At 49.3% G+C, this 997,736-nt stretch overlaps 335 protein-coding genes and 9 non-coding genes across 344 annotated transcripts in view; 157 read left to right on the top strand and 187 right to left on the bottom strand.

Moving 5' to 3' along the window:
• The window catches only part of C8Q69DRAFT_164047 (tryptophan synthase beta subunit-like PLP-dependent enzyme), a 1,962-nt gene extending 312 nt beyond the window's left edge, over positions 1-1,650 (bottom strand). Inside the window, exons 1-3 of the mRNA XM_028625706.1 lie at positions 1,363-1,650; positions 1,195-1,248; positions 1-1,039 (exon numbers count right to left, since the gene is read on the bottom strand). The exon at positions 1-1,039 is cut by the window's left edge and continues 312 nt beyond it. Coding sequence (XP_028487893.1) covers positions 1-1,039; positions 1,195-1,248; positions 1,363-1,451 — 1,182 coding nt within the window. The 5' untranslated portion in view covers positions 1,452-1,650. The remainder of the gene's footprint in view (positions 1,040-1,194; positions 1,249-1,362) is intronic.
• Positions 1,651-2,038: 388 nt separating this feature from the next.
• C8Q69DRAFT_398807 (methionine-tRNA synthetase) lies at positions 2,039-4,165 on the bottom strand (the record flags this gene model as incomplete). The annotated part of the gene is made up of 8 exons (XM_028627820.1): positions 2,039-2,311; positions 2,371-2,848; positions 2,908-3,275; positions 3,323-3,454; positions 3,505-3,591; positions 3,660-3,731; positions 3,786-3,904; positions 3,961-4,165. The coding sequence occupies 8 exons, from the start codon at positions 4,163-4,165 to the stop codon at positions 2,039-2,041; spliced, it is 1,734 nt and encodes a 577-aa protein (XP_028487892.1).
• Positions 4,166-4,297: 132 nt separating this feature from the next.
• On the top strand, positions 4,298-5,146 carry C8Q69DRAFT_164038 (hypothetical protein). Its single transcript, XM_028625705.1, has 2 exons — positions 4,298-4,511; positions 4,569-5,146. The coding sequence occupies exons 1-2, from the start codon at positions 4,466-4,468 to the stop codon at positions 5,012-5,014; spliced, it is 492 nt and encodes a 163-aa protein (XP_028487891.1). The 5' UTR covers positions 4,298-4,465; the 3' UTR covers positions 5,015-5,146.
• Positions 5,147-5,258: 112 nt separating this feature from the next.
• C8Q69DRAFT_504887 (hypothetical protein) lies at positions 5,259-5,793 on the bottom strand (the record flags this gene model as incomplete). Its single annotated transcript, XM_028632649.1, has 5 exons — positions 5,259-5,342; positions 5,430-5,476; positions 5,535-5,618; positions 5,674-5,686; positions 5,758-5,793. 5 exons carry the CDS (start codon positions 5,791-5,793, stop codon positions 5,259-5,261), a joined length of 264 nt encoding a protein of 87 aa, XP_028487890.1.
• A 722-nt stretch (positions 5,794-6,515) lies between these two features.
• C8Q69DRAFT_504886 (60S ribosomal protein L38) lies at positions 6,516-7,082 on the top strand (the record flags this gene model as incomplete). The annotated part of the gene is made up of 3 exons (XM_028632648.1): positions 6,516-6,579; positions 6,721-6,849; positions 7,036-7,082. 3 exons carry the CDS (start codon positions 6,516-6,518, stop codon positions 7,080-7,082), a joined length of 240 nt encoding a protein of 79 aa, XP_028487889.1.
• Positions 7,083-7,285: 203 nt separating this feature from the next.
• C8Q69DRAFT_163960 (N-acetyltransferase) lies at positions 7,286-8,769 on the bottom strand. Its single transcript, XM_028625704.1, has 3 exons — positions 8,612-8,769; positions 8,463-8,542; positions 7,286-8,337 (listed from the first exon to the last, which is right to left on the bottom strand). The coding sequence occupies exons 1-3, from the start codon at positions 8,631-8,633 to the stop codon at positions 7,696-7,698; spliced, it is 744 nt and encodes a 247-aa protein (XP_028487888.1). The 5' UTR covers positions 8,634-8,769; the 3' UTR covers positions 7,286-7,695.
• A 305-nt stretch (positions 8,770-9,074) lies between these two features.
• Positions 9,075-10,236, top strand: C8Q69DRAFT_442408 (putative calcium/calmodulin dependent protein kinase; the record flags this gene model as incomplete). Its single annotated transcript, XM_028628833.1, has 4 exons — positions 9,075-9,202; positions 9,256-9,560; positions 9,605-9,822; positions 9,874-10,236. The coding sequence occupies 4 exons, from the start codon at positions 9,075-9,077 to the stop codon at positions 10,234-10,236; spliced, it is 1,014 nt and encodes a 337-aa protein (XP_028487887.1).
• Positions 10,237-10,645: 409 nt separating this feature from the next.
• Positions 10,646-12,659, bottom strand: C8Q69DRAFT_504883 (DNA polymerase alpha/epsilon subunit B-domain-containing protein; the record flags this gene model as incomplete). Its single annotated transcript, XM_028632647.1, has 5 exons — positions 10,646-10,944; positions 11,001-12,015; positions 12,087-12,218; positions 12,356-12,539; positions 12,619-12,659. 5 exons carry the CDS (start codon positions 12,657-12,659, stop codon positions 10,646-10,648), a joined length of 1,671 nt encoding a protein of 556 aa, XP_028487886.1.
• Positions 12,660-13,977: 1,318 nt separating this feature from the next.
• C8Q69DRAFT_504882 (hypothetical protein) lies at positions 13,978-14,523 on the top strand (the record flags this gene model as incomplete). Its single annotated transcript, XM_028632646.1, has 2 exons — positions 13,978-14,282; positions 14,400-14,523. 2 exons carry the CDS (start codon positions 13,978-13,980, stop codon positions 14,521-14,523), a joined length of 429 nt encoding a protein of 142 aa, XP_028487885.1.
• Positions 14,524-15,316: 793 nt separating this feature from the next.
• C8Q69DRAFT_163861 (2-nitropropane dioxygenase) lies at positions 15,317-16,742 on the top strand. The gene has a single exon (XM_028625703.1). The coding sequence runs from the start codon at positions 15,456-15,458 to the stop codon at positions 16,500-16,502; it is 1,047 nt and encodes a 348-aa protein (XP_028487884.1). The 5' UTR covers positions 15,317-15,455; the 3' UTR covers positions 16,503-16,742.
• On the bottom strand, positions 16,743-19,147 carry C8Q69DRAFT_163860 (putative alpha-taxilin). Its single transcript, XM_028625702.1, has 5 exons — positions 18,459-19,147; positions 18,070-18,344; positions 17,865-18,013; positions 17,563-17,806; positions 16,743-17,480 (listed from the first exon to the last, which is right to left on the bottom strand). The coding sequence occupies exons 1-5, from the start codon at positions 18,736-18,738 to the stop codon at positions 16,983-16,985; spliced, it is 1,446 nt and encodes a 481-aa protein (XP_028487883.1). The 5' UTR covers positions 18,739-19,147; the 3' UTR covers positions 16,743-16,982.
• Positions 19,148-19,187: 40 nt separating this feature from the next.
• On the top strand, positions 19,188-22,861 carry C8Q69DRAFT_163818 (metalloendoprotease HMP1). The gene is made up of 2 exons (XM_028625701.1): positions 19,188-19,855; positions 19,908-22,861. Exons 1-2 carry the CDS (start codon positions 19,476-19,478, stop codon positions 22,714-22,716), a joined length of 3,189 nt encoding a protein of 1,062 aa, XP_028487882.1. The 5' UTR covers positions 19,188-19,475; the 3' UTR covers positions 22,717-22,861.
• Positions 22,862-25,398: 2,537 nt separating this feature from the next.
• Positions 25,399-27,588, top strand: C8Q69DRAFT_414161 (major facilitator superfamily-domain-containing protein). Its single transcript, XM_028628332.1, has 2 exons — positions 25,399-26,898; positions 26,959-27,588. The coding sequence occupies exons 1-2, from the start codon at positions 25,711-25,713 to the stop codon at positions 27,298-27,300; spliced, it is 1,530 nt and encodes a 509-aa protein (XP_028487881.1). The 5' UTR covers positions 25,399-25,710; the 3' UTR covers positions 27,301-27,588.
• Positions 27,589-28,811: 1,223 nt separating this feature from the next.
• C8Q69DRAFT_458182 (hypothetical protein) lies at positions 28,812-30,766 on the top strand. Its single transcript, XM_028629969.1, has 3 exons — positions 28,812-29,675; positions 29,731-29,989; positions 30,088-30,766. The coding sequence occupies exons 1-3, from the start codon at positions 29,188-29,190 to the stop codon at positions 30,289-30,291; spliced, it is 951 nt and encodes a 316-aa protein (XP_028487880.1). The 5' UTR covers positions 28,812-29,187; the 3' UTR covers positions 30,292-30,766.
• Positions 30,767-31,593: 827 nt separating this feature from the next.
• On the bottom strand, positions 31,594-33,019 carry C8Q69DRAFT_163765 (hypothetical protein). Its single transcript, XM_028625700.1, has one exon. It carries the CDS (start codon positions 32,972-32,974, stop codon positions 31,820-31,822), a length of 1,155 nt encoding a protein of 384 aa, XP_028487879.1. The 5' UTR covers positions 32,975-33,019; the 3' UTR covers positions 31,594-31,819.
• Positions 33,020-33,410: 391 nt separating this feature from the next.
• On the bottom strand, positions 33,411-34,390 carry C8Q69DRAFT_458175 (hypothetical protein). The gene is made up of 2 exons (XM_028629968.1): positions 34,147-34,390; positions 33,411-34,025 (listed from the first exon to the last, which is right to left on the bottom strand). Exons 1-2 carry the CDS (start codon positions 34,315-34,317, stop codon positions 33,516-33,518), a joined length of 681 nt encoding a protein of 226 aa, XP_028487878.1. The 5' UTR covers positions 34,318-34,390; the 3' UTR covers positions 33,411-33,515.
• A 1,371-nt stretch (positions 34,391-35,761) lies between these two features.
• On the bottom strand, positions 35,762-37,177 carry C8Q69DRAFT_442398 (hypothetical protein; the record flags this gene model as incomplete). Its single annotated transcript, XM_028628832.1, has 2 exons — positions 35,762-36,055; positions 36,119-37,177. 2 exons carry the CDS (start codon positions 37,175-37,177, stop codon positions 35,762-35,764), a joined length of 1,353 nt encoding a protein of 450 aa, XP_028487877.1.
• Positions 37,178-37,719: 542 nt separating this feature from the next.
• C8Q69DRAFT_163588 (putative methyltransferase-domain-containing protein) lies at positions 37,720-39,121 on the top strand. Its single transcript, XM_028625698.1, has 2 exons — positions 37,720-38,297; positions 38,352-39,121. The coding sequence occupies exons 1-2, from the start codon at positions 37,816-37,818 to the stop codon at positions 38,947-38,949; spliced, it is 1,080 nt and encodes a 359-aa protein (XP_028487876.1). The 5' UTR covers positions 37,720-37,815; the 3' UTR covers positions 38,950-39,121.
• Positions 39,122-40,888: 1,767 nt separating this feature from the next.
• C8Q69DRAFT_163591 (ornithine decarboxylase) lies at positions 40,889-42,932 on the top strand. Its single transcript, XM_028625699.1, has 2 exons — positions 40,889-41,556; positions 41,626-42,932. Exons 1-2 carry the CDS (start codon positions 41,256-41,258, stop codon positions 42,693-42,695), a joined length of 1,371 nt encoding a protein of 456 aa, XP_028487875.1. The 5' UTR covers positions 40,889-41,255; the 3' UTR covers positions 42,696-42,932.
• Positions 42,933-43,007: 75 nt separating this feature from the next.
• On the bottom strand, positions 43,008-44,551 carry C8Q69DRAFT_458157 (CobW domain protein). The gene has a single exon (XM_028629967.1). The coding sequence runs from the start codon at positions 44,295-44,297 to the stop codon at positions 43,170-43,172; it is 1,128 nt and encodes a 375-aa protein (XP_028487874.1). The 5' UTR covers positions 44,298-44,551; the 3' UTR covers positions 43,008-43,169.
• Positions 44,552-45,389: 838 nt separating this feature from the next.
• On the top strand, positions 45,390-48,478 carry C8Q69DRAFT_163422 (hypothetical protein). Its single transcript, XM_028625697.1, has 2 exons — positions 45,390-46,652; positions 46,709-48,478. Exons 1-2 carry the CDS (start codon positions 45,644-45,646, stop codon positions 48,469-48,471), a joined length of 2,772 nt encoding a protein of 923 aa, XP_028487873.1. The 5' UTR covers positions 45,390-45,643; the 3' UTR covers positions 48,472-48,478.
• A 1,052-nt stretch (positions 48,479-49,530) lies between these two features.
• On the top strand, positions 49,531-49,936 carry C8Q69DRAFT_442393 (hypothetical protein; the record flags this gene model as incomplete). The annotated part of the gene is made up of 2 exons (XM_028628831.1): positions 49,531-49,711; positions 49,782-49,936. 2 exons carry the CDS (start codon positions 49,531-49,533, stop codon positions 49,934-49,936), a joined length of 336 nt encoding a protein of 111 aa, XP_028487872.1.
• Positions 49,937-50,478: 542 nt separating this feature from the next.
• On the top strand, positions 50,479-52,656 carry C8Q69DRAFT_458142 (hypothetical protein). Its single transcript, XM_028629966.1, has 3 exons — positions 50,479-50,618; positions 50,684-51,172; positions 51,228-52,656. Exons 1-3 carry the CDS (start codon positions 50,499-50,501, stop codon positions 52,437-52,439), a joined length of 1,821 nt encoding a protein of 606 aa, XP_028487871.1. The 5' UTR covers positions 50,479-50,498; the 3' UTR covers positions 52,440-52,656.
• Positions 52,657-52,835: 179 nt separating this feature from the next.
• Positions 52,836-53,882, bottom strand: C8Q69DRAFT_504867 (hypothetical protein; the record flags this gene model as incomplete). The annotated part of the gene is made up of 1 exon (XM_028632645.1): positions 52,836-53,882. One exon carries the CDS (start codon positions 53,880-53,882, stop codon positions 52,836-52,838), a length of 1,047 nt encoding a protein of 348 aa, XP_028487870.1.
• A 755-nt stretch (positions 53,883-54,637) lies between these two features.
• On the top strand, positions 54,638-56,859 carry C8Q69DRAFT_458137 (hypothetical protein). Its single transcript, XM_028629965.1, has 4 exons — positions 54,638-54,770; positions 54,939-55,153; positions 55,208-55,825; positions 55,920-56,859. Exons 2-4 carry the CDS (start codon positions 54,991-54,993, stop codon positions 56,555-56,557), a joined length of 1,419 nt encoding a protein of 472 aa, XP_028487869.1. The 5' UTR covers positions 54,638-54,770; positions 54,939-54,990; the 3' UTR covers positions 56,558-56,859.
• On the bottom strand, positions 56,860-59,036 carry C8Q69DRAFT_458136 (hypothetical protein). Its single transcript, XM_028629964.1, has one exon. It carries the CDS (start codon positions 58,933-58,935, stop codon positions 57,139-57,141), a length of 1,797 nt encoding a protein of 598 aa, XP_028487868.1. The 5' UTR covers positions 58,936-59,036; the 3' UTR covers positions 56,860-57,138.
• An 862-nt stretch (positions 59,037-59,898) lies between these two features.
• On the top strand, positions 59,899-61,847 carry C8Q69DRAFT_163302 (phosphatidate cytidylyltransferase). The gene is made up of 4 exons (XM_028625696.1): positions 59,899-60,213; positions 60,278-60,650; positions 60,723-61,516; positions 61,580-61,847. The coding sequence occupies exons 1-4, from the start codon at positions 60,061-60,063 to the stop codon at positions 61,616-61,618; spliced, it is 1,359 nt and encodes a 452-aa protein (XP_028487867.1). The 5' UTR covers positions 59,899-60,060; the 3' UTR covers positions 61,619-61,847.
• A 920-nt stretch (positions 61,848-62,767) lies between these two features.
• On the bottom strand, positions 62,768-64,650 carry C8Q69DRAFT_458131 (cyclin-like protein). The gene is made up of 5 exons (XM_028629963.1): positions 64,423-64,650; positions 64,266-64,347; positions 64,086-64,214; positions 63,700-64,027; positions 62,768-63,637 (listed from the first exon to the last, which is right to left on the bottom strand). Exons 1-5 carry the CDS (start codon positions 64,641-64,643, stop codon positions 63,261-63,263), a joined length of 1,137 nt encoding a protein of 378 aa, XP_028487866.1. The 5' UTR covers positions 64,644-64,650; the 3' UTR covers positions 62,768-63,260.
• A 1,320-nt stretch (positions 64,651-65,970) lies between these two features.
• On the top strand, positions 65,971-66,804 carry C8Q69DRAFT_504862 (hypothetical protein; the record flags this gene model as incomplete). Its single annotated transcript, XM_028632644.1, has 1 exon — positions 65,971-66,804. The coding sequence occupies one exon, from the start codon at positions 65,971-65,973 to the stop codon at positions 66,802-66,804; it is 834 nt and encodes a 277-aa protein (XP_028487865.1).
• Positions 66,805-67,118: 314 nt separating this feature from the next.
• On the bottom strand, positions 67,119-68,279 carry C8Q69DRAFT_504861 (putative kinase; the record flags this gene model as incomplete). Its single annotated transcript, XM_028632643.1, has 2 exons — positions 67,119-67,224; positions 67,351-68,279. The coding sequence occupies 2 exons, from the start codon at positions 68,277-68,279 to the stop codon at positions 67,119-67,121; spliced, it is 1,035 nt and encodes a 344-aa protein (XP_028487864.1).
• Positions 68,280-68,619: 340 nt separating this feature from the next.
• Positions 68,620-72,213, bottom strand: C8Q69DRAFT_163253 (armadillo repeat protein). Its single transcript, XM_028625695.1, has 3 exons — positions 71,771-72,213; positions 70,003-71,690; positions 68,620-69,947 (listed from the first exon to the last, which is right to left on the bottom strand). The coding sequence occupies exons 1-3, from the start codon at positions 72,075-72,077 to the stop codon at positions 68,961-68,963; spliced, it is 2,982 nt and encodes a 993-aa protein (XP_028487863.1). The 5' UTR covers positions 72,078-72,213; the 3' UTR covers positions 68,620-68,960.
• A 374-nt stretch (positions 72,214-72,587) lies between these two features.
• C8Q69DRAFT_163243 (PHO80-like cyclin) lies at positions 72,588-74,349 on the top strand. Its single transcript, XM_028625694.1, has 2 exons — positions 72,588-72,752; positions 72,891-74,349. Exon 2 carries the CDS (start codon positions 73,047-73,049, stop codon positions 74,157-74,159), a length of 1,113 nt encoding a protein of 370 aa, XP_028487862.1. The 5' UTR covers positions 72,588-72,752; positions 72,891-73,046; the 3' UTR covers positions 74,160-74,349.
• A 1,020-nt stretch (positions 74,350-75,369) lies between these two features.
• C8Q69DRAFT_458119 (putative tRNA-specific adenosine-34 deaminase subunit Tad3) lies at positions 75,370-77,394 on the top strand. Its single transcript, XM_028629962.1, has 3 exons — positions 75,370-75,670; positions 75,766-75,817; positions 75,904-77,394. The coding sequence occupies exons 1-3, from the start codon at positions 75,556-75,558 to the stop codon at positions 77,252-77,254; spliced, it is 1,518 nt and encodes a 505-aa protein (XP_028487861.1). The 5' UTR covers positions 75,370-75,555; the 3' UTR covers positions 77,255-77,394.
• Positions 77,395-77,467: 73 nt separating this feature from the next.
• C8Q69DRAFT_458118 (HAD-like domain-containing protein) lies at positions 77,468-78,591 on the bottom strand. The gene has a single exon (XM_028629961.1). The coding sequence runs from the start codon at positions 78,461-78,463 to the stop codon at positions 77,747-77,749; it is 717 nt and encodes a 238-aa protein (XP_028487860.1). The 5' UTR covers positions 78,464-78,591; the 3' UTR covers positions 77,468-77,746.
• An 872-nt stretch (positions 78,592-79,463) lies between these two features.
• On the bottom strand, positions 79,464-84,481 carry C8Q69DRAFT_163207 (hypothetical protein). Its single transcript, XM_028625693.1, has 3 exons — positions 80,068-84,481; positions 79,806-79,994; positions 79,464-79,750 (listed from the first exon to the last, which is right to left on the bottom strand). The coding sequence occupies exons 1-3, from the start codon at positions 84,253-84,255 to the stop codon at positions 79,589-79,591; spliced, it is 4,539 nt and encodes a 1,512-aa protein (XP_028487859.1). The 5' UTR covers positions 84,256-84,481; the 3' UTR covers positions 79,464-79,588.
• A 121-nt stretch (positions 84,482-84,602) lies between these two features.
• C8Q69DRAFT_458115 (bladder cancer-related protein BC10-domain-containing protein) lies at positions 84,603-85,746 on the top strand. Its single transcript, XM_028629960.1, has 2 exons — positions 84,603-84,870; positions 84,939-85,746. Exons 1-2 carry the CDS (start codon positions 84,854-84,856, stop codon positions 85,414-85,416), a joined length of 495 nt encoding a protein of 164 aa, XP_028487858.1. The 5' UTR covers positions 84,603-84,853; the 3' UTR covers positions 85,417-85,746.
• Positions 85,747-86,004: 258 nt separating this feature from the next.
• Positions 86,005-86,748, bottom strand: C8Q69DRAFT_163195 (hypothetical protein). Its single transcript, XM_028625692.1, has 3 exons — positions 86,544-86,748; positions 86,287-86,450; positions 86,005-86,217 (listed from the first exon to the last, which is right to left on the bottom strand). Exons 1-3 carry the CDS (start codon positions 86,638-86,640, stop codon positions 86,146-86,148), a joined length of 333 nt encoding a protein of 110 aa, XP_028487857.1. The 5' UTR covers positions 86,641-86,748; the 3' UTR covers positions 86,005-86,145.
• Positions 86,749-88,401: 1,653 nt separating this feature from the next.
• C8Q69DRAFT_163123 (putative export control protein CHS7-like protein) lies at positions 88,402-90,315 on the bottom strand. The gene is made up of 8 exons (XM_028625691.1): positions 90,107-90,315; positions 89,923-90,049; positions 89,807-89,842; positions 89,614-89,710; positions 89,468-89,555; positions 89,311-89,404; positions 88,921-89,254; positions 88,402-88,762 (listed from the first exon to the last, which is right to left on the bottom strand). The coding sequence occupies exons 2-8, from the start codon at positions 89,950-89,952 to the stop codon at positions 88,545-88,547; spliced, it is 897 nt and encodes a 298-aa protein (XP_028487856.1). The 5' UTR covers positions 89,953-90,049; positions 90,107-90,315; the 3' UTR covers positions 88,402-88,544.
• A 2,107-nt stretch (positions 90,316-92,422) lies between these two features.
• Positions 92,423-93,931, bottom strand: C8Q69DRAFT_485342 (dienelactone hydrolase family protein; the record flags this gene model as incomplete). Its single annotated transcript, XM_028631823.1, has 6 exons — positions 92,423-92,577; positions 92,640-92,751; positions 92,832-93,083; positions 93,187-93,338; positions 93,396-93,479; positions 93,871-93,931. 6 exons carry the CDS (start codon positions 93,929-93,931, stop codon positions 92,423-92,425), a joined length of 816 nt encoding a protein of 271 aa, XP_028487855.1.
• Positions 93,932-94,297: 366 nt separating this feature from the next.
• C8Q69DRAFT_458087 (hypothetical protein) lies at positions 94,298-97,608 on the bottom strand. Its single transcript, XM_028629959.1, has 9 exons — positions 97,177-97,608; positions 97,033-97,087; positions 96,940-96,980; positions 96,705-96,882; positions 96,170-96,653; positions 96,060-96,121; positions 95,593-96,012; positions 95,017-95,543; positions 94,298-94,950 (listed from the first exon to the last, which is right to left on the bottom strand). The coding sequence occupies exons 1-9, from the start codon at positions 97,295-97,297 to the stop codon at positions 94,604-94,606; spliced, it is 2,235 nt and encodes a 744-aa protein (XP_028487854.1). The 5' UTR covers positions 97,298-97,608; the 3' UTR covers positions 94,298-94,603.
• A 4,723-nt stretch (positions 97,609-102,331) lies between these two features.
• C8Q69DRAFT_458084 (delta(24(24(1)))-sterol reductase) lies at positions 102,332-104,817 on the bottom strand. The gene is made up of 5 exons (XM_028629958.1): positions 104,688-104,817; positions 103,476-104,558; positions 103,090-103,418; positions 102,810-103,027; positions 102,332-102,757 (listed from the first exon to the last, which is right to left on the bottom strand). The coding sequence occupies exons 1-5, from the start codon at positions 104,741-104,743 to the stop codon at positions 102,746-102,748; spliced, it is 1,698 nt and encodes a 565-aa protein (XP_028487853.1). The 5' UTR covers positions 104,744-104,817; the 3' UTR covers positions 102,332-102,745.
• Positions 104,818-104,822: 5 nt separating this feature from the next.
• Positions 104,823-105,275, top strand: C8Q69DRAFT_162998 (hypothetical protein). Its single transcript, XM_028625690.1, has one exon. The coding sequence runs from the start codon at positions 104,935-104,937 to the stop codon at positions 105,160-105,162; it is 228 nt and encodes a 75-aa protein (XP_028487852.1). The 5' UTR covers positions 104,823-104,934; the 3' UTR covers positions 105,163-105,275.
• A 628-nt stretch (positions 105,276-105,903) lies between these two features.
• Positions 105,904-108,262, bottom strand: C8Q69DRAFT_442373 (RING finger domain protein; the record flags this gene model as incomplete). Its single annotated transcript, XM_028628830.1, has 2 exons — positions 105,904-107,880; positions 108,005-108,262. The coding sequence occupies 2 exons, from the start codon at positions 108,260-108,262 to the stop codon at positions 105,904-105,906; spliced, it is 2,235 nt and encodes a 744-aa protein (XP_028487851.1).
• Positions 108,263-108,628: 366 nt separating this feature from the next.
• On the top strand, positions 108,629-111,801 carry C8Q69DRAFT_162992 (ubiquitin-specific protease). The gene is made up of 3 exons (XM_028625689.1): positions 108,629-108,715; positions 108,785-109,497; positions 109,557-111,801. The coding sequence occupies exons 2-3, from the start codon at positions 108,973-108,975 to the stop codon at positions 111,684-111,686; spliced, it is 2,655 nt and encodes an 884-aa protein (XP_028487850.1). The 5' UTR covers positions 108,629-108,715; positions 108,785-108,972; the 3' UTR covers positions 111,687-111,801.
• A 1,248-nt stretch (positions 111,802-113,049) lies between these two features.
• On the bottom strand, positions 113,050-115,421 carry C8Q69DRAFT_162885 (Sodium/hydrogen exchanger family-domain-containing protein). Its single transcript, XM_028625688.1, has 5 exons — positions 114,975-115,421; positions 114,235-114,908; positions 114,098-114,180; positions 113,632-114,043; positions 113,050-113,555 (listed from the first exon to the last, which is right to left on the bottom strand). Exons 1-5 carry the CDS (start codon positions 115,090-115,092, stop codon positions 113,202-113,204), a joined length of 1,641 nt encoding a protein of 546 aa, XP_028487849.1. The 5' UTR covers positions 115,093-115,421; the 3' UTR covers positions 113,050-113,201.
• Positions 115,422-116,140: 719 nt separating this feature from the next.
• Positions 116,141-117,556, bottom strand: C8Q69DRAFT_504846 (putative ribonuclease H; the record flags this gene model as incomplete). The annotated part of the gene is made up of 3 exons (XM_028632642.1): positions 116,141-116,585; positions 116,742-117,234; positions 117,352-117,556. The coding sequence occupies 3 exons, from the start codon at positions 117,554-117,556 to the stop codon at positions 116,141-116,143; spliced, it is 1,143 nt and encodes a 380-aa protein (XP_028487848.1).
• A 724-nt stretch (positions 117,557-118,280) lies between these two features.
• Positions 118,281-120,703, bottom strand: C8Q69DRAFT_525806 (pantothenate transporter; the record flags this gene model as incomplete). The annotated part of the gene is made up of 13 exons (XM_028633618.1): positions 118,281-118,570; positions 118,658-118,885; positions 118,950-119,065; positions 119,117-119,172; positions 119,229-119,332; positions 119,386-119,430; positions 119,493-119,617; positions 119,684-119,789; positions 119,848-120,034; positions 120,084-120,162; positions 120,221-120,359; positions 120,411-120,468; positions 120,523-120,703. 13 exons carry the CDS (start codon positions 120,701-120,703, stop codon positions 118,480-118,482), a joined length of 1,515 nt encoding a protein of 504 aa, XP_028487847.1. The 3' UTR covers positions 118,281-118,479.
• Positions 120,704-122,380: 1,677 nt separating this feature from the next.
• C8Q69DRAFT_162681 (mitochondrial cytochrome b2) lies at positions 122,381-124,710 on the bottom strand. The gene is made up of 5 exons (XM_028625687.1): positions 124,590-124,710; positions 124,461-124,519; positions 123,107-124,352; positions 122,977-123,050; positions 122,381-122,917 (listed from the first exon to the last, which is right to left on the bottom strand). Exons 1-5 carry the CDS (start codon positions 124,615-124,617, stop codon positions 122,831-122,833), a joined length of 1,494 nt encoding a protein of 497 aa, XP_028487846.1. The 5' UTR covers positions 124,618-124,710; the 3' UTR covers positions 122,381-122,830.
• An 835-nt stretch (positions 124,711-125,545) lies between these two features.
• C8Q69DRAFT_504843 (hypothetical protein) lies at positions 125,546-126,023 on the top strand (the record flags this gene model as incomplete). The annotated part of the gene is made up of 2 exons (XM_028632641.1): positions 125,546-125,554; positions 125,625-126,023. The coding sequence occupies 2 exons, from the start codon at positions 125,546-125,548 to the stop codon at positions 126,021-126,023; spliced, it is 408 nt and encodes a 135-aa protein (XP_028487845.1).
• A 1,425-nt stretch (positions 126,024-127,448) lies between these two features.
• Positions 127,449-129,642, top strand: C8Q69DRAFT_496460 (6-phosphofructo-2-kinase 1; the record flags this gene model as incomplete). The annotated part of the gene is made up of 2 exons (XM_028632261.1): positions 127,449-127,696; positions 127,842-129,642. 2 exons carry the CDS (start codon positions 127,449-127,451, stop codon positions 129,640-129,642), a joined length of 2,049 nt encoding a protein of 682 aa, XP_028487844.1.
• Positions 129,643-130,200: 558 nt separating this feature from the next.
• On the bottom strand, positions 130,201-131,215 carry C8Q69DRAFT_458057 (thioredoxin). The gene is made up of 2 exons (XM_028629957.1): positions 130,980-131,215; positions 130,201-130,909 (listed from the first exon to the last, which is right to left on the bottom strand). Exons 1-2 carry the CDS (start codon positions 131,022-131,024, stop codon positions 130,289-130,291), a joined length of 666 nt encoding a protein of 221 aa, XP_028487843.1. The 5' UTR covers positions 131,025-131,215; the 3' UTR covers positions 130,201-130,288.
• Positions 131,216-132,090: 875 nt separating this feature from the next.
• On the top strand, positions 132,091-133,386 carry C8Q69DRAFT_504840 (Frag1/DRAM/Sfk1 family-domain-containing protein; the record flags this gene model as incomplete). The annotated part of the gene is made up of 4 exons (XM_028632640.1): positions 132,091-132,281; positions 132,412-132,903; positions 132,971-133,132; positions 133,239-133,386. 4 exons carry the CDS (start codon positions 132,091-132,093, stop codon positions 133,384-133,386), a joined length of 993 nt encoding a protein of 330 aa, XP_028487842.1.
• Positions 133,387-133,485: 99 nt separating this feature from the next.
• Positions 133,486-136,432, bottom strand: C8Q69DRAFT_458049 (VTC domain-containing protein). Its single transcript, XM_028629956.1, has 2 exons — positions 133,881-136,432; positions 133,486-133,815 (listed from the first exon to the last, which is right to left on the bottom strand). The coding sequence occupies exons 1-2, from the start codon at positions 136,101-136,103 to the stop codon at positions 133,687-133,689; spliced, it is 2,352 nt and encodes a 783-aa protein (XP_028487841.1). The 5' UTR covers positions 136,104-136,432; the 3' UTR covers positions 133,486-133,686.
• A 71-nt stretch (positions 136,433-136,503) lies between these two features.
• Positions 136,504-138,155, top strand: C8Q69DRAFT_458047 (NUDIX hydrolase domain-like protein). The gene is made up of 2 exons (XM_028629955.1): positions 136,504-137,132; positions 137,183-138,155. The coding sequence occupies exons 1-2, from the start codon at positions 136,642-136,644 to the stop codon at positions 138,036-138,038; spliced, it is 1,347 nt and encodes a 448-aa protein (XP_028487840.1). The 5' UTR covers positions 136,504-136,641; the 3' UTR covers positions 138,039-138,155.
• A 169-nt stretch (positions 138,156-138,324) lies between these two features.
• C8Q69DRAFT_162653 (hypothetical protein) lies at positions 138,325-139,147 on the top strand. Its single transcript, XM_028625686.1, has 4 exons — positions 138,325-138,539; positions 138,622-138,653; positions 138,739-138,820; positions 138,885-139,147. Exons 1-4 carry the CDS (start codon positions 138,444-138,446, stop codon positions 138,909-138,911), a joined length of 237 nt encoding a protein of 78 aa, XP_028487839.1. The 5' UTR covers positions 138,325-138,443; the 3' UTR covers positions 138,912-139,147.
• A 767-nt stretch (positions 139,148-139,914) lies between these two features.
• C8Q69DRAFT_162636 (hypothetical protein) lies at positions 139,915-141,986 on the top strand. The gene is made up of 4 exons (XM_028625685.1): positions 139,915-140,346; positions 140,425-140,452; positions 140,517-141,030; positions 141,089-141,986. Exons 1-4 carry the CDS (start codon positions 140,144-140,146, stop codon positions 141,757-141,759), a joined length of 1,416 nt encoding a protein of 471 aa, XP_028487838.1. The 5' UTR covers positions 139,915-140,143; the 3' UTR covers positions 141,760-141,986.
• Positions 141,987-142,711: 725 nt separating this feature from the next.
• On the top strand, positions 142,712-144,817 carry C8Q69DRAFT_414116 (major facilitator superfamily domain-containing protein). The gene is made up of 2 exons (XM_028628331.1): positions 142,712-143,001; positions 143,059-144,817. Exons 1-2 carry the CDS (start codon positions 142,924-142,926, stop codon positions 144,337-144,339), a joined length of 1,359 nt encoding a protein of 452 aa, XP_028487837.1. The 5' UTR covers positions 142,712-142,923; the 3' UTR covers positions 144,340-144,817.
• A 111-nt stretch (positions 144,818-144,928) lies between these two features.
• C8Q69DRAFT_496453 (beta-lactamase/transpeptidase-like protein) lies at positions 144,929-147,074 on the top strand. Its single transcript, XM_028632260.1, has 3 exons — positions 144,929-145,235; positions 145,323-146,296; positions 146,384-147,074. The coding sequence occupies exons 1-3, from the start codon at positions 145,032-145,034 to the stop codon at positions 146,823-146,825; spliced, it is 1,620 nt and encodes a 539-aa protein (XP_028487836.1). The 5' UTR covers positions 144,929-145,031; the 3' UTR covers positions 146,826-147,074.
• A 188-nt stretch (positions 147,075-147,262) lies between these two features.
• On the top strand, positions 147,263-148,816 carry C8Q69DRAFT_525796 (hypothetical protein; the record flags this gene model as incomplete). The annotated part of the gene is made up of 1 exon (XM_028633617.1): positions 147,263-148,816. The coding sequence occupies exon 1, from the start codon at positions 147,467-147,469 to the stop codon at positions 148,814-148,816; it is 1,350 nt and encodes a 449-aa protein (XP_028487835.1). The 5' UTR covers positions 147,263-147,466.
• Positions 148,817-149,330: 514 nt separating this feature from the next.
• C8Q69DRAFT_504833 (hypothetical protein) lies at positions 149,331-150,397 on the bottom strand (the record flags this gene model as incomplete). The annotated part of the gene is made up of 2 exons (XM_028632639.1): positions 149,331-150,016; positions 150,100-150,397. 2 exons carry the CDS (start codon positions 150,395-150,397, stop codon positions 149,331-149,333), a joined length of 984 nt encoding a protein of 327 aa, XP_028487834.1.
• Positions 150,398-151,886: 1,489 nt separating this feature from the next.
• C8Q69DRAFT_525794 (putative chromosome segregation protein) lies at positions 151,887-155,394 on the bottom strand. The gene is made up of 8 exons (XM_028633616.1): positions 155,165-155,394; positions 154,911-155,068; positions 154,678-154,829; positions 153,664-154,610; positions 153,479-153,613; positions 153,297-153,428; positions 152,952-153,247; positions 151,887-152,899 (listed from the first exon to the last, which is right to left on the bottom strand). Exons 1-8 carry the CDS (start codon positions 155,202-155,204, stop codon positions 152,240-152,242), a joined length of 2,520 nt encoding a protein of 839 aa, XP_028487833.1. The 5' UTR covers positions 155,205-155,394; the 3' UTR covers positions 151,887-152,239.
• Positions 155,395-162,054: 6,660 nt separating this feature from the next.
• On the bottom strand, positions 162,055-163,925 carry C8Q69DRAFT_162501 (phosphoribosyltransferase-like protein). The gene is made up of 4 exons (XM_028625684.1): positions 163,545-163,925; positions 163,463-163,472; positions 163,291-163,411; positions 162,055-163,231 (listed from the first exon to the last, which is right to left on the bottom strand). Exons 1-4 carry the CDS (start codon positions 163,801-163,803, stop codon positions 162,164-162,166), a joined length of 1,458 nt encoding a protein of 485 aa, XP_028487832.1. The 5' UTR covers positions 163,804-163,925; the 3' UTR covers positions 162,055-162,163.
• A 2-nt stretch (positions 163,926-163,927) lies between these two features.
• Positions 163,928-165,381, top strand: C8Q69DRAFT_162454 (putative siroheme synthase Met8). The gene is made up of 4 exons (XM_028625682.1): positions 163,928-164,178; positions 164,248-164,729; positions 164,799-165,059; positions 165,117-165,381. Exons 1-3 carry the CDS (start codon positions 164,083-164,085, stop codon positions 164,929-164,931), a joined length of 711 nt encoding a protein of 236 aa, XP_028487831.1. The 5' UTR covers positions 163,928-164,082; the 3' UTR covers positions 164,932-165,059; positions 165,117-165,381.
• On the bottom strand, positions 165,100-171,807 carry C8Q69DRAFT_162460 (putative guanyl-nucleotide exchange factor). The gene is made up of 6 exons (XM_028625683.1): positions 169,907-171,807; positions 169,669-169,853; positions 167,315-169,614; positions 166,887-167,256; positions 165,778-166,833; positions 165,100-165,718 (listed from the first exon to the last, which is right to left on the bottom strand). Exons 1-6 carry the CDS (start codon positions 171,680-171,682, stop codon positions 165,424-165,426), a joined length of 5,982 nt encoding a protein of 1,993 aa, XP_028487830.1. The 5' UTR covers positions 171,683-171,807; the 3' UTR covers positions 165,100-165,423.
• Positions 171,808-172,386: 579 nt separating this feature from the next.
• C8Q69DRAFT_162201 (2-oxoacid dehydrogenases acyltransferase-domain-containing protein) lies at positions 172,387-173,963 on the top strand. Its single transcript, XM_028625679.1, has 2 exons — positions 172,387-172,685; positions 172,743-173,963. The coding sequence occupies exons 1-2, from the start codon at positions 172,488-172,490 to the stop codon at positions 173,844-173,846; spliced, it is 1,302 nt and encodes a 433-aa protein (XP_028487829.1). The 5' UTR covers positions 172,387-172,487; the 3' UTR covers positions 173,847-173,963.
• Positions 173,964-174,746: 783 nt separating this feature from the next.
• C8Q69DRAFT_442351 (hypothetical protein) lies at positions 174,747-175,369 on the top strand (the record flags this gene model as incomplete). Its single annotated transcript, XM_028628829.1, has 3 exons — positions 174,747-174,797; positions 174,866-174,867; positions 174,943-175,369. 3 exons carry the CDS (start codon positions 174,747-174,749, stop codon positions 175,367-175,369), a joined length of 480 nt encoding a protein of 159 aa, XP_028487828.1.
• A 740-nt stretch (positions 175,370-176,109) lies between these two features.
• Positions 176,110-177,411, top strand: C8Q69DRAFT_162122 (synaptobrevin). The gene is made up of 4 exons (XM_028625678.1): positions 176,110-176,308; positions 176,377-176,476; positions 176,563-176,744; positions 176,829-177,411. The coding sequence occupies exons 1-4, from the start codon at positions 176,306-176,308 to the stop codon at positions 177,276-177,278; spliced, it is 735 nt and encodes a 244-aa protein (XP_028487827.1). The 5' UTR covers positions 176,110-176,305; the 3' UTR covers positions 177,279-177,411.
• Positions 177,412-177,796: 385 nt separating this feature from the next.
• On the top strand, positions 177,797-179,926 carry C8Q69DRAFT_458009 (malate dehydrogenase, NAD-dependent). Its single transcript, XM_028629954.1, has 6 exons — positions 177,797-178,141; positions 178,234-178,351; positions 178,442-178,591; positions 178,666-178,760; positions 178,848-179,412; positions 179,475-179,926. Exons 1-6 carry the CDS (start codon positions 178,076-178,078, stop codon positions 179,501-179,503), a joined length of 1,023 nt encoding a protein of 340 aa, XP_028487826.1. The 5' UTR covers positions 177,797-178,075; the 3' UTR covers positions 179,504-179,926.
• Positions 179,927-180,409: 483 nt separating this feature from the next.
• On the bottom strand, positions 180,410-183,744 carry C8Q69DRAFT_517147 (putative AAA family ATPase; the record flags this gene model as incomplete). Its single annotated transcript, XM_028633408.1, has 3 exons — positions 182,611-183,744; positions 180,630-182,524; positions 180,410-180,568 (listed from the first exon to the last, which is right to left on the bottom strand). The coding sequence occupies exons 1-3, from the start codon at positions 183,644-183,646 to the stop codon at positions 180,410-180,412; spliced, it is 3,090 nt and encodes a 1,029-aa protein (XP_028487825.1). The 5' UTR covers positions 183,647-183,744.
• A 1,799-nt stretch (positions 183,745-185,543) lies between these two features.
• On the top strand, positions 185,544-186,294 carry C8Q69DRAFT_504824 (hypothetical protein; the record flags this gene model as incomplete). Its single annotated transcript, XM_028632638.1, has 3 exons — positions 185,544-185,615; positions 185,686-186,006; positions 186,100-186,294. The coding sequence occupies 3 exons, from the start codon at positions 185,544-185,546 to the stop codon at positions 186,292-186,294; spliced, it is 588 nt and encodes a 195-aa protein (XP_028487824.1).
• A 1,379-nt stretch (positions 186,295-187,673) lies between these two features.
• On the bottom strand, positions 187,674-190,633 carry C8Q69DRAFT_162305 (HbrB-like-domain-containing protein). The gene has a single exon (XM_028625681.1). It carries the CDS (start codon positions 190,259-190,261, stop codon positions 187,682-187,684), a length of 2,580 nt encoding a protein of 859 aa, XP_028487823.1. The 5' UTR covers positions 190,262-190,633; the 3' UTR covers positions 187,674-187,681.
• On the top strand, positions 190,456-191,207 carry C8Q69DRAFT_162288 (EKC/KEOPS complex, subunit Gon7). The gene is made up of 2 exons (XM_028625680.1): positions 190,456-191,011; positions 191,072-191,207. The coding sequence occupies exon 1, from the start codon at positions 190,649-190,651 to the stop codon at positions 190,973-190,975; it is 327 nt and encodes a 108-aa protein (XP_028487822.1). The 5' UTR covers positions 190,456-190,648; the 3' UTR covers positions 190,976-191,011; positions 191,072-191,207.
• Positions 191,208-191,379: 172 nt separating this feature from the next.
• On the bottom strand, positions 191,380-196,783 carry C8Q69DRAFT_485320 (AvaB protein; the record flags this gene model as incomplete). Its single annotated transcript, XM_028631822.1, has 8 exons — positions 191,380-191,872; positions 191,927-192,035; positions 192,089-192,976; positions 193,031-194,671; positions 194,830-194,845; positions 195,420-196,040; positions 196,093-196,679; positions 196,738-196,783. The coding sequence occupies 8 exons, from the start codon at positions 196,781-196,783 to the stop codon at positions 191,380-191,382; spliced, it is 4,401 nt and encodes a 1,466-aa protein (XP_028487821.1).
• A 3,283-nt stretch (positions 196,784-200,066) lies between these two features.
• Positions 200,067-201,565, bottom strand: C8Q69DRAFT_162008 (hypothetical protein). Its single transcript, XM_028625676.1, has 4 exons — positions 201,263-201,565; positions 200,925-201,195; positions 200,493-200,873; positions 200,067-200,432 (listed from the first exon to the last, which is right to left on the bottom strand). Exons 1-4 carry the CDS (start codon positions 201,312-201,314, stop codon positions 200,165-200,167), a joined length of 972 nt encoding a protein of 323 aa, XP_028487820.1. The 5' UTR covers positions 201,315-201,565; the 3' UTR covers positions 200,067-200,164.
• Position 201,566: 1 nt separating this feature from the next.
• On the top strand, positions 201,567-203,094 carry C8Q69DRAFT_162036 (phosphoglycerate mutase family protein). The gene is made up of 4 exons (XM_028625677.1): positions 201,567-201,781; positions 201,838-202,676; positions 202,785-202,929; positions 202,992-203,094. Exons 1-2 carry the CDS (start codon positions 201,726-201,728, stop codon positions 202,625-202,627), a joined length of 846 nt encoding a protein of 281 aa, XP_028487819.1. The 5' UTR covers positions 201,567-201,725; the 3' UTR covers positions 202,628-202,676; positions 202,785-202,929; positions 202,992-203,094.
• Positions 203,095-203,566: 472 nt separating this feature from the next.
• Positions 203,567-205,057, bottom strand: C8Q69DRAFT_457989 (hypothetical protein). The gene is made up of 3 exons (XM_028629953.1): positions 204,441-205,057; positions 203,944-204,351; positions 203,567-203,883 (listed from the first exon to the last, which is right to left on the bottom strand). The coding sequence occupies exons 1-3, from the start codon at positions 205,031-205,033 to the stop codon at positions 203,823-203,825; spliced, it is 1,062 nt and encodes a 353-aa protein (XP_028487818.1). The 5' UTR covers positions 205,034-205,057; the 3' UTR covers positions 203,567-203,822.
• Positions 205,058-206,585: 1,528 nt separating this feature from the next.
• Positions 206,586-208,212, bottom strand: C8Q69DRAFT_457987 (RING finger domain protein). Its single transcript, XM_028629952.1, has 2 exons — positions 207,190-208,212; positions 206,586-207,142 (listed from the first exon to the last, which is right to left on the bottom strand). Exons 1-2 carry the CDS (start codon positions 208,033-208,035, stop codon positions 206,996-206,998), a joined length of 993 nt encoding a protein of 330 aa, XP_028487817.1. The 5' UTR covers positions 208,036-208,212; the 3' UTR covers positions 206,586-206,995.
• A 115-nt stretch (positions 208,213-208,327) lies between these two features.
• On the top strand, positions 208,328-209,835 carry C8Q69DRAFT_457983 (putative proteasome component Pre8). Its single transcript, XM_028629951.1, has 5 exons — positions 208,328-208,515; positions 208,573-208,592; positions 208,652-208,702; positions 208,772-209,374; positions 209,426-209,835. The coding sequence occupies exons 1-5, from the start codon at positions 208,472-208,474 to the stop codon at positions 209,542-209,544; spliced, it is 837 nt and encodes a 278-aa protein (XP_028487816.1). The 5' UTR covers positions 208,328-208,471; the 3' UTR covers positions 209,545-209,835.
• Positions 209,836-210,370: 535 nt separating this feature from the next.
• C8Q69DRAFT_504814 (hypothetical protein) lies at positions 210,371-214,785 on the top strand (the record flags this gene model as incomplete). Its single annotated transcript, XM_028632637.1, has 6 exons — positions 210,371-210,399; positions 210,465-210,513; positions 210,572-210,824; positions 210,875-211,004; positions 211,076-212,155; positions 212,214-214,785. 6 exons carry the CDS (start codon positions 210,371-210,373, stop codon positions 214,783-214,785), a joined length of 4,113 nt encoding a protein of 1,370 aa, XP_028487815.1.
• Positions 214,786-215,646: 861 nt separating this feature from the next.
• Positions 215,647-217,201, top strand: C8Q69DRAFT_161830 (integral membrane protein). Its single transcript, XM_028625675.1, has one exon. It carries the CDS (start codon positions 216,023-216,025, stop codon positions 217,034-217,036), a length of 1,014 nt encoding a protein of 337 aa, XP_028487814.1. The 5' UTR covers positions 215,647-216,022; the 3' UTR covers positions 217,037-217,201.
• Positions 217,202-218,012: 811 nt separating this feature from the next.
• C8Q69DRAFT_442335 (hypothetical protein) lies at positions 218,013-218,940 on the top strand (the record flags this gene model as incomplete). The annotated part of the gene is made up of 2 exons (XM_028628828.1): positions 218,013-218,073; positions 218,138-218,940. The coding sequence occupies 2 exons, from the start codon at positions 218,013-218,015 to the stop codon at positions 218,938-218,940; spliced, it is 864 nt and encodes a 287-aa protein (XP_028487813.1).
• Positions 218,941-219,577: 637 nt separating this feature from the next.
• C8Q69DRAFT_161782 (small nuclear ribonucleo protein) lies at positions 219,578-220,833 on the top strand. Its single transcript, XM_028625674.1, has 4 exons — positions 219,578-219,963; positions 220,137-220,205; positions 220,269-220,384; positions 220,453-220,833. The coding sequence occupies exons 1-4, from the start codon at positions 219,783-219,785 to the stop codon at positions 220,624-220,626; spliced, it is 540 nt and encodes a 179-aa protein (XP_028487812.1). The 5' UTR covers positions 219,578-219,782; the 3' UTR covers positions 220,627-220,833.
• Positions 220,834-221,315: 482 nt separating this feature from the next.
• On the top strand, positions 221,316-225,810 carry C8Q69DRAFT_457967 (putative pre-rRNA processing protein Rrp12). The gene is made up of 3 exons (XM_028629950.1): positions 221,316-221,514; positions 221,568-223,475; positions 223,530-225,810. The coding sequence occupies exons 1-3, from the start codon at positions 221,452-221,454 to the stop codon at positions 225,351-225,353; spliced, it is 3,795 nt and encodes a 1,264-aa protein (XP_028487811.1). The 5' UTR covers positions 221,316-221,451; the 3' UTR covers positions 225,354-225,810.
• A 777-nt stretch (positions 225,811-226,587) lies between these two features.
• On the bottom strand, positions 226,588-227,695 carry C8Q69DRAFT_504810 (hypothetical protein; the record flags this gene model as incomplete). The annotated part of the gene is made up of 2 exons (XM_028632636.1): positions 226,588-227,088; positions 227,168-227,695. 2 exons carry the CDS (start codon positions 227,693-227,695, stop codon positions 226,588-226,590), a joined length of 1,029 nt encoding a protein of 342 aa, XP_028487810.1.
• A 798-nt stretch (positions 227,696-228,493) lies between these two features.
• C8Q69DRAFT_457964 (hypothetical protein) lies at positions 228,494-229,681 on the top strand. The gene has a single exon (XM_028629949.1). The coding sequence runs from the start codon at positions 229,105-229,107 to the stop codon at positions 229,330-229,332; it is 228 nt and encodes a 75-aa protein (XP_028487809.1). The 5' UTR covers positions 228,494-229,104; the 3' UTR covers positions 229,333-229,681.
• Positions 229,682-236,014: 6,333 nt separating this feature from the next.
• On the top strand, positions 236,015-239,157 carry C8Q69DRAFT_161548 (hypothetical protein). The gene is made up of 7 exons (XM_028625671.1): positions 236,015-236,319; positions 236,390-236,676; positions 236,736-236,915; positions 236,970-237,062; positions 237,119-237,275; positions 237,334-237,578; positions 237,638-239,157. The coding sequence occupies exons 1-7, from the start codon at positions 236,145-236,147 to the stop codon at positions 239,096-239,098; spliced, it is 2,598 nt and encodes an 865-aa protein (XP_028487808.1). The 5' UTR covers positions 236,015-236,144; the 3' UTR covers positions 239,099-239,157.
• Positions 239,158-240,516: 1,359 nt separating this feature from the next.
• C8Q69DRAFT_161551 (ribosomal protein L3-domain-containing protein) lies at positions 240,517-242,486 on the top strand. The gene is made up of 6 exons (XM_028625672.1): positions 240,517-240,624; positions 240,697-240,728; positions 240,817-240,874; positions 240,934-241,090; positions 241,178-241,851; positions 241,912-242,486. Coding segments are annotated over exons 1-6 (1,179 nt in total). The 5' UTR covers positions 240,517-240,622; the 3' UTR covers positions 242,168-242,486.
• Position 242,487: 1 nt separating this feature from the next.
• On the top strand, positions 242,488-243,657 carry C8Q69DRAFT_161552 (hypothetical protein). Its single transcript, XM_028625673.1, has 2 exons — positions 242,488-243,126; positions 243,288-243,657. Exons 1-2 carry the CDS (start codon positions 242,613-242,615, stop codon positions 243,575-243,577), a joined length of 804 nt encoding a protein of 267 aa, XP_028487806.1. The 5' UTR covers positions 242,488-242,612; the 3' UTR covers positions 243,578-243,657.
• Positions 243,658-251,121: 7,464 nt separating this feature from the next.
• C8Q69DRAFT_398073 (putative beta-1,6 glucan synthetase) lies at positions 251,122-253,315 on the top strand (the record flags this gene model as incomplete). Its single annotated transcript, XM_028627799.1, has 6 exons — positions 251,122-251,675; positions 251,747-251,909; positions 251,972-252,073; positions 252,137-252,656; positions 252,721-253,201; positions 253,264-253,315. 6 exons carry the CDS (start codon positions 251,122-251,124, stop codon positions 253,313-253,315), a joined length of 1,872 nt encoding a protein of 623 aa, XP_028487805.1.
• A 1,273-nt stretch (positions 253,316-254,588) lies between these two features.
• C8Q69DRAFT_161403 (hypothetical protein) lies at positions 254,589-256,014 on the top strand. Its single transcript, XM_028625670.1, has 3 exons — positions 254,589-255,066; positions 255,210-255,397; positions 255,540-256,014. Exons 1-3 carry the CDS (start codon positions 254,865-254,867, stop codon positions 255,879-255,881), a joined length of 732 nt encoding a protein of 243 aa, XP_028487804.1. The 5' UTR covers positions 254,589-254,864; the 3' UTR covers positions 255,882-256,014.
• A 693-nt stretch (positions 256,015-256,707) lies between these two features.
• On the bottom strand, positions 256,708-258,709 carry C8Q69DRAFT_161396 (hypothetical protein). The gene is made up of 4 exons (XM_028625669.1): positions 258,319-258,709; positions 258,076-258,224; positions 257,021-258,018; positions 256,708-256,957 (listed from the first exon to the last, which is right to left on the bottom strand). Exons 1-4 carry the CDS (start codon positions 258,428-258,430, stop codon positions 256,894-256,896), a joined length of 1,323 nt encoding a protein of 440 aa, XP_028487803.1. The 5' UTR covers positions 258,431-258,709; the 3' UTR covers positions 256,708-256,893.
• A 2,181-nt stretch (positions 258,710-260,890) lies between these two features.
• C8Q69DRAFT_504803 (hypothetical protein) lies at positions 260,891-262,470 on the top strand (the record flags this gene model as incomplete). Its single annotated transcript, XM_028632635.1, has 5 exons — positions 260,891-261,207; positions 261,279-261,454; positions 261,561-261,866; positions 261,929-262,362; positions 262,444-262,470. 5 exons carry the CDS (start codon positions 260,891-260,893, stop codon positions 262,468-262,470), a joined length of 1,260 nt encoding a protein of 419 aa, XP_028487802.1.
• A 2,967-nt stretch (positions 262,471-265,437) lies between these two features.
• On the bottom strand, positions 265,438-266,391 carry C8Q69DRAFT_504802 (hypothetical protein; the record flags this gene model as incomplete). Its single annotated transcript, XM_028632634.1, has 6 exons — positions 265,438-265,734; positions 265,777-266,033; positions 266,086-266,150; positions 266,207-266,221; positions 266,293-266,298; positions 266,357-266,391. 6 exons carry the CDS (start codon positions 266,389-266,391, stop codon positions 265,438-265,440), a joined length of 675 nt encoding a protein of 224 aa, XP_028487801.1.
• A 1,238-nt stretch (positions 266,392-267,629) lies between these two features.
• C8Q69DRAFT_517107 (hypothetical protein) lies at positions 267,630-268,716 on the top strand (the record flags this gene model as incomplete). The annotated part of the gene is made up of 1 exon (XM_028633407.1): positions 267,630-268,716. Exon 1 carries the CDS (start codon positions 267,802-267,804, stop codon positions 268,714-268,716), a length of 915 nt encoding a protein of 304 aa, XP_028487800.1. The 5' UTR covers positions 267,630-267,801.
• A 1,800-nt stretch (positions 268,717-270,516) lies between these two features.
• On the bottom strand, positions 270,517-272,446 carry C8Q69DRAFT_397460 (putative adenylosuccinate lyase Ade13; the record flags this gene model as incomplete). Its single annotated transcript, XM_028627778.1, has 9 exons — positions 270,517-270,767; positions 270,822-270,879; positions 270,937-270,943; positions 270,998-271,076; positions 271,127-271,199; positions 271,253-271,369; positions 271,423-272,150; positions 272,227-272,313; positions 272,395-272,446. The coding sequence occupies 9 exons, from the start codon at positions 272,444-272,446 to the stop codon at positions 270,517-270,519; spliced, it is 1,452 nt and encodes a 483-aa protein (XP_028487799.1).
• Positions 272,447-273,000: 554 nt separating this feature from the next.
• C8Q69DRAFT_496420 (putative exocyst complex component Exo70) lies at positions 273,001-275,239 on the bottom strand (the record flags this gene model as incomplete). The annotated part of the gene is made up of 3 exons (XM_028632259.1): positions 274,727-275,239; positions 274,457-274,674; positions 273,001-274,403 (listed from the first exon to the last, which is right to left on the bottom strand). The coding sequence occupies exons 1-3, from the start codon at positions 275,008-275,010 to the stop codon at positions 273,001-273,003; spliced, it is 1,905 nt and encodes a 634-aa protein (XP_028487798.1). The 5' UTR covers positions 275,011-275,239.
• Positions 275,240-275,414: 175 nt separating this feature from the next.
• On the top strand, positions 275,415-278,477 carry C8Q69DRAFT_457923 (putative phospholipase A2). The gene has a single exon (XM_028629948.1). It carries the CDS (start codon positions 275,488-275,490, stop codon positions 278,104-278,106), a length of 2,619 nt encoding a protein of 872 aa, XP_028487797.1. The 5' UTR covers positions 275,415-275,487; the 3' UTR covers positions 278,107-278,477.
• Positions 278,456-280,773, bottom strand: C8Q69DRAFT_161225 (putative phosphoinositide phosphatase Pten/Tep1). Its single transcript, XM_028625668.1, has 3 exons — positions 280,692-280,773; positions 280,521-280,605; positions 278,456-280,431 (listed from the first exon to the last, which is right to left on the bottom strand). The coding sequence occupies exons 1-3, from the start codon at positions 280,692-280,694 to the stop codon at positions 278,672-278,674; spliced, it is 1,848 nt and encodes a 615-aa protein (XP_028487796.1). The 5' UTR covers positions 280,695-280,773; the 3' UTR covers positions 278,456-278,671.
• Positions 280,774-281,524: 751 nt separating this feature from the next.
• C8Q69DRAFT_161222 (hypothetical protein) lies at positions 281,525-282,363 on the bottom strand. Its single transcript, XM_028625667.1, has one exon. The coding sequence runs from the start codon at positions 282,010-282,012 to the stop codon at positions 281,614-281,616; it is 399 nt and encodes a 132-aa protein (XP_028487795.1). The 5' UTR covers positions 282,013-282,363; the 3' UTR covers positions 281,525-281,613.
• A 1,562-nt stretch (positions 282,364-283,925) lies between these two features.
• Positions 283,926-286,259, bottom strand: C8Q69DRAFT_457919 (hypothetical protein). Its single transcript, XM_028629947.1, has 2 exons — positions 285,593-286,259; positions 283,926-285,524 (listed from the first exon to the last, which is right to left on the bottom strand). The coding sequence occupies exons 1-2, from the start codon at positions 286,238-286,240 to the stop codon at positions 284,151-284,153; spliced, it is 2,022 nt and encodes a 673-aa protein (XP_028487794.1). The 5' UTR covers positions 286,241-286,259; the 3' UTR covers positions 283,926-284,150.
• Positions 286,260-286,398: 139 nt separating this feature from the next.
• Positions 286,399-287,374, bottom strand: C8Q69DRAFT_457915 (hypothetical protein). Its single transcript, XM_028629946.1, has 3 exons — positions 287,097-287,374; positions 286,817-287,008; positions 286,399-286,757 (listed from the first exon to the last, which is right to left on the bottom strand). The coding sequence occupies exons 1-3, from the start codon at positions 287,097-287,099 to the stop codon at positions 286,587-286,589; spliced, it is 366 nt and encodes a 121-aa protein (XP_028487793.1). The 5' UTR covers positions 287,100-287,374; the 3' UTR covers positions 286,399-286,586.
• Positions 287,375-287,627: 253 nt separating this feature from the next.
• C8Q69DRAFT_504794 (hypothetical protein) lies at positions 287,628-289,520 on the top strand (the record flags this gene model as incomplete). Its single annotated transcript, XM_028632633.1, has 3 exons — positions 287,628-287,772; positions 287,832-287,902; positions 287,958-289,520. The coding sequence occupies 3 exons, from the start codon at positions 287,628-287,630 to the stop codon at positions 289,518-289,520; spliced, it is 1,779 nt and encodes a 592-aa protein (XP_028487792.1).
• Positions 289,521-290,129: 609 nt separating this feature from the next.
• C8Q69DRAFT_525759 (histone acetyltransferase type B catalytic subunit) lies at positions 290,130-292,220 on the bottom strand. The gene is made up of 4 exons (XM_028633615.1): positions 292,112-292,220; positions 291,761-292,036; positions 291,420-291,684; positions 290,130-291,358 (listed from the first exon to the last, which is right to left on the bottom strand). Exons 1-4 carry the CDS (start codon positions 292,125-292,127, stop codon positions 290,401-290,403), a joined length of 1,515 nt encoding a protein of 504 aa, XP_028487791.1. The 5' UTR covers positions 292,128-292,220; the 3' UTR covers positions 290,130-290,400.
• A 351-nt stretch (positions 292,221-292,571) lies between these two features.
• C8Q69DRAFT_161035 (zinc-regulated zinc transporter protein) lies at positions 292,572-294,338 on the top strand. Its single transcript, XM_028625665.1, has 3 exons — positions 292,572-293,023; positions 293,094-294,092; positions 294,150-294,338. The coding sequence occupies exons 1-3, from the start codon at positions 292,974-292,976 to the stop codon at positions 294,331-294,333; spliced, it is 1,233 nt and encodes a 410-aa protein (XP_028487790.1). The 5' UTR covers positions 292,572-292,973; the 3' UTR covers positions 294,334-294,338.
• Positions 294,339-294,827: 489 nt separating this feature from the next.
• On the top strand, positions 294,828-295,481 carry C8Q69DRAFT_504791 (hypothetical protein; the record flags this gene model as incomplete). The annotated part of the gene is made up of 1 exon (XM_028632632.1): positions 294,828-295,481. One exon carries the CDS (start codon positions 294,828-294,830, stop codon positions 295,479-295,481), a length of 654 nt encoding a protein of 217 aa, XP_028487789.1.
• A 191-nt stretch (positions 295,482-295,672) lies between these two features.
• C8Q69DRAFT_485311 (F-box and WD repeat-containing protein) lies at positions 295,673-297,912 on the top strand (the record flags this gene model as incomplete). Its single annotated transcript, XM_028631821.1, has 4 exons — positions 295,673-296,143; positions 296,211-296,851; positions 296,925-297,636; positions 297,706-297,912. The coding sequence occupies 4 exons, from the start codon at positions 295,673-295,675 to the stop codon at positions 297,910-297,912; spliced, it is 2,031 nt and encodes a 676-aa protein (XP_028487788.1).
• Positions 297,913-298,472: 560 nt separating this feature from the next.
• Positions 298,473-300,660, top strand: C8Q69DRAFT_161059 (Zn(II)2Cys6 transcription factor). The gene is made up of 4 exons (XM_028625666.1): positions 298,473-298,562; positions 298,617-298,809; positions 298,933-299,610; positions 299,673-300,660. Exons 2-4 carry the CDS (start codon positions 298,750-298,752, stop codon positions 300,459-300,461), a joined length of 1,527 nt encoding a protein of 508 aa, XP_028487787.1. The 5' UTR covers positions 298,473-298,562; positions 298,617-298,749; the 3' UTR covers positions 300,462-300,660.
• Positions 300,661-301,732: 1,072 nt separating this feature from the next.
• C8Q69DRAFT_485310 (putative mitochondrial phosphate transporter Pic2) lies at positions 301,733-302,942 on the top strand (the record flags this gene model as incomplete). Its single annotated transcript, XM_028631820.1, has 4 exons — positions 301,733-301,826; positions 301,984-302,634; positions 302,713-302,836; positions 302,891-302,942. 4 exons carry the CDS (start codon positions 301,733-301,735, stop codon positions 302,940-302,942), a joined length of 921 nt encoding a protein of 306 aa, XP_028487786.1.
• A 366-nt stretch (positions 302,943-303,308) lies between these two features.
• On the top strand, positions 303,309-304,893 carry C8Q69DRAFT_457893 (hypothetical protein). The gene is made up of 2 exons (XM_028629945.1): positions 303,309-304,092; positions 304,206-304,893. Exons 1-2 carry the CDS (start codon positions 303,697-303,699, stop codon positions 304,587-304,589), a joined length of 780 nt encoding a protein of 259 aa, XP_028487785.1. The 5' UTR covers positions 303,309-303,696; the 3' UTR covers positions 304,590-304,893.
• A 772-nt stretch (positions 304,894-305,665) lies between these two features.
• C8Q69DRAFT_160983 (YagE family protein) lies at positions 305,666-307,445 on the bottom strand. The gene is made up of 2 exons (XM_028625664.1): positions 305,848-307,445; positions 305,666-305,782 (listed from the first exon to the last, which is right to left on the bottom strand). The coding sequence occupies exons 1-2, from the start codon at positions 307,322-307,324 to the stop codon at positions 305,706-305,708; spliced, it is 1,554 nt and encodes a 517-aa protein (XP_028487784.1). The 5' UTR covers positions 307,325-307,445; the 3' UTR covers positions 305,666-305,705.
• Positions 307,446-307,582: 137 nt separating this feature from the next.
• C8Q69DRAFT_496408 (putative immediate-early protein) lies at positions 307,583-309,333 on the bottom strand. Its single transcript, XM_028632258.1, has 2 exons — positions 308,641-309,333; positions 307,583-308,577 (listed from the first exon to the last, which is right to left on the bottom strand). The coding sequence occupies exons 1-2, from the start codon at positions 309,213-309,215 to the stop codon at positions 308,058-308,060; spliced, it is 1,095 nt and encodes a 364-aa protein (XP_028487783.1). The 5' UTR covers positions 309,216-309,333; the 3' UTR covers positions 307,583-308,057.
• Positions 309,334-309,479: 146 nt separating this feature from the next.
• Positions 309,480-310,699, bottom strand: C8Q69DRAFT_414054 (CTD kinase subunit gamma CTK3-domain-containing protein). The gene is made up of 2 exons (XM_028628330.1): positions 310,491-310,699; positions 309,480-310,440 (listed from the first exon to the last, which is right to left on the bottom strand). The coding sequence occupies exons 1-2, from the start codon at positions 310,644-310,646 to the stop codon at positions 309,877-309,879; spliced, it is 720 nt and encodes a 239-aa protein (XP_028487782.1). The 5' UTR covers positions 310,647-310,699; the 3' UTR covers positions 309,480-309,876.
• A 93-nt stretch (positions 310,700-310,792) lies between these two features.
• C8Q69DRAFT_414052 (pyrroline-5-carboxylate reductase) lies at positions 310,793-312,155 on the top strand. The gene is made up of 2 exons (XM_028628329.1): positions 310,793-311,026; positions 311,086-312,155. Exons 1-2 carry the CDS (start codon positions 310,960-310,962, stop codon positions 311,985-311,987), a joined length of 969 nt encoding a protein of 322 aa, XP_028487781.1. The 5' UTR covers positions 310,793-310,959; the 3' UTR covers positions 311,988-312,155.
• Positions 312,156-312,160: 5 nt separating this feature from the next.
• On the bottom strand, positions 312,161-315,378 carry C8Q69DRAFT_457885 (putative voltage-gated chloride channel). The gene is made up of 7 exons (XM_028629944.1): positions 315,138-315,378; positions 314,551-315,086; positions 314,385-314,488; positions 314,180-314,332; positions 314,006-314,120; positions 313,857-313,948; positions 312,161-313,794 (listed from the first exon to the last, which is right to left on the bottom strand). The coding sequence occupies exons 1-7, from the start codon at positions 315,308-315,310 to the stop codon at positions 312,316-312,318; spliced, it is 2,652 nt and encodes an 883-aa protein (XP_028487780.1). The 5' UTR covers positions 315,311-315,378; the 3' UTR covers positions 312,161-312,315.
• A 1,602-nt stretch (positions 315,379-316,980) lies between these two features.
• On the top strand, positions 316,981-317,431 carry C8Q69DRAFT_457882 (hypothetical protein). Its single transcript, XM_028629943.1, has one exon. The coding sequence runs from the start codon at positions 317,132-317,134 to the stop codon at positions 317,420-317,422; it is 291 nt and encodes a 96-aa protein (XP_028487779.1). The 5' UTR covers positions 316,981-317,131; the 3' UTR covers positions 317,423-317,431.
• Positions 317,432-330,557: 13,126 nt separating this feature from the next.
• On the bottom strand, positions 330,558-332,124 carry C8Q69DRAFT_457878 (mitotic checkpoint regulator, MAD2B-interacting-domain-containing protein). The gene has a single exon (XM_028629942.1). The coding sequence runs from the start codon at positions 332,048-332,050 to the stop codon at positions 330,782-330,784; it is 1,269 nt and encodes a 422-aa protein (XP_028487778.1). The 5' UTR covers positions 332,051-332,124; the 3' UTR covers positions 330,558-330,781.
• Positions 332,125-332,661: 537 nt separating this feature from the next.
• Positions 332,662-334,084, top strand: C8Q69DRAFT_160879 (hypothetical protein). The gene has a single exon (XM_028625663.1). It carries the CDS (start codon positions 332,903-332,905, stop codon positions 334,076-334,078), a length of 1,176 nt encoding a protein of 391 aa, XP_028487777.1. The 5' UTR covers positions 332,662-332,902; the 3' UTR covers positions 334,079-334,084.
• Positions 334,085-334,631: 547 nt separating this feature from the next.
• C8Q69DRAFT_160877 (putative lectin family integral membrane protein) lies at positions 334,632-336,467 on the bottom strand. Its single transcript, XM_028625662.1, has 6 exons — positions 336,240-336,467; positions 336,134-336,157; positions 335,982-336,052; positions 335,837-335,918; positions 335,489-335,749; positions 334,632-335,428 (listed from the first exon to the last, which is right to left on the bottom strand). The coding sequence occupies exons 1-6, from the start codon at positions 336,336-336,338 to the stop codon at positions 334,988-334,990; spliced, it is 978 nt and encodes a 325-aa protein (XP_028487776.1). The 5' UTR covers positions 336,339-336,467; the 3' UTR covers positions 334,632-334,987.
• Positions 336,468-336,897: 430 nt separating this feature from the next.
• Positions 336,898-337,373, top strand: C8Q69DRAFT_398363 (Tim10/DDP family zinc finger-domain-containing protein; the record flags this gene model as incomplete). The annotated part of the gene is made up of 2 exons (XM_028627805.1): positions 336,898-337,032; positions 337,149-337,373. 2 exons carry the CDS (start codon positions 336,898-336,900, stop codon positions 337,371-337,373), a joined length of 360 nt encoding a protein of 119 aa, XP_028487775.1.
• Positions 337,374-338,038: 665 nt separating this feature from the next.
• C8Q69DRAFT_160821 (camp-dependent protein kinase type 2) lies at positions 338,039-339,872 on the bottom strand. Its single transcript, XM_028625661.1, has 4 exons — positions 339,122-339,872; positions 338,798-339,051; positions 338,371-338,745; positions 338,039-338,313 (listed from the first exon to the last, which is right to left on the bottom strand). The coding sequence occupies exons 1-4, from the start codon at positions 339,743-339,745 to the stop codon at positions 338,286-338,288; spliced, it is 1,281 nt and encodes a 426-aa protein (XP_028487774.1). The 5' UTR covers positions 339,746-339,872; the 3' UTR covers positions 338,039-338,285.
• Positions 339,873-342,292: 2,420 nt separating this feature from the next.
• C8Q69DRAFT_457866 (stress activated MAP kinase interacting protein) lies at positions 342,293-345,828 on the bottom strand. Its single transcript, XM_028629941.1, has 3 exons — positions 345,471-345,828; positions 344,898-345,383; positions 342,293-344,819 (listed from the first exon to the last, which is right to left on the bottom strand). Exons 1-3 carry the CDS (start codon positions 345,491-345,493, stop codon positions 342,746-342,748), a joined length of 2,583 nt encoding a protein of 860 aa, XP_028487773.1. The 5' UTR covers positions 345,494-345,828; the 3' UTR covers positions 342,293-342,745.
• A 97-nt stretch (positions 345,829-345,925) lies between these two features.
• C8Q69DRAFT_457862 (replication factor RFC1 C terminal domain-containing protein) lies at positions 345,926-349,815 on the bottom strand. The gene is made up of 5 exons (XM_028629940.1): positions 349,604-349,815; positions 349,421-349,445; positions 349,281-349,368; positions 346,842-349,219; positions 345,926-346,788 (listed from the first exon to the last, which is right to left on the bottom strand). The coding sequence occupies exons 1-5, from the start codon at positions 349,682-349,684 to the stop codon at positions 346,154-346,156; spliced, it is 3,207 nt and encodes a 1,068-aa protein (XP_028487772.1). The 5' UTR covers positions 349,685-349,815; the 3' UTR covers positions 345,926-346,153.
• On the top strand, positions 349,816-351,095 carry C8Q69DRAFT_457859 (putative mitochondrial large ribosomal subunit protein L16). The gene is made up of 3 exons (XM_028629939.1): positions 349,816-350,075; positions 350,143-350,592; positions 350,648-351,095. The coding sequence occupies exons 1-3, from the start codon at positions 350,018-350,020 to the stop codon at positions 350,818-350,820; spliced, it is 681 nt and encodes a 226-aa protein (XP_028487771.1). The 5' UTR covers positions 349,816-350,017; the 3' UTR covers positions 350,821-351,095.
• On the bottom strand, positions 350,879-351,600 carry C8Q69DRAFT_525740 (hypothetical protein; the record flags this gene model as incomplete). The annotated part of the gene is made up of 4 exons (XM_028633614.1): positions 351,398-351,600; positions 351,271-351,329; positions 351,073-351,210; positions 350,879-350,970 (listed from the first exon to the last, which is right to left on the bottom strand). The coding sequence occupies exons 1-4, from the start codon at positions 351,448-351,450 to the stop codon at positions 350,879-350,881; spliced, it is 342 nt and encodes a 113-aa protein (XP_028487770.1). The 5' UTR covers positions 351,451-351,600.
• Positions 351,601-351,955: 355 nt separating this feature from the next.
• Positions 351,956-353,453, bottom strand: C8Q69DRAFT_160655 (putative DNA replication factor C subunit Rfc5). Its single transcript, XM_028625660.1, has 5 exons — positions 353,270-353,453; positions 352,573-353,195; positions 352,345-352,513; positions 352,196-352,294; positions 351,956-352,137 (listed from the first exon to the last, which is right to left on the bottom strand). Exons 1-5 carry the CDS (start codon positions 353,354-353,356, stop codon positions 352,078-352,080), a joined length of 1,038 nt encoding a protein of 345 aa, XP_028487769.1. The 5' UTR covers positions 353,357-353,453; the 3' UTR covers positions 351,956-352,077.
• Positions 353,454-353,870: 417 nt separating this feature from the next.
• Positions 353,871-355,061, bottom strand: C8Q69DRAFT_160624 (cytochrome c oxidase assembly protein COX11 mitochondrial precursor). Its single transcript, XM_028625659.1, has 4 exons — positions 354,752-355,061; positions 354,626-354,695; positions 354,118-354,559; positions 353,871-354,059 (listed from the first exon to the last, which is right to left on the bottom strand). Exons 1-4 carry the CDS (start codon positions 354,946-354,948, stop codon positions 354,010-354,012), a joined length of 759 nt encoding a protein of 252 aa, XP_028487768.1. The 5' UTR covers positions 354,949-355,061; the 3' UTR covers positions 353,871-354,009.
• A 594-nt stretch (positions 355,062-355,655) lies between these two features.
• C8Q69DRAFT_160509 (hypothetical protein) lies at positions 355,656-357,884 on the bottom strand. The gene is made up of 5 exons (XM_028625658.1): positions 357,783-357,884; positions 357,586-357,706; positions 357,363-357,480; positions 355,987-357,153; positions 355,656-355,871 (listed from the first exon to the last, which is right to left on the bottom strand). Exons 2-5 carry the CDS (start codon positions 357,642-357,644, stop codon positions 355,749-355,751), a joined length of 1,467 nt encoding a protein of 488 aa, XP_028487767.1. The 5' UTR covers positions 357,645-357,706; positions 357,783-357,884; the 3' UTR covers positions 355,656-355,748.
• A 622-nt stretch (positions 357,885-358,506) lies between these two features.
• C8Q69DRAFT_457840 (hypothetical protein) lies at positions 358,507-360,873 on the top strand. The gene is made up of 2 exons (XM_028629938.1): positions 358,507-359,066; positions 359,126-360,873. The coding sequence occupies exons 1-2, from the start codon at positions 359,000-359,002 to the stop codon at positions 360,406-360,408; spliced, it is 1,350 nt and encodes a 449-aa protein (XP_028487766.1). The 5' UTR covers positions 358,507-358,999; the 3' UTR covers positions 360,409-360,873.
• Positions 360,874-361,528: 655 nt separating this feature from the next.
• On the top strand, positions 361,529-362,533 carry C8Q69DRAFT_504767 (CENP-Q, a CENPA-CAD centromere complex subunit-domain-containing protein; the record flags this gene model as incomplete). Its single annotated transcript, XM_028632630.1, has 5 exons — positions 361,529-361,791; positions 361,861-361,945; positions 362,003-362,167; positions 362,221-362,328; positions 362,381-362,533. The coding sequence occupies 5 exons, from the start codon at positions 361,529-361,531 to the stop codon at positions 362,531-362,533; spliced, it is 774 nt and encodes a 257-aa protein (XP_028487765.1).
• An 859-nt stretch (positions 362,534-363,392) lies between these two features.
• On the top strand, positions 363,393-366,021 carry C8Q69DRAFT_160462 (Zn(II)2Cys6 transcription factor acuM). The gene is made up of 7 exons (XM_028625657.1): positions 363,393-363,733; positions 363,805-363,827; positions 363,967-363,984; positions 364,082-364,367; positions 364,448-365,196; positions 365,262-365,458; positions 365,516-366,021. The coding sequence occupies exons 1-7, from the start codon at positions 363,514-363,516 to the stop codon at positions 365,565-365,567; spliced, it is 1,545 nt and encodes a 514-aa protein (XP_028487764.1). The 5' UTR covers positions 363,393-363,513; the 3' UTR covers positions 365,568-366,021.
• Positions 365,996-370,363, top strand: C8Q69DRAFT_160348 (meiosis protein SPO22/ZIP4 like-domain-containing protein). Its single transcript, XM_028625656.1, has 19 exons — positions 365,996-366,114; positions 366,173-366,336; positions 366,417-366,665; positions 366,730-366,900; positions 366,978-367,120; positions 367,175-367,436; positions 367,489-367,562; positions 367,610-367,697; positions 367,752-367,803; positions 367,857-367,892; positions 367,943-368,168; positions 368,221-368,348; positions 368,411-368,556; positions 368,608-368,785; positions 368,834-368,922; positions 368,972-369,132; positions 369,195-369,323; positions 369,378-369,662; positions 369,749-370,363. Exons 2-19 carry the CDS (start codon positions 366,285-366,287, stop codon positions 370,196-370,198), a joined length of 2,919 nt encoding a protein of 972 aa, XP_028487763.1. The 5' UTR covers positions 365,996-366,114; positions 366,173-366,284; the 3' UTR covers positions 370,199-370,363.
• A 542-nt stretch (positions 370,364-370,905) lies between these two features.
• C8Q69DRAFT_457815 (hypothetical protein) lies at positions 370,906-371,924 on the top strand. The gene is made up of 3 exons (XM_028629937.1): positions 370,906-371,220; positions 371,282-371,550; positions 371,628-371,924. The coding sequence occupies exons 1-3, from the start codon at positions 371,100-371,102 to the stop codon at positions 371,811-371,813; spliced, it is 576 nt and encodes a 191-aa protein (XP_028487762.1). The 5' UTR covers positions 370,906-371,099; the 3' UTR covers positions 371,814-371,924.
• Positions 371,925-372,049: 125 nt separating this feature from the next.
• C8Q69DRAFT_160305 (hypothetical protein) lies at positions 372,050-372,639 on the bottom strand. The gene has a single exon (XM_028625655.1). The coding sequence runs from the start codon at positions 372,503-372,505 to the stop codon at positions 372,191-372,193; it is 315 nt and encodes a 104-aa protein (XP_028487761.1). The 5' UTR covers positions 372,506-372,639; the 3' UTR covers positions 372,050-372,190.
• Positions 372,640-376,174, bottom strand: C8Q69DRAFT_160292 (WD repeat protein). Its single transcript, XM_028625654.1, has 4 exons — positions 375,567-376,174; positions 375,246-375,517; positions 374,356-375,192; positions 372,640-374,298 (listed from the first exon to the last, which is right to left on the bottom strand). Exons 1-4 carry the CDS (start codon positions 376,092-376,094, stop codon positions 372,774-372,776), a joined length of 3,162 nt encoding a protein of 1,053 aa, XP_028487760.1. The 5' UTR covers positions 376,095-376,174; the 3' UTR covers positions 372,640-372,773.
• A 1,661-nt stretch (positions 376,175-377,835) lies between these two features.
• On the top strand, positions 377,836-378,913 carry C8Q69DRAFT_457808 (required for respiratory growth protein 9, mitochondrial). The gene has a single exon (XM_028629936.1). The coding sequence runs from the start codon at positions 377,910-377,912 to the stop codon at positions 378,810-378,812; it is 903 nt and encodes a 300-aa protein (XP_028487759.1). The 5' UTR covers positions 377,836-377,909; the 3' UTR covers positions 378,813-378,913.
• Positions 378,914-378,988: 75 nt separating this feature from the next.
• C8Q69DRAFT_457805 (putative intracellular protein transport protein) lies at positions 378,989-382,458 on the top strand. The gene is made up of 3 exons (XM_028629935.1): positions 378,989-379,902; positions 379,958-381,022; positions 381,080-382,458. Exons 1-3 carry the CDS (start codon positions 379,341-379,343, stop codon positions 381,973-381,975), a joined length of 2,523 nt encoding a protein of 840 aa, XP_028487758.1. The 5' UTR covers positions 378,989-379,340; the 3' UTR covers positions 381,976-382,458.
• A 364-nt stretch (positions 382,459-382,822) lies between these two features.
• Positions 382,823-384,311, top strand: C8Q69DRAFT_496386 (Mob1/phocein; the record flags this gene model as incomplete). The annotated part of the gene is made up of 4 exons (XM_028632257.1): positions 382,823-383,216; positions 383,261-383,354; positions 383,419-383,552; positions 383,610-384,311. 4 exons carry the CDS (start codon positions 382,823-382,825, stop codon positions 383,849-383,851), a joined length of 864 nt encoding a protein of 287 aa, XP_028487757.1. The 3' UTR covers positions 383,852-384,311.
• Positions 384,312-384,480: 169 nt separating this feature from the next.
• On the bottom strand, positions 384,481-385,953 carry C8Q69DRAFT_457794 (hypothetical protein). The gene is made up of 3 exons (XM_028629934.1): positions 385,187-385,953; positions 385,053-385,130; positions 384,481-385,003 (listed from the first exon to the last, which is right to left on the bottom strand). The coding sequence occupies exons 1-3, from the start codon at positions 385,768-385,770 to the stop codon at positions 384,865-384,867; spliced, it is 801 nt and encodes a 266-aa protein (XP_028487756.1). The 5' UTR covers positions 385,771-385,953; the 3' UTR covers positions 384,481-384,864.
• A 2,286-nt stretch (positions 385,954-388,239) lies between these two features.
• On the bottom strand, positions 388,240-389,928 carry C8Q69DRAFT_159862 (hypothetical protein). The gene is made up of 4 exons (XM_028625651.1): positions 389,268-389,928; positions 389,033-389,196; positions 388,683-388,966; positions 388,240-388,610 (listed from the first exon to the last, which is right to left on the bottom strand). The coding sequence occupies exons 1-4, from the start codon at positions 389,594-389,596 to the stop codon at positions 388,431-388,433; spliced, it is 957 nt and encodes a 318-aa protein (XP_028487755.1). The 5' UTR covers positions 389,597-389,928; the 3' UTR covers positions 388,240-388,430.
• An 878-nt stretch (positions 389,929-390,806) lies between these two features.
• Positions 390,807-392,985, bottom strand: C8Q69DRAFT_504757 (kinase-like domain-containing protein; the record flags this gene model as incomplete). The annotated part of the gene is made up of 2 exons (XM_028632629.1): positions 390,807-392,835; positions 392,927-392,985. 2 exons carry the CDS (start codon positions 392,983-392,985, stop codon positions 390,807-390,809), a joined length of 2,088 nt encoding a protein of 695 aa, XP_028487754.1.
• A 275-nt stretch (positions 392,986-393,260) lies between these two features.
• Positions 393,261-396,093, bottom strand: C8Q69DRAFT_159830 (nucleolar GTP-binding protein). Its single transcript, XM_028625650.1, has 4 exons — positions 395,806-396,093; positions 395,014-395,749; positions 394,070-394,614; positions 393,261-394,017 (listed from the first exon to the last, which is right to left on the bottom strand). Exons 1-4 carry the CDS (start codon positions 395,901-395,903, stop codon positions 393,708-393,710), a joined length of 1,689 nt encoding a protein of 562 aa, XP_028487753.1. The 5' UTR covers positions 395,904-396,093; the 3' UTR covers positions 393,261-393,707.
• A 203-nt stretch (positions 396,094-396,296) lies between these two features.
• On the top strand, positions 396,297-397,160 carry C8Q69DRAFT_442279 (hypothetical protein; the record flags this gene model as incomplete). Its single annotated transcript, XM_028628827.1, has 1 exon — positions 396,297-397,160. One exon carries the CDS (start codon positions 396,297-396,299, stop codon positions 397,158-397,160), a length of 864 nt encoding a protein of 287 aa, XP_028487752.1.
• Positions 397,161-399,386: 2,226 nt separating this feature from the next.
• Positions 399,387-400,938, top strand: C8Q69DRAFT_159914 (GPI anchored cell wall protein). Its single transcript, XM_028625652.1, has 2 exons — positions 399,387-399,700; positions 399,758-400,938. Exons 1-2 carry the CDS (start codon positions 399,469-399,471, stop codon positions 400,810-400,812), a joined length of 1,287 nt encoding a protein of 428 aa, XP_028487751.1. The 5' UTR covers positions 399,387-399,468; the 3' UTR covers positions 400,813-400,938.
• Positions 400,939-401,929: 991 nt separating this feature from the next.
• On the bottom strand, positions 401,930-403,900 carry C8Q69DRAFT_504753 (hypothetical protein; the record flags this gene model as incomplete). The annotated part of the gene is made up of 4 exons (XM_028632628.1): positions 401,930-402,166; positions 402,253-402,886; positions 402,992-403,031; positions 403,087-403,900. The coding sequence occupies 4 exons, from the start codon at positions 403,898-403,900 to the stop codon at positions 401,930-401,932; spliced, it is 1,725 nt and encodes a 574-aa protein (XP_028487750.1).
• Positions 403,901-405,460: 1,560 nt separating this feature from the next.
• C8Q69DRAFT_442276 (fungal-specific transcription factor domain-containing protein) lies at positions 405,461-408,490 on the bottom strand (the record flags this gene model as incomplete). The annotated part of the gene is made up of 1 exon (XM_028628826.1): positions 405,461-408,490. The coding sequence occupies one exon, from the start codon at positions 408,488-408,490 to the stop codon at positions 405,461-405,463; it is 3,030 nt and encodes a 1,009-aa protein (XP_028487749.1).
• Positions 408,491-411,282: 2,792 nt separating this feature from the next.
• C8Q69DRAFT_504751 (hypothetical protein) lies at positions 411,283-412,168 on the bottom strand (the record flags this gene model as incomplete). The annotated part of the gene is made up of 3 exons (XM_028632627.1): positions 411,283-411,394; positions 411,464-411,545; positions 411,613-412,168. The coding sequence occupies 3 exons, from the start codon at positions 412,166-412,168 to the stop codon at positions 411,283-411,285; spliced, it is 750 nt and encodes a 249-aa protein (XP_028487748.1).
• A 570-nt stretch (positions 412,169-412,738) lies between these two features.
• Positions 412,739-413,989, top strand: C8Q69DRAFT_159772 (hypothetical protein). Its single transcript, XM_028625649.1, has 2 exons — positions 412,739-412,953; positions 413,010-413,989. Exons 1-2 carry the CDS (start codon positions 412,930-412,932, stop codon positions 413,955-413,957), a joined length of 972 nt encoding a protein of 323 aa, XP_028487747.1. The 5' UTR covers positions 412,739-412,929; the 3' UTR covers positions 413,958-413,989.
• Positions 413,990-415,604, bottom strand: C8Q69DRAFT_159764 (putative arsenite efflux transporter ArsB). The gene is made up of 4 exons (XM_028625648.1): positions 415,130-415,604; positions 414,883-415,025; positions 414,731-414,817; positions 413,990-414,669 (listed from the first exon to the last, which is right to left on the bottom strand). Exons 1-4 carry the CDS (start codon positions 415,434-415,436, stop codon positions 414,022-414,024), a joined length of 1,185 nt encoding a protein of 394 aa, XP_028487746.1. The 5' UTR covers positions 415,437-415,604; the 3' UTR covers positions 413,990-414,021.
• A 3,654-nt stretch (positions 415,605-419,258) lies between these two features.
• C8Q69DRAFT_159657 (beta-1,4-glucosidase) lies at positions 419,259-422,725 on the top strand. Its single transcript, XM_028625646.1, has 5 exons — positions 419,259-419,542; positions 419,718-419,857; positions 419,931-420,028; positions 420,094-422,147; positions 422,207-422,725. Exons 1-5 carry the CDS (start codon positions 419,483-419,485, stop codon positions 422,438-422,440), a joined length of 2,586 nt encoding a protein of 861 aa, XP_028487745.1. The 5' UTR covers positions 419,259-419,482; the 3' UTR covers positions 422,441-422,725.
• Positions 422,726-422,964: 239 nt separating this feature from the next.
• C8Q69DRAFT_504747 (putative inositol phospholipid biosynthesis protein Scs3) lies at positions 422,965-423,997 on the top strand (the record flags this gene model as incomplete). The annotated part of the gene is made up of 2 exons (XM_028632626.1): positions 422,965-423,825; positions 423,896-423,997. The coding sequence occupies 2 exons, from the start codon at positions 422,965-422,967 to the stop codon at positions 423,995-423,997; spliced, it is 963 nt and encodes a 320-aa protein (XP_028487744.1).
• A 150-nt stretch (positions 423,998-424,147) lies between these two features.
• On the bottom strand, positions 424,148-425,530 carry C8Q69DRAFT_398992 (hypothetical protein; the record flags this gene model as incomplete). The annotated part of the gene is made up of 2 exons (XM_028627828.1): positions 424,148-424,554; positions 424,687-425,530. 2 exons carry the CDS (start codon positions 425,528-425,530, stop codon positions 424,148-424,150), a joined length of 1,251 nt encoding a protein of 416 aa, XP_028487743.1.
• Positions 425,531-425,796: 266 nt separating this feature from the next.
• Positions 425,797-427,573, top strand: C8Q69DRAFT_457750 (putative erythromycin esterase). The gene is made up of 2 exons (XM_028629933.1): positions 425,797-427,315; positions 427,387-427,573. The coding sequence occupies exon 1, from the start codon at positions 425,932-425,934 to the stop codon at positions 427,300-427,302; it is 1,371 nt and encodes a 456-aa protein (XP_028487742.1). The 5' UTR covers positions 425,797-425,931; the 3' UTR covers positions 427,303-427,315; positions 427,387-427,573.
• Positions 427,574-427,603: 30 nt separating this feature from the next.
• C8Q69DRAFT_159663 (hypothetical protein) lies at positions 427,604-430,203 on the top strand. Its single transcript, XM_028625647.1, has 2 exons — positions 427,604-427,916; positions 428,038-430,203. The coding sequence occupies exons 1-2, from the start codon at positions 427,872-427,874 to the stop codon at positions 430,006-430,008; spliced, it is 2,016 nt and encodes a 671-aa protein (XP_028487741.1). The 5' UTR covers positions 427,604-427,871; the 3' UTR covers positions 430,009-430,203.
• A 757-nt stretch (positions 430,204-430,960) lies between these two features.
• C8Q69DRAFT_428831 (putative TBP associated factor) lies at positions 430,961-437,611 on the bottom strand. The gene is made up of 4 exons (XM_028628464.1): positions 437,202-437,611; positions 437,114-437,131; positions 431,672-437,050; positions 430,961-431,611 (listed from the first exon to the last, which is right to left on the bottom strand). The coding sequence occupies exons 1-4, from the start codon at positions 437,210-437,212 to the stop codon at positions 431,314-431,316; spliced, it is 5,706 nt and encodes a 1,901-aa protein (XP_028487740.1). The 5' UTR covers positions 437,213-437,611; the 3' UTR covers positions 430,961-431,313.
• A 1,115-nt stretch (positions 437,612-438,726) lies between these two features.
• On the bottom strand, positions 438,727-439,285 carry C8Q69DRAFT_504742 (hypothetical protein; the record flags this gene model as incomplete). Its single annotated transcript, XM_028632625.1, has 2 exons — positions 438,727-439,133; positions 439,258-439,285. 2 exons carry the CDS (start codon positions 439,283-439,285, stop codon positions 438,727-438,729), a joined length of 435 nt encoding a protein of 144 aa, XP_028487739.1.
• Positions 439,286-439,403: 118 nt separating this feature from the next.
• C8Q69DRAFT_457740 (Sec39 domain-containing protein) lies at positions 439,404-442,692 on the top strand. Its single transcript, XM_028629932.1, has 3 exons — positions 439,404-441,039; positions 441,091-441,247; positions 441,301-442,692. The coding sequence occupies exons 1-3, from the start codon at positions 439,509-439,511 to the stop codon at positions 442,445-442,447; spliced, it is 2,835 nt and encodes a 944-aa protein (XP_028487738.1). The 5' UTR covers positions 439,404-439,508; the 3' UTR covers positions 442,448-442,692.
• A 682-nt stretch (positions 442,693-443,374) lies between these two features.
• C8Q69DRAFT_159626 (mitogen-activated protein kinase) lies at positions 443,375-445,279 on the bottom strand. The gene is made up of 4 exons (XM_028625645.1): positions 444,476-445,279; positions 444,122-444,413; positions 443,704-444,073; positions 443,375-443,647 (listed from the first exon to the last, which is right to left on the bottom strand). The coding sequence occupies exons 1-4, from the start codon at positions 445,139-445,141 to the stop codon at positions 443,518-443,520; spliced, it is 1,458 nt and encodes a 485-aa protein (XP_028487737.1). The 5' UTR covers positions 445,142-445,279; the 3' UTR covers positions 443,375-443,517.
• A 1,983-nt stretch (positions 445,280-447,262) lies between these two features.
• Positions 447,263-449,310, bottom strand: C8Q69DRAFT_457735 (hypothetical protein). The gene has a single exon (XM_028629931.1). It carries the CDS (start codon positions 448,995-448,997, stop codon positions 447,702-447,704), a length of 1,296 nt encoding a protein of 431 aa, XP_028487736.1. The 5' UTR covers positions 448,998-449,310; the 3' UTR covers positions 447,263-447,701.
• A 2,243-nt stretch (positions 449,311-451,553) lies between these two features.
• C8Q69DRAFT_159545 (phosphatidylinositol-4-phosphate 5-kinase) lies at positions 451,554-459,698 on the top strand. The gene is made up of 2 exons (XM_028625644.1): positions 451,554-459,126; positions 459,181-459,698. The coding sequence occupies exons 1-2, from the start codon at positions 451,634-451,636 to the stop codon at positions 459,302-459,304; spliced, it is 7,617 nt and encodes a 2,538-aa protein (XP_028487735.1). The 5' UTR covers positions 451,554-451,633; the 3' UTR covers positions 459,305-459,698.
• Positions 459,699-459,940: 242 nt separating this feature from the next.
• Positions 459,941-461,099, top strand: C8Q69DRAFT_504737 (putative mitochondrial dicarboxylate carrier; the record flags this gene model as incomplete). Its single annotated transcript, XM_028632624.1, has 4 exons — positions 459,941-460,064; positions 460,132-460,172; positions 460,217-460,315; positions 460,398-461,099. 4 exons carry the CDS (start codon positions 459,941-459,943, stop codon positions 461,097-461,099), a joined length of 966 nt encoding a protein of 321 aa, XP_028487734.1.
• A 3,568-nt stretch (positions 461,100-464,667) lies between these two features.
• Positions 464,668-466,510, bottom strand: C8Q69DRAFT_504736 (putative FAD dependent oxidoreductase; the record flags this gene model as incomplete). Its single annotated transcript, XM_028632623.1, has 7 exons — positions 464,668-464,985; positions 465,064-465,259; positions 465,317-465,345; positions 465,385-465,654; positions 465,704-465,789; positions 465,842-465,955; positions 466,018-466,510. The coding sequence occupies 7 exons, from the start codon at positions 466,508-466,510 to the stop codon at positions 464,668-464,670; spliced, it is 1,506 nt and encodes a 501-aa protein (XP_028487733.1).
• A 1,132-nt stretch (positions 466,511-467,642) lies between these two features.
• C8Q69DRAFT_504735 (cytochrome c oxidase polypeptide vib) lies at positions 467,643-468,382 on the bottom strand (the record flags this gene model as incomplete). The annotated part of the gene is made up of 5 exons (XM_028632622.1): positions 467,643-467,677; positions 467,781-467,844; positions 467,978-468,059; positions 468,120-468,150; positions 468,316-468,382. The coding sequence occupies 5 exons, from the start codon at positions 468,380-468,382 to the stop codon at positions 467,643-467,645; spliced, it is 279 nt and encodes a 92-aa protein (XP_028487732.1).
• Positions 468,383-468,690: 308 nt separating this feature from the next.
• Positions 468,691-469,301, top strand: C8Q69DRAFT_504734 (hypothetical protein; the record flags this gene model as incomplete). The annotated part of the gene is made up of 5 exons (XM_028632621.1): positions 468,691-468,750; positions 468,826-468,841; positions 468,932-468,994; positions 469,063-469,075; positions 469,202-469,301. The coding sequence occupies 5 exons, from the start codon at positions 468,691-468,693 to the stop codon at positions 469,299-469,301; spliced, it is 252 nt and encodes an 83-aa protein (XP_028487731.1).
• Positions 469,302-469,553: 252 nt separating this feature from the next.
• C8Q69DRAFT_442259 (putative peptidyl prolyl cis-trans isomerase cyclophilin) lies at positions 469,554-470,079 on the bottom strand (the record flags this gene model as incomplete). Its single annotated transcript, XM_028628825.1, has 2 exons — positions 469,554-469,694; positions 469,759-470,079. The coding sequence occupies 2 exons, from the start codon at positions 470,077-470,079 to the stop codon at positions 469,554-469,556; spliced, it is 462 nt and encodes a 153-aa protein (XP_028487730.1).
• A 476-nt stretch (positions 470,080-470,555) lies between these two features.
• Positions 470,556-474,712, top strand: C8Q69DRAFT_399079 (hypothetical protein; the record flags this gene model as incomplete). The annotated part of the gene is made up of 8 exons (XM_028627833.1): positions 470,556-470,764; positions 470,831-470,947; positions 470,998-471,103; positions 471,169-471,402; positions 471,450-471,536; positions 471,585-474,255; positions 474,310-474,608; positions 474,668-474,712. 8 exons carry the CDS (start codon positions 470,556-470,558, stop codon positions 474,710-474,712), a joined length of 3,768 nt encoding a protein of 1,255 aa, XP_028487729.1.
• A 541-nt stretch (positions 474,713-475,253) lies between these two features.
• On the bottom strand, positions 475,254-477,492 carry C8Q69DRAFT_159135 (putative peroxisomal membrane anchor protein). The gene has a single exon (XM_028625641.1). It carries the CDS (start codon positions 477,015-477,017, stop codon positions 475,746-475,748), a length of 1,272 nt encoding a protein of 423 aa, XP_028487728.1. The 5' UTR covers positions 477,018-477,492; the 3' UTR covers positions 475,254-475,745.
• A 613-nt stretch (positions 477,493-478,105) lies between these two features.
• Positions 478,106-479,811, top strand: C8Q69DRAFT_159179 (PAPA-1-like conserved region-domain-containing protein). The gene is made up of 4 exons (XM_028625642.1): positions 478,106-479,091; positions 479,145-479,251; positions 479,354-479,700; positions 479,751-479,811. The coding sequence occupies exons 1-3, from the start codon at positions 478,302-478,304 to the stop codon at positions 479,615-479,617; spliced, it is 1,161 nt and encodes a 386-aa protein (XP_028487727.1). The 5' UTR covers positions 478,106-478,301; the 3' UTR covers positions 479,618-479,700; positions 479,751-479,811.
• Positions 479,812-480,301: 490 nt separating this feature from the next.
• On the bottom strand, positions 480,302-481,296 carry C8Q69DRAFT_159102 (hypothetical protein). The gene is made up of 3 exons (XM_028625640.1): positions 481,037-481,296; positions 480,896-480,950; positions 480,302-480,789 (listed from the first exon to the last, which is right to left on the bottom strand). The coding sequence occupies exons 1-3, from the start codon at positions 481,095-481,097 to the stop codon at positions 480,525-480,527; spliced, it is 381 nt and encodes a 126-aa protein (XP_028487726.1). The 5' UTR covers positions 481,098-481,296; the 3' UTR covers positions 480,302-480,524.
• Positions 481,297-484,012: 2,716 nt separating this feature from the next.
• C8Q69DRAFT_457702 (Mus7/MMS22 family-domain-containing protein) lies at positions 484,013-488,638 on the top strand. The gene has a single exon (XM_028629930.1). It carries the CDS (start codon positions 484,266-484,268, stop codon positions 488,337-488,339), a length of 4,074 nt encoding a protein of 1,357 aa, XP_028487725.1. The 5' UTR covers positions 484,013-484,265; the 3' UTR covers positions 488,340-488,638.
• Positions 488,639-488,834: 196 nt separating this feature from the next.
• On the bottom strand, positions 488,835-490,835 carry C8Q69DRAFT_159091 (hypothetical protein). The gene has a single exon (XM_028625639.1). It carries the CDS (start codon positions 490,692-490,694, stop codon positions 489,330-489,332), a length of 1,365 nt encoding a protein of 454 aa, XP_028487724.1. The 5' UTR covers positions 490,695-490,835; the 3' UTR covers positions 488,835-489,329.
• A 1-nt stretch (position 490,836) lies between these two features.
• Positions 490,837-494,155, bottom strand: C8Q69DRAFT_457699 (spastin). Its single transcript, XM_028629929.1, has one exon. The coding sequence runs from the start codon at positions 494,009-494,011 to the stop codon at positions 491,120-491,122; it is 2,892 nt and encodes a 963-aa protein (XP_028487723.1). The 5' UTR covers positions 494,012-494,155; the 3' UTR covers positions 490,837-491,119.
• A 3,454-nt stretch (positions 494,156-497,609) lies between these two features.
• C8Q69DRAFT_159021 (hypothetical protein) lies at positions 497,610-498,773 on the bottom strand. Its single transcript, XM_028625638.1, has one exon. It carries the CDS (start codon positions 498,584-498,586, stop codon positions 497,795-497,797), a length of 792 nt encoding a protein of 263 aa, XP_028487722.1. The 5' UTR covers positions 498,587-498,773; the 3' UTR covers positions 497,610-497,794.
• An 878-nt stretch (positions 498,774-499,651) lies between these two features.
• C8Q69DRAFT_457694 (CobW/P47K family protein) lies at positions 499,652-501,307 on the top strand. The gene is made up of 3 exons (XM_028629928.1): positions 499,652-500,152; positions 500,314-500,412; positions 500,524-501,307. Exons 1-3 carry the CDS (start codon positions 499,971-499,973, stop codon positions 501,062-501,064), a joined length of 822 nt encoding a protein of 273 aa, XP_028487721.1. The 5' UTR covers positions 499,652-499,970; the 3' UTR covers positions 501,065-501,307.
• On the bottom strand, positions 501,308-503,465 carry C8Q69DRAFT_457691 (putative small nucleolar ribonucleo protein complex subunit). The gene is made up of 2 exons (XM_028629927.1): positions 502,565-503,465; positions 501,308-502,500 (listed from the first exon to the last, which is right to left on the bottom strand). Exons 1-2 carry the CDS (start codon positions 503,216-503,218, stop codon positions 501,526-501,528), a joined length of 1,629 nt encoding a protein of 542 aa, XP_028487720.1. The 5' UTR covers positions 503,219-503,465; the 3' UTR covers positions 501,308-501,525.
• C8Q69DRAFT_457690 (putative pre-rRNA processing protein Tsr1) lies at positions 503,450-506,491 on the top strand. Its single transcript, XM_028629926.1, has 2 exons — positions 503,450-503,780; positions 503,849-506,491. Exons 1-2 carry the CDS (start codon positions 503,669-503,671, stop codon positions 506,143-506,145), a joined length of 2,409 nt encoding a protein of 802 aa, XP_028487719.1. The 5' UTR covers positions 503,450-503,668; the 3' UTR covers positions 506,146-506,491.
• A 9-nt stretch (positions 506,492-506,500) lies between these two features.
• C8Q69DRAFT_457687 (protein required for fusion of vesicles in vesicular transport, alpha-SNAP) lies at positions 506,501-508,210 on the bottom strand. Its single transcript, XM_028629925.1, has 5 exons — positions 508,029-508,210; positions 507,846-507,969; positions 507,473-507,779; positions 507,234-507,408; positions 506,501-507,179 (listed from the first exon to the last, which is right to left on the bottom strand). Exons 1-5 carry the CDS (start codon positions 508,059-508,061, stop codon positions 506,940-506,942), a joined length of 879 nt encoding a protein of 292 aa, XP_028487718.1. The 5' UTR covers positions 508,062-508,210; the 3' UTR covers positions 506,501-506,939.
• Positions 508,211-508,404: 194 nt separating this feature from the next.
• On the top strand, positions 508,405-508,986 carry C8Q69DRAFT_504720 (hypothetical protein; the record flags this gene model as incomplete). The annotated part of the gene is made up of 1 exon (XM_028632620.1): positions 508,405-508,986. One exon carries the CDS (start codon positions 508,405-508,407, stop codon positions 508,984-508,986), a length of 582 nt encoding a protein of 193 aa, XP_028487717.1.
• A 129-nt stretch (positions 508,987-509,115) lies between these two features.
• C8Q69DRAFT_158938 (hypothetical protein) lies at positions 509,116-511,625 on the top strand. Its single transcript, XM_028625637.1, has one exon. It carries the CDS (start codon positions 509,245-509,247, stop codon positions 511,423-511,425), a length of 2,181 nt encoding a protein of 726 aa, XP_028487716.1. The 5' UTR covers positions 509,116-509,244; the 3' UTR covers positions 511,426-511,625.
• C8Q69DRAFT_158937 (hypothetical protein) lies at positions 511,626-514,197 on the bottom strand. The gene is made up of 3 exons (XM_028625636.1): positions 513,933-514,197; positions 513,678-513,869; positions 511,626-513,623 (listed from the first exon to the last, which is right to left on the bottom strand). Exons 1-3 carry the CDS (start codon positions 514,104-514,106, stop codon positions 511,827-511,829), a joined length of 2,163 nt encoding a protein of 720 aa, XP_028487715.1. The 5' UTR covers positions 514,107-514,197; the 3' UTR covers positions 511,626-511,826.
• A 378-nt stretch (positions 514,198-514,575) lies between these two features.
• On the top strand, positions 514,576-516,603 carry C8Q69DRAFT_428797 (putative NADPH-adrenodoxin reductase Arh1). The gene is made up of 3 exons (XM_028628462.1): positions 514,576-515,017; positions 515,109-515,543; positions 515,597-516,603. The coding sequence occupies exons 1-3, from the start codon at positions 514,712-514,714 to the stop codon at positions 516,482-516,484; spliced, it is 1,629 nt and encodes a 542-aa protein (XP_028487714.1). The 5' UTR covers positions 514,576-514,711; the 3' UTR covers positions 516,485-516,603.
• A 114-nt stretch (positions 516,604-516,717) lies between these two features.
• Positions 516,718-519,157, bottom strand: C8Q69DRAFT_158838 (lectin C-type domain protein). Its single transcript, XM_028625634.1, has 2 exons — positions 518,909-519,157; positions 516,718-518,838 (listed from the first exon to the last, which is right to left on the bottom strand). The coding sequence occupies exons 1-2, from the start codon at positions 518,972-518,974 to the stop codon at positions 516,952-516,954; spliced, it is 1,953 nt and encodes a 650-aa protein (XP_028487713.1). The 5' UTR covers positions 518,975-519,157; the 3' UTR covers positions 516,718-516,951.
• Positions 519,158-519,232: 75 nt separating this feature from the next.
• On the top strand, positions 519,233-520,873 carry C8Q69DRAFT_158928 (translocation protein Sec62-domain-containing protein). The gene is made up of 3 exons (XM_028625635.1): positions 519,233-519,726; positions 519,783-520,336; positions 520,403-520,873. Exons 1-3 carry the CDS (start codon positions 519,315-519,317, stop codon positions 520,619-520,621), a joined length of 1,185 nt encoding a protein of 394 aa, XP_028487712.1. The 5' UTR covers positions 519,233-519,314; the 3' UTR covers positions 520,622-520,873.
• A 471-nt stretch (positions 520,874-521,344) lies between these two features.
• Positions 521,345-524,612, bottom strand: C8Q69DRAFT_158805 (hypothetical protein). The gene has a single exon (XM_028625633.1). The coding sequence runs from the start codon at positions 524,233-524,235 to the stop codon at positions 521,623-521,625; it is 2,613 nt and encodes an 870-aa protein (XP_028487711.1). The 5' UTR covers positions 524,236-524,612; the 3' UTR covers positions 521,345-521,622.
• A 2,810-nt stretch (positions 524,613-527,422) lies between these two features.
• Positions 527,423-529,212, top strand: C8Q69DRAFT_457673 (hypothetical protein). Its single transcript, XM_028629924.1, has 3 exons — positions 527,423-528,110; positions 528,193-528,616; positions 528,668-529,212. Exons 1-3 carry the CDS (start codon positions 527,739-527,741, stop codon positions 528,805-528,807), a joined length of 936 nt encoding a protein of 311 aa, XP_028487710.1. The 5' UTR covers positions 527,423-527,738; the 3' UTR covers positions 528,808-529,212.
• A 343-nt stretch (positions 529,213-529,555) lies between these two features.
• On the bottom strand, positions 529,556-531,638 carry C8Q69DRAFT_496346 (NAD dependent epimerase/dehydratase family protein). The gene is made up of 3 exons (XM_028632256.1): positions 531,168-531,638; positions 530,554-531,075; positions 529,556-530,453 (listed from the first exon to the last, which is right to left on the bottom strand). The coding sequence occupies exons 1-3, from the start codon at positions 531,196-531,198 to the stop codon at positions 529,786-529,788; spliced, it is 1,221 nt and encodes a 406-aa protein (XP_028487709.1). The 5' UTR covers positions 531,199-531,638; the 3' UTR covers positions 529,556-529,785.
• A 5-nt stretch (positions 531,639-531,643) lies between these two features.
• Positions 531,644-534,482, bottom strand: C8Q69DRAFT_158602 (carnitine acetyl transferase). Its single transcript, XM_028625631.1, has 4 exons — positions 534,110-534,482; positions 533,992-534,040; positions 532,247-533,909; positions 531,644-532,168 (listed from the first exon to the last, which is right to left on the bottom strand). The coding sequence occupies exons 1-4, from the start codon at positions 534,197-534,199 to the stop codon at positions 532,036-532,038; spliced, it is 1,935 nt and encodes a 644-aa protein (XP_028487708.1). The 5' UTR covers positions 534,200-534,482; the 3' UTR covers positions 531,644-532,035.
• An 829-nt stretch (positions 534,483-535,311) lies between these two features.
• Positions 535,312-538,601, bottom strand: C8Q69DRAFT_158703 (histone deacetylation protein Rxt3-domain-containing protein). The gene is made up of 3 exons (XM_028625632.1): positions 538,338-538,601; positions 536,470-538,147; positions 535,312-536,407 (listed from the first exon to the last, which is right to left on the bottom strand). Exons 1-3 carry the CDS (start codon positions 538,462-538,464, stop codon positions 535,405-535,407), a joined length of 2,808 nt encoding a protein of 935 aa, XP_028487707.1. The 5' UTR covers positions 538,465-538,601; the 3' UTR covers positions 535,312-535,404.
• Positions 538,602-541,919: 3,318 nt separating this feature from the next.
• C8Q69DRAFT_457642 (ser/Thr protein phosphatase family protein) lies at positions 541,920-543,410 on the bottom strand. Its single transcript, XM_028629923.1, has 3 exons — positions 542,189-543,410; positions 541,999-542,116; positions 541,920-541,942 (listed from the first exon to the last, which is right to left on the bottom strand). The coding sequence occupies exon 1, from the start codon at positions 543,215-543,217 to the stop codon at positions 542,219-542,221; it is 999 nt and encodes a 332-aa protein (XP_028487706.1). The 5' UTR covers positions 543,218-543,410; the 3' UTR covers positions 541,920-541,942; positions 541,999-542,116; positions 542,189-542,218.
• Positions 543,411-543,529: 119 nt separating this feature from the next.
• C8Q69DRAFT_457638 (hypothetical protein) lies at positions 543,530-545,591 on the bottom strand. Its single transcript, XM_028629922.1, has 3 exons — positions 545,224-545,591; positions 544,966-545,169; positions 543,530-544,903 (listed from the first exon to the last, which is right to left on the bottom strand). Exons 2-3 carry the CDS (start codon positions 545,160-545,162, stop codon positions 543,736-543,738), a joined length of 1,365 nt encoding a protein of 454 aa, XP_028487705.1. The 5' UTR covers positions 545,163-545,169; positions 545,224-545,591; the 3' UTR covers positions 543,530-543,735.
• A 2,475-nt stretch (positions 545,592-548,066) lies between these two features.
• C8Q69DRAFT_516980 (hypothetical protein) lies at positions 548,067-549,656 on the top strand (the record flags this gene model as incomplete). The annotated part of the gene is made up of 5 exons (XM_028633406.1): positions 548,067-548,147; positions 548,206-548,241; positions 548,546-548,656; positions 548,710-548,769; positions 548,871-549,656. The coding sequence occupies 5 exons, from the start codon at positions 548,067-548,069 to the stop codon at positions 549,522-549,524; spliced, it is 942 nt and encodes a 313-aa protein (XP_028487704.1). The 3' UTR covers positions 549,525-549,656.
• A 1,595-nt stretch (positions 549,657-551,251) lies between these two features.
• Positions 551,252-556,136, top strand: C8Q69DRAFT_398364 (lipase; the record flags this gene model as incomplete). Its single annotated transcript, XM_028627806.1, has 6 exons — positions 551,252-551,363; positions 551,465-552,209; positions 552,265-552,665; positions 553,663-553,747; positions 553,805-555,912; positions 556,003-556,136. 6 exons carry the CDS (start codon positions 551,252-551,254, stop codon positions 556,134-556,136), a joined length of 3,585 nt encoding a protein of 1,194 aa, XP_028487703.1.
• Positions 556,137-556,326: 190 nt separating this feature from the next.
• On the bottom strand, positions 556,327-558,482 carry C8Q69DRAFT_413960 (pyridoxal phosphate-dependent transferase). Its single transcript, XM_028628328.1, has 3 exons — positions 558,132-558,482; positions 557,844-558,074; positions 556,327-557,776 (listed from the first exon to the last, which is right to left on the bottom strand). Exons 1-3 carry the CDS (start codon positions 558,252-558,254, stop codon positions 556,712-556,714), a joined length of 1,419 nt encoding a protein of 472 aa, XP_028487702.1. The 5' UTR covers positions 558,255-558,482; the 3' UTR covers positions 556,327-556,711.
• Positions 558,483-558,486: 4 nt separating this feature from the next.
• Positions 558,487-559,380, top strand: C8Q69DRAFT_457627 (DUF1674 domain protein). Its single transcript, XM_028629921.1, has one exon. The coding sequence runs from the start codon at positions 558,580-558,582 to the stop codon at positions 559,045-559,047; it is 468 nt and encodes a 155-aa protein (XP_028487701.1). The 5' UTR covers positions 558,487-558,579; the 3' UTR covers positions 559,048-559,380.
• On the bottom strand, positions 559,377-560,891 carry C8Q69DRAFT_457625 (hydroxymethylglutaryl-CoA lyase). Its single transcript, XM_028629920.1, has 2 exons — positions 560,471-560,891; positions 559,377-560,370 (listed from the first exon to the last, which is right to left on the bottom strand). The coding sequence occupies exons 1-2, from the start codon at positions 560,723-560,725 to the stop codon at positions 559,546-559,548; spliced, it is 1,080 nt and encodes a 359-aa protein (XP_028487700.1). The 5' UTR covers positions 560,726-560,891; the 3' UTR covers positions 559,377-559,545.
• Positions 560,892-560,950: 59 nt separating this feature from the next.
• On the top strand, positions 560,951-562,622 carry C8Q69DRAFT_158371 (putative diphthamide biosynthesis protein). The gene is made up of 2 exons (XM_028625629.1): positions 560,951-561,216; positions 561,277-562,622. Exons 1-2 carry the CDS (start codon positions 561,033-561,035, stop codon positions 562,434-562,436), a joined length of 1,344 nt encoding a protein of 447 aa, XP_028487699.1. The 5' UTR covers positions 560,951-561,032; the 3' UTR covers positions 562,437-562,622.
• A 186-nt stretch (positions 562,623-562,808) lies between these two features.
• C8Q69DRAFT_504700 (Bromodomain-containing protein) lies at positions 562,809-565,454 on the bottom strand (the record flags this gene model as incomplete). The annotated part of the gene is made up of 1 exon (XM_028632619.1): positions 562,809-565,454. One exon carries the CDS (start codon positions 565,452-565,454, stop codon positions 562,809-562,811), a length of 2,646 nt encoding a protein of 881 aa, XP_028487698.1.
• A 1,487-nt stretch (positions 565,455-566,941) lies between these two features.
• C8Q69DRAFT_158253 (hypothetical protein) lies at positions 566,942-568,079 on the top strand. Its single transcript, XM_028625628.1, has 3 exons — positions 566,942-567,187; positions 567,275-567,364; positions 567,504-568,079. Exons 1-3 carry the CDS (start codon positions 567,141-567,143, stop codon positions 567,832-567,834), a joined length of 468 nt encoding a protein of 155 aa, XP_028487697.1. The 5' UTR covers positions 566,942-567,140; the 3' UTR covers positions 567,835-568,079.
• Positions 568,080-568,322: 243 nt separating this feature from the next.
• On the top strand, positions 568,323-572,631 carry C8Q69DRAFT_158241 (Six-hairpin glycosidase-like protein). Its single transcript, XM_028625627.1, has 9 exons — positions 568,323-568,934; positions 569,053-569,068; positions 569,154-569,176; positions 569,240-569,357; positions 569,413-569,512; positions 569,573-571,019; positions 571,071-571,167; positions 571,220-572,005; positions 572,066-572,631. Exons 1-9 carry the CDS (start codon positions 568,811-568,813, stop codon positions 572,433-572,435), a joined length of 3,081 nt encoding a protein of 1,026 aa, XP_028487696.1. The 5' UTR covers positions 568,323-568,810; the 3' UTR covers positions 572,436-572,631.
• Positions 572,632-573,414: 783 nt separating this feature from the next.
• Positions 573,415-574,973, bottom strand: C8Q69DRAFT_457609 (ATP synthase delta subunit-domain-containing protein). Its single transcript, XM_028629919.1, has 4 exons — positions 574,695-574,973; positions 574,220-574,534; positions 574,015-574,104; positions 573,415-573,918 (listed from the first exon to the last, which is right to left on the bottom strand). The coding sequence occupies exons 1-4, from the start codon at positions 574,860-574,862 to the stop codon at positions 573,805-573,807; spliced, it is 687 nt and encodes a 228-aa protein (XP_028487695.1). The 5' UTR covers positions 574,863-574,973; the 3' UTR covers positions 573,415-573,804.
• A 652-nt stretch (positions 574,974-575,625) lies between these two features.
• Positions 575,626-588,658, bottom strand: C8Q69DRAFT_516960 (hypothetical protein; the record flags this gene model as incomplete). The annotated part of the gene is made up of 3 exons (XM_028633405.1): positions 575,626-587,369; positions 587,430-588,327; positions 588,656-588,658. 3 exons carry the CDS (start codon positions 588,656-588,658, stop codon positions 575,980-575,982), a joined length of 12,291 nt encoding a protein of 4,096 aa, XP_028487694.1. The 3' UTR covers positions 575,626-575,979.
• A 3,548-nt stretch (positions 588,659-592,206) lies between these two features.
• Positions 592,207-592,999, bottom strand: C8Q69DRAFT_457588 (hypothetical protein). Its single transcript, XM_028629918.1, has one exon. The coding sequence runs from the start codon at positions 592,880-592,882 to the stop codon at positions 592,487-592,489; it is 396 nt and encodes a 131-aa protein (XP_028487693.1). The 5' UTR covers positions 592,883-592,999; the 3' UTR covers positions 592,207-592,486.
• Positions 593,000-593,380: 381 nt separating this feature from the next.
• On the top strand, positions 593,381-597,399 carry C8Q69DRAFT_516957 (F-box domain protein; the record flags this gene model as incomplete). Its single annotated transcript, XM_028633404.1, has 2 exons — positions 593,381-594,717; positions 594,770-597,399. Exons 1-2 carry the CDS (start codon positions 593,739-593,741, stop codon positions 597,397-597,399), a joined length of 3,609 nt encoding a protein of 1,202 aa, XP_028487692.1. The 5' UTR covers positions 593,381-593,738.
• Positions 597,400-598,166: 767 nt separating this feature from the next.
• Positions 598,167-598,930, top strand: C8Q69DRAFT_158078 (hypothetical protein). Its single transcript, XM_028625624.1, has 4 exons — positions 598,167-598,445; positions 598,503-598,514; positions 598,600-598,701; positions 598,776-598,930. The coding sequence occupies exons 1-4, from the start codon at positions 598,365-598,367 to the stop codon at positions 598,869-598,871; spliced, it is 291 nt and encodes a 96-aa protein (XP_028487691.1). The 5' UTR covers positions 598,167-598,364; the 3' UTR covers positions 598,872-598,930.
• Positions 598,931-598,989: 59 nt separating this feature from the next.
• C8Q69DRAFT_442221 (hypothetical protein) lies at positions 598,990-599,792 on the bottom strand (the record flags this gene model as incomplete). The annotated part of the gene is made up of 2 exons (XM_028628824.1): positions 598,990-599,528; positions 599,585-599,792. 2 exons carry the CDS (start codon positions 599,790-599,792, stop codon positions 598,990-598,992), a joined length of 747 nt encoding a protein of 248 aa, XP_028487690.1.
• Positions 599,793-599,972: 180 nt separating this feature from the next.
• C8Q69DRAFT_158086 (hypothetical protein) lies at positions 599,973-601,423 on the bottom strand. The gene is made up of 3 exons (XM_028625626.1): positions 601,162-601,423; positions 600,986-601,086; positions 599,973-600,914 (listed from the first exon to the last, which is right to left on the bottom strand). The coding sequence occupies exons 1-3, from the start codon at positions 601,202-601,204 to the stop codon at positions 600,072-600,074; spliced, it is 987 nt and encodes a 328-aa protein (XP_028487689.1). The 5' UTR covers positions 601,205-601,423; the 3' UTR covers positions 599,973-600,071.
• Positions 601,424-602,216: 793 nt separating this feature from the next.
• C8Q69DRAFT_158084 (Prefoldin subunit-domain-containing protein) lies at positions 602,217-604,255 on the bottom strand. The gene has a single exon (XM_028625625.1). The coding sequence runs from the start codon at positions 604,128-604,130 to the stop codon at positions 602,247-602,249; it is 1,884 nt and encodes a 627-aa protein (XP_028487688.1). The 5' UTR covers positions 604,131-604,255; the 3' UTR covers positions 602,217-602,246.
• Positions 604,256-604,278: 23 nt separating this feature from the next.
• C8Q69DRAFT_457575 (CDK-activating kinase assembly factor MAT1) lies at positions 604,279-606,059 on the top strand. Its single transcript, XM_028629917.1, has 3 exons — positions 604,279-604,491; positions 604,563-604,803; positions 604,922-606,059. The coding sequence occupies exons 1-3, from the start codon at positions 604,446-604,448 to the stop codon at positions 605,775-605,777; spliced, it is 1,143 nt and encodes a 380-aa protein (XP_028487687.1). The 5' UTR covers positions 604,279-604,445; the 3' UTR covers positions 605,778-606,059.
• A 660-nt stretch (positions 606,060-606,719) lies between these two features.
• On the bottom strand, positions 606,720-610,120 carry C8Q69DRAFT_158064 (hypothetical protein). Its single transcript, XM_028625623.1, has 2 exons — positions 608,731-610,120; positions 606,720-608,680 (listed from the first exon to the last, which is right to left on the bottom strand). The coding sequence occupies exons 1-2, from the start codon at positions 610,019-610,021 to the stop codon at positions 606,879-606,881; spliced, it is 3,093 nt and encodes a 1,030-aa protein (XP_028487686.1). The 5' UTR covers positions 610,022-610,120; the 3' UTR covers positions 606,720-606,878.
• Positions 610,121-611,251: 1,131 nt separating this feature from the next.
• On the bottom strand, positions 611,252-612,600 carry C8Q69DRAFT_442216 (hypothetical protein; the record flags this gene model as incomplete). Its single annotated transcript, XM_028628823.1, has 2 exons — positions 611,252-612,430; positions 612,520-612,600. 2 exons carry the CDS (start codon positions 612,598-612,600, stop codon positions 611,252-611,254), a joined length of 1,260 nt encoding a protein of 419 aa, XP_028487685.1.
• Positions 612,601-614,074: 1,474 nt separating this feature from the next.
• Positions 614,075-618,034, bottom strand: C8Q69DRAFT_504688 (P-loop containing nucleoside triphosphate hydrolase protein; the record flags this gene model as incomplete). Its single annotated transcript, XM_028632618.1, has 5 exons — positions 614,075-614,961; positions 615,020-615,142; positions 615,198-616,854; positions 616,906-617,560; positions 617,610-618,034. The coding sequence occupies 5 exons, from the start codon at positions 618,032-618,034 to the stop codon at positions 614,075-614,077; spliced, it is 3,747 nt and encodes a 1,248-aa protein (XP_028487684.1).
• A 313-nt stretch (positions 618,035-618,347) lies between these two features.
• On the bottom strand, positions 618,348-619,789 carry C8Q69DRAFT_457566 (putative polysaccharide biosynthesis protein). Its single transcript, XM_028629916.1, has 5 exons — positions 619,511-619,789; positions 619,411-619,435; positions 619,067-619,351; positions 618,956-618,992; positions 618,348-618,902 (listed from the first exon to the last, which is right to left on the bottom strand). Exons 1-5 carry the CDS (start codon positions 619,553-619,555, stop codon positions 618,839-618,841), a joined length of 456 nt encoding a protein of 151 aa, XP_028487683.1. The 5' UTR covers positions 619,556-619,789; the 3' UTR covers positions 618,348-618,838.
• Positions 619,790-622,095, bottom strand: C8Q69DRAFT_457560 (guanine nucleotide exchange factor). The gene is made up of 8 exons (XM_028629915.1): positions 621,929-622,095; positions 621,770-621,862; positions 621,637-621,711; positions 621,492-621,568; positions 621,282-621,440; positions 621,105-621,224; positions 620,225-621,051; positions 619,790-620,168 (listed from the first exon to the last, which is right to left on the bottom strand). Exons 2-8 carry the CDS (start codon positions 621,795-621,797, stop codon positions 620,069-620,071), a joined length of 1,386 nt encoding a protein of 461 aa, XP_028487682.1. The 5' UTR covers positions 621,798-621,862; positions 621,929-622,095; the 3' UTR covers positions 619,790-620,068.
• A 345-nt stretch (positions 622,096-622,440) lies between these two features.
• On the top strand, positions 622,441-628,329 carry C8Q69DRAFT_457553 (Rap1-interacting factor 1 N terminal-domain-containing protein). Its single transcript, XM_028629914.1, has 3 exons — positions 622,441-625,595; positions 625,650-625,919; positions 625,974-628,329. The coding sequence occupies exons 1-3, from the start codon at positions 622,614-622,616 to the stop codon at positions 628,053-628,055; spliced, it is 5,334 nt and encodes a 1,777-aa protein (XP_028487681.1). The 5' UTR covers positions 622,441-622,613; the 3' UTR covers positions 628,056-628,329.
• A 626-nt stretch (positions 628,330-628,955) lies between these two features.
• On the top strand, positions 628,956-630,603 carry C8Q69DRAFT_157803 (putative aldo-keto reductase family protein). The gene is made up of 2 exons (XM_028625622.1): positions 628,956-630,202; positions 630,253-630,603. The coding sequence occupies exon 1, from the start codon at positions 629,055-629,057 to the stop codon at positions 630,159-630,161; it is 1,107 nt and encodes a 368-aa protein (XP_028487680.1). The 5' UTR covers positions 628,956-629,054; the 3' UTR covers positions 630,162-630,202; positions 630,253-630,603.
• Positions 630,604-630,995: 392 nt separating this feature from the next.
• C8Q69DRAFT_442210 (galactose mutarotase-like domain-containing protein) lies at positions 630,996-632,128 on the top strand (the record flags this gene model as incomplete). The annotated part of the gene is made up of 3 exons (XM_028628822.1): positions 630,996-631,241; positions 631,343-631,672; positions 631,745-632,128. The coding sequence occupies 3 exons, from the start codon at positions 630,996-630,998 to the stop codon at positions 632,126-632,128; spliced, it is 960 nt and encodes a 319-aa protein (XP_028487679.1).
• Positions 632,129-632,704: 576 nt separating this feature from the next.
• Positions 632,705-632,794, top strand: C8Q69DRAFT_t47. Its single transcript has one exon. It is a non-coding gene; the product is annotated as a tRNA-Gly (tRNA).
• A 608-nt stretch (positions 632,795-633,402) lies between these two features.
• C8Q69DRAFT_516927 (hypothetical protein) lies at positions 633,403-634,362 on the bottom strand (the record flags this gene model as incomplete). Its single annotated transcript, XM_028633403.1, has 2 exons — positions 634,161-634,362; positions 633,403-634,107 (listed from the first exon to the last, which is right to left on the bottom strand). Exons 1-2 carry the CDS (start codon positions 634,323-634,325, stop codon positions 633,403-633,405), a joined length of 870 nt encoding a protein of 289 aa, XP_028487678.1. The 5' UTR covers positions 634,326-634,362.
• A 788-nt stretch (positions 634,363-635,150) lies between these two features.
• Positions 635,151-637,550, top strand: C8Q69DRAFT_496319 (major facilitator superfamily domain-containing protein). Its single transcript, XM_028632255.1, has 3 exons — positions 635,151-636,134; positions 636,228-636,474; positions 636,529-637,550. Exons 1-3 carry the CDS (start codon positions 635,419-635,421, stop codon positions 637,423-637,425), a joined length of 1,860 nt encoding a protein of 619 aa, XP_028487677.1. The 5' UTR covers positions 635,151-635,418; the 3' UTR covers positions 637,426-637,550.
• C8Q69DRAFT_457541 (hypothetical protein) lies at positions 637,551-638,476 on the bottom strand. The gene is made up of 2 exons (XM_028629913.1): positions 638,041-638,476; positions 637,551-637,914 (listed from the first exon to the last, which is right to left on the bottom strand). The coding sequence occupies exons 1-2, from the start codon at positions 638,368-638,370 to the stop codon at positions 637,801-637,803; spliced, it is 444 nt and encodes a 147-aa protein (XP_028487676.1). The 5' UTR covers positions 638,371-638,476; the 3' UTR covers positions 637,551-637,800.
• A 90-nt stretch (positions 638,477-638,566) lies between these two features.
• On the top strand, positions 638,567-640,862 carry C8Q69DRAFT_457538 (phospho-2-dehydro-3-deoxyheptonate aldolase, class II). Its single transcript, XM_028629912.1, has 6 exons — positions 638,567-638,991; positions 639,055-639,164; positions 639,230-639,293; positions 639,380-639,472; positions 639,541-639,592; positions 639,648-640,862. Exons 1-6 carry the CDS (start codon positions 638,970-638,972, stop codon positions 640,747-640,749), a joined length of 1,443 nt encoding a protein of 480 aa, XP_028487675.1. The 5' UTR covers positions 638,567-638,969; the 3' UTR covers positions 640,750-640,862.
• Positions 640,863-646,192, bottom strand: C8Q69DRAFT_457534 (hypothetical protein). The gene is made up of 2 exons (XM_028629911.1): positions 641,809-646,192; positions 640,863-641,727 (listed from the first exon to the last, which is right to left on the bottom strand). Exons 1-2 carry the CDS (start codon positions 645,903-645,905, stop codon positions 641,148-641,150), a joined length of 4,677 nt encoding a protein of 1,558 aa, XP_028487674.1. The 5' UTR covers positions 645,906-646,192; the 3' UTR covers positions 640,863-641,147.
• A 192-nt stretch (positions 646,193-646,384) lies between these two features.
• Positions 646,385-648,920, bottom strand: C8Q69DRAFT_157718 (lysophospholipase Plb1). Its single transcript, XM_028625621.1, has 3 exons — positions 648,701-648,920; positions 647,934-648,609; positions 646,385-647,880 (listed from the first exon to the last, which is right to left on the bottom strand). Exons 1-3 carry the CDS (start codon positions 648,753-648,755, stop codon positions 646,668-646,670), a joined length of 1,944 nt encoding a protein of 647 aa, XP_028487673.1. The 5' UTR covers positions 648,756-648,920; the 3' UTR covers positions 646,385-646,667.
• Positions 648,921-650,060: 1,140 nt separating this feature from the next.
• On the bottom strand, positions 650,061-652,133 carry C8Q69DRAFT_457529 (hypothetical protein). The gene is made up of 2 exons (XM_028629910.1): positions 650,980-652,133; positions 650,061-650,912 (listed from the first exon to the last, which is right to left on the bottom strand). Exons 1-2 carry the CDS (start codon positions 652,080-652,082, stop codon positions 650,309-650,311), a joined length of 1,707 nt encoding a protein of 568 aa, XP_028487672.1. The 5' UTR covers positions 652,083-652,133; the 3' UTR covers positions 650,061-650,308.
• Positions 652,134-653,374: 1,241 nt separating this feature from the next.
• Positions 653,375-655,590, bottom strand: C8Q69DRAFT_457527 (hypothetical protein). The gene is made up of 6 exons (XM_028629909.1): positions 655,258-655,590; positions 654,777-655,209; positions 654,670-654,731; positions 654,194-654,621; positions 653,916-654,136; positions 653,375-653,848 (listed from the first exon to the last, which is right to left on the bottom strand). Exons 1-6 carry the CDS (start codon positions 655,333-655,335, stop codon positions 653,574-653,576), a joined length of 1,497 nt encoding a protein of 498 aa, XP_028487671.1. The 5' UTR covers positions 655,336-655,590; the 3' UTR covers positions 653,375-653,573.
• A 1,488-nt stretch (positions 655,591-657,078) lies between these two features.
• On the bottom strand, positions 657,079-657,838 carry C8Q69DRAFT_442201 (hypothetical protein; the record flags this gene model as incomplete). The annotated part of the gene is made up of 2 exons (XM_028628821.1): positions 657,079-657,317; positions 657,373-657,838. The coding sequence occupies 2 exons, from the start codon at positions 657,836-657,838 to the stop codon at positions 657,079-657,081; spliced, it is 705 nt and encodes a 234-aa protein (XP_028487670.1).
• Positions 657,839-661,170: 3,332 nt separating this feature from the next.
• On the top strand, positions 661,171-662,420 carry C8Q69DRAFT_157503 (putative short chain dehydrogenase). Its single transcript, XM_028625620.1, has 3 exons — positions 661,171-661,541; positions 661,603-661,941; positions 662,096-662,420. Exons 1-3 carry the CDS (start codon positions 661,314-661,316, stop codon positions 662,405-662,407), a joined length of 879 nt encoding a protein of 292 aa, XP_028487669.1. The 5' UTR covers positions 661,171-661,313; the 3' UTR covers positions 662,408-662,420.
• Positions 662,421-664,079: 1,659 nt separating this feature from the next.
• C8Q69DRAFT_442199 (hypothetical protein) lies at positions 664,080-664,791 on the bottom strand (the record flags this gene model as incomplete). Its single annotated transcript, XM_028628820.1, has 2 exons — positions 664,080-664,465; positions 664,602-664,791. The coding sequence occupies 2 exons, from the start codon at positions 664,789-664,791 to the stop codon at positions 664,080-664,082; spliced, it is 576 nt and encodes a 191-aa protein (XP_028487668.1).
• Positions 664,792-664,953: 162 nt separating this feature from the next.
• On the bottom strand, positions 664,954-666,305 carry C8Q69DRAFT_457512 (putative oligosaccharyltransferase subunit ribophorin II). The gene is made up of 4 exons (XM_028629908.1): positions 666,074-666,305; positions 665,807-666,005; positions 665,464-665,748; positions 664,954-665,407 (listed from the first exon to the last, which is right to left on the bottom strand). Exons 1-4 carry the CDS (start codon positions 666,217-666,219, stop codon positions 665,168-665,170), a joined length of 870 nt encoding a protein of 289 aa, XP_028487667.1. The 5' UTR covers positions 666,220-666,305; the 3' UTR covers positions 664,954-665,167.
• Positions 666,306-666,554: 249 nt separating this feature from the next.
• Positions 666,555-669,911, top strand: C8Q69DRAFT_457509 (hypothetical protein). The gene is made up of 4 exons (XM_028629907.1): positions 666,555-666,636; positions 666,736-666,990; positions 667,123-667,184; positions 667,250-669,911. Coding segments are annotated over exons 2-4 (2,439 nt in total). The 5' UTR covers positions 666,555-666,636; positions 666,736-666,989; the 3' UTR covers positions 669,626-669,911.
• A 270-nt stretch (positions 669,912-670,181) lies between these two features.
• C8Q69DRAFT_457507 (hypothetical protein) lies at positions 670,182-671,361 on the top strand. Its single transcript, XM_028629906.1, has 3 exons — positions 670,182-670,643; positions 670,766-670,830; positions 670,972-671,361. Exons 1-3 carry the CDS (start codon positions 670,237-670,239, stop codon positions 671,055-671,057), a joined length of 558 nt encoding a protein of 185 aa, XP_028487665.1. The 5' UTR covers positions 670,182-670,236; the 3' UTR covers positions 671,058-671,361.
• C8Q69DRAFT_525645 (histidine phosphatase superfamily) lies at positions 671,362-673,400 on the bottom strand. The gene is made up of 2 exons (XM_028633613.1): positions 672,980-673,400; positions 671,362-672,883 (listed from the first exon to the last, which is right to left on the bottom strand). The coding sequence occupies exons 1-2, from the start codon at positions 673,228-673,230 to the stop codon at positions 671,536-671,538; spliced, it is 1,599 nt and encodes a 532-aa protein (XP_028487664.1). The 5' UTR covers positions 673,231-673,400; the 3' UTR covers positions 671,362-671,535.
• A 956-nt stretch (positions 673,401-674,356) lies between these two features.
• On the bottom strand, positions 674,357-676,378 carry C8Q69DRAFT_157342 (hypothetical protein). Its single transcript, XM_028625619.1, has one exon. It carries the CDS (start codon positions 676,127-676,129, stop codon positions 674,531-674,533), a length of 1,599 nt encoding a protein of 532 aa, XP_028487663.1. The 5' UTR covers positions 676,130-676,378; the 3' UTR covers positions 674,357-674,530.
• C8Q69DRAFT_457503 (hypothetical protein) lies at positions 676,228-676,937 on the bottom strand. Its single transcript, XM_028629905.1, has 2 exons — positions 676,916-676,937; positions 676,228-676,844 (listed from the first exon to the last, which is right to left on the bottom strand). The coding sequence occupies exon 2, from the start codon at positions 676,841-676,843 to the stop codon at positions 676,628-676,630; it is 216 nt and encodes a 71-aa protein (XP_028487662.1). The 5' UTR covers position 676,844; positions 676,916-676,937; the 3' UTR covers positions 676,228-676,627.
• Positions 676,938-683,411: 6,474 nt separating this feature from the next.
• Positions 683,412-683,505, top strand: C8Q69DRAFT_t48. Its single transcript has one exon. It is a non-coding gene; the product is annotated as a tRNA-Arg (tRNA).
• Positions 683,506-683,997: 492 nt separating this feature from the next.
• Positions 683,998-684,090, bottom strand: C8Q69DRAFT_t32. The gene has a single exon. It is a non-coding gene; the product is annotated as a tRNA-Arg (tRNA).
• Positions 684,091-684,153: 63 nt separating this feature from the next.
• C8Q69DRAFT_157210 (putative aldehyde dehydrogenase Ald3) lies at positions 684,154-686,328 on the bottom strand. Its single transcript, XM_028625617.1, has 3 exons — positions 685,911-686,328; positions 685,649-685,848; positions 684,154-685,588 (listed from the first exon to the last, which is right to left on the bottom strand). The coding sequence occupies exons 1-3, from the start codon at positions 686,153-686,155 to the stop codon at positions 684,408-684,410; spliced, it is 1,626 nt and encodes a 541-aa protein (XP_028487661.1). The 5' UTR covers positions 686,156-686,328; the 3' UTR covers positions 684,154-684,407.
• C8Q69DRAFT_157270 (DUF858 domain-containing protein) lies at positions 686,136-687,435 on the top strand. Its single transcript, XM_028625618.1, has one exon. The coding sequence runs from the start codon at positions 686,502-686,504 to the stop codon at positions 687,204-687,206; it is 705 nt and encodes a 234-aa protein (XP_028487660.1). The 5' UTR covers positions 686,136-686,501; the 3' UTR covers positions 687,207-687,435.
• On the bottom strand, positions 687,311-688,816 carry C8Q69DRAFT_157208 (AT DNA binding protein). Its single transcript, XM_028625616.1, has 6 exons — positions 688,365-688,816; positions 688,217-688,272; positions 687,972-688,161; positions 687,898-687,915; positions 687,733-687,849; positions 687,311-687,677 (listed from the first exon to the last, which is right to left on the bottom strand). The coding sequence occupies exons 1-6, from the start codon at positions 688,492-688,494 to the stop codon at positions 687,415-687,417; spliced, it is 774 nt and encodes a 257-aa protein (XP_028487659.1). The 5' UTR covers positions 688,495-688,816; the 3' UTR covers positions 687,311-687,414.
• A 323-nt stretch (positions 688,817-689,139) lies between these two features.
• On the bottom strand, positions 689,140-693,625 carry C8Q69DRAFT_504663 (putative multiple ankyrin repeats single kh domain protein; the record flags this gene model as incomplete). The annotated part of the gene is made up of 3 exons (XM_028632617.1): positions 689,140-691,642; positions 691,706-692,534; positions 692,635-693,625. The coding sequence occupies 3 exons, from the start codon at positions 693,623-693,625 to the stop codon at positions 689,140-689,142; spliced, it is 4,323 nt and encodes a 1,440-aa protein (XP_028487658.1).
• Positions 693,626-694,315: 690 nt separating this feature from the next.
• On the bottom strand, positions 694,316-696,568 carry C8Q69DRAFT_457478 (hypothetical protein). Its single transcript, XM_028629904.1, has one exon. The coding sequence runs from the start codon at positions 696,124-696,126 to the stop codon at positions 694,636-694,638; it is 1,491 nt and encodes a 496-aa protein (XP_028487657.1). The 5' UTR covers positions 696,127-696,568; the 3' UTR covers positions 694,316-694,635.
• Positions 696,569-697,994: 1,426 nt separating this feature from the next.
• Positions 697,995-698,604, bottom strand: C8Q69DRAFT_157193 (hypothetical protein). The gene has a single exon (XM_028625615.1). The coding sequence runs from the start codon at positions 698,479-698,481 to the stop codon at positions 698,146-698,148; it is 336 nt and encodes a 111-aa protein (XP_028487656.1). The 5' UTR covers positions 698,482-698,604; the 3' UTR covers positions 697,995-698,145.
• Positions 698,605-699,529: 925 nt separating this feature from the next.
• C8Q69DRAFT_157179 (putative C6 transcription factor) lies at positions 699,530-702,873 on the top strand. Its single transcript, XM_028625614.1, has 5 exons — positions 699,530-699,935; positions 699,999-700,053; positions 700,114-701,068; positions 701,118-701,486; positions 701,540-702,873. The coding sequence occupies exons 1-5, from the start codon at positions 699,747-699,749 to the stop codon at positions 702,690-702,692; spliced, it is 2,721 nt and encodes a 906-aa protein (XP_028487655.1). The 5' UTR covers positions 699,530-699,746; the 3' UTR covers positions 702,693-702,873.
• A 117-nt stretch (positions 702,874-702,990) lies between these two features.
• C8Q69DRAFT_157173 (putative serine/threonine protein phosphatase) lies at positions 702,991-704,983 on the bottom strand. The gene is made up of 3 exons (XM_028625613.1): positions 704,738-704,983; positions 703,399-704,680; positions 702,991-703,292 (listed from the first exon to the last, which is right to left on the bottom strand). Exons 1-3 carry the CDS (start codon positions 704,752-704,754, stop codon positions 703,290-703,292), a joined length of 1,302 nt encoding a protein of 433 aa, XP_028487654.1. The 5' UTR covers positions 704,755-704,983; the 3' UTR covers positions 702,991-703,289.
• A 140-nt stretch (positions 704,984-705,123) lies between these two features.
• C8Q69DRAFT_157170 (hypothetical protein) lies at positions 705,124-705,993 on the top strand. Its single transcript, XM_028625612.1, has 2 exons — positions 705,124-705,239; positions 705,301-705,993. Exon 2 carries the CDS (start codon positions 705,379-705,381, stop codon positions 705,766-705,768), a length of 390 nt encoding a protein of 129 aa, XP_028487653.1. The 5' UTR covers positions 705,124-705,239; positions 705,301-705,378; the 3' UTR covers positions 705,769-705,993.
• A 518-nt stretch (positions 705,994-706,511) lies between these two features.
• Positions 706,512-708,569, top strand: C8Q69DRAFT_457469 (Dol-P-Man:Man(5)GlcNAc(2)-PP-Dol alpha-1,3-mannosyltransferase). The gene is made up of 3 exons (XM_028629903.1): positions 706,512-706,908; positions 706,987-707,510; positions 707,579-708,569. The coding sequence occupies exons 1-3, from the start codon at positions 706,788-706,790 to the stop codon at positions 708,179-708,181; spliced, it is 1,248 nt and encodes a 415-aa protein (XP_028487652.1). The 5' UTR covers positions 706,512-706,787; the 3' UTR covers positions 708,182-708,569.
• On the bottom strand, positions 708,271-708,996 carry C8Q69DRAFT_157120 (hypothetical protein). Its single transcript, XM_028625610.1, has 2 exons — positions 708,535-708,996; positions 708,271-708,462 (listed from the first exon to the last, which is right to left on the bottom strand). The coding sequence occupies exons 1-2, from the start codon at positions 708,843-708,845 to the stop codon at positions 708,360-708,362; spliced, it is 414 nt and encodes a 137-aa protein (XP_028487651.1). The 5' UTR covers positions 708,846-708,996; the 3' UTR covers positions 708,271-708,359.
• Positions 708,997-709,169: 173 nt separating this feature from the next.
• C8Q69DRAFT_157128 (putative MFS efflux transporter) lies at positions 709,170-711,322 on the top strand. Its single transcript, XM_028625611.1, has one exon. The coding sequence runs from the start codon at positions 709,494-709,496 to the stop codon at positions 710,988-710,990; it is 1,497 nt and encodes a 498-aa protein (XP_028487650.1). The 5' UTR covers positions 709,170-709,493; the 3' UTR covers positions 710,991-711,322.
• Positions 711,323-713,706: 2,384 nt separating this feature from the next.
• On the top strand, positions 713,707-717,390 carry C8Q69DRAFT_485253 (protein kinase c; the record flags this gene model as incomplete). The annotated part of the gene is made up of 8 exons (XM_028631819.1): positions 713,707-714,136; positions 714,213-714,482; positions 714,544-715,125; positions 715,179-715,574; positions 715,627-716,551; positions 716,604-716,805; positions 716,868-717,273; positions 717,329-717,390. 8 exons carry the CDS (start codon positions 713,707-713,709, stop codon positions 717,388-717,390), a joined length of 3,273 nt encoding a protein of 1,090 aa, XP_028487649.1.
• A 1,049-nt stretch (positions 717,391-718,439) lies between these two features.
• On the top strand, positions 718,440-720,826 carry C8Q69DRAFT_496295 (hypothetical protein). Its single transcript, XM_028632254.1, has 2 exons — positions 718,440-719,982; positions 720,048-720,826. The coding sequence occupies exons 1-2, from the start codon at positions 718,677-718,679 to the stop codon at positions 720,632-720,634; spliced, it is 1,893 nt and encodes a 630-aa protein (XP_028487648.1). The 5' UTR covers positions 718,440-718,676; the 3' UTR covers positions 720,635-720,826.
• A 353-nt stretch (positions 720,827-721,179) lies between these two features.
• Positions 721,180-725,350, top strand: C8Q69DRAFT_157027 (putative tubulin-specific chaperone D). The gene is made up of 6 exons (XM_028625609.1): positions 721,180-721,368; positions 721,449-723,969; positions 724,027-724,309; positions 724,370-724,714; positions 724,790-724,955; positions 725,021-725,350. Exons 1-6 carry the CDS (start codon positions 721,192-721,194, stop codon positions 725,150-725,152), a joined length of 3,624 nt encoding a protein of 1,207 aa, XP_028487647.1. The 5' UTR covers positions 721,180-721,191; the 3' UTR covers positions 725,153-725,350.
• A 364-nt stretch (positions 725,351-725,714) lies between these two features.
• Positions 725,715-728,482, bottom strand: C8Q69DRAFT_398781 (pre-mRNA-splicing factor syf1; the record flags this gene model as incomplete). The annotated part of the gene is made up of 5 exons (XM_028627818.1): positions 725,715-725,985; positions 726,042-728,053; positions 728,112-728,165; positions 728,220-728,336; positions 728,393-728,482. 5 exons carry the CDS (start codon positions 728,480-728,482, stop codon positions 725,715-725,717), a joined length of 2,544 nt encoding a protein of 847 aa, XP_028487646.1.
• On the top strand, positions 728,390-729,970 carry C8Q69DRAFT_157005 (putative vacuolar ATP synthase subunit D). The gene is made up of 8 exons (XM_028625608.1): positions 728,390-728,768; positions 728,834-728,946; positions 729,003-729,013; positions 729,072-729,397; positions 729,457-729,505; positions 729,563-729,572; positions 729,634-729,674; positions 729,726-729,970. Exons 1-8 carry the CDS (start codon positions 728,754-728,756, stop codon positions 729,956-729,958), a joined length of 798 nt encoding a protein of 265 aa, XP_028487645.1. The 5' UTR covers positions 728,390-728,753; the 3' UTR covers positions 729,959-729,970.
• Positions 729,971-730,246: 276 nt separating this feature from the next.
• On the bottom strand, positions 730,247-731,371 carry C8Q69DRAFT_525630 (U1 small nuclear ribonucleo protein usp102; the record flags this gene model as incomplete). Its single annotated transcript, XM_028633612.1, has 4 exons — positions 730,247-730,647; positions 730,810-731,116; positions 731,251-731,257; positions 731,328-731,371. 4 exons carry the CDS (start codon positions 731,369-731,371, stop codon positions 730,247-730,249), a joined length of 759 nt encoding a protein of 252 aa, XP_028487644.1.
• A 174-nt stretch (positions 731,372-731,545) lies between these two features.
• Positions 731,546-731,616, top strand: C8Q69DRAFT_t49. Its single transcript has one exon. It is a non-coding gene; the product is annotated as a tRNA-Gly (tRNA).
• Positions 731,617-731,711: 95 nt separating this feature from the next.
• Positions 731,712-737,209, bottom strand: C8Q69DRAFT_428735 (hypothetical protein). Its single transcript, XM_028628461.1, has 6 exons — positions 733,847-737,209; positions 733,450-733,795; positions 733,015-733,400; positions 732,859-732,965; positions 732,415-732,797; positions 731,712-732,354 (listed from the first exon to the last, which is right to left on the bottom strand). Exons 1-6 carry the CDS (start codon positions 737,050-737,052, stop codon positions 732,034-732,036), a joined length of 4,749 nt encoding a protein of 1,582 aa, XP_028487643.1. The 5' UTR covers positions 737,053-737,209; the 3' UTR covers positions 731,712-732,033.
• Positions 737,210-738,536: 1,327 nt separating this feature from the next.
• On the top strand, positions 738,537-743,776 carry C8Q69DRAFT_156962 (putative Rho guanyl nucleotide exchange factor). Its single transcript, XM_028625607.1, has 3 exons — positions 738,537-741,018; positions 741,079-742,937; positions 742,993-743,776. Exons 1-3 carry the CDS (start codon positions 738,828-738,830, stop codon positions 743,527-743,529), a joined length of 4,587 nt encoding a protein of 1,528 aa, XP_028487642.1. The 5' UTR covers positions 738,537-738,827; the 3' UTR covers positions 743,530-743,776.
• Positions 743,777-743,978: 202 nt separating this feature from the next.
• C8Q69DRAFT_457450 (PP-loop family protein) lies at positions 743,979-746,374 on the bottom strand. Its single transcript, XM_028629902.1, has 3 exons — positions 746,008-746,374; positions 745,713-745,886; positions 743,979-745,637 (listed from the first exon to the last, which is right to left on the bottom strand). The coding sequence occupies exons 1-3, from the start codon at positions 746,144-746,146 to the stop codon at positions 744,010-744,012; spliced, it is 1,941 nt and encodes a 646-aa protein (XP_028487641.1). The 5' UTR covers positions 746,147-746,374; the 3' UTR covers positions 743,979-744,009.
• Positions 746,375-746,430: 56 nt separating this feature from the next.
• On the bottom strand, positions 746,431-748,518 carry C8Q69DRAFT_457448 (hypothetical protein). Its single transcript, XM_028629901.1, has 2 exons — positions 746,967-748,518; positions 746,431-746,879 (listed from the first exon to the last, which is right to left on the bottom strand). Exons 1-2 carry the CDS (start codon positions 748,241-748,243, stop codon positions 746,711-746,713), a joined length of 1,446 nt encoding a protein of 481 aa, XP_028487640.1. The 5' UTR covers positions 748,244-748,518; the 3' UTR covers positions 746,431-746,710.
• Positions 748,519-748,880: 362 nt separating this feature from the next.
• C8Q69DRAFT_504645 (hypothetical protein) lies at positions 748,881-752,529 on the bottom strand (the record flags this gene model as incomplete). The annotated part of the gene is made up of 8 exons (XM_028632616.1): positions 748,881-749,165; positions 749,235-749,394; positions 749,475-749,563; positions 749,630-750,573; positions 750,632-750,842; positions 750,893-752,192; positions 752,315-752,393; positions 752,493-752,529. The coding sequence occupies 8 exons, from the start codon at positions 752,527-752,529 to the stop codon at positions 748,881-748,883; spliced, it is 3,105 nt and encodes a 1,034-aa protein (XP_028487639.1).
• Positions 752,530-753,410: 881 nt separating this feature from the next.
• Positions 753,411-753,523, bottom strand: C8Q69DRAFT_t31. The gene has a single exon. It is a non-coding gene; the product is annotated as a tRNA-Gln (tRNA).
• A 195-nt stretch (positions 753,524-753,718) lies between these two features.
• Positions 753,719-754,694, top strand: C8Q69DRAFT_442171 (hypothetical protein; the record flags this gene model as incomplete). The annotated part of the gene is made up of 3 exons (XM_028628819.1): positions 753,719-753,928; positions 754,004-754,232; positions 754,324-754,694. The coding sequence occupies 3 exons, from the start codon at positions 753,719-753,721 to the stop codon at positions 754,692-754,694; spliced, it is 810 nt and encodes a 269-aa protein (XP_028487638.1).
• A 15-nt stretch (positions 754,695-754,709) lies between these two features.
• On the bottom strand, positions 754,710-755,776 carry C8Q69DRAFT_156858 (hypothetical protein). The gene is made up of 3 exons (XM_028625606.1): positions 755,420-755,776; positions 755,245-755,363; positions 754,710-755,180 (listed from the first exon to the last, which is right to left on the bottom strand). The coding sequence occupies exons 1-3, from the start codon at positions 755,677-755,679 to the stop codon at positions 754,882-754,884; spliced, it is 678 nt and encodes a 225-aa protein (XP_028487637.1). The 5' UTR covers positions 755,680-755,776; the 3' UTR covers positions 754,710-754,881.
• A 1,263-nt stretch (positions 755,777-757,039) lies between these two features.
• On the top strand, positions 757,040-758,132 carry C8Q69DRAFT_457438 (DUF985 domain protein). The gene is made up of 2 exons (XM_028629900.1): positions 757,040-757,786; positions 757,874-758,132. The coding sequence occupies exons 1-2, from the start codon at positions 757,181-757,183 to the stop codon at positions 757,991-757,993; spliced, it is 726 nt and encodes a 241-aa protein (XP_028487636.1). The 5' UTR covers positions 757,040-757,180; the 3' UTR covers positions 757,994-758,132.
• On the bottom strand, positions 758,123-759,427 carry C8Q69DRAFT_496284 (mitochondrial carrier domain-containing protein; the record flags this gene model as incomplete). The annotated part of the gene is made up of 2 exons (XM_028632253.1): positions 759,162-759,427; positions 758,123-759,067 (listed from the first exon to the last, which is right to left on the bottom strand). The coding sequence occupies exons 1-2, from the start codon at positions 759,219-759,221 to the stop codon at positions 758,123-758,125; spliced, it is 1,005 nt and encodes a 334-aa protein (XP_028487635.1). The 5' UTR covers positions 759,222-759,427.
• A 785-nt stretch (positions 759,428-760,212) lies between these two features.
• C8Q69DRAFT_156702 (protein kinase) lies at positions 760,213-763,223 on the bottom strand. The gene is made up of 3 exons (XM_028625605.1): positions 762,963-763,223; positions 762,575-762,885; positions 760,213-762,503 (listed from the first exon to the last, which is right to left on the bottom strand). Exons 1-3 carry the CDS (start codon positions 763,012-763,014, stop codon positions 760,377-760,379), a joined length of 2,490 nt encoding a protein of 829 aa, XP_028487634.1. The 5' UTR covers positions 763,015-763,223; the 3' UTR covers positions 760,213-760,376.
• A 1,645-nt stretch (positions 763,224-764,868) lies between these two features.
• C8Q69DRAFT_156699 (mitochondrial ribosomal protein L11) lies at positions 764,869-766,031 on the bottom strand. The gene is made up of 2 exons (XM_028625604.1): positions 765,451-766,031; positions 764,869-765,359 (listed from the first exon to the last, which is right to left on the bottom strand). Exons 1-2 carry the CDS (start codon positions 765,577-765,579, stop codon positions 765,027-765,029), a joined length of 462 nt encoding a protein of 153 aa, XP_028487633.1. The 5' UTR covers positions 765,580-766,031; the 3' UTR covers positions 764,869-765,026.
• On the top strand, positions 765,852-767,837 carry C8Q69DRAFT_156693 (oxidative stress survival, Svf1-like protein). The gene is made up of 5 exons (XM_028625603.1): positions 765,852-766,188; positions 766,251-766,466; positions 766,565-766,989; positions 767,046-767,422; positions 767,479-767,837. Exons 1-5 carry the CDS (start codon positions 766,169-766,171, stop codon positions 767,575-767,577), a joined length of 1,137 nt encoding a protein of 378 aa, XP_028487632.1. The 5' UTR covers positions 765,852-766,168; the 3' UTR covers positions 767,578-767,837.
• Positions 767,838-768,290: 453 nt separating this feature from the next.
• C8Q69DRAFT_t30 lies at positions 768,291-768,405 on the bottom strand. The gene has a single exon. It is a non-coding gene; the product is annotated as a tRNA-Leu (tRNA).
• A 1,216-nt stretch (positions 768,406-769,621) lies between these two features.
• C8Q69DRAFT_t29 lies at positions 769,622-769,734 on the bottom strand. Its single transcript has one exon. It is a non-coding gene; the product is annotated as a tRNA-Leu (tRNA).
• A 145-nt stretch (positions 769,735-769,879) lies between these two features.
• C8Q69DRAFT_457410 (hypothetical protein) lies at positions 769,880-771,926 on the bottom strand. The gene is made up of 2 exons (XM_028629899.1): positions 771,362-771,926; positions 769,880-771,167 (listed from the first exon to the last, which is right to left on the bottom strand). Exons 1-2 carry the CDS (start codon positions 771,507-771,509, stop codon positions 770,188-770,190), a joined length of 1,128 nt encoding a protein of 375 aa, XP_028487631.1. The 5' UTR covers positions 771,510-771,926; the 3' UTR covers positions 769,880-770,187.
• A 390-nt stretch (positions 771,927-772,316) lies between these two features.
• Positions 772,317-785,471, bottom strand: C8Q69DRAFT_398793 (dynein heavy chain; the record flags this gene model as incomplete). The annotated part of the gene is made up of 3 exons (XM_028627819.1): positions 772,317-772,763; positions 772,818-785,128; positions 785,189-785,471. The coding sequence occupies 3 exons, from the start codon at positions 785,469-785,471 to the stop codon at positions 772,317-772,319; spliced, it is 13,041 nt and encodes a 4,346-aa protein (XP_028487630.1).
• Positions 785,472-786,103: 632 nt separating this feature from the next.
• On the bottom strand, positions 786,104-791,612 carry C8Q69DRAFT_496278 (ATP-dependent helicase dcl1; the record flags this gene model as incomplete). Its single annotated transcript, XM_028632252.1, has 16 exons — positions 786,104-786,542; positions 786,598-786,750; positions 786,809-786,994; positions 787,052-787,565; positions 787,615-788,015; positions 788,066-789,139; positions 789,192-789,374; positions 789,434-789,502; positions 789,555-789,624; positions 789,677-789,735; positions 789,791-790,472; positions 790,520-790,627; positions 790,677-790,942; positions 790,992-791,095; positions 791,148-791,344; positions 791,404-791,612. The coding sequence occupies 16 exons, from the start codon at positions 791,610-791,612 to the stop codon at positions 786,234-786,236; spliced, it is 4,584 nt and encodes a 1,527-aa protein (XP_028487629.1). The 3' UTR covers positions 786,104-786,233.
• A 588-nt stretch (positions 791,613-792,200) lies between these two features.
• On the top strand, positions 792,201-793,385 carry C8Q69DRAFT_399127 (putative TOR signaling pathway regulator; the record flags this gene model as incomplete). Its single annotated transcript, XM_028627835.1, has 3 exons — positions 792,201-792,415; positions 792,469-792,745; positions 792,807-793,385. The coding sequence occupies 3 exons, from the start codon at positions 792,201-792,203 to the stop codon at positions 793,383-793,385; spliced, it is 1,071 nt and encodes a 356-aa protein (XP_028487628.1).
• A 1,230-nt stretch (positions 793,386-794,615) lies between these two features.
• C8Q69DRAFT_485241 (putative hydroxymethylbilane synthase) lies at positions 794,616-795,714 on the bottom strand (the record flags this gene model as incomplete). Its single annotated transcript, XM_028631818.1, has 2 exons — positions 794,616-795,352; positions 795,423-795,714. 2 exons carry the CDS (start codon positions 795,712-795,714, stop codon positions 794,616-794,618), a joined length of 1,029 nt encoding a protein of 342 aa, XP_028487627.1.
• Positions 795,715-796,279: 565 nt separating this feature from the next.
• On the top strand, positions 796,280-799,611 carry C8Q69DRAFT_457390 (putative LON domain serine protease). Its single transcript, XM_028629897.1, has 3 exons — positions 796,280-796,898; positions 796,960-799,192; positions 799,254-799,611. Exons 1-3 carry the CDS (start codon positions 796,427-796,429, stop codon positions 799,339-799,341), a joined length of 2,793 nt encoding a protein of 930 aa, XP_028487626.1. The 5' UTR covers positions 796,280-796,426; the 3' UTR covers positions 799,342-799,611.
• C8Q69DRAFT_457388 (putative mitochondrial ribosomal protein L23) lies at positions 799,612-800,780 on the bottom strand. The gene is made up of 3 exons (XM_028629896.1): positions 800,608-800,780; positions 800,157-800,447; positions 799,612-800,054 (listed from the first exon to the last, which is right to left on the bottom strand). The coding sequence occupies exons 1-3, from the start codon at positions 800,694-800,696 to the stop codon at positions 799,823-799,825; spliced, it is 612 nt and encodes a 203-aa protein (XP_028487625.1). The 5' UTR covers positions 800,697-800,780; the 3' UTR covers positions 799,612-799,822.
• Positions 800,781-800,928: 148 nt separating this feature from the next.
• Positions 800,929-802,782, bottom strand: C8Q69DRAFT_457384 (Rio2, N-terminal-domain-containing protein). Its single transcript, XM_028629895.1, has 3 exons — positions 802,525-802,782; positions 802,306-802,450; positions 800,929-802,231 (listed from the first exon to the last, which is right to left on the bottom strand). The coding sequence occupies exons 1-3, from the start codon at positions 802,585-802,587 to the stop codon at positions 801,195-801,197; spliced, it is 1,245 nt and encodes a 414-aa protein (XP_028487624.1). The 5' UTR covers positions 802,588-802,782; the 3' UTR covers positions 800,929-801,194.
• A 57-nt stretch (positions 802,783-802,839) lies between these two features.
• On the bottom strand, positions 802,840-806,420 carry C8Q69DRAFT_457381 (26S proteasome regulatory subunit Rpn-1). Its single transcript, XM_028629894.1, has 5 exons — positions 805,956-806,420; positions 805,793-805,857; positions 805,569-805,733; positions 803,203-805,512; positions 802,840-803,149 (listed from the first exon to the last, which is right to left on the bottom strand). The coding sequence occupies exons 1-5, from the start codon at positions 806,098-806,100 to the stop codon at positions 803,123-803,125; spliced, it is 2,712 nt and encodes a 903-aa protein (XP_028487623.1). The 5' UTR covers positions 806,101-806,420; the 3' UTR covers positions 802,840-803,122.
• A 9-nt stretch (positions 806,421-806,429) lies between these two features.
• Positions 806,430-809,089, bottom strand: C8Q69DRAFT_457380 (hypothetical protein). Its single transcript, XM_028629893.1, has 3 exons — positions 808,343-809,089; positions 808,021-808,272; positions 806,430-807,956 (listed from the first exon to the last, which is right to left on the bottom strand). Exons 1-3 carry the CDS (start codon positions 808,956-808,958, stop codon positions 806,803-806,805), a joined length of 2,022 nt encoding a protein of 673 aa, XP_028487622.1. The 5' UTR covers positions 808,959-809,089; the 3' UTR covers positions 806,430-806,802.
• Positions 809,090-809,169: 80 nt separating this feature from the next.
• C8Q69DRAFT_156324 (DNA mismatch repair protein Mlh1) lies at positions 809,170-812,080 on the top strand. Its single transcript, XM_028625601.1, has 4 exons — positions 809,170-809,489; positions 809,550-809,729; positions 809,796-810,062; positions 810,119-812,080. Exons 1-4 carry the CDS (start codon positions 809,394-809,396, stop codon positions 811,829-811,831), a joined length of 2,256 nt encoding a protein of 751 aa, XP_028487621.1. The 5' UTR covers positions 809,170-809,393; the 3' UTR covers positions 811,832-812,080.
• An 894-nt stretch (positions 812,081-812,974) lies between these two features.
• C8Q69DRAFT_156243 (hypothetical protein) lies at positions 812,975-815,372 on the bottom strand. Its single transcript, XM_028625600.1, has 3 exons — positions 814,360-815,372; positions 814,219-814,305; positions 812,975-814,165 (listed from the first exon to the last, which is right to left on the bottom strand). Exons 1-3 carry the CDS (start codon positions 815,108-815,110, stop codon positions 813,213-813,215), a joined length of 1,791 nt encoding a protein of 596 aa, XP_028487620.1. The 5' UTR covers positions 815,111-815,372; the 3' UTR covers positions 812,975-813,212.
• Positions 815,373-817,183: 1,811 nt separating this feature from the next.
• Positions 817,184-820,963, bottom strand: C8Q69DRAFT_156372 (leucine carboxyl methyltransferase). The gene is made up of 6 exons (XM_028625602.1): positions 820,764-820,963; positions 820,476-820,693; positions 820,051-820,415; positions 818,305-819,995; positions 817,962-818,252; positions 817,184-817,882 (listed from the first exon to the last, which is right to left on the bottom strand). Exons 1-6 carry the CDS (start codon positions 820,836-820,838, stop codon positions 817,421-817,423), a joined length of 3,102 nt encoding a protein of 1,033 aa, XP_028487619.1. The 5' UTR covers positions 820,839-820,963; the 3' UTR covers positions 817,184-817,420.
• A 353-nt stretch (positions 820,964-821,316) lies between these two features.
• Positions 821,317-822,953, top strand: C8Q69DRAFT_516858 (WD40-repeat-containing domain protein; the record flags this gene model as incomplete). Its single annotated transcript, XM_028633401.1, has 4 exons — positions 821,317-821,368; positions 821,419-821,573; positions 821,680-821,839; positions 821,904-822,953. 4 exons carry the CDS (start codon positions 821,317-821,319, stop codon positions 822,782-822,784), a joined length of 1,248 nt encoding a protein of 415 aa, XP_028487618.1. The 3' UTR covers positions 822,785-822,953.
• Positions 822,954-823,651: 698 nt separating this feature from the next.
• On the top strand, positions 823,652-825,622 carry C8Q69DRAFT_457330 (carbon-nitrogen hydrolase). The gene has a single exon (XM_028629892.1). It carries the CDS (start codon positions 823,715-823,717, stop codon positions 825,536-825,538), a length of 1,824 nt encoding a protein of 607 aa, XP_028487617.1. The 5' UTR covers positions 823,652-823,714; the 3' UTR covers positions 825,539-825,622.
• C8Q69DRAFT_457328 (dienelactone hydrolase family protein) lies at positions 825,623-827,019 on the bottom strand. Its single transcript, XM_028629891.1, has 3 exons — positions 826,543-827,019; positions 826,353-826,434; positions 825,623-826,297 (listed from the first exon to the last, which is right to left on the bottom strand). The coding sequence occupies exons 1-3, from the start codon at positions 826,778-826,780 to the stop codon at positions 825,775-825,777; spliced, it is 843 nt and encodes a 280-aa protein (XP_028487616.1). The 5' UTR covers positions 826,781-827,019; the 3' UTR covers positions 825,623-825,774.
• A 313-nt stretch (positions 827,020-827,332) lies between these two features.
• Positions 827,333-828,658, top strand: C8Q69DRAFT_442147 (S-adenosyl-L-methionine-dependent methyltransferase; the record flags this gene model as incomplete). Its single annotated transcript, XM_028628818.1, has 1 exon — positions 827,333-828,658. One exon carries the CDS (start codon positions 827,333-827,335, stop codon positions 828,656-828,658), a length of 1,326 nt encoding a protein of 441 aa, XP_028487615.1.
• A 139-nt stretch (positions 828,659-828,797) lies between these two features.
• On the bottom strand, positions 828,798-829,516 carry C8Q69DRAFT_516856 (secretory pathway protein; the record flags this gene model as incomplete). The annotated part of the gene is made up of 2 exons (XM_028633400.1): positions 828,798-829,325; positions 829,390-829,516. The coding sequence occupies 2 exons, from the start codon at positions 829,514-829,516 to the stop codon at positions 828,841-828,843; spliced, it is 612 nt and encodes a 203-aa protein (XP_028487614.1). The 3' UTR covers positions 828,798-828,840.
• Positions 829,517-829,867: 351 nt separating this feature from the next.
• C8Q69DRAFT_504619 (hypothetical protein) lies at positions 829,868-832,009 on the top strand (the record flags this gene model as incomplete). The annotated part of the gene is made up of 1 exon (XM_028632615.1): positions 829,868-832,009. One exon carries the CDS (start codon positions 829,868-829,870, stop codon positions 832,007-832,009), a length of 2,142 nt encoding a protein of 713 aa, XP_028487613.1.
• Positions 832,010-833,777: 1,768 nt separating this feature from the next.
• Positions 833,778-836,650, bottom strand: C8Q69DRAFT_457323 (pre-mRNA-splicing factor ATP-dependent RNA helicase prp16). The gene is made up of 3 exons (XM_028629890.1): positions 836,280-836,650; positions 834,356-836,215; positions 833,778-834,294 (listed from the first exon to the last, which is right to left on the bottom strand). The coding sequence occupies exons 1-3, from the start codon at positions 836,451-836,453 to the stop codon at positions 834,166-834,168; spliced, it is 2,163 nt and encodes a 720-aa protein (XP_028487612.1). The 5' UTR covers positions 836,454-836,650; the 3' UTR covers positions 833,778-834,165.
• Positions 836,651-836,784: 134 nt separating this feature from the next.
• Positions 836,785-840,302, top strand: C8Q69DRAFT_490467 (protein methyltransferase RmtC). Its single transcript, XM_028632128.1, has 4 exons — positions 836,785-837,248; positions 837,302-837,929; positions 838,017-839,611; positions 839,712-840,302. Exons 1-4 carry the CDS (start codon positions 837,132-837,134, stop codon positions 840,006-840,008), a joined length of 2,637 nt encoding a protein of 878 aa, XP_028487611.1. The 5' UTR covers positions 836,785-837,131; the 3' UTR covers positions 840,009-840,302.
• C8Q69DRAFT_155902 (Glycerophosphoryl diester phosphodiesterase family-domain-containing protein) lies at positions 840,282-844,893 on the bottom strand. The gene is made up of 8 exons (XM_028625598.1): positions 844,592-844,893; positions 842,207-844,531; positions 842,092-842,150; positions 841,994-842,039; positions 841,768-841,868; positions 841,427-841,718; positions 840,968-841,368; positions 840,282-840,900 (listed from the first exon to the last, which is right to left on the bottom strand). Exons 1-8 carry the CDS (start codon positions 844,725-844,727, stop codon positions 840,664-840,666), a joined length of 3,597 nt encoding a protein of 1,198 aa, XP_028487610.1. The 5' UTR covers positions 844,728-844,893; the 3' UTR covers positions 840,282-840,663.
• Positions 844,894-848,409: 3,516 nt separating this feature from the next.
• Positions 848,410-851,008, bottom strand: C8Q69DRAFT_485231 (putative actin cytoskeleton organization protein; the record flags this gene model as incomplete). Its single annotated transcript, XM_028631817.1, has 2 exons — positions 848,410-850,839; positions 850,928-851,008. 2 exons carry the CDS (start codon positions 851,006-851,008, stop codon positions 848,410-848,412), a joined length of 2,511 nt encoding a protein of 836 aa, XP_028487609.1.
• Positions 851,009-852,466: 1,458 nt separating this feature from the next.
• On the top strand, positions 852,467-853,979 carry C8Q69DRAFT_155946 (TFIIH subunit Tfb4/p34). The gene is made up of 2 exons (XM_028625599.1): positions 852,467-852,677; positions 852,790-853,979. Exons 1-2 carry the CDS (start codon positions 852,632-852,634, stop codon positions 853,893-853,895), a joined length of 1,152 nt encoding a protein of 383 aa, XP_028487608.1. The 5' UTR covers positions 852,467-852,631; the 3' UTR covers positions 853,896-853,979.
• A 419-nt stretch (positions 853,980-854,398) lies between these two features.
• On the bottom strand, positions 854,399-856,380 carry C8Q69DRAFT_504613 (nucleophile aminohydrolase; the record flags this gene model as incomplete). Its single annotated transcript, XM_028632614.1, has 6 exons — positions 854,399-854,435; positions 854,517-854,623; positions 854,673-854,782; positions 854,844-855,908; positions 855,970-856,169; positions 856,271-856,380. The coding sequence occupies 6 exons, from the start codon at positions 856,378-856,380 to the stop codon at positions 854,399-854,401; spliced, it is 1,629 nt and encodes a 542-aa protein (XP_028487607.1).
• Positions 856,381-857,494: 1,114 nt separating this feature from the next.
• C8Q69DRAFT_442137 (actin-related protein Arp2/3 complex, subunit Arp3) lies at positions 857,495-859,004 on the top strand (the record flags this gene model as incomplete). The annotated part of the gene is made up of 4 exons (XM_028628817.1): positions 857,495-857,529; positions 857,593-857,615; positions 857,678-858,036; positions 858,105-859,004. 4 exons carry the CDS (start codon positions 857,495-857,497, stop codon positions 859,002-859,004), a joined length of 1,317 nt encoding a protein of 438 aa, XP_028487606.1.
• A 220-nt stretch (positions 859,005-859,224) lies between these two features.
• On the bottom strand, positions 859,225-859,638 carry C8Q69DRAFT_504611 (AAA domain-containing protein; the record flags this gene model as incomplete). The annotated part of the gene is made up of 1 exon (XM_028632613.1): positions 859,225-859,638. The coding sequence occupies one exon, from the start codon at positions 859,636-859,638 to the stop codon at positions 859,225-859,227; it is 414 nt and encodes a 137-aa protein (XP_028487605.1).
• A 335-nt stretch (positions 859,639-859,973) lies between these two features.
• C8Q69DRAFT_155817 (hypothetical protein) lies at positions 859,974-861,100 on the bottom strand. The gene is made up of 2 exons (XM_028625597.1): positions 861,014-861,100; positions 859,974-860,962 (listed from the first exon to the last, which is right to left on the bottom strand). The coding sequence occupies exon 2, from the start codon at positions 860,795-860,797 to the stop codon at positions 860,162-860,164; it is 636 nt and encodes a 211-aa protein (XP_028487604.1). The 5' UTR covers positions 860,798-860,962; positions 861,014-861,100; the 3' UTR covers positions 859,974-860,161.
• A 1,543-nt stretch (positions 861,101-862,643) lies between these two features.
• C8Q69DRAFT_398699 (S-adenosyl-L-methionine-dependent methyltransferase) lies at positions 862,644-864,299 on the bottom strand (the record flags this gene model as incomplete). Its single annotated transcript, XM_028627813.1, has 1 exon — positions 862,644-864,299. The coding sequence occupies one exon, from the start codon at positions 864,297-864,299 to the stop codon at positions 862,644-862,646; it is 1,656 nt and encodes a 551-aa protein (XP_028487603.1).
• A 285-nt stretch (positions 864,300-864,584) lies between these two features.
• Positions 864,585-866,404, top strand: C8Q69DRAFT_457303 (37S ribosomal protein S5). The gene is made up of 2 exons (XM_028629889.1): positions 864,585-865,750; positions 865,816-866,404. The coding sequence occupies exons 1-2, from the start codon at positions 864,733-864,735 to the stop codon at positions 866,031-866,033; spliced, it is 1,236 nt and encodes a 411-aa protein (XP_028487602.1). The 5' UTR covers positions 864,585-864,732; the 3' UTR covers positions 866,034-866,404.
• A 2,198-nt stretch (positions 866,405-868,602) lies between these two features.
• C8Q69DRAFT_504608 (putative serine/threonine protein kinase (Nrc-2)) lies at positions 868,603-870,708 on the bottom strand (the record flags this gene model as incomplete). The annotated part of the gene is made up of 4 exons (XM_028632612.1): positions 868,603-868,948; positions 869,004-869,511; positions 869,569-869,742; positions 869,805-870,708. 4 exons carry the CDS (start codon positions 870,706-870,708, stop codon positions 868,603-868,605), a joined length of 1,932 nt encoding a protein of 643 aa, XP_028487601.1.
• A 1,428-nt stretch (positions 870,709-872,136) lies between these two features.
• Positions 872,137-875,089, bottom strand: C8Q69DRAFT_442131 (hypothetical protein; the record flags this gene model as incomplete). Its single annotated transcript, XM_028628816.1, has 4 exons — positions 872,137-872,692; positions 872,753-872,812; positions 872,868-874,944; positions 875,005-875,089. The coding sequence occupies 4 exons, from the start codon at positions 875,087-875,089 to the stop codon at positions 872,137-872,139; spliced, it is 2,778 nt and encodes a 925-aa protein (XP_028487600.1).
• Positions 875,090-875,298: 209 nt separating this feature from the next.
• On the bottom strand, positions 875,299-877,441 carry C8Q69DRAFT_155548 (putative histidine acid phosphatase). Its single transcript, XM_028625595.1, has 2 exons — positions 877,337-877,441; positions 875,299-877,279 (listed from the first exon to the last, which is right to left on the bottom strand). The coding sequence occupies exon 2, from the start codon at positions 877,240-877,242 to the stop codon at positions 875,509-875,511; it is 1,734 nt and encodes a 577-aa protein (XP_028487599.1). The 5' UTR covers positions 877,243-877,279; positions 877,337-877,441; the 3' UTR covers positions 875,299-875,508.
• A 1,576-nt stretch (positions 877,442-879,017) lies between these two features.
• C8Q69DRAFT_516832 (putative MYB DNA binding protein) lies at positions 879,018-882,058 on the top strand (the record flags this gene model as incomplete). Its single annotated transcript, XM_028633399.1, has 4 exons — positions 879,018-879,105; positions 879,246-879,712; positions 879,772-880,425; positions 880,482-882,058. 4 exons carry the CDS (start codon positions 879,018-879,020, stop codon positions 881,751-881,753), a joined length of 2,481 nt encoding a protein of 826 aa, XP_028487598.1. The 3' UTR covers positions 881,754-882,058.
• Positions 882,059-883,636, top strand: C8Q69DRAFT_155433 (putative TFIID and and SAGA complex TAF10 subunit). Its single transcript, XM_028625594.1, has 2 exons — positions 882,059-882,747; positions 883,008-883,636. Exons 1-2 carry the CDS (start codon positions 882,364-882,366, stop codon positions 883,458-883,460), a joined length of 837 nt encoding a protein of 278 aa, XP_028487597.1. The 5' UTR covers positions 882,059-882,363; the 3' UTR covers positions 883,461-883,636.
• A 474-nt stretch (positions 883,637-884,110) lies between these two features.
• C8Q69DRAFT_504603 (putative ribosomal protein S19) lies at positions 884,111-884,825 on the bottom strand (the record flags this gene model as incomplete). Its single annotated transcript, XM_028632611.1, has 4 exons — positions 884,111-884,153; positions 884,366-884,548; positions 884,670-884,685; positions 884,783-884,825. 4 exons carry the CDS (start codon positions 884,823-884,825, stop codon positions 884,111-884,113), a joined length of 285 nt encoding a protein of 94 aa, XP_028487596.1.
• Positions 884,826-885,179: 354 nt separating this feature from the next.
• C8Q69DRAFT_504602 (arginine metabolism regulation protein iii) lies at positions 885,180-886,651 on the bottom strand (the record flags this gene model as incomplete). The annotated part of the gene is made up of 2 exons (XM_028632610.1): positions 885,180-886,410; positions 886,563-886,651. The coding sequence occupies 2 exons, from the start codon at positions 886,649-886,651 to the stop codon at positions 885,180-885,182; spliced, it is 1,320 nt and encodes a 439-aa protein (XP_028487595.1).
• A 1,238-nt stretch (positions 886,652-887,889) lies between these two features.
• C8Q69DRAFT_155374 (Argonaute complex, subunit Arb1) lies at positions 887,890-890,008 on the top strand. The gene is made up of 5 exons (XM_028625593.1): positions 887,890-888,293; positions 888,349-888,434; positions 888,485-888,502; positions 888,552-888,800; positions 888,850-890,008. Exons 1-5 carry the CDS (start codon positions 888,039-888,041, stop codon positions 889,727-889,729), a joined length of 1,488 nt encoding a protein of 495 aa, XP_028487594.1. The 5' UTR covers positions 887,890-888,038; the 3' UTR covers positions 889,730-890,008.
• Positions 890,009-890,281: 273 nt separating this feature from the next.
• Positions 890,282-891,623, top strand: C8Q69DRAFT_504600 (hypothetical protein; the record flags this gene model as incomplete). Its single annotated transcript, XM_028632609.1, has 2 exons — positions 890,282-890,329; positions 890,415-891,623. 2 exons carry the CDS (start codon positions 890,282-890,284, stop codon positions 891,621-891,623), a joined length of 1,257 nt encoding a protein of 418 aa, XP_028487593.1.
• Positions 891,624-892,105: 482 nt separating this feature from the next.
• C8Q69DRAFT_398817 (putative quinone oxidoreductase) lies at positions 892,106-893,414 on the bottom strand (the record flags this gene model as incomplete). The annotated part of the gene is made up of 3 exons (XM_028627821.1): positions 892,106-892,153; positions 892,265-892,439; positions 892,501-893,414. The coding sequence occupies 3 exons, from the start codon at positions 893,412-893,414 to the stop codon at positions 892,106-892,108; spliced, it is 1,137 nt and encodes a 378-aa protein (XP_028487592.1).
• Positions 893,415-895,525: 2,111 nt separating this feature from the next.
• C8Q69DRAFT_155299 (hypothetical protein) lies at positions 895,526-898,626 on the top strand. Its single transcript, XM_028625592.1, has 2 exons — positions 895,526-895,784; positions 895,847-898,626. The coding sequence occupies exon 2, from the start codon at positions 895,923-895,925 to the stop codon at positions 898,479-898,481; it is 2,559 nt and encodes an 852-aa protein (XP_028487591.1). The 5' UTR covers positions 895,526-895,784; positions 895,847-895,922; the 3' UTR covers positions 898,482-898,626.
• Positions 898,627-899,200: 574 nt separating this feature from the next.
• On the bottom strand, positions 899,201-901,670 carry C8Q69DRAFT_457268 (protein clp1). Its single transcript, XM_028629888.1, has 3 exons — positions 901,325-901,670; positions 900,320-901,079; positions 899,201-900,262 (listed from the first exon to the last, which is right to left on the bottom strand). The coding sequence occupies exons 1-3, from the start codon at positions 901,460-901,462 to the stop codon at positions 899,499-899,501; spliced, it is 1,662 nt and encodes a 553-aa protein (XP_028487590.1). The 5' UTR covers positions 901,463-901,670; the 3' UTR covers positions 899,201-899,498.
• Positions 901,671-902,447: 777 nt separating this feature from the next.
• C8Q69DRAFT_154924 (apses transcription factor) lies at positions 902,448-904,654 on the bottom strand. The gene is made up of 5 exons (XM_028625589.1): positions 904,268-904,654; positions 903,934-904,142; positions 903,686-903,848; positions 902,767-903,613; positions 902,448-902,708 (listed from the first exon to the last, which is right to left on the bottom strand). Exons 1-5 carry the CDS (start codon positions 904,326-904,328, stop codon positions 902,684-902,686), a joined length of 1,305 nt encoding a protein of 434 aa, XP_028487589.1. The 5' UTR covers positions 904,329-904,654; the 3' UTR covers positions 902,448-902,683.
• Positions 904,655-906,701: 2,047 nt separating this feature from the next.
• C8Q69DRAFT_398135 (immunoglobulin E-set) lies at positions 906,702-907,655 on the top strand (the record flags this gene model as incomplete). Its single annotated transcript, XM_028627800.1, has 4 exons — positions 906,702-906,795; positions 907,044-907,366; positions 907,421-907,469; positions 907,525-907,655. 4 exons carry the CDS (start codon positions 906,702-906,704, stop codon positions 907,653-907,655), a joined length of 597 nt encoding a protein of 198 aa, XP_028487588.1.
• A 282-nt stretch (positions 907,656-907,937) lies between these two features.
• C8Q69DRAFT_442119 (Metallo-dependent phosphatase-like protein) lies at positions 907,938-909,004 on the bottom strand (the record flags this gene model as incomplete). The annotated part of the gene is made up of 3 exons (XM_028628815.1): positions 907,938-908,650; positions 908,706-908,939; positions 908,989-909,004. 3 exons carry the CDS (start codon positions 909,002-909,004, stop codon positions 907,938-907,940), a joined length of 963 nt encoding a protein of 320 aa, XP_028487587.1.
• A 402-nt stretch (positions 909,005-909,406) lies between these two features.
• Positions 909,407-911,923, top strand: C8Q69DRAFT_496241 (hypothetical protein; the record flags this gene model as incomplete). The annotated part of the gene is made up of 5 exons (XM_028632251.1): positions 909,407-910,153; positions 910,216-910,787; positions 910,835-911,384; positions 911,435-911,860; positions 911,905-911,923. Exons 1-5 carry the CDS (start codon positions 909,891-909,893, stop codon positions 911,921-911,923), a joined length of 1,830 nt encoding a protein of 609 aa, XP_028487586.1. The 5' UTR covers positions 909,407-909,890.
• Positions 911,924-913,018: 1,095 nt separating this feature from the next.
• On the bottom strand, positions 913,019-915,648 carry C8Q69DRAFT_397619 (adaptin N terminal region-domain-containing protein; the record flags this gene model as incomplete). The annotated part of the gene is made up of 3 exons (XM_028627784.1): positions 913,019-915,304; positions 915,368-915,525; positions 915,609-915,648. The coding sequence occupies 3 exons, from the start codon at positions 915,646-915,648 to the stop codon at positions 913,019-913,021; spliced, it is 2,484 nt and encodes an 827-aa protein (XP_028487585.1).
• Positions 915,649-915,716: 68 nt separating this feature from the next.
• Positions 915,717-916,808, top strand: C8Q69DRAFT_155271 (hypothetical protein). The gene has a single exon (XM_028625591.1). It carries the CDS (start codon positions 915,970-915,972, stop codon positions 916,672-916,674), a length of 705 nt encoding a protein of 234 aa, XP_028487584.1. The 5' UTR covers positions 915,717-915,969; the 3' UTR covers positions 916,675-916,808.
• Positions 916,328-918,560, bottom strand: C8Q69DRAFT_155003 (kinetochore protein Nuf2). Its single transcript, XM_028625590.1, has 4 exons — positions 918,274-918,560; positions 917,960-918,220; positions 916,985-917,899; positions 916,328-916,931 (listed from the first exon to the last, which is right to left on the bottom strand). The coding sequence occupies exons 1-4, from the start codon at positions 918,367-918,369 to the stop codon at positions 916,818-916,820; spliced, it is 1,386 nt and encodes a 461-aa protein (XP_028487583.1). The 5' UTR covers positions 918,370-918,560; the 3' UTR covers positions 916,328-916,817.
• Positions 918,561-918,610: 50 nt separating this feature from the next.
• C8Q69DRAFT_154836 (putative translation initiation factor eIF-2B alpha subunit) lies at positions 918,611-920,156 on the top strand. Its single transcript, XM_028625588.1, has 2 exons — positions 918,611-918,726; positions 918,787-920,156. The coding sequence occupies exons 1-2, from the start codon at positions 918,680-918,682 to the stop codon at positions 919,856-919,858; spliced, it is 1,119 nt and encodes a 372-aa protein (XP_028487582.1). The 5' UTR covers positions 918,611-918,679; the 3' UTR covers positions 919,859-920,156.
• Positions 920,157-925,752: 5,596 nt separating this feature from the next.
• C8Q69DRAFT_442114 (hypothetical protein) lies at positions 925,753-926,658 on the bottom strand (the record flags this gene model as incomplete). Its single annotated transcript, XM_028628814.1, has 1 exon — positions 925,753-926,658. The coding sequence occupies one exon, from the start codon at positions 926,656-926,658 to the stop codon at positions 925,753-925,755; it is 906 nt and encodes a 301-aa protein (XP_028487581.1).
• Positions 926,659-928,650: 1,992 nt separating this feature from the next.
• C8Q69DRAFT_t28 lies at positions 928,651-928,724 on the bottom strand. The gene has a single exon. It is a non-coding gene; the product is annotated as a tRNA-Ile (tRNA).
• A 3,048-nt stretch (positions 928,725-931,772) lies between these two features.
• C8Q69DRAFT_442113 (hypothetical protein) lies at positions 931,773-934,325 on the top strand (the record flags this gene model as incomplete). Its single annotated transcript, XM_028628813.1, has 1 exon — positions 931,773-934,325. The coding sequence occupies one exon, from the start codon at positions 931,773-931,775 to the stop codon at positions 934,323-934,325; it is 2,553 nt and encodes an 850-aa protein (XP_028487580.1).
• Positions 934,326-936,720: 2,395 nt separating this feature from the next.
• On the top strand, positions 936,721-937,152 carry C8Q69DRAFT_504587 (thioredoxin-like protein; the record flags this gene model as incomplete). The annotated part of the gene is made up of 2 exons (XM_028632608.1): positions 936,721-936,743; positions 936,861-937,152. The coding sequence occupies 2 exons, from the start codon at positions 936,721-936,723 to the stop codon at positions 937,150-937,152; spliced, it is 315 nt and encodes a 104-aa protein (XP_028487579.1).
• Positions 937,153-938,187: 1,035 nt separating this feature from the next.
• Positions 938,188-940,236, bottom strand: C8Q69DRAFT_154548 (hypothetical protein). The gene is made up of 3 exons (XM_028625587.1): positions 939,824-940,236; positions 939,289-939,707; positions 938,188-939,211 (listed from the first exon to the last, which is right to left on the bottom strand). Exons 1-3 carry the CDS (start codon positions 940,038-940,040, stop codon positions 938,390-938,392), a joined length of 1,458 nt encoding a protein of 485 aa, XP_028487578.1. The 5' UTR covers positions 940,041-940,236; the 3' UTR covers positions 938,188-938,389.
• A 987-nt stretch (positions 940,237-941,223) lies between these two features.
• Positions 941,224-942,931, top strand: C8Q69DRAFT_457211 (D-amino-acid oxidase). The gene is made up of 6 exons (XM_028629887.1): positions 941,224-941,460; positions 941,530-941,667; positions 941,738-941,841; positions 941,897-942,000; positions 942,060-942,435; positions 942,488-942,931. Exons 1-6 carry the CDS (start codon positions 941,432-941,434, stop codon positions 942,829-942,831), a joined length of 1,095 nt encoding a protein of 364 aa, XP_028487577.1. The 5' UTR covers positions 941,224-941,431; the 3' UTR covers positions 942,832-942,931.
• C8Q69DRAFT_457208 (hypothetical protein) lies at positions 942,932-943,982 on the bottom strand. Its single transcript, XM_028629886.1, has 2 exons — positions 943,583-943,982; positions 942,932-943,531 (listed from the first exon to the last, which is right to left on the bottom strand). Exons 1-2 carry the CDS (start codon positions 943,881-943,883, stop codon positions 943,149-943,151), a joined length of 684 nt encoding a protein of 227 aa, XP_028487576.1. The 5' UTR covers positions 943,884-943,982; the 3' UTR covers positions 942,932-943,148.
• Positions 943,983-945,071, bottom strand: C8Q69DRAFT_457207 (hypothetical protein). The gene is made up of 2 exons (XM_028629885.1): positions 944,924-945,071; positions 943,983-944,866 (listed from the first exon to the last, which is right to left on the bottom strand). Exons 1-2 carry the CDS (start codon positions 945,038-945,040, stop codon positions 944,231-944,233), a joined length of 753 nt encoding a protein of 250 aa, XP_028487575.1. The 5' UTR covers positions 945,041-945,071; the 3' UTR covers positions 943,983-944,230.
• Positions 945,072-945,165: 94 nt separating this feature from the next.
• C8Q69DRAFT_457206 (calcineurin-like phosphoesterase) lies at positions 945,166-946,332 on the top strand. Its single transcript, XM_028629884.1, has one exon. The coding sequence runs from the start codon at positions 945,201-945,203 to the stop codon at positions 946,038-946,040; it is 840 nt and encodes a 279-aa protein (XP_028487574.1). The 5' UTR covers positions 945,166-945,200; the 3' UTR covers positions 946,041-946,332.
• Positions 946,333-948,152, top strand: C8Q69DRAFT_457205 (hypothetical protein). The gene is made up of 2 exons (XM_028629883.1): positions 946,333-947,289; positions 947,349-948,152. The coding sequence occupies exons 1-2, from the start codon at positions 946,626-946,628 to the stop codon at positions 947,663-947,665; spliced, it is 981 nt and encodes a 326-aa protein (XP_028487573.1). The 5' UTR covers positions 946,333-946,625; the 3' UTR covers positions 947,666-948,152.
• Positions 948,153-948,917: 765 nt separating this feature from the next.
• C8Q69DRAFT_154389 (putative polyglutamate biosynthesis protein) lies at positions 948,918-950,573 on the bottom strand. Its single transcript, XM_028625585.1, has one exon. The coding sequence runs from the start codon at positions 950,252-950,254 to the stop codon at positions 948,929-948,931; it is 1,326 nt and encodes a 441-aa protein (XP_028487572.1). The 5' UTR covers positions 950,255-950,573; the 3' UTR covers positions 948,918-948,928.
• Positions 950,574-950,969: 396 nt separating this feature from the next.
• C8Q69DRAFT_154383 (siderophore transcription factor SreA) lies at positions 950,970-953,039 on the bottom strand. Its single transcript, XM_028625584.1, has 3 exons — positions 952,533-953,039; positions 951,905-952,455; positions 950,970-951,816 (listed from the first exon to the last, which is right to left on the bottom strand). The coding sequence occupies exons 1-3, from the start codon at positions 952,871-952,873 to the stop codon at positions 951,002-951,004; spliced, it is 1,707 nt and encodes a 568-aa protein (XP_028487571.1). The 5' UTR covers positions 952,874-953,039; the 3' UTR covers positions 950,970-951,001.
• Positions 953,040-955,264: 2,225 nt separating this feature from the next.
• Positions 955,265-956,296, bottom strand: C8Q69DRAFT_516816 (putative COPI-coated vesicle protein; the record flags this gene model as incomplete). The annotated part of the gene is made up of 4 exons (XM_028633398.1): positions 955,265-955,801; positions 955,860-955,949; positions 956,024-956,139; positions 956,220-956,296. The coding sequence occupies 4 exons, from the start codon at positions 956,294-956,296 to the stop codon at positions 955,629-955,631; spliced, it is 456 nt and encodes a 151-aa protein (XP_028487570.1). The 3' UTR covers positions 955,265-955,628.
• An 800-nt stretch (positions 956,297-957,096) lies between these two features.
• On the bottom strand, positions 957,097-958,921 carry C8Q69DRAFT_154302 (putative MFS transporter). The gene is made up of 3 exons (XM_028625583.1): positions 958,504-958,921; positions 957,992-958,451; positions 957,097-957,939 (listed from the first exon to the last, which is right to left on the bottom strand). Exons 1-3 carry the CDS (start codon positions 958,803-958,805, stop codon positions 957,184-957,186), a joined length of 1,518 nt encoding a protein of 505 aa, XP_028487569.1. The 5' UTR covers positions 958,806-958,921; the 3' UTR covers positions 957,097-957,183.
• A 962-nt stretch (positions 958,922-959,883) lies between these two features.
• C8Q69DRAFT_457187 (putative GNAT family N-acetyltransferase) lies at positions 959,884-961,024 on the top strand. Its single transcript, XM_028629882.1, has one exon. The coding sequence runs from the start codon at positions 960,281-960,283 to the stop codon at positions 960,773-960,775; it is 495 nt and encodes a 164-aa protein (XP_028487568.1). The 5' UTR covers positions 959,884-960,280; the 3' UTR covers positions 960,776-961,024.
• Positions 961,025-961,320: 296 nt separating this feature from the next.
• C8Q69DRAFT_154262 (hypothetical protein) lies at positions 961,321-962,889 on the bottom strand. The gene is made up of 6 exons (XM_028625582.1): positions 962,576-962,889; positions 962,485-962,521; positions 962,357-962,424; positions 961,928-962,301; positions 961,796-961,863; positions 961,321-961,726 (listed from the first exon to the last, which is right to left on the bottom strand). The coding sequence occupies exons 1-6, from the start codon at positions 962,762-962,764 to the stop codon at positions 961,359-961,361; spliced, it is 1,104 nt and encodes a 367-aa protein (XP_028487567.1). The 5' UTR covers positions 962,765-962,889; the 3' UTR covers positions 961,321-961,358.
• Positions 962,890-965,932: 3,043 nt separating this feature from the next.
• Positions 965,933-967,930, bottom strand: C8Q69DRAFT_457179 (kinase-like domain-containing protein). Its single transcript, XM_028629881.1, has 5 exons — positions 967,404-967,930; positions 967,025-967,353; positions 966,658-966,956; positions 966,429-966,594; positions 965,933-966,334 (listed from the first exon to the last, which is right to left on the bottom strand). Exons 1-5 carry the CDS (start codon positions 967,706-967,708, stop codon positions 966,162-966,164), a joined length of 1,272 nt encoding a protein of 423 aa, XP_028487566.1. The 5' UTR covers positions 967,709-967,930; the 3' UTR covers positions 965,933-966,161.
• Positions 967,931-968,748: 818 nt separating this feature from the next.
• On the bottom strand, positions 968,749-971,247 carry C8Q69DRAFT_504576 (hypothetical protein; the record flags this gene model as incomplete). Its single annotated transcript, XM_028632607.1, has 1 exon — positions 968,749-971,247. The coding sequence occupies one exon, from the start codon at positions 971,245-971,247 to the stop codon at positions 968,749-968,751; it is 2,499 nt and encodes an 832-aa protein (XP_028487565.1).
• Positions 971,248-972,763: 1,516 nt separating this feature from the next.
• Positions 972,764-974,326, top strand: C8Q69DRAFT_457169 (oxidoreductase). Its single transcript, XM_028629880.1, has 5 exons — positions 972,764-973,385; positions 973,439-973,748; positions 973,816-973,871; positions 973,928-974,036; positions 974,135-974,326. The coding sequence occupies exons 1-5, from the start codon at positions 972,934-972,936 to the stop codon at positions 974,165-974,167; spliced, it is 960 nt and encodes a 319-aa protein (XP_028487564.1). The 5' UTR covers positions 972,764-972,933; the 3' UTR covers positions 974,168-974,326.
• Positions 974,327-978,404: 4,078 nt separating this feature from the next.
• On the top strand, positions 978,405-979,793 carry C8Q69DRAFT_154004 (ras small monomeric GTPase rasa). The gene is made up of 4 exons (XM_028625579.1): positions 978,405-978,717; positions 978,819-978,933; positions 978,996-979,271; positions 979,346-979,793. Exons 1-4 carry the CDS (start codon positions 978,706-978,708, stop codon positions 979,582-979,584), a joined length of 642 nt encoding a protein of 213 aa, XP_028487563.1. The 5' UTR covers positions 978,405-978,705; the 3' UTR covers positions 979,585-979,793.
• A 1,363-nt stretch (positions 979,794-981,156) lies between these two features.
• On the bottom strand, positions 981,157-982,436 carry C8Q69DRAFT_442095 (3'-phosphoadenosine 5'-phosphosulfate sulfotransferase; the record flags this gene model as incomplete). Its single annotated transcript, XM_028628812.1, has 3 exons — positions 981,157-981,784; positions 981,915-982,081; positions 982,239-982,436. 3 exons carry the CDS (start codon positions 982,434-982,436, stop codon positions 981,157-981,159), a joined length of 993 nt encoding a protein of 330 aa, XP_028487562.1.
• Positions 982,437-982,709: 273 nt separating this feature from the next.
• Positions 982,710-983,404, top strand: C8Q69DRAFT_504572 (GMF family protein; the record flags this gene model as incomplete). Its single annotated transcript, XM_028632606.1, has 4 exons — positions 982,710-982,721; positions 982,775-982,874; positions 983,024-983,154; positions 983,213-983,404. The coding sequence occupies 4 exons, from the start codon at positions 982,710-982,712 to the stop codon at positions 983,402-983,404; spliced, it is 435 nt and encodes a 144-aa protein (XP_028487561.1).
• A 799-nt stretch (positions 983,405-984,203) lies between these two features.
• Positions 984,204-984,275, bottom strand: C8Q69DRAFT_t27. Its single transcript has one exon. It is a non-coding gene; the product is annotated as a tRNA-Thr (tRNA).
• A 1,302-nt stretch (positions 984,276-985,577) lies between these two features.
• Positions 985,578-986,961, top strand: C8Q69DRAFT_457151 (hypothetical protein). Its single transcript, XM_028629879.1, has 2 exons — positions 985,578-986,019; positions 986,079-986,961. The coding sequence occupies exons 1-2, from the start codon at positions 985,654-985,656 to the stop codon at positions 986,784-986,786; spliced, it is 1,074 nt and encodes a 357-aa protein (XP_028487560.1). The 5' UTR covers positions 985,578-985,653; the 3' UTR covers positions 986,787-986,961.
• Positions 986,962-986,970: 9 nt separating this feature from the next.
• On the bottom strand, positions 986,971-987,597 carry C8Q69DRAFT_516811 (hypothetical protein; the record flags this gene model as incomplete). The annotated part of the gene is made up of 1 exon (XM_028633397.1): positions 986,971-987,597. The coding sequence occupies one exon, from the start codon at positions 987,595-987,597 to the stop codon at positions 986,971-986,973; it is 627 nt and encodes a 208-aa protein (XP_028487559.1).
• Positions 987,598-997,736: the final 10,139 nt, after the last annotated feature.

Genomic DNA, 997,736 nt, shown 5'->3' with positions numbered 1-997,736 from the left:
GGGACTGAGACCTGGAACAACTTGTCTGAGCTTGGAAACTCTCTGAGACGCAGAATCTGCTTCCGAGTCTGTATCTTCGACATCTGACGCACATGAGACAGTACTAGACCCGGGGTTTGATTCATCACTGCTGGTTGGATCACTACCGTAGCCTTCATCGGTCCCGCCGTGCCCCCTGCGCTCCTTTCGGTTCTGCCTCTGTGCGTCTCCTATGGCTGCTTCGACGCATACACCACATGCCAGTTCGACAAGGAGCCGTTCATCATCGACAAGACGGAGGACACCGCGCGCAGCATCAGCGTCGGAAATAACGACGCTGTGTATGGAGATACCTGGCGGCGGGGAGAGGCTGTATTCGAGTGTGCGGGAAGAAACGCGTACAACGCCGAGAGAGCTTGCCTGAGAAGTGATGCTTGGAAGGGAGACGAGAGATTTCTTGGACATGGCAAGGGCCAATGAGGCAGTCCCTTCTGTCTCCACAGCAAGGATATTGATATCTTTTTTTGCTGTATTCGTGTGTGAATCCGTGTCTTGGCCGAGTAGTTTCTTCTGCCTTTCAATCCCCATCACTAGGCCATTCAATAAACCGCCACCACCAACACTGCAGATGATAGCATCGGCGGGGACAGCTCGCTGATTGTTATCGGCATCAGGCGGAAGCTGGTCCACCAACTCATCGACAATTGTACTATTTCCATCCCAGATGGCTTCATGGTCGAATGGATGCAAGGCGATCTTGACCACGTCATCACTTTCACCTTCTCGTCGTTCTTTCATTACTACTTCATGCATATACTCGTCTGCCTTAGCAATTGTCTCGCCATGTGCAATCACATCGGTGGCGCCCGCATCTCGAAGCTTCCGTATAATGATTGCCCTTGTTGAGCGTGGGACGACGACTGTGCAGGGGTAGGAAAGAGAACGGGCAGCGCAGACAGCAGCTAGACCGGCGTTTCCACCAGAGGAAATGTAAAAGTGGATATCGCGATTGGAGTTGGCTGGATTAGAGAGATGTGAGAGTATAAGGGATCCCATTGCCCTGGATAAGGTCTGTTAGTACGTTTATTTGAGTAGAGGATAATCAACGGGTCACCGAATAGGAGGGAGAATGACAATGGAAACTCTCTGACGAGACAACGAAGAGAACAGGAGTTGAAAAGTAACAAAGCCGATAGTAAGGGGTGTAGCACTTACCGAGACTTGAATGATCCGCTGGGCTGGAGGTTCTCCAGCTTGAGGAATACCCTACTGCATCGATTGTAAGTATTATGTTGACTTATCAAAGAGAGGATGATAGTGTGTTGACAATCAACAGATGTAGTAGCTGACAAGGATGAATATTAAGGGGAGATCTATATTTACCATCCGACTGCTCGTGAGAGTGTAGACGACTCTACAAGTGGAGTCTCTATCCATGGCTTCTTGGACTGTGAAGTTCTGTGATTTGCCATCACGGTATAAGAGGCTGAAATCGATTTCCCTGGTCCTAACTATGGGTATAAAATACTAGATAGACAGATGAGGGTCTGAACAGAGAAGTATAATAATGACAAGCGAGAAGGGAGTGAGTTAATGGACAATGTTATACATGGTTCACACGACTCGGTCGAAGTCGGACGGAGATGGAGAGATGCAAAAAGAGAGCGGGGAAGTACGACAAACGCGATAATGATCTGATGGCGTCGACTTCAGCATGTAACATGTTTAAGATATACAAAGTATGCTTCCCGATGACGCCAGGCGGTGTTTCCCGCGGGGAGCGACAACTTTCCCGCCCCGAAGCCAACCGCCGGGAAATGCTCGATGCCGCCTGCCTTCTCCGCTGATAACCAGACGGCATCCTGCATTGTCATTGATAATGGTGAAAAGTCGGTCTCCGCAGTGGTTCTGAAGAGATGAAACAAGATACCTCTGGAGAATGTTCTCGACCATGGGGCTTCTGCAACCTTGGGAGTGAGTTGCTGTCTGTTACTGCAACCGCCACAACTGCGACGCCCAATAGATGCCTAGGCGTTCATTCTCCAGCTGCGATGATCTTTTATTCTTCAATAACCAATGGAGGGAAAAGGACCTTCCGTTTTACCTTGTCTCCGTAGTCCAGATCTGACCCGAACTTTGAGGCCGAAAAGGACCGTTTCGACACGTCTGACGTGTCTACACGCAGAATATCTAACAGCTCCTGGGATTTACTGGGCATAAAGGGTTGCAATAAAATCCCAGAGATTCGCAGAGACTCGCTGACATTGTAGATGATTCGTTGGGACTCTGCCGGAGCGCTCCACGGCTCTGCCGCGTGGAAATATTTGTTGGTCTGTTGCGAAAGGCGTTAGTGCTAAACAACCAAGACAGTGCATGATTTGGCGTACAGACCTTTTCTATGATTGTCATTATCTCACGAAGAGCAGCTCTGGGGTTCAAGTTTTCCATGTGTTCCGCAACCTTAGTGGGGGATTGCTCGAGCATTGACTGGTGCTCCTCATCGAGAGCAGTAGCTGGTGGAAGCTCATCAATCGCAGCTGCAGCGACGAATGGACGCAAGTTCCACTTCGCACATCCCATCGTGCGGTGCATCAAGTTGCCTATTCCCCACTGCAGCATCTTCTTATAATCGCGGATGATATACTCGTTGTCGTAGTCCGCATCACCCGCCAGCGCTCCTTGATACGCAAGAAAGAAACGCATAGTATCAACGCCAAACCGGTCAATAGCGAAGAAAGGATTCACTACGTTTCCCGTGGATTTGGACATCTTTTCCCGGTTCATGGTCCAATGACCGTGAGTGAGCACATTTCTCGGTAGGGGGAGATCAAGCGCCATAAGGAAAGCCGGCCAGTAGACGCAGTGGAATCTAGATATCATTAGCAAATCGTAAATAAGAAGATCAACGTCAGGCATGAAATAGCGCACCTAACAATGTCCTTCCCCACCACGTGAACATCTGCTGGCCATCCGTGTTTATTTTCATGCCCAGGAGGGAATGGGTAACCGGCCTTCGTTAGGTAATTGATGAGGGCATCCAGCCATACGTAGATTGTTTGCGTGTCGTCTCCAGGCACTCGAATACCCCACGTTAACCGCTCGACGGGCCTGGAGATAGAGAGGTCCTGCAAACCACTAGACACGGACTTCACGACATCAGCCATATACGGGTTCGGTTTTATCCATGATCCGTTCTCTTCGTAGAATTTGAGCAGCCGATCTTTGAAAGCGGAGAGACGGAAGTGGTAGTTCGTCTCAGAGGACCACTCTACTTCTTTGCCTGTCTCGACCGAGACCTGACAGCTGTTAGTAGCGGTTGAACCGGTAGCTGCGGAGGACTTACCATTCTCTTCCTTCCCGTGCTCGGGTCCAATGCCATTTGCACCTGGGATTGTGGGTAGAACGTCTCATCACTGACAGAGTACCATCCTTCGTGTTTGTCAGTGTATATGTAGCCTCTGTGACTAAGCATCTCCTGTTGCAAGGTAAGCGTCGTAAGTCCAAAGCGGCGAGACTATAACTTACCCAGAAATATTGTACTGCCTCTTTGTGTGCTGCATCTGTCGTTCGTATGAAATGATCGTGACTAAGATTGGCTGCCTTAGCCAGTTCCTAGAAATGACCACACAGAGTCAGCATATCCTGTGGGTGTTTTATATCACCTCCAGGGAAAAGCGAACCTGAAATGTCCTGCAGTTCATATCGCAGAAAGCTTGCGTATCCATTCCCGCGGCAAGTGCAGCTTGCTGGATCTGTCCAGACTGTCAATGAAAATTATGCTACACTAGGATATCCACAGAGCGCACCTTCATTCCATGTTCATCGGTTCCTGTTAACAATTGGGCGTCTGTGTGTCCAAGAAGCACCTGCCACCTCTTCAAGATATCCCCAATGACCATCGTGTAGAAATGTCCAACGTGCGGTGCTAGAAAGATACATTTGTGAGTAGATGGACGTTCAATTCGTAGAGGTAGCCCTTACCTGCATTGACATAAAATATGGGCGTTGTCACATAATAAGGCTTCTTGAAGCTCTCTGCGGATGAGGCCGTCGCATAGCAGCGAGGCCGCACAACGAAAAATTGGCCGCCATTTCTCCTAGAGAGGCACGTCGCAAGAGGTCTTCTTGGGACCAAGAGCCGTGAGGCCCAAGAAACCGTTCGCAGACCTCCTCTCACTGTTGCCATTGAGGTAGTTGCGCTGGAAAGACTCGAAGAACATGCAGGCTCACCATTGTCCGGCCAGCGGCGGAGGACGCTGCTCACCTCCGAGGTGGTCCAAGCTCCCGAATCTTTTCAATTCGGGTACGCTTGACGTGACCAACATCATTCCTTTGAACTCGGCCATGGTTGCCTAGACTTATATCGCTTTTATTTTGGGGGAATATAATATCATATTTTGGAGAAGACCATTATTATTATCTGTCTTGAATAAATTTTTTTTTTCTTGGGCAATCCCTTGCGCATTGCGAAACGAACCCCGCGATTATGGCCGCGCCAACTGAGGACGCGCTCACTAAAATTTCTACAGATGGTGAGCACTGATTCTGATAAATTATTGGCAGTGTCGTCTTCTAACTCTATTTTTCAGCTGCTACGAGTTTCATACAGTCCTTCTATACCGCGCTGAAATCCGATCGCACTTCAATAGCGACCTTCTACAGTTCTGTCACGTCCACGATTCTCTTCAACGGAAATGTGGTGTCCGATGGGTCTGCAGTACAAGATATCTTCGTCAACCAGATGCCCCCTACGCACTATGAGATGCAGTCGGTCGATTGTCAGATCATCAACAAAAGCTTCCCCACGGCGACAGCGACAGGAGTGAAGCCGGCAAGCCAGAGGGCTGTGAAGGATATGTCCTTACTCGTCATCGTTAGTGGTTATGTACGATTTGGAGAGTCTCAAGATCTTCCACAGCGTGGATTCAGCGAAACGTTTATCTTGGCCCCCAACCCGGCCGCGGACCAAGGGCCTAAGGGCAAGGGAAAGAGAGAGTGGGCAATACAGAGCCAGAACTTTCGACTAGTCGTATGAGGCGAAATCAGATACCTTGAAGGAAATTTACGAAGCCCTAATATCACGACGGTTATTCCTTCACGGAACGTTTGGCGATTCTACGATGTCGAGAAGGAACAAGACGAAAGGACGCAAGTCTATGTCGCCTGGCGCATCAACCGCACCCGACAATATGTGGTTATCAAAAGGAACTCATTAGACGAAACCTATTTCCAAGACCAATACCGCTGCACTCCAGTCATGTCCATTCTCAGTGGGAAGTTTACGACCTTCCTGGACGCATGTTCGCCTTTACGCGCTCTAGCAATTCTTCGCGACTGGCGCTCTCACTTGGCATGAGGCCTCTCTGTCATTGCTTGTCAGATCCGCACTTTTTCGGGCCGCGCTCACATCAATGTGTCCTAAAGGTTGAAAGGAGGCAAAGAAAACATACACGTCTGAGCCATCTCCTCATATCTTCAGCGGTCCACTCTTCGGGGTCTAGTTTTGATATCAGCATGTCTATTCGATATAAGCTCGTCTTTTCTTGGTCACATACTTCCAGTTGGATCTGGTTCCGCAGGAAACATATCGCCACCCCATATCCCCCAAGCAGCAACAGCTGTTACGAGTCCCGCAAACCCTGGATGCCATGTTAATTCAGTTAATATATCATGTATTATTATATCGCAATGTACCGATAAAAAGATTCTAAACAATGTCAGCTTGTCTTTCCATCAAGGGAATTCCAGCTTCTGAATGAAGTCATGCACAAGTCCAACCTTGGAATGTAACGCTCTATCCAGCGGAGTGGGCATTTTACTCGACGCGGGTTCTGGCACCCAGGATCTAATGATAGAATTACTTGAGGATAATAATATACAATGGTCTTCGATAGAAGGAATGTGGCATCTAGTAATCTGTGACGAACTACGCATCGTACGCGGTAGCCTAGTCGGACACCGCCACATGCGCCGCCGTATGAATCACTCTAGCCGCGTAACCAATCAAAGCGCTCTACTGAGAACCGTCCAGGCCTGGATTCAGTTATCAGGTTAAGTAAAGGGAAAAGTTAGCTACATACATACCACTCTCCTCTCTGTAAATCAATTTTGATATACCAATAAATACTGCTTGTTCTCCATTGCATCGATCGATTGATCTGTTTAAGGCTTAACGAATCTTGTCTTAGAGAAGATCAGATCATCTTGCTAAAAGAGCACCCGGAATAATATCAGAAATCAAGCCTCTCTACATAAGCAAGGAACATTTCTGCCTTTGCCAAATGTATACCCTATCAAACAGCAGCAGTAAGTTACCTTAATTGATGTTCTAGATGCTACCTAGACGCCTCGAAGATTGGGCTCCCCGCATGATAGCCGCGCGCAGGCGCTAAGGGTTTCCGCGCTCGCTAAACCCTAATCCGGATCCGATCCCACACATCCCGAAAAGCCTCAGAGAGACCGAGAGAGACTTCTTCCCACGACCTCCTTCACGAAAGCAAGTCAACCCGTTTGTCTTCGTGCAAAATCCGCCCACCATGCCTTCTGAAGTTTCCGACATCAAGCAGTTCATCGAGATCTGCAGACGGAAGGATGCCTCTTGTACGTCATTGGTCCCCTGAGATTGTTTGATTTGTATACGGGCGGTGAATGGGCCGGCCGTGAACTATGAGAGAGCAAATAAAGGAGGATCGAAAATATACTTGGATATATGTACTAACTATCAATTTCTTTGACTTTCAGCCGCCCGGATCAAGCGTAACCGCAAGACCGGTCAGGTCAAGTTCAAGGTCCGCTGCCAGCGCTTCCTGTACACCCTGTCCCTGAAGGATTCCGACAAGGCCGACAAGCTCAAGCAGAGCCTGCCTCCTGGTGCGTTACACCCGAAAATATCTTGAAATCCAGTGTCTGTCCCAATTCCTCTACGACTGTGATTTGTTCGGAAGCCTTCAGCGGACGATGATCAAAACCCAGACAATTGGAAATTGGGACAAGGACGACAGGATTATATTTGGGTATCGGAATGGTCATTCGCTAATATAAGTTGAAATACAATAGCCCTCAAGATTGTCGACGTCTCCAAGGGTACCAAGAAGTCTGTCTAAGCATTTCGCGGTGATTGATGGCAGCGGTTTAGGCTGGGTTGGGGTTGAAGGATGGCGTCAAGAAAAAGTGTTTGATACCTCGATACGATTAAATGGGAAGAACGCACTATGACGCATATCTCTATTTGTGGGCCGACGCGAGGAGGACCCGAGCAAGTGTAGTTTGACCTTGCAAGGGGATGTCCTTGTGCCCTGTTGGACGATGTGGGGTTTTCAGGGAAATTTTCCACTCCTTCAACAGCGGATGACCTGCAAGCTTATTCTGCTAAATGAATAATGCCCTAGAATTGCTTTGTCGGGGCGTTCAGGGATTCCCATATATCAATGAAAAACAGCTGAAACACTCATACTGGGTTCGACTTCTTCAGTACTACTGGAACATCTGCCTCTCAATTTCCCATCTCGATAGGGATTAACTATTGCCTATGCTGTGGGCATGGTAATGTTGAACTTCCTGTAGAGCTCCACTGAGTCGAGATTCGAGTAGCAAACGCATACCACGCCTAGCCGCTGTGTCAACAGTCCGGGAGCTGATCACGAATGAATCTGCAAGTCTACCTCTCACAACAAATAGTTCACGCCTCATGCACGTTGCATTCGATAAGCTGCTCTATTATTGTGATCTATATCGTACTTCAGTAAACCCGCTGATTCCGTATTTCGCAAGCGAGCCATCGATACTACCCTGATCCAATGCCGTTCGTCTCAGTTCAAACTCCCCAAAGTAGTTTGGTTCCGCTGTCACTTTCTGGAAGAGAAGACTCTCAAATAGAGCCAGACTTCGAGCATTTGTCTGCCCGATCTTCACACTGAGACAGACGAACTTCCATGGCTTCTTGATCTTCGCCAGCGAGTCCGGCTCACTGGCGAGAAACTCCTCCAGAATCTCCGCTTCATGGTCAACAATATATTTCATGAAAGTTAATAGACTGGCACGACCGAATCCTTTCCTCTGGTTTTCCTTCTCAGCAATCATCAATTCGATTTCACCAATGATCTGAGGTTCCGACTCCCCTTCCTCGCCATCATCAACTCGTAAGAATAAGTTGATATCTCCAACCATTTTTCCCGGAGCATCATCTTGCTCAGTAAGATGTGATGCCCCGCGCGCTTGCTCATGCTCATTTCTACTTGATTCCGATAGAGGCGAGCATACGATGAAAGTAAGCTTATCTGCATCGTTACGCCAACTTTGCTGCATGGAGTATTCTTCCTCTAGAGTCAGTGGCTCGGAAGCAGTGGCTTCTTGGATTTCCTGGAAAGCCACAAATTGCTAGTTAAGACTCTATTCGGCTTTTATTTCATTGTTTTAGGTACATCGTACCAAAGGAAGGGAATTTCGCAGGGGAGAAATCAATGTAACGTGGGGCTAATACATACTGGGTCCTTCATCCATTCATGATACTTGGGCACATGGCATTCCGAGTATGGTACCAGTAGTACCGAAGAAGTAGAAATTGCTGTCAACAAAGCATTCGCTTCAATATAGCTGTTCTCCGCAGAAAACTGGGTTTTCTTCTGTAGCTTACCGGTGTCGGCGTTGATGAGCATCCTGGGCTTTTCTTCCACCCCACACAAAAGGAACAGTTCAGTCGCCTCTTGACCCCTCGAAAGCCGGACTTGTTATTTGGGCTGATATGAATCTATTGAGGAAGAAGGTAATGTCTGACAGTTCCCGGCAGTTCTCTAAAAACTACTAAGGTTTCTTGCGAGTACCGGTCCCTCGTCTTGGCGAGATCTACCAATCAGAACATCGCGTCCATGCCTATGTACTCTATTGGAAGAGAGCGCTTTGTCCATCTCAGGTACAAGGAACAGCTTCAACAGAGATCGTTTCGACTTTCGTGGTCCGTTTATTTAAAGAGCAGTAGCTCCTAAGATAATAATTGGCCTACTCATACTCATAGACAGTTGAATGTATGTGCTTTATCGCACATTCTCTTTCAGACGACCTTCTGTTTGACAGTTACAGTACACCCTGACACAGCCGCGATGTCGCGAAGAGCCATGAGCCAGATTACATCCCTCCCCGGAGATTTTATCGGAGCTACTGGGAGCCGTTATACTTTCAAGGAATTGCTTCAACAAAGACCACATCTTGGCCGTGTCTGGTCAGCAACGTACGCTTCACCAACGTTTAGGTATCTCAAAAACCATCTAACTATCAGATCAGATCAGGGCGGGATCAATTCGTTCTGAAAGATATACCTGAAGCTATCTTCTCCAACTTCAATAAGGAGATAAACCATCGATTGCCGCAAAGTCCCTACATCAGATTACCATGCGACCATATCCCAGGTCAACGAATACTCGTGTATCAGTATCTGATGGATGATTTTCTAAAACTTGTCCAGAAGAAAATACCAGCCAGATCCAGAAAAAAGATTATTAAAGATAGTCTACGAGGGATTGCTGAACTGCATGATCGAGACATCGTCCATCTTGGTAGTTCCCCCTCCCTCCCCCAAAGCCATTTATGTATGGATTGTACTGTACTAAGTTCAGAGGCCGATTATCCTTAGATATTAAGCCAGATAATATAATGGCTGACCTGCGATACGATGACAAGCATACTATCGTTGAAAAAGTTCAGATTACGGACCTGGAGAATGCCGCCTATCTTCCTCCAGGGAGGTGCATTCGAGGCATGCTAGCCGGCAATGACAACTGGCGTAGCCCCGAGGCGCACTTCAAGGAGAAACTCAACAAACCGACTGATATATTCTCATTTGGGATCACAGTATGTCCCTTGCCTCCTTCCATACTCTCTCTGGCTGATGATTTTTGTTAGTGTATCTATGCTATGCTCGGTCGCGTCATCTTCGGCCCCGACGAAGATTTCCAGAAGCACCAGGCCCAGGGAGTACTTCCTACTTTGATTCGCCTCCAGCGACAAGTTTCATATTTCGGAGATCAGGAAGGTATCGATGGACTCCTAGAACACATCGGTGATGATGAGACTAGCTGCGAAGTACTGCAGATGCTGTGGGAAGAGAGGCTCGACGAAAATATTCCATACAAACCATTTTCTGAATGGCCAGAAGTTAACGATGCGGAGTTCAAGGATTTCATTAAGGGTCTGACAAGTCTGGCTCCGGGCAGAAGAGTTACAGCGCAGCAGGCTCTGCATCATCCTTGGTTAGCTGGCTTATGAGATCTGATGCGTGATTATATCAGATGTAACTGCTGTCCATGCGCTTGCTTTGAATAGTCTAATGAATCATGCTCTAGTTTATTTGCCGTCGCGATAATATTAGTGTCAGGATTGACATCTTGGTCGTATTGACTGCCACAAGCAAGCCCTTATAGCTTCACCAGAGGGAAATGCTAATCCTGAACGATACCGAGTCTTTTGGGCTGTGATGGGGGTTGACATGCATCCATGGAGCCGTATGGAAGCGATAGGATGGCGGCGGTAAGATAAGCGGTCAGATAGTATATTTCAGTCAGTTAGATTATATAGATTCATAATCCTGGTATAAGTACACATGATAGGAAGTGGGTAGCTCCGTAGAAAGGGTTTCAAGATCATTCCATAAGTCATCCTGAGTCCAAGTTGGTTCTTATTCCCTTTCTGCTTGACCAGCAAATGCCCCGAACCTTACTACTTCCACTTCTAACGTCTCCGTATCCAACACTATTAGTTCGCCCGTCTCGCTGAACTTGGGAATCGTCATAACACGGATCTTCGGACCGACATCATCTTCCATGGTATCGGTCATTTCTGCGTCTGCTCCGTTCAAGCGGAACGAAGAATCGCCCTCGACGACCATAGTCTTGAATCTTGGCTGGTTACCGGCAAAGAAGATGTGTGGGCATGACTGAAGGACAAAGGGGTCGTTTGTCTGGAAAGGATAACTCCCTGGGGATATCGAGTTAGCCACGCTCCAGCAAAATTGCCATGAAAAGAAAACATACAGATAGTATCCGGCGCGGTAGGCACAGCGCACCGCCACCTTAGCATCGCCTCCATAACCTTCAGTCTTGCGTTTGCGTCATCTTCAGCCGCATCTCCACGCTCATCTTCATCGGAGAAATCGAGATAGCGGAGGACATCGTCGACGTTCTGACCGCTCGAGCCCCAGACTCGCCATCCCTCGATATCTCCCTCCCATGGGTTCGTAACACTATCAAACCAACCTGGTTCAGCATTTTCGTCTCCGGGATGAGCATCTGATGAGTATGCCTTTGCCCTCTGGAACATTGCTCTGTGAATTCCTTGCTGCGGAAGAGAATAATTGGCGGGGTCATTCTCTCCAGGCATGAGCGTGACGGGGATGCTGGGAAGTATCTCGGAAAGGAAGGTGTCAAGCTGCGTAATAGGCGACGCATTATAGGCCGACGCGTCATATCCATACTTCTTAACCTGCTTCTTTTTCTTTGTGACAACACTGTCATTTCCAGCATCAGCAGCAGCAGTTTCGGCAGCCACTGCATCGCCGAGAGAATTTCCGGCTATTATCAGCCTGCTAATTCTAGAAGATGATGCCTGTGACCCAGCAGTTTCCCCGTCGGAAGGACCAGCATATCCAAGAAGATAATCTGTCAAAAGTTCCAGAGAAAGAGTATCACTAGACGTTCCAGTCATCCTCAGGCCACTGACGAAAGCAATCTTCTTTCCCCTATTTGAACCGGAGTGTTCACTTTCCTGACCTCGCTTGCGCTTACTATCCGGAGAAGCATTGTCGTCTCTTTCCCATCTCTTCGGCTGACGGGGAAGATCAGGAACTTTGATGTCGATAACTTCGAAATCGCCGTTAGAATTCTCCGTACCTAGGGCGGCAATGACAACGCCTGTGACTAGATGTGTTGATCGAAGCAGCGGGCCAGCTAAGCGAAGACGTCCCGATTCATCTTCTAGCATAACCTGAGTCAAGGATGGGTTTGTAGGGTCGATGTATGTCTGGCGAGGAGGTGGCGCGGATGTGTAATTCTGTTCAATAATCGTCAGATCTTGCGGACGCCGGTCTGCGCAAATTTGGTTGGCATAATGAGCGGACATACGTCTTTTGCAATATCATCCAGAATGTTAGGCTTCAGCGGCAAATCCATGTAGACTGTTCCTGCAACCCAGCATAGCTCTCCTTGCCGTACATCGAGTACCCGTTCCACTCGACGTGCATTCTCCCCAGCAATCTAAACCATTGTAGAAGATCAATTAGTATGCATTTCCGTCACTGTTCTTTTTCCAATGCCATAAGAGAGTACAGCGCCAATTCTCCAACACAACTTTCCCGTATATTCGAAACATCAGACTAATGAGAAGGTCTTACCGTAAAGCCCTCCCAGGCCTCTGTTGCGACCTGCTCGACGGCCGGCTTCAGCCTTGCAAGGCGCAAAAAGTACATGTCACCATATTGTTGTTGATAGTGTCGATCCGAGCCTCTGGGCAGTCTGAAGGTGTGAAGAGGATTATAGTAGGATACGTCACGGTGAAGAGGCGGGTATTCTTGGTCACTAAGTCATGAGATTGTGTTAGCATATCTACCATTTCAGAGATCACTCGATGCGATTCGGGATTGAGCGCAGAGCATACTTTGGCGGGCATAGAAACTGCCCTATTTTCTCACTGGCCATCCTGTCATAAGAGCCCTTCTTTCACAGATTGCTGAGTGATGAAAAGACCTGGTAGAGCTCCGAACGGCCAGAATGGTCCTCGAAAGCTGTGTAGTTGTCGACCAAAGCTATCGGCAGACGTGATGTGACGCGCATCACGCGTTTTTTGGCGTCGAGATTAATGAGCGGGGAACTCCCGATACTTAACTAGCCTAACCGCTTCAGCTTCCCACGGGTCTACCTAGTTAGCCTTTGTCTCTCGACAACCCCCTTCTACAACGTCTCATTCTATCAAATAATGCTGTCTGAACTATCCAGTGGCCATGGCTGCATACTCAAAGAAATCCCTGGGTTAGACCAGAGAAGTGGCTCTTGGATGACGACTTTCCCTACTGCCACAATAGCCTGCAATTGAAGAGTCAAAGTACTAACCAGGACTATCTCACAATGGAGCCGTGGATGGAAGAAGTTAAGAGAGACAATACTTCTCAGCCAATATTCAAGGGAATTGCTTCAATACAAAATACGCATCCTTGTGACTGCCAGCACGGAACCCTATCTAGCAACAATTGAAGCACAACAGTTGATTAGAAAATGGAGATCACTCCATGTTTCAGTCGACATGCTTGTGTGGTTGCAATCGCCAATGTGCTTACTCCCTTCGACATTTCGACAAGAAGCTGTCTAATGTTTAAAAATACCGACTAACAACCCTGAATATGGCATCCTCTCTTGAATTGTCAGTATTCTGGAAGTATTATAGCATCATTTAATGAAGCAAGATGTGACATGTGCAGAAACTGCTATGAAATATAGATGGGGCCGAGGGCGTAGAGAGCGTTATGAGACATCTCACGACTGTGGAATGCCACTAACCACCACAATAGCATGTCAGACCGGAACAAAGGTAACGAGTTAATAATAATCGCCAGTGGGTCCATGCCAACATTGGGATTCACATACCAAAAGCCACTTTGCTGACCATAACATCAACATACGGAGACTTTATTGGTTCTTTGTTCAACTCTTCCCATTATTTACACGCGTGAGAAGGCACACTCGGATAAGCATGTACCCACGAGAGACAACAATAGATTATGGAATGGAAGAAAGCGCAAAATCAAGGTCTGGATGACTGATCAGATCATTCTCCTGGTGTTTTCGCGTTTCTCTCACGGCGGACGATCACACTGCGTTGCGCTCCCTTCAGTCATATTTACTTTCGCCCTTTCCTCCCTCCATCTGCTACCCCTTCTTCAACTCCTTCAACTCCTTTCACATTTACAGGACTAGGGACACGGTTAATAGTGTGCATCCTTACAGAAAAGTACAGGCGAAGATGCAGATCTTCTACCCCCTTCGCCGCTTGATGGGCGATGTTTACCTGTTTCTCCTCTTGTCATCCGCCCTCACTCTTGCCTTTCGTTTCGAGTCTCTTCCTCAAAACGCGGCATCCATATTTCGACGCAGTCTGCCTGGGTCTCTTGGCTGGGCTCCTGCAGGAGCTGTAGGCTATTACTATCCTCCAGGCCGGGTCGCCAAACCACCGGTACCAACAGAAACTAAAGCTAGCTCGACCAGTGCTGCTGAGATCACTCATGAATTGAGACGACAATTTGTAACGGAAACTGGAACTGTCCCGCGGTAAGCTCCTATAACGGCGCACCTGTTCATAACTTTGTTTGCGATGTGATTCGACTGCTACTGTCGCTCGCCAGTCACCCTCAAAACTAACGAGACGCTCTCTTCTTCAATTATTAGGCAACTTGCAGCTTCAGCAACCAGTGCCTCGCATTCTACTGAGTCTAACCTGGCGAATAAAGACGCTGTGTTTGGGATGGCTGGTATCCTCGCGCCGGCGCTCGTGGCTATATTCCAGGCGTAAATGGTTGATACACAGGGACAACAGCCTCAGATCGGTAGAGAAGCTCCTCATAAGCTTAACCAGAGAAGGTTCTGATGGGATACTGCAATCCTTTATGTACATAAATAATGATATTTTCAGAATATAAGCAGACGCACCTATTTGGTCCGGTCCGCTTCGTTATGGAACCGAAATTAAGAGTACGTGCGACAAATTGAATCAACCCAACCCGGCCAATTTCTTCAACATGGACCTGCATTAATATATCTGCTCAAACTATTCTAAGAAGGACACATGTATACTTCGTCAAGACACCAAAACTGGACATATAGCAACCCGCTACTCATTGCAAAGCAAGCTGCGGCTTGCTTCCTGCAGCTTTACCTCTACATGAAACTCAAGAACAAAACCATTGTCTCTTTTAGTAACAATAATAACAAGACCACAAGGCGCATTTGCACAGAATATCGGACTCTAGACTGCTCGACCAAAAATGCCCCCTGTTGGTTGCGGTGGATCTGACATAAACCCTTTTGTAACTACTCGCTAGTTAATTACTGTACCTAGTGGACGATCATATGTATACCTCGGTCCGGTTCGATGTAGGCCAAACCTCCAGCTTTCCCCGCCTTCACTATTAGATCTTACTCCAGATTTTGGATGGGGTCCATACTAAGTATCTAATCAGGAGACTACTAGTGTCTTTAGTCTAGCATATAAGTAGGATACGCTCATCTCGTTTTCTGAACTTATCAGTTCCCGTGAGAAAATAAGTGGCTTGACTTCATCCTCGACCCAACCTCCAAGCACATACATAATTCTAAACTCAATCGCAGGGGTCTATTCTCTTTAGAGTTCCTATCGAACTCGATAATAATCTATATGCTGCTTGTGTCTGGTCTCTTCTAAGTCTCTGTTTCTGTGACTCTCTTCTTAAAACAATCACCGCCATCATGTCCCTGCAAACTCCCCTCTCCAAGCTTCTAGGGATCAAACACCCCATTCTCCTAGCTGGCATGGCCCGCGCATCAGGCGCTCCCTTGGCCGCAGCAGTCTCCAATGCAGGAGGCCTAGGCACCGTGGGAGGTCTGGGTTATACGCCCGCTCAACTAGACGAGATCCTAACAGAACTGAAGTCCCTTCTTCACGACAAATCTCTCCCATTCGGCGTGGACCTCGCTCTTCCAAAGGTGGGAGATGGCGCACGCGCCACAAACCATGATTACACCCATGGACATCTCAACGAACTCATTGAGGTAACGATCAAACACGGTGCAAAACTATTTGTTTCCGCAGTTGGCGTCCCGCCCGCGCATACAATCAAGCGTCTTCATGAGGCGGGTATACTCATCATGAATATGGTAGGGGCACCGAAACATGCGGAGAAGGCGCTCAAGGCCGGCGTTGACATTGTCTGTGCGCAAGGTGGCGAAGGAGGCGGTCATACGGGCGATGTTCCCTTCTCGATCCTTGTCCCAGCGGTGGTTGATGTTGCGAGGAAATATGAGAGTCCCTTAACTGGTCAGCCGCCTATGGTTGTCGCTGCGGGAGGTGTCAATGATGGACGCAGTTTAGCTGCGGCGTTGATGCTGGGAGCGTCTGCTGTCTGGGTGGGAACTCGTTTCGTAGCCTCCGAGGAGAGCGGTGCGAGTAAGCTACACAAGGAGGCGGTTGTAACTGCGAGATTTGGAGATACGCTGCGTACGCTGGTCGTTACGGGGCGGCCTTTGCGCATAAGGCCAAATGAGTATATCCAGGAATGGGAGAAGAGGCCGGAGGAGATTCAGCGGTTGACAAAGCGAGGCATTATTCCAATGGAGCATGATATAGAGGAAGGGAAGGATGTGGATTTCCCTTACCTGATGGGAGATGTGGCCGCCGTCGTGAACGATATCAAACCAGCTGCTGCGATTGTTCAGGATATGGTCCAGGAGGCGGTGGCCGCGCTTAAACATGGAGTATCTTATATTAATGAGGGGGGAGCAGCGAGCAAGTTGTAACGAAGCGGAGGGAGTGACTACACTAGAGGATTGGATTGCATGAATCTTTTGTTGGGTGAAGAATTGCAGGATGACCATTTCCAACGACGCATGCTACCCTTGAAGAATAGCTTACTACGGTATGGCAGGAACAATAGTTACAAAGGCACACTGTAGACAATTCAAACCCGCATAATATAACATAACACGTTTCAACTAGAGCGACTCGACAACAGGATCGTGCCGCAGAGTAGCGACTTCTGAGAACAGGTATCCACCAGGTACTCTGTCCGAAAGACTGCAGAGACGAGTGTTCCAATTTCTTGGTTCAATCATACTTTCATCAAAGACAGAGTACCTAGTACTGAAAAACACGGTTATAGTACAATTCTCGTGTTGACAGGTTAGGTGGACATGGCTTGTTGCAGAAAGACATAGCATGATGGCATCGACATCTCTGTCAATGCCCAGCACCTCGTTTTACTCGTTGCCTCCAAATAGTCAATGGCTAATTCCATTAACCACGGGCTTGGTACCGTTTGCACGCGCCTCCGCGAGGTTAGGAGGAGGTGGCGGTCCAAAGACGGGCTTCTCATGCTGATGTTCCATAACCTCACGGTCTCCATTGTCGAGCTCGTACTCTTCTTCATCGCTGATTACCTCGTCATCTTCCTCATCTTCGTAATCTTCGTCGTACTCGCTTTCAGTGCCTTCGTCGTCGCCATCCAGCTCGCCAGTCAAAGCCTGACCTCGACCTTGCTCCTGCATGCGACGGCAAAGCGCCTCGAGGTGGTTGCTCTTTTTTCTCCATTTTTCCAGTTCCTCATGATTTCTAGTCCGCTCCTCGGCCATCTCAAGAATATTTCGATTCGTCTGGTCGTGCTTGCGGGTCAGAGTCAGATTCTCCTTCTCTAGGCGTTTTGTTTTCTTCGACATTTCCTCCATCTCTTTGCGAAACGTCAGGAACAGTTCGTTGCTATTGTTTAAGGTGTCCTCAACCTGTATCAGTTGTTAGCAATAGATCGATGATAGCCCCGCGAAAGAACGAAGTGTCAGTGTCGTAGCAGAAGTATGGCCATACCTGCTTGAACTTCTCCACGTAAATATTCAGCTGACTGCGAAGTTCAGCTTCGGTATGCGAGAAAGTCGATACTTGCGAACTTAAAGCGCGGCATCGAGCAGCTTCATTTTCCGCCGTCCGACGTTGTTCTTCGTACTTCGCAGTCAAGCTTTGAATTTCCGCATCCTTGCTACGCAGAAGTGCTTTATAATGGAGCTCGCGCATCTCGAATTTTTCGCCGATAGTTTTAATCTTGGCACGCAGTCTGAGGTGTTGAAGTTAGAACCGAACTTAACGGATCGCGGAAGCATACGGCGACTCACGCTTCGTCCAAATCGATATCCACCTTCTCGTTGCGAGGATTGCCTTTGGAAGCCATGACATCCTGGATGTCGTACAACAACGAATCCAGCCGCTCATTGACAATAGTCCGTGCCTTTTTCTCAGTTTCTTCGAGTTTTTTATTTTCATCCTGCATCATCCCAGTCAGCATGGCCTTCTGTCTGCCACTAGAAGCCATGAACCCACTTTGACTTTCTTGTTCTCTTTTGTAAGTTCGCGACACAGCTTCTCCAACTTGTCCTTCATAGTAGCCGTCTTATTTAACTCCGATTTTCCCTTATCTTGGTCTTTCTGTAGTTGATCGGCTCTTTTCTTGCTCTTTGCATAATCACGGTCTAGCTTCTTCATATCCGCCAATAGCTCCGTATACTTCTTGTGGACGGTTTCGAGGCGTGTCATTGGCGACTCGATATTGTTGAGCAGCTGGTTAAGATCTCTGGTCGCCTTCTTTACTTCCCGTTCTGCAGTTCATGGAATCACCGTTAGCAAGCCCACATCCACGTGGCCAATATGCCTCTAGTGGTTTAGTACTAGGATCTGCCCGAGGAAGACGCCTCCTAATTGCATCTACGTACCGATCTCAGCCTCCTGGTCCTTTTCCCCGGCCGCATCTTGTTCCAACTGCGAGATCTTGGCTGCCAACAGCTTCGAGGTCTCGTTGGGGTCTGCGACCTTCTTTCCCTTCGATTTTTTTGCCATTGCTGTTGATGACATGACCGGCTTGGGACTGCCTGCGGCCGTCGAGGGAACGGGATGCTGTGCCTGTCCGTTCACTAGTGTCGCGTGGGTGTTGGCGACAGATGGAAGACGAGAATGGTTCGAAATCGACGGTGCGCGTGGAGCAACGACTGCCATCACTATGCCGCAAATAACCCTGCGGCGAGCCTTGACAACCCTAAACCTCCGTATATCCCACGGACAGGGCCGCTTGGGACCTGCCCGGCGAGAAGAGTTGCTTGGTGAGCGTCGGGCTCACGACCAACAAAGTACCTTGGTGAATTTTTCAAGCTCCCTTGGCCAAACGTTATCGACGACGAAAAGCGTGCATGTAGGATTCGAGAGGTCCAGCCAGGCGGTGCAAGCCACGGTGGACAACGGCAGATCCCAGTGAGCGCAATCTGTGGCTTCTGGGAGATTCGACGAAGAAGCGCAGGTGTTTCGAGGATCTTGCCGGGGAGGATCGAGTCCGGTGGTAAGAGGGGATGCGCACTTGACCAACGCTAAGCAGCCTAGCCCGAAATCTTCACGGCGGCTCTTGGCGCCCGCGGCCAAAACTACTGAGGATCTGAGGATCTGATTAATGACCTTCTTCTAGTGACAGCTTCTAGCCCCGACACGCTAAAGGAAACATCACTGCTGCAGACGACTGACTGAGGGAGACTCGGTCACTGCGGTTGCCGGTGCTTTGTGTTTGAGCGGATTCCAGCACGGCAGACAGCTCTGCGCGCCGATTGTGATACCCGGAAGCGCCGAACCAGCACCGTCTGACTACAGAAGACGTGGCATGCCACTGCGGTGAGAGCAGTCTAGTGCCGTCTTCCTGAGGATAGCAACTGCGTTCTCCCTTACTGCTGTGATATCCAAACTCCATCATGTGGCGGTCGTCTTTGGCAACGGGCAGAAATGCCCTGCCTGTGTTACGGCCATCTGCCCGCGGTCTGCTACGAAGGCCTGCTCCTAGAGCTCCATGGCCCTCCTTGATAAGGAGAGATGCTTCTACGGTGACGGATATCAACAGTTTTCCTGCCGTGGGTGAGAAGCTCCATGGTTTTACCGTCAAGGACAAGAAGCATGTGTCCGAGCTGCATCTTACAGCCGTCCTCTTGAAACATGACAGAACCGACGCCGATTATCTGCACGTGGCAAGGGACGACAAGAACAATGTTTTTGGGATCGGATTCAAGACAAACCCCCCAGATGCGACCGGGGTACCTCATATTCTGGAACATACCACGTTATGTGGCAGCGAGAAGTAAGTGCCTCCGGATTTGCACCATCTGCATATAATAGCTAACTAGAAAAAGGTATCCTGTTCGCGATCCTTTCTTTAAGATGCTCCCTCGATCACTTTCGAATTTTATGAATGCATTCACTTCTTCAGACCATACTACTTATCCATTTGCCACCACGAATAAACAAGATTTCCAGAATCTCTTGTCTGTCTACCTTGATGCGACCTTACATCCTCTGCTGAAGGAGGAGGATTTCAGACAGGAAGGATGGCGTCTTGGACCGGAGGACCCGAGAGCTTTCGAAAAGCAGGATGATAAGACATCAGAGAGCAAGCGACTGGAAGACATCGTCTTCAAGGGTGTGGTTTACAATGAAATGAAGGGCCAGATGTCGGACGCCAACTACCTATACTACATCAGATTCAAGGAGAGCATCTTCCCTGCGATAAACAACTCCGGAGGCGATCCTCAGTTCATCACTGATCTTACACACAAGCAGTTGGTTGATTTTTCAAAACGAAACTACCACCCGTCAAACGCGAAGATTGTCACTTATGGAGATATGTCTCTGAGTGATCATCTGAAGCAGATAGGTAGCGTGCTTGATGGCTTTGACAGAGGCCAGCCAGATAAAGAGATCAAATTGCCTATTGATCTTAGCCGCGGCCCTCTGAACGTGACAGTTCCAGGACCTATTGACTCCTTCACCAGTGAAGACAAGCAACACAAGACTTCCACTTCGTGGCTCATGGGAGATTCGACAGATGTTGTTCAGACGTTTTCTCTCGGGATTTTGTCGTCATTGCTCCTCGATGGATATGGCTCGCCGCTGTATAGAGCGCTGATTGAGAGCGAACTGGGCTCCCAATTCACGCCTAACACCGGTCTCGATGCCTCCGGAAAGATTCCGATCTTCTCCGTTGGCGTTAGCGGGGTAGAGGAGAAAAACGTTCCTCTGGTAAAAGAGACCATACAGAACGTGTTCCAGGAATGCCTGGCCACTGGGTTTAGCGATGAAAAGGTTCAAGGATTCCTGCACCAGCTAGAGCTTGCTTTGAGGCACAAGACTGCCAACTTCGGGCTTGGTATTATGGAGAAGACTATTTCTTCATGGTTCAATGGCACTGACCCGATGAAGGAACTCGCCTGGAATGACGTTATTGAGGAGTTCAAGAGGAGATACGCGGAGGGCGGCTACCTTGAGTCCTTGGTACAGAAGTATCTAATTACCGACAAATCCCTCACATTTACTATGGTTGGCTCGCCAACCTTCAACCAGGAACTCGATGAGAACGAATCGACTCGGAGGAGTGCGAAGCTGTCTGAGTTGACGGAGAAGTTAGGCTCTGTCGAAAAGACTATCGCCAAGCTGGAGGAGGAGGAACTGGAACTTCTCAAGGTCCAAGAAAATGCTCAGCACGCGGATCTCAGTTGCCTTCCGTCTCTCACCGTCAAGGATATCTCCCGGGAGAAAGAACGCAAACCTGTCAGGGAGTCGAAGGTCGATGAGGTGGATGTGGTTTGGCGCGAAGCTCCCACCAATGGACTGACTTACTTCCAAGCTCTCAATGCATTTGAGGGCCTTCCTGATGATCTCCGTCTATTGCTGCCGCTGTTCAATGACTGCATCATGCGTTTGGGCACTCCTAACAGGACTATGGAACAGTGGGAAGATCTGATCAAGCTCAAAACTGGCGGTGTCAGCACCTCATCCTTCCTAGTGTCATCTCCTACCGAAGTAGGGAAATTCAGTGAGGGTCTGCAATTCTCCGGGTTTGCATTGGATAAGAATGTTCCCACGATGTTGGACATCCTATCTACTCTCATCACCGAAACGGACTTTGGTAGCCCGGAAGCTCCCAGGATGATCCAAGAGCTTCTGCGATCAACGACAAATGGGGCGCTTGACGCAGTTGCAGGAACCGGCCACCGATATGCTGTCAATGCTGCTGCTGCGGCACTCTCCCGGGCGTTCTGGGTTCAGGAGCAGTACTCTGGCCTCGCTCAATTGCAGGCTACCGCCAACTTGCTTCGAGATGCGGAGACATCATCTGATCATCTCAATGAGCTAATTGGAAAATTGCGTCAGATACAGTCGTTCGCGATCTCAAGATCGCCGAGATTCCGTGTGCGTATGGTTTGTGAGCCAGGTAGCGCTGCAGAGAACGAGTCCACTCTGCAAAAGTGGCTCTCTGGCCTGCCAAGCACGCTTAATCCTTCTGCTCCTCTAAGCGGACCTGAATCTCCTTCTCATTCGCCTATGGTTCTTTATGACATGCCTTACAAGGTCTACTACTCGGGCGTGGCCCTGCAGACCGTTCCTTTTGTGGATCCGACGAGCGCGTCACTCAGCGTCCTTGGTCAGCTTCTTACGCACAACTATCTTCACCCTGAGATTCGTGAGAAGGGAGGCGCCTATGGAGCTGGTGCCAGCAACGGTCCAATCAAGGGTATATTTACGCTTTCCAGTTACCGAGACCCAAATCCTCTGAATTCGCTGAATGTCTTCAAGAACACCGGCATTTTCGCCCGGGATCGGACTTGGACCCAACGGGAGCTTGACGAGGCTAAACTGGGAATTTTCCAAGGACTCGATGCACCGATGAGTGTTGACGAAGAAGGTATGCGCTATTTCATGAGTGGTGTCACCCATGAGATGGACCAACGATGGAGGGAGCAAGTCCTCGACGTCACTGCTGAAGACGTCAATCGGGCGGCCCAGAGGTTTCTTGTAGATGGTCCTCGGCGATCTGTCTGCGTCCTTGGAGAGAAGAAGGACTGGGCCAATGCAGAGAACTGGGATGTGCGAAAACTTTCAATGAACGCTCAGCCGGAGGGGGATTTCGAACAGCCTCCAGAAGGAGCAGCTTTGTCGGCATAACGTACCCATGAACATTGGGTAATGAGTCTATCTTAACTCCGAATGTATTATTACTCATTTCTAGAGGCTAGAGGTGGTTTGATGAGTCCAGCGAATTGGTTCCCTGAGCTCTATACTGGCGATCTTGGGATATTGGTGGATATACCCACAGGTTCTTTGCATGTGGTCCGACTACGCAGCGTGTGTCCTTGTTTTATTACTAACGATGGTCCGGGCCGGTTGACGATGTATATACAAAATAATTGTACAATATCTCACCTCTTGTCACACACGCTTCTTTGTTTTCTCGATGATATCTGTTTTTTGGGTCCAATGCACATGTCTGTCGCTATTCAGAATGTGCTACCAAACAGGTCAGACGCGCTGCTTCCGAACAGAGCAAACTACGTCTCCCAGCCTCCACTTCCATGGTCGGGAGATCACAAGTTCCCAAGTCCGCGGACTTGAGGTAAAGCGCAAGATCAACAGAAATTGTACGCCTCGGTGGTCAATTCTGATCGAATTGCTCTTTTCATTTGCTCCATGGCTAGATCTTGAGCATGCCTCTTCGCCTGAGCATGTAGTCTACCGCAAACCAGCCCCCGGGTTTATTGTGTTTATGGCGGCTATAGTGCCGGGTTTGGAGGGTCAGGCTATATTCAAAGTCTAGTCGTGAAGAAAACGGAGAGAGATGGTCGGAAACTGTCACCTGGTTCCAATTTCTATCTCCACTACATTTCAGACCCGTCCTGAATGCTCCCTTGGACGAGGGGGCTCCTTGAAGCCTACGCAGGACGGACTAGGGGTGTGAGAACAGTCTACTGAAGTTTGAAGAGTATTATCAGACTTCTTTTCATAATCGAGGGATTCCAGACTAGGATATTCCCGTGGTATTGTAATCTTTAATATAGATTCGGGTTTTCGTACATAGAGTGCAATAATGCTGCATATTCTACCGGTGTTAAATTCATTCACGTGCCCTGGGAGGTAGGGAAAGCACGTCGTCCCAGCCTCGAGAACCTCCCAGTTCCTAATGAAATACTCCGTATCTCTGTCAATATTCCTATCTCGCTACCGCAAGGCGCGTTAAAACCAGTTTATCATTTGGTCTAAAACAAGCACCCTGTCTGCAACCGCTTGTGCAGAGCTGGCGATGATCGACAGCCCAATACTCCATCTTCAGCCACATGAGACAACAGGGCCCGAGGAGCGTCTATCACGCAGTCTAGAAAGCCAATCTAGATCTGGCGGGGAAATAACCTTATCTTACTCTTCTGTTAGCTGAGATATATATAGCTTTCTCGTTGAAAGTCTAGAAGGTCTCTGTTAATAATTTAACTCCCCTTTTAGGACCCTCTAGCCGGGACCCCGATATGACGAGGAAGCACGCTTGATCTACGCATGTTAGCAGGCCATGTGGGCCTGGCAATAGGCTGGTTTCCATCTGTCCGGGAGTCGATGGTAGACTCCAGAAATCAGGCTGAGCTAATTGATACGTAGCAGGGATTTTGTTCTCTCGGTATCTGCAATACATCAACGCAACCAGGTTCCATATAGGTCGTTCTGTTGAGACCAAGGCGCTAGCTGCAGAAAGTATGATACGGTCACTGAAGCCCATGAGTCAGATATGCAGCCCTCTGCTTGATATGCAATCTCCTAACTGGGTCCTGTTGTTGTCTGAGGCCAGAGTCTGGGTTGATGCGGAAAAGAACGGATCAGATTATCTTATCTCTGGGCGGTTTGCTCGGTCCATCTTTAGTTAGGGTCCTTCTCCATTAAGTATTACTACGGGAGAAAGGGAGACGGGTCAACTCGCAGCAAAATTGGACCAGTCAACAACCGATGCATTGGACTTGTCTTTTTTGAGGAAGATGTGCGTTTGTCCAGTTGATGATCGCTGCTTGAAATGATTTGCAAAGTGCACGGAGTAGTCTGTGCTCCTTGAGTGGATCATCAGAAAAACCAATTCGGTTATTTTCTTGAGCTTTGGCGAGCCTGGAATACGTAACTGTTGGTAGATACGTTGAAACGCGTGTCTTCAAGGGACCCACGGACTTGGTGAGTTCGAGTCTTCGAGAAATGCGGACGCGACATACTCCAGGGTAGATACGTACTTTCGAGACTCGATGAAGGAGCTGCTGCTGGTAATCATTGAATGATATATTACGCCGTGTGGTCAGTAACTAAGTATTTCATTATTATAACGGCCGGCAAATCAAGACGGATCGGGATCTCGCCGAAAGTCTTGCTGCCCACGGTGTCCATGAATTGATTAATTAAACGATTAGCCTGCATCTAGTTAGTTGCGGCTGTGGCTTATTTGTTTTTCTCGATCAAAGTTTTCCTACGCCCTTGCTGGTCTTGCAAAGAATAGCCAAGAATAGAAGGAGATTTCTCGGCATTGAGTATGGTTGGACATCCCGACGGCGATTTTCCTTCGGCTCGTTGAACTGATTCTAATTTATTAGTATCACCATCCACATCCCACGTGCGCAATTAGTCGGACTCCCTTTGGATCATGCTTGGGCAGTCGGTCTCATAAGAAGCTGCTAGTTATTAATTATTATATTCCATGCCGCCAGTCGTCATCCGGTGAGATGCATGCAGCGGGAAATGAACTTTTCTCCTTATCTGATCGTATGGTAGAGTACCATATGGTCATCCGGAACCGGGTTACCGATCCACCATCGTCATTTAGCTTAGAGCTATATCGTAGTTTGCCGTCCGATGGGCCAGCAGTGGAACCCATGGCTCTTTGCAGAATTTAGAAGCTCCGACTGACGTTTAGTCCGATCAATCCATGATACTTTGTTCTAGTTCTGGCTTAAATGCTTCGTCGAAGCTCACTAGGCGTGCTTCGCTTATCTTCTTTGCGTTTCCCATGAAACGCTCCGTCTCTCGAAACGGTTGCCCTACGTTATCATCACTTCAAAATCTCAGCTTAGGCTTTGTCGACGTCGTCACTATCTCACCTCGTCTTCGCCGTGCCTGAGCTTGGCAACGCTCCTCTCCATCATGGTCTGGCGCTGGCGGAATAAAGGAGGTGATCCCGAGAAACCGCACAAGGATCCATCATCGATCCCGACTCTTCAGAAGGGCGCTACGATCGCGATCTTATGTCTGTCGCAACTATTCACCCAGGCCGGTCTTGGACAGTCAATTGCGCCGTTGCATATCATCGGACCCGATATTGGTGCGCGCAGCCCGGGTGAATTAAGCTGGCAACCGGCGGCCTACAGTTTGACCGTCGGCACCTTCATTTTGATTGCAGGTCGGTTTGGCGATGTCTACGGTCATAAACGACTGGTGGTCATCGGGTGGCTCTGGTTTTCGCTATGGTCCCTTATCTGTGGCTTCAGTGCCTATTCTGGCCAGATCCTGTACGACATCTGTCGAGCCTTTCAGGGAATAGGGCCTGCGATACTACTCCCTAATGCCATCGCCATTCTGAGCAACATGTTCCCTCCCGGTCCCAAAAAAAACCTCACGTTCAGCGTATTCGGTGCTACCGCTCCCAACGGTTTCGTCGTCGGTGCCGTCTTTTCCAGTATTTTTGCAGAGTTCGTCTGGTGGCCATGGGGATATTGGGTGATGGCGATGGTGTGCTTCGCACTGGCTATCTTGTCATATCTTATTGTCCCGCTGCAGGATTCTGATGTCACCAGGCGAAAGGAGAAAGGTCAATTGGACCCTTGGGGTTCAATCACCGGCGTTGTCGGCCTGGTTCTTGTCAATTTTGCTTGGAACCAAGGCCCGGTAGTCGGTTGGCAGGTTCCCTATAACTACATCCTTCTCATTGTCGGAATCGCCTTCCTCTGTCTATTCTTCTTCATCGAATCTCGCGTGTTGCACCCTGTTGTGCCTATCAGAGCCCTCAAGATGGACACCGCATTCGTCCTGGCATGTATCGCAGCAGGCTGGTCATCTTTTGGTATCTGGGTGTACTACACATGGCAGCTATCGGAAGTTCTACGAGGCTTCCATCCATTGAGCGTGACAGCTCAGTTCGTTCCATGTGGGATTTCCGGACTCCTCGCCGCTTTTAGTAGCTCGATTCTCCTCGGCACTATTGATGCTCATTATATCATGATGATCGCCATGACTGCCTTCTTGGTGGGCACAATATTGATGGCAACGGTCCCCGTTGGACAAATCTACTGGGCACAGACGTTTGTGTCGACGATTGTCACTCCTTGGGGAATGGTACGTATTATCTCTCACTATTGGATTTGCACAGCATCCTCTCTGACAACTTGTTTCCAGGATCTTTCCTACCCAGCCGGCACCATCATCTTGAGCAACGCTACGCCACGAGAACACCAGGGGATCGCTGCATCCCTAATGAACACCGTGGTTAATTACTCTATCTCCATCGGACTTGGAATCGCAGGCACCGTTGAGTCCCAAATTAACAAGAGCGGAAATGAAGTCCTGCGCGGCTACCGCAGCGCGTGGTACGTCGGTATCGGCCTTTCTGGAATGGGAGTCTTCATTGCATCCCTGTTCGCCCTCATCGCTGAAACTAGAACGCGCCATAAACAAACGGATAACGATGTCAGCGACAGCGAAAGGACTGAAGTTGACACCGCTGAAACGTCAGCTTGAGATTATTCCAAGCCTATTTGGATTGCGCTTTTTATAATAATACCCTATTTGCGATTTTTGAGTCTCTTATCGGCATATCTTACTGGGCGCCATTTCTTTTTTTTTACATCTTCATTAGAACTCCATGGAATGTTGGTGATGACGTCTTCTTCGTTCTACGAAAAGTCAAAGATTACGGGCGATAACGATATAGAATAATAGATAGTGATAGTGATAGTGATATAGATATAGATATAGATATCGACATATTAGACGATATTTTACCCAATGTGAAGATAAATAATGCTCGTTTTTTCGTTGTGGGGGGGGGGGGGGGGGGGGGGGGGGGGGCTGAAGAGGCAATACCTACTTAATAATCCTCTCTAGTCACTGTTTAAACATCAAGTAATAAAGGTGGACCTGCGGGTAGGCACCGCAGTTATGGGGCTTCGCACATTAATACAGACTTTCGAAGAAGAAGCTATAATAATAAGCAGTAAGGATATCAATATCGCAAGCGGATTTGAAATTATATTGGCATAAATAATATTAGACAGGAACGCGAACGTGAGGTGGCTACTACTAGCATTTTAGGAAACCCTTTAACTAATTGATCGCTTTCACTAACTACCGCTCAACGATAATCTACTTATTCTGTGGGCCTGGATTAGTCTTACTTGTTTGGGGTATCGCGCTCCTGCGCAAGCGATAGTTAGTCTTACTACTTAGGGCATCACCTACCCCAGCGATTGCCACTCTACACAGCAAGTGTGTGTCTTCTTCTCCAGTTGCCCAGGAGCCAGATAGGGGATGGTCCCGGGGAAATAATAATACTAATCATCATCATCATATAGGATGACCGACTCGTCCGAAGCGCACCCAAAATCAGTAAGGATTACCTTGAGTGGATCATAGCTCTCCACCAATATATTATCCGGTTTAATATCACGATGCGAGATACCTTTGCTATGAAGAACTGACCACCAACAGACGCTGAAGAGCGATATGGATACTCAGACAGACATAAATTAGATACTAATTGAGGTCTCGGTGTTCTCTCCACTTGGAAGCATCGTAGTTTGGTCCATGACTCCGCATATGTAGACGTCCTGAACTGTGGGGTACGATTTAGCTAGCGGCTAAGTAATTACATCCATATTGTAAGTAAGTAACTGCTGTAGAAGAACCTCGGCATGCTCAAGTTAGAGGTTCTAAAAGGCGTGTTCAATGCAACTCCGCAAAGAAGTCGTACTTTTTGATCTTCGATTTCTTCCAGGTCATGGATGGCATGTTTCTCTCAACTTAATGTACGGACACGTAGGTCCCTCTCCGTTTCCAAGTTGGGCCTTTTCTTGGTTTCTGGTAAAAATAGTAACCATCTTGATTATGGCCAGGTTCATGGATGCAAATAAACCAAAAAAACAAAGCAGTAATCCTTTCCATTGGTGTAAACGATACAACACTATGCCGAAGCTGGGGGGCCTTTGTCCTATCCATGCACCCGTGGAACAAAGAAAAACGCGACTGTTGCCTGGTAAGGCAAAGGCGTCAAGTGTTTTGCATTTTCGTTGACTGGGCCACAGTTCCAGGCAGAAATAGAACTTCGTCAATTTCCTTGCGATCTTAGTGAGATGGACTCTGCTTCTGAAGTACCATACGTCAGTGCATCGTGGAGAACATCAGCTGCCGGGTCCTCCATTTCATTTTCTTTCCTGCAAGAAGAGGTATACCTGGATTATTGATAGCAACTCAACTTTACTCGAAAGATCTACAGTGTGGCTCTATTCCTGCCGACTGAGTGTCCATCCAACTTTTTCTATTTAGCAAGTCAGCAAACCCTTTTCACTCCGTGACTTTGTTCCGCCCTCGTTCCACAACCACACGCGAACCCCCATTACTGAAGGAGCCATGTCTGCCCGAGTCAAGGGCTTCTTTGGCACCCTGCGCGGACATGAAATTAAAAATCATCGAGATGACCGTGAAAAGACCTGCGATAGTCTCTTCCAAATGCTCCAATCTGTCTATGATCTGGGTGAAAGCACCGTCTACATCACCCATGAGCAAGCCAAATCCCTCAGGATTAGGGTTGAGGACATGGCACTGGTTGATAATGATGATGGATATACTCTACGTCCTAGCGAAGAGTTCTTCAGACCTCTTTCAATTGAGGCACTAAACGCGTGTCCACTCGACGAGAACGACAAAGGAGCAAAACGGCTCTCTGAACTGGTTCGTGGTTGGTCAGGAATGGTATCATTCCTAGAAGAGAATTACAGCACACTTTATGGGGAGTTAGGGTCCAAACTGCTCCAACTGGCTAATGCCCGCCGTCGAGTTGGCACGGGAGAAAATGCAACAAGTACGACGCTCTTGAGAATGAACAAGTGGAGGAAAAAGTAAGTGATTGCTATCTACTGCTTTTACTATCTTTCCAAGTCCAATCTTTTTTAGCCTAGGCATCATTCCTGATATAATAAATCCTTATTACCAAGACATGCTCAAAGACAACATCTCCGCTACCCAACGCTTCTTTATCGAAGCCAGTTGCTATTCCGCGTACAGACGTGAAGATGAACCACATGTTTCAATTATTCTTAGCTGTTTCTATCAAGGCAAAGAGGATATATCACATGCAGAAGTCTCGACAATTCTTGCGGCAATGGTCACACAGTTAGAGCATGATAAACTTGAGAGCCACTCTATCACTCCGGTAAGCAAAACCGAACATATACCTTTTGAAGCTACATCGTCAATATACTATATTCTCTTATACTAATTGCTAATGAAATATATCATGTAATTATATAGGTCCTGCTAATCTCATTTATGAATTTTCAAGGAAGGATCCTGCAGGCTTATGCCACGAACGATGGGCTTGTTATTCAGAAATCTAAGCTCTGTAGCTTCAGGACACAGGAGGAATTTGAAAAGTCAATGTCCCTCTTCCTACGGTGGATAGCAAGTGAGAGGGTTGGTGATACCTACAAGCAAGTACGACTTGATCCTTTTTAGGAAGAGTCGGCAGATATAGAGCCCACTCGAAAGGCCCTGAGAAATATGTTCATTACAACACCCACGGATAATTGAACAGGAGAAGTGCCAACGAGGTCTGGAGGGCCGCAACCAGCTGAAAGCGGTCCAACTCGCACGTTTGAGCCTGGTATTACCGAGTGAAGAACTTGCTCGGCACAAGTTAAGGGGCAATACAACTCGAAGCTGGCGGCTGGGAGCAAATGATGCGGAAGGGCTCGTTAGCTACATAGTAATGGGACGGCAGCACGGGAGGAAAAGGTTTTGTATGTCAATAGGTTAGTGTACATTTTCAGGTTCTGGAATCCTCCTCCTACGATAGAAGAATTAACCATTGTTTCAGTCTCCAGCTCCTCAGGCCTCCGAGATATATCTGTGATATTTCCGTAGGACTCGTGCGAAGCTACTCTGCAACTACTAAAAGATTCAAATACCACCGGGAGGTGGGGGGGGGGGGAAGGGGACTGTAAGCATCGTATTGCAGGGATAGATCTGTTCCCCGACTACCAGTATGAAACTACTTCACTAGCAGTGGTATACCATAATGAGGCTCACCCAACGGTCTACCCATCTCACATTGTAAAAGGAAAGGTTCTATTGGACCACTCCATCTTAAAAACCTCCTTCTTTACATATCTTAAGCCTTGAAGTACTGGGGTGCCTAATATTACCCTCTTTATTTCGTATTCATGAGAATTCCAAAGTCTCCCTCTCCTCTCTGGGGAGTGTCGCGTAGAGTTGTGCTGCATTTGCCTTTGGGGAGTCATAGATCAAGCATTGTCGTATTAACTATCTATCAATCAAATACCAGTCGTTAGAAGGATTATACAATCAACTCACTACATTTACTTATTTATTTTTATTTTATTTTATTTTTGATATTATTGGGAGGGATACATACCTAACGTGGCCAACCGTCTCCTCAATAATGGCCACGAGCCATGATCATAAAAGTCATAAATTATTAGACTCGACGCATTTCTAAGTCTAGGCTGGTCTTTTCGGATCGGGAGTAAGTAGATAGGCCACAATGAACAGTTGCGTCCTGTAAACCACATAGTAAGTCTAGCTCGCCTGAAAGACTAAACACTGTAATAGCCGGCAGGCTACTACGCATTAAACGCATGGCCGACTAATTACGAATAAAATACGGCCTTCTGCTGTCCCATTTTCAGGAAATCTTTCAGTAACAGTGGCTTAATATGAAGGCCTGGCTCATCAACAAAATCATGTTGGTCAACATGTGATGGAATAGAAAATGGAAGGAGAAACTTGACATTGATGTTATACACATTAAATCAGAACCTAGTTCCTGCGTGAAATTCCTGTGATATTGTATAAAGGCCTACAACGGGCCGAAAGAGGTGTGAACCGCGTGCTTATAGAGCGGCGTTATATCAAGTCGTACCAAAAAAAAATTGTTATAGTCGGATATATTCGTGCATAGCTTTCCAAGAACCGATCCAAAAGGAGAACCAAGTGGCATAACATATACTCTTTTGAGCATTCTTCACGAATGCGTCGCTGCCCAGTCATCGGGTAGCTTATAGTTCGGCGGCAAATTGTACTGTCCGCGGCAACTACTTGCAGTGCAACGCTCGAGATTACAGCGTCCATACAGCCGGCAATAGCACTCACTGGCACTTGGACAAGCTCGTCTATTAAGCCGCTCGAGATCAATACCCCCAACGGTGTCCAAAGATGACGAATCTGGTGATTCCTCATGTTTCAAGAATAGAATATGCCACACATACGACAGGATTCTTCCCGCGATGCGGTCATCGCGAGGTGCAGCATTGGGGTTCTCATTTTTCTCATCGCTCCCATCAAGCAACCACTGCCGCAAGGCAATGTACTCATCGCGCGAATGCTGCCAGATGTTATTCCGTGCAACGACGAACTGCGCACAGCATTGCGAGCGAACTGCGTCCCCACGACCAAGGCGCAGTCTCATGCCCTCTCTAGTCATTGTGTACTTCGCATCTCCGCCGAATAGCGCTGCCAGAGCGCGCGGCAGCGCCACGTCAGACGCTGTGCGGGCACTCCACGGCTCCACAACTGCCTGGAGAGAGTTCTCGAGACTTCCCTGAGGCGATACCGAAGGGGGACATGTGCTCGCACTCCAGTCACAGCGGAGGTTATGATAACCCCACGGCGCGAGCGCTGCAGGGACATCGAGTGCGGCTAGCAAGGCTGCATTATCATAATCCGGGGCATCATTATGCCATGCCCAGCGAGATCCATGGACAAACACCGCGCCTGCAGCAGGAATCGACGCGTAATTGTCGATAATGAACGTCAGATATGCCATTGCCTCATGGCCGCGATTCGCAGGGACCTGGAGATCCTTCGACTTTGGATCCAATGGCGCATCAGCCGCATAGACGCATAAATGATACTTGTTGGCTAATCGATCAAGCCAGCTAGGATCCCCATCGGAACTAACGCGTGACACCACCAGTGCTGGTTTGTTGCCATCTGTCGCTGTTGCCAGGCCTGGACAGACGCCGCGCGACTCCGGTAGCCTGGCGGAAGTCGTCTTATATCGGATACGGTTCCATGCGTAGGTCTCGTGGGATTGGGGTTGGGTAAGGTATATAATGAGGAGAAGAATACTGATGAAGAAGAGTACCTGCACCAGAGCTTTGCGCGTCCGGCGTCTCATTGGGACGCTGTTTAGGGCATTTCTGCTCCGCGTGTATTATTGTAGACATTGGGAATCTGGTAGATTGTATGGCTCGGTCCGGATTATGCTCGGGCTCAAGATATTCCGGACCGCTAACTATTCAACTCTGCTCGGAGATGCCTCGGAGATAAGCAAATACCTAACTTGTCTTCGTAGATCTTATACAGAATGAGGGCCGACTACAGTATACTCGCTTATTTTCTCAAGTTATATCCTTTCAGAGAACGAGGGGTTTAGTGGGAAAGTACGTTGTACTCAACGAGGCTTTCCGCTGCACACACTGTGGAGTAGTAAATACATTTTGAATGGGACGTTCCAAGGCTCAGAACGCATCCCGTACTATGCATTCTAGAATTGAATGGTATAATTTGATATGATCATATCTTCAAGGCAAGAATATTGGAGAAGTGAAATTCTTTCCTCATTGCTATGCACATAGATATATGTATACCGTTTCTATCCAACGTTAGGTCCGCATCCCCTCTCAATACCTGATATCTATCCCAACGTGTCTAACCATCTACAAGCGTCTCACTGCAAATCGTAATCTAATCGTTCCTTCATCATGAACAAGCCTCATCCCGTGATTGAAAGGTTCCGCATACGCCTCCACTTTCCACTTCGAACCCGTCTCGCTCCCCACCTGGTCCCATAACTTCTGCCAGCTCTCCGGGTTATGTTTATATCTCAACCCGGCTCCCGAACGACGCGGATCTTCCTTCGCTTCTACATGTCCGACTTGTCTTCCAACGATCAGAGAACCCGGCCTGTGTCGCAGAATGCTCACGGCCTGCTTTGCAATTGCCACCTGCTGGTCCCAGTCGAAGAGATGGAAGAATGAACCCGTGTGGATGATGTCGACCTTTCCAGAGAGTTCTTTGAGCAGGGCGGAGGCCGGGTCAAAGATGTCGGAGGCGATGAAGCGTGACTTTAGCTTGTCTTTGTCGAGGAAGAGGTCGTACCCGAGTTCCATGAAGTCCAGGCGGAGGTCAGAGCCGTAGAGGTTTTCAGAAGGAGCACCATCGAAGGCCTGTGGTGGTTTGTTAGCCGGGATGTTGATCTCATATGTTTTATAATTTCATATGTTTTATAATTCAGGAGATGCTCTCGATTCATTATACGGCCGAGTCTCTGGTGGGATGGATACATACCAACTGACGAAGCTCCTGTCCAAAGCAGCAGCCTAGATCCAAGAATATCTCTCCTGCCCTCAGCCTCTCAATCACCTCATTATAGTACGGTGAGCTGGGAATGCTTAGATCAAGAAATCTGAACATGCCAATGCATGGATAAGGGAACTGGCTGGTTGTTAGTATGTACATATATTCAAGGCCCTCCCCGCTTCTAGATACGCTCCCCGCCACCCAAAAAGATAAGATAAAGCATGCAAAAAAAGGCAAGGAACTCACAATCGCAAACGCGCGATCTCTCTACTCCTCAATAAGAAAATGAGAGATTATCGTCAGTCTTTGGCGGACATATTATTCGCCATGTCTGCAACTCACGACTTTCTTAACATGCTCCGTGATCTTATCCGCGGGTATCCCGCTATACTTCTCCAGTAGTGTCCGTGCTGGCTCGGTGACAGTCTCCAGTTCCGGCTCATACCAGGATATTTCCTTGAAATTACCCGTGCTGAGCGCCTTCTCGATCTCTTGTTGTTCTGGTCCAGCCATGTTTCGGGGGCTCACGAGTAAGTTCTGTTGGAGTGTGGTTGGGGTAAGAAGGCGATAGTAATGACGCTTGCTTTCTGCCAGGTGTAAGAGGGGCTTAAATATGGAAAGATTCGCTGTCAGTGACGTTTGAAAGTAAGCGTCCGGTAATCAAACTTTAATAATAGTCAAATCGCAGCGGCAGGATGTGTTAGATCAAGGGCCTACATGTATATATATACGATGGTGTCATGCGCGTGATAATAATAGCATGTTGGCGGGGTGTTCTAGATGGGATCCACGCGTTTGCCGTCGGCTAAATCGGCATTCTGCTTAATTCGAGATTTGATACACGGAGTGATCCAGGTGGTTTTTGAGACTGGAAGTTTGGTTTTTATTCTTCTTTTCCAGGCGGTCTTAGATGCACACTACATATAGTTATACCTTGCAGTACACTGTACCTTGCACTTTCAGAGTCACCTGGAATTTTGACTTGGACCGTGACTGCAGTTTGAGGTACAATTCGGGCTACCAGTGAAGTCCGGATAGCAAGATCAATATATTATGCCGTATTAGAAATATGAAGTATAATGTGGTATCCTTACCTCAGCCCAGACTGTTCATCATAGGTCATGTTATAACATATTATACGTCGTCATCGCTCGTATCGTACAAATGAACATCAGCAAGAGATAAGTAGAACCCGCTGCTCTACGATTTCGGATCAGACGAGATCAGACGATAATCGAATCGCCTCATTGTAGGAGAATGTCCACGAAGGGACAACGTGATAGCCATCCCCGTCCGGGAAAATGCCCCCGGGAAAGAGAAAAAGACAATAATTTCCCCGGCCCGCGGGGGATGCCCTGAGAACAGATTGAGACACGAAGGCCCGGCCCGGTGATTCTGTACTTATACCTCAAACCCCTTATAACGTAGTGACATAACTCTAGTTGTTCGGCAGTATGGCGCAGCCACTTGCGTTGTCATCAAGCCCCTGGAAAGAGAGCGGGAACAGTGGGAGATGAAAAGCTCTTCGACGGGAAAGGTTTGTGGAAGAGACACATCAGTCTTCCTCATTATTGGCCGTATGATATTCGAAGATGTGAATAACTCAACTCTCATCCATATCAGAGTTTGACCGCGGTTTCTGCTCCACCGGTTTTGGCTCGTCTACTTCTGTTGCGGACGGCGCCATCTCTTGCATATATGCAGCGCCTGGCGATGATGGTGATAGAGGAGGGAATGGCTCCGTGTGTAGCTCATTAGCTGCTGTCTGCTCCCCAGGGGAATTATGTATAGATGCAACCGCTGTGCCGCCTTGAGTGGTAGCTTCGTCAACAGTCAGCGATGCACGTCCAATATTCGACGTAGTCGAAGATCGAGAAGGCGGCATTGAAGGCGTAGACTAATCAACTCCTGCGTTAGCTTGAATCTGAAAACATAAAGATTCTTGTTTTCATGCGCATACATCGTCTTCAGTGTGCTCTAGCCCTCGGCTTATAGCCAGCTTATGAGCAGCAAGGCGCTTCCGCGCAATTTCCGCCTCCTCTTCCAACCTGGCTTGTTCCTCTTCCTTCTTCAAATCCACCATAGCAGGGACGTCTCCGTCATAGACCACTTCATAATCTGACTTGAGTGAAGATCTCCCTCTGCTGTCGCTCTTGCTCTTTCTCCTGGAATCCTTTGAAGTATGTGTACCAGTAGACCTTCTAGAGAAACTAGGCTTCCCGAAGGGCTCTTCCAAGCTGAGACCAGTTCCGCGGCGCCCTAGGGCTAAAGCAAATTCGTCATCCAACGGGACGGCATCTTCCTCCTCGTCGCTCGGTATCAGATCGCCTCGCGAACTGAGTGAATTTGTAGTCTCCCGAGAAGAGTGTGTTCCGCTTCGCTGTCTGGTCTGCTTACCACGATCAAGTCCGTCTTCGTTCTCTTCAGCAGCCTCCATCAACGGCTCATCTTCGTGTATGTGGCGCCTTAATCCGCCCGGGTTCTCTTGCAGGTCCGCGGCGGATGGTCTGTATTTAATACCTCTCGCACCAATCTTCCATGGAAAGCGTTCGAGGAAACCTAAGAATGAAGATTTCGGAATAACCGTTGGGTCTGATCTCTCGTCCGGAAGTACCGTGCTTCGCCGTCTTGTCCGACGAGCTCCATAGCTCATTGTTCGTTGTCGGCGCGGCTGCTCTGCGCTGCCGCGACCGCTCCCACTCCCCGCGAGGAGACGATCCAACTCGTCATTCCCCCAACCCAGCAGGGCATCTCCTGCATCGTCGTTATCCCAGTCATCGTAGAAATCAAAGTTGAGTTCCGCGCGACCTCTTCGTCGACGACGCAGCTGGTCCTCCCGGCTCGGGAAGCACGGTGCCGTGCACGTGTGAAGACAATTGCCGATCGCAGAGAAGCAGGGCGATAGATAATTCTGCGTGAAGGTGTAGACGCTTTCTTGTGCCGTTTCATTAGCCGACTCGATGTTCTGCGAGATCTGGTTGATCGTCTGGCGAATTCGAGGATCGTTTGCGCGCATCATCCTGGATGGCAATGCGGTCGCGGCCGCAATGCTGATAATGATGTTGTTGGTATTGATGAAACAGTAGTCTGAGGGGCAGAGAGGCGCAACGATCCACTGCACGAGTGAGATCTCTCAGACGCAAGACGCATTGGAAATGAGCGTATTACTGAATGGATGGAGTTCGCTGCAGCGGTGAGATGTGCAAAGTCGATGTCGGGCGGTGGAGGGCTCGAGACATGGTCCGTACCAGGGGAGATGATGTTATTCTGGCGGGCAAAGGAACCGCAGCGGAGGGTGACCTTAATTACGGACTATCTAACATTCTAACTAAACCCATGGGGACTTTCCCTGCCTGTCTACGAACCTAGCAAGTTTCTTCTTCTCTACCAGCTGCTCTCCGACTAATAATTAACCCAACTCTCTGGAATCGAAGAAAAACCAGAACCGGGCCAGTGGCGCCTCAGGCCTCCAGCGAGAAACCATCATGAATCAGCACACACGTGAGATACGATCCTCTACCAATCATCGCCACAGCCTGGGGGGAAAACCGTGGACCTCCGCAGTCTCTGCGAAACCTTCGTAGCTCGGTAATATTGAATATTTAATAATGTTTAATTGATAAACCACCAGAGGCTCCCGTCTGGTGAGCTGCCAAGATGGTATACTACGTTCGTTTCTTGAAGCCCCCCAAGACGGAGAAGTCCAGTCGCTCCTCGTTATCAGTTTCCGCCCTGATATGCGTCACGACAGACCTGGGGGATTCCTTCCTGCCAGACGATGTAGAGTTAAGAGTGACATTGACCAACCATAACTCCAATGTTCCCTTATTAGGGAAATCGATCTCATGGCAGGCTGGCAGTCGACAGCTTTGGGTATCTCTGGGGCCCTTTGACCGAAATATCTGCAATAATCAACCTGTGGTCCTAGGCATCGGCGCCGTTGATTCAGGACAGTGTCAACGGGACCAGATGTCGCACGAGTCCACGGTGCCATTGGTCATATCAGGATGGAGTACTCCGTTCGGAGGACCCAAAGATCTTCAAACAGAGAGACTGGTCGAGAGACGCTTCCATCTGCAGGGGAAACATAATTTAAGTATCTGGGAAGAGACGGGCAATAGCATCGCGAGACATATTTGGTAAGATAGACCGTCTCCAGCTGCAGTCTAAAATCTAAATGCCCTCACCCACAGGGATGCCGCTCTGGCGTCGATTATCTACCTCCAGCGGGCCATTGAAGGCCAAGCTGGACGGATGCCTTCTCTTGAACAACGCCTCCGCAAAACGCGCAGTCCGCTGCGGGTGGTCGAGCTGGGATCCGGCTGTGGAATTGTCGGGATCGCACTGGCAGAGCTATTGCCTGAATGTTCAGTGATGCTCACCGACTTGGCTGAGGTGAACGACATTGTAACGCGCAATATGGCAGTTGCGCAGCTCGCCCCTAAATCAGCACTTGCTTTCCAGACCTTGGACTGGGACGAGCAGCCTCCTGATGAGCTGAGGAACGCGGGGATTGACTTCATCCTGGTTTCAGACTGCACGTATAACGCAGATAGCTTACCTTCATTGGTTCACGTGCTGGATGCTCTGGTTCAGACATCTCCTGAAGCCCTTGTGCTTGTGGCTTTGAAGAGACGACACGACAGTGAAGCCATTTTCTTTGATCTAATGCAAGGTGCCGGATTTGCGACCTTGGACCATGACAAGATCGCGTTGCCATCATTCGGTTTCGGGGAAGATGGGCACGTCGACAACATTGAACTCCACTGCTACGGGCGGAACCACGAATAAACTCCGCATTGGAGACCAACTATTGCGGAAATTCCGCGTGCTCGAAATAATAACGACACGGGTCCTTTTTCTATCCCGCGGCTCTTGAGGGCAAGATCCGCGGGGTTGACTCGCCCGTTCCGGGTAGATGTGGAAACAAGAAGAGGTGTGTCATCGGGGGAAAACGCGAGCCGTTTTAATGGTCTTTCTGTTCCGGGCCGCTTCTGTCTGTTAGTGGCTCGTATATAATGTACTGGCCCATATAGTTACCCACACCGCATAGTGGGGAGTATCGGGATCTCGAGCAACACCATATCAAAACCCTCATACACTCATCCAAGGCCCTGACAGTAAGGAGCCAAGATCAAAATGAAAATGGATGATGGTACAATGTAATTAAAAACAGATTCCCCATGGACAGTCCCATAACGTAAAAGCTTTCCATATTATACCACAGAACGGCCTTGAACAGTTTCAGACACAAATGAATAGAAATGAAGACCAGGATGTTGACGTATAAAGTAGTTGAAGGAGTCTCTAACGACCACATAAATAATCATAGTTTCTGTCCTGTATTCTAATCGTAGAAAGTGCCCATCCTAGGACCTACACGGTGACGGCCTCATTCTTGGGTCGGTTCCAGATATCTTATTTAACGAAAGCAGGATTCCTTGTCTTTATACACAACTATCAGTTATGTCCGCAGGTCTCAGTTTTTGAGAGACCAATCACTGATTCGCGAGACTGCCTTATCTGGATGAAAGAATGCAAATTCATTGCTGCAGGAAGAGGCTGCCGGCACAAGGTATCGAGTGAATACAAAGAAGATGGCAGTCATGGGACACTCCGGAGGCGGAGGACTCGCACTACGGAAAGGGTCACATGTTTGATTTGATTCTGAACGAGGAGGATGGTGAGTTTGATGAAGAATACTGGGCTTTCTTCTAGCTAGCGTAGGGGGCTAGCCTGGTGAAAGATGTATGCGTTATATATATAGAGAGGTTGGGGCAAGAGGCGCTGAAAGGAATTAATATCTCCTTTTCGTATCAAGACCAGAATAGTGATAGCTGAATTACAATGAAAAAGGTAGTCTAATTGAACTAAGAGCAATATTATTAAGGAATCTTATGCAACAGCGGTATTTCCGCGCGCGTGGCGAAGCACGGCTGAAATAGGCTGGGAAAAGCGTCAAGTGAAAAGACAATAGATAGATTGACTGAGGGAAAAATTGACCCATTATCGTATCGAGCGTCTCTTTTGTAAAGAAGCCTCGCAGTCCATATCTAGGATACGTCGGTTGGTCCGAGAAAAAGGCGCATGAGAAATCACCATCTGGTGTAAGGCGGATCTTTCTAGATTACTGAAGTCAAAACTTTTTTGCCGGGTGGCTGAGTAGAGGGGTTGGCAGACTATAGGGAATACATAATAATAATAATATCCCGGCGACAGGAAGAAAAGAGACCAGGCTAGATGCCGGGGAGTAGAGTAGAGTAAAGTAGAGAAGAGTAGAGTCAAGTCGAATCCCGCGTTGCCCAAATTTCGCTCATGTTCCCCCACAGACCGCTTCGGTGACAAAATTGGAACCCCCGCCATCACCGCCCTCGTCCGTAGAGTACTTCAACTCGCTCTTCTCTCTTCCCACCTTTTCACCTCACCATTTGCTCCAGCAATTGACGCATCAACTTTCGTGATCTTGGTGAGTGCGCGATTTTCCCATTTCTGCAGTCGGCCTGGCTGGTTTCCACCAGCCTCGGTACTTAGATCCCCGTCTCAAACGCCGTGCCCTTTGCCCTAAATTCACGGAGCTCTCAAATCCTGAAATCTCTGCACCCACCTCCAACATCCCCGTGTCCTCCCCAGCTGAGCCAGACTAACTGACGTGGCTGCGCTTCAGTGACGGCGAAAGCTATATCTTCGCCTTTTCCTGCCCTCTGTCAGCCTTTGGAATCCCCAAAGGCGCCATCCCAACACGGCTCTCGTAGCCTCATCTCTGCTCTCTCGTCAAGTTGTCTCCCCCAGGCGTTTGCGACACACGCTTAACAACATTCCACCTCCTCTTGCTGACCGTCCACGAGTCTCCGTTCGGTGCGCCTCTGAACTTCCAACCGCCGGCGTCCCCGTCGTCCCAAACCACCCAGCTGCCGCATAGGACTACTCTTAAGGTTCTTCCTCTTTCGGAGGAAGGGTCGAGGAGGCTAGGTCCAGTCAACTTCGGTTGCGAAACGTTCCGTCCTCCCTAACGCGCTTTTGCGTAAAGAAAAGGACTATTCGCTTTCGTCTCTCTCTTTTTTCTAGCCGAAAAGAGCTCCGTGCCTGAATTCAGCCGCATGGTTATGGCACCTTCAGTCCTCGCGCCCCCTGAAGTATACGTGACTAAACAGTATCACGACAATAATAATATACATGAGAGCAATCTCAACCATAATCATGGCGCACATGAATTGAATCAGGCCAAGTTGGCTGCTAGGGACCTAGTCTTTGAGATCTTGAAGAAACGTGTCCAGAGCATCGATGTCGACGAGTGTCGCGCGGGAGAGGAAGATGCGTTCTACGTCGCGGACATGGGCGAGATCTACCGCCAGCATCTCCGCTGGAAGATGAACTTGGGTCGCGTGAAGCCCTTTTACGGTAGGTCTCGCCTTGAGTCTTGAGTCTGTTAAATTGTGACGCGGATAACTGACTTGAAACAATACACAGCGGTCAAGTGCAACCCCGATCCGGAGATTCTTCGCCTCATGGCCCAGCTGGGAAATGGTTTCGACTGCGCATCCAAGGCTGAGATCGATCTCGCGCTGAACACTGGTATCGACCCCAGCCGCATCATCTATGCCCAGCCCTGCAAGACCAAGTCCTACCTCCGCTACGCGGCCCAGATGGGGGTCAAGCAGATGACTTTTGACAATGCCGATGAACTGTACAAGATTAAGGCCAATTTCCCCGAAGCAGAACTGTACCTGCGTATCTTGACGGACGATTCGACTAGTCTTTGTCGTCTCAGCATGAAATTTGGCGCCTCTTTGGACATTGCCCGCCCTCTTCTGGAGCTTGCCCGCGAGCTGGAGCTAAAGGTTGTTGGTGTGAGCTTCCACGTTGGCTCTGGAGCCGAAGACCCGAACGCATTCCTCAAGGCCGTCCGGGATGCTCGTGCCGTGTTCGACCAAGCTGCGGAATTGGGCCACGAGCTCCACACGCTCGACGTCGGTGGTGGCTTCTGTGAGGACACCTTTGAACAATTTGCAGGTGTTCTTGGTGAAGCACTGGACAACCTTTTTCCACCGAACATCCGTATCATCGCGGAACCCGGTCGTTACTATGTCGCGAGCGCATTTACCCTGGCCGCGAATGTCATTGCTCGTCGCGACGTGCCCGATCCGCTGGACCCGTCCCGGGATGCGTACATGCTGTACCTCAATGATGGTGTCTATGGCAACTTCTCCAACATCATCTTTGACCACCAGCACCCTGTCGCCCAGATCCTGACATGCATGGACTCTTCCGTTCCATCCACTCCGGGCTCGTCCGAATCTAGCGTTCCTGAGCAAAAGGGCATCGATTACTCCATCTGGGGCCCGACTTGCGATGGCATTGACATCATCTCGGAGCGCATCACTCTGCCCGGTCTCCTGGACGTTGGAGACTGGCTTTACTTTGAGAACATGGGTGCCTACACTAGATGTAGTGCCACCCGCTTCAACGGGTTTCCCGATAACCACGAAGTTATCTACATCTCCAGTGAGAACGGCGCCTCTGCCCTGCTCAATTACTAAGAGTGATGTGGTTGTCAAACAAGAAAAGAGTGTTCGGAGAGCCCGCTCATCCGATCTTCCGTTCGCTCTTTCTCTTGGCCCACTATTCATTTGGAGTGAAGATAATACGTGATTTTTGTTCGAGTGTTGTTTTGTGCTTCTTGCCTTGTCCGTTTTCAGAAGACCCGATAGAGCTTGCCGCAGCGACCCTCACGGCAGCGATAGAGAAAGAAAAAAAAAGGCTAGAATTGGGTTATTGATGGAAGGACATCTTTGCCTAATGGTTTTGGTGCTTTATATTCCGGTAATTTCAAGCATATGGAAGATAATACAGTCCAACTCTTAATTCTCTCCTTAATTTGTTTTCCTTCCCATTGCTCATCCCGAGTAAAGTAGGACAATTAGAGTGTAAGGGTATCTATCCAAATGTACAATGTATGTCGACAATCAACTCGTTCAGTCATTCGTATTTCTATTTGTGCAGAAGATGGGCTCTTAGATTATCCTTTCGACTGTTAACTGTCCAATGGCAGCATCGCCGTCGACTTCGACCAGTCCGCCATCTTCGAGCTTCTTCTTCCACTTGGCGGACTCATACCGCGCGAGGATCACCGTGATGCGAGCAACAGTCGAGGGGTCTACATTATCTGCGAGCCCTGAAGATGGAGTGAATGTCCATCGCCCGAAGGCCCAGTTCAAGAGGTAGTATTGAGTTCCGCTAGACTCGGGGGAGGTAGCAGTCGGTTCCTTCTTCTCACCCGATGAGTCTGCTGGCGGATTTGTGGTGGAGCATCGGATGACACCCTTGATTCGATACACTTCATCTTTAGGGGCAGCAAGGAGGAACGTCTCGAGAGAGGTGAGGTTGACGGTCGGTCGGTCGGACGATGAGGTCGTCGACTTGAGGCTGACGGTGAGCACTTCGACTTCGGACTGGTGTCCATTCTTGCCGTGGTCATGGTCATGATCATGTCCATCCACCAGATGTTCTGGGTCAATGTTCGGATCTTTCGCAAGCAAAGCTCCATCAATGCCCAGTAGAAGATCCTTATCCACTTTCCCTTTATCGGACTTCACCCATGGTGTCTGCAGTTCCAAATCTCCCAGTCGATCCAGACAGATATCGAACCGCTGCTCCGGCACGTTCTCCCACTTATTGAAGATGATCAAATCCGTATACTTGGCCTGCAGCTTCGCCGTATACGATGTATCATCATATCCCTGCCAGTTCTCTACATCGATCACACTGATAACCCCATCGAGCACGAAAGTTCCCCCTTGCTCCCTCGAGAGTCGGTTCACTTCCATTGCCAACGTGGCGGGGAATGCGCTACCGCTCGTCTCGATCACGATCCGATCCGGCTGCACTTCATCCCGGAGCTGGTTGAGCGCATCGCTCAGTTGTCCAACAAGATTGCAGCAGATGCAGCCGTTTAGGAGTTCGCGTACGCCGGAGATGGATTGTGTTGAGGCAAGTTGGGAGTCGATGGCGACGTCACCGAATTCGTTTTTTAGGAGGGCAAGCTTGTAGCTTGGCGGGAGTTGGGGTATCAGGTTCAGGAGGATGGTGGTCTTTCCGGATCCGAGGAAGCCGGTGATAATCGTGACGGGGATTCCGGGCATATCTGGTGTCTTTGGTGTCGTGAGATAGTTCAATGCTGCGTTATTGTCTCATAGATCGAAATGATCTCTCAGTCTGCAAAATCTCTCTCTAGCAGAATATATAGATAAAGAAATAGGGAATGGGGACAAAAAGACAAGGGAGAAACGAAGTAAATATATGTATACACACTGCAAGGTAAATGTCAGGAAATCTATACTGAACAGTAGAGTCTAGCGGGATGAGGCCAGAGAATGAATGTCAATCTACAGCGTGGAGGGGCAGGCGGGGTGAGAGCCTGGTGTCCCGATCCACCGCCCTAGACCGTACTTAATTACTTGACAACAACATTATTATTACAGCAACAGTCGAAGCCATCAAACGCAAGCTCTGTTCACTTTCCTGCCAAGAGCATATACTCATTTATTATATCTTATTTTGTGCCTCAGGCGGTTTTGTTCATTCTCCTGTGTTGTTCTTCCATTCTTTCCATGCGATTGACATTGACCTCTCTGTTCCAACCAGACATACCTAACCAGCTCCTCCTCTGCACTACGACCCTTGTGACAGTACAGACTTTGTCACTTATGATGGTATGGTATTTGCAGTTTCTCCGGGCTGCTTCAAAGCGCTGTCGCGGCCACCTAGTTTCAAACTTTGCAGTGAAGGGGCAAGGCACTCGTCAGCAGCTCATCAGAAGGGCTTCTTGGATCTTTTGCTATAATTATCAAGAAGCCGGCTGGATTCGCCCGAAACACATCAAGGCTAAAAACCTATGTGGTTTATCAGCGATAGATTGGGTCCCAAGCGGCCAAGCTGCCTATCTATTGATTCAGAGCCCTTGCTATTCTCTGTTGTAAGACAAGGCTGTAGCAGCAGTCTGCCTTTATAATTGGCTGTCAGTAAGTATTGGCACTGCAATGACAACTCGATATGTGTGTCTACACGCCACTCCATCATTTCTCTGTTATCATGTGTCGCATTCTTAGGATGGTGATAGGACTACTACCATACTCATCCGACAAACTAAACCCTAGACAGCTGTTGCTACTTCTCCGCACGCTGAAGGAAGCGTAGCAAAACCTCCAATACGCTGCAACGCTTGGTGACCCCTGAAAGCTAAATCTTCTCTTGTGCATGCACAGGTTCTGGCCTATTGGACGGCTTTGGTCCAAATTGCAAGCGCCAGGGCCTTCTGAAATGGTATATAAGTGGAAGACGGGCCTGTCAATCCTGGCCTAATTTCTTCTGTTTTTTTTTTCTTTTCTCTCACTCAATACTGCTAGGAATACTTACAACCACAGGTCAATCCTGATTTAGTTTCTTCAATCCCCTTACCGCTGCCAAGAATACTTACGACCCAGACACCATGGGCAGCTCAGAAGGTTCTGAGGAAGATTCTTCTGGGAAGGGAGACCTGCGCCCAGAGTCTCCCCTACCCAGTCCAAGAACGCATGATGAAATGGACTCCTATAAATACCAATTATATGAGAGTATCCTTCGTGGATCGTTTGAACGAGTGAAGTCCCTTATCGACGCAGGAGTGGATATAAATCAGCCATTCGCGGGAAGAGAACCTCTGGCAGAGATGGTAGCAGGACCCCCAATCTATCATGCCGCAGTTAAGGGAGCGAAACTGACCCGGCTACTTATTGACGCTGGTGCAGAAGTTGACCAACAATATGGGTTGTCTGGTACTGCCCTTCAAAGGGCAGCAGATACTGGTGATTACGAAACAATGGAACTGCTTCTTGATGCTGGTGCCAATGCCAATGCAGCTCCAGGTGCTGGTAAAACTGCCCTTAGCCGTGCAATTTTATCGAGCATTGATCCTCTCAAAAAAGTTCAGCTACTGCTGCGCCACGGAGGAGATGTGAATGGGAAAGACAGCCATGGAACAACCCCTCTCGATGATGTTTTTGAATCACGCCGTCTTGAATTCGCTCCGATCCTCATAGCTAGAGGAGCAAATGTCATGACTGCTGCTAGGACTTGGCAGCGCTGCAGAGCAGAGCCATTGCCAAGTTTCTGGCTACATCTTAACCGTCACCAACCTTACAGGACCCTGGATGAAGCTTTTACCAGCATTGTGGGTGCAAGTTTGGCATTGGATGTTGTGCGAGTAATACAGATGGACTGGGAAATCCCTAAATTACTGAAAGCCTACCACAGTGTTTCCTCGAGAGAAGATAGCGATTCTGGAGAAGATATTCTTTCTCAACACTGGAAGGAGCAGTTTGTGCTAGTGGCAAACGCACTTGAAATATCTGGGACAAGTTGCTCCGAATTTGTGTCCAGACGATGGGGCAAAGATGGATATGACATTCTACAGTGTCTTGTAGACAACATTCATCTGGCATGTCGAGCTCCAGGTGAGGGTGAGTTTTACCTCAACACAATGTCAAAACTAAACCTGAACTAATGGGTCCATTAGTTGTCGAGATAGTTCTTGCTGCTCATCTCGATACACGTTCTTGTTACTATATTCATAGCCTTAGCGTCGACCACAGTTGTTTCAAACTTTGGCTAGATCCTGGGATCACAAAGAAGTCTCTAGGAATAATTTCAGGAGTAGTCTCTTTCGTCGGGAAAGCTATCAGGACCTCGAGAACCCCAGAAAAGTTCGCTCTCACGTCTATGGAGCCCCGACTTGAGGTAGATCTTGAGGATCTCACAAATATTGATCGTTCCCTCGTTCTCAAGCTATGCTTAAAAGAGGAACCCTTTCAAAATAAAACATCAGACTGTTGGCAACATCTGTTTATTCGAGGAGTGATTGCGAAAGATGAAATCATTGCAACAGAAGCACGATCTAAAGGGAAGGGTTTACGAGTCTCTTACGATCATATGGTCATGATCTCGTCGGTTAGATACTCCGTGAGAATCCATGATACCATAATTCTTCTGGGATATCGTACGGCTCTCATTGCGACAGAGATACACGAGGATTATGTCCAGTATCATGCAGAAGTCAGTGAACGTGGTCAGATAAACCCATATTGTCTCGACCTCAAGGTTGCTGCATCAGTGAAGAGCATCTCCGAGCTTGAGCGGCGGCATTGCTATATTGGGTGGTGTACCGAGGCCAGTATCCGAGCTGGGACCGAAGGCCTAGTGACAGGCCCACTACCGTATCTTTCTCGAACACGTCCTAAGAAGAAGTCGCTTCATGTGGATAGCATCGCTGCTGGTATTCAGGCAACTACAGCGTCCCCTTTCCAAGCCGGACTGAACCTCGGAATTACTGGTAAATTCGTCGTCAATAGGGTCCAGTTTGACACTAGTCGAATTTATTCCGAACTACTGAGAGATACGAGCCGCAATCTCGTTTTATTATACGACTCTGGATCAAGGATAGGATGGCTATTACCGAAATTAAGCTTGCTTGTCCACATGTCTCATATTTACCTAAAGAAACTTACTGGGTCAAGCAATGTCCCTTTTTTGCCGGACCATATAGATACAGAGGACATCATCAGAAGATTGGAAAATCAGGGTAATCTGGTTCTATTCGGGAGAGAGGAATCCCAAACTCTATTCCAAGATCTGATGCTAAGGTTGAATACCAACATGCTCAGTTCCGCCGAGAGAACCGATGAGTCAACGTCCAGGACATTTTATGGTCATGAGTTTCTGGACATTGTGCTACCCCCAGAAAGAGGAGCATGGATGAAACAGGTCCGTGTTAAACGCAACGCCCGTGATCTGCTTCGTATCGCGGGCATTGTGGATGCTGTTGTGATTGGCGATAACCTTGGGAAAATTATCCAACCGAGAACCTTTCAAGATTCCTGCGCATGCTGCACTGTCCCATCTGGCTACGATTATGTCGTTGCGCCGGTGACATGTTTAGAAAGGTTGGCATCAGATCATGGCGAAACGAATGTCCTCTTCAGGAAACTGGGAAACAGCACATACTGGGCTATCTCTAGCAGACCCTTTCAGGCCCGTCGCCACCTCCCAGGTGGGAGCGCTGGCTATTGGTACCAAATCGAAAATTTCCAACGTGTGACCAGCAATATACCAGAAAGTGCCGGCATGAGCAACGGAACAGCAGTCCCAACAAATCCCCCAATGGGAGGTGCCGTCGTTTTCGGAAAGCCCATTGACCCAAATTCAAAGCCGTCAGTTTTCAAATTGCCAAACTATGATGTCTTTGGCCAATATAAGCGCTTTGTCCAACTATTCAAGCAGTGAATTTCCAGAACCGTTCAATTACAAAAGTGACATAACATGAAAGTGATGCTAAACAATGCATTAGTTATACCATCTGGCCTGCTGCCGACGGTTCCTCCGGGTTGAAAAGTCAGCTTCTTAATTATACTGTGGTCAGGAGGTATAATAGTGAGGCTGAGATAATGTAAGCGCATGATGGGGCTCCGCAGCACAGCACATTGGTGGAAAGAGAGAATCAATTGAGTTGAGAAGTGTATCATTGCAGATAGCCTATCCTTGGCAGGCTGCATGTGTGTAGTCGATATCACTTCGTCCACCCCTTCTTCTCCTGAAATCCGCAATATAGGTTATGAGCCAAGGCTGCTACGTGTTGCCTAAACAGCTAGGCTAGCACCACGGGGACGATGTAAGAACTAACACTATTTCCTAATTCAGCTGAACTGAAGCTATAGTTTGTATGTAGGTACAACGTCCCGACCTATCCCTGAATGGCCAACGGAACCCCCGTCCGCGGGTGGACGTCTTTGAAACCGAATAGAATAAATGCCACTAAGTAGTCTGAGGAGGAAAATATCGAGCCAAGAGAATTGTGGAGGAATGCAAATCTGTTGACCAGGTCACATGATCTAGGCCAACGTACTTGCGTTCGGCCGACCCCTAGTTAGTTGGTAATAATAACTCAACTACATCAACAGACGGCGGTACTCTTTCACTGCTACGGGATACATCTAGAGCTAGGGATATATATCTTCGTGAGGAGCTGCAATGTCAAGCCCAGCAGCCAGAGATGAGCTCAATGTACGTTTCCGTCTGGAGCTTGATGGAGCCGGTCACATTCGCCGACGTCATATGCTCCAATCCGAATGGCCTTCGTTGACTTAATCGACTCGAGATGGATTTAGCCGCATTTGGTCCTTTGTATTTATAGTCCTCGCTTGTCCGGCTACCTTGGATGCTGTTTCAACCTTTTTTCCATTGCCCTTGTGTGTGTGGTATATCGTCGAGTGCCCACCAATCAAGTTTTCCATACTATAAACCTTACAGCTCTTCACCCTTTTATCCTGCTTACAACCTTAGAAGATGGACGCCCTTAAGAACTTTGCCGGCGGCCTTGGTGGTGGCCAGAATCAGAACCAGAACGAGAGCAGCAGTGACAGCAACCAGGGCGGTGGTGGCTTCCTCAGCAACATTGGCAACAAGATCAATTCCGCGGCCGGCGGCGGCCCAGAGAGTGAGAAGAACGAGGACTATCTCGACAAGGGTTCGTCGACTCTCGATCAGCTTTAGCGTGTTTGCTGGCAAACCAGAGAAACTAACGGTGGATTATTCAGGCGTCGACTTCGTCCAGGAGAAGGTCCTTCACCAGGGCCCTCAGGATAACGAGAGCGCCATTGAGCAGGCCAAGGATGAGCAGATCTCTGACTTCATCCGTGCACAGTACAAGAGTACCGCTGGAAAGGACTTCCCTGTCCCCGATAAGAACTAGATACCCTATCTGTCGAATGGATGAGATACCACGGATGGTTTGGATGTTGATGGACCAATGGAGTTGCGATGACTCTTTTGTTTAGATCGCATATGATTCCCTTGACGGGTGACTCGTATAATATGTGGAAACAGCCCCATTAGGTCTTATGAAGATCGATATGATACCTAATTGAATTCATGTCTCCCGATCCTTTCGAGAACAGATACTTTACTGCAGACTATCCGTCGCCCTCTAATATCGCACAACACATCAAACCGATTCCACTAATTGAATCCAATAGACGCTTCTGTGGTAGAGCTTACCCGTGCTGGTTCGCCGTGTGCACATATCTACCTTCCGTATGGGGCAATCCTTGTGTGCCAGACATGGAAGCAGCAACGGGAGACTGCCTGTCAAACTTCTCGAGGTCTCGTAAACAACGAGACGCTTTCAACCCTTCATGTCTGTTGGCTTCAAGTTGTATTTCTGGAATAATATAACTTGCAAATTTACAACCGCATTCGTTCCATCCTATATGAAAGCCAGGATATAAACAGAAAACAACTTTTCTTTTGCAATCATGACACTCTCAGACAGATCAAACAGTCGTACCGACAAGGATAGAAAAAGCAATCGCACTTCAGGATCATCCTCCACAAGATGTCCCCCTTCTTCTGTTCACAGTGCCCCCATCGTACCGGTAAGGATGACTCTTGAGACCATAGTAAATCATGAGAAGTTACTGAGGCAATGTGGGACTAATAGTATCGGCCCCTCGGGTCTCCCAATACTTGTGAGTTGTCAAGTCTTCTTGACGACGGTAGTGACCAGTCGGACACTCAATCACTTCATGGGTCTTTCACTCAGCGGCGCCGACATGCCGTGTATTTCCATCGGCCTCCTGTCTATGTTCCTTTACAGCGACCTGATGCCAATACATTCCCCACGAAGGGAAACGTAGGATCTCACTTGATCCAAAACCTGAAGGATAGAGACTGCTGTGGATGTTGCCAGTCCCGGTCCATAAAGGAGCCGTTCTGTGGCAAATGTCCCGAGAACAGAGACTTATCCGCGAATGTCGACACTTACCACCTTCCACGTAGTATCTCAGAGATTGGTATTGGGGGCTATGAGGAACAATTGAAGTGTCTCGATACCAACTGGGTTGAAGAGCCGTTCATTGTGGCTATGGCCAATGTCGAAGATAATCAAGATGGGGATCATCCTCAGGGAACTCTCGAGGAGACGCTACCGGTTAGTTGTACATTCGTCATGGGAGTCATCCAGCTATACTCTAACAAATCTAAAGGAGATTCGCACGGAACAAGACTGGCCCAACTTCATGGCAAAACAGAACAGTGGGGGAGAGAGTAGTGCGACGACAATGAAGGCTGCTGGCCCAGGCAGCCAAGACCAACCGAAGTCACAGAATCAACCGACCATGACTACCCAAGGGGACGAGAACGGTGCAGAAATAGCGCGCACATTTTCTCAAATAATGTCGAACGATTGCGCTCGTTTACAATCGTACAGGGATATCCGACTGGGACCGGATGAGAACTGGGTTATACGGGAAGGATCCTTGGTCATTTGTTTGGACCACAAGTATACAGATGATTCCAATTTCCAAGCCAAGCGACCGGACCAATTCGACTTTGTACACGGGGATGTATTCGTTGTGTGTCGCATGTACGGGGACCTGTGGGCTCTTTGCGCCAAAGTAAATCTCAATTCCCCGGTCGAGTCGTCAGGGAAGATGAAAAATGGCAACGCTCCGAAAAGCTTCCAAAGCCTCGGGTTCCTGCCTCTTTGCGCTGTCACTTTGGCAGCCAACTTTAGCTGCTTTATGAGAAGGTGTGCGGAGTATGACAGGAGCTCTCAGGAAGAACCACAAACGCCTGGCAACGGCCTCCCTGTGACTCCCCCACATCGTTCCCACAGCCTGACAGTCAGCAGTGAAATCTTCGAGAAGTCGCTCCCAAAGCAACTACAGCTACCTAGCATTGTGTTTGAGCTTTGTGGAGGTAGCAGCTCTTTTGATGAAGATGGCAAGGAATTTGAGCCCCTAACCCAGCAACCCCAGGACACTTTCAGGATGGGTTCCGTCTGGAAGGCTCGATCAGGGCAGCTTGAAAGACGAATGACATTGAAAAAAGTGTGGCACCGACTGACGAATTTGGATTCGTCAGGGCCCGTAGAGTCTCCTGGCGAGAGTCAACAGCAAACAGCACCTCCTGCTCTTCCACCTCCCGCTCTTCGGCGGGTGGCCACGCAGAGACAGTCGGAGACGGCGGATCAAACCAAACATACAGAGACGGTAGAGAGATCTAAAACGAGTGAGGGAATAAAGACACCGACTGTGACGATCCAGACAGAAGGACTTCACAAGCGTCGAAAGAGTGTCCGTGATCTGCTGTTCAATGTGGAAGAGAGGTGGAAGCGCAGTTCGGATCGAGGATCTGATCAGTCGGACAAAGCGACGACCAAAGCCGGAGCTGGGCAGCGCGAGAACTCGCAATAATTTGTCAATCCTTCATTGTCTCTGAACCTAGGATCCGAGGACCTTACTCACTGGTAATTGTTTTGTGCATTATTCTTATCTCGCTATTTGGCGCTGGGTCAAAGGACCCATTATTCGGGAAAGATAGTTTTACTTTTGGCATTGTGTATATAGCTAAGGGTCATTGATTAGCTTTGTCCTGTAAATTACTGTGGGTTGTCAACGAAGAATTGTCGCTCTTTCATATTGGAACATTCACCATCCATAATACGATGCCACATGAGGCCTCCAGAAGTTGTAGAGAAATATAAACTACCCCTTAGAAGCCAAGAATAACCTGGCTCTTGCCCAATATTTACTCTGTGGTAACGAACCGTGGTAACCTTTCCAAGGTGACCAGTACAAACATTTAGAAACCTAGATTGCGATACAACCGCATCTCCTCTTCTGCCTCGGATGGTGTTCGTCCGCCTCTGATGCATTCGAATCTTCTGTCTCCAGGTCCTGAAAGTCCCGCTTCCGTGGAGCTGGCTGAAGTTGCTGGTCTGCACCTGTCATAATCGGCAGAAATCTCATAGTCCCTTCGTATTGGTATGCGTTTTCATCAGAATCTCTGTCTTGCATGTCTTCATCCGTGGTTGTAGGTCCAGCAAAAGTGAATTGTATCCTCGACGTTCTGTCTTTGAGATCCTGTTTCCCACGACTGGCCCCGTGGTAAGTGATGCGAATATTTTGAAGGCAATGAAGTCCTTGGAGGACGATATCTCTGAACTGACGCAGTTTGGAAACGACGAACTCGACCCAATTCTCCACAGAGACGAACCACGGCAGTTCCTCAATAGATCTCCGTGTCTCTTCCCAACAGAGCTGCAGCTCACTCTCCTCCGTCTCTTGTCCCAACTGGTCTAAATAGAACCGCAGCTCGAGATATATCTGTACTTCATGCTGCTCCCACTCTTGCACATGCATCTCCAACTCAGCATGTAACTGTATCTCATCCTCGCTCAGCTCCATCTGCTGCTTCTCTTCTTCCATCAGTTCCTCTTGGGCATATTTTTCCTCCCATCCACTTTTCGCAATCCACTCCTCCAATTCCTTTTGTCTCTTCTGTTGTAATTCCTTCTGCTGCTCCTTCTCTTCAAAATTCTGCAACTGTTTCTGTAGAAACTTCTTCGCGTTCTTCCGCTGATTCACTTTTCTCTCTAGCTTCTCTCGCGCCTCGACTTCAGATTTCCCTCGTAGTTCGCGCGGGAGCCAGCCCGCGTGGAGGAGCTCTGGTTCCGGAGGCTTCGCGAGGCGCCTGAGGTGGCGGACTTTCCGCCTCTGAGCTCCCTGTGGTAGAAATGCGCGCGGGTCATTTGGATGCTTGAGTATGGGAGAACTTGGTGGTGGAGGGGGTGATGGTTCTGGAGTGCGTCTGGCTTCTTCGAGGCCTGCCCCGGGGGCAGATACTGCGGTATCCATGATGGGATTTATGAAGGAGAAATCGAGAAGAAAGAGAAAAAGGCAAAAGTCCTGCTTCTGCTTCTGCTTCTGCTTCTCATTCGTCTTCTTCGTACAGAGTCCTTTCTTTGGTGTTGAGAAATACTAGAGAGGGATATTCCGGATGAGATCTTGGTCTTATATTAGTAGTGGTGGACACCAATGGGTTATTTAGATTGGATTCTTAATAGTATTTATTCATGGTCTGTGAATGTCTGCGGGCACAATGGGGGCGCATTATCTATTGTTAACTGAATAGGGATAAAGAAAGTGTTATTAGATTAGATAATGAGTAGGTATAGCCATCCAGTCCAGGTTATTCATTCAGACAAAGAATTTAGTAGGCCCTTCCCTGAAAGTTCCGGATATAGTTGAGTATTGAGATAAGAGCTGTTTAGTCATTTCCAGATATCATTCATGAGAATATGTATGTTAAGTAGTCGCGTTTGGGCCAGCCTCGTATAACTTTGATTGGGATCTTGGAAGAACGAAACCTTCCCGAAGATGAAGTTGAGGTCACTAATCCTGCCGGATCCCATCATCCCTGAGGATTTAGACTACAACCATATTTGGCAATGTATTGTCTCTGCCAGAGTATGCACTCTAGAGGTGCAAATGGGGACAGGATGCTACGAAAACCCAGTGGCTAGTTACGGTACGTGAGATTTACCGCCTTCCTCTTCTGGTAGATAACACAACAAACTCCCCCTGATCTCCTATACAATAATTTCGCGTTCAGCGCCTTTCCTACAGCTTTGCCCGCGCCGCCGTAGGGTATATCGTTGCGTTAGCAGTCGATCGCCGAACCAGGATTCGAAACTTGAACCCAGCACATATTTGCTATCTACCTTGTAGTCTTAAGGTTTCTAGGCAAGTTGCTACACCATTTGAGGAGCCGATTCGTCCATGGTTCCTTACGAGAAGCTTTGAAGGCAGCAGTGAGGGCAACCACATAAAGACGCCCCAATCTCCAAATCATTACGCGCACTCCACCTCATGACTGCGAAGTCTGACGCTTATACTTGCTACTGCTTATAGATGAAAAATTCTTTCTGCATTTCTGAGCAAATCGTGAATACAGACAGACACCATGTCCAGCGTAATATACACCTCGAACGACAGCGATACCGAGAGAGCTTGTTGCACCCCTAGTTCAGACAGCTCTAGCCTCTCACAGCGTGATCAAAATAGCGACCATATGGCCAACACGGCACCAGGATCGACAGGCCACACTACTACTCTGGGAGGACCCGGTACGTATGCGGAGTCTTCAGCATATGTAGTACAAGCTGACATTCTATCCTCAGGAGCAGACATGTCACGCAATGAGGACATCGAAATGACCACCGAACCATCCATGGACCTCGAGTCTATCATGACTGAGGCCGCCTTGGGAAAATATAGAAAGGCCAGTTTCCCCGAGGGCGATCTGATGCTGGTCGTAGGTAGCAACAAGATCAGAACGTTCAAAACAATTTCTAGTCTGCTGGCGTCCACAAGCCCCGTCTGGAAAGATCGAGTCGCTTTAGCCAAGAATCAAGGCTCGAGGTCCTTGCGCCTCCCGAATGACGACCCGAAGACTATGCTTCTATTTCTCAAAATCATTCATCTTCTCTTCTCAGAATTGCCGAAAAAAATCCCTTTCGATCAATTGTATTCCCTGACTCGTTTCTGCGATAGATATCAAGTCAGACACCTGTTCTTACCTTTCGTACCCAGATGGTTTGCCCCCTTCATTCGGGATAACCTGAATCCAGAACGGACAGAGTGGATTTTCATTGCAGCAGTCTGGGATATCGACTATATGCTCAACTCATGGTTGAGCCACGTTTCTTGGAACGCAAGAAAAGAAATCAATGGTGATCTCAGTTACGGTGGTCGCAAGGTGGCTGATCTATTGCCGGATTACTGCCGGGATGATATCTGTATGTTCATCGAACGTCTGCTCGCGGCATAATCGAGCCAGGGCTCTATAGTCCCCAACACGTATTTGACAAACATTCTAACATGTTGAAATAGTGCATGAAGTTGCTTGGAAACGAGTGGTTGCCCTGCAGGAGTTGACACGGGCCTGCGAGGATGTTCTCAGAGGCAACTGTTGCCTTGAAGAGTCCCACGAAGAACAGTGCCATATGCTTACAACTGGTTACTTACTTACAGGACTTGAACGTCTTGGAGGATGGCCAGTGGACCCAAATACAACCTGTCTTTGCCCCGAAGATGTCAGATCGACGATCCTTAATTTGCTCTATGAGCCCCTTCCAATCGTCGTTGAGAATGAGGGGGAGGAAGATCACTCATTCTGCGGCGTGTATAAGCTCAAATGCGAAGTCTCCGCAGTCAATAGACATATGTGCTATATACTTCCGAAAGATTCGACTATCGGTTCCGCCTTCGCGCCATATTTGCCCTTCTGGCGCCGCTCTGGTTTCTGCGAGAGAGACTTCGAAAGCACTGATATAGACGGCAAGGATGACCCCAGGTACAGACAGCCGCATCGTGAGAATACGGAGCCTCGTGAAGAGTACGAGTCGGATATGGATACTGAAGACGAAAACTCGGACGAATCTTCCGATTCTGGCCTCGACTCAGAATCTAGTTCCGGTTCTGGTTCTAGCTTTCTCTCAGATTCTAGCGTTGAGGATTCTGACTGGTAGTGACGCACAGGTTTCGCCAAAATGGCTGGGAGTCCTTTCTTTTGTTGAATCAACGACGGCAAAAATCCGTTATGTGACAGAGACGCTGTATTTTCGCTGGAGGTGGTTGCAAGTGTAATGCTTTAATGGGTTTGCTTACGGTGCTTGCTGCTTCTATTTTGTATGTTCAGTTATACCGTTCTTCGAATCTAGAAGTGTATTATTTACTTCTGATTTAGAACCAAAAAGAAAGAGAGAAAAAAAAGAACTTATGGCTACACTCGGGCAGAATCTACCATCTTTCTCAGCCAATCGAGAGGTGTAAAAATTGATAATTCACTTGTTGTTTTATTCCTCAAAAGATAAATGCATATTTAGCACGCGTAATGTGCCCCATAACTGGCAAAATAGCCTCCTAAAAACCTTGTTACGGCGCCGCATGAAGTTCGATTCCATATGCCACAAATCCAGAGCGCCAGTCATGTGCGTGTCCATTCATAGACAGCGTAACATCGTTGAAATATATTAGAATAGTAATCGTGAAGATAGAGAAAGAAAATCTGAGTGGAAGGGGAAATCTCCCGTGTCCTGAAAATCGCGGATCATGAATCCTCTCTTCGGGATGCGCTTGGAAAAGCTTCGACCAAAGCTTCTGCTTCCTGCGGGTTTACTGCCTCCTCTAGCATCTCGTGGGCCATTTCTACTGTCTCGTCTGTGATTCCAGCTTCGAGGAACGGGTTCTCGCTGAAAGCTAGCCTGGTGAGAACGATAAGATATTTTTGCTTCCCACCCGCTACGAGATGGAGCTTTGACTGGAGGTCGATCTCTTTGTGCTTGCGGGTCACACCGTAGATGAGACCCATTAAGCCGTTTACTAGGGAGTTGTGCAGGTCATGCTCCGGTCTATAATCGTAGAGGGCATCAACTTCGTCGTGCATGGAGCGGATGAGTCGGGCCAGAGCCGTCGGATGCGTAGCAATAACGGAACAGCCGTGGTTATGGGCTGTGCCTGGCGCAGAGAAGGCAACTGCATTGAGGAATGATAGGGCCTCGAGGCGCATACGGCAGATCTGATGCCCAGTGTAGGGCGTCCGACCTTCATCGACTTGGGGTTTCTCGTAGAAGAGATTCGCGACACGGTCGACGATGTAATTCTCGTTGGAGAGCTGGTCCTGTTCTGTTTCCAGAAGTGGACCGAATGAATCACGGCGGAGGCTACATGTGAGGAGGTTCAAGGTAAGAGCAATGTCGCTGATCGGTTGCGACGTATGGAGCATCATCAAAATGAAGTCGTAACGAATGCATCTCCAAAAAGCCTCTTTTGCCTTCTCGTCACTGAGACATCCAGTGGCTGTGAGATAGAGAATGCTCAGAGCTTCCGTGGAGTCGACGTCCTCGTTGAGCTGTGACTGAGGTGTCTGCCTCACCTGGCCCCAGTTCTTTCTTGATGCGGGTGAATGGTGGAACCTGGGAACCCCATTGATCGCAACAGACTCCTGGATTACTGGAAGAAGCTCTTCGATGAAGTCGGGCGCCACATAAGGAGTGTCTAAGAGGAGTATAAACTTTGTAATCCCCATGAGCATGTAGATAGGCTCGTAGAATTTCTCCTTCAGAGCCTGCGACCACAACGAGATAATGCACCGAGCGAATTGTACAGCATAATTTCCAGAGTGGAAAGAGGCCGTGGCTTCGATCACAATGGTGGAAAACGTGCGGTCTGGTTTGGAGGGGAAGGCAATCCTAGCCATGACCTCTAGGTCTCGCTCCGTGTTGGGCGGAGTGCGATGATTCAGTATTAACTTCATGTACCGTAAATTCTGGTCATCCTTATGGGGAACTGGCTGGTCCCTGTTTTGATCATCTGTGTCTGGTTCCATTTCTCGTTCTGGTTCCGGAGGAGGGAAATGTCGTGACGGGCTTAGCTCCAGAGGGCCTATTGGTATAGGACCGTCCTGACTTGCCTTTCTTTTCCTTTTTCCGGGTACTGCTGGGCTTCCCAATTTTGTTCTGCCACCGGATGACTTGGTTGGCGAGAGGACAGCGATCTCATCGTCGTCGAAGCCATCTCGGAATGGCAATATCCTGGTTTTCCTTGGTGTCACCGGCTGTGTTTTTTCGTCTATTCTGCTCTTTGCTTTGAAATTATTGGCCCTAAGGGCCTCTTCCGCCAGATCCTGTTTGAGAAACGCATTTTCGGTAGCGAGTGTCTTACTCTGTGCTCGGGCGGCTTCTAGTTCAGCTTTGTGTTTTGCAGCCTCGTCTGCCAGCGATTTGCGCAACGACGACAGCTGCTGATCATAGCGTTCAGCGAGCTTTGCCTGGTTCGCACGTATAATGGAGATCTCTCCAGATTTTGTCAAAGCATTGGATTTGGCCATTTCCAACTCTTGCATCATCTCTTTGTTTTGGCGCGTAAGCTGTTCGGGGTTTCAGCATGCGATTCTAGTTATCGGATACAGGTGTCTGTGTCTCACCTCCTCTATACGAGCCGTTAATTCCTCCATTTGCGCAGACATCCCATGCTGCTCGTAATAAAACGTGTCGTTGACCTCCGTATCGTCCTGTACATATTCTTCAACTTCCATCCCGTCGGTAGCACTCTGCATGACAGGTCCATGAAGGTGCTGTAACCCTGCCGTATGGATATCTTGGCCATGTTGAAGCTCCTGCATATAGACATGCTCCTGTTGGAGTTCTGCTATATGACCCTGGGCATTGTCGAACACCTCTGCCTCCAATTCCTCCCCCGCATTAATATCCCCATATTCGTTCGACAGGCCGGTGGGCAATGACGGCGGTCTCAAGGAAGGGCCACCCTGGCTGGGCAGCCTCGAGGTGGACACGCGCGACTGAACGGCATTTGTAGACTGATTCCGCAAGGATTTCACGGGCTCATCTGGGGCCTGTCGAGCTTTCTGCGCCTGTGAGGCTTGGTAGGCGCTCTGTTCGAGCTGCAGTAGTGTGCTGGTCGGGATCGATTCGAAGCCATCATCAGAGAAGAAATCATCGTCGCTGTCGTCCATGCCCCAATTGCTGCCATGGAGGCGCTCTGGACGCCCGTATATTGGATTGTCCTCTGTGATATATTTTTTTTCTTCTTCAACTCTGGACCGGAGAAGATGTTCCCCGCAATGGGATACGGCGGGCGATTGTTTGGCCGGGCGAAGCCACAGCTGACGTCGAAGTCGATGGGCTGAGCTCTCCCTGATCAGACTGGCACTTCTGGGAAGAACAGACAGGCGATCAGCTTGGCATGGTCTGCATGATATATAAGAAGACAAGAATAACCTGATTGTCCTCCTTCAGTTGCTCAGCAGCTTGACGCGTGTTTGTTCCCTCAGGCAGCGTAACTTACTGTCTGTCTCCGCCCAGCCGCTTGCGGTCGCTACTTCACATGAAAATCCACGGCTTCCTCAACATTTCTTCTCCTCACTCAACCTGCCACGCTGCCCTCTCTTCTTCATCCTTGAAGCACCACTCATCGCGCTCCAGTGCATGAGTCTGTCTTCTTCAGATCGAAAATGGCCAAGTCACGGAGAAATGTCCGGTTCCAGCATCGCAGCAATGGTGCTGAGCGGCGCCCCAGCATTTCAGACGTCAGCGAAGCTGCCTCCGAGCCGGGGAGCCCGGGCAAGAATGGAAGTGTAGCCAAATCAGAGCCCAGTCAAGAAGAGGTAAGACTGCCCTCTTGGTATCCCTGGTTTTGTTGCGCGTGCTAATTTTCACACGTGGCCCTAGAAACCCCAGGAGAAGCAGGTGTCGGACTACGAGAAGAAGAAGCAGACCTTTATCACGCGGACAATATGGACCTTTGTTATGATCGCCGGTTTCTTTATTGCCATGTTCTCGGGCCACATCTATATCATTATCATTGTGACAGCAGTCCAAATTGTCTCCTTCAAAGAAGTTATCGCGATTGCCAATATCCCCAGCAAAGAGAAGAATCTCCGGTTTACCAAGTCTCTCAACTGGTACTTCTTAGCGACGACTATGTATTTCCTCTATGGAGAAAGCGTCATTTACTACTTCAAACACGTCCTTCTGGTGGATAGGGTCTTGCTTCCATTTGCGACCCATCACCGCTTCATCAGCTTTACGCTCTACATCATGGGTGAGTATCTCCAGAAAAAAAAGATCACACTGTGGACTCTGCACACCGAATATCATTGCTGATCTTCTCCAGGATTTGTGTTCTTCGTGGCATCCTTGCAGAAAGGACACTATAAGTTCCAGTTTACACAGTTTGCCTGGACCCACATGGCTCTCTATTTGATCGTCGTACAGGCCCATTTCATCATGAACAATGTGTTCGAAGGCATGATCTGGTTCTTCTTGCCAGCCTCGCTCGTCATCACCAATGACATCTTCGCCTACGTCTGTGGTATCACCTTTGGCCGAACGCAGCTCATCAAGCTCTCCCCGAAGAAGACGGTGGAGGGATTCATCGGTGCCTGGATCTGTACGATTGGCTTCGGTTACTTCATGACGAATATCCTCATGCGCTACAAGTACTTCATCTGCCCCGTCAACGACCTTGGTGCCAACGTTCTCACTGGCCTGGAATGCACCCCGAACCCCGTGTTTACTCCTCAGCCGTATACTCTCCCGCACTGGACTGGAATTGATAAGACCTTCCATGTCGCACCGATGCAGTTCCATATCCTTGTGTTTGCGACCTTCGCCTCCCTGATCGCTCCGTTCGGTGGTTTCTTCGCCTCGGGATTGAAGCGTACGTTCAAGATTAAGGACTTTGGAGAGTCGATTCCTGGCCATGGAGGCATCACAGACCGCATGGACTGCCAGTTCATTATGGGTTTCTTTGCGTACATGTATTACCACAGCTTCATCGCCGTGTACAAGGCTAGCGTTGGAGACATCATCGAGAGCGCGATTAATGGCCTGACTGTTGATGAACAATTGGAAGTCGTCAAAGGCTTGGGCAAGTACTTGTACAACCAGGGGGCTGTCTCAGAGAAGGTAAGGCCATTCTCAGCATTGGGTGGTTTTAGAAGGGTCTCATTTACTAATTCCCACTCATAGATTGTCGAATGTCTGAATACCGAACTGAGACGCCGGTAAGATCCTTGCCGCCAAGGACGTCATTTCGAACATGACATCGACTCGTTTCCCCAAGCAACGGACTGCTGGAGCAAAACTATTTCCTAGGTCATTTTCCAACTGACCGAGGGACCTCTCTCAATTCACGATCTCCATGTCCTTTATGCACCTTTTGCGAGTAAGGTTGCAGTACCGCCTTGAAGGACACCAGTACACCTAAGCTATGACCCCGATTTTGCTATATCAACGATCAGGTATGGTGGTATTTGATAGCACGGTCTTTCTTTTTGGACGCTTTCTACCCTTCCGCTCTGCCCTGCTCACTTCTGCTTCCACGATTGGCGTATTCGGTCTATTGTCGAGCGGAACCCATGGTGTAAAATTTATATATCATAACAATTAAAAATGGACTGTATTTCCTATTTTTATGCACTTTTACCCTTACCCGGTTTCTTTGCCTGTTTGACTCCTTGGCACTCCCAAGTGTTGTGGATGCCAATTGTACCTTTCTTTTCTTCTTTGATTCCGCAATCTGCTTGTGGGGTTTCTTGAGTCTCATATGATATAAGCTACACGGATAGAAGTGGCTATATCATGATAGTGAAAGTTTTAATTAATGTATAGTTGGTTATGGAAACTGACCTTGGGAGGCAGGAAAAGAGGCATGCTGTTCGACCTCTATGCTGCAATTTATTCTTGGAAAATAAGGATACTTAAGTGTGTGCTGGTGAGAGAGAATGTCCTTTGTTAATCGGCCGTGCTCAATATATATTGAGATTTGTAGTTTTTGTTCTTTTGCTATTCCAGTTGCACGTAGAATGTAAGCATCTCTGAAATCAAGGCTGATAACTGCTACTGAACCTTTTTATGGGGATGTTTCTACTTGGTGCCCCTGCGGCGAGTTACTGTGTAAATATTCCAATGTGCGATCTTATCTAGTTTACCATAGAAGTTTTTGTAGAACTGCAAGATTTCCACCCCAAAGTTTCTTTGCATGTCGTATCTCAGATTCCATAGACAGGCGGCGAAAGTTATGAGACGGTGTATTAGGGGAGCTATATTAAGACTAATGCCAATAAGGAGGCTGACAAGTCTTAAGGTTGCTTTGCCTTTTGAGAATACATATGCACTATACTAATTGCGGGTATGCATTGAATTATTGTATTTTTACGCATTACTCTTGAGCACAAGTTGACGATTACCTTTTCATAGATACCAGATTTCTCCAGTAGGAGTGATAGTCACCGATCTGCTGATTTAATTTTTTTGGGTCTTGATTTGATAGTCCATTAATACACATTATAAGAAAAAAAGATTTGTTGTTTGGTGTTGTTGTTACAAGATGCCTCGTCACGCGCGTGGTCAGCGCTTCTTTTCTCCTTTGAAGCAAGAGCGCAGAGCCATTTGCCCATGCTTGGATACATGCGATAGTGCCTGATGAGGCCATCGCCTGGCTTCCGTTGGTACAGATGCCCAGTCCTTGCTTGGTTGCGGTGAGATCGGAAAGACTTTTGTTAGGTGTTTTTTCTAATTTCGTGTAGTATGGACGGAGCCATTTGGCCCTTTTCTTTCGTGCAAAAGTCATAAGGTCGTAAATCCCAGGCTCCTAAGGCCTGACAATGCGTGATATCGGGTGTAATCAGAATTCGTGATCGAATGCAGTTCACTCCTCGATTTCGTATTCCTCCATCTCGTTCTTGAAATATTCAGAAACAATGGCCTTTTCATCTTGCGCACGTTCAGGGTCGAGCATGAAGCGCACAGTTCCGTCGCGACCACCTGGCTTGGGCCTCTCTCCGGTTGCGGATATGGGGGTGAGAGGGTTCTGAGTAGGTACGTTTTTCGCGGCAGGGTCCTTTCCATCTCTTGAGCCGTTGGTTTCCCCATTCCTCCAGTTGGTGTAGCGAGGAAGCTTCTTGGCATCCACTTCCTGATTGAGGGGGATACGGATAGTTAGAAACTTGTCGACAGGGAAGCTAGGTCCCACAGAGGTAGAGCCACGGTGGTGAGTGTAGAGCTCAAGTAGGTCGAGAAGAGTTTCTGGTAGCTTTGTTAGTGACCTATAGATGTGATATGGGAGGGAGTAGAAATCAGATACTTACCCATGACTTCTTCACGGCTGGTCTTCCACTTTTCATAATCCCTTCCAGACTCAACATCCTCAAGACGGTCGTCGAGAAGGCGGCCTGCCAGTTCAAGAGAGGCAAAGGCCATGGTTGTCGTAGTCTGCTTGATTGGCGCAAAGGTCCTGTAAAGATCGATAGAGATGCGGTAAGATATGCTGGCTACCTCTGAGTCCTTCTGAACACCGTAGCTCTTGGCAAGCTTGACGAGCCTGTTCTGCGGGTGACGGCTTCTGAAGTCGAAACCATTCGCCTCAAGCATCAACCGCTCCAGCCCAATGATACCCCTGGCATGAACCTCGAAGAGCTGGTAAAATGTTAGTGGCACAAATACAGCTGCAGGTATTTGAACAAAGTCTACTGACCGGGTCATCCGGAGAAAGGTGCTCTGCCGGAGGGAGCTTGAGATTGAAGGCAGTGCATACAATCTCGCGAGACTTCTTCAGCGTGTCTTCAATCTTGCAAGCAGTAAACAATGCCGCAGCAGCAGCGTCCTAGCACCTCGTTAAACGCATTCCTTTATAGAAGAACACAGTTAAGCTTACCATGTAATTGTACTCATTGTCCGCATGGACAAGTCTGAACTTATGATAGTACACGACCGCTGTGTTGAAAGTACGAACAGGCCTTTGAAATTGTTAGTCTGAATTCAAAATGAAAAATTGAAGCTCTAGAACTGTCACAGAATGGATCCAAACATACAGATGGAGGGCTCTGCGTACACTGTCGATCCACGCGACGCCCTGGAGACGGAGGCCCTCCTCGCGCAGTGGGTCAACACCAAGAGCGGTGATGCAGTCTTGGATAGTCTGCTCGAAGACATACGGCTTGGCAACCTGGATGAATGAAGGATGCGGCATGGGAGTCTCTGGAGGTGCCGCCTCCGCGTCCGGACGCACCGAATCCTTCTTTTCGGGGGCCATCCTGTTGGTCCCCAAAGGTATCGAGTTGACGCTGCTAAAGAAGTGAGCCATGTTGGGTGAGCTTCTCGGGGTAACGTTGTTCCGATACTGTTTCAGGAAATTATGGTCCGTGCATAGAAGTAGGAGGTAGAAAGCGTCAACTACAAAGTGAATGCAACCGCGGGCACATTCACAAACACAGTACAAACGGCATGTACCGTCTTGTCCCTTTTTGATGGAGTGAATTATAACCTGGATCTTTACCCAAGGACATAAATAGCTTGGGTTTGCTGAAGAACCTAAGCACCAGGCTGCTTCAACCAGCCCAAGATACCTAATATATCGTGAAATATAACTGAAGATCTCAGCTACTAGTATCTTGACCTATCTTCCTATATTGACTGATGCTATGCTATACCTGGGAAATATTTATTATTCCGAGCTTCCTCTCAAGATAGGGTCCAATTAGTTACAGCAAGAAAAAGATCCACAATTGTGAACACCATGAAGCTATCGAGACTGGTCCAAAGTGTAACTAACATACATAATCTCATGAATGGGATTCAAATCGACGAAGTATTGACCCAATACTCAAGCACCTAGAAGCTCTCATAAAGAATGACTGCTGACCTATTTCACCTGTGGAAAGAAAGATCATGCATTAGGGCCCCCTGAACGGTAGTGAAAGCCCTTTTGCAAGCCCTACAATAGGCATGTTTTTCTTTCTCTTGGTGGGCCAGACACGAGTGATCATCAGAAAAACCAAGCAGACATAACGGACACTCGATCTTTGGGACATTGGTACGGGATGTACAAGTATTCACATTGACGACACGGGGCGTCGAAGGACGAAAATGTCCACGTGTGAACTTGTGGTTCTTGAGAGCTCTTGTTGTAGAGAAGGATTTGTTGCAAGAGGGACAAGTATGAGTGTGTCTCTGTCTGCTTGGAACGTTGACGACAATATCCGCATTAAGAGCTTGAGAGGCTTTCTTGGTACTGTCTAGATCGGAAACACGGGTCGGTCCAGGCCACGGGGGGTGCCAAGCTCAAAAGGAACGAATTCAGGTCAGTTCTCATTCTCTTCATGTAGTCTATCTCCTTTTCAAGCTTCAAGTTTGGTTTCGTTCCCATGCTGGTTTTCTCAAGCGACGGCCAGGTTGGCTCCTCGGTAATGGGAGTAGGGATCGTGATCGGCTGAGACTTTGCTAGGTCGTATTGGTTTATACTGCTCTACAGTTGCTTCTCAATGCTCTCAGCCCCGTCATGCGCATCCACGACGCGAAGAGGGTTTGTCTCGGCATCACTGTGAGGTGATAAACCTGAAAACTTGATTCTATTTCACAATATGCTTCAGACAAGCGCCGCTGGAAGGGGTTCGACCTTGTCATTAGGTCCCTCGCCTGAAACCATCGTTCAGGCATATTCTATACCAGCTACCTATCGATACAGATACAATGGCTTTGAATCTCTGAGGGATATCTTCGCCCGCATATGGGCTGATCTTCCTAATAATCGACTGCGCTACATTGCGATCATAGGATTCAACTCCGAAAACTTGCTGGAGCTGGAAAGAAGAGGCCTCAGGGATAGCTTGCCGAAGTTCACGGCCCTTGTGGATGACAACAGTGAGACAATGATTGTAAAGTTCATGCCAGGAGTGCTTCACGACAGAATATCCCGGACTCTTTTTTACAACATCCTTTCCCGTATTGAGAGACTTGGCATGAGGCGCCAGATAGTGATGTCTGGAAGTGGCAGAATGAGCTTTCCGAACGGTCTACACAAGGAGCCCGATGAGCAAATAAAACCGGCCTCCAGAAACAATCTGCATGACTATCCAACTTTTGTCATTGAAGTTGGGGTATCGGAAACCATTCGCCAACTTCGTCAAGACGCTCGTTTGTGGCTTGTCAATACAAACGGTCGTACCAAGATTGTTCTTCTAATCTCAGTCGATGTCCATCGAAAAATTCTCCGATTCGAAAGATGGCAAGATTCACCAGCCAATGTCCAACAGCTGGAGTACCATCATAACGGGACCCACTTGACTGGTGCACCTCTCGTTAACCCTGCCGATTTACTCTTTGATTCGGTACCTCCTAATCTGCCCGCTGGAGAGATCTCTATCGACCACCAGAGTTTGTTGGAGTTTGGTGCTGCTGTGTTTTTTGACAGCTGAGGAGTGCTGCTACGTTTTATCGGCTTTCTGCCACTCGACCAAAAAGGAGAACTCCTAGTTGGCGAGACTCTACCTGGACCTCTAACATGGTTTTTGATGACCGAGGATGGCCTCTTGCACCAACGCTGTACCGTTGGCCAGTTACTAGATAGCTAGTATTAAACGAAATGTAAACAGATTAACTTGCTGTTCCATAATAGGAATACTGCCAAATACAGAAGTCAAGATGCAGAAAACTATCGCTAATTGGCATATCGCTAAGGAAAATACGATAAAAGGTAGTATACAAATAGGTATCTATCAATGGGACAAAATCACACCTTGCTACTTCCGTACTTTCTGATCAACTTCGACATTATAGACACTGCGCCTGAGCGATATCCGCCCCCAAAGATAGCGTGGTGGTTAAGATGATGGTACCTGGAGACGTGGTCTTGTCAGCAGACAAAGAAATGAACGAAAGTTCAAACCAGCAGAGAGGACGGTCCCAGGAAGCGAAAGAGAGAGAAAAAGAAAAATTCACAAGAGAGGATGGTAGACACTTACAATTCGTACAGCCTCACCCGGTCCTCATACTCCTCGACCGGCTCCGTCTTGGGGACAATGCGATGATACTCATTAAAGAAGGCAGATCCGAAGCCACCAAACATCTTCATAATTCCCAGTTCGTATTCATTATGAGCATAGCAAGCGGATGGGTCATAGAGCACATCACCCGTCTCCTCATCTTCCTTTCGTCCACTTCCAACAATTCGCCCACGGCCTGCATTGCCACTCCACAGGTCTCCGTGGATAACGACAGGAACGATACCCTTGCCTTGACCATTCTTGTCGTATCCCAAATGACCATCTGCAAGTAGTGCGGGAACGACTTTTGTGGCTGTCTTCTCTACCAATTCCCGGAGCTCTGAGTCCTTCCCGTTTCGCTTCTCTGATTCATCCAGGATAGTCATGAGCCTCTCATTGGCATAGAAGTCCGCCCACGACTCGCGGAACCGGTTCGGTTGCCTTGTATCACCGCAGAACGTCGGGACCGGGAACCCAAACATGCGCTTGCCAGTCTCTGGATCTGGAGGAGCTGGTGTACTATGTAGCTTTCCCAATCTCTTCGCCAGTGAAGAGCCTGAGCGCCCACCACCAAGTTCTAGGAACTCCGTCGCCAGGAAATAGCTCTTCCCTCCGCCTTCCTGAACCGGGCCCCATGCGAGAGCTCGAGGGCATAAGCCCGGAACGGCAGAAGCGATTGCATTGAGTGACTCGTATTCTCCACGGAACATCTCCTCAGCGGCTTTGCCATCGCCGGAAGTCTTTAGGAAGAATAATCGTTGCTCTTCACCGTTGCCATCAGGGGCAGGCACTGATGCGCTGATCTTGCCGGTCGTAGTGAAGCCAGAACCGAACCCAGCGGAGGAAACAGTAGCCTTATCTGGAGTAAGGGAGAGAGCACGAGCAATGGATTCCGGAAGAGGAGGCATTTTGAGGTTCGAGGAGAGAGAAAGTCAACAACATCCGAAATCCGCTTAAAGCGGTCAGCATGTAGCAGAGATCAAGCCTGATGATACAATTGGTGAATAATGTCTTAGATCTTGATAGGCCCAAGGGATTATAGCAGAAAGGAAAACAGGAGCGATAGCTGAGAATAAAAAAGGAGATTCAAAACATCCGGTCAGGTCGCGCATTTCAGATGACGTCGGTTGGTCGACCCCGCCGGCTTATCGATAAGATAAGACAAAGAATATCCATTTCCACACTTCGAGGGGGCATTATTATTAGTTCGAAGCATAGACACATTATGGGAATCCCAAACTCATACAGTGAATATAGCATGTAAATGCATATATCTGTTTAACTCTATAAGATATATGACCGGCGAAGGAGCGATGCGGGGAGTGACTGGAAGTCTAAAGAAAGGTAAATGATCATTGAATAGCATTGACCGATCGAAGTACAAGTAGAGGGCGGAGACGATGTGCAAATTTCGTGTATAACTCAGACGTAACAAGATCATTAAATGCTCGCTAAATGCAAGATCAACGCCACTATGTACCCGGAGCGCCCCATCCGAAACCGATTTTGTATCTACACATCCGGGCATGCATTGCCAATACACATTATCGACATGTCCAGAGAGAGGACTATGTCATACAGAAATGAGATCATACAGAAACGAGAGAATCCATCAGATGTAAAGCTGTCTTCGTGCGTTCTCTCACGTCCAGATCGGGATCGTCCTCCAGACTTGCTAACCGGTCCGTCACGCCGAGATACTTCAGCTTGACGGCACGCTCGCGGCAAGTCTGGCGGTCGCTCTCATTGTCGAGGTAGGTCAGGTTGATCACGATCCACACGCAGTTAACGCGGACCTTAGGGTTCGAGTGATTGAAAAATCCCATGAGGAATCGCAGTATGTCAGGATGCAAGGCGAGAAGCTGTCGATGCCGCGGAAGACCAGCAGCGAGATGGATGATCACGTACGTTACTGCGATAATGATCTCGGTTGGAACAGGCACGCTCTTGTTGGTCGTCGAGTCCCGACGGCCAGAAACTTGAACGGTGCGAGGCCGCAATTTGTCCGCAATGGCGTCGAACAAGTCATTTTGGCCGATCTCCTTGAAAAGATAATCAATCATTTCCGAAGCGCCTGATCCGCAGATGATGTTCCGCAGGAGGTCGAAAGTCTGTTCTTGAACAGCAATGTCATCCTGGCGGGCCTGCGTCCTCTGATCAAGATCACCACTCAATGCGAGCTTCCTCCGCCTCGCAGGGTCTGGTAGGAACATTTCGAGGCTCATCTTAGACGTCGGGATGCTGTCCGTCATCTTCAGGTCTTCATCCTCCTCGTTGTCGATGGGATTCAGCAGGTCCACACGCTCACCGGCAGAATTAGATGTACCCATTCCCAGAGGGGATCCATTGCCTATCTCCTCGTCGATGTTTTGCTTGTTGAGTAAATGAGTCGGGTCCTGAGAGATAATCTGTTTGATCCAACCAGGCCCCAATGACTCTATGATTTTTATCTTCAGATCGTTGGCTGAGTTATACGCCACGTGCTTGAGAGCCCACAAGGATTCCATCCGCAGCTTCACGTTGGATGAGTGCGCATGGTCGATGAGGATTGGGAGGATATCTGCAGAGATGATAGCCTGGTAAAGTCAGTGATTGTGAAGCCGAAAGGTTGTGAAAATATGGAGGACTGACCTCCTTCATTGGGCTGAAGTCAAGTGCTAGATTGCAGATGACGGACGTGGCTGCGATCTGCACGTCAATATCACGGTGCTTTATCAGCTCGAAGAGGGGGGTCGCAACACCCGCGTCAATGAGGCTAGTCCTCAACACACTGACGGATCGCGTGAGCATACGGGCAGCACCACAAGCAGCAAGCAGTGTCGGGGTCGGGTTTCCATCAGCCGCCGTGTTTCTCGCAGCGGAAGCTGTGTCGGGAGCCTCCGTAAGACGCGGCTTTAGCGAATCGATGATGTACGGCACCACACCATTGTCGCAGACAGCCTTGCGATATTCGTCTTTGGAGGGAGCAAGAGAAGCCAAGGCTTTAAGGATCCCTTCCCGATAGCGCATGATATGACAAACCATCGGAGAGTAACCAGGAGGCCCCAGCTGAAGTTCCGGACTGACATCATGACGAGGCTCCGGAGATCCATTTTCAGCACTCCACATAGCCTTCGTATTATCCTGGACTGGATTGTACGTTTCCTTCAGCATCTGGGAGAGTCTTTTTATTGCACCACCTTCCACAGCCGCCCTTTGCAGTTCATCTTCATCCATCACGAGCATGGCTAGAATGGACGGAGCCTCTTCCTTCAATCGTAGCGTGGTAGGGATGAGACCATCCTGCTCAGAATCATATCCGTGCGGCAGCTCGTAATCCTTGTCTAGCATGCGAATGAGGATGGGAATCAAGAGGTAGCCGAACATGGAGATGCGATGTCTCTTGGCGAGTCCCAGTCGGAACAGAACGGTCACCAGACGTGCTGCCATCAGCCGTACAATACCGCTCTCCTGGCGGACTAGATATAACAGCCAGGGCACGATTGCATTCTCATCATCATCAGACGTGGCTGACTCCAAGAATGAGAATGTGGAGTTGTAGAAGTGGCTGTGTTTGCCATAAGAGCCCTGGGGGCCCAGGGGCGGAAAGTTGCTCGAACTCTTTGCATGACCAACCGGTACAGATGGAAGGATGCTATCGATTGGATGTAGCGAGATATGACGCGGCACAGCAAATCCGGACAGGTACGTAGAGCCCCACGGAGCTTTCTTGATGTCGTTCGGGGCGAACTCAGGCAATTGCTTGGGGAACACGGTCACAATACCTGGCGAGGATAGGAAATGCTCCGCTCGCCACTTAGAGTGCTCTATGATGGCGGACACTGCTCGCAGGATCGAGCCAAGTTTGGCGCCGGGCGGCGCAGGAGCTGGCAGCGCCCCCAGGGCTCCTGGGTCGCGGACATGCTCTTCAGCACCTGGAAGTACGAAGCCCTGAGCCACCACAACGGATGCCACCCTGACTGCTAGGGCATCTAGCACCCCAGCATCAGCCAGTGCCGTCTTATGGCGCTCTTCCGTACAGAGTTTCGCGATCAAACTGGCAGCCAACGCAATGCACGACTGCGTGGTCGAGGAGCTAGAGTTCTGTCCTATGATCCGAGGAAGACAGCCAATATATTCCTTCGAAAATGCCAGGTCCGCCAACCGCGTGTCCTTGGGCCATTGCTGCTGGCTCTGCAACGGCAGTCTATCGGCTATCGCATTCAGGGTCTTGAGAATGGCGAGGGCTAATGACTGCGGACAGTCAGGTGCTGCGATGATGGCCAGCAGGTGTGAGGGAACCTCGCTGGAGAGGATTGGAGAGATGAAAGCAGGTCCACCTAGCGTTTGTCAGCCTCTCTGTCTTCGATACTGTGTTTCTTATCCTTCCTTTTTTTTCTTTTCTTTTCTTTTTACTCACCTTGTGCCAAACTTCCGAGGATAATGACCGCCTGTATACATGCCTCTTCTTCCTCGGTTCTGCCAGCCTTATCGCTGTGCTCGCCTGCTCCGTTGAGCTCCCCAGCCGTGGCACGCTTCCCGCTTCCTCTCTTTATCGACAGAACCCTCGACAGGACGGGAATGATACCCCAGCCGATCCAAGCTTCCTTCCGCTGGTCATGGCCGATCAGCTCGTTCTTCAGCCGTCGCAATGCGGCCGTCTGCGCACCCAGGGACTCGGGATTCTGAAGCTCGACCAGCGTCGGGGGTGCCGCCGCTCGCGTCATCGTGAGAAGAGGAGGTTGCGCCTCTCAACGCGCTGTCTGGCAGCAACCCCTATCCGTCAGTCCAGGAATGCAGGATGTTCTGCAGTACAGTTGCGCGTCGTCACCAAGCCGTGCTCCTCTCCAGGGATAGATATGGAATGGAATTGCGGAGAGGTTGGACGCTCCCGTCGGAGGCGACGAGGGACAGCTGCTGCTGCTGTACAGAGGAAGGGACAATGTAGACAAACGCTCCTCTAATAGGATGCAGAGGAGACCAGACTGGCAACGGGTGCTATGCTATCCTCAGCGTTGGTAGCAGATGCTGTCAGTCAGTCAGTCAGTCAGTCAGTCAGTCTGGGGTCACTGACGCTCTCGGCCCTCGAGCTTGTCTCCATTGCGAATCCCAGTCGGGCCTTAGCGCCATCTGCTGTCATGGTCACGGGGATGCACGTGACCGCACGAACAGCGTTGAAGCTGGTTAGTATACAATATCGGATAATAATTATTCGTTGGAGTTATGTAGATAGTTGAAGTTACATAACCAGCTACATTATTCCAAGTAGTCCAGCCTTGTCAATAATAATAATAATTACAATTACAATCATAGTTAATGCAGCCAGGCTGAGGCCGGAATGTTGTGCCGACAGAAACTGGCAAAGCTAATGGAGGAAGAATAAGACTCAGTGACGCTGCCCGGTTTGGTGCCCAGTTAACGTTAACTAGTTTTGCGCTCTATTTGGCGTGGTGCAGGCTCTTTGCCGTCCCTTGCCTCCTGACTGTTTTTTGTTTCTTCTCTTCTCTTGCATATCTGACATTCCTGTCTCTGGTGGGAAGAACCTGGGACTTTTGAGATCCCAAGATGCGTCTGTGCACGCAGTCGTCCTCCTTGGAGAGTTTTGCCCAGTCTCGCATCTTTCGTCGACGTTCACTCGTCCACCCACGTGGTTTGTCTAGGGCGGGTCGATCCAGCGCCCTCTTCACTTTGCGGCCATGATAGTCTCCTCGCCCACCTCCGCAGCTCTCCAGTCGGGAACCCATTGCTCTCCTTCACCACGCCCTTCATGTCCTGTCCGCCCTCATCATGAGACCTCCTTTTCTCAGGTCTCTCACGGTATCAGTCGTCTCTCGTCCAGTGCTCCTGCAGTTCCGCCCCGCGCTGCTGCTTCTGCAGCAGGCCATCGTGTGTCCGCTCGCTTGCGACTGTCGCAGGGCATAGAGGAGATCCGATCGGCTCTCAAGCGCCATACAGTTGACGCTCCCTCGCACAATTCCCCGCCAGGGCCCTCAGGGGATCGACCTCGCGGTCCGATGTCCGCTGGGGTGAACACCCTTGGGGGCGGAACTCATCCTCCGGACGCATCGCATCCCCGAGAAATTCTCACCGCCGACGTTCCCTCATCTGCCCCAGGCTCATCACAGATGCCATCCGCCAGTGCAGGCGCCAAACGCAGTACCCCGGACGATGCCACTGTCGCCTCCAGCGCGTCTCGGGCTCAGCAGCCGGCTGCTGAGCTCGAAGGATCTAATCCCAAACGGCCGCGGCCAGACAAACCCGCTGTGAAACGCTTGCCACGGCGCTACGAGCTGGCCGATCCTCGTGATATTGTCGTGCTGATCTCGAGCATGCTGATGGAGCTCATCCGTTTCAACGACAAGATTCCACTGAACGAGGGTCGACTGACCCGATTCCATTCCCGGTCTCCTCCCCGCATCTCTGTCCATGACTACCTGCAGCGACTGACGACTCATGCCACTCTCTCTCCCCCTATCCTGTTGAGTATGGTCTACTATATCGATAGACTCTGCGCGCTCTATCCCGCGTTTACCGTCTCTAGCCTGACCATCCATCGGTTTTTGATTGCTAGCGCGACTGTCGCCAGCAAGGGCTTGAGCGATAGTTTCTGGACGAACAAGACGTATGCACGTGTGGGTGGTATCAGTATTGCGGAACTGGCGCTCTTAGAGTTGGAGTTCCTATGGCGCGTGGAATGGAGGATCGTCCCACAACCGGAGGTGCTGGTCGATTATTACCGAAGTCTTGTTGAGAGATGCGATGGGTATGAAATCGAATCGGAAGAAGAAGATGAACTACGGGACGTATAACGACCAGAAACCCCTGGCCCGCGGGTAGCTCTGGTTTCTTGGTTCTCTGAATCGTCGTGGGTCTTTTAACTGCCCAAACAGTGTGGGTTTCTGTACCTTCGGGGCGAGCGTCATGGGATACGCCAACTATATGTCTTTTCCTATTCTCATTTCTTCGCTATATTATCTGGTGGCTAGTCAGCCATCTATGCAGGGATCATGAGCTTTCGTCCGCGTCCTCCCATTTTCATCTTCTTGTTCTGCAATATTTCTTTGGTCTCTATCTAACATACGAAGCATTCAGAGGACCTGGGGACGGAGACGGTGTTTGGATTTCCCTTCGTGGCTCTGCGAGGGTCATGTGGGTTTCTGTTTATGTGTACATACGAGGCGTTTTCTGGTCAATCTTCCATGGAGTATTTATACGTTTTCGATTTACAATTCTGCACTCTTATGCATAATTTCTGATCAATAAAGTTGTTTCTGTAACTATATCCAGAGCAGCAGTACTGTCGGAAACAATCGACCCCATAAGCCGCGCATTACATCATTTCAAAGAGTCGAAAAGCCACACCGCATACAAAGTGTAAGAATCTGTGGGGGTTTCATGCTGGAAAATATCTGCTATTGAGACTATTTTACGCCCTATCATCGCCACCAGTCAACCCTAGTCCAAGCCTGTGCGCCCAATCGTACCAACTGTAGTGCGTAAAATGCCACAACAAACCAACAACTATGAATTATTGCTTTTCTAAGATATCTTTTGTTTCCAATTCCCTGATGAACTAAGATTGTACTAGCCCTTAGACTTGTTGTCTATTATGTTCGAGAATCTTTGAAGCTATCGTGCTTTGTTGTACACTTGGCTGAAGCATGATAATGTAGGCGATTCAGTTTTACTTTGACTCAGTCTTAATCGTCTGTTTTGACCGATTTAGCATAAATAGAAGAAATAGGTGGATCGTATAGTTAACTGTAGCTCAATTAACTATTTAAATTGTATAAAGCGGTCACAATCAGATTGTCGAGTACTAATACTACCCAGCACTCACCCTTGAACTATAGGCATTACTGTCGCAGTGATTCTGTTAAAGCTCAACTCAATCGGTGCTCGAATGGCATTGGCTCACTTTTCCTCAAGGTTAGCCGAAATAGGAAAGTTAGGGTCTACGTCTTAGGGCTAGCAGCAAAATCGGAGGGACGTCACCGTTCAGAAAGTTATACTCCGACCACTTGACCATGCTATCTGCCGTTTGGAGACGCTAAGCTTTTTATTTTCTTTTGTTGTGACATTGGGATCCATTATTTTGAGGAAAGAATCGAAACCATGTCTTGACGTTGCGTGTACCCGTGTCGGACTTGTCTTCTTCCTCTCCTTCCCCCGCCAAGTTAGTTATCTGTACCCCTCTCGATATCGATGGCCAGCGCAATGGATACGGACGTCTTGAAAGTGCTGGAGGGTATCCAACCTCTGAAGGGCCAGGTGGTACATATCAAGACTGTTCAGGAAACACGGCCCAACGAGGAATATGGTAAGTGTTCGTTCTCACGTTTTCAGTCTACCAAACAGAGCGCAATGTACATTCGGGAAACATTAGATCGCTGATTCGATCTCGTGTCATTTTAGGAGACGCGTATGTCGCAGAAGTCAACGTGAAGAGTGCTTCTGCTGTTACCAAGTTCGTGTTGATCCTGATCATCTTTCCTTTTCTGGGAGCTTCCGCAATCCATCAGGCTGACTTGATAAATCCGCGCACATCTACAGAGTCCTTGACGCTGCTTTCCCTAAAGATCCTTCGCTGCCACTGCAACATCTGCGTCGATTCGTAAAGCGGGCTAATCTGCCTGAGCATCTCAAAGCGTCTGTTATTGCCAGCGAAGGGGATGCTGTGCAGCAAACTCCGCCGCAGACGATCTATGTGATCATCCCAGGCCCATTGCCTGAGATTGAAACCGTCCAAGCTTTACTAGCGCCTTATGCACCTTTGTCTCTTTCGTCTGATGTTAAATCTACTCCTCCTACAGTTCCGATCAGATCAACATGCATCCCACTTCAGCCGCCTCTCAATCAGCGCCAGGCAGAACAATGGTCGCGAACCCTTTGGCCAGTGACATTCAACCCTGCGGCACAAAGAGCGTTGGTCGCGCCGCCACCACCGATACTTAACAAGACGCGTGCATCTATACAATCTAAAACAGGCCACTACCTTGCGCTGGCGAGAATGGTAGCTGCTGAGGCAGAAAAGTCTGGACGAGGTCGTGGAGTGGGAGCTGTCGTGGTCGACCCGGAGATTGAAATTGATGAGAATGATGAACTTGGGTGGACAAAGGCCATTGTTGCCGTCGCTGGAGATGCACGATATTCAAGGCCAGAAGGAGGACAACCATCTCTCCAGGAGTCCCAATGCAGTCAAGGTGGGCCGAATCCAGCCAGCAAGACTTACAATCCTGATCTTGAGGGCGGACCTGAACTTCACGCTCTGATGCGTGTCGCAGAGATGATTGCGAAGAGACGACGCGAGGAACAAGAGTCTCCTAGGGACTCATCAGCTATTCCGGCGTCAGGGAAGGCCGGGAAGAGACCACGCGAGGAGGACGAGCCTCCATCTAAAAACGCAGCAGCTACACCAGCGTCGGACAAAGTCGCGTTGACGCCGCTCGAGAAAGCTATCCTGTACTCTCCGTCGCCATTCTCAGCAGACCCCACCACGGGCGAACCAGCCAAATCCCGCATTCGCCCTCGTTCTCTTGGAGGCTACCTTTGCACGGGACTTGATCTCTACATTACACATGAACCATGTCTTTCTTGCTGCATGGGAATGCTCCTTTCACGATTCAGACTTACTGTCTTTCCCCGGAGTGGAAGAATGGCAGTCGGCGGTTTAGCATCCGAACCTGTTGTCAGTCCAGTCTTGGACAGCCCTGGCGCCGAGCAATCACCAGGTCACGGAGAAAATAAGAATAAAGAAGCCAAACAAGAGAGGAATTACTATGGGCTTCACTGGCGCAAAGAACTAAACTGGCGCGCGTTGGGCTTTGAGTTCATAGAAAATGATACCCACGAGGACTCCGAAGAAACTGTTAGCCCGGAGAAGCAGGTTGACTTTCATGCTTGATTAGATACCACTGGCATAAATCGGCGTTGGTGAAAGTGATTGTTCGATATGGGAAAAAGTATTGATGTACTGTACATTAATCATTCATCTGTTAGAGTGTTTGGCCGCCAGATAGCGGCGCATAAGGAATCTACATCGAGAAAGTTCTTCCATACACCTGTAGCTCGAAAACTGTATCAACCATGCGTCCGTCTACTGCCAATGAAGTCGATTGTGGATTCAAGTACGTGTAAAAATAAAAGGTAATTGGAATTGGAACTGGATGGCAAGATCCAATTGTTCTCGAAATGCGGAGTTTTGCGTTGCCATATTTACTGGCTCAGGGTAGTTAGACGTAGCCTGGATATAATAGTAGCGGAGAAGCTCATCTTGCTATCTGACACTTACAACCACCTGAACAGGAAAGTGGATCTCAACTACTTAATACTATCTACTCACAACAACACGAGAAGAAGAAGAAGCACTCAAACCACAACAACAATCTCATCTATTTCATTTATTCTCCTTCTCCACAGCATCCGCCATATCCCCCAACGTATCAAACTTCCAATCATAAATCTCCTCCCCTACATTCCCCATAATCGCCCCCGGCCGCACGATCCACACCGACTTCACCCCCACCTTCTTCGCAGGCTGATGATCATGAAACTGGCTCTGCGCCGTCTGAAGTACTTGCTCTCTCTCAACCCCAAACTCCCTCTTGACAGCATCAAGCATGTATTCGAAATTGCGCAAATCAGGCTTATAACCCCCCACATCCTGCGCGGTGATGACCATATCGAACGGGAAATTCTGTAAACTCCCCGCATTGGTCCTGGCGAATGAATCGCGGTCGACGTTGGAAAGGACGACGAGTTTATATTGTTTCGAGAGTCGTTTCAGGGCGTCTACGGTATCTGGGAAGACGGGCCAGTGGGCTATTGAATTGCTGAATTGGCGACAGTCGGCTTCGGTTGCGGGGGGTAGGTTGAGGTTCTGCGCAAGGAGGGGATAGATCGTAGCTAGGAGTTGGGAGTATGGCATTTCGGGCGTGATTGTTTGCTGTTCGCTTTCTAGGGCTTGGTACATGGTGAGGATTTGTTCGGGGGTGTAGTTCGCGTTGGCTTGCGAGAGGGCTGGTTGGAGCGCGGATAGGATTCCGGCTTCCCAGTCGACGAGGGTGCCGTAGACGTCGAAGGAGAGGAGACGGTAGTCGGAGAGGCGTGGCATTTTTGGTTTTGTGTAGAATGTATTGAGAAATAGGAAGCAGATGGGAAAAGTCCTAGATTGGGAGGAGGATTTAATTTTGATAATAACTGGAAGAAGCGATGGAAGTATGGTAGAGATATAACTAGTTACCTAGGTAGGTTACAATTGTTTGCCGCATCGGGGTCCCTGATAGGTATGGCTCGCCCAGGTAAGCTTACGCATGACAGGATACCATATCCAGTCATCCCTACAGTAGTGTGTCATAGAAGAATGTACTGTTTATAAAGCCTATTAAATGCTGACAGATAGAGGCTGTGCCATGCGCTCAGACATTGCTTCCAACCCATACCATCAATCATGTGCTTTACGCTTCCAAAGGGAAATCGCCACAGCATACGCAAACTGACGTGGGATAGCGCTTCAAATATACCTGGATCTCGATGATTACTACTGCGCATTGAAGGCAGAACTGTTAACGTACATCAAAATGAAGAAGCGAAGTGCACTCTGGGAAACGCAAAATGCTTTGAGGGAAAATCCATAGAATACACTTGGTTACATGCACGGCAGAAACATCAAATTCTACACGAACTTCTTCAAGTCAAGACCCAGTCCTAGATCAACGGTTACAGTATCGTCATTGACAGAGGACGAACATTATTATTGCTGAAACATATGTGAATTCAAGTAGTAACTAATAAAAAGGCGTCTGGATCGTGCCCGAGAAACTGAGGCGTCACACTGTGTCGCAAGCAGTTCAGGACTAAACGGTGTCTTGCTGATACCCTTTTCATCCAACTCTCCTGTTTCAAGGCAAGTTGGAAAAGAGGCAAAAGCAGTGACCGGAACGAATCCATCGCTGACAGAAATACAGCCCGAAAGATCGTGACTGACATAGTACAAGACGTTTATCAGGACCTAGAAAGTCCCATAACTAGAAGGCACGAAAGCAAATAAGGGTACATATCATCTCCACCGAATATGACACCGGAAGATCATACCGGGTCAGTTTATCAGACGTAGCTTTCCGAATCTCGTCTTCGCATCCGTATCGTGACACATCAAATACAGGCCAAAGATGTTTTAACCAGCCCCTGAAATAGGGATCTGGAACTATTCAACCGCTTCTCAGGTCGGCCTAGGGCTTCAGTGGGCACCACGAAGCTCCCGAGCACGACGAGAGAGCGGTGGAATCTTGCGTAGAATAGGATTGTGCGGGTCGTTCTCCGCAATCGCCATGTACAAGCTCTCAAGACGTTGGATAAGGATATCCATGATCTTCGGAGCGACTTCACGAATATCCGGGTCCTACAGAAGAATCAGTAACCGAATAATGAGATGAAATAAAGATGATAAGCCATACATGAAGATTGACAGTCTGCAAGACAACTTCGAGCCAAGAGAGGCGTTCCGGCAGATTCGTCTCCAGCGAAGATGTAACCGCGACGCCAACCGACAATGATACGATCGGAGAAAGTCCCGTCAGGTAAGCAGGGTTCAAGCGAACGAAGAGGTTATCGAACAGGTCCGCTTGCTGCGAAGATTGCAGCCACTGCATCAAACACACTCTGTCAGCAACTGACCCAAAATCCATTATTAAAGCCACAAAAATACTGGGAACTCACCTTCACTGATCCCTCTTCGTATCTTCCCTCGTTCATGAGCTGCGCAATTTCAGCCAGCTCGATCTCCTCCGGAGTCCTGGCGGAGGGAATGTCGTTTGAAGCAGCGGAGTAGGCAGACGAGACATGGCGGGAGCGGTGCTTATTCTCCTCGGTGTCACGAGAAGCAATGTGACGATTAAGCCTGAGAATCTCGTTCTGGAAACTGTTCTGAGCGGCAGCCATCGATGCGACAGTGTCAGACAAGCCCCGGACAAGCGCGGTTAGTTGCTCAATCTTGGCAGAGTCGCTCTGACGCTGGATCTCATAATGCTTCATCTGGGCTTGCATCTGGCGTTCCATATCACTTCCCATCTTTTTGATGCTGCCCTGGACAGCTCGAGAGAACTCTCCTTCAACCTGGGAAGAGAGCTTCTTTGAAACGACGTCGGAAACGACTTTCGTGATGTCGAATTTCTGGACAGCACGGGCGACTGAGTCTGGGAGGACTTGACGGACTTCACGAGGGATGGCATGGCCAAGCGTCTCGTTAACTTGCTTGCCCAGAGTGGCAGACGTGACGTTAACGATGGCAGGGATGACCTCAGACTGAATGCTGTTCGAGATGATGCGTCCAAGATTCTTTTCGATCTTGTCAGAAAGTGTGCTCGAGACAATCTGCAACAGCTGGTCCTGCTTGGCAGTAGCAGTCGCATCCCACGCACGTTTGTCGTCATCGAAACGCTTGTAAAGATCCTCGAGTTCGTGCCTAAGGCTCTTTGAGAACTCGGTTGACACAGTCTTCTCAAGCTTCTTCATTTCCTTGTTGAGGAAATCACTAGAGATGCCGACAGTGATCGATCCGCCCGAAGTTGCAGAGTCAGCGCTTGCAGATGGAATAGTAGCCATCGTGGCCGGAGACATAACAGGTTCAGCACCGTTCAAGGGACTCTGGACAATGCCCGAGTCCTTCGTTGCTTTCTGTGGAGAAATAGCGCGGCGCTCCAGGCCAGGCTCGCTTAGGATCTGGGATGGCGCAACCTTTGTGTTGGTCTCCTTCACTTTACCAGCTGCTTCACTAGCAGCAGCCTTCTTTCTTTTCTTCTTTTCAGCCTTCTCGACACCATTTGCTGTCGTCTCAGATTCTTCAATAGACTTCTTCTTGGACGCAGCCTTAGCAGGGGACTCGTTGCGAGACGGCGCTGTAGGCTCGCCAAGGAGGCCTTCAGCCGTCTTCTTAGGGACATCCCTGGCGGAGATCTTAGGGGTGGCAGTGGCATCTCCGTTAACTGAAGGCTCATCCGCGACGTAGCTGGGGAAAGTCTGGAGGTCTGATATCTCAATGAGGCCTTCCTCCAAAGCATCCACTGGACGAACGATTTTGTTGTCATTAGTCCAGCCAAGGTCTTCCTTCTTGATATTGATGCAGGTCACACCCCGCGAATGCATCACGTACAACTCGAACAGCCCGTTATCTTCAGGGCCGCGAGGGGTTCCAGGGGTCTTGTTGATTGAGAGAAGATCTAAGCTTCTGAGCTGACCCTTAGACGCGAACGAGATCTCGCGGATGCCGCTCAAGCAAGCAGTTGATTCAGGCTTGGGCAACTGGCCGTCCTTTTCGTTGGAACGCTTCACAAACGAAGCCTGAGACATAGGCTGCAAATTGTAGCGGGGAGCCGACAAGTGAACGAAATAGATCGAATTCCTGGTTGGATGTCCAACAACAATGATGCCAGAGGGAGGGTGGTAAGCCACACTGCAAATAGCATCTGATTCGTTCTCGTGAGGGAAGTTGATCTCCTGTACAGCCTTCCCAAGGCCAATATCCCAGAGCTGCAACGTATGGTTCTGCTTCAATCCAACAAGGACGTAGCGGAGAGCAGTGGACTTGACGTAGGGACGCAGCTTATCAATAAAAAGCACAGATGTCGGCCAAGACTTCTCAGCCGGAGATCCAGTGACGAACGTGTTGAGAGGAACGCGAACTTCGGCAGGAGCAGCAGCGTGAGGTTCTCTGTCGAGCATGTCACGGATATCCCAGAATCTGAGTCTTCCGGTCTTGTCGAGAGACGCTATGACGGTATCGTCCTCGCTGAATACGAAATCCTTTCCTGCCTTACCAGTAGAGATCTTCAGAGCGCGTTCCTTGAAGAACTTTTCAGTGTCCACAACACGCTGGTTTCCTGACACTCCATATTCGGCTATCATTGCCGCCCGAGGCTTAATGACATAGATGTTTTTACCACGACCGATTCCAAAGAGCGCCGGGTGACGAGAGCTCCGTTTGGCACGCGTTTTCAGCTGGCCGCCAGAGGTATTCTCGTCAGACGCCGGATACGGCGGGAAAATAAGACTCTCACTTTCCAGAGCATCCAACTCAAAAAGGTCCTTGTCCTCTGTCGAGATTGTAGACCAATAGACAGTGCCACTCACCCCAATTGCGAGAACGGCCTGCTCCTTTGAGGGAGCCGCATTCGCCGCAGTGGTACAAAGAGCAACGTTGAAGACGCGGTCCCGGGTGGAGCGGAAAATTTGCTTGTCGCTTCCATCATCCTGACGAATTATTCTCAATCCTCCATTCTTAGCTAGCGCATAGACGATATACTCCGATGTTGCCGAAGTAAGAGAGCGGTCGAGTTGGTCGAAATCTTTCTTCAGGCGAGCAACGTCCATGATACCATCGTCACGGAGACGTGCCAGCTTCTTATCACGAGGTTTGACAGCGATAGAGATGAACGGCTTGAGAGGGAAGTTGTAGACCTCAACAACACGCTCTTCCTCCTTCTCTGGACTCTCCTCGACGCTCTCCCAGCTGTCAGCGAGCGCGCCATCAGCTACCTCATTGATCGTCTGTTGCACGGTTTCCGCAACAGGTTCCGGCAGGCTATCTTTGAGAGCATCCGTGCCAACCTCTTCCTTGACATCCTTGGCTGCATCCTGCAGTTCACTGGCAAGCGTAGAGAGAGCGGCTTTCGGTTCATCTTCGATATCCTTCTTTGCTTGAGGCTCTCCGTTGGAAGCTCTGGCAAGAGCATCCTCAACCTCCCGTTCCACCTGCTCTGCAACTTCGCCAAGTGCCTCCGAGACCGTAGGTTGGTTCTGAGCGGGAATTGTCACGTTCTCGTCAGTACCAGTAGCCGACTGGTCGGTAACATTCTCAGTAGTAGCTGGACTAGCCTTGGTACGTGAGGTATCTCTCTTGGACCTCATGGAGTCAACGGCAGGGCTTCCACTGCGAGAACGAGACTTCGGCTGTGGGGTGGTCTTCTTGGGAGAGGCAGCAGCGAGTTGGTCGAAGGGATTGACGTAGGTGAAAATAGTATCTTTGCTTGGGACAGATGGCTTTGGCACGTCAAAAGGAATATTTTCAGAGCTTTCACCTGAACCAAAGACGTGCATACGCGCGTCCTTATTATCCGGAGTTGGTTCTTCAGACGGCTTGCTGGGCTGAGCTGTCTCCTCAGCAGGAGGGGTCTCAATGCGCGGTGATCTGAGAGGGGTGGAAGCAGCCGGTGACTGCTGGGTCTCTTTCACTGACCCCCCCTCAGAACCCTGTGAAGGCTTGGGCCGGTTGAGCAATCGGAGTAATATGTCCTGCGTGGTTTCAGCGGGCGCAGCCGGAGTCTCAGGCTTCTCCTCAGTGACTGCAGGCCCAGTGAAGCTGGGACCAGCCTCTGGGGGAGGGGCAGGAGTTTCGGGAGCAGGTCCCGGCTTTGCCATGAACGACGCCACCAAGTCAGAAGCAGAGATAGCTCTCGTATGGCCTCTCTTGGGCGGCTCTGCAGGCCCAGTTTCCTGGGGCTGCTGAGGACCAGATAGAAAAGAACCCATCGCAGGAGCTTGTTGCTGCGCGCCTTGGGGAGCGTTCTGTCCGAACTTGAGCAAATTCAAAAGACTAGCTGTACGGTCTGCGTTCTGTTGCTGCTGTTGACTTCTTGGTGTAGCTGCAACAGGACTGATTATATCCGAGCCATTGTGGGGAGGAGTATGATTGCCAGGCACGGGACTGTAGAGAGGTGAAGACACCGAAGGGTGGTGATATCCATGCTGCTGAGTGCGCGGATGCGGCAAGCTCTGTCCATCGTAAGGTTGCGGACGCAAGCCCTGCGGTTGCTGGAATTGCGATGGGTGTGCACCCTGAACCGCAGGAGAAGGCGATGGACGCGGCTTGATGCTCGCAAACAGAGCTTGGAGATCACTTGGGGTGGACATTTCTGTCACTCGCCTTGTAGGGGCGCCCGTGAAATGATATCCAAGCTCAGACTCAATCTGTAGCTCTCTTTCGAGAGCAATCTCTAGAGAAAATGCGACAGTAAGGAAGCAGGACAGAGCCCAATCAGCTCATACAAAGCAAATGCAATAAGAAAAGGAAAGGAAGAAGCAGCCTACGGCTGGTCAGATGTGGCAATCAGACTGATGTTGATAGTTGGCAAAGACGAGACAGAGGAAATCTCGCGGTGGGTTGCAGTGACGGCAGAGAGAAAGTGGCTGGGCTACGGCGGGCGCTTGCGCCTGTGAGTGTGGCTGCGGGTGCGCCGTTCCGCCTTCACTGCGTTCATCTGAAAGCCGATCGTCGTCATTACTAAAACGAGAACAGAACGGATTCTGCATCTCATGATTAATCATCTACTAGTTAATTCTACACTAAGGAGATCATTCTTCTTCTCTTGAAGAAACATCTGGCCCCAACCCAACGGGTAATCTCTCTTCTCGGAAGAAGCCATACTTGGTCTTGCCTGTTTGCGCAAGTTTCCGCCGACTGCTTCGCCAGACACCTACATAATCTCCTATCCACATAATCCAGACCAGCATGTTCTGTCTCAGGAGGTATGTCCCGATGACAAACGCAGCAGGTTAACTATCTTTGAAAGAAATCTAACAACAACCGATTCCAGCTGGCTACCCCTCCTCTTCATCCCGACCAACGCCTCTCCGCTCTTCATCATCTCCTTTGTCACGGTCACATATATCCTCCACCGACCTTGCATCTACTGCTCCGCTCTCCTGCTGATACTGTTCCTCTCATCATGTCATTGGTCTGACCATTGCTTCTTCGATTTCCGGGGCGACTGGTTCTCTCCGCGCTTCGCTTCTTCTCCGGTTACGTACACGGTACCGAGCAATGCGTCGATAGCAGCGGACAAGGTGGAGTTTGGAAACGAGAGCTTTGCGCGCTATGTCATAGAGGCAGTAAACACTACAACAAAGGCGCTTGCTGGTGCGGCCTTGGAGGAAGCGAGAAAAGGATTCACCAACGGTACCGTGGAGACCAGGCAGGAAGAATGGACAGGCATGGGGCTGGAGTGGTTGCGGAGTTTACTGGGACGGCGCGAGTGGACCTTGCCCTGTGTGGACGTTAAAGTGCGACTATAAGGGGCAAAGTATTGGGGCTTTTTCGATCGTTGATTTAGCGCTGTAGGTTCAGGATAGCCACTTTGCGTTGTCATCAGTGCATTGATATTTTAAATTGGCATTAGTATGTTTGCGAGCTTCTCCTTCGGCACTCGTGGCTGTGGCACTTCAACGGTACTCTATCACCATTGCGACGCATATAAGACAGTGGTATTTGCCCTGGGAACTGGACTCGTTTTCATGTATATAATTCACTACAGCAGCTGCAAGGCTGGGAAAGCATCTGGATATCATATCATAGTTTCGCTTTACGAAGGTAATTCTCATGAAATACACCAACAAAGACAGCCGAAGTATCAGCCTAATCGCTTTCACAATAGGCCTCTTAAGAAGTATGTCTTACCATATAACATCTTGGAACGTGTTCTCCACCTTATGCTTGATAATGAGATTCCTCTAGATCTTTGAGACTTTACGCAGGAGTCGGACTTTGCTGGCAACTACGTGATTTAGTTACGTGCTAGGGACATTGAAGGTATGGCAGGACACCACAAAGATAAATCGATTATTGCGGAAGTACAAAGCTCCATTCTGGTTTCGTGTTTGATGGCTGACGGGCTCATGAATAAATGACTGCAAGTACTATAATAAAACTTCCTGCCATACTTGAGACCTTGGTTTCCTCCATCCCTTCTACCGGCGCGTACTATCTCCGTTCGAAGAGAAGGTATACGCAGTCCTTAACTCGGCTTATCCAGGGCACATGTTGTGGCTAGTGAGGAAATTCGCCAGAAAGTCGATACAGTCCATGCACGAACACATCTATGGTTCATCAATGTTTAGCTTATCTGGTTCTCTGAGTCCCACTCCAAAAGACAGCAAAGGACATACTGCCTGGGCTCCTCCAACCACACATCCCACAGCACCTGCTGCGTCCTCATTTGCTATATCGAGTCCAATGCAAGCGGCCCCAGCAATGACAGATGCGCAGTTGATCACGTTACATTGACTCTGCTGAGTAGCGTGGATAATCGCCTTTGCGACGACATCCGCTCCTAGAATCAAAGTACGAGAGGTTAGTACAGTGTGCATGATCGGTTTTTAGAGTTTTAGGTGTTATTGCTTTTGGAAAAGGCATCATCTCTTACCTTGGGGTGGAGCACGAGCAGAGATTGAACTCGGTGCAGCAGTGACGGAGGTCCCAGCTAGCGCCACGAGGGCGAGCTTGGAGAGGTTCAGATACATCTCCCCCGGTGGTAGATTCAATTGTTAAACGAGGTGTATTTGACTGTTCTAGTGACTTGTGTTCTCAGTGAAGTCGATGGGAAAGAGAGATGGAAGAGGACAAGAGGAGGTCGTTGGGCAGGTCTATATAGACACGGCCGTTGTATATCGGGAAGGTGCCTCTCCTGAAGACATCTGCTCTGGTTGGAAAGTGTAACCACATGGCAAATTCTACAGTTACTTGTCCTCCCAGAGGTGGACCAGCGTGAAACCATCTGATAAATACCAAGGAAGTGGCGAGGTTGGATTCTGAAGCCTGCGATGCACAAGGACGTCGAGGAAACCAAGATATGGGAACCATCCATAAACCCAATTGGATGTCTGCATCCCTATCGTCTGGGCAGTGTACATCTGAGGCCTCTTCTGCGCGACATTTTCACGTGAAATATACTAGAAGACTAATGATCACTCAGCCATCCCCGTAAGAAGCCGAGCAGCATCTATTATGATAGCAGTTGGTTTGTTGAAGAAAGATTGGTCAAGAAACACGTACCCTTGAGGGTATCGGGATGACAGTGAAACATCCCATAATGGTTGTATAACTAAGACGCTGCTATTCCAAAAAAGACTTAATCAAGAGATCTCAGGTGCCGATTTATCCATGAGAGGAAGATATTTCAACAAGATCCAGGGGAACCGGAAGACTCGATGGGACTATTTGCCTTCATCAACGCATAGAACCCCGGCTCCTCAGGGGTCTGCAATGCAGACAGCAAGACATCGTTGAATGGTGAACATTATCTGCCTTGCACAACCACTTTCCACGTACTCCCTCGGAGTACTGTGGCAAATAATGAGATTACAAAATAAAGTATGCCAAGCTCATGTCCAATATGTGTGGCGGCGGATAAGAGCATGAGCCATCCAGGTGACATTGCCCAGGTGCATCCATCTTTACAGCTGAAACTGGGTGACACTTCAATTGATCACAATTCTGGGTCTCATTGGTAGATTTTCCAGCAAGCGCAGGTATCAATTGTGGCAGATATTTAACCTCTGCAAGATTTTTAAGCCGAGGCCCAGACATTGTAGGACATACCCGCTGCTCTGTAGCAGTGCCTTGATCCGGTTGATGGTACGACGTTGTTTAGCCATTGGACACTCACACTTCGTATCCCGGATCAGGCTAGCTCAATCTTGAGACTTGTCATTCATTGTTACAATTCAACTAGGGAGTCCATCCGGGCGTTGACTGTTGATGGTCTAGACAGTCTAGACAATCTAGCCTGTGCTTTTATACTACCAATTATCACAGGACCTGATCTGCACATAGATCATACCTCACCTGGATCATCAGCTTCTTATATTACATGAATGAGGAATTGGTTTGCCCGCATAGGATAATAACAAGGATGGAAAAGATGCTGAATCGTAATGGATTCCAATTTCTGTTGATTAATTCTCTCTCCTCGAGAGTCTCTGGATATTGATGATAAGTATGTGACAGAAAACTGTTATGACAGTGATGACATGTAGGGTATAACATGACGTTGGAGAGGCATGAATGGTAAAGTGGTGAAGATAGCTCTCGTGAGTGAGGCGTAATAACGTGACAACGTGAGTAGGTAGTTGGTATCATATCGCAGCATAATCGCAGTTACAGGAGGTCCTCTTTGAAGGTCTCCTGCGTAGACGTAAGATGACTATAAGTCAGAAAATCATGCATCTGACATCTAAGGCCAGAAAACGAGAGCGTCGAGCATCAAATGGAAGGCATTTCCGCAGAAAGCCGGCAGAATCGAAACTTGCTGAATAAAAGCCAAAAATCAAAAACAACGCAAACCCGGGCAGAATATGGTATCGATTTTCTCCCCCAATCAAAATATTAACCTGATCGCTTCCTCCCTCTACGTGGGTTGGCTCGATCAGGTGTATCCGCCCCCAGCGGTGATAGGCATCGGCCAGTCGTCTTCCGTGATACTGCTCCAGAAGATCCAGACAGTCACGACGCCAAGTAACGTGAAGAAAGTCTCGAACAATGCACCATTAATTTTCCCGTGAGATGCCTGACAGAGATGAGTGCTGATCACGTATTCGAAGATTTGGCCGATGGCAAATAGGAGACCAGCGAGAGATAGGTATACTATGAAGCATTGAACGTTAGCAAGCTTCTTATTAAGTCCAGCGCATCGATAGGAACAATGGGTCAGACAGGTTCACGCGAGCAGAGCGACTGTGCGCGAAAAAGCATGCGCATCAAATCATGTCCAAGATCAGAATTGGTCGGGATGGTGCACATACTCATAGGCTTAGTCTCCCCAAGGACTCGGAGAACAAGTACAGACTCGAGAACATAGAAGAACACGAGGCAAACCAGCGGGAATAACTGATAGAGCACGTAAAGCGCGATATTGCGGTTATGTCCATGGTAACTCGAATCAAAATGACCTGTCCAGCTGAAGGCAGTATCAAGCGTAATGTAACCGGTGCCGATGAAGAGAACGCCGGCTGAAGCTAGGAATAAACCGATAGAAGCCGGTGTACCATCATCAAGGAATTGGAAGCCGACCAAGGCGTTAAGCAGAAGAATCCAGCACGTTGCTGTGATCGCTGCCACGTGAACCGCGGTGAAGCCCTGGAGAATGTCAATAAACAAAGAAAGACTCATCGAAAGTTGGCGAGATCACTGACCTTTCGGACAGCAGAATCAAGTGGAAAAGCTCCCACCGTGAAGATCTCACAAATCTCAATTACTATGTAGCCGATTAAAAATATTTGCATTTCCCTGTAAGGGTGTAACCGTCAGTGTGCGCGCCATGGTCGATCGGTGTGGCGTCGATATTTGTACCTTCTGCCCACCGCTGCCTTTTTCCGCTCTGATCGCCATAATAGAAAGATGGAGGCTAGTATCGAGATGAATGCCAGAATAATTGACCCTGCGCGATATCAGTTTCCCGTTGTCCATTTCGAAAGCCGCGAGACCTTGCACCATACCCAGATTACCCAGATAGCGACCTCCGCTGAGATCGATTCCCGTCAGAGCACAGCCACCATATGCACGGTTAGGCGGTTGATTATTCGCAACAAATATCTATTTCCCACATATCAATATCGGATACCTCCAATTTCCTTTGTACATGCGAGAATTCGCATTGTTTCGTATGTTCATGAGAAGAGGTCAACGTACATTGCATATTGGTAACGTAGAATCCCGACAAAAGTCCTGTCAACAAAAGGGAACTGCGGTCAGCCCTATCACTTGAATAATCGGACTAGTTCTGCGGTCCTCGAGTCGCGACTCACATGGAAATTGCCGAATTGGGTCGAACCCATGATTATTATTGTAAAGAAAGACTATTAACTCCGGCGATGATATATTGTGGTCGCGATGTCCGTAGATGATGGGCGGTCGCCGCTCTCCTTTGATCCGCTGGGACGACGATCAACCCCCCGTCGCGGGTATACCGAGTAGCAGGACTTCCCACACCTCCAGTGCTACTAGTTCAGGACCTCTTATCGCACGAGAGGTTCTAGGAAACGAATGACGCGAAAGAGCGACTTTGCGCAGCGCTGAGGGAATTGGACGTTTGGGATGAAGGCCTGAGGGGGTCCAGAGACGACGGCCGACGCTGGTCGACGTTGAAAGAAACGAACGGCGACCACGACAGTCCGAACAAGCCAATTCCAACTTTAGCAGCACGGCCCTGTTAAACAAACAGGAAACGAGAGAACAGCAGCAGAACGCCCTGGCGAAGGCTGGCAAATCAGGCGGGGAGGTGGCCCTGGCTTAGCGGTGCTATCTTAGGCTCGGCTTAAGACTGTTGCTAGAGAGGGCTCGGTCCATGGACCAGACGTCGCAAGAATGCCGCGGGATCGCCAGGGGGCTGGGCTAAGGCCAAGTTAATCAGTCTGTGCAGTTCAATTCTGGTCTATCACTTCTATATGACCATGAGGAAGTCCCTTGAACGGCCCAGATAAGACCTGAATTGAATCGTCCGGCTCATGAGTAGAGTGAGGGCAAGGCTGGGTCTGCGATCAAAACGAAAGTGGTGCTGCTTGCAACTGAGACAAATACAATACAATTGCCGGATGAGGCGCAGCGGACAAGAGGCTCTCGTCCTGGAGAGAGTGGACCAAGGAGTTTTAGTGGACAGTACGGGCTTGAATTAAATTATTTTCTACTGTCTATGTGCCAGCTGGGGATTGTGGATATACTGTCTCGTCGGTTCCATGGTCTGCCATGTCCGATCAAGCTCTCTCCACTCTAAAAAAAGGTCACGATCATAATAATAACAACAAAAATAATAATAATAATAACAGCCTATGCGGGCGCCAGGCACAGAATCCGTAAAGGCCCTCGAATCACTCATTATTATTCAACTCTGCCGCCAGCGGAATCCCAGTAATCTGACTAGACTAGCCGCCAAAGCATCAGTTGTATGTACTTATGTACTACATGTACAAGGGGAAATTGAAGTCTGGCCGGGATCCCCTCAGGTCAACCAACCAATTCTCTGCGTCACTCGCTGGTCGCTCACATATCACGGCCCTAAAACGGCCCGGGGTAGCAGCCCGTTCTGGCGTCGAGAAATCGGATGGGATTTGCTGGTTAGCCCAGGAGAATAATAATAATAATGAGAATCTCTCTTTTCATCTCCCGCCAAGGGGCCAGCCACAGCATGGCACTCGACCAGACTCTCTCCGCCAGAATCTGGAGAATTCCTCCTTCGCGGCCCGCTGCAATAACCAGCAGGATGGCCGGTGATGGGGTCCTCGTTTGAAAACAACATCATTATTCACACTAACTGCCCCAATATTTTCTATCAATTCCTCTGGCCGTGCTCTCTGTCACCCACAGCTTGCCACCTTGCAGGGCAGACCCACATCGCTCCTCTGGCCAGCGGTGAGTTGAGTTGAATTGTTCGTCTTTGCCTCCATACTAATTACTAGATCGAGTACTCTTCCCAGTGGACGTTTGACAGCCACAACTGTCTTCTTTGCCGGATATCAAAGGGGGACGCTATGATGCCAGAATCTGTAGATCACTCGGCCCAAAACCGGCTCTTGCTCTACGCTCCCCAACAACCCTGAAAGCCGCAGAACGTCTTGTTTGTGAGCAGTGAGCACAGAAATCGCGGGAAACCGACAAAACAATCGTGGGTCGCAAGACTCTCAGGATTTTCTGACAGATTGATAGGGACCTAAGATGATGATGTTGTTGTTGCAACCAGCGAGATGGCCGACATAGCGCGGGAGCGGTGAAATTGGCGACGGAGGCTGGGTCTCCACCGGCCCGTGTACTCGATCGAATATGGAGACCCAAAGATGGTTAATCCAGGAGTCTACGAAGTTACGAAGTAGATAATCTCCATTGGTCTATGGTATAGTGTAGTGCATCCCTGCGCTCAGATCCTGCATGGCATACATACAGCAGACTGCAGTAGACTGGCTATTACCTATGGCTACGTGATGGATACGATAAACACTCTGTCGGTTTAGTCTACCATACAGTATGTACATACTTTCTCAGTCCCCAGCCACAGTATTGTTCGATGCTGGCTTCGAGAACAGTGACCCATGTAAGGGATGATGCTGCCGGCGTTTGTGCTTCTGATGAAGGATCATACTCTATTCACCGCCCATCTACGGAACGGGTCCCGATATTTTGCCTCCTGGTGTGAGGAATCGTTTCGTTTCAGGTCACTTTATCCCTTCCGCCCACTTGAAACGTCGTCTTATGGCATACCGACTACGCCCGTGAACCATGGGTCCAACAACTGTTGGCCTGAAAATAATGGACGAACTAGCAGACATCTTCAATCTTGAGCTCCTTCCCGTCATGATCACCAAGATCCAGCTTCAAGGTACGGCCAAAGAGCTCCAGCAGCATCTCGAAGCACACCTTGCTGATGGCTGGGTCGTAGCGGCCCTTGCTGAGTTCGTCCCGAATAAACGCATCTATTCAAGTCAGTTGTTCTGCATCACGCAACTAGTATGTGGCTGGGTATAGTATAACTTACGCTGTGCCCATGCCACTTCATAGAAGCTGAACAGCACACCCTTCTCATGCAGCACCTTTCGGATGAGGTCACGCCCCTCGGGAGGAACGTGGTTGTCGTTCTTTCCGAAGATCTGCATAGTACGGTTAGATCGATCATCCGCCACGATCTTGATTTGATGCCATTGTGAGTGTCAACAGCAAGAATACTCACCATGACCAGTTCTCCCTTTATATCTCCCGCCCTTTCCAAACTATCATCATTCTTCCCCTGGCCAAGAGTCTTGCTATGGATGTCTGTCGCAAAGTAGCAGACGGCAGCTTTGACTCGCTGGTCAAGGGCGCACCGGTAAGCTAGATGGCCTCCCAGGCACATTCCAGTTGCGCCTACACGGCCATTGCATGTCGGAAGCGACAAGAGATAGTCCACAGTGAGAGAAGCGTCCTCATCGTAAGCCGTGATTTTCTACTTCCACATCAGTAAAGGAAAGTATGATCTATATACCCAGCTCTTAACGCCGTTTACTGCTCAGAGAAGAATTGAATGGCACCATGATTCCGCCACGTACCTTGGAAATCTTCCACTGATTTCCCTTATCGGTGTCTTCAGCGTCATACTTCAAGGGTTCCGGTCCTGTGAACTCGTGGTAGCTCGACGGCGCCGCACAAATGTAGCCTTGGCCAGCAATTTGGCGCGCAAAGCGAGAGACAGGACCCGTCACTGTGCATGAATCAGCTGCTGTCATGGTATTAGCTCCAACATAAGAATCGAACTTACCCTGATAGATTTCGCTGAATACCACCACACCAGGAAATCGGGCCTTGGGGTATCCGGGGATGGTGGGATGGAAAACATAGATCCCTGCAAGCAAGTAAAGACACAGTCAATAAACTGATGATTACCCCTGCAACAGTTCTGGCCATGATCCAATATAGCAAGCAAACATTTTGCGCAATTGGACAAGCTGCCACCATGCATTGATTGGTTCGATTGTCCAAAATTGGAAATACAGAAATCGCTTCGAAAAGCAGAGAATTATGATCTGATGAAAACAGCCCTTTGTGGTAGTTTCAGTCGTGGGATTTCAGATAATGAACCCTTCCTTCCCTACCATTTCATCCAAAATGACGTCGAACTTCAATTAAGAATAAAATAAAAACACCCACAGCGACATTAAACATCACGCATGTATAATATCGCCGCAGTACCCAAACAAGAGGTCTTGGTATCAATAGAATCGGTGGTTACTCACGCATAGTCCCCTCCCCATCAGCTTTCGTGGGAACATCATGGTAGGATTCCTGAATCAACATCTTGGCTCTTATCTCCTTTTATCCTTGGAGTGAGACTGAGGCTAGTAAATATCGTCGAGAAATCGCGCCGGTGATGCTGACAAGAATCATTAAGAGTTTGAGTTCTGAAGTTCTTGGGATAATTGGAGGGGAAGCAGTACATAAGCTCCGCGGATTAGTTACTTACATGTGGGTCTCCCGGCTCGGGGTAATAATGATCGCCTGCGTTCGAGAATAATAATACCCAGAACAGTGTCTCTATCGGTCACGGAAAGAAAAGAGAGAAAAAAAATGATAATTTCAATGGCCGGGGGATAGAGGTAACAGCTTCGATTTTATAGTTCGGAGGCCAGTAAGACGCACTTCTGCAGCGCTTGTATTTAAGTTCGCAGTATTTATATAACAAACCCAATAGAATTATCACCGAGATCTGAATCACTTGACATGGAGATACATTCCTTTTTTTTCGATCTATACATGTAACTAACATAAAAAAAATGATATCACAAAATCGTTACTAGAAATAATCCAATAATGTGAATAAAGATCTCACTGTGTTCTGGCTGTTCTCTAACAACCGGAGTCCAAATCAGATCTGATCCTTACAGTCGCATGTGACCCATTTATATATCTAAAATGGGTAAATATTGCATGATATTTATCACGCTTGCTTTGTATGTTGTACTTGCGATACTACCTTTGCTGTCGACTAATTCGAAGCCGTGGAATAACCGCTAGCGGACTGACCAGTTCATTTGAGTGATCAGACGAGTCTCGGGAGTGAGGTCGGCTCTCCGATTGATGTTCAGAGATATCCGAGAGGGGTGAGCTTAGATCACTCGTCTGGCGCTGAATGCCGCTTCTCACTGTCGGTGAGTTCCCTTCAGAAGAGTGAAATGACTCCGTAGGACTTTTATTGTCGTGTTGACCTGACATGACGACGCTGTCGAGAGATGAACTATAGTGACGACCAGACGTAAAATAACTCTCTATAGGACTGTTGTGCGGAGTCTCGAGCTCAAATCGTCCTTGGGGAGCAGCTGTGGAGGACCACCGTAAGTATAGGGTCCTGAGTTAGAGTATATAGGAATAATACCGACACTTACCGTCTAACTCATGTATAGGCAGACCACTCGCCTCTGTTGCGACTGGGGACACTGCATAATGAGCAGGGGTTCCAGCAGAAAATCCATAGGATGTATGTTTCTCGTTCGCTTCGACTTCAGAAACAGCAGGTACGGAGGATTTCGAATGCCGCATATGCATTCCGTGCTTCATCCAGTTGAGGACGTGGGAATGGGTACTTCCGTGACTGGCGTCTCCGGACTCAAGAGCCCTCTTATACTGTCGCCATCGATAGACGAGTAAGCAGACGACAAGGACAGCTATGACAATGAATCCGAGAACGACCCCAAGGACAGGGCCGACCCAGACAGGCAATGGATTGTGGGAATTTGAAGGAGATGGCACCTTTGTGGGAGTGACTGAAGTAGCAGTCGGTGTTGATGTGTTTGAGACCAAAGCATAAGGATAATAGGTGGGCATAGTCTTTGTGTACTTGGACGAGAATAGCGTGGCAAGGCTGTCGTCAGCCCAAGCCGCCGGGGCCGTCTTTGTAGCCGCTCCATTGGCACTTGCGAAGTCAGTTGCAATCCAGATAGATACAATGTGAAAGTACTTACTTTCCTCCGATCTTATCAGTGATAATAGACGGCACTTGATACTCATTCCACTGCTCGGGGCTGTATGAGTCTTGGAACCGGAGCGTATTCAGATTGAAGACCTGGATAAAACCACCATCTAGACAAATAGTGGAGTCCCCTTCAAATATACCACCAAGGACAAACATTTGGTCTGGATATGTTTTTATGCACTTGTGTCCACTTCGAGCATGTTTTTGCTGGCCGGAATACACCTTAATCCAAGTAAAAGATGGCACTGACAAGACGTATACGTCATCGTAAGGGGGATCCTCTGCATATACACCATTGTACCCTCCGTATATGTAAATATTGTAAGAACTGTTGTCTGGCGCTGCGGCAACCACGGAACAAAAGGATGCTGTCTGAGGTGGAATATCGCCTGTTGTATTTTGCAAATACCTAGGCCTGGTTAGTAACTGTTCCTTTCGTATACAAGAAGCTCTTACCATTTCTTGTTCGCAATATCATAAACTGGAAGGCTAGTCATAAAGGTTCGACTGGAACTGTTCTACTCGCTGGTGAGAATATAGTCTGGAGTCCAAGGGATTCAACATACGGCAGCTATCATTTGTTCCTCCGTAAGGCTGCGAGAGGGATTGAGGACCTCCGGGTCAGTAACGCCTCCCATGGCGATTAAGGCCCCAGATTCAGAAACTGGAATCCATACAAGCTCCGCGTTGGCTCTGGCTGGGATATTATCTGGCAAGGTATCATTCTCCCACTTCTCATCTCTCATCGTGGTCATATTAACTGAAATTAGAGTATTCGCGGTGACATTTGCGGTAATATTTGGGAAGCCTCCTTCTGCAATAAGCCCCCAGTCCTCGCTTCTCATGCCGCTGAAATAGAAGCCGAGGTTCTCACTGGGAACTGAAACTCCAGCGCCGTTAGTCACGAACCGAGTGGCACCATTTGGCAGTGTTTTCTGTAGAAAGCCTGGACTCCAGGACTCCCTGTATGGGCCCCATTGATCTGCTTCGTATCCTAGTATCTGATTTGGCAACTGTGCGTTCTCGAAACCTTCAAAAAGAGCGAGTCCCCTTTCGTTTGTCAGCAATAACCTTTGTGTATAGACCCGTTGTCTGAATTACCCATAAAGAATGAACTCATCATCGTTTGCAAACATGACACCGTCCTTGTAATTGGGAGCAATGTTGTTGCTCGCTGAACTGCCTGCTTTTTCCATGCTCTGTAAAAGACCGGTTTGGTTCGTTGTGTTGTCAAATGGTAGCCCGAGATTGAGAGTGTAGAGCAGTCCGTGTACATTTCCTAATGTCAGATCAATATCTGTCCCAAAGAAAGATTTGATGAGATGAAGATGGCTACCGTCGTTGACCAGTTGTCCCCATTGTCCGTCAGATTCTCCGCTTCGGTATGTTAGCGTTGTTTCGAACAAGCTGTGAACTCTTCCCAACGTACTAGCGATACCACGTAGACCCTCCATCCAGGTATATCGTATCTCGAATTATGTTCGCTGAGATACAAAGCTTGTCAGCGGCACCCCAGATTCTAGTGAAAAATTGGAAGTTGTGAGTTTTTATGAAAGCCAAAGAGTGTACCCACCTCTAAGTTGCTGCCAGTTACATATGGAGATATTGACATTGTTTTCCCAGCCCACGGCAACGCCCTTGTCGCATAGCATAAGAGCTATACTTGCAAGTAAAAACAGCATCTTTTCTACCATGTGATCGGATCAACCACTATGGTGAAAGTGTTTCACAAGGCACTTCAGACAATTGGTGAGCCCCAGAAGAAGATGGGGTCTAACAATACCTTTGATTCACGACTTTGGAATGTCTTTCTGCATACACTCGATGCCACCAACCTGCAGTATGCGATATCCAGGCAGAATCAGCGGAAAAGGAAGAATAATTCTGATAGACCAAGTCAGACCATCAGTTAAGAATGTCGTCGAGGCTGAACGGGCTACGTTGCCGATCTCTCAGCGAGACTGTCTGCCACAACGGATTGTCCTGGAGATACAGTGGCACAACTACATACCTTACTTCCTTTTCAAGGAGACAGACCATTGCTGATCCAATGCACTTGCCCAGGAGATGCTGGAGAGTCATAGGCAAAATCAGAGATACTGACCGAGCCACTGTGGACCTGTCATCTGTGGCGAGAACTCTGCGGTACATTCACTCGAGTGCATGTCTCGGAAAGGTACTGCTAGGCACGGGAAATACAAGGACTCGTGCAGGAGAATACAACGTATACATCCCAGGTTCCGTGGTAGTACAAAGATATTGCTAGCTTTGGCCATACGCAATATTCGATGCGGCCATCCATCCAGCCTGGCCGGGACGGCCTGTGTGGATCTCCATTGTAATGATGGACCCTTGCTGAGTTCCTTTGGTCAAAGGGAACTCCCCTGAATTTGCGATCGAGGCGCTGGTAGTGTGGATCTAGAGCCAGATGTCTTTGTCTACAGAGGTAACTTCACCTTATGGCTTTTTTTTCTCTCTCTCGCTCCTGGCATGGTGATCACTCTATCTTCGAGTCTTCAATTTTCAGTGCGCTTCGCTAATCGTAAAGGTCTCGACTGACCGCTTGACGCTATAATAGTGTTATTCGAGTGGTGTATCCGAAAATGGTATCTCGTCGTGCTACGGAAGTACTGTACCATCGAGTTGCGCTGCCATAATGGTTAGTGGCTCGAATGTTTCTTTCAGCACAGGGATCAGCGTTGAAGCCGTCGATAGGTCACTGCCTCACGGGAACACGTCAAGGCAAAAGGGAAATTAGACTCGACAGGGATTATATTAGTTCCAGAAGTCTGAAAGGAACACAACTTGTTTGATCTTCCCGTCTCAATTCACCATACTTACTCCATATAGAGCTAAGTACATATACAGAGTTCAAGGAAATCTAGCCATGCTTCGAATCGCACGGAAAATTCCTGCAGATAATCCTCGCGGTAGATCGTCTAAATAACTAGCTAGCAAGCCACAAGTTACTGAAATAGTAGCACTATGGAATGCCGGATGATTCAGGTAGAGGTAAACGGTCGTCTTCAGTTGTGTGTTGGAAAAAATAATCAAATACAAATTTTGATATGAACGGGCCACCTGCGTGCTCACAACTCCACCAGGAGATACTTGGGCAGATCATCAGCATGGATGGCCTTGCTAAGATTCTCAAGTTGATTATGTTTGCTTCAGAGTAATTGCACTTTTCGCATTCGGTTTCTTTTTATAGTTCCAATACTGGAATAAAAACATGCCAACCTGATCAGCCTGAGTAGATTTTGTGTCTCCCTAATCTATCAAGATTCTCCTTTCGGTTTCTTAGACATTGATCTTTCATCTTGAGTCCTACATTCGTTTGCTCACCGCTCAGTGCCACTCGTTTAAAAGTATTCGAATTGAGTTGAGCGGTATTCTTTGATCATCCATCACAAGGATGCGGCACATTTTGTTTCTGGGCCTTTTCCTTGTGCCAGTTGTGTGCGCACAATACACAGTTTCGCAGTTAGATGATTTATTGTTTGAAAATATTTTGTATGAGACGGGAGAAGAATCTGTGACAACAATTTGGGAGACGGACACATTTACAGCGCCTTGTAGTTGTACTGAATCTGCTAGTACAAGCACACACTCCTATACCAGCAGTTGGTCGGTAAGTGATGCCCTTGTCAATTCCCGATTCCAGAAGGGCCTCATTCTAGAGGTACTGTAGCTAATAATTAGGTATATATTAGACTGCAACAACTTTGCCAATCTCTTCTGAACTATCGACGGTAGGAAGCGATCCATCTCACGTAGCCTGGCTGGATTAGTTGGCTCTGACTATAGAATTTATCAGGAAACGACTTCTACTTCTTACTGGCATACGGAGTCTGTGAGCAGTATACCTCATACTTCTCCAGCATCGAGTTCTTCACATTCTGTCATCTCTCCATCTGAGAAGACATCGATGTCCGTCATACCCTCTCTATCGACATCCCGTTATCCTACCGTCCATCCAAGTCCAACTAGAGCCACTTCTCCGAGTGCCATTACTTCACTCGTTCCTACATCTGCAATTGAAACCATACCGGCCACCTTTCAGACTTCCCTTTTAACTACAACTGTTAAATTTAGTACCACTTTATCCGGTGAAGCAACTACAGTGACCGCCAGGACGACCAAAACGGCAACGGTCCTGCGATATTCGACTTCGTCGGTAGAAGGCACAACTACGATTACGTTGCCTTATAGCACTCTCAGTCATATAGAGAGCACTACCACTGTTGTTGCATCTGAAGCACCTAAACCGGTAATATCACCAAGCTCCGTCAGCATTGTGCCCTCAAGCAGAATAATTCAATCCGAAAGGACAACACCTGTCTCGGCCAGCGCCGCTTTAGCTGTACCTACATCGTCTGCCGGCCGTCTAACAGCCACTGCTAAAACTACTGTGCGTGTGGTTACTCCCACACCATCGACTATTTTTGGTAAGTGAAGACTGTCAGTTCCCAATTAAAAGCATACCCTCGATTAACCACGGTTGCAGTTCCATCGTCAAATACTTTGTCTATCTGTCCAAGCCGCATCACCAACCCAACATACACGGCACCAACCCCTCTTCCAACAGACTACACGTGGGGTTGTCCACCAGGATACCTTTGCCATCCCAAGAAATCAGCCGCCGACGGCAACTGCAACTTCGAAGCTGGTCCTCCGGCAGATACCTACTATTGCAGTCCGGAGGAATGCATACCTGTCCCTCCCCTCCATGCGCCTCAGTACCCTGTTTCCAACAAGACAGAAAAATACATTGTGTCACCAGGATACTTCAACCTGAACCCTACCGAGTTTGGTCTTGACTATGGCGTTTTCGCCTTCCCAAATGGATACAGTCTCGAGAACGGACAGGAGGAACGAAGGCGCGGACAAAAGAAGAGGCAATATAGCACCTCCATAATCCCGGGATTATGTTTCGACCAGTGCAATAACTGTATGGTTGAAGCACAACAGACGGGGAAAACGCCTATGTTATGCCAAAACGGGTCTGAGTTTAAGATACAGCTGGATATGTGTGACTCTTGTGTCGAGTCTCACTGGGATGCTATTATTACCATTGGTGGTATCCTGCCGCAGTTCCAGCAATTCCTTGATTTCTGTGGAAATGTGCCATCTCAACCCACACCTCAGTCTGGGAATTCTCCACCAGCTGCGACGGAGTCAGAGGCTGCTACTTCGTTGTCGAAAGATACCACACTTAGCACGGAGACAGGCAAGACTGAAAGTACGCTCACCCCTAGCATGACAACTTCTCCAACGCCAGCAACCACAGAAACTAGCGTTGAACCAACTACCGCGCAAGATACGTATAGTACCACAAATACTAGAGTATCTACAGTTTCTATCGAATCTAGTATAAGAGTTACTACAACATCATCTTCAGAACCATCACCATCTGTCTCTTCATCCACAATTTCAATATCATCGACAGAGTCCACATCTACATCACACTCGGCAGAAACAGATGGAATTTCAACTCAGACTTCAATAACAACTTCCACCTCTCTATCTTCTCCTCCGTCCTCTTCATCTCCCGATTCCTCATCATCCATCTTAGCCTCTCAATCCGATACCATATCGTCTCAATCTACTACACAGACGAGCAGTGTTACATCGACAAGCCAAACTTCCATTTCAACCTCTACTTCTCAAACTGGCCCTGGAGTTGGAGTTGGAACCGGATCTCGAGCCACCGAAGCATGGTCTACCGCACATCCAACGACCGAGAAAGGGGCCAGCTCAACATCAACATCTACAGAGCACCCAGCAACGCCAGGAGCAGGTACAGGAGAAACCCCTGAACCTAGAACAGGCACAACATCCACGACTGGACCCAGTTCAGAAACCTCACTCAATGGAGGATTGACAGGAAGCGACGCAATTCCTACCTCCGCAACTAGCTCTGCTATACCAAGCAATGGAGAAATCCCTGGAAAGCAGCCGACGACATCCCCTATCGAAACTGGCCTTACGGGCTCAAATGAGCAACAAGCTGCATCTCCAACGAGCACTAGTTCTTCAATCACACCAAATGGAGAATCTCCAGAAATAAACCCAACGACAGCCATCACGGGAACTCTCATACCATCACGTCCGACAAATAGAACGACTCCCATACAGACATCTACCAAACTCATACCATCAAATATTCCAGCAATACCAAATACCCACACCACAAGAACAGCCATCACAACCGCCGCGACTGGCTCTGGCTCCGGAATCGGGACTGGAACAGGTTATCCTATGATAAATTCAAACTCCTCCTCATCTTCCATAGCGACACCTCCAAACCCAACTCCAACACCGTCTCTATTTGAAGGAAGAGCAAGTCTTACCGTTCAATCTGGGAGAGCTACGTGGTTACTTGTTGTAGTTTGTGTGTTTTTTTTCTATTGGTGATTGGATTTTGTAATCAATTATTATCTCTCTTTAGTTACTTAGTTCGTAGTCTCGATTTATTTTTGGGGACTTATTCGTGAGGAGATAAACTGTCTTTGCTGTTGAAATTTTGACTGTGGAAGCGTGAGGATCTAGTTAGTATAACTACGTTCCATTTATAGCCAGATATATACTCTCGCGGTTTTCTTCGGAAAGCATCCAGATAATATCTGCTCTTTGATTCGTATTGGTATCGTTGCCGATGGATGAGGTTACATATTTCCATGTCCCTTGTCTAGTCGCGTAGCATACATATTCCAGGCTTCGAATTATCATACTTCATATTTTCATTTTCATTTGTTCTCGTTTTAGATACTGGAAATAGTATACTATCCATAATGGTGACAGAAAGAGAAAAAAAGGGGGTCACCAGATCCCAAAATGGCCGAGAAAATTATCTCGATAAACAAACGATGAACGGTGGGGCAACCCACATGCATAATGATTAATTGAGGATATATTGAAGACGACACCAACAAAAGCAGGAAAGCAGGAAGTTGTGCGATTTCAGCATTCTTATAATGTACATAGAATGACAATGGAAGAACCGAAGATGCAAGGTGTGGGAGCAATTGAATATTATCGGATGTATACGTTTTGAGTCGGCCAGTGCGGTATTTTACGCTTGGCTATAATATGGCAGGGCACGGCCCAGTGCTTGAATGTAGAGGCGGCTGTCGTTTCCTCTAGAAAACATACTAGAGTGGGTTAGGGAACAAATCTTACGAAAAAAAAAGGAATGAGACTTACAGGAATGAAGAGATATGGCACGCGTCTTTCGTACTCGAGCCACGCATCGCCGTACTTGGCACGGCATTTCTGGATATCACGCAGAGCGCGGTGGCTAATCATGCATGCGAAGAAGACCGGGTAGAACCATGGGAAGGGGCTCTGGAAACCGGTGATAAGACCCCAGTTCAAGGCAAAGTAGAGATCACAAGTGTAGTGGATCTTGCGGGCCAGGCCATCTTTTTCGTTGATCATGTCAGCATCTTGGATATGGAAAGAGATCGTTATTGAATGCACTTACACCACCCATCGACCAAGATCGTACCCTGAGGGCACTTGATAGTCTTGGGGTTCTGCACCGTCTGCCACGGCAGCTGTGGGAAAGTCTTGCGGAAAACCAGGGTACCGCGCTCCTGCTGGCGGAAGCGGTTCTTCTGGCTGTTGGCTGTATCCCAGATCCAGTAGACGAACAGGTACGCAATGTACAGGAATGCCAGCGCGAATCTGTTCCAGCGGTAGGTGGCAGGATCGTGGTTGGCCAAGTAGATTGTGCAGTGGCAGTAGCTCAGGGGCACACCGGCCAGATTCCAGAAGATGAGCATGAAGCCCCATTTCTCATAGTACATATCCCTGAGGACCGGTCAGTAACTTTGTTAAACAACCCGATAGAGAAGAAACCAGTCTTACCATGTCGAGATGATGCATTCCTCGCCTTTTGAGCAAGCATTGGCGTACAGGTAGTGCGCCAGGAGAAGGAAGCCAACTTCGCCAGAAACGTAGCCGTAAGTCTCATACTGACGCGCCGCGGCACCGAGAGTAACCAAGAGCAGGATATACCAGGGCAACCGGACTTCGAAGAACATCTTGAAGTCGAGGAGGCCGAACATGCGAGGGTTCAACTCCGCCCCCATGAAGAAGTCATAGATCGGATATCCAGTCATACGGTGCTGTCGGCCACGCGCGAGGGCGGAGAAATATGCAATGAAGGAGACCAGGAAACCGGAGATGATAGCCACGCTCATCAGCGGTCCAAACTCGTCGATGATGGTGTACAACTTGAAAAGACCGGTGAAATGCAGCGCGAGCGCAGCGACGATAGTGGTGTAAAACGACCACACAGCTGAGCAGTAGTACGGCAGCTGCTTTCCGCCCTCGTGCGGGAGCGGACGGCCCATGAGGGTGATTCCGGGCAGCTGTAAGTAGCAGATCATTTCGAAGATGAAGAATCCCCAGTAGATCGCCCAAGCTTTCAGTGAAGGGAACGCGCCCTCGTAGACCAGGTGAGCGAGATGCGCAAAGAAGTCAGGCAGGCTCTGGCCCTCAGCCCGGATAGGGAATTTCCCATCATAGTACGTCGCACCGATCCACATGTAGTACATGAGCAGAGGGAAACCTATCATCATGGCGAGCACACCCCAGGAGCCTCCAAATTCGAAGTGTCCGCTATAGTCGATCTTGGGATCCGTGCCCTCTACCCATCCGTCAATGATTTTGGCCTCCTTTTTAACGTGTCCGTTCGCATGCCCATTGGCTTTGCCATTGGTCTCCACGGCGACCTTGTCTTCAACCAGTGACTCCTCCTCCTCTTCTTCTTCCTCCTTCTTCACCTGCGCAGTTGTGCGGCGGCGCGACGAGGATTTGGCTACTGAACGGGTCTCCGCCGTCGAGTCGGACGCGTCGTCTGCACTGGGATCGGGGGTCATTGAAGCCCGACTGCGCGTCACACGTCGAGCGCCTGGCGTTTCTACGAAGCCAGGACGTTCAGCCTTCCTATATCAGACGCAAGTCGCGAGTTAGTCAAGATAAATTCCCCAGACAATAATGGACAGGGGGCTGCAACCGCGGCGGGACACTTTTTTCTTCTCTTTCGAACGGTGTAAGAAGGACAAATACACTTACTTCGGGGTCTTCCCCGTCTGAGAACGGGTGACTCTCATCCTGTCAGCCTGGCCCATGTGTGTCGCCTTGTCAAATCGTGGTGAAGAAGGAGGGACGGAGAAAAAGGAAAAGGATGATGCTACATGTACAGTACAGATTTAGCTTAACTACTTAGCGGGCGCGTTCCTGGCCTTGGAGACTAGTTAAAAGCACTCCGCACCCGCGCCACACCAGATCTGCCTTAACGCATTTAGATAAATAAATAACTATGCCAATGCAGATCATTATTTGTCATGCGTTGGGTGGATTTATATTCTGTTCTTCTTGGCCTCCTCGAGAATCAAACTCGATTACGGATATCGCGTCGACAGCCAGACTGAATGTGCTTGTTGTGAATTTTCCTTTTCGAGTGTTTGCTTTGAAGTTGAATAAGTACCGGGGAAATTTAAGCCACGGGTTCCTCGGTCGCCGGGAGAGTCTAATCAAGAGTAATTGATGTCTGCACCAGAATAATCTCGGTGCTTTCGGGGCGGAAATTCGTGGCTTTACCTTTCCATGTACTTGGCGTACAATAGGGATTGTGCCGATCCAAGGGATTGAATACAAGTGGTATGATAATTTCTTTTTCAAATTTCTTTATATAGTGGTTAACCATGTAGACTGCTCTCAAGAGAGCGGCGTGCACAAGATAAAAAAGTCATAATAATCCTCTCACTCCAACTGCAATGAAGTATCAGCTTGTACTCGTCTAAGAACCCGTGGACTGACGGAGCGATAACGCAGATCACGGATATAATTCACTTTAGAGAACTTGCCAACCCCGTGTGAGAGGCTTCTTTATATAGGTACCCCTTCCTATCTCTCCAAGCACCACATCTAAATTATTAACCGAGTTGTAAATTGTCCATAAGCTATTGTTAGTCTTACTTCAGGGCTTATTCATCAGGCCTTCATCTCATATAATCCTGGGCTTTTGCCGTGTCGTGCCGTGTCTAGTATCTCGACTAGAGTGTATAGCATTTTCTATTGCTGAAGCATGGAAAGTTAACCTCAAGAACCGTGGAGACTAAGTTCTACTCCAAGGTGACAAGGCGAGAGGGGATTCCCTGGGCGAGAGAAAGAAAAAAAAAATAAAAGAAGATATGATCCCGGCAGGATTTCATCGATGTCCTGAGAAACACTTTAAACCGCTAAAGAAATCCCAAGGGGAAGAGAAAACGGAGATCGACCCGCTAGTTCAAGCACCTCGCTGGATATTGGTCGACATCAACGTAATCTTCTTGTTCTTCTTCTTCCTGTTACCGGAAGAGGCAGAGGCGCTGCCTCCGCCGGCAGCGGCTTGCGCCCACAACTCTTGCTGCTCCTCCAACAAGTGGTCTTCCCATCCTTGCAACCAGCCATCGTGGGCAGGACCTCGAGGAGCAGCGTCGGGTGGAGATGTGGATGACACGGCTGCAGTTCCCCAGACCGTCCGAGGGCCAGACGGACTGGTCGAAGGCGACGCTAAAGCGCTGAAGCGTGACTCCATGTTGGACGTATAAGGGGGCGATGCTGACAAAGGACCCAAGTCACCCAAAGACGGATCGCCTACCGCACTCGATAATGGCAGAAAGTCGCGATCGGAGATGGGCTGATCACTCGGGCCTACACCGGCAGAGGATCCTTTTCGACGAGCGATGGCCCAGTTCTTCTCCTCTTCCTTCTCGGCACGAATCCGCTCTTTCTCCTCACGGACTTCCTTTTCTCGATTTCGCTTCCGCCTCTTCTCGGTCTCTCCGCGGAACCGGTCAAGTATTTCGGGACTAACTAGGTCCCTCCAGTCACACTCTAGGAAATTTACCTCGCAACCGTATGGAAGATGGCCCAGATACTTGGCACGCTTGCGCAGCTCGTCGTCCACCACATGACCTGTCGAGATATGCTCTACGCGAGGAAGGATGGTGGCCGGGAAAAGCGAAAAATCACCAAATGCAGCCTTTAAGATGCGAATATCGAGAGGGGAGAGGTAGTAATGCGGTAAGGCTTGGTAGAAATAGAATGGCTGGTCCGGAGGGTGGGGACGATTGGTATCTTTGGCGTGTTGCGACGCGCTAGGAGTGACAGCAGAGTGAGAAGCATTTCCTTGAGACCTGGCTTCAGATGCTGGGTCAACTTTCAGATTCGACATTGCAGATGAAAGTCTATCTGTCTCGACGGATGTAGGGGAAGTGCTTGCCGTATCCGCAACAACGACAGATTCGGCTGACGATGCCTGGCCCGACTTGGTGGCGTGCTCATAGGTGTACATATCCGGAACGCCGTCCGGAGGGGGTTCGAAGTTGATGGGCTCCTTTTGAGGTCGTTTCTCCACTGGCACTCGAGACATGTCTGGCGGATTGCCAATGCCTTTTATCTTCTCTTTAGCTTCGTAGATGTTGCCAATAGCTTTCCGAGTCCAGGTCGTATCGTCACCAAAGAGGAGATTATCTTCCTGCCCTTGAATTCTGAGTTGCTCGATTTCGGTATCATACTGCGCCATCATATAGTCTTCGCCTCCTTTCATAATCCTAGCATAGTCTGCAACTTCTGCGACATGATACCAAGGTATATCGTCAACAGAAGCTAGACTCTCGCCCCCGTCGCGCGGAAGAGCCAGCGTACTGCCGGGCTCACGCTTGATTAACCTCATAACCACATCGCCGTTTTCGACAGGAAGATCGCCCTCCTGACCGGAGAACCATCTCACCGGCCTCGTCTCCGATATGTATATGGTGTCGTAACATATCGGGCATTTCTTCCACCGCTGTTTCTTGGCTGATTGCGAGCTTTCGTCATCACTCGAATGCATGTATCGGATCAGACAGGGAAGACAGAATATATGGCCACACTTTGCCATCCGTGGCGCCACTGGTATTTCTAGACATATCGGACAACTGGCGGCCTGGGTCTGAGAGGATACCAAGACTTGGAGAACCGAGTCCCAATCCAAGTGAACATCAGCATTGGAGGCCTGGGCATGGTAATCGCGCGTGGGATTGACGATAAATCTGTAATTGGCATGGACATATCGGGCTTTATCCACGGCATGGTACCCAGATCCAAGACCCCAGGCTGGATATCGACGGTGGTTGCGATGGGGTTGCGGCTGATACTGGGGACGTGGAGGGAGAGCAAAGTTCATCAGATGGGTTATGGACGTCTGTCCTTTGCGACTCGTAGTGGACCTCATTATGGTCTACTCGAATGAAAACGTAAGAGTTAGCATTGTGTTACGACGATATGAAGAGGCAGTTCAAAAGCGTCCAATGTTGGATTGCAAACTGCAGAAGGCCCGTACGAATGAATCAGGGGCAACTTACAGACTCCGCGTATGCATCCTCATCCACCAAACGTGGACGCCTCTGACGTTTGTGTTGAGTCTTTCGGGATTGATTGTTCCTTGGAGACGGCGTATTCCTCGACGTTGACCCTGCGCCGAAGCTTCCTGAGCCTCCCGGACGCCGCTGAGATCCGCTATCAACCTGAGGATGGCTGGAATGGAAAGTCGCTGAGGCGGATGGACTGGGGATATTGATTGCTTTCGAAGGACCCAGGTTTTGCCCTAGATTGGACGACATCTCTCAGACCTGTCTGGTTGCCTTGCTATCTTGCTCTCGCTCTCCGTTTTGTCAGCGCAAATGGCGGGGGATGACGGACTCTAGAGAGCGACAAACCGAGGGACTGATCCCTCCAAGGACGGTAAAGGACCTGATGGAAAGGAACGATAGAGAGTCATAAAAGGAGCAGGACAAGAGACAGTATAGATAGATAGATCGTATAGAATACCCCGAGGGGCGAGGGGTTGAGGGGGAAAGCGAGAGATCTCGAGGGGCGAACCGCAAGTATGTATGTCATCTCTTGGCGCCCAGAGCCTCAGGCACGTGCCGCGACCTCCCCAAAAACATCATGCAAACTCGCTGGCGAATCTCCATCGTCGCCCGCAAGCCTCCGCCGTCGCCGTGGTCAGCATCGTTGGATCTCCCCTGTTCTGGCGGAGATATATCTTTGGCTGGGATCTCCTGTCTGTCCTGGTTAGTTGACTTCCTCCCTTCCTGGCTCTCCTGGCGGTCAAACAGCCCAACTAACGATCCCTTTTTCAGCTCGTTGCGACTCAACCTTCTCCAACGTCTTCCCTCATCTGCTCCTCCCCGTCTGACCTTGCGCTCAGAATGGCTGAATAGGCCAGTGCAAGGTCTGCTGTCCTGCCTCTGATCCACCGTATCTGTATGGCTCCCATTGAGGCGACGCGTGGCTGAACAGTCAGGACAACCGCACCAAGTGCCTGGACATGATGAACCATCATCTGCCCGCCATGCCCCATGGGCAGCCGCCCATGCCTCCTCCAAGACGGCAGCATGAGATTCCCTACTCAACTGGGCCTCCTAATATACGTTCTCCGCCAGCATACATGGGCTATCATCCGCCTCATCTCAACGGTCATCTTCCTCCTGCGTATGCGCCGCAACAGTACCCGCACTGGTATTCTTACCCGCAGATGCAGCCTCCTCCACGTCCATACCAGCCTCCGTATGCACCGTTGATCGTCTCCTCGTATCCTCATACGCAGCCTGTGATGGCACCGGCCCATATTCCACCTCCTTCGCTTCCTCTGCAACCGAGGACGGCTGCCTCGACTCCTTTTCAACCAACCATGTCCCCGTCGCCGCCCGTGCCCGCTCCCAGCCAGATGGTTGCTCACGAAAACCCGCTTATCGGCCATACGGTCAATCCAGTTCCAACGCCAACCACGCCTTCGCAGTCCTCAGATGCTCTTAAGCTAGTCCCCGCTGTTCGAGAGCCCTTTCGTGCACCCGTGAGTATCTCCTATCTACTCTAAGTAGTATAAGAACGATCTGTTGACAGGTCATCTAGGTTCCCTGGCTTTCTGTTCCCAGTGCGCCTTTCCCTGCTAGAGTCCCTCGCAGACGCCGAAAGGGTCGAACCCTGCAGTCTGTGTCCGTGGAACTTCCCGTGAAGAACACCCCAAGCTCGCAGGAAACGGCCAACGAACAACCAGTCAAGGCACCAGAGTCTTCAGCTCCCCTGCTTTCTGAGCCCCAGACACCTACTACCTCACATGCCCCATCCGAGACTGCCTCAACTCAGCCCACAACTCCCTCGTCTGCAGTCCCTCAATCAACCAGCCGCCCTCAGAACCAGGCACAACCACAAGTACCTGTAAAAAGCTCCGGTGCTTCCAGACCTGCGGTGCCCGTCATCCCTGTGGTCCCTATTGTCGCACAATCACCCACGAACCGACAGCAGAGCAAGGATGGTTCTGGTCGTCCCTCTACGACGGCCAACGAGAATGGTGCTGACTCATCTCGTGACGCCTCTGCGGAAGCGACTACGACGGGATCAACTAATGTCGTCGAAGAGCCAGCAAAGCCTGCTTCTCAGCCTCCAGCTCCTAAATCTTGGGCTGACCTTGTGAAGTCAAAATCCGCTTCGCGGAATGCAGGAGTTCCTACGCCTTCATCTACTGAAGGCAGTGGTCTGGCTGTGTCCAGAAGCCAGACTCTTGCAGAGGTCCTCAAGGACCTAGGAGCCGATGTCGATCAGTACAGCGATAAGATTGCATTCCTCGAGCCCAGGGGACTTGTAAATACTGGAAACATGTGTTACATGAATTCGGTCCTACAGATTCTTGTTTTTTGCATTCCGTTCTATCAGTTCCTGGAACATGTCGGTCGACGAGCTGCTCATAGTTTCAAAAGCGACGTTCCTCTCATCGATGCTATGATTATGTTTATGCGGGAGTTCCGAGTCATCGACGCAGCACGATCGACTGAGCAGTTGAAATTGCGACTCAAACAAAACGAATTGGAGCAGTACGGCGATGCATTCTCCCCTGAATATGTCTATGAGGTGATTAGGCAGCTGCCTCGCTTCCGTGATATGCGCCGTGGTCATCAGCAAGATGCCCAGGAGTTCTTGGGATTCCTCCTGGAGGAACTCCATGAGGAATGTACTGAGGCTGCCAAGGCTGCCGGTGCAGTTGGATCTGATGTGTCTGCGTCCGCGGACGTCGAATCCACTGCTACTTTCGAAGAGCCGTCAGCAGACGGGTGGTTGGAAGTTGGCCACAAGCAAAAGGCTGCTGTTACTCGATCCTCAGGGCATATTGCCCTGGAATCGCCTATTACGAAGATCTTTGGGGGAAAGATCAGGTCAGAATTCAGAGTCCCCGGGAACAAGAATTCCGTGACCTTGGAACCATATCAACCTCTGCAACTTGACATCGGATCTCCTGAAGTCAACAACATCGTCGATGCTTTGAAAGGCTTGACGAAGCCAGAAACTATCCATGGCGACTTTAGCTCTGCACGTGGACCTAATGCAACCGCAACGAAGCAGATATTCATTGAAACCCTGCCACCCGTCCTCATTTTGCACCTCAAACGTTTCCAATATGACAGCGTTACCAGGGGCACTCAGAAGATCTGGAAGAAAATCGGCTATCCACTCGATCTTGAAATTCCCCGTGAGGTCTTCCCTCCGCATCGGCGCAATGCTATAACGGCGCAAGGAGGATTGCCGAAATACCGACTTATCGGTGTAATCTATCATCACGGCAAAAATGCGAGCGGTGGTCATTACACTGTCGATGTCCGCCGCCAGGACGGCCGTGAATGGATTCGTTTAGACGATACTGTTATTCGCCGCATCCGAAGCGAAGACGTCGCTGAGGCTGGTGGTGAGGAGGATCCCAAGGTTGTTGCTGCTGCGCTTGAGCAGCACAAGCGCGACAAGATCCCGAACGCAAATATATACGACCAGTTCGACCAAGACGACGAGAGCGTCGACAACGAGAAGGGTTGGAACCAAGTCAACGGCAGTGGGTCCGGTCATTCGAGCAAGAAATCAACCGCTGCCGCTGTAGTCGCGAACGGAACTGCGTCGCCAGCATCTTCAGGTGTCCGAACGCCCATCGGGAGGTATGGCAGCCGTGACAACAAAGTCGCTTATCTCCTGTTCTATCAACGAATCAGCAACCCTTAAGAGGGTCCTTGCGAGCGCCGACCCTATCTTTCATACCGTGTCTGCGTGTATCGCGGATACTATCGCTGCCAACGGTGCTGACATCCTCAGCTGCTACTCGAATCCTCCATTCTTATGGACGCGATTGTAGCATGAGATCCTGTCACCGTAGTCGCAGGTCCTTCGAGCGTGACCACTGTACATAGGACAAGCATCCCCTGGACTAGTCCGCATTGCCTATAACCTTTATTTACGTTGGTGTGGGAGACGAGAGAGAAATGTCGGCCACGGCATGACTTAAGCGGCCCACATCATGTCTCGCTTCTCCCATAGGATGTGTCATTTCCGTCATGAGGACTCGTTGGTCCTCTGCATCCGTTCTCCTGCCCTTCTTCCCGCCAAATCCGCTAACCATGGGTTCTTATGACGCCCTTATTGCGGCGACAATCACACATCCTGCATCTTCCTCTTTTCCTTCTCACATGTTATTTTGAATGACATCTTTCTCTTTCATTCTTTCGAGCCCCCGGTCCCCAGTCCCAGAGTGTCGAGGTGGTCCTGGTATATACCCTTTTCCTTTGTCCGCCCTCGCATACTCCCTTTTTGTTTGATTCCACATTGATGCAGCTGGTGTTGAGGGGTGGCGTGGATCCAATGTTAATGATTGCATGAGCTCATTTCATAGACATATGTTGGTTGGGGATGAAGCTATGAACGTGAGATCTCGATGATGAATAGGCGGTTTGCTGGTAGAGGTCATGAGGTTGGACCGGCGGTGGAACCATGTTTGGGTTGAATTGTCATTATGAGCGTGGCATGGAACCTAAAAGTACGGAGTTTTATGACAGAAAAGTTTTCGGAAAATAAAAACCATTCAATATGTATCGGACTGGATTCGTATGGAGTATCCTGGGTAAAAACAGAAGTTGTAGTTAGATCGCATCCATGCTTTCCATAGTGCTTGGCGCGTTGGTGCATAAAGGGAAGAAAATACTTTACTTCAAGAACAATTCAACAACGTCCTTGACTATACGCTTGAACGCTTAACTGGCAGTCTGTACTCCGATTCCTCTCTGAGATCTCTAATTGCATTAGTTCATGATCTACTTTTACTATGGCTGTTCTTCAAATTGCCTCCGCCACTGTAAGGTCCAACTGATTTCTAGTAGTAATTACTCTTTTGACTTTTACATAATGCAGACAAGATCAAATTGTTTGGTATTTTCAGAGTAATACTCAGTTGAAATTGGCATGGTTTCTCTAAAGTAAAGCCTTGAAAACGCAATGGTAATATGAACGGATGGTTTCAAAACTTCCGCGTGGTAAGTTGTATGTACATACGTCTGATATGGTAGCTCCAGCTCCGCGGATACTCACCAGTTCATAAGTAGCGCGACGTCTAAACCCGAAGGGCCTGTCTTGATATTTGCTGCTGGCGGAAAGCCGGGATAAATATCGCCAGCAGATCTCTCCACTGCAAGGAGACATCAGGATCCTCGAGACAATGGGAGCCAACAGCTTTGCAAAGGGTTTAGACTAGTCACTGGCAGATTGTGTTCCTGGTTTGAGTCGGCCATCATCAGAGACCAAACTAACTGGTCTTTCAGGTTCACCGGTCTGGCCAACACCCGGCTGGATCTGACTTGCTGGAGATCTCGGTCTGATAACTGACCCGCCAATCCTGAAGGGAGGTGGTGGGATCCGTTCTCGACGGTTGCGACCAAGAGCGGTGGGATCTTGGCCTCGTGTAGCAGTGCTGTGGGTGTTCTGGACGCCAGGAATAGTGATAGGCTCCGGATCGTAGGTTGTGCTTGTACTCAGGGCGCTAGAGATGGTACGCGGGATATGATATCCAGCTTTGGCAAGCGGAACGGAGATACCGTGCACGATCTGGATAGTAGTCAGAGCTTGGATACCTTTTGACGTTGGTGAAAAAAAGAGAGAATAACTGGTGCGGGGAACGTACGATACTACAGATAACCAGGAACCAGACCACGATATTAACTGCTTCAGCAACTTTGACCGCATCCTCGCGGGGTTTGCCATCAACGAGCACATTCTCGGTCAAGAACTCTCGGCAAACGCAGAGATAGAAAATAGCTCCGACTCCCATAGGCCCGAAGAATCCAACGAAGGCTGCCTGAGAGAACTGGTCGATCTGGTGGATTCCCTTATGCATTGCGAGAATGACAGGCAATCGACGAAGAAGCAGAACCAGGATCCCCAGGAATATGAGCCTATATATCGGGATGACATCGTTATGGACGAAAGAGGACCATGGGCACACAGCTCCAAACCACATGAAAATGGCCAAGTTGAGAAGCATATCTACTGTGGGCTGGAGGGAGTCGTCCAGTGTCTCTAGACGGAACCAGTCGCTTTGAAGGTCAGCAATCCAAGGCAGCTGAGGTTCAGGGAGAGAGTAGACTCACTCGTGAGTGAAGACATTTCCGGCAATGAAGCAGGCCAGCAGGTCATCTGTCCCGATCAATCCGCAGGTTCCAACAATGAAGAGCTAGATGTAGTGTTTAGTACGCCGACGACTTGTCTTCACAGGATCAGGACTTACTGCAAGAGCAATAGCGAATACCAGGAAGCTCTCCCGGTCGATATACTTCTTCTCCTCTGCCCAATGTAGTAGGTCTCGAGCCAGCCAGCCAACAGCGATGCCATAGGCAACGCTCAGCAATATCTCGTAACACCAAGTCTCGTAGACCCACTTTGCAATAGCTGTGCCACCATTCCCGGTGGTACCTGCACCGCCCATACCTACGTATTTGAGGAGGTAGAGCCCCAAGAAAAGGAATGGATATCCCAAGCCATCGTTGGCACCAGACTCTGCGATTATGATCCTCTGCAGTGGCCGTGGAACGTTCTTATCCGCGAATTTACCCTTCACGATGGAGTTCGACAAGACTGGATCAGTAGGCGTCACACAGGCACCGATGATCATGGCATGAAGGAATTCCGTATGTGGAACCATTGCCCAGACAAGGAGACTGGTACATATCCACATGGCCGCCATACCGGGGCCTAGCAAGAGGGAGAGGCTCTTCCATTCTATCTGCAGATAGCGACTCGGAAGCTGAACTCCGGCAAGAACCAACTGGACACCCAAGACAAGTCTGGTGAAGTCCCGCGTGATAAGTTCCAGATTTTCAGCAGAGCCAAGAGAATAGTCTGACGGTCTGATGAAATTAGCCGCATGTGGAGAAAATATAATCCCAGCTAGAAGCGATATCACTGTTTGATGGGATGTCAGCACAGGAAAAAGGGCTCCATGGAAGTAGAATGCACGGCTGCACTAACATGCTTCCGAAAGATAGAATCTCTCCTTGCAAAGGTAGGAGACCAAGCCAAAGAGAGAGATGAAGCCTCCGAGGGTGGCACAGACAATGTTGAAATTGCCCAAGTCAAGGGTAGGCATCTTGGCTGCTTTCGTCTTCTTGTCGTCCTTGGCTTGAATGATCCACCGACTGGGCAGGCGCTTCGTATGGATGGAATTCAACGAGCCACGGATATTGAAAAGCAATTATCCAACGAGGCTCGATTCCTGAACACGGTCCCTTCCCCTTCGTGCTAAATTATGCTTACGGTTTTGACGAACCGTCTGCTGGAGAGTCTGTATGGACCCTCTTGGAATGGAGAGATTGATACAGGCCTAAGTGTCCCAACGAGGGTGTCACTGAACAGTAGTGCTTAAAGACCAGTAGTGGAAACCAGAAAGTGTTATTCAATCATAGTGTGAACGCTCATTACAACCTGCTGCTCTCTGCTCATCCGATGAAAGTTGCTGAGGCCTAGTTTCGCGACGGTGGCCAGATTGAACCCGTAACCTTATGCGGTCGCTGGAGACGATAGATTGAAGTTCCCGTTGCCTTGTAGACAAAGACGTGATCAATAAACCAGCCGGTTTACCTGTAAGAGTCCCACGAGCAAAGGCACAGTCGAAAAGCCTGAGATACACAGCAGGTGTGAGTCAGTTTTCGGCGAGCGAACAGAAAATGTCCGCTAGATAATTTGTCCGCCAAGAAGTCGGGCTCTAGTGGGCCAAAAGATCCGAGATAAGATGGCGTGACAGGAACATGCTGAAGGGACCTTCGAGGATACAACCGACTAACTACTGCATTATTTTACCAGTGTACGAGAGAAGAATACCTAGCAAAGTGCCGGCTCATCCGTGTTTCGTTCATGCTGCCGGAAACATTCCACGGCCAAGTACTGTACTTATCTCCTCATGACGTGAGCCGTGATCAAATATACACTTATAAATCGCCAAGAGAGACGTGAAGATCAGGATAGCATGTTGGTGAGCTTTGCTGGCCCACGCAGTGAATAACTAATCCTATCCTACTCCGTCTTTCGCCAGCCAGAGTCCCGCCCTGCCAAACTCCCGCAGCGCAGCCCATATCGACCTCGATCCATAACCACGCCATATATAGCTGAGATACAGGAACACCGAATGAACGTGAACTTCAATTCAAATCGTCCTGGAACTCTTCTTCAAGCCCTTCATCAGCGATATTCTGGGCTACTGCCAGTGCTTCCGCCTTTTCTGTAACACCTCTTCGAGCACCATTGACCGCAAGTCGATCAGCCTCTTCGTTTCCATGGTCACGATTGTGTCCCTTCACCCATTGAAATAGAGTCTTAACTTTCAATTCATTCCGCTCCTCGATCTTGACCAGGATTGATTCGACCAGGTCCTTGTTCTCAACAGGCTTGTGGTCTGCCGTCATCCATTTGTTACGCCGCCACTTGATGTACCATACAGTGACGCAGTCAATAGCGTACCTACTATCAGTAAAGATGGTGACATCTCGATGGCGAGGTGCAATATCAAGAGCTCGCAGAATAGCAAACAGCTCTGCTCGCTGGTTGGTTTGGCGGTTGCCCTTCAACGGCTCCGAGACGTTTCTGCTGAGAAAGGAGGTGTGTCAGTAAGACTGGACCAAAAGAAAACTCAGGAAGAGCGTTGCATGCCTCTTATCCCCGGGTCCGAAGTAGACACCGACTCCAGCCGATGCTATCTTTGAACCATTCCGCAGAGAACTTCCGTCCGTATAGATGTTTAACATGGGCGGTGATCCCGTCGGCCTCGTCTTGGTTGCAGTCTTCTGTTCTTTCGTTTTGTATACAATCCTGCCCGTAGTCGGGTCAAAGAGCACATTGGGATCAAAACCGTCCTCCGCACCAGGCGGAAGAGGGCCAGTTCCCGGCTCCAAATCGAAGCCAAGGTCATCCTTAGGATTATCAGACGTCAAGCCAGCCGATCCTGGCAATTCCTTTACTTGTGAAATGCTAACCGATGTCGAAGGTTGTTCCTGTCCGCTTTGGACAAACTCCTCGGCTTCTACCCGCGTAGAAAACTTCTTGTATTTCGGCCGCACAAATCCCCGTATCTGCTCCTGGGCTTTGGCCCAATCCGTATAGACACCGGGTTTATGGCCTCGTTGCACGCCATAAAACCGTGTGTTGTCGGCCCCTGAAGATGCTGTGTTCTGAGAACCAGGCAGCCTGGTACCTGTAAGGAAAGCATTGGCTTCTTCGAGAGTAGGGAATGATTGGACTGTAGGAAGAGAAAAACGATTAGCATTTATCATTCCGGATAAAAGACCCCGCAATTGAAAGGGAAAAAAAAGCGGCTTATCAAAATAATAGTGATATCAATTTGCGACAGACTCACAGACAGCTCCCTTGTATCCCGTCACCTGCGCCAAGCAATCATTCCAGTTATAGTACACCCCGGGCTGAAAGCCAAGTTTAACGGCATAGAATTTACTGCCAGAGCTTCGCTTCCGCTTTGCACCTGCAGCAACACTGTGGGGGGTCCCTTGGGCCGGAGAGGAATGTGTTGGCGGCGGACTGGGAGAAGGCGTAGTATGGTTCATGATGTTTTCGGCCGCAGGTAAGATTGCATGGAAAGTCTGCAGTTGTCTGGCGCTTATCCAACTGCAGAGAAATCTGTCAAGGCTCACAGGAAAGGATCGTGATGCGGATACCGTCAAACAAGGCACAGAAACTTTGAATGATACGGCTTTGTGTGGGTGAGCGTAGCTCAGTAAAGGGGACAAAGGTCCCAGCTTCCGAGCTGGAAGCCGAACACGAGTTCCAATCGTCGTGGTGAGACGCGGTAGGCGTAGAGAATATCTAAACGGTCGCGTCGAATTTGAGTGCAGGTAGAAAGAAAGCAGGCGACGAGGAGTAAGGGCCCAGGGAAGGGGTGGCGGAGGTCATCGGAGTCGAGATGTTGGTCGGTCGATCGTGCAGGGTAGACAAGCGGGGGTGACAGAAGTAGCGGGACAAGTAATTAAACGACGTATGGCGAGTCGTAGAGAATTCGGGTTGATAGCATAGAATTTAGAATATTGTTTCACATGGAGTGTCTCAATCAAGCTTGATCGAGTTCGACTACACGCAGACAGTAAATGGTGAATTCCGCTTTTGCGGAGTCGCGAACAAGGCTGAAGTTGATGCGGAATACGCGATAATACAGATAATCGATGCCGCCGTCGTCCATTTACGGTAATACTACCGTAATACAATAACACATTAGTTGATCAATCACTGAATATCCATTTATATTTTTGTAGGATGACCAATAGGAGATATATCCTTTGAGTAGAGTGGTCTGTAGCTCCAATAGATTTCAATAGTATATATGGCAAAAGAATCTTTGAATCCTTTCAAAGAGCGGACTCGAATCTGTACATCAATATGCTCTTGTATGCTCTTGACATATTCAGCTGCTGGACGATATAATATCACAACCAAGTGAACACGTTAAGTTCGTTGACAACCTGTGGTCTTCGGTTCACGCTCTCGAATCCTTCGTGGGAACTGGTATAGAATGAGGAGGGCTGGAGGGATCTTCCTCCTGTGTCTCTTCTCCTATATGTCCTCTCCTGCAGCAAAGCGATATATAAGTAATTAGCATATTTTCGTGATGCGAATAAAGTGAACCGCGGGAGGCGCTGATCGACTACACTCACTTGTCGGCAATTTCCCTCTTATGTAAATGCCGTATTGCGAACACTGAAACAATAAGAAGCGCAGAGAGTATTGTAACGGTGATATAACCCTTCCGATATTGCGGAGCGTCGACTTGCTGCCACACAATCAATGGCAGCCATGCCTGAAACACATACGCTAACTCGTTCATGGATCCGACCGTGATGGCGCGCTCTTCGTTGTCGTCGGCACATATCTCGTGGCTCCAACTAGGTCAATTGCTGATTAGCTACCGTATAATACTTGCATTATTTGGGGAGTGATGGGACATACGCCATGAGTAGACCGCTAAGTCCATAACCACATCCGGCCAATATGAAGCATGTCCATTTCCATCCTGTAGGGATATCCCACACAGCAAGGGATACGTAGCAGAGGATATTCACCAGCTACGCACAAAGGTCAACGAGGAACTCTGATAAGCATAAGTCGGGACTTACAGCACCAAAAACGATGGGAGGCCAGCGAGCGCCTCTGAATATCGTATCGGATGTCCCTAATTAATTTGTCAAGATGGATTTTCCGGGGTTATCGCAGGATTGCTCAACCTACAAGCATATACCAGGGTACTAAACACCTGTACAGCTGAAGTGGTGGTCGGGTATGCATTGATCTGTCCAACGGAATACTTCGGGTCTTTGGACGCTTTCAAATACCTGTTCTCTACTCAGGGCCTTGCACGCATATATAGGGCAGGATAACTACTCACTGTTGGAAAACAGGTTGCGACCCTGCAGCGCCGTTATTGAAACATCTGGGTAGAGTTAGATATGTATATCTCCCTCGAGCTGAAGCCGTCCCATGCATGGAACCCACATATATGCGATCGTCAGAAGGTACACATGCCAGGACGAGAATATTTTCCTCAGCTTGGCCATTGTGTAGGGTTGCCTCGGTTTTCTACCCTCCAACTCCATCCTCTTCTGTGTAAGTGCAACTTCCTACGAGTGTTATGTCAGAGTGTGGATAATACTAGAAATTACTAAAATTTAGACGGACTTCCATACCTTCTTGGTCAGATACCAAGGATTGGAGATCTCTGGTACATCCGGAAGGACAAAGAACCCGCTCAGGGCGACTGGAAGCGATATGATGCCGTCGACAATAAACAACCTTCGCGGTAATAGTAAGCCACTGGCACTGTTTGGGACTGTTGACGGATAAATTTTACCATTGCCAGCCTTTGAAGCCACCTTTTCCACCAAGATGATATACGCCAGCCATTAGATAGCCGGAAAACATACTTCCAATTGCGCTGCTTGTGTGGAAGATGCAAGATCTTTTAGCCAGTTCATCTTTTCGATACCATGATCCGATTATATACTGCATTCCGGGGTAGAAAGTGCTTTCTGCGAGACCTTCTGGAGGTTAATTATCGTCAGCACATAGTGGCTGCAGAATCCTTACCGATGAAGAACCGAATTATGTAGAATTGGTGGGCCGAATTGCATCTCGATTGTGAAAAGGTAAGGATAGACCATATAACCTGAACATATGAGCTAAAGATCCAACCGGCATAGTATTAGTTTCGGGCGACATCCTACCTCCATTGCAGGGATCCAGTATCTCGGTTTAACTCGTGTGAGGAATATGTTACTAGGGATCTCCCCGATGACATATCCGATAGTCCATGTTGTTTGCATATAGTTTAGCTGGTTACCGTATAGCCCTAGATCTTCCTTCCTGTTCGACCGTTAATAAAGTGTCCATAACTGGGAATCTATAGTGACGTACATTCCCGAAACGAAAGCATTATTGATGTTAATCTGATCTAGGTACTTGATGAAATAACCTAGCGAGATCCAGTCAGTTCTAATACGAAGAATCTAATCAGTTCGAAACTCACCTAATGATGCGAACGTCAAAATGGCAGTATCCAATTTGAAAAGCAATTTGCGCTCCTCCGGAGACTTGTCGAACGTGTCCCAGATGTAGCTCACCCACTTGCGTTTCGGATCCTTTTTGATGATAACATCGTCGTATTGCTCTGATGCTCTCTCTTCCGTCACAATATCCGGGGGCGCCATGTTTTTTCGAGTTGGTTTGCCCGATATGAAGATATACACCAGTAGCCGGGAATGCGGCCTTGAAACGAAGCAGCTAGGTGATACAAACTGGAAACCCTGCTCTCCGTCTGATATAAATCGATATTAGACAGATTTAAATCTCACACGGCAGCGTTTCCTAGCCCTCAAAGTTTAAGCTACAGCACATTATCCTGATAGAACAAGAAAAAGGCTACCTCTTCTTTCTTACCTACCCCGGTCTCCCGGGGAGATTCCGACGCATATGCCCCATAGGTCTATCCATTATGTAGCTTAGACCACCATCAAGGCTACAAAAGGTGGATCCTAGTACCTAGACAAGAAGCTCGTCGACATCCTCATACGCGGGGTTAGTTGTGTCGTTTCGGATGTCGACATCAGAGGCGGCTTTCGCGTGCTGCCGATGCAAAACACCAACCACGCGCCCAGCGGGCATGGCGTCCATTATAGGGACCAAGACAGGGATCAATATGTCGTAGCATATAAGCATTGGCTGAAGCAGGTGTACCCGTTCATATCTAGAGCTAAGACGTCACAGAGCCCGCAGATATCGCCATGTATAAACGCAGATAAGTTTCCGCGATGGGTTTCCATTAGCCATGGATGGTTGATGATTGAGATTATGTGTGGTACAATGGAGATAGCGTAGATGATTTGGATTGCTTCTTAGGTCCTGAAAGGATTCGTTGAACAAAGCTTTAGATAGATAGAATTTAGGTGATAACCACCAGCTTCCTCCTATATCGCGGGCCTGTCTATATATCAATATCCAATCACCATCGTTGCAATAAACATCGAATGGAGCATAAATGTGTTCACAGAGTTAGCCTCAAGCTAGACCACTTCAATAATTCGACCATACTTAACGGTCTGTGCATCAGCCGGACTCTCAATCTTCAGTAGTTTATCTCGATTCGTCCACTCGGTTACTACTGATAGAAATAAGCTAGAAACCGTAAGTCACCCAGGCGCATTTAATCAGGAATATAAGACCGACAATAACATTACGCCATTCATGCCCCGCATTATGATATCCTGGCTCGCATTTAGCTGACAGTGGCCCCTGAATCGAATCGATTACCTGACCAAAACAAATTATATTATTTCATACTGATAACCAGCACCTGATCTGTGCGAGAGATCGAGTTTCAGATTCCATGCGCGGAGGAAGGACGAAGATATAATGATGCTTGTAGATAATGTGATCAAACACGCCCTTCATATACTTTACAAGAACAGGGATCGAGTTCATTATGGTTGCCGTGACTCTTGCTTTTATCACTGTATCTTGATGACATCTACAACGTGCGGAACTGTGATCAATTGTACGCCAATCAGGAGAAGAAAGCGCTCTTATCAGCAGCGAAGGAGGTGGTTCATCTAACGAAACATATCAGGACGGAGGTCGTGAGTCTGCAATTCAACGATCTGACGGATCACAGAAAGATCAGTTGGGTCTACTAATCGAGGAGAGAAGTGTGGTCTTCTTTCCTACTCAAGATCTCTCGCCGCAGCAGCAGAAAGCATTGGGAGAGTGGTTTGATAAGACCGAGAGAGATTTTATATTGGGGTATCTGTATGATGTGTATGAGAAGAACGTGGATATCCAGGTCTGGTCCAAGTGGACCCCCAGGACTAGTGCATTGTGGAATTCACAATGCTAGTTGAGATTAGGAGGGGTATGAGCCCAGGCATGGATCTAGAGTCACTTGTCTTGTGGAAACTGTTCTTTGATCCGCATATACTGACAAGGAGACAGAAATCGGCTCTCTTTGGACCAGATGAGCTATGAAAAGATGGGTGGCAAGGCGTAGCTATGCCGAAAATAGACTCAAATTTGTAGATATTGTTTGTTGAAAGAGCAATATCAGAGACAGTATAAATTCGGTCTATAGTGGCATCCGCAAGAGTCCTCAAGACACTACATATGAGGTGAAGCCTGTCTAATGAACAGAGTATACAGTACAGCTTGGTTACGCAAGGTGGAGAGAAGAAAACGGGAACAATATCCGTCAGCAGTTGTGTAATATTCGCTCAGGGAATATGGATGAATGTGAAAGCTCTTTCCGGGTTTGAAATATCCACACTTTTACCAAATCATGGATACAATTATAGCTTTGATTTCAGCACCGATGGTGTTGTATCGAGACCAGAGGGACCGTCGAATATTTGTTGCTCGACAATACGGGTGTTGATCTGTTCATTTGAGTCAGTACGGACAGGACCAAAGAAGGAGAATATAACTTAATACGTACATACTGGGGCCCCAAGTCTTCGACTCTCTGGACCCCGAGGAGGCGCATACAGCTCGCCGTTTCATCCGACAAGACTGCGAGTACAGTCAGTTTCACGCGCCTAGGCATTTAACTTCAACTGGAGACTTACTTTGCAGAGTCCTCTTCACACCCTCGACACCTCCAGCTCCAAGACCCCAGAGAGGGGGACGGCCGATTCCTACCCCTCGGGCGCCCAGACACAGTGCTTTCACAACATCGGTACCACGTCTGATACCGCCATCAACCCACACTTCGATCTTGTCGAAGACCCGTGGGCAGTATTTCCTGATTTCCAACAGAGTGTGGACTGCTGGCGGGGCGGTATCCAGAGCTCGACCGCCGTGGTTGGACAGGATAATACCCTTAACCTGAGGGGCGTAGTGAGAAGCGATGTATGCATCCTCATGTGTCTGGAGACCCTTCAGGATGATGGGCTTCTTAGTCTGTTTAGCCAGCCATGGAAGGGTTTCATTCCAAGTCAACGACGGATCAGTACCGGCGAAGAGCGTCTTTCCAACACCACCGACGGCCTGGGAAACGTCCGGAGTCCCGTCAGCAGAACGGGCACCCTCCTTAACAGCGCTAGGAACTGGCAACGATTCTCCAATAGTGCTACTCCTTTCGTCATCTTCTCTCTTACCCGGCACTGGCGCATCCAGAGTTAACACGATGAACTTAATAGCATCGAGCTTGTTGATCCGTGCCAGCATAGCCTCACTCTTCTTCCGGTCAATCTGGACGTAGAGTTGCCACCCAAACACCTGATCTGGAGCAGCATCCTGGACGATTTGCTCTGGGGCCATGGACGCGTTGTTCGAGATGACCTGCGCGGCACCGAAGCTGCGACATGCCTCTGCAATACCAGCTTCACCCGCGGGGTGGGCCAGGCGTGCCATCGCTGCAGGGGACACATAGATCGGTAGTCCGACTTTGTGACCCAAGAGTGAGGTTGACAGATCACAATTTGTGCAATCAATGAACACCCGCGGTCGAAGCAAGATCTGCCGATAGACCTGGGTATTGAACGACTTCGACACCTTATCATCGGATGCGGAGTAGTAGTAGGCCCACGCCTTCCTGCTGACCTTCTTCGTTGCCAGTTCCTCGATCTCATCCATGTTGAGCATAGCCTGTACAGGCGGGAGTGATTCCTTTTGCTCCTGCGGTTCGGTCTTCTCTGCACTGGGTTTGGGTAGCGTCTCAAGGTCGATGGTCCCGAGACAGGCCTCTGGCTTGAGGTTCTCTTCCAGTGTCCCTGGAGGATGAATGGGATCGTATTCTTCTGTGGTATCCTTTCCAGCGAGCTTCAGGATGATTTTGGAGCCACCAGGATGCTCGGAAAGGAAATCGGTTACCTACAAGTCGCCGCTCGATTTAGTAAAGCTACATCTTCCAGTTGCGCAGGTGATATACGAAAATATTGCAACGGTAACAGCTCCGTGAAAGCGAATTGGATGCCTTACATCGTAGACTTTCCCGTACAGCACCACCCAGCAGCTGTCCGGAGTGTTGTGCTTCGCGACTGTATTTCCATATTAGTACCTGGATGTGACGAATGCGGAGAAGCAGAGCTAAGAAGTAATCTGTCCTACCTTCGGCCGCGTCGAATACTTTCCCCATTGTGAAAATAAACCAGTGTCACTCGTCACAGCAAATGAAATGAAAATCAATCAGAAAAAGAGAAACGCAGCGGGAAAAGAAAGGAAGAAACAGCGTGCAGGCGTGGGCTTATTTGTCGGGTTATCATTAATTCCAAGCTGTCGGGTATACCCCGATGTAGCCCTTCCTCTCCGGCTTTGCCTCCGATCTACTTAGTGGCGGCGTTTGAGCGTGGTTCTATAATAACCGGCGCGGACAGTTGGTCGACGGAATTTATTTCTCCGCCATCGAGAGGGCCGGCTTCTCGTTCCTTTACCCTGAGCTGGACGGTCCGGCGTATCGGGCGGAGAGGACTGGCGGAGAGAAGTGTGAGTCGATAATGCCAATAATAATAAAATAATGTGTTCTCCTTCCCCGGACAATGCGGACTTCTAAGAGTGGGAGAAGCTACTTACGTGGTGGTGGTGGTTGTGGTTGTGGTTTGGGGTGGTACTGCAGAGGCAGACTTCAAAAGTGGACTATGCATCTATGATTATTAGTCTCTCTTGCTATTACACGAGCGCCTTTTTTTGCTTCCTGTGAGATCTATGAACGTTTCTTCCAGCATCCCTAGCTGTCTTGAATCGGTACAGTAGTTATCTAGCGATGCGGGGAAACGAACGGCAACAAATCACGCGATGGGCATTATTACTTAGTCTAGCAACCACCGTCAATTGCCGATATGGAGTAACTTAGCATCTGGCTAGCTGCATCTTCTAGATTACTCCGTACTTCCCAGCTGCACCACTCCTGTGTCCCATCCAGAGCCAGCTTCAATTCAATGCTACAGCTGGTTCTCTCTCTGGCATCCATCCAGGCCGAAAATTGGAGTCCTTGGCTTCGGGACCCTGAGTCTCGACGCATTGGCAGCTACTTATTCTTCTCGAAGTGATTGCGGCACGCAACAATAATGTTCGAGGTCCGTCTCTGTTTCATCCGCCCATCCTTCTTGGCCATCAGGGATGGTACTGACTAAGGTTCTTTTCTAGCGTCGCGCTGCGGACAGGTATCGTCTACGCATGCACCGCGCCCGCTCCGCGATCTTGACCCCGGACGAGATCGTCGAAGTGCGCGCTGCTCAACGGACCTTCGAGGGAGCATATATCCGCACCGCACTGTCCCAGTTCTCGTTCGCCCTGATCATTCTCAAGATTTTCACCGCGGAATTCTACAGCATCGGAGCGCTCTTCGCCGTCTACGGGACTGGAGTGCTCTGCATCGGTCTCTTCCGTCGCCAGCAGGGCAACCGCCAGTTCTTTTCCGAGGTGGGAGAGGATGGCCTGCATCGCAACAAGTTCCGCACCAGTGGGAATGCGGTAGTGGTACTCACAGCACTGAGCATCGCGGCGTACATATCTCTCATCGTGCTTACGGCGACATTGGCATAATGAAAAACTCGAGTTGGTTGCAAAGAGGCGCCCAAGGTCATACGGCCACAGTTTGTCTACCATACTCCAAGTATCGTGGCATGACCGATTCCCATCCCCCTGGATAGGGGCGGAATGGCGGAGCGAGAAACGTGCTGGGATAACAGGCGGGAAATGCGCCGTGCTTGAGCGCCAAGGGGACCTCGAACAGAGCAACAAGTGAGGAGGTCACACGAACACATTGGCATACCATAAAATCGCCGTTCGGTCGCGGTGAGCAATGGATGAGACCCCCCTTGAGAAGCAAAATCTTGGAGTTTCTCAACCACATCCAACAGAGGTGAAGCGTCCGTGATGCAACCGGTCCGATGTACTCCGACATAGTCGTATACCATATAAACGGATTGATGGGCCGGCTCTCAGATCACTCCGTTTACTGTAGTCCACGCATTTCTAGCGTTGCTGCTTGAATTTATCCAGATGGGACAAGCCATGAGTGCTCTATGATCTACTATTTATTCTATTTGGGCCTGGTAGCAATCAGATCATCCATCGACAGCAAGCCCTTGCCCAGCATCGAAGGGGAAAGGGCGTCGAGGCCGTTACAACACTGCAAATAGTATCCGCTCAGCACCACATCCTACGTCCGGGAGAATCGGCACTCTTTTCAGCCTCATTTTCGTGGTCAGAGTCAAGGCCCAAGTTGAGGGTGATCTGTGACGTTACTTGCTCTCACTGGAGTTCTGCTCGCTTCGGCGCTGGAAGCAGACGATCCATCGCGGTCCACCCGCTGGGACAAGCTGCCAGTGGCGGGGTCGGAGACAGAGAGTGACTGTGACTTCATCGCACAGCGCCGCAAATAATAATAATAATTAACGGACAAGTTCATCAGTTGTCAGTCAACTATTTTTAATGATTTTTGTTCCATCTGTCATTATTGTTAGGGCATCACGGGCATCGCAAAGATCGCAAAGATAGCAACGCAACGCGCATCCTCTTCGCCCCGGTCGCAAAGCTCAGAGCTCGTTCTGCCAATTGAACGGTCAACGTGAGAGTCTTCTGATCGCCAGGAACACGTTGAACAAGTGATTGGGTCTTGCCAGCTGGAAATATCCAGACAGCCTCACTGCCAGGGGTTAAGATCGCAAAAGAAACTATTTACCACAGGCAGCAGACGCGGCAGTGACGGAAACGTCCAGCCCGTCTGGCGGACATTCCCAGCAAAGCAACTGTGGAAAAGCCGCCCACCTTTTTGACTCATCAGTTCACCGTCCACCGCAAACAGATTTCTTTTTAACCATCAACCAAACTGCTCGAAATCCATCCAGAGAGCATTGTATTGATACCATCCCAAGCTGGTGCTATCTTCAGCAATTCTTTCTCGTTAGCTTAAAATAATCTTCACCATTTGTCACGCAGCATCCCTGCTGCTAGGCTGCTGCGGGGATGGCCCAACATTCCAGTATCGCGCGGTCGGCCATCATCAGTAACGCCGCCTCGCCAGACTCCCACAACCAGAATCCATCTCCTAACGGCACCTCAAATGGCAGCCATGAGAAAGATGCAAACTCTCTCCCTCCAAAGTCAGTGGTGGGAAGAGCGCTGCATCCAGACGCCCATAGGGCTTCTAAGGATGGAGTCGGAAAGGCCCTAACGGACACTCCGACTCCTACCGCACCCCCATCTCCACAGATGTATGTGCGCCCCTTGTCCGTTCTGAAACTTCTGATTGACCCCATTTCCCCCGCGTTCCGCCGGTTTGCGGGGGATAAGGCATTGATCAATCGTCTAGAGTGATGGCTAAAATGTGTTCGAGCATGACTGACTGGTTTGATGCAGACAACCGGGTCTTTCGGCCGCCGGCTTTGAAACACCTAAGACCCGTGCCACCACTCTCGATATTCCAGGTTTGACCAAATCCAAAGTCTCGCCGGATGGGAGGATATCGCAGCGCGATGTCGGTTCCAAGCTTGTCATCGTCATGGTCGGCCTGCCCGCTCGGGGCAAGAGCTACATCACGAAGAAACTGGCGCGGTATCTGAATTGGCTGCAACATGATACAGAGATCTTCAACGTGGGCGAACGTCGTCGCGTTGCAGCGGCAGGCTCGCCTTCGCCCAACAAGCTCGCTCAGGGCGTCGACAAGAGAAAGAGCACCATCCACAATGACTTGGTGGACTCGGTCCGGAGAATGAGCATCAGTGCAGGCAACCCGGTCCCCGAACATGACAGCGAGAAGCTCCCTGCTCCTGTCATCCCCCCGGCTAAGATACTCGTGAACGGCGAGGAGACTTCAGACAGCAGCTCGGAATCGTCACCCTCTCCTCATCAGTCGAATGAGGATGGCGAAAACATTGCACCGTCCTCGCCCGAGGCGGTGGAGGCAATAGACCAGTCTTCCAATTTCTTTGACCCTACGAATCAACGCGCAGTGCAGCTTCGGGAACAGGTTGCTCTGCAGACACTCGACGAACTGCTCGAATACATGCTCGAGCGGGGTGGTAGCGTTGGTATTCTAGATGCCACCAACAGCACGCTGGAACGACGTAGGTTGATTGTGGATCACATCAGGAAACGGGCAGGTCCCGAACTGAATGTCCTCTTCCTGGAGAGTCGCTGTGTCGACCCCGATCTGCTTGAGGCAAACATGCGCCTGAAGCTTTCTGGACCCGACTACAAGGGTCACGACCCTGTCAAGTCGCTGGAAGACTTCAAGAGACGCGTTGCCTTGTATGAGAAATCGTATGTTCCTCTTGGGGACTACGAAGAGAGGCATAACATGGCGTACATCCAAATGATTGACGTCGGAAGGAAGATGGTTACGCACCAGACAAATGGCTTCTTGTCCTCTCAAGTCGTGTACTATCTCCTCAACTTTAACCTCTCGCCACGGCAGATCTGGATCACGAGACATGGGGAGAGCATTGACGACCAGTTGGGTCGCATCGGTGGAGACTCTGACTTGAGCGAGAACGGACACCGATATGCCAAAGCTCTGGCTAAGTTCATTGATCACCAGCGTCGGCAGTGGGAAATCCATCAAAGACAGAAAGCGCTCGCGAAACATTTCCCTCCTCGCCCGGGTGACAGCACTCCGCCGAATCCTTCCTGGGCACCTCAGACCCGCCCACGCAACTTCTGCGTCTGGGCATCTATGATGAAACGCTCTGTCCAAACCATACAGTACTTCAATGATGAGGAGTACGATATCAAGCAGATGAAGATGCTTGATGAGCTCCACGCTGGACGCATGGAAGGTATGACATACGATGAAATTCGTGAACAATTCCCTGAAGAATACGACCATCGCAAGAAGGGCAAGTTGCATTACCGTTACCCTGGCCCGGGTGGCGAGGGTTATCTCGACATTATCAACCGGCTGCGTGCCGTCATCATCGAAGTTGAGCGGATGACCGACCATGTGTTGCTTGTGAGCCATCGATCTGTGGCCAGGGTGCTCTTGGCTTACTTCCGGGGTCTCAAGCGGGATGAGGTTGCTGATCTTGATGTTCCCCTGGGTGTGCTCTACATGCTGGAGCCGAAGCCATACGGTGTTGAATTCAAAGCTTACCAGTACAACCCGGATACCGACTGGTTTGACTATTTGCCCGACTTCCAGCTGCGGCAGGCGACGTTCTAATGCCAGCAAGAAATTTCCTGAGATTTCCTGCCACGAGCCATCTTTGAAGCTGTACTCCGTGACTGTCTCGTATGGTCGGGTAGCTCAGCGATAAATCGCCTCGTATCACAAGGTTCTTTTCTTTCTCCTTTTGAGGTATCATCAGTGCTCTTGATCAGTTTGGGTCGCCTCTTCAATCCACCTCAGTCTGACTCTGCCATCTCTCCGGCGAGAGATGTTAATACTTTCTTGACACCGGTCCTCGATTGTATTACCACTTATTTCCCGCTGCGTGATGCCTGTCCAGGGGTCACGCAGTCGATGTTGTGAGATGATGTTATTGCTCGAATGGTCTAGCATTTGCCGGTGTTCTAGTGTCTCGCTTTTCCGGATGAGTTGCTGGCGTTTCGAACGTTTTCTTAACAGTGCACAGAAAACCATGGATGACAGTACAATGGTACCAGGGCGGCCTTTCTCACCAGCAGGACGCACTCGGGTGCCCCAAGATTCTATTTGTAATTCGCTACGATAGATTAGAATGCCTCTCAAACAAATAGAAGTCATCTTGATAGAACGATACCAGACGTGCTATTGCATATAGTTATGCTCCTCACTAGACAGCAAATGTAGGAAGCGCATGGTCCAACGTGGGAGGGAGACTTCACGTCTACTTCTCGTCGCGCTTCACTGCATCGAACACCTCCAAGAATGCATCTGGACTCTCGGCTCCACCGACAGCATATTTCTCCTGGATAGTAAAGTGCGGCACGCCACTGATGAACCTCCTTCTGGCTCTCTCAGCATCCGCATCGACCTCCGCTCCGCACTCATCCGAATCCAATACCTTCTCGACCTCCGCCTCAGGCAAGCCAGCCTTCACTCCCGCTTCCAACAGCACCGCCCGATCCGTGATATTCTTCTCCTCTTCAAAATACGCCTTAAACAGCGCCTCCACAACGCGCGTCTGCAGGCCGTCGTTGTTCCCGTCCGACTTCTTCCCGGCGTATGCGATCAGACGATGCGAATTCCTCGTCCGCCCCGTCCTTCCGCCAAACTTGAAAGCTATACCCTCCTCGGCTCCAACGGCCGTGAGACGCGCGAACATAGCATCTGCGGTCTGAGCGCCGAATTTGGAGACGTAGTGTTGTCTCTTGTCGACACCTGGGTAGAATGGGGATCCGGGGTTAAGGTAGAATGCGTGCCAGGTGATGGAGAAGGTGTCATTAGGGTGGGATTGTTTGTGGGTTGCTATGGCGCGGGATAGACGACGGTGGCCGACGTAGCACCACTGGATTGGGATTGTTTGTTAGATATGAGAGAGCTATTAGTAGTGGTATGGGAATGGAATGGATGCTTACAGGACAGACTGTGTCGGAGACGATTTGGATCTTGAAATTGGTCATGATTGCGCGGGAGGCCACGGTGACGGTATGAGTATATGTATATGGTTGGATCCGGTAATGTATCAGAGAAATAATAATAATAACTGATTTCAATAGAAGTTGATATTTCAAATCAAACTCAGCCGTATAGGTATGTACTACTTTATGGTCTTTTTCTTTTTTTTTTTTTTTTTATTAATCTCCCAGCAAATCAACGCAGAGATCGGATCGTCGAGTGATTATATAGAGCAACGAACCCAGCTAACTAGTTAGTTAACTCGATGTGGGCTGTATTACCAATCATTCATATTCCCGATTTGCTTTGATTCGTTCTATCCCAGGTGGGGACCGCGGTTCCGTTGGTTTCTACTGCTTGACTGATTAATCAAGTGAGATTCAACATTATTATTAGTTAGATCGATCTGATCAATATCTTCATGAAGTGGTTTCTGACAATGTTCATTTTTTTTAGCGAGTGGGCCTTTCAGGTCTGAGTAAATCAGCGTTACTTACTAGGGGTACATAGCTAGTTGTGATAAAAACCCATACTCTAGCTAACTATCTCGTAAGTTAGTATCCATGACATCATCAACCTAGCGCTGATCTTTTCTCCGACTCGACAAGTAGTATTATTATGATCCATGAAGAGGCAAAATTAACTCGGTTAATACCGCATAGCCTACCAAAAAAGAAAAGGGGAAAGGCATGATTAGCGGGGAAGAACAGAGATCAGCACTGCTCGTCACGCGAGCTGATGCTCTTCTATATACATACTTAAAACACAGCAGCAATACGTCGATGCTTTCATCATTTTGCTCTCCGTCTGATTCTTTATGTTGATTGTCGTCGCCAAGGGGGTGATTATCTGGATTTTTATATGTTGTCTACCTTTTTTACATTGCCATTTCTTGTTATTTACATATCTAATCTTTAATTATCCCCCTAATGCATAGTTAATTTGATAGGCGTGATACCTAAGAACATCCAGTCCACATGCGCTGATTAAAGAAAGAAATCCGGTGATATCACAGCAAGGAAGCAATTATCGAATTCCTACACCATCGTCTCTCGCAAAAAGAAGACCGGCATGGACGAGACAGTGCCTATACCCGTATGGTCCACTGTGCGCATAATTATCCTCCAGATCCCGCCGTATCGACTCTTCCTCTTCCCTTTCATGGCCGGGGCGGTCTGGTTCCTGACTCTGTCTGCTCTGCTTATCACCTGGCTTGCAAGGGGGGCACCGCGATATCCGGGTCAGAGTAATCCTTATATTGCGTAAGTAGATATTCACCCACGCTGAGCAGAGAGAACTTGAAGCAAGAATCATATTTCCTATTTTTTTATTTGTTTATTTATTCGTACGATTTGCGCTCCATACCAATGATTCGAATACAAAAAACAACAGATTCATATCCGACATCGCATCCTTCGAACTAAAACCTCTCTTCCTCGTCGGCACATCCATCACCGCAGTCTGTTTCATCGTCTCCGTTGCTGCCGTCCATGTCGTGCGATACGAATACTTCCCTCCTCCCATCTATCCGCCCAACAACAACACCAACAATCCACCAACAACCAATAACCGAACCCATGAAGAAGACGACGAGGACGAAGAAGCCGACCTTTCAGGGACTAACCTGACCAAATCACGCGCTGCCATCTCCCTCGTCTCGCTCGTAGCAGCCATTATCGCTGCAATGGGTCTCATCCTTCTCGGTGTGATGGACACTTTCCGATATCACCAGGCGCATAGCGTTCTTCTAAAGATATGTTTCGCCGCCTTGGCCCTCACAGCTGCGGGGACGGTGGTCGTGTATGCAGAGGAAGTGGTTTCGTTTCTAGCGAGATGGGAAGGTGATGAGGAGGATAAGCGGACGAGGAGGTGGTTACGATTTTGGTATGTCTTCCGAAACTACCTATCTGACTTAACTGAACTATGAACTAACATAACCTCCAAAACGTAGCACACTCGCATCCGCATTTCTTGTCATCCTCGAATTCGGTCTCGGTATGGCATTTATCATACTCTCCGCACAAACATGTTGGTATATCGCAGGGATCATCGAATGGGTCATGGCATTTCTAGGAACAGGATACATGGGTTTATTCGCGGGATTCTTTGTTGGGTATGTTTATATTTATATTTCTAATTCTAGCATTTCTCCTGTGGTATGTCCTTTCTCGAAGTTGGATTTATTTGCTGACTCAAAGTCTTTCTTCATTTGCGACTAGTATCCAAGAAGAGACGAGAAAACACACAGTACGACAACCTGGGCGAGGACGAGAAAGTATGGATCATAATGTCGAGGATATGGATGAGCGGGAACGCATGCCGTTGTTATCGGAGGGGAGGTTGGAGTGGACCGGGTTGTCGCATTGAATTAATAGGGTTACTTTCCATATTGCCCACGAGCTTTTTTCAAAGGTATTTTGTTTTCAAATCTTATGAATACGAGATTAAGATAATTTAGGATATGAGATACGATTCCTAGTGTTGATTCCCGAGCGACTTTATCTCTTCGTTTGTCACGTTCCATCTCATCACGGTAATATACTTCGTACAAATAGGGAGACAATCAATCATACAACTTTCGTTTCGATAGGATGGTAAAAAAGGAAAACGAGGAAAAGAGATGGAGGAAAGAGGAGTTGGACACAAAAGACAGCCTATCGGAGTTAATTATGCAGCCAGGAGACGAGAACTATCCTGCTTGACAAGTCCCACGGGAGCGGAGATTGAGGCGTTGATAGACCCGGAAATAGTCGAAGCAACAGTATCTGCTCTGATCTCGCGCATCGCAGCAGTATACTGACGGGATATGTTAGCGATTGACTGTGTTTGGAGTTGTAAACATCAAGTCGTCTTGGACATACCTTGAACGCAAAATTCAACACAAGAGCGGCAGCGAGGCCAATGCACACGACGATCGGACCGAAAACGTTGTCGAAATCACGCCCGCTTCGCTGGCGGATAAGCCTCGCGCGCTTTTCATACATGTACCATCCCCAGACGCCGGCGAAAATGGCGAAGCAGGTGTAGACAATACCAATAGTACGAGCGAGGTGGTTGTCCTCACCCGCAGCATTATACAGACCCAAGGACAGAGACGCCAGAAGGACGCTCACATGCTGCCACTTGATGAAGGTACGCTGGTTGGCAAGCCAGACCTTCGATTCGACCTTAACAGGACCCGCATCCTTCAGCCAGGTTCCTGGGTGTCGTACTCCCGGAGGCAGCTGAACCCGTTCGCGACGGGCACGAGCATAGCGCGACATGGAGAACGAAGGGAAATAATTCATGAGTCGGGATGACGGTGTAGGTGTGCGTGCCGGTTGTTCACTCACAGCAGGGGATCCATCGCGATGACGACTAGGCATCTCCAGAGGCTGCTTCGGACGTGATGCGGGTTCTGCGCGCGACGGGGAACCAGCTCCACCAAACCTAGACACTGGAGATCCAACCATGTGCCTGAAGCTAGGGCTCGCTCTGTTTCCGCTTCCCAGGAAGCTCCCTACTGCCATATCCTCTTCGGCACGCTTAGCAAGTCTTTCTTGTTCTTCTTGGAAAGCAACCTCCGGGTCACGGCGGATATCGTTCTCCAACTCTCCCAGCCAGAACGGGAAACTGTTGACATAGTCTTCGAACAGCTGAGCGACTCCGTGGACGAACTTGGAGAATCTTGGTGCTTCCTTGACAAGATGGGAGGCCATGAGATCATTCACCCACTCGCGACCACGTCCATCTCCCTTGACTTTGATCTCTAACAAGGCATGAGGGAAACGAACAATCTCCCCTGTGCGGATCGAGCTGAAGGGATATTCCATGTTAGAATCATCAATGTCTCTCCGATGCCAGTCATTCGGGTCTCGACAAGGCCGTTCAGGGTCTAGCGCATCCTCACGGATCAGTGCTAAATTAGTATCCAAGGAGATCCTGACCCTATTGTCTCCGGGAATCTGGAAAGCCGTTCGCGTATAATTGGCCCGGAGCATAGGTTGCAGGTCATGTTCTCTGATAAAGGATTGCAATTCCTCAATGTCCTTCTTGAAAGATTCTGCCTGTTCGTGCTCATTGGCTTGATCTTCCATTCTGTGGAGCTTCTTGTCGAACTTGTATTCGCCTCTCAGGAATTCTTGGACGTGCTTTTCCTTCAACTGTACTCTGACTTCTCGACTGCCATCATCCTCCGTGACGATCTTCTTCTCGAGGAAAATAGCGGGGTTGTCATTGAGCGGACCCATCCAACGCAATCTCAAAGAGCCGGCCTCAGGAGCACGGGCGACCTTCTGATTATACAGCTCAAACTGGGGATTATCGAAGTACAAGGAAGTGATTGTCGGGTCGTCTGGAACGTTAAGTTCCTTGGAAGTCTTGGGGTTATATACCAAGACGGGCAGTCGTCGGAGAATGTATGTCTTGACCTCTGTTATGTTGTCCGCATGAACCCAGAACTTGTACGACGTATAAACATCACGGGCTTCCACACTCAGAGGATCGTTGGTCTTCGGAGCAGCACCCTGGAGCACCTCACGCACAAACGAGTACATCACGGAGAGCTTGCGTAGCAAAGGAGAGTAGTCCTCGGTGTTGAATGGCAATTGAGAGAGTCGTACTTGAAGCAGCGGCTTGACACGATACCGGGCCCCTCTCTTTCGATCATGCTTCTTCGCAGCCTTCAAAAAGCCGGTGAAGTTGATGCGACTATACTTTTCCAGCTCGCTAACTTCCTTGGCGATTCCATCCAGCTCGGAGAGGACTTCTGCAGCGACTTCTCTCCGCTTCTGTTCATCCAGCTGGGCCTCCTGCTCTCCATCCTTCGGTATGAGGGCCTCCAATTTCGATTCACATGCTGAGGTGCGCTCTCGCAGCGTCTTCGATGTCTCAACCTGGAATGCATTCACTTTGTCCAACTGGACATTGATCAGCTCCTGCACGAAAGCTTCTTCATCCTGTTCCGTCCATGTGTTCTCTGCATCACTCGTATCATCGTCGGTCGCCTCATGTTCTCTCAAGAGAGATTTCAGCTTCTGGTAGTCGATGTAGTTGCCTTTCCACGGCGGATAAACCGACTTCTGGAGAGTCTTGCCGAAACGCATCTTGGAGGGGCAAGCAAGGAGATATACAGGCAAGGCGAAAGAATAGCAGTAGCAATTACTAGTTATATCAGGACCAGTCCGTGTGGAAACTAATAGGGCATGGTCCGCGAGCCAATTGACAATGGTTTACACAAAATCCATGCCCTCATATGCAGATTTCGAAGGGACGGACGAGAGATAACCAGAAGGCACCGATCAGGCACGTGTACACGGGCTGGTGACTGGGCCAATCAGAGGCAAGTACGGTGACCTCACTGAGGCTCACTCGGTCTGGAACCCATGGGGTCAACGCTAGTCCAGATACGGCAAGAAGCTACACACGGGACCGGAAGAATCAATCTCCGAAAACCGGGGTTCTCCAAGTTGGGAATTCCCAACGCTGGCCCCGTGAACAGAACTTCAAGATTATTGATTTGACATTAAGTATTCTTCCCTTGTGTATCACCGATAGAGGACTCCATAGATCAGAATCCCGAGATTCCTTGCTTTCAAAATTTACTTTCCCTGGCGAATTTCCTTTCATATAGCAGCCTCTCCAATGGCTCCAGTCACGTCCGAAGAACAATCTTCGAGTTCCTTATCGGGAGCTCTCCATAAGGTCTTGGTCGATCTTCATCAAAATCCATATCCTTACGTCTCAAACCCGCCCAGTTGCGAGAAGCGTGCATCTGTAGCGCTGATACTCAGAGTGAGGCCCAATTATCATCATTGGCCTGAGTCTTCTCTATCTGGTGCAGAGGATCGATCTCTTTCAGTCATAGAGCAACTTGATGACTTCTTCTCCCAATCTTGGGTCCAACATGGTGATCCGGAAGTCTTATTTATCAAACGTGCCTCAAGAGCAGGTGACCGCTGGACCGGCCATGTTGCTCTCCCTGGAGGCAAGAGAGACCCCGAAGATGCAGATGACCAGGCAGCGGCAGTGAGGGAAGCTTCAGAGGAGATAGGCCTTGACTTGACCACCAGTAATTACATTTTCGTGGGAAACCTTCCCGAAAGAGTGGTTACCACATCATGGGGCAGTGTGCCGTGCGTTCCGTATTCCGCTGAATCAGTAGCTATGCTAACTAGTTCCATAGGTTAATGGTCCTATGTCCCTTTATCTTTCTTCAGACATCGACTGATTCACCTATGCTCCGGCTGCAGCCGACTGAAGTAGCATCTTCTCACTGGGTCTCGCTGAGAGCGCTATTGTCGCCTTCTCTGCGCACCATGGAGCGCGTCGACTTGTCTGAACGCTGGCTCACCAGAGGCGGTTTCATCACGCGGTTTGTCTGCCGTTCTATGATGGGTCTTATGGAGTTCTCTGCTATAAGACTCGTTCCTACAGAGAGTATACATTGTAGCTCAATCCCTGGCTTCATTCCGGAAGACAAGAGCAGTCAAGGAAGCCTGTCACTGATTGACGGCTGGAAATCCTGGTATTTGAGTAATCAAGCCGATTCTGCTGACAGAGGCCGGCCGCTCTTATTGTGGGGTCTCACCCTCGGTATTTTAGCAGACTTTTTGGACATGCTACCTCCACATAATGCGGTCCAGCTCTGGAAATATCCCACATTTACCACTCCAGATTTGCGCTTAATTGTGAGCATATTGACGTATAGCCTACGCAAACGCAATGCTCTTGAGGCACAATCCGGTAGCTTGGGAAACCTGACAGCAGTAGATAGCCAGACTGCTGCACTACCTATTGCCCAAGACGAGGGTTCTGATCCCAAGCACGATCCTAACGAAGTCGGAATTGGCGGGATGGGCGTCGGCAGGTATTATGGTGAATCTGCAAAGGCATCCGGGGATGGCTCTTCCCATGCGGTGGGGATCTTGTTGAAAGGTTATTACGGCCGCCTTCGAACTGCAGTATGGGTATTTCTGGCTTGGAGAGCAGCAACAGGTTCCCTCGCAGCATTATGTCTGTGGAAGTGGTTCCGGCGATAGACTACGATCTGGTATTGTATTGTTTAATTTTATTGAAACTGCCTGTAGATCAATGAAGATAAAAAACTGTTTCTTTTTGCGATGTCAATCGTTGGAATAATTCGTGGCAATCGACGCATTGAACTCGATTAAGTCGACCAGTAGTAACATACATGGGAGTATTCATGGACAATTAATTCGGCATGAATATAGAGTACAGAGGTACCTAAGTGCATGGCGTATCTGCCCACGCTAAATGCTCCCGAGACCCACCCCAGCCGCGGAACAAACGAATGTAAACAGAGAACTCGACTTGCGGGAGAGCTTCCCAACAACTCATCAACCACTTTTATTACCTGAAGACGAGATCGCTGCAATATCCTTCAAGGTGGCCTTCGAGTCTATAATCACCTCTTGAAGACGAAAATGGTTGCGACGCAAAAGCTCTATCCCCGCGCCACGGTTAAGCGCATCGTCAAAGCGCATTCGAATCGGAGCCTCAGCAAGAACGCGGATATCTTGGTAAGCACTATCCATGGCTCTTTTACAGCTATTGTCTTTGGTGTTTTCCCCTCCAAGTTGCTAATAAATCTCATTTCTTCAGATCTTCCTTGACTACATGCTCTTCATGCAAGAGTGAGTGCGATCGCTGCTCATCAGGCAGATTAGCCTGATGCGCTCTACCTCTCCTTGGATCGAGATTGACAAGTTTATTCGTCAGACTCATGCGCGAAGCATCTATACGTTCACGTCGAGCCGGGGAGAAAGGTATCTCTGCAAAGAGTGTGCGGAAGGTCACTGAGGTATGGTTGCGCCTCGTCCCCACGCCTTTTGCCTTACGGTGAGACTGACTGATGGGGTTTGCAGATGACCCTACGCAAGTTCAAAGGTTGATCGATTTTTCGACACGTGTTTTATATCTTGTTTGTTATGGCGCTATGGCCGGACTACATTGTTTCTCTTTCTGGGGTACCTGGGATAAAGGAGTTTCGGGATTTTGCACAACGCCTCGAGTCTATGATATGATACCCCCAACGTTGACTAGTTGAAGCAACGTGAAATATAAACGCGATACCAATGGGAACTCTTCAGCTCCAGCTCCAGCCCAGCTACATAGGTGGTGCTCGCCAATGTCTCATTCCCATCGGTATTAATTCTATTCCGTCGGGTCCATTCCCACCAGTCGAGGAGTCAGATTACAGGTGAAAAATCATCAATCTGCCAACGAAGTAGGTTACCCGTCCATAGGCATCCATGTCTGGGAATCATGAAATCAATACTTGGCCTGCTACCCTCCTATCCATATTGTCAGACAGGATCTGTGCACTCGTCATCCAGTCATGACCTTCATCTCTAGCAGCAGACCTAGCAACGACAATATGTAAAAAAAAAAACGGCAGAAGGTATCGCGGTAGATAGCCATGCTTGACTAGTATGGGCGAATACTGAAACGATTGCATGGGAAGATTGATCTCTACTTGCTACTAGATGTCTGTAAGCCCAAGGCCATCTAAGGCCGGCCCAACCAGTGCAAAGCCCAGGTTTTGGGAAGACAGCACATTTTATTTCAGGGGGTGTACGTTCTCTTGTATGTCGAGACCTATATCCATGGGGAAATATCTTCGATAAGGGCAGCATTAGGAGGTAGGCCATCTCCAACAAACATATGCAAGCTCGGCCAAGAAGTTGGTCGTATTTGTGTGATTGTCCCATGAAAATCATGAATGACTAGTATATTAGTAGTACGATTTTTAAAGGGCTGCTGCCACTCGATATTAATACTGGGCGAGTCGTTGGGGGAAACCCAGTGTACACAAATGCTCTACAAAGAAAACCACGCGACCAAGGCGGAGCTCTATTTAAGTGGCAGCTCTTTTTCTCCGCCCGGTTCGCTCGACTTCGCCCAAACCTCACTCGTCACCATCTCCCGCTTCTCTTTCCACATCTCCAATTCTCCATAATAATAGCTCAGACACCAGCAGCCCTACAGCTGTGCTTACATACACGCGTCTACCTATCACTAACTAGTTAATATCGTCGTTTTTCCTATCTACCTCCCCCAGAACTGGTGTTCTCTTTTCGCTCCATTATCCCCCAACAACATCAACCGACTCACCTCCATCACAATGTCTGCAGTCACCATTACCAACAACCCCCCAGCGCCTGCAGAGCCTAAGGGTGCTAAGAAGAAGCGCGCAAAGAGCTCCGGTTCCAACAATGTTTCCAATGCAGCCCCAGCTTCGATTCCTGACACTCCTTCGACTCCAACGGAGTCGGTCAATGGAGCTACTGACTCGTTTGAGAGCGCCGTTATGAGAGACCTCCAGAAGTAAGTGTCCTTTGTATACCCTCCTTTAAGGGTATTCCTTACTGTGTCGGACAGTATGCTGACTTATTTTCTCCGTAGGAGCTTGCGCAACGCTGTGAAGAAGCTGGTACGTCACCGACACCGTACGCGGCCATTGTGCTTCCCACTAACGTGACTTGTCTTCCTCATAGAACTCCACCTCTAAAGTCGACAGTATTATTGCAGAGAATCCCGGAAAGTCGCTCGATGAGCTCGTCGCGGAGAAGAAGATCAACCAGGACCAGAAGGCACAGGCACTGAAGAAACCAGCCCTGCAAGCCAACGTTGCACAGCTCGAGGAACAGATCGCTCAGTACAAGCAGTTTGCCTCTCACTATGAGGAACGTCTTGCCAATCAGAAGAGTTCTCTGGAGAAGGTACATAAGGAAGAATTGGATGCAGTGCGAGAGAAGGTTCTCGCTGAGGCAGCAGAGTCCAACAAAAAGAGCTTCAGAGACCAACTTCTGATCTTGAGCAAGTTCTTGCGTGCTGCTGCCGCCATGAGACGTGCTGGTGATGAGACCTCTGCTGAGAGCCGTGCCTTCGAGGGTGTCCTGTTCCAGGTCTACGGTGGCACTGACGAAGCGGTCGACTCAATGCTAAAGCTGATTGAAGGTGTGGAAGAGAATATCATTAGCGTCGAAGGGGAAGCGCTAGAAGTATCTTGTAAGTGTCTCCGACCCACGAGATTGTCTACACTTGTATCCTGACAGCGGCTACCTAGACGGCAAAGTGAAGCAGGCTTCTGAGGAGTATGCTCCGGCTCCCGTGGAGGGTGCCTGGACTGAAGAGGCCCCAGCTGCCGAGACTACCGCGGCCTCCGATCCTACTCTCGCCAATGCTGGCGCAACTGAACTCCAGGACAGCTCTGTGGCCGTCCAGAGTGCTACCTCCAATGGCTTTGCGGACTCTGCGGCTTCGCAGCCAGAGCCAACGTCCGCAGCTCCTCCTCAGACTATCGCTGAAGATGGAGCCAATGCTCAGGCACATTCCTGGGACCCGCAAGCTTCTGATTCTTTGGCAGCTTCAACCAACGCTGATGGCTGGGTCGAAGTGCCGCGCGATCCCACTGAGACCGATACCGGTATTCAGAACACTCCTGCGGCCGTCCACGGTTCTAACAACTGGGCTGAGGACGTCCCTAAGCCTACCGCAGCCCCTGCCAAGGGAGAGGGCGATGGCTTCGAACCGGTTGTTCACCACCAGAGACAGCCCAGCCAACGTGGTCGAGGACGTGGACGTGGACGCGGTGATGGATTCCGTGGCCGCGGTGGCCGAGGTGAATTCAGGGGCAGAGGCCGTGGCCGCGGCGAGTTCCGCGGTGGACGCGGACGAGGTGGCTTCGGTGGTCAACAGAATTCTAACGGATCTGCCGCCCCTATTGCTGCGCAGTAGACGCTTTACATCACCATCCTCCGGGTCTAAAACTTGACTCCCATCGTCGCAGTGAATACCGATCGCGCCTACAGTCCTCGTGCCCCGCGTCTGGCCACCTGTGTTGCTCCTCCTCTGACTTGTCTCTTCTTGTCCATCCTCTGTCGGCGTTGTCGGTTATGAAGCATGTTCTTTCGGGCCCAAAAAAGGTAAAACATGAGTTGCATATGAGGTCTCTGGGCGAACTTCGGGAGGATATAATCCTTCTGGTTTCGACTCCCTATGATTTTCAGACTCAAAAAGTTACTACTTGATGTGTATGACCATCTGCGATTACTGAGCGTGCATAGTGTCTTTTCCCGCTTCTTCTCTTTTCTCCGTTTGTGTTTCTCTAGAAAGATTCCCCTTTACCTCTTTTTAGTGAGCGGCCAAGGCCCCATGTTCTCTTCATGTTACTCGCATTTGCAGTTTTATTATGGACTCATGTATTTTATTTTCATTTTGCCTCCGTGCTTTCCAGCCTGCTCTGCTGGTTTCGGTATGGTTGAGAGCGGAGGTTGATGTCAGCAGGGAGGCAGTTATCGGTTGGCCGCGCGGATGGGATTGCGTGAGCGGTTCATTCATGAGGAACGAAATATCACGATCGGATTCGGATGCTACGAAGCTATTTTCCATTAATGTACCAAGACTTGTAAGCTTTGGTAGCTGCCATACTTATGACACACCATTGCTATATGTGACGGCGCCTTTCGTAGCAGCTGTAAGAATCCTAGCAATCCCAACAATCATTGAGGCATGGTTGGATGTGGAGAAATCGCCATGGACAAGTTGGTTGGGAGCTTTGGACATGATCGATTAATTATGCTATACGACAAGATCATATGTAGTCTAGTTAATTCGTCGAAACGCGGCTAAAACAATAGCGTGTTCTGGTGTGACGAAACACCGTCCGTGCCTGAAACAGCTTGAAGATCAACTATCAAATGCTTGCTAATGAGGATCCGAACATTGTCCTCTCGCGAAACTTCTCTCATTATCGGTGTCTGTCCTGTATTAACATTTGACCTATTGTTTCCTTTTCTCTCCCCGTGGCGTGCTGGATACATGTCCTTGGGTTGATTCTTCTTCTCTATTTTCTTTTCTTCCAGCATACTTCTTGAGCCACCGAGTCACCAGCTTGCGACGATGCCGTCAACAACAGTTTCTCCTGCCCAGCGCAGGAGCATTCTAAAGGTTTTATTCATATCGCTACTTCTGGACCTGGTGAGCTTCTGGATTCCCTTTTTTTCATCTTGTATAGCGCTAACTTGTCTTTCGCAGATATCGTTTACTTTCATTTTGCCTCTGTTCCCCTCCCTACTCGCATTCTACCGCAGTCGAGACCCCTCTCCGACATCTCTCCTTAATAGGATCTTCCACTACCTTAATGAGTACAAAAATGCCTTCGCTAGACCGATTGATTCTCGCTATGACATTGTCCTGCTTGGTGGTGCGCTGGGGTCCTTGTTCTCCCTTCTCCAGGCCATTGCTGCGCCATTCATAGGCCGCTTATCCGATCGACGCGGCAGACGGACGGCGCTGTTGTGGTCGATGGCTGGTAATATTCTGAGCGTTGCTCTCTGGGTTGCTGCTACGGACTTCCGAACTTTCCTTGCCAGTCGCATTGTCGGTGGGTTGAGTGAGGGGAATGTGCAGATTGCTCACGCGGTCGCAACGGATATCAGTGATGAGAGTCAGCGCGGCGCAACAATGGCCATTGTTGGCGCCTGCTTCAGCATCGCATTTACATTTGGACCGGCTCTGGGAGCTGCGCTATCGAATATCACCACCGTGGCGGCCAATCCGTTTGCGACTGCTGCCGGGTTCTCCTTGTTCCTGATCGTTCTCGAGACCCTCTACCTATATCTACGCCTCCCTGAGACGCATCCGCGACTGTTGAACAAGGGAAATAATGTGCAATCTGCTTCCAATGGAACGTCCAACGGGAATGAGAAAGCTACGAAAACCGCCCCTAGTCCTCGTCAATATACCAATCATCCTACACTGCTGAACATCACTCATCTACTATTTCTCCTTCCTTTCTCTGGTCTGGAGTTCTCACTTCCTTTTCTCACGGCGACTCTGTACACTGGACATAAATCCAGTCCCTCCGCCCTCAATGGTCGTCTCCTCTCACTTATGGGCCTCATCGCTTCTCTTCTCCAGGGCACGGTTGTTCGTCGCCTGCCGCCTCTCGTCACTATCCGTGCCGGTGTTCTGGCTTGTACGGTTTCCTTCTTTCTGCTTGCCCGAGTCTCCACGATTTCGGGTCTCTACGCAGCTGGCAGCCTTCTAGCTATCACCAGCGCAACCGTCGTGACGGGCTTGAATAGTTTGGGCAGCTTGGAGGCCGGAGAGGGCGAACGCGGAATCGTGTTGGGAAGACTCCGAAGCTGGGGTCAGTTCGGCAGAGCAGCTGGTCCGATATTGTTTTGCTCGCTGTTTTGGTGGGGCGGAAAAGAAGTCGCATACACGACTGGTGGCATTGCCATGTTGGCGGTCTGTACCCTCGTCTTTGGGGTTTTGAAATCTCCCCCTACGAAGGCTGCACCGAAGGCATGAAAATCAGTGGATAGCTGCCCTTCTCACAGTGTGGTTGGAAATTTTCGACGTGGTTCTCTGCTTCTAATATGGCAAAAATAGGTAACACAGGTGTCTCTTATCGGATCAACTTTGCTGAGAGAGTTGATGTATTATAGTCATGTCTGAAGAACGTAGCTTTTCGCTACTGCCTATGTCTAATGTTCGAATATGTTTGGATATGCCGTTTCAACGGACAGCTGACTGGCTGGTCCAGTGTAGCTGTGCATGTTTCTGCCACGTTGGAGGAGGACTACAAATGAGTCGACTTCTCTCGCCGTCCCGCGTCCCAATAAGTAGCGTGAAAAAAGAAATATGAGATACTTGAAGTTTCTTTGCTTTAGCCTTCGTTAATTGCTTGTGAGCATGCTCTGATATTGCGGACAGAAAACATATTATGTTAGACAAGCGCCCATCTGTAGCAGGTATGAGGAGAAGCAATGATCATCAGGAGTTTTCTTCCATCTTCGGTTCTAAATAGTAGTGAAGATTTATCGGATATATGATATCGCCGAATCTTCCATATAGATCCTTGTCCCGGACCAGCGCTAAATGCGGTTGCCTGAAAAGACCGACTGCTGGAGATAAAGAGATCCAAGTTGAGAATAGATTATAATCACATCAAAAAAATCTTGTTAATTTTCCAGCATAATCACCTTGACATTCAATCCAATATGTACTTGTTTTCGCTATTAATATCTCTTGAGATCCTCACACTTAGCCTAGCGTCCCTTCAGCAACCTCTTATAGCAGAAAAGGATCAATCGCAAACACCATTGAATGATGCCTTCGACGACAAGGTTGAATGGGCACTCGAGCATTTCCAGATCCCTGGCGTAGGAATTGCAGTAGTTCGAGATAATGAGATCTTTACTAAAGTAAGTTTCTATCGTATCTCGCACCATTGCGCCAAATGAAATCCTACATGTCGCATACACGTAAAATTGGTGCTAATTCAGCCCAAGGGCTATGGTCTGTCAGACATTGAAGCCTCACAGCGAGTGACTGGACACACTCTCTTCTTCGCTGGGAGCACCTCAAAAGCTCACACGGCAGCTGCCATCTCACTACTCATTGACGACAATGTAAACTATCCAGAGATCCAATGGGACACTACCATCCATTCTCTCCTTCCTGCAGACTTTGGTTTGAGTGATACCTGGTCCACGGCCCACACGACCATTGTCGATATGCTATCACACCGTTCAGGTCTTCCTCGCCATGACTGGGTCTTGAAGGCAAACCTCACTCTCCAGGAAGTCGTCCAGTCGATGAAATATCTCCCTCTCACGGCTTCCCCGCGCACACAATGGCAATACTGTAACCTTATGTACAGCACAGCGGCGCACCTCATAGAGACTAAGACAAACCAGTCACTATATTCTTTTCTGGCTCGGAATCTGTGGGGACCATTAAACATGTCGGAGACGTACCTCTCACTCTCTCATGCACAGGCTGCGCATAGGGATATATCTCAGGGGTACTCTGTAGATTTTGATGGCAATATCATTCCCACCAACAGAGTCTATTCGGAGACAGTCCGCGGAGCAGGAAACATCCTTACGTCTGCGGCAGACTATGCAAAATGGATCTCCGCTATCTTGCATCGCAGATCACCTGTTTCAGAAGAAAACTACGCCATGCTTCTAGGTGCCCATTCAATTGTGCGCCCCAATGTGGCTGAACCATTTCAGTCACCCGAGCTGTATGGCCTAGGATGGTTGTTGCAGACCTACGGTGGCCAGATGCTGGTTTCCCATGACGGAGCACAATATGGTTATGGGGCATCCGTGGTTCTCGTGCCGTCACGCAAGTTTGGGCTTGCTATATTGGGAAATTACATGGTTGGGACCATTGCGGCGGCAGATATCCTTGCTTATCATCTTATTGATGAGGAATTGGGTATACCTGTTCAAGAGCGGTTCGATTGGCGTTCAAGGTATACCTCGATCTTTCACCCGTTGCAATTGATCTACAAGGGATGTTGCTAGTTTTCACCAGCGGTATATGCTGATATAACACATAGAGCCGATGCGATGATCAACCAAACTCACCTACCGGACAACATTATTTCACTACTCTACCCAACAGTTCCCGACCCTCCACTGCCGAATCCCCTTAAACTCTCCGCCTACGAGGGTATCTATTCTCACCCAGCCTACCCAGACCTTAATATTTCTACCAACTGTCCCAAACGTAGTGCTCCAATTCCTTCAACTTTGAACAAGACCTCCCCGGATCTCTGCGGCTCGGTCGTCAACAGCAACGAATATACTAAGGATACAGTCTTCGGCTTGTATCATATCACAGGTACGTTTTGGGTCCAGATTGCCGACTTCTGGGAACTTAATACCGCGACCCGCGTTGAGTTCCAGTTGAGTTCTGACGGTTCGGTGAACTTGATGGGAATCGAAGCCGAAGATGCCATGACAGCCAAAGGAGAGAAGATCTGGTGGAAGCATACCTAGTTTTTGATCTTCAATGTAAACTGGTACCTATTTCAGGGTAGCTGGGCATATGATGTGGCCACTGATACACCTATTACTGCTGATCTGATAATACGAATATTATGAACGCCATCATCTATATGCTCTTTGTCTGCCTGGAGTCAGACATGTCCCTAGGGTTAATCTGAAGTCTTGCTTCTAGAGTACTATATCAAAGCTAGATAGATTCTAAAGTCTTTTTCCAGGACTCCGTATTAAGGGAACTCGTTACTCTTCTCTCACTCACTTCGTTGGCTTCGAGCACGTGAATACTGTCTTAATCAGTATATTTACTTCCTTCGAGCTTTGCCATTAATGACGGTTGATTTCCCCTGGTTTTTCACTTAAAGCAAATGCTACGTGGCCGTAATAACTTGCACTGCTGCAGTTGAAGGGCTTCTCGTGACTACACGACGTACCTACTGTTTTCGTTGATGTGTTATGCTAGCACCACTGCTGCTTTTTACTGACACTGCTTTCTTTGACAACCTAACCACGCGTCTCTATTCTATGTTTTTCACTCACAACGCGTCCTAATTCATCGAAATTTCTCCTCTCATCTCGTCTCATCACTTCTAGCAATCTCATCATTCGACTCGAGCTCGTCCATATCCACATACAAGATGCCAAATGAAAGAGAACCCCCGATTCCGATATCGATGACCATGAAATCTAATCTAAATGACCTCCCCATCGAAGTCATCGATATGATCTGCGAGTCCCTGAGCCCACTATACCTGAAACAATTCCGGCTCACGAACAGAAAATACGCACAATTAACAACCAGACATCTCTTCCGGAAGTTGTACATCACCTTCTGCACCGATTCCTACAACAACGTCATCAGGATCTCGAAGGACGAGAAACTCCGCACATTCGTTCACGAGATCATCTGGGACCTTCGAGAAATCCAGGGTTCGTTGACCAACGAGTTCGAGTTCATGCTACATTTCGGCCTGGCTCTGTATCCGCTGGATCATGTCCAATGCAGGACCTTTAAGGATGTGCATGCGCAGTTGTATGCGGCGCAATCTGCGTTGAAGGCGCAGCTGTCGAAGGATATGGACTCGCATGTCAAGCGGCTTCGGGAAGCCCTGCAGAGGTTCACTATCGAGAAGTGTTCCACGATTCAGAGTGAATGGGACATGGCAACTATACCGCTTTCGCTGAGATTGAAATCGGGAATGCTGTATAAGTACGGGACGTGGGCGCTACCTTTCTATCTGCTCAGCAAGAGAGCGCCCTCGCAATATGCGGTTGGGGGATGGCCGATCAAAGTCGCGTTGCAATGCTTGATGCCGTGCAAGGAGCTGTCGATACTGGCGTATTCAGGGAACTGCAACGCGATCAACATGCTTCTAGCGAGGGGATCTCATCTGCGCAGCTCTTTACCGCATGTCCAGCGTCTTGATATCACACTGTTCAGTCCCCATCCTCCTCCCTATAACTGGCATGATAGGGGCGAACCTCGAATGGACATGAAAGCTTGGGATTTGAACAGATACTGCACGAAGTTGGAGTCGCTCAATCTGAGATTCAAAGATTGTTCTGAATCAGGTTCCCCTTTCGGGGGCAAGGCTACTGGTTTCGGAATCAGAATCACAATGGTCCCTATCAACAGAGAGGCGTATTTCCCCAATTTGCGAGTTCTGACCGTGCAGGGCTTTGGGGTGTCCGTTCCCGACTTCACGGTGTTTCTGCGAAGACACTCTTCCACGCTTCGAACGGTGTCTGTGAAGAAAACGCTCTTCATGCTTGGGTATGTGGGCGAGATATTGGATGCGATGCGGGAGACACAGATGCAGATTGAGAGCGGCTGCTTCGATGACGTGATGGATAATTCCTGGTTGCACGTTACTTTTAGTAGTAGCGTTACTTTTGGTAGTAGGCTGACGGTCCGGGAAGATCAGTTGATAAACTACGTTGTGGGAAATGGTCCGAATCCCTGTCCAATTCCACCACCAAGACCTTGATGGTGAGATCTACATTTTGTAGAGAGACGCTCAAAGAATCTACTTGATCGATAAGTGTCAACCTCGGATCATTTTAAAGCATAGAATACATTGCAGTAAGATAAGATATGGAATAGTGGGTATATTCAGAGTAGAGATCAGATTGCGATACATGGGAGTCGGAGCATATTCATAACATAGATAGTGAACCACGAAAAGAACGCCTACGCCTATTCTTACAATGCAGATATCATGATATGCAGGAACCCGCCAATACAAATGCTCCAGAGCACCGAGATCAGACATCCACAGGATATCATACAGGAGAGATAAAGTAATATGGTCGTCTGGCACAGCGGAAACACGCCACGAATGAGGGATACGGATTAGTATGCGTTGAAAAGAGCGCGTCCGTCCACATCGTGGAAATGATAGAACTGGCGGCTTCCTCCGGAAGATGGAGTGACTTCTAAGCCTTAGTTGAATGGCAAGGCCATCTACCGCCGCGTTGACCACGTTCAGTTGTGCGTAGTATTCAAGCGTGCGTCCGTCCTGAACGAAGAGAGTCCAGACTATTGCAACCATGTATAGCCAACCCAGGGCCTGCGGACGGATCCATAGAACCTCGTGCTTTCCCAAGCAGCCAGTCTGTCAACGTGACGAATTTCGCGGTGCGATCCCATCCATCAGCATCATCCGCATGTTCGATGGTATGGCTGGAGATTCGACCTTCCTCATCAAAAGAGAAGATGAAGAGTCCGGTGAATTGCTCTTCCTTGGACAATTTGAATATGGGCGCTTCGCCTCCAAGGAGGACGCTGAGACCCTTGTTTGTCCCGTCTGTAGAGGCTGCCTGACGACTACTCTGATGCGCAGAGTTGACTGGCTCATTATGTTCATTTCTCGCCTCCGTTCTCCAGCGTACAACAAGCCGCTCATCGCCACAGTCGTTTTCGCCGCTTGGCCGAGAATCGATCACTGTTCCTGCGCGAACCATCCGCTCGCTTAGAATCTGCAGCTTGACGTTTCCGACCAGCGGTACGCTACTCCAGGCAACCGGTACCGTCCACAAGGCTGCACGATATAGTACTCGACCCCTGACTGTTGGCAGATGTGGGTGTGTCGACGGGAAAAGATGGAGGGTGACATGCGGGGAGAGGATCTCTGGTGGAAGAGGGTTTACAAGCATTGTCGGTAGTAGCGGGGAAAGAATCCGTAGAGCTAGCAATTGGTTGAGGTCAGCATCTTGGAAACCAATATGATGTGCTCACGGGTGGGACGAGTTGAACAGTCTCATCACTTACTCTTTCCAAGCTTGATTATCCGTTCATCTGGGGGCCGGTGGCCACCATTCGCATCTCCATTTGGACTATCGAATGCGCCAGCGCCGGTTGGCGAGAAGAGCTGTGGTGAAGACGGAGTGAACCATAGCTCCTCATGGGGTCCGATGCGCCACTGTGCTAGATTCTGGGATGCGTTTGAGACGTAGGTTCGAGGACGAAGACGATGAGAGGACCGCGCTGGACGCGATGAACGCGGAGAAAGACGGAGGACGCATTGGATAGGCGGCGTAGTAGAGTGACAGACTCGAAGTTTCGGCATCACGAGAAAGGTCTATGATGCTTACAGACCAACGCAGAGCCGCAAGGGACGGTGATGGAGCGCGATAGATGCATAGATGAAGCCTTTGGGAGTAGCGGAGTTCTAGAAGCTTGCGGAGAAAAAAGTAGAAGCTGGAGATGTCGCCGTACCTAGAAGTTCTCATGACGTTTTGTTCGCCGAGCCAAGCCGCCCCCATCGAAACCACCGATTCATTCCGAACATACGGACTTTTTTCAGCCATTAACCCGTCAGTATGTCTTTTATTGTGGTTTATTTTGTCCCCGGATGGCAGAGATATGTTGTTCTTTCAATACTGATCGTCACAACCGAGCAGGTTGCATGTCTGACACCGGAATCCAATTCCGTATCAACGTTATCTCGAACTATAGAAAGTCATTACAATCAGCTAGCAGCAGGATAATAACCCAATGATAGTTTTACCAGCAATAGAATAAACATGAACTAATCTCAACATCTCAACCTACCACTCACCACCTATTTCTCTAATCGATGTATACACAGTAGAAAACGAACTGGAAACGCTCTCCGGAGACAATAACAGACAAATTTCCCCATACCTATACAAGCACCATTCATTATCCTAGCTTCTCACCATAATAAAGTAGTCACAAGTCACTGTATTATATACCCTATGTGTTTCGTATTCTAGTCTGTCGAACACAGAACCGGCTTTTTCCCGATCCCATGAAGAAATCTGATAAGATAAAGCAAGCACATACAGCAAATCGCGTTTTCTCTTCTAGTCATAACTTTGAAGAAGACAAAGGTATTGGAATGGAACTTAATCCGGTAATAGAAGCTTGATCGTTTGAAGAACTAGAGGGTACCGAAGTCTATCGAGGACTCTATCCTGAATAGTATATCACTGCACTGCCTCTATTACTATTCCTGAGCATTTCCCAATTCCGGTGTGTCTTCTTTGATCATATATTGGTGGAAATAGGTGGCTTTAAGCTGTTTGTTCTATACCGTTTATAATAGGGTGATGGTGGCGTTTGGCAGCTTGCCTCCTTTGAAGCCGTGAGCGCCGATAATATCTCTCACTACATTTACTTCGCTGTTACTACCGCCAAAAGCAAAGCAAGGAAAAGAAAAAGTAAACAGAAAAAGAAAAAGAACAGAATCAACTGAAACAGAAGTCGCCCTTTTATTTTCTTCCTTTTTTCTGTTTTTCTCGTTTTCTTTTTTAGCTGATATAACCATACTTACAGAAATACTCGGCAAATAAAGCTGTCTATAGTATCCAATCGGACATGATTCTTTTACCTTTTTCTAACCATGTATGTTTATTTTCCTTGAGATCTACTTTCCGTCCTGCATATATCGTGCAGATACGAAGAGGCAAGATTCGGGAAGTAGTAGCTGGCTGATGCTAATATGCATGTGGATATAACACACACTATGTATGTTACTCGTACACATGTGAGTAATGTAATTTAGAAGTATATCTTATTATCTATTGTTATTATCTGGTGCAGAGTCAGCATCTTGGAGGATGTCTAATCTGGAGAAAGGCAAGGGATTCTTTATGGGGTAGTTGTTGATCTATGCGTGTGCGTGGGGGTAAAGTTTGAGCTGAAACGATCGGAGTGTTATTTATTGTGATCACGGAGGCTTTCTGGTGCGTCCTCGCAAAGCCTAACAAGTGGATCTCGGATGGTAATCTGAGACTCGATAGTGAAAAGGGGTTCATGTAAGATGGGTTCGATAGTGCATTATGTTCATTGGTGTCGATCCTAAGCATTCCAAGACGCCCGTGTTCCAGAAAACAAGAAAGGAAGTCCGCATATAGAGTACATACAATCATCAGACAGGTTCAAGTCAGGCAAGTTCATCATCCTCATCCTCTCCCATGATTCGTCGCTCGGCGATCTCGCGGATCTTATCCTCCAATACGGTCCGTCCGTATCTCTGAGCCACCTTACTGGCCGCCTCGAGCATCTTACCGCTGCGGTCTTTCATGAGACTGACAAGCTCGAGGGCCTTCATGCCGCGCTCTTCACCCTCGCGGCATTCGACAGCCAGCATCTGCAGAAGGACCTTGTCGACTTCAAGTTCCTTCCGTGCCATTTCGGTGCGCTGGCTAGGAGTAGCATTCGTAGACGAGAGAAGGTCTTGGAAGAGGGTGAGGAAGAGTGTTTGCCTGACAAAGGCCTCTTCGAAGCGAGAGCCGTCGTTACGGGCCGCTGCCTCTTCCTCGTTCTCGTTATCCTTGCGTGGAGCCGTAGAAATGGGGATTTGGAAGTCGAATTCACTGAGCAAAGGTCGCGGGAAGTATGGATACTTCTCTCCACCCTTCAAGATGATACAGTGGAACTTATCTTGAGCCACCGCAACGGGCCAGTAGGTCTCCTCCTTGCGCCCACCAGCCAGACGTTCTAGCTGTTTCGTGTCAAGGAGGGGGACCCAACGGGCTTGGCCCTGCATGCGCCAGTGCTGGAGAATGAGCAGAACGCCATCGGAGTCGTATATACAGGGGTCCTACAACGAATTAGTATGCATCAAGCAGGACTTCTGACCGGTGGCTACTCACTCCATTGTCGGAAAAGAAAACACTCCGCAGCTCTGCTCCTTCCGGCAAGGCAACCACGTCCTCATTCTGATGGATCTCATCTCGCTTCACATTTTCGACCGAGTATTTCAAGGTTGCGTGGCCGTAGGCTCCTACAGGCCCGTTGCCCACCGTCATGACATAGTCCCGCCACGCAGCACATGTGACAGCAGGACTCTTTTGCCTATAGATCCTGTAGGGCGTACCAAACAGGGTATATACACGGACGTAGTCTTTTGTAGTGACCGCCACAATATAGTTGTCACTCAGGGCCAACGCTAGGTACCGTCAACAACTATCCTATACGACATGGTCACATATACTCACCTCTAACCTCTTCCCCTTCCGGTAGCTGGGTGCGCCAATCTGTCCGGGTTGTCCACGTCTCATGCGGGCGGTAGAAGATCGTAGCCGGGTTCCCGTCCGTGGCAGGACTGGAGAAGAGCGTGCCATTTTCGTCTAAGATCTTGTCAGCAGGCCGCGTACACGATTCAGATAAGCAGTCATACTCAAGCAAGCCTTGTCATATAGATAAGGGTCGGTAAAATGAAAGTTCCGGTGCAGTTCACGGTCATAGAATTCGACAGTGACTGTGTTGTGAGTCTCCTGATCGACAGTCCACACGAATCCAGTGAGGTTCAAGCCTGGAGAAGTTCAGTTCGTGTTTGCTGGGTACAAATATGAGGTCTCTTACAAAGATATCTCCTGTTTCCACGCCAAGGAGTGCTTCCTGGTTGAAGCGGCGAATGTGTCTTGGGCTTCCAGAATCCTGTAGACTGTTTCTTGTCATAGTGGCCGTCGAGATCATCCAAGTGGCCGTTCGTCCGCTTGCCATACGCATTAATGCCCTCAGCATACCCAGCCCCGTCGTCGTCTTCAATGAAATCGTCATCCTCATCCATAGGACCAAGAATATCATCCAAAGAGTCCGGTGTACCCCCTCTCCCTCTATTCTCCAATCCTTCCTTCGGCCTGCTTGGTACTGGCCGTCTGACATTACCGGAGGTCTCGGCAAGAGGCGCGGAGATGAGAGGAGCAGATTGAAGAGGCTTCTCCAAGAGCGGCGTGTACTCACGAGGCACAAAATCATCGTGAATAAACAGCTCACCATCGGAGGTAGTGAAAGAGAGGCAGTTATCCGTAGGGTGCCAGGCTAGGTTGATGACATTGGCGAAGTCGTAACGTCGTAGGATGTTCTGTGTCTTCGTTTCCCAAAGCAGAATCTGGCCATCTGCACCCGCAGTTGCCAGCAGGGCGCCATTCGGAGACCAGCTCAGGGCCGTCACCTCGCCATTATGACCCCCAGAAAAGGTCTTCTGCTTGTCCCACTCGATCGTCGAGAAAACCAGAATATCCCTAGTCGCTTGGGCCGTCGCGAAAGCCGTCCCATCAGGATGCCAAACAGCGCTCGAAGTAGCTTCTTCCTCTGCTTCAAGTCTTCGAATCACGCCATCCAGTTTTCGCACCAACTCCGGCTCCTCTGAAGCTAGCGAATATACGTAGAGTAATCCATCCGTGCAGGAGACGGCGATATAGCGTCCACTAGGATCGAAAGAGACATGTTTCGAGCCCTTGCTCTGATCGCGCAAATATTTCACCTTTGTCATATCCTCCACATTGACAATCTTAACCGTCAATTCGCTATACTGCATATCAGTTTCCCATATCTTAAAAACAGCAGGAAAAAAAACACTATCGATCGGCTTACTCGCTCGCGACAGCAACCCATTCACCATCTCTTGAGATATCAAGATCTCTAATCGGAAGCGCGCATCGCACCAGGAGCTTTTCCATTTTCCCTGACTGCAGCTCATACTGCCATACTGTCCCATCCTCCGCACCCATGACGAACGTGTCATTCTAATTTGCAAATATGTATAAGCATCGCGTTTCTCCAATGGTTTGGTTGCTAGGATTAGAGAGAAAGATATGCATGCATACAGTAGCTGCAATTCCAAAATGCCCTTCCACACCTTCATCCACTGTTGTTGGCTCTCCATCCTGCCCAACGGTATAGATTCGGATGGCAGAGTTCGATCCAGCGGTTATCACCCGTTTTCCATCCGGTGTGTATGTGAGAATTGTCGTTCCAGGCGTATCTGCAATTGAAATGCAAAAAGCACATCAGCAAAATCCAAGTCATCCTCATAACCTCCCTTCTGAAAAGCAAGCAATGATCACGTAGGGAAACTCACGGGCTGGTCTGCCCCTAGGCCGAACCGCTTCTGAACTCATGATGATGACAGAAGCAGTTCAAAGAAAGAGAAGAAAAAGGAATGAGTTGATTGCGTGGGCTGGAAAATCGATTAGTGTCTCGAACCACGAATCGACTCCAGATCGCAGAGGTCGTAGTCTTTCAACAACACTTCCGGTAACCAGAACAACCTCCCTCTTCGCATCTCCGCAGCGGTGGAACGCGTCGGTCTCTCTTGGTTTCCGCAAACGCGTCGCGCGCCAGATGAACGCACGGGCCACTTCTTTATAACATCCCGAACGGGAACTGCGTCAGGGCTTAGGGCTTAGGTTCAGGGTTGCGAGTCGATATAGTTATAGGCTATGGTGGATGTAGTGTTGACTATTATTATTACCCTCGTGGTTCTTCCCTGAAATGATATTTAGGGCCATTGGATCTGATCACTTTGGATTGCTAGCCTGCAGAGGACCTCGTGGCCGTGGCTGCACATTACCGCTCCCATCAATATGTAGTATCACTTCGGGCATCAAAGAGCCAACAACCAACGAAGAGAATCTGGCTTTCTAGACTTCCATGACTTGCTTAGCCTCACTCTTGTACAGTAAAACAGAAGAATACAGCCAGTTTTCGTCGAGCAATAGTTCTATTGTCATTGTCTAGTGCGCCTTCGTACAGTACTTTTGGGGGAACAAACGCCCCCCGAGACTATCGCGAACTGGTCCTGTGCAGAAGATGAACGCCCGGAAGATAACCAAATGTAACCCGAAACAGACGTGGCTGGTGAACTCCCCACCAGCACATGCTTCCTGCCCATGTAGCTTTGAAGCCGAGTTTGAAAAAGAAGAGAAAGAAACCGAAAACCGGAACCCCGAAAATATGATCCAGCGCAGCAAAAATATCGACACGCTTAACGCAGAGATTAGATAGAATAGTAACGCCGAAATCGAAGAACACATGAATGTAACCGCTCCATGGTAGTGCACCCACATAAATACCCCACCTTTGATGGACAGACAAAAATCGCCTAGAGATCACGAGGATGCCAAATCAAGACAATGAATATCGTAAAAAGTCGAAGGTAAGACAAGAAGTCCCACGAAAGGGGAACCGGGACAACTTTTCCTGTTGCAGAAACTAGTCACAGAGAGCAAAGACTCTGTCTCGTCACCGCGCAACCGCATTGAATGATGCCAAGGGACAGGGAGTGGTACACAGGGCTCGTTCAACTGCAACTGCGAGGCATCAGGTGTCGACAATCGGCGTTTCTGATGCACCCCAACAATGCAATGGATACAATGACAGCGAGATTCAACGAGGCGCCATATAGAAGGAGAAGCGTGTAGACGGATAGGAGTCGAGAGAACGTCTTTCATGCGGTACAACTGTCAGGGTGGATGACCGTAAAAGCAATCATTGGTGGAGAATGAATATAAGGCGGACATGGCCATATCATGTGTTGTGCAACGCAGGTAATCCGGTGGACCTCGAGGCTGCACGTCTATCGTAAAATTCATCAAAGAGATTCTTTGGAAACATTAAACTGCCAGTCGCCCGGCGAGTCGGTGTCGCAGTAAACAAGGAGCGGGTGCGTGGCAAAAGAAGTCTATATGTGCGTGTCGATAAGATATCAGAATAGTCGGAATAGCGTAGTGCGCGATCTGCTGCAGGTACACGCCGATACCTTGCAGCGAAAAGATACATCGTTCGGCGAGCGGCCAATCCAGATGCTGCACCAGAACAATCTATTCTGAGACCTTGATTAGCCATCTTCATCAACCTCAGCGTACCTCGTGGTATCGCGGCTGGTATGCATAACACTAATTGAGCCATGCTGCGGGGACTCGCACAGGCCAAGAAAGGCAGGATTGCACTTACAGGAAAGGCTACACTCCATCAAGCTAAGCTTTAGCGGTGTAGCAAGCATTGCAGCGGTTATGACCGCAGAGCTTGCAACGCCATATTGCCACGAAGGGTCCGGAGTTGCAATCAGAGCATCGCCAGGTCAGGATGTTTCCGTTTGTTGCCTGCACGATTGCGAAGATGTGTCCGGAGCAGTGGTTTGCCATGGCGGGCGATTGATCTCTGTTTTGTTTTTCTCTACCTTAGAGTTGAATCGGTCTGTCCAATGAATCCACTCCTTGGGGGCCACTATTGGCGCGCGTTTGAGACTCTATATCAGAACTCTGTCGATCAATCTAGGGGCGTGGGCTAGCGCTGTATATTGGTGATCAGGCGGAGTCTCCAGAGAGATGGGACCAATTACTGCTAACGCAGGCTTAGCTGTTGCCTGCAGACGCAAGACAGCAGGCGCAGAAATCTGAATAGACTGAATAGATTGGAGGTCGGAAAAGAAACAGAGAAAGGAGGAGGAATCTGAGCGGACAGATATAGCAGATGAATGTATCGAATCCGCGAACAATGAAAGAAATTGCTGCCGTAAAAAAGGGTCAGACAAAACAAACACTCGAGTTCAACGAACGAGATTCTTTATCACTGTAGATTACCTTGGAGATAATGATAAGAATATATCCGCGACGACTCGCAATGGCACTCGAATCAAATTCGTGAACAAAAGAAAGTGATATGCTAGTCAATCACAAAGAACTTCTCCAAGGGGTCTGAAGAACTGATGATCCGCACAACATCAAAGTATTATTGTTGGTTGGTAGTGCTGGAGCAGAGAGATATTCTTCCATGTGGACATACAGCTCCTCTTAAAAGGTTCATCCCGAATGAAGTCAGACGCAAGTAACCGGGTCAAAGATGGGTTTACTCACCGCACATCGACAGGATTGCACAAGAGGTTGAACCGTGGCTCAGTGGAGGCCGTCCCTTCCCGTGTGGATCACAACCGACATGTGTACTCGGATGGAACCAGATAGTGATCTCTGGTGTAGCAAGGGACAAGGCGGATCTGGGTCAGAAGAGAGGATGATTGGGGAGGGGGCATTCCTCATCTTTGCACAAACAGTATGGACAGCTGCATTGTGCGCGCCCCAGCTTTGCGCCTTTCTGGGGCAGATGCAAGCGACCCCGATCTGGTTTCCAACATTTGAAGGAGGATCCAGCTGCGCGGCGCTCTGGGCGGTTCTAAACTTCAGAAGTTCACTTGTTCGGGCCGCGGAAAGCATGGAGGTCTCCGAAAGGGGGGTGGAATCGTTTGGATCATAGTTGACAGGAGATCCGAGTAAAAGCGAAGAACCCCATTTCACAGGTCCAGACGTCACCAAACGCCCACCCAGGAACCCAAGGTTCTTTCGCGGATGCCGTCCCGAAGATGTGATGTACGGACTAGAGCAGTTTGGTCCCAGGAGGTTGCGCGGTTGGCGTCTACGCCCTTTTGTTTTTCGCTGGTCAACTATGCTGCGGTGCACTGCCGATTGGGTGAGCCTGCAGTCACTAAACTGTTCTAACTAAAAGCTTCGACTGCAGAGTTTGAATGAGAAGTCTAGCCTGGGTTCCGCTAACTCGGTGCCGAGGAGTCCACCAGGAACGTTCTATGTATCTAAGTCAATATTTAGAAAAAACCTGGGTGGAAACTAGGTGATACTGCTGATCCAGGGCACGTCCATATTATTCCTTTCTTCCCGGTTTCACAGCAACTGAAAAGCGAGGCTGCCCGAATTTGAGGAAGCAGTCACTAGTTGATAAATGGTCAATCTGAACGAGTCCACAACTTGAAACAGGACCATGTAGAAGGCCACGGAATACCGCACGAGACCCAAGATGTCACCGCGCGGGAGATGTCGCCGTGATCAAAGGACTATCAGCAGCCCTAGTGCGGTCGATTGTGACAACTCTTCCGGGGGTTCCCTGCAGTGCTCGAGGTAAGACAGGGGCGCGCTCCCAGTGGTACTGCAAGCTATCGAGGATAACTGGCTGCGGCAGACGTATTCTCGATCAGCCACAGGTAGATCATATACCGGACGGGGTTTTTCTACGGGGCGTCCGCCGTCCCGACAACCAGGTTAGTGAACCAAGGGGCTATTGATATAGTCATTTGGGGACGGCTGCAGTTCATTTCTTTTTCCAACGCTGCTAGGCTTAAGCCCCGACACTCCGGCTCTTGGAGCTGCCCTAAGCAGGGACAAGGATCCTTGTCACCCGTTCCATCCAGGGATCTATTTCAAGCACATCAACATAGATAGTTAGATGGCAGAGCTTAATGACCGTTCTCAATAATGATTCAAAAGTCTCCAAGACCTCCCCATTCCGGGTCGCTCCCGAGAAAAGCCGCTAGGGTTTGATGTTCGGCCGGGTTATCATCATCTTGTCCGACCACTGGATGCGTCTATATGGAAGATCCCGCCCGTCACTCTGGGCCATCGCCTGTCATTTCAAGCTTGGGCCTGATTCCCGCATCCAAGAAGATCGACCTTGGGCTGGGTGGAGGCTGAAATTCGAGATCTCACACTAGATAGGCCCCATCATCTCCTCGAAGGAGACTTCATAGTGGCCCGTGTACGACTGAGTGCGTCGCCGTCTGCACACAAGCAGCTAATTTGTATATGATTCTTATTCCGAGCTGAGTATTCTAGAATTCCTTGGGCGGAAGTCTGCATGTTGTCCTGAAGATGAGGCCCGAAAGCAAACGTCTGTCTGTAATCCAGTCCGGTGGGAATCGCAACGGCGTTGGATAGCGGCAGTGTAATAATAACAATAGATAGTAGCTAAGTTAGTTTCAGTCTTCACGTTCCATTGTTGGGACGTCAGTCACAATTAACTAGTCGTGCTCAAAATCGAGAACACCCGTCTCGGCTTAGGAGAAAACAATCAGATTCGGCAATCGACAGCTTTGCTACTATTCCCGAGCTTCGTGGCACCGAAACGTCGATCAGTGTTCCGTGTAGGGAATGGGAGCGACACAGTGATATCACGAAGCGAAAACGAGATCACAGAGAACAAAAATGAGAAAACGTGGACGGGAGAGTACAGCATAGGATCTCCCGAGCCGATTGTCCATGTGGCCAGAAAGGAAGCAGACTTCCAGGCCGAATCTCAACAGGCACAATCGGAGAAGAACGAGAGATCGGCCACAACGTGCTGGTCCAGCTTTCAGGGTCCTCGATTGTCCGTCTAGCATTATCTACAGCCGGATCAGTCGAACCGCAGTGCGGATCAAAATTGGTTGCGAAAGAAAGCCCGTCAGTAGTAGATTAGACCGATTGACCCTCTAAAGATAAGTTAATCAGGGGAAATAACTGCCATGAGCTTCTCTTTTTTTGGGGATCGTCTACCATAGTTGGACAGGCACGGCACTATTCCACGATAGTTTGCAAGGAATAAGCGACGCCGAGGCCATACTATCGAGAACAAATCCGACGCCGGCCCTCCACATCGCCAAGGGGTCCAGTGTCAATGTGCTTTTCTGTTCGAGAGGAATCATGGCTTCGTCGATCCAATTGGCGTTGGCCCACCAGCTGAAAAAGGGAAGAAGTGTCTGTTTTTCGACCATGATGTCCAAGCACAGTCCGACTTGAGATGATCTACGTAGATATAGTACTATGTGACTGATTTCCTGCAACTTGCTCTTATGGAATGGTCAGTCTTCCAATCAATCCAATCCGTCCTGAGGCAAGGCCCGAATGCTCTAGAAATCAGCGAGATCACGATTGCTATGAATGGAGTCGGCTTTATTGATCGTGCAGCGCCGTCATTTCTCCGAGACGCCAATCTATCCCTTGCGGCTCAACAAACCGAGAAGAAGCTAACAACTTTCGTCTCCAAGGGAAACTCTGTTCGCATCTCGGGGAATTGCGGGTTTCTCTTCTTTCCACACAAACGAATCGAGTCCCGACTCAGTCGATACAACCATGACAAATTCTTGACCTGTTTGTCGTGCTGACTCGTGCATGAAGTGTCGGTAAGGACGGATAGTATCGAGGCATACATATGCAATAATAATAGTCAAAGTCAATTCCGGAGCACACGACAAATTCTCAATCGAGCGGTGAGACGAGATACAATGTCCCCTGCCTTGGAGATGGATACCTGCTTGAACATTTGTAGACTACGTCCTCGTGGCTATGTTCTGAAGATGAGGCGAAAGAGAACTGCTGCAGCCCGCAGCCCGGAAGGAATCAATGCACTACCACAGGCGTGTAGATCAATGTACTGTACTACCGAGACGAGCAAACAAGATGATATTCTGGATGATATTACACAAGGTCCTAACTATGCAAGTAAAAAGACCCGAAAATGTTGACGAAATGTCCGAGATGTTCTCTTGCACCGCTTCCACCGACAGAAGCCGCAAAGCCAGTCCAAATGGAAAGGCTCTAAAAGCGATGCCTTCATTCCTCGTACGGGAACCAAGCGTCGATCATCCGCCTACTACCGTCCATTAAGACGGCAGAGGAAAGATGGAAGCCACCTGGAACCCGTTTGTCTGTTCTTCCAACGCTCCGTTAAGAATGATCTTTGTGGTGAGAAAGAAGGCAAGGAAGCCCTTGACCTTCTCGCAAGATCCTCTTGCAGTACCCCGAAGGTTCTGCATCGCTGGTATGTGTTTTTGAAAATCTCGTCCTCGGAAGGACTGTATGGAAATATCCACATATAGCCCACTAGAGACATGCCATGCTGAGCAAGTCAAGACATTCTCACAGCTGCATAGTGATATGAAGGTAACATCCTGGGGGAATCATGAAACAAGCACACGGAAGAAAGTGACGTTGCGGACACTCAAGAGTGTAGATCCGCATAGAAGGACACCGTTCGAAAATTTACCTAGAAGACCACGTAAGATAATACAAAGAGCCGCCCCAAGCCGTAATTGCCCATAATGATGCCCTGTGACCTTTTGTGAACATTAACGCCGTCGGCATATCAGCCGGTATGGAGTGCACTGTCGTAAACATTCGTTGAGCGATGGTAGGATAACTACCTCGAAATATGAAACCTTAATACATGATCATCGTAGCCTAAATAATGTCATTCAATTGGAAGAGCGCCGACACACTAGAAGCTTGTCAGTCACCGAAACTTTCTCATTGTCATCATCTCAAACAGCTTGAACCACATACCTTTCGCCATAGTGGTGCCGTCTGATTGCCTCCGACAGTAGGGTAGAGACATCGATGACGATCAACTTCTTAGAAGTCTTCATCATCATCGGTGAGATGGGGAACGAGTTCGTTACGACAATGTAATCGATCGACTCGCAGGCTTCCAGCTGCTCCAGGGAGTTGTCCCCAAATAAACCGTGGGTAGCAATGCAGTAGACTTTACGCGCGCCGCCTCGTTTGACCACCGTCTCAGCAGCGATTATCCAAGAGCCACTCTTGTCAATCATGTCGTCTACCAAAAACACCGTCCTACCCCTAACCTCTCCCACGAGAGTTATGGTCTTCTCATCTTCGGCTCCATGGGGACACGTGGGGCCGTCATCGTCAGACTCAGGCTCCTCGAAGGTCCCTGCAAGAGAATGCTGCACGGAGGAAGTGGACACAAAGGATGCCATCATGGAATCTGGCAGGTTCTCGTGATTCTCCTTGTTCGCCGCCCCATTTGCAGGAGTAGAAGACGTGGAAATGACAGGAGATGGGTAATCGTCATCCACAAGCTGGCCCTGGACAAATCTACCGGTGATCACATCTCGGGCACGTCCATCAGTATAGTCATGGGCAGCCTCCAACTCGGACGGACGACGGGCTGCAGGAGGGGTTTCTGGTCGCAGACCATGAGGAAACATAGTCTTGGAGGGAGGCAAGGGACCTAGCTGGTCTGCATTAGTGAAGGGAAGCTTGGAGTCTTCAACAACTGCCTCCTCAGTAGACGCCGGGTCCTTCGGTAGAGGCTTTCCACAATCTTGTTCGATGGAATCGAAAAAGATCGTGCTGTCATTCATAGCGTTAGGCACCTTGGTTCGCCGCCTATCAGTCGTGACGATTCCGAAGTTGAGCTTCAGGGTGTCGGCCAAAGAAGTGACTCGCTTCGTACCACCGGCATTCTTACTGACGACGACAGCGTCTTTCCAGCCGGGAACATTGATCTTGATCCAACGAGCAATGAATGGCTCGGCAAAGAGATTATCCACCGGCTTGCCAAAGAACCCTTGCATCTGGGACGCCTGTTCGACATCAGTCTTAGACAAGTGCACAGCCTCCGGAGAGTTTGTGCTGTACATACATGCAAGTCCAGAGTTATCACATGATCGACTCCAGCCACGGAAAGGAGATTGGCAAGCATGCGGGCAGTGATGGCACCCCGATGGCTCTTCTTCTTCGACTGGCGAGAGTACGGAAAGTATCTCGAGGAGGTCAGTGTCCATTATGTATTCTGCATAGGATTAACAACCTACGGGATCACCGCTAGAGCCACAGTCAGCATTCTGTCCTGATATTCGATAAGCAATCAAGTGGGAGCACGGTTGAGTTACCGACCTGTGATAGACTTTGCGGAGCCGCCTTTGCAGGCCGAGATCATAATCAAGAGCTCCATGACACTGTCATTGATCTTGTTGCTTCCACTCTGGACAATGTAGACATCTTGATTGCGGACAGAGGTACCAATGCTCACGCTCGTCTCGCCATTGCTAAATTTTCCCAGCTGAGCTTTGGCGGGGACGGTACCCAAGCGCTCACAGATAGCTTCAGCGAGGACGGGGTGGGATGTCCCGCTAAAAATCTGAACCCCTCTCATTATGGGAGTCTGTTCGGGTCCTCTATAGCAAGAGAGCCGTTGAGGACATCGGATGGAAGCTAGGCCAAGAGGTTGAGCAAGCTGGATAAAAAAGTGAAGTGAACCAAAGGTTTGGTTGGGTGTGGAAAACTAGAGCAGACAAAAGAAGTGCGGACGAGTGGGAAAAGATTTGAGCACGTGCGGTCTGTCCCGCTAGCCGTAATTTTGTGTCCAGCAAGAAAGCTATGACAGCATCACAGACTACCCCGCCTCCTCTCGCCGATAAATTGATATAATATAATGTCGCAGAGGTTCCCAGAGGTCCAGGGAGGTGGCTCCCTGATCATTGCATGGCAGGTGAAAGATAAGAACGTATTAGTGGTCGGTGGCGGAGAGGTATGCATATTGCCATTGAGATCAAATTATATATATATCTTTTTTACGATATTGATAGCGGGGTATCAGGTTGCTGCTGGCCGTATTTTACACGCGCTCAATGCAGATGCCAGAGTCACGGTCGTCTGCCCTTCGTCTGGGCTGAATGACGAAGTAGCATTCCGCGTTGCAGAGAAGCAAGTATCTCATATCGATCGCAACTTCGAGCCACAAGATCTTGATGCGGCAGATATGGTTCTCTGTGCCGTTGATGACCCAGAAGCCTCGACCAGGGTCTGGAAGCTCTGCAAGGAGCGCCGTATTCCTGCCAATATCGCAGACGTGCCATCGGAGTGCGACTTCTATTTCGGCAGTGTCCATCGGGACGGGCCATTGCAGGTTATGGTGAGTACCAATGGAAACGGGCCGAAAATGGCCAGTATCATTCGGAAGAAGATCGCGGAGACCCTGCCTAAGAATACTGGTGCAGCGATCGAAAATGTGGGCATACTACGCAAAAAGCTAAGAGGGATCGCTCCCGATCTCGAGGAGGGAGCAAAGCGTATGAAATGGTGGGTGTCTAGAACTACCCTGCGGTGTTTTTTTTTATCAGGGTAGCGACTCTGACTTCTTCTATTTAGGATGTCTCGCGTCTGTGAATCATGGAGTCTGGAAGACCTAGTCGAAATGAATGAAGGAGAAATGGACAGACTCCTCACTTATTACAAGTCGGATGAAGTTCCTAGCTTGAAGGCGATTCGTGACGCCAATTAAAGGGTTATGATCTCCCAGAGAGATGAGGATTCTAACGGAGAAAACCAGAGAGCTTGGACCATGGATATATGTACGCTCATGTTAGCGGTTACGAGTACTTATCTTTCCAATGTACAACATTTATATTGGTAACAATCACCCTGGACATCTAATTCCCCGTGGTATAACTAGCTAAGTTCGCACAGCCCTTCCATGACACGGGAATTCTTGCACATACAAAAAGCGAAGAACGCCTAGCGCTCAAAAGAGAATGCGCGAGGTTTGGATTGCAAAATACAAATCAAGAACGTAGAAACACAAGACCAATTCTCATCCATGGTCGCCCAGGGGGAATGATAGAAACGAGGAACTCGTAGCGCAAAGTGCTAAGGAAAATCTTCGACATATATTGGGAATCAATATGCTGAAAGCTCTTGAAGGACAAATGCCGTAAGCGGTAGTGGCGCCCGCAATCTACCAGTGTGCAACGTTGGACTGCTGCGATGATGGACTTCAGGCAGATACAACGGCTGTCCCTACCAAGGTCTGCAGAGGAAGGCCTAACTTGACCTCACCGACTCTGCGAAATAGATGCTGAAGAGCGATACGCACATCAGGGCTGACATCGCGTCCTAATAGATCAATCCCCAGAGGGTAGAATGTCTCGATGTATTTCGAGAAGGTGTCTTGAGGAAAGTTCGTGTAGCCGTCAATCACGTCCACGACAACAGGCCGCCAGGCAATAATGTTTCGGTGCTGCGTTTCTTCATCGAGTAGTACGTAGCTGCGGATAATATCGGCGCAGAGGCTAGAAGACAGTCAGTAAGCGAAGCTTAAATAAGGAGGAACCGTATTGATTCAACTTACGGGATGAGGGCTGCCTCTGTCGCGGCGCGACTGCTTCGCCTCTCCTCTCTCTCGTCATGATACATGCGGAAGAGGATGTTGACATAAGTTGCCGCGCTTCCGCTTTCCTGTTTAAGAAGGTTTGGAGGCTGCTTCATAAAACCCTGGCGCCAGAGCTGCATCCGCAGCTCTTTGTCTTCGTTGAACTTCTTTGCAAACTGATAACTCTTCTTCAAGAGACTCATCAAGCGAAGAAGTTCGTGGCTTGGAATCTCTGCATATACATTGTCGTTGGAGAAGAGCTCATGAACCGTCTCGATCATTAGCAACTGGAGGACACAGTTGGTGATTATGCGGTTGAAGAAGCGGCGCCGCGCAACCGTTACAGCCTGCGGTAGTTGTACGTCTAACTGCGGTCTGTAGTCATCCAGTCGAGGAGCTGTAGTACCTTGCGTCCCTTCCTGAGGTACAGCCGGGACATCTCCATCTTCATGCTCGTGTTGGGTAGTCTGGGTACCATTGACGTTTGATGCGGTAGCAGTTGACGCTGCATCAGAGCCAGTTTCAGGAGTCGAGTCATTAGTAATAACATCCCCATTGGAGGACTTGCGAGCATCCGATGGCTTAGTTAGAGAGGCTGCTGCAGTGAATAGCTCGTATGCCGTTGTTCGGCTGAAAAGTTCCACAAAGGCACCAACGACCTTTGTCCAGTGCTCCTGCCGGAACTTGGTCACATTCTGCAGGATTAGCTGCTGTAGGCAGTTGCTCCCAATGCGAGCTATGGTGTCGTTTTCTTGGCAGATGCAGAGGGTCAACAGCCCCAAAAAGCGGTCGAGCATGTATTCAAGAGAGTCGAAATAATGGGTGAATAGTGTGATCATGTTCCTCAGAGCCTGAATCATCGTTGTGGATAGCCACACGGAAAGCTCTTCGTGGTTAGGGACTTTCGACATCTCCGATTTTGACTGCAGAACGACGAAAATGGGGTACAAGAGCTGTCTCCAGAGCACATCCCAGAATTCAGACGGGAAGTCACCGCCATAGCGAATCAAGGTATCAAAAAGATAGGTTAGAGCCCTAGGAAAATAGTTAGTATATTATTATTGTGTGAGATGTAGGTTCACCCATACCTTGACCGAACTTCGAGATCATCTCCGGTCATGAGTACGTCTTGGAACGCAATCAACACCGGGTACCAAAATTGCTCTTCTTGAGATTGTCGGCTGAGCTGTTGGGAAAGGTTCGTGCTGTTATCCTCGTGGAAGCTGGCGTACTCGGTATGGCGGTGAGATAGAGGACATTCAGGGGTCTTGAGCATCTTTGTTACTGTTGATTTCAAGGTTTCTATGGCTTGAAGCGACTTCTTCTGGAATTTGATGTTCTTTGAGAATTCTGTCAAGCAAACGATGAGGTCTGGGAAAGCTCCTTGGGTAATTACAACCCCGAAACGGGTGTTGTATATTTGAGTTACGTGTTCAAATGCCATGTTGACAATCCCTTCTGTTGTTGTGTCAGCGGCGTTATCAAATGACAGCCCCGAAGTATTGAAGTAACATACCATACGGTTCTCGGGCAGCCACCGTGAAGACACCAAACATCGTTTTCCAACCGGATCGGATGTTATCACCCCGGGCCTGGATCATCTGGATAAGACATCGCAGAACCATATCCTTCACCGTGACGGTGCTGCTATTGGCCATAACATGCTCGAAGGGCTTGAGGAAGTCTTTTTGGAATTTGAAACCCGGAAGCTCTTCGATTTCCATGAATCGCATCGATAACTGGCGAAGAGAGTCCAGAGCGAAGAAAACCACAGCGGTGTTTGTGTGGCAGCCGACTTGGTTGAAGTGCTCTCCAAGGACTTCCCAAATTTTGGTCCATTCTATTCTGACACGCGTCATGTTGTAATAACTGATCTCAACCAGTTTTTGCAGACTGTATGTGCGTGGCGACTCGCTCTGTCCGGAGGACTGGATTTCCTGCCAGCTAACATCACTCAAGGCACGAACAAAGTCGATGATAGCTTCGTTGGAGAGATTAGCAGTATTGGTGAATATCCGATCTACTCCGCGAACCATCTCAGTTGACCGACTTTCAATGGCCACTTCTGCTCGGAAAGATGTAGGTCCGTTGATGGACCGAGGTCGTGGGCGTCTCACTCCTTGCATAGATTTCCGAGGGAGCTCGGTATTCGTCTGAGGGACAATACGTGCCCTGGAAACGTCCGGCAGCGCTCCTTCGTCGACACCGTCCGTCAGCAGCTGGAACCGGTCAAGCTGACTGACGCATGTGAGAACCTCTCTCCAGGAGCTTCTCAGGTGATTTCCCTCGTTAAGAGCGACATCCAGCAATGCCTTGAGGGCCTCCACGTTCTTTGCCATCATCTCCCTAAGGTTGCCTAGGTTCGTGAACTTGGCCAGAGCGGTAACGAAAGCCACTCTTGGAGTCTCGAGGTCAAAAGCGCAGGATATGCGTATTGCCAGCTTCATACCGTCCATGCAGAGTCTCATAGTGTCCAAGTTCTGCGAGTCTTGTACCTGCGCCGAGAGACCAGAAAGGAAGGACATCCATGTGACATTGAACATAGGACCAACATGGCGAACAGAGGTTGCTGGAATAAATCGTGAAAGCGCGTCTCTGATAGCTGTTTTCCGTTGGGCCCGTATCAAGCTTCTATACAATTGCTCTGTCTTGTTAGCCATCTCTTCAGATGCCTGAGCATACTTTTCTCCCTGGATATCTCTCCCGACGGTCGCTAGTACTTGTCCAGCTCGGGATGCGAGGCCACCAGTTTGTGGGACTTCAAGATTGGCAGCATTTTCTCTTTCAGTATCGAGCACGATCTCATTGGTTGCAATTTCATCAAAGATAGAACCGAGATATTCGTCTGGCAAATCCTGGTTATCGTTGATTCCGCGGTTATTCTTAATGAAGTCATCCTTTGTCATTCGGCGACCCTTCAGTTTCTTGCTATGCTGGTCGGTATTAAGCATGATAACCGAGTACGCTAATACGTAGGCGGTATCTGCGTTGGCGAAGGCATTAGGGTTGCCGCTCACATAGCGTTCGGCGAATTTCAGCATGAAACGGTCAATCTTCTGAGCTTCTCCAGGCAAACGGAAACTTTGCAGGAACTTGCGCAGAGCCTCCACGAACTGAAGGTTTGAGAAATCCATGGAGTCAACAAAAGCGTGCATTATAGCAATGTTCTCAGGGTCTCCCTCTCCTAAGTATTCTCCAATCATGGCCTTGTCAAGACGTTCGTTTCTCAAAAGGAATGTAGCAATGTCATGAGGAGAATTGGAGCGGATGAAGCCTTCTTGGAGGAGGAGCTTAATTCCCCTCTTCGGCTTGAAGTTGAATTGCTGAACGGCATTTATTAGCGCTGTTTTTCTTTGTTTGGCCTTCTCTATTTGACTCGGATCATCCTCGGGGACTGGCGTCGACCGACCAGTTCCTCCCTCGCCACCTTCAATCCTGGGGGACGGAAGGACGAGAGCAGTGGTGGTATCAATAGACTCCCTGGCAACATCGCTGGACTTCCGGGATATTACTTCGCGGGAAGCCGAAGCGGGGCCATCCAAACGTTGTGACGACCAATTGTCCAGTGATCGCAGAATTCCCACTAGACATTCCAGTGCTTGCTGCTTCATCACGTATTCAGGAGGTACGTTTTGTGTATTAGATGGCTGGGGATTGGAGATATGTGCGGTAATCAGAGACGGTGGCAGTGTGCCACGCTGGTGCCATTCAGTTGCACTACTAGGGACCTTCAGATGTTGTTCCTGATATTGCTGCTGCTGTATCGCTGTCACAGCGACAGGACTGCTCGAGTAACGAGACAATTGTTCGATGATCCTGTGCACGTTAGATGGCTTTACTCCTAGATAATGGACCCTTTCATATACGTACCCCTGGAACATGTTCTCTAGTGCCGTCCGATCACAGTCATAATTGAGATAGATCTCCACCAGAGCACGTGGATCAGCAGCGAGTCTTTCCAGAATCTCCATGAAGTACTGTTTCTGGAATGCCGGTGCGTTCCGCTTCTCGAGAATAGCCAGATAAATCTCCTTGAGGAACACTTCTAGCTCTTTCTGTGAAGGTCATCAGCAAGACGCTCCTAATCGATATCTCCTTTTTAACTCACCTTCATCATGACCCTCATATGCTTAAGCATCAGCCAGAAAATCTCACAGCAAACTTCGAAGACCCTAGGAACAGAACTCGAGCCGTTTCGGCTGAGACTGAGGCAAAGATGAGGACGAACTGCCTGTAATAGGGTCATGGAGTCGGAAGAGCTCGAGCTATTCTTGATCGTCACAAGAGGAGAGGTAAAAACGGCGATATGGTTATTGATGAGATGATGGATGAGGTGCAATGATAGCAGCTTAGACCTCATGTTCTGGGACTTTATGTCTTGTTGTTGGTCGTGGGTCAAGATCTTGTGGCTCAGTTTGCATAATGCTCTGAACACCAGGAAGGCATCTTTGACATAGATCTCATCAACGTCGTCATCAGCAGACCCATCGCTATCGTCTCTATCCTCAGGCCCTCCCACTGAGGAACGGGAGGACCGCTGATTGGTTTTGGCCCGCGTGACCATCGTAGGGACATTGTCATTGACCATGGCATCGTCTTTGCTCGATTCAAAACTCTGCAGTGTGAGCTTCTCGGTAGGTTCCTTCGTGGTAGGTTGATCAGAAGTCACTGTCGAAGCGGCTTCAGACGACCCTTCTTGTTCATTTCCTTGATTCGCATCGGTAGCGTCGAGAGTTGACATATCCGGTGAGTGATAATCATGGTTCTCGCCGTACCGCACCCGTGCCTCCTTCAAATCGAGCCTGATGCGTACTCGGTCCAAGACCGTGCCGACCATTTGTGTCAGCGATCCCTGGGCAATCTGCTGGTTCTGGCTCGACTTCGAGTAAATGAAAATATTATAGATCTGGCGGACTGCTTTCAGCAGACCCGCACCGTGCACGACAATCTTATCATTCAAAACTGCCGCTAGAAGCGACTTGATAATTTGTTGTTGAACCTCGACAGGCGTAGCTTCATTTTCGAAACAGTCACAGATTGTCTCGATAGCGCGTTCTATTAGGGGAATTTGTTCGGCACTGGCGGCACCCCCGGGACCAGGCGGGGGACGCTGGGAGGGAAAGGCGAAATAGGAGTATGTAATGAGTTTTCCGATGCAGTCGAGGGCCGTGACCTGGAGAGGAATGCTGGGTGTCTTGGTTGAAAGCTGTAAAGGCCGAAAGATCACTTCTGGGTCAATTGGTTGACGCTCGGATTGCTTGATATTTGTGAGGGCTTCCTTGACCGCGTCATCTAGTTCCTTATTCCTTTTCGCCTCTTTGGACGAGCCGATTGTATCGAGCGCGGTGACAATGAAGACGGTGGAGCTGATCGGCATCGATCTGTGAGTCGTCTGTGTGGCAGTCGTCGACCTGGAATCTGAACGCGTCCTTGTGTCTTGCGCCGGCTCCTCCTGAACAGACATTGCAGGTGTATGTTGCTCTCCAGGGCGGGGTTCTCTCTCAGTGCTAGGAGTTTGCTGCTCATCGCGAACATCGTGAGCAGACTCGCCTGTCTCCTCAGGGCGCGACGAGTCCTCTTGCGGTGAGCTAATTTCTGCTTCAGCGGTCTCTGTAGTACCGTTATCTGACTGTTCAGGCACCGGCTCCGCAATCTCAGCGCTCGTTTCCATTTGTTCGTTGTCCGTGTCAGGTAAACTCGATTTTTCCGACTTTTCCATATTGATTTCTGTCCATCCTGTTTCTCCAGGAAGTTCGGGCTTGTCTGATTTCAAGATGTGTGGGGAGTCGGGACCGGTCGAGACATCAGCGCCATTGTCGTCTACCTGGGATGCGGCCGTGGAGGGCTGCGCCGGCTCGTTCGGAGAGCGCTCGACTTCCGCCATTGATGCAGGACTCCAGCCTGGATATTGGAAGCCAGGCTAAGAAGCGAAGTCCGCATTAATATTGAACGAAGGAAAAACCAGAAAAAGCAACAAAAGTTCGGGGAAGGATGTCCTTCTTGCCCGCCTCTGACACAGTACTATGGCGCTCCGGAGCTACAGTGCAGCGTGTCTTCTATGGGACACGAAATTTGGTACGGGAAGCGCCAGCCGCCAGCCGCGCAGCCGCCGGCGCAAAGCGGGGCTTACATAAGCGTCGGTTAGTGTCGCGGTAGGAGAAAGCCGGACCTTGGAGGATCCCGTTCGCTCACCGGGAGCTCAACAGAAAAGTTCCCGGTGTTGCGCCCCCAATTCTGGTTATACGGCCTCTCTCCCTCCTGTGACTCCATCGTTTCTATCTCTACCTCCCCGCTCCCTTTCTTTCCGGTCTCTTCAGTGCCGTGGGGATACCATTGCATAGCCTTTAGGCACCATGGTTGCCGCTGTTGTCAGGATGCGGACTCCCAATGTGATGTTCATGTGCCGAGGGGCCAGCTTGCGAAGGCCTCAAGCAGTCTACAAGCTGAAGGATGTCGTCCAGTATGCTACATGCCTCCAGAATCCTGATGACATTCTCTACGAAGTACGCTTCTGACAATAATCGCCATCGTTTAGACCTCAGCTACCGGCCATCGCCGCCTTTTCCCGCTTCTACGCGTCGAAGTGTATGTCATCAACAGGATGTCCTTACAGAGCTTTGAGGGTCTAGTGAATATCATATCCTAACTCACCGTGCCTTATAGCATTCCCCCCTCACACCATCGTCACCATGCCTGCCCTGTCGCCTACAATGACTGCAGGAAACATTGGCACATGGCAGAAGAAAGTTGGCGACACGATAAGCCCTGGAGATGTGCTAGTGGAGATCGAAACCGACAAGGCTCAGATGGATTTTGAGTTCCAGGAGGAAGGTGTTCTCGCTAAGATTTTGAAGGAGGCTGGTGAGAAGGACATTTCCGTCGGAAACGTCAGTTCTGTCTTTATTGGGTGACACCTGGATATGCTGCTGACATTTTCCAATTAGCCCATCGCCGTCATGGTCGAGGAAGGAGTCGACATCGCACCCTTTGAATCATTCACCCTCGAGGATGCTGGTGGTGCGCCAGGAAAGGTTCCGCCCGCCGATCAGGGCGGTAAGGATGCCCCCGAGTCTTCCAAGGGACCTGGAGACGATGTTTCCATGCCTCCCCCTTCGTCTCTCGAAGGTAAGCCGGCCGCTGAGGAGCCTGAGGTTACCGGAGAGAAGCTGCAACCGGCTCTCGACCGAGAGCCTCTTATCAGCCCGGCTGCCAAGGCACTGGCCCTCGAGAAGGGTGTTCCAATCAAGGCGCTTAAAGGCACCGGAAAGGGCGGCGTGATCACCAAGGAGGACGTTGAGAAGTACAAGCCCAGCGCGACTGCTGCTGCGGCCGGTCCTACCTACGAGGACATTCCTCTCACTGCCATGCGCAAGACCATTGCTAGCCGTCTCCAGCAGTCCGTGAGGGAGAACCCCCACTACTTCGTCTCTGCTACCCTGTCCGTAAGCAAGCTCCTGAAGCTCCGCCAGGCCCTCAACGCCTCTTCCGAGGGCAAGTACAAGCTGTCCGTGAACGACTTCCTGGTGAAGGCTTGTGCTGTCGCTCTGATGAAGGTGCCCGCTGTCAACTCCAGCTGGCGTGAGGAGAACGGCCAGGTCGTCATCCGCCAGCACAAGACCGTCGACATTAGCGTCGCTGTTGCTACCCCTGTTGGCCTGATCACCCCTGTCGTGAAGAACGTGCAGGGCCTCGGTCTCTCCAGCATCTCTAACCAGATCAAGGAGCTTGGCAAGCGCGCTCGCGACAACAAGCTTAAGCCCGAGGAGTACCAGGGCGGCACCTTCACCATCAGCAACATGGGTATGAACCCGGCCGTCGAGCGATTCACCGCCGTTATCAACCCACCCCAGGCGGGTATTCTGGCTGTCGGTACCGTCCGCAAGGTCGCTGTTCCCGTCGAGACTGAGGAGGGTACCTCTGTTGAGTGGGACGATCAGATCGTAGTCACCGGAAGCTTCGACCACAAGGTTGTCGACGGTGCTGTTGGAGGTGAATGGATCAAGGAGCTGAAGAAGGTTGTCGAGAATCCCCTGGAGCTGCTTCTGTAGACAGCTTAAACCTTTGATATGATGCAGCCACGTAGGGGACTGTCTTTTTAGCCGTTTGATAATCTGTACCAAAATCGTTTCTCTGTTCTTCCACGGAGCGGCCCGTCTGCCGTGATCACGATGAAACTGACCATCCTCTCCTATGTGTGTGTGTTAATCCATGAACCACGTAGTCTCACTGCTGCAGTGTTCTAGATAGCCATGTGCTCTTAAAACACCCATGACCTACTTACTCAGGAATCAGATAGTCTCCTAGCTGACAATGGAGCTGGAGTAGAGTAAGGGCGAGTATGCATGTGAACCATTGAGCAGGGACCTGTGGGACGGGCAATTTCAAATTGCCAACTTAATGGCCGTTGAGGCCTCAGCAAGAGTGCGAGACTTGTGGTTATGTCGGGGACGCAACCTCTGAGGGGGGAATTCTTTTGAAGTATTTTTATCCTGGGGCCTGCTCGGTGATTGCTCGGGTTAATGGATAGCCCATTAATGGCCCTGAGAAAGCAGGGACGCTTGGCGCGACACACGTGCCATCCGAGAGACTCCACTGGCCGCATCTGTGACGTGACGTCATTCAATCAAGGCAGTTCATGATACAATCCAATCTCCCTGCCTCGTATATATAGAGTACTCCCCGTCTTTAGTCTTCTCCCGTTCCCTAGAAAAGTCTGCTCCTTCTTCCGCCTGAGTGTACGTTTCCCCATCCACCTCTCTAATTGAATTTCCTTGCGGTAAGTCCAACAGTTAGCAGTTCGTCGCTTGTCAATTGATCAGCATGTCGTCCTGATTATCCACACGGTACACGAATTTTCTGAAAGACCAGCTGGCTGACCTGATCGCTTCGCTAGACATACTAGACGCCCACCTCTATATACCCTGTTTCACATTAAGACGCTATCCAATATGTCGTACGCTGCAGCCGCCGCTAAGGGTCCCAAGCAATCCCCCGAAGACGTAAGTGTTTAAGAGATCCCCAACGTTCTGGTTTCTACGGTGATAATGGATTACTGATTTGTTTTTAGGCGTAAGTGTACCTTCGGTCCGACAGACTGAGTGATGATGATGTTGTTGTATTCTGTGGGACTAACATATCTTCAAGCCGTGCGCCCCCACCCCCAGAGATTGAGAAGACGGAGGCCGAGAGTACGATAAACTTGGTCGATGTCGATGGCCCGCATGTTGCCGCTGTGCCTGCAGACTTTGAAGAACAGAAGGTGAAGACCACGACTCAGGCTGAGAGACTCGAGCGCGAGGCGCAGGAGAAATACGAAGCAGAAAAGAAGAAGGCCAAGGAAGCGGTTGAGAAGGCCGAGGAGAAGGCCAAGTCGGCTGCTGGCAGCTTCCGTCGCAACGAAGACAACCCGGTTATTCTGGGAAATGCTTTCCTGGTGACCGCGATTGCCGGTGGTCTGGGATATGGTGCGTACAGGAAGCACCTCCAGGGTCAGCTGTCTTGGAAGCTTGTCGGTATCTGGGGTGGAGCAGTTGGTGCTCTAGCTGTGGCTGACTACTTCGTGAGCAAGTAAGTGTTGAAATCCCATAGGCTCGCGCCCATTATCGAGATGGTACTTCGATCTTACTAATCTCGTTTCTATAGGTGGCTCTTCCAGAACAAGTACCCCAGAAAATAAATGAGACATACACTGCAGTGTACTATGACGGGACGCCTGTTCCCAGGCCTGGGTGGTATAATATCTGGATATGATTATGTCTGATCGGCCCTATGCTGTGTTCAGCATCTCAGCTCTTGATTGATAATGTTTGCTTGTATCTACGAGGAGTTGGTGGCTTGATTTCCCTGTTTTATCTGAGCTATGGCTGTTCAACATCTTGGTTGATAAGCGGCATGCGCTTTTTCTAGTGTTTCGGTTACCTCAGCGCAATTGCGATTTCCTTGAGATCTTCGAGATTTCCAGCCATTAGTGTTGAGAAATTGTTCATCATCAAACGGTAGCGTCTGACCATAGGGTGTTATTAGACGCTTGTTTCATAGCCATAGAAACAGCCCGGGTATTATTCATGGCAACATGACTCGCATTGACCCTGCATCATGGCCCTCGCTCTTTTGTCCGACAGTTGAGTTGTTAAGGTTTGCCGTACTGTAAATTCAATCGCTCAGATGCTGGCTGTACGTATTATTGAAATGCATGTCAAGAAAATGAAAGATGAAAAAGGAGTCTGGATCTCTCATATATGGCGACATCAGAAGTAACTACCCAAAGGCGGTGAAGGCTGTCTTTGGACCCGGAGCTGGGGAGAACAAGTGGCCTTGAGCATGCGATAGATACACTGAGCTAGATAAACACGATAACTTACTTTGCGACCGTCATTTATTGGTCGCGCACGAACCTATTTTGATTCCAAAGCCACACTGCCAGAGCCAGAGTCACTCACATCGTTTCCTTTCCTTGCGCACCGTGGGTTTCTTGGCCTCGTTATTTGTTGCTTAGCCCGCTGGCACGATGGTAGGTCTTTCGAATTATACGGGGGATCTTTCAATGAGTCGCAGTATGCTAATATGCGACTTCTATAGAACTCATTATTCAATTCCGCACTGAAACAGTCGTCTGCCATACGGCGCGACCTCGATACATTCGCTGAATCTCCAGCTACAACGTCGGCAGCTCTACAAGGTATGAGACCAGCAACAAGGTCTTCGAACTCCATCGCGAGCATGTGTGTGCGGATGCTGATCGTTTGTCGTGTTGATATTGTACAGGGCAGATCGCAGCGTCACTGACATCGCTCTCACGGACGGTGGACGACTACTCGTCATTATCCAAGAAGGAGCTCATCCCCGAGAAGCAGGAGAAGGCCTTTGAACGGGTGAAGAAGTTTCGCGCAGAGCTTTCAGAGTACAGAGAGCAGTTTGATCGGTTACGGAAGGAGAGAGAGGAAGCTGTGAGTGGTACCCATTCTGGATATGTTGTGTCTCTTTTTTTTTACGCGGATGGGAGTGTGAACTAAACTGACTCTGAAAAAAAGCAATCGGTAACCAACCGCAATGAACTCCTTGGTCGACGTCCTTTTGCTGCCACGCCGGAGAACCCCTACGCGCAGTCATCAGTTCCTCAGTCGTCTGCTTTCGGAAAGCCCAGTTCTTCGTCCGGTACGGGGCTGAGCTTCGGCACTGCTCCGTCCGAATATCACCGTGAAGCGCACGCCTTGCGCGAACAGTCCTTCTTTGCCAGCACCAATACGCAACTGGACGAATTCCTCGACCGGGGTCGAGCCGTGCTAGCGGATCTGGGCCAGCAGCGAGAGATGCTGAAGGGCACTCAACGCCGGCTGTATAGTGTCGCGAACACGTTAGGCATCAGCGGAGATACGATCCGCATGGTGGAGCGTCGGGCCAAGCAGGACAAGTGGATGTTCTGGGGTGGTGTTGTTGTTTTCTTCCTGTTCTGCTGGGCGGTGCTACATTTCTTGCGGTGAAGATTATTGCTTGTAGATTTCCTGGACGCTTGGGGCTTTTCTTTCTTTCTTTCTTTCTTTCTTTCTTTCTTTCTTTCCTTCTTTTCGGCTGATGAAAAAGCGTGGCGTTCTGGTTAGGGTCTTTGTGGTATTGCATTTCCCAATTGCTCGTTTTGGGCGGAATTATGATTCTTTTTAACATTATATTATATATATTATTAGTATGCTTGTTTCCTTGTCGTATTTTCAATTGCCTATCTTAGTAGTAATAGTAGTAGTCCTCCTAGATGCCACACAAGGAAGTTGCATTATTCTACCTGTATAGGCTAATAATAATAGACATTCTTCGACAATTGTCTCGCTTTTGTCGATCCGACGAGACAACAGACGCAACAAGGGAATACGATCCGAGAGTGACGGAAGATGCGGATGTGGCGTATGGGGGCAATAATAATATCTATTGGAATAGAACGAATTGGCGCTGGACGAGGGATACTACGTTTTTCGATTGCACTAGGATATTCCACCTACTATTTTGATCCTGGTCGTAAATAATAATTAATTAATTAAATCAAAAAAATCCCCATTGTTTTGCCGTCGGGGCCGCGCGATCGGAAGCGGAGGTTCGGTGGGCGTTTTTAGCCGCCAAAATCCTCTCGCCCGGCAACGAACAGAGACTCTCTCTTTCTCATTCTCACCTTTCAATCTTCTCTCTTCTCTCTTAGTCCATCTCCAACTCTCCCCTTCATCCCATCCCACATCCACCACTCTCAATTGACAGCGTGCTTCTGTCTCTTCTCTCCTAGATACCCGCCACAATGTTTGCTGCTCGTCAGTCCTTCGGCCTCTTCCAGAAGCGCGCCTTCTCCGCTTCTGCCCGCCAGGTGCGTCCAGCTACCGAGCTTCTTCGCTGCTCAGCTTCCTTCTCCCAGGAGCTCCTATAGCTGACCTACTATCTATCTCTTTCATCCAACAGGCATCCAAGGTCGCCGTCCTCGGTGCTGCCGGTGGTATTGGCCAGCCTCTCTCCCTGCTGCTGAAGCTCAACCCCCGTGTTTCCCAGCTCGCTCTCTACGACATCCGCGGAGGCCCAGGTAATTTGCGACAGCTCTCCTCTCCTACGCCCCCGGTTATGCGCGTCTCCCCGATCGGTCCAAACTGACGAATCCCCCTTCTCCCCGCAGGTGTCGCTGCCGATCTGAGCCACATCAACACCAAGAGCACCGTCACCGGTTACGAGCCCACCCCCTCCGGTCTGCGCGATGCTCTCTCCGGCTCTGAGATCATTCTGATCCCCGCCGGTGTTCCCCGCAAGCCTGGCATGACCCGTGATGGTATGGTTGTCCTCTAATTTCTATCTATCTATCGACCGTTCAGGAAAGCGCATGCTGACCGACCCAATGGGTAGACCTCTTCAACACCAACGCCTCCATCGTCCGCGACCTCGCCAAGGCCGCTGCCGAGGCTGCCCCCGAGGCCAACATCCTGGTCATCTCCAACCCCGTAAGTTTCCCTCCACGCTACGCAGCGCGCTCAAGTGACGCTTCTTTATCCGGGTCTGTTCCTGATTTTGAAAAAAATATTATATAGGTCAACTCCACCGTCCCCATCGTCTCTGAGGTCTACAAGTCCAAGGGTGTCTACAACCCTAAGCGCCTCTTCGGTGTCACCTCTCTGGACGTTGTTCGTGCCTCCCGCTTCATCTCGGAGATCAAGAAGACCGACCCCGCCAACGAGTTCGTCCCCGTTGTCGGTGGTCACTCCGGTGTCACCATCGTTCCTCTGCTCTCTCAGTCCAACCACCCCGACATTGAGGGCGAGGTCCGTGACAAGCTCGTCAACCGCATCCAGTTCGGTGGTGATGAGGTCGTCAAGGCCAAGGACGGTGCCGGTTCCGCCACCCTCTCCATGGCTTTCGCCGGTGCTCGCTTCGCCGAGTCCCTCCTGAAGGCTGCTCAGGGCGAGAAGGGCGTCATTGAGCCCACTTTTGTCGAGAGCCCTCTCTACAAGGACCAGGGCGTCGACTTCTTCGCCTCCAAGGTCGAGCTCGGCCCCAACGGTGTTGAGAAGATCCTCCCCGTCGGTGACGTCAGCCCCTACGAGCAGAAGCTCCTCGATGCCGCTCTGGTTGACCTCAAGAAGAACATCAAGAAGGGTATGTTTGTCCCTGGGTTTCTTGAACGTGCCAAAACATCAGCTAACCGTAAACCCGTACAGGTATCGACTTCGTCAAGGCCAACCCTTAAATTATAGACGTCCCGTGATGCGGTTGCAGCTGCGTTGTCACTCTGTAAAAGCACCCTTGCCCCTTTTTACCGTACACCATTTAAACTATCTACCTCATGTACTCTTATCCCTCTCCTCTAGGCTTTCTCATATAAAGTCTTCCTCTATACCAGAGTAATGCAGCTGCAGCTATCTTGAAATATAGATGTCCCAATGACAGGAACGAAAAAGGAAGTTTCCTACAATCTACACTCCCTTTTTGTTCCCATCCTCTTTTAATGGAATGGGCCAATGGGTCATATACATGGCCGGAATTAGACCAGTAGAGGAGTGAGAAATGTTCGTTCATTACGCATCTCTTTGCGCTACGCATAAACTCTCGCACAGTAAATGTTCACTAGCACTAGTATACGATCTAAATATAGGCCTGAGACGATGGAAGCGAATAATTCCCATGCATTCAATTATCTTATGTTCAAATCATTAAACCCAACTATTCCTATCTGGTTATAGGTAGGTAGGTACTTGAAAGCGAAAACAGCACGCCAAGCAAGAAAAGTTAGTATGAAGAGAAGGAAGAACCGCATCATCGCCATTATTCCGAGCTCGTCGTACCAGTGCCATTTGAAAAAAAGCGAATATCTTTTTTGTTTTTCCTTTCAAGTTTTCTGTTTTCCCAGTTGCGAAGTTCCGGTGGATTCCCGCCCATAACTACCATCCTGTCTCCGAGAAGTATGTAAATCATGTCTGCGCTTCATTCATTTCAATTGTACATGCAGAATGGGAAAGCAAAAGCATGTCCGTGTGAAGATTAGAAGGGAAAGTAAACTTGGAGAAAGAAGACAGAAGGAAGAAAAAGAAGTGGGGAATATCCGTAGTTAATAAAGGAGGGAGTATCGAACAAAGTTTGGTCAGCCATTCATTGATCAAGTGTAGCTTCTCATGGCGTCAAGATAGCCTGTTCCGCCCTTGAGGTCTCTGTCAAACGTCTCTGCGACTTCGAGGACACACTTGATATGTGTCATGGAAAGAGGGGCTTTCTCGTTGATGGCGAGAGCTTGTGCGGTGCGCACAGAGTTCTTGATCTATAAACGGGTTAGAATAACTAAACTCTCGGACCTAGAGATACTTAGAGGGATCGCTTACCTGGCGTCCGTTCAGATTGTGACGTGCGAGCTCGTCGTAATCTTTCTCTGTAAACGTAACAGTCTCTAGTCCATCCATAGCCTGCACCTTTCGTAGGAACATCTTCCATATGGCGCGTTTCGCCTTCGTGTTCAAATCACCGTAACGGAGTGCGATGTGGATACGAGACTGGAAGGCCTCATCAAAGGTTTCCACACGGTTCGTGGTCAGGAAAAGAATTCCTTGGAAGTATTCCAGGAGGCGGAGGAAGATACTGACCAGTGCATTGCGGTGGATGTCATGTATGGTGCGCTTTTCGAGGAAGACGTCCGCTTCATCCAGGAGCAGCACGGCGCCCCAGGAGTGAGCGATGTCGAGAATCTTGGTCAGTTCCCCTTCCAAGCTCTGAGAGTTTGTACCAAGTTCTCCGGCGCTGACCATGTACAGAGGGCGTTTGAGAAGCTCCGCAATGCCTTCGGCCGTCAGGGTCTTGCCGGTACCAGGAGGCCCGTGAAGGACAGCAACAAGACCTTTGCCTTTGCCTTGAATGACATCGTCGATATTTTCGGCAGCGTGGAACGTATGAGACTCTACCAATGCCCTCACAATAGTCTTCTGATTATCGGGAAGAACAAGCGAATCGAAGGCTCCTTCATTCCACTCGATCTCATTGATTCCGGAGACGCTTAACTCCAGCCAGAGCTTTTCGCTGAAGGCGAATCCCAGGACCACAGGACTGGCTATAAGGAGATTCTCCTCGCTGAAGTGAATATCAGACTCACCATCGCCTTCGCTATCGATCTTCTGAAAGTTTCTCTTGCAGACCTCCTTGCCGTTCTCATCGAATTCGGCCTCAATACGTGTTTTGCCGTCCCCGTCTCGAATTATCCTGGATTTGGATGTGAACGTATTTGATTCTCCAAATCCCTGTCCACTCTCGGACCCTGAGCCAGATAATCCGCAGCCGCAAGCTTCACTGCTGTCGTCGGAGCCATCCAGATCATTTCTGGCTTTGACAGTGCTGACGGGATAATTAGGGTTGATGCGCCGGTGAGTGGCTGGATCTACCATAACACGACCGTTGATGTTGACTTTGATGATGGATCCCCTTTTCTTATAGAACGCCATTCCCTTGTGGAAACGATAATTCATGCCCGTGAGGGACGCAAATTTCTTGCCACGTTCGATCAGCTTCTGCTTGATTGCTTCAGAGTCGCGGTGGTACTTCAAAGGGTAGCATGCCAGACTCGTGATCTTGCGCGCTCCCTTAAAGGCCCCAATGTCAGCCGACATAGTTCCCATGCCGAATGACTTTCCGTCATATTCCAAATAACGACCTTCGACACTATACCATTGACCCCTCATGAAGGAAGACTCTTTCGAGGCATATTCGATCTTGAAGGCTCGTGGTTCGTCCACGTCTCCGTAGGTTGAAGTGTATGCGATGCTGTTCGGTTTGTAGAGAGCCCAGAGGAGGTCAAACGTAATCATATTAGCGTCCAGCAGAGGATACAGCGTTTTCTTCGTTTCCGCGTAGTCTTTGTCCATATATTTGACCAGGACCTTGAGGTGATCCGCTTTGGTCTGTGCCTGTTTGCGCTCCTTCTTTTTCTTTCTGGATTTAGCGATGGCTCGCAAATCCTTCATGTACTGGCGGGTCTCTTCGAGGTAGAGAAAGAGCATGTTGGGATCAACTGCTGCGGTCTCCTGTACCAAGCTGACGCCCTTCACACCGTCCATGATTTTGGAGAGAGCCTCGCGGAGAGGCTTGCTCTTAATATCGACAACGGTTTCGACGTATTTGTTGTCCCAATCGAAGCTGCGGCGAACAGTGAAGATGTATTGGTCCCATTCAGACGTATCGGGATCATCCATAGTCTCTGTAAGTTTGTAGTTGTGTATGGTATTGTCCCATACTGTGATCTGTCAGTAACCAGTCCTTGTACATACGAATAGATGGCTAGATAATGATGGGTATCATATTTAGATAAGATATACTCACGCTGGTCAACTCTTTTGTAGGCAACCTTGGATGCTCTTTTCCCCTTGCTTTTAGCAGCCTTCTTTCCATTGTTCTTGGTGGGTTTGTCGTCATTCGCCCGTCTCCTTGATTTCTGTGCCAGGCCAGTACATTTCAAGCCCAGTGCAGCCAACTGCTCCTGAATATAGGCTAAGTTGTCAGGATCGATCTGATTTTGCTCTTCCTCAATGTCTTCGGAGATTTCGTCATCTAGCTTGACTTTCTTGGCTTTCTTCTTTGCCCTGAGCTTCGAGGACGTTTTCCTCTGAGCCTTTTCAGCAACAGATTCGTCCTCGCTATTCTCATCTGAGCTAGTCTCTGACAGATCATCGTGCTTGCGGTGGGAACCCTTGGATTTGCGCTTCTGTTTGTTCCCCTTCTTGTTCTTGAAGTTCTTTTTGGCCTTCTTATGGCCCTTGCGCTTCTCTTTTTCCTCCGTCTCAGAATCGGTATCCTCAGACTCCGACTCGCTCTCAGATTCACTCTCGCTCGAACTTGATGTAGAGCTAGAACTATCAGATGCAGAAGTTGTAGATAAGTCGCTGCTACTGTTGGAAGAGTCCGTGGCTAGGTTCTTATTCTTCCTCTTCCACTTGTTGACATGTTTCTTCGCGGACTTGTTTCCCTTCGCCGTGTGCCTCTTGCAAACAGGCTTTGCTGATGTAGTTTCCGAGACATTGGGAGCTGCACGCGGTTCCAGCTTGGAAGCTGTGTTCTCGTCCACCGCGGCCGTTTCCTCTTTAGTCTCGGGAGTCACAACCACGGTTGCTCCCCCAGGGGAGTTGGGGGGCGACATGGTTTCTAAATGCCCCGTCCGGTCTGTCTGAGGAGCACGGCTATTATCTTTCTCTCGGATTTCGTCTTGCTGGGGGGTTTCAGAAGATGGAGTGGTAGAAGGGGTGAATATGGGAGTAGAGTCATGGGCCAGGCGGCTTTCAGGTTCTGGAGGTGAAGACTTGTTGGGGCTTGAGGATGCAGACCCGCCTGTCCTCAAGCTAGCATCTGAGACGGGTGGCATGGAGGGCGACGGGGGTTTATTATAAGCAGGTGAGCTGCGTGTTGTAAAGAACGAATAGAGCTACTGACTGCTTGCTTGAAGAGCTCCCGTTGTTTCCGTTGTACAGTACAATGAGCTGTACAAGGCGGTGAGTCGCAGCCAAACTTGATCAGTGACAAATTTCACAAAAAGAAGACAAGAGGAACTCCTGAGTCAATGGTTTCAAGGCGCAAGCAGATGTTCGTTCAGGGTTTCAGCCGGCAGTTGGGTGCTGTCGATATTTATGATACATTGCACCTCTCCGGTTCTCTGCCGCCTAGTCCAACATCAGGCACCAGAGCTCTCCCCCAAAGAATCAACAGCTGGTTGGCGAAAGGTAAAGCCAATGGTTGATATGCATTGGTAAAGATCGCTTCAACTTACTGACCCCAGAGATGCGGTAGGGATCCCACGGGGACGCCACATTGTGCTTCGTTCTATGAATACGCTGCCGCAAAAGCCTTGCCTGCTCAACACCCTGTTCTGGGCGTCCAGGAACCGCCTATCGTCACCCGTTATCAGTTACTGTTCTCGGGGGCATTTCAGCCTTCTAGTAATTAACTCTCCTCCACTCTCCAGAGAGGTCCGTGGACGCGGGAAACCTTGAGACCTTGTCTGAAAGCGCAGTTAGGCTGTCGTCAGGCTCCAGATGGCTGTCGCTTGGCCGAATCCCAAGATCATCGATCTGACCAACATGCGGCGCATGCGGCGCATGCGGCACAGCAGAGCCAATGGTCAAAGAAAGTGATGCTTCCTTTGATCTGTGGAGGAAATTTCCGGTGATATGTGAGCTTCTCGATCCTCTAGGGCTGCTGGTTGGCTTCAGCTGACACCGACATTTCCACCCGCCAGTAATCACTGGTTGAGCCTAAAAGTGATGCTGTAGCGCGTGCAGACCAGGGAATCGATTACCAAAGGGAGTTTCGCAACAATGATCGATGCATGAAGCACAGATCTCCCAAATTTCCGGTCGTCAACGATGCTGTAGACATGACTCCAGTGACTTGATGAATTTTCACAGTGCATTCACTGATGGCGGAGACGCTAGAACTGCTCAAACTCTCGGTTGACGGTTGATTTTAAAAGCCTCTTCACCAATGGAGAGCTGTTTGCCAGAATTAGAATAATAACAGTGGCATACGGCTGATCCTACTGATACGAGTTGATAAACTTCTTGCGCAAATGCCTGGAAGTCATTAACCTGCTTCATAAAGTTATGGACAGTCTACGATTTCTGCTGCATACTTTGGGATGATGACTCGCATGCTAAATAGTATCAGGCAAGTATCATGATCTCAGCACAGATACGGCAAGCCTTGACTGTGCTGAGGCCTCATCACTGGATGTTGAAAACATGCCTTGAATATATCCCTTCTCATTGAATTTAACGTCATCTCTGCCATTTTAAATACTATTAATTGACTTATCATTGCCGCAATCCTTCTATTGATAGAGAACAAGCTTGTTGGGTACTTATTCCTATCATGTTCTATGGAATCTGGCAGGATAATCTCAAGATTTCTGGGTTTGGAAACTGCATTTCATCTGGTCAGCAATCTGAATTCGTGAAAGCTCTCTGATTCTATATTGAAAAGAATTTACATGGAGCTGTATATTATTTGGCAGCATGTATGTGTTTATAGGCTCATCTTGCCGCCATCACTTCACTCACCTGGTGTAAATTCACTTGGGTGCCGCCAGTCGTTGTCAAGTGAATGTCCAACACAAACACACACAAGTCAAATAACCTCACTTCTGCTTGCTCGTCGACTTCTTCTCTTCGTCAGCGCGCACCATTCTCGTTTAGTTCTGCGTCAGCTCGAGTTATCTACTTGAGCAATATCAGATCTAAATCCTCATACTCAAGAACGCAAGACAGATGTCCACTTTCACACCCATTAATATGGATACCAGAACCAACGAGGAAATGGACATCGACACTGGGGTCGCGGTAAGTTCATAATATCCGACTTTACAGCACGCGAAATTATACATTAGATTTGTTACTGAGTTATTGGCAGCCGGCAGACTTGGTTTGTGTCCAAGTCCCTCAAACTCCCCGTAAGCGCGGCCGCAAGAGGGCGTCCGAGACTGCTCCGGACAGTCCTACGCCTGTCAAGAAGGCCAAGGCTACTCCGGAAAAGAGGACGATTCCTACTTCCTACGAAGAAGCCGGACGCGAGGACAGGCTTCTCCTTCAGATGAAGGACAAAGAAAATAAAACCTGGTCCGAGATCAGAGAGGCTTGGTTTGGGTTGACTGGTGTCCAAGTCGGTGGTAGTACTCTGTCAATTCGCTACGCTCGTCTTAAGGCCAACTTTGTCACTTTCACTCCCAACGATGTAAGTGTCACACTACCTTTACCTGGAGGAGAAGAGCACAGATTATCCTTGCGTACTAGAACGGAAGTTCAGAACTGACATATGGTATAATAGTGTGCGAAACTCTTCGAGGCCAAGAAAGAGGTTGACGACAAGCTCGAGCAAGAAAGATGGCGTATGATCGCTGAAGGTCTCGAGACCAAGACCGGAAAGAAGTTTCCTGTCGGAGCGGTGCAGAAGAAGTTTAAGGAGCTGGTCAAGAAAGGCAACTCTGCTATCGTTGCTAAGGAAGAAGACGATGAGGCATAACTACTCGTCGCACGTTCGAGCATTACCGATACCATCTTGGTTCCCCTTGGGCCATTGGCCGTGTACTCTGTTGTCATGAGGATACTTCGTCGCCTGTTATTGTGTGACCGATACTTTGATTTTGTATCTCCTCTGCCCCCATTGTTACGGATACGACTGTGTGCTTCTGTAAGTACACTTAAAAAAAAAAAAAAACATCTCATGTCAGGAACTGCCGTCTCAGCGATTCCTCATGGAATCAGCGCAGAGTACGTGAGCGGGTCCTCTAGACTTTGAAGATCAAAACAAAAGAACTCTTTCCACATACATCGTATTTTCCTCATATTTCATCTGAACTCCCTCTCCTTTCTTGACCTCAGAGCAAATGGTTAAGCGAATGATATCTCTTTTTATGACCGCACCGATGCGAATACTACGCATCTCGGAAAGGCCTTTGGGAGATAGATACTCATCATCGGTCTGGAGAGAGAGGATTATCTAGAAATCGAATACCGCTTCGTCCGTCTATACATCAACTGCATATTATAGCGAAATCATACATCTTCCACGTCCCACGTCCCATCAAGCAAAAGAAAAGAACCAAAAGAAGAACGCATTCACTGTATATCTAATCAAAATACAGCCACGACCTTAAGTTGCCCTCCTTTTATGTCTCAGTACTATGTACAAACTATTTACCCCGCATTTTGCCCCGACATGGCGCAGTGGCCTGTCTGTTACAGAAAACTTCCCGACAGAGCAGGGATGTTAAGTGGCTGGCAGGGACGATTGGGCGTGTAGTAATATGTAATAATAATAACGGACTATAACTATTTGACACGAGACTAGATTGGAGTTGGGGGTTACACTATATACCTCGGGGAGATATTGCTTTTCTTCTTTTTGAAGTTTTAATTTCAATCTTGGTTTTTTAGTTTTTTTGTGGCGGTTTCATGGGTATATGTAAGGCTATATGTGGGGGCTATGGTTTTTGGTTATGTGATTGAGCTGCTTCGATCCAACTACGATCTATATAAAGAAAAGAATGACCTTGCCGGGGTCAAATACAATGAATGAGCTTGGAGCATTCCACTTTCAAGTTACGTTTTACTACTGGAATTTTGAAAAGAAAAAAGAACAAATCGACCGTGTTTTCAATGGAAAGATAATTCACAAATGTAGAAACCGGGTATAAACAATGGTGGATTTCTTGTTTCGCCGAGGAACATCTCTGATAAAACCTGTGTTGAGAACCAACCCCATGATTTCGCTACCGCTTCAAGCGCCAGAACTACCTAAGCCATCTCATATCCTACCCGTAGGGGAACAAGAAAACAGACGAAACAAAAGAATCGAGTCACGACCGAAAAGGAAAATTTGCGCCCTGATTTGATAAACAACAACAATATCACAGCATGCTCAAGTTCAGACCCCCATCTCGTCCATTCCATTGAGTCTCGTCATTCGTTCTGCCGGTTTGTGATTCATCGCTTTCCTGCTTGGGAGTTGCCGCCGGCCGAATTCGGGTTCCGACAAATCCTCTTCGATCTCTGCCTGTCCGCCCGCGTCCAAGCCAGTTGTGTTTCAGTGTCTTGCTTAAAGTCTCGATTTGTTCCTGCGGTTCGTCTCCTGTTTGGACGCTGGCCAGCACGCTAACACATTGCAGCATGCGACCGACAGTCTCAGTGATGATGTGAGAAGAGTCTGTTGTTGCCGGCACAGAGCGAGCGGTGATACTGGGCCTATGAGACGGTGAAGAGAAAGACTGGAAGAGATGTTGGTCGGGATTGGAGGATGTATTGGACTCCGCACGGCTGCGGGTAAGGCTGGCGGTATCGGAAGAGTAACTGCCAGCAGCGTTCAGAAGAGTAGATGATTGTGAGTTGTAGCTGCTAAGGCCAGGATCAAGAGAGGTGGCGGTCCCGGGACGACCGCCACTATTGCTGCTGTTGGACGTGACGCCGAGACTGCTGACGCCAGCATTGATGTTATCCAGACTCAATCGAGAAAAGGTCGCTTTAAGACCCTCGTAACGACTCAGGATGACCGTATCACGGAAAGCAACAAGAACAATCGTCCGAACATCGAGTTCGTCGCCCATGAACGCGTCAGGGTTATCCACACTGGGGAGTGCGCCCCAGAACTCCTTAGCTTCACGAGACGACATGATCGATCCGCGGCCTTTGAACTCGAGATCTAGCGGAAGAAAGACGGCTTGAATGAAGGGGAGAATCTTCCCAAAGGCCAGCATCCATATCTGCACCAGATGTGGCACCAGCTTCTCATCCGGGATACCTGTCAGCGAGTGGCCTAAAGACGCAAAACCAGTGTGGAGAAGCTCCCGGAGGTCTTCCACAATGACATGCGGCATAAGCTTCTGGACACAACGTTGGATATGGACGATAACAAGCTTATTCAAGTCTTCGATGGCGAACCGCACATCTTCCCCATCGAAAATAACTAGGAGCTTGGCTTTGAGGAAGTCCCATGCATCCTCGGCAGTCATGTTATTCAATCCGAATCCCTGAAGGGCTTCCCGGAAAGCAGTTTCACCATGTAGAAAACCTCCAGGGCCTCCAAGTGTAGATGCCCCGGGTCCTAGTTGGGAGGCACCAGGTCCTGAGGTGGCAGGCCACTCGGCCGAATCTTGTTCCCTTGTAGGATCAAAAGCTGCAGCAGCAATTGCCTTCTCTTCCTTCTTTTTCTCGCGCAGGGCTCGTCCGCCATGAAGAAGATCTAGACCTGTTACAGACTTGCCAAATGCGGTGGAAGATGGAGCCGGTGAAGACGGCGTGAACGAATATAACGACTGCGGAGCATTTGGATCCAAGGGTCTCGAATTGCTCGATGCAGATGATAAAGGCAGATGATAGTGATCATCTTTGTCTTTGAGTTTGAGCTTCTGCCGTGATAAGAAATGGTGTTTGTGCTTTTCTTTCTCTTTGTCCTTCTCGCTTGGTTGTCGATCAGCTGGGACAACGGTGCTCTGCGAGGTGTTGGACAAGTTATACATAGACGAGTTGCCCGAAGGAAGTGTATCTGCCAAGCTGGTTGTTGAGGCATTCACCATACGAGAGAGCCCACTGGGCCCTGCGAAGCCCATCTTATTCGGGGATGGAAGAGCCTTGTCCTTCCCTGATCCTTCCTTATCTCGAGACAAGGCGATGTGTTTCGGCTTGGAGAATAATTTCATCTTCGACTTCTCCCCTTTGTGCTTATGTTCGCGTTCGGGAGGCTGTTCCAGCGGCGGCGCCGACGGTGCCAGGCCTGGACTCCTGGGAAAGGCAGCATTTGCTGCTGTCGTAGCTGCTAAGACACGACCCCCTACCAATCCATTCTGATAAGATTGTTCTGAGAAGCCTCCTCCTGTCGCACTTTGCGGAGCCAGCAGCGGAGGAGGCGGGGACTCTCTGCTGCCCTTCTTAGCCTTCTGGCCTTCTTCCTGGAGGTTCGGGATTGTCTGTGAACGTTTCCGTAAGTGCTGATTCGAGGCTTGGTGCTGCATAGCAGCCTGTGCTGCGATCTGCGACGCTGAAAGGTTCGCCATGACTGTATTATCGGATAGGGTGGCAGTGGGCAGGGAGGGTTCGAAGAAGCCTTGGGAATGTTGTCGCGGACGGTGTCTCTGCAGTTCGGGGGGAGGAGCCCGTGGGGACTTGCGCGATTGAGGATCATTCTGTGGCATGTAGGCGGCAGAAGGACGAGTGAATGTCGGCAGAGTAACAGTGCTCGTGTTATTGCTGTTACTCACTGAGGAGGTTCGGGGCGGATGCGGAGCTATCCCTGGCTGTGCATTGGGGTCGTATATCGAGCCTTGAGGACGAGAGAGCGTGGTCACATTCGATGAACCAGACGAGACATCACTTCCAGAGGAACCTGGACGCTCAGCAAGCTCAGCAGAAGCCCTCTTTGTCCTTGTCGTTTCAGATGACGACCGGGTGGCCACCGAAGAGCGCAGCTCCGTGCCGCGGACAGAGGGCGTGTTCATCGTGAAGGCTGGTGGAACATAAGCAATCAGCGTGGAGAACGCACACAGCGCAGCAGCTACCTGGCAGACATCGGCATGTTGCCAGGCACTTTTCTCATCCAACCGGTTGATTGAAGCTGAGCCTGCGCTTGGGAGGGGAGACACATAATCTGAGCTGATGTTCCTGGCGATCTGCTTCCGCCGACGTCAAAGAAGTGAAACCGCACTGGGCGCCCCGCCGGCCGAACTGGCTCAGTGGCTTCAACTTTTTGTCCCGCCGTGGGAAGAAAAACTGATATTTCACATCGCATCCCGCACCCAGCGCCGCAAGGAGGTCCTGGAATATTAAATAAACATCTCTTTGGTGATCATTCTATTGATATCTCCTGGTGGCTATCTATCTTCACCATGTCCCCTGCTGCCTCTTCCACCGGCACTGCTGTTCTGCAAGCCCAGTACAGTTCCCCGCATCCACCCACTTCCCATACATTCCAGCATCACCTCTCCTCGACACTCAACGTCTCAGCTGCGCCAGAGGAGAATGTCAAGACCAAAACGGAATATCTATCGGAACTTAAAGGCCTTGTGACCAAGCTGCAGGGAGAGATCAATGTTTTCTTGACGGAGCGAATGGAGGAAGACAAGAAAGCTGCGGAAGCGCAGGGCAAGAAAGAATCGGAAAAGGAGGCCAAGGAGGAAGAGAACTATGGAGAAGAGGTCGTTGAGGACGAATAGACGTCTGCCGTCGCACCTTTTGCTTGCACGTTTGTGGTCGTGTTCTACGGTATTCAGCTGCAATGGGAATCTAGGAGCTCATAGCCATGGCCACAGATTCGCAGGAATTGGCCGGCTTGATGGACCAGTTCGATTTCACTATGTCATCGCTATCTGGGGTATCTATTCATGCAGGAAGCAGACCACCATCGCATGCTGGGGAAATCCACGAAACGACCCGGAACAAAACATCTCGACCTCTCGACGCCGCTAAAGTACATACAATGCAAAGAACAAAAGTGGTATTTACGCGGTGGTATTGATCCTACTGGCGCAACCCAGATGGACGACAGTGTTGCTGGGAGTGGCAGTATCGTTAGAATGGTATCCTTGCGCGACGGCAGACGGGAGACAAGGGAAGAGACTTACTCTGGAAAAACGTTGATGACACTTCCTCCTAATCGTTTATGGCATACGACGCAAACTCTCTCTTCGGTAACTGTGACATGTCGACTTCGAGTCGCTCTGGGATCGCGCCCTCCTTCACCCAGCAGCAGCTGTGCTTGCGTGGAGATATTCTGCACTTTCTGAAGGCCAGCGACAATCCTCGCTTCGTTCATGATGGTATTTGCCGCCCGCATACGGCCCCTGAAGTAGAATTCGAGGTCTCGGACGGGCAGTGTCTCCGGGATCAGGTTAAGGGTGGAATTGGCCGGTAATCGAGATCCGTGTTTGGCCAGAATCTCCAGAGCAGGACCATATTGCGGTTTGTACGCATGCGGAGGAGAGAGGTATAGCGAGAGCAAGGTCAGATAGATAGATTGTTTGTCGCTTCCCTCGTCTGTGGGTGCTATACGTCCAGACGGCGCACCCTCCGGGGGCTGGTTATCTTCTGACATATGTATATGATTGCAATACCTTTCGCATATGTTAGTCCAAATAGCTCCAGTAGATTTTAAGAGGGGTACCTACTCCTCAGCTTTCGCGTGATCCCCGATCTTGAATACATAGATCTCCAAAGCTTGCTTGTGTTGGCCCATCTTGCTAAAGAGGATCGCTCTCGCTTCGAAAAACTCGGGGTCTAAGGTTGCATTAGCCATGGTCGATCCTCCGGTCCACTGTTCCTACACTCACCATCGCGGGGAAGACGATCAAGCATCTTAGCAGGAGAGTACTGCGCGCTCGATTTGAGTAAGTCCAAAAACTTATTCTTCGTCTCATCGTATTCATCTTCTTCCGCAAATTTCCGTTCGCCGGATTTATGCTTCTGAAGACGCTCCAGATAGAGGGTAAGCAGCCTCTGATGTAGCTCTGGTGTCTCATCGTTCAGCTCTCCGATAACATGCTCTAGGTAACGAACGGCAAGGTCGGAATCGACTTTCTCCAGGAACTCAAGAACACGTTGTCGTGGTAATGTCTCTGCATTCTCAGTGTCGGCCAGGAAGATTTCCATGCCCAAGTCAGGATCGGCCCGCAGGGGCCATTCGGCAAATTCGAGAATAAGGTCGATCATATCTGGCGGTAGATTTTGTAGATATGCAACCGTCCTCCTCGGTCCGTGGAGCTGCGGTGCATTTTCTTCTTCAGTCTCAGCTTGGCCAAACTTCCGAAGGAGCTCAAGAGCTGGACGATGCATCTTTTTCCCGTACAGGAAATCGATGAGTTCGTTGTAGCGTTCGCTCTCCTCCAGTTTCTCCATAACCACGTCTGGGTCGCAGAAATTGGCGATTCGAAAGAGGGAACCTGCGAGTGAAGGAGTCGCATACATGTGAGCACGGAAAAGAGTCGTGTCGACCAGTTTAGCAGCTTCCCGCAGCCTGTCTGCAAATTCATGGTCTCCATCGTCCTTGGGAATTCCAAGTAGCTTCCTGACTGATTCCGTGAATTCATCATTGGATTCGCTAATCTCTACTTGCGACACCCTAAGGGAGCCATCTGGGTTTAGGAATCGTTGGAATCTCCGGCGAATATCAGCCAAGAAACCCTGTAGCTCACGAACGGCAGCCTTGAGATCCTTCCCTTCTAGAGGATGTTAGGAAAGAGAAAAAGAAAATACATATTCGAGTTGTCACTTACCAAGACGCTTGTCGACACCGGTATCCAATGGCTTTCCACGAATACTTCCGACCTCGCTACCAGGACCGTCGTCTCCCCTCGATCGAAGAAACGACCTCACTGAAGGAGCATACGCGGCATTTTTGGCCCCGCCAGTATCTTCAGCGCCCACCGTTTCTGTATGTGCCTGGTTACCATTTGTTTTCTGCTGAGGTTCGATGGGGCTAGCTTCAGACTCATCCGACTCTTCGACAACTGAGCTCATGTCGCCGGCAATTATCCGAGGGTACAACCGAATGACAATCTCTGGAGGAGCAGAGACTTCGGCGAAGAGATCTAGCGAATCTCGGTACTTGCGAGCATTGAATAGCTCCTGAGCCTTTTGAAGTTTGACCTCACGCAATCGATTCGCTTTATCCTTGAGGAGTGCATCTTCAAGCATACTGATGAGACTAATTGCCTCGTCGAATTGGCCATTTTCAACCAAAGAGTCGATCTGAGAGTCATAGCTCAAGGCTTCCATTCGCCAGATGACGCGATCACTGGCAACTAGAAAACCCTTTCCTGCGTGGGCGAGACTGGTGTCCGGCGCGGGTATGTACATGAGATTGGCTGACGGTAAGGATATTGACTGGAGAAGTGATAATGTCTCCGGGTTTCTCACTTCCACTGTCCCTTTCGAAGGCTCTTGTAGTGCAAGGACGTACGGATAAGAGTATCCGATTGACTCCGGCGCGTGATTCCAAGGAATCTGCTTTCTTCCCAAGGAGTTCCCATCAATATCGATAAAGTGGGTATTGACATCCTTAGCCAGCAGAACTTGTCCTTCTCTGAGACGCGTCGCAAGCGGCTTCGGTACCATTCCTCCCATACCAATATAGCTCATGCTCACGACTCCAACACCGCCTAGTCTGCTGGTCTCCTGCCCTGGGCCTCCGCCAATACTCCCAGGACCGACCAGATCCGTAATCTCCATGCTCTCGATATCAACCATAACATAGTTCGAACTTAAGCCGGCGATCAGCTTCGTCGCAGACGCCCATGTGATTGTCTTAACCCCGCTGACCAAGGTGATCTCTGCCGTGTCGCTATCAAGTTCCGAATTGCGCCATGTCCAGAGGAGTATCTTCCTTTTGACAGCAACAGCAAGACGGGAGACAATCGAAGGAACGCCCGTCTCCGGATCCTCAATGATATTTCTCGTCACTGCAAAAGTAGACGCGCCTTTCGTCCTGGTCAATTGTTCATGAAGTTGGTATGTCTGCAGATCGTGAATGGAGACATATCCCCCGGATAAAGAGATAAGCAGATCCGCTTCTTTAATCAGACCCAACTGCTCAATCTTGTACCTCGCAAACTTCTCCACCTCACGTAGAAGATCCGTAGATTTGACCTTTGCTGCTGCTGCTTGTTGAGTAGGTGATGCCGACCCCGGACGATCATGGCCATTACTCCCGTTCTTATGAACCCCATTCTCTATCGCGTGCCCGTTCCCTTCCTCGTCCTGCTGTTGTGCGTTCTCCTCGACCAGCTCATTGACTCGATAAATCCGCAAAACCCCATTGTTCAGCCCAACCAGCAAGCGATCGCCGTTTGCAAGCACCGATTCGATCTTGGACTTGTCCCGCGGTTTGAGCTCGACGAGCGGTCGGGCCGTGAAGGCTGTCAACATCGCGTAATGAACGGGATGGGGCCCTGAGCTCCTGGTTTTTTTCCCGCCTCTTCGCTTCGATATAGGCGAGCTGCGATCATGTCCGTGAGAGACTCGGAGCTCTAGATGCACAGCTAGTCATGCTGTTGTTGTTCGGCGGCCTTCGTACAGCTCATAGGTCCGCGCTCCGGGGCGATGCGCCGGGCGATGGATGACCCGTGATTAGATAAATCCTTAGTCATCTATCAGTAGCTCAGTTAACTAACATTGTGGAAGTGCTACTACGACTAGGTAGCTTAGCTGTTGTGGTTATTTTACTGCAGTTGACTGATGATATCCCATATCTTAACGGTATTACAGAGCCCAGAATGGTTGAGAAGCTTAATTTATTCAGAGAGAAACGGGGCATTTTTGAATCAATGCCATGCAAGTGGATATGTACATACATGTGTCTATGCCAACGCCCCTATGTGCTCTATCGCGCTACCTCCAGCTCATTGTTGCAATTAACAAATGGTATCAATAGAAGCTCCGAACCATACAGGCTGCTGTATCTTTTCAAATGCAGACCCAGATCTACCGATGCGCACCCACTCTACCAAACCCTGGAGAAGCCCTTTTTCCGTAGAAGCCGCAACACTAGAATAATGCCCGAAAACAATGTGCTAACTGTGATAAGGTGGCCGCAGAACTCGTGCTAACAGTCGTAAAACAATGACCGAGGATAAGCTTTTATTTATGCTTCATCTCCTCGGGGACCTCTTGATGCTTTGCGGATGTGCCCTTTCCACGCCACGTAGACACCGCGGGGATATCTGCCTTGAAGCGCTGCTCTTCTGTGCCATAGGCACGAGGAGTCAGTTTAATCAAGGTGTGGAGTGGCACTTCCATCCAGGGACTCTGTTCCTGGGAAGTGTTGAGGAAGTAGGCATAGATGCAGCGCAAAACAGCCTGGTGAGTCACGATCATGACATTCTCGCTCCGTTCCAGCTCCATGATGATAGGTTCGAGGCGGATGACAACATCACGGTAGGATTCGCCGCCACGGTAACGATAGTTATACTTGTCTTCATCCCTGGCAGCGAAGTCCTCGGGATACTTTTCAGCAATCTGCTCGTAGGTCAGGCCGTCACAAACACCGGAGTCAAGCTCATCCAGAGCCTTCCATTCAAGCTTGTCATATCCCGTTTCGGCAATCAGATGGCGGGCGGTCTGGATAGTGCGCTTAAGTGTAGAAGTCCAAACTGTCAACTTGGCGCCTGGGGGAACGCCGGATTTTCGTAATAGCTCGGGTAGTGCACGCGCGTAGGCCTCTCCACGCTCGGAAATGCTCGCATCGCCGCCGATTTTCCCCTCCAAATTGTACTCAGATTCGCCATGCTACCCATTGTTAGCTAGTGCACAGTTGCAGCGACAATAACTAATCACTTACCCGAGAGAGCCATATCGAGCGAGGTCTGATATGGAGATTCTGGATGTAATACACTAGCCGGCTGGATAGATAGTCCTTGATATGATTGATGATAACAGTGGAGCCAACATTGATGAGTTTAACATAGGTATAGTGCTTCTCCGCCTCATCGATGGTCTCATAAGCTTTCTCGTAATTACGAATCCGGTTGCGAAAATCTAGAGCGGCCGCCTCGGGATCCTGGCCCACGTAATCGGGCGACGTCGTCTTGACTTCGAGAATGTTGTTCATGATGATATCTTCATCGTCGCAGCAAGACTCGACGAATAATGTCTCGATTCCTGCTGCTGCACATGACTCGTGAATCCATCGTCTTCTAGCTTTGGTAGAGTTTGTGGCATCCAGGATTGCGACAGTGCCTTTCGATTGCTTGAACCATCGCAGCATGTCAGAGACTGCCGCCTCTGCAGCCGCTCGTCTCATCCGTTCTCCCTCCGCATTTGAGGGGTCGAAGAAATTTGCTTGCGGGTGAGGGTTGCCCTGTCGACGATAGTTTCCTACATTGAAAATCCGCGCAGGAATGCCCACCCAGGCCAGATACCGTAATGCTATGATATGTCTCGTTAGCATCAATGTCGGGGAAGGGAGAGTCGAAGAAATCTATACCTTTGCCAGCAATGAGACTCTTGCCCCTGGCTGGGAGCCCAACCATGACAACACATATTTTGGTGTCATCGGACTGAACAAAGATGCTGTTAGTTTGATGATGAAAATGGAAGCCATAGATTCAGTAGGAATCAAACGTGAACTAGTATCAATGCAAACTGCCAATAGGAATGGGAAAAGAAACAGGTGGAGACACAACGACTCTTCAATTTGGGTATAACAGTGTTATCGGGAAAAATGTAACGCAGAAAAGGACATGTAGCGGAGGATCATTACTGGTATAGCGTATCGCATCGTGGCCTGAGTTGGAAACCAACTGCAACTTAGAATGTAGGTTTGCCCGTCTGATAGAGCTGCTGGATCTGACGGCGGCAGCCACTTGACCACCGGACGACTTCGTATCTATCAAGCGGTTCCCGCAGCGTGTTTGCGTCGAACCAGCTGAGATTAAAACAGAACGGCTTTCTAAAGGCAACGGAACATCCGGACAACCGCTGGCTGGAGCAATTTGATCCTCAAGTAGGGGTCGCAGACTGTTTTTGAAGGACGGCAGGATCTCGAGACCGACAGGCAGTCAAGTGACACAAAACACAAAGCTCTCCCCTTGTGAGGCTCGAGAGAATTAATCGGAGCTTGCGGTGGCCACTTGATCTCCCCGCTGTTGCCCCGCAATTGCCTCCAAGCTCTGGGAGGTGATCCCGAGACGAGACGACTTGGCGAGAAATCCCGAGGTCGCTTGTTGCTTTACCCGGACTGATCGAGCAGGCTGCGGGGGGTGCCTGGAGGACTATACGAGATGAAGCATAGAGGATGTACCTGCAGGCTGTCGACTATAACCGGCCTGTTCCAGACTGCCACTAATTGAGAAGATATCGATAGCATCGGGGACGATTCTGCCGCCATGGAGAAATCTCGGCCGGGGATGCCAACGGAAAGCAGCCAGCACCACACCGCCCTTCAGGGAGGATAGATAGATAGATAGAACGTTGGGCGATAGCGTGCATCTCATTCTGCGTCGGTCGCGACACCGGCGCTCAACATCGTGCACTGCGCTCCCGGGGAAGTCCAAGTTGTTGCGCAAAGAGGGGCGGACAGGTATCCATCATCCCGTCCGTCCGCCCGCGCCAGTCATTGTAGTTCCACCGGGCTGGTCTCGGTTCACCATCAGACCATTCCCGTTCTCGTCCAGCATCTCAAGTGGGAGATCCGATAGATAGTCGCTCACCGAGAAAACGAAGCCGGCTGACACAGCAGCCGGAGAGGGCCAGTCCGTCGTGGGCAGACTCAGCTGTAGCATCTCTTAAATAGGCCACGATGCGATCATGTGGGAGGGAAATAGTAAAAATAACATAACATGTCGTAAACGGTTGATCAAAGAAAAAGAGCAGAGCAGAGCAGACATGGAGCTTTCAGTTGTGTCTCAGAAATACAGTGCCCACAACATTACAAGAGTGCGGAAGAGAGAACGACAATGATAATGGATAACGATGTACACAGGAAGCAAACACAGCAGAGATACAGAACCAGTACTCACACTTGCGAAGAAGATCTTGTTCGTGGTCTCTCTGCGACCTGATTCACCGGAAGACATGATGACGGTCTGGTCGATAGCGAAGTACCTGTACAGTCAAAATTGACGACCACGCAAAACAACCTCAACCGACCGATGACAGGTCGGGAAGAATCAGAAACCGGACAAGCTTTAGCTAAGTCTCGGAGTGCTGCGATAACTCCGAAAAGTTGAGATCGGACCGATGTAGGAGTACAGGGTTGTTGTTGAGTATTAGTTAATTATTTAGCAGGAAAGATACGGAGCTTTTCTCAGAAGTAGTCGGGCCCGTTGATATCAATTCGCCTAAGTATGCGGTCAACGTCACCGCCGCGGGGGTCTTTTTTGCCCTGCTTTATGTGCTGGGCAGCGGCAACAGCAAAGATACCAACTTGAGTTGGATAATGATAGTAATAATGCACGATACAATCTGACAAGTGCAAGGATAACTCAATGATTTCTTCTTCTGGTCAGCATTCTCTAGAGCTTTTAAAGTTCCGTCCCTACGCGGAAAAGCACAACTGTGGCAATCAACTTGTTATCATACCCCCTCCTATACAGCCACACCAAGCAATATAGTTCTGGACACGAGGGCCAAGCAAACATATCTAGAGTGCAAGCATAGAGGTACATACAGGCAGGATACCTGCATGTCCAAAGCTTAGGTTCGCCAGTTTGTCCGGCAGGATTCGACAGGGCTGAGAGCAGCAGTTGGCAAGCAAACCATGGTATCCGTACAGTATGCGTCATTGGTCGAGTCATCTAGGTCTAAATATTTGCCAATGCTGCATAAACTATGTTATCTCCAAAGTCCAGGCTGTTTTCTAGCAAGCCTACTAAGGTTAAGTTTGCGAAGTCCGGTATCATTCTCAGTCGTTATGGTGGCAACTGGGGCTTTCCCTTAGAGCTCACCGGGCTTAGTTTACTAGAAAGACAGAAGCGAAACGTCTAAAATGAGACAGCAATACCTCAGAAAATGCAATTAATGGAAGTTTTCTTGCAATCTTCCCACTTGTGAAAATAATAGAGTAAAACCACTTCCTGTTATAACCTACTACAGCATCAGGTTTTGCCTCTCAATTAACAGCAAACTCCTTTATAATATGTCACATACTCTCCATCATTTGATTTCTATTATGAATTCTTATTCCTTACAGTCACCCTGGTGCATTATTATTAATGCTAATAGTATCTCAGTCCCCACCTAGACTTCCAGGCGGCGTTGCGATCCATTTTTAGGCAGGCCCACTCTATACTACAGATCTTCTCTCCCGTTATTTCCCGAGAGGAAACTAAGAAAATCTAGATTCTTGAGACCGAAAAAAAAGGCTGCATGTTTTAGCTTCATATTCTAGGAGATTTCACGCAATTTGGCTTAAGTAAAGGTTGGGACAAATATTGCGATGGAGACTATATCGGTGGTCGATCAGAATGGATTACGATATGCTATTCTTCTATGACTTTTTTTTGTTGTGCCTCAACAAAGGTATGAAGCAGGCCCAGCATTTTGTGTCGTCTCATATAGACACAGGGTATTATGCACATGAAGCGCTCGCTTTTATCTTGGCTATGTCAGTGATGATATCAAATTTTGTGTTCTTGTTTCCTCTTTGCCATTCCTGCCGGCCCTCCTGGGGCTCCGCTAAAGCTCATAGCCTGAGTAGCGAGACCAAGACGGGATGAATTCCCAACATACTTGGGATTTTAGTCATGATATCGCCAGCACGCTCCTTGAATGTTTAATTCGTTGGTAGTGGCCGCCCGAAGTGGTTTCAATGGCGGCAGGGCTGGGCTGGGTATCGATGATAGTCGCAGTTTTAGTCCCGTACATGAATATCAGTGATGATAGGCTCTGTACTCGACAGTGAAATACTACTCTCAGGCAGCCGCAGCAGCTTCACCAGCGGCAGAAGGGAGCTGGGTCCCGTGAGAAGCAGTCAACTTGCTCCTCTCATCAACCTTGACGGACTCGCCTTTGGCCCTTCTAACCTTGAGCTTGCCGCCCCAGGGGCCGTCGCGTCCATCCAGGGTATTCATAGCGGCCAGGGCTTCTTCGGTGCTGCCAAGATCAACGAAGAGGTAGTAGTGGTCGCCAGGCTCGAATCGCTTAGACAAATGAGGTGAAATGACCTTGCTGATAGCTTCGCTGTTGAGAGTAAGAATATTGCTCAATTCGAAAGATCAGAAGAAGGACAGGGAGACATACACGTTGAATCCGTCGAAGAATTTGCGGATTTCAGCGTCCACTGATGGCTGGTTTACCGGTCTGGGCAGTCCTCCGACATACAGACGACGGCCCTGCTCACTGTAGCCCTTGAAGTGACTTGAAGCATCATTCCTCTGCCAGCGGTCGAAAGCAAATGGAGCTGCAGTCTTTTCGGTCCTTGGAGAACTCTCACCCCTAGGCAGCGAGCGGTCGTTGGACGACTTGGCAACTCCTGGCCTGATCTTAACGGGACGACCAAGGAGGTCCTTTCCGGCCAATTCAGTCATCGCGCGATCAGCTTGTTCCTTGGTCGCCAACTCGACGAAGCAGTAAGAGGGGTTACGGCCGGTGAAAGGGTCGATGGAGATATCAATGCGTTCGCTGTTCACACAGTCAGTTGAGAGTATATTCTATCAGAAGAGATCATCACACATTTGGTATTCATCTCTCGGGAAGAGGGTTTCCACATCCTCCGCCTTGGCCGAATATGGCATGTTACCGACATACAGACGCCTTCCCTCAGAGATGGACTGCGGGACATTCGTGGTAGATCTGCTGAATGGCGATCGCGAGCTGTTCGTCTGGTGGCTAGGAGATCTAGGGCTCTGAGCACCGGGGCTCTCCTCCGATTTCATACGCCAGTTGGGGGAGTTGAAAGCACGGCCTGACGTTCTGACCCCAGTCTGGAACGGCGATCTGGGAGCTATTAAGTAAATCGTTAGCGGCTGCAAAGCGCTGAATGTAATTGACTGAGTGCAAGTGATACGCACTCTGGGGAGGGATTCCGGTGCTCTCTGGGACAGCTGCCATTTTTGCCTCCATGTTCTTAGAATTGATAGTGAAGCACGCGACAAATAATGGACCTATTTGGTGCTTTGTTTGAACAAGGAAGAAAGATCGAAACCCAGTACGGTAGATCCTTTTTGTAGACCCCAGCCAGAGACCGGAATCAAGCAAAATGCGAACAAAAGAATGTGATCTGGAACTTCCGAATAATCGACCCCCCAGCTAGAAGATTTTCGATCTTTTGGCGGAATCCTGCCGTCATGGTTGGTTCACTGGCCGGCCTTCGTCTGCCGCTAACTAGCGAATCCCCCGCCCCATACCTATAAAGTCTCGCCAATTCTCAATTTTTTTCTTCATTTTTCTCCCCACACATGACTCTCAGTTTTCCGCATTGCATGGAATAGCTGCGAGCTATGGTGTTGGATACAGACCAAAGGAACCTTCAAGATGAAGCTCTTTCTCATCCGCCACGCTGAGACTGAGCATAATGTGAAGCAAGCATGGTACAGTCTCCGCGGATCTCGGTTGGCCGCAGCTGACGCGGGCTGTTTGTCTGCAGTGCTGGTGCAACAGACTCAGGTCTGACAAACCATGGAGTCATCCAGATTCAGCGGCTAGCTCAGTACTTCCGGGATCGACCAGTGCAGTTCACACGAGTTTTCTCTTCGGACTTACAGCGAGCAAGATTGACCGCGACGGGGCTCTGTCAGCAGCAGCTTGGGAATCGTTCACTGGCGCCAATGCAGACACCTCTCTTGCAGGAGCAACACTTTGGATCACTGGAAGGCACGAGATGGAAGCCGCGTGCTTCGACATCCCGGAATACTCCCAGTAAAGCGGAACCGGTAACGGGCCCGTCTTACATGGAAGAGGAATCGGAAGACTCCATGAGAGCGCGGGCTACTTCCTTCCTGCGTGACTATATCTTGCCATTGTTGTTGGGAAATTCTCCGGAGGAGGAAGTTGTCGCAGTCGTTGCTCACGGGATTATTCTTCGTGTGCTTTGGAAGTGCATTGCTGATCTATTCGATCCGGCTGATATCTTCATCAGCCCTGACGTCGACACTAGCGGGATTCCACCAGGCTCTCCGTTGACGCCGGTTTGGTCAAATACTGGCTTCATGGAGCTGGATATGCGACCAAAGCCCCTCATCACAGCTAGTGGCACCTTGTCACAACCAGCTCCGCCTATGGCTACGTTCTCTCGTTGGCAGATGGTTATTCTAAGTGTGAACAGCAGATCTCATCTTCTTGACCTGCGCCGCACCGGTGGTGGTATTGGCAGCGCTACCCACGACCAGCGACAGCGGACTCTGGACGGCTTTTTCCGTACCACTGACAGTCCTTGAGTTGGTTTATCGTAGCTGACCACTCTCACTGCTCCACATCTTGTTACAGGTAAGCCATATCCCAACTTCTTACTCTCCTTTCTCTTATTTGATTTCCTCGACGATACCCACTGCTATTCCAATGATGAAGCAAGATTTCACACAGACCTGTTCCTAGTTTATAAAACGTGCGGATAGTCAATCGTTCCAACTGCTGTCTGAGAGCAATTCCTTTTCCCCTTATCTGGCACTGCCATGTCACTTTGTCCAATCATTATATTGCGATGCTTTGATCAAAGCTGACGGAACAAGATTTTCTATAGGTACTCCAGAATGCGGCAGATGTTGCATATAACAGGGCTGTAACTGATACTATGGTAAGTAGGCGATTCAGGTTGTCTGCAGATACCTGATGCAAATGCTATGTAGCATGAATAGATATCACGTGTCAGCGTAGCTAGTTTTACCGCAGAAGAAATACGTATTATGCAATGCAATTCAATGTCAAACACCTTCGTTGTATATTATTCAGCAGTGTAAAGCCTAGACTGTAGTTACGTGCCAGACGCTAAAAACGAGGAGAGCTCATCTGTAACCACTTGATAGAAGTGATTGATTCCCCATGCGAGAAATGAAAACCGAACCCCAGGCAATGGTGGCTTTTGAAGTTAGAATATTTCCCCGACTCGCAGTATAGTATAATTAAGCTGTCCGTAATCTTCAAGTGTCCGTCCGATGTATCGTATGTGTAACATTCCTTTCTTAGTCGAAGTCATAAAACTAGATTCAAATGTTCGCCTCATAGCGCGCGAGATACTCGAAAGTGGGTATCTAGAAGGTCAAGAGCTTTAGCCTGGAAGATTGAAGCAGAAATATGCGCTGTATAGTGGGAGCTCAATTTAAAGCCGCAATTACAGTAAAAGATGAAGTAGAAATAAAAGGATAAAAGTTTGATTATTTCCTGAGATAATGATAGAGGTTGATGTAACAGAGCTTGAATTGGAGGATGAATCCTGAAAGACAAAGTGATAGGCATTATTATACCATGTGGGAAAGCGGATATTACACGCTGATTGTTCAGTTCATGTCTTGCGGAAAGTCTGGTCTGCAGTTCTGTGAATGAGCATGAACACTGGGGGACGTATTTGCGGAGCTTTCGGTCTCTCTTCACTTGAATTCACAATTTACAAGCGATGTGTACAACAGTACAGAGAACCTATGTCCAGCAAAAATTAATCACCATTCCTGACCATATGCAGCAGGTGGGCTCCTTGCTCGTATGAAAATACCGGCCGGGTCCTTGAACACCACAAGAGACGGCTGACAAGCTCATTTAGATAAATCCTCCGGGAATGACAAAAGGCTCGCTACCTCCGAGCTCAATTCCGGCTCCTGGGGCTGGCTCCTGAAGTCCCTCTCTGGATGTTGACTTGCGCTGGCTTTCCCAAAATTTCTGCCACGCCTCTGGAGACTCGTTCTTCAGCTTTGCCCCGAGCGCGTCGATGTAGCGGCATTTTATCGCCTTCGCTCTGTTGTCATACTCGTCGTATTTTTCGATATCCTGGTTTATGACGTCCCACAGTGAAACGAGAACTCGAGATAGTTCCCTCTTTTCATCGGCAAGCTCGACTTCTGTCTGAAGTAAAGGCCGCATGTTAAGAAAGGCGGAATAGACATAGGTATCATAAAGCTCGAAGAAAAGCGAAAGCAGCCTTTTCTCCAACGGATCAGGAGGATTCAAGTATCTTGTTGGCTGATGTCAGTACGCTCTTCAGGACAATATCGGCTGTACGTGGCAATGAAGCTAGGCAAGGGGATTTATTTTTAAGCTTACTTTTTCACGACATGAAGAACATGGCGAAAGGCCACATGAGTTTGAATGCTGCGATCTCTCATGTCTCTAGAAAGGGTACGGTCGACCTTTTTGGCGTTGTCGATATGTCCCTTGAGTTGCTTTTTCATTACCAGAAGGTATTCGGTCAGATGCAAAGCAATATTAGTTGCTCTGACAAGTATCAAATCGGTCAGGTGCTCTGTGGGATAGACCGGAATCGCAGGCGTCGGAAACAGAAGCATATTCATGTGAAGAACCATGTCTGTCATGGCGATGAAGTACTCCCTGGTGCTTTCCTTGAGGTCCGGATTGGCGAGTGATACTCTGATTTCGTCGACTATTCCTCGTGTCTCATCATTGTTCTCTACAGTCTCTGCTGCAGTGGTATCAATTGCCTCAGTGGACTGGGAACCCCAATGTCTGACTGCGAATGGGTATCCTTGCGCTTCGTTAGAAGCACGAGTGGCATCGTACATGGAGGACGATAGGGTTGCGATCCGAGCATCGATTTCACGGAAACGAATCACCTCTTCGACGACCTTTGAAATGGCTCTATTGTAGGCTTCTTCTTGTTCTTTTATATTCAGCAGCATTTCAATATCCCCGCGGTCGTACTGGCCACAAGACTCATCATAGTCAGGGAAGGGCTCAGAGTCTTCATCTTTGTCTGAATTCGAATAGCCACGGTCGCTGGCGCTTGAAGATTTATCGATCGCATCAAGCAAAGTATAGTTGAGCTCTTTGCCTTCATTCCCTTCATTCTCGTTCAGAACAACAGTGCGGTCAGATGCGTCATCTGGTTTGAGTGTATGCTCAGAAATGTCCTTTTCAGCTTCTTCCATTTTGCCTGAAAGAACACAGGATATTCTCAGCTTCAAAATAACACGATATGAGTATAGATGAGAAAAGACGCGTTATCAGGAGCACGAAAATTGACGGCTATTACCACTGCATGCACGGTTTCACGAAGAGATCGCGCATGTAAAGGAGCCCAGGGTGTTGGTCGTGATTATCAGTTCACGAGTGAAGAGGACAGTCATACGAAGAGTTAAGTAAGTGAATAAGTGAGAGTTCCTTCTTGAGATGTCTTGATGTGTTCTTGGGCACGAAGGTCCTAGAAGACTTTCACTTTGCTCGCATGTAATGTCGGGAGTCCGCTGCACATATAAGTAACTATGTCCATCTGGCCGTGAATCATGTTTTCTTATGAACCCAATTCCTACAGTATTGGGTATATTCCTCATTTCTTTCAAGAGAATTATAAGTCTAAGTTCCTATGACATTAAAGGATATAATTTGGTATTCCATCTACGCTGGCAGCAGAAGATATTGAAAGCAGGACAATCAACTACGACGAGCTGATAAAAGAAAGCCTTGGGTCTATACCTCCTAGAAGACTAGGAGCAAGTGAAAACTAACATTACTTCCCCTCCCTCTGTTCCAAGCCCTAGATTTGGCCGCTTCAGTCAGCGCTGCGGAATACTCCAAATTTGCCATATAAGACGAGGCCCCTCTTTACGGAAGAAGCCCCAGCGGAACAGCGTGACATCTCTAGAGGAAAGATTGAGACTTTTGAGTACTTGTTTCGAATCATGATGCTGGCCTCTAACAAGCTCGATAAAATCAGTCCTCGTAGAATAGATGAGCCTTCGATATTCACAGAACATAGCTGCTTGTTCTGTGACATAGATAGTTGAGAAACTTTGACGCATAACTAGCTACGAGCAACATGAAGATACTTTCAAAAAGCGTCCATCCACACGCACATCAAAGCATTGCCTCCTGTCTGAATTCAGTTCCGTGAAAAGCGTAGACCCATACAGATCTCTCCTTGAAAGATCTCCAGAGAAAACGACCAAAGCAGGAGGATGGAGACAAATATTCTTCAGCGGAAATGGCCTTAGATACAATAGGATGAGGAGACATGCCCAAATTGTCTGGAGTGTATCTACAACCTGTTTTAACCATTCAAGCATGCGGACTAGAGACATCGAGAATAGGCATTTTTCGTCCACGGTAAGGAGTCAGAGCTCATGCTAGTTCTCAAGAACTGGCATGGTCTGCTAAATCCAGCCGGAAAACATCGAGGAATGGTTTATAATCACGACCTATACGTTGCGCCTACACTGTACAAAGAGAAGAGATGGTGCTTAGACTTATTGCTAATTATCGATATCAAGTTCATTATAGAAGGTATGCTATAGGGGAGGTATTTACCGCACCCCAATCGTAGATGCGCTTACTGACACGTCTCCCGTCACTAAGAGTAGCGAGAGTCGCTGAGCGTACCATCACCGATTCGAATGCGGCCCGGTCCTCCCCCGACCTTGTCCGAAAGCAGACTGAAATGGATAAGAACAAAACGTCCAAATCCAAGTACCGCCTCAGGAACAGCAGGCCGGGGGGTCACGAGGACTTAGGCAGATGTTCGCACATTGACTAATTGGCACCTCATTGAAAGGAGTATGACAACTTAAGTTGTGCGGTCAGGATTAGACACATTTTTCTGACGGCCGTAAAAAAAGGCAAGCGAATTCCAGATCCATGTACATCTATCACTCGGCTTTTTTGGAGCGTTCTTCGCTTGGGGAGGAACGGGCTTCATCTTCATCTTCATCATCAGGCAATGGAACGTCCATAACGCGTTCGCCTGCCTTTTCCAGAGCACGGCGACACCAGGCTCTAACGCCTTTGAATACGGCCTATTGGACATCAGCGACAGTACAACCATAACCAGGAGCAGACTTACCCAGAGGAAGCTGCAAACACCGATAAGAATTACGGCCCAGCTGATGGAAGCGACTCGATTCCGTCCGGTCGACCTGCCACCACTGCTAACTAAGCCGAGACTGCGTAGTCCACCCCATTGCCAAGGAGACATTGCGAAGAACACTTTGATAAAGGACAGAAACCCTAGAGATGCTAAACCTTTGGCGAAGTGCTGGAACCAGGAAGACGTTCCTTCTGTCTGCAGTTCTCCAAGAAAATCTGGTTCTCCCACATCTGCAGGATAAATCCTCTCCAGCGGTTCAATGTAAAGATTAATAATGGGGTCAGCAATAAAACCTAACAAGAATACAGTGAACATCAATATAGCCAGTGTCAAGCCGATCTGAGTCGCATTACTACTGATCCAGCGAGCCCATGTTACGCGCTCCAGCCTATACTGGAACCCGCAAGTGGGACATTGCCAGTAAGTGCGTTTCCCATAAGCGGGATCCGCATGTCGCCACGAACGTAGACAGCCTTCATGGACGTATCTGGAGGAGCCCTTGCACCTGCAAGGTCGCAGCAATCGACCTAATTCAGGATCAGGTGACACGTACGTCACACGCGGTTTCGATTGGAGAAAACCAGGAAGATTTTCAGAAGAAGGTTGCAATGTGGGAGGCACGGAGTCCAAGCAAATGCGACACGTCCTAGGAAGATAGTAACTTTGAGGTTCGGGCTGCGAAGGATCGCTAGATCTGTCTGCTGTATCGGTAGTTTCAGGGCCACCCTCAGGGTTACCGTGCTGCGAAGTCGAAGATGCGCCTTCTGGCCATCCCCGTGCAAGCTCCTGCTCAGGCTCCTGCTTTGGTGCAGAGAAATCCATCTCCAATAATGAGAGCAAGACAATGAAGACGATAGCTATAGTCTCTCAGGAACTGCGCATGCTAGCACCATTAGCTGCATAGATAGCAGCCGAGACACGGCCTGCAGAAAACCCTGCATTCGTAGGAAACTCTGCGATTCTTGACGAAGAAAAGAAAAGGATCGAAGCCGCAGCACGATTCTTGTGTGGCGGTGGAGGAAAGCTCCACGATGACCATACCGGAAAGGGATGCTAGCCGCTCGTCTAACATCAGTGCCCAGGCGCGGCTTGGCATTGCTGGCTACCGCGTCAACGCCTTGTCGCCTGTTGCCGTACTTGTCACTGACGGACGGAGCTTCAGCTTCACCTCAACACCTCTCCCCTCGCTGATTACCCCCAGCTTTCCGATCGACACCGTGAGAATTATTTTGAAGGGCGTCGAACTCAAGTCATCCCCATGGCGGACCGCTACTCATTCTCCTTGACAACTTTCTCTCCCAGGTTAGAGCTCCCGCCCGCGCAGCTTTGAGGTCCTACATGCTAACTAAGAGCTTATAGCGGAAAGCTGGTGCAGATCGGTTAGTCGGCTATAATATATGTCCATAATTGGTGATTGGATATTTACTGATGAATACAGAATATGCTCTGAACGCTGTCAACCAGGGTGTAACTGCTCTGGGCATCAAAGGTATTGCTGGTCCCGTCCATTCCCTGTTAGATGGCAGCAGTAGTAGCTAATGATACTGTGCCCTTCCAGCCACAAACGGTGTCGTACTTGCTACAGAAAAGAAGTCATCCTCGCCACTGATTGACCCACCCTCTCTTTCTAAAGTCTCCTTGATCACACCTGACATTGGCGTGGTCTACTCGGGGATGGGCCCTGACTACCGTGTGCTTGTCGACAAAGCACGCAAGGTGTCCCACACTGGCTACAAGCGGATCTACAATGAATATCCTCCTACCCGAATACTGGTCCAGGATGTCGCTCGTGTTGTCCAGGAAGCTACGCAATCTGGTGGTGTCCGGCCCTACGGTGTCAGCTTACTCATTGCAGGCTGGGATGAGGGTATCGAGCCAGAGACGGGGGAAAAGCAAATAGAGGCGGAGGGTGAGGTTAAAAAGGTCTCGGGGAAGACGGGTGGAATCCTGAAAGGTGGACCTAGTCTGTACCAAGTTGACCCGAGTGGAAGCTACTTCCCGTGGAAGGCTACCGCTATTGGAAAGCATGCCACAAGTGCGAAGACTTTCCTGGAAAAGCGGTACACTGAGGGACTGGAGCTCGAAGATGCTATTCACATTGCTCTTCTCACCCTGAAGGAGACCATCGAGGGTGAAATGAATGGCGAGACCATCGAGATTGGTAAGGAACCAGCCCTCCATGAAAAGGAGTACAAGACTCACAAGCAAATAGGTATCGTCGGTCCTCCCGCTGATCATTTGCTGGGATACGAGGGTGTTGATGGGGCAAGAGGTCCCCGATTCAGGAAACTGAGCAAAGAGGAGATTGAAGATTATCTGACTAATCTATGATGGATACGTATCGGCATCGGTGTTCACTAGCCTTGTAATATGGTAGAGTCATGAAATCATGCGAGGCGCAATTAACGAAATGAAAGATGATCTTGCGTCCTACATAAATCTACTATATACGATGATGCTGAAGGTCACTTACGATCTCTGTATCGCCTGCCGCAGTCGGTTTCATGCATAGTTCTTGACAGAAGTGGTTTTAGTAAGACTGAGCGGATTTTTATGCGCGTATGTACAATGAATGCCTCTTGCCTCACCTTGATGTGGGCTCTCAACTATAATTGAAGAGCGAGGATCAGCGCTAGCAGTCAATACCTTAAACGTAGTAAGATAACCTAACGTGAATTTTCTTTGGAAGATAGGCATCGTGTTCTTCGTGACCTGGTACCGGTGTTCATTCTCAGCACCCATAAACACCCGCGGGGTTGAGAAGCGTCTTTAAATCCAGCCGTACTTGTTATGCCCCACTACCACTTGCAAGCTTCGCCAGCTCTCAGCAAGAAGCATACGCCCACAAAAAGGTTTTGATAATAACCATTTGATCACAATACTTCAATATTCATACATATTATACTACATGAATCTCTCTCGATTCAGCTGCGAGCATTTATGCAAGAGACCTCAGATATGGGTCCATCAACAGAAGCAGATTCAGACCATCAGCTAGCTCACAAGGAGTCCACAATGCGCAAGTCAAGAGCTTATCAGCTGGAGATGCTAGCGGAGGCCCTCCGTCAAAATACAATTGTCGCGGCAAGTAACGATACTCCTTTCATTCAAACGCATAGTAAACTAGCCAGCTAACCGTTCGTAACGAGGTGCGTAGATGGAGACGGGTAGTGGTAAGACACAGATGTATGCAAGATCACCGTCCTCATCCGGTTTCGACCCTAATCGACTTACGCTCTTGTACCTTCTAGCGCTATCCTTCGGATACAAGCAGAGCTCGAACGATGTCCTGAGGGCAAGGTAAGAGCTACACTAGAGTTTCTGCTCCGAAGCAGAAAATCACTAACAGGAGACCCAGATGGTCTGGTTTCTTGCTCCTACTGTGGCTCTAGCTACCCAGCAACATGCATTCATATCCGATCAATTGCCTGCATTTCAAACAACGCTACTTTCTGGAGCAGACGGTGTTGAACACTGGAGCACACAAGCGATCTGGGATTCGATCCTCTTGAATATACGCATCGTTGTTTCGACCCCTCAGGTTCTGTTAGATGCACGATCAAGAGGATTCGTCCAGTTTTCTCGTATAGCTCTCCTCATATTTGACGAGGGTACATCCCCACAGCTGAATAGTCGCCAGCATACCACTAACAGGAGTCAGCTCACCATTGTGCTTCTTCGCACCCAATGAACGATATCATGCAGAAGTTCTATCATCCGTTTAGGGAGTCTGGAGATGCCTGCGAGCTTCCTAATATAATGGCACTCACTGCGAGTCCAATCATGAAATCGTACGTCCGTTGTCTTTGAAGTGTGGAATACATTTTTACTGTTCAAGAGGTTGCTGAAAGCCAATATCTAGGGAGCTTCAAAAGAACTTAAATGCAGTAGTCAGAAGCCCGACTATCCACCGAGAAGAGTTATTACAATATGTTCATCAACCAGAACTGGTGACAGTCCCGTATCGAAAAGACCAGTTACTTTATTCGCAACTGCTCCAAAGTCTTGGGAAGCTAGTCGCCGAGGCTTTCGACAACATTGAAAACGACCCTGAAATACAAAGATTACGAAATGCAGACGACCCGAAAAGCATTGATAAGTTATCAGATCTACTACTTTCACGAAAAACACCTTGTCAGAAAGAACTAAATCGTTTCTTGCGCAGTTCTATTGCCATTCATGATGAGCTTGGCCCTTGGGCAGCTGATTTGTTCATAAGAGCATGCATCGAAAGATTCTATTCCGGTGTCCCTGATGGACCTGGAAGTCACATTCTGGTCGACTGGGAGAGTGATGAAAAGAGATATGTTGCGAATTTGTTGCCTCGAATAGACCTTACTGAGGCGAGGCAATGGTTGAGTGTCCCTGATATACTTTCAGAGAAAGCTAATCTTCTAGTTCAAACATTGGCCAGGGAATTCGCTCCCGGGTTTCGTGTCATCATATTCGCCAAAGAACGAAATCAAGTTGTGATGCTCACGCATCTCCTCTCCGTTCATCCTCTGATGGACAAGATTGTCCCTGGATATTTCGTAGGGAACAGCGGTTATGCTTCTCGCAAATCCAAACTTTCTGAATTCTTTCATATCCGAGACCAGAAGAATGCCATCGATGACCTCAGAACAGGCAAGAAGAACGCTCTTGTCGCTACCACGGTGCTCGAGGAAGGGATAGACATCTCTGCGTGCAACCTCGTTATTTGTTATGATAGCCCAAGCGACCTAAAAGGTTTCGTTCAGAGGCGAGGCCGAGCTCGGATGCGTGGCTCTAAATTCATAATGTTCCTGGAAAAAGATGATCGAAATGCACAAAAGAGATGGGCAATGATGGGAGAAGCAATGAAGAAGCTATATTCCGACAATAAGAATCGGATAGAGGAGATCCAAAACAGGGAGAGGATCGAGGAACAAGGCGATGAAGCATTCACTGTTCCTTCAACGGGGTATGCCAAACCATGCAGATATCCCATAGTATCCTCTTATATATGCTGATCTGGTTAGTGCACGCTTGGACTATGACAACGCGCGTCCATATCTTGAGCACTTTTGCTCTACCGTATCCTACTCGTACGCGGATAATCGACCTGAATTCATCATGAATAATTACTTTGGAGATGATGGCTTGGTAAAGGCGACGGTGGTCCTCCCCGGATTTCTTGATCCCAGTCTTCGAGAGATCAGCGGTAAAAGATTATGGATGACTGAAAAAAATGCCAAGCGAGAGGCAGCTTTTCAAGCCTATCTTCTACTTTACCAAGCCGGTCTCGTCAACGATAACCTGATGCCAAAACACTGTGAGAGACGGTCAGACACAGCCAGACCAGGTGACAGTCGACCAAGCACTGTCCAATGTCAATCATGTATAAATCCCTGGATAGATATTGGAAGACTATGGACAGCGCCGGTGTCTCCAGCTATATTCGAGACGGAAGTAAACTTCTCACCCATGGAGTTTGGAGTGCCCTCCCTATTGATACTTACGCCAATCCGCCTCCCCGTTGTGCCCCCTTTCAAGCTGTACTGGAATCAAGACATGACTCTGACCGTGACTTTGAAGTCGAGACATTCCAGTTTTCCATCAGAATTGATTGGGCACGCTGTCGATACTACATACCAACTGCTACACTCTGCTTTCCCTGCTCGTGTTGATGACAGTCGTACTGACTTCCCGGCTCTATTTGTGCCGAATCTCTCTGCACTGGCCCATTCAATCGGGCCATGGCTTACTTCTGTCAAGGGTATGTTAAGTGCCGAAGACATACGGATATCTGACCCGGATGACTTTAAGGGATTAGGGATTGCGAGAGACAATGGAAGATATGGGCGCCCTTTTATCATCGAGGAAGTGTTGTGGAAGGCCCCTACCATCTGTGGGGAGGATGGCCCCAAAGATGGACAAATCAGTGGCGATAGTGAAGAACAACCACAGATGCACATTCAAGGTACTGTCTTACCGAAACGCACTGATTTCCTTCATCCGGTTGCTAGCAACAAGGAGGCACCCATCCACCATACATCCAAACATTGTGCGCTAGCTCGAGCTTGCTCGGTTGATCGTCTACCTGTTGCATACGCGAGGGCTGCACTTTTTATACCGTCTATTATTCATGAGATTGAGGTCGCCCTTCTGGCCCAGAAATTGTCCTGTACATTACTGGCTTCTGTTGGGTTTGACGACTTATCTCTGGTAATGGCTGCGATCTGTGCATCGGCTGCAAGAGAACAAATAGACTATCAGCGTCTGGAGTTCCTAGGAGATAGTGTTCTGAAGTTCACTACTGCGGTTCAAATAACGGCCGCAAATCAGCTATGGCACGAAGGCCTTTTATCTTGTGAAAAGGATAAGCTCGTCTCCAATGCTCGCCTGTCAAGAGCGGCGCTCAATACAGGGCTAAATGAATACATTATCACCAGTCCATTTACCGGTAACAAATGGCGTCCAAGTTACATCACTGATCTTATCAAACCAGTCATGGAAACTGATGTCCCAAGAGAAAGGGAGCTATCCACAAAAGTACTTGCAGACGTCGTTGAAGGACTCATTGGAGCAGCATTTATTGACGGTGGTGTGGGAAAAGCTATCCGATGTCTTCGCCTGTTTCTTCCAGATTTCGAATGGTGGCCCTTGGATGACAGAATAAACCAGCTGTACGATGCTGTTCCTGAAGAGTCTAGGGCTTTCTCTCATCTATCGCAAGTCGAACGAGTCATCGGGCATACCTTCACGAAAAGGGCACTTCTAGTCGAGGCACTGACGCATCCCTGTAGCCGAGATGACTATATGTCCTACCAAAGACTGGAATTCTTGGGCGACTCCGTGTTGGATCATATCGTTACGCGAATGCTTTTTAGTTCCGGAGAGATACCTCATGCGGAAATGCATGTCATGCGCACAGCATTAGTCAACGCAGACTTCCTAGCATTTCTCTGCTTGGACACCTCGCTAGACGAAACTCGCTGGGAGATAACCAACCCAGATATGCCTGGCGAATCCATGAAGGAGATAATCCGGAAAACATACCTGTGGCAATTCATGAGGCATTCAACTTCACCAGAGATAAAAGCAGCTCAACAGACCACATCAGCAAGGTTTATGGAACACCGCCAAGAGATCTACGACGCACTGTACAGTTCAGAAACCTATCCTTGGGCTCTCTTGTCACGGCTAGAGGCAGATAAATTCTTTTCCGATCTAATCGAGAGTCTTCTTGGAGCTATATTTGTTGATTCTCACGGATCCATGGACGCATGCCACCACTTTCTCGAGAAGATAGGTCTTTTGCAATACATGCAACGGATCTTGAGCGTGAAAATAGATCTCCTTCACCCGAAGGAACGAGTGGGCCATGCCGCACAATCATCACGGGTATCTTACAATACCAGGAAGGAGAATATACCAGATCATGAAAATGAGATGGGATACAAATGGCTATGTAGTGTGAGTGTGGGGGATGAGGTCATAGTCGAACTGACCGACGGAGTGAATCCCATCGAAGTTGAAACGAGAGCTGCAGCTACAGTTGTTGATATCCTCAGAAATAGACGCGATGCGGCCGTCGAGACCACACAATGAATGTTGAATCTACGGGCAGAGTTACCTTATGGATGCTTTTTGTTGATCGTCTTTTTGTTAGCGCCCTCTCATCGTCAATATTGACTGGTTTAATATATCCCTGATAGCAGAAGGAGCTCTCGATATCCTATGGAGGTAAATCAATTCTTTCCTAGATTATCAATAACCGTCGCTTTCCGGTGTCATCGTGACAAACTTAGCGTTTCAGGTCGCCGCTTCAGACAGCATCGTACGCCAAATGCCGGATGGGAAACCGGCGATGTTAGATCTCGATTTCTGGGAGACGCATTTTCGAACTTAGGTCTGAATAGTAAGGTCAAGAAGACTTCAGCCGAGATGCCATGTGCTTGAGGGACTCCCACGAGACCGGTACGTCTGACGCACAGAGCAACAGCTCCGCGGATCTCTAATTCGATTTTGGAAGTCCAGATACATCGTACCACTTCAGGAAACGACCTTTTGCCCAAATTGTTGTAATGGATCATCGTGTAGTGGCCTGTTTGCAGGGAATCGAGGTCGGGAGGAGTTTCAAGGAGTCACGACAAACCCCAGACCCCTGACCCACTGGCCATGTGTCCAAATTCTCTCATGCCGGACGAGACAAGGGCGGCGCCATGGGGACGATCCTAACAGGATTCCCGAAAGGGAAAATGAGGTGGAAGGTCTCTTCGTTTCGAAGTGTGCAAAGATCTTTTCTCGTTCTCCCAAATAGAACGAGGTTCAGGAGCTTCGACAGAAGTACGGTTTAATCAGTGCGCCCGTGTTGGCATGAGTGCAGCGCCTTTTTTCATGCCATTATCTGGCATTTTTATGCTATTAAGCAGTGTCATCGCCATACATAATTCGGCCTTGTGAAACAGCAGGAATGAAGGTTGGTTCTTGTCTTGAAATAGACGTCAGACAACGATGCTCGATTATTACATCAAGGGGTTTGTCGCAGGGCGCTCGCCTCGAATGCTGAAACAACGTACCCGGCATTCATGCGCCCCCCATCCTTACATACATATCTGCTCTATTCCAAAGAAAAGCCGGTCGACCCCTGCAATGTCGAAGCCATTGAAAGAATTTCTCCTCTCCATACCGTGAAGGCATTGGTTGACTGTTCTGGTTCCCGCGCAGCGATCAACAACAGCGAAGATCGACGCCGGCCGTCTATCAACGCTCTTGGCAAATAACTACGATCTGTTTATGTTGACACCATTCTACTCGACCGTATACTGCTCCCTGTCTGAAGCAAATGTCGTCAATGAAAGTGCCCATCGATGGTCTCCCCAGCGACCTTAGATGGGGAGACGCATTGCGGCTGATAGTGGTGACTTTCCTCGCTATCTCCTGGTACAATGTAATCGAACTGGTTGCCTTGGCCCTTTCTACATTTCGCCAATGGAGGGGACTATACTTCTGGAGTCTTCTTATCTCATCGTTCCTGGGGGTTATGCCATATTCCCTGGGCTTCATGCTGAAGTACTTCAGCAACACCAATTCCTTCATATCTGTCACTATCCTAACTGCCGGCTGGTGGGCGATGGTGACGGGTCAGGCACTCGTGTTATATTCGAGGTTACATCTCGTCCTCCAGGATGATTGGATCCTTCGTCGAGTCCTCTATATGATTTGCGCGAACGTAGTATTTCTTCACGTCCCGACTACAGTTCTGACCTACGGCTCCAATATCCCTCACGGGCCACAACTTTTCCGCGAGGCCTACGGAGTCATGGAGAAGATTCAGATAACTGGCTTTACTGTCCAGGAAGCAATCATCTCTGGACTCTACGTCATCGAAAGCGTCAGGCTTCTCCGCATCGGCTCGGAGAAGGAAGATCGCAAAACTATTTATCAACTGGTTGGAATCAATATTTTCATAGTCCTCATGGACATTCTTCTCCTCAGTCTCGAATACGCCGACTACTACGCTCTTCAAGTGACGCTGAAGGGGACTATTTACAGCCTGAAGTTGAAGCTCGAGTTTGCGATCCTTGGGAGGCTGCTAGAAGCTATTCGACGAGGATCAGGTTCCAACGTCAGGCTCCAAAGCTTCCATTCTCTCGGGAACGCACCTATCGTTCCCCATGGACATCCTTACTCTGACGGAGAGTCCGCGACAGACATCATGACCACTCAGAGAACGAATTCGACTACTGAAAGGAACCACATTTCTCAAGGGAAACTCCTCGGAACGAAACACTTTACTACCTGGATAGAGAAACGACAGCCCACCAGGAAGCCGTCATATCTCAGCTGTATATACTAATCTCAGCCAAAAGCATTGTGCAATAATATCTACGGTCTGTCACGAAATTCAATAGTTATGATCAATATAGTATACGACAAAACAATATGTGCCGCATCCGACTCACGGAGAAAACATACCAGGGCTCAATGGTCGTTCTGCGAGACTGAGCTGTCTCGATTTACTGTACAACACACCCTGGCGTGTCTTGCATCATGGGGACGAGGAGAGCCTCATGATAGCCGCATTTAGCGGGAACCACCTTTTTTTAGGACTATGAGGATGAGCCCGATAGTCGGATATCGGTATGTGTACGTAGCTGGGTGGACAAGGATGTTTCCCCTCTGCTGTTACGCCATCTCGTCTATCGATGGTTGAAGAAGAAAATTTAGGAGCAAATGGTTCAGCTGCTGATCTCCACGATCGCATGCAGCTGTGGGGAAATTGTCGGTGCGCAAAAAAAGCCAACTCTTAACAGCCCAGCCAATCCTGCCAAGGAGTTGATAATGTCCGTCCGACAGGGTTTCTTCTAACCTTGAATTTTCCTGTCGAACTCCGTTGGAGTGGGATTCGGTATGCACTGCGGCAGCTTCGACGATGTTTCGAGGGGTTTTGTGATGGTCCGTTGAGAGTTGGGCCGCGTGCCCAGAGATGTTACTACACATGAGGCTCTGTGGTCTGATAGATAATACTAATGTTGCGATCGTGGTGGGGAGAGCGCGTGGGTTCAATTCTGGCGTGTGCTGACAGGATGTCGAATGTGCATATCGGCCACTTTCGTGCAATTGGCCGTCTTGAATTGCCGTCTCTCAACCCGCGCTTTCTGTCAAGATGCACATCGACGTGGCCCACTGCGACTTGTCTATGATGGCCAGCGTTCGTCCGACCGACCCGGTGATGGTTCGTGGTGCTGGGAGCATCCCTCCACGATTCTCCTCGTCTGTCTGTCGGAAAGATACCATGCTTGGTTGTTTTCTCACCTCAAATTCCAGCAGGCATGCCTCAATTATGTCGGCTAGGACAAGCAGACTACGCGGTTGATGGGCATTTTTTGAACTGTGTGCGAGTATGTGGCCCAGATCAAACCCTCAATGCTGAAAATGTATACTGACTGCGTCTCAGTGGCTCCCTCGAGCTCAAAACTCCCTGCTGAAAGACTGAGGCTGAGGAAATGGGAACAGGATCACCCGGGAGGCTCAGTTAACATTCTATCAGGAGGTTCATCTACCGTCAGCAGCCAGTCACGATCGGGTCCCTCCTCAGTGACTGTATTTCAGTCTTCAGGCAAGGTCGTCGCATCCAGTGCCGGGAGCATGACAAGTTTGAATCGTGTTCCGACTCTCTCGGGCGGCTCTCAAGGCTCGCATTCCTTCGAGTCCATAGACACAAGGATGGCACCGGAGATGGAGGCGGCACGTCTCTTGGAGGATGATGGCACTGGTATCCTTGTAGCTCCCTCTGGCTCACAGTCACGGTTGAGTTACCATTGCCTGTTCTACATTCTCGGGTGCGAGGAGGAGCTCGATAATGTCGAGCAATGGAAAGTGCATCTTCTGAGTCATTTTAGAACGCATCCGCCGCCAGAGACTGTTAGCTGCCCCATTTGCCGCCAGGTCTTTGAGGGGCAAAGTGCTTGGGATTCTATGCTCGACCACATAGTCGAGGGCCATCATCAGAACGGACAAACGCTGGCCATGTACAGGCCGGATTTCGAGCTGATGCGGTATTTGTATCGCTTGAAGATCATTACTCAGGCTCAGTTCAAGGCAATAGAATTCCTGCCACCAGCCAGTCCTACCTCCCATCAGCCTCAAGGCGCTATTCGAGCAAGCATTGGCACCTTTGATGAGCCCCTCTATGCTCCATACAACCGACGTCGGGAACAGAGAATGCGAGAGCAACGCCGTGGTATCGGCGTTGCGTGAGTGCAGGGCCAGAGATGGAGTTGCTGTACCTCTTTACAAATAATATGTCATGCCCCTGCTAGGATTGCGCCGGCGGGAATCCTGTTAAGGGCATGATATAGTACCGGATTATGCCTACAGTACGGTACTCGAGGATCAATTATGTGAAACTATTAGATCGGAGGCGCCTTTTGATCCGGGTGGTCATATCAATGGCGGCCGTCACCGATTTGTCTTCTTTTTTTTCAGATGTCTTCATGAAGGATACATCATCCCTGCTGTCAATCGCATGTTTTACTGCTCTGGCAATTTGTATCTTGCTGATTAGTGCTCATCTTAAATTTGTCCCTCGACTCCATCACTGCTATAAATATAGAATATTGTAGATCCGGTCGTAGGCGGTAACTACCTACTTTTCAATACTAGCATGCGACGAGTCTCTGGCTGGGAAGCTTCATTTTGTGGTTATATGAATGATCACACAGAGACTACGTATTTTCCATATACTGAACCGCTCAAAATAAAAGCCCAGCCTGACGAGGAGATAATAAAATAATATAGCAGTGGTTTAAGTACTCCATCCATAATCAATCGCAGTCAAACAGAGCAAACAGATCCCGCGATAGCAGTGACACAGAGACCTTGCGACGAGGCTATCTTTCGCATTCCCAAACCAAGCTCTCTTCTCTGCTGGAGTGACGCGCCTTATTCCTTTGGCGTCTTCCCTGACTCTCCTTGATCGAATTGTCTCCCAGAATGATAGCACCGTCGCCATCTTCGCAAACATAGACCCCACGAAAAGCCCTTCCGTCCTGCCCCACGCTTGACGACAAACTTCCTACGATTGCGCTTCATACCAGGAGATGGAAAGGCTTTCACTTCATGATAATCCTGCTGCGGCCCAGCAGGCCAATGCGCAGCAGGGTCAACCGCCCCAGAATGTGCCCTTGCAACCTCCATCGGGCCCGATAGTGCCCCAGGGCCCTCCGCAACTACCTCCGCAGATGTTCACGACTGCGGCACAATTGTTGGATTTGACAGATAGTGAGTGCATTATCGCTGACTTCAAAGAATTCCTTGCTGGGAAAGGGACGGGCCTCTTCTTAAGGCGTCAATGGTCTATGGCTAGATCGGATATAATGGACTGGAGGAAGCTGCTGCTATACGCTGTTCGTGTTCGCGGGCTTCGAGTGCTGATTGAGTTACTTAACTTGTAGAGAAACTTGTTATAATCCTTCGAGATGGAAGAAAGTTGATTGGTGTCCTAAGGAGCTGGGATCAATTCGGTATGTCTGCTTCCTGCCATCTGCTGCGACAATGTCAAATGCTAATGTCCCGGTCTTCCCTAGCGAATCTCGTTCTCCAAGATACCATCGAGCGTATCTACGCCGGAAATCTCTTCGCTGATATTCCTCGAGGCATCTACTTGGTCCGAGGAGAGAACGTCTTGCTTTTGGGTGAAATCGTGCGGCTTCCCCGGTTACACCACTACGCACTCTTACTACGTTGTACTAACATTTCTGGCCTGCGCAGGACCTTGACAGGGAAGACGATATCCCACCCAACTGGCAGAAGGCACCGGTCCAGGAAGTTTTCGAGCTCAAGAAGAAGGAGGACAGCGAGCGAAAACAGCGCGACAAGACCCGCAACAAGCAGTTGCAGACCCTAGGCTTCGAGCCAGAACACAGTGGAGAGATCATTTTTTGAGATCCGCATGTCACCCGCTCGGGGCAGCGCACCACTACGGTTGCGGGCAGCCCTGGTATTCTGGCAGAGGTGATTCGAAAACCGTATGCTCAAGTTCGGGGAAATTTGAGGCCTCGACGTATGGCCAACCTTCGTTGGACGAAAATAGTGGAAACAAGAGACGTCTGGTCTCGCCATGATGGTTTTCAATTGCTGAAACGACTCGATGCTGTTATCTTTTTATTTGCTTTGTCGGTCTATGCGAGCCCGTATTTTTTCAGTGGCTACGAGGGAGGATCCAGGCGGTGCAGAATATTGTGAAATGCTCCGACCTGGTGGTGAAAATTTGGCATACAACAAATGCAGCCATTTACGATCCTTCAAAACATGAGCGCAGCGATATCTTTGTAGTGATAGAAGAAATCTGCTGTCGAATGCATCTTGATACTACTACTGTGGATGAAGCACAGCAGCACGACCTCTTCTTCTGGCAAGTAAGACCGCTGTCCTCCACATATATATATATATATATATATATATTATATATATGCAAGATACCATTAGCCAGCTACATACTACTTCCATCGCTCTGGCCTCTCTCGAGAACAGTAGAATATAATATAATATGATATATATAATAAAATCACAGTTATCCACGAAAGCCGGGGTTTCTGATTGGCGGAAGAGCGGCTGCTATCGATAAGTAGGGCCGCCAAGACTTTTTGTACTTTTTCCAAAAATCACTTAACTTACTCTTCTTCTGCCAGAAAAAAAATACCTCCGATCTCCATCTGATCCCCCGCGCCCTGACGGACTTCTCGAGCTGCCTGCAAGTCGATCGCAACCATGGCGACCCTTGCGGAGAAGCTCGAAAAGATCAAGTCGCCCAAGCTGCAGAACCAGCAACATGTGAGTCTCATGGAATTCCCCGTCGACCACCGCATAAAACTGACCGTGCTCAGACTGCCGTGGTGCTCTCCGCAGTCGAGGATACTCTCCGCGATCAGAAAACAGATTTTTCGCCCACCGCCTACTTCGCAGCGCTGCTGGCTCTGCTCACACAGTCTCTCTCGAGCTCGCAAGGAATTATCAATAAGGACCTGGCAACTTCTGTGGTGTACTTGCTCGACTTGACCGCCGACTATGTCCCCGCACCTCTCCTCCGCTCCAAGTTTGCGCAGATTCTTACCAACCTTGCGCCAGCGCTGACGCTGCCGGATGTCGAAGCTCCGCTGTTGAGACCGTCGATCGGGGTTCTCGAGTCGCTATTGATCGCGCAAGATGCGGCCGCCTGGAATCTGCCGCTGACGCAGATTGGACCGCGACGGGCCATGGCTGGATTGCTGAACCTGGCTATTGACCACCGTCCGAAGGTGCGCAAGCGCGCTCAGGATGCCCTGACAAAGGTTCTGAAGACGCCGCCCCCGAGTCCGTCCCTGGATCACCCGGCTGCGGACATGTGCGCGGAAACTGCTCTCAGGACTTTGAGTGATAATGCCACTGCTGCTGCAAAGGCGAAGAAGGGCCGCTATGGACAGAACAAGGACAACCACGAACCTGCGATTATTCATTCTCTGCAGCTGGTCAAGACGATCGCATCCGCATCGGGTGGCTGGCCCAGCAAGAAGATTGAGCCACTGTGCGAGCTGCTCATGAACGTCTCCCGATCTAGCAATGAATTTCTTACTATGGGCGCTTTCGAAGTCTTTGAGGTCATCTTCGAAGGAATGGCGGATGACTTCTCTTCATCGAAGCTGCCGCGTCTCTTGGAGGCCATATCAGAACTTAAGCCAGCGCAGAACGATTCGCAACTACTTCCCCCATGGATTGCGGTCCTGTCCAGAGGTTACGACGTGGCTGCACAGCTCGATGCTGACGAGACGTTTGCAAAGCTCCCAGAGTTGTTCGACCTTGTTTCCGCTTTCCTCGCATCTCCTTCCCGCAACATTAGGATCTCTGCGTCGGAATGTCTTATCTCATTCCTGGCCAATTGTGTGCCTGACAGCGTGATCCTGGAGCCATCCGTCTATGACGAAAAGACCCTTGAGAAGCTGGCCAAATCTGCTACTGATCTTCTGTCGTTGAAGTACCAGGCCGCCTGGGCTGAGGTCTTCAACGTCTGCTCGGCCATGTTCGACGCTTTTAAATGGAGGTCTTCTCCTCTGCTCACCGATATCGTCAAGACGATTGGAGAATTGCGAGGGAACGAATCTTTCCACGGAAAGAAGCAGGCTGATCAGGTGCTGGGAAGAGCCATATACGCAATGGGTCCTCAGGCTGTTCTGGAAGTTCTGCCTCTGAATATCACCCAGCAGAAGTCTGGTCAGCCAGGCCGTGTTTGGCTTCTTCCAATCCTCAGAGACCATGTCTCCAACACGAACCTCGCTCATTTCCGTTCGGAATTTGTTCCTCTCAGTGAGGCACTTTACCAGAGGATTCTGGACTACGGGGCAGCGGAGAAGTCGGTCGAAGTCAAAATCTTCGAGACGCTTGTACAGCAGACCTGGGCTATCCTGCCTGGATATTGCGAACTGCCTCTGGACCTGGTGGAGTCATTTGATCAGACTTTTGCCGAGCTGCTTTCCAACGTGCTGTACCAGCAGACGGAGCTGCGCGTCGATGTCTGCAAGGCTTTGCAGAACCTTGTCGAATCAAACCAGGCTATCCTGTCTTTGGATACCGAAGGAGACGATTTGATCCTCCAGAGGAGAATCTCAAAGGAAGCGGCAAAGAAGAACATTGCCCACTTAGCAACTTTCGCAAACAACTTGCTTGCGGTTCTCTTCAACGTGTACAGTCAGACTTTGCCACACTACAGAGGCTACATCTTGCAATGTATCAATGCTTACCTGAGCATTACGCCCGAGCAGGTCAGTACAAAACCTATCAAAGAAACATTTTGACCAAAGCTAATTTGTACACAGGAACTCAACGAGACTTTCACTCGTGTCACCTCGATGCTTGAATCTTCTCTTCCCGCAGAGCAGGAGGCAGCCAAGCAGGGTAACCAGGGAGGATCTGGTGATAAGATGCCCCCTACTTCTCACACCCTGATCGATCTTATTATCGCGATGTCGATCTACCTCCCGCGTTCAAGCTTCCAGAGCCTGTTCGCTCTAGCGGCCGTCATTCTCAACAACCAGTCGTCGGATCCACAGTTGATCAAGAAGGCTTATAAATTGATCCCACGTCTGGCATCCACGGAGACAGGAGCAACTGCACTCCGTGAAAGAAGCTCAGAGCTGCAATCTCTTATCCTCACCACCGCGGACAAGACGCCTTCTCCAGCACGCAGGGACCGTCTTCTTGCAATCCACGAGCTCGTCTCTCATCTCCCAACTTCTGATCTGCACTTTATCCCATCTGTGCTCTCCGAGGTTGTTCTTGGCTGCAAGGAAAGCAATGAGAAAGCCAGAGTCGCGTCCTTTGACCTCTTGATACACCTTGCGAAGAGAATGATTGACCCAGAGCGTAACCCGCCTGGTACCAAGATTCGCAACTCTCTGGTGCCTCATATGCCTGACGACGCCCCAGATGCTCCGGCAACGATTGAGGAGTTCTTCACCATGGTCTCAGCTGGTCTGGCTGGTAGCTCTCCACACATGGTTGCGGCATCTGTCACGGCGCTTTCGCGCCTATTTTTCGATTTCCACACCGCGCTCCCACCACAGGTCCAGACGGATCTCGTGCAGACTGTCGATCTCTTCCTGACGAGCAACAACCGTGAAATCGTCAGGTCTGTTCTGGGTTTCGTGAAGGTTGTTGTCGTTGTCCTGCCTGACGACATGCTCCGCCCCCGTCTTGACTCCCTAGTTCCAAACCTCATGGTGTGGAGCAAGGAGCACAACGGTCGTATGAGAGTCAAGGTCAAGGGTATCATCGACCGCTTAGTCCGCAGATTCGGTGCGCCACTGATGGAGGTACTGGTCGGTGAATCTGATCGCAAACTTGTAGTCAACATCAGAAAAGAACGGGAGAGGCGGAAGAGAAAGAAGAATGCGGCTGACGACGCCGGTGAGGACGAAGGCGAAGAAGGCAACGGCGGCAGAGTCTTCAACAACGCCTTCGACAAAGCCGTGTACGGATCCGATCTGTCCGATGAATCAGATCTCGACGATGATGCAAGCCAGATCGACGTCGACGAGGAAGGGCACACGCGAGCGAAGCGCTCCGGCAAAGGCAAGGGCGGTAAGCAGGGAGAGCAGTATATCCGCGAGCTATCTCCCGAGGATAATCCTCTCGATCTGCTTGCTCCCGGCGCCCTTGCCCATATCTCAACCACGAAACCCAGCGTCCGCTTCCTCAACGCCGGCCCCGGTTCCAAGAAGAAGCGAGCCGCGAAGGTCGATGAGGACGGCAAGCTTATCTTTGGTGACAACGGCGACGACCTCGACATGGAGATGAGCGGTGGCGCCGACGGCGGTGCAGAGGGAGAAAGCGGTATCAACGCCTATCTCGCAGCAGTCAGCGGACCAGACGCCATCCGTCGTGGCCAGAAGGGTCGACTGAAGATGTCCCAACGGAAGCCCAAGGATGACGAGATGGAATTGGACGACGACGATGATAACGACGCCGGCACCATCTCCAAGGAAGGATTCCGCGCCGCCAAAGGATCCAACCCGAACGGTCGTCGTGGTCTAGGAATACCCAAACAGCACGGCACTCCCAGTGGCAGAATAGAAAAGCGAAGAAATGGACCAAACAGAAGTGGAAAGGGAGCCATCCGGGGGGGTGGAAGGAGGAGATGAAAGATGATCCTGAGATTTTATTAACGAGCCAGAAATTTCTTAGTTAGATACTCCTGGAGCGGCCTTTTTTTTTCTCTTTTCCCTCATCATGTCTTTCTTATTTATTTATGTATTAGGGTTCTGTTAAGGATGATGGTACGATTCTCACCATATCCCACTGAATATATTGTTGGGAGTTAGGTATATAAAAAAAAATTCCTTTTCTTTTCTTTTCTTTTTTTTTTTTTCCAAAAATGCAATGAATGAAACTCCAATTCTCCCTTTGGAGGGGAAAGAACAAAAAAAAAATAAACATAGATAAACGAAGAAATTAAGTCTGATTCGTCGTCCGCCTTGTTTTTTATATATGATATGTCTTATTCTCTTTTCTCGTCAGTCTACGAATCTGGTATTCTCTCAGATACCCTTCCATTTTTTTTTTTCACGAAGCATATATAGGACGAGGATAAGATTAGTACCTTTTTTTTTTTTTTTTTTTTTTTTCAAGAGTGAATGAACTTTTATGTTCGAAAATAAGAAAAGCGACAACGAATCAGTTAGGTTCTAGTCCTAGAGATGTCTATTCGCCGATTATTATTATATTATAGTTGTGGTCACGTCGAGTATGTTGATTATTACTTCGTAGTATTGTGATATGGTACTGTCGTCAGGCGCGAAACTGTTTCCTAACGGCCTTGGAAATCACATAATCGTTAGAAGGTAAAAAGAAGAGTAAAAATATATGCTGTTGATAGGGTATCTATTTGCGGCACTAACTATGTAATAAGAAATCTCTGTTTTTTGATCCCTGTGTAGACGGATCGTCAGGGAGTAATGAAAATACAGCCACTAAAGAACAAGAGAGGAAAACAGAACCGAGGTGAAAACAAGGCAAACATCACCAGGTATCATCGGGGAATCGAGAAGTACACCATTTCATAGAAGAAGGGACCACCAAAAACCGAGCGGATATAAAAATAACACTGATGTCCGTCTCCATTCCGAGCGAATCATTGAGAAGGAAAAGAAGAAACAGCATATAACCCCAAATTGCGCCAGCCATTACCATGCTCAGTCGTGAAAGTAAAATCAGAACAGACATTGCGATAAGGATCATCCATAGATAGACAGTTTCCGTTCTGGGTATAGCAGCGACGGCTGCAAGCCGCGAATAGATGTTGCTTTTGACGAATTACGAGGTATCTTCGTATCATAGTCGAACAGCAACGAGGTGGCATAGCATGTTGCAACCCCTTCATGATGCCTTTCTGGCCCTTCTAAGCCACTTGCGCCACCAATTGGCGACGCCTAAGACAGCGGCGCGGCCATCGTCTTTGCGTTCGGTCCCGTCCGGGTTACCCATCATCATGGTAAATACCCAGAAAAAAGCAGCGGTCCATGCTGCGAGCTCAAGACCAAGACAAAGAAAAGGAGCAAGCAGAAGAACATATACGATGTTTGCGGCGTAATAGGAATCTGTCAACGGTAGCGGAGCAGATCGATATGGATCATTCGAATGTAGACCCTGAGAAGACCGTCGACGTTGTCCTGACTTTCTGGGTCGCATAATGCGTTCGTGCATATGGAGAGCGGGCACCAGTAACTGACATAGTTGCGTCGAAAAGGATGTGGATTTGAAGAAAGGTGTTGGAGGACAGAGTCGAAGAGGAGAGGACAGTGTGAGGAAGACAACGCTGAACATTGTATACAGGCAAGTCACAAGAGAAAGCGTAGGTACAGAGGTCGACATATGAAGCTAGTTACGCATTAGTCGGAGAACTACATAGGGTTTGAGAGACAGGTTGGAGATCCCGCAAGCATAGACCTCTACTCACCAGAAGTAACAATGCATTTCGACTCCCATCTGATTTCACTGGCTCCTCGTCGATTCCTGCATATACAGATCCTCGACTCTGCACATGCGGTCCACTATGCCGAGTAACCTCTCCAGACACATAGGAGCGCTGCTCTCTCCAGCTCGATCGGTTGCTGCTCTCCTTGCGAGCATGTCCATTGCTGCTGGGGGTCAAATTCGATATCGAGCCATTTTCCGCATCGGGCGACAGCATGAACGGCGCTGGCAGATATCCCGGCTTGGGCTGAACCGGTTCCGCCAAGTTCTTGGTAGACAAGTATGACTCTCGCGACGACTCCGACAAGGTAGAATGAGCCTCCGGAGAAGAGGCTTGTGATGCGGGGCTCCGATAGACAGTGTACGGGTTTGTAAGGGACAACTGCTGTTCCTTCGACGGTAGATAGGCGGTAGGGGGACTCGAGGGATAAGCGCCGTGAGGGTCTACAGTGGTCACCCAATCCTGGCACTGATAGTAGGCAGGCGAATGGGTCATTTCCTGGCGCGCCATTGTCAAACCAGTCCCGCTCTTAGCTATCGATGAGATATCAGCGGGGAGGAGTGGCCGGCTGGCCCTTCACATTCACAAGAACCACGAATCCGATAACTCTAGAGGCCACAGAGGAGGGGGCAGGGTTCATTCAGAAAGCGCAGGCGTATGCTCAAGCCATCGCTGGGGACACAAACGGCATGATCGAGGCATCCAGTCTCACGGAGAGGACATGCCGGTGGGAGCAGAGAGACTCTAGGACCGCCAGAAGAGCGGAGGTCAGGCAGCCTTATATGATTCTGCACCAGATGGAAGCGGGAAGAGCGGACCCGCGGTAGACACATCAATCGGACGGCGGAGACGCCAGAGGAAGAGAATCAGAGGCACAAAAAAGACGCTGACGGAGGAGTCCTGTCCATCCACGCCAAGACGCCTAGAAGCCGAGCCCTTGGCATCGTGATGGTCGTTGTCCCAGGGTAATGAAACGGACGGTATGGGATGTCGAGGCGAGACGAGATGCCCGGCTGAGCGAGAAGGCGGTTGCCGCTGGTCGAACATGAGGCTGCCATATCCATCAAGGCTGGTGTTGCGCATTCCAACGTGGACAGGATGGACTTTGGCAGAGCAAGTTCCAGCCCAGACCGCCGGCCAGCAGAAAAAGAAGAATCATACGGTCAGGCCGTCTCGACGTGACGGTATCAATACGCCAAGCGTATCTCCTCCCGCATCAGCAATGCCAAGCGTTGGCAGCCCTGGGTGACGTCTTGGCGTGTCCTGATAGGCTGTCGGCCAGTCTGGTCCTGGCCGGGAATCGCATGGCGTGCTTGGCGCTGTCACGTCCTGTGTCGATGATACGGTGTGTTACCATACAGAAAGTACGGGGTATCTCCCGCCCTGCCAGTGCTTTAACTATGATTTAAATAAATAAATAGTCGATATTTACTTCCGCTTCAATTCGCATTATAAGAGAACATATTATAAAAGATATATTTCCCAAATCAGCCATCTCTTTCTTTTTTTTTTTTAATTCAATCAGCGTTGTGATCATCTTCCCGATCCACGGACGCGTTGATCTCCTGCACCATAGTTGGTATCGGCGGTCAATAATCCCGCCCAGAATAAGATTCAATAATATGTTAAGAGTTTCCTTTGTCTGGGAAGCTCTCGAGAGCAAATTGTCTGCGAGCCGACTGGGCAAAATAACGAGTACTTTTCCCCCTCCGATCTTGGCAGAAAGGATGTTTCGATGTTGCCGGGTGATTACCGCTCGTTCATCATGATGCTGCCTTGGCGTAGCTCTTGGTACTCCTCGCAAACGGATGGGATAAGTAATAGACCTGATCTTGGCCCGGGATCTCTAGAGTAGACCAAGACATCGGCTCTCAGGTTTTGCTGTCTAGCCCTTTCTTGGTACATTGGCAAATGGCGGGATGATTCAGCGTTCGTCCTTGGCCTTTCTTGGTCTTTTCTTGGCCCATAGTGCTTTTGTCAAAGAGAAGGCGCCGCTTCATCCGGGGTACGAGATGGCGTTTCTCTGGATAAGAACCCGTGGAGCGACTAACATGGAGGCCTGGATGTATAAACGCCCCCTAGGCAGCGGAGACAGCAATTTTTCTTGGGCTTGGGAAAAGCTCCAAATCCATTCAATGCAACTATAGAACTATAAATCCAGCTCGACGTTTTCCTGTTATTTTCATATCGCTAAATTAATTTCCGGAGAACAGAGCCGGAGACAGCGTCTACAGACAAGTAGACCTAATATCTATTGCAATTGTCATTCAACTGCAACAAGGTCACGAGTGCTTTTTTTTTTTTTTTTTTTTAATCACAGTATTGCCTTTTCTATGTCTCTGCAATACACAGATATGATATTTTTTACTCTGAAAGTCTGGATATGTAGTCCGTTTGGCAGACCCAGAAAATGTGATGATAGTATATGCTTGCAATAATCTATAGAGCTATCCGGATAAGATCACAATAGACCGAGTACAGTACACTGACCTGAACATGGATCTTTCTCACTCTATATTCCACGAATACAGTTTATTGTTAACTCCTCTGTTCATAGCATTGTCGATAGAACATCTCTTGTAGATAATAGATCTTAGTGTCGCAAGTTAGCAGCCTGGATTGCTAGTTACGGAGTACTCTATTCTATATCCATAGACCGACTGTTACAAGTCCACAGATCTTGAGAGTACTTCCGCTAGACTTCTTAGGACGCAGAGTAGTAAACAATATCAGAAAGAGAGCGATTTTCGGTCTCTCTCTCTCTCTCTCTCTCTCTCTCTCTCTCTCTTTTTTTTTTCCCTTTTTCTTGCGGAGAGAAGGTAAAAGAGCGTATGGCCAAGCCTCTATCTAGTCCCGCTACATGTTGTATAGAGGGGTCTTGTTTTGAGTAAATCGAATCACTACATACTGTAGCTACTCTGCAACTCTCCTTCTTTGGATTTGGCCAAGGTGCCACAGTTCTGATATTATACCATCTATTAACGATCAACTTATATCAAGAATTGATATATATATAGTCCCGCTGGAAGAAAAAAAGAAACATGACGCTCCCGTCAAGCAACCATGTCAAAGGGTAGTTATCACAATGTCTTCTCGCGGTGCTATCAGACTACATGACGGACAACCCTAGTTAGTTCATAAGGATATCACGGGGATCATTAAAGGCTGAGAAGAGTTCATCATTACCTCCAAGCGAAATATCCAGTCGGTATGGGAACCTAGGTAGGTATCAGCCCTCGCGTGGTATTCAGTTTTCAGTGTCCTTTGATTACCTCAGGTATTCTCGCAAAAGATCGCTACAGTGACATATTAGCTCCTTGGCCTACAATAAGTAACTAGCAAGTATATCTAATCAATACATCAAGCATGAGAATATAACGTTGCTTTATTCGAATGACGGCTATTATCAATTTACCCCGGACGTTGGATGAAAGATCAGGCTCAGACTCGGGATCCTTTACCGCTCCGCCCCTGGTCCTAGTCCTTCCTGTCCTAGTCTTGCCAGACAAAGATAGCGGAGTCACAAACACTACCAGGATAATAATATATTCCTGTCTTTATCGCTAACTACGAAGTAATCCCATGCGTATGTCTCTAGGATATCATTAATCCTTGCTGTACTACTGTTAACTTATCTCAGCTAAGCAGAGTAGGTAACTACATGACAAGATCAATAGATAGATAACTAAGCAAGGTACTCAGTTAGTTAATAATTACTCCGAACACTACCCAAGGTATAGTAACGTACCCACCTCCCTAATGTACTCCGTACAGAAATCGTGTCAGGGTCCCTTGAAGTGGGGAAAGTGACGAGAGGAACGTGATGGTTCTTATTGGATGTATGATATAGACTTGACTAGACCGGGATACTATGCGAGAGTAGAGTAGAGTAGAGTAGAGTAGGGCTTATGCAGTAGCTAGCTGGGGGAGATGATAAAAGTACATGTATGGTAGTAGGCGTGGGAGACTGATAGGTTAGGCGTATGTGTTCATGCCCAAGTGTGCCGTGCTGAGGGCACGAATTGAATTGTTGTTAACTACGGAAATGGAAGGTTAAAGTAGACTAGTTCCGGTTCTGGAAGGATGAGGGAACTAGATACCCGAATTTTTTTTTTTAAAAAAAAAAGAAAAAGAAAAGAAAAGTGAAGTTATGTATTACGTGTGACTGCCTCACTGCGACAAGAAAAGAAAAGAGGGCGTTGAGACCAGGATGGTGGTTCCCGGAAAAACGCCGAGAACCCAATCAGATGTCTACAAAGGAACAGGTTGTGGAAAACGAAGAGGGAGGAGAATCGAGAACACGGACGGAAAAGGGAGGGTGCGTGTGTCTCGCGGGGAATTAAGCGATTAGATAGATATACTTATACTCTAAAGAGCCAACGGGGAACGGCTTCGTCAGCCCATTTTCTGCGTGTTTTGGTGGAACTCGCCCGAGAGAATAATGACCCCATGAGCCAGAAGTACAGTAATAATGTAATCATAATAATTAACTAGAGCTTCCCTGCTGTTCGGGGAAACTGGCAACCATAAAGTCCATGACAGAGCTGTTGACCCCCCTTGTGCGGAGTTGTGTAATAAGCTGCAGGCTGATATGCGGTGCACCCATGCCAGTCGACAAAACACATGCAGCCGCCCTTTTGTTGGCTTTCCGACTGGCTGCACGGACCAGATGTCGGACGGCATCGATTCCGAGTGTGGACTAGATAGATAACTACTCCGTATTCACTCTGTTATCTAGAATGGAGTATCCCTGGAGATCGGAGGGTTCAAATGTGCCAGAGGGTATAGGTATACTGCTAAACTGTTGGCTTTCTGCTACAGTACTCCATCTCGTTCCAGGATGATCGGACGAGAGTGCTTCTGGCCCCCTCATCGTGGTTCGTCTTGATTGCGTCTCCTTTATGGCAGGGTCTTGAGGCAGAGGCTGACCCGAATTCCACGGTAAGTGCACGGGACCCTCAGCGCACCAGGAGTCGAGCTATTATTATTGTTCTCATCGCAGACATGAGCACGGAGTATTTTACCTCGTAAAAGTCATTTTATTAGAAGGCAAACGCCACCTCAGGACCAAACAAAAGGGTCTGTGTGTCCTGCACAATGCAGGCGGCATTGCGGCAACGCACCGGGTGCGTCAAGTGGTTACCCACACGGACGATGAGGGATCAGGATCTAGCGCTCTATCTGAAACAAGTTTTTGGGGTGAGGGGGAGAAGGCGAATGATCCTGGACAGCCTTTGTTCCCATCGAGTTGTCGACAGATCATCACTTGTTTTCGACGTATGACACCTACACTTCATGCACTTGACCTGGGGGCGGTCTATTTAGCCGTAGGCACTAACGACGAAGATCGAGTCAATCGTCTGTAGGTACCTTAGGTAGTGCCGGTGGGTAAGTTAGTTCCCTTGTAAATAATAATAATAACTAACCGCTTTTTTTTTTTTTTTTTTTTTTTTTTTGCTCGAATAAAACAGTCTGAACTCTGCACACGCTTGGGTCACTTTTTCGAAGGGCAGGACGTGGAATGCGACCCCGCCCCATCTGATCGTGTTACAGAATCGCGACGGAATGAATGAACGGGCCCTCTGTAGCGTCATGGAGCGACGACCAGCATAGCACGGGTCGTACGGGATGATGGCTAAGGAATGGAGGGGGAGGAAACGGTCGCTTACCTAGTAGAGTTCCCTGATGCTCCAGAACTGTGAAATAATAATAATGCTGGGGGGTTCCATGGAGGAAAGCGATTGTGTCTTCTAAATCGGTCATCATTACGGTCGATCTGGTATGAACCCGACGTCACGGACAGAGCTGCCAAACCATGGTTTATCTCGTGTGGAGACGCACCGTCGGCTCCACGAGCGTTGCGGACGGAAATGGAAATGGAAGAAAAAAAAGACCCATCCCGATCCCACAAACGCGTTCGGATATCTGATACCGTAGCACCGGCCAAGGGGATCAGGATCCGACCAGAGGCAATAATAATACTATTGGGAATCCCGAGTTTAATCGCACAAACCCTTTTTCTTTTTATTTTTTTATTCCTGATGTCTACTGGGAGAGAGTCCAGCCCGACACCGACACGAAATTGCCAGGTGTCTTTTTCTTGGGAGATACTCCCTGGGCTGGGGCTACATTGACAATTTTCGCGACAACCAATACAGGCGAGATACATCGAGGATCGAGCAATTTTCTCGATTGTTGAGCAGTGTATAAACAGAATAATAAACCACACGAAAAAAAATCCAGATGGTCACCCGAGTTATATATGCCCGACTGTACGTAGTAGTCACTAGTGTATTCTGCAGGCGGGCACGTTCTGCTACGACAACATGAATCCACTCGAGGATTTATTGTGGAACGGCGTAATACGCTAGATCCAAGAAGTGTTGGGATGCAGTGATATTATTATTATTATGTATCAAGTCCTTTTTAATATGGCGCCTGTGGGTTGCAGCTGAATAATAACCCGTGCAGAAAGTGGGTAATAATAGCATGACAGGGCAAGCTTGTCTAACTACTGCTGCTAACTACTACTACTAACTCTACTTCGTTAAAAGGGCAACATATGTGTCACGTTCCCCCCCCGCCCCGATGGACAAAAACAGTCGCTCGAGATCGGGGGTCCGACGTTCAATTTGCGGATTCCCCGATGACCTCAGGACGACGATCATTGATCCTCATAAAGGTCGCTGTTCGGACAGGAGTTGATAGCAGGAAGATAATCATTATTATCATGATCATTATCATCGTACAATCTAAAGAATTGTTCTTTATTGGCGGTGCAGTGACTAGCAGCGCCCCTTAAATAGAACGTTGAGACAAGCCATTATTATTGAGACAAAAAAATAGAACATAAAAATGAAAGTCATTCATCGCACTACGTACTAGCACCACTCTGATTAAACTACCTAAATAGTCGATATTATTTCCTCCTGATCCCCGTGGGAAATTTACTTTTTCTTTTTACTGAGAGAAGAAAATTTCTTTGTGTAGGTAGATAGATGAGGGACCACATGAACCGAAGAAAAAGTATGGGATGGTTACCGGTAGTTCGCCTAGAACGTCTGCGCTGCCGGGGTGAAACGGAAGAAGTGGGCGGTAGTAGTGATGGTGGATGGGGAGATGCGCTGGCTAGGTCAACTTACGTGCGATGTAATTACGGGGTGCGCGGATGTGATGGAAGCATCATCTTGTCGCCGAACCATCGAGTGATAGATCAGGATCATCGAAAAAGCCCGAGCGGATCAGCGGCCCAGATCCACCGGGCCAGCTATCCACTTGGGAAGGAGGACAAAAAGGGAAACGAGCCTGGAGGATGGAAGAACGAGGTCAAGGTGAAGATGTGGCTGGTGGCTGGAGCTGTGGCAGAAGTGGCAGATGAATGAATGACGGAAGAGGCGAGCAGAAAACCCTTCGACGCCGGCCAACGGTCGAGCGTCCACGCTAAGCGGACGGCGGGTGGGGCCAGCCGGAGAAGCTGCCAGACGGCGAGGTCAACTGCGTTGGGGGGCGTGTTGCCGGGAACAGAACATGCACCAGATGAGAGGAGAGCCACCGGACCGACCCAGGGGGGTTGGGGGATTGGTTGGTGAACAGACGGGTGGGTGGGGAGGGGGTGGTGGGTCGAGCAGATGAGCAGGCTAAAGGGAAAAGGAACGATGGGATCGGGGAAAGCGCATTCTCGGCGGCTAGATGCTCCTGCTAAAGCTAAGGTTACGCTCTCATTCTGCCCGGGGAGGCTTAGCGAGCGGCGTCAGTGAGGAAGGCACGGGGCGGGCGGACCACGGGCCACCCCAGGGAAAAAAAAAAGAAAGTGCGCTAGGGCCCTGGGTGGGTTCGTGCTAGATTACTCTAGAGTAGGTGCAATCCCCGTAGCGTCTGCCATATGGTCGCTCTTTCCCCCCCTGGACGGACGTGTGCTTAGCGGCAGCCCCACCGTGGCACTAGTCCCCAAACATCGGACACGCGAGCCCAGAGGTTGCGAGGAACGCAGACGCAGCTGAGATCCCGCGACGCCGGGGCGACCGCCTCTCCAGCGCCATCACGGCTTAGGCTCTGCTCCCGAAGCGCAGTAACAGCATCCTCCACGTTGCCTTGAGACCTTGACCTTTGGCCAGCACGATGAACCTGTGAACCTATGAGCCTATGTATCTGTGAATCGATCAATCGATCAGTCTATCAACTATCTCATCTCTGCAGTCCCTGGCTCCTCCGCCGTTGCTCTGCTTGGCGCTGCATGACTGCCCTGTCGCCTTTCCAGTTCCCCTTCCGTCCTTGCTCGGCTCTTCGCTGACTGCTCGAGAGGTACACAACCACTAGCGCCGCTTGGCAAAAATCACCGTCTCCCACCCGCCCCTCGACCCCGTCCTCTCTCCCTCCTGCTTGTCTTCCCCTTCTCTCTCTGCCTTCAGCCCTGGCGCGCTCTCTGTCTCTCGACTCCCCTGACCTGCGTTGCTTCCCCCGACAATCCTCTCCCTCTCCCAAGTCCTTCGACAGCTTGTCAACGGCCAGTATCCCCGTGACGGTTACTGTCTACTCTTGCTATTCTCTGCCCTTCCGGGTTTCGAGTTCCTCGTTCTACGGACGCCATTTTGGGGCTTAGCCGCCCCAGAGCTGTCAACGGCTGCCGGTTCGACCTGACCATCGATCTGGTTTTTTTGCGCCAACCCTTCCTGACGGTAGCGGCTGCAAACGCGCTCATCAGAATCAACAGCGCGCTTCTGTTGGACAAGAACAAGTTCGGGCCCTCATTGTTGCAGTCTCTGCACGCGTCACGGCCTTGAGAAGTCGGGTCCTGTTAGTCGCGGGAGGAAGCGCTCTCGGCTCGTTCAGTGATAATACTGCGAAAGAGACGAGGTCGGGCGAAGAGCTCTTTGTACCGTTAGGATCAATAAATCCAGTGGGATATTGAGCTGAAGTTCCCGTTCGGTGGTGGTTACTGCCGGAAAGGACACCCGGCACAATGGCTCATCCTCAGCCCTCTCCCCCGGGGGCTGTCCCTGCTCACCATGGCCACTTGGCCGCCCATCCGCAAGTCAACGGTCATCTTCCCTTGCAGTCGCAAGGACAGAAGGCACCACAATTGACGGTTGCGCAGCGCATCGCTCAGCTGAATGAGCAAGTCTGGATCGGAATCGGTATGTTGGCGCACTTATTCCGGTCATGTCCGATCCCTATAACTGCAGACGTACTGACTTTCGCCTACAGGAAGTGTTACAGAGGCAATGGGTGACCTCGATGGCGCCATGAGTGCATATGAGCAAGCTCTGCGGCATAACCAGTGGTCCATCCCGGCTATGCAGGCCATCTCGTCCATCTTGCGGACGAAGGAGCAATTCCCCAAGGCCATCGAGTATCTTCAGAACATTTTAAAGCTAGATCCCCAGAGTGGAGAGACCTGGGGAAGCCTAGGTCACTGCCATCTGATGATGGACAATCTCCAGGAAGCCTACACGTCATACCAGCAGGCTCTCTACCACCTCCGTGATCCAAAGGTTGGTCAACAGCTATCCAATCGCGTCCGCACCAGTCACTGACATAATCCGTCCCATAGGAACCTAAGCTTTGGTACGGCATTGGTATTTTGTACGACCGCTACGGCTCGCTCGAGCACGCTGAAGAAGCTTTCTCTCAGGTCATGCGCATGCAGCCCGACTTTGAGAAGGCAAACGAAATCTACTTCCGTCTGGGCATAATCTACAAGCAGCAGCAGAAGTTCAGCCAGAGTCTAGAGGTACGGCGCATCATATACACCGTTAATTCCCTTGCTTCTTGCTAACTTCCTAAGTGCTTCAAATACATCGTCAATGACCCTCCCCGACCTCTCACCGAGGAGGACATTTGGTTCCAGATTGGCCATGTCCACGAGCAACAGAAAGACGTGAGTAAACATTGATAATCGTATTCTTAGTGATAATGGTGCTGATTGGTCTCTAGTTCGATGCGGCGCAGGCAGCATACAGGCGGGTGCTCGACCGCGACCCCAACCATGCCAAGGTCTTACAGCAGCTCGGATGGTTGTACCACCAGCAAAGCAACAGCTACAGCAGCCAGGAAAAGGCCATCGAGTACTTGGAGAAATCAGTCAGCGCAGGTATGTACCGCAGATAATCAACAAGTGAGGAAACGGTCGCTGACGCAATTTGCATCAGACAACTCGGATGCGCAGAGCTGGTATCTCCTGGGTCGTTGCTACATGTCTCAGGCGAAATACCCCAAGGCCTATGAAGCCTATCAGCAGGCTGTCTACCGCGATGGACGGAACCCAACCTTCTGGTGCTCCATCGGTGTGCTGTACTACCAGATCAATCAGTACCGCGATGCGCTCGATGCCTACTCTCGTGCCATCCGTCTGAACCCTTACATCTCCGAGGTGTGGTATGATCTTGGCACTCTGGTATGTGATACTTCCATGCTCGCTTCTCCATTATCCACCGCGCTAACCAATTCCTTCAGTACGAATCCTGCAACAACCAGACCGCCGATGCCCTCGACGCATACGGCCGTGCAGCCGATCTTGATCCCAACAATGTCCACATCAAGGCTCGTCTGCAGCTGCTCCAGAGCGGTCAGACCTCTGGCGCCAACCAAACCAGCGTCCCCGTTCCTCAGGACGTGCATCCCCAGGCTTATCAGGCTCCTGGTGTCGGCGCGCCTCCCGGTCCGCAGTGGGGAGCTCCCGCACCCACCGGCGGTCCTCCTCCTCAGCCGCCAGCACCTCCCCGCCAGATCGCAGATTGGAATCGCGGCATAAATGACATACAGTCTCAGGCACCGCAGCCCGCGAATCCTTTCGACCACCGGGATGGCGTGCGGGCACCCCCTTCGCTCCCTCAGCAGAGCCCCCGACAGGAGCCTGCCAGAGCGTATCCCGACCCGGCTCGCGGTCCCCCGATCGGCCGCTCCCCCAAATTGAACAATGTTTCTGGTCCCAACGCCTATCCTGCGCACACTCTTCCTCAGCTGGCCGCTCCTCCACCACAGCCTCATGATCGTGCTGCTCCCGGCGCCGCAGCCTACCCACCCTCTGCCCGTGGTCCTCCCCCGCCTAACGGTGTTTCTGCAGTGCCAGGCGGTCCTAACGGCGCTCCTACTCCTGGCGCAACGCTGGCTCCTTATGGCCGCCCTTTCACTCCTCCGACCGAGATCAGACCCATCAGAGACGAGCGTCCGTCCTCTCCAGGCTCGACGTATCCGCACCAGCAGTACCACCATGGACCTAGCGTACCCCTTCCGAGCGCTACCGCTGCCAGCATTGCCGGAGGTGCCCCTGCTCCAGCGGCTGCCCTGAGCGCCGCGGAAGCTGCTGCTCGCGAACGTGACGAGCGTCCTGCATCGGCCATGAAGCGTGGCAGAGACTGGGAGGCGGACGCCCCATCAAAGAAGATTGCCAACGAGGAGAGTCGCGCTCGCCTCGATGATCAGGTGACTCGTCGGGTAACTCCGCCCAACCATATGTCCTCCCCCGGTGAGATGCACCGTCGCAGCTCGTCTGAGGCTCGTCGTGAGGAGCAGCGCCGTGCCAATGAGAACTACCACCCTTCGGAGGCTGCGCACCATCCTCCTACCTTGCCCTCCATCCAGCACATGCAGCCGCAACCGTCGGGATCGTCGATGCCTCCCATGGCCGAGGGTCCTACCCCGACGTCTAACGGTGCCGCATCTGGCCCGTCATCCGCGCAGGCTCCGGTCAAGGAGGAGCCCCGTAAGGAGCAGCCTCCGCTGCATGAGCCAGCTGCTCGTAAGATGGATGTCGACGAGGACTATGATGACGATGGTGATGATGATAAGAGAGCCGGCCCTGCCCCAAAAGGTAGCCCTCACGGCAGCGGCGCGGGAAACTCGGTCAGCAATGGTAACGGCGTGATCAACGGCGGTAACCAGACCTCCCAGCCTAAGCAGGAGGCACCGGCTTGAGAGTTGGGGTCCACGGTTGTCTGTATTACATTAAATATTTGAAGTACCCACAAAAATGCACTGAACGGATCGCACTATGACGATCCCTTTTACCAGCTGTTGTTCTTCTTGCGCGGATCATCCCTTCGTTGAAGCATCTTCCAAATTTCTCCATTGGTGTCTTATACTCTGCGATTTTTCTTGGGTTAGGGATGGAGCTGTGCGCCGGCTCGATTTGAGTCGCTGTGGATGTTTCGTTTCTGTGGTCTTGCCTGCGTTAGCGGTGGATGTGGTTCCCTCTTGATGTGTACTGAGTCGATGTTTTATTCCCCTGTTTACTAGCTTTGTCTTCATGTTCTAGCCACTCACATTTGAGTTCTCTGCTGTTCTGCTTGTTTCATTCTCACTTTTGGAACTTCAATGCTAGGTATGACGACATGGCTTTGACTCCATGTTATCTCTCAATGTGAATACATTTCAGCGAATCCAACGTTAGAGTAAAATCATAGTCAAGTGGTCTATTGTGTTGCCTGCCTAACTTCAACTCAGCCCTGCCTCGGCCTATCATTATGCAGTCGTCCACCTTCTGCGTTCCTTGTTCCTGGGCGTGTTACCAAGTCACAGTATACTCTCTAACCGCTGGATGAACCTGCATGTAGCTAATCGCTGAGCGCTAATCTGATTTCTCGGAAGGCTAGTAACGATAGATCTACAACCGTGTCAAGGCTAGACTCCGGGAATCGTAGAAAAGTCAAGCGGCTAGCTCTATCATGTATTTCATCCCAAGATACCCGATCCAAATGCACCTGAGTTCAGACGTAGGCTGATACCGGTGTGGAGCTTTACTGCTACGAGCAATGACTTTTTCTCTCTTCTTTTCTTTTCGTTTCATTTTTTCTTGAATTGGGAGACTGCGTGGGCAGTGGTTGTAATTTTATCTATCCTCCTTGGTGTAGCCAGTTTGATTAGCAGGAAGGAATTGCTCCTTAAGGTCAATTTCGCAAAAGCGGCTGTTGGTTTCGAAAAGGTGTGGGGGGAGTTATCACATGATCGTCTAATGACTGTTTGTAAGGCTAAAGCCATCGATACGGCCCCATGAATAATATTGTTGCTTGTCATCCAAGTACGATAGGTAACTGCAAGAGTGTTCTCCGTACTGAGGGCCAACTATGTGTTATGTGCGCCTGATTTGCATTGAGAGGAAGAATACTTGTTTGGATCCATCTGACTATGACTTTCACCCTCTTTATACTTAGCTGAGGGTATGTGCTCTAAGTTCATGTAAATTCAACGCTTCGATAGGATCTATGTACCAGCATCCCTAAGTACCCTATCTTGCTATCTTATCCGGAGAGGGCCGTTGCCGATCAGGTGACGGGCAAACAGTCCCTTCGATTTGTGCGTGGGTCCCTGCCGAAAAAAGGAAGGTTGCGCCAAGACTTCGCTTAGGTCAGCCCACACTCGTTAAGCGTGCAAAATACACCTCCGACAAATTTGGAGATAGAGATTCTCACCACCTCGACGACTAACGACAACAGGGTCAAGATGTGAGTTCCCCCAAGGGACAATGCCTTTCAGATATCATCAGAGATTTAATTGCTAACTTTCTATATCTGTAGGAGTCACCGGAAGTACGAAGCGCCTCGGCACGGTTCGTCCAAGGATCCCCCTCGACATCGATTTTGATCGATCGTGTGTGTGTGCGAGGACATTTTTACTGATACAACTTCTGTCTACAGGCTCTCTTGCCTACCTGCCGCGCAAGCGCGCCGCCCGTCACCGCGGAAAGGTCAAGAGGTCAGTATCGATGAATCGAGATTTGGAAGGAAATCGCATACTGATACGTGAAAATCCAGCTTCCCCAAGGATGACCCCAAGAAGCCCGTCCACCTGACGGCCTCCATGGGCTACAAGGCCGGTATGACCACCATCGTCCGTGACCTTGACCGTCCTGGTGCCAAGATGCACAAGAAGGAGATCGTCGAGGCCGTTACCGTCATTGAGACTCCTCCGGTATGTTCCACACACAAACGCGAAAACCCTTTTTTTGAGTCTGGCTGGCTTTGGGGAATTGGTCGGCTGACAACTGGATTGTTATAGCTCGTTGCTGTCGGTATCGTCGGTTACATCGAGACTCCCCGTGGTCTCCGCTCGCTCACTACTGTCTGGGCTGAGCACCTGAGCGACGAGCTCAAGCGCCGCTTCTACAAGAACTGGTACAAGAGCAAGAAGAAGGCCTTCACCAAGTACGCCAAGAAGCACGCTGAGAGCAGCGGTGCTTCCGTCACCCGCGAGCTTGAGCGCATCAAGAAGTACTGCACTGTTGTCCGTGTTCTTGCCCACACCCAGATCCGCAAGACCCCTCTCAAGCAGAAGAAGGCCCACTTGATGGAGATCCAGGTCAACGGTGGCTCCGTCGCCGAGAAGGTCGACTTCGCCCACAACCTGTTCGAGAAGACCATCGACATCGACTCCATCTTCGAGCAGGATGAGGTTATCGACGTCATTGCCGTCACCAAGGGTCACGGTTTCCAGGGTGTCACCAGCCGATGGGGCACCAAGAAGCTCCCTCGTAAGACTCACAAGGGTCTGCGTAAGGTTGCCTGTATCGGTGCCTGGCACCCGTCCCACGTCCAGTGGACTGTTGCCCGTGCCGGTCAGATGGGTTACCACCACCGTACCTCTTGCAACCACAAGATCTACCGTGTCGGTAAGGGCTCCGACGAGGGCAACGCCTCCACCGAGTTCGATATCTCCAAGAAGCAGATCACTCCGTACGTACAACCCTATGTATCTTCTTTTTCAAGCATTTCTTTACTGATTCCTTTTTCTAGTCTTGGTGGTTTCGTCCGCTACGGTGAGGTCAAGAACGACTTCCTGATCCTCAAGGGCTCCGTCCCCGGTGTCAAGAAGCGTGTCATGACCCTCCGCAAGACCCTTTACCCTCAGACCAGCCGCCGTGCCACCGAGAAGGTCGAGCTCAAATGGATCGACACTTCTTCCAAGTTCGGTCACGGTGCCTACCAGACCCCTGCCGAGAAGCGGGCCTTCCTGGGTACTCTCAAGAAGGACCTCGTTACTTCCGAATAAATGTTTTTATCTGGTGGGGATGTGGGTTCGGTGTAGTTCGGTGCTTCATTGTTCTTGACCAAAATACAATTCAAATACCTCCTCAACCTACGTCCCTCGGCTTGCTCAGCTGAAAAAGAGTGGAGCTTTTCTTCTGTTTATTAGTTTACGTAGCCGGCAAGGCAATGTTATGATGGAGTTCAAAAGTAGCAACAGTTAGTCTGACTCGTCAGTCAAATAGCTAAAGCCGGTATGTGTATCTGTAGTCAAGTAATTTTCATTGTCTTGTGGTCGATTTTGAACGCCATACATAGTTGCGTGATGACAAGCTACTGGTCCGTGTGGTGGACCAAGAATTTCTCCTCCCTCAATTCAATTCTATCCTCTCCCCTGCGTTAGGCTGAGCTGACACGAAGGCGGCCAGTCCCATTTCCCCTTTATTTGTTCGTCGATAAATTGGCCTGCGATGCGGTCTTGGCACATCAGGTCTAGAGTCACAGGCCATTGCGTCATCTCCAACTTCGCATCTCCAGCTTCAACTCGCCCGACAAGCCATACAGTTCGAGTCAGACACGCACTGCAGTCCTCGCGTTTCTTTTCTCTATCATCATCATTCTCCCGACTATCTCTCAGTACGCGATACCGATCCCATCGTACGGCGACCTCCAGACCATTTCTCCCCACCAACCATCATCACCACGATCCCACAGTCCTTACGAAAGAACCCATCCTCTCGCGCAACATGTCATCCGACAATAGCTATCTCGCGTTTCTGAACAAAGCCAACGAGGACCTGAATGCGGGACGAGTCGCTCCGCAGCAGAGCAATGCAGTCCGCACGCAGTCAGTAGATGTGGACGTTACCGTTCCTGCCCCGCTGAGGGCAATCGATACGTATTACGTCTCTGAGACAGACGAGCCGTTTGAGCCTGTCGTCTTGAAGTGGGAGGGAGCCAGCAGGGGCTTGTGGCCCGGTGCTTGTAAGTGGATAAATAATTCTACTATCTGCTTTTGTTGACTATGGCGGTGCCAATCTCACGGTCAATGTCGTTGAATTCCCCGCATTGAAAGCAAAAAAAAGAAAGGAAAAAAAATCTACACCGCAGGAAGAATACATAAGACTAACTATACTCCTCTCCAGCACAATTCTCCTACCTCATCTCCCCATCAAAGGACCTCACCGACTCCATCACCACCCTCTCACCCAGCGCCTTCGACCCCAAGAACCAGTACGTTGCTGTTCTGCGTGCTGTGCGCGCAGCAGCGACACAGGCCTCCGGTGGCGGCGAGAAAGTGATCGATGAGTCGTCTGTCGATGTGAAAGTATATCGAGTCGAGATCGGCGCGTCTCGCGTCGAGTACTGGATTGTAGCGCTGGATGTGGAGGGTGGTAAATTGGTGGGTTTGAAGGCGAAAGCTATTGAGTCGTAGTTGTTAGATGTGGAGATCTGAGTGGTGGTCTTCTTTGGGAGGTTGTGAATGGAAGGGGAGAGATGCAATCTGAAATGCTAGAACGGATGGATTGGCTTGGCTGGGGGGTTCTGATACCATTTTGTCTTGTCTTTATATTTGCGGGGTCCTAGTGGCTATTTAAATAAATCCATGCATGAATGAATAACTGATCGAATTCTTTAAGTAGTTAAAGGTTGGGTTTAGACGGTAGATTATCACAAGCTCAAGCTCTTACGGCTCTGGCGGTAGTATTTCTAATAGGACTCGAACTGTTAGTTATAACTAGAATTGAATCTACTACTTGTCCCTGGAACATTCTGAAATTCTTCTCTCATTTTCTTTTACAAGTTTATATATTATAGTCTATGAAACTAGTCTTTTGACTACGGCACCACAATCAGGTGTATGTATGTACATACACTTTCACGCCAAAAAAAATGTGCAAAAAAAAGGATAAATATAAGAACCTTAGCACACACCCCCAACTTTATTTCTATACAGCAAAAGGTACACGCATCACTAAATTATCAAGCTCAATAATACCCACAAGGAGAAAAGCACATACTTCACCACATCCAATAACAATACGTAGGACAACAAGGTATATCCTTTCTTTCAAAGGGAGGAAAAGAAGACAAGAGAATCGTCTGCAGGGATCCATTACTAGTAGGTTGCCGTCTCTCCGGTCAGCTGGTTTATTTTCTATTGTCTAGTTGCTGCGGTTATCCGATCGAGAAAAAGATAGGGTTTGTGTATATCTATTCTGCAGGATTGGGCTTGTTTTAGCTGGTACTTGCTTGTTTATGTAGTTTCGGTGTATTTATAGGGATGTATATTTACCGCAAGTGTGAATGTTCCTTGTAGTTGATTCGACTATCCTATACTTGGTCAATAATGAAAGAAAAACGCAAGCAAAAGAGGAGTAGAAGTAGAGAAACGAGTATAAGACTATGATTATTATACCATACATTGACAGCGAATCTTCGCCTGGTATATCCAATTAGGTTTTGTATAGTATCCTAGACTTGTTCCATCCTATAACCTGTCACCACGGTCTAATTTCGCAGTATCTACCCTACATTAACTTTCTATATGTATGTTATCGGCCTTAAAGCAATCGAGCTTGCAAAACGCCACTACTACCCTATATAAATGGTATAGAACAAACAGCTAAAGCCACCCCCATCTCCACAAATATAGGATCAAAGCAGACGCGCCGGAATTGGGAAAATCTCAGGGAACAGTGGCGGAGGCAGTGCTTTAGGTAGCAGCAATTGAATAGTCGATAAGATTTCGGTGTCCTATTGTAACTATGTTTCCCGGTTTAATTGCCATTCTCATGCTTTTGCTTCCGTGGTCTTATATTCCTAAAGTTGTATATATATATATATCTAGTAAGTATAGGGATTTCTGCCTGAATAGCTTTATGTAAGGGAACAGCAACTGTTTATTTCCAAGTATTTGGGATTGAAAACTATGCTACTAGCAAAGTGCTCTGCATTACTAGGTAGGATATATAGACAACAAATTCGGGCTATATACGGTGAGGGATGCTTATGTCGACGCATAAATCCAAAGCTCTCATATTGCTTTCAGCAAGGCATTATAAAAGAGCATGCGCCTACTATATACATATATACATAGAAGGACTATACAATACACACGAAGAAATATCCGAAATACGTAGACTAAACCCAGAACTGCTATTGTACTATAATTAAACCACTGCATAACTAGCTTAATGCAATGCAATAGATATCACACTACTCCGTATCGAGTGAGCATATAGATACTTATTGAGTCATATACAAAATGCATTTCTCGCATCCTACAGTAGGATAATTCCAGTTGAAAACTAACCTATCGAGAGATTTACAGAATCGAGGAAAAGACAGTAGCAATTGAAGCGGAAGTTAGACTTAATTTCCAAATTTATATATCCAGCTTGAATTACATATATTTCTTTTGAGTGCTTCAAGTCGTTAGTTGATAGACTCGATGACTATCTATGTAACTAACTAACTCTAATCATCTGATAAGATGCGCACGTGAAGCTGACCTAGTTAAGTAAACGGGATCGGCATAGCACTACCATATTTCCTGTATCTATCCATGTAAGTTCTTACTTTGTAATACTGCTGCGTGATAACTGACTCCTCTGTCGTTCTATATAAATTAGGGCTCGTTCACTCGGAAGGGTTGATCACAATGTGTATATGTATTATTACACAATCCTAGGTAGCACCTCGTAGGTAACCTCAGACCAAGAAGGAACTGAACCTTGTAGAGCATAATTACCTCTATCTAACTATGGCTCGCTTGAAATAAATCAAAAAAGAATAAAAAAAAAACCCCCAATGCAATCAAAATCCACGCCTAGTCCGAATCCATATCTAGGCCAAAATTAGCCTACAACAAAGAAAACACAGAAACCAATCATAATGTAACCTCGTACATCGTGCGGCGTTTTGACAGCTGCAGTCTAATGCACACGCATTAAGCTATTAGACTGTTAGAGTAGAGTAGACTATCTAGGTAACTAACTACCGGATAGACTAGATTGGTCTTTTCCGAGATGGTTCGTCCTGGTTTTTTTGATCTGTTGTTTTAAGAAAAAATGAGAGAACTCAGAGGTTAGATGTGATTTTCGCCCTGGAGTATTGTGTTACATTTTCTATTCATTATGTTTTCTTGGAAGAGGAGGGCTGTTAGGTTTAGCATTCGAGTTACAGTTGCGTTATCAGAGCATAGGCGGGGTATATTTTCGGGATATGCAATCCCGGATGAAGGGAGATGGATGCGAAGATATACATACATACATCGTCAAACAAGTTGTACTGTACTACTTTCTCCTGCATGACGGGTCAGTGCAAATTATCTAGTGACATCCCGACCGTGATGATCATGATCGATAGCTGATAATAGCATTTCTGCTCGCTCGAAGTAGATAGGTAACAACTAGCGGTCCATGTCGGCAGCCCCCGACTAGGCAAAGGCTGCGGGGTATGCTGCTGTTGAGAGTTTGCAGCTACTGTAGCATGTGGTAGGGAATAGAGTAGTAGTTATTACAATATTAGGCTGTATGGTAGATAGCTGTATTGCATAGCTTGCGCTAGTTGACTGCGTCTACAAGGTTATCGCGGGTTTATTATTAAGTATCGGGAGCGTGGATCTGTCTGACTCTGCACTCTTGCTCTCTGCGATGCATGTACTGTAGATGCAGATGTACTGTACGTAGATGCTATGTATGTACTTCCTATGTATTATTTCTGTGTGGCGTAGAGTAATGGGACAAGTCCTGCATCCGGGGAGATACGTGCTGCAATCGTAGAATCCGGATGGATGCGCTCATGTTGCCCTCATCGAGTAAGAAGCTCGAAAAAAGCTTGTTGGGGCCGCCAGATGCCGAGTGTCGGCAGATTACTTGGTTAGCAGCAGGCGGAGTGGAATCTTGATCCGGATGCTCCATTTTTAGTATCAACGCCGCGATCGCCAGTGAAGAGAGGAAAAAGCAAAAAGCAAAAAAAAAAAAACATGGTTTCTGCGATGCCTGCTGGATATGTACGGTATATCTGATCCTGGTATGTCTGGTGTCGGGGATGAGAGGAGGTAGGCTCTCCGAGTAGAGATGATGATCATAGTCTACTCTAGATGGATGATCGACCAGCATGGCCAAGTCGGTCTGATAATCACACTGCGAAAAGTGATCAGTAGCTCACTAGATAGGATCATAGGATAGACCTTATCTGCGATCTGCACATCCGAACCGGCGTCTTATCATGCATCCTGGGAATCAGCGTCGAGACTGCCCGAACGTGATAGTGCTCCAACATCGAGCTCTGCTGGATACAGAGCTAGATGAACAGAGAGAGAGATAGAGATAGAGAACCACTGCAGGTTGACGTCTTTGGCCCCCTCTATTATGCCGGACGAGCCAGCAAGAACCGGATTGTGGCATACCGTAAGAATCACGCGCAGGTCAACACGCAAGGAGGGTTCCTTTGCTTTCCATCCATGGGAATATTTTCATGGTACTGTTTCAGCATCGGCAGGAAGAACCGTGGATCGATGCCTGTCAGGATTTGTTTCTCAGCGGTGCCAGCCAGTAAGCACAATAATAATACCGTCCATCATCATCATTATTATGATTATTACTAACGATGTACCACTTTCGCATGCCACTATTCTCCTGTTATGTAAATTATCCACGCAGCACGCTGTTGCCTATGAATTATTATTATAATTCCCTCAGAAGCGGAAAAAAAGGAACGAAATTTTCTCTTTAGTCTTCAGACACCGGCCGCAGACTAGAGATTCCCTCCCGAGATGGTTTCTCGAAAACTTCGGGGACGATCAGCGTTCGGGTCGGAAAGATCAGCAGGTCTAAATGTCCCTTAATAAGTTAATCGCCCTTCCCGATGTCGCAATGGAGCGTAGCGAATGCTCGTTGGCCAGAGAAACGGTGCGAAGTTACCAGCAATGCCGCGTCTGGTCACCGCTCCATTTCTGTGTATATCCACCCCGTTGCGCCTGAACGTTGGTGATGTGCATCTGGCAGATTAGGTGTTGAGTAGTAGTTATATCAAGAGTTCTTGTAACTAACATACGTTAACTAGTTAATAAATAGTTAATTAGTTAAGTTAACCACACTCTGAAGAGATTAGTAATGAATGTGCTGGCGCTGGCTCACGGTCATCTCCTTGGTCTTTGCTCCATTCCCGACATGCCGTGCCGCGATCGCGTGAAACACGAATTCTCCGAGATTCGATTGTTCATTTTAGATAATTTAGATAATAATGCAGACAGGACAGGGGGTTCTGTGATTCTGACCCCGGCTTCCAAGCGTCCGAAATTCTCGCTGCCTTGAAACGTGAAAACAAACGATCGATAGATAGCCAGCAACGACGCATAGCAGCTAGTTATGGACAGGGGATTCAGCGATCGCCACGACGCCTGGCATGGCACTTTCGATGGGCGGATGCTCTTGGCATGTCTGGATAGATCGAAGCGCTCGGTGGAACCGGCAACTGGTTCAATGCTGCTGCTTCGAGGCGGGAGGATGAAGATCATGGTCGCCGCCGTGGGGAAAAAAAAAAGAAGATGCTGTCTGTCTCCTTTGGGCCTTCACGATGCCTCCAGCGGAATGCAAGCCTCCGTTGGCATTGGCCTGGTGTCGGCCCCTCCATTCCTCACGCAGTTATGGCCGCGTGGTCTTCACGGTCGATCGCAGCGCCATGTCAGTCGACTAGGTTAGCAGCATGATTGTTGTTTTGTTAGCAGTCCCAGCCAAAGGGTTCGTCCATCGTTTGTGCGGGCGGATGGATTATTGACAACTTCCGACCGGCTGTGGCCGGAGCGGTTGGATGATTCTACAGCTCCAGAGATGCTACTAGTAACTAGTCGGTCGATCATGGACAGACAGATTCAGAGTAAATTATGGTAATTCGCTTAACGTGTCGAGTAGTAGTATCTATCTAACTCGGGTGCTGCATCGGCTTCCCGTAGACTGATGTCCATCCGACTGGAGTTTGTATGATATATGATTTGTATAATTGTATGTATGTGTATATGTATACTTTTTGTGAATGAGGGGCCAAGCACTGCTAGTTAATATTATTCGACTGCTGTGCCGCCCTGCGATTTAATTAATTAATTAATTAATTATTACCCTTCCCAAAAGGGGAATCCCCCAAGCCTTCAAAGGGGCAAAAGCGAGAAAAAGCTGATCTGTGCGAACGGGCTGACTCAGAAAAAGCCAAGCTTTTGGAGATCCTTTTAAGACACTAAACTAATAATTAATTCTGGTACTCGGAGAGGCCCGAGACTCTCTTTGCTTATAGGGGTAACTGAGCGGACAATCCGGAGAGTCAGGATACTATGGTATGTAGTTAATACTACTAATAATGTCTCCTATCCGGTTTTCCTCAGGACGGAACCTGATCGAAGAGAAAGCAAGATATGATTATCGCCCCAGCGCCACCGGGGGCAGTGTAAGAAAATCGAAAGAAAAAGAAACGCCCGATGAGATCTGGCAGGGTTCAAGCAGTGAGGGCTAATCGCACACCGTCGTTGTTGTATCCAATCCTTTCCTGGCGCCTAGACAATTAGCGTGATCGCAAGTATCGAACTACTGCCGTCCTTCATCAAGTTCTGGACGGTCTGAGACCTCCTTAGATAGCAGTCCATTCTTATTTTGGCATTATTACCGTTTGAAGTCTGGAGAGATTCCTATGATTCCCATAGGAGTGGGCAGCATTCATTCCAAGCGGGAAATGGAATTCAATTCCTTCCTTCCGGGTCAACAACTACTGACTATCACCAGTTGAACCACTATTATTATTATGGATGCTCAACAACAAACAACGCTATCCCCCCTCGCGAAAAGAACAATGAACGGCTCATCCCGTTGAAACGACACCAAACCGTGGATGCTCCAGCCTTTTTCCCCTGGTTTCTGCGCCCAGCCAATCTCCAGCGGCACTTAGCGGCTCCCAAGAGCATCCGCCGATTCTAGACGAACAAGCAGACAATCCAAGCACCAACGCTTTTTCACGACTCCCCTAACATCATTAGTGAACCTCATCGTTTACCCACTGCGTGCCCGCCAACCATGGGGCGCGTTCCCCCGGTCGGTGTGCATGCCAGCATTCTCTGGACCCTTCAGTTCTCTCCTGGATGCTCGTTGGCCCATCACCACCTATAGCAACTAGTCCATAGTCCATGCTCGAACCTCGAGACGTTGACCTAACTCTCTGCACGTCCACCTGCTCGACTCTAGCTAGTCTTTCTTTTCCTAGTTCTTCTCTCCGTTGCACGCGCTACATCCGCCCCAAAGGGACAATCGATCTGCTAGATTGAGAGAGAGAGAGAGAGAGAGAGAGATTGTCCTGTCCGCTCGCTCGCTCGCTGCTGTCAAACAATCGTTCTTCCCCCCCATTGTTATCTCTTCCACTTAAGTCAGTCGTTACTAAAAAAACTACTTCTTTCTTTGGTCACGTCTTCCCCTCTCTTTCCCCTCCCCGCAAAGAATCATCGCCTGGAATTCTTGTTCGACACGTCGCAAATCCAGGCGAACACTTGAGATTTGCGAACCACTCTATAACCGCAGAGTTTCCTAGCTGTGTCGGCGCGTTGGGAATAGGTTCGAGGTGTTTGATCGGTGATACCAGGGAAGGAAACAAAAAAGGCCTTTGGGGAGCTCCGGATCAATTAGCTCTCTTCTCGTCCTTTCACCCCCGAAACGCGTTGCGGACTGGTCCGGAAATAAGTGAGGGGAAACGAGATCCGGAGTGTCGTCACGGTCGAGGCTCGAACTGAGGTTCAATCGTGATCTTGGTTCGCTGACCCAGTCTCCGGCCGGAGACTCGTGTGGTAGTCCAAGAAAGTTATATCCATAGCTTTGGCAGTTGAGACGACGGGCAGATTCCAACCAGACCAACATGGCTCAAGAGATACCCCCCGGTGGTGGACGGGCAACGCCTCATATTCGGCTCAATTCAGGTCGACAGGATCCCAATGTCGATATGGATTCTCCCAGCTTCAGCGCAGCACCCTCGCCAGTATCCCGCAACTTGCTACCGCAATCACCAGGTCTACAGTCACCCGCGCTGCGGTCACCCAACTCTCCCGGCGCATCGGCCGAGTTTCTGATCCCCCCGGTGCGGACCTCGCATCGGCCGCGGGAAGAACTCGACTCGCCGCAATCTCCAGACCTGTCTGCTTTCTCGTCGAGGCGGACGAGTTGGAGCTCCGACGTGGGGAGCCGGAGCAGCAGGGCCTTCTCATACAACCCGTTCGAAGATTCTAGAGCGCCGTCGAGGGCGGATAGCAGTGACGATAACGATGTCAACACGCAAACGGTCTCCGAGAAGTACAATATTATGCCAACAGAAGGGCTACTGTTGTTTCCGGAGGACGTTGAGAAGGATGACTACTTGCACAATCCCGATCCTAATGACAAAGACCGGGACTGTGATATCTGCAACACCAGAGGTTTAGTCAACCTGGGTGGTCTTATCATCTTCGCAGCAGGCCTGCTGTGTCTTTTCATTGTATACCCTATATTGTATGGATCCCCGTGTGTTACCTTTCCTCTTCCGCAAGAGGCGTGCTAACCTAGAGGACCATCTGCAGAACATTCGTCCGGAGATTTGACTCGCCCGCTGTTTCGCCATGTGCTGGTGATCCATTGTGCTTGGACGTGGGCGAAGTTCCGCTGTTGAAGAACATTCGGACCGGCCTGATCGACCCCGATACACCTGACTCGGCCAAGTCGATCACGGCAGCCAATGGGAAGACTTGGGAGCTGGTGGTAAGTTCGGAGATGTTTTCTACGGATTTTCTGGGGAGAAACAGAGTACTCACGTCGTCTAGTTCTCCGACGAATTCAATACGGATGGCCGAACTTTTTACGATGGTGATGACCCCTACTTTCAAGGAGTCGATATTTGGTATGGTGTCACGATGGATCTCGAGGTCGGTTTGACCCTTTCCCAGCCAGCACATGACAATGTCCTGGAAACTGACTCCCTCAAACAGTGGTACGATCCCGACGCTATCACGACAAAAGACGGCGTTTTGGAGATTCGATTCGACGCGTTTCAGAATCATGATCTGAACTACCGATCTGGCATGCTTCAGAGCTGGAACAAGCTATGTTTCAAAGGTGGACGACTGGAGGCCAGTATCTCCCTCCCGGGTCGCGGCGATACCGTGGGTTTCTGGCCCGGCTTCTGGGCGATGGGCAATCTAGGTCGTCCGGGTTATGCTGCTACGACAGATGGCATGTGGCCGTACAGTTACGAGGATATCTGTGATGCTGGTATCACAGCCAACCAGAGTTCCACCGACGGAATCAGCTATCTTCCCGGCATGCGTCTTCCTGCTTGTACTTGTCCGAACGCCGATCACCCCTCCCCCGGACACTCGCGTTCCGCACCGGAAATCGATGTTATCGAGGCGTCCGTCGGGGCCTTGGATGACAAGGGCAACATGGTTGGTGACGTATCTCAGAGTTTGCAGATCGCCCCTTACGACATTTGGTACATGCCAGACTATGGTAAGGGATACGCAGTGCCCCCTCCGCCCGGAGATGTTCATGTATAGTTATTGACTGTGATTAGATTTCGTGGCTCTCTACAACCCACAAATTACTGAGATCAACTCGTACCGAGGAGGTCCTTATCAACAAGCCATGTCTGCTCTGACCAAGCTGAACAATAAATGGTACGACGGGAACGAGTACCAGGTTTATGCATTCGAGTATACCCCCGGCGCAGACGGCGACCTGACCTGGTTCGTTGGCCAGGACAAGACCTGGACCGTTGATGCTCGAAGCATTGGCCCGAACGGAAATGTCGGACAACGTGTGATTCCTACCGAGCCCCTGTCGATTGTGATGAACTTTGGTATGTCCAATAGTTTCTCGAGCATCAACATGACAGCCATTGGAAAGCTCCTCCCTGCAACGATGCGCGTCGACTACATTCGCATCTACCAGGATCCCGATGAAAACTTGATGACGTGTGATCCTCCTGGCTACGAGACCACAGAATACATCAAGAATCATCCGGAGGCGTACAGCAATCCTAACTTGACACATTGGTATGTTTATCTCGAAAGTATACTCACTGATAGGGACAATGATTCTAACGCGCTCGCTGTAGGGAACAAACGCCGTATGAATGGCCTAAGAACACTCTTGTGCACGGATGTTAAGCATCCTATTTAATGACCCGTATGCGTCCTCGACTATATTATCATCTGTTTTCTAATTCCTCGCCCTTCATTTAGTCGCCTGTGAGCGACGTGGGCGGGTGACAGATTCGCTTCCTCTGGAATGCGTGTTTTGCGGCATCGGATTTGGCTTGGCTCCAGCACCTCCTGCCATTTAGCACCTTCATCAACTTCTTTTTAGCGGCATTGTATGCATGGAGTTGGGGTATATTCCTCTTTCCAATATTTTTTTTTTATTTCATAACGTTTGATTTCTCTATTCCCGTTTACGGTTGAAAGATCTTCGAGGAAGATTCCCGTTTATTCTTTTGTTGTTGATTTTTTTTTTTCTTTTCTTTTATCATGGGATCCGATGCTACGTTTTCATCTTCATCCAAATGTGTTGTGTTTTCTGTGCACCGTTGGCTGGCTCTCTGCTGGATACACTCGATTTCACCCACGTCTAGTGCTCACCAATCTTGGACCATATTTACCTCATCGCATCTTTGTGTGTTTTGTTCGATGTCTTTGTCCCAATATTCGGGATTCGATGGTGAAATATACGCTTGTCCTGGATCTCAGATGCGTCGTTGGTGTTTTTCTTTTCTTTTTTTATAACCTTGCCCGTCTCCGCGGCAGAATCATGCGGATAATGATATTAGCGGGGCTAATCAAGATCCTCCGAAAATGGAATGAAATGATATCCTTGAAACTTCACAGTGAAGGGCTGCATTCGTAACTTAATGTATATGCATTAACGTTGTAGATTTGCTGTTAGCGTTTTAGGAGGTTGCGCTTTGCATGTGATGCGATGACTAAGCATGTGCCCAGTGAGCTTCATCGAGATCATCACTGGCCGGACTACATGACTTTGGATATCAACATCACTCCAACCGAACTAGTAAACAACTACAATGTCCTGAAGACACTTTCCTGGAGAGGTTCCTGCAATACATTCCTGAGCACAGCCGCACGAGCTTACCTCGTAAGCTGAGATAACTGCGTCTGTTGAATCTCTGTTTGAATCGAGCGGTGCACAAGTACCTACTTACACCAACTTCCCCGCAAGAAAGGCTGTATTTCCGTTGAGGATTTTCCTGTTGAATACATCACTCCTCCGCGCCAAAAAAACCGCATTGAATTGCATTATATCTCTTGTCCTTGTTTCTTAATGGGACCAGGTTATTGAAACTTTCGTTATTATTGCGCTGTTTCTTTCTTTTTTTCCTCCTCCGGCTTGAGATATATCACTTTTCTTTTCTCCGCTCTACTCTTGCTTCGAAGTCAGAAGAAACCCTGAGTGCCTGCTGTGCGGGTTGGGAAATTACCTCCACCCTCCTCGACCTTCTATCATCGCTGCATTCGAATAAGGACCGTTGGGAATCTGTATAGATTCTTTCGTTCTTTCTTTCTTTCTCAAACCAAATTCCACTTCAAGGAGTCTTATAACTTACCAGCAACATTTACTCCTCTAACCCCTCTTTTTGTCCCCCTTTTCTCTCCATCTTGACTATATCCACAAAGTCTGAAAACCAGCTTTTCGCATTTTACAATGTCTCGCCAGACTACCCTCCATCCTCGAAACTACCGACGACCAGGTCAAGAGGAGGAAGATGCAATCGTCATCGATGATGAGAATGATGATCTGATGCAGATTGATGCGTCGGAGACGACAACGGCAGCAGGTCGGTTTCAGTATCAGCAACAGCAAAGACAACAGCAACAGCAGCAGCAGCAGCAAAGGATGGGATATGGTATGTAATGTTATCACCATCACCATCATCCATTCCCGATTTTCATCCAGGATACACATGCCCCTCCCCCCAAATCCAAGGACAGCCATACATACATACATACATATATATATATATGTACTAAAATACTAATGCTGATACAGGTCATAGACCCCACGACCCCAACTCAGCAACAACATCCGACCGCGCCCGAGACACAGGTAGAGGATACCTCACTGCAAGCGCGTACGAGAAAAAAGCCCGTAGTATCCATCGTGAGGGGAGACATTCTGCTCTTTCAGTCTTGTCGGATCGAGAGTTACTTATGATTCAGGCGTTGGCTGCTCATGAGGTATGTATGCCGCGCACTCATTCATTCATTTATTCATTTCATACACGCTCTCTTGCTTGCTGTGTATAATACCAGATCTCCACGAGGCTTTTTTCCCCGTAAAACAATCATAACAAGCCTGCTAACAAGGTGAGAAAAAAAGACAATCCCCCAAACCCGCCGTCGTTTCCTCGCTCAACTCATGGCTCCCGACGACCCGCGCGCCGCCACCGCGATCCGAATGGACCGCTTCACAGCCGCGGGAACATCGCATCTCGTTCCAGGGACGGTTATTGATGTCTACGAAGACGACGATGCGGGCTGGCGCAGGCCTGATGCAAGTCATACCCCGTCGAAGAGCAAGGGGAAGACTCCCGAACGGGATCGGGAGCGAGAGCGGGATCGCGCGAGGAGGAGTTCGGGGAGACAGCGTCGAGAGCGCGAGCGGGATAGGAGACGAAGGTGGAGTGGTTCGGAGAGAGAGTTTGATAGTCAGGCTATTTGATGCGTTATTGGTATGGGTCTTGTTATTATTATTATTATTATCAATGGGTTAGGCTTTTAGTATGGTGATTAGAATATATTGAAATAAATTATCATGTCAAGTTTTTGATGTTTTTTGCTTTTTCTTCCGTCCTGTGGTCATGCACACATACAGTAGGTAGACATGACTTAGAGCTATATATAGGAAACAAATGTCATTTGTGGAAAAAAAAAAAAAAAATCAAGACCACTGGTTGAAATTTGGAGTATCCCTTTTCATTTTGCATTCATGCTAAATACATGGACGTTCCAGCAGCGTCGTTAGAAAAACACAAGAATAAGCATGTAATGTACAGTATTCCTAGGAGATCGAGAAATTGGAAGAAAAAACTTTCTCGCAAGTCACATCCATGTTGACCTGCACTGTTCGTGAAGCGCTGAGACAAACCTCTCAACGCCACAATGTTCAAATATGTTGTAGACATGGGTATAAGATAATTTCGCAAGACAGTTATCCTTGCAACGGATTGGATGTGGCCGTCTTGCATTGGATAAATGCTGGTCAAGGACGCAGAAATCTGGTTGCGCCGTTTGCGATCAGAATCCCTGTTGTAAAAGAACCCTTCTTGACCAGCCCGGGGGGAAATGGCGACAGATAACATAGTATCACGCTACGGTGGTGCCGTAATTGTTGCTAGTTACCGCTGTCGTACTCCTATATTCCCAGACTGACTGGTTCAAGATCGTTGCGGCAGCCAGACCACCGAGCCTTAGATTTCATCTTCATCTGAGTGAGCACGTGCACCACTAGATGGTTCGGAATTGATAAGACTCTCTGCATCTCCGACCTGCTTGCGTTCAGAAACCTCTCTGGTCCGCACTTTCGAGCGGAGAGCTTGCGTATTCATTGGCGTCAATCCTCGGGATGGCGATGGCGGTGGAGGCGGCGAAGGCGAGGCAGGCTCTTCGTAGAGAGGAACTAGTCTTTTGAAAGACGAGAACCGTGCGCGCCCATCCCTCATGACTGGTGATTGTCATTGGAGAGGCTCCGAACTCGATGAGAGACGGTTGAGATGGAGGTAGACGTCTGTACCATAGCTGTGGAAGAGGAAATGTCAACATTTAATTCGCTGCCAGACCCAACGATCAGAAAGTACGTACCCTTCCATGCTGATTAATTTCAGGTCACCTCCGAAATACCGAGCATACAGTCTGCTGATCGGTAGTCCATACCCAAAGCCAGCCATCGGTGCTTTGAAGTCGCTCTTGTCAAAATCGGGATCCAAGTTCGGTGTCTGATCGACCGTAGTGTACATGTACGTCCAGACGAGCGGGATCGACGATCGCGGGATGCCACCGCCCTCGTCCGAGATCTTGATGGTGATGTCCTCTCTGCCTTCCGCTACGATGACCTTGGTAACGGGAAACTCTTCCTTGTCCGCTCCATGGGTCTCGACCACAGCACGCAGAGAATTCTTGAGAGTCTCGAACAGCATGTGCGACAGATGACCCGGAACGTACATGAAGTTGAGATCGGGTTTACAGACGAGCTGCACCTTGGGAGCTTCAAATAGTCCGTAGTGATCCTCACAGACAAAGCGCGCGTTTTCGATTGCTTCCAGGGCCAGCTCTCGTACATTAGTCTTGGTGCAGATGATACCCACGTAATTCGGATGGCGGACGGCTTTTTGTTCTGTAAGCGCGATATGCTGACCTATTAACATTCGGATACCGATACGCGACATATAGAACCGGTCGAGGAAAGACTGTATATTTGAATCAATTTGCAGACGCTGCCGTTGACGCTTGTATTCTAAGATACCCTGGGCGACAGTAGTGACGACTCCATCGTGGCGTCGCTTGACCTGCTGAAGCAACTTCGCGAATCGTTGGTTGTAGTCATCGAGTTCAGGTGGCCAGTCTCCTCGGTCATCGGACGGGACAAAGTATCGTCGGGTCGCTGCTCCCTTGGCCTTCCCATTGCCGTTCTCGTGTCCATTCGTCAGGGTCGGTGAAGAGCGGTATTGGCCCTCTTTGATGCTAGGATTTTGTGTCGCTTCTGATAAGATCTTTGATCCTCCTCCGTTGGTTTTCATGCTGTTCAACAGGCGTCCCCTGACCTCTTGAGTGAGGGAGGGCCGTGGAAGGTTGATGATTTCCTAAACAGATGAGCCATCTGAGTTGCGGAGAAAGGCAGTGCCCGTCTAAAAACATACCTCGAATGATTGTGCATACCAGTTTCGCACCTTCTTGATGGAAGGCATCTCATTGAGGCCATCTGGAAGTTCACCAAGTTCTTGTACCCGATGTGCCAGACGGATGGGAAGCTCCTCGGAGAGGAACTGAGATGCGCGGAATAGAGTCCCTAAACGGAGGAGAAAGAGGCCATATAATCAGCAACTGCCTTTTGCGACTCTCACACGATTCATCCCCGTCCAAAAATACACATTGGAACTTACCAGTCGATGGACGGTCTCCGAACTGGACCATTTGCCTCAGGGAGACCCCAGTTGCGGGGAAGCTGGCATAATGCCTGATGGTGTCCATCAGGCGCTCCGACGCTTTCCACATAGTGTCAGGAGCTATCCAGGCCGCGAGGCCTGCGAAACGAGACAACTTGGCCACTGGTGATATAATTCAGCTCAATGGCAGAAGATGAGTCAAGTTGACGGGGTTTGAATATATCGCAGGGCGGACGGAAACGGAGAGCTCCCCACCACTTAAGGCCGGAGAATGGAGCTACCGAGGTCGAACGGCAGAGGGTCAATAGGATGGAGAGCACGCGACCTGCAGGCCTGAAGATTCCGAGAACAAGGGAAGATCAGGGAGAAGAGCAAGAGCAGAAAGAAAGATCACAGAAACATCCCAAGCAGAAAACAACGCTTTCCTTCTTTCTCCTCTTTTGCGGAGAATCTCTGCCGGTCAGGTGTGGCGTCACGTGGGGCAGCGACCGAGGCTTCCTAGATGGCAAGACGACGAAATGCCTCGTTATTATTAATTATATTTCAGCCAAGCGATGTCCCAAGACTGTCGTGAGCAGCAGATTCTCCTGTGCGACCTTCATCGAATTGGCATTGGAAAGGCAGATGTGCGCGCCTCGGGTCTCTCCAACGTGAAGCTGGTCGGGATATGGCTATGTACTGCCGTATGAAGCTTCTCTCTTCTCTCTCCTCTCTCCTCTCTCTCTCTCGTTCTCTCATGGGCGCTAGGGACCGGCGCTCCTTAACTAACCTGACCTCATCGGTGACAGGCGGAACGCCAGAGCCTCCCCCCGGATCTCCCTTTTGCCCGAAAGATTTCCGGGACTGCGACCAACCCCACGAAATAATGGACTATATATACAAAAGCTGGAGAAACCTAAGAACGAGTCCTCCCCCCCAAGGTCCCATGGCTAGCGGATGGTATTCGCCCTCGTGCTCCCCGGAATACGGGGTTAAATTGTAATTCCTTATTCTCCGCCATAGTGGGAGCGATCCCCCATGGGACAACCTTCTGTCCGAGAGGCTTCTCTCCGCGCCTGACAGCCGGCCCGCCATCGCCAAAGCCAAAAGGTAGTACATAATACATTGTACTACACCAGAGGGCAGTGTGCACGGGGTAAGCCCTGTATAGATGCCAGAACTACCCAGGGAACGGTGTTATGATATAATGGCCTCGAGTAGGACAGCCCATCTGCATGCGTCTGCGGAAAGACATCACGGTAAGGTAATGATGCTTTGGACTCGATGGTCGGGGGGGCATGCATGGCTTTCCGACTGGTAGTGATCGACCTTCCTAAGACCCATCGTCTTCCAGGAGAGCTGCCTTTCCCTGTTCAAGACCTCCGTTAAAGTTGGCGGAATTCTCCTTCCAAGGTCCCGTTATGCAAACCGTAGGCGACGATCTCCCACCATCTCCCTCAGTAGGAAGACAATGAAAAAGTATATCTCGTTGGAATTAATGTACCCCAGCTGGCGCCAGCCCAGGAAATGCACGGACATCGCTTGCGCGTTTGTGAGATACCAAATGGCGCCTCCATGGCCGTGCTTGAAGTTCCTCTGGAACAAATCAACATGATAGCTGCATGCTCGTCGCACACGATCTTTTTCCATGAGGACAGCCGACGTCTGACTCCGGGCCGTGTCGGGGGTCCGCGCTGGACGAGCTGGAAAGGGGATGGAACAACTGGAGCAGAAGTGCCTTTTTCCGCAACCTATCCTGATCGTTTGGGCGCTTGAGCGTCAGGGATCAACTAAGAGACCCGTTTCGCGTTCGCGATCTCGTTCCGCCCGAGAAGTGGTGGAGTCCTGACAACTGTCTAGTCCACCCAGAGCTGCCGTCGGTCGAGTTACGGTTATATCGTCCTTCTTCGATCCTTCCAGGCCTTTAAGAGCCATTGGACGAACCGTCCCCTGATTTCAGACGGGCTCTTTGTCGTTTCTGCGCGGAGTCGGATTCGGTGCGGTAATGAAGGCACTATTCTGGCCTCGTCTAACGGCAAACATGGGTTTGAAGTATGGATCGCACCAGCCCGAACTTCTTCCGCTCTCTGGCTGCATGGATGGTGTCTGAATAGGAATGTTCTGGGCACCTGGCTTCTGTTTTTCTTCCCTGTCGGTGCTTTTTTTTCTGGTCCACTGGCGGAGGGCCGATGATGCAACCTCTTAGTGCTCGGCCTCGATCCTCATTGTTTTTCTCTCCGTACCCTGCATTCACCGAGCTTGCAAGCTTGCCAAAACAAGCAGCAATCCGGGCTTATCCCAGCTGTATTCGTGGAACCTCCCGCCGGTATTGGGCCTTATTGATGTAAATTGCAGCTGTAGCTGGTACTGGGGTTAGAAATTTACCCCTCTCACAGTTGGTTCATTGTGCGCCTGACGGAGGAAAAAAAAAGAGACGAAAGGAGAGAGGAAAAAAAAAGACCACACTCACCAAAAGCAACACGCGCCGTGGAGGGAAGCCCCGATTCTTTGTTCGACTCAAGCTTTAAATGAAGTCCGCTGGCAGACACCGCTCGTCGTCCCCTGATATCGGTTGTAAAGGAAAGCGACGATGTCGCGTCGCCGGTCATCTCACAGCGAAGCCGCGCTTACAGCGTCAGAACCAGCGAACCCAGCCCTGGCATATCCGTTCTCCAACTCTCACCAAAGCCATCAGACACACCGTCGGGGGCCTATTGAAGGGCCTTACGGACAGAGACTGACGCGTAGAGTCACCTGGCGGTCGTCGACCTACAAGCTTGTAGCATACCTCTATGTCCTGGCAGTGCTCTATATCGTCTGGTTGATCCGGGACATCTTCTTCCTGCCCTTCTCGTCCTCCTCTTCATCACCTGCACAGCGCAGTTCCCAAGGGATTGCTCCAGATGAGTAAGAATACATCTTCATACCACCGTCGTCTACGATAGGTTCAGTGTCAGAATGCTGATCATGGTATCTAGTCATTTGGCTCGATTTATGGGCAGTGATGAGTGCGGCATCTCTTCTACTTCTCTCTATACTCCTCCCACTGGTGACGGGGCACTGAGGAATGCTTATTGTCAGAATCGGGCTGCACTACTCGATGCAATGAGCAATGGAGGGCATCAGGGGACTGGCACTTCATATGACCCTCAAGGTAAGCCTTCCAATAGGAGGACAGTCTCCGGGGACCATCGCAGATGAGTGCATGGCCTTTTTTTCTTGCCTTTTTGACGCTGTAGTCTAATCTCGAGATTGGATAGGTTGCCACTACCGGTGGTTGTCGACAGACGAGATCTGCGATGTGCTTAACCGTTTCGACGGGATTGTCTTCGTCGGGGACGGTCCTCTTTTCAGCATTTATGCTGCGTTCAACATTCTTTTACGAGAAAATCTGGTTTTTGGATCCTTGAAACAGTGGGACATGGATTCCAGACAGCTCGAAGAGTGCAAGTGCGACAAGCAGTTCTCGAACAGCCAATGCCTGGCATTTCGAATCGGTTCCAGTGAAGAGGTGTACAGCTACGATGGGAAGGCTTCGAGCAGGAGCCCCTACGTTTGTCCAGCATGTGAGGATCCCGCCATCCTGCTTCATGCTTCACCAGTGACTAACTGCTGTTATGCAATCTAGATATCCGTCATATTTTCTTGCCTGTGACAGGATCTCCGTCTCCCAGATCTGTCCATGACAAGTTCCAGGAGATAATGCCCGCTACCGCTGGTGGCAACAAGCCCGTTCCTGTGATCCACAGCCTGTCTTTGTCCACCTATCTCTCCCGCAAAACTGCGGCTGCAAGTATGGACGAATGGCTGGGTTTCGCCCGAGCCAGCGGACGAAAGGTCCCCTTTCTCTGGATTGGACCTACATCCGCTGGTTATCAGAACCAGAGAGATACAGTCGGATCGCAGGAAGATCTTGCTCTACAGCAGTATACGCTTGATACCGCTAGAACAGCGCATAGCAAGGGTATGGAAGTTCTAAGTATGTACAACGCTACATCGGAAGCAACGAGTCTACACGGCTCCTCTTCTGGAGAAAAAACCTCTTTGATGCAAGCCATGATGGTGAGTTTTGTGCCTATTGATACGGAGGACCTGGTCCTTCAGACACGAGCAATAGACTAACCTCTCTGTAAACTATACTAGATTCTTAACTGGCTTTCACATCTGTGAAGACGTGTCTGGAATGGCTTTGAAATTCTTGCGCAAATGACATGATGCATTCGATTTTGTTTCGAGAAATTTCTTGCGAATCCGATCTGAGCCGACGACCGTCATGATCAATTGAACTAGCCTTGCTGAATTTGTTGATATTCTCTGAAGACGTGACCTGCACTAGACGAGATATTTTTTCGGTATTCATATTCTGGCGGCACATTTCGCGAATATGGGAGGATAACTCATATTTTCTTCTCATAAGGTGCTCCTTTACTGTTGCTCTTCTCTTTCCTTTCTCTGGAGACATTCCACCCTAACTTGACCTCTCCCCTCGTCCCTCTTCAACTTCAGGTGCTTCCCAAAATTTTCGTTCTACTGGAATGTTCAAAAGTTTATATTCTTGATTTCGCTCTCGAGCCTCGTTTATCGTTCTACATCTTTGATGTTGTGCACTGGTGCCGTCTGATTGTCTTCTTTTCTGACCTACTCCACTTCACTGTACTGCCGCCTCCCTCTACGACCTACGCAAGGCTCGGGCATCAAGGGACTCAAAGACCATGCGGCGCCCGGGGGCAGGTGGGTGTTGATCAAAGCATTAGCGAGCGGGGTTTCAACATGGGAGGGCTATGATGGTAGCAGTATACTGTCGCCATGCTGGCTGGTGACGTTAGTTTTATGATAAATGATGATCCAACATCTTCTGCGTCTTTCTATCTCTATCACTGTCACTAGTTGATAGGATGCCCAGACGATGAGTACTTGTACTATAGACTAGTATCCTGTTCTGCTCCCTTTCGTTGCCCATCTGATATGATACTAGCAGGGGGCCTGGGATGCAGTTCACTTGGCTGCAGCTTTTAGTTGCACCTGCAGGGATCAAGTTAGATAGTCTACCCGTACTAACTAAGCAGCGCGGGTGTTTTTTAGATTAATTATCCAGAGCGGTTTCTTGCTCCACGTACAGGAACATCTGCCCATAACCCCACCAAACAACCTAGAGTAACAAACCACAACATGCAGTGTAGTTCACAATACCCTCGCCTCTTCTTCCCAATAGTTCGTAGATAGTTCCCTCTTTTCCTCTCTTTCCCCCGGACAATTCCGGCTACTGTGCTGGCACCTCTTAACTGCCCATTATCCTATTCAGACAATCAGGCTGAAATCCAAACCATCTGAGATCTATATCGGGCTAAATTGGGTCCGCCCTCTGCATAAGTGCATACTCTACTCTACGCAGCTTGTTTTTTCTTTTCACACCTCTCACTTTTTACGGAGATTTTCTCTTTTCTAACTCCTTTAGGCCTATCTATCTGTGAGCAAGGGTCAAAAAATAAAATTCCTGCTCATGCACCCCTCCTATACCAACCCACCCCCCCGTTCTGTTCTTATGCGAACACCTGTCCGTCGCCGGACCGTTGCGCAGTAACTAGTTAAGTAGCAAGTCCCGCGCGAATGGCCGGCACGTTGTCAGGCGGGGGATACCGAACCAGGGTACTTTTTTTCCATCTTAGTTTTATTAATATTACGCTAAAGTCATCATGTCACTACTGTTATTATTATCATTATTATAATTACTATTGACTATAACAATAATAATAATCATTTAGTTATATTAGCAAAATACTAGCGAACTGCGTATTTACTAACTAGGTGCTAACTAGGTAGGTAACCACGGATACTTCAGACGGGCCACATCCCGATCTTTTTCTTATCCCGTAGCAACCCCCTTGAAGAAAACCTGGTAATTAATTAAAAGCGGAAGATCAACACCTGCAACGGCGCGGGATGCATCGACCCGTTTATCCTTCCCGGTGATAATTTAGAATAGCAAAGGTGGGCCGCTAAAGAAAAAGCAGAGTTGACTCGTTTACCTGGAAAAGAGGAAGAGAAAAGCAATACATAGCCGGAATTACGGTGCCGCACAAATGACAGTGATGGACATGAAAGAGGAAAGAGTGGGCAGAAAGCTTGATAGCCAACCACCATAGCTAACTACCTAGGTAGCTGCAGAAAGAATAGATTTTGGCCCGACCCTGGGAATGATAATTCCCCTTAAATGGCGATTAACTCATCTTGAAAGGTGGATCTAAAACATGTATAGTCTGCGCTTTCTGGCCTCGGATAACAATACTTTGCTGGATAATTTGCTCCTGAAGGTGACGGCTCCCTTTCTCGCTCGCTAAGTTTGCGGAGTATACTTCGTCCCTTATCGTAAGCTGTAGAGGTGATTCATGGGGGAACGGGGGTCTTCAAATGGGTGATCATTTGATATAGATAGTAGAGACATAAGAGCGTCTTTTCAGTGTATAGGATAAAAGAGGTCTCAAATAACACATGATAAACTGCCTGCATGTTGTCAGGCGGAAATTTCTGAAGCCATAATTCTTTTTCCATCTTTGTTTTAACACTGTAAACAGCAATCTTGTATACAATTAGCCATGCTTAACCGATCGTCTGACATATATATATAGATATACCTTTTTACCCCTGACTGGATAATTAAGAGAACTATGTAAGTATAATAGTTTCACATCAAAGTTGTAACTTCACGAGTAGCTTCATACCTTTGAGCCAGGGTCTGAAGCCCTGAGACGGCTTCTGCTTCCTGAATGTGACTCGATATTAGCCGTGTTAAAATTATATCGAGTTATTATTGTTCGATAACGTGCCTCCAACTCCTCAATTTCCTGCTCAAAAATTAGTTAACTTATTATCTTCTAAGAATAACTCTTTATATATATACCCTGGCTTTGCTCGCCATCATCTATATAAATATATACGGTTAGCGCATTTAGTAACGCTTGTCAATAGTAATATAACCGGATTGTGAATTATACCATTATCTTTTGCCGGTTTTCCTTAGGATATCTATTAGCACCGTAGTATTTAACTATAAATTCAAGGATTTCTTACAGCAAGCTGATCAGTAAGAACCTATAGATGAGGTAATATAGTAAGCTCGCTCTTGCAAAACCTCTGGTCTTAAGGAATATTCAGCGGTCTCGCAATGGCGGAGAAATGTGGCACGAACTTCCGATAGTAGTTCATAGATGCGAGTCCTGCTTCCAATTGTTGTAATGCCGTAAGGAAAGCTATTTGGCAAACTGTAGGTGTATGAGCCTCCTTCCAGGCAGCATATTCCTTCTCGATTTCAGGATTCCGGTCAAGGGTAAAGCGCCGCAGAAATTCATTCGCATCGTCCACATCTGGCGCCCAATCCCATTTGATCAGGAGATCCGCAGCCTCTCTCAGTGCGCGCAAGCATTCGTACCATTCCTCCTAGATCTCAATTTCCTTAAGTTAGATTAGTGGCATACATACTTTCGTCTTGATTAGGTCCTCAGAATCTTTATTGCGATCGTTTGTTTCCCCGAAGCCAAGTTTCATAGTCCGAACCATACTTCTTTTGATCGAGCGATACATCCACAAAGCCCCCGCAATATCGGTTTGAGTCTTCAGATCATTCTTGTAGCGGTTGACTTTCAAGATCCTTAGATTCTTCACCGCGTCGTTATATTGAAACTGCGCTCGCTGGGTGATACTGCCAAAGGCAGTAAACGTGTGGAAAGATGTTTCCCCTATATTGCATTAGTTTTCTCGCACCTTCTCTTCTTGGGTGCTGATACCAACCAAGATATATGGTGGCCCGGTGCTGAGACGGAAGGATATGCGAAATGGCAGTTGCGTAGCGAGTGCTGTAACGAAAAGATCATCAATCTTCGATCTAAAGTAATACAGGAGAATTACTTACGACATCCACTTTTTCCTGTTGACAATATAGACATATCAAGGGCTAGAACGAATTTATTGCAGTAGCCTCAAGGTTTAATAACGCACTTTAGCCTGTTAAACCGTTAGAAAGATAGAAACTAGTAATCATATCAAAGGATAACTGGCATACCGAGTCGTCGGCCCTGTACCAGCACTCTGTGGCATGATGGCCCATACTGCCACAAAGGACACACTATATTTTCTGTCCATCTGAATAATATTAATGATGGGCTGTACCTAAGCCTCCGACGCCAGACAGCGGAGAGGCCCTTTGTGAGCGCCACATACAGCCTCCTCCGATATGGGTGGTTACATATAAACAAACTCTGCTCCGGATTCCCCCGGAAGATGCGGCGTGTGATGCCATTAAAGGCTGCAGAAAGTTGCAAATGTCAGTCTTCGCAAGACTCATAAACTGTCATTGAGATTATGGAACTGGTTCGGAGTTTCCACGGTATATGAACAGTGCAGCTAGCTTACCCATTCTGCTATTCATTGAAACGCCAGATACGCGAGCATAGGCCAGTAGAATCTAAACCACAAGTATGATATATGTACGTGTTGAGACTAAATACCAATGAGGTAGTCAGACCTATTTCTATACTGTTCTCAAGGTAAGCAGGCTTGGCGACTTACTTTTCCCCAATATCTGCTTTCGACAGAAGCATATTATTAGCCAACTCTATGTCAAGTAGCACATAGCTTTGCATAGAGATATCCTCACGCGTGGCTCGTTCTTCTGCCGCAGTTAGCATAATTGAATCAATAATTGTGGCTAATCGAATTCCAATGATTATGGCCGACTTACGAGCTCTATCTAAAAGGGCCTAATCTGTGAAGTTCGGGACTGTTAGCACTGTTAGTTGAGAGGGGATATAATCACTTGCTTAGTCTCGATAATTCTGTAAGCTAGACAACGTCGGCAAAAATACGCCATAGTATTCAACAGAGACTGATATATTTCTATAGAGAGAGACACATTGCTGAGTCCAAAGACATAGGAAAGAAGAGGATAACCTTCGATTCTGATCAGTCACTCGGAGAATAAAAGAGAGTGAAAGGAGAAAGGAGGGGCGCTTTTCTAAGATGGCAAACCGACTCCCAGGCACTGAGGGCAAGTCTCGCGCACTTGTCGAGACTGGATTCGGATTTTGGACGCCCTACCCCCGACCGATACTGGTCTTCGATATAAGGCTCTCATGGTTATGTACAGAGTTCGGTTTTCACTATAGGTAGTTGTGAGACTTCACGACCTTATATCACAGACACTGAACAGATTCATCAATGATGGTTGGCAGAATCATTCACTCACTCGGAGTGCTTAGTAGCCTGGAAGGCAACAAGAACCTCTAAAAGTGAAAGGCCACATCTATTATTTTCTCACATTCCCTGTCTGTTAATAACTCGTATTTATTACTGACATAGCTCTTAGAATCAATATCAGTGATTGCTCTGAATCTGGCCTGCATCGAATGTTTCTCCACGTATACAACTTCAATATCATCTTGATTTCTATTTGAAGTCCGATGAGGTCATATTCCACACTCGTATCTCTGAGCTTCTGGAGAAAACAAAATGGCAGGCGCATACTCTCGTCTTTCACCGGAATTAATGCTCATTATCCTTGGACACGTACCGGACCTCCCTTCGCTTTACAGACTCATATGTGCATCCGCAAAAGCTAATGCAGCATTTGAGAGTCACCCTGGTCATCTCTTAGACAAGATTATCGAACGCTCAATCCCCGATTTCAAGCACTTGGCTCGCATGGTTGCCATTCTGGGTTCCCTCAGCATCCAGACCAGTCCCAACGCACACTCAGGGAATCCGCCGTCGCAGCCGACCTTCGAAACGTTGGTAAACAAATACAAAAATCTTCCTAAAGATGTGCTTACTTCAGCACCACCATCATTTGCATTTACGGCTGGCACGCCAGGGCCTCGCTACCTGTTGCTAACAGCTTACCGCATCGAAAATCTTCGACCTAGATGCGTCGCCACTCTTCTCCAGAATGTCCATGAACAATTGTTCTCCAGGCCCGTGAATGGGAAAACTGAGGAAGAACCGGATCACACATTGAAACAATTCAGACCCGGCGTTTCCTTTACGCCAGCCGCTTTATGGTATCCGTCATGTATTGACAGGTTTTGGGTTGAGCGTGCGCTTTGGAAACTCATAATTTACTGGAATATTCGAGCAATTGATCCGGATGTCGCTACAGTCCACCCTGATTTTCGTCGATACAGCGTGAAAATAAGACATATAAGCCCCAGCATCGGACCCGAAATGAACTCAGTGCATTTATATGAGTCTGAAGAAATGAATTGCGTATCGGCAGCGATTCAGGAATTCTTAGACTGTGAATCTTTCGAATTATTTACTGCGTTCTTCGAAAGAACGCGGGGGCATACACTTCGGTCCAGCTGGGGGCGAGCTCAGCCCACCCAAGTATTTCTACCATTTTTTGGGTGGGCTAAGCTTTTGAACTAGAAACTTCAAAAATTCATTCAAAATTGAAAAAATAAAGGTATTTAAAGAAGAATTGAATCTTTATATAAGTGATAGCCTATATTTTACGTATAAAATATAGAACAAAATTAATCTAATAATGGTCAGCATCTAACGAAGACTTCAAGCTAAAGAAGGAAGGACAAGAGGATCTCGGGCGAAATTCGTAGTGGTTTTACTTCGAACTCTTCTGACTGCTTTCATAATATAGAAGGCGTTGTAGAAATCATCCGGCAGTATTCCGGGAGCGTGCTACTAGTCGCTTGCTGCTCGCCCAGTGCTGTTATATCGAATTTCTATGTGTAATTTACTAAACCCAGTTCTAGTGCACGCAATTTAAATCCTAAATTTCTAAATTTTATATATAATATAGACAAAGATATGAATTATTTTATAGCATTTTTGTATATTTTTATTATGCCTATATAGGCTAGGAAAAATTCAAAGTTTCTTCGGGTGCGCCCAGGTCTCGGGTTGTATGAGCTTTTTGGGTGGGCTGAGCTCGCCCCCGGCTACATCAATCGCAATCATCAGTTACAAATCAGAAAAGCATGGTCCAAATCCTCTGCGCTTCTAGAGGAGACTCAAAACTGGAACTTTGAACAACTAACGCCACTATCGCCAGAGGGGGGCTGACCATTGGGGTCAAAGCAGACGCTTCGCTTTTTTTAGAGTCAACTACATCCTTAGATATGCCTACTAGAATATGCGGCGCCTTTGTGTAAGCAATACGGAACTAAAGTTACAGAGCCGCGACATCTGCTTTCCTGATTATTATTACCTCGGTCTCTGCCTTTGGAATTACAAAATGTTGGCGTACTTCGGACTGGCGTATATGAGGGACAAATACCTTACCTAGAGTCTTGCTTAGGGCGTCCATGCTTATTGCATCCAAGGCAGTCCGATGACAAGTTTTATGTCTCGGATATCATAAAGACGCGATGGCAAGATGTATTTCTCCGAGAGCTGGTCAGATTACCGGGAGGCAAATGGCACGTGCTTTCAAAGGATTGCAAGGAGCTAATATGGCGTTGGCAGGATGAGATCAACAGAGAAATTTTCGAATTAGAACGGTGGCGGTACGGAAGAAATGAAGTTTGAGTTAATAAACCAGATTTTCATGGCCAATAACATGCAGATCTTCACATTTATTGGCCAATCTTAAGATATCTAACTAGTGATAATCTACATTTACTATGTGCCTTATTCGACCTTTCAATATCGAGTGCATTGGCACAGAAAGTGAGAGGTTAAGAAGTTGAAGTTTATCCTTTATCCATCGTGTCTTATGTGGAGGTGGATTGAGACGGAATGTAGGGTCTAAGGTGTATTGATATAGATGGCAGAGCATCTTTCTAGTTCGTAGAGCGAATGAACAAGAAATGATATACGTGTTATTGCGCTCAAAATTTCATGATTTATCCACCAGATAACCATAGCGATGATGCACGAGTCATAGTAGCCTCCGTACTTTGCAGTTCTTTTTGTCTAAACCTTCCAAGTTCGCTGGGGAAGAGCACGCAATGAGATCCTATGATGTTGAATGTCCCTATGCCAAGAAGAAAAGAGAACTTTTGACCCGAAAATAGTCGTCTGTTCCTCGAACTCTTTTTTTTATGTACCTGTAGCCGCCAGAGCGCCGTGCGGATGTGAGTCTATATCTATCAGAACTGTGTCCGTGGAGGGTCGACGAGCACCCTTCTTCACTGGGATCACAGACCCGGAACGCCTAGAAGACAATGATAAGTTCGTAGTGTGTATGTAGATGCAAGTGAAACCTGCTTAGACGTGCAGGTCGGCGACCTCTGCTTTAGCCAGGTGCGCCTCGTACGGCTTCAGCGCAGCACGGACTTCGGTTGAGGTGAACTTCTCGACCTGCTGAGGAGCACGTCCGACGAAGGTGCTGGGCTCAAGGAGGGCGTCCAGCTCGTCGAGGATCGGCTCGAAGAATTTGGTACGGCGAATACGCTCGATCAGGTCGTTGTTTCCGCCGTGCTTCTTGACGTTGTCTGCAGCCTGGTGAGAGAGGACGCCTATCGGCGAGTTAGCCTACAAGAAACATGCCCAATCCAAGTGGCGTGACCTACGAATCTCCTCGTGAGCGTCCTGTCGGGAAAGACCCTTGGCAACACAGGCCATGATAATCTGTGTCTCTGGTTAGCTACCCAACGGTGATGCCGCATCCTATTGCTTGATTCTTACGTTTTCACTGCACACAATTAGTCTCCGTGTTAGAACGAAGAGGGAAAGACGAGGGACTTACGTGGCCATGAAAGGAAGTTCATCGTTGACACGTCGCTTGATCACTTGAGGATACACAACAAAACCGGAGGTGACGTTGTCTGCCCGAGTCAGCTTACGCACGGAACATTGGGCACGAAATATGGCATACTCAAAAGGATGAGACAAGCATCTGCAGAGAGGTACAATTCAGGCAAGCTGATACGTCTGATAGCGCTGTCGTCCTGTTTCTGGTTAGTATACAGTAATCCGACTATGTACCATACAGATGACCTACCAGCGAGCGCTCAAACCACTGTGCAGAGTAGGTGTCAATGGCATCCTTCGGAAGGTTCTGGAGGTGTCTTCCCAGAGAGCAAAGACGTTCCGATCGCATCGGGTTGCGCTTGTAAGCCTGTTGATAGAAATCAGTCATTGTTCAATTGATGTTCCTGATGTTCCACCCACCATCGCACTGCTGCCGATTTGGTCCTTCTCAAAAGGTTCCTCAAGCTCCTTCAGCATGGCCAAATGGCGGATATCGATACCAATGCGCTCGCAAGTGGCTCCGAAGGAGCCCAGAGCATTTCCGACATCGACATCAATCTTACGAGAGTACGTCTGACTGGAGATGATAAAAGCAGACTCGAAACCAGCCTTCTCGGTCACCAGCTCGTCCAATCGCTCCACCTTGTCGTGGTCACCCTTGAAGATCTGGAGGAAAGAGGCCTGAGTACCGGTAGTACCCTTGACACCACGGAAGCGCAGGTCATTGCGCGCCCGTTCCAAGTTCCTCAGATCCATCAGCAGATCCTGGATCCAGAGACAAGCTCTCTTTCCAACGGTCACCAGCTGCGCCGGCTGTCCGTGAGTGAAACCCAGACACGGCAGGTCCTTGTATTCTCTAGCAAAGTTTGTAAGCTTGTCGATAACAACCGCCAGCTTCGGAATCAAAATATCGAGGCCCTCGCGAAGGATAATAAGGTCTGCGTTGTCGGTACAGTAGCACGAGGTGGCTCCCCAGTGGATGATGCCAGCAGCTGCTGGTGCAACCTGACCGAAGGCGTGGACATGTGCCATCACGTCATGTCTTCTTCGCTTCTCTTCTTCAGCCGCAACTTGGAATTCGTCGTCTTGGATGATGGTATGCGCCTTCATCTGCTCGATCGCCTCGTCGGAGATGGGAAGACCCAGTTCTGCGTCTGCGTCAATATGCCGCCCATTTGTGGAACAGGGAAAATAGAAAATTTCATAGTTGCCGCCGCATCGTACCTTTCTCGGACTGCGCCAGCCACAGCCATAGTTGTCTCCATGTCGAGAATCGCTTTCGAGGAGAAAAGAGATATTTCATCTCAGTGCCTGCGAATCACAGATAACGTATTGGTATGGTCCACAAACCATGTGGAGCTCATTGGAGGGAGTCATGTCGGGGGTACTTACTCGCATATCGCGAGTTGAGGGGTGTCTGGTAGATATCATTGCTGGCCGACATCTTGATAATCGCGCCGTCTCGGACGATCTCGTTGACAATTGACATGGTGTGGAGGGAGGGAGGGGGGAGGAAAAGGCCAGAGGCTGTGTGCGAACGGCCTGGGAAATTTTGGGGATACTTTCCTAGAACGGATGGCGATAGCGGGGTCTGGAACCCGGAGGCAGCGTTATCAGTCACGTGCACTGCGCCGACGCCGGACAGACAGGAAGGTCACGTGGTGATAGGGAACAGCATGATTCATAGATAGGGTAAGGGTAGTCTTATGCACGAATGCGTCTGCAAGCGATCAATCACTGGACCTGCTAGGTTGCATCTCTCATTAGAAAGGCGTCTGCTGCTATCCATGCAGACGGTTTGAATTAAACATGTCTATATATTCACGCAGGAATCTGAGTCCGGGCATTATGGTATCAAGAACGGACATAAATAACCAGCAAACAGATCCTGAGCTGGACTGCTCCCCGACGAACGCCATGGCTTCCAATGGAAAAGAAATTAGAGATTAATGTGATAATCAGGGAATGTCCTTCAATACTGGTCAGGCGCCAGGAGATCTAGGAAAGTGCTGCCAGTTGAGCAGACAAGCTTCCCTTGTCATACTTGACGTATTTGCCCCTACCCTTATCGATCTCGTGATAACGGTCCCAGAATCGGGCGTAAAGGGGCTCGATGACGGCTTGGATTTCCCGCGTCAGAGCACCACGGACTTCGCGCTCCATATACAGTGCCTTGTGGCGCGCCACAAGCTCATCAAAAGCGGCATTAAAAGACTTGAATTTCTCCTTGATTGTGTCCTTGTCCTTGGACGAAAGCGACTTGACGATAGAAGTTGAATCGACTGGCCCTCCGGACGTGGGACGTGCAGAGCCGCCGGTGCGGGAGGTATATTGCACGTCAAGGAGCTGCTGAGATGCTTCGCGCCATGCATCCAGATAGGTAGACGTGCCGCGTTTTCGGAAGGTATCGATTCTGCTAATGCTGGCCGGGCTTGACATATATTGCGCCAGTTCCGGGTTCTGGCGGATCGAGCGATCAACAATACAAAAGATGTTCGATATGAAGACGCCCAGCGTGGCCTTGGACTTATGGAAAGCGCGCCCACGAGCCTCCAGTGACATCATCAAGGCCTCTATCATATCGAGGATGAAGTGCGAGAAGAGCGTCGAACTATCCGGACTCACGTCAAGAGGTGCGGTGCTTGTCGTGCTTGTCGTGGATCGCCAGTTTCCGTCGCCAAGCGAGGTCAAAATGGAGGCCAGCGGTCCAGAATAAGCTGTCAAGGTAGTCAAGGAGCTCATCACCTCATTGACAAGTGGTACGGACCCGCCGTCAGGTGGAAGAACAGCAATACCAGCTGCCTTGCGTTTTGTCTCTTCGAGCAATTCCGCTAGAGAAGACTTTGCTGTCTCTCGCACGGGACGCAGTGCTTCGATGAATAGACTTTTCAACTCCCCTGTCTTGGCGTCAATACGATAAGACATTGCAGTCACTATTTCAATGATTTCAAATGCCAGGAAGCAGTCAGTCATCAAGTTTGCTTTGATATACTGGTTCAATTCGCGCAACGTCTTGGAATATTCTGCTAGAGCATTGCGGCAGGTAGCTTGCAAGGCTCGTCCCTGCTGTTCACCCGTAAAGACTCGGATAATATTCTCGTATTCCGCTGCTATCAACCCCTCCAAGGCGTTGGAATATATACCGATACCGTTGGTGCCTTGCTTGTATGGACCATCCGATGGTCTTCGCTTAACGGTATTGACGGAGGCAATTGCCAGATTCTGCAAGGTCGACGTTATGTATGGCCCACGAGTTTCGGCATATATAGAGATAGCTGGATTGTCGCCTGGGGTACGCTGGGTCCCTTGTGACGCTGCTGAGCTGATCGCGGCGCTGACCGGGCCCAGCTGCGCGAGTGTTTCCCCGGGGAGGGTCGGAAAAGGCAAGTCTAGAGGGTAGACTGTAAGCATAATGCAGTTTCGAGGGAACAGGGAACTGCAAATTATAATTTACCTTTGGTAAGATAGTGCAAAGGTTCAAGCGGACTGACGTGGTCGCGTAAGGCAGCGCGAAACATATCCTGAAGTTTCCCACTGCCAGTGGTCAACAGTAAGCTGAATTCAGTGATCGCTTTTTGGTTCGACTTCAGATTCGTCGCAGTGAGGTCTTTGAGGGCTTTATCGACTCGCTTGAGTGCTGATAAGTACTGTGATAGTCCAACACTCTCTGGTCTTCTCATTGTCAGCGGGGTTCCATGGGGTTGCAAAGCGGGGTTTTTCGTACCCAGCGCGAATGATGTCTTCCTCACGATTCTTCGCATCTAAAGGCTGTCGTAGCCGCTCGATCGCTTCATTGACTTTGTCGATATTGCTATTTGTTATCTGCAGCGACTGTGTATTGCTGTAGATGGGACCAATGGCTTCTTTAACCACCTTGCCGCTGGTCTCCAAGCGGACCAAGGACCCTTGGATCTTCTTCGTGAGGACATTAAGCTTGTCAAGGTTCGCATACAACACCTCCACCTCTGCGCTCTCTTCTGCAAAGGCGGTATTTCGAGGCGCGACCATGATTGCTGATATCTCCGTAACGGGGGTTGTGACGTCGAGGTAGTCTTTCAACAGCGACACGGCGTGTCTTCATCCATCCAGCATCCCGCTCCTCAGAAGGAACGAGAAGGTGCGAAACGGAACCACTGCTAAGAACAAGACGGTGATACAGCAGCTGTCACAGAGGCTCCCTGCCTCGTGCTTTAGATGAGGTGTCAGGACGCTTGGAGCTCCTTTCGATCTGCCCGGGATGAACCCTTGGCCGAGTAACTACTGGTAGCTAGCCTGCTAGAGCCTAGAGGACTGCGGGATATCCCGCGCTAACCCGATCTAGACAAACCGGCCCGTCTCCCATTCCGGAAATGGCACGTGACTATGACGTTGTTGATGTTTCCTTGTTGAGCTGAGATTCATCGGAATTCGTCCAAAGAGCCGGAAAAGGCCAATTGCTGTCCTCTCCGGAGGACATCCAGGTGAGAATGGGATAGTGATCTATCCATGAGTTGCTGTCGCTCTTACGCGCCCTTTCGCAGTGTCCACGCCAGTACGGGCACTACGAGTATGCTGCGTCTCCGCACTGTCACACCCGCGGCCCTGCTGCTCGCAAGCGGCCTCTCATATTCCTACAATGGCCGCGGTCGGTTGCGAGCAGATGGTCCAACGAATCTGTGGGAGAAAAGGACCTTATATTCGACGGATAATTCCAGAAATGTCGACAAGAATGACAGTCCGTATGTCACGGAGGGATCGCATGAGACGGCTGCCGAGAGAAGTTGTCATGCACCGCAGTCGGATGCGCCAAATAATTCTCAGGCTGGTTCTCAGGAGGAAGCGTCAGCCTTCGCGACATTTACGCGCAAGTTTGCGGTGACCAAGGACTCATTTGGTTCAATTGAATGGTCCAGCATTGGGGACAGTATAAAAAACTACATTGTACCCGAATGGGCCCGTTTCCTCCCCGAAACCATCCAGAAACTCCAACGGGAATTGTCACTAGCTCCTGGATCTCTTGCAGATGATATCTGGAGAGAGGCACGCGACGTGCACATCAACCCGGAGATCGGACAGGATGCAAGGGTTCGTGTCGGGGACACCCTGTGTCCAGAAGAGATAGCATTTCGACAAGAACGACAAAAGCACGCCGCCCGCGCATTGGCAAAATATCTCAACATCAAGGAAGAAGAAATCCACCCGGATGATGTACCCATAATCGCCGTATGCGGCTCTGGGGGCGGACTGCGTGCTCTTGTAGCGGGCACCGGCTCCTACTTGGCCGCTCAAGAAGCTGGACTGTGGGACTGCGTGACATACACTGCTGGTGTGAGCGGAAGCTGCTGGCTGCAGACACTGTACCATTCAACGTTGACTGGACGGGACTTCAACAAGATGGTTGACCATCTGAAGAATCGACTGTCGGTCCACATCGCATTCCCGCCCAAAGCATTAAGCCTGCTCACAACAGCACCGACAAATAAATATCTTCTTGCCGGATTGGTGGAAAAGCTGAAGGGCGATCCTGAGGCCGACTTTGGTCTCGTGGATATATATGGACTGTTGCTCGGCGCCCGGCTTCTCGTCCCGAAAGGGGAACTGAACGTCTCTGATGAGGATCTCAAACTCTCAAATCAGCGGAAGTACCTAAGAAACGGTGCTCATCCACTTCCGATATATACAGCTGTCCGTCACGAAATACCCATGATCGGAAAGAATCAAGAGCAAACCACCGAGATTAAGGGACGACGAGGCCCGGAAAAGCTCAAGGAGGAAGCAAAGAAGGAAGCATGGTTTCAGTGGTATGAATTTACTCCATATGAGTTCTTCTGTGAGGAATTTAATGCGGGAATACCAACATGGGCTCTGGGAAGGCACTTTAACGAGGGAAAGAATGTTGTTCCTCCCGGAGAATACGCTGTGCCAGAGCTTCGTGTACCCGGATTGATGGGGATCTGGGGTAGCGCTTTCTGTGCGACCCTTTCTCATTATTACAAGGAGATCCGACCTGTCGTCAAGGGGCTGGCCGGTTTCGCTGGAATCGATTCGCTGATTGAAGGGAAATCTCAGGATCTGATTCGGGTCCACCCGATAGATCCTGCTTCGATCCCGAACTACGTGATGGGAATGAAAGATCAGCTGCCACGCTCGTGCCCTGAGTCCATATTCAGCAGCACTCATCTCAGGCTAATGGATGCAGGCATGAGCAACAACCTTCCTATATACCCTTTATTACGGCCTGGAAGGAACGTCGACGTAGTGGTGGCCTTTGATGCGTCTGCAGACATCAAGAGAGAAAACTGGCTATCTGTGGTCGACGGTTACGCAAAGCAACGAGGTGTCAAGGGATGGCCAATCGGTGCTGGATGGCCAAGAGCAAGCACCAACCCCGAAGATATGGAAAAGGCTCTGAGAGAACCTCAGAATATCAGTGAAGAGAAACTAGATGAAAGAGTCACCGCGGCGCAGAAGAGTAACCCAAACATGCATGATGCCAAGATAGGAACGCCCGAGACAACAAACGCAAGCCAAGAACCAAACTCCGATGGGCACGAAGCAGCAGCAAAAGATACCGACCTGAGTTATTGCAACGTGTGGGTGGGAACGAAACAGCAGAGGACCTCCGATGACGAGCCTCCTCCATCAAAACGTCTCTTCCACCCGCAACATGATGACCACTCTGAATCGGATTTCCATCTCATGAGCCCGGACGCCGGAATTGCGGTGATTTATTTCCCATTACTGCCCAATCCCTCTGCCCCAGAACTTCCCTCAACATCATCACTTCCAAAGACACCTGCTCCTCGACCTTCAGAGAAGTCCTCTGCGGACGTATCTGATCCTACAAAGCCCCTCACGCCACACCCATCTTCCATCGACCCTGATGTCGACGACTTCCTTTCCACGTGGAATTTCGTCTACACCCCAGAACAGATTGACGCCGTGATCGGTCTTGCCAAAGCGAATTTTGCAGTTGGTGAAGAACAGACGAAGCGTGTCGTGCGAGCAGTGTACGAAAGGAAAAAGAGGGATCGTCTACGAAGGGAAATGAAAGCCCTCGAAGAAAGACTCGAGAGAGCTGCTGAGGAGAGAAAACGGCTGACCGAGGGATTTGTGCCGATATAATATGCACGGTCTGCAGCGACTTGCGGCAATGGATTTCAAACATCCAAGTACACTCGTCTCCAGTCACGATACTGACACTTTAGGCGCAGTCCTAATACATGGAGGCTAGCCGCGGGCAGCACTAGAGGAGACAGCAACAGGGCAGGTATCTGGATTTACTATCCGGAGGGGCACTCGGGCATTTGGTCTTCCTCTTGGCCTGGGTTCTGGATTGCACATTACCCATACATACATAACTACTACACCATCACATTGTTGAGCGACTTGGACCCTACTGGAACGTGGACGATAGATACGATATCTTGAAAATAAGCATAGCATACGTAGAATATCAATTTCATAATATATTATTGTTATTATATACGATAAGAACGCCGTCCTCTATAAGAACTCCCATTGATCTCCCCGCAAGTGGTATCCTTGAGTCGTGATAATAATATATGTATCAACAAATGCAGATGCAATGCAGACAAGAATCTAGAAAGTCGAACACAATTCACGCTTCTCCTGAGACGCACACCAAGACCGAGTCCAACGCAGTAGAACTCGAGATTTTTGACCCCTTTTAATTCTTCTCTTGCTTGTCTTCCTTTTCTTCAACACCGCTCGCATTCCCACTTCCATTTCCGCCACTGGTACTATTCCCATTTCCATTATTCCCAAAATAGGGCCGAACAGTTTCTATGTCCGTGTCTGTCTCTTCTGTACTTTGTTCATTCCCGTCCTTAGTTGTTCCGATTGGTGTCTTCTGTTTTTGTCTCTGGGCATTCTTGCCTTCGGTCTTATCTTCCTTTCCTGACTCGGGACTTGTATCCTCAGAACTATTAGCGACGCTGACGGCTTCGCTGGCATCTGAGCGTTTGCGCAGGCCGAGGCCCTTACGCACGCCCTTGCTCGTCTCGGACATGGCCACAGCAGCTGCGGTGGTGGCCCCCGTGAGAACAGGGTGGGAAGATGCCATAGTGAGGCCCTTTGATTCATGTCTAGCTTCGTGTCCTTCTTTGTCTCTGTGCTCCTTGCTGGATTCTCGATTTGGCTCTCCTTCCCCGTCTCGGGACGAGAGGCCGGCTGGGTCCTGGGGGTCGATGGCCGTCTGCCCGCGCCAGTCTGCGGCATGAGCTTCTGGGACTGCTTCGCCTGGTTTGGGTTCTGTGATGACTTTGCCTGGTGCCGGTTGGACGTCTTCTGGCTTTTCGGGTTCCTTATTGGAGAGCTGGGCGGGCGACGGATATCGCCAGACTACTTTAACACGGTCGAGTGCCCGAGTTCCCTTTTTCGAGCTGCCTTTGATGCCATCTAGCTTCTCCCACTCTTCTTCGAAGACGCCGGATTCGTGCTGGTGGCCTCCTTCGAAGTACGCGTTGAACCAGACGTGCGCGACAGAGGTTACCATCGTCCATCCTGTGTAGGCGGCCTTGCTCCGTCGTTCAAAGTCGATGTTCACGTCGGATGACGGCAAGATCACGGGCTTATTGGGACGTAGTATGACTGCTGATATGAGGGTGGTTGGGGAAGTGGGCGTACCGCCATTAGAGCTCGTAGGAGAAGTGACTGTTTCAACGGGGGAAGCAGTTGTAGCAAATGATGACGATGATGACGATACCGTCGAGGGAGAGGCCAATTGCTTTGCTTTGTCCTTTTTGCCATTCTCCTCTGGCTGAATAGCTTTTCCGTCGTCCACCACTGTCTTCTCGTTGCGGTGGAAGAGGTGGAAGCACTTAATCTTCTTGCCTTCATCCACGAAGCCTTCCACTGCGATCTTGACACCGTCCCGTAAACCCCAGACGTGTATTTCCAATATCTCGACCGGTCGCTCAACGTACTTCTTTCCCAGCTGGTTCGTCCAGACATGAACATATCTTAGCCACCGCAGCTGGCTGGGAATGCTTACTCCAGCACCGAATCCCGATCTCATTCGCCTTTCTGTGAATCGCTGCGTGGCATCTTCCAATTTCCACCCTGCTTGACTGACTAAATAGCTGCAAACCACTGTCCCACTGCGACCTTTCCCAGCCTTGCAATGCACAACAGCGACTCTCTTTCCCTTGCTTTCTTGTCCAGCGTCATCCGAACCATCTAGCCAATTTCGCATACTGGCCATGATCGAGGGTATCAATGCGAATGGAGGCGGATGATGGTCCGGCCAGGGAAAGTGGTGAATGCGTCCGTATACTTCATCATCCGGATACCCCGTTCCTTCAGCACGAAATTCCCATATTGCCCAGTTGCTGCCATGCTTCGAATCGAGGAAGCGCACCAAGGCATCTGTCGGATTCCGGTATGCGCGTTGCGGGTAGGTCGAGGATGGACCGGATGTTGCGATGACTAGCAGTTTTCAGAGACACATGTTAGCCATAAACGGCACTCAAGCGTGAATTACAGGGGAATAGACGATTGGGTATCAATGAACTTACTATTATCTGTGACATAGCACAGGTCCAAGCCCGCCTCAGGATGCGGCAATCGTGGCCCAGCAACGATCTGGCGGAGGAAAGACGCCTGTTACGAAGCGATGAACGTTAGCCACGCGATAACAAATCATTATACCATGATATGTTTTCATCGAATCCACAGCTTGCACTTACCATTGTGTCACTGGGAGATGAATTCACTCGTTAGTCTAAGCGCAGTCCAACATTCGCGATAGGACAAAATCTCCTGTCCGTCGTCGTCTCTGCGGTGCACGCACACAACGATCGCGAGACCCAGACGAGTAAAGCGATCGTCTATACCAACGCAGGGATATGTCAACCAGGAACAGGGATCATAGGATAAGATGAGACGATCCTGTTAGCGATATGTAACGTTATGACGCTCTCCAAGTCGGGGACTCGGACGTTGTTTTGGGGTAGCTTGCGGAGAACGGAAAATGATGTCACGGACATGGCTTGTCGTCTCCGTGCTTGGACCATATGGTCTAAATGTGCAAATGGCTTCATCTAATGATAAGAATCGCTATTAATGGGGTAAGCCAACACTTTTTGCGTACCTTGGGGAAGTTGCAAACTACAATGGTCTCGCACCCGTACGTTTTGGCAACCGTAATTGATGGAATGCGGATGCTTAGTTACTTTGCTCACGAGTAGCAGATACAAGAGACGAGAGAACGAATTTTCCAAGTGCTTGAGTGGTGTGACAGGCGCAAAATTATCCGGATTATCTATTAATTAACATAGAAATGGGCTTCCTGCCCATAAAAACTATCTTTCGAGCCACCACGATTGATCGTATCGTATCGCCATGCCATGAGAAAAAAAAAAAAAAGATATGAACAGTGATAAAGAAAAGGTATGTATAACAATGTTGAATTTCCATCACACGAATCATCATAATAAAACGCCCATTCTCATGCAATTCGTTTTTGTCATGTGCTTTGCCCAAGCATATGGGCAAGAGAACCCTCTCAAGTCAGGTCGTTTCGAGCTCAATGGCACTTTCCATCATATGCAAGCATCATAACCTGGTTTTGTTCGTTCCCCAGGGGTGTGTGCGTATATGTGGATTGATTTAGGCAACGCCTTCGAACTGGGTGACGGGAATCATGAATGAGGTCGGCTCATCAGTGATATTCTTGGTGCCCTGGGCGTAGAAGCGGCCCTGGTCGTTTGTCCATTCGTGCTGGACTTGGATATTCCAGCGGGGATAGGTCTCTGGGACGAGGTTGGCGCTGATGTTGGGGTCCTTGCACGCCTGGTAGCCGCCGGCTACATCGCTGCCCTCGCAGGTGGTGTTGAAGCCGGGAGTGTTGCGTGTACCGGCACCGAAGACGTTGAAGTTGTACTCACAGCCGCCAGGAGAGCAGCCAATCTCGAATTTGGTGACCTTCCAGATCTCGCTAGTGCGGAGAGGAGTGGCGGCCGAGAAGGTGGAGAGGAGAGCTGCGGGGAGGACGTATTTGAGCTGCATCTTTGCTATGATGGTGGGATTGTAGTCTCCTTTTTGTGGATTGAGAAAAATGGTAGATGGAAGGGGCGGATATAGAGGAGAGAAATGTAGTCTTGTAGTTGAGAGTGTAAGTAACTAGGGATGGACAGTGTTAAGTGTAGTTGGTAGTAGTAGTATCTATCCGCTTAGGTAGTGGAATCCAGCCTTCCCTTTCAGAAACGCCCTCCCAGCCTCTCTTTAAATAATATCCTATTCTGATCGCAAACCAGACGAACACCTGACGGACGGCTGAGCGAATCTTAGACGCTACTACGTATTAGTGAGCCCCAATCCTGAACTGTGCCACACTCAACATCCACAGGACCCCGAAGTTACCTGTGATCAGTGTGAACGATCCGACACTGAAACATGAGACACGCAGCCTATAAGCGATGCTCGACGCGGATCTTCGCCAATGAGATACTCTCTCCCCCTGGCAGAGCCAATCCCTTCCTAACTATTAATAGGAGATCATGACGTGCAAAGAGCGACGATCGCCTCCACTGGGGACCATAGAGATTCAGAGATCCCGAGCGCGCCAAAAAGAGGGACAAATCAACGGTTTTCTGTGTCTCTGACCGGTCCTGCTGGCACGGCTCAGCAAGGTACAGCTAGCGGACCCATTGGCGAATGGGATTGACAGGGCCGGTTGTTTTGTGTTGTTGCTGATCCACGGCTCCGTTTTTTATGGTACTTTTATTTTACTACTCTTTACTTTTGGAGTAAAACACGGACGCAACTGTTTGCCGAGATGATAAACAGGACCCTCACCAAAGTATCTAACCTTAGCGGTGCATGGCCCCGTCTCTCTCCTTCTAACCGTCTGCCAAATGATACTGCCATGTGGTACGTAAACCTGCAGTTGAGATATCAGATCTTAATTAAAATAAGGCCCGCATACACGACATGTAAGAAAAGAACAGAAAGGTTTCCAAGATTAGAATCTCAACAAGTCAAGTAACAATGTAACCTTGTCATCCAGCTGGCAGTCAACAATACGTATTATTCAAAATACTTTTGCAACCCCCAGCCAGCTTGATTTCCTGCCACCCCTGTCTTACCAGTAGTCGAGTACGTTTGACTATGTATGTAGTAGTGTACCTGGTGCCTGGCGCCGCCTGCGTTCTAATTGTATAGCCGCTGCGAGAGGAGGGCGCTATGTTTTAGCTCTTCCTCTGTGCTTCTATATGCCCCTATGAAAATCGACTGCTAGATAACTACTATCAGAAACTTGTGAGTGAGACCTGGCAAAGAGTCCTGTAAGAATTTCTCTGTCCTTTTGGCAGCAAAATAGAACTACTTAGTATAGAAACGCGATGGTATCGTGTCAGAGTCACAGCCAGCTCGGACGCCCTACACAAAGGAATCCGTGCTGATGTGGGCCTTGAAAAAGCACTGACCTTCGTTTAATTGCTTTTTTTGGCACTGAGGGAGCGCGAACTCTTATCTTTGGCTCTTTGTTTTTTTTTTTTTTTTTTTTTTTTTTTTTTTTTTTTTTTTTTTTTTTTTTTTTTTTTTTCTCCGAGGATAGGGCTTCGCGGTAATCTTGTGCCATTCGGGCGCGGCTTGATAGTTAGGCTGCCTAAATTAACAATAATAAAAGCCATAGGACTCATTGGGCCATCTGCAACAGCAGGCCTAACTAAGCAGCTGGGCGACCAACTAACTAACTATAGGCCATGAGAGTTGTCGAACCCAAAATAGCACGCAAGCAAACCAGCAGCTGGTGCTAGAACAGAAACAAAAAAAAAGAGAGAGAGAAAAGAAAAGAAAAGCAACACTGACAAAGCTTACATGTTCTGATATGAGTTGTCTTTCATTATGGCTCAATTATTACGTTAAGTGTTAGGCCAAATAGTTTGTTCTATGGGCGATTGCATCGGGCATTCTCATTTCTCGAGTCATTGTTACACAAAAGTGACAAGATAGTCATTGATAGGGTATCTAGCTGGCACTAAGTAATACTTAGTTTTATCATCAATATATAATACATTTTCAAGACTAGAAAAGCATAGCTCATGTGAATGATGCTTTTCGGAACGGCCGATATCTATGAGTTTGCTCCTTGTTGGCTTCCCATTCATCCATATCGGTAGAGATCCGTCCTTCATCCGTTCTATCTAGTGTTTGCTCCTTTGGGCGATTGCTGACTGCCTTCTTCTCGACCTGTCCGGACTAAGTCCAGCGGCTTTGCGGAGATCCCTCCACATCCGCCTCCTTTGTTCTCTCAACTTCATCCACTCACTAGGCCGCTTCCCGGCCGGATTGCTAGCGTCTTCTGCCGGCATACCATCGAGATCAATCAATCCTGCCAGTTCCGACATCATCTCTGTTCTTGATTCGCGTTTCTTATGATCCATATCAGTCTGAAGACTCGACCTGAGCAGAGAGGCAAACTCGTCTTCTGATTGTTGACACTGCTTCCAGATTTCAGTCTCAGCGGCTGTGTTCAGAGTGAAGCCGCGTTCCGTCATGTCCCTGAAGTACATGAGCCCAGACTGGAAATTTCCTGAATCCAGACTCATCTGGATCAAGCGCTCAAATGTCGTGGCATCCGGCGAAACCCCTAGTGCAGCCATTTCCTTGATGACAAACATGCACGCCTGGGTATCTTTGGCGTTTCGGCATATCTGTATGATAGAGTTGTAGGTCGCCACATCAGCACCACCAGGGCACAATGTGTAGAGTTCCTTATAGAATCGAATTGCCTGATCTACGGCTGAATCGCCGTCTGGAGATGCGTGCTCGCAGAGTTCAATGACAACGTTCGCGCAACCGATGGGCACACTCTTGCCCGAGGACTTTATCCGTTTCAGCATCGCCCAAGCATCTCGAGGTTGCGTGCCCGTCCGGATCATGTAGGTGAGTATACCACGGACTGAGCTTTCTTCAAGTTCAGTACCCGATTCGTGCATGCCACAGAGGATGTTGAATGCGGTATAAAGATCTCCTGCCATGAGATGCGTTTCGACGAATTTCTCGTAATCCTCCAAAGAGAATGGCACTCCGGTCTTCTCAAAGAAGCGGAGGACGGAAGCAGCGAGTTCAGTGTCCCCCGTTCGTGAAGCAAGTGTCAGTACGTTGCTACAAACTCCTCTGGATGGGTTCAAATAGCCCAACTCAACGACACGCGTCCAGACATAAGTTGTCAGTTCATGGTGTAAGGCCTCGCTTGCCAGGTCAAGGACATATAACCATAGGTTCAATGTCATCTCATGGCCCTGGTTTACCCGGCCTCGCATTAAGTTCAAGACTTCATCGAACTCCTCCACCTCACATAGATTGTAAACCAACAGACTGTGCAACCAGCTTTCCACCGGGATGTCCTTCCGTTCCATATGCGCAATATGATCCAGCGCCAGCTCGAATTGATGTTCTCGGATCAACCCCGCGACAACATGATGCCATCCAGAGGGGCTTAGGGATAGCCACCGATCTCGAAGAGTATAGAGTATCTCCTGGCGCAGCAGATAATCTGGATGAACTGCCACGGCCTATTCCAGTTAAAAAAGAAAAGCAATTAGTATATCCCGCGACTAGCACTAGACGAAAACGAGCTCACCCGTAAAGCAGCATGGAGTGTCCCGGAATCAGCTGGGATCCCATTATTCTCCATCTCTTTCAACAGATTCCGCACATTTTCCGGCGACCCGTATCGAGCATCCGTGTTGGCGAGTATCAGGGCCCGATAATGACGAACCTCCGGACGGACATTGCGGTCTCGGATCAGAATACGTAGAATCTGGGTTGCGCCGCGGATATTAGGCGACTTTGCCACCAGTTTCTGAAGCAAATTCTCCAGATTGGTAGTCGATCTTTGTTCCAGATCTTTTGGCACACCGAATGTGGCCCGCGACGGCTTTCGTACCATAACCCGTTTGAACTTCAACTTCGGAGGAGCTTCATTTTGGCTCTCGTCTTTTGCTTGCTCTTCTTCTTGTTTTGACTCGTGCGCATCTTGCAAGGTGGAAAGATTGGAGGCTTCTAGCTTTGACTGGTTCACATTCGTTGCATCGTGGGTGGGATTCGTGCTGTAGGGTCGTCGTGCAAAAGCCGATTTTGAGCGTACGGACGCGCTCTTGACCGCGCACAACGATTGAGTCCGCCTCAAGGAGGCTGACAGGGTAGTTGCATTCTTGAAAGAAATAGGATTAAATGAAGGACAGAGACATCGCCATAGTCCGTCGACTATGAGCCCTCTGTGTGGCATTGCGAGAGACTGAGCGCGCTTGCGGAGAGTCCATGTTCCTTTGGAGGTCCGCATATTCGAACATAAAATGATATCACGTGATACGTGAGGGATCCATCTCTGCAATTCACGGAATAGCGTTATTTAACTAAGATAGGATATTTGAACTAAAAGATATGGTATTTATTGTCGTCGTTATCAATTGATTACAACATTTGAGCTGTTGCTGTCAAGACCGGTTACAGTACAGAGCCATTACGCCAAAGCCATGCTGGACTAACCCGCCAAACCACAAGCTTCATGTCATTTCGTCCGTGCCACCTCCAACGGGGTATAATTCCATCCTCTCCACTCTAAATGAAATCCTCTAGCTGCCACCTCTTCCCCGACCACGACCTCGTCCGCCACGGCCACCGCCGCGACCCCGTTCTCGGCCTTCACCACGTTGTGGGCCACCGCGACCGCGATTTGAGGGTTGGTTCTGCTGCTGCTCCCTGACTAGGTCTATGATCTCCTCGGGAACTCGTAGGTATTTGATCTGGACGTAGTCAGCGGTCTATTGTATATGCGTTTTACCATTGCTAGATGACGACGTACGTTGTTACCTCTGACGTAGACTTCCGGCAATCTGAAGAAGCGGTCTCCTTCCGGACTGGTCTGGACGACTTCTTTGAGTGTCAGATTCATCCAGTTATCACACTGGACCAGATGTCCGTTCAGGGTCTCTCCATTCTTCAGCTCGACCAGCATCGGGTGGCCCTGAGCGGCCGTCAATAGACCTAATGGCAACTGTGCAGCGTAGGACTGTTAGCAATCTCGCGCAACTCGTAATATAGTGGAAGTACACTCCAAAATAAGGTGGTAAGGTGATAGTTACCATGTTGCCAGCGATATGTTGTCAGGATCGGAACCCCTCTTTACCAACGGCGCTCCTGCTTGACGTGGCGTCCTGACGCTTAGGGATAAATTGTACCAGCACTTTGAAGCGCTCTGGTTTAGCAAAGTTCGGATTAATCTTGCGCTTCCGTCACCACATGGACTGCGGGGAACCGAATCAAGGCGTTGAACGAGCGACTGGAGCTCAGACAAGCTGCACTTGCGCTCACTCACAGCTTCGCGCCGGGAACCGGAGAAAGTACGGTGCCGAGACAAGGCCCTCGCATCCTCTACTTACTTTACCTAGTATCTCGCGTGCTGCGCCGCGTGCACCGCCCGGTCGGAGTCGGGACTTCGGGGCTTCCTTTCAGCTGTTCAGTCAACGAATTGGAGATGGCCCTAGGATAATTACTTGCAGTCCTTCCGATTCACGTCTGGAGACAGCCTCATCCCTTTACCTGTCCTCTTTCTGATTTACTTTGTCTGTCATGTCCATCTAGACTCGCCGCATGTCTGTACTTCTCCAGCCACAATGCGCTGCTTAGCCAAGGCAGCAGTGTTCTTGGTAGGGCCCGCCGTTGTCAACGCCCTGGCCGCCCCTCCGCCTACGAATGTTGCGGCTAATGATTCCGCGACCGATGCTGGCTCTGAAGCCGCGCCTGTACTCCTGTGGCGAAGTCAGTAGGAACAAATCATATGTCTGCGTCATATATACATGTTTACTGATTGTCTCTAGATGATAAGAACGCCGTCGTGAGATTTGGAGCTTTATACCAGGGAAGCGTGGTTGTCGGGAACAATGGCTTTGTATGAAGACCCTTGGATGGGCTAATAGGACCCTTTTGCTGATTTGTTTACCTAGCTTCTGGAGTTCAATGCTGGTTTAGCTAGCGAACCTTGTGAGGAGGAAAATGTGTTCCTCAACGGACAGGAATTGATACATACATGGGATGGGAATGCTGGTCATGGATCCGGAACCATCAAGACGCTGCCATTCGACAATGCAGTTTCTGCACCACTTTCCGCTACTTGGGAAAGCCTCTGCATCCCTCCTCAGGCGGGTTTACGCGACAATCGCACCGTCCAGCTTCTTACAGTCAAGATAAACAGCATTGGAGAAGAACAAGTCGAGGACGAGTCTGTTGGGTTTACGGCATCCTTCGTGCAGACGGATGTGCCAGAGATACTTCGACTGGAAACACACTCTCTCAACATATCATCAAATGACATGGCTCTCGACGCATGGCGCGACCCGTACGAGTCACAAAGGCTCGAGAACCAGCCGAACGTCCTCGAAGTCGGAGATGATAAACTGGAGAAGCAGATAGAACGAGAAATGAAGAAGCTACAGGATTTGAAAACTCAGGCGGTCGAAATCCGAAAACAAATCGCTGAGGAAGAGGAGAAGATCCGTCAACTGTTGCGACAGGACTGCAGGCCACTTGTGTCTAAATGGAAACAGTGTCGGAGTATTGGATGCATGATCAAAGTTTCGTTGCAGACTGTCCCCGAAATGATCCAGCAACTGAGGTATCAGTTTGCTCCGTTACCGACATCAATGTCTGGAAAGTTGGCCCCGATCTGCAGTCAAGATGGGGGGCCTCCTAGGAACGGGCCTGATCCGCTTCCAACTCGTCCTGATCAAGGGTTTCCTGCTTCCGTAATTCAGGGGAACTATACAAACGTCACATCAGACCGCATCCCTGATGGTGGGACGAAAACACCTTTTATACCTCCGCCTAACATGCCTTTTCCTGATGACTCTGACCCAGATAAGCCATCACCCGGGTCTAATTTGTCTCTGCATGATAAGATTAGAGCATTCGCAAGATCCTGTTCCATTATCCTTTTGATTGCTACTCTCTCTACTCTCGTCTTCAGGTTGTGCCGTGACTCCATGACCTGCCGTAGACGAAGGGCAGACTTGGCCGCGAGACGAGAAGAACGACGGGCCCGTCGCGCGTACAGATCTGCAGCAAGACGCTATAGATGGAGACAGTGGTGGGAGGGTAGAACTCCCCAGCGCAGACCAGCAGCATCAGCGAATCAGGGGCTTGATCCCGCTGAAGACGCTGAGCAGGGCCAGACTATCAACTTGATTTCTCATCGCGAGCCTGAAGAGGGCGCCATGCAGGCTGAAATATTAGGTCTACGCCGGGTTTTCGAGTTTGTCGGCGAATTAATTCGAAATGACGACGACCAAGATCAGAACCGTCGGCCTCGACGACAATCACGTTATGAGATTGAAGAACTGCCCCGTTCTGGATCTCTGTCGAGAAGTTCCCCGCCTTCATCAAGTGCCGGATTGACGACGTCTCTCAACTCGCCAAGAACGAGCAGTTTAATGAGTCTCGACACTGTCTCGTCAGTGACTTTGGAGACGCTGGATACACTAGATTCAGAGCCTCCTGGTTACTACGGCTAATCCAGGTGCCTTTCGATCGACCATACGACGGCGCTGTTTTTTCCGCGGAGATAGAGCTGTATTTTCAATGTCTGAAACCGAGTACTTATCGCAGACTTACCTCACGATGTTCCGAAACATTTTTGATATTGATGGTGGCCACCGGCTGGCTTAATCATTAATCGTGAAAGCCCGCTTATCTGCGGCCTTTCCCCTACTTTCTTCACGCCCTCCTTCTAGTACTTGTTTCTTTTTTCAACTGGGTGTTAACTGGAAAGGCGTAATATCGAAGAGACGGCGGGAATACGAAATTTCTCCACTATCCACGGGAGATCGGTTTGGACAGGGTGGATCTACCGACAATTCTTGGTCAGAATATGTTCTTTTTTTAATTCCTTGTTTCCCTTACCTTATTCATTATGTATGCTGCTACTGCGGAATAAGTATTAGAGCAGCTCAATCTTGGTACAGTGTTAAGTTATTTTGCGGGCTATGGCATACCCGACAGATACATGCACAGACACATAATAGTGATCGTACTTTTTTCTTTTACTTTTTACTTTTTACTTAATAACTATGGATCTAACATAGATAATAATTACCTACTATTGAATACTTACCTTTTCCGGAAATAATGCGATCCTGTCTAGATTGAATAGAAGAACGGTTACTACATCGTTAATGATTCCTCTTCATTTCTCGAATCATGATTGCCCAAGTATAAAAGAGCCTTGCTAGTACTCAGGAAAGACCATTCATTTCGATACTGAATAGAAATATGAACGTTTTCCATTCAACCAGAGACAATGTGATATGAGGTAGTTAAGTTAAAACAGCCATGTGAAGGGGAAAGGGAAAATAAATAATAAAAGATTCATTATCAGCATGCATGCAATGTAGCTTACACCTTAGCTCGTTTTGCTCCCTCTTCATCATCATCTTCCTCGTCTTCGATGACGGTGTATTTGCGCTTCGACCGTGATGAACTGCCGTTGGCTGAACCTTCACCGGCAGCTTCTCTAGCTTCGAGCAATTCCTTCGCTTCCTCTTTTCGTGCCTGTAGGCTCTCCTCACGTGCGTTAAAGGCCTTTAGGAGACTTTCGTAGCCCTCCTCGACGTTTGTTACGGTTTCTTCGAGCTTCTGAATGCGGTCGCTGAGGTCGAGTTGGATGAGCACGTCCCGGGAACGTTTGTACAGGCGCTGTTTAACCAGCATCCGCCACCAGTAGTATCGTCGGTCATTCTCGTCCTCTGCGTTGTGCTTCTTGACTAGAAGGCGCGTGATGTTGGCGCCGCCGGCGGTGCGGTGCTTGATGGGAATCTGGCCGAGCAAGAACATCTCCATGATGTGGGCAAACTGCGTAGAGGCGATTTTGTACGACGCACGGATATCGTGAAGAAGCTTGGTGGGGATTATGGCAGCTGTGGGAACGATACGGGGTCGTTTCTTGATTTTCTCGAGTCCGTATGGGTTAGGGTTGATGTTGACCTTATGTTTGATGAATTCGGGACGCAGGATGTGGTAGTCAACGGTATCCCGAAGTGCATCAAAAGCCTCGTTCGGGTCTTCCACTGTCAGCTCCTCCACCGTCGGATCGTCGAAGCACGCATTGTGGATTGTAGTGTAGAGATGAGTTCCGTGGCCGGATGACTGATGAGGCGGAAGGATAAGGAATTGAGCAATCCGTAGTCGAGATGGCAACTGTGAGACGCTGACTTCGGGGAGAGGGAATGGATCATTCTTCGTAGTCGGTTGCTCCAGAGGATCCCTCTTGTAGAACCACCATCGATACGTAGTCGCATATCCAACTACTGAGTACTGAGAGGCGCTAGGTGTTGGAGGAGTGACTTTCTCATATCTGTGACAATTGGGTTAGTCTGCCCACTCGCTCGCACAAACCAATGTCTCGACACACTCACATGAAATAAACAGTCCATCTTTCCAGAGTCCATTCCGGGTCGTCTAGCTCAAGAGGTGTGCCTGCTTCGATGAAAAAGGATACAAAGACCTGCGCGCGTGCGAGAAGTGCGCGCACGGCAGGATCCGCAAGCGATCCAGACCAAATCTCGTAGTTCCTGCCCTTGGTGATGTAACTGTGAACGAGCTTCCCTGGAGGTATAAAGTCTTTTGCATTCTCATCATTTTGGATAGCCTTTTCGTAGTCAGAGAGGCTCGTGAAGGCAGCTGCAAGCCATAACTCGTCAGAAATTCCAAATCACAGCACGAGGGGAAGGCGTAACAACTGAAGGGGGACACATACATTCTGGGATCCAATCTTTCAACGTCTTGTTAAGGTCTACTGGAGCTGCGTCGGCGACCGCTTTGAACTTCTCATCATACGAGATATGGACATGGGGGCGCAGATCATGCGCCGCGAAGCGCAAGCGTATGATCAACCCTTTGTAGCCGAATATAGTCTCTTCATCACCGAAAATTGGATATGTGAATTGAGGGTGAAATGTCGACAGGGTCTGAGGCTTTTCAGCCCCAGGCTGCACCAGTGTAAGGTGAACAGCATCATTGGCGTCGCAAGTCCCTGCGCAAAGCAAGCGCAATTAGCTCATGATGATTTTGGTGAAGGGATCAATATACTGGCTTCTTATATACTTACAGTCACTGTCTGCCATGTTTCTGGCTGGTCTGAAGAGCAATAGTTGAGAGGGCCAAGTAGATAGTTTTGGTCGCGGTAATAGATGCGCCCGCGGTCCAAGTTGTCAAAGCTCCATCAATAATACTCAAGGCGCGCGTCGGGATCGCGACTGGCGCTGCTTCAGTATGACCGCTTCGGGCTAGCGGTCGCGCCCCATCACATGATATGATAGCATTCAACCATCTACCTACCATATATAGTACATAGTAGTTATTATTTTCTGCATTGAACTAACTAGTACTATAAGGGGGTATTTTATAACTATGTCCTTTGTTCTCTAAGTCATTACTACAGCTACTTGTCCAGAATGATATCAGATCTCAGCGGACATTCTGTACTGGTGTCAATGATGGCTATAGCTCTTTGAAAATCTGAAGTGCCTTTTACTCGATCTATCTGTTATGGCTATGTATGCAGCGTAACAATTTTGAGAGAGAGAAAGATATATATACAATATAAACGTGCAGTTGGCTGAAGTCTTAGGGAAGTTGAGCTTGGGCGGGGAGTTTGTGGCAACGGCTTGGCGGGAATCCGCGTGGGTCCTACAAGGGCATAGAGACAACTTCGTAATTAAGCACTCCTTGCGAGACACCGGGATCTTACTATTTTGTTGCACACCTGTTCCCGTCCTGGCCTATCCCTTAATTTCTCTTTGCTTCTCTTCCATATCCCTTGAATATTAATCAAATCTAGCTGTTAGGCTTCGGTGAAACTGTTGTGCGGAGCGCAATTTGTGTCACAACGCGGAAACAGATGCTCCGAGTTGACACCATGTTCGCAGCCCTCTAAGGCCTGGACAGGGAATTGAACACAGAAGCCCACCATGGAGGGTCTTTTCACTTTGCTCATGTTGAGCATTGTGATGGCGATTACGTGAGCAATATTGATATCTTCATTTCTTTATTGAGGAGAATTCTGTTAACAGAGCTGCCTGTCGCCATAGTTCCTTCGTCGTTGGCTCACTACCCCTGACCTTCGCGCTTTCTCCCTCTCAATTGCGATTGATCTCCTCCGTTGGTATGGGAGTCCTAGTCGGGACGTCTCTGATTGTTATCATACCAGAAGGAGTCGAAACACTCTACAGTGCAGGCACCTCCCACAAAGCGAAAAGTACAGTAACTCGATCGGTGGACGTCAATTGGCAGCACAGCGGTCCTGCTCCAGTACTCGCTTCTATAATCCCATCGAATGAAGTTCCAACAGTCTCTCATGGGGCTGTCTTTCCGAGGGCAGCGCAGCCGGAAAGCGCATGGATCCCTTTGACGGATAAGCTCCACGCAGTACAGCCGGACGAACAGGCAGCTAAGGAGAGACGAGGTGCCTACCCCAAGGATGAGCCTGAAGATGATAACCATGATAGCGAGAAGAGTGATGAGCACGAGGATGATAGCTCCGCGCACGCCTGGATAGGGATCGCACTGATTAGCGGGTTCATCCTCATGTACCTCATCGACAAGCTTCCGGAGCTGGCGTCATTCTCCTCGAAGCAGCAGAGAACCCCATACCATATTTCTCTGGATAACTTAGGCTCAGGGCTGCGTCGCAATTCTTCTCCTTCTCGGGAGGGTATGCAGGAATCCGGGACCAGCTCAAGAGCCAGCCACAGCTTTGCAACTACGACGGGCCTTGTAATCCATGCTGCCGCGGACGGGATCGCGCTGGGAGCATCCAGTTCCGACACGGGCTTAAGCTTCATTATTTTCCTTGCTATAATGGTCCACAAGGCCCCCGCCTCTTTCGGACTCACGTCTGTTCTACTCAAACAAGGGCTGTCGAGTCGTGCGGCTAGAGCTCATCTGCTCGTCTTCAGCTTGGCAGCTCCGGTGGGTGCGTTGGCAACTTTTCTTTTCGTGCAAACATTGGGCTCTGGACTGAGCGGCGACGAAGCTGGGACTCGTTGGCGGACGGGCATGCTTCTGTTGTTCTCCGCAGGCACTTTCCTGTAAGTATTGCATTTTTGCGCTTTGGATTTGTGTTGGATATTGACTGAGGGTTCCAGATATGTTGCCATGCATACTATGCAAGAAACTGGCGCGAATTCGGCGTCGACTGATATAAATATCAACGGGTACGGCGACGGAAGAGACAACCAACAACGAGCGTCTAAGTCGATGAGGGACTTGATCGCCTCGGTCATCGGAATGATCCTACCCCTGTTCTTACAGATCGGTCATGCTCATTGATGTGGAGGTGCTAGCCATTTTGTTTGGACGGATATAATACACCATTAAGTGGACTTCTATCCAGTTTGATCTCTTCGATATAAAAAGAGGGATGCCCGCGGTGGAATCCTCCCTCTGCTATGCTGCGCGCTGGTGTGTGAAAATGAGCGGGGAGATTGGCGTACATTCTGTAAATTCTTATTCTAGGATACTGGGTGTCATGTCGTTTCGATGTTATAGACTATCTACTTAATGTATGGCGTGAGTTCTTGTACCGGACGAGATACAGAATGTGTTTCCAGCCCAGTTTCCAACTGGTATTGCCTGTACATTATTTCCGGTGATATTCCTCTTCATGAAGCTCGAGGGAACGATCATTCTTGCCGGACCACCCCTCGCAGCCTACCACTGGTGCCACGGTTCGAAGCCTTGTACCGCGCATCTCACCCAAGGACTTGGGAGAACTGTATATAAGCTTTAGTTACGTCTGAAGGAGCCTCATCTCAACGCCAGATATGACTGGGAAACGGCATCATCGGACAACCTCCATCGCATCGCCATGCGTCGCGATGCTGAACCTCAGGAGTGATCATGGCCACGAAAGAGCCGGTGATCTGTCCAGTGAGCGTGCTGTCATCGTTCGAGGCGGCCTAGATCCTGCTCCCTCTATCCTGTTGGTCTGTGTCCGTTTCAAGGGTAAGGCGTGGAGCAAGAACAGTCGCCACGATCCCTACGAGGCCCCTCGCGTCTCGCCGGCCGCACGATTCTTCAGCAGTAACGCCTCTGCATTCTCCCTGTGTTGCAGGTGGAACCATCATGACAGGATCGTGTCCGAGTCCCTCGTGGCCATTTCTCCGTGCAATTTTATTGTTGCTGTCTTAGATCGCTCTCGGTCTCTGCGACGTGATTGTCGCATCCAACCGACGCTGTGCTTGGGGTGCTTGGCGCAGTTAGTGACCGCACCTGACCCCATCCCGACGTCGCATGGCCGAGTCGAACTTCAGTCTTCATCTTTATCTACGTCCGCTTTTTTTGGAGACAGAGAAGAATCATTCAGCAGTATCTTGACCACCCCTGACGAGTCCGTGGGCAGAGCTGACCAACGTGCCCCTTTACGACCCCGATTCACCCCGGCGGATGCTTGCAGTCCGCCTGTCTTGATCCCCTAGGTGACCTAAGCGCCTGAGCCGAGTACCTAGTTACTTACATTCCGAAACGGCCTTCGCCTCTTTGGAGCTCACTCTGGCATTCGCTTATGGGCTTGGTCCGCTGTTCTCGCTTCATATAAGCCTCTTAGGAGGTCTGGATACGTTATAAAGACTCTTTGTCCATGACTACAAGGTGCACGCCGCCGCGCTCCATGAGCGAGCGGCGAGCGTCTTTGTTGAACACTGGAGACGGCCACCCACGTCCTCGCAGTATACCGGAACCGCTTTCTTCCATCCAGTCTCGAGCGTCAGGTGGCAGGAACATGCTCTCCAGTTTCTCCCACTCGCACCCGAGGCCTCTGCCGACTCCCAATAAACCGATCTCTCCCTTACCCCCGAATCTCCTACCGTCAGCACCGACATCACCTCCGACACCCGCCCCTAGCCCAACACCACATCAGAGACCTCCCAGTTGGCAGCAGTCTGCCGAGGAAGAAGAAGATGCGTTTCTCTTGAACGCCAGAATACATTTCAGCTCGTTGGGGAGCGTACAGAGGCAGAAGTTCTTGGCAGGCATCCTGAATCTATGCGATAACCAGCAACTCAGCTTTGTCTCCAGCTTCGTAAGCCCACGCCTAAGGAAGGACCCTTTTCAGGCTTTCCCCAACGAGTTATGTCTAAGGGTAAGGAACTAGTCCATTTGAACCTGTCAGTTGGGGAGAAACGGAGCTGACCTGGCTCTCCTTTTAGGTTCTATCTTTCATAGACGACCCGAAGACGCTGGCGAGAGCATCGCAAGTATCGAGGCGATGGAACGAGCTTCTGAACGATGATATGACATGGAAGAACTTATGTGAGAAGCATGCGTACGCATACAGGAGAGGTTCAGAGGATGAGAGAGAATTCATCGATCCTTTCCACAACCAGCCTTCGTCAGCCGTGGTTGCCCCTACGTCCTTTGGCCGGTCGCAGAGGAGATCGAACATTAGTGGTCTGCGTGCTGCTGACAGTGTTCCCGATCTTTTTGGCAGCTCGGCTTCCGATAACCCCTGGTCGATCACACCGAGCCGGAAGCGACGAGCCAAGCCGTCCTCTTACAGGGCTCATTTTAAGCAAAAATATATGGTCGAGTCAGCCTGGAACAAGGGTGGGCGATGTACGCAAAGGCATATCACTCCCGATCAGGGGGTTGTCACCAGCTTACATCTGACACCTAAGTATATTGTGGTTGCGTTGGACAATGCAAAGATCCACGTTTATGATACGAATGGAGATAACCAAAAAACACTCCAGGGACATGTTATGGGTGTATGGGCCATGGTCCCGTGGGATGACATCCTCGTCAGCGGAGGGTGTGACCGTGAAGTGCGAGTTTGGAACATGGCCACTGGGTGAGTACTTTCGATGGAGCTCACAAGCCCCAAGGTTACTTACATGAACTGATCCGTCTTTCTTTCCCTCTAGTGCTGGTATCCACTTGCTGCGAGGTCATACATCTACTGTGCGCTGTCTAAAGATGTCTGATGCGAACACTGCTATCTCAGGATCCAGAGATACCACGCTGCGGATATGGGACCTCGCGACCGGGATGTGTAGGAATGTTCTGGTCGGACATCAAGCAAGTGTCAGATGTCTCGGTATCCATGGTGATCTTGTTGTTTCTGGTAGCTACGACACGACCGCACGCATATGGAGTATTTCGGAGGGCCGATGTTTGCGGACACTCTCTGGCCATTTTAGCCAGATCTATGCAATTGCCTTTGATGGCAAGAGGATCGCCACGGGCAGTCTCGACACGAGCGTTCGGATATGGGATCCTCATACCGGCCAGTGCCATGCGATTCTGCAAGGTCACACATCCCTTGTGGGTCAATTGCAGATGCGGGGAGATACGCTTGTTACCGGTGGCTCAGACGGATCAGTCCGAGTCTGGTCTCTAACAAGGATGGCACCTATCCACCGGTTAGCAGCCCATGACAATAGCGTTACCAGCCTGCAGTTTGATAGTACTCGAATTATGAGCGGCGGTAGCGATGGCCGCGTAAAGGTTTGGAGTCTCGAAACGGGCCAGCAACTGCGAGAGCTGTCGTCCCCTGCAGAGGCCGTCTGGAGGGTGGCTTTTGAAGATGAGAAAGCGGTAATTATGGCGAGCCGAGCCGGTCGCACTGTGATGGAGGTCAGTTCTCTTTCAGGATTTCTCGTCATTCTTTTGTGGACTAGTGTGCTGACGATGAACCGTTCTTAGGTTTGGTCTTTCGCCCCTCCACCTGAAGAGGTATACGGTGATTCAGTGGCCCTTGAGAGTGCATCGAGTACTCCCGGGTTAGGCCCGACCCGGCAGAAGCGTGGCAGCTCTTCAGACGTCAGTAGACACAGAGCCCCCTTCTCTGATCCTCCTCCGGCAATATCCTTGGCCAGTGACGACGACCAGCCAATGCCGGATGCTTCTTGAGGGCGCATAATAGGACAACTGGACTTCGTGGATACAGTCTACTACCGGTTCCGATTCAGTGTCTGTCTGCTGTGTCCCGAATATAAACAGGAGTCATAGATGGGAGTTAGCATGGCTTGTTGGAAAGCCTCTGGGATTCTATATACTCTGGGCATCTTTATACCGCCATACTTGCATATTTGAGCTGTTTGGATGAGCTACTATCCTGTCATTTTTTGTTGTTGATATCACGAGTTCTGGAGTTAGGCTGTGAATGTATTTGGCGACCGACCCTCTTGTCTCTTGAGACTCGCGTTTCAGGGGTCCGATGATACCCGCCATGTGAAAGCAAAGCATAAATTACCAGATCTTCTTGGACTTTCAAAAGCGAAATATGATCTAGTTGCATAGCGTGCCTTTCACGCTGACGTTATACGAAGAGTTCGTTTGGCATTATTCTAGCTCATTCCCTCAAGGAGAAACTGTTTTAATCACATCCAAAGCCGCGGCCGAGAGTTTCCTTTCTCAGTCGATGACTAAGCAGATGGCAGATGTCGCCGGGATAACTACATCATTTCTGTGCAGGTATATATCCTGAGCCAGGGATGACCTGACCCTTGGAGACGGTCCATAGTAAAGGCATCCATTGGTTCACCCAAACCCTACTTATGGTTCGGTGCTTTTGTGTCTTGTGGTACACTTTTCGGCATATCTGACCCAAGCAGTCTAGCCTCTTGGATTCAAATCATATGGGCAAACCTTCCCAGCGGCATGCATGGAATAACTTATGAATTGACGCAGCGAAACCCATCCAATCTCGAGGGGTATTGATCAGCTTCTTCCCATTCATTTGTAGTCATGGTATACGGGGGAAGACCAAGCACCGGCTGCCACTTATGTCGAAGGCGGAAAATCAAGGTATGTGGGAGGATTTAAGCAGCTTGTCCTTTGCATACGTACCGCAATGGCGTAGCTTGGCACAGTTGGTCCTCTTGAGTCTTCCCGAAGAGTCATTCCTGTGAGACTGATTGTCGGTTATAGTGTGATGAGGCCAGGCCAACGTGCCGCAACTGCGCCGTGCATGGAGCCCAGTGTCCTGGTTACCGGGAAGCGTTTGTTATCCGTAATGAAACCAATAAAGCCAGACAGTCGGTGATTAAACGAAGAAATCCGACACGCCCGACTCAAAGGTCTCGAGGCGAAGATGTGCCTACAATCGGGACCGTCCCCACGCATCTGGCAGATTCGACATGGGAAGAGCGGGCACTTTGTCATTTCTTTGATCAATACACCGTCATATCCGATCCTGGACAGCACTTCCATCATCTCGGGTTCCTTCCAGGACTTTATGCCCTATCTAAACAGAATGCGGACATCGATCGCGCTTGTTCATCTCTCCGTTGGGCTGTGGAGGCTACGGCACTCAGCTCTTTGGCAAACAGAATGAAAATACCGCCCCTTGTGGTTAAAGCGAGACAAGTCCATGGCAGTGCATTGCGGTCTGTCAATGCGGCTCTTCGTTCGCCGAGCACTGCTGTGAGGGATGAGACTCTTGCTGCGGTGGTGCTACTTTCTCTTTTCGAAGACATCAATGGCGAGCGATCACATCTGGCCAGTTCACATGGTGTTGGACTCCATCTACTCATGAAGCTCCGTGGCGAAGGCCAGCTGAGAGCTGGGCGCGGTCGTTCTCTGTTGAGCTATGCATTCAGGCAAGTAGTATGTACAGTGTGCCTCATATAGCCGTCACTCCTGACAACATATGGCTGACTCAAACCTAGCAAACTGACATGCTGAACATGAGCGGGCTACCAGGGTTCGACCTAACCTGGCTGCTAGAGGTCCTCGATCGTTCGGATGGGTTGCAGGGTCTCATGCGTATGACCACGAGAGTCAGTTTATTCGCTCAGGATATCCGCCGGGCATTGACGACGAAAGAGGGGATTTCAGATATTCTCACCGAAACAAACTTACGATCGTGGACCGAGACCGGTGTTCAGCTCGATCTGGAGCTGAGCCGGTGGCACGAGGCTGCTCCAGAAACGTGGCTACCGCGTCTCGTTCAATCAAAGTCGGGGGGATTTCTTCTTACGTATCAGGACATATCCATCGCGAGCTTTTGGAACCTTTATCGTTGTATACGCATCATCCTCCAAGGCACCCTCCTTGACATTACGACCAGTAAAGTGTCACGAAGGGTCTGTGACCAACGTATCCTCACCGATCTTGAAAGCCTCATTGAGATTCCTCCAGTGCGCATCATTGAGCAGATGATCTCTGATACATGCAGGAGCATACTGTTTTGTCTGGGGGACGTCGATAGCCTTGGCAACCCCGTCACGATATCGACCCAGGAGCCCGAGTCTCGCCATCCCCGGCTCCGCGCTGCAGAGGCGTATGAACTGCTGTGGCCATTATGGTTCATCATTTGCTGCGTCGAGGCGACTCCAGAGCAAATCAATCAGGCCAGGACAGCTTTGAGCCGGCTGGGGTCTATGTTCGGCATCAAGCTGGCATCTGCAATGGCCGCTGCGGGAGCCCAAGCTTATCAGGTTCCTTTCTTGCGATAAAACTAATATTCTGTTTTTTGTTCTTGTTTTTGTGTTTTTGTTTGGGGACCTATTTTTTCGGGAAGACTTTCAAGATATGATCCCTGTGCATCCATCGTAGCGCAGATTCAGTGAAGGAAGTCATGTAACAATAAACATGTATGTACACTATGGAAACATCTATAAATCAAAAGCGCAGCTAGACGAGATCCTGACCAACGGAACTCAATCGAGTATCTAATATGATGAGATATACAAGGTTCTCGCTACGTACAGAGTGATTACAGTAGTATCTTGCATCGAGCCTCTCGAGTGTCTCAAATACACTGCTATCTTATCCGAACAGCGCCAGTGGGTCCTGGCTGATTAGATAGCGTCGCCGATCGATCGAGAATGGAGACAAGATATAACCGACGAGATGAGCTTGTCCATGGCCGAAATGAGGCCAGATCAGTCAGACGAAGCATGTATAGTATATACATATATGCCTTGGTCATCCGCAGAGAGTGCTTCTACTCTATCGTGTGTTATTGATCAGTTCATCAGTTCAATAAATAATAAATAATTGCTTGCATTCCAATGCAAACGGAACCCGTGCCAGCCGGGTGTATACGTCATCGGCGGTCGCAAGCGGAACAATCCGGTTAACTCTAGACTACAGGATAGGATGCAATATTATTATTATTACATCCTGATCGAACTGGACATTAAGAGCTTGGTCTAATAATAATAATTAATACGATAAGAGAGAGAGAAGCAAGGGTAACTAGGTAACTGAGCCACTGTACTAAACTGCTCTGGGCATATTATTCCACGCGCCCTCGGCCAGGTTTCGCTATCTACTGAAGTTAATTAAGTTACCTTAGGTAGTTAGGTACTTAGTCCCTCTGACGTCGAAGGGTGGCTTGCTTGCTCCCCTTTCCGGGCTGTTATTAATTTATTTAACTAGAGGAGCTACCGGCTTTCCGGAATAGAGTATCACAGTGCATTATAATCGCTTTCTGTCATTGCTGCTCGTGAGACTTTTTTCTTTCTTTGTCTTTCTGTTTCTCTCTGTCTGCTCCCCTTCCCCTCTCTGTCTCTCTCGCGCGCGCGATCTCCTTATCGCCGTTATCGTATGACGCCTCTTCCGATACTGCGAGGCTAGCAATTGACGCCATATTGCAGAAATTGCGGATCGTTGCAAGCTAGAAGTGTATACGCAGAAGAGAGCGATTCTGGAAATACTGGAAACTATCTACGAAACAATATATTTATAGAACACTGGCCACGAAAGGAAAAAGCCGGACGACATGGCTACAGCATTGGACCGCAAGCCTCCCCTCGGGAAGATCGAGCCGTACTCGAGCAAGTATTTCCTCAGCTGTGCGTTGGGAGGAATTATTGGTATGTTGTGAGGGATTATTATTATTATCGATGATGCGAACAATTGGCTAATGGTTCCGTGTTTGTTTTTTATCGGTATTGAATAGCTTGTGGTAAGTTACGATAATAAAGTCGCTATTTGTTTCAAATTTGAGAGAGCGCCCTGCTGACCACGCAGGCCCGACTCATACCGCCGTCACGCCTCTTGATCTGGTCAAATGCCGTCGTCAAGTCGACCCTAACATCTACAAGTCCAATTTGAGCGCATGGCGCAAGATCTTCGCGGGAGATGGCCTCCGAGGCGTTTTCTTTGGATGGAGCCCAACTTTCGTCGGCTACTCCTTCCAGGGTGCTGGCAAGTATGGCTTCTACGAGGTTTTCAAGTACTGGTACGGCGACAAGCTGTTCCCCAACTCGAACCGCACTCTGGTCTACCTGGGCGCCAGTGCCTCGGCCGAGTTTCTGGCGGATTTGGCGCTTTGTCCCTGGGAGGCGATCAAGGTCCGTATGCAGACGACACTGCCACCGTATGCGCATAGTCTGCGCGAGGGATGGAGCAAGATCGTGGCCAAGGAGGGCGTCTCCGGTCTGTACAAGGGGCTGTACCCGCTCTGGGGTCGCCAGATCCCCTACACGATGACCAAGTTCGCCAGTTTCGAAGAGACCGTCAAGCAGATCTACAAGTTTCTGGGTAAGCCGAAGGAGAGCTACAGCACGGTGCAGCAGACCGGTGTCAGCTTCCTGGGCGGTTACATTGCTGGTATCCTGTGCGCCATTGTCAGTCATCCTGCCGATGTGATGGTCAGCAAGCTGAACGCGGACCGCCAACGTAAGTCCTCTCTCATGAATCAATTTATGTATGCGAAATGGAGAGAGAGAAAAAGAGTTGCTAACGATCATCTCTCAGCTGGCGAATCCGCCGGTACCGCCGTGTCGAGGATCTACAGCAAGATCGGCTTTGCTGGGCTGTGGAACGGTCTGCCCGTCCGTATTGTTATGCTGGGAACTCTGACCGGCTTCCAGTGGTTGATGTAAGTCCAATCTACTCCGTTAGGACTGCGGATAGTAGTGCTAATTCCTTGCAGTTATGACTCCTTCAAGGTGTTCCTGGGGCTTCCTACTACCGGAGGTCACTAGAGACAAGATCGATGTCATTGGAACCCACGAGATCATTCATGATGAGGAGGAATTTTTGATAGCATGCATTATGTTCTGGTCTTTTTAGCTCCTGTTTGGTAGACAATCTTGCTCATAGTTACCATTCCTGTTCCTTGGTTGTCTTCAGCGGCCCAATGGTGCTTGTCTTTTTTGCGGTGCATGGAGACCAAGAGTCATTGATTAGAATAACTATCGAGAATTATTTGATGAAAAAAGATTCAGATGAAAAGTAAGAGATTTACATGGTAAAAGAGAAAGAGGAAACAAACGTCGATAATGATATTTGACTCGTAGAGAACAGACTCACCGCCCTGGCTCCAGGCCGCAACCACCCGGCAGAACGGGTTCGCAAGCTGGAGATCTCGCGTCGAGGCTTCACTGCTCACCTGGTAAGCTCTCGGCTTCTTCGCAGGGGGGCCGCAATTTTCCACCCACCTTCACTGCAAACCTCGTCTCTACAACTTCAGTCCTCGATCAGTCCACGGGCAGAACAGACCATCGCATCTACTACTTGACCTAAATCTCGCCCTTTGTTCCACCTGCATGTGCAACTCGATCTGTCCTCCGGAGAGCGTTGTCCTTCCGCAGACTCGAGGATTCGAAGCGCAATAACACTTCACTATACCCAATCTTTCCATATCAGGGCAACTCGATCTTCCCCTCCCGTTTTCCTATCTTCTCGACTATCACACATCTACCTCGACTCACCCCCTCAACCTTCAACCTGGCCGCCATGGAATCCAGCACGACCGGCGTTCCGCCGCCGAACCCTCCCAGCGTCGAAGCTGCGTACAAGCGCAAATGCATCGCGCTCAAGAAGCGCCTGAACGAGATCGAAGCCGAAAATGAACTGATGCGCATCCGCAACCAGCGCGGTCTGAAGTACGTCCAGAAAATGCGCCTCGAGTCCTGCATCCTGCTTGAGCGCCTGGCCAAGGTCACCGGCATGCAAGACGAAGCCCACGCAGGAGTCAGCCCGGAGCTCCGCGCTCGCGCGGCCGCATTGATGTCGAACGCAGCAGCTCTGAATGGCGCAGTGTCGAATATCGCCGGAGGAGGTGAGAACGGAACGGCCAGTGGGTATATAGAAGATGAGACGGAAGGAAGTTCAGACGAACAGCCCCCGACGGTGAGCATTTCTCTCAAGTTTTTTTTTTATTTCCTTATCGTCTCTGTGTTGATCTCGTGTCTATATAAAAATAAAAGCCTTTACCAAGCTACGTTTCTAACGCCTGAGACTAGCCTCAAGAACGGCCGCTGCGAATCAAACGCTCGCGAAAGTCCAATGCCACCGGCCTCGATGCCGAAGGCGATGAGCCTACAACACACAATAATAACAACATCAATACAGAATTGGCATCCGGCGCCGCTTCAGGAACGGCCGATTCTTCCCTTCCTGCTCTCGCGCCCGCCCCTTCTCAGGAGGAACTGACGTCTTCATTCCGCGTACGCACTGGCAGTAACGGTTCTGCTATCCAAGCTGCTGCCCATAATGATAATAACACGAGTAATGGAACGGAGACGACCCCTGCACCAGCAGATTCTGCGAACACAGCACCACCACCCCATCCTGGGTCTTCGGTAGCTATGGACGTGGATACGAAGGAAGAACCGAATGAAGGCTAGATGAAAAAAATTTGCCTTGTATTTCTTACCGTTTTCTGTTTGCCTTTCTTTTTTGTTTTATCTCTTTATCCTGGCGCGGGAGGTGGTAAATCAAGAATAATTTCTATTTTTTTGTATTTTTCTTTTTCCCTCGAGAATTTTTTCTCTATCGGCATTTTTTCTTTCTTCCTACTATTATAGCAATGGAAATGGAGCTATATCACATTGTTTGTCTTGTTGAGAAAAGACTTGAAAGCTAGTGAAAGGAAAGGGGAGCAAATATAAAACGAAAAAAGTTATACATCTATTTCTTTGAAATATTCGGAATTAATTGTCTCTTGATAAGAGTATATCTGGAGTCTAGTGTAGATTGGTTGAGTAACTATCTAGTGGGTAGACGGAACTAGAACTATGAGGGAGACCGGGGGTTTAGACATAAACGTATCAACGAGCATGACTTTTTGTCATGTTACTTTTTTTTCTTTTTCTCTATTTACTCTTTTGCATGAGGTATCAATCGAATATAAGATATTAGGGAGAATAATGCATGCGTAGGTCGATTAGTCGTAAGTTGTATAGGATGTGGTTCGTTTTTTTCAAGTTTTATATATTTCCGAGGAAGGCCTTTTACAATACTGAGTATGATCATGAAACATTGAAAATAACGGAGATGATAGATTATATTAACATTTTCTTTTGGTTCCCATCTACTCCGCTTTTACTTCCTGTTCAAATTTTCTGACGGGCGGTATGATGCACATGGCGCATGGTTGGTTGGAGGGTGTAAACTTGAAAGTAGGTTCGACTCGTCATCTCATTGGCAGAACAATAATGCAAATTGGTCTTTTCGGCCTGCGAGAGTGCTAGATGCGAAGATGACAACTATGATAATCTTGGTGCTGATGTCGAATGACAATAACGAGAATGCGCAGGATGCAATATTCAACGAATGTACAGGGATCGAAGTCTTGATACAGGTTGACGGACCCGAACGCCTGGCGCCGGAGGGTGATGAATTCAGAGACAAATGCAGTGCAGCGTGGAGAGAAGAACAATGAGAGGATAACACGGGGAGATGACATGACATAGTGATAATGATGGTCATAATGATGTGCACAGGTTGAAGGCCTAATTTACTTAGTCGACCCCAGCATACAGATCCACAACAATGTTGATCGCTGCGACAAGGATTTCTGCAGCAATCAAGACGATAACTAAACACTGAGTCAGTAAAAGGGCCCTAGTATTTTCCATGGTAAAGAATAGCAAAAAGACCTACCTATCCACTCGAGATACTCTCCATGTCGGTGGCTCAGCTGATCTTTCAGCACCGCTAGTAGATCCGCAATGACGTCCAACCGTTCCGTCAACAGACTCACTCTCTGGTCCATTTCTAGGTAACTCCGGACCGCTTGATACACTGGCTCTAGCTGTGGTTCTGCCCACATGAGCTCAGGGCTGTCGAGTACGGAGCCTTGCAGATGGATATTGATGCGCAGGATGAACAGCTCTCCAATCTGCATATTGATCTGTCGCCGGGTCAAGTTGACGCTACCTGTCTCAGCGATCTGAGCAGGCAATGGCGCGGTGGTTGAAATTGTTTCTGATACCAAGTCCTCGAAAAGCGACGTCTTCACAGACTGAGATAGGGCATGAGAGATAGCCAACTTGATCATGTAATTGCGCGGTTCACGTAACGAGATGAAGTCATTGTATATCCGCGCTTGGTAATCGCGGGCATAGTAGAAGTTGAAATTCTCGACTTGCGTATCTTCCGGGCTCAAGATCGAATTGGCAAATTTTGACACGTCTGTTAAAAACCGCGATTCCTGGGCCGGTGTCATACCCCAGATCACAACCGTACCGTAATCGAAGAGAAAGACTTCTGGAGTGTGGATCGTGGTGTCTAGATCCGATGCCGTCTCCCGCGATATGGCTTCTTCAGAGCGACTCCCATTGACCGCCTGTTCTGCAGCCTCCTCGCGGAGATCAATCAGATCTTCTCGTCTGCTCCTGGTATTACCCTCAACCTCAACCGCACTGTCCGAATATCTCCGCTCATTCTGCCGCACAACCTCTCCCTGTGGATCTCCTTGCGACTGCGTTTGACTCTGCTTCTTCTCGTAGTCATAGTCATAGGGCGAATAAACGCATTCGTCGAAAAGCTTGGGGTTGGACCCTCTTGCCTTTGCTCTGGACTTGAGAAACCTGATGACACCCTCCAAACGGTAGGCACTCGCTGTACAATATGCCGTCACACGGGGCAATCTTTCCCTATCTGCCTTGCCTAGTCGCGCAGCGTGGCTTCTGGCAGCTGGTTCTTTGATTCGAGTGATTTGCGTATAGACGTCTCGCGGTATGTCTTCGTCGATTTGATCTTCACCTTCCCTGACCGGGTCCGGGAGCAACTTTAGCTTCTGAGCATTTTTGGTCGTTCTCTGAGGGCCGATCTTGGATGCTGGCGCTGTAGGAGTCAGAGTATTGTAGGGAGCTCCATGGCTATTTCGACGACGAAGCTTGCTGTTCAACGTTGACAGCATCGGCTGACTGGAAGGAACATTGCGAACCGGGGGAGAGCCAGTCTGCAGAGGCCTCACAGTAGGATCCGCAGGCGATGATGCTCCTCCATATGTGCTGATTGTGGTGAGAGGATTGAATGTTACCGTCCTGGCAGGGCGGTCGGCACGCGGTGACGTATTTGAGCTGCTGGATCGCTGATACTGAGGGAGCAAAGGAGAGGATTCGGTGGCCGCCATGGCGGATGTCACATCGAGATACTCAACTGAAAAGATGTATGATAACGGGCCAATCGCCCCTCAATTGAGGCTGAGGAAAGAATATACAGCTGGGCGAAGCGAAGAGAAGCATGCCAGATCGCGCTGATCGCTCGGAGCTCTGATCCTTCGCACGTGCGCCGGTCCCGCTACGCTGGTTTTCCCTTTCCGGGCCCATGAACTAATCATGACTGGGAACTGGGAACATGCGAAGTCTCTTTCTAGAAGCTTACGGTGGTACAAAAATTCAATTATAGGCTCTCGCTTTAAATGGCCGCAATGCAGCAGACTCCGTTTTCTGGACATCTTCTCAAGACAGATCCAGTACAATTTCACCGATGAAAAATGATAACTCTACCTGTCAAAGTGAAACACACCGCTAATTCCCCAAACGCCTTGGATAGACCGAAGAAAATGACGCACTCGCGGATTAGATAACATAACGTCGCATCTGGTATCTCAAAAATGTATCGATGGTGTTAGTGTGAACCAGAATCCGAGTCTTCAAGAGCGCCATGGAGCCATAAATCCAGGCGCATCAAGGATTCTCCAGTAGTACGGCAGCAGCCGGTACCATTGTGTACACTATGTCACCGCGTTCTGTTCTTCCAACGCCCCTTCTGCTTTGGCCTTTGCTGAGTGTCGTCTTAGCCTTGGAGGACCAGCATGGAAGATTGATGATAAGGAGCTTCTCTCTTTTTTTTTTGTCACTGCTTCAGCGGCTGCGTACAAAGCCAGACGTTCCCCCAGTTGTTCGCCTCAGACCATTGATCTGGGCGACACTGGCACGCTTGCCTGTCAACCAGCCCTCTCTTACGTTCCGACCAGCCTTCGACACCTTCGGTGGTAGAACAGCCGTGGATTTCCTTCCATCCAACACTCTCACAGTCGTACCACCGCGCTTAATATCCTTGGGTGCTTTCTCAACCTTATCAAGGAACCGTAATTTGTTTGGCTTCTTGTGCTCGGGCACTGCATCCTCTGGAGGTGGTGTGGGAGGTCGGACATCAGGAGCAGCATTGAGGATCTCGTCTGGAAGGAGTGCTGGGAGGGCTGGTCGTCGGCTGTCCTGGATGACAGATCCTTGGAGAGTAGCTGTACTTTCAGAGACATCATCCTGATAATCTGCCTTTCGGGAACCATTGACAATATCCTTCTTTTTGCTTGCTGTCTTGGCTTGGGTTTTATGTAGCTCGTCCAGTTGTCTCCTCTTCTCCTTCTTCAGTAGCTCGGCCCTAGGTGTGCAGTTAGTTTACCGACTTAAAATTTCGTGCGAGTGATAGAGGGCCGGTTCCTACTTTTGTCTTGCTCGTTCCTGCTTTTGAGCTTGTTCCTTCATTCGCAAAAGCTGTGCAGAGTTGTCAAAGGCCTCCGGTGCCTCATCATCGTCGCTATCTTCTGAGGATTGAGCACCATTCTGCTGCGTCTCCGGTACTTCCTCCACCAACTCATCAACAGCAGGAGCAGGCTCCTCGCTTCCAAAACGGAAATGCTTCGGCTTCTCTACTGCGGCCACCGTATCTTCAGACGCGGACTTCTCTTTGTCACCATTGACCTGTTCAACGTCCGAGACTCTCTTTCTTCGCTTGCTGGATTCACCATTCGTCTTCGCAGAGCTAGCAGAATCTGCCTTGCGCTTCGCATTTCCCACCTTAGATCCATTAACTTCCGGGGAAGCCTCCTTCTCCACGGGCGCAGTGCGCGTACTCCTCGTAGTCACCACCATCGTAGCTGTCTTTGAAGTTGTGTTGTTGGAACGTTCTTGTAAGATAGCGGCGGGGTCAGAGGTGTAGTCTGCGTCTTGGGGAATTTCCTCTTCGGAATCCTTCTTTGCAAACAGACCCTTGGCCGCTGTGACGAACTGCGAGAACATAAGGAGCAAAACTGAAAGCAAAGAAAGTCCCCACCAGCCCCAAAACTTGGCCAAGGCGTGAATAATATGGAGAAATGTTGTTGCGGCCTATAATAATGATTCTGCGGAGCGGAGACCGCCAATTCGTAGGATTTCCGCCTGGTTTTTTTTTTTTTCTCGACCGCCCGCCCGGGAGTACGTTTCGCCGATGGGCGGAAACCCTAATTGGATGAGTATGGTAATTTATCACTCATCTAGGTAAATGTTTTCTGTTCTGAGGGCAATCTGGATAATTATATAGTTGCATTGTCTTTCGATTTGATCTATATGCAGATTTAGTATGAGATGGTGTTTTACATGGAGTTGAGCCCCGCAAAATAGACAGTTAAACACTGTCAATTAACCAACCAGATATGAGATCGATTTAGTCACAAAAAAAAACTATCTTCAAAAGTGGTTCTTAGTTGATCGTGAGGTAACAGATAACGTAAAGAACTGTAAGATGTATGATTCATGGTATCACGACAATCACCCAACTCCACAAAACACCGACCAGCGAGACACGAATCCAGTACGTATCTCAGCCATAAACTCCGTAGTATGCTCCATCCAAATGTATAGCGACACGGGATAACCAAATAAAAGAAACCGAAGGTAGATGAGAGGACGAATTAAGATCGTCTCATTGTGCAGCCACCATTTGCCTCCTCTCGACGAGTTCTTCCTCAGCACCCAGGAAGTCATCTTCGCCCGTATCACTCGCGTCATCCCAGAACTTCCCATTCTCTTCTCCATCATCCCCGCTCACTGCCCACATGTTCTCCCTCAGACGCTTATTCCGTTCTCTATCCTCTTCGATCCGCTGTTCGATTTGGCGCTTATCGACACGGAGTGTGCCGTTGGTCTTGGACCCTCGAGGCGTCCCTCTTGATTTGCTTCCCGGTTCTGCCCCTTCGACTGGTTCGAGGTCAAGGTGTGCGGGATGCGTTTCCCGCTCCTTGAGGCTGCCGTCGATTTCTGTCACAGTCTCTGCGGAAAGGACAGATTTGCTCTGTAGACCCTGGAGTACCCGACGGACATGCTTCACATTCGCCGCACCTGATCCATCCGCTGGTACAACGGCATCCACTACACGGAGAATATCCCTCTGTATCATCCGGACGTAGTCGAGGTGGTTTTCCTTTGTGGCCATGTCGCAAAGCTGCTCGATGAAATACATGATGTTTGCTCGGTTGTTCATGTTATTCTGTCATCTTGTCAGTAAAGAAGATTACATAGAATATGATATTTCCGTACCCTTTCAAGCTGTTCCAGGATGCATGAATGGAGATCTTCGTCCATGTCACGGTACTTGAGCGCATAATGGGCAGCCTTCTGGGACGAAGTGACTGATGCGCTAAGATGCTGCAGCTGCGTCGTAAAACGCATTCGGACCTCGAATGGATCAGCCATTTTGATGATGGGATATCGATGAGGCAATGAGTAGAGGAGACGGAAGACTGAAATGAATCGTAGTTATCGTCTGCGAAGGCGAACAATGCCGTCGAGACCATTGGCTCGCCCATAAGGCGGTGAGAGCTTTTTGCTGGCAGAAAAGGTGGGATTAAGACTTACCGCTATCGGAGCGACAGCGCTATCGGCTATATACAAGGAGGGACTCAAAAAGTAGATGAGAGCCGTCCTTCGCTTGTCCATAGCACGTTTCACTCAGTTCTGTCATTTGAGATTGCAAGTTCGATAGCCCATTGTAAATTTCCTGGGCACCATGTCGACCTCCACAACTAGCAATGGCTCCGGAAACTCGGAGATGACTCTGACCTTTCTGGGATGCGGTAGGTAACGCACTATCTTTAGAATGCCGAGGTCGACGTTACTGAAACTTGCTGTCTAGGTAATCTCGGTATCGCAATTTTAGGCGGTGTTCTGGCAGCAGTTACTGAAGCCAAAAAGAACCCCAACCAAGCCCAGTCGTCCTCCGAGGACTTGCCGTCTCAGACACCTACGAAGTTTATCGCCTGTGTTCGGCGATCCGCGAAGCGTGTACAAGATGCGGTCAGCGCATACCCTGACTTCCCAGTGAAGATCCTGCAGAATGACAACGTCACCGGTGTGAAGGAGGGAGATGTCATTATCCTGGGCTGCAAGCCGTACATGGTCAAGGACATCCTGGACGTCCCAGGCATGCGGGAAGCCCTCAAGGGCAAGCTGCTTATCAGTATCCTGGCTGGTGTTCCCGAGAAGCAGATCGAGGATGTGCTCTACCCAGATGACTCGATTCCGGCAGAGAATAGATGCAGAGTTGTTCGCGCTATGCCTAACACTGCTGCCTTTGTCCGGGAATCGATGACCGTCATTGGAATTCAGAACCCGCCTCTCCCAGACGATCTGAATAAACTGGTGACTTGGATCTTCACACGGATTGGTCGCGTGGTGCAGCTACCACCGTCTAACATGGATGCATGCACTGCGTTGGCAGGATCGTCGCCGGCTTTATTGGCACTGGCTCTTGAAGGCATCGCTGACGGCGCTGTGGCAATGGGCATCCCTCGTGCAGAGGCCCAGCTTATGGCCGCTCAGGTCATGAAGGGAACTGCTGGTTTGGTCTTGAACGGAGAACACCCAGCTATTCTCAAGGAGAAGGTCTCTTCCCCAGGTGGATGCACTATCGGTGGACTGCTCGTCCTGGAGGAGAACGCTGTAAGAGGCAGCTATGCTCGCTCAATCCGAGAAGCAACTGTTGTTGCTAGCCAGCTCGGACAAGGTGTTAAGAATGTTAATGGCACTCGATTCTAGAGCGACGGGTACCATATAAAGGTCATAGATCTCATTGCTATGATTTCATAAAAACCCCTCACTTTTAGGGACGAATAATGTTCGTTACTTACCGAGAAGTCATCACGAGATTTTATATTTGACTGTCGGCTACGTTACCGATGGATAGAGAATACCCCAAATCATAGCAAAAACACTTTAGTATTTTGTGGTATCACAGAAGATCTAGACAGCATGTCTTATGCTGACGTAGAATGTCATTTCATCACAAAGGAGCTCATAAGCCAAACATGATCGCTAAAAAGAAAAATATACCAGAAATTGCGCCAACGATCTGCAAACACGAGATCTACAGAAACTGACGTCTCTCTAAGGCGCTGACAACACTGTTGCCATCGTCGCTGGCTGCTAACAGGCCCTCCTCTTCTCCCGCCTCGGCTTCTCTGAAGTCACCATCTCCTAGTCCTTTTTCTTGACGAGTCTCAACCCCGTTGAGGACAAACCAAACGTCCTTCTTGGTCAGCAAGCCTTGGAGAATCCCCCGGTCCACGAATAGGACATAACGCAAGCCGAGTCTCTGGAACATATTGAGGACGATTAGGAAACTAGTATGGCTGTTTAGCGTCATTGGGGTTTGATCCATCCATGGCCTAAGGTCAAGAGTTTCCAGCGGATCGGCAAACGGTTGGTGGACAAAGAAGCACTGGGTTTCCGGGGGTAGATTTCGATTGGAAGATAATGTGGATGAGTTCAAGGCATATGACAGCTCGGTCCGCGAAATATAGCCGAGCAAGATAGGGTTCGACGCATCGGATACTACGGGGTATCCGCGATATGGAGTCGTGGCAAGCAGGTTCCGAAGGGATTCGATAGTATGTCCAAGGGCGGTTATGGCTGTGATATCATCGACACTTGTCATGATCTTACGAACGGGAACATCTGGGGTAGGTCTGTCATCCTTATGATCGAGGAACGGATATTCGTTCAGTTGGATCCATGCTTCATATATGCCCCGTTTGCCGAACGTGTCGCCGCACCACTTGGATAGCATGACAGCCACCATAATTGGGATTACGTATGTTAACGCACCCGTCAATTCAAACATGATCACAACTATCGACGCCGTCATTCTGGTCGCACCACCGAGGGCTGACGCTGCGCCAATGATAGCATATATCCCTGGCGTGACACACTGGACATCGGGCTCGCAGCTGCTGAATAAGAAGAATTTCGGATACGCAGTCTGCCACATTTTGACGGCTATTCCCAGAGCACGTCCATATAGCGCGCCGATAGCGAGAGAGGGGAGAATTATACCAGCAGGAATCTCCAAGCCGAAGGTTATGGACGCGAGGAAAAATCCTAAGACCGCAGCAATGAGGAGTAGACAAATAAATTTGACGGAGGAGCTGGTATCCGTCCTGCACAAACCAAAGAGGTCGTTTGAGACTGTTGTGCACTCGGCAAACAGAGAGAAAACAAGTTCGGAGCTCTGTGCCCTCATGAATATATCGGGAAAGTTGATGATGGCAGTGACAAGGGCGACTAATGCCACCTCGAGTATTGGACGTGACAGCCCTCGCGACTTTCGCCATCGGGCAATTTTCATATTAAGCTTGATTAAGAGCCCCCCATATAAGCCACCCAAAATTCCAAGGGCAATGAATGGGATAATTTCGAAACTGTGCCATCCTCTGGTATAAGTAACTTGATATAGCACAATCTTTCCAGTGCGGAATGGGTTCAGTGCCTGCAAAGTGACCGCTGCAATCATAGCGCAGACAAAGCTCTGCCACATGGTCTTGTCTGGGAAGTAATATGATAATTGCTGGAAGAGGTTATTATATGTCGGAAGAAATCAAACGGTAAGCTTTTTGAGTTGATCCATACCTCCAAGCTAAAGAGCACGCCTCCGATAGGGGCTCCAAATGCGACGGAAATCCCAGCAGCGGCCGCTGCTGATAATACTTCGCGTTTCCTTGCTGCATATATAGTTCAGTTTATGCGGCAGTCATGAGTTTACCGGGCTTGTAACGTACCTTCGTTCCTGTTGAGGCTCTCAAAGGGCTTCATTATCAGGTTTGCACAGCAGCAAGCAACGTGGACGAGGGGACCTTCCTTCCCTAGCCACAAACCGGATGCTACAGAAAGGCACTGTGTCGAAACCGAGTTAGGGATGTACAGAGTTCTCCAAATTATATGGCCATTCTTACCAGCCCCAAAGATTTTATGAGCAGAGTCCAACCTCCCATGAAGCCCTGAATGACGAATCCGCCGAGAACAGTTTTGATCTCGGGTATTCCACTATGCTTCGCGTATGTGGCATATGTCCTGACCAAGATACTTGCGCACGAGGCGAAAAGAACCTTACGTCCAAGTTAGTGAAAGCTAGCAAGGACGACACAAGACGGCTCTTACGGAATAGAGGACATAGAAAATGTACTCGACGACATATCCACCTCCCACAGATTTTATTTTGAAGGCATCCCTCCAAGGTGTCCAATCCTGACACTCGGACAAATCTGCACAGGAAAGGACGCTTAGCTCTCAACCGATATATGAACATCGTGGGTAGATCGCCTACCTTCATGACCCCAGCAACAGAAGCTTTTGTTAAGATAGAACTTTCCACCACCTGAACCCGCTTTGCAGTAGCCTGTTTTTAGGTCCCCTAACCAATCACTGACAATGTCAATTGCTGCTGCGATGATACCAACCGCTATTCCTGTCGCGACCAACACCAGCCATATATGGCTCTCATCCAACAACCGCAGTAGATGTCCCAGGAACCCTTGTCCCCTGGAATAAAGAAGTCTTTTCCTCTGTCTTTCCTTCGTATACTCGAAGATCCAGTCGATCGCCGTGAGATCATCGTATCCTACTCTTCGCCCTGGTCCTTCAACGTACCAATCCAGCGGTCCACCATCTTTGGTCCCATCTACGCCCCCGGGTCCGGGTTCTTGATTTCGTGTCGGAAATGTATTTGATCTTTCCGCATCTGGCTGCTGCTGCGATCCTGAGCGAGCGTTTCTCAAGAAAGAACCAGGCGTGCTGTCTGAGGAGAAGAGATTGGACAGACTGAAACGCGAAGGGCGCTTGTGTCGTGGCTTGAAAGTAATTCTATGAGAACAGTCAGTAATAGGCGATTGATAGAGACAAGCGTGAACTGACGGCTGCTGTGGCTCCTCCGCCAATGGGTCAGTCGCAAAGAGATCGTTGTCCCTCTGGTGATTTGAAACAGGATCAGCGCCGGAATCTTCATTGTCGCTTTGCAGAGGGTCATCGGGCGATAGGCGTCCAGTGGCCGGAGGGCCCTGACTATCGGAGCCGGAATTCACTGGCATGGCTTGTCATATGGTGTCGGATCGCCAACCATCTCCATGGAGCTTGATGTCGATAGCATAACTAGAACGGATCGGCGAGTGAGCCGATACGGAGATGTGGCTCGTGCTCCCCGATTAGATGCGGGCGGTGAGGGCACCGACGCCACATATCGCGGCAGAAAAACAGACCTACCAAAAAAAAGTTTCCGCGGACAAAAAGAGCTCTTACAAGAGTTCTGCTCAAAATTCAACAGAAAAAAAGAGATCCCTCGGTGGCAGGCCCCAAAATGGATGGTCGACCTGCCTATGAGGCGACTCTTTCAGAGTCTGAAGTTTTTCAGCGGCTTCCGAATGAGCTGGCGCAGCTTATTCGGACTGTGTCAGGCTCCCAATTTCTAGACGCGCTTGCGCTGGGCGCTCTAGAACCGTCATGTACGGAGGGAATTTTTGCATTGTACGAGCCGATTTTTGTCGACTTAGCAGCACGATGGCTTGGTGCAGATTCCCAGTCCCACTACACACGCATTCTATCGGCATTTTCACGGATATTACCATTTGCGCCTTATTTGAGAACCCTTGCAAGTCAGTACATATCATCCCAAGATGGACTTTTACCGGCTTTGGCCGTGGCAAAGGGAAGCAGTCTAGATGATCTAGACGCTGCTACATTGCGTACGTTGCTTCTTGCGATATTTCGACTCTTGTCATTCGACCCAGAGGCTTTTTCAACTGGAGTGTCGCCGTTGCAACTGCAGTCGTTATTCCAACATGGTAACCGATGCGTACGGTATTTGGCGGTGCGCTGCTTCTGCATTTACATGCGTGCTGCCGACATGGCAACAGAGAGGATGATTAGCGCCCATGTTGGTGATGAGCCCATCGAAGAAACGTGGGAGGACGTCGTGGTTGACTACCGCTTTTTGAGCTTGTGGGAAGAGCGACGATGGCAGACACTGGAGAAGCGCCTTCACGAGGTGCGGCTGAATCGATCAGAGCCGGATTCTCTGTCCCAAGTAGAGTCTTTGCGGGGGAGCTTCAAGAGTCGTACCGCAGATATCTGTGGTATCCTCGTCCCCAGACTGCAGGAAGCATCGTCCGGACAGTCGCCTCTAGTGCACGTTCCTACAGCAGTGGATAATCTTCGAAGAATCGCCCGATCATTGCTTCTTCCGCGCCCTTTGCTTCTGACGGGCCTGTCTAACTCTGGAAAGACTTCCTTGGTCAACCATGTCGCTGGATTGATGGGCCAGGCAGCTTCCATGGTCACCTTGCATTTGAACGAGCAGACTGATGCGAAAAGTCTTCTTGGAATGTATGCCACCTCTTCTGTCACAGGGTCCTTTACGTGGCAACCTGGTGTCCTCACGAAGGCAGCAAGAGAGGGACGTTGGGTATTGATCGAGGATTTGGAGCGAGCTCCTTCTGAGGTCATCGGTCTCATTCTTCCAGTAATCGAGAAAGGGGAGTTGATCATCCCGTCCAGAAGAGAACGGATAAAGTGCGCGGATGGATTCAGGATCATTGCGACAATGAAGACCTCGCTGAACACCACAGGCGAAGAAGTTATGCCTAGTACAGCCATGCTTGGAAGCAGACTATGGGAGAAAGTTCGGGTAAATTCTCCAGACATGGATGAGATCAGAGACATCATAACGGAGAAGTTCCCTCTTCTATCGACAAGGGTGCCGGTGCTCATGGATGTCTACACCCGTATATGCTCAGCCTTCCGCGGAAGCCTTGCCTTGAGAAGCTCACAGGGTAGAAGTCCGGGTCTTCGAGACCTCATCAAGCTCTGTGAACGATCGCATAGGCGGCTGGAGCAGCTAGGCATCAGGTCTGGACATGAGGCGACTCCTGAGAGCTTGCAGGATGACATCTTTATGGATACTGTTGATGTGTTCATCAAGTATTTGCCGGACAGGACTGTCCAAGACTCACTGGCCGCTGTTGTTGCCGAAGCTCTGCACGTATCCCCGCAGCGAGCCCATTTCTGCCTTCATGAGCGCACACCGGCGTATTCTGATAGCGGTAACAGCCTTCAGCTCGGCAGAGAGCGATGCCAGAAACTCAGAATTCCAACCGGATCCAAGTCGAGAACGTCCAACCGATTCGCTCCTACCAGACCAGCCCTGAAGACCATGGAACAGGCTGCAGCCGCAATTCAGATGGCTGAGCCCTTACTGCTGGTTGGAGAGACTGGTATCGGGAAAACTGCAGTGATCCAACAGCTCGCGACATTAATGCGGCAAAAGCTGACTGTTGTGAACCTGTCGCAACAGAGTGAGAGCACTGACCTCCTTGGTGGCTTCAAGCCGGTAAATATTCGCTCTATGGCTGTCCCGATGCTCGATGAATTCAACCAGCTCTTCGAAATGACTTTCTCGGCTAAGAAGAATCAGAAATTCCTTTCTTCTGTTGCCAAAAGTGTAGCGGCAGGGAACTGGACCCGCCTTGTCACTCTGTGGCATGAAGCTGTTCGTATGGCGAACGGTATATTCGGCCCCTCTCGGTCTTCTCAAGACCACGAAGACAGTCGAGAGCAACCTTCAAAGAAGAGAAAGCTTGACTCGCCCAAGTATCAAGGTCTTAGAAAGAAATGGGAAGTATTTGCTACCCAGCTTGGTGATTTCGAGGCGCAGGTTGCGCAAGGCGACACGAAATTCACCTTCGCCTTCGTTCAAGGTAAGATTGTTCGGGCACTTAGGAACGGAGAATGGGTTCTCCTTGATGAGATCAACCTGGCATCACCTGATACGCTGGAGAACATCGCCAGTCTCCTCCACCACGGCAGTGAAGGATCGCCTTCGGTTCTGTTGTCAGAAGCTGGTGATGTGGAAAGAGTTGTTGGACACCCTGATTTCCGTATATTTGGCGCTATGAATCCTGCTACCGATGCTGGAAAGCGAGATTTGGCGCCTAGTCTACGGTCTCGATTCACAGAAATCTACGTACACTCTCCCGATGGCGAGTTGGACGATCTGCTGGGTTTGGTGCAAACATACCTAGGGGACCTGACAATCAGTGACCTCAGAGCGGCGGCGGATCTTGCGCACTTGTACATGGAAGCCAAAAAGTTGAACGCTGAGAACAGATTAACAGACGGAGCTGGGCAGAAGCCGCATTTCAGTATCCGTACCCTTGTGCGGACCCTGATCTACGTTATCGATCATGCTCAAATATATGGTCTCCGTCGATCCATGTTTGAGGGCTTCAGCATGAGTTTTCTCACGGTTCTTAGTCAAGAATCGGAGCGTCTCCTTATGCCAATTCTTGAGAAGCATATATTTGGGTCTGCGAAGAACGCGAGGTCGCTTCTGGGCCAGACTCCTCGTCCTCCCTACGACGGCAGAGAGTATGTGCAGTTTAAGCACTACTGGATGCGGAAGGGACCCTTTAACGCCGAGGAGCAGCCTCATTATATTATTACACCTTACATTGAAAAGAACCTGAAGAACCTGGTCAGGGCTAGCTCCACACGACGATTCCCCATTCTGATTCAGGGTCCGACTTCTGCCGGTAAGACCAGTATGATCGAATATCTTGCAAAGATCTCCGGGAATAAATTTGTCCGCATCAACAATCATGAGCATACCGATCTTCAAGAGTATCTCGGGTCCTACGTCTCGGGCGATGATGGTACCCTGCGCTATCAGGAAGGAATTCTTGTTGAAGCGCTTAGAAATGGTTACTGGATCGTGCTGGACGAGCTCAATCTAGCCCCCTCGGACGTTCTAGAGGCGTTGAATCGTCTCCTTGATGACAACAGAGAACTTTTTATCCCAGAGACGCAGGAGGTCGTTCATCCACATGCGAACTTCATGCTTTTCGCCACGCAGAATCCTGCGGGTCTCTACGGTGGACGGAAGGTGTTATCGCGAGCGTTTCGCAACCGTTTCCTCGAGCTCCATTTCGACGATATCCCAGAGAGTGAATTGGAATATATCTTGAAAGAGAGATCGCAGATTGCACCCTCTTTTTGCAGCCGGATCGTTTCAGTTTATCAGAAGCTTTCTGTCCTCCGGCAGTCTAATCGACTGTTCGAACAGAAAAATAGTTTCGCAACCCTTCGTGATCTTTTCCGCTGGGCCCTTCGAAGAGCTGACACCCGTGAACAACTGGCGCTAAACGGCTTTATGCTGCTTGCAGAACGAGTTCGAAACCCACAGGAGAGAGAGGCCGTAAAGAAAGTCATTGAGGATGTTATGAGAGTTCCGATTGACGAAGATGCTATATACGGCCCCTCTCAGCTGGAGCAGTGTTTCCGCGGAGCTAAGCGTCCTCCCACCGGTATCGTTTGGACGAGAGCTATGAGGCGTCTGTTCATATTGGTTTCGAAGGCAATTGAAAACAACGAGCCCGTACTCCTTGTTGGTGAGACTGGTTGCGGCAAGACGCAGCTTTGCCAAGCCATTGCAGAGGCTCATGCGAGAGAATTGTTCATTGTCAATGCTCATGTAAACATGGAGACTGGCGATCTAATTGGTGCACAGAGGCCCTTGAGAAACAGGGCTGCTATTGAAAAGCAGCTATTCCAAGATCTTCAGGTCATGCTCAAGACAGTACCAGGACTGGACAGCGACGTCGAAGACAAATCTCTGAACGATCTAAAGAAGCTTTATTTGGCAACCAGCCCAGAGCAACTGCAAGCATGTAGTCCTGAACTGTTGCAGCGCATTAGGAGGAACTTCGCCAGGTCTAATGCACTATTCGAATGGTCTGATGGAAGCCTAGTATCAGCCATGAAAACAGGACAATATTTCCTTCTCGATGAAATCTCTCTAGCCGATGACTCTGTTCTTGAAAGGCTCAACAGTGTCCTTGAGCCTTCTAGGACATTGCTCCTTGCCGAGAAAGGTCCTATCGACTCTTTGGTCGTCGCAGATGAGGGCTTCCAGTTTTTAGCCACGATGAACCCGGGAGGCGATTACGGAAAGAAGGAACTTTCAGCAGCGCTTAGGAATCGACTGACGGAAATATGGGCACCGCAACTCTCAGAAGATGAAGACCTCTTGCCGATTCTGACATCCAAACTTGTCCCAGTACCCGAAAGTATACCGAAAGCAATGTTGGAGTTCGCAAAATGGTTTAAATCCGTCTTTCAGAACTCTTCGGCCAATTCAATTTCGATCCGTGATGTCCTAGCCTGGGTTGACTTCGTCAACAAATCATCATCTTACTCCGATCTCGCGTTTGCGGTTGTGCATGGCGCTGCCATGGTATACATTGACACGCTCGGAGCGAACCCTGCCGCCATGCTCTCTGTAGCCTCTGACAATCTAGTGAAGAGCCGCGACATTTGCCTTAGGAAATTGTCTGAGCTATTTGGTTTCGAGGCTTCTCCCGTATACCATCAGACTGCGACCGTGGCTGTCGAAGATGGCTTTCTCCGTGTTGGGCCTTTCCGTCTTCCCATGGGAGCGGATTCGACCCCTGACCCCGAATTTATAATGGATGCTCCCACGACCATTGCAAATTCGATTAGAATCGCACGAGGTCTGCAGTCGTCAAAGCCGATCCTTCTCGAGGGTAGTCCAGGTGTTGGTAAAACTACCCTCGTCGCGGCTCTCGCCAGAGCACTCGGAAAACCCCTCACGAGAATTAACCTTTCTGACCAGACAGATCTTACAGATCTGTTTGGTTCAGACGTGCCTGTCGAAGGTGGTGACGTTGGACAATTCAGTTGGCGGGACGCACCTTTCCTACGAGCTATGCAGCGCGGCGGCTGGGTCCTCCTAGACGAGATGAATCTGGCATCCCAATCGGTTCTCGAGGGTTTAAACTCGTGTCTGGACCATCGACAGCAAGTGTACATTGCTGAACTGGATCAGACTTTCAAGCGGCATCCGGACTTTGTCCTATTTGCGGCACAGAACCCTCATCACCAAGGCGGTGGGAGGAAAGGTCTCCCGGCATCTTTCGTTAACCGGTTTACTGTGGTATATGCCGATTCTTTCAGCGACACTGACTTGAACCGGATTTGCACCAAACTATTTCCTGGCAGCCCGCCGGAGCAGACTGATAAGCTAATTAACTTCGTATCCTTGTTAAATGCTAGCATATCCCGGGACAGGCGTCTAGGAGCAATTGGAGGCCCTTGGGAGATCAACTTGCGTGATATTTCCAGATGGCTTCAATTGACTCACCGAGGCAGTCTACAGATCCATACCCGTCATTTCCTTGACGTCGTTATCAGTCAGAGGTTCCGCACGGAAGAGGATCGATCTTTGGTCTCCCAGCTCTACAGGAATGTTTTTGGAGAAAACCCTGATACGCCAACATATTACCACAATCTCTCTCCGAGTTACTTACAGGTTGGTTTCGGTGTCATGCAAAGAGATCATGTTCTGCAACGCTTCTTCGAACCACGCTTGAGAATTATTCCCAGAGATCTCTCTGTCCTCCAGTCTTTGATTCTTTGCATAGAACAAACGTGGCCAAGTATTTTGGTCGGTCCTTCTGGGTGTGGCAAGACAACAGTGCTGCGTAAACTTGCAGCTATCAATGGCGCCCAACTGATTGAGCTAGCACTGAGTGCGGATACAGACACTATGGATCTTATTGGAGGTTTCGAACAGATTGACTTCAGAAGAGAAATCCTCTCCTTTATCGATGATCTGGCCGTGTTCCTCCAGTGTCACATCATCACAGCCTATTCTGCGCCTGATGTTCTCCACTTCCCGTCTGACTTTCTGCAAGTATACCAACTTTGCAAGACAGAAAGTCCCTCGCTAGAGGAACTCCTAACTTCACTGTCTATCCTGCTGCGAAGTTACCCATCTTCAGGGCTTGATGACTACGTCAAACAGGGCGAGACATTACTGAGACTGTCAAGGCAATCAGAAAAAGTGGGCTTTCAGTGGACCGAAGGAGTGTTAACCCAGGCTATTCAACAGGGAAAATGGGTTGTTCTGGATAATGCCAATCTTTGTAACCCTTCCGTTCTTGATCGACTCAATTCTCTTATGGAGCCAAATGGGTACCTGGTTCTGAATGAGCAGCGAACGGAGGACGGATCGGCGAGGGTCCTCAAACCCCATCCGAATTTCAGACTATTCCTTACCATGGACCCGCGCAACGGAGAGTTGTCACGCGCGATGCGGAACAGGTCTATCGAGATCTGCTTCCTATCAGCACCGATGGATGGCTCTTTGCAGTCTCAGATGCCCGCCTATACCTGCGAGTCTGCGTTATACCGCCTACGCCCGGTTTGGAATATCGATGTGGCAACATTCTCTAATGACCTTGACCTGATGTCCTATGAAGTCCGTTTGGATCATTTATCTATCCGTGATCTTACACTTCTCGCACGCGCTCTGAAGACGTTCGTGCCTAATAACCTTAGCTCATCTATGGGATCTCAGGTCACTTCCATAGTCCAACGCTATACTTGCGTGATGGAGGAACGCCGGTCTTGGAACCTGGGTGATCACTTTCAGCTATTCGACAGCAAGCCTTTGCTTGGAGATATGTCTTCGGGAGCCATGTCTCTGCTTACGAAAGGAAGCCCCCAGCCTATCCATCCACTAGTTAACGAGCCTCTGTTGTCGATTGCAAGTATTAATATGGATCCTTCTCGATTCGTCGGCCTGGCTTTCTTGCAGGAGATCATGCTTGACCTCTACCGCTTACAACAGAGCCTAGCCCATGCCAATGAATCAAGCAGATCGCTCAAGCCCTCTCAGATGACGCGTCTGGAGCGGTCGTTGGCATCGGGACGAGTACAGGCACTTATGAAAGATTCCACGCAACCAGTCGGCCCATTCCTAATTGAGTGCTGCCAGGCGCTTCACGATCATATACGGAATCTGGGTGACATTGCTATAGGTGACTCGTTTGTCGTGACCGCCCTGAGGTCAGTCATACACCTTTGCTGGGATTTCTTTGCAGCAACACAAGTCACAGACTTGGACGACGGCGAATTCCAGACTTACCTACAGATTGGACAAGAACTAGCATCTAGCCTCCAGAATCATGGATCGTTGGTCAGGCCAATTTCATTGATTCTAGCCCAGTCGATCAGCCATTTTCATGCTGAATGGGCATTAACCACAGGGCTTAGCATGCAGAAAATGTGGGACTCTTGGAGACCTGCTACTCCTGCCAGTGAGGAGCAATTACAATCTCTCCTTGATTTGGAGCAGGTTGTCTCTGAATTCACGGCTATCGCTGTCAAGACTCGCGTGCCGCTATCTCAACTAAGTAAAGTGAGAGAATCTCTGATCGATGCGCAACGGTCTATCATCCTCGGCGCAGCTGAGGGCCAAATTCTCGTCCCGGGTCTCAAGCAAGTCGTAAAGGAGCTAGCAACTGCCGTGCAACATTTCGAGTCTCTCCAAGAACCCTATTTCTCCACTCAATTCGAGACGATATGCCAATATCACGACTTGTCAGTACCACGCAACACAGGAAGTGTTGGTCTCATATCTCGAGGGAGTGTCTCGCTACTAGCAAGTCGTCCTGCACGACCAGCAGATATGTCAAACATCCAATCCTATGTACCTGATCTCTTGCATAAGCTTTCGATGTTCTCAGGGTCAGGGATTCCCGCCAAACATGCTCTGAGCTTGAGTGGCACACTCTCACTGTCTACTCTGGAAAGGCTTACTTCCGTCGGGAACACCACCCTCGGTCAGATGGATTTCTTGAGCATTGAGTGCAATGCTCTTGCTCAGGCACTAGCCTCGAGTACCAACGAAATTGCAGTGGGTCCGTCGAATGTTCTTGTGCGGGCATTGGCAAGACTTGCTTTGGAGTTACTAGTATGCCATCAAGAGTTTTTTGAGGCTATCTACTTGGAACATCTCACAGCCGCCCTTCGAATGGTAGAGACAAGTGGCTCGTATGAAGGCCAGTCTATCCCGCAACTTCAGCTGAACGCAGCTTTACCTTCTGGTCATTATTTCAGGGACATTGCTCAGAATTTCCTGTCACCATGTCTCCATTCTCTGACTGTCGGGGTGCGGTCCTTGACTGACGACATCCATGAGGTCGGAAAGGTCACTGTGCAATTGGCAATGGTTCTGCTCCGTCTCTTCGTCCCCGATAGACCCTTCGACCCGTCTCTCGGTCTGGTAGTCCAGAGAAAGCGACACCACAGGCGCGTCTCTGAACTGACAAAGCGATCCGAAGCGATATTTGCATACGAACGTGAATTCTCTGGCGAGTCTACAAACCTGCGCAACCAATTGCTGCAGAATGAACTGGAAGCACTAGGTTCCGAACCTCCGTCTTCCGCCGTTACTAGGCCACAACGCTCACAAATAAGCCATCTGCAAGGGGAATTCTCGAATCTCATAAATTCTGTGCTCCTCAGGACCATGGAGGACAACGTGTCGGAAGAGAAGTCGCGCCTACTCCGTGATAATATTCGACAGATATCTCAGAGGCTCGGCACGAACTTCAGGTTCTATGACGATGTCACCGTGCCCGTTATTCGCTTCCTCCATTTACTAGATCTGGGCATTTCTCTCAGATCAAGCCAGCTCCCTGACACCTCTGAGATTACCAATGTGCGTGAGATTAGTATAAGAACGCCGTTCCTCGGAGGTCAGATGCGTACTCTTTCACGCGGGACAAGGAATCTCAAAAGCCGCAATTCCAGCCATGTCGTCGAGCTTTTGTTTCATGAATTATCTATCCTGGTCACTACTCAGAATACTGACTACTCTGTCCTGCGGACTGCTGTCGGCCGGGACAACCTGCGCCGGATATTCGATGATTTCCATGACCTATGGAAAGAGAAGTTGAAAGAAGACCAGGAGAAGGAAGCACGGAGAACCGAGATGTATCGTTATCGTGGCTCTCTTGAAGACAGCGAACAGGCAGACGAAGACGAACTGCGCCGACTTTTCCCCACCTATGACAGCACTTCGGATGAAGCAGACACAGAGAAGATTCGTATTGATCCAAAGTCCGTGTCATTGCGCCTTGCCAAGCTCCATGCAAGACTTTTCGGGGGTCAAGATAGAAAGGACGCACTAAAAGATCTCGTTAAAGACTCATCTCGTTTACTCGGATCAATCTGGTCGACTGCTCAGGCATCTGTGTCACCCCTTGGGCCGAAGTCGCATCTTCCCGGAACGTTCCTTCTTCTTGAAGATGCCATAGATGGCATCGAACATTGTACGCCAACAGACTACAATTTCTATACTGACTCAAACTCGGCTGAAGCCAAGAAACTGGTCTCGTTAGTCTTGTCCATTCAGTCACGATTTCTGCAGCTCCAAATGGCCTGGCCAGAACATGCAGCCCTTCAGGACGTCATCACTTGTTGTAAGGAAATATTTGAGTTCAGGCACACTGAACCGGTTGCAAAGTTCCTTACCAAAGTGGAGAAACTTCATGCATACGTCCATGAGTGGCAGCTTGTCGCAAGCAGAGAATACTCGGCCGCGTCAATCTACGATGAATTGACGAACTTAATCATAAGTTGGCGCCGTTTGGAGCTGTCTACGTGGGCAAAGCTGCTCGACATAGAGAGAGAAAAATGTGAGCAGGATGTCAGCTCTTGGTGGTTCGTAGCATACGAAACGTTGTTCGCAGCTCCTCTTCAAATGGCACAAGCTGGCGAGAATCTGGCAGAGCACACAAGGGAGGTCATTGCAACGCTCGAGAAATTCTTCTTATCAACAACCATGGGTCAGTACAGTGCGCGTCTGCGACTCGTGGAGAATTTCAGACTTCTCTTGCTCTCCTACGTGGACGAATACCCAGTCCTAGCTAGCTTTGGTTCAGCCCTTCTCAACTTCATCTGCCACTTCAAGCCCTTCGAAAGTGTCCTCTCAAAGGCCTTGGCAGATGGAAGACAGAGTTTGGAAAAGGACATCAAACAGCAAATTCAGCTCGCCAGTTGGAAAGATACAAATATCGCCGCTCTGCGAGAAAGTGCTCGACGCTCACATTACAAGCTGTTTAAGGTCGTGAAGAAATATCGTGGTCTGCTTGGGCAGCCGGTGGAGACCGTACTGACTCAAGGAATGCCTGAAATGTCTAATGAGGGCACAGTTGTTTCCGGAAACTCCCTAAGGTCATCTCCAGCCGTGTCTTCAGGGGCACTAGCAGTCTGTCAAAGGAAGATTGCTTCATGGAGCGATAGGCCTCTAAGATTCAGAGATCCAGATGCTACAACGAGTAACATGTTGCGCGTTTATTCCAGCGCCATGGTTGATTTGGACGTCTCAGACCAACTGCACAGTTTCATGAACGACGTAATCGAAACTATGAAGGAGCTCAAATCACAGACACCGAAAACACTGACCGAGGAAAATAAGGAGGACGTCCAACATCTCAAGACAAGGAAACGCCGCTTCTATGCAGAAAAGCTACACCAGTTATTCTTCATGGGAATCAGGCGCAACGTGGGCGTTAACCTTCTGGAAGAACAGGCATCCGTGGCCCAAGTCCTCGCGACAACTCCTGATCTTATTGCCACTTCTACATCAGGAAATTTAGTCACCAATGCGATCTCCTATTTCCATAGGTTTTTGGACGTTGTGCCTCGCGTACGCCAGGCAGCTCACCAGTACTCTGAGGAGCTCAGCAACGTCGAAGTGTCCAGAAGCGTGGGGTCCATCGAAGGGCTCCTGCTCCTGCTAAGAAAACAGAGAGATGTCCTCTCTCCAGCTCTGTCTCAATTGGGATCTCTCGAGTCTATATTAGCCAAGATGGATAACGTCTGGACCTGTGGTTCAGAGTCGCTGTCTGCTATCCAACCTGCCGTGGTAGAGGAGAAGGGCTCTGCTACGCGAACTGTTGGATGGCTGGGGCCAATGCTAGGACTTGCTTCTGTTGTGGTCGAGATTCATTCCAAGTTTTCGGGCTGCAACTCGTCGAAGATTTTGGATGGCCTCCGTGCTTGGAGAGACGATGTGGACCATTTAAGAAACTTGCTTGACCAGCTTCCAGAGCTTCCAGCAGGCCTTTCCTCGCCACCACATGACAATACATTTAGTCAGGCGCGCAAATCGATCGGGGAGTTGAAACAAGATCTGACTAAATGGAATGATGAGCGACCTGACTTATCGTTTGTTTTGGAGCAGCTGATTTCCTGGACAGAAGTAGACTGTTCCAGTACTACAGCCGCCAGTATGAACAGCGACATGGCTCTTGCGGATTTTGATGGCCTCCTCCTTTCAACCGCTGACAAGATGTTTGTTGGCCTTCAGCGCGTCAGCTCTGCTTTGAGCACTCTGCCGGCTTCAACCGAGGATCGCAATTGGCTTTCTAGGTCTGAAGAGCTCTTCTCTAAGGCCATCAAAGAGGCTCACCTTTCCGATATAGGTGCCTCTCTTGAACATGTTCTCAATGAAATCCAGCGACTCCAGAAAGGGAATGATGACCTTTCTGTAGCATCTGCTCTTGTCGCAAGTGTGCACCCCATTGCCAAGCAATACTACATTATATGTGCAGATCTTGTCGACAGATTCGTTTCGATACATCGCGAACTGTGCAAGATGTCTTATATTCTTGCGAAATCATTTGCGCAAGTCGCATCTGAGGGTTTCTGTAGCCCGGCCGAGGCCTCGAACGAGCAAGGCGACACTGGGAATCTGGAAAGTGGAACTGGCTTGGGCGAAGGGGAAGGTGCAGAAGACATCAGTAAAGATGTGCAAGACGATGAAGATTTGTCAGAGCTCGCACAGCAACAGAACAAGGAGGATAAGACAGAGGAGATGGAAAGTTCAAAGGACGCTGTTGACATGGACCAGGATGAGCTCGAAGGCGAGACAGGACAGACGGAAGAGAAGGAGGACAATGAGGACGGTGCTTCTGATGGAGAGGACGAGGAGAACGATATAGATGATGAAGTGGGCAGTGTTGATGACCTCGATCCTAACGCCGTTGATGAAAAGCTATGGGATGGAGCTCATGAGGACGAACAGAAAGAGAGTGAAAATCAAGAGGGTAAAGGAGTAACGCAACCCGACGAACAGACTGCGGCTCAAGAGAAGGACGCCAAGGAGCAAGGCGAGCAGACGGAGGATCAGAGTGAGGACGATGAAGAAGCTCCCGAAGATGAAGGGGAGGCTGTTGGGAGGGAAGATATGGATGTCACTGATCCCCACGCCAAGGAAGAAGATGCCCTTGAGCTACCAGAAGAGATGCAATTGGATGGTGAAGAGAAAGAGGGTGGTGAGTCGGACATGGACGACGGCATGGATGAGCTCTCTGATATGGGCCCCGATCTTGATGAAGAGCAATCTGGAGCTCCTGAGGATAAGATGGATGGTGACGACAATGCTGAAGAAGAGCCGGCAGAGGCCGACGATATAGGCCAAGACGAAGGTGAAGAAGGCCAGGACAATAACGAAGCTGAAGGGCCAGAAGAAGCAGATACCACAGGAGATGAGCCGAAGGAGGAGGAACAAGAAGATATTTTAAGGGCCCAGCGCGACGAGAATGATGCAGCTGGTGAGAATGTGGCCCCTAGCGAGGCTGTTGCCGGTGGGCTCGCTGCCGAGGAAGATCAAAATGATGATCAAGGAACATCTGGCGATGCGCAACGAGAAAATGGCTCAAAGGATGCGGCTGAAAACACGGAGCAACAGAATGGTGCAGCAGAAGATGGACAAGACAGCAAGACAACCAGAGATGCTTCCGGTGGCCGCGACGATGGCAAGATGGAAGGTCCTGAGCAACAGGCGTTCAAGAAGCTCGGAGACATGCTAGAGCAGTGGCACCGAAGGCAGCAAGACATCAAGAACCCCTCCGAAGAAAACCAAGAGTCCCAAGCACTGCCGCAGGATACCGATATGGCAGATGCAGAATTTGAGCATTTGGCGGACCAGGAGGATGTTGCTGATACCCAGGCTCTAGGTCAAGCCAGCGAGGAACAGGCAAAGGCATTAGACCAGACCAATGCGGTGGAGTCTGAGGACATGAAGCCTAACGGAGATGATACTCTACCGGATGTCTCTGGTGGAGATGAAGACCTTCCTATGGACGCCAAGATGGATGAAGATACTCCAATGGTTGGAGACATGTCCTCCGCAGATGCTCATACCACGGGTACATTCATGGCGACCGATACTCGCGTGCATGAATCGTCTCAGGATGGCACCGGTAAAGTAGAGGCAAATGAAGAACTGGATGAAGTCGATAGCCAACTGGCTGCGATCCATCTATCTTCCACCCTTCCTCCACGGACATCACCCGAAGAGGCCAGGCGGTTGTGGTCTCATTACGAGGCTATCACCAACAATCTTTCACTTTCCCTGACTGAGCAACTCCGTCTTATCCTTGCCCCTACGTTGGCAACAAAGCTGCGGGGCGATTTCCGCACTGGCAAACGTCTGAATATCAAGCGCATCATTCCTTATATAGCGTCTCAGTACAAGCGCGACAAGATCTGGATGCGGCGCTCGATTCCTTCGAAGAGAAACTACCAGATCATGCTTGCCGTCGACGATAGCAAGTCTATGCTGGAAAGTGGAAGCGGACAGCTGGCCTTCGAGACTCTTGCCCTGGTCGCTAAAAGCTTGAGTATGCTTGAAGTTGGCGATCTATGCATTCTTGGGTTTGGTGACGAAGAACATGTCAGAGTAGCTCACGAATTCGGCAAGCCATTCTCTTCGGAGGCTGGAATGCAAGTGTTCCAGCAATTCAATTACCAGCAAACGGGTACAAACGTTCGAAAGCTGATCGCTGACTCCGTCGCCCTCTTCCGCGAAGCACGAACGAAACGTGGCCCATCTGGGGGCAATGCAGACCTTTGGCAATTGGAGCTGATCATCTCAGACGGTATCTGTGAGGACCACGACACCATTCGACGACTCGTTCGGCAAGCCCAGGAAGAGCGAATCATGGTCGTCTTCATCATTGTCGACGCTGTCAAGGGTAACTCTATCCTGGATCTAAGTGAAGCAAGCTTCGAGCCGGATGAAAGTGGCACAGGGGAGATGAAGTTGAAGATGAAGAAGTATCTCGAAGGATTCCCCTTTCCTTATTACTTGGTTGTTCGTGACGTGCGCGAGTTGCCAGCGGTTTTGGCTATGGCGTTGAAGCAGTGGTTCGCAGAAGTTGTTGATACCTCGTCATAAGAACCATCCTTTGCATATACGCATGGAGTCTATCGGTCTTGTGGTCTGTCAGCATGATACCTAACATGTCTTCTTTCCTTTTTGTTTTCGTGCATATACATGGCTAGTGGTTTTTTGGAGTTACCCAGAGGGAAAGGGAAAAGTGCCATTGTACTGTATTTAGCCTGATGATTATATATTCGATAACGATAGAAGAATCTAGAGTTTACGCATTAAAAACTCCCTGTTATCACATGTACAGTATGCTGCTGCGTATTGGTCTAGCTGATATCTGATGAGTTAATTGGAAATGCTTGCATCCGAGCAGTGTTGTAACATAATCCTCACTCTCTACATGGTAATAAATGGTATAGTCTGAAATATGAAACAGCTCTCTGCCAGATGATAGTCAATAGTTGATAGTGGGTATATACAAACACATTTAGAAACATTCGAAACGTTTAAGCGCCAACATCTACCACCCATACTTGGAGCCAGCCTCTTTCTTGTTCCGGCGCCCAGCAGCGAAGCTCTCCTCTAGAGCTTCCTTCTGGCTATTAGCCACATTAACAAGTTGCTGCAACGAATGCTTTCCAGGAGCGACAGAGCGAACTGGGTTGTGTTGCTGTGCGGCAAGCTCCGCCTCGGACGCCTGCGCAAGGTATGCTTGATTGGCAGCATATTCTGCGTCTGTGTTGAAGTTGAGAATACGAGACTTGGACGCCGCAGGTTGTCGACCCATAAGCTGGCGCCGCTGAGCGCGGGAGAGATTCAAATCGTTTGCGATATCGTCCAGTGTTTGTGACGTTGACGAAGCAGAGGCGGTCTGGTCATAACTTATTTGCTGACTTTCTGCTTCTGAAGGCTCTGGCTGAGGACCAGCGGGGGGTTCATTGAGATCCGTATTGTATACCAACGGCTGATATGTCGCTGCGCTTTCTGCCGTTATATCTGGTGCTGTCGTCCTCTCCTCGCTCGCAATGGAGAAGAGGCTAACCTTTGGCTTCTGTGGTACTGGTGCCGGTGCAGATACTGCAGGCGGTTGCGGTTCCTTTGACTCAGGAACGGGTGTCGTTGTAGTCGCCTTCGTCCCGCCAGTAGCTCTCGACGCCGCCGTCGATGTCTTTTTCTTCTGCGCATTCCTAGCCACCGACAACGGCTTGAACATCATCGCATTTCCAATCTTCTTAGGTTCCTCCTTCGGCTCAACTGGTCCATCACGTAAACTTCCAGCCGTAGGAATACTCTCATCATCGGCGCCTGCGCCTGCGCCTGCACTTGCACTGAGAGCCTGTTCCTGCCGCATCTCCGCATCGGCTGCACGATCAAATCCCGGCGTTGCGCCCGTCTTCAAACTGAAAATCTTCCTCGTAGAAATAGGCCCGGGCTTCTTATCCGCTGCTGCTGCACTTCGTTTCGGCGCAGGGAGGAATGAGTTGAATCCGGAAAATGCGCCCCCTCCACCACCTGTCCTAGCTTTCTTTCGAGCCGGTCCACCATCTTCCTCGCCCGTTCCATCAGCAGTTGATGTCTCTGGTTTTATTTCCGGTAGTGCGACGCGGAGTTTGCGCGGATTACTGCGGTCGACGAGGGATTGGAAGCCTCCAGGTGCGGCGGGTTTGGAAGGTTTCGATTGACTTGAGGTTGCGGGTGTTGTTGAAGAAACTTCTTTCTTTGGAGACTGGGTCTTCTGTTCGTTCTCCGAGTCTGAACCTTCAGAGTCGGAATATGAAACGAGAGCCATCTTGCGAGTTATAATGTGGTCGTGGAGGGGATTTGGATGAAGTAAGAACAATAGTTAGTTACTAGTTAACTATCTAGACTATGGTAATAATACTCGAAGATCTCTAGCGCTCTCGCCACGGTCAGGACGCGCGGACCACATGCGGGCATTGTTAAGCTCATACTTCAACAAGTTCAACTCAACCTAGCGAATGCTTGTCTGTGTAGTTCGTCTATGAATCTCGAACGGTATGAGAAATAAACTTAATAGTATGGTCAACTACTAATGACTTGTTTATCAACATTCTAAGATGGAAATGTCTATAAAGGAAGCGTTGAGAGTGCCTTTGAGATGTACATAGTATGTTCTAAGTACCTCGATTAAAGGCTCCTTAATTGGTAATAAACCCCTGCTCACAGTGAATAATAGGTCACTTGGATTATCTTCGCATATATTATCTATCTTTATTTACCATGTAATCACGCGCGAAATTGCGGTCAGAGATCAAGATCAGATAGTCAAGTTACTTCAGTTAACTAAACATCTTAACCAAGTTAACGTTAAGATAAGCTCCAAATGACTAATCAGCGGGACGCAAGAAAGCTAACTACATACCTAGTTAACTATTGCGTCCCCTCCCAGCATTGTTAGATATGCTTCGATAATTCTCCTCCAAAGCCCGGATCGTTACTACAAGACGTATTCGTTCTCTAACGAGCTACATACCTACCATGCTTGTTACTCTTTAGCAAGGCAAGGGGATCGCACCTTCCCTTTCCCTGGCGCTTACAACCTCGATGGCGGATTCAAGAGGCAAATAAATCCGAGCTCTGCCCCGACGAACGCGGAGGGCGAGAGAAACTAAACCACATCATGGACACGACGATTTCTCCCGAAGCTGCTGATATCGAGCGGCGCAAGCTTCTCGAGCAACTAGCCGCGCAAACAGGCACCAAACGCAAGAAGCCAGACGACAACGACGGACCTACTCCATCGCATGATGCAGAAGAACAAGACAGAACCGGAGACGAATACTCTCGCTCGCAACACGGCAAGTTTCGATTCAAGTCCTCTAAATCGAAATCGAAATCACGTTCCAAGCGCGATTCTCCCTCTAATCATGAGGAGGAGGAGGAGCGTCATCACAAGCACCGTCATCATCGCCGACGACACCACCATGGCCACCATCGAGCGTCGTCCAAGCGCGAAAAGATTGACAGCGAGCGTTCCGCGTCTCCTTATTCTCTCCATCATCGGTCACTTTCGCCAAATACGGCGTTTCGCGAGTCTCTCTTCGACGCCCTAGGCGACGACGAAGGCGCCGCGTTCTGGGAATCCGTATACGGCCAACCGATCCATACGTATCCGAACCCAGCTGTGCCGAAAGGACCCGATGGGGAGTTGGAACAGATGGACGAAGAAGAGTACGCTGCATATGTCCGGGCAAAGATGTGGGAGAAGACACATCAGGGGATCATGGAAGAGAGGGAAAGACTGCGCGAAGAACGTGCGAGGGCGAAAGAACGTGACGACAGAAGACGACGGGAGACGTCCGAGAGGATGCAGTTCGAAAGGGCCATGGAAGAGAGTCTGAGAAGGGGTCAGGAAAGAAAGAAGGTCAAAGCATGGAAGGCTGCGTGGGAGGAGTATCGACGGAGTTGGGACGAACTCAACTCGTTGGCTTCGTCGTCATCGAACAAGGATGAAGGAAAGGAAGAAGAAGAAAAGCCTAGAAATCAGCACCTTCGCAATCTCCTCTTCTGGCCTGTGGAATCTGGCAAGCGTCGAGATGTTTCCTCTGATGCTGTTGAAGCATTCATGCGACATGCTCCTGCAATTCCTTCTCCGGACTCTAAGTCCGGCAATACTACTCCCCCAGACCTGCTTGCGACACTCAAAGCGGAGCGTATCAGATGGCATCCGGATAAGATCCAGCACCGGTACAGCGGTCTCGGAATCGACGAATCGGTCATGCGAAGTGTCACAGAAGTCTTCCAGATCATTGACCGACTCTGGAGCGAGGAGCGTCATAGAAGAGGCGAGAAATGAGCTCAATGTCTTCTACACTACCTTATCGACATATCCATATTTTCTTCCCGGAATCATCTTGTACTGTACTATTAGCACGTTACGCGGCGTTATGGACTTTTCTTTCCTTGCAGAATAGACACGGCATCTTGATACCCAATCAATGTTTGATTTACAAAGGCACTTTTTCTTTCGCTGTTCCTTTTCGTTCTTCTCCATCTCTTATACCGAAATTCCATCTCAGTTACCATCCCCTTCTGCTCCTTTCCCCCCCTTCCATTCATCATTACTCCGATCCCATCATTTTAGGCAACAGAATCAAGAAATCATCAGATAACACTCTTCTTCTTCTTCTTTTTCTTTCTCCTATCGCTAATCATCACATAGACACAAGACAATAGATAAGGAGATGCTATCGAGACAGCTTGGGCGACAATATTGTAAAAACACACAGCATATGATGAACAGAGTTAATTTCAGAGGTACAGCAAGAAGATAGGGAGAAAAAGACCAGGAAAAGGGAACATGTAGACGGTTTGGTTTGCGGAGGCCCTCATTGCATGATGCGCCGTGGGAAAAGTTGAGAAAAAGAGACGAAAGCGAGAGTTCGAGAAATAAGGAAAAGAAAACCGAGAGGTCAGAGATGGTCGAGGTGATAAGTAAGTAGAGGAGTTGTATTGTAGTTCGTTTGTTTGCCGAATTGCTTGTTGCTTCCGTTACGGTTTTCACGGCGGGTGTTTTGTTTGTTTCAGCCCGATAGTAGGAGCTGAGACTCAATTGGGATAGATATCGAAGGCGAGCAAGGGAAATATGACATGGTTAGGCTCTGTTGATTCGTGATCAGGTCGGGGAAAGGCTGGAATAAAAGCTGCAGCGGCAGTATGCAATTGGTACTGAAATAAATTGAAGATACAAGGGCGCTTGCGTTCTCTAGAACCTCGAGTAACGCTGCTTCGACCTGTACAGCGTCCAACCGAAGTATCCACCGACAATTGCGCCGAAGAACAGGATCGTCTTGAAGAAGAACCAACCCCAGCCGCCGCTGCTCTTCTGCGGCTTAGGTGTAGCCGCAGCAGGTCGTCCACGACCTGCCGACGGACCGCTTCCACGGTTGGTGCCGCCAGAGACACTGTAGAGGTTATTCGAAGTGATAGAAATAATGTCATGGTTATCGCTCAGCTCTCCGGTCTCGGCAGAAAGACCGAGATAGGAGACGGCAGGGATAGCGATGTTGTATTCCGGAGCCGTCAGAGTGAAGCAGTTGGTCCATGAATGATCCGATTTGTACTGCAGATCGAGGGTCAGGGACTTGTCTTGGAAGTAGGTAAGACGAGCCTTGGTGGGAATCGCAGCGTCACGGATGCCACGGGCCTGGAAGATTGTTAGTTCGTCTGCTGCTACATCCAAAAAAAGACAACCATGAATCCGTACCGAACAGCCAGCCAATTCATTCGCTTTGCCGTCGTGAGACTGATCATACGTCGTCTGCCCATCACCCATCATAGCCATAACGTAGGGGAAAGTGACACCGGGGCGATTGTTCTTGTAAGTGTCAAAGAAGATACCCAGACCCTCGAATCGATCCGTCGATCCAAAGACAGGGCCCTGCGTTGCGCGCTGCTTGGTGAGCCACAACGCGAAGCCATCCCCGTGGAGGTTTCCGGAACCGTGAATCTTAAACTCGACCTCGATCTACTAGACCTGTCAATCACCCCGAATCCCTATCCAAAAAGTATACATAGCTCCCGTCAAAGACGGGCAACATGATAGAGCACTAACCTCCCAATTCGTCGCCGTGAGAGGCACACGAGAGAATAGCCATCCTTGCTGAGAAGGCTTGTCGGACGTCAGACGGATATACCTAACAAGCAAATTCATTTCAGCAAACCATCATCCCTAGCCCGCGAAATGAGCAGCTTCATACTTGTCCGCGCGAATGATAGTATCTCCACCGAAATCGAACCACCGGCTCTGCATGTCGGAATCCAGATATGGCTATATACGAGGAACCAATTAGATCACGATTGCGTCCAACACGACGTTGAAACACGAATGGGGGCGCTTGTCAATTCATACCGGTGCAAGACTATGAGTCCGGAGCTAGATGTTTCCCAACATAAGGGCGTTAGCAAGCTTCCTCAACAAGCACATTAATACACCAATGGACCCAGGAAAAACTCACAGGAATACTCCTAACATCCGGATCCCCCTCATAAGCATTTGCGGCACCGACGACCGCCAAAGCGGTCCATAGACACGCCGAGAGGCGCTGGAACAACATTGCGAAGAAGGGCTCGAGTCAAGTCAAGAAATCAAAAGCGGAGGTGGATGCTCCGCGATTCAAAGGATAGGAAGAAGTAGAAAGAGGCGCTTCAGCTGGCAGGGTTGGTTTCAACTGAAGCAATGCGTTACAGACTAAGGTTAGGAAAAAAACGACCGGAGGTAAGGTAGCTGGAGAAAGCGGGATTGGAATTGTCCCTCTCGTTTAATTTGTTATAGAAAAAAAATAATGGATTTTGCTGCGCGTGGACGTGTCCAGATCAGTCACCGGGACTTTTCTGCACTTCACAGAGACATGATCTTTCCCAGGGAGGAAAGGAAAGGCGCGCCGTCGGGCTATGTAGATTGTTAAGTTGGCAGATGTAGATCTGGATGCTCTTCCACCCGTAACATCCAAGTGTCCACATCGGCCCTTGAGGTGGCGCAGGCAACCAGCTCCAGCCACAGAGCCCAGCAACCTTCTTTGCCCGCGAACAAGATCTTTCTCATACTCTCATACTCCCGACGAAACAATCCGAACCAAATCTCCCCATTTATCTCTCCATATACATCCTTTCAACATGTCATCCTTCTTTGGCGGCAGCAGCAGCAGCAGCTCTCCTGCTGCTCCCAATTCCTCCGAGGAAATGAAGACCGCCATCATGAAGCAGCTCCAAGCCGAAGCTGCCATGACCAACGCCCGGGCTCTTATCGGCGTATGTCTGCCCTCATTACCTTCTCTTCTCTCCGCTTTGAATTCCCTCCAATTTTCCCCTCCTTTAAACTGACTCAAAATCAATCCGCCTTTCTAACTTCATACTCTCCAAAACAGAAACTCAACGAACACTGCTTCGACCGCTGCATCCCTACCCCCGGCGACTCTCTCTCCTCCAAGGAGGAAAGCTGCCTCTCGACCTGCATGGAAAAGTACATCTCGACCTGGAACACCGTTAGCCGCACGTACATCTCGCGCGTCAGCAAGGAGAGCAAGAAGCTTGGCGGCCAGGACTCCGCGGCCATGGCGAGCATGGCTACGGGTGGTAGCGGACTTTTGTAAATGTTGCACGACTCCAGAAAAGGAAAAAACAGAGGGGAATTGGAATCGGGATGAACTTGACTCATGACAATAATGTCCGATGAGCCGAAAATGGGATTTTTTGGCAAGGGTGCAGGTTTGCCATTTCAATCCGATGTGTGATTATAATGTACAATATTGGACCGATATACCGCTGGTTTGTTTGCAATTCTCCCTTTATGAGAAAAGAAAAGAGGAAAGAAGACGGAATAGTCATCCTGAATAGAAGTCTTGGAATTTCTGCCACAACTTGGCATGGTTATCTCTCTTGGTACATCGCCTACTGGAATCGAAGACCCATCCAGGATACGGACTAGGACGTCACAAGCCCGGAAGAAAAGGCAAATACAATGGACAACCGTCGAGAACACCATAACGCTATATACAGGGCCATATTCCATACAAACTTGGTTCCAGACAGAATTCAGATTAGAATATAGATCAACATAGACAGCAGCCCATTTAAGATTTCTAGTCTCTACAGGGCGGAATAATTGAAACAAAGAGACATGTATGTATGCGTTCCCTATCCTCGCAAGATCTGGTATCCACAGCGTTCCAACTGATGCCCCAGTGCACCGGAAGATAGCAAGAAAGCCACCCCCTACAGAAAGCTAATAATAGTTCCACAATTCGATTGTCCTGTTCAGTCCAGGTAGATAAGATGAAGAGATGTCACTGTGAGTGATCGACTAGCGACCAAAGCCAGGGGCCCGAAGCAGTAAAAGCCCCACACTAGAATATAACCGCACGAGAGCGTATAAGGTAGGATTATGCAGGTTAGCAAAATATAAGATAGTAACGACTATACCGGGACATTGTCGGCGAGATCTGTCATCCAGCGTCTTCTGCTATGCATCTGCATCGTTTCATCGTAATACTAAGCATTGGAGACTAAAACTCGGAAAACAAATGGCCGTAACTGTGGCATATTAGTATCTGCTTTGAGATGGAGTTGCCAGGTTCAAGGGCCACTTACGGATCATCACCATGAGCACCATAGGCTTCACGCTCCTCCGGGTACTTGTCGAATTGGCTGGCGTCACCCTGGCCACCTCTAACGGGCGGCACATATGGAGCGTCGATATCTTTCCTCGCCAAGCGGTCCCATGTCACTTCCGCGAACCAAGGATGGTTCTTGACATCCTCAGAGCCGCCGTGCAAGTTGCCAAGCCGCTTCGTGAGATCCGGCGTGATGAGCTGCGAAAGCAAGTCGACCGCATCGGGATGCATATAAGGTGGATACTTGATCTTTCCTCGAAGGATATTCTCATAGATCTTCACGGGGGAACCACTGTCCCAGAACGGTGTAAAGCCGCACAGCATCTCAAAGATCAAAATACCGAGTGACCACCTGCCCCGGTCAGCAAGTTGCACATCTGCGATGTCTAGGGAACCTGTCTTACCAGTCAACGGATTTGTTATAGCCCTTTGACGACACAACTTCCGGGGCCAGATAGTCTGGCGTCCCACAGAGAGTCCATGTGATATCGGGAACCTCCTTTGCGAAACCGAAATCGGTAATCTTCAAATGGCCGTGTCGATCCAACAGCAAGTTTTCGGGCTTGAGATCTCGGTAGATGATATGCTGAGAGTGCAGATATTCCAAGGCCAATGTCACCTCAGCGGCATAGAATTTGGCGACGGGATTGGGGAAACGCTGTGTTGCTGTCAGTATCTGGCTGATTGACAGCGCGGAGAGCAAGAGTGAGAAAGGAAAGCGCGCTTACCTGCGACTTGCGAAGCAGACTAAACAACTCTCCACCCTCCACGAAATCCATGACCATGTATAGGTTGTTCGAGTCCTGGAATGTACCCCATAATGTGATCAAGAAGGGATGCCGGACGCGTTGCAGCATCCTCCTTTCGTCATTGGTGTGTTCGACTTGTTTCATCTTGACGACTTGCGCCTTCTTCAGCACCTTGATCGCATAGAAGCGGTGGTTGTGCTTGGACTGCACCAGATGCACTCGACCAAAACTGCCTGTTCCCAGGGTCCGCTGGATCGAGAAGTCCTCCAATAGATATTTTCCTTTGAGCTGTCGAGGTTGCGCCTTCACAGCCTGCTGCTGTGATTGACTTCCATGGTGCCCTCCCCCGGCCGCCTGCGCATCGTGGTGGTTTATTAGGTGGTGTATGCTGGAGACATTCTGATGCTGGGAAGCCGAGGAGGGGTGCGACTGCGCTACTGTCGAGTTCATCTGTGACTGGTTGCTGGAATGGTTTGCATCAACGGGGGAATTGGGATTGGTGTGATTGTCCGCGCCGGTCTCCTGTGAGGAACTGATCTCCTTTGATAGGCTGTTGGAGTCCTTCGTCCGCTTCTTCTTCAGTAGGCCTCCGAGAGTCGGCATGAGAAGGGATCTGTAGCAGTTTCAGACTACCACGGAATTCGCCAGATGAATCATGAGCTGTCCAGCACCAATTGACCCCAGTCGAGGACTCTTTGGCTCGACAAATTGCCCTTGGTTCGGAGCTCTCGGGTATGGACTCCCGACAGACGGCGGATAGACGTAATCGCCGGGCTCTCAGGTTGAGATTGGCGATTAGCAGAGCGCTGGGGAAAGCCTCCTCGAGGAGAAGGAACTTCGTCCTGGTGACTGCTGAGGATGGAAGAGATAGGGGGTGGTGCAGTCGCAATGGTTGGGGAAATTGAGACGAGCGGGCGGGGTTGGGAGGGAGGAAACACGGGTGATGACGGTGATGCTGCTGCTGCTGCTGTTGCTACTCCCAGAAGTTGCGATGGCAGTGAGCTACTAAGCGTCCGGAGAGTTGAAGCTGTCAGCCCTGCCCCGCGCAGCCAGGAGTCGTGAACGATCACGGATTGGGGGTTTTCTCAAGCGACGCTGATGCTCCACCCTCGTGCTGGTAAATGAGAAGCACTGTGAGCTTTTCCAGCTGAACGTTCACACACAGTGGCTCCCGGCAAGCCGTTTCCGGAACGTTGCCAAAGGACACCACAATTGGCGGTTTGGGTCGGGAGGGGTTCGAGTACAAGTGATGCCACCGACAACAGCAACGGGGAAACAGGAAGCAGGAAGCGTCAAGGAAAAGCAGCAGGAATCGAGACCGGTAGTAGTGTGGATTGGAGAGTGGACTACCAGGTTGTAACAAGCGCAGGTTCAAGGGACAAGCAAGCAAGCAAGCAAGCAGAGAGGATGACAGCAGGGCGGTTAACTACTAGTCAGTTAAGTAACTAGTTAGTGAATTACTTAGACGAGTCGGGAGAGGCAGTGGAGGCCCTGGGGAGAGAAGAATATAACTCAAGACGAGGCGTTCTCTGTCAACTCCCTCGGACATTATTCTTAACTAATTAACTAATTAATCATTATTAACTATCCCATTTCATTCATTTATTTCGTTCAATCATTCATTCGCAGGAAGCTAGCTAGCCTCTGGGGAGCCGCTAGTTATGCTACAGGACAGCCGCGACAGGCAAAACGCCCACCTTTCCAATTGCACCATCACCACCGTCACTATCTAACCCTTCAGCATCCATGATTCCTCTATATGATGCTCTCTTTTCCCTTTCCCTTTTCCCTTGCTCCGCGACCGTCGTGTTTGGTTGGGGCGAACCGTGGATCACGAAAGGACGAGGCCCCGCTCCGGTTGATTCATATCATTTAGATTCAACCAACACGGCCGACAATCGTCATCTGCGACGCTTGTGTAATGAATTTCGGTTGAAATCAGGGCACGTCGCAGTCGTCCTTTCGATCTCTCTTTTTCCGGCTAAAGTATCACGGTGCGATGCGAACGTGCGATATTATTATTATTATTCCACACTCTCAGTGCCTACTGTCTGCCCCCAGCTCGTATAACTTAAGTAATAATAGCTCCCGCTCCGATAGTTAGTCAATTACAGCTTTTCTCCGCGAACCTGAGCGGTGGGAACTCAGTTACCATACAGAACTCCCCGACAGTGCACGGAAGGCCCCAGAGAATATCCAGACCCAATAATACTCGAAACCATCCTGTCAGGTACGCCAGTATGATGCAAAAACCCCGTCTTCCCTCGGAGACAATTACGCCCAGGAAAGAAGCATGCAGGCTTTGCCATCCAGCGTCTAATTTATGGTACTGTATCTACAGGGGACAGAAAATCAATATTCCCTCATTGCAGAGACTAGGTAAATCCGTGAGAAATTGAGAATACTAGTTAGTGCCAAATATTATTCCTAGACCGACAATTAGAAAGCGGAGAGAGAAGAGAAGAAAGAGAGATAATAATCCTCTAGGTAGATATGGATTATTAGACGCGCGCATGACTTCTGAATCTGATGTGCGTACCATAGTCCCGACTCCTCCCCCGGTATGTCATTCGATAACAGTATCCTGTAACGGTAGTCTGGTCAATTAGTCGATATGATGATCGTGCCGGCGTTTGGCTGGCTAGACAACTCCCGAACTTCAACTAACGAATGGGCGGTCTTTAGTTAGCTACTCCAGTTAATCCTGCTTAAGTGATCCCCTCGCACTTGAGACATTGGAAACTACTAGTTAGTTACGACTATCAATCTACCTTCTATTTAATCCTACCTCAATCCTGATCCTACCTGAAGAAAATGAGTGTCTTAAGGTAACAGGTAACTAAGGTCCCTTTTCAAACACGCAATCTGAATTATCTGATAGATATATTAATGGGTAGTTATTGGTTGCCAATCAACGAGTAAAGAGTATCCTTAAAAAGCACAGGACAATTCTAACCTAAGTAACTAGCTGCTATTGGGCACTGCTCTCCATCCAACACTAGGCCTACTTGGCCTACTACTCTAGTCTATATCCAGTTTTAGATACATACCGTACTCTTTAAGTGCCGAGGTTAACGACATCTTAATCAAGAGACGTGTCCGCCTCATTTAGTTCGCCCTGCCTCAGTCTAGATTTAGAACAAAGAGAATCACTAAAGAGTCTCGGAGAATTTGTGATATCATATTTAAACGTTTACTGTAAGATCCTAATACGTAGTACTATTCTACCGGAGAAGCTTGTCTGAAGAGTCGAGCCAGACCGACTTTGCTTCCCCACCTCTGCGGCGCAACCATGCATACTCGAATCACTAGCACTCTCCTATATAGGAACTACAGTTTGCCTCGTTATGCAAATAATCACAGATGTTTTCATACATTGCATCATGAGATAGAAGAGTATCAGTGGGAACAAAAAAAACCCCATATCTAGCTACACTAAATAGACATACTTGGACCTATAAGACTCCACCAGCACGTGCAATCGCTCCCAACAAGACAGGTTACAAGCTTTTTTAGCTTTTTTTTTGCAAGAAAAAAGGACATAAGTGACAAACAAGTCGTAGCAGATATTCAGCTCAGTCAATGGCATGACGGACAAAAGCTTTAAATGCGATAATGTGCCATGTTTTTCTTAATCTCCTCCACAATCTCCGCTGCCTCCACTGCATTGCGCGCCTCGAAATCGTACCGCTTCTGCTCGTTGGCCTCGTTTCCCCGCAAGATCACGACGCGGAAGCTCTTGGGATGGCGTCGACTGACTTTACATCCCACCACGTCATTAAAACTGATCGACCGCGTTTTGGTGCTAGTGTCGAAGACGCCTTTGCCAGTGTCTCCGGGCATGATATGCATATAGTCGTTATCGAACGCGAGGACACGCTGGTTGGAAGCAGTAAATGACATTGGTTGTTTGCGGAATACCTGGTATCGACGGTAGTAGCCCCCGATGAGATCTTGCTTCTGTGCAAGCGGATGAAGCATCTGTTGTCCACTCTTCTTGCCTTTCTTGGTCGGTGCGCTGGTCGTGCTGTCAACCAGAAGTGGCGCGTTAGGAGATGAGCTGCCTGGAGAGCCTGTCAAAGAGAGTGGACCTGCACCAAAACGCCGGCGGACGAGATCAAGCTCCGTGATATTCCCTAAAGCTTCAACGGTACGATCGAGCGGTGCCACCGTGTTCGACCCCATAACCTTGAGGAGATAATTGCCCTTGTCAAGGCCCCATCTTTTGCAGACTGAGTCGAGAATCTCCGCGATATAGCTATCAGTGGAAGTATTCAGCGTCATGACCTGGGTCGAAGCCTCCAAGTTGATAAATCGGATCTTCAGTGTCTTCTGCACCCCCATACGGGGCGTGGCATGCGACGTGGGCACCGCGGGACGGTCAGCAGGTGTGAGTGAAGTGTCATTAAGAGCTGACGAAAACGGTTGTCCCAGTATAGGATTGAGCCTCGTTGTTGTTGTTGTTGTTGTTGTAGCTTTGTTGGCCGCAGCTGGCGGTTCATTTGCTGCAGCGGGCGCGGGCTGGCTTGCACCAGCGCTCTCCTCAGCGGCCGCAGCTTGACTGTATTTAGGGTATAGTCTTTCATTCTCCTCGAATTCCGCTTGAGTAGCCTCTACAAGCGCAAATTCATCGTAAGGCTTGTTCCTTGACCGGCCTCTCAATGCAGCTGCCCTGTTGTTGTTAGATGTGAAGTCAGCAATCGGCAGGTTCCTCCCCAGAGGCGGGAAGTCATATTCGACTTCGCCATCTTCTACCATCCTCAAGGTCCATCGGTTCACATTAAGTTTCTCTCCCCCTATAGGTGGTTCACGGCCTTCCTTAATGTATGTCCAGAGACATAATCCGATAGCCTCGGTGACAGTGACAGGGCCTGGGGGATCACCATCTGTGGACTCCCGCACTAGCGGCATCTCGAAGGGTTCATCTGGCTCTGATGAAAAGGGAGCATAGATCTTGATATTCAAAGCCGTGTCACAGCCTTTGCCGGAAAGTATGGCAAACCGTTCCACAGGGTTCGCGGGGGCTTTCTTTCTAGCATTGAGCTCCTTGGAGAGCAGACTGATAGGCTGAACAGTGCTGATAGGCCGTGGAGGAGGTAAATCTATTTCTGCTGCGGGGGTCCTTGACTTCCTAGGAGACGCGTTCTGGGATCCGCTCCTGTTCCGCAATTTGTGCATGATTGTCATGGGTGATGATGAATCTAAACTGGCGGTTATATCATCGTCTTCCAGCAATGACCCTGATCCTGCAGTAGCGTCAAACTCGGAGGAGAGAGCAGATCCGACAGATTCAGCACCAGAATCTTCGTCCTGCTCATTCAGCTCTTCCATAGTCACGGTTCCCGTACCCGAGTGGCGTTGGTCTGACCTTTTCTTCGAAGGCTCTATGACCTGGTTCCGGGATGAGAACTGGATCGATCTTCTCTTGTCTAATGCAGAAGGATCAAGCTCGTTGTCGGAGGACATGTCACTGCTCGTAGTGGTATCACGACGCGAACGTTCTTTGACTACATCGACCGCACCCATAGATCCACGTCTGAAATAGCTGCCTGTAGACGGGCGTGAGGGAGAGGTCACCAGAAGCTCGGGGCCATCGTTACGATCCAGGGCCCTTATCGGCGAGGACCCTGCACGGGTCCGTATAGGCATCTTTGAGAATTTGATTTGTTGAGCGGCCCTGCAACATGTGAGTACGGGATATGAGTCTCTCAATGCTCCCTCTAAGGGGAGAAATGCAAAGATATCCATGACTAACCTCGGTGCCGACTCTCCTTCCTCGTCACTCTCATCACTCAAGTCACTGCTGTCTTCTTCTTCTGCCTCCCGATGCCTCTGTTCCTGTTGTTGCCGATCACGTCGACGGTTTCTTTTCCCTCCTCTTCCATGATGCCGTACCCCAAATGTATAGGTCCCACCTCCACCGCCTGTCACCATGCCACCTTCCTCGTCCTCGCCTTCATCCCCGAATCCGAAGCCCCTCTCCCCATTCTCCCCTTCTTCATTTCTGGCAAACTGGTAGTATTCCGATGCGACCGCACCAGCCGTAGGTATGGGTGGAGAATAGGTGCGCTTGATTTGAGCGGCGACACTCTGAGTGGTGGGGTTGGCAGATATTGACGACCAGCCGGCAGCGCGGAAGCCAGGTGTGTTGAGTATGTTGTTGTTTACATTGATGAGGCGTTCGCCGACACCATCTTTGATCATGGACAGATAGGAGGTCCGTAATTGCCAAATGGTAAAACTGAATCCATTTAGTCCTCTTGGTCAGCATCATGGTTACAGTGGCAGACTTTCACATAGCGGTGGGGGTTTACCAGTCGCTACTTACTCTTCATTCTGAAGGAGAGACATCTTTCGAGTTTCGGAGTTGTCGACTGAAAAGAATGGAACTGTGTTTGCCTCACGAGCTCTTCCCTAGCCAGTGTGACTCGAGCAAGGCGAAAACAAGGTAAATCAAGTCGTGAACTGCATGGAACTCTTTGACATCACATCCAGTGAAGGACGGTCAACATACACCTGCGACGCTTCGAGAAAGTAAATGAGGGCCGTGTTCGATCAGGACCAGCCTGATCTAAGGAACGAAGAAAACGATTCTAGACGTAAAGGACGCGACGATATAAGCATGATCTCCCTCTACTAGGTACCTAGTAACGGGTGTAGGAGTGAGATCGTCGCGAGGCCGAGGCTTGATGGGGGGCTGATGGGGCTCCGCTCCTTGGCGGTCGAAACTACTCCGCGTCTTCAGCCACGGCATCTCATAACTAAGAATACTTCCCAGTTACACATAGTTAGTACTTCTTGGAGGCGCTGTCGTCAATGGATAATTCTTTATTATAATACATGCACTGATCATGATAGAATGGCAACAGACCGCTGAACAACCACTCCGTTGCAAATAGCCTGGCGATACATGACGGTTTCCAGCATTAAATGTACAGCGTTCAAAGCACTAAATGGACATCGCGAGTCCTAAGAATGATACCGGGCAGAATGGAAATGCAATAACCATGCTCAGGCTTTTGCCTTAGGCTTCCGACCCCGCCCCTTCTTGGGCTTTTCCTCCTCTTCGTCGTCGTCGATAAAATCCTCTTGGTTCCCACCCTTTTTGCCCTTCGTGGCTTTCTTCCCCTTTGCTGCTCCTCCCTTCGAGGCTGGCTTCTTCGGGACCTTCACATATTTGTCTTTTTTGAGGTCGAGCTCTTCGCTCTCATCGTCTTCCTTGGTCTCGGCATCTAAGACTTCTTCTCCCTCGTCCGATTCATCGATAGCTTCTTCGATGTCCGGCTTCTCTCGGGGTATGTTCTTAGGCGCTACAATGCTGCTCGCCTTCATGAATGGGATAGGATGCGACCGTTGGTTGTAAAGGCGTGTAAAAGTGGCTTTCGTCTGACTCTCCAGTTTGACCTTAGACTCGTCCATGGGACCCAAGCCGAGCTCGACCATAGCATCCCAGTCATCGCGGGTCAAGAAATAGCTGTCCATTAGATCAATGACACCCTCAACGCTCTCTTTTCCTTCATCCATCATTCTGCGGATCAATCTGTCCCACAGAAGCGGGAAATACTGCTGTCTGACTTCGTCGCGATCGCCCGAGGAGCGAAGACGCATATGGGCTTGTATTTCTTTGATGTATCGCGAAAGTTTCCCTGAGAACGTTGTCAGCGAGCAGTAGGACAAATATTAGACAGTAATAACATACCTTGCTTGCTGTTCTGGCCGAGCCAACTAGTAAATGTTGGCCGCTCAACCATATTACCAGATACGAAACTAGCCGGGCGGACAAAACTAAAGGCAGCATGTGTTGGCATCAAACTCCATTGTTGTTGTGCGCCATGGATCATTCTATCCACGAGATCACCATCACTAATGCTTGAGGCTGCATTTTCGGCCAGCTCGAGCAATTTCAGGTTGCGCTCCTTCCCTTGATAACCGCCAGCTAGAGTCGGGTTCGTCTTTAGATAGTTTTCCTGTAGCATGAGATAACTGAATTCATGGTCGTTGAAGTACAGCTCGATTTTGTCATTCAATGTAGCCTTCGAGCTTTGGGAGAACATCTGGGCGCTCAATATCTTGCTGACGATATCCCAAGGCTTCAGGATAACGTGCTTCTCCCATGCTTTCGACAACTCTTTGCCCTTGTCGTAGTCAAGATTTTGCTGGTCGAGCTTCACTGTAGAGAGCATATTAATGACTTGGCGTATATCGGCATGAGTGCCTTCAATCAGCCCGTCCAAGACCTGAGGCGGAATCTTCAAGCCCTCCCTAAAACAGATAGTTGAGAGCCTCGCCCGTATCTGATCGGCAGTCGGTCTTCTGAAGGGCAAGTCAAATGTTACATGATCGAAAGGCTTCATCTTTGGAAGTCTTCGGTCATTGCAGATGAGGATAAGTGGAATTCGGGTCTTTTTGGCAACAGCAGCTAGGGCGCCAACGCCACCCCGGTCACCAGCTGACATTCCATCGACTTCATCCATAATGAGAACCATCTTCTTTTTGTCGCTCTCGACCTTTTGCCCTGCGCCGGCAAAATAACCTTGCAGAGAGGTCGTGTCCAGGACACCAAGCAAGCCGTTTTCTACAAGCTTCTTGCTTCGGGTATCACTTGCATTTGTCTCAACAACGTCGTAGTTCTCTAGTTTGGCAACCAGATGTGCTGCTGTTGTCTTTCCGATACCCGGTGGGCCGTGGATCATGACAGCACGATAGAGACCTAATCCATCCTTGCCCGGTCTCTTGAAGTTCAACTTTGCGTTCGTATGCCACTCCCTCAGCCAAACCTGAAGCTTTTCAACCATGCCTTTGTTTCCACATATCATGTTTATAGACGTCGGGGCATACTTTGTTGTCCAGAGGCGATCATCCACCCTGGGTCCTTGGGAGCTTGAAGGAGCCTGTGACCCCTGCGGAGCGTTGGCTCCCAATGTTCCCACACTCTTGATCTTCTGCTTCTCCTCTCGGTCAATCTCAGCAGCCATGGCTCGAATCTTTTCTTCCTCGGCTTTTTTCTTAGCGGCATATTGTTCCGCCGCCTTTCCATCACCACCGTTTGGTGGCAGTCGACGAATCAGCTCAAAGAGACCATCCTCATTTATAGTCTTGATCTTGAATTTTTGAATTGTCTCGAGCTTTTTAGGTCCAGCGTCACTTCCTAGGACCACATAGCTTGTCTTCGAGCTGGGCGCAGTAGTGACTTTACCGCCGTACCGTTTCACAAGCGACTGTCCTTCATCACGGCCCAGAGTATCTAGAATACCAGTAAAGACAAAGGACAGGCCAGCAAGGCAATTTTCGGCACCGACTGGCATCTCCTTAGTCCCAGCTCCCGGCGGAGGTTGTGTGTGTTGGGCATGCTGAGCAAAGTTGAATTTCTTGGAGTCGCCAGACTTCTTCGGAGGCGAAGGTGGTCTAACTGTTGGGATACTGTCGAATATATCCTGGATTTCTTTACTCTCCGGCTTATCCTGCTTTGTCGATGCCGCTTTCGGCTTCTTGGGCGTCGCCTTTGCCGATGACGGCTTGGCTTTCTTCTTTGCATCCTCATATGAATCATCATCTTCGCCCTTGTCAAGTAGAGCTTCTGACTTTCGTTTCCGTCGAGAAGGTTTAGAGGGCACAGGGGCATCCTCCATCTCCACATCTTCCTTATCAACTGACGCTTTCTTTCGGCTCTCCGATTCTTTTCTAGCCGCTACTGCAGGCCGTACGACAAGCTCCTCGAATTCACTTCCGTCATCGTCCTCTTCGACATAATCATCATCACCTCTGCCGGGCTTCTGGTATTCTGTCGCGAAAATGTCATCACCACCGAGATTCTCTTCTTCGTCCACGGTATGGAGCTTCTTGCCTCGCGGCGGGTTACGCTTCACACTCTCTTTCCCGACAGACGGAGGGGTCTCTGGAGGCATCTTGAACTCAGCAAACTTCTTAGATCCGGGTGTGCCTTTCTCGGGTTTCTCTTGCGCCTCGGGTGCAGCAGTCGTAGATTCACTTTTAGCCTTTGGGGGCCGGCCCCTCTTCTTTGAGGAAGCGAAGTAATCAGAGGTGGACGTCGGCTCTCCTTTCGCTATTTCCTCTTTCCTGAATCGTAGCATGTGTCAGCTGAAGGCAAGGTTTAGAATGTGACCGGGAAATACAATACTTTTCAGACGCTGGCTTAGGCTTCGGCGCCGGAGCTTTTTGCTCGACTACCTCTTCATCGTCACTATCGTCGACGACCTTCCTGCTTCCTGTTTTTATATTAGCGGCTGCGATTGAGATAGAAATTTCTGCCTGACATACGCTTCTTTCTAGCAGTGGACTGGTCCTGTAGAAATGATTGTATCAGCAAAGCTAAGCTTAACTAAATTGTCATAGTGGACGAAAGCATTGGGTGCAAAATGTAGATTTGACCTTTGCAAATTCACTTAACAACGAAGGAAATGCAGGGAAAAATGTATAGTTTCCTTTGCTTCATGGACATACCTCTGTCTTCTTAGCTGGTGCCTTCGGAGCTGAGCCTTGGGCGGGCTTGCCACCGAAGAAGCTCCTGATGTCCGCAGGCATCGTGGATTGAACTTCTGGGGCGACCAGGGCAGCAACTACCAGAGCGGGCGATGTAGGATTGACAAGCTGTTGACAACCCAGCTGAAGAAAATAGCGTCGCTATAACAGCTCCCAGGCAGCTCCTACAATTACACGTCCCGTCGCGGGGAGACGCGCTAAAGCGTGATCCAATATGTCTGCTGACATAACACAGACCTCTGTGGCACGTGCATCCAACTTCGCCAATTCGGGACAGAAGATCTCCGGTCTCGAGTATCGGAGAGCGTCAAAAGACCGGGGTTCCAGATTTCAAGCATCAACCATCTTCAACCAGGATCTGGTCAGTCCGTCACAATGGGTCCTCAGTTGAAGATGTTCCGAGGCCCCCAATTGGCCTTCCTCCGGCCATCCTGTGAGTATTACTGGCGTCCGATGAAAAAGAGGTTTTCACAGCCCATGCTGACGAGTTTTGGAATAAGGCCTTTCTCTTCCGTTGTCGAGATGTTTCTCGACCACATCACCCGCCCTGGACTGGCTGGCCCCAAAGTTCATGGAAAAATCTAAGTCTCCAAAGGGTCGCCCGCATGTCCCAACCGGAGGATCATACCGAGGAACAACAGTCGTTTGGGGTGATTATGGCCTGCGAATGAAGGACCACGACCGACGTGTGTCTGCGGCGCAATTGAAAATTGGGGAGGAGACCATCCGTCGAAGGCTGAGAGGAATGAATTACGAACTTTACAAGCGCGTGAGCGCCAACATTGGTGTCTACACATCCGGAAATGAGATGCGTATGGGTAAGGGAAAGGGAAAGTTCGACTACTGGGCCGTCAGGCTTCCTGTGAGCAGGATTGTTTTTGAGCTGAGGGGTGACATTCACGAGAAGATCGCCAGGGAGGCCTTCCGACTGGCAGCTCACAAGCTTCCTGGTACGTCCAGCTCCGCATATGTTTTCAAATATACTTGTATTGATTATCTGTCTAGGACTCTGGGAATTTGTGAAGAAGGGTGACCCTCCAGTTGTTGGATTGACGAAGCTCCAAAACGGAGTTACATTGGAGAGCCTCAAGCGCCCGAGGAGAGAAGTGCCGCTCGGCATGGAGAAGTCAGCACCGAAATCGGTTTCGTCCAGCACCTCCCCTACGAGCACTTCATAGGCTATATATCCTATCGCGATGCTGCTTCATACCTCCTTTAAATGCACTTTTCCAACATCTATGCACCGACACCTGAACCAGGCCCATACCTCTGTGCTCGCCTGCTTTTCCTCGCCTCCTCATCATCTTCTGGCGCCCGTGGTTTCAGATCTTGTGTACACTACCGTCAGCTTTTTTCTTCGTTTCTTTCTCAACTGAAGGATGTGTTTGTATATGGGAATAAATGAAAGAATAGGACAATAAATACAATACCTTTATCAGCCTCTCCCGATACGTCAGTTGTTCTGCCCGCGAACCCATCTTCATCTGGGGAAATTTCGCCATAACCCTCCTGGGCCTCTCCGGGCTCTAGACCAGTTTTAATATCACTGTATGTGTGTGCAGCTCCAGCTACAACACATGTTAGTTTTCCAAGTACAGGACGCCCGGTTTAAAGCAGCCAGGACATACCTCTCAGCTGGCCACTCTGTTTCGGGGGCGTCTTCGTGAACTCCTTTATGGACTCATACCTATGAATAATCGATTAATCGAATATTCTCCAGGAGGAGCAGAAAGTTGACGCATCAAAAAGACTTACTGTCGGCTCTCGCCACCAGGTTCCGTATCCATCAATTTATCAGAGGACGACATGTTATGAGGGTGTGGTGTAGGTACGAACAGAGCAATTGATGTTGATTCGAGCCAGAACAGAGAACACAAATAGTTGTTTTATTAGGAATTAAATGTATTCGAGGGAAAATATGACATGTCCCAAAAGGAAGCTGGAGCTTTAATGGTAGGTTGTAGCTGGATACAGGATGGGTATGACGTAGTTTCTCCCCTGGTTCCCCCAACGTGGGGGATGAGATATTCCCACCATTCTGAACCACCCGCACGCTTGACATCTTGAAGCTTGAGTATGTAATTACTCTACTTTGCGATGGAAAATTGTTACTTAGTGAGGATGAATGATACGGAGCAATTCTGTGGTGTGGTCCAATTGGAGATACCACGATTGATACAATAGAGTTCATGAAGCTGGAATGATCGTCCTTTTTCGTTTCGAAGACGTAGAAATACAGGCCTCAGTAGATGGGGTAGCGGAACAAGAGATATACCCCTTACACACCTCGAATAAAGATCTTATGCCCCGGTAGTTATGATATGGACGCAATCATTAATTCATTTCTCTCATCTCCAGATTAAAAGTCCATTCCCATCAAATAACTAGAAAGCAGAAATTCAGCAAGTATTTCATCCAATCTCACACAGAATCACTCACCTTTCATAGATACGCATAAATTTTGCGACAAACGCCTCCAGATGGAATATCACTTTCTGTAAGTCTTATCTCAGCATTCTGAACATGGATACATCCTAATCGTAAGATACTTACGCTACCCATCTTTATCCGATGTTCATAGAAAGCGGACCACTTGATGACTTCCGGTTTCAATGCGTCATCAACCTTCGGAATGAGTTTGAAGGTTAAAGTCTGTAGCTCGTCAGCTTGGGTCCCCAGGGAATGAAAGCCATGATTCCTACCTTGAGAACAGTTGTAGGTGGTATACAGTGAGTAAGAAGGTCATAGAGTCTTGCGCGAACCTGTAGCAACCGCGCCGGCGATCGCTCGGCCATGATCTCGTCTGCAGTCAAAGAAACCAAGGCCTCCCAGTCCGGAGGCGGTATCGGTGTTTTATCTGTCACTTTCTCACTGTGAAGGGTAAATCGGTTAGGACAAATTCGCTACATATTTGCTGGGGCCAGACATACTTCTGTGCATAGATGGCCTCGAACATAAGCAGCGCTCGCCGAAGATTCCTCCCGCTCTCTTTTGCGATCCTCTTATTGAGCGCATCAACCTGCGTCCACCCCTCCTTCTCCGCAGCTGCCTTCAATACAGTACTGATCTCATCCTCGGAGGGCGCTGCCACTCTGACCAGCAGAGTTCGCGAGCGGATAGGTGCGATGATATTCGCCGTACTGTTCGCTAGGAGGATCAATCTCAAGTTCGGACTGTATTTCTCCATCGTCCGTCTCAACGCTGCTTGTGCATCACGAGTCAGGTGGTCGGCTTCGTTTATCACAACGACCTTGAAACGCTGCTTGGCCGAGACGTCAACCTGTTGCGTCTGTGCCACTTCCTTGAGCAGCTCCTGCACAACGACTCGATCATAGTTTCCCACATCTGATGGTGTGATTTCTAGATGATAGACAGAGGCGACGATGTTGAATTCGAGCTTTCTATTGCTAGTCGTTTGGAAGACACGTGCGTCGATCTTGATCTTTTCCACTCCGGGGCCGTAGAGCTCCTTGAGAGTTGCGATGATACGAGTTTTCTTTCCAGCACCTGAAGGACCGTAGACGAGAAGATGTGGGAAGTCGCCGCTTTGTGCCTATACAGAAACATACCGTTGGTTCAGTTCCTACCTTCAAGGGAGCAATTGAGAGAAAACGGGCGTTAGCTTACCAAGGACTTCAGGCGGGCAGACAGCTCATGGTGATAGGTGAGCGAATCAAGGGTCCGCGGCCGCAATTTATCAACAAGAAGAGCCATTATGCTACTTGTGTTCTTCGAATGAATATAGCGTCCGTGGAAGCTTCAGACTCATTCACGGCGCTTGTGAGTACAATTCATGATCTTCGAGACCATCGAAGCTCTCGACGGAACGCGTCTTCGCGTGCAATTAATTGATGGTCCGTGCGTGACGTGAAATGGATTTCATGTGTTGATGCCTGAGGCACCATAAATATGATGATCAACACCACTGGTACAAACTTAGGTACCGTAATCAGTCTAAGCCGATACTATAGTCGAATTCAGTGGCTAATTTTACAAATAAGTTCTAGCATTTTTTTTTTCTTCCATTTCTATATATTCAGGGTTCCAGGAGGAGTTCGGATTTATTCAATGTCCATCCCATGGAGATGATGCTCTATTGTACAGATTGTTTGCAGAAAATCAATTTTCCACCGCAGTATGTGTACTCCTTGTGTGCAAATAATGAAACAGGATGATAAGTGGAGAATCTAAGGTCACTGTTGACAGAAAGTATGGCCTGTTCAACATGAATGGGACCATGGCTTTTGCCCAGGTTCTGAGCTGTTAGTTCCAGCCATGATGCCTACGATGGGCTGCCGCGCTAACCATGAGCATCTGCCCGTTCCAATGATACGATCTGCCGATTAACTGAGCATAATACTTGTGCCTCAGCTACCGGGAGTCGGCTTCAGGACTCCATTGTCATCATATCGGGCCTCTGTTAAATATTTATTAGCAACCATAGAGTACAAGAACTCCTGACGTACTGCACTTACTGAAAAAGGTATAGGATAGAGTAATGGTATCAATTCCCTTCATGGACGGATCTTTTACGAAATCCGGGTCAATGAAGAAGAAAACCGGCATATCAACGGATTCTCCCGCATTTAGTTTCTGTTCCTCGAAGCAGAAACATTGAATCTTGCTGAAGTACGGCGCGACCTGGGCAGGTGTCACACTGTACGTTGCAACTCCGATGATATCCGCAGGACCCTTGTTCGTCGCCGTATAGAAGGCAAGAGCCGTCTCGCCGGGAAGCACACGAACTTCTCGTTGCTGCGGCGTGAACTTCCATGGGAGGACATCAGAAACGGTTCCGTTGAATGTAATTCGAAGACGTCGAGCATCTGTGACGGGCTGGACGCGGGACGAGGTATCGCCATCACCGACGCGGTGAGTGGAAACCGGTTGACCATTCCAGCCGGTCTGCTGGCAAATCTATAGTTTTCATGACAATGGTCAGAACAGATCTTATACTGAACGGGTACGATGATTCCTGCTTACCATCTTATAGAGAGGTACGGAACCATAAGCCAGAGCAACAGTTCCGATGATTATGCTAATGGTATAGTACCTGAACAAGGTCGGCAAATTTGACGTCGGCAATCGAAGGAGGAAAACAATGCTCACATTGTAGAGGTATTTCTTTTAACTGATTGAGGGCTATTGAATGGCGCCGCCGACGCGGCTTGTTGCCGCCAAACTGGGCTCCCAGACAGGCATCTCCGCACTGCTGGAGTACGCTCTCTGATAATGTAGCTGGGTATCCGAGGTGCGACACCTCGTGAGAGGCATCGCCCCAACATTGTGAACGGAGCTGGCACCATAATTGATCAAGCCAAACCCCTCCGGATTTTTTGGAGAAATCGCTTTGATGCGGAGTTATGGACGGAGACTTTCCAACACGTGATATTCCTTGGCGGCGTCATCCGGAATCCGGATGTGCTAGTTAGTAATGGAACCAACTGTCGACAACACGCTCCTGCTTCAGTCTCATAAGCTTTGGGGTTTTATTTGATACTATTTACTGGGTCGCAATATAGGTGCCATTGGATTGATTCACATTGAAGGGAAATAAATACTACTATTCGTATGACAGCAAAGCTTACGCACATATATTTTTCTAACTACTCTGTAGCTGTACTTTCATCAACGCTCAAGTTAACTATATATATGGCCATGAATAATGCTAGGCGGCAAACAAATTAACACAAAGAAATTAACGCTTTCCTCGTTCGCTATGGCCAAAGGCAGAACGGTCTCATCCCTGGGGCTGGCAGAATTAAGAAACTTGAGGACTATGCAAGCGCTCTGCCTCGCACAGCAGACCGTCTCAATAAGAGTTCATGTTGCCTTTGGGGTACAAGTCCCTGAACCCAAGTGCGAAACCCAAGTGCGAAATTACATACGTAGCACCGCTGTTCTTCATAGACGAACATGAGCTAGAAATTATTAGTTATAAATTATGACACAAGTACGTATACAGAGTATCTGGGTATTGAAAACCATAGCCTAATCATGGACACCTTGCGAATCTTTTGCCTTCGGAACAACCGACCTAGCCAACGCCCTGTGTTATGCGGCCAAGCATGGTAACCATCCAGACAAGTACACAATGCAGAAACTTTCATCTTATGACCCGGGCACCAATTCGGCCAATGAAACCCCTGACAAATTCTGGTCGCTCTTGCAGACAGGTGAAAATTACTGCAGTACTAAGGGCAAAAGCCGCCTGTTCCCGATATTCATACTATAGCAATTCGTTAGCAAGTCTGAAACCAACCAGAGCGACAAAGCCCAGCTTCCTGAGCCCATAGCCTTTACAGGCACATGACTCTATGCTCTATTTTCAAGGCGCATCGTACCTTCTTCTCGTACCGTCGGGGTAGCAGGGTTGCTGCTGCTCGCGGTGCCACAAATAGGGCTAGTTCCTGCCGCCTACGCGCACCCTCCACGAGGACACTGCAACCGCAGAGGAGACACCCGGCACCAACACACAGTCCCGAGTCCCACATCATCGGCGTGATCGTCTTGTAGTCAAAAATCTTTGGTCCCAACCTCGTCCGTGCAAGGCAGACCGAGTAGTAGAAGATGGTTATAAAAGAGGCAAGGAATGTTGATGACCGCAGCGTGTCCTTAACTGCAGCAACGACACGAGAGAGTTGCCGTTTCGTCCGAAGCCGTAGTGCGAGCTGAAGAGGAAGATAAGTAGCGCTTGCAAACTTGAACGCTCGTACAAAGCGCCACGCGGCATGTTTCTCGCAACTAGGGCCGCATCCCATGTGAACCATTTCACATGGTATAGGGATTGTTTTTGCTGGGTCGCCCCATTCAAGTGGCCAGCTGTAATCCTCGCACATAGACTGAAGCAACGGTGCTTGGCCAGTATCCTTTCCGTATACGAATATCCCTCTTCGAGCTCGACGGAGAGCCTCGATTAGCCTCGAATCAACCTTCGCAGCTTCCCCGATCCACTTTTCGTACGAGCGTGGGAGACGTTCTGGCTCATAAAACCACGCCCACATAATAGCCGCAGTGCTTGCGGTGAAAATGACGCTATCTGCTAGCCGTGGTGCAATAGATTCAGCGAAGGTCCAGCGGTTCTGCGCCTTTCGTCGTTGCCGCCAGCGTTCCCATGCTATGCATGCAACCACATCCACGGCCCTAGTGAATACAAAGAGAGTCAAGTCCAAGGTCCTACCAGTCAGTTCTGGTCGCTCAGTCAAATCGTGTCTCGATGTAACCGTCACGTCTTCCTCCCGTGGGCTTGAGTTAACAGAAGAGTCTCGCACTTCATGCTGCCGTTTGTTGAGGAGCCGGAAGCTAAACCAAGACGATATGAAAGCAGATAAAAACCGGACGAGCTGTAAGACTCGGCGGGTTTGTGATAACCTCTTCGTCCCCGCCTTTGCAGTAAGAGTTGAATAGATCCTGAGGATCAGGACCGGAAGTAAGGTAGATCCAGCAACGACAAAAGCGCAGAAAGCTGGAAACCCATTCAACCGCAATGCATTAACGAGAATTCGACGGAGCTTGAGGTGTCTTCAGTTAGTTTTGCTTTTCACGGTACAGTCTCTCCGGATGTCAGATATGTCAGTCATCCTCGCGAGGCTTCCACCCGCAGTACAAGTTGCAGCAGCAAGAGAACAAGTAGGAAAAACCGACATCGAGATAGAAGGAAAGGAAATGCGGTACTTAGGTTATCCACAGAGGGAAGCAGGTGAGAATTAACGCATCGTACCTCTGTAATTCGTTGCCCAGGACTTGAATTTGCATCTTCCTTCCTTACCAATCGCACCCATGATACGATCCTCGGGACCGTTGATGACAGGTAACTCAAGGCATAGGCACGCACAATGCTAGAGTTTACAGAAGCAAGTCAGTTCAGGTGTACGGAGTTTCATGCACAACGACCTCAATACATCTCCGGAAGAACGCTCTGACCAGAGGCCGGTGGTACTTACGGCTTTAATATGCGAAGATCGACAGTTTTCTCGCGGTCCAGGAGAAATCTAGGGTCCATGTCGTCGGCCCGATCATCTCCAGATGAGCCTTTCCCTTAGAAGCTCCTTCTACAGGACGGATCTGGCAAACATCAGAACCAAGAAGCCGAACGCCCATTGACAACGCCCCGATACATGAAGGCAGCCTCTTGACGTACTCGACCCACCACTATGTAAAGAATCACAAAACGTACCCTTTTAGTGGCATATAAAACCAACAGTTATTGGGCTGAGGTTTGAGCTAACCACGGGGTTAGCCCAACTTGCAGCCGTGTTAGGTAGCGCAACAAGCCACGCGCAAAGAAGGTAGGATCAGACTTTCACCTAGGGCCGACTTGATGGTCTGCCGTCCCTGAACCTCGGTTTTGGAACACGGCCAGCACCGATAGAATGTTGGGTCAGGGGACAGACTTGATGATGATCATCAGAAACCCGGGGAGCCTAGTCCATTGAGGCCGGACGAGTACGGGACAAGAGACGCGGGGTAGGAGACGTTGGACAGTTTGAACTTTGAGGAAAGGAAACGTGGAGCGCCCAGAACAGGACGGAATAATAATAGACCAAGTTTGCCCTTTGGTCTTTGCCCCAGAGTCGCGCTGTCCTGAGCCGCAATGCGGAGGCTGGGGAAGTCATCTCCGGGCCAAAGAGCTCTTGCGGACTTGGGATAGTTCGACCGAGCGTACTGTAAGTAATGGGGAGACGGAAAGTTACAAGGTTACACAGACCGGCCGGTAGGCAGAGCGTGTGCTGTGGTACAATAAGGTACATAATTCTGGTAATAACGATACGTCACGCGACCAGCGCTCGAGCGGCCGAAATTTTGCATGTGATTGCGAGAGTGGTCGACCTCGACGAGGAGAAACCGAGTCAACGTCGGTTCAACGCCGTCGTATCTTGACCTTTTCCTCTCTATATCAGATCACTTGCCTGTCTGAGCTCCTGACCTCATCCGCCAATTTTGTTAGGCTTGAGATCTAACCGGTCCTTATGCTGCCCTATTTCCCCAGACCCCACCTCGCTCCAGTCACAAGCGTCGTTTTCGCCAGCCTCAGAAACGCCTAGCAATCTAATCAACGGTTTTCAGTTCCCCGCGCATGTGCAGTAAACAGGCGCCCTAGAGCGTCATCATCTCTCCCTCGCGTCCCATTTTTCTTACCACTTTATCTCCTGGTTTTTGCTCTCGAGGTGGATTGATGTCGACCCTACGCCGTGCAGTCAGAGATTTGACCCGGAGCTTGTAACTGAACTGCGGTCTTCAGCAATTGTCGCAAGCGCATGTGGATGACTCTGACATATGCTCATTCCGGAAACCTCGCGCGTTGAGCCCTGAGGACCCTTTTTGTATATATCGTTATAACGATTTTTATCTTTGGCCATGAATCTGACAGGGTCGGATCTTCGAAATGGGCGTGGGACGTCTCCAGCTCCTGGTCCCTTTGGCTGTGCGTACTCATTCACCATACCGATTGTCCGTCTGCATTATGCTGATGATAGCGGTCAGATTCATTCCTCTCATCGTTCGATACGCCATATGACCCAGCCCCTGCTCCTCCGCCTGGTCCAGCTTTGCTCGACGACAGCGAGTCGAATATGCTCGACAATTTCTTCACTACCATGAACGCCAATCACCTGGATACGAGCGACTTCTGGTTCCGTGGCCAGCAACCGGTTAAAGGTCCTAGCAATCTGGACTGGTCGGAGGAGCTACCGCCGATATTTGAAGGATCTACAACCACGTTGGGCCAACCGTCAGCTCTTCAACACGGCTTGGGAAAAGGAGCCTTTTCTACAGCAGACAATGGTATGGAAACCAGTTCGGATATCCTTGCAGCTGCCTCGATGCTTTACGGGAATGGAATGAATGCAAACGGTTTTAGCTCGCCATTCAGTCACCAATTATTTCCCGACCACACACTTCATAATGCCAATAGAAACTTTTCTGTCAAAGGAGGGGTCTCCAAGAATTCAGCAACAGGTGACCAACCCGCAATGGAGGAAACTTGTCCACAGATTGCCCGGAAACAACCATTGCCTCGTGGATACCATGCGCCAGAGATGTTCTTTGACGTTCAGCAACCTGTGACCATGGACCAGCAGACGGTCGCCAAAGTCAGGACTCTGCGCTGGGGATCAGATGCTAGCTTCATGGATCAAGGCTACTTGCCACCGCCTCAACACAACATGGAGGAACGTACGAAAGACCTCCTGGACAAGCTAGAATGTTTTGAACCTCAAAGCAGCGCCGCAAACACCCGGGCTCCTAGTCCCGTGAGGATGACAGGCAATGGAGACTGGGCCTCACTCCATGGCGGATATATGCCTAGTGGCCTACGAAACGATGAGAATGTCTCCGACCAGCTACAGCCGAGAAAGCGGCAGAAGTCGATGGTTAAGGCGGAGGACGCTGATTCTGACGTAGATGCCTCGCGGTCGAGGACGAAGAAGACGAAGACGTCTAGTCAGGATAAAGCAAGGCGAAGTTCCAGCGATGCTGGGTCGCGGAAGGCCAAGCAGGGTTCAGGCAAGCATGCACGAGAAAATTTGACGGAGGAGCAAAAACGGACAAATCATATCCTTTCCGAACAGAAGAGACGCAACCTCATCAAGCAAGGCTTCGATGAGCTATGTTCTCTTGTGCCGGAACTGAGAGGCGGAGGGTTCAGCAAAAGTGCCATGCTCATGCAAGCAGCGGACTGGCTGCAAGATATCCTACATGGGAACGAAATTCTCAAGGCCCAACTCGCTGATCTAAAGGCTGTGGATGGCATCCGAATGCCACGATGACATCTTCATATGATTCGTCCATTGGCCTTCTAAGTGACATTACGGGCATTGTATAACCAAGCTATTTGTTTTGCAAGGGTAAATAGCCGGAAAGCGAGCGCGGCGTTATGATTGGGTTTTTTCATTTATTGCAGGTGGACTTCAACAAAGTCTTCCACATTGTGGCGACGGATCTTTACGGGAATAACAGCTCTAGAAGGAAATCGGGCATGCCTGCCGTTCTCCTTCCTTGAGGTCGTCCGCACATATAGAGATTACGCTTAAAGGAAGCGAAAGGACAGCTAGGATTATGGTTTCTTATTCTACTATATATAATGTCTAAGTCCCTACCGAGACCCTTCTCCGGTCAGTAGGAAGTTTGCTCTTTTATTCTTATTGTAGAACGCACGAATCTCCTAAGGTCTGCTATATGTCGTGGTGTATCATGGATCTAAGGCGCACTCTAGAAGCCAAAGCAAAAGTCAGTTACCACATCTTCCTGCCCAAAAAGATAATCTGATTTATACCATTCAAGGTATCTCTGTCTAGAACCAACGACATTTTCCGACACCCGTCGCCTTGTTTAGCCCGAGGAAGTACCCAACTTTCCCCCCACCCCCTATGGCTTCCGCTAAATTACCATTGGAGATGTGATTCCTAACAAGATGATGGGCTAGCAGCGGTATGCACCAATACTTACGAGTCGACTCTACCCGTGCAACATTTCCCTCTCAGACGACATGGGGTTTCTGCATATAAGACTAAATGTAGTAGCTACCTCATTGCTGCGCAATGTCTCACGAAAGAATGCGGCCTCTTGATACGACTGCTGATATGATCATGTTCGAGACTTCGTTAATCTAATACTAGGACTATCTATAGTTTGGGTTTGTCTGTTTTGCAGCGTCAGCGGAACTCCTCCGTGTTTTGACCCACAACATGTGAAACTGTCCAAAGAGTTCCGCTAGCAGTCTGTTGTTCCTTTGTCCTTTCAGGAACACACGACACTTCTTGGCGGCGTCAAAGCTATCTATTCTCACGCGACTCACAGAATTTCGATCTCGCATAAGACCTTTGAAATAAATACTCGCGCTTACTGTTATCACCTTTCGTCGCTACCCATTTGTTACGCGTTCCCATCATGCCTCCCAAGAGGAAGCGCTCAAACGATGCCGACGACGACGAGAGAGACGGCGGCTCAAATAAGCAATACGCCTACCTCAAACCTCGTGTTCGACATATCTCGGAGCGAACGATTAAGGCAAAATGGACGACGCTACCAGAACCCGTCCAGCAGAAGGTCTTGGATATGTTTAGATCTCTCGAGCGGCCGGTCATAGTAAGACAACGTGATGAGCGCAAACGCATCGAAGCGCAGACAGCGGTGGGCGCGCTGGTTAGAAAGTGAGTTAGGGCACAGGGAATGATTCTTCGAAGATTGGTTTGGCTGATCTTCGCGTCATTTTTTCTTAGCTTAGGGAGACGACTCCCACGAATGCCTTTCCCGCCGATAACGAAAGATACCAATTTTGACTATGAGTCCGCCATTGATGAACACGTTCGTATTTATGGTTCCTCCTCGAAAATGGCAGAAAACTAATCGCAAGCCATTCAGCGTTCTCTAGAGGCACACTTGGCGACCGTGAACAGCAGTATTGACTTGCTTCAAGCAGAGATCGATAAAGAGGAAGCATTGCTCGCGAAAGAGACAAAGCAACTGGAAGAAATGGAAAAGAACGCTAAAGCAGCGGAGTCAGAAAGGAAGAGACAAATGAAGAATGTATGCTTGGCTAGGATTCGAACACTCGCAGTTTAGGAGCTGACTCGTTTTAGGAACATCCTGTTCTTCGACAGCTCGACAATATACCCAACGGAAACGATGAAGGATGGTCTAACTTTGTCATCCCTGAGATAAAAGGCCGGGAAGTGGCTCTATGTGATGTATGGCTGCGCTTTTATCTTTGTACATGACGTGCCGCTAACAAATTTCCAGCTTCAACCGGATTCCGAAGTCGCGGGTCTCTTAAAGCAATTAAACGGCCACCTTCAGTCAATGCACAATAATGTCGCTCCCCTTGACGGTTTAAAGGAAGCAATTACCCGATCGCAGGCGGCATTGAATTTGTTGCCCATTCCAGCCGACTGAGTGTCTACGACCGGCGTAACCTGGAGATCCCAGGCTGTTATTCAATCATCTCTGTCAGTCTAAGCCGCTCAGAGTCAGTCGCGAACAACCGGGAGCTGAATCCCGAATGCAGAGGTTGATGGTACTGGAAGATACATCGGCGCCTCACCTACGGTCCCTGGAGAACAGTGTCTCGCAGGAGCATCTCCTGCTCGGGTGGGCGCCAAGAAACAGGCTATCATGTCTGTCGCAGGACCTCGACTGTTAGCTTAGGCACACAAACCGTTGGGGTTCCTGATTACGATCGTATCTACAGCGGACGGCTCATGTGCCGCCTGGCCGAAGCAACTAGGGCGTGGTACCACGCGCACGCCTTTTTAGATGTGCTGCTTGTGCGAGTGACCAGGAGCATTTTAAAAGCAGTTTGCAGAGATAGCTAGGTTTAGTTAAAACCTTCAATAATATAATCTCCCTTGACGATGTACACATGCCAAGAAATAGCGTGGTTCGTACGCGATATGCCACTAGCGCAACAATTGTAGGGAAGATGTCATCATAACCAGTCTTTTTGCGCCAGGATCTCCGGGAGCAGAGATGTGCCATTTCGACTCGCGCGGAGCCGAGGTCTATAGTATAGCGGAGTGCGGAGAACAAGAGCAAAGACTCCAAAGAGATCGGATAGCGGGGCGAGAAAGTTCTCTCTCCATCCAATCCAACCCTAATGCGGAGGCGAAATCGGGAAAATACGTGCGCGCTTAAGGTCCCGCTCCTCCGCGCGGGACTCCATCTCAGTCGCTTGCCCTCAGCCCAGGTACAGTGCATCTTTCTATCTTGCTCCGCATTGTCTGTTTCCCGGTATCTGCTACAGTCGTATCTGACGTTCCTATCTGCAGTGGGCCATCCAACTGCCAACGCTGTGGAACGGGAAAAGCGCGATAGCCACTGCTTGGTTTGCGCGCAACGGGCCTGTCTTGACTCTACATTCCAACCCCAAGCGGTCCATGGCGGAAGCAAGCTCATCGCAGGCGGGACCCCCCGCCGGAGGAGAAACGAAACATAATGGAACAACGGAGAGTACAAAATCCAACGCAGCAGACGGTGATACGTTCTCTAAAGAAACTCGCGCAAATGGGAATACCAAGACGTCGCCCGCCGGGAAGGCAGACGGAACAGCTGCACCCACGCACGCGAGCCCGAAGAAGCGTCGCAAGGTCAATCATGGTACGGAGAATTGGTCGCCAATCTTTAAGCTTCCTATCGAATAGTTTTGGCTAACTGAATTTCTTTCGTAGCTTGCGTCTACTGTCGGCGATCGGTAAGCAACGAGATGCTCCTTGCTTGATGCTACTTTTCTTTGCATGCGGTCCTCCTGCATAATGCGAATCTGCATCTTGGCGACATAAAGCCCTTGGAGGATGATAGGCTGACCGTAGATACTTGGTAATGTCGGACAGCATATGACCTGCGACTCGGTACGACCCCCTTTTGACACGAACCTGCATTGTGGCCGAGACTTTGCCGCTGCAAGCTTGGAAACAATATGAGTTGGCTGATCCGATCCATAAATAGGAGCGACCATGTACGCGATGTATAAAACGCAATATCGGCCACCTTTGCCACGATGAGCCCCGAGAGCCGTCGAAGCGGGCACGAAGTGAACACGAATTGTCCGCAGCAGATGAGGAAGGCTCGTCAAAGAACGAATTTTCCAGCAGCCAAGGCATGCCCAGCAATCTCGACGTACAAGATGCGACCGCTCAACAGCTACTTCCAGATATGCAACCACATGGTCTGCCTCCTTCGACGGTGAATCCCTCACAATCGATCCAACCGGGAAACATTTCAAACAGCTCAGGTCAGCGCCCAATCACGCGCCGTGCACATCGGCCTATTTTTATGCATTTCAATGTAACATATACGCTAACGAGGCTTCAGTGCTTGGGTATAATGATTGGCCGGTCCAAAGACAAAGCCAGTTCCAGGACATGCACACATTTCATCCTTCATACATGTTCAATGCACCAGAATTCACCAACGAATATAACCTGCTTAGTGATTTTTTGAGTCACAGTTTACTTGATGATGGTGCTATGTATCAGGGCGATGATCTTCAGGGCCTATATTCCGACCCTTCACTGCTCAATTCGATGTCTCTGGCAGGGAACAATTCTGGGTTTCTCCAGCCTCCGCAGCTGGGAGCCGCACAAAGCCAAAATGCGGGGAATGGGATCCAACGTCCAAGCTCCACTGTCGGTAACGACAAAGCTAGGGAAACCTATTACATGACTGCGGCTGATCCCTCCGGAACTGATCCTCCGGAAGAAAGGATGAACAAGCTACTGAAGGCGAAATATGACGCTGGAATGTTGAAGCCATTCAACTATGTCAAGGGTTATGCCAGGCTAAACCAGTACATGGAACAACACATGCAACCTGCATCACGACAGAAGATTCTTCGCCAACTGGATAAATTCAGGCCCAAATTCCGCGAACGGATGCAGAGCTTGACCGATATCGAGCTTGTGCTGGTGGAAATGTGGTTCGAACGAAGTCTAATGGAATATGATCGAGTCTTTGCCAGTATGGCGATCCCCGCTTGCTGCTGGAGACGAACTGGCGAAATCTTCCGCGGAAACAAGGAAATGGCTCAGCTTATCGACGTCCCTATCGAGAATCTAAGAGATGTGGGTTCCCTTTATATTTGAGACGCATCTTTCGTAGCGATTTACTGACGAATTCCAACCTGTAGGGCAAGTTGGCTATCCATGAAATCATTGTCGAGGACCAGTTAGTTAGCTACTGGGAGAAATTCGGCGCCATCGCTTTCGACAACACCCAGAAAGCGATGCTCACGAGCTGCACGCTGAAGAATCCCGACGCCACCAATCCTTCCCAAGGGATCCCGTGTTGCTTCTCGTTTACCATCCGTCGCGACACACATAATATGTTAGTATAGCACTCATCCATCACATCTCCTGTACAATGCTGACCGCTATTCCCTAGCCCATCACTCATTGTCGGTAACTTCTTACCGATGCAGCGAAGTAGACGATGATCCTTGTCGAGAAAAAAATATATATATATATATAGATACCCAAAACGCTTTATGCATAATTGGCGCGTAAGGTCATTGTGGGATGTCGATATGGGTTATCTTCCACTTACTAGGCGTTTGATGCACCTTTCCTTACCAGCATGATTCTGCTGTGTTGATTCTGGGACTAACAATCCTCTTCCAAGGTTCCCGAAACCATGTGTGCTTTCTACTTATATATACCCCTTTGAATAGTGCATATCTGCACTTGTTGCCAAGTTACAGTTGGGCTTGAGCCGGCTCTCTTTGGGCGTTCTGTATAGCATGTGTTCTGTTCTTATCTCTCTGTAGATATTTGATACGTACCAAGAGGCTGCATGCGTCATTGTCGATAAAACCAATTTCCGCTTCTAGCCTACAAGGAATCAATTGAGTCAGAGCTATTGGAAATTTCACAACATCAAAGTGTCATCAAAGTCAATAAGGATCTCGTTTATTCCTGAGGAAAACCAAGATAGTTGTACGGCACAGCGGATGAAAAATTGAAGTGGACTTGTACAGAAGTCAGGTGAGCTTTTCGACCCCGTCGTACTGTACATCCCGCTCTGACTCGATCGTCGTCACAGAGGTATCTTCACGCCTCGTCTTAATAATGCTTCGCATCACTGCTATCCTGTCAGGAATCATAGCAGATTCAAAACGGATACTTGAGCTGAAAGAACCCCTAGAGAATTGGCCATGACCCGGACAACGCAGGACAGCCAAACGGAGCTGGCATCTAACATCACCAGTAGGCACCTCGTCCATATTATAATACCCTCACTTCTAAGCCTATACACCTTACTGATGCTGCTGACTTTCTCCATATAGCTTTCGCCGTCAATCTAAAGACCAGGGTTCTCGAGGCTGCTTCTTTTACCACATTCTCGCTGGATGATGAGAGTGTCAAGACATTAGACAGATATATTGATCTGCTTCCTCTGGAATCTTCACATGTACTGGTATCATCTTGTCATGGGCTCGATTCAGCAGGTACTGAACTATGGAATGCGTGCTCTCGTTTGATGAGCGTAGGTGATGGTGAATGGGGACAGGAAACATGTCGGTTGCTTATTGGAGGTCTGTTCTGAAGTAGTAACCTTGCGGACATTCAGTATGGCTGACTTTGCCTGTCTTCTATTAGTGAAAGTCCTTGCATTATTGATGCTTGAGAGCGCGGCGGCGAACAATGGGATCAAGGAGGGAGTTAATCCCTTTTCGGCTGAGGAAGGAGATAAAGACTCCATGGGACTTTCAGATACAGACAGAATAAGGCTGCTTGAAGTGGCTCTTCGGACGGCTAGACTTTGCATAGGTACATATGGGATACAGAATCTCACTGAATCTCTTAGAATGGCTTGCTTTGTGTGATATTGGCTAACGTCGAAGCAGAAATAGAGCAGTTTCCCATCAGCTTAAGAATTCTTGAGATAGCTGCAGTGCATGTGGAACGCCTTCACGCTTCTCATATCCAGTCTGGATGCGGGATCGGCAAATATTTAGTTCAAGAATACTACATACTTCGAATTATGCTGGTATAGATAGCTTCGGGATTTCGATACATGTGTGGGAGACTAACCGGTGTCCAGTATTGGCGTCAAGACAGGCTCGATCTGGCAGAACATATGTTCTCTAAGCTCAAAGAATACCGGACACATCACAATCTGGAGGCGGCGGGAAATCTTGCAGATGCGTGTTACAGGATCGGAAAGTGGCTCCTCTCGAACCATGACCTTCAGGCTGCCATTATATGGTTCGAGCGAGCATTAGGATCAGCTGGAGATTCGCAAATGCTTCAGCATCAGGAGTGTGATGCGAATAGCACGCGGCTGGTAACTCAGCAGGCTCTAGGTATGCACTGTCTTTTATGTTACGAAACTGGTTAATGCTGAGCAGACTTCAGTACGCGCACATCTTGAGCTTAACACAGAAAAATCTCGAGTTCGTATCACAGAACTCTTAGCTTCTCTGGACGAGGTGCGCAGGTGTCTACCCTAGAGTGAAGCCTTGCTGATGTTTTGGAGGAACATGGTAATGCAATATCGACTCTGATGCTTAAACTTGAAGTTATAGTCAGAGGGTCCAGTTTTGATTCAAGTGCATACTACGATAGTAAGTGGAGTTTTGCGCTTCGATAGGGATGTCGCTGATACAGTCTCCTTATAGCGCTGTTGAAAACTGTTCATACTCTACAGCCTACCGACAAGAATACTGAAATGTAAACCGCAATGCTTGTCTCGACCTTGATTCCATTCTCTAACTGAAACCAAGGATTCTATACTATATCCACAAGCTCAGGAACCAGAGGTAACCACAACTCGCTATTCTTAATATCTTGGCTACTCACAGGCTGCCAGCGTAGAGCTGTCTGCGGAAGCGTTTCGGCAACTGCTCGTACAGAAGACCATCCCCACCGGGAATAGGTCGTCGATAGAGTCTGTTTTCCTAGGCTTACTTTGGTCCATTGCTACATCTCCATCACACCTGCCAAACGGGCTGGACATCCTCATCGATGCAGTGACAAAAACTAACGAGGGTTGGGGAAAACCCCTGAGTGCAACCTGTTCCCACGCTTCTTTGATTGTTCGTCCCAATTTACACACTGGCTGCACATTATTACTGATGCAGTTATTAGCTTATTTGGAAGAAGGTTGATTTTGCATCTTCCCAGGGAAATTATGAAGAAGCAGAGAGATGGTCTCAGTTTGCCCAACATCCGATCTTCCAACAATGCAAAGAAGTAAACAGGGCAAAGATCAAGAGGTAGTGTACTATAGAAATAATGTCCTATAATACATTTATTCAGTTAGCTAATGTTGTTTTAGAAAGTTGATGTTTTGTGCTCTCCAAAATTCGAACGTCGTGCTGGCTCGTCAGACAGCCGATGAACTGAATCAGGAGGATAAATTGAATCCTCTAACACTTTATTTGATGTACAACTTGTCTCTGAGAGAAATGAATATGGAATTGGGTCAGTTCACCTTTCAACGCAGGGTATAAATCACTACTTAACCAGCGAAAGGAGCCTCTTGTCTGAGAGCTCTATGTGAGCTAGAGTCTGGTCGAACCTACATCCTTGCCTGTATTATGGAGGCACAACAGTCTGGAAACAGACAGCAAGCGGTGGTTGCTTTAAAACAACTTCTAGATACACTGGACCACAATGACAGTAAACAAATACATTTACCAGCTCTATTACGGTGTGTCATTTCTACTTCAACCTACGTTAATTCCACTGACCCCCACAGCTGCACAACACGTCTGCTTGCATCTAACTTAGAAGATGAGACACACGAGCTCGAAACTCCAGAATATTTATGCCAAATTTTCGAGAAAGGTCTGCCTCAAGATCACTTGAACTATGATATCGAACTGATGAAATACAGCGGCGACACAGGCGACGGAAGAACACTACTCGTCCAAGGCAAAGACTTTCTCCATGACCGAGCTCGAGTGGTTTTCACGTAATAGCTACAATCTGGCCCTCGAGTTAAGGCGTTCATGGCCACTAGATTATAGCCTGAGGTTATTGAATGTCTCTGTAAAGGTTAACCTTTCTCGCAACCCAATACACTGCCGTTGGGTAACCATTATTAACTGCGAGAGTAGCTTGTTGGCTTGTATCCGAGAGATGTTGATCCAATAGCGCAAATCTATGCGAGGCGCATGCTATGCGAATTCCTCGCCACCGCGATTATAGTTTCGAGAGCAAGAGAACAGACAGATTCTTCAATCAAGGTAGTAATTATTCTTGATCTTATAGGATCCATCAGAATATCTAACCTTTTCCAGGAAGAGCAATATCTTGACGTTCGGATTTATGTTCAAGGATTCCGTAACAACATTCAATCACAACTGGACCGAAAAGATGCGCCTGACCACGAAGAGTGGCTACAACGATACAGAACAATGCTCTCATTCGATTTTGAGGCGGTCATATATATGAATCAATTGGAGAGTCTCCGCACTCTGATCGATGAGGCAGGTACGGTGGCGGATGGTCGCCTCTATACGATCTTTGCGGATGCTATATTGTGCTCTCACATTCCGATAGAAATTAAGTCGCAAGTCTTTGAGGTAGGAGCATCCTCATATGGTCCCCAAGATCCAGGAACTTCAGTCTCTGGGTCAAGAAAAAGGAGCATTGAATTAACAGAAACCAGCAAATGATCCACACCATCACCACATTGCGCTCACCATACCTAAATACTGCATTCTATCAGAAGCTTCCCCGCTATATCCACTGCTTATTCGAACTTGCACTTCCACCTACCAAAGCAGCGGAGCTAGAACCAGCTTCCTCTTTAATCTCCCCCACTCTGGAATCATCCCCTAGTTCCAGCAACACCTTAGCCGAATCGGTTCTCGATAGAGCATACATCATGGCGCGCGATATCCGACATTCTCACAGGCAGGACATGTCGTACCCTGATGACGAATTAGAGTGGCTCGCTACGATGGCGTTCAATAGAGCTGTAGATTTGTATCTCGCTTCCGCAGATGAAGATTCGCGCCGCTGGGGACGGAAAGCGATCGAGTTAGCCCAGTTGGTGCAGTATGATGGAGGCTGCTTGTCGAGGTTACTTAAAGATAGGTTCGATAAATTGTGGTGAGGGAGAACCCATGGTTACCGGGGATCGGGGTATAAGACCAGACTTCATATTCTTTGCTGCTGCGAGCTTTGGCATTCTCAAGGCCGGGTATCAAGTATTATGTACAATACTTTCTTTCTTATGGTAAGGGTGTCTCCAGTAATCAAGTAATGCGGTTAGTTAGAAAGCTCCATTAACCACTGCTAGTTTATAGGTTAGGCTATTCAATAGTTTTATTAACGGGCTATCTCTCTAACTGCTTGTTGTATTCACAAGATCAGGCTTTAGTTGGATTGCAGCCTAATTGTGATTTGCCGATATTAACTCCGTCATGCATATCTCACTCTGTATTATAGTTCTACAACTTAGCAAGAAGCAAGAAATAGCCTATGAGGTATATAAAAGCCTGACACTGCATAGATCAAGGCCTCAACTGTGACCTTCAAAAAATCCCTATGCGGTAGATCTCACTCAGTGTCCTCTCTTCCTATTTCACTCAACTCTCTTCTTCACTGTTGCCTCACTGTTCTTGTCGTACTGGAGCACAGACCTTTTAAGTATCTACCTGTCTTATCTATTACTTTTTGCATTTTGCTCCTCAAATAACCACCATGGCTCTTGGCAACAGGAGCGGTCATCACGACCAAGGCCAATCTACTGTGAGCTCTGAACACTCTGACGCGCCTAGACGCGTCCCCCAGGGTCAAAGCCTATCTACCGCGAGTTCTCTTACGGCTCAACAGTTATTCTATCACATCAAGCAAGAGATTCTTCGCACTGACGGTCCAGGCGATCTACAATATGAATCTATCTTCCCCACATCGGCTACCAAGTCGCTAGAAGCCTTTCCTCTGATGGTGACATTGAACGGGAATCCACAACAATATCATACAACCCAACCACTTCCATTCTGTGTGTTACTATGCCGACAATCTTTCATGGATCTGTGATCAGTTGGGCTCACAATCAGATGCTTACAAAGTGTCTGAACGGCTTTTTTACCGTGAACGAAAATCAGGACTTGATTCTTGGTGGAAACAGTCGTAAGTCCCTATAAGATCGCATATTCACATATATATATAATAGACTAATCAAGATCAACAGGTTTCGGCAGCTTCCCGCACCCTTGGCAGTATATTTACAAGGAGCCGGATCTCTACATTAAACAGTTCTGGGCTGCGTTCCCGGCAATCGTTTTTGAGGCTGGATATTCGAAATCATATGAGAAACTTCTTTCTGATAAGGATCTGTGGTTTATTGGCGCTCCTCAAGTCAATGTTGTGGTCCTAATTCAATGGTCAAAAGTCGCTAACAACCGTATCAGAGGTTTCATTGAGCTATGGCGTAGAGCTACTCCAGGTACCCAGAGAATTGTAAGTATTCTATTGCTCTAAGGATTATTTCTTCTCTCTTATATATCTGAACGCCTACTTACCAGATATATTCACAGCAAATCTTTCCGACTCCTGCTCCAGGAACTCAATCACAATCCCTTACGTTTTTCAGGCAAGACTTTTATGTGGGAGGTATAGTGCCTGCGGGGAGGCAACCTCTTGACCCATGTCCATGGGATATAGACGATCTCCGGAGATACGCCAATGAGGCAATTAGAGCCGAGGGGCTTGTGCCCGAGTAAGGAAATCAACAGAAAGCATGGATAGTTGGTACTGAAAATGGTCATATGGCTGGTCCTTCGTGCGTTTTGTCAAGTCTTGTCACTCAATAATAGTGGTTACCTAGTTAGCAAGAAGGTAATGTACAGTAATTTACTCCATAGTTAACATACAGTACATTTGATAATCAGAATAAAGCACCGGAATTCTCATTATCGCTAATACATTCTAGAAATAAAAGGCTTTCGATTGGCTACTCAAGGCTACTAAGCTCTGGTTGCAACGAATGCCTCATACAGAAATGGCGGATCGGACATGGAACGAACGGATATCGTTTTAGCGTAATTTGAATCAGACGCTATAAGTACTCAGTTCGTTATAGAAATGATTTTCAGTATTCTCAAGATCGGATATTATCACGGCACTTCCTCTCAGCATAGTAAGAAATGCGGGTATCTTCTAATAAAGTTATGCGTCCAGTCAGAAGGCAAGAGGCATCGCAAAATGAAAGGAAAATATAACTAAAAGACCAGATAAGCGAAAGACACGAGGAAAGAGAGAGACCTGTAACGAGAGGCAGTGGGGTTAAACAGGGCAAGCTCAGGAACACACCGGAAGTTAAAGATCGAAAATAAAGAAAATAAAGAACCGGAAGATCCCATCGAATGTCAAGCTGGTCGGCCTGATGGCTTCTAGAACCGATAAATGTGGCCATATATGTTCAGACCCTGACCAACCCAAAGCATTCTAAGTGGAAAACAAGATCGCCAACGAATATTCCTCCCCGCAACATGGTTGTGATATAAAAAAAAAAAAATAACAGGATGCAAAGGGACTCGCAAAGCTTCAAGAGTACGCTAAACCCGAAACCTGAAAGCCGTGAGGACATGTAACTTGTCTTCCATCGAAAATTAACCCAATAAAAACAAATTTCTTCGTAGAAAAAAGAAAAAGAAAAAAGCCAAACAAACAAACAAAACGATCTACCCCTCGCCATCTGTTTCTAGAGACTGGGCCCTGGAGAGTTCTCTAGACCTGCTGTGTCGCAGACTGGGGGTAGACGGCACTCTCCGTGCAGTAGTGAGGGGACTGTGGGCACGGTGTGGAGCACGACTGGATTTCTGGTCGTTCTCCTTCCCACTGCTCTCCGTCTCTGTGTCTTCATTGCTATCCTCCCTCTTGATCCGCTCACCCAGTGCTCGAAGAGTAAGATCAAGTTCCTGCTGCAGCTCTCGTGCTGCACGGAGATGGGTCGAGGATCCGTGGAGTTTCTTCCGATAAGCACGCAATGTGCGGCAAACCTGCTCCGTAGACGAATTTAGGCTCCCAAACTCGGAGCTCTTCGTGCGAGCTCGAAGGTCCATGGAGGAGCGACGGAGATCGTGGACGCTCCTATGATGTACATTCATTGTTCTGACTCGTGGGCTTGGTGGAGAGGGAGATCTTCGGTTGATTCCCAGGTGAACCGAAGATGTGGGAGAGCGACGACTGGAAGACGCGGATGATGGTGGCGTCGAGACTTTGTGTCCACATCTTTGACTTGGGGGTGCCAATGAATACCTAGAGGGCCTCCTTGGAATAGCTGGTGGAGACTGGTCACGCACAGGCGTAGGGCTACCAGTTGGGCTATCGAACTTCTGGAGTCCAGCAAGCTCGCCTTTGGAGAGTATCCGACGAAGAGGAGGCTTGGCTGCAGTCAATTCTTTGACAGGAGTCTCCTCTTCCTCCCGCGAACTTCCCTGGCAGGCCTCTTGCTGCTGTACATGGAGACCCCAAATCATCACGATACCGTCAAGACCAGTACTGATCAATGATCTGACAGGCGCGTTTGAGCTATTCGATTGGCTCTCCAGTAGTAGAATACCGGAGACGCCTTCTGTATGTCCAAACTCACGATTGAGAAGCACACCACGCTCGAGGTCATATACTCTAATTGACTTGTCCGTCGTCGACACTCCGAGAAGTAGCTTTGGGCTCTGCCCCGGGATTTCTGCAACTGCAGCTAAGGATCCCATCACGACGGTGTCACCGGTTTCCGGATCTGACGCTCGGAAGGAGTGAATGTGCTTTCCCGTAGGGATTTCGAATCTCTGTATGTGCCTGTCAATCGTGGACAGAATCAATATATCAGGATCATCCGGCGCTAGAGTCATTGACACTGGAGACGCCTTCAAGGTGATAACTTTCGACATGATGAAGGCGAAGGGTAGTGCCCCATTGGATTCCCGAGCCACTTTCTCCCTGATAATGACCGTGCGGTCCGCAGAGCAAGAAAGCAGCCGGTCTCCATCGTTCATAAAAAGCAGCTGTCCAACAGCGCCAACGTGGTCATCCAAAGTCTGGATCAATTCGAGGCCATCCTGTGTTCTATTGAAGAGTTGCACCATGCGATCTCTACCAGAACTGGCAATCAGAGTACTGCGATCCGTATGCACTGCAATATCTGTAATCTCGGCACCGTGAGCGCGCACCTCAGAGATGCATTTCCACTCCTTTGCCGAAATAACTCTGGAAGGATCGTCAGTGGGATATGCTAAATTACATTAGGGATATTATGGCATGTACCTCAAGACTCCGTATCTATCCCCCGACACAAAAAATTCCATGTCTTCCGTCGCCCGCAAGACTTTGAGCTCATTCGGGGCGTCGTCATCATTGCTCGGAAGCTGATCTAGTTCGATCTGTTTAGAGGTCTGACAGCGTCCCTGGGCGTTCCAGAACTTCACAGCCCCACTGCAAGACCAGGTGAAGAAATCAGATTCGTAGGTATTTGGTTGTTTCAGTGATCCAATGCCAAGTACAGCATCTTTATGAGCTGGCAGCGACGTCTCAGCACAATCTTTGTCCTTTTCTCCGTTTAACGCCTCCGTAGGACAGACGTGGATGGCGCGACTTGCATCCACAGTCACGATATGGCTGGTGAGGAATCCCATAGCGACAATGGGGAGTCTCTTTCCCTTCTGTATGGATTGCTCCCTGTCATTGGGAATTGGGGACGGCGGTTTGGATGATACCAACTGTCGTAAATCATTGATTAGGAGTTTCTCCATCTTTCTATATGGCCCACCCAGCCATATGCTTCCCTGTTCGAAGTCCACCGCCATGGAAGTTATACTGAAGTCGACGTATTTAACCAGGGAGAGTTTCTGGGACGATTCACTATCATCGAGTAGACACACCGCACCAGTGTCTGAACACACCACTGTCTCAGTATCAGAGATACTTGCAGCACATGTAAATGTGTTCTCACTCAGTGAGCTCAGCACACAGTTTCGTCCAGACAGTGCTTTCGGGGACACCCCAGGAGAACTGGCGTATGAATCTCCGTTGAATCGAGATTTCGTGGGTGAAGATGGAGTCGTTTCTGGTAGCCTCCACACCTTGATATGTCTTACACCCACCCTGTCGGAGATTTTAGCCACTGTCTTATTTGCCCAAAAGTCAAGTGAACATACGTAATGAGACACTGTCCCATCCAACACATAGCGCGCACAAAAGATGTACACTTGTTAGCGGAGTGTAGTTTAGCAGTCCCATTCTTGAGACTGACAGCCCATACAAAGAGGAAGCCATCGTTGACATCGCCCAGGGTGGCTAAGTATTGAGAGGTAGGGCTGAATGCCAGGCCACGGATCCCATATGAATGATCGGTTATGGCCGTGAGAGGGGTATCTAGAGGCGAATCCTTAGCCGTGGAGAAGATCAAGACTCGAGGATTATAACCGGTCTATACTGTCAGTGTACGATTCATGGTCTCAGCATAGAATGTCGCTCACCTCTCCAACGGCAAGGAAACGTCCATTCGGACTTATGTCCACGCTGGTAACTGCTTTGATTCTCTCTCTCGACGACCACGTGTCGCTCCCGTCCGCCGAGGGAGAAGCTCTGTATGAGCCTACATTTAGACCCAACTTGCTCGCAGGTGTAGATCTCGCTCGAGACTCTGGGGTTGTTGGAGGCGTTTCCTGATTATAGAAAGACGTCACCGGGTTGATCGGTGTCGCCGTCGGACGCGCTCGAAAGAAACGCTGACTGATATTATCCTCGGAATCGACCTCAGCGAGGATCGTCGCCGATCCCGCACACAGTGCGAAAGATTTTGTAGGCTCGTGGCTAGAGAAGCCATTGGGGTTCGTTGTGGTTGTGCCTATGACCGTCTGCAGAGAAAGAGCCGACATGGTTGATGAAAGCTTGTAAGGCGATCGTGGCCCCGGTCGCAAGACTGGAGAATTGGAAGGCGTAATCCTAAGCGACGAACCCTTTCCTGTGACCTTGTTCTTCCCACTCAATGAATTATTTGCCATCCCTCAAGAACCATAGACAGCGGCGGCTGGAGAGTCGATGTGCCCCGATCGCGCTGACCCGATGCGCATTCCAGAATAGAGCTGCATTGGTCGAAAACAACGTGCCCCAGTGTTCCAATTTCACCATCTAGAGGTTCGCTTTCACAGGAATCAATGGAGTGTCAGGATGGCGGGTATCTGCTCACAGCTAATGGTGGTGATCGGAATGTTTTGGTGCGGATGGCGGTGAGTATTGAATAGTAAGAAATGTGCAGTAGAAGCCTAGTACAAATGAGAGATCCACTAGCTTGTACTGCAGTGAAGGAGTGACTGGGAGAGAGAAGAGAAAGAGAAATCGGGTGTCGTGAAGTGGGAGGTGGTGAAAAGTGAAAGCCGCCCTCAGAGCCGTAAACACGGAGCTGAAGCTTCCTGTTAGCATTCCCAAACTCCTGGGCCGCACAAGCGCCGATTAGGGACTAGTTCGATCCAGGCACGAACTCCCCGCACACCACGAGAGAAAAGGAGAACTTCCCCCCTCCATCTGGCAGACTAGTCTAGTTGGATTCATATCTGCTGGTCAGGATAATCTTCCGACAGTTGATTCCGGCTCTCCAAGGCTGACCGCGGCCCCAATGTCCTGCATATCGCAACGCAGTCTGGCATGTCCTGCGGCGTGTGTTCGTCGGGACGATGAACTAACTGATCATCAAGTGGCCCGTCCGTAGTCTTGCTAGTGGGGAGGGTTCTAACTTCTCCAGCTCAAGTTATCGACTCTAAAGTTGGGAACATCTTGAACTGTAAGGAGGAATCCGGTCTTTCCGGGGTATCTGACTGTCTGGCACGCCGCTGACTGTATTACAGTAGTCTTCTTTCTGCGGTTTCTGTGTCAAATACATTCTTCCAGCGAACGGATTCTTCTCTCCTGTGTCTGCGAACCACAGGATGCCCTGGTCTTGAACCCGTGTAGAAGACCCTGGATTGGTGAAACACATCCTCGTCTAGTGTGGTCAGATCACAGTTTTGCATAATGCAGCTGCCGCAAATGATATTGACAGCAAGCGACCCCCTGAAAACCAGCTGCTTGACTTGGTTCATGCATTCGCCAAGATCACAACTGATGTTCTAGTGCTGGGCAGTGCGTGGCTATATGTATGAGTGGATATCCCTGAGCGCTGTGAGACCCGTGTCAATCAAGGCTGATCTTCGTCGCGGGACTCGGATATTTATCATAGTCTCCAGGCAGAACGACCGGGCCCATGTCTTCGAAAAGGAAGAACAAGGACGTGGACTACATATCGTCGTTCACATCTGGGGATATATATCTACGGCCACAACCTCAATTGGGACACGGGCAGCCACGCAGTAAACATTTTCAACGGAAAGATGCGTCTGTATGAATGCCTGCAGAGCTCGTAGCCAACATAGTTACTGCATTGCTCTTCAGTTTAAAGAGTGATTTCTCTGGTGGTAATGATTGTTTTATCTTGAGCCTGTTTTGTTTTACCCTGTTCCACTATTCCACACTAGCTGCAACACCAATCGATCGCACTTTCCAAACAGTTAGATAGCAGCGCACTTCTATATCATAACCTCGTCTCCAGAATTTCAGATGTGGATCTGCTGAAGTTCTTTAACAGTGATGTAAAGGCATAGAAAAATACTAGACACCTGAGGTACCCCATAGTCACACCACGTGATCCAGGCGGTGAAGCGGCCCCCGGTCTTTTCGTCTCCGAAACAGCTCCCAAATTATTATTGATAACGCAAGTCATCTTCCTGACCTACAGGAAACAGACGGATTCTCAATATTAAATTACTCCCAAGATATCATCCGAAATGTCGCGCTCCTGCTCTGCATCATCAAAGCTGGCTCTTTCGACGGTTTTGCAGGGCTTGTTTCGTGCCGAAATCGCCTCCGGTCTGCGACTACAGCCCAGCGTCTTTTACGCCTGCGAAAACCCGTTCTTGCCAAAGTCATATTTCTCCTCGGCCGCTAGACTGGGCTCGAGACGCTATTTAACGTCTTCTTCCTCTCTCCGAATATCGCCGTCAGCAGACAATCAAATAGATTCGCGTCATCCCGACCCTATTCACAGCGATGGACCTGCGGCTGTGAAGAGACAGGAGAACGAGATCGATACGTTGACAAATACCGAGAACGTATCTCTAGAATCTCTTAAAGCATCTCGGGAAACGGGAGAGGTCCCCGATTCGGTCGCTGTGACATCGTCTTCGACTACAGAGGCGAAACAATCGGGCAGAGCAAAAAAGAAGCATACAAAATCGGAGAAGCAGTCGAATACGAAACAGAAAACAGAACTCAATGGAGAAAAGAACCATAAGCTCCCGGAAAAGAAGAAAAAGCGTGAGCCATGGCAGATTTACAAGGAAGCTCTGAAGAACAAATTCAAGGAAGGCTGGGCACCTCCCAAGAAGCTCTCTCCTGACGCCATTGATGGCATCCGCCATCTCCACGCTACAGCCCCGGACAAGTTTACTACTCCAGTTCTAGCGGAACAGTTCAAAATCTCGCCAGAGGCGATCAGACGGATCTTGAAGAGCAAGTGGCGACCTACCGAGGGGGAAATGGATGATCGACGACGGAGATGGCAAAGGCGGCATGATAGGATCTGGAGTCAAATGGCCGAGCTGGGTCTCCGGCCAAAGAAACCAATTGATGAGAATTTGTCGGATGTTGCGAGTTTATACGACCGCAAGGAAGGCAAGAAGCCTATCTAAAAGCGTGCATTGGGAGGCGTCCGGCATTGATTACGATTCGATGGAATGTAAATATCTCAATATAGACATACCTAATCATCGCAATTTTTCTTCTTTTCTTCTTTTCGTGTCCTTTTTTTTTTCTATAGCAGTAAATTCCAACCGACTCGTCAAAGTATATTGTATGTATTGGGACTTCGGCGGTTGTTCTTTTCGGCCACGGGTAGCTTGCCCCGTGCGCCAACCAATTTCCCCGACCCGGCCCAGGCCAGTTTGCGGAGGCACGATCACAGCTGTAATCTAGCTAACCACCGTCTCTTCGGACTATGGATAGAGACACCTATCCTTTCTTTGCACTATAATCCTACCCTCCCCCCCCCCGATTCTCCTGTGATAATGGGTGGCTCCCTTTGACAGCATGCCAAGGTCGCATCACCTCCATCCAACGGCGCTTGACCTGACCTCCTTTCCTTACCGCGGCGCCACAGACTACCTGTCCAGGTCCCGTCTGTCGTCATTCACCCATATGGTGGCATTGCATCGCTCACCATGTCCTCCGACATCCAAGTTTTCGTGAAATGGAAGGAACAAACGATCTTCGCGGGCGAGGATGTGGAATGTATAATCACCTTCAAGAACGTGGCGGAAACTAGCAGTCCCGATGCCAATGGACCGCAACATCCTGTGCATCAGAGAAGGGCCTCTCGCCCCATCACAGCTGGATCTCAACCAGACAGCTATTTCTCGTTGAAATCGCCGCAGAGTTTCTTCTTCAATAATAACAACAACAACCGACGGTCCATCGCTGGCAGTCCCCGCAATAAGGCTTTCGATCGGTCTCATCGCGTCTCTTCCTCGTTGGGCTCACCATTCGGAGCCGCTCATAGCTTTCCTCCCCAGAGTCCTTCTAACCTAGGTCCGGGATCGAATCATAAACACAAGAGATCGATTTCCATTCTATCGATAGACAGTGAAGGTGGAGGGAATGATAAGACTCCGGTGCCGCCACAACTGAATCGTTCCAGGCCAGCGAAAGGTCATGGCCGTTCTGCAAGTCTTCAGATCCTTCCTAGGAGAAATGATGACTATGAAGTGTCTTTTTCATCACCAGGTTTGTCTCTTCGAAGTCCGCAGGCGAATATCATACTTGATGCTGAACCAAGCAGGGCGACGGAATGGCCGAGGATTTCCCTCTGCGGAATCCCCCCTGACTCCTGCGATCGCGAACCTCAAGGTTGACGGAGATCCCCAGCTTAAAATAAGTCGTCCGGGTTCTGCTACAAACAGTCCAGCGACTCCGATCGAGCAAATGCGGAACTCAGCTTCAGCTAGAGGGGCTAATCCTCTACCTACGGATTTCAAATTCCCCCCTCCGCCCTCCTCCAACAATGATGTGACAGTAAGTCACGCTGCCAGAACTCCATCTGTGCCCTCTGTCGACGAGGTCCCTAAATCTGCGAAGCTGCGCAAGCCAGACAATGACCGGCCCAGCTTGCCGCAAAGCCGTCTGGCTCCTGTAACCCGAATCATATCGGATTCGACCATGAATGGGGGCAGTAGAAGCAGCGGAGAGTTCTACTCGCAGAGTAATAACTCGTCTGAAACGATGGGTTCGGAATATACGTCGTATTCATTGAGTCGAGCACGGTCGATTTTCTCGAAACACAGGCGGCATTTTTCTAGTACGGAACACCCTGCCAGGACCAACGGAACTCAGTCGCTGCTAATGGGGTACGCCCAAATTAGCGCTTCTTTCACTGTCGACGGTTCACTCGTGAACCAAGCTGCCTTTGAAGAGGTCAAGCGCAAAGGTGTGGTTGGCGCACAAGGCAGTAACGGCAGGCCCTCTGGTGGTCCCGATAAGTCACGAAAGAGTGGGCTCTGGGGCGCATTGGGATGGTCCGCCATTGAAGATTCTATTAATGGATTGCTCTCAAATGGTGAACTCGATGGTCTCCGGGATATGCGAGGTGTTACTTCTTCGAACTCGATTCCACTACTGTCTACGCCACAGTCGCTTTTGTTTGTGGATCTCCGCCTGGTGCCTGGTGAAGAAAGATCTTTCTCTTTCTCGTTTACGCTTCCTCGTGGGTTACCTGCCAGTCATAAAGGAAAAGCTATCAAGATATCCTATAATTTGGTAATTGGAACCCAAAGGCCGAGCGGACCCAAGCAGGCCCAGCAGGTCAACCGTATAAATATGCCGTTCCGAGTGTTTAGTGGGGTTAACTGTGAGTGAAACCTTTTTCCTCTCTTTGCCATTCTATGCAATTGCTGACGCCCCATAGCTCAAGGAGATGTGCTTGGTCATGACCTTATGGTTCCCTATGTCCTTCTTAAGGACGAAGCCAGAGTACAGAAGCTAGACAGCACCCCTTCATTTCACACGAAAGACAAGAGTATTAGCGGACCGACCTGGAACTCTGCTTCCGAGTTCCTGTCCTATGTTGACGAGATCCTCGAACAAAACAATCGTCGAAATTCTTTCCTTTCCGTGACTACTCCGACTCTCGAGAGACGTCCAAGTCATGAAGTGATACGGAGTCCACCATCTTGCAAAGATGCTATCGACTTTGCTATCCTTCGTAGTAATCAGGTTACGAGTACGAATCGCAGTACAAACCGGTTTGAAATCGCACGGAATGGGAAGCGCATTGCTGTTGTGGTGCTCAACCGCCCGGCACACAGACTTGGCGAAACTGTCATTGCTACCATCGACTTTACGGGTGCTGCTTTACCTTGCTATTCGCTGAGGGGAACCCTGGAAACTTCCGAAAAGGTGGCACCCGCTTTGGCTGTGCGATCAAGTGCAAGCATTAACCGAGCCACGCGCCGTATCTATGCATCCTGTTTCGAGAATACACTCTACTCGACTAGAGTCGTCTTCAGTCCCGCGATTCCAGTCGCTGCTACACCTACGATATTGACAAGTGGCGTGAATCTTGAATGGGAATTGCGCTTTGAATTCGTGACAACTAGTTCCCACGGCGAGAACGACTTAGGAAATTATGGTCCTTCTGGTGCTGGGCTATTGGAGACCATCGGGGAAGATGACAGAGGTGCCGTTTTCTCTTCCCTCGAGAACCTGTCCTGCGAATCATTTGAGATCGCTATACCACTTACCGTTTACGGCGAAACGGTTAGAGAACCGTTACCCGAGGAGCATCAAGGGCATTCGATATGATATCTGTTAATTGCTGCTTCTTCTTGATATGCTAATGATAGCCTCCCTTTTCTTTCCCCTTCCTATTGACGCGCGGTGGGTGGAACGTCCCCCCTGGTTCCACGGCATTATCGGCAGTATGCCCCATATATATTCCTATCTGCACTCGTTGATACCCTTGAAATCAGTCATCCTTTAATGAAAACATGATAGAGGCGATGTGTGGGAGAACTTGTACTATATCACTGGAGAGAGACGTGAGTTATGTCGGGCAAGTGGAAGTCATTTAGTGACTATTCCAAGAAAACTCTCTATTTAGCTGAACTGTTTGTTCGATGATTATACCTATGTTTTTGACGGCAGTTACAATATACAATAGTAGTGAGGCATTCTCCTTCATCAGATCTATGTCCTGGATTGTAATCACGTGACGCGATTGTCACCCGGGCAACGTCTGGCCATCCCGCGATCAGCTAGAGCAATCTGGTTATCTCCCAGGCTGAGCCTCGTATTGCGGAGAAGCGCGATCGCCCGATCCAGGTACATCATCAGTGCGACAAACATCGCTGGTTCATTCTTCATCACCTGTTTTCAGCAGCCTCTCCTCCCTTGTATTTTCTTGCGGTAAGCTCTCCACGTTCACATACCATTACCACAGCATTGCAATGTCCGCAATTCAATGCCGCTGCTCGGGACAACCTTGACTGACGGAGCTGTCCCCGGAATGCAGGCACATCGCAGGATTACGAAAGGCATCGACAGTGCACACGACGCCCCGTACTCCCTAAGACGGTTTATTCAAAAAGGCTGATATCGCTTCGATCCTCTCCCTTGGACTTTGAAATCTGGGATTGATAAACGGTTAATCATGACTTCATTCATCACTACAATGTCCGTTCCCTCCGCTTGTTCTTCATCCCTTCCTGCCCTACCTGTCCCTCCTCAGTGCACGCTCAGCCAGTCGGTGTCGTGCAACACCATAAATACTTCACGTCTACCCCTCTCTGAGCCTCCGTCATATCTCTCGCCAGCAGTGCGGGCTCTCAAGGATGGTCTCAATGCGCTAACACCGCCTAGCAATGCCCGAACGAGGGGTCCGTTCAGGCCGCGCTCTGCGGCTAAGGGAACGAGTAGTTATCAACTGAGGCAGTTTGCAGAAGCGACGCTCGGTAGTGGTAGCTTGCGCAAGGCCGTGAAACTGCCCGAAGGAGAGGACCTGAATGAGTGGTTGGCTGTTAATGGCACGTATATGCTTCGGGCCTGTATGTCACTAGTCGAAGTGCATACTGACGAAATTCTGTGACAGTGGTCGACTTCTACAACCAGATAAACCTTCTATACGGGTCCATCACTGAGTTCTGCTCCCCGCAATCATGTCCCGAAATGAAGGCTACAGACGAGTAGATCCCCCCCTGTCCCCAGCTCCCACTATACGGGGGAAAACAAGCCGCTCATGCATGTTAGGTTCGAATATCTCTGGCAGGATTCGGAGAACTACAAGCGACCTACCAAAATGTCAGCACCGGAATACATCGAACATCTTATGACTTGGGTCCAAGGAAACATTGATAACGAGCAGATGTTCCCAAGCCGAATCGGTATGACCATTGATGAATCCTGATGCCGGGCTCTGTGCTAATCGAGCTGCAATATAGGCGTTCCGTTCCCCAAGACATTCCCCAGTCTGCTGCGGCAAATCTTCAAGAGGCTCTACCGTGTTTACGCACACATCTACTGTCACCATTACCCAGTAGTGGTACACTTGGGACTCGAGCCGCACTTGAACACCAGTTTCAAGCACTACGTCCTCTTCATCAACGAACACAACCTGGCCAGCGGAAAGGACTTCTGGGGCCCCTTGGGCGACTTGGTCGACAGCATGCTGCGCAGTGACTGAATGACTTCAGCGGTCGAATCGACCGTAGTATACCTATCAAAGCATGCAGATGGGAGTCAGGGGATGGACTATAGAGAGTCAAAAAGGGCGAATACGGCGTTTCGGGTTTATTCGTGTTTGTGTAAGGAACGGACGAGTGATGAAATCTAAATTTATGCAGTACTGTATCGTACTTTTTCTTTTAATTCTGTATGCAGGAATCATGCGACGTAACAGGAATAATCTTTCAAAATGCGGACGGCCTGAGCGAATCTGGATATACATTATTTACGATGGGAACTCGACTCGACTTTCCTTCCTCTTCTAAGCATTCAGCATTGCTTGCCCACGGATCGCTCACTGAGTGGGTTCTTCGCGGACTTACTTCCAGGAGGTCATCGAACGACTTGGATATGGAATGAATATCATCGAAACAAGCGTAATTTTTATATCTAGGTCAGATACCAACCCTACCAGAAACCTAAATCTCTAGCGGAGAGCTTCCTTCCGCATGCTTGACTGTACTCCCGACTGATACCAACAGTATTCGAAAAGAGAACTTGCCTTCCACGATATTCTTAACGAGTACTTGAAAGCTTACAACTAGTCGTAGGTATGTATGAAAAGGGAACGGAACAAAAATGATAACAAGCCAGCTTGCAGTAAAGTTGGTTTCAATACGGTACATATAAGCGTTGATATGATCTCGATGCATTCATTAGGAGATTATCCTTAGTGCCTTCTTTAATCGTAGTGGTCGTAGTTCAAGACAGAAAGTCCCCAATGGTAATAGTATTGTGAGCTTTAGAAGAATTCACTACATTCGGACATTCGTTAGATGTATAGCTCAATTCGCTTACAGTTTCAAATAGCATACTGGACCTAATCACTCGGTGCACGGTCTCACCTGATGCACGACCTTTGCTAAGGCATTTGAAACTTTAAAACGCGAATATCTCAACGCACTTTTGACGGAGAGCAGCGAATTAATCTTAATCTGATGCTCACTAACTGCAACATTTATTGCTGACCTTTCAGAATTCCCATTTCTCCGGGAGATCACGCCACTCCCCATTTTCGCGAGGCCGAGCCAGCCCGTATGCGACATATAAGTTGTCTGACCATTGAAGTTTACCAACGCTTGGCCATACTCCTCGAAAACCCGAAATGCGACTGAATCCATTAGTAAATAGTCCAAAAATATATAGAATCCTTGACGTACACATTGCCAGTGGACTTATCATATATGATCTTCGAGGTACGCGACGACTGTGGTTTTACACCGCAACGCAGCATCTCTCTGTTAATCGTATTAGCGTTTTGTCTGTCTGCTATCTTGGGTTTGCGTAAACTGACTCAAAGGCAACACGAAACTTGGCGCGAATATCTTGTCGTACAAGGGGATCCAAGCTCCAGAAATATTCCTGTGTAAGAGGCTCCCCAGGCACCTTTTCCCATACGAGGTATTCGACAAAGCCACCAGGGACGAGCTCATGTTCCTCTTGTGTTCTTCTGCAATAACCAAGGAAACGTGGAACAGAGCTACAGCCGTGACGCATCAGTAGCCTAAACGCCTCTAGTTCACCACGCGGTTGAGGAGGTTTGACTTGTTGGGCTAGTGTAGCCAGATCAGCGTCCTCCGTGCCAGTATAAGGAATCTGATAATATATTCGCATGAAGGCTATCTGCGTCGGGTCCTCCTCTAGGTGGCACAGAAATTTGCCAACAGTCATAGGAGACCCGACGACTCTGTCGATATCTTCCTGTGAGAGATAAGCAGCTCTCTCCCCGAGCTTTTCCGTGATAATCCACGATCGGGAGACCGCTGAGGGAGCAGACGGCCGTTGCGGGTCGAGGTCATCAAAAGTAGTGACCTTTGTCCCTACGAGGCGGCGGAGGAATCGGGCATCGAAGTCAGTCGGTCGTGAACGAAATGTCATGATAATGCTTGTGAGCAGATACCTCTAGCGATATATAGACGAAGGTAGAACAGGGCAGCTTAAAATATGGGCAGTTTCAGCCAATAAGTTGAACTTAAGTAGGAGGATGCAGAAGGGAAAATAAAGAACAATAAATAATTATATATGCCAATTCCACGCGAAGCGCTAAACTCTAGAATCTAGTGTTAGACAGAAAGTTCCCATGGTAATAATTGCCATTATATACCTTATTTTTAGCTTTAGCGATAACCACGTGAGCTTCAATAGATTTTATCAGGTTCGGCTATACTGCACTTCTGTTAATATATATTCGCCAAGCGGGATGTTTGTGATTGTGCCTGTAAAGACTTGTATGCTCCCAATACGCACGTTCCCAGCTCTCCGATGAATTTCTTAGATAATACAGAGCATTGTGGCTCTGTTAAGCCTATTTTATATCTCTGCGTAATCAGGGTATTAAAAATATTTTGCCTCTGCTGTAAATGTGGGTGCTATAAGTTTTAAGAAATAAATAATATAATAAAAAATTATCTTTAATAAGTGAGCTATATTAAAAGTAGGCTATTTCCTATATAGAAGTATTAATTATAATATCTAGTTTAGGGGCCAGAAGTTGTTCCAGAGGGTTCGCTATTGACCATTTAGCATTAAGCACTATACGTGCGCTCTCTCAAGGCTCAAAGACTGAGGAGAGGACGAAGAAGGGGTATATGTGAGCAGCCTCAATGTAATCACCCCCCCGAGTAACAAGGCAGGAGTGTTTATCCCTCCTTTTACACTGTCTCTGTTAGTAATGTACTAAGGACTGCATATGCGGCTTGCAACTCACATTCTCCGCGATGGCAATTGAACGAAGGTAATCTTTCGGCTCACGACAATTGACTCCTAGGGCTATAAGGTATAACGGGGGGTGGTGGGATTTTTAATAGGCTTTCGGATCTTTAATTTTGATAATAGAACTTCTGCCTCTAGGAGGCAAGGCTATTAAAGATTTAATATCTTTAATTGCTCGCCCGTCGCTTTTAGTATGGCGTGGAATTTTCGAAGGAATTAGTGAGTTCAGGGTATCAGTTGTAGACTTGCGCTTTTGATTCTTATCTTTAATGCGTTGGCGGGTAGTCCTTAATAAGATAATACCTGTTAGATCAACTGCTTCCCAATGGGGGTTTTATGAACTCACAAATCTTCAGGGCCCTCGTCCGACTTTTGTTTACGCAAATATTATACCTGCTAGATTTCGGCCCTGCGATGAGCCATTTTGTGTAGGCCTCGAGTTTGATTAGAGGTATAAAGTAATCAACTTATAACAGATTCGCGTATAGTAGGTTCTCCGTCTTATATAATGTCACGCATGGCCGCGCGTATTGATGACCACATTCTGTCTCAATTTTGAAGGGATAAATCCCTCTATAATCATGTTTATTAATAGAAGTTGCTGCACAAAGATTATAGTCGTACTATAGATTAGTCGCGCTATCCGTCGTATAGTAAGTATGTGTGTGATTCCTGATTATAAAATAGGACGCGGTCAGGAGTGTTCGCTTCAAGGGATTTTCCAATTGCCGAAATGTGAAGAATAACTTCTGGCATATATAGTTTGAGATCAGCACCTAGATGCGAGTTCAAGTATGGACCTAATACTTTCAGAGCCTCTTCCAAAGTCTCGACAGACAAGGAGGTACTCATGATGGTTGTTTCGACAGGTTTCAAAAGAGACGAAAAAACTGAGGGAGAAGACATTTCGGTGACATGTATGTTAGAAACTATTATGGGAAACTGCCACTGTTAACCAGGAAGGTAAGGGAAACTTAATACGAAGCGAGTAGTTGCATTATGTCGACGTAGATAGAACGAAACTTCACCAGCAGAGGGAGACAGGAAGGGGAACAGCGGGGATAGACAGATGTGCAGGAGAAAAAGAATGAATAAGAAGCGCATTCAATAGTGGCGTGGAAGTGAATTGAAAAGTGGTATGGAACGATCACAAAGGCCCATCACAGGCAGGCAGACGGAAGGATTTGGAAACCAGCCAATCGATTTAGAGTCCCCTGAAGAGATAACAGCCCATAAATGTCGGTGTTTTCGACCATGGAGAAGTTGCATGATGGTGCCTCGGTTCCCTCCAGTGGTGGTTAATATCGATTGCAGCAGCATATAGTCCGGGGCACACTACCCCTAGAGATTCATCATGTTCTAAAGACTTATTTCTACGAGATTTTCCTGTGCATGATCGACTAATATCCTCATCCACTGAAAATGATTTTGTTTCAGTGGCCATTTCATTTCACCTGGCAATGCAATAGTATTCGTACATCATGTATTGGCAACCGCGAGGGGGTCTTAGCATCATAGAGCACGCGCTCTGCTTGTTTAAACCTCTTGATCCAATGTCGTGAAGAATTATTCCAGACTCCGAGACCAAACAGGATGCAGGGCCCAGCCCGGGAGTCAAATATCCTTAGAGGTCTGGTCCTAGATCTGACATCCTATAACGGGCGGGCAAATCCCTTCTGAACTGTTCTAGGATCGATAATAAAGTCGCATACCTTTTGAATGGCTCCTCAAAGTCCTTTTTCTCTTCTGTTACAAATCCTGGTTGCTATCGCGGAAAGGCAGAAATCCGAATGCAGTCTTTCAGTCATCGTTGAACAGGTTGCGAGCTACGCGGGAATAAGGCCCATGGCCTGTATTTTCTCCCTCGCTAGCATTCGCAACCTGTTCAAAGACAACAGAAAATATGCGTTCGGATTCTTACCTGGCGATAGGTGCGGTCCGAAAAGCTCATCTAACGTTATAGGTATATCTCGTTGAACAGCAGGAGTGGGTACCGGAAATAGCTGCTATAGATTATCAGAAATCTTCATTAGTAAAACATTGAAGTCCAATAACCAAGATAAAAGAAAACAACATACTTCGTGGTGAAGGAGAATTGCGGCGCCAGCAGGGTTTCTATGGAAGACTTCGATCATGCCCGTGACACTGCCGTTTGAAGTTTTCGTCCACTTCAGGAGAATGACATATCTTACGTCCACCCCACCGGAGAACCACAAGGTCCTATCTGACTGCAGATGCGGCCAGCTCTCTGACCAACCGCTCTCAACGATAACGCGAGGTAAAAGCCCTCTTGTATCAGGTTGGAGATAAAGATCCGGCTCCTTGCTTGAGCCTGCATACGCCCCAGAAAACCCGGTAAACGCTAGTTATATAAGTATTAGCAAGACGTAGTTAGAATATAAGTTCTGATTATAATAATTGTACTGACTGGTCGCAACATTGAGCTCTAGATACTCAAACTCGTCAAATGTAAGAAACTGAGCCATTACCATACGAAACAGCTCGTTCTTCATCCACTGTAGGTAGACGTTATGTATTGGAGTAGGCATTATATGAACACGCAAAACGCCTCTAGCTGAATTGAACTGGATTCTAAGAAATAGTAAATTTATTAATGAGGAATACTCGCATAATAGTTAATTTAAAGTAGAATGCAGACTTACCTTGGAAATGCTCGCTCGACAAGGGGTTCGTCGGCGAGAGAATCTGCGACCAGAGAACCAATCTCACGTGGAATGTTTTCGTAGATTAGTTCTTTGCTGTCTCTGGCATTGATAATAGCATCATAGATCTCAAGAAACAGTCTCTGTGCAGTTAAAGGTGGTGCAGAAGGTGGGGTGTTGCTCCTGAGATTGTGGGCAGGAGTGATAGTAGGCTCGCAACGTGGGGCTGGAGGTGAAGCAGAAAGTGAATCAGAAGGTAAGGTATTACTTCTGAGATTGTAACCACGACTGCGAGTAGGCTCGCGATGTGGTGACCTATTCTGATCCATCGTGAAAACCAGGCAGGCCAAAGGATGTGTGAAGCCAAGTTGAGGCTAATCAGACTTGAGAATGGGGATAGTTTAGACAAGGAAAAGATTAGGAATCAAGGTGAGATTTTGTCTTTTATATGTAAAGAGAAAAGTGAAATGAGTTGGAGAAGTTTAGTGCAGGACTGAGCCGGGTATGTCCAGGAAACATGTTGGTACTTTGCCTATTTAGACTCCTGATGGCAGATGACCTAATTCAGGCTCAGCATGACTGGTAGTTAACTCCAACCATCCCCGGTTCTACCCAACATGTATCTGAAAATTTTGAGACGAGTCACTAGAATAAATAATTGTGTGGCGTGGGTGGTGAGTAGTAAGAATTGATTCTAGATCACGAAAAGACAATTCATCATTGACAGAACCGATTACGTTCTGGTCCATCCCAGAAATGAGAATAACAAGACCTTACGCATCCATCCCCAGTTGCTTTCTAAGCGAAACATCCACAGCCTTCACTAATGCATACACCATCTCCAAAGTGGACACATCTAGACCCAGGCCTCCTCGCACTTAGTGTAGCAGATATCTTTCAAGCCCGCGAGCTCGATCTCATGAGCGAGAAAAAACAGTTTTGTATGCGTTAGGATAGGCGCACTGATGATTCCCCGCTCTAGAAGAATAGTTTATCAGTGAGATACGCGAAGACAATGGCCGGTGGTTGGCATTATGTTACTTATGGTGAAATGAGATAAGACTCTCGAATAGTTTCCAGTGTAAATGTATTCTAGCATCATGGAGACTATCCAGGTATCTTTGTGCGCTTCAAAGGCTATATCCCTTTCGGTTGAAAACTGGGTTGGCAGAGACTGGGGCAACGTATTTGAAATACGAGCGAGTGAGTGACCAGGGAACGGGATCATCTGTTTGCCGATATGTAGTTTCACATCAGAATGGTCTGAAGAGTACAAAAGTCTGCAGGTATATTCCTGTGAGTTAAATGACTTGAACAGGGTTAAGTTTTGTAGACCTTTTGAATCGATCCCAAAAGTCACCTTGGCTTCCCCCATCTTCGGAAGTCTCCTTTTTGACACAAGAACCAACGTCAAGACGACGCTTCTTTTCGGCTGGAGAGTCTTTTGGCATGATGGTCCACGAGTGAGTTGCTGCAGAGATGGAGGTGGATGAAGTCGGTGAGTTGGTGAGAGGTTTACAGGTGTCCCCTACCAGATCATTAAAAGAGTATAGGAGTGTTGGTTGGAAAGCCCAACAGACATAGAAGAGCAGACCGGTAACAGAGTGCTACTACTGCAAGATGTAAAATCAGGGCAACTGATTGGGCCCGGACGCTCCGTGCCCCGAGGGTCACGGTAGCGAGGAAAAGTAGAGGATAGAACACCCAGGGGTTCACCGCCAGAGGGGAACATGGTTGGAAAGCAGCAATGATTTTGACGAGGAAGAATGATACCTGAAGTAATGGTAAGGTGACATGACGGTAAGAGAAATATCTCAGGTAGAAAGTAATCGTTTGGAGAGAAAATCGAGTTGGCGGCGGCGGTAGTAATGGTGGTCGGTGGATGTGGTGAGAACCATAATGATCGTCCTGCTCGGGGCTCCCAAACGGGGATAGAGAAGGTGACGGAGAATACCGGGGACGGAGTATAAGGTGTCCCTCGGGGCTTCCCGAGAGACGACGATCAGTCTCCGGAGTCTGACTGGTCGCGCCTTTCCTCGATTCATACAATGGGCTCTGACGCATGCCAACATCAGCTTCAACGGCAGTCCTCCTTGACGGTGACTGTGTAAGTCGGGCATCAGATTCAGGTGCCGGGCTATCAACCGGCTGAATGCGAGAGCTGGAACGGAAATCGGGACTGGCAGAGCTTGCTCTCGCAAAGCGACGGTTTTCATTGCCATTCACGCCAGCTTGGATGCCAGTCAATACTTCATCTGCAGTAGGCCGTCTGGCAGGGTCGACAGATAGCAATCGCCTGAGGAAAGTGTATAGTTTCTCAGGAAGATCCGCTCGTATTCTACGCTCATCATCAAACCCACCCCATTGACTGATTTCCGCACGGAGCTGGTCAAGATCCTCCTTTTCTTCGTTGATGATGTCAGCATTACGGTAAGGCAGCTGAGCGAAGCAGAGGAAGTAAAGGATCATGCCCAGAGAGAAGACGTCGGACTTGAATGTGAAGTTTCCGAATGGTCCTCCTGGATACTCCTGGCGCAGGACTTCTGGTGCACAGTACGACACCGTGCCTGTTGCGCCAGTAGATCTGCGAGCGGTATTCTCAGACTGGACCTCACCGAAATCGCTTACAAGTACCCGCAGTTCATCTCCGGTCTTATGCAGCAGACAGTTGCTAGGCTTCAGATCACGATGGATGTAGCCGTTAGCATGAAGGAAACGCAGACCGGAAGTGATGTCCTTGAAGAAGGAGTATATCTCCTCAAAGTGAAGCTTCCTCGGACGTGAGAGATCCGATGGTGGTTCGGGTTGCCCTTTCGAGCGTCTCCTCAGACGTTCCTTCAACTGCTGTGCAGTGCTCGGACGCTCTGCGGAACCGTAGATATACTTGTGCAGGTCTCCTGCATTGCAGTATTGCTGAAGAATGAAGGCACACGGCACACTTGGCCCAAACGTAGTGAGCTTGACGTCTTCAAGCCAGACATGACGATAGGAGACCAAGTTCTGATGGGAGAGATGCTGTAACAACTGCACTTCGGCTAGGACCTTCTCTAGCCACTCGTGATCATCTCCAACAGGAACACGCTTGCAGGCATAATGACCGAGTGAGACTCCATCCAGCACATGCTTAACTAGCAGAACCACGCCTTTGCCACCCCTCCCAAGTTCAGTCTCCTCCACGAAGAAATTCTTGAAGTAATTCTGGGAAAAAGCTGCGGCAGATATCCCTTGTGGCCCGGGGGTGCGTCCACCATCCGAACTTCCAGTCGTCGGTCCATCAGCGAGGACCGGTTGAACGAGCCGTCGACGCGGAGACGGCGGACCTGGCGTATCTGTCGAGTTGGGAAGGCTATTATGAAGCAAGCGGAAGTAGTCCGGATTGACGAATTCTGCCTGGCTAGAGGTTGAGCCATGGCGTCCTTGGCGGCCAGCTTCTCCATCTCGCATGGGACGATGACAGTATGGGCAGTCGATCAATTCGATGTCGTTGTCATTGTGACTGTTGCTGTCTCTTCGGATGACCAGCTGCCGGGATTCACGGTCGAGGACGACAACGGAGTCATTATGTCGCCTGTTGAGAACAGATGCACATTAGATTCAAATTCTCTGATCACACACACACACACACATTCCTATCTCCTCGACAAGGTGTAGAATCTTACAGTACGACGTCACGGTTGGAGGCGTGATAGGGTATTATCGACATGCCATCTTGCGCCATTATGGAGGCAATAGTCGGGCATTCCGGACGATGCTAGACATCAAGGGTAGTGGTCGCATGGCCATCAAGAGAAGAAATGAAGAAATACCACTGATCCTACAAGCAAGGACAGGGATTCTCCCCGTATGCCTGGGGCAACGTCGTGGTTAAGCTGGCAGTGGAGTGAGGCGGCAAACAGGCCCCACGTGAGCTCTGCCTCTTGCGGAGCAAAACAAGCCAACACAGCTTGCTAAATGTTGTCAACACGCGACGCTACACAATCCACATCTACAAATGAACAATTCGGGTTTCAAAATAGAGAGTATTTCTATTGCCATTGCTAATGTCTCACAGGACAGTGGGGTATCTAAGATGCGTGATCGCCAGAGGATCTAGGGTGGCTACCCCGGCTGTGCTGGGGTGTAGCCGGATCCTTCTAGGAGGCTGGAGGCGCGGGTGGATGAGCTGGATTGGCTCTAAATGCTGCAGTTGCCCGTCAAGCTCAAGCTAGTGATTGCCGCAAACTGCTGCAGGCTCAGCTGCAGATGGGACCTGCGGTGAACAAGTCGCCAGCGTGGCATGGCTTGCTTGTCTTCTCATGACGTGAACAGCTCCTGTTCGGCGAGCGGCTTGAATGGACACGCGGGGGATCGAGAGGGTCTGTCCCTCGTCCTTAAAAGGCTGGATCCTCTGCTTCTTTCTTGCAGATAGATGAAGCGGAAATGAAGTCCAGACCAGGTCATTCAGTCATTGTCCTGCGAGTCTCCCTCGTCTTCAGACGTCTCGTACTGGATGTCCTCCTCGTCGTCGGAGCCAGCAGCATCTCCGTCTTCAAACCCTTCGAATTCATCTTCACCTGCATCTGATTCTGCGTTGGCTGACTGCTCCTTCTCCTCAGGCTGCTTCTCCGAAACGGCATCATCCCGCTTCCGTTTCCGCGCCATCTCACCTAGCCTGCCTTCTCTGCCCTCCAGCTTGGAGTCTGTACTTCCATCAGCCTTTGGCGGCGGGGTGTACCAAGGGATCTTTCCCCGGAGGAAGTCATTGATAACCCTAGTACAAAGTTAGATATGGCTGGGGATTTAGGAGAGAGAAAGGAACGTACATCTTGGCAACACCGTCTACATCGGGCTCACCACCGCGAAGCAATCTGCCTCCCTTGCGAGCAAGAATACTCAAAAACTCCGTCGCATCAGCGTAGTTTTTAATTTCGTAAGTACGCTCAATGTGTCGGGGCTGGCACCGCCGCAGAACTCCTGGGATGTACTGTTCAGGGTTTTCGACATTCTCCACTCGAACGACACCGCGCAAAAGAATATCTTCTTCGGTGTCGTTGTTGCTCGGAGGAACAACTCCAGGACAGTCGATCAGGTAGATCCTCTTCATCAGAGTGATGTATTGCCACACCTTAGTTTCACCGGGGATCGGTGCTACCGTACACACCTTCTTCTTGCGAAGGGTGTTGATGATAGAAGACTTTCCGGTGTTGGGGTAACCGATGAAGCCGACTGAGATCTGCTTACGATCGGAGTGGAGAGACGAAAATTGCCTTAGCAGCTGGATCAAGGAACCCTTGCCAAAGGAGTTGTTGATCGAGGCGTGGAATGCAAGAGTAGGATGTTCCTTCGAGAGGTGACGAACCCAAGAAGCCTGGGAGCATCAGTTAGCAACCCGTAACAAGTAATGATTGGGTTCGTAGAATGTGTGGGATGTTACTAAGAGAACTGCTATGAAGCCACCGGACAGCAGAAGCAGCCCTCAACTCAAACAAAGCACGACATGGCCCTTTGTGACCGGCCCTCAAAACGAGGGCCGGTCTACCTGAGTTCAGAAAGAAGCCAGGCGGCGGGCCAGTGTTGATCTACCAAAGCTGTAACAGACAAAACTTCCATAGAGAGGCGGCAAAGGAATTGCACGGAAGAAGCCTTGACTTAGCAATGGAACGTGTCTGTAGGACACGGAAAGGCACGGGAAAGGGCAGAGTAGAATAAGAGAAAAAAGAAAAAAAAAAAAAAAAAAAAAAGGATAGACGGGAATGATCAAACTTACAGCCACACTTGTCGGGACAAGATCACACTTGTTGAGCACAAAAACCAGGTGCTTGTGGGGAGCTTCCTCGCGGATGTACTTCTCAATACTCCTGCAACGGGTGCCCTCAGGGTCACGAGCATCCACGACATGGATAACCACGTCAGAAGAATCGATGACCTTGTAAAGCTCGTTCCAGATACGCTTACTCTGACCCTTGGAGAAGACCGGTTCACGTGCCAGCGTGAGGTTTCCATCCTCGTCGGCATCCCCCCCAGCTGCGCCAGAGTTGCCGCTGAGCAGCTTCGCCTGGTCCAACCTGTCAAGATAATCATCGTGCATCTTGACAGACTCGCCAGCAAGGTCTTCAATGGAGCCGACGCCCAGCTTGACTCTTTTCCTCTGTGCCTTCGGCCCAAAAGTGTCGCTGAAAGGCGCAGCCTCGACAGCAATCTTGGCCTGGTGTTGTTTCAACCCATTGGGCTGACCGTCTCTGATCAGACTCATGGGGAGCTTGTTCGTCTTCAGTAGAACCTGGTATGGGTCGGAAGCCCGCTCGGCAACCGCCTCTCGGAAGGAAGCCAAAGCCTCCTGGGAGATGACACGAGTATTCCCGAACCATTTACGGTTCGGTTCAATACGAGCAACGGGGGCTTCTCTCGACTGGTAGGAAGCAGCCTTTGTGATCTTTCCCTCAGCATTTCTCTGCGCCTTGCCATCCTTGAACATGTTCAAGGTCTTGATCTTCTTCGCATCTCTAAACAACACGATTAGCTTGCCATCAGGACTGGAACAGAGGAAGGCAGGGCTCACCTGTAGAAATTCTCCCCCTTGGTCCTGACATTGCTCATGCCATCGTTATTCTTGCCCTGCCGCTCGCGGCGGGTGGCTTCCTTCTTTCCGGTACCCATTTTGACTTCTACTTAGGATCCTAACCGACAGAATCAAAGCTAGGTTCTTCTAAGATAGAAGGAGGCCGAAAAGCTGTTGCGGAATTTGCGCCTAGTAGGGAAAGAAGGAAAAAAAGATTGGAGTTGAAAAAGCGGGAAGAAAATATTATTTTCCTAGTGGGCTAGGCCAACAGCCGCCAAGCGTCGGTGGTGCACGGGCCAGGCAGGAAAATCGCTTCAACTTCTGGTCTCCGGACTTGCGCTGAAGCAGACGGAGAACGTCGAGTGCACGTCGGGGCACTTCCTACGTGGACTGATTGTACTATCTGACGGGAGAGAGGGTTGGATTTTACTCTCTGCTTCCCTCCATTTCTTTATTTCTTTCCGTTATCTTCTCTCCCCATGCCGGCCACGATGGCCTTGTTTCGGAGCTCTCGCACCCTCACAACACAGGTCCGCGGATTCGCATCTTCCTCGTGCCTGAGGGTTGGACCGGAATCCCCAAATTTCATCGAAGTGCCGCGAACCATCCAGCCAGATCTCCCCTCAAAGCCTCAGGTGAAGGGTACCCTTCCCGTGCCCCGAGAGATCTTCCCGGCCCGTCGCGTGGATAAGCCAACAGAGGCGTACATCAACGATGCGACTCCCTTGCCTTCGAGAGAATTGAACGTCTCGCCCGATGACCCTCATGTCGAGTACAATGTCTGGAAACGGAAGATGGCAGAGGCCAGGCGAAAGAATCTACGACAGGGTCTGCTGGAATTGCACCGCCGGAAACAGAGAACAGATCGATTGATGGAGAAGCGAAGCCGCGACAAGCAAGTGCAGAGAGAACGAATCCTGTCACAGCCGGAGCGCGAAGATGAGCGTCTGACGCGGCCATCCATTGTCCAGGCGATGCAGCCTGTACGGACACCGATCCTGCCTGATCCGGACCGTGAGGCCCGTCTGGCCAGATCTCGGGCGCTGCTGGAGATCAAGGAGGCTGAGAAGAAGGCCGAGAGACAGGACTACGTCCACTCGCTGTATATGAATGCACGGAAATTCATCACTACGGAAGCCCAGCTCGCCGCTGAGATCGAGCGGGTGTTCCCCGAGGGCGAGAACGACGCATGGCGCAACGATCACCAGCCAGGCGAGAATATCTGGAACCTGGGTGTACCCCCTACCATCCAGTCGAGCGTCAACGATGCGAAGAAGAGCGAGGCTGCTCGGTGGGACGTTATCCAAGGCCGTGTCAAGAAGCTGGGAGAACAGATTACGGGTGGAAAGCTGTGAGGATGATTCTTGGGAGCCCCTTGTACATTACTCCAATTTTTGCAGTCTCTTCACGATAGTTAGACGGAGAATTAGAGATATCCCCTTTTCTCAAAACAATCAATCTTTCCCTGCGCAAACCATCCGTTAAAGCTTTTTGTGTCACGTGGCTGGTTTTAACCAATAGGACCATACAATGCATGCATAGAAATTGCCTCTACCATTACCAGTACTTAGTGTTCGTTCGGCCCCTCTAGACCTGATTGCGGTGTGGAAAAGCTCTGGATGGCCATTGTAGTCTGATCCGAGAACCATCAGCTGGACTCTTCATCATCCGATGTCATTGGTGCCGGCAGGGTCTAACACGAGATGCTTCTAACTAAGGAACAGATTGACCTGAAAAGTTGGGATCAGTCTAAACTCCACCTCGGTAAAGTATTGTGATTCGAGGATCTGGCAGGAGGACAGGCCATTCTCGGTGATTGCAAAGATACGTAAGTGGCCGCATGATGCTGGATTTCAATGAATAATGGAATTCGACAGCATGCCGCTGGTAGGTTCAACAACCTCGAACAAGTTTTGAGTAGTGATTACTCAATTCTCATTCTTAGTTAATTAACCGGTGATCGATCCAGAGACCGCGGGATATGATTGTACCATACAGAGGGGTCGGACAATCTGTACTTCCACCCATCATAGGAAGTATCCAAACATAGAGCAAACCTTCGTTGTTGCCTGAATTGTTCTTATACGAGGGATCCTGTGTCCGAGAGCTTCCGATCTTGCCCTTTGCCCTTCAATTTGTCCATTGTACTCGTGTTTAGCCTGTGGCAAACACGATCCTGTCAAGGGCGACAGCAACCGAGACCTCATCGATCTTCACCCTAATCAGCTTCAGCTCGCTCCGTCTTGCACAGGGTCCCAAGGTTCGCACGCGAAAGAGTACTCTCTATGGTAGTTTTTTGAGGCAGGGTAATGAGGGCTGCGCAGAGAGATGCGAAATTGGAGGGTAGATCGAGTACCATACTCAACAGCCAGCAGCAAAACCATCCATAATTAATTAATTGATTCCACCTGCGGAGAAGGTTACGCGTGCAAAACACCTCATTGACCTGTTGTTGAACTGGTTAGAGAAGAGCCGATTAATTTGCCATGGCGTCATAAACGGGTGAAGCGCGGCTCTCCTGATCCGCCCGCGCGCTAAGAATAGTAAGTAAGTAAGTAAGTAAGCGGTTGTTCTTCAACTCAATCGTCACGATAGTCGATACCAAATCCACTGCTCGACGATCTTGACAGCATCGTGTCGTCTAGCGGAAGCTTGAGTGGCCGTCACTGTGCCATCGACAATGACTGATGCCAAGAATAGTTAACCAGCATCTCGATCTCGATTGCTGACTACATGATGCTATCGCTCGACCCCTCGGTCCCCGGGCTGAAAATAGCAACGTATGAGAGCAGAACGTGGGAAATTATGCAGAAGAAACGAACCAGGGCGTTCCCTTCACGGTCCTCCGTCTGACCGGAACAGTCAGTCCCGGTTCCTGGACATCCGGTTGTCTGGAGTATCTCTGGCTCGTTCCGAATTGCTCTCGAGAACTCGACGAAAGGAACAGTTGGCAATTCGTCAGTCAACCACAGTGACAGGTGGTTTGTCCAAGGTCCATGGAGCCCCAGAGCGAACTCCAACATTCCGATGGAGCAAGACTCAACTAACGCACGATCGACTCGTGGATTCCCCAAGGTCTTGTTGAGCACAAACCTTGAGATCACATCCAGAACTTGCTGTCTTTTTGGTCGATCAACTCGACTGTTCCACGCCGTGGGTCAGTTCTACAGCCCTACCCCACCACAGCATTCAAGCAATTCATCCTATTGCTTCAGATGACGCTTCTACTACCCATCCCCTTCCAATTCGAGTCCGGTTTGCTCGGAAAGGTAGATGTGGTTGAAATGTTCAGGCTCCACGTCCCTTGTCAGGTTCCTGGGCATAATGACGGTCCACTCAGACTTCTCTTTGGGATGGCTTTGGTTGTCTCCATTAAGATCGCTTGACACAGATTGTTTTTATTATTATTATGCCAATGTGGAAACCTCCGTCTCTTGAATTGCTTGGATATTGGATATCTTCTCATGACGTCTACCTACCCACATTAGGTTATAAAGGTAAGGGTACAACCCCTCGAATCTGCCTTCTACTACCATCAGACAACAGAGTCCCAAAAAGCAGAAAAGCAAAAAGCTGAGGAGACCGGTGCCAGAACCCCACTGCCTCACATTCTTTCGTGTTCCAACTTAGCTCAGTCTGTCGCTTTCTGTGCATCCTGCCACAATGATGAAGAACCTCGCTGTCGCAGCGGCCTTCGCTGCCGGAGCGAATGCTCTCGTTCCCCGAAGCAACACTTGCTGCTTTGGACTGACCGCTTCTGGCTCTGCATCTGGCACAATTGGCCAGCTTTCTGACGGACAGAACCGCATCGGTGGCGGCCTGCCTGCTGCTCAGTACTGCATCGACTCCTCCGGTGGTATCACTGACAGCAACGGACGCGGCTGCATCCTGACTCGTAAGTGACTGTCGAGCTTTATTGAATCTTTCCTAGCAGGTTCTGACTCTTTTACAGCCCCTACTACTCAGTTCCAGTGCGATTCCGGCGCCAAGCCGACCACTGGATTCTCCATCAGCTCATCTGGCACTGTCGAGTACAACGGCAGCTCCCAGTTTTACGCTTGCGAAACCGGTGACAACGGAGAACTGAACATCTACTACACCACCAGCGATGCCGAGACTGGATGCAAACCCGTCACTTTGCACGCAGACTCCTGCAAGTCTGGAGGAGGCTCTTCGTCCGCCGCTCCGGCGCCGGCCAGCAGCGTTGCTCCTCAGCCATCCAGTGCTGCTCCAGAGTCGACTTCGGCTGCTACTCCTGCGCCTGCTCCAGAGTCTAGCGCGGCGGCCTCTCCTGCTCCGGCCTCTCCTGCTCCAGCTCCTGAATCCAGTGCCGCGGCATCTCCTGCTCCGGAGTCTAGTGCACCAGCATCTCCCGCCCCGGCTCCTGAGTCTAGCGCCGCGGCGTCTCCGGCTCCGAAGCCAAGTGAATCTGCTGCTCCTGCTCCCGCTCCCGCTCCGGAGTCGAGCGTCTCGCCTTCTGCCAGCACTCCTGCTCCCCAGCCTTCCTCCAGCTCTGGAGGATGTGGCACTACCCTCCAGAAGGGCAACTACGAGTTCCCTCACTTGATCATCCCTATTGACTCTTCCGCTCCAAGCAAGGCTCCTGGCACCTCGTACAATGGCACCGTCACTTCTACCATCTCTTCTCTCTTTAACTTCGACATCCCCTCTTCGGACTCTGGCAAGCAGTGCTCTCTCGTCTTCCTCTTCCCCGAGCAGAAGGACCTCGAGACCTCTTCTTTCAGCTTCAGCGGTAACGGCGAGGTTCGCTTCGCTTCTCTGGACTCCCCGGCCCAGCAGTCGACCAGCTACAGCAACGCCCCGGGTGTCAAGAGCGAGCTTGGTACCTTCACCGTCTCTCCTGGCCACAACTACACCATCTCCACCTTCACCTGCCCGGCTGGCCAGACCGTCTCTTACGAGATCAGCAACGCCGGCTCTACCGACCTCAACTACTTCCAGGACTACAACCCCTCTCCCATCGGTCTGTATATCACTACCTGCTAAACGCGGATCTGATGTCATGACCACTTTCTTCCCCACTCTGGGTATTTAAAATCTTTTTTTCGACTCTTGTATTTCCAGAAATACCTTCCTTTTATCAGTCTTGGGATTTTCTGATGAATATATGACCCCATGTATACTACTTTCCTTAACGAACCCATGTCACATGTGCGCAGTGCATCTATTTTTTTTTTTTTTTGTTTTGTTTCTTTCTTTTTCTTCTTACCTAGCAAGGTTTATACCGGATCTTAGCTTCAAACGGTTTGGACCTGGGGTGCACAATACATGGGCTTTGTGTGTATATAACATACATATATATCACTAACTAGCAGAAGCGAATGGTCTTGGAAGTATGGTCGAGGCAGAAAGGCTAAGTTGACTAGCAAAATGAAATAATTTTTCGAAATGTTCGGATTATAAATATAAGTATCTAGATGTAGTACACTAACCAATATCAACTTCAAGAATGGGTCAGTATAGTATAAAATAACTAGTGAACTACTTTATTTACTATAAATCTACGGGGAAATAGAAATAGAAATGAGAAAATTCGTCTTTATTTATTTATACAAGTTCGATTTAAGAGAAAGAAATTCTCACTTTTTCTAAGAAGTTTTAAATCGAAACAACGCGGGTAGAAGAAGAAATGGCTTATTTATTTATTTATTCCCCTTGTGCTATTCACAGTAAGCATATCTGTATTTGACTTCCGTATTATATTGTAGTATAGTATACTATATGACGTCCTTGTCATATCTTACATTCATGATAATAACATAAGTAGGCCGTGAAAGGAAGGAAATAGGGTCATAGGTCATCATCACATCGTTGCTGAGCTCGTGGTCATTATTCGTTATCATTGGAGGAGAATAGAACGGGAAACTGAGTAGAAAATGAAAAGAACATGGAGAATCAGAAGCACAGACAGACATAAAGGTAGAAGCACACAAAATAGACAGGCAGAAGACTCGTGGCGCCATAAGGTAGATGCCGAGATGAGTGTATATGGGTTAAATCTTCCAGACCAAATACCAGTTACAGAGATATACCCCGTCTCGAGCTCGGGGGTATAGTTAATCATCATGAAGAAGAAGCGAGCAGAACGGTTGCTGTCGCTAGTCTACCATCTTCCCCGTGCTGGTCGTCTCTCTTCGATGACCAGGTCACGCTCGCGGATTTTCTCCTCCTCCCATGGATGACGAGGTAGCGGGGGCCGCTCCAGCATCAATGGTGTTCGTACTGGTATCGGTGCCGGTGGGGGAGGCAGAGAGGCGCGTTCGCGATGGATTTCATGGATCCGCTCACGTCGTGCTCTACGGATATCTTCTGAGAGATCAACCAAGGCGGCAATATCATCCTGTAGGACAGTTAGCCTTGCTCTCGTACCAAAGAATAAAAAAAAATTAAAAAAGAAATCAATAACGAGAAACAAATGAGACTTACATAGCGAAGGTAAGCAAAGATGTAGTAGAAATATTCCGTCTCCTCAAATTCGTAGCCAGAGCGCTCAATGGCCTCCCTCACGACCAGATCCTTGGTGATTTCCGTCCATAGCTTCTCATGTCGGTCTTTGACTCCCACGTAGCGGCGTCCGATACGGCCAACGTCATTCTCCGGCTCCTGTTCCTCAATCTCCTCGCTGTCGGTGATGAACCTTGACCGACGGACGCCGTTGTATCGCTGCCAGCTTATCTCCTGCTTCGCACCGCCGATGCCGTCCATCGTGACCCGTTTGGTGCCGGGCGGGACATCGACGATGGTCCAGTCGCGGGTGGCTCCGTTGTAGGCTTCGCCAATATAGCTGCGTTCTGCATTGATACGATTGTAGTAATCAGCCTCTTCCTGAATGTCCCGCTCATCCCGGCGGTCCAATCCATTTCGACGATCACGTTCTCGGATGACAATTTCCCTCTCGCGATCTAGGGATTTGCCTCTCCTGCGGGAAATGACGACCTCATCTTCCTCCCGACGGTCGTAGTATGCAGAGGAGCGACGCCGCAGGCGAGGCGGCGAGTCGTCTCTCTCCCTTCGGTCGATTGTAATATCGTCATGGTATGGCCGACCGTTTCTTTCGCCGCTGGAAATCAGTTAGCACCGGACGGGTAATAGCAGATCAGTGATATTGCAAACTTGCCGTTCATGAATCTTGATCTCCTCGAAGCTGTCCCTGGGGGAACGGAACCCAGGACTCCGTACTCGGGGTGGAGGTACTACCTCGAATCCTAACAAAGTCAGCCATGACCTGTCTGCGTTTTGTTGGGGGAAGCAGCTACGGACCATGATCGATATGGCGATGATGAGTGATTATCTCCTGGTGAATGGGCGGTGCGCGAATGGGCGGTGGATCAATAGGTGCTGGAGGTTCTGGCGACGGTGATCTCTCTTCCTGTCTGCGAATGATAATCTCCTCTCTCTCCGAATCGCTTCTCCGACGGCCACCCTCACGCTCATCTCTGCGGATAATGATTTCTTCCTTGTCGCTGGGTCGATGTCGGGACCTTGAGCGACGGCGAGAAAGAGACCGATGGCGAGAAGGAGACCGGTAGCGTTCATCCCGCTCCCATTCGTAGTCCCGACGCCTATCGCGGTCCGAATGACGGAAGATAACTTCGTCCTGCTCATACTCTGACCGAGGTGGACTCCTCCTGTCCCGCCGGATGATGTATTCCTCCCGTTCACGCTCCAGCGGCGGCAAGGACCGGTCGCGTCGACGGATACGGATCTCCTCCCTCTCATCCCGATCGACTGGTCTTCTTCTCTCTCTATCTCGCTCCTCCTCTATGATGCGGATCTCCTCCCGGTCAACTTCTCTCGGTCGAGGCCTCTCGCGTGGACGGTACTCGAACTCGTCCCGCTCCCGCTTCAGCACCAGGGGACCGGCATCACGGCTCTTGGTGTAGTCTTCATGCAGGAAATCGGGGACGGAGCGATCTCGCATGCGCAGCCGTTCAAGCTCTCGCACCGGGGGTCCAGACCGTCGACGGAAGTCGATGTCTTCTTCCACGAAGCGGTCCCGTCGACCACCGTTGGAGTATCGATCCCGTTCATACAGGTCCTCCTCGAAGAACTCGCGGGATGACCGAGGCGCCATGGCACCAGTTTCGATGGGAGGGAGTGGTAGTTACCGCACGAGTGCCCGTCCGGTTAATTATAAGTGACTGGGTGATGAGCAACTGTGTGATCGAAGAGTAGTACACTAGGTACTAATCCTCTCTGGAGAGATGGCTTCTGGTTGTTCAGTAACCCCGCCGTGAGAATATATCGATTCAAGCACGAGAGTGGTCATCCAACAAGCACATCGACAGCGAAGGAACCAGTGATGGAATGGGCTAGAATCAGATAACGAAGAACGTGCAGACGCCAGGAGTAACCCTCAGAACGAAAGATCGAGAAGTGGGAGAGGAGGGGAAGATAGTAGACTGCTAAGTAGGCCGGGAAGTAGAAGAAGAAGAGGATAGTACTAGCAGCCCGACACAGCCCAGCAAGCCAGACGGGGCGCACAGTTTATCAACTAGACGGAGGAGGATGATGATGATGAGCTGAGGATCAGGATGAGAGTCAGCTTGTCTTGTCTTGTCTTGTCTTGTCTTGGATGATCGGCTGGAAAGTGGAAAAAGCCAATCGGGTGATGTCACTGTGCAGCCGCCAACGCGTCAAATGGAAAGACGAAGCTGAAGATGAAGCAGAAGAAGATGGAATCTGTAGAAAGGTCAGCAGTCAAAGGGCCAGATGTTCTAGATTCTCTAGATGCAGAGAGGTAGTTGATTCTATGTACTTTACTTATGTCCTCGAGTCTACTACTTAATTAATCACCCCGCCATTCACCCTATCTACTTAACTAACTTATCGTAGCTAAGTTAACTACCACTAAAGTTGTTTACTCTGAATCTCGAATAGATAGATAGATAGTTAATCTAGGTAAACTACCTAGAAACTGGGAAACTAGAATGAGTTCAACCATGGAACCTCATCTCCGTTCCTGGCCAAGTTTCCATTTTCCGTTTGGCTTTTCCGTTCCCATGGGGATTCCAGAATATCTACAGAGTAATTATAGTAATAATATGATATATTTACTATGATCTACACAACCACTGACCACTCCTCGTTATTTATTGACTTGACTATTAAATCAATTAAAGAATCGTCTCCGGACTAGTTTTCTTGCTTTTTCTTTCTCCTTATTGTCACTGCAAGACTTGTACATAGATGATTCATCTCGTTTCGATTGTCGTTTCTTTAGCTGGTGTCATTACGGTATCGTAGGAAGAAAAGAAAAAAACAAAATGAAATGAAATGGTAGAATAAGAAGTCTGGTTGGTATCGCTCATTAGATACAAGCCATGTCCTGGTATGGATATATAGATATTTCAAACGATCAACAGATCAACCGATGAGGTAAGATAGATACAGAAGACGATAGTTAGATATCGACACACATACACTCTCACACACTCAAGAGGACAAGGCGAAAAAAAAAAGAACAAGAAAAAAACAGTCGCAACTCCAAGATGCTTTCGCCTTTTGACCCCTGCCAAAAAGCATATATATATCTATAACACCCGCTCCAAAACCGTGGCTAAATCGAATCGTGTCCCCATGTCTGCTGTCGCTGGATTGCTTATGCCTGATACACACACGTTCATTCGTGTGGTCACTGGGGAGGCACGTTCCCCGGAGTGCCCATCCCCGTCATACCCATCGCATACGGACTCATCATGTTCCCTCCGCCACCGGTCTGATCGGGGGGCGAGCCATCCATCGACATGCCCGCCCCGACGGGATCCAAGTTGAATGGCAGGAACCACGCACTTGGCTGAAAGAACTCGCCCGTTCCGGCCGGCGTTCCATTCATCGCAAACGGATCTCCCCAGACCGCAGCCCCATTCTGCGGAGCCGCCGGTTCGCTTGGAATCGGCACGGGCATCTGGTTGTGCGCCATTGTGGGCTCCAACCCAGCATACGCGCCGTACACGAGCTGCCGGTCGAGCTGCGGGAGATGATCTGGCGTGAAGGCGACGTCGAACGGTGACTGATACATCTGTTGCTGGTTGAAGTCGGGCGCCCCAGCACCCAGGACGGCCTGTGGAGTTGCCATTGACAGTCCTGTCACGGCATCGAAGTTGGGCGCCGGAGGGGGCATCATCTCCGTCGGCGCATCCTTCGTACCCGCGCGATCTTGCTTCCGCGCCTGTTTGCGGGGAGGACCTGTCCGTGGGGTCGGGGAAAGACTGGCGAAGAATTCTTCCACGCTCTGAAGATCGGGTCGCTGAGCCATAACGGCGTCTTCGCCCGTCTCTTTCTTCATGTTGGTCTCCAGGTCTTGCCAATGAGTCTGCGCCACACCATGGGGATACTTGTCGAACCAGTCTCCGTACTGGAACATCGGGGAGCCCTGTCGGCTCTGGTGTGCCACCGTCCCCTTGATGGCGGCGTCAGCAAACTGCCGGTACCGATCCTTGGCACTTTCCACCATGTAATGGAACATGCCCCAGTATCGCTTCATCTTGTTGAGATACCGGTACGTGTGTCGCAGGTTCTCCTTCGAGCGGGCTTCTAACTGCGCATTCTTGGAGAAGATCCCCCATATGTGCACCGTGCTAGCCGAGTAAGCGCAGTATCCCGCAAACGGGACGGTGAGGAGATAGCCAGAGGCGCGGTCGATCAGCAGGGAGATGTGGTGAGCGGCCTCGACAGCCGCTCGACCAGCGTCGCTGAGAAACGCCTTGGGCATGTCTTTGGGTGGGCGAACCCCTGGTGACAAGGGAATAGCGAATTGGTTGAGAAAAAGCACGTTTTGATGGATGATCATATGGAGAAAAAGAAACTGATTCGCCACTTTTTCCGCGGCGTGATTCTGGAGGTTCTCCAGCGTAAAGGCGAGGAAGCTGGGCAGCGAGGCGGAAAACTCCTCGATCTGCCGCTTGAGCCGACTGTAGCCCGATTCTGGTGACCATAAAGGATGGGGATCCTTCTTCTTCCCTCCCAAGTTGAGGTAGTCCACAATGCGGCCCCAGAGCATGATCGCACGGATGATGTAGGCCGACACTCCCATGTTATCCTTCGGGTTGGAAAGCTGCCCGTAGCCTTCGGGCACCGGATTCGGGACATTCCCGTCGAGATCCTCCGTTGGGCCTGGGATCTCCATCTGAAAATGTGATTCTTTGACAGGCAGCTGGATATGCAGGAACTTCTCATTCCCGATGGGCGGCCGCTGACTGCCCGACGAGTTGTAGCGGTCCATCAACACGCACGCCCACATAGTGCGTCTGCGGATCTCGCGGTCTGTAAAACTGATTTCTGATGCTTTCGAATTGTTCTGCCCCAAGGGGTCATGGTCGAGTTCCCGATGTAGCTGCAGCGCGTAGGCCATCCTTAGGGCCTGTCCGCCAAAGGACCAACTGCGGCCGCCATGACAGGTTCCGAACTCATGCAGACCCAGCAACAGGAATACCGTAAGAATCGTAATGTTGGGCTCGTCGTGTCGACTCAGGGCGATCGCAGCCGCCGGATTGGCCCAGTTCTCGCCTCGTTGGAACGCTGGTTCTGAGCTGACCTCCGGATGTGTCGAAAACCGAGCGGACACAGCACAGACGGCGAGAATCAGCACAGGGGGAATAGTTCCGGCCTTCAGTCTGCGCATGAAACTAGGCTTGTGCAGCAGCAGGTAGGATTGACCGTACACGCAGTCAAAGAAGACCTCCGCCAGATGCTCCTGGATCTCCATCGGAGGCAAAAACTCGGCTCCCTCCGTGAGCAGTCCACTCGCATCGGGCTGCCGGATGTTGCCATTTGCTGGGATTGGATCGGGAGCTGTAGTTTTTGGTCCTCGTGTCCATTCGTCTAGTTCCGCTGCGAATGCTTCGTCCGCAGACCTCTTTTTCTGCGCGGTCTTGGGAGCTTTGGGTGTCTGGCCAGGAGGGGCTGGTTTCACGACTGCTCGCCCGATGGAAGCTAAATCCCGGGGCTCATCCTTTGGTATGGCCTTGATCACTCTTTCTTCCATACGCTTTAGCCGCTTGTCCAACATCGCCATGTAATCCGTCCGCGGCGCAGCTTTCCGGGTGGTGACTTTGTAGACGCACGGGATGCGCGAGCGGAAGCAATGCTTGCAGGCGGGCTTTTCGCCAGAGCATCTGATCTTCTTCCGTCGACAGGCAATGCACGCGAGAGGCAGTCGCTTCCTCTCCTTGCCCGCCTTGGTCTTCAATTCGCTCCATGGAGGTAGTTTCTCGCCGTCGTTCTGGGATCCTTGCTCCGGGTTTCTTCCTTCCGAATTCCCATCCGTCGGAGCGGTACCAGGGTCCCGGGAGCTGGATGGACTGATGGCGTCGCCATCGTCCACAAAATTATTATGACTGTCCTGGCCTGACGTAGGTACTGTTGCACCCATGGAGGACTCGGAATCGGCGGTGGACATCATGATGGAACCAGGCAGTCCTGTCGCATCAGACGGCTGTTGAGATACGACGCCGTCTGGCACATTGTTCGCGTCGCCAGTATGATGGGAGCTGCGGTGGACGACGTTCAGGGCGCGCGACGGCGCAGAGCTGTTCTGGTATGGCAAGTCGTAAGCGGGCGAGAAGGTTGATACAACAGAATCGAGAGCCGCAGGCGGATATGGGGAACGACCATCGGCGTCTAGTGGCGGCTTGGCATCTCGTCGTCCATCAGCCTCGGTCATGACTTGGTGGAGAGGGCCAGAGAGGAGATTGGAACAGCAAAGATGGGGAAAAAGAGGATATCCAGCGTCTGGGTTCGTTTTCCTGGACTTTGCTTCCTGGTGCTTGTGCTCTTCCTTGTCTCCCGCTAGACTAGTCAAGTCGACCGGCGGCGATCCGCTTTCTTTGCGACCGCCGGCTGTGTCAACAGCTAGTGGTTGCAGCGGAGAAATCCAACAAGCAACCAGGGAAATTCTGGGATTCTTGATAGACTATTGGGGGTAAAAGCGTCCCAAGACGAGATGGGAGACTTCTCTAGTCGGGGATCCGCAGGGACCGGAGCGTCTTCGGGGGACCGATAGCTTGCACAATAGGCGACGCCCCCGATGTCAACGGTTCTTTTGCCCTTGCGGCCAACCCCATTCGACAGTAGTCTCTACTCATTCCAACAAGAAAGACAGAAAGGGAAATAAAGGAAAGGGCTTCTGGTAATAATACCATACACGTTGGGCGACTATCATCGACTAGAAACACCTTGGAGGAGGTACGTAGCTGGAGCTAATTAGGTATAGATACTCTAGAACAGCATTGGCTACTCCGTAACTTGCTGAATTTCTGCGGACGAGAGGATTATTAGTAAATGAGCACTAGCAAGTGCGTGAGAACCATGTCGGCGCAGCGTCGATGACATGGAGATCACCTCCTACTGGTACGTCCACCATAGTGACCATACGCATTTCTCGGCCGAGCAGAACGTGGACGATTTGCGCTGCAGCTGCACGCGTGCGTCTGACGCTCGTCGCTGAGCGGGGAAAGATGGAAAAATACATATGGTAATAATAATACAGGACTAAGAAGTTAGAAGTTAGAAATTGGTATGCGAGAGGAGTCAGGACTGTGGATGCGGGGGAAGAAGAGACGGAAGACAAGAAGGGAGAAAAAGGAAAAACGGGATCGGACGAAGAAGCGAGACATCCCAGCCAGTCACGGACGGTGGCTTCAGGTGATTCTTCACGATCGTAACGCTAACTCGGGGCTTTAAAAGTTTATAACGGGACCGTTCTAATCATGATTAGCCAGTCGAGCGTTCCCAGTCCGTGGGGATCCGAAGGACGATCGCTGGGATGACCGAGGTAGGATATGGTTTCTTCCGGATGAGCATGTAACTAATAATAAAATAATTAATATTAATACTCGAAAAAGTACTGTACAAGTAGGCTCTCTTTTCTCCTCTCTTCTTTTACGCCAGAAGTTGAGGATAATAATAATAGACGTCCCGACTACGGGCAGTATTCAGATGGTCCCTAAACGCTACTAGTTAATTAGTTATTACGGACCCGTTTCTTATGATCATTCTTACATAGTTTATGATAGTTATAACTACCTATACCACCATAGTCTACTTAGTTAGTACTAGCACTACTACTACATACTACCTAGACCTATAACTGTTCCACCACACCGGATCCGGAAACAGGACAAAGTCAGGGCACCTAACTATCCAGCAGCATTGATTATAAATCTGCGGTCCTGGAGACAACAGAATAATAATAATAACCCTACGGACTATAGTCTCTTCTAACTAGACTACTATCTAGCAAAGAAAACCAAAATCCAGTAGATCTATAACCAACCGGCGCCTCCCGCAGCTGGCCAGCCACCGTGGCAGCCCATTAGAGTAACTAGTTAGTTATTGCGCGCACAGAGATCGACCCACGAGCAGATGGTGTCTGGGCGACCCGCTCTTAGTTGGCGTCGACTATTTATCGTTCTCCCCTGCCCACCAGGGATGGCCTGGTAATCCATACCGAGTAAAAAGAAATAGCCCTACCGCAGCAGCCGATAGGAAAACGAGAAGAAAAAAAAAATAAGGCAAAAGAAAGAAATGCAACGAGATCCGAATCCAGCGTTTCAGGATCTCGGAAAAAGCCCAATCGTGATCGGCGCAGAACAGACCAAGGCTGGGTTCATCCCAGATCGGAGAGACGTCTATTATTGAAGTGAAGGATGATCCGTGCAGGACATGGTCTGTTTTCCACAGTGTACTGTACTTTTTTCTTAATAGTTAGTAGCTTTTCACCAATGTTCCATTCTAAACATAGGATGTCGGAGATCCTTTCGAGAAAACTATGGTTGAACCGTATGCGTGGTTCTTTCAGGGACCTTAACCCCTAGTACATACTAACTAGTAGATACTAGATGCTAGATAATAGATATACTCCGTACTCCTGGGTATGCTAGTCAATCGTCGTGAGCTTATTACCTCGAGCTACCTATCCAATTCGATCTGATGAACTCTAACTTCTCCATATGGGCATCCATCACGTGTCATTCTAAGCAACGAGCATCCTATAGAGGAGTACGCCCTGCTTGAGCTGTGTGTGCTCCAGTTGAATGGATGGAACAAGCTCTAGGAGTAATTATTGCCATTCGTCGTATCCAACCATCATTTATTTACTAATAAATCTATCTTGTCACTCCACTAGAGATACTTGCATTAGTTGTCGCTGAGTGAGTAGCATGAGATAGTAGGTTGCTCTCGACTATTCTAGAGCATTAAACATTGCATATCCGTCTTTATACAAGGTTCAGACCCTAAAGCGTATCAGATACTATATCTGAAAAAAGTTTCCGTACGCCACATACTCATATCTGGAAGAGTGTTTTGCTGCTCCATTTCCCGCCCATTAGCTAGGAAGCTGATGAATAACTATAGATACTTTCCTGCTTAGTAGGACCATGATCTTCTCGACTTCTTAGGTCACCATCGACTGATCCATAGGGCCCGTAGATATATGCATATCTCTCAATATTATTATGTCGACTTAGCCCGACCTCTGCTGCGTGCGGTTGCCGTCTCGAGGGAGTTGACGATCTCAGCACCAAGAATATAGATGTTGTAGCTCGGGAAGATGAGCCAGAGACCACTGGATGCACCGTTAGTTTATGTCTCTGGGTTTTATCGACATCACGTAGTTATCCATCTGATGACTTACTTAGGCACGATCCAGTATATGATCAGTATACCAATGCTGTTGTGACCGATGTTTTCGAAGCCCGAGAACACTTCATTCAACCCTGCAATGCTGTTAGCTATATCCTACAAACTACCTAGGAAGCGATCGAAATGGCGCGGGAGACTGACAGTATAGGGCAGTCTTGCTGACAGTCATGACGGAGGCACTGAAGGCAACTAGAAGCGCAATGGCACCTGTCCTTCCAGCGATAGACTTGTCCTCCTTCAAGAGCCAGACCAGGCCTTTCTGTTGTTTCCTGGATGCGCGACCGCTGCTCGTCACGATCGTTCCATACCGGTAGACGACGAACAGATAATACAGATACCCCGCAGTCTCGACCAAGTTCATCACCGTTTGTGCGGCCGTGAATCCATTGCGCGCATTAAACGCTGGCCAGCCGTATATATAGTCGATCGTCCCATAGAGCGCATAAGGAGTCCAGATGGGTGAATGTAGCTTGCCTCCGGGCATGCTATGCGGTCGCAGAAGCACATAGCCGGCGTCCCAGAAGATTAATGGGATCGAGAAGACCAGCCAAATAGTGACCGCTGCTGATGGCGTGTGAACCCATTTTGAGCGACTGCTTCCAGACGTCGTAGGCGATGGAGTCGACTTCGCGACAGCATTGGAACTAGGCGTCGTGGGGGGAGGGAAGTCCCGGGGATGATGTCGCGTGGAGACCATGGCTTCTACCCGTTTTGTTGCGCAGCCGCGATCAGGTCAACTAAGTAGGTAAGTACTGTTGTGATTGGAGTTCTCAATTCGAATAGATAAGCGCGCGGTTCTGGTAGAGGAAGTTGTCCTTTACCTTCAGCACACGAGATGTTGGAAGAAGAGGAAACAATACAGGCATAGGGGGTTCTGCGACGATGGTTGCTTGACTGACTGACGAGAGCGGCGGCGTGCCTGTGACGTCTACGTCGCTGGGGACCTCATTCTGGAAACTCCTGGGCTTTGAAACGATTCGAGTTGGATACAGACGCTGTTTAGAAACCAGGCTGAATGAGCAACCCTATTCCATCCAGACACTGGCTACTGGCCCAACTCAAGCTCTACTACACTGGCTGATTCCCGTGATACTCCAGATATAATAATAATTATTAACATGAACATGTTCTTTGGCCCCAGCCCTTAATTTCCAGCGCAGCCAATCATCCATCGGAGATCTCCCCGTGCCGCTCAGCGTGGCCACCACGTGATCACCGTTTGCGGGTTAAAACCCCGACTGCATTCTGGGAGGCAGCAGAATAGAATCTTCTTAATGACCGCAATTATTACTCTTGTCTCCCATACCCCGCACGATCGAATAAGCTAAGAAATGCATGCGCGAGACTGGCGGTTGGGGACCTTCAGTCTCAACGGCTGAAAGTGACGTTAGAAGTGAGCGAGTCTAACCTACCTCGGAAGCGACAGCTTGAGCTCTGTGAAACTAGGCACCAGGCCAAATGGAGGTCGAGACTGAGCAAAAGGTGAATTGCTATTCTAGTAGTTGGTAAGGCATTATTGTATCCTAACGACTGAATAGAAACGGCAGCGCTTGGCGCGAATCCGAGAGAACCAGCGCAAGAGCAGGGCGAGAAAGCAGGAGTACATCCAAGAACTGGAACATAACCTGTCCGTCTGCAAAAAGCAAGCTCATCAGCAAGATATCAACAACCGGATATCTATACAGAAGCTAGAAGTCGAAAATGCAAAACTGCGTCAACTCTTGTCCCGCCTCGGCGTGGCACCTCCTTCCGTCGATGAGTATCTACGGGGAGAGGATAATCCTATCGTGGCCCAGAAAGTAGCAATACCAGCTCTGCGTCGACCGGAAGTCAATATACAGGCAGCTCCTGTGGAGAGCAAGTCTGGTTGCAGAACCGCCTCTCAACCTCCCCCTCAACCTACTTCACAACGCCCCCTGAATCTCCACGAAAGTATTACGGAGGCTGCAAAGTCCCTGCAGTCGCTAGCCAGTAGTATGGCTGCGATAGAAGCCAATAAGAAACCTGCCTGCCAACAAGGACCATGTCAGCAACCTCGGCCTCGTGAACAGGAGTCACTCCAGCCGGAACAATCTCAACAGAAAGGGTCCTGCTGCGGCCAAATCCAGCCCCAGCAGTCTCAACCGGAGCAACCTCGGACAGAGCCGCCTCAGACAGAGCAGCCTCACACCACACCTCCGGTGGAATCTCCTAAAAGTGAAGAAGCCTGCGACTGTCCTCCGGCAGTGGAGGAACTATGTGGATGTCCTCCCTCTGAGGGTGTCCCTGAATCTTGGCCTAGCGGTGATGCAGTCTTGAACACTACTCTGTGCTCTGTCGCGGGGGAGTTGATCAGCCAGTACAACACTCGTGGTGTTGATTTGACCGAAATTCGCAAGAAACTATGGGCTGGTTTTCGGAAGGGATCGTCTGCAGAAGAGGGCTGTCGAGTGCAGAATCAGGTGCTCTTTGAGATATTGAATGAAATTAGCGGAAATCTATCTTAATTATTATCATATACTCTATTATCATGAGTGCTCTATCGACATTCAAAATTTATGATCAGCATGTCTACCAATTCCTTCGCCTGCCAATCCAGCGGACGATATACACCAGCCCGAGAAGGACTGGGACTTCCACAAGCGGGCCAACAGTGGCAGCGAGGGCCTGGTCACTATCGACCCCAAACGTGGCAATGGCCACGGCAATAGCGAGCTCGAAGTTGTTGCTCGCAGCAGTAAAGCTCTGAGTGCATCCAAGCTCGTATCCGAAGCCGAGACGATGTGTTATCCACAAAGTGGTCAAGAAGATGACGAGGAAATAGACGATCAGGGGTGCCGCAACGCGGATGACGGACACTATCTGATGCACCACATGGCGTCCCTGCGAGGCGAAAAGGATAATAATGGTGAAGAGCAACCCGATCAGTGAGAGCGGCCCGATGAAATTCAAGAACTTCTGATAGAAATCCTTTCCAAAAATATTCCGCAGTGTGAATCGGGTTATGATGGCAGCGCCCAGCGGGATTCCAAGGAACACACCAACGCTTTTGGCAGCGATGGAGTAATTGCTCGAATTATGATCGTCATCCTTTCCAATAACTCCGATAAAGAGAAGTGCTATCGGTGCGAACAGGACCATCTGGAGGATGGAATTAATAGCGACCAAAATGGCGCAGTATTCGCTGTCTCCACCTGCGAGTCCAGTCCAGATCAGGACCTCCAGAGCTGTCAGCATTTGAAGCCCATGCAGTGCAGATAGGGTTGTTACTCTAGCTTACCATTGCAATACATCTTGCGATACCGACGATGATAAGCCCTTCCCGTAATCCTTGCTCATCAGGGAGGAAGGCCCAGGCTAGCGCCAGCTAGAATGGAGCTGTTCGTCAGGATTCCATATACATTGTCAAGAAACAACATGAAAGCAACGTACCATGAACAAGGGAGCTATGATCCAATTCACTATCAGACTGAATAGGACCTGGATCCAGAGCGATTTCTCGAGAAGTGTCCGATGTAGAGTCTCGTACCGTACCTTGCAAAGGATCGGATACATCATCACCAGCAATCCAATGGCTATGGCGAAGATATGTCAGCCGTGAACAAACCGATGTTCCTTTGAGGAGGGGAAGATTCTTCAGATCGAACGGTGAATCAAAATCATCATCAAGTATACTTACCAATAGGTATCGAGACCCCGACAAATTTTCCCTTCTGCAACGCCGGGCCCGTATTAGGGACAAAATTCCCCAAAATAATCCCTATCGCCATAGCAAGGAAGATCCAGACAGCTAGAAAGCGATCCAGAATCCCCAATTTTTTGAACGCTGAGACATGTCGTTCTGTCTTTTCTTCCTCTGGACCATCTGTGCCGACGGATGGTTGGATATCCGGAGAAGCATTTCCAACTTCTAGATCTGGCGTTGGCTTCGTTTCGCCTTGGTATCCTTCCGCGAGCTTCTCATCTGTTATCACGGGGCCTGCCATCCCCGTAATGATGTCTGGCGTCGAACTGGTATTTCTGTTGGCCGTATAAGTATTTGAGCTTTCCTCTGCGAGTAAATAAAGTCGGTAGGTAGTATGGTAAAGCTCAATACCAAAGAAAGCGGGGCGCGGCACTTGGGAAACAAATTAAACCAGGTCAAGGAATTAATACAAAAAAAAAGTCCAAATCAAAATATATAAGATTCTCCCCGAGTCTCATCCAAGAAGGCGAAGAAGAACTCGTCGAGAAAAATGATAAAAACCAACACCGTCGATCCCTTTCCCACCTTGTCTCATCCCTACAGCCTACGCTCCTTTATCAATCTTGGCCTCGTAAGCTTATTTCGATCTGGGGCAAAAAAAGCGTCTGGCTGGCTCTACCGCCCATTCAACCAATGAGCGTGCCGCGATGACATTTATTTTGCCTTCCCACGTACTTAGGCCGGTCTCGCCTGTTCCCCCCAACTTCTCCCGTTCTCGACCATATTGGGAAGTTGTTCGAATAGAATAATTAAATCAAGTGCACAGATGCTTTGGCGTTTCGTCTCGCTTAATGGGATCTTTTGTGCTTTTAGAAGAACTGAACTGAACTGTTGATCATATTCACGTATTATTTCTCTCCTATTTGTGTATATTAATCAATACACTTCCTATAATCTGTTTTGAACCCGTATGTCCATCAGAAGAGATAATAACTACAATTAACAGTTTAAGCAAGCAATTTAACTAAAGAATAGATAATTTACCAATCCCTAAAACTCACGTTATGTTTCCATCCTTGTTCCCGTGCTTGTGGATTTGTCGATGTAGATATTAGTTAGTGCACGTTGTGTATTGGAAATTGGATGTCTATCCTACGCTGTAGTAGGTTATGGTAGTCGATAAAGTGTAAAGAAAGAAAGAAAGAAACAGATCTATCCTGGTCGTAAATGAGTACTGTTGACGACAACTATATTTGCAAATCAAAGAAGATCCTTGATAGACAGTTTCTCTGGTGGATTTCATAAAGTCTTGTCCACGCAATGGTGTCAGAAGTTCGAGGTGGATGGTGGATAGACGTACAAACGCTACTCAAGCAGCAAAAAAGCACTTGTAGAGGGCCGGGACTGGAGGATTTATAACTGGACCAGCGACAGGACAGAATTGAACTGTCCACGAGGTCAGTTCTAGCTCCCGAATTAGTTATATAGGCAAAATACCTATCACATTGGTAGACGGTAGCTGGCGGTTGAGGTCAAATACCGAAATCCATCACAGACCTAGCCTACTACAGGAATCGAGTAGGTCGGTGGTGTAGAGAACATAACGGCTTAGAAGAGTCATAATATGAGATAATCTGGGAGAGTGAGTTGAAGGCAGGATATGTATTGGTTTTATGAGAAAGTATTATTATCCGCCGCGGGAATTTAAGCAGCCAGCTTCGTTCGAATAGCTCGGTCAGATGCCGAAATGACCTGCATCGTTCGATGTGTTCATCTACCAGGCTATCTACCTCCTTCTTTTTCCTTACTTAGTTTGCGGGGAACAAATCCCGCGCTAGATATTGTCTTTTGCCCTCTCCGGTCCAACTGCCCCGGCGATATCGGCCAGAGAATCAAGGAAATTCTCCGTCATGGTGTAGTTGGTTATTATTAATTCGGAAGTCTGGGGAAATTCCCCGGATCCCGTCGAGACATAAATGAGTTAGTTATGTAGCAGCTTTACCCCAATTGGTGGAACTGTTCGAAAAAGGAGATTCAGCTTTCGGGTAAACTCAAGGTTAAATACTGGACGCCCAGACGTAGTGGGGTATAACGAAGAGAGACAAAAGAGAAAAAGAAGAAAACGGGAGAGGGATGGCATCTCCGGTTTTTTTTTTTTTTTAACTTTCAACTTTTGTTGATTTGACCAACCTAGCTGTGGTTTCTCAGAAACAGCATCTGGATCTCGACGGCTAGAGCCGAAGCTTCCAATGTTGTGTGGGAATGGTGGCTTCTGCCAGGTCAGTGCGTATATCCGATATGCTCGTTTCCGGGTAAATAGGAATTATTTCGTGAAGCGGGGTTGATCTTCGCGAAATTTCCGTCAATAATGCCCAGGTAGAGTGTCATGTTCTTATTGTACGAGGTATTACTGCTTCGTAGACGAGAATTGCATGTACCATAGTAGTAGATTGTAGGGAACCCTCAGTAATAATAATAATTACTATTCATAACTATCTAATTTTAGCGAGGACCCCCGAAAAGGGTGTTGATCTGAATCGATCTTCAGGGGTTTATCGATGACCATGGATCTGCTGTAGGCTCCCGAAAGAACCGTCCGGATCACCGTTTTTCTGTCTCACTCCCTTTTGCCTCCGCTTGTTCGCAGGAGTATCGGGGATAAGATACTCTGCTGTTTCTCCGTATCATTTGCCGGCAGTAGTCTTCCAAACGGTAGATTATTGATCTACCTTATTTTCAACTGTTGGATCAGTTGGGCCCGGAGTTTAAAGTTCCATGTGATCAAAACCACTGGATAAACAGGAGAAAAGTATGTCTGTGTAGTATGTACAACGGTCACATTTCATTTCCAGCCAATTGAGCAGTAATCATCCTCGTATAGATCGTAATATCTGACCGTTTGTGCTGACGGTCTGGAAATTTCCTCCAGATTTCCATTCCCGCGGAATGTCGCCCCCCTCCCCCAGGACCAGCTCGCGTCGTGTGGGGAATGTGACGTCGTGAAGAGAGCGAAAGCAGTTGATCTAAAATACTACTTCGTGGATGCTAACTATCCCGTAGACTGGTGTTCGTTTCATTGGCAGACCGTTTGCTCCGCTGCTGCTAAAATCTTCTGTATCAACTCTACTCCATACTCAAGGTCAGCTGTGAGGATTTGGCAATAATAACTAGTTAGTTAGCGGTAGTTCAGGGGATAATTCATACAGGATGTCTGCAGCCATCCCCTTTTCTTTTTCTCTTTCTCAGTAAGCTGGAGGCTGGTAATTCACTAATAGTTAGTTAACTATAGCGACTCTGATCTCTAGGCGGTTCATAATGCCAGGTGAATGATATGATAGTTGCTTGTAAAATAAGCATCGAGGTTGTTTGATCGGAAAACTGGAGAAACCCCTTGTTTGCGGAATATAGCTTTAGCCTGCCACTACTAACTGGCCCAGAAGAGACGGAGTTTTATCGGATCAGTAAGGTTGTAAGTTAGTTAGTTACCTTAGTTACTGCCAAGATATGTTTTTCTCATTAATCAATAATACGGATTATCTCCCCCTCTTTCCAGAAGGTCTTCAGTTCGTTTAGATCGAGCGGTGTCAGCAGAGTCCTCAGGGCACAGACTATTATTGATGTACCCCTTCCGTGCTACCGAACTGCAGCCATGGCCGATTTAACCGGCCAGCCACTGCTACAGAGATGGACAGGCGAAGCTTTTCGTCCTCCATAGCAACGTAGCATCCCTAACAATAATGAGCTCTGCAGGGCCAACTGCGGGGGAGGCGCTCCTTAGGGTCCCAGCCACGCTTGCTGGGAAGCCAGGCGATGGCAACGATGCCGAAACCCGACCAATTTATTTGCTTCCTGCGTGTCTCATGGGGTGGTGGATCATGATATACGGAGTAACTAACTAATGACCTTCTGAATTCTGAAAGATGCAGACGAGATGAGGATTTAGGCCGAATAACTAGAGTAGCGTCAATGATGGATGCTCTCTGGTGACACCAGTCTCCATCAGGTAGTATCTAACTATTATCCAGGGACATGGCCACTCAGTTTCCACTTGGACCTTCCTCTCGATGGGGAATTCGGGCCTCCATCGCTTGTTTCCATTAATATGATGGATGATCGACATGCCGCGCCCGGTCGCGGTCCTTGATCGCGTCCCTCGCTGGTGGCAGCAATTAAATATCACTGAAGATCCGGCCAGACCCCAGTTTCCCAGTGACAGCGCTGAGGGGTCTTTGCTGTAGATACTCTCGGTGTCCTCTTTTCATCCTGCTGTGGTTGCATGCTCATCTAGTCTAGTTTGCAGTGTAACAACCAAGCAGACAAGACTATCTATACCTCAGACAACTAAGTATGAGGCTTGGATGGCTTGAGGTAGCTGGCGTCGCGGCCGCTACCGTGGTCAGCGCCAAGGTACGAAGCTCTCTCCGCATCCGCCCCCTGGTTTACCCTTCGGTGCTTCAGCAAGCGCGCGCATACTTCTCTTTTTCCATTTTCATCTTTGTTTCGTTTATACCATAATTGTTGCTGGGCTCTGGGAACAAAGATCGATTAGAGAACTAGCGACAATTCTGACAAACTTCCCTAGGATTTGGCATACTCACCGCCCTTCTATCCGTCACCATGGGCGAACGGTCAGGGCGAATGGGCCGATGCATACAACAGGGCCGTGCAGTTTGTATCGCAGTTGACATTGGCTGAGAAAGTCAACCTGACAACTGGTACTGGGTAGGTCGTTGGCGCTCATCACACTATTTCCAATTGCATTTCGGTCTGGATAGATTGGCTGACTGCTAGAAAGTTGGGAGCAGGAGCGTTGTGTGGGTGAAACGGGCAGTATCCCCCGGTTAGGTTTCCGTGGACTATGCCTGCAAGACTCTCCTCTGGGTGTGCGATTCGGTAAGCTTCCAGAGCAGAGACAATATCACTACCGACCTGGTCAGACATGCTAACTAGCGTTCAAGCGGACTTCGTCTCGGCTTTCCCTGCCGGTGTCAATGTCGCAGCCACCTGGGACAAAGAGCTGGCTTATCTTCGCGGCCAGGCGATGGGCCAGGAGCACAATGGAAAGGGGGTTGATGTCCAATTGGGCCCTGTTGCTGGTCCACTGGGACGATCAGTTAACGGCGGTCGTAACTGGGAGGGCTTCTCTCCGGATCCTGTTCTGACAGGTGCGCTTATGGCGGAGACCATCAAGGGAATGCAGGACGCCGGTATCATCGCATGCGCCAAGCACTTCATCGGTTATGAGCAAGAACATTTCCGACAGGCTTCAGAAGCTCAGGGGTATGGATTCGACATCGACGAGAGCGTGAGCTCCAATATCGATGATAAGACGCTTCATGAGTTGTACTTGTGGCCGTTTGCCGATGCAGTTCGCGCAGGTGTTGGCTCTTTCATGTGTTCCTACAACCAGATCAACAACAGTTACGCATGCTCCAACAGCTACACGATGAACAAGCTCTTGAAGGGTGAGCTTGACTTCCAGGGATTCGTCATGAGCGACTGGGGGGCTCACCACAGTGGCGTTGGCGATGCATTGGCTGGCCTCGATATGTCGATGCCGGGTGACGCCATCATGGGCAATGGCCAGACATTCTGGGGCACCAACCTGACTATCGCTGTTGTCAACGGTACCATTCCAGAATGGCGTTTGGATGACATGGCTGTCCGCATCATCGCTGCATACTACAAGGTCGGTCGTGACCGCCACCAGGTGCCGATCAATTTCGACTCCTGGACGACGGACGAATATGGTTACGAGCATGCACTCGTGGGCCAGAACTACGTCAAGGTAAACGACAAGGTAGACGTGCGCGGCAATCATGCGGATATCATTCGGAAGATTGGATCTTCGAGCATTGTCCTGCTGAAGAACAACGGAGCACTTCCATTGACAGGCTATGAGAAATTCACCGCCATCCTCGGTGAAGATGCTGGATCACCCCAGGGAGGTGCCAACGGCTGCAGTGACCGTAGCTGTGACAACGGTACATTGGCCATGGGCTGGGGCAGTGGTAGCGATAACTTCCCTTACCTAGTCACGCCGGAGCAAGCGATCCAGAATGAGATCCTCTCCAAGGGCAAGGGTCCAGTCTTCTCCGTCACCGACAACGGTGACGTTGATGCGATACAGCAGTATGCCTCTCAGGCTACCGTCTCCATTGTGTTCGTCAACTCGGACTCCGGTGAGGGTTATCTCAACGTGGCCGGCAACATGGGAGACCGCAACAACATTACTGTCTGGCAGGGAGCCGATCAAGTTGTCAAGACTGCCACGGCTAACTGCAACAACACCATCCTTGTCATCCACGGTGTTGGTGCGGTCGAGGCCGGGGAGTGGAACGATAACCCCAACATCACTGCTATTGTCTGGGCCGGTCTTCCCGGCCAGGAGAGCGGAAACTCCCTGGTTGATGTCCTGTACGGTCGTGTCAACCCAGGTGGAAAGACCCCCTTCACCTGGGGTAAGAACCTGGATTCCTATGGCACTCCTCTGCTCATGGAACCCAACAATAGCAAGGGTGCGCCGCAGGTTGACTTCACCGAAGGCGTCTTCATCGACTACAGACACTTCGACAAGGCGAACGACACCCCCGTTTATGAGTTCGGCTATGGGCTCAGTTATACCACCTTTGGTTACTCTAACCTCTATGTGCAGCCCATCCCCGTCGCGACGTATGGACCTGTTTCCGCTCAGACCAAGGCAGCCCCTGTTTTGGGCAACTACAGCACCGACTACGCCGACTATCTTTACCCGGACAACATTGACAAGATTCCATTGTACATCTACCCATGGCTGAACTCGACGGATCCTAAGAAGGCTTCCGCCGACCCCAATTATGGAATGAAGACTGAAGACTATGTCCCCGCGGGTGCCACCGACGGCTCTCCCCAGCCCGTTCTTCCTGCTGGTGGCGGCCCTGGTGGTAACCCAGGCCTGTACGAGGAGGTGTACCGTGTCAGCGCCATAATTACCAACACTGGCAAGGTGGCCGGTGATGAGGTTCCCCAACTGGTAAGTTTGCAATGCGCGATCACCTCGAGAAGCATTGAATCACTGACATTGAGCAATAGTACGTGTCCCTCGGTGGCCCTGACGACCCCAAGGTTGTCCTCCGCAGCTTTGACCGGATCACCCTTGCTCCTGGCCAGCAGTACCAGTGGACCACGACGCTGACCCGTCGTGATATTTCCAACTGGGACGTTGCCAGCCAGAACTGGGTCATAAGCGAGTACCCCAAGACGGTCTATGTCGGCAGCTCTTCGCGGAAGCTGCCTCTTCAGGCACCGCTCCCCGCGTTGTCTTAAGGGAAGCATGGGAGGCTTTGAATAGCATGCAATGATTCGAGGGGTTTGGGGAAATTCGGTTATAAATAATTAGAAAACCATCACATTCGTACATAATAATGTATACTCATCGCTCAAATGGAATTATTTCATGCTGTCCATTTAATTGGTTAGTAAAACACTTGAGAATAAATCGCGAACAAACAGTACCATCAAATGAAGACCATGTCTCGTATTCCCTATTTTACTCCGCGGTAAACTGGAACAGGCACATGACCGCGACGTCATCACCGCCGAAGCGATTCTGCCTTCAACTTCCGACTTGCTTCTTCTTCTCCTTTGACGTCGATTGGGAAGCACATCAAGGCAGGGATCGAGAGAGAGGAATATTTACAACTCTCGGTCTCTTTTCACGCTCTTTTCTCTCTCCTTTTCGACTATTATTTCGAACATTGGATCTTATTCTGCTCGTCCAGACCATTCAGCATTCAGCACTCGTGGAATTGAGGCACCTTTCGATTAAGCGACACTCTGATGGGCTAAGAATGGCCAGCACAACGGCCTCAGCACGACGAGACGGCTCTCCGTCCGTTACGCCGCGGACGAGCTTCTCACCTTCCTCCCAGCCTCCTGGTCTCATCTTACTCGTCTACCCCATCACGTTGATCGTTGGAGCGATCTTCAGAACCATCTCTCCCACCGCGAGGGATGCCCGCGTCGAGAAGCCTCTAGCACCCACGCTGGCATCTGATCTGAACGTACCGCATCATCCATCCTCGGTAAACTACTTCGCTCGCAAGGACAATATCTTCAACTTGTACTTTGTCAAGATTGGCTGGCTGTGGACTACGCTCGCTTTCGTCGTATTGCTGCTGACGCAGCCGGCGTATTCGAATTCGAGGACGCGGGGCAGAAGGACGGTCCAGGCGTTGGCGCGTTATGGGATTGTGACCTTTGCGTGGATATTGACAACGCAGTGGTTCTTCGGGCCGGCGATAGTTGATCGCAGTTTTGTCCTTACTGGAGGCAGATGCGAGGACGTACGGCCCAAGACCCCGGGACATCCGGCTTCGGAGCTGAGTGCGGTGTTTACGGCTGCGGCGTGCAAAGCGGCCGGGGGTGCATGGCGCGGTGGGCATGATGTGAGCGGACATGTGTTTATGCTCGTCCTGGCAAGCGCCTTCTTGGTCTTTGAGGCTTTGGGCGCGTCTAGGGCGGAGAGCGGAACATCTGTCGAAGGCAGCAAAGCGAAACAGGACAGTGAAGAACCGGCTGAGAAGCAGTCAGATCTTTCCCCAGATGACACAGTTAAAGTCTGGGGCCTGCGGTTCGTGTGGGGAGTAGCAGGACTGAGCTGGTGGATGCTCTTCATGACTGCCATCTGGTTCCATACATGGTTGGAGAAGGTGAGGTCTTATTCCTTGATATTGCCTTATTTCTCGCCATGACTAGCTTTTACTAACGCGCGTGTTTCAGATATCCGGTTTGGCCATCGCCATTGGCGCTGTTTATATTAGCTACTTCCTTCCTAGGATTCTGTCCCCTTGGAGAGATATTGTCGGATTTCCCGGTGTATAGATAAATGACGAGGAAATATGTGTATATCCCATGTATGAGATTCATTCCTGGATCAGACTTTTTTCGTATGATGTTCCGTTTGCGATTAGCTTGGTAATAATATACTTGTACATTATCATCATTTCTGAGCCTCTTGCACTCAACAACCTACTAAGGAATCGTCTTCGGTTCCGGACCCAGATACCCAGATCGAAATGCTAAAATAGAACGATGAGCACACATGCTATCCCACTTGACGGAGCATAACAAAGTATCCAGGTATCCAAGGACCAAAGTAGACGTAGACTTACCTCCCGGAATCAACGCCGTCGCATACATCACCCTCGTGATAGGTCTAAGATCATCCTCATCAAACCCGTCCGACAAGGACACATCCATATACGGATCCCAGACGTCAACAATTGCATCCGCGTAGCTGGTCAAATCCTTAGTACGCTCTTTGTCGTCTGCGGTTCGTTCAGATTGGCATCTGATGCCTAGCGCGGTGCCGAATTCGCGGAATGCGAGACGATATCTGATGTTTCGTTCTAGATATCGGTCGATTTCGAATAGTTCGTCTGTATCAGAAGCGAGGGGGAAAGGTATTGGTTAGTCTCTGTTTCTCCCATTCCTTTTTGGCAATATAACATGAATCAAAGTAAGGTAAGAAAGAACGGGCATGATCTGGGGGGTAGAAAGATGAACTATACAAATCTGCTCAAAACACCTCCCCGTCAACCTCGTCGCCCACTCCTCCCTATCCGCAAACCAATGCGCCGTCCACAGCGTCATTCCCAAATCCAATGGATCACTCGAGACGAAATGCTCCCCCTTTCTCTCCATCACACGTTTATAATCCCCAATCTCCTCATCAAGCTTCTTCCCCTCATTCATCTCCATAGCCGCAGCCTGCAGGAGCCTAAACACCACATACCCATCAATCGGATCTAGATTCCCCTCTGACGAAACCAACGGAATCGACAGATCCATCGCCATCTTCCAAACCATTCGCGGCCTGGTTGATTTGCGATTAATGAAAAACCGCGGATGAATCGCCTCCGCCAGCTGCACCGCCAGACGGTTATATTGCGGATCACCGCTCGCGAGCGATACGCGGTTTAGAGCGAACATCCATATCGTCAGATAATGATGATACTGGCCGTCTCCGTCGGGGCCTCGTTCGTCCATTTTGCCAATTCGTAATCCGCCCCAGAGGGGCTCTTGGTCTGTTGCGCCGGGGAGACGAGCGGTGCCATCGCGCGTGCGGCCGAGGATGTTGTGGACTGTGTCGACGAGACGGCGAGCGAGGATTAGGTATTTGTCGTCTTTGGAGCCGGTTGGAGCGAGTGCGTTTGTTTCCTGGTGGAGGGTGAGGAAGTTGAGGACGCCGAAGGCGTCTGTCCAGAGATATCGGCCGCGATGGCCGCCGGATTTGGGAGGGGGGGTCCAGTTCGATGGGTCTGTGATGGTGGAGAGATCTCCGTATACACTTGACATTGCTTGTTGGAAGCGGTGGAGACGTGATGGTTGGGTGTGGGTTATTATGGTGGCCATGTTTCTGCTTCTGATATTGATATTGATACTGATGATGGTGTGGAGTATTATGTACTTCGATGCTGCTCCCAGACGGTGATACATGAATCAAAACAAGCAGTATAATATCGAAAAGCAACCTTCTTCTTCTCCCAGATTAGCTCCTACTGACTACCGTATGGATTATCGGAAAAGAAACCGCGGGATCGTTTGTATGTACTTCACGTTGAAGTCATAATGATCCTGGTTGGCGTTACCCGGTTATGATCTCATGTTTCGTTTTTCCCGGAAGGCGAAAAGAAAAAGGTGAATCCTCGACAGACGCTTGCGTTGATTGTTATTGTTATTGTTTTTATTGTGTGCTTTGAAAAATAAATAAAAAAACCAAACAAGAAACAAATAAGAATTATAGAGTGTTGTGGATGAGATTTCCGGCTCTATTCCCCATGGCTTCCCGAGTCCAACAGTTACTGGCCGCCGCGGCGCGTCCGCTGCCTGATATCTCAGATCCGAGCTTTGGCTCGCATTTCGATTCCTTTGCAGATTACAAGGTCATGCTGCTCGGGGATGGCAGTCATGGTACATCCGAGTTCTACTCTGCTCGCGCGCAGATCACTAAACGGATGATCGAGCAACATGGCTACAATATGGTCGCTGTCGAGGCCGACTGGCCCGATGCAGAAGTCATTGACCGATATGTACGACTGCGTCCCGGCCCCAAGGCGAAGATGGGGACCGGGGTCAGAGAAGAGCCGTTCAAGAGATTCCCTACTTGGATGTGGAGGAATCGAGAAATGCAGGACCTCGTGGAATGGATGCGAGATCGGAATTCGAAACTTCCTGCAGAGAAGAGGGCTGGCTTTTACGGTCTAGATCTCTATAGTATGGGAGCGTCCATTCGTGCAGTTGTTGATTATCTCGATCACGTTGACCCAGAGGCGGCCAAGGTTGCTCGTCGGAGGTATGGTTGTCTGCAGCGCTGGGTGGATGATCCAACCATGTACGGATTGGCTTCTGTCCAGGGCTTGGAGTCATGCGAGAGACAAGTGGTCCAGATGCTCCGTGAGCTTCTGGAGAAACGACTGCTGTATTCCGCAGACATACATGATGGTGAAGAGTTCCATAGTTCTGAGCAGAACGCCTTCGTGGTCCGGGATGCGGAAGCCTACTACAAGTCGATGTACTACAGCTCGGCCAGTTCCTGGAATCTGCGAGACACCCACATGTTCGAGACGCTGCGGCGCTTGCTCCAGTTCAAGCCGTCAGATTCCAAGGCAATCATCTGGGCGCACAACTCCCACTGCGGCGATGCGCGATATACCGCCATGGGCAGCCGCCGCAACGAGGTGAACATTGGCCAACTGTGCCGGGAGCACTTTGGCCGGGAGAATGTCACTATTCTGGGCTGCGGCACCCATACTGGAACTGTGGCCGCAGCTCATGAATGGGACGATGACATGGAAGTGATGCGAGTGAACCCGTCTCGCGCTGACAGTTGGGAGATTCTGGCGCACAATACGGGCATTCCTCGTTTCTTCGTGGATCTTCGGCCCAAGAGCACTGATCCAGAGCTGCGGACGGCCATGAGGGAGGAGAACCTGCGTCTGGAGCGCTTCATCGGCGTCATCTACCGTCCCGATACAGAGCGTATCTCCCACTACTCCCAGGCGTACCTCCACAACCAATTCGACGCCTATATCTGGTTCGACGTGACCAAGGCCGTGCAGCCTCTGGAGAAGGTGCAGCCCAGGACACCACTGGGAGTCGACGAGACCTATCCGTTCGGTCTGTAGATCAGGGGGTGTGCTGTGAGTTGCATGATATCATATTATGTCAGATGACATTCTTCACGAACGCGTCTGGCGCTTGGTGTTTACCATGGAGTCATGGACTGCAGGATGGTCATTCTTTTGGTTTCTGGAAGGCCGAGATGATATTGATAGTCGGCATGAACGGCGAACACGGGATCAAGGCGGATTTCCACGGTTATGTCATGATGTGTTGGGTATAAGTTAAGTTATGTATCAAAATAGGATCATCGTTGTCATTGGAGTATGTACTTCGTAGCGCATTCCTCGTAATCGATAAGGAGAGGGGGAGTGTTTCGTGTTGAATCAATCTATAATAATCTATAAAAATGCCCGCGGGGAAAAGCAAAGGCGGTGAAGTTTGACGTCAAGCGCGCCGTTTGTTTACACTTCCGTTTCGGGAAATCGAACATCAACGCTCTTCGCACTCTCAAGTTCCGCTCTCGAATCCCACCAACTCTCTCCATCCTCACCCCTTCATCCTCTCGTCCACCGTATTCTCGAACCATCATCCTCTATCCAGATTGCTGCACTCCTTTTGAACATCAATCGGCATGGTTCGCCGCTCCGCCCGCCTCAGAGGCGGCACGCCAACCGAGGTGAGTCAAGACGCTGTCAAAAAGCCACTCGGCCATAGCAACCCCATTTCTGCCCGCTCCTTCAGGAGACCCAACGGTGCGGATGACGACGTAGGGCCGCTAACAGGAAATACGAACCCAGGAAGCAAAGCCATCACCCGCAACGGTTGCAAAGCTGTCTGCTCTTACGGAACGCGATGAAACCCCCGAAGTTGGCTCGCAGCCCAACATCGAGACAGTCATGTCGACGCCGGCTACCAAGTCTGTCCAGGGGACGATGTCTGCATCCGCTACCAAGTCGCCGCTGACCAAGACTCCCACCACTGCCGGCGACGTCAAGCCACCGCGTGAAGAGATGCATCCGAGTAAAGCACGGCACAGCACGACCAAGCAACCAGACACTGGCCTCATTTTGGGCTTCAATCCTATCAAACGCGATGCGAACGGAAACGTGATCAAGGACGGAATCCTGGAGAGCACTCCCACCAAGGCGAGGTGTTCGCCGCGGAGCGACTTTGGCACGCCCGCATACGAGTTCAAATTCCCCCAGGACGCTCAGCTGAGCGAGGAAGCAAGAAAGCTCATGGAAAACGTTCGCGAAGATGTGGCTAGAATCAAAGCAAAGATGATTCTCGACAAAGCGGAACAAGCTCGTGAGGAGAGCAAGGCAACAGACTCACAGAATGCCAGGAAGATTGCAAAGCCTAAGGGTATGACTGGCCGTTTCAGCGAGGCTCATATGGCCGAATTCAAGAAGATGGACTCCATTGCAGGTCATCCGTCTGCTTTTAGAGCTACTCCAGGCCGTTTCCAGCCTGTTACAAAGCCTCTCAAGCGTAAGAGCTCGAAAGCCTGTCTGGAGGAGCGCTCCTCGCCTTCCAAAACTCCGACCACCCCATCCCGCATCGCAGAACTGGCCACAGCGAAGCGCATCAAGAAGTCGGAGGGTGATGATGCCTCTACCGGCCGATCTGAAAAGAAGGCGGACCAGCCCAAGATATCGCGGCCATCGGCCATTTCTCGTCCAAGGGCGTCTATCCGCAGTTCCTTGATGACACCAACCAAGGCCTCGTCATTGCGCTCTGCAACTGCCAAACCATCGAAGGTCTCCATGCTGCCTGTGGCACGCTCGCCTCTCTCCAAGATGACCACCATCCCACGCACTCCTCAGACGGAGTTCAATCCCAGATTGAAGAGTAACCTGCCGAGTCTTGGTAACCTTAAGTCGATTCTACGTCGTCATCAACCCTTGTTCTCCAACGACCCGGTGAAGATCGCAGCCGGCACGCACATCGCCTCTCCCGATTTCAATCCGGATATTCAGCTGGATAAACTGTCGTCGGTGAATTTCATCGATCCCGCCCAGACGCCTTCTCCGAAGAAGAGGGTTGAGTTCAGCCCAAGCACCAAGTCTCGTTACGAATTTGCCCTAGCGTCTCCTTCACCATCCAAGATCCCGGCACCCTCCACCAACACCCTCGAGTCTGACGTCGTCTATCCAACTCTGCCGCTCCAGACTCCCGAGAAGGAGAAGAGCGAACCTAGACAGAACAACGACAAATCGAAGACTCCTGCTATCCGTCTTGTTCGAGAATCTGCCCTTCCAGCTGCCCCAGAGAGCCCGTTTCCCAACATGCCTGCTGTTCCACATGGCATCAACAATAAAAAGCGCCACCGGGATAACGAAGATGATAAGGACGCGGAGCCGGAGAAGAACGAATCCAAAGAGGACAGCGACAAGCCGAAGACCCCTGCCATTCGTCGTGTTGGAAGATCCGCTGCGCCGCCAAGTCCGTTCCCCAACATGCCTGCTGTTCCGCATGGTATCAACAATAAGAAGCGCCACCGGGACAGCACAGATGAGAAGGACGTGGAGAATATCCCACCAGAAGCGAATGACGAACGAAGCAGCAAACGTCAGAAGATGAGCTCTACTCCCGTGGCCAAGGTTGCGACCCCTAGCCCTCTGAAGAAGCAGCCTATCAAGAGTGCGACTCCCAGCCGCATCCTCCAGAAAAAGCAGGCGACTCCTGCTAGTGCTCGAGACAGGGGCAAACGAATCCTGAGTTTGAGTCGTCTGAACATGCTCGCCAAGCCAAAGCAGCGCACCTAAATCTCTACCTACGACTCATGTCGGAAAGTCACTTTCTCGACGAAAATTGTACCAACACTCCGGGCTCCCATCTATCGGAGCCAAGGACTCGGGGCCCGGGGAACAACAGCCTGGTGAGCTTCTGCTCAGTATTGGTTCCTAAATGTCACCGCAAAACTCGGGTGTATTTCTCAACTCACCCCTTACGCCTTTCATGAATCATTAGATTGAAATAACTTCTCCTCGACGCCTCGTACGTTGAGTTTTGTCTCAGTGACACATTGTTTTCGGCGTTCTAATCAAAGAATCCAGAGTGATGGTCGTTTGGCGTTTTGTGGTTGAATCCTTTTGTGATCTTCCCTTTTTCCTCTTTCCTCTCAGATCTTTCCATTCCATTCCAAATACGTGTGCATGATCCAGGGATGCGAATGGAGCTCACATAGTTATCATCAAGACAAATCTTCATGGGTTCCTGTTTGTGTGGGATGTGACTGGATCACGTTTCATCTCTCTGCTCTTCTTGTTAATGCTTGGGTTCCTCCGAAAGCATGCCTACTTGCTACGGGGTTAATTTACCACAAAAATGCTTTCTGTTTCTACTTTCCACCAGTGCATATTGCTTGCTGTTTTTTTTTTTTTTTTTTTTTTTTTTTTTCTTTCTTGCTATCTTGCTTCCTGTGTAAAGTAAATTGGGGTAACTAGTTTATCTGCTGTTTTGAATCTGAGTAAGATATTATCATATTCAATAAGGAATCATGTACGTTGTACTATATTGCTATTATTATTTAGATACACATAATTAATTTTCGGGGTAGCAATGATATTGTTCTCTCTAGGAAAAGGAAAAAAGAAAGTATCGTAAAAGAATCTCTCCCATGTGCACCATTTCCATTTCCATTTCCGCATCTGATTCTGGAAGAAAATCATCAGTGTACTAATATCTATCTAACTAAATACTAATACAAGAGAAAGTAAAAAAAAAAAAAAAAAAGGTCATCTCATCTCTCTCTCTCTTTTCCCCCTTCTTTCCTTGCATATGCTAAGCAAAAAAAAAAGACATGCAACGAAAACGGGGTACCAATTCAGGATAATGAAAATAACAAGAAAAAAAAAAAGAAAAGTAGTTCATAAATGATGCTAATAATAGAACAGGGTTCGTTCGTTTCTTCGTGTCTCCGTCCTGACGCCTTCGACCAAGTAAAGGGGAAAAAAGATAAGCCCAAGATGAAATGCATCCAAATCGGGAGAAGAAGAGAAAATGAGAAAAAAAAAAGTTACATAAGTACATAAAAGGGGATAAGGGAGGGAAGGGGGGCTTCAGGTAGGTTATCCCTTCATAGTGTGCAGGAAGGAATCTAGGTCGTATTCTTCCTGGTATTGTTTGTCGTCCCAGAGTTCGCCGAGATCGTCGAGCCAGCCTTTCTTTCCCTTTTCTTTGACTTCGCCGTCGATATCGACCATGTCGATCTCGTTGCCCACGGCTGCGTCGCCGGGTTTCTCGGCGCCTTCGGCTGTTTCGCCTAGGTTGAAAAGATCCAGTAACTGGTCGGTATCCATGGTGTTGAGGCCGGCGTTTTGTTGGTTGACCACCGTCGAGGCGACATCGATCTTGAAGCGTTGGAGACTGGGCAAGGGTTAGCACGTGCTTGTAATGTGAGTTGATATGGGCAGCATGGTAACTTACTTCAAAATCTTTTCCTCTAGTGTGCCTCTGGTAATCAGACGGTAGACATTGACGACCTTCTTCTGGCCGATACGGTGAGCACGGTCCATAGCCTGGATATCCTTCTGCGGGTTCCAGTCATGTTCCACGAAGATGACCGTGTCGGCACCAGTGAGATTAAGACCAAGACCACCCACACTCGTTGTCAAAAGCAGCACATCGTAACTGGGATCGGTGTTGAATTGATTGACGATACTCTGGCGCTTCGTGGCCTCCACACTACCATCAAGGCGGAGATACTGTACCGAAGGAAGCAATTTCTTGAAAACATCGTTCTGTACGATATCGAGCATCTCCTTCATTTGACAGAACACCAGAGCGCGGTGTGGGCTGACATAACTGGCGCCAGTGTCCAGTTCACCTTCATTGCCCGGATCAGCACCGATACCGCAGTCAAGGAGGAGATCGCGAAGAGCGGTAAGTTTGGGTGCATGGGAGATGTCCCGGATGTGCGAGTGTTTAGCAGCGAGATACCTCTGGACCTCGTCATATTGTTTGTGTCCCTCCTTCACAACGAGGGCAGGGGAGTTGCACAAGCGACGCATGTACTGCAGAGCCTGGAAGATATGTTCCTTGGCAGCCTTGTCTGCACTTCCGACCTTCTGCACAAGGTCCTTCTGTTCCTTTTTCGTGAAGTCTTCGAAAAGCTTCCGTTGCAGCTCACTGGGGTCGCAATAGTAGTTCTGCAGGATCTTCGGGGGCAGATCGTTAAGCACTTCCTCCTTAAGGCGGCGCAGCAAGAACGGAAGGACTTGCTTGTGGAGCGCTTCGATTGCCAGGGCACCAGCCTCTTGTTCCTTCGAGGATGACTTGCTGAAGCGACTAGCCGCAATTGGTTTCGCGAATCTATCCAGGAACACCTTCTCCGTCCCCAAGAATCCTGGCATCAAGAAGTCGAACAACGACCAAAGCTCCAAAACATTATTCTGGATGGGGGTTCCCGACAAGATGAGACGATGGTTGCTAACGAGACGCTTGACTGCCACCGTGATCTTGGCCTTGGGATTCTTGATGAGATGACCTTCGTCGAGAACACAGTAATTCCAACTAATGGGCATAAACACATCATTGTCATTCCTGCAAATATCGTAGGATGTAATCACAATGTCTGCAGACTCGAGCTGGCCCTTGAGTTTGGAACGTTCCGCTGGAGGCCCGACATAAGCCAAGGTAGAGAGGAAAGGTGCGTATTGTTTGATCTCTTGCTGCCAGTGTCCTGACAGTGTTGGGGGGCAAACAATCAGAGAGGGAAGCTTGCGGACTTCCGGAGCCTGGGTCTTGGCGAACTCTTCGGCCCTCATGTGGTGGTCACTTGCAACAATGCAAATGGTCTGCAAGGTCTTACCCAGGCCCATGTCGTCACAGAGAATGCCATGTAGGTTGTAACGATTGAGGAAAGCAAGCCAATTCACCCCCTCTTGCTGATAAGAACGGAGCTCTGCCTTGATGGCGACGGGGATCTGGAACGGTTCGACCTTGCGCACATCCAGCATCTGGGACATGAACTTCCTCTCACGGTCACGGCCCTTGAGAAGTTCTTCCGACAGGCCTGGCGGGTCCGGAATGCCGGCCTCAAGAGGAACAAGCTTAACAAGGGTTGCAAACGATGTAGTGGCGAGAAGTCTAACATCATTGTCCGAATCGCTCATTCTTCCCAGAACAGGGACGACCAAGAAAATGACATATGGCAGAATCTCATCTTCCATCACGTGGATCAAGTGGTAGATACACTCGATGGCGCCCTGGCGATAGTGAACATCCAGAGCATTGTTGATGGTAGGAAGAACCTTTTCCACGAGCATAGTCATGCCCTCCACTGTGATCACACTACAGATAGTAGCGAAACACTTGGCGGCCGCATACCGGATAACCGAAAGCTCGCACTGAAGAGCCTTGGCAATAATGGGCATTAGGTCGATCACCCACGGGTAGAGACCACGATCAAACTTGGGAAGAAGGGCACGAAGCGTAGAAAGGCCATCCACAACCTCCTGGCCGAGCTCATTATCAGGCTCCCGGATGCTCTTTGGTAGTTCCCCAGCCAGGGCATCCCGCAAAGGTCGCTCGATAAGCGCAGCCAGATTAGGCACCTTCTCAAGCAAAAGCGGGCCGAATTTGGAGGCCAGTTGTTCCAGAGCCTCTTTGGCTCCTCGTCGCATGATCCTGGCTTCCCTGGCTTCTCTCTCGAACTTGGCAGCATCAGGATGGTCTCGTCGATCTTCTTCTTTCCTAAGGGACAAGATAGTCTTTTCGAGGTGGGCGTTGTGCTGGAACTCTGGAGTTTCCGAAGTATCGACACAGCAATACTTGACCAGGTTGCCAATGACTTTGTCCACAGGGCCACGTTTCGCAGCTGCGGTGTAGTAGCCGACCAGGATGGAGATCGCAGTGGCCGACCGTTGCTGAAGTTCAGCGTTCTCTTCTTTCTTAATGCTGTCCATCATGCCCTTGATGATCTGACTTGGTTTCTTGGGGATATCCTGCATAGCCACCAGAGCACCCGCGGCCGCGGCTCGGATACGCATGTCTCGGATATCCTTGACAGCCTTGGCTTCCTCTATCGCTATCGTCGCAGTAGATCGAGTATCATTCAAGAGTTGCAGAGCAGTAACGCGCTGGGCCGGCGTGAGGCTCTTCTTCAACCGCTCAAAGTCAGGGCCGATAACCTTTTCTGCGTCGGCGATAGAAAAGGCATTGGGCCCAGCTTCAGTATCACCTTGGACGACGACAGCAAGCGTCGGGAGTCTTGAAGGAGGCACATGGCCATGATCTCTAAAGGCATTGAGGAGAGAATGGCATTGGGCCCTGGCAATTTGCAGATAGCAAGCGATATCACTGTACCATGACGGGCGTTCGGTTTCGACAACTGGACGTAGCGATTCGCACAGGAGCGACACGTACTTGCTGCTGGTACCGTTCTTCCTTGCGTATTCTTCGACAATCATCGAAGCAACGAGTTGAGAGCTTGATGCCGGCCAGTTGATGCCGGAAAGAATAAGTTGCCAAAGACTTGGCAGCTCGTGTTTATCCCACAGCGTCAAGAACTCTCCGAGAGCCTTCGCAGAATAGATCTTCGATCTCATGAGAGTCTCAGCTCCCACGAGGTCGACATCACCTTGAAGCATGTGGCCATCCACATTGTGGGTTGAAGGGAGAGCAACCTCCTTCTTCTCCGATTTACGTCTGCGTCCTTTGGCTGGTTGTTCCGCAGCAGGTGTGGAAGCACCGGGAGAGGCAGACTTTGCAGGAGTAATCGCTGCACTCGAATAGGGCAATCCAGATGGTTTGATAAACAACGAGGTATTCATCGGTATCGGATATCGGGGAACTCCAAATGGACCCAGACTCAGGGTGATCAGCGGCTGGACGTGAGAGACCAATTCGCCTTCTGATTTGAAGAAACCACGACTCTCCAGGGCTTGGAGAAGCTCTGACCAGACCTGGAGAGATTGTTTCAAGACACCCTCGTTCCGCTCGACCAACAAGTTCTGGAAAACAAGTCTCATAGTCTTCCCATCCACCCAGGCATTCGTTCCTTCGCCCTCCAGTTTGAGGAAGGTCATCAAGGCTCTGAGAACAGCCGCTCGTACACTCGTAATTGTGTGACGGAGGAAAGGATACAGACGTGGGACCAGGTTAGCAAAAGACGCTTCCGGGTCGTCCGCGGCATTCGCTTTCATGGCATCGAGGATCTCAGGGAACGTGCAGAGCTTTGCTAAGAGATCCATCACGGATCCAGTACTCGCGCTCAGGTCGTCCTGCAAGTTGGAAAGACAGTCCCACACGATGTTGATGAGTTGGTTCAAAGCGCCAGCCCGAGAGGAGACAACCTCTCCGGCAATTGGGACCAGAGTAGCCGCACTGACAGCCCGGACATCGTCGTCGTAGTCTCCGAGACCCTTCATGACAGCTTGTAGGACTCCATCGACTAGTTTGGGATACTTTACTAGCAGGTCTTTTCGAACCGCTACGAGATATCTCAATCCAATCATGCCACCATGGCAGACCTCCCAAATGGGACGATCCAGACCCAAATCCGATTGCATGATGATCCTATGAAGAATGTTATAGACTGCAACGACTGACTTGGCCGGCAAGTGGGACAACAGAGCGCCAAGAGTCTGGCCGACTGTCTCTCGAATGGGAGCGACAACATTGTCAGAAATGTAGTCACCGAAGCGGTCCAGCATAAAGACACAGACGAGTCGACAGGCCAGATCATCCAACCATCGGCGGTTCAGAGCATCGTTCTCAGCCCTACTTTTCCCATGCACACGCCCAGCACCCAAACCCTGCACCCGGATGACCTCTCGCAATCCCATTGCAGCTCCGTGACGGATCTCCCAGTTTGGATCAAAGAGATCCACCATGAGAAATTCACAGACGTGCTCGTAAGGCCATGTCAGGCCTTGTTCTTCGGCTTCCGTCTGGATCACAGGCTTTTCAGGGACAACGGCGCCCTTAAACTCGGAGACGATCTTCGAGTCATCATCCCCGCCGTCCCTGTCGAGCGAGAAATAGTCTGGCTTCTGCTCCCCATTGCTTTCCTCGGTTTTGATCGGGTGGGGGGTAGGAACGGGCGCGGGCGTCGATACCTGATCGGAAGGTTTTCGACCAGACACATCGACCACGCGGACCTTGTTTGCGCCCATCTTGGCGTTCTGCTTGTTTTTGCGCTTGAGCTGATTCAGCTGGCGCTTGCTTAGACCAGACTCATCGCCGTTGGGATGTTCTAGGGGGGATGGATGAGGGGAGGAAGCGTTTTGGACGCTGTTCTGGCGCGACAAAGCCGGCAGAGACGTGTCCAGCTTGGGACGTGACTGTTGCTGCAGGGTGAGGTTGAGGTCATTATCGTCAATGAGCTCGTCCTCGAGATACTCCCCAGCGAGACCCAGCCGCGACGTCAAGGTCTTCTTCTGCTGCTGTAATCGGGAGGCCGGGTCCATGGCGGCCAGAGAGTATTCATATTCCTTGCCGGCGGTGCCAAGCAGCTTCTTGCCGTACTTGAGAACCGAGGAGATGTCGAGACGCTCGAGTTGCAGAAGCGAGTCGTCTTCCGGTAGACCATCACCTTCTTGCTTGATATCAACGTCTTGGTCATCCTCTGGCTTCTTGATCCCCTGGCCATCATCCTGGTTGGGGTCGAAGGGCTCTGCATTGGCGGCGATCAGCCCGATGGCCTTGGCGGCAGCCGTCCGTGTGTCCCATGACTTGGACCGGAGATACGGCAGAATGCGACCTAGCAGATTAAAGAGCTCATCTGGATGCTGCTTCTGCACATCGGCCAGTTGCTGGGCGGCCGTGTTTCTGATGACCTGAGTACTGCCGGTCTCGAGCAGCCTACGTACATGATTGGTCAGTCCGGATGAAGGCCATGATTGGCTGCGGCGGGAGGATACTCACGTGACCAGACGATCGAGCCTAGCGAGGAAAACGGTTAGCGCGGTATCGCGGGATGCAAGGGCCGGTATGGCGGAAAACGGTAACTTACCTGGAAGTCATGGCGGCGTTGCAATAATCATGCAATAATAAATATTACCTAGTATGATTAACGGGCTCGCCACTAAGTAAGGCGGCAACTGGGAAGTAGATGACCTCAGGTCACGGCGCAAGCAGAACGGGACTGTAAATAACACGAGGCAATATTGATACAGAGCATGCGCAATGAGGCCGACCGCCTCCGGGTATCAGCGCGCGATCAGAGCGAGCGACGAGCGACGGTACAGCGACAAAACAAGCCGGACGCCCAGAGAGCTATGGCTAAGGCCAGCACGCGTCGTCCATCCGCGGCAGCACGATGGGTCGGGGGGAAGAGGTGGCGAGTGGAGGGGGGGTTCAGCTAGGGCAGTTAGCTAGGGCAGAGTCGCAAGAGTCGTTGCTGCGGGCTTTGGTTGCTGACTGCGCTGGATCATCGAGTTTTCTTCGAGGTCACGCAGCCTGTTTATATCATTGGGGCCATCTGGAGGCCGGCGCGCCTACCCATGTTTTGCGCGCCGTGCCCTAAACCGCTTTCGGTGCTAGCGCCTCCACACGGGCAAAGGGTTTTTCAGGGTCACGTGAGATCAATCCCGCCGCGCGATTCTCTGCTCGCTGTGTGGGCGATTTTCTTCCGTGATCGTCGACTCTCTGCCCCCTGCGTGGTCGGTCTGCGTCTTCATCCAACTGCCAAGCTAAATGCCAGATGGCCTCATCACAGCCGCAGATACCTGACGGGGGTTCGCGGATGACAGCGTCTATCGAGTATGCGGGATACGTGGAGCAGGACTGCTCTAACCATCAGATCGAGAGGAAACATCTGGCGAGATTCTGTCAGTCTTAGTCGGTCGCTCTATGAGTCTTTGATCTTTGGGTATTCTGCCTGACAAGGATCTACATACAACCTTAAATCTTCTATCTACCTGAGGGATTACCCGTGTGGCAGTACATGTAACTACCGGGAATATTCCACCGCTGCTGCTGGCCTGTGTAGCCGACATATGTACATTCCAGCTATAATCTTCTACATTGTCTTGTCCCCTTAGGGAACTGGCCGTTGAAAGACGTACTCTAGTCTTCGTCTAACGGGTCAGCAATGGTTCAATCAGAGTGCTTTGATTACTGTGTACAATGGATGTGGAACCCCTCCGTCGAGCAGACATTATGGGAGCATATTTTTATATGATATCTACTTCGCGCTCCAAATAGCCCTGCCAGCGGAAGCTGAGTCCTGTTCTCCTTCTTTTCAACTCCAGCAGATAGCTTTTTTTTTCTGGGAGTAAGCGCGATCTTTCGGGTAACCAACCACCGCTACCATATAGTAGCAGATATAGTAGTTCGCGTTCTGATCTCAGACTCTCCCCACATATACGTAAAAAAAGAATGCTGCAACAGACTGGACACGCAGAATCACACAGTCAAATCGGATATCAATGGTTTGGCATTTCCTGTACACATTCAATTGTATGCTCTAGCCGGGAAGAAAAAGGAACAAAGACGAGAACCCCCAAAACAAATCACGCCCACGGCCAAGTTTCTTCTCATGCCTTCAGCACCGCAGCTGTCTCTTCCTCCTTGCCTATCAGTCCCAGGCTCCGGATCTGTTCGGCCTTGGGTGCGTTTTCTCGTGGGTGGGCGGCCTCCGCCTTGCGGTAGGCGGCTTGCATCTTCATCGTTCGCAGGGCCTGGTTTTGCCAGTCATCAATCGTCAGCGTCTCATCATTCAGACTACAAATCTCCAGCATTGCCCGCCTTCCCTGGTCCGTCGATGGCAAGAGGGGAGGGTGTGAATCCCGGGTTTCCATGCGTACCTCCTTCTTGTGGTGCAGGCACTCATAGTAGTCCTCGTAGGCGGGGATACACTTCTTCTTTCCAGTGTCACCCTCTCCGCCATTGACGACGTAGCATCCTAGGAGCTCTTGCCAGAAAGCAAAGCAGCGTGAAGGGCCTGAGATGCAGTGGATGGTTAGCCGGTGGCGCGGAAGCGTTTTGCAAAAAACGACGGAAATGCGCAGGCAGACAGCCTAATTGGGGGCGAAACAAATATCAATGCGTGCCAATGCAGGACATACCGCCATTGAGACCGTAACCAGAGGCCATTTTGTCGCTCGAAAACGGGGGTGGAGGGGTTCGTCCGGGGTAGATCGGTGCAACTGGACGTTCGACGCTGGACTTGACGTTCTGCCGGCAAAGGCGCCGCGGTTGGTCCAAGCTTCGCCTTGACGTTGCTCCGCCAAACGGAATCCGGCCACATCAGTAAGTAGTGAGGAGTGCTTGCTGTCCGGTCTGATCAAGGCTTTCGACGGCCATGTGAGATCGCACCATGGCTGTTCTTACCGGGTTGTCAAATGCTCATGCCATTCTGCTCGCTACTCACCTCTGCGCAAATGGACATGTTGCTGCGCTGCCGCTGCTACACGCCCGGTTTCCTAACGCGCTCCATCTAGAGCGCCTGCTCCGGATCATATTGACCTATTTACCGGAAAGCACAGAACCCCAGAGCTACGCATCTGTTCTCCAGGCGCTTGTCGACGGCTCTCCCGCTGAAACAAAGGAAGATGATATTGACGTATCGTCTGTCAAGAACTTAGAGGTCACAGTTGCGCAAAAGCGTGTGCGGAAGCTCCGTTTACTACCGTTACGGTATCCAGGCGACGAAGAAGACGAGGATCCCCTGACGCAATTTCTAGTCCATCGTGCTCATCGAATCGACACCGAGACGGGTCTGCAGACCCTTGTTCTGGATCTCCTGTTGCCCTTCTACCAACGCTCCGAAACGATTCGCACATGGCTGATATCCGTCATACTACCGCTGCTACGACTGAACTATGAATATTACCCGGACAAAGAAGATACAGTTGCGATTGAGACGATAGAGTCTATGGACGATCAGACAGCAATCAATGTTCTGTTATCAATCACAGGCCCTGACGAGAACAACATGGACCTTGCAAGAAACTTGAGAGGACTGATCGGCGCGTGGATGTACGGAGCTGGTCGATCAAAGCGGCGCAAGCTTAATCAGCCTCAGGATGCTTCGATATCAGCCTCGCAGAATACGACAGCTAGACGAGAAATACAAATGTCACGCTGGCAGGACGTTAACGAATGGTTGCTGTCACGAAGTTTGGTGGATTATGACCGTGTCGTGGGAGCTTTTGCAAACTGGAACGGCCCCGATGATGTGGACCTTGGAGGGTATGAAGAAGGCACGGTGTTACAACCCGATGAAGCTGCTGAGCTGAAAAGGCGTTATGGACAGACTGGTCTCGCCGCTGTGTATGCGAATCCAGACACCAGCAGAAAGGCGCTGGAGGGTTCTTTCCAAATTGCAAAGAGGGTTGCTCAAGTACTGGATTTGGAGCAGCATTTTTCTGCTGAAATGGACGAGGCGGTTCTTCCCACTCTGGAATTCGCTATGGACTCCATCTCTTCAACAACTCGAGCGTCATTGCTCCAGAACAACCTGTTGGTTCGTTCGAATCCGCTGACGCTCCCTACGCCAGAGTCAGTTGCGTTCATTAACGCCCTTCTGATCTCGCTCCGTACCTTGGACGAGCTTGGCCGTCAGATGCCTTGCAGGAGTGCGGCCAATATCTGCCTACACAGCAACGATGAGAGCCAGTTGTTGGAGTTGCGGGGTCTCGTGGAAACGATAGCAAAGCATGCTAGACCCGGGCGCAGCTGGGTTAATGTACGTCAGCAGGTGCTCTGGCTGCGAGACTGGCGAGCCCCTGATGATGCCCCCTTCGATGGTTCGGGCCAAGCCCATCATGGTCTGTTCTGGCGAGTTTCACGAGCTGCAGCTGAGACCGAAATACTCAAGGCGATGCTGGCAACGAAAAGCCCAACCGGTACGTCCTATGCAAAATGCAGATCTGTTCCTATTTACTGACTATTTCCAGATGTCCAAGTGGCTGTGGACATTTACACGAAATCTGGAGCGTCTGCTCTGAGTCCCGAGGAAGTAGAATCTGCAGTAAAGGAAGCTATCTTCACTGCCTATGACAATGCAAGCAATGGCAACAAGACAAGAGGTGGAATTAAAAGAGCCGCAGAGATGTCAGTCATATTTCCCAATGTCTCAGCTTATGGCATCGCTAACCTGCAAACAGTCTACAAGCTTTTCGACCACATTTCCCGAACTCAACCTCATTCAAACAGATCGATTCGCTCATTGCTGCCACGCATGCCTTGTCTTTCTACTCCCTCACGCTGCAGCATGGTGTGCCGTTCCAACCTGTCAGCATTCGGGTCCACCCTGATCCGATCTATCTGATCGAAAAGGTCCTCGAGCAAAATCCCAAGAGCTATACAAAACTGGACGATCTCTTGTCAATCGGACGCAACCTCGTAGGTGCCGGTCTGGTACCGTCACCGAATGGCGAATCGTACCCCGAAGATTATTTACCAGCTGAACCCCCTGAGAAGGCTACTGTGACGACCGAGCGACGGATCATATCCTTGGCCGTCTCATCCGCTCTTGCATCAAATGATTTCGGCACCGCCTACTCCTACATCCTCACTCGTCTCACGCCTCCATCTCTTCTCCCTAACTCCTCAACTCCAAACCCCGCAATCGAGGATGACATCTCGTGGCGCGCAGCATATAACGCAGGCCGCCACCGGTCCACTACTCCCGAGTCGCCAAGTCCCAATCTCCAGTCACAGATCGCCCATCTGTCCCAGCGCATGGAACTACTATCTCTCGCTCTCGTCCTCGCCCCCCCAGAACCACTCCCCGAGATCCTTGGAGCCTGGCGCCGTTGCGACGAAGAGCTCAGCGTCCTCCACGCCCGCGAGAACGACGAAGCAGAGCTCTGGGACCTGAAGGGCGACAAAGCCTCCCTAACAGCTGTCCCAGGCGGCTTCGGTCCAACAGACAGCGAACTTGACGCATTCGAAAACGAACAACAGCGCGCCAGACGCGCCCGCGCCCGACAAGACCGCAGCAACCGCTCCATGTATGAAGAAGCACCCATGGGTCTATTCGACGTTGCTCGCGGCGCCGCCCGCGCTATCAGCAAGAACGCCTTCCCTCTCCACAGCGCCATCTCCGCCTCCGCCTCTTCCTCCTTCGCCACTGCTGAAGGAGGATCCAGCATCCACGGCCGGCCCAGCGAAGACGGCAGTATCGCTTCCCCGACAGGCGAGCATGGCGAAAGCCGCGTCCGCAAACGAGACATGGTCAGTAACATGGTCACTGGCGGTCTAGCTACCGGACTCGGATGGGTTCTAGGCGCTCAGCCTGTTAATCGATGAGATGAGATGAGAAGAAAAGTAAAAAATACAAAAAGAGAGAGAGAGAGAGAGAGAAACGGGTATTTTTCATATTTACATATTACTTATCATATTCTTTTTCTTTTTTTTCATTGTTCCTTTTTAGCGTGGAGTTCCGATGGGTTTCTGTCTTCTTTGATCTTGCTTGGTAGGTCGTCGATAGTTATGGTATATCAAGGGAGAGAAAACAGTTAAAAGTTAATGAATCAAGCACCTGAATGCTGCATCTTCTCTTCATATTAGAATTTCTATCCATATAGGCTATTCTTTCCCTTCTTTTCATATACGCTCCCTCCTCAACTAACTAGTTATTTCTTGTTACTTGCTAAGTAGTATATTCTAGTTATTATGGACAAGCAAGAAGTGGGAATCGAGCAAACAGATATTATTCCCGTTTGCATATGTACAATTATTCTGTTCAGAAGAGCCAAATGGTAACTAGAGAGAAATAAGAACGGGTCGAATGCAGATTCCCGTCCTGGTCCAGCATCAGAAAAAAAATACATATTCGAATGGGCGAGCAAAAGGTAAAATTTATTTTCCATCTTTCACAAAAAGACTCCCCATCTTTCGGACACGGTCCCGGTTATGTCCCGGTTGCATATTCTCCCCCTGCTTGAAAACCAGATCATGTTTCCAGGTGCTTTCGTACTTCTCTCTTTTTTTTTTCTGTCCTCGACGAATCGAACAATGGGAAGTCAAAATCCGACGCAATGTCTGTAATCTGGGGACGAAACAAAGCACAAGGTTTCATCAAAAAGTGTGAAGGTGCGACTGTAAAGTCGTGATCGAAGGAAAGACGTGAAGGTATATCATCCAACTCCGGATTTCTCCCAAAAAAGTGTAAAGGAGAGGCATGCTGTTGACGCTGATACAATCGAGCAAAGGATGGTGTCGTGATGTACGAAACGGTCGTGTGACAGCCAGGTCGAAACGGCGAGAGGGCCAGCCACTCTTAAAGTCGAGAAGAATTGAGGCAAGGTGTGATTAATAGTCGGAGACTGGTGCGTGGAGAAGTGACTGGTAGGAAGCAAGTGTGACCCTGGAATGCTCTAATCTTTCCAGTCCCACACTTGCTTCACGAATTGGGCCATATTCACTTTCTTGTTCTTCATATCCACCATCCACGGATGTTCCAGCATCCGCCAAGGAGTGGCTCTTCGGGACGGCTCTTTCTCAAGGCTGTACGAGACAAATTAGCATGGAGCATCATCACCTGCTCGTTGGAGTTCACATACCAGCATTCGATAAAGTACTTGAAATTATCAGACCAGTGGATTCCGTGATCCGGCTCATCCTTGAGTTTCGGAATAGGCTGGCGGACAATATAGGTGAGCAGGTCAATCAGTCCCGCGCGTGGCTGCATCTCTGTGCCGTCCGCAGGGAACGGGAAGCGGTGCTGAGCGACTTCCAGCAGTGTCACACCGAGCGACCAGACATCCGAAGTAATGGTATATGATTGACCAGTAATCCGCTCCGGGGCCATATAATACGAAGTTCCAATGAACGTGTTTGCGTCTCCCTTGGTGCCGAACTCTCCGCTAACACCGAAATCACAGAGCTTAACCTGACCATTTCTGCACAGCAGGATATTCGATGGTTTGATATCTATGGGAATTAGCTGCAGTACCAATATATCGATGCGTCTCAGCATACCTCTGTGAATAATCTTCCGGCTGTGGAGATACGTCAAGCCGTTCAAGACGCCTTCTGCAACCTTGCCCAAGACCTTTTCGCCTGTCCGTCCTCCTAGTTTCTTCACCTCCTTGTAGATACTGTCTAGACTACCTCCCTCGCAGAACTCCATCACGATAGAGATCGTACTAGTCGATTTATCCATGAACGCTCCGTAGTAGCGACAGATGTGTTCCGACGCGCAGTCCTTGTTGAAATTGAGCTCTCTCACAATCTGCTTTTTCACATCGGGATTCGGGTCCGTGGTGATGATCTGGACACAGACCGTATGTTAGCAACCAGCTTCTACGGCAGACAAATTCTGTCAATTCCCACCTTCAATGCGAAGACGGTCTTGCCGCCCTTCAACATGCACCTCGTCACGGCACCCCCAGCACCTTCTCCCAGACTACCCAGTTCGATGATTTTCTTCTGCTCACTGGCAGCTAGCCAGCCTTCGTCATCCAGATCCTCGACATCGAGCGGCCGGCCCTTCTCCAAACTCAGCTTATCCAGATCGGGCAAAAGACCGTTCACGCTGTTTTCCCGTTCCATCGACACACCGCCATCTCGATCCGAGTACACCGAACTGATTGCTGAGGATGGATCCGGGGTGCCACCGTGGGGTTGCCGGAGCATAGCGAACGACAAAGCGGAGTATGTCGACGACGATGCCGACGCTGGACCGCTTCCCTTGCCCTCTGTATTCGTAGCGCTCCCATTTCTCGAGTGGCCATTTGGATCACTGGGACGTAACGAGCCTCCCTCCTGTGGCATCTGCTGGGATCCCATGGGAGTAGCCAGTCTGAGCTGGGGCGGGGCTGGCCGGCTCGAGGGCCGTTGCAGCTTGGGGAGTTCGGGCAGGGCGGCATTTCCCTCTGGATTCACTGGTCTGGCATTGGGCGAAGGCGGGATTCCCAGTGTGAGGCGAGGAGTTCGCGATCCTGAGTTGTTGCGGGCACGAGGGACGGGGGGTTTGAGCAGCGGCGCAGGTGAAGACATTGTGAGATTGTTTTGCCCCTCACAAGGCAGAAACAACTCGTTTGGGTCAGCCAGAGCGGCAGCCAGCTCGTGAACTGGGAGGAGAATTCAGAGGCAGAAGCGACGACAGGTTCGACTTGGAGCCTTGGAGATACTGGAGAGTTCGACTAGTTACTCCTCACTTAGGCGGTCCAGCGTACACGCGGCGCAGTTGCGTCGGAGCCCGGCGGCGGTCGATCCAAGCCGGGAGTCGCGAGCAGCTCACGGACGAGCAAGTCTCAACAACACACACAGAGAATGGGAAGAAGAAAGGGGAGAACGAGCGTCAAGCAATCAAGCAAAGCAAGAAGAAGAAAAAAAGTGCGATGGGCAGCGTTGATGGAAGTTCGTCCAGACCAGACCAGAACAGAACAAGAACAAGAACAAGAGACAAGACCAACTGCCCCCTGCGAGTGTTCGGGCAGGCCCGTTGCTCAGCCGCTCACCACGAGCCCCAGCACGAGCCCACCGGCGAGGGGATTTCACCAACTAGACTCATCAGCGCCTCTCCAGACCCTCAAGACGCTCAACCATAAGCGCCCAGCACAGCAGATCTTCTCCCACAGACCCAGTCACATCACGGAAGCCCATCCGGGGCGCCAGCTCGTCCGGTCGAGAGCGTCGTCGAGGCGCCCGTCCGCGCAGCCGCAGCTGCTGAAACATCCAACGCCGGTCTGTATCTGACTGAGACAGCTTGATGTCACCCAGTGGGACTCTAAAAATGGCCGCGCTTTGTTGACAGCTTGTTGGACATTGGCCAGGCAGTCCAATCCAGCCCGTTGGAGCCACAGCACTACTAGACATCAGCATGATGCCACAGGGACATGGACGGGGATAGGGAACAAGGAGAACTGCGCCATCTTCCCTTACTCGAGAGTAGAGAGTATCTATTCTTAGAGAGAAGGGAGCACAATCATCCTACGGAACTCACGGCCAGGAATCATCACATTACAAGCAGATCCGGACGCGCAACCCTCTCCTACAAAGCCAGGGATGTAGATGTTCTGTTCCCTTTTGAGTCTTTGACAGTCGTAGAGAAGAGGGTAACTATAACGAGGTAGTAATTTGAGGAAAGGAGAAAGCCATTTCTGGTAGACAGGAAGTCTATCACTTTACCTTCTGATAGTTGCCGTTCACAACAATGCTTGTTTCTTCCCCGTCTACTCTACATATCAAGCAGGTCAATACTCGACAGGATCACCCACATGTATATATACTAGTTAAATATCATCATCTACTATCATCTCTCAATCTGCTCATGAAAGGTAAATCGATCAACAACCGAGTTCCGATGCTGTATCCGGACGTATTTTCAACATCACATCATCCAGGATAAGTCGCTTTCAGAGTAACACAAGACGTCTTTCATCCCCTTTCAACGAGACACTGCAGGTAGTCTTTATTAGCAAATCCTCCAAAATTATCACAAGGACTTCCCGTGTCCGTCTTCGTCAAGTCTGCCGCTGCGAACCATCCAGGCAAATAATGCCAAGCACGCCCACATGGCCAGGAACAACAGTCAAACAAAAAAGCCCAAGGTTCATTCCCGAATTTATGCATGCCCTGTTGTACATACATACATTCTATCACTTATTCCAGGACCGTAGTGCAATAATAATAGCATGTTTAAATTACCCTCCCCATCTTCCACGGTCTCGAACAAGATATATGCCCAGATGGTGGGGCGAGGCGACTAAAAAGAGATTAACTCTGGTCATTATTGGACGTTCTAGACTTCAGGTAATAATACGTAGCTGATCTTGAGTAAAACGATGCCTGGGGCTTTTGATTCAATTTCACTCGGTAAGATTGGATGGTTTATTTGTGGTTTTTATGGATGTGATTCGTTATAAGTCTGTCTCGTAAGTTTGGGTCTGAAATGTAAGTACTGTATGTGCATGCGCAAAGTTCATGATGGTCTGTCGGAAAATATATATCCGCAATACAACTATTTGGGACCAGAGTCCACAAAATAGAGTCGACATAGTTGCCACCGCTGGGATTTCTGATTAGTTGTAAATGTTCTCTTAGCTAAAGTAGTAATGTCTCTCGCTGGATCGATCTCCGCAGGCAAAGGCAGCGATTTCTTATAGGAGTTAAAAACTCATGTATTGATAAATCAATTTAACTATGGTGGTATCATGCTAAAAAAAAAAAAAAAGGAAAAGAGGCAAGATCATGATCACGGGCATGTTTCATAAGGGTGTCCCGTTAGAGTTAATATATGTGTCTGTCGATACAAAGAACAATGCAAGAGAATGTATAGCAACCGCCATGGCCTATATGCTGCAGGCTTGGTGAACGAGTATGAGCCTGCCTTCTTTCATATACTGGCAAACCCTCTATCTCAGAGCCCAGCACTCGTTCTTTCGTGGTACTCTTGCGTAGCTGCTTCATCGCGAGTCTCCGTGAACTCGCGCGGGATCGGACTCCCTCTCTTCTCGGGGGATAATCTACTCGTAGCGCCCGTAACCTTTGTAATTTTGTTTGGTTCGGATGCAACAACCGGCCGAGTCCCAGGTTGACCGGATATAGGGACAGCTCAAGGGGTGCCGTAGTCGGCCGTTTCTTGAAACGAGGATGTCCGGAGCCGGGAGAGCTGGTTGACGAGGCTACCTGTAAAAGAATGATTCGCCACACTCTGCGTAGTGGAATAGCCGCTAATTGAGGCTCTACTAGGAGCGCAATTTGCTGCGGAAGCCTCCACTGCAGCCGCTGTTAGACTCCTCTTCTTGTACAAAGGTCGCATGAAAGTGCCAACGAAGTAATCTTCGTATCTGCAGGGCTCTTCGACGGCAGAAATACAGGCCTCGAGATAACGCGGGTAGTCTTCCAAATGTCGGATGATAAAGTCGTCCCAAAGGAACGATCGTCGCAACTGTCCCCCGGCTCTCACAGCCTCCAGCTTGACACACATCCTAGTAAAGTGCCTGAAATCCCCAGGGTATACTGGGTAGTCACGGCAGAATTTTTCGTATGCTCTTTGGGCTTTGACGAGATTACTCCCCACGGACAAATTTTGCTGATCAGCTCGCACAACGGGACTGGCTCTAGGAGTGGCGTCTTTCTGTATATCAGAGGCGAAATCTGCAGGTGGCTCTGCGGGAGGCTCTGAACAGGAGATCTCGTCGGTACGTATTTCATCTCTTGACTGGTTCAAGGAAGATAGGTCGACATCGTTCTCAGGCCGGTCCATAACAGGATGATGACGCGGAGATATGTTTTCTGCTGATTCTTTCTCCGCATGTTCCTGGTCTGGAGAAGGTAGGCGCGGAGATGAGTGGTCTAACTGTTCCCCAGAGTTGCTGGCTCCTTGAGGAGGATGCTGTCCAGACGAACCGCCCAGTGGTCTCTCTTCAGGGCTCCCTGTCCTTCGCCGAACAATCGACCGTTCATGCTGGGACTCCTCAAGCTCAGGTCGCTGGGACTGTGAGTTGGAATCGACGGACATCTGTGAATTCAGCATGGAGTCTCTGGGTTCGGCAGAGCTGATTTCAGCGGGATCGTGGGAAATGGCGCGTTCAGGATGAGCCGAGGAAGCTTCCGGGGGAGGACAGTAACTTGTCTCAGGAGCACTGCTGCCATATGTGGCCATAATCCTCGACTCTGACGAAAACTTCGTACTCTGGGACGAGTGCTGGTGTCCGGGCTTTGGATAAACCGTATTGCCATCGATCCTCTTAGCCCGGAGACGTTCAAAGGCTGAAGCTGGCGTTTCCACTACTTGAATTTCGTGTACAAGCTTCTGACTCGGGAGACTTTGACCGGAACTGACCGCAGCAGAAGTTTCACTCTGCTGGGTACCTGACTGGAGCGGATGGGGCATTGAGATATCCATATCTGACTCATCACTTTCGTCATTTGATTCTTCTCGTCCTCCTTCTCGTTCTTCTCGTTCTTCTCCTTCCCTTAGTTCTTCTCGTTCATCAGCAGCTAAAGCGGCTTGAGAGCCAGATTCAGGGCCGTTGTTAGACGAAGAATGCGACTCTTGAGGATTATCCCGGCTTTTATCTTTAGCCGGTTTGGTGCGAACAGCTATCTCAGGCGGACTGGAATCGGGTGGCACGAGTGGATTTTGCAGGTGATGTGAAGGGCTTGCTTCCAAGGACGCTTCCGATTCGGAGTCTGACTGAGATCGGTCATGGTCATCGGGACTATCGGGCGGCACGAGCGGATTTCGCAGGTGATGTGGAGGGCTCGGTTCCCAAGACGCTTCCGATTCGGAGTCCGACTGAGATCGGTCATGGTCATCGGGAGTAGGGAGGGGAGGAGATCCGATCTGCGAAGGCGGGCTTTGGTCTGAGACATCTTTGGACCGAGAGAACCTTCGAATTATCGCGTCGTTCCATTGCTGCAAGAGAGCCGGAGGTACATGGCAATGGGGCGGCGGAGCGCCAGGAGCTGGAGGCATCCAGCAGGGACTATCCTCTAGCAACCTGGCCTGATCTTTCGGGATTCGAACGTCCCTGCGACGTATCCTCGTCATACCATACCAAGGACTAGAAGGATCAGATTCTGCATTTAGAGGCAGATGTAAGTGCTTTCGTCGTTTGCGTGGGCTTCTGCCGGCCTCTTTTCGACTGACTGTCTGACTTCCCTGTGGAGATCGGTCTATCTTCCGCTTCTGACCTTGCTCAGTCTGTGAGAGACGCGTATTGTTTGCATGGTTGCCATTTGCAGGTCTGGAGCTGCCGATAGAACAAGTGTTACCAGCGTAATCGCGTGAAGATAGCTGTGAGAGGTTAATAGGAGCTTTCTGCGTAGAGGACTGCGTCTGCTCGCCCGGCTTGTTTCTGTCCTCTTTAGAGGCTGACTTATTGCTCTCCAGCGGTAAACTCTGGCTTGTAGTTTGTTTGGGAGTCGTATTAGGAGCGCACTTTTCCGTCGCGTTCTGAGGCTCACTAGTAGGAAGAGGTTTTTGAAGAGGCGTTTCGGTATGGACTTGCGTATTAGAAGTAGATCTGGAGGGCTGTCCCAGTACACCTAAGAGATATTTGCCAGGCGCTACACAGCGCTGCTGCCGGGCCGGAATAGAGTCAGAAAGGTTGGCACTTTGGGTGGGCGCAATTTGTGTTGCAAGATTCTCCTGAGAGTCAGACCCGTTCCTTTGATCTGGTCTGGACATAGACAGTACACTAGCCTGCGATTTCATGGAGCCGTCCGACTGGGAAGCGTCTGCCTCTGGGTCATCCATAGTGCCTCAAGAAGCCTTGATATGCTTGAATGCCTATTCACGTATTCGTAGACGTTTCCCGTCTTAGTGATTGGCTGAGCTCCGAATCGACGATTCTCTTTCCTTTTGAAGTTGGAAACTTTCGATATAGATTGGATCTCAGGCGTGTATTTGAAATAATTCAATTCTGCTGTCGCCGCATACTTTGAACCCACATGTACCGGAGAACGACCAAGTGAGTTGTTACTATAAGCTCGCGAAGAGGATCTGAACAGAATTGTGACATTCGCATCGCACTTGGCGGCTTAAATTCAACGTGGTTCTTCAAGGAACTAATTAGAAGAGTCAGCAATAAGAGAGGATAAACGGGAAGAAAGGCTGTTGTATGTATGTACTTCGACTATTTGCGTCTCCTGAGTTGCCCAACTTTGTAAATTGCGAATTTCTCCGGCGTCTTAGAGGCTGACGGGGAATGCCGTAGTAATTGCTTATCTGAATGATCGGTACGCAACTGAAGATATAGCTCTCTTAGCGACAGGGCGAATCCAACTGTCCGAAGAATCTAATACCTATGGTTTAATGTCGGTAGAGCTTAGAGGGCGCTGTAGAAACTTCATTTCGGAATCCCTGCTGCGGCTAGTCTCGGGAGAACGGAGCCAAAATGGGGTAGAATTGATTGAAAGATAATAAAGGCTGTTCATCACTGCAGCTGCTGTTTTATTCACATTATAGCGGCCATTGATGCGACATCTGCCCACTCCCTGATCACTTTCCAGACGCGACACGCACGGGATCTGGAGACGTGATTTCACCGCCCGAGAAGTTCTGCCGGACAATTTGTGCTGAGTCATCCATCACTTCCACGTGCCGTGGGCGCCACACCACGTCATTGGGCAGAGACGTTCATATCGTAGGCCTGCCTGCGTCGGAAACAAAGAGAAGAGAAGAAGCTGGTCGTCTATCGGCCCTTTATGAACATCAGCGATCTTGGTCAGTCTTGGTTTACTACTGCATCCTATTCTGTTATTGGTATGGTCAGATAGCATGCACTATTCTAGAAACTGCTCTGAAGGCGGGGTTTGCTGACTTTGCGTATTGGGCAGGTTCCTGGAGACGATGGGTAACTTACCCACCTCATAATAGACTCGATGCTTGCTGTCTCTATCGATTATTATCTGGGGAAGCTTCCCCAGTTCGTGATATCCGATACCTGGAATGGTGATATGTTTGACGCGCCATGATATCTTGTCGTTCGCTTGCCCAAGTCGCTCTGTGACCTTCACGATTCAAGCGTACCTGGTATGGCTTCGCAGAAGTCTCCGGGCGCGAGCCCATCTGCGTCGTCGATCTTTCTACCTCTAGGGAGACGTAGTTCTCGAGCATCGATATCGAGTCAGGCGGAACGGGAAAATCTGAACGAGGCCTTGGACCAAATACATTCTGCCGCCTATCAGTCAGACTCGCTGACAGTCTTCAACGAGTTTACGCATCCTCCGAATTCATCAAATGTGACAGATAACAAAAGTTTAACCGGGGATATTCAGGGAGGCTTGAGTGGACTGTATAACCGACTCAGGGCGTCTGTTGGAGGAGTCAAAGACATCGTCGGTGGCTCTGGAAAGCCAGTGGATGGGGCCCCTTCAGCAGATGGATCTGGCATCAGGAGTCCCAACAGTGACTTCGTTAGTCCCAAGTCGAGCGCTGCTCCGACTCCTGTTGTCCCGACTGCAGATTCCCATTCTTCGTACCCGAGCTCGGCCCAAGGGTCAAAGATCCATTCGCCGATTTTGAACGCTTTCCCGTCAAATGCAGATGCCTCTGCCCAAGCGCAGGCAGCGAAGAGCTCGAGGTTCTCCTCGAAGACTGCTAGCATCTCCTCAAAAGCTTCCGTCTCGCCAGCTCCTCCCGTGAAGTCACCCACTGCGCCTCTCCCTAAGACGACAAGTAATGTCTCTACGGCGGATCCCACAGTTACGGAAGTCAAGGTGAACGCTACCAGGGATGCTCCTGATCGCTCTAGGAGCAATTCTGCCAGCTTATCTTCTCATGCCATGTATAATGCGGATCCAGTCGCGACCGGCAGAGATGAAAGTTCACCTAACCCTTCTCAGGGTCAAAGCTCATTAGGATTGAGTCCCCGCAAGTCTTATTCTCCGATCCTTACTGCTAAATCTTCCAACGTCTTGTATGGCGATGGGCAAAATGTACCCGATAGTACCCGCTCTCCGAGCTTAGGACGGGAACCGTTGAGTAACGATAAACCGAAGAAAGCTGGTTATGTCCCCCTCGATCGCCACCCGTTGCCCGAATTAGACACATCTGTGCCCAACTCAACATGGAAAACGAAGCAAACTGATGGCGCACATGACACTCAGCTCTCATCTCAGGATAGCTCGGCGCCCAGCTCATCAGTCGCGCTTGCGTCAGAAGAGTCAGCGGGCATAAGCTCTGCTACAAACAGCCTTTCTAGAATCCCTAACGATGATAGCTCCGGACCCGAAGCACGGACTCCTACTACATTGGAGACGTCCATTGCGATGACTGACAATGAGCATAAGTCGGCTCTTTCCTCCAGGCATTCTGTTAACAAGCCACGACAGAAAGCGACTCCGCACACCGTACAGAGTCGCCTACCAGGCTACATCATGTCCCGAACATCGTCAACAGATACTGCCACAACAAGCTCACCTGTTGCTACAAGAGGGTCTACAAATGGCTCGAATAGCCAAAATTCCCGTGACAAACGCCCTTCATATCCGGCTGGCGAGACAGCAAACCAAAGTAATGTTATGACACAATTGAGGAGCAGACTACTGAGCAAAGACTTCTGGATGCGTGACGAAAATGCGAAGGATTGTTTCCACTGTGGAGAGCCTTTCTCGACCTTTCGACGGAAACACCATTGTCGGACATGTGGCCAGATCTTCGATTCGAAGTGTACCTCCTTGATCCCTGGCGCGCAGTTTGGGCAGAGCGGGTCGATACGTGTCTGTAAACCTTGCGAAGTCATGATAAACGCTCACGAAGACGACTCATCAGACTTCACGGAGAACGAAGCCAGCCCTATCGTGCCCCACACTCTCATATCCAACTCTCCTTTACACGTGAACCCTCCTCGACCGCTGATTGATGATGACGATTCAGCTTCTATAGTTTCTCAGTCTATAGAGCACGTCATGAAAACACCGACAATGGCTATTCCTGCCACAAAGCGAGCGGGAGAAGGTCATAATCGTCGTTCAGCTGTCTTAGAGATCGATTCTGACCGACCTTTAGCGAGACCGACTTCGTCTCGTTCTCTGAAGTCATCTCATGGGGGACGTCCCTATAGCATGAGCCACAAACGTCACCATTCCCGTCAGCAGTATATACGCAACTTTAAATCTTTCCACGACGACAGGGCCCCCTTTCAGCGTCGGCATGTGGAAGAGATCGGCCCAGAGGCCCATCTTCCGGCCTTCCATAAAGACAGTATCATCGATCCCGACTTAGCTCAGTATCTTTCTGATGATGCGTCTAGTGGGGATGAACAACCAAACATCTTCGCTGCTGTTTCCGATGGTTCCTTGCCCAAAGGTAGTGGTGATCACGAGAAAGCTACGCTTGGCGGGCTTTTGGCAGCTGTCAAAAAGGGTAGATCTCGTTTTGGCGACCGCAGCGCTGCTAGCGGTATCCATTCTGGTCGCGACGCTGAGGATGGTAGCATCACTAGCTCGAGAGCAGTGAATCTACCGCGTCAGGGTCGCCGCCGCAATCTGAGTGTTGCCAGTAGTATTCACCAGCGACCTTCACCAAGGATCTTCAAAGAGGGTATTTTCAGCGTTCTCCCTCAAAGTCCACAAGGGGTTGCCTGCTCTACTGGTGTAGCATCCAGTGGGTTCAAAATGACAAGAAGCTCCTCAATGAGGGGTGCTGGCGCCCCGGCGATCGAGCTAAACAGGGCGAGCCTGCAGCATGTCCGTAAGCTACTCGGACAACTGCTAAAAGACACTGCTATACCTCATGCCCATAGTTGGGAGAATGCCCTTCTGCCTATTCTTCTGAAAGCCACCGATGAGGTGGATCCAGACGTTCAACATGGAGACGACATGGATATTCGCCACTATATCAAGCTGAAAAAGATACCTGGTGGCCGACCCGGCGATACCTCTTATGTGTCAGGACTTGTATTCACTAAGAACCTTGCACTGAAAAGCATGCCTCGAAGCATCCCACAGCCAAATATTCTCATCATTACATTTCCGCTTGAGTATGCGCGGTATCAGCAACACTTTATGAGTCTCGAGCCGGTGATTCGGCAAGAGCGCGAATTCTTGGAGAACCTTGTCAGCCGCATTGCTGCTTTGCGCCCTAATTTGCTTCTGGTCGAGAAGAATGTGTCCGGTCTAGCACTCGAGCTTCTTGAGAAAGCCAACATCGCAACTGCGTACAATGTGAAGCCGTCTGTACTGGAGGCAGTGTCCAGATGCACCCAGACACGCATTATCACATCTATGGATAAACTCGTAACCACTCCAGCTCATACTGGCCACTGTGGCAGTTTCGATGTCAAAACTTACGTCTACGGTGGCCGCAGAAAGACGTATATGTATATCTCTGGCTGCCCAAAGGAACTTGGCTGTACCATTGTTTTGCGCGGAGCTGATAACGACGTCCTCGTAAATGTCAAGCGAATCACGGAGTTTATGGTTTACGTCGTGTACAACCTCAAGTTGGAGACCTGTCTGATGAGGGATGAATTTGCGCAGATACCCACATCTCCTGACGAGCTCGTCAAGAATGGAGGTGAAACCTCTGGCAAGGGCGGCAATGCGAAGGCACTGACCGACTCCAAGGAAGCGGCAGGCGAACAGTCAACCGCGGTGGTACCGTCGAAAGATCTCGTTATGACAGCTACTGGTGAAAGCAATGACGTTCCGGATGACGTACCCATGCCTACTTTCTACGAAGATATGGTCGAGAAGCATCAGACCAAGATATTATCGGCCTCTCCCTTTGTCAAATTTGAACCTCCTTATCTCCTCATGCGCGCGCGGGAACTAGAACGCAGGCTTGCTTACCTTAAGCGCCTCCGTGATCAGGATGATGCCGCAGATCAATCAACCGACGAGAAAGCGAAATCACAGAAGTTTGTCTTGATCACACCGGAGATGGTGCATCAATCACCTCGCGGTGCTCCGCCAAAAGTCAGGGAGGTTCTTCATGCTGTTCACGACGCAGAGTTTGACAGGGCTCTTCATAACTACCTGACCCAGAAAAGGCAATGGGAGGCTTACGTTTCGGGTAACACGAACTTGTTCGACCCTTATGCCCACCAAAATATTGTCGTTCTTTTCAGCCTGGTCTGCACGACCACGTCTATCCCTTGCTCTGGCCCAGATGTCTTCGCGATTGAGTTCTACAACGAGCACGAAAGCGACAGAATGTTTGAACCTGACTGTACGCTCGGGCAATATGTAGAGGACCTTTGCTTAAGTGCCAATGCTATCTGCACCGCAAACGGGTGCGAGAAGAGGATGTTTGAGCACCACCGCCAATATGTCCACGGTGAGGCTCAAATCAGCGTCTTTGTTCAACCATATCCAAGTAAGCTCCGCGGTATGCAAGATACAATCCTTATGTGGAGTAGCTGCAAGATATGTGGCAATGAGACTCAGGTCATGCCGATGTCTGAGAGCACCTGGAAGTATTCCTTCGGAAAGTATCTGGAGCTGTCGTTCTGGTGTGCAAACTTGCATCCGCGGGCCGGTGTCTGCCCTCACGATTTGCACCGTGACCACCTTCGCTACTTCGGGTTTAAGGATGTGGCTTTACGTATCCATTATGACCCTATCAATATACTCGAAATCATCGTCCCGCGAACTCGCGTAACGTGGAAAGTGGACAATGATTTGCGACTCAGAAACGAGGTGTATTCAAAGACCGAACACCGTATCAACAAGTTCATGGCATCCGTGAAAGCTCGACTTAAAAGCATAAATGTGGAAAGTGTGATGCCGGAATTGGTCGAGAGCTGTAAACGGGAAACAGAGGCTCTGATGAAAAAAGCGAATGATGACCATGCAGCTTTGATTAGACAGTTGCAGGACAAGTATATGAACTCACAGTACTGGGCGGTTATACCTCTCAACGAGGTTCTCCGTTCTGTCCAAGAGAAGGTTGTGGAATGGGACGCTGCCTTCGCGGAATTTGAGAAGAACTTCTTTCCCTCCGAGAAGGATATTCGACGATTGGCAGCATTGCAATTGAAGAAGATATTCTTGGACAGAGACGCATCTATCACTTCATTGACTTCGACAGAAGAGGCTGCTGCCACACCTTCAGAACCGGGAGCCGAGGAGGCTGCTCAAGACACAGAGAAACCACGGCCAGTTCGCCGAATGACCCTGTCCCCAGAAAAAGCGCAGGACGTACTCGTCTCTGTCGTCGAAGAGCACTCTGGAAAAATGAACAAAGACGCAACTCAGGCTGTCGTTGACTCTCCGACTCTCTCCGCCAGACCGGATGATATTGAGGAACAAGCGCCCCCTGCGAGTCCTGAGGCAAACAAAGACTCTCGCCTTCCGCCGTCTGAAGCGACGAATCCAGAAGGGGTTCAGCATCTGGATCTGGCTATCCCGTCTAGTCTCTCGCAAGAGTCAACCTTGGAGTCTACTTATGCAGATCGCGTAGGAGTATCGAGGCCTGCTACTCCTTCTCTGGATCTGGATGAGAGAATCAGTAACCTATCACCCCCAGGCTTACCCTTGCGTTCCGAAAAGGTACCTGCAATCGAGAGACGTGAGTCGAATGGAGCGACTCCGGAAGCCACACCTGTTCTTCCACCTTCAGCAATCCCGAGGCCCGTCGAAGGGGGCATGCGTTCCAGTGGTGGGAAAGCACGATCTCCTCCGTTGTTCCGGACTTATTCCCAGCCTGTTGGCTTACAACGACAAAGGAGCAATGGCTCAACTGGCCCACTAGGGGCATTGAAGTCTGGCTTTGGCAACACCAATTCCAGGAACGTAGATAAAGCAGCTATCCCGCCGTACGAGCCAAAAATCAAAGTCAACGACAAGAAGCTCTCGGATCGTCTGGGATTCAGCGCTCTGAAGACCGGAAGACTCACGGGCGGACACTCGCTAATTCCTCGCTCCGTCCCTACTAAAAAGAAGAGCAGCCGTGTCTCGAATCTGGCCAAGCATTTTGAGCAGCTCAGTCGAGAATTTGAAAAAGAACGCCAGAGGGAGAGACAACAACGAGCAGCAAAGGGCAAACACTCTCGTGCCTTCCCACGGGCGTCGTCAAAACCGATCGTCGAGGTTTACAGAAACGTGCGAGAGGCAGTGGAAGAACGGGAGCCATCAGGTGAAGGGGATGATTTCATGTCGTCCGAACGGCCTGCTTCTTTGGATGACCAGAGCCGAGAAAGCGAAGAGCTCACACGGAAAAACTCTGCCGATGTTTCTACGAAAGAGCCTGCCTTGGAGGAGGTGACGGTGCAATCGACGGAGATCGAGGAGCCTACTCGTGAAACCAGTCAAGTTGCATCTGAAGCTGAAGAGGAGCATAGCGATGCAGAGAGGAGCTTGACCGATGAGCTTCAGTTGGTTGAGACCCCTGACGAACTTTCAAAGCTCGAGCCAGACGATAGTCTGGATCTAAAGGAACTGCCGAAACATGAACGAAGTACGCTGGTGCGAATGCTGACCAATTTCTGGGCTGAACGTTCTGCGAGTGGATGGGCGCCGCTGGATTATCCGTTGAAGGTGTCTGATCATGTCTTCGCTGACTGCGACATCATTGTGCGCGAAGATGAGCCTAGCTCCCTGATCGCTTTTGCGTTAGATTCGTCGGACTATAAGCAAAAGCTCGCCAGCATCCAGAAGCATTTCGAAGAGACGGAAGAGAAGACGGAGTCAATCGGCGATCGTGACGATGACGAGGCGCAAGTGGAACACTCCTTGTTGAGGGCCACAGGAACACACCTCAAGTATCAATTCCAAGAAGGACAAGCAAAGATGCTTTGCAAGGTGTTCTATGCGGAGCAATTCGACGCTCTCCGCAGAAAATGCGGTATTGCAGACCGCATTGTTGAGTCGCTGTCTCGCTGCGCCAAATGGGACTCCAAGGGTGGCAAGACTAAATCATTGTTCCTGAAGACACTAGACGATCGGTTCATTCTCAAGTCACTCTCCCCCATCGAGACCCAGGCCTTTCTGAAGTTTGCTCCAGCCTACTTCCAGATCATGTCGGAGGCGCTTTTCCACGAATTACCGTCAGCCATTGCTAAGATGTTTGGATTCTACCAAGTGATCATCAAGAATCCCTCTACGGGCGTGGAGTTCAACTGGTATCTTCTCTTGATGGAGAACCTCTTCTACGACCGTATTCCGACACGCATCTTTGACCTGAAGGGGTCCATGCGGAATCGCAAGGTGCAGAGTACTGGGGAGCGCAACGAGGTACTGTTGGACGAGAACATGGTCGACTTCATCTATGAGACCCCTTTATTCGCGCGGGAACATTCGAAAAAGCTGCTCAGCCAGAGCGTTTGGAATGATACCTTGTTCCTGGGTCGACAGAACGTCATGGATTATTCTCTTATGATCGCCATTGACGAACAGCGCCAGGAGCTTGTTGTCGGCATCATCGACTGCATCCGGACGTATACGTGGGACAAGAAACTGGAGTCGTGGATCAAGGACCGTGGCTTCGCAGGTGGTGGTAAGAACCGGCCCACCGTCACCAGTCCGAAGGAGTACAAGAGTCGTTTCCGAGAAGCCATGGCTCGATATGTGCTCCACGCGCCAAAGTAAGTACTGTACCCAGGACGGCTTTGGGGTCTGTTAGACACTAACTTCTCCAGCTGCTGGCACCAATTCCAATCTGTGCACATAGAACATCGTCCGCGTGTTGAAAATACTTCTCGTGTCGCAAGCGCAGCCGACGTGCGGGGCGATGATGGAAGCACTGATGGGAATGTCTCATGAGCTCTTCGTCTCGTCTACCGCCTTTCTATGCCTATTATAATGTCCTGTAACGTAGCCATGACCTCACGACAGTATATCTTTTTTTCTTTTTCTTTTTCTGCCCGGTGTTGTGTTCTTACGATGTCTATTTCCCCTCTCCCATGTTCGAGCATTCGTTGTCCGGGGGGCTTTTCTCAGTCCCTGTCTTTTGCATTTAATGCAGGATCAGACCCAGTTTAGGTGTGGCAATAGTTCTTCTGTACTCTGGATAGTTAACTGTTTTTGCATTGTCCTTCTCATTGCTCACATGCATTGTAAATAACTTGTGCGGCAAGGGTCCCGTCTGACTCTGGTTCCATGTTGAAATCGGTAATTCGCGAGCAGAGGTTGTGAGAATAGGAATGATATTTGGAATGAGTATTCAACGCGACAGATTGTAGTTAACTTAACTATCTAGCTGTTAACTAGTTTAATTAATGATCCCGAGCATCGGGAAAAGTCTGGCACATCCGATCGCCCTCGGGACGTTCCGACGGGACGGTCCCGGCACGGCGTTAAGTCGGTTTCTCCCTTAAGGAAGGCCTTTGATGGTACAGTACTTTTCCTCTTGCAACTCTCCACTCCTCCCGGGCTGTTGATGTATACTGCTCCGTCGAGATGACAGGTAGCAGGTCGTCAGGAGATGCGCAGTCTGCGCCCCGGCAGAAGGTCCATTATCCCTTCTGGTTTGGCGGTTCGGCCTCATGCTGCGCCGCCGCGGTAACGCATCCTTTGGATCTGGGTGAGTCTATTTCCGCCATGCCATTGAGGCTTCACAACACATCTTCTTACTGACTGTTTGAGGTTAGTGAAGGTAGATATTCGGCCAGAGTTCAGAATCACGGCATTTGTCACCCTTTTCTCCCGTGCTGACCTCAATTCTTCTCCATATAGGTCCGCTTACAAACCCGTAAGCATGGAGATCCCAAGGGTATGCTGAAGACTTTCGTGCATGTGGTCAAGAATAATGGTGTGTTGGGTCTGTACAATGGGGTATGTGGAACGTTGAATTGCTTATCTTGACGTTGCAAGACTAGATGGTGGTTGCTAATGTCATGTGTGATTAAAAAAATAGCTCTCCGCATCCCTCCTGCGGCAGATCACGTATTCCACGACTCGTTTCGGTGTGTACGAGGAGCTCAAGAATCGTGCGACCACTTCTTCTTCCTCCCCTCCCTCGACAACTACACTCGTTGGTATAGCATGTCTCTCCGGTTTCATCGGTGGCCTGGTGGGAAACCCGGCAGATGTTATCAACGTTCGCATGCAATCCGACGCTGCGCTACCTCCGGAGAAACGGCGCAATTACAAGCACGCCTTCCACGGCTTAATCCAGATGGTCAAGAGTGAAGGAACAGGGAGCATGTTCCGTGGTCTCTGGCCTAATTCCACCCGAGCGGTGCTCATGACGGCCTCACAGCTCGCGTCGTACGACAGCTTCAAGCGCCTCTGCATCCACCAACTCGGCATGTCGGACAATCTGACAACACACTTCACGGCTTCTTTCCTGGCAGGGTTTGTAGCAACCACCGTCTGCAGTCCTGCCGATGTGATCAAGACCCGTGTCATGAGCGCTTCGCCCGCGGAGTCTCACGGCCACAGTCTCTTGGGTTTGCTGAAGGAGATTTGTCGGAAGGAAGGCATCAGCTGGGCATTCCGCGGATGGACACCCAGCTTCATCCGTCTGGGACCCCAGACCATTGCGACGTTCATCTTCCTGGAGGAGCACAAGAAGATTTATCGGAGACTGAAGGGAATTCCTCACGAGGAGATCTAAATGGGCCCCATCAGGGCAACACTAGAGGCATCTCGTGGGGTGTCAAACTAAAGAGGGGAGACAAAGAGCCGGCTCCGATAAACTAATCGAGCCGATGAGACCATCTGATCCATTACTCCTTGATCCGAGTCTGCGGCCAAGCAGATGATATCTCCGCGGAGATTGACATGACAGCGAAGCGCTGTCCACAACCGTCATCCGAAATTTCTCACTATCCTCCACACTCGATGCAACCTACCAAAGGATAATACAACCCAACCGCTGGAGGAACGTGGAGCAGCACTTGACTTCTAGAACTCGGGGATCCTCCCTATCTTTGCTCATTTCATCGAGCTATAATACTGACGAATCTGACTTATCATAGGCCGTGCCGCTCAATCTTTTCCCCTGCGACACGCACAGATACCTGGTCTCCAGGATACAGAAGTTATTTTTTCTCATCATGTACAGTACAGAAACTGATGTGTACAACAGATTACACCATATACATGACTCATCTAGAATTAGAATAGGCTGGGTTGGAGTATTGGGATTTGGGATAGGGAGGGGATATATGTCCGGAAATCTAGATTGAATATATATACTGATACAGACAAACGACTTAAATTAAAAGCAGTGTACGAAAAGCACAGCGGTTAAGAGAATAGCTCGGCTCAACGATCATCCACAGTGAGGGCGTTCTTTCCGTCAAATAAGCTGAATTGATCCCTCAGGACTACTGCAATTCGAGACCAAAATATCAAATCTGATCCTTAAACAGTTGTTCTTTGTTGTGCCGATCTTGTGGATCATATGGAAATGAGAGCTCCAACAGTTGGTCTTGAAGCTTCCGGTTCCTATCCTCTTTACACCAAAATTTCTCTTGCATTTTACGATTATCTCGTTCGGATTGAGTGTGTCTTTCCATCTTTTCCTTCTCAAACAAGCTGGTCGATTGTCTGCTGTAAAAGCTTCTCGACGTCCGAGCTGACACACTCTTTCGTTTTCTGTTTTGGGGTACCACTATTAGCAACTGGTACAGTAGCTTCACGTGAAGCCATTCCAGAGCTGCTTTTGGTTAGGATGGAAGTTGTATCGGAGCTATTACAAGATCGGAATCTGAAAGCTCTACGTAGGATGAGTTGAAAAAGAGAGTTCAGAATACACAGGATTCGACACAGGATTGCTTAGATATCGTTATGGAAGGTCAGCGTGAGGTATATAAATTGCATTGAACTGTTATACAAACCCAGGGGATCTAACTGGAGAGTGTGGTCTGTATCAAATCTGTTCAAATAGATATTGTCCAGGTCTAAGAGCCTGATAAGCGCCAACGAACCAAGAGGATATCAATAAGAAAAGTACAAATCGCGTATTATTTTACAGTATAGTTAAATCATCAACTGGCACAGGCGGTGATGGGCAGAACATCTAGCAAACGTCCCATAGTACATACAGCCAACGATGGCCAGGTTGTCCAGGGCATAGTAGTACGGATATATCGTATAGTAGCTGGAAACTCAGATATGAAAATGAAGAATAAGAAGAGAAAGAGATCTAAAAAAAAAAAAAAAAAAAAAAAAAAAAAAAAAAAAAAAAAAAAAAAAAAAAAAAAAAAAAAAAAAAAAAAAAAATTATAACTTGACGTGGCTGTCGCAGTTCTCCACGGCCGTTCTCCCCTACTAAGTATCCTTCCAAAATTCATGCATAAGCACCACCGATCCCCCAGTCCGCCAATAGATAGCCATCGAAGAATGGCTTCTGCTCTACAATTTGCAAATCTCTCCGGCAATCTCTTGGGATATATATTAGAGACAAATGGGACAAACTCGGTTCGGAATGGCCGCCTGAGACCAAAATCCATGACGGGAGAGTCGTCTGAAGCGCAATCCAGGATGATTGCTAGATTAAGTATATACCTCGATAGGGAATATCGATGGATGGCCAAGGCAAGGTTTCAAATATTGCAAATGAGATCTTATATTACAATATAGGGACTTGCAGGAAGTGACTTACCCATGTCTCGCCTTGCATATATTCCTTATTTTTGCTAGCAAGCGAGGTAAAATTCCAAGTACCAGCCAACTCTGAGTGAGATAGGAGTATGAGAAGTTCCCTTTATTGTTATTCTAGAAATATGAATCACCTGGCCACTCAAATACTATGTATGCGTCCCTTTTATGTTTCTCACGATGAAACGTCTAATAGCAAAACAAAAGGGAAATAAATATGTTCTTTCCAAATTGATTACCAGCTTTCTATTGGATTTTCGGGATCTATAATTTCAGCGATTATACTTGCTGCACAATCGGCGCTGCATACATACATTGCTACCCGCGCAGCACTGACCAAAGACACTGCAGACGTCCAACACCAGTAACTTTTGACCTCAGAATATTTATACGCTATTTTAATTGTGATTAGCAGAGCCTACGTATGCAAAGGAATAGCTGTGGGACTGCGAGTTTGGCCTCAACGGCCATACAAGGAGTCGCGCAACACGAAAACCAGGCCATTAATACCTACCCGTTCTTCCTGGGCGGCAAGCAGCGAAGTATCGACTGCGCATCAGCCGAAACCACCCTCCAGCCTCCGAGTAGGGGCCTTTCTCTCTCACTTGCATATCTTTCTTCGAAAACGGATAGTGAAATAAACAATAAACTTACAAGATGCCCCATATAGGTCATAGATACTACTTGATGGAGAAGAAGCGTCTATCTAACCGACCAACCAACCAATCAAAGAACGAAAACTCATAGATATTAAATGATTATTAAAAACAGAAAAAGTGAGAACAGCTGTAGCTCTACTTTCTTACTTACAGTTGTATGTACGTAATTACGCAATAGTTCTAGTTCTTGCGTATAGGTTCTACTTTTGTAGATTGCTTTGCTTTCTAGTAGCTTCAGTCGATTGGTCAATACGTCTACCTGAGTGTGTCTGCATTGATGTTGAAAATACCCGTACTATAATGTATACGCTCGCTGGTGATTATGTACTCTCTATACTGCGCATTGTTAGAGGAAAGACAAAAAGTGAGGCGGTCAGAGTGGAAAAGAAAACCGAACCAAACAAAAAGGTCTTCGGGGACAGGGGTAAGTTAAGTAGGCGCGATTTAGTTCTTCGAGTTCAAATCTAACGGCTAGCTGCGTCCTGTCAAGTTACGTAGGTTACGTAGGCTGTGCAACGTTGATAATGATGATTAAGAGATTTACTAACCTAGCCGAACTAATGAGTAGTTTTGACATAAGCCTAGCTTACTTAGTTTAACTTTAAAGGAACACCCCCTGTTGTCGCTGGAGTATGCGGAACTCTCGTCTTCGCTCCTTGAGGGCGATAATCATAATAATGATAATAACAATCAGAGGGCGCAGGGATAAGAGAGATTATATGGAATCAAAGCTTGAAGGAGCAATGAGTGGAAGGATTATACCAATTCACGTAAGGTACGCAGACTAAGTGAAGCCTGCAGGCTGTATGGCCCAAGTATTGTCGAGATTATAGGATGCTATATCCAAAATATAAAAGGGGAAACGCAAAAGGCGCCCGAATTCAGTACATTCGGTCCGTTGTCGAGAACCCAGAGTATCTAGTTGAGTCTGAATCCTCCGCTGGTTCTCTTCTGGAAGAATCCATCAGGATCGTACTTGAGTCTGGTCTGTAACGCAGTCTCCTTCGTGCGGACACGGCCCCAGTAGTCCTGGCGGTAGTAGGCATCATTCATGAACAGGGGTCGGTAGACATCAGGCAACAGACCCCCGTCAATGTGCTTCTCCACTAGCTCACCAAGACCGTTATAGAGCTGCTGGTTGGCAGCGTCCACCTTCTCGTCGTCGATGGCAAAAGAGTAGGAGAAGTCCATCTCGAAGATTATATAGTCCTGGTCGGTGGGAAGGTCGAGGATGTCCTGTTTGAAGGGTGATCAGTATATTGTGTGACCATGAAACAAACCGCCATGCGGTAAGGAGACTAGGGGAGCGCTTACCCCGCCGAGAGCTTTGGCTTTGCTGGTAATGGTGCGAGGCATGGGCTGGAAAGCAAAAGAGCCAATCAATCCGGTCACTTCCAGGATGCTCGAAGACACGTTGAAGAAGTGGTCGTAGTATGACTGCATGACTTCGGCACCGACGGTCTTGTTCGGAAGGGGCGTTGTCTCTGTGGCGATGGTGTATCGTTGTCCGCTATTGTATCCGGTCAATCACTATAAATAAGCCTTCTGCATATATGGGCGAACTTACTGCAGGATGAACTGGTCATTGTTTTTAAGCTGCAAGATAAAGTCAGCACTCCTTATTCATTCAAAAACAGCGGTATCACTGGCCAGGTCATAGTAGGAATCCCATGTCTTCGTAGAGTCGATGACGGGTCCGATAGCCGTGAAGTTGGAGAAAACACCCTCGGGAGGGCTAGGGCCATCGTAGAACAAGAAAATGATCCAGGTGTTGAGCACAGCGGCATGCTCAGTCGTGACAATGACAGCAGCCTTATCATCTGGATAGCTCTCGGTGAAAGAGCGTACGGCTTCGAGAACCTGAGGGGTCTGTTTCGAGTCGAAAACATAGTTACCTCCCCAAACCTGCTATAATTAGGTTTTCATTCAGTAGCGGAAATATAGTCTGGCTTACCTTCTCCGAGATGGGGTGTGTCTGGATGGTGTATGCCGTCACGATACCGAAGTTATTACCGCCTCCCTTGAGAGCAGCAAAGAGGTCTATAATGTTTAGTCTTGTTCCCGACCCGTCTTTCTTGAATGTCTGTCTTACCGGTGTTCTCCTTGGCATTGGCATTCACGATCGTAGCATTAGCAAGGACTACCTGGAAATTAACGACGTTGTTCGCCGCCCAGCCGTATTGGGAACTGAGGAAACTCAAGCCACCTATCAGGTATGTTAGACGCCCAAACAGGAATGTCCCCAAGACTGAATTGCAAGAGACTCACCTCCAAGGAGATAACCTCCAACACCAACACCACCGATACGACCACCTACAATGGTACGGCCAGTGCCGTCCAGCCCCTTCTGAGCATCTTCCCAAGCAAGACCGGGTCCAATAACAGCAGTCTGAGTGTCCGGGTCGTAAACCACCTGGTTGAGATTCTTGGTCGAGATAAGCACTCCATTCTGGATACTGGCAAACCCATTGTTTGGCATATGGCCACCGGACTTCACGGCAAAGAAGTCGTCCGTATCCTGGAGAGCGCGAACTATATCCGCGACCTGCTCTGCACTGGAGGGAAACAACATGCAGGAAGGACGGAGATCCGAGCATGCCGCAGACCAGTAATGGTTAATTTCGGTCTCATATTGGATAGATGCGGCATAGTCCACATTTTCATTCTGCTGCTTGAGCGTCTGGCAGATATCTGCCGCTGCCAGCGTTGAGAACGCCGTGCAGAATCCGAGGATATACTTGATACTGGATGCGAAACGCATCTTGTCACTTCACAACCGGAGGGAGTTGATGCCAAGGGCCAACAATTATAGTAGTAATATGAAATATGAAGAACAGTATTAAACAAAAGTTTAAATGTGTACCGGGGAAAAATATTAATTAATCAATACAAATGAGTGTATGGGAGTGACACATTTCAGAGAAAGGGAACAACTGGGCCAAAGAGAGACGGCGAAAGAGACGGGGCGCCCGACATCGTACAAGATTGTCAGAAGGGTGCTTGATGGTTATATCTACAGCATCAGCTGCCTCCCCTCACAGATATGACTTACCCACACTGGAGTAGGGGAGAGACATTCTTCCAAGCCAAGCAACTCCGGGTGTTCAGGGTGGACCTAGATCTCTATCTGATGCTTGGGGCCCCATAGCCCTGACGGCAGCGTAATGCCTTAAAGAAACAGGATCGACATTTTGGGAACGGAGAGAGGTAGTCTACCACGGTTGTCCTGGCTGTATAGACTCAAATTATAGTCATCTTGAGCGGCGAGCCCGATGTAGATGTTCCTAGCGACCCGAACTTAGTTGGGGGGGCCTGCAGATCAGTAAACGTCCCAGTCCACCTGCTCAATGCTGCAGAGAAGTTGCGGAGAACAAGCGCCAGAGTTCTTCAGAGCCGAGAATGCTGTTGATCAATGAGACGGAGCGTTGAATTGGATCTCATGGTTCTCTTGCCAGATTCCGCCAACATCCCCGGCGCCAAACGGCAGGGATGCGGCTAAGCGAAGTCACGTGAGCAGACCGGCCCCCCGTAGCCCCGAGTTCGCATTGACGGGAGTAATTTGAATACCTTAGCTACGGACGTATAATAGTTTAGTTTGATTTGGCGTCAGGCCTGCAGAGTAAAGGGGTTCCAGGAGACGGGTCTATGGGTTTGGCGGTGTTTCTATTTAGAGATGCATTCGCTAGTAGAAAGGACGATAGTCGATATTTCAGCCAGATCAAAAGTCCTGGGGTTCTCATTGCTCTTTAGGGGACGCGACTCTATGTACTGTACAACATTCCTGCCTCCAAGAGATCCAAAGAGTCGAACTTTCGGCCCGGATGCTTCGGATACTTTACACGTTGGATCATGAACATGGAGATCTCGTGCGTCGATCAGCGGAATCTCGTCATTTACGCGTCCAGACGAGCAGGGAAGTTTCCGGCTTCTGGATAGCACAAAGTTAGAACCGCTGACGCCACATGCTCTCTTACATAAAGGAAAAAGAAGAACTGCGAGTGCTCAACAACGGAGCACAAAAGGCGACTTACCACGCTGGTCATCCCATCGGTCGGTCCAGGACTTGGGGCACAGAGAGCGGTAAGCAAGGTAGAACTGCAAGTTCAGACGGTTACATCAGCAAGGGTCCATGCACAGCCAATCACCGCTCGATCGATCGGGATTCATAATATCCTCGACGGCATCGAGGCACGGGGACCAGATGGAAAGAGATAATATGGATCGGTACCTGGCGACACGGGCGGAAGTCCTCGCCCTTGGCGTTGATGCACTTGAAGTAGTCGACGTAGTTCTGCCAGCAGTGCTTGGTCCTGCAGAGTGTGAGTTAGCCACCGTGGTATGGGCATGATATCAAGACGGAAGTCGCGTACTGGTTCTGGTTCGGGAAGCGAGCATCGTAGCCTGTCGATGGATGAGATTGTCAGTGGTGGGCTCAGCAGAGCCAACGGCGATGTTTGAGAGCAATCGGCCGTCACGATGACCAGGACATACCAGCTGCGATCTTGTTAGCAATTGACGTTCATGCGCGGGCGTGAAGCCTCGAGAGATCAGTGAAAAGTGGCTCACCTGTCACGAACTTGAAGGGCTTGGTTTCGAGAGGCTCATCGGGATCAGCTTCAGGAATGGCACCCATTTTGACGAGAGAAGAAGAGCACGAGCAATTGAGGTCGAAACAAGCGCAATGGAGGCGTGGTCGGGCGGCGACGGTGGGATGGAAGAGCTGCGAAGAAAGGACGTTAGAAGGTAAGGTTGGGTTCGAGTTGGTGCTGGTGGAATGACCGGCGGAGCTGGGAAGCCGGCCTGGCCGCAGACGGCTAGCGAGCCACTCGTGGCGCATGATTTCCTAAACACCCGAGACTACGACAGACTACGACATTTCCTCCCTTCGACCTTGACCTAGCTTCACGTCACCATCTCGACAGCCCACCACCACCGTCCATCATGTATCCCACTCGTGTTCTGAGGATGCAGCCCTCGCGGCCCTTGTACTATGCCTCTCCCGTAAGTCTGCCCTCGTGGGGTCCCCCTCAAGTGACCTTTTTCTCGATCCACGGTCATGCTAACGTGCTCTCACAGAAGGAGGCCCAGAGCGGTATGCTCTCCCACTGCGACTGCCATGATGCTCTCGAGGATCTCGCAGATGCAATTGGATCAATTGGATGGAACTGACTGCTTTGACCAGCCCACACGATCTCTCAGCGTCTCCGCCAGATCAAGAAGATGCCCCCAGAGCTGATCCCGCTGGGTATGTTGTGACCTACACTGCACCCCAGAATGTCAAATTCTACAGAAAACTAACATTTCCAAAAACAGGCTTCGTCTTGTGGTAAGTGCTAGTCTTAATATCTACCTCCAATGCCAAAGCGCCCGCTTCCGCTTGGGCCTCCCACATCTACATCACATCCTATGCTATCCCATCCTATTCTCCCCCAGCTAACCCAGACACTCTCAGCGTCGCTGTCGGAGCTGGTATCTACTCCTGCATCCACAAGCTCACGTCGGACAAGACCCTCCGTCTGTCCCGCAACCGCCCTGAGGACCGTGCCCACTAAATGTACCACCATCTCTTTTGGACTGTATGATGGAGGATGATGGGACTGGAATTGTGCACGGGCCGGCAATAATGACAGAACATTGATTCTGCAGAAAATGCCAGGGATTACCGAGTCATTGGGAGCATATGTGTATATAGTATGACCCGGTTTGAGGAGTTTCCGCGGAGGAATATGACAACATTACTGTCCTTTTACTCTCCGTCTTCTTTTTCTTCTTTTTTTCATGATTGTCGCGTCCGCACATGAAGTTCATTCAGGTTTTGGTCCTGCCACGTCGAGTCCTTCCAGACCCTGCATGGGATCTTCAGGACGGCCGTTGGCGCCCATCCGGGCTTCTTCAGCGGCCAATCGATCCTCTTCACTCACGGCATGTTTGGCCAGGTAGCCCTCCTGTAGGATGCGTAGTCAGTAAGTTGCTAATGCCAAGGTCGAGTAGCACAGTAATAAAACCAACCTGTTCCCAAATTGCAGTCTTGCTACCCAGTCCTTCGTTGCTATCCTTCTGCGGTTTGGCAGCCGCTACCTTGATCGTCCGGCCGTACAGTTCGCTTCCGTCCATGTTATCGATCGCTTCCTTGGCATCCGGGGGAAATTCGAATTCGACATAGCCAAAGCCCCTGTGCAGATCGGTCGATGAGGGCAGATCAGGCTTGGGGAGAGAGATATCGACGATCTCGCCGAAGGGGAGGAAGGCCTCGGTCAGCGTGTGAGCGGTAACCGCTTGGTCGAGCCCGCCCACATAGACGGTTGCTTTGAGGCGTTCTGCTTCCGACATGGTGGAGGATGAGGCCCTTCTGTTTTTCTACTAGGCCACACAAAGACAGTAGATGGACGCTGTAAGACTGGAGCAGCGTGGTCGCGAGAGACTGTCAGACACTATCTAACTTATATGTATAATTATCCTCCTCGAGTCCCTCCATCGCTGTCTCTGAACGGGACCCGAAAAGACGGTATCACGTGCCGGGGACCCGCGCGCGCAGGCTAGCGTGTGAACTAGTCGTGAGTTGCCCCAAGATCGCATCCAGAAGGACACTTGGAGGCATCCCGGTATTTACTGTTGCTGTCCAGTGTCGCATTTCCAGCCATCTCTACACCCCTTCCAGGGTGCTTCTGGGAAGAAAAGGGCATCCTGCCATATTCCGGCTGTCCTTCTTTTTGTTCTAAATTTCCATTGCGGATTTTATTCATGATACGTCTTCCTGCTACGGCCTATTGTTAAACCCCATACAGAACGTTCCGTCATCAGTCAGTATGGTCCGTCTAAGGGAAATTCCCCGGACGGCCACCTTCGCTTGGTCTCCCGGTGCCAAATCGCCCTTGATCGCGACCGGAACCCGAGCAGGGGCAGTCGATGTTAATTTCTCGAATGAGACGTGCCTCGAGCTCTGGGATCTGGGGTTGGATCGCGAGGACGCGGGCACGGAGTTGCAACCCACCGCCAAGGTTTCCACCGACTCAGGGTATGGCTATTCGAATCGATAATACAGGTTGCATGGAGAGATGATCGGGATCTAATTCGCTTACAGGTTCAATGACCTGGCTTGGGCAGAGTCCGATGATAATACGCGAGGTGTCATCGCCGGTGGTCTAGAGAACGGCTCCTTGGATATCTGGGATGCCGACAAGCTGCTCAGCGGAGCAAGGTACGAGGACAAATTACGTAGAGTTATCGACATGACCTAATTCTCTCCAGTGACCCTCTCGTCTCGAGAACCAGCAAGCATACAGGAGCGATCAAGGCCCTCCAGTTCAACCCCCGACACTCGAACCTCCTGGCCACCGGAGGAGCGAAAGGAGAGGTACGGTCACAGCCCTACAATCAGGAGTCAATGTCCCGCATCGGAGCACACTGACTCGTTCGCAGCTTTACATCAATGATATTAACAACCTCGACAACCCATTCCGCCTCGGAAATACTGCAGCCCGCGCTGATGACATTGAGTGCTTGGATTGGAACAAGAAGGTCGCCCATATCATGGTCACTGGAAGCAGCGCAGGCTTCGTGACCGTCTGGGATGTTAAGACAAAGAAGGAGAGTCTGACGCTGAACAACCTCGGCCGGAAAGCCGTCAGCGCCGTGGCCTGGGACCCGGAGAAGGTACGAGTACTCAGAACCTGCTGTGGACTCGCTCTGACCTGGAACAGCCAACTAAATTGATCACCGCTACTCCTCTGGAGTCAGATCCCGTCATTCTTGTCTGGGATCTCCGTAACTCACATGCCCCAGAAAGAGTAAGTTCGTGCCCGCCGTGACCGTCGCATACGGCTGACAGTCTATAGACTCTGAAAGGACATGAATCCGGTGTCCTGTCCCTCTCCTGGTGTACTCACGATCCGGACTTGCTTCTCTCCTCCGGAAAGGACAACCGCACTCTCTGTTGGAACCCGCAGACGGGCGTGGCCTACGGAGAGTTCCCCGTCGTCACGAACTGGACCTTCCAGACTCGCTGGAACCCTCACAACCCCAACTTCTTCGCTACCGCCTCGTTCGACGGAAGAATCTCTGTTCAGACGATCCAGAGCACTAGCAATGAGGCTGCGCAGTCGCTTGCCAGCCAGAACCAGACTCTTGATGATGAGGATTTCTTCGCCAAGGCCCAGACGCAGCCGCAGATATCAACGTTCTCGCTGCCAAAGGCCCCCAAGTGGCTGGAACGTCCGTCTTCTGCTGCCTTCGGTTTCGGCGGAAGGGTTGTCTCTGTGGGACTGACGGAGAAGGGAAAGCGTTCCTCGACAGTCAAGATCACACCTTTCGAAGTGGATGAATCTGTCGGGAAGGCCACCGAAACTTTCGAGACGGCATTGAAGGAAGGAGACCTGCGGAGCATCTGCGAAACGAGAATCTCTGCTGCTCGCTCAGAGGAAGAAAAGGCCGACTGGAAGGTTATCGAGACTTTGCTCTCCGAGAACCCTAGAAAGGGTCTCTTGGAGTACCTTGGATTCTCGAATGAGACTGATGAAGCCGCTGACGGCATCGCCAAGCTCGGATTAGGAAAGGAGGAAACTAACGGAGTGACTGAGGACAAGGAGTCCCGCGGGCCGGGAGCCAAGAAGCATAAACGAATCACGTCTATATTCGAGACAAGCACGGAGGGAGAGGAGTTCCTGACAGATCTGGCAGCATCGAAGGGTGCCAGAACTAACAACCCCTTCAGCATCTACACTGGTTCTGAGTCTGAAGCTGACAGGCGGATCACGCGGGCTCTTCTGCTCGGCGAGTTCGAGAAGGCCCTCGACGTCGCTCTCGAAGAGGACCGGATGTCTGACGCTTTCATGATTGCTATCTGCGGGGGCCAGAAGTGCATCGAGAAGGCCCAGGAAGTTTACTTCTCCAAGCAGGCCGGCGGTCCCAACTACCTGCGCCTTCTCGCTTCCATCGTGGGCAAGAACCTGTGGGATGTCGTGCATAACGCCGATCTTTCCAACTGGAAGGAGGTTATGGCAGCTCTCTGCTCTTTCGCGGATGAGAAGGAGTTCTCGGATCTCTGCGAGGCGCTTGGTGACCGGATCGAGGAGCAAATCAGAGCCACAGGTGACAAGGCTTCCCGTAAAGACGCATCCTTCTGCTACATGGTTGGATCGAAGCTGGAGAAGGTGGTCGCAATCTGGATCGACGAGCTCCGGGAGAACGAAAAAGAAGGTCTAGACGCCGGCACCGATGACTCCAGCTTTTCTGTCCATGTCCGTGCTCTGCAGGGCCTGATCGAGAAGGTGACCCTGTTCCGCCAGGTCACCAAGTTTGAAGACACGGAACGCCAAAAGGAGTCTGACTGGAGACTGGGCCTGCTCTACGACAAGTATGTGGAGTATGCTGATGTTGCAGCAACTCATGGTCGCCTGGAGATCGCGGAGAAGTACCTCAGTCTCGTTCCTGAGAAGCATTCTGAGGCCGAAGTCGCGAGGAACCGGATCAAGTTGGCGACCAGACCGGCTGCTGCGAAGGCAGCCCAGGCTACCGGCCCTGCGGCGCGAGTCGCTTCCAAGCCTTTGGCACAGCCGAACCTATACCAACCTCCTCAGCCTACGTTCTCTCCCGCAGGCACTCCAGCTCCGGCAGTAAACCCTTACGCGCCTCCTACTCCGGCTGCGGCTGCCCCTGTCCCTGCTGCTCAGCCAACTAATCCTTATGCTTCCATCGCCGCTGGAGGCTACACGCCTACTGGCTATCAGCCTGCTGGTTACCAACCTCAGCAGCAGATGAGGTCGGCTGCAGTCCCCCCGCCTCCTCAGTCTTTTGGCCATTCGTATAGCTCTTCTATTCCTCCTCCCCCTCGTGCCTCCAGCCAGTCCCCAGCTACCACTGTTACTACGTACACCACGGCCACGAACCTCCCTGCATGGAACGACCTGCCAGAGGGCTTCGCTCGGCCTACTGCGCCGCGAAGGTCAACCCCAGCTGGTACCACTGCGATAAGCTCCCCCTTCCCCAACCAGTCTCCCACGGGCTTCCAAGGGCCTCCACCCCCTGGTCCTCCGGTTGCTGCACGAAGGGGTACTCCTCCTGTTGGGCCACCGCCAAAGGGTCCTGCTCCTCCGCCTCGTGTCACATCGCCGCCCTCAAGACCTACTTCAGCAACGGCCATGAACCCGTATGCTGCCATCCCCCAGTCGCCGCCCGTCGCTACGGGCATGGTCCCCCCGCCTGTTCAGCGGGGTCCTTCCCCGTATAATGCACCTCCCGCTGGCCCGCCACCATCGAATAGATACGCCCCGAGCCCTGCGTCGCAGCCCTCAACACCCCAGCTCCAGGCTCGAGGCCCTGTACCGCCTCCTCCCCAGGCTAGTGGACCATACGCACCACAGCAGTTCCAGCAGCCGCCGCCTCCAAACCCATATGCCTCGAACCCGCCTCCTCCCGCTCAGCAAGCTCCGCCGCAGGCACCACCTTCCCAACCTTCGAGGCCGGGCACTGCGCAATCGCAGCGGGAGCCGCCTGCTCCTCCAAAATACCGTAAGTCCGGCCTCTCAGAATTATAAATCTACTTGAGTACTAACTGCTGCTCAGCGCCTGGAGACCGCTCCCACATTCCCGCAAATGCTTTGCCAATCTACGAGATCCTGTCCGGCGAGATGCAGCGAGTCAAGTCTCGTGCCCCCTCCTCGTTCAAGGCACAGGTGGAAGATGCGGAACGGCGGCTGAACATTCTGTTCGACCACTTGAACAATGAGGATCTGCTCAAGCCCAACACGGTGGCAGACATGGCCGAACTGTCGCGTGCCATCCAAGCACGTGACTACGAGACTGCCCGGGCCATCCACGTGGATATTCTGACGAACCGGACAGACGAATGTGGCAACTGGATGGTAAGTGATTCCTTTACGTGTATATTGAATGGGAGTCGATATTGACCAGTCCGTTGCAGGTTGGTGTTAAGCGACTGATCAGCATGAGCCGCGCAACACCTTGAACGACTCTCACGTGACGTGTTATGCCAATCGTAGAATCTAGGGATCTGAAGACAGCTTCTTACCCTGTATTACGTGCTAGAAGGCTAGCAGCTTGTCGGCGATCTGAATCTGTGTCTGCTATCAGGTCGTTTATTTCTCGTGCCATGTTTTTAATAGCCTGTTGAAGATTTCAAAGTTAGGCCCCATTTTCTTTACTCTTAGGAAGATGCAGACTGCAGATAAAACGTTACGTATTTGAATAATTGCCTGATCAGTTGCTGGATCATTTAAAATGCGGTAGGATTATGTTAAGTCGCCGTTCTCCTCCGTAGACATTTGGCATCCCACATAAAATACATTTACGGTCCAGAATCATCTCTTATATTACGAAACTACTAGCAGGCATTTACTTTGCGTTATCCAATGATATCTAGTGGTGTTGCCCGAATGACACGAAAAGCATGGTCTGATTTGAACCACCTAATTAGGCTGCTTGAATTACTTGCTTAGCTTCTAGTTCCAGTGGCGGAAGGGATTTGAACTTATGTTTATCTCTATAATATACACAGAATCTAGTGATCTAGTGATAGGTTCTATTGTATATTTATGATATCAGAGAACAATGCTGCAAATGGATGATTGACAGATTATCTGGACGTACGGAACTTTGTGTGTTAACAATATATATTGTCCTGTAGGGGCTGAGGAAGGGAGTCAGCGGGGGGTTGAGAGTGTTGCTTGTGGTCTTATTTAGATTTAATGTAATTTAATTAATTTGGTAGGTCGGTAGTTACTGTGCGGGTTCTTGTGGTTTACTTTTTTTTGTTTGTTAATCTACTCAGGTTTTTCTAATGGTGAGGGATTTGGAAAGAGATTGCATTTGCATCTGCGGGCTGTGTCATTTCGCTGTGTCAAGGTATAGGTATAAAGTACAGTAGTGCGTAAGCACGTCGTAAATGGACATGTTCGATTTCGAACGAAGCATCGAGTGAGAAAGGGAAGATGAAATGGGTATGTGTACTTGCTCGTACTGGCTCTTCATGATCGTGCTTTTCACCTCGCTACACCTGCTACGATGCGTCCTCCACGGCCGGAGGGGAAGTTCCTCGCGCTCAGCAGAGCGCCCTTGACACCCCGGATCTCAGATTTGATTTCTGATATGGCGTCTTCTTCGCTCTTGCGCATGCCTGTCGCGACCCCTGGAGTGGAACTGTTGTCTGGGCTGCCCGCGGCGTATACGCCGTAGGCGTTGCTGTTGAGATAGCCGGGCCCGCTGTATGTCAGAGCGTCGAGATAGCTTTGCAGCTCGGACAGGCGGTCACGGACAAGATCCTCTGGAGGACGGGTTCGGTTTTCACCGTCCAAGAATTCCTGCATGTGAGAGCGGATGGTCTGAAGGCGTCCGACGTGGCCGGTCACTGACTTGACCGGATCTGGAGCCGAGCTTGCCTCATCTGAGTCGCTCGAGGAAGCCTGGCTGCTCTCTGTCCGTGATAGATCTGGGGTCGTCTGAGTTGCAACGTCACGATGGAACAATTCCGTCGGGTCAGAGATAATGGAGTCAGTATCCGATGCGTCGTCACCGTTTTTAGCTGCCACCGCAGCAGCGGCGCGCGACGGATAGGGCGGTATCGTGGAAACGTTCTGTTCCAGTTTCTCATTCAAGTTGCGCAGATTGCGCTGGGTTGTCTGCGCGAGATCGTGTCGGGCCTCGTTGAGATCTTGCAACATCGGCTTGACAAGATATTCGCTGGCACCGTAGATGCTGGCACCCAGGCCTACAGCACCATAGAGGGTATAGAGGATACTGCGGAAGGTGAACAGTGGCGGTGGCTTTGCGGCTTCTACCAGGAATTCTGGGTATGTGATGATGGGAGGGACATCGCGGGAGGATGTGGCGGAAGTGGCTTTCGTGGAAGAGCTCTGAGAAGTTCCAGTTTCTGACGGCTTTTGACTAGCTGGCTGAGAGGATGTAGAATCTGTAGATGCCCCGGATTTCGCTTCTGATAAAGATGCATCGGAGCTCGAGGACTCGTTGCTGCTGGCCTCCGGGTTGCGCGAGAGCCCCAAGAGTCTATCTATCTCGTCCTGTCGAAGTCCCTTCGATTCGAGGAAAGACACCTTGCGATCTGTGGGCGCATCACGAATGGACTCATCCTCCAGGAACTTCGACGCTTGTTTGAGCAGCTCTGTGCGAGGACTGGCTTCAGACTGCTCCTGGGATGCCTCATTAGTCGTCGCAGATGGAGATTGCGTGGAGGCGGATTCCCCGGCCTTTCTCTGCCACTCGGGGATGGCGGGCTTTTTGGGGTCCGAATCTGCCATGGTGCTCACTGAATCGTTCAAATGACGAGCACTGGCTTCCTGGGGCAGGGAAGGGTAGAGGAACCGGAGCGTTGGTTGAAGATGGACGGGCTTATCGCCGGAGACGATGTTCTTCCTCCGCACGGGGTAAGCTTACCATACTTGCTTGGCCTGGACCTCGGCTGCTGCCCCAAGGATCGGGCACCGCCAGGCGGAAGCGGTGGGAAAGTATACGGTACCTCATAGATGCGCTGGAAAGAGGTGGGATCGGAAGTACCAGCGACATGGCCAGCAGGATGATGAGGTTCTTCTCTCGTACAACACAAAGGCGTGTCATGCCCTTCTCATCGACTGCTTTCTCGATCGTCCGCTGGCCATTCTCCCCCTCTCATCTCACATCACAACCTCGTCCGGATGGGTGATGCTCCAGCATCTTCCCTGGCAGAACTGCTCTCGGAATCGATCAGACACCACGCGATCGGCTGACTGTTGGGCAATCGCCGGTCTCTATTGTCCATGAACCAACTGCGCCTCTCTCGCGCGATTGTCCAATATTCTCCGTGTTTCGTGCGACTACAATAATAACACTAACTACTACTGCACTTCCACTTCCCCTCCGCCTTCCCATCCCAACCCAGAAACCCCGGCAGAAACCCCACACCGCCCGCGATGCCCGTCGTCCGCCGCCTTCGCCGCCGTCCGCAGCGGCCATCCGACGATTATTATGATTATTCTTCGTACAACGATAATTCCAATCGGACGGAGAGCAGCGACGATTGGCAGCCTGAGACCCCGGACGGTGTTGCGCCCAAGCCACAAAGGTATGTCTGCCTCTGCTTACTGCTGACCACTCCGCGTCCCTGCATTGCCCTACCATCCGTTGCTTCCTCGATGCCTGCAGAAGTCCCCCATGCTGCGCGATAGCACTGGCGGCGCAGCTGTCCATGATCCATCCAACGGGAACAGGTCAATGTTCTTTGTGCCGGGATCAGCTGGGCGACCAACTGCTCCGGATAGCCCATGCGCCTATTCACTGTATATGGCTTCGCTCACTGGAGCTCAATGGGCCAATGCTTCTCGCCCCATTTGACCCTTAGCATGCCCTCACCACATCTGTCAAGATCGCCATATCCAGAATAGATGATATGTGCATCGCCCAAACCCGGATCTCACCCATGCTGATCCTATCTTGACTGTACTTTTCTCGTATCGCCATCTTTCCTTCTCTTACACATAGTGATCTCGTCTTCCCGATCATCTTGTACTTCTGCTCATTGCCTGCCCTGACATCTACGATACCACACTATGTCTCCACGTCGTTCACTTCGGTCGCGCGTGGTCGTTAACAGAGAGTCAAGCCCGCCGCTTGCTAACCCAAGAATCAGGTCGAGCAGGATTACACGAGTTGTCCCATCTTCTTCATCGTCATCCCCGTCGCCGCCCGTCACACTCTCTCGCGCATCGTCGCACTCCCCGGACGCAGGCAAGAAATCCATTCGCCTAACAGTCAAGATGCCGGCGAACAAGTTGCGCGAGGCTACCAACAGCTCCGCTCGTAGCGCGACTGCGAGACGCTCCCATAATATATTCATGGACGACCCCATCGTATCGGGACCTCGAAACAGCAGGACCAAAAAGAAGATGGTCGAGGTTGATACGAGCGACGAAGAAAACCTGGATGACGAAGAGGAAGACGAGGTCGATGAAGATGAGGATGCAGAAGGGGAGGAAGATGACGATGTGGATGCAGACGGCGACGTAGACATGGACGATGTACCTCCTCAGCCACCGGTGTCTAAGAGACAGGCCAAACCTACTGCTGCTGCCGGCCGAGGTCAGGTAAAGAGTGTCGAAGCCAAGGAAATGGAGAACGACGATGATGAAGATGATCAAGAACTATCAGAATTGGATTCCGACGCCGAAGGTGAACTGGACGATCAGGAGATGGGAGGTGCAGCGGAAGATGAAGAATTAGAAGACGAGGAAGAAGAGGAAGACGAGGAGGAGGACGAAGACGACGAGGATATGGATCTGAGCAAGATGACAAAGCGTCAACGTGGTTCTCTTGGAAATGATTTCTTACAGCTACCCATGGGTAAGTCCGATTATGAGGCTCCTACCTACGGACCAGTACTTATTATCTTGCAGAACCGCAAGTCAAGAAGCATTTGACCGCTGAAGAACATGCGATGCGACGAGCTGAAATGGCCCGCCGGAGAAAGAACCTCAGTGAGAAGCGGAACGAAGAAGAAAAGGTATGCGACGGAGTCGACGTTCTCAGACAGACCATTATCGATCTATTGGACTTTTTTTTTAAGGAAACTATACGTGAGAAGAAACTAATCAAAATATGACAGATGGACACTATCAACCGTCTTTTGAAAAAGCAAGCCCCAAAACGCCGCGGCAGAGCGGCTGCAACGGAGGCTGAAGGTACTCCCACCGTCCAGGAACCGCCAGAGCCACCTAAACCTGACCCTACAATGATCCGGTGGGTCAGTGGTTCTAATGGTGTCTGCCGGGTCGCTGTACCGGAGGAATTGTTCGGTACTCCTGCTGGTCGTCTCTTTGGAGAGGCTCCTTCTAGTAACGGACAACGGAAGCTTGTCGAGGAGGTCTAGGGGACGAAAACCATCGGGAAAGTCCAGCAGGGTTGTGCATAACTATTACAGGGGCCTGGGGGAGGATGTCAAACTATTCGGGAGTAAGGCTCACTTGGGTTGTCTATCTGCCAAAATAACACTTGTCAATCAGCATTTATTTATTATGGGCGGAGTTTTATAGGGGAAATCGGCAGGAATACGGCATGGATCGTTCAGTTAGAAAGCGACATTCGAGTAAACACATGTCCTTAGGGTTTCAAAACTCATGATCATTACTACATCAAATACGTCTCGTAGTATTTGTTATTTAATACATCCAGAGAGAGAAAAAAAAAAGAACCGTAGCTTTTTTGCCATTGTAATTTCCTGACGGAGATGCAATTGAGGGCCAGACAAAAGAAACCCTGACCCGGCATGGCGGTAATGGGCCCTGAAAGCCATCCCATCCCGATATGAAATAACAGACTCAAAATATACATTCTATCAAAACACTTTTTCCAAGAAAAGAATCAGTACAGGGGCAACAATCGACATTACCACGGTAAATAGTTTCCGGGCGGGAGCCCCAGCTCTCATGAGTAGACGGCACGAAAGGATAACTCGTTCTCGCTGGTTAGGACAACTCCTTCTCTCCGATGATGAGCGCTTGGTTGAGCTTCTGTAGGTGGATTTTGGCACCATCCATCCACTGCTTGTTGCATGCTTCAAATGACCATCTTCAGAATTGGGTTGGTGGCCCCGTAAAGAAGGTGAGTCGTCTATAGCGTATTAGATAAATAGATATAATCTTCGTCACATCATATCATAACCATCGATGTATGCTCTGGTTTTAGGTCTGATATAGTTTCCCGATAGCCAGGGCTCCTGGTGATATACCATACGTCCCAACTGAGAGGCCCACTGTTGCTGCAGCATTTTATCTATCCTACTGATCAGATGATCGATCACTCAGGCTCTGATCTGACCGCGTGCTCTCAGCCACCGTGCTAGGGACTGCGTTTGTCCGCGCGGGCTTGCCAAATGGCCAAAGGCGCTGTGTCCAAGTGACGGCGGGAGTTGCGTTAGGATCTTGGATTGTCTGCGGCGGAAGACCGGAAGGCGTGGATGAAGAAGAAGAAGTTGGGATATCCTTGGCCGGGCCTCTGACTTCGATCATATTACGCTCAGATGGGTTTTGTTGCCTATGGAGCCTGTGACGGTGTTTCTATGTTAGCATCGTGGTGACGTAGTGGGTAGGTATGTAGAGTAAATGAGACTGGGGTGGAGGTAGCCACAGTATATAGAATATGGACATACTGAGTGCGCTTTTCTGCTTCAAGCTGCTGAAATGCTGGTTGGAAGGTATAGTACCCTGTGCGCGCGCAATGTGTTAGCTACCTATTCATCTGGGAATCTTGTCTCCGAGTACCAGAGTAGGATTAGATGCGTAGTTCGTACCTGTTACGACACCAACCGCGATGGCTATGGCAGCTGGGAAGAATCCTCGAACGGCACTCATTATGTAGGATAAACACGCCGCGAAAGCAATGAATTGTGGAAATCAGTTGGTTATCGAATAGTATGGCGATTTCTCAGGCGGCGCAAGATTTGCGGAAGTCCAGAGAGTTCGGACTTTAAGCTCCCCAAGCTCCGGGCACCTTAATTAGTTAAACTCGGGGAGTCGCGTCTCCCCACGTCCTCAAACGCGTCAGGCTAGACTGGCGGCTAGGAAACATTCAACACTCGCCTTGATAACAGCCAAAGAACATACTAGCGAAACAACTGCAGTGATTCTTAACAACGGCGAAAATCCACGATTTTACACTCGTCTCTTACTGGCTAATTCGATCTTTAGGCCGAGTTGTTCCATTCGCAGCTCACCTTTTCGGGAGAATCTATAACTAGCAAAGGGAGCGAAACCACCCAGAGCAATGGACTATTGTCGTCGAAGATACCAATGAAATCATGGCGGGAGCAAGGCTTCGTACCGGACTCGGACGACGAAGATGACTTCGAGAGCCAGGGTTCGAAGAAACAGGAAAAGGAAGAGCAGCCTTACAGAAACACCGAGCAAGATGTGACGGCGACGTTTACGAATAATGAGCACGAAAATATCGATACGCACAATAATAGTGACGATGGAGGCGAGAATACTGTTGGGGACAGCGCTTGTTTGCAGGCTTCTATGGAACTCGACTCGAGTAGTGACGATGGAGAAGAGACATTGCTTGCTGTGGACGTTGGGCAGAACAGATCAAGGTCTATCACTCCCGATGAGAGCGAACAACTGCCAGTGTCGATGGACGTTGATTTTGTGGACGGAAGTCAGCAGCTAGGTGGCGATGGCCACTCGCAAACACAGCCGCAACTGTCCCGGGTTTCATTTCAGGATGAGAATCAGTCAACCCAAGATGAAGACGAAATCGCAGCAGATGTCGGGCTCCCAGATACATCCACTACACGCCCTTTTGCTGCACGACCTGCAGATCGATCATTTGACGCTTTCAATATCCCCAGTTCTCCGGACGAGCTACAGCTGGAATCTCAGCGTCCAGTGACGCTTCCCCCCGTGGAACCCCATAATGATAGCTGGATCAGGTCTGCATTTGCCAGTGAGAACGATGACCTTTCTCCCTTGTCATCTCCTCCATCGTCTCTCGCTTCTTTGGACTTGACCTCCGGACAGGATGGCGATCAGAGGGAGCCGGAACATCCTGCCAGTAGACCGGAAGATCTACTCCCTCCTCTGGACATCCCTGAAGAGATTATGCGGGAGCTCTCTCAGCCTGTACAAAGATCTCTCAGACAGCGAAATCCTATCCAGCTGCACCCCTATCTTCTCGAAGATGCCAAATATCAGAGTCTCATGAAAGCAAGAGGAGTAAAACCAGTGCGTTTGCCGAATATCGGCCCACAGCGACGCAATGAAACAGATGAAAGTCAGGGGCAAGATACCCTTGACATCCCCGAACCTCCTTCATCGAGTGATCCTGCTGCGGAGTTCCATCTCCCTCCGTCTTCGCCAGTTGATCCATATGAGAGACTGCCCGCAAGATCACATAGTCACACCCCGAGGCCCGTAAACCATACGAGCTCTCCCCTTCCAGCTTCTGGCTCTCATAGGAAACATAGGCACAGTGCGAAGAGACGGAAAATTTCGCATGGTAGCGGAAGAACGTTATCAGATGTGCAAGTTGTCATCAATCACAGTCCACAAGGACAACGGGACGAACATTCGATATTTGATCATCCCCCATCGCCACCACGTTCTGGGAGCCTGTCCTCTACGCAAACAGTGAAGCGTACGTCTGGATTCCGATTTCCGCGGGGCTTTACGCCCCCAGCGCTGGACGCACCTGTTGCTGAATCAAGGTCAAACGAGAGAAATGACGCAGAGAGTCCTTTGGAAGGGCGAGGTACCGATGGTGGAGATGAAAGTGCTCAGCCGGAGGATCTGTCCGATTCTGAAAAGAGTTCCGCGGGAGAAGAGGAACCGGAGGACGAGACCATAGAGGTTAGACGACTACAGAAAAGAATCAAAGGCGTTCTGCCCGCTTCTTGGTTGAGATTAGACTTGAAGCAGCAGGAAGAGCAGCAAGTAAGGTCTAGGGAAAGGCAGCGAAATCATGATTTTTCACGAAGGCTGCAGAACGCCAAGGGGGTTGCGAGAAAAATAACAAAGCCAAGAAACGACGCAGGCATCTCTTCCAGTCGGCCGAGTTTGCCATCCTTTTCAGACGAAGATACTGGGTCTGATGACAATAGCCCTGCCGAAACAGACTCGCGCAAGGCCCTGGCAGGCCTCGTTGGGTTTGATGACCCCTTTGACGATGTCCAAAACGATGATGATATTCCGGAAGACAATCGTATCGACTATATGTTTCCGCCTACATCGTCTAGGCACGGTTCGTCGACTGCAAAAACGTACTCGAAACGCGATAAGCCCAAAAAGCATGAAGCCAGGAGGAGACCGCCTTTACAACGCCAAATGAGGATTACAGATTCTATGTCCAAGCCCAGAAGAGAGAAAGGAGTAAGGCGTGCATCGCAAAAACCTCCTAAACTGGGAATACTAGATGCCCCTGATATCGCTCAGAGGCCGCGTGCAGAGCAGCCGCAATTCCTCAGGATCGCAGCAAGGCAAGCACGTTCTCGTCGCGATCAAGGAAGAAGAAGTCCAACTCGCAAATTCTTTATGCTTGGCACGAGGAAGGATACAGAAGATGCTAACAGCTCACTGCGCGACTGGAAAAGGGGGTCAATTCGGCAGACAAAGATCGTAAAGACAGCGAATAAACGGCAACGACGCCAGCCTCTGAATGATCTCTCACCCAACGAACACGATCCTTCTAGGAGAGCGGCATCCGATATATCTATTCCTGATGGCGAAGCCACGGATGCTCTTAGAGAGCAAGTCGACGTAGGGAACAGTCTGTCAGAGATCGAATTGGACGAGGGTACTTCGAGCACTGCTGCCAGGCGTGAGCAACTATCCAGGAAACCATCTGCGGTGGAGCGTCGCCGTGATAAATGGGTCGTCCCCAGGAAGTTTGCGGTATCGTCCCTGAAACGACAAGATCCCAGACCAGCGGAATTTGAATCTGTGGGGGCAGGTCAGACTACGATCACACCGTCGTTATTCCAACAGTCTTTATCCGCCCTCAATAGATCTTATCGCCATGCGCATATGCCAAGGAGGTTAAAACAGAGTCTAACTCTGGATCGTTTCCTATCGACTACAAACTCATCTCCGGCAGCTTTGAAAAGTGCGCCACAGCGTCCTGCAGCGGAGATCAGTGTCAATGAGCCCCCCAGGCCTCGGCCACACGTACAGCGGCAGGTGAGGAAGCGACAGCCGAAGCGAATTGATGCACATACTGCTGAGCATCAGCAGGCTCAAGTCCTCACATTAGACGATTTTGACAATGTATCGAGCGTGTCAGCAGAGCACCCGAAACCGTCCACATCTGTCTCCAGGGGACTGGGTATATTGAAGCCAACATATTCTGTCGATTTCAATATTGCTCCCTTGCAGCCAGGAACATACTTCCACGATTCGACGTTTATCGGAAGTGGAAACTTCTCTCGTTCACTCGATATTCAAGTCCGCAACCTTGACGATGAGGGAGGCCATTACTTGGCCCAGATCGATGAACGCAGCTACCGGTGGGGTGCATGGAATGATACCGTATCATCAGAGCTTTGCCTCGTGTTTGATAACATCATGGACGAAATAGAGAAGGACAATGCGAGTGCGCCCGATGGAGGGCCATTCACGAGAAGCCGCAAAGTCGAGCAGTTTTATCGTTCAGTTGTTGAGTATGTCACTGAGAAATTATGGTTCCTCGATCCGGTTGATAGAGTTGCCTTCGTGGATAGATGTGTGGACTTGATTTCCAAGCTCAATGAGCAGATCACGACGTTTGTCCCCGTCTCGCCAAATAGTCGTCGTTCCTGCCTGTGGGCTGCCACTTTCAACGTTGTCTTCGCCAGCCAAGTTCTGCAGATTGCTTCCCATGATGTGGTCTCTCCGTCTACAACTGATCGAGCTCGGACTGTTCTGAAAGGGGTACTAAAGCAAGTGACGGGATTAATCTTCAGTCAGCAAGGACTAGCAGATATTCGCTCCTTTTTGGAAGAGAATAGGGCCCAGGAACAACGGGAAACAGGAATCCGCGACGAATATCCTGCTGTCAGCGCCTACATCGTCTCGCGTCATATCATAGACAGCAAGCCTTTTTCGAATGACAATTTCGAGGCGCCCTTTGTCACTGAATACTTGTCAGCTTACTTGACCGACAACGAAAGGACAAAAGACGTCAATTCACTCGAGTGGGTCTGGCGTTCGCTGTTTACAACTCTTCCCCTCGACGAAATCGATCAAATTGGGATCTCCCAGGTCGGCTCACGGTTTAGACGACCGAAAGCTAATTGGTCCCTGATTAAATCTCTTATGCTGGAGGTACTGGATAAATATGACGTTGAATCTGAAAAGCAGCCTGTTTCTCTAAATAACTACTGTCGGGTGCTCTTTCATCGATGTTTCCACCTGATCAACAGTTGGGGCTGGCGGGATTGCAAACTAATCTTAGATGCCTTGTTCGATTTCTTCGCCAAAAATACACTTCATAACTTGAAGAATGAAGAAAGCTTTGGATCACCATCCTTTCTTGACGAACTTGAGACTGACCCGTCTTTGGAAGTCCTCCCGGGTGATCCCTGCTTCCATATCTTCTTGAAGATCGTTGGCAGTGGGCTACGTTTCATGTCGCAGATACATGAGAAGAAAAGGATCAGAAATTTCGCCTGGCGTCTGCTACCAAATCACGGTCGCGTTTATCCGAAAGATAAGCCGCTACATCATGAGGATCTAGATGCATTGAGGAACCACCACGACCTACTCTGCACACTCTTCTTCGCTGTTCCAGACGGATGTCGACCTCGACTTGAAACAATACGTAACCTGGTCGATCCGGCCAACTCCCACCGGGAGACGTGTAGCATGAGTCTCCGCTCATGGGCCAGGCTCGTCCGGTTCAAGCTGTCGACTGACGAGGACTTGACCGCGCTAGACCAATTTGCTGAATGGCACGGATATTTCGTGACGGAATTGGTGAAGCAACATGCGCTTGCTAGGTCTGAAGTGGAAGCTCAGAGTGAGACTGCAGACATGCGATTCTCTAAGCAAATAGTCGAATCCACGATATCTCAGAATCAGAAACAGATTGAATCGCTTCTCAGCACTGCCCTCAGTGGCATGAATAATGCGCTCGGTATCGCGCCATCGTTGGAACATGCCCGGATGCTTATTTCAAAATTACCCCTTCAGAAATTATTCGGTCTATTCAACCCGAAGCAATCGCGCGTTAACAAGACTGTATCGGAAACACTTGAGATCTTAATCAGTTACACCTGGAAAGACGAATCCCTCGCCTCACGACCTGCCACAGTCAGCGCCAATGAGGATAGCCAGGAATACGGCGATTGGACGGGAATTGAAGAGATGTGCGTGGACGGCTCAGATCAACCGGATTCTGCCGTTGAACATGTCGACGCTGTTTTCCACCCAGCTGTATCTCGTCTTGTTTCCAATTGCTTTGGTGAGGATTACTGCCCGGAGGATGCAATTCTGCTAAAGGTTGTGGACTGCTGGACTGGTATTTTGCATATGCTTGTCAAGCATCGTCTTCGCTATTGGGATTCCTGCATGAGCCCATATGGTGCAGACTCCTGGACGGCACTCCGTAGTACTGTACAGACACGGAAGTTCACTCCATACTTCTTGGCGAAGTGCATCGAGAGAGACTCGGAATTCTATACTGAGTGCAAGCATCAGATTCTCGGCATGTGGATTTCGTCCCTGGTGGAACGATCCTCCATGTTGAAGTTTCAACATTATCTGACCGAAGTATTGCTAAATCAAGCTCCTGATACCCCTTTACTCGGCAACCTACCATTCTCTAGAGGCCTCAGCAGTGATCGATACCGTATCACACTGGAGGAATTTGGGGAGCGGAGGCTATCGCTGATTTCAAGCTTATTGTCGAACATGCGAGAGCACTTACAACTCCTTGAGGATGTTGGAGATCGGGAATTAAGCAGTACGCGTGACCACTACCGCGATCTCATCGAAAACCTCATGGCATCAATGAAAGCCAACTATCTAGAGCTTGGGAACAATGCAGAGGCAGCCCAAGGCGCTTATGTGACTTTTGTTCACAGCGTCGTGGGCTTCTTGCAGCAACATGCTCCAGGTATCTGTGCGGTAGACAAGTTCTTCACTGAGCCCACGTCATTCCCTCTGCCTGCAACGGACCCGACATACATTGTGGCGAGACTCAAGAGTTACGGTCTGAGACTCTCTACAGGGAAGGCAGCCAAGCCTCTTGTTGTGTTTATTCAAAGCGTCTCTGAACGGGCGGTCTTGGACGGCCAACAAGAGTACTTAGTGGACCAATTGTACGCATCGATGGGCGACGTCTATGAAAGTGGAAATACCGGTCGACCTACTTTGCGTGCGTTTCTGTTCCGGAGTGTATTCCCTGCTTACATCGAAAGTGCCTTCAGCGATCTTTGTGGCTGGATTCTGGCTGGTCCTATCTTACAGGCAGTTGCCCGTGCTTTTACCGACATGCTACTGTATGTGGATACAACAGACCCGGATTGCGTCTCCTCGGTGACGGAGATCTTCTGCACTATCTTCGAGTCATCATATCGCGCTCTACACCTCCTTGTCGACCATGCCGGAATGATCGAAGAGCCTACGGTCTTGGTCACTACAGCCTGCTTCTTTGAGATGATCACGGCCGCATTGCCGGTGATTGATTATATCGATCGAAACACCGAGTCTGGGGAACTGCTCGTGAGGCAGCTCCAAGTTTTCAGACAGATTGCGCTGTTTGCAGCTACTTCCTTGCTGGATCCGGGTATGGCGGTTGATCCCGACTCTCTCGATGGTCGTTTCGACGCTTTCTCCGGGAGACATCCGCGGTCAACAGCTACTCCCCGTATCTTCCATGAAGCTCGTGCCTTCGCTGCTCGAGAGCTGCAGACGGCACTTCGGACCAACTGGTCAAGGCATAAGGGCAAATACTTCACTCGCCGAGGCCAGCAACTCAAAGAAGTCCAGATCGATTTATTACAAAGACCAGACTCCGCCCAAATCGCTAAAGCAAAATTCATCGATTCTATCGAAGTACTCTTCGGCACGATGCAGCATCTTCACCTCCTCCATGAAGATGAGTCAATCCGACCAGAGTGAGGGAACAGCTAGTATCTAGGTATTTCGTCTCGGCTTGTTCATTTTCATGACTTTTGTCGGTCATGTAACGATTTTGTTTTAACCATAGCCACATATGCATTCTGGGAGTTGGAATCAGCTTCTTTCATCTGCTTTCCCTTTGTTTTGGCATACCAGAAGTGGGGAAGTTTGTATTCCAATCATCTGTCGAAGGATTACAGTACGGCATGGTGTTAGCCACTGTTAATATACCTATATAGATTATACCATGTCTGCTCTTCGATCTCATACTATCCGATCCAATACCATCTTGTTTGTCCATGCATGTTGCACTGCATTTGTACTCATCGAACTATTGTAGAATATCAATCATACTCTCCCTTGCCGCAAAATGCGTGAGGAGTGTGCAAACCAAATATAATAACATCCATTTCAACCGCGGAATACCAGTATGACAAGAGGCAAAAATCTCACGGAAGAGAATACCAAATATATCCATCACCTGATCATTATGTATATATTATCGTATAGAGACAGAAAAAATGAAACTAAATATCGATTCGAAAAAAGAATCCGTATTTGATGCTCATGTTTCCTCAGTACAATATGATGCGTATCATGGCGCTTTGCGTGAAGATGAAGAAGAATTTATCGTATCCCAGAAAAGAAAAACTAGAGCTCAAAATCAGAGTTAAGTGATGACATAACGAGAATTTCCCAAGTCCATGGTTATATTGCTCCAAGCTCTCCAATTTCCAACGTCCAGTTTCCGTTGGAAGTTTGCAATAACAGCATTGATATTGATTATTCAGATCACGGTCGTTTCATAAAGCACGCCTTGAGTTAATGAGTAGACCGCATGTCGGTGATGAGATAATAATGAATAATAATTTGACATTACTCGTACTCCAGCCCCTCAGGATAAAAGAAAAAGAAACAGTACAATATCAGTCAGTCTTCTTGATCTTCATCTTGATCTTGAATTTTTTTTTTCCCTCGGAGACCTTCTGATTATGTTTTTTGCGTTTCAGGGTTCTCTTCCACAAGGGGAACATCGTTGGCGCCATCGCCGCCTGTGCCTTGGCTGGAGCCTCGTCGATGGAAAGGATAATGATGGATACCTGAGAAGCCGAGGACTTTCTTCATTGCGCCAGCGACACCATGGCTCTTCCTTTTCTCGTCATGATTATGGTTGGTATGATTGGAGGCATTGACTCTGCGGCGGGCGACGATGTTGTCCCCTGGTGCTTGTGGGGTTGGCTTTGGAGGCCATTGCCCATCTGCTTTCCAGCCCTCGACCATGGCGCGCGTTACGTCCGCCAGGTTGATGGGCACAGTGGGCGTCAGGCCTTGTACCACGATCTTGCTGTAGATAGACGGATATAGCGAGGGCTTGATAGAGGAGCGAATGGGATTGCTTTCGGGGAGAAGAGGGCGTACTAGAGGGACGAGAGGCTCGTTAGGATCCTCGTCGTCTTCTTTCTCCTCTCCCGTTGATCGTTCTTCTTTCGTTGTTGCCGGAACAGACGTCTCCCCTTCCTTAGATGCCGCATCATGGTTCTCACTCACGGACAGGGCCTCTGTCTCCGGTACCAGGGAAGAACCATCAGACGAAGGCTGCGACGCTTGATCGCCTCGCTCCTCTCCCTCCGCAGGCACCGTGCTGCGACTCCCCGCACTCTCTGAGCTGAGAGGACGCACAAGTGGTGCCTTCTCCGCGATTTTCTGATCCACCTCCTGCGCCGCTGAGGGAGCAGCCTGCGCCCCGGATGTGCGTTTGACATCTGCTCTCGTGCGAGCACCGGACCATGCATTTCTCCTCTCAACCCAGATCCTCAGCCCGATATTCCACCGCATCTCTTCCTCGAGCTGGCGTCTTCGTCTCCGTCTGCGCTCGACGACATTAGCCCGGACTGCTGCGTCCGAATCTTTACCCTGCTCGGGACGGCGATGCTGCTTCCCAGCTTGAGCAGGACCAGCCTGCTCCGGGTCGAATTCCGAGCCTGAACTATCATATTCGCGTAGTCGCCATCCCACAACATCAGAAAGGGATTCCGTCCCTGCCGTCGAGCTGGACGTGGTACCCGTAGCGGTGGTAGTAGTACTATTAGTAGTAGTAGGAGCTGATGATGACGGCGTGGTGGCAGTCATAGAACTGGCGTTAGAACCAGCCGATGGCGGACTATTCGTCAAGGACGTTTCATAATCCCAATCATTCCGAACGACATCTCGGATATGTCTCTTTGCTTCGAGTATGATAGCTTCGCGTTCTTGTTGCGTGGGCACCGTCGCTGTCGTCGTTGTCGTTTCCGGCGAGCGGGGTTTGCGATGGAAGGAGAAGACGGAGGTGGGAGAGCTTGGTTTGCTGCCGTCCATCGCTGCGACTGTATCTTCGCGCGACGGCGGAGACAATGATGCGACGAGGGGTTTTATTCTTTGGTTAGGAGAAATTGCAGCACAAGATCCAGGGCGCAGCTAAGAGGGGAATAATAGCGAGAGAGGGGGGGGGGGGGGGGGTGGAAAATCCCCGACGAGAGCGGAAGCAAGCCTTAGGAGGTTATGATGTGATGGCGGCAACACGACGTCCATGCGCGGATCGTACGCCCGCGCAGCAGAACGAGGAGTTAAAAGAGAATAAAATAGCATCTTATATGTGATTTGTGGCTAGTGGTACAGGTCTATCATGGGTCTAGTATTACAAAAAAAAAAATGAATAGCAACAGAAGAGTAGAACAAGGTCGTGACTCGATATTTCCCATGATCAACCGCCCCAACGGTAAATAGTCAACACAGAACGCCCATCAAGTGCGCACACGAGCTGTGTCGGCGCTTGTTTGGGCCTCACCGGGGGGTGTGAACCCCCAGGAAGGTCCTTTCTTCCGTCGTCCCTTGCGGTCCCCGTACTTTTCGTCAAACTTCCTGATCGCAGACAGAGAGGACATGTCCTCATTGACGGAGGCGCTGATCTCCTCCATACCGCGCTCAAAGTGCTTCAGCTGCAGGACGCGCCGTTCCGGATACTGGTAAGGTTCCGGGCCTTGGTGCTGCGCCGCCAGATCGTTCTCTTCACGGACACAGGCGAGGGCGGCTGCTACACAGAGGTTCTTCAAGTCAGATCCGGAGTACAGGGGCGTACGGCGCGCCAGCTCCGCCAGGTCCACGGCCGGGTCGAGCACCTCTTCCTTGAGATGGATACGAAGGATGGCTTCGCGGTCCTTCTCCGTGGGGAGGTCGACCAACAAGCGTCGAGGGAGACGGCGGAGGACGGCGTCATCCAGGTCAAATGGTCGGTTTGTTGCAACCATGATGAAAGCAGACATATCATTCATGCCGTCCCACTCACGCAGGAACTGGTTGATGAGTTCGCGGTGCGATGTCCGGGTACTTGCTCCTGTTCGAGAGCAGAAAATGGCATCTGCCTCGTCGATGAAGACGACGCAGGGGCTGAGCTTCTTCGCCAGAGTAAAGATGGCTTTGACATTCTTTTCACCCTCACCCACGTACATGTCGTATACTTCAGATCCACTGACTTCTAGGACAGTCGCGCCGCTTTCGCGGGCAACGGCCTTCGCGAGTAGAGTCTTACCGGTTCCAGGTGGACCATAAAGTAGAAGACCGGGGATCTTGTCGGTTGCAAGGACACCATACGTAAAGGCCTCAGGTCGAACTAATGATAGTGATGTGAGGGTCTTCAATGCGTCAATGGTCTCTGGCGGAACATGGACATCGGCGAAGGTTGTGCGAATGCTCTTAGCGTCCACCACGCCGTTCAGAAGCTTCTTTTCATGGGTATTGCACGTCTTTCGAAGGGCTTTCAGACTCTGCTCCCGATCCGCCTCTGGTTCACCCTGACTGGGCTTGGGGGACCGCTGCTGCAGCCAGTCATTCTTGATACGGTCTGTCCGCTGCATGAGCTCTATTCCCCTTTGGATGTGTCGCAGGCCTAGTTTCTCCTCGGGTTCAGCACAGCCAAGCGCCAGAGTAGTCACCCAGTGGACATGGTTATATGTCCAATACCGCTCATTGATTCCAGACTTCTTGACCGTCTCATCGTCCAACGGCCATGTCCAGGTGGTTAGGACGTCATCGTCGGCAGAAATGGATTGTTCATCCACTCTTATCCGGAGCATTTCCTGTAGGTGTCGAATGTTGATTTCCATCGTCCGTCTCTTCCGGTCCTCCGTAAAGATCTTCTCCACTGCGTCAGGGTCCATGGCCGGTGTGACGACAAGAGTCTTGGAGAAATTATCATCCAGGGACATCTGGATGAAGCGCGATGTATCCTTGCCGCCAGGAGTGAAGACTTCTCGTGCAACGGTTCCCACCAACAACACACGCGCCCCTTCTTTCCGTTTCTCCCGAATTACTGACTGCAGCAAGGTAATGAACTTGGAGCCCTCACGCGTCGCTTGGATATCTCTGTAGTCCTGTATCTGGATAATAACATCCGGATGCTGCGTAGCTTGTCGTGACTCAGGGACATCTGTTTCCGTTGTGGAAGGTGCTGTTTCCGTAGAGACTGGACGATCCTTTGGCGTCACCGGAGCAATCAACTCGTTCAAGAGCTGTGACCACCGATGCTCCGCCCCCTTTGCGCCGCCACGATCAGCGGAGGAATCACCAGCGGACACTCCAAGAGTTGACACCAGGGCCTTCAGACCCAGCCAATTGGGCATGGGAATAATGGCGAGGTCGCGGGGGTTCTCGACGGGGATAAACTTAGGGGCACTAAGATCTTGTCTTGACGGTCGTGCAGCAATGTCAATATCTGCATCATCTCCTTCAACGTCGTTGGCTTCATCGGACTCCTGCCATGACACATTGCTGATAGGCCGGTAGACATCGTATCCCAAAGACCTAATGGCAGAGGTCATGCCAGTATCGGCAATGTCCTGCTCAGAGCACAGCTGCGCGATGTCCTGAGCATTGAGCGTCACCACGTTCGCACCAAGACTCTGGCCCAGTCGCTTGACGACCGCATCAAGAAAGAGGATCCCGTCATTGCCAGGGTACTGGAGGACGAGATGAGACTTCAGAGCTGCCGGTTCATTCACGTACTTCGCAGCTGGCAGTCTAAGTCCAGCTTTAACGGAGGCAAGAAGCTCCTCCCACACTGCCGGGCTGAGCATGTAGCGTTCCTCTGAACCCGCAGGCTCACTGGCTCCGCCATCATTGCCGTCGTTACCACCAGAAGCCAAGTTATTCGTAGTAGTCTCCCCCACATCCGAACCTGGTTGACCAAATCCAACCTGCTGCGGTGACTGCCGCTCCGACGACTGACCGCCGCTATTTGAAACCGTATTCCGCTCGTAGAACCAGCTGGGAACCGTGGCTGCGGGACGCATGAACTCACGAGCGGGCTTCCGATTTCTCATAGCCCTGCGCACCGCAGAGCCATATGGACTCGAAGGTCCGTTCGATGTTCGCGCGGGGGACCGTGAAGAGGGCGTCGTAGACTCGCCTCCCTCCGCATTGACTGCCTGTGCTTCCGCAGGTGGTACTTCGCCAGAGACATCACTGGCAGCTGGATCGGCGGGCCCATTGGGGTCGGCAGGCGCCGTGGCCAGCCATCGTCGCGAGATATGAAACCGACGAGCGGCCGGAACGACAACGACGGGATAACGGCGACGGGCAATGAAACGACAGGGTCGGATAAGTGGCGAGAGCAGCCTGGGGTGCATTGAAGGATGCATCCGGGGCTAGTAATTGGAGCCGCCGGATCGGAAAGCAAGGCACGAGCTGCGTCTGCTGCTGCTTCTGCTGCAGAGATTGAAGGTACACATCGGCCACGGGAGATTGTCCGGCCAGATGTTTGCAGGTCGTTTTCTCGTTGTGAAGCTGGCCAGCTTTCCCTTTCGGGTCAGACCGAGTGGAATTTGATATCACGTGAGAGCACCGAACATGAGCGCGCACAGCCACGTGGCTAATACGGTGGACGGCACGATCCAATTGCGCAACTTTTCATTGCAGGCTGTAGCTGTTGTCGATCAGCCTGGAAATGTTGATACTCTATTCCTTTACGGTGTAGATAATAATAATAGTGTGCTCTCTGTATTGCAGTGCTGTTGTTCATCGATATTCAGATAATTCCCATGGGACCAAGCTACACTGCAATTGACTAGACACTCCTTGAATTTGATTTATTATTAATACTAAACAAGCTAACTACAACACTCGTTACTCGGACTAAAACCTATCCCAGATCTCTCTAGGTCGACTCTGCCTGCATGAACCACCCAAAAAGAGAGCACCCCCGGGCAATGCTTCCATAGCAAACCCATCGATCCGCGTCGATCTACCTAGTAGCCCTACTCCCTCTCCGGATCCACCGTGCAAGGTGTCCGTTTGACTTTGCAGTCCTGCTGATCTGCATCATATGGATGTAGATTGGTGCGAGCCTAGTCATGGGAGATGTCAGTTCAAAAGTTCGATACTGATAGACCATGAGTGATAGTGGAAAGCAAACAAGTTCCTGAATCAGACGAAAAGTACTGGCAAGTAGCAGACCAACCGGGAAGGGAAGGTCCGAATTATCTCTTCAAGGGCGACTCAGAGAGTAAAGAAGTAAAAAAGGTTTTGTCATCTTGTAGGAACTGGGAGGAAGAGGGAGGTAGAGGGAGAGAGTAGTACTGACCATGCAAGAAGTGCCTGAGAGAATTGTTTATCGTTAGTAGTAAGCCATTGTAGATCAACCTGTTCACTGGTGACGATAGTAGTCCAACCTCCTGCACATCTTACATCAAGGATGGCAGGATGCAGACTACCAGTTGAGAAGAAACAAGAGAAAATTGTCTTCGTGAAACAAAAAAAAAAAAAGACGAGGGAAAAAAAGCGAAGAAATACTCCGGCGGTGTCACGTGAGACTTACCCAACGTAGACTAGCGCCGGGACTCGCGATCTCTCACTCGCCGCAGAAGGAGAAACGATCGCGAGCAAAAGACGTTCTGCTTCCTCGCCATGCGTTGTCCCGGGCTTTGACCCTGAACCCTTTGCTTTGCTTTGCTTTCCTTTCCTTTCCTTTTCTTCGTCGTCGTCGTCTTCTCTCTCCTGGATTTTATATCTGCTGCTCTGGCTCGAAACTCTGGTCTTTTGCGCGTGGATCTCCCAGCGACCGGCGACAAAAGGTGCCGTTTCCCCTACTTGGCCCCCTTAGCCCCTCCACACCCGTCCTCACCAGCCATTGCACCTACTGCTGGCTGTTGATCGCCAGCCTCCTCCCCCCGGCCCCGTCAATAATAATCTGTCAACGCTGACTGTAGAGCCCTTCTGCCAGGCGTCGAACGGGCCTTCCGCCTCACGGGCACGCGGTCAACTGCCCTCGATCGATGCTTCACACCTCGCCGGCCCTGGACAACATTATTAAAAGACGACGCAGGCTCTCTCGCCCGCCTGTTGCGTCTTGGCCTCCCGCTCCGACGCTAAAAGCGGCCTACTGTCGCCCTCCACGTCGAGCGCGCATCTCCAGCTTCCACTTCCGCCCTTCCACGACCGCCCTTGGATCTCTCAGAAGTCCCGCGACCGGTGACTTCGTCGCTCAGCGATGATGATGGCGCAGCCGTTCCCTGCCCATCAAGGCATCCCTCCACATCCCGGGTTGCCCCCGGGTCACCCAATGGCCCAGGCCCAGCATCCCAACGCGACACATCTGGGCGGACAAGCGCCTGGCGCGGGCATGGTGCAGCAGATGCATCCTGGTGTCTCCGCTCCGGGAGGCCCTCAGGTCACTCAGGCCGGGCCCATGATGGGAGGCATGCCTCCGGGTGCCGGGGGTGCTGGGAGTGCAGGGCCTGGCGGTCCTGTCCCGAACGCGCATGCCCTCTCGCACCTGGGCCCCCAGGCGCATTTCCTCCAGCAGCAGCAGCAATTCGCGGCGCAGAATTGTACGTGATATCTTTCCATCTTTCTTTCTGGGTCGTTCTTTGGTCTGTGGATCCTGCGATATGACCGACTGGCCTACGAGCGTAGTGCGATCAGGACTGGATTTCGGATTTCAGATTGTGTCTCCTGGGACTGAGACTGCAATACGGTTTGGAGTCCAGGCCGATGGCCGTGCTGTCAGGTTTCTATTCGGGGTATCCTGGATCGCAGGGCCAGGCTCACTTTATTCGCTGCTCTCATTGATTCTCCCTCGTTGTCAATTATCCATGACACCTGATGGCCAATGCTAATGTGATATCACCTTGTCTAGTTGCCAATAACCCCCACCTACTACAACACCAGCAGCAGCAATTATTGAGACACCGTCAATTGATGATGCAACAACAACAGCAGCAGCAGCACCAACAACAACAGCAACATGGCGGCCTTCCCGTGTCATTACCGAACGGGACGCAACCTTTGAATGCCGCCCAAATTGCTGCGATGCAGGCAAACTCGAATATGCGACCCATGAACATGCAAATGCACTTACAGCAGCAAATGCCTCACGGTCAGCCCCAGAATCTCCAGCAACAGCAACAATTCATTGCCATGCAACAAGCCCAGCAACAAGCCCAGCAGCAGGCTCAACAACAGGCCCAACAGCAAGCCCAGCAGGCGCAACAGGCGCACCAGGCAAATGCTGCAGGGCATCCGGGACAACAGACACCGCAGCAAAGAGCCGCGGCGCAACCGCAGAACATGCACGATGCCCACAGTGTCACTCCACAGCCTCAGCCGGGTCCTCAGCCCCCCCAGGGCAGCAACACGCCTTCGCAACAGCACTCGAATCTGCAGCAGCCTCCAACATCGCAGCCACCACAGCAGCACCACACTCCGCAGCTCCAACCGCAGCCGACCCCGAATCCGCCGCATCAGCCAACCCCCCAGGTTCAACCAGCCCAGCCGCCGTCACAGCAGCTACAAGCGCAGCAACAGCAGGCGCAGAACCAACAGCAGCAGCAGCAGCAGCAGCAGCAGCAAAACCAGCAGCAAGCTCAGCAAAACCAGCAAAACCAACAACAGCCGCAGCAGCAACAGCCGATGACCGCCCAGGAGGCCCACCTGAAGGCGCAACAACAGAATCAAAATGTGATGATGATGCAGCCACGGATGAATTTCAAAGGAGCTACGGTACTCTATCTGAATGCTTACGCGGACCATTTGAGTAACTTTACGGTGAGTTAGCTATTTGCATTGTGCTATTGATTATATCCAGGCTGACGAGATTTTCAGAGTCGAGGTGAAGCGCACGATCTACACTACTGGCAGGCCTTTGTCGAGAGATTCTATTCACCAGGAGGAGTGCTCCGGCAAGGCGTTTACAATCCCCAGGCTGGCTCGAAACAGTTCGAGATCTCCACCCCGGCTCTAGCGCGGTACTATTGGACCCAGTTCAACAGTGGAATCAAACATATCCAGATGCTTGTGGAAGGCGCTCGAGAAAAAGACCTGCCCAACGGGGGTCATATGGTGGAAAGTCTCAAGACGTCATTCATCTACTGGTTCGCCAATGACTGCCAGGTTCGTGTGAATTGCTTGACATTCCTGTGATTCGACTAACGTTCTGGCAGCTTTTCACGCACGGCACTCTCCGGGCTCAGTTTGATGCGAACAATAAGATTGAGATGCTCGACCTTGTCATCAATAGTCACAATGAGTATATCCCTCGGAGCCAACTGCAGCCCGCAGAAGTCGACCAGAAGCAAAGTCCGAAGGTTTCGAAGAATATGAACAAGCGGGCTCAGCAGAAGCAACAGCCCGCTGTCGTTGTACCCGAATCTATGGTTACTAATAACGGCGTACCCACGGCCGTAATGAGCTTTTTGGAGGTGGCCGAAACCATGTCGCAGATGCAAGTTCTGTTCCAGTATTCGCAACAGAACCCGCATATGTCCCCCCCAGAGGCGCTGCGCAATCTGGTCAACAACTTTCAGAGCCAGAACGCGGGTCTTTCTTTCCCGCCTGGCATGAGTCCCGCGCTCCAACAAGCCCCAAACCCGAGACCCTCTACCATGAACGGTCCGTCCCAGTTTGCTTCTCCATCGATGGCTCATCTTGGCCTGCCCGGGGCAGCTGGGTCGCCTCACCTTGCTGGCTCTGCTCACGCTAGTCCAGCCCAAGCTCATCTGGCAGGACCCATGGGCCTGATGCAGCAGGGGCCCAATGGATCTGCGGGCACCAGCGCCACGACAAGTCCAAACATCAGCAATAAACGCCGTCGCCAAAGTACCGTCCAACTCAAACAGGAAGACGACAACAACGCTGAGGCTGGCGCTTCTGGGGCCGCCAAAGTCAAGCCCAGTCCCAGGATAGGCGGCAAGAGACAAAAGGGGACCGCGTGAGCCCATGACTGACTTTGTCTCTGATTGTTGTTATGCTTTGCGTTTTCTTTTTCGTCATCAAGAGGGGGATTCGGCGTATCATTGGACTTCATTCTGCGATTTTCTACTGAATTTCTTGGGCGTCCATCTTTTTCTGATTGGAACATACCGGAAGGCTTTCGCTTCTGTCGCAGGGGCGCCATTGTCGTTTATACTCCGCACCATCTATTTCGATGCACCTTTTGTGCTCTCTTGTGCTGCACGTCATCATGTGGAGGACGTGTGTTCCCGTGGAAATGGGAATCAGAACATGGATTATGCCATTTTTGGATTATGTTGTTCCCATCCGCGCCGCATCGAGGCTGGATATCCGCCATAACACCAGCGTCATCATCATATAATGTATTCTAAGCTCCTTTTCTCTTCTCTGTTTCCTTTTCTCTCTCTCTCAGCGTATGCTGGCTTGGGTCTTTTTTTTCCCGTGTTATTCCCCGTTTGTCGCATAGGTTGTGATTTGGCCTGTCTGTCTGATCATGGCAGACCTTGCCAATTTTGTCGTTTCTTCAACTCGCATCCGCTCTTCTGCTTTTCTGTTGTGCAGTTCTCTGTGCTTTCGCTGCGTCCTGTTAGCCAGTTACCCTAGTCTGGCTTGATCCCTGTCTTTCCGATGGCGATTGATTTGATTGGGCGCGGGCGTAACATTTTTTTGACGAGCGTTCTGTGTGGCCTTCTGCGCTTCTTGTTTCGATGCTTGGCCGTCGCGATGATGATTTCTGGACCCTGATAGTCTCCTCGTTGTTTCCGCGACCGATAAAAGGGATATCTTCTCTTCTTCAATTGTTCCGACTGTCTTGGACTGTCATCTCTCCAGCCCTCGCGTAGGATGTTTCCTTGGTTTCCCTGGTTCTCAGGATGCTGCTTGCACCAGCGAACGATATTGAAGTCGTGTCTAAACTTCCAAACAAGAAAATAATTACTACCCTCGAGCCTAGATCGGACTCCGGAGAACCTCGTCCTCTCTGAAGGCCCTAGCTGATCGCAAATCAAGGATGATCGACGCTTATGGGCTAGATCGCAGACGGCCATCCCCGCAGTAGCAGGAGCTTGCTCTCTTGGCTGTAGATTTGCTTTTCTTTTATTCGATTCTTTCACAAATACCTCTATCTCGCCATTATCACATCTGAGTCACGATAGAGAAGGTACTTATACTTCTGCATCATCCTCGATCTTAGTAGTACCTGCTCCCCGCCCAGATTTCCCTTGCAGCTTAATTCCCCGAACGGATACGATACCCCTCCTGCCCCGCGCTAATCAGATTCGACAACTTCGACTTTTCAGTGAGATGCCCAGCTATTAATCACCTACCTAATTGAACGATCGGAAACCTAGCCTCTATCAAACACTGGACACAATGGCGTCGCACTCGCACTCTCACGACGGCGGTCTCGAACACTCGCATTCCCACGATGCGCTGGGCGGACACGGCCACTCCCACGAGATCCTCGATGGACCGGGCTCCTATCTGCAGCGGGAGATGCCGCTGATCGAGGGCAGAGATTGGCAGGATCGTGCGTACACGATTGGAATTGGAGGGTGAGGGATTCCATTTTACATTTTCGAATACATTTGCCTATGTGCCTTGTTTCTTTTCTATGATTGTTTATCTGGATAATATTCCATGTACAATCAATTCCCTCTTCAGATGGAAGAGCAGTTCTTCATGGTGATATAACTTCGACTGACTTGAGACATAGACCCGTCGGATCAGGAAAGACAGCCCTAATGCTCGCCCTGTGCTTGGCTCTACGAGACGAGTATAACATTGCAGCTGTCACGAACGATATCTTCACGAGGTACGTCCCCCCACCCCCTCTCCCTTCCCCGCTATCCCCAGGACATGATTATTATTATTATATTCTACATGAGAACCCACCAACTCACTCCTCTTTCCCTACAACCAACAGAGAAGACGCCGAATTCCTCACCCGCAACAAAGCCCTCTCCCCATCTCGAATCCGCGCCATCGAAACCGGCGGCTGCCCCCACGCCGCCGTCCGCGAAGACATATCCGCGAACCTCCTCGCGCTCCAGACCCTCCAGCGACAATTCCAAACGGATCTCCTCCTCATCGAATCCGGCGGCGACAACCTCGCCGCGAACTACTCGCGCGAACTCGCCGATTTCATCATCTACGTAATCGACGTCGCGGGCGGGGATAAAGTGCCTCGAAAAGGCGGACCGGGTATCACGGGCAGTGATCTGTTAGTGGTGAATAAGATCGATCTCGCGACTGCGGTGGGGGCAGATTTGGGAGTAATGGAGCGTGATGCGGCGCGGATGAGGGAGGGTGGACCGACGGTTTTTGCGGAGGTGAAGAATGGAAAGGGGGTGAAGAATATTGTGGATTTGATTATTAGTGGGTGGAAGGCGAGTGGTGCGTATGAGGCCAGCTTGCAGAGGTGGAAGAATGGCGCTGTGAGAGGGTCGGGGAGTGTTGAGGAGTAGGTTGACATTGAAATAGTATATAGCTTATTTCGTGAGATGAAGGATGAGAGAGTCCCGCATGTAATATGCACACATTATGTGAGGATGGGTTCAGTGTGCTGGGAATTCTTTTATTTTTGCAATTGTATATAGAGGACCGTTCATTCGTACAGAATAGGGTTAGTTATTATCTGCTATGTTTTACTACTGTTGATATTCTCTCCAGAATGGAGATCGTGGACTATATGGCATGTCAACAGATGTATGTATAACTATATGTATTGATAAACTTTTTTATATTTTCAACACCCGACTCCCCCCTTCTTTATACAAGATCCCGACGCCTAGAAATGCAATACGATGATAAGCGTTAAACGTAACAACGCCCTCGAGCTATTGAATAAAACTGGGTATCTGAACAGCTGCGGCGTAAAAGCGAAAACCAGAGAGTTGCAAAAGAAGAGAGAGAAGAACAGCGGCGACTAGATCTCTTTCTTTGCAAATCTGGCCAGAGCAGGTCCCAATTCTTCCTTTTCGCGCTGCAGCTTCGCCTTGGCGCGGGCGGTTTGCTGTTCGCGAAGCGCTTCGGCCTTGAGTCGCTTCTCGTCGATGACGTTGGGCTGGCCTCTCTTGCGGAGATATCTGCGCAGAGCACTGTTGCGGCCACGGCCGCGGTTCTTGAGCTTTTCGATCGGGTCTTCTCTGGGGTTGTCTTCCTTGCGCTCCTCTTGGCGTTTCTTCTCGCTGATGGTGTCGAGGCGACCGACGAAGTTGGGGTCCAGAGAGATCATCTCCGGTTGCAGCTTGTTCAGCAGAGCGCGGACTTCGCCCTCCCGTCGCTGCTCAGTGGTTTCGTACGGGTTCACTTCCAGAGCGTCGAAGTTGGGCTCTCCAGCGCCAGGGACGATGAGGCTGGCGAAACCCTTGTCGTGAGTAGTTCCGAGGATATCCTCGAAAGGGCACCACCGGACAGTCTCAATGCGCTGTCCATCACCACCCCAGGCCATGTAGGGCGACTTGACTTTGCCTTGGTCTGCTGCCGCGGCGTCGAAGAGACCTCTCCAGACGCTGACCTGTGTACCCCATCCGACGGCGGTGAGACCGCGGTCGCTGATAGCAACGGACGAGCCGGGCTGGAAGGTAGAGTACGAATGAACTTCGCGGAACATGCGAATATCCCAAACGTTCATCTTCATGTCCTGGCCCGTGGAAACCATGTACCGGCCTAGTCTATCCACTGCCATCGAGCGCACAGGTCCCCTGTGGACGAGGGCTTTCACGAGGGCAGTCTGGGAGTTTGGCGACCAGAGGGTAACCGTTCCATTCTGGTGACCGACATGCAGGATGGCGTTCCACGGGTTCTGGCAGAGAGATGTAGGCGAGCCTAACCGAGTGGGCAGCTCCGCGACCAACTGGCCGGTCGAAGTGTCTGTATATTTGAGGAAACCGCTCGTAGCCTGTTGCAAATAGATGTTAGGAAAAAATATATCAGGGCCCTCATCGACAGCAGATCAGACTTACAGCACTCGCAAGAAGGAAGTGGTATGGCAGAAACTCCAGATGAGTGGCCTCGACATGCTTGTTCAGACAGTGCAACTCGACACCAGCATGATCGTAGATGTAGACGTATTTCTTCTGCGCGACGGCAAAGTACTGGTTGTTATGCAGCCATTTGGCATCGCGAACCGTCTCTCCCAGCTGCAGCTCACAACCCAGTTTGCCTGCTCTCCAGTCCATCGTCGCAACATGACCCTTTCGTCCTGCCAGCAGCAGGTTTCTGCCATTCCTCGTGTAGTCTGCACGATACGGTCCCATGTCCTCCAACTTCAGCTCGAAGCCCTTCTTGGCTGTCTCGATTCCGATATTCTCTTTGATCTCATCCTGACGGACCTTGTACGTCCGCTCCAGCTCCCCTTCCGGCTCGATGAATCCGGCCTCATTCTCGAGCAAGATCTCCGCATCCTTGGCCTTCAGCGCCGCATCTTTGTACTTGGACTCGACCGCCTTGAGACGGTGGCGCAGTTTCCTATCCCGAACGCTCTGCGTATGCACTCCTTTTCCTCTGCCATAAGTCTTCTGTGCTTCAGCCAGTCGTTGCTTTGCAGCGCGAGCAGCGGAGTTGTCCTGTTTTTGGGACGGGCCAGCGACGGCCGTGGGAGCTGCAGTCGTCGCCATCTGCGCGGTTTGATCGCCGGCAGAAAAGTGGTTTGGCCGTCAATCGCAGATGACCTACAGAGGGAAAAGAAAAAAGAAAAAAGAAAATACAGATATCAAAGAGTTATGACCGGAGAAAAGTTGCTGGATCGCAAAGTCGGCGGAGCTTTTTGCGGGTCTGGCTGGAAAATTCATGCCAAGATTTCGCGCTCGCTTGGAAACATTTTTCTGCCACAGTTTTTCGGTCTCCGATCTGCATCTCCGCACTCGACGGGGCCGATAATACTATAATATTTTTTTTTTATCGTGCGGCTCATCCAGATAAGTCGTGCCAGACTTACCAACAACGGTCTGGTCGTCCTAATTGATTTTATTTTCTTTTCTTTTCTTCTCTATCTCTCATCCACACTGTAGCCATCCGCAACACTGGACTCTCTTCCGTTCCGCTTCAAAGCGTCGGGTGCAGCCAACATGGCGCCCATCACCCAGTCGGGACACCATCACCGCAGCACCACCAAGGTCTCGCACAAGGCATTCAAGAGCAAGCATGCCACCAAAGGCGCTCTGAAGGAGCAGGCAAAGGGTGGGTGCTGAACCAGGCCTCCTGGCTAGGAATCATCTACGAAATCATTATACTGACAACTGCTACAGGAAAGGTCGAGAACCGTGAGCGGGGTAGTCGCAAGACCCCTCACCAGCAGCTCATGTCGAAACTCGATCGCAGAAACCAGGCTCGCCAGAAGCAACAGTTGAAGCACCAGGAGAAGGCCCAGGCAACCAGCATCTTTGCCGGATCCAACGGTGCGCCCAGACATGTCGCCGTTGTACCTCTATCGTCCGATATCGATATCCGTGCCGCCATCCGTCAGTTGAACGAAAGCGTCGATGTCCCCGACGACGTCTCCCAGGATGGTATCTCGCGTGTGCGCGTCGATCGGTTCAGACAGAGCGTCATGTACATTCCCGCCAAATACGACCTGATGCATGCGTTGGACGCCTCGCGGATGGCGGACTTTGTCCTTGTTGTGCTCTCTGCCGAGAAGGAGGTTGACGAGGAGGGAGAAGTGCTGTTGCGGTCCATTGAGGGACAGGGAATCTCGAACGTCTTCTCCGTGGTTCAGGGACTGGATAAAATCAATCCCCCGAAGAAGCGGACCCAGACCGTGTCTTCTCTCAAGTCATACATCACCCATTTCTTCCCCAATATCGAAAAGGTCCTTTCTCTCGACTCAAGACAGGAATGTTCCAACGTCGTGCGCAGTCTCTGCACCGCTACCCCCAAGGGAATCCGCTGGAGGGATGAACGCAGCTGGCTGCTCCTCGAGGATGTTAAGTGGCCCGAGTCCAACGCTGAAGTGGTGGACGATGTAGTCTTGACCGGTGTCGTGCGGGGAAAGGGTCTAAAGGCTGACCGCATCGTGCATGTGCCTGGCTGGGGTGACTTCCAGGTAGACTCCATCACAGCGGCACCTTTGCTAAGTACGAAGAACAAAAAGGGCGACGCGATGAACGTCGACGAGAACGAGTCGACGCAGGTCCTGGATGCCCCGACAGAGGACCGTGACGATATGGCTACTGTTGCACCGGAGGAGATCGAAATGGAGGACGATGACATGCTTTCAGTCGCTGACACTGAGCGGAAGGGTGTCCTACTGGATGACCACCATTACTTCTCAGACGATGAGACTCACATCCCGCCTCGTCCGAAGAGACTGCCGAAGGGAACATCGGATTACCAGGCGGCCTGGTATCTGGATGACGTCTCTGACTCCGGTTCCGACTTGGAGGATGAAGACGAAGAGATGGAGATGGACACCTCGGGCAACCCTGAAGACGGTGTGTTCCCCGAACGACAGGATGCTATGACGGAAGCTGGACCTTCCGAGTATCCCCAGTCGGAGATGTTCCTTGACCCATCTCCGGAGGATGAGGCAGACCAGCTAGAGGAGTACCGTGCTAGTCGCCGCAATGAAGCAAAGGAGGACCTGGAATTTCCTGACGAGATCGAACTTCACCCGAACGTGCTTGCCAGAGAGCGCCTGGCTCGGTACAGAGGTCTCAAGAGTCTCAAGACTAGTCACTGGGAGACCTCAGAGGACAAGCCTCACGAACCGGAGGATTGGCGCCGCCTCCTTCAGATTTCAGACTACAAGGGTTCGAGAAACAGGAGCATTCGCGAGGCTCTTGTTGGAGGAGTCAACCCTGGTACTCGAGTAGACGTGCACCTCCGAGCTGTGCCTTCATCTCTTCGAAACCGCCCACAGCCCATGGCCCTATTTTCGCTCCTGCGCCATGAGCACAAGCAGACCGTGGTCAACATCAACATGACCCTGAGCTCATCCGTCGAGGAGCCTCTGAAATCCAAGGAGGAGGTCATAATCCAGTGCGGACCCCGTCGTCTTCTTGTGAAGCCCGTCTACTCAGCTGCGGGCAACACCCCGAACAACGTGCACAAGTTCGACCGCTTCCTCCATCCCGGCCGCGCTGCCATCGCAACCTACATTGGCCCGCTGACCTGGGGTTCCGTGCCCGTCCTGATGTTCAAGAACCAGCAAGTCAAAGACCCTGAAGTCCTGGACTCCGATGATGCAAACGCCCCGACTATCAACCGTCTCGAGCTTATCGGCAACGGCACCGTCGTGGCCCCCGATCACTCCCGCGTCGTCGCCAAACGAGTCATTCTGACCGGCCACCCATTCAAGATCCACAAGAAGGTCGTCACGGTGCGCTACATGTTCTTCAACTCCGAGGACGTCAACTGGTTCAAGGCCCTCCAGCTGTGGACCAAGCGCGGCCGCACCGGCTACATCAAAGAGAGTCTCGGTACCCACGGCTACTTCAAAGCTACATTCGATGCGAAGATCAACCCACAAGACGCTATCGGAATCAGTCTCTACAAAAGAGTCTTCCCTCGCAAAGCTCTGCCGTTGGAGGAAGTGCAAGCGTAGAGGCTTACCTTTGGTTTGGTGTTTTTTTTTTATATATTTCTTTTTATTTCTCTTTGCCGGCATATATTCTTACCATTATTGTTATGAGATACCATCATCTTCCCCATCCGCAGCGGACGAAAAGAGAGAAGAAGAAAAGAAAAGCATTCATTATGTCAGTCTTCCGGGTTGGAATTTGTCCATCATGAAATATCAAATCTAGTCAGCTAAAGAGACAAGACACAGAACATATGGGACTATGAATATGAAGAAGAAGAATACAAACAGGGATTAGGCTCATAGATAGCATTGGCTCTTTGTCCTTTTTTGAAAAATCCTAACGAGTTACGAAGATGTTAAATCGTCTTAAGTTGCGCTCATTTCCCATTCCGTAGTTCGGTCTATACTTGTAAAGGGGCATAGGCCGCTGGTCTCTAGGCACTAAACCACTCCGCCAAAAAGGCTACACCGACAGGCACCCCTTATAAGCCTTTAACTAGAACCCCTAGAGATCTCTGCCTTGTTACAATACCCATGAGATAAGATAAATTAAGAAACTTGAGCATTGATCATCTAGTTTGATCAGGAGTCACTACGTGACATGAGATGGTAATTCAACGAGGGATGACAACATAAACAGACCAACAGACAGCATCCATCTAGAAACGACACTCGCGCTACGTACATACAATGACGGCAGGATGACCAAAAAAGGAGAAAAAAAACGGGAAAGTGGGTTCGCGCCATAGCAAAAACCATCATGAGATCAAACGTAAAAAAGTAACTCGAACCCGACAAAAGTGACCAACACACGATTAAGAAAAGTCCTCTCCGACTTCCTCGATGTTGTTCTTGATCCGCAGGAGAAGTGTTGTCTTCCACTTGTCGAGCTTGCTCAGCTGGTCGTATTGGAAGAGCTTGTCGGTAAAAGCTTCCTGGTCGCCTTGCTCGACGGCCTGGGTGAGATCGACAAGGAGCTGGTGCTCTCTTGTAGAAGCGAATGTGGGGTCGATATCGCGGTAGCTTTCGAGGGCTCTGTTGGTAGCGACGAGGTCCTGAGAAGGGAAATCAGCATAGATCATAAGGAGAGGGTCCAACACTCTACATACACCTGAGGCGAGATGGCAGATGCCGGCCTTGAGGAAATAGTCTTTGACAGACCACTTCATCAAGTTATTGTTGATGGACGACTTGCCGACACGCTCGTACTGCTCAATGGACTTGTAGTAGTCGCCTTCAATGGCGGCCAGATCGGCGACTTTGAGGAAGTGCTTGTTTGCGAGACTGCAGAGTAGATTGTTAGTCTCATCCAAAGTCCGTATCTCTTTTATAACAGGAGTTCTCTTACGCTTCCGCATTGTCACTGTCGAACCACTCCGCCGCCTTCTCATAAGCATCCAGAGCTTTTTTCATATCCCCAATCTCCGTCTCGTACACCTCTGCCAGGTACTGCTGCTGGGTTGCAGCTCGACGGAAATTGCCCCTCCCGACGTAATGTTGGATGGCGCTGGAGAGCACGCGAGCAGCGTCTTCGGGATCAGTCTTTCGGTAGACCTTGAACGCTTCCTGTAGGCTGTTGGCAGCATCATCCGGTTCATTCAAGTTCTGGGTCTGAATCGCAGCAGCCTTCTCGAATGCCAGACCGGCCTCCTTATCTGGGAGCAAAACACGTCAGTTAATGGGATCTCCGCATGTTTGCGGATGAGGGGAAATCCGCATACTTTGCTTCTGTGCTCTGAATGCATTTGCAGCTTGTGTATAGAGGTCAGCTGCATTCTCGTACTTCTCCGATCGTCCTCCAAAGAAGCTGAAGCCTCCCGAAGCGCTTTGGAGTGCCTTGTCTGCCTGATGATTTTCGGACAGTTAGTCGGAAGCTAGGAAGGCGGGGGAACTGAAGCACTCACTTTCTGCAGAAGCACGCGAGGATCTTGACCCATGGTCTCTGATTAAGCCTATCTTTATTCCGCAGATATCGCTTGAGTCCAGAAATCGGTTGATATAACCGGGATGGAGAGCAAGTATGCGAGGGAACGGTGTATCAAGCTGGCGGGGAGATGAGACGATGGGAGCCGCAGCCAGCTATGAGATGACCGTCACTCAGGTGGGTCTCGCCGCCTTCACCCGCAAATATTATTTCTATCTTTTGCGAAGACCGATCTGCCAACTCCAGCTCACCACGCTACATATATGAGCTCAATTCGTTTCATCCGATCTCAGATACCGATACGGCTACGCACTACAAATAGAACAGCGGACCTTAATTTTCTTCCAGAACCCTCAATGGCTTCATTACGCACTAGCTACCGGCTACTGCCATCAATACGCGTTCGACCGGCGCGCTTTCAGCTTCTATCGTCACGCTTTTACTCCTCAGGTCCCGATGAGAAGGTGACAGATATTGAATCTATTCTTTCGAGACCAAGCTGGTCCGTTCGATCGTTACTGCCAGACGATTCGAGTAAATCGCAGACCCCAGCGCTCACACCAAAAGAGCTGCGCCATCTTCTCCGTCTGTCTGCGCTTCCGCAGCCCAGCAGCGAGGCAGAAGAAAAGAAAATGCTAGAGACACTCGAGTCTCAAATACATTTCGTGAAGGAAATCCAGCGCGTTGATACGACTGGCGTCGAGCCTCTACGGAGCATTCGCGACGAGACGCCTGAGGCTACGAAGGAGAATACAATTGGCCTAGACGCTCTGAAGGATACCATGGCCAGAGAGAGAGTCGTAGGACGCAGCAGGAAGATCGAACGGGCACCTGCTGAGAAAAACACCAAGCCCGATGGCGATACGTGGGACAATAATGCGCTTGGATGTGCTTCGAAGACAATGGGCCGATACTTCGTGGTCGAGACGAGCCGCTGAAGGGAGCACGGACAGCTCCTCGGGCCACCGCAGAATTGCTGCTAGATAGACAAGAGCCTAGCTGGCCACACCACCAGCCAATGTTTCAGACCGTCTGTCTTTTCGCTGTCAGGTTGAATCAATGTTTCGCACATCTTCACGATGCTGAGTCATCCTATATGATGTCATGTGACAACCGCCTTCTGATATAAAATCCCCCAACAGCCCCAACGATCAGAGTCGCTCCACCTGCAAAGGATTTGAGCGTCTGATGTCCCAATGGCAGCTCGACTCCGCCAGTATGTTGGTGGCTCATTCTCTGCACAAGATAATGCTCCCGATGAGAGGAGCGGGGGCGAAGACCTGTCTACGATTCTAGATCGGCATCAGCGCGGGGAGCTGACTGTTCTGGTCGCTCAGATCATGCTGTCGATGCGTAAGGCTATTGTGGATAATTTTCATGCTGCAGCGCCGTTCAAACATGCATCAGAGAGCGAAAAGGTCTTGAAGGACCGAGCCAATAGCCAGGAGGAACCTGCTCCTGATCCAGAACAGCAGGCTTCTCCTGGCCCAAAACAATCCATCCGGAGGAAACCCGTCGCACAGTCCGCACAATCTGCGCCGTCTGCACCATCTGCGATCACTGCCGAAGACATCAAGGCCGAAGCAGAGACCCTTCGACACTTTGATGACTGGAGAGATTCCGTTCTCCTCCGAATCGGTGAGGTTGTCAATAAAGACAATGAGACCGACGGGCGGGAGCGGAAAGCCTCCGATGCCAGACCGGTGTCGCAGCAAAGCTCCATCAGTACAAAGGAAACCAGGTCTGCTAGATTGCGAGAGCTCTTCCCGCCCACGGAGACCGAACTTGCCGAACTTCCAGAACCAGCAAGATTGTTAATCCTCCATTCCCTTCTCCTGCTGTTGCTAAGTCTCAAACACTACAGCGCTTATTCACGCGTTCTTTTGTTAAATGTCGCTTCTAGCCTAGGTCTATCCCTGCAAGTTCTCAACGAGGACGAGATCAAAGTCTCCCGAGGGTTGCTCACCGCAGCCAAGGAAATGGAGGCGACTGAAGAAGCGAAGCAAAGAGCAGAGAAGAGCAGCAACGCCAGAAAGTGGAAGGTTGGGATTGCGTCAGTCGCGGGTGCGGCTCTTATCGGTCTCACTGGAGGTCTGGCTGCGCCGCTGGTTGCTGCAGGCATTGGTACAGTTATGGGTGGTTTGGGACTGGGCGCTACGGCAGCAGCGGGCTATTTGGGTGCCCTGGCTGGGAGCAGTGTCATTGTTGGCGGTCTTTTCGGTGCCTATGGTGGTCGGATGACTGGGAAGATGATGGATAATTATGCTCGCGAGGTTGAGGATTTTGCGTTCATCCCGACTCGGGGCACCCGGAAACGCTTCCTGCGAGAAAGTGAAGCTGCTAAAGAGGATCGTCGTCTCCGAGTCACCATTGGCGTCAGTGGCTGGGCCCATGAAGAAGATGACATTGTCATCCCGTGGCGGGTGATTGGCAAAGACTCGGAAACCTTTGCTCTCCGCTGGGAGCTTAAGAGCCTCCTGAAGCTTGGAAATGCGATCTCAGCCTTCGTGACCAGTGCGGCATGGTCGTTTGCAGGCAAAGAGATCCTATCTCGGACTGTATTCGCCGGCATTATGAGTGCCGTTATGCTACCTGTCGGTCTTCTGAAGATCGCCAGTGTGGTCGACAATCCTTTCAGCGTGGCCAAATCTCGGGCAGATAAAGCCGGAGAAGTCCTCGCTGACGCTCTGATTAACAAAGCTCAGGGTGAACGTCCCGTCACGCTTATCGGTTATTCGCTAGGCTCCAGAGTGATCTACAGCTGTCTCCAAAGTCTGGCCAAGAGACACGCCTACGGCTTAGTCGAGAGTGCTATCCTGATGGGCTCGCCCGTTCCATCTGATACACGACAATGGCGACGAATGCGAACCGCAGTTAGTGGGCGACTTGTAAACGTCTTTTCCGAAAAGGATGCCGTTCTAGGGTTCCTGTACCGCGGTGCCAGCATCCAACTTGGTGTCGCCGGTCTCCAGCGCGTCCAAGGCCTACCAGGAGTCGAGAATGTCAATGTCAGCGACATCGTCAGCGGCCATCTACGCTACCAATACCTCATCGGCAAGATTCTCTCAACGATCGGCTTCGACGAGATCGACGCAGCAGAAGTCGAGAAGGAAGAAATCGCCCTGAAGGCTCGTGACGCAGAAGAAGAGCGCGCACGCGCTCATAACGAACAGCGCGCTAAAGCCGAAGGAGATGAAAAGCAGACCGCTATCACTGCTGAAGAAACCGCCAGGCTGGAAAGTCAGGTCGAGGAACGCACAGAGCAGCATTATATGCATCACAAGATGCATCGGATAGAACTATATGATAACGAGGAAGGAGACGATGTAGGAAAGGGAGGGCATACAGCACTGCCATTTCCTCCCTCGGGTCATTAGTCTATCTCCTAGAAGTTTCTGTGATCGAGCCTGCTACCTTTAGCGCTTTTTGTATTAGAATGGGCATGGCATTAGATGGAATGAAGACAACCCCTTCTCTTGTACTTTTCATACGATTCCTAATGAACTGATACTGGATTAAACGTTCCATGGACAGCATATTGCTCAGATGACACCTGATATCTGAAGTCTTCACGAGACTATTCACATTGCAGAGAAGAAGATACATAAGCCATGAACTACCTAACGTAAACTAACATCACACATAGCTGATAAAAAAAACGTTCCATCATTCCATCATTTTTCTTTTTCATCGTCAAAAAGATCGTTGAAGATTCTCCAGACACTAGATCCCCCAAATCGTACAAACAAAGAGAGGAGAATAAAGCCAAGAGATCACCCTACAGACCAGCAAAACGCGCCCATCCAGCGGCGCGAACGCCGCCTGGAAGACCATTTGCGGGTTTTTCAGGAGTCTTTTCGAAGTCGCTGTGGCTAGCACCACCTCTGCCTTCCTCTGCGATCTTCCCGCTGACATCTCGTCTTCTGCCGACTCCGAGGCCGGCAATGTAGTTTCCATATGACGACGGAGAGCCAGACCCCAGTTGGAAGCCAGCACCAATGTCGATGCCAGAGTTACTGATAACACGGCCCTTGCGGTCAGACTCATCGTTCTTCGATCCGCGTTTGTTCATGGTCAACTTCTCGGGACCGTCGCTGTCATCCTCATCGGCCTTTACCGACTCATATGCAACTGACTTTCTGCTCTGGCGTCGAGAGAGCTTCTTGCTGCCGAACTTCTTCTTGCTCTGGCTGCGAGAGGCCTGGTCGATATCACTGACCTTGCGCTCCGTGGAGAAACCTGGTCCGAGATTTCCATAGAACCGGTTTTCACTGTCGGGGCTCTTGATCGGTGGTTCAGGATCTCCGTTGCGCACAGAAGGATTCGGAATGTCAGTGAGGACAATACGGCGTAAGCCATCTGCATGTGGCGGTGGTTGAGGAGTTGGCGGATTCATGCCCAGAGGGTTTAGTCGAGAAGCTGCGTCATCATCAAAGGTGCTGATACTGAGTTTACGTTCACCCAGATCTTGTTCGGCATCGTTATAGATCGTCACGCTTGGCAGGTCATATGCATCTTCATTGCCGTACTGTTCGTGGTTGTTCAGGGAAGTATATTCTCCGTGGGGATCTTCCGCGATTATATTGGAATACTCCTGACTGTACCTCTGTGCTGAAGAGAGCCAGTCTTTCATGCCGCTGTAGGCTGTTGTAGCAGTGCTAGGGGCTCGGCTATAGACAGACGAGGTCTCACGGCGTGCCATATTCTCGTTTTCTTGGTCTTCGGCAGGGGGCGGCGATGAAGATGGATAGACGAACCAGTTATCCTTGAGGAGAGATGACGAGGGGCTCCATTTCCTGGTATCCTCGTGGACTGCTGCTGAGGGTTCTATCACAGGCGCTTCATGCATTGATGACGATGTTGGTCGGGAAGGCGACTCGCGGGTCTTGCGCGCAACAGACCGGGCTAGGGATGTGCTTGATCTGTTCGCCTGCTTGTAGAGGCGCATCTGTTCACTGGGGAGGTCGGCGCGTGAGAGGCGCTGCGATTGATCTGAGGTGGTCACGGTTCTCTCTTCATTGAAGTCGGGTGCACAGTCTGAAATTCTGCTGGACGAGTCGCCCCGAGTGTGCATAAAGGGGACTTGACGTGGAGGGGCAATCAATGGGTCTTCTGCTGCAGACATTCGGTTTGTGCTCAAGTCGATGGTACTCTGGCTGAGGTGTTTTTCAGCAATCTCGGATTTATTGCGCTTATGAGAACGGGCTGTCAGATTATCTTCAAGTGGGTTCATATCCGGTGGTAGCTTCGTGATCTCTCGGAAGAGGACGGCTAGAAAGATGGACAGCGTAAAGCACACTGCGTGAATACCACTGTCCACGACTGTAACCAGGAAGGTGGCATTGGCGACTTGATACGTGGCTCCCGGGCTCTGGAATAAAGTGTCCCAATGGTAAAAATCCTCGGTGTACTGGCCGTGAGCAAGGAAGGCTGTAAATATGTAAAAGGGGATCAACCCTGCGTCAACAGACGAGGCAAAAAACATGTAACTCGCCGATGATGCAGGTGTCCGTCCAGTTGCAGCTCGACTCAGATGATATACTCCATATACGGAGTGGAGGATCGCTACAGCAGGCTATGGAAGCATCAGTATCCTCCGTCCTGCATTCCTCAAGAGATGCGCACTTACTGCCACTCTGGTAATCCATGCTGCCGAGATCTCCATGCCCTTGATGCATATCACGCAGACGAGCGCCCCCAGAGCACCGAGGAGGGCACATACTCGCAGAAACAGTAGAACGTACCGGCCATGGACAATTCGGTTCTTCGTCTTGGGGCTCATGGACTTCACATTGGTCTTGCCATATGGGAACTGGGCATACTGGTGCACATCATCTAATCAGGACTCCATTCCCACCAATCTACAATCGTTTGGATTACTCACGGAATCCGGATGTTTATAGAAATTCACCAGCGGCGCCTCCCTCTTCGGCGGCGATTGACGCGGAGTCCAGCTCGCTTGCGTCACTGCCTTGGGATTGAACACTTTACCGGTTGGCTCATCATAGGTATACCGCCAGGGAGGATCATAAAGAAACGGCGGCGACGATCCTCCCATGATGGCCGCGCCGCGAGAATGGACTGGACACTGTCGACCACGCGAGGATGTCTGGGGTAAAAGGAATGGAACACGGAACGACGTCGTGGACTGGAATGTGGCGGTGGAGATAGGAATGGAAGACAGAATGGAGGCAGACCAGGACACGGACGTCTACATAACAGAACTAAGAGCCTTAGTCCATGGAGGGCCCGTCAGTCAATACAGCCATGGCCATCATCGCCTGTAGGGCTGAAGAACCGTCAACATTGATAGTTGGCAGGGCAACTGGCGATAAGGTCACGTGGGATATACTGTCTCAAACAGGAAAACGTGAAGTCTTGGACACTGACTTGGAGAACTAGTATCCTTCCATTATTATTAGGAGAAGATTGTATTTGTTCTATTTTACTCTGTAAGAAATCTATATTAGTATATGTAGCGATATCTATCATTCTCTGTATATCGTTCGTTACTTACGCAGGGATAACTACATGCTGACTAAGCTATGTCCGAGGCCGAAATGACCGAACTAAAGATCCTCAGCTTCTCCGCGTCATGATTCATGCTTAACATTGCTTTGACCATTGCCAGTCATCCTCATCCTCATTGACATTTCATACACCATGAAAGCCCGTCGTGCACCCTATATCTGCGCACAGTGCACGGCGCATCTCCGTGGAGGGGTCAATGGGAGCCCTTTGCGTCACCGTTCGACTGCGCTCTTTGCTCAACGCCGGTACAACAGCAGTACAGTGCGTAGTGACCGTCCATTCCGTGTAGCGGTCATTGGGTCTGGTCCAGCAGGATTCTATGCAGCTTATAGGCTCTTGAACAAGGTAGAAGATGCGGTGGTGGACATGTATGAGAAGTATCCGGTGCCGTTTGGCCTGGTCAGATATGGAGTGGCCCCCGATCACCCTGAAGTGAAGGTATGCACTGACATGGGAGAGATATTTCATTAAGCTTTATTTTTCTTTTTTTTTTATTAGAGCATCGAAATGTCTAACTTTACTATTATAGAACTGCGAAGAAAAGTTTACTGAAGTCGCATCCTCGCCTCGTTTCAACTTCATCGGCAACGTCGAACTCGGCTCCGATCTACCTTTACAGTCTCTCAAGCCGCATTACGATGCAATGCTGTTCACGTACGGTGCCTCGGAAGATAAAGAGCTTGGGATTCCCGGAGAGAAGGCCTGTCGAAATGTATATTCAGCCCGCGCGTTCGTAGGATGGTATAACGGCCTACCGGAGTACCGCGATCTGGCGCCAGATCTCAGCATGGGTGAAAATGCGGTGATCGTTGGTCAAGGAAACGTTGCTCTGGACGTTGCTAGAATCCTGTTGACGGATGTCGATGTGCTCCGGAAGACGGATATCTCCGAGTATGCTCTGGAGGAACTGGCCAAAAGTAAAGTGAAGCGGGTGCGCGTCGTCGGTCGTCGCGGTCCATTGCAGGTGCGTTGAGTTGTTCAGATTGACTAGACATCCAAATAACTGAACATGCATAGGCTTCCTTCACCATCAAGGAACTGCGGGAGCTTTTCCAGCTTCCATCAGTCTCTTTCGATCCTGTCCCGAAGGACATCTTACCTCCAGAATCGGTTATCGCTTCGCTTCCTCGTGCTCAAAAGCGATTGATACAGCTACTTGCCAAAGGCTCCTCAACTAATGAGCAGGAAGCAAGCAAGTCATGGGCTCTTGATTTCCTTCTATCGCCGCACTCCCTACACTGGTCCCCCGTCCACCCTTACCGTCTCTCGCATGCCAAATTCACCCGCAACGAACTCGACCCGGCGGACCCATATAGCCCGACGTCAAAAGTAACGCGGAAGCTCCTATCCAGCGGCAAGCCCGCAGAAGTGAATATCCCTGCGAACATCTTCTTCCGCAGTGTCGGCTACAAGTCCCTGCCCCTACCCGGGTTCCAGGAGCTAGGCATCCAATTTGATGACCGCCGAGGAGTCATCCCCAACGACGGACTGGGAAGAGTCACCAGTCCAACTAAACAGTCAGAAGAGATAGAAACACGAGTTGGCGCCGTCATCCCTCACGTTCCAGGCCTCTACTGTGCCGGGTGGGTGAAGCGTGGCCCTAACGGCGTCATCGCTACGACCATGACCGACGCCTTCACGACAGCAGATACTATCGCTGCAGACTACGAGGCTCAAAAAACGAACACCGAAAGGAGTCTTTCTCTCCTCAACTCCGAATCGGGAGGCAGCACCGGTCTCGGCTGGGAGGGAGTCCGTCCTGAGGCCGAGAAGAAAGGTCTCCGTCCGACTAACTGGAAAGATTGGCAGCGGATCGATGCCGTGGAGAAAGAGCGCGGGAAGCAAAAGGGGAAACTCCGAGAGAAGTTTGGTCGTGTCGAAGAGATGTTGGAAGTCCTGAACTAAGCTGGACTGGACGAAAGAAATGATATAGAACTGTACTATATATGTCGTCATGTACATACAACACATTGTAACATCTCCCCTGAAAGAAATCAGATGACCAAGCTGGTTAAATTTACCGGAAAATCCCCTAAGGTTCCGATATCTAATAGATCGGTTCACTAGTCCTGAGGCATATACAGTCATGATTATAATCATTTATGTCGTCATATTCCAACATATGCATGCACGCATGCGCGGAAATAAAGAGAAAGTCAGCCTAAAACACCCCGCCCCACGTATACTCTATATACAGATCATATATATATGAAAATGGTATCATGCAATCCAACCCCATCCCATCCCATCCTATGCAAATGACCGATCAACCGCCCGGAACCAATCAGATAGCCCCATCCATTTTAAAAAAAATACATCTTTTTCTTTCTTCTTCTTTTTTTCCCTTACCTGTATGTATAGAAGATATGAGATCACGAGGGAACACCTTCGTATTCCCAACCCTCAATCACTCTCTTCTTTCTTCGCGAGTTCCTCCTGTTCGCATTACACTTGACGAATAAAGTCAATGCAGTAATGACCAGGACGACAACACCCGCGATAGTGGGAACGAGAACGGTGCGTCTTTCAAGCTCGTTTGAATTGACGGTATACGGACAGCTGACGTTCGGTCCGCCGGTTACCCAGCAGGAATTGACGTCCAGGGAGTTGAAGTTCAGCCATACTTCTCGTTTATCGGCATCATCTGATGAAGGGTTGATGGCGTCTTTGCGCTGAGTTATCAGGTAGTAATATAGGTATGTGTTCTCCAGGCCAGTTCGAGGAACGGAGAAACTGGCGTCTTGGTCAGAACAGGCGTCAGTAGCGCTGGTATATGGGACCTTGTTGTCCGTTAATGTCCAGTTGTAAGGGGCATTCCCAACACGACACGCAACATAGCGCTCGGCAGCGCAATCAGCGGCACGCCAATGGCCAGCAAGAGTGACGTCCATGATTGCACATCGATCGTAGGTGCCGCTGTTATCGTCGTCGTCGCCGCCAGAAGAGGAGGCATTGCGTGGTTCGCCAACGGCCCATGACCACGTGGTTGAGAGAGACACGTTTCTGTATGTATCAACTTGAGTATTGGCCGTTTTATCGAATAGAGTAGTGTTCAGTGTGGGGGATATTCCACAGGCGGTCAAGTTTTGCACGAGGAGGGTAAGATTTCCCAAAGAAAACTGCTCGTTTCCCAGACTGGGAACTGTAAGCTGGTTAGAGCCAGCCCAAGAAGAGTTAACCTGAGCCACACTGATCGTATTGGGGTTATAGAGACATCCCGACTGCAGCCTGTCTCCAGTAGAAGTGGTCTGGATGCCGGATGTGAGATAATTTTGAGGGAAAATACGGCTGGCATCGCCAGTGAAATTATACCCTTGCATCTGAGGATCAACCGATCCCCATCCAAGCAGCAGTCGTTTGGCCTTCACGCCCTGCAAGTAGTTCTCACAGGGCCAGCCATCCGGGCTGCTATAGAAACCACCCCGATTCTTTCTCAAAGTGAAATACTCTGTGATAGGCTGGTCGTCGATGACGACGGAAAACCAAGTGCGATTCAGATCGGCCCTGTCGTGGTACAGTTCGGGTGGGCTATACACATATGTCCCTAGAGTATCATCCATGATTGAACCGATCAGCTGCGAACTAGCGGGAAGTTTTGAACCCGATATCGAAGGCGCAGGACTCTCAGGCGCATCAGCAACGGAGGGAGCATGGATGTTGAATATGACATAAAGAGGATACGCGTCAAGCGTGTTCTCCGTATCCCGGAAGTACTCGTAAAATAGATCTACCATGGTCTGTAACCCCAGGGTCTGTGTACATGAATACGGTCCCAGTTTGTAAAGCCGTGACCCCGAGGAGTCAGTCGTACTCGAGACGGTGGTCTGCGCGGTGTAGGCATCTGTCGTGGACACACTTGGGTCGCGACGACGCTCCTGAGATGCGGATGTTTCGGAAACATCTTCAAGTATAGCTGCTGAGGTGGTAGATGCTGTCGATGAAGCGGTAGTCGTACTGCCATCCATATTACCCGACGTCAGAGTAGCTGCAGGCGCAGAAGCCATCGTTGATGCAGACACCATGGTAGCACCCGCGACGTTGAGCGGAATAGCAACCGGACAGAATGTCCATTGGCTGCGATCCGTGGACCAGTAGAGATCAACGATGAGGCGACGATATCCCACGGCTAAGAGATTGGAAATGCAGTCCTTGGCCGCCTGGTCCTCGTATACTCCATTTCCGAAGCACGCCGCCGCGAGGGATACGGTGGGGTGCGTGACGAAGTTGATCGGGATCTGTGCAGCTACATCTCGTTCGCTCTGCAGAAAAACGAGTCAGTTGTCTGGGTATCCTCAGAAGAAATAATGTGAAGTATAAATAAATCCTGACCAGTTGAACAATCCTCTCCGTCGAGCCCAGCAGCGGACTATCCGGGTCAAAATTATCGTCAGGCATGGCGGCTACACAAGACCAGCTCGACCACCACTTAAAGGCGATCGCATCCTTGCTCGAAACGGACGTGCAGCTCTCACAGAGAGCACATAGACGAATCGAGTCTATAGATATCACAAAGCACGATAAGGCGAGAGAGGGACGTTCCCTGCGTGATCAGCGCAGTTTAGCCGTTTAGCTCCAGTCGGCCGTTTCCACTTCCGTCCCCAAAGTTGATCCATCTGGCCACTTAAGCTGACTCCATCTCGCCAACGCCGACAACAAGACCCCCTTCGATCTCGTTACGCCTTTTTCTTCCTTTGGTCTTCGCCTTTGACCGTCGTTTTTCCTCCCTTCGAACGAGATGGCCACTCCAGGCCAACCCACCCCTCAGCAGATTGCTGCCATGAAGCAGCAACTCGCCGCGGAGGCCGCAAAACGAGGGATGACGCCCGAAGAGTTCGCCAAACAGCAGCGCGAGGCGCTGGCCGCAGAGGCAGCAAAGCTGGGTCTGACCCCGGAGCAGTATGTCAACCAGCTGAGGATGCAGGCCATCCAGCAGCACCAGCAGAGACAGGCGCAGGCCCAGCAACAGGCGCAAGCTCAGCAGCAGCAACAACAACAGCCACAACCACAGCAGCAGCAATATCAAGTGCCCGTGAATGCAGGCCAACCGCCAGACCCAAAAGCTATTGCCGTTGCTAATTTCTTGCGATCTTGCGATCTCAAGCCCAGGACCTGTATCCTGGATGGCCAGAGGAAGGATATGTTCAAAGGTACAGCTTCTAACATCTTTCTTTTGCGAACCATAACTCATAGATCCTATCTCTAGTGAAACGAGCTATCCGAGCAATCGAATCTCCTGCATACGCCAAAGCTGCTGCAAAGAAGGGTTCTCTACTCCCCCCAGTGACCGACCGGGCGTCGGCCGAAAACACATTCAAGCTTCTTCCGCTCTCCCTTCTCGCTCTACGCGTATCGAAGGTCGATCCCCACGCAGGCCACAACCACGGAAAGCAGAAGAGAGTCAAGGGCTTGTGGACGGTGAAGATTGAGCAACACCAGGAGACGGATCCGATGATGCATTATGTCTGGCTGTACGAAGGACCGCAGTGGAAGCAGAAGGCGATGGCCGCAGCAGTGGTGGTCGGTATTTTTGCCGTGGTCTTGTTCCCTCTCTGGCCGATAATGCTACGACAGGCCGTGTGGTATCTGAGTGTGGGAATGATGGGTCTGCTGGGACTGTTCTTTGCCATGTCGATTTTCCGTCTGATTCTGTTCTGCGTCACCGTGTTCGTCGTGCCGCCCGGTCTCTGGCTCTTCCCCAATCTGTTCGAGGATGTGGGCTTCATCGATAGTTTTAAGCCTCTCTGGGGCTGGCAAGAGGTACGTTATACTCTTTCCTTGGCGTCACTGTTTACTTCATCAACTAACCACTACATTTCTATGCAGAAGAAGAAAAAGAAGTCCAAGAAGTCCGCAGCCAAGAGCAACGAGAAAACTGCCTCCACCGAAAAAGGATCCCAACCCGCAGCAGCAGCTGAATCCCCAGCCCCAGCCCCCGCCGCCACTACCACAACGACAGACTCGAATCCCGAACCCGCTACAACGTCGGGAGCGGAATCCAAACGCAATCTTACTGCACGGGTGGAAGAAGCAGAAGAGGAGTGAGATGGGATATTACTTTTTTCCCTCTTCCTTTCTCCCACTGTCTCACTTGTTGGCTGTTGCCCCTTTCCTCTCATCACTAGACGCGTAAGAGGGGTTTTCCTATTGACGGCGTTTCATGCTTCGATCACCTCCTGTTATCATTCTTAGTTTTCGGACTTTCTTTCTTTGAGAAAAATGGATTTTTTTAACGATTCCTGTCACCATCAAATGTATCAAGCGATATCCAAATTGTATGAGTGTTTTGAGGAGCCTTTACATCAGTCTACGGGATATAATCTACGTGAAATGTCACTTTCAAGGGGCGAGATACTCTTTGAGGTATGTCCATCTATTTTGGAAATCTCCAATATCGACCAATAAGCTATCTAACCAGAAGGAGAGTGACCTATGCCTTGAAACACAGCAGGTGAGCCTGGATGTGGTGGGTGTATATATACAGATATAGAGAAGGGGGGAAGAAGAAGGGATATAGGAGATAGACTAAGGACAGTAGACGCCGTTGAGATGGCAGTAGATCAATGCGAGAAAGAAAAGAGAGACCAGAAAATCCGAGCGAAGGAGGCCGATGCTTTGCTTCGACTTCAAAATGCCCAAAATGCTCTTTTTTGTTTCCCCCGAGAGATATCAACAAATGAAAGGACGCAGATGTCACCGTTCGCGGAAGACGCTATAGTTCGAAAAGTAAATGACAAAAAAAGATACAAGACTCTGTTGTGTGTATAGTTGGACACAGTCATGAAAAATCATGAAGCAATAAAAGGCAAAGTGAGAAGTTCAGACAGCCACCCAATAGATTGCGACCATATCGGACTGTACATAATGGCAACTGAAGATGGATGATCTTCGACTGGAGTTGTAGGCAATGACAGGAGAACACGCTGATTCTTTTCCGAGAAATAGAAATAATGTAGTAGTGAATTGACGCGATGAAGAGGGTATAATACGAAGGAAAGCAAGTAATGACTGAGAGCAGACAATGCGATAGTTTGCTCCGAAAACGCTCAATAAGCATTGACCAAACTCGACTTTCTATGCTCTGGTTGTGTTCTTGCATGTGCACCGACGTGATCTGGCTGCACTTTAGATGTATCTGAGCGCAGGTTTGAACCAAAGTTCTTGCGTGATGAACCTGTAGAAGGCTTTCGCGAGAGCAGATCGCCTCGCCGTGCAGGCTGGAAATTGGAACCAGCAGTAGGAGGAACTGCTGGTAATGGACAGTTAGGAGGAGGAGCCGACGGAGGCCCGAGTGACAAATCAGGTAGGCTCTTCCTTGGAGTGAGACGTCCCACCGTCTGAGGACGAGCTGCAGCACCGATCATAGCCGAATTCGAGATTGGAACCTTATTTGGTTGATATTGCTGCTGGGCTCTTGTGCTCGATGAGCCTCGACGAGTTCTCCCGTTCACAGGCTGCGAGATGCCCTGCGGTAGCGATGTTGTACCATTTTGGACTTGTGTACCTATGCGGTAACCAACCTGAGGTTGTATAGCTGATGGAGATGGTCCAACTATAGTACGATCCGTCTGAAGTGTCGCTTGTTGCAGTTGAACCGTTCGTTTTGCACTGGCTCCGATATCTGTTCCCATAGGATTCGCTGGAGTACTTAAAGTACGTGAAGCCGGTACTTGGGGGTCAAAGGCAGCCGAGAGAATTGAGAGCTCTCTCACGCGTGAATTCTCCCGTCGCCTATTCGGAGCCGAGGACTTTGGCGAGACATGAGGAGTGGAGGAGACACTTCCAGGCGTATCGTGACCATAAGCCAATGGTTTCGGAGGCGTCATACTTCTAGCCTGAGAGTTCTTCCGCGTCAGGGGCGTAGATGGTTCAGGGGGACCACGAAAGGGAGTAACAGGGAATCCATCCCCAGAACCAGGCGAAAGAGGCTCTGGATAGATCTTATTTCTCGTGTCCAACGGAGGGAGGACAGTCGCTGATGCAACGGCTGCCCTAGCAGGCTTCCTAGAGAAGGGTATGCTGAAATTAGGGGCTGTAACGGAAGTGCTACTCCCGTTTAGCACTGGTGCAGCGGACCGGATAGATGACTTGGACGGCTCTCTGCTTATAGTCTCTAGCTGTGGAGAACAGGCATTCATAGACCGTCTCTTGTCTTTTGGAGTAACAGCTGCCGATGCCCGGGTCTGCTGTGCTGTGGTGGAATAGTTCACCTGAGAGAATATAGGAATCATAGTGTCCGGGTGCGTAGGGGACGCAGGAGGCGATGAACATGCAGAACTCGGATACGTTTGAACTCCGCCAGATACATAAGACAGTCGGGGATTCTCCCTAAGTTGATCCAGTTCCGTTACAGTATTCGCCGTCGAGAAAGATGGCGCATCCGTAGAAGGTCTCGGGGGCATTGATCGGCGGTTCATTGACTTGATCGACTTCGTATCTGTATGGGCAGTCATGTCTGGGCTCGAGTTCTTTTTGCGGATCGAATGATCAGGTGAGGGCGAGAGCTCTAAGAAAGGGCTTGGAAACCGGTATGGATCCCTCCTGATCGAGTATCGGAAACTCGGTTTGCTCTGTAGCTGGTGTGATGCCGGATCATCCACCGGGGATTCCGCAACGTATTTCCTTCCCCCAAGAGACTCGATCTCTTTTCTCAAGGTAACAATCCAAGAATTCATTTCCTCGGGAGAATTGTGAACCAGCAGAAAGCTCCGAGTTGATTTTCGTGCTTCGGTGCCATGCAGCCCAAATCGCGAGAGCAGAGTTCTCGGTCCATGGTCATCCAGGACAACAGTACCACTGTCGTCCGAGCTCTGCGAGATCTGCAAGACCCAGTGTCTGCCCGGTATGGCATCACTTGCAAAAGCGACTGACTTCGGGCCTAGCCGCATCATCTTTTCCGGCAGTCGGTCGAAGTTCCCTTCCCCAGAATACTGCAGGATATAACCCGATGTCACAAGAATATAAATCTTTTTTCTCCATTCTGTTTTACTAATAGATCCGGATACCTTCCTGGAGTGCTTCCTGTCCTTGTCTTCTTTCTTCCTTTGAGATGTGTCGCCATCTGCCAGTTGGTTGCTTTGGTGCAAAGTGCGATAGGTATCGTCCGTGGCACTGCTACTTCTCCTTGACGTACTGATGCGCAGAATCGAATCTGCGGAGAGACATGGCGTCATGAGAACAGCATGCTTGACTGCCTGTGGATATGCTTGAAACAGAGGTGGAGGGACCCAAGCAGTGGCAGACGACATTGCCTTTTCCAGCCTGGAAGGCGTTCTCGGTTCTTGAGGTGCAGGCGAACTAGAGGCGAGCTTGGGAGTAGAAGCACTCAGAGGGGATGGTGGCACAGGGCATTTATTCTGCGTTGCCGCTATTTGATTCTCATCTATCACGGCTAATGGGCCGTCGCCGTGTGTTTTGCGTAGTGACTTCCTCCGACTGAAGATATTGCGCAGACTGGTCATGGAAGACTGACGCTTGGCGGCTTTGGGTTGCAAGGGGACTTTTTCGCCAGGCTTTTGGTCGTAATCCTGGGGTCGTGGGCGATGGTTCCGCTGTTCCTGCGTGGCAGGCGAAGCATCCCGTCTGCTGAAGTTTGTCTGGATAGGTGCCAACCGACATCCTCGTCGTGCAGTCATCGAGTCAGAGGTAGGTGAGCCCATCTTGTTGAATTCCTAGAGATACGAGATGCTCTAGTACGGGGCGGGTACCCCAGTAAACATCGCAGCGATGACTCTGGCCTTACTATATAGACAATTCTTCTCTTATGTCTTGCGTAGAATTCAACAGCTGTTGGCCTTCCCAATCACAGTAACTGCTTCAATGTTGCAAGATTGAGCAACTCGTTTTCGATAGATACTAATGATGAAAGATTGTTTCGGAAGGAACGTGATGTCAGGCAACTGCAAAATGAACAAGCTGCGCAAACGCATTCAAGTGTAGATCAGTGTTGAGACAAGTGACTAAAGGAATGACACAGTTAAAGACAGTATCGGGAAACAAATTGATTCGAGAGATGGCCAATGACATGCATATTAGGGAAGCAAAAAGAAAGAGGTATGAAGGAATGAGAATCTAGGAACCAGCAACTGCGGCATACGAAATGTCTTTCTTTTAATCCAGACTCAGCTGGGCCCTGGAGACGGTAGCAGAACTCAAAAAGAGATTGGGGCCGCGCGAATACAAAGTTACCGTTAAGGGCAGCTGAGGAACGGAGTGGCGCTGGTGCTGCAGGTACCAAAACTGACGCACGGCCGGCATCGTGGATCAATCATTGCGCCGCAAAGCATCCAGGAGAACAGGGACCAGGCCAATATCGATGACATGGGCCAACTGTCTAATGCAACGCCTGTTGGGTCTTCACCTTGGGCCCCAGGAAAAGGCGATCGTAGCGGAGTTTCTTCTTCCAGCCCCGTATGACCGGATATGAAACCTTTCTTGAACAAGTCTCCTCCCGGACTCGTGGGGGAATAAGCAGATCCAGGAGTACGGCCGAGACCGCATACACCATGGGTGATGCTAGTACGGAGCACGTTAACCGTTGCCCGGAAAAATGGTCCTCTCTGCTCCAGAGTAGAGTTTGTTTCTTGCACAGCTTCGATGCAGATCGTTAGTGTAGTAGGTTAGCTCATGAGGTGATTGAGTTGAACTAGGGAGTTGACAGACAACCGTACCGAACCCATGGGGTGCCGTGCCGCAAACCACGCCTCATGGCTCAGGGGGCCAAGCTGAGCCAGATCGCTGGACTCCTGGAGGCAGTAGTAAATATTGGGCTGTGAAAAAGTGGATCGATTGATGGTGTTCGAGCCCAAAAACTGAGAGAGATGGAGACTGCACAGGCGCTATGAGACATGGCTGGTCTAGCATAGCCAGAGCCATGGGTAGCAGGCCGCTGCAAATAATGTCGCGTGCACTTCGACAAGCCTGCAAAACGGGATGCTTGACGGTGGCCGATTGAGAGGTACTGTATGGTGCGGACATTGATGTTTCTCACAAATAATAATAATAGCTTTGGGATGTTGTCACAGGTGGAGGAGGTTGTTGTTGTTCCCTACAAGGTCACGGGGTCCGTGTTGACGCTTTCTTCGCCCCAGTGGGAATCACTCCACCGAAGACATCGCGACAGTAATACTATCTACTGCATAGATAGATAGTGCTCAATAATAATGAAAATCTCTGTTGTTTCTTCTTCATGCAAGGGCTCGGCGCCAATCCCATGATGCGAAGTCACTATATCGACTATTCACAATGTTATAGTACCGACCCTGACACTATAACAATCGAGCCAGCGCTATCATCGCGAGATGCCTTGGTCCATGAGCGCCCCTTCCAGGGAACTCGTCGATGGTGACGGCCCTTGTGGGGTGAGGCCCCTGGCTAAAATTTCAGCGGCGACGATGGGGTATATCTGGTCTAGCGAATCCGCTTGTCGCGCTGATCGCGTGGACTGACCATTCCCTTAGCGTATACTCCGTAGTCATACTCGGTATGGTAAAGCCATAGGTTCCCCTTCCAAGCGCTCTTAGTGTCCCTATTCACGGATTTCTGTTGCTTATTTTATACCAGGCGCTCAGATACTCAGATAGCTCGCGTGCAGTTCGGATCAGGCTCGCAAATCCGCTCTGAGTTGGCTTGCCTTCCATTACACCGGAGAGGTTATCCGGAGGCGCTCTCAACCGCTTGCGGGACTTACCGCGGCGTGGTTGATCAAGATCTGCACCGATCCCCCATACTGGTACCATAGGCGTACGTATTAGGCGTTAGGGGCGGTAGAATGTAGATACACAGCTGTCGGCAATATATTCGGTACCGTCCCTGCTGAAGAAAGCCGCGTGCGGAGTAACTAAACAGCTGCGCAGCAGAGCTTCGAGTATACGATGCAAGAGCTTTCGAGTCCCAAACGCCCGAACAATCGCCTTGAAGTCCGTATTCGTAGATCATCCTTACCCATAATAATAATAATCCCCGAAAAAGGTTCGATCTCGACAACGGATCCCTGTCACGATTGGAGTTCGACGTGTGCCGTAAGAGATCCAAGCTCGGGGCGAACCGTTTCATATGGGAATACTCTGCGATAGCATCGCACGATATTAGATTTGACCATCATCTTTACGCCTTTAGAGCATCCCTACAGCAGCATAGGCCAATCTGCGGTATTTAGATGTGGATGTCGGAGAATTTGCTGCATGTCAACAACCGCCCTAAAACAGCGATAAGCTTGGGACACATTCTGGTCAGCTATAATAGCAATGATATATGCCGGATGCCGTCGTCTCAGACGCCATGGCGAAGATCCGCCTCTTCTCATGAGAGCTATCCAGGAGACTTTTGCAGTAAAGGAAGTTCAAGTAGACTAGTTGGAACAAACAAGGCTGTCATTGTCGCAGACGTTTCGACTTTTGATGCCTTTGCCCTGTGACATTCACATTGCCGGGCCCAGACGGGAGTCTCTCCTAGTGCGTCTATTCCCTTTGCACCTGGATCCATGACCACAGGGTGCCATAATATGACATTAATAATAGGCGAGGCGACGAGGGGAAAGGAGACGGTCCAGAACTGGCCATGTCGCCTGCAGAGTTTGGTTCCACTCTGTTTCTCGCTTAGAGTCGAGTCGAGTCGAGTCGAGTACGGAGTATAGAGTATAGAGTATCGTAGAGTATCATAGAGTATCATAGAGTATCTATGGTAGAGAGAATGACCACCGCGCGGAAGATCGACGAAGAGACAGGAAGGCATCCATGGTTCGCTTTCTCGTTTCTTCATCCGGGCGCCACACGTGATGTCACGGGACGTTTCCTGCCCGCTCCGATGACGCCAAGCTTCCCCCGCGGTGGAGAGCTTCGGTTGCGGCTTCATTGGAGACTTGGATAGCCATTCCAGCCATTGATCGAGCCTTGTCTTCTCTGTTTCGTGACTTCCAGGCTATCCAGACAACATTTACTGCGATCCTACGTCAAGTAATCGGCCCTAATTGAGACAACAGAGTACCCAGAGCACTGCGAATCTCCGTGGCGATTGTTGGTGTATGAGCTCACACCACTCCCCGCTATTTTGCCAATAGATCGCATCGGCAAACTCGTTGACGCCGCAGTTGAGATAGCAAAACAGCTAGGAGCTCCTCTTGAAACTCCTACAGCCTTCTCTCGACTGCAGCTCCGTCCGCAAGATGCCAGTCGCAGACGTTCCTGTCCAGTCGCCGTCGCCCAGGTCGTCTGCCACATCTCTGGCAGCGACTGCCAGCGCGAATGCGGCCAGTCTCTCTCGTCAACCCTCGCGCAGCTCTGCCCGGTCCTCGAGACCGTCGTTTTCCGAACGACGCCGTTCCGCAGTCCTCAATCTAGAAGACCCAAGTACGCCTGGTCCGGGGGAGCTACAGGGTGGTAGTCACCGCTCATCGATGGGATATGCATTCAGAACAGCAAGCCCGACGAGTCTAGGTGGCAGTTCCACCATTCCGACCGCAGATCCTCATCATCAGCGGACACCGTCATTGGGAGAGTTACATCAGGAATTGGAGCAGGAACAAGAGGCGCAGGTGGTACGTATTGACTTGGGTTCACCAAGGCTCATTCCTGCATTTCAATCACATTCAGGATGCTGATGCCTTGATGCGCGCATAGAACCGACTTCTGCAGATGATCCGTAGCCAGCAGTTGCAGTTGCAGCAATTACAACAGCAGCAGTCTTCCAACACGGGAACGGCGGTCATTGATGATTCAACACCCAATTCCGAACGCTCAGTGTCTCTTCCTACCGTTCCTCCGGTCCCTGCGTCTGGTGGGCGGACCTCGCTTGCCTCGTCGCTGTCAGTCCGTCGTGGGTCGCGATCTAGTCAAGGAGCTTCGCCGCGTCTCGGTCCAATTGCTTCCGCCTCACAAGGATCAGTTATCGAGCCTATACGCAGCCATGACGGTTCTGAACTGCCTGGTCTGGGAGAGACCCGAACTCGCAGTAGCAGCAGAGACGAAACCACATTCTATCAGGCCGAGGCAGCCAATTTAACGCGAGAGAACCAGCTTCTGCGCCAGCGGATCCGAGAATTAGGTGAGCATCCATCGTAGTGGTAGACTAAGGTCTTCAACTGACAGATTGTAGAACGACAAATCAGCGAATTGACAGCTAATTCGTCCCGTCCTCACCCACCTACATCTAATCTGGCGACTGCGACGTCGTCTTTTGAAGGCACGGACCAAGCTGCTTCGGCGGACGTTGCCAGCGATGAGAACAAGACCTGAGTGGCTATTGGGTTTTGAAGAATCTTGTGACAGAGAATAGAGGTCAATTGGGTATAGCCAGGACAACATCTACTCAGCTCAGGACGCCGTTTCTCCGCCTTCGGGCAATGTAGGTGGAAACAGCATCACTCCACTCCGGTCATCTCTGGGATAGTCATCTCTGAGGTACTAATCAGCCTGCCCTCCAGGCATAATATCCACATAACGCATTCTTACGTTGCGATTCGTTCTACCTGCGAATATTAGCAGGCCATGTCGATCTCTACTTCATGTATGATGTACTGGATATCAAATTATTAGAAGCATTGATAAGAACAATGAATTGTGATAAGAAGGTCTTTTGAAGATTCAAATACAGTCGCAGATTCGTCTATAGTAGAGAATAGTATATAGTAGTTGATTGGCCCTCGTTACAAGGAGTAGTTTGCACGTCCCCCCCCCCTCTACTATCTGATAACAACTCGAAAACCCTATTATTTTCAAGACTAAAAAATATCATAATCGGTATAAATATGCCCTCTAATTTGACGACAGACCTAGTTAGTCATCTAGTCACGACTGAGGAGAATCTTAAAAAAAGACCATCCAAGTTGAATTAAGAAACTAACTATATAGCGAATCTAAAATTGTGTAGTATATCCGTTGAATAATATAGTTGAAATATATATAAACCCACAAGATTCGAATCCTGAATATGTTTATATCCAAAAATCCTAGTCCGTAATTTCTAACTACAATAGAATGGAAAGCTTGTTCCGAGAAGAATTGGTATTATAATAATATATACCTAGGTAATTAAGAACTATTTTAACTACCTAAATTTATCATCATTATCTCCCTCCCCCTGGCCCCCCCTGAGGATTCGCATATACATCCAATGTATGTAGGTATGGTATGCATATCTCACCTATTCATTTCATCATCATCCAGAACAAATTTACCCACCTAAGTTAGGTACATAGGTAAATAATTAACATCCTACTTCCTCTTCGGCAAAATCCCCTCCTCCTCCAACTCATCCAACGCCTCACTCAACGCATCCCACGTATCCACCGACCCAACCCAACCCAACTTCCTCGCCTTATTCATACTAATCACCACATCATAATTCCTCCCTAGGACAAAATTCGTAAAGAACCAAGTGGCTTTCTCGAACGCGTCCTTCTGCAACTTATTCTTCTCAGCGAGCCTGTTCCACGCCTCTTTCACCTCTGGTTTCTGAGACCAGGAGAGGAGATCGATTCGCATGCGGAGCTCGCCGTTCGGGACGTGGCCCTGAATACCCATTTCAGGGGCCTGGATGTTCAATGGTGGGTTGGAGGAGAGGGGGACGGTTTTCTCTTCGTAGCCCTGTGGGAGGGGGTGGGAGAATTGGTCTGGGGGAATGGAGAGGCCGTAGCGATGGGCGAGACGCGGCCAGAGGGTTTGCCATGATTGGACGTCGCCGTTGACGACGTTGAAGTTCTGGTTGGAGGCGCGCGGTTCGAGAGCGGCCCAGAGGTTGAATTGGCCGTGGAGGCGGGAGTAGGTGAAGCAGTCGAAACGGGTGTAGAAGTCTGGGTTGCCGGGGAAGAGGAAGGGTTGGTTGAGTTCTTTGGTCACGGCGGCGTAGAGACCGATTGCGGTGGTGAGGTTCATGAAGTTTCCTGCATTCAAAACAATAATAACATATATTAGTGATTCTTCATCATAATAACCATATATGAAAGATTCCGGAGGGAAAGCAAGAAAGAAAAAGAAACTCACCCTTCGCAACCCCAATAACATCATTAGGATACGTAACCACCCAATCCCACCCCCTCCCCCCCGCAACATCCTTCAATATCTTCTGCTGTCTATAATAAAAATTCACCGGCCTCCCCTCCCCCTCTTCCACCCACGGATCCTCCTCTTCCATCGGCACTTTCACCGGTCCCAAATGCACCCCATAATGCTTCGCCCCCGTCGTCAACACCACTCTTTTCAACCTCTTCTCAGCGCCCGAAATCCTCAACGCTTCCAGGAAATTCTGCAACATGTCCCCGTTCACACGGTCCATTTCCTTCTCGTCGTCGCGTTGCAAGTAGGCTGTGAAGAAAAGGTATTCGCCTTCGACGCCGGCGCTGGAGAGCTGAGAGGCGATTTCGGAAGCGGGTGCTAGGAGGTCGATGGAGTTGTGCTTGATGGTGGATGGGTAGGATTCTTTTTGATTTCGGGATATGGCGTGGACGGTGGTCCATTGTGAGGGGTTGGATGCGAGGGCGCGGACGATTTCGCGGCCGTTTATTCCTGGAGAGGGGGTCAGTATGTAAATAAATAGTGTTTTTGAATGAAGTCTCAATTTTCAATATATGTATAGCAAGGAAAGGGAAAAAACGAACCAGTCGCGCCCGTTACGATTGCAGTAGGCATCTTGTCGGTGCAAATTATCTCTCGTATCTAGTGAGTAGTTCCTCGTAGATATATATCTCCTCTTTCTTTCCGTTCAAAAAATCGTCCAGAGAATCAAGAGTCCAGATGGTATCGTACACCAAAACGGAATATCAGTACTTTCCAACTCAAGGATTCAAAAACTCAGCTAGGAATTCCCACCGCTCAATATATACCTACCATACACCTCACCTCATATCCCCTACTTCCAGCCCTACAAGCATTTGCATCTGCCCGTATCGAGTAGAAACGATGAAATCATCATTCCCTGTGGCGAGCACAATGACGTAGTTATTACTATTCTGTGACTTGGATGTAATGTATCCTGTTCTCTTTTGTCTCGATTGATAATGTGGTAATTGACTATATGTTGATATAATATTTGTGTTTGATTTTGTCTTGCAGAGAATTTGAAAGTTCTTTTGCGATTTGTATATGAAGGAGCTGGTGTCATGTCGTTGGATATAGTTCGATGACGGTCACGTGATTAGCACGGAATGAAGTCAGATATGCTTTCTCTCTTACTACTATTCCCCCCTCTCTATAAAATCGATAAGACATGATAATAATCTATAATACTGGTAAATTGAATTCTTCATTCGCCTATCTTCTCCAGATGCAAAGAGGTATATCTCGCTAGATCTGTATCTGTACAGCAAGGTCCTTGCATCAAACAGCACACTCACAAAAGAAACCTAAGAACTTCAAAAACGGCTGAAACCTTCAATGGGGTGAAATAGCCCCCAATATATATTCCACATAACATTTGAACCCCCAAACTCGACTCTTGTCTCGTCCCGCTGGTCCCTATTTTATATCTTACAACTTCGCCTTCTCGGGCTGGGACACGAGGTCGGGCAGGAGCAGATCGCGCAGCTCGAGGCCTGCTTCGTTCAGGTAGAAGCTCATGCGCTCGGCGCCAAGGTGCTTGCAGACAATGTTGAATTGGAGACTGTGCGGAGTTAGTACGGGAGAACAATAGAATTAAGCCGATACTTCTCATGAGAATTCGAAACTGAAAGAAACTCACCTGTTCTCGTTGATCATGTATGCGATACCGAAACCATCGTCAATGACCTGACTCCATCCGTAGCCGTTAAAGTACTCCGAGCTCAGCTGACTGCTGGAAATAAACCACGAGGAGCTGTAGGAAAAGGCCGGGTCCTGGTAGAGCTCCGGCAGCTTTTCGCCCTCACGGAGCAGCTTCTTCAGACCAAACAGGTGTCGGTCCACACCACGGCCGTCGCTGGCGTCCAGCGTGTACTTGGTGTGCGCAGCGAGCGCGGCACGGAAGCGCTTGACGACCTCCTCCCGCGGCACCTCAGGGTCGGCGTGCGCCTTGCAGAAGGCGACGCTCTCGTCCGACACCGTGCGGGTGGTTTCCGTACGGCCCTGCTGGAACTTACGGGTCGAGGCCGACTCGTACGTGGGGCGGTTCTTGCCGTACATCTTGAAGTAGGCCAGCTGGATGAGCATCTGCACGTATGCATCCGGGCTGCACTTGAACTTCTTGATTAGGCCCTTGCCGTACGCCTGGAAGGCCTGCACGCGCAGCTCGTGGGCCGCGATCTGCTGGTGGTGCTCCTTGGCGGCGGTGTCAATGTCCGCGAGGGACTCCTTGGTGAGGTGGAAGCGGATGGGCTTGGGTTCGGGGAGGTTCGAGCGGATGGAGGGGTCGCTGAAGTCGAGGCGGTTGTTGAAGATGACATTGTTGATGTAGTCGTTGATGCGGTGGGTGGGCGTGCCGTCCATCATGCTGTGCTCACCCATGAAACCGGCGGTGCCGTTGTCGTTGACAATGAACTGCAGAGGCTTGTCGAACCAGCGGTTGCTGCCGTCACCGTGCCAGTACTGGTGAGCGCGCTCCTCCAGAGTGACGGGGGTGGCGTCATCCAGACAGACGACGAAGCCCGAGGACTCAATGTCCTGCAGGGCCTGCTCGTTGGCCGCGTTGGCCTCGATCAGCCTCTTGCGAGCAGCCGTCCAGAAATCGCGGTTGGCAGCTGTCAGCACGCCCACTCCGGGCGCGCGGTCGGCAATCTGGTAGATGCGTTCGAACTGCTGCTGCAGCTCCGAGGTGTTCAGCTGGCGGCCGTCGACCACGGTGGGCACCTTGAAGAACTGGTTCTTGCGGATCACAACGATGTGGTTGTGCTCCTTGTGCGAGTACTTCTTGGGGTAGTCGGCGGGCTCTGCGGGAATGCGGCTGCAGTTGAACATGTACTCGTACGAGCTCATGGCCATGGGCTGGCCGCGCATGTACTCGGGCTCGAGCGAGCCATCATCGACCTGGCGCTTGAAGTCCAGCGCCGCCGTGGTGATGGCCGCAGCCCGCTTGGCCGGGTTACGGCGCAACCGGTCATCGCGGTATGAGTAGAAGTAGGAGACGTAGGGGACCACGGGGTCGCGGTAGGCCAGGTAGGCGGCATCGTTCCACCACTCGTAAATCCAGTTCTTGTGCTTGGGGTCCGCGGCGCGCTCCAGCAGGCGCTTCTGCAGAGGCTCGCCCTCACCACCGGGACGAATGAAGGCTTCGACGGCCTTGGAGGTGCGCTCGAACTCGGCGGGCGAGACGAGCGGGTGGACCGACTTCAGGTATCGGCGACCGGTCTCTTCGAGCGAGGGCACGGGCAACCGGGGGAGAGAATCTTCGAACCGGAGCATCTTGCCCTTGGAGAGGTCTTCCTTGTATCCTGAGCAACTGTGATCAGCCTCTGTTCCATCGAATGGATCGGGTATTCCATGCGGAGAGTCTGTTGTCGCTGCTTCACTCACCCTCAGGGACGGAGGACGCCTTGCGTCGCGGAGCCATGGCGGAGAGGATCTGCTATAAAAAAGAGAATGAGTGGGATGAAACAACAAGAAATTGTCTCAATGCAACAATAACACATACTGGAGATCGAGCGGGTCGATAGAGCGATGCGGTGGCAGTAGGGGCACGTCCAAGGGTGGAGAGACGGCTGCGAGCAGACGCCGTGAACATCCCCTCGACGTGTGCAGATGGCCGTGGAAAGAAAGGAAAGGAAAGGAGATGAGGAGAGGGGCGGATGGAAAGGATCGTAGAGGACGAGAAGAGGAATTGACAATGGAACTCGACGTTAGAGAGACGTCAGAGCGAGGGAGGACGAAGAAGTAAGTAAAGTAGACTAAGTAATTAATTAAGTGATGCTCTAGCGAGAGACAACGGCCGAACAGCCTCGGCTTGAGGGAAGTGGGCGAGCAAGTTACTTCTTATGCTGCCGGAGACACGAGGAGGGCTCTTTATGTATATCTACAGATCGTCCGAATGATCTCCGGTGGTCATCAAGTTCTCTGTACGGAATACTTCTCATAACTACCATAAGAATTCAACTCGTTGTTGTAGATGCTGGTTGCACCTATGTAACTATTCTGCTTCTCTCATCGACCGTCCCGAGCCTCGGCTGGCTGCGGTCTCGTCGGTTCATCCCAGGACGCCAGCAGCAGCTAACTTAGTCTGTGTTCTCCTGACCGGTGCAGAGTCAGAATGATTATTATTATTACTCTAGTGAACGCTACCTTTACCTCGTGATGCTATCCCCCGGTTATCTATTCATTATTATTCTACATTGTTCTACTCCAACTCGCCTCTTCGTCTCTCCATGCGGGGTTTCTCCAGACTGGCTTCACCGCCCGCCCGATCCGGCCAGTCACCGTCCAACAGGAAATCTGAATGGAACAAACAATCCAGCATCTTCCCTTCATCCGTCCGTTGGCCCGCCAAGGCAATGGTGGTATGATGGCTGATGGCTGATGTCTGATTCAGATGATCCAGGTTAATTTAATTACACAGTGACAGCTGCAGGGAGGGGAGACAGTATTGGTCCTAGTCTGGTAGAGGATGGCAAGAGGATAGTATGGCATCGTATGGCAGAGTATGGCATAGTATAGACCAGTATAGACCAGTATAGATAGATAGATAGATAGATAGATAGTAAATCGTATGTAACTTAGGTGGTTGGCTGATGAATCGACAACTCGCATAGTCAGGTATCTCGGCAACACAAATCCCAGTAATAATCCAAAACAGAACGCAGATGCCAATGGCTCATCTCATCCATCACATATGCCGCCCGTCCGTTGCCTCGACGCCGTGCGACCCCAAGCCGTCCGAGGCGACCAAGGGGAAAAAAAAAGGAACTCCAAAACAAGTCAAGACAGATTCATAGATCACGACACCGTTTCCACCGGCGGCGCTGCACTCTCGCCCATCTTCCGCCGCGCCAACTCGGCGTCGCGCAGCTTCAGCAGGCCTGGCCCCGTGCAGATCCGCCCCGACCGCATCATGTTGCGCAGGCGTTTCCGCCGTGCTTCTCCGCTGCGCTCCTCTCCGCGCGCCACCCCTTCGTCCACCCACTCGATCCGGTCCACCTTGAAGCTCACCCCGTCGTGCTGGCCCTCCCAGCCCCGCGACTTGAGCCCGAACAGCACGCTGCCGTCGTACCGCTCCAGCCGCGGCAGGATCACCAGCGTGATGTGCAGGTCCTTGTCCGGCGGCGGCACCGGCGGGATGCGAGGCCCCTTGGATTCCGAACCAGCGTCCGCCGTCACCCGCGGCGCATGCTGGTAGGTATCCTTGATCTCCAGATCGAGCATCTCCACGTCCACGTCGTCCCCCCATTCTCCCCGGATGAAGCCCGAGTGGATCGCAGCCGCCACCGGGTCCGAGTCGTCCGTGTAGACCCCAGTGCCCCAGAGCGCCCGTCGCGCACAGATCTCCTCGCGGTGGCTGGCGTCGATGCGGAAGCGCGGCACCCGGACGGTAAACGTACAGTTCTCCTTGCCCTCGAATCGGGGGATCGGAACAGGCGTCGTCGTATAGCCAAACTTGGCGCTCTCCAGGCTGGCACTGGGTGAAGGAATCCCGATACGGGGTGAGTAGAGCGTAGAACCCAAGTGGTGCCGTGGCAGATGGGCTACGCTCTTCACGAGCGGCTCCACGTTGACAAAGATGTTGGGCTCTCGCATGGGCGGCGGCGGGCCAGTAGTGGTCACTGCTCGCGGGACATGATGATGGTGGTGATGGTGATGGTGGTGATGATGTGCTGGCACAGGCCCGGAGACTTCTGTGGGTGTCGACGTCTGATGGAAGAGACTCAACGAGGCTGCCGCACGATGGGTGCTGCCAGTCACACTCACCTCGTCCTCGGCTCGCTGTCGATGATGATGATGACTGCAGAATTGTGAGCAGATGCGCCAAGATTAATGATCATTTGAAATGAAGATTTCACTTACTGGTGATGGTGGTGGTGCGCGTGTCGGCCGCGTCTAGGACGGCCGGTTGGGGCCATCCGCTGCTCAGCGCCGCTGTCCGCGTCGAATCGACCCTCCTCGTCCTTGGACTTCCGGGATCGTCGTCCCGGCCCAGCAGCGCCGCGAGCACTCTTCGCATCATCAGTCACGTCGCCGTTGGCCGATCGAGCAGTGACGCTCTCTCGTTTGAACGGGCTGGCGGCCATGGGGGTGGAGGCTCCGCTGCTGAGCGGGGGAGCAGTAACACCACCAACGCCGCTCCCGATGCCAGAGAAGACTCGTCCAAGTTCGTTCTTGATGCCCGATTCACCGGCCGGTCCGATGATCTGGGCCTGGGCGCCCTGGACCGCCTGGGGAAGGGGGGAGGCTCGTCCGCCGCGTTTGCCATCATTACCCACGCCTAGAAGATTCCTATGTTGTAGTAGTTCATCGCTTCCTTTCCGCCGCTGGTCCTCTGCAAACGATGGCTGTCCAGCAGACGGAGCAGAAGCCGGGGGAAACAGCCGCGGCTGCGTTTGCAACTTGCTCAACTGGTTACCCGCAAAGACAGACTCGTTGGGAGACGGCTGTTCCTGGCGGGGCTGAAGAGAGACCCCGGGGGAAGGACGAGAACCCAGCTGGGATCCGAGAGATTTGGTGTAGCTCTGTATAGCGCCAAAGCCAAACGACGGAGGTTCCGGCGCCCGGAAACGTTTTGATTCAGGTGACAAAGTTTGGGAGCGGGCTTCCCAGGTCGAAGCAGAGTGTTGTCTTTCGGCTTCCCTCTCGGGGACCTGGCTTCCATATCGGGACTGGGGCTGCGGAGGATACTTGGATTCTGGTTCAGGGCCTCTCCCATCGCCGTTACGAGCCACCTGCTCCTCTGGCTGGCGATCCCGATACAGTCCACTATATCGATATTGTGTCTCAGTTCCCGGATAGGAACTCGTGCGTTGTGTAACCCCAGACGGCGCTTCTGGCATCCCTGGATTAGGCCGAACCAGAGGGCTGAAGGTAGGCGGTCGAGTCGATGGCTCGCCATGTTGAGGCTGGCTGCTAGGCCGCTGGATAGGACCATTCAGACTTAATCGTCTGGATTCCATGTATGGGGATTCTGCAGACGAAATCTGCGGCGACATCCGTGCAGGGACCGGCTTCTCGGGATACTGCGAAAAAGGCTGCGGTCGCGACAATCCACCAAATCGAGACGCATCGGGCATCTGTGGCTGCGACGATTCCCCCGAGTTTGATCGGTATGGTCGAGGAGGCGGTGGTTGGTTCTTCGCGGCCAGCCTGTCGGGAGTCTCCGATCGTCGAAACAGGGGGTGCTCCATCGACGCTTGCCGGCCTGGCGCTGTCGGCGGAGACATGATACCGGCAGTCTGGGGCGGCCCAGTGCTATAGGGAGCAGCAGAGACCGCTGGACGCGGAAACATTGAGCCAGGACCTGTCTCGCGCGGCGGTCGATCCGCATCCGAGCCCAACATCGACGAGATCGACATGCTGCTGCCAGGACGGTGGGTGGGATTTGCAGGAAGCTCGCGCGACGAGTACGAAGGAGGCGGGGGCTGGGTACCGGTAGCAGATGGTGCTCGTGGAGGATAAAGCTGCGGGGAGGAGGGAGGAGGCATCTGGCGGTTCCCGAACGAGGGCGCGGCTGGCGGATGCGAATCCGGGGGTCCTGTAACAACAGGGAACAGTCAGCATCAATCTTCTTCTGGCAGTGACAGAATCCAGTCAGACGGTAGACTTGGCGCAAGGGGAATATCAACACGGCCAGTGAACCACCAGAGAAGCACCCATGGCGGCGTGAAGGATGACGCGCGCCATGCGGCGACAAGCGTTTCGAGCTCCGCAGCAGCAGCACTCACCATTTGCAAAGACCGGACTACCACTGCTCCCCAGGGACGGCCGTCGGCCCTGGTCGTGCGAAGCAGGATGCATCTCGCGCGTGTGTGGAGGACCTGAAGTCGGACGAGAGGGCAAGTCAGCCATCATACGAGGAGGTGCAGGTGAAGCTTCAAAAGTCGGGGGAAAGATAGTTAATTCAAGGACAGGCACGGAACGGGCGCCGTGTCTGGGCCCCGTGACCTGATCCGGGATTGGCTGGCGGCTGGACGCGGACTAGGCCCGTTCGGGGAAAGCGGCGCGTGTCCCAAGCGGGTTAGCGCTCCCGAGACGGCCAGTCGATCGGCGCCACAGCAGAGACAGTGGCTGGTGCGCAGTGACGATGGCAGGGAATCAAGCCTGGGGTTCAAGGCAGAGCAAGGGGAATGTTTCCGATCCAAAAGCATCCAGCGGGCTCCCATCATTCTGTCGTCTGCACTCTGGCATGTTCTGCTGGCAGTACCACCACTGGAAGCTCCCGCGGTCGAGATTCTAGACAGCTGCACCCATCGTCTAGACTCCCGCAACTCTGCCATCCAGCCTCTCACAGAATGACGACTACACAGACAGAAAGAAGAAAGAAAAAAAGAGTATATCCCCTACCGTCTCGAAATCTAAGACCATTATGTTCCCTCATCGTCCCATCATGATGTTTTCCTATTGACGCATGACCGGATCCCGGACTGTGGAAGCCATTGGGGCCGTTGTTCCGCAGCGACGCGAATGGGACCGGCGACATTGGTTTCTCGTGAGCGTAGGTATGCGTAGGCGGGCCGTACGTCACGGCAGGTCTGACCAGCTCGTTTTCTCGTCGACCCAGAGGGTCATAGGCCGGTTGCGATCGACCGTTCGACACGGACGGCGGCGCGTATGGTCGTGGTGGCAGAGCACCAGCTCGGAGGTCTGGAGGTCCCGCGAAGAGGGACGGACGCGAGAATGGTTGATGTTGAGGCTGCCGTGGAGGATCCATTGTCGAGATTCCACGACGGAGGCCACCACTTTGACGGGATCAGGATCAAGATCAAGATCAAGATCGAGACCGAGACCTAGACCTAGACCCTACCCACCTTTTCGCTCTACCCGAAGGTAGGAAACGGGTGGTGGGAACAGAGATTTCAACGGTTGATGGTGGACGCGTCGAGTAGCTAGCTGGATAAGTATACAAGTCGAGGAACTATGAGCGTGGTGCGCGCGGGCGACGAGGACAGGAGAAGAGAGAGAGAGAATAATATGCAGCTTTCCGCGGGAGAAACGACACGATGGAAAAAAGACCATGAGCTCGACAACGGGCGAGCGCATGCGACATGGGCTTTTTCGGGGCTCAGTGGGCCTGGGCGCTCATCCCTGTTGGGGTGTTTTTTGGGGGAGCCCGGCTTTTGCTTTTCTAGCACTTTACTAGTGGTATGGGTTCTATGGTAGTTCAAGCGGTGGCATGAGAAGGGAAAAAAAAGAAAAGAAGAAGAAGAAAGAAAGCAAAGAAAAAGAGAAAAAACAGTTCCTAATCAGAAGCAGAGGAATAGCATATAAGAGCAGAGTGAGTATCACCAACAGTAAAGTGTCAAATTACCATAATAATTAATTAATAAATTAAATAAATAAATTAATGATTATTGTTTGGGATTTGTGGTGGACCGTGGGACGTGGATGTGGATGTGGACCGGGGATGCAGCCGGTGGGGAAAAAACGACCCGGTGGATCTCCCAGGTCATTCTTCTTCTGAGAGTATACCATACATAAATAATAACTATAATTAATTAATTAATTAATTATTATTATTAGTTAACTAACATGTTCTGTTTCGCTTATTTCTGATCTATCTATCCGGCACTTCACCTCGCCCTGATCCTCCTTTCCCCTTTCGACCTCTTGCCGCTCAGGCACTTCTTGCGCCGCAATAACAGTCAACAGAAGAACCCGCCAAGGAACAAAGACGTCCCCCTCCCTCCCCCCCCCCTCCTCCCTGGCAAGTAAACACGTAGAAGTACTCCGTAGGCAGAAAACAGAAGCAGAAAAGGAATCAAGCCACGGGAGAGAGCCTTGCGGGGTGCGCATGAGACCTGGGCCTTAGCTGTCGGGCGAAGACACCACCCATCCTTGCCAACAGATCAGGACGATAACTACGGTCTACCATACCATAAGCGGGGGACGTGTTAGGCAGGACATCGTGCGTTTAGCGTTGCAGTAGTCGTCAACACAATCGCCCTGCAACGTCTACCGCATCGCCCAGACTCGAGCAATGGCAGGTGCCGCTGCTGATCGATACCGCGATCAACGTGACAGGGGCCAGGTCGATCCCCGTCGGGCAGTCAAGGGCTCTTTGATCAGATAGATCGATTCTAACTACTATCTAACTATGGTTGGCGCTGTACTCCGTAGTCAGTTACTTAGATTAGAGTAATACATACATACATAACTTAGTCATGCGCGAATAACTCAAGGAAAAGGCTGACTCGATTACGATCGCAGATGCTGGCCCAGCCCGTGAGATCGAATCCTGCCATCCCGACCGACAGAGAGAGTTATTCAGAGCAAAAGACGGTGAGGGGGATCGCATGCGCTCTCTGGCGGTCATGGCGGTCACTAGGAAAATCCCTGCAAGGTGAATCAGATCGCAGACGTCAATCCTGCAGGTGCACGGCTAACTTGCCCGCATCGATACCTCTTTTGTAGGGCTGTGCCCAGCCAGAATGGGAGACACATCCCAACTATCCGCCTCATGTCGAGTACGCTACTGTGTCTCCAGAAGAAACAGTCTCATGTGAGTGCTGCAGCTGTTTCCATCTGCATAGGGACAGCATCGTCAGAAACTGCTGGTGTTGATGTATACCGACTTGACGAATCCGGCACCTCCTACATGCGTGACTTAGGTCGTACAGACATCTAGGGGCATAGACCCCTTTACAGGTACAGTACTTAAGCCTACCTCAATATCTTCAAGTATTATATCGACTTTCACTACCGTCTGTGATTTCGGATATTGCACAGGAGAGCTCCTCGCTTCTCCACTTCGACACCACCACAACATGGTGACGCTACAAAATCAAACGAACAATATTAATACTAATTAGCTTCTCACTAACTCTACCGGCCAATCACAACAGATGAAGCTAAAGCAGGTGTGACATGTGCCCTATCGCAATTTTTATCTCACTAGTCTTACCTAGTGCCTCAGACATCAAATCTACAATTTAGATTGCAAAAACAATAGCATGAGCAAGAGACTTGTGGTTAAGGAAGGCGCTTGGGATGGTTGATCGCGCCAGCTTCGTCAACAGTATATTGCGTTTCAGATTGATAACATATAATATTAAGGAGGCCCCCATTATATTCATGTTTGAAGATTCCATGACATCAAAGACAAGGTCGCTACATTTCCGGTATATGGTTTGCTCGTGAATGATGCAAGTATGGCTTTCAGTTGAGATCTGAGAACCAGAAAGAAAACGGTGAGTTCCGTTTCGAATGGAGGCTTACCTCGACAGCTGCCTCTTTAAACACGAGAGGTGCGCTCCGCTTCTGCTCAGGAATCAGATATCTCGAGTAGACTATTCGAAATGCCTTCTGACTTCAAATCGAGGGTCTCTAGTCCGTGGGTCTAAAAAAATCGTCGACGATGATCAGCTGATAATACTTACAAGGAAAAAGAAAACATGAACCGGGAAAGCAAATATGACTGCTCGACATAACTAGAAATTTAGGGTGTAAATCCTCCCCGGGGTCTCAGCTGAGTTGGTGATCAACAGCTAACATGATCGCAGAGCAGGTGAGCTGGCTGTATCTCTTCTTTTTTTTTTTTTGGTGGTATGAGAAATTGATTGGATTTCCACATCGACAGACTGACGGGGGGGACCATAGGTTTGAGCTTCTACCTGGCCCTCGGAAGCTCAAGATCGATTAACCATGGCGCGTGCATCTGATAATCTTCAGTTCCTTCTATTGAAGCATTCACAAAAATCGTTTGTTCGCCGTATTTCAGAGGCTCCGCATCCCCGGTGCAATGACTGGTCGAGCGACATCCCTCACGGTGCAGCGAGTCCCTTCTCTTCGACTTCTCCGCTATGGTCTCGGGTGTGTCGAATCGAGAAGCCTTTAAGTTGGCCAGAGAATCGATCACAACCGACTTCGAATTATCGATGTCGGTAAAATGGGATGGTATTTCACTAGGTTGACCGCGCCAGGTGACAAGTTTTGCCCCCCACCCTTCATGAATATGCCCGAAGCAGTGCAACCGTGGGCGAGCTCTAGCGATAGCGCCAAATAGGTGTGGGCAGCCTGCTCGTTTTCGAGAATCAGTATAGTCCATGATACCATTTGGTGGCCCATGAGTTATGACCACGTCGACTCCCTTCTCGATGCAGAATTCGTGGCCTTGATCCGGGTGATATTGGAATCCCCAGTCACCACCTAATGACATCGTGTAAGGACTGGCATACACCGTTAGCGAAGCACCGTTCTCGAGTTCAAATTTGCAGGTTCCTTCACCCAGAAAGTGTATACCCGCAGCTTCTGCTTCGTTGAAAAATTGTTTCATCTCTTCAAAATCACCGTACTCTCGTTTAACGAGAACTGGATCGAGTGCTGGTGTTGCTTCAGCAACTTTCTTCTTGAATACAGGTGTGTCCATTGTAAAGTCATGATTCCCAGCAATGACAAGCTTCAGGCGTGCATTTAGGTTCTTGAGGAGTCTCATGGAAGTTTGATACTCCTCTACTTTAGATTCCTCAGTAAGGTCACCGCAGTGGATAGCGACATCGGCTTCGAGGGAGTTCACTTCCGGACCGAATTCTTCACCGTGAGTGTCAGAGACGATGAGGAACCGCGTTTTGATATGATTCTCTGAGCTTGTAGCTTGAGTAGTATTCATGGTGTAGTCACAAATAAAGGTTAAGCAAAAGCTTGAATTGATAAAATTGATGGAAGGAATAACTGTCGAGCGACTGTTTGTTGCAGAAAGAGTCGTAGAATGTCACAGCCGGTGATTCTTAGTATTGTCCGATGGTCCCATAGAAATATAACTAGGCAGCAGGTCGATCTACTTAGGTAGCAGGAATTGTTAGGGCAAGATGATGTACTCGGAAAGTTTGAACCTGGAACCACGTGCACAGACATTTTATGGCCACTACTCTGGTTTTCGATACTACATCTCTCACCTCATCGGTAAGGGACGCGCGGTTTTACGTGTCTATTAGTGTTATATTTTTGAGAGTACATCACTGGTTACATGGACTCCAGGAAACAGACATTGAGAAGCATGGTTCTCTTTAGCTACTTGGAAACAGCATTCCTTGATTATATGGGTTATATCCATACTGCTACATGGGGTATCGGACCATCTAAAGGCTAGACATAAAAAGCGGGACACATAAGGAAATGCAACGGGCTTCACACAGTGGAGGCCCTAAAGCGTTGTGTTTCATGCTCATCCTCCTGTGCTAGTGCAGGAGTTCGCCGTGATTGGTGTGGACGGCGATGTTCTCCCGATGCGTCGATCTCAATGATATCGACACCTTCGTTCACTAATGTGTACAAGACAAGATGGCGAAGTTTGCCGGGCCAGTCAGGAATACCGGTGTATCGAACTTTCAGGCCGCGTTTCCGCGCTGCATGGATGTGAGCTCGGATCATTTCTAGCTGCCGACGAGAGAATCTACCACGGTGTGGCATTCCTATCGAGGTGCGGAAGTTGGCGGAGGCAGTGTAGGTGTTTTCTACGTTATAGGTGTAGACTGCGTTCTGCAAAGGCTCGTTTGGCTTGGCCTCATGAGGGTCTTTCACATCGCGCTCGGTAGTCGTAGTTTGCTCGTCTGCAGCAGAGACGGTTTCCTCGACATCTCTCTTAATGGAAGCAAGCGGCGCTGTGAACTTTGAAATATCCCCACTGTCATTCAATGCTAGTTCCTCCAAGGATGCGTCGAAGAAGATATCGCGAACAGCACGGTCACCACGGATTAAGTGGAACGGCGCTCTCCCCGTGAGCACAACGGTGACAGGCCGTTTAACAAGTTCTGAGCCGTCGTGGTAGGTCAGGTAACCCTTTTCCCTAAGAATGGAAAGCTGAGAGATGAGACGCGGCCACAGCCAGTTTGGAGTGGTCTTGAAGTTGAGAAGCAGGATGAACGATTTCGACGGATCCTCTGCAAAGATTCCTCGAGGCGCGCTCATCTCTCCGTTTTCGTTTGCTGTACGACCGGCATTTTGATCCTCGATAGCCGTCATAAGGGGTTCGAGGTAGACATGTGCGAGTGTATTGGCGGCGTCTAGTCCAGTCACCGAGTTTCCCACCAAGATCTCATTCCCATGCAGCCAGATATCGGCTTCCACTCCACTGCAGCCTGAGACCATGGCGAAATGAAAGGGGTCAGCGTGTAAGCGCGTATGTCGAGAGATGCACTCGACTGATTTCCCATCACTTTTGAACTCCAGTGGCAACCGAGTCAGCTCTGGAGACCACTCCTCGGAATCCTCCCATCCCACCGTCTTCCAGTCATGGTCGCCTGGAAGAAGAAACATGGCACCCTTGGCGACAATTGTGATGCATTGGATCAGGCCGCTAAAATGGATATCAGTATCTCTGTAGTCGAGCGCATCAACGGAAATCCGAAATTGACATACAGTATCACCAGAAAAACACAAGAATAGCGGAAGACGCGTTCAGTTGCATTCTTCTTGGCCGCCGTATACCATTCTCCCATGTATATGGACAGCCCTGGAATGCACTCCGTGGGGTAAGAGCGGAGAGGATGGTCGTCCATCAGCATCACATTGTAGTCGCCTGTCTCGAGATCTCCCTGCCGTACCTGATACGGCATTGGATTTCTGGACGGGAGAGATTCAGTCGGGACACCCATCTTGACGCAGTCGCTGGTTTACCTATTACTTCTCTAGGCAAGCATGCCCTAAGAGTATATAAGCGGGCCCCAAATGGTCGACACCAACGAGCGACAGGTCTGGTGCAATGCAATGTAATCGAAACCGACGACACGAGACACCCTCTAAGCTCAGGAGCAAAAGGAAGAAAAGGTGCACGAGCGAGCGACCATATAATATCCCATCGGCCCCCAAAACACAGCCATTACTCGAGTAGAGCATCCGCTCGAAAACCGGGCCTAGTATGGCGCGATGGTGATCTGCGCTCATCCTTTTGAGTTTAGTGAGATGTCGCTGACGACCAGCGGGCGCACGCAATACCGCCACTAAATCACGGCTGGTGGTGCCTCTCCGGGCTCTCCCCTAATGACAAGCCCCCAAACGGCCCTGGGTGCTTGCGTGCTGTCTGCTTCATATCCCTTGGTCTGCTTGCCAAGAGAATAAAAGCATCGCCAAGAAGATAAAGCATGAGACATTAGAGTCTTAGACCCGCATTCGGTCAGAGCTCCTTTCGATCTTCAGCACATTGTCCGAGGCCGTATTTACTTAACTCTCCACCAGTCTAGGTGTGCTTGTTCTGCAGCCTTGATTACCAGGACTGCCCAGTACCGAATGGTCTTTTTTCCATTCATGCTTTGGCTCGTTAGTGTTTACGCTCTCCGTCTTAGCTCCTGGAACATGAATTCAATGCTGTTCTTGGCGGGTTCAACTGTGTCTCGCACGTCATTGATGCATAACAATTGAACCAAAGACAATGTCAAGCCTCCAAAATGGATGAATCCGAATTCCTTATCATATCAAAGGAGGGTTCCTATACATTTAATAGGGAGTGCATATCTAGAAACCAGTATTTCTTTCGGTAGTATAAAATATGTAGCAGTAACTTTGTACGGCGCACACTATATCGCGCTGTACGGAGAGAGATATCGCACCTCCCGTCATGGCAGTCCCGAGGTCATGCCGTATCAACTACATACTAGGCTTAGCGCCAGGGGTGCGGCAAGGGATCATGTGATATCTCACGTGACCAACTGCTATGGATACTGCACACCTTTACTCTGTAGAACTCCAGCAATTATTGTTGTTATCAATTATATCTATGGCACTGGTGCATCTTAGGATCCTATCAAGATTGAGGACCGAGGTACAAGGTGTAGACGAGCCTGACGAGGTGATATGGCGGGGTATACTGCATCAATGGTACCTGCGATGCGCCGTATATCAGTGCATATCAGCTGCGGAGTTAATCCCCCACTTAACTACTCTCTTCCACCTCCAATACCTTGATCTTGTGATGTCCAACCTCATCGAAACGATAGCCTTCTATTGTTTATTTAAGCCTCCGTTCACAACATCAGGCGTTTATACGTCGTCACCTTCTTCCCTGCTCGTGTTTCACCGTATCGTGGGGCTTCCACGTTGGTGTCGAGACTAGCTGCCCGCCATCCAGAACCAGACTCATTTCATCCTGCTCCGTATTTCATCATAAACCCGTCTTTACCCTTCATCCCCATCTAACATTGGCTGCACTATGGTTCGTTCCATCTTTGTCGTCTTATATTGGTGCTATTGGTGCTCGCCAGAACCTAGTCGCGAGCATCATAACTACTTCTGATGATATATTGGTGATAATCTATGTCCAGCTTGCTTGCATCTGCCTGTGAATGATGATGGCCTATTCACCTATATCTAGAGTACGTTAGTAGTTAATGCTCTACTTATATATTATTCTGACTATCCAGCCGCCTAGTCGTATATCCTAGACATTCCATCTCTTATTCTTTCTTTTTCCCGAGAAACCAACTTCCGCAGAAGTTCGCGAGGCTTTTTATATCACAAAATAAGTCCAAGGATGAGAGGCGAAAGAGACTGCTCAGTTCTCTTGGACAATATACTGGCTTAACGATACCGCCAACCACCTGGGCTTATCTATGGCTATCTTGTACTGAGCAATTAGAAATTTTCGGACATTTATAAATATATCTTTATTCCTATTGATTTTAATAAAATTTTCTTTTGAAATTATAGAATACATCCAAGACAAACTGCACCAGCGCCTTCCAGGGGACCTTTTGATCCGTTGCGCAGCCTCTATATAACTGATATCCGCGGCTCTACCAGAAGCTCATCACTTTTGACAATGCATGGAAATTCATGGCGAAATGTATATCCTCAGATCTATTACTGTCTATCCCTATAAAAATACCTACTGATGATATACAGGGTTGCAAAAAGATCGCAGCCAGTCTATACCGACGACTCGGGTTTGACCCAGATTATCTAAAGCAAAGTGCATTCGATCACATTCTACTTCATATAATTGGTTGCGACACTACTGCACAAAATCTGCAACAACAACTCATTAAAGATAGATTTATCGATGTCTTTACCTTCGCCTGCAACAGAGGCTAGAGAATCCATCTGGATCTCCGCAATCTTCGCAGAAATCTGCTTCTAGCGGAGGCCCTACAAAGAGAAAGTTGGATGAATTACAACAGAGTAGCCCTAAGTACCGTTCCGGCAAAGTTCAAGATATGGTAAGTCCTTTCATAAACCTTGGTGGTAGAATAGTTCAGCACCTCATATTCAGTTACAGTGTGAGGAAAGAGACAAGAGCCGGTGTGTCTTGACAGGAGAATATACACACGATATCGGCCATATTTATCCTTGGTCCTTACGCCATCATTCCATAACTGAACTTGCAGAGTTTTAAATCGCCAATCCCTATGGTTTCACCACATCTTCCTTGACCTTTTACCACTACTTAACACAGTGCCCTTACTTCGCAAAGGTTCGCAAAAACGTCTTCTGTTCGCTTTTGCTCTCTGTTCAGGAAAAAGACAGCCATGGCCCAAACGGAAACCGTCCTTGTAGGATTTAACGGTCGAATCAATTTAAGAAGAGCATGCGAGTATTCCGCTGAAGAGGTATGGAAATTAGCCATGGCCTTTATAATATATCTAGGGCTTTCTAATTTAAAAATAGATCCTTACAGTTTTAGCTGCCATGCCTGCCGGCCCTGTAAGATACGGGGCCGCAGCTCAAGACGTACATCTTGCAGAGTTTTTGGTCAAGAAGTCTGTCGATACATAGCATTCAGCGGGATCTCCCGAAGGGTTATCTGATATCGAGGCGATTCTGTTACCTCATTCGCTCGATCAAAATTGATACACCTGATCGAAGCGAGATTGAAGGCAGTCACTCCGTGTCATCTCAGTAAATCGTTTCTGAGGGCATGCCTATTTCAACGGGTCTTCTGGTATATAGATATCTGTTATAACCTCTTATGCTAATCCCCTAGTGCACATTGGTGCCATAATTATAGGTATTTTGCTCTGAAACCTATGGCAATATCGGAAGATCAGAAGTGTCTTATAGTCAGATTTTTCTAACTTCTCTACAAACAAAGAAGAATCAGACGAGTGGACCTGGATCAGTGGGCAGTCGATGACGGAAAGAGATGTGGAGGAAGTGCTACACTGGTTGAAGCCAAGGAAGCTCCGTGAGATCTGTGAGCCCCATGTGCGCCTTTTGGCTGGAATCATAGGGGTAAGGGAAGATGTGCAAGTCGGAGACGCCAGAGAGGTCTTAAAGGCGGCGAATAAGACAATGCTGGCTGTAGTGAAACAGCAGATGAAGACCTTCTTTAGAGTCGCGGAACGCCCGTCGTTCACATTGTTGGAAGAGCAGCCTCATCACCTCGTTGCGACCCGCCCTTATTAAAGGGCCAGGACCAAGGGCCAGGGTATGCCCAGTCGTGGAACCATGAGACTACTAAGCTTCTCAAATCAGGAGATGAGATCTTGATAACAACGGAAGACCCAGAGACCTGCTCCCTTCCCAGTTGGGATCTCTTAGATATGCAATGGCTTCTCAATAGGTTGCAGCAATCTGTGGAGCCGCAGATGTTAAATATGACTATAAGAGCAGTGAAGACAATGATTGCGGTGGTAACGACCAGTTTTCAGCGAAGGGGGGAGGATTTGATATTGTTTCTTCAGCAGAGCGATCGCCGGAGCAATCGTCGCACCTGTCTCCATCCCGTCCCTTCCTCTTTGTGTCCATCTCCCCATGGCCACCAGAAGACCGTACTTACGAGCCTCGATGCTGCTGATCAAGGCACCGGATCTGATATATATGCCTCTCAATTGTCCAAGATTGAGTTCATAGAGCACCCTTTGTGCCCATCTTGTCAGGTAGAACCTGCTGTGCGCCAGGGACGACCACCTTTGAGAGACTGGCTTTGGGTTGATTTATTCTTAGATACGAGAGCGGTATACTATATCTTAGTCAACATCAGCTAGTTGATCCCTCACACTTGATTTACACTCGGTTAAGGATTAGTTAGATCGACACACGTTTGGCCAGGAGCACCATGAGAGAAGCTGGACGTAACCCGCCATGTGGGACCTGCACTCAAGCAGGGAAAGGCAAAGGCAAGTTAAACCCCGTTTTTAGTAATCACCATTGGTTTTTGAGTGGTTATTATTAACTGGTTCTGAATCGATCAGATTGCTGTTCCAGCAGGGCCAAGAATTGTGAATTTTGGGAGCTCTACTTCACAAGCGATGAAGAAGGGGCTCCAGAGATGGTCCTTCTCGACTATCAATTCCAAAATGGTTTTTCGAGTCGTGTTGCTGAACCGACCGATAGATATCTTATTCGACGAGTGGTTAATCAAGACATCACCTCAATTCGCCCTCTTAGATATACCATCATTCATCTTACCCCCACCAGGTCTGTCCTCGACTAGAGAAGACCTCGACAGTTCTGAGGAAATTCCACAAGTTCGGTTTCGAGGAACGCTGCAGAGTTTCGCAGGGCTGAGTCTGATTGATGCTCTTGTGGTTAGATCTTGGTTTCCAAATGATCTCTATCTGGTTTTGTGGTTCCTATGGTTTTTATCTGGTTTTTAAGTGGTTTCTAGTGCTTGCCATATAGTTTTATGTGGTTCCTGAATGGTTTTCATGTGATTCTTAAATGGTTCCTCTGTCCTTTGGGCTTTCCTGGGGATCTTTTTTATTTATTAGCTGGTTCGGAATCAATTAGATTGTTGTTCGGACAGTGCCACCAATTGCGAATTTTTAACTCTCTATTTTGCCAGTGATGAGGACAATGATGAGAACTGATTCCCAACTGGTTATTATGTGCTTTATGGCTTTGTCGGGGAGATACCCCTTGGGATCTTTATTAACTAGATAGCATTCAATTCGATCAGTCTCAAATCAATAGAGGATTTTAGCAAAGCCCCACGGGGGACTACAACATAAGGGATTTTCCTCATTGAGACACCCTTAGCAATTATAAAAGGTAGGCGGTCTGATTAGCGTATTTTTTAGTCTTGTATTACGATCCAGGTGGCTCGTAGTACGAGCCACCTGGCTCAAGTCCAACTCGCCCTAATTAGGTAAAGCGCGGCACATCCCGACATCACACAAATAACACTTGTTTGAAATTGTTGCTTATTAATATTTATACTGTATTTAGGTTACTGTATTTAAAATCATGTGACATCCCAATTAAGACTTTCTGCCCGCAGAATTCTTATGTTGTAGTCCCCTGTGGGGCGACTGCTAAAATCCTCTAATCTCGATGCAGTTTACAACAAACAAATCATATAACCTTCAATTTACCGTAGCTTAGTACCTTCTTCCACTTGCTATACCATAGACTTGTCCTATGTTGTCAGTCTTACTCTCCAAAAATTTACTGAATATTCAACTATAATAGATCAATGATTTTTCTCGTTTTCTCTTTCAATCTTCAAAAGGAAAAAAAGCATCAAATGATTTCAGAATTGGAAATGTCAAAGACTTTGCCGATTATTACTGTATTAGGTTAGTAATCCCGTTTAGGACATCCGTTAGAGTCTCAATACTACAACTACTACTAGAGTCGCAGACCGCCGACCATAGTCCGATATCTTAGCCGCTACACTTCTCTGTCCGCGATCGCTTCCCGCTAGGTTATGCCTTCATCCCAGACCGATAGCATATCGGTGCTATCCTCATCCCAGACCGATAGCACATCGATGCTATCCTTGCCTGGGACGCCGGGCTCTTCCTGGGCCAGATATCGCGAGAGATTCAAGCTGCTATTCCACGGTGCAGACCCCAGGGTGTGCATTGCATTCTGGTTGTTTGGTGAGTCCGACTCCCTGGTCGCGTGTGCTTCGTCACCGATTGCTGCATCAGATCAGCACAAGTAGACAGATGCTAATTGTTGAATCGTGGATGAACAATAGGCCTGATAAATAATGTTCTCTACGTGATTATCCTTTCTGCGGCGTTGGACCTTGTCGGTCCCAACGTCCCCAAGGGCGTAGTGCTTCTCGCAGATGTCATTCCGTCGTTTGGGACGAAGCTGATAGCGCCGTATTTCATACATGTCGTCCCATACCCGGTGCGGATCGTGATCTTCGTCGGGCTCTCTGCCGTGGGTATGCTCCTGATCGCGTTGACCCCTGCCTACACGGACGGAGGGACGATCACGACCAAACTGGCGGGCGTCATCTTGGCCAGCTTATCGAGCGGTGGTGGAGAGCTGAGCTTTCTCGGATTGACACATTTCTATGGTCCATTCAGTCTTGCGGCATGGGGAAGTGGTACGGGTGCAGCAGGCCTGGTCGGTGCTGGGGCATATGCGCTTGCGACGACATCGCTAGGTTTCAGCGTCAAGGCTACTATCTTGGCCTCGGCATGTCTCCCTGCGGTTATGGTGATGAGTTTCTTTGCAATATTGCCTCGAGACCCTCTGCGTTACGCACCCAAAGCTGGTCATGACTACCAGGCCGTATCGGTGAGAGATAACGAAGCTGAGGAGAGGGATATAGGCGAAGAGGATGCGCCTGCCAGTTACCAGGAACATGACGGACTTCTGGGATCGCCTGGTGGACATCCAAAGCCGGTTGTGGTGACGGGCGGTGCATCGTCTGGATGGATCCGCTTCCAGGCCAATCTCAAACGAGTCAAGAGTCTGTTCTTTCCATTGTGAGTATATACACTGTCCTTGTGTGGTTGGTGTATTCTGCTAACATGTTTACAGTATGCTTCCATTGCTACTTGTTTATATTGCCGAATATACTATCAACCAGGGAGTCTCTCCCACACTTCTCTTTCCTCTAGACAAGTCCCCGTTCAAGCACTACCGCGCCTTTTACCCTGCGTACAATGCCATCTACCAGGTTGGTGTCTTCATCTCTCGATCGTCGACACCCTTCCTCCGGGTCCACAATCTATACCTTCCATCGCTTTTGCAAGTTGCTAACCTGACGCTGCTCACGCTGCACTCCCTGTTCAACTTTATCCCCAGCGTGTACCTCATCTTCGTGATCATCTTCTGGGAAGGACTACTGGGAGGACTGGTGTATGTCAATACGTTCGCGGAAATCAGCGACCGCGTACCTAAGGAAGACCGTGAATTCTCTCTTGGGGCGACCACGGTGAGTGACTCGGGTGGTATCTGCATCGCAGGTTTCCTGGGCATGATCTTCGAGGTCTGGCTGTGCGACTGGCAGGTGCAACATGGCAGGAACTACTGCAAGAAGATATAGGATTCCATTCCATAGATCAATTGGGTCCGACCATAACGTACATGCTAGTTAGATTCGATTCGCCGACCGTATTTACCCAAACCTTTCCGCCTCCACCTGCCTTTCTCTCTTCTCCCTCCATTTCCTCTCATGACACGCGTGTGGAGACAGTGGAGATATTGCCCACGAGATCCTAATGAGCTGATGATTTATGATGATGGACATGGAGACACCTGCCTGGCCATTCTGATACTATTCAAGTTGCCCGGATGAACTCCGGATCAAATATATTTTTGGCGCTTCCCCGGAAGATGCCTGTTTGGGGTTAGCCGGTCAGCCCTAAGTATGGTATGGTACGCTCTCCACGTGATGATTCACATGCTTGGGCTTTCACATGCAATTTCCTGGTTGCTTTCGGTTAGACAAGGAGCGACAAGTAATTATGCCATCTCACGTTCATTATGTTCACCTTCACCTTCACTTGCTATCTGTTATTATTCCCTCTGGTTGACAGTTGCTGCTGTCCACGTGTACGCTTTTCATTCAGGTTACAACAGGAAGTGCAATTTGTTTCAGTTTAGCATCTTCTTTACCACTGTTATACTTCCAACCTCTGTTTCCCGACTGTTCTGTCAGCTCATATAGCATGGCGTTGTCTGCAGTCCTCAATAACTCTCTAGACTTATGATTATCAGGCCTGGGACCTGTTTACGACGAACATATTATTGACAATCTCATTTCAGCTTTCCACTCTTACTTCATTTACATGGTAGAGAAGTGTATACATTGTTCTTTCACTTCCCTACTTTTGTTGACCAAGACTTTGGTGGAGTGTGGTGAAGATGATCGGTACGTGCCACTCTGTCTTGTCAGTAAATATGGATATCTGGTTGATTCTGACACTCCTCTAGACCACGTGTTGGGTAGACCGTCTACTCAGTTTCGAAAAATCCAGGTCTTGGCGGTTGTTTCGTTTTGGTCATTCTATCTTTATAAGTATGGGCCTCATGTTCATTTCTCCGAGAATAATCGACTAACACGCCGCCAATTTAGGGGTAATAAACATGGGCCCCCTGGTCTTCGATCGATTTCCGCCAGGCTAGGATCCTTGACACCCTGGCGGACGATGGTCCTCACACTCCTTTATCTCTACGTCTCGAGGAACTTCGCCAAGCTTGTTGGCCTGGAATGCCCCGAACCTTTGGCCAACCTGTATTCTCGTTCGTACTTCCGCGCAACATGGATCACGACGGGACTGGACGCTGGGTTCTGGACTGCCATGAAGATCAAGCCAAAGTGGCTTCGGGATATTGCATCACTGGTGTTTACGGTATACTACCTAATTGCCGCGGAGCAGGCGGATGAGAAAGTTCGAAGGGTGAGGGCGACTCTGACAGTAGATCATATGCGCGTAGCCTGGAACAAGGCCACCACGCCGTGTCTGTCTGTTCTGTCGAACTTGATGCGTCCTCGTTTTACGAAATACCCTCCTCGCGCAATACGCATTCCTCGTCCTAGGGACTCATCCTACAAGGAACCAGTCAATGCATGGCTTTACTTTGATGGACCGCTAAGTGCTTTGCGGAGCCAGAAACAGATTGTTCTGGATATACCTGGAGGTGGATTTGTTGCAATGAACCCCCGGACAGCTGATGATAAGCTTTTGGCCTGGGCGGGGAGGCTGGGGTTACCGATCCTCAGCCTTGATTATAAGAAAGCACCCGAGTACCCGTACCCATATGCATTGAATGAGTGCTATGATGTTTACCACATGATTGTGATGACCCGCGGACGCTGTTTAGGGCTCAGCGGTGCTACGCGGCCCCGTATTGTTGTCACTGGGGATAGTGCAGGCGGCAATCTGGCGACAGGCTTAACCTTGATGATACTGCAGTCCGGCAGCACGGACACTCGCAGATGGCAAGGAGAAGAAGTCCTTCAGCCTCCAGATGGTCTGGTGCTGATATACCCTGCGCTCGATATGAATGCAGGGACCTGGATGAGCGAAGAACAAATGGCATTGATACGGGACAGGAGCACTCAAAAACGGAATGAGAATATCCTTCGGAGGAAGACCGAAGACTACGAACGGCTCACCCCAGCAACCACACCTCATCAGTCAGATGAGGAAATACGCGAAATCCCTCCCATCCGCGATTACTTCGAACACAAGGCCTCCGGCCATGCAGATGGTCCATCCAAGATATTGTCTGATGAGTCAAGACCAAAAGACATCGAATCGCAAGCTTTGGCTGCAGCCGACAACCAGCCTACCCAAATCAGAACCCGTCTGGCTGTCTCGTCAATGATATCCTACTTTAACGACCGAATCCTCACGCCAGAGATGATGCGAGCAATGATCATCCTGTATATCGGCCCCTATAATCGTCCTGACTTCAGCACGGACTTCCTACTTTCTCCCGTCCTCGCATCGGAGACTCTGCTCGCTCGATTCCCAAAGACATATTTCCTGACAGGCGAGCGTGATCCTTTGGTAGACGACACAGTCATATTCGCCGGCCGACTCAGACAAGCCAAACTGCACCGATTCAGGGAACGACAGGAATTGGGCCTGGAAAAATCCCACGCAGAATTCAACGAAAAGGACCACGTCGAAGTGAGCCTTATTCCCGGTATCTCCCACGGATTCCTTCAATTCGCCCTCTTCTTCCCTGATGGCTGGAAGCACATCAACCGATGCGCGAAATGGATACAGGACATCTTCGACATGGCAGAAGAGAAAGAACAGAAACAATCCGCCATCAGCCTGCGTTCTCTCTGTTCGAGGTCCGGTAGTCTTCGTGGAAACTCTTCATCAAAGTTTGAGCCAGGCCCAACTTCAGAGGACAGCACACCTCGTCACCACCGACGAACCCTAACCGGTGATTCTTCCGCTGACGAGGATCGACCTCTCGAGATCAAAGTCGGCAAATTCACTCCCATCACCCAATCAGACGGCTCCGCTAGCGGAAGCAAATCTTCTCTATCCAACTTCACATCGGATGTCAAAGAGAATTCGCGCACACCAAGCACAAGCACAAGCACCAACGGCGTGAAACGCAATAGCATCTCTCTCGAGAAAAATAACAACAAAAACACCACCAACAACAATAGAAGCAAGACACCCCAAGTCGGAGCAGGAGCAGGAGCAGATCAGCCTCGTGACAGACCGACCATGACAGCCCGTGATAAAGCACGCTCGTTCTCACTATCCCTGGCTCTGTCCTCGAAAGGTGAGTCGGATCGTATAGATAGCCTACAGACCTCGATCAAGAGGGACAAGAGCCTGGTCAGTCTGCCTAGCGAAGAGGATCTTCTGGGTCGGCGAATGAGTGGATTGGCAGGGGGTTTGTCTGGTGTCGGAGAAGAGGCTAGGACGCCTTAAGTAATCCGGATCTTGGAAGGGTGGTCGATTAGAGGTTGTGTTTTCCTTCTGCTAGCCAGTTGGATACCATCTGATTTGTTCCATGGATTCTGTTCTAGATATGTATCGTCTTCATGATAGGCCATACTCTCTAGGTACCTGGTAGATAGATATGCATATAAACTGCTAGCTATTGAATCCAATTACTAGACTCACCCAGAATGTTTATTGAACATTTACAAAAGTCCCAAATACGAAATATTGTCGACATTCATCCGAAAAAAAGGGGATGAGAAGAGTAATACGACTCGCTTTCTCTCCATATCCAGATTCTTTGATCATATTGTCTATGATAATCCAAGATTGTAGAAAAGTCGCGAGTGAATACAAGCTCGACATAACATAACATCGTTATTGCAACGCCACGCATCGTATCACATCACATGATGATCCAACTCAAATGAGAAAAAGGAAAAAAGGTATAATTCTACTCTTTTTTTTGTCCCACTCAGACACCAAAAAAATGAATAAAAAATAAAACAGGATAGTATGATATGGATGGACGATATAAATTCTAAATTCGAGACATTTTTTGTTTATTTCTTGGCAATAATTTCGATCGACTGCTCCAGGATGTTGAGAGCGGTCTTGATCTGTTCTTCCGTAATGGTCAAGGCGGGGACGAAGCGAAGACAACCATTTCCAGCCGTGATGATGAGCATGCCTCTCTCGCGCGCAGCGGTGATCAGGTCAGAAGCCTTGGGGATATAGGCTTCGGAGAGCTGGACACCGAGGATGAGACCGCGGCCGCGGACGTCGGAGATGATCTCGGGGTATTTCTCCTGAAGGGACTTGAAGCCGGATGTGAAGAGGGCGGATTTGGCTTCGACGGATTTTTGGAGGTCAGGGGATGCGAGGCGCTCGACGATGTGGTGGGCGACGCGGCTGGCGAGAGGGTTGCCGCCGAAGGTGGTGCCATGGTCGCCGGTCTTGATGTACTGGCCGACAGCCTTCTCGGAGACGATGGTAGCGCCGATGGGGAAGCCGTTGCCCAGGGCCTTTGCGGTGGTGAGGATGTCAGGGTGAGCGGCCTTGCCGGTGGAGGGGGCGAGGGAAGGGTGGCCGTGAGCCCAGAAGCTGCCTGTGCGAGAGAGACCACACTGGATCTCGTCGAAGATCAGAACCGCGCCGACGGCATCGCAGCGTTCGCGGAGAGCAACGAGGAACTCTGGAGTAGCGCTGTGAACACCGCCCTCTCCCTGGATGGGCTCGACAATAACACCGCATGTCTTGTCCGTGATAAGGGTCTGGAGCTGTTCGACGTCGTTGAAGTTGCCGTACTTGAATCCGGGAACCATTGGTGAAAAGGGAGCCTGGTACTTGGGGTTCGGGGTGGCAGAGAGCGCGCCCATCGTACGTCCATGGAAGGAGTTATGGAAAGAAACGAATTCATGCTTCGCGCCTGAAGGGTCCAGGGTATGTCCGACCTTGCGTGCGAACTTGATGGCAGCTTCGTTGGCCTCTGTACCGGAGTTGCAGACGAAGACCTGGGAGGCATCCCGCATGGCACCGGACTCGATGGTCTTCTCAATAAGCAGCTTGCTGAGGGCTCCGGTCCACGGGTTGTGATATAGGTTGGAGGCATGGATGAGGGTTTCGGCCTAAAATAAGGGCATTGTAAATATCACTATTCTCATGTATTGATAAGGAGCATCATATATTGCATACCTGCTCCGCAATGATCTTTGCAATCTCCTGGTCACAATGACCCAGGGAGTTGACAGCAATTCCCGAGGTCAGGTCCAGATATCGCCGGTTTTCCATATCCCACAGATACGAACCCTGTCCCTTGACCATCACAGGGTGTGGACGGACGTAAGTCGTCACCATAAAAGGCGCCTTTTCATTGATGAAAGCCACGGTTGGCGAATCGGCCGTAGGGTCTGGGTTCTTGGGTCCCTGCGCAGTGTTAGCAGCTGACCAACAGCAACGAAGACGTAGTCAACAGATCCATACAGACTGAGCAGCCTTCGAGGCCGTCGAAGCAAAAGAACGGCGCAGCGGTGCCACAAGACCAGGAGCTCTCTTCGCGGACAGTGCCGCAGCGGCGAACCGCATGGATGACACACGCGAGGCCATTGTAAAAATCCAGGGAGGAATTTGGAAAAGAGACACTCCAGCAATTGGCCTGTCAGAGAACCCTGGATCAACAAAATAGCAGAAGTCTGCTATCTCAGTGGGATAAGAATTGTCCGCCGAGAGAAAAAGAAAAGAATGACTGAATGGATGAATGACTCGCCGCGCAGAAAAGCCCGGAGAAGCGCCGCGATATCGGGCCGCTTATCGACGCCGGCGAGCTACTAAGTAAGTTAACTCCTACAACGCCCGGCTCTGAATCATCCATCAACAACTCCCCTGCCCACTCATACTTCTTTCTCGAGTGCTACCCTCCAGACTCAACAAGATGGCATCTTTCCTATCACTACCTCGAGCCATGGCTCCTTTCCGACAGATCCCCCGTGCATCATCTCAGCCTCTGCGCGCTCTCTCAACATCCTCTCCCCTCCGCGCAGATGGCAAACTGAACCCCTTCGCGCGACCTGCTGCACCGCCCAGACTCCCGAAGGAGGAACAAGAGATCTTCGAAGAGCTCCAAAGACAATCAACCGGCGCATTCAGCACGCCTCGAACGCCACCAAAGGTCAACCAGTCTCCCAACTCTGCCGCAGCATCCGACGCTGCACCCGCAGCACGGATCGACGCATCTGGAGATGGCGAAGAGCTACATCCGAACTTGCGGATGGGTGCCCAACCCGAATTCGAGGGAGAGAAGAACCCCAAGACAGGAGAGATTGGCGGGCCTAAGACTGAGCCGTTGCGGTGGGGTGGCGATGGCGACTGGAGTTATAACGGACGGGTTACGGATTTCTAGAGATCGCGCTATCCCAGACGGACTATAGATAATGTGATATGATAGGGGGTCATCTGACTGATTCGTGGTGGAATATTATATTGCGTGTGAAGGTGGTCTCCGTGTCTGCGACTCTCTCTACGCAGCGGAAATGGCTCCTATAACCACCGACCATTGCTGCAGTGATATGGAACGAACTTCAAGATGGAGAGGGACGATCTTCTACACAAGGTGATAATGGACAATGGCCGTACATATTCACCACTCAACGGTTCGGAACAGAAGGGGCCCATCTCGAACCTATAGAATGTACACTATTCAATCAACGTTTATAATTGCAACGTCGTATTGCTTGTTTCTTAAGAATATGCCATTTTTCATAATGCGTAGACGAGGGCTATATACATAAACAAAATAAGTATACAGGCAGACAGGAACAGTGAACGCCCGAAATGCGTGCTCCAAGAGCAAGAGGCCAAACAAGCCTTTCCCTTCAATTCTGACTAGGGCTCTGAGCAACTAGGCCTGGGCCTCTTGCTCCTGCAGCCGTGACAGAATCGCCTTGCCCGCTCGGCTACCATTAGCTCGACCCAGTTCCTTGGAGATCCAGTCGCCAATTCTACACATTTCTTCCAGGTTGATGCCTGTATGCATGCCTAGACTGCCGAGAGTATAGACAAGATCCTCCGTCGCCACGTTTCCAGTGGCACCCTTAGAGTAAGGGCACCCGCCAAGTCCTCCAACACTGCTGTCAAAGGTCCTGATACCATGCTCGAGCGCAATCATTGTGTTCACGAGCGCCTGGCCATAGGTGTCGTGGAAGTGAAGCGCGAGGTCACTATTCGCGATGCCAGCCGCACTGAGCGTTCGCAGGAGTTCAAGGGTCCGTGGTGCGGTGCCCATGCCCGTGGTGTCAGCAACAGAAACCTCATCTGCTCCCATCTCGAGCAGCGTCGCTGTGATCTCCGCTACTTTGGAAGGTGGCACATCTGGGCCTTCGTATGGACAGCCCAGGGCAACCGAGACGTATCCACGCACCCGGATATTCTTCGTCTTTGCTAGCGCAACGATCGGACGAACTCGCTCCAGGGACTCTGCAATGGAGCAATTCGTGTTTGCCTTGGAGAAAGCCTCTGTAGCTGCCGCGAACAGAGAAATCTCTGTCGTAATAGGCGGCTTTTCAGCAGTCCCAGGAATCTGGGCCGACGCGCCTTCAGCCTCCATAACTTTGACCAGGTTCTCCAGTCCCTTGATATTGGGAACAAGGTAGTTGTACGCGATCTCGTTCTTAGCTTGCGGTGGAGACTTGATGATATGTTGCAATATCTCTGAAGTGCTTGCCATCTGCACACGAGGTTAACTGTGTTAGGTGTTTGCTACATCATGGAAATGGATAGAACATCTGGAGTCAATATGCTGGAGCGAGGCATCGGAAGCACCGCACCTGTGGCACCCATTTCGCCGGCACGAAAGAGCCAGCCTCTATTGTAGTGACTCCAGTCTTGGCTAGCTTCTCAATCAGCTGGATCTTCGTCTCCAGAGGAATCGATGTCTTTTCGTTCTGTAGCCCGTCGCGCGCTCCGACTTCGACGATGCGAACATGGTTCGACGTCAGCCGTGGCTCTGTCGAATAACAACGGATGGGAGCTGCCTTCCGAAGGACAGAAGAAAGACGTAGTCTAGGCCTCAGAGAAAGCATCCTGGCAGATCAGTGTACAAGTGAGCAAGTAAAGGTCGTGCAATGCATCAAATACATAATCCGGGGTCTCGAGAGCAAGAGGGGAAGCTGTCCCTGGGAGGGGAGCTCCGGATCGGTCTAATTATAATGATACAGTACTTAGTTTAGTTCCAGATGATGCCGAGAGATGCGGAGAGGAACGAAACCAAGAGAGACCCCGAGGTCCCCCACTTTCTACTTAGTTTATCTAACCGCCACTTCGCCTTAGTCAGATTGCATATTTCCCAATTTTAATTTATTCTTCTTATTGTTCGATGTCTGCCAAACGATGACTGGAGAAAACCACACAGATATCGCACCGGAAAAAATGGAAGACAACACTCCTGCCGTGCAGCCTGTCAGTCAGACTCGTCAGCCAAAAAAGAGATTCGTTGGGCGACGGACAGCAGATGCTCAGGCCCAGAAAGATGGCTCGGCGGTGCAGGAGGGGGGATCAACGGCTGTCGAGAAAGGTCAGTATAACCCCTCATGAGCAATATTGGACTTTTTTTTTTATGCTGACATCTATACAGCCGCTCCTCGAAGGATTCCTCGAACTCTGAACCAAGTCCCTCCCGAAATTCTGGAAGATCCTGATATTCAAGCCGCCATTGCGCTGCTTCCGAAAAACTACTCCTTCGAGATCCCGAAGACGATTCACCGGATACGCACATTGGGAGCGAAGCGAGTGGCACTACAATTCCCAGAGGGACTTCTTCTCTTCGCGACAACCATCTCGGATATCTTGACGCAATTTTGTCCGGGCACGGAAACGCTCATCATGGGAGATGTCACCTACGGCGCCTGCTGCATTGACGACTACACTGCTCGCGCTCTGGGATGTGACTTGCTGGTCCACTACGCTCATAGCTGCCTGATTCCCGTGGATGTCACAACGATTAAGACCCTCTATATCTTCGTCGACATCAGCATTGACACCTCGCATCTGATCGCGACCCTCGAACGAAACTTCCAGCCGGGCAAGACGATCGCTACCGTCGGTACCATCCAATTCAATGCTACGCTGCATGGTCTCAAACCCGTCCTCGAACGAGCTGGATTCAAAGTCCTCATCCCTCAGATCACGCCTCTCTCCAAGGGTGAGATTCTCGGCTGTACTTCTCCCCAGCTGTCGGAAAACGAGGTCGACATCCTTCTCTACCTAGGTGACGGTCGCTTCCACCTCGAGTCAGCCATGATTCACAACCCCTCCATCCCCGCATATCGGTACGACCCTTACTCCCGGACCCTGTCCCGTGAGACCTACGAGCACGAGGAGATGCAAACCCTGCGCCGTGACGCGATCAACACCGCGAAATCCGCCAAGAAGTGGGGAATCATCCTGGGCTCCCTGGGACGTCAAGGAAACCCAAACACCATGGCTATGATTGAGAACCATCTCAATGAACGCGGAATCCCCTTTGTGAACTTGCTGCTCAGTGAGATCTTCCCGGGCAAACTCGCCTCCATGTCCGATGTCGAGTGCTGGGTGCAGATCGCCTGTCCCAGACTGAGTATCGATTGGGGTTATGCGTTCTCACGACCGTTGCTGACTCCCTATGAAGCGCTGGTTGCGCTGGGCGGAAGAGAGCATTGGGATAATACCGGGAAGGGCGTGTATCCTATGGACTTTTACGCCAAGGAGGGACTCGGTAGGACGAGACTCCAGCAGACGATACGTGGCTCTGCATGAGGGACTGGGCGGACATGTCATGTTGCTTTTGACCGACTTTGCTACTCGACAACCGACATTTTTGAAAATGTCTCTTTGCATGTGAATGAGGCTTACAGTCCTGGATACAACCCTAAGAATGTTACACGAGATCGTACCCATCTACCCGGGTGTCATACGGACGGTGAACATAAGGAGTCAAGCTAGTGCTCCTTCTTCTGATCTCCAGCAAAAGCGAAAAAGAAAGGAAAGGCGATGTTGCCAAAAAAAATATTGTGGAGGGCGTGCACGCCGAGGACCCCTTTTTTGTCTTCATTTCATAAAAGGCCCCAAGGATCTGCTACTCTATCAAAAATACAAGACGCCCACAATTACGAGGGCAGAAGAAAGTCATCAACCCTTGGTCTCGTCACTACTATCCATGTTAACATCACTCCCCCGTCTTAGTGTGAGGATGCTTTTGTTTGCCACCTCCTCTGCTGTCCTTTCAGCGGCACGCCATCCCGTTACCGCCTTTTCCACCTCGTCGCACATCTCACGGGTATCATGAATGATGCCGCCCTCCTCTGCTTCTGAGAACTGGGTGCTCTCTCTCGAATTGCTATCCGTGATCATGGGGAAGGCTGGTCCAAAGCTGCGCTCAGGCGTCGGGTTGAACATGATAGCGTTGGCGAACATCCGGATCAGCTCCTTCTCCAACTGGGCCGAGTTCACAATACCCCTGGGTGGAATTAGATCTGCTGTCTTTTGCAGCATCAGCACCGTGTTCTTGGACGGAGTCGTGACGCCCGGCGCTGGGGATTCTCCATCTCCAGCAGGCGTGCTGGCAGCTTCTGTGGCTGCGGCTACAGCTTTGCTTCCTTGGTGGATAGCTGATTTGATCGACTTCAGATCTTGCGGACGATAGATGAGATCCTTGTACCCCGGAGCGTCTCGCTCAGTCAGTGGCTTGGCGAAGATGGAGGCATGCTTGTGAGCTGTGACATCGTTCATGATGGGAGCACCAGTCCTAGGGAAATTACGCGTACACAACACGTACTGCGTGGTGTCCATGCGAATAGGCTCTGGAGGGATGGTATCTGCTTCTATGGATTCACTCGCTCCACGCTTCCGCTTGGCTCTTCCCTTGGCCAGTCCTTCCTCAAGCTGCGCTGCAGTGCCTTTACGCCGGGCGGATGCTTTATTCTCAGTCTCGGTGTCCTCCGAAATGCCTGCAGGAGTGCTTGGCATTTCCTGCTTGATTTTGCGGGTTACGGAGCCCGAGTCGGTCATGGAATCATCATCCCGTGAAGTCACTGATCGTCCACGGCTTCTGGTGGAAGCAGTGCTTTGATCTCGTCTTGCACGTCCTTTCTGCTCTGCCTTGGAACGTGCTCCCCGACCCTCGGCCTCAGGTGGTGGCAGACTGCCCTTTCTACGTCGCTTCTGCGTTTCCTCTTGAGCACCTCTACTCGCTGGTTCAGGACTCCCGAAGGGAGATGGGGCCTTCTCGCTGATTGGGCTCACGTCCTCGGGTCGTGGTCGTACCGGAGAACCTGGTGATCTGGATATGCTCAGACGCGGAGATCTCTTCCAAGGCGTAAGTGAACCTGATGTGTCAATTGACGGGCGTGGTGGCCGCTTGCCAAGTGCAGTGGAGTAAGAGGGAGTCCGGCCCAGCTTGCCAGGTGTTTCATGACCTCCAAGACCGGGGTGAGGAGACTGGCTGACCGGAAGCACAGCTCCTGGTGTCATTGGTCCAGACGGAGGGTATGGACTTTGATGACCTCGTCCCGCAACGGCTGGTGCAATCTGAGGGCCATTCGTTGGCGAAGGCATAGGTGCTCCAGGTACAGGCTGGTTCGGATACGGGTAGTAGACATAGGGAGAGACCTGAGGGTGCTGCGTCTGGAAACCCCGCTGCGGGGTCCATTGCTGGAATTGCTGCTGTGCAACGAGGTGTTGAGGAGCGGAGGAAGGCCCAGGTGCAGCAAGCGTCCTTCGAGCAGCAGCATTTCCAGGTTGGATACCAGGCTGCGTAGGAGTCACTGCGGGACCAGTTCCCTTCGGTGTCGGAATGACAACTTCGGGCCGTGGGTGTGCCTTTGCAGCATCAGCCGCTGGAGTGGCTGGAGGCCGTGGTATCTGGTACGGTTGCAATGGTACTTCGACATTCGCAGCTCGTCTATCCGGAGAAGGCGCTCGATAGCCAAGGTTTGGTGGCTGTGTTGCAGGTACAGAGGGAGCTTTCCCATTGATCGGGTTTGCCTGGGGTGGAAGAGCAGTTGTCATGGGCAGGGCATTTTGACGCGGAGGTTGAGGATGCGCAGGTTTCCCTTGCTGTGGCCCAACAGGCTGTGTAGGGAGTTGTTGTGGCATAGGTAATTTAGCTTGCTCTACCGCTGTCGTCTGGTTTCCCACCGACGGTGTCATAACTCCTTCCGCTGGTCTGTTGGCATTCATCGTAGCAGGCTGCACCGGTTTGGCTTCCTGCTTAATATCTATATCCATAGGCTCTGGCTGTGTTGGTCCAGCTTTGGTTTGTACAGCGGTTGCGGGCGCCTGCACCGGACCCGAGGGAGCCGCCACGGCGGCCGCATCAACCTCTTGGGACTCCTCCTTCTGTAACCGTTCGATTTCATCTCTGATCTCTTTGTATCTCTTCTCTTCACTTCTGATCTCTTTCGTAACGCGTTCCTTGTATCTGGCGTAGAGATGAGAGACCAAATTTGGGATGACTGTAGTATGCGATGTTCCCTCCGTTGGGTTGGTGAGCTTGCGCTTCTTGGGATTAGAGCTTATACTGCCGTCAGGACGGTGGCCGTTCTGATCGGGGAGCGGTGCATCCCCAAGTCCCTCGTGGATCAAGGTGTTGTAGAGCTCTTCCAACGCCTCGGGCGTGAGTCTGGCCGCGTCAAAGGCACCATTCTGGCGGATGAAAGTGTTGTTGCGCAGGACATCCGAAATGGCAGCGAAATTGGAGGGTCGCGTGTCGAGGGCGGCGAGCGACTGGAAGAAGAGGAGCGATTCAAACGGAGTGTAGGCCGACAGCGGAGGCATCCCCCATTGCCCATGCGACCGGCCACCCAGAGTGGGATTCTTGGTGATGGGAGCCACGATGCTGGTGGTGGCCCGAGAAGGGTGTGCAGACGGGCAACGCGACTTCACTGTAAAGCGAGGTGCGCATAGCCTGTCACCATCGCCAAGGGTGAAAGACAAGTCCGACTGCACAGACCAGGTCGAAACGAGTCGAGCTGACTTTTGAGAAGGGTTGGATATTAGTTAACTAGGGGGACTTAGAGTACCGTTGCTGTGCGGGGAGGGCCCAACAGGACGTTTTGGGGGGGGTTCAGCGGTAGTCTATCGATGCCTAGGAAGGCAACGCTGGAGAAATTCACGATCCCCGCTGGCAGGGTGATGGACGAGCGTTGTCGAGACGAGTCGAGTCGAGATGGGCTGCTTTTTCGACATGAATCTCGTTGAGCTCGATCTGGCATCATCGCGAGGGGAAAAATTGCACGGCGAATGGCATCTGGAGTCACGTGCGCTCCCGGTCCACCGATCGACAAGTCTCTAAGGAGTCTAAAGACAGTCTAGGAGTCTAGGGACGCTCTAGAGACCGTCTAGGGAACTCTAGGGAGCTCTTGACTCTCGTCGTGCCCGCCCAGATGTTGCCCAGTCACCAGTGGCCCCCGTTGCCTAGACGCTCCCTTGTTGCGACCGTCATGGCATGGCATCGAGGTAAGTTATGTGCTAGTGATTATTATTCTTATGATTATTTACATGAAACAACATCTTGCTCACCAGGTAAACAGCAACTGCATCGCTGCGTCCACGAAAAGCGGGCATGTCTCCCCCATTCCGTATCTACGACCAGGTAGACTACTACCTAGATACTGGTCTAGATATCTACTCTAACTAATAATAATAATACTAATTAATTAACTCCCCTTTGATCGATGGAGCAGCCTCTCCTCTAGCTCCTCGACGCTGACCCCGTTCTTCGTTGCCATCCTCCCCGCCCTTGCCCATTACCCGCCCGTGCTCGCATCTCAGGGGGCGCCGCACGAGGCTCCTTGACCAGCCCCTTTTATTATTTATCCTCCTCTCCTGATGTTTGATGCGATAGCGCATTGTTTGGCCTGACCCTCCCCAGCTCCAGCAATCTTCCGACGAAGAGGATCCCTTGCAGTGTGGACTGTGGAACAACCGCGCGCCGGCCTCGTTGGTGGAAACCCGATCGTTCGTTGCTGTTGTCGGTCTTTTGGCCCTCCTGCAGCTTCGATCGCTCCCTAATTTCGCTTTGGGCTCCATCCACGGTCCCTGACGGATTCTGAACCTTTCCATCTCCCTGACCGTGCTCTTATCACCGATCTATATAGGCGCTTTTCCCGGCTGTAGGGCGACGGCGAACCCCTCTGCATCTCAACCTCTCTCTTCGTGCATCTGCAGCTTGCTCTCTTTCTCTCTCAGACTTTTGTCACTCCCTCACCATTGGACCCTTTTCGTCCTATAGATTCTCAGCTGGTCCTGGTTTCGACAGGAAATCTATTGCAACCCGTTTGGGGGGGATTGCACGCCAAGATCAGCCCCCGTCTCATCTAGGAGCTTGGCCTCTCTCGACTTTTCGAAACACTGTTTTCCCTTCTCCAAATCAGGTCGCAACTCCCCATTGTGACTGCATAGCAGCTGTTGCTATTGAGAGTTACCTGGGTCTCGTGGGAGACGAGTGACTTATCATACAAGATGTCGGACACGGAGCAGGAATGGAAGCCTAAGGCCCGACCGCAGTCGTTCGTCCAACCCTCCCTCCTTCCTCCAAGTCCCCAATGCAGGTGTTGGGGTATCACAACAGCAGCCTTGTATTGACCCTTCGACAGGACGATGGCACAGGCATTTTCACTGGCACTGGACAGTGCCTTCTCGTTGGACACCGACGTTGATCAACTCGAGATATCAGTGGACCAGAAGTACGTATCCAGCAATGCATTCTGTTGAGAGCATCTATCTCCGATACAACACCCAGCTAGCCATTGTTGGAGAGCAGCACCAGCCCCCCGCACAGGAACCTACCTAGGTCCCCAGAGGAGCTGACCAAAGCCGTCGCAGAAAGCAAATGGTGATGATCCAGAATCGAGAACTGGAGGCTCTCCAGGCTCGCATCCGCGAGGCGGAACAGCGTCTAAAGGCGCGACAGTCCCGCGTTCTGACCCAATCCGATATCAACAAGGCTACGGGCCATTCGCAGAGGGTTGAAGGTGAGGAAAAGACGCACACGTCTCAGTCCCCCCTGTCCTCTCCCATATCGGGCCCCTCGGATGAAGGATCGACGGGCTCAGCGACCTCTGCGGCAACATCCCACGACATGGACGACCCGGGTGATGCTGACTTTGCCATTGATGAAGATCACAAGCAGAAGAACAAGGCAGACGCATCATGATTATCTTCCATACGACCGGGTCTGATTTGAAATGGGATATATAGGGGAAAGGGGGGCGGGATCCTGGGCTTCTTTTTTACGGTACTGTACGCTCTGCAGGACTATCATGGATGGAGTGGGCGGAAGCAAGCCCCTTTGGACCCATCAGGCTACGCCATGTGGGTTGTCCCGGGCAGCTTCACGTCGCTGGCGGCTTTTATGTTATTATCTTGGATGGTGCCGTGACAGTTTGGCTCGTCTCTCATCTGCGTCCCTTGGTGTGTTTACATATACTCGGCACCCTTCTTACATGCTGCATCTTCTCTTAAAAAGCAAGTAAGGAGAGCTAGTTCTGAGGGGACTTTTTCTCTATAGTCCAGCGGCCTGTATGAATGGCCGCCATTCGTTCGCTTTCGTGCGTTCCCGATATACCTAGAAATAATGCTATTTACTATTTACTATTATTACTTATTATTATATGATGGCTGGTTATAGCATGTAGTTAGTTACATGTCAACATTTCTTCCGTCAGCGGGCCTAGATCCCCAGCATTGCTCATTGCTCCCAGGTCTACTGTCGTTGGTGGCGGACGGACCGCGCGCTCCACCCAGCGAGCCTGACGTGGAAGCAAAACAGGACCTGGACAGGCGGACGCTTGGGCACACGAAGGCAAAAAGCGGGCAGAGCAAGAGCCAAAAACCCTGCTTAGGGCGTTCTGATATAGAGCAGGAATCGCCCCAAGCGGGTCTTATCGATAAGCCGGGAACGGTTGGGGTTCCCGCCTCCCCCGCGGCCAGCAAGCCTGGAATCTCCTGGGACAGAGTTGCTGCTGCTGTTTCTTTTCTCTTCCTGATCTTTTTCTGATCTTTTCTCGCGGGGCTCTCACCTTCAGCTTCAGGGAGATCTGTCTCAGATTCTTCTCATTGTCCGGGTTTGCTTGTCTTACGGTTAGTTCTCAGCCCTATCTTCTTAGCGTCACATACTTGCTCAAGCCGTAATGGTCGTCCACGACCGGCACGAGTACCTGACCGCGGAGGAGAAGCGTCTCAAGGAGGATCGGGAGCGGACCAGGTACTGGAAAAAATGGGGTCCCTATGTGGCAGAGAGGCAATGGGCTACAGGTTCGTTTATCTGCCTTTGCTTGACTGATTGCTCTTCTTCGAGAGAGCATCAGTTGGGAGGAGCAAGCTCTTTGGGGGCATCGTTATGCTGATGACCTCATTTTCCGCATTGGAACAGTCCGCGAGGATTATTCGTAAGTCTTTACTACTTTCCTTTGTTTTCTTATCCACCATTGTCATGCCCAAACATGATTGTCAGCGTCCACTAACCCTTGGTAGGGAGGATGGTGATGCATGGAGTCGTAAGTTTCTCGTCTACTGCTAGTCCATCGTCGAGGTTTCTTGGGCTGATCGCTTTTCTCCAGACTTCTCACACGAACATGCCCGGTCGAGAACCTACCGCTGGGGTGAGGATGGCATTGCAGGCGTATCAGATACGCATGGACTGCAGAATATTGCCTTTTCCTTCTGGAACGAGAAAGAGCAAGTTTGCCAATTGACTCCTCATAGCAGTGTGCTGCTAACAATTGTTTCCCAGTGACTTTCTCAAGGAACGACTGTTCGGTCTCTCTAACCCTCAGGGAAACCATGGTGAGAGTATCAAGGAGGCTCACTTTCATCTGGACAATACTCCTTCGGTAGGTCTAGCCCAATGCTGTTGGAATGCAGTCAGTGTCTAACGGTCGATCTGCGTGCAGCATTCCTACATGAAATACCTCTACAAGTACCCTCAGAGGAAATTTCCCTACCAGGATCTCATCGATGAGAATGCTCGACGTGGCAGGCAGGATCGTGAGTACCAGATCCTGGATACAGGTGCATTTGATGACAACAGATACTGGGATATCTTCATCGAGACTGCCAAGGAGGGCGATGATGAGGAGGAACTCATGTTTCGCGTCATCGCCTACAACCGCGGTCCTGAGCCAGCGCCACTTCACATCATCCCACAGGTCTGGTTCCGGAACACCTGGGGATGGGGTTATGAGAAAGGACTCGAGAAACCGTCCATCAAGCAGGCTGGCCCCTTGACTGCGGAGTCCAACCATCACAAGCTGGGCACTCGATATGTGCAGTTCTCGCCCTCTCCCGCTGTTGGAGGCGGCGAACAGGATGTGCAGCCTCGGTTCCTGTTCACTGAGAACGAGACCAACAATGAGGTTCTCTGGGGAACAAAGAACGCCCAACCCTATGTCAAGGATGCCTTCCATCGACACATCGTCGATGAAGAGAAGAGGGCGGTCAACCCAGAACAACAAGGAACCAAGTTTGCTGCCTGGTACGCGTTCGACGAGGGCGATGGTGTTCCTCCCGGAGAATGCGCTGTCGTCCGATTCCGTTTCTCGAGAAAGAAGCAAGAGTTTATCAACGAAGAAGTTCTTGACGAAGTATTTGAGCAGCGTATCTCTGAGGCGGACGAATTCTTCTACCGTATCAACCCTCTCCCAGTCTCGGAGGACCTGAGGAACATTCAGAGACAGGCTCTTTCTGGCATGCTCTGGACCAAGCAGTACTACCAATTCATTTGGGACCAGTGGGCTAATGGAGACCCTGGCACAATTCCCCCGCCGCCGGGAAGGAAGAATGTGCGAAACCAGAACTGGAGACATCTATATATCGATGATGTCCTGTCTATGCCTGACTCCTGGGAATATCCGTTCTTTGCCGCATGGGATACTGCCTTCCATTGTATCCCTCTGGCTATGATCGACCCTGAGTTTGCAAAGAAGCAGCTGGACATTCTTACTCGAGAATGGTACATGCACCCGAACGGACAGCTTCCTGCGTACGAATGGAACTTTGGTGATGTTAACCCACCGGTCCATGCGTGGGCTACTTTCAGAGTGTTCAAAATTGAGCGGAAGATGTATGGTCGACAGGACCTTGACTTCCTGGAACGTGTTTTCCAGAAGCTACTCTTGAACTTCACCTGGTGGGTGAACCGAAAGGACTCTGAAGGCAAGAATGTCTTCGAGGGTGGTTTCTTGGGTCTGGACAATATCGGTTTGTTCAACCGGTCCGAGCCCTTGCCTACTGGAGGAGTTCTCGAGCAGGCGGACAGCACCGGTTGGATGGCGTTTTATTGTCTATCCATGCTCAATATTGCTCTAGAACTGGCTAAGCATCGCCGCACCTATGAAGATAGTGAGTGAAATTGCACGCTGTCTGATCGTCGATATGCTGACAGCTCTCTAGTTGCGTCGAAGTTCTTCGAGCACTTCATTCTGATCAGTGATGCAATGACCTTCCGCGCTGGGGAGAAGGAATCCTCCCTCTGGAACGAGGAAGACAAGTGCGTTATCTGATATTCATTTCCGTGGGCGTCACACTAACCAGATATCTAGCTTCTACTATGATGCAATCTCCTATGGTGGTCCCTGGACCCAGCAGTTGCCAATTAGGTCGTTGGTCGGCTTGATCCCACTCTATGCTGTTTCCACCTTGGAGCCGGAGCTGATCAACAAGTTCCCGTCCTTCAAGAGGAGAGTCGAGTGGTTCGTCGAGAACAAGCATGACGTCGCAGAGCGCAACATTGCCAGCATGCAGCGGCGTGGAAAGGATGACAGATTGCTCCTGGCTCTGGTGAGCAAAGACAGACTGGTGAAGATCCTTAAGCGCATGCTCGACGAGACGGAATTCCTGGCGGACCATGGTATCCGTTCCATGTCCAAGTACCACGAGGAACACCCTTATTCGATGGAAGTCAACGGACAGACGTTCAAAGTTGGCTACGTTCCCGGTGACTCGGACAGCGGCCTCTTTGGCGGCAACAGCAACTGGCGTGGTCCAATTTGGTTGTGTGTCAACTTCCTACTTATCGAGTCTCTACTGCGCTTCTACATGTTCTACGGTAACACCCTTCAGATCGAGTGTCCCACCGGCTCTGGAGAGTATATGCATCTAGGCAATGTGGCTGAAGAGATCCAGCATCGTCTTCAGCACTTGTTTGTCAGGAACGACGAGGGCCGCCGAGCCATGAATGGAGGCAGTGACCTCCTGGATTTCGATGAGCACTGGAAGGACTACCTGTGGTTCTTCGAGTTCTTTGACGCGGATACAGGCCGAGGTCTAGGAGCGTCGCACCAATGTGGTTGGACTGGACTGATTGCGAAGATTATCCATGACACTGGGTATGTTTATATTTGATTTTCTGTGTGGCTGTAGGTCAAGCAGTTACTAACCCGTCCCAGAATCAACTGTCGTCTCCCACAGACACCTCGAACTCCATCCACTGCTGCAGCTCACTACTTTGACGATATATTCTCCCGTTCAGCGAAGCCCAATGGTTCCCGTACTCCACGCATCCGTCGGTCTTCCACTAGCCGCTCTATTGGAAATCGGAGCGACTTTGCTACGACCATCAATGGCGATGCACTTAGCACTAACGGCGATGATATTGATGAGGGTGGTCTTGCTGATCAGGCCGCTCGTCAGGAGGCGGAGCAGCATCTCAACAACTACGTCGCGAACCAGTTGGAAAGAGTACGCCGTCGGGAATCCGTGGCCGACTACGAGGACGAGTTCGAGGCGCAGCTAGATGGATCTCCTAACGGACGCTGAACCAACCTACATTGAAGCCCGGAGCAGATGCGTCTCCCACTTCTCAAAATCAGATCCCCGGCCATCAACTAATTGAATCCACCCGCCATAATAACCGCCAGCATAGCTCTTAGCATTCCGTATCCGGTCCTATGATTCACGCTCAAGCCATACACGCGCGCCAAAAGTCAAGCCTTTTAGCACGACTTAATCCGAGTTAATCGAAGCAAGTTACGAGCATAAACAGTCGTCATTATTCTGCTTATCAACATCATGCTTGCCCTTTATTATTCAACCATGGATAGCAAAAAAGGGGATTACAATATTGAAGACTCATAAGGAAAGAAGGCATTGAAATTTAGTTTATCCATCCCATCTGTGTCTCCATTTGTTTATTTCATATTTTATAGCTTATGACATTTTCTTTGCGTTATGGTTTATATGCAACATTCCCTTTCTTTTCCATTTATCCGTTCATTGGGTCTCCCAATCAACTGGCAGGCTTGTTTTTCATCCATGCGTGTATGATACGCTCTCTGAACTCTCCTAACGTAGCGGTGCCGAGATAGCTGATACGATCAATATTCGTGTCAGGCCTTTTCATAACTCAAGTACCTATACAGATATAAATCATAGGCATTTAACAAGAATAGCACCCATTAATTAATAATAATTCCGGCTTCTAACTACAATTCCCTTATATGACTTTGTTTGATATGGTCTTATGAAAGGGGAGTGCCTCCCAAGTTGTTTTGATATACAGTAGCTTTTTCTTTCCTACTGTAGTTTTCTACCGCCTACTGGCTATTCCCATCTTATGTCGAACGCGTAAGTTATTTGAAACTTGTCACTCTCGAAACGTTAGCAGCTTTCTATCTTGATCCTTCTAGCCAACTAACTACACTGTTCCCTCTACGTATTCTATAAATTCCTGGAACCTTATATATACCCCCTCTCTTCTCTCCTAGAGGGAGACAGAATAGTTTTGTCGAGCTGATCGGCCTCGTATTGGAAGTATCTAATTTGAACCAGCTAACGTGCGCAGCTTCTCTACATGACTACAAAAGAAACGGAAAACCGATGGAGTAAACAAAAGGGCTATGTTCTTTTTCTAATTTGACAAAGGGATTCGACAATAGGTAAGATAGTAGAACAGGCACTATATACCTATATCATATGGTACGGAAGTAGGTTCGACTGGCTCAAGTTGGGTTGATCTAAGTAAGGCCAAAGTTTTTCCACGTGATTGAAGGCTTTCATTTCCATGAAACTTGCTGAAGTAGAGAGGGAAAGAAAGGGGAATAGAAAAATGGATTCATTTCTTCCTATACTCCGACAGGTCTCATGGCTGTGGGGGTGTTAAAAAGGGGATCGCGAGGATTGAGTTAATTTACACGGCGTCGGTGAGGGCCTTGTTGAGCTTGGCAATGCGGGAGGAGACGCTGAGGTCGATGGTACGGTCACCAATCTCAACAATGAGGCCTCCGATGACATCGGGGTTGACCTGATGGTGGAAGATGTTAGCTATTTATCAAGTTTTTATATGACGGTTGTGGGCGTAGACGAAGTGGTGCCGCGGAAAAGCTAAGAGGCTACTGACCTTGGTGACAACCTTGAGCTTCTTGCCCTGGCTGAACTCGGACTTGGAAACGGCCTTCTCAATGCGCTGGATGGTCTTGTTGTCGAGCTCCTATAGACATCAATATGATCAGCAAAACAATTCCCCCAAAACAATCAAAACAACATGGATCTCTATTCCCGGACACCAGCAACAAACAAAAAGGGAGTAGTATATGGACACGTACCTGAGCACTGGTGATGCTGAGCTCCATCTCGCCGCGGTGAGCGCTCATGAGGGTCGCGAACTTGTCGCAGACACCCTCAAGGGCACCCAGACGGTTGTTCTCGGCGAGAGTGTTGAGGAAGTTCTTGAAGATGCCATCCTTGTCAGCACCGGCAATCTTCTGGAGCTCTTCAATGATCTGCTGCTTGTCGGCCTTGGTGAGGGTCGGGGCGTCCAAGATGGTGGTGAGCTTGGGGTCCTTCTTGAAAGTCTCGTGGAGGTTGGCAAGAGCCTTGGCGGCCGAGTCGAGAGTGGAAGTCTTAACGGCAGCAGTGTACTATAAGAAATTGATGAAGAGCGTCAGCCAGAGTTTCTTTCTATCCTTTCAATTGCGGTTTCGCTCGTTTCAGTGGGCTTGAGGTCCTTTTTCATGCTGTACGCTCGGACCATCGGAAGGAAAAGGGTTCAATGGCTTCGAGGAGAGAGGAGTCGCATACCAGAGAGCTGGCATAGGTGCCATCGATACCGAACAGAGCCACAGGGGGCCTCACGTCCTGGGCGGGCGTGGCGTAGGTCCTGATGCCATTGAGGGCGGCAGTGCGAGGAACGGAGAACTGCTGGACGGAGGCGCGCAGACCAGCGCGGGCGACTCGAGCGGAGAGCATTCTGACGGAGGCGATCACGGCCGCGAATGGAGGAGAGATTGGGTATCGAAAAGAGGCGGAGGGGATGGTGTATGGGGGGCAATTGCCGCTGCTGTTCCGGAGAGCCTGAGATGGACGAAGTCGACGTCCGAAGTTCTACAGAACCCGGCTGTTTGGTCACGTGGCCGCACCATCCGACACGCCGACTTCCGCACGTCCTCCCGACGGCCGGCGCCCCTCGCGCATAATATTATTGATGATACTACGCATGATAATAATGAATGATGGCATGAGTAACTACTATAGATCCTTCCTAGATCTTGCTCATTGCCGACTACCTCTAAATTATTTTCTAAGAAACAGCTAGATTTCAGGAGATTTCCTGGACCTCAATACATCATACCCAACTCGAATTTTTAGACCACTAGTCCGTTATTTTGTCCGCCTTCTATATCAAATCAGAGGATACTCGACGTTATTTGACCTCTGTAGATAATCGTTCAACATACCGCCCAAGTACATATCGAAATGATAGCATTTTTGAAACATAGAAGGGCAGATTGACATGCAAATGTGGTCTTTTCTTATGTCATCTAGCTTAGTCATTCTCTACTATATAGCCTTAGGCACAGATATCTCTTAGTAATCAACTTTCTTCTTCTGAACGACACAAAACTACCTATCATATCACGTGATAGCACACGTGACCGAATTGTGCACAGGAGAGAGTGGCTCCCTTCAAAAGTTCAGATATTTCTCTCGTCACTGAGACTAGATCCGATCACTAAAGGCTCTCACTCTATGTCACTGACATTAACAGAATAAGACTTATAGAGGGCAGTAAGAGTCGGTATTTAGCCATTTCGCGAGCCATACACTGAAACAAATTTTGAAATGAATGAATAGAAATTGCTTATTCGCTATCGTAACTACCTACTAATAATACATGTGAATAGAATCAAGTGTACATTGACACAAACTTTGATGACCTCTACAGTCAGTCGTGCCAGTTTCCCTCGGTCATTATCGTACAAAGATCCCATCCGAGACAACGGTTGAATCAAGAGAGACATTCCTCGCAGTATTGATCGATGATCAATTTTGAAGAGGCACGGATGATCGATCGCGGGGGCGTCAATCACGAAATGAAGGACCATTTCGCGGAAGAGACGGTGCTCACGGACACATTGTTCTCTTTACTGAGGATAGCCTCGATCTCACGCTTGATCTGGCTATCAGTTCGGCCTAGCAAGATGATATCTCCGGTAGTAGTGAACTTAGCCAAGTCTCCAGTGAGATAAATTTTGCCCAGATGATCATGGGTTATGAATGCTGATTTCCCACTTTGTGGGCGCAGATAACCATGAGCGACTTGCACGCCTCCAATGGCCAGTTGACCCACTCGGCCTGGGGGAAGGCGACGATGTTGATCATCAAGAATGTAGACAAGGACGTTGGGTAAGGGTCTACCAACGTCGGAAACAGGAGTGGTACGGAACATCTCCCGGCTCACGACATTGACGGTAGTTTCTGTCGGTCCATAGACATTCAGAAGATGCACGTGTTCCGCCCAGGCGTCTCGGACTGCCTCTGACATAGTCTCACCACCAAGAGCCAGGACCTGGAGCGATGGAGACAGAGCGGGAGCTAGCAATGTGGCTACCGTTGGGGTAGTGGCGATGTGAGTGATCTCCCAGTCTCTGACGACTTGTTGTAAGTTGGATAGTAGGAATTCATGGCGGCCAATGACAAGAGTTGCGCCTGCAGATAGTGTGGAAAAGATGTCCACGACAGAGACATCGAAAGTGTAAGGCGCCAGTTGTAACAGTCGACTTCTGGGTTGCAAACGGTAGATGGATCGATGTTGCGTTATTGAGTTGCGGAGAGCTTGGTGGTCAATAGCCACACCCTTTGTGAGACTGGTCGGTCCGCTCGTGTACAGAACACAAGCTATATTAGAGGGATGCTGATGGACATGAGGCGACATCGGAACAGCATCGGTGATCTGAGGAATGTTCTCAGGGATGATGAAACAGGGCACAGTCTCCAACACATGAATCTGAAGTTCTCTCTGGAGATCCTGAACCTTCGACCAGTGAGCAAAAGTGCCTGTACTTGGCACCAGAATAGCCTGGGGTTTGCAGTCCTGGATGATGGCCATGGTCCGATGGATAGGGTCCTGGACGCTCAATGGGACGTATGCAAGACCAAGTTGCATGATGGCTAGAATACAGATGATCCGATCGACGCAGGCGTCACTGAATATGCATATCGTAGCTTCTCCTTCGATATGCACGTCTTGTTGCTGTATCCATGAGACGAGAGAGGCAACTCTGACTTGAAGTTGCTCGTATGTGCAGGACTCTTCTCCATCAAACGAAACAGCGGTGCGGTGTGGGAATTCCGAAGCCATATTCATTATCTGGTCGTGCACAAGAGGCTCCCTGTCCACCTCCGGTTGCTTGGGACCATGGAAGCTTTCGAGTAGTCTAGTCTCGACGTCGCTCAAGAAGCCTAGACTGTTGGTTGTAGTGAATGCAGGATCATGTGTACCATGTAGAGAGAGCAGAACCTGGTGGAAAGACTCCGCTAAATTTTCGGCTTCGTACTCCACAAGCACCCTGGGGTCATACTCGATCTTCACATCCAAGGTAGTGCTGGACTCATGACGAACCAGGGACACCGAAAAAGTCAGGGGAAACTTAGGGCTGACGGACCTGCCCTGAGATTCTAGCACATGAGCAGCTGGTCTGAAAACGCCAATGTTGCGCGAACCTTCATGGTACACAAACATTGCCTCGAAATCGTTGCGGCTGACACCAGCATACTCAAGGACCTTCTCGAATGGCGTCTGAGAATAGACCAGTGCCTCATTAACGGCGCGCACAACTCGCTTGGTATTATCCAGAACAGGGAGGTGAGCATCTAGTGCGACCCGAATGGGGAGGATGTTCGTGAAACATCCGTATATTGTCTTCTCTGTCTCGACAGGGCGATTGGAAACGGGAATCAAAACAGTTGGGGATTTGCAGTCGTATCGGAGAAGCATGGTGAGCATGAACACAGACAAGAATTTACTGAACGACGTGGCACCTATTTCGTGCGCCCAAGGAATCGTGGCTGTCGTGATATCGAATGTCGAGTGAACTATTCCGAGCGACGATACATTATTGGTGTTACCGAGAGGGAGCATACCCTTGATAGCAGGACCTTGAGCGAGAGCGGATTGCCAATGGTGTCGCGATGCTGAGACATAGCTTTGGTCGGAAAGAATTTTCCGTTCAGAGGCGGAAATGTCGTGATAATCGAAAACAATGCCTGTTCGAGGGAAATGATGTTCGCCCTCAAGCTCTTTGAGCAAGAGGCAGAGAGAACTCTCGTCGCAGAGCGCGTGGTGTATGTTGAGATACAGATACTGTTTCTCACCTGGCAGCTGGAAACCATGACAGCGTATCAAAGGAGGATTACCAAGATCAAACGGCTTATTAGCATCATCCTGGCACAGCTGGACCATACGGTTCCATGCGTTATGATAAGACCGGTCTCTCAAGTCGTGAATTGAGAAAGCGAATTCGGTTTTGTCTGAAGTGACTTGCCATAAGTCCTGGTCAAAGATGAAGTAAGTTCGAAAGATTGATTCTCTCTCCACAATGATCTTTAACTTTTGCATGATAAGATCAATCGGGAGCCCGCCAACTTCATGAACGGATGGTAGGCTGTACGAGGCATCCCCGAAGACTTGTTGCAGAAGATAGAATCGCTGTTGAGTGTAACTCGCCAAGGCCTTTCTTGTCTGTGGCCCAAAAGCAGGTGACACAGATAACGTAGAGACTGAGCTTGGAGGTGTAAACTCAGATGCACAGATTGACTTCCTATTCGAAGACGAGGAACTGAGGTCGACGAATTCGCTCAAGTCTAACGATGACCGTTGCTGAACGGATGCGAGAAGGTCTGCATAGGTATCGACGACGTCTTGAACGAGCTGGCTCCCGAAGATGAGCGGGTTATAGTCAACGAGGATATCAAATCCTGTTTCCGACAGGAATAGGTGAAACTCGAAGTTGAAGGCAGGCTGTTTTGGCGGGATCATGTCGAATGTACGGTCCTGCAGCAGGGAAGATCGGCCTTGTGGATTGGTCTGGTGCAACACGAAGTGCACTGGGAAATCAGACAACTCAATCTTGAGCCATGAGCAGATCCAGTTGACCGGTACACCATTCTGACTGGCGAACTCAAGATTCTCGAATGTCCTGCTTATGAAATTAGACCAAGAATCGTTGTACTTCAGCTGGGATCGGATGAAAGCAGGATTAGTTAGATTGCCCAAAGTCGAGCAATTCTCCTTGCCAGTAATACGTAAACTGACGGGGATAGACAGGACGACTTCATCGGTCATAAAAGTCCGGTGTAGCGTGGCCTGGAAAAGTGCGAGCAAGGTAGAACTGTCACGCAAAGCGTGCGAATTCAGATAGGTCTGATCCTGCTGCACAAGTGGTATGTTAATTTCCTTGCGGAGACGGCTTTTGTTCTGTGATTGTGCATCCACCAGAACAGAATGATCCCGACGAAGTGTGGATATTCCATTCAGCCTCTGTGTCCATAATTCTCGTAAGACCTTCGCATGGCCTGGAGTGATTCCATGGAAATCCACAGTGCTACGATAGTCGTCGATATTGACTGGGGCACCCCTCAGTACAGCTTCCAACGCATTGTAAAAGACAATACTTGTGAATTCATCAAAGAGGATATGGTGAACAGCCGCATGTAAGTATATTTGCCCATCGGGACTCTCGTGGACTTGGAACGAAGATAGAGGTCCGGTCTTGAGATGCAGGTTCGGTGTCTCAAATACAGGTCCCAAGTCAGACGGAAAGAATTGGACCCCAATCTTGGTCTGCGGATAAGGATGAACAATCTGATAGATCTGTTCGTTCTCAGTGTCAAGGTCGAACGTAAGATGAAAGATATCGAATCTCCGGACCAGGTCATTGAGGGTTTCAACCAGTTTCGGGACAGACACATCATGGACTTTGAAAACGCGTTCTACGGCGTATGTGGTGTTGGACAATTTCGTTTGTGACATCCAGATATTTTCTTGGATTGGAGTCGCAGGATACCTGCCGGGGTAGGTAACAGACGAAGCCACAACTTGCCCTGCCTTTTTCTGCAGTAGTAATTCCGGTGCAGCTTCAAACAACCACCGGCAAATTCCATCGATAGACCTGGCATCTCGTAGCTTGCTGTATGGGACGAGTACACCCAGCTCCATGTGTATCATTTGGTGAAGTTGAACAAAACCAAGAGAATTGAGGCCAAGATGATCTAGAGGTTTATGAATGTCCTCAACAGGAAGCGCGAGAATACGGGACACAATTGAGGTGACTGTCGTGATTGCATTGGGAGAAGCCTCAATGTAGATAGGCGAGCATATAGAGGCATTGCCCATCGACGCTGGTAGACGTGGAGCTCTTTGAATCATAAAAGAAATCTCTTTCGAAACTGTTCTTCGAGCCACTTTGTTGCTCGGAAGCAATGGAATGGCTGAAATCTCCCATAGATCTGGGACTAGCCTCTCAGGCAGCCTAGCTTTGGCGTAGGCTCGCACTGAGTCCAGATCGAGAGCAACCGCACACCTCTTTCTCTGAAGAGCTGCATGTAAACCACCGGAGACAACGACCACAGCCGACAGAGCGACCCCGGGAGCATCATTAAGGACAGTTTCAATCTCAGCAGGTTCGACCCGTTGTCCCATGAACTTCATCTGGTCATCCAGGCGACCTAGGATCTCGATACCCATGTTTTTCATGTACCGGCCACGATCTCCTGAACGGTAAAAGAGGAAATCTCCCAAGGATGGGATCTTAAGCAGAGAACCTCTCGTCGAAATAGCATCCTTCAGGTATCCGTCGAACAATTGCTGGCCGCCAATGTAGATTTCACCCTGTTCACCCTCTCTCGCAACTTTGCCTTGCTCATTGATGATGGCTATAACGTTTCCAGGCAGTGCCTTGTAGAATGTTCCGTCGAGAGAGGGACGCTCAAAGACGCTCACGGCAACCTGAACGGCGGTTTCGGTTGGGCCATAGTTCCCAATGAATCGTACTCTGCCTGCAAGATGATTTCTCAGGCCCTGTGGCACTGTCTCCCCACCAGCGACGACGGTTCGGAGTGTCGGGCATTTACCAACATCCAGGAGCTGGGCAGTTGTGGGTGTGAGATGAACAAACGTAACACGAAGGTCATTGATGGTCTTGCATAGATCCACCTTCACGTCATCGTCTGGGACAATAATTAGAGCGGCACCTTTGGACAAGGTTCCATATATATCGATGACAGACGCATCGAAGATGTAGTTAGCAAAGAGCAAAACACGGTCCGTGGCATCCAACTGGAAGGCAGGCAGCGCTGCCTTGATAGAGCTGGCTACAGCTCCATGGCTGAGTATGCATCCTTTTGGTTCTCCGGTTGATCCAGATGTGAACAGCACGTAACAGGGAGTGGTGGGCGAAACTTCTGGGAGTACTGCTTCATCATTGTCATAGAAAGTCCACCGCAACGAGTCCAAGTTGACGATCTGGAGACCAAGGTTTAACTCAGCGGACATGACTGAGAAACCTGCATCATCAGTGAGAATCACGGAGGCGTTCACTTCACGAATTATATAATCCAAGCGAGAGGGCGGGGAGCTCATATCCAACGGACAATACGCTGCTCCAGCCTTCAGGACAGCCAGCATAGCAATGATCATATCCGGCTTCCGAGGAAACAGTATTGGCACAATCATCCGCCGACCCTGGGTGAACCGAAGGAGGTGTCTCGCTAGACGAGATGAAAGTTCATCAAGCTGCTGGTATGTCAGAGATAATCCCCTAGTGTACAAAGCCGACGCTCTTGGATTTGCTTTCATCGATCTCTGGAAAAGTGAAACGAGAGTGTCATTCGATGACTGAGATAGCTTGGAATTCTCGGCGTTGACAGATCGGATTTGCTGAAGGACATAATCTTTTTCAAAGTATTGTTCGTCAGAAACAATGTCCCCCACCATCACTTCCGTAACATCATAGGAAGAAATGCCCTCGGTAATCTCAACGAATGTATCGAGTAAGCGTGTAGCGACGCCCTTGGGTATTTGAGAGATGTCATATTCCACTGCAACGGAAATTCCACTGTCTCTTGGACGTACAATGACTGTAAAAGGGACATGAGTGAACTCCCGCCTTTCGATAGATTCCACGCGAAGGCCCTCTTCAAACGTCACGCGGGGAATTTCGTGATTGTCGATCGCCAGTAATGTTTTAACGCCTGTCTGGTTGCGCAGGAAGGGCAGTATCGACGACGTCGGGAGCCATGAGTGAGGGAAAGCCTCGTCCGAAGCTGCATGGAGATGGTGGAGCAAGTGTCGGATACGATATTCAGCTCCGACGGGGACAACACAAGGGACAACGTTGAGGAAGTTTGCAACAGCTGACAAGGAGCAAGAAACATCGAGCTCGCGACCACTAGTGACCGTCCAGAACAACGGTTTGGTTGCCCCTGTAACACGTGCTAGCGATATTCCCAATGCAGCCTGGAAGAGAGTAGGTAGAGTAACACGGTAGTCTATTGCACGACTTTGCACTCGCTGGCTGGTTAATTTGTCCAGCCGACGGCTCTCAATGCGGGTTTGACGAGAAGCCACAGCTTCGGCTTGGTGCAAAGAGACCGGCTCGCCGTTAGTGACATACTCGCGCCAGAACGCCTCTGCCTTGCTTCTGTCCCGAGACAAATGGGAGGCGGATACGGCGGAGAACGATATATCAGGCTGAAGGTGCTGGCCCTGATAGGCAGCTGCGAAATCAGACAAAATTCGACTCATTGACTCGCGATCAGCTACTGCGTCATGGTAGGTAAGCACAATGAGGTGCTCCTCCCTCGTCCAAGAGAAAACGGTAAGCGTACTCGTCGTCTTAGAGATCGTAAGTGCAGACTTCCTGATTTCGGACAGCGATTTCTCGAGCTCGTCCGGACCGAGTGGAATATGATCTGCAACAGAGAATCCTGTGACCGACTGAGCAGTTTCCTTCTCAATCGCAAAGAACTCATTGATCCCACCATCAAGATGGATATAGCATGTTCTAAGAGAAGGATGTGCTTGACAGACACGCATCCATGCTTCCTGGAGACAGAAGGCATCCATCGACCCAATGAATTTCAACAGGAGCTGGCTGGCGTATAGCTCTGAGTCAATCAGCGACTGGGCAAGCATAGTCTTCTGCATCGCACTCGGTAAGTATATTCTCTCGACAGCGAGATCTGAACCACATGACTGAGAGTGAAGAACGTCCAGGATGCGTTGTCTTAGGCCTTCATTATAGTCACTGTAGTGCTCACGGAGCCAGCTCATCAGGTCCCTTTTCACATTACTGTGATCAATTTCACATTTTACCTCCTGCTTGATAACAGGGGGATGCATGAGAGATGCATATTTCTCAGAAAATCCACTCTCGTGTAATATCAGGAACCATTCCTTCAGGAGCTGCCGATTGATCTTTCCTGTGGGCCCTTGAGGGATATCTGAAAGGGGAACCCAGTACCGAGGAACCATGGCAGAGGGAAGGGCATCCGAAACTTTGCTGCGAAGAGTTATCAATTCGTCAACTGTGCGGTGATCATCCAACGAAAGGACCGAGGCCAATCTGACGCTTTCTCTCTTGGAGAAATGATTTTGACAGATAAATGCGACCATGTCGAGGCTCCCGTCCTCATTGTGTCTGGCTATCAGCACTGCAGCCTGGATTTGGCTAGGTAGGAGGCATCTATCGACAGTCGATTCAACCTCGCTGAGATTAAACCAGAAACCATTCGACTTGACCTGGTCATCAGCTCGACCTCTCAAGTAAAAGTATCCCTTGCGATCGAAGTAGCAGAGATCGCCGGTGTCAAAGGTCCTTCCGAGGATTTTATGCTCTATGAACCGGCCATTATCATGACCTTCATTCAGGTATCCTGCACTCAGCTGGTCAAGTTTGTGTGGTATCCTAGCAGCGATAGCTAGTCTTCCCACCCAACCCGCTGGCAGAATATGACCGTACTCATCAAGGATTGCGGCCTTGACTGATGACACCGGTTTCCCTATGCAGGAACCCCTTTGATCGGAGTGCGACGGTTCCCACATAGTAAACCCATGTGTAGCAATTGTGGTTTCGGCAGAACCATAAGACCCCAGAATTGTCACTCTTCCTGTCCACCGGTGGAATATATTTTTCGGAGTTGGCTCGCCACCAAGTATGATACATCTGATGGATGGGACTTGGGATGGCCCATCTAGACAGGCGATCGTTGTCGGCGTGGCGAAGACGTGCGAGACGTTAAACTCGTTCAGTGTGCCGGCGAGATCAGATATGAATCGATCATGCGGTGCTGCAACGAGAGTCGCTCCGGCGGATAACGTGGCGAGAACTTCTAAAAGTGACGCATCAAAAGTAACATTAGTGAGCATGGGAATTCTATCATTCACCTTAAACCCGCATGCGTCGATTTGGTTCAGGATTGATACCGCAGCAGCCGCGTGATTAACTTGAAAGCATTTGGGCGCTGCAGTAGATCCTGATGTAAACCCGATATATGCTGGGGCATCTCGGGGACTGGCCGTCGTTGGCGAGTCAATGAGTGAATGCGAACGTGAATGTAAACGTGAATGCATTGTTGTATCATGGAGATTCAGGTCAAATATCGAAGAGGTCGGTGGCAAGAGGAGTTGCTTTGCTAACTGACCAGATCCTCGGTTCGTGATGATGAATTGAGGAGAAACTGTCTCAATTTTGGATTGGTTCACTGAAGGCTTATCGTGGATGTCCAGGATAGTAAATGTAGACCCTGCAGAAAGCACTGCTAGCATGGCAATCACATAATCCGTCGACTTCTCCAGAAACAATGCGACTCTCATTCTAGGGCGTAAACCTGTCTTCTTCAACTCCCCAGCGAGGCCAAGTACACGGGAACCCAAGGCTGCGTACGTGAGCGGGCCTTCAGGAGCTTCAATGGCTAGAGAGTCAGGGCTCCTGTCCACTGAATCAAATACAAGGTCCTGAATGTAGGCTGCCCGACCATTCAGAAATCTTGAGCTCAGATGGGAAGGAATGGCAGTCACGGACTGTGCAAAGGCCTTTTCTTCCATCTCCTTACCGCAGAAGGGGATATCCGCGACGGTTATGTTAGAACCATGAGCAGCTATCCAATGTATCATGCTATGGAAGCTGTCACATATGCTGGCGATGAACTCTGGTCTGAACTTCACTGGGTCGTACTCCAAGATAAGTCGAGGCTCGCTACCCGACTCATCGACGTGTATCACCAGAGGATGATGACCGCTTCCAGTCGCAATATCGACTTTGTCCACGATATCTGCCGCCGTTCCTTCTTTCAGTAAATGACGGGCCCCATTTCTATCGTGGTATACATAAAGCACCTCGACCTCTGCATTACCGGCTCCAGGAACTGACAGCCACTGCAAAACATCCTCGGTAGGTTGCGTATGGTGAACACATTGCCAGTAAAACTCATGGATTTTGTCAAGAACAGCTCGAAAGCTCTCGCTGGTATCAACAACAACAGGAAGTATAGCGGTTGCTACACAGCATCCCATGACATTCAGGAAGCAAGGATCCTCAAACCGCATGGAAGTCGGAACGCCTAAGAGAAATCGGGACTGACTAGCTAGACGAGCAAGGAATATCTGAACGAAAGATAACCAGAAGTCGAAGCGAGTCGAAGCGCGGTGACGGTGCGAGATGCATGCTTCAACATCTGGCATTGACAATGGGTGATAGTAGATGCTGCTCCTGTTTTGGCTGGGGTTGCGAATGGCCAGCCTGGGTGTCTCGCCCTGTCGGCTAAGCAGTGCTTCAGACAACGATTCGGACCAAGAGACATTAGCCCAATTTGACCACCATGATCGGTCTTGCTCCTGCCGGTGTATCATGGACCGGTTCTGTCGGATTACATATTCGGGGTAGGAAAGCAGTTTGGTGGTGTCTATGCACGTGGAACCAGAACGGTATACATCGAAGACATGATGGATAAGGCGTTCGAATGACAGTTCATCGATTGACAGGTTATGAACACGAAAGTGAATGATCATTTCTTGACCCATAGGAGCAATTTCATATACTGTGACCCGAAGCGGAGAGGCGCTGGAAACATCAACATATTCTTCTCCGACTTCATTGATAAGCTGCCGGGCACGGTGCTTCGCGGTGGAGAGCTCGTGGGTTCCAGACAGCTCACAGAGCTCCGTAAATTGCGTAAACGAGAGGACTGGGGGCATATCCTGCGGAGGATGAATAACCCCGACAACTTGCGAGTCGTCGTTGAGCTCATATGTAGACCGCAAAGATTCATGCTCACTACAGACCAGACGCACTGCATCAAAGAACCGCAGAACATCTAGTTGCGGCGACTTGAGGTGGTAAGCGAAGTTGAGGTTATATGCACCGTTTCGCAAAGTCTTGTGTGCACCAAAGATGCTCCTCTGACTCGGAGAAGCAATGAATCGTGTGCAGGCGGCATGTTCATTACTGCAGAAGCTTGGAGTCTCCTCAGCACCCTCCGTCAGTCGGACCAAATGCTCCACTGTCGGATTGTGGAGCACGTCTCTCAGGAAAATACGCTTTCCCGTGATCTCAAATATGGCCCAGATGATGTACATTGCATCCACATAAGATAGGCCCCAATTGCGTAGGTCTTCGTCTACAGGAACAGTCCGTTGCAGGCGGTGGTTCACAATGGAAGTGATCCGTGATAAAAGATCGGGAGCATGAACAGGGGTCAACAGGTCCTTTTCCCGTGCAAAATAAGAATCCAGAATATCACAGAGACGCTGACGATCAATCTTATAGCTTCGGTTCTGCGGGATGGCGTTCACCACGAGGATCTCTGGTACCATGTATCCGGGCAAAAACTCTCGACATTTCGTCAATAGGTAGCTTCGGAGCTCTGTTGCTGAGAGACACTCGTCGATTTCGACAGATTCATCAGGTGTAACTAGGGCCTGCTGCGTTGCAACAAAGGCAAAGAATCTGAAATGGCCTATGTCATCCGTGCGAGCCAGTACAACAGCTCGAGCAACGTGCCTACGCAGAATGTGCTCGATTGCCACGACTTCCAGCGGTAGGCCATTCACTTTGAACTGATTATCCGTTCTCGCGAGCAGATGCAGATCTCCGCTCTCTGAGACATAACCCAAATCCCCCGTGGCATACCATACCGGCTCAAGGGATGATGGCTGAGAAGTTGCAGTTAGTGAAAAGTTGTTGCTGTCTTGGTCCTGGAGAAAAAAGCTCTTTGCAGTCCTCTTGGAATCACGCCAGTATCCCTCTGCCACACTGGTTCCTGCAGCGAAGATCTCTCCCAGCTTACCAGCCGGGACCTGGTTGTGAGACAGGGGATCCAAAATTTTAATGTGAGCATGCGGCGAGACCTGGCCCACATCTGTCAAAGATATCCCGGGAGACAAAACCCGGGAGGCAATGGAGGAAGCCTCGCAAGAACCTACAGCATGTTAGTTGCGACTTGTGTTAACTGTGGGTGCAAAAATGTAATGACACATACCGTAGAGGTTGCGCAGAATGACTTTCGTCGACCATGTAGACACAACCGCAGCGGAAACAGGCTCACTACAGGTAACTACATAGCGCACAGAAGGCACATCATCTGGCTCCATGGTTTCCAGCACACTAGGAGTCAGATGGATGGTATCTGCTTGCATGGTTCGAACCCAATGCGCCAATCGGTCGAGCATCTTTTCCTGCGAAACCTGACAGAGGCAGGCGCCATGTAGCAGGGCACTGAGAATATCGATCATGTGAACGTTGGAGGTAAACGAGGCGAATTGAAAGACGCGCGAACCAAGCCCAATTGATTCAAACCGACTCAGGGTTTTCGCGGGATCAATGAGGTTTCGATGTGTCAGTACAACACCTTTGGGCTTTCCAGTACTCCCCGAGGTAAATAAGATCGCGGCAACGCTGTCTGGACGCACGTTACGAGACAGAACACGCTGTACCTCACTTCCCCCAATAGTCGGTAGAATATTTGAGAGGTCGAGAACAGTGTGGTCTTCGAGCTCATGGCACCAGGTAGGGATAGACCAAGAGGGAAGAGAATTCGTGATGATAACCGGGGAATCGACGCGATCCAAGAGATCGTGAAGAAGATTCGGAGGTAATTCAGGGTCCAGTGGGACATAGATGGCTCCGAGATGACTGAGTGCCAAGATGACAGCGACCTGGAGAGGCGAGCGTGGTAGAAGGACCGGCACAGGCTGGCCATGACAGATTCGCGGTGCAAGAGCCGCGGATACTTGGAGCATCTGGTTGTGCAGCTCTCTGTAAGTCAGACTGACAGAAGATTCAAACTGCACAGCAATCGCATCTGGATGCTGCAATGCGACAGTCGTGAAGAGACTGTCAATCGTGCCGTGGGCATAATGGGCAGTGGACAGAGGCGACTGCATCGTAAGGTATTAGTTAGAAAGTGATCGTATGTACAAGATATTGTTGATACAGGATGGTGTTGGTACAGCACAAACCACAACCAGAAAAGATTATAATAAAGAAAAGGAAAAGGAACATCTACGGCGAGGCCAGAGGAGCCCTATATTATTGCTCCAGCGTCCTCTAAAACTTCCTAGGATTCACGTCTTCCCCGAGACAGCTTCATTTTGCGCTAGATACGATTGAATAGTGGAGACCTACCTGGTGATAATTACATACCACTGTGAGCTGAAATTTACGCAAACACAAAGCGGTGGGTAATTAATCCTAACTACAACATACCATGGTATTCGCGGTCAATCCACCCACCACTGGTAACGTAAAATAACTACCTAGTAAAGGCTCGAGTCAATGGTATGAATTCGTTGAAATGCATTGGACGCATGCGGGGTCGACGTTCTGGAAAATTTATTGTCGCTACTAGGTACGTATCTCTCTATTGGTAATTTGGTAGCGAACATTGCTGAAAGTTAAGGTTCGGACCGAACACCGCAGAAGGAGAAATACTTTTTTTGTATCGGTAATACACAGCGTTAGTCCGGCGAAACCTGGCCGAGTAACTACCACTGTATCAGGCTTGTCCACCGCTGCTTCTGATCTAATAATGTTCAGCTACGCCACTGTCTCGAACTGATACTCTAGTTTCTCGTACATCGAAAACCGTGTTATCGATTCTTCGAGTCCGATACCGGGTCTCAGCTACATCTTTTTTTGAATCCAATTTAACAATAAGTCGATGCACAGTACGATGGCCTGTAGGCAACGGACGTGGTTACACGTGGGAACATATGCATCTCCAAGGTGAGCGACTCCAGTTACCATCCTAGTGAAAATCGATGTCAAGATTTGGTAACTACTACGGAGTACATAGGGTAGGAAGGGCACCAGGCCATACTCATAGACAGACACACCACGACTCCTTTCCGCTATGGTCCGTTCAAGAAAATTACAAGAAGATCTGGGGTCTCCGATCTTTTGCAGGGATAGTCCTCGCATGACAATGTATCACAGTAACCTCAAGACAGAGACAGGGCTATAGTTACTGCGCTTGCGAACATGATGAGGAAAAATGTGCTCCCCTGCTTTAGGTATATTTATTTGCACATTGTCTCTTTGCAATAGTACATGTAAACAAGAACCATTCTTCAACTTTGGTTTTGTTAGACAACACCAACTCGTATCTTAACAGCTCTCTCACGGATTGAACAGATCTATGCGGGTTGTCCAGACGAGGACTAGTCTAGTCACTTCGAGCTCTGTACCGTATCCGGACAAGAGCTATACAAAGCAAACGGTAATCTAATTGCATGCAGTCAGTATACGAAGTAGCAAACTCATGCGTAACGGCCTAAGTGAATGATATTCTAATTTCTTAGCTGACCCGTATTAAGCAGCTCATTTTAACATACAATTGAACTCCACTCTCCCCATCGGTTTCATCTGCTGAAGGTTGAGACATCTAGCGTGTATTCCTAAGATCCCTAGACAACGCCTAGTCTACACAGACCAATTATTGCGTGGCCCCGACACCACGATTCTGAAGATCCTGCGCATAGCTAAGCTGAAATGGCGCGTGCACACTCGAACCTTCAGCTATGGTGGATATGTCGATGATCTGAGATACCTAAAGTACGGAGTATCTATGGAGTACGGAGTAAAGGATGTGAAAATAATGGGTGTGTAAAATTACATGCTGTCATTTCTAGCCCTCGCGCGCAACAACACTCATGCGGACCGACAGGAAAACCCCCACCGCTTCAGCCCATGAGAAGGGAAAATAGATGAGATTCCAGAGTGAATAGTATACGTGGATAACTTATTTATATGTGTCTACGACAATAGACTATCTCCACTGAGTCAATCCTTCCCTGCGATATATCGTCGATGATGAAGCTTCTCGCAGTCATCCAATTCAAATCCCAAGCTCAACAGGCTGAGAGCTTCGAGAATCGAGTAAAAGACCGTACGTGTGCATGCATATGCTACTAGTACCGCTTTGACGTCTGCAGCTCGTGGCCCGTCCTTTTTGTATAGGCGTTAGACTAAAAGCGTTAACTAAAGAGCTATGGCCATCATCCACTCTTCACCGCTCAGACAATCCACAACTGACTAGGACAAAAAGAAGAAAAAAGAGACACAGATGAAGACTGCTACATCGAACGATCCACTATTAAAGCGTTCCTAAGTCGAAAATTTGCCACCAAAGCAGGCGATGGGGACAGAGTCCCGTACACATCGCTTCCCTCGTGCTAGAATGGGGCATCATCCGTGCCACTATACCTACGCCCTAAGTAAGTAAGTACACGGCCGAGAAAGATGTAGAGTATTTCTCCGAGCTACCGCCTTTACCTTATTACTTAACAAGTCCACCACCAGGGATTCTACGGCGGCGCAGCCAAAGCCGTAAGAAAGGCGCTCAGCGTCGATGACGAAGAAAATAGTAGGAATAATCAAGAACTATAACGTGGAGTATGAAAATAAAAAAGAAGTGCAACCTAGCCGATGACAATAAATAACACTATAAGGTCTAGATGAAAACATAGTTAGACATAACTAAAAGAGCCTGGCCAAGGTGATTATGTTATGAATGGCTAGTTCTAAGATGCAACCTACCAAAGAAAATCTAACCTGCCTACATGCTGCGAAGATAAACCTGTCTAGGCCTGGCTATTGGCTATTAGGGCTGACTAGATCAAGATATTGGCCATTAGGCCTATCTGCATGCGACCAGGATACTATAACCTACTACAATCTACTATAACCGAATCTCTATGGAGATCAATTATAAATAGAAGAGAGAGATCTAGCATATGGCAGCTCTACAGTCTACACAGATACGCACATAAGCAAATCAATCCAAACAGTGCAATACTTCCTTACCGCGCCAGGAGAATAAGCTTACAGTAGGAGATATGGCGCGACGATGTAACCAGCGGCGAAGAGTGTGGGAAATAGCATTACAGTAGTAACTACTGCGTGTGCATGTATACAGACAGACAGCAGAGATAGAGACAATTAGAGGGCGTTGACCTATTTCTGTACTATTCTATCTATCCATAAATCAATCACGTATAACTATACGTGCCTCGTATTATGGTCTAAAGTGCCGCATGTTGAGCCGTCCAGCCAGCTCGGCTGTGCAGCCGGGGAGAACTCTCTCGAGTAAGCTCATGCTATTTGAAACTGTAAGCAAATCGAGCTATGACTACATTCAACGAACATCCCGCTTGGCAAATATATATTAACAGAAGTGCAGTATAGCCGAACCTGATAAAATCTGTTGAAGCTTATGTGGTTATCGCTAAAGCTAAAAATAAGGTATATAATAGCAATTATTACCATAGGAACTTTCTATCTAACACTAGATTCTAGAATTTAGCGCTCTGCTTATATAGAATTAGTATATATAATTATTTATCGCTCTTTATTTTCCCTTCCATATCCTCCCACTCAAATTTAATTTATTAGCTAAAACTGCCCATACTTTAAACTGCCCTATTCTACCTTCGTCCACATATCGCTAGAGGTACCTGCTCATAAGCATCATCATGACATTTTGTTCACGACCGACTGACTTCGATGCCTTGTTACTCGGTGGGGGGGGGGGGGGGGGGGGGGGTGATTACATTGAGGCTGCTCACATATACCCCTTCTTTGTCCTCTCCTCAGTCTTTGAGCCTTGTGAGAGCGCATATATAGTGCTTGATACTAAATGGTCAATAGCGAACCCTCTGGAACGACTTCTGGCCCTTAAGCTAGATATTATAATTAGTGCTTCTATATGGGAAACAGCCTACTTTTAATATAGCTTATTTATTAAAGACAGTTCTCTGCTCTGTTATTTATTTCCCAAAACTTATAGCACCTATATTTATAATAAAGGCAAAATACTTTTAATATCCCGACTACACAGAGAGACAGAATAGGCTCAACAGAGCTACAATACTCCATATCATCCAGGATATTCATCGGAGAGCTGGGAACGTGCATATTGGGAGCATACAAGTCTTTACAGGCACAATCACGGACAAAAAAAGCCACACTAAGTGTTCATACCTGCGATATGGGACCCGGGAGGGCCTTATTATTCCTTCCTCCTAAAAAAATGCAGATTCAGTCTGGGGTCGTACAAACCCCATATGTGACCACGCCAAGTAGTGGACATGCACTTCTTTCGAGGTGAAAGAGGACTTCCTTATTCGAGCCGTAAACTGGAAATCTTTCATTGCGCCATCTGCTCAAGACGTCGAATTTTCTTATATCTCGCAAAGCGAACACCGTCTTCTTCATTTCTTCCAGATTCTTGCCGCATTCAAGGTATAAGCTGTGCGTGGTATCATCAACTACCCAGTCAGGAAGATTACGAAGGGCATCGGACACAACAGGGAGAATATACCCAAGAGCTGCTTGTACATCAGGAACATGAAAGCGATAGTAAGCGAGTTCACTTTCGGTGTATGAGAAGCCGTCTCCATAATTGACAATGGAGAGATTCGAGGCCGTAGCCATCCTCGGCTTTGTAGCAAATGAAAAAGAGCAACAGCCACATACTTAAGTGTGTTGCTACGAGAGAGAGCGTTGCATAGATGTCAGTATATCTATAGCACATAATTTCTTTCAGAGACATATCAATCACATACGACCATAGGGTGTGGAAAACAGGGCTTCCCGTCCGCTCAGCCGTACTTAAGCCACACGCCGGCAGGTTAGTAGTTGGGTGGGTGACCACCAGCGAATCCCTGCTGTTGTATGTTTGTCTTTTTTTTTCACCTTTTGATATTTGTCATAGTTATCCTTAGTTACTTGATTATATAACTCTCAGAGATTAAGTGATACGAAAAGGGATCGTAATCGTGGAAGTGGGAGATGAAGTTGATGCTAGATTCCTCTCTACTATCTAGGGAGGGGAATGGCTAATATGCTAGATACACGTGACGTACGTACGCCGTGCCTGCCTACTAATTCCGTAACATTATTAAGGAATTGATATACACAACACACAATAAAAAAGAGGTGTGGAAAAATGATAATAGAATTCTAATTATATTATATTGCAAAGATATTGCAGTATTTAGGACTACTTATGGCATATCTCATAGCCTACTTTCAATACGGCAACTAGCTAAACCATTATTAGTTAGGTCAAATAACCCCGCCATAGAAGATACACTTCCAAAACGTCTTAAAGACGGACTCTCTTCACATTCCTCATTTACATCGCCATGCTTAGTATAGAGGTTAACTAGTGCTTATTCTAACTATTTGAAAGATCCAGCGATTATTACATCGTGGTAAGACAAGTCTTAATGCAATATTTCTGACGCAACGCTTCTAACTTATCTACCGTGGTTAGCTGGTGGCGAAGATGGCGGGGCTAACCCATGATAATTACACCGTTGGGTGGATTTGCGCCTTGCCAGTAGAGATGGCCGCTGCTAAACTCATGTTTGACAAGAGTCATCCTGGACTTCCACGATGTCAACAGAGCGACCGGAATAGTTATGTATTTGGAGAGATTGCCGGTCATAATGTGGTGGTTGCATGTCTTCCTGAGGGAGTCTATGGGACCACCTCAGCGGCTGTCGTTGCTCAACAGATGTTGATTAGCTTTCCAAATGTTCAGTTTGGCCTGTTAGTGGGTGTCGGTGGCGGTGTCCCAAGTGCATCCAATGACATTCATCTGGGTGATATTGTTGTCAGCAAACCAAATGATCAACATGGAGGTGTTATTCAGTATGACTATGGGAAAGCTTTGGCAGATGGAAAACTCCGCCGTACTGGGTCATTGAATAAACCACCACAGGTTCTCCTGACGGCAATTGCGAATGTACAGTCGGATCACCAGATTGGGAAAACCTCGATTCCCAAGATCATTCTCAATGCAACTCAAACCAGCCATGATATCCGATCTAGGTTCAGTTCCCCTGGTCCCACAAAAGACCAATTATTTGATATATTGTACCATCACCAGGCCGAATCTTTCGATTGTGTTAACTGTGACAATAATCGAATCATCGTACGAACTCCGCGGGATCCCAACAGGCCAGAAGTTCACTACGGTCTCATTGCTTCCGGTAACCAAGTGGTGAAAGATAGCAGAGTGCGAGAACATCTGCAACAAGAGATAGATGTGTTATGCTTTGAGATGGAAGCAGCCGGATTGATGGACCATTTTCCTTGTCTTACCATACGAGGTATTTGTGACTATGCAGATTCTCATAAGAACAAGCAGTGGCAAGGGTACGCAGCTCTGACAGCCGCCGCGTATGCCAAAGAGTTACTCTCTGTAATAGCAGCTACAGAGGTTAATAAACCTTCTATGGATAAAGAATCGATGACTAAAGGTAAATACATGAGCATGCTATATATATACCTGGACTAATAATATGGTATTAGACAAGTTTCAGGTTCCATTCGAGTTGACAAACATGCCTGCCGTGAATCATTTTATCGGTCGTGGAGCTGATCTCGGTCATTTGTGGAAAGCTTTGCAACCAAATGCATCTAATCGGCAAAAGGTCGCAATTCTTCATGGTACGGGCGGTATGGGCAAGACGCAGTTAGCTATCCAGTTTGCGCGGGTATACAAAGATGCATTCACTGCTATTTTCTGGATTAATGGCCAGGATGAATATACCCTGATTCAGTGTCTAGCTAGAATCACTAGCCGACTTCAAGAGGGGCCAGCTAATCTAGGTCCCATTGATGGAACAAAAAACGAAAACGAACTGAAAAAAGATGCGCAGAAGGCCCTAAGATGGCTCTCACAGGATAATAACACTCACTGGCTGTTGATCTACGATAATATCGATCAGTACTCGCCTTACGAAAGTGCTCATGGCAATGATATAAAGCAGGGAACGTATGATATTCACAAATACCTTCCCTCTGCAGACCATGGCTCGATCATCATTACCACACGATTACAACAACTCGCAGAACTTGGTACAATATCATATCCGGTGAGCAAATTGTCTTTTAGCGAGGGGGTAGAGCTCCTGAAAAGATGTTCGGGCTATACTCAGACTTGTTCCAGTCCGCCAATTGATTTAAGCGTGAACGAATTGGCGTATCGCTTAGACGGATTACCACTCGCAATAGTACTCGCTGGCTCATTTATTCGTCGTACGGGAATGAGCTTGACGAAGTATTTGGATCATTACGATAGAGCGTGGCGTGATCTACAAGCAGCAGCAGAACCTCATCGACAATATTCTAATGGAAATATTCTGACTGCGTGGGCAATATCCTATCACGAAATCAACAAAAGGTCTCCATACGCAACACAACTTCTCTACCTGCTTTCATTTTTCTCCAATAACGATATCTGGTATGAGCTACTCCAAAATGGCTTAAATATTCAAGATCCACCACAATGGTTCTCTGATGTAATCTCAAACGAGATTACATTTTCCATGACAGTCAAAGTGCTTTTGGATTTTTCACTCGTACAGCAACATTTTAACACAGGCGGCTACTCTCTTCACCCTGTGGTTCAGGACTGGTGCGAGCACGAGCTGCCCAGAATCGATATTGATTTAGAAAAATCAAAAGCGACCAATTGGGCTTTATCTACAGTTGCTGTAGGTTATGGAGTGCCAAGGCCACTAGAAAAGAATCGCTGGATTCTGCAACATCGTCTCCTTCCTCATGCAAACCGCATCTATCAGTTGATCAAATACGAGCCGGAAGCACACTCGAATAATGAAGTGTTTTCTGCGTTTCACAATATTGGACGCCTCTTTTGGGATCATGGAAAGTTAAAGGAAGCTGGGGAAATGTACCAGCGAGCACTTATTGGACGTCAGGATACTCTTAGTTGCAATCATATCTCTACTCTTGACACTATCCATAACATCGGAGTGCTCTATCATGATCGAGGAGATCTTAAAGATGCTGAAAATACGTTTCAAAAAGCACTCCTCGGTTATCAAAAGACCGTTGGCTCCGATCATGCCTACACTCTTGGTACTATGCAAAATCTTGGGAATATCTATATGGATGCAAAAGAAATGGACAAAGCCGAAGACATATACCGGAAAATCCTCCATATTTCTGAGACTGTTTTGCATCTGGATCGCACCTTTATACTTGATATTATTCATAACCTTGGAAATCTCTACTGGAATCAGTCCAAACCAAAAGAGGCAGAGATCATGTACCAGAAAGCTCTATCTGGTAAAGAAGACGCTCTTGGCCTAGACCATCCCTCTACCCTCGACACTATTCACAATCTTGGAGTTGCTTACTATGATCAAGGTAAGATTCAGGATGCAGAAGCAATGTATCACCAAGCATTAGCTGGTAAGAAGAAGGCACTTGGTCCAGAACATACTTCTATACTTGACACTCTCTACAATCTTGGTAGGCTATATCACAACCAGCGAAAGCTGAAGGAGGCCGAAGAGATATACCAGCAAGTGCTGAATGGTAAAGAAAAAGCTCTCAGTCAAGATGACTTCTCCATTGCTGGTACTGCTCACAAACTTGGAATACTCTATTCGCAACAGAGTATGTTCCATAAAGCTGAGGAGATGTACCAGCGAGCGCTTCTTACTTGTGAACGCAGTCTTGGTCCAGATCATATATCTACTCTTGACTCAGTTCATAGTCTTGGGATCTTCTACTACCAGCAGGGTAATTTAGAAAAGGCCGAATATATGTACCAGAAGGCATTCAATGGTTTGAAAATGAAATTCGGGCTAAACCATACCTCTACCCTTGGTGTTATTAATAACCTTGGAGTTCTTTATCAGGAGCAGGGAAAAGTAAAGGAGGCCAAAGAATTATATCAACAAGCAATCAGTGGCTGGGAGAAGATATTTGGTTTTTATCATGTGTCTACTCTTGGTGCCGTTCATAACCTTGGCGATCTTTGTTATAGTCAGGGAGAGGCGAAGCTGGCGACAGAGATATACCATCGAGTACTGCTCGGCTATGAGAAGTTACTGGGATCGAATCACGAAAAGACCAAGGAAGTACTAGAGAGGTTACACTCATTGAGTGGATATATTTCAAACTCATAGAAAGCTTCATTAGTGGTATTCTGGACTGAGTTCTTCTCATTTTTCGGTCCAGATTTCTTCCGTGGGCTCTTATTGACCTGTTTAATATCCTGTTGAAGTTGTATAACTAGCTGCTTGTTTTGCTACTCAATCGCTTTTTTATTTCTTGTTCTCGTAGTTGAGCTAGCTAATCGGTATTCCTCCCGAATATTGACTTTCCCTGTGTAAGATGTTGTTTTTCTTTCCGCTACCGACGACGAAGCCATTTTCTTGTTTTTGCCGTTGTATCTGTTTTTTTGATCTCGTCACGTTTTCCTTGAACAAGCCAAGCTTGCTTGACTTTAGTCGGGCTGAAAAGGATGCCGTTACCATCCTCTAGATGACGAAGAGGATGCTGTAAAGCCCTCTTGAGTTGTTGATTAGCCTCAGCATTACAACACTGTTTAAGGAGTACATTATCGCTTGATAGATCTAGCATGGTGTTCGTAAATTTCGTGTCCTTGCTCTCGTATAGAATTTCTACAACGTCTTGTACAAGCTTACTGCTCTCTCTTCATTTGTGTGCCGATAAAATAGTCTCCGGTCTCTCTTCGATGGTTTTCTGAAATCGGTTAAGAACGATGTCTGGGTTGAGAGGATGAAGACCTGTCGTTGCCCATCCACTATTGATATTCGATGTTGTAAAAGCAGCATTCCAGCTAAGCAGGAAGTGACTAAGGAAGTCACGCTTTTTTAGATCGGGGGATTTCAAGGCAATCATTCATCCACGCATTTAATTTGGTGCTCTAAGTACAGATCCACTCGAATAACTATACGTTGGCAGGTGGAGAAGGTTCAGTATCAGGTGATCAAACTCACTACTTAAGTGGCATGTGCATAACTATCGTAGTTCACTTAGTTTTGCAAGATCGGACTTGTCTGTATCATAACCACCGAGTACTTCGTTGCTGGTTTCCCCGCTGGGCCTCCTAAGAAAACAGGGGCTTATGATACTTCATCCTCCAACAATGGATCTTCCTTCAGATTCGGAAGACTATATCCCAGATTATACAAGCCAGTCTCACTATGTAAGTATTGAGTTCCAGCAACATAACAATAGATCTACAATTACTGATGCTTAACAGAGCTGCTATTGCGTATGTTACTCCTTTATTCCTCAAAAAGGAGACAGGATGGAAAGATAAATAAATGTGTTTAAGTTAAAATTCTAATCGTCAATAGGACCCGCACAGCTGCTTCTTATACAGTAGGAAGAGTCCTCAATGCCACACGCCTAGGTACAGAGAGATAATACAGACATGGGTTCCATACTTATATACCTGTGTAAGTTCTCACAGGCTTTTCCATAAATCAAGCCAGGAAAAATTGAACTAAACACATACTTACACTCTCACTAGTGTCAGTGCGAAGATGGACCAAAGGCATATGATTCTCAACCCCGGTGCATAGTCTGCAATCATTCTGTTTGTTCACAATGTACCCATGTAAGGTAACATGGTATTATCAAGTGGTTTATTTTGACACCAGAAATCCATCTTGATAATTTCTAGATTGTCGGAAAAAAGTTGCTATTTGTGAAAATCTATCGGCACAGTGGAGTGCTCTTGTATCTTAGGTAACTAATAACAATGGATCACTTCTCTCAGCAAGACGAAATTCATATAACTCTTCCTTCCATTCTATAGGTCCAACCTTTTCTAGGTCTTCAATGAATCTCTCCGTTGGAGACCCCCAGTAGCTGCCTGTCCCACTAAATCTCCACTTAGCCTTCTCAGCATCCCGCCAGAAATGCGGCCACAGCATCAACTGGGCTTCTTGTCCATGCAAATGTTCAGTCTGGGTGGCCCATAACTGAACAGGAAGGTGTCTTTGGCGCAACTGACTCTGTGGGATACTGAATCCCATAACGGGCGGGCGAATCCCTCTCAAGCTGGAAATCTCGGCTTGTTGGGCTTGTGTCATAGGTGCTGGAAAATAGACCCAAAATAATTGGGTGAATGATCGAGATAATGGGCCAAACCATGACCCGTATCCATGAATAGTCTCCCAAGAAATAAGAGGTACTATTGATGCATTGGCAAGGCTCTCTCTATAAAGCTGGGCTGAAGGGGACGCCATAAAATCCCTTAATTCTGAAGTAGTGTACCATACTATAAGTGCAAATTAGTATATATACGAGTAATTTGACCTTTGGAGGATCACGTACACGTCGCTAGCATCACTATATCTGGATTTCCCTGCTCTCTGGCCCACACTGTGCTTTCGTGGCCTACTGCATGAAGCAACGGCTGGCAATAGGAATCCAGCTCCTCCCCCGGAGGCACCTGGAGCTTAGTCCAGACAACGATTTTGGGGTCGTTTGGGTCATTAGTCAACGATTTTGTCCGGCCGCAAACGGACCCGCGAGGATTCATATCTCGAGAAACTCGGAGATGATTGATTGGGAGCAAAACTAAATTTGCTTTCAACCTCGAATATATAGATGCTGGGCACATGTGTCACGTGCTGATAGGGAACAAGGCTACGTCTGTACTACTGAACTTTATATGTGGAAAATGTTGAATTATTCCAGAGTCCCCTTTAGTTTATGGAGGCATTGGTCTCGCAATGATTCGACCATATGTTTGTTTATTAATGATTAGCGCATTAGAGGATTGGAAAGACAGGAGATTATGTGTCTCCGTTTGATCCTCCTAGGATGAGACTTCGATAGGCGGTTGAGATGTCACTTCAGGTTGCACTGCAGCCTTTTCTCCGGCTGAGGTCTTTGAAGAGACGTTCTGATTCTCGGTTGGCGTTGGTGCTGCAACAGAGTGAGGCTCTGTTGGCGGTACAGCTTCTAGCTCGTATGGTTGGGTGTCCGCAGACAATTCTGATATTTGCCTGTCGAAGGTAGGCAATTGTGGCATGAGCGCATGCGATTGCAATTCCGGTACTGGCTCCTGATTCCCAGCCAAATCCGGCGTATGCGTGCTCTTAGATATTTCTCTCGTTCCAGTCACTGCTGACACCGGTTCTGATCGAGGAGAAAACGCCTCCGAGGATAAGACACGCATGAGCGACTCTGCCTCGGGTGGCGCAGGGATCTCCCCACTGAGCAATTGCCGCGCCGTCACTTTTCTCTTGTAGAGTCTCTTATTAGTCGGCGTGAGTTGGATGTAAAAGCTCCCCTCGGCAGCGAGCCCAGCATACAGCCCCTTGGTCTTGGAATACGCAAACATAGGCGAAACGCCCTTGTGACTCGCGACTGCGGTGATCTCAGCGCTTCTTCCAACTGGACCCAAGGCGACTGATAAGTGAGTGCTCAAAGCGAAGTTCGCTACTTGTGCGAAATCTCGCACGGCGCCGCTGGTGGTGAGGATGAAGACGAAATCTGTCAGTTCGAACCCGATTTGGCCCCCAAATCCGCCCCCAAACATTGTCACGGCAGATGGAGCCGACCAGGTGCCATCGTCTAGACGAGAGATTACGAGTCCCGAACCGACTCGAAGAGAACCTAGCATTGAGGCTCTGAAGCCAGTTAGGATCACGAAGCCCTGTGTGAGAAACGTTAGTGAAAATGCAAGACTCGAGCACTCTGTTCAGGGGAATACAGATTTCCTCGTACCTTGGCATTCGCGAGTTGGCGAGGAAGTGCCGCGCCCGGATTGCCTGTGATAGATGGAGTGATGAATGATTCAAGAATCATGCTGGCTTTTTCGCATTCGCCTGTTGAACAAGCTGTCAGTATGAAGATGCGCTGGTATTAACTATAGACGCGGAACGGGGTACGTAAATACGCACTTCGCAAAGATGCGGGCAGCGGTGAGTGCAGGCCCTTCGGCATGATGAGTTCTGAGATATCCTTGTAATCCAATAACCTTTTTAAGTCCAAACTTCACTTCGTGGATCCTGCGAATTCGAGATGATCCACTGTTTTATTAATGTCTCCACAAAACGGTTGTGAGTTTAAGTAAACGTTCTTGGGGCCGCATCATGATATACGACGGATTTCAGGGGTTAAATAGTTAATTTGGAGTAAAGTATTCGGAGGACTAGCGTCAAAGCATAGCCTCGCATAGCCTCAGCAAATCATCACTTTTACCCCTGTACGGAGTAGAGCATGCGCTAATGATATAGATCTCGTATTGTGCGGCGCTTTGGGGTCTATAAATATCATGACAAGGTTGTTTCGAAGCGCCAATTCCTGATCAGCAACTTACTTCACCCAAAACTTTTATTGCTAAATAGAATAGGATTGCTTATACGAGTGTTATTGGAAATCTAGTTTTGGATATGATCTTGTTGATAAGGGAAAGAAGGGAATGTAGATGGATATTCTGACGCCTTACCTTCAGATGGAGCACTTACTACTTGATATCCGTGGAAGGCAAATCCATACTTTTACGAAACACTCCATACCCTCAGTATCCTATCTGCCAGGGACAGAGCTAAGCAAAACTCCCTAATGGCAGATATTACCATGAATGTACCAGGTGAAACGTTACCACGGCCTCCATTGGGCTGTCCAAGACCTCTTTTTTTTCCGTGTCCGGAAAAAGAAAGCAGGTCGTGAACAAGGAGCGCGGTCAGAGAGCCTGTGATTGCTCTTGGAACTCCTTTCGCGATCGATTCAATGGGGTTGTATCGATCATGTCTCTTCTTGCTAGAGCCAAGGCTGGGACGGTGCCCATGCCGAGGCGGAGCAAAAAAGAGGAGTTCCTTTTTTGTGATCCGTACGGATCTGTGTTTTCTGGATCTAGTTGGAATATCATGAATGCTTATCTGGGGAAGGGAGGGGATCTCGAAGAAAGGGCGCGTAACCATTAGATTCGTTAAGACAACGTTCACTTCTATTTTATCATAGGGACTGCCCGCCAGATGAAGCATCACTTCATTCTAGCAGCCATGAACCGACTGACCTTCTTGGTCGGTTGTTCCGGGGCATCATCGAGCGGAACAATTTCCGGCTCATCATCGTCCAGGAAGCCACCGTTTTGGTGGATCACCCGGTTGCTCATCTTGTAGAACTCCGTCGCAATTTCCTTCATATGCAACTGCTCGTCCAGCTCGTCTGGTTCAGGAGGAACTGCGTTAGTTTTAGAAGTATCACGCTCAACAAGGGTATCGGCTAGGGTTTTGCCTTCAGGTGGACGGGGCTCGCTTCTTGGGGTATCATCAGAGATAATATCAGACATGATGGGTTTTGAGAACGGTTTCTCTTGAGCCTTTGCGGGGAACAAGGGCAATGTGGGAGCTGGGTTTGAGACTGGCCGTTCGCGGACTGGCGCAGAGGCCATGTTGGTACCAAGCATAGTGGATGGCACAACAGCTGGAGGCGGCACAGCTTCAGAAGACCGAGCACTCTTAAAGCGGGAAGTCTTCTTAGGTGCTTTTGTCTCTGGCTGAGTTTCAGTGACGGCTGATTTGCGTTCCACGATAGAGTCCGCCATCGGATTAACCTCTGGTGCCCTCGGCGCGGTCTTTTTCTTTTCCTCGACCTTGGCTGCAGGCTCCGGCTCTGGCGCGATGTCTAATTTGTCCGCAAACATGACCTTCTTCTTCGGTTTCTTCGTCTTCTCTTCAGGTTCCTGTTCCTTCTGGACCTTGACGACCATCGGCTCCTCGAGGTCCCGTCTCAATTCCTCCGGTAGGGAGCTGGTATCACGACCAATATTCTGCATGCCGCGTGCATTCAGCTTCCTCTCGAGCTCCCGCATCTGCTGGTGGTACTCTTCAGTGAGAACTTTAGAGGTAGTTCGGCCATATTCATCCTCTTCCTCTTCAGAGTCATAGTAGTATGAATCATAGTCGTCGTCAATTGAGATCTCACTGCCGTCTTCGTCAAGCTCTAGCTCTGCAACGACAGCCCCGACTTCGTTGAGCCCGTACGCGAGCATCTCCCGGCGCAGCTTGGCATCTTCTGGAGGCTCATCAACATCTGTGACAGGAATCAGGCGCTCCTCTCGTTCCTTCACGCTCTCGGCAATAGTAGACGTAGATTTGCTATCAGCCCCCGCATGTACCCCATTTGTTTGCGACGGGGCTGGTTTCGGTTGATCCACAGTACTCTCTTTCTCTTCAACCTTTTCAGGACTTGACTTCCTCGCTTCATCCTCTGCTTGACTCTTACTCTTATGGTCAAGAGTCCCCTGTTTCTCCTTCTCCTTGTCCGTAGATTTCTTTCCCTCCCCAGATACTTCCGTAGCTGCCCCGGGCTTAGCCGGTATATCCTTAATACCCGCCTTCTTCAACATTTCCAAAAGCTCAGGAGCCTCCTTTCCAGGCGTGGAAGTAGAACTAGCAATAACCCTACCCTCCTCATCCAGCTCCTCCACGATCTCCGTCATGGCATATTCTTCCCCCTCCTTAGCCATCATATCAGGCTGTTCTCCAGAAAGTAACGCATCGCGCTTATCCTCCGCTGCGCGTAGTCTCTTCTCCACAGTCGAGACGTTCTGCTTCACGTAATCGATCCGTCGTGAGATCAACTGCACGATTTGCTCTTTTGTTCGCGACACGCCCTGTCTCTCCCCGAGGAGAACTTTGATTTCATCTTCTGTGACGAGGGAGGCGTCAAATTCGCGACTGATTTTGAGAAGATCAGCCTTGGTGCTGTCGTCGCTGAGTGAGCTGATTTCTTCCTTGAGCGCGTCGTACTCGGCTTCCCAGAGGCGCCAGTGATAGAGCGATTGCTCGAGCTGGCGGACGTTCTTCTCGAGCTCGAGGCGTTGATGCTCGAGATCAGCGAGAGTATCGTCGGGAGCGGGCATCTTGACCACGCGGGCGCAAGGCGGTTGAATGCTCTATTTGAGACAGGTGGTAGGAAAATCGGAGATTAAGGAATTTTTTGAAGAGGAAAAAGGATTAGTTATCTAAGTTAGAATTTTGTTTCTTCGTCTTTCTAAGCCGCGGGGAGATCTTTCGGTTCCGGAGGCAAAACTCCGCTCCGCCCCATCTGAGTAAGTAAAGTGCCTGTCTAAGACTAGGTACCTAGGTATGGTACTACTTAGTTAAAACAATCAGTCGATCGACCTTCCAAGCTCTCCTCCGCCGTCGAACAGCTCCCTGCGTTCCTCGCCTGCACCATGTCTCATCTGCGCAATGGAGCTGTTCGCCATGGGGACGAAGATGGTGAGTCTCTTATATTCAACCTATAGCTATTGCTTTACACCACGAACTAGAACTAATCACGATCATCATAGAGGTCTGCCCCGTCTGCAAATCGTCCCGATATCTAAACCCGGACATGCGTTTTCTCATCAATCCAGAATGCTACCACAAGATGTGCGAGTCTTGCGTCGATCGGATCTTCTCGTCCGGTCCGGCTCCCTGTCCGGTGGCGGGCTGTCATAAGACGTTGCGAAAGAATCGGTTCCGGAAACAGACCTTCGAGGATATCGGCGTGGAGAGAGAGGTTGATATTCGGAAGAGGGTTATGCAGATGTAGGTTACATCCCTATCCCATCTTCTACACCTGGTGCTATTTCTGTGGCAATGTGTTGTGAAATGCGCCAAATAAATCAAACCATAAATAAGCTAACACCCATGTGTCTATCTACAGCCTCAATCGTCGCGAAGAGGAGTTCGCAACCAAGCGGGCTTGGGATGACTTCCTCGAACAACGCGAAGAGATCATCGCAAACCTCGTGACCGGCATCGACGTTGCAAAGACCGAAGCCGACCTCCAGAAATACGCCGCGGAGAACGCGCACTCCATCAAGGCAAACAGAGCCCTAGAGTCGCAGGAGAGCACCTCTTTCATGGAACAGCAGTCCTTCGATCAGGAACAGGCACGTCTGCGCCGCCAGGCCGCGATACAGGAATACCAGAACGAGCGGCGTGAGATGCTCGCGGGTCGGGAGGATATGCTGGCTCGTCTGGCATCAGGCACCGCTGCAGACGCGGCAGCTATTGCACGAGAGGGACAGAAGGTCTTGCTCAAGAAGTCGTCTGCGCGACGGAGTGAGGAAGACAGGATCCGCGCGAAGCAGGCAGCTCTGCGCGGCTTGGAGGCCAAGAAGGGCGCTGCTGCAGGCCAAATCACTACTGCAGATACAGCCGGTGCCGACTCTGGCTTGATCAAGGGCCTGAAGAAAATCACGGTCCCAGAGCCAGAGAAGCCTTACGACCCGTTTGGCGGATTGCTCCCCGGAAAGCGGGATTACTACCAACTACAAGACCACTACCCATCGAGTTATCTGGAACCCATACGGAAAGACGTCAGGATGCAAGCTGGTGGCTACGACCTCAAAGAATACTACTCCAGGACATTACTGGAGGCTTTTGCTGGCTTGGGCTGTTTCATCGATGAGGAGGTCGCAAAGAGAGACGCAGACTCCCTAGCTGCCTCGAAACCTATCGCCACGGAGGGAGCTGCTGCTGCTGCTGTCTCGACCGGTGGTGTAGAGGTGGAGTGAGCTTGGGCCGTCGGGTGTAATCGGTCTTTACGCACCAGCTCGTTCTTTCGGGTGGGATTCTAAATGTTATTTCTTCATTACCGGAGGGACGTTTCTAGCATAGCGAGGAGTTTCGGCGCATCACTCATGGGAATAAAAAAGGAACATTCTTTTTGACGATCTACTGCGGGTCGGTTACCTATAGGGACACTGGATCTAATATTCTAACTAGGTTTAGCCCACTCTTCTTATATAGAAAACAAAGGCGATGACTTCATGAGCTACGGTTGCGATCTCTACTAGGATACCTCTACTGTTATAGGAGCTGGACCACATACCAACTTTTACTCTCTCCATTGGAGTATGAGCTGATTATTCAAATTTCTCGGCCGCGGATAGTAAAAATACAACCACTGAATCTCTAACCAAGAGCCACACAGGTACAAAGTTCAACCAGATACAACAGTACAACATCTTCCTGCAGTGCAGAAACGGATCCAATGGCTCCCAAACACCCAGAGTGCAGTGCGCGATGAACAGAAACACAACAAGGACCTTCAGCATATACTTCGAACTCGAAGCTCATAGTAGGCGGACATACACCCAAAGGGTCAGTCAACGCCCAGTAGAACCAAGCTCAAGAAGTACACGAAGGTCATATCCATACGCGGACAGACTTTCCCCGCGACGTTGTCAAAAGGCCAAGAACGCAAGCAGAAACACGACAGGAACTGCACTGATGCACTTCGAGCTCAAAGCCCATAGTAGGCGGACATACACCAAAAGGTCAGTCGACGCCCGATAGAACCAAGCTCTAGAAGCACAAGTACATAGGAATGGTTCCCGTCAATGTCACACAGGTATAGTTTCAGCGGCGAATGAAGAAAGCACAGAAGGATTTTTCCACGGCCCAGAGAGACAGGTCTGAAGTTATGGTGGCCTCGCACTGTCAGACCCATTGTGTCGTGAATGTAACAAAAACGGCAAGCAAGAAAATCCAACACCTTCGGACGAAAACCAAGAAGTCCTAGAAGAGAAGAGCACGCTGAAGAAGATAATAATGTGCCCATCCAGAACAAAAACCGGGCCATGCAATCAGCCCAATGCAATCGAAAAATCAGATTAAATGTCACGTCGGCCGCCAAAGCTGCGACCCGTCACCTCTCCTGTACTCTCAATGCCCTCCCAAGGAAGTTCATCGTCTTCGTCCGGATCATAGTCATCATCGTTTTCCACACCAACGTTCCTCTTAGATGATCCATTGCTGAGACCCGTATTATCTGCCCCAGGCGCTGGTTGATCGACGTTAATTCCGATAGACTGGAGCGTAACCTCCAGTTCCTGCTCCGTCATGAGCTGGCCGTTCTGCTTCTGGCCTTCGAGAACATCATAGAGAGCATAGATTTGATCCGACTTCGAATCTATATCTTTCAATGTATTCTCAATCCTCTCATACAATTTCTTCCTTTGCCGCTTGCTGAGAGACGCGTCCATTCTGTTGTATGCAGCTTGGTATCTGGCAAGAAGCATCTTAAGGTGCGAGAGTTCGTCCTCAAGAGTCTTCAAAACAGTGGCTAGGGCAATGGCTGGCGGCTGTGACGGTCGTAACGTGTGCTCTTCGTTGTAGGAATTGGACATCGGAATACGGTCGCTGACAGGCACAGGCCTGGGTATGGTGACGCTTTCTCGACGATACGAATCACCGTGAGAATGCTCGACACCGCTAGGGATAAATCGTTTGCAGATAGTGCAGTTCGTCCCGTCGTGCTTCGCAACTGTATCCAGCACACGCTTTGCCGATTCGGACAGTTTCTCAGTCCTCGCGAGTTCTGGGTCTGAATGATGCAGAGTGATATCAGGGATAATGAAGGCGGAAGTCATTTCCCCATTGTTGGTGGGACGCCGCCGTCGCACAGTCGACACGGAGTTATCAGAATGGCGGCGGTGACGTTCAGAGACAGTCGGTACGCGCAGCTCCTTATTGCCGTCATCGATCGTCTTCCCCGTCGCGTCACCAGTAGAGGCACGTCTGGTAAAAGATGGCTTCGTCTCCTTCAGCGACGACTTACGTGGCCGCGAGGGAATAGCTGCCGGACGAGTAGCGTTACGACTCTCATCCGCCGTGTGATCTCTCACGGCAGCAGATAGTCGCTGCTTGCGCGCCGCTCTCTCTTCTTCAAGTGTCTTGCGCAACTGGGCTATTTCATTGCCATCAATGAAGCTCAACAATGTCAGGTCTTCATCAGCGCCAGTCTGGTCCCGAGTATCTTCCGTGTTAACCGAGGTTGGCTCGTCAATGTCCACGTCTTCAACCACGACCCTCTTGACTCTTTGCTTGCTCGTATTCGGCTTCTTTGTCTGGGAGGCCTCCCGTGAGCGGCTAGCTGCCTTCGAGGGCTTGGACGTGGATGCCGCATGGCTTGATCTAGGGGCATCAAGAGAGAAAAGAGCATCATCTTGTTGCTCCTTCTCCAGTCTGGAAATTTCCTCGTCAATCTGCTTCGACACCTTTGCCTGAGAGCCCTGTCGGTTTGCGGAGCTCGATCTACGAGCTACAGGCTTCGTCGGCTCTTCCAAAGATTGTCTAGTCGTGTCAGCGCTTTGCTGAGTATACATCCCCTCGTCGTCGGCAGCTTCTTCGTCGTCCATTCCACGCTCCGAGCGGGTAGTACCCTCATCACGGGCCTTGCCCTTTCGCGTGAGAGCAAGCAATTTCGTCACCTGAGCCTTGAGTTCCGCGTTTTCCTGTCTCAAGGACTCATTCTCTGCCTTCAAATCCTGTGAGTTAAGATACGCAACTCCCAGCTGGGAGACTGCCATGTCGTGTTCACGCTTGAGAGTCTTAAGAGCGCTTTCATGTACATCGACTTTTCTGTTGGCAATCTCGAGGCTATTCTGCAATGCGTAGTTGGCAGATTCGAGTCCTGAGTCTAGTCAGTAAAATGGATTCAAAACAGAGACAAATCACACATACGATTCTTTTCGGTGCTGAGTTTTCGGTTGGCGTGCCCGTATTCGTCTTCGTCGCTGCCATAATATCTTAGGCGGTTGTACTGGTCTTTTTGGCGTCGGGCCTTGTCTGCTTTCAATATCGCGTTTTCTTCGCGCATGTCTTCGAGTCTCTTCTCTGTCTCTGACCTGGAAAGCTCCAGCTCCGCCACCTTATCCTGCAGCAGCCTCAATGAGACAAATAATGCTTTTTCGTCCTCTGGAATAGGAACAGCGTCCACTGGTCTGTGGTTGTGAACGTACGATGGCTCACCACCGTCGTGTGGTGGGGAGACAAAACGCGTTGTTCGCGATTTATTCTTTCCCGGGAACACCGGTGTCCCATTATCATACACACCCGACACGAGCTCTGAGAGATTTGGAAGGTCAGGAAGGAGGAAAGATTGGTGAGTGCCAGTGTCTGCAAAGGTGTTGGATGTCTGCGTGAAATTCGCGGAGTTTCTCGTGTTGGAGTCCATCCTGGCACCGCGGCTGTCCCTTCCATAGACGTCGTAGGATGCTTTGTCAACGGCTTCGGCAACTCTTGCCTGAATATCATTGACCCGTGCACTTCCGAATCTCGTCGTCCGCTTGTTCACAGGGACATTCGAAGGCCGTTCGTCGGCGATAAATGAGCCATCATATGTGTCACGAACCTTGGCGTGAATGTCTGACAAGGTCCGGCGCTGGTCGTTACCCTGAGCAGTAGCGGGTGTAGGATTCCTGGGTCTGGGGACAACCTGAGGCTCAACATTTTCTTTCTGCGCTTGGCTTGCCCGTCTGAGCTGAGCATCCTTGCGGAGGTTGTCAGCACCGCTAGTGACGCGTCTGCTGGTAGTGCGCGTTCTCAGCTTTGATTGCGCCTGTGGAGAGGGATAGTCCAGCTTCACCGCTGGGGAGGAAGAGCGGACACTGTTCTCGAAGCTCATGACTGACGTCCTCGAGTCGTCCAGCTGTCGAGCCGTCGTCTTTGCTCCTCGTCCGACTTCAATGGACATGTCGTCGTCCTCTTCGGAAGAGTGAACCTGGGAAAAGTCGGGAAAAGCCCGGTGCAATGCAGACGTGTCGATCGCGAAATCAGCGTCGTCCTGCGCGTCGCTGTCGCGGTTTTTCCTTGCGCTTCCTCTTATCTCTGGAAGCTCGTGGCTGCTATCGATCTGTCTAGTTGACGCGAGAGCTTCGTGCTCTGGATCAAAGTCCGAAATTGTAGAATCGCCAAAGGAATCTCGACTCGCCGTCGTGGCATCCGAATGTCTTGTATAATAATCAGCAGGCATGTTGCGCTGGAACTTCCAAGCAGCAAGCCGCGGTAGAATTTGAGATCGTCTTCGCAAGATAATGCTCCTTTCTGTCGTCTATTTTGGCGTCTAGATATCACCAGGTCAAAGCACGGATGCGAAAGCGTTGTCCGTGGTAACAGAGACGATCCTGGTCGTACGACGCGACAGATCGCGTCTGATGAGACAGGGAGAAGTATGCCAGCTGTAATAGAATACACGAGACAGCCTGATAAGTCAAGATGTTTGTGCTGTCACGTATCACGCTGGCGATGCCATGGATTTCAGTGTTCCAGGTGGAGAGGCATCAAGGATGTGTTGGAGTATTATGGAGCATCGAGCATTGAGCATCGACGATGGGCGCCGAGAAAGACGGTTTGTTTACTGCGGTGGCCGGGGCACTAGTTTCTCAAAACGGGCAAGCGCGAGCTGAGCTGGCCGCGAGGGAAACCACGGGTCACGGGACGGCCACTGCCTCGTGGACAACGCTGCACCGTAGGATTGTATTGATACATTAATTATTTATTAACCAGGCTAGCAAGAGTGATCCGGATCATCCATCAAGAAAGCTTTTATGGCGTAGGCCATGAATACCACATAGGTAAATGAGTTCTGGCTGCGGACAATACAGTGCGCAATCTCCAGGCTTGCCCTGTAATAAAATAGCAATCAATATATTTTACCAAGGCATGTCCAGTACACAGACAATCCCACCCTTAGAGACTTAAACATCAAAAATCTCGCCAAAATATACAATGTTTACTCGATCCTGATCTTAGTTTGATTTCAATTGTCCAAAATACGGAAATAGCGACAGCCAGTTCCACCCCAATGACCCGGCCTCTGTACAATTCGCATATGCCCGTACTCCCGACACAAAAGAATACATGAAAGGAAATGTACCGAAGCCAATTTGTATGTAGAGACTTTCAGCGGAAATATCGATTCGGGGAGGGGTTACATGTCTGCCCTTGAACTGTACGGGTATAGATAAGAAGCTAGGTCAGAACATCCTCCCCCCAATAACCCAATAACGCCATGCTAGATATCGAGATGAAGATGATAAGAGACAGACAGGTGAGAGGGGAAAGAGCGTGCTGTAGATAAAAGACAGTCATTATGTCGTGTTCATGTCACGTAAATCCCTTCGCTGGGGATCCCGCGTTGTATGGGAGAAAAGACACATATGTTCCATCGCGGTTAGAAACTGGGGTCAAAATGATAGGCAGGCTATTGATGATCATGGATACTCTCATGATCTGACTGCGTCGAGTCTTCCGATTCTCCCACGGGAGGAAAGCGAGGGGTGTTCGGTGTAGCAGTCAACGGCGTCGCAACGTCGATATGGATGGCCGGGATATTTGCGATCCCAGCAAGCTGCGGTATTTCTGGTCGTCTTTCGCTCGTCGGGCTCTCATACGGTGGCGCATCACCCAATCCCACCTCTTCATAATCAGGAGGTGGCGGGATCTCAGACTCGCCGACGTCGACTTCGTCCTGTTCGGATGCGCCAGGGCCAGCCGAAATCCGAGAAACCACGGGGTTGAGGGTATCGGAATCAGATCCACCAGTCGATCCGGACATCATGGAAGATCCCGAGTCGCCTCTAAAGTGAGAATTGGTTCGACTGGACGAGAGAGAAGGTCTGGCTTCGGTACCCATGGCGCCGGCAGAATCCAGCAACGGAGCCTGATCGGAATCTGCCGAGTTCGCGCGCAGTCGCGATCCATCATGTCGAACCTGTCCAAGAGCCGCATAACTGACGCTCGATATCCGCCTCTGTCGACTACGAGATCGTTGTTCTGCTAGCATGGCCGCCGCGCTGGGTGTCGGACTGCTGGCATCTTCGGAACGTCTGCGGATGCTCTCGCGGCGCAACTCCTCTAGACGAGCCAAATCACCACGGCTTCGCGCCTCCCGGCGTTCTCGTCTGCGTTCCTCACGGGCCTCAAGCTCGCGTCGTCGACGAAGGCGGATCTGATACAGTGCCTCCATCTGACTCTCTCTGCGTGATTCCTCCTCCTCGGCTGTCTCCGGGAATTCGACCACAACATCCATTCCAGCTCTCTCTCCCTCTCTAGCAATGACCTGCTCCGTGGGCTTCGGGGTTACCGAATAAGCGGGTAAAGTGATTACGGAGCGGATGGAAGAATCACGGCGTGGAGCATTCGTCGAGCGCATCTCCGAACTGACTGTAGTGACGGGATTATAAGAAGTATCCTGATTGCGATCTGGGGTCGAGCCGCCCGATACTTGACCGTAGGTTTTTCCAGGGTTCCAATTCTTCCATTTTTGCTTCAAGTATTTTCCCGGTAATAGTTTTGGCTCATAGTCTCTCTTGCGAAGGGCGCGGAGGACAGTATATGTTACGACACAACTTGAGATAACAAAGACTATCACTGTAACACCCTATGATCATCATGAACGTCAGATCCAAAGCAATCCAGAGCAAGCAAGAGGAAACAATGATAATAATCGGATCCAATGCGAAGACTTACGACAATCAAGGATGTGTTCTTATCACTGTTTTGGCTCTGACGGGGTTGCAGATGTTGATAATCTAAGTGGGGGATCCACATCTTCACAACGTCGTGCAGAGTGCAGACGAGATACCTGCTTAGCGCATGCGATTTGTTTTTTTTCTTTTTTTTCTTTTTTCTGTTTTTCCTTTCCCCTGGAGAAATGCCCTCGAGATTTGAAATCGTGAGGGTCAGTTGAAATTCGCGTGGATGAGGCGACTGTGGCGCAGTTTCGAGAAGTTCAATCCGCGCAGATCCGTCAGGCGGAACACGGAGAAGAGCTGTTCGAGGGCCTCGTCGGAAGCTTTGTCAGAAGCGCGACCACCGAGACTGATTGATTAATCAATTCTTGCTGGTTAACGGGAGTCCCTAAGCAACTAGGTAACGAAGCAACGACATTGTCGCAGGCCCAAGAAGATGACGCAGGACAGTGGATTGGCTCAGAGATGGAGCCTGTCGCAAACGACAATAGGAGAGCCAGGGGCGGTTGAGGTTGGAAGAGGTAATGATGGAACAGATCGCGAGTATTAATTAACAAGAACGTCGTACTTTTTTTTTTTTTTCAGGGAACCCATCGGCTGGCATGGCTGGTTATCTGCGCGACCAGTCGAAACAAGCCCAGTCGATCGCAGTCTGACTTGTTCTACTCTAAGTACGCTCCAGCCCGCGTTCCCTGCCACCACAACCACCACAACTCTCGCCTTCGGGTATTACGACCTCTCTGCGAGGAAACGTGCCAGAAACTCTACCCAGCGCCATATGAATAACGAGGGCCAGATTCTGTGAGATGCCATCAGGCCGCCCAGATGCTCTGCAATACTCGACAGGTCTATGAATCGACGTGTGCCTGGATGGATATCGAACTATCCCTCGATAGGGCTGATCCTACACGCGGGACAATGTCAGCGCTGAACCAGGGTACTCCAGCACTGGGTCTCGTTATTATTATTCTGTATGGATGCTGCCCGGCGTTACCACACGATAAACTTCAAGCCTGGCTTTCTTACGTACCCCGTACCACAAATGCAGCCACGGCGGTTCAGTTACATATTTTTAGATCATTGCCACGCTAAGTAACACCGGCGGGTAGAATATGATCTTGCCTTTCATTGATGATTGCAGACAGCTTTCAACTAAGATGATTATCGCTAACTACTTACTAGCAACATTGCAAGATAACTTGCGTCTGTGATAGGTCTTGTCTATCGAATGCCTTTTCATTGTTCTCTTCTGTACTTTTGTGGGGTCATGGGCAATTGTGTCAGTGCCATTCTCTAGGGCGTAACTATCTCCTTCCAACTCTTTGTGCTGTCAACACTTCCTTTATTCTTCTAACCAGGGGCCCAGTATCTCCATATGGTATGGGGCAGCTGTTCCATGAGACAGGTGCTGAATGGACATGACGAGACTCGTTGTATTTAGACCATACTATGCGCAAAGTCCTGTAATGGCTTTGTATCTTGTACAGTTCGAGGTAGGAGAAACGCAATGTGTTAGTCCTACATACGATCGTCAATTGCCCACTCCCCCAATTTTAATTGCCCCTGGCATCGGCATCATCTATCAACCTTCTCAATTTCCCTTTCTCGCGTTGCATAAGCGCATGATATGGGCCTTCCTCCACGATAGTTCCCTGCTCCATGACCACAACATTGTCAGCAATGTCCATCATCTCCCTTGAGTGAGAGACGATGATAACCGTCAACCCTCTTCTCTGCGCAACCAGTTTGCGAACGGTTCGCCTGACGACTCCTGCGCTTGCGGCATCGAGACTGGCAGTAACTTCGTCAAGGACCAAAACACGCGGTTGCCGCACTAGTGCTCGAGCAATGGTCAGCAGTTGAGTTTGCCCGCCAGAGAAGCTCAGACCCCCATCACCAACGACGGTCGAGTATCCTTCAGGGAGGGATAAGATGAAGTCGTCAATTCCGACAGCCTTCGCAGCAGATCGGATATTCTCTTCCGTGTGGAAGGGTGACAGTGAGTCCAACCCATAAGCGATATTGGCAGCGATTGTGTCGGGGAACAATGCAGGCTGTTGAGGAACAACAGCAATGAGGGATCGAAGCCTTTTAATGTCTAGTTGGCCAATGTCGACCCCTCTCATTGAGATCCATGGGATTGAATCGTTTAACTGTGGTAGTGCATACAAGCGCATTAGCAAGGAAACCAATGTGGACTTCCCTGACCCTGAATGTCCCACAATCGTAGTGCAGCTGTTGGCAGGGATGCTTAGATTCAGGTCACGCACGGCAAGTATACCAGGCCGGGACGGATAGCCGAAATTAATATTCGCTAACGAGATCGGACTGGGGTTAGATATGTATAATATGCCACTATGCTCGTGAGAGTCCTTCTCTCCCAGACTCGCCATACGCAAGAGTCGGTTCGCAGAGAGCTGACTCGAATTCAACTGGGGGACTACTCTGGAGTCAGCGGTCAAGTCACAAAGACAACCAATGTGCGGAAAGAAACATACTCCACGATAGAACCATAGTAACATATCCAGTGCTGAATAGAAGTACGGAGAATACTGTCAAGATATCATGAGTTGTGTATTTTTGTGATGACGCTAGGACTGCTCCATAGTAGAAGATGAGCGCTAGCAATTGAGGTCAGTGATATCTGGTTCTTTCATCAGGAGTATTACGACATACCACTGATCAAAAGGACCATGGAATCAACAAGGCCAAAAAGTAGTCCCGAGTATCCAGCTCTCTTAAATCCTGCCTTGACCGCTTTAGTCGACGCTTTCATGTGCTTGACTCGAAAATATGATTCCAAGGTCAAGGCTTTCACAGTTTGGATACGAGAGAACGTGTCCGCGAATATCAACGACGAACTGTCTCTGATCACATCACATCGCGTCTCCCATTCTTTGCTTATTTTCTCGAACCCATCTGTGACTGCGTATATGAAGGGAGCACATGCGAAAATAACCACTGACAGCTCCCAGCAAGTGAAGACACTCCAGACACCTGCTATCGATATGATGGCAATAGTCAACAAGATAAACCCCAGAACCTTGCTAATTAGATTTCTCATATCCTCTGCATCTTGAGTGAGATGTGTCACGAGAGTAGATGGCTCATTCTCAGTTTGTTCGAACCATGATAGTGGTTGATCCAGAATTCGACTCATAGCCACTTTCCGGATAGAATCGATCCACACTTGTCCACAATATTCTAGCATATAATGCATTAGATACGATGCAGCTGTGTCAAGTATACCGACAGCGAGTATTGCAAGCGACCACTTCATTGTGCTCTCTGAGCGGCGGCCGTTAGCGTAGAATGTCTGAAGTAGACGAGAGAGCAGGTATGAGAAAACAGGAGTGGCAACGGCATGAATGACAGTACTGAATAGAGCCAGGACAAAGATTAGGCGCTGACGAGCGTTTAGATGGGTAGGTATCCTGATCATCACTTCTGCTATCGATAACAAATGATGTTCCTTTTCCTGACACGGGATTTCGGCTGGGTTATGTCTACGTTGGCATGTTGAACGCGGCAATCTCCTTTTGCATTTAGGGACTTTGTCTTCTGGGGGAAACTTTCTGTCCTTCTCAGGAATATCGTAGTCTTTATTGAGCGTGTCTAACGTGTCTGTCGCTTTTTCCTCCTGGGATTCAGCCGGAGTAATCATACCAAGCTCATGCTTATAGCCGGAACATACAACACGACCCTGCTTCAGTACGTAAATCAAATCTGAAGGCCGAATTTGTGATAAGTCGTGTGTGATGACGATAGTTGTCTTCCCTTCTCGCCATTGACGGATCGAGTCCATAACATGTCTCCTAGTTGTATAATCAAGGGCGCCGGTGCACTCGTCGAGAATCAAAATCGGGGTATCTCTCAGCCTTGCCCGAGCAATAGCAATCCGCTGTTTTTGGCCACCGCTCAACGTATTTCCCTGGGATGTGACAAAAGTGTCCAATTTCTCTGGGAAATTCCCAATTGTTCTTCGCAGCATAGCAACATCGATACTTTCTTGAATGTCCCCTTCTGTGATCCTTTTGTGTTCCGGGCAACCAAATACGATATTCGTCAATATGGTCTCGTCGAAAAGCGTGTTCTGCTGGTGGAAAATTGTGATGTTATCTCGAATCCAATCAGAATCAAGTGCTTCCATAGGATATCCGTCTATCGTGATTTTTCCGGACATTGGAGCATAGATTCTTGCAAGCAGAGAAGCGAGCGTAGATTTTCCGGATCCAATAGGCCCAATAATGAATGTCATTTCTCCAGCGGGGAAGAGGAAACTTGAGGATTGAAGCGCTAGCCTTTCTAGATGCGACGGATAGGCGAAAGATATCTTTTCTTGTTAGATTCCAAAAGAAGCTTGAGATGCCTGTATTGTACTTACATTCTTGATCTCGATGCTGCCTTTGCAGCGGCGAGGATAATGCCTCTCCACTAGCTGCTTACTACAGGACGATTGATCCATAATCGCTCTAAGTGAGCTACCGGCTGCTTTCCCTTTTTCGATGATGACAGTCTGAGGAAGTATTTGCTCAATCGACTGCACAAGGACCAGACAGGCCCAAAAGGTCCTTAAAACCTGACCAGATGATAGAGATCCAGAGGCAACTAGCGAGCTACCATACCAGAAGCCCTGCACAAACATCCCAAAGCTCATAAATCGAACACAGGAGATTTGAGAAGCGCTCAGATGTGCTTGCCATAGATAATATTGTGCGGCACGATTGATACTGGCGACATATTTGTCATATTCGAATCCTTGTCCGTTAAAACACTTCACAACGCGGATCAATGAAAAGGCGTTGTACGATATCCTCGACGATGTGGCCAGCTCGTGCTTCTGCATATCAATTCCTTGCTGTATCCTAGACGAGAGCCAGGAGACTAGGGCTGCGCAGGGAGGTACCGCAGCGAGCGTTACCAGTGTTAGTCTCCATGACGTGAAGGATGCTACACCAAGCGCTACCAATGCCCGGATAGAGAATTGCATTGCAAAGCCCAAAGGCTCAGATGTAGCTCTCTGTAGATCACGTATTTTTCTAAAGTCCAGATTAGAACATGCTATAACAATGTCCGCAAGAGACTCACCCTTGAATATGGACTAAGAGGGCCCCAACACCATCCGTTTGACCTTCAAACCACGCCATATCTTTCTTCAACAACTCTAGAAAGAGAGCATCATGACCGCTCTTGGCTTGCAGTTCCCCAAATGTTAACCAAAACATCAAGCAAAGGCCACTCAGTATCCAGTTTGCGACGCCAAGGCTCAGCAATATGCCACAACTTTCAGAAGTTCTGCTAAGCAGTTCTTCGCCGGAAAAATGTCCAGCCCCAAATTTCGTGAGTGTGTCGAATATGTTACCAAGGAATATCGCGGATAAAGGCTGTATCATCGCAGCAGCTATCGTTGTAAGCACCGCTACTATAAGAGTAGGGATATGCTTGCGTGTTGTGAATCCGAATAGTGACAGAGTGTTTACTCGGCCACGTCTGGTGTTCTCATGACATGACATAGTTGCGTTTCCTCCTTCCATTCTGTACTGGCCGGCAGAGTCAAGAAAGTATTTCTTCGCCCTGTTGCATATAGAGAAAAAATGTCTCGACAACTTAGCGGAGTGGCCCATCTTCGAGATCAACAAAGCAGTTCGCGAGTCGGTTCAAAACAAAAATAGGAGGGAATGAACACCCATATCGAATCTAGACGATGCAGACACGAGTCAGGGGCATCTTTGAGAAGGGCTTGGAAGTTGACCACTAGATCATAGAAGTTTGTCAAATAAACCAGATTTACAAAGCGCGTAGAGTAAAAGTGTTGAAATTATGAATGAACTCTTTTAGTATTATTGTCTTCAAGAAAATAACTTGATTATGTCACGTGGGAGGCACTGTCCCTTGTTCTCCAATACCAGGGCGTCTCTCAAAATCTATGTAACTGCAAAATAAAGCCAGAGTTGCCTATCCGTTCATGACAGTCCCATCCAGATGACGAGACAGTCGACTAATCACTTCCATAACTGTAACCGCAACAAAGACCTAACGCCACCATTATGCCATATGTCGTGAGCCTCCTCTGGATAGGATCGGTCGAATATTGGTATTCAATCAGAATCTTATTGACACGAGTCTAAACTTCGTCCACGACCTTTCGAGCAGATGCCTGGCATTGTCTTCATCACCCAGGCATGAACAGGAATCTGGGTCTGGGGCTATCGTATACTGTCGAAGCTGGTATCTCGGGCGAAGAGCACTCCCTGGGCTACTTCGCGTCTGCTAAGAGTATGCTCTCATCCACCGCTGACATCTTAGGTGAGTCACATTCACGATGACTTTTCTTCAGGGTGTGCTCTCTCGTATATCCAGTCGTTCAGTCCCGCGCGGTTTCTGTCTCGAGTCAGATACGCTTCATAATTTTCCTCTTCCGTGGCTCTACTTACCGTGCGATCTCGACAGCATAGAATTGCATGCGGGGTACTATGTCGGAAATGTTAGCCAATCCAGGCCCAAGCTATGCCACGATGTGGCGCCATCTATCAAAGGCGCCCTACCGAAGATTGTCGTATCTTGCTCATATTCAAACTTGGGGTTCGCTCTCAAGATTGTACCGAAGTTGAAGTCGGCAACTTTCTTCTCGTACTGGTTCATGAAGTTGCGCCACTTCTCCTTTCCTTCTTTGCTCTTCATATCATCCTCATTAATGGTGGCCGCGGGATCGAAATCAGGGAATTCTTTCTTCAGGTGTTCATAGATCTCATCGTCCATTTTCGTCAGTCGCAACTGAGAGCCCCGCACCTTCTCGAGGATTGACCAGTAGGTCATCAAATGTTCGACGGCTATTTCGAATGAATTTCAGTTTTTGATAGACGCGTAGGTTCGCGAGCCAGGTACTGACCTTTCACTGCAAATTGCTTCTCGATCTAAATCAGATAGACTGTCAGTATGCCTGGTATTTCAGATTGTGCAGCGGGGAAACGAGTAATTTGAGCATTTACATCGTCAAGGTTCTCCGCCTTCTCGGGGTCAAATGGCTGAGACATGGTGGGCAGATGTGTCGGAGAAATGTGTTGTTTCTGGAGTGTTGATATGATACAGTTTCAAAAGGATAAAGCGTGCGACGATGTTGAGCGGAAGTTCTCACTCGAATGTACAGTATATATGTGGCTCACTATAATTTCTTTTCGCAGCGGAACAATTTTTGGTGAACCCCGCCGAAGGTTCGAGCCGCGGGGAGCCCATTACATCATCTACTAGCCTGAACGGGAAACTTCCATAGAGCAGGTGTCCGGACAATGTATATTATTGTTCATTCGAGATTATTATTGAGGAGGCAATTTCTACATGGATTTGTAGGTCTGAGTCAGAATTAAAGATTGCAAACAGCGTGTTTACTTCTAGATCAATAATCTGTACATCGGAATACATCGCGATTTGGCGGCTACAATTTTACGCTGGCGAAATTTCTTCCACCGTCGTGCAGATACGAAATGGACCTAGGACATGAGGGAATCATAATCATGAAACACAATGTTGGAGTATATCATAGGAGATATTCAATCACTGTCAGCATCATCAGGCAGCTCTTCCAGCCTGCCTTCCCGAGCCGCCTGCACCACAGGATTCTCGACGTTGATAAGGCCATTTGCTTTCGCCCTATAATCTAACATGAGCAGAACTGTAATGCATCTGAATCAACAGGGCATACGTACCTCTCAAAGAGAACAAATAGTCTTTCTGCCTCTCTCTCCTTTTCCTCCTGTGTCATAGGTGGTCCCGTATCCACTGGTTCTGCATCCCACCTCTGACCGGTTATTGGGTTGATTTCGGAATCAAGCCCACTTTCCTCTGTATTCTGAGGCACTCCTAATTCGCGAGATGAGAGGAAGCCTGCAGCGAACCCGTATCCGATGTTCTTTGTGAGTGTCTCTGCATCCTTCCCGGAGAGAACGAACATCAGCTCGGAGATGGCAGTCTTTAAGTTGAGTGAAGGCGTAGTTGACAGCTTCAACAATTTTGACGACAGAGTATCAGTTTGTCCAATCGGTACACTGCGGTCTGACTTCTCGGGAAGAATCAAAGCTCGCATATGTTCTCTCGGGCCCTCGGGGGCAACTTCATAAATGATAATAAGCAGATGCAGAAGTGTTATTGCCTGTGAGTCGAGGTCATCCGTCTTGTACGTAGCGACGGCCTTTTTCAGAATGTTGATCAGGCTGTCTACGTTGCGGTTCTGGTTAGAAGCCGGGAAGAGTTGACTGCTCTCATAGTCTTTGCTCTTGTTCCCGTCAAGATCCAGAACTGACAGACAATTGATCGAGTAGCCGACCACGCCATCGAGAGGCCGTTTCGGTATCTCTATGCGACTTAAGATTTCTAGGATGTGCGGGATTGAAGGGCTGAAGGCGGGCATCAAATCCGGATGAAGTTTTGCAATGTTGAATATTAGTTTGAGGGTGTCTGTCAATGCCATCTCATCCATCTGTGAAAGAGGGTCTTTTCCTCCTTTCACAAATTGCTCTGCGTGACGCGAAATTTGCTGCAATTGTTAGGAAACGATGGGCCCATGCACTGATACCAACATCAACTCACATAGTTAATATTGTCACCCAGACCATGGGCGTTGATGAGTTTCTCGAAATCCATAGTTGTGTCATATGTAGAAAGGAAGAGGATCCGACTGATGATCATCTCATCATCCGAAGAATCGGTCTACATGCGAGCTCGTTAACTCCTGCAAAACGTCTCGAGACTTCAGTCGACGCCCACCTTAAGCATTTCGGCTAGTTTCCCGCCATAACCCGTATCCACAAATATTTGGCGCATCTTCGGATCCAGAAGAAGAGAGTTTGCGACGCATCGCAACGCTGCGCGGCGTTCATCCGTAGTCTCCCCGTCGACGCCATATCTCATCAAGGTCTCAATCCCCTGCCTGAGTTGTCAGAAAGGACTACTTATTTCAGTTCGAAGAGTACGTGCGCTTTTCGAGTATATGGGATCCGCATTCACGGGATTTGTGCCATGTTGCCGTAGTTTCAGGAGTAATTGCGTGCGCTCTATACAGGGTCGTATGTAAGTTAGGTGCGGAACATAGAAGATGTATCTAGCATTCAGTGAGACTTACCAGTTGAAGAGAGACTTTTTGCTGTCAAATCCTGTCTCAAGCCGTCCAAAATTTGAGTGACATCTTTCAGCTTCTCTGGGGAAATTTCAAGTTATGAGCGAGCTCTTCAATGGGCAAGTGTAGCTGCACCTACCGGGGCCTTGCAGCCCTAGGAAGTTCATATTGCCTTAGAACAGACTCCCTTAGGCGTTCTGCACAGCTGTAGTAGTAGCTGACCTGTAATAAACTGCAATACGAATTAGCATCCGCTAGAGACTGACCGCAGTTAGGTTGCATCACGATGCTTGCATACCTGCCACACACGCGAGTATTCGTTGACAAGTAACCATGCAAAAAATGAGCTACTAGGAGAATATTAGGATTGCCATAACCAAGGACCTTCGAAATTGGTCTCCGAACTGTAGGTTGGTCCGTAAACGACAGTACGGAGCAATAGCTGTACGTACGGGGAAACCCCACCTAGTCTGGAAGAGCTACTACTTAGGTAGCTAGTACGGAGTTGGCACAGTTGACTTCAACGACAGCCGAAACAACAATTGGTTACACATAGGGTGGTGCCTTGCTACGTATACTACTAGATATAGAATGCATGGGAATTATGATCTATAGGACACTGCCCATGTATCTTAGCAGAAGCATCATCGTAACGCAAAGGAAAGAATCGATACTCCATTGATGCCTGTGCCTGTGTCTGCTTTGTCAGCTTACTGCCTGAGGCCAAAATCGCGCCACTGCCACTTAACGCGTCCGCCAGCCACTGTCGCGATCTGGACTCGCTGCGCGTCAGAGTTGTTGGCGTGCCTTCGGAGAAAGTATCTCACGGGCCCCAAGGGGATCCAATCGCCCTGGATGTTCTCCGCGAAAAATGGTTATGGGCACCTCGTTGTGAACTCACGCCAATTTCTGCACAGAGATGCCCTATGATTCTCTGTTTCCTTTTATCGACACCTGTTACTTCACCCTCTTTCTCTTGAAACATGGTGGAGGTCCTCGGCACACTCCATGCTCGTCCGCCAACTCCACCGAGGACAGTATCTCATGTCTTGACTCCTCACAGTGAGAGAGATCGGGTGCAAGGACAGCAGGCTCTCCTTGAAACCCCCGGTGATTCCCCCGCTTCAGCAAATGGATCAACATTGCGTTCCTCGAGTAGACACTCCAAAAGAGTGAATTTCTCTCCGTGGACGAACTACATCAAACCTCCGAGCTTCGACTCTTCAACCTCGAAATCTGCGGCGGAACTCAAGGCCTTACGACCTTCAAATGAACTCAAGCCATCGAAATCGATCCTCAAGATGACCAATGCCAATGTTCCCGTTGACCCCTCAAATACCACACCTCAGACGGCGGAATCTCTCGCGATGTTGGTGGAATCTGTTACCCAGCAGCTAGCTGGCGAGTCTCTTAGTTCAAGGTTAGATGCATACACGCATCTTTTGGGAGCGTTAAAGGCATATGAAGGGGTTCCAGGAGAACAAGAATTGGCCGGCAAGCTGGGTCTCATTACGCAGTTTATACAGCGGGATATTTGCAGAGACCTTGGGGAGGCTGGACCGTTGGACATCAATCTCACCATTCATGCTCTCAAGCTGTGCATCACTCTCATATGGAACCCAAGCCTAATGGCCCAGCTATCGGACGACTTTAAAACTTTTATTGTCGACCATTCAGTCACCTGTCTACAAGAGGCCAAGCTGCCGAAATCGGTCTTGACTCATTATATGCTTGTGCTTTCAACGCAACATTTCCATCCGAAGGTGATGACCAATGCTAGGTTAAACCGAATTCTCCTCGTTCTCCAGGATGTCACAGAGCGTGTCAAGGGAAATGCGGTCGTCTCTCAGAGATTGAGTATTTATCAACGCCTGCTCAACCAATCAAAGTCAGCTATGGCATCTCACTCAGCATTGTGGGTTGAACATCTGGTCTCAGGGTTGCTTCATCATATCAAAGATACCAGGTCAAAGGCCATTTCGTTAGGGTTGCAGACATCTGTTTCATTAGGGCCCAACTCTACTATATCAAACACTCTTAGCGACATTTTCGATCGACCGCTCGAGAAAGGCGGAAGACTAGTATCAGAAATATGTGAACGAATGTCACGAATGATGTCTACGCTCGATAGTGGTGTACATGTACCACAAGTCTGGAGCATTATCATCCTGCTTTTGCGAAGCAAGAGATTCAGTGTTGATCAATGGGAGCACTTCAAGGAGTGGGTACTAGTCCTGCAGAAGTGCTTTAACTGCAGTGAGCCGGCCATAAAAGCACAGGCCATTCTGGCATGGAATAGATTCGTCTATGTGATCAATCCGGACGAGTCCACGAGTTTGTCCCTTATAAGAATGCTCAGCAAACCCATCTTATCTCAATTCGAGCGACGGAAACACGATAAACTGGGATCCCAGGCCGGTCAACTAGCGTTGTCAAGTTACTACAACCTGCTTTATTATGCTTTTAGACCCTCAGTGTCCTTCCGCCATCTGGACGTTGTCTGGGAGGAATACATTGTGCAGCCTCTGAATAACATCTTCTCCACGAATCCGCGTCTGTCTGACAGACTATGCCAGGTTTTATCCTCCTTACTGTGGAGCCCGCAGGCAAAAGTCTGGTCTGAAGACAAGGTGAACCAAGTCGCAAAGCTTGATCCAGAAGAGCTGCCTTCATTAGATTCCAAGTGGGTTCGATCTCGAGTCTCTTCGGTTCTGAAGGTATTCGAAATACTTTTCAGAGTGGCTATCTGGAAAGATGGTAGTCTTTCTAATATCGGAGCTGCTTGGATGAATCTATCCAAGGCCTTGTCTAACGCTTCAAGCAAGGAGGTGAAGACTTCTGCGGAGACAATGCAAGCTGTTGCGAATATTCTCAGCCTATTCCAACTTGTCTGGCAAGCTGGCCCTCGTTCTCTCAATGCCAACGACAGTCGCAACGCAGACGCCTTTTTCGGTCGATTCCGGTCCCTGTCTACCACGATCATATTGTCCATCGGCACCATCCCATTTACCGAGAAACTACTGCTGAAGACTCCGCAGGAAACTTACCAGACTGCTAGTACGCCTATGCACCGTCGGCCACGCAATGACACCAGCATTGACACGCCTATCCTACACTTCCTCCGACTGATCGGCTCTCCCGCTCCTGGTTTAGAACCCAGTGCCTCGTACCTTCGTCTGATCGAGAGCACCCTTGAGGCATCCTTGGATGGAAGAATTTCAAGGGCATCTCGTCTGGATCTCCTTCGACAATGTACAGCTCTGTACCCTTCTGCGTCGGATTCTCAACCCACCATCCCCCATACTGCACGGTTCATCTGGGAGACTATTGCCAAACTTACTGAAACTTCCCTTACCGCTTTTCCAGATGGATCCGCTAGAGACAGGGATGGTTCTGTATCTCACGATCGTGATAATGTAATTGAGATACTCATCTCTGGGCTGCAATTCCCCGACAGTATTTCAGCCTGGGGTCAACTCCTCGATGCCTTTGTTCGTGTCCTAGGAACAGAATTGGGAGATCGTGCCATTCCCCCCATTATTATTGATCCACTGGCGGAAAAGATGCAGCATCTGCAGGCTAGCCAGGTTTATTCCGCATCTGGCAGACTTCTGGATCATACATTGTCGTTATATTGTCAGTCCCCCGATGCGTTTCCTGCAGTGCCAACTGAGATTGGGAACAGTCCGGCCTTGCAGAACTCTACGAGTCGAGCTATCGCCCCTGATAAGCTTGTTCAACTAGTTGACAAGCTTGTCCGGGCATCTTACATAACAACTGAGCAGGAAGAGATTGCGCATATCGCACGGTTCATGGAGTCGTTAATTACGTTCCTCGAAAGCGGCATCCTGACTTGCCGCTCCGCTGCTTTGGAGGCTCTCCAGGAACCATTGGCATTGTGGATAAAGGATGAACAGGAGCGATTCAGTAGTGACCGCTTCCTGGCCAGCAGCCTCGCAGCAGCTGTACGTACACTTAATAACTATATCTCGCGCCTTGTACATGCTAACCTTAGACAGTACCGTACACTCTCTTCCACCGTTCCAAACATTCTGCGAACATGTGTGACCCACGACACATATGCCTTGCGCAAATTCAGTACCATCATCTCTTCTGGGCTTGATTCATCGCATAAGTCCACAAAGAACAGGTTTATACAATTATGGAACGCTACTTTCGGCCTACAAGAGTCCCTGGAATATCCAGATTCCGTGCTAAGTGCGTTGAGAAAATTAGAGTCTCAGATCGACTTGCATCTTCCCTGCCTACCCACATCTGTCGACCACGAGGTATGTGCCAACGATATGATCTGTGTGCGTGGCTCTCCGGCTAATATAGGACAGATCGCTCCACACCCGGTTGTGTCAAAAGATGATGCTGCCACCACAGATCCCCTTCCGAAGATGGACGGGATGGATGGAAGCAAGTCATTAGAGAATTCGTTGAAGAACAACGACCGAAGAACCTGTTTTAGTTCTTCTCCGATTGTCATCATAGACGGTCCTCCTGAGTTACCGAACGATGCTGACAACCTTACCCCGAAGAAAGGGACAGAAGACGATGACTCTCGAGCGCAGTTCATTCCTGTCGATTCATCGCCTGCTCAGCCAACAGAACCCCAATCACAATCTCTTACTGATGACCAGCGAGAGCTCGCCCAAAACAATTTGCATGACCCTGACTTACCGGAAGGTTTCAGATACGCTCGTATCAATGAAGTCAGCAAATTTGGTCTTGATACTCCTACACATCTTCGGCACTTAAGTGATGCAGAACTGGTGGCCAGAATACAATTAACCCCGCCACTTCCAGCTGTTGCTGAAAGTGATGATGTTTTCCCAGGGTCATCTCCTACACCCGGGTCCAAGAGTCAATCGCAGTTCGATAGGGTTAATAACCGTTCTGCAGCATTCCAAAATCTTGATGCCTACTCGGATCCCCCATCTTCTCCTCCGGAAATGGACTCCTCAAGGGAGAGCCCAAAGGGGCTGGGCCTTTCAACAGAAATTTGCCCTCATGATATTACCACCGATACGCCCGGGGAGCTGATCGAGGACGTAAATCAAGCTGTTGCGGTGCCAGAGAATGCAGATAATGCTGCTGGAGCCTCAGAACAGCAACCATTGAGTGTTCCTAATGCCGCCCAAGCCAATATGCAAGGCACTGAATTATCGGACGAGAAGACGGTGTCTCATGAACAAACTTCGTCTTTCACCCCCACTCGTCCTAGCAAGAGAAAGTCCCGATCAAAACGGAACAGATCCAAGTCAGGGACACCGAAGGACCGTTCGCTAGAACGTCAGAAGCTGACACAGAGAAACGACTCAGTTACGGGCACACCTACAGAATTCATTCCAGACTCTTTCAGTGATGATTTGGAATTTCAGGTTGCCTCCCAGCTTGAACAAGACCTAGAACTTGCTGTGGATCTAGACGACGTGGGCAAGGAACAACAAGCCGAGGGTATCTCCGAGAGCTTTCCAGTCACGAGGAAGAGGAAGAGAGAAATGGCTGAGTCCGTCACCCCGTCTGACAGATCGAAGCGTCGATCTTCCATCAGTTCCTCCATGGTCACAAGAGCGGCTGCACAAGTCGAATCTCTGACGCCGCAAACTTCCAAAAAGCGAAAATCTACGTCTCACAGCCAAACGCAAGAGACACCCAGCAAAGAAAAACGCCCATCCTCATCCAAGAAACGTAAGGGCGAGTCGAGGGATACTAAAGCCGCGACCACCTCCGACGAGGCTGGGGAAGTCAGACCCGACGCACCGGTCCAGTCCTCGCCCATTTGCCCGAGTTCTTCCAATAAATCACCCAAAAAGAAGAGAAAATCGAGGCGTCTCAGTGGAATTGCAGCATCACCTCTTCTGGCTGGCGGGGAGACACCGAAGAAGAAATCCTCTAAACATTCACGTGCTCATGCGACAGAAGTTTCAGATCACCAGACATCGTCAGGCGCGGCCGAACGGTCGCAGCTTGAGAGCGTGCCTGAAATAACGCATGTCCCTCAAGAAAAGGGTGCTAAGGCGATTCGAAATTCTTTAGAACAGGAAGTGCTGGTGGAAGATGAGGAGCCTGAGGATTCTCGAACGGATGACCTTGACAGAACTGGGGAAGCCAAGGTGCATAATGAAGAGAACAGTGATGTTCAACCATGCGGGCAGGTAGAAGAGGTGGAAGCCGACACAGCGCAGCCGGGGTTGCCCATGGCGGTAGATGCGCAGTATGTCTGTGGTGAAGCCCAGACCGACACCCCAGCCTACCAAGACGAGACGAGTGCGGATGGTATTCTGAACTCCCTTCGGCGCATCTTGGGAAATATCAAATCAACCACATTCAGCCGAGAGGCTCTTAGAGAGATGGATGATGTCATGTTTGATATCCGGGTGGAAACGCACGAGGCAGCAAGGAGGCACGTTGGATAAGGAACAAGGTTATTTTCTGCATAGCGATGGCGCAATGGGAAAAGGGCATGTATTATGTGACTGGTAGCGCATATCAAATGCGTCAGCGAGCATAGCCGTATCCTTTATGTAGTTTTTTTTGGTTGTGGATCTGATTCCCTGCATGTTTTATGTGGATAATAGCGCACTATTTGACCAGGATAGAAACGACCATTATTGTTCGTTATACGGCAGTAGTGGGTAGAATATCAGCCGGTTCCGCTACTGAGCATGGGCGTGTATATCAGACAAAGATACCATTGTATAAAGACTAGTAATTACAAGGAATGTCATTGATCTAGTTGCATAGTTAAAATCCTCTCTGTCGTATAGACATGGTGTAACAAATATCCGTGGGGATACCACACGAGGGCCCAGCTCGATGGAACTATGCCAAACGACTCTTTTCTGTTAATAGTCTCTTACTCAGTGGTGAACAGGAAATTTCGCCTGTCTCCCAAGTCAACCGAGCAACGGATTGTTCTCCAAAACGATATTATCAAAATGCCGTGGCCAAACGGCAACAGCAAGTCGGAATCCGTTCCCGTAACCTTCTAGTACCCCCGGTATTTGCCCCAGATTATTACTTCAGAGTACAGCCAACTTTTGAATCTTCACCCGAGGGAAAGGTCGGAGTCACATTTCATGTTAGTACATGTATTTCAATATATATACCTCTGTGGCGCTATCTCGCATTCTCTCCCGCTGGCTCAATCAGATCCGTTGTCAGAAGGGGGGTATGGCATGGTCTAAGTACTAGTCCAGATTGCCTCCAGGAATGATGTATTATGACTACATATTTTCCTGAATAGTGAAAACGTCGCCTCCATGAGCCACTCGATGTTCATAAGGTATTAGGGGGACCCTTCCTAACCCCCTTTTACAACCTTCCGCTACGAGTTTTTGTTGTATGGTCTTCCCATCGATAGAATACGGGTACGCGGACGTTGATTTTTTAATCTGAGCGATATCATCAGATCCATGGCAGAAGGAGTCTTACAATGTGGCCTTACCATTGGCATGTCCGCCACAGAGGGTATACATCACCCGCATCCGAAACCGGTTGACGCAATACGCAGCGAAGATGCATACGTCTTATCAGAGGACATCATACCCGATGCGCACAGCAAGTTGAGATTGAGAGGATCATCTGAAGATATCCTCGTTCCGTATATGTGTGTAGGAGCATGGGCATGGGGTGATAAAGCTACTTGGCATTATACTCCGGATGAGTTGCCTCGTATCAAGGATGCTTGGGAGATGTTGCGGAATGAGGGGCTCAATTGGATTGATACCGCGCAGGCGTATGGGAGTGGTGAGAGTGAGAAGATCTGTGGGGATCTGTTTGAGGGACTTAACAGATCGGAGTTCATTGTTCAGACAAAGTGGTTTCCTATTCCGGATATGACTAATGTGATTTTGCGATGGCATGCTATTGTCAAGAAGCTTCGAGGGTCTTTGGAGCGTTTACGGTTGAAGTATGTTGATGTCTATCTTGTGCATGGGCCTATACATTCGAGTTCGATATCGACTGTCGCAAAAGGTCTTGCTGAGTGTGTTCGATCTGGACTGGCTCGAACGGTTGGTGTGTCGAATTATGATGCGCATGAGATGATCAAAATGGCGGATGCTCTGGCGAAACATGGTATTCCACTTGCGGTGAACCAGTGCGAGTACTCGATCCTACGAAGACATCCAGAGTCACACGGACTGATACGAACCTGTCGCGAGAGAGGGATTGTTTTCCAGAGTTATGCACCGCTCGCAGAGGGTCGTCTAACGGGTAAATACTCTCAAGGGAATGAACCACCACGGACGTACCGCTTCAGCAGCTACCCTATACATGAACTTGAGCCCGTTGTTGCGGTCCTCAGACGAATCGCAGAGGCAAGACGAGTTACTATTCCTGCGGTGGCGCTGAATTATAATATCAATAAGGGCGCGATTCCTATTGTTGGGATCCGGAATTCCGAGCAAGTACAACAGAATATACAAGCTCTGGGTTGGAGACTGTCACAGGAAGAGATTCGACGTATTGAAGGTGTCAGTTTCGAAGGTGGGACGAGTTTTCTCTGGCAGCATGGGTGAATACTGGGCATTATGTATAGCGCATGCATGCATTGATTCCTGTGAGTATTCTCCGTGCACTTCACTGTCTCGATGACTAACATTTTATGAGGCAGGAGTATGTATATCCAAATGTCATAAATCCGTCAGTGGATCTATATGTACAGTAGTTCCGCTTGAGAACGGAACTAAATCGCCAATAATACCCGCATGAGTATGAACTGTTGGTCTCTGTCATGGATACTTACTCTCAAAGCGCTACTTGCGGGATTGAAGAGACAAGTTGCGAGTTCCCTCAAGATGACAAAAATAGGTACAGGCCTCTAAACATGCACTTTGTGGATCTCGAAGTGTACCTGACCGAGCCGGATACGTGATGGCGGGGCCGGAAGCTCGAGGAAGATGATCGAGTGATTATCAATGAGTAGACAAGCGGGACAGCTGCGCAGAAACCGGCCTATATTACTGATTCAGGGAATATGATCTGAAAGAAAGAGAAACTAGTATTCTGATATCTAGATCGCATAATAGGGATCGTTTTGCTGCCTCGCGTCTTGCGTGCCTGGAACGGAACTATGATGTCGAGCCCCGCAGCCAAACTCTCTGACACCGCTGGCGTTTCAGCAACAGCAACCCCGCCGTCAATCGTCTCTCTGTTCTGCTACCTTATAAAATCACTGATCTGTCCAGATAAACAGTGGGCAATAAAGCTTCATACAGGCAATCTAGCTAATCCCGTCAGTTTCTTGGTCAATCCAAGCCTCCCTCTCCCCCACTTACCAGGCAAGAGGTACCATTGTCGACTTGAGGTATCAGAGTGATATCCAGGCAACGCCAGCACAGACATACATAATAATGGACCGCTCCAAGAAGCCCTCCGCGATTGGCGTCGGCGCTAATATTCCTCAGCCGACTGTCAATATTGAGCAAGGCAGGATCGAAGCTTCACTGCCCAGTGGACAGTCCGTCACTGTGCTTTTGTATGGAGCAACGGTGACGTCGTGGAAGCTGGCCAACGGCGAGGAACAGTTGTTCCTAAGTGAGAAGGCCCATCTTGATGGCTCCAAGCCCGTCCGCGGTGGTATTCCAGTTGTTTTCCCGGTAAGGATGCCCTGGTCTGGAAACGCCCAGATATCGCATTAAGGATCCATTGCGCTGGCCTTGGCTAGAGTAGCTAAGCTGACGAGCTTCTTCGTGTATAGGTTTTCGGTCCTCCACCAAAGGACCACGCAACTTCTGCACTTCCCCAGCATGGCTTCGCGCGGAACTCGACTTGGGAGTTTCTAGGCAAATCATCGTCTGAGTCTCTTGGCAAGGACAAGGAGAAGGCTGATGATGCAGTCAAGCTCGACTTCGGTCTATCCCACACCATGTTGAGTGAGGAGTTTAAGAAGGCGTGGCCATATGAGTTCGGGCTCGTGTACAGTGTCACATTGGCCAAGGATAGCCTCACGACGACCTTGCAGGTGCAGAATAAGGGTTCCAAGGCTTTCGAGTTCCAGGTGTTGTTGCACTCCTACCTGAACATCAAGGTACCTTAGAGCACATGTTCCCCAATCCCATTATATTAAATTCGCGTTCTCTAACCAGGTCGACACTTATAGGATATCTCCGCGATCCGCATCAAGAACTTGAAGTCAAAAGCCTACATTGACAAGACTCAGAACGCCAGCGAGCACGTTGAGTCGTCTTCCGCTGTCGAGATCACGGGGGAGACTGATCGCGTGTATAAGGGACTCGACCCCAAGGTTCCCATCGAGGTCGTTACCACTCAGGGTGACAAGACGCTCTTCTCTATCACTCGCGAGGGGTTGAATGACGTAGTCGTATGGAACCCTTGGATCGAGAAGGCCAAGGGAATGAGTGACTTTGGTCCTGATGATGGTTATAAGAACATGATCTGCGTGGAAGCTGGCTCCGTGGCCGCATTCCAGACGCTAGACGCTGGAGACACGTGGGAAGGTGGCCAGACCATTCGCTCCCAGTGACTAGTTGATATCTCCGGCGCAATGGGCCCAGGGACGGGTTTCCATAAACTGTGAGCTCCTCTTTATGGAGACATAACTCACTTAGAGCATCTCAAGCAGCCTGGCTAGCTATAAAAGCAGTCTCTTTATCTTTATAATTAATGTCAACGGATAATAATTTATGTGGTCAGCTGTAAGAGAACTATGGTCTACCAAATACCTCATAGAGTCAAGATGATCTTGTAATATTTCTCCTTAGAGTAGAGGCGTTGAAGATTATCATGAAAAGCCCAGATCTCTTGTATGCAAATGAAATTATCCAGAATCAAGTGGGGTTCCTCCATCCACGGTTCAAAGATTATTGAACACACAGTTTCTCAAGTGGATCATACCTAGCTAAAAGAAAATTTTCGCCACTGCTACGAAGGAAGAAAAAAAAGTACTTTGATGGAAAAGTATTTAATGTGGGCTCTTACCCGGACTCCGATGTGGGACAGGACTTCTCCCTTTGAATTCGGCCTTTTCTCTTGCCGTCCTCAAATGGAGAGGAATGATAAGGATTGTGAATTGGAATAAAAGAAATAATGGAACAAAATAGCGCCGATGGTCAAGGGGTTACGATGCAGTCCTCCCATTGTCTTCTAGCTGGACTAGACTGCGGCCCGGGTTCGAATCCCGGTCGGCGCAATTGAAAGTAGAAATTACTTTTTTTTTTCATCGTGTTTGATGATGGAGTTGTTTTTTTGGAGGGGGCTGTGTGGAATTATATTGCGTTGAAAAAGAGGAATGTCTCCACTTGGGGGACCTTGTTTTTGTTTAGAAGAGTATACTACTAGCTATAGAAAGCGATAAAGGGGTCTCCATGGCCCAAAAGAATCTATAGACTATCAAATAGTCCAGTATAGCTCTAGTTCCTCTTGGAAAGGTTCAAACACGCGGCAATATTGTCAGTTGTGTGAGTGTACGGATTGCAAATTGTCATTAGAATGATGATATTGAGACTAGGTTCCGATCTTAATGGATGGTAAGATACTGAATGGCAATAAACACAGATGCTTCCCAACAGGTCCTGAAAACAGACTCGAGCTCTGTTTGGGGTATTGAAAGCCTTTCAGTCCCAGTAAACTATGTCCATCCCCTTGACCCTTATTACCCGCATGGTTTTCCAATCTCGTCAGACGGCTCCCGTCTATCAAGTATATTCGCAATGTACCGCCAATAACTGATATCGTAGGCTATTGTGAAATAAGCAGATGAACGGTTAGACTTCCAATGGAATGATTCGAGATCTCACCTCAATGCCTTGTATTACACGAAGCACAACGGATAATGCCATCTAGACACTCCCCTTTTTCTATCCTCACATTCATAGCCCCACCGCAATGTCTGCAGGAGCGACGGCCGTTCAACTTTTGCGCAAATTTGTCGAGCACAGCGTGTTTTTCTGTTTCTGTAGCCATGACTCTATCACTTTGCACTAGTTTCGCGATAACCGCGGATCCAAGGCTGCCGTGAGTATCCATAAGTTGGAAAATACTCCCCTTTTTTACAAGGGAAATAATGTTCTTTGATATGGTTTCGATAACGACGTCCCGAAGATGTAAATCATGTGGAGGTACGTAGGTCATCACTTCTTGCACTATATCGTCGAAAGCTTCGGAGTTCCAATTGGAACTTGTCCAGCTTGCGAACTGCTTACCGGCAAGAGACTTTAAAGGAGCAATGCCATACTTGTCAGCGGCTATGTAGACTCGTATGTTGTTGTATGCGATAGCCCTTTTGTCTTCAACGTCTGCCGAGCAGCCTGCATAGTCCTCGGAAACTGAGTTTTCGATGTCGGATTCACTGAGCTCAGTTTCAGGCTTCTTCGGTTCTGCATCATCGTCCATTGGAACGATGTGTCCATTTTGATTGTACTTCTGCAGGTACAGGAACGAAAGCACACGTTCAATCGTCCCAGGGTCATCATCAGGCAGGTTGACAATACGCGTCATTGATTCCTTGAACAGGTAAGTCGTGAAAGTTGGAAGAAATGCCAGTTTTGTTAACTTACTTCAAAACCAGCGTTCAGGGCACTTGCAAAGAAATGTGACTGGCTGCAGACGATGGCACGATGGACATTGAAAGTGAACCCCTGGCAAGTCACTTTCATGTCTGAGTAGTCCCCATGTAAGAGGAGCTTTTTCATTGATTCCTCGAAAGCCATTTCTGATGACATGGTGAGGATGCTTTCAGCTAAGAAAGCTCGATATCCGTCACCTTTGAAACAGGATGAAGAGATGGATGGTTGAAGACAAAGGAAGGACGCTTTGCCCTCCTTCACCTGAAGTGTTGTCTTGGAAGTGAATAATGTCGGAGCCTGCCTACAGACAGGCCTCCTGTCGGGAATCTCCCACGCCTTCTGGCTCCACACACAGAGATAAATAGGCTGAGCTAGTTGCTATAGAATTCATGCTCAGCGAGCTTCGCTCCAAGAAATAACATCGTGTGATATCTCATCGTGTTGACCATAATCATTTATCTTCTTCCCCTTAATCTACATGAGCTGGGCTCTATCTAGCAGAGTGGCTGATATAGTATGTAAGACCTGCATTGACTTCGATTCTATAGTGAGTATCATAGAAAGGGGACCACCGATACAGCGTAAACAGCAGCTGGACAGAGCTCTTTTTTCTGCCAGTTTTAGAGAACAGAACGAGTCTATCCATGAGTAGAGAAGCAGTTGATATACTCCCATCGTTGTGATAACCTGGACTAGAACCCAATTACAGAGATTTTCTCCAAGTTATTGATAATCGATTATCACAGAGATTGCTACAAGTGCCTTACGATGTTCCTCGCGATGATTATATTGCGTAGAAGCTGGTTGCTGAATGAGATCACCTCTGCGTGTTTAAGAGGATTGAATCAAAAGCGGAATGGAGGAAGCAAATAGATCCGTGAAAGCGGTTCTCCACTGCTTTAGCGAGTTCCTCTTTGCTTTCGGTTTCCACGATAGCTAACCAAATACTTAGTTTGAACTAGATCCTGCTTCGGGTTTAGTCGGTAATAGCCTTTGGACCCCTCTCGCAACATCTTGACGCCCAAAGGCGCCATTTCTATTCGTTTGTCCTGGATTTTTCCTGCGTACTGAAAAATTATATCATGTGACGAATGTGCATTTAGCCTACCTATCTATACCCGAGTCGATTTTGATAAAGAATTATTATCCGTTTACCAACGTGTATTGAACTTGCCCAAGAGCACACCCCACCCACTCATTGCTATCTACCCGGTCGGATCTGGCGGTGGACGGCGTCGAATCCAATTCTATGAGCATGACCAGGAATACCTCAGTCCTCAAAAATACAGATGATCGCGAGAATGAACCTCATACTGTAATACCGCAGGACTCCGATACCGACTCCCAAGGATTTGACCTTTCAGATCACGGAAATAGCTATGACAGTGATGACTCCTTCACACTCAATGCTGCGGAGTCGTCTCCGCGACGAAGGCTGCTCCGTCTCTCTCCAGCAATCGACCCGAACAGCCCGCGCCGTTCTTCTTTTACAGAACAAGATGAGGCACAGACAGCGGCAGCAGCAACAGATCGATCGCAGACGGAGAAGCCGGTAACATGGTCATCACTCCCGAAGAAGGGCCAGCTTGCCATCCTCACATTTGCGCGTCTGTCGGAGCCATTGACTCAAACGTCCCTGCAGGCGTATATGTTCTACCAGCTGCGGTCCTTTGATCCATCTCTGCCGGATTCGACTATTTCCTCTCAAGCTGGTATTCTGCAGGGATGCTTCACAGCTGCGCAATTCTTGACAGCGGTCTTCTGGGGACGTCTAGCGGATTCGGACTGGATGGGGAGAAAGAGAGTTCTCATGATAGGCCTATTTGGGACGTGTGTTTCGTGTCTGGGATTTGGCTTCTCGAGGTCGTTCATTGCAGCAGCTGTCTTCCGTACGATCGGTGGCGCCCTCAACAGTAATGTTGGAGTGATGAGGACAATGATAGCGGAAATCATTCAAGAAAAAAAGTACGTCTTGCCGTCTGTGACAAGAGGAAATGCTCTCGACTCTTACAGACAAGCCATTTCATTCCAAATACGCAAGAAGCTAATTGAGGACAGGTACCAGTCACGAGCATTCTTGATCTTGCCCATGTGCTTTAATGTCGGCGTAATCATTGGGCCCATCCTCGGTGGTATCCTGGCAGATCCAGTGAAAAGATATGGTTCACTACTCGGCCCCGGATCGCTGCTTGGGGGGAAGGATGGTGTCTGGTGGATGCAGCATTGGCCGTATGCTCTGCCAAATGTCGTCAGCGCGATATTCATATTCGCATCGTTCCTAGCCATTCTGCTTGGGCTCGACGAGGTAGGTTATGCACCAGCTTTCAATCTCAGTCTGCAAACCCCTAACCAGCATTAGACACATGAAGTTGCAAGGTATAAGACCGACCCCGGACGTAAATTGGGTAAAATCATAGCGAGACGTGTCTTTCGCAGGCATCCTCGCCACTACGAACCTCTTGCAACTGAAGCTGATGCTACGACGTCCATCGACTTGGAAGGTAGTACGGGCTATAGATCTGTGCCACCCAGTCCTGCCCAACCAAGGCACACTCAACCTAAGAAACGCAATTTACGTGAGCTACGGAGGAAGAACGTCCTTCTAACCCTCCTAACGCATTTCCTGCTGGCGTTTCACACCAGTGCATTCAATAATATGATTTTCGTCTTCTTACCGATGCCACGCATGCCCCCAAGCAGCAGACATGGCTTGCACTTCAGCGGCGGTCTTGGACTGTCTAGTGAGCGTGTTGGTCTTGCCACCGCTGTTATTGGGCTCATCGGTCTGCCTTTGCAGATATTCGTGTATCCCAGAGTGCAGTCATACCTTGGAACGTTGAAGTCGTACCGCACGTTTCTCCCCTTTTCGCCTGTTGCGTACATGCTCATGCCATTCCTCGTGCTCATACCGACCAAGCCATGGCTAGTCTGGCCAGCCTTTACAATCGTTGTCGGCTTGCAGGTGATCTCGAGAACATTTGCTCTCCCTGCTAACATCATCCTTGTCAATAACTCTGTCTCGGAACGTGCGGTCCTCGGGACACTGCACGGCATTGCGCAAAGTATCTCGAGTGCTGCACGCACTATGGGCCCGGTCATTGGAGGTTGGGGACTGGGAATGGGATTGAAGCACAATATTATCGGCGCTATTTGGTGGGCGCTGGCAGCAGAAGCACTGCTGGGTTGGGTATTCACATGGACTATCGAAGAAGGGAAAGGGATTGAGAGAAAGCCAACAACTGAGGAGCAGAGGTAATAGAGAATTCACTTCTGTGCCGTTTATGCCTTTTTGCCCTGGACATATATGTACATATGTATATAAATGGGTCACCTACCTTGGTATTAGCGATCGAAACGAATAGATGATGAGTTACGTTTTCACATTGTTGAATCGCTTGGCCGTAAATCAATTAATCTTTTTGGTAGCTATACTATAACCAATAAACGCCAACAATCTTGATAAACCAAGTTGGTAAAGAGTCGCTTGCTAATTTAATGACATCCTGTACGCTCATTTCATCCTCATTGTATCTGCGAACATTTTATAAAACATTCGCTGTCCCTGTCCACCTGGTCGCTCGATATCCCTTTCGTGTAGGCGTCTATTTGTATGGGACATTGTATATGGAAATCAGTTTGCCGTGACGGAAGGAGAGACGAAAGCCTTGATAGCCTTGATGACATCGGCATCGTGGGCCTGGAGAAGCTCCGTAGCCTTGTTCTTCTTGAGGTCCAGTTCTGCGACCTGATAATAAAAAGCTCCAGTCAGTAACAGTATGATCAACAAGCTCAATGGACAGATAAAACAGGCACTATGCAATCGACCTCCACCTTTCACACGATTGAGAGGAACTCGGAATATAACACTCACCAAGAAATTCACATCCTCCGCCGCAACCTTGACTGTTTTCTTCTTTTGAGCCTCCGCCTCTTTCTTCTGCGCGTCTGCCTTCTTCGCAGTATCCGTGCTCTTCGCAGCTGTTCCTCCTCCTGCAACGATCTCTAGCCGACTCATCGCCTTACCAAGGGCCTCCTGGTCCGCGGAAGAAGGAAGCTTGGAGCCCGCATCGGTGTCTGCTTGGGAGATCTCATTGTCGTTTAGGGAAGAGAGCGCGGCGGCGGCTTTGCGGTCTTCCGCGTTGCTGGGGACCTCCGCAGCTTCGGGGTCGGGTCTAGCGGCAGAGGGGATTGGTTCAGCCATATTGGATGTAGTATGAGAGATTAATATGCTTCTTGTATCTTATGCAGAGATGTGGGAGGTGGAAATGAGTCAATGGGCATACAAGATAGTAAGTAAGTAAAGTAATAGTAGTTGCTAAGAAGCTCCTTCGATGAGCGCAGCGGGCGGGGAGAAGCTCGAAATTACCATATCGGGTTAGCTCCTCCGATAAGTGGTGCTCTCCAAATCGCCGTCATTAATTAATTAATTCTCTAGTTAAGTTACACATTCTTTGCGCGCATTGCATCTCTCCAGATCTCAGGAGGTCTTTGCACTTGGACGGTCGAATATTCCGAGTCGCATTCGTGGCTTCATTATTGCGAGACGAAAGCCCCGTTGCCAACTCCTTGCTACACCTTCATAGTATCTTGTGTCGTACTTTTTGGTCGCGGAAAAAATTCCAGGGTTTAGTTAACCCTGGTGACCGTTTGCAGAACTCAGGTTCTGAAGAATTGGGCCTTACCTGCTGAGATCTGTCATTTTGCGCATTATAACTGTTGCTTGAGAGAGGACCATCAACTTTCGAATTGGTTTCATTGCAGCAGAAGGAAACGAGTGCCCCTCATCGGCCGATTTGAGTCATGGCGGACTGGAACCCAACTTGTACGTCGCTTTTCTCAGCAATCACACCCATTGCCCTCTCATACTAATGTATCGCTTCTGCAGCGTGGACTACGAAGCCAATCAAGCAAGATGTCACATACGAAGACGCCGAAGGCGTGCAGACTGCGCTCACGAAGCTGCAGCAACTACCGCCGCTGGTAACCCCGCAGGAGGTGCGCTATTGTCCTCAAAAAAGCAGCAGATGTGGATTGTAAAGGCTTACAGTGTGGTGGAACAGATCGTCAATCTTAAGAAGAGTTTAAGGAATGTCGCTTTGGGAAAAGCCTTCGTTCTTCAGGGAGGTTCGTCTAGTCGTCGTCTTCTTGTGACTCCATTGTCGCCCTACAAATCCCCGTCCGGATACTTACGGCTATGTGCGGATATACAGGAGACTGCGCTGAACTATTCGACTACTGCAACCAGGAGATGATCGAGGCCAAGGTCAAACTCCTGTTACAGATGAGTCTGATTTTGATTTGGGGTAATTCAATTCAAGCCCTGAAAATAATGACTATTCGGTCTGGAGCTAAGCTAATAATATCTCCTTAGGAGCCAACAAACCTGTGGTCCGTATAGCTCGAATTGCAGGCCAGTTTGCCAAGTGAGTAGCCAAACCAGCCCTGATATCACACACGGTTAATTAAATACATTCAAAGACCTCGTTCGAGCCCCATGGAAACCATCAATGGTGTCACGATGCCTTCTTTCCGAGGAGACAATATCAACGGCTATCCCGCAGACGCCATTTCTCGAAGACCAGACCCATCCCGACTGGTCTCTGCATACTTCCACTCCGCCGCAACACTCAACTACCTCCGCGCGTCCCTGACATCCGGTCTTGCGGACCTGCACTCTCCCCTAGACTGGGGCCTTGGCCATGTGGCCAGCCCATCAATCAAAGAGAAGTACGAACGGATAGTCAACCGCGTCACGGACTCATTACGGTTCATGCGCACAGTCGGCCTCGACACAGCCAGAGGCATCGAAACCGTCGACATCTACACAAGTCACGAAGGTCTCCTTCTCGAATACGAACAGAGCCTAACCCGTCTCCTCCGCCACCCACCCAACGCTCTGCCTGAATCCGATCTCACATCCCCATCCACTCGCAAGGCCTCTATCGCCTCAACATCCGGAACCCCTCCACCAAGAGGCTACTACGCCACCTCCGCTCACTTCCTCTGGATCGGCGACCGCACTCGCCAGCTCACAGGCGCCCACGTCGAGTTCTTCCGCGGTCTATGTAACCCAATCGGCATCAAGATCGGACCCAGCATGGCTCCCGACGAACTCGTCGCTCTCCTCGACGTCGTCAATCCAACAAAGGAAATCGGAAAAGTCACCCTCATCTCGCGCTACGGCGCAAAGAAAATCGCCGACCACCTCCCCGCTCATATCGCCGCCGTTCAGAAATCAGGCCACATACCCGTCTGGCAATGCGATCCCATGCACGGAAACACCCAGACGACCCCGTCGGGTGTGAAGACGCGCCACTTTAGCGATATCCTCTCTGAATTGAAGCAGGCGCTCGCTATCCATCGTGAAGCGGGCTCTTTCCTCGGCGGTATGCATCTCGAATTGACCGGTGAGGCCGTCACGGAGTGTGTGGGTGGTGCGGGTGGTTTGACTGAGGAGGGTCTGAGTGAGAGGTACACGACATTCTGTGATCCGCGCTTGAATGAGAAGCAGGCTTTGGAGCTGGCGTTCCTTGTTGCTGGGTTCTATCGCGAGGAGATGGAAGAGAGTAATCCTATTTAAGAGAGAATATTGTCATCTATCTCTTGGATCTGTTTGTATACGTTCTATTAAAAAAGAAAAGAGGAAGGCGAGTGGGAAAAGTTATGAAAAATGAAGATATGATAGAGACATAAAACAGCTGTTTGTCTAAATTGATTACCAAAACTAGTGAAAAACCAAGCCCTGCCCCGTAATCCAACCCCTAGGTCCTAACCAATCTAATCTAATCCAATGCACATCTTGCTGTTTCCTGAAACGCCAAATCCTTTGCACTGTGGAGGGACAAGTACTCGAAACAACCCATGTCTCAACACAAAACATGATATAGACACCTTAGAGCACGCGCCAGAGCGGGTATCAACGGAAGATCTGAACAAAAGAAGTAATGTAGTACACACACAGGGAGAGAAAGAAGACTCTTATTTCTTGAGAGGACTTTCGCGTCTCGGTTTGAAGGCTAGACTCTTCCGCCTAGCAGCTTCCAGTTTGGCTCTCAGTTTCGAGCTAGATTCGTCTTCAATTCGTCCACTGATCGGGAATAGACCCTCTCGCGTCTGCTTGGGTGGGCAGGTCTGCTGGACCAGCTTTGCTCCCTTGGAGAGGTAATACGGAGTGGTTGGGGAGAAGCTGCTCGGATCAAAGTCGAAGTTGAAATCGAACCCGCTTTGCCCCGGAGTGCTAGGTTGCTGCGATAGTCTCCGGCTGGATCCTGAGAAGGTATCTTTGGCTGGTGTCGAGAAAGTGTCTTGGTAGTTAGGAGACTGCTTGGCTGGTGAAGGGGGAGTGAGCCTGATGAACTCCCGCACTGACTCCCGGTCTACACCGGAAACTCGACCAGCGCGAGGGTAGGTAGGTCCATCCGCTTTCACCAAGGTTCCATTGACGTTGCTCAAGCTTCGAGGCTGCATGCTCTTTCTCCGTTTGGCACCACCACGGGGAATGATGGAACTATCAACAAGGTAGTGGGCCTCGTCCAGCCATCGATTCTCTCTCTCGCAGCTAAAGAATAGTTAGCATTTTGCTTTCGATTACCCCAGATTTCCTTCTTGCGGCTAGAAGGAACCGATAAGGGAGACTTACTCAAGGACCCAGGATACGCCAACACACTTCACAAGGCCGCCTGCTTGTCGCACCTTCTCGAGAGTCCGCACACCGCCGTCCTTGTAGATGACATGCGTGATGCCGACCCTGTTTTCCTTTGGTTCAGCTCCGTCGACCGGGGACAAGCTAGCTCTGGGATTCCAAGACCAAGATTTGACACATCTAGCACCCATCTGGGTGAGGAGTTCAATGAATATACCACTCGCGTCTTCTCCTTCAGTCGTATGGACATCCACGAACGCCGTGACGCCCTTGAGGACTTGTGGTACGTCTGCAGCATCCTGGAAAGGGTCGACCGGAGAGCTGACTCTTCTTGACTTTGCACTGGTTGGTGGGTCGTCGGCACGGGCCGGCTCGTCGGTTTGATCACAGTACTCCGGTTGAGATGGTCTCAAAGCAAGGCTGTGCTTACGAGGCGACACAGCCGGAGAAGTCTGGCTTTTGGTCATTGCAGCCCGAATTCTCGGGGACGCTCGAGTGGCCGGTCCAGAGGAAAGTGACCTCGCTCTTTTCCTGGATACCTTCAGCGGCGACACCACGCCTTCTGGTCTCAAAGGAACCTTGGACACAGTGTGCACTGTGCGCAAATGACCAGGAGTAGCTCTCTTTGGAGTACTGGGAAGCGATAACGCAGCCATTTCATCATTTTCCTTGTCTTCCTCAGCAGACGGGAGAGGCTCTGCCGGTTCATCTTCTTGTTCAGAAGCTGTATCTTTGTCCCAAGCTTCCACGTTCTCCTCGGACTGTAGAAGTATGTCCTGGTTTAATGACTCCTGGATAGAGTGCACTAGCTCATCAGTGATATGTTCCTCAGGTTCTTGGAGAAGGTCCTCATTCTCTAGTTCTGGTGCCTCATCTGCATCTGAGTAAACGTGTGCATCGCTGGGTGCGTTATCGGCCTCAGCCTTGTCTAGAGACTCCGTATTGTCGAGCTCACGGACCGGAGAAGGGGCGTCTGGGATTTCGGCCACAGAAGGCGCGCTCGTAGCCTCTTGCTCAACTTCCAACGACTCCAAGTTAAACATAGAAAGCCCGAGCGAAGATCTCCTGAAAGTTGACGAGCTCTTCCTCAGTCGGTATCGATGATCGTGTGTCGACTTCCGAGTAGATGCTAAAGAACTTCTTGAGTTTCCAGCAAGAGAGAAAACTCCTCGGCGCCGAGGACGTCTGGGCTGGGACTCCACTGGGGTGCTGGCTTTCCACTCGCTGAGCTGCGCGGCCAACGGAGTAAATCCTAAATCTGCGCCGTCTTCGTCTCCTTGGATGATGGTGTCTTCATTATATCTCTGGCGAACAGAACCAGGCGTTGCCGGTTGCACAAAGACTTGGCTTCGGCGAGCCCGTTTGGCATCAAACAGCAAGGTATCCACAACAGGGTCGGTGTCAGACTCTGCATCATCTTCCTCACGAGGCTCATATGTAACTTCCTTAGCAGGAGACATGGTCGGTGAGGGCTGAATATGTTGAGGCTCATGTTGTACCTCCTCCATGTTTTCCTCTGTTTCGTAGGAATGGTGCACAGATGAGGCAGGGGAGCTGAGGTGAATCATTCTGGCCTCAGAGAATGGCGAGGGAAAACCTGTCTGTTCAACGGCCGGGCTCATGTTTTCCTGATTCTCTAGGTGTTTTTCTAGGATTAGGGACGGCTCTTCGCCTTCTTCCTCGGCCTGTATCACTTCCTGTTCTTCGGAGCCTTCGTTGTCGTCGACGCCTTCTTCGATTTCAAATGTCGTGGGTTCACGATATGGTGAAGGGATACCGGAGTCACTCATGACAGCATCATCCCCTGCGTCTTCGACATCCATGGACTCTTCCGTAATTTGCTCAGGTTGTTCAACAGCTTCTTCATCTTCGTGCTGTTCCTCCTGAAGCATCTCTTCCTTTGTGAGGCTCTGACGCTCCGGTACATCTTCTTGCATTTCCATCTCAGGCTCAGGCGATGACCTAGCATGTTGCTCAACGGGACGGTCGACTGCATCATCAAGGCATGGTTCTTCAGCTGCTAGCTCATGCAATTCCTCGGGTCCATTTGTTTCTTCATTTTCTTCCTCCCGCTCCTCTTCTTGCCCTTCTTCGCCATCCTTTTGGGCGGGTCCTCCTCTTGCAGGGCTATTGCGGTCTATGAGATGCTCCTGTCCCTCGAACACCTCAAGATTGAGGGACGGCGATGAGAGATGTAGTTCTTCAATGACGACATTTTCATTTTCGCCGTTGGTCTCAAGCGGCACTTCTATTATTTGGTATGGTTCTTCGGTGTCTTGTTCGTCCTGCGCTTCCTCGACTTCAAAGTGATGGTGGCGGAGTTCATTTTGTTGCATTTCCACCTCAGCGGGCTCGACTGGCTCTTCCAAATCCTCTTCTTCTGCTTCAGTAGTGACATGCTGCTGTTGTGGCATTTCTTCATCTTCCATATTGAGTGCCTCCTCTTCAGTCTCCACAGGGGCATCCACAAATGGGTCATCGAGCCAGACTTCACCATCAGAAGTCTTCGCTTGAACCGATTCACTTCTTCGATAACCGATTGGACGAGGGGATCCATCGTCGCGATGGCCAGAAATCATATCAGTTTCCGCAGCGTCCTCGTTGTCTCCCATCTTGTGGAAACGGTCCTTTTCAGGTGACAGGGCCAGTTTAAATGGAGAGCATACACGCTTAGCCGGGCTCTTCAAGAGAGACAGCTTGAATGGCGAAGAGCTAGGAGAGTTGCCGGCGGGCTGTTTGAAGAGGGGACCTTTCTTCGGGGAGGCCTTCAGGGGCGAAGCCCGTAAAGCAGCGGGCTCCGGATGAGCGCTAGGGTCAGCCTGATCTTTGTTCAAAATCATAGCTCGGCGAGGGGTCTCCTTCATCGTGAAGTGGAAGGGTGAAGATGGAAGCCTCCTAGCAGGACTGGCCATGAAGCGCGCATCGCCAAATTCGACAGGGCGGTTCGATCTCAGGGTGGCATTTTCATTGTTTTCAATGTCTTCAGAAGCCCTGGGCCTTGGCGAAAAGGCAGGAGCGGCAAAGTTGATTCTTTTAATGGGAGAAGCAAGCACTGTGTTTTCAGAGTGCCTAATAGGAGATTTGACAAGCGCTTTCTCCTCGACCTTTGCACTGCTCAACTCGTCATCGTCCGGGTTATCAGAGCCAGCATGAGAGCTTGACTTGGCAACCTGCGTAGCCTTCTTTGGTGACAGAGGCTGGACAGTGTCCTTGGCAGCTGCAGGCTTGCGTCCCCGGCCAGAACCAGCTGCCTTGCGGACAGGCTTTGCTTTCAACCCTGACTGCATAGTTGAAGCCGCAGTTGATTTCTTTGCCGGGACAGATTCAGCCACCACAGGGATGTCATCATCGGAATCGATAAGGTCCTGGAAAGTAACCTTCTTTTTCTTTGCTGGCTCCTTCAGAAAACTCGACTTCACACTGGACAAAGAGCTCAGCGTAGTCCCACGGCCTGTTTGCCTTGCTTCAGTATTTGCAGTCGCTGCAGTCCGCGTCGTCGTAACCTTTCGCTGCGTGCCCGCGCCAGCACCGGCCGCAGGAGCCTTCGGTGCATTCAACCTCGGGCGACCTCTCGGTCTAGGGGCAGCCACTTCTGGTGGTGTACTGCTCTCTTTCTCAACAGGCTTCGTTTTCGGTGGTCGACCAACTTTCCTCTTCGGAATTTCCGGTTGTGCCAATTCGTCATCATCATCGCTGTCAATCTGCGCATTGCTCTTCGCAGTCTTCGTAACCCGACTAGTCGCCTTCGTAGTCGTAGCAGCTGCCCTTCCCACGGTAGAAGAAGCAGGCTTCGTCTTCTGCTTCGCGACAATCGACCCAATCTCATCATCCGTCATATCATCATCGTCATTGTCATTATTAACCACCACATTGTTCCTCTTCGCAACGCTAGACGCCGTCGGTTTCAGCACCGTACTCTTCTTCGGTTCCGCAGTAGTGCGTGCCTTGGGTGGTCTCCCTCTCCGTGGTTTCGAAAGCGCAGCAGCTTTCGCATCTGCTGCTGCTGCCGTTGTTGCAGTTTCCGTAGCGCGCGGTCTACCACGACCTGCCCGCGGGGGCGACGAGGACGCGGGTATATTCGCTGCGCGCGCCATTTTGGTCCGTTATATTCTGATTTCAATATCGCTGGGGAATGTCGGTTAGTATACAATCGCCGACTCGGTTTCGTCGGGCATCGGGCGTTGTTGAAAATCGTCGAAGCGTCAGAAATCAGGAGGTCGTTGTTATTCGATTCATTCCTTTCTTCTGGATAGATAGAAAGTATCAGACGAAATGGCGTAGTTGGTTGTCGATTTCAGCTCTCGCAGCCGTAGTGATCAGCTGCATTGGCGTGATATGATAGCTGAAAGTACAAAGGATGCAGCTAAAACTGAAATCGTGGAGCTGGTGATAACAAACGTCAAGCGGGCACGAGGATTGGCGTTTGTTTGTCTTTCCGTTTTGGGACGGCGATCACGGGTCGTTGCCCCGACAACATTTAGCCGAGGCGAAATGTCACGTGCGGGGTCTTGTCTGCAGGAATGCAAGAGAAATAATATAACAATTATCATCATTATTACATGTATAGAAGTATGTACCTTTATCATTATGACTCCAGTACTATCAGTTAGCCTTCAGGCAGTAACTAGTTACTACTTATTTACTGTATAGTGAAGATAATTGCACTGGATAGCCTTCTAAAATTCAAATTATGTACGGAAACCATACCATTTTACACATAACGGGCCCGACCTAAGCAAAAAAACCGCGGGCAGAAAGGAAATAAAAAAGTAAGTGGAAAAGATGACTGAGCTAATACGGCCGGCCCACTATAAGCTGAAGAAGGAGAAATTGGCCTGTAGGCTTGTTCAGACCAGTTACACTGCCAGGAAGACAGCACCGACTGCAAAGGCTGCCATCAACATGAGACTAGGACGAACGTTGCCAACGGCTGCATCGCTCAAGCTCTGAACGGTCAAATCAGGGGTCGGGTCAAAGTTAGATGGGGTCGTGCTGTTGACGGTTCCGTTCCAGCAGTACCTCGAGAAGCACTGGTTGCAGGTATCTGGCACGGCAGTGTTGGTGCGTTCCAACGATCGGCTCAGGATGGCGCACGCGACACAGGAAGGCCAGTCCGAATCCCGAGTAGCATTACCCATGGTTGCAACATTGTAGCCGTTCAGGATGATCGCATCTCGCTGCGTGTTGTTGTAGCTCGGGTCGAAAGTGGAAACGTTCGAGAAGGCCATGTAAGGATAGTTGGGGATATAGACGATCAGCGGCGCAGTGCCAGTAATGTTCGAGCTGTTACAACCGAAGAAAGTGGGCCGTGTATTCAACCCCAGATTCACAAAAGTGTTCTGGTCCGGGATGGCCGGGAAAGCAGTACCGTTCGCGATACCGGTGCGATTCAGGCTTCGCTCGTAGGTAGCCACCAGAGAGGTTCCATTGGGCCAGGAATAGTCCGTATCGGCGGAGGAATCGACGGCAAAGATGACATCGACATGTCGCTCCGGCTGGATCAAGGGGTGGAGTGGGATGTTCTGCAGATCTTCACCACCGTCGACCATGTTCAAAGACTGCTGGGTGGCAAAGGGGGACGTGCGGTTTCCTAATCCGTAGAAAGGGTTGGGCTCGTACTCGGCGATATCTTCGTTGTCTTGGCCAATATCCTCCAGTATCTTCGTGAAGATATCCTTCAGAAAGCTGGGAAGACCGGTGGAGTTGATCTGCAGAAGAAATTGGTTGAAAAGGGTAGACGAGGTGCCCATGACATAGCCAGCATTGTCAAAGCCTCGCACGCAGCTCTCGTTGCTCGGCACTTCTCCGTCCACGAACTTCGTCCCCAGGTACTCGAGCGGCGCAAAGCCATAGAGCGTTGGGTCAAATGATCCAAACTCCCATGGGTTAAATTCGAAAACGGTGGAGTTACTTCCAACCAGCAGCTCACCTGGGTTTCTGCCATCCGACACGACGAGTGGCATTGGCATGTTGCCCTGCTGGAAATCCTGGGTCAACGCGATGGACGACCAGGTGTAGTTCGGGCCTCCATCGGTAGCGTTGATCAACTGATAGGACAAAGCACGTCCCCTGAACACATGTCAATGGCGATCGTATACAACTCGCAACAACGCGAAACTTACCAGTAATCCGTTATGGACGTCGGGAAACCAGCGTCAGCCTTACCGGCAACCATATCGCGAATTTGTTTGAAATAATCGGCCGTATCCAGAATCTGGAGGCCTCCATCATCCGGGCCCTCGAAGATCGAGTTGCCAAACTCCCAAACTGATGAACCCTTTACTGTCGTCTGCAGCGCTGAGATGGTCGTGAAATTGTTGACATAGATCGAACCTACCAGCCAGCTGCCTCCACTGAGACCAGCCACGTAGGTTGCCGACTGCAATAGTCCTCCCAAATGACCAGACGCCGTTGCATTCTCCGTCCGACTATCAAAGGCCTTGATTGCACCGGCGCCGTTCATCAGCGCGCGGTAGCCACCGCCGGACACCGCAACGGCAATATTGGGCAGTGCTGACACATTGTTCGCGACTTTGTCGATGTAAGCAGCGGCGTCAAAGTTCGCAACGGTGACATGACCGAAGAAATCCTTCATCGGCTGGACGGTGTTGTTCCTTCGCTTCTCCAGCCATGAAGTCTCATTCGGGGACAAGGTCGCTGCGCTGCGCACCGTCGGGCGGTTCGCTGGACACGAGACATTGGTAGGAGTATACCCATTAGGCGCATTGGGGAGCGCGCGACGAGCTACCTCAACAGCAGCATTCAAGGCCAGAGAGTCCAGTGGCGTTGCGATGGCATCTATGCTCAAGTGAGTTAGCAGCGGCTTGGGGGAAGAACGATACGGAGGCGATGATCCGGCCACTCGCGGGGAAAACACTTTCAGCCTTACCAGGAAACAGTCCCGCCAGAGCGACAGAGCCAAGAATAGCGTCGAGGAAGCGCATCTTGGAGAACTTTTGAAGGCGCTGCTCAGAGCGCCAGCACGAGAAGACGAGAAAACAGCAGCACGGTGGACAACAAGGGAACAGAAAGAAGAACCATCTCTCGAATTTTAAGACCTTGAGATAGACTCGCTGCGGTGGAACAAGGGATTGGAACTAGCAGCTTATTGACTTGCCCTTGAATTCCCGGTAGCGGAAGCGACGGACGGCCAAGCCACGCTATCAATCCGTGGAATGCAGCAGTTCTCACGGTGGATGATGTCAAACTCCCACTCGTTGCACTCTTTGCGAATCTGATGGGTTCGGTACAGCCGGCTCACTTCAGCTAGAGATATGTGTGATGCTGTCAGCTTTATCCTCAGGGCCAATGGTCACTGTGCGCGTTGTCACTGCCTCTCGATATCCACGGATCTTGGTACTACTAGTGGTTTGATTAAATCACGCCCTTCTGCTGGTGAAGGTGAATCGGATGCAGCTCTGTCTGTCTCAGCTGTTGTTTGGGGGTCTGGCTCGACTTCTCACGTAAGCGTCAGGCCTCTCTAACTTACCATAATTTTGAGTTCTCCTGGTGGGGAGGACGGATCTCACGGAGTAAATAGTAGTAGTGTAGTTAGAGTACTAGTTCTGATCTGAAAAGATTGCTGCGTCTGCAAACGGATATTTATAGCGGCTCGTTGAACGTTCTGGAGCACACTCCCCATAGATATACTTACTGTACTGTCTCGCTCGCAATATGCTGTCTAGCAAACATTCTCAGATCCATCACAAGGCATCTATCCCCATACTGATCAATAATCAATACTCTTACATTGCTAAGACAGGGCCTGCGAACACGCAGATTGCCTCATGCATCGCTAAGAATCGTCAGGCTGGGGGGGCCTAATCATGCCCAAAACTAGCGTTGCGTTACTTAACTATTAGATACCTAGGTACTCCGTACTTGCATTCAGATACGAATACGACATGCCTCTTCAAGTATCGTACTCCACCAAGTAACTCATCAGAACCCATTATTCATTATTGAAAAAAAAAGAAAAAAAGACTATTATTACTCTACCAGCAACTTAACGGATCTTCTATTCTATCTAATTAAAATATCGAGAAATGCCCCCTTGCGTTCTCGTATTAAACGCGGACCGACGAATTACCGACTCGGAAAAAAGAAAGGGGTCCCGGAGTTAAGGCACGTGATCGTCTAGCAGTGACATTAAGTCTACATAATTTTATGCACTGGTCCTCCTCATGAAGTAATTGAATACTGCGCTAGTTCTGTCGCAGAAACACATAACAATACATGATGATATCATGTACAGATTCCATGAGGCCTTGACAGCTTATGATGTCGCTATTATACATACATAAAAGATGGACGTGCAGAAAGAACTGTTTGCATCTACTAAGTACCTATTATGTCTATATTACTCCGTCTATCTATAACCCAATTCTTGCTCGATGCTCCGTTCATCTGGAATGGGAAACCCAGCGGCTGATATACACGACAAATGTCATAGCTCAAAGGAAACGCACCGTAAATTATCCCCCAAAACCAGATCTTTTCATGTGTCGTTCGTTTCGTCATTTTCATGCGACGGTCGGCTAGGCGCCTCGGGGCTGACTTCCCGTTGTCTGGGTTCATCGGATACCTCGTTAGCCGCGCCAATACTATCTCTATGCGACCGTTGACGAGGCGTCTCGGGACCGTCTTCTGACCGTCTAGATTCTCCACGGAGATCCCCAACTGCTTCATTGTTGTTTTCACGCAGCAGTTGGCTAGATGCATCATGGTGGTCTTCCGACTCTCTAGATCCTTTGGGTAGCTCCTTAACTGCTTCGATGTTGAACTTCCCAGGATTCAGAAATGAGATTGTAGCATCCGAAACATATTCCGGAAGTGGATCCTTGCCACTGCAATCAGCTAGGCGGATCTCCGAGGAAAGAGTGGCATTTCGAGTTGTTCTCATAATCGTAGAGAACGTCGAACTGTAAGATCCATGATTTGCTCGATTTGCAAGCATGCCAAGCAAGACGCTGAGTAGAGTTAAAAAGATCGCAATGCCATAAGTTATCCACAGAATAGCCCGGGAGTAGGCATAGGTATTGCGATTTTCGATGATCGTCACATTGGTATCTGAAGGAGCATAGGGAGATGAATAGTCTGGTCTGTCATATTATGTTATTAGCAACCTGGGCAGTGTATATGGAATGATAGACTCGAGGGCGCATTTACTGTAGTTGTGATAAACTCATCAGAGAGACTGTGATATTTTGGAACATATGCTCAATCGCATCTGACAATGATTGAGTATTTGGGACAGATGTTGATCCGTTGCCATTCAAGAACGAAAGTTCTGGTGTTTCCGATAAAGCTGTCGACAACACACTCGTGTTAGGGGCGGTCTGATACACGCCACTAAGAGAATCCGCAGTGCCGAGGAAGGAGTAGCTGATACTTCCAACAAGCAGCCTGTTAAAAGATTCCATCACAGACTGATATGCAAACGTTTCCAGAGACGAGAACATGTTGGGTGAGGTAGCTATGGTAGGGCCAGTCCAGCTGTAGAGAAGTCCCCCTAAGTAGGGAATACTATTCAAAACTCCACCAAGCGAAATGTTCACAGTTTGCTCCCCATTGACGTAGGTGAAATTGGTGTTATAAGACGTATTGTATAAAGAACATTGTAGGATTGTCGACTTCTCAAGTAAACATGTTGTGCTATTGCATGGTGCCGGGCTGCATTCATTCCCCGGGAGGACATAACTGCAGACTGGATGTTGAGTGGCTATTGTCGGAAATGCACCCACAAATAGTGACAATGGAGCAGTCCGAACTTCGCTAAATGAACCACCTGGATTAGCTTTCAGAACATAGCTATCACTGCCGTTCTGGTAAAATGGCACAGAGCTATTGCTGGTTGGTGTCCAAGCTATATACGCGTAACCAATACCCATCTGCCCTTTGCTGGTCTGAAGAATATTCTGCGCGATATCACTTCGGAGGGAGTCGTTGACAGCATTACAGCTCAAAGCAGGCCCGTGAAAGTTCACCTGCCATGATGAATTGGCATTGGGAGCGGGAATAGAAAGGAGTTCACCCTCTGCAGCTGCGACTTCGGCTACTCTTCGTATAGAATCCTGTGGGCCGAGATATTCTATGTCTTGACTTCCCCACATGATATGCGAGAAATCGAGGTTTGTAAAGTTGACTCGGGGTACCCGCATCAAGCTGGAAGTAGACGATAGTGTTGGCTCAACCGATAAAGTTGCTAACGTAATAACAGATGCAACTGGGAGAAGCCTAAAGGAGATCATCGTAAGAAAAGTCTCTAGCATCAACTTTGCAACCAGTATGCAACACTTACCAGCCGATCAGGCCTAGAAGCATTATCAGCGGGTAGTTTCTCCATAGTGACCATATGAGCAGAGAAAAGACATTCTCCGCGACGGAGAATATATCGTCAATTACGGCAACCTTAGTGGTACGAGATTTAATGGCCTTCCAAAACAATTGCTCGTAGGCAGTCGTCGCAGCGAGTCCGAGAAGGACTTTTACCAAATATGCCCACACCGTCCCGGCCGATATGTTGATTTGCTGATCAGAAATCGTATATGGAACATTCAAGACCTGATAATCGACATCTGGGACACGTTTGCCGTTTAGACGTTGGTAAAAGAAGTGGTGGACAAGCGTCATAATTACCCCGGCGATCAATGCCAGTAGCATCGATGCCGGGGCAGGCAAATAGATATGAAACGAAGGTTTCTTCATTGTCATGCAATGAGGAGATGCAAGGAAGTAACATGAAGGACATTATCCCCTCGATCGAAGAACTGAGGTGTTAGGGGGTCAACGAGCGATCAGGCTGTAAAAACCCCTCCTCGAGTACGATCTACTCCGTAAATACGCCCCCAAAAAAAAGCGGTTGCTGTATGTCTCTAAATGGAAATGATGCGTCGCAAGGCTGAGAGCACATTGTTGTTGAAGTGCGCACAGCACAGCCTCGTCCATGAAGCCTCGCCATTTTGTTGCAGGAAAGATATTCTGACCCCGCAAATCAACTCCAATGGCTAAAGTGATTTTGGAGGCGCAGGTTACTGTTGAGGCATTGTGCGATGGAATCATATGGTCGAGTTCCCCAAGTTGATGTTCCTGCCGCGCCGAGACTCTAGTTTCACCTCCGCTTTCTTCACCGACATCGACTGCTCTCTGTTCCATCAATGCGCTGCCAAATTGCAATCTCGTCGCGTCGAACGGCTTTGCGAGAATTATGGATGCCTTGCGTTAGATAAAACTCGTCTTAGCCTTCGCCGGTACGGCTACTAGACTCCAGCACCACGGTGAGGTGCGAGATTGCTGGAGGTGGGAACTTCTTCAGTGCCCGGCTCATTAGCCTCTTTCTTACTGTAGTCTTACTTATTATCCGCTTCTTCGGCGGCTGGGTTAGTCTGTTGCCCCTGTTGCTCTTGCAGCAACTGCTCGCGCTGCTGTCTCCATTCCCGACGGCGATCTTGCGCGCGCGTATTAAGCATCTAGACGGAATCTACTCTGTAGCAGAACACGTGAGGTTTATCATAGCACAGGACGAGTTCTGATAATTATTGTTTACCAGAGCCTCCAGCTCAAGGCGACGCCTGCAGTTCTCAGTCATGATCTAGCAGTGGCATAATGAGCATCACAAATGCTACAGTCAAGTCATTCTTTATACTATAATAGAGATATCCAAGTTTTTAACTATATCTATCTTATTTCAAGTTTCTGATCCCAAGGCTAACGGTATTGGGATTTGACTTCACTTACTCCATACTAGAAGAAGGATTGGTTCATCATGTCCTTCCCACTTTGAAGCCTCCTGGAACCTGATACTGAAAGACGTGTTCGGGATCATACTTCTCGGCAACGCGTCGGATTTCCGCAAGATTCTCCTCACCGTAGCTGCGGAGAGGGTTCTGAGATACGTCGGCATAATTGAGGTAAATCCATTCGTTATCAGCACCTAGTTCTTTAGCGTACGCGTCCAGTTGCTCGATTGTGGCCTTCCCGAGAGAGTCGAACAGTGAATCATCAACGGTATCCTTCCATCCGATAGCAACAAGGAATACTGGAATTTCGTAATGATATCGTTAGTAGGTGGTAAGCTGAGCAGTAGCGAATAGAATCAGACGTACACAAAAGATTCTCATCGAAGCGATCAAGACCGATAACGTTGCCCCCTTTGGCGACGCTGTGTTGTGAGAAGAGTTTTGGTAAGGGTTGGAAAAAGGCAGTGAAAAGCCACTCGCTGCTCCGGGCTTTTGCCTTTGCTATCTTGATCGAACTGTCACGCAGGTCAAGTGCCTTTTGTATGAGACGTGGATCGTTCTTGAAAGTCAGTGTGAGGAACCGACCCCTGGCGATGAGTTAATAATTTCGATGAAAAGAGACCTGAAGTGGTAGTTGAACTCACCGCATCTCAGGCGGCAGGTGTAGCTCTTCAGTTAAGTCATGCATATTTGTGAGACGCATCGTACTACTGAGGCTCGGGATGGCTAGGACTTCATCAAAGCTTGATGCGCGTTCTATAGGCTTCGTGTGCACGAGTATATTGGAAATCACACTTTTTCCCCGAGTAGAGGAGTAATCCCAGGAGGTTATCAATGACGCATAAGGGTCATCTACCACATGATCGGTGAAGTTGACAAATGCTGGGATCTGCTGGGAGGTAGTCGAAATGTCGTGAAGTATGACTCCGCCCCAGACTCCAGTGTGTTCAAAGGCGGCAAAGTCGATTTTGGTCACGATGCCGAAATTATTAGAGCCGCCTTTGAGAGCTTTGAACAAATCGGCATTTGTCTCATTGTTTGCATTGACGATTTCACCATTGGCCAGGACGACCTATAAAGTATTAGCGTAGATACCAAGTGCAGTTAAGGGATCTCTTGCCTCAAAGTTGACCACACTATCACAGACAAGGCCATATCGCGAAGCGAAGAAAGAATTTCCACCTTGAGCAGGTCAGCAGTGTCGATAATAGAGAGAAGATAACATACCTCCCAGAGTGATGCCTCCTGCGCCGACCGGACTGGCTCGGCCTCCTGTTACCATCACACCTAGCGGATGAAGTGTCTTATAAACGGACCCCCATCTAGCTCCTGGAAGAATAGACACTGTATAATTCTCCGGGTGGAATGTAGTTGAATTCAAATGGGATAGATCGATAGTCACACCCTGTTCGATATTTGCTGCTCCTGCCCAGCTGGTATGGCCACCGCTGCGGATAGCGAACTGGCATTTCTGTATCCGATTTGGTGCTGTGAGAGTTGAAACCGCAAGAGCTACATCGTCTGCTGTCTCTGGCTGTACGATACAAGTAGGTGTTAATCTCGCGTTGACAGCAAAGTATGACTCAACCGAGCTGTAGTAGGCTGCTGTAGCTGGATACAAGACCTTTTCCCGAAGGGTCGTTGACTCCAATGCTGTGCACTACCCTTACGATTAGCCTTGACCATATAATTGACCAAAGGGACATACACAGTGCTCCAGGTCCACGGGACGGCAACTCTGGGAGAATATATTGAACAACCCTGCCAAATTCAAACATATCTGCATTTTGGTTGATATCGGAGTATACTGGCGTCACAATGCTGAAGATGAGCTAAAGATCCAAGCCCGAGGGACCCGACACAATAAGAGTTCTTTTATCCCCAGTCCCTCATCCCGGTTCGATCTTGACCCTCCCTGCTGGAAATATAAGGCTCCCCCCTCGTTCGGACTAATACATCAATATCCCTGACAGCCAGCGTTGTCAATTGGGGAGTTGATCCCCTAACCACAAATATCGGGGGACAGTATGCATTTATGGTTAGCTGTTGAATGGTTCTCTCGGAAAAAGACACCAATCTGGGATGACTTGCTTGTCCTGGTGTGCGCAAACCACTTGATAGCGGGGTATACATCTGCAAGAAAAGAAGAACCATCACTACGAGTAACTAATAAAATAATTCATATAAGCATACATTATGCAGAGGCCTGTCAGTAGTCACGCTGCAGGCTTCCTATGTTAGTGCCCTGCTGTTTGGTTGCACAACCCGCTTAACATCCCTGTCTCTACCATACATATCTCTCCGTTCTCCCTCCAATGCATATCTGATTTTTGAACACTCATACCCCACTCAATGCTATATGAGTTGGCCAAGCGGAGAATCCTAGAGTGTTAAGTTGGTTTCTGTTATTCGTTGAGATATTTAAATTTCTAAAATGGCCTATTTTGTATGGAATAATTACCGCGCTGGCCGAGTCACCCATGGGCTACATTAGTAGGTAGTTTTGTATAGTATCGAATTACACTTGATAGTGTTAGATAGTTAGTTAGTTAGTTAGCAGTTTGTCTGACTAATTAACTACTATTGTAACTAACTTATGTCATAATCACTTGGGGATGCCTACTTGACACAAGTCTAATCGAGACACAATCTTACCGATGCGTTGGCGCACAAAGGCTATTTCATCATCCATTTTCATCAAATTATAATTATAGGATATAATCTGCTAAATCTTTCGGATCTAGATTCTTTATATAATAGAGAGATAAGTATAGCATCAACCTCCCCTTAATCTCGGGTCAAACAAGCAACCTAGCTATAGCCAGAAGGTTTAAATCGTATTGTCACTTCCGCGCCACTAGGATTCGACAAGATCTCTATTGGATATGGTATTTAACTATTCCATTAGCTATTACTTATCATCATTATCATATATGTGATAGACCTTTACCTTTCGAGATTTAAAGATAAATTGAGCTCATCTTAGCTTTGCCGATATGGCTACTAGACTCCAGCACCGCGTTGAGGTGCGAGATTATCGCAGCAGACCCAACGCATCGGCTAAATAGACTGCTTCTTCAACGGTAAATGTGGTCCACTTATACAAAGGGGAATGTAGGCTGATCCAAGAACTGAGACAAAAGATCATTAACCATGCCGGGACTATTCTTACCATGAGACATACCATCTATAGCAGCTTCTCTAGAATATCAAACTCTGATTTGACTACTTGTCCGCCCTAATGCCGGCACAAGGCCCTCCTTTCTGATTGCAGCATCCGCCGAACGTCAAAAGGAGTCCATACTCCATGGGCAAGGGTCAAGGGGATTCCTGCCCACAGGCACCGCACCTCCCACATAGAAATCTCCCCTGTAAAATGTGAGGGTTTGTGGCGGTGTTCCTGGCGCAGGAGCTGGGAAGATTTCCTATAATTATACCAGGTGAGTGAGTTTATAGGCAGGCAAGGGAAGTATAAGTTCCTAGAGCAAGTAATACTTACAATAGTCTCAGGGCTTGGGACACCTCTGCGTCAAAGTTCGACAAAGCCTTTAACACTATCGTTAGATATTTTGGACCACTTCACCAGAACGACAGCGTTGACCATGGTGGTCCCATTGAACCACAGGTCTTTGTCGGCAAGAAGTTGCGGATACAATTTCCAGTACCCAGCTTCGAAGACAATCGTCGGGAACGCAGCTCCTCTTGGCGTAATATAGCAATCTGGTTCCTTGCAGATGTTCTGCCAGGGAAATGGGAAACTATGAAAACCTATCGACTTTGATTAACATGTTGCGTATATGGAATCCTACTTAAAGAGACTTACCAGAATTTGAGCCAAACTCTAGCTGTATGAACTCGTTCCATGCAAAGAAGCCATGCAGGTGCAATGATGCAGACATCTCCAGGTGAGCCCAATTCAAATGACAGTTGTGGAATCGAGTGGGCATGGTCACGGAAAGAATGCGAGTGCTTGGATTGTATGATATTCTAGGGGACTCTCGTTCAACGTCACCGTCAAGGGCGAGCATCCTTGCGACTTCGTAACCGGTATCAGGAAGAATAGACTCGTATTCGAGATAACCGGGGCCGCCGGTGCTAAGGATCGCTTGTTTAATGCGATAGAATAACTGCTGAGCGGTGAGGGGACTCTGGACAAGCTGGCACCGGTTCTGATGAACACGTCCGGATGATCCTTGGGGATTGACAGCGCGTTCAGAGTCCATATGAAATTCCGAAGTCGCAGCAGGTTGGCCCTGACCGCGAAGACCACCGGGGTAGTCACGAGTCATGGTGGTTATTTGATGTTGGAGCCTGCCTATGGTACAAGCAGGCCTCCTCCCTCTTGTCGGATTTCTCCCACGCCTTTCTAGCTCACCCACAGAGATAAATAGGCTGAGCTAGTTGCTAGAGAATTCAAGCCCAGCGAACTTCGCTCCAGATTTGATGAACAAAAAGCAAAAAAGAAAAGCGCAGCGGTTCAAAGAGAACAATGAGAGAAAGAAGGAGCGGGCAGATAATTCAAGGGAAATGGAAATAGCAGAGGCTACTGTGATAGATAGCGAATTCAAGATTCTTTAAGGTTATACTTGTGGTCTTAAGCCACAGAGTGACAGTCTTTTTACACCTTATACTAGGTAGTTGTCTTTGCTATCTTGTAGAACCTAGAGAGTCATAAGGTGGAGTGACAGTTGTGATATACTCTAGCTAAGGGTGATATAAGATGAGTGAAAGTAAAAGGTGTACTGTCAGCCTGTTGGCCGAGTGGCGGCAATTCACAGTTAGGCAGCGACCCAACCCTACCTTGGGAGAGCTCCTCATTAGCAGATACTGTTATCTTCTATTAACAGATACATACCAGGAAATAAATTTTGGTTAGCGAGGGAGCTCTGTTATATTATCCACCTGCGTCAGATTCCTTTGCATAAGATAAACTATGTCAGATCCCCGAATCTAGATCCTTTGTGTAATCCGGAGATAAATATGAGGCTCTCCCCCATAGATCTAAATTTAAGCAAGCAACTAGCGATCTGCTAGACAGTTTGATATAACCTTATTCTTCCGTGCTATTTGAGGTTCGATATAATCCCTAATGAGCCAGCACGGTTATTTAAAAACTATGAGTGCTCATAAGCCACGGATTAAATGACTACATAGGTGGTATACAACAACGTTTTGCCTGTGGGCTCGAGTCTAGAGTGGAGTTTAGTTTAAAAATTCAGACTAGTCTAATGCAGTCGGAAATGTATTTCTAAACCGACTAGTTGCTGCAGCGGCATTGTGTTCCGTATCTGTTGTTCTGTCTGACAGTTTAACTACATACAAAAGTACCTCTTTCTCTCTTCGCCTTCCCGAGCACATGTGTTAGAAAACCAGTCCGATATTTTGGTTAGTCAGTGGGGAACAAAAAGATAGTTGTGTATTCTGTATTCCGTATGTTGTGCTTAGGTAGCGTTCTCTTCTGAACCATTGTCTTTCTTCTTTAGCATATGCCAAGCTCAAGGTAAATAATACATTGTGCCTGTGCCTATGACTAGTTACTCTGTTCTTAGTGGGGGTTGAGGAAGAAAAATAAAAAGACGGCTTCTTTTGCTTCTGTTCTCCTCCTTCGGCTTATCTACTTTGGTATCCTGGTGGAGTAATAGGAGTAGATAGAGCCTTCCAAAGCCGTTGGTAAATCCATCGATTATTGCTCAAACGCGGCACGGGTACCTTACCTACGGTATGGGGCAAACTCTTAGTTATTCGGAATCACTGAAAGAAGTTCCGTGAGACCGTGGGACAAAGAGTAGATCAATCAGATAGTCAGACCGGGTAGGGTAAATACCTGTCAAGTTAGTATATTTTGTCGGAAACGTGTCTTGCATAAGAAAATAAAAACGGGGCAAATGAGCCGAAGAAGAAAGAGAGAAAAAAGAAAAAAATCTGTCGCGTCAAATAATGATGAGTTGATGAGCAGCATCTTAAGTTGCTTGACTGACTCCGATACATAGATAAACTGGGTCTCCGGCGCCGAGACTAGTTTGAACCCGGAAATCCCGAGTGAAGCGCCCACCTAGTTTAATTCCAAACGGATTGTTCTCCATCTTATTGAGAGACGAGGAATCGAAAAGTCTCTCCAGGACCAAGATTCGCAGCCTGTGCGAGATAACGCCCGCTACGATGTGTAACGGTCGGTCGCCTACAAAACAGTAACACAGAATCGTCCTGGAGGTCACACGGATTGCTTGCTCAGCAAACAGCACTTCCGCTGCAGATCGGTTTTCCAGTTTCGGGGGTGAGAAGAGAACTGAAAGTAGATTGGTCTTTGTTGCGATTGGGATGAACGACTGAGTCTTGCACGACCGTCGCCGACATGACCACCGAATCTTGCCGGTGGCCTCGCTTTTCGAGAGTACGGAGTAGTACACTGTAACGTGGCAGTGATCTCCTCAGGGTTGTCGTTGTGATCCTTGCACAAGAACCGTGTTCTACAGACGTGGGGTGCGAACCCCAATGAAGCACACGGGCCAGATAGAGATCCTTTCCCCGAGAAAGTGGCAGGAATGGAAGATGTCAAGACGAGAACCCTCGGGAGGAAGCCTTACATCATGTTTAAGCTTCGATCCATGCCGCAGATACGTCCAGAATGCTGCTTCGTCGTGAGTTTGTTCTAAATAATGCAAATATACTATAATGTGCGTCCAATGATCGATGCGGAGACCGGGGAGTAATTGAGGAACTGGAACTGGCAACGAGCTGGAATCTTCGATTTCCTCCCCAGACGTAACTCTAGACCGGGCTGTTTGGATTCTACTCCAGATCTTCCATGAAATAGAAGCTCTCTCCAGTAGAGACGCATACATCGGCTAGCGAGTAGCCCCCTTGAGCAGCTTCCCCAGAATTTCTCCGGGCTTCTGGATCTGAATCTGAACAGTACTGAAACCATTCCCTATCCCCAGTTGGTATCATATCTCATGGCGGAGTTGCGCTCGACTGACCCGGAGGCGTCGTGGCATGTCGGGATTCCCAAAAGAGAAAACCGGGCATTTCCTCCAAACCGTCTCTCTCCCGGAATTCCAGACTCCATCAGATGTCCACTGTCACCCCATTGTTTCTGCTCGCCCACTAAAAAGAGAAAAGAGAGAGTCCTGTCGCACGTTGGGCAGTCTAGCATTGGTGGCAGTCAATCGGCCCGCTGTTCTCTCAGGGTTTTTTCTCTCTTGTGATGATACAGCCGATGCGAGCGCTGTTACAACCGCCACGGCAGTGTCATGCTGACGATCTCAACTCTGCGTGATGTGTCCATGGCGGCCGATCAGAGTCTTTCGAATCTTCCTTTTTTTACCCTGTGGGAAGTATACGGAACGCTCTATTTGGGTAAATTTGCCAGCATCGTGGGGGTTGTTGCTGTCCCTCAGTGGACCGACGCAAGCAAGTCCTCTCGTAACAAGCCCGCCGCGCTCTCCAACCCCGGGTCTGGTCTGGACCCCTTCGTCTAAGGGCCGACTATCGTGAAGTGTACACTTAGAGTATGTCGTCCTGGATTTTACCCGTTCGGGATTACAGTAGATTTCTTTCTGGCCACATGAGCTGTCCCCTAATCTCGAGCCAGCCCCACTGAAGCTGGATATATAAAGTCTTTCAGGACGTCCAGGTCGGGGGAGAATCATCTCTCCAGAAGCAGGACTCTCGCACATCCAGAACCCATTGGTGTTTCTGCCTCCCATTGAAAAAGTCACTCCATTCTTGAGTATATATACCTGCCAAGGCGAAGCAACCACAATAATGTCTGTCGCCATTGAGACCACCACCGTCCCTGTTCCCAACCCTCCCGCCGAGGAGAAGGCCGGCGACGCTCTCTTCCTGGGCACCAAGAACCGCCTTCCTGAGTTCTTGCTTACGGGCAAGGTCATCATTGTGACAGGTGCTGGTCGTGGTCTTGGCCTCGTGCAGGCCGAGGGTCTCCTGGAGGGTGGTGCCATTGTATATGCCCTTGACCGTCTGGAAGAGCCGGTATATTTCCCATTCGCTCCTTGAGATTACGCAAGAATCATTGGCTAACTGGCCTGTCCAGTCTCCGGATTTTGCCCGGATTCAGAAGCGTGCCATCGAGGAATTGGGCACTCAATTGCACTACCGTCGCATCGATGTACGAGACGTCGAGCTTCTGAACAACATTGTCGAGGAGATCGCCAACACCCATGGCCGCCTGGACGGCCTGCTTGCCGCCGCGGGCATCCAACAGGAAACTCCAGCTCTCGAGTACAGCGCCAAGGACGCCAACACGATGTTCGAAGTCAACGTGACGGGTGTGCTCATGACCGCTCAGGCGGTTGCGCGCCAGATGATCCGGCTGGGGACCGGAGGCAGCATGGCTTTCATCGCTAGTATGAGCGGCACTGTCGCCAACAGGGTATGTTCTATTGTGTTGTATTGAATAATCTTCCGTTCCGACATCTTGGATCTTCTCTCCAGCATCCCCGGACTTCTGGGGATGCCGCTCCCCCGCTAGCTTCAAGTATTTCCCCACCATGACAGCTCGCGCTAACTAACCCGACTCGTCCCAGGGTCTCATCTGCTCCGCGTACAACGCCTCCAAGGCTGCTGTTCTCCAGCTCGCCCGTAACCTCGCTGCTGAGTGGGGTCAGTATGGCATTCGAGTCAACACCATCTCCCCTGGCTACATTGTCACCGCCATGGTTGAGCAGCTGTTCATCAAGTATCCCGAGCGCCGCACCGAGTGGCCCAAGCAGAACATGCTTGGTCGTCTGTCCAAGCCTGAGGACTACCGCGGAGTCGCGGTCTACCTCCTCAGCGATGCCAGCAGCTTCATGACTGGCAGTGATATCCGTATCGACGGTGGTCACTCCGCCTGGTAGATTTTGTTTTTCTTTTCTACCTGATTCAAATTTTTCTTTTTCGCCGCGAGGCTGGCTCGCTGGCTCCCCAACAATAACGGATGATGAGATCTTTTCCCCTGCATATTCTATTTTCCCTTTTCTTTTCCCCCCGTGTTTTTTGCACCAGCAGGGTGTGGCGTTTCTCGGATTGTCGAAGCAGGCGTGTCATGCTGTCCGCGTGATCGGACGCTGTTTTCATTCATCCTTTCTCAAAACAAGGGTTCTGGATCCAGGTCCGAATGTTGCACATGATATCTTTTCTTTTCGTTTCGGTTCTGTTCAGGAAGGGTTTAACCCAGCGACTATTTGGTTGCTTTTTTTAAAGCTCGTGTGCGCCTGCAAAGCAAAGCAAAGCAAATCATGACATTAGATCCTGGTTGGTTGGTTGGGTTAATGGAAAGACCATACGATAATAATCATGAGCCTTTGACTCTTCTGACCTTTGTCCATAGACTACAGTAGTTAGAGTTTATAGAGTTTCTCCGAGTTCCCAATTTTCTTTTGCATTGTGTTACAGTAATGCCCCTTTCTCGGCTGCCAATGGACCAAGCGCCGATGTAGAATACGCAACCATTGCGCTTAGACCGTCACGCGCTCTGGATGGCCTTTCCGTTGTCTTTTGGTTCGTTCAGTGCCTATCGAATCGAATCGTAGTTAACCAGTGAGAAATGAACGGGTGACAGTGATGATTGTCCAATAAGCAATAGGGTTGTACGGGATGATGTATTGTAACTATTTTGTTGTACTTGAGAGAAGAGCGAAGAGCCGTATGTAAGCGCTTGCCATTGCACGTGCTCTTGGTTCTTGATGCGTGGTTTAAACCCACAAGACTTGAGGCTGAAGATCAGCGCGTAGTGAAATGGCTGGTATTCCTTAACAGCCAGATTCAAGTTCAACTAGGCTTGCGATGAAAGTCTTGGTAGATCTCCAATACTAGCATGATCAATGAAGATACGCAGGCAAGGTAAGAACTGGACTGGTGTCTATCTGCAGCAACAAGTCAAGGGATCAATCATGTCTTCCCGTACTCGCTCAGCATTGTACTGGTGGGATAATCATATTGGAGACATTAGAAGTGTCGATTAACTCTAGGCGCTTGATTCCATCGTGGTATTCTTCACTCTCTTCCTAAAAAGGCCATCTGCAGCCTTTTACCAGTAACACACAACTTCTATAGCTCACCGAAATAAGTCGCAATCACAAGGAGGCGAACCGCTCTCCTCAAGCTCATGAGATGCTTTGGAGCGTGGTCCGATTCCTGCAGTGACATGTTCGGCGAGCATTCCGAAACCAGGTCACAGCAGCAGCTGGCCACTCAGATGTAGGGCCGGCATATTCGATTATGTGGCCCTGTACTCAAGTGACCGGGTGAGAGCGAGAGTTGGGCTCATGTCACTCGTAAGATCGACAAGCAACGGATAGTGACTAGGAAGCCAAAGACACGTAGACCTCGTTAATTTAGCTCACTTGTGTAGCATCCATGCCATGAACGCCGGAAAATATGGATATATCATGAGTCATCTCTCTGATGCGTCCCCAAGTCTCTTGCCACTGCCCCATGATAATAGCCCTCTAGCATTGACACTTGTCAGAGACGTGGTAGTCATCATCTGATAACTAACGCACGTCTCAGACCATCATACTCCCACGTTTACCTAGCCTCACTGACAATACTCTGCCTGCCTAGCCTTTCCATTACACCGGGTTTTAACCTCAGAGCATTCTCAATCTCCGCTGCGGACTTTCCTTGTCGATCTCGCATAGTCAATGCCTGACGGATAGTCAAGGCGTCGAGGAATTCTCGTCCAACATGGCTCTCACGTCCAAAAGCCTCAGCTTCTTGCTCAGCCGCCTTTGTAATGCGCTGGCGTGCGGTCACCACGAGAAGCGCCGGGTTGTTGGCTGTCGGAAACACCGATGGTGTTTGGCCAGGACGGTTGAAGGCACTGGAGTTAGAGAAGGTCGGCTGAGGAGTCACAGGACCGATGGAACGGAGGGAAGCAGCAAAGTGCGGATCGCGAGCATCAAGATCAATGGCTGTTCCATGAGAGTAGTTAGCATAAGATGACTTTCTCGATGAGGTCAACCCTGGGCAATTCGTTGAGCAAAGACGCGCGCCCCACGGTCAGTGTGACCATGTTAGAGTCGCTCATCACGCCTGAAGTGTACGTACCTTCAGACCTTGTAGTTGAAGCCTTTCCCACGGTCTGCTTCGACGGTCTTTCCCTGATGGCTCCGGCTGCTCGTTGCGGGATCTGTGTTGAACTGGGGCCGGTTGGCGGAGGAGACGCCTTCTTAGGATACTTGCGTTGAGAAACCGCACTGACGGTTGATCTCACGGGTTTTGAAGATGACGACCCCATAATGGTGGCTATGGATCTGGGATTGAATATGCGTGCAGGTGTACCAGTATTATTTTTCTCTTCCTGTTCGCAAACTGCGGACTTGCCGCGGACACTAGTTAGCTCAAGCTAAACTTGCATCGTGACGTCAGGTAATTGGATAGTTAACTATCTTCTGTAAACATTTGATGATTCTACACCTACAACAGACACGTTACAGCGAAGATATGAAACAATAGACTAGGGATTTTCTCCTAAATACAGATCTTGGTATATTTGAAGGTTGGATCATGAAGCTGGCTGCACCAGGCAATCCACCATGCGCTTACGAAACAGTAGACCTCGAGCAGCGGGAGACAACCCGACCGAGCAACAACACCAAAACATTACCGTGAATTCATCTTAAGCCCTTCAGACGTCTCTCATAAACCTCACTCAGAGCACGACTGCCACTGAGGAAGGTAACAAGGCCCACTGCAACAGCAGCCGGGAGCATCTGGAACAGATTCCAGGAGACATAGTATAAGAAAAAGATGCCTTCCAATCCCACGATGGACCCAACGAAAAGGGCGTGAGGAACCGGCGCCGATTTCACTGCTGCAGGGAGATGGTTGAGATTCGCACCGAGATAGATCCACTACAAATAAAGGTTAGTTGGCTTCGGTGGGGGAATTCAGTATGCGATGGACATACAATAGCAGCTAGCACTGGAAGAGTGGCCAGAACCGCTCCGACAAAGACTAGTGTCATAATAACTGGAGGGTTCTTCGGGTCCGGCTTGAAGATATGGTGGATTTCTGCAAGCTTGCCGTATTTGGGGGCCCCCGTCGCCGGTAGTGGCACATTGACATCGCGATCAATCGCCAATTTGAAAGCTTCCCCACGATATCCCTTGCTGCTTCCGAATGATCCGATCACTATGCTAGCATCAATCGGCTGCGTGCTCTTCAGCAGTTGGTACGGGACGTCTTTTTGAGTCTGAAGAGATAGAACGTCAGCGAACATCAGATATGACAAGCGCTGACCGGTGAATTACCAATTCCAGCTTGGATTTGCCAGTCTCCTTCACATTGAATGGATAAGAAATATCGAGACCAGTATTGGGATCGGTCAAGAGAAGGAAAGCTTGATGCGGTCGTTTCGCCGAACCTCCTTCTTGGACGGTCAGCGCGACCTTCAGAGTATCGGAACCGCCGAGCGAGACGGGCTTGGACAATGGCTTGTTCTCAGAAATCCTGCATAATGCACTTTTGTTTAGTGGAAATGGCCTAGATAAGCTGCATACAGCTTGGGTAGAACGTACTTCTCCTTGAATTCATTTCCAATTCCAGCACCCTTCGCCTGAACTGCCACGGTGGCATCTGTGAAGCCCCAAGTAGTAGCGGCGTACGCAGGCAGAAAAGTAGACGCCAGCAGTAACAGGCGCATTGAATCCCACGAAGGCCGCATCTTGCTGAATCGAATGAGCAAGTGTATGCGATGGAGAGATGTTTCGATGTACAGTAGATTGCTCGAGATGTAAGGAAGGTCCCGGGGCACGCGGCGGTCCGATAACCTTCCGTCCTGCCAGAGAAGCCCTAATTCCCCGATCTGCTGCCGTCCCCAAAATCAGTTTGCTGCACCGGTTTAACAGCTTTTGGCGCTCTGTTTTTTGACCTTCGACGCCTGCAGACTGGAAGACCATATTATTTATTTCTCTACATTCTCCATACATCCCTTTGTGAGCGCAGCCAGTGCGGCGCTCGCCGTTCAAATACCCTTGTAGATTGTCCCCGCTGCTTTGCTTCATCGTCCGACATAAAGACGTTTTTATTCGACCTTCCATCCCTCATTATCTGATCTGCGGAGCACCTTTCTGACGCTGGTGTACGCAAGTACGATATCATACCGAGTGAGAATAGCTGGCATTTGCCGCCTTACCTTGTTCTTTCGGTCAATATAACTAACGTTGGTCGTTCTACAAAGCTAGTTTTGCGTCCGCTCTTCAACCCGTCCTGATCCGACCGTACTTTATCATTTGGAGAGTTTTCCGGTTTTCAAACATGCCAGCACGTTCATAATTCGATTGGAATACATTATATCGGGTCTCTGATACTCCAGTATCGCATGGAATTATATGGGAGTTGAAGGCTGCTTTCGTACGAAAGGACTCGTCCTCAAGACAGCCACTGAGTACATATATCTCTTTTGCAGATATAATAACAAGGCTGCGCATAAAGAGTAAGAAATATATCCTTTTCTGTTTGCCCCGCACCCTGCTCTGTCATGTTGCGTGTTGTTTCGTTAATCCTCCCAGCCTCCCACAATATCATTCACTTCTAGCATACTCAGTTACTGACTGCAATATAATAGTGGTTGCTAGACGCTCAAGTCAGAGAAGCAGCCTTCCGGCAAATCTCCGTCGTCAGCCAGAGGTAAGGAAAATAAAGCATGTTTGTGTTCTACAGCGTTTTCGATTGATATTGATAACCTGTCCTAGACCAAAGATCCACGTCATTCCTCCCGAAAGATCTTGAACTTGTCAGCGGGCGAGGATGGTGAATGGACTTTGAGTTGTGTTACAAAGCCATATCCCGTGTCATCTCCTGCGGAGACAGGCACACCACTGGGCTCATCATTTCGAGCAAAACGCAGACGAGTACAGAAGACTCCTAATGCGCCAGGCGAGACTGCAGATTTCAACTCAGACATAAGCAGAAATTCAAGCTCGGATATCAGTCGGAGAGAAGCTTTTGCTATGGAGAAAAAGCGTGGAAATCGCAAATCTTCACAAAACCAGAGGAAGGAGCTCGCTAAAAACGAGCCCGTACCTCCGGACAATACCAGCTCCAATTCTCATTCGAAGTCCGGCAAGGATGTTTCCAACGTACGAAGTGATGATGAGGCCGCTTCAGAGCCAAATGCTGGTAATCCGTCTCAGAAAAAGAGTCTTCGCTTGATCTTCTCACGGAACCCTGTCGATGGGAAAACAACACTGAGAGCCGAGAAAGACATGCCCGTTGCTGTCGGTTTGGGAGATAGCTCAGCACTCAACACGCCTACTCCAGCAACCAGAATTGGTCGTGAGAAGCGCAATGCTTCAAGTATGAGACAGACGACTGTAGATGACACCTCGGTCACGGTTGACACTCCTAGTTCTCGCAATGGAGATAGGCAGAATGCTGCCAGAGCGGGCAGGTTTTCTCAACGCGAGGCAAGCAGGAGAAAGACGTTGGAATCATACTTTCCTTCAGAAACTCGCATCCAAAACACGACACCTAAGAGCAATGATGACATGAAGCCTTCGGAGGTCAAGTCAAACAAGGGAAATACAGATTCCAAGCTGCGCTTGAAACTGCGACAACCAGCCCCACCCGTCTCAGATACAATTGGTCGTATCGACACTCTCGAATCACCAGGCGCTGGCCGCCAAAGTCGTCGTCGTGCCGCAAGGAAAGGCGACGAAAGAAGCAATGAGACTTCCGATAAAAATATGAGCAAAGCTAGCGGTGGATCTTCAGAAAGTCCAATCGTAACTCGAACTTCAAGCCGTGTCAGAAAGCCAACTGCTAAAGCTATCGAGGCTCTCGAGCAGAAGCCAAAATTGAGAAAGACGGCTGGCGGCTATGATAGGCCTCCCTCTTCTGCAGGAAAAGAAGAAGCTCAGAATTCACCAGAACATGACCATACTGAGTCCGTCAAGCCAAACACGCTGCAGTCGTCTGCTGCAGAAGAAGATTTTGTGGCTAGACAAATGTACGAGCTGGCCGCCGCTGCTCTTGCACCCGACTTTGAGCTGTCCCCCGATCAAAATGCACACATTAAGCGGCTTCGTGAAGAGTATGAATCCAACGAACAAATGCAGAATAGCAGTTCTTCTGGAAAGGGATCGAGCAGCGGTGATAGAACTTCTGCTATGGCTCAACCAGAGCCTGTCCTACAGACTGAAAGTGTGGCGCCCCGGCTCGATCATGCGGGTGTCTCTCGACCTTGGACTGATGAGGATGGGTGGGTACACACAGGTCAGCTGAATGAATATGGCGAGGAGATTGCCCTCGTGCCTGAGACGTATACATGGATTGAAACGATCAATACGCATGGAGATAAAGAGCTGCCAAAACCCCCGCCTCAGATTAAATCTTTGGAGCAGATTGAAAAGGACAAGGTTTTTGGCTTTCCGCCACCAATGGGTCAGCGCAATCTTCCCCAAGGCGGAGACCATCCGTTTACCACAGAGAACGTGGATTTCGAAACCGCGAAGATCAGAGCTCGGGAGACTGCGAAGAGCATGGGCCTCACGGTTGATCGATCAATGTCTTTAGCTGAGCTCGAGGCGATCATTCATAGCCACGATGCTTCTAGCCAGGCAAAGAAGAGGAAACGCGGTGCCGTGGTGGAGTCTAAAACTACTCAGCTAACTCCCCAGCGCAGCACGGGAGCCACACGCAAAAGGCGTCGCACAGAGGGGCCGATTGTGGTAGAAAAGCCAGCAGAGACTCTGAAGAGGAAGTCAACTGGCACGAATGCAACAGACAAGACAGTCACAAAGAAGAGACGTGTCTCTGCCCCGGCACAGGCAGAAAGAGTCGAGTATCCTCATAGCATCGACAAGGGAGAGAATAAAGTCACAACAGCTCCATCAGACGATCTAAGCTCTCCTAGCCAAAACGGAACTGGGGCAAACAAGGATACCGGCGCCGGTGGACGGCCCAGGAGACGGGCTGCAGCTGCGATGTTAGCTCAGATCCAGAGTAATGCGGAGGCCAGATCTCGTAGGGCGAGAGTCCGCAGGAAGGGATCTGAGGCCCGGTCTGATATTCAGGAAGACAGCGGGCTCGGTATTGGGGTCGAAGCGAAAGAAGATGAAGCCAACTGACATCCTGTGCTGGACACATGAATCTCAGGCGGTCCTTAACAGACTCGTATTGCTATCTTGTCTGATGCTACTTGGACCAATGCGGAACTGTTTACTTCGACGTTTCTTTTGGTATTGGGGAAGCATAACTGTTCGATACCCACGTCAGGACGACGACGTTTATTATTCTCACAGGCGATACACGTTCCATCTTGTACGGCAACAAGCAGAGTATCTGTCATATTTATCTTAATCAATTTCGGGGAATGGAAATAGCTTTGCTATGCTTAGATTTGCTATGCGTGCAAAAATGTGTGATTCCTGCAAATTTATTTAGGAGAGTCTTCGTAGGAAACATGCCCATCTCGCAACGAGAAAGCACGTAAAACTCCATTTTGATCGTTAAAATCACTCAAGAGAACAGCACATGGAGAAATTCAGAGCCCTCAAATCCGAACTGAAGAAAAGTCGCACTTTTCATCTACTCCGACATCTCCAGTTGGAGTGGCCGGGAACGACTCGCGTGCCGGCGGAATGCCTAAAAGAAAAGGCGGCAGCGGGAAAAAAGTTGGAAATCCAGATTCCTTCCGATCGTATCCAACCCGACCACGCGAATACGAATCGCCTATTATATGATCAGTTTCCCTCAAGAAGAAAACCCAGTCGCAATCGAATCCTTGACCAAGAATCCCACACTCGATATCCAGTTCGAACCTCGAACAACCAATTGGTTCGGTTCGCATCCGGAAGAAAGGGTGCCTTTTTTTACTGTACATAATAACAGCTTTACAAAGGGCTCGTTCTTCAAGCAATCAAAACCAAAAATCATCATGGCCAACACCCCCGAACCAACCAAAGCATCATCATCATCATCATCAAAGCAGAACTCAACTTCAACTCCAACTCCGACCCGAAGACCGCAGGTTCTCGATGCGCGCGCTCTTCGGGATTTGAATCAGCAGCGGAGAACAGCGCCGCGACTACCGACTTCGCCAGAGGATATTCGAAAGACGCCGCAGTATAAAGCGGCTGCGAGGAGGTTTGTTATTCTTTTCTCATTCTTTGTTTTAAATCAATGTTATTTGATTTTTTTAATGTTTTTTATATATTGCCGGGTCGATTCATTACCCATAGTTGAATTAATCTAACGGGCAAACCTAGATGGACATCCACGATCGTAGCCCTCCCGATTTTAATTTATTCGAGTTATATCCTTTATGAGAGATGTGAGTTTTACAATCAAATAGAGCTCCCATACTTTCTTTTTTCCAACATCTTACCCACCATCGGGCTATGGCTATGGCTATGTCTACGGCTATGATATAGAAAAGACAGAGAAAGTAACTAATTAATTATTTTTTTTATAGCGACCGGGAAACAACAGCAAAAACATCTCTCCAAGGAGACTCCTTCTTCGTCTACTACTGCCCCTGCTGGTGCTGAATCAACCTAGGGGGTGAGGTGGATAGGAATGAATTGGACCGCTTTATTTAAGACCTTGAGTTGAGTTCAGCTTTGTAACTGTAATATAGTCAAGTTTGCTTCCTTAGCGCTGTACTTTTATTTTTAATTCTGTGCGAGCATCTCTTGACGTCTCTGGTGAGGGGATTGCGGATCATCTTTTCCCTGAGGGATGTTGGAATAGTCTAGTCTATAGTGCATGCATGGGTATGAACCTATCAGTTTATTCCATATGTATTTTAGGACAAGATACGGTATGCGTGTAGTTTCTGGGCTATATCAAAATGAGTAGTGTGAAGTTCTTAGTTTGCCCTGGAAATCCTACATAGGTCCGCGTGGTAGCATTTTGACTAGAACCATGAGAATGAACGGGTTCTCAGTTTTTCTAGAAGTCCACTTCCTATATTGCCTATCTGCATAATGGCACATTAGATGCGTCAGACATATGATAGATACTCTGCATGACTTCCTCAAGCCGCCAAGTAACAGCTTTCCCAATTACCTCCCGTTCTAGCAAACCTCAGTCCCTCGATAAAATCTCCTCGCGAGCACCGCCCCAGTTCATCTACCTGGCAGCCATGAAGTGGCACAACGCGGTCATTAACCAGAATCCGAACGAGGGGTTCATCTCCGGACGGACATTGCATCATCTCGACATATGCCCGCGCCCCAAATGGCACCGTCCAGGCTGCAGAATAGCCGTCTGTTTCGTTCGTCGATTGGATCCTGGATAGTGATAGTTGCTTTGTGCCGTTATACAAACCGAGGGCTGCGTATATTGATGTCATGCTGTTGTCGTGGCTAAAGTCGACGTACAGCGTAGCATCCAGAGGGAACGATTCTGGGTCTGAATCAAGCGTATGGTTCACGTTAGTGTGGTCATTGACCGGAGTATTGGACATTCGGGCAATCAATTCGTTGACGAAACCGATGCCTTGCGCCGGTCCAAGGGAGTTTCCCGCTCCGTATCCATAATATTTCCCCAGGGACTGATAATAGTCGTAGTGCCGCCACTCTTCCTGCGTAAACAAGGAGCAAAACGGCGATAGCTTGGACGCATCTATGGTCTTGGCCACCGTCTCAAAAGGGCAGAGATCCATGAGATAGAGAGCATCCTTAATCGACAAGTTCACACCAGGGAGATTGTGCTCAATACGATCGAGAATGGCTGGTGCGAATCCTCCCAAAAAGCCCATTTTAGCTGAATCAGAGAGATCATTGTCTTCCAAAGCAGGACAATTGTTGTGGCTCAGTGTATTGTTGAATGATCCCTCCTCAGGTAGTATGGCCTTGATTGTTGGCACGGTGTCGTTCTTCTTTGACTGAGGATCCGCGGCCTTCGCGTTTTGAAAACCACTAAGAAACAGCTCGCCTGAACGGACGACCCTGTCAGATCCGGAAGACCGAGCAAAAGGGGCGATACTCCTTGTCAAGGACTTGTATCGATTATAAAACGTAACCCCGGACAAAGCCATCTCGTTCTCACCAAAAGCCGTCAAGTTATCAGCGCCTAGCGTGTACCTGTAGTCCTCCAGGAACGCAAAGTCGCCACGAAAAGCAGTTGCATGCTGTTGGATACGGTCTATAAGATCCGAATAACTCGTCGATTTGTGAAGTGTCGGGTATCTGGCGCCATGACGTGAAAGCACTTGAACGAAAGTAACGTTGCAGCCGGCTGGGATATCCGCTGATATCTCCGAGATTGCATCAAGAGAGAAAAAGGGGGCGTACGGTCCCCAATAGTGACTTATCTCGGGATAGCCTTGATATCCTCTCTCGGTATTCTCGCAACGGTTCAGGGGACGGTTCTCGGTGCTGCTGGCAACAAGATTCAGCAATGTTTTTCACTACAGATCGCTCATTTCACTGAAGCTACATCGAAAGACATCTCATCAGTTTACAAAGAGCACTCACTTCTTCGAAGATGATAGCAACAGCAGTATAACTGATAGAAGCATGCAAACTGCCACTACCATAGCACGTGCCCGGCTGCTGGACGAAGAGCCCTCCTCCGGTTGATGCTCGAGTTGCTTTTCCATCAAGGTCGAATTCTCGTCTGCATGAATCGGAAAAGAAAGACCACGGTCACGAACTGAACCTTCAAGTCTGGTATAGTTCCATCTTGTCCAACAGTCAAGGACCGGAGCAGATCGTCTTGCGTCCATCCCGTCATCACTCTCTCACCCGCACGCAAGAGACGAGGCCAGACCGGAGTTGGGGACCAGCGTGCGGCACAGAACAGAGAGAGTCTTCTGGGCTGTGCAAGCCATTTAAAGGAATATCTGACCACGGTATGAGATAGACAACCTAGGGATACTCGATGTTCTGAAACTGTCCAGCAGTGCGCGACAATGATGAGACTGGAATGCTTCCTTCTGATTGGCTGGCAGCGGGTGTGTCTGTGCTCGATTGGCACCTGTCATCCAGGCACGTGAAGCACAGTGGGGCCCTACTGCAGCTGGAAGGAGCGAGGAAGGAACGAGGGATCGCTCCTTCCCCAGACGAGCCAACTGCGCCAGGGTCCCTCCTGATTGGCCGGAACACGCGGGCGGAACTCGGACGGCGAACCGCGGCGGGGCTGATCGGTAGACCGCCGTTACAAACCGCAGGAGGATTGTTAGGACCACGACAAACGAGATGGATTGATGTATTTACCAAGTACAGAGAATTGTGTATCAAGATGATCGGCCCCCGTGAGACGAGGGATACTCCATTCTATTAACTGCTATCCTGCCACTATTAAGCTGTGATCGCATATTCATGCTTCCGTTCACGTTTAATACACGCTTTTCTGCAACAAAAAACCCGAGAAATGCAAGGAGAAGACCACCCAGCGCCATTATAAAAAGAAGAAAGTCTAGTAAAAGCAAGAAGAAGAAGGAAGAAAGGCGACGCGAACCCCCCCGGCTCTCAGTCACTCCCTCGAGATATGTTGGACTGACGTCCCCAAACAAGGCATCAGCAAGGCAAAGGGAAGCTCGAGGTGACCACCATAGGCAGAATATCCACGCTTTGCTCCAGGCTGGATAGTGAAAGAGAAACCGGAAAGAGACACGATAAAGATAAACAGCAAGACCACCCGCAAAGGCCGTTATCCGCAATGATCCTCGTAGACATAATTACGAGTACTGTCCAGGGTATGGCGAACAAGACTGGAACATGAATCGCTAGAGAACTTATGGAGCAGTAGAAGGAAAAAGAGCAACGGTTGTTCACTCCTAATTCCGTGCATGTCCGTTCCGCTGTAAAAGAGCGGAACAGACAACAGTAACACTCGACTTTTTCTAGATATCGACGCCTGAGGCGGGCACCCTCTTTCCGAACCAGTCGCGCCAAGGGAGATGAGAAAGACGATGAAATCAATTCAGAACACACATGGATGAAGAGAAATTGAACAGCCAAGGCGCTATATGGAAAAGATAAAGGGATTGGATCGGGAAAGAGAGCAATGTTACACCCAGGAGCTCATTGGCGCGTATTCCAGTTCCCATCAAAAGTACCCCGTCTGCCGTGAGGATCCTGGTACGAACGTCCTGTCATGTGCTCTGATGGCGGATGTTGTCTGCCTGCCAGATTTGCGCTTGGAGAACCCATCCTCCACCCGCTAGCATATGGCTGCGGCGCTTGTCCTTGTCGATCATCCAGCCCTTCACCTTGCCTGGTCTCCGCGCTTGGTGCAGGATAGGGTAGCCGGTCGCCAGACCAGCCAGCCTGAGAAACCGGAGGTAGAGGCGCCAAGTGAGGAGGGTTGGGATATCCTGCCGTGATCGGTTGTCCGGTCCTTCCCGGCGGGTCAACCGTACTCCCTGGCGAGCTTTCCGAACCACGCCATACTGACTCGCTGCTATGGACGCCGGGTTGATTCAAGGATGCTCGAAAGTGACGGGGCGACGGGGGCCGAGGTGGCAGCTGTCCTAGCCCTATCGTCTGACTGAGTGTTTCCCGGTAGAAATCTCGCTCTGCCCGGTAGTAATCTCTCTCCTCTGTCAACATCCGCATCTGTTCGGCCTGGGAACTGATCCTCTGCTCCAGCGCAAGCTCGTTCTTTTTTCGGTTCCTAAATCTCCTGGATGCGTCACTATTTGCCTTCCGCTTCTCAGCTTGGCTCCTCGAACCAGATTTGTAATCGACAATAACCGGTATCATGCCAGGTATCGCAGAATATCCCTCATGAGGTGTACCCGGAACCGAAGCCTCTTCGCCATATCTTGAACCACTAGGCACGCTGGGTGCGCGACCTAAGGAATCCATAGCCACAAAGGGAGGAGCCTTAAAAGAAGGCACGGTTGGAGGCTGCAGGATCCCAGTAGTGGCCATTGGAGGCGACTGGCCAAATTGACTGTACGTCGAGTGTGGCGTGCTGGGACTTGTATCCTGAGAGCTGGGGTTCGTAGCAGGGCCACCACTGGGCCGCCTGCCGTGGAAAACTGGCGTTGAATGCATAGACGCCGGACCTTGTACATGTCGCCCCTGTAGCGCTGCATTTGGATGATTGCTAGTTTCGACAGACAGTGGACCGCCAGTAGCGATGCCATAAAGCCCGGTTGATGGCTCTTGGACAAAGGGGGACTCCGAAACACTGATCTTTCCAGTCAGAAGATGAGATCTCCCAGATAGACTCGATGAGCGCGCTGCAGGCGAAACCGGTGTAATAATCCGTCGCGGAATGACACCAGGTGAGAGCGATGGACGGTCAGTTTGAAGAAACCGACTACTTGGACGAGCAGGCCGGGGTGCTGGTGACGAAGATCCTCTCAGACGAGGCGATGTCGATGCCGGTACATCGAGAGGATCCCGACTATCTCGTTGAGCAGGTGCGCTCAAGCCTGTGCTTTCTGGAGGGTTGAGGATCGCATGTACTCCAATGGAACGTGGCTGGGTCGGCACTGGGCTCTGTTCGATTGGAGACAATCGATTCCATGCAACCGCCTGTGTAGGGACTGTCTCCTGGGTATCCTGGCCGTGATGCTCGCGAAGCGATGACTCTGGCCCATCATCTACAGTGCGATTCTGTTCCAGGGTAGGATCGCCGGACACATGGCTTGACGCAGAGTGCTGCGACATAAGCTCCGAATCTCCTTCTTTTGCTTGCCGTCGCGAACCGGGACATGGCCGGCCCCTCCCTCTCTCAAGATGGCTATGGCCCTCTTTTTGTCGGTGATGAGAGAGGGAGGTTATATGTTGGTTCGATAGACAGCCAGCGAGCGAACGGTACTGATAGGACAAGTTCAGAGATTCGCTATGAGGGACAGGAAGGACACTGATTCCCAGAGCAGCCACGGTGCGAAGGAGATCAATATACTGTGATTTTTTGAGCGTCCAACCGGATCAACGGTTTTCACTCAATGCGACTCAAAGCTTCTGATCTTTCCAAGCTGCAAAACAATGACTGCTTGTCTGTTGATAATGCGACTAAAGATCCCAGAGGGACTGGAAGGGCTCTTTGGATAATTGAAAGGTGTAGAGAAAAGACTCGCTAGTTGCTTCGATGTTTGGCCTGTAAGAAGATATGCAGCAGTTTGGAAGACTTCCAGCGGTGAGAGCCCAAGGGCCAGTCAAAGATCACCACAGACAGTAGCGACCAGAGCTAGCCGCGCTGCATCTATGAGCTAACAGTGTACAGACTGGGGACGGGAATAGAACCGGGGGATTCGGAAGGCAGCTTGGTTCGGGGCATGAGTTGGAGACTAGTGGCCACATAACGACCAGGCAGGACAAAAGCTTCGACTTCGACAACGTTTTATGGCTTAACGCATGTGCGAAGTGCGCCGTCACCATGGTAAGGGACAAGGCGGCGGTGGATCTAAGGCTGCGCTAGCTGACAGGTTGGTGCTAACTAACAGGCCTCAGGAGAGGGCCGGGGGTGAGGGTCGAGCCCACGCCTGAAAAATAGTATCGTCACTGCCATCTTCGCCCCCGGAGCCCAAAGCGAGAGAGAGAGAGAGAGAGAGGGCTTTTCATCATTCATCATCGTGGCCGAGCAGAACAGCTCAGTTCTCTACTCTTGCGGGTCTCCATATGTCTCTTTCTTGCCCTCCAGTTTTGTGAAACTTGCTTGACAGGGAGCTGGTCCCTGATGAGGCATTTCACTATAAACTGCCCACTGCATGCAAAGAGAAATATGACCAGATTCTCAAGATTCTGACCAGGAACGTGCTGTTATTCGCTCCAGAGAAGCCATGATGTTTTGCATGTAAACCGTCATGGTTCGCCGATGAAGACCGTTATGAGCTCCGCCCCCATCAGAAGCGCCCCTAATGAATTAACTCATATTCGGGACTGAGACGCAAAAACTAGGCTCTCTGTCCTTCGCACTAAGAATATCTTGTTCCTGGGCGCTACTTAGCGGAGATCTCTTGGATAGAAAGACGCAGATGATCTTGAACAATGTCTCAGAGCCAATGTGTTCTTGCGGGGTCCAGGGCAGTTGCCAGTTTTCGTCGGCAACAAGTCATTGATGAGTGGATCATTGGGATCTGCTCTGGAACTGTTTCTAACACAAGAAGTCCACTGAGGTTATTGCGTGGTTGGGCACCAACGCAAGCTTTAAGAGGATTCTCCTGACACAGCATGCGAGTCAATGGGCATCCAGACACGGATGTGCTTGGTCGAAGAACCCCAGGAACCTCAGCTCCACAGCGACCGGTTCCCAACCCTAAGTTAGGGCGAAAATCATTCTGATACGTGAGAGAGAGGCCACGAGCTCATGAACCTTTGATTGCCCATGTCTCAGCTTTCTTATTTTGTCCTAGACGGATCGAACAGTTCGCTGTGGCGGAAGACCTGATACTGTAGCAACAATACGGATCCGGATGCCATCAGCATGGCCTTGCTGGCAGCGATCTTCTGGGGACACGCTGTACGGAGTACAGAGAGAGCACTGAGGCGTAACCGCCGTAGTCTATGCCAGTAAGCCGCTCGAAAGGCGGGGGTGTCAGCTTGACTTGAAGCGCAACCTTTAGCCAGCTCGTGGGTAAGTTTAGACCTCGGGGCGACTCGCCGAACTCCTCTAGCGCACGGGAAGTGGAAGGGTCAAGAAACGTCGGCCATCTGTGGAGATTATATCATAGTGAGTCCGTGTGGTCCTTAGCATGTGTTGTATGGTGACGATACTCTCAGTACGCGATATCCGCGCATGCAAAATATCCTTGTCTCCAAGGAGCACAGGGGACACTATTGGGAGATGATTCGACCAGGGTTGATCCGGATTGGCAATCTCCAGCGGCCCGTTAATAACTGCTTGTCTATAAGGGGGGGCGTCACGCCGTTCTGTTCCGGGAGAAAGAGGCTAAAACGAAGCAATGTTAACAAGCCTTCCATGACCATGTCAAAGAATAGTAGGAAAGACAAGGAAGGAAATCCTGTCGCGTGTGAGGATCTAGTAGTGCTATAGTAGGGGTCTTACACTGTCCGCCGCCCACATCGCAACAACAAGTACACTACAGACCGGGCCATGCACATTCTATTCGGTACGCGGCTCTCATTCCACGTAGATAGTGGGATACCGTATCCCGACCCACGCTGGACCAGTTAGCTTCATCGTCGATAGTCACTATTAGGATGCGCTGCGCTGCAGATCGCCTTGGCCTTATTCGATTTATTTGTCCGCAATTGAGATAGCGGCGCTCCCACTTGCCAAGCGGCGATTACACACCGCTTCGCGATGCTTCTGGCGGACTTGTTCCAGTCTGGAACAGACAGATTCGATGTTTGTAGCGTCTCTGTTGGGGAAGCACGATGGACAGGATGATAAGCATTCTGGAAAGGGTCTTGGAGATGAGTTAGTTGACTTTGACAGTGACTTGACTTGACTGGACCTGACTGGATCGTGGCAGAGACGGCGGTGACACCTCGTGATTGGGTTCCAGGTGACCATCCCTGCCTCATGCATCCTCGATCATGTGTTATGGCGCTGGCGCTACGATGCGCCTTCGTTTCCGCTGCTGGCCGGTGATTTGATCTGTTCACCACTGCTTGTCACGACTCGTTGTTGTCCCTGACTCTGCCATCGACACTAAAGCGTCCGTACCCTGCAACTCTCTCCAGGGGCGGAAATGCGACAAGGAGCTCTGGATGGGCTGAGAGAAACTCGGAGAGAGAGAGACGAGGTGGCAGGTACCTACTACCTAGTCTACCGCCGCCACCATGAGAAACAGTGGGAGAACTCTCTACTACTAGTAGTAATTACTCCGTACTGTATGGTATATCTAGTGTGATGACTCCGTATACTGACTTCTTCCAAGTTCCAAGCCCGATCTGCCTGCCTGATCCAGCTATCTACCACGAGCGGTTCCGAGCAGATCGCTCCGTGAGTCCGTGAGCGTTCGACAAGGCGGACTATGGCCTGCCCCGTGCGAAAGGGGTGGAGCTACCAAGAACAATACCATAATAATTCAATAATGATACTGATAAGAGCTAAGTGTTCCCACGTTTTGCACGATCTGGTAGCTTTTGGCCCAGATACGGAAGTATATACATACCATACATCTGAATGGAATCATGAGTCCTGATTCTCAGACACAAACAACTGCAGAGATACTTAGCGTTTGCGGGAACGGAGATTGGAAGATCAGCTCCGGGGGCCCCTAGCTACCTGTCCTCTTCCCTGCCTCCATCAGAGAAAAAAGGAATCAGGCTAATCGAATCACTAAGCCATACTAGCTATAGCCGGGTCGGCTCGCGGAGGTGCGTCGACTTCCCGGAGCGCCTTTAGTGTCGCATAGCGTCTGCTTCGGTGTTCCCGGGTACCCGGTACCTGTCCTTCCCGCCATGGATGCCCCTGTCGAAAACACTTGGACCGCGCGACAGTATAAAAAATTAGAGTATAGTTCGTTAACTATCATCCGTTCCCGGAGCACGTACAGAGTACGCGGCTTTCACAAGGCTAACATCACTTTGAAATTCTCGAAAGTGCCACTTGGATCTCAGTGTGAGCCCTACTGGATCACCTTGAGTCTTGAGATGATCCCCGGGGACCGTTTGGGGCTAGTCTAGCTCTCTGATCGGGCTCTGTCTCACCGATGACGGGCATCCATCGTTCCTCCAAGAAGCACGCCGGTCGAAATACGGAGATGTCACCGACTCTCAGTCCAAGTCATGAGGATGCTCGTGAGGAAAAAGCCCACTGCAGATTTTATTGCCAAAAGCGCTCAGGCATGCTTCAGCCCGTGGCAAGGGACAGCAGTCTACTCCGTAGTCACACTCCCTCAATTCGCCCAACTGGTTGCTAGAAAGAAATCCTTTGAATTAAACTGCAAAGAGTCCTACTTATATTAGACCTCTTATGCCAAGACAATTCTCCGTACCAGCCGCTATAGATCCCTACCTCAAGGTGAGACCTCATAGCTCTTTCTCACTAGCCAGAATCCAGATATACTAAACTAAGTGGACTCCCCTACTTTTTCCCCTGGGTCTAATTAAGATTGCATCCTACCCGCATCTCTTGCATGTGTATCCGTCCTCCGTGTTCAACTACCGACCTGGTCATTCCCCAGAGAGGAAAGGCCGAGAGAATATGTCTATATGAAGCATAGCTTCAAAGTCCATTAAAAAGATCGCCCCGCCCTTCTGTATCAGAGTAGATCACTGCAGCTGTTCGTGCAGAATATGCTATATTACCCTTGTACCCTTGTTCTAGGTTCTGCTGTGACCGCTACCTAGTAGAATGTATGTGGGGGTCCTCTCAACAAGGTCTACCGCTCTAAGTGTCTCTGCTAGCATTATTAGTTGTCTCTAGAGAGCCAGTGGTCCAGTGCGGAACAATGATGTGAACTTCATATTCACGCAAAGTTACAAACGCTGCAGTTACACATATGGCTTGCTTTTAGGCTGGGAAATACAATATTAAATATTCATATGGGATTATGCATGATTGATAGAGTTGGTTACTGCTGTTTGGATTACTAAACTCTAGAACTGGGAGCATAACTATAATAAGGGCCAAGGTCCAGTCTTATGTAGACGGAAAGTACCTCAAGCGGGAGGTCTCAAAGTATATCTCCGCCTAGTTTATGTAAAAAAAGCTAGGTATTATAGGATTCAGTTGAAAAGGTGTAGTCCCAGACCTTTCACAATTTCAGGTACATATACATCAGGTGATGAGCTGGAGGGATGAGGAAATCCAATTCAGATATCATAGTTAATTCAACTCTAACTATTCGACAAGTCTTGCTCTTGTATCTTTCGGGCTCGACTAATGTTATTATATCCTAGGATTTTATTGAGCAGCTTCTCTGATATCGTGGGGAGTAACCTGACTCTCAAATAAACAAGCGATACTTATCATCCACATGACTAGAAGTCTGAGCGATAGAAACAAATCCTATGTAGCAAGCATAGCACGGTAATTTTCACCGGGTTTGATTCTCCCAATATTTTTGTGACTATTCAGTGGTTGATGTGTTAGCAAAATCAATATACTAGCCACAGGTCCCGATGCATGACCACATCCCCTCCTAGCTGGCGCTCCTCTTCGTGACTCCATTTCTTGTCATAAACTTCTTGTCTCCGACTGTAGCTGTTGTGGTATCCTGCCTGGTGTATTCTGCTGATTTATCTCAGGATCTCCTCCAGAAGCGTCCTGTAAAACAGCATTAACTTGTAGGGGTGAGAAAGGCAGCAAACGAAGCAGTAGGGTAACTTATCACCACAGATATAATCACAATAACACATTCAGCACAACAAAGAAATATCCCACAGAGAAAAGTCAAGCCCATAGTAATAGTCATCTCTGTTTCTCTTATCCTCTTAATATTATTCACTAAACCAACAGCACCTTGCGCGTCTATCCTATCCTTAAAGGTAGACATATCATTACTATCTGAAGTGAGACTTCTATCCTCCATCCTTAAAACGACAGGAACTGATATCATACGACAGCAGCACCAGCAGCCCCAAACATGGGACCCTTCCCCATTCGAGCCGTGATCGCATTCCACCAAATGAACCCTGATCTTCCCCTACACCAACACGGACTCGTATTCTGGTTAATCCATCACCTCTACCGTGACTTCGATCTCGAGAAGGGATTCTGGAACCTTGATTTATACCCACGCTCGCGAGACAAGGCGTTATCAACCATGAAGGAAAAGATCCTTAAGAAGCTATTTCAAGCCTGTGAGCATTTCTATGCGCCTTTTCCGAATGGACCGTCTAGAGAGAGTGGTACAGAGCTCATTGAAGCTGTCTTGGTTTGGTTCCTCGAGTTTGAGAGATCGGCTCCGGTTATTCTTGTTAAGGATAGACAGCGGAAGGTTCTCTGGTGGCGGATGCGTCATGTTTTTGGTGTTGATATTGGTCTCGGCAAAGATGTGGGTTTGGAGGGAAATGAGGCTGTGCTTGAGTTCGATTGGCCGTTGAGTAACAGCACTACAGGGAGAGAGGAGAAGTCTTGAGGGTGATACTGGAAGAGACGGTGGATCGATCCCAAGATAGATATCGAAATAACAGAAGGAAACGGTGGCTCAGGACCAAGTAGTAAGTCCCACTTGCTCGAACCATGCAGGGAAGTTATGTATACTAATTCCCTTTATCCTTAGCATCCGACACAAACGGCGTACTACATATTTGCTGTCGAGTATCAGCTTTCAGCTTGTTGTTTGATCCTATACCGTCTGCTAGTCTCGACGATCTGTATGCTCTGGACGTTACGTTAAACTTAAGGATCTACGAGCTCCTGACCCTCGAGGAAGAGAACAAGAAAGTATGCAGAAAACCGCGTCCCAATATAATATTATTCTGCCCAATTACTCCCGTACCGGACTTAGACACTTCTTTCTTATGTTCAAAAGCTGCACCTACATAATACAAGCCTTCAGTATATTGAGCCGCATCCAGATACATAGAACATAGTCCCCAGAGATACATTACACTGGTGATCCCGAGAACAATAACTATGAACGTTTCAAAAAGCGTCTTTCTCAGTTGGAAATGCGAAGTTCAGCGTTGGAGGTAACATTTATCTTTGGTCAATAGGGCTTTCCTTCTTAATCGAGCCAATCCTTTGATTTATTATTCTATACTGGAACTGAACTGAACTGAACTCATTGAATAGAATTGCCCGTCCTCCTAAAGCGAATGTCCTTCGTCTTCCTTTAAATACAGCCTCGTCCCTTGCTCCTCACGTGGCCCCCTAGCAAACCAACGCTCGCCCCAGTACACTAGATAAGTTAAGTAGTACAAAGGGTAAGGAATAGTAATTAAATAAGTTTTTAGTTCTCTACCTAACCACAGATTTTAACTCTACTCCGTACTCTATGTAGGCTCAATGTAATTCCGATTCTTTGGCGTCCGTTAACAAGTATGTATCAATAAGTATCACGATATCGCCATTCCAAAAATAGAAACTGGCCGGGTGGCGCAATGGTAGCGCGTTGGTTTTCGGTTCCTTTCGACAGGTAAAGCCTACCAAAGGTTTGCGGGTTCGAGTCCCGTCTCGGTCGAGGATTATTTTTTTTTTTGCTTTTGTTTTTCCCGGGCGATGATGATATTCTTCCCCTTATTATTATTGTTGTTTAGAATATTGTGATTTTCCCGAATCAAGGATATGATACGGTGCTAGATATAACTACGCCAGGCGTGGTTACTGTGGTCTTCATTGCCGAGTGGTTAATTATTAGATCGAACTCACGCGAGCCGGTGCCAGATATAGTTACAGAAGGCTAAACCTTCGTCTGTCTGGTATCTAACTACAGATGCAGCTTACGCTAGCAATGCCGCACCGCAGGCAGAGCTTGAGGATAAGCTCTAGTTAGGTACCTTGGGCTCCGGATTCGAACGTTACCCTCCTATTCCTCGACATCCTCGAGCTTATCGGATCTACACTGAGCCTCACGATGCTATCCCACAACAACAACAACAACAACAACACTATGTAGGTTTCTAAACACTCCAGGGATAAAAAAAAAGGTAAGGGAAAAAAAAGAGATAATTCTCGACCGAGACGGGACTCGAACCCGCAAACCTTTGGTAGGCTTTACCTAGCTAAGGAACCGAAAACCAACGCGCTACCATTGCGCCACCCGGCCAACATCTTATTATTAGTTTTCCCGAGATCATCATAACAGCCAGTAACAAATTGGGTCTACATTCGCGAGGCTATCGTTCAGTGTCCATCATGGAAGATGACCTTAGATCCTATTGTAACGAGAATAATTATGCAGTATATAATCCAAGGAAATATGCTATTCGGTCATACATATTTGGTTGATAAATCGCCCTCAGTATATTAAAAGTCGCAATCTAGCTGCGGCCAATGTCCACAGGATTGCGGTTCGTGCTGATATATAGTATCATGAGTTTTCAGTACATCGTTACATGCAAGATATCCAAAACATCACCACTTTTACAGCTTCGTTCCCATGTTGACGTGAATGGCCTTGACCTGTGTGTATGCCTCCAGGCCAGCCTCTCCGAGCTCACGTCCAATACCGCTCTGCTTAACGCCACCAAAGGGAACTCGGAAGTCACTGTCGTTGCTGCTGTTGATCCAAACCATGCCAGATTCAATCTCTGCAGCCACTCTGTGAGCACGCTCGATGTCCCTCGTGAACAGGGCCGCTCCAAGACCGTAGGTGCTGTCGTTGGCCTTGGCCACTGCTTCTTCCTCGCTTCCAAAGCTGGCAATGACGACGAATGGGCCAAAGATCTCCTCGCGGTAGATGCGCATGTTATCCTTGACGTTGCTAAACACGGTAGGGGCAATGAAGAAACCCTTGCCGTCTCCGACATTCTTGTATGGCTCGCCGCCGGTGACGAGCGTAGCACCCTCAGACTTTCCGCTCTCGATGTATGAGAGCACACGCTCATACTGTGCTTTTGTAACCTGGGGGCCCTGGAAAGTCTCGTCCGAGAAGGGATCGCCGACCTTGCTAGTCGTCAGAACGACCTCCTTGAACAGAGCCACGAACTTATCGTAAATCGAATCATGAACCAGGATACGAGAGGTTGCAGTGCAGATCTGACCCTGGTTAGACATAATTCCGATGTGTGCCCACTTTGCGGCCTGCTCGAGGTCTGCGTCCTCGAAGACAAGCAGAGGAGATTTGCCACCGGTCTCAAGGGTAACGTTCTTGAGGGTTCCAGCGGCCATCTTCATGATCTCACGTCCAGTGGCAGTGGAACCGGTGAAAGCGACCTTGTCAACACTGGGGTGTTGCACAAGGGCGGAACCGGCCTCTCTTCCATGGCCGTTGATGATGTTGACAACACCAGCAGGGAAGCCAGCTTCCTTAATCAGAGTGGCCAGGTAGAGGATGCTCAGGGGAGTCTGCTCGGCCGCCTTCATCACGATTGTATTTCCGCACGAGAGGGCAGGACCCAGTTTCCAAGCAGCCATTCCAAGCGGGTAGTTCCAGGGAATAATCTGGCCGACAACGCCAATGGGCTGGCGAAGGGTGTATGCGAACTTTGCGGGAGTTGTGCTGATGGTCTGGCCATAGATCTTGTCTGTCCAACCGGCATAATACCGCAGGGTGCTAATGACTTCGGGGAGATCCTCGCCCAGAGCGACGGTATATGGCTTTCCTGAACAACAGCGTAAGTAACTATGTCATGGCAGTACCAATACTCAGGAGGGCATCATACCGTTGTCCCAGGTTTCAATGGTGGCCAGCGTCTCCTGGTGCTTCTCAACCAGATCGGCCAGCTTGTTCATCAGATAGCCACGGTCCGTCGGCGACAAGTCTTTCCAGGACGGATCCTTGAGTGCCTTGCGAGCAGCCTGGACGGCAAGGTCGACATCCTCCGCACCAGCAGCATAGACGGACGTGATCTCAGATTCGTCCCTGTCCGTTTATCGTTAGAGCAGATCCCGACTATACTATGAGGTCACACACGGATTACTAACGTAGGATTGATTGACGTGATCTTTGCTCCGGACTTGGACGCCACGAACTCGTTGTTGATGAAGAGACCAATGGGCTGGGTGTACTCGCGCCCATTGGGGGCCTTCAGCTGGACAGACAGACCGGCCATTTCGTGGAATTTACGACGTGGAATCGAAGCTGTAGCTCTGAAGGTAGGGAATGTCTTCAGTGCGGATACTCCAACAGGGCAGACCTGGAGCCGCCAGAACGAGCGCGAGACGGGCATTAAATACTAATGAATTAACTCTGAATCTTGATAAGCAAAATCCCAGATAACTAGTTAGTTAGTTAGTCCGGTTCGGATTACCCAAGTGATGCAAGCAGCAGTTCGGATCTGATCAGTTCCTTTTGGCTCCCCTTCGCGTTTCCCCCACCAGCCAAACTCTCGATTCGAACCCCACTAAGAGAGAGATTCTCCTCCCGCGGTCGGATACACTTACTCTTCCCAGGCAATAGAAAGGACCATTTCATTTCATTTCCTCATCCCCCCCAGCCCTCCAGACGCTCCTCGTTTTCCCACTGGCGCCCATATCTTCCCCAAGGTCCAAGGTCCAAGGTCCCGGAAAGACACCATGGCCGATAACGCAGCTACTACCGCCCCCGATGCCCAAATCGACCACGCCTCGTCCATCCGCTACTGGAGCTCAGTCTCCCCCAATGTCAACGGTATGCTGGGTGGCTTCCCGCAGATCTCCCGCATCGATTTACGCGGATCTGCCAATTTTCTCGCAAAGCTTCGCCGTGTATTACCATCCATCAAACCCGGAAAACTGCCCCTTGGCGTGGACTGCGGTGCGGGCATCGGGCGTGTGACCGACGGGTTTCTAAGCAATGCCTGTGAGGTGGTAGACATCGTCGAACCAGTCGACAGCTTCGCTCGTGTTATACGAGATGGGCAGCTCAAACAGCAGGGCAGGGTGGGCGACATCTACGTTACAGGACTCGAGCAGTGGACGCCGACCAAGACTTACGATCTGATATGGAACCAGTGGTGCGTGGGGCATCTGACGGACGCACAGCTAGTAGCATATCTCTTGAGATGTAAAGACGCCCTGTCCGAATCAGGTCTGATAGTGATCAAGGAGAACGTGTCTACCGACGCAGATGGTGAGGATATCTACGACGAGGTGGACAGTAGCGTGACGCGAACAGATGACAAATTCAAACATCTGTTCAAGGAAGCTGGACTCTTCTTGATAAAGACAGAAGAGCAGTTGGGCTTTCCGAAAAGCCTCGGTCTCTTCCCCGTCATGTTCTATGCTCTGCGTCCGGAGTAAGACAGGGATGGTTGCACGAGTTCCTTCCTATATATTGGACGCCCACTAGAAATGCAGGTTACGGACGAGTATGATGGAAAAGATGGCTTCCAACCACCAACGATTTCGAGTATGGATCGGAGAGATATCCGCATCTGCTCGACCCAGCCTGGATTATTCCCTTTGCCCTATATGCTGGCTCGGATAGGACGACGACTACTTCCTGTCTTCAGCTAGTAGCCTCCTCTTTCTCGACAAGGTCCATGATAAACCTCCACTCCTCAGCAGTTACTGCAGAGACACTGAGGCGCGACTGCTTCAACATCTGAAGATTCTCCAGCGGCCCTCCAGGTTTGCCATGGTCTTTCAGCTCATTGAGACTGACCATTCGGCTGAACTTCCGTCTGAACTCAACATGGACCACATCCCACTTCGGTTTCTCGCGGCTCGACTTCGGATCAAAGTAAGGATGGGCTGGGTCAAACGCCGATTCTATATCGTCCGATTAGCGCTTTCCTCAAGCAGTGCCAACTCGACTTATGCGCACCGTCGACAGAATGCTCCTCGACAATCTCCATCATCCCAACTATACCAGGAGTCTTGCAATTGGAATGGTAAAAGAATGCATAGTCTCCCTTCTTCATATTTCGCATGTTGTTCCGTGCTGTTTCCCTGTAAGCCACAGTCGTGGTAACCTACACGCATAACATACCGACAAAGTTGCGCACCCCTAGCAGCTTAACGTTAGCAGGGAGTCGGCCGTAATATGGTTCCGCTTTAACCTACCATCCCAGGCTTCTGGCTCTTCAGCAGCCTGCAGGTCGTCAATGGAGAATTTCACATCTATTCCTTTCACCAAGCGTGACTCGGGTTCGGCCTTCATAAGCCAATAGGAGCGATTATTATCGCCCTCGTCATCTCGGTCGATATTAGCTTTCTGTTCCGTCTTTTTACCACCCTTTGGCTTCGTCGATGACTGGAACTTATCGTCAGATGCTATACTCTGCTGAAGGGAACAGGTCTAACTGTACCTCAGACTTCTCCCCAGAAAGATCTTTTCCACTTTTAGCGGCAGTAGCTTTCGTTTCTAATTCGACATTACAATCAGCATTGGGGACGAACCTCGCAAAATATACCCGGAATAAACCAAATCTTGCCGTCCCGGAGGAAATCTCAAACCTTTCTCAACTGAACTGACCCCTTTCGGCGACTCTGCTCTCGCAGCACCTCGAAGAGATCTCCGTGTCCTTTTGGGAATCTCATCTACAACCGCCGCCGTAGCTTCAGACTTGCGCTTCCTGGGAGGCATTTGAGCCACCGTATGTAAACAACCGCGACTCTCCAGATGCCAGGGTAAAATGACCGATTACTGGGCCCTGCCGATACAAGAACTTATCTTAAAAAGGGCAAGATGGATCGTAATACGTGATTCGCTAGGTTAAGTTCCTGGTGGTTCCTGAAGTTGATCGCGCCCTCGATTCCGTTATGCAGGCAAGTACTTGCATGGCGCGTCCAAGTTGAACCGGTCCGTGTGATCACGTGCTCGTGATTGTCTGGACTGTGTTCGCCAAAGGAGCGATAGTGGTGACCGCTCTAGGTCTCTTTCTAGATAGAGAGTATTTAGTTGAAGTGGGAGCGGCAGAAGCAGTAGTAGGAATATTGTTATTGACTTGGCGTGACTATTGTGGCGCCTTCTGTACAGGGTGTTATCTGAAACGTCTTTAGATAGATGTATATATATAGAGCCAGTTTGTCCCAACGAAGGTTTTCGTATCAATTATCCAATAGACCAAACTTCCAATTGAGGAGAGAGATGTTGCGATAACTAGTCTGGATGTTCAGAGATGTTGTACCGAAGTAGGTAGTACGAGGCTTTCAACATGCTAGATCCTGTGGGTGTCAAATGCCGTCGCCTTTGGCGATTTATCATGTCTCTTCAAGACATCCTCCCAGATTACGTGATGACTTCCTTTTCCCCATGTACCATGATGGCGCCACTGTCACGGAGAAGCTGAACAAGTCCCTCGCTCTGAGGAGCATGAGTCGCAGCTTTAAGAGCACATCCGTGTCTGCCACCCTGGGCATTGACATCAGCGCCATGCTCAATCAACATTCGAGCAATGGCATCAGTGCGTCCTCGAGTGCAGGCGGCGATAAGAGCGGTGCCGTAAACACTGTCGGGTGCATTGACATCAGCTCCATTGGAAATCAAGATCTGTGTTATCTCTTGGAAGCCTTTGATGCAGGCTATACTGAGAGGCCTTCCTTGCCTGCCACCCTGGATGGTTACATCGGCACCGCGGCTGATGAGGAGTTCGACGAGGTTTCTGTTTCCCTTACTGCAGGCGACCTGGAGTGCAGTCTCATGTCGATGATTATGGGCATCGACGTCGATTCCATGGTCAATAAGAATATGGGCTATGTCTCCATGGCCACCCGATGTTGCCTTATGAAGAGCATTATGGATGATATAGTAGGGGCTTGTGCCTTCGGGGTCGAGATCATTCTCGGCTTTGACATTTGCTCCACTGTTAATTAACAACCGAACTATATCCGTATGTCCGTTGGAACTTGCTGACTGGAGCGCAGTGCCACTGTCAGAATTTCTTGCATTGGGGTCGGCGCCGTGGGACAGTAGCATTCGGACAACTTCTTGCTGGCCTCCTGCAGAAGCGGATCGGAGTGCGCTGCTGCCATGCACTCCATCTACTCTAGCGCCATGATCAATCAAAAGATGGATAATTCCAATGTGTCCGCTCCCAGCAGCAGCCTGAATGGGTGTACCGGTAATAATATCCCCTCCAACGCTGACGCGGGCTCCATGAAGAAGCAACGTCCGTACAATCTTCTCATGTCCGCCTGAAGCAGCCGCTGTGAGCGCAGTTTCACCGTGATGACTTATGTTCACATCGGCTCCATGTTCGAGTAACAACTGCACGAGTTCTTCATGTCCTGCTTCAGAGGCATGTAAAAGAGCGGTCCGCCCGGAGTCGTCTGGGATATTGACATTAGCACCGTGGCGGAGCAATACTCGAACAATATCTTCATGCCCACCCATTGCAGCCGCCGAAATTGCAGTGCCAATGCTTCCAGGTACATTTATATCAGCTCCGTTCTGCAGCAACTGATGTACAACGCTCTTATGGCCATTCAGAGAAGCAGCAGCGATTGCAGTACCATAGGGACCGGGGAGATTCACATCAGCGCCGTGGTCAATCAGAATCTGGACCATCTGTTGGTGGCCATTTTCTGAGGCATTGACCAGACCAGCGCCTGAATTCCCATCATATCCGTTCACGCCAGCTCCAAGACGAAGCAATGTGCGGACTACTTCTTGGTGATCGTCTTGCGCAGGAGCCTCAATTGCACTGTTCCTGAGTTCATTGTGCAGCTTGATATCTGCTCCACAATCAACTAAAAGTTGAACAATCTTGGCATGACCTTGTTCCGCTGCAAGCTCTAGCGGATATGAACGGTAGCCATATGATTTTCGATTAGGGTCAGCTCCGTGCTTAAGCAGGATTCTCACAATGCTCTCGTAACCCCGATAACAAGCAGCACCGAGTGGGGTAGAAAATCCTGTTTCAGTGCTGTTTCCATCGACATTAGCTCCTTTTCGTAACAGTGCTTGTACAGTCCGGATGAGCCCAGCGTTCGACGCACAGTACAATGGGCCTGGATTGTGGAAATAGTGTATATGCTCATCTTCTATATAGAAAAGGCACCATTTGTTGAAGGCCTCTGTATCCTCGCAGAAAAATTGCAAAATCCGGTCCAGCAAAAGATCTTCTACAGATCTTGCATAAGACAGCCAATTTGATGCAGCGTATGTTGCGAGAGGAAATGAGAAGTCAAGTTCATGAAATAATGGACCAGGTATATGTGGCCGGGCGCCTAAGTATGAGCGAGTAAAACATGTTATATCCTTCTTCGGGACATCACGGCCAATGTGTACCGTGTATGTCAATAGAACCTGCGCGATCGCCATTCTCGCCTCGACACTTCGTAGACCTGGCAGACACGTCTCCTCGACACGATTCGATAACAGATACTCTTTGACTGAGAAATGGGCAAGATGAACCTCCATTCGTGTGAGCCTTTGGGGGCCGCCCGTAACAATTCTCATCTCACGTTTCGGCACTACTTGCAATAGACTCGAACAAATTGTCAAGATTTCTTCGGGAACCGGTAGCCGCATGTCAGGATCAAAATGGCCATCACCAGAGAGGTCGACAACCATGGCGTCGACTAATTGCTCCACTGTCAAGGGCTCGTCTGCATAAACCAGGAACTGTAGAATCCGTATAGCATCTGCACGATGTATTTTTTTGATTCCTCGGAGAATCCGAGCATATGTCTCGTCCAGTGTCTCGGGCATGGATGCGAGAGAGTCCTTCAGATCTCTAGGACTGATACAGTCTTTCAGAACGTCAAGTTGACACGCTGCCCATCGAAACCTGGAGCAAAGGATGTATTAGAAACAATCTGAACACAGATAATATGCTGGAGGCCGTCCATACATTCCATTGGCCTTTTTCATAATCTCGACTTCAATACTTTCTAGCATCGACGGCCTCGATCGCCACCGGCGGAACTCGTTATCTCCATAGATGATTCCGCGAGTGTAGGAGCGGATGTCCTCGTCGACCGGGCCCTGCTGTATGCATATCCAGTCATCCTCTGAGATGCAGCTCTTGAGACCTGACGTGATGTCTTCTTCCTGGCGGCTGGTGAAGATGAAACTAGTTGTTGTATTTGAAAGAGCAATGAGTCTTCGCGTCCACTCAATAAGTTCGCCTCTTTCATTGCATTCATCCAGAGCATCGATTACAACTTTTATTTTGGTGCCGCATTTCAGCATGTTTACCAGGGTGTCGAATAGAGCCTTTTTGGGGGGCTGGAGGTAGCCATCGTTGCACTTGGAAAACAATCCTTCGAGCTCTGCGCGAGAGGTATCAGATGCGGTATATAATTGCATGATCAGAGAGCGAGTCATTTTATCAACGGTCTGCTTGTTAATGTCTCGGAAGTCGAAAAAGAATTCAAGAACGACCTCTGAAGATCGATCTGCCTCCGCGTGGAGGTGTTCGATAACTGTTGAACTGAGGATGGTTTTGCCACAACCTGGTTTTCCAAAGATACAAAGGGCCCTCTTACTGCCAAATTTCCACTCCTGGAAAGATTTGCAGTTGAGAAGCCACGATCCAGTTCCTTGGAATCGCTTACTGATGGCATTGTTCAGGTTGGTCGAGACATCTGGAGCTGACATCCATCTGTTGATATCCTCCCATAAACGTCCTTCTTCTAAACGTTCAACGGATGTATTCACTTTGGATATGCTATCGTTTACTATGAAGCTGGGTTAGCGTGATTCATGAATGAACTTTGTGATGTGGAAGGAATAGACGCGGTGCATAGCATTTCCTCGAGGAAAGAAGGAACGACGTACCTTGTTCCGGAGCCTCAGTCCATGAAGGCAAAACATGAATTTTCCTTGGTTTTAAAACCAAGAGCAGCTCCCTCGCATAAGCCGACGCCGCTAAAGCAGCATAATTGTGCCACTCGTCGTTTTTATGCGAGTCGCAATAGTTGCTGATACCACGGATCACAAGGCACGGGAAGTTATTCATCACCCCGGCTGCTTCCATCTCAAAACAGAGTATGTTTAGATCGGGATCTTTTGCATATTTATCCCTTATCCTGGGATCCTTTACTACTGAGTTTCCGGAAGCAATGATCCCATAGTGGATGGACACTTCTCGGCTATTTGATGAACGGTCAACGCGCTGTACGAGTTGATCGTCTGCACAGCACTCGCACGTCTTTCCACCTTGGTGCAGGTAATCAGAATTATAGAGCATGTCATGTTGCGGTCGTCGATATTTTGGCATATCATCCATGCGTCTGATATGTTGGGCGATTTGATCCGTTCTGCGAGGATCATTGTGGCGTCTGCGAATCTCAGGTATTGCGCCCAGGAGCACAGCTGGAGGGGAATTAAGAACTCCAGTCCTCTGGAATAAGTTGTTTGGTAACTGTTTTCCCAGATCATACTGTACAACTCCATTCAGCGTTCCTTGCGGTTGGCTCACCACTACATCGCCCAGGCGGATGTCTCTTTCAGGCGTGGGTGCACCACCGCCGACTCCAACCATCAAGACAAACTGCAGATTGGGGAATGAGCGAGCCATGTCTTTCGCGACAGCGGCTGCCGAACTGGTACCGTATATACCAGCTGGCAAACAAGCTATGGTCACATAATGGCCAGCGATGCGACCGAATACATACGTGTTGTTGTCGTTGGCCTCGTTGATGCTGGGGCCATCAAGTTTCTCGTCTAACATCCGACAGGCACATTCATAACCTGCTTGCAGGGCACATATCCACCCAACTGTATACCGCGCCGCGGAGAGGCTCGTATCCTGGTCATGACTATGCATCGTGATTTAGAAGTTGACAATGTCAACAAAGTTCTGCACGTAGTGGGAGTGAGCATGGTTAAAAACTCCATCAACAGGGCTGTGCATTGCAGAGCCTCTCTCAGCCTCGTAGGCACGCAGCCAACTAGTAATAGCTGAGAGCATTTCATGGTGGCTGAATCTGCGAACAGGCGGGGTTCCAATGTATACAGCGTAACCGTGTATAGTTAAGATCTCTCGATCGTGCGGGTCAGATATTAGAACCGGGGTATGATAGTTATCGAAGCGTCATTGGATGGCTCTTTGTTTATTTATAAACCCAGGACTGTACGAAGACCGAGCGTTCATGTCAAGCATGAGATAATGGCCTATCTCTGAGCTGGTTAATGCGATATTCAGTGTGATACCTCTGGAGTACATTGGTTATCTTACTGAGTCGCAGGGGTTAACAAACTCCCCTGTTAAATCATCCACGACTCTGTCCCCAGCGTTCAATAACTGATTTATCATCTGAGCACCTGACGGGTCGTAGGCAGCGTCTTTCTTGATGACTGAACGAAAGTTTGGGGGCCAGAATGAGGGGAGCCGATGCTAAGGCAGGAACGAAGCCGGCGGGAGGCGATGGAGCAGCTGGAAGATACACTTTTGTCCGCTCAAAAGTGGGGAGTCACCTAAGTTCAGTGTTATTAGCCAGTCACCGATAACTAACTATGTAGTCAGTTATCTGGATTTATTACGGAACAAGCGCTCTTTTGTTGTAGATTATATTACTACTGTACATCTGATAGCTAGTGAAAGCCTTGCCATTTGAGCTCTTCCAGAGAGCAGCATGCGCCGAAAGAGAAACTGTATGCTAAGAAATGCTCAAACGATCGCGCCTTAACCGATGCTTCTCATGAAGATCCCAGTCCACGATGCTATGTACCCATCCCAACGCCCTGCTGTAGAAGCTTCAAAATAAGGAGAAAAAAATTAGAAAGTCACCAGACATTATGTAGGATATCATGACCCCCTGTTCGACCAAAATCATCTCATTCATAGACACCCACGGAGACGCCGATCCATCGTTGCGGGACGACATTCTCACCCGTTCCGTAGAGATTAGGCGAGAGCTGGCTCGTACTCACTTTCCGCGGAGGAAGCCAAATACGCGCTCTGGTTGGAATGTCGTCACGGAGCTTGCCGCTGCGTCGCATGTTCATCTCCAGCACGACGATGCGCAGGAAGTCGCTGTTTTCGCGAGGCTCGCGCTGCCGCGCCATTGGAGGGATCTCCGGGTCGAAAGGTGCATCGCCATCATCAGCAGTAACCACGCTAAATCCACCTTCCCCTTTACCACCAGAACGCTGGTAAGTCTGCATCTGGATCGAAACAGGACACTTGTGGGACGCGCCGGGGAGGTCGTGGGGTTCATGATATACATGCATTTCCGCCGGAGAACCATTGATAGGATTCAGATAGCGCCTCAATTCTGCAGAAGGTGGCTCATCCATGAGACGTGGACGCCGATCGTCCGTTAGCTCTGGAGCGATCGTGAATAATGACCGCGTGAGGAAGTCCTCTGATTGAACTGACGGAGTAGCAAAGTTGGACACCGTCTGAGCTGCAGACTTGATGGCCCGAAGTGATGCGGTCAGATTGGACTTGAAGGTCGAGCTCAGTCGTGGGAACGTCCGTTTAGGCACGGCAGGACTGGGAGATGTAGGAGTAAGCACGTCAGCCTCCACCAGCACCTGATCCAGAGGATCGATGGTTTCAACGTCCAGAAGAGGATGATCGGACGCACATTCCTCCACGGGAGAAAGCTGCTTGAGTCGCTTTTCCAGCGGATTCTTCTGGCTGATCGCAGGTGGCGTCACGGGAAGCACTGAGGGACTGTAGGAATCGAGATCATGGTCTAGTGAAGGCGTCGAGTCAGAAGACAACGAGCGGGCCGATAATGGCGTCCCAGGCTCATAGTCATTGCCAAACATAAACTTCTCGTTATCCGAATCTGGAGGACTGAGCAAGACATCCAACGTAGTGGACGCAGAACCATCAATGATAGTCTTGCCCTCATCTCGAGGCTCAAGACCTTCCATTAGCAGTCTGCTAAAGTCCTCCACATGGTTTCCTGGCGGTAGCTTCCGAGAACTGCGGAGGGACCAGCTCCTCCGCGGGAGAGGAATCGCAGTGACTTCTAAGAGCGTGGCAACCGATGCCGGAACCTTCGCGTCACTGTTCGTAGACGGTGACCGAACACGAGTACCGTAGCCATTCCGGGTGTTTCGAGATCTATTGTTGGGCGTAACTGGCGTTCTCCTCGGAGCTCGCTTTGGTGGGATCACCACCGGGCTCGTATGTGTGACGGACGGGAGATCGGGACTGATCGCAGTAGGAAATTGGAGACGAGGGTCATTTTCACGCAACTGGGAGCTGCTCCTTCGAGGTGTTGAGGGAGCGGGACTGTACTCCTTTGCATCTTGTTTCGCGCTCTTCTGGGACGAGGCAGAGCTGAAGAGGAAAGACCGTGGGACCATCATGGTTTCGAGATGGAATATAGAAAGCGGCGTTTCTCGCCTGGCAAGGCACCCCGATTGACAGTCTGAGTTAAAAGCATGGAGGAATGGACTGCTATGAAGGTGAAGGGGCCCGAGGTGAGAGCCAGATGAAGAGGTATGTGTCACCGCTGCTGCGTTGGCAGGCGGTCGGTGTCGTCTCTCAGAGCGGACGTATCACGTAGGGCACACGACCTGAGTAAGGCACTCCGGATGTCCGTTGTTCGATTATGCGAGTGGTTGGGGGATTCGCCAGTGACGAGGGAACAGCAGATGATGCTTAGCAATAAGTGGAAGCAGACAGCGTAACTAAGAGGGGGACAGCGTGTCATGGGATGGGGGAGGGAGGGAATGGAGACCGATTTGAAGGCCGAGATAAGGCTGGCTGCATCAGTGACAACGGGGGATGTACAGTATGATCTCTGCCTTGGGCAGTGTGTCACGCATGTACTGTACCTTACGAGTACGAGACTGCACTGTTATTTGTACCGACTCTGTAGGAAACGTATTCCACGCTTCCCACCCATGGCTAGGGATGGGGGTCACGGGCAATAGCGGGCCGGCTATTGGCCTATCTTTGCTTACATGATGAGTAGAGTACTGTACTGGGATGGTACGGCAAAACCGGCGCGGTATCAAAACAGCGGCGATACCGATTTCCGGGTCATGACGCGGGTGGCCTGTCGGAGGCGTCCGGGCAGAGTTTCCCGTGGCGTCGGGAGATGGTCAATCATGGGGATTTTTCTCTATCTTGGGGAAACCAATAGTACTGGTAGATACAGCAGAGCTAAACTAAACTAACTACGGCGTAGTTATCTTCTCTCCCACGCCTTCTTCTATCGGTGGAGCATCAAATCACTTAGGACTACTTCGCCCGGACATACCCAACCTGGCGATTTCTCTTACCAATCCGTCTCCATCTCGGTTCCTTCAACGCCGGAGCACGGGACAAAGATTTTCACGATCTCACCGTTTAGTCCCCGAGATCTGGGCCGTTGATGGACCCCTGTTTCGTTTCTTTTCATAGCTGTGCTAAAATTATTTTATTACTGTATTGACGTTCAATTTTCTTTGTGCGGGCACACGACCCTTGCCCTGCATAGTCAACTATGTATTCTGGAAGATCATGGGTGCAATCAATAGAGTAGAGTAACGTAATACACCTTACAACGCAGGGTTTATCTTTCAGACAGTCGATACTCATAGTAATCCATACTAAAACACGTCGATCCAATGCTACGTAAGATAGCCTGAGTCTGGTGCCTGAACGGGCGACTGAAAGGCCGACAACAATGAGGGCCCTGCAGGTACCAACCCGCATTGCAGGTGCCGTGAGCGGTCAGTTTGATGATTTGATCATCCAAGACTGGCCGATTTCGATGCCCGAAAAAAAAAAGGGAACTCGGTTAATTATAACGGAGTAGTAGACCCAGCCTCGATTATTGCACTTTGTCTCACCGTAGAAGAAGAGAAGATTTTTTGACCAATCCATCTGAAACGGGAACCCGCCCAACACTGAAGATAGTTGGGGTATTATTCACAGGTCTCGAATTTTGATATGATCTACTACTTTACAGGGCCAATTTTCTCTTCTTCTTCTTCTTCTTTCTTTCTTTCTTTTTTTTTGGAGAGGGGGAGGTGATTAAAAGCGGTCTACATTATCTGATTCTTACGATAAGACAACACACGTGTCTATTCCACAATTATGGACCCAATGAGCCGCGCTTAATTCGGAATTGAGAAATCAGCCATAATAAAATACATACACAAAAAGAATCACGTGGAACTTTTCTAGCGCGTTGATCTAGACGGAGATCGCCCGCCATGCCCCTCCGGGTGTAACCGACGTTCCGCGCTTAGGAGAAAGACTCAAAGAAGTTGAAAGAGCAAATATTTTACAATTATGATTTACCAGGGCCACTTTCTGCACTGTGCGCCCTCCGTGCTAGAAGAGTAGCTTACCACTCGACGCGGAAGCGATTGGTTGCAGAATCGAATCCAGTATTATTGAATAAAACCGTTGAGGATCTGTGCCGGTTTTTTATGCTGTGAAATCTCACTGGTAAAACACACGATCCTTCCGGCGCTCGTGTCTAGTGCCTGGTAAACAAACGCGGAGTCGACGCCATCGGTGATGTTACGGATGTACGCTGCGAGCTTAGACAGCAGTGCGTCTTCAACAACTTCCTTCACGGTCAGTCTCTCAGCTCGGGATTCGGGAGCCGGCAAGCAATAGTTACGGCTTTTGCCTATGTAGCGCTCGGGAAGCTGTGAGATTCCTCGATTCCGTATGTTGATGGCCTCAAAGAACACATCAGGGCTCTGTACATCAACTTGCATTCAGTGTTTGCTCAGGAGACGCTACAAAAGCGGGATAAACGCGTCATATGTCGAGAATGGAGACTCTGCCTTAGATGTATCGAGACCAAAGTGTAGAAATATGGGCATCGCAGCGCAGTCATTAGTAGATGGACAGACCCGTTCTCGGGAAGGTTGTTACGGTTGCATGGACTTGGTTGATACACCTTCTTGCAACCCACTCTGGCAAGAATGAAATGACTTCTCTGTGCCATAGTAAAACCCAAACATGATTCAACTTGAGAGTTTTCAAATTATCAGAGGTCTTGTTATATCGCTGCCCAGACTTTGCCATGGAATTATCAAATTGACGTTGATATCGCATTTCTTGGCATGTCCAATGAGTCTCTGCAGAAGCTGCAGGGGTATGGCGATAGATAAGAGAATTCCTGCATACTCGTTCGTCAGTGCGTCTTCTGTAAAAGCAAGGATATAGTTAGTCTCTCGTCCAACTTCAACACCGGCCTGATAAGAGAATATTACAAACTAGTAACTATACTTCGTGTGATTATTGAGAAATGGGTGACTGGGAAATACTACGACAACGGAGAATCGATGTCAAATGTTAGCTATATAAAAATATCAAATAACCACTAGAAACATCCACCAGCTCTCAAATCGCCATCGGCGTGAACCTTAAAAAAGTTCGCAAGATGAAGAGCCAGTCCGAGATCGCGGCAATGACCTTAGTCAGCACATAACTACAGCAAGACTCATTAACTAACCATCGCGGGCACTCGACGATGGCTCAGCGAGAGATATCAAAATTGGCCGTCGTGGGTGCCTCAGCATCACTGTCAGCCAATTATTGATCCCTCATCCTTTCTGTCTACTGGGAAATCGTCCGTTCCCGGGGTAGATACTTAGCGGCACATCTAATATCGCTCCCTTCAGGCTCCACCTCCGCCATCGGTCTCCCGTACCGCGGGGTTGTTGCATGCACTGATTTTGATATCTATCAAAGCCTCAAAAGTCGCACGGTCCAGACGATTCTATTTCTATCTTGACAGGAGAGACCCCGGAAGTCTACTTCCTTCCGCACAGACGCTCGATTCTTATCACTTTGCGCCGCAGCTCGTTATCGCCGAACTTTTTTGCGCTTATTATTCCAGTCGGACGTCCGCGATCGTGTAGCTCCAGAATATTTATGGTTGTTGATGGAGAAGCCGATTGAGAATGCCACATATCGTCGATAGTCAGCTGTCAACGTCTTTGTCTTCTGAGGTTGCTATACTGTGCCTTTGAGAATGCCGGGGGACGGAGCTCGTGCGGGCAGCGGCGATGAGAGTTCAGCACCGACGTCCAGAACTCGCGCGGGATCTCGAGGTGAAAATACACAAGGGAAGAGCAAGGGGAAAGGCTCTGGAGCAAGCTCAGTCGCCAAGAGACGCTGCGTGAGCACCGCATGCATTGCATGCCGCAGGAGAAAATCCAAAGTCAGTCCGCGCTTTCCGATCTGTCCGGTTTATGGAGCTCTTTCATTATACTGACAGTACCAGTGCGACGGAAATCTGCCTAGCTGCGCGGCTTGTTCTTCAGTCTACCATACTCCATGTATGTATCTGTTGTTGCGTATGTCTAGCTAATCAGATCGGTGGAGCTAACTTGTCGCAGGCATTTACGACCCCAATTCCGATCATCGCCGCAAAGGCGTCTACAAAAAAGACATCGATAATCTGAGGACTCGAAACACAACATTGCAGACACTCGTTCAGGCCATACTCAACTACGACGAGGAGGAGGCGTTCGATCTCGTTCGGCAGATACGGTCATGCGACAACCTGGAAGATGTGGCAGAGTCAATAGTTGCGCGGGAGCAGGGCCTTCCGCTAGGGAATGATGATGCGGATTCTGCTGTAGAGGAGGATGAGATACAGACAGATCAATTCGAAGCTGAACTAGCAGGCAAAATGAGCGAGCTCATGCTCGACGGCTCGGTGAAGTTTATCGGAGGAACTTCGAATCTCATATTTCTCCCTCCGGGATCTGAGCCAGAGGAGGAATTCGACTCTGCCTTGATTGGCACTGGCCTCCAGAGTGATTTCTCTGTTACTCAATGGACGAGAGTCACCAATGACGAACAATTGATTGGCCATCTCATGACGATGTACTTCACATGGCACTACGCTTACTTTACCACGCTGTCGAAGGAGCTCTTCTATCGAGATTATGTTCGAGGCAGGCCAAGTCAATATTGCTCATCTCTACTCGTTAATGCCATATTGGCTCTCGGTTGCCATTTTAGTTCTTGGGAGGGAGCACGTGAAGATCCGAAAGATTCGGCGACAGCGGGTGACCATTTCTTTAAGGAGGCTAAGAGACTAATCTTGGAACATGATGAGCACGAGAAAGCCAAGTTATGCACAGTACAGGCTCTCGCGTTAATGTCCGTTAGAGAGGCAGGCTGTGGTCGAGAAGGCAAAGGATGGGTCTACAGTGGGATGAGCTTTCGCATGGCTTATGATCTCGGTCTGAACGTGGATCCTACCAGTCTAGGTGCCAACACTCTGAGTGAAGAGGAGATAGATGCACGACGAATAACCTTCTGGGGGTGTTTCTTATTTGATAAGTCAGTGTTCCCAAATACCTATTCAACTTGAAAACTAACTTGAAACTAGGTGCTGGTCCAATTACCTTGGTCGACAACCGCAGCTATCTCCATCGAATATCACTGTCCAAAAATTCGATGTCTTCCCGTCAGAGGATGCGGAAACTTGGTCGCCGTATACTGATGATGGTCCCATCCAAGACCATACACAAGCTGCAAGGACACGAGCTGTAGCCTTGCAGATTTCTAAACTCTGTGAAATCAGCAGCGATCTCCTAACGTTCTTTTATCATCCTCAACCCTTGGAGAGACCACCCTCCAAACAAGCGGAGTTGAAGAAACTCAGTGAAGTGCACACACGCCTCGAGGCGTGGAGAAAGAATGTCCCAAAGGAAATGGACCCTAAAGAGGGGCAACTTCCGCAGGTGCTGCTTATGCAGTAGGTGTACTTCATGTTTCTAACGGAATGTTTACTGACATCTCGTCTTGCAGCATGTTCTACCAACTCCTTTTCATTCACCTATACCGCCCTTTCCTGAAATATACCAAATCAACCTCGCCTCTTCCCCAACACGTCTCTCCGCGGAAACTATGCACTCAGGCGGCGGCCACCATTTCCAAGCTACTTCGCGTATATAAACGCAGCTACGGATTTCGTCAGATCTGTAATATCGCGGTCTATATTGCTCACTCTGCTTGTACCATACACCTTTTGAATCTACCAGAGAAGAACGCCAGGAGAGATATCATTCACGGTCTCCGGAACTTGGAGGAAATTGCAGAGAGCTGGCTCTGCGCTCGACGTACACTACGGATTCTCGACATATCTGCTACCAAGTGGCGCATCGATTTGCCTCCTGAAGCCGTCACAGTATTCGAACGAACACGTAGTAAATGGAGGTCATGGGGATCATGGGATCATGGCTCTTCTCCCGCTTCTTCAGGGGAGTCTCCAGCGATAAATACTTCTAGCCTTTCGTCGACTATGCCGAGCAGTGTTTCAACGCCCGGGAGACTACCTCAGCCTGTCCGCCATGAATTGCAAACACAACCGACTGCCTCCGCCAACTTTAGTGTACCTCAGTCCCAGCCTAATTTCTTCTCCAATACGGCCCGGCTTTGCACTGCTCGCCAGAATCATGATTCCTTCAGTGGCCGGATACAGCAGCCTCAATCCATCGCGCCTGAGCCCACTTATCTAGGACCGACGTCCCAGAGTGCTTACCCCGCCCAGACCGCCTCTCAGTCTCCGCAGGACATGTGGAATGCTACTCAGGATGTCTGCAATGTGTCCAACAGTAGCAACAGCCCAGCTCCTATCGTGAATACACCTCCAATGCCCATCTTCAACGGGGTCGATAGCCTAGTGGAAGAGAGCCAAGACTGGTGGCTCCGAGATCAGAGTGCGCTGGCACTGGGGTTGGAAAACTGGGGAGAAGGATGGGAGACCGCTGATCAGGCAACGGCGTTCAGCATGGGCTATAATCCGAATACAACAGGCCCCGCGCAGACAGCCAGGCAGGAGAACATCTCGAATGCGCCTCAGCAGATGGCAAATAACCCTGGACTTTCCATGCCAACGGTGCCTGTTGCCAATCAAAATCCTTACCGGTATATGAATAGGCCGGTTTCCCGTCATGGGTAACTCTACGAGATTCGGATTTTGTACTGTTGATTTAAAGAGAAGGATGTATTATTACTATGAAGATTTCGGGTACGGATGAGCGACTGCTTTCTGGGTATGACTTCATCGGCCTGGCTTTGATGATTATGACTTTTGGGGTGTATACAATTTATTTTCATGTCTATAGGCATTAGTCCATGTCACGAAGTCTCTCTTTGGATATCGGAACAGCATTTTATTCCCTAACCGACATACTCTCAACGGAAAGAGGTTCCAGGCGACCCGGCTTCGTTTTCCCCAGGGAAACACAAGAACCCAGAACGCTCCATTATGCCAGCCTATAATCGCTTTACATCATTTATGCACTCTCCAGAATAACATGCATGGAATCAAGCGGGAAAAGGTCGTTTCTTTTTGTCTCATTTGACTCCACTGCTGTGCTCAATCCTTTCCACTCCGTAGAAACTCTCATCAAAAGGGCGGGGTTCCTTGAAGCCTGCTTTGGGGTACTCCGCCAGTGGGATAACTTCTCTGGGCGAGAAGCTGGATATGATATCAAAAAACTAAATGCAAACAGAGAGAAAAGAATCAACGAGGTCGTTATGTGGTATCACTGTATCACTGGTGAGGTGGATAGTTAGCGGGTTGGTCGTTAAATGTAAAATGTTGTACAGGCAGCAAGGGAGAGCGTGCGTGAGAGATGAAAAATGAAGGCCAGTGAACTTACCAAGAAATAATCGGCGACGGGCTTCTTCGCGGGCATGCCTCTGGTGTCTTGAGCGGCTGCTTCGAAGACCCTGTATCTCCTCCCGGGACCGACTATTCGTTTATCCATGCCTTCCGGTCTCAATATGCCTGTACTGCGGCCGTAATCTCCGTTACTCCTCGCGATTGTACCGCCGTTGCTTGCATCTTCGCCCAGTTCTAAGATGGCGGCCACGTTTCCGCACCGATAGCAGTAATTGGGCGCTGACCAGACGGTCACGATTCCGCCGTCGAACATTTCCTTGTATCCTTCCATCACGAGCTGGTGGGCTCGAGCTATGAGCGAGAGGTCGTTCTTGTAGTTGAAATGCTTGACAATGTCACCGCCAAATAAGAATCCAGCACCGCGGGGGCTCAGGCCCCAGCCTTCGATCTCGTCCGGATCAGACCATAAGAGATCACACATAGCGCCTTCGTGAGGAACTTCTTGCTTTCTATCGATGAGGCGGATCTTGTCGACGCTGTCGACAAGAGGAGAGAGGCCTCCGTGGACGCAGAGAACGGCTCCGGTGCTGCTAGAGAAACTGCCCAGACTGCTTCCTGTCGCTCCTGTGCCCGGAGCACCAGTTCGTGCGGGCGTATCTCCAGGAGCTGCTGATATGTCTCTCGGGGGCGAGATATTTCGCGAATCATTGGATGCATCGGATGATGCTCTCTGCCGTCTTCGATAGGTTGCCATTGTGACTTCCCCTTTCGAATTCAGCACCTCGGTCTCCAGTTCTCCGTCGTCGATGGGCATGGTCGATTGTGTCGCCTCGTTTATGTTGGTTCCAGTGGGCTCCAGCTCCGAGCTGGCTCCGAGCACCAACGCTCCCAACGCTAGGTAGTCAAAGACCTCGCAACAGTATCGCCATACATTGGCGCTTCCGTACTTGCGAATACACTCATCGTAAAAGCCGTACACGGTCGTGATCTGACGCGATTCATGATTCCCACGAATAAGGGTTATACGGTCGGGATAGCGCACTTTCAGACAAAGGAGGAGGAGAAAGGATTCGAGAGAGTAAAACCCACGGTCGACGAAGTCGCCCATGAAGAGATAATTCGTGTCAGGAACGTCTCCACCGACCCTAAAGAGCTCCATCAAATCATGAAATTGGCCGTGGATGTCACCGCATATCGTAACTGGTGCATCCACTGAAACCACATTCCCTTCTTCAATTAGAAGTTCTCGCGCCTTATAGCAAAGTTCCCTCACTTGCGCCTCGGGAATTGGTCGGCAAGCGCGTAGCTGCGCGATCGCCCTTGAAGGATAATAGTCAGCTCAGGCGCGCTATCATAGACACATAGAGAGTAACTACCTGTCAAGATCGCTCATTATGTGTGTTGCAACCGGGCGCGCTGTTCAAGATGATAATATGGGGTTGGATTTGAGCAGGCGGACGTACGACCGACGCGGCAGATCCTTGTGACGCTGTCGCCTATGCAGCCCAACTGAGGATGAGAGGTGGAGGAATCCTATCTTTGTAAAAGAATCATCTTCAGTTTTCAGATCTGATACCAAGGTTGCAGGAGTTCTGATGGAACATTGCAGCCGTGACAACTGTCTGAGGTGGCGCGGTCGCGCTCGCAGCTCCGCAGGACAAGACAGCATGCGAGGGGCCCACCAATAGCGCATCAGATAGATAAGATTAGATCTCCCAGGCTTCCCAAATCCCGTGACGGGCTCTTTCCACTGCGCCGGACAAGGACCGCGCGGGCTCAAGAACATCAGACGATCGTCGGTGCCATCCATTCTCGACCAGGCCAATTGAGCACTATGTCTGCGGTTTAATTGTCGTTGGACGCCTTTCATTCGATCACGTATGCTTCCTACGCCTGAATGCCCCGTGGGAAGCCGCAATTTCTGACAGAAAATCATCAGGCCTTGCTGCGCGCTCTTTTTTCCATGATTATCCGGAACGACGCCATCTGAAGGCATTGCCTCGCTGCCACCGCAGAAATGACTCCTCACCTGCATCCGCGATCGCGGACAACATCCTCCCTCTTCGCCGCGACGCTTCTCGCTTCATTCTTCGTCGTTGGCTTGCCTCACCTCTTTCCGTGCCCGGCACCCCACCGGACACTCGCGGATTCCGAAATGATGGTCACAGCGGATGGACAACAGATTCAGAGAGTTCGGAGGAGGAGACGAAGAGAATTGGAAACTTCTCAGCTAGGCAGCACCGTCTCCAGTCAACAGTTGCCGGCCACAGACGATGAAGTCTCGACCTTCCTGCAGATGGAAGAGGAAGCAGCCAGGCTAGAGAAAGTTGGACGAGAATGCCCAGTCCCAAAGCCCGGTGGAATAGTGGGAGAGATACTCGGCTTTACATCTCGAGGAAAGGAATAACGGGGCGGTATATGTGAGGTTCTACGATTTGAGCTGGCTTCGGCTGGTGGCTGCCAACTAGAGCGGCGTTACGCCCTCATACCCATGGCGAAACGCAAAATACTCTCGTCTCTTTATACGCATATCTAACTTTCACGGTGACTGTTTTTCAATATTCACATATTTCTTTTTTCTCGAAAAATCGGCTGCTGGATAAGAGTCTACGCATTAGAGGAAGGCTAAGCGGATGGGCCTGTGTTTATATAAACGATGCACAATGTACGATTATTAGAATGGACCACGTCGCTGATAGGCATCATATCACCCGGAGTTGAGAATTCTTAATGCCACAACATCGTTCCAGTCTACTCGGCAGTACACGGGGGCACCAACCTAATACTGTTCGACAAAGACGATTGCTCAGATCAAGAAAAAGGAGAACGGAGGCAGATTGTCCAGTTTAGCAACAGCTACATCCTGGAGGTTAGCGGCTTATATATACCTAGGTAGTGACTTTGAGGGGCGAAGCAGAGTTCTGTTCGGAATATAGACAATCTGATTCTCTCTCTGATTGTATACAGTACAATGCCATTGGCGAATTCAGGTACGCTTTGGTGTATATAATACAGGCTGTTTTTGTATAGATGTGATACGCAATGATTTCCCTCCTGGCAGGGATACAATATCTAGTAACTAATTGATAGTTATCTTACATACATCTCGACAAGATCGCTTCGTCTGGAATGTTCGCGTATCCTAGCGTAGTTCCGCCCTCACACGTTCCTGAGAGCGGATCTTAAAACGCCCTTACTTTCAAGGCTTTCTCTACGGTGGGACTCTGGCTCGATCTGAGGACTATGTATTGTATTGGAGATTCTTCGGCGTGGTGATCCCCAACGCTAAACCGGAAATAAGAGAGCCACGCTAAGTAGATACGCGGAGAGCGAGTTCCGGGTGTTCCTCCGGGCTCTCGGGCCGCAGTCCGGGGACAACAAGCTTCTTGAGGCTGGAACGCCAGAGCTCCATGGACACTCGCAGCCATGGACCTCTATCGATGCGCCTGCGACATTGCCAGGAACCCGAAGCATACAAGATGGGTCGCCCCTCTGCTGCTGGTCGCGGATGCATTCCTATGCGCTCTCATCATCTGGAAAATCCCATGTGAGTACTAAGACATACCTGTCCTCTACGGTAATACAGTCGCGGCGCAATTGACTTACTGACTTCGCTTCGATACAGACACAGAAATTGACTGGACGACGTATATGCAACAAGTTTCTTTGTTCCTCTCTGGCGAACGCGACTATGCTCTGATCAAAGGCTCTACCGGACCGCTGGTGTATCCTGCTGCCCATGTCTACATATACAGCTTGCTTTACCATGTGACGGATGAAGGTCGCGACATCTTCTTTGGCCAGATCTTGTTCGCCGTGCTCTACCTGGTAACTCTAGCGATTGTCATGGCTTGCTACAGGCGCTCAGGCGCTCCGCCCTATCTTTTCCCGCTTCTAGTGCTTTCCAAAAGATTGCACAGCGTCTTCGTGTTGCGACTATTCAACGACTGTTTTGCAGCACTGGCGATGTGGAGCACAATTCTCCTCTTCCAGAAGCGGAAATGGTTGGCAGGGGTAATTGTGTGGACAAGTGGAGTGGCTGTCAAGATGACATTGTTGTTGCTTGCTCCGGCGGTTGCCGTGATTATAGCCCTTAGTGGAGGCATGGGCCGGGGCATTCGTCTGGCAATAGTTTCTATCTTGGTCCAGGTAAGGCAGCCATAGTCCAGAAACTGGCTGGTATGTTCTCTAAGGCCCTCGTACTAACAGAGAAATAGGTTCTTCTGGCAGTGCCATTCCTTCATGTGAACACTGTTTCATACTTGTCACGCGCTTTCGAACTGACTCGCCAGTTTCTTTTCCGATGGACGGTGAATTGGAGGTTCGTCGGTGAGGATATGTTCCTCTCGAAGCAATTCTCACTGGCTCTACTCATTGTACACGCCTTATTACTGGCTATCTTTGTGGCCGTACGATGGGTAAAACCATCTGGTTCAAATTTACCGGGATTTAGTCGGAATCTGCTCAACGGCACGCAGCGGACCATCATACTCACGGATTCGTTCATAGGCACGACAATGTTGGCATCTATGGTAATCGGTTTGCTTTGCGCGAGATCTCTTCATTACCAGTTCTTTGCCTATCTTTCCTGGGCGACTCCCTTCCTTCTCTGGAAATCGAGGTTCCATCCCGTCCTTATATATGGGCTATGGTTCCTACAAGAATGGGCGTGGAACGTCTACCCCAGCACAACCGCAAGCTCACTTATCGTTGTTTTATCCTTGGGCATCCAAGTATTCGGTGTCTTGGTGAACGCTAGGGATATTCTGGGTGAAAGACGCTTAGAGAACAACCAGAGCGTAAAGCAGCATCCGCAATAATAGCAATTGGCATATTATTATGCATGCTTTTAATGGTTTCAAAGATGCCGATGAACATCATTTCATGCTTGCTCATTTGAATAAGAATTCCAGAAAAGGGTACTCATAAAAGAGGAACCGCACGTCATGTACTCGCACAGTCCTCTGAACGCCATACTAAAAAGACCGTGCAGAGACATCAGGCATCCGACTCGTCTGAAGGTGGCAACTTTCCCACCGTCGATTCCTCCTCATCATCGTCTTCGGTTGGCAACAGAGATTGCTTGACAAATTCTTTTGGCCTGAAGAGAAATTAGTAACAATGGCCCCGGACTTCAGCTTATGTAGGTGTATGGGTGAATCCCACAACGCACCAGTAAGGCGCTTTCCGCCAGGCTTTTTCGTCCCCCACGACGTTGATGATTTCACCAGCGAGTTTGTTGTCTCGATCCTCGAGAGCCCTGGTGTCGACGAGGACATATGATCCACGCTTCATCCAGATGGTGGATCGGAACCGAGCCGGCAGTTCTACCAAAATAGTGGTTTTAGAGGGCAGCTCTACCAAGTAGATATTATTGCCGGTGGCCTTAATGACCCGAGCAATCGCCTGTCCTTCGGCCAAATTGTCGGGAGGAGTCAAGGTCTCCTCGGCCGTGGCGAGCACTCTCCGTTTTGGCGGTCCCATTGCGCACGATGCTGCACAGGCTGATCTCTATCAGAAATTCGGAATTCGAGTCGCAGACTGCTGCACACTTCGGAATTTATTTCTATGATTTGCTGGCAGGCGAGACAGGAACATAGTCTCTGGAGCTAGCGAATTTTTAGTTTTGTTCTGGCCGTGGCGCTTGTGTCAATCATTGTGGCGCTCAACGTCCCGCCGTCTCTTCACGTGCACCACGAACACCTTGGATGAAGAAATCGAATTTCCACGCTCTCTGCAAATCTCTTAGATGCAGCTCGTCAGAACTTCTTTCTAGACTAGAGAGCCCTAGTGGGGGAGCTTAAGTCGTCTGACCAAGCCGATAACACACCGTAAGATGCTGATTTCCAGTGACAACTCTTTCTTGGTCTCCACCGACGTTCTGGGCCATTTCTTCCATCGGAAATGCAAGTGTCCCTGGCCAGCTTTGCTTGGGATGTCGGAATCCATTTTCCAACCCTAATTTTATATGGACGAGATGTCCTGTCGCCGTGTCTTTTTGGACATTCATGGTTCATCTGTCCTTTCTCGAACCCGATAGCTCCTATGGCCTAGGGATGTCCTGTCGTTAACGACCGTTACTATTCATTAGTGTTTAATGATTTCTATTTTATCAGTTACCACCGCCAAAAAATGTCATCATACACTGGCCTAGGTGCCTTAATCGAGCTGGAGAAAACTCCCAGCATCACGAATCCAGCAGCTGTTGTCCGCAAAGACAAGCAGGGTATTGCCAGTACACCTTCCGACCATGAACTGGATCAAATGCAATGGGGAAAGCCTATGAAGGGGCCCACTGTCACTGTTCAAGGTGCTCACACGCCTCTGACTCCTAGTGAGTTGGAATCGAGTAACCCGTCTACTCCAACAGGGAAGGGAGCCGTGGACTTGGTCCAGAGCATATTTAATCCACCAAGAAACAAATGGAGGCTGTTGAGCGTATGCTTCATCAACTTCGCCAACGGGCTGAACGACAGTGCTCCTGGTGCGCTTATTCCCTATATTGAAAAAGATTACAACATCGGATATGCTATCGTGTCCCTGATTTTTGTCACCAATGCAATCGGCTTCATTATCGCGGCGCCTTTCACCCATGCGCTTGAGTCTAAGTTGGGCCGCTCGAGATGTTTCATTCTATCGCTCTCACTGCTTGCAACTGCATATGTGATCATTATATGCAAGCCGCCTTTCCCGGCGATCGTGGCAAGCTTCTTTCTCCTAGGTTTCGGGATGGCTATCAACCTTGCCCTGGGCAATGTCTTCTGCGCCAACCTTTCCAACAGCACCGCTGCGCTTGGTGGCATGCATGGAAGTTATGGTATTGGAGGTGTGATAGGACCCCTGGTCGCAACTGCCATTGCTTCACATGGTGTCCGATGGTCCTTTTACTATGTTCTCAACTTGGCGACCGCACTGTTTAATCTTGTTTTCTCGGCCTGGGCCTTTAAAGGCTATGAGAAGGAATCATCCGTGCGGCTCATAACAGCGCTTCAGAAAACGGCATCCCGCCAAGAGACGACAGAAGAAGAAGAAGGTACCAGCAAGAAGGGCCTGCTGAAGCAGGCTGTGAAAAGCAAGGTGACCCTCCTGGGCGCCTTGTTCATCTTCGCTTACCAGGGCGCCGAAGTTTCGACGTCCGGCTGGGTCGTGTCTTTTCTTATCAGCTATCGCAAGGGGGATCCCTCCAAGGTCGGATATGTCAGTGCTGGTTTTTGGGCGGGTATCACCCTTGGCCGTTTTCTGCTGTCGCACCCGGCGCAACGCATCGGAAGGAAACTTGCCGTCGTGGTGCTCGTTGCTGGCTCAGTTGCGTTTCAGTTGATGACATGGCTGATCCCCAACGTCATTGGCGAGGCCGTAACCGTTGCTATCCTGGGGTTGCTTTTGGGTCCCATCTATCCCTGTGCGACTGCTGTCTTCAGCAGTCTCCTTCCTCGCAATATCCAGATGTCCAGTTTGAGTTTCATCAGTGCGATGGGGAGCAGTGGTGGAGCAGTGGCACCTTTCTTGACCGGTCTGCTCGCTCAGCGCGCTGGGACTTTTGTCTTGCACCCCATCTGCATCGGCTTGTATGGTGTTATGGTGGTCGGTTGGGTGTGCTTGCCTCGGCTTCCCAAGAGGTCCGAGTAATGCACTTCGACTTCAGAAGCGTTGCAGTTATGCTTCTTACCAAGCAATTCTACTATGAGGAGAAAATTTATGGGAGTTGTGGCTTTGGCTCTTATAGAAGTTTCTCATTTACAAGGATGATATCAGCTGAGCTGGCCTTGTGATTCCCAGTATAGATGGGTTTATGACGGCGTTAACAGAGGTATTGAGTCTATGCGGAATGGAAAAAGAAGGACTTTATTCCTAGATTAGAAGCTTGCGACTATAGATACCATTTAGAATTTAGATAGACTTGGGAGTTTCCCTAATGATGAGTGTTTTTTTTATTTTATTTTTATTTTTCTCTCTCTTCGCAATTACACATGGTTATCACGTAGATTCCAACTAGCTCTGATAGTTTCTATATTCCATGTTCCATTTCGGGAGTACTCCTGTCACCACGACCATAATGTAGAACCAGATAATATGTGAGCACAAACTGCGGTCATTCACTTGAGGCGACGAACTTGGATTTATTTTCCCATGTTTCTGCACATGCTTCGATCAACAACTCCGTACTCACCGACCTATCGAGGACCAGGCTCGAAACTTACAACATTACACGAAATTACCTCACAAACCTCGCCTCAAATTCTATTTTCTTTTACTAGAATGACAAAAGTATTTGACAGAGAACGGTGGGTAGGACCGAATATCTTTACCGCATATCACATTCCATCTTGAAGTTCCTGCAGTTGACAATGGCTAAACGTGACCTAAATTTAGAGTAGGCGTTCTAAGTACATACATCTTCTTTGATATGCATTTTATCGGTGCATAAAGGGGTTTGCGCCATCTTCTGATGAAACGCTACCATTCTCAAATTACATTCGTGTTTGATTAAGAAAAAGGTGTCTGTCCTTGAATCATTAAAGCTGCAAAAGGAGATAACTGCCACTGTGTCACGCGAGCTTTGATCTCAAGCCACTGAGGACTATAATAATGTAAAAAAGGTACTTTCTCTTCGAAATAAAAAAAATGAGAGAAGAACGAATGTCATGTGATGTCTTACCATAGTTCAACCACGTCCCGTTTCCCTTTTTGGATCTTCTCCGAGACAATGACGCTTCGAAAAATCAACAAAAAAGACTTGCTCTTTCGCTTGTCCGATATTTCAAGCCAGGGAAATTACGTCACTTTGGACAATGGATCAGTGGTGATGTTTACATTTGACAAAGTTCACTGTCTGTTTCAGTTGGCGTAGGATTGTAAAATGTTGAGAAGGGAGGAGTCGACTCTCCCAATGTAAGTAGAGAGACGACAGTGTTGCTAGTTATAGTCATGATTTGACTATCGAGGGGTTTTCTGCGTTCATAGAAGAATTGTACATACTATATCTACTGGTAGAGTGAGAAATGAAGTTACGCCATCAAGATGAATAATAATAATTGAAGAGAATATTCTCAGTCCATTGACCCTCTTTTTTTCTTTGCCTTACTCGCGGCTGATATGTGGGATAGACTGGGTTACATCGTCAACCGCACCCTCTCGACTCCACTTTCGGTGCTAGACTAAAGAACATGATCTGAATCTAGTAGTAACCGTGTGTGGCTCTTCGCGCTCTACACACGAGGAGATTTTGAGGATGTAGACGCCATAGCTGAAGATCGTGGCGGTGCGGGCTTTTAGAGGCCGTCTTGCAATGTCCTTTTGAGGGTTTAGGGACTCCAACCTTTCCACGGTTTCTGTACTGTAGTATGCGGGTCTGAGGATCGGACTCCGGAATGTCCCGTGCGGTAGGGATAAGGCAAGCCTGCGAGTCTTTCCTCGAGTCGATGTATCTCTCTTGTTGTCCCGTAGCTAGAAAGCACCAAATGTTAGCTACTGTCCGGTATAAACAGTAGATCGGTCAGTTATAATATTCCGCTAGGCTATTAATGCAGAATCGAAGTGTCCAGAATGCGAGATTTTATGCTTTCGAAGGAGCGTAGCCCGGAAGAATGAACTAGCTGGGTAGAGGGAACGTTGCAACTCGAGGGGATTCTGTGATTCTCCAGAGACAGTGTCAAATACTTAGCTTCAATAATCAACGAGTTTTTGCTGTGCTGGGTGAACAATAATAATTGACCGTTCTGCTCGGGCTGTTGTGCAAATCCGTGCCCACTTGTCGCCACAGCGATACATATCCCCACCATCCACTTGCGGCTCTCATTCCCCTCTTTATCGCAAAACAAGAACTAGGCACAAACAGCCATCGCGAGAAGTCAACCCCTCCACCTGTCTTCTCCCCGCGTTTTCTATCAGATCGAACGCGAGATTCTCTCCCCGATCCATGAGCTAACCGCACGCTCCTTCGACCTCCGTTCCCTCCGGTACTGCCTGCCTGACGACGGACCTGCGGGCGGTAAGCAATCCAGAACTCCGGAACGTGGTCATCTGGGATGAGATCGTCGTCTTCCCAGTGACTTTGCAGTGTCTACAGTATATCGCAGGTCGGGTAGGCTATCATCTCAAGAAGCTCATCACCACAACGGACTTTGGAAGCCATCCCCCGTTCACGGCCAACTCCCACGGCCATATCGTTTCATCACTCGTGGCCGTCTTACGACCCTGCATCGAAAGAGGGGAGGCGCTTCCTTAATCGTCTTTGCCCCAGCCTCGATCCTGTCGGAACTCGAGGGGTTTCTTTCTTCTAAAACCTACACACCCTGTTTGTTTCTATCACCGTCGGCTGTTTTTCATTTGACAGTTCGCCAACATGGACGGCGACGACCTCATTGCCACGGTCTACCGCAAGATCGAGCGGGAAAAGGCCCTCATCAATGCCGCCACGAACATGCGCCAATCCACTGACAACCCCATGGTGCACCAGAGAGTGGACGCGAATATTCGCGATGGCAGGAAAAATATTGCATACCTCGAGGAGAAGATGAGGGAGCTACAGCTGCGTCGACTCGGACAGGACGGTGGGGGTTCCCCCACAGCAGAACGCCATCCTGACGGCACACCGATGCCTCCCCCGAAGGATTCGCCAACGTACCCGGGTAATGATCAAGGTGACTACGGAGATGTTGGACCAGGAGGATATAGTCAAGGCGGAACGGGCACGATGCCCTCACGAGCCCCCTTTGCCGACCCCCGCCCTTTTGCACCTATCCCGAAAGCGAGACCGAACTACAGCAAGCTTGGTATGTGTCTCTATCTTGCTTTCCTCCCTTCGATCGAGAGAGTCTGATGTACTGACAACTCTTGGTGATCCTTTAGATTTAATTAAATATGACACTCCTTATCTGGGCCCGAAGATTCAGCTTATGCTGTCACAACTTGAGTTCAAACTGAGCGTTGAGAAACAATATAAGGCCGGTATTGAGAAGATGGTCCGCTTATATCAAGATGAGGGTGACAGAAAAAGTCGTGCGGATGCCGAGGGTCGACGGATCGAGAGTAACCAAAAGATCCAACTGTTAAAGCAAGCTTTGAAGAGATACGAGGATCTTCACGTCAACATCGAGAGCGCCCCGGATGCTCCCGACGGTATGCTAATACATCCCATCTTCCTCATAGCCCCGGACACTTGCTAACTTCAGGTGCGTAGATGAGAGTTTAAATGCACCCAATATGCGCAAGCCCCTCACCGGTCACTTGTTCATGCGCATCCACGCCGTCAAGGACGTCGATCATGCAGCTAGTTCGAGATTTTCCCGTGGCCCTGAGACCTTTGTGGTTCTCAAAGTGGAAGATGCGGTTAAAGCGCGTACACGAGCCACTAGATCGGACCGGTGGTCAGAAGAGGCGTTCAATATCGATATCGACAAGGCAAATGAAATCGAATTGACCGTTTACGACAAGGCTGGAGACCGCCCAACGCCTATAGGCATGCTCTGGATTCGCATATCCGACATAGCGGAGGAGATGCGTCGTAAGAAGATAGAGACTGAACTGAACGCCTCGGGCTGGGTCTCCGCGGACAAGATGCAGCATGGAGGTGGCTCTGGACGACACGATTCCCAGCACTCACTGAATTCTCCCTCGGCTCAAATGACCGGCGCGCCGAATCCCCCTGCCCAGGGACAAGGTGCTGGAGGTGCTCCTCCCGGTGCTTCAGCACCTCCAGTAATGATCGACTCGTGGTTTGCACTGGAACCAGTTGGCAGGATCCATTTGACAATGAGTTTCGGTAAGATCTCTTTGTGTACTATTTTTATCGATCGTACTGACTCCTTTATCCAGCCAAGCAACTTAAAGACAGGCGTCCGTTTGACATTGGTCTCAACCGACAGGGTGCCGTCCGTCAGAAAAAGGAAGAGGTCCACGAAAAGCAAGGCCACAAGTTCGTCACGCAACAGTTCTACAATATCATGCGCTGCGCTCTGTGCGGAGACTTCCTCAAGTACGCTGCCGGTATGCAGTGTGCCGACTGCAAGTACACCTGTCACCGGAAATGTTACCCCAAGGTCGTCACCAAGTGTATTAGCAAGGCCAACTATGAAACCGACCCGGACGAGGAGAAGATCAATCATCGTATCCCGCATCGTTTCGAGACGTTCGCCAACATTTCTGCCAACTGGTGTTGCCATTGCGGTTATCTTCTCCCCTTCGGTCGTAAAAACGCAAAGAAATGTTCAGGTACGGAGATCAATATCTCGAAAGGATCACTCAGAGACTGACAATATAATAGAATGTGGGCTTACCTGCCACGCTCATTGCGCCCACCTGGTTCCCGATTTCTGTGGAATGTCTATGGAGGCGGCGAACCAGATTCTAGAGACACTAATCAGAACTAAGAACCATAATAAGACGGCCTCCATAAGTTCTGGATTAAGTGGCCGTACCCTACGTCCTGGTGGCCCGCCACAGGCACCCCAGGACCTCCCACCTGTGCCTCAGAAGCAAGTTGAGCCCTATGGAGCACCGCCGAGACAGGCTTCTGCTGAGGCTCTCAGCGCAGCAAGCAACTCCTACATGACGCCGCAGTCGCCCCCTGGTGCTCAACGACAACAGATGCCGCCGAGAACAACGTCCTCAAATGCTGCTGCTGCCGCAGCGGCTGTTGCAACTGGCATGCGTCCACCGTCGCAGCAAGGTGCAGGCCCTGCACAGCAGCCGGCCCATGCTCCCTATGATCCTGCGGCATATGCATTCGCTTCACAACAAGGGCCTCCACAGCAAGTTGTCCAGAAGGCACAACCGCCTTATATGATGCCGCAGCAGCAGCAGCAGCAGCAAATGGTACCCCAGTCCCCCACCAAGGACGTACAGCAGCAACCCAAAGTCAGAATTGGTCTCGATCATTTCAATTTCCTTGCTGTTCTTGGAAAGGGTAACTTTGGAAAGGTCATGCTAGCGGAGACCAAGTCCACCAGGAAGCTCTATGCTATTAAGGTCCTGAAGAAGGAGTTTATCATCGAAAATGACGAGGTTGAGAGCACAAAGTCTGAGAAGCGTGTCTTCTTGATCGCCAACAAGGAGCGGCATCCCTTCCTTCTCAATCTGCATGCTTGTTTCCAGACCGAGACCCGTATATATTTCGTCATGGAGTATATCAGCGGTGGTGACTTGATGCTTCATATCCAGCGTGGCCAATTTGGCTTGAAACGGGCACAGTAAGTACTCCCATAGTTGCTTGAAGTAATTTGACTAACTAGGAATGTCCAGGTTCTATGCTGCGGAGGTTTGCTTGGCGCTGAAGTACTTCCACGAGAATGGCGTCATCTATCGTGATTTGAAATTGGACAACATTCTTCTTACACTAGATGGTCATATCAAGATTGCAGACTACGGTCTCTGCAAGGAGGAGATGTGGTATGGTTGCACTACCAGCACTTTTTGCGGTACTCCCGAGTTCATGGCCCCTGAGGTGAGTTCCCGACCTGTCAACGAAATCAATGTCAAGCATTCGTTATTAACTGACCATAACAGATTCTCCTCGACAAGAAGTATGGCCGCGCAGTTGACTGGTGGGCATTCGGTGTTTTGATCTACCAGATGCTCCTTCAACAGTCTCCGTTCCGTGGCGAGGATGAAGATGAAATTTATGATGCTATCCTTGCTGATGAGCCGCTTTATCCCATCCACATGCCTCGCGATTCTGTCTCAATCCTCCAGAAGCTTTTGACCCGTGAGCCGGAGTTGAGACTGGGCTCCGGACCGACGGATGCCCAGGAAATCATGTCGCATGCTTTCTTCAGAAATATTAACTGGGAGGATGTCTATCACAAGCGCGTCCCTCCCCCATTCATGCCGACAATTAGCAACCCAACAGATACAAGCAACTTCGATCAGGAGTTCACCAGTGTTACCCCGGTCCTGACTCCTGTCCAATCTGGTAAGTCCTGCGTTGTCCGAATCCACTGGCTCATTGCTAACGTTGATTCCTATAGTTCTCTCTCAAGCCATGCAGGAGGAATTCCGAGGCTTCTCTTATACCGCGGACTTTGTTTGATCGATTGCAATCTAGTCGATATTTGATCGGTGTCAGTTTGTGTCTGGGTCGAACCTGAATCTGCTCCGTTCCAACAATACTGTCGTGTGTTGATCGTGTTGCCCAGTTGCAGCTTTTTTTTGCCTATGCAATGTTCTTAAACATACCCATGAAAGTTTTGCAAACCGGTGTCGGCCCGACTAATAGCGGATGTTTTTCTCGCGAGGGTCTTTGAGCAGGTAGAATGTGCAAGTTGGATACCTTCTCTTTCTGCTATGTTCTTCATATTTGATATTCTACCTTCGATGTGAGGCGTTATAATAATGCTTCTATACTTGATTTTCACTCGCCCAGTAATGCTCACTTGTGGATCTCTGTTCTTGGTGTGATAAGCAATGAAATAGGGATACGTATGGTTGAATGATGGAATGCGATGATAGCAGGTGCTGTTATATTGACCTGGTGGGACGAGGTCTCGGGACTACTGTCTCATTTTCGGGTACCGTGCTAAGTACAGTGTCACAAAGCCGTCCGAGTCCTCTATGTCCCCGTCAAGGCTCACTGCTGATCTTGTTTTCGGTGCGACACGCGCAACTCGGTTGAATCTGAACGTGATGCTTTATATGTTCTGCTGGTGTCTTTCAAATGTTGCTTTTCCAAAAAAAATTCTGTTCCATTTTCACGAAAGAAATCTAATCTCTTATCACTTCACAGCTACTCGTTTAAGAGCTTTTGTAGCTTATGTCACAATACTCTGAGCCGGTAGTTTTCTTCTTTGAAATTTGCGCTTGGATCAATTTCTAGCTACACTCAGCCATTTTGAACTTCGAAGTGTCAGATATCGTCTCAGGTACTGACGAAACATGGATTGGGATAGGAGACCTCAAGGAGACACCAGCGGAAACGAAGTCCTCTTTAAATATGTGCAATAGATGTATCGTAATTCGCATATTTCTTCTGCAATCGTCTCTCTATCTTGAGAGGAGCATATCGGGCTGCGGCGCCCGCCCGTCAGATTTGGAAATGAGCTCCAGTGAGCGCTGAGCAGCCACTTTATCAACAACAATGAACTTGGGTATCAGAGCTAGTTTGTCCATCGTCGCTTTGTTTTGATTCAAGCCCAAGTCTCTCTTTGCCCGCCCCCTGTTAAGTCAGTTCATTGCCCCTCCCACCCGGAACTCCCTAAGCTCTTCATTCTACAATTTCGCCTCTTCCTCGCATTCATTGTTGCTGGCAAAGTCGCGACTCAGCCGGAATCACGCATTTCTTGCATCATCCCAGTGACAATATTTTGACTGACTGACCAAATGTTTCGCTTTCCCAAACTTAATCGTGTTATCTCAGCTTTGTGGTCACCTCGGGGGCGGCACATTGGGGAACGCAGCTCAGCATCCAAAGAGACCCAACAGCACTCTGTGGAGTCAGAAGATCATCTACTACTAGATACGTCTGGAGCTTCAGAGCGGTTATATGTCAAGAAAGAAGACGAAGAAGAAGAGCTAGAAGGAAAATATCACGGTCTCATCACAGCTACTTCAGAAACGGCTGATCCCGAGTCCAAAGCGACAAATGATGGCGCAGCATCACAGCTGTTTACACCTGCGACATCTAGCCAGAAAGGGGACGGAAACATCCAGTATATCGCCCCAGTACACGAACGCTCTGTGGCTGCAGATAATGGCAACTTATCTGTTTCTCGAAAGTCTAGCCCAGACAACGGCAGCTACAGCCTACTTACTCCTACTATCAAGGATAAAAAAGGGGAGACGGAAAGCAGAGGATATATTCCAGTAAAGACTGAAAGCATATGTGAAGATGGACACACAGCTCTGGGAGGCCATCATGAACGATCTTTGCCAGATGATGAATCTTCCAGTTCGCCAACGACAAGGAGGAAGCGAAAACGTGATACTGGATCTGATCACACCTTTTCAAAACGTCATACGCTGAGATTTGATAATAGCAATGGGGATAACAGTTCATTGCAGGATGCAGGAATGAAGTCTTACGGAGACTATCGTTATGAGACCCCTCGTAATAGACTCACTGGTCGTCAGCCAGGTTTAGTGCCTGGTACATGGCTAGAGACAGCTGATGACTGGTCCGAAGGAGAGCTCACAGAAGGGAATATGCGTCATAATACGCCTGTATCTATATCTGACGACGAAAAAAGCATAGTCTCCTCCAGGACATCCAGGCGCCCAAAGAAGACCAGGTCTAACTCGAACGATGAAGCATATCGACCATCCCCTGCAGTCTCAAATAGGGGCCTTAGGAAATCCATAGTCAAGCTCGAAGTTGAAGACTCGGATGATCCCAGTGAGGAAGGTGTATGGAGCGAGAAGGATGCGGTATGGAAGAATGAGAAGAGCGAGGTCTCGTTTGACTTTTCTATCGAGAAGGCCAAACGATGGGCTGATGCTGTGAAACTACCTCCAGGGCCGTGGGCTGAAGCAGAGGAGGACCTCTTCTTCCGGCTTTCTATGCGTGGCTTTGAGCCTATTATTCCTGGCAACTGGCACCTTGACTTCCCGACACTGCCCGGGTCTCTCTTTGCCGTTGACGATGGTCCGGAGCCTCTTATCCAAGCTCTCAACGGTTCCGAATTCCATGGTAAGCCCTGCCGTTCCCACAATGCCTATTGTAGAGAATGTGAAGCTCACAAAAATAACTACCAGCTATCAAATATCTTGGTGACTTGCTCTCGCTTGGATGTCGAGTGAGAGACCGCATGTCGATGAACCTCCGACCTGAGCCCGCTATCAAGCGCACCATCAAGAAATACATCGATTGGGCTGCGCGTGACGCAAACTTGCACCATTGTTATTCTGCAATCCCAATCTATAATATCTATTGCATGAAGAAGGGCGAAACCACTCGTGCCGCGATACAAAATCTCGAAAAAAGATTAATCTCGACAGGGGAAGAATACCAAGAGATACTGCAAACAGAATCATTCGCCTATTCAGATAGTATCAGCTACCCGGTTATGACTGGGTTTCTGGTATGCGGGCCTATCGTTGCCGTAATCACGCTTAATTCCGCCTCTGAGGCCTTTTCTGACTCTTCGTCAGATACTCTCTGCAAGCTCATTTCCCAGTTTGATTTTGGTGACGATGGGCAGGATGTCTGGAATGCCCTGGCGATTGCGCTCACCGTTATACGTATACGCAAGACAATGCTCGAACTGGCAGAAAAGGGCAGAGGAGGATGGCTAGTTTCCTCGGTTAATTGTGTCCCGAGCATTGAAGATGAGGATCTCTAGGCGGAATTTGGAGAGCGCGGCAATTGTGTCAGGAGTATATTTGTGATGTATGAGTTGTAACAGTGTATCATGATGGTTTTGAGTCTTTGTTCTTGTTAAGTCCCAGAACCGAGTCTATCAATCTGATTTCTGCTTCATTTATGATTTGGCCCATTTATATAGTATATGTATGGACTGCGCATTGGAGGTTCACTCCGGTTCTTGAATTATCGTGCAGCAGTAGCAGATAATGGCAGCGCTCTGATGGTTCGCAGTAACAAATGTGCGTGTTTCCTCGTAAGCACATGTGGAAGTATATATTGACTCGCATGCGTTAGTTGCTATCAGTAGTCAACGTGCGCAAAAGTTTCATAAGAAAAAGGACCTAAATGCACTCGCAGAATTGGATACTTAAATCTTTTCACATATAAGTCAATCATGGTTTGTAGCTGCTAGTTCGTTTTGATGTCGATAGCAGTGTAAAGTGTACACAAAGTGGGCTGTCACATGATTTGATTGGTGTTGACAACATCTTCCGCGATTTCAAATCCGAACCACAGATTTATTGCAAATAAGACATGGATGCCCCGGACGACAGAGACATCAAGCTCCAGCGGGCCTCTGGAGATCTTCTAAAGGAGTTTGAGGCGAAGCTTCCATCTCTGCTTTGGAAATCGCGGACGCAGAATGGACAACTTAGCAGAGTTCCGCACCGGTGGGCCCAGGCCACCAAGACCGAGAGACTCATAAGCCTTGTAAGATATTCCCGCTTTGTTTCTATCTATATAGACTCAATTTACTGATCTAAGTCCGTAATTATGGTCAATGTGTATAGCTGGAACATTTCCAAGAATGGCCTCAGCTTCTGGATCCGCATTTACAGAGGTTCTTGCCTCCTTTAATCGACGCCTTCTTGGCGTATCTGGTCAGGCATCGTGGGCAGTACGCTGAAAGGCCAGCTCATTCGCCGCAGCAAGTTGGTACGTTGTATCCATTGCCTAGGGCTATTTGTAAGATCCTATACGTCTTTTGCAAAGTTCGTGGTGTCAAAGTTATCAGTCGATTCTTGAACAATGAGCCGAAATATCTCGAAGTTATGCTGCGGGCGTTCATCGAATGGGATGCGGTTGTAGGAGATGACCCCATGGAGACTTCCACCAAGGGCGGTATTCAGCCTCTCATTTGGGAGGAGAGATATGTCATGTTGACATGGCTATCACATCTTCTGCTTTGCCCTTTCGACTTGGCATCCGTGTCGTCTGATGACATTCCCATTCCGCATGACAATCTGGCTGTACTAGGACAGTTGTCTCCAGATATTCCCAGAATATCTGCATCTGTGCTATCTGTCTCTCTGAAATATGTTGTTGCTTCATCGAAAGAGAGAGAAGCGGCGACAGCAGTCATGGCCAGATTAGCCTTGCGTCCCGATATGCAGCGCTTGCAGCTACTGCGACAACTTACAGATTGGGCATTTTCTCTTGTTGTACCAAAGCCAGGCAACGAGGCTCCTGCTATATATACATGCATAGGGGCGTTGTCATTCCTTGCACGACTTGTCGCATCGGGGCAAGTTGAAGATCTCGCTCCTCTGGTGATTCCTATTTTTGACCAAACGCTTCGTATCGCGCAAGAGGAGTCGGACGTTTTCGAATCGATCAGATCCTCTGCTTTGGCAAGGAAAATGATAATCAAGATCCTTCGCACTGTGACGGTATTGGTTTTATCATTGGATGAAAGGGCTCAATGGCAGTTTCCGGAAGATAAAGTCTCCTCCATCCTGGAAGATGCTATCGACTACTTCCTTAGGGCTCTCGCAGATAAGGATACTCCGATACGCTTTGCAGCAAGCAAAGCTCTCAGTGTTGTCACTCTGAAATTGGAGCCAGATATGGCTGCTGAGATTATCGAGGCTGTTATTGGCTCATTAGAGGAGGATATTCTCTACGAGAAAGAGGACGGTACCCTTATTGCACCGTTCGAAGCGCATGGACTTGACAGCAAGAAATTAAAACGAAACTTGAGCGCAGTTGATGCTCAGAGATGGCAGGGTTTGGTGTTGACACTCGCTCATCTTCTTTTCCGCAGGGCGCCCCCGACTCGTCAGCTTCCTGAAGTTCTCCAATCTCTTATGTCCGGACTGGGCTTCGAGCAGAGATCCTCCACAGGAAGCTCTGTGGGTACCGGAGTACGAGATGCCTCATGTTTTGGTATCTGGGCTTTGTCTCGCAAATACAGCACCGCGGAGCTGTTGGCTTTGGATACAAGTTCGATCAAGGCACCGACGGACCAAGAAGAGTCTAGCGTGATACAAATGCTTGCTGTGGAACTCATATGCGCTGCCTGCATTGATCCTTCCGGTAATATCAGACGAGGGGCTTCTGCTGCTCTACAAGAACTGGTAGGCCGTCATCCTAATACCATTCATGAGGGAATTCCACTTGTACAGGTGGTAGACTACCATGCAGTTGCACGACGTTCAAGAGCAATGATCGACGTTTCCAAAGGAGCAGCATCTCTAGACAAGCTCTACTGGAGTCCTCTCGTGTACTCACTGATGCATTGGCGAGGAATTGGGTCGCCCGATGTGGAATCTCGCAGACTGGCGGCGACGGCTATAGGAGAGTTGAGCCTCCAAGGCTCCTACGAAACTATACAAGCTGTTCTCCGCCGCCTGCATAAAACGTTATCCACTCTTCCACGGCGAGACATTGAAACGAGACACGGGTGTCTCCTGTCGATTGCTGCCACGATCGACGCTTTTATCGGCTACAGGGGAGGTGAGGATGCTGTAGATGGAAAAGTGCAAGCATCTGATGTAGCCAGTGAGATCTCGGGCCTGTGGCGGATATTCGATTCTCCATATGGGCCAAGCAAGGAAGATCTAACACTCCAAGCGTCACGGCCAGAACTCAGCGCTGAGGCGTCTTCACGCTTGATCTCTGCTCTTTCCCGGTCCACATTCTCTGATAAAGGCACCCCTGGTTGTCCTCGGCCATCAGATGCACTTCTTGAAAAGGCTCTCGACGTGCTTTTGCTATGCATCTTCAGAGGAGAAGACGTCGCTATTGAAGCCTCATCTGAAGCAGCTTCAGCCTTGTTCGCTCTGTTGCCATTAGAAAGGCAAGAAGAAACGGTACAGGGCTGGTTCGCCAATATTCACGCATGCTGGAAGTCCGCCACTGGTCGAGGTCAGATTGCAGCTCTTGGAGCAGTATTCCAGCGGCTTCCAGTGGACAGCAATGGAAGAAAGATAATCGTTGAAGAGCTACTACGTTGCACGAGCGAGGAAGAGCTTATCGAGAAACGAGTCTCCGCTGTAAAGTGTCTGTCCGTCGGTGTCTTGCCGGAAATAGGTATGTCAATGGAGTACTATCATAGGTACATATATAAATCAGACTAATACGACTCAGATGTCACGGATCAAATTGTGGATCATATTGTCCGTTTCTTGACCGACTATACGACTGACCGACGTGGAGACGTCGGTTCTTTCGTCCGAATAGAGGCTATACAAGCTGCAGACATTATCTTCGAGAGATTACCTGCCCAGGAGACAAGACCAGCATACGTTGAACGCCTAGTTGGTTGCCTTTGTCGTCTCTCGGCAGAAAAGTTAGATAAAGTGCGCCTACAAGCATGGCTGAGTTTACAAAAGTTCTGGAAATCACAGAAAGACTTCCCACCCTTGGAGAGGTAGGCCACCTATTCACAATCGTCAACTAGCACATAGACTAATCTTCCCTTTTAAAACAGAGAATACGAGCATTTCAGCTTAGTATCATCGCCTGACTATTTCCGCCAACTTCTAGAATTGCTGAAAGTCGATTGGCTCCGTTTACCACTTATCCAAGGCCTTGTTACCTCCGCAAGTGCCGGAACAGAAAACCTGATTCGATCTTCGCGATCCGCGCTAATTGAGTATATCAATGACCAAGATAAGCAACGACGAGAAGCCGTCGTTGCACAGTTGATCAGAGAGTCTCAGCTCGTCCTTGAGAGCAATCTTGAAGATGACCGCTACGCGATTCCAGCCATGGACATGCTGAGCTTCTTGCTAGATACCAGTGTCACCTCCACTTCGACCGATTCAGAACCCATGTAAGTCCTCCCCTCGAGAGACTAGCCTTCATTATTCTTGGTAGACTTCTAACGAGTTATTTTTATTTTTTACAGTTTCCGCAAGGTGTTCTTCTTCGTCCAAAAAGCACACTACAAATCCTCAAACATGGCAAGACTAGAAGCAGCCATCAAGGTGTACGCGTCATTGTCGAGAATGGAGCATCTTAAGACCGATGTCATGAAGAAGTTAACAAGCATGCTACTTCATCCATACCCTAAGGTACGCAGCGTATACGTCTACCCGGCACACCAAGCAAGTCCCTGTAGCTAACGGATGTATTGTAGATCCGTGCCTCCGTTGCAGATTACTTGTTTATGGAAACAGGTTCTTCACTTATCAAGACGGAAGACTGGACGATGCAGCCGAAACAGTTGAAGAGTAACGTTGAGAAGTTGAGAACGAGCTTGGTTAAATAGGCTGATCTAGAGTTATTGTGGGTCTCGCATGTTGATATGCACTCCCTGTGACTTGAAAACATAACTGGAGCAGCATTTAACCAACATTTAAATCACTTGACGAAATACAACTATTTAATAGCTATCTAGCTATATCATGGGGACCTCCAATTGAATTGCTTTACAGTCTAGGGCAAACAGAAGAAACTAAGGAACGTAATGAAACGGCTTCAAGAACGGCAATATAGCGTTCATGGTATATTGCAGCGATACATATCCACAACGGGACCGAATGGGGTTATTGAGTACATCAGAGCAACTGAGTGGGAGTTAGGATCAATCTGATCGGAGAGATTTCCAGTCGAAAAAAACAAAAGATGAGAGTCCACAAAGGAGATGAAAACGCCATGTGTATGTTCAGTAATGTATCTGATTGAGGAAATGAAGGGATACGTGAGTAGATGAGATGTCTTGCGTGACGTATAGCTGGCTATATGAGTGATGTACTATGTAGTAGTAGTACGCAGAGATGGATGCGTTGGTGGTCATAAAGAAGAGGACGATATTGTCTGAAATCGCCCCCTTAGTCTTCGGCATCCATGTCTTCATCCAGATTGATGGCATCTGGATTGACAGGAGCAGCAGGCTGGGGCTCTTGTCCAGCGGGCGGGGGTCGATTTCCGCCTTCCGGGCCGGTGCTTGCAGCCACAAAGCCGATAGGAGCGCGAGCTTGCCGCTCCAAGGCAGCCATGGCATCAGCACGTTCCTTCTCTTCTTCTGTCTCCGGAATACCTTCTTCTGTTCGCTGCTGACTGCGGGCAATTGCTTGAGAGGCGATGAAGTTGACATCGGTGCTAGAAAACGGCTGTTAGACACAATCCATAGAACAATGGTTCCAGGGTAAACATACTTGTACTGGGCTTGCACACTTCGCTTGATACGAAGCATCTCCTTGAAAGTATCTTCGTTTCCGTGCTGCACTTCGAAAGCCTCCCATTTCTGCCAGAAACCTGCGTTTGTTCGAGGGTCGCAGAATTGGGAAGCGTGGCCATAGATAGCACGAGCACGGTCGACCTCTCCCAATCTTCTCTCCATCTCTGCAAACTTGAGACACATGTCCTTTGCCTCCTTGTCTGGCAGGGCTGCGATAGCCCGCTCATAGATCGGTCTCGTAGACGTCAACCCGAAGTTCGACGCAGATTTCGTGATATAGAAATCGAACATCTCGAACCTGTCTTCGTCGGAAACCGCGCGGGTAGCCCTCTCATATATTCTCATAGCGTGTCTTGCGAGACCACGCTCTTCTTCAAGGTTGCCATACATCAAATACAGCACCTTTGCAAATTTCGGAGGGCATCCATCCAGAGCCTGTTCGAAGAGATCTCGTAGACGTTCGATCGAAATCTTCCTATCCACGGCTTTCGTCAAGTACAAATTCCAGAGTTCAAAGGCCACAGGATAGCTGAAAAGATCGAGACCGCGTTCGTAGACCTTGAAAGATTCTTCAAAATACTTGTTTTCCTCCAAGAGGTTGGCATAGTTGACCACAGTCTGGGGAGTAGCGATTCGCAACTCGAAGATACGCTCGTATATCTTCCTCGTCTCTTCTAGTGTACCGACGCTCTCAACAAGATCAACATAGAAACTCCACAATTTCCAGCTCTTGTGGACTCGTTGCTGTGGTGAGAGAGTCTCGTCGAAGTAATCCACGGTAGACTTCTTCGGCGCCTGGGTAGCTTTGGCCATGATCTCGACTGCTTTGTCGAAGTTTTCATTTCGTAGCTCCATTTCAGCCCACTCGCACCAGGTTTCTGCCAGCTCGTTCACCGTCTTGAAAGGTACTTTGACAGACTTGTCCATGATAATCCTGGCAGTATCGAGGTCTCCGCCTTTCTCGTAGAACTTGGCATAATTCACCCAGAGTTCGTGGAACTTTCCGTGCGCCTTCTTCGGGTTGATCGCAGCAATGGCATTCGTGTACGTTTGAACGACCTCTGCTTTATTGTCACCCCATAAGGCAACTCGCTTCTCCCATTCGATGACATTGTTCGGATTTTGTCTCAAGAGGACGTCGTTAACCAAGAAAGGTCTTCGGTCCATGAGCTGTTCAAACCGCAGCATACGAAGATCCAGGTCGAGATCTGCATCTTCATCGACCTTGCCCTTACTAGCACGAACCGATGCCTCTTCCATGAGATTCCCAATGACCGATTCCTCAAACTCCACATACGAGTCGAAGATCATAGTGAAGTCGCGAACGGTCATGACGGTAGTGATACCCTCTTCGAAGATATCTCGCGCTTTTTCGAAGTTTCCCCTGGTAATCCAGTAGGTAGCCAGGCCAGCCCAGAGTCTTCCTCGCTGATCAGCAAATCGTTCAATACCACTCCGGATGATGCCATCAACATCGATTCCAACGTGGGCACCGGTTTCGATCTCCTTGGCCTTGTTGACAAGCAATTCGACCATTTCACTCCACAGCTGAAAGTGGCTTTTACCTTGCTTTGACTGAAAGCGGGGGTTGTCGAGAATCTCAATATATCTCTTCACAGCTTCGGTGTAGTGGCCCATTTCGATGAGGAGATCGATATATTCCTCCGCGTTCTCTGGGTGAATCTGCATATATCGACTGTAGATCTTCACAGCAGTCTCGCCCGAGGCAGAACGCGCGAACGGTTTATACAGCCTCCAGATTCGATTGTGTTGAGTGACTGGTAGAGCACGAAGCGCTCGGTCGAATGTGCGGCGTGTCTGCGTTACAATTGGCTGCTGTAGGAGAAAGGAGAGATACATCTCCCATATCCGGGGCATCTTGTTCAACAGAACAAGAGCCCTTTCGAATAGTGCATTGACCTTCTGATACTCCGAGCGATGTATAGCAGCATTTCTTCCTCGAAGATGATTCACTCTGAATTCCAAGTACTGTGAAAAGTCAGTATGATCTGTCTGCGAAAAGAAAATCGATTGCCAAAGAAATTACCATCTTCCACAGCTTGTATGACCTAGGCAGCTGTTTGCAAGCGCGTTCCATGACCTGGTATTGATTGTCAGTCGAAAGCTTCAGCCAGCGCGGGGATCTCCTACTTACGAACGCCTGCTCGTAAAGCGTCCCATGCTGCTGTTTGAACTCGATATAAGCCAGCCATGGTGTGACGCTGCCGGGATCTCGGAGCAGATCCTGCTCATACACGATATCCTGATCCGACTATGACAAAGAGAAGTCAGTATCATGGTCTTAATGTCAAGGTCCGCGGGACTCACGATCAAGTAAAGATCCGGCTGGGAAGCTGATGTTCGCTCCATTTGTGCGTGGTGCCGCTGCGATCTCGGGGGCAACAGGGTCCCTGGCATTGCGCCACTCGAGTGAGCGAAGACCTCCAGACGGTCAGCACCCGGAGCAAAGCTGTGTATATCGTGGAGGCGGGGGATCTTTCTCGATAGGCTGCAGTGCTGCTGACGGGCAGACGAAGTCGCGCATCCCATCACGTGAGTTATCGCATCCCAGGACGGCCCGCCGAGCTGGTCCAAGCTCCGTATCGCCTATCGTCATGCGCCGCTGATACAGCCAGTTGTTTATTCCAAACTCCTTTTACGCTGCGCTGTTCCCATTGACACATCAGCCATGTCTGGCGCTGTGGTGAGTCTTTAATTGATTTGGCAGTACTTGAATGAATGGCATTCCACTGACGCCAAGTAATCAAGGGCCGCGAGGCAGTCTTCCCGACTCGCCAGTCGTTGGGGTTGATGAAGAGCAAGCTCAAGGGTGCAGAAGTTGGCCACAGCTTACTCAAAAGGAAGAGTGAAGCTTTGACAAAGTACGAATTTCTCCTGCGGTTTACCAATATATATTGCTGACTTGTTCACTTCATAGGCGTTTCCGCGGTAAGCTACGATCAGCGCAACGTTTCCCCGCATTGTGACCACTAATGACCGCTGCTAGATATCACCAGACGCATCGATGAAGCCAAGCGGAAGATGGGACGTGTTATGCAGATAGCTGCATTCTCGCTAGCAGAAGTTTCGTACGCTGTCGGTGGAGACATCGGATATCAGGTGCAGGAGTCGGCCAAACAAGCCCGCTTCCGTGTACGGACGAAACAGGAGAACGTCTCGGGTGTCTTCCTGCCTCAGTTCGAAAGCTACATCGAGGAGGGCGTAAACGACTTCGGATTGACCGGTCTTGGAAAGGGTGGTCAGCAAGTTCAGCGGTCTCGAGAGACCTACGCCAGAGCCGTGGAGACCTTGGTTGAGCTTGCAAGTCTGCAGGTATGTGGTCCTCTGAGGTCCCCGGTTGACAAGGATAGATCTAATACTTTGTCCTTCAGACTGCTTTCATCATCCTCGACGAAGTCATCAAGGTCGTGAACCGAAGAGGTATGTACTCCGTTCAATCCTTTATAATGCCAACGATATACTAACTTGGAATTATAGTAAATGCTATGTATGAACTTCCATGGCCGTTCTATTGATTGTGTATTTGGGTGTGGTACTGACAGCTGCAGTGAACATGTTATTATTCCTAGGACAGAGAATACGATCAAATGTCAGTCTATTCGGCCCTTAACCTATATAGGCTGTCACTGACTGGTTCTAGACATTAACTCCGAACTCGATGAACTCGACAGAGAAGAGTTCTACCGTCTAAAGAAGGTGTCGAATAAGAAACAGCGAGACACTGCTGCCGCAGATGCTGAGATGCTTGCTAAGCGACACCAGGCTGACGCCACAGAAATGGGCACGGTCGAGGCAGCTGTTCAAGCGCAAGGGGAGCTGGGACCAACCCCAGATGTCTTGGGAGAGCAGCAAGACGCGGACGTCATTTTCTGAGCATTTCCTTTGCCGCCATGTCTTTATGCTTGTCTTTCCAAATACTGTACATTTGCTAGGATGTATCTGTTGCAACGACCATAGCCACACTCTGCTTGCTTTATCATCGAATTGGCCATACTTTTGCAAAAAGGAAAAAAGCGTGCCTTATTTTCTAACGAACTAAACCCCACATCCTTAGATCCAGTTATAAAAGTCTCAAGAAAGATGAGAAAACCCTGCCAAACGCCGTAACAAGCCCAAGCCGGGAAACAGATCTTGCCCGACCATAGCATGGTAGTAGGAAGCTCATTGTCTCTGGTACGTAACGCGGATAGGCTTGCCATTGTCTCCCATGGGCATCCCAGAGGTAGCTTCCTTCGCACTGATCGCACCGGTCTCGTTCTCGTACTCGACGAATGCGATCCCTTTCCGTCCTGGCACCAACCGAACCTCCTGGAAACCCTCGAACCGGCCGAAGATCGCGGTGAGGCTCTCCTGGTCCGCGTTGTCTGGCAGATCCCGGAGGAACAGAATCTTATTCGGGGGAAGGTATTCGTCTGGAATAACGGCACCAGCAGCGGCATTGGAAGGCTTGAGACCCGCGCCTCTCGCAGCCTTGGCTGGACGCCCGGGTTCGGCTCCGGCAGGACCAGCAGGACGCTTGAGTTTCTTCTGTGCTTCGAGGGCTTCCTGGGCTTGTTTGCGCTCTGATTGAAAGAAGAGATAAGACGTTAGCAACGCGTAGACCTTCAGAAAAGTAAAAGCTATAACCCAGCCAGAGACGTCAAGAATCATGTAATCTCAACATCAAGAAACACATGAAACCAATATGCGAAACCACCAGAAAGGAAAGAAAGAAAGAGACACACCTTTCTCAGCCAATCTCCTCCTCTTGTGAGCATCAAGTTCCTCAGGACCGCCCTCTCTCAAGACCGTCGCATCGCTCCTCGACTTCGCATAATCCAACACCATCGGCTTCTCGAACAGTTCGAAGCCATTCACCTCCTCGATGGCGCGAGTTGCCGAATCGACAGAGTCAAAGACAATGAACGCCTGGCCTTTGGCCTTCAGGTTTTTCTTGGCGATTATCTCGATGATGGTGCCATATTCCTCGAAGATCTCTTGCAGAGCTTCTTTCAGTTGGTCGATCTTGACGCGTTCTTCAAGATTGCGGACCTAGAGGAGTAAAATTAGAAAACATCTCTATTTTATTTCCAATGCGATGAAAGTCATATAAAGTCCAAATGCGACGACTACAATAACAACGAGGTTTTGTGCAAGGTCCGAGGAAGGGTAGGTGATTCACGAACATAGACACTGGAAAATGGAAACTTGGAGTTAGCGATCTGGTCTGTATGGACGTAAAGAAGCAGAGCCATAAACTTACGTTGGATTCGGGGGGTTCCCGGAAGGCACTGCTAATGCAGGCATGGTTGCGACGGCGGACAGCTCTGTTTGCGCAGCCTTTTGTCGTTCGATTAGAGCTTCGTGACATTCCGTATATTAGCTCAACTGAGGACATGCAGGTGTGGAGGTACCTTCTCCATGACGCTTTTATGAGGATACAGGATTATAGTTCATGAAAAATAGGACTTATCACAACAAGCATCATTGGTCTAGTGGTAGAATTCGTCGTTGCCATCGACGAGGCCCGTGTTCGATTCACGGATGATGCAAAGCAACATTAAATTCTTTTTTTTTTTTTCAGAAATTAATTCTACGCCTGTTGTCGGCATGTTCTAATTATTTTTGCTTCACATAAATTATTATTCAAGCATATATAATCGAGAGTTGCCACTTGCAGCTAATTATATTGAGCCGTTTTATCACATAGTTCTATACTGTATAAACAGTCTAAAATCCATGCGAAATGAAAAGGTTGTATGTGCCTGCATCAAACCAAATGGCCTCTGAATATAATATTATGGCGTTAATTCTCAACAGAATTCGCCCTGAGCCAGACATTGCATGTAGACGGCACAGCATACGCACAGCAAATAATTTACAGAGACCGGCTATGCTGAAAGTAATCCCATCAAGGATAAAGAAAGAATGAAGAGAAAAAAAGGTCATCCCAAGAAATGCTAATGCGTTTAGTCCACCTCGCTTTCGACCGCCATTGGTTGGGTATCTGCAGGAACTGGAGCGGTAGGTGAGTCAGTTTGTTCGTGGCCTCTATCGTCGCTGGTCTTGTCTGGGACTGGGAGAGGTGAGCCCAGAGCTGACCCCGGCGCCGACCTCTCTCTGGACTCCGGAAATATTTCCGTAAAGAGATGAGGAAGGAACCGATCCAATCGCTTTCGCGTCTCGGTCCAGATCTTCTCTTTGGTGGGATCCTGGTATGGTGGAGCAAGATATCCTCCATCGGCCATGACGAGGAGTATATTCTTGAGGCTTTCGGGAATCGCTTCCTCCTTTCAAGAGTCAGTTTGGAATCGTAACATAGAAAATCATCAGAGAATCCGGTGACATACAAGACTATCTCCTTGTCCGCTGTTCATCATCCTATCCAGAATATCCAAAATCTTCACCCACATGTCTAGCAGCCCGTCCCGTTCGGGCAGCTGATCAAGATAGCGGAGATAGATCTTGCACACAAGCGTCGCTGCTTGCACACGAGTTTCACTCATTCCGATGGGATCTGAGTGGTACACCTCTGGTTTGAGGAGTCGCAGGATAAGTGGGAAAAGCACTTCATCGAACACAGCGGTCCATTCCTTGTGATCGGTTGAAGCAAGGTCGAGGGACAGCAGACACCGTTGCAGAGCTGACACCGCATGATGTCTGACATCACGACAGGGATTGATACACTGTGTTGTCAGAGAGTGGAAAATAGGGGACCAGTATGCCGCCCAAGCTGCAGAGAATATTAGCATCGATGCTTCGATACTGCCCGATATATGACTATTTTTACTGACCTTCGCTCTTTTCGAGATGGGATTGTTGGATGAGCGAGGGCACCCGACTTGTCATCTGATAGATGAGGCCTATCGCTTTTACACCTCGCGTTACTGTTTTATTTTCACTGTTTTCATGAGTATTAAACTTATAGAAGATGAATGATGCTTACGTACCTGGCTTTGACCTGTTTGACTTTGGAACGTCGTGCTAGAGCGTCCCTCTGGCGCTCCTCAATAGCACCTACGCTGCCTGCACTCGCGAAATCATTGGCAAGTGCAACAGCAGATTCAAAATTATCAGCAGTTATTGTTGGTGGGGTCGAGTCGACAATGGTCTGGAGCAGTTCGAAGACCAGGCCCGCAGACTCATCATGCTGATGCAGCCTCTGTAGGATAGACCAGAAATCCGGGGATATTGTGAGCACGTTCCTCAGAGCAGTAGAACTTCCAATGCACCGCGAAAGGCCCTTGACAATAGGTACCGCACAACGCTCCAACATATCCTGGTCGAAACTTGACATGCAGTGAAGAACAACAGGCACACGCATGAAGGGTTGTTCCTATAGCTCGTTAGTCAAGGACACGAAGTGTACAGATGGAAATACTCACATAGCCCACACGTAAAAGGCTCAAGAGATAACTCACAACCCGCGAAATCACCAGGGGGTGGAAGTTCTGGCTATCTCGTACGATGTCTCGTAGTGAGCCCGCCACGTTTTCACCTATGGCTTGCATTGTTTCATCATCACGCAAAGACAGGAGCGTTGCCAATTCCAGAATGTAAACCATGTTAGGATTGTAGATAGGACCGTCAGTATTGGGTTTGCCCGTAGAGAAACGGGATGCACTAGAGGTTGGGCGCTCTGGTTTCACAACAATAACAGCTGGGGACTCGTCAGGCAACTCCGATAATAAAGCATCGGTCAGTGCAGTCAACGAAGACAATGGAAGCGTCCTGTATCGTAATGTAAGCAACACTCGCGTCAATGAAATAGAGCGAACTTACTTCATATTGGCCAATATATTCCCTATGGAACACGCGCTGACACAGTCAACTGTACACAAAGTGTTGTCCAGTTCCTCATCAGAGGGCTCAGGGGGATCATCAGCCGCATAGCTCGACAGGTATGACGTGAATGCAGACAAAAGTCCCGCTTCGCTCGAACGATTATCTCGTTCAACTACTTGAGAGGGCGGTTGCAGAGGGATTGGGGGAACATCCAGCATGGCATTGACGCTATCGTCGAGCGGCGGTATGAGGGAGTTGATGAATAAGTTCGTAAGGATTCGGATGACATATTTCCAGCTTTGTCGAACAATGGGCTCGTTTCCAGCAAGCACACGAAACAGAACGACAGTGGCTAACTGTGCTCTGAAGTCCCGACCAAACTTGACCGCAAGCTCGCTCACCATGACGCTCTTCTTTCCTGCCTGGACTTCTGTATTCAAAGATGTATTAGACGGCGTATCAGTCGCAAGCGTGCTGATAGAGCTGAGACAGTAGATTATGCGATCAAACGCCTCAGTCAAGCCGTACTTAGCAGCTATTTGGGCGCATTGGTCAAAGCCCATAACTACCCTCGAGAAAACTGCATCATCAGACGCTGACATGAAAACATAAGAGAGGGTGGCTACGACAGGTTTCCAAGTCGCCTCGAACATCTCAGCATCATAGATGTTGGTGTTGCAGACTATCAATTCTCCCGCCGACTCTGTTTTTAGCAAAAGTTCCTTCCAAGCATATTCGAACGCATCTTTGCTCTCATGCTCGTCAGGCAAGATGATCTCGTTCTGCTTGATGGAGTCGTAAATTTCTTGGAGGAATTCCGGCGCGAAATCCCCGCCGCCGTTAACACCCCGCAGGTTCTTCGAGAAGTCAATATATGTCATGCGGTTTTGAGACTTCACGTTTGGATTGTATAGGTCTGTGTTTAGCATGATAATGGCGTACGTCAGAACAAAGAGTGCATCCTTATCAGCCACGCCTTCGGGGTTGGCTTTTGCCATGTATTTCTCGGAAAATGTAGTTACGATCCGAGAGATCAAAGGAGCTTCACCTGGCAAGCGGAAAGATCCAAGTAGCTCTCTGAGAGCATCGACGACAGTCTTGCCGGAGAAATCAAATAACTCAACGAACGCATCCAATAACTCTTCGTTGTTCCTCTTGGAGATGAATTCTCCTAGAATCTTTTTCGATATGCGGGCCGTCCCTTTCAGGAACCCTGCGACCAAAGTTGGGTCGTCGGGGTTTTCTATTATCCCTTGCGATGCTAAATAGGCGATTCCTGCCTTGGGGTCCTCGTTGAACTTCGTTGCACCCTTGATGATAATCTTTTTCTTTTCCCGTTGACGTCTCAGACGTTCCGGATCAGGATAGCCTTCGAATTTCGGTTCATCCTCGAGTCTGTCCGAGATGAATTGGATATAACCCAAAAGAGAATCCAGGCAAAGAGGAGGCACATTCGTCGTGCTCCATGTGGCGGAATCGGGGAAGGCGTTTCGAGACAGAAGCCCAACCATATCCTCACACAGATCTGCTCTGTCCACCTGACAGTCATAATTGACAAAGAGCTCAACCATGAAGGTTGGGATCCGAGCTAAGACCCCAATGCTCTCAACCATAGCTTCTCTGGCTTCAGGCCTCCTAGAACCACCTTCGAGTCCGAGCTTCTGTCGATCCTTCACGGGAATCGGCGTGGATCTGCCACTACTGGTCTGTGATGGGGACGGCTTCACCAATTTAGGCGCCTGCGGGACTCCATCGTAGAGTGACGGGTCGATCCCGGGCTCCCTCGGAATATCAACTCGAGGATGGAGACATGCGACGAGATATGACAGATAGACCTCTTGCTGAAGCTTCAGGACTGGGCGGCAAGTCGACAGCAGCGTTCCCGCTACTCGTAGTGAGCCTGTCAGGATAGCTATACTCTCAGACCTCACCAGCTGGAAGAGATGACGGCAGAGATCATCTTGAGCCAAGACCGCAAGACTCGGGTTTCTAGCAATTGAGGGGCCTGCCACCTCAAGAGCCACATCGATTATCCTCAGGGCCATGACTCGCATGGCATCTGTATGTTGGCGGTTATGAGGGTCCAACAAGTCTACCAAGACACGAAAGAGTTCCCGAATTGACGGCAAGGAATACGGTTTCACCTCAACCTGTGAGTCTTCCTGCGGATCAGGTGGTGCCGCTACCGCATTCCCATTTGTCGTAGGTTCAGGTGTCGCTTCTCCGCTCACACGCTCCTTCTCCTCTTTCTCCGGAGGAGACGTATCTGAACCCATAGCGGACAGATGCTGAGATGTCACAGTGTTCCCGTCCACTGACGGGTCCATCTTGACCGCAGCCGCCTCCTCGTCTGTCTTCTGTCCTTCTTGGTCCGGACTCAGCTCCTCCCGGTCGTCCAGATGGGCAAGCCTCATGAAGATGACTTGGCACATATTCACCATGGCCATCTCCGCCGATCTGCGAAGGACTTCTGACAGGCGGACCTGGCAGCACATACTGAGACCGGTCTCCATCATTTCACAGACACTTTCATCGCCCAGGAGCTCGCCCTCGGGCCGCGATATCATTCCTTCCATCAGTTTCAAGATCCGTAGGAGAACAATCTCATCCGCTGCAGAGTCACTGGCTTCAAAGCGGCAGTGTGTAATCGCAGCTGATAGAAGTTGCATCGCCATTGAAAGCCTGGGAGAGTTGCGGTTGATGATGTTGTAGGCGAAGAACTTCGTGATGGCAATCAGGGCCAACGACGTAATTGGGGCCGACGTGGAAGAAGAGCGAATAACCTGGAGAAATGGATGCAATAATGCCGGTGTATCGAACGTGCGAATGTCCTTGCAACCCTTAAGATCGCTCCGCAAACGCGTGAAAGCAGCCATCAAGGGATTGTCTTGCATGCTCTTGCCTTTCTTTCCCCGCAAACCCCATCGACTGGCAAATGCACTGTCTCCTTCGACTGTCGTTGGGCCCAATTCTGACGGCATAATCCTCGGATTCGACTTCCCTGTTGCATTGCCGTTCTGGGCCCTGGAGGCGGCGGATGTATCACGCTCGTAGACTCTCGAAGCTCCGCTTCCACCTAGGATGGCGGCGACGGAGGAGTGCGCCCATCGCGCATGTTTGCGCATAGCAGAGGTGACTGTGATGCATTCTGTAGTCACAAGAGCCACGGGGTCGATGGCTATCGATATGGAGGAACCAGACATGGTGGGCGATTGCGCGGTGCCCAAAGGTGCATCTCGGGGATATCGCAAGCTGTCCTGGTCTCTTTGGGTCTACTTTGGCTGGAGCTCTCCTCCGCGCCGGTACGGCACTCCATTGGGCCCAGTCCGCAAAACAGCATCTGCCGGCAGATCATCGACACGGGGCATGAGTGCATTTCTGGTGGTTCTTGTTTGGATGGTGTCGATTGAGTAGTAACATGTTAGCTTTATGTTCTAATATCCTGGAGCAAGTACACTTTTACCAGTCTACCTTCTCTCCTTGCTGCACAATCGTACCTCATGTTGTACTTTGGAGGTTTGTAGCGACGTAGGCGGTCTACAAGGCGGTGAGCTTTCAACACAGGAAGATAAAAAAGAGACCGTAACTGAATTAACTATGAGTTAACTATATCTATTGTGCTGCACCTTAAAAGGAGCAGATATAGCAATAATTTTCCAGCGCACAATTACTACTAAACTTTACAGGCAACTATGTGCCTTTTCTGGCCCCCTCAGAATAGCCATATAGATTGTATTCAGATATACTCCGGTATCCTTTGCCTTGCTGATTCCCGTAATAATTTCCCATCCTTCCCACAACCGGGTCCATATAGTTTAGCTATTTGCTCCTTCGCATTGATATAGATGCAGATGATGCGCATGCAATGATCAGCAAAGGGTTTGGAATCATTGTGTTTAGTGCATGAAGATATCCGTATTGCCTCAGAGACCAACCTACACCGGTAGCCCTTGCTGCAATATGTGCAAGCCATAATGCACCTCACTATTGAATCCAGAGGCATTCGACTAGGTACTGAGGCCATCGCATCACATGTCACATTTTGAAGCTGGACCCTATCCACAGGGCAGATCGAGGACAGGCAATTATACCGACATGGGATGCGTGCCTTCAAAGTTCAGCATAGCAACGGGGTCGTACAGGATGATATCGGGTAAATACTCTGCAATAATATAGCTTAAACTGATGACCTCCCTTCTGGAGAATGGTCAAACTAGCCGGAACAGGCGCGAGCGACGGTGGCTGGCTTAGGATTCTTTCTCCATCTTTGCACGATCTTCCAGTTCCCTGGTCACAAAGTCGACTATCGCCCGCCGGTTCCGCGGCTCCACCAGCGCCAAACCAAAAGGGCGACTGTGTAGCCAGAGAGAGCAGAGAAGAGGTCTATCTAGTCTAGAGTAGATACTCTAGACCTTCGTAAGGACAACGATCTCGTCCCTTGCTTCGGGGAACCCCAGGATGGGCGTCTCGCTGGCGGGCGGTTGTTTACGCCGGCGACACGTGGTGCAGCCAACCAGACGCTCGGGATGTCGACGCCGTTCGATCTCGAGTGTTTCAAGTTGATCCACGACAGATAGTCGAACTGAGATCCCCCTCAGCAGTTCAGATCCAGATATCCACCCGTCCGATTTCCCCTTCTGTGCCGAGATCGAGCGCCAAATCAGACTGGATGACCTCCAGAAGCTCTCCCGGGGAGAGGTAAACAACGGCACAGCTAAGTATCTCGACATCGAACCCCTCCTCCTGCTCTTCCTTTCCTCTGCCTTCAAGCTTCAGCTTCAGCTTCTCATGGAGGTCACCACGCGCGTTCCTGACCGTCTGCGCTCCATCGTCCCGGTGTGAGGAAGCCGTCGCCCGCGATCGTGTGTGATTTCCATCTCTATCTATCTCTGTCATTTCAAGTCAATGCGTCCGCCCGCCGTCCCCGCCTGATCTGTGTCGAAACGCGATCCCAGAAGGTGCGCTGCTCCGATCAGCCATGGCCGCAGCGTCCAACTCGCTGTCGACCCTGCCGTTGGAGCAGTTGTCGCTCTACCACGCTGTTGATCCATTCCTGTCTTCTATCCTTATCTTTCATGGCCCCGTTGCGACTGCCCATGCGACCGTCAGCAGCTCCCGCATCCAGGCGCACATCTTCACGCCTGCCGGCTTCCAAAGCTACCCCCGCATCGCCATTTCCCCAGCGGCTCCCTTGTACGCTGCAGTCAACCACCTCCCCCGTGAGAAGCAGGGCGATGAGGTATGTCGCGGTCTGGCAGTCTGTATACTCAAGTACTTTGCGGAGCTGTCCAGTCCCGTCAAAGAGTGTCTCGTGGAGACGGCCAAAGCTGGAAAGCCTGCGGGCAAGGTACCCAAACTGTTCGATGAGATGCACGCTGCAGAGCTGGCGAATCGCATGACAAGGGTCGAGAACCCGTCAGAGATCATTCGCAATTTGCGTGAAGCTTATCGGGAGCGCAAGGTACCATGGATCGACATCGACGTGGTTCTGCCTGTTGGGACTATACGGTCTACAGAGCGGCAGGACAGTCCAGAGGACGATCTTGATGATGCCCCGGACGATCAATATGGTAAATACAGTCCACTCATCCAGTCTTTGGGAGAGCCCATATTCCTCCCGACGTCGCGCCTGCGACGAGCTCCATCTCAACCCACAAACCTCAGCAAGTCGAAGCTCTTCTCCAAAAGCCAGAAGGAAGCACTCCGGTTGGCTATGTGTGAGGTGGTCGACACCGAAGAGAGATATGTCGCGAAGCTGTATGACTTAGTCCATAACGTCGTGGAGGAATTCCGGGCGAAGGCTCGCGCGAGATCAGCCTCCAGTACGAGCCCTGATGAAACTGCCCTGGAGAAGCTATTCCCTCCATGCCTGAACGAGATCTTGGAGGTCAACATGGGTTTTCTACATGTGATCCGCCAGATCCTAGAGGACACGGAGAAAGACGCCATTGCTGATCTGGCGGGCGACACGGAGCTGCAAGCGTCGGTCTCGAGTCGAGCTTCAACAAGAGATGTAAATGATCCGGTCGGTGCTGCCGCATTCGCAAATGCACTCCTGGAATGGTTTCCGTTATTCTCGCGGCCGTATGCGGACTATATGCGGGCCCATACTGGATTTACCCGAACATTGAACGCGTTCCTAAGAGACAACAACTCCAGCTTCTCAAGAAGAGTGCATGAGACAGGGGAACAGCGATTGCGCTCGCTTTTGATGGAGCCAGTGCAGCGGTTGCCTCGATACAGTCTTTTGATAGATACAATGACCAGCAGCTTGCCCTTGGTTCACCCGGCCGTGAAACCGTTTCTCAAGGCGCGAGACGTCATCAAGGATATATGTTCGTTAGACAGCTCTTCCTCGACCGACAACTCCAAAGCCCTGGAACTGCTCAGAGCCCTAGTCGATGACTGGCCCCTGTCCGTTTCTCCAGCCGGACGCTTGATCACTGCTGTTGATTTCAGTGAGATTCCGCCACCTTATCGAATTGACAGCCCGGCTGCAAAACCAAGTTCGGGCCTCATGCTACTGTACAAAGATTGCCTCATATTTTTGTCCAAGGCTCAAGGGACTAAAGCCAGTGCCCGTGGCCTCTTGGCAGAGCTCGATCAACCTTCACCAACATGGTCTCCTGGAGAATTGAGATTCGCAAGGGTCTTGGATCTCCAGGGCACGCGCTGGATGCAGTCTACCTGTGGACGGATCCTGTACCTCATTCCCTCAATGACTATCCCTGAAGGGGAAGAACCCGACAGGGCTCTGCATGTACTGGAGCTGTCAGGCATGTACGAAGGTAGAGCTAATCGTCTTGTCGAGGAGATGGTCAAGGCGAAGATAGAGGGCAGATTCTCCGAGCAGGAACGGGAGGACGGAAAATGGACCCTGAGAAGTCCGTCAGGGACATTTAGCAATATCGGCATTTTGGCGTCCGTTTTCGAGGAAGACAATGCTGGCACTATGAAGAGGACCGGGTCTTCGAACATCAGAATCGTCTTTGATATCCCCAAGGTGATTCGACAGAAGACTTTGAGTAGCAGTTCTGACCTCGACGTGATAATCTCCATATCATCTCTCGATGAAGATCAGTACAGGCTGGATATCGATTCTGTCGTTGGTACATCTACCACAGACATTGTGTCAGTGGATATCTTCATACCAGTTTTATCGAAGAGACGTGAGTACCGTTTTCCTGTTACATTTCGCCCTTTTTCTTTGGCTGACTATGAAATTATAGTATCGAATCTCGTCTCACATTTATATCATCCCCAACACACGGTAATGACCGAGCCAGTTGTCTACTCAAACTTCGAGATCCTCCGATACATAGCCGGTCATCTCCTATCACAAGCAAAGGTCCCCCGCGGCCTGCGCCCACCTTCACCTTCCAAAATGCTCTCATCTCTCTGGGGTGGAGGCCAGTCCAAAGAGACCGTCACGCCCTTGAAATCCCCGGTTCCTCTACTGGGCGATGTCCCAAAGATATCTCCCACAAAGTCTACCTTTAATAGACCCGATACACCTTCATCTCTTACTAGCGCTCAGGAGAAACAGACCCACAGGATCTCTGTGGTAGAAAGCGATGCGGACCGCCATGTAAAATCGTTGGAGCAAACATTCTCCGCGTATATTCTCTCTCTGCGTTCCAGAAGCGGAAATATTGTGGGCCGCATACTTCGTGCACGCGACAACGTCGACAGAACTGCGGTCAATGAGCTCTACAATATTTTGCTTGAAGATCCCGGGAAACTACAGGCAGCTGCTGAGGTCTCTGTAGATGTTCTCTTTGTTTCATTTGAGACCTTCATTTCCAATGCATGGAGAGACCACATGGGCCCTGTCATTCCCAATTCAACGCTGGAGCTCATCCAGAGCAAGTTCGATGCCATGTTCTCAGCAGACTTTAATGAATTCTTCCGGCAAATGATGGGCGACATGAGTCCACAAAACCGACGCGCTCTCTCCGCGATGGTGCGGCTTCTTGCTGAGCTTCTGGATGCTTCCGGCAATGATGGTGATCGAGGCGCTCTGACAGCCGCTTTTGCTGAAGTTCTCACTGAGAGCGGTGATCCAATGCGGTATATCTCTCTCTTGGATCGCCTTGTCGATGACTACGAGAATTTGTTCGAAGATTCCGCTCCTCCCAGTGCTTCCCTCGACGGTGCTTTCCCGAATGATTCGAGCAGTGCGCTGAATAAGAGCCAGTCTCTTAGTGTCAGTTCCGTGAACTCAAATACCTCATCATTTAGGAGACGCTTTGGCTTCGGACTACATCGTGAGAATTCAAAGCATGAGGGAGAAAGTAAAGTCTCTTCGATCCTTCGGACATTGAGCAAGACCAAAGGCTCTGGTGAATCCTCCGAGCCAAGTACACCTAAAGGGACATTATTGCGCTCTAAATCAACCGACACAGACACAAGGTTGGGCAACTATCTACGTCCAACATCTCGAGACCGTCCCGCGGTATACGGCATATTTTCTGATGAACAAGAGCGGCCAGGAAGTGGGCACAGCAACACTTTGCTGGCATCCATTGGAGAAGTCCCATCGCACCAGGAAAATCCAAAGCCTAGGAGAAAGCGCAGAAGCTCCCTTTCCGACCTAAGACCAATGACAGCCTCAAGTGATGACCCTATTCCTGTTCACACGCCTAGGCCTGTAACTCCGGTAACTCCTCCGCCACAATGGCCTCGGTCGGAAGTGGCAGCCACGCCAAAAGAGACAAGGCCACGAAGCAGCCATGCCAGCAAGTCACCTTCAAGGGTCTCCTCACCGACGAGGACGGGCTCGCCAACGAGAGCGGCTGGGACCCCAAGGAGAGAGTCCCCAACCCGCTCCAACTTGTCAAGCCGGAAAGAGAATGCCTACAGCAGACCTACGTTGATGGAACGAGCTGTTAATAAGAGATCCGACGAGCCGCCGGCACCAAATGAGAGTCCGAAAAGAAAGACGGATATGCCTGGCACTCCTCAACGGAAGAGTGCTGGGCTCAGGGAACGCCCGACGCTGGCGAATGGGTTCGAATCACCAAAACGGCCCCATTCGATGTCCTCACCACCGAAGGTCCAGAAGCTTCGGATGCAGAGTCCCCAGAAGGTACGTCTTGCCCAGTTCGAACGCCACCTGCCATGACTAACTTGCACACAAACAGCTTCGAGAGCGTCTCGCGAATGAGAAGAAAGTACAGGCAGCAGCTGAAGCGGGCTTCAAAACTGAATTGATGCTCATCGGAGATGAGCTATCTGCTCTGAAGCTCTCACCTACATCTGACGCAGATGTGAAAAGTCCCAATGGTCGCGCCCAAGATGCTAATGCATATCTCTCCGGCCGCTTCCGAGATCTGGAGTCGAGATTCTCTTCCATGTCTGCCGATCTTAGTGGTCGAACAACTGCCATTGAGAAAGACCTAGAGACGTCTCTGATTGTCAGCGAGAGAAGGGCGAAAAAGCTAGATGAGCTCTATCGCGAGGCCAGCGCTGAGAATGAAGCACTATATGAACGTTTCAACACAGAGCTCTCTCGGGTGGTGAAAGACGTTCGTCTGGGTAATGGCGAAAGTGCCTTAAAAGACCAGCTGAGGGAAGCTTTGGAGGAGCTAGGCAGGGTCAAGAAAGAGAATCTGCGCCTGAAGAGAGAAGTTGGGGGACTGCGAGCTCAGCAGATGGGCATTCCCGCAAAACACGAATAATAATCGAGGGGTGGCTGCCTAACCACCTTATGATCCTCTCGAACTTACGGGGAAATACTTCACCTTCTCCATTATCACAACTTTACTTTTTCTTTTTCTTTTCTTGCAACATGATGTTGGACGGAACTTCCGACTGACTTTGCTCCAGTGCGTGCGTTTCTGCGATGCACTCTGTCACACTGCGCCTTCGCGTTTTCTTTTTCCTTTGGTCACAGCGATAATTGGTCATTGGTCTGCAATACCTGCTGTACAACTACGGGTACAACTTCCCGCATTTTCCTTATTCGAGATACCAGAGCGTTCTCTTCCTGTGCGCTTTCCTTACTTGATTTTCTTCTTGTCTTTTATTATTCACCAAAGCGTCCAATGGCCTGCGTCATGTAATTACGAGTCTTAACACATATGATAGACCCTTGTCGGGAAATAATTAATTAAATTACAAGCGTACATTATCTATTGAAAACTGAAAATCATCAATCGTTAATTATACAGTATGTTGACCTCTTTCAGCCAGCCCATCAACTCCAGGGGCTCCGGATTGATCATTTTGTACGTCCATTCGCATTCGACTCTCCACGATTCATCCCGGCCAAGGTTCATCGTCCCTCCGGGAGAGCTCCTGCCTGGTAATGTCAAAAGTGCTAGCGGCCACTCATCTGGTTTCGTGGGTTCCCTGGCTGTCAACAGAGGCACGGTGAACCGAATCGGACCCGGTGCCTCCCACGACAGCATATCCAAAAACTCCTGGGATGACGGCAGCCGTCCTTCGGCCTCTTCCCTGCCTTCAGATTCATCAAGCGTGCGGCAGATTTCCTTCAGATCAGACGATTGGAGAGGACGAACAGTAAGCTGGAGTGGGCCCGATGGGTCCTTATTCCCATCTTGCAATGTGTGCACTCTATGTGTGAGTTTCAAACGGATCCAATAACGATCATCCCAGAGATACCATGGTGTACATGTTGAATTTGACCCCTTGGCCATGTCTTTCAGATCGGCTGTCGTTGGGGATGGAAATTCAAAGTTCAGTGTAGGCAGCCGATGCCGCATGTACGGTTGTCTGGAGAGAAGGTATGTATTTCGTTGTGATTGTTTCTGATCAGTAGTCTTGTCGTTCTCAATCTCTTCTCTCACAGGACGAAAGATCACACCGCCAACTGTGAAGGGCTGACGATTCTCTTCTTTCGAAGGAGTGAAAAGCCGTCCTGCGAATTTTTCGTAGCTACGAAGCGAGAAATAATTCTCCGGGAACGGGGACAGTAGCTCTGTGATGCGGCGGAGGGTAAGGGCTTGAATTTGGAGATTGTGTCTCCGTTGTCTTTCGTCTTTGTTCTTATCGTTGTTATCGCTGGACGGAGAAGGGAAACGGACAACCATCCATCCAGCGCGGGTGTTGAATTTGTGGATCCTGCATGTTTTTAATAGTTCGTTTGAAAGCTCGCCGGATTGGTCTACGAGCTCTTTGCTTCTTTCGATCAAGGAGAGGATCGAGGGTGGTCTCAGGGCCTTCGGAAGCTTCTCCGTCGAGAGTAAATGCCTGATGGCGTTCCGTGGGGTGAGGGTTGGATCGAAATTAGTGGGATCGTTGACGAAGGGGATATTATTTTCATTACAAGTGGTGACGAGGTTCGATTTAGGAAATGATAAAAGCGGACGGCAGATCAGTATTCCGCCTGTGGAAATGGTGGTGTCTTCATCGTGTTGAGGCGTTTCTGTCGACGATACCTTCTTTCCCCGGGAAGAGCTAGTCATCCGCGCCTCGTTTTTCTGATCGATCCGTATTTTGAGATCGGGTTCTAGGTTGTTCGATCTGAGGACTGTCTGCAGGCCACTTTCAGAGACACCATACAGGCCATGACACTCTGGGATACGAGCAACGGACGGAATGCCTGTCAGTCCGGCTCCTCTGGCACCGGAACAGAGTCTCCAGATCGTGGTCTCGACATTATCATCCTGATGATGACCCATGAGGAGAGTTTCGATGCCTGCATCACGACAAGCGCTTCCCAGGGCCTGGAAACGGAGTCTTCGCGCATGTGTCTCGAATGCAGAGACTTTGGACGGTGAGTCCAGTCCGGTCCATTCGAGCTCCAGGACCCTGGCGTTGAGGCCTGTTTCGACATGTTAGAAGAAAAAATTTCTTTCATAGGATTAAATACAGAAAGGAATGGCTAGGTAGTACTCACCCATATCGCGCAACCATCCGATAACCATTCTCGCCTCGCGACTACTCTCCTGGCGAGCCTTGTGGTCAACCACAAAGGCCGTAACGCTCAGGTCGTCAATGAGATTTTCAATTTGCATTCGTCTGCATAGATAAGCGAGGGCCATGGAATCTGCGCCTCCGCTGATTGCCAGTCCTGATATCGAGAGTTAGATTGGCTCATGTGTATTGAACCCAGACCAAGCAAGAGCAGTGAAACGGATGAGAAAACATAATATTCAATTCAGACGACGAAAGTTCAAACAAATAAAACCTACCCAACCGTCTCGGAACCCGCCTGGACCAGGACCATGTCTGCGTTAATCGCGACTCCGTCCATGATGTCTGGAATTGCTCTAGGAACTGCGCGGCGGAAATGGCGCCGGACTTTGTCGTTGAGCGCAGCACCCCGGCCATCTGGACCCAACACAACCCAGCCTAACGATTTTCCTCCACGTTATGGGATTGGGAGGTGCGATTCATTGCATTTTATTCGTTCGGTTTATATATGCAGTCGATTTAGGAGAGGAACGATGTTGGTTGTCGGCGAAGAGAGATTTGGCTGCTTGTTTTTTTCTCTTGGCGCGCTGGATAAGGCGGAGTTTGGATTGGTTGATCAGCAGAGAGTCGATGCTCTAGATGACGATTATTATTCTTGCTCGTCTGACTACATAATAATTATAAGGAATAAATGGATTTAGTTACTGTCTTGAACCGTCTATTCCATTCTGTGCAACTATCCTTATAATATTGTTCTATATTGAAAAAATCTCGCAGCTTTTCCTCTAACTATCCATGACATCTATGTAGTTAGGTATTGGCACATAGTACGTAAGTATTCCGACTAGAAGCTCACCTCACCTCACTGTAATATGCAGTGAACACGTACAGTTAGCCCAATGAATGCAATAGATGACATATTCTTTTATAAGTAATGAAACTTTTTTAAAGATAAAACCTTCCCTTCGGAATTTTTATGATTCACATCTCGAAAACATTCTCTTCATTGTCGAGCACGATCTTGATCCGCGGAGTAGTATTATTCAAAGTCGCATCAAAACATCCAGGCCTCAACAGTGGTCGCCAAGATTCTCTTGGGACAGTAGTGGCAGGGAATCGATCTGAGCGTAGGAAACCATCGCGGTTATACCTGTGCAGGAATGAAATGTTAGCTTTGTCCCAACCAATTTGCTATTAAAAAACAAAAAAAAAAAAAAAAAAAAAAGTAAGATCCTACCAATTTCGTGAATTTCTATCGAGAAATTTCTTGAACATATAGCCTGTCTTTTTAGGCAGAAACGGACCCATCGGTTTATAATCAGCAAGGAAGGAAACCATATCCAGTCCATTACGGTCCACGAAATCCATATATTCCGTCCAGACGCGCCGTCCGAGATCCATAAGCCCATCGACTTCCTCTGATACGATCGACTTTTCTCGACTCGCATAGTCGCTTCTATTGAGCCGACGAAGCTGCGCAATGACTTCCTGCGAGAGTTCCCATATTGTACTTTGGACCCAATGCCGCGCGAACAGGATCGGTTGCGCCTGCATAAGTTGCGCCAGCCAGACGGGGTCCTTGGGATCTTCCAGCTTGCCCACGTTACGCTTCACGATGAAGCTGTAGTACCAGATATTGTCGTCTTGGAGCGGCACAGTGTGCGGTGGGTAGCAGAAGAAGAAGGTCGTGCGGCAGTATTTGCAATGTCCGCCGCCGTTGCGGCAGTTCGAGCAGTTGCGTTTACATCTGGTGTCGGCCCGATTGTATTGGTATATGCATGAGTCGCTGTATATGTCTGTGACTTCGGGGTCGCTGGTACGTAGGTGAGGACAGATCGGCAAGTCATAGCCGCGCAGACGCTTTTTGGCTGCTCGTTTCGAAACGCTGCCGTTCTGCCAGTCAGTCACGGAGAAATAGTAGTCTTTGAGTAGAGCCCAGGTGCCGTCTTGTTCCTTGATGACGAAGTTGTAAGGCCCGTGGCAGGCTGAATGGCCGCAGCAGAGAGGAATCTCATGCTGTTTGCGTGCTGCGAGTTCGGAAAAACTCAGTGGTGCATAGGGACATAGCCAGAGGAGCTTCTTGGTAGCTATACATCGACGAGTTCTTGGGTCTTTTTCCAGTTCTGATGGTGGGAAGTCGGTTCGATGATGCGTTCTTTGGCATCCACCGCACAAGAAACGATCTTGAGAGCTATCGTCCCTTTCCATACACCGAAGAAGTTCGAACCGATCTCCATGGCTTAGGAGCCTTGCGCAAAGCGTACGCTGCAGATCTCGACAGGTATTTCTCAGGGCGTTATGACTGCTTGCCGGCAGCTCGTCCGTGATTTGGAAGAGAAGTTCTAGCGGGAATCTGTGCAGGATGGAATTCTGCTTCGCCTGCCCCGTCTCAGGAAGGCTCGAATTTGACCTTGCAGAGAACAATCGAGATGCTCGTCTGGCCCAGACTGAGACGGTATTGTTATTATTACCATGGTACGCGGCAGTGACATCAGATCTCGAGATGACCGACATGGTGTAGAGGATCCATTGGCGACAAAGTATATCAACAACAAGCCTTTGTACAGATGAACTAAAATGAGTTAGATAGCGGTAAATTTCAGGAGCAGAAGTAGGATGGGGGTGAACAGGATGACAACATGTTGATGGACGTCACCTTTTTAATATTATTCTAACTTAGTTGAGCTATCCACGGATCCAGATGGTGCATTTATGCCTTATGGATCAAATTGAGCCAGCTGTATGGTCGGGTCTTGGGAAGATGCTGTCGACACCATGGTTCAAATTCCAATGGGTTGCGACGCGCCAGTTACGACACAGGCTCTACCAAGGTCTAAGCTTATGAGGGGATTCAGAGGATTCCTCCACAATCTCCATGTTCAATAATGATGATGATGCGTTGATTGATTTGCTTTCCAGCGCTGGCATCATCAGAAATAGAGTTATACATGGCCTCTGGTGGGAGGGATATTCCAAGGAACAGAAAATGGACAGATGCACATGAAGATAAATGGTATATCTCCAGACAGACTCTGCAAAACGGATAATAACTGACGCCAAGGGCCTCGCTCCAGGTATATAACTATTGATACACTTGCAACGCAATGTAACACGTGCTTTGCAAGAAACGAGATATGAAGTAATCCAGATGTCAATTGCCTGGGATAGACGGCGTTGCAGAGGCCGACGTATATCCCGATGCAGCAATCGAAGAGAAGCTTCCCGACAGCGCACTCTCCCCATTGGGTAAGCGCCCAAGGTCAGGCGAATGTTTACCAGGAACATGGTCGGTGTCGTGTTCATTCACGCTGCTCCGCGCAGACCTATTCATCGGTATGTGTTTCTTTCCGTTGGCTTTATAAACTAAGACTATGTCTCCGGAGGATCGCCAGATCTGAGTTCGAATAGTGGCCAGTGTCATGTTAGGGGGTATCAACTGAAAAGAGTTTCTGTCAGCCCGAAGTTCAAAAAGGCCGTATAGTTGCATGATAATGCAGTCACTTACAGTATTCTGACAGTAGAGCTCCAGGTATTCCTCGGGCTTCATTGCATCCTCCTCTTGTCCTTCGGGACCTGGCGACTCTATTCGTTCCGCGATATACGCGAGAATCTTTTTGGCTCGAAGCATGCGGTTGGCGTTGAGGCGAGAAGTATTAGTGTTTGTCCTTGTGGGTGCCACATTAGCTAACTGCATCTTACACGAAAAGTAGACTATCCGAGTCCTCTTGATGATGGGTATACATACGGGTCTGGTTTGACAACGGGGGGTAAAAGATCCTCGTAAGGTTTCAAAGTGAATGCGATCTTGACGATATCCTTCGCGGGGATGAGATTCTATGTCGTTGTCAGTGACACCGGACAAAGGATGTTGCTGATAGAAACTCTGAGCAAGATGCTTACCTTGAGAAGGAGTTCGCCAAGCCACAGTGGTACGGACTTTTCCAGTCTATCCACCTCCTTGCCAACTGTGGCAACCGACCCTCGATAGAGATCTGCTGCCACAGCCGAGTCTCCAGATTCTTCCTGAATAAGGATTGCGGTAGTGGAAGGTATATCTAATACGGGGGTTTCGCTCTCCAGACTTGGTGCAATGGATGTATTCAGTGTCTGTCCAGGATTGGCTGCCAGAAATGTATCGTATTCATGCCGTATCCTCTCTACAACACCACCAAGGTTGTTCTCGAACACCTTTTCCTCCTTCACAGATGACTTGTCTGACTCCTCGTTCTTCTCTTCTTGAACGGGAGGTCTCACATCAGTCGAAGTCCGCGTGAGCTTTCGGGGGAAGTCCATCCGGAACTTCTTGCCAAACAAAGAACCGCTTTTCTTTCTCTCGTCCTTTTCTGCGTCTACCGGTGATTGAGGCAATGCTGTCAAGTTCGGGTCTTCAGGGGACCCAGCCGCCCTATCTGTGTCTGCCCCAGGAGAGAGTGGATTGGCTGAGAAATAGTCAGTGGACCTTTCCGATAAGGAACGCCTCGTGGCATCCGAATCCGGCTGCGCAGCCCCTTCATCTGTGGGAGGGAGAGCCGAGCTATACGCATTCGAGGAGCTCTGACAAGCTGAGCCGACTCTCGGAGTTGCTAGTCCTATCGCAAGGCCTGGGGTACCAGGTGGTCTCTGTAACCCGTTCGAACCAGACATCGAAGACTCAGACATATATGAACTGGCTGCCTGGGTATCAATGAAGGGAAGTCCTATGGCTTTAGGGGGCGTTGTACGCCCCGGAGTTCTCAGCTCTTCGGACTTGGCCACAGCAGACTCGCGATAAGCGCCATCGCGCTTGATTTCTTCCTCAACCAGGGGAGCAAATAGCCAACGCAGGACCCATTTACCCAAGTTTACTGTTCAGTTGGTCAGCCTCTGATGACACGAAAGTTATCAAGCCCAAGGAACTCATACTTCTTTGATCTTCTTTAAAATCCTGTCTGTCGGCAATGTCTGTCTCGTCTGCATATACTTCCGCATCGAAACACCGGTTCAGCTCCAAGATCACTGAGAGCCTCCCCGTCCGTATATCAAGCGTGCACCAATGCGCGACGCTTTCAACGGTGTTCACTTCATCGGCCACGTCATCGATGTGGCGCTTGCCGAATGATTTTATAGGGATACACTGTTAGTTGTTAGCCATGGTATCAAACAAACTGAAGATTGGAGCTTTACCCTCAGGAGATCCCATAGGACCACTTCTCCTGCTGTATCCTGAGTAAGGGTGCGCTTTCGATCGTTGAGCATAAGGTATTTGATCAGACCATGCTGACCTTCAATGGTCTCCTCAGGTAAAGTCTGGATAGGAAGGACAAGGTCGAGATCATCGTCCAGTGACTCGGCAGGCTTTTTGATGCTTGTAGCGGAGTAGATTGTCACCCCATCCGGATCGCGCGCTCTCGCATACGTCGAAGTGTTAGATAGTCGCAGCACAGCAGTGTGTGGGATCTTCGGTTTTGCATGACCATTGGTCGTGGAAGATGGCACGTCTACAAGTGATTCTGGGGGCGAGTCGACCTGCACAGAGGCCATACTCAAACTCTGGCGGAACCCCGCTGGTGGAGGAGATTCGATGTCAAGAGTCGTGTCGATATCGTACCAGCGATTTATGCTCGACTTTGGTGTTGCTGTCCAGATGTAACCTTCCGAGGCCACTACCTTGCCCACTCCATCATTCTCCTGCAGGACGGCGATGCATGTTCCTTGGTCTATGTCTGGTGCATCTCTCGTGTCGGTCTTTGCGACAAGGCCAGAACGATCGCTGGAGTAGAACACCGACAGCTGCGGATGATCCGAATAGAGTGACCAGACGCTATCATTGTGCATGGTCAACGTGTGCATGCATCTTCCTGCCGTCAACGACCAGACCTTGATGGTCTGGTCTGAGGAGGCGGTGATGATGGTGTCCCCTTGCTGGTTGATCAGTGTATCCCTGACGTTATCTGTATGCCCAACGAACTTGGTGATGAGCTTGCCCGACTTGGGATCCCACAACCGGACTACACAATCTGGGCCTCCGCTGGCCAGTAGAGAGCCGACCGCGCCCAAGGCGTACACTGAGCCCTTTGCTGTGCGATCATCCCCATAGGCATCGATTTTCAATTTCTCTCCAGCGCCATTGAGGTCCCAGAGATAGATTTTATGGTCGAGTCCGCCAGATGCAACCCAGTCGTAATTGTTCCCGGGGGATGCCAGACACTTTACATAATCCCCGTGCTTGCCGATAGACGCGGGCAGCTCTGCGATGTCCGCGTGAGGGCGCCACAGTCTCACCGTCGTATCTGATGAAGCCGAAACGAGGGCCGAGTTATTATGCGTGAGAACGATATCGTTTATCCAGTGGCTGTGCGCCTGCACCTGGCGCTCGAATGTAGTCTGTCCAAGCGTCCTGGCGTTCAAGCCATACGGCAAGGGCGCGGATTGTTGCGGATTCAGGTTCCAGGAACAAAGTACGCCATCGCGACCTGCGGAGTATCTGATGACCGTCAGCTATAGAATCCGTGGTGTTATGTAGCGTAGAGACTCGATGCGAAACGGATCTCAGCGGCATCGCCGTCGCAAGTATGGGTAGAATCGAGAGGCGCGTGTCAATCTTACAGGATGGAATTCTGGGAGTCTACCGCAAGTCCATTGACGCCCAGACGGTGGCCACCAGGGCCATCTGGCAGAGGCAGCACTGATAAGTCGACAAGTCAGCATCATCGTCCACGTACTGCCCGCCGCATTCCCCAGAGAGAGAGACATCGACGGGTACCCGGAGAACGGCAGGACTCACCATAGCTGACCCTCTGACGGCTAGGTTTGCGTGCCATCCAGCTCGAATGGCAGTATCACGATGGGAATCGGCAGGCGATTAGGGACGCGCAGACGGCAGCGGAACCCGTCCGCGGGAGTCGGGAAGGCGACGGGCCCTCACACGATGGGTACAATGCGAGCGATCGATAGATGGGAAGGGGCCATGAGAGCGGACTCGAATAGCAGGGAGGATGGCAGCAGAGCGTCGTGTCTTCGGACTCTCATGCTCTTGCGACGGAATGGGGGAGTGGTTCGCCTTGTCGTCCGTCATCCGGAGCAGTTGGATAGATCGATCGGATGGACAGTGGGATGGAAGCGCCGTTTAGCCTGCGGTCCGACCAAACGACTTGGCCGTGCGCCACGCCAGGGAGGGCTCGGGCCCGACTCGAGGGGGCTCGTCTGGGAGATTGTTCAGCGGGTTCTGTGGGTGAGACGGTGATCTGAAAGAAGAGTCGGGGTATAGAGTATAGAGTATGTCGCTCATCCAGGCTTTCCTGTTAGATACCCTTTCTAGAACGACCACTGCCGTACATAACCGTGAGATCAGCGCGGTGCCTTGCCTGCCACGAGGCTCCATGTGCTGCTGTCGCCCATCACGCCGTCTAGCGCGGAGTCTCCGGCTAAGATTAGCGGGCGGGGTTGCTTTCTGGGGCTTAGATAGAACTTAATAATAGACGATACGATGGGGAGATTTGAGAACCAGAAATAGCTGTGGGAGGAGCAGTCATGTTCGAACATTATTGTACAGTACTGTAATTGTCTCCAACCCAAAGCTTGAGAAAACCCGGAAGTTGTGACAATACATTAATCTCTCGGAAACAAGCATAAAATAAACAGGAAGCAAAAAATAGAAAAAATCGTGACAAAAGAGAAAAAAAAACAAAAGAATCAAAAAAGAAGGTCCTGGTGGGAATCGAACCCACGATCTACGGAAATTCGTGTCTATCCCAGTAGTTTTTGAGCTGCTGGGGTCTTCAAAATCCGACGTCATAACCCCTAGACCACAGGACCACGCGGATGCTGAAGCTGCCCGTTTAGTGATTTAGGAGCCTATTTATTTCTTGGTGGGCTTTTCAAGTTAATTGCCCCTCCTGGCAAAAGGTGGGGGGTTGCTTACAACTGACCTTTTATCATTTCATTCATTCGACATATCAAGCACAAACCACCAACTTCACTTGTTCCAGTGCCATGTCTAATACTGAAAACATGGCTGAGTCACAAGCAGTATCTGCTAAGAAGGAGGAACCAATGGTCTCTTTAGCTTTTCATCCGCTTGCAGTTGGAAATCCTGGGGATAAGGAACCGACTCTTGAAGAAACCTTAGCTGTATTATCCATCTTGAAAAATGCTGGCATATGTTGCTTCTTTGTCGACGAATTTGCTCTGATCTATTATGGAGCTGGGAGAGTACTTAATGTTCGTGCTCACATACCTTTGCATTTAATCTAAAAACGCGGCAACCAATTTCTAACCTGCCATACTTACTTCTAGGAAAATATATTATGCGTTCCCGATGAACGGCATCAAGAAGCCGTTCAGCTCTTCATGTCTAGCAGTGATCTTCTAGAACCATGCGGACCACAACCACTCAAACGTCCTGACTCCCTCAACCATAAATACCCTCGATTCAAGGCAATTGGCAGGACCGATTTCTGGTTACTAGTCCCGGCAAGTTACTACAACATTGACTGTAGACCAGAAAATGTGGAATGGAGCAAAGGTAAGATTTGACCGATATATATACATATATATATATATATAATAATGTCTCTCTAACTTCGGGGAAAATGTTCAATAACAAACCTTCAAAGGTGGACTCCCATTTCCAAAACTGGAAGTCTACGCACAAAGCCTTATCGATATTAAAAACGGGGTAGATTTACAGGACCTCATTGATGCCCAGGACCTGTCAGTGGAATGGGGAGAAGAGAACCTTAACCTGGAGGGCAGTACTTGTGTTGAATGGGCCAAGCGACGTATTGATGCCCTTAAAGAAGATGGTGTTCCGGCACATTTCATCTTCATTGACCCCACGCCTGTTTCTCGACGAAAGATATGGCAGGAATATGTTGAGAATAAACAGAAGCGAATGGGGTGGAAGTATCCACCGGAGATCTATGCGACAAGGTGGCGACGTCACGGTTCTAAGGACCCTCGGACAAAAGACAGGCCAGGATTTTAAGAAAGGGGGGTCAGACAAGCATTTCAATTTGTAATGACTGTATAGTATCTACATGTCAAGAAGAGCAACTGAATTTCTCAATCTGGTAATAAAAAGGAAAGACAGAAACGAAGGGGACTTTGGCGTGAGGCCAATATCCAAGCAGTGGCCGAGGTAAAAGATCGAATGCCTTCATCTCTCCGGAATCTCAATGGCCGAAGAATCGAGTCCAGTATCCTCTGTTCTCAGCAGAGACACTTTCCAGGAAGCAGTCGACAGCAATTGGGTCGAGTTTATCCTTGATCCCCTGGATCGCTTCCGGGTAGGCTCGCAGAAGATATGTTATGTCATCTCGGTCATTGTCGCTGCGCCGGCTCATGAAAGCTGCCATCTTTCCACGCATCAAATAGAGAATATCGATGACATAGATCGATCTGGGCTCTGAATCAACCGTGAGTTGAAGCTCTGTGCGATGGTTTCCGAGGTCTCGGGGACTGTTTTGGTATCCTGATATTGTTAGATGTATCCAAGATGTAGGAGAACTAATCGACCAAAATGCAGGATCACATACCACACTCAATAAGGTCTACTTCCACGGGTATACCGCGTGGACAGTTGTCATAGCCAGGCCCTGTTCTCACAAAGATTCTCATGATGTTGCTGATGAGCCTCTCTTTAGGAATGATCAAACTGTAGACATGACGTCAGTAGCCGATCAGTAAAGCTTCTTACAGTGTGATATATACCGCGGCTGCACCTCCAATACACGCCACAAGTCCCGCATCTTTCCTGGGGCGTTAAAGGCAATGTCAACATCACGGGTATCACGCATTCCTCCCATCAACTTGACAGCCATGCCCCCCATGACGCCATATTGGATCCCTGCTTGGTCCAAGATTCCAGCAACGAAGAATCCAGCTGATGTCAAATTGGAAATAGGGATTCTTGGGTATTTTTGGGCTTCTTCGTCGGAATCATAATCCACAAGACTGTAGCGAGAAGCCATAGTGAATTTCTTGCGCAAACAGTAGGTATAGTAAAAGATATATGTTTGAGATCCAGGTAGACCAACTAGGAGTTCTCCTTTTTGGTCGACTGGCAGAAAGCCATCAATATATAGCGAAGATAGGAATAATCTGAATCGTACTCCAAGGTTGATGATTTGTGATTAAGGCAAGAAGATGGTTACTCGGGCAGACCCTATGTCAATATACTCGAAGAAGAGTTGCCTTGTTGGCCCTGTCTCTCCCTGTCTCTAGGGAGATCGCAGATGGTCCTGCTTGAAAGAAGGTGAAATTTCTCAAAAGGAGGCTGTGATGGAAGGCATTGCCGGCGCGTAGGGGAGTGAATGAAAGCCCAGAATGACGAGGCTAGCACCACTATAGAAAGCATTATATGAAACTGCAGCTCTCCAATTTTGCGAACAATAAAAAGAAATCAGGGTATGTAAAAGACCTAAAAAAGGCGAAGCGGCTAATCTTGTTTTAAATATATCTCGATTGAATCGAACTGAATGGTAGAGAACAGTTTTAACATGCAGGTCTAACAAGGCTAGTAGCGCTTTCTGGTGTCCATTTCCAACAATACCTGCCTACCTAGGTAAGTAGCATTTTGGGTTCTTACATGCAATAAGATAACTCACTGTTTATAGTGGATAATCTAAGCTTTTTAGGATTTTGAGGCGAAGACAATGATTTGTCGTGGGGGATTGATATCCTGAGGTTAAGCGCCTTGTATTTGTTATTAGCACCTCTTTGCGCCGCATGTGAAGCGGCTAACAATAGTTTAGGTACTCTTGCATAAGGCATTTTCCCGAATGAATATCACCCATGAGGCATCTTCTTACGAAACCTGGCTTTCAAGTAATACTGGGACTGGATGGTGATACATTAGGTAGCCTTCGCGGTCGAACTGAAAAGGGACTGCAAGTTTCCAGGCAGGAAATGGTACTGGCCAAATTAATTCGAATACTCTACAATGGAGTGAGTGCAGAATATTGAAGAGGTCGAAGAGGAACACGCGGGCGGAAGTCTATATCCTGGTTTAGTGCTTATATGATCATCTGATATCTGATACCTGTGCTGATGTTCAGCTCGTGACATATAATATTAGAGTGGATCGCCGAAGACGCGGTTCTTAATAGCCCCGACTTCGATGAATAGATGAATAGAAAGAGCACAACATATGGCTCTGATTAATGCCCGTAGGTATTCTTTCTGTTGTTCTCTCCTTTTTTTTTTTTTTATTTGCTTATTTTTCCATTCAGCCTTCGAACTTGAGCGGTGTTTTCATCTCACCTCATCTGGATGTTGTGCAGATGCGCTAAGATAGCGCCATCATATCGGCATAATCTCACCGTTAACTTAGTTCAGAGATATATAGTTTATAACCACTTTCTCATTTACAAAAGAAAAAAAGTGTTAACACCTCTTCCAACCTCACATCCAACCAAATCCTCTTTTCCCCAGAACAAACCAAAAAAAGGAGCATTATCATAAGACCTCACCATGTCCTCCTCTTCCACCCCCCTCTCAACCCTCAAACCCATCTACCCCCCACCATCCAGCACACCCATCGATCCCACCACCCAACCCGAACAACAACCCTCCATCCTCTCAACCATCACCACACTCAACCTCACCCCTCACATCGAAGGCGGCTACTTCACCGAAACTGACCGCTCACCACTCAACATCCCGAACCCATTCCTATCCGATCCCAACCTCTCCTACGCCGCCCCTTCAAACGCGACAACCCGTCTCGCCCCAGGTCAAGATAACACAACTCGCTCCGCGAGCACGACGATTTATTACTACTTGACGCCCGGGACGCCTCTGGGTGCGTTTCATCGGAATCGGGGCCGGACGGTGCATACTCTTCACTGGGGAAGGGGAAGGTATGTGTTGATTCACGCGGATGAGGTGATGAGTCCAGAGGGGAAGGTGGTGGAGGGGAAGAAAGCGAGGATCGAGACGTTTGTTGTCGGGAAGGATATTCAGAAGGGGGAGAAAGTGCAGTGGATCGTGGAAGGGGGGAAGTATAAAGCGAGTTATCTTCTGCCGGATCAGGAGGGGGATGGGGAGAAGAGGACGGAGGGGTTGTTGATTAGTGAGGTACGTATATTTATTGATATTTGTAAATTTTTGACGCAAGAAAGTAGAGCCATGATGATGATGATTGTTCTGATCTTTGGTTTCTAGACTGTCGTTCCGGGGTTCGAGTTCGCTGATCATGATTTTATGCTTCCGGAGACGATGGAGGAGCTATTGACTCCTGAGCAGGTTGAGGAGCTGAAATGGATGCTGAGAAAGGGTGTTTAGGAGAATGGTTGAATCTAGATAGATGGTTCAACAAATCAGCACACAGCAAGCCCATACTTCTAAAACCAGGCTCTATTTCATTCATACGCAATGTACATGGCTTAATATACAATCCCACAACTCCCCCGCCTATTTCTCCTCCCTAGCCAACCGCTCCCTGTCTTTCCCCTCCAGAGTATTCCATGCCCACTGGTAACTGCCTAGAAACACCGCACCACCAATTCCAATCCAAGTGACACGAGGTCCGATACCTCGCCAGAAAGCACCGAAGCCCTCACTGGCGATGCCGCGCACCACATCCTTAATCCGCACACGGCCCGACTCCCCACCATCTCCGCGTCGGGCCAGCATGACTCGCGTCTTGATAACATCCAGCGGCGTCGTCAGACCAGCCGCAACAGCACCAGCAAAACTGCCAAATAGCGCACTCGTCGATGCGGGAATCTGCTCTGCTGCAACGCCAATGGCGCCGTCTGCCCCCTGAGCTTTGTTGAGTGTCCGCTTCGCATACGCACCCTTCATGCTCTCCCACATGGTAAACTGAAGGACCGTAAACGGGATCTCTCGTGCGATTGTGATGCCCGTGCCGCGGTACAGCTCACGAATGACCTGGCCATATCCCCTCTTCGCTCCCGAAGTCGGATCGGCATGGCGCAGGGATAGAATATCTTTCAGGGCCAGCAGCGTCGAGCCGCCGAAAAGTCCAGCCTGGGCGCGCTGCTTGATCACTTCGGTGGGGACGCGGACCGCGCAGGCGGAAATCTCACCCATCGAGGATGCCAGCGAGTGTGTGAAGAACGTATGCCATTTTGACGCTGGCTCGGACGTAGAGGAGGGAAGGAGGGCGCGCTTCACGCCATCGTAGACGATAAAGAAGGAGGCCGCCGAAGGTGCGGAGCCGAGGAGGACGGAGGGAAGACCGGCGTAGATGCCGCGGATGGTCTGTCGGAGAGGAGGTGGCGCAGATTTCGTCGTAGGGCCGTTAGTGCTGTGTCTGGCCTTCTGTAGACGAGTCTTGATAGTATCGAGAGGATACAGGGAGAGGTCAACGGTGAGACCGGCAACCGCACCGGACTGTGAAATTGCGAGTCAGTGATCGTGACTCTGCAGCTCATCAAGGAGGAATTCGCCAAAAGAAAAGACCGAATACAAAGGCTCATGAGCATACAAGAAGAGACCTCGTCCACAGGGAGGAAGCCAATGGCTCCGGCTCCGTCTGGTCGACCATCGTTAGGTCTGTATTCGGCGTTGAGGGAAATTTTGGGAGCCTATCAACACAGCATATCCAGCCAAGCTTCGGGCTCACTTGGACATGGACTGAGTGTATGAGATAGGACCAGTGTGCACAATGAGCCGCCGGAACAGATATAAGTCGAGAGGACTACTGTGCAGCAGCCTCCGTTGTCGTGAAGATCGCTGTTGCCAACCCTCCGGTGAACGGCCCTTGAGCTCCGATCTGATTATCGCTAAGTTTCCCAGCGTATGTAAACTCCGCAATCTCCGATTTAGTTACTTGCTCCCTCTGTTCCACGATCTAAATGTAGTCAAAATAATAAGATAAATCCCCAAGGTTATAGTTATATTCCTATGGGCTCTATACAATGGTTTATACTATCTGTTCAATCCACCTCGTATCCGGCGTGCTCAGCCCAGCTTCGCAGTGTCAAATTAAGCCGGCGCGGTATAATACTCGAACAAGGAATGCTGCGAATGGATAACATCCAAGACACTGCAAGCAAAGATGCGCACAATAACAAAGGCCTTTAAATCGCAGATATGTCAGCTTGTCATGGTGGGGTTGCATGCGCTAGAGGGTTCGGCTATAGAAGAAGCCTCGTGCAGTGCACAGGGTTACCGAAGGAGAAAGAACGAACGAATCTACAGACTCGATTCATCCGGCTCGCGTATCTCCTCCCACCCCTTCCATGATCTTCTAGGCATCGCCTTCGAGGCACATTTCGCTTCACTGCGGTGATGAATGGACATGTCAAGGAAGCGCGTAAAAGAAACATGCAGACCTGTAGGCATCCACTCTCCTCTCAATTCCGTATAACATTTCCGACGAACGCAAATAACGTCTACTAAAGCAACTTCTATGATGGAACCCGGCACGTCACACCGTATCCCCGGCGCGACTGTATCAAATCAAAATAATCGCCTTTTGGAATCGCTCAATTCAACCAAGACGCCCCAAAAAGCAGACCAGCCCCTGTAATAAGGATGCAAGAACGGATAATCGATTAAATGGTGCATCATCAACGTCCTCATAAACGCATGAAAGACACAATTGGAACCATGAGGGAATCAAGGAGTAAGGTCAAAAAGGTATGTATGCCGTACTTGAATAGTTGTTCCGGAACAGGTGACGGTTATTCTGGCCTTCTTATTTGGCCTTACTCTGCACCGGCACACTGGGTGAAGGAGGTTCGAGGACGTGATCATGACCGGGCGCTTTTATGATCGTGCCGGAATCTTCCTGTCGACACACCTTGATATGGAGAATCCAGTCATCAGCGATAACCTCCTCCAGTGTTGCACGCTCCTTGGGATTAGGTTTGAGCATGCGTCCGATAATCCACCTGCTCTCGCGCGGTAGAATGCGCAGTAGCCGCCAGGGACCTCTGATCACCTCCTGTGGCTTGTGGACAGTCGAGCCAGGCGGCAGTGGGGGAGCTTCTTTGCTGGTCGTTTCTCCAGACTTGGGCTTTGAGGGCTCGGATTTCGGTCCGTCGTCCGTGCGGGTTGGGGGATCAGATTTCGGTTGCGGTCTGTTAGCACCGGAAGTTGAAGACGTTCCATTCGGCTGCCTTGTGACCACTGGCGTTGCCATGGGCGTCGCCATGCGGTTGTGGACCTCACTTGCCATCGAGGGAAGATCGGCCGTGGACTTGGGACGGTGCCTGGGTTGCGAATCTGGCACCGGTGTACCGGGTGTTGGAGGCGACACAAACAGTTTGTACGAGTTGTCCGTCAACCTGGGCTGCTTCCATGGGAATCGTCGCAGTGTCATGCAGCAGAATATGATGGCCAAGGACCAAATATCAGTCGGGCGGGGATCGTATCTCTTCTCATCGTACACCTCCGGAGCCAAATAGGGATCGGAACCGACAATGCCAGAAGCGGGAACAATGTCGTTCTCGAAGGGGTACCGGAAAACCACCGCACTACCGAAATCGATCAACTTCATGATCCCGTGTTCATTGACCACGACGTTATCCAGTTTCAAATCCCGGTGAGCTAAGCCCATCCCATGGAGATACGCCACTCCATTGAGAATCTGTCGAAACGAACATGCAATTTCCTCCTTGGACATCTTTCCTGTCATGACGATGGCGAACAGATCGTAAGGCGCATACTCCATAACCTCGTACCAGTGGCCTCCCTCGTGGATGATGTCCAGTGTCTCAATGATGTTGCCATGGTGTAACGTCGATCCGATACAAAATTCGGCGGTGACCTTCTTCGCATACTCTCTTTCCGACTCCCACGAGTGACGATCCCGGAATTGCTTGACGGCAAAGGTGACACCGTCACTGCTGCGCTTCAGCAGTCGTACCGACCCGCCCGCACCGGACCCAAGAACTTTACCCAATTTCCCATACTTCGAATTCAGACCATGATCATCCGCGAACGGCACGTTCGATGGCGCCATCTGATAAGGCGGGCTCTTCGATGACTTGCTCGATTTCTTCAAGCTCGGCGAGCCTCCGTGCTTATGCTTGTGGCCCAACTTGAAAAACCGCTTGAGCTCCGCCATTGAGCCGTGGTGTTCATGATGGTGGTTGTTGTGATGCCCCTTGCTATCAGATTTGCCGAAGATAGACGAACCCCGTTTCTCCTGCGATTTCAAGTCGCTCGTACTAGATGAGCGCGGGGTGCGCAGACCGGCTAGAGATGCAGAGGAATTTTGACCCCGACGCTTCGAGTCGATTCCCCCGAAGATGAACCTCTGGTCTAGCTGGGCAAGGTTTCGAGGCTGAGGTGGTCGTTTGCTTCGTGCGTACGGATCATCTTGCTCCCCCATGGGAGTCATGGTCCCAGAGGGACCGTATGGGGTCAACCATCCGGTCTCATTCTTTGGCGTCGGCGGCGGGCTCCCCTCCACCGAACTCGTATCCGTACTGGGGCCGACGAAGAAGTGTGGCTTGTGCCTCTGTGCGTGAACGGCAGCCGCTGATGAAGCCTCTGAGTGGCCGCTGCGTTTGGTCGCTAATTGCTCTCCCGATGAGGGTCTGGAGGAGATAGCACTTGAGGAAGCCGTCTGCTTTCCTGGAGTGGACACCGGGGGTGAGGTCTGAGGAGTCATCGCAGCCTGGTCTCCCTGGTCTCGGTTGACGGGAGCCAGCGTTGCGGTGCTCTCACCAGCCTTGCCATCCCGGGAGTGGGTGGCCGCAGGGGTCAGCGGGGGTGACTGCATCGCGGACACGGGGGGCGAGCCGTGAGGTGACTGTCCATCCGACCTTGAGCTTTCTCGAAGACTAGATTCCCTAGAGTTATTCCTCGAGGGATACTGTGTATCTGAATGTTAGCCGGAGACTGCGCCAGGCGAAAGGGCCACAAGAGGGTAGGCTTAATACGTACCCTCGAGGGAGGCAGGGAGACGGCTTCAAAGGCAAAATTGCGCATTCGAGACTCTTGTAGGTTGGACTTCTGCAGGCTCATCGCCAGCGACCGGAGTTCGTCCTTCGCGTCCGGGCTCAGGTCGTCTGGCCGCTGCGGCTGGTCGTCGGAAGCAGGCGACGAGGCGTCCTGTGCGGACTGGGAGGGCTCGATCTCCTCGTTGACAGATGCAAAGCGGACGGCGTGGTCCCGGTGAGGCTTCGATTGGGCATTCGCCGCGTCTTCTTCGGGGGGTTGAGAGGCCGGGAGCTCGATCTGCGGGGTCTGCATATCTGTAGCGGCGGAAAGAGTCAACGTTAGCAATGCACGGTGTCTGCCATGGGAAAGGTGTTGCGTGGGAGGTGCATACCAGCAGCCATGTCTTCCTTCTGGGTTCCCGAATCGGGAGCCTTAGACGTCATATTCGTCACAGGTGGGACAGAATAATCTTGCAGGAGCGGCCGACAGACAACCAGGACACATGCCTCTTTTCACCGCCTCTGGGACTGTGTCTGGAGTGTATTCACAGGGATCGAGTCGAAATTGGAGATGGTGATGGGAGGTTTGTTGGAGGGCAAATCCAGCGGGTACCGTCGGATGGGGGGTCGAGCGCGGCAACAGGGTTCGTATAATAAAGACTGTGCGGAGGCGATTTCTCTTTCTTCTGCAAGGCCAGAGAGGAATTCACGCGCAGCACCGGCTCAGAAAGCCAGACAGCCTCACTACCATCCAGAGAGAAGTGGAATCCGTCCAGATGGGAATGATATTTGGAAGGAAGGGAGGACAGGAAGGGTTGTAGTTGGGTAGTTGGTTAGTTAGTTAGTTTAAATTAGTGAGTAAATTAATGCGGGCAGGCGTTCGCGGTGAAAGAGAGAGAGAGAGAGGGAGAGCGAGAGAGAGAAAGGCGACCAAGAGCAAAGCCGGGTTGGTGGGGGGAAGCACGGATAAGGCCTGGGCAATAACAATAATGGTCTGCTACAGCGCTAGAGTCATCGTCAACTTGACTGTGCCGGAATCCCGCGGAGCAACTGGGGGAGTTTAGCACTTTATGAGTTTTTATTCGAGATCCGAGTAATCTTCGCCAGAATGCCAATCCGGATGCATCCAGCACTCTTGTCTGTCTTGTCTGCTGACTTGCGACGTGCGACAGCATCCCGCACTGGTTCGCTGCTCTGCTCCAGCTTCTCTGCCATTTCTGCCATCTCTAACTAACTAATCAATTATTATCTAGAGCAATTAACTAGTTAATACTTCCCGTTCCTCATCCCCCTCGCCCCCAAACCCATCCCATCGTCCATGGCACATGAACAGTCCCTCCAAGACGGTCAAAATAGCGCGATCCCCCGAGCTTCCAAGCCTGGGCTGCCCCACTGAAAGTCATCTCTACCATATCGCAGTAATACTCTTACTGCTTACGTCTTGGGACCCAAGTGGGATGTTCGCGCGCCCAGCAAAGAGTTGCCCTGCTTTGCAACGCCCTCCCTCTGCGTGGCGCTTCTCGTCCGTGTCGGACCCCGGTGGCGGATCGCCGCGCAACAGATATCTATTATTACGATTCTACAGCTGCTCCCGAGATCGACCTCTCTAAAACCATTGGCATCTGCCAGGGGAAATGTTAATACAGAGGATGCGTTGGCGTGCTTCTACCGCGGCGGCTAGTCTCTGGGAGTCTGAGATGGGCCAGAATCGCCGTGCAAGCTAATATTAAACTGATCATGGCCGACTGGCCAAGCAAATTGTGAGTGCATTGGCACATACTCTAGAGTAGATAGTCGTAATCTTTACTACTATGTCAGGTCGCCCCCTGCCAAGTTGACTCTGATTCGAGACTGTTTGACTCTTAGATTCCTGTCAGTGCTCAACGGGCCAATCCACAGGGTGGGATCGTAGGGAATCTGAATGCGGAAATCAAAAAAAGGGTCTTTCCCCAGATAAAAGATTCCCCCAGATGTTTCCCCAGTTACTCCTTTTTTTCCCCTGGTATTCTCGATACTACTTCACCTTCGTATTCTCTTTTTGTCGCGAACCACCTAGCCTCAAAAACCAGAGTGCCAAGTGGATCAGATTCTCATCACCCTGTCTTGGCCTGCTCAACACCGCCCAATTCTGGGCCAGATAATCCCCCAAGCTCAAGACAGAATGACGACGCGGCAGATCTCGAGGCTGTCTAGCGCACGAACATGACGGGCGACAATGGCTGGGCGGTAGATCGAGGTATTTTATGGGTAGGAGATTTAGGTCTTATAGGGCGAGGAGACGACATAACAGCAAGACAACACGGTATCTCGCCAGTGCACACAATCATATATAGTACATGTACCATCGGAAATTCCGTACATATTTCAGATTTCCCCCTTCCCAAGAAACGCCAATGCAATGAGGATGACACGGTAGATAGCTGGGACAAAACAAGAGACACGTTGATCCTCTCTCTTCACGGCACCACCTCGATGCCAATCGACCGTGCCTGCGCGATAACACTCTTACACAACCCCTGCAGGCTCAACCCGGAGAGCCGGAGCTCAGAATGCTTGATCTTGGCGATCTCGTAGACGTGTTTCAAGGATACCTGGCCGATGACATCCTTCCCCGGGTTCTCCGCTCCGCGCAGCCGGTTCTTCCGGTGCTCAACGCCTGCCGCCTGCAGGAGCAGCCACGATGTATTGGGAGTGCGTAGGTCGAAGATGAAGGACCGGTCCGGACGGACAGTGACTCGTGCGGGAATCGGCACTCCGGTGTTGATGTGTGCGGTGCGGGCGTTGAACTCCTGCCGTGGACGGTAGCTAGTCAGCAAAACACATCTTCAACGATCGTAGGAAAGCCAATCCAGATGGATGCGAACGAGGGAAAAAACGCACCTTGCAAAAGTCCATACTCTTCACACCTTTACTACCCAGTGCAGGACCGACTGGAGGACTGGGGCTGGCCTGGCCAGCGCCCACGATTAGCTTGACGATCTGGTCCTTCTGGATTGCCTTGCGAGCCATGGCTGGTTGAACGGAGCAGCGACTCTGCTAGATGGTCTGTCGTCGTTGCAGAAGCTCCGCCACCTGAGAAGAGTCGAGGAGAGAAACGGGGGCAGCTCGTGTCGCGCAAAGAGGTGACAAGAGACTCGCTGATATCGCCGGGTCTCGAAGATTTTCTTCCCGCGCGGTAGATATTACTTAGTTGGAGGACGGACAACGGGCGAAGCCGCCACTACCAACGCGCAAGCGAAAAAGAGCCCCAACAGTGAGCTCAGTATATTATATGATGCAATACTCTTTCCCAAATCGATTGTTGGCGACAACGATAGAAAGCTGAGAAAGTAGTCGAAATATAACTTATTTTAGCTAATTGTTTTTTAGTTTTCTCGTCGGAAGATAAATAGTTACCACCTCCAGCGTCTTCCTGCGCTGCCTCAGGAAACTAAACCGTCTCGTCACCGCAAGCAGCACAACTTGAAGCAGCCAAGCGTCATTCCCCCCCGGATCAAACTCGGTCCCGCCGTTCTCCTTCCCACTGCTTGTTCACCATCCTCGATCTCCCCTCTTAGACCTTAACAAACTCCATAACAGCATACATACATAACCCATCATGAACTGGTTGAAGCAGACGTATGTTCTTCCGCCCAGTCCGCATCCCCCCCTCTGTGCATCGCTGACGTCTGCGAGATTAGCGTTGCCAACGTCGCAGGCACCCGGGAGCCCATCTATGGCCCCAGTGCCATCCAGTCGGTCACGCAGCAGGCGCAGGAGGTCCCTTTTAGGGAACTGATCAAGGACGACCTCAAATGGCGAGCCTACCAGCACACCAATGTCGAGACGCAGACTTTCTACATCATGGCCGACAACGGCGTATTGGCCATGGTCCAAGTCATCTATAGCAACGTTGCGTAAGGCACATCTACTTATCAGCGCGTACGACGCTGGTCAACGGAAGTACAAGAGTCAGACTGGCTGATCTTTTTTTTTCTTTTCGTATCGACTGCAGAGGCATCCACACCACGTGCCAGTTCAATTCCAAGATCTTTGCGACCAACGGCGATGCCCCCCACATCTGGCATTCCGATGGCCTGCACAACCATCTCTTCGATGAGAGCATGCTCTCCTTCGGGGCCGACAACCTGGCTCTCACCTTGAACGAGGCTGGGGATTCCTACACCATCAAGTCTGCTGTCAACGAGGACAGCTTGGTCAACATCACCTTTACCCGGACTGCTCCCGGCTTCCTGGTTGGAAAGGATGGAACTTCGTACTTCGGCACAGACCACAAGCACCCATGGGGATCCATGCATCATTCCTTCTGGCCCCGCTGCAAGGTGGAAGGAACCATCACCACCAAGGAGAAGACCTACGACGTGACCGGCCGCGGTCTCTTCATCCACGCTTTGCAGGGAATGAAGCCTCACCATGCTGGTAAGTCTCCGTTCCTGTTGACGTTGTGGAGTGGGGAATTGACGTCGATAATCAAGCTGCGAAATGGAACTTTGTCAACTTCCAGACCCCAACGTACTCCGCTGTCATGATGGAGTTCACCACCCCGCGTTCGTATGGCTCCACTGTCGTCAACGTTGGAGGCGTAGTGAAGGATGGCGAGATCATCTGCGCGGGCGCCACCAATACTGCGAAGCACATCGAGGTCAGCCAAGACACGGAAAATGACTGGCCCGAGCCGAAGACGGCCAGGTTCGTCTGGGATGGCAAGACCAAGGACGACAAGCCTTTCCATGCGGAGGTTGAAGGCTCCTTGGGCACCAGACTGGATCGTGTCGATGTCATGGCTGAGGTGCCGGGTTTCATCAAGGCCATTGCAGGCAGTGTTGCTGGAACCAAGCCATACATCTACCAAGTAAGTTGATGCATTATCAACAGCCTTCTTTCTCATTTTTACTAACCTTGTATTAGTATGCCTCTCGGGATGAGCTTTCCCTGAAGGTCAAAGCTGGTGACGAGGAGATCACCGAGCCCGGTACTCTGTTCATGGAGGCCACCTTCATTTCGTGAAAGATATAATAGATGACCGTGGATTATCCCTCGTTTCAGGGATCCACAATGACACTTGATGGCGTTCTGAGTGCGTCCTTTCTGATGAGCCGACGAGCCACTATACTCGCTCTTTTTTTTTTCTGGTTGGGGAAACCGAATCATCTCTCTTTGGGAAAGAGGGGCTGCTAGAGATCATTAAGAATGTTTAATATTCGCCTTCTTTTTCCCTTTTTACTTATTTATCTGTTTATCCGTTTGATGGAAATATTTTACGCATGGCTATAAACTGGTTGCAGGTTGGACTATCGTACCAAGCCAAATATGCAGTTGACGTTCGCTGGGGATATACGAGAGTACCTTGCATGGGGTCCTCGCTAATAGAATATACGATTAGCTATTCAATGGCACATGGCAAGTTTGAGAATATCTGGATCATGGACGTTCGATAAGCAGCAGTAGGATGCAGACGGCTTTCCATTATCTGTACAGGGCCGTCGATGGCCATCTCATCTCCCGTAGTGATCAATGGGGCATGATTTCTGTTATAAGTATTCTCTCTCTGCTCATAAACCAATCACCACAGAACCGCCTCGAAGCACCATACCTACAAAGAAGCTCGCAGGGGAAAAAAAATTGAAAGAGAAATGGGGGGATACGAAATGTTATCACAACCCCCCGAGGAGAAAAAACAAAAAAAAGGGCAACTCGAAAAAAAAAAGAACAAAAAGTTATGACAAGAGTGGGATTCGAACCCACGCCAGCTTACGCTGATCAGGAACTTAACTGAGAAGTTATTATTAAGGTGAACCTTAACCTGACGCCTTGGACCAACTCGGCCATCTTGCCTGTTTGTTGATGTAAGCAGGTGAAGTTGTGTTTTATCAATGCCATCAAGTATCCTGTAGGTAGGTAGGTGGGGTTTAGTAGAAGAGCAATTTATAAACTAGTGATAAAGTATTGAGATCTGTCGACTTCGGACTTGGTTGCATAATTGCTATTAATGTCATTCTCGCTTTTTTCTCCCGACTTACTGTCGCTTATTCTCTCTCTCTTTTCTTACCCGGAGAGATAATCGATTGATTGGCAATGGCATATAGATACTACTACTGAAAAGGCCCTATTCTGAAGATGGTCGTACATAATTCAGAGGTGACATATAACCTGACAACCTGTATTTTTATCTATTGATAACCGCTAATAAGTAGTAGCGTGGGATCCAAAAGTAACGACTTGCTCGACTCTATGTGCTTATCTTCCCTGTCTATTACCTACCCCTCGAGCTCCCTTCGAAGCATATATCTTAACTAAAAATCCCTAAACAGACAAGTTTCTTCTCGTGAAACTTGCATGCTAACACGGAAACCTTCCAGGGCGGATTCAAACAGGAGATATATCGGTTCGAGTTTCGACTCGCCATGTACTTACCCTGAGCCATGCTCCGCCCGGTGTCCTGCTGGTGAAAAGTCCCATTATCCATCAACCACCATCAGCAAGGCTCATCATGAGCGATTTTCTTCCAGTTCCGACAGTGAGACGAGCAGGCGCTGATACCATCTGTATTAGGCTGCACTTCGCCTTGTCTTAAAGGATACCCATCCAAACCCTTACTTTGGAATCGATCCCGTCAACATAACAGTAGGACATGGGAGCACTAGAGTCCTGTATCACATGTCTACAAGCATGTAATAGGAACATTATCTCTCCAGACATCCATTTTCCAATTCTCCCTGTCTCTACCGCTGAGCTAGAGTGAGTATGTATGGTGGCGATAAGTTAACTACAGAACTCGTATCTAATGCTATTAACTGAGGACTCACATAACATCGCATGGTGTTTTCAAAAGCTGTTGCGACACGATAATTATCCCTATTCGCGTACATTATATCTATTACCTTGACTTCCAGTCCGCCCGGCAATATACAGACACATATGTAGTTAATTGCTCTCTCTTGGTTATTTAGCGACTAACTAAACCCCACGTCCGAACTTCTAAGTATCTACCCCACACATAGGAAAAAAATTACGTGAACGGAACCACTGGACCCAAAAAATAATTCAGTCTTGACAAGAGTGGGATTCGAACCCACGCCTGCATACACAGATCAGGAACTTATTGAAAGTTGTTATTAAGGTAGACCTTAACCTGACGCCTTGGACCAACTCGGCCATCTTGCCATTTGGATGTCACTCAATTCGGGCGAGTGATTTAACAACAGCAGCAAGTAGTGGAAGTAGGAGAGTAGGAACGAACTTGGGTCTAACTTGCTTACGAGCTCTATTTTTCGGAGTAATGGTTATAGTCAAGGAGGGACTATTTGCTGTGCAAGATTAGGAGAGTATATATTTTATTATCCTCAAGTGGTAAGTAAATGGTTAATAGCTGCCCATACTTAGAGATATATATCTTGCGAGCGATGGATGGGAACTAAATATATAAATAACTGTTTCGTGTCTTGAAATAATCACCGAACTCCTCTACTTCGCCCCTGATCAACCCTACATCTCTAGGCAGGTTGTCATATCCTACCTAACGAGTGGAATCGTACAGGAAGAGAGATCTTTCGTGACACCCAATAACGGACCCCGGATCAAAATTAAAAATTCTAGTAGATCGGTCGTGAGATATCCTCAGCACTCCTCTTCAATTACATCCGTCAACAGGTCTCTCGCTCTCGTGTCTCTCCTTTCAAATGCTCTACCGAACATTCGCGGCAACACTCTCACCGAGTACGCATGATCGTCCGCAAACACCGGCCCATCGAGCCGTCTCCGCCTGCACATCTCGACTGCCTGACGCAGGAGATCCGTCCCGATGCCTCTGTGGCGGTAGCTGGTCTTCACAGTCCATGCACGGATGACACCCGTCAGGCGTGCCGAGCTGCTGTGACTGGAACGACGGCGATGGCCGCGTGTAAACCCAGTGGCGGAGGGAGTACCGGTCATGAAGGCACGGGTGCGAGCAATGCGGAATACGAGAGCGCCCACAACTCTGGAATCATACTTTGCGACAAGAATGTCGTCCTCGGGAAGGGATTTACTACTGCTGTTGTTGGAACTTGGAGGATGGCGTGCTCGGTGGGGTTGTATGAGCCATGCTCGTGTTTCAGACTGCGTTGCAAGATACGCGTATTCGCGACTCACGTATGTCAGGGCAAAGACAGCAGATAGGATGCACACCGTATAACCGAAGGCTCCTAAGACAGTATTGTACGGTTTTCGGAAGAGCAATCGGGCAGCGATCGCATGGGCGAGGAGGGCCAGGCAGAGAACGACCGGGTGCAGAAAGAGAGATCGGATAGCGATGAAGCGTTGCTCCAGAACGCTGGCCGCAATGAGACGGAGTGCATCTGTCTTTTCGTCTTCGGTCCCGGCAGTCTGAATCGAGTAACGAGAAGAAGAGAAACGTCGAGCGCCTGGCTCTATTGATGGAATGTCGGGGGTATCTCTTGAAATGAAGAACGGCGAGGGAGACGGCAGAGATTGGCTGGGAATCGACACGACCGGGCAGAGTGCGTCGGGAGTATTGGCGAGGGAGGGAGGAGTAGATGAGTGGTAGAGATCCTCGCGGGAAGAGATCTGGAGATTTGCACGGAGGGATGAGAGGAAGGCTATAATTCCCAGAAATCAGTTTGGTGTTCAGTATCTGCTGCTTCAGTTGGTGATCCGATCTATAGTTTGGATAGATGGATCTATGTCAACAAAAAGAAAAGTGACCCATGTCGTGCCATGTGATTGGATATGGAACTGTTACTTCTACATACTCCCCAAACACCCCGAGAACAGAAAGGAACCTAGGAGATACCTAAGGGAATATGGAACGCGGGGATACGGTCTCCCAAGTTGGTCTCTCTCAGAAGCTTGCTGGAGGTCTGATATAACGAAGCTGCGGGGGACGGAGAAGAGGCGGAGAGAGCACCGGGACGCCCGTCATGGAGCCGCGGGCGGTCCATGGACTAGCAATTCGTGCCAAGGCGAACAATGAGCCTCGGCGAGAAGGTTGTTGTTGTTGTTATTGTTGTTGTTGTTCAAGGGGGAATCCAGGAAGAAAGATAGCATCAGGCATAATCCAGACACATCGGATGGGAAAAGGGAAAAGGGAAAAGGAATACGGGAAGCAACGGGGGAGATATAGGAGCAGAAGGCACAGAAGAGGATGCCTGCGAAAAGACCCTCCGGGGGATTGATCGATATTACGGGCGCAAAAAAAGCATACACAATCAGTTCCGCAGGCCATGATGAAAGATCGTCGTGTGCGGATTGGTTCGTGCAGCGCCAAGGCCGCCCTTATCGCGGACGAGGACAAGTGAGACGACCAGATGACGCGCCGGCCAGTGTCAGGATAGCTGATGCCGGGTTGAAGATCAGTGGAATGGAATCAGTTTGCATTCAGTTGACCCGGGACGCCCACGGGGAATTCGAAAACGCTAGCTTATAACACATCTACCTAGACTAGAACAAACAATATTTAGAACAGAAAGAAACTATAACCGAACCTATCAGAAAACGGCAGTCACAGCAGTAGTACAAGGGAATCATAACAATATAAAGGACAGGAAACAGCCACCGGGGACCTGCATCCAAGCGACTTGGGGTATATCCTTAAGTTAACATGTCGGAGGGTTCCGGCCGTCCAACTGTCTGATTCCGATGGGAATCTATTGAAGCAACCGACACCAACCGCCAGGACGCCGCGGAAAACAAAATAAAAACAATAATGGCTGGCCGTAGCCGTACAAACGAAACCAGTCTTCAACCAATCATGCGTCTACCATCAGCTGTTCTCCCTCATCCAACAGTTTCGTCACCTTGGCCAGATTCGACACCATCTTCTTGCCATGGCTGACCAGAAGCAGCTTCTCCGCGTTGGCTGGCAGCCCCAGGTACGTAGGCGGCTCACGCTCAGGCAGTCGGTTGACCCATTCCGTGAATTCACGGATGCTAGTACCTCCCGGGAGCGTTAGGCTCTCATCATTCTCAACACCCGATACGAGCTTGTAGTCGTCCTCGAAGGCGGCCGCAGTGAGGAAATTGTTAACCAGGGACTCCAACTGGCTGAAGTCGCCGGCATCATCGATCTTACCGCCGTAAGTCTCGGTCACAAGGGTGCGAATAAGATCCCAGGGAAGCTTCTGAGGCGCAACATTGGAACGTCCTTGAGCGACGGAATCAACCCAGGCATCGATAATGAATGCAGAGCATTCATACTGTAACAAAAGAGTTAGCTAAAACCTCTGACAGTCCCTTTGGAAAATACTTACATCACTGTCATTGAACTCCCAGAGGCCCTTCCATCCCAGACTCGGTGCGTAGCGTAGCCGCTCCTGGACCACAGCGTGCAAGAAACAAAGCAGGAGATACACACGTGCCTTTTCCACCGGAGGCTTGCTGGCCCGCAGCGACAGGGACGAAAGCGAATCTCTCATGTTGGCTCGGATACCGGCAGGCTGCTCGTACATCAGCACGCGCGAGGCCCGGATCAGGTTGACCGGAATCTTCGGGCTGGACTCCATAGAAAGGAAGAGTCGGAAGTCCTTATGAGGCTTGAGCGAGTCCAAACGCTTCTCAAGGCTTTGAAGCCATGACGGTGCGAGGTGGACGTTCTTGACAAGTACCCATGTACCGGCTGCTGCTGCGTTGCTGATGGCTTTGTCGGCGCTCTCAAGACCCTCGTTCGAACCCATGGCAATGTTTGCGCAGGTGGCTTGCACACGTTCAACAAGACCCTCAACCTTGTAACTGGCATCAAAGCCAGGGCTCGAACTGAGAGCAATAGGTGCCGTGGCGGTGACTTGCTCGACCACCTCCTTGAGGTCACTGTTCCCTTCAAAGAATTCGCGACCAAAGACGGCGGCTATGAAACGTTCCGCTGTTGGGACGAAACGGTCCAGTCGACAGAGTTTCACAAGCAGAAGCGAGAGAAGCTCTTTGTTGAGCTCGTCGGTGTTCTCTGCCCACACGGGCGGGACAAAGTTCTCCGCAAGTTCCTCAGTGAAGAATTTATCCCACTGTTCCGGAGTGATATTCTCAACGTGTGCTTTAAATAGAGACATGTTTGAAACTTTGTTCAGAACTTGGTCTCGAAGATCACTGTCTGTGGACAAGTCGACACCTTCCACGCTTTCGTCTAGGATCCGATCGATGATACTCTTGTCCATGGGATAAGGAGCAGCCTGGGAAAGGAGCATGGCCAGACTAATGCGGTCTTTCTGTAGAAGCCCAAGAGAGGTACGCTGGTAGGCAGTGATGAACAGATCACGTAGAATAATCTGGACACGAGCGGTATGATCTTTCTCTTGAGCAAGGCGTGTGTTGCCGTGAAGGACGGAGTTGAAGATGTCCACGAAATACTGAAGAGAGAATTGATAGAAATAGTTGATGTGGTGGAGCTGCTCCAGTACGGCGAATACTGCACTGCAGGACTTTGCGATGATCTGGTACTGCTGTGTAATATTCTCAACCTCTGTCATCACGCCTTCCGTTTCGACCATCTTCTTGGAGATCTCTGCAGCTTCTTTCTTCAGAGTCTCCAGAGTTTCAATGACATTATCGTCATCAAGGATATTGCCGCGGGATTCATTCAGCGCCTGCAGCAAGCGCTTCTCAAGCTGGCGAAGATGGATCTTGAATTCGCCCTGCATCTTGATAAGGTTGGTTCGCCGCTCATCGACATCGGGACGCTCGACCTTCAAGACCTCATTCAGAGACTGTGTCTGCAAACTGCTCTGGGTAACGGTAAAGTTGACAAAGGTAGTCCTGCTGCACACGTCAGGAGGGAAAGAAGCAGACGGGTCCCTTGTAGACAAGAACAGCCTGAACGATGGGGAAAAGTCAATCTCCTGCTTTCCAAGCTGGATGAGGACACGGCCTCCGGTCTTCTGGTACTCCTTGTTCAAGACATGGTTGAGAATTGGATCGAGGTGCTCAGCGTCTTGGATAAGGATCGGATTTCCAAACCGGAGCGCACTCTCAAGCTGCTTAACGAAGGAATCATCCAAGAAGCTTGTGACTGTGAGCTTCCTCTCTTTGCTTTCCTTTTGCAGGAACTCCGTGATACGACCAGAAGGATCAATGATGAGAGGATAGCGGTTGAAACGCTTGAGTATAATGGCATTTTCGGTACAGAGATCATCGACCGGCAGAGAGTGATCTTGCCAGGTCAAGCGTTCATCGGCATTCGAAAGATACTCGGTGATCGGGTTATGAGGCTTGAAACTGATGCCAGACTGCGCCAGCTGGTGAACCCAGTCATCGATCATTGCCTTTCGGAACTGCTGATCGTAGAGACCACCATACGCGAGGAAAGCTGCTGCGATAAGAACGTCTCCAACCAGAGTGTTGATTTGAGTCTCGAAAGATCTACTTCCCTCTTCCCAACGAGTTCTCTCAGACGACAGGCTGTCAAGCAAGCGTACACTCCTGTCGACCTTAAATTGGACCCGAGACATCTCCGCCTTGATGGCTTGAGTCTCGCTGATAAGCGCCGCATATTCAGTCTTGTAAGTTGCGATGCTGTTCTCAAGGTCCTGGATAGTGTTCTCGATGGCCTGAGCTTCCGCCTTGGTCTGGAGAGCCTGCTCCTCAAGCTGGTTGACTTCCTCACGAAGAGGTCCGACGCGGTCAAGAATATCAGAGTAGTTGACCTGAGCTTCCACCCACTGCACGAGAGGACCGCAAGCCTTACTGGCACGGTTCACCCGCTCATAAGTGAACTCCTCCTTCGAGAGGTACTCATTCTGCATCTTGATTCTGTGGCTGCGAGTCATCTGTCGCTCATTGTCGTAATTCACAATGCTAGCGATGAAATCGTCCTTGCGAACAATTCCTTGAATAGTTTTCCAGCTATCCACCTTATGACCAAGCAGAGTGCAGACAGCCTCCAATGCCAGTCTGACACCGGCAGGAGGGTTACCCATGGAACGGACTTCAGTGAGATGCTGTCGTTTGATGTTGCTAACGCTCTTCTGGGCTTCGAGCACCGCAGGCTCTGCTCTGGCCAGGTCGTTCAATACGACCTCTTTCCGGAGCGCGACCTCCTGCTCCTGCTTCTCAAGTGCCGCTTGAATCTCAAGAGAGGCTGATTTACGTTGTTCGGCCTCTCGTTGATCCGCAACCATGCGTTGCAATTTCTCATTTGCTTCGGCATCCTTCTTCTCCAGCTGCTCCTTCTTTTGAGCCAGACTAGCACGCAGGTCTCGTACTTTGTCGACAGTGTCTCTTAACTTCTCCAGACCGACGTTCAAATGCCTCTGCTGCTCTTCCAGATCCTCGCGCTTTTCATTGAACAGCTTGACATATTGAGCAACGAAATCCAGGTAGTGGCGTGGAGTAAGGAAGGTAACCCTGCCCTGTTGTTTCTGCAGACGCTTGTTGAATCTCTGCAGAGAGTAGTGGATGTAAACCATGGAGTTGACAACAGTCTCTCTGTGAGATGCAGGCAGGTTGAGATCTCGGTAAGCAACCGGTATGCTGTCAGGTGCAGTGAAATTAGGCTTGTCCAGGTCAACAGACTGTGTAAGCTCTGTGCCCACTTGGTAGAGCGCTTGATCGGACCAGTCGCCAAACCAGTTGAGGACGCATCTGTTGAACAGCGCAGGACTGGTTGCAGCCTTGGAGCCCAGGCCATCCTCTGGAGGATTCATCGTGAAGACAACGTGCAGGTTTTTAACGATCTGCTGAGTGAACCATTTGTACAGCTCTTCCTGTGAGTCAAGCAACAGACCTTGCTTCTGGGCACCTTCCTTGCAAGCCGTCATGAGCGAAGCAAACTCATCACCTTCGAAAAGACCAGGGACTTCGGCATTGGCAAGCAGCGTGTTCATCCTCTCCAGGAAACCCGAATCAAGAACATTGGATTCGTCCATGATGAAGCAAATCTTTTCGCCCTTACATCCTGCACGACGAAGGACGCTTCTCAAGTCTTCATCGAAGTCCTCTGCAGAATATTTGCCATGGACCTTGATTTGGAACACTTTCAAGCCATTCATCCAGGCGACAAATCGGGACAAGGTTGTCTTTCCACTTCCACTCACTCCAATAAGGATAAGGTGACCCTGAGGTTGCCTGAACACACGATCGATACGTAGCGCGTGCTCCAGCACGTCATTGAAGAGGACCAAAGGAACATCGACTTCTTCTTCACAGAAGGTCTTCAAACGGGCCTTGACAAAGTCACGGAGTTGCTCCTGCTCTACTGGAACGTAGTTCTTGGACAACCAGTTCGAGAATAGGATTGGTCCCTTCAAAGCTTGCTCCTCATCTATGGTTGGGAAGTTGTCGAGTGCGATACGTCTCACGGCATCTTCAGTCCACTTGCGTTCGTCCTCAGCGACAAGACGATCTTGGAAAAGGCGTAGAGCTTCGTGGGCCCAGATCCTGACCAGCCCTTCGACAGAGAGATTTTCCAGTGGCTTGATCGCTTCGTACACACCCCTGACCCATCTTGTAAGCTCACGGGGAGAGTACACGTAGTGAGGTTGGATCTTCGGAGTGAATCGAGATTGGGACTCCAGATAGAATTGCACCATAGCTTTGGTGAGAGAGTCTGAATAGCCACGCAGCATAGGAATGATTTTAAGAATCGCCGAGTTGAAGGTACCATAGATCTGCGTAAGAGAGATTTCTCCGGGGTAATCGACCATGATCAGGGGCGCATGGCGCAGGAATCTTTCACCCAGCGGCGTACGTCCAGCATCAGTTGGTGGGTTACAGGCTCCAACGAACTGGATACGGTCTAAGGTGACCCAGGTCTTGTCCGACGTTCTCCAGAAGCCATTGTGCTCGACCAGTTGTCTCAGGAAGGAGATCGCACGTTGGGTACCATAGCGATCGGGTGCGGGCAAGTTGATTTCATCGCAGAATATCACCAACCAGCGTCCTATCTGATTAGGTGACATGACAACGCCATTCAGTGTCTTCCTGTATTCACAGTATTGCTCGAAAGTCTTGATAAGAAGGTCTGGTGTAGTAGCACTTGAGAAGTTGAGACCGACAACTTCCATATTTGGCAGCTTTCGGAGCGCGGCGAAGAGAGTCATGGTCTTACCCGAACCAGGAGGACCGCAGAGCAACAATGGCTTGTGTTCAGCAAGCCACGAGTAGAGAACGTCCTCATGGCGGACTGTGTCCAGAGTTGGGATGATAACATCCGTTTGAGTGATAGAGTGCGTGTTAATCTCGACGGAGGGAACCTGGGATTGCCAGGTAGTCCACTCAGCCTTTGGCAGCGTGACATCGTAGTCGATGAGGGAAGAGACTTCTCCAAGCGGCGGCGGATCGATAGTTGAGAAGGCCGTCACGTATTCCCCAAAAGCTTTCCGGTCACCCAAAGGACAGTCACCAGTCAAAGACCACACAAGCGCAAGGAGAAGCTTCTTGGAAACGTAAGACTCGATCTGTTCAGGGTCAAGCGGGAAGTCCACGTGCTGAATGTTATACTCGAGTATATTCCGACAGGCCTTGTTCAGCAAGCTGAACAAGGTATTAAGAGCCCTGATGTCGGTAAATGTCATGATATGATTATACTTCTTCGCCTCCTCCAGGACTTTCAGAATAAGATCATCGCTCTGGAGGAGTTGTTTGAGGAAGTTGGAGAGCATCTCCTGCGCATCTTGGGTCTTAACGGACGCCTGTCCGGAAGGAACGCTATCATCATCCAAGTCCTCAAACGTCTTGGTCTTGAGGGACTCGATGTAGTTCGTGACCATCATCGACGGGGTAACGGTATCATCGTTGAACCAAACCATACCGCAACGACTGACAGTTGCCAAAGTAGCATATTTCAAAGTCTCGACCTCAAACATGACCCGGACGTTGGGAGGCAAGTTCAGACGCTCACCGTTAGGCAGTGTCAATAATTTATTGTCATCGAGCACACTGTTCAGATTTTCAACCCATTCCGGGTCGACGTCTCCGTCGAAGACGATCCAGTGTCGCTTAGAGTCTTCACCTCGCAAATTATCAACGATCTTTCTCAGTATTCCCGTGAATAGACCATCCGTCCATTCTCTGGTCGTGCTATCCAGGTTACCGTAAAGTGCTTCTTTAGACATCACTTTAGAGTCGATAACATGGCACACACCTTCAACGCTTTCCACGCGCTGGAGTGCCTGAAGGAGGACTTTCCAGGCAGCAGATTTGCCTGTTCCAGACCCGCCGACCATCATGACACCGTGGTGGATACTCTGAATTTGGTAGAGCTGAAGCACCTTAGTAATCCACGTGTCGCTGTCGACATAGTGATGCTCTCGAGCGATATCTCGGATAGCCTGCTTGAGCTTCTCGTAGTTGGCCGGCACATACTCCACACCGGGAAAGTCTTCCATCTGGATGTTCAACATCGTATCCACGTCCTCGCGAATCAATTTTGGTGCGATTGTCTCCCGTATACTTTGGACAATGATCTGTGGTTCGATCACCTCATCGGGCCCAAGTTCGCCATTAGAATTAGCGAGACGAGCACGTTTCAGGCCACCGGAACTGACGAGGACACTCTTTAGCGCTCGCAGACCGAAGTCATAATGGGCTTGTTTCGTCAACTGTAAAGAACAATGATCGAAGAAAGGAACGGTCTGCTTGGACAACGGCTTTGCTTGCTTGAAACCTTGAGAAAAGAGCATGACCTCAGCAATAAGCTCTTTGTCAGGCTTGGACATGGCCACACTTCGGAAGAGCTTCTTGAGGTTATCAGGCAGATTGGATCGTCCCGCGTATCCGGGATTCATCGTAATGAAAATACCGGTGTTTGGGTTGACTCGCAGGCGTCGACCGACTAATTCAATTTGGGCTTTCTCGTCATCGCTTCCCTTCTTCAGTCCAATCTGGATATTCTGGATTTGCTGTGAGACAGCCGACAAAATTCTCTCTTCCAGACGGTTGAACTCATCGAAACAGCCCCAGGCTCCGACCTGGCAAATACCAAGGAAGATACGACCCATGGCCTGGAAGTCGAAAGTGTCATCACAGCAGAAGACAAGGGTGAAACGACCAAGTTGTAGACCCAAAGCTTTGACGGATTCTGTCTTTCCAGTACCTGCTGGGCCGTAAGGAGAACCACCCAGTCTCTGGCAGAGAGCTTGAGTAAGAGTAAGGAAACAGCGGTCAGTCAGAGGAGTCCGGACAAGGCGTTCAGGGACACCTAGATACTCGAATCCGTAGTCCAGCTTGGCGTTTGCCATATGTACATGCAACCGTTGCAAGAAGTCACCCTCATTCTTGTACACATAGCGCATCTGAAGCAACCACAAGTAGTGAGTAGGGCTAGTAGCGTTGAACTTTATCAGCTTCGAGATGGCATCTCGTTGGTGAACGAACTCCGTTATCATGTGTTCGCACTTCTTCCTGGTGATCTGATCGAGCTCTCCAAGAACGATGGCCGCAAGTAATTCTAGAACCCTGACCTCTGCGTCATACAATGCCTGAAGACCGGTGCCTTCGTTCTCCAAGGCCTTTTGTACCGAGTCTGTCCAGACGGCTTGACTAGCAAGAACCACGATCTGCGCAGGATAGTTCGCAAGGTAGTCACTGAACGCAGTTCGATCGATCTCCGCCGCATTGTAAATCGACTCGAATTGTTCAACTGCTTCTGAAAGCAGCTCGGCCAAGGTCAACTTCATATTGTTGTCAAGAGCAGTAAGCCAATCGTTGATCCTAGGCGTCTTGACAAGGTTGACTTCCTTCTTCAGTCTAACTTCTTCGCCTTCCTTCGAGGTGAAGCCAACGATGTTGTTATCATCGTCCATCAGGAGACCTGACAACCCAGCAAACATCTTCTTGAAATGCTTGGCCACGCGAAGTGTATCATTGCTATTACCAATAATCTCAAGCAGGTCCTCGTCTCCGACGAAATAGAAGCGAGGGAAAGAGACACGTTCTCGCTCTAGATATTCACCAAGAGCCTTTTGAATCTTGTTCAGCAGCTCTGCCAGTCTCTCCAAAGACTTCTGAACACCATTGATAGCGAGGACATCTAAGACGAATGGAGACTTGTAGACCTTCTTCATGACAGCAAAGAATTCAGAGTTAATGTTCTGGAAACGACCGGATTCCAGAGGAAGGAGATGCTTGATATCAGCGTTACCCGTGAAGACACCTTCGAGATACACCCATTGTCGCTGGACGTCGATCCAGACATCGAAGAGAACGTGAACTCTGTTCAACTTGTCTTCCCAAGCAGTAGCCTCTTCCTCGAACTCTTTGTAGTAAGGCGAGTGTCTCATTGCCTGAAGAGAGTTCAGGTTTTCACTGCACTTCGCGAATAGATCATCGAAGCCGCGGATAAGACGGCACTTATTCTGGTAGTTGACAAGGTCCAGGGAATAGTTCTGCCAGGTTTCACGAACTTGCTTCAAGAACTCTTCCAGGGCCATCTCACCCTGAGCCTGGGCGATGATATCACGGATGACTGTCTCACTCGACACAAGCTGCAGATCCCAGACATCTCCAAGCGTCAGCGACACCGGAGAGAATCTCTTACCTGGTCTCAGAGCTTTGAAGATCTTCTGCCAGTGTCTCTCTTTTACCGCTTCCGATTTCATGTCAGAGAGCAAGGGGTTGACCTTTAAGAGTTGTCGCAAAACGTTTTGGATATGCTCGAACGCGGCATACTGACGCATCCTGCTGGGCATTTCTTTCGTCATCTTGATCAAGCCATCGAGGGATTGACGAAGTTTCCTTGGCTGGACACTGGTCCAGAGCATGTCTCGAAGTTCGTTCAGACTCTTCCATATCGTTGATAGGGCTGCCCAGACAGACATGAAATCCTGGACTTCTTCCAATATAGCCGGCAGTGCGGATTCTGCACTAGCCGGAATATCAAGGGCCTCCTTGGCCTTCGACACCATCTCGAATTCAGACTGAAGCCCCTCCAAGCGTGATTGGAACGAGCTAAGGGTCCGAGACGCTTCCTCGGGAGGTATTGTTCCTGAGACTGGTTTCTCATCGTTCCACTGCGCGATAGCTTCGGTGATCTTATCGCCAATCACCTTGTCTTCGGCGATGATCTTGGCGCGCAGACCCTCTGTTTGATCCTGGACAATCTTACTCTTGCGTGCAAGAAGCTCATTCAGAGCCGCCCACTCGCCATCGACATTCTCAACGTGAAGCCAGTCGCTTGGGAATTGATAACGTTGGCGGGCAAGAGTGGTCTGACCTTGCTTGAAAAGATCAACCTCAGGTTCCCAGACCTTCGCCTTACGTCTACATTGCTGGACAATGGTGATGAAGGAAACCGCATGCGCGGTGGAGGATGCCTCGAGAGTCTGGCCCTCCAGATCTCTTCGTGCAGCAGCAATTTCGGAATGGACTTCCCTCATCCGACCACCAAGCTTGGAACCGAACTTGAGGAGGATTTCATGCTGCCACTGATCGTACTTCGCGTTGACGCGGGTCTGGACTTGCTCATAATCGATCTTGATGTTTCCAAAAGATCGAGCAACTTCGGAGGTATCGAAAGTCGCACGGCTCTTTCGGATTTCCTGAAGGAGCTGCAGCCACTGAGAGAGATCATCTCCCAGAATATCATATACCTGCGCAGATTGGAGATCCCAAAGGGACTGGAATTGCAGCCATTTATCCACGTACTCAGATATTTCTTGTAGCCTAGACTCCACGGCATTGTAAACTTCCGTCAATTCATCAGTGCAGTATTGTGGGAGTTCCACGAAGTGAGTTTCTGAAGGTTGAGGCTTCTCCACGTCAATTGAGATCTGGTAACGGGAGGACTTGATCTTCTCGAGGTTGCAAATGACGCCTAGCCACTGATGGAAGTGCGCAAACCAGCTTGCCCTTGCAAATTGCAAAGGAGGGTCGAGGTGGAGCACTTGGTTGCGCATTGATATCTCATGGATCAAATTGGGGAATGCAATGTTATAAACCTCTGCCTCGGGTTCATCAGGAGAAGGTTGAACCTGGAACGAGATCTTCTTGCTAGGCCGCTCTTCTTTCGCTTCCTGGAAGGACGAGATCCACTCACGGATGGCTCGACGAAGCCGCTCGCGAAGGATCGACTGAATCTTGTTATTTAAATCCGTAACCCAGTACCCCAGATTTACGTAGTTTTCCAGGTTGAGCTTGTCAACAGCCACCTGGATAACATCCAGACGCTGCTTGAAAGCTGTGGCATCATAGGGACACGTCTTGATCTCAAGAATGGCCTTCTGGATGTTTTCATTGATGGAGGTTAATGTCGCGGTCTTCGACTGCAGCACGGAGGCAGAAACGGCAAATTCTCGGACGAACTGGACATGCTTGCTCTCGCCGCGCGCTGGCACAGAGGGATCAATAGCGCCATTGGCCAAGGTTGACTGCTTGACATGTAACTCATATGAGTGAACGAAGGACTCCCATCTGAGTGGTATACCTTTGGTGATCATGGCTTGTGCATCGTTCTGGTATCCGCTGAGCAAAATAGCCACTTCAGTCATCGAGGAGATGGCACGATACGTCTGCAATAGAGTCCGCACGCTCTCCATCAAGCTGATGGCGTAAGGGTACACGCGTTTGGCCTCTTTGGATATGTTGCTGACTGCATGCGGGACCTGGAAATTCAGCCAGATCAGGTTCCTTACTTCCTTGAATAGAGCAATTATCTGGGCGTCGAAATTGACATTCAGCTCCAAAGAGTTTCCGGCGGCACGGTTGCGATTAATGTTGAAAAGCCGACCTGATATCGTAATGTGTCGCCTTTGTACGTCGTGCAACCATGACTCGAACACGGGTCTCGTGTCAAGCTTCTTCCGAAACATATTACTCTCAGCTTGGAGTTTCTGGCCTTCAGAATGCAGATGCCAGTCTTCTCCGAGAACGTCTTCCACTTTCCGCATGTAGCCGTTGAGCTGCCTCTCGATTTGACGCGCCCAGACAATTGCTCCCGACACGGGGGGCAGATCGCGCAACTGGGCCATCGCATGGGCTTCCGAATGGCCATACTGCTGTTTGAACCGTTCGTGCAGCATCAATATGTCATGCTTGACATTGTCGATGAGCTGGGTCTGGTATTCACCAATGGCACCGCGGATCTTCGGCCGGACTAGGAGGGCGTTGAACTTCGAGAAAACGCGGAACATCTCATTAGCGTTCTTAGCTGTGGCAAGACGGTCTCTGAGTCGAGCAATGATGGAGTTCTCCACACGGGAGGTACGCTCATTGTAAGAAATCTCGGCTTGAATCCAGATCTGAGTGCCCAGGTCGGACACATCAAGTACGTCAACATCCTTCAATGCAGCATAGGCTTGAGACACTTCTTCAACAGCGTCGACATCTCCAATTTCTTCAACAATCACAGCACCGTCCGAGCCGGGGCCACTAGCGACCCCATCTGATGATGATTTGGGCCCGAGGACGTTCACGATCGTTCGCTGCAACTGTTCATGGTTGACCCTGAAGGTGTTTATATACTTCAATCGCTCCTGGGTTTTGAGGTGCCTTGGGGTGATCTTGATAGGGATAAACTTCTCATTCCTACGCCTGGTCGCATCACGGGCGACGTTGGTAAATTCCTTCGAGTTCTCATCCCAAGTACGCCAGATAGCACCGGCAGTCTTCATCAACGAACGGAATTCACGATAGTCCAGATGCATTATCGTCCGGCCATGAAGTAACTGATGAATCTGGGAGTCCAGGTCGCCAGAGATAGCCTCGACGAGAGCAAGAGCTCGTTTGATGGGGTACGGGCATATCTTCAGCTTTTTGTTCAGGTGATTGAAGATCAAGCCCAAAGACTCTTGTACCTTCTGCAAAGAGGTCGCAGACAGAAGCTCATCGAGCGGGAAGTCTCGCATGAGCTGGTTGTACTTCTGAACCATGTCAGTAGCCTCCCGGAGTCCGGTATCCGCAACGAAACTAAGTGTCGCTTGATATCGCTTCGCGTGTCGCAGAATATCCATAGTCAACTGGACGCCATCTCCGCGCAACTGGTTCTCGATACCCTCCAGAGCAGTTTCCATAGATAGCCAGAAGTTGATCTCCTGTGCTGCTGAGCCACTGTCAGCGTCGCGGGACATCTTCGTGATCGCCTGAATAGACTTGATCCACCCATTCACGGTGTTTTGGATGCTGTTTAGAACCGTGCTGCTCTCCAGCGCAGCTGGTGGGACCAGGTCGACCGAAGGCTTTACACCCCGTGCTTCCGCTTCGTCCAGAGCAGCCTGGACGATCTCGTGCAGTGGAAGATTGAGAGTCGGAATCTCCACATTCTGTTGCAGGTGCAGGAGACTGAGCTCCAGCTCTGCGAACCGCTTCTTTGTTCCTGGAACACCGGTTTTCGCCTCTGTATCCGTCCTCGTTTTGGCGCCGTTTGCCAGGTCGTGATTCCGAGTATACGCCTCAAAGTATGGACCGAGGGCATTGTGGAGAAGAGAGTGCAAAACCTCATACGGGGAGATAGTCGCGCTTTGTTGCGACTCTGCATTGCTGAGAGAGGCGATACCGGGAAGATTAAGGACTTGGATCTGAGAAGGTATGGGGACGTTGGGGTCGATCGCAACAGGGCGCTTGATAAAGGCCACAGATGCGACGGTGGTAGATGAAAACGAGAGTTCGGATGACAGACTATACACGTATTGTGCTGGCGCCGCTATGACATCCTATTAGCTGTAACGAACAGATATATTCCAGAGCTTTGCCAGACACTTACGTGATCCCTCATCCGTGCCGTTCGTCTCCTCCGCTGCTACAAGATCCTTCTGCACATAGAGAGCCACCTGCGACTCGGACGCGAAACGCGTACATCTCTGCACGGTCTCCGAGTATTTGGCTTTGCACAGCAAGCTCCCAGCGCTTTCTAGATCCGTTCTCGAAGCCCCCAGAGTTACCTGAAGAACATCCGTCAAGTATCGTACAATGATCGCAGGATCCGCCAAAGCCACCTGGTTTGGCGCGGCGAGCCCGTTCGTCACCCCCGCGGAGGCAACCTCCATGACTAGGAATTTATGGACGAGTATACGCCGAAATCATGGAGAATCCACGCGGATCACTTTTCTGGAAGGCGTGGTGTTTATCGACCGGGAGCGCGGCGGTCGTAGATGCGTATTCCGCTATTTCTAGGGGACAGAAGAGGTAAATGGAAGGAGCGGGAGTGGTGATGGTGGTAAATTAATGAATCGGAGGCGACGATGGACTGGAGAAAGACAGGCCAGATCATGAACAATAATGCCTGTTGTCCGTTGATCTCTCGCCCGTCAATGCTGCGGGACGCGGCAGGCGTGTCAACCACAATCACGGGACTGGAAGGCGGTGGGACTCAGGGGGCCGCGCTAGTCTAGATGTGGGTGAACTATCACGTGATCTCGGGACTCACCGCGAAATGCTGAGGCTCACGTGATGCTCAACCATGGCTCCGCGCGGGTTCCTGAACCGTTCCAGCCAAAAGGCGTCTTTTAGCCCGTACTTAGATACTTAGGTGGGACAGACGATCCTCCATCTCCATATTAACGATGACCACCGGAGAAAACGATGTAATAACTAGGTGGGAGGATGAAATCTGCTTGTATTTTCTCTGAACTACCTGATAACCGTAAATAACGGCAATATCAACGAATCATCTAGGTTTATTGATTGATTGATTGATTGATTGATTGATTGATTGATTGATTGATTTTTTTTTTTGGAAATTTGGAAAGGGCCAGGTCCTGTTCCTGCGCCTTCGTGCCTAGCTACTGCAAGCCTGCAGATGTCCGTTGTCATACGGCCGTCCCCACTTCTGTATGGTCAATTGCGACGTCTCCTTTTCTCACTGTTTGGCAGTCACACAGATAGAGCTCACGGAATCTGAATGGCGGAAGACCTTCGAGACTAGCCAATGCTGCCTCGCTTGCCTTGATCTTCGCATAGCGACTGGAAGAAGCCGTTCCCTGAGCGACAACCGAATCATGCACAATCACCGCTGCCAGCACTGTCACAGGCGATGAGTCGGCTGCAGGGACCTCTCCTGCCTTGAGGCAGTAGTTCATGCACCCGAAGTCGTTCGTCAACCGGTTGTGCAGGTGCGTCTGATGACAAGAATTAGCTGGGCTCGACTGAAAATAACCGGGGAATTGATCATACAGTTGGATGCTTGTTAGCAAAAGTGTCATAAATAGACATGTCTTCAAAATAGGGCTTGATATGCTGCCGGTAGAATGCCTCGACGACCTCGAAATTGAAATCGGAATCAACGAACACAGCCCCCAGGTACGCTTCCACCATATCCGGTAGACACTAAAGGAACCATACATTCAGTGTATGTAACACAGCTGGAGGGAAACTAATACTATACCTTGGGCGGATCCTTGGTGGCGGTCCAAAAATCTTTTGCCCCATCACTTTCCTGCTGTGCTGTCTGGATCTCTTCAGCGTACTCAGTTATCTGACTCTGCAGGGGACCGCCGAAATACTTCAGGTGCTTATGCAGCCCGACACTAACGGCGAAAGCCCCAAGGAATTTATTCGACACAATTGCCATCTGAGATTCGTCAGCAAAATTAGTAGAATCATGCAAGGCCTCTAGATAGCAACATACTTTATGTTCGGTAAGCCATTGCGGGTCACGATCTGGAAACCGAGCAAACAGATCTTCCACGCAGGTCATATCAAGAAGCGAATCTCCAAGAAATTCGAGGCGCTGGTAACAGGGAACGTTGGACCATGCGGAAGGCATAGAAGGATGAGTAAAAGCAGACCGAAGTAACCTGGGGTACTTGAAATGGTAACCTAGCTTTGCTTCAACCTGCTGAGCTAGATCTATCTCAAATCCGTCTGCCTCTTGGACGAGATACGAAGGTCGAGAATATAGACGCATGTATTCCTTCCAGCTAGAAACGTTATGGCTGGCACTACCAACGAAAGCAGTCACTGCTTTGACTGCCATATCGAACCGGTGCTCGGGACCTCCGGAAAGAAGCGAAGCTCCTATCAGTGCTTCGCAGACATCCGCGATAGTCTTCTCTCCAAGTGCGTGTTTAGACTCAGAAGATCCTGACTTGTCATGACCTTTGCCTTGAAGCAACTTCAATCCGTCAGGATACCAGGCTCGTCTGGCTGCCGTTAGCTGTTCATCCGTAATAGTGGCAGACAGGGACATACCTGGAAAAGCCCTTGCTTCTTATGTACTTGTAAAGAGCTCGCTCCTTGGCCGTATTGAATAGGTTCTGGTTGCATATCAATACCATTCTGTTCACATGGTAGTCGAACTCATTATCGTCCGGATTCTGTGCGAATAAGGAGATAGATGTCCCCATCTTGAGGAAACAATCACCGAGAAACTCAAGACGCTCGTAATTCTTTCCCATTCCTCTTTGGAAATGGATCTGTTCACTACGGTGTTCTTCGGTGTTGTCAGAGTCTTTCGTCAACGCTTCTAGAGCGTATTCTGTCTTGACAACAAGGCCCAGGTCTTCACAGCACTCCAGCGAAATGAGATAGGACTCCAATCTGCTAATGATTGCTGGGAATGATAAACAGGAAATAGCAACAGAGGCAGGTATCTAGTAAATATTAGAGATCAAGTCTGATGGAATATGGTTGCCTGACTTACCGCAGAGATATTAAGAGCCTCCAGGCAAATAACACACCTCGTTTCAATATTTCGCTCCTGCTCCGTCATCTTCTCCAGAAGGTTCCTGCGTAAACGGACTAGTTCTGCTCTAACGACTGGCTGGTCCCAGTTGCATCTCTCAAGAAATTTTGCGCGGGCATTCTTGTACATGCTCAAAGAATAATCCATAATGCTGCCCATGTGTCTACGACGAGGCATGAAAGATGGCGGCGGGTCGGAAGGGCGAAGTCCGCTTTCGATTGCCATGGTGAAGTATCGGTATCTCCCATCCCACTTGTCGAAAACGAAGCGATCAAGAACGTACGCTGCTGGCGTTTCCACAGACCAGGGTAAGTCCTCATTATCCTGTACTTCCTTCAATACGCCCCAATCAATCACACATCTCGAGTCCAGTGACGCAGAGATATCCTCATAGCAAACAGTAGCCGGAGCAAGCCAATAAGGCATTGCTGCCGTTTCGCGTTCGTAAGTCTTATGGAATATGTCACGGAAAACGCGGAGTGTGAACGTAGTGAAGAGCTCCAGGTCTGCATCTCCAATCCTAAGGACATCCTTCATCGGTAAGGTTATGATATCCGTCTCAACATCATCTTCCAGAAACAATGGGAACTTCGGGAATGCGGGGAGCTTATCTCGGGTCAGGATAGCTATGCTTTGGTACTCTCTGCTGAGCTGTTTTGAGGGAAGCATCACGATCACAGTAATATAAAGGACTTCGGGAATTGTCCCTGATGCTTTTCTCCAGAACGAAGGCTTCGTCAGCATGTCATACTGGTTGGTCTTCTTTGAAGTGATAGCCAGCTTCGCATTTCGCATAGCAGGTAACCTTCTATGGTAAATGGAGTTGAATCGATCATCCAATAGGCCGTTCTTTCGGAGCAAGCAACATGTGTCAAATGCGGCAGATTGCTTCGCAAGGGACTTTCTGGCAGCAGGTTTACCAATCAGTCCTCTCACGGGTGATTTCTCTGGTAAGATCACCTCACATACGTAGGCGTCTTTGCTTGGTAGCACTACGTAAGTAACATGCGCCGATGTCTCTTTTTCATATTGCTGCTTAACTTAGCTTTTATCACACCAGGGGAGTATGGGGCATAGTCCTCACCAAAGAGCTAGCGTACCGCGCTAGGATAGCCAGGGACGAGTGGTAAGTCAACGTAGCACCAGTACTTTCAATCCTGTACGTCCGTTTCCCAATCTCCTTTTCAAGAATGGAATCCATATCGGTGCCATTTCCATGAAGAATGCGATCTTCGGGTAACGTCTCGCAGAAATTGCGCATAAGTCCCTTGGCAAATAAGTGAGTTGATGAGTTGATGATAACTGCGGAATATTGGGATATATCACCTCAGCATGTCTAACTTCCTCCAGGAGCGTTTCGTGCTCAAGGTTATTCTCCTCGACCATATGCACATACTGTATAGGGACATCGTCAGATGTAATAAATGACAAGGCGCGGTGAACGTACCGTTGAGTTTGTATGTCTAGCGCGGCCTCTGCTTTGCACATACTGTATGAGCGTACGATATAAATCGAACCTTGAACACTATCAGTACCGATACACTGAAGATTTACCCGTTTAGACATCACCTGACAACAAGGTTACAGTCCGGTATATCGAGACCCTCTTCTGCAACAGAGGTGGCCACCTAGGCGGTGTTAGCCGAGGAACTTATGCTCTCCTCACCCACATAGCATACTCACGAGACAGTTGAGTTCGCCTGTTCTGAACTTCGCTAAAGCCATAAACTGCTGGCGGAAGGTCGATTTCATTCCTGCGTCGTCGCCAGCCCTTACACCAATAAGAACTCCAGGACGTAAATGCGCAATTCCAATTGCCGTCAATAAGTCCCCGAGGACCCGAGCAGTATGGCGCTTTTCCACGAATATAATACATTTCGTGCCTGTCGGAAGCTCGAAATATTTTGAGATCTCGTTGCAGAGAAGCTGTACCTTCGGGCTTAGTTGATGTGAAAGACTTGGGCTGTTGAAGACGTAGTTCTTCACTAAGTCGCATGCTTCCTGGACGCACTTTGTTTCGTGTTCTAGCCTCGCACGCTTTTTATGACCGTAATTCTTCATGAAGCCTCTGCTGATCTTGCTTTCTAGGCGTGGGAGCACTTCCTCTGACAACGCATACTTCCAAACCTGGTCGGAACACCAGCTACCAAGTTCAGAACTGGCATCCAAAGAATATCGGAATGTCTTTTCGAGACAGCTGAGATTGCTAAAACGAGACTTCAGCATCCTGTGAAGCGTCGTTTCAAATGGTTGCTGTAGTCGACGGTATGTCCACACCTCCTCCGTCGGTCGGCTCACGGTTTGTCGTAAAAGTGTGAGATTTGATGTTGTTGCGATGCGACTGTCCAGGAGCGTCTCCAACATTCTATACATTGTCAGATACTCTAATATTCTGTATATAAAAGGACTTACGTGGCTGCTTTTGCAATATCGCCTTTGGCGTCAATAGGAGAGGCTGTCATTCCGAATATCCTCGGTCGATTCGATGGCTGCTCCCTGAGATAAGAGTCCTTGATTATTCTGAAGCGCCGTCAGATGAAGTCCACAGGGATCCTAGAGGCGGACAAACCTAGCGTAAGGATGGTCCTTTTTCGTGTGATGAGCTTCATCGAAGATCAATAAGTTGATTTGGTCCATCTTGATATGAGAATTGAGTAGACACTGATACACAATCTCCGCTGTGCAAACTATCACCATGTTATTAGAGAAGAGCTCTTCCCACGTCTCTCTGTTCCACATATCTGTTCCCATGGAGCCGTAGAGGTGTGCAACTTTCTGATCGATGTTGTTTCGTAGAACGGCGGCCTGTTGGAAGACTAAAGCCACACTGTCCACCTAATAATATTCAGTCATAGACTTATCATTGAAGATGCGGCGTGCATACCAGGAAAAAGGATATGCGGGGAGGATTTCCCATCCCTCGATCCACTAGCTCTTGCTGAATGATGTGTTTCAATAAAAGCACAGCAATCAGCGTCTTTCCAGAACCTAATGATGATGTTAGTCATCTGAGATATTTTATCATGAACATCCATCTTACCAGTATCTAACACTGCAATGGTGTTCTGAGCCTTTGCCCTCTCGAAGAGCTCGATTTGATACTCTCGCGGATCCGTGATGGTTGCAGCAAAATCTTGCTTTGCTATCAGGCTTGCCGTCGAGAGCTGGGCATCAGGAACACATTTGATGGCTGCTTTGACCTCTTCAGCAGTTACTGAAGTTACATGTTTCGCTAATCTGATACACAGGCAGGTCAGCGTTTTGAAATGCCCTGGTGGAGACTTTGATGAGCATACAAGTCCTCAAATTTGGCCTTCTGCGCTCGTCGTTGCTGCTTGATATCCTGCTGAGCGGATGCTGGATCATGATCCTCAGATTCTGAATCTGATGAGGCATGATCTTCATCTTCAACAGGGCCAACAGCAGGTGGAACTGTAGTAATCGAAGCCTCTGAGCTATTAACTGCTTCGCCAGGGATGGCGTCCTTTATTGTCAGGTGCTCCATCATCCCATATTAATTCTCAGCATGGACGTAACAAAAGAGCTGAGATAGTAAAGAATGAGAGTTAGATGGAGGTAGAGCAGGATCTCAGTGGTGTAAGATACCAAGTCAGACACTTATGTCGGATGAGGGTCACGGTTCGATGGGTGGGACGACTACAAGAAGAAGTAAGGTTGAGAACTTATGGACGTCGATCTTGAGCAGTTGAATGAAGGGCCAGGTGAGAGACCAGCAGGCATTCATTGACACGTCTCAAGCGTTTGTTTGCTTGAAAGCAGGTGCATTGTCCCCAGCAACCCCAAAGAGGGGAATTACCGCAAAACTGACCGCCTGCATACCGCCTACTCTACTTCTAATATACATACATCAAGGCTTGTGAATAATATACAGGTAGTGCCTCGAATTTCATATTTGAAGTTTCACTGATTTCCATAAATAGTCATTGGGGAAACGCCGAGAAGTACAGAGATTGCGGAGCCTAGCCCCGCGCACTAAATAAAGTATCTTAGTTAAGTTCTGTAAACCGGCATGCTGGTGTCATACCTGGAGCTGACGGTAGATCACTTCGCGAGATACAAACCCCTCTACGCAATGGCAGACCAACCTCAGAGTCTTCGGGCTTTTTTCGAGGATGCAAAGGCGACCAAACAGGCGCTAGAATCGGCAGCAGAGACAAACACCGACTCCTATCGCAGCGAGGTCAATGCGGCGATCGCGAAATTCGAAGAATGCCGGCAACTCGTCAGTCAGCTGTCGTTATTCAGTCGCAACGAGTCTTTGGACGACGTCGCTACAGGAGACCTACAGTAACTACCCCTTCCATGTAGACACCGACACAGAGAGCTAATTTGTTTCTTAGGTACCTGACCGTTGACTACCTTCTCGCGGAACTGCTCCAGCGATCCTATAGCTCTGACCGTGAGGCCCTTCTTCGTCGAGCACTGCAATACTACGAGTCATTTTTAGCGCGCTTGGAGGACTATGATTTGTTGTCACCCAGTGATAAGAAGCTCTACGAGCGATACGCGGAGGACCCGAAGTCTTTCACATTGGCGCCCATGAACGATGCGGCTGCCCGGAGAGAAGTGAAAGTCAACAGATTTAGGGAGGAAAAAGAGCTCAAACAAAAACTTGAGGTCAGTTATCCCGTATTTAATCTCTATAATAGTCCTGGCCATATACTGATACCAGCCGAAGTACCTATCGCAAAACCAGAGCCGACTGCAGAACGATGACGATATCCCACGACAGCTCTATTTAGCTGAAATCCAACTCTACGTTCACCACACATTCCAGTCATTGGATATGCTAGTGCAGGAGCTCTCAATGCTGTCGATGATGCGCAATGCGCCGAAACCAGCGGAAAGCCAGCACAGTGATGACCCCCGAAAAAGGAACGATGCGGACAAGACAGGTTATTCGGACCGGTTGGATCCTTCGCTGGCTCAGTTGTTACAGAACGGTAGAGCTGGGCCGTTATTGAGCAGAGACGGCAAACCACTACAACCATTCACGCTTACTGATCGCCGGACGCAACTTAGACAAGGTGTTTTCAAACCAAGCCACAATTTGCCTACTATGACAATTGAAGACTATCTTGAAGAGGAAAAGAGACGAGGCGGCATAATTGAAGGAGGGGAACAGTCAGGCGTTGCTCCAGAGCCTGATGAGGACAACCTGGAGAAAGCTGATGAAGAGACCATGAAAGCAAGGGCGTGGGATGAATTCAAGGAAGAGAATCCAAGGGGATCTGGAAACACGCTGAACCGGGGATGAAATCTGGTGTTTTCTGAGTGTCCCAATTCTCCCACCGAACACGATGCATTTCCGCATTTTCCTGCATAGACAAAGCTAAAGCAAAGAGTCACTGTTGGGTATGGGCCTACGCAATGGCTTATGCGGCTCTCTCCTCACGCCCCGAGAAATATGTGCCATATCTCCGCCTGGTATCTCTCCCATGAATGAGTGTAACTCCGGTGAAATCTCTGGTCAATTCACTCTTATGAGGTGGAGCAATTCAGAAACGAGGTGCCAGTTGGCCTTGTCCAATATTAGCATCCTAAAATGATTATGACATTACGAAACGCACCTTCTCCTTTGAAAATAGGTCATCCTAAAATGATTATAACAAGAGGAAACACCTTTCTCATGAAAACATGCCATCCTGAAGTATGTTCTGCCCTATCTTTAAATCACAACCTCTTTGCGAGCCAGCTTTTATCTTCTCTTGTCCGCGACTTCTTCAGAAAGGGTATTTTCTGTGGCACATCTGGAACCGTGGCCGCGTAGGTGCTTTTCCTCTCCTTCTATATTACGGATAAAACTTGAAGGCTAATCTCGGCCGATGTATACAGGGTCTCTGTCGGCGCACAAAGCGAACGCCAGGTGATCTGTCAACATCCGTTTGCGGCAGGTTCTTTTAATCCTGATTATAGGATAGAATCCACCAGATTACTTGATTACTAGATTCTTTGTATACCTATACAAGTAAGTACGGGCTCAAATCCCTAGAACTAGAAGCAAGCAAGCAACTCAAGGTGCTCAGGTCAGACTATGCTTCCGTGCTGCGATTCAATATTCAACAGTTTCACTTGGTCATTGGTCGTCTCGAGATGAGTGCTGCTATTTCTGTGGCTGTGGTAGCAATTGTACCCAAAGACTATGAGAATCGTCATCGATTACAATATAAGCCATAGATTTATCTATGTGAACACTGATGCGCACGATATTTGATGGAGCTTAGTGCATCTCTGTGGGCTGTCTTTAGCCAGCATATCATTGAAGTGGCTGGCTCCACCCTCTTTGCAACTATGGTATAAATCTGAACATGAGGGGTTCACCCATGATATAAATGTGGAAGTATCTATGTATCTATCCATGTCAGTATGTATTTCCCCACCTGGAAGCCGAGAGAGGACCCGCATCCCGCGAACATCCAGTCACAGTTGGGAATTTGGCTGGGCAAGATAAATGTCTTTCATCTGAAACATATGCGAAATAAATACTTCATGATGTCTGCTTGTTTTGTTGGATAACTTGAAGAATCAAGTCGGCTCCTTTGGCCACAAGCTCCTGAGCAACCTTGACACCAAAGGCCTCAGCCTCCTCAGGCGAGTTCACATCACCATCGATCTCCACACTGGAACTCTCCTTGCCGTCTACACTGACGACAATAGAGCGCATCCTGAGCTTCTGCGCTCCGTTAGACCCTTGCACCCATTCAGTCTCAACGCCTAATGGGGCGCTGCAACCGCCTTCCAAGGTCTTTAGCAGGCTCCTCTCAGCCAAGCAGGAAAGCGTGGTCTCCCTATGCCCGATTTTGTTCAACATTTCAATCACATCTTTGTCATCCTTGCGGATCTCAATGCCAATTGCACCTTGTCCAACGGCGTACAGCATTTCACCATTCTTGGAGTCCAGGTACTGCGTAATGCGGTCTCCCAGACCTAGACGCAAGAGACCTGCAGCGGCGAGAATAAGACAGGTAAACGGACTGTCTTCTGCGTCGAGTTTAGATAGTCGTGTGCCAATGTTTCCCCGAACATCGAGGACCTTCAGATGGGGGTATTTCCTAGCAAGCTGTGCGGTCCTTCGTATGGACGACGTTCCGACGACGGAGCCTGCAGGTAGTTCTGAAAGTGTCTTAGGGGGCAACCCCTGCTTCATAACTAGGACGTCTCTGGAGTCTTCCCGCTCCATAACGGCGCCAAGTCCGCATGTGGGAGGAAGAAGGGTAGGCACATCTAGATAATAAAAATAGTCAGATCAGAAAGGGAAATGGTAAACTCTGAGATCAGTAAGAGCGTCAGATACCTTTCAGGGAATGAACGATGAGGTCCAGATGCCCCGCAAGCATCAAATCCTCTAGTTCCTGCGTCCATAGGTTTTTGGTGGTGAACTCTCGAAGCGCAATCTTTGTGTTCTGGTCGCCCGCCGTCTCCTTGGAGTGGATTTCAAATTCGTACTCCGGCCAGGCCTTTTTTAATGCATCCAGGACAATGTCCGTCTGAAGTAGCGCCAATTTCGATTTGCGCGTGCCAATGTTGAACTTCTTCTTGAGCGATCCCCCCTGGGTGGGGGGCACAGAAGGCGGGGCAGATGCCATTGCGGTCAGAAGACCAAGCAAAGCAGAGACGGGATACTGCTTGTGAGTACGTGGACGCAGCGAAGACTGGATATAGAGTGACTTTCTTGAGAGCTTAACGGAAAAGATCCGTAAATGGCACAGATACCTGGGGGATACCTGGTGCTTATCCGCAAGATCCCATATGGCGGGCGGAAGATTCCTCGCAGCTCCGAAGATGGCGAGAGATCACGGGACCCTCATCAAGTAAGTACCATAGTAAGTATGTATGTAACATAAGTACCTGGCCACATCGCCACATGGAACCAGCAGAGCACCGTAGAAATACTCCCCAATGATACTCTCGCATACAAGCCCTAGTAAGGCGCAAGTGAGAATCATCCAGAAGATGGAGACTGATCTACATCCCTGAAGACTGCCATGTCAACCGTGCCAGGTCAGATCTCCAATTATCTATCTCCAACACTGACGTAGCCTAACCTCGGCATCGGAACCGGGGCGGATCACCGCTTGACACCCCAGCTTTCTGGCGCCGTTGGCCCTCGTGTCGGTTCTGGAACATCTCCCTAGTCAACCCCGATGCTAGTATATTAACCCTTTGGTTCCCCTCATTCGTGCTATATCTACTGTCACTATTCCATCAAATCCGGGGGCATCCTGAGCCCGATCCATCCCCGAGCTCTTTATCACAGACCACTTGAATACTTGTGACAACGCATCGTCATAGCTAACGATGGGTTCCAGCAACGGCAAGACAACGAAACTTCCCCTCATCCCCTTGCCCAAGGACTCTGTCCTGTTGCCAGGCGTCACACTGCGGATATCCCTGACAAACCGTCCGGACATCTCCAACCTGCTATCCTCTTATCTGAACCGGACAACTGCTGTGAAACGGGAGGGCAACTCGATCGCACTTGGCTGTGTTCCTCTGAGCTCGCCATACTTGAGCAAAGATGGAAGACATCTAATAGAGAACGGGGCTTCTGAAGACTCTCAGAAGCCTGAATATGAGGCTGTAGACCCTGGTCAGGCAAGAAAGGAGGATCTGTTCACCTATGGCACCATGGCCAAGGTTATCGGTGTGCAGCGCCGAGTTTACGCCGATCCATACCTCCTAGTCGAAGGTGTCCGAAGGTTTACGGTCGCAAGGGTTCTGAAAGAGAGACCTTTTATGGAAGGCGAAATTATTCTTCATGATGAGCCAGGTAGGGCTACATTTCTACGTATACCAACATTCATCAACCCACTGACAGCATCATCTTACAGTTCCGTCATCCAAAGACAACGAAGTGCCGGAATTATTTAAGCAGTTGAAACAGCTTTCACGAGAGTTGCTCACATTGTTGAGGCTTTCTTCTCTCTTGCCTTCTTCATCGACGAGTCTGTCCCCAATCATTGCACGGCGTTTCGAGGCCTTCATAGCGAAAAAGGATGTCACACAGGCAGGCAGCCTTGCCGATTTCATGGCAGACATGGTGGAGGCTAGCTTTGAAGAGAAACTACGTGTGCTTGCTGCCTTGGATCTCAAGTACAGACTGGAGAGAGTGTTGGAGCTGTTGAGCAGACAGGTCCAATCTATCAAAAACAGCGTCAAAATCACGTCCATCATGACCACCAGCTTTCCGCCAAATTCGGGTATAGATATCTCTCAGGACCCACGACAGCGCGAGTTACTGGCTAGACGTGCGTTAGCAGGGCTCAACGGACTGACTCCTCCCAGAATGGCTGGTAGGGGGGATGATTCGGACGATAAAGAGCCAAACGAGATTGACGAACTGCAGCAGAAGCTTGATGAGGCGCAACTAAGTCCGGAGGCCAGAAAGGTTGCGGATAGAGAGCTCAAGCGACTACGAAAGATGAATCCGGTCAACGCTGAATACGGAGTATGCCGGACTTATCTCGAGAACCTCGCAGAGATTCCATGGACCAAAGTAACTGAAGATCAGCTGGGTGCCGACACACTTCAGAGAGCCAGACAGCAACTGGATGACGACCACTATGGTCTCGAAGGGATCAAGAAGCGCCTTCTTGAATATCTTGCAGTGCTTAAGCTGAAGCAGTCCACGAACAAGGATGTGGAAAGCCAGATATCGAAGATCACGGCAGAGCTCAATAATTCGACTGAAGATGAAGCGAAGAATAAGGAGTCTGTCTCTGAGACTGATAATGATGCACTCGAGACTAAACTGCAGGTGCTGAAGTCGAAGCGCATGGTGGACAAATCTCCAATCCTTCTGCTAGTTGGGCCCCCTGGAACCGGCAAAACTAGCCTTGCCAGATCTGTCGCCGCATCTCTGGGTCGCAAATTCCACAGGATCTCTCTCGGAGGTGTCAGAGACGAGGCTGAGATCAGGGGCCATCGAAGAACGTATGTCGCAGCTATGCCTGGTTTGATTGTCAATGGTTTGAAGAAAGTTGGTGTTGCCAACCCGGTCTTCTTGCTTGACGAGATAGACAAAGTTGGCGGCTCGAACTTCCATGGCGACCCTTCGGCGGCCATGCTTGAAGTCCTTGACCCAGAGCAGAATCACAACTTTTCGGACCACTATATCAACATTCCTATCGACCTGAGCAAGGTCCTCTTTATCGCAACGGCTAATTCGCTGGACACTATTCCACCACCGTTGCTGGACCGGATGGAGACGATCGCCCTCTCTGGTTACACAACGGTTGAGAAGAGACATATTGCCAGAAGACATCTCATTCCGAAGCAGATTAGGACTAACGGACTTTCTGATGGTCTGGTTGAGATGTCTGACGAAGTTGTTGAAAAGATAATTACTTGCTACACACGGGAGTCTGGCGTGCGCAATTTGGAACGCGAGATCGGCTCAGTGTGTCGCTACAAGGCCGTGCAGTATGCGGATGCCAAGGATGCAGGCAAACCAGAAACATATAACCCAACCGTGACTGTGGATGATTTGGAAGAGATCCTCGGCATCGAACGGTATGACGAGGAGATAGCCGAGAAGGAGGCTCGACCTGGTATTGTTACTGGCCTCGTGGCATACTCCACTGGTGGTCAGGGCAGCATCTTGTTTATTGAGGTAGCAGACATGCCTGGAAATGGCCGCGTACAGCTGACCGGAAAGCTTGGTGATGTCCTGAAAGAGTCGGTCGAGGTTGCGCTGACATGGGTCAAAGCTCACTCCTGCGAGCTTGGCCTGACCCAGGACCCTAATGAGGACATTATGAAGAACCGCAGCCTGCACGTTCACTGTCCCTCCGGTGCTATTCCCAAAGATGGACCCTCTGCTGGTCTCGCCCACACAATTGCCTTGATTTCGCTGTTTACTGGCAAGGCTGTGCCTCCGCAGATTGCCATGACGGGTGAAGTATCCCTCAGAGGCAGAGTCATGCCCGTCGGAGGTATCAAGGAGAAGCTCATCGGTGCTCTGCGTGCTGGCGTCAAGACCGTCCTCCTGCCTCAGCACAACTACAAGGAAGTCAAGGAGGTTCCGCAGGAGGTCAAGGATGGCTTGGAAATCATCTACGTTAAGTAAGTCACCCTCGTATCTGCCCTTTCCCGCGATGAAATAGTTATACTAACATCCAAACAGGCATATCTGGGAAGCCATTAGACACATTTGGCCTGATGCCCACTGGCCAGGCCAGCACCACATGAACATGTTCGAGAGCAGACTATAAATACGAAAGAACATCATTGTGGTTCCCGTATACGATAACGCGCAGATTGTACATAACGGGAGCGTTGCTTTTGGAGTTGTTTTCTACCCTTAGTTCTTTTTTTTTGATCGTCACTTTTGTCTATTAGCTTTGGACATCCCCTGATGTTATATATTCTAGCATGCTTACTTATATTACGTGCAAAATGAGCATTTCCTATCAACACAGCAGACATTAATTTGCAAATATAATCTTTCTTTGCTTCTTCCAGCATAGCTACATGATAGAGATAATCCATTCATTGACCTGTTGAGTCTATGTCTTTGTAAAAAAACTAAGCTAAAAAGGAAAAATCGGCAAGATGATAATACCAGGTCCGTACATCGCCACGCCAGGCAATTTTATACTACAGCACAAACCATATGATACAATGACAGTAAAAAGGTCGCAGTTAGACCCTGGGAGACAAAAGAACAAAGCGCCGAAACGAAGTTGAGCCCCCTCATGACCGTGTCGAGGATCCCTTACCGGTCGGAATGGCCGGTCGGTCATAGTTCAGGCCCAGAGCCTGCCAGGTTGGTCTCCATGTCTGCTTGCCCTCCAGCAGTTCCTTGGCCTGTTTCTCGAATGCCTCTCGCTCGGGCTTGTTCGGTTCCATAGCGGACTGGGGGTCGTTCTTGGACTGCATGTCCTTCTGATATTGGGCGGCCTTGAAGAATTGATCCTTTTCCCATCTATAAAAAACCGAGGGGAAAAAAAAGCAAATTAGCTCTACGAACTTCTTTTCTTCATAGAGGGCAGATAAAAAATTGGGAAGGGAAAAAGGGTTCACATACGGTGCCATATCCTTCGGTGGCTCAGGCCACACGAACGGCTCCTTCATCTCAACAGTCATCTTCTTCTTCGCCTGGGGCCTCCTCAGACGGCCATATCCATGTTTGCCATCCTTTCGCATTCGCGTCACCTTCTGCTGCTCGACGAAACTGCGCACGCTGAGCACCTTGACTCCGTACAAGCGCTGCAGATAGTCGCGAATATCAAGCTTGTTGAAATGGAGCGGGACGTAGAAGGAGGCATATCGAGGCGGAAGGAAGGGAGTGCGGATAAGAGCGATGGTGAAATCGGGTCTGTAGAGAGAGAGAGAGAACGGTAGCGGATTAGCATCAATGCATATGTATGTGGAGCGGATGTATGAATATTTCTTCAGAAGTAGCACCCTTGATAACATTGCAGTCTTTCTGGAAAGATGTATTCGCTTTCGGCAGATCATCGTAGGGAAAAACGTACAGAAATACTTGCTTCCGCATATGCAGCGGTGCCGACGGAGGAAGCCAGCCAGCCGGCTTCTTGGGGAACTTGGAGAACTTGCGGACCATCTTGTCGCAATTCTCCCGGTGTCAATGAACAGAAGGAAGAAAATGGACACGTGGAGAGATGACAACGATGGAGTCGTCGGCGTTCGTCTTTCGGATGATCTGCTCCGCGGGACTTTTTGGTGTTGAATGGAGGAAATTGCGCGTTTGGCCGCTCCGCTTGCCGTAGCATGTTAAGTATGCCTCGCTCATACTCATACCATAACTAGTTATCATTCGCAAATTGAGATGAAGTAAACTATTGGAGCACTCTAAAGATGTACTGTTTATGTGGCACATAAACTGCACAAAATTGTTTTTGTATCTTGCATATCAGAAGAAATACAGACAAGACAGCATTCTGTCGCCTCGGTTATGGTAACTATCAAGTGCTTTATTTCTACACTGAGAATACTACCATATTTCATCTGAGTGCTCGAATTATGTGATTGTTTCAAATGCATCGAAAAAGGTTCATTCTAATTACAAAGGTCATAAATCTTTTATGCAAAGAGGAGTACCCTATGCTTGCTCCTCAGGAGGTTTTGACACGTGCAGGTCTTCTAGTTTGCTGGCGCTCTCATCGACCTCGTCTGCTTGACGTTCTGATTGCTCCTCCTCTTCATTCTCATCATCCGATCCCGATTCTTCTTCATCGTCTTCCTCGTCGTCATCGCGCTCTTCGTCTTCATCCTCTCGGGGGGCACCGGCGTCTCCATCGACTCCAACCTCCTTCATGTAGGCTTCTAGCTCCCGTGCCATCTTCCTCGAGAATCCTGATGCCTCAACCTCAACATCTAGTCTCTTCCCTGGGTTCTCAATAAGCTGCTTCCTCGCATCAGCGAAGAACGGTCCCGGTACGTCACTTGTGAAGTGGAATTTCCGCTGGAAGAAGCGCTTAATACAGTTCACGTCGCGATCAAAGTACATCTCCGCGTTCGGATGGTCAACGGAAATCATTTGTGGGAAGTCGATGATGATCGGGACCAGCCTGATGCTTTCATCAACCTCCTCGGATTCTCGCCCTTTGCCCTTTGCATTGGGATCTTCTTCCTCCTTGATCAGGATGTTGAACTCGTTAAAGTCACCATGAATCAAGCCGTAGCGTGCCAGCTGTAGGATCATATCCATGAGCTCTGAGTATAGCTCCGCCGGCCTCGGGACCTTCGAGATCTGTCGCAGAGGGAAGGCGTCAATAAGACTCATCACGATAGTATGTCTGTTCTGCGCAATCGGTTCGGGGACCGGGAAGCCGTTTTCTCTGAGAGCTTTCATGAAAGCGAACTCCTTCATTGCCGCCAGTCGCGACATGTACATCCATGAACCCGTACTCCGGTTTCGCAGGTAATCTCTGTTGGTCTTGACTGTTCGGAAAGATATCCGTCCCAAACGGTGGATTTTCAGGATTCTCTGCTCTCCAGACGAGTGTGCGACAACGATAATATCCGATTCCTTTCCGACACCGACGCGGTTGCCGACAGAGTAAACGCTCTTATTTTTCTGATGCGTGTTCAAGGCGAGGTAGTCGAGACCGCCGTACGTGAGTCTGTAACCATCATCTGAATCGCGAATGTAAATCAGCTACCGCCGACAACAATGATGAAAAAAACCACGAAATATCCCATCCACATACATTTGGCATTCTTGACCTTCGCGATCAAGTTGACCTTCGCCAACGTCGAAATGGACTTGTGAACTCCGCTACCACCACGCAGACCGGATAGTTGTACGATCAACGGCGTAGGAACGACCTCATGATTTCGGCTTCCGGCTTCAACCTACAAATTCCCTTGTTAGCTGTCAGACAACCAGATCGCGCAAGTAAATGACTGCGGGGTCTGGAGGGGCATACCCCAGCTAGCACCCGGAAGTCCTCCGAGCTGAGGTATCGCATCGCCTTCGGGTCGAGCTTCATGACTGCTTTCTGAGGCCTTTATCAACCAGAAAAAGGACTTAATTGAAGTATACACAACGTGTTGGCGGTAGGGTTGATGCTGTATTGACTTACTACCTTGCGGATGGGCGCAAGAAAAACTTATGGATACACCTAGCCCTAAGCCCTAGTTTCCGCATGTAGAAGTCCCCAGGGAACTTCAAGATAACGATAAGCAACAGGCCTCTACTCTAGATAATTATTGATCTGCATAGTATTATATATATTCTTTTTTCACTACATGCTTCCAGATTTAGTCTATTCACAGACATATAGAGTGCGTCTCTACCTAGGCTTTCGATGAGAGAAGTCCTGTCAGTCCTCCTCCCATCCGCAGTGTACAATCGATCAAATGCCGGGGCCTACGCTACTGAGAGCAGTAAGAGAATAAGGTGTATTCGAAATTCCGCGACTGTTCCTATTACATGAGACATGACCATACCCGAGAACCGTTTTGTTCCCTGATCCGCCGACCTCCCTCAAACATCGATCTAAGAAATTCTAGTGCCCGAGCACTTTATGCTGAGGCTTCCCAGTCCGGGTTCTGTACGGAGAATCAGCACACTGTTCAGACACTATAGAAGTTATACATCATACCTTGCGCAAGATTACCAATCCTTCCAAAGTGCTGCTGAGCGAGATATACTCCTCGTCTTCCAGCTCCGCTCTCTCACCGTATGCCAAGAGCACTGGCGTGCTCTGTGTCTGCCATCCGGTGATGGTCTTGGGTCGACCGGCTTGAGCGACCACATCGACGGCCTGTCCAACTCTGACGTTGACAGTCAAGGGCTGGAGGTTCTCATCAAGGGTAACCAGGAATCGTGGGTACATGGCAGTGATGAGGAAGTAAAGGAGGTAGTGGTGTTCGGCGAGGACAAACTGCTTGGCATCGATCATGGCAACCAAGACAGTGAGTAGTCCAGCGGCCGCTACTCGGGAAAGCACTTGACGGTCAGTGTGGAAAGGGTTAACCGTAAGAGTACCCTTGCCCATGTGCAGGAGACCCTGGGCAATGCGGACCATGAACAGCGAGTTCTGGTCGCGGTGGTAATAGCTCGCCAGCTGCCTCAGCAGTTGGGCCAAACGAGCATTGTTCGTTCCAGCACCAAGGAGACCCATGGCGAAGATAGCGTTGATGGCGACATCATTGTCAGTGTCGTGGCTGTATCGGGATAGAGTGTCGTAGACCTTCATCTGAGGGTTGCTGGGGCTGATAAGACCCATTGCAAGGGGCACTGCCTTTCGGATATTGCTGGCGCCGTAGTGCATCAGGTGGCCGAATTGGCGCAGGATCATGTCCTGACCGACTTCCTCCCCCATTGCAATGAGCGACAGACCTAGAACAGCGTACGACTGCACGAGCTCGTCACCCTTGCTCTCCTCCTTCTCCTCAATATACTCGTTGCAGATGTGGAGGAGTTCCTGCAGCTTCAGCACAGTACCTGTTCCAGCCCAAGCACAGACAGAAGCGAGCACGGATGTTGGCTTCGCCATAGGGTGATCGACTGCTTTGAGAATATCTAGGATGACATCCACCTCTTCCTGCTTACCAAAGTATAGAAGCGCCAGACCAAGGGCCATGAATCTGGTCCACTTGTCCTTAAGATGCTTCTGTCGTTCTTCATCCATCAACGTCGTAGCGATCGCTTCACTGACTTGGTGGTTAGAAGATCCAACGAAGATCAGACCTAACGAGACGGCAGCCATCGCTGACAGCTGCATATCGAGAGAGACATCTTCAACAATGGGCAGTAGAATATCGAGAAGCTCTTCCTTGTTGGACCCAGCATACGACAGACCCAGACCCATGATAGAGGCCACTCTCATCGGGACACTCTTGTTCTCAAGGTTGTCCGGATCACTCAGAAGGGCCAAAGCAGGATCCGAGTCTATCCTGACACCGGAGTTAAGAATACCAATGGCAAGGAGAGCTCCCGCTTTGATCTGGTCCTCTTGAGCATAAGTGAACTTGTCGATCTTCCCTAGGCCCTCTTCAACATCCCTGTGCAGGAGCATTCCCATAGATGCCGTCGTCGACATCATACCGTCGTCCTTGGTCTTCCAAACCCAGGGGCCCTTGTCACCTTCGACCAGCATCATGTTATCATTGCCGAAACCGGCGTTAGCGAAGGAGTTCACAAAAGCACTGGCAAGGTTGTGCCTTGCAGAGTCGACGTTCGTCAGACCGGCTCCCCTGCTGCTCTCTAGATGTGTCTTATAAATGTCTTCCGGCATCTTCGGGTCGAGAATGTTGAGCTCTTTCGCCAAGGCCTTGAAGTGATTCGGGATCTGGGTGTTGTTAAGACAGTCAAGCAGGTCCTGATCCTCTTCATCCTCAGGCAGATCAAGCCAGATTTGCTGCCGAGCAACGAGGAAAGCCAACTGCTTCTTTAGTGCCTTGTCCTCGGTAGCACTGAAATCCTTCTTAATGAGATCAATATCATTAAGGCGGATAGCGATGACCATGGCTTGAGCCAACTTGTTGTAGCGGACGTAGATGTCGTGAGCTGTTCGAAGGAATTGCTGGTCTTCGGGGTACGTCAACAAGTTGACCATGCTGACCATATACAAGCACACTCTGGAGTATGTGTTCTCGTCCAGGAACCGGGGGATTTCCTCGATCATTTCCAGCTCGCTTAGAAGATCAACAGCATCGGCCTCGGCGTTGTGACTCAGGAAGTAGGGGACGAGAGATAGAGTAAGATCTGTCAGGTCCTGGAAATCTTTCTCGTCCGTCAACCGATTCTGGTATTCTTGCCCGATCTCCAGCGCCAGATGTCGAATGTATTCATGACCCCAGGAGCCAAGGTCTTCCGATGTAGTAAGAAGGCGCCACTTCAGCGTCTCGAGCTTCTCCTCATCTCCGTACGTCATACCGAGCACCGACAACATATCGGCCAGCGAATCCTAGAGAAACTTTAGCTCAAATCCAGTATCTTGCGGACAGTTAACAAGCGCCCTACCTTATCAGGTCCTGCTTCCCATTTGTCGTACAGTGCCGTAAGATCTTCATAGTGCGGTCTGAGAAACTTAAGCGGCTTTGGCACGGCAGTCATGGAAGAAGTAGAAGTCTTGATGAACGTCTTGATGGCATCCAAAGCCGGTCGGTAGAGGGAGGTATCTGGTTCCTAGTATCGAGGGATTATTATTAATGACGTTCCTGCACATTCACGACGAGTCAACTCACCTTTAGTCTCTCGACGAGCATCTCCAGCTCGCCCTTAAGCTGCTGGTCTTCCTCGCTCAGTTCCTCTGTGAGAATTATCGAGTTAGCGCTGCAACCCACAGCATGGAACCGCGGAGGCAAACAAGCACCACTTTGCGTGCTTGCTTGCTACATGCTCCCTTACCTTCCTTGGGTCCCTCGTCCTTCTTCCCATTCGCCTTCGTCTTTTCATCCTTAACATTCTTTGCACCTCCGTTCAACTCTCGGGCATCTTCGACCTTGCCCTTTCCCTTGTTTGCGGCACCCTGCCGCTCGTCTTCCTTCGCCATTCCGAGAGACTCTGACGGGTATCTGGCCAGTAAGGCCGTGGGCGATCAACAGATGTGGCGGTAGATATGGAGGTGGGATGTCCTAGCAGATGCCAAGCTATAACCGGACGGACCTGGCACTGCGTGCAAAGAGAGGTATCGGGGAGTGTATGAGCTTGGGATGTGAGGCGTCTGGAGCTTTCGTTGCTGTCCAAGGCGATGCAGGCGCTCCGGTGGAGCTACGTCGGCTTATGTAAGGCGGTCTCCAGCTGCCAGCGCCAAGAACTTCCATCAGGCAGTCAACAGCCTCGTCATCGTCGGAAACTGAGCATCGACGAGACATATGGTATATCATTATCATTATTATTATTATTAACTACATGTTCTTGTTCGCTCCGCTAAATAATGGCTTCCCGTTTTATGAACAGCATCAATTCTTCTGTTGATAGGGCACTTCTCAGCAGTAGATAACAGATCCTGCATCTTTCTTAGCCGTTCAACCGCACAAAAGACAAGAAACCATCGTTGTCTACGTCAATAGTGCTATAAAAGCACCCAAGGGAAAAGATTAGCCCCATTAGGCCTTCTATATAGCAGCACAAACCCAGCTGCCAAGAAACCTGTCGAAAACGCCAACCCCCGTAGACCGATACATACCGGCAGGACAAGCTATACCGTACAAATGCAACCCAAGTTGAAAACCAAAAGACGCCACCAGCGATATCAGAGACAAAAGTAGTCACCTATTTTCCAAAAGCCGGCATCGTCAGGGGTATTTGACGCTTTGCAGCCTCCAACCTTGGTTCTGAACTCCCTTGCAAATTCACTCGTCCTCTGCTGGATATCCCGTGCTGAGAGCTTCTCGCTCTTGTAGGATAATAGAGGCAGAGCTTCGAGCTTCGGCAGATGATCTGGAAACCGTTGAAGAAGAATCTCCACGGTTGAACCATGAAAAAGCGGTCTTTCTACGGATCCCAGCTCCAAGTCAGAACTGGGAGATAGAACTTCCGGCAGGTCTTCAATGGTGTCTTTGTCAGCCTCTGCAAGCGCGCTTGACGAATCCGCGACAAACTCTTCTGGAGGGTGGTATAGCTCATTATGCACCGTTGCCAATGAGACGTGGTTCCTGCCCGAAAAAGACGGATACAGCATATAATAACCCCTAACGCGCATAAATTCAAGGAGGTATTCCATAAAGGCGGGGTATTTCTTGGATATAAGTTTTGGTGAAAGATCATGAGAATCACCTGGAGCACTGAGGCGGTGAGACAGGAAGGAGTGAAACTCGGCCCATTTATCGCCGAAATAGAGCGCAGCATTACTGTCCGGGACTTGCCAAAGGAAGAAAGGAGACTGCTCTCCATCGTGGCTTTGTGGCACGTCCATAGGTTCCGAAGGTGGAGCGAAGGGCTCGTTGTCAGTTGGCCTAGACGACGGAAGTTCAAGACTTATGCCAAGCAGCTCAGATGACACATTCATGGCGGAAACAGAGTGTTTATAGTTGAGAGCTGTATACTTCAAGAAGTGAAAGAATGAAGGCGACAGCTCGGTCTGTGGTGATAGAACGAGGACGTGGGTCACGTTTGGATCTCTTGGATAGAAGGCCTCGACGGTTCGAATAGAAGACATCTCGGATGTCATACGCTGAGATGGAATACGGCGACGAAGAGTTACCTTACTTGATGACTGAGGAGGCCAGTTCGTATTCTGTAGGAAACGTAGTAGTTCTGGGTCAACGCGCGGAGGCAACTCGATGGTTAGGCTAGGGACGGAGTCGAGATAGTCTGCTCCTTCGAGCGACTTCAGGAGTCTGATCAGGGAGCCCGACGATTCCGACGGCGCATGAACCAGCATCTCGATTTGCATTTTGTTCCAGACTTTAGCGCAACATGTCAGTAAACGACATCTACCCGAAGAAAAGATAGATTTGAACTTCCGTACCTTTCAAGGAGCCGCTGTCTAACTTCGATAGCCACATGAGGTCCACCGCAGGCCGTGAAAGAGGAATGTGTGCCAGCCCTAACTCGTCTGTCTTTTGTTTTATCGCTTTCCAGAAGAACGACTCCTCACGGAATTCACCATGCGTTATCACGACCTGCGGATTTATGTACTCTCGGATATAGCCCAATCCGGACCTAACTGCCCTTTCCATACGTGGTCCAGTTGACCAGGGAGCGTAGTCAGGGCGCGCGTCTGCATATCAAGAAAGTCAGTATACACAATGGCAGGACCCGTTGTCCAGAAACCCGAAATTATAGCATACCATGCCATTGTATCGGACAGTCCTCGTCACTGATGCCATTGACCTTCTGAATCCCCGGGATCGACACGTCATCCCTTCCCATGAGCGCAAAGTGTACTTCGTTTGTACCCTGACGGACCATCTCGCAGGCAAGTGGTAACAGGTCCGCAACGCTCTTCAGGTCTGCGCCAGCAAAAAGTACGGCGCGACTAACATGTTCCCGACGATGGCTTGATGGCGAGTTGGGACGTAGCGATTTTGCAAGATTATAGAATCTGACTTTCCCTTCATAGTAATATTTCGCATTGTCCTTTGCATCGTCGTTCTCTCTCGGCGGAGGTTGATGCGGGTTGACAGCTTGAGGTATGGCGCCCAGCGATGACTGAAGAGTCCGGCCCTTCTGCCGCAGCTGCGCCAATTCAGGATTATATCGTTCGACAGCAGGTGTCAAATCGGTGGGCATATTCTTGAAGAATATATAGAGCAGGTAAAAGCCCACGAAGGCTAGCACGATGCGCCGCCGACGGGGAGCTTTCCATGCGGGACGAAGGGATGGAGCTCTCGCAGCAGGTCGGTGGTCATCATCTTTCTTTCCCAGCTCCTCGTCGGCCGCGAAGGCTCTCCTGGAGATGCGCATGTCGGCTACATATGACGGACTCCTCCTAGGGAGCTCTAGAAACGCGCTGTCGCATCCGCGGTCTCGATGCTGTTCCGTGCGCTAAGTAAGGATTACCTGGAGCTTGACGGTTGCTTGCGGGGGAGCTTGTCAGCTCGTCGGGATCAGCAGCCGCAGTACTTCCTTTAGGCGATTCTGCGGCAGCCACCGTTCCTCTCCACCGCCCATACTAGTTTGACTCGTGCATCGTCCCCTTTGACAGCAGACTCCAGGGCAGTCTTATGGAACAACGCCAAGTGGCTCCCGGAAAATATAGTAAGGGAATTTAAGAACGGTCTAGAACCTGTTGTTTCTCATCCGGGCTGCGTTAGACGCAATACAGCGGCTGCATGATGACCTAAAAGTGCTTGAGTCTTGTACCAACATCAGAAACAACAGGATATCTCTTTTGAGATCATGGCTGATGAGATGGATATTGTCGAGGCTGAGCCTCGTGGAACCAAGAGGACCGCAAATGAAGCTGGTCTGCCAGAAGCACCAAGGAGGATCCGGGTTAGTAGTTACATCTTGTCTATCAGAGAAGGATTCACTCATGGCTGAATCTCCGAACAGGCACTGGATCCCGATGTGGTGAACAAGATCGCCGCAGGAGAGATCATCGTCGCTCCTATGCACGCTCTGAAGGAGCTGATAGAGAATGCTGTCGACGCTGGTTCCACCTCTATCGAGATCTTGGTGAAAGATGGCGGTCTCAAGCTTCTCCAGATCACTGACAACGGTCATGGCATAGATGTAAGTATCTCGCAAAGGCAGATATGCAAAAGAAACAAGTGAGCAAACCTCTGACTTCAGCCACAGCGGGATGATCTCCCCATACTTTGCGAAAGGTTCACGACCTCTAAATTAAAAGCGTTCGAGGATCTATCTTCCATAGGAACGTATGGATTTCGTGGCGAGGCATTGGCTAGTATCAGCCATATCGCTCACCTCACGGTTACCACCAAAACTGCTGGTTCTAGCTGTGCCTGGAGAGCACACTATAGTGACGGAAAGCTTGTTCCTGCAAAGCCAGGCCAGAGTGCCGAGCCAAAGGCAACTGCTGGAAGAGGTGGCACTCAAATCACGGTGTGTGCATATATCCAATACTAGCGCAGAAGGCAGTAATCTGACAATACAGACAGGTTGAAGACCTATTTTACAATGTCCCAACCCGCCGTCGAGCGTTTCGATCTGCTAGCGAAGAGTATGCTAAGATCCTCGACGTCGTGGGCCGGTACGCTGTCCATTGCACCGGCGTAGCCTTCTCATGCAAGAAACACGGAGATTCAGGAATGAGCATTTCAACTGCAGCGAATGCAACTACCATTGATCGCATACGTCAAATTCACGGCAGTGCCGTAGCTAACGAACTCGTTGAGTTTAGCATCGATGATAAGAAATGGGGTTTCCGGGCATCTGGTCTTGTCACAAACGCAAACTATCACGTCAAGCGAACAGTTATTCTACTCTTCATTAACCATCGCTCGGTTGAATCTTCTGCTGTGAAGAGAGCAGTGGAACAGACATATTCAACCTTCTTGCCAAAGGGTGGGCATCCGTTTGTCTACATCGATCTGGAAATCGAGCCGCAGCGTGTGGATGTCAATGTTCACCCGACGAAACGAGAGGTCAACTTCCTCAATGAAGATGAAATCATTGAGTGTATCTGCAGTCAAATTCGGACCAATTTGGCACAGGTGGACTCTAGCAGGACGTTCATGACTCAAACTCTTCTTCCTGGCATCAGACCGCCCGAACCAGCTGGTGATGAGTCGCTTTCGGGTACTGCGCTTGAAGGTCGTAAAGCACCGCCTCGGACACCATCAACAACGAAGAAGCCTTATGAGCATAACCTTGTCCGGACTGATTCCAAAGTCCGCAAGATCACGTCGATGCTCCCATCCGCAACGCCTCATCCGATGTCTAGCGCAGAAGCAGAGGGCGGGACCGCAGTTGTAGATGATGGCTTACACTACGAGAGAACGGATCGTGAACCGCTCCGTATCGGCCTCACCTCCATCAAGAACCTCCGCGCTGCTGTCCGCGCGTCGATGCATAACGAACTGACGGAGATGTTCGCCTCGCATACATATGTCGGACTGGTTGACGAACGACGACGCATCGCAGCCATCCAAGCAGGCGTGAAGCTCTACCTCGTCGATTACGGAATGACCTGTAACGAGTACTTCTACCAGCTTGGACTCACAGACTTTGGCAACTTTGGCACCATAAAGCTTGATCCTCCTCCAAAACTAGTCGACCTGCTTCGGATCGCAGCAGACGTCGAACGAGAGGAGCACGAAGCACGCAACAGCCAGAACGCGGATCCCAGCTCCAGCAGAAATGAGGAAGCCGAGAGAATCTTCGCTGAAGCGCCAGATACAGTCTCCAGAACCCTGATCGATCGACGAGATATGCTAAACGAATATTTCTCCCTTGAAATCTCCGAAGACGGACATCTGATCTCCATCCCACTTCTACTGAAAGGCTACGTTCCCTCACTCGCAAAACTCCCACGCTTCCTCCTCCGATTAGGCCCGTACGTAAACTGGACGGCCGAAGAGGCATGTTTCCGCACGTTCCTGAGAGAACTTGCTGCATTCTATACCCCGGAGCAATTACCCCCGCCTCCTCGTCCTAGTACGGAAGATGACTCTGGCAACGATGCCGGAAGTCAGCCAGGGCATCAGGAAGACGAATCCATCACCGCCCGACGGGCACAGCTGAGCCAGATGCTCGAACATGTTGTCTTTCCTTCCCTACGCGCGCGACTAGTCGCCACGACGAATCTTCTCCAGGGCGTCGTGGAAGTCGCGGACTTGAAGGGTCTATATCGTGTTTTTGAGCGATGCTGAAAGTTATATTGCCAGGGCAAAATAGAGATTTATCCCGCCTTGCCCACATAAACCAACTCACTTTCGCAGTCCTGAAGCATATCCAAAAGCTAAGGATATCCAACTTTTGACCAACCAAAAAAGAAAAAAGAAAAAAAGAAAAAAGGAAGCCGGTTAACATCCTATAGTCCTTACGAGGAGCTTCAAGACATCGAAGACCCATAGCGGGAATATATTCAAGAAAGAAAAGACCAAAAAGAAAGGATTGAAGATCAAACATATTTTTACGCCTATATATCATATATCAATGTCAATATAACTACGGCGCAGCAGGTTATTCTTCGATCCCTACACCGACACCGAAATATCAAGTACGTGTACTGTACTGCAAAAACAGAATCTTTCATCACAATGACACTTAAACATAGGCAGGAATCAAAGAGCATGAAATATAAGGCGCGTAAAATCCAGATATAGGACCATAGAATAGAACTCGTTTATTAGAGACCGCATGTAATAATAATAATAACGAAAGGGAAGAATAGAAAGGGTTGGGTTGACAATATTAAGGGAATATCACACTCGTTCGTCTCCAGGTATGAGAACAAGGCGCACATAGGATTTCACATCATACAGTACCATTGACCCAGAACGGAAAGAGTATCGCCGGAGAAGTAAAAGGCGAAAAGAAAAATAAAAAGATGAATAAAAAACAAAAAGAAAGGGAGGGTCCAGCCAATCCCAGGACCTAGACAAAGAGAGAGAAAAAAAGAAAAAAAAGACCTGAAAACTCCATGACGCCCAGAAAGAAAAAAAGGCCCATTCGTTATCGTCATTTCCTAACCGTATCGTAAATCCGTCTCTGTTGAATCTCAAGATCGAAGTCCCATCAGAGGTAAGCAAGGTAGCGTTATGATGACCAAACATGATGGTAGAAACGTCTGTGAGCGTGCGCAGCTCTGCTGTAGCCTGCTCATTGTCTCGAGTAGGGCTTGTTCATCAGCGCGATTTCTCGAGCAACGGAGGCCCATTCCAGTTCGCGTCTCAAAGGTCGGTTGCGTCTGATGCCTTGCAGCTCTTCCCATTTCAGGAGTTCGTACCTAGTCCCAGTCAGCTATGGCACCGGTCGAAAAGAGATACAATGGAGACTTACACAAAGCGCAGATGCGGCTGGATAATTACATTAAGCCGTCTCGCGCGGACAAAACAACTATTCGCAATTGTGTTAGTTTTATCGTTTATTAATGATGAGAGTGCTGGTACCCACTATGCTCGAGGAAATGTAAGATCCAAAGAGGCCATAACCTCTGCAATGCAGATCGTGGCCGATCTCGAAACACCCACACGGCAGTGGACGAGGGTTGCGCTCCTGTCTGATTTTCCTTTTCCTGATTGTTGATTCTCACTCAGCACCTGTTTTGCGACATTCTAGGAGAGGGTAGCACATACGAATAAATTCCAAGCATCGCTCGAACTCCTGTGTTAATGGGTCGATGCCGTTATCCTGGACCTGGTCGATGAACATCAAGTTGTTCTTGCCCCAACGTCTGAGCTCCGCGTCACTCCAAGCCACGGGTTCTCCAATGCTCAAAACACGCCTAATTCCAAGGGCCCAAAGCAGTTCAGGGTTGTTGGCGTGCGTTAGATTGCCCAAGTACATATAAGGCAGAATCCGACTAGGGAGAGAACCGTCCATCTTTCCAAGCCATGCAGGATCGGCTAAGCGAGACACGTTCAGCCCTTGAGCGACCGGGCTTGCCTGCAGCAAGCGGTGCTGTATTGTCGTGAGGAAAGCAACATCGGATGGGTAGGCAAAGAAGTTGCGCTTCTTGTCGCAATGGAGCCTTAGCCATGCTTCATGTGCCGGCACGCCTTCCGCAAACATGAAGTATGCCAAAGCAAGAAGAGAGCTTTCGGTATAGCCATCTCCACAGTGGATGAGAATCTTCCGTGGCTTGTGTGTCCAGGAGGCCATTTGTATATCGCCATCCGCATCGAGTCCTTCGTTCGGTTCCTCTGGTTCTTCCGGGTTCGCAAGGTAGTAGAGCCATCGTACGGTCGTGATCAGGTCATCAACCTCTCTATTCTCCGTTGTTGGCGGGGGCAAAATGCTTCCGGAAGCTGGGAACTCAATTTGCTGGGGACCATCCTTTAGTTGTCGATCTACTGTAGCCAAAAACCGCGGGCCTGGAATGCTAGCGAGTTCGCTAGCTTCAACGAACAGATCGTACTCTTCATGCACAGCCTGAAACTCTCCTAGTCCTGCTGCTAAGTCTGGCGTAGGGCCTTGGAAAACATTTTTGGAGATTTCTGAGGCTTTAGACATGGCGCACATTTCTAGGCGCTCCCACTGGACTAGAAGATTTATGTCAGTGCCTGGTATAATGTAGAGATGGATATTTACTCACAGAAATCCATGACACGCCCAGTCAGATGACCCTGACGATCCACACATATCAGATCAGGATGCCTTTCCTCGACCTCCCGAAAAGTACCTGCAAGGAGTCAGACGATACATGAACCAGAATAAAAAGGCTCTGAAGACCTACTCGAAAGGACAAATGTATTGAACAAGGGTATCTCCTGAGCGGGATCATTTCTCAACCGCCAATTCTGCTGCGCCAGCGACATCTGCTCCGCCAATGCAATAGTTTCTGTCTCCGGAACATTGTCGTCACCGTACACCACGATGTCTGACAAAGTCGCTATCTTGGCTGTTTGGATCTGGAAATTGCGGACTGAAAAGCCTTCTGCGGGGTCGGCTTCCAGGAAATCCGAGCTCATAACTGCGAGAACCTCCCCGGGAGACACGGCTCCCTTGAGTCTTGACCTCGAGAGATCACCACCGACTTTCACAATAGTCATTCCTCTCAGACATTTTGGTGGGCGACGTGCTGACTTCTTTCGATTGGCAAAGAACGCTAGTTGGATCTGGTTGTCGGGATGGAGGCCATGTAGCCAAGGGAAGACGTGCTTGGGCTCAGGCAGGGGTTGCGTGGATAGATGGTCCAATGCCTCAGCCAATGTGTCCACATCGATCGAATATATCGGGGGGGAATCAGATAGCTTATCGAAGCAGTCTGGCGGATAAAGAACCGACGTGACCTGCCCGGAAGCGCTGGTCTTGGATCGGTCGATATCCTTGACAAGCGGAGCCGGGCCAGTTGGACATAATGGCAGATGTTTATTGGGGACTGGAGTGGGAGTTCGAATGCCAGCGTTGAGGCTCAGCACCGGGGACAGAGGTGGAGGTGTGGAGGAATGTCGAATTGACTGCTGCTGGACCACAACTGTCGCCATTGCAGCGTCTCTTCACGGTTTCTGTTTCTTTTCGGTGGGATCAGCTGGACTTGCATGCGAGTCGGCGATCTGGGTTCGAAGTAATCCGTTGCTATGGCAGATGATAATCTGCAATTACATCCTTTGCGATGGCCGCATAAAGTGAGATATGCTTGCGCTCCGGATAGTCTGAATCACAGAACTTCCGCGTGGTGATTCACACGATGACCACAATTGGTTTCACAATTGCCCACCGTGACAATAACGACGTGATAATAATAAATTCGGGTATCTGCACTGTGTATTCCTGTCATCAGCAATTGCAGTAGGGACGAAGCAAGTAGGATCTGTGTTACACCAGTGCCAGATGAGGACAAAGAAAGGGAGAGGGGATGGGCGCTAAGAGATGAGATTGTATACCTTTGATAACGACACTGCAAACCGCAATCAATGCTGGCTGTGAGATGAGGGTCGAGGATGGTGCAGATTATCTGCCATGCGAACCGGATTCTCGAGATCAAGATATGACCCGGGTCGCAAGGCGGGCGGGGATGGGACTAACAGACGGCCTGTCCGGACGCGTCCAGAATCTACAGCGATAAGGAACGATAGTTAAGCGCCAGTGGGGAGTTCGCGGGGCAGAGAAGAGTAATAGTAGAGTCGAGGACACGGGCTAGTAGTTAACTAGCGGAAAGATAAGAGAGAACTTGGAATAAGATGGGATGCCCCTTGAACAAAGCGATTTGGGGGGGGGACAATGCCTATGGTAAGTAATACTAATACTCCCCAAGTACCTCATTAACCAACTCGTAGTTCTCGTTGTTCTTTTGCTGGTTCGGGGGATGGATGGCCGGAGAGGGGTTGGTGTTCTTCCTGGTCCTCTTTTTCCCTGCTGCTTGCATTTGGAGGGGGAGAGCACGGCTGCATCTCGAGCCCATGGGAGGTGCGCTGAGCTGCCGGGCCATGCGTCCGCACGCTGCTTGCGGCGATCCCAGCGCCGGCACTGGCTCGTCCCCCGCGCCCGGCCCCACTCACCCTCTGCTGCAAGCCGTGGCTCCCCGGTCGCGCTAGTGCGGCCCTGTGGCCAATAGCGGATCAGACAGCACCACACCCTTCCCCGTCGAGTGGCAAGTCCGTTTGCAGCTGGATCCACAATTCCACATCCATCCCCCCGTTTCGCTGACCCCTCCATGATCCAGGTCGGACGGTCATCTTTCTGCTCCCCCGCGAGATGGACTGCGGAAATTGGAGTTGGGGGCAAAACAACGTCGATTCCACCTGTCGCGGTATTGAGCCGTCACTAGATACTCCATTCTCGCGTGGCCCAAAACAAGCGCTGTGCTGTTCCCACTGGGATATCAGCAGCGCTACGGTTTGACATCAATTGACAGCTGATCGTACCAGAGCAGCGGGTCTCCGTCTCCGGCGACTCCCTGACCATTTCCCAGATTTGGAGACGACGAGCACTCTTCAGTTAACCCAGTTCCTTGTCATTATTATTGCCTATGATGTCTATTATCTTCCGCCAGAGGCTGCCACGCTGTAAGGCTCCAGGCCGTTCCATGGAATCCAGCCCTTCTCCTCAATGCATTGCCTGCCACGCGATCACTTCCGGCTCGCAGCTCAGCTGAAAAAGTGGCTGTTGCAAAAGAAAAGCAATCACAGAGCGCATTTCCCAGGTGGGAAACTTGCTGCCCGAACTCGTAATCTTTGCAGGATCTCCACGAAGTTCGACTGGACTCGTGGAGGACGGTACTCTAGGACGGACAATTGCCCTTCTCCAGTCATGGTCGTCTACGGGCGACGAGGCTGACCATCGTCTGTCGCTCGTTCTGTGCTTTCTCTCATTATTGTCCATGTTCTCTGCGAATCAGTAGATTTTTCGCATGAACTCGGCATTGGAACCTTAAAAAGTACAAGCTTTGGATGACGTCTTGCTCGTCGCGGGAAGAACTGCCCCTCCATCCCGTGGTGTCATCCTCCAACAATGGGAAATCCTCCTGGTGTCCATAACATAGGAATGCTCAGGATTAAATAAGCGCTGCAATGCTGTCGGGTTTAAAAAAGTGGCGATGGCATGTCTCTGGCGACTCGTATTATTTCCTGCCAGATAATAATAATCATACTCATAAGAGAAGATATACAGGAAAGTGGGTCTTCTTGCTATCGCACGCTCAGGCCAATTGCCCGATCGGGTGCGCCGCTGTGGTCCACCAATGGCAGGCTCCTGGGCATTCGGGAGACAAGCAATCGAATCTCCCTAAAGAGATGAGCCTGGCTGGGATACTCAACTGATCCTTGAGGGGACGGCTAATCCCTGGATTTTGTTCTTCAATCGCGCTCTGCCTTCTCTCGAAGCTCGTCGGCAAGCCTGAGAAGATAGAACTGGGCCATATCCGGAGGCAGTCCATCGAAAGCGCGAGCAATCTTGATCACATCATTTCGTCCTTTCTCATACGCCTGGAGATCGCGGTTCCCGTAAACATCTCGCCCCGGGGCATAGCCTTGGGTGAGATTCCGGAAGAAGACATTCACGGCGATGCTCACTTCACCCATGGGAGCGGCCGTGTGTAACCATAGCGGTGGGATGAAGAGGATGTCGCCGGGCTGCAGGAGTACTTCATGCGGCGACGTGTACGGGATAGACACAATCGGTCCGTCAGGGCCATTCTGGAAGATGTCGATGGTGGAGCTAGAAGCCCCAGGGGGGAGCTGGAGGTATTGGACTTCCGAAGGAGGATACAGCACCATTCGCTTCCGCCCGCGAACTTGGCAGTAGACATTGGCCATTACCTGAAGACGTTATAGGTCAGTACACTCTATTTTAGCTTGGAGAATATGCAATATCTGATATAGTTCGAAGGATCCTCACATCGTAGTGGAGCCACATCGTGACCGGTCCAGATATTCTCAACGGAGAACTGTGCATGTTCTCCGTCACAAAGGATAATTCAGCTGGAAGACGGAAGTCATCCTTCAATTGAGGAAAGTCAATTGCCAGGTTTGCTGGCATCTTCGTGGGCTTTTCAGAAGAAATGGAACGGAGATATTGACGCCCACCGGCATGCACTTCGTCCAGGAAACATCCAAATCCTTTGGTGACATACGAGAAATTCTTCGTTTGGAAGTTCATATTCTCAGTCTGAGCCTCATGTACTACGACCTGCAAAGGATTAGTCTAAACACATACGGAACGGGGCGGACGAGGGAGATACCTTGCGATCACTGCCGACAGTGTTCGTCAAATAGTCCTTCGTCCAGAGCTCCGTGCATGGGCCAACGTCGGTCCCTTGAATCACGACCGGTCTGGAAGCCTCCAGGATCCTTTCAAATTCAGAAGAAGTTTCCACAGATATCCTCGGGATCGACCGGTCACCATTCATAGCTTTTGCACGTCGAAGGCGCTTAGGAGTCTCTTGTGTCTCATCCGGTGATTTGTCCTCTGCCTCAGGCATGACGGACCATGTATTTTGGCTGTCAGAGTCAGCACTCTGGAGGAGCCACGTGCCCTCGTTCCAGCAAGTGCCGAAAGAAAAGCATACTGCTCCACCTCCTAGAATCAAGGTTTGACTCTCAGTAAGAGTGCAGGAGACATGACCAGCGAGCAATGGTCGTGGGCCATTGAATTCGACCCCCAGGCCAATGGAGGATAGTAGCTTGTTGTCCCACGATTTTTCGTAGTTGATGGCTCTGAAGATATCAGACACGTTGAGTAGCAGAATTTCGTACTGAGAAGGAATGATTTCTCTTGCGCAAATGCCACCGATGATGAGCAGTCCCCGTGGAATCACGTTCACCGTAGCGCCAAATCGTCCAATGAATTTGGATAGAGGCGATGCAGCCCGAAGATCTTCAGTGTGGTCGCTCAGTTCGACGAAAAAGGATCCATCGTCGCGCTGTGACACTTTCCATGTCCAGAAGTCGTCTAGAACTATACCATCTTGTGTGATGCCACCAAAGAGAACTCCAGAAGAAGAGTCCACGCATGCCATGCATGCTCCAAATCGAGGGGCAGGTCTGTGGCCTACTTGCTCAACTGTTTGCCATCCAATCTCAGAGTTCCACAAGGTCCATTCACCCAGAACGTCACTTTTGGCTGACTTGCCTCCGTAAACGAGAACACAGTCACCAAGAGCTTCAAGAGTCAATCTGGTTGAGCTGTGTCTGTACAGAGGAGTTGGAAGGTCATGGGTCTTCTTCCATGTGCCGTTCTTCCTTAGCCAACAGTCACCGAAAACTGTTGTTGGTGCCGCTCGCCCACCCACAAGCAGACAATCCTCCTCATTCAGACTCGTCACGCTATGGCATATTCTCGCGGGAATATCCTTCGGCGGCATTGATCTTCCAGACTCTTTGATGCCAGGAGAATGAGTGTAGATGTCCGAAGTCGAAAGCCGGGATTGGGCTCCCTGTCCACCATGATGACCCAGGCGACGATCATTGTCCGGGATGAGCGCACCATAGCGTCGTTGCCCTTTAAATCGAGGAGGGCAATACGGAATCAGCCGGAAAGCGCTTGAAAGCGCGAGTTCAGAGTCTTGGGGTCCAGCCTGCCTTTGTTCTCCGTTTCGAGGAGGTTCCTTGCCCGTCGAGGCAGTGAGGAGAAAATAATGGGACGCAAATAGTGCAAATTCCTCCCATTCGTCGAATACTTCGTACGTGTCGAGAGACATTCTGCGGAAACTACTGAGGAAGGAGTTATCACTCCACAGATCCCACAGGTTCCTTGCATGTGCGCGTCCCCAGCCAGCATCAAGGAATCGCCTTTCTTGGTCGTGGAGCGAGGGGTAGTGATGGATCGAATGAAGCGGTGCCCGCAACTTGTTGAAATGTTTCATCATAGTAGCAGCGAAGGGATGATCCGGGCCGTCTGGGAAGAATTGCTCCAGCAAAGCAAATCGAACATCTATTGAGGTGAGCATTGTGCTACGACAGTCTGCACACGATTATCTCGGGCTAACCTTGGCTGAGACTAGATGTCCACTTGATGACAGCGTCTGCTGACTCGACATCCATATATGTGAGTGAGACTTCTGCAGTGCAAAGAATCGAACACTGGCCCTCTCCAATAATCGTCTTCAGAGTTTCTCCCAGTTTCTTCAGGTTCTTGAGATCACAGCCGACGCCAACATAATGCTTGCTCCGGATCAGCACCGCATTTTCATCTGAAAGGAACTCTACATCCTTCAATAGACTCGAAATTTCTGTGGTTTTCTCGATGGCGTTTCTCTTATTGATCATAAGTTTTTCGTAATCAATGTCCACAAAGGTTGCATTTTTACACAGGGACTCTTCTGTGCTGAGCAATTGGAAGGGAAGAGGATCACTACGACACCCAGTCTTAGCCTACGCCCAGCACAACTTCAGTTACAAGATCCGGACTCACAATCCACAGCCAAGGTTGAGCACGGATTTTGGATTATCTGATGGTTCCTCCAGGAAACGGCGGACTGTCTCTGTCATAGCATACATGCGAAGCCAGTATCCTCGATTTATTAGTGGGGCACGCCGTTGCGGCTTCTTGACGAAGTATCGAAAGAAATGGGGTTGGGGGTAGTAGAGGAGTTCAACGCTGCGTTTGGATACGATACTACTATTGTTCGTCTGATCAAGACCAAAAAATTTCAATATGCGTCAGTATGCATTTCAGACCTCTATTGTAGCAGTAGCTTACCCCCATCACCAAGTCCGCCTCCTTCTCCGCTTTTGTACTTGCAGTGGCCATGGCCGGTATCTTGACTGGAGCCATGGCTGAAGAGCTTTGGCTGGAGGCTAAGCAAGAATGCTCTGGATTGTGTGAAATAATCTTCTTTCTTAAATTCCGACATGCTCAGCGGGAAGGCAATCAAGGTGTGGTCCAAGCGTCCGTCGCTTGGCGCGCGCTTCCCCGGGCAGCCAAGCGATAGAGACGCCTCCAAACATCTGTTCCCGTGAACACCCTGCGCGGCTTACTGATTCCTACGATGATGCCTGCGGTCTGATCAAGTATTTTCCTTCATTTCGAAACAAACAAGGATTTATTTGATCAGACACGTCTACATAACCGGAGTGGTACACGAGTTCCTGTTTTCTGGTGAACAGGCCTTGTTATGGCCAGTTCTTGCTCATCTACCTTTTGATTGGTGAAGCGGGGTACGTCTTGAAACGGCCGGGGTTTATCTGCCTTGAACACAGGGAATACTTTGTTCGTAAACATAAGCCGGGCTTGGTTGATCAAATCGCGCAAGATGGCGATGAATTTTGTGACCTTCAACCAAGACTACAGCTATCTAGCTGTTGGTATGAAATCCCAATATTGAGACACGTTCTAGACCACTGACACCTCCCAGGTACCTCCAAGGGTTTCCGTATATTCACGACGGACCCATTTTCCAAGAGCTATGAGACCAAGGAAGGAAACATTGCCATCCTGGAGATGCTATTTTCCACATCTCTCGTGGCCCTCATCCTATCTCCACGACGTCTCCAGATCATGAATACTAAGGTCCGTAGATGTCCTAGAAACCGTCAGGATGCCTGTATTACAGGCTTGTTATCTGCATTTCTCGCATGACTGAGCTTGCAATATATTGACACTGGACTCTGCATAGCGTCAATCCACAATATGTGAACTGACGTTTCCGACAACCGTGCTCGCGGTCAGACTGAACCGGAAACGATTAGTGATAGTACTGGAGGACCAAATCTATCTTTACGACATTCAGACCATGAAGCTTCTGCATACTATCGAGACGTCGCCAAACCCTAACGGTAAGCATGCGAGACATATATTATCACCCCCGTTCCAACCAGATGCGTTTCTAATATTTCACAGCTATCTGCGCATTGTCGCCTTCCTCTGACAGCTGCTATCTCGCATACCCTCTTCCTCAGAAGGCCCCCCCTTCTTCATTTGCGCCTCCATCTCATGCTCCTCCAGGAGCCACTCACATCTCCCCGACAAGCGGCGAGGTGTTGATATTCGATGCGCTGAAGTTGGAGACCATCAACGTTATTGAAGCGCATCGATCTCCCCTATCTTGCATTACCTTGAACAGTGAGGGTACCCTCCTGGCTACTGCATCTGACAAAGGAACGATCATCAGAGTCTTCTCAGTGCCTGATGGTCATAAATTATATCAGTTTCGCAGAGGTTCGATGCCCTCGAGGATATACAGCATGTCATTCAACACGACATCAACCCTTCTCTGTGTATCCTCGGCCACTGAAACAATCCACATATTCAAACTAAGCCATCAGGGCCAGCCCTCTGGAGCTGCATCCGCCTCCACATCATCTTCCCGTGATCGGTCAGCTAGTCAGAGTTCTTACGGGTTGCCATATGAATCCGAGGAACCAACCGGTGATGACGATCCAACCGATATATCGTCAAGAAAACACAACGGCACCTTCATGGGGATTATCAGACGGACATCGCAGAATGTTGGGAATACCTTTGCCGCTACTGTCGGCGGTTATCTCCCAAAGGGCGTGAGTGAAATGTGGGAGCCGGCACGGGACTTTGCCTGGATTAAACTACCTAAGTCGGGCCAAGGATCCGGCGGAGTTGGCGGTTCAGGGCCAGTAAGGAGTGTTGTTGCAATGAGTAATAATACTCCTCAGGTTATGGTGGTGACCAGTGAAGGCAACTTCTATGTTTTCAACATCGATCTCTCAAAGGGGGGTGAGGGTACTCTGACAAAACAATACTCGTAAGTTCTTCTTGCTTTCGCAGACGGAAATACATCACTAATCATCTGGTTACTCAGAGTTCTTGATTCGAACGACAAACTCGGCTCTTCTGTGATGGATTATTGAATTTCTAGCCATATCATTATACTCTCGTTTCTAGCGGATCTTACTCTGATTACTGATTCCCAGGCTAAGTGGTGTTGCATATTGTGACAGTGGCGAACATCTCTTTTTTGGGCGAAGCATCTTTGACACGAACTCTTATCTGCTTAAATATACTACCCTATCTGGCATTGATCGTTGTGCGTATTGCGAACATATATCCATAAATGCAATTGTATTCAACAATCGACGGAGAAGTACATGCTCAAAATATGTCTTACAGGTTGGATGAACAGCAGTGTGTCGGTGTACAAAGCGCACGTGCAGGTGATCTGTCAGTCATCCGTCTGCAGCAGGTTCTTTGGTATCCTAGACCATGTTTCCATGCCATTTAGGATTCGACACAGTGCAGTAGGACCGAGAACGTGCAGGTGCGGCGGTCTTTCAATAAATACAGCTCATAGAGCATCAGTTTTTCTCAATATGCTTGCTCCTAATCGCATTTTGCATAAAAGGCAAGGCATCCACGTCGTGGTTAACTCCAAGTTGCTTTCCAACACTAAATCGACTAACTAGAACTTTACCTGATAAGATATCACCTCAGTCGTTAGTTACGAACCCTTCCAGTTGCTCATAGAAACTAACCCTTTCCCCCGCTACAAATGTGATAAGGACATATCGAGGAATTTTGCGAATGGATCGTCGCCCGATAAGCTGATAAGGATATCGGCCGATCCGTCTATCAGCACCACAACTTAGCCTTGCTCAAGTATATATATCCGGTGGATCTCTGAAGTATAAACGGGGTATCGGATTAGGTCTCAGAAAACCCTCTATTTACGGTCCAGCAAGATGCCTCGAATCATACGCATCGCAGCGGCCCAGATGGGCTCTACCCATCTTACAGATCCCCGCGAGAAGACTCTATCTCGAATGCTCAAGCTTCTGGATGATGCTGCATCGCAGGGCGCACAGCTAGTTGTTTTCCCAGAGACGGCTTTCACAACATTCTTTCCGCGATACTTTTTCGCGGATGAAGAGGAACTGGAGTCGTGGTTTGAGCACGGAGATATTCGGACGGCTCCCAACACGAAAGCCTTGTTCGATAAAGCACAGCAGCTAGCAGTTGACATTTGCGTGGGATTCGCCGAAGCGACAGATGACAGCGAGCATTACAATACCTGCATCTACTACCATGCTAAGACGGGCTCTATCATCTCGAAGTATCGCAAGATCCATCTCCCAGGAGACTTTGAGCCTTGGCCGGATCCCAACGCCATAAATCAACTGGAGAAGAGATATTTCAAGCCAGGAAACCTAGGATGGCAAGCCTTCCGCGTACCTGACTTGACAACATCCCCTCCCGAACGTGGGGATCCTATCTTCGGAATGATGATCTGTAATGACCGCCGGTGGGCAGAGTCATGGCGTGTTCTGGGCCTTCAAGGCGTGGAAGTCGTCCTATGTGGTTACAATACCGCCGGATGGGCTCCTGAACTCTGGGGTTCTTCAGCAGACGAATCCCCCGAGGAGGCAGAACGTACGGCGATCTTCCAACATAAGCTTTCCATGCAGGCGCATTCGTACACCAATGCCACATTCTCAGTCAGTGCTGCGAGATGTGGCTTGGATGATGGGAAGTATGACTTGATAGCCGGATCTTGCATTACCGATCCCGAGGGCCGGATCATCGCAGAGAGCAAGACGAAGGATGATGAAGTGATCATTGCGGATTGTGATCTCGATCAGTGCAGGCCGGGGAAAACGAGAACATTCGACTTCGCAAGACATCGACGTATTGAGCATTATGGGAGGATAACTTCTCAGACTGGAGTCATTGAGCCTCCAAAGCTGAACGAAAGAGACGGATCCGCGAGTCCTAATACTGGAGAATATGTCATTGTTGGTTCTGGATCGCCGTCTACTAAGGAAAGCAAGAAGATCCGTATTCTTCTCTGTAACCCGAATGCGACGAAGTTCATGACAGATAATTGCGTTAAGATGCTTCAGCCAACCCTACCTCCAGACGTGGAAGTTCATGGCTTCACTGCACCTACTCCAGCGCCAACCGCCATTGAAGGCCATATGGACAGTGTCATGTCTACTGCGGCAGCTGTGCGGGCTATCATACCCATGGCTGACAAGTACGATGCTTTCCTCGTGGCCTGCTACAGCGACCATTCTCTGATCAGGCCTCTGAGAGAGGAGCTAGACAAGCCAGTGATCGGGATCATGGAAGCAAGTCTCTTCGCGGCGCGGACGCTGGGTAATCGCTTCGGAATGATTGCGACATCGAACAGATCAAAACCAATGGCGGAGGATGCGATCAGGCACTACGGCTTCGGTGACTTCTGTGTCGGTGTTGGAAGCTGTGGACTGGGGGTTCTGGAGCTTGAGAGCAAGCCTCAGAAAGAAGTTCTCGATATCATGTGCGGTGTTGCCAAAGACTTGGTAGCCAAAGGAGCGGATACATTGACACTGGGATGCGTTGGAATGACCATGCTGAAACCTGCCGTCGAGGAAGCTGTAGGTGAGGACGTCCAGGTAATCGATGGCGTTCTTGCAGGTGTTCATCATCTTGTCGGTCTGGTGAGGATGGGGAGCAAGACGGCCAAAGCAGGCATGTATGCTAGTTCGAAAAGTGATAGGCAGAGGAGAGGCCAACAATACTTTTAACGGGTGGACTAGTCATGCTGCTGATTTATACCATGAGGAATCAATTACCGCAGCTAGGAAGTCTGAAGATAGTTCGATGTTAAAAGCATAAAGAATTCAAATAACCTAGCGACTATCATTCTCATCGCGTATCCAATATATGAAGCTCGTAGCTGATACTAGTATCGTCCTCCTAGCCTCCACCCCTCCGATTATTAGTGACCAAAACATTACATCCAGGAGTAAAACGTAACTCCTTAGTAAGAAATTCCCTGGAATTGGCGGTTGAACCAGTCAATAGCCTGGTCTTCCGCTTCCTCCGCCTGTCGCTCCGCATCCTTCAAGATATGATCCGCACGAACGGCGAATCCATGACCTGCGCCATAGTAGGTCCTGACTTCTCCTTTCTCACCATCAGGCTTGGCCTCGACAATCTGTCGGATTTGCTCAATCTGTGGCACCTTGACCTGGATATCCTTGTCACCAATTGCAAAGCTGACGGGCTTCTTGATCTTCTCGATCTCAGCAGGGATCTCCAAGTTGCTTGGATGAGCCGTGAAACCGGCGTCAAGGAGAGGCTTCCCGTTGCTTTCGTAGCCCTGGGCCAAATTCACCGTGTGCTTGGCGCCCCAGCAGAAACCGGCAGCGCCGATGGGAAGGTGAGCGCCTTCATTCTCCCTCACAGCAGTGAAGAAATCCTTGACGATCGGCCAGGTCTTGGGGAAGCTATTGCGAATCACAAAGGGGACCATGCCATAAATAAGCCAGCCGACTTGGTATCTGACATAAATAGTCAGCATACATGGATTCTGAAGAGTCAGTGAGAGACGCTTACGGCTTAAGCAGCCACGACCACAGTGAACCGGTGTCGAAGAGACCGTACAGCATCCCTGGGATCCAGTGAGGTGCGGAATTTCCTATCGTAAGAAATTAGTATCCGTGATTACATGGGTCCAATGCGCAACCAGATATGCGCGGTTTACTACCGGGGTACATATATCACTGGGATCAGTAACGAAGCTTACCGTTCATGAATTCCGGCAGGTACACTTTATAGCTGCCCTTCTCCGCATAGTGGTCCGCTAGGATTCTGTTGTTTGGAAACTCCCATCCGAACGCATCGGGGATAATAATGATGATTCCCTTGACTGGCTTGCCTTCTTCAGGCTCGGAGACGTACGCATCCAGCCCATGAAGTTTGACAACCTTTCCCTTGGGAGTGCCGTCGTGCACTGAGCCACTGAAGCATTGAGGGCAAGACATATTTGTCTAGGGTTGCGAAACAGTGCTGATATTAATAGGTACTTAGTAGACTTGATGTCGAGTGCCACTTGATAAGAGCTCCCTCGCAAGCTCTTCCCTGTCGCTAATTGAATAGAGATCGATTCTCCAACACAATTGCCAAGAGCTGAAGATGATCTTGAGTGATTTCAGTCAGGTTGATACGCTGAGTTCGATGCGCAAACCAACTCTCGATGGAAATGAGGGGACGGGAGTCGGAGTTAAGCACGGAGATATCGCTGCAGTCTGCCTTGCTGCCTTGGCGTGTGCACACAAGCTTAGATCGCTGCAGAAATGATGCATGTTACTAGGCAGTTAGTCTATCTAGCAATAATACGCTTGCTTCTACCAGCGTTGCATAACAAAGCTGTCCAGGGGATAGTTAACCGCCCTACTTACTAAGTTGCCCAAAACACAGATGGTGATGATGATGGGGAGAAATCTAAATCGACCTACACGAGTGTCACAAAGTTCTCGATGAGACCGAGGGGTCTTCTCTATGATACCACCTTACCAAAAGTCAAAATACACAACATGAGTACTTATGATAGCCACAGAGGAGGATTGGAAGAAACCAGCAAAGAGCGTCGGGTTGAGAGACCCTCTAGCGCAAAGAACAAGCGTGATCGTCCAAAGCACATGAACCCACTTCAAGCCGGTATTCAGAACTTTGTGATAAACAATCTATCATCATCTGTGCTGTCAGCCAATGGGATTACAAGAGAGGCTCTATTTTCGTCTCTCCCAAAACGGTTCACTGTTTACCAGCCTCTTCTACTATTGCCAGCAAATGCCTTCAGCTCGCCTCCTGCATGGGGCACTATATGCAGAGACCTTGATAATGACCAACGAGTGACTCTTTATGCATCCATAGCTGCAGCTTTTAGCAGTATGGGAGTTACTCACGTTGCAATAAATGCTCCTATCGAAGCCAGAAACGACACTGGCAGGGAGAACAGGATGCGGAGTCCCACAGGCCTGGTACCACTGTATGGTGATTTTGGTCCCTTTCCACAATCGGGGGATAGAGAGGAGCAACAGCCTACATCTGCTGATTTTGCGTCCGCATTCTGGGTGCACACTTCCCAAAATGGTGGGATCTTTCAGACCTGGGCACCTCTCCATACTATGTTCTCCCGCGGTAACATTACGGAAAAGGCTCGGATATTAGGGCAAGGTATCAGATTCGATGGTCTTGATGAAGGGACCCTAAAAGGAGAGAAGGTCCAGGATATTAGTGTTGTCGACATGTACGCCGGAATCGGGTACTTTGTGTTTTCGTACCTCAAGAGAGGAGTGAAGAGAGTTTGGGGATTCGAGATTAACGGGTGGTCAGTGGAAGGACTGCGTAGGGGATGTATAAAGAATGGCTGGGGCTGTAAAGTTGTACAGATCCACGACGACGGCACACTAGAAGGGGGGTTACAAAAGCTTGTTGACGAGCTTAGTGACGCTCACAGGGTTGTCATCTTTCACGGAGACAACAAATTCGCGGCGGACATATTAGGACAGGTTAAGGACTTCATGGAACCTAGGGGATCATGGAACAGTGTACGGCATGTGAACCTCGGTCTGCTACCCACGTCAAAGCCGGCATATGAATGTGCCTACAGACTCCTCGATCGAAGATACGGCGGTTGGGCTCATGTGCATGAGAATGTCGACATTCGGGAAATTGACCAGAAGAAAAACAACATTCTTGGGGAATTTCAGTCGCTCTCAACTCTATTGGATAAGAAGTCCATCTCACCTGGATCACTGGCCAGCATGCAGTGCCAACATGTTGAGCAAGTGAAGACTTACGCACCAGGAGTGATGCATTGCGTTTTTGACATTGAGTTGATATTCGGGGATTCCTAATGGATACAAATACACATCATCCGTGGCACCATTAGATTGAACTGATATGTAATCGATAACGATCTTCCAAGTATTTCATGAGCTCCAAATCCGTGCGCAATGCCGTGTAACCAGTTGTCTACGGTCTTTTGATAAACACCATAAATCATCTTATATATACATATTAAAAAACCGCCGCGTGATCATGTCTGTCGGAGGAATTTCTGCGGAATGTTGGCTTCAACAATCTGCATCTTCTCTAGCTGATCCAGCCGTTCCTGGGCCAGCTCCTCCTCGTCATGCTTCCGGAAGTGCTCAATATCCTCAGGATGCGTAAGCTCCTCCTCCGTTGCATCGTCACCGTGGTACTTCTCGAAGTGATGGATCTCGTATTCATATTCCATGTCTCCATGGTGGCCTGGACCAAGGCCGAAATCTGGCAATTTCCTTCCAGCCTGGTTGAGACGCATCCAGTCGGAGAAAGAGATAACACCCGATTTTAGGGGGTCGAAGAGCGTGAATACTTCTCGGACGACTTCCTGCTTCTTGTCTTCACTGACGCCTGCAGTAGAAGCATCATCCAGACCGTAAGTTTTGCGAACTTCGTCTGGTGTCCATGCGCCAGAACCGTCGTAATCGTGCAGGGTAAAGAAGGAAGCAGCGTCGAAGTTGTCGATATGATGCTCCTCTATTGAATGTATTAGCAATGCGATCGAAGAATCAGTAATTTCGCCGATCAGAAATTGAATTACCTTGCATGTGCATCGTAGCCCAGTCGAGGTTGCCCTGCTGCGTGGCCGGTGGATGGTAACCGTGGCCGTTGGCAATGCTGGTCAGACCCAGCAGAGCCGTGACAAGACTGATGAACGCAGGCGTCATAGTAGAAGTCGACAGAGCCTGCTTAGTAGGATACTATGACAAGAGGAGCCTGATATCCAAGAGCTCCAAATCAACCCCTCTGGCAGCCTCTCGAGTATCTTCTCCTTATTGTCAATGTCCAGAACGAAGCTTGTTTGCAGCGTTTGCATTCCGCCGGCCCGGAGCCGGAAGTCCGCCGATGACCACGCAAAACGAAGCCGACTCGAACAACCGCGAGCTGCACACCACTGCACCGACTCCCTCGTTTCTCACGCCCTTCTATCGTGGCCATTGTGCCCTAGGGCGTTTCAATTAGATCGCCGGAGCGCCCTATATTATCCAATTCCGGACCCTTCCAGCAATGCCGACATAATGCAGGGTCTGTGGTCTCGAGCCGCTTCGTCGCAGTCGGCCTGTCGCTGCGTTTCCTGTCTAAGTACGGCTGCCAACGGCATCAGTTCACGAGCAGCAACTGCTGCGAGCCGTCGACGGCTCCGAATTGGAAATTCAGTGACAGCACTATACTCGAGTATCTTTGCGGCAGCTGCATTAGCCGATGCGCGGGTCAAGGACAAGCGTCGACATGAATGGGAAGAGAAAATAGCGGCAGTGAAAGAGGAGGTGAATGAACTGGTAGATGAGGAAAAACGGATATTGGAGGCCCTTTCTTCACGCAAGAGAAACGGACAGTTTTCTCGGCAAATGCAAGTACGACAATACAGCACTGCAGCTGGATTCCGAACAAACATTGAATCGCCGCGACCAGAGAAATACACGCTGGAGCGTCAATTCGACAAATTCGAAGAATCGCTTCCATCTCAGACTACGGAAGCGGCGGTTCCTCCCGAACCGGAGGCGGAGGAGACACTGTTTGACGAAGATGGGGAGGAAGAAAATGACATATTCACTTCTTTCGAGACGCCGTGGACAGCTGGCGATCCCCTTCGGACTAAAGCAATTCAAAAACTAGCATTGAGACAGTTAGCTATCCGGTTATTGCTGCGCCCTGTTGTTGCTCCCAACTATTCCGGCCTGCCTCTCGATTATCCGACAGATTCGGCTTTACCAAAATTAAACGTCACAGAGCTGATGGCTCAATTGCGGATGACGCAGAACAGAATCTATGCTCTTAGATACAGAGAGGATGAAGCTTTCGACGATCTCGCAAAAGATATGCATATCCGAGCATTTAACGAACTGCGGTCGGAGCGTTGCAAGCTCGATGAGATCCTTCGGGATGATATCAACCTTTACCTAAGCAATAGAATGCCTTTGCCGGAACTGCTTGTACGGATTTCGGATAATCTGATGGCAAGCAAGGAGCCGGATCGCCCTAGAGCCTTTCAGGTGATGATCATGGCTTTTACGAAAACGCGCAAAAATGACCTGGTTGATCTCGTTCTGCGGACAATGCTACCAAATCAATTCGAACTAAACCCCTCGGTGATCGTTTCGGTTCTGACATACTTTAGAAAATCGAAAGATCTCAAAAACTTCGACTTGTTTCTCGAAATGCTGATGGGACAAGGATACCCTGCCAATATCCCTCCTTCAGCTCGTTGGAAGTCGAAGGTGATTAATGGAATAGAGATTGTGGTCCCTCCCGTAGCCGCCTCCAATCCGGTTATGTATGGTACTCTTATTGCTGCAGCGCTCCGTTTTGACCAGCCTGACAGAGCAGAGGCTTGGATGCAGGCTTGGCGGGCGGCTGGTTTCACGGACGACTTCAGTACCCTATGTTCGTTCTTGAGATTCTACACTATCAGGAAAAATTGGGAGAAAGGTCGACATGTATTGAAGAGGGCCGTGGCCTTTATGCTGTCTTCGACCTCTCATCCACCCAGACGCATTGAGCGCTTAATTGTACACATGGTGCACTTTTGCGATTCTTGCGCGCAAGAAGATGTCTCTGCTACTCTTATTGCGGCAGCTGTAAGGAGCGGTTTCGACTGGAATGCAGCTCGCAGACAGCATGACATTTCTGCAGATTTCGACCCTGCCTTCCAGCGGTGGCGGAACGCTGATGCTGAAATTTCAAGGGAGCCGTTCCAGCACCGAAATATAGCAGAAAAATGCTCCTCGTTCGCGGCTTTGGTCGAGGATGAAATAAACGAGGCATGCCAATCTGGAGAGAAGAGGAACGCAGTCGACGGGAAGAGGGCACCGTCAGTCAATGTACCCAGCGCTGAAGTAATGGTTTCCAGTATTCCAACTACTTCCAGCGAAGAACTGCACGCACTGAGAGAGGAAATCACACGACTGAAGACGATGGTATCTCAGCTATATCAAAACGAACAGGCATCCCAAGCCCCTCACGAAACACCAGAGAAACTGGCTTTCTCCCCCACGCAGCCGGGTGCTCACCTCGCCGAGCAGGCCTCTATACCCCGCAGAACTGCCTACACGCCAGGTTCTGGTCACATCAAAGATGTTACACCACGACCACATGTACGGGAAGAAGGCCGAAAACGTATGGTCGTACGGACAATCTTGTCAGGTCCGGGTGCAAACTGAGAGGTCCACCACTTAGTAGAACGAGCGTTTCGAAGGCCTCATATCGGCTGCTTGAACCCACCATGTGTGAACATCATCCATAATGCGACGAAACAAGTATAGAGACGCTCTTCTTGTATGTGGAAAACGGGTCATTTACTCTATAGACGTTCAGTTATCATGCTCCGGAATAATAGTTTACCGGGCCTGTGACAATGGTACGGATAACTCCTGCATTTCTTTTCTCCCAGTCGCATCTCCCACTCTGTTCTTCCCTCATTTGGAGAGAATTTTTGTACATGTACATACTTTACGCCCATAGGATTTATCGCGTCGCGATGTACCAATAAATGACCTTTGAAATCCCAAAAGCTGGCTTTATAAAAGTCCCAAGCACTTGGAATACGTACCAAGGTATAATTGCCTACCGGGAGTGATTTGGTCATACAAGACATCAAATTATCAAGGCCCGTTATACCAGTCCTCCTAAATTTGATCATAATGCTTTTTCATTCTGAGACTTTTTGTCCACTCCAGTCATCGAGAGTGGCTGCACGAAGAATGATTATGTCGTTCGTAGACTGCAGGTGCTTGATTTCGGATTTCTGTCTTTCGAGTTCTGACTCGATGCGATCGAGTCGTTCTAAGAGACTCATACCGTCCTTGTTTCCGATGAATCTCTTCCTGGAGTTTATGTCGACGTCGTCTGGACTTAGGATTCTTTCTTTGGGAGGATATAACTGCCTCGTCTTGGGACGACCACATTCCACTTCTGTAGACGGAGTTAGTCTAGGCAGCAAAGGAAATCTAGACGAATTCGGTATGCTAGATTAAGAAAACGGTTACTTACCTCTCTGATGGCATCACATCTAAGGGCTTTCTCATTGCATTCTCGTTTCTTTTAATGCATGTTGATGATTTTTGTTACGGACAGAGATAGATCCAGTGATTGAGAAGGGAGAACACCAGCCCTCTGGGCCGAAAGTGATAGAGTATGAAATATTTCTCTCTATTCCGGAGACAGAGAAAGTCATTCAGACTATTCAAGAAGAGGCTATCTTTATGACAATGATAGTGGTCTGGTAGCAAGAAGATCTGAAAGTGAAGTGAAAAGGAGTGATTGTATGTGGGTAGAAGAGTGACGCATCGTTGGTATGTGAAGGAGCACCCCAGACTCTGGCAGACCTTTCCCCCCCTCCTTCGATTGCAGAGTACACGTGAAATCGTCTACAAGCCTAAACGTCCTCACGATCAAATCAATGTATTCTGTAACCGTCTTCTACTTGGCCTTGTCTACCTATCCTCGTCCTCGAGATTAGCTTTTAGAATGCGCCTTTGTCTCTTGGCTAATGTGTCTCGGTTTGTAAGAAGAATAGCTAATTAACTAATCCTATAGTATATACTCGCTATCTATTAACTTTGTTGTCAGAGATGGTCTAGTTATAGTTAGTAGCAATTTGCGGCCGTCGCTGACGTCGTGCCATCGCCGTGCTCGTCGGTCCTCTTCTCGTTGGCGACTCCCCCACCAACTGAGACATCTATTATCATGCTGTCTCTGTCCTCGTGAGGTGGCGTTTGAACCTCTTGCAGAGTTCGAGGGAGGGTTTTGCGAGGAATCCGGCTGCTGGAATCGACGATGTTGATAGTCCGGTGGTGGCTAGGTATTTATTATTCAACCGTGGCGACCCAGATACGGGCGAGAATTTAATGACTTCCGGTAGGGAATTGTATGTACGTGGTACATTCTGGAGCGAAATGAAATGATAAAATGCAAATAATGCAAATATTTGACATTTAAAGATGTCAAATCAATTCCTTTTTTCATTATATTTTCATCTCAGGATCTGAGAGACTGTACACTCTGGAAAGGCCTGTGTACAGAAAGACAAAAAGATGCCATAGGACAAATTTTAGATACATCGCGTCGGATTTTGACAGAGCTATGGAAAGCACGATCTATAAAGGCCAATCTGGGGCCTAGATGACGCCACTAAATAGGACTCACAAGTCCTAAATGCACGCAGAACTACCAGACTCCGGAACCGAAAAATGAGAAAAAACATAGTCGCATGGAAGACCAGAACCTTCGATACACCCTACATGTTGACGACCGCTGAGGGTTCAACCGCCGCAATGTGTCTCATGAGAGTATTCGCAACGGGAAACATAAAACCTTTTTAACGTCTCTTGCTGGGGTCGGCACGCATCTTCTCCTTGCGGGCCAGTCTTTCGGCTGCACGAAGAAGAGAAGAGCGAACGTCACCTTTCGGGAAAGAAGGGATGTCATAGTAGGTCGGGGCGATCTCCTGTAGTAGAGATATTAGCATCGTGCCAGAATTTAAGTTTGTGTATAGATATAGGACTTACCAATAGCCACTCTGGCTTGACAGCTGTGACAGTTCGGATGTAATTCTTGGTGGTTAGGACAAATTCGTTGTACAAAACCCACTCTGCTTCATGTCCCAAGACGGTGCTGGGATGAAGGAGCACGTTCTGGTTGTCCTTGACCGTGATATACATGTTCTTTCCCTGAGATTCCTTCTTTGCAACCTGCATGAAGAATCCGGCACACAAAGCCCGACGAATATTCTCGTAGTACTTCTTGTCCTCGAACGGAGTGGAAACGAGCTCAATCTCTTCACGTTCCATGATGCGCAGAAGTTGCAGACGGACATTGTCTGCTGACTGCAGAGATCTCAGCGAGAGGAAGTGGTCATGGCACCACTGCTTAGGGTTTGCTTGGGCTTCTGGTCCCTTAAAAGCGTGGTAGACATTTAGAAGAGTTAGATGATCACCATCCGGGTGGGCGAAGAGACTCTTCATCTCATCCGCCCGCTTCCTCTGGGAGTTTGGACGAACGAAGACCTGCGGAACGGAAAGCAAGGCAGTAATTGACAAGATTTCGTTCGAGCAGTAGAATTCAGGAGAACTGATCAACATCACCGCAAGGGCCGGATCCAGCGGGAAGTCGGAAGCAAGACGACCAAGTGCTGTCAAGTTACCGTCATCATCGAGACATGCGAGGTAATTCAGTTCCTCCAAAGCTCGCATCAGTGTCTCGGGGGCAGGCGGGTCCATCAGATCGAAGTGAACAAGATCGTCGATGCCGAGTTTCTTTAGTTCCAGCACTGTGGATGAAAGATTAGATCGGAGAATTTCCGGGTACGTCTGGTCGATAAGTTCCTTCTTGAAAGCTCCCTCGGTATAGAGACGGAAGCACTTTCCAGGGCGAGTACGACCGGCACGACCAGCTCTCTGCTGCGCAGAAGCCTTCGAAATCGGCGAGACCAGAAGCGACTCGACTCGAATACGAGGGTTGTACACCTTCTGCTTCGAGAAACCAGGGTCCACCACGTACACAATACCATCAATAGTCAGTGAAGTTTCCGCAATGTTCGTAGAAACAATGCACTTTCGTCCAGGTCGACCACCTGGTCTCCGTGGTGGCGGCGCTGGGTCGAAGATGCGCTGCTGCATGTGTGGAGGAAGACTTCCATAAAGCGGATAGACCTTCATCGGGCCAGCATCCGCCTCTCGAATCATCTCATCTGCTTCCAGTGAGATCTTGCGAGCGGCATCTTCGATCTCTTCTTCTCCAGTCAAGAACAACAGTATATCTCCTTCCGGCTCCGTGGCGTGAATCTGGAGAACGGTGCGAACTGCAGCCTCGACATAATCCTGTTCGGGCTCCGGGGTGTAGAAGATCTCAACAGGGTGGGTTCTTCCGGGAACCGCAAGAAGAGGAGCATCGTTAAAGTAACGCTGGAACTTTTGCGCATCCAGAGTAGCAGACATGATGATGATCTTCAGATCCGGACGGCGTAGGACGACCTCCTTGAGGAGACCCATCAAAACATCAGTCGCCATGGTTCTTTCGTGTGCCTCGTCAAGAATGATTGTGCTGTACCGCTTGAGATCGTGGTCATTCATAGCCTCTCGCAAAAGCATACCATCCGTCATATACTTGAGGATCGTCTTCTGGCTAGTCATGTCTTCAAAACGAATGCTATAACCGACCTCTTCGCCCAACTTGACGTCCATTTCCTCGGCCACACGCTGGGCGACGGACATGGCGGCAACACGACGAGGCTGAGTACAGGCGACTAGTTTCCGCTGACTCTGAGGGAGATCATCGAAGAGGACAAACTGAGGAATCTGAGTCGTCTTTCCGGAACCGGTCTCACCAACGAATACGAGAATCTGGGACTGCTGGTAGAGCTTTAGGAACTCATCCCTAGTCAATATATTAGCCTGTGATCCCCCCACGAATTCCCTGCTGTCAACTACTCACCTCTGCGCATGAACGGGAAGATCGCGGCGTGTCTTCAGGATGGAGAAGTATTTTTTGGAGAAAGGCTTGCCATTGAATGGGTTGATTTCTCCATCCTCGGCCTTTTGCGCCATTGCAGCCGTCGTCTGATGTCTCTTGAACTTCGCAAAGGGACCTTCGCTGCCATCGGTCCATGTTTGCGCTTTGCCGTTGGTCTCATCGGCGTACATGTGCGCCAGATAGGGATTGTTCCTGGGATCCATGTCTTCCTTCTCCGTCTTCTGTCGCTTCGCACGCGACCCTTCTCCGTCAGGACGCCTGTCAACCATGATTTAGAGAGTGCTGCGGGGTCCAACAGTCTCTTCGACAGGCTTGTTGTGGCTAAAGAAGATATCGCGGAAAAAAAGTACGATAGGCAATCTTGCCGAGCTATCGCCACGCTTGCCTATCCTGCCTCACCGCCTTTGATTCTGCCGGAACTTCACCCGCCCACACACGCATCCCGCGCTGAAATAATAGCAGTCGGACTCAAGGGAGAGCAGCTACAGCTGACGTGCCATTCAATCAAGGGTCTGCCCCTTTCCTCCCTTCAAGGATGATGTGCTCTGCATAATGGCTGTGATGCCTTTGTTTCTTAAACTCACCTCTGCCAGAACCAGCCTGAAGTGAAGTGAGACTTGAGCGGACCATGTGCCATACTTCCCCCACATTGTTTCTATACTATTTCGGACGAATGTTCATGAAATAAACAATATAAACAATACCATTTACAGCCAGCTTACCTTCGACAACTAATCAGTATCTTTGTCGCGATTGCTTCAGCAGGCCATATATCCTTCTCAACGGATATCGACGCGTCCAACTGCAACGAAAATGGCGTCGACAGCAGGAAGCGAAGATATGATCTTCTCATTTTGTGTGGGCCAGCATGAGAGTAAACGCTCTCTGCCTGTCACTGCGGAGCTAGTGCAAAGGGCCCATGAAAGTAATGTATGTACTTTCACTATACTCGACTCGTTACTTGTTGCTGACCACCTGCGCAGTATGACATGTTGACAACCCCGGTGACGACCCCTCACTTCCACTCTCGAGTGCTCACTCTGCTCTCTTCTCATCTATCGAATTCACAGCCGCCATCTTACGATGTTAGTGGCACATTTGAGACGTCCCAGAATACGCGACCTTTGACGGTTCCTCCTTTGTCAGCGGTCGATACACCATTGACCCCTAACGATTCCATAAGTCAGTTGATGGGTGTCACTAGCACATGGATAGATCTATGTTCTCCAGACCCTCTGATTGCGGATATTTCGAGGCAGATTCTGATGCTAGAGGTCGCCTATGCAGCTTTCTGCGGTATCGGTTACCTGGTCATTCCCGGACCTAAGCTTCATCATGGAACTCTCCACTCAGAAGGCCTAATATATTACGCAAGAGCCGTCCAGGAAGCTCTCAACCTCGCTCCGTACATTCAGTTCCACATCTGGATGAAGATGACCGATAACTCTGATCACGAAGTGGATGAGATAGGTGATCTAGCTCCGTTTGCGCGAGAAGAGTTCCTCCAAGATCTAGATGAAGGGCGCGTTCCCAAAGCGGATCCATTCGGGACTTGGGATGCATGGGAAGTCATCAGGAGAATATGTAAATACCACACGAGGCTTTTCGTAGGTAAGAATAGAAAGCGTTCTTCTTTTCTCGCTATCCCAGACCGGCAGTTTATATAGTGTACTGAATGCGGCTGCTAACCCTTGCTAGCCTTGTCCTTACCAAGGCATCTCCCGGCGCTGCACGTCCAGTCGAGGTGGCACTGTGAGCCTGTCCATTTGCTCACAATCAATGCCACTTCATTCATCAAAAACCAGAAAGGATACCCCGTCTTGTCGAAGGCTCACCAGGCTCTCATAGCCAAGTTCATGCGACTGCGCACACCACCGTGGATTCTTCTTTGCGATGTTGGACCTATCCCAGGGTCGGATGGAGTTGACGCGGAAGACTCTCAGACGGCCACCGAACCTTCCATATCAGCCAGTTCGAACTATCCAACTCTCGCCCAATCCGTAGCACAAAGCAAGAAGCACCATGATCCAACTCCTCATCTGTCGTATATCCGAAACCTTCAGCAAAGACAGCCGCCTCGCACTCCTATCGAGCGCTTTGGAATTGGGTACCAGGATTATCTGCAAGCACCCCTGCAGCCATTGACGGTCAATCTGGAGAGCATAACCTATGAGGTCTTCGAGAAGGACCCTATCAAGTACGAGTGGTATGAGCAAGCCATCGCAAAGGCACTCAGAGACTGGGTGGATCAGAAGAAGCCAACGTCGAGTCCCGACGGCCGCGTTGTTGTCGCCGTCGTTGGCGCAGGAAGAGGTCCCCTGGTTACTCGTGCTCTCCGAGCCAGTGCCGAAACTGGAGTCAGTGTCGAAGTATGGGCAGTAGAGAAGAATCAAAATGCCTTTGTCCTTCTCCAACGCCACAACGAGAATATCTGGGGCGGAGAAGTCAAGCTGGTCAAATCGGACATGCGCAGCTGGAAGGGCCCATGCAGAGAGCTGCCCCCGAAGAATCCGCGAGAGTCATACATTGGACAGGCCATCAGCCCTGACAGCTCGACGCTTCAAGTCTCAGAGACGAGCAACAAGGAACAGCAGCCAACGGCCCCCGCCAACCCTCCAGCTTCTGTGCTCACCCATACTCCCATCGATATACTCGTTTCGGAACTTCTGGGCTCATTTGGAGACAACGAATTATCTCCCGAATGCCTCGATGGCGTCACCCACCTCCTGAACCCTGTTCATGGTATTTCGATTCCGGCGTCTTACACCGCACACTTGACACCCATATCTGCTCCGAAACTTCACGCAGATATTACGGCTCAAACCGTCTCCAACCCTGCGGCCCCTGAAACGCCTTACGTGGTAATGCTGCATGCAATCGACTATCTCTCCACGACCCCACCGGCAGTCTCAGTCGTTAGCCCTCCTCCCACCTCAAGCGGCGGCGGCGCTGGTAATGGCCCCAAGGACAGCAGCGGAAGCCGATCTGCAACATCCACCCCTCCTCCAGTTATCGAAGGAACAACTCCAATCGTACAGACAGCATGGTCCTTCTCGCATCCAAACCACAACATTTCTCCTCCATCCCAAGGCAGTTCCATCCTTTCCAACGCACATAACGTGCGTCAGACACGATTGACATTCCCCTGCCAGAACCGCGGCGTCTGCCATGGTCTAGGTGGTTATTTCGAGACTGTTCTGTACCGTGACGTCGAACTGTCCACGAATCCAGTCACTATGGACGCCAAGAGCTCAGGAATGATCAGCTGGTTCCCTATATTCTTTCCCTTGAAGGTAAAACCCCAACACAACCCAACCGAATAAAAAAAAAAAAGAAAACTCTTCTATAACAGAACATTCTCCCAAGGCTAATACTATATATCTACACACACAGACCCCACTCTACGTCCCTGACAACGGCCAAATCGTCGTTACCATGTACCGCCAAACAGACGACCGCAAAGTATGGTACGAATGGATGGTTGAAGTCTTCGCCCTGGAGCGCATCGCGGCACCCGCTTCTCCTACAGGCTACACGAGTCCCGTCATGACTGGGGCACGAATGGCATCCCCAGGTCCCGATAGCGCGCGATTCAAGAGCAAAGATCAGCTTCGGAAAGAAGGATGGCGACGGGTTCGGGTCGGAATGAGTGATTTGCATTCGAGCATTAAGGAAGCTTGTCTGATGTGAGATGCAACGGAATGGGACTAATGCAGAGGCGGTGGGGGAGGAGGAGAGTCCTCTCAGGATAATAAAAGAGTGGTTTGGAAGAATCCAAGAAAATGTTCAAGATATCAGACAAGAGAGCAAGTAATGTCCCTTTTTAGTCTATCACTCACGTACGTCTACCTACATTGGCATCTTAGACTTTTTCGTTATATATCCGACCTTCTATTCCAGTATGTTATGTTTCCGTAGGCAAGGTTACTTTACTTCTATTCAGACACGATATCCAGAATATATTTAGCTGAAGGTTTAGGAACCCCTTCTTCTGAAGCCCACTTAGGCCAGATAGACGTTATGATTAATTGTAAATTGTCTACCATGAGTCTAACCTCATGATATAGTATAGCAACCGAATTTTTTTAAATTCAATGCATGCGATTGAGATATCGCCATGTTGAATAACGGTGATATCTATTCTCAAGTATTCAGAGCAAAAAGCGAGGAAAAATGTCACGCAAGTATTTTGCGAACAGTTGTCAGAACTGTGTCGTTGAAGTAAAGAAAATCATCGACAAATTAGAAAAAAGAGATGGAAAATAAAAAGAGCAAGCATGGAAGAGAGCCATGCATTAGACAACGTCAGTGATAAATGCAGGACCAGATAGGGTCTGCGCAGTATCTATTTTCCTTGAGCCATCGCTTGAGCATTCGCGTGTATGGTGTTGCCCTGGTGTTCCATATTGTTCAGGACAGGGATGGTCATAGAGTCTTTCAGACTCTCAGTGCTCGGGCCTCTTTGCGGGCTGGGGCGAGGAGAAGGTGAGGGAGTCTCGCGCTTGTCATGCTCAGTGAGACCTTTCCGGATAGCAAGAACAGAGTCGACGATGACAGCGTCAATTCCCTCCGCTACTTGGAGCTAATCGTGACAGATCCGTCAGCCAAACAAATTCTCTTAAGCACAGAAATAGGAAGAATGGGCATACCTTGACATTCTCAGGGTCATTATTGAGGGTTCCATAAGAAACACAAACAAGACCAGACTCCTTGACGACCTTTACAAGACGGGGCGCGATGACAAGGGGTTCGGCACTCGAGACGACACCCAAGAGACTCCACCTGGATGCGAAACGAACCGCCTCCTGCAAGCTACTTGCACGAATATCGCCAACGGGAGACGTTCCCGCATCGGTTAAGAAGAGCACTGGGATAGAGGGCTGCTTGAAAGCAAGCAGCAGGCAGCAGTCGGGGTTAAAGCTTGAGAAGAGCATGTTGCGACCTTTGCCCATCTCATAGACTTTCGTAAGGACAGTGTCCACGAAAGAGTTGAGTTCGACCGCGTAAGTATCCATCTCTTCCTCCTCAGTCTCGTGGAGCATGGGATACTCTGGCGATCGACGTCAGATAATCGCGTAACTGTCCTTTTGGGGGTTGCGGCAACTCACTCAGTTCCATGTTAAACCCAACAGACTTAGGTAGCTTTCTGAAAAGATCCTCCAACGTTGCAAAAGGTGCCTGGATATGGCTTCCACGGCTGTTTCCTTTGAACCCTTTCTTCTTGAAGTCACGCGTGTGCTTCATCTTCTCGTTCATATCTGACGAGTCATACTCGGAACCACCAACGGACATTGATCGCTGTCGGGAGGTAGCGTGTCGAATATTCCCCAGACGATCGCTACTCTGAGGAGAGCCAGATCGAGACGAACGACTGGTACGTGCCTCGCTCAAATGGAGAAACTTGCGCAAGTCAGACGATATCCGCAAAAATATATGTTGGGAAACATACTTGCTCAAGGGTAAGCGTATGAACTGGAGCATCAATTCCAGTCTCACTGACGAGAAAGTCGTGATAAATAACGGGAACGTGATCTTTAGTCAGTTGAATATCTTTTTACTGTATTAGTTATCTTCTTGCAATAGGCGCAGTGCTACGATTTCGTACCAAACTGGAGATTGTTGGTCAGCGTTTCGGTTTTCTTTTTTTGAATACTCCTCATACGGGAATGGAGAACTCACCTCAACATAAGATGCTCCTAAATTCGCCGCAGCAATGAAGGACTGTAGATATGGTCAGATCAGTAACCCGGGTGTTTGGTGTAGAGGATCTTACCTGAACAGTGTTCTCTCCGAGTTGCAGAGACTTCCGGCTGGCAAAGTTCTTTCCGAGACCTTAAATTTATGGGTTAGGAGAGAAAGCAGGGATAGAAAAGAAATAGGAAGCCAACCTCGATGTCCGATAACCATAGTTGAAGTCATTGTTCTCCAATACGTCTGGTTCTCAGTGATCGACATGTTTGGGTGGCTAAACGGGGTGATGACGAGGAAGTTGAAGGTGACAGAACCGATGACCTCCAGCGTATTCGCGGCCACGATGGGGACGGTTGAATCTCCCTTCAGGTTAATGCGATCAGAGCCGATGCTGGGTCTGATACTAGAAAGCAAAGCAACACCCCGTCCGACGACCTTGTCTTTCGAACCAGCGTATGTAGGGATCAAATCAAACAGGAGCTTAACCTTGGTGGGATCTGCGGAGTGGAAAACTATGGGCTCCGTAGAGATGTTGTCTTGGATGGGGAGATCGATCAGCTCCGGTTCACCGTGAGCTCCACTGGCCGACACGACAATAGATAGTGCGGTGTCAAGTTGAGTGGAATGGGCACTGGAAACGGGGATCTGATCGAGGCTGACGGCGGGAACAGATTTGCGCATGTCCATAGTGCCCAAGCTGACCAAAATCATGGATTCATCGGTAAGATACCGATGTCCGAAGGACTTGATAGGCTCAGGACTCCGTGTCCCAGAACTCCCGCTTGCAGAATTCACGTTGGAATTGGACTTCCGCTCAATAAGCGACGACTGCGGCGGAGAAGAAGATGCCGGCACAGGAACATTGACTGGTTCCGATTCAGTGACAACAGGTGTAGGGTTAATCTCAGCAAGACGTCGAGCAATGGGAAGATGACCTCTGAGAGAGGCATGTTCCTTCGCCGTCCATCCGGAAGAATCTAATCGCTCAAGGTCGGCACCAGCCTCAATGAGCAATTCTACCACACTGAGTGAACCATCAACACAGGCGATGAACAGGGGCGTCCAGGAATAGGTGTTCTCGGCAAGCTCAGTGTCTGCTTTCTGGTCATTAGAGCCTTCCAGGAGGATCTTTGCACATTCATCGTGCCCGAAGCGAGCCGCAATATGAAGAGCAGTTTCACCCTGCTCATCCTGATAGTTGATGTCAACGCCCGCATCAACCAGAAGCTGGACAATATCAACGAAATTCGCCTTGGTTGCCAGCGCAAGAACGGCGCTTGACTTGGAGACGTGCTTGCGGATAGCAGCCTTCTCCGTGGAAGAGCCCTTCCAATTCTCTGCATCGAGCAGAGTCCGAGTGGTAAGTGGATGTCCGCCCACCACACTTAAGTGAAGAGGCGCCCATCCTTCGTTATCTTGCCACGCAGGTCCGTCGATACCCTCGCTAACATCAAACATATCCCATGCCTGGAGATGCTCGATGATAACTTCGCAGACAACCCTGAATCCGTACTGGGCAGCGTAATGAAGGGGTGTACGGCCCGACAGGTCCTTGGCAAGTAATGCGCTTTTCTGGCGAGGGTGAAGATGGTCTAGCAGGTGCTGTAGCAGGGAGACTGACGGATCATCTCTGTCTAGGGTCTGTGGCTGACTGGTCTCCTTCACGACAGCGCGAGGCGGCTGCAAGGTAGGAGGAGCAGCCGGGGTGATGTAGTTGGACGTTTCCAGAGGGAAGTCCAGGACCATAGAAGCGGCCTGCTCTGAATCCGAGGTAGACTGCGCTCTTCCAATGGAGATCACTAGACGGTGGATGCAGTTCCGCTTGTTAATATCGTCGTCCTCTTCGAGGTCATCAATTCTGTCCAGTAATACCGTAACAGAGGACTTCGCACGCGTAAAAATAGCTCGTTGCAAGAGGTTTTTCAGAACCTTGGGGTAGATATTGTCACCCATCTCATCCGCCGCAATCTTGAGAGTCTCGAGCAGTTCCAGAAGGACATGCGTGTCATCTTTGCGAAGTGCCTCATCGACCGCCACGAGAACGCTCGAGGGAAGGTTGAGGATCGGGCGCGAGGAGACCTTCTTTAGAGACAGAGAAGAATGGGTCGAGCTGGCGTCGTCTTGGACTTTCTGGTCGCCCAGCACCGATAGCCAGTCATTGATGTGCTTCAGAGCTTGAGATAGACGAGTATTCGTAGCGAAAGGTGCGGGATCAACCTTCGCCTCGAGGTATCTCTTTTGTGCCTGAGCACCCGGGACTTTCTTGTCTAACTTCTTGGTGATCTTAATAAATCCTCGGCGGTTTACCTCTCCATACCACTGTAGCTTCCGCAGTTGACCACGTAGTTCCAACAACGCAGCTAGAAGGTCCTCGACATCCTCCAACTCTAACCGCTGCCCCGCAACCCTCGAATGTCCGAAACGATCCTCCAGCAGTTTCAGGCGCCTAGAGAAATCTGCGAATTTCTTGTTATAGAAATGGTCGACATCTTCGAGATTCCGGTCAAGGGAGTAGAAGAATCCTGAAACAATAAGTTAGCAAGGACTGATCTATTGAGAGAAGTCGAACTTTGTGTGTTTACCAGCAAGGTCGGGCTCTTTGCCAGCCTTCATGTCATCCGCGGCAAGCTTGATCAGCTTCTTCAATGCCTTGTACTTGATGTACGAGGAGCCCCATTCTGGGACGACGTTTCGTGGGAGGTTGCGACCAAACTTCATGATGGGCGCGTACTTGTTCCTCACAGGAACGCTTTCTGGCGCAAAGCGTCACCGGAATCGTTCCGTAAGGACAGAAAACTCCGCAGTTTTTCTTCGTTTCCCAGCAGCCGTAGATATTAATTCTGTTTTCCTTCGTCCGTGACTCCGACAGGCCTCTCTACCCTCTTCCAAGCGTATATGCTGATTAGAAAGAGAGAAAAAAAAAAATAGTATGAGGAGAAGAATCCTAAGGCGACTCGGATGTAGGAGAAAATGATGTTGGTTACGCTGACGACAAGCGCAGACGAGCATGTAACAAAAAGAAAGGTTGAGGATCCAGGTACGCGGACGCCATGTATGTAGCTCCGAGAGAGCTTGCAGGTGATCGACGGGTCTTGCGGACACCCTTCGGTCTTGTCGGAGTCGAAACAGCGTCGAGGAGCTGCGCAAGATCCAGTGGGACTCAAGGAGCAGTTGTTAATGGTTGCTCCCCTTGCACGTTCAAATTTCAGTCGTCAGTAAGACCTGCTCAGTGCTCAGAAACCGGCCTAGAGGCGGAGCTTAGAGTGGTACTCGGCGGAGAAAGTCGACTAGATAGTGTAGTTAGTTACGATGCGCCGGACTGGATAATCAGGCCGACCGGCGTCACCTTTTCAGATTGATCCTTTTCTGTGGGGAAGGAATAAATTGATTAATCCTACTTTGATAACACTTACGCTCATCGTAGGGCCAGAGCCCTGTCCTTTTTTTTCTTTTCCGTGGGTTGCTTTACTAAGTAGATCGGGAGAAAAGTTTGGTCGCGGGCGACCAGTGGCGAGAGCGTCTAAACGTTGCGCGAATGAGACTTTGTGGACGAGTGGGAAAGGAGAACTCAAGCACAAGGAGCTGGAGCGTGCTCGCAATGGCAGGTCGGGATAATTAATTCACTCAACCAGCAAAGTACGGAGGAATAATATCATAATGGAGGATTGAGGATAAAAGGGGGATGAATTACCGCCCAGCGTGCTTGTCTTGCTGCCTCTGATTTGCCTGTCACCGCTCAGCGATTGCGTTGACCTCGGGGACCACCAGGCAAGAGGGAATCGTTGTCCAGATACGAAATGGTGGCAAGCTTCTGATCTAACTAAGGAAGGATAATAATTATTAATTTAGGTAGATCAGCCAGCGCAGTCCGCTATGGATGTATGTAGATATGTTTCATACATCCAAAGGCGCTTAGAGAGCCCGGTCTTTAAATAGGTTCAAACTTCCCAGTCCTGAGGACGACTGAGTCCTCCTCCGAATCGATACATACTAACCATCTACCTAGGTATCTATGAAACCAATAACCCATCCGCCAGCTGCACGACCGGAGGCTCACGGGCAGACCAAGTGGAAAGGCCATAACTTTTTGACCGCGGACCACAACGATCACTCGTTGAGCTGTACTAATAGTCTTCGCCCTAGATAGATCGTGCATTCGAGCTTCCAAGTCACCGCCTCTTAAGTATCCCAAAGCCCGTCTCATTCGAGCGTCGCCGGTCTGATCCCTGCTCTCTCAAGCGTTGCGCCGTTCCTGACGCAGACCGACCGGCTTGCCCGTGGCTTTCCGCCACAGTATACCATAGGACTCCTTGTTGGGGGTACAGTGATGTCCTCTGCTTATTATAATTACTATTATTATTTAGTTAACTATCTGATCCTAATAATCCCCATAGTCTAGTATTCAACTCCATGAGTTCGGCTCAATATCCCCGTTTAGGAGTCGCGTTTACATTATCTGTCTCCGTCCGGGGCCGAAGAGGGCTGATGGGGACCGACCAGCTATCTACCCTGGTTCTCTATCAGAAGATCTGGACTGTTCGAGCCAGATAGAACACCCACACAGCTCAGGGCCTTCTCCACAGACAAGTTGACAGGACCCTCCTACTACTACTCCGTACTACCATATTTACCTGTAAAACAGAACTAAGTTAGAGGAGTCTAACACTGAATGCAGAATGCAGAATGCATCGGTCGATTTTCCACGTCCGTTCACAGATCACAAATCTAATCACGAGGTGATATGCTGTATGCTAACTCTAGCCGACCGGCACATGCTCTGTTATCTGATTCGTCGGATCAGTCAGTTCCTCCTCTTCCATTGGCTGACCATCTCGTCTCGTCTCAACATTCAAGCAGACAAGAGCTCGCTTCTTTAGACCTACTCCATCAATAATAATGTTCCTGGAAGACACCGCTTGTTGGACGGTGATTCTAAAGGAACGAATGACCCGCGGGAAGCAGATGCGAGCTTGATGTAAGTATCCCAAAGGAGCATCAGGTTGATCATAACCGAAGTTGTTAATTGCGGCCCACTGGGATTCGTGGTCATCCTGGTTTTGTCTTTTCTACAACTTGATGCATATTATTATGCCATCGATAACCTTACAGCTTTTCTCCGACCAACACGACAACCAACTCAGCAGATAGAGATAGCGGAGTTATCTCTTCCTCTCCTTTTCACCTGCTCACCATTACTATTATTAAACCACCCGGACTTAACTAGTAGTTATTATCTCACACCGCAATAATATTATTATGACCACGTGAGACCACCACCTTCTCCACTGATGTCAACAGTCTAATGGCAGGGTAGTATCGGCACCCAATAGCACTCTCACGAGAAACTCCACCGATCCATAACTACTTATTTATAAACCAAGTGATCATTTGACTCCTGCAAGGACGAACATAGTGTATTTCCGAGGATGGAGAGGAACAGAAAAAGGGTGAAGACATCACTAGTCAATAATAATATTGATGATACTCACCATGATGACCGGTACAATTGAAACCAGTGCGCCTGACATTATTAACATTCCCAGGATACTTTTATATGAGAACAAGTTTCAATGTCTGCTCCGACATGGGACGCGGGGTTGAAGGTGCCGCTGACGACACGTTACAGTAACCAGCCATAGAGAATAACCATGGCCAGGGAGATTCAGAAGGGCCTGAGCTCAACAGAGATTATACTGTACAATACAATAATCGACAAGAAGCCATTTAAATCAACCCAACCCGACCCAATCCTGTAATACATCAACACCCGGAAAAGAACATAAAAAAGAGAAAAAAAAGCAATTATATATTCTAGATCTTCTCGAATTGGACCATCATCAAGTCATGTGATAATTCTCACTGCCGCCGAAAAAAAAAAAAAAAAAAAAAAAAAAAAACAAAACAGGTCTAAGGGCCATAGTAGAGAGAATGTTGATAGCGAATAATAATATCAAAAGACAACAAGACACATATAGCTATCCCCTCGATGGCAGATAAAAAAAAGCAAAATAAAATCATATAGAACCCCCGGTTGACCTGGTAATTCCCCTCCTTTCTACGCCGCCGTAAGCGATGCTCCCGTGAAATAAGAAATGAATATAAACAAAGAAAGAAAAAAGTTGCACAAGAGTCGAATGGATGGATGGATGGATGTGTCATTAGCGATGAGCCCAGCCCAGGCCAGTTGTATTGGTGGCATGCGTCCGGTGCATTCGGAGAGACACAACCTCAGGAATGTCCTTATAGATGCCCCATATCCCACAATTCCCGTATCCCCTTGGGCAAAAGGAAAATTCTAATGGGAAAAGCGGAAAGGGGACGAGCGACGAGATCTCCGCCATTGCGGTCAACAGAAGGTTTCGGGCTTGACGAGGTCAAGTTTCTAGGTTATCTCCCTTGTCTACCCCGCATTCTGCTCGACCAACGGCTTCAGCGCCTCAACCCCGGCCTGCAGCACCGCCGGGTTGGTGGTCCGCCTGAGACAGCCCTTCAAAGTGTCGATCCCTCCGCTCCGTCTGACTGCCTCTCTCCCGCGGACCCCGATATCGCCTGACGCGCACGTTAGATTGCGGATGCAGGCGATGCCCCGGTGGACAAGCCCGTCATCTTCTTCCTGGCACAACCCCAGCAGGAGGTTGACGCCGCGCGGTCGATCGAGGACAGCTGCCACAGCGGCATCAAATTCGGTCAGCATGGCCAGGGCGCCTCCGGCAGCTTTCCGCGTGGCAACGTCCTCTACGTCTGTAAGAGCAAGCAGTATGTGGAGGCGCTGGGCGGCTCGCTTCGAACCGTCAGCAAACTTGCCTACTCCCGACTCGCAGGTCATCAGATTGCAAACCAGCTCGCAGGCGGCTCGCTGGATATATGGAGAATTGGACAAGAGCAGATCTTCCAGTGTAGACCAAGCGTGACGCACAATCGCCTCTGCTGCACTGGGATCTGGGGATGAGGCGAGATTGGTCAGAGCGAGGAGGCTTTCGAAGGCAGGCAGAAGGTCGCGTGGCTGATCGGCAGAACTCTCTGGCGAACTGAGCAACATCACCAGCGGCCGGACAGCGGACGTGATCTGTGGAAGGCCGGAAGACGGGAAGACATGGGATGGGTTAACGGAAATCAAGATCCGGGCCAAAGCATGAGCTGCGGCTTGGGTCGTTTCATTCATGACAGGATCTGAATTTCCATTCTTAGGCGCCAGAATAGAAAGCAGCAGCTTGACGGCACCCTGCTGTGCGAGCTTGCCGCGAGATTTTGGGTTCTTGGAAAGAGCTAAGAGAATCTTGCTGACCAAGTCGGAGATAGAGGTCTGGGCGAGGTTGTTTTTCGTACACTCAACAAGTACTGGCACAATGCCGGCTTCGATCACGGCGCTGCAGCGTGCAGTAACATGCTCCTCGTCATCGAGAGGATCCGGCCCTGTCGACGGCCCAGAAGCATTGGCATAAGCCTTGAGCTGGGACATTTTCTTCTGTTCCTCAGACATGTTGGGGAGATATTTGGTGACATTGAATATAATCATCAAGCCGCCGTATACCACCGAGGTGTCCCCAATGTTTTGGCGGATCAAACCAAAGAGGTTCTTCAGAAAAGAAGAATCCTTAGCCAGTTGTTCTTTGACCTTAGGTTTGACGGAGGAGTACGCCAGACCTTCGACCGTGTTCTGGGGGTTCTCGACCTTGGGTTCAGACATCAGTCCCTTAAATCGATCGACAAGTTCCTGCACGCTGTTATCATCACCCTGAGCCTTACCATTCGATTTGGAAGGATCACTCGGTTCCGAAGCCCGGATCTTTGCCAGGACGACGGCCGCTAGATCAGAACTCTCGCTGCTACCGTTGGTGAGCGTGTGGGAGAGCCACTCCGAACAATGCTTCGAAATCGCCTCCCGACAGGCTCGATCGATGCAGGCGGCGTTGCACAACTCCAGCATTGCAATCTCCACGCTACGACTTTTCACCTGGCGAGAGACCAGTGGCACGGCGGACTGCAAAAAGCCTTCTGTGAGAAAGAGGGAAGCCATTGCATTGGGTGCCACGGGGAATACGGCCGCGGCAGCTGAGAAGGCAATAATCAAGTCTTCTGCGCGGCCCTTCTTCACCTTGGCTGATATGATTTTGGAAAACTGCTTCTGGCCAACATCCTTGGATGCCTCGAGATATTTGGCCACAGACAATGTAGCCTGGCTTCGTATTTCAAGCGGAAGTCTATTATCGAGCGAGGTAATGATCACATCCAACTCCTCGTCATCCACTAGGTGCTGTAGCCTCTCTGCATCGACAGCCAGCAGCCGCGCGATCCCTTTCAGAGAGCGTCCATCGAGATCATGGCCCGACTCCATCAGCTTGGCAATGAAGAGCTGGAAGAGTTCACTCTCGGCATGCGACCGGGAATCTTCGGTCTTCCAGAGCGTCGGATCCAACACGATCGTATCTAAACAGACAGCGGCCCCATCTCCTCTATCGTAGATGGCGTCGAAAAACGCAGTCACGGAGATCTGGAGCTCACTCGCAAAGAAGCGCCGCACATTGATACTTTGTCGCACCAGACCGGATATGATCTCATCTTGTGCAGAAGACAAATCTCCAGGCTTCTCCGCCAAGATGAGTTTCAGACACTCGAGTGCCGTGTTCTCTGGGGGCTTAAGTCCGTCTGTGCGGAGATAACGACCGGCTTCCTTTCCCGCATCTTCATCTTTCTGTGTAGTGTAGCGGCGACAGAGGTCTAGTAGCGGATGGCCATTCTCTTCGTCCTCTCTCACTCGAAGAAAGGAGGATTTCACCTCCGGGTTTTCTGGAGCTATCGCAATAGCTTGGCGAATGTATTGCGAGGCAACCTATACAAAACGCGGGGTGTTAGCATGACTGACTGACGCAAGAAAAGAAAAAAAAAAAGAAGAGTCAAAAGGGCGATTTGTTACTGACCTCACGCTTACCCGCATCTATCGACTTAACAGCTTCCCGCGCCAGGTACGCAGCATGTTCTTGGTCCCTTATCTGGGCCATTTCCAACATGAAGTTGGAAAAGAGACAAAAGATTGTTGCAAAAGTTGACGGTAAGCTGAGAGACTGGGAAACGAGGGGACGGCGCGTAGCTTGTCTTTATGGGCTGGAGAGTCCAAGATGAGCGGGAGACCAAAGAGTTCGGAGGGGCTCTAGAGGCGCGACCAAGCAAAGCAGTGAAAGCACCGCGAATCTAACCGCCGGAGTGTCGGACCAGGCAGACACAAGGCCAGCGTGTAATCATGAGAAAGAACCAGACGACTAGGATTGAGATGATGCGATGCTGAACACACGGAAATGGGGGCGTTTCTTCTCTTTTTCCTTTGCCTCTTTGGTTCCTTTCGGCTGCGGAGACTTAACTAATACGCTGCCCCTCCAAAGAGCGGCCGATAACTAACGCACGGAGCACGTTGGGATCAGTAAGTTAATCTATTAATGAATGAATGAATGAATTAGTCGAGGACTCGAGGTACTCTTTAAGTACAGAATGTACATATATACGGAGTACATAGTTACCGCGATCTCAGCATCAACCTCCCAAGACTTCTCGAAGAATGATGCTGCGCGGATCACAGGCTCTTCTGAGACAATCGTCTAGTCTACATAATTACTTGGCGATATTGGCAATATTGGCAATATTATTCTTAAAGAGAAGAGAAGAGAAGCCATCGACAATCTCAATGCTCTCCACCCAACTGCACGCTTATCTGACTCGGTCCATCGTCCTCCGTCCGTATCTGAATAATACCACCAGGTCCCAACTATACGGGATAACTAGTTATATCCACTGATACCATCGGTGAACCAACACGCGCCAACCACGACAACGGACGCTATCACGTTTCCAAGACAAAGGAGATCCGTAGCACATCGTCCAACAATCGACATGAACCATTCCAGAGAACGACAACCGTAAGGGATGCCAAGTAACGACCAAGAGTTGCTCAACGGATTTCAGATATAGTCTGCGTCCATGCCAGGGGTTGGGATTTCTGTCGTGGAGTCTAGACTCTCCAGAAACCCCGGATGTAGCACTTAGTTATCTAAGCTCATTCTAAACCTTCTATATCTACTACTGCGTACTACATATTGCTATTTATCCGCCCACGCCTCGATCTGAGAATGTTGGTGGAGTTCGGATGACAGCTGGGATCTGAGATCTGGGTTCCAACCTCCCTGTCTGCTGGAGCACAGATTGGCGGCCAAAAAGTTCCGGGTAATACAACATGGCGATGATCCTCGTTGATCGCGCTGATTGATTGATTGATTGATTGATTGATTGATTGATTCTTTCATTCACATTGATCGTCCATTGCATCACGTGCTTTGGTGTCAATAGCGCGCTCCCGTGACGAGATCTCCGCTTCCGCTGATCAGCGCCAAAAAGTGAAGCTCTGGGATCGCGTACAGGGCATATTATTCTAATTTTACTGCTAACTATATCTGAGCCTCACTACTCCCACGTCCCTCAAGGCTTGGACGCGAGGAGGAGGTGGATTCGTGCCAAGGATACTAATCTAGGGGAAGTGACACAGCACTTGATAGTGCCAGAGTCGGTTCTACCTGAACCTCCATTCCGCGCCTCCCCAGGATGCTATCTTTTCTTCCCACTTCATCGATTCCACCATGAATGCCGTGGACGCATCGGAGCACTATGCGACAGGCGCAAACGGTTAGTTTTCCGTGTCCTCTACCTACTGGGGTCTTGTGATTATTCGAGATCATCGCGATCTGCTACTTTGCCAAGCTCTTTCAGACACTTGACTGATAGCATCGGTTTCTAGAGCCTGCTCCGTCCCTGTTGACGATCGTCCTCGACACCAACCCCCATGCCTGGGCCCTCCTAGAAGATACACTGCCTCTCTCGAAAGCAGTGGCAAACATTCTTGTGTTCATTAATGCACATCTCGCCTGCAATTATGCAAATGAGGTCGCCGTTGTCGCTTCACACAGCCAGCAAGCGGCTTGGCTCTACCCGTCCCACGGGCAGCAGGCCAAGATATCCGCTGACGCAGACGGAGACATTGTCATGAATGGTGGTTTGGAAGATGGCTCCAGTTCCCGCTCGGCCGCGGAAGCCAACAAGTATCGACCGTTTCGTGTTGTCGAGGAGCAGGTCACACGAAACCTCGAGGAGTTGCTCGCGACGACCAGTGCATCTGATGTGAGCTCGACGACCTCCACCATGATGGCGGGTGCTCTTACATTGGCGCTCACCCATATCAATCGTCAGACTCTTGCATGGGCCGAAGCTCACGGCGCGGCGAAGCTCGATGCCTCGACGGCAACATCAGCAGAGCTCGTACCGGGGGGGAATGGCAGCGGCACGTCGGCATCAGGGAACAGTGCCACCGGACTGCAGTCGAGGATTCTGATTATCTCAGTCAGCAGCTCTACAGGTTCTGCGCACCAGTACATTCCTATCATGAACGCTATCTTCGCGTGCCAGCGGCTTCACGTTCCAATCGATGTCTGCAAGCTCAGCGGCGATGCTGTCTTCTTGCAGCAAGCTTCAGATGCGACGAAAGGCGTGTATATGTCATTGACAGAGCCGCGCGGTTTGCTCCAGTATTTGATGATGGCATTCTTGCCTGACCAACGGTCTCGGTATCATCTGGTGCTTCCATCACGCGTAGACGTCGATTTCCGTGCTGCATGTTTCTGCCATCGTCGTGTCGTGGACGTAGGCTTCGTTTGTTCTATTTGCCTCAGTATTTTCTGTGAACCGCCCGAGAATGGTGATTGTCTGACCTGTGGCACTCATCTTGAGTTGGGTGACTACGGTGCTAAGCCTGCGGTGGTTGCACGTAAGAAAAAGAAAAAGAAGACTCGCGCAAATGGCACTCCCGGTGCAAGCACGCCCACGCCAGGAGCTACGCCTGGCCAATGAGTCTTTCCATGATATCCATGCTTTATGGACTCTGACCATACCATACCAGTATGTCCCTCCACTATGACTTGACGGTGACATGGGAGGGTAATTAAACTGTCCCAAGAAGAGGCCATATGTCCCGACAAAAAAAGCATCACCGCCTATTACCTTGAAAGCACAGAGCAATGACATGCAATCTACAAGCACAGGTGAATGTTTTGAACTGTCCTATTTTCCTATCAAGCCAAATACCTCTCGTGATACCTGGAGCCGTCTGCTACTGGACGTACGGAAAACACGATAGGCGCTACCTGGTATGTGGACACAAACTGCCAATGCGAGGCGCAGTCATCAACAACGGCCGCATGGAGCGGGATTCGCTATGGACTTCGATCTCCAAACCGCTCTGGTATCAATGCAGGGGCGGAAATGGAACAACCGGGAATACGAACGCCTCCGTCAGTGAGCAAACTGAATGCAAAACCCGCATACTACGTGTTGGCGCAAATAAGAAGACTAGTCTAGAACTCCCCAATTGGGAAGTGTCTAACTCTGTATCTGCAGCATTGCGGTCAGCTATCTCGCCCAATTGTGATGCACGGTTGCTTCTGATCGAGGTACTTCTTAATACCAACGTACCTTCTGTGTCTGTAAGCACGACCTCCTTGAGCGATGCTTCCGTTCCCATTGCTGCGCGACATGACACAAACTGGCTTTCTCTCCTCGGAGCTCATGGAGGCCAGGGCCTGTGCAATGTTTAGCTCAGAATTACTCCTATGAGATAGCCATACTCACGAAAGAATCAGTATTGTGACCGAAAAAGAGAAAGACGCCGTCTTTGGTCTTTTTGACTGCCATGATACCAATGGCGGCTTGGCAGTGACTATTCTTCACGCCAACATGATCTGTATAGACTGTGTTTAGGCATAGACTCCAATATCAGTTTCGATGCATGCAAGAACATACCCATGAAATCCTTTTCAATCATTGCTTTCATGGCCTCGTCCTCAGTGACCTCTTCGAACGTGCCGCCCTCGCCCTTCCTTTGGCTGTAGTAAATGCGTGATGCGCAAGTGCTGGCGGCCATTGTCGTTGCCATATGTTCGCCAGTCCCAGATGTAACAGTAGCGACAGACACCCTGTCAGGATCCTCCTGATCCGCAGGAATAACGGCAGTACCAATCCCCACCAGAGCTGCAGGTCCGACTCTGCCGCGATGCTTCATCCCAATGCCACCGGAAGATGAGGCTGCTGCAATATTTCCATAACAGTCCACAGCAATGGCACCAACGGTATCGGTGATGTTATCCACTTTATGTCCATTGTAGTCTTCCACGAGAGACTTTCTGTGCGGCGTAGGGGAAGATATTCCACTCTGCGCATCTTCTCCTGGGGTCACTTCAGCGTGTTCAGCGTGGTGCAGGCGGACAGGCAGCGTTGCGGCCGATGTCAGTCGACCATCGTGGCCAGAGTAGCCGTCAGAATCCCTCAAAAAGTTGGAAGGGTGCTGTTCCCAAGAGAAGGCATTGTCGACGTCGTCCTGCGGCTCTTGGTAGTGCTCATATTCCATGGAGTCGATGTGCTGGTCCTGATCAATACCATAGGAAGTATTGGCGCCGTCCTCAATCGCGGTACCCCTATTAACCCTGGCTGCGTTTGGACTGGCGGTGGCATCAACTGCCAGGTTAGGCTCAACACTAGAAGGCGGCGACATAACCTGGGTTGCACGTATAATGCCAGGGTAATCGGAAATCATATATGGATTATCCTGGCACTCGAGCTCCATCCGTTCTTCCAACTCTACCATTGCTTGACGATCAGCAGCCTGCAGATCTTGTCTCCAGCGACGCCAGCGTTCCCTAGCAGGATCAGAAACCAGGAAGTCGGGAGGGAGCACGTGTATGCCATTATCGTAGGCAAAATCTGTAGCCCCGGGGCCGACAAGAAGATTCGGGGGAACTCTGTGCAAGGAGAGGGGCTTCGTCGAAGCATCAAGGATTTTACGTGCTAGGGATATCGGGTTCTTTATCTCTGTAATTGTTCAGAAGGAGGTCCTCAGAAGCTCGCGGACAGAAATGACAGAGACACTCACGGGAGACAGCGCCAACAGCACCACTACGCCCGAGGTGATCGACGACGGTAGCATCACACTCGACAGTACCATCGACGGTCAGATTACTGCCATAACCTGCATTTGTGATTTCATGGTCCTCCATCAACGCAATGGCCATTTCTACGGCGTCGACTGCTGAGCCACCGTTCTTGAGCAGTGTCATGGCAACCCTAGCCGCCCTGTTGGGTGTCAGATAAGATCCGTAGAACATCAACAAGACAGTGTGGAGGGTGAAGACATGTAACTCTCTAACAAATATCCAATTTAGGGAGTTACTCACTCATTGCAGGCTTCCAGGTGGATCTTTTCATTCTGGACGCTGTGGTATCCTGCTCCTGCATGCACGAATATTGCAGCAATATCGCCCCCCTCTCTATGGCGGGGTGTCATGTTTCGTATTATCCTGATGCTGTTGTGAAGGACAGGTGCTAAGCTGACACAGGAAGCCAGGCTTGTTGCTATGTTGATTCAAGCAGGAGATAGATCCCTGTGGTCGAGGCAGCATCAGCTGCAGCAGCTAGGAGAAGTGCGAGGGGCGTGAGTTCAAAGCAGACGAAAGACCTGCATTAGGTGGGCACCGCTGAAGTGAGTCGAGGTTTGACAGAAACGGTCTGTCGACAAAACAATCACAACCATAGACGGATACCCGTTGTCATTTTGTGTTGAAGTCCGCCAGTTTCACCTTTGAGAATTCTTCAAGACCTGCAAGGACAGTTGTCGTGGGCAAAACCAGCTGCGTGGGCTCACAGAAAGTGTTGCATGAAAAGAACCAGCTAGGCTTTTTTCTTTTCCGGCTTAAAGAATATAGGAAGGCAGAAGGGAATGATAAGCCTTAAGTAACACTAGTTATGATATCGCGAAGGCATTACAGGTAATAGAACCGCGGACAAAGAAAGTTATCCAGAGATTCTCTGGATATGAAAACTTAGGGGCTCGATTGAAAGATAGAGATGCGTAGAACAGCAAGTCTATCGCCACAGCGGGTTGGGGAGAGTGATGAAGATTGAGAAGACGTTGGTGCACCTTCCCTTCATCTTACATTCAGATTTCTTCCTCAAGGAGCCATGGCGGATTGCAGGGGGAAACCACCATCCGCTAGTCCTGCTTTGAATCCTGGATATCCCAATGCCTGTGAATCAGAGACCACGAAGATTCTCCATCAAAAGTGCTGTTCGACTCTCTGAGACTCTACTAAATAATAGTTGGTCGATCTCCGCCAAAGCAGAGCGGAGCACATGACGCGGCTTGGCGCTCCCACTTGCCGCGACTCCAGAACGACCGGGCGGACACGAGGCAACGACAGCTACGCTCTCTATACTACATCCTTCCCCCGCGCTCTCCTCTTCCTTGGGGTAGGCTGCACACCACCTTTATTCTTCCTCTGATACCAATCTGCAGATCGTACGCCAGACATTGCGTACTCAACTCAGGAATTTCGATCTTCTAATTCCGGGCCTTAATTCCAAAGTCCAGTGGATCGGGCAGTACCCCGTCCAAGGTCACCATGGCTACCCAGACCCCGGCCGTTGTCATGGACAAGTATGTCACTTATCCAAAAGTCTTCTTATGAGACATATACAGCTGACTTCTCTTCCCTCCTAGCGGTACCGGTTTTTCCAAACTCGGTGTGTGCAATCGCATCAGCGGTGTGTCCAGGTGCTGTCCTCGAGACTGACTATCGGAATAGGATTCGCCGGTAACGACTCTCCCTCGTTCGTCTTTCCAACCGCAATCGCGACCAAGGGTGCTGCTGGAGCTGCTGGAAGCTCGACAGGACGACCTGCAGTTGCAAACAAGCCCTCGTACCTAACTGGCGGTGGCGGGGCAAGCTCGCACCTGTCTACGAAGCGGGGGACTGAGGATCTGGACTTCTTCATCGGTGACGAGGCGCTAGCAGCTGCGAACGGCCCTGGTTATGGTATCAACTACCCTATCCGCCATGGTCAGATTGAGAATTGGGACCACATGGAGCGGTTCTGGTCGAACTCCATCTTCAAATACCTGCGAGTCGAGCCAGAAGACCACTACTTCTTGCTCACTGAGCCTGTAAGCGATTCTCTTCCAGCTAGCTCCGAACATATCCCTAGCAGCTGCTTACTATAATTACTATATAGCCTCTGAACCCCCCTGAGAACCGAGAGAACACTGCCGAGATCATGTTCGAGTCGTTCAACTGTGCCGGTTTATACATTGCCGTTCAGGCCGTCCTTGCCCTGGCGGCATCATGGACCTCTTCCAAGGTCACGGACCGATCTCTTACCGGTACTGTGATTGACTCTGGTGACGGTGTTACCCATGTCATTCCCGTCGCGGAAGGCTACGTCATTGGATCCTCCATTAAGAGCATTCCCATTGCGGGTAGAGATATTACCTACTTCGTCCAGAGCTTGCTCCGTGATCGAGGTGAGGCTGACAGCAGCCTGAAGACTGCGGAGAAGGTCAAGGAAGAATACTGCTACGTGTGCCCGGATATTGTCAAGGAATTCGCCCGGTACGACAGGGAACCGGACCGATTCCTGAAGCATACCGTTACTTCCCCGAACGGCCGTTCTGTGACCATCGATATCGGATATGAAAGATTCCTCGCCCCGGAGATCTTCTTCAACCCTGAAATCTATTCCTCTGACTTCCTTACGCCGCTCCCTGTCGTCGTTGATGGTGTTATTCAGTCATCGCCTATCGATGTCCGAAGAGGTCTTTACAAGAACATCGTTCTTTCTGGTGGTTCGACCCTCTACAAGGACTTTGGACGTCGTCTCCAGCGTGATATTCGACACCTCGTGGATGCTCGTATTCGCGCATCAGAGGCACGCAGCGGTGGAGCAAAGAGTGGTGGTCTCGATGTCGCGGTCGTCACGCACAAGCGCCAAAGGCACGGACCGTGGTTCGGAGGCAGTCTGCTTGGCCAGACGCCAGAATTCAGAAGCTACTGCCACACCAAGGCCGAGTACGATGAGATTGGACCCAGCATCGTCCGGAGATTCGCGCTGCTGGGTGGACCGGGAAGCTCTTAGTGCAAATATCCAATTTTTAGTTCCGCTTGTCGATAGTTATATTACGACTTCTAGAAAGTTAACATCATAGGATAAGACCGCAAAATACAGGCCAATGCAGAGACTGAAATAGATGATTGGTATTATCGAGTCTAATAATATCTCTAACTGAATCCCATAATCTTCCTTATCTTGGACAGACTTGTGCGATTATTCCACCGGAGGATTATCAATCTTCAAGTCAACGACCATGAACCTCGGAGAAGATTTGCGGGTTAGGGATATTCAACCTTTCCTGGATGGCTGTGCGATTGCCAGGGACACTGACAAGACGGCGCTGGCCCGCAAAATAGTTCACGGCATCTTTCCAGCATTGCTGGCCAGAGCTCTGCCCGCCATTTCCCATCCTCTTATTGCCGACAAGAATGAGTCCGTCTCTAGCACCGCTCATGGCGACACATTGTCGCTGCCTATCTGCCACAAAGCCCAAACCTATCTTACCACCAGGACGGCACGTGGAGACGATAACGACATCCTTTTCTTTTCCCTGAGCGGAGTCGACGCTAGAAATCTCGACATTCTTATACCCGTATGACCCATTCAGAATCTCAGAGAGAATGCGACGTTCTTCTGAATAGTAGGACAAAATCAACATTTTGTCCTGTGGAAGCCCCGTCGCAAGAAGCATGCGAACAAGGTGTACGATCAGGATTGAACATCGAATGGAATCCCTTCCTTTGCCAGACGGTAGAATTCTCAATAGAAATGAAATACGAGTTTCCGGGGTCGCATTGAGGTGCATATTTCGTCATTTGCTCACGGAAGTATTTCGCCAGAGGACGATCCAGGCAAGTAGGATGATCTCTAAGACTACCGCCATAGAATTAATCGGAAACAAATCTGGAGATGTGAGGGTGCATCCTATGCTTGATACGTAACTGGACTGCTGGGTGTCCAGATTTCATCAGTCGTTCAAAAAGTGACATCCGCTCCGACTCATAACTAGCACTCATTGCGATGCATAGAAGTAACAGTCGGAGGTAACTGCGCCACTAAGGAGTATTTTCTTTGCGGAAGCAAAATGTCTCACGATGCCATTTAGGCACATCGTCTCGGACATTTGGGATGCTTCTTCCACAATGACATAATTCGCGTGGAAATCTATTGCTGATCGCTACCTAGACATAGCCTAAAAGCCAGTCTTCATCAATTCTATCACAAAGCTTCAGCACATGAGACCCTTCTGCGAATAGACCCACATCATTATTATTCAACCAGCTTCGAATAATAGTATCGGCATTTTCTAGAATTCGCGAGCGTCTTTCCTTATTGCGATGTGTCTGCCATATATATAACGTGCAGACAGTGGCCCGTCGATTGAAGACGAGCCTCAATTGAGGCGGAATATCTTTTGTTTCAACGTCTTTGAAGGAGACTCCGTAGAAGTTGCAGAATGCTATAGTCCATTTCTGGACTCGATCTTCCATTCTTGGAAGCTTAGAAAAACGTTTGATAGTCATTATATCAGCGACGATCTTGCCGCCGTGAACTGTCAAGTCTCTCTCATTTATATTTTCTCGATTTTCGGCTTTCTGGTTTGTCCACTCGTTGAGTGTGGCCGCTCTGAGGACGAATAGTTCGGTGTCGACGTCACTCTTCTCTGCCAGTAGGCTTAGGCCTTCTCGATTTCCGATGAATTTCTTTCTGGAGTTCATCTCGACGTCGTTTGGATGCAAAATTTCCTCCTTGATGTCGTTTATCGACTCGTGTTTTTTGGGTGGGTGATACCGAGTATGTGTGGGCGACAACTGCATTCTATGTCTTTAAATAATAAAAAAATAGCCTAGGCAGCAACGATATGTCATTAAGAACACCTTACTTCTGGCGGAACTTCCCCTAATGCCCTTCGCTTTGAAGGAGAGTTAGGACTCTTCGATCGTCCTCATTTCTTTATAGCCATGGTGGTGTCTTTGTCGTTTCTTTTGTTCTTCGTTAATATTGCTTTATACATCGATAGATAGGTACCTTACCTCTAGTAACTAGAAAATCGCCACGCTGCTTATTGATTCTTTGCTTCGCAAACTTGTCCATGTCGTTCCGCTTGTTTATATTAGTTCCCCACCAGGTACCTTTTGTACCCCCCTCGTACAGGGCGATGGAGAGGTATAGCTCTTTGCCATCCTGGAGATGAGAAGCACACTAAATGTCTATTAATAATGGATGATTCCTGTGCTCAAATTACAACCATAAGGAGACAAGACTTACCGGTCCCTGGGGAGACCCTTGGAAGGGCGCGCGGCGACCACCTCATAGGCATCTTGCCTTGAGACTTGTGGCTCGCATATAGTCTTGACAATAGCGGAAAGGGTCTAAGTCTCTAACTCTACAGGCTGAGAGTGAATTTCTTTAATATAAAGACAAATAAACAAAAGACTAGATAAGAAAAAGGAACTAGAAGATATAGATATATAAGATATGTTCTCCAGTCTACATAGACTAAGAGTGCCAACTATATGAGGGGATAGTAACCTGGTAGAGCGAAGGTCAGAAAGAAGAGGGGTACTTATAGGCAAGAATGAAAGTCGCGTGTAAGGAAAAGAGCCGATGAATGTACATACCTGTTCTTGAGTAACAGTGAAATAATATGACTTCCGGAGGACCCTGCCCAACAGATAGGAAGAAGGCAAGCGGAAATTAACCAGAAGTGAAGGCATGAGTAGAGTGAACATGCTGCGGCGGGGCTTTCCCACAATCCTACTCTATTCCTGCTTGAAGCCGACATAATCTCGATGAAGGCATGAAATGAATATATGGCCAGGGTGACTTCCAGTATTACATGGACCTGGCTTTTATGTTGATTCACTCTTTCCCTGAACATAACCATGATTCTCCTTAGTGACTGCATGTTATGTAGATGGCGGGCACATCGTAATCAGGAAAGGCGCTCGTGAATTCTAGAAAATACCGATAACTAGTAGCTAATAATACTATTCTCCTATTCTTGCTTACTGTTCTCCTCTTTGAAAGACTTGGAAGAGCTAGGGTCTGGTGACCACAGGACATACTAAGGAAGCTTGTCATATTTCTTGTAAAATTCGCAGGTTCTTCTTATGCAAGTAGATAGTTAGCTACAAGTTATAAATCATGATAGGAGCGCGAGCGCATGCAAGCATTGATAACCGTTGTATTTTGCATATTCTCGGTCTCGTATACAGTACTGGGCTTCGTTAACAACTAGTGCACTCAATTGAGAATAACGTACTCGAAGACGAGTCTACAGAACTTCTCCATCCCAAGCGAATCAATGTCAGCTTCATGCATATTCAATCTCGCCGACCATGGGGAAACATTGTTACATAAGCTGTGTATTAGGGAGTACGAGGGCCCAGCAGTAAGGATATATTTAAAACTTTGCCGGTCAAAGATCTCCCAGGATCGTACATTGACAGTAAAAGTTAGTTCGTTGTCTTCGCAGAGCTATGTAGATAAGATAAGCTGAATCCAAAATATTATACTACTTTTCTTACCTGGGAAAGATTTCCCGAGAATGCTGGGCTGTCATATATACAAATTAGAGCGCTGTGATAAAACCCATTTCCCCTCTTTTTTAATGACCCATAACGCCAACCTGTGCACTTTTGAGAGATAGTACATGCTCATCTATGACTCGATGGAAACAGTCGGAGCAGCAGTTGGCTCATGTACCCGGTTCAGGATGGCCACGCCCTCGACATGTCCCGTCTGCGGGAAGAAGTCAAAGCCTCGAATACTCTCGATCTCATAACGGCATTTGCCCTCCTTGTCTCCTTGGACCATGACACCGACATCACGGGCCTGCGTGTGGACGTTACAGCTCACGTACACGACGCGTCTGGGGCCGTACTCGAGTAGCTGATTGAGAAAGTCATCACTGCAGCCCTTGCGGGGAGGGTCGATGACTAGCAGTGTCTGGTCGGCAGGATAGGGGACATCCTTGAAGAGGGTGGTTGCATCTGCGGCTGCGAAGCCGGTGTTGCTGAGATTGTTGGCGCGGGCATTCTGGCGTGCGGAGGCAATGGAGTCGCCTGCAACATCAACACCTAGGGAGGATTTGAAGAGGGTAGACAGGGTGATGGTGAACAAGCCAGAGCCAGAGTATGCGTCGAGGAGATACTTGATGGGCTTCTCGTCGGGGCGGGGATTCTTGGGGTGGACGTGTTGGCGGATGTACTCGGTGAAACCGGAGAGGATGGAGTTGTTATTCTGGAAGAAAGCGCCAGCTTTGTTCGTAAAGATGAAATCGTCGATATATTCGATAGAGGTAGCATTGTTGTCAGTGATGCAGCGTTTCTCTTCGATATAATCCGGGTGCTCAATACGGATAACGTCTTCATCATCTTTGGAATTCGACGTTTGGCCATCCTTCTGTTCGACCGGTTGCTTTGCTGTCCCGTTCGATTCTTTGTTGTTCGCCGCTTCCTTCTTCACGCGTGTCGTAGACTCACGCATAAGGAGCGTGGCTCCCTTGGAGAACTCCTGGATGTTCTCTATAACCCTCTTCCTTTCCCTCTTAAGACCCCTGCGCACGATATCTGTTCCCAGAGGGCAATCCTCAATATCCATATCGGTTCGTCGGTTCTTCATTGTGAATCCAATTGGGGGGATCTCAATATCAGCAGGGTCCTTAGGTTTATTGTTTTTCTTGTTCCGGGAGAATCCTCCAGGTGTGGTGAAGTGCGGCGTGAGCTTCGTCCGGTAGCCGTACTGCAGAGGAGAGCCAAAGGTATCATCGATAGCAGGCACTAGTTCCGGGATCAGACCAGAAAAGTTGGCATATGCCTTCTCGACGATTTTCTTCTTGTGGGCGAGTTGTTCCTGATACGGCAGCATTTGCAATTGACACCCAGAGCATTTTCCAAAATAGCCGCATCCTATAAGAGAATCGTTCCTTTGAGGGCCCGGTTCGATAACCTTCAGAAAGTCCGCCGTGCTATAGGAAAGATCTCGGAAGTGTCTGATGACCTTGATGAGGACCTTGTCTCCAGGAACGGTAAATGGCACAACGTAGACATGGTCGCCGTTATCAGTGAGCGCAAGACCATCTCCAGTCGAGGACAGCTCTGTGATCTTCACTTCAATCTCTGTAAATGGTTCGGGCAGCTGCACTGCGCCAGTCGCTTGCTCGCCATCTTGGTCCTTCTCTTCTCTGCTCTTCTTCAGCAGGTTGTCGATATCAAGCTGAAGGACCTGATCGAAGCCGCTTCCTTTGTTTGCTTTCTCCGCCGCCTTTCTCCGTCTCTTCGATTCGTGTCGTGGTCTATCTGCAGGGTGAGGCATCACTGCGGCGCGGAACTGCGCATTCCGCGGAGGAAGCTGGTTCGTTGGCTGGTAGGAGATGTGGAGGTTGCGTCGTGCAATATTAAGCGCAGAACTCGAATGGATACAGGAAAGACCACGAGGAAATAACCTGCTAAACATGAAGGAGACAAAGTCGCCGTGGGGGAAAAGAAAAAAAAGAACGAAGCGGGGTGGTTTGCGCCGGGGGAAATAATCTTTAGGGAAAGGCTAAGGCGAAATGCGCGGACGGTGAGAGGCCGAATCGCTCCATGAGAATTTGTCTTTCTCCGAACTTCATCCCGGCAATCCTCTTGCTGCTCTGCTCCTCCACCAGGAACACCCACCACCACCACCTCGTTCCCCTGCCTCATCTGCCATCCATTGGGGCTTGCAGAGGGCCCTTTCTGGGGGTAGAGCACAACAAGTCGTCGCCATGAGCGTCTCACGGTCGGCACGATGTCTGTTCTGCAGCTTTTCTCGAACTGTCAATACCGGCGCTCGCGTGCCTCGACGACAGTTCTCTGTATCAGCTGCACAGTTTGACCGGAAGCCAAAGTACCCGAATATCAAGGCGACCGATCTGAAGAATATCCAGGATATCACTCGCGATCTCAAGCCGGAGGACTTCAAGCCGTACACCGAGGAGGAGAAGGCGCGTCTTTCCGAGGAGTATTCGGAGGCTCAGATCGCCGCTATCGAGGCTGGTGAGTCTGCGATCGACCCGAAGGACCTGGCAGAGCAGTTTGCAATCCGAAGGGATCCTATGAAGCTCCAATATCTGGACGACTTCTCAACAATCGAGCCGGTGGTCGACAAGCACGTCCGGGCACCCGAGTCCAACTCCGACTACAACGCGGAACTCAAGGATGATGATGACTTCGCCGCCGATTTTGCTCGCTTCTTCGCAGAGATGCCTGAAAATGCAACCGCGGCTGACTGGGTCCGTTTCGCGGAGACCCTGCGCTTGACCAAGGGCAAGGAGGAGAATGAGCTCAACCCACACACTGCGCTGGTGCCGCCGCTGTTCAAGGAGGGAGAGTCTCTGACTCAAGACCCCAGGCCCCAGAATGCCGTCAAGGAGGGCGAACAGAAAGGAAAGGAGTCGGAGGAAATGACGGATGCGTTGAAGCGCCTACTCCAGGCCACTGGTTACACTCCCGACATGATCCGGTCTTTGAAGCTGAAGACTCTGGTTTCGCACGCAGTCGTCAACCAGACACGTCTGGGTAAGGTCCGCAGACAGTACTGTCTGTCAATTGCCGGTAACGGCAATGGTCTCCTCGGTATTGGAGAGGCCAAGTCCGAAGAGTCGGGCGATGCGATGACACAATCCAAGTACCGAGCCATCAGAAACATGCAGCCGATCCAACGTTATGAGAACCGTACTATCTTCGGTGATGTCCGAGGAAAGGTTGGAGCTGTCGAGCTGCTATTGATGAACCGTCCTCCAGGTATGGCTTCGTCCTTTCCGTATCATATCTAGAGTTCTTGACTAACGAGTGATGCTTGCTTTCAGGTTTTGGTCTCCGCTGTCAGCACTTGATCTTCGAAATGTGCCGAGCCGCCGGTATTCATGATCTGGCTGCACGAGTCACCCGCTCGAGGAACCCCATGAACACGGTGAAGGCCGCCTACGAGGCCTTGATGAGCCAGCGGAACCCAGAGGACGTTGCCCGCGCCAGGGGCAAGAAGCTGGTCGATGTGCGGAAGGTCTACTACGCCGGCAGGGTCTAAATGTACCCTCATTCCTCTCTATCCCTTGTCCTTGACAGGCTGGCGGGTTGCTTGAGCCACTTCTATATAACGAGCCACTGTTTTGATATGGATTAGGCTTTATTTTTTTCTTTGGCCGCCTTTCTATCTGGCATGCTTAGATGGGCTGTACGAGTATGGGCACGATACACAAAGCGCAGGCACGGAGTCAGAGAAGATGCTGTCATTTCATTTTCCAACCGTCTTTTTTCTGCCCGGTGCTGTACGTAATTCCATTTTTTGATTTCATATTCACATGTACTTGTAACTGCATAGGATCATCCCCTTTATCCAAAAAGACTACGAAGGAAAAATAGATATCCATTGAAGCTAGATTACGCTAAGTGTCTTCACGGATCTTTTCAGACGTGTTCATCTGATCCCAACTAAACAACACAAAACAACTGTACAGTATACAAATCTCATCAACCTGTCTTTAGGAAGTATGTACTATACGATCGCATTCGCAGCCCTATACACTTCCAAAGTAATAAAAACAACAACATCTACCCCATCCTCAATCAGAAAATGTATAAACACCCTCGACACAAACGCCAGCCCAATGAAACCCGGGTATTCATGCGTCTTTCAACACAACAAAACGAAACGAAAAAGAGAAAAAAAAAGTATGCGCCCTCATCCCATCTCCAAACAAACACACCCCCTCCTAACTCATCGTAACATCACCCATCCCCATAGTATAACCATCTCCCTCATAACCGGCCCCACCATCCCCACCAACCTCATTATTCTCCTCATCGTTATAGATCTGCTGCTGCAACACGATACTATACACACTGGCCTTGAGTAACGTGCACACGGTAGCGGTTTTGCGTTCGAGAAGACGAAGTCCATCGAGAGTCATTGATGATGGGTTTCCTGATAGATCGGCGAGTTTGTCGGAAAGCTGTAGGGGGAAGGATAGAATATTGGTGGTTAGTATGGTCTTCAAGAATAGAGAGAAATGAGGAGAGAGGGATGAGGGGAGAGGGATGAGGGGGAATAACTAAACTAACCTTATTCACATTTTCTAGTAATCGTGTATATTCATCTAGGACTTCTTGTTCGAGATCCGAGACTAATGGATTGGATGGACGGAGGAGGGGGTTCTCTGTCGTGGAGGAAGTGAGGTTTGTGGTAGTGTCGTCGCCGGACATGGTTTCTTTTTTTTTCCTTTTTCTTCTTTCTTTTTTTGGTGGTCTTCTGCTTTACTCTATTGCTGCTCCTGAGAAGCAATTAGAGCTGTCTTGTCTTGTCCGGTTATGGTGTACAACTTCGATCGTTCGTAGTCTCTGGCAGGTGGAAGGCTGCAGGTGGGGGACAAGCCAGGAAAGAGAAAAAGGAGGTACCAGATCGTACCCCAATGGTATGTATATTCAGAGAAGAAAAAACAATGACAACGACGATCGTCTTCTCAGCTAAGACTGCAGTGCTCTTAAGTCAGCGCTTTGCTATTATTGTGTAGTTTTGGGGCGGTGAGGGGAGACTGGCAGTTCAATTGTTTCTGTCCGCGCGGGGCGGAGATATTGCAACTCCAAGGACGCGTTTTAGCACGGGCGGGCAGTCCGCTCATGTCGAACTTCAAAGGTAGGCGCACTACTTGCTATGAGGCCTGTTCGAAGGTTGGATCATTTTAGTTAATGGATAGTTTTACTAACACTGGTCTTTGCTCTCAAATGGTCTTTAACTAGTAATAATAAAATACAGTGCTACAATTTGACATGGCGCTAGGTTTCTGCATGTATCATCGATACAGTACTCGATATCAGTCTGCTGGAGTGGGAATCGGGCCGCCATGAGGAAGATGGAAAGGCCCAGATATCTGGCCAATCTGGCAAAAGACCAAGACTGCACATAGTAAAAAAGAGAAAGGTCAAGATCAATGCATCTCATCTTATCTTGTCTCATCTGGTCTCGTCACCGCTAGAATGAACAGCAAGTGTACTCATAACGCACACGGCTTCTCATGAGAAGCAAAGAAAAGCAGAAACAAGAAGGGGAACGGGGTCGGAAACGCCATACTCTGCAAGAAGCGTGTAAAGCGTGTAGTCACGCCTAGAAAGACACAGGTAGTCTCGTTTTCGTAAGGGAACAAGGAAGAAACTGTATGGGGCGAGGCAAACCGTATCCATCAACAATAAGTTCCAGAGACCGTAAGATGAAAAGCAAATTTGCTGGGTTGATAAACGCACCAGCACGGTCGAGGCCTCTGCGGCCAGAACAGCGTGGCTGAAGCACTCGGGACCTCGAGCCAACAATTAGTGGAGACGTTCTAGATGAAAGCGTCGGATCAAACGTCCTTCTACTTCGCATAAAAGAGCCAGCAATAAAGCACACAAAGACATCACACGCAAGGCAAACCAGCCAGATTCCAAATCACTCCCAAAACGCCGACTATGAGACCGACCGAAAAACTTCTTTCAGCGCATATACCGTTATTCGTCATGGTCTAGACCGCAGGGTCCGTCCTTGTGAATGCAGCATTGGCCCTCAAGCTGAAGAGCGGACCTACCCTATGTCTTGGAAAAGATCATATCGACGGCAGTGATTATCACTCATCACCATCATGGTGCAATGTCACACTGTTGAATTCCTCAAACGGATCCGCGATCTCTCCACCAGGAGTAGAAAGTCCAGAGTCCATCGGGACGCCCTTCATCTTGCTCGGGCTGTTTCCGCCAATATCGACACTTGCGCTTTCTTTCATGTTGCGGAAGTTGCTCGTGTCGATCCCACGGCCTTGATGCGGGATCATTGGCGGCTTCATATGACGGATCAGAGCCCACTGGGTCTGTCGGAAGAAGGGGTGTGTCTTGACATCTGAGGCACCTGCACGGGCACCCAGTCGCTTCGTCTCATCTTTGATGAGAAGTTTACGGATCAAAGACTTGCAGAGACTGTCATAATATTAGCACCATCGCCATGTCAGAATACTAAGCGCCCCAGACTTACTTTGAGATCTGCTGTGCCCCCGAGTGTTCGGGGAAGGGAACCTCGTCCCGCAGGATATTTGCAAAAGTAGCGTTGCGGTTCTTCCCCTTGAATGGCGTAGTCCCGTAGAGCATCTCGTAGATCAAGATTCCCAGGGTCCACCAGTCTACCGCACTGGTGTGGCCACATCCCTTGATGACTTCTGGAGCGATATATTCCTCCGTGCCCACGAAGGAGTTAGTGCGGAAATCAGCAATGCACGACTTGGTGTCGATGGTGGGTAGAGAGGTCGACGAAGTCCCGTTGCGTCCGAGGATCATGGTAGGGGCACCGCCAGGACCAGATTGTTTGGACAAATCGAAGTCAGACAACATGATATGCCCAGACTGGTGAAGCAGGATGTTTTCCGGTTTTAGGTCACGGTAGATGAAGCCCATCAGGTGGAGATACTCCAGAGCTGCCGTTACCTCTGCCGCATAGAATCGAGCGTCGTCCTCTGGGATGCATTTTCCCGGGCGTGTTTGTAGGGCTATACAGCGTTAATCATCTGCCAAATGAGAATACCTAGGAAACGTCCATCGCATACCTCTGAAGAATTCACCACCACTGCAATATTCCATACAGAGATAAAGATAGTCTTCCGATTGGAACGAGTGATACAGCGTCACGATAAAGGGATGGTTGCTGGTAGCCAAGATTTCCTGCTCTGCCAACGCACGCTTGATCTTGTTACGCTTAATCATCTCCTTCTTGCTCAGAACTAGTTCAGTCAGAAATTTGAACATTCTCGAAGGAACGCTTTCCCAAAGCCAACTGTCTCACCTTTCATGGCATACAGCCGACTCGACTTCTTCTCTCGAACCAGATATACCTTGCCCACATCTCCCTTTCCAATGAGCTTGATCTTGTCGAAGCTCCCAGGACCGACCTCCACATTGCGGACCTTGATCGAATTCGAGCTATAGGTCCGTCTAAAGGCAACTGAGTTTCTGATCTGGCCAGGGGAAGGCAGCTTGCTATCTGGGCCAAGTTTGGGCACAGGCAAAGACGGGCTCGATTCTCCCGACTGATCGACGAGGCTGAGTTTAGGACTGTCTCCCGGATGTTCTATTAAGGGTTCCTTTCCAAGCTCCGCCGTGTTAGGTCGCTCATCGGCCTTGTTTCCGGAAAAGAGCCCCTGGGCGTTCGGCGCCGATGCGACTCGACGCAGCTTCCGCGCCAGTTCCTCCTTTCCTGCAGTTGTCGCCTGGTCCTCAGGAGAGATTCCCTCGACCTGAAGCTCGGGGGTGTCTGGCGGAGAGGAGGGTACGGAGCCTTCGTTGCGATGGCGCAGGGCTGGCTGGCCCTGGTGAGCAAAGTATGGGTTGGCATTAGCGGTAGGTGAGAGGCCGTCATCGAGCGGGTTTCCTTCGCTGGCAACCGTGGCGGAGCGATTACGGCCGATTGTAGGCAGGAAACGAGACTGTTTGAAGGTGGATTTGGACTCCTTTGGCTCGATCTTCAGAGCCGGCAACTGGCCCCCTTCCCGATCGCGGTCATTGCTATTCTGATTGCTACCGTGGGAGCCGTTACTGTTGATTCGAAAAAAGTTCTTGATCCTCGCAGGCAGGTGGCTGCTGTTCGAGTCGCCCGAATGTTTCCTGGAGGCGAGAGAGATGCCCGGAAAGTTGCCGCGCTTCTCAGAGCCCACCGCAGGCGTGTTGTTCGACGTGAAGAGTTGAGTCATGGCGGATGACTGCTGAATCCGTCCTGGCAGACGGTTATAATAATAAAGATGAAGCCGCTGGAGGCCAATGACAGGACGAACAGGTCGATCGACGGACAAGGAGGGCCTGGGAAGGCGGGTTGGCCGGATTGTTCAGCAACGCAGCGGGAACGAGCGCCAGCACCGATAACGGGCTATCACCGGGCGGAAACAAGCGCGCGGACGACCGTCGAAATTCCGGCTATGTCCCGGCAGACAGAGAGAGAGTCTCTGTCTGAAATGCGAATGGGCAGATGCCTCAATGACAGGACAAACGGAGGCACATGGAGGAATTTCAGGATGGGTGGGAGGAGGTTGCCGGAGAACAAGGAGAGAGTCAAGTGAGGTCAGTTGGAATGGAGGGAAGAGGAAGTGCCAGGTGGAGACCGAGAACGGGGTTGAAAGTCGAGAGTCGAGACGAGAACTGAATAACCTCAGGTAGCTCAACTGCCTTGGATAGACAGATAGCTAGGTAGTTAACTAGCTAACTAGTATGTTAGTTAACCAACCTACCTAGTTGGCCCAGGTCGACCCGGCCGAGACTGAGAGGTGATTGCGATCGTTCATCGCGATTATTTCATTGGAAGCACTGCCACTGTAACCAGCAGTTGCCTCAGGCCACGCGTCTGGCTTGGTTCGCCCGCGGTTCTTCTCTTGTTCTCTTGGTTAACTAACTAATTATTCTTCTTCTTCTTCTTATTATTATTATTGATGCCTGGAGCAATTAGTTAAAATGACTGGTTCCTCTGGTCTCTCTGCCCATCTCTGACCCCATCTCGTCCATCCATCCGAACTCATCCTGCTCCGTTCGATCATCGTGCACATTCCGCTCTGTCCCTGAGCCTCCTCCTTCTAGTTCAAATTCATCCACCAACCCCTGGGCGGCACTAGTCCCGGACTATGAGCACCAATGCCGAGTCTGCAGCATGAATGACCTGAGTCTAGCGGCAAGTGGCGAGATCCAACGTCCGTCTACCTGTCCAGCACTACTACCAGTACTTACTCATGAGGCGAAATCAAAAACTCTGCAGTGCCACTGCAGGCTTAACTGATCCATTCATGAAGCTCGAGTACATCCGTCAGCAGTGCTAGCTAAGCAATAATGGTCTCAAGGGAGACTCGACTAAAAGCGCGTACAACGACGGTCTGCCGGTGATGGCAGCCGGTTTCACCTCTGCCATCCGCCAATCCACCAATCACCGCCTCTCCACATAAACGGCCGTTCCAATCAACGAAACTAACCTGCTGATACAAACAACGTGCTAATCATACTATCAGTACCAGGATATCTCCAAGCGCCAGGCGTCAAATCCACAATGCTGTCCCTAAGTCCGAAGTCGTCCGCTCAAATGTGTCTATCGTGCCAGATGCTGCGATTGCCGTTATGCTTCCGGTCTTTGACCATCCTAGTTAACGGGCTTCGTCGCGGCCGTCATCAATCTGGTACTTATGCATCATCATCATCTGCTCTTCGTCCGCTTCGATGCGTCGAAAGAATTCGCGCACCTCATCTGCCGCCGGCTTGTCACGCAGTCTCTTCTTGTACCAAGGCTGTTGTGCTGTATGTGGCCGGTGCGTCTCGTTCGGGCGTGAATAGCCGTCTCCCACGTGGTTATCGTCGGTGCGAGACGCCCCCGTCTCTGACTGATCTCCAGGTCCATCAAATGGGGGTAGGAATCCGTAGGCATTGACATTCTGAGAGACAGCCGGTGCGCATCCCTTCTTAGACGAGTGTCCTCGGCGTTGGTTGCGTTTCCACGGTGGGCCAGTCTGCGAACTGCTCTGCTTGACGACCCCCTGATTGCCCAGGTTAGAGGAAGAGGACGAGGCGTTTCGCGGCTCTTGCGCCGGAGCAGCTTCGTGGTCAATGTTCTGGATCCACTCGACGGTGTTGCGGATGTTCACAGCTCGATTCCCAAGCCCAGATCTACCTCTGCTCTTTCCAGAGCTTAAAGCTCCTTCAACTCTGTATAGGTGCATTGGTTAGTTCACCATACATATGATTACTCGGAGAGCGCCAACTTACCCTTCGTTTGATTCATCATCAAGTCTTTCCTTGGCGGCCTCTCGCGCAAGCCAGCGCTTGCTATTATCGACATCAGTTTCTCTTCGCACACTACTAATCCAGCAATGGTACTTACTCTCCTTCCTGGATAGTTGCCCAGGAGTCAGTAGTTGAAAGGCAAGAATAGCAAGATTTGCCGTCATCATCATCCTCCACTTCACGTAACCCTTGATATCCTCTACCTGAAGACTGAACGCTGCTCGGTCCTGATTTACGCGGTTTTCCCTTTGCTCTGGCCTTTCCATTCGATGTAAAGGACTGGTTGCGTTTCTGTGCTGCTTCGGCACATTTGACGTCTTCGCCTACATGGGCCGCTTTGCCCTGCGACTTGACTTGGATTCCATCTCCGTGACTGTCTGTGGCAGCAAACGATGACCTTTGAGGACGGAGAGCCACATGTTCTACAGACAGCGGCTGAGAAAGTCTCGTGGTCACGGCTGTAAGTTCTTTGAGCAGCTCCTCGATGGGCTCTCCATGCTTAGCAGCTTCTTCGATCTTGCGGTAAATATGACTGATCTCCAGCGGGGCTGACTGCATAGGAGCTATCCAGCCATCATTTTCTGCGCCCATGTCTTTCGCTCCTGTCTGCTCAGTGCTAAGTGCATGCATCGTCTGGTTATTCACATCGTGGCTTGCACCTATGACCCAGTCGGGACGATTCTGTTGGTCATTGTAGACATTCCCGGTACTCATACGCGGATCTCCGTATGCAAAGGCGCTATGCATTGAAGCCATGCTTCCTATGGCTGGGAACTGGTAGGGAAAAGATGCGTTGAGTGATTCGTTAGCTGGCAGCATTGATGCCAAGGCGTTTTGGATGGGCGGCGTCCAGATTGAATGTGCATTGCCGGCAGCTAGAGCAGGAAGCCAAATGTTCTGCATACTCGCATTATTTGAGATATCCCCCAGGCGCATTGAGGAAAACATGGACTCGAATCCAGATGCACACGCTGCCCGGTTGTCAGTGGATGTCAGGAGCTCCTGCTGTCTCAGGTTTGACTCGAGCTGCTCTTTGTACAGGCGTGTCGCATCCAGCTCCCGCACCAGCTGCATTCGGTTTTCAACCAATATCTTCTTCGAACTGTGGTCCCGGTCAAAGTTATGGAGCGCCATGTATCTGTCAATACTCGAAAGCTGAGCCGAAAGAGTCTCGTACTGTTTGTTTGCCTCCTGTAGAGACTTTTGGATTGCAGATTCTTGCGGCAGTGGCATGGAAAGCAGTGACTGATTCACGGAAGGGAAGACTGGACCAATGATTGGAGTAGAGCTCATCCCGACTAGAGGATAAAACGGAGCTCCGCTTGGTAACTTCAAGGTGTTTCCCGAGGGGAACATACCAGGGATACTTCCTACTGGCACTCCGAATGGGGAGACTGGTCCAGCTGCAGACTGCTGGGTCGGGGCGGCCAGAAATGGTGTCGGGGCTCTCTGCGCAGTGAGGGAGCTATTGTTTGGAAGCCAGTTGACCTGATCAGCACATATAGTATACGCTCCATGGTTTGGTGCGAATGTCATACACTCTTGATACGTTTGTACCGGTTGAGAAGAGTGAGTGTTGTTGGCCCCTAAGGCAAGGTGAGGCTGGGAGCAAAGATTCTGCACGGTAGGCGCTGTCTGCTGGGGTCCTGGGATTCGAGCATCACAGCCGGGTCCATCAAAAGCTGGACACGGCGCTTCAGCACTCCCTACGGTTCCCGAGATGGAAGGATGTTCTATGGCGTTGGAGTTGGCGTTACCATGAGCATCTCGTGTAGGAGCAATGTGTATTCCACTGCTGCTGGCTCTGCGTTCAGTCAGAGCCTCAGACCTGCGATGATTACCGGAGCTGGCCGCTTCTTCTTTTTTCGTCGGCAGCTTGAACTGCGGAGCGGGCAGTTCTGAATTCATGGGAACGATGCGTCCTCCAGCAGTGACGCGGTGGTACTTAGGGGATGCGTGCTCTTTGAGGAAACGAGCAAATCCAACGTCTGTCTGTGCCAGATTTCCATGCGGAGCGTTGCGAGGCTGCCGGCAGGGATATTGAAGAGGGCCTCCTGAAGTAAAGGGAGAGTCCTCGCTATGGGTAGCAGAGAAGCTCGAAGCCACACGAGAGCGGTTGACAGAGCGTTCAGTCAAAATGTTCGCACTTGCTCTGCGGCGGCTAAGAAGGTTGTCTGGCTCACGCGTCAGTGTCTTCATGTTTCTCTATTCCAGTGACGTGAAAAGATACTTACTTTCCAGTGCATGGACACTGAACTTGCCAATATCGATAGAGCCGTTGGGGCTCATGGCCAGCAGGGTTGGGATATCGTACTTCATCTTGGAAGGATTGGAGGTTGCGGAGGTACTGTGATGAAATGGGAGTGACTGGGAGCAGAGAAGAACAAAGCAACTCTCAGGTGAGTGTTTTTCTTCTGTTGTTGTCACGGCTAGCGCGTTCTATATCCAGGGGGGAAGGTGTCCCCCAGAAGGTGTCCCCCAGATGCTTCAGCATATGGCAACAACGTCCCGTGACCTTGGAGTGTTGCTTCTAAGTGACCCTGGCGACATTCAGGCACGCTGACAAGTATCCTTTGTGCTATCTGGAGATGGACTGTGTCTGCTGGTATCATGATATATTCAAAAAGATTACCTGAAGTAGTATTAAGGTAAAGCCTCCCGCATCCTCTCCCGTCTCTCCATACTATGACAGAAAAACATGACAACTGCATAAGCCTCCAAACCTCCTCTTCCAACCTCTAGACGCTCTCATGCGGCTTGACCGGGTCCTGAAAAGGATCGACATGCTCATCCTCATGGTGGTCAAAATCAGGACTGGCCTTGGGTGCATTATCCGCCTCAGTCTCTTTCTTTTGCTGAGCCAGCTCCCAGCTTCCCTGTCTCTCATGACCTCTGGTAGTCGCTCCAAGATTGGGGGTTTCTTCCGTCTGGGCCTCGCTAGTCTTGATGGCGCCTCCGAACGGGCTCTTGAAAGTCACATCGGTATCGCTAGCGAGCTTCTTATTTCCCTTGAAGCCTCCCATTGCGGACCTTTGCTTTCGTTGAATGCGGAAACCACACAGGAGAACGACAGCAGCAACTAAAGCTGTAGTAACAAGAGTGACACATGCACCAATGGCTCCTGCACCAGCAAGACTAAGTCCCTTCTTCGAGGCGCCGGTTCGCTCTTCCGAGTCCGAGGGGACTGAACCAGAACAGAAGATCGCTTCGCTTCCGCAGATCTCGCACCATTCTGCTGTGGAGGATACGGCGAACTGAGCAATTTCCGCCACGAATTCTGTGTACGGAACAGCGATCTGGCTGGGACTGTAGCCAAACAGTGGATAGTACGTAAAGCCCTCTGAGGCATCAGTGCTGTTGCGGAGGAGGAACCGAACGTAGAGATCGGAGACACTGGGGTACTCGACGTTCGATTCACTCTCGTAACTGAACAGCTCGAAAACGAGCGAAGCACCGGGAACTGGACGTCCGTAGAAGTTGGAGTTGAGATCTGACATCTGGGCTAGCGCTGCAAACGCCACAGCGGGCTCGTAGCTTCCGAATATCAGGGACATTTTCGCTTCAGAGCCTTGCGCCTGGATGCTAGAGTTGAAGGAATCCACGACGAGCTGTACCATGGTCCTTCCGGCGATGGTCGAAACCTGGCTATCGTTGCTCCGTTGGCCGTATCCTGTGACGTTGCCATTCGTCGCATAGACATACTGATCTGCGAGCGCTCTTGCATAACTGATATCCTCTTCAGTCAGGATATCTTGCAAAGTGGAATTATGCAAATACGAATATTCCAGATATTCGGAGATATCGTAAGCGTTCTCGTAATTCGCATGGTCCTCATCGTATACGCCCGTAAGCGCAAGTTCGTAAATATAGGCATAGAATCCAAGCGTATCTTCCTTGATTTGGGAAAATTCCGGGGTATTCTGGTATGCCCACTCTGACATTTGGTGCGTGAAGCAGTCAGTCTGTCCGGCCACTGCGGTCGAATAGGGGTCAGTCCAGCCTGCTGTATAGATGTCGGCATATTGATAGCCATTGAGCGGATAGCTGACAACTGAGCCGTTGGCCAAAGTGGAGGCGGAATCGAGGTAGGTGCCATTATATGATATGCTAAGAGGAGGATAAAGCCCTTGGATAAATGCTTGAGCTGAGGCAGCAACAAACTGATCCGAAGTCGAATATATGTTCACTTGATCTGCACTCAGAATGTAGGGGGATATCCCTTGAACTCCCGTGTGCGATTGATTGCCATTGGAAATCAAGGCCACATATCTGTCGCGGAAGATAGAACCAGCCGTGTATAAATCTTGGGCCCCGAGAGATGTCAATCGGCGCGGCACGGAGAAAGCAGTCGGTGTGGTATCGCCATATAGTGTAAAGGCGACAACACTCCAGATCGTCTCTGTGAGAGCCTGTGTCCAAACGACCTGGGCCTGCAGCACCAGGGCAGTAATTGCGGCAAGTAGTAGTCGCATCTTGTTTTATGGGTATGGTGTGGGAGGGTAGAGTGGCCTGCACACTAGGGATAAGGATCTATATAGATTCCAATGACGAGGAACTCGAATCTACCCTCCAGAACCAGCTGGACTCCAGGAGTGTCAGTAGGAGATGACTGAGAATGCCTATCAAAGCTTTTTCCTTCTGGGTAACAGCAAGAATAAGTATCTCGATGCCTCAAGGGACTGGGCCATTGAGTAATTGTCGGATGACCTCAGAGCATGGTATCCGCCAAATCCGAAGAGCTGGTACCTCGCTTGGGCTAGAACCCCTCGTCGATAAACGATAATGGAGGGCAGATCACCAAATTGCGGAGGCTCTAAAGCTGAAAACGGATACAATTCCAGAATGTCAGGATGATAGGAAATATGCTTTGACCTTTTCGAATAGGTCGTGTGAGCAGCTGGCCCTTAGCTTGCACAGGGTTGCGGTGATCCTAACTACATAGTAACCTACATTGCTTTCCACGTGTATGCATTAGTGAATATAGTTCTGGCGCTAGATGTGACGAAATTCTGTGCTTAAAATCGCGAAGTTAAATAAAAAGCAATCTCATATAGATCATTGCGCAATTGGGCAGAGAGCCGTTGCGGATTGCTATACGAGGACATCTTCAAGAATTCGGGGAACAACCCCACCCGCAGCCTAGACGTCATGTTCTTCTGATAAGATCCTGGAGATTTCATCTTCATAACGTTTTCCATTTCTTGGAGAGGTGTAGAAATATACAGAGCGGGCGGGATCTACAGCGGGAAAACGCTTTGATCATCGGTCCTTATCGCGATGGAGCGCGGGGTTCTGGCACAATACATGCTTGGCGCCCAGGACCTCGTTGCAAATAGCCTTGAGCAGTCCCTTGGTTCGAATTGTGTGAATAGTACTTCTTGGTCGGAAATCAAGGCTCATCAAGGCATTTCTGATGCAACCTTCTAGTACTAAATGCGGAAGCTTCGCTGGCCGGGAACCAGCGGACCGTAACCGTTGATACCGCAGAGAAACATATATATCACGTCAGTCTGGTGAAAGGACACAACCAGTCAATGACGCAGGAGGAGCGTAGGTTCAGTCTTACGACTGATCCCACAATACCAAAAGTTGGTGGAATCCACCTAAGACGATCAACGTCGGTTGATGTTAAGAACAGAGAAAGACAACGTCGAGACGCTAGATATCTACTTAAGGAATGGCATGTACGGTTCCTAGCAGATGAAATTATTCCCGACGGGACGGTCTATCTCCAACAATGCAAGAAGATCAGAAGTCGGAGATCATCATGAAAACAGTGTTATATGGCAAGAAGTAAGCAGTGCCTATTGTTGCTTTGATATAGTTAAATACATATTAGCCGACCAAGGAGAGAGCAAGAGAGCTGTCCCGTGACGCTTGAGTTGCAGCCTGAGGCAGGAAATGGACATAGTTGTCACGTGCGAATGTGCTCGAGCACTTTGGCCACTACCAACAAGTTGATAGGATGCATTTGCTTCACATTTATCTCGTAGAGCAATAATTAGACGATGGCTGTGATAAGACTCGCTTGTAAGAACTCCATGCGATACCCGAGATAGATCGAATTAGTCTGGCGTGCGATCTCCCATCTCGGGATCGGAGGCTTTCCCGGCATAAGCGCAAAAATTTCTCAGCAGCTAAGTAAGCGGAGCCTCCTCCAAAGCCCTACGCCCGCGCCCTACCCCTAAACCCTCATTTCTTCTCTTGGAAGTCAGATCGACCTGCATACAGGATAGATTCGGCCGCCATGGTAAGTACACGAGGCTCGAGGTTGTCTTCGGATGGGAAGACGTCCTCTACCTTCCCGACTTCGTCCGTGCCTGATGAAAATAATGGTGAGTGGCCGTGGCTGTAGCTACCTTCCTCTGTTACTTGTCTCCCGGCTTCAGGTGAACGCATCACTTTTTCTCGTCTCTATCCCGCGCAGTTCTACAACATAATGATACAGCATCATGCTAACTTGCTTCAATGGCAGAATTCGGGAAGGTCTCGCATTCGCTTGATGAGGACGATGGATCTCTCTCCCCAAGGGCGTTCAAGAAACGCCGGACCTCCGGCCCTGATACCTTTGATGCATCCTCTTTCCCGACCAAGGAGGAGAACAATATCACTGCAGGAAACCAGATAGAGGAAGAACTGGCTTCAGCACTGGATACGGGGGCGCTTGAGGCCGGGGAGAATCTGAATGGCAGTCACGATCAAGGTGAAAACGGGACTGACAACGGTGCGGTTCCCGCGGGAAATCCTGATCCTGCGCAAGATGTGGCTGCAGTGATATCTAATATTATAGGTCATTCAGAGCGTGTAGAAGAACAATTCGCGGCTAGTCAAAAGGAGAAGCAAGAGACAAATGATGCTGGAGCACCTGCCTCTAAAGGCGTCGTTTATCTCAAAGCCAACTCTCATCTCAAGATCCAGAGTCTGCCAATTCTTGACAATCTGGTAGGTAGAGATGCCACACTTCCACGATATTTGGACGCTGATTGTAGCCCAATCAATAGTCGACCCAGATCCTGACCCTATTGGCCAAATCCTCTTACCAGGATATTACCTCGTTCGTGTCTGAGCCCGACTCAGAGAATGGGCAGGCTTATGCAACCATGCGTTCGCTGTTTGATCATACTAAGAGAGTCTATTCTACGAAAACTGCATTCCTGTCTGCGACAGAACTCGATCTGACCGAACCTTCTCAAGTGGATATCATCAGGAAGGCAAACCTGGCTTCCTTTGTCTCAAGTATCTTTGGGACTCAGGACATCAGCTTCGCCGAATTGAATGACCACTTCCTCGATGTCTTTGTGTCGGAGGGAAGTCGTCTTCTCAAGGTTCAGGGTGCATTGTTCCTCGAACTTAAGACCCAAGCATTTATCGCGTCCATGAACAGCCGGGAACGTACGAGGACTGAGCTGCTCTACGACCTCTTCCCAGAGGATCTGGAGCAGCGCCTGCTTGCCAAGCGGCCGGGCACAAGGCAGCTTGCCCCCAGTGAAGCAGATTTTGTCAAGCGTGCCCGTTCACGCCGTGATATTCTTCTTGGTGAAATAAACAACGAAGAAGCAGTGAAGGCATTGCCAGAAAAATACCATTGGGAAGATTTTCTGAGAGATCTCAGCTCTTACATTAGCAAGAATTTTGATGCCATCAATAACCAACAGGTCTGTCACTCCAACCTTTCATGCACTCCATTCAGAATGCGGCTAACGGGAGATAGACGAAGAAGACTGCGAAAGGGCGCCAACCCTCCACCAGCGAGACTCAGGAGCAGCAACCCAGCGCTCCCCTTGAAACTCAGTTCTCGGTGGCTCCTCAGCCTCCGGAAGTTCCAGTTGATCGCAATGTGCACGGAGATCTTGTCGCACGAGCAGCGCGAGCGGCACAGATCGCCCTGCAGGGCCACGGGCTAAGACGCTCTCAACAGTCTCAGCAGCAGCAACAACAGCAGCAGCAGCAACAACAACAACAACAACAGCAGCAGCAGCAACAACATCATCAACAGCATCAGCATCAGCAACAACCTCAGCAGGTTCAGCAGATGCAACAGCCCCCCCAGCAGCAGCACTCCGCTCACGGGACCCCAATCCCTCAACCAACTCCGCCACAGCACGGCCTGCCTATGCAGCAACAATTCCAGGGCAGCCCTACTCCACCTGGATACCATCAGCAGCCTCAACAACCTCAACAACTTACATTCCAGCAAAGTCCTCTTCAGGCCAATTTCCAGCAATACAACCCCGCCGCCAACGCTGCATCGATTACGGCTCGAGCCAATGCTGCGGCGGCAAACTACGGTTACATGCCTGGTGTACCTCACTATTCACAGTCACAGCCTACTCAAATACTATATGAACGTGCTCGTATGGCTGCCACTGCCAAGTCTTCCCCGAGTAGCCGTAGGGCAGGCCTTCCCAGTCAACGTCGGCCGTGGACCACTGAGGAAGAAAATGCCTTGATGGCTGGACTGGATCGGGTGAAGGGGCCTCACTGGAGCCAGATCCTCGCCATGTTCGGACCGGGAGGTACGATTAACGAGTCCTTAAAAGATCGTAATCAAGTTCAACTCAAGGACAAAGCACGCAACCTCAAACTCTTCTTTTTGAAAAGTGGTATCGAAGTGCCTTATTATCTCAAGTTTGTCACGGGAGAGCTCAAGACCCGCGCCCCTGCACAGGCTGCCAAGAACGAAGCTCGCGAGCGAGAGAAGAAGCGAGGAGAAGAAGACAAAGCGCATGTGGAGGGAATTGAAGGGATGATGGCTCTTGCTGGTGCACACGCCCCTCATATTGCACCTGGACCAGGACAGGACACCATTTCTAATATGTCTGGTTCTCCAGGTCTCCCACAGGATGCAGACAACCATGCAATGATGGACCAGACTGCTGAGCAGAACTTGATGCAGACTCTGGGTCAGGAAGTCCACGGTGACCTCCTACAACAGGCCCAACACCAGGATCCTGTGGATCCTAATATGCAACTGGGCCAGTAAGCGCAGGCGGGTCACAGTGTCGATATATACCACTTTGATGCATCATCTCCGTTTATGCTTTCTCTTTCTCTTTCTCTGTTCTATTCCTCTATGGGGGGATCAAACCAAGTGTTGCGGGTGCACAGGCGCGGTCCTTGGGGGCTTCTTTCTCGCGGGCGCACTCACTGTAAGAGTATGTATGTACACAGTACTAGTAGTTCAAAAAAATAAAATCAGTTGATCATAATTTTACTATTTAAGAGATCAAAATATATTCCGTTGCCAACTTCAGATCTGTAAGCCCTGTATGGAAATTTGTCTGTAGGAAGCCCAAATGATGATACCAAGCCTCTTGTCCCGGAAGTAATACCCGTACTTCAGAAAAGGCGGTGGTGCCAAGACCACGCCGCTTCCAGCTTTCACCACTCACTACTCGCCAAACTTCGTGCGCACCCAACCTGGACCAACCCAGCGCGACCTTCAACCGCGAGAAAAAAGAACAGCAGGCCATAGGGGACGGGCCAGCGTTACAGAACCGTACCACACGCTGTGAGCAGGGATTCTTTTCATTTGCAGACAGCAGACAGGGGGGCTTTTTTTCTTACAGTGGCTGTCGATCCTGCTTGCCATCATGGCTGAACCCTCAGCCTCCACGTCGCAGCCTCCAGCGACACCACAGCCTGCACCCCCATCACAGACACAATCACAGGAGACTGCTCCGTCGTCAACAACAGCAGATACTGCAAACTCGACACAAGATCCAGTGCCAAAGCAGGAACCTGGCACTGCCGGGGGTGAAGATATCGACGCCTCCATCGAGCAGGATATTGACATGGCTGGAACCGACACCAATACTAATAACGCTGGTGAGAATGGAAGCGCAAGTGCAGACCCAACTGCAGCAGCGGCCGCTGGCGGTCTTCCTGTAGAATCGGTTGCACCGGCGCCACCGCCAACGAAGAAGGAAACCAGCCTGCGCGAGTTCCTCGGGAAGATGGACGAGTACGCGCCTATTGTAAGTGTTGCACGTTTGCTTTCCCTTCGGTTACACCTCAATTATACCTATCCCATCTATACGTTGCCCTGCAACTTGTATCGCCTGATCATATGATGAAATATTTCGGATGTAAATTCACAGACCTGTTCCGAAAAGCGCAAAAACCATGTGGATATTTCCGTTGCCTTCCTTCTGACAAGATCATGGCTCTCATCCCGTCTTCAAGCTTTCTGCTCATATCACAAAAATTCTTGCGAAGACTAACCATGTTTCGATAGATTCCTGATGCTGTCACCGCGCATTATCTGACTCTTGCTGGCCTTCCTCCGCCAGGTCATGGTCCGAATCAGACCCCTCCGCATCTAGCGCGTCTACTTGCCTTGGCTACGCAGAAGTTTATCTCTGATATCGCTGCGGATGCGTACCAGTACTCGCGAATCCGTTCTTCTAATAGTTCCAGCGCAAACAACCCTATGGGTGGTCTTAACGTTGCTGCAGGCCTGGTGCCTAACGCAGCAGGTCCCGGAGGCGCAGCAGGTGCAGCTGCTGGAGATGCAGCCAAGGGGAAGAGTGGACAATCCAACACCCATCTCGGTATCCAGAGACCCGGATTTGGTGGTGGTGGTCAGGGTGGTTCCGGACAAGGACGGACGGTGCTCACCATGGAAGACCTTGGTATGGCCGTCGCCGAATACGGAGTCACCATCAAGAGAGGGGAGTTTTACCGATGAGCGCGTGTCTCTCGACCTTTCAGTCATCAGACTGGGATCATCACGCACATCCCATATTTTGCCTGGGCTTAATTCATCTCCGGGTCCGGAGACATGATTGCATTGACTCGACAGCCAAATGGCGTCGTTGCCTTTCCTGAAGGGGGCTTGGAGTTCGGAACTGATTTCGGTGGCGTACATGGCGGGTGGTTTTATCATGAGCTGTCATGAAGCGGGATATCCCAACCCATTGGATTAAATCGGCGTTGAATGGGGAATCCTGACAAGCTAAAGCTGTCTGTAAGAATTGAAAGATACCAATCAAGTTTACTACAAATGACATCCTTTTTAATCACACAAAGATGATCAAAGTCAAGAATTACTGCACAGCATGGCCATGTACAGATAAGAGGGTATAGATGTTGTATTCAAGAATTCCGTACCGTGTGGATCCATCTCCATAAATATACATATGCAAATCGTGAAGAAGTAAAGTACAATACAATGGGATGGCAACGCAATATTTCCCTTTAAAATCAAAAACTCCTTTCGACATAATATCCCTTCTTTTTCCAGCGGACAGAAATCTAACGCCGGGAGAAAAAAGCGAAGTAGATAATATTGCCCAAAAGGAAAGAAAGAAAAGAAAGCCGAAACTTTTTTTCTCTCATTTATTTGTTCTTGGACTGCTTGTACGTGAAGCGCTTGCGGGTCCTGCATATCACCACCGAACAGTTAGTTAGCCCACTGATTCCGATCCCTAAACATAATCTTTCGTTCGTCGCTCTCTCTCTCTCTCTCTCATATCTTGAGTTATTCGACCCATTACGTGTCCCAATAAAGAACACCCCAGGAAGAAAAGGGATCCGAAAACGCAACAACATGACCAGAAAAGGAAAGGAAAAGAAAAGAAAGGCTCCACGTACGGAACGAACTCGCCCAGCTTCCGTCCAACCATCTCCTCAGTGATGATCACATCGATATAGTTCTTTCCATTATGAACCGCAAAGCGCAGGCCCACGAAGTTAGGCAGGATGGTAGCGGCGCGGGCTTGTGTCTTGATGGCCGGCGTGTTGGGTGGAGGAGGGATTTCGCGCGGGAGAGCGAGTCTGTGAGTATTGAGGTGTGGGTGTTAATTCAATTTCTGTCTTATTCCTTCGGATTTAACTGAGGAGAAAAGGGTTCAGGCCTGATGGAGGCTGAGGAAATGAAGTTGAAGGGGAAACGTACGGAACGATATTCGGACCTGGGAATTGAATCTGATGTTAGCCAAGCTCGCTCTATATTGATGCATTGAGTTCGTTCGTTGAATATCCTGTAGGGAAAAGATAATTCATTCTCACCTTTCCAGACCGATCGCGCCAGCAGTGCACGCGTGGGGAACATCTTGAACTGCTTCTGGGTCTCTCGACTGGCTTGTCGGAGTAAAACGCGGCCGCTTGGATGTCCGCCATCGAAATCTCCAAGATGGGCGGCTTATGTAATCAGATGATAGAACGACTGTATCTACATTCTCGACAGTATCATGACAACGATAGGCTGTATTATTCTGGATATAGATATGATGGCATAAATTGGTCCACTTAAAGAATAGCAAAAGATTATTAAATATGGTGATAACCGAATTCACTTGTTGATTTCTAACATCACAGCTAATATAACATTTGAATCGAGTTCTATCCTCGTCAGGAGGTCGCCAGCGATCTCCAAATTAGATGACAAGGCTTTCCGTAGATTTGTCTATTCTTTCGCGAGATCCTCCATGATTTTTACAAGGCTTCTCACGCCCATAAGCACGTTCTCATCTGGCCCTTGTCCAGGAGTCCAGCTCGCATGCGCGAAGTCGATCAGACGGAGATCATGAACCTTGGGTGGCTCCTCTTCATCATCGGCTTGAAGATCCCCCAGTTCTGTTGCTGCGGTTCCGGGATCAATATCGAGTTTGAGGGCGCCCTGAGCTAGTGTCTGGTCTCCGACCTTGACATCAACAACTTCCAGGGACCCGTCTTGAGGGAGGGTAAACTCCTCCCCGTCTTCATCTTCCTCTTCGTCTTCCTCCTCATCATCTTTCCTGTTTTTCTCGTATTCCAGAGCTTCCTCCATGGCCTCGGAGTCACCTTCGTAAACAATGAGAACACTGGCGGAGTACATCCTGCTCTCCTCCGCCTCCAGGACAGACTGCACACATCTTAACTCCTCCGCGATTCTTCGCGCTATTAGTTTCGAGCGGTCTTCCTTGCTGGCTTTTGCGCCTGCCAAGAAAGTCTCGAAGGCTTCTTTCACATTTTCAGCGTTGAAGGATCGACCGTACCATTTGTCGTATCGTTTGTAGCCCCCTTTTTCAATGACTTCCCCTTTCTTGCCTTCAGACGCCTCGTATTTGGTGGCATACGGGTCTGTCTGACCTAGAGGCTCTTCCTCTTCTCCTTCCTTCTTTCCACCAGTCCAGACCTTCATTCCAGCAATCCGAAATCCTAACGTCGAGCTTGTTGTTTCCTTAGAAACAGCATCGAGCTTTGCTCGCTTGCTCGGGGGAGCATCATCTGCCCATAATCGGGCCCCGAGTTTCACATCCAACACGTTTGGCCGCTTGAAGCCTGATGCTACATTTTCCAGAACGATTGACAGGCCTGTTTCGAGTTTACGCCCGCCCGATGGAACCCAGGGATCCTGTTTCTGGATAGGGGTGCCCTGCCCTGATGCGTCGGTAACGGGCAGAGAAGTTCCTGAACTGACTGGTGTATTTGACGAGGATGGGGCGTCAGATGGCGGAACAACTATAGCCCCCGCCTGCTGAGCTTGGGCGAGAGCCTGGGACTGCTGTTGGTCTGCAGATGACAAAGTTCCTATAAAAGTAGGCATAAAAGCCCTGAAATGGGGATGAAGAGAACTTGACTCATAGAAGGCGATCTCCTCACGCGTGCAGGGTTTCGCAATCAAAGAGCCAGACGGATCACAACGAACGCCATCACTATGAGATTGTAACTCGTCAGTTTCAAAGCACATAGAATCTATGTATAGACAGTTATATGCGGTTGTTCAGCCCATTTCAAATCTGGCAAGTACAGTATCGCCAGGTGACGCAAACCAAAGCTGCAAGCTAGACTGATAGGGAAAACTTACTGTCCAGCTGCAGCATGATCGAATGCAACAAAGCTGTCGCCGTCCAGCTTTGGCGCCTTGCGGCTGTCGGATTTCGAAGGTGATGGCATGACCAAAAGACTGTGATAAGAACCGACAGTCTCGATAAGAAGACTAGATATCACGACCGCATGCCGAACGAGTCACTTCGCCGGTATTTCCGGAACCACTCAGGCGGCGTCGATCGACCGTTCCCACTAGGACTGCAATACAAGGAGCGGGAAAATGCAGTGCCAGGGAGGAACAGAGTGAAGATATAAGAGCATGTCAGGATCGTGATCCGCTAGAAATGGCACGATGCAGGCGCCATGCAGGTCAGCGGAGACGAGAGGCGGGTATAGCGGGCTGTAGGGGTAAACAGGGCGCAACGGTGGATTGGAGAGTGTAGGTAATCGCCACGATCATCAATCAATGGCGAGCATACGGCCATCGATGAGCATCTCTAGCGAGTCGGAGAGCAAGCTGGATGAGCAACCAAAGCCGCGGCGGAGAAGTTGAAGTGGGTGTACGATACAATACCCGCCGTAATTTAAGTTTCAGGGCTCAGCCGGCCTTTGGTGGCCTCTCACCGCGCAAAAAACGGGCTTGCGGGGACTGCGTATTGCAGGCAGAACATGACCGAACGGTATCGACGGCAGGCGGAATCCCCCAAGGCGGTGACGAGTCAGCACGACGTCAGGCCTCTCAGCCTCCCTTTTTGTCTTTCTTGGTCTGATTGATTCAAGACACGAGAATCATTAAGAACAGCCAGGATGCGTTTCAGATGCGGCTGAGGGTTCGAGCGTCACTGCAGATTGCTCAGCCTTGCTGCACGCGGACAGATCATCCACCTGCTCGCATCCGAAACATCGCCGTTGATCCCCTGGATGTTTGTAGCGGCAACACGAAACGGCCGATCTTACTGTGAATGGCGACAATAAAAAGAGGATCTTCCATGCCATCGTCTGGGGATGCCGCTAACTTCTTCTTTGTCCTGTTTGTCAATCGGCAGTTGCCCGTAAATGAGCTTGCTCCATGTCAGGTGGACCCTGCAATCTCAGGGTCCAAGGGGAAATATTCTCAAGGTGTTCGGTATTCGGTATGCGGTATAATCGACTCACAGTGCTACAGACCACCAGTAGATGCAGGAGATTTCCAATGGGTGACTCCAGGTGGCTGATGTGGTCGACCATATTGTAAGAGTATTTGCTTGTCAACCATCGGTTTTCTGCTGGTAAACAATGGGTCTTGTGCGGTTGTTGTGCGTAGGGACAGGTGAATCCCTGTTGCCATCCCACAACTTCACTTGAGGCTTCACTGAGTGGAAGTCTCTTCTTTGTCTCTCAGCATTCTTCAGCCATTTTTCGTGCTGCAATCCCAACGCTCATTTAACATTCTGTGACGTACGTCCGATAAGTATTCTGGACGACTCTATCAAACATCTGCATCGCGGTTCTCAGATATTTCGCTCCGGCTACGATGGAGAACAAGGAGGAGCAGGCTGACGCATCCGTCCTTCCAATCCGTTCAGCACCCCAGGTCGAAAATGATCAAGACCAAGCCTCACATACAGCGCAGAACGAAACACTTGAGGCATCCAATGTGCAGAAGCTCCAGGAACAGGATGATGACAGAGGCGAGGAAGAAGATATGATGGCAGAGATCGATCTGACGTTGCCGGAGAAAAAGAAAAAGAAGAAGAGATCTAAAAAGCCCAAGAGCAAACGAGGCCTCGTCCGTGGAGATCTGTATTGGTGTACTCTTGATAGGAAAGCTAATGTTCTGACAGAACAAACCTACTGGATTCGAGGAATTCTACGTTGACCCCCCGATCACTGTCGAGGAGTATAATGAAAATAAGAAGCGTTACGATGTGTATGTTTCTCCATGTTTTGGAAATGGGACCTACTGACACCCGTATCTAGTTCTCTACCTATTCTCATGTAAGAGATGTACACTGCCCTGACCTGAACGTCGCTAATCCCATCCCAGCCGCCTCGAAGAGGCTATTCTACGCTTCCAGGCGAAACACAGAATCGAAAATGACCGGTCTCATATGTTCTCGAAGTATCTGGCGTATGGGGGCGTAGACGTTGGACAGAAAATGTTCGCTGGCGTGGACCAGCGCGAACTCGAAGACATGGACAAGGAGCAAATACTGGCTGCCAGAGCCCAGGCTTGGATCAACAGCGATCGTTCGAAGATGCTAATCGACTTTGACGCCGTTGTCAGGGGTTATTTGTATGTGATCATCTAGGAGATTTGGTGAAGGGATCACTGACAACGACAGAACCGCATTCTACCCAAGATACTTCTACCCGGACACTGAGGAGATGGCCAAGATGGGACCCATTACCATCAGAAACTTCCTCACATATCTCCTCCACCATGACGTCTGCCCTGAATATAAGGATAACATAGATGCTGCGCGGGTCTCATGCGACATTGCGATCAAAGAACTCTGGAAGAACCAACGTTTCATAGTGCAGGGCCCGGGAAATTTCAATGAGGCTTGTTCAACCTTATTCGGGGGTTCGTTTTACGACGACTATGTCGAGGAGAACCAGTGGGCTCCCACGGCGGAGGAAACTCGTCGAATGACACCCGACATTGCACGTAAAGTTGTCAAGTTCGCTCTTGCGGGTGCTGGATCGAACGAACAAGCAACTCGATTCCGCGACCTGGCTCACGAGAACGCACTTTGCGCCGTCCGTGTGGATGACATTGATGGTTTCGAGATCACAGCCGTAGAGTCGGTGCAGGATGATCTGCGTGAATTCTATCATCAATATGCTCCTGACCTTAACCCCGTTGGCAAATTACATGGAAAAGCTTTTCGAGATCCAGCACGGCCGCTGCCTGATCTGACCCCTGAGGAGCGTCTACAGTGGGAAAAAGGAAACCTAGCCACTGATGAATTCGAATTCATCATGGAGGAGAGCCTCCTTGATTTATGTTACCCAGGAATGAAGGTCATAACATCTGTCTGGAAGCTCAACTGCGGCATCTGCTTCTTCGATGAAGTTATGTCAGCTTACTGTTCCATTTACACCGTTCTGCCGAACGATCTCATGCTTGGCTGGAAGAAACCTAGTAGTTATTCCAACGGTGATGCAGATGGGTCTGATGGTGAAGATGGCAAGGAACACAACCTGCAGGACTATCTCTGATAGGCCCAAGGACAATTTCGGATCTTGAACAAAGGAGAATGCCGTATCTGTTCCTGGCTGTAACCTGGGTTAAAATTCGAGGTGGTACAAAGTAACAGAACAGGAGAGGCATTCTATCTCTTATTTTCGGTCTCAATAATCCGGTAGGTAGATGACAATTGCAGCAGTGAAACAACCTGGACTGTTGGACTTCTAAACCTCATTGGCGGCACAGCGCAGTCAATCTCCTTACTGAATAGGTAGTTAATGCATTGACAGATATCTCTAGTGTCTAACCTACAGCACCGTTATTTACTCCTAGTAGTATCTAGTATGCATGGTTCCACACAGTTCTAAACGACAAAGGTCTCGGTCGTACTTGATTATTATCGCCCGACCGCCCGAGAGACCCGCCCACGGCTACGGGCTCGGGCTTCAAAAAATGTCCGAATGAAGGAGTTCGATATATGAGTAGGAGTAGGTAAATAGTAGTTGACAGATGAATATAAAAACCATCGTGAACATCGTAATGGATATTTGTAACTTCTATAATCTTGTTTACTTACAACCACGATGGCTAGCTTGTCAAACGACGTTGTGATTATCGGTGCAGGTCTGGGTGTAAGTATCAACGCCCCCTCGTTTTGTTTCAACATTCTTTGTCTTTAGTGAAGTTACACTTTGGTACCTGACAATTATTGAACAGGGGGCTGCCTTGGCTCTTGCTCTTCATCAGAAATCTATCCCCTGTCGAATCTATGAAAGCAGAACAGAAGATGCTAAGGGGCTCGGCAGCGGGGTTACCTTAACCCCTAACGGCTTGAGGGTGCTCGACCGTCTGGGAGTCTATGAGCGTATTGCACCTCTGGGTTACCAGAGTGAATCATTTACGCTCAGAAATGCTGAGGGTCACACGATTCGCAATGTGCACCTCGCTGCCGAGCAGCTCTACGGGTACAAGACCTGTCGCGTATATCGCCAATTGCTGCTCGATGAGCTGAGAGCTTTGTTAAAGGAACGGAATATTCCTGTCGAGTACGGTGCGAAGTTCGAAGAGGTTCAGGAAGAGACGACAGACAGCGTGACATTTCGGATCAATGGCAGAACTGAACGGGCTTCGTTATTGATAGGAGTTGACGGAATCCACTCTGCTGTTAGGAAATACCTGACTCTAGACCTGCCAGCATACACAGGCATAGCTTGCGTTTACGGGCATGTTCCGACAGACAGTATCTCGTGGCTGAAGGAAGAGCCCGACAAAGGCTGCACCATTCAAGATGAACCTGGAGCTTTGTTCATGATTCCCGAGGACACTGCTGGCTCCGACCTGATGGTGGGTAGACAATTCTCCTATCCATCACTTGATCGTGCTGGTTGGGAAGCCTTGGGAGCAGATAAGGACGCGCTTTGCGGCTTACTTTGTAAGGGTTATAACAAATGGCACGACCCAGCAAAGGAGTTGCTGGATCAGTTATCGACAAGGAAAGAAGGGTTGCAACTCTGGCCTTTCCAGCGCATGCCAAAAATGGAGCGTTGGTCCTCGCCTACTGGACGCGTTATTATCACTGGTGATGCTGCTCACGCAATGCCGCCATCCTCAGGACAGGGTGTCAATCAAGCATTCGAAGACGGCTATACATTGGCTCTCGTACTTAGCTCCCTGCCGCCAAAAATGAAGTTGATCGAGGTACTCGATTACTGGCATCGTCTACGCCAGGTCCGCATCGACGCAATTCTCGACATGGCATACGAAACAGACATTATGCGGCTCCCCAAAGATGAGAGAGAAGTCTTTGAGCAGAAATGGGGTCTCAATGGTGACAGGAAACTGCAGCCTCGGGAGGACTACTTGAAATGGCTTTTTGCTCCTGGCACGGAAGATGATATTACTGCTTGGATGACTGCTCACTCCTAGACTATGGTTATCCTTCGTCAGATTAGGCCGGGGAATACCCATTCCTTTGGATAGGTGCTACGGTAGCCTCCTGGAGTTCATCTATAGAAAGATGAAAAGCATCGTTAGGCTCCCTGCTAGGAGGAACCATATCCCAGAAGGACTGAGCTCGCGTGCATTGACTTTTGAGAAAGGATTGTAGTTTTATCCTATTAGTCAAATTTGAAAATTCTTATAATTCTGGTATAGCGCATATGAAGGTTAAACAGAGATTTCAGGGGACATTGGTCTGAATGCGGATGCTGCTTGATAACCCTCCTGTGGCCATCTCACATGGTCTCGTGTGCATAGGTGAATAAGACACTGATAAGTCGGCAAAGTATAATTGTTTTAATGCTTTTGGGAGTGATGTTCAACATAATTTCATTTCCCTCTGAAAAGGGCATATCTGGATTACGGATATATGTATTACTTATTTGCACTGGAGGTAGATCTTCCTACCTTCATGGGCGCAGGAGCAACTTTCCGGTGGTCTTTCTGCCTTCGAGGTCCTAGAGCGACAGAAGAAACAAAGGTTAGCGATTGGCCGACAGTAGACTCGGAGAGAAAGAAGAATAGGTAGATTCATAAATTATAGGGCTTCAAGGGGAACAAAGACATACCCTCTGTGCCTGCTCAGCCTGCTCCAAGGGGTAGACCTTGTGGATCTTAACCTTCAACTGGCCAGACTTGAGAAGACTGAACAGCTCGTTGGTGTAGAACTCGAACTCTTCGCGCGTTTCAATGTATCCAAACAGCGTGGGACGGCCGATCTTGACACACTTGGGGGACAGACGACTAGACGTAGTTAGTACGAGATAATAGCTGGAAACGATTGCTTGAGAGCGTAGTTGCTTACGGGATCGGGATAGGAGGGATAGGGCCACTGGCATTGCCGAAATAGATGACAGTTCCCTTTCTCTTGACAGCATCCAAGCTGCCTTCCCAGGTGTCCTTTCCGACAGAGTCATACACGACAGTGGCACCCTCACCTCCAGTCACTTCCTTGACCTTCTTGACCCAGTCCTTTCCCTCGTCGCTCTTGTAGTCGATGACGACGTCTGCGCCGAGGCTCTTGACCAGCTCGACCTTCTCTGGACCACCAGCGGTTCCGATGACCTTTGCACCAAGCGACTTCAGCACTTGTGTCATAAGGAATCCAGCACCTCCTGCTGCAGCGTGGAGAAGCACCCAGTCTCCCTTCTGGACAGGGTATGCCTCCTTGGCCAGCGTCAGCACAGTCAAACCACTGAGGAATGCACCAATGGTGTCCTCATCTGAGATGCCGTCTGGGATCTTGACGGTCTTGGCCGCAGGAACAGCAGAGTACTCAGCATAACCTCCGGTACTGAGCCAGGCCACACGGTCTCCGACCTTGAAGCCATATGGGTTTGGTCCGGGGCCTAGAGCGACAATTGTACCGGCACCCTCACGACCAAGGACCTCCGGCTTCGGGGAGGGGTAGAGGCCAGTGCGGAAATAGGTGTCGATGTAGTTGATGCCAGAGATGTTGTTCTTCACCAGCACTTGACCTTCCTGCGGGGTAGGAACGGGGTGGTCAGTCTTGACCTTGAGGACTTCAGGACCACCGGTCTCCTCGATAACGATGGCCTTCTGCTTTGATGGGAGCGACATTTTGCGAATCTGAGAGACCCGAGGGCTGAAAAATACTTGTGGCGGGCTCAGTTGAGCGCGAATTGCAGAAAGTCGACGGGTACCACTGCTGCGAAGGATAGGCGTCGCGGGAGACGCCAGTACGCGATTGAAATACATTTGAGGGGATGGGATCGTCCCTACGATCCCGCGGGGATATCTTTTTGATTATTCAGTTCAGCGGGGCATATATACAATCGAGCACTCCAATTCCGCACCAAGCTCATTCGTTGTTCCAGCTACGGATGTTGTCATCGGCATCGCGCCATCGTCAACGAGGGGTTGTTTTTTGGTCGACTGCGGGGTCCACGAATAGGTGAGGTTTATGGTATTATTACACTGGTGTCTCCGTCAAGGGCGCATTGGAGGCTAAGCATCAAGGGAAATTGTTAAGTAGGTATACACTACCTGTGCGATCCACTTGCGGAAAATAAAGTAACCACCATATGGTAGTTATGTACGGAGAGTACCGTTTTGGATCTGCTAACTGGCAGGATAGCTATCCGACGGAACGCGATTCAGCGTGGGCGGACAATCTAGAGCTTTCTTTCGGCCGTACAGACTAACGTCTCTTAAATATTACTCCATTATCCTTTACCCGGTGGAAGGATCCCATCGGCCCGTATCCGTCGGCATCTGGCGGAAACCCACCGTATCCATGGAAACTTCTGACTGCGACGGGCGGAGTAGTAGAAGTAGTACTACTAAGTAAGTAGATATGATTCACGGGGGTTATTCTTCAAAATACTAAACTCAGAAGATTGTATACGTCGGTGCCATCGACAACGCCAGCTGAATTGTCACGAGCGTAGATGTTGGGCAACATCAGGGGATCATATAATTATGGCATGATCCAAGGGCAACAAACTAGTCACCATCGGATACTCAAAAGACGAACGACACCTGGGGTCCTCAAACGCCCCAAATGGTAGAGGAAGATGTCTAGTGACGTCGTTCAGCAAGGGTTGTGCTGCAGTGGCTCACCTTCATCGAGCTCTTAATAGGAAGCCCCATGGATGGTTTGTCTTTACGATGATCCGGGGTTATTGACTTGCCATCTATCACACGTGTAGTAGGCAGACAGCTTCCCAGGATTTCCATGGTGTGATCCTGTTGAGACAGATATCAGGCCAAGCCGTGGATAGTTGTGGGAGTTTGTATACGGATGAACGCCACATATTATTTACACCGGCCACCAAAAACCATTGAGATTGCGTCCCTCATCTGAGAAAAACCTATCGAAAAAACGATCCTCTCTCTTTTGAATGCAGAATGGAGTTCGTCTGCAGTTGAATGAGCTGACGAGCTTCTTGAGTTCGCTTTTCTCTGATTCTTTTCTGGGTCTGTCCGCCAGTTGGGCCGGAAATCGCGGGTCCAGGATCCCTGGAGGGGTCGACGTGGGCAAAAAACACTTGTAGCAGCAAGTGGATTCTTGATGGAGCTCAAGAGGCACAAGCAAGAGAGTGAGGCTTGCAAAGTGAGGGATCCTGGGACATTTTGCGGCCACAGGTTCGTTTCCAGACCCTTTGCCTGCGCCCCGTTTTAGCGTGCTGTCAATGGGGTTTTGGACATGACGAACTGCCTTACTCGACGGTCTCGATCCATGCCATTTGGTCTTTGCTGAAGTGCGTTGCAGGTTCCAGTCGCCACAGCCCTACTACAATGTCTGTATAACAGTCGATCTGGCCAGTGCACTGCACTGCATACTGTCGCGCCTTTCTTGGTGGTCAACAACAAAGTGGCCATGCCACAGGGCGACCTATCCACGCCCTGCGCAGACGGCATACAGGTCACATAGAACCGACTGGACAACAGATTCTGCTATTGTTTCAGGAAATCCGTCATGCTGACTGTGGATAGGTCTGACACGTTGGACTGATTTCCCCAGGGCGTCATGCTGCTGCACGTTGTCGCCCGGTTAAAACTAGATGCATGGCGGTTGGCTGCTTTTTCTCAGCCATCATTATTCTTGCCCATCAGTGCCACACCGTGGATCGGCCCGCATCTCTGTCTTGACTGTTGTTCTGCCTGTCAAGGGGTATCTAGAAGGGTCGGGCAAAAGCAGCCCACCGCTAGTGTAGCAGAAACGCAGGCGATGGAGGCCCTTCGAACGGCGGAGATGGATAGGAAACAGAAGAACGAACAACTGCCCCCGCCGGATGGCGATCTCGACTGCGCACGCAGTGTTCGTTTCGAAGGATCTGCGACTTCATCGCTATGATTTGGCGCCCAACGCCCAGGGTCTTTAGGCCCTATCACCATGGACCCTCATTTGACGGCGCTGCCCGATCGTGCTGTTGGGACATGCATTTCCTTGGCCATCCTGCTTCCATATAAATGCTTTTCGCATCGCGATCGAGTTCTCCTGCTTTTGTGCCATCGTACTAGAACCATATATTCAATTCTACGCTCTAATGTCCAATCGAGTCTATATCCTCTCTAGTCCATTTCTTTCTACTTGGGCCGCAGTCCTTCCGCCGCCGCTTTCGAGTGAGTCTAAATAGATCGATAGATCATCTAGCAAGATTTATCTAATTATTTGCGCTTGACAGGAGAACCACCGTGATAAGAGAACCTTTCCAATTCAATCCGACAGCCTCGTTGTCCCTTCAACCTAAAAGGAGGAAGATGTCGTCTGCTTGGGGTGCGCGCCCTCACTGGCCGCCATCTCCTAGTGTGGAGGATGAATCTGAATCACTCGCTCATGAACTGAATGGAACTGCCACGTTAGCAGAGAAACCCGGGGAGGAAGGTGTTTGTGTGAGGGGGTCTATCGACCAGTATCCGATCATCCTGTCCATGGAAATGGTTCAGTCTACAACGGCCGAGTGCAACGCCAGCGATACATCCAGTGTCGAAGCCATGTCGTCAAATGATAGCCAGGGTCCTGCAACCCCACCACCGACCCTGAAGGACGAGCCTGTCTTCCATCATGCGGATGACTCTCTGCTGAGCTCCTCTTCAACTGTTCGTCCTCATAGTCCTTTCGTCAAGGCCCCTGGAACCGACAGGCACGGATCTCCGGCAAGAACAGTCATAGCGGAGCCAGGAAAGAAGAAGAGACATAACCCTGTGGATGATGAAGTTGTATCTCGTCAACCCGGAAACCTTCATGTCTCTACGGAAGTCCTGGAACCGTCTCCCGAATACGCCCTGTCCCCTGAAGTCACGGTGCAAAGGTCGCTCGTGAACGTCCAGGAACTCGAACGGCAAGCGCTGAAGCAGTCATCTGCATGGGACTCCCCAGACATTGTTGAAAGACGGCCACCGCCAAAACGGAACGCGCCCAACATGCACCGCGGTCAATCTGACCAGGTGGTATATCATAAACGACGAGGTGCGGCGTCTGCGAGACAGAGCCATGACCAAGGCTGGTCCTATCATGAGCCGCGCAGTGACCGTCCAAAAAGTGAAGAATTCGCTGATCTCAGGCACGGGCATAAATTACTTCCACACCCACTCAACCCCGATGAGCCACGGCGAGGATCCCCCCTGAAATACGACTATTATTCTGATACCGGAATCGCTCATGACATGACCCAAGATTCTTATGATCGACGACGGAAGTCGACATCCGCGGAGAGTCATGTCAGCTCCAACAGGAGAAGAAGTACTGTGTCTGAGAACGTTCGCGCTAGATCTAGCAGCCCCGAGTCTCCAGGAGCGTACTCTGCCTGGGATCCATCTGCATATTTTGAGAGCTCGCCGAGCAGGTCTACTGCGGTTGATGCATCAGATAGCTACGACCAAAGCTGCCCCGTCAAGCATCAGAAACCTGGAGCCGGCTACTACTCTAATGTTCCTCTGCCTGCTTCTGCCCCTCAGTCTCCGCTTCAGAGAGCCTGTGTTCCAAGGTCCTATTCTCAGCTGGCACCCCATCTGCAGTGCTTGTCATCTGCCGCTAGCCCACCTCCGAGTAGCAGGAGAGAGATTGTCACTTCTTCTCCTAAATCGGTGGCTCAGAATACATGTGTTGCCCTCGCACCGATTCAGGAACCTTCAAGATCCTCTTCGCGCAGAAGAAGGACAGTCTCGTTCTCCCCGGAGCCCGTCCAGGCATCGTCCTCTTCACGTGTCAGCCGATCAAGGGCTCCATCGAAGACGCGATCATCCAGGCAGAGTTCTCCATGCAAAGAGCTTGTAGTCCGCCGTTCTTCTCCAGAACCCGGCAATCTCTGCCTTCTCCCTTGCCCGCGATCTGTGCCGATCACTGGCTACCAGGACTGGTACACTATCCGCGGATTGACGCATCTTGACATCTGCCCGTCTTGCATGAAGCAAATGGCCAAATCGAAGTTCCGTGACTTCTTCATTCCAAGCTTGCCAAAGCCTCGTGGCCAGATGGTGCGCTGTTCCATGAGCGAGCCATGGGCACGGCTAGCCTGGCTTCAGACCATTAAGCAGGGGTACAGTGATCTTGAGATTCTCTATCAGATTACGCGGCCGTCTTCAGGAACCAAGCCATGTTCTGGTCGAACAGCTTCTATTCAGTCTTGGTACAAAGTCATCGAACCCGAAACAGGATCGAGCCTTCCAAGATTCAACGCCTGCCAGGCCTGTGTTCGCAATATCCGCATACTTATGCCAGCTCATCGTGATAGCTTCAAGTGCAGTACTCTGGTGCAAGAGCGGATTTGCGATCTCGCCACCGACAGTCCCCGTTTTGTCCAGTACATCGACTTGTTGGATGCTGCAGCCAACGAATGTGAGTACAAGCGTCTGCCATCCCCGGACATGCAGGCCTTCGTGGACTACGCTAGGCGCAAGACCTCGTTTCACCATTGCCGCCGCGACAGGCTCATTCTCAGCACGTGGCATTATATCCCCGAGCTTCCAGAGTTCTCTATTTGCGAGGACTGCTATGATGACGTTGTACGGCCACTTGCCAAAGCCGACAAACCCATCGCAAGGCTGGTGTCACGTACCATGCGGCTTCTCCCGGGCTATGGACCAGATCTGTGTCGAGAGGCGAGCTGTCAACTATACTCACCTCGCATGCGTACTCGGTTCAGGGAAGCTGTGCAGAACAATGATTACTCGTATCTGAAGTTGGCAGCGCTGAAGAGATACCAAGCTGAGCTCCGTTTCCGCGAGAGAAAGGCCAAGCTCCTGGCCGATGAGAGGAAGGGCTATGACTGCGACACCGAGCTCCGAATCAACGCCGAGGAGTGGAAGAAATGGGAGTGAGACTTGAGACATCCATCTTTGTTATTCAAACATGTTATTATTTATTGTGACAGTTGACCTGTACAATCTTTCCCAATTTGGCGGCGCGCTCTAGCACAGATTGTTTTATCACACGGTGGAAGGACATCGTTGCAGGGAGGAAAAAGAAATCGTTTTTTGAACATGACATAAAAAGTGATACCACCACAGCATCAGGAGGACGCATTGTGACATTGAAACCACAGGAATAGTTATTTTGGAAAAAATTTTTGGATTGGTCACCGTTGTCGTTCTGCGTGTATAGTTATTCTATGTACTGTACATCCGGCATCGTTTTGGAGGTTTGCAAAAATTGCCTTGTTGTTGTCATTTTCATCATCATTATCATCATTAGCGGGTCATTCATATATATATACCATCCTCGTTCTTGCAAAGTCTTCAGGGTTCATCTAGCGCATTTCGTGGGATATTTTCTCTTGGGTAAACTGTCATTTCATTCCATCTAGCCAGGTGCGCCAGACGACATCTGAAAGTTATTCACCCTTGTGCAACTATTGATTCTGACCTAGTTCGCAATTGCTTAAGGTTGTGGATTGATTTCTAATTAGGGACATTGTAGCAATAGTCTGTATTATAATATGATCTACTGAAGCTCATTTACTTTCAATTTGATCATTCATAGGGATCTCTTTCCCTTTCGAAACGTAGAACCACTATTACCAAACACAAGTAAACTCGGACAGAAAAACGAAGAAATAAGCTCTTCCCTTTTATTTTTTGCTTTTGTTGCATTTTCATGTTTTCCTAAAGAAATTCTTCCTACTTTTCTTCGCGATCTCTCAACTACACTACTTGCTTCCCTCGAGTAGTTTGTGAATGTATTTATTTACATAGAGTTTATCATTATTTGGAACGCAGAATAACATATAATGCAGCCATTTGATTTAATTCTCTCCTTGAGCTCCTTTCCTGGCCTGTTTTTCTGTAACTTGGAGAAAGAAAAAGAGAAATTTTCTCATTAGATTAAAATTTTCTTTTCTATCCTACCAGACCTACCACCTCACCGGGCCATTTCCGGCCCCAGATGATCGCTCGCGCGGGGATTCTACCTCCCACGGGCGCGAGGACTCTGATCTTGCCTCGATCGGCGTCGACGTCGGCGACGTAGACGAAGCCCATGATGCTGGCGTCGCGGATCTGGGATAGAGGGGCGTTTTGTGGGACGTGCGTGATGGCGAGGAGGGTGTTTTCGAGGGAAAGTGGTGGCGGGGAAGGTACTTTCTTCAGAGGTACGGTGGTGTTCGAGGTGGTTGGTTGGGTTGATGGCGTACCGCTCATTCCTGGGATAGGTGTGCTTTCATCTCGTGTGGATGATGTTTCGGCATCGTTGATACCTCCTGGTAAGAAGGCATCGGAGGCACCGAATTGAGATGGGTCGTATTCATCTTCCTCTTCGTCTGGTGTCACGACAGTGATGTTATATACAGCTAGGGAGTCAAAGTCAAGCTGTTGTGCATGAGGTGAGAGAGTCACGGTGGTAGAGGATGTAGCGGAGACAGGGAGTGCTGATGAGCCCGTGGATGGGATTGGGCTGCCGAAGAAGTATTCTCGGATCTGAGCTTCACGAAGGGACTTCATGTAAGTGGCGTCGCGGTCGACGCAGCCACCGGATTTGGATAGCTTGATGACTGAAATGCGTTCATCTGAGGCCACGGCGGAGGCGCTTGATGTTGGCTTGTTGTCGTAGCTTCGGACCATGGTGCTGTAAAGACGCTCAGAACCGATGACGAGAATGGTCGAGACTATTGTTCCGTTAGCTCGCGCTGCACTGGGCCATGGCTTTTTTGAAGGGTACATACTAGAGAACTCAGTGACAATATGGTTTATCATCTCGATTCCACCTGGCTTGCCCTGGCTCAGGATTCCAGGCGTGTCCACGATAATGCCAGACTCCCTAGCATCATCGTCCTCCGCCATCCGACCCGTCACAGAGAGCGCTAGCCTGGAGAGAATAGGCTTGTATATGCTACCATCGGCATCAAGTGGATTTTGCATCGGATAGAAATAAACTAGGGGCAGCTTGACCGGGATAGGACTCGGTCCAGAAATCGGACTGCTTCCCCATCCTTCCTCAATATCAATCATTGTCCGGAAAGCTGTAGCTGTCAATGTCCCCGGCACACTGAGCATGCCCTCCGCTGGATCCAAATTCACGACAATTGGCTGGCGCCCAGCCTTGGTCGCATAACTCGTCAATATCTTCGCCAGACTCGTCTTTCCCGCATTCTCAGGCCCCAAGATCAGAACGCGGGGTCCATCCTTGCCTGCAGCTTTCGCTTCCTGTCTCATTGTCTCCAGCGCAAAGTGAACATTGGCATATTCCACCATGGGTGTCTCCTCCGCCGTGTATTCACTCTGACACCCTCCCGTCCCTTGGCCAGGAGCAGCCCCATTCGTGGTTCCTGAAGCGAACCCATTTGTGGCAGTAGGTGCCTCCCCCGCGCTCACCTCGAGTGTACATCCATGCCAGGTATATATCGCAGCCTTTGTGCCGGTAAAAGTGTATGTTCGTGAAGCGGCAAGCTCTGTGCCAAATAGCTCTGCGGTGCCATCTAGGAGCTAGAAACACACCTCACTCAGAGAGCGCGAGACAAGTCAGCCATAAACCATTCCATTCTAGCGATGCTGAATGCCTTTTCAAGTTCCATCCAGTGAATTCCTCGCCTGATACGACAGGTCAGGCTCATCCACGTGCTCCTAGCTTCGATGCCACATGTATAGCGCCGCGCGCATGTGAGTGGCATAGCCAGAGCTCAGACAAAACAACAAGATAAACCAAAAGAACTATGAAAGGAGAAACACACCTTAATCTTTACTGTCGTTCCAAACGCGACTTCGAATCTCCACTCCGATCCTCTTGATAGATTGATCTGCGTGGGCGGCGCGGGAACATACTGCGACTCCGCCGACGGTTCAGACAGCTCTAAACCGGGCAGAGACATTGCATTGCTGGATCACTGGGACCGCAAATATGGTACGATGGAAAAGGGTTGATGTAATTCAGATCAAGTATCTCTCCAATGTCCCCAAGGGATATGGGATTCTCTGATTCCAGTGCTGCAATTCAAAATGCAATCTGAGACTGCGGAGTTCTTTCGCGGTGAATGGAGTTCGGAGCTTCGCAGATTTGTTTTACTTGTTTGCAACCTCTTTTCCCAGCGATACAACTAGTGGAGTCACTGATTATTATTATTGCCATTCCATCCCCGATCATCAATCTTAACGATGAAGCTTATTTAAATTAATGAGGTTGTCTAGCTCATGAGGTTTCCGACTGTACCGTTTGAAGGTCAGGTTACTCTAACGCAGAATGGATTGTTAGTAAGGGCCCTTAATGCACAGCTCCAACCCCATATGCATGTTTCTAGATGGATAGAAGTCGTCATATCTTCACAGGTGTACTGACATACTGCAGCAAAGTGCGCTCCGGTATCCCGAAATGCAGTCTCCGCAGAACAGTCTTTTCAATTCCTTTACATGGTTCATTAACAGTGGGACATACAGAACATCGACCAGACCAAAGAGAACAGATATAAAAGAGAGATGGGATCCAAAAGACCGACGGAATCGACGTGCAGATCTTGAGGTTGCAGCCTCCACGCTTCAAGTTCCTGGGGCTAGTGACCAGACCAACCCACCGCACCTACCCAGTCCATGCCAAAGAGCCGATACCAGAGGAAACAGAAATTAAGTGACTAAAAGTGTTGAAGCGAGCAATACAGAGGGGGAATCTCAAGGGAGGGTAGAGTAGATGTGTTGCACGGGCTTTGGGGCTGGGCAGGACGACCTCAAGGACATTTGTGCGCCCAGAGAGTGCCAGATCGAAGGGTGAGTTTGTGGGAGGGAAGGATGCGAGAACCCATGGACAAGGGAATTGGGTGTAAGAGGTGTCGCAGCTGAGACAGTGGTTGGGTTACCTTCAAGAATGTGAAGATGTGCATTCGAGACTTGTGATGCAGTGACTAAGGGTATGATATCAGGTTCAGTCTGGCGTATTTCTGTGGTGTAAAACATTGGAAACAAGCAGTAATAGTATGCGTTGATACCCTGACCAAATCGGACCCTCTGACTACAGACATAGGGGAGAGCCTGTTAAAACGATCTCCAATATACCCTTGTCTCCGAGCCGGCACGAAACCAAAGGACATTATAATATAATAATTTTAGAAGAAATAGGGAATTGCGGCACTGCAGGATTTGTCAGATACACATCAAACGTGCTGATGAAGTGATTGGAGATACTTACGCAAGTGCCAGTGTTGCAGTAACGCCGACCAAGGCACGATTCCTCACTCGCTCCTTGCGGAGCTTCTCCTCCAGGACCTTGGCCTTCTTCGTCGGCTGAGCCGGAGTATCTGTCTCCTCACCCTCCTCATCAACCGCTTCATCTGACTTGCGCTTCTTAGAGGCCACTGAAGACTCTCCCTTCTCCTGCTCGAGTTTAGCGGCTTTTTCGACCATCTCCTTTGCTCGAGCGATCATCTGTTCGGTATCTTCTGCGGGTGGAAGGTCCGGCAGGAGGGCCGGCATCTCAACCGAAACGGTTGTCTGAGTGGCTTCCACCTCATCTGCTGCATCTGTGGTGGATTGCACATCGACTTTAACCTTTTCATCCGCCGCGGTAACAGCTTTCCTTGCTCGTCGACCGGGCCTAGGCTTCGTCTCTTCTTTGACCTCCTCGGCAGGTGCCGCCTTCTCTTCACCGTTTACTTCGCCGTTAGTTTCCACAGTTCCATCCACCGATTCCGTGTCAGCAGTCGATGCAGCAGTGTCCAGCGCAGACTGTAGGGAAGCATTGGCCGCATTAGTGGCAGCAACTGCTGCTTCCTTGGCTGCCCGCGTTTGCCGTGACTTGCGAGGAGAACTGGACTTCTTACTGGGCGACGCAGCCTTGCTCGGGGAGACGGAACGGCGCGCTCTTGTGCGGGACGCAGGGGGCTGAAGCTGAATCGAAGAGTCTATCGGGGGCAGATCGAATTTTGGCGGGGGAGATATTTGCTTCTTGGCACTCGAAGGGCTCTGCACAATATCTGTGGGGTCCAGGAGAGCGCGAACCCAGTCATACATGCGATATTCTTTGGAAAGTTCCAGAGCTGGATAGATCAGTTAGTGATGAACTCTCGTGTGTACACGGCTTCTGGCGCATCATTGGCGAATTGGCGTACCAAGTTCGGGGGAGATCCAGACGTTGCCAGCAATTTCGTCTTGGCTGGTTTCCGTCTTTGACTTCAGATACTCCCGTTCTGCTTTTTCCTCATCCAACTTTGCCCACGGGAATGCGATCTTGAACATGCCAGTCGCGCTGATGTAGCCATCCTTGCTTCGTCGCTGTGGAGTGGGAGAAAGACTGTTAGTCGATCAAAAGCTCGAGAGTTACGCTCTGAGGGGGCGGTGAGACGATGCAGGCACATACCATCAAGAAATAAGTCACCGGATGTTGCGTCGGGTTGTGAGATGGGAAAATCTCGGATCCTGAAAGGTCCTCTGGCAAGGGCGCACGCAGATGGGCATATTCGAAGGGACCCAGGTTTTCTGGTTTCGTGGCATTGGACGTGCCTATCTGTGCCGGCTTAACCGACAGATTTGTCTTTCCCAATCGACGACGTCCAAGAAGTTCCTCATCTGCGACATCCCAGGAGAGAGCGCGTGTCAGCTACGATGCTCTGGCGATGCAGTATCGGAAGTACCTGGGGAGAGTCGCGCGGTCGGCCGCAGCGCGCGCCTAGCGACGGAAGGTAGAAACTTACAGGAAGGGGACGCGTCCGGAAGGATGAGCGGGTTGTGCTTCTTTGGTAGCGATCGCGCCATAGCGATTATATTGAATCTCGAGAGAGTATCTCGCGAGAGCTGCTATGATGCAGGACGATGAAATGCGCCTCGAAGGGGACTGGGGATGAGGGGACGTAGTTGAGGTTGCGCGGTCGCCTACTCGGGTCGGTCACGTAAGATGCGACACTCACGGCTGCCACGTTGCAGGCGCGTTCCTCGACGGATTCCGGACGATTGCCCGAAAAGGGAGGAAGATAGCAAGTCGACGAACAGGCGGGCGCAAACGGCGAGTGCAGGTTGTCGTTGGGAGAGAGAGCAAGCCGCGTTGGCAGAAGCGGAGGTGACTTGCAAGGGCGGGAGAGATCATTAATCGCAGATAGGGGAGGGAAGAATCCAACCTTCCTTCGTTCGTTGCTGGGACAGGGCGCGTAACTTACCGTAACTGACTGTTCCGGGCGCCGTATGACAGCGATCTCCCTGGCGGGAAACGCAGAGACAGGCATAGCGTCATGCACTCCACCACGAGCGGATTGCCCAACGGTTCGTCGAATCCCCGGTATCCTGTGACGAACGCAATACCACGGGCCGTATCGCTGCCTGAGCTCCCTGGAAAATCCGGCGGCCACCAGGTTTCCCAAGGAGGAAAGTAGGGCTAGGGTTTCCCTATTCCATGGATCGAAAACGGAATGCCGTCACCGTGAAGGAAGCCAGCCATGATCACTACTAGAGAATATGCTGACTTCACTCCCCGTCATGCTGCCAATTCTTGGAGTATACTGAACCGAACTAATCAAACATGCAAAAATGAAGCATCCCATATCACTCTGGTTGCCACGTGGTGCGTAGACTAGGTGGTAGGTCGTAACTATATTCATGTCCACCATGTAGGGAAAGATGGGACGAAACACGCACCACAACACATAACTATGGGACTTTCTGGTGTTGACTAACGACTTTCTTCCCCCTAACTAACCAGTGTTGCTAATACTGATTGTTCGTTGCCTTCTGGCGGCCTATAGTTAGCTAGTTTTGACTACACCATATTGCCTTTTCAACGACAATACTTACGGAGACATCTTGTTGGCATCATTGAGCATTTTCACACTACCCAGAGCTCACTCACCTTCGTAGAGTAGATCTCACTGGCATTACCTGAAGCGAATGCCGCCTGAATAGAGCTCTCTTCCCGCGAAGATCTCAGAAGGATGAGGCTTCGACCCGCATTGCGGCCTTGAATTTGGGTACCTAAGGTTCCAGCGCAGCCTCGTTTAGCTCCCACTAACCAAGTCATCTCACTATGTACTAGCTCAAGCTAAGACGTGCCGCAGGTAGATACTGTACAAATAATAATGCGGTGGCATAGAACGCATTTCGTTTCCCCAAATGAGACTCTGAAGTATGGACACACATAATTAGCCACGTGGTGTCATCGTGTCTATGAAATGAAACAAGATGATCCACTCAGGGCAAGGCTGAGTCTCATATCTTTCGGTTTGAGTCACCAAGAGGAAGCAATAATAGGAGGAAGCGATACCGTACAACATATGGCCAACAAAGTAGACTCTGGATGAGATTGATATGCAGGATGGGGGGATTCTTCGAATCAGTAATCCGTACCTCGCATCCTTTTCTCACAAGGCTCGAGACCAGCTGGCGGGATCTCTTTTCAAATACCCAGCATAGTTAGTTATATTGATCTCGATTAGATCGGCTTTGAAGGGAGAGGGTGTTGATAAGAACAGCTCAGTTCCGGAGGAATTAGACAGCTGATGATACAGCGATGTGCAGCCTCAGGCATACTAAGTAGAACAACTCATCGATGCACCGTCAAGTTTCAACTGGCATCGCTTCTACTGTCGACTTTTTTTCAGCTTTATCTTGTCGCATTTGCCATCGATTCACAATGGAAGATAATTGAGAATATCTTTCCGACTTAAACAATAATAGTTAACGCCCAGGCTACTCGGCAGCAACCGTGAAGCCGGCCCGGAAAGCTTGATCCATGGTTGGAGTTCTCGGCCCATCCCCCGTTGTTCTAAAACACACCCCTCTTCCCACCGCCTTTCCAGCAACCCCACCGTGATAGAAGAGAGCCCCTGGGACGCCAACACATCTCCTTTTCCCTCCCCTCTTCTTCAACCAACGTTTCTTTTCCCTCTTTCATTGCCCCTCCCGGTGCTTCTTCCTGCGTGGCTATAGCTGCACATTACATATCATATTGGGATCTGATATCCTTAACCTGCCTGGACCCATTGTCATCGGACCGTCCAGTTGTCTGTCGTTTCTCGACACCGCTTTGTACAGCTCACTGTTCACGGGTCTAATCTCCCTTCGATTTACTTGGCCCCCACAGGTTCATTGATACGTCCAGAAGTTTGACAAGGATCTTCTTCACATTAAACAATAAGCAACATGGCCGACCATCACGATGACGAGCTCGCCGCCACCAAGACGGAAGGCTTCAAGGTCGGAGAGAAGAAGACACTAGAGGAATATCAGAAGCTTGGTAAATGATGGCCCTCCTTTTATTTGCTACCCTGCCTAGAAAGACGTCATTTCACATTATTATTCCCTTCTTGGGAATATGTATCCCCTCTCAGTAAGCTTGTCTATTGGAAGAGCTACACAGCCAGCTACTCCAAGTGACTAGCGACATTTCAAGCTCTCCACTTGTCTCCAACTTTCCTATCGGAGGCTGTCCATATTCTCAGAGTCATCTGTAGAAGACCTTGACACTGACAATTGACCTGCTAGATGCGGATGACGAAGCGCTCAACCGATGGAAGGCGTCTCTGGGTCTGAACACCGGCAACACAATTGCAGACCCTAACGATCCCAGAAAATGCATCATCAAATCCCTGGCCCTCGAGACTGAAGGACGCCCTGATATTGTTGTCGACCTTACGGGACCCGGTGCCCTCGACACGCTGAAGGACAAGCCCTTCACGATCAAGGAGGGTGCCAAGTTCCGTATCAAGGCCGTGTTCCAGGTCCAGCATGAGGTCCTGAGCGGCCTGAAGTACCTTCAGGTCGTCAAGCGTAAGGGTATCAGAGTGAGCAAGGATGAAGAGATGCTGGTAAGTCTGGATTCGCCTTGGTCTCTGGGAAACTGGAGCTGACAAGCGAAACAGGGAAGCTATGCTCCAAACACTACCGACAAGCCCACTTATGAGAAGAAATGTAAGATACGAGATTCCCTTGCGAGCAAAGAAGTGTCGAGATTAACGAATTGCAGTCAACGAAGAGGAAGCCCCTTCGGGCATGATTGCCCGAGGACACTACAACGCCATCTCCAAGTTCGTGGACGACGACGACCACACACATCTTATGTTCGAGTGGTCTTTCGACATTGCAAAGGACTGGTAGGAGATTGTGATTACGACCAAGTTTTCAACGAAGAAAGAAAAAACCATTTCGTCCCAAACAAACCTCTTTTGTTTTGTTAGCGATTTACCTGACCCAGCGACCACAACTCGACAGCTCTGCAGCTCGATCGAGGAACAAATGATCGCCATTTAATGGCGAATTTCCAAGAAACCAAACCAAGTCTTTGCTCGATACAGATATCCGAATGATTCTCTAAGATGTCAATGCTGTCTATAAAATGCCCTTATACCGAACTCCACATATTGCATTAAACCAGGGGTATCATAAGAAGTAGTCAATCACAGGGCTCTGTCCGTCCTTATTCTGCTGTGCTTGCTGCTCGCTGCGATGGATGTCGTTTTCCGGAGCTGCGTCAAAAATGTTGAAGAACCTTTCACCCGAATCGCTTACTTCGAGGACACTGGCGAGGTTTCCACATCTATAGCAGTAATTGGGTGCACTCCACACCGTGCTGAGACGATCGTCGTATAGGATCTGGTACCCTTCCTGACACAACTGATGAGCCCGAAGAATGTGCGACATGCTGTTAACTTCGAGGAATTTCCGAACGACCTGGGCACCAAATGTATAACCCGCACCTCGCGGAGATAAAGAAAATTCGTCACGTTCCGTATCCGGATCCGACCAAACCAAATCAGCCATGGGTCCCTCATGTGGTATCTCCCGGAACCGGTCGATGATCTTGATTTGATCTATAGAGTGGATAGACGGTGAAAGGCCGCCGTGCACGCAGAAGATCTGGTCATTGATGACGACACTCAAAGTGAGGAAATCAAACATATCGGTGAAATAATGCCAGACATTGGCATTGCCATATTTTCGAGCGCATTCCGTGTAGAAACCGTATGACTGTGTGACACCTCGAGACTCATGATTTCCGCGGATCAAATGAACACGTTGTGGGTATCGTAGCTTCAAGCAGACCAGCAGAGAAATTGTCTCCACACTGAACAACCCACGATCGACATAATCCCCTACATGCTGTCAGTGAACAATTCGGCCGTCATCTTTCCCTCAAGAAACACTGACCCAGAAAAAGGTAGTTTGTGTTGGGACAGAAACCGCCTATCTTGAATATCTCGATCATGTCGAAAAATTGACCGTGTATATCTCCAACGACAGTTACCGGAGCAGCAATGTGGACAACGTTACTCTCCTTCATCAACAATTCCTTCGCTTTGGCGCATATTGCCTCAATGACTGAGTCTGCGAGGAGTTCTTTCTTGTAGAGCCGTTCGATGCACTCATCTAGGTCGATACTAGCTGTAACATTGTCAGCCTCGGTAGACAAGCATGCGGAAGAGCACCATACATGGTAATCCGGGCATCACGACAGCGTTCTGTGTACCGTGGTGGCGGTGGATTCAGAGGGCAAGGAGGCGAAAAGGTAAGCAAGCACGGGACGAGCGAGCGAGAGTTATCGGGGCAGCAGAGCAGTAGATAGATGTGCTTGAGCGGTGTATGCAGCTCTCATTATGGCCCGGGACAAAAGGCAGCTGTCAACAGGTCCCAGACAGACAGAGCAAAGAACGTGCAGGTCAGTCGATGCCGCGGCGCGATCTGGAGATCCCACGCACAGTGGAGTTCGCCTCTGGAGTTCCCCGAAGCTGCTCCAGACCGCCAAGGCTGGTTTTGGTCCCTTCTGCCCCGCTCAACCGCCTGCTCTATTGGGATCCGGCCGGAAGTGCACGTGAACAGCTCTTTGGCTGGGGAATTTCATCGAGTCTTTCCCCTGGAATGATCAAGGGGTTTATATATCCAGTTGCTCTGTTACTAATACTTTGGACCTCGTATATATATGATTTTCATCAATGCTAATTGAATGACAGAGGCGTCCTTTGGCCCAGCGTCGCTCCCGTTCTTTGGAACTGAATTCGAAGTTCTCCACATTTAATTTAAGAAAGCGACACCTATCGCCGGAGAAGCTGTGCCTGATCTTCTAGATAGCACTCTTTTCCCGCAGAGATCAGCAGGCTATATTGTTCTGCTTTCTTAAAATACTCTGCCATTTTTGTATCTCACTTGAATTATGCTCATTCACTACTTGCGTCAAGTTTACGAAGGGGATCTCCCGCTGAAGTATTGGATGTCTTGCCATTGACTTGCTTAGGTATCTTATATCCATTATTTTCTTGTCCTGGCCAATGTTCTCAAAGTGCTATTCCGTCACTCTTTGCACGAGCTATCTTTGGAATACCGATATTGTTGCCTGGCATGGATCCATATCCATCTCCCGGGGAGGGCAAACCTCTGTTCCAACAGTCTCCTCAACAACGTGGTGAACTAGGGCACAAGGAAAGAAAACAAAGACCTAAGCTACTTCACAAGCGACCTCCATACAACCCTCAGTTCCATTCAGGGAAAGTTGGACGCAATGAAGGGCCACGGAGGATTCCTGGATCTCAGTCATGTTTCAACTGTGGCTCGCCAGGACATTGGGCTCAGGACTGCCCGGGGCCTCGAAAGACAGTCCCAAAGTGAGTGCCGTAGGACTAATGCCATCAGATATTGCACGTATATATTGCTGACACGATATCAGTGCTGTTGATGGCAACCCTCGTCCCTCAAAACGGCAAAAGATAGGGGAGCCGGTCGTTACTCGTTATCCAATATCAGATCATAGGAAGCAGCAGTATGGAGCGCCATATATGTATACTCCGCAATCACAAGCTCAGACTAGCTACATGCCATATGGTAGCTACCCTCCAACGCCAGTCTCAGCACACTCCCAGGCATCAAGCCCATGGCAGCAGTGCCCTCCGTATCCTTCTCCCGCTCAGCCTTATCCGCAGTGTGGGCCATACGGGTTGCCCACGCCTATGGCTTCGGCCAACTCTCAGTTCCCGAGCCCTGTTTCGGCCCATAGTGGCCATCAATATCAGGGTTACTTTCCTCCACAGCCACCGCAGCTTTCTTTCGGCAGTGACCAGAAATCTTCCTGCCAAGGCTATAACCACTATTCATCAACACACCCCATGTCTGGACAGCCTCGGGACTATCAGCCTTCCTGGGATGACACACCATATACTACGCCGCATTCAGGGCCTTGGACTGAAGGAATGCAGTCATCGGATGGTTGGCTTACATCAACTTCTTCTGAAGGCCAGATCAGTAAGTTATGATGGATAATTGTTAAGCGATTGGCTAATGTAATAAAGTCTGGAGGCCGCCCAATCCTGTTGCCCGGCCCCTTTCGTCAAGGTTCTTAGACTTCGACGAACCTCTCCCTTTTGCGACTCTAGAGCCGGGTATATCAGTTTCGAAGTACATCCTGAACAAGTTCCCAGCAGAATTTGAGCGTCATATTCGAGATACAGAAGACTGGCCGTCTGTCATGGATGACCCTATTTTCCGCGAAATTCAAATGGACTGTCCATTAATATCTATCAAGGAACTCATCTCCCGCCGCGAAGAAGTTTACGCAACTCATAATGTTAATGTTATCAACGAAGCCGAAGAGGGCGAGATTTCTGAGAAAGCATCGAAGCACGATTCTGGGCCGGTTGTAGACGATTTCGATATCACAGATGATGGACGCATTCAGGTTAGAAAAGAGAATGAAGACAGACGTGCCTTGGAGTCTTCGCGGGAATACGCTGAAGACTCCCCAGGGATCAACAGAGGGCCAAAGAGGGCCTTTGATGAAATAGAGTCCCTGGATCCCGATTGCGGTTATGATAGGGACTTAAGTCAGGAACGGAACTCCTTGTAAGTGTTCAGTGACTATTGAAGAGTGAAGATTGCTGACAGTCTACAAGACCGTCACGCAAAGGCACAGAACGGGGTGATCATTTAGGCAGGTTTTCCCGACAACCCAACCAAAGAAATGCATCCGATCATAGACATCCCAAACGGGGAAATGACTTCCCTAGTCAAAGCTACCACGATCGAGGGACTGATTCGAATGGTCCATCACAAGGAAAGAAAAGGCCAGGAGACACCCACTTACCCACATGTCATAATAATCCACAAGAGAAGCCGCAGCAAAGAGCGCGGAGATCAGATCTGCACCCTGGAGATGGCGGACCGAAGTTTCAACCCTCCACACAATCACGATCTGGAGCGAATAATAGGACACGGCGGAACGATTCTCATGAATCAGGAAATGATGGGCCGAGACGACAAGAAGACGATGTGCCCTCCAAATCTAAGCGGAAACGGCCCCAGATAGAGTCTGCTTACAGGTAATATATGCTTATGCCATTCATGGTTATACTTCCACTAACAGAACTAGTCGTCGATGGTGATTATCCATGCTGAGCAACCGACTATGGAATACAGCACACAGTTTCTCCGCAGTTTCCAGTCGATATCACACACTCATGAGTTACTATGTTAATATGTCATTTCTCTATCCGAGCTATGTACATTTGTTTTGCCCTTGCTTTTGCTTCTTTCGATATATCGTTTCGAGGCGTCGCTTCCCCGCTTCTGCCTCGGTCTTAGTTCCAGTGCTCAGCTGCCTTTTCACATTAACTTGGCAGCTGCTTGCTGAGATTCCAGTGGCCTCCAAGACTTACTTTATCCCAGGCAGTCATTAGTTTTACCCCTAGTCCTGTATCCGCCTCGCCTTCGATTGAAGAGAGGACATGCCGGCGTCAGCCTGATACCTTAAGCCCTATCTGGTTTCTCGGGTTCCACACCTCTGGCCAATCTAGCTACGCAGCAGGTAGGTGCTGTAGAACCATGTTATCTATGAGGAGTCGTTTGCCCAGCCCTTTTGCCGGACTGTAACCCTCTTGTAGGAATCCAATCCGACGGACTATGAATATGTTGCTATGCCATCACCCGGACGCATGTGGGTGTTAAAGCGATAGCTGCCACTTTTCTCGTGATAGACGACGTTGCATTTGGAGAATGTGACCGGGGAATAGCCCCTCAGCTATACGATACTAACTTTCACTCTCGAACATGGCTGTTTTGACGGTATCTCACATCCGCAGTCCGAATTCTTGCATTTAGACTAGGTTATTAGCGCCCACTTTTCATTATTTATTTAAATTCTAGAGGATTAAGAAAACAGCAAATTAGTCTATATATCATCTATCCAGCGAACTTGAAATGTTTGCAGCGTAAATACTATCTCGAATAGTATTAGTTCTGTTTTCAAATCAATTCTCCCCATTAGTATAGCAGTTGACTATAATCAGCATCATTATTATATATTTCATCTCCAAATTCTCTATACCATTTTTCCTTGGATCCGGAAAAGGAAAGAAAAGAAAAAGGAAGATATATACAGAGCTAGCTAGCTGGATGGATGGATCACTGATTAAAGGTTAGAAAAGGCCTCGATGCATCATGTTCATGGACATCTTTTCTTTCATATTAGATCGGACCTTCTAGATTCCGGACCGTGAAGGACCGTGTCCTGCCATCAAGCCTTGCGTCTCTCTCTCGTCTTCAGAGTCGGTTTCTTCCTCTTCATCGGAATCGGTCTCCTCCTCGTCCTCGTCCTCTTCTTCTTCCTCGGAGTCCGTCTCTTCTTCTGACTCGGTCTCTTCTTCCTCTGATTCTTCCTCGGACTCTTCTTCCTCGTCGGCAAGCCACTCGTCTAGTGATTTGTTCTTTCGAGCTGCTGCCGCAGCGGCGGCAGATGTGCCGTTTTGTCTCATGCGGGCTGCGACGCTTGTTCCGTGCTCTTTTAGAGCTTTGTCGAGGCGTTCACCGGCGGTCAGGGTCCGTTCGGTGGGTTCTGGTTTGGCTGCATCTTCCCGTAGGCGCGGGTCTGGTTCGTTTCCAGATTCGACCCAGTCAGGAATAGATTCGTAGCCCGACAGACCATGAATACCGGCTTCCGGTCCGACGACGAGAGTTGATGAACCGATGAGTAGATCTTTGCGAGTCTCTGAGGGACTAGGTGCGTGTGGCACAGGCTTGGGAGCCAAGAGCAGCAGACTGGCTAGCTGCGTTGAGGAGGGATCCGCTAACAGGGCTTTGTAAAGTCGAGCCCGGTCACGGAGGTCATAGGAGGTATCATATCGAGCGAGGAGAAGGACATATCGCCAAAGAAGTGTTAGGTTGTCTTCTTGTTCTGGCTGTTTTTCCGTTTCATCGCCGTTCTGCTGTTCTTCCTGTTCTTGGTCTTGAGTATCGGTCCACTCGTTGCGGATCTCTTCGACGGGAGGCTTGATCTCCTCTGGAGGTTTGGCTTTGCTTTGAGGGTATTTGCGTAAGAGGTGCTGAAGGTACACCTTGGCTCCTAGAAGAACAATCTGCTGTTTTGCAACCTCCGATTCGTCTGCGAAACCCCGTACGATAATTCGTAGGACGTCTGGGGCAATACTGTTCTCCTCTGATTCGTTGCTGGCGAACTCACCGACTAGCCAGATGATCGAGGCTCTCGCCTCGGGGCTCGTAGTCGTGTCGAGACTCTTCGCGAGCTGTATGATTGTATGCTTATGGGACAGCGGATCTTGCTGAATTAGGTGACGGATGACTGTCAAGGATTCAGAAACTAGAGCCTCGTCTGGACTAGTCACTAGACTTAGAAGCACATTGAGGCAGTGGTCGCCGGTTCGACTGTCGCTCTGCGCGCAGCGTCCGATGGCCCGGACACTCTCCTTCACTAGATCCACGTCGGGCCCTCGTGCAAAGTGCTCCAGTTCGCTAATGATGACACCCTTCAGGTGCATGCCGCAATAGGGGAATATTATTGTTAACACCTCGAGCTTCAAACGCCAGATGTGCGGCGGGTCTGCATCATGCACAAGAAAATGGTAGGCGTATCTTGCGAATAATCTCGGAGCTTCCAGCGCTACCGCAACAATATTGTAGAGCGCAACATGCTGAATATCCTGTGGGCTGCGGACGAGAGCAACAAGAGGGCCAATAGCAGACTCCAGATACTCAGGTGTTCCCAAGTAAAGGAAGCAGCGGACAACACTCAGAATGACAGCAGAATTGCGGCTCTGGAGGAGTGGCTTGCACGCTCGTAGAAACAGTTCCAAGTCACGGTCCACAGAGATGACTTCTTCACCTGTCTCTTCTCCTTGGTCCTGGGGATCCTCTTCTTCATAAAACTCTTTGGTCGCCTTCTTTCGGACTTTCTCCGTCTTCCTAGGGAAGCACTTCCGGCCATAAACTGTCAATAGCCGTAGCGTTGCAAGTTGGCTCCATTCATCCATGTCAACTAACTTTCTCACAAGACTGTGGTAATGTTTGTGGATCAGATCAATCCTATCGGGACAGACGTCCATAAACGCAGCTACCGCAGGGCCAACAACGAAGTATTGGGCGTCACCGAGCAATGTGGATACATATCCAACCAGCTGCGGCAGAGTATTTGGATCCAGACGATAACACTTTGGGATAGCCAGCGCAGCTGCCTTGCGGACGTGAGGACTCATATCTCCGCAGCCGCGCTTGATGGCGAGCGAGACAATCTGACTGACGACGGGCACCCTGATACCCGACATTGTACGCAGGGCCATGGATCGAACCTGAGGGTTCTGGTCCGTGAGCGACTTCTGTATCGCATTGATAGAGAGCAGCGCCAGATCGGGTTCGGCTTCTGCATGGTGGAGCAGGTAGATGTAGACAAGCTTCTTCACTTCAATATTCGGGTTTGCGACATTCTTGACAACGGCGGAGAAGAAAGGGAGACAGGGTTCCGAGCGGTACATCAACTAGATTCAGTATTCAGACCGTTAATGGATGTCGAGACCAAACAATACGGGGCAAACGCATACCGAAATGACCCTCCGCATCCCGTCCAGCACTTCTCGGTCATTGCGGCTCTCTAGGAGCTTTTTGATATGAGATACGGTAAGACCCCGAGCGGAATAATTTGGCTTTGCTATATTTGCAGAGCCAGCCGACTGAGCCGCTTCCAGTGTGAGCTCTCGAGCTGGAGGCACGCAGGGATTATTAGCAACCGGGGAAGCGCTGTCGACGTTGCACGCGGACGCGCAAGAACAGGACCAACCGTACCTGTCTCCAGCATCGAAGATATCCTCGAAATAGTCTCCATGCTGACCCGTATATGCCCAGCAGGGCGCCTTTGTTGGCGGCGTTGAAGTTGTCGTGGACAAGAAGAAGCACGAGAGCTTGGAGCGTCTTTCCACGATGAGTTGCCGAGTGCATCGGCGGCATCATACTTAAGCGTCCCGCTCACCATTCTCCCCGCGGCCCCTCTTCCAACATCTGCTACAACGCTCATTACTTGCGAGATCTTACGAATGTTGCAATCTTAGCGAGTTCCATACGATAAGATGCAAATACTGTTGGGCCTACTATATGGATCTCCTTTAACAGTCTCAGCTTTCCCGCTAAAGAACACGCAGCGGTGCCAATGACCAGAGAGCAAAGGATATATTTCTCAGATCTAATATCGGATTTTCTAGCATCCATCATACATAATGAGGCTTGTTCAACAGTCTTACTTGTATGCTCGACACGGGATCACTTCCTCGAGCAACTGTCGGGTTGCATACATCCACTACACGCCGCATCTCCGACGAGCCTGGAGCAGCAGCTTGAGAACGATGAGCGTCGCAGTTTCGCACGAGAGCCGGACCATCCGTTCCTCAGAAAGACGATTGGGCTCCTGGCGAATTCAAGAAAAATCAAACTAGCTTTCTGCCCAACAATCGAGCATCTGCGCGCGTATCTCTCCGGTCTACGTATTACAGACAACAAAGGCTCAAGGACGGACAATAGCAGCAGGCCGCTGTTAGCAATTGTCGATCTTGTAGCTCTCCATGCTACATCTTCCGAGTTCTCTGCCCAAGGCTTGTCGAGGACTCTGGCCCTTGCCGTTGAGGTTTCTGCTAGGGAAAGTCTCGATATAGTCCTCTGTGAATGTAAGGACGCCCTAGATCCTCAGAGCAGTGAGCGGGGTGATGGCCTCTGGAATGTCCATGTGCCATTACTCAGTGGTACCACGAGATCCAGTGGTGAGGGAGCTGGCCGGTCTGGAAGCAGTGTACCTGTGAAAAGCATCGCACAAAGATGGTTTAATTTTGAGCAAAAGAAACAAATGTCAGCAGAGACTTGATGGATATCACAACACAATAGGCCATTAAACGCCATATCCATATCCCAGGTATCTATGTATATCATATCACATCGAAAGAAAATGGGTATCCTAGACTAGCCAGCCAATAAACTCCAACTACCTTCCAGCGTGCCAAAAAGAAATCATAGACACTTTTCCATCTCGGTAATGTAGAGCTTGATGTGCGACTCCATCTTCAGATACTCGTCATGCGCGCTGTGAATTTCACGCTCGATATTTTCCTTGAGATCCGCCATCTGCATATATGTCAGCTGTGTCTCAGACAGAAGAAAAAGACAGTGAAGCTTACCTTCTTTTCAGTCTGCTCGATTCGTATTCTCCTCCGTTCCATCTCGCGTTGTTTCTCTGCGCGTTCTTCACGAAGCTGTTTCTGGATATTCCGCAGCTCTTCCATCCTTGCCTGAGCAATCTCTTGCTTCTCCTGGCTATTCTTCCGCAGCGCCTCTATCCTCTCGTTCCATCGGGCTAGCTGTCTTTGCAGTAATTTCTCTGTCTGCTCCACCTCCCGAACATTGTTTCCTCTCTCAGAGATGGCTTCCCTGTTCCGAACAGCCCTAGCGTCTTCTTCTTCTTCCTTTTGGAGCTCGGCCGAAATATCCTCGAGAAGTTTGGCGCAGGCGTGCACATCGTTTGCGACGACATTGAATGTATCTGCTGAAGTCTGCAACGCTCGCAGTCTCTTTTCCATAGAGTCAATATGCGCCTTTTCACGCATGAGATTCTCCGAAAGTTCGGTTAGATTTTGCTGAAGGGTTGCAGGGCTCTGCAGAACGTATGGCCTCAGTTTCTCAGCCTCCTGCCGGCTGCGGACGACCTTCTCCATCTTTTCTTCGAGCAAGGCTTGCCGTCGGGCCTTCTCTGCCTTCACTCGCTCCAACGTCTCTGCGACTCTTTCCTGACCTCGCCTCAACTCCAGCAACCGCGCTTTCAGCTCATCGTTCCGTCTGACCTTGTCCTTCACTTGGCCCTCGATCGCTTTCTGATTCCGCTTCATCTCCTCCAGGCGTTGTTCCATCTCCTGGTTCTCCGCATAGAGCGTCTCGATTCGCGCCTTGGTTCCCTCTGCTTTGTTGAAATGCTCATCGATCACGGCCGTCTGTGACTCTCGAAACCGGACAAAATTAATGAGATACGAGAAGATCTTCACGAGTCGATCATGGGTCGGCCTTGTCAGATCCGTAAACGTAAAGTCGTTGACACCGCACTAAATTCCCCCTTGTTAGATACTCTTCGAGGTCTAAGACAAGGTTAAGCGGCAAAATACCTCTATCATCAGCTTTCGCAAATTTATGAAGAATCCCATCAAATTGCGCGTGTCATTAGGCACGATGTCTGCATAGTCGCCGCAAACATCCTCTGCCGCCGCTCTCATTGCAGGGTCGACTGTTTCACGAGTCGTATTCATAAGAAGCTCTGCGAACCATTCCATCACCATCTGGATCTGCTGCGGATTTGGCTTGACTAGATCGGCCGGGGTGAAAGGGACGCCGATATCATTGATACATCCTGCAATCTCCTTGTCCGGCTGGAGTAACAGAATTAGCGAGTGCTGAGCCATCTGAAGGAACTAATACTAACCAGACGCATCAGAGCGTCGCTGTCATCTTCCTTCTTGCGACCGCGACCATGATGCTGGCCACCATGGAATTGCTGGCTCGCCCGGTTGTAAGCCATGGTTGCATAGAACGAAGAACCTTGAACCAAAACCCGCGCTTCGTTAACGACCCGGAACAGCTGTTGCGGTGTGGCTGCACCGCCGACGATAATAATGATGTTTTGTTTATCTATCACGAGAGCGACCGCCTGCCGGCAGAAGAGAGAGACCCCAAAGCGGACTAGCGCCGAGGGGCAGCGCTGCAACGGATGCAAACACAAACTATTGCACGTTCTGCGGGTGAGAGAGAGTCACTCCCAGCACATTTCATACAGCTGGTGGTTAATTCTTATATCGCGGGGTTGGGTTTTGTTCTCTTCCACAGGCACAATGGCGGCGACCACAGAAGCTTCGTCGGGAGCTTCGAAACCGTTCGAGCAAGTACCACCGTAGAATAAATACTCTGCGGGGGATGTCATGCTAACCTCAAGTCCCAGCATCGTGTCGACCTACAATGATCTCCTCCGCTCTGACCCCGATCTGACAATGCCCATCGCGGCCATCGAGGCCTTAGTTCTGCTTCTCACACACTCACCTTCTTCTACTATCTCCGAGACCCTCGACCTTCTAGAGAAATCGACGGACCACTTGAAAAAGTCGATACCAAACCCTATTGCACTGTCCGCGGGCACCGATCTTTTCCAGCGATATTTGATTACGACCCTACAACGACCAGGCCAGCTAGGGCCAGCAGGCGATTTTAACGCTATCAGAGCTCATCTACTATCTAATGGACGGTTATTCATCAAGCGCGCGAAGGAAAGCAGAGACAAGATCGCTGCATTCGGGAGGGGCTTCGTTCGAGATGGAAGCACAGTTCTGACGAACGGTGGCTCCAGAGTCGTGAGTGCTCTGCTTCAGAAAGCGGCTGAGGAGAACAGTGGCCCTTCTGCGGTCCGATTCCGTGTCATCTATGTCTTGCCGTCTGTCCATGGCGATTCCGTTGAGCCCGAGGGTCTCGATACGGTTCGCTCTCTGAGGGCAAAGGGTGTCCCGGTTGCTATGATCCCCGAATCTGCTGTCGCATACTCGTTGGGTAAAGTGGACATGGTCATTGTCGGTGCAGAAGGTGTGGTAGAGAACGGAGGCATTGTATCCCGCATGGGCACCTACCAGATCGGGCTTCTGGCCAAGGCTATGGGCAAGCCATTCTATGTCGTTGCTGAGAGTCACAAGTTTGTCCGGTTCTACCCGCTGGGACAGTACGACCTACCCATTGACCAAAGCGTCATTGAGTTCAAGACGGAAGAAGATATCGATGCGGAGAAGCAGAAACCTGCACAGAACGGCAGCAAAGCCCCTGAGGACAATTTCAACTCCGAGGAAGAGAAAGCTGAGCACATGAGCGCACTTCTCAACGGTGCCCCTCCCGACAAAGAGAACAGCAAGACAGTCCGACGCGACGCTGTCGACTTTACCCCACCACATCTCATCTCGGCTCTTATCACTGAGAGCGGAGTGTTGACACCCAGCGCTGTCAGTGAAGAGTTGATCAAGATCTGGTTCTAAACCTGCCGCAGTCGATACTACATAACGTCTGGGTAGGTGCTGGTCAGGCGCACTCCGGAATCGTTTGGTATCTTAAGTCGAGCCGAAGAGATGTCTGCAGATCTATGGTCTGAGAGAAAGAAGATTTAAGAAAAGTGTTGCGAAGCTTATCACCTATGCTGGCCAGGCGCCGGCAGCTATGCGGTTTGAAATCTATCCTGGTCGCCTGGATTTCAAGATATGATACCCGCTTCTAGGGCTCGCCAGTGCCGTTTCCATGATTTTCCAAGTTAGAAACATTACCTCGTCATAACCATATACCTGAGGCGAGACTACCGTCTGTATGCTGATGTATGGGTAATGTCTTCGGATCGGATCGTGATCATCATTAAGGTGTGAACGGCGGCAAAGAGCCGACCAAGAAAAATATTCTAAAAATGTCGTTTCACTCCTGAGTCCGGATCTACTCTATTCTATGACCGACAACAGTCTTGTGTTCCGGAATCTTACGTCATGAGTCTAGATAGTTAGCTATCTTGGGATGTGGGCGGGATACGCCACAGGATATCAGATCTTGGCTTATATTTATTTTAGCGTTTCCCCAAAGCAAACCAAGTATGGAAGACGATGACAGGCAAAAGGAGGCGTTGACACATCAAGAGTTATTTCAGAAAATATCTAGTTCAAATTCAATAAATATCGGAAAAGCTATGATGATCCGTCTTCGATCCATCCAGTACGACCCCGCTATAGAACTCCAAAAACAAATAGATTGTAAATCCACAAGATAAAAGATTCATTGCCATCATTCATCCATCCATTTCTCATCATGTCGTTAATCTCATAATCAATGTGTCATTCTCTCACTCCCTGGTTGCCTCTTACTTTCCCAATGGAGTCAAGGGTCCCCCAACTCGTATGTGCTGCTTTAAAACGATCGACTTCTGACCCATCATATGCCTCCAGTCCATGTCTAGGCATCATAGATCGATAGACGTACAGCGAATGGACGCGCAGACGCCGAGATATTGCGCGAGGTTTCGAGACTTCGTAGTCGATAGCCCTCACAGTCACTATCGATCGATAAGAGGATACGGGGGATCTCAAATCTGATATCGCCAACCTTCATGTGGTCTTGTTCTTCTCACGCAGGTTGGAGCGTACTGGGTTATTTGTCGACCCATCAATGACGTCCTCTAATATGAGAGGGATTCCCTTTTTGATATAGCTCCTCCCTTCGCCTTCATCGAAGTTGCCGTGATCTCTAGTTTATAGGGAGTATCATCGGAGAGAGTATGCGAGTTTCATGCTTCCATACTTCATGTCGAATGATTCGCATATCTTTTCACCAAAGGTGGGAGCCACCGATTGGTAGCTTGTTGTCAGACCGTCTGATTAAATTGACGTCTGCCTGCTGGGGCAGATTCCATGATTGCATCTGTATAGGCGATAAAGTCATGTCGGTATTGTAATCCATAAGAGGAGATACAGAAGCGAATGCATAGAGAAGTATATAGCCAAGAGCAACGAAGACCCAGAGTGCGGCCATATTGTGTTTTGTTTTTCTTTTTACCAATCAATAGATGATAAGTATGATATCAACAATATTCAGAGGGTAAAACAGCAGTATAATGAATCACTGCTCTGGATATTCTTCAAATCATCAACGAGGGGTTAAGTTCATTGAAGAATAAAAAAGAGACGGTGTGCGTGCAGTATCGACTTGACCGATACTTTATACATCAACTACCGCCGTTTGGCACCACCACACTGGCGGGGCCCTACGTATGGTAGAAGTAGGATTAACTTAGGCGAGGTGACTAAACTACCTAGCACCAAGTATCTACGTGGCTTGTCTCACGCGAGAATTCCCGCCCGATGGGTATTATTATTATTATTATTAAAACTGATCTTGTGCCAAAGAGCGGGGGGTTTCGGGCCTCCGAAGATGATGCAGAATTCTAGACTGGTTCTATGCATCTGAAAAAAGAGGAGTCATCGGTTCTCCGGCACTCTCGGACAGGCGCGGAATGGGATTATGTGGAAGATTATGTGTGCAAGAGAACAAATAAAGTAGGGACTCTGCGTTTCTTTTTCAGCTAGGGATTGGCGATCAGTATTATTCGCATGCGTTGTATTACTCTCTCTCTCTTGCTACTAGTACTTCGTATAGATATACCGGATTAAAACCGTTGACGCACTATCTTACGCAGCGGTGTCAAACTCACTGGCCACATCGCCCGGCGGATCTTGGGGTGGGGCAGAAGAAAGTCAAAGAGGACACAATAACTAACTAATGAAGATTTATAATAGGGGAAAGACATATAGAAAAGGATAGAATGGAAAGAAATAATACGGTAGAAGAGAAGAGGCAAAAATAGGTAAGAGTCCGGATAGTCTTCCGATGATGATCAAAATCTAGCGGTGTAAGTTTCACGGTAGATCCCCGGAAAATCCTCTACATATCAGATTTTCTCCCGGCAGCCACACCAGTCAATTAAACTTGTGACCTGCAGTAGAAACTGGCCCACCGGAATCGTAGACTGTCTATCCGAGGCATCTGATCTCTTTCTATTAGAAGTATCATTGGATAGATTGACAGCTAGAAATAGTCTAGGTAATATGTGAATGTGAATGAGACCTTTCGGGAAAGATAGTACGGAATAATTCCACTGGAGGAGTCGCGTTCAGCTCAAGTTGACTGATGGCCAATATTTTTCATAAAGAGGCGAGAGGTGAGCTCTCTATAATAACTAGTTATTCTTGTGATATATTCTCATTCCCAATTTAATTTCGATGGGCTCTTTACTCTAAGCACATAAAGACCTACACATGACATGGAATATGCAGAATAGAATTTACTTCCTAGTTTTATCGCTATAGCTTATAGAAACATAGACTGCTTTAATAATGCCCTACGGTACCGAAAACTGCTATTAGGCTGTATTTTAGTGATTTCCAGTTGAAGCATAACTGGTGTGAAATCATATACATTCATTTGCTTCGTAGACGAGCTACTCTGCTTACGGCTGAGTTTGGGGCCTTTTCCCGAGCAGACGCGACTAAACGAAATAGTAGACGATTTTCGTCGCGATGCTCAAGACTATGGCTTCCTGGAAATCTACCTTAGACTTGAGAGATCATATGAGCGCAGTCAGGGAAATGATTCGGCTAGAAATACAGAAAGTCAAATATACAACCATGATATGATACTGTTTCCTGGGAATGGATCAAGAGGGAACTTAACAGACGGTAGACGACGATAAGCTAAATGCTATTCATACATTTTGATGAGCCTAATTAAGTATAGGTGTTCCCAGAGGGCGGTTTTCAAATGCCGCGGGTCTAGATATTCCAAACTTGGGTTATATGCAAAGCTATAGACGCGATGATTCAGGGATATAAGTTATGACCAGGATGACTATATATGTAAGAACAATATATGAATTGGACCTGAGAATCAAAGACTCAGAGGAAATAGAATAGCCACGGTGTCGGCGCACGAAGCGTACGTCCAGGTGATCTGTTGTATCATCCGCTTTCATAGAGTTCTCATAACAGATAGAACCTGCGAAACCCTTTAGATCCAGATTCTCTGTATAATTAGGAGATAAATATGGTTTCAACCCCCCTTCTAGAACCAGAAGCAAGCAAGCAATCAAGCAGCCTAGATGTACGGTATAAGCTAGGTAGTTCAACAGACCATACTTAAGGTTCAACACATCGGCAAGTAGTATCCGAGAGAGTCGTCATTGCTAACCGGAATAACATACAGTTCTGAAGAAATCACTAGAATATAGTGGCAAGCTCTCGAGGTATACTTTCCATCATTCGATCCTTCTCGTTTCCAATACACACTCAGATACCATACTTGACGTCCAACTGTCATCGTCCAAACTCAAAATAACGCTCGATGAGAAGATCCGCAACGATCCGGCATCTCCATCCCGGTTCCTGACAAGGGGACCATGTCGAATGATCGCTCTCTTGCCATGGAAACAGGATGCGATAATTTTAATTGGCAAGATTGATTCATATATAGGTTTATGCATTTAGCTGCTAACAATAATAAAAATTGATGCGTATCACGATCTCCAGGAAAGAACAATACTATGGACAGGCTAGATAGAGCGTATGCGCGCAGCGATTGCGGAGTCCTTTAGAAAATAAATATTGATTGTGAGGATCACTTGTAGTATCTTAACTGTATACACTCAGTTCTAGTACAAAAGAAGGAAAACTGACAGTAAAAGAGGGAGAAAAGAAAGGAATGTGGTGCTTTCAAATATTAAAAAAGAGAACAGTTTAAAGCAAATGCCCCCGCGCGGGATTGACGCGAGCCTCGTGGAACAACACAGTGTTTATCTCGTTACTTAGTCAAACTTCAAGAATTCTGATCAGTTTTGGTAAATTCGTACAGTGCTATGTTCTACCACTGAGCTACAAGGGCAATTGTATCAAAAAGCAGAATGATTGGCGGATACTCGATAATTTTTTTTTAATTATCTAGTTCGCAGTTGTCATATCACACACACCGAAATAATTAAGACGGAGTGCGCCGGATGACGACCATGGTACAGCCTTATACTTACTCAATGTTATTCTCCATCTGCACCCCACCAAGTACCCTACTTTCTCTACTACTGTACTACGATCAGGAAAAGTAGATGAGGTCATGGATATCTAATCTAATTTCTCTGAAAGTCTGTGGAAGATTAAATATATATATATATACATACATATATATATATGTTCTCCTTCTCTTGATGTTAGCCTGCGTTCCATCCCTACACGCACCCCCGCATCCCTGCAAGCGCGAATCCGATTAATGTTTACCGAGCAATACCAAGACGCTGACTGCCCGCTGTAACTTGGACTGTTTGCGCCTGAGGCCTTTTTTCCTGAAAACCCTCCTGTTGACACATACTTGGTCTCTGTGAACCTCTCTTGAAGTTATCTCGACCTCTTCTCTCGAGGCATCGTGGTCCGATTTAACACATTGCGCGCCCAGTTCGTTGAGAGAGAGAGAGAGAGAGAGGGGCAAAAATGGACGCAGCGCCATTGACCACCGCTATTAGTGAGGACTATAATGACAACTCCAGCCCGGAACGAAGAGAACGAAGAGAATCTCTCTCTGAGAACGATAATGGGGCTACCTGGTCGATAAAGAAGCTGCTAAGCCGACATGCGAGCCGGAGATACCGTACGCTAGAGAGGCGAGAACCCAATCGACTGAGGAAGAAACCATCCTACAAGAAATGAACGAAATTACCCTCGATATCGCACGTCTGTGACGCGTACGGAATCAGGACTTTTAGGACAGGCGCGGTGACGATACGCTCGATGCAAAGGACGCGACCGCTGGCGGTGACGAACTTTGTGTGTTTTTGATGTTGCATAAATCCGGTTTGGAAAACTCTTCTATAGCTGAGATTTTTTTATATAGCTAGATCTTTTTTTTTCTAGCGAGTCAGCTAGATGTGGTCGGTCTGTTTGATTTTCATTTTATGGGAAACCAATATTTTATCTTGACACCACAGCATCGTCGGGTCGTTGCTTCTTTTCCAATGATCACGCATTCTGCGGCGTTCCAGTGGCTATTTGAATTCAAACATCTTTTGTGTATCACTGTGGTATCGACTGAAAACAGAATCCAACAAAGCTTTTGACAAAGTATATAATGATCGCCCTAGATAATCATCACGCAATTCAGTCCGCAGGGGGGTTTCATAGAATGAATGGTAGAATCAAGTTGCATAAACGCCCTCTATATCATTGAGAGAAAGATCGATATCAAAGTGGTATCATAAATTTTCCAGCCACAATGTCCAATTCAACAATCGCTGTGAACAGAAAGCATCTCATATATGTATGTATGTACTTTAATTGATGGCCGTATTACCCATCCAACGCAATCATTTGAACTCGCCAAATTCACCATCGTCGAAGCCGAACTCGTCCTTCTGGCCCGCCAGCAAAGCAGATTGAGGCCGTGGTCTCCTTCGCTCAGAACGGGTATCCCTCGCAGAGGGAGGCGGTGCCAAAATAGGAAATGCGTTGCTGTCGTCGCCGCTGTTATCAAACACTATACCGGTCGCAGGACCAGGAGGTGGCGGAATGGAAAACAGTGCCCGTTGGTCATCTTCCTGACCGGTAGTAGAACTGAAAGTATTCTTAATCTCCGCTGATCGCCGTTTGCTGCCAATGTCCACAGTAATCGTCTGGCCGGGTTTCAGACTGTAGTCCTTTGACAGGGCCTTCTCCGGCTGCGGTTTTGATGACGACGATTGTTTGGCGCCTCGTAAGCCTGACCCGGTAGCTTCAGTGCTGTCCGAAAAACCGAGGACTTTCCGTGCTTCCTGGAGAGTGACACCGAAATCAAAGGCTTCACTTCTATCCTCGAAGCCGATGCCCAGCACTGCCTTGCGTCCTTCTCCGACAACACGGATAGCAAAGAAGCGCGACGAGTCCAACACATGCTCTACCGCCTCTGGGTCCGTATATGGTGCCGCAGCAAAAAGAGCTCCACTGTCTGCATCTTCCAACACAATATCAGTCTTCACTTGCTCCTGTTGCTGATCACCGCCAGCGGTGATCGGGGCGGGGATGGCGGTTTCGAGAATGCGGAGGCGGGCCGTGAAGATCTGCCGGCTCTGTCCAGTTCGAGGATCGGGTTCGGTCCATTCCGCAGCCTTATAACCTTTCATCGAAGTCAGGGGTGGAATGGCGTAGACATGGACGGGACGGGCGACGAAGAGGACGCGCTGGATAGCATCCGTGGGGAGCTGTTGGCCCGTCGCGGGGTCGATGAGATTCGACATCGTGGGAGACGGGAAACCCGGCCGTGTTCAGGCTGCAGATGGTCTGCAGGTAGATATTGCGGCAATCCGCTCCTATCTTCCGGAGCAGATACAAGGCAATCGATTCCAGCGATCCGGAGAAAGGTACTAGATAGTGCAGCAAAAAGTGTCGAGCCGACAACTTTACAGTTAAGCTTCCCGCCTCGTGCCTGGTGGGGCGGTGGGTTAACAGCCAACTAACTACAACCGCTCTTCGAGACATATTTAAATATTATTGATACCTTAGGTAGTCATTCAACAGTACCACAATCGCTCTAGTCAAGTGTCCATTTCTCTTTCCTGGAATTATAAGACGAGAGGAACCCAGCAAATATTTACCCCGTTGTCAGAAACGCCAGTGATGGCATCTATAGTAATGTCATCGTTCAGCAGATCCCAATCCCGATAACTAACTCCCATATCAAGACAGACCTACGCGCATACCCGACATTATTATTATTATGCCAAATATACGTCAAAGAGATGGTTCACCGTCCCCAGCTTTCGCGGCGGCTTCGCCATCCCCGCCCCTAAGGACGTAACGGGCCATTATTATCCGCAATCTGTCGAAGCCGCAGGAGAAGAAACCAGACGCTGCTCACAAAGCCGCTATTAAATGCGCCAAGAGCATGGCGATGCCCAGGCTATGAGTACTCATAGATCCAGAACTCGCACCGAATTGCACATAGGGACTTTGAACACTTCGAATAATGAAAAGATAGAAAATTGGACCTAGGAAATAATATCCAACATGATCGTAATAATGGAAGAACGTATCGTATCCCCATCTGTAGTAGTTATACGAGCAAGTAGTAGTAATCTCCAAATCAGGGGAAAAACTAGTTCTCTTGGCTTCAATAGTACACACGACTAGCTAAGTAAGTCCAATCTTGGAAAAAGATCCCGATAACTAAGACGCAAGTGTCGTCTGATTTCAAATCTCTCTCGTTCAGAGCTTTGACTTTAGTTAATTGGTCTCTACTCTAGATATGGAGCATATAAAAAGAAAGGGAAAAAAGACCTGATTCCAAATCCGTCCTATGAGACAGGGTATAATTTCCGCTCGAATAGATAATAAGTATCAGTAGCAGGAGGTAATCTTCTCGATTCTCACATCTTCTACTCTGGAGTCTGAGGTCTAGAGCTTGCCCTCCAGCTCAAGCCAAGAACCTAAGCCAGGAAGTGGCTTTCTATTTTTGAGTTCAGCTAGAGTGTAGTTTAATGCCCACGTCTTCTATTATTATTACTCCTTCTCGATCGTAGGGCGCGAAGAATGTCTTATACATTAACTCTAGACCTCCTTGGCGTGCAGAGTATCATAAGAACTGAACGAACAAGCTACAAAAGCTTTTCATCCTAGGTACTGGCCAGCTGCCATGCTGTCCGTATTTGGAAATCGCTAGTATCTAGGTGAGATGCCGACTCCCGAGGTCATTAATATTATTACGTAGTACTTTGCTAGGAACTAAAGGCAAGTTTACTTGTCAGTAGGAAGTTAGGAACAGTAAACAACAAGTACAATGTTACTCTGTACGTCTAGATTTCTATAGAACTCCAGGGAGTTCTGTCATGCGTGTCGATTCTAGAAGATACTGCGTGCCCTCCAAATCTAAGCTGATATGCTCGGGTTTGGTCGGTTTCAGTTAGTAGGAGGATCTAGATGTCTCACTTGCCGTCCGACTTGAAATCTGATGGGGTCAGAACTGCAAAGGGACTTGGCGCAAGAGTCCAATATCGGTGTAGTTCTTCTTACGGAAGACTTCTTCTCCACGTGTTAACCGGTGGAACCAACCGGATCTGACCATATAGAGCATTCTCATGCAAAACATATCTTGAATAAGCATAAACAGCGAGTAAAACAAAGAGAGAAAGCAAAAAAAAAAAATAAATAAATAAAAAAAATAAAACCCAGGTTCGTTCAAAAATATCAGGTCCCTTTCCGTGTAACGTACGGCTGCGGGAGAGAAAAAAAGATGGTCCCGACGAGGGTCGAACTCGCGACCTTGGCGTTATTAGCACCACGCTCTAACCGACTGAGCTACGGGACCGGCCAAGTTGAATAACACATCCGTATAAGATCTCAAGTTCCTCTTGCGGATTTCTTCCCAATCGGGAAGACTTCGTCGACCTACATACCAAACTACCCATGAGAGCATGAGTCACATCCATTTGTCGTAGTTGTTGCCAGCAGTATATATGTGATTGGTGGTTCGTCCGATAGAAGAGTTGATGATAAACTTTCCAATGATGATTTGTTCATTGGGCAACTCGCCACCAGCTCTGAGAATCAGATCAGCTGTTGCGAAATATAAGAGCAATATCCACGCCGATATAAACAGACATGTCCTCTATCGCGTTTTCATCGCTTCTCTTTCGAAGATGCCAGGGAGAAAGAGCATGAGGAAAAACTCCAGTTAGATAGCGGTGAGATAAGGTGCTGTATATCCTTGCGGCAGGGTACGTGCGTGGCGTTCCTGAATGATGCCGCGTCAGGCATCCGTGATTCCAGATAGCCATCAACATCCTTGACGACATTGTGACAAGTGATTTCCAATGGAAAGAATCCTCCAGCAGTTAGACTGTCGCTCTTTTCTTAGGGTGGGGGAAAAATGACACCTGGCTCAGTGGAACCCAGATCATGCAAAGACTCATTGGCCATGCACGAAGTATTAACTACTCTTGTGCCCGTCCCCAAGATCACCAAGTGCTCAAAGCCCGACGGCCAAGCCTCCGCGGAACCTCGCACGTAAAAGAAAAGTCGAATAGCATATACGACCACGTGATCTCTATATTCGTGGATATATTGACGCTGCGCAGGAGTCAGAGGCGTGCAACGAAATCTCAGTGTTGTCCGGTCAAGTCCTCAGAAAAAGCTCAGTAGAGCCATGGCCGTTGACAGAAGGCCGTAATGGTCTGCCAGTATGCATCAGCCTGCGTGCCACTCTCTTGAGGCACAAATGGGAATTGCGACAAGACCTCCTAGGCTGTCGGGGAAGATGGTTACAACATCCATGATTCGACCAAGATACCGAGCTGGCCGAATGAGTACCTGTTCTCGTCATACATGCATTTTGCGGATGGAGATCTATATCCTCTCGAAACCAGTTACATCGTGTCAAACGCCACAGCTCCCCGGGAACGATCCAGTTGCCGCCTTGTTCGCAAGCATGGATCTATCTAAGCTTCATCGGGTGGATCGCTGGTGGCGTTGTGAATGGTAAGTAAGGAATGTTGAAGAGCCACAAACTTGCAGATAAAACCGATGCGATCCGAATCCCCCTTCTCCAATAATAGACGACATCTTGCATATGTTTTGCAGAGCGGTGGATGCTCCAAATGGTATGATGCTTCGGATAGGAAGCAAACAAGAGACAGCCGTCGTGCTGAAATCCTTGTCTATCTTTTTGATGCGGCACTTGCACCGAGGTGTGAGACCCCGGTAATCGCGACAATCCACTTGCTATCTCGGGTTTTCGTCCTGACACGTCAGTGATTGCCGGTGTCCCTCGATTCTTTGCAGGGCTTGACCAAGTAAGTATGAAAGAGATAGATGATTATTGTTCTCTCTTTCTGGTGTTTTTACTTGGACTGCTGCCAAGTGGCAGCTGACTGCGGACAGGGGTGTGAGTGATCTTCTGTACCTGTCGCAAGATGTCTCACATCTGCCAACTTGGAGCCAAATGGACGCAGGAACGTTTCGCACTGGCCGTCTGCCATGGGGTGCCTGATAAAGATTCACTCTTCTACCGATTTCTCTATCTAACAGAGAGAGTACAACTTGCATGCGATGCGATATCAGTGCCATCCCAACGGGTCCCATAATGCCGTCAGCGAAGAAAGCAGAGCGATCCATTTTGCCATTCACGTTACCAGTATACAGACAGAGCGCAGAACAGCTGTTGGAGTTAGCCACACTATCAGTATCTATCATTATTCGAGGATAGCACTCTTAACTATCGATTTCCTGGAGGAACCTTGGAACAATAATCACAACGCTTCTTTTTGGCCTTGGCGGCTGTCCGTCGACCATCGAGACCACCACGTTCCCAGGGTCTTGAACGGTCCACTACTGCTTCTGTTTAGCAGTTCGACTCGAAGCCGCGAGGGCCCACTGTCGAAGGTTGAGAGACATGGAACTTCTTGTGGGATTAGCGGTTCGCCCGCTGGTCGACGCCAACAGCCGTCCGGCTATCCGCTGATCACACGCTTGTCGTTCTCTAGTCGACCCGCTGCTCCCCAGCCCAATACGGGGGGGAGTCATCGTCACACACAAAAAGGAGTACGGACGGAGTAGAGTAAGCCACCAAGGAGTCAAGGACACAAAAAATAATAATGAACTAGTTAGTTAGTATGAAAAGAGAGAGAAAAAGGGAGGGGAAACGACAGCGGGTCTGAGCCCGAAGACTTGGACCTGCACTGGACGACCTGAAAGTCTCTGCAAGGCCCCAACGGCCCCCCGATGAACTACTGTCTGTCTGGTAGTTAAGCTCTCTCCATAAAGAAAACCTGGGTATTATTGTTATTATTATTACTATTATTACTCCTACTACTACTACTATTTCATCTCCCTTGGGTACAATAATAATGATTTATTAGCGCCCCCATCAACGCCGCAAAGCCACTGGTAACTACCGCCGTTTGACGTTATTTTGGGTCTCCGTTTGGAGCGGGCCGGTCGCATCTATTCCCGTTAAGCGACTGCGCCAGAAAAGCCCTCTGGTCCGAACCATCTTTTCCTCCGCCACATCAGTCCTTCGACCTGACAAGAGCCGCGTGGTTAGTTACTACTCCCAGTGTTGAAACGTCCTAACTGCACAACGCTTCATTCTTAGTGTCCCAGCGAGAACAGACCAATCTGGCCCATTGCCAGATCTTTTTCTTCTCTTTTTCTTCTTCTGTCCAAGACTGTCTCGCGTCTTATCGCATCGCGTGCTCAACCGTCACCCATGAATTCCGTCACTTCCCCAGCCGATCTCACATCCTCAAAACACCGCTACATTGTCTGACCTGGCTGCGTGAGCGCCCTGGGACGGGCTCACCACCGGTGCTGAGCAGACACAATTACAGCTGGCCGGGAGCAAGATACGACAGACGCCATGGCAATATGGCCTTTTGGTCGCAAGGGTAGGCGGTCCAGCACTCCGCTGGCGGGACCTGAAACAGTGGAGAAGATGTACGCTGCTCAGGAACCAGAGTCTATCCTTGCACCTCCTCAAGAGGCTGCCATCTCACCCAAACGGAAGCCTTCTCGCAAGAAATCCAAGCGTCGCAAGAACCGTGCTTCAGCAACTCCAGACGAATCCTCCATCCCAGGGCAAGATGCGCCTTCTCCTCGTCGAGCAAAAACCACTCCGCAGACGAGGTTCATCGAACCGAATCATCCTCCCATGAAAGCGAAAACTGAACCCATTGGTCAGCGTCCCTACGGCCTTGAACAGGCATCGCACTCCAGCATCGGTCAAGATCAACTGTCTGTCTCGAGGAGCGCATCAGTGTTGCGAAGGAAGCCCAGCAGCACCGGACCCTCAGTTTTGAAGAAGAGACTCAGCAAGCGGAAGATAGAACAGATTTCAAGGGAGCAGGAGATCCGGGCCATGTCTTCATCTCCTGTGAACATTCCGAGACGTACTGGCGCATCGAATGTCGTGTCCAGCTCGTGCGATACGAGGAGGGTTGGTAGTGTAATCAGCCGTTCAGATCGCCATGCTTCAGACCTGAGCCTTCCTGTTCGAGACTCGCCGGGTTCCTCCATGACAGATGGGTCCGAATCGTATACCTTCAAGGTCAACACATTTGCTGCCTGGACCCCACGACCTGCGATTCGGTACAGTGAGCCGCCCCGATACGAAACTCCCAGGAGCCAGGGACCGTCCGTGGCCTCAAATAAACAGGCGACCATCCCGGAGGAAAGTCTCAACCCGAAAAAGAGAATCGACGAACTGGCCGACGATCTGGATGCTGGAGCTCTGAGGGAACTCCTGGAACGGGATCGCCGTCGGAAGGAAAAGAAGCGTATTGCTGACCAGGAAAGGCTGCAGCGCAGGTTGCAGCGCAGGGCTGAGCGTCAACGAGAGCAAGAGCGTCGGCGAGAAGAACAATCTGGACCTTCGGATGATCGCGAACAGGGGACTGAAGACCGCCGCGGACGCAGCGTTCTCGACACACACAGAGCATCAGTCTCGCGTGATCAAGATGAGCACGATTCCGGGGCCAAGGCTGGTTCGTCTTCTCAGCAATCTGGTTCGTGGCTGCGAGGTCCCTCGAACGATGGTCGCTTGCCAAAAAGCAATCGTGCTTCTCTGGAAAGCGTGCATGTCATTGGGACCTTGGATGACAGTTCCATCCGTGCCGAAAAGATGGCCCAGAGAGACAGCATGGCTTTGTCCCAAGATATGCAGATCTCGCGGAGCAGTATTTCTCCTTGTCCCTCGCCCGTTACAAAGGATCCCAGTGGAACGAGTACGTCGCAGCATCCTGGGTTTTCTTCGGAGTCGATATCAGACCGCTCTAGGACGATCGATCATGAAAGACGCCCATCGGACAACAGCGGCAAGCGTATGAACGGATGGTCGACCTTCTTCCGCCGCGGTAGCTCTCGCCTCAAGAGAGGCTCTTGGGATCGTGCTCAACGCGCGCCTTCCGAATTCTCCAACACATCGCGAGAGTCCTTCTCGAGAGCTCCTCCGTCAGTCACGGGGACTTCACCTGGAATGGTGCAGAGAAGTTTCCTGCGTGTCGGCACGGTCAAACGCTCGCAATCCAAGTTCACAGAGCACCTGGGTGACTTTCCGATTTCACCTCCGGAGTCTCGGTTGCAGTCACCTGATATTCCTGAAACCATTCCAGATATGCCCTCCCCGGAGCAGGCTTCTTTCCACGACGATCTCGAGCAAACGATCGGTCGACCCATTCCTGGGCGATCAGCCGGTCGACACCGTTCCTGGGAAAGTGGCGTCGAAACGCGGCCGGACAGCGCTCTCCTGTCACGTTCTCTTGCGTCCGTTGACTCGGAAGGATCTTGGATGTCCGGCAAATTCCTGCGTCGTATTTCGCAGCACGCCAACAGCCCCGTTCGACACAGTGTTGCCTCCAGTGGGAATAAGCTCGAAGGTTATGCCGAATCCAGAGAAGCTGACGATATCGTTGGCGATGAAGATCTCGCCAGGCTGACGCCTAGCCACGAAGAATGCCGGGATTCTCTTGCCGGTGCGCGTAGGGCGAGTAGCAGTGCGATGGGTGCCGATAGTGATAGGGAGAGCGATAGTCTCCCCATGCAAAAACCCGAGCCTGAGGTAGAGCCGGCGGAGACATGGCATATCGGTATCGGTCGACGGCCAACTGTAATCCGGCCATCCAATCGACCCAAATCCAAAGCAGGACTTCTTCTCGATCATGTCCAAAATGTGCCCACTGCCCAGAGCGCGGAGGTCTTATCCGTCTCGGGAGATAACAGCCCTGTGGACGAAGAAGAAGGAGAACAGGAAGAAGCGGAAATCCAACGTGCGACGAGTGTCGATTACGGAAGAGGACACGTTCGCCATGTCAGCGCTGGAAGCGCAAAGTTGCTGGATATCCGGGCGTCGATGGATTCTAAATCACCCAGTTCTGGGGCGGAAGCCCGCTCTGATCCTACTGGGTCCAAGTTCTGAACTTTTTTGTATCTTTTCGCTTCGTGAATAATAACCCCCTTTGTCAGCCAACCCGACCTCGAGCGATGTTGCAAGGCATGGAAGGAAGGAATGGTAACTGGCTCGAGTCAATGGCATGCTGGAGCTCCCCGGAAGGCACGCACCTACCACATTCTTTGAAGATTTTCTTTTGTTCACGACACCCAATCGCGTCGCGAATGTCCCTGTATCCTGAACCAAACGCTCGTTTGATTTTTCTTTGTGTTTGCATTGTCGAGTTTCCGCCGATGTCTTTGGCTCGAGACCAGCATGAACCCTTTGCATGTCGATATTCTTGATACCCCGTTTGTTGTCGGAGTTGGCGCCCCCTTTAGTTATCATTGTCGTTTGTGTTTTCGAGTTACATACCCCCTGCTCAGTATTTTTGCCCGCGATGTCTATTGCTGTTGCTCTTCCGATTCAATGCACATATTCGCTATCATGTCCACGCCGTCTCCCATGAGTTTTGTTATCGGACAGTTCCGAGGATGTCATTCCCTGGGGTTGTAGGGAAGAGTTTCTGTAGTAAGAGAGAAATTTGATCATGACGAGTGTTTTCCCCATCTGTGCTTGGCCTGTGGTCCTGATATGCTGCTTGCTTTGGTGGACTCTATCCTACCGTGGCTTTGTTGTTTGAATGAGAAATGGAGGTGACGTGAATAACGACAGGAGAGACTGGCACCGAGAGAGGGCCCCTGTGGTGTGCAAAGATTGTCGTGTTCTTTGGTCTCGGCGATTGCTTCTAGTCCAGAAGATGAGTGAAAGGCTCGGCATAGCACGGCGGCTCTCACAAAGGGCAAAACATAAGTTAATCTGATGGGAATCTCCGCATGTTGCCTGACCGCTGGAGACTACCAGTCCTGTTGAGCGAACGTGGAGTCAGAAACGGTGGGATATTACCCCGGCGGTTTGAGTGTATGTTATCTATCTGTCGCACGGCGGGGCATGATACCAGATTTTGCTCAGCGGATGCTTTGCTTATGACCTATGTATGGATTGATGTGTGGTCTTATTGCACCAAGGGGATGTATATAGTTCGGAGTACTCTGTAAAATGGAAAAGAGCATCCCTGCGGAATTGCACGGGCATTGTGCACAGGAGTATATGGAAGTTCTAGATGGTATAGTTTATTTCCTACGTTCATCATTCCCAACCTCCCCTCCCACCCAACCAACCCCTCATTGATCATCCAGTTGCGGTAACCATGGCTCGCTGGTGTTTGCTGTTGATGGGTATCTAGCCTGGGATCGACAGTGTTTATCTACTTAGTACTACTGTAGATACTGGCACCGGCGGGTCTCGGGTGTCAGCTGAACTGATAGTTGACTGCTGCGTCTATCTCTAGGCTGCATTTGTTGGTGATCCTCTGCTATGATCACACCATGTTATCTGCGTCTGATGATGTCCGAAGAGCAATAGTAGCCGACCTTATAATAGATATATCATGATATATGATGATTATGATGATGATGATGATGATGATGATGATTAGATTAGATCTAATAGTGTTTTTAATAATTAATGATCCTTCGTAGCAGATCCAGAGTCCAGAGTCCAGAGAGACTAACTAACGATTAGTTAATGATTGGAACCCCGAGACTCTAGACCGCCTGCGATTGGTAAGCCGAGCACGTCATCCCGTCGGGTTCTGCCCTTCCATTATTGACTGTCTTTCTTTTCCTTCGAATAACTTCGTATTGCTTATCGATTTTCATTGCTCGAGTTACTCTAGTCCACCACGCTTTACTCTAACTCTGTCCAATTGCCTTGGATTCTCTCCAGGTCTCACATATCAACTTCTTCTTAGGTAAGCCGATCCATCCATATGTTCGCGTCGTTTCGAGCACTCCCGAGTCTTTGCACGTCTGCAATTGTATTGCAAAGCAGTCTATCAGACCCCGAGAGTGCAATCTAGCCCTCTGGATGATCCATTAGCCCTGGAGTCGCACCAGAGAACAGGAGAAAAGAGAAGAAGAAGAGTGTTTTGTTTGAAAATCAATCATTATTCATCCTCCCTCCCCTCTACTCTAGTCTTCCCGAGCCAGCCATACCATAGCGCCTCCCGTTCCACCAACCCAACGTCATTTTGTTGCTGCCCCTCTCCCCTTATAAAGCCCATCCCCCACCCTCCGCCGTAGAATCTCCCGCATCTTGAACTCACCGTGATCAGTCTCTACTTCCCGCCAACAAGTCATTCACCGTGGCCTCCCTTCGCCTCCTTCCGTCTCTTTCTTCAACCGCCAGGTTCTCAACCGGCTTGACAGCTGCGAAATCTGCTTCGCCAGCGACTACCGCGCGTTTTCTGAAGACTCCGTCGGCTTCCCAGCGAGCTTTCTCCACTACTCCCTCTCCTCAATTCCGATCCACAATCGCCAAAATGGGTGTCCACAACGTTTCCAGGTGAGTTCTCTGCTTTTCCTACCATCATAGATGACCCCGACTACCCACTCTCGATGAGGCGTGGAGTGAAGTCATTGTGCGGAGATGAGAAGATCGGTCAGTTAACAATCTCTCTAGCAAGGCTGAGTTCACCGAGAAGACCGGCCAGGGCGTCGCCGTTGTCGACTTCTTCGCCACCTGGTGCGGCCCTTGCAAGGCCATCGCTCCCAAGGTCGAGGAGTTCAGCGAGAAGTACCCCAACGCCACCTTCTACAAGGTCGACGTTGACCAGCTGTCCGACGTCGCTGCCGACATTGGTGTCCGTGCCATGCCTACCTTCCACGTCTACAAGAACGGCCAACTCGTCGCTGAGGTTGTCGGTGCCAACCCTCCCGCTCTCGAGGCTGCCATCAAGGAGCACTCCGCATAATTGAAAGAAGAAAAATGACAGCTATCAAATTTGTTTTCTAGCTAGTTGTTTTCCTTTTCTTCTTCTCTCAACCTATAAATCACTCGAGACCTCTGGTCTTTTTTTGGCATGAGGAAATTGGAGCATTCGCCTGACGAATTCCTTTCTCATTTAATTATTCCCCGGGCTTCATGACAGGATCACTGTCACGTGGCCATAAAATCCATTCAGATAGAAACAAAAGACCATATCCCTTTTCAAAGAATCGTATATCATTGATATACCTATATCGGACGAAATAATCATAGGAACAAACCTGCAGCACCGTAGATAACAAGTGAATATGCGCATCGAATCTAGAGAAAACGTCGGCTTCGTAAGTTATACTCTCAATGAAAGTTGGAAGAGATAATTACCATCTGTACGTACTCAGCAGAGAATCAACAACGCTCTAATGCACGCAGCATCGAGTTGTATTATTCAGCGTCAAGGAGTGCGGGGTTCCTGCAAGTTCCTGCAGGTAATACTCTAATTCATCTGATCATTGGGGAAATTTCATACCTGAAAGGGTCTATCTGATCTACGGGATTTATTTGCAAATAAAGAGAAAACAAAATCCACATCAACAGGATAATGCCAGAGAGCAAATGTTGCTTTTTAAGCCCTAGTCTAAAACATGGCTTCACTTACACTACATGCAAGCAGCCGCACCCAGATTCAGATAAAACGGCCTCCAGATACCTCCCGCGGCATCGGTCGGGAAACGCCAGGAAAGAAGAAAGAAAGAAAGAAGAAAAAAAAAAGATGTACCGAGAAATAAATCAATGCAGTGTAGCGCGCCCGGCACTACGTTGATGCTTTCCGTATCGTGTATCTTCATCTCGTAAATCCTGCCCAAGATGCTTGTAAAAGTAAAGCCAAGGGGGACGTCCGTAACTTTTTATGCTCCGCTCCTGCTCGACCCGTAAACAATAGGACCGAAATCAGACACCAAAAACTCCTAGACTCCCTGCCTTTATGCATCCGGCCAGGGTCATGCAATTCGAATAGAGAGGCCCAACGCGCTCAAAAATGCGGCTCAATCATGATGCATTACATGCAATGCTGTGTCGCTGTGACAGTCAAATGACGAAACAAAGAGAAGTGCGCGCCTTATTGCGGCATCTGGGTATTGAAGGTGAAAGACGGAAGGAAAGGAAAGGGGATATAGGGAGGGTCATGGCGGTAGTCATTGTCACCGCAGGCAGCTTTGTGTATGTCAGGTATTTCTCTGAGAAGACTTTCTTTTTGGGACGGCTTTGTCCCGCAGAGACTCCTGCTGAGACTCGCTGCTAGAATCCGCACTAGTGGTCTGGATGCGCCTGCGAGGGCGGAGGTTCCTCTTGTTCTCGCCTTTCTTCGTGCCCTCCGCGCTGACGTCTGTTTTCGTTACGGGCTCAGCGGTATCAGCCTGTTCAGCAACAACATCCGGGCTGACCCTCAGGCGTAGGGAAACCAGGTCGTTCTGATTCTCATCACGGAGATTGATTCCAACTGTGACGTTTGGCAAGATCCGTCTCTTCTGTTCCCGCCCTCTGGTCTGCCGGGGGCGACAAGTGAGCTTTTCATCGTCACTATCGTCTGCGGACCGCTTGCTTGACGTGCTATGACGGGAGGAAGAGCGCGACGAGGGACGCAAGCGTTGCTTGTATTGAGGCTGTGGGACAACCGATTGGAAGGAAGACGCGTCGGTGACCGTGGTAGCCGGAGAAGAGGAGCGTTTAACAGAGGAGTCAGTCGAAGTGTCCTCGTCCAGCAGTTTGACAAACGCCCTCTCAATATCACCACGACATTGTTGCAACATCTCCACGATGGTCTCTCGGTCATATTTTCCGCCCAGGCCTTCTTGTATCTTGGAAATTTTCCAAGGCACCGCCATATCCACCACTGCTCCAGCAGTAGCATCTTTACTCTCTTCGTTCCTCTTTTCCGTTTTCACACTGTCGACCTGGGAGTCGGCTTTCACTTTGGTATTGGGAATATGGGGAAGACCGGTGTGAGGGCCATTGATGTTGCGTACCGAAGAATAATGGTAGAAGTTCTATTACGCAAAAGCCTCCGTTAGTATAACAGAGAGATTATGGGAGGAAGGTGGGTGTAGACGGTAGCGTCACTTACGTGGAAGGCTATGTGGACCACCTCTCTTTCTTCGTCCGCTGGAGCACTAACATCACGGAAGTCTTGGATCCCAGAATCCATGTAGACGCGTACGTCTCGTTTGTACGATTGGCAAAATGCCTGGATCTCTTCGGATCCTCCCCAGGAGCCATTCTTCCGGCTCTCCTCGACCCTGGTCTCAAACTTCTGCATCTGCTGCTCCTTGGTCGCCGGTGCAGGGGTCACCGACGAGGAGGACGATCGAGAAGCAGCCGCAGCTGCGCGTCTGGGGGCCCTCCGCTCCCCACCCATCGCAGACATGAAATTCATGAAGTATTCCGGATGGGCCTGGATATGGTTGGCCAACCGGTTCCGGATCTCTTCAAAGTGGTCGAATTCTCCATACATCTGGTCCGACAGAGCTCGATAAAGACAATTGCCTATAATCCAAGAGGAAACTATCAGTCAATGCTTTTTTGAGCCCAATTGGAGGGACGCGGAGCTGGCAGATCGCGTTTCTCCTTCGAGACTTGCTCCGGACCAGTACAACACATACCATCTCCCACGGTGTTGGAAGCATAGAGGCCCAAGGCCTCCAGACAGGGCATATTCAAACATTCCGGGTCATTCCAGAGCTCCTGGGACTCCCTCGGCTGTGATTGCCTGGGAGTGGTGTGGAGGGTATCTCTGGTCACTTTGGTGACCTTGGGGTTGTGCTTCTGGCCGGCCATGACAGGCACGACCCGCGTACCGCTGGGAGAGACGTCAGCCATGCTTGCAAAACCGAAGAACCGCCCTCATCTGCTGTCTAATAGAGCAGGGGGCAATGTCCCCAAGCAGAGATTGAGAGAGGTAAAAAAGAGACAAGAAAAGAAACAAAGGGAAGAAGCGTTCTTTGAAAGAACCTCCGGAAGGGGAAGTCCACCAGTCTGCGGACCAAAAACCAGAGGCTTTACAACACGCGCTCTGTTTCTCTGTGTCTCTCTCTCTCTCTCTGTCTCTCTGAGGATCACGGCAAGGGTGCGGAGGCGCTTGCACCGAACGAGCATGCTTACCGAACAGGAGCGGTGAGTATCTGGAGTATTTTATTGGCTGTTGCCTCTCGGAAACGGCTTAGCGGAAGCGCCAGACTCCGTTTTTCTGCCGCGCTATGACGAAATTCCCTCCGTTCTCGCAAATTGAAGAATTGAAATATTAAGGAATTAGTTAAGCCTGCAAGTGTGAATGAGAGAGGTTGAAAGCTGATGATCAACACGGACACTTTTCTGCAGATACAGTCGAGCTCTTGTGGCTTCCAGATGGATCAGAGTGCTGGGGAGAAGTTAAACCTTGGGTGTCTGTCTAGTTAAGTATCTGACGCCTGAAGGCAACACTTCTCCCAGCCGTCTGTGCTCTCAATGACTCCTACAATACGTGACTATTCATATACAAAGACTGACAGTGAATCTTCCTTTCTATTCATATACCGTCATTGATAATGCACTTTGTGGTCCGTGACTTTCCATTGAACAATGGAGGTGCGCATTTATAGCAATTTCTTTCAGCGGCCACTTGGAGAACTAGATAGGCGGAGATTCTTTAGTCATTGTTATATTCAAATATTGATCGTGGACAGCTTCCACATGGAAACTGATATATTGTGAATGTTCCCAAAATAGAATATGTCTCTAGAGTCTACATGTACCTTTTCTTATCAGTGTGTGTGCGGCCTGTGTAAGAGTACCTAGTTATCGCCATGCCAAGTACTCCAGTATCACATCGGACCTTTGCAGCAGCAGATAATATCTAATTGGCATTTTTGTCTATGTAATTAATAAAATGATCATTATTGGCAAAAAGAAATCTTTGCACCCCTCGTGGACTTTCGGACCCGATTCGGCAGCTCGGCGTTGTCCCCACCGCCAGGCACGAGATTACTTATTGAGGGGCCCCGATGATAACCACTCTCCGCGTATCGGGGAACACACGACATATCTAGCTATCTATTCGGTGGGGGCCTCGTCCCGATAGGAATGACTCTACTGTGTTGCACGTTCTCTCAATAGAATAATTCACCGTTGCCGGTTCTATAATTGCATCTTTCAGTCCTTTTGGTCGGTCTTTGTCCCTTCTAAACAGCTTCTGCATTCTTTATTCTCGTGAGGGGCGCGTGGACAGGTCCACAATGGAGGCAAATAATATTGTGGTGCTCGGGTATGCGATTATCGATTCTCTTTATCAAGGATCTCTTTCGAGCCATGGTAATTAATCATCTCTCTACAGTGCTGGAGTGGCAGGCTTGACGACTGCATATCTCCTGTCTCAGAACGCGGCCAACAATATTACGGTCGTGGCAAAGCATATGCCGGGAGATTATGACATTGAATACTGCTCGCCATGGGCTGGAGCCAATTACCTGCCGTAGGTTCTGCAGTCTTGGTTTTCCCATGACTTGTAGGTATTTCTTCTCGGAACTGACAAACGGATCAAGAGTCGGTGTCCAAGGTAGCGCTCACGCGGAATACGAGAAGAAGACTTGGCCGGTTCTCCAGGAATTGGCGCAGAACCATCCTGAGGCGGGCATTCATTTCCAACGTGAGACTCAGCATGACCACAGCTTCTTGGACCACTATGCTGACGGTTGATATAGCGACTATCGTCTACAACCGCGAAAAAGATAAGCAATCTGCTACTGGACAATGGTTCGCGGAACTACTGAAGAAGGAGCCATGGTATAAAGATGTGGTCCCCGATGTACATACAAGATCGCTCCCCTTGAATTCCGTTCACTATTAAACTGACATCTTCTCCAGTTTCGTCCACTGCCTTCAGAACAGTTGGCACCCGGGATAGACAATGCCTCGTCCTTTACATCAGTCTGCATCAACACGGCCATCTACCTGCCATGGCTGGTCGGTCAGTGCCGCAAGCACGGCGTGGTATTCAAGAGGGGCGTCTTCAAACACGTTGCTGATGCTGCAAATGCCCATCATTCTGGAAGGAAGGCCGACCTGGTCGTCAACTGTACCGGCTTGTCGTCGAAGAAATTAGGCGGGGTCATGGACGACAAGCTCTACCCAGCCAGAGGCCAGATTGTGGTAGTGCGAAATGACCCCGGATACATGAGCTCCGCTTCCGGGACGGACGACGGAGAAGACGAAGCTGTCTATATCATGGGCAGGGCCGCAGGTATGTGACTAACTAATTAGATGCTATGCGCACAAAGCTAATATCCTTCTAGGCGGTGGTACCATCCTCGGTGGTTCATACCAGAAACACAATTGGGATACTTCACTTGATCCGAACCTGGCAATTCGTATCATGAAACGTTGCATCGAACTGTGCCCGAGTCTCGTCAAGGAAGGCCAGGGCATCGAGGGCCTGGATATTATCAGACACGGTGTTGGACTACGACCGCTCCGTGAAGGCGGGCCAAGAGTGGAAAAGGAGAAGATCGACGGCGTATGGGTGGTGCATAACTACGGTCATGGGGGTTTTGGGTATCAAGCTTCTTACGGCTCCGCAGAAGCAGCAATCAAGCTCGTCGCGGCAGCTTTAGGACAGAAGACCCAAGCTAAGCTATGAATGTATAGTTTGGAGTTGTTTGCAAAACCGGTGCACTTGATTATTTCCTGAAATATGGATACTAAGGTAGTTCAATCTTCAACTGGAAACTAATCGGAGTATTGATATCACGTAGTTTCAGAGATGGTAACAGTCAAACCGTAAGATAAGATTAAGTTGTATGAAATCTACTTGTACTTCCTGGCTCTGTAGGAGTATCCTATCAATAGCCAGAACTTCTAGAATATCCTTGTTGAGGTAGCTCCAAGTCGGAGATCGAGAGTGACTAAGAGGCGAGCGACTAATCGATCGGCCCACAGCTAACGTTATTACAAACCCTACCCCAATAATCCTCGTTGGACATCTCCAGGGGCAGGAGCTGGAAGTCTCGATGGATCTAGATCACGGGCAGCGTCCCTCGCTTTAACAAGATCGATTCCCAGCCGTTCAAACAGGAGCTCAAGCTCCAAGTATCTCTTCACTGCAAGTCCAATGTACTCAAGATTCAGCTCCTCCTTTCGGGCCTGGATGATGCTGGCGTATCGATCAGCCAACCATCGCAGATCGGCTGAATCATGGAATTTTGACCGAGTTGCTGCGGCGCGGAGTTTTCCTTTGAACAGATAGAATGGATCAAGGACACGGGCCTGACCAGGCCCCAGTTTTTGCCCATTCACCGTATAAAGAGAGGCTTGTACATCCCTCATGGTATATTGAGAACCTAGTAGGATCAGAAGAGTGAAACACAATCAGAGAGGTGGATTAAACTAACCCATGAACTGCTCACAAAAAATCTCCACAAGGACCGCGTTGCTGCGATCAGGCTTATCAGACCATAAGAATGCTACGTAGTCCTGTCGGCTTTGAGGGACTGCAATAAATCCATCTTGTCCGTCTAGAACAGCAATTATCTGTTCTTTGGATATGGAAGCAATACAATCAATATCCTTGCTCTCGCGGAATCCACCTAACACACCGATAGCGTAGCCCCCAAATATGCCAAACGTGATATTAGCTCGGCTCAAAGTTCGATGGAGGGAAATCGCTGCATCGTTGAGTCGGTCTTGAAGCATACTGTCGATGATAAGGACACACTGTCGTTCAGAGCCGTATGGAATCGCTCAGGTACAGTAAACGAGTCTAAATATCAATTCCTCTTTAAGGAAGCATTCACCGGATTTTGAAAGTTCCCTTGAAGTCACTATCATGCCACGTCAGCTAACCCCCTCCTTATGTACCAGCAGGGGATCTTCTTATGCGGCCTTTCATTGGTTGAGTACGGGCCCTCAGCAAGCCATCACGCAGTATATTGTACGTACAAAGTGTGCCAATGGATTCAGAGTTATTTCCGTGGTTGAATCCTAGAATACGGCCTTCTAGACACATATGCATGGGTCGAGAGGAGAAATAAAAGATAGTACTAAACAGCATTGAAATCAAGAGAAGACATTGATGGATTCTGCAATTGTGAATACCCAGATCCAGGTATCAACCGCAGATCCACGACTTTTGTGAAGCCTGCTGCGGCATGAAGCTCTTCAGATCCAAAGTATTCATCGTCCCTCGATGATCTTTGGCTAATCAGCATAGTTGCCAACTTCCTCACTTCAGGCGAGGCTTCACTCAGATTAATTTGCGCCCACTCTTCATCCAGGCGCATCCCATCCACTAACTGCTCTGCGGCAATCCTAGCCATAACATCCCTTGACTCGAGAAATCTCCGACACAAACCGACGAAAAACGGCGCCAGATATGGCATTGGAAGTTGCTGTACTTCATCCGTAGGTACTAGATCCAGAATCTCATGGCTGTAGACTATATGCGGTATTCCCTCATATGACACTATATTATGGGAAACCGGACAGAGAAAGAAATATGTATCTGGAAAAAGTACGACGAGAGGGTCCTTGTCTGTCGTCATGAGAGTAGGAAATCCTCGTTTATATTCCCCGTATATGTCGTATTCTTTCTTCTTCACCAGTCGAAATCTTCCAGTGGAACACAGAATAGATGTAGCCTCTCGCAACAGAGATTTTGGTACGCATATTTCAATGTCCTGTATAATAGTAAGACGGTGTTTCGCAGAACGCTGGAGAATACCTAACCCACTTACGTGGACAACTCGTGGGACATTGTAGTAGTTTAATGCTATTTCACCAATAATGCATGCCGGTATACTACCATCCTGGAGGCTCGACAAGACTGTTTTTATGATCAGAGTAAGCTCCATGGTCTAGTACTAGGTGCTGTAACAATTGTGATGCTCAAGCCAGACAGATAAAGGGGGGGACAGCTCCGGCTTCCGATATAGTCAACCAACGCAGTCTTGGCAAAGTCTCCTGCGCGTTTTGGAACCCCGATTTCTTCGACTGGAAATATTCCAGTGCTACATGATGTTTCAAAAACTACGATATTTTTTCAAGCGGCCATCTGAATCTTTTCAGATTCTCTCTGATCTTCATCTTGAGGTTGGCCAACAGTACTCATCCTACGAAATTCCAGTTAATGCCAAATACCTCATCCTCGCAGGTGATATCGGGCGATTGGCGGACTATAACGACTATCTTAACTTCCTACAAAAACAAACATCTAGATTTGAATTAGTATTTCTCGTTCTCGGCAATCACGAATTCTACGCTGGATCCTTCACGACAGGACTAGAGAAAGCTAAACAACTTCAACAAGAGCCTTCTCTGAACGGACGCCTGGTACTACTCCATCGGGAGCGGTATGATGTGCCAGGCTCTTATATCACTATACTAGGTTGCACACTTTGGTCCAAAGTGCCCATTGAGGCAAGAGAAGTCGTCCAAGCGAAGATCAAGGATTTCCAGAAAATCGACGGCTGGACGGTCGATGACCATAATGCAACTCATGATTCGGAACTGGCATGGCTATTGAAAGAGATACGATCGATACATCAAGAGAATGAAGCTGCGAGAGCGCAGACTCCAAGACGAACTATTCTGGTCGTGACGCATCATGCTCCTTCGCTTAGGGGAACGTCGAGTCCTGAAAACGCGCAGAATGCTTGGAGATTCGCTTTTGGGACTGACGTTCTGTCGGAAATGGTGAATGATGTCAAAGTCTGGGTGTTTGGACACACTCACTATAGCACTGATTTTAAAGAAGGGGGTATAAGGATTGTTAGCAATCAACGGGGATATGCGCTGCCTTGGAAAAGCACAGAGGATAGATTCGATGTGGGGAAGGTCATACGAGTTTCGTGAGAAAGGTTCAGATATAGGCTCGATGTTAACCAGAGTTATGTACATGTGTGCTGAGGTTCTGGTCGCCAGTTAATCAACAGTCTACGTAGACGGAGTCGATCTGTAAAGCATCATATCTCTTTCTCTTGTCGAATTTCTGCCGTCGAACATTGTATTAGTGATTGATGCTTTTCATTTATGACTTCTTCAAAGTTAAATAAACAATCCAGTTCTTCTATACGATATAAATATGTATGTACTATAAAACATCCCGTTGCATGACCACGGTTGATCGCCATCATACCGACGTCACACCCAGGATCACCTACAAGAGACGAGAATTCTCAACAGAACACAACTATCAGCCTTCTGACGTTAACCATCAAGATTCCCCGACTGGGCTTAACCAGCTACTCTAGAAGAATTTCCTGTAGCTTTCCTACTCTCAATTGCAACCGATAGTGAGCTTCCTCGACATCTCAATCGCAGCTACGCGAACCGATTTCGTCGACCAACCGAGCCTTTAAGCCTAACGCTTCCTTTCCCATCTTCCATCCAATCGAAAAAGAGATATAATCATAGCGCTCAACCAGTTTTAAACCAACCATGGTGCAGACACGCGCTCAAGAGCGTTCTGCCGGCCAGGGCTCCAAATCTTCACAGACCGAGACGAAACCGAGAACGACCAACAGATCGAAGACAATATCCAATAAGAAAGTCGAGGAACCAGATATCCATGAAGAGCAACAAGACGATGTACCTGCAGATGAAACGAAGATTGAGAAACGCAAACGCGATAACGCAGAAAAGGAAGAAGAGCGCGAACAGGAGCAGAAATCCAACAAGGAACAACAACCCAACGGGGTCGATACGGACGAACCACCAAATAAGGCACCTAAGACTTCTGAGTCCGAAGAGCCCGGTAATAGCATCGACGAATCTGCAGCCGCAAAGGTCCATAAAGTCATTGAAGAATTCGGTGCTCTACCTCTGAAAGACGCGGGTGTTGCGGAGCCGCTGCAAGCTACACCCGAGACGATCCTTGCGATGGTTCTTGATGCGATGCTGAAATCGACGCGGATATCGCATTCCCTGGCGCAGAAAGCGGTCAATACGGTCATCGAGGCGGGGTATCATGATATCAAGAAGCTTAGCCAGACTACGTGGGATGATAGGGTGGATGTCTTGGCCAAGGGGGGATATAATCGCTATCGCGAACAGGCTTCTACGAATCTCGGGGCTCTTATTGAATTTGTGAATGGGAAATATGGTCTGTATATCCTTGCGGTATCCTACTCTATCGAGCGTATACTAACGTAGCAAATACAGATGGCGACTTGAACAACCTCTACCAAAAAGCAGATCACCAGCCCCGCAAGGTGAGAGAATTGATTAAAGAAATCAAAGGCCTCGGCGACCTCGGTACAGACATTTTCTTCAACAACGCCCAGAGCATATGGCGGACATTAGCGCCTTTCATCGACGCCAGGAGCTTGAGAACGGCGGACGATATTGGCATCGGCACGGATGTAGATGCGATTTATAAAGAACTTGAATTCGACCCGGTGCAGATGAGCAAATTGGCGAATGGGCTCTCGGCCGTAAGGCTGGAGAAGAAACAGGGAGAGGTCTCGGAAGAGGAGTGAGTTCATGGCTGCAATATGATACCTAATGACCCGCTGAAAATACAAGGGTATTGCTATTTCAATATACTGTTTGGATAATAGGAAATGTATACGCATAGGGCACAGTAGGGCAACTGAAATAGAATCTTTCGGAATCATTTGGATTATCCCACTGTCCGAAATGATGCAGCGTGGTCTTCCCCAGTCTTCCAAGACGAAGGTGGTCGCGTAGAGCTTCTTCCCAATAAACTGCCGTCCATAGGGTAGCGCCGGGGATATATATTACGCGTTTAGTGAACTTGCTTGCATATCACAGACTATACAATAGTCGAATCCCTTGCATCGTCCGCGTGCCGTTGGGAGTCCCAGGAAAAAAAAATCGATGGTGATCGAGTGGAGTGGAAAGGAATCGATGGAACTAGGATAGGTTTCGACGGTAGTCAATAAGATATTCGATTAACTGTCAATGCGATGGATGCAGAATTGGTCGGGCCTAGAGAGAGAGAGAGAGAGAGAGAGAGAGAACCGGGAGTCCGATCCCAATCGTTCAACCGCTGAGGCAACCCACCCCCCCCCCCCCCCCCCCCCCCCCCCTTCCAAGTAGATAAATCAAACTCTTACTACTTGTTGTAGTGAATCCGTTATTCAAATGCAAATTCTAAGTATACAGTCAATAGTTGTCAATAGGATAATCGCAGTATAAGTAGACGGGAGAGGGAGTCTTTCTCTAATAGGTAGTGAATTCAATAGAAGTTCCCAGACAGTGTGATTTTCTGATTGCATATCCACAATCCATTCAGACGTGAAGGGGAGAGTTATGATTTGCGTTTCAGGAACAGGTATTTGTGAACTATCTTGTCTTTAATTAAGCATCTAGTCAGTATACTACGTAACTAGTAGTACCGTGAAGAATCATAAGACCCGTCAAGTCTTCATGAATAACCTATTTAATAGTTAATGGTTGAGCGTCCTCGCGAGTCACGGGTCTATTTAAGCTTCAGTAGAGGTGTCAAAGCAATGTTTAAGGATTATTCTTATCTTACTGCTATACTTGTGCCGTTGTGAACTGCTGAGGAGGTGACTTACTCACTTAATATGACCTTGGGAATAGAGTAAAACCATTAGCTTGATTATTATTGTAGAGCGGTATTGGCGTGATTTACATACAACAAAAAGCATTTATATCTATTTGTCAAAATATCAAAAAATGTTTCTTAGTCTTAGAAAGAAGACAATTGATAGGAAAAGGGATATGCCTTAAAATAACACGGCAAAATCAACCTTTCAACCCTCCAAATCAACAATAACCTGCCCCTCCTCACCCAAGTCTTCTCGTACCATCGTTCCTAAATCCGCACTTAATTTCCTTATTTTCTCCCTCACCCATACATGATCCCTATCATCTTTATCTAACAACATGGCCTGAAACAAGTCACATCTCGTCGGGAAGATTTCCAACCTTACTAGTTCGAGACCTGCGCGTTTCTTCCCACCTTGATTATGCCGCAAAGAAGAAGAAGAAGAGGCAAAAGAAGAATCAGAACGTTCCCTAACAACAACCCTCCAAACAGCTCCCAAATCATTCCTAAACTCCTTATTCAGCGCATAATCATCCACAAAGTCTCCGCATCCATAGATGATTAGTTTATTCTTATACTTCTCCACACCCTGGATGTGATGCGATGAATGGCCGTGGACGATATCGACGCCGCATTCGTCAATGAGGAAATGGGCTAGAGATCGGATGGTGGATTCGTGGGGTTGCCACGCGTAGTTGGGACCCCAGTGGACGGAGAAGATTTTGAGGGATGGTTCATCAGCATCATTGGAAGAAGAAGAAGAAGAAGAGGAAGAGTAAGAGGTCAGCCGATCCTTAAGCCTCTTAAACGTCTTAGCTGTATAATCAATAAAATGAAACGTGGGCACAGCAGCCCAATCTCTTGGATGGTCCGCCGCAGAGTAAATATGGATCGTATGCGAGGTATCGGGACATTCGTTCTTACTCCTTTTATTATTATTATTATTATGATCACTACTACCTTTCGAATCATCATGATGTTCATGGCTACTCGTCGCGCCCTGCGCGGAAGTTCCATCTTGTTCACGATTCGATGACGAATGCTTGAATTCTCTCCTGGGTAAACAGAGCACAGCCGGTCGGAACGCTTCATCTGTCGTTTCGCCCGCGCCAGCGAATGCGATGCGCGCTTTGCGGAGCGTCCAGGCCGTTTCAATTAGGCCCTCTGGGGAGAAGTCGAGGCTGTGATTATTTGCTAAACTGGCATAATCGACACGGGCTTCTTTCAAGGCGGCCACGTTGGCGGGGTGCATGCGGTAATTGAAGGCTTTGTGCGGCCACAGCACATTGTGCACGGTGATGGCTGTTTCGAGATTGATGATGTTGAGATCGGCGGCGTGGAAGAGCGGGAGGGTTGATCCCCAGGGACTGGCGGGGTTGTAGTTGCGCAAGTGGGGGTTTCTGGCGACGAAGGAGGCGACGAGGCGCGATTCAGATGGGTTGTCGACATGTTGGGGGAAGAGTTGGTCGACGAGGCGGCCGAGCATGACGTCGCCGACAAAATTGAGGTGGAAGATCCGGGGATTGGACATGGTGAGGTGGTGGTAGCAATTGCTTTTTCCTGATTATCCGTGATCTAGCTGGGTTTGGACCACACTGCATGGCGTAGTCTGGAGAGGATGGCACGTACATTGGAGAAGAGAAGAGAAAAGCAGGTGCTGTGCTGGATGAAGCAAGTATCGTGGCATTGTTGGATAAACTTCATGATAATCTCATGATGACATCTGAAGATGGGATGCATCTTAGATTGATAACAGATCTCAGATCCCGATGCAGATCACATGGGGATATCTAATCAATCTGATCTTGACAATATTATCAGATGGCGCTAGATGCTTGGCTGCTACCTCATGACAGGACCTTGAAATACAAAACAAGTAGGGAAACTGGGAAACTGGGAAAGACACATAACAGAGATTTGAAACAAACGTGATCTACGAGTGAGCTGTGTATTACACTGGTATACAAAATAGTATCTGGTGATGGTGGGCATATGCCCACAGCCACGGTCGAATTGCACAAACTAATTTCACTTCTGATAACCGTAGAAAACCCAGCTCAGATCATGAACAGCCGCATCTTACTCCTCGAGATCAGACCCATTATGGGCGTATACGCCCGTCGCTCCGCTAGCCACGCACAAATGAATCACACAACTTTTCCCGAGGTATCACCGACAACAACCACAGCAAAACAGAACAGTCACCGATATTAGAAAAAAGCAATGGTATCATATCTCGTATGAGAGTGACGTCGAATTGGTATCAAAGAAAAAAGACCTATAGCTGATCCAGTTCAGCCAGTTCTCGCTCCTTAGCCCGCAGTGCCTGTCGCATCTCTTCTGCTTCGCGCTGGAGTTGGGCGCGGCGTTCTGCTTTGTAGCTCTCGCTCACGTTCCGCAGCGAACTGGGAGACGATTGCGGAAGCTGTGGCTGGCGGTTCATCGGAGGCAGCGCAGAATCCAGGCGAGCTTCGTCGCCCGCACCCGCATGATTGAGCAGAGAAGAGATCGAACTCAGACGACCTGGAGGTGCCGTATTCCCCGAGGACATGATGGGAGGCAATTGATTCGAACCGCTTTCCAAGGTCGTCGGCACCGACGTTGGCTCGCCAGAAGAGGCGGCTTCAGCGATCGTTCGCTTTTTCGGGTTGCTCGTGGGATCGTGCAGCGCCCCCGGTCGGGGAGAGACGGACCGTGCAGGATACTGAGAGTTGGGAGACTGACTCGGCGCGCTCATTCTGTCGGGCTCCAAGAGTCTTGGGGGAGGTGGTGGGTGATGGGGAAGGGAGACCAGATTGGAATTATACCCTGTAAAATCCACCGGAGGAGGTGCTAGAGTGTACGGTCGCGGGCCAACGGGGGCCGCTCTAGAATCGTTGAGATGCTCGCTGCTCAGATGTCTGCGCTGCTCGTCGTGGAAGTGGGCGGGAACAACCGGCGAGGCTTCGGGTGAGGCAGAAGATCCGTTGGATGACTGCGTCGCCGCTGTCGGAGACTGGTCCCGCAGCGCAGGCACAACGCGTTTTCGCCGCTTTATGATAGTCTTCTTCATCGTCGTCGGCCGATAGCAGCCATGGAGCTTATAGTAGAGACCTGTCAGAGTCGCCATATCAGTTATCATGGTTCCCTCGAATGGGGAGGGTTGGCGTCGAGACAGCCAACGATCTTCATTGGCACTTACCACACGCGTTGCAGATAGGATGGCCCTGGTCGTCTCTTCGCCAAAGCGGCGTCACTGTCGTCCCACAATTCTGGCATGCGACCAGTAGACTCGAGCTATCTCGACCAGGACTCGCATCGTTGAGAGAGGTATCGACGGCCGGCGACGCAGCCGGCTTATCTGCCTCCTGGTTGCTAGGCGTGGGCCATGCCTGGCCAGCCGCAGCAATTCGCTGAGCGGACTTGTAGACTCGGTTATTGTACGCAGGACATCCCTCGCACCCCTCCGCACCCCCTGTGCCGTTACAGTTTCCACCGCCGGGACACGAACCATTACAGGCCCCGTCAGCTGCGGCCGCCGTAGCTTCTTGCACACCGGGCGCCGGTTGAGGACCAGGCGAGAGACTCTTGCGCGATCGAGGGCCCTGCGATGATGCAGCGGCAGGTTGGAGACGATTCCGTTTCGTAGGTCGCTGGACATTTCTAGCTTTGAGATAGAGACCACAGGCGTTGCAGATCATCGCCCCGGTAGGAGACCTCCGCCATAATGGGGTGTTCTTTGTACCACAGTTGCTAAGTTACAGATCAGATGTTAGTCAATAATACGCGTACTGATTTGGCAGGGATCAAGAATAAAAAGGCCGACAAACCTGCAAGAGTGGCCAAGAAAGGACGCATCCTTGGCTTGCGATTTGGGCGATCGCCTGGTCGCTGAGGACCCATTAGCGGTATGGGCGGCGGCATCATCTCTGGTGCCATCCGGCCTCAGATCCATCTCGATTGGAGGATCGCGCTTGTTGACTGCGGCCCAGTCATCGCTCTTGACATAGCTGCCTTCTCTCTGCGGATCAGCTGAGTGCTCACGCCCACCCCGCGCGGAAGAAACCAACTGGCGAGCCGCATCGAGATCCTCCGCAGAAGGCCGGCGCACCAAGTTGTCCGTCCTCGATCTGGGCCGCAACGTTTCCATCGGTGGCATAGACGCCAGCATGGCAACTTCTTTGCCTTGGTCCAAACACCTCTTGTCCGACTAGCGGAGTGCAAGAGAACCGTAGAGTAGAACAGTAATCCTCCGCGACTGGTCCTGTTGTTTTTTTTTTATATTCCTCTGTAGGAACGTCGAGGTTCAAGCGTATCGTACACGATCAGGACGGCCTAGTTGATGGGGAAACGTCCAGACCTGAAACACCGTAGCGGTTTCTGTACGTCGACAGCAACTGAACCCACCTGATTTTCCAACCCAGAAAACAGAAGGATGAACTCCCCCCAACGCCGGAAAAGAAAAGGATGCTGGAAAGAGACGATGCTATCGTCGTAAAATTCGATGCCGCTGGAAGTAGACGCCAGGCACCGTCGTCCGATGGCCCTACTATCCTGGGAGAGTTCCTGTTCGGGCAGAAAAAGCAATGTTCACCTCCGCAACAACCCGCCACAGAGGATCCACGGAGATCTGACCAAGCGGGTGGCGTCCGAGTCCAGATCTCGTCGACTTCTCCCGATGAGATGAGATGATCCTCGATCGCGTATAGGAACGACGTCGCGGTTTGCCTGCGAAGGGCCTTAGGACGGAGGTTCTAGGACGTCTTGGCGGAGAAGGAAGGGATGCGTAAAGGTCGAGGATGTCGACGACGGAGAGACGCAGTAGGAGGCGAGTAGGATGGAAGATGGGAATGCTGGATGAGATGAGAGTGGAGGAGCGAAAGAGCCAGCACAGCTTTGAGTGGAAGAGACGTGGAGAGTTGTGTGAGACCAAGTCCGCTGGGCGGGAGGCGAGCGGACCGGTAGTAGTTTGAAGCCGAAGGACGAGAGAGCGAGAGAGAGAGAGAGTTAGCAGTCCTAGCTAGTCCGAACCAGAACGACGGAGAGTCCCAGCGGAGAGAGTAGTGCCGACGTGTAGGGGTTTTTCGGGGATTAGATGGACGCAGATAGGAATTAATTCTGGCCCAGAACGTTCGCAGCGTTGGTTGCTTTTCTGGCCTTATCGCGTCAGGTACTGCGGACGGGGCTGGCGCTATCTTCAGGGGATCTACGATGCGTGCTGGAGAGAAGGAAAAGGCGTTGCTGGCCCCTGTTTCGTCCTCGTTCCGGCTGATCCTTTTTTGGGGTTGTTTCTTCCTGACAGATACGGCATCCCATAATAATTACTCTACACACATTCCATCCACCGACGACGCATTTTCGCTCATGAATCTTTTCCTGTCTTCTTTCTTTCTCCAGAATCCAAATCAGAGAATCGGATCCACCGCCATGACTCCACCGCCGCCTGATCGGGCTTAGCGCTGCCACGGGACCCCACTGCGTCCTTCCTGATCGATCAGTAGCGCATCAGCGATTAGCAAATCGGTGTTATCTGGCCTCTGATTGGCCATCCGCATCTGTTCCCGCCAGTCAGCAGCATTCAGTGACACTCGATTGGCCACGTCGCCACCCCGACCCGGCGTCCCGGAAAGGCTGACAAAAGCTTGTCTGGCCTGTCAGTCATGAACTATTAGTATTGTTCTATTTCTGGTCTCTTCCTCGCGGATATAGCCGCCAATTTGACTTAAAACGAATCAATCACCTGTGCAGCAAAAAGAAAAAAAAAGAAAAAAGAAAAGAAAGAAAAAAGATCTGAGATCTACTATAGTTATCCGTCCAGCGGAAAATTCTCCGCGATCCAGTCACAATCGACCGATCAGCTGTCATAATAATCTCCAGTCAAAGAAATAACTAACTACCAAAACATAATTAGTAGATTATCATTATTATCTAGACGAGGTTTTCTTGTCCAACCGGCTGCTGCAGGTTAGTACATCACGTCACAGCCGGAACCTCGGGTTTGGTGGTTAAGCGTCGTTTGGAGTGGTTTCACTTGTCAATCGTCCACCCCCCTCATTGCGCGTTAGGCCTCACCTTCTGCACGCTGTACGGAGTAGTTACGAAGACGAAAGACGAGTGGTGGATCCAGGAAAGCGAGCTGCAGGTGACCCTCTACTTTTATTCTTTTTTAGCCTATTATTTTATCTATCTATCTATCCGTACCGGAGACCTGGAAAAGGTAGAACTACCTATCTAGCGCTCAGTCACTGTATTGCTGACGGAGAGATTAGCATGATAGATAGTCTAACGGTTACATAGTTAATTCTTTGCAATAGTCTAAGCTTCATACCTTGATATCGAATAAAAGGCCCCGATCCCAACTCTACGGACCCCGCGTTGGAATCGGACTGGAACTGGGACTTTCACTTCAAATGGCCGCTTAATGAAGACACGCGTCAGAAAGCTAATGTCAAGGCTGCTAAAGAGTGGCATACACAGTTTACAGCACAATGGAATTGTTCCTACTAAGACAGTCTATTTCCAACAAGGCAACAAGATCGAAAAAGTCGAAGATCAATTGCGACAATGGTCTTATCTCCAGAAAAGTAAGCAGTGCCTGTTGTTCCTTTAATAATATAGGCTAGTCAGTAACTATCCGTTTAGGGCCCCTCCTTGATGATTACATCTTCTTGCCCTCTGACTGTGCCCAGGAAAAAATCTCAGTGGACCTATTATCATAGGCAGTCACATGTACCAGGTCTGATCATGATAGCTCTCCGTCCTAATTTCATTCCTCAATGCATGTGTTCACATAATCCGCATGTAGTTGCTATAATACAGTATAGTCAAGCTCTCACATATCTCAATAATATGCTGCGCTCTAGTGACTAGCCCACATCTTGCGCAACATCGGTCTAGGGGGTCACGCGCGGTTGGATGCCCACATCTTAGACCTGCTCAGCGCCCCAGGTGTTGTCGGCCTCTCGCATGTTGGCTGGGGGCTCAATGGAAGGGATGAACTCCAGAGCAAGGTATCCGACACCGGTGAAGCCGACAATCGAACCGGCAATATATTGCAGGACATGACCATGCAGCATGAGCGAGCCGACGAAGATGTAAACTTCCCAGCGAAGTCAGTATGCGATCGCGCATCGGATTTGGACACCATAACTACTTACAGATACCACGTCCCAGGAACGAGAAGAGGAAGGACGCGTATCGGTACACGTAATCGGGAACCTGGGGAAGAAACTCCAATCCAGCAACAACTGAAAAGAACCAGGTCAGTACTGCTGCCATGACCGCAAAACAAGTATCGTCGCAGGCGAGGGGTCGAACGTACTGAGACCGAAGATGATAACGTACACGCCAACGATGACCGCGCTCAGCGATGTAGGGAAGAACTGAGCAATACCGCCGAGGACCATAATCGCACCGACGGCGATGTTAGCGAGGCGGCTGTGCACAGAGAAGTCAGCTGTCTGACTCTTCAAATCTAACTCTTGAGAAAGGAATCTCATCCGTTGCTAGGGCTAGACCCGGTGTTGGCCGCAAGACCGCGTATCAACAACAGGTCAAGCGCATTGTACCGGTCACGATAGCGCAGCAAGGTCATGATCACGCATTGCAAAAGAGCCGCAAGGAAAGGCATACAAAACGTTGGAGAAATCCATCTTGTCGCGATGTTGTCTAATCAATCTGAAATGGTTTGCAGATTCGAGCTTTCCCCCTTCTAAATATCGGGACTTGCGCAGACGGGACTGATTCCTCCCTAAGACGCAACGACGAGACTATTTAAATCGGATTGAGATGATATAGCTGATATAGCCGTTGCAAAGACGGTAGGTATCAGGAAGACAGAGAAATAGTGTGGAGCGCAGAGCTGTCGGGGAAAAAACGTCGTGGCCTAATCGGAGTGGCGCGTGCGCGGATACACCACGATTGGTAAAGCGGGTCGATGATTCGAATGGAGGTCTGATGCAAGGACCAGATTCCCTTGCGAGCTGCCCAAACACTGTTCAGGTTGCGCAAAGAGGGTAAGCTTGGGAACAAATATGACCAGGACAGGAGACGGATCGCAATGGAAGATGGTAAGCTGGACATAACCGGTAGAGCAGGTAACAATAACCGGGGGAGGCTGGAGAGGTGGCCCGTGCTCTTGGCACGTGCACCGCGGATACTTGGATGTTTTTTCCTATGCTCCAAAGAATAATAATAGAATTGTCAAAGAGCAGTGGAGGATTCATCAAAGCGATGTTTGAATGCACTCCTCCGTATATACATGCTTGCTTTGAAGATAACTTTTTGTATACATGCTCGAGTCCATGATCCACATCAAGCTCTATGCTATACATGCCATGCAGAGAAATGGGCCTGCTTGAGTAAACATGACTTCGCTGGACTTTTCACAGACACATGGCAAAGAAAAATTGCCATAATCTGGAATCTCATTTCGACAATCTTTCAATATATCCGGGTTACTCGGGCCCATCGATTCATAGTTCATGCCGTGACAACAGGGGGTGTACTTGAACCGGGGGTATCTGGATCGGACTTTTTCCTAAGGCCAGTCTTCGTCTCCTTATGCTCTTTGCTCAGCTTTATCTTCATCACGAACGCGCTCGCAACCACTCCCACAGCAGCGACACACGTGTATAAGATCCACATATTCCGGAGGCTGGACGCGAAAGCCTCCTTGACAGCTAGCTTCTGGGCGGGATCTTTTATCTTCCTGACCGTCATGACGTTTGCCGCCGCATCCCCTCCCGTCAGTTCTGCCGTTAGGATCGCTGACAGCCCTGCTGCGCGAAGCCCAGGTGCTTGCATCTTCATGCAATTCTGGAATACCACTCCACCGATGACTATTGATGAGGAGGTAGCAAGATTTCGGATAAAGCCCAGCGTTGCCGTAGCAGTTGCGGTGTCCTCTTGCGAGACGCCAGCCTGTAAGCTGATAAGTGGCGCTTCGAACAGGAGCCCGGCGCCGATGCCACTAATGATCTGGAACCCAATGATTTCACCTAGAGATGAAGTAGCGTTGTACAGAATATACAGCCCGTTTCCGACTGTAAGCAGGACGACTCCGATATAGATGAGTTCGAGATATCTGCCGGTGCGGTGGATGACGACTCCAGCTGTAACACCCATCAAGGCTTCCATCAACACAATAGGGAGGATGAGTAGACCCGAGCGCATCGGTGACGCTTCCTGGACCGACTGGAAGTAGAGAGGCAGGTAATATTCACCAGCAATAAAGACCTGCGCACATTAGTCTTGTCTGCAAGCTCCTAAAACGAGTAAGGAAACTTACAAATCCTTGTGTAAAGCAGACCGTGAGACTAGCAATGTTGGACACATGGTTGAAAATATGCATGGGCATCAGTGGATATTTCGCAAGCCTTTTTTCGCTGTAGATGAACAGCAGAGACATAGCACATCCGAAAACGATAAGACAGATAACCTTAGGTGAGTCCCATGGGAACGTCTCCCCTCCAAAGTTCAGACCAAGGAGCAACATCAAAGTAAGGCCCAGGATTGAGATACTTCCAAACCAATCAATGGCCATTACGCCCTCAAGCATCTTCGTCCTTGGGTTATGTACGTCTAGGAAGAGCAGCAACAGGACGAACGTAGTCCCCGAGACGGGCAGATTGATCCAATAGTTCCATCTCCATGAAACGTACTGGGAGAAAGCACCACCCATCAGCGGTCCGACACCACCAGCGATAGCCCACATGAACTCGAGGAGTCCGAGATAAAGACTGCGGTGTCTACCAAAAGTTAGCCCGTAGTCCATGGATCTCATCCAGTCAAGATCATTACCTGACGCTAAACAGATCGGAAATAGTGATCGTCACCAGCTGGATGAGGCCACCTCCGGCTGTCCCTTGCAGAGCTCTACCGACGATAAGCATAGTCATATCAACAGCGGTCGCACATATTATAGAACTGCCAAAGAACAAGGCAACTGCAGATAGCAAGATTGGCTTCCGTCCCCAGATATCCGACAGCTTGGCCCAGATCGTGGCTGCGGCAGCATTTGCAAGAAGATAAGCACCGCCAATCCAGGTGTAGCCAGACGCAGAATGGAGTTCCGCTGATATTGTTGGAATGGCGGTTGCCATGATAGTTTGGTCAAGAGCGGCAACAAAGAGCGACAACTACAATCATTAAAAACATACTCGATATCACGCATCTTTAGGAACTGTTAAGAAGTCCAAGACTTACAGAAAGAGCAACCATGATAGCGACCACTCGGACTTTACTGCGATGAGGCTCATCATCTTGCTGCGACCAAGGCGGCCCAAGGTCTGAAGAAGTTGGTTGGAGTTCATGGTCCTCTGGCATCGCTCCCGGCATGCCCGAACTTCCTGAGCTGCCCTTGTCATACGCATCTCGTCCGAAACCTGTACTTTCTAGTTCAATGTTCATCTGCGAATCTCGACTGGACGAGACATCCTTGCCAACCCGCGAAAGAGCGTCGTTGACTGACGAAGTACCTTCCTGCATCGAAAAGCCTGCACTATTATCCGGTTAGTATCTCGTACCATTCTACACATGAGTCACTGCCAAGAGGAGCTGGAATCTTACCGTCCTGTGCCGTACAGAATGAAGCTCAATCAAATACACGATTCCTTTGGCTAATGCTTCTCATAGACATCAATTGGAAGCTACTCCAACAAGCATAGACATACAATACATCTACTCTAGGGTAGGATGAGGAGGACAGCTTCGTCCCGAGAACCAGAAGAAGCGACACACCAAGAGAACCTAGACTTAATAGCTGGAGCCCCCGCCGCCAGCGCGATGTTGCATCCCATAAAGGGATTGGGCTGTCTAGCAGGAAGAGGCGAGCTCCGAAGAAGCATGTCTGGATCTCCAAAAGCCCAGGCGGGGAAGGCGGGTCGTGTTTTCTCTTAGGCGCTTTTTTCGTCCCGTCGTTGCTTATGGGCGTTAGGGCTAGGGCTGCCACCAGTAGTAGAGAGCGTGGTTTTATCACTGACGAGGTATCTGTCCATGAAGGTTGTAGTATATTTCATTCTGTATTGCGTACTGGGAAAGCTGATATATTGCTGAAAAGTATGTATTTATGTACATACATACATTGCACGTCAAACACCACGACCGTCTAGAACGAACGACATGCGGGGAAGCGCATCTTATCAGCACTTAGACTAAAGCTCGGAATTCGATGTAGAATCTGGAAGAAACCGTATTCTTTAAATAAAGGGTTTGGGTTCCTAAGGACATAAGTATACATCGGATTCAGTTATATTGTTCATTTCGATTTCTGTGGTTCTTCAAACAACCCTGCATTCGGGGAACTCCGGCTTCCAAGAACTAGATCAGGATATAGCCACGTACTGTGGATGCCTCCTTCAAAGCTTAACTCTATATCGACGGGATAAAGACTCTAGATACTAGATAATTTGTTGAATGTTGATCCCACCACTATTAACATCCTTGTTCTCAGCTGCCGGACGACTATATCACTTTCCAAAGCAACAATCAGACTTAGGTACCATATCAAACCTTTCAATTAATCAGCATCTACATCAATCGATAAAAAACGAAGTAAAATTGACTCCGAAACTAGAAAATGTCAATTCCATCCTCTGCCGATACCATATCTCAACCACCACCCGCACCAACCGGTTACACCCTCCACGACGGATACCCCTCCGTCCCATCATACCTCCACCTTCGCTCCGCATCAGGCCTCACACCCAAGACAACGGCCCAAGCCCGCGCCGCCTTATCCGGGAGCTGGTATGGATGCTACATAACTACCAACGACGACGACAGCACACCCGTCGCAATGGGCCGCATCATTGGCGATGGTGGCTGGTACTTTCACATCGCTGATATGGCGGTATTGCCAGAACATCAGAGACGTGGGTTAGGCGATGCGGTGTTGAAGAGGCTTTTGTGGAAGATTAAAGTGGAAGTACCATGGGAAGAAGGAAAAGGAGAAGAGAGAAGAGCAAGTGCGTATGTGACCTTGTTCGCGGATGAGGCGGGGAGGAAGTTATATGTGAAGAATGGATTCGTGGAGGCGGCGCCGAAACAGATGGGGATGGTGATGTTGGTTTGAAGGGTGAGTCTTGTGCTGGATAGGATTAGAACTATGTCGCTTTCTGTGATGGTAGGTTCAGAACATATTATTAGACCCCTAAGAGCTAATTAGCCCCCTATAGGGTCCCACCCCAGGTCCAGAATCGGGTGGGCAACTAGCTGTCCCGCTACGGGGTTCGATATGACTACTTGCTCTCTCGCAGTTCTAGAACTCGACGGATCGTTTGTTTCAAGTCATGAAAGAATTATCATATTAAAGGCTAGCATAAGTGCAGAGGCTAGCATGCAGAGATCATGATGGATCAAATGAAGATAATGGGGATAATGTATATACAAGAATAGAAAGTAAAATGGCACAGATTGGCCGTCATGATGGTATCAAAAGAAGAAGAAGAAAAAGGGTATATATGTACAGAGAATGCCGTAACTGTATTGGTTATGTTATGTCATGGGGCATGGGTATAAAGAATCCGGAAAAAAAAAGAATGTCTCCCAAAAGACGAGAAGTGATGATATGTAGTTGTTGAGAAATATGAAAACATGTCATGGCGTAAGCGGTGTGGAAGTTGAAATTCGAAACCCAGAGAAACGAACGAGAATATCTAGGGTTCAGGTTGCATAACGAGTCTGCGCTCACTGATCGATTCGAATTCTTTATTGGGCTCTTGAACTGTCGTCATCTCGGTGGTGACTTCGATACCGCTCATCGTGCTGCGACTCGTGTTGTCGTCGCCTTTCTCGATGTTAATGGTGTACAGATCGAAGTCTGCGCCCTGGCTGAGCATCGTGGCCTGATGTTTGGAGAAGGTTCCGGTGGTTCGCCGACCCGCAGTGCGTTCGTTGTAGCTGCTGGCGTTGATGAAGTGAGGGAACATGCGGGCAATCAGAGGCCGCAGGTAGGGAAGACAGGCGCAGATGATGGCGACGTTGCATTCAGCAGCGGTCCAGAAGGCGGCGCTGACGTTGTCCCCTGTACAGACATGTTAGTCTTGCTAGGTTCGAGATTTTCGTTTTGATAAGATGGAAGCCTAGAACTTACAAGAGGTGTCTTTGCTGACGGCAACCTTGTGAAGGCCACTTAGACGTAGGATGGACGTGATACAGACACTGGATGAGGTATGTTAGCAGGAGTAATCGAGGTGTGAGGGAGAAAGGGCGGGCAGGCACTCACATGGCACCGACAGCAAAGACTCCCATCAGGGCAAACTTTTGCTTCTTAGGAAGCTGCAGATGAGAAAGGACCGGCATTGGGATAATAAGGAGTGTGGTGTCCGTAATGATATTCATGGCAGCGTTGAAGAACCAGAGGGCTTGGAAGTTGAGGCAGTGTCCCTTGATCGTAGGGTCCCAGAACTTGGCCACCGGCACGCAGGTGAAATAGCCGCTGACGATGGCCCATGTCGAATAGGAAGTGACAACACACATCATGATATAGCATGAGAGACGGAGGCGACGATTAGGAAAAACCCGTAGGTAGTTGAAAAGAATGGAGAACTTGGTGCAGACCAGACTGCTGTTGTACATGGGAATGGCGATCCAGAGACACTAGCATTCAATCAGTCATTTTGCAATCATCATCTGTGCTTCTGTTGCGACCCACTCGAAGTTGAATCTTCATGGATTCTGGGGAGATGGCCCACTCATGCTTTCCAAGCCCATATTGTTGTTCTATAGCATGATATTAGCATCTCATCCGTATGGCAGTAGGGACTGTCTTGGGTAACTTACGACCAACAACTAGACCAAGATACACAAAAGAGAACGCCTGCAGGACACATTATTAGCCAGGTACAATGATAACACTTGAGAGTCGACTGACCATAGCCCCTAAGATTAACCAGTCTTCACGTCCTGTCGACTTCAGAAGACCGGCTCTCGTGTAGAGGCGCACCGCAACAGTCAAGGCGGCGAATGCCGTGAGCACGCCTGTAATGATCACGGCGGCTCTCCCTCGAGACGCTCCTGTTTCATCTCCCCGGGGGAATATGCTGCTGGCAAGGACGTCCATCGTGCTCCCTTGGCTGAACCAGTGTAGAAAATTGACGATCCACTCGGTGTTCAGTGATCGTTGTTGTCTTGGGCACAGGCACGAAAGGCTGCACTCTGCAGGTTCGTCAAGATGGAAGTGCGGACGTCCTGGTACTTCAAGGCCAGTACATCAGGCAGAAGAGGCGCACAGATGCTGTTAAAGTTATCATTATCTCTTAAATTTAAGCGCGAAATTTTCCCATGAGAGGAGACTCCTGCGGGGGTATTAGTTATGACGGGACGAAGGTTTTGATAGTAGTCAATAGTGTACCCCAGTACGGGAAGCCCGTCCACATCTTGGGGACGCCATAAGAACCCCTACGAGGCGTGTACCTTAGTACCATGTGGCCGGACGATGGTACCCTCGTGTAAGTACTACTGTACCTATGGAGCATCATAATTTGTCAATTACGCTTGTCTCCACCCGCGTCGATCTCAAAGCAAGCCCTAACGACGAGGTATAGAGGGGGGCGTCAAGATCACTTCGAGGCTGCTGACTGTTGACTATCACCGGTAGTTAACTTAGTCAATAATAATAAGGTAAAAAGATTGAGGACGAACCATGGATCTCCTCATCTCCCGGGCTGAAGTGGATCGATACTCTTGTCTGTCATGCAAAGATGACAGTCGACATCCCGCAAGAGCCGAAAGGTACCGCGTTCTGAGCAATTTTCAAAGCCATTGAGAAGACACGCTCGAGGCCGAGGAGACGCAATAATACCCACTGACTCTGCCAAATAGGGAACGGACGGACTCAAGAAAACAACGAAACGGTTACAGAAGGTGTGACAAACGGACAAACGGTTGATACTACGTGAGTCGTGCGCCGGCAATTATCATCTGGCCCTGTATGCCGATAGGAGATCTGCTGTAGGACGATCGTGGCGCCATCGCTGAGGAACGCATAGATCAGGGATAATAATTATTTGTGTACGGAGTACAAGTATTAGATTACTGTGTAAGCCTCCGATATTCCGCATCCATGACTGTTGCTTGGTGACGAAACGCACGAGCCATGAGGAGGTTAAAGCCCGCGGTGAATCCATGACTGACAAATCTGAAGCCCGAAAATTTCTTGCAGAAAGCTCGACCAACTACGAGATCAGATTCATATGCCCTAGCGTTCGAACGGTCCCAGGCACCGCGGTTGGCTTGGTAAGAGACAACGATTCAAAACCCTCGTGGTCGGCGATCTACAAGATCCACCCGTGGTGGCGCCAAACGAAGTCTGAAGATGGTAAAAGCACGAGGCTCTAGCCAGGGGATTATTGATTTTACCCCGCTCCGAATCGCGACGTCTTGCTCCAGTTGTTAACCTCGGCGCAGATCTTCGACACGCCAGCTCGATCGCGCTTGCAAAAGAGGTCTTGCAATTGGCGAGACGTGGGATACACGGAGCCCGGAGAAAGTGCTCGTATGTCTTGGATTTCTTCATGAGATCCTCCAAGAGACCTCCTTTTGGGACCTCTGCCACCTGTACATCCCCACCGGATTGACCGCGACTTTGTTTTTGTCGCAGGAAACCAAGGCAGATGCGAGCTAGATAGACTAGTTAGCAGTATTGAGGCTGATAGTGACCCTGGTGAGAAGATGCGAACCCACCATGATTCATGGAGAGACCAGATGAACGCAAGTAGTGAAACCACGCGATGGAGAAACCTCCGACGAGCTGGTGCAACCTGCTGTCCCTTGCGAAGGATCGTTGACCGCCACGAGAAAGTCGAACTCGCATCTCCATCCGATCACTTCCAACCATGGATAGCCCATATCCACTGACAGCTTCGGTCTCATTACTCTAGACTCTAGAGTATGGTACAACAATGGTCTGCCATGTTGTTTATTGCTCATTCGGCTCTGAACAGTTCTCCTCTAGGCTCGTTCATCAAGTCGCCACTCAGGGCTATGATGCGGAGCTTGACCGTACCATACTCTAGTAGTGCGTGAGACGCGCACGTCATCAGGGCGACATCATATGCCTAGCTGAGATGTTAGATGTTGTATTGGCGGCAGTAGTGGTTATACTACCTAGATACTCGCCAACTAACCAACTTGTCGCAGGAACGCATACCAACAGAGAACAGTTCCGATATGGATTCACTCTTCTAGAACAATCACTGCTTGTTTCGAGACCCTTGAAAGTTGAGAGCCTCTCGACGGGGAACCCTGGTCTCTAGCTGGACCCTTGATTACCATACAGAAAACTCTCGAATCCATTATTATTAGTAGATATTGGCTGTGGAGACGGAACGGTCCAACCTTGCCGAGCCGAAAGCCCGCTAGGTAAATTACTAACACCGTACTCTTACGGAATAGTTGATAATTCTCAGTTACCAGGAGCGCAACGCAAGAGTCAAAGGCGAGTCAACGCGCGAGGCCCCTGCAGTAGTAGATATGTAGTCCCTTAGATTGCAGATCTACTAATAAGCACTGCCATTTGCTCATAACAACTTCCTTAGAGTGTTGTGTTGCGTCATAGAGGACAATTCCAGCCTTGTTTGTTCCAGTTCTTACGCTCTAAATATTAGAGAATGTAGAATCCAGCTGAACACCGATGTCTAGCATCCCAAGAGTTGGTCGGAGCATCATCGGATACATATTGCCAAAATCCCAATGTTGGATCAAGACATTGATTCGAAAAGAAAGAAAGCAATAAGGCGGTGGGAACTATGTTATCCTGAAGACGAGTAGACTGGAAGGAACTTCAGAATACCTGGGTCTTACATTGCTAAGTTACACCGGCTAAGAATTTCTGTTGTTCTGCTTGCATGTCACATGTAAGAAGAGCTCAGAAGAGAAATCCAACGCTGTCACTCCTGAGCGCCATATTTACTTAACCCAACAATCTCACATCATTTTCCGCCTTGACTAGAAATACTATTTTGATCTATTTCTCTGACGGAAAATATACTTAGCTGACATTTTCGCGCTAAGAGAAAGTCGTTGCTCTTTTATTACACCGGACAGCGCCAATATGAGGGATAACTATCTCTGCATATATATAACCCACTTCGCGCTATCTGTCCCTCTGCACGTTACCGTCGCGGAGTTTCCCATCCGATCTCGACAACTAGGCTGCGGGTTACAATACAACATTGACTTTTCTATTTTCTTTGTTATGTGTTGCATAAACTGTAATAGACTTTCTTGCTCTCGACTTTTCAAAGACTCTGAAAGTGTCATCATCGTCTGTCATAGCAGAAGATCGTTCCCGCCACTATTGAACTACAAGCATCAATTGGAGTAACTTGGTTTATAATTGCTTGGGTACCAGCCAGAAGGGACTGTAATGGTGACACAACTATACCTAGCGTGCTAGATTTACAATTGACTCTTGCGAATAGAACAAACTGGTAAAACCGGGCGTGGTGTCACATTTTCTAGCCTACCAGCCAAGGATCCTGTAGAAGCTCTTTAGCCGTGGGTCTCTCTTCAGGCATCCAGGTCAATGCTCTTCGTATGAACCTGAGGAAGCCACATTTATCCTCTAGTCGAGTTTCAAGGGCCTCCAAGGTACGGCCACGCGGTATGGGCGCAAGGCCTAGCCATTGACCTATAATGGGAGGGGTCAGAAGTCATGATACGGAAAAGCGACACATTGCGGTTTGTCTTTCTAGGTGTCTACTATTCTCAGGTAGCCAACATACCTTGATCGTCCCAAAATATAGATCTCCGCTCTGGATTCTTGGCCAGAAATCCAGGTGGAGGTGGACCCAAAGCGGCAATAAGTTGGGCAAGATGAGCAGCATCGTAAAGATCTCCGTCCTCATCACGTGCGGTGAACAATATCTTTGGTTCAAGGAGTTGCCAGGCCTTTCCTCAGAACGGGGTCAGCGTATATGCCTATGTCAAGGATGGGGATTTGAATCAACACACCGTTAGGCCGACACTCCACACATCAACGGGATAGCTCCATCCTACATAAAGCAATATTTCGGGAGCCCGGTACTCCAAGGGCATTATATCACCTCCGTGCGGTCCAGGACCAATTCTGGCTTCACCAAAATCAGAAAGGAGCATTGGGCCCTCCTTGGGCTTCATTAACCGAGAGTGGAAGATAGTTCGAGTGGACGACACTATCTTACGCAGAACGGGATGAGTGAACTCCCATTCTTCAAGGGTTCGTAGAAGATCATTGTTATAAACGCCAAGGAGCATGTTGCCAGGGTGCACATCTACAATTTATCAGTGACAAACTAAATGAGATATTTGAGTCGAAGAAGGGCAGTGGGAGGGTAGATACCAGTATGGACAGTTTCTCCTTGGGTGTGGAGAAAATCTAAAGCCTTTAGAAGCTCGATAATGGCACCCTTGACGAAATTTTCTTCAAACCCATCCGGCCAAAAGACTGTCTTCATATCACGCAGACTCATTTGCGCAGCTTCAAAAACGAGGACAACATGGCGGCCGTCTGGACCTGCGGCTTCGAAGAAGTCCAGTAGCCTACGGATGTTACCTCGCCCTACATGTGAGCTCTCGGTGATATGTCTAGCGATATGATGATAGAATGGCAGCTCGCGATGAACCAACGACGTGCGCACATACACCTTGAGCGCGACATACTGGCGAGCTCTGAAAGGATTAGTTAGAAATTCCCAACACTGGACCCCACGCCTACTTACTTCAAATCCCGGGCTAGCCAAGCGGTTGATGAAGTGCCAAATCCAAGCTTCGTAAGCACCTGATAGCGGTCCTTGAACACTTCACCTAGTTGTACGGGATAGAATCGATCAGCTCGGTAATCAGGCAACTCCTCTTCTTCCACTAGGTGGTCCGGCTCAACGGTCTTAAATCCACTTATTGGAAACACTCTGCGTTTCTCCATGGCGGTTTGCATCACTTTTCTGTCCTGTAACTTGGTTGCGAAAGCTTTCACTGAAGACATGACGGTAGACCACCGTAAGAGCATTCTTAGTCTACGGTGCATCGAAAAGGTCCCTTGAAGACTGGGCTGTCCAAGTACTGTTGATAAATGGTGGACGATCAGTCAAGTGAAGAGCGCTTTTAAAAGGAAATGTCATTGTTGAATGGCACACTACACAGCAACCATGGTTTAACGAGAATTGATCGTTATTTAATACATCGCGAACCTGGGTTTAACGACACCCAAACGCGGGCCGATCGTTGGTCCGAAATAGTCCCCTGATGGTCTCCCGATATTAAAGTTACTTGCATTTGACATCAGAAGCGCCGAAGCACTAGTATTTATAGTGTGGCATCTCTATAGTGCAGAATAAACTATTCTACTCTGTACTCCTCTTTGCGTGGCCATTCGGGATCTTATATGACAACTAGATTTACGATTCACCTTTACAAGAGTATTCCTCAGCCTAAACCAAATGACTTGTAAACCTACTCTGGATTGTCTGTGCAACTTGGAATGAGTCTCAGACTGCAAGTTTTCTCGGATTAGTTAAATATAAATCGTGTGGCTGGGTGCAAGGAGCAGGAAATGGGAACCACTAATATAAACTCCTACCATACTTAATGACAGTGAGCTTTCTCTTCTATTGGCGTATTCCCAAGTATCATAATGCGCTATATCTACTGGTACTTATCAGCTAGGCCGGTTTGTATTCTTTAATGTACTGTACAATCTAACAAATCTTGACATCGGCTGTCCATGTTCCCGAACCTTCCAGGTGATTGTTTCGAAGCCTTGGTATTCGGTTCGGTATTCATGCTTCCTGCGATTTCATTGCAAGTTATCTCGCAGGGGAAGCAAGAGTTCAATACATGTGGCGCTCCTGCCCGGGAACAATACTGAACCGTTCAAGTCGTCATTAGCAATTAATTATTCACCCCAGTAATGTACAATGTGCATGGCTGAAAAACATCAAAGACCATGAAGGAACACTTAATTATAACTCGACATCAATGCATAAACAGTACCCATGATCCATGTCATGACGCCGCATTAACGAACCAAGGAGCCATCGGACGTGACAAAGAACTCAGGAGATGATTTCAACAGGATACGAACAATCTTTCCAGAATGGAATCGACCGCTCTTCGTATGTAGTGATGTGGCTTGCTTTTTGATGGTGATTTTGCTCCAGGGGTGGACGGCGTGTTCTGCAACTTTTGTCCTGGTCGTACCTTTGCTGCTTCGGCTGATGTTTCGGTGCCGAACACCCTACCTATGTGGCCAGCGAAGCGTTTCCAGCTCAAGCGTGGCTTGTGTTGCCGACTCTGTGTTGATTTGACATCTTCCTCAAGACCGTCTCCCGACCACTTTGTTATTGGCTGACCCCCTTCTGTCTGGACAGGATTTTCAGATGTCGACCCAACTAACTCAGTGTCATTAACGGTGCCAGTTGAGGAGGACAGTACTGGTTTACATTCGCGCTGAGGTGAAACGAGACCAGGAACTTCGGCTAGATTGTCGTGTCCGCCCTGGTCATGGCTGTGCACATCCTTTGGATCAATGGCTGGTGACACAATGGCTGGTGACACAACGGCTGGTGACACAACGGCAGGCAAAAACGAAAGCGGTGTAATGAGCTTAGGCAGATTGTGGCACTTCAAACGTTCCCTGACTCGGGGGATGTTGTGAGGATCTGGAGGACTCTCGAGCTTCTTTGCTTGTAACACTCCGCTGACGGGGTTCTGCTTTTCAACCATGACCTGTTTTGAAACGCCTCGAGCATCGGCGTCATTATCAGGGTCGACATCAGAATTCTCCTGTCGAACCATTTTCTCTTCGCTGGAGTCTAGTGACGCAGCAACAGACGAAAATGGTGTAACGAGCTTAGGCAGACTGTGGAACTTCGAACGTACCCTGCCCCGGGGGACGTTGTGGGGATCTGGAGGACATTTGTGATCACCAGGAACGACTTGCAGAGATGAAGACAGGTAATTGTTGAGGACTTGATTATTTTCTAGGTCTCCTGCTGAAGTTGAGCCCGATATGTTTTCTACTTGAAGATATGGACGCTCAGTGTGAGCAACAATTCCCCGGGCAGACGAAACCGCAGTGCCATTCCTTTCTCCAAGCTCCTCTGTGATGGTATATAGTCCATTGTCGATGGCAGGAGTGTTGTTCACGATCTCATCCTCATCGTCCCACTTCTCGTCCACACTCGTGCAAGACCTCAAGGGTGAGAGAGCATATATTCGACTTTGCCTCACGATGCTACTATGTCGCCACGGGTCGATACTTCTCTGCCGTTCAAAAAGTGATTTCTGAGCATTCGCTCGCTCGGCCCTATTCATTACTGCTGGGTGCACAGTGAAACCGTTGGCGATCACATACTCCTCAGTTCCATAACTCTCCATGATTCCTTCGTCCATCCGCGTTCCCTCATCAAAGTGATTCTGATCTTCCCTCCACATTCCATGCAGCGTATAGCACTTGAAGACATTTCCTGTCACTGTCCGGATAAAGTCCTGGCCCCGACGGCGCAGATCTCGCCAATCTCGCCCATAATATACCACTGGATCGATGAACTTCAGGGCTCTGGTCAGAATCGCTTGCACCCTCATCTCATCATAGAGTCGTGACACCTTTGGCTCAGACACGATGTACCAGAGTGATACTGCTGGCGGCGTATCACTGTACTCGTACACTGCCTCGCCGAACCAGTTAAAATGATGGATATTCCATCCCGTCGTCGATGCCCATGCGGTCATTTGGTCGCGGTAACTGAATTCGGCTTCAACGTTCGCTCGGAGCATCTGGTCCTCTGACTCCTCTACATGCGAGACAGGAAAGGGGTCTTCGTCTTCGCGAGTTTGCGATTCTTGCCCCGGTTCAGGTGTCTGGCAGCGAATCTGGGATGAGTCAACAATGAGAGGCCCCCCTGGGATATTGACGCGGATAGGTTCTGCATCTGTTTCCACTTGAGATTGCGAATGCAGAGTCTCTTCAGAGACTTCATCATCGTCCTCATCTGCCCAGTTGAAGTTTTCGGGTTTCAGAAGAGCGTCGATACGCTCGCGGTCCATGGCAGGTTCTTGTTGGCTGGCACGAGATTCCCTGTCAATCAAGATGTCTGCATTCCTATAATGGTCTTCCCCATTACCACTGCCCTCCACTGTTTGCCCACCGCTGCCAGAGTCCCGCTCATGCTCTTCATTGACTGTTCCAATGATTGCGACATTCGACGCCGCTTCAGGTTGGACACAGCAAACAACGAACATCCTCAGGAGCATATCCCACTCCCATGTATAATTCTCAATGTCAAGTTCGGGCTCCATGGCAGGAACAAGGAAAGTGGATTCTGCGAGTCTCTCGCGGCCCGAAAGATCCGTGATCCATGCGTCAACAGCATACCATGTCCCTTCACGCTCCATTGCTCGCAGATAGGCGTATATATGGCTGGTTATCCCACCGTCTTTCACCTTCACAGGATCGTCAACATGGCAATGTGTGCCTGTCGCAGCTTCCTTCTGGCATATATCTTGTCGGTGAAGGATCGAAGAGAATACTGGGGCCCATGCCCTACAGACACTGTGGGATGTCATGCTCGGATCCATGGGAATGAAGGAGATTGATAAATAAATAAAGTGTAGAATGGAGGTACAGAATAAATGTAAAGCCACCAAGGGCTTTACGCGAAAGTATATCCTCTATTTCAGAAAAAAAAGATAGCGGATATTTTTATTGCGGTTCAATAACCAGACCAGCAGGTTATAGGAAAGCAAGACATGTAGGTAGATAAGGAATGCAGGAAGGTTAAGTCCATATAAGCTGAGGAATACTGGAGTAGCAAATCCCATGACTAAATCTGTGTTGTATCCATTTATACGGTGAATGAAAGAAACAAAGTGAAAGGAAATTGGACAATAAAGTCATAGTATAACGAGGGGGGTTCCTTCAGAATCATGAATAACGGATGGGTCATACCATATATATTAGTTTGCGCGGCTATGCAAACAAAGACAGGAATGACAAAGATATTCAAATCAAAGGTATATACTGCACAAACAATGCTCTTGACAGTAAAGAAGCCCAGCTGCAGCCTTATAATATGGTATATCGAATTGGACTCCTTTCTTGGTGATATGACATATTCCAATAGCCCGTATAACGCTGAGGCTTAATGTTGGCAAACCGCTGAGGGAGTTATTATACTCATAAGGTATATGGTCTTATCAATAACAGTATAAAGATACAAACACAGTAGAGTAACGGAAAATATGTTAATTATGGAAAAATTCAATGTTCTATAAGACTTCCTGGAAAGAATATTCCCAATCTTCATGAGTAGTTAAGCGACATGTCAGCCTCTCTGTCTTTTCCAACAAAAGACAAACAACCACGCATAATCAGGCAGTTGGTTCCGCTCTTTTATTGTGACTGTACATACATATGATACCCATTCAGAGTCAAGGGACCTAGAATGATGTGTTGTCTCTAGAGTTGAAGGGGAGTGCTAGAGGATGGTCGCTATATATATATTTCTCTTGATGGGAACTTAGCAATAGAAATAATGCCATGAGTAAATTGCAATCATGCCAGTCAGTGTTATCTAGTAGCCTTTGAGTGGAAGCAACACTGGTTTGATGATATAGATGGCAAATTATTTGTCGCGGCAACATAAAGTTATTTTTCATACAATCAAGGACAATTATACAATTCAGCAATCATTATGCTACTTGTTCTTATCTCAGTCGAGCATAGCTCAGATAATGAGCGTCATTCACTCGTTCGAGGCTCAAATGACTCTTATGTTATCGATGGTCGTGTGGTATAGGTTAGGCATAATACAATGAACAAAAGTGATATCATGAAGCCTATCTGATAGTTATGATAACAGTTGGTGTTGATAGGCAGGAAAATATATCTACCGATAGTGATAGCACGAGGACCTCGCCGCGGGGTAGAATCGCAGTGTAAAGTGTGCATATACAAAAGCAAATACTGGCCCTTTCCTCGATGTCTACGGTATTTATATTAGAGGCACCAATATATATCTAGACGATGGTAAATACTGTACCAGAAGTAATTATAGACGTAAAGGCATTGATATTGATCGGGACGAAGTCCGACGGCTTTCCGTCGGGTAGACGGGCGGAGATGCCAGAGACATTCCCCGCACGCCCTCCGATACCGAAGGTAAATCACGACATCGCCGCCCCTCCCAGTAGATAAACACTTGTCCATTCTCAACGAGCTATACGAGGTTATCTTTCGCGACCGGACATCTCATGAACTATTTGCGCACCTGCACGAATTCAATCAGACACCTCGCGCAGCTTGGAACGCCCAGAACTCTCCCCGCGCTTCACCCCTCATCAGTCCTAAGCAACTCTACGTTTGGGCCCAAAGCTCAACAGGTCTTTCTCAGACGCGCAATGGCCACCGCACAGGCAAAGCGCCTCGAAGGCAAGACGATTGTCATTACCGGTGCCTCCTCCGGCATTGGCAAGAGCACGGCCAAGGAGTTCGCCCGTACCGCACCTAAAAACTTGAAGCTCATCGTTACCGCCAGACGGTTGGACAGCCTCAAGCAGCTTGCCCAGGAGATTAAGGATGAGGTGGGAGATGGCGTCAAGGTCCTGCCAGTCAAGCTGGACGTCAGCAACCCCGAGGAGGTGAAGAATTTCGTGCCATCTCTGCCGGATGAGTTCAAGGACATCAACGTGCTTGTGAACAATGCGTAAGGATACGGCTCTTCGAGGACTCGAGTGAAAGTCATGCTAACGGAACCAGTGGTCTTGTTAAGGGTGTTGCAAGAGCTCCAGAAATTGCCGCGGAGGACATGAACGTTATGTTCGCGACCAACGTTACCGGTTTGATCAACATGACCCAGGCAATCCTGCCCATTTTCAAGAAAAGAGACGAGGGCGGCAGAGGAGACATTATCAACATTGGCAGCATTGCAGGCCGTGAACCATACCCTGGTGGTAGCATCTACTGTGCCACCAAGGCCGCTATCCGCAGCTTTACGGACGCTCTGAGGAAGGAGCTCATCGCGACCAGAATCCGAGTGATCGAGATCGACCCCGGTCAGGTTGAGACGGTATGAGAGTGCTTTTTCCGGCCGAATATATTCGTCACTTTACTGACAACTATATCCTCCGCAATAGGAATTCTCCGTCGTGCGATTCTATGGCGACAAGAAGAAGGCAGATGCTGTTTATGAGTAGGCCAATCCCTTTTCGGGGGAATTTTCCGACTGAAGCTGACCTTTTGCTATAGGGGCTGTGAGCCGTTAACGCCAGATGATATCGCTGAGGTCATCGTCTTCGCTGCTGGCCGGAGGGAGAACGTCGTTATTGCCGACACGCTGATCTTTCCTAGTCACCAGGTAAGTCCTTTGGCATGTTTCTGCCAGAATATACCGGAGAGAATATACTAGCCAATGCTGGTATTTGCAAAACAAGACCTGCTGACAGATTTTCATAGGCTTCTCCCTCCGCTGTTCACAAAAAGACATAAGAAAGGAGCCAAGATACCACAACATAGATTTAGCATCCAGTACTTAACTTAACTATATTGTTGTGACTTAAAGCTGGATAAAGAGTGTCGGATAGCTATACAAAGTGCATGCCAGGAGTATAAATCACGTGAAATTAAATATATATTGTTTCCTAGCACCATTTGAGCCGATATCCTTGATATATGTACAACTCGAACCGCAACCTGATAAGAGAGGATATTCTATATTACCCAATCGCGCCAGTAGTGCCGGTAACTCCGACGCAGAGCAGCAGTGGTGTCATCCTTCGAGTCGTTCCACTGTGGAGCATATCAGTCTTAGTGATCACCGTAACTAGTTAACTATCGGGCGGACAGGGGCAAACGGTTGCATAGAAACGTCAATGAATATTCTGGATGATCTCCCCAATCGTCTTCTCTCAAGTTGAAAAGGGGTAAATATCGGGGGGGCCACGAATGAGCTCTCGGTTGCGAGAACCGGTGCGATCCAGTAGAGTCGTTGGCTCGGGCGCTGATAGACCAAATAATAATAATAATAACCGCGGTTCTCAACCACTAACAGCGTAATTAACGAAGTCTCCAGTGCAAGTACGGAGTAGTGCTATTACCATAGAGGGGCACGGAGGTGCAGAGCAGCGGCAGTACTATACCGCCTTAGACTTAGTGTACCATATAGTACCTAGGTAGGTATTCCAACTAGAGGAAGAAGCTTGGATTCTTTCACAACACCACAGTCAATCTTTCCAATGACAGTCAACTCCAACCCTACTTACTCAAAGCTTGGGATTCCCCTTTCACAATAATAGAAATATTCTTTGATTCTTTCCATCACGGGTCTTCAGATTTTTGCGTCAATCGCAATGTTATATTTCTACCTCCTCACATGACGTTTGGTAATAAAAGACCGGTATAGTTACCGTAGATTCATAGTCCAGCGCCTACATCTGAGATTGCGCATTCCTGGCCTGCACCTTCCCAGCCGTAACAACTCGCCGCGCGAACCCGTGATCGAAGGCCGTATTTTGTTTCGAACTTGTGAGTGTCCCTCCAATTCATCTTTCGTGGATCGTTGCAACTTGAACTGACAAAATGGCATCAGACAGGGAGCTCCCCATCATCGTCCCCGCCATCTGTCACTCGATCACGATCCGTCTCCACCACGCGTGCTCGCCCTATATCTTCAATCCAAGGCCCATCTTTTGATTCATCGGGCTTATTTTCCAAACCAACCGAGCTTGAGATCAAAAGACTCACGGGTAAAGATTATTGGGTCTGTGGTGCAATAGATCCCCAAATCGCCCATATGGTTGCAAAAGCAGACAGTCAGATATAATTTCCCTTCTCTGACTATTGAAAGCTCAGACTCATTAGCATCTATATAGATACCATCCTAGCATGACGCTAGCTTATTTTCCCCTGAATTTAACTTCAAGTCTGTGGCAAACGCAATTCCTCTATATCCCACTTGTCATTATCAATTCGACAAGGCAGAAGACCCGGGTTTCATTTTCTTTCCGTCGGACTTAAACTTCTTTATTAAATTCAAGCTGAGAGATAAGCGCCAGCGAGAAAACACCAATACCCTACAAATACCCAATGCTGTGTGGCCTATCGAAACTACCAAATTTCATCCAAAGCCATACCCCCCAACGCAATTAGGGGCCTCTAGATGCGGAGTTTTTTGAAGGATTTATAGAACGGACTCCTGCCCGAGGAAATATTGCAAACCATATCCACCAACAAACAATGGCACAGAAACCCGTTAACATCTCTGCGACGGGCTTTCGCAATCCTCGGAAGTCTATATATATACATCATGGATCCAGAGACCCGAAAGCAGCTCGACAAATTGTGTTATCTCTATTTCGAGGAGACTTTACTAAACCCGGCCAACAATATACTCTGTAATATCTATCGGAAAGATCCTGTCGCAGCCGGCAAACAGTCTCATATAAAAGAACAAGAGGAATCTGGCCAAGCAGCGAAGAAAATGAAAGATAAAAAGATGCTGAATGACGCTAGTATATTTGCAAATGCGCCATCCGGCGGCTAAAAGAGAACAAATGCATCATAGGTCTTAGGCCCTGATAGCACCGCCAACAGGGTCATTTAGCTATACTCGTCAGAGAAGACCGGCTTATATTTATATCAGCGCCTGGCTTATCCGAACTGATTCCGAAGAGAAGCCCGTGGATGAGTTAACAACTATTACACTCAAGTCTTTTCGAGGACCTCATTTACAGTTTACATACACCCTTAGTACAGATTTTTCCTATCGCTTTATAAGTCTTGATGAACTAGGCATATGCTTAGCGATCGGCAATGTCTCTTAGATAGGCTTTTACCTTCAGACAGTACGCTTAGTTGTTACTTTCATAACTAGTGAATGTTGTTAATTCCTAAATTCGCACACTTGCTTACTGATCAACTTGGTTTTTTCCCGCGCCAACTAATAATTGCTTCACTTGAAGATGCTGTTCTGTGACAATTAGCCAAGAGAGTTTGTATTCAGCTAAGTATATTAACAAGGCGGAAAGACCACGAATTTAAAGCCTAAAACGCACAACTGTAATTATTCTACCATCACCTACATTTACTTTGTAATGTGGTCACAAAATTCGCTTAAAGTACAACAGCATTTGGAAGAACTTTTAGCATGTGCGATGTGTACAGTTGTAACAGACTACTCCGTATGCAAGACTGGCTCTGTTTCACGTCGTCACCAGAGCCCTAACGGTCATAGCGCCTTTCCAAACTGGTGACTGATGGCATCTGGTCTGTGCTCTCTTCTCTATGACCTGCCATTTGGAGGAATTTCGGGGATCCGGACTCTGGAGGGGACCTCTAGGCATTATTATTATTTACTGGGGAAGCTCCAGGTGTCAAGGCCAGGCAGATAAGCAACATTGTGTGGAGTAATGCATGATGCAACTCTATGCAAGGTTGCAAGCCATCGACTGCTTACGGACCGGGTTTTATGAGACGCGGCTGCTCTCAGAGTGAGACTTTCCTGGTACCCTGCTGTATCAGCAGCCTGAGGATCTGCATGTATTGTATGTAGTTTCGACCAGGACGGAATCACAGGATGTGAGAAATCTGCTAGATATTAGAGTTGATGGAAGACTTGTGAGACGTCTCGTAAAATGCAGGAGCTCACAACCGTTGGACGACGGCCTTTTTATACATCACAGTCTCGCGGACATCTTTGGCGTCGAGTGGATCGCCTCCGCACCTTAAACGGCAGATAATCATATTATTGGCAAGGGATCGATCGTCCTCTGATCTGTTCTAACTTCTCTGGTTCTCATTCTTGACCCGAGGAGACCGCCCGCTGTAGATGTCGAAAAAAGAAAGAGTAGATAGGATCCGCGTCAAGCGATACGGTGACGACGATGAAGATCAGACTTTTGAACCTATCCACTTAGCAGGCCAACGAGACTTGAAATAATGATAACAGTAGTAGGTGGTCGCCTGACCGTGGGGGAAAGAGTTGGCGGCTACGCGCAACGTCCAACAGCCCGTAAAAGCGAAGCGGCCGCTATCAATCGCTTGATCTGTCTCTTGTTGCTCTCTCTTGATCATACCATTCGATCAAGAACAATAATTACTGGCGCCAAGGGTTCAAAAGACGGAGGACCAACGAGAGCGGTGGGCGGAAAGATGGTGATGGGCAAGCTGGTTGGACTGTTCGTTCGTTAGACTGGGTGGACTGGGCGATTTAGCATTGACCATCACTGGCGCTTCAGCGGATCCTTGGAAAGGCGAGAGAACCATGGATGGCTGGTGGTTAGAGAGGGAGAGGGAGAGAGAAGAGAGAGAGACGAGGGGTTGGTTGGTCAAACCGACAACCGTTCTCCTTTTTTCCCGCCAAGCGGCGCTCTCCTTTAGCTCAGGTCCATCACAGGCCAGAAACCGTCCATTCTGCTTCTGTTGCATCTAACTAACTATCTATCTATCTCATCTTCTTTTTCCAGACAAGAGACTCAAGAGTCTAAAAAGCGAAAAAGAAAAAGATCTCTCTCTGTAAGTCGAGCTTCTCCTCCAACTGCCACATAACACACACGCTCTCCGTTCCTCCGCTCCAGATCCTCTCTCCCTCTCCATCGCCAACTCAACCCGATCAACTCTCATCCCCACCCTTTGGTTGCTCCCTAAGCCTCCCTTAAACTTATCCCCCTTCCCGTTCACTCCCTGTTCCCTGGACTGGCCCAAATAGTTTCCCCCGTCGACCCCCGCTGGCTTGCGCAGAAAGGACCAACCGGTCTCTGAGCCAGAACCCCTCGCCTCCAATTATTCCGCTGTTCTGCGTCTGCACCCCTGATCCCGATCTAACTCGTTAAGCTTGGGCTAGTTCACTAGACTGGCGGGTACGGTGGACTGCTGTTTGGCGCCTGTCTTCCGCCAGAAGCCCCCGACATTCTGGGTCCCGACCTCGATCCTCCTTCTGAAGAAAACTGTTGCGACCTCAACCGCCGTCCCTGCTGCTGGCATAGCTTGATCACGGCCCTTGACGCCCGACGCAGATAGAATCCGCCGACATGGCTTCGAAGGTACGTCGATGGCCTATCCAATCCCTTGGGGGCGGAATGCCCTGGTCCTTCCCGGCAAATGGGACTCGCATCACTGACATCCTACTTTTGCCCGACTCTAGTTTTTACGAGAATACAAATTGGTTGTTGTCGGTGGAGGTGGTGTCGGAAAGTCATGCTTGACAATCCAATTAATCCAGAGTCATTTCGTCGATGAATATGATCCGACAATTGAAGGTGGGAAAGACCCGACCGCGAGCGACGTTAGATCCTTTGACTCATCAGACTTTCTCTGGCAGACTCCTACCGCAAGCAGTGCGTCGTTGACGATGAGGTCGCCCTGTTGGATGTTCTGGATACGGCCGGACAGGAGGAATACTCGGCAATGCGAGAACAGTACATGCGGACGGGCGAGGGTTTCCTTCTCATCTATTCCATCACCTCGCGCCAGTCGTTTGAGGAGATCATGACCTTCCAGCAACAGATTCTGCGGGTCAAGGACAAGGACTACTTCCCCATCATCGTTGTGGGTAACAAGTGCGATCTGGAGAAGGATAGAGTGGTCACGCAACAAGGTATGTTCCTAGCCTCCAGTGAGACCCAGGCTCGACTCGTTGAACCTCTGCTAATCAACATCGCTCACAAACAGAGGGTGAGGCTCTTGCAAACCAATTCGGTTGCAAGTTCATCGAGACGTCAGCCAAGTCACGCATTAACGTCGAGAATGCGTTCTATGACCTTGTCCGTGAGATTCGCCGCTACAACAAAGAGATGTCTTCTTACTCCGGTGGTGGTGCCGGTGCCGGTGCTCGTGCCCCCGAGGGCAAGATGGACATGAACGAGCCCGGCGAGAGCGCCGGTTGCTGTGGAAAGTGCATTATTATGTAAATTGCGTGGGCGTTGGGTTCGGTTTACAAAGAGCGCAATTCGAGAAAGAAAAAAAGAAAACCAGGACCGGGACCAGGAATATGCGATTACCTGGGTATTACAAAACTAATGGCCGGTCGGTGCATTTGGCTGGACATTTGAGACATGAGGCTGTCTTTGGGATGATGTCTGCTGGTCTTTTAATGCTGTCATCGTCCGCACGAATGTTCTATTCACCTTTCATTCCTCCGGTTGCACCGAAAAGAGCTCCGTGTGGAATTGATTTTCCCTTCTTGAAGAGCGAGGATTGGGATGTCTACGCGGCCGCACCGCACCTATCTGTGATATTGGTTGACACTTGCTGAGATTTTCGCCGGCCATCTAACATCCCTTTTTCCTCCTCGAACTACATATTTTTTTTATCACATTTTGTTTATCATGCCTGTCACCCTATTGCGTACATCGACCGATCTCCTTGTTATTACAACTCCGATATCCCCCCGCGCTTTCCTTACTTTATTCTCCGTGGTTCAGATTTCGCTTCTCACCTGTCCTTTTCTTTTCTTTTCTTTTCTTCTCTCTGCGCTCTCCTTGTTTCCAATGAGATCCATCCATGCATACGGGTAGTTTAGGGAAATTTGATTTGAAGGCAGATAGCCAGATTTGTACGAAGAATAGCCACCCTATGGTTTAGCCGGTCAAAGCGGTATAATTGTTGAATTTCTCGTTATGTCTTCCATTCTTGTGATAGGTACCATGTATCCATTCCCTTGTTGAAAGCCCCCAGGATGGCAGGTTTCCAGCGCAAGCTCTGCATGTAGATAGACCGGTGATCTGCCAATCAACCACACTGGAGCATAGTACGTACATATTAGCGTATCCAACGGGATGAAGAAGTATAGCATCTAGCGACGATCCGAAAGTAGGTCCCTCATGTGATTACATGGTAATATGCATCCACAACCACAGCATGAGAGCTAGAGTATACTCTACTTCAGCTAGTTAATTTCTACTTCCTCGTTTGATTATTACCACACGTCACGACACTAAAATCCAAGAAAAAGTAAAAAGAGAAAACTTTGTTTACTCTACGTCTTTTCTTCTCCCTCTCCTCTCTCACTGTCGATCAAATGGCTTATGGTGTTTTTCTTTACGATCCGCAGCTGTGGAATGTGATACGGAAACTGGCCCCGCGGCCAATACCAGTCAAGAGGCAGAACCTCTGCCTGCCTGCCTGCCAGACGGAAATGTTTGTTCCTTGCATTGTCCAGCACTTGCATTGTCCGTTGATGAATATTTTGACTACTCATAATATGAAGCCCCCCTTGCTCTCTTGTGCTTTTTCTTTTTTTCATTCCGTGTAAGGACGGCGTGGGGACGGCGAAGGGAAGAGAATCTAGAAAAGAAGGTTATGCTATTAGTATGAGATCGTAGCCTAGTCTGGCGTTATACTGCGTATTCGGACCGAGGAATACGATTGGTTTATGCTTTATATATAGTTATTGTTCTCCGGTCTTTTTCTGATGTACATAACAACTCTTGCTATGGTATATCCATCTGGGTATTTAGGCAATGGCAATAGCAAGAAGATACTTATTTGCTCTCCTCAGTGTCTGATGGTGGGTCATCCTCGTCTTCTCTGTCGACTTTGCGGCCCTTGACATTCTCCTCTACCTCGCGGATCAGAGAATCCATATACGCCTTGTCGGTTCCTACCAGAGTGACAGTGTTGCGCTTCTTACCCCACCGCGGGTAACTGCCGACCTTGACACCGTGCGGCAATGCTCGTGTTGCAAGATCTGTCAGATACGGCGCCACGGCGCTCTCTGGAAGAGGCGTGCTGAACAGGTAGCGGTAGATTCCCTCCCCTTCTGGGTTTGTCAACCTGGGCAGAAGCAGGGGCTTCAGGTGCTCCAGCAGTCGTTCAAAGATCCTAGGGATACCGGGAAGAATGTGCACGTTACCATTGACAACGGCAATTGGCACCCACGTGTCCTCCGCGACGAACACGGCCTGGTCCTGCTCTGGTCGGTTCTCATCGTGAGGGAGCTCGACCATGCGGAGCTTGGCTGTCAAACCCGGGGATGGCGTCTCCCAGTCGAAGTTGGGCTGCAGGGGATGCGGCTTGGATAGTCTCTTCATCCGCTCGAAGGCCTCTTTGTGCAGCTTCAGCTTGAGCCCGAATGCCTTGGCTATCGATTGATATGTAATGTCATCGTGCCTTTTGATCTCAACGTAGATTAGCTATCATCCTCGACGTCGACGCAGGGGAGCAAGAAGTGGTTTTATTTTTAGAGTGAATATGAAGATAATCTGGGGTGTCAAGAATAATGGAAGCTACTGGCACTGACGTTGGGCCAATTCCTCCGCTAGTCACGACAAAGTCGTAACGGTCACTCATGCGTCGGACGGCTTCTATGATCTCGTCCTCATCGTCCGCGATGACCTCCACTCGCTTCAATTGTATACCAAGAGAGAAGCAGAACTTGGCAAAGTAGGGAGAGTTCGTGTCAACAGTCTAAAGAAGCCCATTAGCATGGCCACATTCAATGAAAGCTCTCTCCGTCGAAGGCCGCGTTCCGAACATGGGGACATTCCCGGTGATAGCCGCATGCAAAAAGCATTGAGAGCATTGGAAGGGACTGGCGGATTTCTCCGTTGAAATGGTTGCACACCTTACCACCCAGCACTTCATCACCGATAATCAGACATGCTGCCGTGTGTATCGGCTTTGGTTTGAGAGGAACGACGGATGATGTCATCGCGTAAGGGCTCTGGTTCCTGCTCAGGACGGACGAGCCAGCAGAAGTATGGGCGTAATTTGGCAAGGGACGCGAGAGGTGTCGGAGTAGCTGATTTACGCGGCCAAACATGGACACGGTGGATGGATGATCTGTAGGAAGATGTCGGGGTAGAGAGCGCAGCGGGGGAAATGAAGTCTGTTGGAAATTACTCTAAGAGCGAGTGGGGTGGGCAGAGACGAACAGCGTAGCAGAGCAGACGACCGTCAGAGGGGCCAAGGCAGACAACGACTTTTTGGACTCCGGTGGTTTCTCTATACGCAACACGCTCTGTTTTTCTTGATACCCAGTACCTTTCGTAGTCTCACTATTTGCTTGAGAAATTTCTTTTTTTCTATTCCAAACATGGTGAGCGAGGTTCTACCTGAGGTCTAGCCTGATGTGAGGGGAGGCTAACATTAACCCGCCAGTCCGATTCACGACTGTACTCGTTCTCCCCGGAGACGAAGGAGAAGCTGCGCAAGTTTCGCCTGGGCACTTCAAGAGCAAAGGACCCTCAGGCCATCATCTGTACTTCCTCTTCCTTTCCTTCCGTTTCGTTTCAGCCTGTCTGTCTACGCTGTGTTTCAGCAGCACGACCCCGCACACCGCTGGTAGACAGCGCACTTCCTCAGCGAACAGAATGATAACCAGAGTCAACGGTTAATCTCCCACTATAGATCTGATCGATACGAAGAGCCAGGAGATTCGACCTGAAGATGGCCAGGTTTACAATAAGATGGAGGATTTGGCGGATGAGGTCCCCGACTCGTCCCCGCGTTTTATCCTCCTCAGCTATCCTCTAACTCTGGTCAGTATTCCTAACCTCCCCAGGATCGATCAGTAAAAGCCACTAACGACCCATCTAGGCTTCCGGCCGTCTCACCGTCCCCTACGTTCTCCTCTACTATCTCCCCGAAAACTGCAACCCATCACAGCGAATGATGTACGCCGGCGCTGTCGAACTGATGCGCAACACTGCCGAAGTCAACAGGGTTATCGAGATCGAAAGTGAATCCGACATTATCGCAATCGAGTCTAAGTTGGCTGGATCCGACTAGAAGATATAATATACCTTCATCTTGGTGTTCATTATCATACGTGTTCAGTTATCCTTACGAAATGGGCAAGCGGGCGCATCAACGATGTACGACGAGCTAGGTCCCATAATATGCCGAAGTGCGAAGCACTGCAAATGAGCAATGGCATTAGAATCTCAACCGTCTCTGGTCTAATCGCGCAGGAACGTTTCGAGTACTTCCACTCTATGGAGGAAACTCCAGCAGCTTGTCCATTAACTGGCATATAGAGGACTTCAATTCTCCGCAGAATTTGCCAAGTCACTGTCACCACAGGAGATCACATTACTGGGGATGTCCACATGGATGTAAGTTGTGTACGGCAACAGTATCTCTTGTACAATGTTCACCGCATGCTGTTTATACAACGACGAATTGTGCCTTGTGAATCTTGGAACAATAACTAAATACGATTAAAAAGTAGCTCACCTGAACAGAGGAATAAATGCGCTTCCTAGCCCACTATTATTGCTGCTGTGGTTACTATATACCGTTCCAGAGCGCCTTTGTTTGCTTTCCTTGCTGGATAAAAGAGCATAGTATATTCACAATAATCAACTAAATGTAAAAGGTGATGGGTCACTCTAAGAGTCCATATTCACTATATACAAAATCTGGTCGATAAGTAATTATCTACATACTCGACTTCTTCTGGAAAGGGCCTCTACTCTAGCCACACCACGTGATCGATAATTCCCGCTTAAAAAAAAGAGCTTCAAGTTTGGCGTCCAGCCACCAAAATGAATCTCCACTTGATTCAGACATCTCAGATGGCAAAAAATGCCCACAGACGGGATCGAACCGTCGACTTCTTCATTACGAGTGAAGCACTCTACCACTGAGTTATGCGGGCATTGTTGGCCTTAGTGGCGAATTTTTTGAATTCTTGGATTTGCTCAATCGGATTGTTTAGTTTCAGCATGAGTGTATTGGTATATCTTCGGGGGTCTTTTGTTGAGTGTCTGCGAGGTATGATTTCTAAAACATAAGGTTGCTTACGTGTAATAATTGAAGTTTGGTTTCGTCATAGACTAAACTCTCTATAAGTATGCAAGGTTTTCTTGCGACGGTAAATCTGCTGGATTTGGCTCGTGTTAGAGCGCAACACGATAACAAGGCAAAATGAAGACATATAGGGGAGAAACAATATTGGGAGAGTATCTGACACAGTATAATTGGTGACTCTCATATCGACTCGAAACTTAAATTTGGCTTTGGTCCACTATTCCAGCATAAAAGCTGAAATGTTGGATTCGCTATGTGAATACTATATTTGTAGACCTGCGAGGACATTTAACAAATAAGGATCTGGCAGATGAGCACATTTATAATGAATGCCACTGCCAATAGCCTCCTCAATTGCATATCCTACACATGGGGGAAATATCATAAATCCTGAAATGAACCTTTTATTGGGGTCTGCATCTTCAATTGGACACTATATGCGTGATGTTTTTCTTGAACTGAGTGACTATCGAATACATCCAACCATTTGCATCAACACTGTAGTATAATCTACCCTTTATAACGGAGTATGCGTGCGGCGGTAGAACTGAACGAGCTGCAAGACGACGAGAAGGATGATTCTGCAGTCAGTCACGACAGGGATATTCGAGAATTATTTTCTAAAGTATGAAAGTAGCATAAGCCACACTTAATCCTCCCCGTGAATACCATACCATAACACGCTCTCCAATGCCGTTTAATTTGAGCTATTTCAATATCCTACTGAGGTCTGATGAGAAAGCAGATATTGTTACTTGTTCTCTGCCAGTGTCTCCAGATATTTCCACTCGATGTCGGCTCCCGACATCTCTTAAAGCGTTATTTCTCAATTGATCATCCACGTCGTGGTAAATTGGACACTCATGGTCGTACTCAACCGCCACCAATGGTGTTCTGGCGCTTAGATCATCGTAAGAACTCTTGTACAGTGCCTATAGAGGCACGTCAGAAGATTGATCGGGGAGAACACCGAACTTTGAATGAACAAGAGAGGCGAAACGTAATGCGGAGATCGAAATAAGAAGACGCATACAGAGAGCCTGCGCAACCGGGTAAAATTCCGTCGTATTACCCCAAGTTCCCCGGGATATGTGGTCATTCCCCCTCGGTCCGAACACCGACCCCGCATGAAGTATATCAAGTAAGCTACATTCAGGAATCTTAGTCTAATTCATAGTGTTAGCGACTGACCTCGAATGAAAGTATTCTACCTTCTATAATTGTACATGATGGCTTCTGCAGAGAAATTTGATGGGTTGCCTCCATTTCCCGACGACGTGCCAACTGCTCCTCTTCTTCGTCTATCACTAGAAAAGCTGCTACAGCGTGACAGTGGAGAAATCAAGCGCTTCAGCGAGGCTTGTGAGGAAATAGGTTTCTTCTATCTGGACTTTCGAGATTCGCAGCGTGGGGAAAGTATCCTACAGGATGCCGATAGGCTGTTCAAGGTCGGCGAACAATTGTTCGAGCTAGACCTGGAGGAAAAACAGAAGTATGACTTCAGCAAGGAAAATTCCTACTTTGGATATAAGGGACAAGGAGCTGCTGTTGTCGACCGACAAGGAAATGTGGACAGAAATGAATTCTACAATGTGAGTTGATCTACTTCGTTTTAGACTGCTTGTTCGATCTTTTCTAATGATAGCCACAGGTCTCGAAGGATGACATTATGGGGGTCTCAAAACCGCTTCCAGCACCTGAAATATTGCGGGAGAACCGTGATCCTATCAAGTCGTTTATGGAGAACGCCCATTCAATAGTGACCCTGGTTCTGGACCTTCTCAATGAACATCTCGGACTGCCACCATCGACCTTGTCCAATCTGCATCGTCTCACCGGTGTCAGTGGTGACCAAGTTCGTTTCATAAAGGCCCCTCCACAGCCCATGGATGACAGGCGCACAGCCCTGGGAGAACATACCGACTTTGGAAGCGTCACCGTGCTGTTCAACCGTCTTGGTGGGCTCCAGATTCTCCCGCCTGGGGAAGATGCGGAGTGGTGCTACGTGCGGCCTCTTCCCGGGCACGCAATCATAAACCTTGGAGATGCTATGGTCAAGTTCACAAATGGGCTCCTCCGCTCCAATATCCATCGCGTGGTCGCTCCACCTGGACAGCAGGCGGATATAACCAGATACAGTCTTGTCTATTTCGCACGACCTGAAGATAATGTACCTCTCAAACGACTAAATGGCAGCGATCGTATTCCTCCTCTCCCTTCTGATGTAGTGGAGGAAGATATAAACAGCAAGGATTGGATCATCCGACGAGCGCTGGGACGGAGAGTAGCACTATATAGTAGTGTTGATTTTGACAAGTCTGCAGGAACAGAACAGATAAGCCGCAGGATCAAAGTATAATTTGTTAAAAAACGTTGATTGTGATAATGAACCAAAGCATGCTATCATCACCATGTCAAATGGTAGGATTCATCCTTCCTAGCATATTGTAACCCAAGGGGGTATCTTCCCGCTAACAACCAACCGACAAACGCCTGAGTGACATCCCTGAACTCCAATGAACCAGCCATCACTGTGATCATATTCAGATCTCTGATTCCGTAGTCTCTTCATAGTAGGAGTCCTCCATCAAGTCACTCTCAAGAACCCAATCTTCAAGCCAGTCACTGAAGTTAACGAGCTCTTCTATATCATCGGCATCTCGTTTCTGCTGCTTCTTAGAGATGCCTTTTCCATCACCTTCTGTAGTAGTATCTGCCTCTGTTCCCTTCGTAGCAGTCCTGTCGATCAATTCCTGAATCCTAAGCGCATGCGACCAGTCGTCTTTGCGAAAACCCCATGGCGTGTACAAGGGACAAAGTTTCATTCCCTCTTCGGACCGCATTCTATACCCGAAGGCCTCCAGCTTATTCGCGAACCGCATGATCCCAAACTGAAGGCCTGTGAGAGGAGGTCTTGAAGATATGATAATCCCTCCGTTTTTGACGTCTACAGCAAGACCGGCCTGGACTGCTGCGATTCTGATATGGACACGCTGGAAGTCGAGGGCACGATGTCCGGTTAGGGTTATGCCAAAGGGGCGCTCCATCGCAGTGGTGTCCTTTGGGAAAGGAATGACGAATGGGCCGAGGTCGCTGCGATACTTTTCGGCCTCGGACAGACCCCAGCCTTGACCAAGGCGGCTAGCTAGGAGACGCTGGTTGATCTGCATGTTGATTTGCTTTTGAATTGCGGCTCTGTATTCTCGATTTAGATTGGAATTGAGACTGGAATCTTATCTTCCGGTACGTCAATGGCACGATACAAAGTGTAAAAGGGGCTTGGGGACCTACTTTTGCCGCGGAGATTGCTCTTTCAGGTTTGCTGACAAGGAGATAGAAGAGAAAGTGCAGACAGAAAAAGGAAGAGAACTTGATTCAAATGATGTCTCGAGGTAATGAGTTCAGCAAAGCAGGCCAGGTCATACTGTGAGGTTCGTGAGGTTAGTGAATTCGACCGGGCGTCCTCCAAGTACCTGCTCTGCAAGACGGGTTTTGGGGCTGGGAGCTCATCAATGGCAAATCGCCACTCCAATTGACCATATCAATGGGCCCAGCCACCTCTGATGAAGTTTAAAAAAGGGCTCTGGAGAACTGTCTTATGATTCTGACAGTGTCTTCATCTAGCGGACTGCTGTCATATTATGTCCGCGTACAATACGAAACAGATTTGTTGTGCTTATACTATTTCATCTCGGGAAATATCTTAGTTTTAATATCTATAGAGACCTGCAGGTCTGTTCAACTCAAATAGATAGATCTGGGCGTATCTTGCCAGAAAAGCGTGCGAATATAAAGCTATATCACTTTTACTAGCTGGGGGAACTCTATATACCACCATATGCTATACAATGCTGCTCTACTGCTATAGTTTCTCAGAGTGCAGATGTGTAGATTTCTCTCATGTATAACATATACTGTCTTCAGTGAAAAAATCTAAGTGCATCTGTAGACCCTTATTCACTGAAAGGAGGGTGGCTGGGTTATTGGGAGTGTATTGTTGTTATTCTGAAACAGGGGTCTGCAATAGTTACCTTTGTTCTTGCACTTTATGTGCTATCGCCGTGGGGATTTCTGCTATTATGCATCTTTCATTCAATACAATCTATTGGGGTTACATATGTTTGCAGACTCAACTGTATCTGTGTCTTACTACCCAGGTGCTGTTTACTTTAAATCTAAACCATTTTTCAAATCAATTGGAAAAGATTTCTCAGGCCATGACCGCGTCCCTTGTGGGATATCATAAACCAGCTCGATCCCACAAGTAGGAATAAAGATAATTCAAGCACTGTACTGGGATAGCAAGAGTATGGAAAACACGTGAGCAAATAGGAGACTGCATTTAAGAGCTCTAATAGGGCACAATAATTCAAGGACAATTAAATAATTCTTCCAGAGAGCACTTCTACGATTTAGATGATACGAAATAGACATGGTATATCCTCGACCTAGCTCGTCTTCCACCTCCGGCACTGCGTACTATCCTGTATCTCGATATTTTCTCGCTCAGTAGCTTTACACAGTCTTTCGATGTTCCGCTGACATGACACCGCAAACAGTTCGGCATGATTCGTATTGGGATTTTACATACTTCCATATGTACAATATTACTGCTTACGTGTACAATAAAAACGTCTCAGGTAAAGATAATAAAACTCTATAGGAACAATAACAGTAGATCCTATTTCGAGCCTCAGATCCGGTAGGCTGAGCTAGGTCAGTGAGACCTACATATTCTCTGGAAACAGAAACCAATTAGCCAATGGTAGTTAAATGAACACTGCAAGAGCTCCTATATAGTCAAGGGTAGATTAGAGAGGACACAGGCTTGGTTTGGTTTATGGGGATAATATTCCAATATAGGGTTTCAGATAATGGTAATAAACCTGACTGTCATTAATATACTTCGGACCAATTTCTAGATAGCTAGTAAATCCTACAGGAGAATAGACAATCAATAATTGTTGAATCCCGGACGATCAGCTACACAGGTTGCAACGCAAGGAAATAGTATGGTTATTTAAACGACACGACACTAAATCTAAGGATAGACTCTTCAAATGGCCTCTAGGATATCAGTTTGAATAATGTGAGCAGAAAACTTGCTAAACGAAATAGTGACAAGATGTAACTATGTCTCTGCATCAAAATCCCCCAACCTCCTATCCATAGATATGCGTCTGGTGTGCGAAGAGGGGACAAGGGTGTAGTGTATGTATGGCTTCGTCACGGAGCCGTACGGCTGGCGTTACAGTCTAGTATGGTTATATGGGTCGCGAGGTCGCGAGGTGGCGTCTCGCGAGGTGGCGAGGTTTTTGTTACCAGTAGATTACTAGTAAATTACTATTTTATATTAAAATTATACTAATATATACTAATAAAGATTAAAATCTAAAATTTTTAAATCTCGCGGGGTGGTAAGTACAGGTAAATCTTATCTTGCAGGGTGGTAAGATTGTAATTGCTGTATTTTATACTAAATATTATTAGTTTTATTAATAAAGTTTAATTACTATTAAAATAGCTTAGTTATAAATTACTATTATACCGCCCCGCGAGACTATATAAATAACTATTAGATCTATATTAAAATTAAGCAAATACAGGCTATTAATTTTAATTAATCTTAGTAAACTAGTCTATTAAAATATATTAATACAAAGTAGTTGCGGCTAGTATACTAGGCAATATCCGACTTATACTTTAGTAGTGGGCTATATCTAACTAGTATATTAGTGGCAGGCTATATATAACTAATATACTCATAGGCTATATCTAACTAATAGACTAGGCAATATTAAATTTATTCTAGTAGATGTTTATATTTCTAAATTAGGCTAGTATATTATTTATTTAGCCTATAAAAAAAAAATCATATTTAATTAATCCTTTTTAATTTCTTCCCTTTATTAACTATCTTCAGATAGGTAAGTCCTAATTAATCTTATTTTTAATCCCTAATAAAAGTGTCTAGATACACTAAGTTTATTATTATTCTAATTCTATCTTTTTTAAATCTTATATCCTCTAGTTTAAGCTTATAGGGAATAAGAAAGTAATAGTCAGATTTAGTAGTTGCGATTGCGACTAATAATTAGGCTTAAAAACTAATACTAGTTACTCTTATTTCTTACCACTTTTTATACATTTCTAGTTATATTAGTTATATTTAGTAAATACTAATTACTAATAGATGGCAATTAGTAGATTAGGTAAGTATAGTCTACTAACTAGTATAATAGTAACCTTTACCAATCTGATTAGTAATATTATTACCAATGCTAATAATAATACTACTAGCATTATTACTATTACTACTAATCCTATTAATATAATTAATTATACTGCTCCTACCAGCCCTACTGGCGGCAGTTATACTACTAATACTACTAGTTTAACTAGTAATTCTAACGCCTAGAAGGCTACCCTATCTAAGAGTAGTAAAATTATGTATATCTATTATATATTAGTATTTATTAGTAGTATTATTCTAATTAGTTATAGAAAGAAAAAAATTTGCAATTATATCTATTATAAGAAGAAGAAGTAGCTATATAAAGACAAGATTGTAAGTATTTATATCTAATCCTTATTAGTTATATTTAAGAATACTAATAGCTATTAAGAGATATTAAAGTATATAAAATACTATCTATATTGCGTCTATAAGCTGTATATATTAATTAGTTATATAATTGCCTAGTTAGTATTAGTACTAACTGGTCCTATTAAAGTAAATTAGTTAACTTAGAGTTTAGGTTCTATTATTTATAAATATATTAAGATATCTTATATTATAAGTATACTTATTTAGTTAATTCTCTATTAATATTAACTAGTAGTATTAATAGGGATTTAAATATATTAATCTCTTTAAGGGCCTAAGGATTTTAAATAGGGGAAAGGGTAAAGGCGATTAGTAAGTATAGTTACTAAAATATACTTTATAATACTAGTATCTAATAGTAGTAATAAACTTAAAGTGGCAAAAACTAATTCTGAAGGGGAGGACTTCTCTAATAACTCTACTAGATTAAAATCCCCTAAGATAACTATTAGATATATAATAGTTCTACTAGTATATATTATTTCCTTAGTTAGTATTGGTATTTATTAATATAACTAGTCTTTGTAAATTATATATAAATAAGAAGTATAAAGCCTGTAATAGGATTAATTACAGTTATTCCCAATAAATATTAATATTCTAAGATATATTAATTATTACTAACCTTATTAATAGCTACTACCTACCTTATAAGACTTGAAATAATCCTATTACTACTAATAAGAGTAGTACTATTAATATTACTAATGGGGCTAGCAGTGCTAAAGGTAAAAATAAAGGAAAAGTAAAGATATAAGTAACTAATTGTAATTGGGCAATAGGTTAGTGCTGCTTAGTATTAGTTAGTATTAGTTAGTGCTGGTTTCTTATAAAGGCAGTTAGATAGACTATAATAGATTAATATTAGTTCCTTTTAGTAGCTAGTAAATTTATTAGTATACTACTTAAAATATCTCTATTATTACTAGACCTAATTATCTAGTATATAGTCCTACCTAATATATAATTTTCCCTAAGGAATTAAAAACTTTAAAATATAAATATCTTAATAATTAGTAGAGTAAATAATTAGATATTTAAGTAGAGTATTCTAAATCTCTAAAAATAAGAATATATATAATTTTTATAGAATAATAATAATATTAAAATAATTAAATCTATTATTATATTTAATAATATTTAAATTTTTTTTATTTTAATTTTTAATAAATTAATATTTTTATAATTTTTAAATAAATAAAATATTTATAAATCTTTTTATAATTTTAATAAACTTATTTAATATTATTTTAAAATTATTTAATTCTTAATTCTTTTATTATTTAATTAAGTTTTTTAATAAAATTTTTAATTTATTTTTTTAGCTTAAATTTAAAGTAATTTTTAATATTTTTAACTTATAAAATAATTTATATATAAGAAAAAATATAAAATAATTATAAGAAAAACTTCTTTTTTTATCTTTAAACTTTAAAATATAATAATATTATATTTTATAATATTATTAATATTTTAAAATTTAAATATTAATATTATAATTTATTATAGTTTTTAAAATAATTTAAATATTATTATAATTAAATAAGAAAAATATATATTATATTATATTAAAAGTATTAATATTATAAATTAATATATAAAAATAACTTTTAAATTAATAATATTAAAAATTATTAATAAATAGTTTTATAAAATAATATTAAATATATTTATTAATTCTTAAATTAATAATATTTTTTATAAAGTCTATTATTAAGAATAATTAAAATATTTTTAAATTTTAAAAATAAATTCTATTTTTTATTAATAATTAAATTAAAAGTTATATATTTTAAATTAATAAATAAATTAAAGATTTTAATCTTATATTAATTATTATTAAAATAATTAATTTATTTTAATTAAATTCTTAAATAAACTTATTATAATAAAGGTTTAATTTAATATTTTAAAATTTTTTAAAAAAATAAATAAATTTTTCTAAATAATATAATATATTTAAATATAAATAATAAAACATAATTAGAATAAACTTAAAATAATATAATATTTAAATTTAACTTATTAAAACTATTTTTAGAAGAGATTTAATAGATGTAATTTATATTAACAATAATTCTTTAATATATTCCTTTGTAATTTAATTTAAAACGATTATTTAATATTCTTATTATTTGAATAATTATAATTAATTTCTTTTAAGTTTTTAATTTATAAAGAAGATTATAATTAATTATTATATAGATTTAATAAAGTTAAAATTTATATTATTTTTCTTTATTTTAAGTTTCAATATTATTATTTAAAAAATTAATTTTAATTTAATTTTAAGCTTACTTTTAATATTTTATTTATTATTTATTTTAATTATATAAAGTATAGAGATTTAGAATTTTTTGTTATTATTTAAAATCCTATATTTATAATTTTTTAATAATATATTATAATAATTTATAATAATTTAAAAATATAAATTTTCTAATATTTATTTTTAATCTATAATTATTTATAATATTATATAAATATCTTAAAATAATAGAATATCTCTAAATATTTAAAAAATGTATTAATAATTTCTTTTAATTAATATATTAATCTAATTAAAATTAATATTTTTTTTATTTTAATTATAAAAAGATATATAAATTTAAATATTAAAATATTATTATATCTAATAAAATAATTCTATTTTATATAAAGCTATTTAAAGATAAAACTAATAATTTTATTTTATTTAAATATTTAATAATTTAATTTATTTATTAATAAATATTTATATTTTAAATTTTTTAAAATTTTAGTAAAAGTTTAAATAAAATTATATATTAAATAACTAAGTTTAAAAATTATTTAAATATATTTAATTAATAAAATAAAATAAAAATAATTAATTTATTAAAGATTAAAATAAATAAATAATTTTTAAATATTATTATATATAATAATAGATTTAATTATTTTAATATTAATATTTTTTATAAAAATTATATATATTATATTTTTAAGGGTTTAGAATATCTTATTTAAATATTTAAATATTTAATCTACTAATTATAAAGATATTTATATTTTAAAATTTTAAATTCCTTAAGAAAAATTATATATTAGGTAGGACTATATATTAGATAATTAGGTCTAGTAGTTGTAATTCAGACTTAGAATTTAATACTATCTAGTTTTCTAGTAACTAGTAATCTAGTATAGTTTATACTAGTAGTTCTAGTTTAATAAACTAATTTTATAATATATCTCTTTTTAATAGACTAATATATTAGTATTAACTAATAATATTTAACTCACTAACATCTTCTAGTAATACTAAATGATAAAACTTAAAACCAAAACCTATTATCCTTACTTATATCTTATTATACTTCTTTTGAAGTTCTAATATCTAATAATTAATATTATCTTAGAGAGCAGTAAGCTCTTTATTAAATACTAAATTATTATTATTAATTATATTAATATTATTAATAGCAGCTAGTTTATTAGTATAAGCCATAATATTATTAGGTATCCTAGTATTTCTTAACTGACTACTAGTCTCTAAAGAGGGTAACCTCTTAAAGCTAGATATATTAATAGGTCTAGTAGTTCTAATTACTGTCAGTATTAGGTTCTTATTTACTGATTTTCTGGATCTTTTTTAGTTAAATATAGGCGATATAATAGGATCTATAGTTATAGCCTGCTAAGTTCGCTTTCTTTTACTAATAATACTATTAGAGTTAAATCTATCTAATATAGATTAAATAGCCTAAGTTACTATTAGAGAGTCTGGGCTATCTATAAGATTAATTGGGCTAGTAATACTAGATATAACTATACTTTATTAGTATTTTATATATAATAATAGTCTCTGTATAATTAACCATATAATAGGTTTTATTACTTACCAGTTAATATTAGCGGTATAGCTTATACTGGTTAATTCTGAATATACCTTAGAGGTATAGACAAATTTAAAGTAAGTCTTATATTAGTTTTAAGATACTAGTTAATTTTATGAACAGCTTAGTTATTAATATCTTATGCTCTATAGATCTAGTTAGTAATAGTTTTATCTAATAAGTTATATTACCTACTAGATAATAGCACTAAGTAATAAAATTTTAATATTAGTTAAGACTTAGTCCTAATAATATATTGCTTTAACTATATTTAAATTCCTCTAATAGGTATTAAATATAATTAAAGGCATCTAAGAGTAATTAGCATTTAGACCAGATAGGATCTAAAGAATCTCCTTATATTTAACCTATATTTAGATATCCTAATTATTATAATTATATAAAGTCTATAAGATTTAATTACAGTTGCTTTTAGTTATTTCTAAAACTAACTAATATATAAGCTGATATATATTAAAGCTCTAATATTTCCGATATATACCTTAAAAATAATAAATTAAATAAAATATAATAATATATATTATATACTCCTGCTAAGATCGGGTATTATCAATATTATATAAGTATTAACTAAGGCCTAGTAAATATTAGTACTATACTAGTATATATATTACTAAAACTGATTATTATAATACTTACTAGTAGCTTATTTATAACATATATTAGTAATTACTGTTTATATCCCGGAGCTATTAATATGTTATTAGTTAAATTAATAGCTGCTACTATTACTAATAACAGCTAAAAGAGAGAAAATCTTTTTAAATAGCTTTATATACATTATTATTAAGTCTTTATTTATAAAAACTTAAGTAAGGATAACTATTAAAGTAGTAAATAGGCTTAATTAATATTAAGTATACTTAATAATAATTAGTATATAGTAATATATACTATTACTAACTATTTCTAGCATAATTATAAAAATAACTTTGTTAAAGCTATTATTAGTGCATTTATAAGTTATATTGACTTAAAAAGAATATTATTTATTAAAAGCAATTAATTATTCTTAAGAAAAGCAAATAATATAAATATTTACCCTATTATTGTATATATTACAAATATATTTATAACTTTATAAATTTTAGGTTTTTATTAGGAATTGGAAGAGAACCGCTGTATTATAGGATATATTAATATCTACTAATATATATTAATAATTATAGCTTATACTTACTATTATAGCTCTCACTAAATAGATTCCTTAATAGTTTTTCTTTATATATTATTTAGCGTATAATATCCTAATTGTTCAAAGCTGGATAAATCTAAGAAAGCCTAATTATATTATTCTCTTTTAGGTATTATTAGAGATTACTATTCTATATAAATTAACCTAGTATTAATAGTTGTTAGTATATAGTGTATTTTATTAGTAATTATTAGGGGTTATTAATATATCTTAAAACATACTAATAATAAGCCCCTAAATATCGGTTTTTTAAATGATTTTAGTAATATCATTCTAGATATTATGGGGTACCTTTACTGTAGGAGGTAGTAGATATCAATAGGTTCTAAAACTAATAAATAGTATAAATAATACTTGCTAATAGTCTTTAGGTATAATATATAAAAATTGAATATTATATAGAACTGTTTGAATCGGATTAAATATACTATGATAAGCTAGTAATATAATAGTATTTAGTATTAGCAGTTATATCCAGTTAATTTTAGTAAGGATTAAAAATTTTTTTTATTATAATATTTACTGCAAGCTCGTATTAATTTAACTAAACTATAGATTTATGGGTTTATTATTGAAGTAATATTAGTAGAGATATTAGTATAACTAATAGTACTAGTAGGATTAGAATTACTAGCTTGCGAGTTATATAACTCATATAAGTAAGTGTAGTTAAAGTTTAGTATTCTTAAAAGATACTGGAAATAATGCTGTATACTATTAGATAGAAACTATTAGTTATACCTAAGCCAGTATAGATCTTAATAAGATTTATTATTAATATTAAGTCCTAGTAGTAATTATATTATTAATATATTAGATTATATTAATTAGAATTAATACTTATCTTTATGTGATTATATTTAAGTTTTAAGCCTCTATTATGGCAGGAATTAAGACATCTATAGTCTTATTAATAAATCCTAGAATTATAAAGTTAATTGCTAGTTTCTTTTAGTTATTACTAATCTATTTGGTTATTAGTAATATTTTCTTAGTTATATTAATTAAGTATTAGTTATAACTAAATACTTTTAGAAGCTTTAGTATAATTAAGAGTCTAAATATGTTCTGGTATATATAGATAATAACAAATACCAGAACATTGCTATTTCTTAACAATATATTTAGTATTATTAAGAAATAGTATATATATAGTTACTTTTGTTTTACTACTGCTAGTTATTCTTAAACCTTTACTATATTAAATCTAATATATATTAGTACTCTTATAACTGCTACTAATATAAATTAATATTTACCTAACTATAATAGTTATTAATTGTAGATTATATTAGATTATTAATATTTATATAATAAGCAATACCTTTAAAATAAATACTAGGGTATTCTAGTATTATCTGAGAATATTAAAGGTATTTAGCTTAACTAAAAATACTAAAAAGCAGTTTTATACCTAGTTTAACACTAGTTAATCTAGAAAAAAGTAATATCTCTAATAAACTATTAATAAAGATTAGATATAACTCCTCTAGATCTAATAATTAGTTACTAGATTCCCTACTAAATATATTAGTAATAAGTTGGTTATTAATCTAATATTATAATATAGTATTAGTAATATAAATATTATCATAATAAAGATTAGTATATAATAGTAATTAACATACTATA

This window comes from Paecilomyces variotii (genome assembly GCF_004022145.1).
Source record: "Paecilomyces variotii strain CBS 101075 chromosome Unknown C8Q69scaffold_2, whole genome shotgun sequence".
Lineage (NCBI taxonomy): Eukaryota > Fungi > Ascomycota > Eurotiomycetes > Eurotiales > Thermoascaceae > Paecilomyces > Paecilomyces variotii.
This window is presented reverse-complemented; position numbering and strand designations above follow the sequence as displayed.

What these genes read in the sequence shown, in the direction of transcription:
- C8Q69DRAFT_159102 (XM_028625640.1), bottom strand. Translation starts at nt 481,097, where the DNA reads ATGAGTGCCGTTCGAGGATTCTTCCCAGCTGCCATAGCCATCGCGGTT. An exon ending in CGCGGTTGGTGTCGTAACAG is followed by an intron (nt 480,951 to 481,036) that starts GTACGAACTACG and finishes GCGCGCGCACAG; the next exon opens with GGTACTATACCTTCCAACCA. An exon ending in GAAGCAGAAAAGCGCACTCA is followed by an intron (nt 480,790 to 480,895) that starts GTATGTCCATAT and finishes ACACCGTCACAG; the next exon opens with GCTCCATAGGCAACAAAACC.
- C8Q69DRAFT_155003 (XM_028625590.1), bottom strand. Translation starts at nt 918,369, where the DNA reads ATGGCTTACAACCGGGCGAGCCAGCAATTCCATGGTGGCCAGCATCAT. An exon ending in TGCGAAAGCTGATGATAGAG is followed by an intron (nt 917,900 to 917,959) that starts GTATTTTGCCGC and finishes GGGGGAATTTAG; the next exon opens with TGCGGTGTCAACGACTTTAC. An exon ending in TCGAGCAGACTGAAAAGAAG is followed by an intron (nt 916,932 to 916,984) that starts GTAAGCTTCACT and finishes ACATATATGCAG; the next exon opens with ATGGCGGATCTCAAGGAAAA.
- C8Q69DRAFT_154004 (XM_028625579.1), top strand. An exon ending in ATATGATCCGACAATTGAAG is followed by an intron (nt 978,934 to 978,995) that starts GTGGGAAAGACC and finishes TTTCTCTGGCAG; the next exon opens with ACTCCTACCGCAAGCAGTGC. An exon ending in TAGAGTGGTCACGCAACAAG is followed by an intron (nt 979,272 to 979,345) that starts GTATGTTCCTAG and finishes GCTCACAAACAG; the next exon opens with AGGGTGAGGCTCTTGCAAAC.
- C8Q69DRAFT_159021 (XM_028625638.1), bottom strand. Translation starts at nt 498,586, where the DNA reads ATGGGCTCACGCGGTCCCCTTTTGTCTCTTGCCGCCTATCCTGGGACT.
- C8Q69DRAFT_157718 (XM_028625621.1), bottom strand. Translation starts at nt 648,755, where the DNA reads ATGCGCTTCCTCGACGCTATTCTTGGCTCTGTCGCTCTGGCGGGACTG. An exon ending in TCTGGCGGGACTGTTTCCTG is followed by an intron (nt 648,610 to 648,700) that starts GTAAGGCTGAAA and finishes ACTTGAGCATAG; the next exon opens with ATGCCATCGCAACGCCACTG. An exon ending in ACGTCCATAACGGATTACTG is followed by an intron (nt 647,881 to 647,933) that starts GTAAGTTTCGCG and finishes ACATGTGTTCAG; the next exon opens with GGGACGTGCTTTGTCCTATC.
- C8Q69DRAFT_162653 (XM_028625686.1), top strand. Translation starts at nt 138,444, where the DNA reads ATGGTTGCGACGCAAAAGCTCTATCCCCGCGCCACGGTTAAGCGCATC. An exon ending in GCAAGAACGCGGATATCTTG is followed by an intron (nt 138,540 to 138,621) that starts GTAAGCACTATC and finishes TCATTTCTTCAG; the next exon opens with ATCTTCCTTGACTACATGCT. An exon ending in TACATGCTCTTCATGCAAGA is followed by an intron (nt 138,654 to 138,738) that starts GTGAGTGCGATC and finishes TTTATTCGTCAG; the next exon opens with ACTCATGCGCGAAGCATCTA.
- C8Q69DRAFT_159179 (XM_028625642.1), top strand. Translation starts at nt 478,302, where the DNA reads ATGTCTCCACGTCGTTCACTTCGGTCGCGCGTGGTCGTTAACAGAGAG. An exon ending in TTTCTTACAGCTACCCATGG is followed by an intron (nt 479,092 to 479,144) that starts GTAAGTCCGATT and finishes ATTATCTTGCAG; the next exon opens with AACCGCAAGTCAAGAAGCAT. An exon ending in AGCGGAACGAAGAAGAAAAG is followed by an intron (nt 479,252 to 479,353) that starts GTATGCGACGGA and finishes AAAATATGACAG; the next exon opens with ATGGACACTATCAACCGTCT.
- C8Q69DRAFT_457805 (XM_028629935.1), top strand. Translation starts at nt 379,341, where the DNA reads ATGTCCTCCGACATCCAAGTTTTCGTGAAATGGAAGGAACAAACGATC. An exon ending in AGTGTCTTTTTCATCACCAG is followed by an intron (nt 379,903 to 379,957) that starts GTTTGTCTCTTC and finishes TGAACCAAGCAG; the next exon opens with GGCGACGGAATGGCCGAGGA. An exon ending in AGTGTTTAGTGGGGTTAACT is followed by an intron (nt 381,023 to 381,079) that starts GTGAGTGAAACC and finishes GACGCCCCATAG; the next exon opens with CTCAAGGAGATGTGCTTGGT.
- C8Q69DRAFT_458175 (XM_028629968.1), bottom strand. Translation starts at nt 34,317, where the DNA reads ATGTACATACTAACAACCAGCCAGTTCCCTTATCCATGCATTGGCATG. An exon ending in GACAGGAGCTTCGTCAGTTG is followed by an intron (nt 34,026 to 34,146) that starts GTATGTATCCAT and finishes AAACCACCACAG; the next exon opens with GCCTTCGATGGTGCTCCTTC.
- C8Q69DRAFT_457450 (XM_028629902.1), bottom strand. Translation starts at nt 746,146, where the DNA reads ATGGCCGGGGTGCTGCGCTCAACGACAAAGTCCGGCGCCATTTCCGCC. An exon ending in GCGGGTTCCGAGACGGTTGG is followed by an intron (nt 745,887 to 746,007) that starts GTAGGTTTTATT and finishes TCTCGATATCAG; the next exon opens with GACTGGCAATCAGCGGAGGC. An exon ending in CGGATGGTTGCGCGATATGG is followed by an intron (nt 745,638 to 745,712) that starts GTGAGTACTACC and finishes ATGTCGAAACAG; the next exon opens with GCCTCAACGCCAGGGTCCTG.
- C8Q69DRAFT_158937 (XM_028625636.1), bottom strand. Translation starts at nt 514,106, where the DNA reads ATGGGAGGATCGTCGCCGCCGTTTCTTTATGATCCTCCCTGGCGGTAT. An exon ending in TCTATAAACATCCGGATTCC is followed by an intron (nt 513,870 to 513,932) that starts GTGAGTAATCCA and finishes GATGTGCACCAG; the next exon opens with TATGCCCAGTTCCCATATGG. An exon ending in CATGGATTACCAGAGTGGCA is followed by an intron (nt 513,624 to 513,677) that starts GTAAGTGCGCAT and finishes ATGCTTCCATAG; the next exon opens with CCTGCTGTAGCGATCCTCCA.
- C8Q69DRAFT_457882 (XM_028629943.1), top strand. Translation starts at nt 317,132, where the DNA reads ATGAGGCGACTCCTGAGAGCTTGCAGGATGACATCTTTATGGATACTG.
- C8Q69DRAFT_163195 (XM_028625692.1), bottom strand. Translation starts at nt 86,640, where the DNA reads ATGTATCTGAACCTCTCCAAGCTCGCCCTCGTGGCGCTAGCTGGGACC. An exon ending in TGCTCGTGCTCCACCCCAAG is followed by an intron (nt 86,451 to 86,543) that starts GTAAGAGATGAT and finishes CTTTGATTCTAG; the next exon opens with GAGCGGATGTCGTCGCAAAG. An exon ending in TGGTTGGAGGAGCCCAGGCA is followed by an intron (nt 86,218 to 86,286) that starts GTATGTCCTTTG and finishes GATGAACCATAG; the next exon opens with ATGTGTTCGTGCATGGACTG.
- C8Q69DRAFT_155548 (XM_028625595.1), bottom strand. Translation starts at nt 877,242, where the DNA reads ATGCGACTACTACTTGCCGCAATTACTGCCCTGGTGCTGCAGGCCCAG.
- C8Q69DRAFT_457815 (XM_028629937.1), top strand. Translation starts at nt 371,100, where the DNA reads ATGCCGACAATCTTTCATGGATCTGTGATCAGTTGGGCTCACAATCAG. An exon ending in GATTCTTGGTGGAAACAGTC is followed by an intron (nt 371,221 to 371,281) that starts GTAAGTCCCTAT and finishes CAAGATCAACAG; the next exon opens with GTTTCGGCAGCTTCCCGCAC. An exon ending in CTCCAGGTACCCAGAGAATT is followed by an intron (nt 371,551 to 371,627) that starts GTAAGTATTCTA and finishes ATATATTCACAG; the next exon opens with CAAATCTTTCCGACTCCTGC.
- C8Q69DRAFT_156962 (XM_028625607.1), top strand. Translation starts at nt 738,828, where the DNA reads ATGGCCGCAGCGTCCAACTCGCTGTCGACCCTGCCGTTGGAGCAGTTG. An exon ending in ACCAGTTTTATCGAAGAGAC is followed by an intron (nt 741,019 to 741,078) that starts GTGAGTACCGTT and finishes ATGAAATTATAG; the next exon opens with TATCGAATCTCGTCTCACAT. An exon ending in GGATGCAGAGTCCCCAGAAG is followed by an intron (nt 742,938 to 742,992) that starts GTACGTCTTGCC and finishes GCACACAAACAG; the next exon opens with CTTCGAGAGCGTCTCGCGAA.
- C8Q69DRAFT_457541 (XM_028629913.1), bottom strand. Translation starts at nt 638,370, where the DNA reads ATGGCTGAACCAATCCCCTCTGCCGCTAGACCCGACCCCGAAGCTGCG. An exon ending in CGGAGGATGTGAATTTCTTG is followed by an intron (nt 637,915 to 638,040) that starts GTGAGTGTTATA and finishes TTTTATTATCAG; the next exon opens with GTCGCAGAACTGGACCTCAA.
- C8Q69DRAFT_159772 (XM_028625649.1), top strand. Translation starts at nt 412,930, where the DNA reads ATGGAGGTCGAGACTGAGCAAAAG. An exon ending in AGGTCGAGACTGAGCAAAAG is followed by an intron (nt 412,954 to 413,009) that starts GTGAATTGCTAT and finishes ACGACTGAATAG; the next exon opens with AAACGGCAGCGCTTGGCGCG.
- C8Q69DRAFT_162305 (XM_028625681.1), bottom strand. Translation starts at nt 190,261, where the DNA reads ATGAACACGCCCTCTGTCCGCGGCACGGAGCTGCGCTCTTCGGTGGCC.
- C8Q69DRAFT_457169 (XM_028629880.1), top strand. Translation starts at nt 972,934, where the DNA reads ATGAACTATTTGCGCACCTGCACGAATTCAATCAGACACCTCGCGCAG. An exon ending in AACGTGCTTGTGAACAATGC is followed by an intron (nt 973,386 to 973,438) that starts GTAAGGATACGG and finishes TAACGGAACCAG; the next exon opens with TGGTCTTGTTAAGGGTGTTG. An exon ending in ACCCCGGTCAGGTTGAGACG is followed by an intron (nt 973,749 to 973,815) that starts GTATGAGAGTGC and finishes CCTCCGCAATAG; the next exon opens with GAATTCTCCGTCGTGCGATT.
- C8Q69DRAFT_161403 (XM_028625670.1), top strand. Translation starts at nt 254,865, where the DNA reads ATGTCTCGCCAGACTACCCTCCATCCTCGAAACTACCGACGACCAGGT. An exon ending in GCAGCAAAGGATGGGATATG is followed by an intron (nt 255,067 to 255,209) that starts GTATGTAATGTT and finishes ATGCTGATACAG; the next exon opens with GTCATAGACCCCACGACCCC. An exon ending in AGGCGTTGGCTGCTCATGAG is followed by an intron (nt 255,398 to 255,539) that starts GTATGTATGCCG and finishes TGAGAAAAAAAG; the next exon opens with ACAATCCCCCAAACCCGCCG.
- C8Q69DRAFT_457390 (XM_028629897.1), top strand. Translation starts at nt 796,427, where the DNA reads ATGGGTTCCAGCAACGGCAAGACAACGAAACTTCCCCTCATCCCCTTG. An exon ending in TATTCTTCATGATGAGCCAG is followed by an intron (nt 796,899 to 796,959) that starts GTAGGGCTACAT and finishes ATCATCTTACAG; the next exon opens with TTCCGTCATCCAAAGACAAC. An exon ending in TTGGAAATCATCTACGTTAA is followed by an intron (nt 799,193 to 799,253) that starts GTAAGTCACCCT and finishes ACATCCAAACAG; the next exon opens with GCATATCTGGGAAGCCATTA.
- C8Q69DRAFT_457893 (XM_028629945.1), top strand. Translation starts at nt 303,697, where the DNA reads ATGGAATCCAGCACGACCGGCGTTCCGCCGCCGAACCCTCCCAGCGTC. An exon ending in CAGACGAACAGCCCCCGACG is followed by an intron (nt 304,093 to 304,205) that starts GTGAGCATTTCT and finishes GCCTGAGACTAG; the next exon opens with CCTCAAGAACGGCCGCTGCG.
- C8Q69DRAFT_457509 (XM_028629907.1), top strand. An exon ending in ATCTCCGTCGTCAGCCAGAG is followed by an intron (nt 667,185 to 667,249) that starts GTAAGGAAAATA and finishes AACCTGTCCTAG; the next exon opens with ACCAAAGATCCACGTCATTC.
- C8Q69DRAFT_457268 (XM_028629888.1), bottom strand. Translation starts at nt 901,462, where the DNA reads ATGTCTCTGCCCGGTTTAGAGCTGTCTGAACCGTCGGCGGAGTCGCAG. An exon ending in GAACGACAGTAAAGATTAAG is followed by an intron (nt 901,080 to 901,324) that starts GTGTGTTTCTCC and finishes GTGTGTTTCTAG; the next exon opens with CTCCTAGATGGCACCGCAGA. An exon ending in TATTGTCACTGAGTTCTCTA is followed by an intron (nt 900,263 to 900,319) that starts GTATGTACCCTT and finishes ACGGAACAATAG; the next exon opens with TCTCGACCATTCTCGTCATC.
- C8Q69DRAFT_162454 (XM_028625682.1), top strand. Translation starts at nt 164,083, where the DNA reads ATGTCGCAGAGGTTCCCAGAGGTCCAGGGAGGTGGCTCCCTGATCATT. An exon ending in TAGTGGTCGGTGGCGGAGAG is followed by an intron (nt 164,179 to 164,247) that starts GTATGCATATTG and finishes GCGGGGTATCAG; the next exon opens with GTTGCTGCTGGCCGTATTTT. An exon ending in GGAGCAAAGCGTATGAAATG is followed by an intron (nt 164,730 to 164,798) that starts GTGGGTGTCTAG and finishes TCTTCTATTTAG; the next exon opens with GATGTCTCGCGTCTGTGAAT.
- C8Q69DRAFT_160292 (XM_028625654.1), bottom strand. Translation starts at nt 376,094, where the DNA reads ATGGCAAATAATTCATTGAGTGGGAAGAACAAGGTCACAGGAAAGGGT. An exon ending in GTTTCCTTGCCGTTGGAGAG is followed by an intron (nt 375,518 to 375,566) that starts GTGAGCGACATT and finishes CTGACAGTATAG; the next exon opens with ACCGGTTATAATCCTCGAGT. An exon ending in ATGGGACAGTGTCTCATTAC is followed by an intron (nt 375,193 to 375,245) that starts GTATGTTCACTT and finishes AATCTCCGACAG; the next exon opens with GGTGGGTGTAAGACATATCA.
- C8Q69DRAFT_157120 (XM_028625610.1), bottom strand. Translation starts at nt 708,845, where the DNA reads ATGGGACCGCCAAAACGGAGAGTGCTCGCCACGGCCGAGGAGACCTTG. An exon ending in TGGCGGAAAGCGCCTTACTG is followed by an intron (nt 708,463 to 708,534) that starts GTGCGTTGTGGG and finishes ATTTCTCTTCAG; the next exon opens with GCCAAAAGAATTTGTCAAGC.
- C8Q69DRAFT_157342 (XM_028625619.1), bottom strand. Translation starts at nt 676,129, where the DNA reads ATGTCGCAGCACTCTGCGTCAAGCCATGTGTCCGGCGATCCTACCCTG.
- C8Q69DRAFT_163123 (XM_028625691.1), bottom strand. Translation starts at nt 89,952, where the DNA reads ATGGGTTCGACCCAATTCGGCAATTTCCAT. An exon ending in CTACGTTACCAATATGCAAT is followed by an intron (nt 89,711 to 89,806) that starts GTACGTTGACCT and finishes TGTGGGAAATAG; the next exon opens with ATATTTGTTGCGAATAATCA. An exon ending in TGGGGAGACTAAGCCTATGA is followed by an intron (nt 88,763 to 88,920) that starts GTATGTGCACCA and finishes AATGCTTCATAG; the next exon opens with TATACCTATCTCTCGCTGGT.
- C8Q69DRAFT_157170 (XM_028625612.1), top strand. Translation starts at nt 705,379, where the DNA reads ATGACTCCTCACCTGCATCCGCGATCGCGGACAACATCCTCCCTCTTC.
- C8Q69DRAFT_154836 (XM_028625588.1), top strand. Translation starts at nt 918,680, where the DNA reads ATGGCGGCGACCACAGAAGCTTCGTCGGGAGCTTCGAAACCGTTCGA. An exon ending in GGAGCTTCGAAACCGTTCGA is followed by an intron (nt 918,727 to 918,786) that starts GCAAGTACCACC and finishes CTCAAGTCCCAG; the next exon opens with CATCGTGTCGACCTACAATG.
- C8Q69DRAFT_158086 (XM_028625626.1), bottom strand. Translation starts at nt 601,204, where the DNA reads ATGCCGAAGGGCCTGCACTCACCGCTGCCCGCATCTTTGCGAA. An exon ending in GCTGCCCGCATCTTTGCGAA is followed by an intron (nt 601,087 to 601,161) that starts GTGCGTATTTAC and finishes CTTGTTCAACAG; the next exon opens with GCGAATGCGAAAAAGCCAGC. An exon ending in GCCAACTCGCGAATGCCAAG is followed by an intron (nt 600,915 to 600,985) that starts GTACGAGGAAAT and finishes TTTCTCACACAG; the next exon opens with GGCTTCGTGATCCTAACTGG.
- C8Q69DRAFT_158078 (XM_028625624.1), top strand. Translation starts at nt 598,365, where the DNA reads ATGATACTTCATCCTCCAACAATGGATCTTCCTTCAGATTCGGAAGAC. An exon ending in TTCCATACTTATATACCTGT is followed by an intron (nt 598,702 to 598,775) that starts GTAAGTTCTCAC and finishes CACTCTCACTAG; the next exon opens with TGTCAGTGCGAAGATGGACC.
- C8Q69DRAFT_458142 (XM_028629966.1), top strand. Translation starts at nt 50,499, where the DNA reads ATGACACTCTCAGACAGATCAAACAGTCGTACCGACAAGGATAGAAAA. An exon ending in ACAGTGCCCCCATCGTACCG is followed by an intron (nt 50,619 to 50,683) that starts GTAAGGATGACT and finishes TGGGACTAATAG; the next exon opens with TATCGGCCCCTCGGGTCTCC. An exon ending in CTCTCGAGGAGACGCTACCG is followed by an intron (nt 51,173 to 51,227) that starts GTTAGTTGTACA and finishes ACAAATCTAAAG; the next exon opens with GAGATTCGCACGGAACAAGA.
- C8Q69DRAFT_154383 (XM_028625584.1), bottom strand. Translation starts at nt 952,873, where the DNA reads ATGCTGGCGTCTATGCCACCGATGGAAACGTTGCGGCCCAGATCGAGG. An exon ending in TTTCTTGGCCACTCTTGCAG is followed by an intron (nt 952,456 to 952,532) that starts GTTTGTCGGCCT and finishes TCTGTAACTTAG; the next exon opens with CAACTGTGGTACAAAGAACA. An exon ending in TCCTATCTGCAACGCGTGTG is followed by an intron (nt 951,817 to 951,904) that starts GTAAGTGCCAAT and finishes CGACTCTGACAG; the next exon opens with GTCTCTACTATAAGCTCCAT.
- C8Q69DRAFT_158838 (XM_028625634.1), bottom strand. Translation starts at nt 518,974, where the DNA reads ATGCCTGACGATAATTTTGACCCGGATAGTCCGCTGCTGGGCTCGACG. An exon ending in CGGAGAGGATTGTTCAACTG is followed by an intron (nt 518,839 to 518,908) that starts GTCAGGATTTAT and finishes GTTTTTCTGCAG; the next exon opens with AGCGAACGAGATGTAGCTGC.
- C8Q69DRAFT_156858 (XM_028625606.1), bottom strand. Translation starts at nt 755,679, where the DNA reads ATGGCTTCTCGCTACAGTCTTGTGGATTATGATTCCGACGAAGAAGCC. An exon ending in GTATTGGAGGTGCAGCCGCG is followed by an intron (nt 755,364 to 755,419) that starts GTATATATCACA and finishes TCATGTCTACAG; the next exon opens with TTTGATCATTCCTAAAGAGA. An exon ending in AGTAGACCTTATTGAGTGTG is followed by an intron (nt 755,181 to 755,244) that starts GTATGTGATCCT and finishes TAACAATATCAG; the next exon opens with GATACCAAAACAGTCCCCGA.
- C8Q69DRAFT_457207 (XM_028629885.1), bottom strand. Translation starts at nt 945,040, where the DNA reads ATGGAGCTTACTCTGATCATAAAAACAGTCTTGTCGAGCCTCCAGGAT. An exon ending in ATGTCCCACGAGTTGTCCAC is followed by an intron (nt 944,867 to 944,923) that starts GTAAGTGGGTTA and finishes ACTATTATACAG; the next exon opens with GACATTGAAATATGCGTACC.
- C8Q69DRAFT_457469 (XM_028629903.1), top strand. Translation starts at nt 706,788, where the DNA reads ATGGACCTCTATCGATGCGCCTGCGACATTGCCAGGAACCCGAAGCAT. An exon ending in CATCATCTGGAAAATCCCAT is followed by an intron (nt 706,909 to 706,986) that starts GTGAGTACTAAG and finishes GCTTCGATACAG; the next exon opens with ACACAGAAATTGACTGGACG. An exon ending in TAGTTTCTATCTTGGTCCAG is followed by an intron (nt 707,511 to 707,578) that starts GTAAGGCAGCCA and finishes ACAGAGAAATAG; the next exon opens with GTTCTTCTGGCAGTGCCATT.
- C8Q69DRAFT_414116 (XM_028628331.1), top strand. Translation starts at nt 142,924, where the DNA reads ATGCCGTCAACAACAGTTTCTCCTGCCCAGCGCAGGAGCATTCTAAAG. An exon ending in TATCGCTACTTCTGGACCTG is followed by an intron (nt 143,002 to 143,058) that starts GTGAGCTTCTGG and finishes TGTCTTTCGCAG; the next exon opens with ATATCGTTTACTTTCATTTT.
- C8Q69DRAFT_457560 (XM_028629915.1), bottom strand. Translation starts at nt 621,797, where the DNA reads ATGAACTTCCTAGGGCTGCAAGGCCCCG. An exon ending in CCTAGGGCTGCAAGGCCCCG is followed by an intron (nt 621,712 to 621,769) that starts GTAGGTGCAGCT and finishes AAATTTCCCCAG; the next exon opens with AGAAGCTGAAAGATGTCACT. An exon ending in CTATTTGTTCTCTTTGAGAG is followed by an intron (nt 620,169 to 620,224) that starts GTACGTATGCCC and finishes GTTAGATTATAG; the next exon opens with GGCGAAAGCAAATGGCCTTA.
- C8Q69DRAFT_163861 (XM_028625703.1), top strand. Translation starts at nt 15,456, where the DNA reads ATGTCCCTGCAAACTCCCCTCTCCAAGCTTCTAGGGATCAAACACCCC.
- C8Q69DRAFT_159830 (XM_028625650.1), bottom strand. Translation starts at nt 395,903, where the DNA reads ATGGGTACCGGAAAGAAGGAAGCCACCCGCCGCGAGCGGCAGGGCAAG. An exon ending in TTGTCCCGACAAGTGTGGCT is followed by an intron (nt 394,615 to 395,013) that starts GTAAGTTTGATC and finishes TGATGCTCCCAG; the next exon opens with GCTTCTTGGGTTCGTCACCT. An exon ending in GTAGACGGTGTTGCCAAGAT is followed by an intron (nt 394,018 to 394,069) that starts GTACGTTCCTTT and finishes ACTTTGTACTAG; the next exon opens with GGTTATCAATGACTTCCTCC.
- C8Q69DRAFT_458009 (XM_028629954.1), top strand. Translation starts at nt 178,076, where the DNA reads ATGTTTGCTGCTCGTCAGTCCTTCGGCCTCTTCCAGAAGCGCGCCTTC. An exon ending in TCTCCGCTTCTGCCCGCCAG is followed by an intron (nt 178,142 to 178,233) that starts GTGCGTCCAGCT and finishes TTCATCCAACAG; the next exon opens with GCATCCAAGGTCGCCGTCCT. An exon ending in CAAGAAGAACATCAAGAAGG is followed by an intron (nt 179,413 to 179,474) that starts GTATGTTTGTCC and finishes AAACCCGTACAG; the next exon opens with GTATCGACTTCGTCAAGGCC.
- C8Q69DRAFT_159135 (XM_028625641.1), bottom strand. Translation starts at nt 477,017, where the DNA reads ATGGCAGATTCGGACCCCAAAAAGCCCGCCATCCCCGAGTGGCAGAGA.
- C8Q69DRAFT_457690 (XM_028629926.1), top strand. Translation starts at nt 503,669, where the DNA reads ATGGCGCCCATCACCCAGTCGGGACACCATCACCGCAGCACCACCAAG. An exon ending in TCTGAAGGAGCAGGCAAAGG is followed by an intron (nt 503,781 to 503,848) that starts GTGGGTGCTGAA and finishes CAACTGCTACAG; the next exon opens with GAAAGGTCGAGAACCGTGAG.
- C8Q69DRAFT_428831 (XM_028628464.1), bottom strand. An exon ending in CTAGAGGAAAAGATTTTGAA is followed by an intron (nt 431,612 to 431,671) that starts GTAAGTTACCAT and finishes ACCCTTGCCCAG; the next exon opens with TCTCCAACGCTTCAAGATCG.
- C8Q69DRAFT_162998 (XM_028625690.1), top strand. Translation starts at nt 104,935, where the DNA reads ATGCCAATGCAGATCATTATTTGTCATGCGTTGGGTGGATTTATATTC.
- C8Q69DRAFT_458084 (XM_028629958.1), bottom strand. Translation starts at nt 104,743, where the DNA reads ATGGGCCAGGCTGACAGGATGAGAGTCACCCGTTCTCAGACGGGGAAG. An exon ending in GAATGCATCATCTCGACATG is followed by an intron (nt 103,419 to 103,475) that starts GTAAGACTGGTT and finishes ACCGGTCCTCAG; the next exon opens with GGATATGTACTATGAGAAAT. An exon ending in GATCTTGGTCGATGGGTGGT is followed by an intron (nt 103,028 to 103,089) that starts GTAAGTGCATTC and finishes TCAACGAAAAAG; the next exon opens with ATGGCCTGGCCCGCAAGATC.
- C8Q69DRAFT_457989 (XM_028629953.1), bottom strand. Translation starts at nt 205,033, where the DNA reads ATGCTGCTGAATATAAAAGAACAAGAAGAAGCCTACAATAGAGCCATT. An exon ending in GTTCTTCATGTCGTGAAAAA is followed by an intron (nt 204,352 to 204,440) that starts GTAAGCTTAAAA and finishes TCAGCCAACAAG; the next exon opens with ATACTTGAATCCTCCTGATC. An exon ending in GTCATTCCCGGAGGATTTAT is followed by an intron (nt 203,884 to 203,943) that starts CTAAATGAGCTT and finishes GTATTTTCATAC; the next exon opens with GAGCAAGGAGCCCACCTGCT.
- C8Q69DRAFT_457915 (XM_028629946.1), bottom strand. An exon ending in TCTACGTCAGAGGTAACAAC is followed by an intron (nt 286,758 to 286,816) that starts GTACGTCGTCAT and finishes GACTACGTCCAG; the next exon opens with ATCAAATACCTACGAGTTCC.
- C8Q69DRAFT_157503 (XM_028625620.1), top strand. Translation starts at nt 661,314, where the DNA reads ATGTCTGTCGCCATTGAGACCACCACCGTCCCTGTTCCCAACCCTCCC. An exon ending in TTGACCGTCTGGAAGAGCCG is followed by an intron (nt 661,542 to 661,602) that starts GTATATTTCCCA and finishes TGGCCTGTCCAG; the next exon opens with TCTCCGGATTTTGCCCGGAT. An exon ending in GCGGCACTGTCGCCAACAGG is followed by an intron (nt 661,942 to 662,095) that starts GTATGTTCTATT and finishes GACTCGTCCCAG; the next exon opens with GGTCTCATCTGCTCCGCGTA.
- C8Q69DRAFT_159091 (XM_028625639.1), bottom strand. Translation starts at nt 490,694, where the DNA reads ATGGACGGCAGCAAACCAAGCTCTCCCACCTCCGTCTTCTCCTTCCAT.
- C8Q69DRAFT_161059 (XM_028625666.1), top strand. Translation starts at nt 298,750, where the DNA reads ATGGTATACGGGGGAAGACCAAGCACCGGCTGCCACTTATGTCGAAGG. An exon ending in GTCGAAGGCGGAAAATCAAG is followed by an intron (nt 298,810 to 298,932) that starts GTATGTGGGAGG and finishes TGTCGGTTATAG; the next exon opens with TGTGATGAGGCCAGGCCAAC. An exon ending in GCTATGCATTCAGGCAAGTA is followed by an intron (nt 299,611 to 299,672) that starts GTATGTACAGTG and finishes ACTCAAACCTAG; the next exon opens with CAAACTGACATGCTGAACAT.
- C8Q69DRAFT_156324 (XM_028625601.1), top strand. Translation starts at nt 809,394, where the DNA reads ATGGCTGATGAGATGGATATTGTCGAGGCTGAGCCTCGTGGAACCAAG. An exon ending in AAGCACCAAGGAGGATCCGG is followed by an intron (nt 809,490 to 809,549) that starts GTTAGTAGTTAC and finishes ATCTCCGAACAG; the next exon opens with GCACTGGATCCCGATGTGGT. An exon ending in GAGGTGGCACTCAAATCACG is followed by an intron (nt 810,063 to 810,118) that starts GTGTGTGCATAT and finishes CAATACAGACAG; the next exon opens with GTTGAAGACCTATTTTACAA.
- C8Q69DRAFT_159626 (XM_028625645.1), bottom strand. Translation starts at nt 445,141, where the DNA reads ATGTCTTCACCTGCGCCGCTGCTCAAACCCCCCGTCCCTCGTGCCCGC. An exon ending in CCGGAAGATTATTCACAGAG is followed by an intron (nt 444,074 to 444,121) that starts GTATGCTGAGAC and finishes TAATTCCCATAG; the next exon opens with ATATCAAACCATCGAATATC. An exon ending in AAGTACTTTATCGAATGCTG is followed by an intron (nt 443,648 to 443,703) that starts GTATGTGAACTC and finishes TGTCTCGTACAG; the next exon opens with CCTTGAGAAAGAGCCGTCCC.
- C8Q69DRAFT_163960 (XM_028625704.1), bottom strand. Translation starts at nt 8,633, where the DNA reads ATGCTCATCAACGCCGACACCG. An exon ending in GCTCATCAACGCCGACACCG is followed by an intron (nt 8,543 to 8,611) that starts GTAAGCTACAGA and finishes CTTTGTTGACAG; the next exon opens with CAATTTCTACTTCTTCGGTA. An exon ending in ATGAATGGATGAAGGACCCA is followed by an intron (nt 8,338 to 8,462) that starts GTATGTATTAGC and finishes GTGGCTTTCCAG; the next exon opens with GAAATCCAAGAAGCCACTGC.
- C8Q69DRAFT_160655 (XM_028625660.1), bottom strand. Translation starts at nt 353,356, where the DNA reads ATGGCTCTTCTTGTTGATAAATTGCGGCCGCGGACCCTTGATTCGCTC. An exon ending in CTGCCCGCCTGAAGTCCTTG is followed by an intron (nt 353,196 to 353,269) that starts GTAAGCTAACGC and finishes GTTTCTGTATAG; the next exon opens with GCACAAAGCGGCGACTTCCC. An exon ending in CACCTACAACTGTTCTCAAG is followed by an intron (nt 352,295 to 352,344) that starts GTAGGAATCATG and finishes GACGAGCTACAG; the next exon opens with ACTTTAACCTTCAAACTCAT.
- C8Q69DRAFT_155433 (XM_028625594.1), top strand. Translation starts at nt 882,364, where the DNA reads ATGGCTGAACCCTCAGCCTCCACGTCGCAGCCTCCAGCGACACCACAG. An exon ending in TGGACGAGTACGCGCCTATT is followed by an intron (nt 882,748 to 883,007) that starts GTAAGTGTTGCA and finishes ATGTTTCGATAG; the next exon opens with ATTCCTGATGCTGTCACCGC.
- C8Q69DRAFT_457750 (XM_028629933.1), top strand. Translation starts at nt 425,932, where the DNA reads ATGAGATTTCCGGCTCTATTCCCCATGGCTTCCCGAGTCCAACAGTTA.
- C8Q69DRAFT_162036 (XM_028625677.1), top strand. Translation starts at nt 201,726, where the DNA reads ATGAAGCTCTTTCTCATCCGCCACGCTGAGACTGAGCATAATGTGAAG. An exon ending in CATAATGTGAAGCAAGCATG is followed by an intron (nt 201,782 to 201,837) that starts GTACAGTCTCCG and finishes GTTTGTCTGCAG; the next exon opens with TGCTGGTGCAACAGACTCAG.
- C8Q69DRAFT_457627 (XM_028629921.1), top strand. Translation starts at nt 558,580, where the DNA reads ATGGCATCTTTCCTATCACTACCTCGAGCCATGGCTCCTTTCCGACAG.
- C8Q69DRAFT_154924 (XM_028625589.1), bottom strand. Translation starts at nt 904,328, where the DNA reads ATGGCGCGATCGCTACCAAAGAAGCACAACCCGCTCATCCTTCCGGAC. An exon ending in TCCGGACGCGTCCCCTTCCT is followed by an intron (nt 904,143 to 904,267) that starts GTAAGTTTCTAC and finishes GGGATGTCGCAG; the next exon opens with ATGAGGAACTTCTTGGACGT. An exon ending in CGGTGACTTATTTCTTGATG is followed by an intron (nt 903,849 to 903,933) that starts GTATGTGCCTGC and finishes CCCACTCCACAG; the next exon opens with CGACGAAGCAAGGATGGCTA.
- C8Q69DRAFT_458047 (XM_028629955.1), top strand. Translation starts at nt 136,642, where the DNA reads ATGGCTCCAGTCACGTCCGAAGAACAATCTTCGAGTTCCTTATCGGGA. An exon ending in ACATCATGGGGCAGTGTGCC is followed by an intron (nt 137,133 to 137,182) that starts GTGCGTTCCGTA and finishes CTAGTTCCATAG; the next exon opens with GTTAATGGTCCTATGTCCCT.
- C8Q69DRAFT_159764 (XM_028625648.1), bottom strand. Translation starts at nt 415,436, where the DNA reads ATGGCAGGCCCCGTGATAACAGATGAGAAGCTCGCGGAAGGATACCAA. An exon ending in CGGGGTCTCGATACCTATTG is followed by an intron (nt 415,026 to 415,129) that starts GTAAGTATACTT and finishes TCTTCGCCATAG; the next exon opens with CCATTGGATTGCTGGTGATG. An exon ending in TCATAGCTCCCTTGTTCATG is followed by an intron (nt 414,818 to 414,882) that starts GTACGTTGCTTT and finishes GCTCCATTCTAG; the next exon opens with CTGGCGCTAGCCTGGGCCTT.
- C8Q69DRAFT_157128 (XM_028625611.1), top strand. Translation starts at nt 709,494, where the DNA reads ATGTCATCATACACTGGCCTAGGTGCCTTAATCGAGCTGGAGAAAACT.
- C8Q69DRAFT_457702 (XM_028629930.1), top strand. Translation starts at nt 484,266, where the DNA reads ATGCCAAGGAGGTTAAAACAGAGTCTAACTCTGGATCGTTTCCTATCG.
- C8Q69DRAFT_162992 (XM_028625689.1), top strand. Translation starts at nt 108,973, where the DNA reads ATGATGAACCATCATCTGCCCGCCATGCCCCATGGGCAGCCGCCCATG. An exon ending in GAGAGCCCTTTCGTGCACCC is followed by an intron (nt 109,498 to 109,556) that starts GTGAGTATCTCC and finishes CAGGTCATCTAG; the next exon opens with GTTCCCTGGCTTTCTGTTCC.
- C8Q69DRAFT_458118 (XM_028629961.1), bottom strand. Translation starts at nt 78,463, where the DNA reads ATGCCACGCCTCTCCGACTACCGTCTCCTCTCCTTCGACGTCTACGGC.
- C8Q69DRAFT_457923 (XM_028629948.1), top strand. Translation starts at nt 275,488, where the DNA reads ATGAGTTGCTGTCGCTCTTACGCGCCCTTTCGCAGTGTCCACGCCAGT.
- C8Q69DRAFT_457694 (XM_028629928.1), top strand. Translation starts at nt 499,971, where the DNA reads ATGGCGTCGCACTCGCACTCTCACGACGGCGGTCTCGAACACTCGCAT. An exon ending in TACACGATTGGAATTGGAGG is followed by an intron (nt 500,153 to 500,313) that starts GTGAGGGATTCC and finishes CTTGAGACATAG; the next exon opens with ACCCGTCGGATCAGGAAAGA. An exon ending in ACGAACGATATCTTCACGAG is followed by an intron (nt 500,413 to 500,523) that starts GTACGTCCCCCC and finishes TACAACCAACAG; the next exon opens with AGAAGACGCCGAATTCCTCA.
- C8Q69DRAFT_158064 (XM_028625623.1), bottom strand. Translation starts at nt 610,021, where the DNA reads ATGCCTGCTGATTATTATACAAGACATTCGGATGCCACGACGGCGAGT. An exon ending in ACTCAGCACCGAAAAGAATC is followed by an intron (nt 608,681 to 608,730) that starts GTATGTGTGATT and finishes GACTAGACTCAG; the next exon opens with GACTCGAATCTGCCAACTAC.
- C8Q69DRAFT_163302 (XM_028625696.1), top strand. Translation starts at nt 60,061, where the DNA reads ATGGCCAAGTCACGGAGAAATGTCCGGTTCCAGCATCGCAGCAATGGT. An exon ending in CAGAGCCCAGTCAAGAAGAG is followed by an intron (nt 60,214 to 60,277) that starts GTAAGACTGCCC and finishes ACGTGGCCCTAG; the next exon opens with AAACCCCAGGAGAAGCAGGT. An exon ending in AGGGGGCTGTCTCAGAGAAG is followed by an intron (nt 61,517 to 61,579) that starts GTAAGGCCATTC and finishes TCCCACTCATAG; the next exon opens with ATTGTCGAATGTCTGAATAC.
- C8Q69DRAFT_457885 (XM_028629944.1), bottom strand. Translation starts at nt 315,310, where the DNA reads ATGCCAGTGAATTCCGGCTCCGATAGTCAGGGCCCTCCGGCCACTGGA. An exon ending in TCATAAAATCTTTGGGGCTG is followed by an intron (nt 314,121 to 314,179) that starts GTAAGAATGGCC and finishes GTTTCGACACAG; the next exon opens with TGCCTTTCTGTAGCATCCGG. An exon ending in GCGTGCTCTTTAGCTTGGAG is followed by an intron (nt 313,795 to 313,856) that starts GTATGGATCAAC and finishes AACCTCTTCCAG; the next exon opens with CAATTATCATATTACTTCCC.
- C8Q69DRAFT_496408 (XM_028632258.1), bottom strand. Translation starts at nt 309,215, where the DNA reads ATGTTCTCGCAGTTCGTCACAGCGGCCAAGGGTCTGTTTGCAAAGAAG. An exon ending in CAGGAACGAGCAAGACAAAA is followed by an intron (nt 308,578 to 308,640) that starts GTAGGAACCGGC and finishes CTGCACACCTAG; the next exon opens with GGCCGAGCTACTGAAGAAGG.
- C8Q69DRAFT_457983 (XM_028629951.1), top strand. Translation starts at nt 208,472, where the DNA reads ATGGCGGACCGCTACTCATTCTCCTTGACAACTTTCTCTCCCAG. An exon ending in AACTGCTCTGGGCATCAAAG is followed by an intron (nt 208,703 to 208,771) that starts GTATTGCTGGTC and finishes GTGCCCTTCCAG; the next exon opens with CCACAAACGGTGTCGTACTT. An exon ending in TGGCGAGACCATCGAGATTG is followed by an intron (nt 209,375 to 209,425) that starts GTAAGGAACCAG and finishes ACAAGCAAATAG; the next exon opens with GTATCGTCGGTCCTCCCGCT.
- C8Q69DRAFT_158938 (XM_028625637.1), top strand. Translation starts at nt 509,245, where the DNA reads ATGGCAGCTCGACTCCGCCAGTATGTTGGTGGCTCATTCTCTGCACAA.
- C8Q69DRAFT_458131 (XM_028629963.1), bottom strand. Translation starts at nt 64,643, where the DNA reads ATGGCCCCCGAAAAGAAGGATTCGGTGCGTCCGGACGCGGAGGCGGCA. An exon ending in GTACGCAGAGCCCTCCATCT is followed by an intron (nt 64,348 to 64,422) that starts GTATGTTTGGAT and finishes ACAATTTCAAAG; the next exon opens with GCCTGTTCGTACTTTCAACA. An exon ending in ACAATGAGTACAATTACATG is followed by an intron (nt 64,215 to 64,265) that starts GTAAGCTTAACT and finishes ACGAGGTGCTAG; the next exon opens with GACGCTGCTGCTGCGGCATT.
- C8Q69DRAFT_164038 (XM_028625705.1), top strand. Translation starts at nt 4,466, where the DNA reads ATGGCCGCGCCAACTGAGGACGCGCTCACTAAAATTTCTACAGATG. An exon ending in CACTAAAATTTCTACAGATG is followed by an intron (nt 4,512 to 4,568) that starts GTGAGCACTGAT and finishes TCTATTTTTCAG; the next exon opens with CTGCTACGAGTTTCATACAG.
- C8Q69DRAFT_457507 (XM_028629906.1), top strand. Translation starts at nt 670,237, where the DNA reads ATGATCAGTTTCCCTCAAGAAGAAAACCCAGTCGCAATCGAATCCTTG. An exon ending in TATAAAGCGGCTGCGAGGAG is followed by an intron (nt 670,644 to 670,765) that starts GTTTGTTATTCT and finishes GGGCAAACCTAG; the next exon opens with ATGGACATCCACGATCGTAG. An exon ending in TTATATCCTTTATGAGAGAT is followed by an intron (nt 670,831 to 670,971) that starts GTGAGTTTTACA and finishes TTTTTTTTATAG; the next exon opens with CGACCGGGAAACAACAGCAA.
- C8Q69DRAFT_163422 (XM_028625697.1), top strand. Translation starts at nt 45,644, where the DNA reads ATGGGCAGCTCAGAAGGTTCTGAGGAAGATTCTTCTGGGAAGGGAGAC. An exon ending in ATGTCGAGCTCCAGGTGAGG is followed by an intron (nt 46,653 to 46,708) that starts GTGAGTTTTACC and finishes TGGGTCCATTAG; the next exon opens with TTGTCGAGATAGTTCTTGCT.
- C8Q69DRAFT_457512 (XM_028629908.1), bottom strand. Translation starts at nt 666,219, where the DNA reads ATGCGGCCTTCGTGGGATTCAATGCGCCTGTTACTGCTGGCGTCTACT. An exon ending in GGAAATGAATTCAAGGAGAA is followed by an intron (nt 666,006 to 666,073) that starts GTACGTTCTACC and finishes TGCATTATGCAG; the next exon opens with GATTTCTGAGAACAAGCCAT. An exon ending in TTCCAGTGCTAGCTGCTATT is followed by an intron (nt 665,408 to 665,463) that starts GTATGTCCATCG and finishes CTTTATTTGTAG; the next exon opens with TGGATCTATCTCGGTGCGAA.
- C8Q69DRAFT_457840 (XM_028629938.1), top strand. Translation starts at nt 359,000, where the DNA reads ATGAATCTGACAGGGTCGGATCTTCGAAATGGGCGTGGGACGTCTCCA. An exon ending in AGCTCCTGGTCCCTTTGGCT is followed by an intron (nt 359,067 to 359,125) that starts GTGCGTACTCAT and finishes GATAGCGGTCAG; the next exon opens with ATTCATTCCTCTCATCGTTC.
- C8Q69DRAFT_414054 (XM_028628330.1), bottom strand. Translation starts at nt 310,646, where the DNA reads ATGGCTGATCCATTCGAGGTCCGAATGCGTTTTACGACGCAGCTGCAG. An exon ending in TCCTGGAACAGCTTGAAAGG is followed by an intron (nt 310,441 to 310,490) that starts GTACGGAAATAT and finishes ACAAGATGACAG; the next exon opens with AATAACATGAACAACCGAGC.
- C8Q69DRAFT_158371 (XM_028625629.1), top strand. Translation starts at nt 561,033, where the DNA reads ATGACTGGAGAAAACCACACAGATATCGCACCGGAAAAAATGGAAGAC. An exon ending in ATCAACGGCTGTCGAGAAAG is followed by an intron (nt 561,217 to 561,276) that starts GTCAGTATAACC and finishes ACATCTATACAG; the next exon opens with CCGCTCCTCGAAGGATTCCT.
- C8Q69DRAFT_159663 (XM_028625647.1), top strand. Translation starts at nt 427,872, where the DNA reads ATGGTTCGCCGCTCCGCCCGCCTCAGAGGCGGCACGCCAACCGAG. An exon ending in GAGGCGGCACGCCAACCGAG is followed by an intron (nt 427,917 to 428,037) that starts GTGAGTCAAGAC and finishes ATACGAACCCAG; the next exon opens with GAAGCAAAGCCATCACCCGC.
- C8Q69DRAFT_154262 (XM_028625582.1), bottom strand. Translation starts at nt 962,764, where the DNA reads ATGGACGTCCTTGCCAGCAGCATATTCCCCCGGGGAGATGAAACAGGA. An exon ending in GGTTAATCTTAGGGGCTATG is followed by an intron (nt 962,522 to 962,575) that starts GTCAGTCGACTC and finishes TGTGTCCTGCAG; the next exon opens with GCGTTCTCTTTTGTGTATCT. An exon ending in CCATGAAGATTCAACTTCGA is followed by an intron (nt 962,302 to 962,356) that starts GTGGGTCGCAAC and finishes ATTGAATGCTAG; the next exon opens with TGTCTCTGGATCGCCATTCC.
- C8Q69DRAFT_457575 (XM_028629917.1), top strand. Translation starts at nt 604,446, where the DNA reads ATGTCTCATCTGCGCAATGGAGCTGTTCGCCATGGGGACGAAGATG. An exon ending in TCGCCATGGGGACGAAGATG is followed by an intron (nt 604,492 to 604,562) that starts GTGAGTCTCTTA and finishes CGATCATCATAG; the next exon opens with AGGTCTGCCCCGTCTGCAAA. An exon ending in CGGAAGAGGGTTATGCAGAT is followed by an intron (nt 604,804 to 604,921) that starts GTAGGTTACATC and finishes GTCTATCTACAG; the next exon opens with CCTCAATCGTCGCGAAGAGG.
- C8Q69DRAFT_158253 (XM_028625628.1), top strand. Translation starts at nt 567,141, where the DNA reads ATGTCGGACACGGAGCAGGAATGGAAGCCTAAGGCCCGACCGCAGTC. An exon ending in CCTAAGGCCCGACCGCAGTC is followed by an intron (nt 567,188 to 567,274) that starts GTTCGTCCAACC and finishes ACCCTTCGACAG; the next exon opens with GACGATGGCACAGGCATTTT. An exon ending in GAGATATCAGTGGACCAGAA is followed by an intron (nt 567,365 to 567,503) that starts GTACGTATCCAG and finishes AAGCCGTCGCAG; the next exon opens with AAAGCAAATGGTGATGATCC.
- C8Q69DRAFT_457187 (XM_028629882.1), top strand. Translation starts at nt 960,281, where the DNA reads ATGTCAATTCCATCCTCTGCCGATACCATATCTCAACCACCACCCGCA.
- C8Q69DRAFT_457878 (XM_028629942.1), bottom strand. Translation starts at nt 332,050, where the DNA reads ATGGCTCTCGTTTCATATTCCGACTCTGAAGGTTCAGACTCGGAGAAC.
- C8Q69DRAFT_160305 (XM_028625655.1), bottom strand. Translation starts at nt 372,505, where the DNA reads ATGGCCACATTTATCGGTTCTAGAAGCCATCAGGCCGACCAGCTTGAC.
- C8Q69DRAFT_159545 (XM_028625644.1), top strand. Translation starts at nt 451,634, where the DNA reads ATGGCTTCGCAGAAGTCTCCGGGCGCGAGCCCATCTGCGTCGTCGATC. An exon ending in TATGTGCTCCACGCGCCAAA is followed by an intron (nt 459,127 to 459,180) that starts GTAAGTACTGTA and finishes TAACTTCTCCAG; the next exon opens with CTGCTGGCACCAATTCCAAT.
- C8Q69DRAFT_457794 (XM_028629934.1), bottom strand. Translation starts at nt 385,770, where the DNA reads ATGACATTTCGTTCACGACCGACTGACTTCGATGCCCGATTCCTCCGC. An exon ending in AAGTTTCGTGTTGCCTTTGA is followed by an intron (nt 385,131 to 385,186) that starts GTCAGTTTACGC and finishes TACGATTAACAG; the next exon opens with AGAGATGCTGCGTTGCGGTG. An exon ending in GATAAGTCCACTGGCAATGT is followed by an intron (nt 385,004 to 385,052) that starts GTACGTCAAGGA and finishes TAATGGATTCAG; the next exon opens with TCGCATTTCGGGTTTTCGAG.
- C8Q69DRAFT_163765 (XM_028625700.1), bottom strand. Translation starts at nt 32,974, where the DNA reads ATGAGACGCCGGACGCGCAAAGCTCTGGTGCAGGTACTCTTCTTCATC.
- C8Q69DRAFT_162501 (XM_028625684.1), bottom strand. Translation starts at nt 163,803, where the DNA reads ATGAGAGGGGTTCAGATTTTTAGCGGGACATCCCACCCCGTCCTCGCT. An exon ending in TGATAACTCTGGACTTGCAT is followed by an intron (nt 163,232 to 163,290) that starts GTATGTACAGCA and finishes GATGTCGAACAG; the next exon opens with GCGTCCCAGATGCAAGGGTT.
- C8Q69DRAFT_158602 (XM_028625631.1), bottom strand. Translation starts at nt 534,199, where the DNA reads ATGTTCACGGCGTCTGCTCGCAGCCGTCTCTCCACCCTTGGACGTGCC. An exon ending in GGCGTCCTCCGTCCCTGAGG is followed by an intron (nt 533,910 to 533,991) that starts GTGAGTGAAGCA and finishes ACAGTTGCTCAG; the next exon opens with GATACAAGGAAGACCTCTCC. An exon ending in TACATGATCAACGAGAACAG is followed by an intron (nt 532,169 to 532,246) that starts GTGAGTTTCTTT and finishes AACTCCGCACAG; the next exon opens with TCTCCAATTCAACATTGTCT.
- C8Q69DRAFT_162008 (XM_028625676.1), bottom strand. Translation starts at nt 201,314, where the DNA reads ATGGAGGCAAAAATGGCAGCTGTCCCAGAGAGCACCGGAATCCCTCCC. An exon ending in CCGAGAGATGAATACCAAAT is followed by an intron (nt 200,874 to 200,924) that starts GTGTGATGATCT and finishes CTGTGTGAACAG; the next exon opens with CGAACGCATTGATATCTCCA. An exon ending in TTCTTCGACGGATTCAACGT is followed by an intron (nt 200,433 to 200,492) that starts GTATGTCTCCCT and finishes TACTCTCAACAG; the next exon opens with CGAAGCTATCAGCAAGGTCA.
- C8Q69DRAFT_457740 (XM_028629932.1), top strand. Translation starts at nt 439,509, where the DNA reads ATGGCTGTTCTTACCGGGTTGTCAAATGCTCATGCCATTCTGCTCGCT. An exon ending in GGCAACGAAAAGCCCAACCG is followed by an intron (nt 441,040 to 441,090) that starts GTACGTCCTATG and finishes GACTATTTCCAG; the next exon opens with ATGTCCAAGTGGCTGTGGAC. An exon ending in ATTAAAAGAGCCGCAGAGAT is followed by an intron (nt 441,248 to 441,300) that starts GTCAGTCATATT and finishes ACCTGCAAACAG; the next exon opens with TCTACAAGCTTTTCGACCAC.
- C8Q69DRAFT_163588 (XM_028625698.1), top strand. Translation starts at nt 37,816, where the DNA reads ATGGTATACTACGTTCGTTTCTTGAAGCCCCCCAAGACGGAGAAGTCC. An exon ending in AGCATCGCGAGACATATTTG is followed by an intron (nt 38,298 to 38,351) that starts GTAAGATAGACC and finishes CCTCACCCACAG; the next exon opens with GGATGCCGCTCTGGCGTCGA.
- C8Q69DRAFT_161222 (XM_028625667.1), bottom strand. Translation starts at nt 282,012, where the DNA reads ATGCAGCTCAAATACGTCCTCCCCGCAGCTCTCCTCTCCACCTTCTCG.
- C8Q69DRAFT_160509 (XM_028625658.1), bottom strand. Translation starts at nt 357,644, where the DNA reads ATGGACCCTAGATTTCTCCTGGACCGCGAGAAAACTGTCGATCTTCGC. An exon ending in GATCTTCGCATATTAAAGCC is followed by an intron (nt 357,481 to 357,585) that starts GTAAGTACCACC and finishes TGTAAACTCTAG; the next exon opens with CATTGTGCGTGCCTATGCCT. An exon ending in CTGGGCAACGAATTACAGAG is followed by an intron (nt 357,154 to 357,362) that starts GTACGATGCGTT and finishes AGACACCTCAAG; the next exon opens with CTCCGTCGAATTCTCGTTAA.
- C8Q69DRAFT_161396 (XM_028625669.1), bottom strand. Translation starts at nt 258,430, where the DNA reads ATGTGGAAAGCGTCGGAGCGCCTGATGGACACCATCAGGCATTATGCC. An exon ending in CGGAGACCGTCCATCGACTG is followed by an intron (nt 258,225 to 258,318) that starts GTAAGTTCCAAT and finishes TCCTCCGTTTAG; the next exon opens with GGACTCTATTCCGCGCATCT. An exon ending in GGTATGCACAATCATTCGAG is followed by an intron (nt 258,019 to 258,075) that starts GTATGTTTTTAG and finishes TCATCTGTTTAG; the next exon opens with GAAATCATCAACCTTCCACG.
- C8Q69DRAFT_457691 (XM_028629927.1), bottom strand. Translation starts at nt 503,218, where the DNA reads ATGGCGACGACTGCAGCTCCCACGGCCGTCGCTGGCCCGTCCCAAAAA. An exon ending in ACTTCCTTCTTGCGAGTGCT is followed by an intron (nt 502,501 to 502,564) that starts GTAAGTCTGATC and finishes TATTTGCAACAG; the next exon opens with GCTACGAGCGGTTTCCTCAA.
- C8Q69DRAFT_457179 (XM_028629881.1), bottom strand. Translation starts at nt 967,708, where the DNA reads ATGCACCGTAGACTAAGAATGCTCTTACGGTGGTCTACCGTCATGTCT. An exon ending in TGGCTAGCCCGGGATTTGAA is followed by an intron (nt 967,354 to 967,403) that starts GTAAGTAGGCGT and finishes TAATCCTTTCAG; the next exon opens with AGCTCGCCAGTATGTCGCGC. An exon ending in AGGAGAAACTGTCCATACTG is followed by an intron (nt 966,957 to 967,024) that starts GTATCTACCCTC and finishes GATAAATTGTAG; the next exon opens with ATGTGCACCCTGGCAACATG.
- C8Q69DRAFT_162460 (XM_028625683.1), bottom strand. Translation starts at nt 171,682, where the DNA reads ATGGCGGAAGTCGAGCGCTCTCCGAACGAGCCGGCGCAGCCCTCCACG. An exon ending in CTAGAGAACATGTTCCAGGG is followed by an intron (nt 169,615 to 169,668) that starts GTACGTATATGA and finishes TAACGTGCACAG; the next exon opens with GATCATCGAACAATTGTCTC. An exon ending in GATCTCGAAGTTCGGTCAAG is followed by an intron (nt 166,834 to 166,886) that starts GTATGGGTGAAC and finishes CTATTTTCCTAG; the next exon opens with GGCTCTAACCTATCTTTTTG.
- C8Q69DRAFT_457538 (XM_028629912.1), top strand. Translation starts at nt 638,970, where the DNA reads ATGGCGGACTGGAACCCAACTT. An exon ending in CGCTGGTAACCCCGCAGGAG is followed by an intron (nt 639,165 to 639,229) that starts GTGCGCTATTGT and finishes GTGGTGGAACAG; the next exon opens with ATCGTCAATCTTAAGAAGAG. An exon ending in AGCCTTCGTTCTTCAGGGAG is followed by an intron (nt 639,294 to 639,379) that starts GTTCGTCTAGTC and finishes GCGGATATACAG; the next exon opens with GAGACTGCGCTGAACTATTC.
- C8Q69DRAFT_162681 (XM_028625687.1), bottom strand. Translation starts at nt 124,617, where the DNA reads ATGGGGAAAGTATTCGACGCGGCCGAAG. An exon ending in AGTATTCGACGCGGCCGAAG is followed by an intron (nt 124,520 to 124,589) that starts GTAGGACAGATT and finishes ATGGAAATACAG; the next exon opens with TCGCGAAGCACAACACTCCG. An exon ending in TGTACGGGAAAGTCTACGAT is followed by an intron (nt 124,353 to 124,460) that starts GTAAGGCATCCA and finishes GGCGACTTGTAG; the next exon opens with GTAACCGATTTCCTTTCCGA.
- C8Q69DRAFT_457211 (XM_028629887.1), top strand. Translation starts at nt 941,432, where the DNA reads ATGGAGGCAAATAATATTGTGGTGCTCGG. An exon ending in GCTGGAGCCAATTACCTGCC is followed by an intron (nt 941,668 to 941,737) that starts GTAGGTTCTGCA and finishes AAACGGATCAAG; the next exon opens with AGTCGGTGTCCAAGGTAGCG. An exon ending in GGCGGGCATTCATTTCCAAC is followed by an intron (nt 941,842 to 941,896) that starts GTGAGACTCAGC and finishes CGGTTGATATAG; the next exon opens with CGACTATCGTCTACAACCGC.
- C8Q69DRAFT_457673 (XM_028629924.1), top strand. Translation starts at nt 527,739, where the DNA reads ATGCCAGTCGCAGACGTTCCTGTCCAGTCGCCGTCGCCCAGGTCGTCT. An exon ending in AGGAACAAGAGGCGCAGGTG is followed by an intron (nt 528,111 to 528,192) that starts GTACGTATTGAC and finishes ATGCGCGCATAG; the next exon opens with AACCGACTTCTGCAGATGAT. An exon ending in CCAGCGGATCCGAGAATTAG is followed by an intron (nt 528,617 to 528,667) that starts GTGAGCATCCAT and finishes GACAGATTGTAG; the next exon opens with AACGACAAATCAGCGAATTG.
- C8Q69DRAFT_457151 (XM_028629879.1), top strand. Translation starts at nt 985,654, where the DNA reads ATGATGGCTTCTGCAGAGAAATTTGATGGGTTGCCTCCATTTCCCGAC. An exon ending in ACAGAAATGAATTCTACAAT is followed by an intron (nt 986,020 to 986,078) that starts GTGAGTTGATCT and finishes TGATAGCCACAG; the next exon opens with GTCTCGAAGGATGACATTAT.
- C8Q69DRAFT_457527 (XM_028629909.1), bottom strand. Translation starts at nt 655,335, where the DNA reads ATGCAGATATGTTTGAATTTGGCAGGGTTGTTCAATATATTCTCCCAG. An exon ending in ATAGTGTGGTCAACTTTGAG is followed by an intron (nt 654,622 to 654,669) that starts GCAAGAGATCCC and finishes AATACTTTATAG; the next exon opens with GTCGTCCTGGCCAATGGTGA. An exon ending in CTTCGATGAGAATCTTTTGT is followed by an intron (nt 653,849 to 653,915) that starts GTACGTCTGATT and finishes ACGAAATTCCAG; the next exon opens with TATTCCTTGTTGCTATCGGA.
- C8Q69DRAFT_158805 (XM_028625633.1), bottom strand. Translation starts at nt 524,235, where the DNA reads ATGGGCTCACCTACCTCTGACTCGATGACTGCACGACGAGGATGTCGG.
- C8Q69DRAFT_458182 (XM_028629969.1), top strand. Translation starts at nt 29,188, where the DNA reads ATGTCTGCCCGAGTCAAGGGCTTCTTTGGCACCCTGCGCGGACATGAA. An exon ending in ATGAACAAGTGGAGGAAAAA is followed by an intron (nt 29,676 to 29,730) that starts GTAAGTGATTGC and finishes AATCTTTTTTAG; the next exon opens with CCTAGGCATCATTCCTGATA. An exon ending in AGAGCCACTCTATCACTCCG is followed by an intron (nt 29,990 to 30,087) that starts GTAAGCAAAACC and finishes GTAATTATATAG; the next exon opens with GTCCTGCTAATCTCATTTAT.
- C8Q69DRAFT_163253 (XM_028625695.1), bottom strand. Translation starts at nt 72,077, where the DNA reads ATGACGCGAGCGGCGGCACCCCCGACGCTGGTCGAGCTTCAGAATCCC. An exon ending in CCTCGGAAGTTTGGCACAAG is followed by an intron (nt 71,691 to 71,770) that starts GTGAGTAAAAAG and finishes GACAAACGCTAG; the next exon opens with GTGGACCTGCTTTCATCTCT. An exon ending in ACTTCAGCCCAATGAAGGAG is followed by an intron (nt 69,948 to 70,002) that starts GTCAGTCCTCCA and finishes TGACTTTACCAG; the next exon opens with GCTATCATCTCTGCAGATAT.
- C8Q69DRAFT_155271 (XM_028625591.1), top strand. Translation starts at nt 915,970, where the DNA reads ATGACCAGAGAGCAAAGGATATATTTCTCAGATCTAATATCGGATTTT.
- C8Q69DRAFT_414161 (XM_028628332.1), top strand. Translation starts at nt 25,711, where the DNA reads ATGGTCTGGCGCTGGCGGAATAAAGGAGGTGATCCCGAGAAACCGCAC. An exon ending in TTGTCACTCCTTGGGGAATG is followed by an intron (nt 26,899 to 26,958) that starts GTACGTATTATC and finishes ACTTGTTTCCAG; the next exon opens with GATCTTTCCTACCCAGCCGG.
- C8Q69DRAFT_160821 (XM_028625661.1), bottom strand. Translation starts at nt 339,745, where the DNA reads ATGCCGACTCTCGGAGGCCTACTGAAGAAGAAGCGGACGAAGGACTCC. An exon ending in GTCTGCTTCGCAAGTCGCAG is followed by an intron (nt 339,052 to 339,121) that starts GTAAGCGCGCTT and finishes ACAGCAACACAG; the next exon opens with CGTTTCCCCAATCCCGTCGC. An exon ending in GGTGCTCATGGTGATGATCC is followed by an intron (nt 338,314 to 338,370) that starts GTAAGTGGCCCT and finishes AATATGCCACAG; the next exon opens with TTACGGCCATTTGTTTTCCG.
- C8Q69DRAFT_490467 (XM_028632128.1), top strand. Translation starts at nt 837,132, where the DNA reads ATGGCGTCGACAGCAGGAAGCGAAGATATGATCTTCTCATTTTGTGTG. An exon ending in AAAGGGCCCATGAAAGTAAT is followed by an intron (nt 837,249 to 837,301) that starts GTATGTACTTTC and finishes CCACCTGCGCAG; the next exon opens with TATGACATGTTGACAACCCC. An exon ending in CCACACGAGGCTTTTCGTAG is followed by an intron (nt 837,930 to 838,016) that starts GTAAGAATAGAA and finishes AACCCTTGCTAG; the next exon opens with CCTTGTCCTTACCAAGGCAT.
- C8Q69DRAFT_457735 (XM_028629931.1), bottom strand. Translation starts at nt 448,997, where the DNA reads ATGGATATCTCAATGCCCCATCCGCTCCAGTCAGGTACCCAGCAGAGT.
- C8Q69DRAFT_457866 (XM_028629941.1), bottom strand. Translation starts at nt 345,493, where the DNA reads ATGTCTCTCCTTCAGAATGAAGA. An exon ending in TCTCTCCTTCAGAATGAAGA is followed by an intron (nt 345,384 to 345,470) that starts GTAAGTAGCGAC and finishes AAATGGATTCAG; the next exon opens with TTTTACCATTTGGCAATTAC. An exon ending in GAAGGAGAGTCGGCACCGAG is followed by an intron (nt 344,820 to 344,897) that starts GTTAGTCATGGA and finishes CACATGTTGCAG; the next exon opens with GGCCGCTCAACAAATCAAAT.
- C8Q69DRAFT_457503 (XM_028629905.1), bottom strand. Translation starts at nt 676,843, where the DNA reads ATGGTGACGGCGCACTTCGCACATGCGTTAAGCCATAAAACGTTGTCG.
- C8Q69DRAFT_161225 (XM_028625668.1), bottom strand. An exon ending in GTGCTATGTCACAGATAATA is followed by an intron (nt 280,432 to 280,520) that starts GTAAGTTCATTG and finishes GAAAACTGCTAG; the next exon opens with TCATCGCAACATCCGGTCCA.
- C8Q69DRAFT_525759 (XM_028633615.1), bottom strand. An exon ending in GAAAGATTGGATCCCAGAAT is followed by an intron (nt 291,685 to 291,760) that starts GTATGTGTCCCC and finishes TATGGCTTGCAG; the next exon opens with CTGCCTTCACGAGCCTCTCT. An exon ending in AGATGGACTGTTTATTTCAT is followed by an intron (nt 291,359 to 291,419) that starts GTGAGTGTGTCG and finishes CAATTGTCACAG; the next exon opens with ATATGAGAAAGTCACTCCTC.
- C8Q69DRAFT_155902 (XM_028625598.1), bottom strand. Translation starts at nt 844,727, where the DNA reads ATGAAGTTTGGTCGCAACCTCCCACGAAACGTCGTCCCAGAATGGGGC. An exon ending in AGCATCTTATGTTGAGGTGA is followed by an intron (nt 841,869 to 841,993) that starts GTTCTCCATTCC and finishes TACAGTAAAAAG; the next exon opens with ATATTCAACTGACTAAAGAT. An exon ending in ATACGCTTACCCTTGAGCAA is followed by an intron (nt 841,719 to 841,767) that starts GTATGTTTCCCA and finishes GACTTGCGCAAG; the next exon opens with TTTCTCCATTTGAGCGAGGC.
- C8Q69DRAFT_458137 (XM_028629965.1), top strand. Translation starts at nt 54,991, where the DNA reads ATGTCCAGCGTAATATACACCTCGAACGACAGCGATACCGAGAGAGCT. An exon ending in TACTACTCTGGGAGGACCCG is followed by an intron (nt 55,154 to 55,207) that starts GTACGTATGCGG and finishes TTCTATCCTCAG; the next exon opens with GAGCAGACATGTCACGCAAT. An exon ending in TTACTGCCGGGATGATATCT is followed by an intron (nt 55,826 to 55,919) that starts GTATGTTCATCG and finishes ATGTTGAAATAG; the next exon opens with TGCATGAAGTTGCTTGGAAA.
- C8Q69DRAFT_457303 (XM_028629889.1), top strand. Translation starts at nt 864,733, where the DNA reads ATGAGCGTCTCACGGTCGGCACGATGTCTGTTCTGCAGCTTTTCTCGA. An exon ending in ATTGATGAACCGTCCTCCAG is followed by an intron (nt 865,751 to 865,815) that starts GTATGGCTTCGT and finishes GCTTGCTTTCAG; the next exon opens with GTTTTGGTCTCCGCTGTCAG.
- C8Q69DRAFT_162122 (XM_028625678.1), top strand. An exon ending in AACGTCGGCAGCTCTACAAG is followed by an intron (nt 176,477 to 176,562) that starts GTATGAGACCAG and finishes GATATTGTACAG; the next exon opens with GGCAGATCGCAGCGTCACTG. An exon ending in GGAAGGAGAGAGAGGAAGCT is followed by an intron (nt 176,745 to 176,828) that starts GTGAGTGGTACC and finishes TCTGAAAAAAAG; the next exon opens with CAATCGGTAACCAACCGCAA.
- C8Q69DRAFT_163591 (XM_028625699.1), top strand. Translation starts at nt 41,256, where the DNA reads ATGGTTATGGCACCTTCAGTCCTCGCGCCCCCTGAAGTATACGTGACT. An exon ending in TCGCGTGAAGCCCTTTTACG is followed by an intron (nt 41,557 to 41,625) that starts GTAGGTCTCGCC and finishes AACAATACACAG; the next exon opens with CGGTCAAGTGCAACCCCGAT.
- C8Q69DRAFT_157803 (XM_028625622.1), top strand. Translation starts at nt 629,055, where the DNA reads ATGGCAGAAGGAGTCTTACAATGTGGCCTTACCATTGGCATGTCCGCC.
- C8Q69DRAFT_160462 (XM_028625657.1), top strand. Translation starts at nt 363,514, where the DNA reads ATGGCGGAAGCAAGCTCATCGCAGGCGGGACCCCCCGCCGGAGGAGAA. An exon ending in GCGTCGCAAGGTCAATCATG is followed by an intron (nt 363,734 to 363,804) that starts GTACGGAGAATT and finishes TTTCTTTCGTAG; the next exon opens with CTTGCGTCTACTGTCGGCGA. An exon ending in CGTCGCGACACACATAATAT is followed by an intron (nt 365,459 to 365,515) that starts GTTAGTATAGCA and finishes GCTATTCCCTAG; the next exon opens with CCCATCACTCATTGTCGGTA.
- C8Q69DRAFT_159914 (XM_028625652.1), top strand. Translation starts at nt 399,469, where the DNA reads ATGATGAAGAACCTCGCTGTCGCAGCGGCCTTCGCTGCCGGAGCGAAT. An exon ending in ACGCGGCTGCATCCTGACTC is followed by an intron (nt 399,701 to 399,757) that starts GTAAGTGACTGT and finishes ACTCTTTTACAG; the next exon opens with CCCCTACTACTCAGTTCCAG.
- C8Q69DRAFT_457919 (XM_028629947.1), bottom strand. Translation starts at nt 286,240, where the DNA reads ATGCCACACAGAGGGCTCATAGTCGACGGACTATGGCGATGTCTCTGT. An exon ending in CACTCCATGCTGCTTTACGG is followed by an intron (nt 285,525 to 285,592) that starts GTGAGCTCGTTT and finishes TAACTGGAATAG; the next exon opens with GCCGTGGCAGTTCATCCAGA.
- C8Q69DRAFT_458136 (XM_028629964.1), bottom strand. Translation starts at nt 58,935, where the DNA reads ATGATGCAAGAGTTGGAAATGGCCAAATCCAATGCTTTGACAAAATCT.
- C8Q69DRAFT_157027 (XM_028625609.1), top strand. Translation starts at nt 721,192, where the DNA reads ATGGATGCCCCGGACGACAGAGACATCAAGCTCCAGCGGGCCTCTGGA. An exon ending in CGGTGTCTTGCCGGAAATAG is followed by an intron (nt 723,970 to 724,026) that starts GTATGTCAATGG and finishes AATACGACTCAG; the next exon opens with ATGTCACGGATCAAATTGTG. An exon ending in TACTTCATCCATACCCTAAG is followed by an intron (nt 724,956 to 725,020) that starts GTACGCAGCGTA and finishes GATGTATTGTAG; the next exon opens with ATCCGTGCCTCCGTTGCAGA.
- C8Q69DRAFT_458057 (XM_028629957.1), bottom strand. Translation starts at nt 131,024, where the DNA reads ATGACCAATTTCAAGATCCAAATCGTCTCCGACACAGTCTGTCCT. An exon ending in TCTCCGACACAGTCTGTCCT is followed by an intron (nt 130,910 to 130,979) that starts GTAAGCATCCAT and finishes ATCCCAATCCAG; the next exon opens with TGGTGCTACGTCGGCCACCG.
- C8Q69DRAFT_163243 (XM_028625694.1), top strand. Translation starts at nt 73,047, where the DNA reads ATGATAGTCTCCTCGCCCACCTCCGCAGCTCTCCAGTCGGGAACCCAT.
- C8Q69DRAFT_457642 (XM_028629923.1), bottom strand. Translation starts at nt 543,217, where the DNA reads ATGAATACTACTCAAGCTACAAGCTCAGAGAATCATATCAAAACGCGG.
- C8Q69DRAFT_158241 (XM_028625627.1), top strand. Translation starts at nt 568,811, where the DNA reads ATGGTCGTCCACGACCGGCACGAGTACCTGACCGCGGAGGAGAAGCGT. An exon ending in TCGCCGCACCTATGAAGATA is followed by an intron (nt 571,020 to 571,070) that starts GTGAGTGAAATT and finishes ACAGCTCTCTAG; the next exon opens with TTGCGTCGAAGTTCTTCGAG. An exon ending in AAGATTATCCATGACACTGG is followed by an intron (nt 572,006 to 572,065) that starts GTATGTTTATAT and finishes AACCCGTCCCAG; the next exon opens with AATCAACTGTCGTCTCCCAC.
- C8Q69DRAFT_155374 (XM_028625593.1), top strand. Translation starts at nt 888,039, where the DNA reads ATGGAGAACAAGGAGGAGCAGGCTGACGCATCCGTCCTTCCAATCCGT. An exon ending in CCAAGAGCAAACGAGGCCTC is followed by an intron (nt 888,294 to 888,348) that starts GTCCGTGGAGAT and finishes ATGTTCTGACAG; the next exon opens with AACAAACCTACTGGATTCGA. An exon ending in GCCGTTGTCAGGGGTTATTT is followed by an intron (nt 888,801 to 888,849) that starts GTATGTGATCAT and finishes TGACAACGACAG; the next exon opens with AACCGCATTCTACCCAAGAT.
- C8Q69DRAFT_160877 (XM_028625662.1), bottom strand. Translation starts at nt 336,338, where the DNA reads ATGTTGTTCCAGCGCCTCTCGGCGTGTCTATGGACCGCTTTGGCGGTC. An exon ending in ACTATCATTCGCGCGGACAA is followed by an intron (nt 335,919 to 335,981) that starts GTATGAAGCTGC and finishes TTTGCTTGTTAG; the next exon opens with GTATATCCGTCTGACGTCCG. An exon ending in TCACGGCGACGAATTGGGAG is followed by an intron (nt 335,750 to 335,836) that starts GTTAGTGCTCTA and finishes CAGGTCTAGTAG; the next exon opens with ATCGAGGTCGAGTTTAAGAT.
- C8Q69DRAFT_156693 (XM_028625603.1), top strand. Translation starts at nt 766,169, where the DNA reads ATGAACTGGTTGAAGCAGAC. An exon ending in GTCATCTATAGCAACGTTGC is followed by an intron (nt 766,467 to 766,564) that starts GTAAGGCACATC and finishes TATCGACTGCAG; the next exon opens with AGGCATCCACACCACGTGCC. An exon ending in CCAAGCCATACATCTACCAA is followed by an intron (nt 767,423 to 767,478) that starts GTAAGTTGATGC and finishes ACCTTGTATTAG; the next exon opens with TATGCCTCTCGGGATGAGCT.
- C8Q69DRAFT_157179 (XM_028625614.1), top strand. Translation starts at nt 699,747, where the DNA reads ATGCCGGGGGACGGAGCTCGTGCGGGCAGCGGCGATGAGAGTTCAGCA. An exon ending in GCCGCAGGAGAAAATCCAAA is followed by an intron (nt 699,936 to 699,998) that starts GTCAGTCCGCGC and finishes TGACAGTACCAG; the next exon opens with TGCGACGGAAATCTGCCTAG. An exon ending in TTCAGTCTACCATACTCCAT is followed by an intron (nt 700,054 to 700,113) that starts GTATGTATCTGT and finishes AACTTGTCGCAG; the next exon opens with GCATTTACGACCCCAATTCC.
- C8Q69DRAFT_457534 (XM_028629911.1), bottom strand. Translation starts at nt 645,905, where the DNA reads ATGGCGCGCGCAGCGAATATACCCGCGTCCTCGTCGCCCCCGCGGGCA. An exon ending in GGCGTATCCTGGGTCCTTGA is followed by an intron (nt 641,728 to 641,808) that starts GTAAGTCTCCCT and finishes ACTATTCTTTAG; the next exon opens with CTGCGAGAGAGAGAATCGAT.
- C8Q69DRAFT_414052 (XM_028628329.1), top strand. Translation starts at nt 310,960, where the DNA reads ATGTCGACCTCCACAACTAGCAATGGCTCCGGAAACTCGGAGATGACT. An exon ending in TCTGACCTTTCTGGGATGCG is followed by an intron (nt 311,027 to 311,085) that starts GTAGGTAACGCA and finishes CTTGCTGTCTAG; the next exon opens with GTAATCTCGGTATCGCAATT.
- C8Q69DRAFT_496453 (XM_028632260.1), top strand. Translation starts at nt 145,032, where the DNA reads ATGTACTTGTTTTCGCTATTAATATCTCTTGAGATCCTCACACTTAGC. An exon ending in ATAATGAGATCTTTACTAAA is followed by an intron (nt 145,236 to 145,322) that starts GTAAGTTTCTAT and finishes ATTCAGCCCAAG; the next exon opens with GGCTATGGTCTGTCAGACAT. An exon ending in CGGTTCGATTGGCGTTCAAG is followed by an intron (nt 146,297 to 146,383) that starts GTATACCTCGAT and finishes TATAACACATAG; the next exon opens with AGCCGATGCGATGATCAACC.
- C8Q69DRAFT_457625 (XM_028629920.1), bottom strand. Translation starts at nt 560,725, where the DNA reads ATGCTTTCTCTGAGGCCTAGACTACGTCTTTCTTCTGTCCTTCGGAAG. An exon ending in CGGCGAAATGGGTGCCACAG is followed by an intron (nt 560,371 to 560,470) that starts GTGCGGTGCTTC and finishes CCTCGTGTGCAG; the next exon opens with ATGGCAAGCACTTCAGAGAT.
- C8Q69DRAFT_156243 (XM_028625600.1), bottom strand. Translation starts at nt 815,110, where the DNA reads ATGGCGACAGTTGTGGTCCAGCAGCAGTCAATTCGACATTCCTCCACA. An exon ending in CAATACATTTGTCCTTTCGA is followed by an intron (nt 814,306 to 814,359) that starts GTAGGTCTTCAG and finishes GACTCCTTGCAG; the next exon opens with GTACTTTTCGGGAGGTCGAG. An exon ending in TGGGCGTGTCATGGATTTCT is followed by an intron (nt 814,166 to 814,218) that starts GTGAGTAAATAT and finishes TAAATCTTCTAG; the next exon opens with TCCAGTGGGAGCGCCTAGAA.
- C8Q69DRAFT_457388 (XM_028629896.1), bottom strand. Translation starts at nt 800,696, where the DNA reads ATGGTCCGCAAGTTCTCCAAGTTCCCCAAGAAGCCGGCTGGCTGGCTT. An exon ending in ATGCGGAAGCAAGTATTTCT is followed by an intron (nt 800,448 to 800,607) that starts GTACGTTTTTCC and finishes CTCTCTCTACAG; the next exon opens with ACCCGATTTCACCATCGCTC. An exon ending in CCACCGAAGGATATGGCACC is followed by an intron (nt 800,055 to 800,156) that starts GTATGTGAACCC and finishes GGTTTTTTATAG; the next exon opens with ATGGGAAAAGGATCAATTCT.
- C8Q69DRAFT_163860 (XM_028625702.1), bottom strand. Translation starts at nt 18,738, where the DNA reads ATGGCAGTCGTTGCTCCACGCGCACCGTCGATTTCGAACCATTCTCGT. An exon ending in AAGAGAACAAGAAAGTCAAA is followed by an intron (nt 18,014 to 18,069) that starts GTGGGTTCATGG and finishes GGGATGATGCAG; the next exon opens with GATGAAAATAAAAAACTCGA. An exon ending in GATATCGATTTGGACGAAGC is followed by an intron (nt 17,807 to 17,864) that starts GTGAGTCGCCGT and finishes TCAACACCTCAG; the next exon opens with ACTGCGTGCCAAGATTAAAA.
- C8Q69DRAFT_155946 (XM_028625599.1), top strand. Translation starts at nt 852,632, where the DNA reads ATGAATGCCGTGGACGCATCGGAGCACTATGCGACAGGCGCAAACG. An exon ending in CTATGCGACAGGCGCAAACG is followed by an intron (nt 852,678 to 852,789) that starts GTTAGTTTTCCG and finishes ATCGGTTTCTAG; the next exon opens with AGCCTGCTCCGTCCCTGTTG.
- C8Q69DRAFT_457859 (XM_028629939.1), top strand. Translation starts at nt 350,018, where the DNA reads ATGGGTCCTCAGTTGAAGATGTTCCGAGGCCCCCAATTGGCCTTCCTC. An exon ending in GGCCTTCCTCCGGCCATCCT is followed by an intron (nt 350,076 to 350,142) that starts GTGAGTATTACT and finishes TTTTGGAATAAG; the next exon opens with GCCTTTCTCTTCCGTTGTCG. An exon ending in GGCAGCTCACAAGCTTCCTG is followed by an intron (nt 350,593 to 350,647) that starts GTACGTCCAGCT and finishes TTATCTGTCTAG; the next exon opens with GACTCTGGGAATTTGTGAAG.
- C8Q69DRAFT_457208 (XM_028629886.1), bottom strand. Translation starts at nt 943,883, where the DNA reads ATGCTTCAAGACCGACTCAACGATGCAGCGATTTCCCTCCATCGAACT. An exon ending in TTTTTGTGAGCAGTTCATGG is followed by an intron (nt 943,532 to 943,582) that starts GTTAGTTTAATC and finishes TGATCCTACTAG; the next exon opens with GTTCTCAATATACCATGAGG.
- C8Q69DRAFT_457384 (XM_028629895.1), bottom strand. Translation starts at nt 802,587, where the DNA reads ATGAAGCTCGACCCGAAGGCGATGCGATACCTCAGCTCGGAGGACTTC. An exon ending in ACTTCCGGGTGCTAGCTGGG is followed by an intron (nt 802,451 to 802,524) that starts GTATGCCCCTCC and finishes GGGAATTTGTAG; the next exon opens with GTTGAAGCCGGAAGCCGAAA. An exon ending in GAAGGTCAAGAATGCCAAAT is followed by an intron (nt 802,232 to 802,305) that starts GTATGTGGATGG and finishes TTCGCGATTCAG; the next exon opens with ATGATGGTTACAGACTCACG.
- C8Q69DRAFT_162201 (XM_028625679.1), top strand. Translation starts at nt 172,488, where the DNA reads ATGCCTGCCCTGTCGCCTACAATGACTGCAGGAAACATTGGCACATGG. An exon ending in AGGACATTTCCGTCGGAAAC is followed by an intron (nt 172,686 to 172,742) that starts GTCAGTTCTGTC and finishes TTTTCCAATTAG; the next exon opens with CCCATCGCCGTCATGGTCGA.
- C8Q69DRAFT_157210 (XM_028625617.1), bottom strand. Translation starts at nt 686,155, where the DNA reads ATGCCCGTCTCGCGCTCGTTCTGGCGGCTCCAGGTCTGCCCTGTTGGA. An exon ending in ATCACGTCAATCAATCCTAC is followed by an intron (nt 685,849 to 685,910) that starts GTTAGTAATCCG and finishes ATAAACGGACAG; the next exon opens with GGACGAATCTGAGATCACGT. An exon ending in CATTGAAACCTGGGACAACG is followed by an intron (nt 685,589 to 685,648) that starts GTATGATGCCCT and finishes GCTGTTGTTCAG; the next exon opens with GAAAGCCATATACCGTCGCT.
- C8Q69DRAFT_457328 (XM_028629891.1), bottom strand. Translation starts at nt 826,780, where the DNA reads ATGTCTTGCCCTCAATGCTTCAGTGGCTCAGTGCACGACGGCACTCCC. An exon ending in CCTGCCGGAATTCATGAACG is followed by an intron (nt 826,435 to 826,542) that starts GTAAGCTTCGTT and finishes TTCTTACGATAG; the next exon opens with GAAATTCCGCACCTCACTGG. An exon ending in TGGTCGTGGCTGCTTAAGCC is followed by an intron (nt 826,298 to 826,352) that starts GTAAGCGTCTCT and finishes TATTTATGTCAG; the next exon opens with ATACCAAGTCGGCTGGCTTA.
- C8Q69DRAFT_160983 (XM_028625664.1), bottom strand. Translation starts at nt 307,324, where the DNA reads ATGGCGGCCACCGAATCCTCTCCTTTGCTCCCTCAGTATCAGCGATCC. An exon ending in AGAGTATCTCGAGTGGATAG is followed by an intron (nt 305,783 to 305,847) that starts GTAGGTCTTTTT and finishes CTCAGTGTTTAG; the next exon opens with TTATCGTCTTGATTGCTGCA.
- C8Q69DRAFT_154302 (XM_028625583.1), bottom strand. Translation starts at nt 958,805, where the DNA reads ATGGCAACCGCCATTCCAACAATATCAGCGGAACTCCATTCTGCGTCT. An exon ending in TCCGATCTGTTTAGCGTCAG is followed by an intron (nt 958,452 to 958,503) that starts GTAATGATCTTG and finishes AACTTTTGGTAG; the next exon opens with ACACCGCAGTCTTTATCTCG. An exon ending in TCTGCTTTACACAAGGATTT is followed by an intron (nt 957,940 to 957,991) that starts GTAAGTTTCCTT and finishes TAATGTGCGCAG; the next exon opens with GTCTTTATTGCTGGTGAATA.
- C8Q69DRAFT_161782 (XM_028625674.1), top strand. Translation starts at nt 219,783, where the DNA reads ATGGAAAGGCTTTCACTTCATGATAATCCTGCTGCGGCCCAGCAGGCC. An exon ending in AAGGAGCTGGGATCAATTCG is followed by an intron (nt 220,206 to 220,268) that starts GTATGTCTGCTT and finishes GGTCTTCCCTAG; the next exon opens with CGAATCTCGTTCTCCAAGAT. An exon ending in TCTTGCTTTTGGGTGAAATC is followed by an intron (nt 220,385 to 220,452) that starts GTGCGGCTTCCC and finishes TGGCCTGCGCAG; the next exon opens with GACCTTGACAGGGAAGACGA.
- C8Q69DRAFT_457638 (XM_028629922.1), bottom strand. Translation starts at nt 545,162, where the DNA reads ATGCCGTATCAGGTACGGCAGGGAGATCTCGAGACAGGCGACTACAAT. An exon ending in TGTGTTTTTCTGGTGATACT is followed by an intron (nt 544,904 to 544,965) that starts GTATGTCAATTT and finishes TATCCATTTTAG; the next exon opens with CGGCCTGATCCAATGCATCA.
- C8Q69DRAFT_157270 (XM_028625618.1), top strand. Translation starts at nt 686,502, where the DNA reads ATGGCCGATAACGCAGCTACTACCGCCCCCGATGCCCAAATCGACCAC.
- C8Q69DRAFT_161548 (XM_028625671.1), top strand. Translation starts at nt 236,145, where the DNA reads ATGGCTCATCCTCAGCCCTCTCCCCCGGGGGCTGTCCCTGCTCACCAT. An exon ending in ACCACCTCCGTGATCCAAAG is followed by an intron (nt 236,677 to 236,735) that starts GTTGGTCAACAG and finishes TCCGTCCCATAG; the next exon opens with GAACCTAAGCTTTGGTACGG. An exon ending in TCCACGAGCAACAGAAAGAC is followed by an intron (nt 237,063 to 237,118) that starts GTGAGTAAACAT and finishes ATTGGTCTCTAG; the next exon opens with TTCGATGCGGCGCAGGCAGC.
- C8Q69DRAFT_156372 (XM_028625602.1), bottom strand. Translation starts at nt 820,838, where the DNA reads ATGGCTCCAGTCAAGATACCGGCCATGGCCACTGCAAGTACAAAAGCG. An exon ending in GACATCTAGTCTCAGCCAAG is followed by an intron (nt 819,996 to 820,050) that starts GTTAGCCCGAGA and finishes TCACCTCAATAG; the next exon opens with ATGTTCGATTTGCTTTGCTG. An exon ending in CGATGTGGCTCCACTACGAT is followed by an intron (nt 817,883 to 817,961) that starts GTGAGGATCCTT and finishes TAACGTCTTCAG; the next exon opens with GTAATGGCCAATGTCTACTG.
- C8Q69DRAFT_496319 (XM_028632255.1), top strand. Translation starts at nt 635,419, where the DNA reads ATGAGCATGACCAGGAATACCTCAGTCCTCAAAAATACAGATGATCGC. An exon ending in GAAATCATTCAAGAAAAAAA is followed by an intron (nt 636,135 to 636,227) that starts GTACGTCTTGCC and finishes AATTGAGGACAG; the next exon opens with GTACCAGTCACGAGCATTCT. An exon ending in TTCTGCTTGGGCTCGACGAG is followed by an intron (nt 636,475 to 636,528) that starts GTAGGTTATGCA and finishes AACCAGCATTAG; the next exon opens with ACACATGAAGTTGCAAGGTA.
- C8Q69DRAFT_457588 (XM_028629918.1), bottom strand. Translation starts at nt 592,882, where the DNA reads ATGGCTACGGCCTCGAATCTCTCCATTGTCAATTATGGAGACGGCTTC.
- C8Q69DRAFT_157193 (XM_028625615.1), bottom strand. Translation starts at nt 698,481, where the DNA reads ATGCAAGTTGATGTACAGAGCCCTGATGTGTTCTTTGAGGCCATCAAC.
- C8Q69DRAFT_154548 (XM_028625587.1), bottom strand. Translation starts at nt 940,040, where the DNA reads ATGGCTGACGTCTCTCCCAGCGGTACGCGGGTCGTGCCTGTCATGGCC. An exon ending in TTCCAACACCGTGGGAGATG is followed by an intron (nt 939,708 to 939,823) that starts GTATGTGTTGTA and finishes CTTGGATTATAG; the next exon opens with GCAATTGTCTTTATCGAGCT. An exon ending in TGGTCCACATAGCCTTCCAC is followed by an intron (nt 939,212 to 939,288) that starts GTAAGTGACGCT and finishes TTTGCGTAATAG; the next exon opens with AACTTCTACCATTATTCTTC.
- C8Q69DRAFT_457553 (XM_028629914.1), top strand. Translation starts at nt 622,614, where the DNA reads ATGGTGGAGGTCCTCGGCACACTCCATGCTCGTCCGCCAACTCCACCG. An exon ending in CCAGCAGCCTCGCAGCAGCT is followed by an intron (nt 625,596 to 625,649) that starts GTACGTACACTT and finishes AACCTTAGACAG; the next exon opens with TACCGTACACTCTCTTCCAC. An exon ending in CCACATCTGTCGACCACGAG is followed by an intron (nt 625,920 to 625,973) that starts GTATGTGCCAAC and finishes AATATAGGACAG; the next exon opens with ATCGCTCCACACCCGGTTGT.
- C8Q69DRAFT_162636 (XM_028625685.1), top strand. Translation starts at nt 140,144, where the DNA reads ATGTCTGCAGTCACCATTACCAACAACCCCCCAGCGCCTGCAGAGCCT. An exon ending in GTTATGAGAGACCTCCAGAA is followed by an intron (nt 140,347 to 140,424) that starts GTAAGTGTCCTT and finishes TTTTCTCCGTAG; the next exon opens with GAGCTTGCGCAACGCTGTGA. An exon ending in GGAAGCGCTAGAAGTATCTT is followed by an intron (nt 141,031 to 141,088) that starts GTAAGTGTCTCC and finishes GCGGCTACCTAG; the next exon opens with ACGGCAAAGTGAAGCAGGCT.
- C8Q69DRAFT_457380 (XM_028629893.1), bottom strand. Translation starts at nt 808,958, where the DNA reads ATGCGCATCTCCAGGAGAGCCTTCGCGGCCGACGAGGAGCTGGGAAAG. An exon ending in CTGTCCGATACAATGGCATG is followed by an intron (nt 808,273 to 808,342) that starts GTATGCTATAAT and finishes CTTGATATGCAG; the next exon opens with ACGCGCGCCCTGACTACGCT. An exon ending in AGACAGCGGCTCCTTGAAAG is followed by an intron (nt 807,957 to 808,020) that starts GTACGGAAGTTC and finishes GTTGCGCTAAAG; the next exon opens with TCTGGAACAAAATGCAAATC.
- C8Q69DRAFT_457330 (XM_028629892.1), top strand. Translation starts at nt 823,715, where the DNA reads ATGCCTCGAATCATACGCATCGCAGCGGCCCAGATGGGCTCTACCCAT.
- C8Q69DRAFT_160879 (XM_028625663.1), top strand. Translation starts at nt 332,903, where the DNA reads ATGGACACGACGATTTCTCCCGAAGCTGCTGATATCGAGCGGCGCAAG.
- C8Q69DRAFT_162288 (XM_028625680.1), top strand. Translation starts at nt 190,649, where the DNA reads ATGTCCCCTGCTGCCTCTTCCACCGGCACTGCTGTTCTGCAAGCCCAG.
- C8Q69DRAFT_159862 (XM_028625651.1), bottom strand. Translation starts at nt 389,596, where the DNA reads ATGGATCAGAATAGGTCACCACATCGCGAGCCTACTCGCAGTCGTGGT. An exon ending in GTCGAGCGAGCATTTCCAAG is followed by an intron (nt 389,197 to 389,267) that starts GTAAGTCTGCAT and finishes ACTATTTCTTAG; the next exon opens with AATCCAGTTCAATTCAGCTA. An exon ending in CAATTCTCCTTCACCACGAA is followed by an intron (nt 388,611 to 388,682) that starts GTATGTTGTTTT and finishes GATAATCTATAG; the next exon opens with CAGCTATTTCCGGTACCCAC.
- C8Q69DRAFT_457448 (XM_028629901.1), bottom strand. Translation starts at nt 748,243, where the DNA reads ATGTCGGTCATCTCGAGATCTGATGTCACTGCCGCGTACCATGGTAAT. An exon ending in GATAGAAATTCACGAAATTG is followed by an intron (nt 746,880 to 746,966) that starts GTAGGATCTTAC and finishes ATTCCTGCACAG; the next exon opens with GTATAACCGCGATGGTTTCC.
- C8Q69DRAFT_155817 (XM_028625597.1), bottom strand. Translation starts at nt 860,797, where the DNA reads ATGCAGTTGTCGCCCACACATACTCGGTATCACCCACCCAAAAAACAC.
- C8Q69DRAFT_158084 (XM_028625625.1), bottom strand. Translation starts at nt 604,130, where the DNA reads ATGCCCGCTCCCGACGATACTCTCGCTGATCTCGAGCATCAACGCCTC.
- C8Q69DRAFT_457862 (XM_028629940.1), bottom strand. Translation starts at nt 349,684, where the DNA reads ATGCCTGCGGACATCAGGAGCTTCTTCGGTGGCAAGCCCGCCCAAGGC. An exon ending in GTCCACTGCTAGAAAGAAGC is followed by an intron (nt 349,369 to 349,420) that starts GTATGTCAGGCA and finishes ATATAAAAACAG; the next exon opens with GAAGCAGGAAGGTCGTCGAC. An exon ending in CGGCCAGAACAGCAAGCAAG is followed by an intron (nt 346,789 to 346,841) that starts GTATGTTATTAC and finishes CAACGTTCTCAG; the next exon opens with GGAAACTTTCGCGATACATC.
- C8Q69DRAFT_155299 (XM_028625592.1), top strand. Translation starts at nt 895,923, where the DNA reads ATGTCGTCTGCTTGGGGTGCGCGCCCTCACTGGCCGCCATCTCCTAGT.
- C8Q69DRAFT_160348 (XM_028625656.1), top strand. Translation starts at nt 366,285, where the DNA reads ATGACCCGGACAACGCAGGACAGCCAAACGGAGCTGGCATCTAACATC. An exon ending in GCTGGCATCTAACATCACCA is followed by an intron (nt 366,337 to 366,416) that starts GTAGGCACCTCG and finishes TTCTCCATATAG; the next exon opens with CTTTCGCCGTCAATCTAAAG. An exon ending in CATTTACCAGCTCTATTACG is followed by an intron (nt 368,786 to 368,833) that starts GTGTGTCATTTC and finishes TGACCCCCACAG; the next exon opens with CTGCACAACACGTCTGCTTG.
- C8Q69DRAFT_159657 (XM_028625646.1), top strand. Translation starts at nt 419,483, where the DNA reads ATGAGGCTTGGATGGCTTGAGGTAGCTGGCGTCGCGGCCGCTACCGTG. An exon ending in AACCTGACAACTGGTACTGG is followed by an intron (nt 419,858 to 419,930) that starts GTAGGTCGTTGG and finishes ACTGCTAGAAAG; the next exon opens with TTGGGAGCAGGAGCGTTGTG. An exon ending in GTGATGAGGTTCCCCAACTG is followed by an intron (nt 422,148 to 422,206) that starts GTAAGTTTGCAA and finishes ATTGAGCAATAG; the next exon opens with TACGTGTCCCTCGGTGGCCC.
- C8Q69DRAFT_457687 (XM_028629925.1), bottom strand. Translation starts at nt 508,061, where the DNA reads ATGGGTCAAGATCCTCGCGTGCTTCTGCAGAAA. An exon ending in GACAGTGACAATGCGGAAGC is followed by an intron (nt 507,409 to 507,472) that starts GTAAGAGAACTC and finishes TCTACTCTGCAG; the next exon opens with TCTCGCAAACAAGCACTTCC. An exon ending in TCTGCCATCTCGCCTCAGGT is followed by an intron (nt 507,180 to 507,233) that starts GTATGTAGAGTG and finishes TTCCCTTCTCAG; the next exon opens with GACCTCGTCGCTACCAACAG.
- C8Q69DRAFT_457323 (XM_028629890.1), bottom strand. Translation starts at nt 836,453, where the DNA reads ATGGACCGATGGCAGCGAAGGTCCCTTTGCGAAGTTCAAGAGACATCA. An exon ending in CTTCCCGTTCATGCGCAGAG is followed by an intron (nt 836,216 to 836,279) that starts GTGAGTAGTTGA and finishes ACTAGGGATGAG; the next exon opens with TTCCTAAAGCTCTACCAGCA. An exon ending in TCAAGCCAGAGTGGCTATTG is followed by an intron (nt 834,295 to 834,355) that starts GTAAGTCCTATA and finishes TCTCTACTACAG; the next exon opens with GAGATCGCCCCGACCTACTA.
- C8Q69DRAFT_161035 (XM_028625665.1), top strand. Translation starts at nt 292,974, where the DNA reads ATGGAGGGTCTTTTCACTTTGCTCATGTTGAGCATTGTGATGGCGATT. An exon ending in AGCATTGTGATGGCGATTAC is followed by an intron (nt 293,024 to 293,093) that starts GTGAGCAATATT and finishes CTGTCGCCATAG; the next exon opens with TTCCTTCGTCGTTGGCTCAC. An exon ending in TTCTCCGCAGGCACTTTCCT is followed by an intron (nt 294,093 to 294,149) that starts GTAAGTATTGCA and finishes TGAGGGTTCCAG; the next exon opens with ATATGTTGCCATGCATACTA.
- C8Q69DRAFT_457206 (XM_028629884.1), top strand. Translation starts at nt 945,201, where the DNA reads ATGATGTTTCAAAAACTACGATATTTTTTCAAGCGGCCATCTGAATCT.
- C8Q69DRAFT_457609 (XM_028629919.1), bottom strand. Translation starts at nt 574,862, where the DNA reads ATGCTCTCCGCTCGAGTCGCCCGCGCTGGTCTGCGCGCCTCCGTCCAG. An exon ending in GCACCTATGCCAGCTCTCTG is followed by an intron (nt 574,535 to 574,694) that starts GTATGCGACTCC and finishes AATTTCTTATAG; the next exon opens with TACACTGCTGCCGTTAAGAC. An exon ending in AGCTCAAGGTTGTCACCAAG is followed by an intron (nt 573,919 to 574,014) that starts GTCAGTAGCCTC and finishes TTCCACCATCAG; the next exon opens with GTCAACCCCGATGTCATCGG.
- C8Q69DRAFT_161552 (XM_028625673.1), top strand. Translation starts at nt 242,613, where the DNA reads ATGCGGTCTTGGCACATCAGGTCTAGAGTCACAGGCCATTGCGTCATC. An exon ending in GGGCTTGTGGCCCGGTGCTT is followed by an intron (nt 243,127 to 243,287) that starts GTAAGTGGATAA and finishes ACTCCTCTCCAG; the next exon opens with CACAATTCTCCTACCTCATC.
- C8Q69DRAFT_160624 (XM_028625659.1), bottom strand. Translation starts at nt 354,948, where the DNA reads ATGGTGCCAGCTCCGTTCACAATGTTGGGGCGATGCCTCTCACGAGGT. An exon ending in CCGTACCTCTCTATAAGATG is followed by an intron (nt 354,560 to 354,625) that starts GTAAGCAGGAAT and finishes TGAAAACTATAG; the next exon opens with ATTTGCCAGCAGACCGGCTG. An exon ending in TCTATCCTATACCTTTTTCA is followed by an intron (nt 354,060 to 354,117) that starts GTAAGTGCAGTA and finishes AATATTTAACAG; the next exon opens with AGGCCCGATATGATGACAAT.
- C8Q69DRAFT_458049 (XM_028629956.1), bottom strand. Translation starts at nt 136,103, where the DNA reads ATGCGTTTCGGCAAGACTCTCCAGAAGTCGGTTTATCCGCCGTGGAAA. An exon ending in TGTTGAATTTTGCGTTCAAG is followed by an intron (nt 133,816 to 133,880) that starts GTATGTCCAAGA and finishes ATATCCCGTCAG; the next exon opens with TATACTGCTGCGATGCGCGA.
- C8Q69DRAFT_525794 (XM_028633616.1), bottom strand. Translation starts at nt 155,204, where the DNA reads ATGAGTTCAGAAGCGGTTCGGCCTAGGGGCAGACCAGCCC. An exon ending in ATATGACAAGGCTTGCTTGA is followed by an intron (nt 153,429 to 153,478) that starts GTATGACTGCTT and finishes ACAAGATCTTAG; the next exon opens with ACGAAAATGGCACGCTCTTC. An exon ending in TTTTCTTTTCCGACAATGGA is followed by an intron (nt 152,900 to 152,951) that starts GTGAGTAGCCAC and finishes AATTCGTTGTAG; the next exon opens with GACCCCTGTATATACGACTC.
- C8Q69DRAFT_457566 (XM_028629916.1), bottom strand. Translation starts at nt 619,555, where the DNA reads ATGTCTCAGCCATTTGACCCCGAGAAGGCGGAGAACCTTGACGAT. An exon ending in AGGCGGAGAACCTTGACGAT is followed by an intron (nt 619,436 to 619,510) that starts GTAAATGCTCAA and finishes TATCTGATTTAG; the next exon opens with ATCGAGAAGCAATTTGCAGT. An exon ending in GAAGCAATTTGCAGTGAAAG is followed by an intron (nt 619,352 to 619,410) that starts GTCAGTACCTGG and finishes CATTCGAAATAG; the next exon opens with CCGTCGAACATTTGATGACC.
- C8Q69DRAFT_457808 (XM_028629936.1), top strand. Translation starts at nt 377,910, where the DNA reads ATGTCGCGCTCCTGCTCTGCATCATCAAAGCTGGCTCTTTCGACGGTT.
- C8Q69DRAFT_457410 (XM_028629899.1), bottom strand. Translation starts at nt 771,509, where the DNA reads ATGGACCGCCCGCGGCTCCATGACGGGCGTCCCGGTGCTCTCTCCGCC. An exon ending in CGCGTTCCATATTCCCTTAG is followed by an intron (nt 771,168 to 771,361) that starts GTATCTCCTAGG and finishes TGGGAATTATAG; the next exon opens with CCTTCCTCTCATCCCTCCGT.
- C8Q69DRAFT_458119 (XM_028629962.1), top strand. Translation starts at nt 75,556, where the DNA reads ATGGCCAGCGCAATGGATACGGACGTCTTGAAAGTGCTGGAGGGTATC. An exon ending in ACGGCCCAACGAGGAATATG is followed by an intron (nt 75,671 to 75,765) that starts GTAAGTGTTCGT and finishes GTGTCATTTTAG; the next exon opens with GAGACGCGTATGTCGCAGAA. An exon ending in AGTGCTTCTGCTGTTACCAA is followed by an intron (nt 75,818 to 75,903) that starts GTTCGTGTTGAT and finishes GCACATCTACAG; the next exon opens with AGTCCTTGACGCTGCTTTCC.
- C8Q69DRAFT_163818 (XM_028625701.1), top strand. Translation starts at nt 19,476, where the DNA reads ATGTGGCGGTCGTCTTTGGCAACGGGCAGAAATGCCCTGCCTGTGTTA. An exon ending in ACGTTATGTGGCAGCGAGAA is followed by an intron (nt 19,856 to 19,907) that starts GTAAGTGCCTCC and finishes AACTAGAAAAAG; the next exon opens with GTATCCTGTTCGCGATCCTT.
- C8Q69DRAFT_428735 (XM_028628461.1), bottom strand. Translation starts at nt 737,052, where the DNA reads ATGTCTGGTTCCTCCATATCGATAGCCATCGACCCCGTGGCTCTTGTG. An exon ending in AATATATTGGCCAATATGAA is followed by an intron (nt 733,796 to 733,846) that starts GTAAGTTCGCTC and finishes ATTACGATACAG; the next exon opens with GACGCTTCCATTGTCTTCGT. An exon ending in GTCAAACAGGTCAAAGCCAG is followed by an intron (nt 732,966 to 733,014) that starts GTACGTAAGCAT and finishes TCATGAAAACAG; the next exon opens with TGAAAATAAAACAGTAACGC.
- C8Q69DRAFT_157208 (XM_028625616.1), bottom strand. Translation starts at nt 688,494, where the DNA reads ATGCCTCCCAGGAAGCGCAAGTCTGAAGCTACGGCGGCGGTTGTAGAT. An exon ending in GGTCAGTTCAGTTGAGAAAG is followed by an intron (nt 688,273 to 688,364) that starts GTTTGAGATTTC and finishes ATGTCGAATTAG; the next exon opens with AAACGAAAGCTACTGCCGCT. An exon ending in CGAGGAGCATTCTGTCGACG is followed by an intron (nt 687,678 to 687,732) that starts GTGCGCATAAGT and finishes CGGACGATATAG; the next exon opens with AATCGGCGTTTGACCCAGCC.
- C8Q69DRAFT_156702 (XM_028625605.1), bottom strand. Translation starts at nt 763,014, where the DNA reads ATGACGTCTAAGGCTCCCGATTCGGGAACCCAGAAGGAAGACATGGCT. An exon ending in GAAGGAAGACATGGCTGCTG is followed by an intron (nt 762,886 to 762,962) that starts GTATGCACCTCC and finishes CCGCCGCTACAG; the next exon opens with ATATGCAGACCCCGCAGATC. An exon ending in TCTCCCTGCCTCCCTCGAGG is followed by an intron (nt 762,504 to 762,574) that starts GTACGTATTAAG and finishes TCAGATACACAG; the next exon opens with TATCCCTCGAGGAATAACTC.
- C8Q69DRAFT_428797 (XM_028628462.1), top strand. Translation starts at nt 514,712, where the DNA reads ATGAAAGCCCGTCGTGCACCCTATATCTGCGCACAGTGCACGGCGCAT. An exon ending in CCGATCACCCTGAAGTGAAG is followed by an intron (nt 515,018 to 515,108) that starts GTATGCACTGAC and finishes TTACTATTATAG; the next exon opens with AACTGCGAAGAAAAGTTTAC. An exon ending in GTCGTCGCGGTCCATTGCAG is followed by an intron (nt 515,544 to 515,596) that starts GTGCGTTGAGTT and finishes GAACATGCATAG; the next exon opens with GCTTCCTTCACCATCAAGGA.
- C8Q69DRAFT_457987 (XM_028629952.1), bottom strand. Translation starts at nt 208,035, where the DNA reads ATGGATTTCTCTGCACCAAAGCAGGAGCCTGAGCAGGAGCTTGCACGG. An exon ending in GTGTTTGCAGCTTCCTCTGG is followed by an intron (nt 207,143 to 207,189) that starts GTAAGTCTGCTC and finishes GATGTCCAATAG; the next exon opens with GCCGTATTCAAAGGCGTTAG.
- C8Q69DRAFT_154389 (XM_028625585.1), bottom strand. Translation starts at nt 950,254, where the DNA reads ATGTCCAATCCCCGGATCTTCCACCTCAATTTTGTCGGCGACGTCATG.
- C8Q69DRAFT_161551 (XM_028625672.1), top strand. An exon ending in CCGTCATTGAGACTCCTCCG is followed by an intron (nt 241,091 to 241,177) that starts GTATGTTCCACA and finishes GGATTGTTATAG; the next exon opens with CTCGTTGCTGTCGGTATCGT. An exon ending in TCCAAGAAGCAGATCACTCC is followed by an intron (nt 241,852 to 241,911) that starts GTACGTACAACC and finishes TCCTTTTTCTAG; the next exon opens with TCTTGGTGGTTTCGTCCGCT.
- C8Q69DRAFT_457529 (XM_028629910.1), bottom strand. Translation starts at nt 652,082, where the DNA reads ATGCTAGAGACTTTTCTTACGATGATCTCCTTTAGGCTTCTCCCAGTT. An exon ending in ATGAGTTTATCACAACTACA is followed by an intron (nt 650,913 to 650,979) that starts GTAAATGCGCCC and finishes ATAATATGACAG; the next exon opens with ACCAGACTATTCATCTCCCT.
- C8Q69DRAFT_458157 (XM_028629967.1), bottom strand. Translation starts at nt 44,297, where the DNA reads ATGCCCGGAATCCCCGTCACGATTATCACCGGCTTCCTCGGATCCGGA.
- C8Q69DRAFT_458087 (XM_028629959.1), bottom strand. Translation starts at nt 97,297, where the DNA reads ATGGTAGAAAAGATGCTGTTTTTACTTGCAAGTATAGCTCTTATGCTA. An exon ending in GATGAGTTCATTCTTTATGG is followed by an intron (nt 96,654 to 96,704) that starts GTAATTCAGACA and finishes GACAAACGAAAG; the next exon opens with GGGACTCGCTCTTTTTGAAG. An exon ending in ACTGATAAGATCGGAGGAAA is followed by an intron (nt 95,544 to 95,592) that starts GTAAGTACTTTC and finishes TGACTTCGCAAG; the next exon opens with TGCCAATGGAGCGGCTACAA.
- C8Q69DRAFT_158928 (XM_028625635.1), top strand. Translation starts at nt 519,315, where the DNA reads ATGGCCACTCCAGGCCAACCCACCCCTCAGCAGATTGCTGCCATGAAG. An exon ending in GAGGAAGGATATGTTCAAAG is followed by an intron (nt 519,727 to 519,782) that starts GTACAGCTTCTA and finishes TCCTATCTCTAG; the next exon opens with TGAAACGAGCTATCCGAGCA. An exon ending in CTCTCTGGGGCTGGCAAGAG is followed by an intron (nt 520,337 to 520,402) that starts GTACGTTATACT and finishes ATTTCTATGCAG; the next exon opens with AAGAAGAAAAAGAAGTCCAA.
- C8Q69DRAFT_525645 (XM_028633613.1), bottom strand. Translation starts at nt 673,230, where the DNA reads ATGGACGCAAGACGATCTGCTCCGGTCCTTGACTGTTGGACAAGATGG. An exon ending in TTGCTATCATCTTCGAAGAA is followed by an intron (nt 672,884 to 672,979) that starts GTGAGTGCTCTT and finishes TCTTGTTGCCAG; the next exon opens with CAGCACCGAGAACCGTCCCC.
- C8Q69DRAFT_161830 (XM_028625675.1), top strand. Translation starts at nt 216,023, where the DNA reads ATGTCGTCAATGAAAGTGCCCATCGATGGTCTCCCCAGCGACCTTAGA.
- C8Q69DRAFT_163207 (XM_028625693.1), bottom strand. Translation starts at nt 84,255, where the DNA reads ATGTCCACCCCAAGTGATCTCCAAGCTCTGTTTGCGAGCATCAAGCCG. An exon ending in ACGAAGAGGGATCAGTGAAG is followed by an intron (nt 79,995 to 80,067) that starts GTGAGTTCCCAG and finishes TGTTTGATGCAG; the next exon opens with TGGCTGCAATCTTCGCAGCA. An exon ending in TGCAGACTGTCAATCTTCAT is followed by an intron (nt 79,751 to 79,805) that starts GTATGGCTTATC and finishes ATTCTTCTGTAG; the next exon opens with GACCCGGATATTCGTGAAGT.
- C8Q69DRAFT_496346 (XM_028632256.1), bottom strand. Translation starts at nt 531,198, where the DNA reads ATGCCTACTGCAATCGTAACGGGCGCGACTG. An exon ending in AATCGTAACGGGCGCGACTG is followed by an intron (nt 531,076 to 531,167) that starts GTTCGTTTTTTC and finishes CCCCCTCTCCAG; the next exon opens with GAATAAACGGCCGCGAAATC. An exon ending in TGTTATTGGGGTTGCGAAGG is followed by an intron (nt 530,454 to 530,553) that starts GTGAGTTTCTTT and finishes TTTTGAATGCAG; the next exon opens with GAAACTTCATGAACCTCACC.
- C8Q69DRAFT_157005 (XM_028625608.1), top strand. An exon ending in TTGAGCTTGCAAGTCTGCAG is followed by an intron (nt 729,398 to 729,456) that starts GTATGTGGTCCT and finishes TTTGTCCTTCAG; the next exon opens with ACTGCTTTCATCATCCTCGA. An exon ending in GACAGAGAATACGATCAAAT is followed by an intron (nt 729,675 to 729,725) that starts GTCAGTCTATTC and finishes GACTGGTTCTAG; the next exon opens with ACATTAACTCCGAACTCGAT.
- C8Q69DRAFT_457967 (XM_028629950.1), top strand. Translation starts at nt 221,452, where the DNA reads ATGGCGACCCTTGCGGAGAAGCTCGAAAAGATCAAGTCGCCCAAGCTG. An exon ending in AGCTGCAGAACCAGCAACAT is followed by an intron (nt 221,515 to 221,567) that starts GTGAGTCTCATG and finishes GACCGTGCTCAG; the next exon opens with ACTGCCGTGGTGCTCTCCGC. An exon ending in TGAGCATTACGCCCGAGCAG is followed by an intron (nt 223,476 to 223,529) that starts GTCAGTACAAAA and finishes ATTTGTACACAG; the next exon opens with GAACTCAACGAGACTTTCAC.
- C8Q69DRAFT_413960 (XM_028628328.1), bottom strand. Translation starts at nt 558,254, where the DNA reads ATGGCCTCGCGTGTGTCATCCATGCGGTTCGCCGCTGCGGCACTGTCC. An exon ending in CCTCGAAGGCTGCTCAGTCT is followed by an intron (nt 558,075 to 558,131) that starts GTATGGATCTGT and finishes AACACTGCGCAG; the next exon opens with GGACCCAAGAACCCAGACCC. An exon ending in CAAAGATCATTGCGGAGCAG is followed by an intron (nt 557,777 to 557,843) that starts GTATGCAATATA and finishes CCCTTATTTTAG; the next exon opens with GCCGAAACCCTCATCCATGC.
- C8Q69DRAFT_457964 (XM_028629949.1), top strand. Translation starts at nt 229,105, where the DNA reads ATGATTCAGCGTTCGTCCTTGGCCTTTCTTGGTCTTTTCTTGGCCCAT.
- C8Q69DRAFT_156699 (XM_028625604.1), bottom strand. Translation starts at nt 765,579, where the DNA reads ATGGCTCGCAAGGCAATCCAGAAGGACCAGATCGTCAAGCTAATCGTG. An exon ending in AGAGTATGGACTTTTGCAAG is followed by an intron (nt 765,360 to 765,450) that starts GTGCGTTTTTTC and finishes CGTCCACGGCAG; the next exon opens with GAGTTCAACGCCCGCACCGC.
- C8Q69DRAFT_457478 (XM_028629904.1), bottom strand. Translation starts at nt 696,126, where the DNA reads ATGATGGTCCCACGGTCTTTCCTCTTCAGCTCTGCCTCGTCCCAGAAG.
- C8Q69DRAFT_457699 (XM_028629929.1), bottom strand. Translation starts at nt 494,011, where the DNA reads ATGCATCCTTCAATGCACCCCAGGCTGCTCTCGCCACTTATCCGACCC.
- C8Q69DRAFT_158703 (XM_028625632.1), bottom strand. Translation starts at nt 538,464, where the DNA reads ATGATGGCTGACTTGCCCTCTCGTCCGACTTCAGGTCCTCCACACACG. An exon ending in TAGTCCGGTCTTTGCAAATG is followed by an intron (nt 538,148 to 538,337) that starts GTGAGTGCTGCT and finishes CTGTTGTTACAG; the next exon opens with GACCCCCGGATTCGCATCCG. An exon ending in GCGCACCACCACCATCACCA is followed by an intron (nt 536,408 to 536,469) that starts GTAAGTGAAATC and finishes ACAATTCTGCAG; the next exon opens with TCATCATCATCATCGACAGC.
- C8Q69DRAFT_457205 (XM_028629883.1), top strand. Translation starts at nt 946,626, where the DNA reads ATGGTGCAGACACGCGCTCAAGAGCGTTCTGCCGGCCAGGGCTCCAAA. An exon ending in ATTTGTGAATGGGAAATATG is followed by an intron (nt 947,290 to 947,348) that starts GTCTGTATATCC and finishes TAGCAAATACAG; the next exon opens with ATGGCGACTTGAACAACCTC.
- C8Q69DRAFT_457438 (XM_028629900.1), top strand. Translation starts at nt 757,181, where the DNA reads ATGTCCTCCTCTTCCACCCCCCTCTCAACCCTCAAACCCATCTACCCC. An exon ending in AGGGGTTGTTGATTAGTGAG is followed by an intron (nt 757,787 to 757,873) that starts GTACGTATATTT and finishes TTTGGTTTCTAG; the next exon opens with ACTGTCGTTCCGGGGTTCGA.
- C8Q69DRAFT_496295 (XM_028632254.1), top strand. Translation starts at nt 718,677, where the DNA reads ATGTTTCGCTTTCCCAAACTTAATCGTGTTATCTCAGCTTTGTGGTCA. An exon ending in CAACGGTTCCGAATTCCATG is followed by an intron (nt 719,983 to 720,047) that starts GTAAGCCCTGCC and finishes AATAACTACCAG; the next exon opens with CTATCAAATATCTTGGTGAC.
- C8Q69DRAFT_162885 (XM_028625688.1), bottom strand. Translation starts at nt 115,092, where the DNA reads ATGCCTACCCTTGACTTGGGCAATTTCAACATTGTCTGTGCCACCCTC. An exon ending in ATTCTATCTTTCGGAAGCAT is followed by an intron (nt 114,909 to 114,974) that starts GTTAGTGCAGCC and finishes CCCATCAAACAG; the next exon opens with TGATATCGCTTCTAGCTGGG. An exon ending in GGAAATGTCTTCACTCACGA is followed by an intron (nt 114,044 to 114,097) that starts GTGAGTCTACTC and finishes TGACCTTCAAAG; the next exon opens with CGACTGGTTCCGTCTAGAGA.
- C8Q69DRAFT_457381 (XM_028629894.1), bottom strand. Translation starts at nt 806,100, where the DNA reads ATGGCGAAGGAAGACGAGCGGCAGGGTGCCGCAAACAAGGGAAAGGGC. An exon ending in TGCTCGTCGAGAGACTAAAG is followed by an intron (nt 805,734 to 805,792) that starts GTGAGTTGACTC and finishes CCTCGATACTAG; the next exon opens with GAACCAGATACCTCCCTCTA. An exon ending in GATTGGTAATCTTGCGCAAG is followed by an intron (nt 803,150 to 803,202) that starts GTATGATGTATA and finishes TTCTCCGTACAG; the next exon opens with AACCCGGACTGGGAAGCCTC.